At 42.6% G+C, this 1,119,906-nt stretch overlaps 5 protein-coding genes and 2 long non-coding RNA genes across 46 annotated transcripts; 5 read left to right on the top strand and 2 right to left on the bottom strand.

Annotated features, from left to right (window-relative positions):
- Positions 1–14,110: 14,110 nt before the first annotated feature.
- Positions 14,111–95,940, bottom strand: TBK1 (TANK binding kinase 1). Of its 2 annotated transcripts, none has more exons than XM_056574230.1 (21): positions 95,812–95,940; positions 89,791–89,898; positions 86,338–86,478; positions 79,844–79,973; positions 77,904–78,085; positions 72,998–73,158; positions 67,204–67,314; positions 60,175–60,354; positions 52,834–53,030; positions 51,770–51,828; positions 51,597–51,688; positions 49,573–49,674; positions 42,317–42,377; positions 40,810–40,931; positions 40,219–40,295; positions 25,933–25,972; positions 18,723–18,824; positions 18,544–18,640; positions 18,320–18,426; positions 17,085–17,156; positions 14,111–15,975 (listed from the first exon to the last, which is right to left on the bottom strand). In XM_056574230.1, exons 2-21 carry the CDS (start codon positions 89,875–89,877, stop codon positions 15,924–15,926), a joined length of 2,172 nt encoding a protein of 723 aa, XP_056430205.1. In that variant the 5' UTR covers positions 89,878–89,898; positions 95,812–95,940; the 3' UTR covers positions 14,111–15,923. The 2 variants fall into 2 exon arrangements, with proteins under 2 accessions (XP_056430205.1, XP_056430206.1); XM_056574231.1 differs by lacking the exon at positions 95,812–95,940 and adding an exon at positions 95,779–95,796.
- IRAK3 (interleukin 1 receptor associated kinase 3) lies at positions 88,638–159,638 on the top strand. 14 transcript variants are annotated; one of them, XM_056574237.1, is made up of 13 exons: positions 88,638–88,730; positions 106,119–106,394; positions 106,496–106,725; positions 115,011–115,379; positions 128,838–129,014; positions 134,195–134,346; positions 137,608–137,672; positions 141,239–141,353; positions 142,473–142,591; positions 144,722–144,920; positions 146,960–147,022; positions 151,786–151,950; positions 157,343–159,638. In XM_056574237.1, exons 4-13 carry the CDS (start codon positions 115,070–115,072, stop codon positions 157,775–157,777), a joined length of 1,800 nt encoding a protein of 599 aa, XP_056430212.1. In that variant the 5' UTR covers positions 88,638–88,730; positions 106,119–106,394; positions 106,496–106,725; positions 115,011–115,069; the 3' UTR covers positions 157,778–159,638. The 14 variants fall into 14 exon arrangements, with proteins under 14 accessions (XP_056430212.1, XP_056430213.1, XP_056430210.1 ...); XM_056574235.1 differs by lacking the exon at positions 88,638–88,730 and adding an exon at positions 95,912–96,039; XM_056574233.1 differs by lacking the exon at positions 88,638–88,730 and adding an exon at positions 95,923–96,054 and having other exon boundaries at positions 106,119–106,366.
- Positions 159,639–220,592: 60,954 nt separating this feature from the next.
- Positions 220,593–284,000, top strand: HELB (DNA helicase B). Its single transcript, XM_056574228.1, has 14 exons — positions 220,593–220,894; positions 224,297–224,632; positions 228,328–228,527; positions 237,986–238,795; positions 242,690–242,861; positions 246,516–246,657; positions 246,756–246,874; positions 249,350–249,434; positions 268,726–268,785; positions 272,839–272,928; positions 273,671–273,809; positions 274,686–274,817; positions 278,184–278,723; positions 283,245–284,000. Exons 1-14 carry the CDS (start codon positions 220,678–220,680, stop codon positions 283,326–283,328), a joined length of 3,126 nt encoding a protein of 1,041 aa, XP_056430203.1. The 5' UTR covers positions 220,593–220,677; the 3' UTR covers positions 283,329–284,000.
- Positions 284,001–284,153: 153 nt separating this feature from the next.
- Positions 284,154–882,292, bottom strand: GRIP1 (glutamate receptor interacting protein 1). Of its 26 annotated transcripts, none has more exons than XM_056574225.1 (25): positions 609,491–609,923; positions 441,998–442,078; positions 415,881–416,016; positions 410,487–410,632; positions 395,435–395,518; positions 383,100–383,175; positions 380,318–380,463; positions 347,723–347,870; positions 347,279–347,448; positions 336,044–336,202; positions 333,580–333,735; positions 330,086–330,272; positions 328,304–328,449; positions 326,455–326,535; positions 320,804–320,873; positions 319,473–319,618; positions 317,270–317,414; positions 315,905–316,044; positions 313,322–313,507; positions 312,735–312,891; positions 306,698–306,809; positions 306,575–306,619; positions 292,500–292,733; positions 287,207–287,353; positions 284,154–286,323 (listed from the first exon to the last, which is right to left on the bottom strand). In XM_056574225.1, the coding sequence occupies exons 1-25, from the start codon at positions 609,621–609,623 to the stop codon at positions 286,087–286,089; spliced, it is 3,468 nt and encodes a 1,155-aa protein (XP_056430200.1). In that variant the 5' UTR covers positions 609,624–609,923; the 3' UTR covers positions 284,154–286,086. The 26 variants fall into 26 exon arrangements, with proteins under 26 accessions (XP_056430200.1, XP_056430201.1, XP_056430202.1 ...); XM_056574205.1 differs by lacking the exons at positions 306,575–306,619; positions 609,491–609,923 and adding exons at positions 500,202–500,323; positions 502,665–502,793 and having other exon boundaries at positions 284,155–286,323; XM_056574206.1 differs by lacking the exons at positions 306,575–306,619; positions 609,491–609,923 and adding exons at positions 500,202–500,323; positions 502,622–502,716 and having other exon boundaries at positions 284,155–286,323.
- LOC130369239 (uncharacterized) lies at positions 396,419–410,632 on the top strand. Its single transcript, XR_008892703.1, has 3 exons — positions 396,419–396,782; positions 398,538–398,607; positions 410,493–410,632. It is a non-coding gene; the product is annotated as an uncharacterized LOC130369239 (long non-coding RNA).
- Positions 882,293–993,319: 111,027 nt separating the features above from the next.
- On the top strand, positions 993,320–1,029,513 carry CAND1 (cullin associated and neddylation dissociated 1). The gene is made up of 15 exons (XM_056574198.1): positions 993,320–993,696; positions 1,005,680–1,005,823; positions 1,009,717–1,009,871; positions 1,010,441–1,010,564; positions 1,011,662–1,011,918; positions 1,012,008–1,012,113; positions 1,012,577–1,012,722; positions 1,013,177–1,013,469; positions 1,017,193–1,017,334; positions 1,017,426–1,018,919; positions 1,021,930–1,022,025; positions 1,022,216–1,022,385; positions 1,022,465–1,022,629; positions 1,022,745–1,022,852; positions 1,028,433–1,029,513. Exons 1-15 carry the CDS (start codon positions 993,629–993,631, stop codon positions 1,028,655–1,028,657), a joined length of 3,693 nt encoding a protein of 1,230 aa, XP_056430173.1. The 5' UTR covers positions 993,320–993,628; the 3' UTR covers positions 1,028,658–1,029,513.
- A 71,961-nt stretch (positions 1,029,514–1,101,474) lies between these two features.
- Positions 1,101,475–1,118,589, top strand: LOC130366999 (uncharacterized). Its single transcript, XR_008892037.1, has 4 exons — positions 1,101,475–1,101,575; positions 1,101,719–1,101,812; positions 1,117,325–1,117,456; positions 1,118,510–1,118,589. It is a non-coding gene; the product is annotated as an uncharacterized LOC130366999 (long non-coding RNA).
- Positions 1,118,590–1,119,906: the final 1,317 nt, after the last annotated feature.

Raw genomic sequence — 1,119,906 nt, 5'->3', positions numbered from 1 at the left:
CTGTCCCGTGCAGGGGGTGTGCCGGCCGCAACATGACGTTGCAGCCGGCATGCCTCCTCCATATATCTCTATGGGAGCGGCAGGGAGGCAGCGTTCGTGCCTCCCCCATAGAACTGTATGGGGACGGGGAGGAGACGGGGCGTCACCGTCGACCTCTAGGTCGACGCTATGCGCCTTAGTGCTCACCATGGCGGCGCCCCGTTAGGGAGATCGAGGGGGGTCCCAGCGGTCGGACCCCCTGCAATCAAACACTTATTTCCTATCCTGTCAATAGGGGATAAGTGTTTGATAGCGGGGGTCCGATCGCTGGGACCCCTGTGATCTCCTGTACGGGGCTGCGGCTGTCCCGTGCAGGTGGTGTGCCTGCCGCAGCATGACGTTGCAGCCGGCACGCCTCCTCCATACATCTCTATGGGAGCGGCAGGGAGGCAGCGTTCGTGCCTCCCCCATAGAACTGTATGGGGACGGGGAGGAGACAGGGCGTCACCGTCGACCTCTAGGTCGACGCTACGCGGCTTAGTGCTCACCATGGCGGCGCCCCGTTAGGGAGATCGAGGGGGGTCCCAGCGGTCGGACCCCCGCAATCAAACACCTATCCTGTGGATAGGGGATAAGTGTCATACCGCTGCAGTTGTCCTTTAATTGTGTGGGTCAGTATGGGTAAAACAATACCCAAGTTTACATGCTTTTCTATTATTGTACTGCTTTAAAAAAGAAAGTTATACTGTAGTCACTTGATACCCTGCCCTGGTCCCTGATGATCAGAGCTCTCTGCATTCCTCTTGACATGGAGGATGCACCGTCAGATCATGTGACGAGAACTTTTTGTTTTATTTCAGGTCAGCCTAAGCCCATACCCCAAAATGTAGCTAAACCAGACAACTCCTAACAGACAATTCAATCTGATATCTGGAAAAGTTTGGGTAGCTGAAAAGATATGGGAATTTATAGGGGTACTCCAGTAGAAAACATTTTTTCATATTAAAGGCATATTCCAGGAAAAAAAGAAAATTTATATCAACTGGCTCCAGAAAGTTAAACAAATTTGTAAATTACTTCTATTAAAATATCTTAATCCTTTCAATAATTATCAGCTGCTGAAGTTGAGTTGTCTGTCTGGCAACAGTGCTCTCTGCTGACATCTCTGCTTGTCTCGGGAACTCTGTTCCCGAGACACGTGCCATCAGAGAGCACTTAGACAGAAAAGAACAACTCAACTTCAGCAGCTCATAAGTACTCTAAAGATTAAGATTTTTTAATAGAAGTAATTTATAAATCTGTTTAACTTTCTGGAGCCAGCTCATATATATATGTTTTTTCCGGGATAACTGCCTCCAGAAAGTGAAAACAGATTTGTAAATTACTTATATTAAAAAAATATTAATCCTTCCAATACTTAGCTGCTGTATACTACAGAGAAAGTTGAGTTGTTCTTTTCTGTCTGACCACAGTGCTCCCTGCTGACAAAGTAGGAGCAAGTCCCCATAGCATACCTCTCATGCTCTGTCCAGTTCCTGACAAGGACAGAGGTGTGTGCAAAGAGCACTGAAAAGAACCATACAACTTCCTCTGAAGATTAGATAAGCTGATAAGTACTGGAAGGGTTAAGATTTTTTTTTTAATAGAAGTAATTTACAAATCTGTTTAACTTTCTGGCACCAGTTGATTTGAAATATTTTTTTTACTACTGGAGTACCCCTTTAGATCTTTTTACAACTAAAAGGGAACTTGTCATCACTTTCATTCTGCCCAAAACCATGAGTCATTAGGTCATTCCCTGGCGGCTTCTCCCCATCCCAGGAGACGTGATTGATTGATCTCTCCCTATACCCATATAGGAAAATATTTGTCAATCAAGCTGATGGAGAGAAGAGAAGTCATCTGGATGAAATGTCAAGAGTTTAGAATAATGACTTTAACACTTAAATGGTCACTGTCAGATACAAAAACTTTTGATATGTTGTAAAGCATGCAAAACTAATAGGTTTTGCCATTGCTTTCATTAGAACATTTTCAGTATTTCACACTGAAAAAGCCAGTCAAACAACTGCCCCCCCCCCCCCCCTGCCTGTTTGGACACATACTAGTCCTGCTGTGTCCATGAGTCGTCACCTATGTCATGGACACACTTCCTTGATTGACCGCTGTGAGCGCAGGACTCATAGCTGGAGGAAAAATCCTCCCACTGTCAGCTTGTGTCCCGCTACTATCAGTGAGGACAAGCTGGGAGTTGTAGTTTTGCTAATGCTGGGGGAGATGTGAGCAGACAGCATACTGAGGGAGGGGGCGGACACCTGCACAGTGAGGCCACACCCCCTCCCTTTGAGAGGAATTCAGACTAGTGAGCTAAATTATAAGTGTAATAAACAAATTAATAAAGGTGCTAGACACATAAAAATTAGATGTACATGGTCAGGATTAGGTACTAAGTGATATATATATATATATATATAAATAATTGTTGGATCTGACGGGTACGCTTTAAAAGGCTGTCACAAGCAGGTACAACAGCAGCAACATCTAGCCTGCAGTGTTTGATCAAAGTTGTAGTTGCCTGATACATGTGGTAGAATGACACCTCCACAAATGTAGCCCGTGATGCAGCATCTGATCAGTCTTTGTGAGCTTTAATCTTCGGGACATTGCAGACCTCAGCATTGTAGATGTCAGCAACAATATCAATGGTCTTTGCAGATGATCAGGTCCTGCTGACCTCCAAGACTTTTACTTGGACCATAGAACGGAAGGAACAGGCACTCAGACTATCCTATTGGTGACATATATTACAACAGATTATTTGACATCTAGTAGCTGCGGCTCTCTCTGGGCATCATCCTGAGGGTCAGGACAGAGGTCGGGCAAGCGGATTTCCTTGTTAACATTAGTCTCCCATTCATTCTGTATTGGACTGTCAGACATTGCTGAGGGCTACAGTCCAATATACAGTACAGTCCAATATACAGTGAATGGTGCAGTGGCTAAGCATGCGCTCTGCCACTCCATTCACTTGGGGGACAACTCACCTTCGTTCTCATGATCGGTCCGGGGTGGGGGGTTTGCGGGGTGTTGTAGTTGGACAAAAGATTACGGGACCGAAAAATCGAAAAGGGACAAATGTGACCTGCAGGGGGACCAGTTTAGGTAAGAATAGATTTGGTTTGTATTTTATCCAGGCCCCAGTAACACGGTTTGCCTTATCTTACATTTCTACAAAAAGAGACTGTCTAAGTAATCTTTTTCGTATAATAACATCATCTTCAGACTCTGAAGCAGTGGTCTTCAACCTGCAGACCTCCAGATGTTGCAAAACTACAACTCCCAGCATGCCCGGACAGCCGTTGGCTGTCCGGGCATGCTGGGAGTTGTAGTTTTGCAACATCTGGAGGCCTGCAGGTGGAAGACCACTGCTCTAAAGAATCACTTAGATCTTTTCCTGGAGTGTTCTTTACATGACCTCTTTCTAAGGTGCAATTTGGCGTAAAAAAACCTGTGATTAAAACCACGAAAATGATTATTTTACCTGTGATGTAATAGCACGGATACTGTATATCACAAGGATCAGCAGATTCTTCATCTGGTAAAGGCCGGTTGCAATATTTGCATAATTCGTGGTGTGACTTCCTCCTCCTTTTCTCAGAACCCTAAGATAGGTTTGTCATCTTAAAAATGTACATATATGGGAAAGTGATCTATATGACAATGGAAAGGTGTCAGAAGCAACACTGCCACTGGACTTGCCAGTCTCCCTTGTGCAAAGATTCTTTCATAGATGACCTACAAGGCTGACCTTGACCCTGCGCTATGCTTCCCCTGACAAGGTGCAAAGAGTTTGTGCATTGGAGAGAGATGTTTAAATCCACCTTGACCCAGATGAGGCCTTTACAAATGCCCAGTCCAACACCATGCGAATGCAGAAGAGACCAGTCAATAAGAGGAGAGAATGACCATTCCTACTGGAAGCCTACAAAGACACAGAGGAAGCAGAGACAGGAGGAAAGGCGTAGGTTTGAACTAGCAATGAAGAGCCACGTAAATTTCCACCAATACAGACACTCTGGCATGGGGACCAAGCGGCCGTCCTGGTACAATAATTGTTATCAAACTAGAGTATAACTCAAAATTAAAGTGGATACCTAGGATTAGAAAAACAGACACTTTCAGGCAACCACTCTTGTCCCCAGTTCCATTTAAAGGGGTACTCCACTGGCCAGCCTCAGAAGTAAATGTTCCAAACGCTGTTTTTCCGCTACGGGGGTCGGCCACGCCCCCTGTGACGTCACAGCCACGCTCCCTCAATGCAAGTCTATGGGAGGGGGCGCATCCTGCCATTTATATAAGTCATTCAGTTAATGGGGTTAACACGGGGGGGGGGGGGGGGAATGTCACATACCTGAGGACCGGCGCAGGCAGCGGGGACTGGCAGCAGGCAAGTGAAGGAAGCAGAGGCAGCATCAGAGGCAGCAGTGAAAATTGCTGTAAAGTGATCTTCACTGCTGCTTCAGGAGTTTTAAAACTACAACTCCCAGCATGCCAAGACAGCCTTTTGCTGTCCGGGATTGCTGGGAGTTGTAGTTTTGCAACATCTGGAGGGCCACGGTTTGGAAACCACTGTGCAGTGGTCTCCGATCTGTGCGCTTTCAGATGTTGCATAACTACAACTCTCAACATGCTCAAACAGTCCAGGCATGCTGGGAGTTGTAGTTCTGTAACATCTGGCCCTTCGATGTTGCCGAACTACAACATTCAGCATGCCTGGGCATGCTTGGAGTTGAAGATTTGCAACATCTGGAGGGCTACAGTTTGGACACCACTACACAGTGATCTCCAAACTGTTCTCCTCCAGTTGTTGCAAAACTACAACTCCCAGCATGCCCTTTGGCTGTCTGGGCATGCTGGGAGTTGTAATTTTGCAACAACTGGAGGCACACTGGTTGGGAAACAGTGTCTGTTTCCTAACTCAGCATTTTCCAACCTGTGCGCCTCAAGCTGTTGAAAAACTATAACTCCCAGCATGCACTGACAGACCATGCATGCTGGGAGTTGTAGTTTTGCAACAGCTGGAAGCACATGGTTGGGAAACACTGAGTTAAGTAACAAACTCTCAGTGTTTTGCAACCAGTGTGCCTCCAGCTGTTGCATAACTACAAGCCCCAGCATGCCCTTCTGCTGTCACTGCATGCTGAAAGTTGTAGTTTTGCAACAGCTGGAGGTTTGCCCCCCCCCCCCTGCATATGTGAATGTACAAGGTACATTCACATGGGCGGGATTTAAAGAGAGTTTCTCACTGCAAGTTTGAGATGCAGCAAATTTTTCCGCTGCAGCTCAAATTCCCAGCGGGAAACTCGCTGTGAACCCATGCCCGTGTGAATGTACCCTAAAAACAGTACACTACACAAAAAGGGTAAAACACTACATAAACACATTAACCTCCCCCCCACCCCACCCCCAAATAAAAATGAAAAACATCTGCTACGGCACTGTTTACAAAACGGAGCCTCCAGCTGTTGCAAATCAACAACTCCCAGTATTGCCGTACAGCCATTGACTGTCCAGGCATGCTGGGAGTTTTGCAACAGCTGGAGGCACTCTGTTTGGGAATCACTGTCGTTAAATACACCTATGTCCACCCCTATGCAATCACTAATTTAGGCCTCAAATACGCATTGGTGCGCTCTCTCTTCAGAACCCTGTCGTACTTCAAGGCAACAGTTTAGGGCCACATAAGGGTATTACCGTACTCGAATGAAATTGCCCAAAAGATTTTGTGGAGCTTTTTCTCCTTTTACCCCTTATGAAAAGGTAAAGTTGGGGTCTACTCCAGCATGTTATTTTAAAAAAATTAAAAAATTTACACTAACTTGCTGGTGTTGCCCCATACTTTTTATTTTCACAAGAGGTAATGCAAAAATAGTACGGAAATACCCCATATGCGGACGTTAAATGCACTGCGGGCGCACAACAAACCTCAGGAGTGATAGGGCGCCATGTACATTTGAGGGGATTTGCACAGGGGTGGCTGATCGTTACAGCGGTTTTGACATAAACACAAAAATAAAAAACACCCACATGTGACCCCATTTTGGAAACTACACCCCTTAAGTAACGTAACAAGGGGTATAGTGTGCCTTAACAACCCACAGGTGTTTGATGAATTTTTGTAAAAAATTCGTATTTTTTCTCTAAAATGCTGGTGTTATCCCAAATTTTTAATTTTCACAAGAGGTAATAAGAAAAAAGCCCCCCATAATTTGTAACACCATTTCTTCTAAGGAAATACTCCATATGTGAATATAAAGTGCTCTGCTGGCAAACTACAGGGCTCAGAAGAGAAGGAGCACCATTGGGCTTTTGGAGAGAGAATTTGGCTGGAATTGAAGGCCACGTGCATTTACAAAGCCCCCATGGTGTTAGAATGGTGGAAAAATCTGTCAGACACCTGTGGAGTGTATATGCTCACTGCACCCCTTATTACATTCTGTGAGGGGTGCTGCTTCCAAAATGGGGTCACATGTGGGGGGGTGTTCTGGTAGCATGGGGGCTTTGTAAACGCACATGGCCCCAGACTTCCATTCCAAATAAATTTTCTCTCCAAAAGCCCAATGGCGCTCCTTCTCTTCTGAACATTGTAGTTAGCCCGCAGAGCACTTTACACCCACATAGCATTTTCTCCTATAACCTCTTGCAAAAATGCTAAATTTGGGGGGAAAAAAAGTGCATTTTAGTGAAATTTTTATTTATTTATTTACACATCCGACTAACGAAAAGTTGTAAAACACCTGTGGGATGTTAAGGCTCACTGTACCCCTTGTTACGTTCCTTGAGGGGAATAGTTTCCAAAATAGTATGCCATGTGTTTTTTTTGTTTTTGCTGTTCTGGCACCATAGGGACTTCCTAAATGCGACATGCCCCCCAAAAACCATTTCAATTCACTCTCCAAAATCCCATTGTCGCTCCTTCCCTTCTGAGCCCTCAAGTGCACCCACAGAGCACTTTACGTTCACATATAAGGTATTTCTTTACTCGAGAGAAATTAGGTTACACATTTTAGGGGGCATTTTCTCCTTTTACACCTTGTAAAAATTAAAAAACTAGTTCTACAAGAACATGTTAGTGCAAAAAAATGGAGATTCTGAATTTTCTCCTTCACTTTGCTGCTATTCCTGTGAAACACCTAAAGGGTTAACAAACATTTTGAATATAATTTTGTATACTTTGAGGGGTGCTGTTTTTATAATGGGGTCATTTACAGGCTATTTCTAATATCCACTTCAAAACTGAACTGGTCCCTGAAAAATTCTGATTTTGAAAATTTTGTGGAAAATTGCTGCTGAACTTTGAAGCCCTCAGATGTCTTCAGAAAAGTAAAAACATGTCAACTTTATGATGCCAACATGAAGTAGACATATTGGGGGAGATTTATGAAAACATATTCAGAGGGAAAGTTGCTGAGTTGCCCATAGCAACCAATCAGATCGCTTCTTTCATTTTTGAAAAGGCCTCTGAAAAATGAAAGAAGCGATCTGATTGGTTGCTATGGGCAACTGGTCAACTTCCTTTCCTCTGGATAGGTTTTCATAAATCTCCCCCATTGTATATGTGAATCAATATATAATTTATTTGGTATGTCTATTTTCCTCACAAGCAGAGAGCTTCAAAGTTAGAAAAATGCAAAATTTTCAAATTTTTCATGAAATTTGGGAATTTTTCACCAAGAAAAGTATCGACAAACATTTTCCACTACGATAAAGTAGAATATGTCACGAAAAAACATTCTCGGAATCAAATTCATAAGTAAAAGCATCCCAGAGTTATTAATGCTTAACCCCTTAAGGACCAGGGTTTTTCCGTTTTTGCACTTTCATTTTTCCTCCTTACCTTTAAAAAATCATAACTCTAAAAATCCAAATGATGGCTTATTTTTTGCGCCACCAATTCTACTTTGTAATGACATCAGTCATTTTACCCAAAAATCTACGACGAAATGGGGGAAAAAAAAAATCATTGTGCGACAAAATTGAAGGAAAAACACAATTTCTACACAGTACATTTTTCGGAACCATTGTCACCTTATCTTTATTCTGTAGGTCCATACGATTAAAATGATACCCTACTTATATAGGTTGTATTTTGTCGTACTTCTGGAAAAAATCATAACTATATGCAGGAAAATTTATACGTTTAAAATTGTCATCTTCTGACCCCTATAACTTTTTTATTTTTTCGCGTACGGGGCGGTATGAGGGCTAATTTTTTGCGCCGTGATCTGAAGTTTTTAGCGGTACCATTTTTATATTGATCGCTTTTTATTCATTTTTTCATGATATAAAAAGTGACCAAAAATACACTATTTTGGACTTTTTTGCGCATACGCCATTGACCATGCGGTTTAATAACGATATATTTTTATAATTCGGACATTTCCACACATGGCGATACCATATATGTTTATTTTTATTTACACTGTTTGTTTTTTTTTATGGGAAAAGGGGGGTTATTCAAACTTATTAGGGAAGGGGTTAAATGATCTTTATTCAAATTTTTTTTTTCCCCATAGGGGGCTATAACCCTGCACAACACTGATCTTTTACATTGATCAATGGTTTCTCATAGGAAACCATTGATCGATGATTCTGCCGCTTGACTGCTCATGCCTGGATCTCAGGCACTGAGCAGTCATTCGGCAATCGGACAGCGAGGAGGCAGGTAAGGGGACCCTCCTGCTGTCCTACAGCTGTTCGGGATGCTGCGATTTCACCGCGTCGATCCCGAACAGCTCCCTGAGCTAACCGGCAACGGTTTACTTTCACTTTAGACGCGGCGTTCAACTTTGAATTTCGTGTCTAAAGGGTTAATAGCACGCAGCACCGCGATCAGTGCCGCGCACTATTAGCCACGGGTCCAGGACGTGCGACTCCCTATAATGCGGGGCCACGCCGTGGCCCCTACGTTATAGTAAGGAAGAGGACTCAGGACGTACCAGTATGTCCTTGGTCCTTAAGGGCTTAAAGTGACAGTGGTCAGATGTGCAAAAAATGCTCTGGTCCTCAAGGTCAAAAATGGGCTTGGTCCTTAAGGGGTTAACTTTACAGGACACCCCCCTCTAGGCAAACCTAATCCATGGACAGGTAGTTTAGGACAGAAGAAAGATTTCTGATTATTGTGCTTTTCATAATTCTTTCATACTACTTGCCAACTTATAAATGAGCTTATTGGTTCTTTCCTAACCAGGGGGAGGCTTGACTAACCCCTTTCATGCTGCCTGAAGGTTATAAAGCAAAATCATGTCATTAAAGTATTTAGCCATTGAATAAAATGGTCTTATTGTACTAGACCTTGTGACATAGTACACAATATATAGGTGTTCTTTTGTGTTTGTGGTCTTTTAGTTCCTTTATAACACTGCCAACTCCACATGACCCGTATTGAAAGTGTAACTAAGAGTGGAGTTTCTAATAACGACTCTTTCTTGTAAATCATATGGCATGCCACTTGTGAATGTGACTTTTGGGACAAAAAAAAAAACACTTGTAACTAACAATATCCATTACTCAAGTTCTACCAGCAGGTAAGCAGTAAAAGAGGCCAAATGCCAACAATCTGATAAGATGTTTGGAGAAAAATAGAAAACAAGACTTGCAGCCTGTGGTAGATAGCGGACAAAGAAAGCTTTTTGCCTCAGGCCACAAGGCATTCAACGACAAACCCAATGACCAGGTATTTGCACTATACACACTGAACGCATTCTTAAAGTGAGGCTCTAGCTGGGAAATACCTTTCAGGGTACATCCACACATACAGGATCTGCTGCATATTTTCTGCAGCTGATTTTGCTACCCATTGAAGTTAATGGAAGGCAAAATCTGCTGAGCAAAATATGCAGCAGATCCTATTTGTGTGAACATACCCTCAGAATATAAAGACGTGTACAACAAACAACTGACATGTAGTCCGGGCTTGTGACCCCTTAGTGCATAATAGGGACTATTTGCACATAAGTATGACCATGGTCCATATGTGTTTGAGCAATCTTAATGATACCGTATATACTCGAGTATAAGCCGAGTTTTTCAGCACGATTTTTCGTGCTGAAAACACCCCCCTCGGCTTATACTCGAGTGAACTCTCCACCCGCAGTGGTCTTCAACCTGCGGACCTCCAGAGGTTTCAAAACTACAACTTCCAGCAAGCCCGGGCAGCCATCGGCGGTCCGGGCTTGCTGGGAGTTGTAGTTTTGAAACCTCCGGAGGCCCACAGGTTGAAGACCACTGCGGCCTTCGACATCATCCAGCCCCCTCTCACCCCCTTTAGTTCTGTACAGTACTCACCTCCGCTCTGCGCTGGTCCGGTGCTGCAGGACTGTCCGGAGAGGAGGTGGTCCGGTGGGATAGTGGTTCCGGGCTGCTATCTTCACCGGGGAGGCCTCTTCTAAGCGCTTCGGGCCCGGCCCCAGAATAGTCACATTGCCTTGACAACGACGCAGAGGTACGTTCATTGCCAACGTACTTCTGCGTCATTGTCAAGGCAACGCCTCTATTCTGGGCCCGAAGCGCGGAGAAGAGGCGCCCCCAGTGAAGATAGCAGCCCGGAACCACTATCCCACCGGACGACCTACCCACCGGACAGCCCTGCAGCACCGGACCAGCGCCGAGCGGAGGCGAGTACTGTACAGAACTAAAGGGGGTGAGAGGGGGCTGGATGATGTCGAAGGCCGCAGTGGTCTTCAACCTGCGGACCTCCGGAGGTTTCAAAACTACAACTCCCAGCAAGCCCGGACAGCCGATGGCTGCCCGGGCTTGCTGGGAGTTGTAGTTTTGAAACCTCTGGAGGTCCGCAGGTTGAAGACCACTGAGGGCGGATGATGACAAGAGGATGATGAAGGGGGGGTGTGGGATGATGACAAGGGGGGGTGTGGGATGATTACAAGGGGATGATGAAGGGGGGTGGGGATGATGACAAGGGGATGATGAAGGGGGGATGTGTGGGATGATGACAAGGGGATGATGACAGGTGATGATGATGAGGGTCTGGATGATGACAGGCGGTGATGATGATGAGGATGTTAATGACGGGTCTGGATGATGACAGGGGGGGGATGATGTATTTCCCACCCTAGGCTTATACTCGAGTCAATAACTTTTCCTGGGATTTTGGGTTGAAATTAGGGGTCTCGGCTTATACTCGGGTCGGCTTATACTCGAGTATATACGGTAACTGTTGGCAAAAAAACAAAACAAAAAAAAACAATATTGCAACTATTGGGGTTTCGTTTCTGCGCAGTACACTTTATGGTAAAAATAACATCTTATAACATGTAATAATATCTTACTTCTGTAGGTCAATATAAATACAACTATAACCAATTCATTAAAAAACTATGCTAAAATTACCCTATTTTGAACCTTATACTTTTTCCGTATATAGTGCTGTATAAGGGCAAATTTTTTTGTGCTGTATTCTGTAGTTTTTATCAGTACCATTTTATTTTAGATAGGGCTTTTCAATTGCTTTAAATTTTTTCTGGTATTTGAAGTGACCAAAAATCAGCAATTCTAGTGTTTGGTATTTTTGTTACGTTTATTGTACACGATTATATTTTAACAGTTTGGCCAATTTCGCATGCGGCAGTACCAAATACGTTTATTATCTTATTTATAAAATGGGAAAAGGGGGTGATTTAAGTTTCTTACTGGGGGTCTTATTTATATTTTCTTAAACATTGTCCCCATAGGTAACGCTCTTTAAATAAGATAATGCTATGCCATAGTATATCATTGGTCAGAGTGATCGACCTGGGGCAGACTGTATTAGCAGAGAGCATCCGAACAGCACAGAGATAGGCTGGGTCCACACTACGTTTTGTCCCATACGGGAGCGCATACGGCAGGAGGGAGCTAAAACCTCGCGCTCCCGTATGTGACCGTATGCGCTCCCGTATGCCATTCACTTCAATGAGCCGACCGGAGTGAAACGTTCGGTCCGGTCGGCTCATTTTTGCACCGTATGCGCTTTTACAACCGGACCTAAAACCGTGGTTGACCACAGTTTTAGGTCCGGTTGTAAAAGCGCATACGGCGCAAAAATGAGCCGACCGGACCGAACGTTTCACTCCGGTCGGCTCATTGAAGTGAATGGCATACGGGAGCGCATACGGTCATATACGGGAGCGCGAGGTTTTAGCTCCCTCCTGCTGTATGCGCTCCCGTATGGGACAAAACGTAGTGTGGACCCAGCCATAATCAGGAGACCTCTGATCGGAATCCTGCGATCATGCAGCGGAGGTCCTGATCAGCCTGATTCTTTAGGCAACAGATTTGTTAGCTTTTGGATGTTGCGACATTAATCGAGGCATTAGTGCAGATTAGCAAATGATTTCATTTCAGGTATCAAATTTGTTTTGTGGAAAAACCCCTTTAAGCGGTTCAGAAACACAAGATTGAGTCTTTCTCTTAGGAGGCATTCACACCAAGATTTGTGCCTCCAAGGCACAGATAAGTAATCAGAAACTGCTTCCAACGTATCCATGCTCGGATTGGCACTAGTCCCATTCAGTTCAGTGGCCTGAACATAGTCACCTAATAGAAGGTCATTTTCTGAGTGTATCTCAGATTGTTGACAACTGAAAACAATTTGTACATGGCATCATGGCATACTGCTCTCTTCTTAGCATTCACGGTGTATGCTATATATATATATATATATATATATATATATATATATATATATATATATATATATATAGGGAACTGTATAAAAACAAGGATAAGAACAACTAAAATGGCAGAATTCTCTATTTGCTTGATATGTAGTATTTTAGAAATCAGAACAATATCTTTCAAGCAGGAAATAGGCCTTGTAGCTTTACAATCTTTCACTTTTTACATCAGATTTTTTCCAATGACAGGAATCTCTCAGTAGGTTCAAATATTCAACTTCTCAGTAAGGTCTGGCAAAACCATGTTGTAATTGAAATAATTTAAAAAAATATATTCTTGTGTCTAGATATCACATTTACATATACTTGTTATGGTACCCACCTGCGTTTATCTGATTCCCCCCAAATGGGTGCAGTAGGAATGAGAACAAGCCATTGCCAGTACACGGATTCTTTCTGGCTGGGAGGCACATGGTAGAATCTGGGTTGTTGGCCTGAGCTTATAAGCATGTGCCACCACCAGCATGCAACACATTAGGCACATACTGTCAAAGGGAATAAGAAGCACTTTTTTTTAAAGTATATAGCATTCAGAAACTTTCCAGATCCCTTTATTTTTTTTATTTTATTTTTTTACATATTGTTATGTTGAGAATTTGTGCTAAAGCAAAGAAAAACATATCTCAGCCTCCACTCAATACCCCAGAATAAGTGAAACAGACTAAAAATATTGCATTAACTAAAGTATTGAGACGCTTATTTATTTGAAGCACCTTTGGCAGTGATTACAGCCTCCAGTCTTCTTGGGTATGGTGTCACAATGTTTGCACCTGGATTTGGGGATTTTCTGTCATTGTTCTCTGCAGATCCTCTCAAGCTCAGTCAGGTTAAATGGGGACCATCAGTGAAGCCGTCCAGGTTTTGTTCTCTTCAGATGCATTCAATTAAGATTAGTGCTCTGGCTGGGCCACTCTTCACAGGGTTGTCCCTAGGCCACTTGTATTGCCTGTGTGCTTAGTCATTGTCTCGGTGGAGGGTGAACCTTCAGCCCAGTCTGAGGTCAAGGTCAATTTTGATTTCATTAGACCAGAGAATCTTGTTTCTCACAGTCAGAGTCCTTTAGATGTTTGTTTTCAAACCATGTGGACTCTCTTGTATCCTTTACTAAGGAGAGGCTTCTTTATGGTCACTGCCATAAAGCCCAGATGGTTTGCAGTGATTGTTGACCTCCTGGAAGTTTCTCCCCTCTGCACACAGAATCTTTGGAGCTCAGCCACAGTGACCATCGGGTTCTTGGTCATCTCTCGTAGCAGGGCCCCTTTAATTTTGTGATGGTGGCCAGCTGTACAGAGTTCAACCAACAAATCCTGTTCCCGAGATCAAAAATACCCTTATTATTAGCCCACCCTAAAACATCACATATTAAAGTGTTTATTAAAATGTATAATCAAAAAAGATGTTTAAAAATCCCAGTCCAACGGTAATATGTCACTGTGACATGAGGGCATGCGCCTGCAATTGTATAACACTGGCAGTATCATATATCTACTGTTGATGGCCACAGTCATAACAACAAGTATAATGAAAATATGACCGGTGAAAGGAGCTTATTAAAAACTCAGACAAATAGCCCCCTGACATATTTCGCTTCTCAAAGCTTCATCAGAGGTCTGGGCTAAAGGCCTTGGAATCAGCGCCCCCCTCACTATTACCCTGTACCAGCAGGTTATTGCGGGTAACACTGGTGATTCCCTTTAATACTGTAAATAAGGATCAATATAGTAGCAGCAACAGCAGTTGCACAGCAGCAGTAGTTACTACTAGAATGTGACTACATTAAGAGTCACAGGGGGAGAATCCATGGCAGTAACACTGGACAAGTTAAAGTAACATTGAGCAGTCGTATGCTAATAGTACTTGACAGTTTCAATAAGTTGCCAGTAACTTTTACGTACAGCCTCTTGAAGCTGCAGGAGCAATATGCATAGATAATTTTCATTGCAGTGACATTATGGGGGGGGGGGGGGGGGGGGGTTCTTTTCAAGAGCTTATTTAGGATAGGTTTTTGCTATCAACCAGAACCTTAGAACCTTCCCCATATGTGTTTGCACAGCCATAAGCTTATAGGGCAATGCTACTCCCTGAACAGCATCCTATGTACTAACAGCGAGCATAGACACAGGCATGTCATAACAGAAGTATGGAGAACCAACAGCATGAAGGGCGGCTGGTATATGCTACCTACTGTTATATTCTACTGAAAATCTTTAAAAAGCTGTTGAGCTGGGTTCACAAAAAGCATTTTGGTCAGGATTTGGTCCACATTTTGAAGTACATTAAGGCCGGCATTGTAGGTGTAAGTGAAGCATTTTTCTTCACCGTTTTTTTTGTGTGCCGGTAATGTGTAGGAGCACTAAATTTATTAAATGGTTGCAGAGCATTGATAAATTTTGTGCAGGTCCCATTTTCAGAAATTTCTCTCTTCACATACACCAAAAACCTAAGCTAAGTCTGGGCTGGTGTAATATTAGAGACTTTTCAGTGGCTTTTCGCCTTTTTTGAGCCTTTTCACAAAAAGGCACAGTTCATATCATGTGTATTGCCAAAATGTGGATTGCAATTCAAAATCAGCAGAAATGAGTAAACCAAAAGACACAAAAAGCTGTCTAAAGACAATGAAAAATGTCGGCCTTAGTACGTATTTTTTCCTAAAATGCAGAGTAGGACCAAAATACAAAAAAAAAAAAAAAAAAAGTGCAAATCCTTCCATTATAGTTTCTCTGTGTCAGCTTCCCTTCTGGTTTTGGAGTATAAATGACCAAAGTAAGGATCAAATCCTGACCAAAATACTACATGTGAACCCGGCCTGTATGTAACAAAGCAGTAGACTCCCAGTACTTTGCACAATATCTAAAATCATATTAACTATTTAGTGGAAAACTTTGATACTTAAATAATACATGAATATAAAGCAGACTTTTAAATAAAATAATTCTACTAAATGTTTAATTAAACTTTAGATGCATTATTTATCCATTTTCTGTACACTTCAACAGAAAGTTACAGTACGTTATGAGATCAGAAAACTAGACAAAAGCAATTTGAAAATGATCAAAAGAAAAACACACAGACATGGCCATATATTCACATTATAGTACATATATACATACATCTCTGGCACTGAAATTACAGGAAAAGAAGCAGGCAAAGGTTAAGGTCCAACTAAATACCATGAGGCGTGATGTAGGTCAACACTTTCCTAATAGCAGACTATATGCAATCCACATTCCGAAAGCCACCATCCATGGTCAGAGCCCCAAATCTATCGGAAAGAACAAAATGAAATCTCAGCAGAATACCATTACAAACTTCTCTTCATCAGTTGCAGGATAAGTGTATGCTCGGCTGTCTCTGTCAGTCCCATAATCTTTGAAAAGAGCAGCAGCACGTTTGTTTGGTTGTGGCTGCAACCTCTCCCCTCCACACGGTACTCATTGGTCGAGAAGGATGTTGAGCTCCTGTTCTAGTCATCTTTTATGGTTCTAGTGATCATACATTTCTAACCTATCCAGTACATAGATGATGAATGTGCTTTGCGAAAGAACCCCTATAATATATGTAATATTAATGGAAACCTTACTCCCAAATACAGTGATACCTCAACTTACAATAGTTTCAACATACAATGTTTTTTTTTTGGACCATTGTAACTTGAAACCAGACTCAACATACAATGCTACAGACAGTCCAGATCTGCAATACACGTCACAATTGGAGGAATTGACCAATCAGAATGGGCATTTTACTGGTAAATCACCTGTATTACTGAAGTGCATGCACTGACTGGTTAGCTGTCTGGTAGCGCCCCCTACAGTACAGGGAGGAATTACAAGTTCTGTACTACTACTTACCTGTGCCAGGGTTAGCTGCTCAATTTGACACCAAGTAAGGGTGGCTCCATTTGGGACACTGTGTGTACTGCATAGGAACCTGAAGAAGCTACTCCCTCTACATAAACCATTGTTTCCCCACCAGGGTGTCTCCAGCTGTTGCAAAACTACAACTCCCAGCATGCCCGGACAGCCGTTGGCTGTCCGGTCATGCTGGGAGTTGTAGTTTTGCAACAGCTGGAGGCACCCTGGTTGGGAAACACTGACATAGACAATGATTTACAGCTCCCAGCAGATCTTTCTTACTTTAATATGTAAAGATTTGCTTTATCTATATTAGTTATCTATTTATTTTAGTTTAATCTTCACTTTTTTCCTATTTTTGGATGACATTTTGGGGCTTCAGAACCAATTACCAGGTTTCCATAGAGTTATGGTCTCAACATACAATGGTTGTCCTGGAACCAATTAATATTGTAACTTGAGGGACCACTGTACACTGTGGCTCTGTGACGGCAAATAAAATTTTTTCCCACTTTACCTTTCCAAGATGTGATTATTTTCCGCCAACTCTTTGACAACTCCTTCCATCTCTTCTTTTAATTTCCGCATTCTGAATAAAGTAAATTAAGAAATAAACACAAAGTGTGGATGTGTATAAAGTTTGGGCAGCTCACGGTGGTCAAAAGCAATTGGGAACTGAACTATATCAAGTTGTTGTGGAATACAATAGTAAATATATTTAAACCTGTGACTAGTTTCATGCTAGCTGAACCACAGGTAGCATAAAACAATGGCAGGTTCTCTTTAGTGCAATGGCATACGATTCCCACTGAAACACTGTGTCATTTAAAAACAATCATAGATATAACACAGGCTTTGAGTAATTTTGGCAGTCTACTGACCCGAATATACAGCTCTAGCCATACGCAAAGGGAGAGATCCATCAGTTGGGGCAGCGGACTGCCCTGATGATTCAAAACCCAGTTCCTAGCCAGTGTTATAAAGATGATCTGTCTAAATTAGTATGGCCATTAAAGAGGTACTCCGCCCCTAGACATCTTATCCCCTATCCAAAGGATAGGGGATAAGATGTCAGATCGCCGGGGTCCCGCTGCGGGACCCCAGGGATCGCTGCTGCAGCACTGCGCTATCATTACTGCGCAGAGCGAGATCGCTCTGCACGTAATGATGGGCAATACAGGGGCCGGAGCATCGTTACGTCATGGCTCTGCCCCTCGTGACGTCACGGCCTGCCCCCGTCAATACAAGTCTATGGGAGAGGGCGTGGCGGTTGCCACGCCCCCTGCCATAGACTTGCATTAAGGGGACGGGCCGTGATGTCATGATGGGCGGAGCCATGACGTCACGCTGCTCCGGCCCCTGTATCGCCCGTCATTACGCACAGAGCGAACTCGCTCTGTGCAGTAATGATGGTGGGGTGCCACAACGGCGATCCCCGGGGTCCCCAGCAGCGGGACCGCGGCGATCTAACATCTTATCCCCTATCCTTTGGATAGGGGATAAGATGCCAGGGGCGGAGTACCCCTTTAAGAGTGAATCCTATATAGTGCCACTGTAATAAGGTAGCCTGCCAGTGTTTCTTATGTTACCTGTGGTTTGGGCAGCATAAAAATAGTGAGCGGTTCCCTTTAAAATAGCAAAGGTATTTCCAAACAACTTTTTATAGACAAAATACTAAAATACTTAAAAAATAAATATTTTAAAAAGAATGAAAACATTATGTAATTTAGTTATGCAGAAGCAAACACTCACCCAAGGGTCATTTCCACTAAGGTGTTAGGGCTTGTGTAGATTGGATTCACTGCTGGCTTTATTCCCCCAGGATTAGCAAACACTTTCTGAGGCACGTTTTCCTGATACTGCAATTAGATTCATCAGATGGCACAAGAAGATCATGAATAACAAATTCAGGACAGTATAAAATGCATTAAAGAAACAAACGTTTAGCATAAAATTACCATTGTGCATAGACATACCTCATTAATGTAATGCTGGCACTTCGTCACTTCTTCTGCAATGTCAAAACACTGACTTTTGAGTGTGAACAGCTGTTTCCTCAAGAGCATCATCTTCCTGGAGGGAAAAGTTTAAAAGTGATAAAACCATAAACGTGCTCCAGTAAGCAAAAGACAAGAGGATGAAAAATGATACTTACCTCATCCACTCCTGAGCTTTGCTGCGGAACCCTTCATACTTGCTAACACATTCATCTTTGAACAGTGTGTGGGCTTTTGTTGCATGAATGCAGAGTTTCTGCCTGCATGAAAATGAGTATATGTGAGAAGATTTTTTTTTTTATTTTTTTTTTTTTACTTGCAACTTAGCCAACAAGAGACTGTGCAAAATTGTCCACTTTTGTCCCTTACTGCAATTTAAAACATAACTTTTATTTTAATATTTATTAAATAGTGAGCAACAAAAAGTGGAGAAAAAAGTTTAAAAACCCAGCACATAGATTCACCAATCCATTATATAATTGATGTTGCTGTATTAGCATACACTATCAGAAAAGATTCCTAGGAATACCTGCAGCTTGTGTCTAGGTGATGGTGTCCGTGCTGATTTTAACACACAGTTACAGAGCTCCCCTAACATGTTTTGTCACTAGACGTGACGTCCTCAGAGGTAATGGGGCAAGGGTTATATTGCCCCATAACTCAGACCTTCAGAGACCATACCTTTGCTGTGTTATGAACATTTATTTCATTCATCTTAGATGGTTTTATTTTATGCTTGTGACTTTATTATTATTATCTTATTACATCTTAAGCAAGGGCCCAGCTTGGATATTAGTTGGTTAATATTTATTTTATGCTAAATAAATGATTTGCTTAATTTTATCTTTGGTTCAGTTTATCTATTTTCACCTATAACGACATCATTTGTTTAGTTTACTTACACCTATATAGCTATGTAACCACTTAGTTGTACCACACCCATACTGTTAGCCAAAAACACAAAACACTCACACAAGGGTATGTCAGATAGTTAAAGTAATAATATAATTGTAATGAGTGGCTCTGCCAGACATGCTGGTGCGGGCACACTCCTAAATAGCCTTCCTGTACTGTAGCCGGCACGGGCAGCACCGCAGCTCGAGTGTCAGGCTGCAGTCGCATTCTCCCGGCCGGTGGACACTCACCCTGCCGCATTCCTGCCTCCTCAGCTCTCTCTCGCTGCCGGCGTGCGCGTACCACCTTCCTAGGGCCCGCGAGCCGGCTCTCTAATATTTAAAGGGCCAGCACACAGCTAATTGGTTTCTGTCGAGCGCTGACCCTATATGATTTCCTCACTTCCCCTTGACCCCTGCCGGATCTTTGTGTCCTGTTGCCTTAAAGAAAGCGTTTCCAAGTAGATCTGCCTTACCGTGTACCAGTACCTTTCGATTTGTTTCCTGACCTTAGTACCTTGCCACCAGCCCTGACCTATCTGCCAGTCCCTGTCTCCGAGTCTGGCTCACGATTCTGTACCACGCCTTATCTTGGCTGCTGCTGTGGGCAGGTTGCACCAGGGGTAGGAACTTGGGAGTTCGCCTGCCACAGCAAGTCCATCGCACTTTGCCGCGGGCCCTGGTGAAGACCAGTGGCTCCTTTGACTCCGGTCCCTGGTGCGACTTTCATCATCTCCCACAGTGGTAAAGCGGATTCACTAATCCTGCAGTTACAATAATAATAAAGTTATCAACCCTTAGATATGAAGACACAATGCAAGTGTCCTCCTGCAATAAGCACAACCCAAAAAGAAAAAAGGAAACGGCATTGACTAACAATACATCATCATCACCGGCACATCTGCCTGACAGCAAAATAATAATATGTGGGTAAAGAATAACATTAGCAAATACTGTGGTACATAAGGGGCAGCAAGTGGTACAAAGCATAACCTAGGTAAACGTACAGTACACAATAGGGTGAAGTGACACATGCATAAAGTGCTGTTTCACATTACATAACGCAAACTACATCTCTGGATGTAAATTACCCACTAGACGGCAACAGGAAAGTGCGAGACGGGGACACACTTTTCTTACAGACCTAAACACCAATACTTATAATATCATATTATCACCCAACATAAGTCACAAATGGTTGAATTTCTAGATCTGCAAATTTCAGTACAAGAAAATAAACTATATTGTTGTATATACAAAACAACTGCAAAAAACTGTTACATCCTATTTTCCAGCTGCCATTTACCCCGTTGGCTTCTAAACATTCCCAACAGCCAATTTAGAAGGCTTAAAAGAAACTACACGCTGGAAGACCAATTTAATAAGGAGGCGTTCGATTTGATGCACAAATTTAGAACCAAAGAATATCCAGAAACCATACTACAAAGAGGCCTTTAGTAATTTTTTTAAAATCAACTGATGCCTGAAAATTAAACAGATTTGTAAATTACTTCTTTTAAAAATTCCTAATCCTTCCAGTACTTATTAGCGGCTGTATACTACAGAGGAATTTTTTTTCTTTTTGGATTTCTTTTCGGTCATGACCACAGTGCTTTCTGCACCTCTGTCCATGTCAGGAACTGTCCAGAGCAGGAGAAAATCCGCATAGCAAACATATGCTGCTCTGGACAGTTCCTAAAATGGACTGAGGTGTCAGCAGAGAGCACTGTGGTCGTGATAGAAAAGAAATCCCAAAATAAAAGAACTGTCAGACTAACCTGGTCAGCTTTTATGAGGAGGGGAGCTCCAGACTGAACCAGGAGCAATCGCTGGATGTCGTATATCTGGATTTTTCCAAAGTATTTTATACGGTGCCACAGAGGAAACAGAGGTTGGTTATTAATGATACTTATTCTGATTGGGTGACTGTTACTAGTGGGGTACCACAGGGGTCAGTCTTGGGTCCTGTTCTATTTAACATATTCATTAATGACCTTGTTTGAATTTAAATTAATAGTTTGAATAGTAAAGTAGCAATCTTTGCAGATGATACTAAACGCTGTAAAGCAGTAAACACTATAGAGGACAGTGCACTGTTACAAATGGATCTGGATAGGTTGGAGGTTTGGGCTGGGAAGTGGCAGATGAGGTTCAGCACTGATAAATGTAAGGTAATGCACATGGGGAAGAATAATCCAGGCTGGGATTATGTGTTAAATCGGAGAACACTTGGGACGACTGACATGGAAAAGGATTTAGGAGTCTTAGTTAATAGTAAATTTAGCTGTAGTGACCAGTGTCGGGCAGCGGCTGCCAAGGCAAATAAAATCATGGGGTGCATCAATAGGGGCATAGATGCCCACGACAAGGAAATAATTCTACCGCTGTACAAATCACTAGTCAGACCACACATAGAATACTGTGTACAGTACTGGGCACCAGTGTACAAGAAAGATATACTGGAGCTCCTGGGGTGTTGGAGCCCATTTCGGTAACCTTGGCTATATTCAGAAAAAGTGAGCTGCACCCAACCCACATTTTTCCCCATTTACTTTTTTTTTTCCTTCATTTTTCTTTCTTTTCACAACTTCTCTATGTAGTATCAATTTTCTACGATCCTTCAAGAAATGGTCTATATAATTTTCTTTACTATATACTATATATACTTTTTTCAATAGTTGATGGATTAGTTGGTCAGCCATTTTTTTATAGTTCACATACACTTAGCGATTATCACTATGTATATATGTGGTCCTCGGGAGCCTGTTTAGTGAGGAGGGGGCCCAGCACACCCCATCTTCTGCTTCCTACAGCTATGGTGAGTCCCCGGTTGTCAGGCTCTGTGCTAAAGGCCAGAATCACAATAGCTACAGAGAAGATGTAGGAAGTGGAAGATTGTGTGTGCTGGCCCCCTCTTCACTAAATGGGATGGACCACCAGAGAATGTGCTGCCCCTCCTATCTGGCCACAGGTAAGAAACAGGAAGCGGAAAAAAATTCCTTACATGAAAAAAAAAAAAAATTATATTTAAAAGAACTATTATACGTTTTTAAATATAATAAAAAGCTACTCCTCTCAGCCTCCGCAAAGCTCAGCATCTAGCCGACCCCACAAACTCTCTCAACATACAATGCATCCCTTATCTAAAACCCACAAGACCTTCAGTCCGATCCACTTCCTTCCCTCCGTAATCTAACTCCCAAATTATCTTTATATTTTACATTTGTAATATATTATTTTTATTTAAAGACTAATTTATGGGGAAAAAAACAGAACAGGTGCAAGGGTAAACACTACATCTAAAATATTTATAGAATTATGTATTAACTCCAGCAATTTTTTGTTTTTTGCGTTTTTCTTTTTTCTTTCTCGTCTTTTAAAATCCATAACTCTTACAATTTTTTATCTATAGGGCTTATTGTATGCGGGACTTACTGTACTTTGTAATTACATCACTCATTTTACCATAAAATGTATGGTGAAGCCCTGAAAAATTCATTTGTGGGGCAAAATTGGAAGAAGAAAAAAAACACACACCATTATGCTACTTTCAGAGGGTTGCGTTTCTACGCAGTGCATTTTCTGGTAAAAATTAGACTATCTTTATTCTGTAGGTCCATACGATTACGATGATACCCAATTTATATAGGTTTTGTTTTATTTTGCAGGTGAAAAAAAAAAAACTTTCCATATACAGGGCTGTATGAGGGCTCATTTTTTGAGCCGTGCTCTGTAATCTTTAACAGGTTCCATTTTTGCTTTTAATTGACTTTTTGATCACTTTTTGAGGATTTTTTTCTGCTATATGAAGTGACCAAAAATGCACAATTCTGGGCTTTGGTATTTTTTAACATTTTCGCCATTTACCGTGCAGTTTAACATTACATTTTCATAAATCAGACCTTTATGCACACGGTGATACCACATAAGTTTATTTTTTTTTTTTTTTTTTTACATTATTATATTTATAAAATGGGAAAAGGGGGGAGATTCAAACTTTTATTAGGGGGAGGAGTTATACACATTTTGGCTGGTTGCTATGGGTGATCGGGACTAGAGATGAGCGAACTTACAGTAAATGCGATTCGTCACGAACTTCTCGGCTCGGCAGTTGACTTTTCCTGCATAAATTAGTTCAGCTTTCAGGTGCTCCGGTGGGCTGGAAAAGGTGGATACAGTCCTAGGAGACTCTTTCCTAGGACTGTATCCACCTTTTCCAGCCCACCGGAGCACCTGAAGGCTGAACTAATTTACGCAGGATAAGTCATCAACTGCCGAACCGAGAAGTTCGTGACGAATCGAATTTACTGTAAGTTCACTCATCTCTAATCGGGACCACCGCAGGGCAATCGCGCGGTCCTGATCACCTTAACTGATGGCTGGAGCTGCTGGCTTTAGGTCCCGCAATCAGCTTTGATTGCGGGATCTAAACCGTTAATAACCTCGCAGGCTATTAGCTGCAGCCCCTGGCTGTTGATTCCAGCCAGGGGCTGTGCGGTTCAGAGCAAGATGACGTCACAATCCCTCTCCGTAGCTGCTCCCCCCTTTCCAGGACGTTCCCATACGTCATAAGGGGTTAAGTTGTATAAAATACGGTAGATATAAGCAAAATATACGGTATATTAAAAATGCAGTTTAAATACATGGCATTGGGGAAAACGTATTATCGACTTGCACCACGTTTATTATGAAAGGGAAAGGTGGGTTTATAGGGAAGAGGCATGGCTTGTGTGTAACTATATGCACCAAAAATTTTGTCCAAAAATTGCGTAATTTGGGAGAAAAATAAGCCAACCGATAGTTGGTTTAGATGCACCAGATTTATTTATTAGATATATTAAACAGCATGAGTCACCTTGATAAATCTAGCACTTTTTTTGATTGTCTAGTCAATTTTTACACCGTCTATGAGTTAGACAGTATTAGTAAATATCATCATCTACAAGGGAACACTAGACAAATAAAATAGAAAACTGTATAGCAGAAAGTCTGTAAAAGAAACATGCCAATGAGTGTGCACAATAAGTGACGCACTAGAGCATCCAATGTTCCCAAGTTGTTATTTCTTTTCTTTTGTTTCATTAAATACCCATGTGCAATAAGATACATATGTGCCTGGTTATATATATATATATATATATATACACATATACACACATACACACACAGTACATATACACACATACGTACACAATTGTTTTTTATTTGATGCTGCAGTTTCTTTGATTTAGATAACCAACTGCAAGTCACAGCTTATGCTCACAGCATTAGGGTGGGGTCACACGTGCCGTACTTTGCTGCTGCGTATTTTTCTACTCATTGACTTCAATGGGTAGGAAAATACACAGCAGCAAAATACGGTGCACATGACCCTACTGTAAAAGATATTTTGTTAGCTTGGTAAGGTGTAAAAATGTGTTCTTGCTGCTCCCTACCACACCACTACTTCAGCATTACCAGCCTTATTCATCAAATATTGCAGTTTAGTTTTTTTTAAAGCCTAGTTTTTAAAGTCTGGTTTCACAGGCAAAAACATTCTTAAACTATTCTAGCATTTGGAATGCTTTTTGAACAATTGTTAGCATTTTTTTGAGAAATTTTTATACATTTTTTTTGCTAATGTTAATATGCAATTTGCACTTTTCAGTCATTCTTTAAGTCATTTTTTTGAGACCTAAATAGTCCAGAAGTTGTCCCTGGCACTTAAAGGGGTACTGCTGTGTTGTTGTTTTTTGTGTGTGTTTTTTTTTCAATCAACTGGTGCCAGAAAGTTATCCAGATTTGTAAATTCATCCTTCCAGTACTTATTATACAGCTGCTGTATTTTCCAGAGGAAATTGAGTTGTTCTTTTCAGTCTGGCCATAGTGCTCTCTGCTGACACCTCTGTCCATGTCAGGAACTGTCCAGAGCAGGAGAGATTTGCTATGGGGATTTGCTCCTACTCTGGACAGTTCCTGACATTGACAGACGTGTCAGCGGAGAGCACTGTGGTCAGACTGAAAAGAACAACTCAACTTTCTCTAGAGCATACAGCAGCTGATAAGTACTGGGAGGATGAAGATTTTTTAATAGAAGTAATTTAAAAATATGTTTAACTTCCTGGAACCAGTTGATTTTATTTTTTTTATTTAAAAAAAATGTTTTCCACCGGAGTACCCCTTTAAGTTTACGTTTGTATAATTATGGATGAAAACTGAACTGAATGTGAATTGACAGACTAAAAAACTGAATTCAATGCAATTTAGAGGTGGAAAAGAACAATTTAAAGACTTTTTTTGGGGAGGTTTGGCATATCAAAAATTGTGCCAAAATAGTAAGTGTGCACAAACCCTCATGTCACTACATGAGTTGTCTAAATACAGTTGTAGGTGTTCAGTGTTCAATTTAGAAAGGAAAGTACAAATGTCAGTGTAATTCCTGCATCTTTGCTAGGATGACAAAATAGTTCAAACTATTCAAGTTTTTAGGACCTACTTGTCAAACTTGTGTATTTGTTCTTCATTGTAAGAAAGCCCTGTAAGAAAACCCAAAGAATTATTAGACATAAATCAAAGAAATCAACAACTAAAATTGCGGCCCCAGCACTCTTCTTGAATAGATAAATTCCTTAAGCATTTACTGGACACAGGAATTCAACCTCATAAAAGTAATAACTGGCATTCAGCCTCACAGTCCCCCCTTCTGCATGACTTCTCTTCATGTTACCGGGTAGGTTGAAGGATGTAGCAACTGCACAGAAGGTCATATACCAAGGCAGCAGATTTTGTACCTCTCCCCTTGCAATTACTAAATGATAGGGAGCTTCTTCATATTTATAGTACAGTGGTCCCTCAAGTTACAATATTAATTGGTTTCAGGACGACCATTGTATGTTGAAACCATTGTATGTTGAGACCAGAACTCTATGAAAACCTGGTAATTGGTTCTGAAGCCCCCAAAATAGGTAAAAAAGTGAGAGTTATAAAAAATAAGTAGATAACTAATATAGATAAAGCAAACCTTACATATAAAAGTAAGAAAGATCTGCTGGGGGCTGTAAATCACTGGGTCCTGTACAGCTTCTTCAGGGTCCTGTACAGAACATGCAATGTCCTAAAAAAGTAACATGGAGTCGCCCTCACCTGGTGTCCAAAGTTGCAGGTAACCCTGGTACAGGTAAAGAGTACAGAACATGTTATACCTCCCTGTACTGTAGGGGGCGCTACCAGACACCAGTCAGTGCATGCACTTCAGTAATACAGGGGTTTTACCAGTAAAATGCCCATTCTGATTGGTCGGTTCTTCCAGCCATTGACACGTTTCACAGATATGGGCTGTCCATAGCATTGTATGTTGAGTCTGGTTTCAACTTACAATGGTCCAGAAAAGACCATTGTATGATGAAACTATTGTATGTTGAGGCCATTGTAAGTTGAGGGATTACTGTATGGAGGACTCTAGGTCTACCTCTAAGATGTTTTTGTCAGTTGGTGTCCTTGGCCAGAGTTTCAATCTATTTATATGTTCCATAGTTATAATGCAAGAGTCTACACTGCTGGACCTGGATAGCTTAGATCTGTATCTTGACTTCTTATTGGGTTACTACAGTGTTTCCCCGAAAATAAGACACTGTCTTCTATAAAAATTTTCCTCAAGAAGACACACTATGGCCTATTTTCAGGGGATGTCTTATTTTTTTTTTTTTAATTCGTTTTATTAAACAGGAAATAAAGTTAACAAAACAGTAAAACCAAAACATATGGCTCCGCACAAGCCATGTTTACACACGACAAAATTCCCACGCAGGGGAGGCAATGATATATATCGGGATAAAAGCATAGTACAGCGGTCAGGTGCTGTGTAAATAACGTAAGAGTGCTCCGTGACATAGTAAAACCAATGTATCGTATATAGGAGATGGGAATCACTATGGGCACTATCCGCAAGCCACTGCCACTGTCAAAACAAAAAGAGATGGGGGGGGGGGTTGGACGGGGGGAGTAAGGAGAACGAGAGAATCAGTTAACGTAGGATTAAACAAAACAAAAAGGAAAAAAAAGTATAAAGGGAAAAGGGGGAATCAGGGAGGGCCAAAGGGGAGAAGGGGAAAGCACTAAAAAGGCAAAATAGAACGAGAAGGGGAAGGAACAGAAGGGGGGATCAGAGGGGGGGTCCCCAGGTAGACAACAATCAACAATTGTCTCGGGGTGGAGTGCGAGGCAGCAGTGCGTCCCTAGATGTATAATAGTCGCGGGCTGTAAACAGAGTAACAGTAGAAGCGCACCACACACCCCACACCTTATCAAACTTTGCTTCGCATTTCCTATGTTTATATACCAAGCGTTCAAATGGTAATACATTGTTTATCAATCTCTTCCACATAGACACATTAGGAGGTCTAGGATCCATCCACCTTAAAGCTATGGCCTTACGGGCCATGAACAGTGATTCTCTTAGCAAAACTCTAGTGAAATAAGGCCAGCTGTCTTCATCAATAATACCAAACAGACAAAACAGGGGTATACGAGGGACAGTTCTACCTAATAATAAGGAGAGAAAGGATGTGACCTCCCTCCAAAAATAACACACATAGGGGCAAGACCACATAAGATGCCAAAAATCTGCCCTGGGAGAGCTACACCTATGGCACTGGTCACTCTGTGTCCTACCCATTCGATGCAGTCTAATCGGTGTGAGATAGCAACTATGAATAATGTAGAGTTGGGTAATCTTATTATTCGCAGCGGGGGACACCAGGGTGTGAGACGATTGGACCTCCCTCCACTGTTCCTCAGTCAAACCAGGGATATGGGATCTCCAGTATGCTTCCGCAGGGAGAGGTGCCCGAGCATGCTTAATTTCAATAATATGAGCGTAAAGAACAGAAACCAACCCCCCAGGACCTTGAGACCTGATAACTCCTATCAGTGGGTAATCAGAGATTTTAGTGGTGGACGGGGGGAATTGAGTCAATAAGGCATGGCGCAACTGCAGGTATCTATAAAAAGCCGTTCTAGGTAGGTCGAATTTCCCCTGTAACTGGGTGAAGGAGGAAAGAATATTATCCGAGTACAGGTGAGACAATTCTCTAATGCCATGGGATTTCCAAAAGGTCGGGTCTAAGTCAGCTGTCAAGTGCGTCAGATATGGGGCATCCCAAAGCGGAAGGTCAGTCGCTACGTCCGTAAAGTCATGAAGCTTCTTGACCGTCGTCCACACCTGGGAGGCCAGGCGATGTAAAGGTAAGAGTCTACCGCTCCCAGAGGAAGGCCTGTCCAACCAGGCCCTTAAATGGGTCTGATGAACATAATGAGCAAGGTGATGTTCCGAGTTGGGTAGTGGCTCCGCCCTGACCCATGAGCGAAGCAGCCTCAATTGTCCAGCTAAGTAGTACGCCTGGAAGTCCGGGAGGGCGTAACCCGCCCGGGCCTTCATGCGTTGCAAGGTTACCAACTTCAATTTAGACCGGGAATTGCCCCAGATAAAAGAAGGTAAAAGCGAGTGAAGGGACTTAAAGAAGGACATGGGTACCGGAGTAGCAGCATGCTCCAGAATGTAGAGACATTTAGGCAAAATGATCATTTTGATCAAGTTTATTCGACCTGGGACGGACAGAGGCAAAGTACCCCAGATCTTAAATTTGTCTTTAATCAAGGAGAGGAGTGGGAGGGCGTTTAATGCAAAGTCATTAGACATATCTCTATGGACCAGAATACCCAGATACTTAAACTGTTCGACCACCTGGAGGCCCGCAAAAATAGCGGGCCATTCAGTAGGTCGAAGAGGAAGCAAAAAGGACTTGGACCAGTTAATAACAAGACCAGAGTACACACCAAATCTATCTATCGTAGATATAACTAGAGGGAGTGAGGACCGCGGGTTACTCAAGAACAAGAGCATGTCATCAGCATATAAACCAATTCGGTCCTCCCTACCACCATACACTATACCGGAAACATCCCGGTCCTGTCTGATTTGGATAGCCAAGGGCTCCGCCGCAATAGCATACAACAGAGGCGATAGCGGGCATCCCTGTCTGGTACCCCTCCCAAGATCAAAAAGGGTAGAGCAAATCCCATTAACACATACTTGCGCCCTGGGATTCGTGTAGAGAATACGTATCCAGAGAATGAATTTAGCTCCAAAGCCAAACTTCTGTAGTACTGCCAGGAGATAAGGCCATTCAACTGAATCAAAGGCCTTGGCCGCGTCAAGCGAGGCCAAAGCCCAATCCTGTTCCAATGCGGACCCCAGTTGCACTGCCGTTTGGACCCTCCTTATATTATCAGTAGTGGATCTGCCCGGTATAAAGCCGGACTGGTCTTCATGAATAATGGTCCGTATACATTTATTCAGGCGCAATGCTAATATCTTTGTGAGTATTTTGTAGTCGATATTCAGCAACGATATTGGTCTGTACGACCCACAATCCAAGGGGTCCTTATCGGGCTTAAGGAGAACCACTATGGTAGCCTCACATAAAGAAGCCGGCAAGGACCCAGACACGAATGCGTTGCTATACATAGACTGCAAACTGCTGGCCACCTGAGGAAGATACTTGATATAGACCTCCAAAGGAAGCCCATCAGGACCCGCGGCTTTGCCCCCAGTCATCCCAGTCACAGCCTCCTCGATGTCGTCAGTCGTAATGTCCCTGTCCAAGTCCTCCCTATCCACAACCGAAAGTCTGGGAAATGTAATCCTCGCCAGGTAGTCCAACAGGTCAGAAGTCGAGTACGTCACTCTAGATCTGTATAGGTCAATGTAAAAGTCAGCAAATCTATCAGCAATACTGGTAGAGTCCAGTAGAACTGTCCCAGCAGAGGATGAAATGCGGAGAATAGGGGGAGCGGCCTTATCCTGTCTCACCAGTTGGGCTAAGAGCTTGCCGGATTGGTTGCCATGCTCGAAGAAGAATTGTTTAGAGAAAAACAACTTACGGTTCATTTTCTCATTTAGGTGTTGTAAATATGTCCTACCCATGGCAAGCCAAGCTTCCCTATGAGCGTCTGTAGGATCCTCCGTGTACCTGGCCTCCAATCCAGCACACCGCTCCGCCAGTTCCTCCTCTCTGACTGAGGTTTCCCTCTTCAGATAAGAGATGGATGATCTAAGACAACCTCTCAAGTATGCTTTCAGAGTTTCCCACAGTATACCAGGGTCCGTCTCACAGTCCTGCGTCCCTAGAAATACCTGCAGTTGGTCAGGGATCCTGTCCACCGGATCTAAAAGCTGCAGCCAAAAGGGATGCACCTTCCATCTTCTATGAACAGAAACAGAAGGGACATTAATTGAAAGCAACAGAGGTGAATGGTCAGAGATAGCTCTGGTATAGTAGTAAATCTCGGACACCACCCCCGCCAAAGCGGGAGACCCATAAGCGTGATCTATACGGGATAGAGAGTTATGCCCTAAGTTATAACAGGAATATACTCTTGCACTTGGGTGTCTAACCCTAAATAAATCAACCCAACCCACCTCGAGCATGAGGGCTGCGAAGGGACTAGGGCCCCCGGAAGGGTTACCCAGTCTCCCCACTTGTCGGTCTATAGACATATTTGGAATCATATTGAAGTCCCCCATACACAGACATTTAACACCCGGGTACGCTGCTGCAAAGGATATTGCTATGTGGAACACCTCTAGCGTTGCTGGCGGGGGATTATAAATACCAATCAGGATTAAGGGGTCATTATTCACATAGGCATGAACCAATATAAAACGACCAAAGGGGTCGATCTTGACAGTAACGGGCTCCCATCTAAGGGATCTATGTATCAGCAAGGAGACACCCCGTGAGAAGGACGTGTGGCAGGAATGAGCTCGCCACTGCACCCACGGCCTCCCCAGGAGGTGACACCTGGATGGGACGAGATGCGTCTCTTGTAGACACACTATCTGTGGTTGAAATTTCCGTATATGAGAAAAGACTAGTACCCTCTTTTTAGGGGACCCCAATCCCCTAACATTCCAGGACATCACTCTATAGGTAGCCATTATTAAAACAAACAAAAAAGAGCATTAAACAGAAAGTCAAAACCCCCCCCCCACCTCCCCCCCCTCCCCGAGGCCACCCCCCACCCCCCCCAGAAGCAACACATACCATACAGTCCCCAGCAAAGAATCATAAGTGCGGGCCAAAACCATTAACCAATTGAAAACCCAAAAATTGAGATACCGTAGCATCCCACAAAAACACATAGTCAAAAATCCAAGTCCAGTACTCAACCAGCTATAACAAGCTCACCATAGTCTGTAGATGTAATATAGGTGACTTTTATATACGGGGGTGAACCCGGGATGTTATTAATAAAGCGGAGACCCCCTCCCACCACCGGGAATGGCTTTAACTATCACCCTTTAGGGCCAGGGTACTGTGCGACGGGAAGCAAACATGAAAAAAAAAAGGGGGGAATCAGGACTAGCAGGATCACTCATGCCACCATGCGGGGGGAAGCTCCTCTCCTTCTGCGCAGCCATTCCAACACCTCCGCTGGATCAGTGAAGAAAACCGCTCGATCTCCATCTTGTACCCGCAGGCGGGCAGGATATGCCATTGAGTACGAAATTTGCAATTCTCGAAGACGCGCCTTCACAGTAGCAAAGGTCGCCCTCTTTTTCTGTAAATCAGCAGAAAAGTCTGGGAAAAAGGATACTTTCACATTATCATAGGTGATGTCCCCTAATTGTCGAGCCTGACGTAGTAATAAATCACGGTCGTTACAGTTCAGGATACGGGCCAAGAACGGCCTAGGAGGGGCCCCAGGTGGTGGAGCCCGGGCCGGGACCCTGTGGGCCCTCTCAACTGTAAACGCCACGGAGAATGGGGCATTGGGGAACAACTCACGGAACCACCGCTCAGCAAACATGGCCGGCGCCTGACCTTCAGCCCGCTCAGGTAGTCCAATGATGCGAACATTATTCCTTCGCAGTCTGTTCTCCAGGTCATCCTGTTTCTGCTTACACATAGACAGCTGCGATTCCAACGTGGAGATAGTATTCGGCATCGGCGACACCGTATCCTCCAGAGTAGAGACACGGTCCTCGACCTGCACCAACCGTCCTCGTACATTCTGCAGGTCCTGTCGCAGCAGGCCCACGTCCACCTTCACCTCCTCCAGCTTCCCTGTGAGCGTCGTCTGGCAGGACGAGATCGCTTGGAGTAGCTGTTCGGTCACCTGCTTCAAGGTGAGATCCGAGCCGGAGTCTCCGGGGCTTCCGGACTCAGGAGAATCGTCCTCCACGTCCTCCGGCTCCGGGGCCGAGCAGGCCGCGCTGCCGGCGCCATCTTGGATAGGGCCCCGTGCAAACTCCTGCAGCTTTTCCACTGCAGATTTATCTTTGTTCCGGTTCTGGTCGGCCTTATTAGTGCGCCCCATGGTTCCGGTGCGTCCTGGTGGTGTCTCGGGAGTCAGGATACTAAACAGGAGGAAGATATCCCAGGTTCTGTGCGGGAGCTACCACTACATGCGACCGCTCAGACCGCTGCACAAGCCACGCCCCGGGGGGGATGTCTTATTTTAATTAAGTATGATACAACAATACAGAGTCCCACAGACTGTTGCAGTTGGTGTTGGGTGAGAGAGACCCACAGTGCTGAGTAAAACGGCAGCCACAGCTTTATTCTTCCCCCTGAGGACCAACAAAGCAGAACTTTCTGTTCATCATTTCACTGAGGAGACTTACTTCCACTTTCTGTCTCCCTCTATGCCGTGGCTGGCAGCACGAATAGTAGGACCAGGACCTGACAGGGGGAGCTGACCTTGATGATGGGGCTGCCGGCACCTTTCTGGTCGCGCCGAGATAGCAGCTGTCATGATGGGGCAGATGAGAAGGACTGCCCGTCTACTTTACTGCTCCGCACCGTTACGCTTAGCCACGCCTACAAGGTTATGGCTTATATTACGCCAATGCTTAGAAATTCTGCTACGGCTTATTTTATGGGTATGTGTTATTTTCGGGGAAACAGAGTAGTTGGGAGTATACTGGCAGTTGTTCCCTTCATTAAATAAAAAAATATTCCAGGGGCATAGGAACTAGGGGTGTGAATCGCCAAGAATTTGGCGATTCGATTCGAATCGCGATACCAGTGTGGCGATTCGATATATCGCGATATATCGCGATACCGTCTAGGTGACGATACATCGCGATATATCGCCCACCTGGGAGCATTCATAGATCCCAATAGACGCCGCTGTCAGCTTTGACAGCGGCGATCTAGTACTCCGGTGCTCACTTTTCTCATGTTATCCCGTCCGGGCTGCAAAATAAAATAAAACGCACTTTATCTTACCTGCCAACGAGCCCGCGGAGCTCCGGTACAGTCCGGTACAGGTGTTCGGTCCCCGGGCTGTATTCTTCTTACTTCCTGTTAGTCCGGCACGTCACATGGAGCTTCAGCCTATCACCAGCCGCAGCGATGTCCCGCCTCCGCTGGTGATAGGCTGAAGCTCCATGTGACGTGCCGGACTAACCGGAAGTAAGAAGAATACAGCCCGGGGACCGAACACCTGTACCGGACTGTACCGGAGCTCCGCGGGCTCGTTGGCAGGTAAGATAAAGTGCGTTTTATTAAAAATTCCACATCCCTAAAAGAATCGATTCAAAAATATTTTGAATCGATTCTGTATCGGCAAATGAAAAATCGCGATTATCGCGAGAATCGATTTTTTCTTACATCCCTAATAGGAACCCCCACAAATCTGGGGGGAATAACATTTGTAAATGGGTGAGACTATGAGGGTGGAGCCATAAAAGGGGAGGGTCCAAAATTGGCAAAACCACTCAATATTGCATGACAATATTGCAAAATTGAACTTAATTTTTGCTTAACTTAGGTGTGTCCCAGGACAGTCATGATACGCCTTCTGTAGCCAATAATATGCCCTCTATACACAGTCATAATGGACCCTATTTATCCATATGCCCCCTGTGAAGTCATATTGCTCTCTCTGTAGCCACTATGCCCCCTGTACACAGTCCTAATGCCCCCTAATGCCCCCCTCTGTAGCCAGTAATATCCTTTTTCACCTATAGACCCATATTGTACTTTGTAATATGCGCAACAAATTGTACTTTATAATGACATTTTATTTTATCATAAAATGTACTGCAAAACCAAAAGATTATAATTTGTGATAAGAAAACTGTAATTTTGTAATTTTCAGGGAATTTAGTTTTTATGCAGTGCACTTTATGGTAAAAATGATACATTATCTTTATTCTGTAGGTCAACATGATTAAAATAATACCCAATTTATATAGTTTTTCTATTATTGTACTACATTTAAAAATGCTAACTTTTTTATTTTTTTTACAAAATTGGTATGCATAAAATTGTCCTTTTCTGACCCCCCCATAACTTTTTTATTTTTCCGTATACAGGAACGTATGAGGTCTCATTTGCACAGTGATCTGTAGTTTTTATCGGAATCCTTGTTTTGATGGGACTTTTTGGATCGCTTCTTAGTAATTTTTTTTCTGATATATTATGTGGTAAAAAATCTATATTTTTAGTGTTTGGTATTTTTTTACATTTACGCTGTTTACTGTGCCGGATCATAAACATTATATCTCAATAGTTAGAACAATTACGCATGCAGCGATAGAAAATATGTAAATTTTTTTAAATTCGGAAAATAAGGGTGATTTAATTTTTTTATTAGGGGAGGGGGTTTAGTATAATTTTAGAGACATTGGGGGAGATTTATCAAAACTTATGAAGCGGAAAATTCAACCAGTTGCCAATGGCAACCAATCAGATCGCTTCTTTCATTTTTGAAAAAGGCCTCTAAAAAATTAAAGAAGAAATCTTATTGGATGTGCAATTGGTCAACTTTCCCTCAGCACAGGTCTTGATGAATTCCCCCATTATTTTTTTCTTACACTTTTTACGTCCCCATAGGAGACTTTTATATGTACTCAGTATATAATGCTATGCCTATGGCATGGCATTACACAGTGAGATAGGCGATTCAGTGATAAAGCCTGGCTAAGCCAAGCTGCATCAGTGAATGAGCAGTTGGTGGCAAGTAAAGGGACCATCCCCCGCCATTTTAGCTTCTCCTACGTGTGATGTGATCACATCACCGGGGCACAATACGCTCTACTGAGCCACTGGCAACAATTTATTTTCACTTTAGATGCCATGATCCGCATTGATCACAATGTCTAAAGGGTAAATGACTGGCATTGGTGGGATCGTAGCTGACACTCACTGCTCTGAAGCGAGCGCAGCTTCTGGTGCATTAAAGGAAAACTGTCACCCTGATCACCTACACTAAACCCAAAACACTGACATATAGTGTGGGTGACCAGGAGTCCAAAGAGGGGCCAATTCTGTGAAGTAGTGTGGTATGGTCTCCAGAAGATCTCTTGCTATATTTACTTAATTGCGCGCAGGAGGTGGGACACCGCTGGCTGGCCGCCCCAACCTCTGTCCCTCTCCTTCTACTGCTGGCCCTCAATTTGCATAGTCATCTTCCGTGACGCCACGTCCCAGTAACGTGGAGTCGCCGGTCACGTGAGCCCCCCGCTCTGTAGCTGGACTGACAGACTATACAGCTCACGTTGTAATGACATGAGAGCTGTGCTTGCTGACAGCACTCTGCTGATCTAGTAGTGCGCATATGCTCCAGAGCGAATCGCTAATGTGACCGGCGACTCCAAGTCACTGGGATGTGGAGTCACAGAAGATGATTATGCTAATTTAGGGCCAGCAGTAGAAGGAGGCAGACAGAGGCAGTGGTGGCCAGCGGGGCCCCACTTCCTGCGCGTAATTAAGTGAATATAGCAAGAGATCTTCTGGAGCCCATATGACAAGAACCACTAGACAGAATTAAGTAAGTGACCACCCTTTGGACTCCTGGTCACCCGTGCTGGGCTTATGTGAGGGTGATCAGGGTGACAGTTTTTCATTAAGTCCTGGACGTCAAGGGTGTAAATTTACGCCCTGTATGCTTAACAGTAGTTACAATAGTGACCCCCTAATTCCTACAATATAGATCAGTCCTTTCCTTCTGTTTTTCACCCCCTTTATACACATTACTTACATTAACACTTTCCCAATAGAAACTAATTTTCCTAAATATCCGAGCAGGAGAGCATTTATGGCGGCTATAAACAGAGTAAACCTGGCAGTCCTGACTGTACTGCTGCCGGAGTGCACTAGATTAGCTCAAAATCTGCTGTTCCCAGGGACTGTACTACTGTATGCACACAGGTAGGTAGGGGTTAACATTCATATGACTTTTTACACTTTAGTCTACACATCAGTGACAGTACTTACAGGAGACGTCCTGCAGACCTGACTGACACCAGCCATGTGCGTGGGAAGCATCAGGCGTGCGGGCCTTAAAAGTTTGAACTAATATGTAATTTGACAGAAGCTGCAGTGCTCCGATGCCTGGTTCCGCTGACTTCACCTCCCACCTGTAAGTGCAGGAGCTGGATCTGCCACCCGCAGTCCCAACTAAGCCTGCAGACCCACTTAATAAGTTGGGACTGTGGGCAAAACTGGGGGGGGGGGGGGGGGGGTTGTGTGTGTGTGTGTGTGTGTCCCGGTTCCTAAGCCCATGGCTTTTACCAATAGTAAGACAGAGTAAAAACTAGTATTGGCCAAACCTGTATTTTTTTCCTGTCACTCTGGATGCATATACATATGCTGTTTTCTCGAGAAGACTGTTTCCAACATTGTGAAATAAAGCTTAAGGATTTCATCTATTCAAAAGGAGCACTGGAGTCACTTCACAATTTAGCTCGATTCTATGGGATTGAACTCTATGCACGTTGGCATTGCAGATGAGCTGGCTTTATGCTAAAGTGGAAGAGTGTATATAATAAATAATTATATATGACCAGTCCTCAAGGATAGTGAATGAAAAGGGGGGGGGGGGAGAATAGACTTGGAAAGGATGATGAGAGGACGATGTGGTAAGATAAATGTAATAATATATATCTATTACTTATGGCTACTGAGGAATAAGGCAGTCATCTTGAAACACGCAACCACCTTCTACAACTATTTACCCCCTCTTCTGGGACCTCAGTGGATCGTGTGCGCGATCCTCTCTCTCCAGGATACGAGGATGTCAGGGACTGCGATCATCACATCACCTACTATATTCCCCTTCGGCCAGACGCATCCCCGTGCCAGTCTGTGTTGCTGGGACCATGTACTCCACTTTACTGGGACCACACACACATACTGAGGCCGGACGCCACTCCGTGCCACTGGGAGACTGCCGCTCCCGAGGATGCCGGCTGCACTCCACTAGTAAGCGAAAAATTACATTAATGGCACACAGGTACCATCTAACTCAGTGTTTCCCAAATGCGGTCCTCAAGTCCCCCCAACAGGTCATGTTTTCAGGATTTCCTTAGTCTTTCACAGGTGATATAATTGTGGTGATGCCTGATTCACTGACCAGAATTATATCACCTGTGGAAGACTAAGGAAATCCTGAAAACATCACCTGTTGGGGGGACTTGAGGACTGCGTTTGGGAAACACTGATCTAACCATTACTGAACTAACATTATCAGATTCTTTCACCCTGAATTAATTTATTTATCGCTCCCTGAATTGCGCTTTTCTTGAACTTTATCCAATATATTACACCTTTAACTGTGACATCTTCATTTATGGACACTTCTCCTAAGGTGGTTTCAAGATAGTGACATTTGAACATTTAAAATTTTAATTTCCATTTTTATGTTACCATTTGTTATCATATTGACATCTGGCACAAGGGCCCTGCCCAGATGTAAGTTATTATTTTGTGAATAAATCGCTATTTTACTATAATTTTTCTGCCATCCTCGATTAAGGTCTTACTTAATATTATTTATCAATTATTTATCTATTATTTACCCATTATTTATTGCTATTTTATTATTTCCTCAATATTATTACATTTATCTTACCACATCGTCTTCTCATCATCCTTTCCTAGTCTATTCCACCCCTTTTTCATTCACTATCCTCGAGGACTGGTCATATATAATTATTTATTATATACACTCTTCCACTTTATTAGGTCTTTTTGGGATTTGGACCAATCCAGTTAACCTCAAGATAGCTTACTTGAGTGAGCTACACATACCTCTTGTTGTTTCCAATTTATGCTAAAGTAGTCAATGATTACTTTAACATTAAATGGGCATTCTCAGAATCAAAACCTTTTTATAGTTGTCTTTTATCTTGGCAAAACAGTAAGGGGGAACTCCGGTGGAAACCTTTATTTATTTTTTTTTTGTTTAAATGAACTGGTGCCAGAAAGTTAAACAGATTTGTTAATTACTTCTATTTAAAAATCTTAATCCTTCCAGTACTTAATTGCAGCTGTATGCTATAGAGGAAATTATTTTCTTTTTGAATTTATTTTTTGTCTTGTCCAGCAGCATTGGTTTGCTACGGGGATTTTCTCCTGCTATGGACAGTTCCTGATACAGGCATCAGGTGTCAGCAGAGAGCACTGAGGACTAGACAAAAAAGAAATTCAAGAAGAAAAGAACTTCTTCTGTAGCATACAGCTGCTATCAAGTACTGGAAGGACAAATATTTTTTAACAGAAGTCATTTCCAAATCTGTTTAACTTTCTGGCACCAGTTGATTTAAAAAAAAATGTTTTCCACTAGAGTACCCCTTTAACCTTTCTAACATACTTCATGAAAAAAAGATCTGTTTTTAAAATAAATCACGGCTTATGAAAAAAAATAAAATAATAATAATTCTATGGTATTTACTAATGTTTCCCTGTTTTGCTTTCTTACTAGTGCCCTGAGCTGTGGAGTTTTCCAGAGCTCAAATCCACCATATTTTCTGTTGAAACATTAGTAAAAATATGTTGGGATTTTTAGAAGATGTCGGGACATGCACTTTTTCCATCAACCACACCCCTTTTCCAGGTTTTCTGGCACACTGCGCCATGTTTTGGCGCACAAGCCGACAAAACAGGTCGAGTTTACAATAGTAAATCAGGGCCATTGTTGTGATTTCATGTGGAGTATTTCTAAAAAAAAAGGGGGTTATCCAGGAATAGAAAAACGGAGCTAATATCTTTCAAAAAACGCTCCCCATCTGTCTAAAGATTAGGTGTGGTTCTGCAGCTTAGTTTCATTGAAGAGAATGGAGCCAAGTTTTAATACCACACACAACCTGGGGACAGACGTTGAGCTGATTTTGAAAAAAAATAGCTCTTTTTTTTTCTATTCCTGAATAACCCCTTTAAGCAATTATTTTGTTAGTTGAAGGAGTTTTCTGGGCTCATGCCAATTCGCCAAGAAACAGGAAAAAGAAGGCTAAATAAGGATCCATCAGTAGCAATTAGAAGTGCCCTGACATCCATACACTATGCACAGTACTGCTGGCCTCTGCAGTCACATGCAGGGGGAAGTGCATTTTACCACCGACGCCAGTGACTGGCAGCAGCGTTCCTCTGCAGAACGTATGCAACGTCATTAGGGGGCTTCTTCCAGTGACTACAGAGTGGATCAGGAGCAAACAGTATGCTCTGTACCCTCCCTTTCCCTACATCTGTCAAAATCCCAGAAAACTCCTTTAATATGTTCAATAAAATTTCAGCTAAACATCCCTGCCTAATATCACTGTACACTATTTCTCAAATGAACTTTTGTATATTTTTCATTACTATCTACTCATACTTGTGTGGTAAACTTCCTGAGACCAACAAACATGTCTTGATAAGATGAATAAACGTAACAATAGGCAATACTTTTAGAGAAAATAAAGACAAAACAACTTCCAGAAAAGCAGACTCACTGCGTTGTGCTTTATCCTTTTTGAACTGTGCACTGATTTCAGTTATCAAGCTGAGAAACACTTGCATCTTTTCCACACTACGGAGAACAGAATTACAATCATTATTGGTTCGGTTCTTTCCAGTTTATTAAAATACTGATGTCTAGCCACTTCAATCTGCTAAAATAACCAGTTTTCATCTATTAAAATGGTACTAACGGGTTTAGGATAGGGGATATGTGTTTGATCATGGGGGGGGAGGGGTGTTGGGGGTCAGAACGCCAGGATCCCGTGTTCTCCTGCATGGTGCTCCTGCTCTCCTCGTGCTTGAAGTGGGGGTCGACACGGGATGCACTCCATGCATCTCTATGGGAGAGCTGAAGATACATAAGTATCGCACTCTTGTATCTTTAGCTCTCCCATAGATATGCATGGAAGGGGGGGGGGGTCAACTTCTGCTCTATGAACGAGGAGAGCCAGAGTGCCTTGCAGGAGATCACAGGGATAATTATCCCCTATTCCTGGGTAGGGGATACATTTTCCTAACCTGGAGTTCCCTTTTAAAATCAATCAATCAGTCAAAAAGGTGGTAATGACAGCTTGTATACATACTTCCTGTCACTTGGGCATGTGCCTTCAACATTTATCCAGGAGTCACTGAGACCACCCCCAGGAGATAACTCATTCTTAATTTCCCGCAGTGATGTTTCCAGATTTTGCTGAGAACTAGAAAGCTAGAAAAAGGAAACATAAAGTATCATTTACAATTCCATAATGTTTGTAGTATAGCAGCAGAAAACCTAAAAGAAATTATTTGCAAATAATTGTTGGCCTAAAAGGGAAGGGTGAATTAGAGAACATTAAGAAAATTCAACACAAAAGTGCAAATATCAGTCACCTGCTTTAAACTATGGTCCCAGTTACCTGTTAATCTTATAAAATGATTTTGTGTAAGGGTACCTTGTAGTTTCAACTTGAAAGAAGAAACGAGGAGGCACTGGATGGAGTTGCTGCCACGTGAAGTTTATTCCATGAGGTTCATGATACAACTCTGGCCTTTGGCCAGAGTTGTATCATGAACCTCATGGAATAAACTTCACGTGGCAGCAACTCCAGTGCCTCCTCGTTTCTTCTTTCAAGTTGAAATGTTTTCTTTTTCCGGAGGATTGAGCACGGGGAATCGCCAAACATTTGTGCCCAGGTGTAGGCCAGCATTCACACCACCTCCCGCACACTCAAGTATGCGGCAGTGCCGTACTTGCTTTTTTTTCCTTTTTATGGACAACCTTGTAGTTTAGTGTAATTGTGCAGTAACATCTCCAGCACAGCCCTGCATTGTTATGCGTAATTCCCAGATTTCCAGCAGGGGAAGACTACGAATATTTATAAGGAGGCATTGTCATTGGAGATGTTGGGCAGGAGTAACAGTGCACTTACGGGAAAGGAAACACCCCCAGTGCACAAACAACCTAACCTGCATGTTCCAATTATTCAAGATTTTGCAAAAACTGTGGATTGGTGGGGTACCAGGATAAGTCTTGTATACTGTGTTTATTCTAACTTACTGCAATTTTTGGTTGGTAACTATTACAGCTTGGTATCTGCGGCCTGCAGATCCTTATGTGCACCTTTGCATGCACTAGCATTTTATATTTGGGGGACTTGTTATCAGTGCTGTATGTATTTGGATATACTACACCTGTAAATATAGTCTTTTCTTGATTTATTGCCTTGCTTTTTTACTTGTTTTCATGGAAATATATCTGTACTATAAAGATAAATATTTTTCATACATTTGTATTTGGTGGTCTTTTGCGCATATAAGAAAGTACTATAGTGATCAGAGTGATTACACAATACCCGCCGTTCGTTTGGTATAACCTGCTAGAAGATTTCTTTTAGGGTGCGTTCACATGTACAGGATCCTGCGCAGATTTGATGCGCAGGATTTGTAACTGGAGATTACAATCTGTGCTCAGTCATTTAGTTTACATTTAAATCTGCAGCAGAAAATCTTGTGCATCAAATCTGCGTATGTGTAAACGTACCATTAAAGTAGTATACTTAAAAATATAAAACAATGTTTGTGCTTCTCTTCTTACCAAAGGGAAATACTCACCCGTAGCAGTTTGGAATGTATTTCATATATTTCTGACTCCACACTCATCACATGTTCATATCTGTAACAACATATGACAAACTATTCAGCTGGAAAGATTATTAAATCTTTGGCCTAATATCCAAGCAAAAGATCCATAGGAATATTTTAGTAGTAATGTTTAATAACAACCATCTATGGCACAGGGAGACAGGGTAGGTCTTTTTCACATTAAAGGGAACATTTTTGAAAATTGTTGTTATTCATCTTTTTTTATTAAACAATACCATGGCACAATAAACAATAGGGAGGAAGTAAGGCAAAAGGAGAGGGGAGACCCCCCCATGTCAGCGATCGCAGAAAATCGCATGTCAATTCAGACATGCGATTTTCTGCTATTCCGGGCTTATCGGGTCTCTGGTGACCCGATCACCCGGAAAATAGGGATGATCGGAGCCGTCAGTGACAGCCCCGATCATCCTGAGAGATAGGAGTGAGGTCGCAGTGCTGCGATCTCCTCCCATCCCCTGCCATTGGTCAAAATGAATTCTGACCAATGACAGCGCAGGACAGTGGGTTGCCATGGCAACCCCCCATTCTGCCCACCCCTGGATGTCGGGCAGAACGGGGGGAGAAGATAGAAGCCGGTACCTGACCAGAAGATGCCGTGGGGACCACCGATCGCCGCTGGAGACAGCGGAGATCACGGTACAGGTAGGGAAACAATAGTGGGGGTGGGGGGGAGGAAGGGGGCAGTAAGCGATATTTACTGCTGCCCTTCCTAGTGGGTGCCAAACTGCAACTCCCAGCATGGCCAGACAGCCGAAGGCTGTCTGGGCATGCTGGGAGTTGTAGTTTTGCAACATGTGGAGGGTCACAGTTTGGAGACCACTGTTACAGTGGTGCCCAAATGGTGGCCCTCCAGATGTTGCCAAACTACAACTCTCAGCATGCCTAGACTGCCCAGGCATGCTGCGAGTTGTAGTTCTGTAACATCTGTCCCTTCAGATTTTGCAATTTTCATGAAATTTTTGAAGCCCTCTAATTTTTTTCAAAAAGTAAAAATATGTCCATTTTAGGATGCCAACATAAAGTGGACATATTGTATTTGTGAATAAAAATTAAATGTATTTGGAATATCCATTTTCCTTACAAGCAGAGAGCTTCAAAGTTAGAAAAATGCAAAATTGTAAACATTTTCATGAATTTTTTTTATTTTTCACCAAAAAAGGATGCAAGCAACGACGAAAATTTACCACCAAAATAAAGTAGACTACTGTATATACTCGAGTATAAGCAGAGTTTTTCAGCACGATTTTTCGTGCTGAAAACACCCCCCTCGGCTTATACTCGAGTGAACTCTCCACCCGCGGTGGTCTTCAACCTGCGGACCTCCAGAGGTTTCAAAACTACAACTCCCAGCAAGCCCGGGCAGCCATCGGCTGTCCGGGCTTGCTGGGAGTTGTAGTTTTGAAACCTCCAGAGGTCCGCAGGTTGAAGACCACTGCGGACTTCGACATCATCCAGCCCCCTCTCACCCCCTTTAGTTCTGTACAGTACTCGCCTCCGCTCGGCGCTGGTCCGGTGCTGCAAGACTGTCCGGTGAGGAGGTCGTCCGGTGGGATAGTGGTTCCGGGCTGCTATCTTCACCGGGGAGGCCTCTTCTAAGCGCTTCGGGCCCGGCCCCAGAATAGTCACGTTGCCTTGACAACGATGCAGAGGTACGTTCATTACCAACGTACTTCTGCGTCATCGTCAAGGCAACGCCTCTATTCTGGGCGCGGAGAAGAGGCGCCCCCGGTGAAGATAGCAGCCCGGAACCACTATTCCACCGGACGACCTCCCCACCGGACAGTCCTGCAGCACCGGACCAGCGCCGAGCGGAGGTGAGTACTGTACAGAACTAAAGGGGGTGAGAGGGGGCTGGATGATGTCGAAGTCCGCAGTGGTCTTCAACCTGCGGACCTCCGGAGGTTTCAAAACTACAACTCCCAGCAAGCCCGGACAGTCGATGGCTGCCCGGGCTTGCTGGGAGTTGTAGTTTTGAAACCTCTGGAGGTCCGCAAGTTGAAGACCACTGAGGGCGGATGATAAGAGGATGATGAAGGGGGGGTGTGGGATGATGACAAGAGGATGATGAAGGGGGGTGGGGATGATGACAAGGGGGTGATGAAGGGGGGGGGTGTGGGATGATTACAAGGGGATGATGAAGGGGGGTGGGGATGATGACAAGGGGATGATGAGGGGGGGGGGAGGGATGATGACAAGGGGATGATGACAGGTGATGATGATGAGGGTCTGGATGATGACAGGCGGTGATAATGATGAGGATGTTAATGACGGGGGTCTGGATGATGACAGGGGGGGATGATGTATTTCCCACCCTAGGCTTATACTCGAGTCAATAACTTTTCCTGGGATTTTGGGTTGAAATTAGGGGTCTCGGCTTATACTCGAGTCGGCTTATACTCTAGTATATACGGTATGTCACGAAAAAACAATCTCAGAATCAGAATATTCGGTAAAAGCGTTTTAGAGTTATTAATGCGTAAAGTGACGGTGGTCAGAATTGCGAAAAAGGGCTCAGTCTTTAAGGTGAAAAAAGGCTGCGTCTTTAAAAGGGGTACTCCGCCCCTAGACATCTTATCCCCTATCCAAAGGATAGGGGATAAGATGTTAGATTGCCGCGGTCCCGCTGCTGGGGCCCCCGGGGATCGCCGCTGCGGCACCCCGCCATCATTACTGCACAGAGCGAGTTCGCTCTGTGCGTAATGACAGGCAATACTGGGGCCGGAGCAGCGTGACGTCATGACTCCGGCCCTCATGACATCACGGCTCGTCCCCTTAATGCAAGTCTATGGCAGGGGGCGTGACGACCGCCACGCCCCCTCCCATAGACTTGTATTGACGGGGGCGGGCCGTGACGTCACGAGGGGCGGAGCCGTGACGTAACGATGCTCCGGCCCCTGTATTGCCCGTCATTACGTGCAGAGCGATCTCGCTCTGTGCAGTAATGACAGGTGGGTGCTGCAGCAGCTATCCCCGGGGTCCCCAGCAGCAGGACCGCGGCGATCTAACATCTTATCCCCTATCCTTTGGATAGGGGATAAGATGTCTAGGGGCGGAGTACCCCTTTAAGGGTTTAAGGACGCAGACAATTTAATTTTTACGTTTTCTTTTTTCCTCCTTGCCAACTCTTTTATATTTTCATCCACAAACTAGTATGAGGGCTTATTTTTTGCACAACCAGTTGTCCGTTGTAATGCCATCACTCACTTTACCATAAAATGTATGGCGCAACCAATTAAAAAGAAAACCGCAATTTTGCTAATTTTGGAAGGTTTTGTTTTCACGCCGTACAATTTACGGTAAAAATGACGTGTTCTTTATTCTTCGGGTCAATACGATTAAAATTATACCCATGATAACATACTTTTCTATTACTGTTGTGCTTAAAAAAAATAAAAAAAATATAAAAAATCGCAAACTTTTTAACCAAATTAGTACGTTTAAAATCCCCCTAATTTGAAGACCTATAATTTTTTCATTTTTCCCGTATAAGCGGCGGTATGAGGGCTAATTTTTTGCGCCGTGACCTGTACTTTTTATTGATACCATATTTGCTTATATAGAACTTTTAATAATTTATTTATAAATTTTTTTTAGGAATAAAATGTTATAAAAAAGCATCTATTTTGGACTTTTGTTTATTTTTACGTTCACGCTGTTCACCGTACGGTATCATTAACATTTTATATTAATAGTTCAGATATTTACACACGCGACGATACCAAATATGTATCTAAAATATGTTTTAACACTTTTTGGGGGTGAAATAGGGGGAAATGGACAATTTACGTTTTTATTGGGGGAGAGGGGTTTTAAAAAATTTTTTACTTTATTTTTTTACTTTTATTTTTACACTTTAATAGTCCCAATAGGGGACTATTTATAGCAATCACTCGATTGCTAATACTGTTCAGTGCTATGTATAGGACATAGCACTGATCAGCATTATCGGTCATCTTCTGCTCTGGTCTGCGGGAAGGAAGATCAGAGCAGAAGACGCCGGGAAGGCAGCGGAGCCAGGTGAGGGGGACCTCCGTCTGCCGTGCTGGATGATCGGATCGCCGCGGCAGCACTGCGGGCGATCCTATCATCCGTTTTAGTGACCGCGATGCTGCAGATGCCATGATCTGTATTGATCATGGCAACTGAGGTGTTAATGGTGGACATCCGCAGGATCGCGGATGTCCGCCATTACAAGCGGGTCCCTGGCTGCTATCAGCAGCCGGGACCTGCCGCGCATGATCCGGGCATCGCTCCGATGCTCGCGGTTATGCTTAGGACGTAAATGTATGTCCTTGTACCACCTCACCAGGACGTACATTTACATCCTGCGTCGTTAAGGGGTTAAAGGAAATCTGTCATCAGTGTCTCCTGCACTAACCTGTTGGTACAGGCTGGTAGTGTGGGTGACACTGATGATAATGACACTTACCTATCCCTGATCTGTGGCTCCATTTATTATCTTCCTTATTCAGGCAGCAGGCATGGTGCACAGATGGCACTCCAGAAACACGCCGATGTCACGCAGGGCAGCTGCGAGCAGGCTTGAGGAATCAACAGCTGTTACATCAGTGTGCTCCTCGAGCACCGCCTACACCCCATATAAGGAAGATAATTGATGAGCCGTGGATCGAGGATAGGTAAGTATCAATCATAATCAGTGTCGCCCACACTACCAGTCAGTACCAACAGTCTAGTGCGGTTGACACAGGTGACAGATTCCCTTTAACAACCAAAGTGCATCTTGGGGTATACAAAAGAGAAAGCGAAAGTATTTGTAAAATAGATATTTGTCTCCTACCAGGAGTCAGATATGTCAGTGGGAGAAAGTGTGTGAATGTAGGTAGTTACAAAAGCTTGGCTTGAAAATAAGCGAAGGGGGGAATGGTCAGGGGGTCATGATTGTCCCGCAATGTTTGCTGCAAAGTGCAAACATTGCAGGAGAACAATAAGTGTTATGGTGCAAAAACTCCTCTAGCATGTCAATGTCGAAAGACCTGATTTGGACAGCCGTTTTGGGAACAGGGTTTTTTTACTAGGGTGACCAACAAAGATTTGTACAGGTCAAGTGATTTGAGGATGCAAATTGTTTGCCAAGACCACTGATATGCAAAGAGGATTGTCCATGACCGTGTTGAGAGCATTGCATGCGGAGCGTGTAAAATATTACGGAGTGAAAGCACAGACACCAAGGTCTGGTCTAGATCTACGTCAGTATCGATAAAGGTGTAATTAAGATCATCTCTAATGATCCTGCATTGAGCCACTAGGTTTAGGAGGTGGTTATCAGGGAAGTTAGGCCATTATGATTTTTGGTTCCTTGGAGAAGGAGGAATGACAGTTTAGGTTTTTTGTTGTTCCATAAGAATGTACAGGGAGTTTATTAGTCGTTCATCCCTGGTGCAGAGATTTGACACAAGCTTGAAGATTTGTGGAGTATGATGCATCAGGTGATCTTCACCCCAAGGTAGCTAACAGACAGTGTTCCAACACAATGGGATACAATTGGTCCAAAGGAGTTTGCTGGGCCCTTTCAGTAATAGGACATCACATTTGTCTAGATTTAAAATAAGTAATCTGATAAGGATTCTTTTAGATCTAAGTCAGCCAAAAAAGTGGTGAGTGGATTGTCTGGGAGTGGGAATCATGAGGAGAATGTCATCAACAAAAGGCTGCTACATTAGAGTCTTTGGATGCCAGGGTACAGAGGAGAATCCTCACTAAGTAAGGATTAAGTAAGGATTAAGTAGATAAGTTGAAAACGAGAGGGGATAAATTTCATCCCTAATGGGTGCCCCTAAATCGTTCCATGGGAGGGGCGTTTTTTCCATTCAAAGTCAACACTGGTCATTAAATAGCGTATGTAGGAAGTGAATTGATTGCCAAAATAACTATTCGACAGAGTTTACACAGGAAATGCCAAGAGACCATACCAAAAGCTTTTCCCGCATCCAAACAAAGAAGCATGTTCTTATTGTAAATCTTTATCTGGTGTCAGGATGCCATTGTGGTACTTGTGACCGTTTGCAGGCATCCTCCATTGTATGCAATTTTTGCTGGGGAACACCCTTAGCAACGGTTTACAAGTGCAGGTCCTCCACCCCAGTAAAGGTGCACAACTGCACTTGGGGTTGAGTTTTCCTGCTATAACCATGTTCATGCAAATATAAGCCGTTATGTCTTTAATAATAATAATTTTATTTATATAGCGCCTACAGATTTCGCAGCGCCTTTAATAATAATAATTTTATTTATATAGCACCTACAGATTCCGCAGCGCTTACAATTATGGGGTACAAACTTAAGCTTAAGGCTTATACTAATGCACCCTTTTATCTTGCTGGGTAGCATTAGGGTTTCACCTGTGAGGCCTGCTATAAATGAACCAACCAGGGTGGGGCTTGTAGCTTGTCTCCTCCCTCCCATTGTATGTGTGCTTAGATTCACACTGGAGGTGATTGAGGAGCAATCTGCAAGTCGGGCCTATGGCTGCCGTAATATTGGTTCCTGGTTTTATTTCTCTGGCCAGGTAGGTTAGTTGATAGGACCCGCATAATTTGAGAAACCTTGGCGTGGTGTGCGGGCTCAAGTGTGTCCTTCATATAAGGATATACTGGCTAATGTCTCAATTTTACATTAGTTTTGAGGGTTAGCTAATGTCATTGTTTACATTAACCACAGTTGTGAAACCACATTGTGATCCATAGGTGCAGGTCCTCCACTCCAACTTAGGTGCACAACTGCACTTGGAGTTGAGCACCTTGTATCACCTTAGATCACATCAATGTAAGTGTTTATTGTAAATCTTTGTATTTAATTTTAGTACATTATTATAGGGGCATCCATCTTGCCTGAGTGTTTTTTAAACAGCATTAAGAGATATGCTTTTCAGCAAATCACATGAACATAGGCACAGTAGTCTGGAGGAAACCCTATTCATTTCTATAGAAGAAGTTTCTAGGCATGCTGTGTGATCTGTGCACATGTCAATGTGCAGGGAGGGGGAGACTGAGCTCTGAAAATCAGCTGAAAATTATCTCTACAGGACAGAAAGTGTAAAATGGAAAATTAGGAAAACACCAAAACGTTCTTAAAAAATATATTCAAATAAAAACTTTATTTAAACAGGACATTTTCTGATGACCTATTCCATTTATGTAAAACATAGGTAATGGACTCTGAAGTTCACAGATATTTGAAAAACTTACGTCTTAAAGTCTTTTTCAATGGTTCTGTTGCAGAAGTTAAATTTCAGAGTGACTTCTGTATTCTTGTGAACAGTCTCATTATACTCATCCTTCATTACTTCACTGAAAAATAAAATATAACAGTGATCTCTACTTTTAGAGACAAGGAATGTACAATAAGAACTAACATAAAGGCTGTTTGGGCATTGGAAAATGGAAATGGCAGGCTTTGTATTCATGTCCCAAAGTGCCAAACTTTTTTTTTTCGGATAAAAAAAATTTTATTCCAGAAAATTTTTCACTTTGAGACCATTTGCAATCCCATACAGAAATACAGTATTATGGATATCCTGTCAATGATCATTTCTGTACATGCTGCAGATTTCACCTATTGCTATGCAAATCTATTGTAGAATCTCTATTTACCCTATGTGGATTTTAGACTATATTAACAACAGCTGATCTTTTGAGTATAATTATAAGAACTTCAAAAATAGAAATTTTGTACACTTTTAAGAGCCAGCTACTGAACTCCTTTTTTTTTGCTAACCAATCTCTATTTTCTGATAGTAATTCTTTTGATTTTATTTTTGGTACATTATTATGGGGGAAGCCATCTTGCCTAAGCTGTTTTATAGCACTTTTGGAAATCTGATTTACAGCAGGACCCATGGACAAACACAACAGTATGGAGCAGGCCATATTTATTAAAATAGGAGTGTTTTCTAAACATGCTCTGTAACCTGTAACCAACTTTTGGAAATACTATGTGTTATGGAAATACTATGTGTTATATAAATACTGGTGTCTTCTTTCACTGTAAAAAAAAAAAATATATATATATTATATATATATATATATATATATATATATATATATATATACATACACACACACACACACACACATACACGCATACATACAGTATAAACAGACTGGTAATACATATGTATTCCTGAAGTGCATGCACTGACTGGCTGTCTGGTAGCACCTCCCTACAGTACAGGGACGTACTACATGTATACACATACACACACAAAAAGGATGATGCAGAATTACAGCCTCAGCATTTATAACCGTAAGAACATAACACAAATCTATTAACATGAAAAGACACTATCTTTACAAGTTTTATCTATACAATACAGATGTTCAAAGTGATTTCAACTGGTGACACTGTAGATGTCTAGACGGTAGTCCAGTTCTGTACAAAGGCGTGCAAGCATGCGCTCAGATATGGACTCCACTGTTTCAGTGATGGTGTTCGATCTGGCAATTACGGAGGCCAGCGCGGCAATGCTGAATCATTGTTTCTGGTGCAGTGAATCCGTTTTATACAGGTATCAGCAAACATCCAAATGGAAAGAACAATTCACCAATTCTGCGCTGGCCTCCAAGATTGCCAGATTTAACACCCTGCAACTATTTTCAGTGGGGCAACATCAAGGACTCAGCGTATCTGCCCCCAGCCACATGATCTGAATGACCCAAGTCAATATCCGAGGCACGTGTCTGGACAGAACAATACTATCGCCTAGACATCTGCTATGTCATCTATAGTAATCGCTTTCAACATTTGTAGTGAAAAATTGTGTCTGTGCCAGATTTCTTGGTGCATTGCAACAAAATAAACAGACAAGCCCGAAAAAGGGCAAGGTTGTCTGGAAAGGGGCATGGCCATCTGGAAAAGGGACATGTTCTCACGACCTGACCTATTTTCTACTGAATTCACAGAAAATCCTGTGAATAAATGGCTTAAAATTTTAACCAAGAAAAAAGTTGGACAGAACTTTCTTAACCTGTGGATCCCCATAGTAAATAGAGTGGAATCCTGAAAGTCTGAAACAACATTCCACACTAATAAAAACCCAACACTCTTATTAAATCAGGGCCAGTGTGTCTTTTTCATGTCAATGAATCTGTGTTCTATGTTCTCTCTGATATGACTGCTATGATTGTGTACCATTGTTTTTGAATCAGGCTGTATTAGAAAACTAAATACATAAAGTAACACTATATATATATATATATACAAAACACCTTACATGAGCCAAGATATCCCTTTCCGTGTAAGGTCTTGTGTGAGTAACAATGATAAGGCAATTCGACTGTAGTAGCAGACAACTCCAGTTACTGCCTGGTAAACAAAATAACATTTACTTAGAATGAGGATATCAAATAAATACATCATCGTAATATGAGTAAGTAATACACAAACCTTGGCCATGTTTGCATCAATGTCCAAGTCATAATGGGAATGAAGTTTAGGGATCATTACTGGGGAAAAACAGATTTCATTAATTCTATTTAGTTGTTTGTGTTAGAATCATTATTATAAGGAACTCAGTAACTCAATAGCTAGACATTATTTTACCATTATAAAACTAAAGTACAATTTAGCAAGGACAATGGTCTCACTAAATGTGAGGACATCTTTAAAAATAGAATAGAAAAAGGTGTCCTCACCGGTGCAATCCACCATCGCTGCCATTCCAGCGGTGCCTTATCCCCACTTCCTGGTCTACGTGTCAATACAAAGAAGAGGCTAGTTAACCATTCACTAGCTCGGATGCCATATCCTTGTGTCAAACCATGAGAGCAGGAAGTGGTGAAAAATGGGCAGCAGTTGAATGGCATCAGTGTGGAATCACAGCTGGTCACCTTTTTATATATTAAAACAATACAGAACAATCCCTTTAAAGGGTATGTTAACATGTACAGGATCTGCTGCATATTTTTGTAGCATATTTTGTGCAGCCGATTTTCCTATCCATTAACTTCAATGGATAGCAAAATCAGCTGCAGAAAATCTGCAGCAGGTCCTGTATGTGTGAACATACCCTAAAAGTACATTACTACACGAAACAGTCACACAAAATTTTTACTATGTATTGTTACGTTAATATCTTGTACAACAATCCCTCACATGAACCATTTTCTATACAGAACTGCACGTATGGTCATTATAAAGAGAGCCCGATATGGAGACATTCCAGTATTATATTAAACAGGTCACTGCTAATCCCATCACAAGGGTTGGGAAGACACACATCAAGGTTAAATCAACAAACAATGCTTGTCGACAGTTGTTCTGGAGATAAAACAAACAGGCTTGCAACAAGAAACAGATAAATGGGAAAGTTTTACTTGAGCTCACAAAACTGCTTCTTGCCTACAACCGATGACTGAACCAGTAATACTGCTCAGTAAACTGGGTTATCTGGTCTATACTGCTGCATGTAACTGCATTCTAGGTTCTCTCTACCTAATAATTGTACTTACTTTCCTCATATCGCAGACCAATGACTGTCATCATCTCCCTTGTCACTACAAAGATAGGATTCTCTTCTGTAGTTGCAGGGAAATGTTGTGCTTGTCTTCCAGGCTCTAAAACTAGTCTTCTGCCTTCGTAAAGCAGCTCCTGGTTCTGAGAAGGGATCTTTGTTTGTTTGTACACCAAGTCATGAAACTCTGCAGGCCTGAAACAAAAATAATAAATAATTAAATTAATAAAAGATAATTATTATAAAAAACAACATGTAAGAAAAAGGCATACACAAAATGTCCACATTATTCTCTAATATTAGCCTATGGTGCTCTATTCAAGCAAACAAAAATAATCAAACATCCTGGAATGCTTATTTAACCCCTTAAGGACTGTTGGTAAAATTATATTTTGATATCTATGTCCTCTTTATTCATAGACAATATATATTTATTGTCTAACTTTAGATGGTGTTGGCGATTTTATCTACAGTCATGGCCGTAAATATTGGCACCCCGGAAATGTTTCTAGAAAATTAAGTATTTCTCACAGAAAAGACTTGTAGTAACCCATGTTTTGCTATACACATGTTTATCCCCTATGTGTATATTGGAACTAAACCAAAAAAGGGAGGAAAAAAAGCAAACTGGACATAATGTCACACCAAACTCCAAAAATGGGCTGGACAAAATTATTGGCACCCATAACTTAATATTTGGTTGCACACCCTTTGGAAAAAATAACTGAAATCAGTCGCTTCCCTATAAACCAATAAGCTTCTTACACCTCTCAGCCGGAATGTTTGACCACTCTTCCTTTGCAAACTGCTCCAGGTCTCTCTTATTGGAAGGGCGCCTTTTCTCAACAGCAATTTTAAGATTTCTCCACAGGTGATCAAAGGGATTTAGATCTGGACTCATTGCTGGCCACTTCAGAACTCTCCAGTGCTTTGTTGCCATCCTTTTCTGGGTGCTTTTTGATGTATGTTTGGGGTCATTGTCTTGCTGGAAGACTCAAGATCTCGGACACAAACCCAACTTTCTGACACTGGGCTATACAGTACGACCCAAAATCCATTGGTAAGCCTCAGATTTCATGATGCCTTGCACACATTCAAGGCACCCAGTGCCAGAGGCTGCAAAACAACCCCAAAACATCATTGAACCTCCACCATATTTCACTGTAGGTACTGTGTTCTTTTCTTTGTAGGCCTCATTCAGTTTTCGGTAAACAGTAGAATGATGTGCTTTACCAAAAAGTTCTATCTTGGTCTCATCTGTCCCCAAAAAGTTTTCCCAGAAGGATTTTGGCTTACTCAAGTTCATTTTGGCAAAATGTAATCCTGCTTTTTTATGTCTCTGTGTCAGCAGTGGGGTCCTCCTGTGAACCTGCCATAGCTTTTCATTTCATTTAAAGGAAATCTGTCATCAGAATCACTCGCACTAAACCTGTTACACAGGCTTATAGTGCGGGTGATCCTGATTAAAACGCTTCTTACCTGGTTAAAAATGGTTCAGCGGTTCTTCAGATATCTATATTTTTAGTTTTCTGTTATTCCCTGGCTTGGGACTCAGTGGGAGGTGTTATCATCTGGGACTCGGCCACACGTCTTTCTAGCTGGGCAGAGCTGTGCCCGGCTCATGAATATTCATGAACTTATCCTCCTGGTCTAACTCCTTTTTCTAGGTCTGGTGCGTGAGGATAAGGTCATGAATATTCATGAGCCGGGCGGCAGCTCCGCCCAGCTAGAATGACGTGTAGCCGAGTCCCATTTATAACACCTCCCACTGAGTCCCAAGCCAGGGAATAACAGAAAACTAAAAATATAGATATCTGAAGAACGGCTGAACCATTTTTAACCAGGTAAGAAGCGTTTTAATCAGGATCACCCGCACTACAAGCCTGTGTAACAGGTTTAGTGCGTGTGATTCTGATGACAGATTTCCTGTAAATGTCGACGGATAGTTCATTCTGACACTGATGCTACCTGAGCCTGCAGGACAGCCTGAATATCTTTGGAACTTGTTTGGGGCTGCTTATCCACCATCTGGACTATCTTGCATTGACACCTTTCATCAATTTTTCTCTTCCGTCCACGCCCAGGGAGATTAGCTACAGTGCCATGGGTTGCAAACTTCTTGATAATGTTGGACACTGTGGACAAAGGGAAATCTAGATCTCTAGAGATACTCAGAAAATGAACAAAATTCAAGCTTCCAGCGCTGATCCAGCAATAGAAATGGTGCGGACACACAATTACGGTCCTAAGATCAGATTTATTTGCAATATAGCAACACTTTTCTGGTCCGTAATGGACCCTTCGTCAGGCAAGGTGCATCCTTGCCTGACGAAGGGTCCGTTACACACCAGAAATGAGTTGCTATAGTGCGAATAAATCTGATCTTAGGGCAATAATTGTGTGTCCGCACCATTTCTATTGCTGGATCAGCGCTGGAAGCTTGAATTTTGTTCATTTTCTGAGTATCTCTAGAGATCTAGATTTCCCTTTGTCCACAGTGTACAACATTATCAAGAAGTTTGCAACCCATGGCACTGTAGCTAATCTCCCTGGGTACCTTCCTACCAGACCAGCGCAGCTGACACCGGATAAGCCACAGCTGCAGATCCAAGCTACTATCACATTTGACGCCTTCTGAGATGTTGGGCTCTTAGGGCAACCCGACTTTGTGAGTGAAACTTAACCTATTACCTGCATTTTTTTCATTGACATATTACACTAGGGGCGCATATCCCTTTTTTTTTTTGTTTCTTTCAGTGCAGATCTCTAGAGATGGACTTGTAACCCTGAGATTGTTGATATTTTTTCCACAATTTTGGTTCTCAAGTCCTCAGACAGGTTTCTCCTCCTTTTTCTGTTGTCCATGCTTAGTAAGGCACACACAGACACACAATGCAAAGACTAAGTGAACTTCTCTCTTTTTTATCTGCTTTCAGGTGTGATTTTTATATTAACCACACCTGTTACTTGCCCCAGGTGAGTTTAAAGGAGCATCACATGCTTGAAACAATCTTATTTTTCCACAATTTTGAAAGGGTGCCAATAATTCTGTCCAGCCCACTTTTGGAGTCTGGTGTGACATTATGTCCAATTTGCTTTTTTTTCCTCCTTTTTTGGTATAGTTCCAATACACACAAAGGGAATAAACATATACATGTATACCCAAAATGTGTTATTGCAATCCTTTTCTGTGAGAAATACTTCATTTTCTAGAAAATTTTCAGGGGTGCCAACATTTACGGCCATGACTGTAGTTTCAATTAACCATTGTCTCAGTTCTGGCCAGTGCCCAGTGATGCTCGAAAACTATCCAAATGACCTTGGTAAATAATGAGGCTTTTGTTGGGTAACAAGCTTTTTCTATGAAGAAAGTGTAAAGGGAACCCTGTGATTGGTAATAAAGTTATACACCATTATCCACCGGGGTTCCTTAGCCAATCAGCTCACACTCAGTGTTGCCATATAAATGGCTGTAATCTATTTTGGGGTAAGATTTTCTTCTGCGCAGTTGTTTTTTCTGCATGTAAGAGAACATCCTTCGGTAGTGATACATATGAATTAAATCTGTCTGCTAATCAACATGGCTGGAATTAACTGATCACAGGAAGAAATAGATCCTAACCAGCCCATTTTGATCTTAAGGACCAAGCCAACTTTTTTTTTTTGCATTTTCGTTTTTTCCTCCTCGCCTTCTTTCTGTGGGCCTGCCTCATATGTACTGGCCTTCTTAACTTAATCAGGCTACTGAGGAATGCGACATTAAGTCGTGAAACGCGTCTAGCCTTGTCTTACATCTATTAGCCATCCCTATCTCAAATCTGGCTTTACACCTGTATCAGCCGATACCACCTAGACAGTGCTGTAGGACCCGGACTAGTGGACCACTGTGAATTGGCACACCATTCACATGCCACGAGGACGCCGGGCAGCGGCTGCCGATTTCTCCACAGACCGGCCACTGAGCCGTGCGAAGCACGATACTCCTACTTGGTTACGATCTATTACCCAGCGGTTTACATCATCATAATCGGGATCATCACATCGTCCCAACCACGGCACGAAAAGTACCTCCTTACCCATACCAGGGCAGTGATCGATCCGGTCCGTGCGGGCACTGGGCTCCCACAGTCCCCGGAGCCTGCAACTCTGGAGATATACAGCCGCCGATCATCACGGTGAACATAATCATAAGGTACTGTGCCTGATCTCACATAAGTAACTGTATCTTGCTATCAATATTGTTATTTCTACAAACATCTGTTGTGGGACACAAGTAGATAACAGCGAGCAATCACAATGAAACATTGAAACATTTACCACAGCTTAAGGTGACTGTGTTTTACATAGGAGTATCACTGGAGTACACAGTCTCTCCGATCGCCGGATTTTTCATTTAATACTGTTGCTATTCACATCACTTGACTAATTTTTTCGGCTACAAAGGACTATTTTTGTATTTTGAGATAGTTGGCATTTTTAATTATTTTATTGGAATATTTATACCGCATGCCTGAGCAAGGGCCCTGCCCAGGCATCAATCAGTATTATTTTTAATAAATGCATATGATTTTTTAAGAATTATTATTTTCTGCAGGCATTTTCATAATTTTTTGTTTATCAACAATTATTAATATTCACATTTTTTCCTATTATCACTTTGATTTCATCCATTTTTCTTCGATACTGTGCACTTTCATATTTTTTTATTTATTCATTTATTTATTATTTTCTTCTCCCCTTTCCTTTTTCTTTTTTCTTTTCATTTTTATTTATTTTTTACTTTTGTTTTTATTTTTATTTCACATATCACTGTACATTTTTTATTCGAAATCACTAATATTTCCCTCTTTTATTCTTTCCCTTTTTTTCACTACTTATTTTCACTAGTTCTTGAGGACTGGTTATATAATTATTTCTTATTATATATTTCTCTTTCTTTCTGGAACCAGTTGATTTAAAAAAAAAAAAAAAAGTTTTTCCACCGGAGTACCCCTTTAAATGTAATCATTCGATCTTAAATTTTCTTTCTAGATCTTTTATATAGGTGAAAAAAGGCATAAAAAAATTCATCACCAACCATTACGTCTTGATTAAAGGGGTATTCCAAGAAAAAATGTATTTTTATATATCAACTGGCTCCAGAAAGTTAAACAGATTTGTAAATTACTTCTAATAAAAAATCTTAATCCTTCTAATAACTATCAGCTACTGAAAGTTGAGTTGTTCTTTTCTGTCTGACAACAGTGCTCTCTGCTGACATCTCTGTCTGTCTCGGGAACTGCACAGAGTAGAATAGGCTTGCTATTGGGATTTGTTTCTACTCTGTACAGTTCCCCAGACAGGTGTCATCACAGAGAACTTAGACAGAAAAGAACAATTCACCTTCAGCAGCTCATAAGTACTGAAAGGATTAAGATTTTTTTTTATAGAAGTAATTTACAAATCTGTTTAACTTTCTGGAGCCAGTTGATATATATATTAAAAAAAAAAGGTTTTTTTCCAGGATAACCCCTTTAATATTCACCTAGAAGGCTTGGACTTTGAGACAGAAAGTCTATATATTTGTTGCATTTAACGCAGGTTAAATTTTTTTTATACTTGCGCCAAACAAGGCCTCTATACTCTTACACTTTTCACCCATAAGCACCCTCCCTCTCTCCAGGAACTGCAAATCAAATATTCTGACTTTCCCATATTAATTCTGTGATCTCTTTTTTCCAGATGAATTGGATTCAACCCTTCATAATCCCACTGCTTCCAATGTCACGGGAGGCTGCCTTCATACAGTTTATTTATAGCAGATATTTATCACTGTTTGTGGTATTGTGAACATATTTAAAGGTTCAGGTAGAAAGTACGGTATATAGGTTTACTGAGTCCTATCTGGCTAACATTGTAATGCACAATCCAAAGTTTACAGTAGGTAGCAGAAAGTTTTTGCACTGTTTACCAGCAGCAGCTAAAATGGCCATCTTGCAGGTATGGATTTCCCCCCATATCCAGCCTAAAATAAATTTAAAACATTGCTATTTCTTGTTCCCATGAATTGGGAAGAAACCTCAATTGGTAGGTAGAAAATCAGATGCTTTGGGAAAGTATTACCACTCTTCTGAAAATAGGTCAACTGCAAGTTAAAAAAAACATTTTAATTTACCAATAAGTATCTGGAAGGAGAGGTAGAAAATGATCCACCTTTCCAGTAGTCTGTTATAGCATCCATTTTATTACCCTTTTCTTAGCAAGATCCGCTAGCCTTACCCCCTCCTTTGTTTTGTTTTTTCCTTCTTTTTACATTTCTCTTACGTCTCTTTCCCCACTTATTTTGCTTTATCTTTGTATTTATCATTTATGATCTAATAAATTGAGTCAGACTATAATCTGAGTTTGACACCAATACCTGCTAATCCTTGTTTTATCTTGTTGGTGAGAATGTGTGCATTATTACTGTGTCTAAAGTTTTGATTGACATTCTGTGATTTCTCTTTTTTATTTAGTTGTTATTGCTTTATAACCTTTGAAAACCTTTTTTTTTTCTTTTAAATCAACTGGTGGCAGAAAGTTAAACAGATTAGTAAATTACTTGTATTAAAAAATACTTATTCACTGCTGAATACTACAGAGGAAATTCTTTTCTTTTGGAATGCTTTCTGATGACATCACGAGCACAGTTCTCTCTGCTGACGTTATTATAATAATAACGCTTTATTTATTGTTGTCCTTAGTGGGATTTGAACCCAAGTCCCCAGCACTGCAAGGCAGCAGTGCTAACCACTGAGCCACCATGCTGCCCTTAGCATACATCTGCTATGCATGGTTGCTAAAATGGACAGAGATGTCAGCAGAGAGCACTGTGCTCGTGATGTCATCAGTCTTCCAAAAAGAAAGGAATTTCCTCTGTAGCATTCAGCAGATAAGTACTGGAAGGATTAAGATTTAAAAAAAAAAAAGTTATTTACAAATATGTTTAACTTTCTGCCACCAGTTAATTTAAAAGAAAAAAGGTTTTCACCGGAGTACCCCTTTAAGTGCCAGCAAGATCTTTTGGACTAACCTTACATTCATATTTAACCATGTATTTTGGCAGGTAATTTAGGACATAAACGTCACAAAAATGTATCCTTCACAACCAACTGAACATATGGCGAAAAAGCTTTGTTTACAACAAACAAGAGGGCTAAAATGGCTCATATAAAATAAATGGAACATTTTGTGAGGCTCGTAATGAGCCTCAAAAATGTGTTTCAACAAAGTCTTACACTTTCTTTGGTACTAAAAATTAAAATATTACTGGGATTTAAAACATATTTAAACAGTTTTAACTCAAATTTCACCAACTTACATATTATATGCATGAATGTATATCTTCTGTAGTGTCATTTGCTGAAGAGAAAAGACATGGATCACAATTCGGTGGAAAATATCATTAGTTACAGCAAAGAACTGTTCAAAGCCCCAGCATTTCTCCTGATCAGCTTCTAGAATATTTGCGAGTACTGGAGTAAAAAGTGACTGTAGGCCACTGAAAAGAAAAGATACATTTTATTTATAATGTACATAATAAAAAAAATTATATATATATTATATTATAGCAATCCAAACATATGTGTTAATGTATACACAAACAAGGATTCTCATAATATTTACAATGAATTTGTCACAAAAGGTAGGATGTGCACCTTTAGGCATAGTATTAAACTAAATGGAACATCTTTCTGATATGAAAAGCTGCAATCCCAGCAGTCAAACTTCCATTAATCAAATACCTAATAACTATCAATATTAGGTAGGTAGGTGATACTTAAGCATTAGTATCATTGGAAAAAAAAAAAAAAAGTGACACACACACACACATCAAAAAAGAAGAAAAGCAAGACTTACGGCAAAAAAAAATTTGTGCCAAAAGAATTAAATGGGCACTGTCAGATCCAAAAACTTTATATGTTTTTACTAATGAAAATGAAAGACCTTTCGTAATATGGTTGTTTGAAATTTTTTGAATATTTAAAAGGGGTACTTCGGTGGAGAACATTTTTTTATTTTTTTTAATGAACTGGTGCCAGAAAGTTAAACAGATTTGTAAATCACTTCTATTAAAAAATCTTAATCCTTCCAGTACTTATTAACTGCTGTATACTACAGAGGAAATCCTTTTCTTTTTAAATTCCTTTTATGTCTGTCCACAGTGCTATCTGCTGACACCTCTGTGTCAGGAAATGTCCAGAGCAGCATAGGTTTGCTATGGGGATTTTCTCCTGCTCTGGACAGTTCCTAGAATGGACAGAGGTGTCAGCAGAGAGCACTGGACAGACAGAAAATAAATCCAAAAAGAAAAGAATGTCCTCTGTAGTATACAGCTGCTAATAAGTACTGAAAGGATTAAAACATTTTAATAGAAGTAATTTACAAATCTGTTTAAGATTCTGGAGCCAGTTGACTTAAAAAGACCTAAAATAATTGTTTTCCACCGGAGTACCCCTTTAATAAAGAAAACAGCCCCTGAAAATCCCACTACTAGGGGTCCCCATACCTATTGGGACACTAAGCAGACCTGCAGCAGCATCAGGCTTGTCTATGAGTCATGGAAAATAAATGTTTCATGGACAAAGCTGCATGAGCAGGCGCACCAATCACCTCCCACCACCAGGAGCGTAGCTACAGAGGTAGCAGTCGCATCGGGGCCCTGTTGCCTAAGAGGGCCCCCCAAGCACATATGCCCCATTAGAGACCAGTAATGTAATTGGCATATGGGCCCTGTTGCAGATTTTGCATTAGGGCCCAGAAGCTACAAGCTACGCCTCTGCCCACCACCACAAGCGAGGGATATGCCACCCTTTCCCTGAGAGGATTTCTAATGAAAAGAAGTATGTTCATAATAAATATAGGTGATGGAGGCATAAAAATTTAATGTACATGGTCAGGATTAGAGTTGAGCGAACTTAAAGTAAATTGCTTTATAACAAACCTCGCAGCTCGGCTGTTGATTACTTTAGTCTGCATAAATTAGTTCAGTTTTCCAAGTGCTCCAGGGGCCTGGAAAAGTCTGGGGTGACAATCTTGGGTCTCCTATGACTGTATCTACCTTTTCCAGGCCACCGGAGCACTTGGAAAACTGAACTAATATATGGAGACTAAAGTAATCAACAGCCGAGCCGCGAGGTTTGCTTAAAAACTATTTATTGTAAGTTCGCTCAACTCTAGTCAGTATAAGGTACTGAGTAACATATTCATTTTTATTTTTTTGTGGTATCTGAGCGGTACGTTTTAACATATTTACTAAGCCCAAAAGTGAATAGTGCACCTTAATAAAGTGCTATGTTTCTGTCAAAGCATAGGGCTTTAACCTCTTAAGGACATAGGGCGTATGGATACGCCCTGCATTCCGAGTCCTTAAGGACCGAGGGCGTATCCATACGCCCGTGGGAATTCCGGTCCCCACCGCTAGCCGGTTGGGGACCGGAGCCGGATGCCTGCTGAAATCGTTCAACAGGCATCCCGGCATATCGCCCAGGGGGGTCATTATGCCCGCAGATCGCTGGACAATTCAGTCCAACGATCTGTGGTGATTCCGGGTCAATGGGGTCTCCAGTGACCCGGTATTACTGGCTGATCGGGGCCGTCTCTGATGGCCCCGAACAGCAAGAGCCTGCAGGGGTGAGGTGGCACTGGTGCCACCTCACTTTCGTCCTGATTCGTTGGCCGGATTACCGGCCGACCAATCAGGGTGCCTGCTGCGGGTGTCACTCCCGCAACCCGCTACGCCCCTCTTCCGGAGGACATGAGCGGGTGCGGGACGTGCACCCCGGGTGCTGGGGACCCCGATCCCCGGCGACAATGTTGGGATCGGGGCCCCAGGAGCAGCGGCGACGACGAGGGACTGACTTTCCGGCGTGGATCGTTGGATGCGAGTTACAGCCTCCTGCTGTTGCTTAGCAACAGCTCCCAGCATGCAAAAAGGGCATGCTGGGAGCTGTAGTTATGCAACAGCAGGAGGCAGACCACCACAACTCCCAGCATTCCCTTATGGGCATGCTGGGACTTATGGTTTTGCAACAGCTGGTGGCACATTTTTTCTATGGAAAAGTGTACTTTCAGCTGTTGTATAACTACAACTCCCAGCTTGCACAAACAGCTAAAGTGCATACTGGGAGTTGTAGTGGTGCATCTGCTGGTTGCATAACTACAACTCCCAGCATGCCCGTTGGCTGTCGGTGACTGCTGAGAGTTGTAGTTTTGCAACAGCTGAAGGCACACTGGTTGTGAAATTTAGAGTTTTTTTTTTTTTTTACCTAACTCAATGTTTCACGAACGGTGTGCCTCCAGCTGTTGCAAACTCCAACTCTCAGCAGTCAATGTACACCATGCACCGTACATGCTGGGAGTTGTAGTTTTGCAACAGCTGGAGGCACACTGGTTGTGAAACACCGAGTTAGGTCACAAACTCAGTGATACATAACCAGTGTGCCTACAGCTGTTGCAAAACTAAAACTCTCAGCATGTACAGTCTGTCAGCGCATGCTGGGAGTTGTAGTTTTGCAACAGCTGGATTCCCCCCCCCCCCCCCCCCCCCAATGTGAATGTACAGGGTACACTCACATGGGCGGAGGTTTACAGCAAGTATCTGGCTGCAAGTTTGAGCTGAGGCAAATTTTCTGCTGCAGCTCAAACTGCCAGCGAGAAACTACTGTGAACCCCCGCCCATGCAACTGTGCCCTTAAAACACTACACTACCAAAACATAAAATAAAAAGTAAAAAACACTACATATACACATACCCCTACACAGCCCCCCTCCCCTCCCCAATAAAAATGAAAAACGTCTGGTACTCCACTGTTTCCAAAACGGAGCCTCCAGCTGTTGCAAAACAACAACTCCCAGTATTGTCGGACAGCCGTTGACTGTCCAGGCATGCTGGGAGTTTAGCAACAGCTGGAGGCACCCTGTTTGGGAATCACTGGCGTAGAATTCCCCTATGTCCACCCCTATGCAATCCCTAATTTAGGCCTCAAATGCGCATGGCGCTCTCACTTTGGAGCCCTGTCGTATTTCAAGGCAACAGTTAAGGGTCACATATGAGGTATCGCCGTACTCGGTAGAAATTGTGTTACAAATTTTGAGGGGTATTTTCTGCTTTTACTCTTTTTAAAAATGTAAACATTTTTGGGAAAACAAGCATTTTAGGTAAAAAAAATATATATTTTTTTTACATATGCAAAAGTCGTGAAACACCTGTGGGGTATAAAGGTTCACTTAACCCCCTGTTACGTTCCCCGAGGGGTCTAGTTTCCAAAATGGTATGCCATGTGGGTTTTTTTTTCTTGCTGTCCTGGCACCATAGGGGCTTCCTAAATGCGCCATGCCCCCAGAGAAAAATTTGCTTTCAAAAAGCCAAATGTGACTCCTTCTCTTCCGAGACCTGTAGTGCGCCAGCAGAGTACTTTTCACCCCCATATGGGGTGTTTCCTGAATCGGGAGAAATTGGGCTTCAAATTTTTAGGGGTATTTTCTGCTATTACCCTTTTTAAAAATTTTAAATTTTTGGGAAAACAAGCATTTTAGGTAAAAATTATAATTTTTTTTTTACATTTGCAAAAGTCGTGAAACACCTGTGGGGTATAAAGGCTCACTTTATCCCATGTTACATTCCCTGAGGGGTCTAGTTTCCAAAATGGTATGCCATGTGGTTTTTTTTTTTGCTGTTCTGGCACCATAAGGGCTTCCTAAATGCAACATGCCCCCCAAAAACCATTTCAGAAAAACGTACTCTCCAAAATCCCCTTGTCGCTCCTTCCCTTCTGAGCCCTCTACTGTGCCCGCCGAACACTTTACATAGACATATGAGGTATGTGCTTACTCGAGAGAAATTGGGCTACAAATACAAGTAAAAATTTTGTCCTTTTACCCCTTGTAAAAATTCAAAAATTGGGTCTACAAGAACATGTGAGTGTAAAAAATGAAGATTGTGAATTTTCTCCTTCATTTTGCTGCTGTTCGTGTGAAACACCTAAAGGGTTAAAACGCTGACTGAATGTCATTTTGAATACTTTGGGGGGTGTAGTTTTTATAATGGGGTCATTTATGGGGTATTTCTAATATGAAGACCCTTCAAATCCACTTCAAACCTGAACTGGTCCCTGAAAAATACCAAGTTTGAAAATTTTGTGAAAAATCGGAAAATTGCTGCTGACCTTTGAAGCCCTCTGGTGTCTTCCAAAAGTAAAAACACATCAATTTTATTATGCAAACATAAAGAAGAAATATTGTATATGTGAACCAAAAAAAAAATGTATTCGTTATATCCATTTTCCTTACAAGCAGAAAGCTTCAAAGTTAGGTCCTTAAGGCCAAAATGGGCTTGGTCCTGAAGGGGTTAAAGAGCATACAAAAAAGTGTGTACCATACAAATTTACATAAACAAATGTGGTAGCCCTTGGGGGAGTGTATGGTAGTTGGGGTGTTTCGGTAAATGAGGGGTTAATGTTAACCCTATAGTTCGTGACGCCAGGCTGAGGGCTAGTATGCTGAGGTAATTCTCCGGCCTATCGCCGCCCTTCACAGTAACGATAGGTCCATATACAAAATGACTGAAGGTCCACAAGATACTTGAACAAGCTTTACTGAAAGGCTTGCGGTACATCCAATGCACAACAACAGTCTCAGGAATACAGTCTCTATATAGTGCAATGACTGACAGTTGTTGTGGACCTTGACTTTTAGATTTGAATTTAGGGTAATATTTGCAGATCCGTCCGGATTTAGGGGATAGATAAGGTCCGGTGATCATGCAGAGTGCTTAGGGATTGATACACTCTCAATTTAGAATTGATCAGCCGTTGCCGCATGCTCGGGCCTAACTCACTGCGGGAGATAGCTGTACAGGTCCTTCCTCGTCAGGAGCGCAGGAGCAAAGAGAAAGAGCAATGGCCGCCGCTCCCTTATATGGGCAGGGGCAGGGCCGTTTTGGATTGGTCCCAGTAACTGTCACTCACCGTTACAAGGAGTGATGGGTAGAATACGTCACAGTGACCTCCAAAAGGTCCTAAAGCATAAAACAAGAGTTTTCCTGATCACGTGACCCGCAGGTCCTGCTACGCTGTATACCGGTAATTAACTATTTATAGACATTTATACAATCATATTTACATGCATCCTAAATAAACCATTAGCTCAATAACTATCTAGATGAGAGATGACCAGGGGTGAACTAGACAATGGGGACCCTGATGTCCTAGGGACTCTGGCTAAGGGGACCCACATACGCAGGTACCGGATAGGATACGGTACCGGGACAACACACAAATATAACAGCCAAACACAAAATTAGTCAATTGCATTGGAATAACATGATACAAACTGCAGAGTTTTATAAAAGTGAATTCCCTAAATATAGCATTACCTTCACTATATAACTGCATCCACCCTGCCTGTCATGAGAGTTTGGTCCAGGACAGTATTTTAGTGTGTTACATGTGACTGGCATTAAACTCAGCCTTCCTGTCCTGAAACAGCGCCTCCCCAGATATAGTGGTAATTACTTATGATGCTTTCTATCAGTGTTGAACATCGACATCACCAAAGCCACAAGCAGCGTATCACCCATGCTCCAAAGTAAACAACAATGTACATTGATTTTCCGATGTCAGAAAATCCCAATAGTAATGCTTGGGCACCATCTACTGGCAAACACAGTATTATAATCTAAATAGCAATATTTGAACAGCTTAAAATTAAATCTATAGACATTTTTACACTTGGTGGAGTTATACCTACTTTGGTGGATAGATAGTAAGTATTTGATCGGTCATGAACTGACCACAAGGATCCCAACTGATCAAAAGTACAGAGGGCACTTGCACTCCCGAGTGAATGGAATATACTCAATTATCCTTGGAAGACCTATAGTGAGTGAATGGATAGACTTTCGAGCATGTACCCTATTGCTCTATATACCCAGGGACTATTTTACCTCTGCTCTTGTTATTACTGGGGATCCCAGTGGTCAAACTCCCACCGATCAGATACTTATTACTTATCTTGTTAATAGCACTGTTATTTAAAAAAAAAAAAAATTGACATGTCACACAGAAGTGTCAAAAGTTTTGCTCCGTTGTGGTCTCAGTGTGGAGATTCCCTTCAATCACTAGATATAACTTGAACGGGAGTCTGTGCACTGAAATCTCACTGATCAAAACTTTTGATGTGTCTGACAGTAACACTTTAATATTTGGAATAACACCTTTAAAAGGGGTATTCTAGCCAATGTTTTCATTAATCCTATTTGCCCAGGCTGCCACTATTAAAACACTCCTATAATGTACTCCTTTAATGAATAAACTAAGAAGCACATAACTTAGCAAGTGGATGTACTTACAAGGACAAATTACAGCTAAGGGGCATATCCCAACTCCACTCTATAGGACCATTTTCAGCTCTCTGGACACCCGATATTGCACCAGATGGTTTTCCAGTAATAATTTTATACCTGCAGGAAGGACACAAAATAAAATGTTATATTTATAAGTCTGTTAACCATAGAAATGATACATGAACCATAAAAATCAACAAAGTTGGTGCATATGCTACAAATAATGTATAGAGAAGCTTGGCAGTTCCATATCTTTCAGTTTTCTTTGAAATGGCCATTGTCATTAGGTAAAAAATGTTTGGACATGTCAAAAGTTTGGATTGACGGGGGCCTCCACGCATCAGGAGAACGGGCTGGAAGGAGTCCTTTTTCTGGCTCTATGTCACATGATTGAGACAAAAGCACTATGTAAGTCTTCGAGAGTGTCTCGATCACATAACACACGTGGGGGGGGGAGGGGAATAGGCAGGGAGAGGAGCGCGCAGCAGCTGGAGGTGCGAGACTTCCGCCGATTAAAACTTTTGACATTTCTCTAGGACATGTCAAAAGTTTTTCCTAAGGAAAGGTACGCTTTAAAGGGGTACTCCAGCCCTAACACATGTTATCCCCTATCCAAAGCATAGGGGATAAGATTTCTAATTGCAGGGGTCCCGCCGTTTGGGACCCTCGCAATCTGTCATTCAGCACCCACCTTTGTGAGCTCTCTGCAGCGCTAGAGGCTCCGAGTGTGTAGCGTGACGACCACAGGGTCGGAGTATCGTGACGTCACCACGCCCCCTCCCATAGACTTGCATTAAGGGGGCAGTTGTGACGTCATGAGGGGGCGGGGCCGTGACACACTAGGAGCCTCCACCGCTGCGGGGAGCTCACAATGGTGGGTGGGCAATGGCAGATTGCGGGGGTCCCCAGCTGCGGGACACCCGCGATAACACATCTAATCCCCTATCCTTTGGATAGGGAATAAGATGTATTAGGGCCGGAGTACCCCTTTAAGTTAACACTCCAGGCAAAAGTGATACACTGGGGCAGATTTATTAATGTATATCTTCCTGAACTTTGTCAAAAATGCATCAAAATTTGGTATATCATGATGCATTTTCATCCAAAACATATTTATTACATGTATTTCAAATATGGTGCAGCACACGACAAAAGGTGCGAGGTAGTTAAAGCTATGACCGGTCCCCACCGGCGTCGGAGAGAAAATAGAAGTCAAATATATAGCTGTTACCTCAAGCACCTCACCAACTAGGGTTCATAATGATATGTGTGGATTAATGAATAAAAAACAGCATCACTAGTACAAAAATGTAATTAAATATAATTCAATAAAATATAATAAAATAAAACATACTACACATGTACAGGCACTAGTACATACCCCACTGGGCCCTAGTGGGGTAATAATACTCGATGAATGACTAAAATATCATGAGCATGTACAGTCCGATAATCCGGCACCTGATTTGTTAGTCCCGTAACAGAGCAGATGGTTAAAATGCACTTGATAGATACTGCAAGATCAGACTCCAGATAGTCAATAGATGGAATAAATATGATAATGGAGGAACATTAATATTATATTTCTCACCGCCTGTAGCCGCCTGGTTCTCACTGGCGTGGACCTGTGGAGTGCGGCTGTAGAAAGCTCCGCCGTGGAGCAGCAAAATGGTAAGTGGCAATCTCACGCTGGAATTGGCGACCCCGATGGCAGTGGGGTGCGACACGATGGTCAAAGCCGTTCCTGGCAGCCGCTCTTCCGTGGATGGTAAGAGGGTTACAACGCCGACACTCTGGCAGGAGTGTTAGCACACACGGGAGCGGCGTCCCACGTGGGGAACTGGAGGTGAGATGCCGGCACACAAAGCGGGAGGCTGGAGCTTGGATCGACTCCTCAGGTGAAGCGGGAGGCTGGAGACTAGGTTAACTCCTCAGGTGCCAGGATTCAGTATGGACGCTGGTAATGGGATGAGTACCAGTAGATGGTGTGAATAGTGCCAAGTCCTAAACGTGTTTCAGGGTACCGTTCCTGGCAGCCGCTTCTGCACATTTACCTACTGAAGAAGGGGTTGGAGGACTATAGTTCCCAGTACCCTGAAACACGTTTAGGACTTGGCACTATTCACACCATCTACTGGTACTCATCCCATTACCAGCGTCCATACTGAATCCTGGCACCTGAGGAGTTAACCTAGTCTCCAGCCTCCCGCTTCACCTGAGGAGTCGATCCAAGCTCCAGCCTCCCGCTTTGTGTGCCGGCATCTCACCTCCAGTTCCCCACGTGGGACGCCGCTCCCGTGTGTGCTAACACTCCTGCCAGAGTGTCGGCGTTGTAACCCTCTTACCATCCACGGAAGAGCGGCTGCCAGGAACGGCTTTGACCATCGTGTCGCACCCCACTGCCATCGGGGTCGCCAATTCCAGCGTGAGATTGCCTCTTACCATCTTGCTGCTCCACGGCGGAGCTTTCTACAGCCGCACTCCACAGGTCCACGCCAGTGAGAACCAGGCGGATATAGGCGGTGAGAAATATAATATTAATGTTCCTCCATTATCATATTTATTCCATCTATTGACTATCTGGAGTCTGATCTTGCAGTATCTATCAAGTGCATTTCAACCATCTGCTCTGTTACGGGACTAACAAACCAGGTGTCGGATTATTGGACTGTACATGCTCATGATATTTTAGTCATTCATCCAGTATTACCCCACTAGGGCCCAGTGGGGTATGTACTAGTGCCTGTACATGTGTAGTATATTTTATTTTATTGAATTATATTTAATTACATTTTTGTACTAGTGATGCTGTTTTTTATTAATTAATCCACACATATCATTATGCACCCTAGTTGGTGAGGTGCTTGAGGTAACAGCTATATATTTGATTTATATTTATTACATGTGTTTTAGAAAGTCAGTAACCCTCACTTTGACTTAAAATGGCATGTGACCTAAAATGCGCAAAAAAGGTTTAGGTGTAGATTTTCAAGACAACCTCAGGTTGGGATAAAAGTTAGACAAGTTAAGATGTGACATCAAATTTAGGAAACAGTCTGTACCATAGTGATAAATTTGGCAAATCCTAGTCCTATACTGCATAGTATATCCCCAAAGTGACCAGTCATCCGTATTCATACTGCAGCCACTACGAGTACATCGCCCAGCCTGCAGCCTTTCTCATTTAAAACAGTTTTATAAAAATTTTGAATAAAACATATGTAGCATCTGAAAGCAAAAGTTATACAAGACATATAAAGGCACTGCAGAAGTATAATCATAGATATCTATAAAATAAAAGTGACAAACCCTAGTTATTGGCCATGCTGTATAGGTAATCAGAAAGGGAACTATGGAATCACAACTACCAACAACTATGCCACAGACAATATGCTAGAAGAACCAAGTTTTTGAACAGAAAAAAACATCCGGGGGTTGCCGAAAAATGAACAAGTACAGTAAGGAACACAGACAAGACACAGCAGAGAGGGTAGCTGAGTAGAAAGCAGAAATAAAGAATCATATATATAACCAAATGATTGAGTTAAAATAGTAGGTCAGGCGAAAGTATCTAAGTAAGCCATCTATGGCTTCCAAGTTGCGTCAAAGGTTTTTTGCGACTCTTTAAAGGGGTTATCCAGCAACAGAAGAAAAAAAAAAAGGAGTTAATTTCTTCAATAAACAGCACCACACTTGTCTGTTTTTATAGTGTCGGATAAGCCCTTAAAGAAGGCTAATTAACTTTTCACCATAACTCATTTCAATTTGGACCTAGCAAAGAGCCGAGGTATAGGTTTAGTTTTCCAACTCATGGCAATGGTGACATTGGCAGGCAAGAAAATTGAGTAGATAAGTTTCCTGGTAGCCCTGGGTGTCTCAGGTATCTGAGCATTTAACAATGCGTGTTCTGGCCTCTTCCTAAAATTACTCAATGGATGAGATGATAAATGCAATCCAAATGTAATCCTCTACTACGCCCATTCCGGAAACATTAAGGAGAGGGGAAACTTCTTGCCAAACCAAGTACCACCTAAGCAATACTTTCCAGCCTGCCTCTTGTAGTGAAACATTAATAGAAAGTTTAGATGTAATAAGAGACATTTGGGCCCACTCTTTAAGTTTAAAGGGGAAGATTTATCAAAACCTGTGCAGAGGAAAGGTTGCTGAGTTGCCTATAGCAACCAATCAGATAGCTTCTATAATTTTTGAAAAGGCCTGTGTGGAAGTTTGCCATAGAAAACCAGAAGGTCACCATATATAGTTGAACATAATAACTTACTTCCTGGGAATTACCGTAATATACGATTCATATTGGATGCAAAATGTTATGTATGCATTACTCTTCTTAAAAGCAGTAAGAAAGTTAGAGATTTGGCAATAAGTGTTCAGTGTCCAGGAGAGCATGATAGGTGCACAAATGATCAAGGGACTCAATCCCCAATTTGCCAAAAAGGCACCAATGCGAAGAAACCCCTTATTAATCCATCAAGAGAAATCTGAAGATCCCATACGCAAAGGACAAGTCAGGATTATGAAACATCTGGGTGGCCGCGGCATGCAGCCACTAGAGGAAAGAAGGTGTTTTGAGAGTGTCGCAATATGCCAAGTACTGAGACAGGGTTAACAATATTGAGGACCAAAGTTCTAAGGGAATTAACTGAAGGGACGCATTGGGGACCACAGGTGCCTCAATGGCCACCCACTGGGGAGCACTGAAGCATGCATAAAGTTAAGCTTATTGGGCTAGACTAACCACCTGATATTTTGTATGGTTAGGGATGCTAAAACCTTTATGGTGACAAAGGGCATATAGGGTCTTATAGCCCACTTGCCAGCCTTTCATCCCTCCCCACCCCACAAACTTGAAGAGATCCCTCTGTAAACTTGTCAAAGCCAAACTTGGTACCCTAATTGGTAGTGTACAGAAAGCATATAATAATAGAAGAGGAGTACTGATTTTAATGGAAGTAATCCTATCGCCCCAGCATAGTTTCAAACCAGACCATGCCCATAAATTAGCACTAATTAATTTAAACAGGGCGGAGATAGTTAGCTGAGTATAGTGATTATATAGCAGGGGTCAGAGTACTCCTTAGATAGGAGAGTGCATACTGAACCCTTTTAATAGCAGCAAATATGCCAAATCATGTGAGCCTGGTTGTCACCATGTCAAAAATTCCCCTAGCTCACCAAAATAAAAATGCATATATTCCTCACAAAAATAATGTTTAAAGAAAACATAAAATAATAAATATTTGGTATCATTATGTCCGTAGAGACCTAATCTAGATCATATCTGCCGCAGATGCCGTGATCTGTATAGATCACGGCATCTGAGGGGTTAATGGCGGACATCTGCGCGATCACGGATGTCCGCCATTACTGGCGGGTCCCTGGCTGATGATAGCAGCCGGGACCAGCCGCGCATTACGCGAACACCGTCATGGGGGAACGTAAAGGTGCGTCATGGTGCGGTAAGTACCACAGCACAATGACAAACATTTACATCCATTGTCGTTAAGGGGTTAAATATCAGTGCTCCTTTTAGCTGTAGGTATGATGTAGACTGTTCGTAACGGTTCAAAACCTGTCCAGAGGAACAGTTGCTGAGCTGCCCATAGCAACCAATCAGATTGCTTCTTTCTTTTTTGAAAAGGCCTCTGAAAAATGAAAGAAACGATCTGATTGGTTTCTATGGGCAACTTTTCTGATGGACCGGTTTTGATAAATCTCCTCCAAAAGGTTCTACAAGCTGAATACATTGCATAACCACATGCCAATATTTAAATGAAATACATACATGACTTCTTTGTTACGACGAGGACCCTCAAAAGGTCTGAAGGGAAGGCTGCCAGTTGCTGCATGGTAGAATGTCACGCCAATGCTCCACAAATCTACGGTAGCACCATACTTCTTTTGGTGTTCTTTTCTAAGCACAGCGCGCTCATACATGTCTGGGTGCTATAAAAAAAACTTCAATCAGCAAGAGAAATATTACAATCTGAATATTCATAATGCATACATTTCAGGAATAACACACAATGGAATAATGGTATCAGCTGAGGACATGGGAAGAGTATTTTTCAATTTCACATAATGCACAGATTTTATCATACAGATAGATAATCATATCGAGTCAGCTGCCTCCCCTTGTGGGGACAGCTCAGTCTCTCCCATTATCACTGAATACCTTTCCATACCTTTTTATAATGGCATGTCAGTGGCCTCCGGTAGCTGGCACACCTTGATCTGTAAAATGTCAGAGTGATTGTATGGGCTTAGTATTTGTGCTCATGTGATCACTGAAGGCGTAGCAGTGAATGACAACTGGGCTCCTGCTGTAATGTCCAATATCAGCCACAGCTGCTACTGACATGCCATATAAGGGTGTTAAACAGGTCTCTTAGTAGTTCTACAGAAGCAGAGGACCTTCCTATTTCACCCTACAGGTACACCATAACATGTTCTCAGGATGCTAATGTTTTTTAATGGCAATTTTATTCTTGAAAAACACACTGTAGCCTGCTATGTGCGTAACATCAATAACCCCATGTTCACCAGTAAACACAGACACAAGGGCTAAACAGAGTGTCAGCTCAATAACCCTTTTGTAGGTCAGTGTCTATTTTGACATTAACCCCTTAAGGACAAAGTCTATTTTGACCTTAAGGACCAGGCAAATTTTATTTTTGCTCTTTTGTTTTTTCCTCCTCACATTCTAACTTTTTTATATTTCCGTCCACAGACCCATATAAGGGCTTGTTTTTTGCATGACTAATTGTACTTTGTAATGACACCTCATTTTACCATAAAATGTATTGCGAACGCAAAAAATTTTTTTTTTATGTAAGGAAATTTTTATGAAAACTACAATTTTGCTGATTTTGGAGGGTTTCGTTTTCACACTGTACACTTTACAGTAAAAATTTTCTTTATTCTGTGGGTCAATATGATTAAAATTATACCCATCTTTACATTTTCTATTATTGTACTGCTTTTAAAAAATATTAAACTTTTTTACAAAATCAGTATGTTTAAAATCATCCTATTTTGACCACCTATAACTTTTTCATTTTTCCGTATACACGGCTGTACGGGGGCTAATTTCTTGCGCCGTAATCTGTACTTTTTATCATTACCACATTTGCGTATATGAAACTTTTAAAATCTCTTTTTATAATTTTTTCATTATCATATCATTAGATTGCATATACTGAACAGAGCTATGCCTAGGCATAGCACTGATCAGTATTATTGGCGATCTTCTGCTCTGGTCTGCTCGATCTCAGACCAGAGCAGAAGACCCCAGGAGACAGACGGAGGCAGGTGAGAGGACTTCCGTCCACCATTTTAGATGATCGGATCCCCGCGGCAGCACCACAGGCGATCAGATCATCCATTTAAACATACACATTGCCGCAGATGCCATGATCTATATTGATCACGGCTAGGAATGAGCGAATCTAATCTGACGAATCCGAATTAAACTCCATTTAGTGCTGTCCGGGCTCCAGGGGGCATCGAAAATGGCGGATCCATATGTGGGGACATGGGGCAAGGAATCCTGGGAAAGCAGGAACAAGGGTCGGCAGGATGACCCTGAATCAGATGCAGCATGCAGCCTATGAGCAGCCAGCCACCCCTGTGATGTCACAGTGCTATATAATCGGCAGCCATCTTGCGTCCACTCACATCAACTTTCTATTGCAGAGAGAGAGAGGGGCAGAAAGCAGTGTGTTGCACAGAACAGCTTTTTTACAGCAGCAATTCACCTCAAGCCCAATGCAGCCTAGAAGCACTGATAGGGAAGGGAGAGAGATTGAGAGAAAAAGTGCAATTGCGGCATGTATTACAGCAGTGATTCACCTCAAGCCCAAATCCAGTCTAGAAGCACTGATAGGGAAGGGAGTGAGATTGAGAGAGAATTTTGGGTGTAGTACACAGCGACTGTGTGCTGCAGCACTGGTGTGTACAACAACTGAAAAGCTAATATTAGCCAGCCAGTTAGGGTGAGCAGAGCACTAAAAGCGTATTGTCCTCTATTAAGTGTAACCTGTGCGTACATCTAAGTGGTGAACCATTTTGTTCCTTTTACAGACTTAAGGGCCTAGTTACTGTGCAAGGCCAGCCAAAAGTACACACCTGCTGGTGTGGTAGACAAATGCTGTTTTAAGCTTACTGGAGCGCATTGAACTCCCTCAAATATGCACTAAGTATGTCAGGCAGGGAAGTGCCACAGCCTAAATTCAACAGGCGCATCAGAGGTTGCAGCAGATTAGGGGCGATTGGCACCAGTAGTCGCAGTGAGAGGCCTGTGCTCCTGGTATCAGCTTGCGGTCACGTCTCAACCAGCAACCCATCTGCTGTCATTGATTGGTTAACTTGGTCATCCACTTCCTCAGAAACAACTATCAGTTGCCATGGCCCAGGAGCAGTCCCTGTCCTCCAATTGCCTCTGTCCTATGCTGTTCCCTTCCTCATAGAAGTATCCTATGCTGTGGGTTCAGCTCCACTTTTTAGTCAGGACGATCTACTAGAGGACAGTCAGTAGCTACTGCCCAGCCAAGAAGTGGAGGAGATATGAGACATCCCCCGCTTCCTTCGCTAGTGGGGCAAGAAGTGATGAGGAGAGTGGCATGGGAGGTGGTGTTGGGAGCATTCAGGCTCCTTAAGCACACACTGTTGAGGAACCTGAGGAAGACATCAGTGACGTGCAGACACAACTCTATGATGATGATGAAGCCGATCGCACTTGGGAGCCGGGTGCAGAAGGGGCTTCATCATCATCAGGAAAAGAGGGTGGCAGGTTGCCTGTGAGGCAGCAGTTGAGCCGCCAGCAGGGTGGTAACAAGGTTGGGAGTCAGCATGTGGGCAGCAGTGCGAAGTCTGGAGCCAAACGTGCGCGGAATAGACCACCTGCTTCACGGCAGCCTACCTGCCTGGGAGGTAGTGGAACAGGGGTTCCTGGAGTCTGTGGCAGTAGCAGTCAGAGCAGACTTTTGGGGGGAAAATCAGCTACTCTGCGGTGTTGCACTTTTTCATTAAGTATCCGGAGGATGTTAACATGGCCACATGCAATTTAAAAAATATCTTTAATCTTTTCAATTGTGAGGCCCTTTGGTCTGGTCAGGCTGCCCCCACCTCCAGGCTGTGTAATTCGGTCACCATATGGTCTCCTCTTACTGCTGCCACCTCCAGGTTGAGTCATTCTGCCACATTTTGGTCTCCTCATGCTGGTGTCACCTCCAGGCTGTGTCATTGTGCCGCCATGTGATCTCCTCATGCTGCTGAGACATTACCTAAAAAAATTTATGGTAATCTATTTAAAAATCTTCAATTTAAATTTGAAAATATATCTTTAATCTTTTCAGTTGTGAGGCCCTGTGGTCTCCTCTTGCTGCTGCCACCTCCAGGCTTCGTCATTCTGCCACTTTGTGGTCTCCTTATGCTCCTGCCACCTCCAGTCTGTCATTGTGCAGCCATGTGACTCCTAGTTATATTGGGTTTTGTGGTCATACAGTATTAGTTCAAAGTAAATGCTTCGAGCACCCGGGACATTAAACTTGTGAATTTAATGAAAATCTTTAAAAAAAAAAAAATATGTAAACTTTTCAACACTGAGGCCCTATGGTCGTCGCCGCCATATATTACCTGTGGAATTACAACAAGAATCTAATCAAACAGTTTGGAGCGATAACAATGAACCACCTGAGAGGCAGGGGCTGGAACAGGTGGTAGCTCACCTGGCGGAGGACCGCCAGCTCGATTTTAAGATACAAGTACAAGCTTTTTAGCTTTTTCACTGCAGGCACTTCTAGCTTTATGCGCCCACTTATCCAATGTCACAGAAGCTGAATGTGCTCCTGTCCAAGTTGCTTGTCCTGTAGCCCCTCCCTTTTGAAGTGGACACTTAGTCATGAGCATGGGGGTGCGCTGATAGGCAGGGGCTTGGACAGGTATTAGCTGGCCTCATGGCAGACTGCCAGCTTAATTTTAAGATACAAGTACAAGCATTTTCACTGATACACTGCAGCAAATTTTACATTATTGGAGCTGGAATAACCGCAGCTGCTTGCACCAGACTTGCCCTTCAATGGGTCCTCAATAGAGATGAGCGAATCAAATCGGATACATCACATATTGCCTCTGGAATTACCACAAGAATCCAATGAATCAGGTTGGAGCAAAAACAATGAACCATAACTGATTAAATGAAACATTTGCAGTGCCACACAGAGTAAAACAGTGGGGTGGGGGGGCGCTGAGAGGCAGGGGCTGGAACAGGTGGTAGCTCCGCTCGCGATCGCTGATGTCCGCCATTACCGGCGGGTCCCTCGCTGCTATCATGATCAATGCTTGCGATCATGTACAGGACGTAAATGTACGTCCTGGTGTACGAAGTACCGCCACACCAGGACATACATTTATGTCTGTGGTCGTTAAGGGGTTAAGGCAGCATAAATGTTTTTGTATATATGTCATATAATTCCAAAAGCCATTACTTTTTCACACAGCAGTATTTTGCATCAATATTCGTAAACCAAAAGAAGCAGTGGAACCTACAAAGAGAAAACATATAGTGAAAAGTTTTCCTCTTGCATGTTTTTGGCTTACAAACATCATTGCAAAATACTGACCCAAGCACTAGCTATAAAAATAGCCACATTGGGCAAAAATGTTCATGAAAGCAAATTATCAACAATTACCAAATATTCTTCGGTGCCATAGAGGGAAACAAACTGTTCATCATCTTCCAATTCCCTGGCTGCTCCAAAGTCAGTCAACTTATAAACCGACTGCCCGTCTTCACCAATGACTCGCATAATATTCCCCGGCTTGATATCTCTGTGTATTATTCCATTTTCTCTAAGGTGATTCATTCCTGCCACTAGGGGGGAAAAGTCAGTGTTGAGCCAATTGATGTGTTTAGTTTGTGCATTTTTATAATGTAGAAGGAAAATATAATTCAGTACAGAAATTGGCTTTAACTGGTTGCCATCTAAGGACGAGCCGGCTTGTACTGAGACGGCAACCTTTGTATGGCATTGTTTGTCATACCGGCGGGCCCCCAGCAGATTCTTGTAGCTGGGGGGCGGCGTTAATAGCTGACATGTGGTGATTGCCGCTGATATGCGGCTATAACCCTTTAGATCGCCGCTGTCAAAAGTTGACAGCGGCATCTAAAAGGGACATTTAAACCATCCCTGGTGGTCCAGTGGGGAGGATCTCCCCCCCCCCCCCCCCCCACCGCAGCACGATCACAGGGGGGTGATCCACTACTGAGGTAGCCGGAGAGCTCCTTCCATGCTGGCTGCTGAGCTGTGAATGATAAAGCCTGGCAGGCCCAGGCTTTATCAATCAAGTGCAGAGCACACAGATCAATGTGGTTCTATGAAACCACATTGATCTGTATGAGGAATCTAATGATTCCTACAAAAAGTCCCCTAAGGGGACTAAAAGTGTAAAAAAAAAAAAAAGGTTAAGTTCAAAAACACCCATTAAACCATTCCTTATTAAAAGTTTAAATCACCCCCCCTTTTCCCAAATTCCATATAAAAAATATGCAACCATAATAAAAATAAACATACGTGGTATCGCCAAGTGCGGAAATGTCCAAACTATAAAAATATATCCAAACTGAAGGAGAAAGTCGGACAGCAACTCACTGTGTTCCACGAAACTTTATTCAGAGAATCAGGGTGCAGATGACAGACAGGATAACAGAGTGTTATCCTGTCTGTCACCTGCACCCTGATTCTCTGAATAAAGTTTTGTGGAACAAAGTGAGTTGCCGTCCGACTTTCTCCTTCAGTTTGGATTGCTGTCTTTGCCTTCGGGACGTTGCACCGCTATCTCCACACACAGAGAATAAGCAGTAGCAGTGCATCACTGGGGACATTGTATGTCAGGACTCTATAAGGTAGTGCCAGCTTTCCTCTCCTTCTTGCTATAAAAATATATAGTACATTTTTAGGTGCAAAATTGAAAGGGTTATGATTTTAAAAGGTAAGGAGGAAAAAATTAAAGTGCAAAAACTGAAAAATGTTCAGTCCTTAAGGAGTTAATGTTTAATAGTTATATTTAAAATACATCAAGACTCTGCATGAAGAAAAAAGTAAAAAATACTATGGTATAATGTACATGTGATGTAACTTTTTGTTACATTACACTCACAATATTATATTTGATAATTAAGAAACATCATTCATTGGTGGATAGAGGGAAAACCTGTTATCATAGGTGGAAGAAATTGTGAAGCAAAAGCAAAAAATCTCTTTCCTATGAATGTTGGTAACATAGCTAGAATGTTTATGACTGCTTAAAGCTCCGTAAAGCAGTTCCATTTATCAAAGACACTTGTAAGGACATTTCAGATGAATAGGAAAGTTTAAGAAATTTTCTGCAAAAATCTGCCACTTGTGAATTCACCCTAAAAGAGAATGAATCATGTGCATGCTTCATTCCCCAGGGCGGCAAATCCAACCTTTTCACTCCATAGACTAATGTAGAAAAAAGGCCGGACTTAAGTGACAGCTGGGGAGAGTGGCGCTCTCTGCCACACACTTAACCCAGCTGAAACTGGCAAAAAGTCAAGTTGTTCTGAATGACAGTGATGCCTAAAATTTGTGGACAACAAAAGACATACCAACATCCCGGGAAACTATAAGAAATTCAGACTCTGGTAATCCATATGCATTTGAGGGTTCTTCAAGCACAGAGTATAAGCTTGCACATGGGCAAAACTCCATAACCAACACTTTATGTCGACTTGACATCTGGAATGAAAAAATGTAAATAGTAAAATACGGTATGAGATTTGCCTTTCAAATGATACTAAAAATACCATTCATGAGAACTGTAAACGATTTCAGGCAATAGTATGAAAAATTTGTGAAAATGCGGTAAAAGGAAGTGAAAAACTTACTCAAAGCAAGTAATCAGATTTCATATTTCATTTTCCAAAGTGTCTCTTGAAATTGAGAGATGGAATTGAATGGCTTCTATGGGCTTTATACTAATTTAATGTTTATTAAATCCACACTGGGGATCTCATAGCTTTATGTAGATCAGAGTTACCTTTAAAGAGTTACTGGTCATTAGTAAGAAAATGTAAAAAAAATAACTTAAAATCAGTGTAGTAATGTGTCCTGTCATGAGGTCTGCAGAAACATTTTTACACTTTCTGCCTAAAAGCATGCTCTATATAAGTCTAATGCAGCAATGCATGCTCTAAATAACTAATAGAGCCATGTGAAACTATATGGTGCAAGGAAAGAGGAAAAACCTGCATTTTGGGCTTAAAAAAACAACAAAAATATTTTTTTTACAGCTTTGTAACCAAATTGCATGCCTTTTATAACCCTAAAGCAGCAATGTGAAACCTATATGGTGCACATACACAGGAAATAAGTTCATAAAATGATCAAAGAGAAACCATTTTGCATATGAACACGGGGGGTGTTGACGGTGGGTGTTAATGACGGGGGGGGGGTGTTAAAGACGGGGGGCCTGGAGGATGACAGGGGCCCTGGAGGATGACAGGGGCCCTGGAGGATGACAGGGGGTCTGGATGATGTATTTCCCACCCTAGGCTTATAGTCGAGTCAATAACTTTTCTAGGGGTGAAATTAGGGGCATCGGCTTACACTCGAGTATATATGGTAGTTTTTAAGGAAATATCAAATGGGAAAAAAAATTTCTAACGACAGTATCACTAACTTATACAGGAAAAGGAATGCATAGAAGACAGGTAGTGGGGGAGATTTATCAAAACCTGTGCAGAGAAAAGTTGACCAGTTGCCCATAGCAACCAATCAGATCGCTTCTTTTATTTTTCACAGGCCTCTTTAAAAATGAAAGAAGCTATCTGATTGGTTGTTATGGGCAACTGGTCAACTTTTCCTTTACACAGGTTTTGATAAATTTCCTCCAGAGTATGTATTTTACAGAGCTGCAATGGAGCACTGTGCATAGCAATGACAGAACTTTAAAGAAATAACCTTAGGCAACATTGCACAGCTAAAATCTACAAAAGTTGACCTGGTATAAATACTTTCCATACTTATTTTTACAGATACATTTTTTTTTTTTAAATAAAACACTGCAGGGGAGATTTATCAAAACCTGTTGAGGAAAAGCGGAGTAGTTGCCCATAGAAGCCAATCAGAAGCAATCTGCACTTTTCCTCTGCACATTTTAATAAATTTCCTACTTATGTATTATTTATCTACACTGTCTAATAAAACTGGTCTTGTTGCCTACAACAAAGTTTAGAAGTATATAAAAAAAAAAAAAAAAAAAAGTAGATCATATACACTTAATTTTTTATCAAACAGGGTGACTTTACATTTCAATTGCCGGATCTTTTTATAGTCAGTACTGGGGGAAATTTATCAAAAACTGTGCAAAGGAAACGTGGTGAAGTTGCCCATAACAACCTATTGGATCGCGTCTAATTTTTTAGAGGACTTTATAAAAATGAAAAAAGCTATCTGACTGGTTGTTATGGGCAACTGCACCATTCTTCCTCTACATAGGTTTTGATATATCTCCTGCAGCATACCAAAGCAGCATTCTGCGTCAGCTTAATGCTGATAGGCAATCTATTAGCCCATACTATGTGTTCACAAGTTTTAATGGGTAACTCCCTTTTGTCATATCAATCAGATGCCTGGCTCACTATTGCCCTAGCATCTACAGGGTAAATAGCTGGGATAAGAGTTATCTCCACTCCCAGCAGTTATGGCAGGATACCCGCTTGTGTATTGCAGCTGCAATTCGTTGACATTGCCCACAGGATCAGAGCACTGTAAAAGTACATACATTCATGGCCGTAAATGTTGGCACCCCTGAAATTTTTCTAGAAAATGAAGTATTTCTCACAGAAAAGGATTGCAATTACACATGTTTTCCTATACACATGTTTATTCCCTTTGTGTGTATTGGAACTAAACCAAAAAAAGGGAGTAAAAAAAAGCAAATTGGACATAATGTCACACCAAACTCCAAAAATGGGCTGGACAAAATTATTGGCACCCTTAACTTAATATTTGGTTGCACACCCTTTGGAAAAAATAACTGAAACAGTTGCTTCCCATAACCATCAATAAGCTTCTTACACCTCTCAGCCAGAATGTTGGACCACTCTTCCTTTGCAAACTGCTCCAGGTCTCTCTTATTGGAAGGCGCCTTTTCCCAACAGCAATTTTAAGATCTCTCCACAGGTGTTCAATGGGATTTAGATCTGGACTCATTGCTGGCCACTTCATAACTATCCAGCACTTTGTAAACATTCATTTCTGGGTGCTTTTTGACATATGATTGGGGTCATTGTCCTACTGGAAGACCAAAGATCTTGAATGCAAACCCAGCTTTCTGACACTGGGTTGTACAGTGCGACCCAAAATCCATTTGTAATCCTCAGATTTCATGATCCTTGCATACATTCAAGGCACCCAGTGCCAGAGGCAGCAAAACAACCCAAAACACCATTGAACCTTCACCATATTTCACTGTAGGTACTGTGTTATTTTCTTTGTAGGCCTCATTTTATTTTTGGTAAACAGTAGAATGATGTGCTTCACCAAAAAGCTCTATCTTGGTCTCATCTGTCCACAAGACGTTTTCCCAGAAGGATTTTGGCTTACTCAAGTTCATTTTGGCAAAATGTAGTCCTGCCTTTTTATGTCTCTGTGTCAGCAGTGGGGTCCTCCTGGGTCTCCTGCCATAGCTTTGCATTTCATTTAAATGTCGACAGATAGTTTGCGCTGACACTGATGCTCCCTGAGCCTGCAGGACAGCTTGAATATCTTTGGAACTTGTTTGGGGCTGCTTATCCACCATCTGGACTATCCTGCATTGACACCTTTAAATTTTTCTCTTCTGTCCATGCCCAGGGAGATTAGCTACAGTGCCATGGGTTGCAAACTTCTTGATAATGTTTCGCACTGTGGACAAAGGCAAATCTAGATCTCTGGAGATGGACTTGTAACCTTGAGATTATTGATATTTTTTCCACAATTTTGGTTCTCAAGTCCTCAGACAGTTCTCTTCTCCACTTTCTGTTGTCCATGCTTAGTGTGGCACACACAGACACACAATGCAAAGATGAAGTGAACTTCTCTCCTTTTTATCCGCTTTCAGGAGTGATTTTTATATTGCCCACACCTGTTATTTGTCCCAGGTGAGTTTAAAGGAGTGTCACATGCTTGAAATAATATTATTTATCCACAATTTTGAAAGGGTGCCAATAATTTTGTCCAGCCCATTTTTGGAGTCTGGTGTGACATTATGTCCAATATGCTTTTTTCCCTCCCTTTTTTGGTTTAGTTCCAATACACACAAAGGGAATAAACGTGTGTATAGCAAAACAAGTGCCAACATTTACGGCCATGATTGCATGCTCTAAAGATGCGTGCGCTGCATGCGCCATGCTATGAAAACTTCCGACATATCAGAGACATGTCAGACGTTGTGATTGGTGAATGCCCAGCTGCTGAGACCCCCACAATTACTAGAATGTAGGGATAGAAGTGTTTGCTTTAGTATTTGCTTGGCTTTCTAAGGAAACCCAGCACACAAAGTAAGTGCTGTGTGAAAGTCTCAGAGGGGAATTTATCAAATGATTTATACATTTTATTTTTGGTTGTAAAAAGTTGCATGTGTGGTCTGTGTGAATTCTTTGTGACTTTTTACCACACCGCCAATTTGTGAGAAATCATTATTCATGGTGAAGTCTCCAAATGTGGATGCAGTGGTCAGAAAGTTGTCATTGGGATTTTCCATGGAAATTTCACAAAAAGTGTCACATACCACAGTAAAAAGTCGCAAGTCACTGTCAGGTCAGACCTGGTTACTGCATGTGGGGGGCACTTTTTTAAATGTCACACAAAAAGTTGCAGCTGAGACTTTTTTGTTCGACTTTTTCTAAAGCTCCGCTCTCAGGCCACCCGCACGTTAGCTATTGCAGGACTACAACTCTCAGCATGCCGTTACAGTGAGGACATGCTGTGAGTTGTAGTTGCAACCAACAGCTAGCGGGCAGGCGGCCGGGTAGCGGAGCCGGCCGGCTCACAGAAATATGTAACTACAGCACTGACGAAATTGATCGCTGCCCTAAAATGTGTCTCTCTATATGGTACACAACTACATCTCCCAGCACGCTCTGAGTTTTAATAATTGTGAATAAGCCCCTAACTTCAAAATAAATAAATTACCCTCTTTTCCAAATTTACTAATTAAAAAACGTAAAACAATTAAATATTTAAACATATTTGGTATCGTCATGTGCGTAAATGTCCAAACAATTCAAATAAAATGTTAATGATCCCATGTGGTGAATGGAGTAAACGGTAACATCCCTAAATAACGCCAAAAAAGTGAACAAAACGTCACGTGCACACAAAAGTGGTACCAATAAAAACTACAGATCATGTGGCAAAAAAATGAGCCCTCATACAGATCCATGTATGAAAAAATAAGAGTTATAGGGGTCAGCAGAGTGTCAACAATACAATACAGTAACACACAGCACTTATTACAGCCACTTTTGAATGTGACTGTGCTGAGGTATTTTTTCCTTGCTGTGTACTGCACAGACAAATTTATCATATGTCATATTTGAGATGTCAGCACTTTCACAGCTGAAAATTTTTGACTGTGAAACACGTCTACCACAGACAACAATGATAAATTCCCCCTCAGATTTTCACTGTGTCCATACACCACATGCTTGGTCTTTGAAATAAGCCAAGCAGAAACAAAATGACACAGTGCACAAGTAAACACTTCTGTCTCTTTGTTCTAACTATCGTGGGAGTCTCAGCAGCTAGACCTCCACCAATCACAACGTCTGACATGTCTGTACGAGTTATCCGAAAGTTTAGGTACACTTTAACTGGTACTACAGATGCTTGTTACAGCCCCATTAAAAATATTAACCAGCAAAAACTCATTGGGAGATCTGCTAAATGAAATACACCAAAATTCTGGTACAACCTGTAAAAAAAAAAATAATAATAATAATATGTTCCCCAATAAAGAGGTTGAGTGTATGCAAAAAAGAAGCATGGCTAGGAGATGTTTTGGGTGTATGTACAAGTGCTAAATTTGAAACCACAAAACTTGGGTAACTCCGCCCCTAGACATCTTATCCCCTATGAAAAGGATAAGGGATAAGATGTCTGATCGCTGCAATCCCCTGCTAAATTCGTTTAGAACGCGGCACCGTAGGCTAGTGACTTCACTGCCACGCCCCCTTTGTGATGTCACACCACACCCACTCAATGCAAGTCTATGAGAGGGGGCGTGGCCGTGACATCACAAGCCTTTGGCTCCACATCGCTAGCCTTCAGGCACGGAGTGAAGTTTGCTCCGTGCACCGGATGTCACAGCAGAAAATGCTGGGGGGGGGGTCCCAGCGGCAGGACTGCCACGATCAGACATGTCTAGGGGCAGAGTAACCTTTTAGTGCACAAAGTTAAACACCATGTGCCATTTCTTGGCACAAATATTGGGATTATCCATAAGGTAGCACATGGAAGTGGTAAGAGATGCCCCAAGTCATACCACATGCACCATATTGGTGACTTCAAAGAGGTATCACAGCAAGTAATAATGTTGTAAAATCAGAATGCACTAATGATAAAATAAAAAAATAAAAAACACACACATACACACTCACCTGCCCTGATCTATTGGCTCCCAATGCCCACTGCATCCTTTTACCTGTGACAATTGTCCATGCAAAAAAGGCCGCTCATACACTCACTACAACCAATGATTGGCTGAGCAGGTATTTGCAGCTAGGAGGATGTATCACAGGAAAAATAAAGAAGCGGGCACCAAGAGTTGCAGTTAATAAAGGCAGGTGCGTATCATTTTTTATGTTTTATTGTTTTATTTTTAGTGCCCCTTGAATCCATTTCAAAACAATTGTGTGGTGCCAGAATATCTCCTTTAACACAATTTGTATCCAAAGTAAATGAGAGATCAGCATCATCATTTCATGAAGGATGTAGTAATAAGGTGGATCACTACAAACAGTAAAACATAAATGAATTACCGTAATAATAAATAGAATGTACACATTATAAATCATTCAGGAGAAAATCAACTAAAGCAAGCTAAGACTAACATTACCTCTTCCTCAATGGCAAAGAGTTTTACAATGTTCTTGTGGTTAAGCTTTTTTAGCACCTCAAACTCCCTTGTTTGTACATCCGCAGGTCGAAGGAAACTTAGATTATTAAACACTTTTACAGCATACAAGTCTCCTGTTTTCTATAATAAAAACACAGCAACAAAGTGTAATATTAACATCAGGTTTTATACAATTCCATTTCACAAACAGGTAAAACCTATGTAAGTTTTGACGTGAAAACCATGCTCATTTGAGCCTCCAAAAAGCAAGGTTTTACACAAAAAGCATCTCCTAGTGATTTCAATGGAAATCATGTTGTGTTATTTCTTCACTTCAATGGGAGCTCCACTCAGAACTGCACATGACACTTGGTTTCAGTGAATTTTTCAGCATGGTTTTTAGAAATGTGTGCATGCCCTTCAAGAGGACAGTGGTGGCAGACTTCAGGAGATGATGTAGTACGTTCATCCCTATTCCCCAGGGTGTGTAAAGTAGGATGCATACAGAATTTTGTCTATGTACAGTGTAGCTACCCTGCCTGTTTCAGGTCTTGTTATTAAAGGGGTATTCTGGGGGCACAATTTTTTTATTTATATATTAAGCTTGCTCAAAATGCTGTAAAAAGAAAAGAAACCACTCACCTGCCATTCTGTTGTCTCCTGATCCCTGCTGCTCTTGGCTGGTTTCTCTGAATTGTTGTAGCTGCAGGAACTGCCCCTCACAGAATTTAATAAGGGGTGCAGTGAGTATTTACACCCCACTGACGTTTGACAGATCTTTGGAACAGTGGGCTGTGCAAATGAAAAATAAATTTTTTTATTTTCACGGACCACTGTTCCAAAGATCTGTCAAACACCAGTGGGATGTAAATGCTCACTGTACCCCTTATTACATTACATGAGGGGTGTCGTTTACAAAATGGGGTCACATGTGGGGGCGGGTCCACAGTTCTGGCACTATGGGGGCTTTGTAAACACACATGGCCTTCAATTCCAGCCTAATTCTCTCTCCAAGAGCCCAATGGCACTCCTCTTCTGAGCATTGTAGTTCGCCAGCAGAGCACTTTACGTCCACATATGGGGTATGTTCTTCCTCAGAAGAAATGGGGCAAAAAATGTTGGGGGACTTTTTTCATTTTCACAAGGGAGAATAGGAAAAAAGTAGGGTAACACCAGCATTTTAGTGACTTTTTTTTTTTTTTTTTTTTTCCATTTTCATATCCAACTTTAACAGAAATTCGACAAACACCTGTGGGGTGTTAAGGCTCACTATATCCCTTGTTACATTCCGTGAGGGGTGTAGTTTCCAAAATGGGGTCACATGTCGGTACTTATTGGTTTGCGTTTATGTCAGAACCGCTGTAAAATCAGCCACCCCTGTGCAAATCACCAATTTAGACCTCAAATGTACATGGTGCACTCTCAGTTCTGAGCCTTGTTGTGCGCCCACAGGTCACTTTACACCCACATATGGGGTAGTTCCGTACTCAGGAGAAATTGCTTTACAAATTTTTTTTTATTTCTGTTTTTCCTTTTACCGGTTGTGAATATTAAAAGTATGGGGCAACACCAGCATGTTAGTGTAAAAAAAAAAAAAAAAAATTACACTTACATGCTGGTGTAGACCCCAACTTTACATTTTCATAAGGGGTAAAAGGAGAAAAAGACCCCCAAAATTTGTAGCACAATTTCTCCCGAGTACTGAAATACCCTATATGTGGCACTAAACTGTTGCCTTGAAATACAACAGGGCTCCAAAGCGAGAGAGCGCCATGCGCATTTGAGGCCTAAATTGGGGATTTGCATCCGGCACCAAAATACCCTACGGCAGTGTTTCCCAAACAGGGTGTCTCCAGCTGTTGCAAAACTCCCAGCATGCCTTGACAGTCAGTGGCTGTCCAGCAATACTGGGAGTTGTTATTGTTTTTCAACAGCTGGAGGTTCCGTTTTGGAAACAGTGCCGTTTCTTATTTTTATTGGGATGAGAGGGGGGGGGGCTGTGTAGGGGTGTATGCATATGTAGTGTTTTACTTTTTGTTTTGTGTAAGTGTAGTGTAGTGTTTTTAGGGTACATTCACAAGGAGGGGTTAACAGTGAGTTTTTCATAGAAAAAATGTGCCTCCAGCTGTTGCCCAACTACAACCCCCAGCATGCACAGACTACCAAAGTGCATGCTGAAGGTTGTAGTTGGAACTCCAGCTGTTGGAAAACTACAACTCCCAGCATGCCCTTTGGCTGTGCATGCTGAGAGTTGTCGCTAAGCAACAGCAGGAGGTTAACAGACCTCCCCTCCTGCTGTATCCTTCCGCCTGCAACGCCGCCGCTGCTGCCGCCGCTCCTGCGGCTCCTGTCCACTGCCGCTCCTAAGGAGACCCCTGCCGGGCCAGGGAAAGGTAGGAGACCCCTGCTGGCCCCGATCGCTGCCCCGATCACCGCCCAGCAGGGTAATAATTGGTCAGTTGTTCTGACCGATCAATCCCATCATCGTGAGGCGGCACTCCTGCTGGGTAAGGGTGAATGGGGCTGTCTCGGACAGCCCCGCTCAGCCTTTTTTTCCGGGTCACCGGAGACCCGATTGACCGGGAATCTCCGGTCTCACTTGACATGGGAGGGTCTCAGGACCCCCACAGGGGTTTGCACAGGGTGCCTGCTGAATTATTTCAGCAGGCATCCCGTTCCGATCCCAGCCCGGCGGGGACCAAAATTCCCACGGGCGTACAGGTACACCCTGTGCCCTTAACTACCAGGACGTCAGGGTGTACCTGTACGCCCTGTGGCCTTAACGGGTTAAGGAAGTAACCCAAGTCGTGGGTATTGATGCAAAATAATTTATTCTTACAGCATAAGAAATCAAAGAAAATAATAAATATAAAGCAAGACGCGTTTCGGGAGTCACAGCTCCCTTTTTCAATTGCAGTTGGTTGCTGTATGCATACAGCAACCACCTGCAATTGAAAAAGGGAGCTGTGACTCCCGAAACGCGTCTTGCTTTATATTTATATTTATTATTTTCTTTGATTTCTTATGCTGTAAGAATAAATTATTTTGCATCAATACCCACGAGTTGGGTTACTTCATTGGGAGCGCCAGCTTTTTCTCTCCAATATTTCGACATTTCTCTACGGACTCTCCTCTGGGCTCCGTCCTCACGCTGCTGGCCTGCATACCAAGCTACCATCACCGGCAAGGAACACGCTACCCCCACCTGGGTACCTACCTATACCGGATAGAGACCTACACCGCACCCGGCGCTACCTCCGCTTTTTCCCTCCATTTTATTGCTCTTAACGGGTTAAGGAAGTTTTCATGCAGTGTGCTAATCCATTTGCATGTTTTAGTAAATGTAAACAGACAATATCAGTTTTGTTTAACCAAAAGTACCTTATCTTATATTTTCACATTTAGTACTAAATAAAAGCAAAATTGAATGTTCAACATCATAACAATTTCTACCTTATTGCGACCTCGATACACATTAGCAGTGGCTCCTTGACCCAGTATATCGGAGAGCAGCCATAGATAATTTGCAGTGCTCTGCATCTTGACGGCTCCTTACTGATCCTGAAAAAGACAAGCAAAGTCATAAGTTGCAGATGGGCCCTTATGGGTCAAACTAGGGGTGGATATAAAAGAGAGGCACACCAGGGGAGGAAATAACACTAGGATACATCATTAAAAAAACTCAATCTGCTGGAGTCTCTGGGTCCTGCCATTTATGTGAATGTTAAGACTAGGTATACATTGAAAAGCTAGAAAAGGCTCACAACCATTGTGCTCACTGGAAGCCATCACAAATACCACAGGAGCTTTTAGCAAAATTTGTGTAGAGGAAAAGTTGACCAGTTGCCCAAAGCAGCTAGTCATATTGGCTATTTTTATTTTTCAGAGGCCCTTTAAAAATGAAAGAAGCAATCTGATTGGTCTCTGTGAGACCAGTTGCCCAAAGCAGCTAGTCATATTGGCTCTTTTTATTTTTCAGAGGCCCTTTAAAAATGAAAGAAGCAATCTGATTGGTCTCTGTGAGACCAGTTGCCCAAAGCAGCTAGTCATATTGGCTCTTTTTATTTTTCAGAGGCCCTTTAAAAATGAAAGAAGCAATCTGATTGGTCTCTGTGAGCAACTGGTCAACTTTTCCTCTGCAAAGGTTCTCATCAATCTCCTTCCATATAGTCACATCTTCACCAATTACTTACCTCGCTTCAGCTACTGAATATGCCATGAAAAGGTCATGGTGTATATGTATAATGGACGCCATCAAATGATTTCAAATAGGGACATCCATCACCTATAGGCTACCATCTCAATTTTCTATACAGTGATATGTTTACTCTTCTAGTACAATGAAGTTAAAGGGGTACTCCGGTGGAAAACTTTTTTAAACTTTAGACAGTTTTAGTAGCAGGTTATACCAGTAATGGCTAACCTTTGAGAGGCCAAGTGCCCAAATCTTGTCAATCTGAAAGTGCCAGGGCGGAATCAAAAAAGGAAATGGGAAAAGCCAGCTCCCTGTACATAATTACCCTCTTTAGCCAGCCAATAATATACCCCCTGTATCTAATGACCCCTCTGTAGGCAGCCAGTAATATACCCCTTGTATATAACAACCCTCTTTAGTCAGCCAGCTATAAACACCCTGTACATTATGACACTCTTAAGCAAGACAGTAATATACCCACTGTACATAATGACCTTCTGTAGTCAGTAATATGCCCCGTGCTGTTCATATAGAAGCCTCTATAGCCAGCCAGTAATTTGCCCCCTGCCATAGGTAGGGCTCCCCTGTAGGTAATTTTCACCCCATATATAGATCTCCCCTGTAGGAAGTTTGCCACCGGCACCTGTATAAAGGGCTACCTATAGGTAGCTTGCCCCATGTATATACGGTATCCACTTGTAAGTAGTTTGCCTTTCGTATGTAGAACGTCCCTGCTGGTAGCAGCTCCGCTCCCCCATCTGTAACATGACGTCCATGCGGTTGCAGGAGACAAAATCGTCGTCAACCACCATTTTGACTCAGGTTTAAAAACCGTACTGCAACCGCATACATTTTTTATTTTTTTAACATGGACGTCAATGGGAAATGCACATGTATACGCTTCTATACGGGAAACCATATACGTTTTTTACGTTGCACATGCGCATTTGCATCCTAAAGTCCCCACCCAACACCCCTCCCATTAAAAATAGACAAAATTTTCAAAAACGTGTTTTTTTGTTTAAAGGGGTATTCCAGGAAAAAAACTTTTTTATATATATCAACTGGCTCCAGAAAGTTAAACAGATTTGTAAATTACTTTTATTAAAAAAATCTTAATCCTTTCAGTACTTATGAGCTTCTGAAGTTAAGGTTGTTCTTTTCTGTCTAAGTAATCTCTGATGACACGTGTCTCGGGAACCGCCCAGTTTAGAAGCAAATTCCCATAGCAAACCTCTTCTAAACTGGGCGTTTCCCGAGACACGTGTCATCAGAGATTACTTAGACAGAAAAGAACAACCTAAACTTCAGAAGCTCATAAGTACTGAAAGGATTAAGATTTTTTTATGGAAGTAATTTACAAATCTGTTTAACTTTCTGGAGCCAGTTGATATATAAAAAAAAGTTTTTTCCTGGATAACCCCTTTAAATAAAAACGGACGGAACTGTATGTACTTTTAAAAACAGTATACTGTTTAAAATCGCATACGGTTTACTTTTTCCCATACTGTTCCATCCGTTTTTTTTTTTCCATCCGGTTTTCTTTAGAAAAACTGATTGAAAACAGAATGGCAAAAACGTAGTGTGAACCCAGCCTCATAGCGTTACACTGCACTCAAGCAAGGAGCTCAGATGCAGTGGAGGTGGTATGTATGTACAGATGTGTATGTCACATGCTCATCGATATCACGCCATGTTACGGACGGGGGAGTGGAGCTACATTTTACGTTCTGTAAAATCTTGTGTTTTTTTCATATTCTCCATTGTATTTGTCAAGCGGCGAGAGCTTGTGTCGTAGAGGTTATAGGAAAATCCCAGGATAGAGGATAAGCGTCTGATCATAAGAGAGTCCGACTGCTGGGACCCCCCGCAATCTTCTGTACGGCCCTTCGGCTCTCTTCGCGCACGGAGTGGGGGTCAACACGTGCCCTACATTCATTTCTATATGAGAGCCGGAGATACATGAGCACAGTGATCAGATACTTATCCCTTATTCTTTGGATAGGGAATACAATTCCCTACATGGGCCTTATCCTTTACTCTAACAAAAAGAGGCAGGTTTACAAAAATCTTTTGAAACAACAGGTATGCTTTAACACTACCACTTTACAAGATTTCCAAAAGGAAAAAAAGAACACTATCAATGACCTACCGATAGGATTAGCCATCAATAATTGATTAGTGGGGTGCTGACCCCCTGCACCCCCCACCAATCTGTTGGTTTTGTACTCTGTGTAGTGCTTTCGCTGGGCCACTGCAGCCTGGGCCACTATTGAAGTGAATAGTAGCTGAAGCTACAGTAACCTCCTCTGGCAAAATTATAATTTTCTGGGGGCTGCTGTAAAAATAAAAGTAATAATACTTACCTACCCCTGTCCCATTGTAGCTCCCAAGGTAACTCCTTCTGATCCCCCACTGCTTGTCTCTCCTTCCTGCTTACAAGACAAGATGTTGGAGGCAGCAGATGTGTCCCATCTTGGCCAGTGATTGGGAGATCCTGCCCCGACATCTCAAAAGCAGGAAGTAGAGACAAGCAGTTGGGGGACCGGGGTAGGTAAGTATCACTTTTTTCTATTTTGGTACCCCCTTTAATAAGCAGATACATTTTAAGGCTAGGGTCACACACAGCGCATCTGCAGCATATTTGACACCCGCAAATATGCTGCAAACTCGCATTGGTCCTCTAGCAAGTTTTGGTGTGTGAAATACGCACCTTTTCCTTTTCAGCTGTGTGTTTAATTCTGTGTATTTTCTACCGACACCTCATCCGGTGTACGTGCGTATCAATAGGCAGTCACTCCTGCAGCACGCAACGTTTACTAAATTCAATAAAATACCCTGCAGATATTAAAGGTGTATTCCAGGATTTTTTTTTATTTGACTATGCTACAGGGGCTGTAAAGTTAGTGTAGTTCATAATATAGTGTCTGTACCTGTGTGTGATGGTTTTCACCCCAATATTTATTTTTAATAGCATCCAAAATGACTGTTGTCTTAGATATTTCCCAGCTTGCAATGCAGCCTAGACCTGACTCACTAGTCAGCTGATGACAGGGAGCCTGTCTGTTTCAATGGGTGGAGGGATCGCTTGGTGGGAGAGAGATCAATCTGCAACTATTGCTACAGCTGTAGGCACCCTCATTAAAAACCACAGGTCTTTTGAATGGATGCTGTTCATTTATGTTTCAATGGGTGGGGTGGCTGATCTATGGGAGGGAGGAAAATGGAATTGTGGGATTTGTAGTCAAAAAAAGGAAAGTCAAACAGGAAATACCAGATCACAAAAAGCTAGCCACAGTGTTATGGTAATCTCACAACATTTCCATTTAGCCCCAAGACAAGGGCAGATCCTTCCTAAGCATGTCCATTACTGCCTGCCAGGTATGTACTAAAATCACCTTATGGTGGATAACCCCTTTAAAGGGAACCAATCATCAGATTTTACCCTATATAACGCTTGGCAAAGCGTTATATAGGGTAAAATCTTTATTTTCACCATTCCCGGGGGATGCTCCTGCCCCCAGGGATGGTGAAGATATGAAATTATAAACTAGTCACCGCTGCCGCCGTAAGTAGTCCCCTGGGCGGGGAGCTCTTCTCACCTACTCCCGTTCTTTGGCCGGCAGCGACGCCCCCTCCGCTTGATTGATGGGCAGCGTCATTGCTCTGCTCCGTCTGTTCAGTGCGCGGAACAATGACGCCGCCCATCAATCAAGCGGAGGGGGCGTCGCTCCCAGCTGAAGAACGGGAGTAGGTGAAAAGAGCTCCCCGCCCAGGTGACTACTTACAGCGGCGACGGTGACTAGTTTATAACTTCATATCTTCACCATCCCTGGGGGCAGGAGCGTCCCCCGGGGATGGTGAGGACAACAATTTTACCCTATATAACGCTTTGCCAACCATTATATAGGGTAAAATCTGATGATTGGTTCCCTTTAAGTGCCATATATTTTGCTGGCACGGACATCCGCAGAATATTTAAAAGTTATCAAATAAGCTGCGGATGCACTACGTGTGACCCTACCCTAATAGAATTGCCTTCCTGTGTTTCAGAAGCTAAAGCTTTTTCCTACACCACAGTTAAAAGGAAAACTGTCAGCTTGATACCCCCGCACTAACCAGCAGTACTGGCTGGTATTGCGGGGAACGCTGATCAGTTTCATGCCTACCGTGCCCGGATCTGCTCGGCCATTCGGCAGTAATGTTCAATTTTTGGTATATGCTAATTAGGTGCTAACTGGCACAGGCCGGGTTAACTGGCACTCTGAAATCAGCACCGCCCAGCTCATCAATATTCCTCCCCTCTCTCTTCATTAGAGCGGGGAGAAGAGGGAGAGGCAGATATAGGGGAGGAATATTGATGAGCTGGGCGGCGCTGATGTCAGAGTGCCAGTTGGCATATACCAAAAATCGAACATTACTGCCGAACGGCCGGGCGGATCCGGACACGGTAGGCATCAAACTGATCAGCGTCCCCCGCACTACCTGCCAGTACCGCTGGTTAGTGCGGGGGGGAGCAAGCTGACAGTTATCCTTTAAACTGCTTCATGAGAATCAGTCAGTTCCCAGGTCCTTACAGAATTTCTCAGTATTTCCGCACCATTCAAAATGTTTTTTCCATGCGGAATTGGCTGCCAAATCAAAGCATTGGCATTCAGTGGCCCATTGATTCATAGAACTGCCAAATTCTGCCAAAACAACCAACGTGTTCATTCTTTCGGTGAAACAGCAATTCTTTCACGGAAATTCCACTGTGTGAACTCAACAGCAACTTCTCATTGAAAGCAACAGGAGGCGGGTACAGGCGGAACAAGCGCTGAATTTCCTTGTGAACATACTGTTTAGATCAGTGTTTTTCAAACAGAGTGCCTCCAGCTGTTGCAAAACTACAACTCCTAGCATGCCCAGACAGTCTTTGGCTGTCCGGGCATGCTGGGAGTTGTAGCTTTGCAACAGCTGGAGGCCCTCTGGTTGGGAAACACTGCTTTAGACAGTGTCCCCAGTGCTACAATTCTCAGTACTGGAGAACAAGGAAGAGACAATAAGAAATGATAAAACTTGAGACCCTGTGGACCCTAAAAGACTCTTCTGTACGGGGCAATGACTGGATAAGGACATAAAACTCCTCTATAGGTGGATAGCAATGATAGTGAAAGTTACAGCGACACAGGCCATAGACAACGTGTGACGACCAGAGATCGATCACTCAATAGCGCCTGGCAGTAGAAGGCCTGCCTGGTACACACCGGGCCCCTCCGTGATGACTGCGCTCCGCTTACCTGCGCCACTCACTTGCCGTCCACTCTCCTGGACCTGCAGAGCTTCCGTGTCATGAAGTCACGTGTCACAGACTGTGTGATGGGAAACGAACAGTTACGTCACTCATACACGGCCGACATCTTTGTTGAGGGAAGGCAGCAGCCACAGCCGCCATGGAGGAAATGCTGACGTCACGGAGCCGCTGCTTATCTAATTCCCATATACTCCTAAATTGTGTGGAAACTACGGTATTACTCATGGCGGTAAAGTTTCTTAAAACAACAGGAGTAGTTCACCATCTCCTTGCCAGATTTATTCTTATTATTTTGCCTTTTAGCATACTTGCCAAAAGTCGCCAGACATCCATAGAACAGAGAATCGTGTACATTTCATTGCTTTTACCTCTTGAAGTTATCTGTTCACTGATAGAAACAAATTGGAATCTCCAAAATGTCTGTCTCTAAGGGTCACACAACCAAAAATTGCCATGTCGCACTGCATTGATGGCGCTGAGGTAACTGTATGGGGTTGCATTTCGACCTATGAATACATGAGACCGCAACCCAACAGTTGCAATAAATCAATCTCTTGTGACTTTTAAAGGAGAACTCCGGAATAGGAAAATTATCGTCCATAATGCCGGCAGTAAAAAAAAAAAAAAACAGGTACATACCTTCCTTCGCTCCTCCGGTAACCGGCTCCGACCTCCGCCGCGATCCTCTTCCTGGTTGCCGGTGGTCAGCAAGTCATACTGTACTCAGCCAATCACCAGCCGCAGAGAAGTCCCGACTCGGCCGGCGATAGGCTGAGCGGCAGTGTGAGAACGCTTCAAGACACAAAATCCTTCACTACACCGGCACCTGCTGCCGGGGCCGAAAACGTCACATTGTCGCTCAGCCTATCGCCGGCCGAGTCGGGACTTCACTGTGGCCGGTGATTGGCTGAGTGCAGTATGACTCGCCGACCACCGGCAACCAGGAAGAGGATCGCGGCAGAGGCCGGAACCGGTTACCGGAGGCACCGGGGGAGCGAAGGAAGTTATGTCATTGTTTATTTTTTACTGCCGGCATTATGGAGGACAATTTTCCTATTCCGGAGTTCTCCTTTAAGTCTTAGCTACTTTTGGGTCTCGACAAAACCCCTTTTAGTTACCTCAGCGCTCTCGCAGTGCTGCATGGCGATTTTTGATCAGAGGACCCCTGTTGCAGCCAAAATTGATGTGTAGCCCCAGCCCCAAAGGCCTTTTATGAAGGTGTCTGGAGACGTAGCATTGAGGAGAGCCAAAGGGAAGCCATTGTTGGTTTGTAGCCATTTATAGCAGTGCATGGCAATATATGGTGCAGAACATTTAACCTGTTGCAAAAAATCTATACAGAATGGATGTCAGGTTGTGCCAAAGTGCACATCTACATTTATTAGCATCAGTCCGTTGCGATCCAGCAGTGGCGGTCAATGGCCAGGGCATAGGTTCCATGACCTAAGCTATTATTAACCCCTTAAGGACGCAGAAAATTTTATTTTTACGTTTTCATTTTTTCCTCCTCGCCTTCAAAAAATCATAACTCTTTTATATTTTCATCCACAGACTAGTATGAGGGCTTGTTTTTTGTGAGACCAGTTGTCCATTGTAATGCCATCATTCACTTTACCATAAAATGTATGGCGCAACCAAAAAAATACTATTTGTGAAATTAAAAAGAAAACCGCAATTTTGCTAATTTTGGAAGGTTTCGTTTTCACGCCGTACAATTTATGGTAAAAATGACGTGTTCTTTATTCTTTGGGTCAATACGATTAAAATGATACCTGTGATAAACTACTTTTCTATTACTGTTGCGCTTAAAAAAAATCACAAACTTTTTAACCAAATTAGTACGTTTAAGATCCCCCTATTTTGAAGACATATAACTTTTTCATTTTTCCATACAAGCGGCGGTATGAGGGCTCATTTTTTGCGCTGTGATCTGTACTTTTTATTGATACCATATTTGCTTATATAAAACTTTTAATACATTTTTTATAAAAAAATGTTGGAATAAAATGTTATAAAAAAGCAGCTATTTTGGGCTTTTTTTTTTTTACGTTCACGCCGTTTACCGTACGGTATCATTAACATTTTATTTTAATAGTTCAGATATTTACGCACGCGGCGATACCAAATTTGTATATAAAATTTTTTTAACACTTTTTGGGGGTGAAATAGGGAAAATGGGGCAATTTATGTTTTTATTGGGGGAGGGAGTTTTTCAAATTTTTTTTACTTAATTTTTTTACTTTTTTTACTTTTATTTTTACACTTTAATAGTCCCCATAGGGGACTATTTAACCCCTTAAGGACCCAGCCATTTTACACCTTAGGACCCGGCCATTTTTTGAACATCTGACCACTGTCACTTTAAACATTAATAACTCTGGAATGCTTTTACTTATCAATCTGATTCCGAGATTGTTTTTTCGTGACATATTCTACTTTAACATAGTGGTAAAATTTTGTGGTAACTTGCATCCTTTCTTGGTGAAAAATCCCAAAATTTGATGAAAAATTAGAAAATTTAGCATTTTTCTAACTTTGAAGCTCTCTGCTTGTAAGGAAAATGGATATTCCAAATATTTTTTTTTTTTTATTCACATATACAATATGTCTACTTTATGTTTGCATCATAAAATTGACGTGTTTTTTACTTTTGGAAGACACCAGAGGGCTTCAAAGTTCAGCAGCAATTTTCCAATTTTTCACAAAATTTTCAAACTCACTATTTTTCAGGGACCAGTTCAGGTTTGAAGTGGATTTGAAGGGTCTTCATATTAGAAATACCCCACAAATGACCCCATTATAAAAACCGCACCCCCCAAAGTATTCAAAATGACATTCAGTCAGCGTTTTAACCCTTTAGGTGTTTCACAGGAATAGCAGCAAAGTGAAGGAGAAAATTCACAATCTTCATTTTTTACACTTGCATTTTCTTGTAGACCCAATTTTTGAATTTTTACAAGGGGTAAAAGGAGAAAATTTATACTTGTATTTGTAGCCCAATTTCTCTCGAGTAAGGACATACCTCATATGTCCATGAAAAGTGTTCGGTGGGCGCAGTAGAGGGCTCAGAAGCGAAGGAGCGACAAGGGGATTTTGGAGAGTACGTTTTTCAGAAATGGTTTTTGGGGGGCATGTTACATTTAGGAAGCCCCTATGGTGCCAGAACAGCAAAAAAAAACACATGCCATACCATTTTGGAAACTAGACCCCATGAGGAACGTAACAAGGAATTAAGTGAGCCTTAATACCCCACAGGTGTTTCACGACTTTTGCATATGTAAAAAAAAAAATTTTCACTAAAATGTGTGTTTCCCCCCAAATTTCACATTTTTGCAAGGGTTAATAGCAGAAAATACCCCCCAAAATTTGTAACCCCATCTCTTCTGAGTATGGAGGTACCCCATAAGTTGGCATGAAGTGCATTACGGGCGAACTACAATGCTCAGAAGAGAAGGAGTCATATTTGGCTTTTTGAGAGCAAATTTTGCTCGGGGGCATGTCGCATTTAGGAAGCCCCTATGGTGCCAGGACAGCAAAATAACCCCCCATGGCATACCATTTTGGAAACTAGACCCCTTGAGGAACGTAACAAGGGGTACAGTAAGCATTAACCCCCCACTGGTGTCTGTCAGATCTTTGGAACAAATATTTTATTTGCACAGCCCATTGTTCCAAAGATCCGTCAGACACCTGTGGGGTGTAAATTCTCACTGCACCCCTCATTACATTCCGTGAGGGGTGTAGTTTCCGAAATGGGGTCACATGTGTTTTTTTTTTCTTTTTTGCGTTTGTCAAAACTGCTGTAACAATCAGCCACCCCTGTGCAAATCACCTCAAATGTACATGGTGCACTCTCCCTTCTGGGCCTTGTTGTGCGCCCCCAGAACACTTTACGCCCACATATGGGGTATCTCCGTAGTCGGGAGAAATTGCATTACAAATTTTGGGGGGCTTTTTTCCCCTTTACCTCTTGTCAAAATGAAAAGTATGGGGCAACACCAGCATGTTAGTGTAAAAATTTTTTTTTTTACACCAACATGCTGGTGTAGACCCCAACTTCCCCATTTCATAAGGGGTGAAAGGAGAAAAAGCCCCCCAAAATTTGTTAGCCAATTTCTGCCGAGTACGGAGATACCCCATATGTGACCCTAAACTGTTGCCTTGAAATACGACAGGGCTCCGAAGTGAGAGCGCCATGCGCATTTCAGGCCTGAATTAGGGATTTGCATAGGGGTGGACATAGGGGTATTCTACGCCAGCGATTCCCAAACAGGGTGCCTCCAGCTGTTGCAAAACTCCCAGCATGCCTGGACAGTAAACGGCTGTCCGGCAATACTGGGAGTTGTTGTTTTGCAACAGCTGGAGGCTCCATTTTGGAAACCGTGGCGTACCAGACATTTTCATTTTTATTGGGGAGGGGAGGGGGGCTGTGTAGGGGTATGTGTTTATGTAGTGTTTTTTACTTTTTATTTTATTTTGTGTTAGCGTAGTGTAGTGTTTTTAGGGTACAGTCACACGGGCAGGGGGGGGTTACAGCGAGTTTCCCGCTACGAGTTTGAGCTGCCGCGCAAAATTTGCTGCATCCCAAACTTGCAGCCTGATACTCACTGTAAGCCCCCTGCCCATGTGAATGTACCCTGTACATTCACAGGGGGGGGACCTCCAGCTGGTGCAAAACTACAACTCCCAGCATGCACAGTCTATCAGTGCATGCTGGCAGTTATAGTTTTGCAACAGCTGGAGGCACACGGGTTGGGAAACACTGAGTTAGGAAACAGACAATGTTTCCCAACCAGTGTGCCTCCAGTTGTTGCAAAACCACAACTCCCAGCATGCCCAGGCAGCCGAAGGGCATATTGGGAGTAGTGGTTACGTAACAGCTGGAGGAGAACAGTTTGGGGACCACTGTGTAGTGGTGTCCAAGCTGCAGTCCTCCAGATGTTGCAAAACTACAACTCCCAGTATGCCAAAACTGTCCAGACATGCTGGGAGTTGTAGTTCTGCAACATCTGAAGGGCCAGATGTTACAGAACTACAACTCCCAGCATGCCTGGACAGTAAGGGCATGCTGAGGATGTGTAGTTTTGCAACATCTGGAAGGGCACAGTGGTCTCCAAACTGTGGACCTCCAGATGTTGCAAAACTGCAACTCCCAGCATGCCCAGACGCCAAGGGCTGTCTGGGCATGCTGGGAGTTGTAGTTTACAGGGTCCCATTACAGCAATGCATGTCGCTTTACGGCGACGTGAATTGCTGTAAAGGGCCCGACCGCGGCTGAAGATCCACTCACCTGTCGCCGCCGCCACCGCCGCCGTCTTCATCGCCGGGTCTTCAGGGACGAGGTAAGTACCGGGGCCGGTCCCCAGCACTCCCCCGTCCCCCGCCGCATCCTCCGGTCTTCCTCCCGTCCTCTCCGGACTTCAAGGGGCCGGACAGGACGGGAGGAAGTAACCCCCCCCCCCTCCTGCGATTGGTCGGTTAACTAACCGACAGATCGCAGGGTAGAGGAGGAGGTGGCAGGTTTGCCACCTCGCTCCTATACGTTAGCATGGTCCTGGCTGTCTGTGACAGCCGGGATCATGCAAAATTACCGGGTGGTCGGGTCCCAGAGACCCGATCAGCCCGGTATCGCCGCAGATCGCAAGGGCGATTTCCCCCCTCAGCGTTTGCCCTGGATGCCTGCTGAAGCATTTCAGCAGGCATCCGCTTCCGATCTCTGCCCGGGGCGCGGCAGAGACCGGAGAAACACCAGGACGTACTAGTACGTCCTGGGTCCTTAAAGCCCAGGGTGCCAGGACGTTCTAGTACGTCCTGGGTCCTTAAGGGGTTAAAGCAATCATTCGATTGCTAATCCTGTTCAGTGCTATGTATAGGACATAGCACTGATCAGGGTTATCGGTCATCTTCTGCTCTGGTCTGCAGGAAGGCAGATCAGAGCAGAAGACTCCCGGAAGTCAGCGGAGGCAGGTGAGGGGACCTCCGGCTGCCGTGCTGGATGATCGGATCGCCACGGCAGCGCTGCGGGCGATCCGATCATCCAATTAAGTGACCACGATGCTGCAGATGCCGTGATCTGTATTGATCACAGCATCTGAGGGGTTAATGGCGGACATCCGCGGGATCGCGGATGTCCGCCATTACCGGCGGGTCCCTGGCTGCGATCAACAGCCGGGACCTGCCGCGCATGATCCAGTCATCGCTCCGATGCCCGCGGTTATGCTTAGGACGTAAATGTACGTCCTGGTGCGTTAAGTACCACGTCACCAGGACGTACATTTACGGCGCTCGTCGTTAAGGGGTTAAAGGTGTTGTCCATTAGGTATGTTCCCACTATGAATTGTGAAGGGAATCTCAGCTTGCAGAATTCCGCGAGTGTAGATTCCATTCTGGTGTCCGCCGCCAAAATACTTCGGCGGTAGGACGGCACCATTGACGGCTATGCAGTGTTCGAGGACTTCTGCGCAAAGAATGAACATGTTCTTTCTTTGCGCGGACCGATTTCAGCGGAGGAATTGTCCGCTACCATTCCGCAGTGTGAACGGGTCTCGCGGGAATTACGTAGTGTGAACATACCCTAAGAAACCAGCACCATACCAGTCCACAAGTGTTGTATTGCAGCTCAACTCTGTTAAAGTGAATAGGGCTTAGCTTTCACAACCTTTGGAAACTGTGGCAATAGCATAACAGTGATCAGTGTTATCGCGCTCTTTTATCTACAGCCTGGCTGAGCTAGGATAGGATCACCCAGCAGCACCAAGACAGACAAGTTATCTCTGCTGCCATCTTAGCTGATCGGAACTCTGTAACTGCACTGCTGAGGTCACTATCAGCTAACCGCCTCTCAATTGAGAACACATGAACGTTCGGCCAAGTATAAAGTTCATGTGTACATGGAGAACGGGAGACTTACAGCTATAAGTATATGGGCACCTTAGCAGTATTGCATTAGTCCCTGAATTCTGAATATTACCACTGCATAAATAAGTACTTTCCAACCAATGTGCCTCTAGCTGTATCAAAACTACAACTCCCAGAAGGCCATTCTGGGAGTTGTTGTTATGCAACAGCCAGAGGCACACTAGTTGGGAAACACTAGTATAACTTCTGCATATGAAAAACTAGTAAATTATAAGTACAGAAAGATAAGTTAAATCAGAAGATAACTAAACAAACTAAACAAGTCCTTACATGTCAGTAAGAGAATCCGTAAGCTTGTAAATCAATTTCTAGTTAAGGACAAAATATTTCTCAGGGTTCTGTGTAGTAAAAATAAAATGGAAATACCCCTGAGCTGGTGTCTAAGAAGCAACTGGTCATAGCAAAACATATTAAGCATGTACAGATAACAGTACATACAATAAAATGGAAGTAGTATTACAGCATTGTACATGCAGCAAAGGTAGATAGCAGTACAGTACATGTAGTACAGATAGAGAGCAGTACAGTACATGTAGTACAGGTGGAGAGCAGTACAGCACATGTAGTACAGGTGGAGAGCAGTACAGTACATGTAGTACAGATAGAGAGCAGTACAGTACATGTAGTACAGGTGGAGAGCAGTACAGCACATGTAGTACAGGTGGAGAGCAGTACAGCACATGTAGTACAGGTGGAGAGCAGTACAGCACATGTAGCACAGGTGGAGAGCAGTACAGCACATGTAGTATAGGTGGAGAGTAGTACAGTACATGTAGTACAGGTGGAGAGCAGTACAGGACATGTAGTACAGGTGGAGAGCAGTACAGGACATGTAGTACAGGTGGAGAGCAGTACAGTACATGTAGTACAGGTGGAGAGCAGTACAGTACATGTAGTACAGGTGGAGAGCAGTACAGCACATGTAGTACAGGTGGAGAGCAGTACAGCACATGTAGTACAGGTGGAGAGCGGTACAGTACATGTAGTACAGGTGGAGAGCAGTACAGCACATGTAGTACAGGTGGAGAGCAGTACAGCACATGTAGTACAGGTGGAGAGCAGTACAGTACATGTAGTACAGGTGGAGAGCAGTACAGCACATGTAGTATAGGTGGAGAGTAGTACAGTACATGTAGTACAGGTGGAGAGCAGTACAGGACATGTAGTACAGGTGGAGAGCAGTACAGTACATGTAGTACAGGTAGAGAGCAGTACAGCACATGTAGTACAGGTGGAGAGCAGTACAGTACATGTAGTACAGGTTGAGAGCAGTACAGCACATGTAGTATAGGTGGAGAGTAGTACAGTACATGTAGTACAGGTGGAGAGCAGTACAGTACATGTAGTACAGATGGAGAGCAGTACAGTACATGTAGTACAGGTGGAGAGCAGTACAGCCCATGTAGTATAGGTGGAGAGCAGTACAGTACATGTAGTACAGGTGGAGAGCAGTACAGCACATGTAGTACAGGAGGAGAGCAGTACAGGACATGTAGTACAGGTGGAGAGCAGTACAGCACATGTAGTACAGGAGGAGAGCAGTACAGGACATGTAGCACTGGTAGAGAGCAGTACAGTACATGTAGTACAGGTGGAGAGCAGTACAGTACATAGTACAGGTGGAGAGCAGTACAGCACATGTAGTACAGGAGGAGAGCAGTACAGGACATGTAGCACTGGTAGAGAGCAGTACAGTACATGTAGTACAGGTAGAAAGCAGTATAGTACATGTAGTACAGGTGGAGAGCAGTTCAGTACATAGTACAGGAGGAGAGCAGTACAGTACATGTAGCACTGGTAGAGAGCAGTACAGTACATGTAGTACAGGTGAAGAGCAGTACAGTACATGTAGTACAGGTGGAGAGCAGTACAGTACATAGTACAGGTGGAGAGCAGTACAGTACATGTAGCACTGGTAGAGAGCAGTACAGTACATGTAGTACAGGTGAAGAGCAGTACAGTACATGTAGTACAGGTGAAGAGCAGTACAGGACATGTAGTACAGGTGGAGAGCAGTACAGTACATGTAGTACAGGTGGAGAGCAGTTCAGTACATAGTACAGGAGGAGAGCAGTACAGTACATGTAGCACTGGTAGAGAGCAGTACAGTACATGTAGTACAGGTGAAGAGCAGTACAGTACATGTAGTACAGGTGAAGAGCAGTACAGGACATGTAGTACAGGTGGAGAGCAGTACAGCACATGTAGTACAGGTGGAGAGCAGTACAGCACATGTAGTACAGGTGGAGAGCGGTACAGTACATGTAGCACTGGTAGAGAGCAGTACAGTACATGTAGTACAGGTGAAGAGCAGTACAGTACATGTAGTACAGGTGGAGAGCAGTACAGTACATAGTACAGGTGGAGAGCAGTACAGTACATGTAGCACTGGTAGAGAGCAGTACAGTACATGTAGTACAGGTGAAGAGCAGTACAGTACATGTAGTACAGGTGAAGAGCAGTACAGTACATGTAGTACAGGTGGAGAGCAGTACAGTACATAGTACAGGTAGAGAGCAGTACAGTACATAGTACAGGTGGAGAGCAGTACAGTACATGTAGCACTGGTAGAGAGCAGTACAGTACATGTAGTACAGGTGGAGAGCAGTACAGTACAAGAAGTACAGATGTGAGTAGTACAATACATGTAGTACTGATGGAAAGCAGTACAGTACATGTGTGGTGGATGGGCTAAAATGTCCATTTCAGAATATGCTTGCTAAAATAATGACCACTCACTCCCCCTCCCATCATGTATGAAAGAATGTCTCAAGATGGCCCCTGAACAGGATCTACACCCTGGATGATAAGGCCACGTGATGGATGAGAAAAACCTGCAGATGGAAGAAACCAATCACAAGGACATTTATTCATGATGTATAGCTTTGCATACAACATGCAGTGCATGTACATAGCAGCAGAGTATACACTGATTAACAATAACTTTAAAACCATTGACACGTGAAGTGTAATTCCGGGAAGTTGAGAAGACAACAACCTACCAGTTAGCAGAAATCCATCCTCAATGGATTTCTGGTCACAATCATTCACTTTTGCACTGACACCGACACATTCACTGACACATATCATAAAGCCAAACTTTGTTCACATCTACATTGTGTATTCCATTTATAATGAAAGTCACAACACTACCAAATTCATTACGTGAAAGAGATTGAGCTTTCCATTGTTATAACAAAAAAAAATTATGCTGCATGTGCTTAGATGTGAACAAAACCTAATTTAAAGGGTTTTTCCTAACAACTATCTATTCTAATAGTTTATGTATAATAGATATTTAGCAAATATATTTATTCAACGTGTAGCCTTTCTTAGATATCTTAATTTTTCTCCTCCACTTTTCTGCTTGTCTAGGTTACCACCCACTGTTTTTCTCTTGAAGCAGTGGTCTGACTGGTGATAGTGGCAGCTGGCTGGGACCATAGGAGCACACAGGCTTCTGTGGGAAGGGGGTGTCCTCCTTGATGGTACAGAACTGTCTGGGCCGAACTACAATAGACAGCCACCCCCACGTAAACAGATGTAATATTTAGCCTCTGTCTTACTTCCATAGTAAAAGACGAATCTCTGATCATGTGATCAAAAGGTCCTAAACCTACAGAGTAAGCAGTAGGATGGTGACTGAAGTATGTAAGTCTGTATGTTATTGTGTTGTATGTGTGTATCTATGAATTAATTCACGTGTTTTATAAAATAAAATAAAATACACTTTTCATTTTTTTTCCTGTCAGATTTGGGATTTTTATTACAGTCTACCAGCACAGCGCCAAGAAGTAGCCAGCTTTCCTGTGGAGAATCACAGCACCTGCATTGTCTTTATTAGGAAATAAGAGAGAAATATTTGGACAATTGTCTTCCAATAAATGATTCCTAAGCACAACATGGTAGAGGAAGAGCAAATGACTAACTGATGAGAACTACAAAGAGTAGAAGATAATTCTTCAAAAAATCTCCTCTAAGGGTAGGGTCCCCGTTGCGGTTATGCAGCATGTTGTAGAGGGTTGTGTGGTGCAGAGCAGATGTTGTTACCCTAGGGGCAGATGGCATTAACCCCTTAAGGACCCAGCCATTTTACACCTTACGACCCGGCCATTTTTTGCACATCTGACCACTGTCACTTTAAACATTAATAACTCTGGAATGCTTTTAGTTATCATTCTGATTCCGAGATTGTTTTTTCGTGACATATTCTGCTTTAACATAGTGGTAAAATTTTGTGGTATCTGGCATCCTTTCTTGGTGAAAAATCCCAAAATTTGATGAAAAATTTGAAAATTTTGCATTTTTCTAACTTTGAAGCTCTCTGCTTGTAAGGAAAATGGATATTCCAAATAATTTTTTTTTATTCACATATACAATATGTCCACTTTATGTTTGCATCATAAAATTTACGTGTTTTTACTTTTGGAAGACACCAGAGGGCTTCAAAGTTCAGCAGGAATTTTCCAATTTTTCACAAAATTTCCAAACTCACAATTTTTCAGGGACCAGTTCAGGTTTGAAGTGGATTTGAAGGGTCTTCATCTTAAAATTACCCCATAAATGACCCCATTATAAAAACTGCACCCCCCAAAGTATTCAAAATGACATTTAGTCAGCGTTTTAACCCTTTAGGTGTTTCACAGGAATAGCAGCAAAGTGAAGGAGAAAATTCACAATCTCCATTTTTTACACTCGCATGTTCTTGTAGACCCAATTTTTGAATTTATACTTGTATTTGTAGCCCAATTTCTCTCGAGTAAGCACATACCTCATATGTCTATGTAAAGTGTTCGGTGGGCGCAGTAGAGGGCTCAGAAGTGAAGGAGCGACAAGGGGATTTTGGAGAGTACGTTTTTCTGAAATGGTTTTTGGGGGGCATGTTGCATTTAGGAGGCCCCTATGGTACCAGAACAGCAAAAAAAAAAAAAAACACATGGCATACCATTTTGGAAACTAGACCCCTTAAGGTACGTAACAAGGAATAAAGTGAGCCTTAATACCTCATAGGTGTTTCACGACTTTTGCATATGTAAAAAAATAAAAAATAACTTTCACTAAAATGTGTGTTTCCCCCCAAATTTCACAATTTTGCAAGGGTTAATAGAAGAAAATACCCCCCAAAATTTGTAACCCCATCTCTTCTGAGTATGAAGGTACCCCATAAGTTGACATGAAGTGCACTACGGGCGAACTACAATGCTCAGAAGAGAAGGAGTCATATTTGGCTTTTTGAGAGCAAATTTTGCTCGGGGGCGTGTCGCATTTAGGAAGCCCCTATGGTGCCAGGACAGCAAAAAAAACGCACATGGCATACCATTTTGGAAACTAGACCCCTTGAGGAATGTACCAAGAAATAAAGCGAGCCTTAATACCCCACAGGGGTTTCACGACTTTTGCATACGAAAAAAAAAAAATGTCACTAAAATGTGTGTTTCCCCCCCAAATTTCACATTTTTGCAAGGGTTAATAGCAGAACGTAACAAGGCGTAAAGTGAGCATTTACCCCCCCACTGGTGTCTGTCAGATCTTTGGAACAGTGGGCTGTACAACATTTGCACAGCCCACTGTTCCAAAGATCTGTCAGACACCAGTGGGGTGTAAATTCTCACTGCACCCCTCATTACATTCCGTGAGGGGTTTAGTTTCCGAAACGGGGTCACATGTGTTTTTTTTTTTTTTGCGTTTGTCAAAACCGCTGTAACAATCAGCCACCCCTGTGCAAATCACCTCAAATGTACATGGCGCACTCTCCCTTCTGGGCCTTGTTGTGCGCCCCCAGAGCACTTTGCGCCCACATATGGGTATCTCTGTAGTCGGGAGAAATTGCATTACAAATTTTGGGGGGCTTTTTTCCCTTTTACCTCTTGTCAAAATGAAAAGTATAGGGCAACACCAGCATGTTAGTGTAAAAAATTAATTTTTTTACACAACATGCTGGTGTAGACCCCAACTTCACCTTTTCATAAGGGGTGAAAGGAGAAAAAGCCCCCCAAAATTTTTTAGGCAATTTCTCCCGAGTACGGCGATACCCCATATATGGCCCTAAACTGTTGCCTTGAAATACGACAGGGCTCTGAAGTGAGAGCGCCATGTGCATTTGAGGCCTGAATTAGGGATTTGCATAGGGGTGGACATAGGGATATTCTACGTCAGTGATTCCCAAACAGGGTGCCTCCAGCTGTTGCAAAACTCCCAGCATGCTTGGACAGTCAACGGCTGTCCGGCAATACTGGGAGTTGTTGTTTTGCAACAGCTGGAGGCACCATTTTGGAAAGAGTGGCGTACCAGACGTTTTTCATTTTTATTGTGTAGGGGTATGTGTATATGTAGTGTTTTTTACTTTTTATTTTGTGTTAGTGTAGTGTAGTGTACTGATTTTAGGGTACAGTCACACGGGCGGGGGATTACAGCGAGTTTTCCGCTGCGAGTTTGAGCTGCCGCGCAAAATTTGCTGCATTGCAAACTTGCAGCCTGATACTCACTGTAAGCCCCCTGCCCATGTGAATGTACCCTGTACATTCACAGGGGGGGGGGGACCTCTAGCTGTTGCAAAACTACAACTCCCAGCATGCACTATCAGTGCATGCTGGTAGTTATAGTTTTGCAACAGCTGGAGGCACACGGGTTGGGAAACGCTGAGTTAGGAAACAGACAGTGTTTCCCAACCAGTGTGCCTCCAGTTGTTGCAAAACCGCAACTCCCAAACATTCTGAGGCATGCTGGAAGTAGTAGTTTGGCAACATCTTTAGAGCCAGATGTTGCCGAACTACAACTCCCAGCATGCTTGGAGTTGTAGTTTTGCAACATCTGGAGGACTACAGTTGGTTTCCAATCTGTGCCCTTCCAGATGTTGCAAAACTACAACTCCCAGTATGCCAAAACTGTCCAAGCATGCTGGGAGTTGTAGTTCTGCAACATCTGAAGGGCCAAGGGCCAGCATGCCTGGACAGTAAGGGCATGCTGAGGATGTGTAGTTTTGCAACATCTGGAAGGGCACAGTGGTCCTAAAACTGTGGACCTCCAGATGTTGCAAAACTGCAACTCCCAGCATGCCCAGACGCCAAGGGCTGTCTGGGCATGCTGGGAGTTGTAGTATACAGGGTCCAAATACAGCAATGCATGTCGCTTTACGGCGACGTACATTGCTGTAAAGGGCCCGACCGCGGCTGAAGAGGAACTCACCTGTCGCCGCCGCCTTCATCGCCGGGATCCGGGTCTTCAGGGACGAGCTAAGTACCGGGGCCGGTCCCCAGCACTCCCCCGTCCCCCGCCGCGTCCTCCGGTCTTCCTCCCGTCCTCTCCGGACTTCCAGGGGCCGGGCAGGGCGGGAGGATGTAACCGCCCCCCACCCTGCGATTGGATCGCAGGAGATAGGAGGAGGTGGCAGGCTTGCCACCTCGCTCCTATACTTTAGCATGGTCCTTGCTGTCTGTGACAGCCGGGATCATGCAAAATTACCGGGCGGTCGGGTCCCAGAGACCCGATCAGCCCGGTATCGCCGCAGATCGCAAGGGCGATTTCCCCCGCGATTTGCGGCGATTGCCGACATGGGGGGCCTACATGGCCCCCCCTCGGCGTTTGCCCTGGATGCCTGCTGAAGCATTTCAGCAGGCATCCGCTTCCGATCTCTGCCCAGCGCGCGGCAGGGACCGGAAAACGCCAGGACGTACGGGGACGTCCGGGGTCCTTAAAGCCCAGGGTGCGGGGACGTCCCCGTACGTCCTGGGTCCTTAACCCCTTAAGGACTCAGCCCATTTTGGCCTTAAGGACTCAGACAATTTAATTTTTACGTTTTCATTTTTTCCTCCTCGCCTTCTAAAAATCATAACTCTTTTATATTTTCATCCACAGACTAGTATGAGGGCTTGTTTTTTGCGCGACCAGTTGTCCTTTGTAATGACATCACTCATTATATCATAAAATGTATGGCGCAACCAAAAAACACTATTTTTGTGGGGAAATTAAAACGAAAAACGCAATTTTGCTAATTTTGGAAGGTTTTGTTTTCACGCCGTACAATTTCTGGTAAAAATAACATGTGTTCTTTATTCTGAGGGTCAATACGATTAAAATGATACCCATTATTATATACTTTTATATTATTGTTGCGCTTAAAAAAAATCACAAACTTTTTAACCAAATTAGTACGTTTATAATCCCTTTATTTTGATGACCTATAAATTTTTTATTTTTCCGTATAAGTGGCAGTATGGGGGCTCATTTTTTGCGCCATGATCTGTACTTTTTTTTGATACCACATTTGTATATAAAAAACTTTTAATACATTTTTTATAATTTTTTTTTTAATAAAATGTATTAAAAAAGTAGGAATTTTGGACTTTTTTAATTTTTTTCGTTCACGCCGTTCACCGTACGGGATCATTAACATTTTATTTTAATAGTTCGGACATTTACGCACGCGGCGATACCAAATATGTCTATAAAAAATGTTTTTTACGCTTTTTGGGGGTAAAATAGGAAAAAACGGACGTTTTACTTTTTTATTGGGGGAGGGGATTTTTCACTTTTTTTTTACTTTTACTTTTACATTTTTTTACATTTTTTTTTACACTTGAATAGTCCCCATAGGGGACTATTCATAGCAATACCATGATTGCTAATACTGATCTGTTCTATGTATAGGACATAGAACAGATCAGTATTATCGGTCATCTCCTGCTCTGGTCTGCTCGATCACAGACCAGAGCAGGAGACGCCGGGAGCCGCACGGAGGAAGGTGAGGGGACCTCCGTGCGGCGTTATGAATGATCGGATCCCCGCAGCAGCGCTGCGGGCGATCCGATCGTTCATTTTAATCGCGAACTCCCGCAGATGCCGGGATCTGTATTGATCCCGGCACCTGAGGGGTTAATGGCGGACGCCCGCGAGATCGCGGGCGTCGGCCATTGCCGGCGGGTCCCTGGCTGCGATCAGCAGCCGGGATCAGCCGCGCATGACACGGGCATCGCTCCGATGCACGCGGTTATGCTTAGGACGTAAATGTACGTCCTGGTGCGTTAAGTACCACCTCACCAGGACGTACATTTACGTCCTGCGTCCTTAAGGGGTTAAGAGGTTAAAGGGGTAATCCAGGCAAAACCTTTTTTTTATATATATCAACTGGCTCTGGAAAGTTAAACAGATTTGCAAATTACTTCTATTAAAAAATCTTAATCCTTCCAATAGTTATTAGCTTCTGAAGTTTTCTGTCTAACTGCTCAATGATGATGTCACATCCCGGGAGCTGTACATGATGGGAGAATATCCCCATAGGAACTGCACAGCTCCCGGGATGTGAGTCATCAGAGAGCAGTTAGACAGAAATCAACAACTCAACTTCAGAAGCTAATAGCTATTGGAAGGATTAAGATTTTTTTATTGAAGTAATTTACAAATCTGTTTAACTTTCGGGAACCAGTTGATATATAAAAAAAAGTTTTGGCCTGGAATACCCCTTTAACCCCTTGCGTTCGTGACACCAGGGCATGGTTTAGCCTATAACCACCCGAAGGGATACTGCTGGATTCTGGACTAGGCACGGGGGCAATAAAGACTCCGACACCAAGTTACGGACAACGGTAGCTTTACTGAGGTTAGACAGATGGTAAAGTCAATACAGTTCAGCCAGGGCCCAAGGAGGTGACCAGTGACGCAGAGACCTTAAGGGCTTGCTGGGACTTGTAGTATGACTGGACAATTGAATGCAGACCATGCTGACTTGACAGATGACAGGAACTGACTTGACTTGACTCATATAGCAGTGACTTTAGCTTACTTGACTTGATGGTGGCTGCAGGACTTGACTTTGGGGCCTCCAACACTCTGGACACTCACACTAGGCACGACTGCACGGGACCTCAGCTTAGAAGAAGAGCAGAGCTCAAAGAAAGCGAAGATAGCTCCGCCCAGGGCTTATATGGGGGAGACTAGCAGGCAGCCCATAGGTCATTCTTGGGATCACCTGGTCACTGGTACCTCCTGGGTAACAATCCCATGACATATCACATGGTATAACTTTTAAAGCAACATTAAATTTTATAACACTTTACCTGGTAAAACATATTTACAATGGGGAAACAAGTGCATGGGGCCTTGGGGACACTGAAGGAGGTTGTCTGACAGGACAGCAGGAGCACGGGGTAACACCTCCCGTACTGGGCCACTACAATATTTCACACTGCGCAGTGGGAAATACGCTGCATATTCTCAGATCAGCATAAACAAAGGGCGCGTCACAGTCATGCCGGCATGCGGACCTGCCTCCAAACCTCACTGAACATGCAGGGCTGCAGCCGGGAAGCCCAGTTTGTATGCTTATCAGAAAATATGCAGCATATTTCCCACCGCGCAACAGATTATGTGCAGCGTAAAATACACTGCATAAGCACTACGTGGAAACGAACCCTTAAGGTGATATGGTTAACAAGGCTTGAGAGAGCCAAAATTGTATTAAATGTCCTATGAATTTCTAATAAATCACCTGATGTGCAAACTACCAAGACTGAACTGTGCTGCGATTTGCTACATATTAGATTTTGGGACTAGCTCTTCTCCACGTACACTTTCAGTTCGATCACCACAGAGTGTGGTCCATCCTCTCTACACTACATGATTTTTACTTTACAAGTTGGCATGCTATGATATCATTAATATTTTAGTACATTGTTACATGCTCTCCTGCTTTGTAAACAGAATGGGGGAGATTTATCAAAACCTGTGCAAAGGAAAAGTTATCCAGTTGCCCATAGCAACCAATCAGATCACTTCTTTCATTTTTGCAGAGGCCTTGTTAAAAATGAAAGAAGCGAGCTGATTGGTTGCTATGGGCAACTTGGCAACTTTTCCTCTGGACAGGATTTGATAAATCTCCCCCAATGTATGTATATATATATATATATATATATACACACACACATACATGCAGGTGTGGGCACAGAGAAAGGGAACTACAGTGGTCCCTCAAGTTACAATATTAATTGGTTCTGGGACGACCATTATATGTTGAAACCATTGTATGTTGAGACCATAACTCTAGGGAAACCTGCTAATTGGTTCTAAAGGCCCAAAATGTCATCCAAAAATAGGAAAAAGTGAGAATGAAAGAAAAATAAGTAGATAACTAATATAGATAAAGCAAACCTTACATATAAAAGTAAGAAAGATCTGCTGGGAGCTGTAAATCACTGTCTATGTCAGTGTTTTGCAAGCAGGGAGCCTCCAGCTGTTGCAAAACTACAACTCTCAGCATGCCCGGACAGCCAAAGGCTGTCCGGGCATGCTGGGAGTTGTAGTTTTGCAACAGCTGGGGGCACCCTGCTTGGGAAACACTGGTCTATGTAGAGGACAGGAGCTTCTTCAGGGTCCTGTACAGTACATGCAATGTCCTAAAAAAGTAACATGGGCTCGCCCTCACCTGGTGTCCAAAGGGGCAGCTAACCCTGGCACAGGTAAAGAGTACAGAACATGTAATACCTCCCTGTACTGTAGGGGGCGCTACCAGACACCAGTCATTGCATACACCAGTAATACAGGTAAAGAATAGTACAGAACATGTAATACCTCCCTGTACTGTAGGGGGCGCTACCAGTCACCAGTCATTGCATACACCAGTAATACAGGTAAAGAGTAGTACAGAACATGTAATACCTCCCTGTACTGTAGGGGGCGCTACCAGACACCAGTCATTGCATACACCAGTAATACAGGTAAAGAGTAGTACAGAACATGTAATACCTCCCTGTACTATAGGGGGCGCTACCAGACACCAGTCAATGCATACACTTCAGTAATACAGGGGTTTTACCAGTGAATGCCCATTCTGATTGGTCAGATCTTCCGGCCATTGACACATTTCACAGATCTGGACTGTCTGTAGCATTGTATGTTGAGTCTGGTTTCAACTTACGATGGTCCAGAAAAGACCATTGTCTGTTGAAACTATTGTATGTTGAGGCCACTGTAAGTTGAGGGATCACTGTATGCAGTTCAATATATTCCCTCTATGTTGGTTTAGACTGTTCAATGATATTTATCCTTTGTCCAAAGACATCTAGTATATTCACAAAAAGCCATTACATTTCACCCCAGAGACACATAGATAAGACTCCATACACAATAGAATTTAATCACAGAACATTTTCAAAAATTCAAATGTATATTTAAAAAGTAAAACTAAAACCTAATTCACATAGGAATCGAAGGTAGGCAGCTGATGTGTTTTCTTTTTATACCATCCATTTTTCTTCTTCTTTCTGTTTATTATAGTATACATAACTGCCTTGTAGCAACAGTAAGAAAACCCATGAGGTAAAATCCTTTCACACATGATGACAGCTCTTAGTGGAGCGCAACGTTCAGAACTTGTGCAACTGCAGGATTTCCTTTCTTCACTAACTATTCTGATATGGGGTGTGGACTGGGAAATTCCAGCCCTCCAAGGATTTCTACTACTATTACAGCACAAACATAACACAAGTCATGCCAGTTTACGACTAGTCGATCAGGATACTTTAGCTATGGCAGCGCATTTGCTCAGTGTAAAGGCTTCTCTGTTTGACATTTCACCTATAATTATGGAACGGTTATGTGAACTCCTGGACTGTAGCGATGGAGATTTAGGATGGAAAGGTTTAGGTAAGTCTGAATACTAAATGAATATCTATATTTTATGGAGATGCTACATGTTATAAAAATTACATAGGAAGATTTATTAATGATGTTTTCTAATGCCCTCAAACAAAAAAATCTCATATCAGTTGTTAGGTTGTTCTTTGATCTACAATTTGTATGTGTAAGGCTGGGTTCACACTACGTTTTCTCCCATACGGGAGCGCATACGGCAGGGGGGAGCTAAAAGCTCGCGCTCCCGTATGTGACCGTATGCGCTCCCGTATGTCATTCATTTCAATGAGCCGGCCGGAGTGAAACGTTCGGTCCGGTCGGCTCATTTTTGCGCCGTATGCGCTTTTACAACCGGACCTAAAACCGTGGTTGACCACAGTTTTAGGTCCGGTTGTAAAAGCGCATACGGCGCAAAAATGAGCCGACCGGACCGAACGTTTCACTCCGGTCGGCTCATTGAAATGTTAATTACGGCATTACGGCATAAAGTTTTAAATGAGCGTTATTACTGACAGGCAGCACTGAGAGGATCACTGTTTTAGTATATGTGGGTGCTATTACTGACATGCAGCACTGAGAAGATCACTGTTATAGTATATATAAGGGCGCTATTACTGACAGACAGCACTGAGAAGATCACTGTTATAGTATATGTGGGCGCTATTACTGACAGACAGCACTGGGAAGATCACTGTTATAGTATATGTGGGCGCTATTACTGACAGGCAGCACTGGGAAGATCACTGTTATAGTATATGTGAGCGCTATTACTGACAGGCAGCACTGGGAAGATCACTGTTATAGTATATGTGGGCGCTATTACTGACAGGCAGCACTGGGAAGATCACTGTTATAGTATATGTGGGCGCCATTACTGACAGGCAGCACTGAGAAGATCACTGTTATAGTATATATAAGGGCGCTATTACTGACAGGCAGCACTGAGAAGATCACTGTTATAGTATATATATATATATATATATATATAAGGGCGCTATTACTGACAGACAGCACTGAGAAGATCACTGTTATAGTATATGTGGGCGCTATTACTGACAGGCAGCACTGGGAAGATCACTGTTATAGTATATGTGGGCGCTATTACTGACAGGCAGCACTGAGAAGATCACTGTTATAATATATGTGGGCGCTATTACTGACAGGCAGCACTGGGAAGATCATTGTTATAGTATATGTGAGTGTTATTACTGACAGGCAGCACTGGGAAGATCACTGTTATAGTATATGTGGGCACTATTATAGACAGGCAGCACTGAGAAGATCACTGTTATAGTATATATAAGGGCGCTATTACTGACAGACAGCACTGAGAAGATCACTGTTATAGTATATGTGGGCGCTATTACTGACAGGCAGCACTGGGAAGATCACTGTTATAGTATATGTGAGCCCTATTACTGACAGGCAGCACTGGGAAGATCACTGTTATAGTATATGTGGGCGCTATTACTGACAGGCAGCACTGGGAAGATCACTGTTATAGTATATATAAGGGCGCTATTACTGAAAGGCAGCACTGAGAAGATCACTGTTATAGTATATATAAGGGAGCTATTACTGACAGACAGCACTGGGAAGATCACTGTTATAGTATATGTGAGCGCTATTACTGACAGACAGCACTGAGAAGATCACTGTTATAGTATATGTGGGCGCTATTACTGACAGACAGCACTGGGAAGATCACTGTTATAGTATATGTGGGCGCTATTACTGACAGGCAGCACTGGGAAGATCACTGTTATAGTATATGTGAGCGCTATTACTGACAGGCAGCACTGGGAAGATCACTGTTATAGTATATGTGGGCGCTATTACTGACAGGCAGCACTGGGAAGATCACTGTTATAGTATATGTGGGCGCCATTACTGACAGGCAGCACTGAGAAGATCACTGTTATAGTATATATAAGGGCGCTATTACTGACAGGCAGCACTGAGAAGATCACTGTTATAGTATATATATATATATATATATATATATATATATATATATATAAGGGCGCTATTACTGACAGACAGCACTGAGAAGATCACTGTTATAGTATATGTGGGCGCTATTACTGACAGGCAGCACTGGGAAGATCACTGTTATAGTATATGTGGGCGCTATTACTGACAGGCAGCACTGAGAAGATCACTGTTATAATATATGTGGGCGCTATTACTGACAGGCAGCACTGGGAAGATCACTGTTATAGTATATGTGAGCGTTATTACTGACAGGCAGCACTGGGAAGATCACTGTTATAGTATATGTGGGCGCTATTACAGACAGGCAGCACTGAGAAGATCACTGTTATAGTATATATAAGGGCGCTATTACTGACAGACAGCACTGAGAAGATCACTGTTATAGTATATGTGGGCGCTATTACTGACAGGCAGCACTGGGAAGATCACTGTTATAGTATATGTGAGCGCTATTACTGACAGGCAGCACTGGGAAGATCACTGTTATAGTATATGTGGGCGCTATTACTGACAGGCAGCACTGGGAAGATCACTGTTATAGTATATGTGGGCGCTATTACTGACAGGCAGCACTGAGAAGATCACTGTTATAGTATATATAAGGGCGCTATTACTGAAAGGCAGCACTGAGAAGATCACTGTTATAGTATATATAAGGGAGCTATTACTGACAGACAGCACTGAGACGATCACTGTTAGCATAAAACCCCAGAAAAACTAACACCACAGTTTTTCCCTGCCTTTTGGCGTTTTTTACCTTTGTGTGAAATTTGCAGTTTTTGGCCCCTTTTGTGTTGTTTTTTACAAAATAGTTGGGTACCAAAAAAGAAAAAGGATGCAGTAGGGATGTAAAAATGTATTTAACTAAATGTCTATTTTTTTCTAACAACATTTTTTTTTTTTTTTTTGTAAAGTGTGTGTGTGTTTAACTTTTTTTCTCTTTTTTTTTTCACATTTTTTATGTAGTGCTACTACTCCCAGGATGGAACACACTGTTCCATGCTGGGGGTAGTAGTACCTGTACTATAGACATATCGCCCCGGTTGTCAGTCTGACATCCAATGCGATCGGCCATTATATAGCAGAGAAGCGGAGCGGCTCTATACAGCACTCACATCTCTGCTCTGTACTCTGAGTGATGTTCTATTCACATCACTCATTCATATTTTCCGCCCAGAGCTGTGATTGGCCGGATGGTAGCAGCCCATCACAGCTCTGAGGAAAAGATGAATGAGTGGCCGGCCCAGAGTATAGTGCAGAGCAGGGATGTGAGCGATGTATACAGCCGCTCTGCATTTCTGCTATAGACAGTACGATCACATCGGGTGTCAATAGTGATACCCGCTGTGATCTGTCTATTAATGCAGGTACTCCTACTCCCAACATGGAGCACACTGTGCTCCATGCTGGGAGCTGTAGTACCTGCATTAATAGACAGATCGCAGCGAGTGTAACTTCTAACACCCGCTGCGATCTGTCTATTAATGCAGGTACTACAGCTCCCAGCATGGAGCAGAGTGTGCTCCATGTTGGGGGTAGTAGTACTTGTAGTTAAGGAAAGATCACTGCGGGTATCACTCCTGACACCCGCTGTGATCCTCCGGTATAATGTATGGATTTGGCTGGCGCTCTCCTACGGTCCCCTGCACGCCATATATATACACATTCCAATTTCTCTCAGAGAGCTGTGATTGGCTGGAACCATCTGGCCAATCACAGCTCTCTGCGGGAAATATGAATATGCGTATATATATGGCAGTGCAGGGGATCATAGAAGAGCGACCGCTGCATCTATACATTATACAAGAGGATCGCAACGGGCGATCTGTCAATTAGTACAGGTACTACTACTCCCATCATGGAACAGTGTGTTCCATGCTGGTAGTAGTAGTACTACCTAAAAAATGTTAAAAAATAAAAAGTGAAAAACACACACACACACATTTTTATTATTGTCGGCTACATTATTAGTGCTTTACCCGCTCACATAAATTGATCCCTGTTTAAAAATAAATAAACATTTCATAATAAAAAAGAGAAATTTCATTAGATACAATTTTTTCCATCACTACTGTATTTTTTTTTATTAATTTGTTTTTATGGTACCCTACGAAATTTTAATAAAAAAGGTATCTCCATAATTTATTTGGATCGCTAAAGTCCAAAAAAGAATGAAAACTGCCTGCAAAAACGCAAACTTTAAAACCAACATGGCGTTTTTCTTGGCGTTTTTGCTCTCCCATAGACTTCTATGGGAGGAAAACACCACGATTTCAGGGCAGAAAACGCCAAACTAGGTTTTGTTGGGCGATTTGAAAATCCAGCCTCTGAGCCCGAAATTGCTGAAAAACGCCAAAAGGATTTAAAAAAAAAACCATACTGAAAAACGCCAAGTGAATAACGCCAGTTTACTATTGACTTGCAGCTAACATCTGGACGTGGGGGAAAATTGGCGTTTTTTATGGCGTTTTTGCAAAAAAAAAACTCAGTGGAGTTCCAGCTTAAATCTTCATTTTTTACACTCGCATGTTCTTGTAGAACCATTTATTTTATTTTTTTTACAAGGGGTAAAAGGAGAGAAATCCCCCCAAATTTGTAACCCAATTTCTCTCGAGTAAGGAAATACCTCATATGTGGATGTAAAGTGTTCTGCGGGCGCAGTAGAGGGCTCAGAAGGGAAGAGCAATAATGGGATTTTGGAGAGTGAATTTTGCTGAAATGGTTTTTGGGGGGCATGTCGCATTTAGGAAGCCCCTATGGTGCAAGAACAGCAAAAAAAAATGTGGTGTCCCTGTACCGTATAGTATACCGTACCTTGTATGTTGGTCCCCAAAGTCAGAGTTACTTTGTTCCAGTAGGGTCCTCCTGGTGGGAAAGCCCTTAGTCACCTTTTCCTTCTTTTATTTTGTGATGTTTGTATGTATAATTGATTGTATATTTAATTGTCTATATAGTGTTGCAGGACCTTAGGTCATGTGACTAATGTTAATTCTCTTAGGGTATGTTAAAGGACCTTCCTAGGTCACGTGTGTGGTCACATGTTTAGACCATAATTCCTTTTGTAAAGTGACTGACAGATGGTATGGACCAATGAGCTCAAGGCCAGCCCCTGCCCATATAAGGGAGCTGCCAGCCAATCCTGGCTCTCTTGGGTTTCGGTCTAGCAGAGAGTAGAGATCCATGCAACTTTCAAAGACAAGACCAGGCCGAAGCCTGATAATACCGCAACTTACCAAATCGTGAGTTACAATACAACTCCCCGCTAAAGTCTGCGTGACTGCTGGACCTAAACTCAATCCCCTAAATCCAGCGGAACAGCGCATATAAATCTCCTGAGCTTAAGACTCACAAGGTCCCAACCAACTGTCAGGATCCTAATAGACTCTTACTGTACAAAGACTGTTCCTGTTTAATTCTGCATAAAACCTGCAGTAAAAGTTCCGACAGTTTTCTGAAACCTCCGGTTGTGGACAATCATTTATTAATCCTCCCTATCGCTCTTGGGACGGGTGGCGATAGGACAAGCATATACAGAGGAGCCCTCACCCTGGCGTCACGACAGTTAAGGGTTAAACCAGCACCCTTTCATCACTGCACAGCTACACCCCATATACCCTATACCCCCACAAGCTTACCACAAAAAAAAGCACATAGCATACCATTTTGGAAACTACACCTCTCAAGGAATGTAACAAGGGGTCCAGTGAGGCTTAACACCCCACAGGTGTTTGACAACTTTTCGTTAAAGTCAGATGTGTAAATTAAAATGATCAATTTTTTCACAAAAATGCAGTTTTTTCCCCAAATTTTACATTTATACAAGGGGTAATAGGAGAATATGCCACCAAAATATTTGTTCTGAGTTTGGAAATATCCCATGTGTGGATGTAAAGTGCTTTGCAGGCGAACTACAATGCTCAGAAGAGAAGGAGCGCCATTGGGCTTTTGGAGAGAGAATTTGTTTGGAATGGAAGTCGGGGGCCATGTGTGTTTGCAAAGCCCCCATGGTGCCAGAACCCCATTTTGGAAACTTCACCCCTAACGTATTTCACCCCTTAAGGACCAAGGGCGTACAGGTACGCCCTTGGTCCTGCTCTCCTGATATAACGCGGGGTTATACAATAATCCCGCGTCATATCACGGCAGGCCCGGCGTCATAGTGAAGCCGGGGCCCGCCTCTAATAGCGCGCAGCGCCGATCTCGGCGCCGCGCGCTATTAACCCTTTAGCCGCGCGCTCAGAGCTGAGTCGCGCGGCTAAAAGTGAAACGGAAAGTGGCCGGCTAGCTCAGTCGGGCTGTTCGGGATAGCCGCGGCTAATCGCAGCATCCCGAACTACCTGCCTCCTCGCTGTCCGATCGCCGAATGACTGCTCAGTGCCTGAGATCCAGGCCTGAGCAGTCATGCGGCAGAATCGTTGATCACTGGTTTCTTATGAGAAACCAGTGATCAGCATAGAAGATCAGTGTGTGCAGTGTTATAGGTCCCTATGGGACCTATAACACTGCATAAAAAAAGTGAATAAAGATCATTTAACTCCTCCCCTATTAAAAGTTTGAATCACTCCCCTTTTCCAATAAAAAAAAAACACAGTGTAAATAAAAATAAACATATATGGTATCACCGCGTGCGGAAATGTCCGAATTATAAAAATATATTATTAATTAAACCGCTCGGTCAATGGCGTGCGCGCAAAAAAATTCCAAAGTCCAAAATAGTGCATTTTTGGTCACTTTTTATATCATTTAAAAATGAATAAAAAGCGATCAATAAGTCCTATCAATGCAAAAATGGTACCGTTAAAAACTTCAGATCACGGCGCAAAAAATGAGCCCACATACCGCCCCATACACGGAAAAAAGTTATAGGGGTCAGAAGACAATGTTAAACGTATTAATTTTCCTGCATGTAGTTTTGATTTCTTCCAGAAGTCCGACAAAATCAAACCTATATAAGTAGGGTATCATTTTAATCGTATGGACCTACAGAATAAAGATAATGTCTCATTTTTACCGAAAAATGTACTACGTAGAAACGGAAGCCCCCAAAAGTTACAAAACTGCGTTTTTTTTCAATTTTGTCGCACAATGATTTTTTTTTCCGTTTCACCGTAGATTTTTGGGCAAAATTACTGACGTCATTACAAAGTAGAATTGGTGGCGCAAAAAATAAGCCATCATATGGATTTTTAGGTGCAAAATGAAAAGAGTTATGATTTTTTAAAGGCAAGGAGCAAAAAAAGAAAATGCAAAAACGGAACCCCCCCGGTCCTTAAGGGGTTAATAAGGGGTGCAGTGAGCATTTACACCCCACTGGCGTTTGAAAGATCTTTGGAACAGTAGGCTGTGCAAATGAAAAATTACATTTTTCATTTTCACGGACTACTGTTTCAAAAATCTAAAATCAGTCAGACACCTGTGGGGTGTAAATGTTTGCTGTACCTCTTATTCCATTCCATGAGGGGTGTAGTTTCCAAAATGGGGTCACATGTGGGGGGAGTCCATTGTTCTGTTACCATGGGGGCTTTGTTAACACACGTGGCCTTCAACACGTGGCCTTCATTTTATGGGGCTTCTTTTCCTATTTTCCCTTGTGAAAATGAAAAATTTAGGGTAACAGCAGCATTTTAGTGATTTTTTTTTTTCATTTTCCCATCCAACTTTAACGTAACTTCTTCACACACCTGTAGGGTGTTAAGGCTCACTATACCCCTTGTTACATTCCATGAGGTGTGTAGTTTCCAAAATGGGGTTACATGTAGGTATTTATTTTTTTGCGTTTATGTCAGAACCGCTGTAAAATCAGCCACCCCTAGGCAAATCACCAATTTAGGCCTCAAATGTACATAGTCCGCTCTCACTCCTGAGCCATATTGTGCGCCCGCAGACCATTTTACGTCCACATATGGGGTATTTCCCTAGGAGAAATTGCATTACAAATTTTGGGGTTCTTTTTTTCCTTTTACCTCTTATGAAAGTGAAAAGTATGGGACAACACCAGCATGTTAGTGTAAAAAAACTACCGGAGAAACGCAGACCTGTACGCCCTGAGTACTTAAGGATTCAGGAACGGGGCGTATGGGTACACCCTGCATCCTTAAGGGGTTAAAGGAGTACTCCGCCCCTAGATATCTTATCCCCTATCCAAGTATAGAGGATAAGATGTCTGATCGCGGGAGTCCCGCTGCTGGAGACCCCCGCGATCTCTCCTGCAGACCCCCGAGTCATCAGCTGTACATAGCTAAGTTTGCTCCGTGGCTGATGACTCACCATACATGGGCAGGCGGTTTGTGACGTCACGCCCCGATCCCTTTAATGTAAGTCTATGGGAGGGGACGTGGCCGCCTTCACGCCTCCTTGCATAGACTTGTATTAGGGGACACAGTGTGACGTCACGAGGGGGCGGGCCATGACATCACAAACCGCCAGCCCCTGTATGGTGAGTCATCAGCCACGGAGCTAACTCAGCTCTGTACAGTTGATGACTCAGGGGCTGCAGGAGAGATCAGTGGGTTCCCCAGCTGCGGGACCCCCACGATCAATCATCTTATCCTCTATCCTTTGGATAGGGGATAAGATGTCTAGGAGCTGAGTACCCCTTTAAGGCATACACAAGATCCTATGCATTATTCTCTGAGAATAACCTATGTTGCACTATATAAGCCAAAATAAATACATTTTTGGATTGATTCTATAGGATGTATAATTAGAAGTTTGATAATGCTAAAATATACAGGAACACATAAAACTAAAGGAAATTTATCTCTTTATAAAAGATTGGATATGTCTGACAGTAAGGCATTTTTTTAAACTGTTTTACTGTCATATTTTTGTTTTAATTCATAATGTGTGAACCAAGCATTACTGTCATGAAAAACAACTTTTGACATGTTAATCAGACATGTCAAAAGTTGTTGATCGTACTGGGTCTTACTCCTGAGATCCGATGCAATTGTGAGTTTTAAGCCGGGCAAGCATGCATAATTGCACTCCACTCCCCAGCCAAGAGATATGTACATTTCTCTATACAGAAGTGTTACGCCTAGCGCTCCGGGTCCCCGCTCCTCCCCGGAGCGCTTACAGCGTCTCTTTCTCCGCAGCGCCCCGGTCGGTCCCGCTGACCGGGAGCGCTGCACTGTCATGGCCGTCGGGGATGCGATTCGCACAGCGGGACGCGCCCGCTCGCGAATCGCATCCCAGGTCACTTACCCGTTCCCGTCCCCTGCTGTCATGTGCTGGCGCGCGGCTCCGCTCTCTAGGGCGCGCGCGCGCCAGCTCCCTGAGACTTAAAGGGCCAGTGCACCAATGATTGGTGCCTGGCCCAATTAGCTTAATTGGCTTCCACCTGCTCCCAGACTATATCTGATCTCTACCCCTGCACTCCCCTGCCGGATCTTGTTGCCTTAGAGCCTAGTGAAAGCGTTACTGTGTTTGCCCATACTGTGTACTTGACCTCCTGCTATTACCTTATTGACTACGATCCTTGCTGCCTGCCCCGACCTTCTGCTACGTCCGACCTTGCTTCTGTCTACTCCCTTGTACCGTGCCTATCTTCAGCAGTCAGAGAGGTTGAGCCGTTGCTAGTGGATACGACCTGGTCACTACCGCCGCAGCAAGACCATCCCGCTTTGCGGCGGGCTCTGGTGAACACCAGTAGTGACTTAGAACCGGTCCACTAGCACGGTCCATGCCAATCCCTCTCTGGCACAGAGGATCCACCTCCTGCCAGCCGGCATCGTGACAGTAGATCCGGCCATGGATCCCACTGAGGTTCCCCTGCCTTCTATCTCTGATCTCACCACGGTGGTCGCCCAGCAATCCCGACAGATCGCCCATCTAACCCACCAGCTGTCGGAAGTGTCCACCATGGTGCAGCAACTTCAGTCGCAACTTCTGCCTCTGCTACAGCAGCAACCATCTCCTCCGCCAGCTCCTGCACCCCTTCCGCAGCGAGTGGCCACTCCTAGCCTCCGCTTGTCTCTGCCGGACAAATTTGATGGGGACTCTAAGTTTTGCCGTGGCTTTCTTTCGCAATGTTCCCTGCACTTGGAGATGATGTCGGACCAGTTTCCTACTGAAAGGTCTAAGGTGGCTTTCGTAGTCAGCCTTCTGTCTGGAAAAGCCCTGTCATGGGCCACACCACTCTGGGACCGCGATGACCCCGTCACTGCCTCTGTACACTCCTTCTTCTCGGAAATTCGAAGTGTCTTTGAGGAACCTGCCCGAGCCTCTTCTGCTGAGACTGCCCTGCTGAACCTGGTCCAGGGTAATTCTTCCGTTGGCGAGTACGCCATACAATTCCGTACTCTTGCTTCTGAACTATCCTGGAATAATGAGGCCCTCTGCGCGACCTTTAAAAAAGGCCTATCCAGCAACATTAAAGATGTTCTGGCCGCACGAGAAATTCCTGCTAACCTGCATGAACTCATTCATCTAGCCACTCGCATTGACATGCGTTTTTCTGAGAGACATCAAGAGCTCCGCCAGGAAAAAGACTTAGATCTCTGGGCACCTCTCCCACAGTCTCCGTTGCAGTCTACGCCTAGGCCTCCCGCCGAGGAGGCCATGCAAGTGGATCGGTCTCGCCTGACCCAGGAGGAGAGGAATCGCCGTAGGGAAGAAAATCTTTGTCTGTACTGTGCCAGTACCGAACATTTCCTGGTGGATTGTCCTATCCGTCCTCCACGTCTGGGAAACGCACGCTCGCACCCAGCTCTCGTGAGTGTGGCGTCTCTTGATTCAAAGTCGGCTTCTCCACGTCTCACGCTGCCCGTGCGGATTTCTCCTTCAGCCAACTCCTCCCTCTCAGCCGTGGCCTGCCTGGACTCTGGTGCCTCTGGGAATTTTATTCGGGAGTCCTTGGTGAATAAATTCCGCATCCCGGTGACCCGTCTCGTCAAGCCACTCTACATTTCCGCGGTCAACGGAGTCAGGTTGGATTGCACCGTGCGTTACCGCACGGAGCCCCTCCTAATGTGCATCGGACCTCATCACGAAAAAATTGAGTTTTTGGTCCTCTCCAATTGCACTTCCGAAATTCTCCTTGGACTACCCTGGCTTCAACACCATTCCCCAACCCTGGATTGGTCCACAGGGGAGATCAAGAGCTGGGGTACCTCTTGTTTCAAGGACTGCCTTAAACCGGTTCCCAGTACTCCCTGCCGTGACCCTGTGGTTCCCCCTGTATCCAGTCTCCCTAAGGTCTTTATGGACTCTGCCTGCCATAAGAAGTGCCTCTCCCCCCCTCCCAGTCCAGTCAGGCAAGCCTCGGTGCCTCCTCATGGCCCCCGTCCTGGTGTCACACTGCCCCGTGCCAGGCCTCGCCCTCTGCCCTCCCTCCCCATTCCCACTTCTGCTGTACTGCCTGCCGTTGAGGAATCCCTCCATTCTTTCCCGGTGTCCTCATCCCAGGGGAGGCAGTTACCGGACAAAGAGAAGGGGAGACCTAAGGGGGAGGGTACTGTTACGCCTAGCGCTCCGGGTCCCCGCTCCTCCCCGGAGCGCTTACGGCGTCTCTCTCTCCGCAGCGCCCCGGTCGGTCCCGCTGACCGGGAGCGCTGCACTGTCATGGCCTTCGGGGATGCGATTCGCACAGCGGGACGCGCCCGCTCGCGAATCGCATCCCAGGTCACTTACCCGTTCCCGTCCCCTGCTGTCATGTGCTGGCGCGCGCGGCTCCGCTCTCTAGGGCGCGCGCGCGCCAGCTCCCTGAGACTTAAAGGGCCAGTGCACCAATGATTGGTGCCTGGCCCAATTAGCTTAATTGGCTTCCACCTGCTCCCAGACTATATTTGATCTCTACCCCTGCACTCCCCTGCCGGATCTTGTTGCCTTAGAGCCTAGTGAAAGCGTTACTGTGTTTGCCCATACTGTGTACTTGACCTCCTGCTATTACCTTATTGACTACGATCCTTGCTGCCTGCCCCGACCTTCTGCTACGTCCGACCTTGCTTCTGTCTACTCCCTTGTACCGTGCCTATCTTCAGCAGTCAGAGAGGTTGAGCCGTTGCTAGTGGATACGACCTGGTCACTACCGCCGCAGCAAGACCATCCCGCTTTGCGGCGGACTCTGGTGAACACCAGTAGTGACTTAGAACCGGTCCACTAGCACGGTCCACGCCAATCCCTCTCTGGCACAGAGGATCCACCTCCTGCCAGCCGGCATCGTGACAAGAAGTATATGCAGATAAATAGATGGATCTTTCTCAGCCAGCCGGGGAGTGGAGCACAATGCCGCCCGCTTCCCTGGCTTATAACTCCCCCAACGATTGGTAAAATAGGTGGTCAGCAGTGCTCCATTGAGGACTGCGTCTGATCGTATCTGTGTGTCATCACTCGGCTCTGATCAGAGAGCAGTATGAGGGATTTACAAATTCACAGAAAATCTATGGACTCAGCACCCAGACCTCCACTGATCAACACTTCTGACAGACTGTTATGACTTGTCAGAAGTTTTTCTTTAAGAGATAGTTACCCTTTAAGGCCCTATTACATGGGAAATTATCAGCCAAAAAATCCAGTGCTGGTTCGTCAGCCAAATGCTGTGACTATGTGGTCCTGTAAATCATTGTTTGTCAACAGTACATCTCACCTTGTACACCGGAGATGTGCTGCTGACCATAATGTAAATGAAGATACACACAGATGATCAAGCGATCCTATGTGAGGCTCTTTACTACAATAACTGGATAGTGCGGAGGCTCACTTTAATATCAGCCTGATCAGCACTTTTAGCATGCAGCTGTCTGTCCTATAAAAACCTTACTGTATGTCTTCACCGTTTGAAAAACAGTTACACAATAATGGTATCTTTACAAAAATGCAGTAAGAACCAGGGAAGTTTGGAAATGTGTGCACAGAATGACATAAATGTCACAGGTGATTGAATAGTTCTCTCCCTTACCTCCATTATCCAAATTTCTGCAAAATGAATTTTTATTTTATTTGATAAAACCATGTTTTTATGACCCTACTTATTTCTTATTGCATGGCAGTAGAAGTTATATTGATTTAGTTTATATTGTGGATAATTCATTTTTTCAATGGAGTGCATGGTCCCTCTACAGAGTTTGCTTGAATTGATGTAAGGCTGGGTTCACACTACGTTTTTAGCAATACAGGACTGTATAAGTATACGAAAACCGGGCGCTCCTGTATCCCAGCCGTATCCGGCCCGTATGTAATGCATTTCAATGAGCCGACTGGAGTCAAACGCTGTCTCCGGTTGGCTGATTTTTACCCTGTATACGGTTTTCCCACCGGACCTAAAACCGTATTCTACCACGGTTTTAGGTCCGGCTAGAGAACCGTATATGGGGCAAAAATGAGCCGACCGGAGACAGTGTTTGAGTCAGCTTTAGTAGGATGGCGAATTTTGCTCTATCGTTCCACTACATCTCCCTGTGTAGGCTGCCCTACTCACGCTAACTTATATTGTACTATAAATATAATCTAAAAATACTTGTAATATTTTTCTAGCTAAGCGCATCTCTACAGATTGGATGGACTTCCGTAAAATTGAAAAGTGCGCTGAACAAGATAGAAGCAGAACAAAAGAACTGCTATGGAGCTGGGCACACAAAAATAAGACTGTTGGTGACTTGTTGGAAGTTCTTCAAGAAATGGGAAATCTAAGAGCAATCACCCTATTTGAAGGTATATAACATTTCTTCATTGCCTTTTTTTTTCTTTCGTTAAATGAATGAATGGCAAATGTAGATAATTCTCAACAATGTTCTTCATTTGCTGTACAGTATATAAACAATAAATGTACCTGAGCTTTGAAGGAGTATTCCAGCCCCAGAAAAAAATCAGAAAGTGACTCAAGTGACTGAAAAAAAAAATTCTCACCTATCCCCATCCACTGCAACTGCTGATTCTACAGACCAGGGTCTTGCTGTTCACCACTGTTTCCCGGTACCTGTGACATGCTAACAGGAACTGTCCACTAAGCTAGTGTACTGGGAAATGTTGGAATGGCAGCTATAGGGGATTGGGACAGGTGAAAATTCCTTTTTTTTTTTTTCCCATATCATCTTGAGTCTCTTTCCAAATTTTTATCTGGGTTGTAATACCCTTGTATTCTCATTCTTAAAGAGCACCTTTCATCAAACTATATTTTCTAAACTAACTCACATTATATTCCCTAACTACTCCTAACACCCCTCCTGCCCTTAAACAAAATGTCCAAGCTTTAAAAAGCTCTGTATCATACCTTTCCCCCTGCTTACATTGTGTGAGCTCCTGGCAGGAGAAAGTGGGCCTTCCCCAGCAGGCGCAACGTCACTGAAGCCTGCGAGAGCTGTGCCTCGCCATGCCCCACACACGCTTCCTGAGTTTGGTCTCCTGCAAGGCCGGAAGGAGGCCAAACTTTTGACTTGCGAAGGGAACAGAACAGAGCCACCTAGTGGCCATTTTTTCAATTACATTAACCTCTTAAGGACCAAGCCCATTTTCACCTTAAGCACCAGAGCGTTTTTTGCACATCTGGCCACTGTCACTTTAAGCATTAATAACTCTGGGATGCTTTTACTCATGAATTTAATTCCGAGATTGTTTTTTTCGTGACATATTCTACTTTAACTTAGCGGTAAAATTTTGTCGATACTTGCATCCTTTCTTGGTGAAAAATTTTAACATTTCATGAAAAATTTGAAAATTTAGCAATTTTCGAACTTTGAAGCTTTCTGCTTGTAAGGTAAATAGGCATTCCAAATAAATGATATTTTGATTCACATATACAATATGTCTACTTTATGCTTGCATCATATTGGAAGACATCAGAGGGCTTCAAAGTATAGCAGCAATTTTCAAATTTTTCACACAATTTTCTAAATCTGAATTTTTCAGGGACCAGTTCAGTTTTGATGTGGATTTGAAGGGCCTTTTTATTAGAAATACCCCATAAATTACCCCATTATAAAAACTGCACCCCTCAACGTATTCAAAATGACAATCAGTAAGTGTGTTAACCCTTTAGGTATTTCACAGGAATAGCAGCAAAGTGAAGGAGAAAATTCAAAATCTGCATTTTTTACACTTGTATGTTCTTGTAGACCCAGTTTTTGAATCTTTATAAGGGGTAAAAGTAGAGAAATCCCCCCAATATGTGTAACCCAATTTCTCTCGAGTAAGGAAATACCTCATATGTGTATGTCAAGTGTTCGGCGGGCGCAGTAGAGGGCTCAGAAGGGAAGGAGCGACTATGGGATTTTGGAGAGTGAATTTTTCTGAAATGGTTTTTAGGGGCATGTCACATTTAGGAAGCCCCTATGGTGCCAGAACAGCAAAAAAAAAAAAAACTCACATGGCATTCTATTTTGGAAACTACACCCCTCAAGGAAAGTAACAAGGGGTCCAGTGAGCCTTAACACCCCACAGGTGTTTGATGACTTTTCGTTAAAGTCGGATGTGTAATTGAAAAAAAATTTTTTTCACTGAAATGCAGTTTTTTTCCCCAAACTTACCATTTTTACAAGAGGTAATAGGAGACAATGCCCCCCAAAATTTGTAACCCCGTTTCTTCTGTGTATGGAAATACCCCATATGTGGATGTAAAGTGCTCTGTGGGCGAACTACCATGCTCAGAAGAGAAGGAGCGCCATTGGGATTTTGGAGAGAGAATTTGTTTGGAATGAAGGTCGGGGGTCATGTGCTTTACAAAGCCCCCCATGGTGCCAGAACAGTGGACACCCCCACATGTGACCCTATTTCGGAAACTACACCCTTCAAGGAATGTAATAAGGGGTGCAGTGAGCATTTACACCCCACTGGCCTTTGACAGATCTTTGGAACAGTGGGCTGTGCAAATGAAAAATTAGATTTTTCATTTTTGCAGACAACTGTTCAAAAAATCTGTCAGACACCTGTGGGGTGTAAATGCTCACTGTACCCCTTATTACATTACATGAGGGGTGTAGTTTTCAAAATGGGGTCACATGTGGGTGTTTTTTTTGTGTGTTTATGTCAGAACCGCTGTAACGATCAGCCACCCCTGTGCAAATCACCTCAAATGTTCATGACTCTCTCACTCCTGAGCCTTGTTATGCACCCGCAGTGCATTTTATGTCCACATATGGGGTATTTCCATACTCAGGAGAAATTGCGTTACAAATTTTGGGGGTCTTTTTTTCCTTTTACCTCTTGTGAAAATGAAAAGTATGGGACAACCCCAGCATGTTAGTGTAAAAAATGTAAAAACATTTTTACAATGACAGCTGGTATAGACCCCAACTTCACCTTTTCATAAGGGGTAAAAGGAGAAAAAGCCCCCCAATACCCCTTGTGTAGGGGTATGTGTATATGTAGTGTTTTACTTTTTACTTTGTGTAATGTAGTATAGTGTAGTGTTTTTAGGGTAAACTCACACGACCGGGGTCTACAGCGAGCTTCCCGCTGAGAGTTTGAGCTGCGGCGGAAAACTTGCTGCATCTCAAACTTGTATCATGAAGTTCGCTGTAGACCCCCGCCCGTGTGAATGTAACCTGTACATTCACATGGGGGGGGGGGGGGGTGTCAAACCTCCATCTGTTGCAAAACTACCACAACCAGCATGCCCTTTGGCTGTCCGTGCATGCTGGGGGTTGAAGTTATGCAACAGCTGAAGGCACACTGGTTGCAAAACACAGTTTGTTACTTAACTCAGTGTTTCGCATCCAGTGTGCCTCCAGCTGTTGCAGAACTACAACTCCCTGCATGTACAGTCTATCAGTGCATGCTGGAAGTTGTAGTTTGAAACAGCTGGAGACACACTGGTTGCGAAACACTGAGTTAGGTAACAAACTTCACAACCAGTGATCCTTCAGCCGTTGAAAAACTACAACTCTCAGCATGCAGTGACAACTGAGGGCATGCAGGGACTTGTAGTTATGCAACAGCTGGAGGCAGACTACTAACACTCCCAGCATGCCCTCTGGCTGTCCGTGCATGCTGGGGGTTGTAGTTATGCAACAGCTGGAGGCACACTGGTTGCAAAACACTGAGTTTGTTACTTAACTCAGTGTTTCACAAAAAGGGTGCCTCCAGCTGTTGCAAAACTACAACTCCCAGCATGCCCAGACCGCCGAAAGACATGTTGGGAGTTAGTTTTGCAACATCTGGAGGGTCACAGTTGGGTGACCACTGTGCAGTGGTGTCCAAGCTGTAGCCCTCCAAATGTTGCAAAACTTCAACTCCAAGCATGCCCAGACTGTCCAGGCATGCTGGGAGTTGCAGTGCTGCAAAATATGAAGGGCCACATGTTACAGAACTACGACTCCCAGCATGTCTGGACTGTCTGGGCATGCTGGGAGTTGTAGTTTTGCAACATCTGTAAGAGCACAGTTTGGACACCACTGCACAGTGGTCTCCAAACTGTGGGCCTCCAGATGTTGCAAAACTACAACTCCCAGCATGCCCAGACAGCCTTTGGCTGTCTGGGCTTGCTGGGAGTTGTAGTTTGGCAACTCCTGGAACGCAGCAGTGAAGATCACTTACCGCTGATCTTCACAACTCCGTCCGCCGCTGCCTCCGCTGGTCCCGCGCTGTCTGTCCGGTACCGCCGTGGGTCCCGCTGCGATCGCTGGCCCCGGGACCCTCCGCCATCTTCCCCCCGCTCTGCCCCGACATCCAGGGGCAGGACAGAGCGGGGATTTCCCCTTTAACCTCCCGCCCCCCTCCTGCCATTGGTCGCTAGTCCTAACGACCAATGGCAGGGGTTTAGGAGCGAGGTGGCAGCTGCCTTCTCGGTCCTATCCCTTCAGGATGATCAGAGCGGTGTCTGACTGCTCCGATCATCGTTATTTTCCGGGCGATCGGGTCACCAGAGACACGATCAGCCGGAACCCCGCAAGTCCTTGTTATTAGTCAGTCACTAACTGACTGACTAATGACAATGATCTGCAGCAGGGGACCAGTCTGATTGGTCCCCTGCTGCATAGTGTTATCGGTCAGCTGTCCAGGACAGCTGAGATGACGTTTCTATCACCATGCCAACGGACATGGTGATAGAAAATGTATTGGACGTGTATGCACGTCCATTTGCGTTAAGTCACAGAAAAAATGGACGTGTATACATGTCCATTTGCGGGAAGGGGTTAAAAACATATAAAAGGTTGAGAATGTTAACAGCAAGTAAATAGCAAAGTGTCTTATAATTACATAAGGAACAAAATATTAAAAGTTTAGTTTGGTGACAGGTACTCTTTAATAATCCTCCAGGCAAATTAGTTTTGTATTATCATTTTATTAACAAGTCTAGCCATGATTATGTAGATTTGTAAAAATATTTATAATGTTTACCTACCTGGGAAATGTACCTGTAGTATATGCATCCACAGGCTCTGAGAAAGCAGTGCCGCCAGTAATCCTCAACAGTAAATTACTTTAATAGGTCCCATATGATGGGTATTACATATAAAGCTTCTGAGAAGGCACCTGGTATTTTAACATTGGGCATAAGAATGTTTATGTTGATTTAATTCATATCACATTGTACCTCTAAAGCAGAGCTAATGCTTTTCACTTTTCAGGGTTTCATGCTTAAATACATCTAACAAATGGCATGCCCATGAGCTATGAGAAAAACAAACAAAAATAAAGCTTGTTTCTGTTAAAGGCAATATGTCACCTAGATTTTTTTATTTTTTTTTTACTGACCAGAGCTATACACTAAAAACTTGTTTTTCTTCTAATCTATTTCTATTTTGTGGTTTTCAGTTCATTTCATTTTTTGATCAATCTGGGCAGCCATATTGCCTGAATTTTTTTCTTTTACAACCAACTATAATATTAATACTTCAGTAATATAAAATTATATAAAAAAAACAATATACATTTTTTTGTTAATCTTTTTATAGAAACAAATGTCCTGTCTCGTGTGAATTTTGAAGAGATCACAGAAGCAACTCTCGACTTTAACAAGGATTTCATGATTAGAGAAGGATGCTTTTTTGACATTTTCAAAGCAGAAGTTAAGAAAGAAGTATATGTTATAAAGCGGCTTAAACAGGTACAGTACATTTAGCTTAGTGAATAGAGCTGAGCTATCTGCCTGGTATCTCAGTCTCAATAGTGAGGCTAGTCAGGTTATATCATATGTACACTTAATGGGGGAGATTTATCAAAACCTGTTTAGACAAAAAAGTTGACCAGTTGCCCATAGCAACTAATCAGATTGCTTCTTTTATTTTTAAGAGGTTAAAAATGAAAGTAGCGATCTGATTGTATTTATGTGACAACACTAAAGAAATGACACACTGCTACAATATAACGTAGTGAGTGCACAGCCTGTATATCAGTGTTTAATGTTGTGTCCCCTCAAAATAACTGGACACACAACTATTAATGTGTAAACCTTGGCAATAAAAGTGAGTACACGACTAAGAGGAAATGTCCAAATTATGCCCAAAGTGTCAATATTTTTTGTGGCCACCATTATTTTCCAACTGCCTTATGCTTCTTGGGCATGGAGTTCACCAGAGCTTTACAGGTTGCCGCTGGAGTCCTCTTCCACTCCTCCATGATGACATCACGGAGCTGGTGGATATTAGAGACCTTGCGCTCCCCCAACTTCCTTTTTAGGATGCCCCACATATGCTCATTAGGGTTTACAATGAGGATAACTTACCCCAATCCACGGTCCGGTTCTAGAGATACCGTTGTATTAGCCGGCATTTCTAATCTGGAAATGGCCGCCTTCGCACAATGGAGGCAGGACCTAGCATACCCAGCTTCCCTATCTCCATCCCCTCGGCACCAATATCCCCGCCAACCTCATGAATATTCATGGGACCTCTTCACCCATGTGAGCACAGGGTGAGCGGGTATATCACTGCAGAGCGGATGAAGGCAGGGAAGATGGGTATGCGGGGTCCCGCCTCCAAATATTATTCATCTGATTATGATTGTTTAATATATTTGCTCAGTATAGCTCTACAGATTTTATCATGATGCTATAATGTTGGGCAGTTTCTAGGTGACTTGGCAAATGGGGTGACTCTCAAAATAGAACCCCCATCCCCAACAATAAATATTAAGGTGACAACATTAATATTTCTCTGATAGAAAATGCCCTATAGATAGAAAGATATTACCTATGATACAACTACATAATGCCTAAAATATGCCACCATACCATGTCTGCTGTCATTACCACTACAAATCATATAAGCTATTACAGTGCCATTACATGCAGTGAATCACAAGGGGCGTCTTCTCTGATCAGAGCCGTTGTTTTTACCTTTTCTTTTCCATCCAGGCCATAATGATGCACAATCCAGCTTTACAGTAATGGCCACACAAACATCTTAAGCTCCTCACATTTCCAGCAACCTTTACCCTATCTGTTATGTCCCAAATAGTAATAATGTCCCTCTTGGTGTCCTGCACAGTAAAGTAGGTAGGTAAGTTGGTAAAGGAGAGGGATAGAAGACCTGGGAAGGACTAGATAGGGCCCCTATTTAGTTCTTTAAGTTTCCTCCTTAGATAAGTGGGTCGCTCCAGTAAGTAAAAAGGTCCCCATTGGGTACATGTCCCAGCAGATAATATCCCCCATTTGGTAAATGGTCTATCTAGATAATTTACCCCATTAGGTAGGTGGTCCCTGTAAATAATATTCCCCATTAGGTATGTGTGTGGTATTATTCAGCCACCTTGTGGTGGTTATAAGTGGCTGTGGTGTGGTTGTTTTCTTAGTCCCATAAAGGGGTTCTCCACCATAAGGTGATTTTAGTACATACCTGCCAGACAGTAATGTACATGCTTAGGACGGATCCGTGCTTGACTTGGGGAAAAATGGCTATGTTGTGAGATTACCATAACACTGTGGCTAGCATTTTGTGAACTGGTATTTCCTGTTTGAGTTTTCTTTTTTTACCTAAAAATCCCATAATTCCATTTTCCTCCCTCCCACACATCAGCCAGCCCACCCAATGAAACATTAACGAGCTGCATCCATTCAAAAGACCTGTGGTTTTCAATCAGGGTGCCTACAGCTGTTGCATTAGTTGCAGATAGATCTCTCTCCCACCCAGCGATCGCTCCACCAATTGAAGCAGACAGGCTCCCTGTCATCAGCTGACTAGTGTGTCAGGTCTCGGCAGCATTGCAACCTGGGAAAAATCTGAGTCAACACTCATTTTGTGTGCTGTTAAAAATAAATATTGGGGTGAAAATCACAGAAGAATTGTGAGAAAACCTTGACACACAGGTACAGGCACTATATTATGAACTACACTAACTTTACAGCCCCTGTAGCACAGTCAAATAAAAAAATCCTGGAATACCCCTTTAATAATTTATAGAGGTTTTATTCAGTCATGGTGATTATGTTGTGGCAGTATTAACTAGTAACAGTATGTTAGTCACTATGTGACTACAGTTAAAAGTTGCACTTATACCATTATTAGTGTTGAGCGGCATAGGCCATATTCGAATTCGCGAATATTCGCGAATATATGGACGAATATTCGTCATATATTCGCGAATATTCGCTTATTCGTTATATTCTCGTTTTATTTTCGCATATGCGAATATTCGCGTATGCGAAAATTAACATATGCGAATATTGGCATATACAAAATTAACACGCGCGTAAATTCGCATATGCGAAAATTAGCATATGCTAATTTTCGCATATGCGAATTTTCGTATATGCGAATTTTCGCACGTCAGTCTCACACAGTAGTATTACAGCCTTCTTTACACCACACAAGCTGGAAGCAGAGAGGGATGATCACTGTGATGTGTACTGTGACGAAAAAAAAAAAAAAACGAATATTCGTAATTACGAATATATAGCGCTATATTCGCGAAATTCGCGAATTCGCGAATATGCGATATTCGCGAATAATATTCGAATTGCGAATATTCGCGAGCAACACTAACCATTATATACAGTATTTTAAGGGGGAAAATGTTCTGCTGACATATCATAGATATGCTTTAGTGGAGTCTGTGAGCCCAGACCAACAATGATTTCCAGAATGATGGGGCTGAAGATCAATACAGTGTCCCCCAATCTTTTTGGCTCTGCTCTGTTCTCTGTTTCTGGTCATTTTAGACACAAACATATGCAAAGCTACAGTATCTTTATTCCATTGTGTTTATATGAGTATGATGCATTATAGTTTCAGAAATAAGAGGAAGTCTAAGCTCACAGACTGAATTGACATGATCTCCTGATACCTATATTAACAGTTATACAAAAATATAAATCTTTAATCTTAAAACCACAGTATCATATTATTACAGTATATATATTCTGTTGCAGAAGAATCAAGACATAGACGAGAAAACACTGAACAATTTTATGTCAAAATGGACAAGTCTGCCTAGGCAAGTATTTTAAGGCACAATCTTATAGTATAACTTTTTATATTTAAAATGCATGTTTGTCACTAAAGTGATTCCAATAATATTGATACATCAGGAAATTTGTATGTAATATGTTTTTATGTATTAATATTAATTAATTCCAACTATATCAGGGTTGGTCCAAAATACAGAACCTTAAAGAGTACCTCTCATGATCTTGTTAAATTTTTAATCCCCCCAGTTCACTGCCCACATCGTGATTAACCACCCCCTGTCTTTATTTGTATTATTTGTTAGTTTTCTACCGTGATATTGCTCTGTATTTTCTGCTCAGTCAGATTCCCAGCAGGCGTGACATCATCTGATGCCATACAGGGGAGAACTTCCTATCTCACTCTGCTACACACAGCCCATAGCAGTTCAGTGTGTGAGATGAGCTCTGATTGGATAAGACTGCACACACTCTCCTCAGCATTTCCTGCTTTTGGACTTCTGCCAGGCAAGCAGGAGTCCAAAGTCTGTGTAAAACATGGGGGGAAATGTGCTCTGGACAAGTAGAGAGACACCTAGTGGCAGCTTTTGTAAACACAAATAAAACATAGAAAACTTCATTTGTTATAAACAAAGTACACTAGAAAGATTTTTTATTTACCATAAGGAGTGCAATAGCAAAACATTTTTTTTATGAGAGAGCCCATTTAACTATACTCACCTAGTATGCCAAAGTCTTCAAGCTTTTAAGCACATTAAGCATTCTTTAACTTGATTTTACCATCTGATTAGATGTTTTTTTAAATCTTTTTTTTAAATCTATTTCACAGAAAAAATGGAAATCAAGGAAAATTTCCAAATGAATGATTTTGGAGTGGGGACTATTCTGTCTCTTATTTTTCATGATGAATGAAGCCCTTCCTGCTGGCTGTAATTACAATGAAGAGGGCTACTTAACTGACATAAATTATTTTTCTTCTACTGTTATTAATTATTAACTTAAGAGGTTCTTTTCTTTACTGAACATGCACTATAATCCCAAAAAAACGTCAAAGACGCAGGTAGCCTATACTAGACCTAATAGAAAGGTGGTTAAATTGGGATACATTTTTTTAATAAACATGTAAAAGGGAAAAATCTATGTAAAAAATATTTATTGAACTCTCTTTAGTAGCCATTCTGCCATAACTTATCATGAATTGTTTTATTTACATGGTATTTAGAAGGACAAGTTTAAAATGTAGCTTTAGCCAGGGGTAGATGTGCCACAAGACTCGACTTTTTTTTAAAGGTCCTGACTTCTTACCAATGGGGAGATTTAGGGTTGTCCTTTTGCAGGCCACTCCTGTAGCCTGCTTGTACAAAAGTTCATTTTCTGTGATAGAGTGTTTGTTTATATGTTATTTAAAAGCAAAATTGAATATTTAGCTATGGCCAGGTGTAGAGGTGCCCTCAAGACCAAGCAGTCTTACTTGCAGCCCTAGCCAATTGGGAGATCCAGTGTGTCTTCTTGCAGTCCATTGACAACATACCAATTAGATATTCCATAAACTCTAGTTGAATGGCGGTACAATAGCTAGGACCCATTCCTAGAATTTGCCATTAGCAAGTCTCTCGTTCCTGGAAAAGTGGTGAATTTTTATTTTGCACTTATTAAAGTGAAAGTCACCCATTAACTTCAAAGATGAAAAATGTAATGACATATACTGGAAAAATAAATGATCATTACAGAAGTGATGAAGACTGATGCAAATTGATCCTCTAGCATTAAGAGTTCTATAGAAAAGAATAGGATCTGTCATGATCAGATATATTTATTTATTTTTGTAGTAACAAAGAAATATGCTGCAGATAAAGATTGAATTCATCATTATTTTAGGATAAATTGTGCCAAATCCAGTAAAAGACTGGGGCTGTATAACTTCATTTAGAAACTAACTAACTTTATATTCTGTGGCCAATCCACCATCAGGCTACTGGTTGTGGTTTCCACTTGGAATCCATGCTAAGAAGTGACAAGACACGTCTTATATATCTAAAAAAAAAATGGATTTACACATTACTTTATATAAACTACAGTACTAATTCTCACTAAAACAATCAGACAAAGATTTTAAATCCACACAGCATTTAACCCATGTAAACATTCGCTTTTATTCTGATATCAAAGTACCGTATATACTCGAGTATAAGCTGAGTTTTTCAGCACGATTTTTCGTGCTGAAAACGCCCCCTCGGCTTATACTCAAGTGAACTCTCCGCCTGTTATTCCCTTCATCAATGGTCTTCAACCTGCGGACCTCCAGATGTTGCAAAACTACAACTCCCAGCAAGCCCGGACAGCCGCATGCTGGGTGTTGTAGTTTTGGAACCTCTAGAGGTCCACATGTGGAAGACCACAGCGAACTTCGTCATCCTCCAGCCCCCCCCCTTTTGTTTTGTACCCACCTCCCCTCGGTGGGAAGTTAGGGTGAGCTGGTCCGGGCCATCTGTGCTGCAGGGACCGTCCGGTGGGGATGGTTAGTCGTTGCGGGCTGTCCATTTTCACCAGTGGGGGGCCTCTTCTCCGCGCTCTGGGCCCGGCCCTGGAGTAGTGACATTGCCTTGATGACGATGCACAGGGACGTTCATGCCCAACGTCCCTGTGCGTCGTCGTCAAGGCAACGTCACTAGTCCGGGCCCGAAGCGCGGAGAAGAGGCCCCCTGGTGAAAATGGACAGCCCGCAACGACTAACCATCCCCACCGGATGGTTCCTGCAGCATAGATGGCCTGGACCAGCTCACCCTAACTTCCCGCTGAGGGGAGATGAGTACAAAACAAAAGGGGGGGGGGCTGGATGTTGACGAAGGCCGCAGTGCTGGGAGTTGTAGTTTTGCAACATCTGGAGGTTCGTAGGTTCAAGACCACTGATGAAGGGATTGACAGGCGGTGATGATGACGAAGGCCGCAGTGGTCTTCAACCTTACAACCTCCAGAGGTTTCAAAACTACAACTCCCAGCATGCCTGGACAGCCGATGGCTGTCCGGGCATGCTGGGAGTTGTAGTTTTGCAACATCTGGAGGTCCGCTGGTTGAAGACCACTGATGAAGGGATTGACAGGCGGTGATGATAAAGGGGGGGATGATGACGGGGGTCTGGATGATGACGGGGGTCTGGATGATGTATTTCCCACCCTAGGCTTATAGTCGAGTCAATAACTTTTCCTGGGTTTTTGGGGTAAAATTAGGGGCTTATATTCGGGTCGGCTTATACTCGAGTATATACAGTATATTATAGACCTTTTATCATTTAAAGTGTACGGGTAGCTTTAAAAAGAAAATGTCATGCTAACTGAGACAATCTCATACACTTACAGTACATTGTAAGCTCGTCTGCCTTAGCGCGCACTTCTCTTGGCTCATTCACCGATTGGTTGGGGTCTGAGCACTCTTACTCCAACCGAACAAAACTTCTGACATGTCTCTACCACATCACAAAGGTTTCTATAAAGAGATAGTGCCCATTTAATTACATTCAGCCCTACTCTAAAGTACAAGACATCTAAAACTCTTTGCTACCATTAAAACATTATGCTATAATTTTTTTTTTTATTAGAATCGAACATGTGAATATTCTAAAATTGGTTGGATGGTTCACAAAAGGAGGATTTACATGTTTGGTCTACCCAAATATGATCAATGGATCACTCTTTCGCATTCTACACTGTGCCGTGAGTTTCATTAGTTTTTTTTAATTGATACTGATTTTAGTTGTAAATTCTTTATAAAAGATTTATAGGATTGTAAGAGAAAGGTAAAGACAAGGACACACTTTACCGTAATTTTTGATTTAATTGTGTTTGTATTCCCAGATTTTAAAATTCTTTTTAATACCAATTATTTCATAATGTTGAAGTCCAATCTTCAATTGCCAGAGGTAGATCTGTTTTTCCCATTTATTGTGTGACAATGTGGGTTTATTCTTTTCTTAGTTGGAGTCTAGGAATCTGTTTCTGCAGTGAGGCGAGATATGGGCAGAGAAACACTTAGCTGAGCACTTCTCCCGATTTATTTCAGCAAATTGGTGGGGGTCTTAGCACCTAGACACCAATAAAACCTTTTGACATGTCCCTATGACATGTCAAACTTTTTTAAATGACAGTAACATTTTAACCTCATTGGGAATGCTTAAAGGGATATTCCAGGCAAAACCTTTTTTTATATATATATATATATGAACTGGCTCTGGAAAGTTAAACAGATTTGTAAATTACTTCTATTAAAAAATCTTAATCCTTCCAATAGTTATTAGCTTCTGAAGTTTTCTGTCTAACTGCTCAATGATGATGTCACGTCCCGGGAGCAGTGCATGATGGGAGAATATCCCCATAGGAACTGCACAGCTCCCGGGACGTGAGTCATCAGAGAGCAGTTAGACAGAAAACAGCAACTCAACTTCAGAAGCTAATAACTATTGGAAGGATTAAGATTTTTTAATAGAAGTAATTTACAAATCTGTTTAACTTTCTGGAGCCAGTTGATATATATATATATAAAAAAAGTTTTGGCCTGGAATACCCCTTTAAGATAGCTGATTGCTGTACCTGGCTATCCTTAACAGTGCAATAGACTTTAAATAGTGTGTCAATGGGCATACTTGACCACTTGATGCTCCTTTCAGACTGGGGAACTCAGGACCCCAGTCCTTTGTATACAGTGGGGGGGCCTAGAGATCAGACACAAATCACCTACACTGTGGATAGCTAATAAGATGTTATTACAACCCCTATAAAAATAGTATTCAGACAGAAAATGTTATGTTTAAAAATGTTTCTTTTTTTTTTTGGCAGGACATTACGCCTCCACTGCCTTGGCGAAAACGTTACAATATCCTGCTTGGTATAGCACATGCTATTTCCTATCTGCATACAATAAACATTTCCCCAGTCATCTGTGGGAACATATCTAGGTAATGCAAAATATAAAAATGAATAAAAACATCACACCCTTATATCATATTCCATCACATCTGTCTGAATACTTGTATAAATGATAGTCAGGCACTAGACTGCTGAACTAAGCATCACTTTAGCATCTGCCTTTCCAGGGTTCCAACAATGGCTCCTCATACTCAGATGAAACCAGGACATGTGGTAGGGCAGAATATGGAGACCCACAGCAACTGAACACGAAACACACACAAGCTTGTATCAAATGTTAGAAGCAAAAGTGAATAACTACTTACCAGGGTGATTGCATGATGAGTTACAACTCACCAAAGCTAACAACAGCAGATAAGGATTGTAGTACTTCCAGAACAAATGAGTAAGAAATCTCCAGGGATTATTACAGTAAATAAGGGTTGTGGTACAAACAACCAAGCACCACACAGGACAACGCAATCCAACAGAAAATAATAATAGAGGCTAGAAAACCAAATGTAAACCAGACAAGCAACCAAAAAGTAAACACTAACTTCACAAATAATAGAAAGCAAAGACTGAAAATCTGCACAATGGACCCTTATAAAAACCTTAAAGGGGTACTCCACTGGCCAGTGTTCCGGCTGCATTTGGAACATTTAGTTCCAACCGCTGTGCGCGCCGCCGTCATTCCCCCTCCCATAGACTTACATTGAAGGGTATGGCCTGACGTCACGGGGGGCGTGGCTGACCCCCATAGCACTCGCACAGTGTTTGGAACTAAATGTTCCGAATGCAGCCGGAACACCCCTTCAAAGGCCTTTTGCCACAAAGATAAATAGATCAAAACTGTTTATGTGAAATTCAATATATTTTGAATGTACAAGCATTTCTGAAAATGTATTGTTTGAAAGATAAATATACTTCAAGGGGTATTCCAGCCGTATACATCTTATCCCCTATCCAAAGGGACCCCCATGTATGTGCATTCTGTGCAGGGCACTGCCTCCAAGACGTGACATCATGGCCACGCACACTCCATTTATGTCTATGGGAGGGGGCGTGATGGCCGTCACCCCCACCCCCCAATAACATGAATGGAGGGGGCGTGGCGAGACGTCACCCCCTGCGATCGCAACCCCTGCAATTATACATCGTATCCCCTATCCTTTGGGTAAGGGATAAGATGTAAAAGGCTGGAATACCCCTTTAATAATCCCCCATGTGCTTTCTTTGTTTTGTCCTGTTTCCCTTATTCACAACTAGTAATGAGTCAGCTTTTCAAAAGTTTGGTTCCACGGATTTGCTAAACTTCTGTAAACAGTTTGTTTCAGACCAAACTAGTTCGGTCCCAACCCAAACTTCACATAGGCCTTAAAAATTTTATAACACTGTCTAAGAGCCCAAAAAAGGCAAGTATAACACTATTAAGTCAACTAGGAGGGTATCTAAGTACTTTTCAGCTGTTTTTAAGGTAAAGGTAATATCATCGCACTAGCAGAATTTTTTATTCTTTTTAAAATTAAAGGTCCAAAATGATCCATTTTGGTGGCAGATGTTTATACGCATACAGAATTATTGAAAGCTGCAATGGCTTTCTTCAAGCAGTCCAAGATTATTTTATGGAGTAGGAATAGATTTTTAGTTTGAAAAGTGAGTTTTAGGTAGTAGCAAACAGGATTGGCCTCCTAGAAAGTTTACAAAAGTTACACAAAACCCTCAACGCACTACTCTTTCACAAGAACTTGTTTTAGTTAACAATGGGTGTCTCAGCACTTGTTCCTCTACTGACCAAAACTTTTTACATACCGCTATGACACACTATGGTATTTTTTTTTTTAAGAAACAGTTAGTCTTTATGCCTTAGATTCGAAGATTTTAAGTTACTGAAAAAAGTTTTTAAGCTTCTCATGAGACAAATCATATCATTTACCTGCACATGTGAAGCATTCTCCTCTGAACTGTGTGTAGGATGAGGTTCCATGTAGCCCCATCCTTATAATGACTTATTGCTGTAGTAAGTATATGCTCACTTGTCATGTCATGTTTCAAGTAGGCTTAGGTCCATTTGTTTTGTGAGTCATTACATTAGTGTGGCCTGAAATTTATAACTGAAATGAACAGATTCTATATATTATAGTATTATAGTTACCCATTCATTTTCCCTTTTTCCCCAGCAAAAATATATTGCTTGATCAGCATTTTCAACCAAAGCTCTCAGACTTCGCCATGGTCCATTTAAGATCTTACCTGATAAATCACAGTTACACCATAAAGATGGATCATGCCACACTACGGTTCCTGGGATACTTGCCAGAGGAGTACATTAGGAGGGGAGAACTGTCACTGAATACTGATGTGTACAGCTATGGAGTTGTGAGTGTGTAAAAATCTCTTATCATTTAATGATGAATTTTATCACAGAGGTTTACTATGCAAATCAACTTAAATGGGGAAGCACTTTGGGCTTAACTGAGGATTCCACCTTTATTTAAGTGTATAAGACATTTTTATATAAAGGAACCATGTGAATCCATGTGAGGCTTTTACGTGCAAATGTTGAAATGCACTCACTACTGTGTCTAACAAGGACCCTAGAAGCCTTGCTCACCACAAGAAATAACTAAACATACAACTGTTTGAGTTATCACGTGCTAATACACACACATAAAAAAATATACAGCACTGAGAGATTCACCATCATTTCTGTGAGAAATTGGACTAAATCTATGCCACCTCATAGGTGTCGTAGATTTCAGTTTGTGCCACTCAGACAGCCAAGGAGGTACATGAACTGACAATCCCACTGCCTCTGCTAACTTGCTTTCTTCCCATAATGCACCCTGATGTCATCTCTTCCCGAGGATGGTGATGCATCCACATTATGTAAAATAAAAAGTGATAAATAAGACTAGGTCACTTTTTTCCATTGCTCCATGGTCCAGCTCACATCTATATATATATATATATATATATATATATATATATATATATATATATAAAAAGAGAAGGCCTGACTCATCAATGCCCAGCCTAAACCCTTGGACCTAGAAAGTTGTTTTTTAGACGTAGACGAGGAATAAGAAAGGATTTTTCGAAATTCAACCCTTAAGGGGGTGAAAAAGGGGTTGAAAGTTTGTATGGAAGTCCGACATTTTTGAAGCTAGAAGCATGAAACTTTGTTTTTAGGCTAACAATTAGAGATGAGGAACACATATTTTAACTTTTACTAAAATTCCACCCCTGAAGGGGTGAAACGGGGTTCAAAGTTTGTATGAATTAACCCTTTGCCGCAGAACGCCGGGTATACCTGGTGCTGTGGCACGGGAAGGTTATGAAGCGAGTTCAGGAGCTGAGCATCATACCCTCAGGGTCCCGGCTGCTATCGGCAGCCAGGACCTGTGGCTAATGCCGGACATCGCAGTTTCGACGGATGTCCGGCATTAACTCTTTAGACGTGGCGATCAAAGTTGAACGAATTCGGGTTGTTTGGATGCCCGTAGACTTTACCCAGAGCGGCCTCATTACTATAGGATCGTAAAAAGTAGATGTATGTTACCCCAGATTTAATGCGAGCGAAGTCACGGGCAAAAGCTAGTGCTTATATAAATACATACAACTGTGGACAAGGGTCAGCATGGGCACTGTAACTGGTCTGCGACTACATAGCCCCATACTAGCAATTTGTGATACCCTATATGTTCTCTAATAGGCAGTGTTAAAACTTTTTTGAGCAATTTGTACTACAGTGGCTCTTCTGAAGGATCAGGCCACATTGGCCACCCTTCACTCCCTACATGGATTTTGGAGCTGTAAGTACCCATAACTTTGTTGTCGGTTCACCAGTTGTTCTTCCTTAGATCACACCCCTACAAGACCTGCCATTTTTAAGATGTTATTACCCAGTTGTCTGGTCATCACAATTTTGCCCTTGTCTATGTCACTCGCATCCTGTGTCCAGTGCATCAACTTAAAGGGGTACTCCGTTGATTAGCGTTTGGAACAAACTGTTCCGAAGGCTGGACCCGGCGCTGGTAGCTCGTGACGGCATAGCCCCGCCCCTCGTGATGTCACGTCACGCCCCCTCAATGCAAGTCTATGAGAGGGGGCGTGGCGACCGTCACGCCCCCTCCCATAGACTTGCACTGAGGGGGCAGGGTGACATCATGAGGGGGTGGGGCAATGATGTCATGAGCTGCCGGATCCAGCGTTCAGAACAGTTTGTTCCAAACGCTGAATAGCGGAGTACCCCTTTAAAGAACTGTTTACTTGCTGTCTAATATATCTTACATTGACAATTGACATTGCCATGAGATTAAGTTATTCACTTCACCTCTGTGGTTTTAATATTATGGCTGATTCACAATGAATTAAATAATGGATACTTTTTCATGTTACTTTCCTTTATTCTGAAGGTAATAATGGAAGTCTTTAGTGGATCTCAAGTTGTTCTCGATGGTTTGAAATTTACATATCTGGTAAGTTTTATTTTACTATTAATGATGCATACAGTATATGGAAAATATCAATGAGTGTAACTCTGTATATGTGTGTAACTGTTACGCCGAGCGCTCCGGGTCCCCGCTCCTCCCCGGAGCGCTCGCTACACTCTCCTCACTGCAGCGCTCCGGTCAGATCCACTGACCCGGGGCGCTGCGATACCGCCTCCAGCCGGGATGCGATTCGCGATGCGGGTAGCGCCCGCTCGCGATGCGCACCCCGGCTCCCCTACCTGACTCGCTCTCCGTCAGTCCTGTCCCGGCGCGCGCGGCCCCGCTCCCTAGGGCGCGCGCGCGCCGGGTCTTTGCGATTTAAAGGGCCACTGCGCCGCTGATTGGCGCAGTGGTTCCAATTAGTGTTATCACCTGTGCACTTCCCTATATCACCTCACTTCCCCTGCACTTCCTTGCCGGATCTTGTTGCCATCGTGCCAGTGAAAGCGTTTCCTTGTGTGTTCCTAGCCTGTGTTCCAGACCTCCTGCCGTTGCCCCTGACTACGATCCTTGCTGCCTGCCCCGACCTTCTGCTACGTCCGACCTTGCTTCTGTCTACTCCCTTGTACCGCGCCTATCTTCAGCAGCCAGAGAGGTTGAGCCGTTGCTAGTGGATACGACCTGGTCACTACCGCCGCAGCAAGACCATCCCGCTTTGCGGCGGGCTCTGGTGAAAACCAGTAGTGACTTAGAACCGATCCACTAGCACGGTCCACGCCAATCCCTCTCTGGCACAGAGGATCCACTACCTGCCAGCCGGCATCGTGACAGTAACTTCTGGTCCCTATTCTAGTTTTGTTAAAGTATACCTCTTGTTTCAAAATATTTATAAAACTGGCCTGGTTTGGTTGCATTAACCCTTCAGTGTGGGGACATGATCCATAAGAGAAATAAATTAGGGGCCCTTTTTTGCTTCTTCTTTATTTTGAGTATATACTTACATGAATACAGGGGGGATGAGACATATTATGACAGCAGGGGTGTAAGGCTGAACTGATCCTCCATTCAGCTGTACATTCCTGCTGTCAAGATATGTCTGATCCCCCTAAGGTTGTGAGTGTATAATTTAATAAAAAAGAAGCAAGAAGTGAGTGACTCTAATTTATTTTTCGTGGATATTGTTTGTGGACACTTGTTACTGCAGAGCACCACTTGATGTTTCGAATAGAGTTTACACTCTCTAGCTTTTTCTAGGTATTAGAGCTAGTTCTCTAGGTATTGGACCTAGTTCACTAGGTATTGGACCTAGTTTTGTTGGTGGCAGCTGTGCCAGACATTTACTCTTTCACTATATTGCATAGGCTGTAGTGACAAGATGATTTTACTGCCATCACTGCTGTTGTTGAGCCCCCAAGAGTCCCTTCCATGATGCACATCTATTTCTCATCCTCTACATTTCAGTGGGTGGGACCAAGGATGAACTGTTTGACAGTAGTGCTTATGTCTGGACTTCCTTTCCCTTACTGCTCTAGCCAATCACAGCATACCACATACTTGGTATACAATGACATAGTGCTGTTGGAACTGCACTGAACAGTATGCTCTGTGCAGTGAAATGATTTACACTGTACAGTACTATAGATGCATAGTATGTGGAGAGAAAGTGGCTACTGATGCACTAGCTTTACAAGGTGCTGTGCTATATGAGCAAAATGAAAGCAACAGTACAGCAAGAAAGAGGTTACTGTAACACTCACGTTTCAGCAGACAGGAACACCAGTTCCTGGACCTGTGTGGCAGATGACACGGACCGTACCAGGGAGCGGACCTGTGTGGCAGATGACACGGACCGTACCAGGGAGCGGAATCTATGGTGCCGCTCATTTTCACCAGAGCCCACCGCAAAGCGGGATGGACTTGTTGCGGCAGGCAGCATACAGGTCACTACCCCTGGCATGGTTCGACCACACAGGCGGCTGAGTAATTCGAGGCACAGGTAGGATACGGCAACTCATGGTCAGGATTGTAGAAGGTCAGGGCAGTTGGTACAGTAGCGTTGTCATGTCTGTCCTGGTCTGTGTTCACACACAGCTATTGGATTTGCTGTGTGTGAACAGTTGTAAGTTCTCTGGTCAGGGAATAGTTAATGTCTCTGACTTTTTCAGCCTCAGCCTCTGTTAGCCAATAGCCTTTAGGGTGTGTCGATTTAAAGTTGACCCAGCCTAGCCTCAGGGCTGGTGATTGTCTTCATTTGATCCTGACTTCATTTTCTTATGGACTTCCTGATGTCTAGCTGCTACATGCTGGCTATGCTGCTAATGGAGGCTGGGTGAAACACTTCTTCTTTGAGCTTTTAATCTACTATCTGTTTTGGCATGCACTTTGTATTTTCTGGTTTTAGCCATGTTAGGTGGCATGCTCTTAGTGGATGTTAAGCTGTGTTTGTTTAGTCGGTTTTAGGATTTGTTTATCCTTTCTGCTATGTGTCTGTTCACACTGTGTTTTCTCTTGTATCCGTTTATGTGTAGTTCTGTGTTTTATATTTCGGTTTTCCTACTGGGTCAGCTTCTGACCACACTGGTGTGTGTGTCGCTGGCCAGTAGTCTATTTGGATTTTTTTTATTAATGGCTATTCCTATAGCGGAGTTGAGTGTCCAGTATGTGTGTCCAGTGTGAACAGTGTCCTATGGTAGGTATCCCTGTTTCCACTCCATGGGACTCCTTGTCTTCTGGAGGTGTTCTGAAGGGATTCCTGTCTTGTGTTAAGTGTGAACAGTGTTCTATAAATATATCCTGTTTATCTGGCATCCCAATTACCTGTCCATGGGGACTTTGTGTCTACTGGAGGTTTTGCATAGGGAATGAGTATATTCCTGTTTAGCGAACGATCCCTGTTTCTGGTCCATGGGGACTTTGTTTCTACTGGATGTTCTGGGGGATCATGCTATATTCCTGTCTGTTCCTAAAGTCTGTTCACTTATGCGTTTTCCTGTCTGGTGTTTTGAACTTTATGTTTATTAGTTCTTGATTACAGATCTTTGGAGTTCTGTACATGACTACTGATCTCTATAGTATCCTCTGTTCATGACCACGGATCCATAGTGTCCTCTGTTCATGACCACTGAGTCCTTTGTTCATGTCCGCTGATCCATAGTGTCCTCTGTTCATGTCCGCTGATATAGTGTCCTCTGTGTTGCTCGCTGATCTGTGTCCTCTGAACTTATACTATGGAGTTCTATGTTCCTGTTATGCTTCTGGTTTGTGACCGACTATTTATTAGCATGTGTTTTTATTAGGCCACTGCACTTTAGTTCAGGAAGGGACCAGCGCCCAGTTGTCGATCCACTGGTTAGGGTGGATGGGCAAGTAGGCAGGGAGAGCGGTTTTAGGGTCAGTTTAGGGCTCACTCTCCCTGTCCCCTTGATCGGTCCCCGACAAGCGTAGTCAGGAACGCGGCAAGTAGGTCAGTAGGCAGGCGGCAAAGGAGCAAGGTCAGGTCACTGAACAAAGATTATGATACACGGCAAGGCAATACACAGAAACGCTTTCTCTCAAGCACTAGGGCAACAAAGAAGGAACTTATAGAGGAGACACAGGTGTTGCACATGATTAAGGGTGTACTGGCCCTTTAAATCTTAAACCTGAGAGACAGGAGAGGAGGCGGCAGATGAACGAGGTAAGTGACGGACTGGGATTTGCATGCGGTTGTGTCCCGCGATGCGAATCCCAGCCCCGCCGGCAGTAGAAGGAGACAGGGCCATGTTCTCACGGCCTGCGTGTGCGGCCAGAGCACAGATCCTAACAGTTACACTGTAGCCCTGTGGACATATAGCCACAGGTATACTGGTATTTACTCAAGAGACAACTTTCCTAAGCTTTTGGGAAGTTGAGAGATGAGGAAGAAGCCTTGAATTACTTTCAGGAACAGTCAGGAACTTTACATCTTCAGTAAGCAAACTGACTCAGCTTACAGGTGCACAGCCCAGGCTTTCTGTCTTCCACTCCTGCACATATCACATGCTAAGACCTACCATGCTTTCTTTGTTCAATTCTGGTCTTTCTGTTGCTAGAGACAGACCTAGCCTAACAACAACTAGTAGACAGCAGTATGCAGGGAAGTAAGAGACCTAGTAGTTAAGAGCTGTTTTTCTAGGGTAAGGATTAGTTTTCGGTAGTAATTTGCAAACATGTTAGGAATCACATAAGCTATTACTTGGTGGGAAAGTTGTTTCAAACAACAATCTTTTTAATTTATTTAGTAAATATTATTTTAGGTTATGTTCACAAGGTAGAGTTTTGGTCATATTTGTAGCTATATAAATCTGACTGTTTTGATGGAGGTTATTTTAAATTGTTTCTGTTTAAAGTTCGGATTTTGTTATACAGGCCATTATTTCTTACAGCTGCAAAAAATAAACATGTTTCTTATTTTATGCCTGTTTTTTTTCATAGAATGTGTGCACTGCCAACTATTGTTCCATAGACTTTCATATAACACAATATATTTTTGTAATTTACTAATTTTAACTCAATTTTACAGCAGTATTTCTGTAAAACATATGGTTTGTTTACACTGTCTGAACATAGTCTTAGCATGACAACCAAATTTGTGAGACAAGAAAACACCTAAAGCTCACGTTAATTCCTCTCCTTTCCTCTTTTGGCACATCAGCACTTTTTTTCAACTGCCTTTTTACATTTAATATATTCTGAGCAACTTAGTATCTATGGCTTTCTGTTGATCTGTGTATTTACTTCTCATTTCTACTCTTAAATCTGAGTAATATTTTATTTTGTCCTATAAACAGAGGGACATGTTTTGGAATCAAGTGGAAAAAAGTGGTGTTGAATCTCTTCTGCAGTTTGTGGATGTTAAAGCTAAAAACTGGCCCATTGGTATTGCAAGCATACTTTTGGATATAGCTATTAAAGCTACTTCACAGCGTGCCAAGAAGAGACCAACAATGGAAATGGTGAGGATTCATGTACTAGTCAATTCATACTTGTCTTTTTTAACCCCTTAAGGACCGGGTTTTTTTCCGTTTTTGCATTTTCGTTTTTTGCTCCTTGCCTTTAACCCCTTAAGGACGCAGGACGTAAATGTACGTCCTGGTGAGGTGGTACTTAACGCACCAGGACGTACATTTACGTCCTAAGCATAACCGCGGGCATCGGAGCGATGCCCGTGTCATGCGCGGCTGATCCCGGCTGCTGATCGCAGCCAGGGACCCGCCGGCAATGGCCGACGCCCGCGATCTCGCGGGCGTCCGCCATTAACCCCTCAGGTGCCGGGATCAATACAGATCCCGGCATCTGCGGCAGTTCGCGATTAAAATGAACGATCGGATCGCCCGCAGCGCTGCTGCGGGGATCCGATCATTCATAACGCCGCACGGAGGTCCCCTCACCTTCCTCCGTGCGGCTCCCGGCGTCTCCTGCTCTGGTCTGTGATCGAGCAGACCAGAGCAGGAGATGACCGATAATACTGATCTGTTCTATGTCCTATACATAGAACAGATCAGTATTAGCAATCATGGTATTGCTATGAATAGTCCCCTATGGGGACTATTCAAGTGTAAAAAAAAATGTAAAAAAATGTAAAAGTAAAAGTAAAAAAAAGTGAAAAATCCCCTCCCCCAATAAAAAAGTAAAACGTCCGTTTTTTCCTATTTTACCCCCAAAAAGCGTAAAAAACATTTTTTATAGACATATTTGGTATCGCCGCGTGCGTAAATGTCCGAACTATTAAAATAAAATGTTAATGATCCCGTACGGTGAACGGCGTGAACGAAAAAAATTTTAAAAAGTCCAAAATTCCTACTTTTTTAATACATTTTATTTTAAAAAAATTTATAAAAAATGTATTAAAAGTTTTTTATATACAAATGTGGTATCAAAAAAAAGTACAGATCATGGCGCAAAAAATGAGCCCCCATACCGCCGCTTATACGGAAAAATAAAAAAGTTATAGGTCATCAAAATAAAGGGATTATAAACAAACATACTAATTTGGTTAAAAAGTTTGTGATTTTTTTTAAGCGCAACAATAATATAAAAGTATATAATAATGGGTATCATTTTAATCGTATTGACCCTCAGAATAAAGAACACATGTCATTTTTACCAGAAATTGTACGGCGTGAAAACAAAACCTTCCAAAATTAGCAAAATTGCGTTTTTCGTTTTAATTTCCCCACAAAAATAGTGTTTTTTGGTTGCGCCATACATTTTATGATATAATGAGTGATGTCATTACAAAGGACAACTGGTCGCGCAAAAAACAAGCCCTCATACTAGTCTGTGGATGAAAATATAAAAGAGTTATGATTTTTAGAAGGCGAGGAGGAAAAAATGAAAACGTAAAAATTAAATTGTCTGAGTCCTTAAGGCCAAAATGGGCTGAGTCCTTAAGGGGTTAAAAAATCATAACTCTTTAAATTTTGCACCTAAAAATCCATATGATTGCTTATTTTTTTGCACCACCAATTCTACTTTGTAATGACATCAGTCATTTTGCCCAAAAATCTACGGTGAAACGGAAAAAAAATCATTGTGCGACAAAATTGAAAAAAAAAAACGCTGTTTTGTAACTTTTGGGGGCTTCCGTTTCTACTTAGTAAATTTTTCGGTAAAAATGACACCTTATCTTTATTCTGTAGGTCCATACGATTAAAATGATACCCTACTTATATAGGTTTGATTTTGTCGGACTTCTGGAAAAAATCATAACTACATGCAGGAAAATTAATACGTTTAAAATTGTCATCTTCTGACCCCTATAACTTTTTTATTTTTCCGTGTATGGGGCTGTCCTGTAAGCTGTTCGGGATGCCGCTATTTCGCCGCGGTTATCCAGAACAGCCCACTGAGTTAACCGGCAGCTTTCACTTTCGCTTTTAGCCGCGCGGCTCAGCTCTGAGCGCGCGGCTAAAGGGTTAATAGCACGCGGCACCGCGATCGGCGCTGCGCGCTATTAGCGACGGGTCCCAGCTTCACTATGATGCCAGGCCCGCCGTGATATGATGCGGGGTTACTGTGTAACCCTGCGTTATATCACGGGAGCAGGACCAAGGACGTACCAGTACGTCCTTGGTCCTTAAGGGGTTAAAGGGGTACTCTGGTGAAAAACTTTTTTTTTTTTTTTTTTTTTTAAATCAACTAATGCCAGAAAGTTAAACAGATTTGTAAATGATTTCTATAAAAAAATCTTAATCCTTCCAGTACTTATTAGCTGCTGAATATTACAGAGGAAATTATTTTCTTTTTGGAACACAGAGCTCTCTGCTGACATCTCTGTCCATTTTAAGAACTGTCCAGAGCAGGAGAAAATCCCCATAGTAAACATATGCTGCTCTGGACAGTTCCTAAAATAGACAGAGATGTCAGCAGAGAGCACTGTGCTCGTGATGTCAGCAGAGAGCTCGGTGTTCCAAAATGAAAAGAATTTCCTCTGTAGTATTCAGCAGCTAATAAGTACTGGAAAGATTAAGATTTTAATAGAGGGTTCCATGATAAACTTACAACTGTGTGACAGGAACTCCCATCTTACCCCTAAAAAAATCTGAAAAAAGACCACCTTTACTGGTTACTGATACATGGGCAGGCTAGGCCCCTATTCCCACTATGATGCTGACCAGCCACAATGCTATGTAAAGGGGAGGTAACACAGGTGCAAAGTACCGATGAACAACCACTCACACACCTACTATTCATGAGAGGAGTAGCTGCTTAGTATTGTAGTTGCACACAGATAAGGCAATATACAGGGTGCCATTAACATGATCCCGTTTAGTGCACCATGCTGTCTTACAACCTATTAGAGACACCCATACTATTTGATTAGGCGGGCTGCCCAACATCTTATATGTGTACCCCACAACGCACTGACACCCTTGGCTCCTCCAGCATCACAAGACCACATCACAAAAAATATATTTACTCATATGATAAACATGAGGTATTAGTTGATATTTTGGCCAAAATAAGCTATTACATTACCCCTGCAAAATGTTTAAGCCATAGATTACTAGTGTCCGGCAAGTCTATAAACCAGATATCACATTTTATTCACCTATTTCACTTTTGGATCTCTTCTGTTAACAGTATACTGTACATACATCATTTATAGAACTTGGATTCTGGAAGTTTTTTGGGATTCTGCTGTTTCTCTGTTGTCCACATTGCACATACATGTACACTACACAAGTTACACAATTTATTTAAGTATTATAAGGTAATAAGAGAGTTTGGATATTGTCGAAAGGACATAAAACATCTAATTATCTGGCAGACTTGCTTATTAAATGTAAAGTATTAATTTGAATGGTTGACTTTGAGAAATGTATGTCCAGCTTTAACTCCCACCATATTCAGCATTCAGAGTGCCAGACAGTAGGCTTGTAGTGATTTCCCGTTGAACAGTCTGTATTTATTATAAAAATGGATTGTCTAGCTACAGTTATGGAGGAGGTAGGGACCCTCCGGATATCCTGTAAGCTGTTCGGGATGCCGCGATTTCATAGCGGCGATCCCGAACAGCTCCCTGAGCTAACCGGCATTAGTTTACTTTCACTTTAGACGCAGCGTTCAACTTTGAACGCCGCGTCTAAAGGGCTAATAGTGCGCGGCACCGCGATCAGTGTCGCGCGCTATTAGCCACGGGTCCCGGCCGTTGTTAGTCATGATTCCTTAAATGGTTAATTTATCTTCCTCCTCTAACTGTAACCTTCCCTCTGTCACCTTTATCACCTTTAACCAGAATTATTTGCGCATCGTACATTCAAAATACATATGGAAGAACCCCAATCCTCACCATCACATGTCGGGCACTAATATCTTTTTGATTTATCTATTTTTTTCCATAAGTTGCGGTGTATAATACAACATATGTGTTATAAAAAAATTGTGTAATCCTATGTGACCCATTGTTAATAATATTCAAACTCTCTTCCCAAATTTCCCCCCATTCCGTCTCTGTTACTTGCCCTATATCCTTTTCACGTTTCTTTATACTTGAGTGTCCCAATCCCTGATTTTTAGCATCCAACATTATTTTGTACATCTTATAAATTATTTTTTTATTCGTGTCTTCCCTTAGAACCTTCATTATCAAACACTTGTGAATTCTCTATTCCTTTTTCTTATCAATTTTTTTTCACTACATCTCAATTTTTTTCACTATGTTATTCTAAATAACAACATTATATTGTTAGGAATTTTATATTGTGCACTCAGTTGCTCAAATGATCTGAGTTTCCCACCTTCAAAAAACTGTGCAACATATTTTACATTATATTTACCCCAACATTGCAATTCTTGTTCTTCAAATTCTTTAAATTTCATATTATTAAATAATCTTTTGCAATCTAATGACCCTTCCACCTTCATTACTTTTCCATTTGTGACCAAACTCTACCCACCATATCTGTTATAGGTTCCTCCCGTATCCTCACACGCATCTTTTTTCCCTTTACCATGACCGCAAAGGAATCCGTTTCTCTCCATTTCTTTACATACCTCAATTGCGCTGCTATATAATACAATCTAAAGTCTGGAACTGCTAGTCCTCATTTCTTCAGTTCCTTACATAAATAACCTAGTTTCATTCTTGTTTTTTTCCCTTTCCAGACCAATTCTCTTTCCATAGCTTCAATTTCTTTAAAGATTCGTTCTTAGCAAAACTAACACTCACACAATAAGTCAAAGTTTCAAAAGCCAGGAGTGTCAAAGTGTCAAAAGCCAGGAGTTGGGTACAAAATCGCTAACACCAGAGAGAATAGTAAGCGATCGGAGCCATATAACAGATAAAGTTGAAGGGTAGCTAGAGTACAAACTGAGCTCTATAGCTGGCCGAGACTGGGAGTAGATTAAGATTTTTAAATAGAAGTCATTTACCAATGTGTATACCATTCTGGCACCAGTGATGCCATATCCTAGCAATTTACCATCACTTTATGATATAACAAATACTTCTAAAGCCAACGAGAAACGGAAATGACGGCTCACCTCCGCTGAACACCTGCGCCCGGATTAGCCGGCAGAGCTCCCGGTCCAAGTAGCAATATAGGAATAAAATTTATCCTGCGCTGGAAATTCTTCTTCCTATATAAATACTCCTTTAGGGTATGTTCACACGTACACACGTTTACATTGAAATCTGCAGCAGAAAATCCTGTTCATCAAATCTGCGTATGTGTGACCGTACCCTTAATGATATGAAAAATTACATTCTATATGCAATGTATAATTAACCAATGGATGGTAGAAAATATGGAACTTTAGGTATAAAATCAGATCATGTTGGAAATTAGAGATGTAAAATGTAATGTTGTTCCATGAAATTTAAAAAATGTATTTCCCCTGCAGGTTCTGGAAATGATTGAAAGCTGTAGAATAGCGGACAAGAGCACTGATGACCAGCCTATGACTCTCATGTCTGTTCCACCATATTTTTGTCCACTGACTTGGAGCAGTTCCAATGTTCCGGTTGAAAGTGATGAATACCTGGACACTTTGTCAGTGTATGAAAGTTTGTCTGAAAGAAAATGTGTCACCATGTCACCCTGTGAATGCAGCCAGTCTGAAGTGACATATTTAGGTGGCTCAAGGAAATGTAAAAGTGCTGAAAATGTTATATGTACACTGACACAGGGCAAAAATACATCAAAAAATGAAGATAAGTTGCAAATGACTGATCTATCTCATAAAAGCAGGCCGGTGGAGTGTAGCTGCTCCCTGGGACTGGACAGCACACCATACTGTGAGGAATGTCTGACAAATGGTTTTGGCCATACAAAATAGATGATACAAAATGAAAATGAAGCACTTTATTTACCTCACATAGAATATCAGACAAATGCATATACCCTCATGACAAATATAATAAGCTTAAAGGAGAACTATTGTGCAGAAAAGTTTATCCTCTATTAACCCCCCCCCCGATCTCCTCCTCGGGACGGGACCCAGACTCTCCCCAGGAACGGTAATGCTGTATTTCCAGATCTCCCATAGAGATACATGGAGGTGGGGGTGGGGGATGAGACACTATTTTTTTCCTGGGGGATGAGTTTTCCTGCATGATAGTTCTCCTTTACCAAGGGATCTCCATCTGATTTGAATATTTGTCTTACCTGCATATTTTTTTATCGTCTGTACATTTCCTTTGGGTTGAATTTTATTTACAATCGGTGATAGATTTTATGTGTTAATAATGTGCGTATAATACGCATTACTGCATTACAGAATAAGCCATAGCTTTATGATTGGTGGGAGCCTGACTTCTGGATCACAAGAATGAAGCGGATGAAGCACTGGTGCTGTAACCCTTTCTATGTTTTCTCTGCACAAGTGAATTCAAGAAAATGGAGCTGCCTGCTGTTCCTTGCATAGCTGGGTGTACGGGAGCACCGATCATAAAGCAACGGCATATGAGATATTCTTGTTTTGGGTTTCCATCTTGTAATTTCCATCTTGTAAACAGTAATCCGTAGGACCTTCTAGGAGATGACAATTTTGTATAAAAATGTTTTATTTATATTATGTTAATGTGTAACTTATTGTTTATTTTCAAAGGGTTATCCCAAAATTATAATTTTATCACCTATCAACAGGATAGATGATGAATATCTATTGGGTGTGGGTCTGACTTCTGAGATCCCCACCATTCATGACAACATGGGTCTCTTGTTTCTTGAGTGAATGGAGCAGAGGTCATGCACACCACCACCTCATATATTTATTTATTTGGATTATATTATAATAAATAATACATAAAATACATTCCTAATTCAGCATGATTGTTATAGGTTAGTTGTGAACTATGATGCCGGACTTTTTAAACAGTTCCTACATCAGAATCTGTACAGAGCCCGAGATACAGATGACACAATGCAGAAGTCATGAGGACAAGCATTTTACAGGCACTGAGCCATCAGTAATTGCTGTAGTGGGATAGTACATATTTGTAGGATCTTTTTAGCCTGTTATAGGGCTGTTTTTGCACATGTGCTTTTTACTTTGTTTGGCTGATTAAAGAGGTATTCGGGGTACTAAAAACTTTTTCTTATTGTGCCGGGGCTGCCTCCCTCCGGGGTCCCCCTGTAAAGTCTTCCAGTTCCCTGCTGAATGTTCGAGCCATTACTTCTGAGATGATCTCCTTTTAGCAGTGATAGCTCGCTCAGCCAATCACTGGTTGCTGTGTTGTCTCACCTCAGTCAGTGATTTGCTGAGATGACCGTCACTACTGAAACAAGTTTTTCCCGAAAGTAGTGGCTGAAACCTTCATGGGGCACCCCTGAAGAAGTGAGGTAGGAAGGTATGTTATTATCTTCATGGCAGCCCCAGCACAATAGGAGATACTTTTTAGTACCCGGGTAACCCCTTTAATGCAAATATGCTTTCTCTTTTTTCTTATATATAACTTCTCCATATAGTTATATATGCTGTCCTAGACACATTTTTGACATCTGCCCATTCACCGGCCATGTTATTTCTGTACTGCACATTTTTAACAGTTTTTTTTTAATAAGGATAAATGTATATTAACTGTAACAAAACATATTCCTTTTGATGTCATCATTACATTATAGTAGTAAAAAAAGGTTTAAATGCAAAAAGTCTCCTAATATATAATAAATATAATTGAAGTTTACATAAATAGAAAGAGTGCTGCAAAAGAAAAATACAAAAATATGTTTTTATTTAATACAAAATGTTAAAGTAGTTTTCTAAGAGCAGTTTATTTTCACTTCTGTTCTAAAAAAGTCAAAACAATACACTTTATGGCTTGTTGTTTTCCATACACTGGGCCATGTGGTTCACTGTGGCTGGGTGAGTTATCTTTAGCAGTGACATGCTGTAAATTGGTTCTAGAGATGATTAGCACCATTCTTAAAGGGGTACTCCACTGGCCAGCATTCAGAACATTTAGTTCTGAATGCTGGTGCCCACGCTGCGGGGGTCGGCCACGCCCCCTCGTGATGCCAGGCCATGCCCCCTCAACGCAAGTCTATGGGAGGTGGCATGACGGACTTGCATTAAGGCGGCGTGACCTGTCATCACGAGGGGGCGTTGCCAACCCCCGCAGCGCACACACAACGTTCAGAACTAAATGTCCTAAACACTGGCCAGTGGAGTACCCCTTTAAATATTCTTGGTAACATTGTGCACACAGTGTATAGCCCTGACCTATATGGGCTCCTCTTACCAGACCAACAATCAGAGAATACTAGTTTCAACTCTAAAGTAGCTTTATTTCAACAAACATGCAACATTTTGCCAGTGCCACACTGCCTTTTTCAAGTCTTTTGTGGTGAAATAAAGCTACTTTAGAGCTTTGAAACTGGAGTATGTGCTGCAGTATTTTTTTTACAGTTATGATGTACAATGGACACATGTGTCCACTCCTCAAAATATACAACATGCCTTCTGTGACATCCCATATCGAAGCATATTGAATGTAATCATTCTACCCAGCAGGAACCGAAGAGCAGCTAGATGGAAGGAGTGTGAAGAGCATACCTGCTTTGCAGAATTGCAAGCCTAGTCTTAGGGTCAGTTCACACGCCTTTATTTTTGCAGCAGCAAATTTGCTGTCCATTGACTTCAATGTGTAGCAAATCTGCTGCAGCAAATAATCTGCAGCAGAAAAATAAGCATGTGTAAACTGACCCTTAAACTTTAAGCGAAAGCTACATACCCCACAAGAGGAAGAACATCCTCAAAAGAATGGTGTGCATTTGGTATGATGGGTGCAGTAAGAAAAACAAGCAAACTATTTTTTAGCTAAAAAAAAAAAAAGATAAAACATATGTAAGTAACTCTGTAAAACCAATTCAAAGTAATTGTGCCAAACAAAGTTATACAACATTGCAATATACTTTCACTTACATAATTTTCAACATATTAGTTTAAAAGTCCATGCATTACAAAAACAATGACGCTCAGCAGCTGAAACACTTACGCAATTCTGGAGTTTTTAACTAAAATCAGCTGACTTCTCTTTTACACCCCTAGTGATATCACCTAGTCATTTATGATGAAAGACTTTTTCTATAACATAGGTTTTAGCTGTACATTGGTGTAATTAAACGTGCTGTGATACACTAGAGACGTTACGATCATGCTTTCTCCAGCATGCTCCAGGAAAAGCATTGCAGAACTTGGCTTGATAGCAAAGGTTTCTATAGGTGCGGCTCCACTCCCTGTAGGATGTGCACATTTGTTATCCCGTGTAAAGTTTTCTCTGATTCTGCTATCAAGACTGTCTTCCACATTAAACAGCATATTACATGCAACTTATATAATGTTATATATATACGGTGTGTATATATATATATATATATATATATATATATATATATATATATGCAAATCATAAAATGTTGCAGTATCTTGTAATACCTTTTTTATTGGACTAACAGCATTTTGTAGAGACAAGCTTTCGGGATTCCTCCCTTTATCAAGTCCAAAGCAAAGGATTTGCTTTGGACTTGATAAAGGGAGGAATCCCGAAAGCTTGTCTCTACAAAATGCTGTTAGTCCAATAAAAAAGGTATTACAAGATACTGCAACATTTTATGATTTGCATCTGCATCACTGGACTAATACGGCTACTCAAATTTACTATATATATATATATATATATATATATATATATATATATATATATATATCTGAGTGTGTTTCATGTGAATTAATGTATGTACACAGTACAAGTAGAAAATTCAAAACTCGAATTTTGGAACACATTAATGATGTTAGTAGAACTAATGATCGTAACATTCCTAGTGTATCACAGCACTTCGGTCAGTTGGTAATATTAAAACAAATGTCATAGAAAAAATTTTTCACCATAAATGAGTGGGTGATACCACTATTAACCCCTTAAGGACTCAGCCCATTTTGGCCTTAAGGACTCAGACAATTTAATTTTTACGTTTTCATTTTTTCCTCCTCGCCTTCTAAAAATCATAACTCTTTTTTATATTTTCATCCACAGACTAGTATGAGGGCTTGTTTTTTGCGCGACCAGTTGTCCTTTGTAATGACATCACTCATTATATCATAAAATGTATGGCGCAACCAAAAAACACTATTTTTGTGGGGAAATTAAAACGAAAAACGCAATTATGCTAATTTTGGAAGGTTTTGTTTTCACGCCGTACAATTTATGATAAAAATGACATGTGTTCTTTATTATGAGGGTCAATACGATTAAAATGATACCCATTATTATATACTTTTATATTATTGTTGCGCTTAAAAAAAATCACAAACTTTTTAACCAAATTAGTACGTTTATAATCCCTTTATTTTGATGACCTCTAACTTTTTTATTTTTCCGTATAAGTGGCGTTATGGGGGCTCATTTTTTGCACCATGATCTGTACTTTTTTTTGATACCACATTTGCATATAAAAAACTTTTAATACATTTTTTATAATTTTTTTTTAATAAAATGTATTAAAAAAGTAGGAATTTTTGACTTTTTTTTGTTTTTTTTCGTTCACGCCGTTCACCGTACGGGATCATTAACATTTTATTTTAATAGTTCGGACATTTACGCACGCGGCGATACCAAATATGTGTATAAAAAATGTTTTTTACGCTTTTTGGGGGTAAAATAGGAAAAAACGGACATTTACTTTTTTATTGGGGGTGGGGATTTTTCACTTTTTTTTTACTTTTACTTTTACATTTTTTTACATTTTTTTTTACACTTGAATAGTCCCCATAGGGGACTATTCATAGCAATACCATGATTGCTAATACTGATCTGTTCTATGTATAGGACATAGAACAGATCAGTATTATCGGTCATCTCCTGCTCTGGTCTGCTCGATTACAGACCAGAGCAGGAGACGCCGGGAGCCACACGGAGGAAGGAGAGGGGACCTCCGTGCGGCGTTATGAATGATCGGATCCCCGCAGCAGCGCTGCGGGCGATCCGATCGTTCATTTAAATGGCGAACTGCCGCAGATGCCGGGATCTGTATTGATCCCGGCACCTGAGGGGTTAATGGCGGACGGGTCCCTGGCTGCGATCAGCAGCCGGGGTCAGCCGCGCATGATACGGGCATCGCTCCGATGCCCGCGGTTATGCTTAGGACGTAAATGTACGTCCTGGTGCGTTAAGTACCACCTCACCAGGACGTACATTTACGTCCTGCGTCCTTAAGGGGTTAAAGGAGTAGTCCAGTGGTGACTCAGTGGTGAACAACTTATCCTCTATCTTAAGGATAGGGGATAAGTTGCAGATCGCGGGGGGGTCCGACTGCTGGGGCCCCCTGCGATCTCCTGTACGGAGCCCCGACAGCCCGCGGGAAGGGGGCGTGTCGACCTCCGCACGAAGCGGCGGCCGACACGCCCCCTCAATACAACTCTATGGCAGAGCTGAAGCGCTGCCTTCGGCAATCTCCGGCTCTGCCATAGAGATGTATTGAGGGGGCGTGTCGGCCGCCGCTTCGTGCGGGGGTCGACACCCGCTATCTGGCCGGAGAGCCGGGGCCCCGTACAGAGAGATCACAGGGGGCCCCAGCGGTCGGACCCCCTGTGATCTCAAACTTATCCCCTATCCTTAGGATAGGGGATAAGTTTTTCACCACTGGACTACCCCTTTAAGCTGCGTCAAAGAGAAGCATTTTGGATGCTTACTTTGAATACAGTACATCCATATGGACTTAATTATAGAAGGGAACTTGTGGTATATTATTAAAATAGTTGGATATAATTAGTGCAATATATACTGTTTATACTGAGATACTAGGTAAAATATATTATTATTATATATTCCGGTGTTGCCATCGCTACTGTCCATCATTACCTGCTCTTTCTATGTCTATCTGATGCAATTTTATGTTGATACACCTGTATCTATGTTGTATATAATTTTGTACATATTTATATGTGGTTAGAGTGTAGTTTACATTATGTGGATAATTCTGCGATTCGTGGTTTGTGTAACTCCATGGTGTACACCACTAAATAAGATTAGGGGTAACATAATGTCAGCTGATTTCAGTTGAATTACGTTCCCTGCAGGTATATAACTCCCAGGATATTTCATGTATGGTAGCCATGTTTAAGGGTACTTAAGCACCAGAAACGCGTCAGTGTTCTGACTGCTGAGCGTCACTGTCTGTATTGCATAGACTGTCAATAAATAATAATAATAAGTTGTTAAACTGCATCTCCAGGATCTGTTGCATATTTTTTTGGATAGTGTCTCCAATTCCTGGAAACAAGGACACAAGATTCCTGTAGTGGTTGGTGAACTACTTTGCAGGGTGAGCTGAATCAACATTTGTTGTGTCTGTTTCATATTTTGGCATGTAATTCAGCACATATATTGTGACCTAAACAGCCCAAAATGTGTCCCAACTGAAATATGAAAATATGTTTTTAAAAGGAGCCCAAAAAATGTGTGAAAGTTTCTGACTTTTTGCTGTAAAAATACAGCTCAAAAATGTTGTCATCACTTAACCCTAACAGATGAAAATCATGTGACTAGATTCCATCTCTTCATGTAATTTATTATACAATGTATAGTATACATGGATTACCTACAGTGGCGTCTCTGGGGGGGGGGGGGGGGGCAGAGGGGGCCACGGCCCCCCCTACATCATGATTGGCCCCCCCTAGCAGCAGTAGGTCACTAGCAGTTCTCATGGCCATCAGGGGGGTACAGCTAGTTCACCAGTAAGGGGCCCGAGCCCCCGCTGCACCCCCGCTCCCCGGAGTCATCTACTCCGCCATCCTTTTTTTTAATAAACCTTCAGCCAGCAGGGGCCGCGCTATGCAGACTGGGAAGAGCAGACAGGAAGCTCCTCCCCCTCTCTCACTCCCATGTATGCTGGACCTTGTGGAGCAGGCCCGCTGTGTGTATACAGGCCCAGACACCACCAGTATGGAAGACTTACCTGCCCAGTGCCCACTGCTGATGCTGCCCTTTTAAAGTAAGTAACTTGCTTGGGGGAGAGGGGGAAAGTTGTAGTTCGGGAGACAGTGGGAGGTAGTTCAGTGTTTCCCAACCAGGGGGCCTTCAGCTGTTGCAAAACTACAACTCCCAGCATTCATTTGGCTTTATGAGCATACTGGGAGTTGTACTTTTGCAACAGCTGGAGGCCCCCAAGTTGGGAAACACTGATCTATTTATCTATCTATCTCCTATCTATCTATCTATAGTAAAAAGAAACGGGCAGCACTACGGTGTGCAGGATGGTGCTCGCTGGTTGACTCGGTCCCAAGTCCCAGGTAAATATCAAAGGAAGGCAGCGGCACTCACGGAATGTAGGTGAATAGTGTGTGGCTTTATTCACAAAGCATCAAAAATAGCGACGTTTCAGCCTTCTCACAAGGCCTTTGTCAAGCAATGGTAAGTACACAGTGCTGGGTATATATACATATCAGGTGTGATACAATTAGTGACATAATCAATGACGTAGTATGTTTACAAAATAAACAGCAAGCCACATGTGCGTTATGATCATAGGCGTGCAGGCACAAATACAAACACTACAAATACATCAGGTATCCGGCACCTATGAACTCAATCAGATGCAAAACAAACAAAATTGCTGTACATAGAGAGTCCAAACAGTAATTGCTATTAAGCGAGGTTGGTGTACCTTCCGGTGGGGAGGAGGAGTCCCGGCACATGCGTCACACGCCGGAGCCTGTGGAAACACTGTATGGGATACGGTGCAGACAGCGTTCGCACCATTTCCGGTGCGGGGCAGAGGATGACTTAGGTAAACAGTAGCACATGGATCCCCGTGCGCATGCGTCTTGTTAGCTCGATGGAAAATACGCCATCTTGGGTCCTGGCAACCCCATACTTTTAATCCTGCGCGAGCTTTTGTACTGCCCAGCGCTAGTTGTACTAGCACATCGTGGGGGTGGGGAAGCACCCATGTAAAGGGGCGGTTGTCTAAGAACGGTATCCATTCTTGTAGACTTACCCGATTCGCTGTCAATCCCTGGTGGTTGCCCATCTGGGTGACAGTATATCGGTCCGCTCACTGTTTCTGGGTCTTCCGGGCATCCACCTGACCATCTTTGTGTTGGGCTGTACATTTGCTCGTATCTGTGGTAATGGGGTGTTCGGTACCCAGATGTGTAGGCCGTGATGTTATGTGAGTCATAGCTATGCCCAACAGTTTTCCTCATGTCCAGCGTGCTCCTCCATGTGTCGCTCTCCACCTCCTCCTAGGGAAGGGCAAACAAAAAAGGTGAATACACACATAGTAATAAAAGAGTACTTCATCCTACACCTATGACGATGGGGGTATTCCCTAACATACATTACATTGGAGACATATATGATCAAGGGTTACAAATTTTGTGGCTAATTTTATATTCAGTATTGAGACCTGCTGGTTTCAAAGTGTTCAAAGTATAAATCCATCTAAGTTCCCTTCTTCTTAGTAGACTCACACGGTCACCGCCTTTCTTGAGGGGCGGTATGTGATCAATTAACATGAACCGTAAATCTTTTTCAATATGTCCTAAGTCATCAAAATGTTTCGCGACTGGGAGATCTTGTCGTTTTCTTCTGATCGTGTACCTGTGATGATTAATTCTGGTCTTAAAATCCCAAGTGGTCTCCCCTATGTAAAGTAATCTGCAGGGACACCAAAGAACGTAAATTATATAGCTGGAATTACAGGTTAAATAGTGTTTTATTGGGAATTTCTGACCAGTAGTGGGATGAATATATTTTTTACCCTTGTGCATTAAGGGGCAATTAATACATGACCTACATGGGAACGAGCCGGGATTTGCACTGGTGATAAAGCCCTGGGTAGGGCCCCGTGGTGACACGTCCGCTTTTACCAGGCGATCTCTAAGGTTGCCTGGTCTGCGGTATGACATAAGGGGCAGGGTCTTAAATTCAGTGACTTTCTCATAGCCGTCTCGCAGGATGTGCCAGTGTTTCCTAAATATACCTGCCACTCTCCCCGAGACGCCTGAGAAGGTGGAGACAAAAGCGATGCGGGGGAGTACATCTCTCTATTGGTGTCCGAGTGTAAAATTTTATTCTTGCATTGGTCTATTAACTTATGAGGATAACCACGTTCAGCAAAGCTGGACGCCATCTTGTCAAGAGCTGGCCCCAACTTATCTTTGGAGGTGATTATCCTCTTCACTCTCAGCATTTGACTGGTGGGTAATGAATTAAGCATGTGTCTAGGATGTTGGCTGTCGTACCTCAAAATTGAGTTACTGTCTGTCGGTTTCACGTATAGATCAGTAACTAAACAGAAACCATCAATGCTCACAAGTGTGTCAATAAATTGGACCGATGTGGGTGAACTAGTTAGTGTGAATTTGATGTTGGAATGGATGGTATTCAAAAATGTATGGAAATCCTGAAGTTGAATGTCAGTGCCGGACCAGACGAGTAAGATGTCATCGATGTATCTCCACCACCCTAGCACATGGCTGAAGTGGTGGGACACAGAAACGGCATCTTCCTCTAGACGAGCGACGAACACATTCGCATACGTTGGTGCGACGTTCGTTCCCATCGCGGTCCCAATGCATTGTATATAGAATTGCTCATTAAACCTAAAGTAGTTCCTGGTTAGGACCACCCCCAATAGGTCAATGAGCAAGTCCACCTGGTCGCTAGAAAAATCCGGGTTGATGGCGTGTTTCACAGCATCCATTCCTCCATCGTGGGGAATGGATGTGTACAGGCTTACGATATCAAGTGTTGCCAAAATGGCGCCCTCTTGATTTTATCAAGGAAATCTGGGGTGTCACGTATATAGGACTTGGCTCTGGTGGCATATAGACGTAGGACCTTATCAAGAAAAATTGATATATGGCTCGTTATGGACTCCCGCCCGGACACTATGGGGCGTCCGGGGGGGGGGGGGGGGGTCCATTAGAGACTTGTGAATCTTGGGTAATGTGTATAGATATGGAGTAATGGTGTTTTTTACGACTAAAAAGTCAAAGAGTGCTTTGTCGATAAGGCCCGCTTCCAAAGCCGGAAGTAAAATCCCTTTGATATCTCTCTCAATATCCCATTTTCGATCATGATTTACCTTTTTGTAGGTGTCTGTATCGTCTAACTGTCTATTTATCTCGGCGATGTACTTGGACCTGTCCATCACCACAACAGCTCCGCCTTTATCTGCGGGCTTGATGACTAAGTTGTGGTTCTGGACAAGCCCAAGCATCGCCGAGATCTCATCTTTGGATAAATTAGGATGTAAGTACTGAGACAGATCATTTTTCAAATGCTCAACATCTTTCTTTACCAACGTGAAAAAAGTGTCTAAAATTGGAGAATGTACAACTGGGGTGAAATCGCTAGGTACATGAATATCAAAATCTTGTAAATTAAAGCATCGTGGATTATGTTCAACAATTGGAGGTGGACCCCCCCCCCCTTGTCCCCCAGAAAACCAGGCACGTAGCCTAAGCTTCCTGAAAAACTGGAGGAGGTCCAGCTCTAACTGGAACCAATCTGGTTTCGAGGCAGGACAGTAATTAAGACCTAGCAAGAAGATCTAATTGTGGCACTGATAAAGAAGTGGAAGATATATTAACCACTAATTTCTTATTTTTTTGAATGAGATCTTTGGTTGAGTCCCTTTCTGGATACGTTGTCCCCTTGTTTTGATAGCGTCGTTTGTGTCTCCGCCCGCCACTCCTGGTGGGCCTACGGTAGAATTGTTGCCTGCCCCTAAAAAAGGAGCTGGTACTGGTGCTCCAATGGTCTCACTCTCTGGACCAGTGGAGCTGGATGAAATGTCCTTATTTTTCTCAGAACGTCTTTGGTTTACTTGGACGGTGTTCCATTGGTAAACCTTGTTTCCAATGTAGTCTTGTTCATCTCTTGCCCACTTTTGACGTTTTGTTTCCTCTTGTTCCATTTTCAGCTTATTTAAAAATGGTTCCATCATCATCGGGAAGACTGGATTTAAGTAATCCCTCCAGTTCAATGACTTTACTCTGAGTACCCTCGATATCCTTATGCAGGTATTCAAGGTTTAACAGGATCAGGTCAAGTGAATAAAGCCACACACTATTCACCTACATTCCGTGAGTGCCGCTGCCTTCCTTTGATATCTATCTATCTATCTATCTATCTATTTCCTATCTATCTATCTATCATCTATCTATCTATCTCATATCTATCTCATATCTATCTATCTATCTCATATCTATCCATCCATCCATCCATGCATCTATCTTTCTATCTGTCTATCTATCTATCTATCTCATATCTATCTATCTATCTTTCTCATATCTATCTATCTCATATCTATCTATCTATCTATCTATCTAACTCAGATAGATGAGAGATAGATAGATGAGAGATAGATAGATGAAAGATAGATAGATATGAGCGATAGATAGGTAGATAGATGATATATAGATAGATACATAAATATATATATATATATATATATAGATAGATAGATAGATAGATAGATAGATAGAAAGATAGATAAATAGATGATATATAGATAGAGAGATGATGTAGAAAGATACATAAATAGATGGATAGATAGATGATAGATAGACAGATCGATAGATAGATGATAGATACATAGATATGATATAGATAGATGATAGATAGATAGATAGATAGATAGATAGATAGATATGATATAGACAGATAGATATAGGAGATAGATAGATAGGAGATAGATTGATATGATATATATAGATGGATATGATATAAATAAATTTATATGATATAGATAGATAGGAGAAAGATAGATAGATAGATAGATCAGTTTCCCAACCAGGGGGCCTCCAGCTGTTGCAAAACTACAACTCCCAGCATTCCTTTGGCTTTATGAGCATACTGGGAGTTGTAGTTTTGCAACAGCTGGAGGCCCCCCTAGTTGGGAAACACTGATCTATCTATCTATCTATCAATCATCTATCTATTATCTATCTATCCATCTATCTCATATCTATCTATCTATCTCATATCTATCTATCTATATCATATCTATCTATCCATCTATTTATGTATCTATCTATCTTTCTATTTATCTATCTATCTCATATCTATCTCAGATAGATGAGAGATAGATGAAAGATAGATAGATATGAGAGATAGATAGATGATATATAGATAGATAGATACATAAATAGATGGATATATAGATAGATATGAGATAGATAGAAAGATAGATAAATAGATGATAGATAGGAGATAGATGGATATTATATAGATAGATTGATATGATATAGATAGATAGGATATAGATAGATAAAGAACAATATGATGCAGCACGCCACAAGTTTGCAGAAAATGGTGGTTTGTTCCATTATGTGCATAGACTATGCACATGATGGAATAAACCACCATTTTCTGCAAACTTGTGGCATGCTGCATCAGATTGTTCTTTGTCTGGATTAAGGAACCAGTGGACCCAGGTTCCAAGTATGCAGGCACCCCGACTTCTCTCTAATCTCTGGATTTTGGTTGTGCCGTTTTTATTTGTTTTAGATAGAAAGAGATAGTATCTATCTATCTATCATCTATTTATCTATCTTTCTATCTATCTCATATCTATATAGCCATCTATTTATGTATCTATCTATCTATATTTCATCTATCTATCTATCTATCTCTCATATCTATCTATATTTCATCTATCTATCTCTCATCTATCTCTCATCTATCTGAGATAGATATGAGATAGATAGATAGATAAATAGAAAAATAGATAGATACATAAATAGATAGATGGATATAGATAGATGGATGGATAGATAGATAGATAGATAGATAGGAGATAGATGGATAGATAGATAGATAGATAGATGATTGATAGATAGATAGATCAGTGTTTCCCAACCAGAGGGCCTCCAGCTGTTGCAAAACTACAACTCCCAGTATGCTCATAAAGCCAAAGACATGCTGTCAGTTGTTGTTTTGGAATAGCTAGAGGCCCCCTGATTGGGATAAACTGATCTATCTATCTATCTCATATCTATCTATCTATCTATCTCATATCTATCTATCTATCTATCTATCTCATATCTATCTATCTATCTATCATCTTTCTATCTATCTATTTATCTATCTATCTCATATCTATCTATCTATCTCATATCTATCTATCTATCTCATATCTATCTATCTATCTATCTATCATCTCTCTATCTATCTATCTATTAATCTATATTATCTAAGTGTTTTATTCCCCCATGTATGTGTGACGTTTCGATAGCCATCTTTATCATACGTACAGTTGTACATTCTGTAGTCTCTGTGACATCACTGTGCTTCATAATAAAGTGTGACATCACTGTGCTTCATAATAAACTGACATCACTGTGCTTCATAATAAACTGTGTCATCCCTGTGCTTCATAATAAACTGTGACATCACTGTGCTTCATAATAAACTGACATCACTGTGCTTCATAATAAACTGACATCACTGTGCTTCATAATAAACTGTGACATCACTGTGCTTCATAATAAACTGTGACATCACTGTGCTTCATAATAAACTGTGACATCACTGTGCTTCATAATAAACTGTGACATCACTGTGCTTCATAATAAACTGTGACATCACTGTGCTTCATCCTGTAATTTGATGTCACTGTGTATAACAACCCCGTAGTTGCTTACGGGTTGTGGATCCGCTGTGTCAGCGAGGGATTGGCGTGGACCGTGCTAGTGGACCGGTTCTAAGAGGCTACTGGTTTTCACCAGAGCCCGCCGCAAAGCGGGATGGTCTTGCTGCGGCAGTAGCAACCAGGTCGTATCCACTAGCAACGGCTCAACCTCGCTGACTGCTGAGAAGGCGTGGGACAGAAGGACTAGGCAGAGGCAAGGTCAGACGTAGCAGAAGGTCGGGGGCAGGCGGCAAGGTTCGTAGTCAGGATGGAGAGCAGAAGTTCAGGTACACAGGCTTTGGACACACTAAACGCTTTCACTGGCACAAGGCAACAAGATCCGGCAAGGGAGTGCAAGGGAGGAGATCAGATATAGCAAGGGAGCAGGTGGGAGCCAATTAAGCTAATTGGGCCAGGCACCAATCATTGGTGCGCTGGCCCTTTAAGTCGCAGAGAGTTGGCGCGCTCGCGCCCTAGAGAGCGGAGCCGCGCGCGCCAGCACATGACAGCAGGGGACCGGGACGGGTAAGTGACCTGGGATGCGATTCGCGAGCGGGCGCGTCCCGCTGTGCGAATCGCATCCCCGACGGCCATGACAGTGCAGCGCTCCCGGTCAGCGGGACTGACCGGGGCGCTGCGGGGAGAGAGACGCCGTGAGCGCTCCGGGGAGGAGCGGGGACCCGGAGCGCTAGGCGTAACAGTACCCCCCCCCTTAGGTCTCCCCTTTTCTTTGACCGGTAACTGCCTCCCCTGGGATGAGGACACCGGGAAAGAATGGAGGGTTTCCTCAACGGCAGGCAGTACAGCAGGAGTGGGAATGGGGAGGGAGGGCTGAGGGCGAAGCCTGGCACGGGGCAGTGCAACACCAGGACGGGGGCCATGAGGAGGCACTGAGGTTTGCCTGACGGGACTGGGAGGGGGGGAGAGGCACTTCCTATGGCAGGCAGAGTCCCAGTTCTTGATCTCCCCGGTGGTCCAATCAAGGGTGGGGGAATGAAGCCGGAGCCATGGCAGACCGAGGAGGACCTCAGAGGTACAGTTGGGGAGAACGAAGAGCTCAATCCTTTCGTGGTGGGGTCCAATACACATCAGGAGGGGTTCTGTGCGGTAACGCACGGTGCAATCCAGTCTGACTCCATTGACCGCGGAAATGTAGAGCGGCTTGACGAGACGGGTCACCGGGATGCTGAATTTATTCACAAACGACTCCAAAATAAAATTCCCAGAGGCACCAGAGTCCAAGCAGGCCACGGCTGAGAGGGAGGAGTTGGCTGAAGGAGAAATCCGCACGGGCACCGTGAGACGTGGAGAAGCAGACTTGGAACCAAGAGACGCCACACCCACGTGAGCTGGGTGCGTGCGTGCGTTTCCCAGACGTGGAGGACGGATAGGGCAATCCACCAAGAAATGCTCGGTACTGGCACAGTAAAGACAGAGATTTTCTTCCCTACGGCGATTCCTCTCTTCCTGGGTCAGGCGAGACCTATCCACTTGCATGGCCTCCTCGGCGGGAGGCCCAGGCGTAGATTGCAACGGATTCTGTGGGAGAGGTGCCCAGAGATCTAAGTCTTTTTCCTGGCGGAGCTCTTGGTGTCGCTCAGAAAAACGCATGTCAATGCGGGTAGCCAAATGGATGAGTTCTTGCAGGTTGGCAGGAATCTCTCGTGCGGCCAGCACATCCTTGATGCGACTGGATAGGCCTTTTTTAAAGGTCGCGCAGAGAGCCTCGTTATTCCATGATAACTCGGAAGCAAGAGTACGAAATTGGATGGCGTACTCGCCCACTGAAGAATTACCCTGGACCAGGTTCAACAGGGCAGTCTCGGCAGAAGAAGCTCGGGCTGGCTCCTCGAAGACACTCCGGACTTCAGCGAAAAAGGACTGGACTGAGGCTGTGGCAGGATCATTGCGGTCCCAGAGCGGTGTGGCCCAAGACAAGGCCTTTCCTGAAAGAAGGCTTACTACAAACGCCACCTTAGACCGTTCTGTAGGAAACAAGTCCGACAACATCTCCATATGCAGGGAACACTGAGACAAAAATCCACGGCAGAGTTTAGAGTCCCCATCAAATTTGTCCGGCAGGGACAAGCGGAGGCTAGGAGCGGCCACTCGCTGCGGAGGAGGTGCAGGAGCTGGCGGAGGAGATGGTTGCTGCTGTAGCAGAGGCAGAAGTTGCTGTAACATGGCGGTCAACTGCGACAGCTGCTGTCCTTGCTGGGCAATCTGCTGCGATTGCTGAGCGACCACCGTGGGAAGGTCAGCGAGACTTGGCAGCGGCACCTCAGCGGGATCCATGGCCGGATCTACTGTCACGATTCGGCTTACGGGTTGTGGATCCGCTGTGTCAGCGAGGGATTGGCGTGGACCGTGCTAGTGGACCGGTTCTAAGAGGCTACTGGTTTTCACCAGAGCCCGCCGCAAAGCGGGATGGTCTTGCTGCGGCAGTAGCAACCAGGTCGTATCCACTAGCAACGGCTCAACCTCGCTGACTGCTGAGAAGGCGTGGGACAGAAGGACTAGGCAGAGGCAAGGTCAGACGTAGCAGAAGGTCGGGGGCAGGCGGCAAGGTTCGTAGTCAGGATGGATAGCAGAAGTTCAGGTACACAGGCTTTGGACACACTAAACGCTTTCACTGGCACAAGGCAACAAGATCCGGCAAGGGAGTGCAAGGGAGGAGATCAGATATAGCCAGGGAGCAGGTGGGAGCCAATTAAGCTAATTGGGCCAGGCACCAATCATTGGTGCGCTGGCCCTTTAAGTCGCAGAGAGCTGGCGCGCTCGCGCCCTAGAGAGCGGAGCCGCGCGCGCCAGCACATGACAGCAGGGGACCGGGACGGGTAAGTGACCTGGGATGCGATTCGCGAGCGGGCGCGTCCCGCTGTGCGAATCGCATCCCCGACGGCCATGACAGTGCAGCGCTCCCGGTCAGCGGGACTGACTGGGGCGCTGCGGGGAGGAGCGGGGACCCGGAGCGCTAGGCGTAACAGTAGTGACATCACAGTTTATTATTCTTGAATGCTGACTTCACTGTGTATATTTTCCCGGTACAATGACATCACTGTATAGTTACCCTCTACTGTGACAACACTGCGTGTATTAACCCTGTAGTGGCAAAACTGTTTATTGTCCCTGTACAGAGACATTACTGTTTATATTAACTCTGAACTGTGATGTCACTGTATATATTAACTCTGAACTGTGATGTGCATATTTACCCTGTATTGTCACTCGCAGTGCAAGGTAAATATGTACAGTGACATTAGGGTATACAGGCTTAATATATACAGTGATGTCACAGTGCAGTGTAAGTATCAACAGTGATGTTGCAGTATAGAGATAACACACAGTGATGCTATAGTTCAGAGATAATATACACAGTGATGTCACAGTACAGGGATAGTACACAGTGATGTCACAGTACATGGATAATACGCACAGTGATGTAACAGTACAGGGATAATACACACAGTGATGTTATAGTTCAGAGATAATATACACAGTGATGTCACAGTACAGGGATAATACACAGTGATGTCACAGTAAAGGGATAATACACACAGAGATGTAACAGTACAGGGATAATACACAGTGATGTCACAGTACAGGGATAATATACACAGTGATGTCACAGTACAGGGATAATATACACAGTGATGTCACAGTACTGGGATAATACACACAGTGATGTCACAGTAAAGGGATAATACACACAGAGATGTAACAGTACAGGGATAATACACAGTGATGTCACAGTACAGGGATAATATACACAGTGATGTCACAGTACAGGGATAATACACACAGTGATGTCACAGTACAGGGATAATATACACAGTGATGTCACAGTACAGGGATAAAACACAGTGATGTCACAGTACAGGGATAATACATACAGTGATGTCACAGTACAGGGATAATACACACAGTGATGTCACAGTACAGGGATAATACACAGTGATGTCACAGTACAGGGATAATACACACAGTGATGTTACAGTACAGGGATAATACACACAGTGATGTCACAGTACAGGGATAATACACACAGTGATGTCACAGTACAGGGATAACGCACAGTGATGTCACAGTACGGGTACAATACACAGTGATGTCACAGTACAGGGATAATATACACAGTGATGTCACAGTACAGGGATAATACACATAGAGATGTCACAGTACAGGGATAATACACACAGTGATGTCACAGTACAGGGATAATACACACAGTGATGTCACAGTACAGGGATAATACACACAGTGATCAGTACAGGGATAATACACAGTAATGTCACAGTACAGGGATAATACACACAGTGATGTCACAGTACAGGGATAATACACACAGTGATGTCACAGTACAGGGATAATACACACAGTGATGTCACAGTACAGGAAAAATACACAGTAATGTCACAGTACAGGGATAATACACGCAGTGATGTCACAGTACAGGTATAATACACACAGTGATGTCACAGTACAGGGATAATACACACAGTGATGTCACAGTACAGGGATAACACACAGTGATGTCACAGTACGGGTATAATACACAGTGATGTCACAGTACAGGGATAATATACACAGTGATGTCACAGTACAGGGATAATACACACAGTGATGTCACAGTACAGGTATAATACACACAGTGATGTCACAGTACAGGGATAATACACACAGTGATGTCACAGTACAGGGATAATACACAGTGATGTCACAGTACAGGGGTAATACAGTGACATCACAGTACAGGGATAATACACACAGTGATGTCACAGTACAGGGATAATACACACAGTGATGTCACAGTACAGGGATAATACACAGTGATGTCACAGTACAGGGATAATACACAGTGATGTCACAGTACAGGGATAATACACACTGTGATTTGTACAGCTGGTATCTACCACTATAAGGCCAGTCTATGTGGGAGTATTGGTATTTGTAAAATTAATTTTATACAGTAACAATTGGTGTTAGTCGGTCATTAGTCAGTCACAATGGTAGTCGTGGTCATGGTGTGGCAGTATTATTTGTTTCTTGCTAGTAACGCACACAACTAACAGTAAGCACCTTTTGTCTGGAGGTGCTGACCATTTTTATTTTTTTGTACTGGTATTATCAGTAATATTGGTGTCAGTAACAGAATGACCATAATATGTATGATGACAATATTTCCTCCCTGTATGCTGGTATTATTGGTAATATTTGTCTCAGTATACAGGATTTGGTCAGTTACAGTATGATGGTAATATGTATGGTGATAATATTCCTCCTTGTATACTGATATTATTTGTAATATTAGTCTCAGTATACAGGTCATTGTTCGCACTAGCATCTAGCTTACCAGTGCGGCATGGAGCCGCTTTGCCTGCACACCCTGGAATTAAAGCATGAAGTCTTGCAAAAGATTGGTGAGCTGCCTGTAATTTTTCTACATCATTGCGATTGGATGAACTGTCTTTACCTATATTACATGAGCACCACCATATTACAAGCCTGTGCTGTCTGATACTTTACAGTCCGGATTATAGGACGAACGTATTTTTTGTGAACCACACAATACAGGTAGTGCCAGCACGCTTCTATCTACACATATCACATATATTACTTATGTTAATGTTTGACAGGGAACTGGCCAAAAAATAAGTGACATGTCACTTCTTCTACACGTAGACACATGCTGAAGCTGCCTTTGAAGTCAATGAGATCTTCATGGTCCCCCGATGCTGCCCTTGGCTTGGATATAATTTGCACGTGCAATGTATAAATGTGGTGTTGTTATAATTGCCCCCCCTACTTTTGTCCTGGCCCCCAGTGTGCCCCCCCAAAATTTGAAAGCTGGAGACGCCACTGATTACCTATACCTTGTCCAGGATTGCACAATTACTTATACTGTGGCTTCTTTATAGCAGTTACTCATGTGACTGTCATAGGTCACAAGTAGTTATGTCATGTAACCTTAGGCTTCTTTTATTTGTTGCTCAGCAATCTGAGTGAAGTGTACATGTGATTGTTACGTTAGTCTACAAGAAGTACTCTTCAAAAAAAACATACATATCCTGCTGTGCTTGCTATCTCCCCTGCAAGTGGGGTAAGCATAGTTTTTCGTGTTTAGCTGGCCCTCATTTTGCATCACATTTTAGAATACCCCTTTAAGACAACATATTTTATATTACTAATCACAATAATATTATTAATTTATAATAATTATATTTATATAGCACCAAAACATTCTGCAGCACTACAAATAAAGACAAGTATCATACATTACAATATTACACACTAAATATTTGAACAATGAGGCCCCTGCTCACGAGATCTTATGGTCTATGAGAAATTGGTTTGAGACAAAAGGCAGAAAGGTCTTTATTGATACAATGGTCCAGCCATGTCTTATAACAGGGTAGGTTACATAAAGGTGGGTGAACCAGTCACTAGCTAATCTCCGAATGTCTAAAGTGCAGAAAGCTTAGGCGGAGACAGCAAAAATATGGAAATTTTGATGTCTCCAAGACCCAGAGAACCCAAAAGGGGACAAAGTGATAGTAGGAGAGACCAATTAGGGGATGTTATAGGCCTGATTTAAGAGATATGGATTTAGGGCATGTTTAAAACTGTGTTGGATCCATCGTATGTTTGAATGTTTGACATTACCACAACTATGAGACTGGGTTCACACATAGTATTTTCGTCATTATTTGGTCCTCATTTTGGTCAGTATTTTTAGCCAAAACCAGTGGGTCTACAAACATATAATGGCTTCTATTAATGAAAATCAGTGTACAAAAAGTCTTTGTCTTATCCCATCCTAACAGAATATGTAAAAATAATTCTGAGGGGTAGATTAGAACAATATTCTGGACATCTATGTAAGAATGCTAGTTTTCCAAACAACAAATATAGAGGATCTTCAAAGGACCTGGATAATATACTTATTTCAATCATTTCACGCCTGTACCATATACACCCAGTATGTCACATATATATCTAATAAAAATATAAGGGATTGTTGAAGGCATATATATATATATATATATATATATATATATATATATATGTATATAAATTACAGCCTGCTAGGCTGATAAAATAACAAAATACACTATATTGTTTTCTCCTTGTGTGGCGATACTCGCGTATCTCAGGTGCTCCTATAGACAATGCATGGAGTGTGTGCCGTCTACCGCTCCATGCAGCTGAGAGAACCGGGCCCTGTTCTGGGTCCTCCCCTTCTGAGCAAACAGGATGTGAAGAGAGCAGCTCAAATTTCTGCTCATTAGATTTTAAGGTAGCAGGAAGCTTTTCTTAATCACAGTAGTTTCAGTCAAAACATGCTTGCTGCTGTCTTATATGAGAAAGGCTTCCTGGTGCCTTAATATCTAAAAATGTAATGAGCATCCCATCAATGGTTTCTACCTGAGCAAACAGGAGGGGATAAGTGCCTAATTGCAGGGGGCAAATTACCTCCTCCATGCATCTCTATGGGAGAGCTGGTGATACACAAGTGCTATATTCTCCGGCTCTCCCATAGATATGCATGGAGGGTGAGTGTCAGACACTGCTCCACGCAGTGGTCGACACAGCTCAGTGCATGGAGCAGTGGTCACGCTGTGCCAGGAAGGAGATCACAGGAAGTCGCACCACCAGTGATCAGACATTTATCCTCTATCCTGTGGATAGGGAATAAGGAGTTATGAACCGGAGTTCCCCTTTAAGGATAAAGATATACAAGTCATGGTATCTTGATTCTAGACATTAGTGGAGTTTGCAGAGGCTAAACCCCACTGTACTGACTGCAACTGCTATGATGCAGCATTACTATTATTTAAATTAACTTATGACATGTCACACAGATCAGTTGCCGTTTCAGTGATAGGACACTCTTCGATCTTAGTAGATTAGTTATAGCCCAGCTTGACATGCAGTCCCTTTGATTTCAGGACATGGGCTCCATTATATAGAAATTTATGGAGCCCATCTCCTGCACTAAGCGCTGATCTGTAAATTGTTGTCACACGCTCCACCTGCCTGCAACTAACAATCGAAAAGGGTCTCAGCACTGAGACCCTGACCAATCTTAACCTTTAACTTGTCAATGTTACATGTCAAAAGTAAATTTTTATGAAATCTGTTAACTGTATTTACTACTAAAAGCTAGTTAGGTAAACTACAACTGAAAAGGACTTGGAGGTACTGGTAGACAGCAAACTCAACTTTAGTGACCGGTGACAGGCAGCTGCTGCCAAGGCTAACAAAGTCATGGGATGTATCAAGAGAGGCATAGAGGCTTGTGACAGGGACATAATGTTGCCTCTATATAAATCACTAGTCAGACCGCACGTGTTTAAATTTGGGCATCTGTATATAAGAAGAATATGGCTGAGCTGGAGAGGGTGCAGTGGAAGGCAACAAGGATGGTACGGGAGGATTACAGGACCAAGACAGGTTATCAAGCTTGGGGTTATTTAGTTCAGAGAAAAGACGTCTTAGGGGAGATTTGATCACAATGTACAAATATATGAATGGACAATACAGATATCTTTCTAGTGATATTTTTATACCTAAGCCGGTATCCATGACAAGGGGGCATCCTCTACGTCTAGAGGAAAGAAGGTTTCCCCATCATCACAGACAGAGATTCTTTACTGTAAGAGCAGTGAGACTATGGAACTCTCTGCCACGTGGTGTCACAGTGGCCACAGTGATGTCTGACTCAATAAACAAGTTCAAGGGGAGCCTGGATGTTTTTCTAGAAAAAAAATATTAGAAAACTATAATATTACATGGATACTAGATTTATGGGAATAGAACCAGGGATTTATTCTCATCGCCATATTGGAGTAAGGGAGGAATTTTTCTGGATCAACACAGTAGGGTTTTAGGTTAAACGCAATTGACTCTTGCCACTTTTTTAACCTTACAAACTATGTTACTAAATCACTGTTGGATAGCTGTTTGGAATAAAAACAAACTGTTCCTGGAGCTAACAGTGGTTACCAATTACCTTTTTATTTTTTTAACCTAGTGTCATGGAGGGGAAGCTGAGTTGCTCCCTAGTCAAAGCTTGGCACTCCTCGTTCACCCTCACATCCTACTCCCTCCTTGACTGACAAACAGAGCCCTGTATATCAAGAAGGCTGGAGGTAAGGGTAGGCGGGGAGGCATGCCAAGCTGTGGCACTTGAGCAGATCGGTTCTGCCTCCTTGATACTTTACTGAGAAATAAAAAGGTGTTTTTATAAATATGACAACCACCAACAGCTCCAGGAAAGGTACAGTTTGCTTTTAGAAGAGCTAATCCAGCGGTGTCTGCACCTCTAAGTAGCAAATAGAGCTGATAGATTCCATTTCAATGACAGTTACACTTTTACGTATACTCACACTGCTCATAACTCTGCCAGGTAATAGTTGCAAAATAATATTCATCTGAGTCCAGAAGTCATGTATTTATTGTTAGAAAGCTCTTGCTTCTATGTAGTGGGACTCCTATTCCTATAAGGAAATCATTTTGCAGATATGACACCGATAATTACTACAAGTGTAAATGCAGCAAAGTTACACGAACAGAAAGTAGAATTAATAACATAACAAATACAGTACTATTAAAAAGAAGTCATATTACAGGGGCATTCAAAGTTTAAATGACCACAAGGGGGAGCTTTAAGTCTGCCAGACTGATAGACTGCAGTGCCAGATGCTTAGAAATGAAATATTCAGTTTCATATTCAATATTTTAGAGTATTTTCTGTTAATTGAATGCTATCTGAAACCCAGCCAACAGATTTGTTTATAGAGTGGGGTTGTTATAATGGCAACAGTTCCTGTGCTCATGTTATTTGACACAACAAACATGATATTAATTTAAAGCAAAGTAACTGTTACGCCGAGCGCTCCGGGTCCCCGCTCCTCCCCGGAGCGCTCGCTACACTTCCCTCACTGCAGCGCCCCGGTCGGTTCCACGGACCCGGGGCGCTGCGTTACTACCTCCGGCCGGGATGCGATTCGCGATGCGGGTAGCGCCCGCTCGCGATGCGCACCCCGGCTCCCGTACCTTACTCGCTCCCCGTCAGTTCTGTCCCGGCGCGCGCGGCCCCGCTCCCTAGGGCGCGCGCGCGCCGGGTCTTTGCGATTTAAAGGGCCACTGCACCGCTGATTGGTGCAGTGGTTCCAATTAGTGTTTACACCTGTGCACTTCCCTATATCACCTCACTTCCCCTTCACTCCCTCGCCGGATCTTGTTGCCCTAGTGCCAGTGAAAGCGTTCCTTGTGTGTTCCTTGCCTGTGATTCCAGACCTTCTGCCGTTGCCCCTGACTACGATCCTTGCTGCCTGCCCCGACCTTCTGCTACGTCCGACCTTGCTTCTGTCTACTCCCTTGTACCGCGCCTATCTTCAGCAGCCAGAGAGGTTGAGCCGTTGCTAGGGGATACGACCTGGTCACTACCGCCGCAGCAAGACCATCCCGCTTTGCGGCGGGCTCTGGTGAAAACCAGTAGTGACTTAGAACCGATCCTCTAGCACGGTCCACGCCAATCCCTCTCTGGCACAGAGGATCCACTACCTGCCAGCCGGCATCGTGACAGTAGATCCGGCCATGGATCCCGCTGAAGTTCCTCTGCCAGTTGTCGCTGACCTCACCACGGTGGTCGCCCAGCAGTCACAACAGATTGCGCAACAAGGCCAACAGCTGTCTCAACTGACTGTTATGCTACAACAGTTACTACCACAGCTCCAGCAATCATCTCCTCCGCCAGCTCCTGTACCTCCTCCGCAGCGAGTGGCCGCTTCTGGAATACGACTATCCTTGCCGGATAAATTTGATGGGGACTCTAAGTTTTGCCGTGGCTTTCTTTCCCAATGTTCATTACACTTGGAGATGATGTCGGACCAGTTCCCCACTGAAAGGTCTAAGGTGGCTTTCGTAGTCAGCCTGCTGTCTGGAAAAGCCCTGGCTTGGGCCACACCGCTCTGGGACCGCAATGACCCCGTCACTGCCTCTGTACACTCCTTCTTCTCGGAAATTCGAAGTGTCTTTGAGGAACCTGCCCGAGCCTCTTCTGCTGAGACTGCCCTGTTGAACCTGGTCCAGGGTAATTCTTCCGTTGGCGAGTATGCCGTACAGTTCCGTACCCTTGCTTCAGAATTATCCTGGAATAATGAGGCACTCTGCGCGACCTTTAAAAAAGGCCTATCCAGCAACATTAAAGATGTTCTGGCCGCACGAGAAATCCCTGCTAACCTACATGAACTCATCCATCTTGCCACTCGCATTGACATGCGTTTTTCCGAACGGCGTCAGGAGCTCCGCCAGGATATGGACTCTGTTCGCACGAGGCGTTTCTTCTCCCCGGCTCCTCTCTCCTCTGGTCCCCTGCAATCTGTTCCTGTGCCTCCCGCCGTGGAGGCTATGCAGGTCGACCGGTCTCGCCTGACACCCCAAGAGAGGACACGACGCCGCATGGAGAATCTCTGCCTGTACTGTGCTAGTACCGAACACTTCCTGAAGGATTGTCCTATCCGTCCTCCCCGCCTGGAAAGACGTCCGCTGACTCCGCACAAAGGTGAGACAGTCCTTGATGTCTACTCTGCTTCTCCACGTCTTACTGTGCCTGTGCGGATGTCTGCCTCTGCCTTCTCCTTCTCTGCTGTGGCCTTCTTGGACTCTGGATCTGCAGGAAATTTCATCTTAGCCTCTCTCGTCAACAGGTTCAACATCCCGGTGACCAGTCTCGCCAGACCCCTCTACATCAATTGTGTAAACAATGAAAGATTGGACTGTACTATACGTTTCCGCACGGAGCCCCTTCTAATGTGCATCGGATCTCATCACGAGAGGATTGAACTGTTGGTCCTCCCCAATTGCACTTCTGAAATCCTTCTTGGACTTCCCTGGCTTCAACTCCATTCCCCAATCCTGGATTGGTCCACTGGGGAGATCAAGAGTTGGGGGCCCTCTTGTTCCAAGGACTGCTTAAAACCGGTTCCCAGTAAACCTTGCCGTGTCCCTGTGCTTCCTCATGTAACCGGTCTCCCTAAGGCCTATATGGACTTTGCGGACGTTTTTTGCAAAAAACAAGCTGAGACTCTACCTCCTCACAGGCCTTATGATTGTCCCATTGACCTCCTCCCGGGCACTACTCCACCCCGGGGCAGAATCTATCCTCTGTCCGTCCCAGAGACTCTTGCCATGTCTGAATACGTCCAAGAAAATTTAAAAAAGGGCTTTATCCGTAAATCCTCCTCTCCTGCCGGAGCCGGATTTTTCTTTGTGTCCAAAAAAGATGGCTCTCTACGTCCTTGCATTGACTACCGCGGTCTTAATAAAATCACGGTTAAGAACCGCTACCCCCTACCCCTCATCTCTGAACTCTTTGATCGTCTCCAAGGTGCCCATATTTTTACCAAACTGGACTTAAGAGGTGCTTATAATCTCATCCGCATCAGAGAGGGGGATGAATGGAAAACGGCATTTAACACCAGAGATGGACACTTTGAGTATCTGGTCATGCCCTTTGGTCTATGCAACGCCCCTGCCGTCTTCCAAGACTTTGTTAATGAAATTTTTCGTGATCTACTATACTCCTGTGTTGTTGTATATCTGGACGATATCCTGATTTTTTCTGCCAATCTTGAAGAACACCGCCAGCATGTCCGTATGGTTCTTCAGAGACTTCGTGATAATCAACTCTATGCCAAAATAGAGAAATGTCTGTTTGAATGCCAATCTCTTCCTTTTCTAGGATACTTGGTCTCTGGCCAGGGACTACAAATGGACCCAGATAAACTCTCTGCCGTCTTAGATTGGCCACGCCCCTCCGGACTCCGTGCCATCCAACGTTTTTTGGGGTTCGCCAATTATTACAGGCAATTTATTCCACATTTTTCTACCATTGTGGCTCCTATTGTGGCTTTAACAAAAAAAAATGCCGATCCCAAGTCTTGGCCTCCTCAAGCGGAAGACGCCTTTAAACGACTCAAGTCTGCCTTTTCTTCGGCTCCCGTGCTCTCCAGACCTGACCCATCTAAACCCTTCCTATTGGAGGTTGATGCCTCCTCAGTGGGAGCTGGAGCTGTCCTTCTACAAAAAAACTCTTCCGGGCATGCTGTTACTTGTGGTTTTTTTTCCAGGACCTTCTCTCCGGCGGAGAGGAACTACTCCATCGGGGATCGAGAGCTTCTAGCCATTAAATTAGCACTTGAGGAATGGAGGCATCTGCTGGAGGGATCAAGATTTCCAGTTATTATTTACACCGATCACAAGAACCTCTCCTACCTCCAGTCTGCCCAACGGCTGAATCCTCGTCAGGCCAGGTGGTCTCTGTTCTTTGCCCGATTTAATTTTGAAATTCACTTTCGGCCTGCTGATAAAAACATTAGGGCCGATGCTCTCTCTCGTTCCTCAGATGCCTCTGAAATTGAACTCTCTCCTCAACACATCATTCCTCCTGACTGCCTGATTTCCACTTCTCCAGCCTCCATCAGGCAAACTCCTCCAGGAAAGACCTTTGTTTCTCCACGCCAACGCCTTGGGATCCTCAAATGGGGTCACTCCTCCCATCTCGCAGGTCATGCGGGCATCAAGAAATCTGTGCAACTCATCTCTCGCTTCTATTGGTGGCCGACTCTAGAGACTGATGTGGTGGACTTTGTGCGAGCCTGCACTATCTGTGCCCGGGATAAGACTCCTCGCCAGAAGCCCGCTGGTTTTCTTCATCCTCTACCTGTCCCCGAACAACCTTGGTCTCTGATTGGTATGGATTTTATTACTGACTTACCCCCATCCCATGGCAACACTGTTATTTGGGTGGTCGTTGATCGATTCTCCAAAATGGCACATTTCATCCCTCTTCCTGGTCTTCCTTCAGCGCCTCAGTTGGCTAAACAATTTTTTGTACACATTTTTCGTCTTCACGGGTTGCCTACACAGATCGTCTCGGATAGAGGCGTCCAATTTGTGTCTAAATTCTGGAGGGCTCTCTGTAAACAACTCAAGATTAAATTAAATTTTTCTTCTGCATACCATCCTCAATCCAATGGACAAGTAGAGAGAATTAACCAGATCTTGGGTGACTATTTACGACATTTTGTTTCCTCCCGCCAGGATGACTGGGCAGATCTTCTACCTTGGGCCGAATTCTCGTATAATTTCAGAATCTCTGAATCTTCCTCCAAATCTCCGTTTTTCGTGGTGTACGGCCGTCACCCTCTTCCCCCCCTCCCTACCCCCTTGCCCTCTGGTCTGCCCGCTGTGGATGAAATTTCTCGTGATCTTTCCACCATATGGAAAGAGACCCAAAATTCTCTCTTACAGGCTTCTTCTCGCATGAAGAGATTCGCAGATAAGAAAAGAAGAGCTCCTCCCATTTTTTCCCCTGGAGACAAGGTATGGCTCTCCGCTAAATATGTCCGTTTCCGTGTCCCGAGCTATAAGTTGGGACCACGCTATCTTGGTCCTTTTAAAGTTTTGTGTCAAATTAATCCTGTCTCTTACAAACTTCTTCTTCCTCCTTCTCTTCGTATCCCTAATGCCTTTCACGTCTCTCTTCTTAAACCTCTCATCCTCAACCGTTTTTCTCCTAAATCTGTTCCTCCCACTCCTGTTTCCGGCTCCTCGGACATCTTCTCTGTCAAAGAGATTTTGGCCTCTAAAAAGGTCAGGGGAAGAACTTTTTTTTTAGTGGATTGGGAGGGTTGTGGTCCAGAAGAGAGGTCCTGGGAACCTGAGGACAATATCCTGGACAAAAGTCTGATCCTCAGGTTCTCAGGCCCCAAGAAGAGGGGGAGACCCAAGGGGGGGGGGTACTGTTACGCCGAGCGCTCCGGGTCCCCGCTCCTCCCCGGAGCGCTCGCTACACTTCCCTCACTGCAGCGCCCCGGTCGGTTCCACGGACCCGGGGCGCTGCGTTACTACCTCCGGCCGGGATGCGATTCGCGATGCGGGTAGCGCCCGCTCGCGATGCGCACCCCGGCTCCCGTACCTTACTCGCTCCCCGTCAGTTCTGTCCCGGCGCGCGCGGCCCCGCTCCCTAGGGCGCGCGCGCGCCGGGTCTTTGCGATTTAAAGGGCCACTGCACCGCTGATTGGTGCAGTGGTTCCAATTAGTGTTTACACCTGTGCACTTCCCTATATCACCTCACTTCCCCTTCACTCCCTCGCCGGATCTTGTTGCCCTAGTGCCAGTGAAAGCGTTCCTTGTGTGTTCCTTGCCTGTGATTCCAGACCTTCTGCCGTTGCCCCTGACTACGATCCTTGCTGCCTGCCCCGACCTTCTGCTACGTCCGACCTTGCTTCTGTCTACTCCCTTGTACCGCGCCTATCTTCAGCAGCCAGAGAGGTTGAGCCGTTGCTAGGGGATACGACCTGGTCACTACCGCCGCAGCAAGACCATCCCGCTTTGCGGCGGGCTCTGGTGAAAACCAGTAGTGACTTAGAACCGATCCTCTAGCACGGTCCACGCCAATCCCTCTCTGGCACAGAGGATCCACTACCTGCCAGCCGGCATCGTGACAGTAACAATACCCTGAAAAAAGCAATCTGGCTTCAGCTTGATGGTTCTTATCATGCTGGTATTTAAAGTGGAATGGTCATCACACTTTACTGACCTGTTTAAAGGCAAGATAGTATGGAAGCGCATCCAGAATACTATTAGCCCAAAAGACTCAAAATAAATCACCTTTCAAAGAATAAAGTGAACTCACAGTACATAGTGCTCCCCTCGACATCTCATCATTTTCTGTCAGCTCCACTCAGCATCAATTGTCGCGTGGACCAACAATGGACCCCAGAAAAAAAAGTTAGCAAGCCATCAGGAGATAAAGTGCTATAGTTCTTTTCATCTCTACAGCACCCGTCTTCAGAAGATGACCAGGCATAATGTGATACTATTGCGCTGGGGCTCATGGTGGAGACCAGTGGCATTGCTAGGGTCCGTGTCATCTGGTGCAGAATACATCCTCCCCCTCAAAGTAATTTTTTTGCCTGTTGTGATGGCTGTCAGTGGTGTAGAATGTTGCAGAAAATTATTTCCAGTATAATTATTACATTGCCAATTAATAGAAAAGTGCAAAACAAGTTTTTACCATTTAAAACTACAGCTCCCAAACTACCACAAACTATGCTCTCTAAATATAATACTGCCACACACAGTACCCTCTGAATATAATACTGCCACACACTGTACCCTCTGAATATAATAATACCAAAAACAGAACTCTCTGAATATAATACTACCACACACTGAGCCCTCTGAATATAATACTACCACACACTGAGTCCTCTGAATATAATACTACCACACACTGAGCCCTCTGAAGATAAGTTTGTTGTACAGTGCACCCACTGAATACAATACCGCATTATATTGTGGTACATAAAATATGTACCACCCCAGAAATTTCTTATAGTATACACCATACCTCTGAAATGCAAAACACTCTGTGACCCTCACATATAGTAATAATGCCCTCTGTTCTGTGCTCCAGACATAATAATAATGCCCCCTGTCCTGTACCTCAACATAATAATATCTTCCCTCCATCCCCCCAACATTTCTTCGGCTCTCCCATAGTAACATAGTTCATAAGGTTGAAAAAAGACCATCAAGTTCAACCTATATCCCTAATGCAGTGTTTCCCAACCTTTTTCGGGTCGGGGCACACCTCGAAAAAAAAAAAATTCCGCGGGGCACCGCTACCGAGGTTGACGAGCAAAAAAGAATTTAAAAAAAAAGGGGTAAATGGTAAAAAATGCAATGCACTATATCTCTTTATCAGTGGGTATGTAGTTTAAAGTGCTGCTTTATACAGCAACTCACCAATGACGTCTTCTCTAATTTGCAATGTTGCCTTCTCTTCTCCATCTGGTCCGGGCCATCATCACGATTTCTTACACAAACAATTCTTCACCGTTAAACCTGCAAAACAAATCTATTAGACGACAAACTTTTTTTTACATGGGTTACAGAGGGGTGTAGAAGAGTGTACATGGGTGACAGAGGGATATAGAGGGGTAGACATGGGTGACAAAGGGGTTTAGAGGGGTGTAGAGGAGTGTAGAGGAGCGTACAGAGGGGTGTAGAGGAGCGTACATGGGTGAGAGGGGTGTAGAGGAGCGTACATGAGTGACAGGGGTGTAGAGGAGTGGACAGAGGTGACAGGGGTGTAGAGGAGTAGACAGAGGGGTGTAGAGGAGTGGACAGAGGGGTGTAGAGGAGTGGACAGAGGGGTGTAGAGGAGCGTACATGGGTGACAGGGGTGTAGAGGAGCGGACAGAGGGGTGTAGAGGAGCGTACATGGGTGACAGGGGTGTAGAGGAGCGGACAGAGGGGTGTAGAGGAGCATACATGGGTGACAGGGGTGTAGAGGAGTGGACAGAGGGGTATAGAGGAGCGTACATGGGTGACAGGGGTGTAGAGGAGGAGGACATGGGTGACAGAGGGGGTGAACATGGGTGACGGGGGGGGGGGGTGAACGGGAGTGAAAGGGATGACAGGAGGGTGAACATGGGTGACAGGAGGGTGGACATGGGTGACAGGAGGGTGGACAGGGGTGTACAGGAGGGTGGACAGGGGTGACAGAGGGGTGTAGAGGAGTGGACATGGGTGACAGAGGGGTGTAGAGGAGTGTACATGGATGAAAGAGGGGTGTAGAGGAGTGTACATGGGTGACAGAGGGGTGTAGAGGAGTGCACAGAGGGGTGTAGAGGGGTGGACAGAGGGGTGTAGAGGAGTGTACATGGGTCGACAGGAGGGTGAACATGGGTGACAGGAGGGTGAACATGGGTGACAGTAGGGTGAACATGGGTGACAGGAGGGTGGACAGGGGTGTACAGGAGGGTGGACAGGGGTTACAGGGGTGTAGAGGAGTGTACATGGGTGACAGAGGGGTGTAGAGGAGTGTACATGGATGAAAGAGGGGTGTAGAGGAGTGTACATGGGTGACAGAGGGGTGTAGAGGAGTGTACAGAGGGGTGTAGAGGAGTGGACAGAGGGGTGTAGAGGAGTGTACATGGGTCGACAGGAGGGTGAACATGGATGACAGAGGAATGACAGGAGGGTGGACTGGGGTGACAGGAGGGTGGACGGGGGTGACAGGAGGGTGGACGGGGGTTACAGGGGGGGTGGACATGGGTGACGGGGGTGGTGAACATGGGTGACAGGAGGGTGAACATGGGTGACAGGAAGGTGGATGAGGGTGAACATGGGTGACAGGAGGGTGGACAGGGGGAGGGGGGTGGACAGGGGGGGTGGACAGGGGTGACAGAGGGGTGGACATGGGTGACAGGAGGGGTTGAACATGGGTGACAGGAGGGGGTGAACATGGGTGACAGGAGGGGGGGGACGGGAGTGAAAGGGATGACAGGAGGGTGAACATGGGTGTGAACAGGGGTGACAGGAGGCTGGACAGGGGTGACAGGAGGGTGAATATGGGTGACAGGCGGGTGAACAGGAGGGGGGGTGGACGGGGGTGGTGAACATGGGTGACAGGAGGGTGGACGGGAGTGAAAGGGATGACAGGAGGGTGAACATGGGTGACAGGAGGGTGGATGAGGGTGAACATGGGTGACAGGAGGGTGGAGAGGGGTGACAGGAGGTTGGACAGGGGGGTGGACATGGGTGACGGGAGGGTGGATGGGAGTGAAAGGGATGACAGGAGGGTGAACATGGGTGACAGGAGGGAGGACACGGGTGTAGAGGAGTGGACAGAGGGGTGTAGAGGAGTGTACATGGGTGACAGGGGTGTAGAGGAGTGGACAGAGAGGTGTAGAGGAGCGGACAGAGGGGTGTAGAGGAGCGGACAGAGGGGTGTAGAGGAGCGTACATGGGTGACAGGGGTGTAGAGGAGTGGACAGACGGGTGTAGAGGAGTGTACATGGGTGACAGGGGTGTAGAGGAGTGGACAGAGGAGTGTAGAGGAGTGTACATGGGTGACAGGGGTGTAGAGGAGTGAACTGAGGGGTGTAGAGGAGTGTACATGGGTGACAGGGGTGTAGAGGAGTGTACAGAGGGGTGTAGAGGAGTGGACAGAGAGGTGTGGAGGAGCAGACAGAGGGGTGCAGAGGAGCGGAGAGAGGGGTGCAGAGGAGCGTACATGGGTGACAGGGGAGTAGAGGAGTGTACAGAGGGGTGTAGAGTAGCGTACATGGGTGACGGGTGTAGAGGAGTGGAGAGAGGGGTGTAGAGGAGCATACATGGGTGACAGGGGTGTAGAGGAGTGGACAGAGAGGTGTAGAGGAGTGGACAGAGGGGTGTAGAGGAGTGTACATGGGTGACAGGGGTGTAGAGGAGTGGACAGAGAGGTGAAGAGGAGCGGACAGAGGGGTGCAGAGGAGCGTACATGGGTGACAGGGGTGTAGAGGAGTGTACAGAGGGGTGTACAAGAGCGTACATGGGTGAAAGGGGTGTAGAGGAGCGTACAGAGGGGTGTAGAGGACCGTACATGGGTGACAGGGGTGTAGAGGAGTGGACAGAGGTGACAGGGGTGTAGAGGAGTGGACAGAGGGGTGTAGAGGAGCGGACAGAGGGGTGCAGAGGAGCATACATGGGTGACAGGGGTGTAGAGGAGTGTACAGAGGGGTGTAGAGGAGTGTAGAGGAGCGTACATGGGTGACAGGGGTGTAGAGGAGTGGACAGAGGGGTGTAGAGGAGCGTACATGGCTGACAAAGGGGTGTAGAGGAGTGTACATGGGTGACAGAGGGGGTGTAGAGGAGTGGACAGAGGGGTGTAGAGGAGTGTACATGGGTGACAGGGGTGTAGAGGAGTGGACAGAGGGGTGTAGAGGAGCGTACATGGGTGACAGGGGTGTAGAGGAGTGGACAGAGAGGTGTAGAGGAGCGTACATGGGTGAAAGGGGTGTAGAGGAGCATACAGAGGGGTGTAGAGGACCGTACATGGGTGACAGGGGTGTAGAGGAGTGGACAGAGGTGACAGGGGTGTAGAGGAGTGGACAGAGGGGTGTACAGGAGCGGACAGAGGGGTGCAGAGGAGCGTACATGGGTGACAGGGGTGTAGAGGAGTGTACAGAGGGGTGTAGAGGAGTGTAGAGGAGCGTACATGGGTGACAGGGGTGTAGAGGAGTGGACAGAGGGGTGTAGAGGAGCGTACATGGCTGACAAAGGGGTGTAGAGGAGTGTACATGGGTGACAGAAGGGTGTAGAGGAGTGGACAGAGGGTGTAGAGGAGCGTACATGGGTGACAGGGGTGTAGAGAAGCAGACATGGGTGACAGGGGTGTAGAGAAGTGGACAGAGGGGTGTAGAGGAGTGTACATGGGTGACAGGGGTGTAGAGGAGTGGACAGAGGGGTGTAGAGGAGTGTACATGGGTGACAGGGGTGTAGAGGAGTGGACAGAGAGGTGTAGAGGAGCGGACAGAGAGGTGTAGAGGAGCGGACATGAGTGACAGGGGTGTAGAGGAGTGTACAGAGGGGTGTAGAGGAGAGTACATGGGTGACGGGTGTAGAGGAGTGGACAGAGGGGTGTAGAGGAGCGTACATGGGTGACAGGGGTGTAGAGGAGTGGACAGAGGGGTGTAGAGGAGTGTACATCGGTGACAGGGGTGTAGAGGAGTGGACAGAGGGGTGTAGAGCAGTGTACATGGGTGACAGGGGTGTAGAGGAGTGGACAGAGAGGTGTAGAGGAGTGGACAGAGGGGTGTAGAGGAGTGTACAAGGGTGACAGGGGTGTAGAGGAGTATACAGAGGGGTGTAGAGGAGTGGACAAAGAGATGTGGAGGAGCAGACAGAGGGGTGCAGAGGAGCGGACAGAGGGGTGCAGAGGAGTGTACATGGATGACAGGGGTGTAGAGGAGTGTACAGAGTGGTGTAGAGGAGTGTACATGGGTGACAGGGGTGTAGAGGAGTGGAGAGAGGGGTGTAGAGGAGCGTACATGGGTGACAGGGGTGTAGAGGAGTGGACAGAGAGGTGTAGAGGAGTGGACAGAGGGGTGTAGAGGAGTGTACATGGGTGACGGGTGTAGAAGAGTGGACAGAGAGGTGCAGAGGAGCGTACATAGGTAACAGGGGTGTAGAGGAGTGTACAGAGGGGTGTAGAGGAGCGTACATGGGTGACAGGGGTGTAGAGGAGCGGACAGAGGGGTGTAGAGGAGCGTACATGGGTGACAGGGGTGTAGAGGAGCGGACAGAGGGGTGTAGAGGAGCGTACATGGGTGACAGGGGTGTAGAAAAGCAGACATGGGTGACAGAGGTGTAGAGGAGTGGACAGAGGTGTGTAGAGGAGTGGACAGAGGGGTGTAGAGGAGTGGACAGAGGGGTGTAGAGGAGTGGACATGGGTGACAGGGGTGTAGAGGAGTGGACAGAGAGGTGTAGAGGAGCGTACATGGGTGAAAAGGGTGTAGAGGAGGGTACAGAGGGGTGTAGAGGAGCGTACATGGGTGACAGGGGTGTAGAGGAGTGGACAGAGGTGACAGGGGTGTAGAGGAGTGGACAGAGGGGTGTAGAGGAGCATACATGGGTGACAGGGGTGTAGAGGAGTGGACAGAGAGGTGTAGAGGAGCGTACATGGGTGACAGGAGTGTAGAGGAGTGTACAGAGGGGTGTAGAGGAGCGTACATGGGTGACAGGGGTGTAGAGAAGCAGACATGGGTGACAGGGGTGTAGAGGAGTGGACAGAGGGGTGTAGAGGAGTGGACATGGGTGACAGGGGTGTAGAGGAGTGGACAGAGGGGTGTAGAGGAGTGAACATGGGTGACAGGGGTGTAGAGGAGTGTACATGGGTGACGGGTGTAGAGGAGTGAACAGAGAGGTGTAGAGGAGTGGACAGAGGGGTGTAGAGGAGTGTACAGAGGGGTGCAGAGGAGCGTACATGGGTGACAGGGGTGTAGAGGAGTGTACAGAGGGGTGTAGAGGAGCGTACATGGGTGACAGGGGTGTAGAGGAGTGGACAGAGGGGTGTAGAGGAGCGTACATGGGTGACAGGGGTGTAGAGGAGTGGACAGAGGGGTGTAGAGGAGTGGACAGAGGGGTGTAGAGGAGTGGACAGAGTGGTGTAGAGGAGTGTACATAGGTGACGGGTGTAGAGGAGTGGACAGAGGGGTGTAGAGGAGCGTACATGGGTGACAGGGGTGTAGAGGAGTGGACAGAGGGGTATAGAGGAGCATACATGGGTGACAGGGGTGTAGAGGAGTGGACATGGGTGACGGGGGGGGGGTAGACAGGAGTGAAAGGGATGACAGGAGGGTGAACATGGGTGACAGGAGGGTGGACATGGGTGACAGGAGGGTGGACAGGGGTGTACAGGAGGGTGGACAGGGGTGACGGGTGTAGAGGAGTGTACATGGGTGACAGAGGGGTGTAGAGGAGTGTACATGGATGAAAGAAGGGTGTAGAGGAGTGTACATGGGTGACAGAGAGGTGTAGAGGAGTGGACAGAGGGGTGTAGAGGAGTGGACAGAGGGGTGTAGAGGAGTGTACATGGGTCGACAGGAGGATGAACATGGGTGACAGAGGGATGACAGGAGGGTGGACGGGGGTGACAGGGATGACAGAAGGGTGGACTGGGGTGACAGGAGGGTGGACGGGGGTGAAAGGGATGACAGGAGGGTGAACATGGGTGTGAACAGGGGTGACAGGAGGGTGGACTGGGGGGTGGATATGGATGACGGGGGGTGGTGAACATGGGTGACAGGAGGGTGAACATGGGTGACAGGAGGGTGGACAGGGGTGACAGGAGGGTGGTGAACATGGGTGACAGGAGGGTGAACATGGGTGACAGGAGGGTGGATGAGGGTGAACATGGGTGACAGGAGGGTGGACAGGGGGGGTGGACAGGGGTGACAGGAGGGTGGATGGGTGTGAAAGGGATGACAGGAGGGTTTGAACATGGGTGACAGGAGGGGGTGAACATGGGTGACAGGGGGGAGGACATGGGTGAAATTGATGACAGGAGGGTGAACAAGGGTGACAGGAGGGGGTGAACGGGAGTGAAAGGGATGACAGGAGGGTGAACATGGGTGACAGGAGGGTAGACAGGGGTGTGAACAGGGGTGACAGGAGGGTAGACAGGGGTGACAGGAGGGTGGACAGGCGGGGGTGTGGATATGGATGACGGGGGGTGGTGAACATGGGTGACAGGAGGGTGCACGGGAGTGAAAGGGATGACAGGAGGGTGAACATGGGTGACAGGAGGGTGGACAGGGGTGTGAACATGGGTGACAGGAGGGTGGACAGGGTGACAGGGGTGGTGAACAGGGGTGACGGGGGTGGTGAACATGGGTGACAGGAGGGTGGATGAGGGTGAACATGGGTGACAGGAGGGTGGACGGGGGAGGGGGGTGGACAGGGGTGACAGGAGGGGTTGAACATGGGTGACAGGAGTGGGTGAACATGGGTGACAGGAGGGGGTGAACATGGGTGACAGGAGCGGGTGGACGGGAGTGAAAGGGATGACAGGAGGGTGAACAGGGGTGACAGGAGGGTGGACAGGGGTGACAGGAGGGTGAATATGGGTTACAGGAGGGTGAACAGGAGGGGGGGTGGACGGGGGTGGTGAACATGGGTGACAGGAGGGTGGACGGGAGTGAAAGGGATGACAGGAGGGTGAACATGGGTGACAGGAGGGTGGATGAGGGTGAACATGGGTGACAGGAGGGTGGACAGGGGTGACAGGAGGGTGGACAGGGGGGTGGACATGGGTGACGGGAGGGTGGACGGGAGTGAAAGGGATGACAGGAGGGTGGACAGGGGTGACAGGAGGGTGGATGAGGGTGAACATGGGTGACAGGAGGGTGGACAGGGGTGACAGGAGGGTGGACAGGGGGGGTGGACATGGGTGACGGGAGGGTGGACGGGAGTGAAAGGGATGACAGGAGGGTGAACATGGGTGACAGGAGGGGGTGAACATGGGTGACAGGAGGGAGGACACGGGTGAAAGGGATGACAGAAGGGTGAACATGGGTGACAGGAGGGGGTGAACATGGGTGACAGGAGGGGGTGAACATGGGTGACAGGGGGGGGTGAACATGGGTGACAGGGGGGTGGACGGGAGTAAAAGGGATGACAGGAAGGTGAACATGGGTGTGAACAGGGGTGACAGGAGGGTGGACAGGGGGGGTGGATATGGATGACGGGGGGTGGTGAACCTGGGTGACAGGAGGGTGTACAGGAGTGAAAGGGATGACAGGAGGGTGGACAGGGGTGTGAACATGGGTGACATGAGGGTGGACAGGGGTGACAGGAGGGTGGACAGGGGGGGTGGACAGGGGTGGTGGACATGGGTGACAAGGGGGGGTGGATATGGGTGACAGGGGGGGTGGACATGGGTGATGGGGGGGTGGACATGGGTTACAAGGGGGGCAGAATGGGTGAGAGGGGGGGCAGACTGGGTGACAGGGGGGGGCAGACTGGGTGACAGGGGGGGGCGGACTGGGTGATGGGGGGGAGGACTGGGTGACAGGGGGGAGGACTGGGTGACAGGGTGGGGGGCGGACTGGGTGACAGGGGGGGGCAGACTGGGTGACGGGGGGCGGACTGGTTGACAGGGGGGGCATACTGGCTGACAGGGGGGGCGGACTGGGTGACAGCGGGGGCGGACTGGGTGACAGGGGGGGCGGACTGGGTGACAGGGGTGGATATGGGTGACAGGGGGGGGAGTGGACATGGGTGACGGGGGGGGGTGTAGGGTGGACCCGGGTGATGGGGGGGTTGGACATGGTTGAGAAGGGGTAACAGAGGGGTGGAAAGGGTACAGTACCTTAAGCAAGCCGGTCCGCGCAGCTTGCAGGTCCACGGCAGGCACGGGAGTCCGGCGCAGGTGAAAATCGTTCCACCCCAAGGACCCATTTTCGGCTCACTGCGTCGCAAGGTAGAAGGGGGAGGGGGACGCAGGGGACGCCGTGGGGAGGGGGACGCTGTGTGCGCCGCCAGTCATAAGCGTGCAGACCGGGGCGGGATATTTAAAAAAAAATCAATAAAAAAAATAATGTAAATCACAGCACCGCGGTTGGGAATCACTGATTTAGAGGGAGGCCTGTCTGGTTCTTCCGCACGGTCCCACAAGCGGACGGGCATCTGGCGGAAAGGGATGTGAACAGAGGGATGCTGGTATAAAATGTATCCATGTAAAGGTGGTAACCCTTATCCAGCAATGGGTGCACAAGGTCCCAAATGCTTTTCCTGCTAACACCCAGAGTGGGGGAACATTCTGGGGGTTCAATGCGGGAATCTCGTCCCTCATATACTCTAAGCATGTAAGTGTACCCGGAGGTAATCTCACAAAATTTGTAGAGTTTCACGCCATACCGCTCCCACTTCGAGGGAATGTACTGGCGGAAGATGAGTCTCCCCTTAAAACTGATAAAACTAATAAGAGACTCATCTACAGAGAGCTCCCTGAGGGGTACGTAAGCCTCCAAAAATTTGTCCCCAAAGTTATCCATGACCGGCCTCACTTTGTAAAGCCGGTCATAGGCGGGGGACATGCCGCATTATCAGTGTAAAGAAGGCATTTCTGAATGGCCTCGAACTGCTTCCGTGTCATGACCATACTGTAAATCGGGGTCTGGCATAGGATGTCCCCGCTCCAGTACTGCCTGACACTGTTTTTTTAGACCAGGCCCATATGCAGCACGGGGCCCCAAAATGTCCTCATTTCGGCTGCTCATTCGACTTATTGATCGCTTTTTATTCATTTTTAAATGATATAAAAAGTGACCAAAAATGCACTATTTTGGACTTTGGAATTTTTTTGCGCGCACGCCATTGACTGAGCGGTTTAATTAATTATATATTTTTATAATTCGGACATTTACGCACGCGGTGATACCATATAAGTTTATTTTTGTTTTTATTTACACTGTGTTTTTTTTTTATGGGAAAAGAGGGGTGATTCAAACTTTTAATAGGGGGGAGTTAAATGATCTTTATTCACTTTTTTTTTTTCACTTTTTTTTTGCAGTGTTATACCTCCCATAGGGACCTATAACACTGCACACACTAATCTTCATCATTGATCACTGGTTTCTCATAGGAAACCAGTGATCGATGATTCTGCCGCATGACTGCTCATGCCTGGATCTCAGGCACTGAGCAGTCATTCGGCGATCGGACAGCGAGGAGGCAGGTAGGGGCCCTCCTGCTGTCCTGTAAGCTGTTCGGGATGCCGCGATTTCGCCACGCCTATCCCGAACAGCCCACTGAGTTAACCGGCAACTTTCGCTTTCGGTTTTAGCTGCGCGGCTCAGCTCTGAGCGCGTGGCTAAAGGGTTAATAGCGCGTGGCGCCGAGACCGGCGCTGTGCGCTATTAGAGGCGGGTCCCGGCTTCACTATGAAGCCAGGCCCGCCGTGATATGATGCGGGGTTACCGTGTAACCCCGCGTTATATCAGGAGAGCAGGACCAAGGACGTACCGGAACGCCCTTGGTCTTTAAGGGGTTAATGTTTCATATACAAAATAGAAAATTACACAGACAAAAGTCAGGCCACAGCAGGTGCATCTACTATGGTGGATGACTTTTTTTGCTCCTGGTAATTTATACCTCTGGATGGACTGCCCAAGGTAGTATAAGGCTTCACATGTAATTGAAATTATCGTGCTGACAAAGTGTATCCTGGGATATTCTTTGGGGGAAAATACATGCATGACAGCTGTGGCAAAACAGGAGGCCCACACAATGGCCAGCAGGATCCTCTGGATCAGGACCTGATGACCTCTGAACTCTTCAGTATGCATAACCATATACATATAAATAAGAAAGGTTAGTACCAAAGTGCCAATGGACATCCTTATGAATCCAATTCTGAATAATATGCTTTCAGGAAAGAAATTTCCCACATCACTGTGAAGGAAAAGAAACCAATGTTATTATGGATATTTCCTCTCTCCCAACCCATGAAATAAGAATCATGTGCTTGTTTATCTTACCTGATGCTCATCAGTGGCGAGGCGGCATGGCCGAGGACGACCGTCATGATGTAGCTGGTGGCAAGCCAGGCCACACACCAAAACGCCAACAGGAGGGTGACGAACCCCAAACCTTTTAGCTCCATTTCAGACAAGTAGAAGAAGAAGTCGCTAAGCTCACTAATCCCACTAATCTCACTGGAACAATCTACAGACTGAAGGCTCGGGCGGCTGTCAGTGGAATGTCAGGACTCCAGCTGTCTATGACATCACATGTGACATGTCAGAATGACTGCTTGTTTATTGGAGCTGCCATGATTTAGTATCTGCTATAGACAGAACCTGATGTTTTTACTATGGACCTTACAGACCCCAGAACCCAAGTAATTAGTGCAGGGGCTCCATTTTGATCATCTCATATTTCACATTATTTGAGTTCCAGGGCTCAGATACATTTGCACCCTCTATAGCAGTGGTCTTCAAGCTGTGAACCCCCAACCGCTGCAGAACGACAACTCCCAGCATGCCCAGACAGCAACTACGCATAAGGAAATAGTCTAATTAAACTTTTCTTATATATAGAATCCCTGAAATCTCCAATCTCTCCTTTTATTGGTTTATGATCTGTGTTACTTATTTGTAAAAAACAATGTTTCTGATTGTCTGCCACCCCATACTTATGGGCTATCTCTTCAAACGACTTTATTTGACCTAAAGCGTATAATTGATTTACATAAATAAGCCCCTTTTCATCCAAAAGAGTGAATCTTTAATTTTAAGGAATTCTTTAAGTGCTTTATTCAACCATAATGAAGTAAAGTCAAAACTCCATGTGATTTCAAAAAAATTTTAAGTTCCTCCCATACTTTATTATATAGATATGCATGGGTGTAGTGAGTATCCCAGCTTCCAAAATCTCAAAAATATCCTTATAACGACCCATTAGGGTATGTTCAGACTGGCAGCCGGCGGCGGCGGTAGGACCGGGCGGCACTGAGCCGTCACCATTGACAGCTATGCAGTGCTCGCGAACTTCCGTGTTCTTTCTTTGCGCGGAACAATTTCAGCGGCGCTGAAATTCCGCAGTGTGAACGGGTCTCGCAGAAACCCATTCACACTAATGTTAAGTTCACACCGCGGAATTCTGCTTGCGGAATTCCGCCCGTGGAATTCGGCTTGCGGAATTCCGCCCATGGAATTCGGCTTGCGGAATTCCGCCCGTGGAATTCCGCGGGAATTCCGTAGTTTGAACATACCCTTAGAAAGAAAAAATAGGACTACATTTTCCCTCCTCATAATAGTCTGCAATTTTAGTGCTAAAAAGTACCTAAAAAAAAAGTGCCCAACCCCCATCGTGCTCAGCTAACGTTAAAGAAACATATTTCATTCTCGTGCTTTCATGCCCCAAAGTAGTAAATTTAATAAAGAAATAAGAGCTTGGAACCATTTTTCTGATATCCATACAGTATAGAAACATAGAATGTGTCGGCAGATAAGAACCAATTGGCCCATCTAGTCTGCCCAATAATCTGAATCCCAATAATAGTCCCTGGCCCTATCTTATATGAAGGATAGCCTTATGCCTATCCCATGCATGTTTAAACTCCTTCACTGTATTTGCAGCGACTAGTGTTGTTCACGAATATTCGCAATTTGAATTTTAATCGTGAATAAAGCATATTCGCGAATTCGCGAATATTGCAAATATAGCACTATATATTCAGAATTACGAATATTCACTTTTTTTTGTGCTTATGTGAAAATTTGTGCGCATATGCGCAAATTTGCGAAAATTGAGCCCTCCCTTCACTAATGGTATAGAGAACTGAGACTAGTGCATCAACTCTGTGATTTTTTGCCCATTAAAACCAATAGGCTAATTGTGGTCTATGGGGATCTCACTGCATGTAAGATAAGCAGGACCATCTCGGCAGCACAGTGGGATGGGAGACCGTCACTGGTTCAAGTCCCAAGGTGGACAGAGTGTTACAGTGTTGTGGTTAAACTTTACTTTCCTGGAAAAGCTGCTGAGTTGCCCATAGCAACCAATCAAATTGCTTCCTTCATTTTTCAGAGGCTTTTTCAAAAATGAAAGAAGCGATCTGATTGGTTGCTATGGGCAACTCAGAAACTTTTCCTCTGGACAGGTTTTGATAAATCTCCCTCTATGGGGGAGATTCATCAAGACCAGTGTAGAGGAAGAGTTGTGCAGTTGCCCATAGCAACCAATCAGATTGCTTCTTTCATTTTTCACAATGCCTCTGCAAAATGAAAGAAGCGATCTGATTGGTTGCTATGGGCAACTCAGCAGATTTTCCTGGAAAAGTTTCTGAGTTGCCCATAGCAACCAATCAGATTGCTTCCTTCATTTTTCAGAGGCCTTTTCAAAAATGAAAGAAGCAATCTGATTGGTTGCTATGGACAACTGCACAACTCTTCCTCTACACTGGTTTTGATGAATCTCCCCCATAGAGGGAGATCTATCAAAACCTGTCCAGAGGAAAAGTTTCTGAGTTGCCCATAGCAACCAATCAGATTACTTCCTTCATTTTTCAGAGGCTTTTTCAAAAATGAAAGAAGCGATCTGATTGGTTGCTATGGGCAACTCAGCAGCTTTTCCCCATAGACCACAATGGGCCTACTGGTTTCAATGGGCAAAAAATCACAGAGTTAATGCACTAGACACAGTTCTCTATACCATTAAAGGGGTACTCCGGTGAAAACCTTTTTTCTTTTAACCCCTTAAGGACTCAGCCCATTTTGGCCTTAAGGACTCAGACAATTAAATTTTTACGTTTTCATTTTTTCCTCCTCGCCTTCTAAAAATCATAACTCTTTTATATTTTCATCCACAGACTAGTATGAGGGCTTGTTTTTTGCGCGACCAGTTGTCCTTTGTAATGACATCACTCATTATATCATAAAATGTATGGCGCAACCAAAAAACACACGTGTTACATGTGTTCTTTATTCTGAGGATCAATACGATTAAAATGATACCCATTATTACATACTTTTATATTATTGTTGCGCTTAAAAAAAATCACAAACTTTTTAACCAAATTAGTACGTTTATAATCCCTTTATTTTGATAACCTCTAACTTTTTTATTTTTCCGTAAAAGTGGCGGTATGGGGGCTCATTTTTTGCGCCATGATCTGTACTTTTTTTTTCATACCACATTTGCATATAAAAAACTTTTAATACATTTTTTATAATTTTTTTTTAATAAAATGTATTAAAAAAGTAGAAATTTTGGACTTTTTTTTTTGTTCACGCCGTTCACCGTACGGGATCATTAACATTTTATTTTAATAGTTCGGACATTTACGCACGCGGCGATACCAAATATGTCTATAAAAAAAGTTTTTTACGCTTTTTGGGGGTAAAATAGGAAAAAACGGACGTTTTACTTTTTTATTGGGGGAGGGGATTTTTCACTTTTTTTTTACTTTTACTTTTACATTTTTTTTTACACTTGAATAGTCCCCATAGGGGACTATTCATAGCAATACCATGATTGCTAATACTGATCTGTTCTATGTATAGGACATAGAACAGATCAGTATTATCGGTCATCTCCTGCTCTGGTCTGCTTGATCACAGACCAGAGCAGGAGACGCCGGGAGCCGCACGGAGGAAGGAGAGGGGACCTCCGTGCGGCATTATGAATGATCGGATCCCCGCAGCAGCGCTGCGGGCAATCCGATCGTTCATTTAAATCGCGCACTGCCGCAGATGCCGGGATCTGTATTGATCCCGGCACCTGAGGGGTTAATGGCGGACGCCCGCGAGATCGCGGGCGTCGGCCATTGCCGGCGGGTCCCTGGCTGCGATCAGCAGCCGGGATCAGCCGCGCATGACACGGGCATCGCTCCGATGCCCGCGGTTATTCTTAGGACGTAAATGTACGTCCTGGTGCGTTAAGTACCACCTCACCAGGACGTACATTTACGTCCTGCGTCCTTAAGGGGTTAAATCAACTGGCTCCGGAAAGTTAAACAGATTTGTAAATTACTTCTATTCAAAAATCGTAATCCTTCCTGTACTTATTAGCTGCTGAATACTACAGAGGAAATTATTCTTTTTGGAATGCTCTCTGATGACATCACGAGCACAGTGCTCTCTGCTGACGTTATTATAATAATAATGATAATAATAATAAGTCTTTATTTATTTATTGTTGTCCTTAGTGGGATTTGAACCCTCTCCAGCTCCACTATATCTTTCTTGTATATTGGTGCCCAGTACTGTACACAGTATTCTATGTGAGGTCTGACTAGTGATTTGTACAGCGGTAGAATTATTTCCTTGTCGTCGGCATCTATGCCCCTATTGATGTACCCCATGATTTTATTTGCCTTGGCAGCAGCTGCCCGACACTGGTCACTACAGCTAAGTTTACTGTTACCTAAGACTCCTAAGTCCTTTTCCATGTCAGTCGTCCCAAGTGTTCTCCCATTTAATACATAATCCCAGCTCGGATTTTTCTTCCCCATGTGCATTACCTTACATTTATCAGTGTTGAACCTCATCTGCCACTTCCCAGCCCAAACCACCAACCTATCCAGATCCATTTGTAACAGTGCACTGTCCTCTATAGTGTTTACCGCTTTACAGAGTTTGGTGTCATCTGCAAAGATTGATACTTTACCATTCAACCCCTCTGCAAGGTCATTCATGTATATATTAAATAGGACAGGACCCAGACAGACCGCAGTGGTACCCCACTAGTAACAGTCACCCAATCAGAATAAGTACCATTAATAACTACCCTCTGTTTCCTATCATTGAGCCAGTTACTTACCCACTTGCACACATTCTCCCCCAGCCCAAACCTTCTCATTTTATGCACCAACCTTTTATGTGGAACCGTATCAAATGCTTTGGAAAAATCCAGATATACGACATCCAGCGATTGCCCCTGGTCCAGTCTGGTGCTCACCTCCTCATAAAAGCTGATCAGTTTAGTTTGACAGGATCAATCCCTCATAAATCCATGCTGATACAGGGTCATACATTTATTTTTATCAAGATATTCCAAAATAACATCTCTTAGGAAACCCTCAAACAATTTACATACAACCGAGGTTAAACTAACAGGCCTATAATTCCCGGGGTCACCTTTTGACCCCTTCTTAAATATTGGCACCACATTTGCCATGCGCCTGTCCTGGGGAACAGTCCCTGTCACTATAGAGTCCCTGAATATTAAAAATAGAGGTCTGTCTATTACATTACTTAATTCCTTTAGAACATGGGGGTGAATGCCATCTGGACCTGGTGATTTGTCTATTTTGATTTTTTGTAGGTGGCACTGTACTTCTTCCTGGGTTAGACAGGTGACCTGTACTGGGGAGTTTACCTTATCACACTGTATTTCACCTGGCATTTCATTTTCCTCAGTGAATACAGTGGAGAAGAATTTGTTTAGTATATTTGCTTTTTCCTGATCCCCGTTTATAATTTCTTCTCATCATTTTTTAAAGGGCCAACACTTTCATTTTTATATAATTAAAGAACATTTTGGGGTTAGTTATACTCTCTTTGGCAATGAGTCTTTATGTCTCTATTTTTGCGGCTTTTATCTGTTTTTTACATATTTCACATTTTTCTCTATAGCTTTTTAACTCCTTGGGGACGGAGCCCATCATAACCCTAAGGACGGGAGCATTTTTTGCAATTCTGACCACTGTCACTTTAAGCATTAATAACTCTGGGATGCTTTTACTTTTAATTCTGATTCAGAGATTGTTTTTTCGTGACATATTCTACTTTATGTTAGTGGTACATTTTTGTCGATACTTGCACAGTTTCTTGGTGAAAAATTCCCAAATTTGATGAAAAAATGTTAAATTTTGCATTTTTCTAACTTTGAAGCTCTCTGCTTGTAAGGAAAATAAACATTCTAAATAAATAATATTTTGATTCACATATAAAATATGTCTACTTTATGTTTGCATCATAAAGTTGACAAGTTTTAACTTTTGGAAAACATCAGAGGGCTTAAAAGTTCAGAAGCAAATTTCCAATTTTTCACAAAATTTTCAAAATCGGAATTTTTTAGGGGCCAGTTCAGTTTTGAAGTGGATTTGAAGGGCCTTCATATTAGAAATATCCCATAAATGACCCCATTATAAAAACTGCACCCCTAAAAGTATTCAAAATGATATTCAGTAAGTTTGTTAACCCTTTAGGTGTTTCACATGAATAGCAGCAAAGTGAAGAAGAAAATTCAAAATCTTAATTTTTTACACTCGCATATTCTTGTAGACCCAGTTTTTGAAATTTTACAAGGGGTAAAAGGAGAAAAAGCCCCCCAAAATTTGTAACCCAATTTCTCTCGAGTATGGACATACCTCATATGTGTATGTCAAGTGTTCGGCGGGTGCAGTAGAGGGCTCAGAAGGGAAGGAGCGACAATGGGATTTTGGAGAGTGAGTTTTGCTGAAATGGTTTTTGGGGACATGTCGCATTTAGGAAGCCCCTACGGTGCCAGAACAGCAAAAAAAAAAAACACATGGCATACTATTTTGGAAACCACACCCCTCAAGGCACGTAACAAGGGGTCCGGTGAGCCTCAACACCCCACAGGTGTTAGACGACTTTTCGTTATATTCGGATGTGTAAAGGAAAAAAAAAATTCACTGAAGTGCAGGTTTTCCCCCCAAATTTACCATTTCTACAAAGGGTAATGGGAGAAAAATCCCCCCAAACTTTGTAACGCAATTTCTCCCGAGTACGGAGATACCCCATATGTGGCCCTAAACCAGGGGTCCTCAAACTTTTTAAACGGGGGGCCAGTTCACTGTCCCTCAGACCGTTGGAGGGCCGGACTGTAGATAACAAAACATGAACAAATTCCTATGCACACATATATCTTATTAGTGGACTACCACTTTAAGTACGCAGCACAGTTCCCCCCACATTAGGTTGTAGTTCCCACACATTAGGGTTGGCAGTACAGTTCCCCCACAATAGGTGCAGTACAGTTCCCCCCACATTAGGTGCAGTACAGTTCTCCCCACATTAGGTGCAGTACAGTTATCCCCACATTAGGTGCAGTACAGTTCTCCCCACATTAGGTGCAGTATAGTTCTCCCCACATTAGGTGCAGTATAGTTCTCCCCACATTAGGTGCAGTATAGTTCTCCCCACATTAAGTGCAGTATAGTTCCCCCCACATTAGGTGCAGTATAGTTCTCCCCACATTAGGTGCAGTATAGTTCTCCCCACATTAGGTGCAGTATAGTTCTCCCCACATTAGGTGCAGTATAGTTCTCCCCACATTAGGTGCAGTATAGTTCTCCCCACATTAGGTGCAGTATAGTTCTCCCCACATTAGGTGCAGTATAGTTCTCCCCACATTAGGTGCAGTATAGTTCTCCCCACATTAGTTGCAGTATAGTTCTCCCCACATTAGGTGCAGTATAGTTCTCCCCACCTTAGGTGCAGTATAGTTCTCCCCACATTAGGTGCAGTATAGTTCCCCCACATTAGGTGCAGTATAGATCCCCACATTAGGTGCAGCATCTTCCCCCACATTAGGTGCAGTAGAGATCTCCCACATTAGGTGCAGTATAGATCCCCCAAATTTGGTGCAGTATAGCTCCCCCAAATTAGGTGCAGTATAGCTCCCCCAAATTTGGTGCAGTATAGCTCCCCACATTAGGTGCAGTATTTCCCCCCACATTAGGTGTAGTATTTTCCCCCAAATTAGGTGCTGTATAGCTCCCCCAAATTAGGTGCAGTATAGTTCCCCACATTAGGTGCAGTATTTTCCCCCACATTAGGTGCAGTATTTTCCCCCACATTAGGTGCAGTATAGTTCCCCACATTAGGTGCAGTATTTTCCCCCACATTAGGTGCAGTATTTTCCCCCCACATTAGGTGCAGTATTTTCCCCCACATTAGGTGCAGTATTTTCCCCCACATTAGGTGCAGTATTTTCCCCCACATTAGGTGCAGTATAGCTCCCCACATTAGGTGCAGCATGTTCCCCCACATTAGGTGCAGTATAGATCTCCCACATTAGGTGCAGTATAGATCCCCCAAATTAGGTGCAGTATAGTCCCCCACATTAGGTGCAGTATAGTCCCCCACATTAGGTGCAGTATAGTCCCCCACATTAGGTGCAGTATAGTACCCCACATTAAGTGCAGTATAGTCCCCCACATTAGGTGCAGTATTTTCCCCCACATTAGGTGCAGTATTTTCCCCCACATTAGGTGCTGCATGTTCCCCCACATTAGGTGCAGTATAGATCTCCCACATTAGGTGCAGTATAGATCCCCCAAATTAGGTGCAGTATAGTCCCCCACATTAGGTGCAGTATAGTCCCCCACATTAGGTGCAGTATAGTCCCCCACATTAAGTGCAGTATAGTCCCCCACATTAGGTGCAGTATTTTCCCCCACATTAGGTGCAGTATTTTCCCCCACATTAGGTGCAGTATTTTCCCCCACATGAGGTGCAGTATAGTTCCCCCACATTAGGTGCAGTATTTTCCCCCACATTAGGTGCAGTTTAGTTCCCCCACATTAGGTGCAGTATTTCCCCCCACATTAGGTGCAGTATAGTTCCCCCACGTTAGGTGCAGTATTTTCCCCCCACATTAGGTGCAGTATAGTTCCCCCACATTAGGTGCAGTATTTTCCCCCACATTAGGTGCAGTATAGTTCCCCCACATTAGGTGCAGTATTTTCCCCCACATTTGGTGCAGTATTTTCCCCCACATTAGGTGCAGTATAGTTCCCCATATTAGGTGCAGTATTTTCCCCCACATTAGGTGCAGGATAGCTCCCCACATTAGGTGCAGTATTTACCCCCACATTAGGTGCAGTATGTTCCCCCACAGACATACAGCCTCCAGCCAGTGTATGGCTGGAGGCTGTATGCCTGTGTTCTGCCCCACTTCAGTGCTCCGATCACCGCTCCTCTGGTCCGGACATAGCAGTAAGCCCCGGGACCGAAGGAGCTCTGAAGGGCTCTGAAGTGAGAGAGCGCCATGCGCATTTGAGGCCTGAATAAGGAATTTGCAGTAGGGGTGGACCCGGTTACAAGGACGGGGCTTGTCTCCACCAAAACCCTACAGCAGTGTCTCCCACAGGGTGCCTCCAGCTGTTGCAAGACTCCCAGCCTGCCAGGACAGTCTATGGCTGTCCGGCAACACTGGGAGTTGTGGTTTTGCCACAGCTGGAGGCGCCGTTTAGGAAACACTGCCGTATGAGACGTTTTTCATTTTTATTGGGGGGGGGGGGGGGGACGTGTAAGGTGGTGTATGTGTAGTGTTTTACTTTTTATTATTTGTTAGTGTAGTGTAGTGTGTTTAGGGTACATTCACACAGGCAGGGGTTCACAGTAAGTTTCCTTGAAGGAAACCCACTGTAAACCCGCCCGTGTGAATGTACCCTGTACATTCACATGGGGGGGGCGCCCCAAACCTTCAGCTGTGGCAAAATGACAACTCCCAGAATGCACTGACAGACCGTACTTGCTGGGAGTTGTAGTTTTACAACAGCTGTAGGCACACTGGTGGGGAACCACTGAGTTAGAAAACAGACTCTAGCTCAGTGATTCCAACCCATGTGCCTCCAGCTGTTGCAAGACTACAACTCCCAGCATGTACGGCCTGTCAGTGCGCTCTGGGAGTTGTAGTTTTGCAACAGCTGGAGGCACACGGGTTGGAATCACTGAGTTAGGAAACAGACTCTAGCTCAGTGTTTCCCAACCAGTGTGCCTACAGCTGTTGCAAAACTACAATTCCCAGCACGGCCAGACATTCAGGGATGCTGGGCGTGTAGTTCTGCAATATCTGGCCCTTCAGATGTTGCAGAACTACAACTCCCAGCATGCCTGGACAGTCTGGGCATGCTAGGAGTTGTAGTTATGCAACAACTGGGGAAGAACAGTGGCCTCCAAACTGTAGCCCTCCAGATGTTGCAAAACTACAACTCCAAGCATGCCCAGACTGTCCAGGTGAGCCCCTGATGAGGTCACATGTAACAATGTGCTGAAACGCGTTGGGCATAGCTAGTATCTCTATCTAATCATCTAATAGCAGCATACAATTGAATTTGGCTTTTGCATCTGTGGGGCAATCCCTTTATATGCAATTTTAACAGCCTTGTTAGTGTCTATCTTTTAGTCACAGGGCTGACAATTGCCTTGTCACTTATCTATACATCACTTTGTTTAATCAGTGTGTTTTATACGATTTATTAAAAGCTATGTTTTATTAGCACTTATATAGTTTTCTCCCCCCTGTAATCACGAGTTGTAGTTCTGCAACATCTGAAGGGCCAGATATTGCAGAACTACATGCCCAGCATCCCTGACTGTCTGGGCATGCTGGGAGTTGTAGTTTTGCAACATCTGGAGGGCTACAGTTTGGAGACCACCATATAGTGGTCTCCAAACTGTGCCACTTCAGATGTTGCAAAACTACAACTCCCAGCATGCCCAGACCGTCAGTGCATGCTGGGAGTTGTAATTTTGCAACATCTGGAGGACCACAGTTTAGAGACCACTACACAGTGGTCTCCAAACTGTGACCCTCCAGATGTTGCAAAACTACAACTCCCAGCATGCCCAGACAGCCTTTGGCTGTGTGGGCATGCTGGGAGTTGTAGTTTTGCAGCTTTTAGAAGGCCACAGTGAAGATCACTTACCGCGATTTTCACTGCAGCCTTCTCAGCCGCACTTTCTGTACGCCGCTCCTCCTGCTTTCGCCGCTTGTTGCCGATGCCGCCGATGCCGGTCTGGGTAAGCCGGGCCATGTCCCCCCCCTCGCCACCAGTGTTCCCCCCGTTCTGTACCGACTTCGATCGGTGCGCAGAGCGGGGGGAAATGAACTCTAACCCCCCGCCCCCCTCCTGCCATTGGTGGTCAGCCTGACCGACCAATGGCAGGGAATAGGAGGGGGTGGCAACATTGCCACCTCGCTCCTATGATTTAGGCTGGTCGGAGCTGTCTCTGACAGCTCCGATCAGTCTTATTTTCCGGGAGATCATTGCCACGGGATGCCTGCTGATAGATATCAGCAGGCATCCCGGTCCGATCACCGCCCGGCGAGCGGCAGTGATCGTAAATACGGAGGGCATATGGATACGCCCTCTGTCCTTAAGTGACGTGATGCAAGGGCGTATGCATACGCCCTTCGTCCCCAAGGAGTTAATGCTTCTTCACTGCTGTCCTGTTTTAGTAATTGAAATGCTTTATTTTTGTCATTTATTGCCCCCTTAGAATTTTTATTCATCCATATTGGTTTTCTTTTATTTCTGACCCTTTTATTCCTATAAAGTATATACATCTTACAGTGAAAATTTAAGATATTTTTAAAAGTCTCCCATTTAGTGTCAGTATTGTTCTTTTTGAGGACATTATCCCATTTTATATTGTTATGGGCTTCTCTGAGTTGATCGAACTTTGCCTTCCGAAAGTTCATTGTTTTTGTGGCCCCTCGAGAGATTCCCTTATTGAAGAACAAGTTATAATGTATTAAATTATGATCACTATTTCCTAGGTGTCCTTCTACTTGCACATTAATTACTCTGTCAGGTACAGTACGTTGGTAAATATTAAGTCTAGTAGGGTGCCTCCTCTGGTCGGGCCCTGCACCATTTGGGACAGATAATTGTCTTTAGCTATAGTCAGAAACCTGTTTCCTTTAAAGTCGAAGTCGGCCCAGATCTCCATGAACCCAAACCCCTCCTTCCTACACTAGCTTCTGAGCCACTTGTATACCTCCCTAATCTCCCACTGCCTCTCTGGTGAGGCTCGTAATACAGGTAATATTTCAGAAAATACTACCTTGGAGGTCCTTGCCTTAAGCTTGCAGCCTAAGTCCCTGAAATCCTTTTTAAGGACACTCCATCTACCTCTTACTTTGTCATTGGTGCCAATATGTACCATGAATGCTGGGTCTTCTCCAGCCCCACCCAGCAACCTGTCAACCCGATCCGCGATGTGCCGAACTCGAGCGCCAGGAAGACAACACACTGTTCACATGTCACATGACCCAAGCAGAGCAGGGTAAACTGCCAATCAGCAGAGGGAAAAGAGGAGGGTAAGTCCCCTGCGATATCTCTTTCCTGCACAGACCTCTGACCGTCCCTGTCACAGGCGGAGTGTACATGAGTGACAGAGGAGTGTAGAGGAGTGTACATGGGTAACAGAGGAGTGTAGAGGAGTGTACATGGGTAACAGAGGAGTGTAGAGGAGTGTACATGGGTGACAGAGGGGTGTAGAGGAGTGTACATGGGTGACAGAGGGGTGTAGAGGAGTGTACATGGGTGACAGGGGTGTAGAAGAGTGTATATGAGTGACAGAGGGGTGTAGAGGAGTGTATATGAGTGACAGGAGTGTAGAGGAGTGTACATGAGTGACAGAGGGGTATAGAGGAGTGTACATGGGTGACAGAGGGGTGTAGAGGAGTATACATGGGTGACAGAGGGGTGTAGAGGAGTGTACATGGGCAACAAAGGGGTGTAGAGGAGGGTACATGGGTAACAGAGGGGTGTAGAGGAGTGATAATGGGTAACAAAGGGGTGTAGAGGAGGGTACATGGGTAACAGAGGAGTGTACATGGGTGGCAGAGGGGTGTAGAGGAGTGTACATGGGTGACAGAGGGGCATAGGGGGTGACAAAGGGGTGTAGAAGTGTACATGGGTGACAGAGGAGTGTAAATGGGTGGCAGAGGGGTGTAGATGGGTGACAGAGGGGTGTGTATGGGTAACAGAGGGGCTTAGGGGGTGACAGAGTGGTGTACATGGGTGTAGAAGAGTGTACATAGGTGACAGAGGGGTGTAGAAGAGACAGGGGTGGCAAAGGTGGACATGGATGACAGGGGGGATGGACATAGGAGACAGGGGGGGATGGACAAGGATGACAAGGGGGTTAAAAGGGGTGACCGGGGTGAACAAGGGGTGAATAGGGGTGTGGACATGGGTGACAGGGGGTAGATTGGGGGATAGACTGGGGGGTGAACATGGGTGACAGGGGGGTGGACATGGAAGTGGACATGGGAGAAAGGGGTTCAGAGGGGTGGACAGGCGTGACAAGGGGGTAAAAGAGGGGTGGACAGGAGTGACAAAGGGGCAGAGAGGTGAATAGGGGGTGGACATGGGTGACAGAGGGGTAGACTGGGGGGTGGTCAGAGGGGTGGTGGACATGGGTGACAGGGGCGTGGACAAGGATGACAAGGGGGTAAAAGAGGGATGACAGAGGGGTAAATGGGGGGGGGGTGAACATGGGTGACAGGGGGTAGACTGGGTGGTGAAAATGGGTGATAGGGGGGTAGACAAGGGAGACAGGGGCATGAACAGGGGTAACAGTGGGTCAGAGGGGTGAACAGGTGGTGGACATGGTTGACAGAGGGGTAGACTGGGGGCTGGTCACAGGGTTGCCGCGGGGGGGGACATGGGTGACAGGGGTGGGCAAGGTGGACATGGATAACAGGGGGGATGGACATGGGAGACAGGGGGGATGGACAAGGATGACAAGGGGTGAATAGGGGTGTGGACATGGGTGACAGGGGGTAGATTGGGGGTAGACTGGGGGGTGAACATGGGTGACAGGGAGGTGGACATGGGAGACAGGGGGGTGGACAGGGGTGACAGGGGGTCAGAGGGGTGGACATCATGTAAGTACTGTAGCAGTTTGCCAAAGTCCATTTTAAGAACTGTCCAGAGAAGGAGAAAATCCCCATAGCAAACATATGCTGCTCTGGACAGTTCCTAAAATGGACAGAGATGTCAGCAGAGAGCACTGTGCTCGTGATGTCAGCAGAGAGCACTGTGTTCCAAAAAGAATAGAATTTCCTCTGTAGTATTCAGCAGCTAATAATTACTGGAAGGATTAAGATTTTTTAATAGAAGTAATTTACAAATCTGTTTAACTTTCTGGCACCATTTGATAAAAAAAAAAGGGTTCCACCGGTGTACCCCTTTAAGCCCCCCTATGGGACATTCATAAGCAATCATTAGCTTGATTACACTGATCACTGCAATACTGTTAGATCCGCAGTCTGCTAGTTACAGCCTCTCTATATCAGGCTATATTAGCAGATCTCACCATGGCAAACACTGAAGCCTTCAGAAGGTCTCTGGCTGCCAAGGTAACCAATTGGCACCCTGCAATGATGTTGTGGGGGTGCAGATCAGACACCCCCCAGGTGCTGCAACCATGATTAGCAACTGATGAACTGTTTTTTTTGTAGTTGTTGTTTTTATCTACATTTATTTTTGTATATTTTTAATGGGTCTATGATAAAATATTGTTTTTTAATGGAAAGTTGGTGACTGGAACCAATCTACACTTTGGATGCCTAATACTACAGTGATCATATGCTACCACAGTGCAATATGTTTCACAGTGCTGTACAGACTGGTGTCATGTATATGGAAGCCACTGGGTCTTAAAAAGCTGTTTAATGCCAGACATACAGACATCACACCATACTGAGCGTCTTCTATTTTCAGATCTCTTGCTAGAAACTGCCTTCTCCGCTTTTCTTGACCTTGGTGATTCACTGAATGTAACAGGCATAGTTTCTTGCTGTGTATGGGAGAAATCCTATTATCTGACCCTGGCAGACATACCGGGAGATAGTATAAAGGCAGAAAAGCTCCAGTTAGACTCCTCCACTGGAAACAAAATGGAGGAGACTTTGCTTTTTTGAAACAACAGCTGATGAAGAAAAACAACTCAAATACGTGAGATACCGTATATACTCGAGTATAAGCCAACCCGAATATAAGCCGAGGCCCCTAATTTCACCCCAAAAACCCAGGAAAAGTTATTGACTTGACTATAAGCCTAGGGTGGGAAATATATCATCCCCCGATGTCATCATCCGCCCCTGTCATCATCCAGACCCCCGTCAGTCATCGGCTGTCCAGGCATGCTGGGAGTTGTAGTTTTGAAACCTCTGGAGGTCCGCAGGTTGAAGACCACTGCGGCCTTCGTCATCATCCAGCCCCCCCCCCCCCCCCTTTAGTTTTGTACTCGCCTCACCTCGAAGGGAAGGAAGGGTGAGCTGGTCCGGGCCATCTATGCTCCAGGGACCGTCCGGTGGGGAGGGTTAGTCCTTCCAGGCTGTCCATCTTCACCGGGAGGCCCTCTTCTCCGCTCCGGGCCCGGACTAGTGACGTTGCCTTGGCAACGACGCACAGGGAGGCATGAATGTCCCTGTGCGTCGTCGTCAAGGCAACATCACTAGTCCGAGGCCGGGCCCAGAGCGGAGAAGAGGGCCTCCCGGTGAACATGGACAGCCCAGAACGACTAACCCTCCCCACCGGACGGTCCCGGCAGCATAGATGGCCTGGACCAGCTCACTCTTCCTTCCCACCGAGGGGAGGTGAGTAGAAAACTAAAGGGGGGGTCTGGATGATGACAAAGGCTGCAGTGGTCTTCAACCTGCGGACCTCCAGAGGTTTCAAAACTACAACTCATAGCATGCCCGGACAGCCGATGGCTGTCCGGGCATGCTGGGAGTTGTAGTTTCGCAACATCTGGAATTCCGCAGGTTGAAGACCACTGAGAAGGGATTGACAGGCGGAGAATTCACTCGAGTATAAGCCGAGGGGGGTGTTTTCAGCTCGAAAAAATCGTGCTGAAAAACTCGGCTTATACTCGAGTATATATGGTACATAGAAAACCGCACTAGCTTCCAGGACTGTTTAACACTCCACTAGGCAATACTATCTTGTCACCTGTTTCCAGTATCCGCTCTATTGGAAGGTTAATGGTTTGGTATATGCACATAGGGCATGGTTAAGCACGGCACTGAACTTCATGACTGCACATACTCCATAAACTTTCAGTATCTGCTCTCTAAAAAATGTGCATGAAATCACAGTGTCTGTGGCAGCAGACGTCGGGAGCTTGAATGGTGACCACAGCGTCGGCGCAGCAGACACCAGGAACTTGGATGGTAATCACAGTGTCTGTGGCAGCAGACGTCAGGAGCTTGGATGGTGACCACAGCGTCGGCGCAGCAGACACCAGGAACTTGGATTGTAATCACAGTGTCTGTGGCAGCAGACGTCGGGAGCTTGGATGGTGACCACAGCGTCGGCGCAGCATACACCAGGAACTTGGATTGTAATCACAGTGTCTGTGGCAGCAGACGTCGGGAGCTTGGATGGTGACCACAGCGTCGGCGCAGCAGACACCAGGAACTTGGATGGTAATCACAGTGTCTGTGGCAGCAGACGTCGGGAGCTTGGATGGTGACCACAGCGTCGGCGGTAGCAGACACCAGGAACTTGGATGGTAATCACAGTGTCTGTGGCAGCAGACGTCGGGAGCTTGGATGGTGACCACAGCGTCGGCGCAGCAGACACCAGGAACTTGGATGGTAATCACAGTGTCTGTGGCAGCAGACGTCGGGAGCTTGGATGGTGACCACAGCGTCGGCGCAGCAGACACCAGGAACTTGGATGGTAATCACAGTGTCTGTGGCAGCAGACGTTGGGAGCTTGGATGGTGACCACAGCGTCGGCGCAGCAGACACCAGGAACTTGGATGGTAATCACAGTGTCTGTGGCAGCAGACGTCGGGAGCTTGGATGGTGAGTTCAGCATATATGAAGCTGAATGCCGAGAGCTTGTGTGCAGCGTCCTTGTGTCTCCAAAGCAAGTAGGTACAGCTGGCAATCTACTTACAGGGTACAAACTACCTACAGGGGGTCCTATATAGGGGGGCAAACTACCTACAGGGGTAACTAAATACTTATGTTTCCCATTCACTTAACTTAAATAGCACACATTTTATTAGAAACCAAAACCACACTGTTTTAAAAACTCCAGTGGCATCCCTTTTTATATGACACTGTTCTACACATTTTTTAAGCAATGGCACTGGAGTAAAGTTTTGGGCATCTTAAAGGGGTACTCTGGCCCCAAGACATCTTATCCCCTATCCAAAGGATAGGGGATAAGATGCCTGATCGTGGGGGTCCCGCCGCTGGTAAGCCCCGCATTCTACCATGCAGCACCCACCTGTAAGCACAGCAGGAAGCACTGGAGGCTCAGACATCTTTGGATAGGGGATACAATGTCTTGGGGCCGGAGTACCCCTTTAAGTTTAGTAAATGGAAAGCATGGGTATTCAGTGACCACCTAATGTGACTTTTGGTATTGTAGTGTATGAATAACCTTCCATTTATTGGCCATATAGTTTGTATATACTACAGTAGGGATCCTACATACAGGGGGCAAACTACCTACAGAGGGGTCCTCCATAAAGGGGGCAAATTAGCTGCAGGGGATCCTTGCATTAAAAACAATTTGTAGCAAAACTTCAGGGGGGGAAAAAATACCCTGTGACAAGCCACACACCCCATAAACCCCACCCACATTAAACCACACCTATAATACGCCACATCCGAAGTGATCCTGGAAAATACTTTCAAATGTTGGCAAATTGTGCAAAGACACTTTTTCTTCTTGTTTCCATAGGCTCCTTGTGGCAAGTGTCTTAGCTATATTTCCAGTTACCAGAGGTGCTGACACAGATCCACAGGTTGAATGCTGAAAGCGATGAAGCACAATATTCGGGCAGTATAACTGGGATAACAGCGGTAGCTTCTAAGTAATTCAGCAGTAATACAATATAGAAGGGAACTGTTAACAGAACTGAATTCAATTAAACTTTTATATGATTTCAAGTTTATATCTCCAGCTGCGAGGACAGATGCCACAAAATGGATTACCATCCAAGTTCCTGGTGTCTGCTGCACCGACGCTGTGGTCACCATCCAAGCTCCCGACGTCTGCTGCCACAGACACTGTGATTACCATCCAAGTTCCTGGTGTCTGCTGCGCCGACGTTGTGGTCACCATCCAAGCTCCCGATGTCTGCTGCCACAGACACTGTGATTACCATCCAAGTTCCTGGTGTCTGCTGCGCCGACGTTGTGGTCACCATCCAAGCTCCCGACGTCTGCTGCCACAGACACTGGACCACCACAGACGCTGCGCTGACCATACTGGAGTCTGCTAATCCTGCCCCACGGTCCATCCAAGTATTGGGGTGCACCCCGTCTACAGGTTCGATAACCATCTAATGCTCCTTACACCTCCTGTGAGACCCGATACCACTACGGGCATTCTTGGACTTGCAGTCCTTCAACAATAGCTGTGAGTGGGGTGCAATTGCCCAGTACAGCATTTGAAGACCAATGGTGAGATTATTTCATTATACAAAGACTGCCTATTTATAAACACTTTAATGAGAATTGCACTTTTTTGTCATTAAATACAGAGACAGTGCGGTCACTCACATAAATTATATCAGTATACTGTAAGTTTGTAATATAGAGGCTGGACTGTAAGGGCCCCACAGATATTCAGTCTCTAATTGTATGGTAACATTATTGTAGATTATTTCTACTCTAATAAATATTTTATACATTATTAATAATTATTTATTATTTATAGGTTAGCTATTTGGTGTTTTAGTAGTTTCCCCATCTTTCTTTTACTTCTTGTTTTAGATCCATGTATGCTGTGGACTTGTGAGGACTTGTGAGAGTGTTTTTTGTAATAAAAAAGTTTTTTTTTATGTGTTGTGATTTTATTTTTTTAAAGTGCAACTGTCATGTTGTTACAGATGTCCATAACATGAGTGTAACCATACTTTTATCGCTTTTCCTCCTTCTTTTATCTATATATCTATCTATATATATATATATATATATATAAAACTCAATGTGTGTGTGTGTGTGTGTGCGTATGTATGTATGTATGTATGTGTGTTCCAGCATCACGTCCAAACGGCTAAAGATATTAACATGAAACTTGGCACACATGTTACTTATATGTCAACAACAAACATAGGATAGGTGATTTAACCCTTACTCACCCCGATTTGCCAGGGGCAGGGTTTATGTTTAAAGTCCCATACAAGTCTATGGGAAATATATGTTACTGCATAACTTCCAAACGGCTGGAGATATTTCGATAATACTTGGTCACATGTTACTTATATGTCCACTTAAAATATAGGATAGTGTTAATTTAACCTTTAACTACCCCCATTTGTGAGGTTTTGTTTAAAGTCCCATGCAAAACAATGGGAAATGTATGTTCCCACATAACTTCCGTACGGCTGGAGATATTTCAATACCTGGCACACATATTACGGGTCTGGATAGGAAGTCGAGATAGGAGGTCGGGATAGGAGGACGGGATAGGAGGACGGGATAGGAGGACGGGATAGGAGGACAGGATAGGAGGACGGGATAGGAGGACGGGATAGGACGGGATAGGAGGACGGGATAGGAGGTCGGGATAGGAGGTCGAGATATGAGGATGGGATAGGAGGTCATGATAGGAGGACGGGATAGGAGGTCGGGATAGGAGGATAGGATAGGAGGACTGGATAGATGGACTGGATAGGAGGATGGGATAGGAGGACGGAAAAGGAGGACGGGAAAGGTCGAGATATGAGGACGGTAAAGGAGGACGGGAAAGGAGGACAGGATAGGAGGACGGGAAAGGAGGACGGGATAGGAGGATGGGATAGGAGGACGGGATAGGAGGACGGGAAAGGAGGTCAGGATATGAAAACAATATATGAGGTCGGGATATGAAGTCAAAAGCTTCCTCCTTTGTTTATTTTCCTCCCCAACAAGGATTAGGAAGGAAAAACCGGGCAACACCGGGTACTCAGCTAGTAACTTATAAAATACATTTATCCAGCGGTCAGGCACAGTCAGATAGGCGTGGCTTAGGGTTCGCAAAGCCCCGCCGCCGCCACGCCTATCCTCTCCTTTCAGCGCTGGGATCGCTGTGTAGTAAGATGCAGCGCATGCACCCCTCCCTTCCTCTAGTACTGCACCTGCGCAGTGTGAGCGCATAGGCAGCGGGAGCGAGCGCTCGCTCTGTCAATGCAGGGCTGTGGCACGCGCACATTAGAAGGGACACGTGCTGTGGATGCGCTGTGATAAAGGTATGGTTATACTCACATTATGGACATCTATAACATTGTTGTAGTCTGGAGGGCTAAAAACTCATGACAGTTGCGCTTTATATATAATTTTTAGCCTTATTAGTGGAAGCCGTCTAATAGTTGGAGTATATTACTAGGCTTAGGGTTAACTCCCAAAGCAGCTAATGCTAACCCACAATTATTACCAGGTACCCCCGTGGCAGTTGGTACCGAGTAATAATTTGGGGTTAGCATTAGCTGTTTTGGGGGTAATAACGCCATCACTAGGGGAGGGCTATACCAGGCCAGGAGCCAGGATGGTAAGTGATTGTCTGTCCACTGTAATAAGTATATACAGCCAACTAAAGATGGCTGGATATACTGTTTACCCCACAAACCAGCTAACCAGCACTGCTCAGCAGCATGTGTTAACTGTTTTCTTGCCGAGCTGGAGCATAGCGCACAGCCTAGCAAGGGGTTACAGTTATGCAGTGATGAATTTGATACATTTGATGAATAATGCAGAATTTTTACTGTAAATTGTTGCTGGGCAGGAGATATACGATGTATATCTCCTGCTCAACATTAGCTGTGCAGGCACAACTCAGCCCCACTATGAAGGGAACTCCTATCAGTATAGTGATGGGAGTCCTGGCTCTTGTGTAGTATACAGCACTGCACTATGCAGCGCTGTATACTGTGCAAGCGGAGATAAGTAGTGGTGCACTCCTGTACCCTTGCTGTCCTGTGTGGCGGACTCTATTTCAGTGTCCCCTGAGTTCCCCCCTTATGGTACATAGCTCAAATGGTTAATTATACCCTATGTTATTTATTGCATTGTCTTTATAATGTTATATGCTTTCAAATGTTGTTACCAAGTCTTGTAACCAGGGAAGGTGTCAGTGACCAGGTGAATTGTGTGGTGACCTATGGGACCCCTCTAAAACACTCCCTTATAAACCCAGGAAGGCGCTAGTTCAGTCTCTTTGAGTACATGCTGAGGAAGGAACAGTCAAGACCTGAGAGTGTCTGGTGTCCTGAGGAGACCCAAGGCCTAGTCACACAGCCACGCTTCCATCACCAAGTGCCCCACAGGTGAACGTCAAAGCCTGGTAAACTACACAAGGGGTGAAGTCTAGTCAGTCCTAGTCAAGTATGTCTAAATTCAGCGTGGGTCTGCAGCATTCTGTCCAAGCCCACTACAAGTCCCAGCGAGCCTGCAAGTCTCTGAAGTCACTGGTCACCTCCTTGGGCCTAACTGAGCTGTAAAGACTATTCCATCTGTCTGCTTCAGTAAAGCTGCCGTTGTTCTGTAACTTGGCGTCGGAGTCATTATTTGCCCTGTGCCTAGCCCCGTATCCAGCGGCCAAACCTCGGCTGGTGCAGAGGTTAGCCAAGCCCTGGCATCACAAATACAAGGGGTTAATGTCATCTGCCCCTAGGGTAATAACTAGGGATCGACCGATATCGTTTTTTAAGGGCCGATACCGATAATCGGTGGAGGTTAGGGCCGATAGCTGATAACTTATACCGATATTCCGGTATAAGTTATCGGCTATTTATCCCCCCGCGACACCACTGCAGATCATTGATTTAAAGCGGGCGCTTTAAATCAATGCACTGCAGTGGCTTTTGCGGTGCCATAGGCCGCCACCGCCGCCACCCGCTTCTCTCCCCCTGCCTGTCCTGGGGTCCTGAGACCTATCACCGCCGCACCGCGACCACCTCCCCGCCCGACCCGCCTCCCCGACCCGCCGCACCGCGACCGCATCTGCCCTCATCACACCCTCACCACACTTATAAGCAAAGAATTTTGCATGAAATTTTGCTGTTTTCCATAAATAAAAACCCAAAATATTGCAAGTATTGACTGAAACTAATCACTATTATAAAGCAGAATATGTCACAAAAATACTATCTCAGAATCAGTCTGAAGTTTCAGTTATTAATGCATGGTGTCATTTGTGTCCGAGGCTTTTGGCTGTCCGGGCATGCTGGCTGGGAGTTGTAGTTGTGACAGCTGGAGGCTCCCTGGTTGGGAAACACTTGGGTAGACACAACCACTGATGTTGTTACACAGCTGGATTAGGAGATGACATTTTCTCCATATGTGGTTGTTTAGGGAATAATGAACACAGAGGAATATACTAATCTCTCTTCCCTTTGTTCTTATATACTAAGCACAATAAAGACATAACAAAAAAAAACCACAGCAAGCTCCTTCCACTCTTTTTCGGCCAGGGGGGACGTCACTTCCGGTGTAGAATAGCGGCTATTTGGAAGTACAGAGGTTCCAGAATGTCAGGCAGCCGTGGTTGGAAGAGCAGGAGGAGGGTACCGGGCCTCATAGAGCTCCGTGGCCGGCTGCTGCCAGTAAAGGATGAGGCGCCAGACACCGGGGAAGGGGAGGAGGACAGCGATGGCCCTGACGACTCGGATCCGGAGTTTTTGGATGCAGACGAGATAGAAGGCGGCGCCATACAAGTGAAGTCCTGGAAGGTCCCGAGCACTACAGGTAGTCACATGACCCCCGCTAAACGGGGCTGCAACTGTGTTCTACCCACCCCCCCAGATCACTGCCCAGATGGTGCCCTGTGTGCCGGAGACTTCACTAGTGCAAGCCCCTGCCCTAACCCCATCATAATGTACAATGTGCCACTTTCTGTTTCCTTATAGAGCTGGGTGAAGAACACAACTCTTCGGATGGGTGTGTTACTTTTGGTGTCTCCAACAACAAAAAAACTGACTTTTCCATAGAATGACTTATCTGATGACTTTGCCTTAGAATGGCTATGGGGGGGATCCACTGCTGACTTTGCCTTAGAATGGCTATGGGGGGGGGATCCGCTGCTGACTTTGCCTTAGAATGGCTATGGGGGGGGGATCCGCTGCTGACTTTGCCTTAGAATGGCTATGGGGGGGGATCCGCTGCTGACTTTGCCTTAGAATGGCTATGGGGGGGGGGGGGGGGATCTGCTGCTGACTTTGCCTTAGAATGGCTACGGGGGATCCACTGCTGACTTTGCCTTAGAATGGCTATGGGGGGATCCGCTGCTGACTTTGCCTTAGAATGGCTATGGGGGGGGGATCCGCTGCTGACTTTGCCTTAGAATGGCTATGGGGGGGATCCGCTGTTGACTTTGCCTTTGAATGGCTATGGGGGGGATCCACTGCGGACCTTGCCTTTGAATGGCTATGGGGGGGATCCACTGCGGACCTTGCCTTTGAATGGCTATGGGGGGATCCACTGCTGACTTTGCCGTAGAATGGCTATGGGAGAGGAGATCCACTGCTGACTTTACCGTACAATGGCTATGGGGGGATCCAATGCTGACTTTGCCATAGAATGGCTATGGGGGGGGGATCTGTTAGGACCTATTTCTCCCTGTGATCAGTCAACTCCAGCCGTGTTGATTAGCAGACAGATTTAATACACGTGTACCGATACAGATGGATGTTCTCTTACATGCAGAGAAACAGCTCTGCAGAAGAAAATCATACCCAATATTAGATTACAGCCCTTTTTATATGGAAGTGTGAGCTGATTGGTTAAGGAACACTGGTGGCTCATGGTGTATAAATTTATTACGAATCACAGGGTTCCTTTTACACTTTCTTTCTTATTGTAGCAAAATCTTGTTATCCCACAATTGCCTCATTATTTTACCAAGGCCATTTGGATAGTTTTGAGCATCACTGGGCGCTGGCCAGAACTAAGACAATGGTTAACTGAAACTAGCTAAAAATCCGGCCAACACCATTTAAAGTTAGACTATATATATATATATATATATATATATATATACACACACACAGAGAACATAGATATCAAAATATAATTTTACCTACAGGATCCACTGCTGACTTTGCCATAGAATAGCAATGGGGATCCTCAAGAAATAAGCTGTTGACATTGACAGAAAAAATGCAAGCTTAGCTCTATATTTTAGGGCAGGGGTGGGAGCCTTTTTGGGATATTTGTGACACAAAATGATCAACTTAAAATTAGCCAATGTATTTGGTAAACTATGAAATAAGTCCCCCCCTAATGTAATGGCTGGAACTGCTTTTCTTCTGCCCCCTCACCCCATGTAGCCTGCCCTGAAGGTAGCTTGCCCCTGTAGGCAGGGACCCTTTTGGAGAATAAAAAAAAAAAAAAACCCTTCAGACTCCACTGCAGACTTCATCTGCTTCTAGGCCACAGGTCGTCCTTATTGTGCATATCCCAGAGGGAGAGACGCTCCTAGCCTCTAGTGGCACGCTGGCATGACAGTGCCTAGAGCCTTCACATCCTAGGATTTGCTATGACACCTATAAGCCACAGACACCCTAGCATGTCCTGTGAACATCTCCCCCACAAGAATGCCATGACACTCTGGTTGGAACCTTTGTAGAGGAAGAGTGGTTACTATAGGCAACTTCATCAATCAGATGGCTTCTTTCATATAAAAAAAATCCCCAGTCTGGTTGCTATAGGCAACTGCACTAGTTGTCCTCTACATGGGTTTTAATACTTCTCCCCCTGTGTCCTGGTCTGGCCAGATGTTCCCCATCACCTGGATATGAAGTCTGATATACACAACATGTTCTAGAGCGGGGGGAGCTGAGCAGATTGATATATAAACCCATAATTAGCAACTGGTTTCCTATAGCAAACAATCAAAATTCACTGAAAGCTGAGCTGTGATTGGTTGGTATGGAACTATCAATGTCTGTCCTCAGACATATTGATAAATCTTGGCCACAGTTTTGTGAATGACTCTTGGATATCATTTGCTTTTGTACAACTGAAGGCAGTTGTTTTAGTCTTATGGCCAATGTACAGTGGTCCCTCAACATATGATGGTAATTGGTTCCGGGAGGACCATCATATCTTGAAACCATCATATGTTGAGTACATATGTCTATGGAAAACTGGTAATTGGTTCCTGAGTCCATGAAATTTCAACCAGGGGCCAGGCCCGAGGTGGGGGCCAGGGGCCAGGCCCGAGGTGGGGGCCAGGGGCCAGGCCCGAGGTGGGGGCTATGGGCCAGGCCCGAGGTGGGGGCCAGGGGCCAGGCCCGAGGTGGGGGCCAGGGGCCAGGCCCGAGGTGGGGGCCAGGGGCCAGGCCCGAGGTGGGGGCTATGGGCCAGGCCCGAGGTGGGGGCTATGGGCCAGGCCCGAGGTGGGGGCTATGGGCCAGGCCCGAGGTGGGGGCTATGGGCCAGGCCCGAGGTGGGGGCTATGGGCCAGGCCCGAGGTGGGGGCTATGGGCCAGGCCCGAGGTGGGGGCTATGGGCCAGGCCCGAGGTGGGGGCTATGGGCCAGGCCCGAGGTGGGGGCTATGGGCCAGGCCCGAGGTGGGGGCTATGGGCCAGGCCCGGGGATTTGTGCTGCGCTTATGAGAGGGGGGTTAATGCTACCGCTGCCATGGGGTGAGGGGTTAACTTGGCAGCGGCAGTTTTATCGCTGCCGCTGTGTGAGGTGTTAACCCTGCCTCTGCCATGGGGTGAAGGGTTAAGTTAACCCCTCACCCCATGGCAGCGATAACACTGCCGCTGCCATGGGGTGAGGGGTTAATGCCGCAACTGCCATGGGGTGAGGGGTTAACACTGCCGCTGCCATGCAAATGAGCACTCACCGGCACCACGGGGGCTAGCTGCTCCGGCATGCACCGGTATGTAAACCTGCTTAATAGCCCAGCGGTAGACCGGTAGCAGCTGCGGCAGCCAGCGCTACCGGAGGACCGCAAATTTTAATGATGGCCCCGACAAAAAGTATTGTATGTTGATACTGCTTTCTGCTCTGAGAGGCCACCGTATGTTGAAAATAACGTATGTGGAGGCCATCGCATCTCGAGGGATTACTGTACAAGTGAAATACAGCATTTTATCAGTGAACTCGAATAACGCTTCTTCTTGTATATTTTATTTTAGTAAAAATGAAAACCCAAGATTCCCATGAGTACATAGTGAACGGACATTTTCCTCTGGATGATCCTTGGTGGACTGTGAATGTAAAAGTGCGGCCACAACAGTCTGTGAACTATGCCAAAGAAGCCCCATCCTATGAACTGGACGATGAGAGCATCCGGGAAAAAGACATCCTGTCGCTCTTTCTTAAAAAATGTGGGGTGCCAGACCAGTTTAAACAGGCGTTCATAGACTGGCTCCCACAATACCATTCTGTCTCCTTCACCACATTGAAAGAGCTGGCAAATGACTTTAAGGAGGAGGAAAACAAGGATATCCTGCCATATCTGGAAAACTCCGGTATGTGGAACTTTGCTTCACCTCTATATGCAGTATAAATGGTTTACTAACAGTGTATGCCAAGGGTTATTTACCCTCAAGTCAAGGACTACTGCTATGAACACACCAGAGTTGATCCCTTTTGGATCCTTTTTTCTTGGATCCCTTTTTATTTTTACTGTCGCTTCTAACTCTGATATTTTTCCCTCTCACAACCACCCAACGTAAGTATATGTTGCAGTGGTTTGGAGATATATGGAGCAGACACTTGCCACTATTGACTGATATCAGCAATTGCGTGAATGCCTGTTATTTAACCCCTTAAATGCTGTTATTAATGACAATAGCTGCATTTAGGAATATTGTCTGACAGGCGTCCCCAGGGGTCTAATCGGTTTACATGGCAGCTGGAGGGCTTCTACAGCCCTCTGTACCTACCCCTTTAAAGGGGTACTCCGGCGCTAAGACATCTTATCCTCTATCCAAAGGATAGGGGATAAGATGCCTGATTGCAGGGGGTCCCACCGCTGGGGACCCCCGTGATCTTGCATGCAGCACCCCTTTAGAATCTGTCCCTGGAGCGTATTCGCTCCGGGTCTGATTACTGTCGATCACAGGGACGGGGCATTGTGACATCACAGGTCCGCCCCCATGTGACATCATGCTCCGCCCCCTCAATGCCTGCCTATGAGAGGGGGTGTGACAGCTGTCACGCCCCCTCTTATAGGCTTGCATTGAGGGGGCGGAGTGTGACGTCACATGGGGGCGGAGCCGTGATGTCACAATGCTCCGTCCCCGTGATCGCCAGTAATCAGACCTGGCAGCTGTTACCCCCCCCCCTCCCATAGGCTTGCATTGAGGGGGCGGAGCGTGACAACACAATGCTCCGTTTCCGTGATCCCCAGTAATCAGACTGATTCTAACGGGGTGCTGCGTGCAAGATCACGGGGGTCTCCAGCGGCGGGACCCCGCGATCAGGCATCTTATCACCTATCCTTTGGATAGGGGATAAGATGTCTTTGCGCCGGAGTACCCCTTTAAGGCTATGTTCACACAATGGGATTTCTGTGTTGAGTTTTGCAGAAGAATTCCGAAAAGTCCCATTGATTTCAGTAGAATTCTGCAGCACTGTTTACACAGCAAAATTTGCGTAAACCTGATTGCGCAGTCCGCAGAAAGAATAGACATGTCTATCCTTTCTACGGTGTCCGCACGGAAATGCATTAGCATCTATGAGACGACACATTTCTGTGCTGTCCTAGCGCCATCATGTTCTTCCATCCTTTGGCTGTAGCCATTCCACCGTGTAAACATAGCCTAACTCTACTGATGCAGGCTGTACTAGTAGAGAAACTATATTTTACAGTTCAATGGCAAACAAATGATTGCTTATAAAAGTCCCCTAGAGGCACTTAAAAAGTATAAAAATATTTTTTTTTTTTAAAGGGTTTTCAGTTTAAAAAAAAAAAAAAAAAAACTCCTGATAATTTTTTTTTTATTCCCCCTTTTGAAATATTAAGTCTAGAAGAAAATAGCAACATATTTGGTATAGCCACGTGCAGAAATGTCAGAACTCTTACAATATCATGTTATTTATCTCATATGGTGAAACGCGTACGTAGAATTGCTGATTTTTTGTCACATCACATCCTATAAAAAAAATTTAATGAAAAGTCATCAAAAAGTTTAATTTACCTCAAAAGTTACCAATAAAAATAAAAGATCATGGCACAAACAATGAGCCTTCATACAGTTCTGTTAAGGAAAAAAGCCTTAACCCTACGACTAATATTATGTCAGCTTTGCCATTAAGTGCACTGTGTAATATTTGCACCTGCAGTGTAGGGGGCTCGGGGGCTCTACATGAAGTGGATGGGGACTGCTGTGAGGTGTGTGCATTGGGCTGCAGTGGTTGCTGATGAAGGGTTAAGATTTGCTTTGGGGGGTGTGGGGTACAATTTTAGATAAGGATAACCTCTAATGCAAGCACCCAGTTGAGCTCTATTCTTGTTAGTTTGGGGGCAGAACTATAAAAGGGAGTGTATTTTTCCATGACCAGAGCTGGATAGCTGCTGGGAAAGTGTGGTTAAAAGGGTACCCCCCCTGGAATTTTTTTTTTTTTAAATCAACTGGTGCCAGAAAGTTAAACAGACTTGTAAATTACTTCTATTTAAAGGAAATCTGTTACCAGTGTTACCTGCACTAACCTGTTGCTACCAACAGGTAGTGCAGGTGACACTGATGACAGCGGTACTCACCTTATCCCGTTCCCTAGCAGGGATCTCCGGTAATCTTGGCCATTAAGCTTAAGCTCCAGCCCTGCTTTGGGCATGGGTGGAGTTTAGTGATGTCAACGCTGCTGTTCTCTAGCAACGGGACCCAGCAGGGAGCAGCAGCGGTGACATCACTAAGCTCCGCCCATGCCCCAAGTTGGATGCCCGGAGCTGGAGCTATTGGCCAAGATTACCAGAGATCCTCACCAAGGAACGGGACAAGGTAAGTACCGTTGTCATCAGTGTCACCTGCAGTGTCGGTACCAACAGGTTAGTGAAGATGACATTGGTGACAGATTTCCTTTAAAAATCTTAATCCTTCCAGTACTTATCAGCTGCTGTATACTACAGATGAAGTTCTTTTCTCTTTGAATTTTATTTCTGTCTGACCGCAGTGCTCTCTGCTGACACCTCTGTCCATTTTAGGAAATGTACAGAGAAGGATAGGTTTGCTATGGGGATTTGCTCCTACTCTGGATAGTTCCTAAAATGGACAGAGGTGTCAGCAGAGAGCACTGTGGTCAGACAGAAAGTAAGTATAAAAAGAAAAGAAGTTCCTTTGGAACATAAAGCAGCTGATAAGTACTGGAAGGGTTAAGATTTTTAAATATAAGTAATTTACAAATCTGTTTAAAGGAGTACTCCGGTGGAAAAGAGTTTTTTTTATTTTATTTTTTATTTATTTATTTATTTATTTTTAGGTCTTAAGTCAACTGGCTCCAGAAAGTTAAACAGATTTGTAAATTGCTTCTATTAACACATTTTACCGTAATTCTTTCAGTACTTATTAGCAGCTGTAGACTGCAGAGGAAATTTTCTTTTTGGATTTATTTTCTGTCTGTCCACAGTGCTCTCTGGTGACACATCTGTCCATGTCAGGAACTGTCCAGAGCAGGAGAAAATCCCCATAGCAAACATATGCTGCTCTGGACAGTTCCTAACACAGAGGTGTCAGCAGAGAGCACTGTGGTCAGACAGAAAAGAAATTCAAAAAGAAAAGAATTTCCTCTGTAATATACAGCTGCTAATACGTACTGGAAGGGTTAAGATTTTTTAATAGAAGTCCTTTAGAAATCTGTTTAAATTTCTGGCACCAGTTCATAAAAAAAAAAAAGTCTTCCACCGGAGTACCGCTTTAACTTTCTGGCATCAGTGGATTTAAAAAAGAATGTTTTCCAGTGGAGTACCCTTTTAAACATAGCCATGTAGTGTACTATGTGGCGTGCAGTGTCAGACTAGGTAATGCAGTATAACTGCCTATGCCTGCCCTGATGATAGAGCCTGATAAATATAAGTAGCGTCTAGCGGCGCCTGCCTGTCCCTTCTGCAGTACCGGTATGTCTGCACGTCTGCTTAGCAGAAAGGGGTTGTCCAGCTAGGAAACAATTTCCAGGCAAAAAGTTTTTTGTTTTATACACTGAATATAAATATTCTTTTATTCAGGTTCTGGAGCATTTGTATTTCTGTCATTCATCATCCCTTTGGTAATGAAATATTTACCAAAACTTTTACCTTCCAAAATAAGATATTTGTTCATGTTGGATGTTCTTGACCAAAAGTCCACAGAAAAACCTCCGCCTGACATCTTGTGTGAGATTGAAGCAATGTTGGCTGACGATCCTTGGAAACTTGGCTTTGGCTTGGTAAGTAAAACTGTATATTTAGTATCTTGTGTGTTAATATAATATTTAGCATTATGAGTATGGGCTGTGCATGAATTTGCTATGTGCCGTTCCACTCACAAATAGTATGATGACCTTCCGGACAGGCATTGAAATGCTTTCTGGATTCCCTTAAAGTGGTTCTCCGGCGAAAACATCTTATCCCCTATCCGAAGGGACCCTCGCAATCTCCAGTGAGGCACCCCGGTCATCTGTGCACGGAGTGAACTACAGCCACCAGGCCCCCTCCATTCATGTCTATGGGAGGAGGCATGACGGCTACTTACTAGACATGAATGGAGGGGGTGGGACACAGAAGCTCCAAGCTCCTTCGGATAGGGGATAAAATGTTTTTCATTGGAGTACCCCTTTAATCCCTTAAGGATGCAGCCCATTTTGACCTTAAAGACGCAGCCGTTTTTTGCAAATCTGACCACTGTCACTTTAAGCATTAATAACTCTGGGATGCTTTAATTTATGAATTTGATTCTGAGATTGTGTTTTTTTTTTTTTTTTTTTTGTGACAAATTCTACTTTGTTAGTGGTAAGTTTTCATCAATACTTGGATAGGGGATAAGATGTCTTTGCGCCGGAGTACCCCTTTAAGGCTATGTTCACACAATGGGATTTCTGTGTTGAGTTTTGCAGAAGAATTCCGCAAAGTCCCATTGATTTCAGTAGAATTCTGCAGCACTGTTTACACAGCAAAATTTGCGTAAACCTGATTGCGGAGTCCGCAGAAAGAATAGACGTGTCTATCCTTTCTACGGTGTCCGCACGGAAATGCATTAGCATCTATGAGACAACACATTTCTGAGCTGTCCTAGCGCCATCATGTTCTTCCATCCTTTGGCTGTAGCCATTCCACCGTGTAAACATAGCCTAACTCTACTGATGCAGGCTGTACTAGTAGAGAAACTATATTTTACAGTTCAATGGCAAACAAATGATTGCTTATAAAAGTCCCCTAGAGGCACTTAAAAAGTATAAAAATATTTTTTTTTTTTTAAAAGGGTTTTCAGTTTAAAAAAAAAAAAAAAAAAAACTCCTGATAATTTTTTTTATTCCCCCTTTTGAAATATTAAGTCTAGAAGAAAATAGCAACATATTTGGTATAGCCACGTGCAGAAATGTCAGAACTCTTACAATATCATGTTATTTATCTCATATGGTGAAACGCGTACGTAGAATTGCTGATTTTTTGTCACATTACATCCTATAAAAAAAATTAATGAAAAGTCATCAAAAAGTTTAATTTACCTCAAAAGTTACCAATAAAAATAAAAGATCATGGCACAAACAATGAGCCTTCATACAGTTCTGTTAAGGAAAAAAGCCTTAACCCTACGACTAATATTATGTCAGCTTTGCCATTAAGTGCACTGTGTAATATTTGCACCTGCAGTGTAGGGGGCTCGGGGTCTCTACATGAAGTGGATGGGGACTGCTGTGAGGTGTGTGCATTGGGCTGCAGTGGTTGCTGATGAAGGGTTAAGATTTGCTTTGGGGGGTGTGGGGTACAATTTTAGATAAGGATAACCTCTAATATGGGGTAAAAGGAGAAAAAGCCCCCCAGAATTTGTTAGGCAATTTCTCCTGAGTACAGAAATACCCCACATGTGGCACTAAACTGTTGCTTTAAAATACGACAGGGCTCCGAAGTGAGACAGCGCCATGCACATTTGAGGCCCAAATTAGGGATTTGCATAGGGACGGACATGGCAGTGTTCCCCAAACAGGGTGCCTCCAGCTGTTGCAAAATGGCTGTCTGGCAATACTGGGAGTTATTTTGCAACAGCTGGAGGCTCTGTTTTGGAAACACTGCCGTATGAGACGTTTTTAATTTTTATTGGGGGCCAGTGTAAGGTTCTGTATATTTAGAGTTTTACCCTTTTATTTTGTGTAAGTGTACGTGTAGTGTAATGTAGTGTTTTTAGGGTACATTCACACAGGCGGGGGTTCACAGCGAGTTTCCCGCTGGGAGTTTGAGCTGCGGCGGAAAATTTGCTGCAGCTCAAACTTAAAGGGGGTATCCAGGAAAAAACTTTTTCTTATATGTCAATTGGCTCCAGAAAGTTAAATAGATTTGTAAATTACTTCTATTAAAAAAATCTTAATCCTTTCAGTACTTATGAGCTGCTGAAGTTGAGTTGTTATTTCTGTCTAAGTGCTCTCTGTTGACACCTTTCTCGTGAACTGTCCAGAGTAGAAGCAAATCCCCATAGCAAACCTCTTCTATTCTTTGCAGTTTCCGAAACATTCAGAGATGTCAGCAGAGAGCACTGTTGTCAGACAAAAAAGAACAACTCAACTTCAGCAGCTGAGAAGGAATTATTAGAAGGATTAAGATTTTTTAATAGAAGTAATTTACAAATCTGTTTAACTTTCTGGAGCCAGTTGATATATAATTTTTTTTCCCCCTGCATAACCCCTTTTAAAGCGAGAAACTCGCTGTAAAACCCTGCCCGTGTGACAGTACCCTGTACATTCACGTGGGCAGGGGCTAACCTTCAACTGTTGCAAAACTACAACTCCCAGCATGCACTGACAGACTGGCAGATGGTCTGTCAATGCATGCTGGGAGTTGTAGTTTTGCAACAGCTGGAGGCACACGTTGTGAAACAGTTAGGAAACAGACAATGTTTCCCAACCAGTGTGCCTCCAGTTGTTGAAAAACTACAACTCCCAGCATGCCCGGAGATCCGAAGTGCATGCTGGGAGTTGTAGTCTTGCAACATCTGGCCCTTCAGATGTTGCTGAACTACAATGCTCAGCATGCCTGGACAGTCTTTACTGTTCTTTACAGCTGCCTTGTAGTTTCACAACTACAACTCCCAGCATGCCCAGATAGCCAAAAGCTGTCTGGGCATGCTGGGAGTTGTAGTTTTGCAACATCTGAAAGTGTAGTTTGGAGACCACTATACAGTGGTCTCCAAACTGCAGCCCTCCAGATGTTGCAAAACTACAACTCCCAGCATGCCCAGACAGCTTTTGGCTATCTGGGCATGCTGGGAGTTGCAGTTGTGAAACTTACCAAATCTTCACTGCTGCCTCTGTCTCCACCTACATTCTGCTGCCGCAGGTCCCCCGCTGTCTGCCGCCAACCCCCCCATGTCTACCGCCGGTATCTGCCTCTGCCGCCATCTTTATCCTGCTCTGCCTGGACTTCAAGCTGTGGGCAGAGCAGGGATCTCAACTTTGACAGTCTGCCCCTGCCCTGCGATTTGCCGGTCAGTGCTGACCGGCCAATCGCAGGTGATGGGAGGAGGTGGCACCCCTGCCACCTCACTCCTATCCTTTAGGATGAATAAAGGTGCAGACTTCTGATCTTATGCGAAACTTAAAATCACCTGTATCACTGCTGACAGTTATAAAGGTATTAGTGCGGTAAGACACAGTATTTCTCTTTTTTTTCCTCAGCTCTCTCCCAGTTTGATAGACAAGGCTTGGCTTTCAGCACTGAGCCTATACCAAATCTCACGCATATACCGTGCTTTCCATAGCAAAACATGCAAGGTGGATTTTTTTGGCAATTCAGAAACATAGCGCAAGTGCATGCTGGTAGCCAAGCCTGTGCAAGGTCACTACCACTTTGCATGCATGGCGCACATATAATACCTTTTTAACTGGTGAGTGTCAGGTGACAGATTCCATTTTAAAAGCCCCTGAAAATGCGAATAGTACAGGTTACCGAGATGCAGCAATGTAGGTTAGCAAATCGCTGGCCACAACATTGTCCCACTTCTGCCAGTGATTGGCTGAGCGACAATATGACATATTGGGCCAGGGCCCTTGTCTTCTTCCTGGTGTCCGGACCCAATCTGTCGCATATTGTCGCTCAGTCAATCCCTGCCCAAGGTAGAGCACTGCTGTGGCCAGCGATTAGCTGAGCTGCATTGTTGCTTGTCAGGCCCCAGAAGCATGAGGAGAATTGCAGCGTAGGAAGGGAGCGCGATATCGGAGGCAGCAGGGAAGGTGAGTCAATGTTTTTTTAATTTTTTTTAATTTATTTTTTTGTTAACCCCTTAAGGACGCAGGACGTAAATGTATGTCCTGGTGCGGTGGTACTTAACGCACCAGGACGTACATTTACGTCCCGTGCATAACCGCGGGCATCGAAGCGATGCCCGTGTCATGCGCGGCTGATCGCAGCCAGGGACTCGCCGGCAATGGCCGACGCCCGCGATCTCGCGGGCGTCCGCCATTAACCCCTCAGGTGCCGGGATCAATACAGATCCCGCCATCTGCGGCAGTGCGCGATTTGAATGAATGATCGGATCGCCCGCAGCGCTGCTGCGGGGATCCGATCATTCAGACCGCCGCACGGAGGTCCCCTCACTTTCCTCCTTCCGGCTCCCGGCGTCTCCTGCTCTGGTCTGAGATCGAGCAGACCACAACAGAAGATCGCCGATAACACTGATCTGTTCTATGTCCTATACATAGAACAGATCAGTATTAGCAATCATGGTATTGCTATGAATAGTCCTCTATGGGGAGTATTCAAGTGTAAAAAAAAATGTAAAAGTAAAAAAAATGAGAAAAATCCCCTCCCCCAATAAAAAAGTAAAACGTCCGTTTTTTCCTATTTTACCCCCAAAAAGCGTAAAAAATAAATTTTATAGACATATTTGGTATCGCCGCGTGCGTAAATGTCCGAACTATTGAAATAAAATGTTAATGATCCCGTACGGTGAACGGTGTGAACGAAAAAAAAGAAGTCCAAAATTTCTACTTTTTTAATACATTTTATTAAAAAAAATTATAAAAAATGTATTAAAAGTTTTTATATGCAAATGTGGTATCAAAAAAAAGTGCAGATCATGGCGCAAAAAATGAGCCCCCATACCGCCGCTTATACGGAAAAATAAAAAAGTTAGAGGTCATCAAAATAAAGGGATTATAAACGTACTAATTTGGTTAAAAAGTTTGTGATTTTTTTTAAGCACAACAATAATATAAAAGTATGTAATAATGGGTATCATTTTAATCGTATTGACCCTCAGAATAAAGAACACATGTCATTTTTACCATAAATTGTACGGCCTGAAAACGAAACCTTCCAAAATTAGCAAAATTGCGTTTTTCTTTTTAATTTCCCCACAAAAAGTGTTTTTTTGGTTGCGCCATACATTTTATGATATGAGTTATGTCATTACAAAGGACAACTGGTCGCGCAAAAAACAAGCCCTCATACTAGTCTGTGGATGAAAATATAAAAGAGTTATGATTTTTAGAAGGCGAGGAGGAAAAAATGAAAACGTAAAAATTTAATTGTCTGAGTCCTTAAGGCCAAAATGGGCTGAGTCCTTAAGGGGTTAAATTGCTGCATCCTGGGCATATTGAGATAAAAATAGAGTTTTGTCAGAGTACCCCTTTATCTGTATAGATGCCGCAATAAATAAGATTGTGCCATCTATACAGTTCTGTATTGCTTCAGTGTTTCAATTGGCACCCCTGCCTTTTAACTGCAAATCGCTTCTTATGGTAGCTAGAAGCTGTAAACAAAGAGAAAATGAATTGCTGCTTTTTGGTCACATAACACTACATAGTTACATACCGTATATACTCGAGTATAAGCCGACCCGAGTATAAGCCGAGACCCCTAATTTCAACCCAAAATCCCAGGAAAAGTTATTGACTCGAGTATAAGCCTAGGGTGGGAAATACCTCATCCCCCCTGTCATCATCCAGACCCGTCATTAACATCCTCATCATCATCCCCTTGTTATCATCCCACACATCCCCCCCTTCATCATCCCCTTGTCATCATCCCACACATCCCCCCCCTTCATCATCCCCTTATCATCCCACACATCCCCCCTTCATCATCCCCTTGTCATCATCCCACACATCCCCCCTTCATCATCCCCTTATCATCCCACACATCCCCCCTTCATCATCCCCTTGTCATCATCCCCACCCCCCTTCATCATCCCCACACCCCCCCTTCATCATCCTCTTCTCATCATTCGCCCTCAGTGGTCTTCAACCTGCGGACCTCCAGAGGTTTCAAAACTACAACTCCCAGCAAGCCCGGGCAGCCATCGGCTGTCCGGGCTTGCTGGGAGTTGTAGTTTTGAAACCTCCGGAGGTCCGCAGGTTGAAGACCACTGCGGCCTTCAACATGCGGACCTCCAGAGGTTTCAAAACTACAACTCCCAGCAAGCCCGGGCAGCCATCGGCTGTCCGGGCTTGCTGGGAGTTGTAGTTTTGAAACCTCCGGAGGTCCGCAGGTTGAAGACCACTGCGGCCTTCAACATCATCCAGCCCCCTCTCACCCCCCTTTAGTTCTGAGTACTCACCTCCGCTCGGCGCTGGTCCGGTCCTGCAGGGCTGTCCGGTAATGAGGTGGTCCGGTGGGATAGTGGTTCCGGGCTGCTATCTTCACCGGGGGCGCCTCTTCTCCGCGCTTCCGGCCCGGAATAGAGCCGTTGCCTTGACAACGACGCATCTGCGTCGTTGTCAAGGCAACGTGACTATTCTGAGGCCGGGCCCGAAGCGCTTAGAAGAGGCCTCCCCGGTGAAGATAGCAGCCCGGAACCACTATCCCACCGGACGGCCTCCTCACCGGACAGCCCTGCAGGACCGGACCAGCGCCGAGCGGAGGTGAGTACTCAGAACTAAAGGGGGGTGAGAGGGGGCTGGATGATGTTGAAGGCCGCAGTGGTCTTCAACCTGCGGACCTCCGGAGGTTTCAAAACTACAACTCCCAGCAAGTCCGGACAGCCGATGGCTGCCCTGGCTTGCTGGGAGTTGTAGTTTTGAAACCTCTGGAAGTCCGCAGGTTGAAGACCACTGCGGGTGGGGGAGTTCACTCGAGTATAAGCCGAGGGGGGTGTTTTCAGCACGAAAAATCGTGCTGAAAAACTCGGCTTATACTCGAGTATATACGGTAGTTAGTACGGTTGAAAAAAGACATACGTCCATCAAGTTCATACCAGAAGTATAATAAAAAGGGATTATAGTAATAGCTACCTCCAAAATGGTACAGTTTAAAACTACAGGTCAACGAACATGTTAATGTAATATTTAAGTTTTTTTTCCCTTTTTTAATAAATTTAGATTTCTAATGTTTTCATATTCTCTGCCCCCCCCCCCCCCCTATAAGTATAGGTGACCATGTTTAAGGTATAACACAGAATTTGGCCCTAGTATACCAATACTCACACTCCCATTCACAAATCCACATGCATACACTCTCCCCCACATAATCACAGGTCCTCCTATCACTATAAGAATTGTTATGTGGATGGAGGCTAATATAATAAATTTGTACTGTCATGGCTATAAATATTGGCACTACTGAAATTTTTCAAGAAAAATAAGTATTTCTCACAGAAAAGGATTGCAGTAACATATATTTTGCTATACACATGTTTATTCCCTTTGTGTGTATTGGAACTAAACCAAAAAGGGAGGGGAAAAAAAGCAAATTGGACATAATGTCACACCAAACTCCAAAAATGGGCTGGACAAAATTATTGGCACCCTTTCAAAATAGTGGAAAAATAAGATTGTTTCAAGCATGTGATGCTTCTTTAAACTCACCTGGGGCAAGTAACAGGTGTGGGCAATATAAAGAAGTTCACTTAGTCTTTGCATTGTGTGTCTGTGTGTGCCACACTAAGCATGGACAACAGAAAGAGGAGAATAGAACTGTCTGAGGACTTGAGAACCAAAATTGTGGAAAAATATCAACAATCTCAAGGTTACACGTCCATCTCCAGAGGTCTAGATTTGCCTTTGTCCACATTTCGCAACATTATCTAGAAGTTTGCAACCCATGGTACTGTAGCTAATCTCCCTGGGCATGGACGGAAGAGAAAAATTGATGAAAGGTGTCAACACAGGATAGTCCGGATGGTGGATAAGCAGCCCCAAACAAGTTCCAAAGATATTCAAGCTGTCCTGCAGGCTCAAGGAGCATCAGTGTCAGCGCAAACTATCCGTTGACATTTAAATGAAATGAAACTCTATGGCAGGAGACCCAGGAGGAGCCACTGCTGACACAGAGACATAAAAAAGCAAGACTTGCCAAAATGAACTTTAGTAAGCCAAAATCCTTCTGGGAAAATGTCTATTGGACAGATGAGACCAAGATGGAGCTTTTTGTTAAAGCACATCATTCTACTGTTTACCGAAAATGGAATGAGGCCTACAAAGAAAAGAACATAGTACCTACAGTGAAAATATGGTGGAGGTCCAATGATGTTTTGGGGTTGTTTTACTGCCTCTGGCACTGGGTGCCTTGAATGTGTGCAAGGCATCATGAAATCTGAGGATTACCAATGGATTTTGGGTCCCACTGTACAGCCCAGTGTCAGAAAGCTGGGTTTGCGTCCAAGATCTTTGGTCTTCCAGCAGGACAATGACCCCAAACATACAGAAATGGATGGCAACAAAGTGCTGGAGAGTCCAGATCTAAATCCCATTGAACACCTGTGGAGAGATCTTAAAATTGCTGTTGAGAAAAGGCGCCCTTCCAATAAGAGAGACCTGGAGCAGTTTGCAAAGGAAGAGTGGTCCAGCATTCCCACTGAGAGGTGTAAGAAGCTTATTGATATTTATAGGAAGTGACTGATTTCAACTATTTTTTCCAAAGGGTGCACAACCAAAAATTAAGATAAGGGTGCCAATAATTTAGTCCAGCCCATTAATGGAGTTTGGTGTGACATTATGTCCAATTTGCTTTTTTTCCTCCCTTTTTTGGTTTAGTTCCAATACACACAAAGGGAATAAACATATGTATAGCAAAACATGTGTTACTGCAATCGTTTTTTGAGAAATACTTAATTTTCTTGAAAAATTTCAGTGGTGCCAACATTTACGGCCATTACTGTATGTGTGGGGGCAGCTCCACATCGCACTTCTGTACCCAGATATTTAAATTGTTTTGAAGAGCGTTATCCTTCCCAGGAGTTAGGCAGCAGTCCACACTGATCTAAACACAATATTCACAGAATAATTTTTTTTAATCCCTTCAGGGTGTATTCACATACAGTATCCTGCGCATATTCTATGCTGCAGATTTAAAGCTGTGTTCAGTCATTTAGTTTAAATTGAACGCTGCAGCATAAAATCTGCAGCTTCAAATCCTGCACATTAAATGTATTTGCCCATGTGAACATACCGTTAGGATTTGGTCCCTGAGGTCATAGCAAGTTTTTTGTTATTGCTGTGTTCTGAGACCCTTAGTTTTGTTTTTTGTTCCAACAACGTAGCCATGCTGGGTTTTGTGCAGGGATAGTTGTATATAATCCCACCATATTGGACATGTGACGTTTTCAGTGTTAAAGTTTTAGTTAATGTATTGAAGGGGTGGGAATTCAACATCGGACCATTAGTTTTTGTTGTTTGCTCGGGCAGTCACTCTGTGGTATAAATAATGTGTGAACATCATTGTGTGGTTTGGTACAATTACTTTTTTCACCCTTTTACAGATAATTTATCGAGAGTTGCACCTTTGTGGTTGTGAGGCCACATTGGAAAGCTTTTTTCAGTGTGAAGAGCTCATGGAAAGGATTCCAGTCTTACAGTTCAATGCATTGGTTATCTACAATGAACTAAAAAAGAAATGCATGGAGCAAGGAGACACCTATGTAGACATCCCTGAGCTTACTAAAGCAGTCACCAAGGACATGACAGCAGAAGCTGCATGGGAAGCCTTGGAATTCATGAAGGAACAAGAAATTGTGGTAAAGGAACAACAAAGAATTTTCCTGTATAGGTGGTACTGGTATGAAGTTAACATCGCAGAATATATTCACAAGATAGTGTTAAGAAAGCCTGGGAGTCTTGACATTAATGAACATGATATATTTGGAAAGAATCCGTCTCCACCAGAACAGCAAGAAAGCCCAGATGACCAGGATGGGTTACGTAGCCAGGGTGCTGCGCAGGATCTGCAAGAATCTGAATGTTTAACAATATTTGATGCGGACCAGAAGGAGGCAGTAAGAATGATCCTGGCAAACCCAGTGACGGTTATTAGTGGCAAGGGTGGGTGTGGGAAGACCACAGTCGTAAGCAGGGTCTTCAAGTCCATGATTAAGAAGGAGAATGATGAAGTTGAACAGGCCTGTAAAGCCCTTGAAGAGGACATTGATGCTTCAGAGGAATGGTTTTGTGATACTGTGACCTCCAGCACCGACCAGAATGGCAGCATACGTTTTTTACTTACTGCACCCACAGGAAAAGCTGCTTCTCTATTGAAGAAGAAAACTGGCCTTCCTGCTGCTACCTTGCATCAGGTATGATATTTCGATTTATCAAGTGTATTCATTTATAGATTACCGTCCTCAGCATGCAAATAGTGCCATTATTAGTCTAGAATGACATGCTGTATTCCCTGTTTATAAGTCCTATTTACATTACATTCTCTATGAATATAGGGGCTTATAGTTTCCAAACAATAAGTTTTTGCAACTCTCATGATCATCAGCCACTATTAAAGGGGTACTCCGGCGCTTAGACATCTTATCCCCTATCCAAAGGATAGGGGATAAGATGCCTGATCGTGGGAATTCCGCCGCTGGGGACTCCCGTGATCTTGCACGCAGCACTCCAGTTAAAATCAGTCCCCGGAGCGTGTTCGCTCCGGGTCTGATTACAGGCGACCACGGGGCAGGCGGCATGTGACGTCACGCCTCGGCCCCCGTGTGACGTCACGTTCCGCCCCTCAATGCAAGCCTACGGGAGGGGGCATGATAGCTGTCACGCCCCCTCCCATAGGCTTGAATTGGGGGGCAGAGCGTGACTTCACACGGGGGCGGAGGCGTGACGTCACACGCTGCCTGCCTCGTGGTTGCCGGTAATCAGACCTGGAGCGAACACGCTCCGGGGACTGATTTTAACTGGGGTACTGCGTGCAAGATCACGAGGGTCCCCAGCGGCGGGGTTCCCGCGATCAGGCATCTTATCCCCTATCCTTTGGATAGGGGATAAGATGTCTAAGCGCCGGAGTACCCCTTTAAGAGAGTGAAATATAATTTCACTGCAAGAGAAGGAGCTGACCAGAGACTGGATACAGCTGAGAGCTCAACTAGGTATTCTGTATATTGGTGTGCATGCTCCACATGTAACCAAGAGTCTTCTCTTTTATTAAAAACAGACAAATAATTGGTGAGGGAGTGAACCACCAGGCATATTAAAAAAACTTTCAAAATACTTTTTTTTTTTTTTAATTCTTAAAACTGGAATATACACTTTTTATATACCGTTACCCACTGATGACCATGTGTTCTAAGTCATTGTCACGGTCCCTAGTGGCTTCTGCTCGATAGATCTGAGATCCATCAATAAAGGCCAGCAGGGTGGGAAAGAAGCCACCAGGGCCCATCTAGCAGGATTGCAAAAGTTTTTGTTCTGTTTAGTTCTGCTCATTATGTGAAGATATCTACATGTAGACATAGGCATAAAGTCTACCCATACTTTCAGCAAACTTCTGACATGTCATAGAGACACATCAGAAGTTTGGATCAGTGAGGGGATCCAGGTGCTGAGACCCCCCATTGTTCGCTAGAATGAAGGGGCAGAAAAGCTTGACTGAGCGCTGTACCCCTTTCCTTCAGCGTCACTCTCCTCAATTTCAGGGGAACTGTACAAACTCAGACTGTGAAAGTCATCACATGCTGTGCAGGATATGCTAGATCAGGGGTGTCAAACTCAAATTCATCGGGGGCCGCATCAGCAGTTTGGTCACCCTCAAAGAGCCGGTTGTATCTGTAGGACCCCCCCCCCCCACATACCGTATATGCCTGCGTATAAGACGACTGGGTGTATAAGACGACCCCCAACTTTTACAGTTAAAATGTAGAGTTTGGGATATACTCGCCATATAAGGCTACCCCTCCTACCGCAATGTACAGTACCTTGTAGTTCCCCCCCCCCCACATTAGGTAGGCAGCATGTTCCCCCACATTAGGTTGGCAGTATAGTTCCCCCCACATTAGGTAGGCAGTATGTCCCCCCACATTAGGTAGGCAGCATGTCTCCCCACATTAGGTTGGCAGTATAGTTCCCCCCACATTAGGTTGGCAGTATAGTTCCCCCCACATTAGGTTGGCAGTATAGTTCCCCCCACATTAGGTTGGCAGTATAGTTCCCCCCACATTAGGTTGGCAGTATAGTTCCCCCCACATTAGGTTGGCAGTATAGTTCCCCCCACATTAGGTTGGCAGTATAGTTCCCCCCCCCCCACATTAGGTTGGCAGTATAGTCCCCCCCCCCCCCCCACATTAGGTTGGCAGTATAGTTCCCCCCCCCCACATTAGGTTGGCAGTATAGTTCCCCCCCCCCCCCCCACATTAGGTTGGCAGTATAGTTCCCCCCCCCCCCCACATTAGGTTGGCAGTATAGTTCCCCCCCCCCCCATTAGGTTGGCAGTATAGTTCCCCCCCCCCCCCCACATTAGGTTGGCAGTATAGTTCTCCCCCCCCCCCCCCCCCACATTAGGTTGTCAGTATAGTTCCCCCCCCCCCCCCACATTAGGTTGGCAGTATAGTTTCCCCCCCCCCCCCCACATTAGGTTGGCAGTATAGTTCCCCCCCCCCCCCCCACATTAGGTTGGCAGTATAGTTCCCCCCCCCCCCCCACATTAGGTTGGCAGTATAGTTCCCCCCCCCCCCCCACATTAGGTTGGCAGTATAGTCCCCCCCCCCCCCCCACATTAGGTTGGCAGTATAGTTCCCCCCCCCCCCACATTAGGTTGGCAGTATAGTTCCCTCCCCCCACATTAGGTTGGCAGTATAGTTTCCCCCCCCCCCCACATTAGGTTGGCAGTATAGTTCCCCCCACATTAGGTTGGCAGTATAGTTCCCCCCACATTAGATTGGCAGTATAGTTCCCCCCACATTAGGTTGGCAGTATAGTTCCCCCCCCCACATTAGGTTGGCAGTATAGTTCCCCCCCCCCCACATTAGGTTGGCAGTATAGTTCCCCCCCCCCACATTAGGTTGTCAGTATAGTTCCCCCCCCCCCCACATTAGGTTGGCAGTATAGTTCCCCCCCCCCCCCCCACATTAGGTTGGCAGTATAGTTCCCCCCCCCCCCCCCCACATTGGGTTGGCAGTATAGTTCCCCCCCCCCCCCCCACATTAGGTTGGCAGTATAGTTCCCCCCCCCCCACATTAGGTTGGCAGTATAGTTCCCCCCCCCCCCACATTAGGTTGGCAGTATAGTTCCCTCCCCCCACATTAGGTTGGCAGTATAGTTTCCCCCCCCCCACATTAGGTTGGCAGTATAGTTCCCCCCACATTAGGTTGGCAGTATAGTTCCCCCCACATTAGGTTGGCAGTATAGTTCCCCCCACATTAGGTTGGCAGTATAGTTCCCCCCACCCCCACATTAGGTTGGCAGTATAGTTCCCCCCCCCACCCACATTAGGTTGGCAGTATAGTTCCCCCCCCCCCCCCCACATTAGGTTGGCAGTATAGTTCCCCCCCCCCCCCCCCACATTAGGTTGGCAGTATAGTTCCCCCCCCCCCCCCCCACATTAGGTTGGCAGTATAGTTCCCCCCCCCCCCACATTAGGTAGGTAGTATAGTTCCCCCCACATTAGGTTGGCAGCGCCCCCCCCTCCCCACAGACATACAGCCTCCAGCCATATACAGTGTATGGCTGGAGGCTGTAGGTCTGTGTGCTGCCCCCACTGTGATCCGGTCACCGCTCCTCCGGCCCGGGGTCACATCTACTGCTATGGCCTATGGACCATAGCAGTAGGTGCCAGGACCGGTCGAACGGTGACCGGAACGCTGAAGAAAACGCGCCGCCAGTCTCTTACCAGGGCCTGCGCGCGTCCTCCTGCGGTGATCCTGCCGTCCTCCTGTTCCTCCCGCGTCTCTATGGTTGTACGCACGGGACGTCACTGATGTACAACCATAGAGGCGGAGGATCAGGAGGACTGAAGGAAGGATCGCCGCGCATGCGCTGAAGAGGCGGCTCTTTTTTTTTTTTTTAGTGAGATTAAAGGTGAAGGCTGGCGCGGGCCACATGACGAGGTCGGCCCGCGGGCCGGGTGTTTGACACCCCTGTGCTAGGTAGTCGTCAACTAGTTATACTCTTTAGGTCAAAAGCCAGTTTCACAGAGAATGCATTATATTTTACTCTTAAACAGATAAAGTAATAAAACGTTTATCTTCTCTTAGGTGACTTGCAGCTATTCTGCCTGGCAGAAGCAAAACGCAGGCACACCATGGAAATTTTCTAAAGTGGAGGCCCTGGTGGTGGATGAAGCCAGCTTGGTTTCTGTCCGTATGTTTAGTGCTGTGCTGAAACTGTTATATTGCCATGCAAAGCTGGAAAAACTTGTAATCCTTGGTATGTGAGATGCCTGATTTACTGTAAAACTAGCAAAACATGGAGCTTTAAAGGGGTACTCCGCTGTTCAGTGTTTGGAACAAACTGTTCCGAACACTGGAGCCGGGAGCTGCTGTCACGCTCCCTCCCATAGACTTGCATTGAGGGGGGCGGGGCTATGATGTCACGAGCTCCTGGCTCCAGCATTAGGAACAGTTTGTTCCAAACGCTGAGCAGCGGAGTACCCCTTTAAGTTCTGTTCTACCCAGTAGAGGTAGATATATATATATTTTTAAACATTATTATGGGAGGCAGCCATCTTGCAAAAACAAATTTGTTTCTGGTGTCCTTCGACAGCTCTTTGGTCTTTGCCATAGTGGAGTTTGGAGTGTGACTGTTTAAGGTTGTGGACAGGTGTCTTTTATACTGCTAACAAGTTCAAACAGGTGCCAGTAATACAGGTAACGAGTGGAGGACAGAGGAGACTCTTAAAGAAGTTGTTACAGGTCTGTGAGAGCCAGAAATCTTCCTTGTTTGTAGGTGACCAAATACTTATTTTCCACCATAATTTGCAAATAAATTCTTTAAAAATCAGACAATGCGATTTTATGGATTTTTTTCCCATTATGTCTCTCATAGTTGAGGTATACCTATGATGAAAATTACAGACCTCCCTCATCTTTTTAAGTTGGAGAACTTGCACAATTGGTGACTGACTAAATACTTTTTTGCCCCACTGTGGATTTATAAATTAAACAATCATTAGAAAATAAAACAAAAACAGCTTTTTTTTGGGGGGGTACAGTTTTTAAGGGTCTTTTTTTCTCCAGGCCGTTCCATCTCTAGCTGTAAATGGCTCCATCCCATCTTATCTATTCACTGGTGTCACCTTTTTGTAATCCTGCCTGTGGTGAAAAGAAGACTGCTGAAAATGTTTCTATACAGAACAGGACTGCGATCATTTACTAGATACATTTTCTGTATAAATTGTGATGATAATAGTATGGGAAAATACATTTCACTTTATTAACATAAATGGAACACAATAGAAATTTTTTAATGAAAAAACAAAAAAAAACAAAAAAAAGAATTAGTAAAAAATGAGGACCTAATGGTTAGTTTTTATTTGGCTTCGTGGACAGAGTGAATGAGAGAATATTTTTTCTTTTGTAATATACATAGTAAAATTGAAAAAAAAAATTACCTAAATTATGTTTAACCGAGTTTTTGCTGATAGGCAATCCCCTGGATTGGCCATTAATAACTGACTAACACCCGATTCCAGAGCTGCAGTGGCCACATATAAAGAGGTCCCCAGCATGTGAAAGCATATTCTTTCGCAACCTTATTATAGGGCACACAGAATCAGAAATATTTTTTTTTTACCTTGGTATAATATTGCACACAGATAGAAATGTCATATTGCAGCAAGCCTTGGCATGCAGGTATGTCTCAGGCAGATAAATGAGGTTGCTCTCAGAGGCTACTTTTGGGTAGTGAGAGATAGTTGACTGTGAGACACATCTTCATGACGCACTTAGACATTTTGCCCAGGTGAAAGACTTTGAGAGGGGGTGCATCATTGGACTGAGAAACCCGAATGGTTGTTTTGAAGAATTGCCCGGCATTTAGTTTTTTTTGACCAAGCTGTTAGGATGTATTGGGGCCGTGGCTACGTAACATGGCGAACAGGCTTCGGGCAGCCCAGACAGACCACCTGTATAGAGGATTGTTTGATCTGCCGACAAGCACAAGCACCTTCATCATACTACCTGTGTCTGCCCTGACCATTTCTAGGCCCTTAAAATAAGTAACTTTGTTGTGACGGTGCCCATTATGTGTCCTGCCATTGTCAGCCACCTTTTACATTTGTTAGCAGTGGTGTCATGAACAAGGCACCTACACAGCTGTGGACTGGAACCATATCGTCTTTAGTGATGAATCCAGGTTCTGTTTGGTATCTTACAATGGTTTGATTCAAGTATGGAGGACTCGTAGTGAGCAGTACAATGCTCACCCACTAACAGTAAGGGACTCCCAGATTGCAACACTTCCTTGGCCTGCTTGATCGCCAGATTTATCTTCAGCAACGGAACACAACGGACACTTCTGGGTCCTGACAGACCACATTTACTTGAATGGAGTCTGTCAGGGCTCCAGTAGTTTAGTGGAGAAAAAAAAAATAGTGCATGTATATTTTCTCTGCTTAGTTCTGACAGAATTGCTGTCAGAACTCAGAATAGAGGAGTCCAATGGAAATGTGATCGATGCCGAATCGTAACCCCTTAAGGACCCATTTTCACCTGAAGGACTCGGCCCTTTTTTTGCAATTCTGACCGCTGTCACTTTATGCATTAATAACTCTTAGATGCTTTTACCTTTTATTCTGATTCTGAGAGAGTTTTTTTTGCGTGACATATTCTACTTTAACATAGTGGTAAATTTTTGGCGTTACTTGCATCCTAAAATATTTAGCATTTTTCTAACTTTGAAACTTTCTGCTTGTGAGGAAAATGGACATTCCAAATACATTATATGTTGATTAAAATATACAATATGTCTACTTTATGTTGGCATCATAAAGTTGACACGTTTTTACTTTTTGGAGACATTAGGCTAAGTTTGTACTTGGTTTTTTATTTATTTTATTTTTTTGTGTGTTTTTCCCAGAAAAATGCCAAAACAGCTCCAATGGCGTTTTTTCATTGAAAAAACGCTGTGGCCAGATGTTAGCTGTAAATAAATGAGAAATTATTTTTCCACTTTGCGTTTTAAAGTTTGGTGGTGTTTTTTTTATTTTATTTATTTATTTATTTATTTATTTTTTTAAAATCCTTTTGGTCTATTCTCATTACTGGCCGGCCCAGAGTATAGTGCAGAGATGCACGCTACATTTTAATTATTGTAAACTACATTTTTAGTGCCGTGCCCGCCCACATAAATTGATCCGTTTAAAAATGTATAAAAAATATGAATTTCGTTAAATACATCTTCATTACATTTTGAAGAAACGCCAACAAAGGGGCCAAAAATGCAATTTCCACACAAATGAAAAAACGCCAAATGCAGGAAATTGCACTGGCATTTTTTCTTGCATTTTTTTCACACACAAAAAAAACGCAGAACAAAAAAACAAGTAGAAACATAGCCTTAGAGGGCTTCAAAGTATAGCAGCAATTTTCAAATTTTTTTGCCAAAAATTCAAAATCTGAATTTTTTTAGGGACCAGTTAAGTTTGAAGTGATTTGAGGGGCCTTTCTGTGAGAAATACCCCATAAATCGCCCATTATGCGAGTGCGTAGGATCTACAGACCTAGCTGCAACATCTGTGGGCAACTTTGCCATAGGATGCCATACATAAACTGTATGCTGCCTTGCCCACCCGTGTCTCCTCTTGTATCCAGCCTAGAGGTGACCCATCAGGGTACTAGAGCCTTCTCTTAATTGTACCGTTTTCTCCAATAAATGTATCCTATCACTGTCATATAGTAATGACTTACATATATCATCACACGTAGAAAGTTTTTTTTTTTTTTTTTTTTTTTTTCCCCAACTCCTCCATGATTAATTATTTGGTCAAGAAATGTATTTTGTTAGTTTATTTTTTATTTCTTTTAAGCAATGTAATGTAAGCTGAGCAAAGAATTGTAAAACCTTGTGTTTTGTTTCCTCTAGGGGATGTACGCCAGTTACCAAGTATAGAGCCAGGGAATACGCTGGCAGATGTATTTGCTGCTCTGAAAACACTGAATTGGGCAATTGAGCTGAAGACCAATCACAGGGCAGAGTCACAGCTTATTGTAGATAATGCCACAAGGTAAGTGGCACTAGAGAAGTGATATACAGAATATAGCATTTTTTTATTTGGTTGTCATTTCTATTTTACAAATGTATTTTTGTTTCTCTATATTGCAGAATCTCTCATCAGTACTGTGTGGAATTTGATGCCTGTGTGCACTTTGATGGACACTCAAGCTCTGAAATGCCCAGTGTGGACAACAAATTCATTCTGGTTCACCTGGCAGATGATGTTGGTAAGATTCACTTACAAAACATATAACCACAGAGACAGTCATTATGCAAAAGAAGTGTACAACCTTTATTAGAGTAATTATTAAAAACACATAAAATGGAACAGGTACAAACAGATAAAAATAGGCGGCTCAAAAAAGTGGTATGAAGCTAAATAGCAGTATTGATAACAATTGATTGGGCAAATGCCTAAATGGATATATATAAGAAGCCTGCTGTAAAGTCATATAAAAATGACCAATATATGAACAGCTCTACCCACAGAGCTGTGCACCAGTATAATTATAAGCTAATCATACAACTAGGGTTACCCATATAAAAATGCAAATCCACATAACAGATGAGGTGCAGTGTCACCAATACAATAAATGGGGTACTACCTTGTAGTGCACATAACTGCTGCCAATGTATTGGCAGGTATCTGCCACCACAAACAATAGCCCACAATACAGATAGGTATAACACCGCACACCATCCACGTGGAAAAACAGGACAACCCTTACTACTGAGACCGCCACCCCAACGCCGTTTCGCATAGATTCACTTACACACACATGTTTAGGGACACTGTGGAGTGTGATTCTGGGCTTGAATAATTTACTTGATGTATATACATCAGAGTGGTTTGCATGCTTATATTCTTCTGCTGGTCATGATTAAAGGGAGGGTATCGCCTAAGGGTGTGTTCACACTATGCAATTTCCGCAGAATTCCATTTGGTGAACTTTTACAGCAGTATAAATGGGTTTCCGTGAGACCCCCGTTCACACTGAGCAATTTCAGTGGCGGACAGTTCAGCCGCTGAAATAGTTCCGCACAGAGAATGAACATGTTCATTCTTTGTTCGGATATTCCGCGAGCACTGCATAGCCGTCAGTGGTGACAGCGCAGTACCATGAGGTCCCACCACTGACGGCGGCTGCCAGGCTGAATTCCACGAGCGGAGATTCAGCGTGCATTCCGCAGTGTGAACGCACCCTAAAAATAGATTATATAACAATATATTTTTTTTTTTTACTGATTAAGTATGTATCCGTAAAAAGTATCAGTATTCTACGCTAAAAAATTTGAAGCTACAGATTTTATGCTGCAGAATTCAATGTGAACTGAACACTGCTTCAAATCCTTCTCATCAAGTATGCACAGGCTACTATACCTGTAAATAGAGCCTAAAGCAGTGGTCTCAAACTACGGCACTCCAGATGTTGCAAAACTTCAACTTCCAGCATGCCCGGACAGCAAGCCCCATGGACATTGGTAAAATAAACACAGTAGCTGTCCTATTGATACGAAACATTGCTGGGCATGCTCTGTGACCTGTGAAGAGATCATTGTCCAGTGAAGGGGGAGGCTGAGTTGTAAGCTTCATCCATTGTCTTCTGTAACTTCTGATTTCACCTTTCACTGTAGAGATCACTTTCCAGCAGCCTTCTTCTTATCAAGACAGAACAGAAAGTCTCTGCTTAGTTTTAGGCTTAGTAGTGAGAATGGGAAGGATTTCAGGATTATTTCTAAAATATAGATAGTAAAATAAAAAAAAATAAAAAAAAACACCAAAACTTTATTTAAACAATAGGCCATTTGCTGATACCACATTTCTTTTAGGAGAACATAAAAATTGTCACCCATACTGCCGGCAGTAAAAAAATAAAGATGTACATACCTTCCTCCGCTCCCCCGTGGCCTCCGGTAACCGTCTCCGGTCTCCGCCGCGATCCACTTCCTGGTTGCCGGTGGTCGGATGAATCATACTGCGCTCAGCCAATCACCAGCCGCAGCGAAGTCTGACTCGGCCGGCGATAGGCTGAGCGGCAGTGTGAAAACACTTCAGAACACAAAATTCTTCACTACACCGCCACCTGCTGCCGGGGCCGAAAACATCACACTGCCGCTCAGCCTATCACCGGCCCAGTCGGACTGCAGTATGATTCATCCGAACACCGGCAACCAGGAAGTGGATCGCGGCGGAGACCGGAGACAGTTACCGGAGGCCCCGGGGGAGGGGAGGAAAGTATGTACATCTTTATTTTTTTACTGCCGGCACTTTGGGGGACAATTTTATGTTCTGGAGTTCTCCTTTAAGGATACTGGTGCCAGGTCAATCAGGTAAAAGTTATGCACACGGTTTACACATCTGTAAAGCAGACTCTGTATGTTATCTGGACTTTATCTTCTGTGACAGATACTAGTCCACTTTGCCTCTCTGGCATCTACGGGTCATCCTGCAATAGTCTCCTAGGATCTCCTAGGAGAAATGCTGAAACCACTGGGCACAGAAAGGGAAGCATTACTGGTACTGGGAGTGAGGCCGGTCCTGGTGATCTTCATACACATGCAGGGGTTATTTGCTGCTTACAGTTGGAGCTTAGTTGAGGACTAGCTTCTTATGTTGTCTTCTACTGACCAATCACAAGATATTTTCTGAATATTGGCTGCCTTGTCGGTTTCTAAATCTTTTTTTTTTTTTTTGTATACAGATCTGAGCACTGCTATATCAGCACTACTGAAGAATGGGCCAGGATTAGAAGATGATAAACGTTCACAGTTTATTGCATTTAGGAGGTAACAAGAGGCCTAATAAGATTTCATGTGTCACTTACAATTTAGCGGGTAAAATGAGTATTAAAATATGTTACAATTTTTTTCACAATTTTTTTTTCCCACAATTTTTTAATAAACCCAAGTAATCCATAGAAAGAAACCAAAACAAATCAGCTCAGAAATTAGGTTATGTGTAATAATGTAAAATGACACAGGAAAAAAGTATTGAACACACTTACTGATATTTATTCAATACTTTTATTTATTTGTATGTATTATTCAAGCCTTTGTTTAATAGCAGCTTCAAGATGCCTCCTGTATAAAGAAACTAGTTGCATGCATTGTTCTGGTGGGATTATGGCCCATTCTTCCAAACAGTCTTCAAATCTTGAAGGTTCTGTGGGCCTGTTCTATGAATGCTGAACCTTTTAGTTCTTTCCATAGATATTTTATGCGATTTAAGTCAGGTGATTGTCTGGGCCACTCTAACAACTTTTTTTTAAAAATTTTTTTATACCATTTGAGAGTTTCCTTGGCTGTGTGTTTGGGATAATTGTCTTGCTGAAATGTTAATCCTTATTTCTTCTTCATCATCCTGGTAGATGACAACAGATTTTGTTCAAGCTGCCAGTATCATTTGCCCCCACATGATGACAATCCCACCTCCAAACTTCACTGTTAGTATGGTGTTTATAGGGTGATGTGCGGTGCCATTTCTCCTCCAAACATAGTGTGCACTATGGTATTAAAACAGTTAAATTTTGCTCTCATCTAACCATACAAAATTCTCCCAGAATCTCAGTGGCTTTTCCAAATGTTGTGCAGAAAACTATTAACTACCGGTAGCATCAATGTGCATTTTATTCAGCTATGGAGAGCGTGCATACAGGCCATGGCGCCGGAGTGCATTACATACTTTTTTTCTTTGAGACAGCAGTGCCTGCTAATTCCAGGTCTTTTTGAAGTGGTCCTTGGCAATGGGACCTTGTAGGCCACCAGTTGGGATTGAATCCGCTGATATTAATTTGCACTGAAAAGGGATTTTTAACCCCTTTAAAGACACAGCCTGTTTTGACTTTTTGCAAATCTGACCTGTGTCACTTTAGCATTAATAACTCTGGGAAGCTTTGACTCCTCATACTGATTCTGAGAGTTTTTTTTCGTGACATATTCTACTTAACCTCTTAAGGACCAAGGACATCCGGGGACGTCCTTGTACCCTGTGCCTTAAGGACCAAGGACTTCTCCGGACATCCTGGTATTTCTCCGGTCTCTGCCGCCCGCCGGGCAGAGATCGGAACGGCATTCCTGCTGAAATCCTTCAGCAGGCATGCCGTGCAAATGCCGAGGGGGGTCATCAGACCCCCCCATGTCGGTGATCGGCGCAAATCGCAAGTGAATTTACACTTTCGATTTGCGCCGATTCCGGGTCATACGGGTCTATGGTGACCCGGAATAGAAGGGGATTCGCGGTTGTCCATGACACCCAGGATCCCCCTGTAGAGATAGGAGTGAGGTGGCAGGGGTGCCACCCCTCCTATCCCTGCTATTGGTGGTCTAGACGCGACCACCAATAGCAGTTCGGGGGCGGGGGGCTTTACTTTCGGTTTCCCCGTTCTGCCCACCCACAATAGGCGGGGCAGGACAGGGAAACCGACAGGCACCGGGCGCCGAAGTCCACTCGCCCATCGGCGACGGCAGCGGGTGACGATCGATGGCGGCAGCTGGCGACGATCGGCAGAAGAAGAGGACGGCGACGCAGCTCCCATGATCCTACAGAAGCCGGTGAGTTACTTAGCAACATCTGGAGGGCTACAGTCTGAGACCACTATAGTGGTTTCTAAACTGTAACCCTCCAGATGTTGCAAAACTACAACTCCCAGCATGCCCAGAGAGCTTTTAAGGCATTCTGGGATTTGCAGTTTTGCAACAGCTGGAGGTCTACAGTTTGAGACCACTGCACAGTGATCACTATACTGTGCACTCCCAGATCTTGCAAAACTACAACTGATAGCATGCCCACACAGCAGTTTGCTGTCCAGGCATGCTGGGGTTTGTAGTTTTGCAACATCTGGAGGTCCACAGTTTGGAGACCACTGTGCAGTGGTCTCTAAACTATAGCTCTCCAGATGTTGCAAAACTGCAGATCCCAGCATGCCCAAACAGCTGTCTCTGCATGCTGGGAGTTGTAGTTGCGTACCTCCAGCTGTTGCATAACTACATCTCCCAGCATGCCTTTCGGCGATCAGTACATGCTGGGAGTTGAAGTTATGCAACAGCTGGAGGCACACTGGTTGGAAAAAACTGAGTTAGGTAACTGAAGGTTTTCCAACCAGTGTGCCTCCAGCTGTTGCAAAAGTACAACTCCCAGCATGCACGGTCTGTCAGTACATGCTGGGAGTTGTAGTTTTGAAACAGCTGGAGGTTCCCCCCCCATGTGAATGTACAGGTTACATTCACACAGGCAGTTTTACAGTTAGTTTTCTGCTTCAAGTTTGGGCTGCGGCAAATTTGTCGCCGCAGCACAAACTCCTAGCGGTAAACTCACTGTAAACGCCCGCCAGTGTGTACCCTAAAAACACTACACTACACTAACACATAATAAAGAGTAAAACCCTACATATACACCCCTTACTTCCCCCCCCCCCCCCCCCCCAATAAAAATGAAAAACGTATCGTACGGCAGTGTTTCCAAAACTGTGCCTCCAGCTGTTGCAAAACAACTCCCAGCATTTCCGGACAGCCACTGACTGTCCAGGCATGCTGGGAGTTTAGCAACAGCTGGAGGCACCCTGTTTGGGAATCACTGGCGTAAAATCCCCCTATGTCCACCCCTATGCAATCCCTATGAAGTCCTCAAATGCGCATGGCGCTCTCTCACTTCAGAGCCCTGTCGTATTTCAAGGAAACAGTTTAGGGCCACATATGGGGTATTTTCGTACTCGGGAGAAATTGCACTACAAATTTGGGGGGCTTTTTATCCTTTTATCCCGTTATGAAAAGGAAAAGTTGGGGTCTATACCAGCCTGTTAGTGTAAAAAATAAAATAAAAATTTATACCAACATGCTGGTGTTGCCCCATACTTTTTATTTTCACAAGCGGTAAAAGCAAAAAAAAAAAAAAGACCTCCAAATTTGTAATGCAATTTCTCCTGAGTACGGAAATAACCCAGATGTGTGCGTAAAATGTTCTACTGACTCACAACAAGGCTCAGGAGTGAGGGTGCACTATGTACATTTGAGGTCTAAATAGGTGATTTTCACAGGGGTGGCTGATTTTACAGCGGTTCTGACATAAACACAAAAAAAAATACCCACATGTGACCCCATTTTGGAAACTACACCCCTCACGGAATGTAACAAGGGGGATAGTGAGCCTTAACTCCTCACAGGTGTTTGACAAATTTTCATTAAAGTTGAATGGGAAAATGAGAAGAAAAAAATTTTTTCACTAAAATGCTGGTGTTACCCTAAATTTTTCATTTTCACAAGGGAAAATAGGAAAAAAGCCTATTTGTAACCCCATTTCTATTGAGTAAGAACATACCCCATATGTGGATGTAAAGTTCTCTGCTGGCGCACTACAATGCTCAGAAGAGAAGGAAGTGCCATTGGGATTTTGAAGAGAAAATTTGTCCGGAATTGAAGGCCACTTGTGTTTACAAAGCCCCCATTGTGCCAGAACAATGAACCCCCCTCCCCCCACATGTGACCCCATTTTGGAAACTACACCCCTCATGTAATGTAATAAGGGGTACAGTGAGCATTTACTCCCCACAGGTGTCTGACAGATTTTTTTGAACAGTGATCCGTGAAAATGAAAAATTAAAATTTTTCATTTTCACAGCCCACTGTTCCAAAGATCTGTCAAACGCCATTGGGGTGTAAATGCTCACTGCACCACTTATTAAATTCTGTGAGGGGTGTAGTTTCCAAAATAGGGTCACATGTGGGGGGGGTCCACTGTTCTGGCACCACGGGGGGCTTTGTAAATGCACATGGCCCCTGACTACCATTCCAAACTAATTCTCTTTCCAAAAGCTCAATGGCGCTCCTCCTCTTCTGAGCATTGTAGTTCGCCCGTAGTGCACTTAAGGTCAACTTATGGGGTACCTCCATACTCAGAAGAGATGGGGTTACAAATTTGGGGGGGTATTTTCTGCTATTAACCCTTGCAAAAATGTGAAATTTGGGGGGGAAACACATTTTAGTGAGACATTTTTTTTTTTTTTTACATATGCAAAAGTCGTGAAACCCCTGTGGGGTATTAAGGCTCACTTTATTTCTTGTTACGTTCCTCAAGGGGTCTAGTAGTTTCAAAAACGGTATGGCATGTGTTGTTTTTTTTTTTTTTTTTTTTTTTGCTGTTCTGGCACCATAGGGGCTTCCTAAATGCAACATGCCCCACAAAAACCATTTCTGAAAAACGTACTCTCCAAAATCCCCTTGTCGCTCCTTCGCTTCTGAGCCCTCTACTGCACCCGCCGAACAATTTACATATGAGGTATGTCCTTACTCGAGAGAAATTGGACTACAAATATAAGTATACATTTTCTCCTTTTACCCCTTGTAAAAATTCAAAAATTGGGTTTACAAGAACATGCGAGTGTAAAAAATGAAGATTCTGAATTTTCTCCTTCACTTTGCTGCTATTCCTGTGAAACACCTAAAGGGTTAAAATGCTGACTGAATGTAATTTTGAATACTTTGGGGGGTGCAGTTTTTATAATGGGGTCATTTGTCGGGTATTTCTTATATGAAGACCCTTCAAATCCACTTCAAACCTGAACTGGTCCCTGAAAAATAGTGAGTGTGAACATTTTGTGAAAAATTGGAAAATTGCCCTCTGATGTCTTCCAAAAGTAAAAACACTTAAATGTTATGATTCAAACATAAAGTAGACATATTGGAAATGTGAATACATTTTTTTTTATTTCGAATATTCATTTTCCTTACAAGCAGAGAGCTTCAAAGTTAGAAGAATGCAAAATTTTCTAAATTTTCATAAAATTTTGGGATTTTTCACCAAGAAAGTTACCACAAAATTTTACCACCATGTTAAAGTTGAATATGTCACGAAAAAACAATCTAACTTTCTAACTTTGAAACTCTCTGCTTCTAAGGAAAATGGATAATGCAAATTATATATTGATTCACATGTACAATATGTCTACTTAATGTTTGAATCATAAAGATGACATGTTTTTATTTTTTTGAAGACATTAGAGGGCTTCAAAGTTTAGCAGCAATTTGAGTGGATTTGAGGGTCTTTGGTGCAATATGGGGGATTTCTAACATAAAGTATTCAACATGACAATATGAAAGTGTAACTCTTTAGGTCTTTCACAGGAATAGCAGCTGAGTGGAAGAGAAAGCTAAAAATCTAAATTTTTTCATTCGAACATGTTCTTGTAGCCCCATTTATGCATTTTTACAAGGAGTAAAAGGAGAAAATGCACCCCCCCCCCCCCCCCAAACTTGTGAGTAAGGAAATACCTTATGTGGATGTTAAGTGCTCTGCGGGCGCACTACAGGGCTCAGAAGATAAGGAGCAAAATGTAGCTTTTGGAAAGAGAATGTTGCTAAAATTGTTTTTGGGAGGCATGTTGCATTTAGGAAGCCACCATGATACCAGAATAGCAAAAAAAACAAAAAAAAAAAACACATGGCATACCATTTGGGAAACTACACCCCTAAAGGAACGTAACAAGGGGTACAATGAGCCTTAACACCCCACAGGTGTTTGACATCTTTTCTTTGAAGTTGGAGGGGGAAATGAAATTATTATTTTTTTTTATCACACTAAAATGCTAATGTTACCCTAACTTTCGTTTTCACAAGGGATAATAGGAGAAACTGGGTTACAAATTTTAGAGGGCTTTTTCTCCTGAGCATGAAAACACACCATATGTGGACGTAAGGTGCTCGGCAGGCACACAACAGGACTCATAAGGGTATGTTTACATTAAGTAATAAATGAGGAGGAATGGGAGGAAATTTTTAAAAATGTTAGGAGGTCCTCAGTAAATATGAATCACATTGATTCTTTCTGGAAATTGAACCATAGGATTTATTATATTCCAAAACTTCTTGAGAAAATGGGTATAAGAAAGGATGCCCTGTGTCCTAAATGTAATAAGGAAGAAGCTGACCTATTACACTTAATGTGGGACTATTGGAGAGTCAAATAATTTTGGGAGAGTGTGTATAGAAGAATTGAGAAGGATTTTAAGGTTGAGTGCCATTTGAAGCTAAAAGTGCAATTCTGGGGTTAGGCTTAAATGTAAAAGGTTATGGAAACGTGATTTTGAGAATTATTGGATTAGCAAAGATGGTGATAATTAGAAGGTGGATGGGACCTGATGTACCAACGGAAAAATAATGCATAGGGTTAGTGAATAAGGTTAAAAAATATGAAGAAATTTTATATAAGAATAGGAAAATTGGAAGTAAGGAAAAGTATAGATGGTTATTATGGAAAAGCTAGTTTGCATCCTTGTCAGAAAGTTTTTTTAGGAGCTGGGTACTGCTCTCTCTATTTATAGATTGTTAGATAAATTAGGGTCAGGTAGTAATGCCAGGCTGAGGGGTGGGGAGGGTCGGGGTGGGTTAGGAGGTATTACTTCTTTTTGTAATTGTTGATTTCGATGTATGGAAATTTATATAAATAAAGTATAAAAAACAAACAAAAAAAACATTAATGTGAAAGGAATCTCCACTCACAGAATTCCGCAAGCGGAGATTCCATCTGGCTGGTAGGACCGCACTGCCCTGCACTGGCACCATTGACTGCAATGCAGGGCTTGCTGACTTCTGCGCAAAGAATGCACTTGTTCTTTCTTCGTGCGGATCAATGTTAGCAGCGGAATTGTCACCCGCTGAAATTCCTCAGTGTGTACGAGTATTACGGAAGACCCATTCACACTGATGTGCAGTGTGAACAATACCCTAAGAGAAGAAGCGCAATTGGGCTTTTAGAGAGAAAATTTGGCTGGAATTGAAATCGGGGGCCATGTGCTTTTATACAGCCCCCATGGTGCCAGAACAGCGGACCCACCCCACATGACACACCATTTTGGAAACTACACCTCTCAAAGAAAGTAACAAGGGGTGAAGTGATCATTTACATCCAAACGGTAATTCAAAGATGTTTTGAACAGTGCACTGAAAAATGTTTATTTTTATTTTTACAGCCTACTGTTACAAAAATCTTCTTACTTTCCTTGAGGGATGTAGTTTCCAAAATGTGGTCACTTGTGGGGGGTTTCCACTGTCCTGGCACATTGGGGGCTTTGCAAACACACCATGCTCCTGACCTCAATTCCAGCCAAATCCAAGGCCAATGGCGCTCACTCCCTTCATAGCCCTGCAGTGTGCCCAGGACCAGCCTTAGGGGTGTTCGAGCTGTGCGGCCGCACAGGGCGCCATAGCAACAGGGACGCCGTTCGGCCGATACAGCTCGCACCAGGAAAATGTAATTTGTATTGCCCGACGTCCAGTTCCAGTGTGAGGTGGCGGGCAGGTAACTTCTTCAGCCATTCATCGCTGCTTCGGGCAAGCAGTGCTAAATGCTGGTGTAATGAAGAAAACTGTGCCCTGTAGCGGAATGTGACTCTCCGGACAGGGACACAGTTTTCTGCTTTGCAGGCCACACCCTCTCATTCCATTCCCACTACCCTCCCTCAACTATGTCCCTATGCGGAGGGTCACATTCCGCTTCAGGGCACAGTTTTCTTCATTACACAGGGAGGTTTCACTTACCCCGCCCTCCTCCGCGTCTCTGGTTGGCTGGCCGGCCCCAGTCTGAAGAGGGACGTCGCACATGTGACGTACCTCCGCAGACCCGCACAGGACGACGTCAGTGACGTCACTCGTGAGGCCGACGCCGGAGAGGAGAATGCAGCGCAGGACAGGTAAGTGTGTCTATGTTTGTGTGCATGTGTGGGTGTCTGTCTGTGTGGGTGTCTGTGTGTGTGAGAGTCCGGGGGGGGGGGGGGGGGACCTGCTTCTACATAATGTGGGGAACCTGCTTCTACATAATGTGGGGAACCTGCTTCTACATAATGTGGGGAACCTGCTTCTACATAATGTGGGGAACCTCTTGTACCTAATGTGGGGAACCTGCTACTACCTAATGTGGGGAACCTGCCTATACATAATGTGGGGAGCCTGCTACTACCTAATGTGGGGAACCTCTTCTACCTAATGTGGGGAACCTGCTCCTACCTAATGTGGGGGAACTATACTGCCAACCTAATGTGGGGGAACTATACGGCATCTGATTAAGGGGGGCAGGGGACTGGTGAAGGGGTAGATGGGACTCAGGGACGTGCACAGACATTCTGGAGGGCAGGGGCTCAAATAAAAAAAAGGGCACTATAAAAACCTTACTTATATTAACACACCACAATGCCCGTGGTAAGGGACCTCTGGCCATCAAGATAGCATCAACCCATGAAGGTCCCAATCAGACCCCCAGAAGCACCAGCAGGGGCATAGCTAGAGACCACAGGGCCCTGATGCAAAAAATTGCCTCAGGGCTCCCTAAACCCCCCCCCTTAGGCAAAGGCCAGATTGGGACCAAAAATAGGCCTGGCATTTTAGAATAAGCTGCCCATTTTTTTGGGTGGAGGTCAGACTGCTGGGACCCCCACCGATCACCTGGGTTCAAGTGGCTCTCCAGCTGTTGGAAAGTTAAAACTCCCATTATGTCTGGAGAGCCCAGGAATTTGGGAGTTGTAGTTTTGTAACAGCTGAAGAGCCACATATTGGGGTACAGTTTTACCCATCATCACTGCAGGACTTACAAGTGACTACAGCTTTGATGTGACAGTCTGGAGAATACACAGTAATATCAGTGACCTGAGTGACGTCTTCTCTGTTGTCTTTCCTTTTCTTCCTCATACGGTCCAGAGGCCAGGTCTTCTTCCAGCTCCATTTTCTCAGCAGAGTCTGATGCCTGCACATCATAGGCTCCTGACTTTATCACTAGATTCTCATCCTCTGTATGAAGACAATAATCATTATAATCCTGCCAGACACTGTACCCTAAAAATAATACTGCCACACACTGTACCCTAAATATAATACCGCCACACACTGTACCCTAAATATAATACCATCCCACACTGTACCCTAAATATAATATTGCCCCACACTGTACCCTGAATATAATATTGCCCCACACTGTACCCTGAATATAATACTGCCACACACTGTACCCTAAATATAATACTGCCACACACTGAACCCTAAATATAATACTGCCACACACTGTAGGGTATAGGTTTTTCTGTACTGTTGGGCATGAGCCTTTTTCTACCTTGGGAACCAAGGGCGTACCTTTATGCCCTGATCCCGCTCCCCTACTATGACGCAGGGTCACGGGCTGACCCCACGTCATAGTCGGGTGGTCCTGGCGGCTATCAGCCATCAGGACCCATATCTAATGCCGGACATCACCAATCGAGGTGATGCCCGTCATTAACCCCTTAGACGCGGCAAGCAAAGTTGATCGCCGTGTCTAAAGTGAAAGTAAATGGTTCCCGTCAGCTAAGTCGGGCTGTTAGTTGACTGGGGGGGGGGGTAGATATGTGTGAAAGGGGTAGACTGGGGGGTGTACATGGGTGACAGGGATGGACAGGGGGTGGACATGATGAAAGCAGTGGGGGGTGGAGAGGGTTAAGAAGGGGTAACAGAGGGGTGGACATGGATGACAGGAGTGGGGGGTGGAGAGGGTTAAGAAGGGGTAACAGAGGGGTGGACATGGATGACAGCAGTGGGGGGGTGGACAGGGTTAAGAAGGGGTAACTGGGTGGAAAGGGTACATACCTTAATCCATTATCTTCACTACAACAGCACGGGAATCCGGCAGAGCTTCCTCTTTCCTCCCCTCTCGGCAGGGCACCGAGTCACCGGCAGGGCACTCACTGCGCCGCTGGGGGGGGAGGGGGACTCATCACTACACTGGCACAGGTGACAGGGCCGCAGGGGGGAGGGAGACGATGGGAGATGCAGGGGGACGCTGTGTGCGCACGCACAGCAAAGCGCACACCTACTTCCCTTGGCCCCCCCCCCCTCCTGCGCGCTGTGAGTCACAGGCGCACAGGCCGGGGCAGGAAATATTTTTTAAAAAAAGTGCAAATTAGCGTTCCTGTACGCTAAAAGCATGTTCTGGGCGCAGGGAGAGGTGCTGGTACTGTCAATAGGCATTTTTGGAAGTGGCGGTACTGGCCGTGTTCCGGCCCACTTAAAGCACTGCATAACACTGCATAACACTACAATCCCCAGTATGCAAAGGAACAAAGCACAACCATGGTTGTAGTGCTTTATTCTTTGTATACTGAAGGTTACACACTAATTAAAAACTATTACCAGGGCAGACACTAACCAGCCAGCGGAGACTCCTCACTTCAAGATGGCAGACAGGCCCGTACTGCTTCACTCTAATCCCTCTGGTTAGGTCATGTGACATACCCAGGCAGCCCCTGCAGGACCCTGCTAGGGGGTTTGGTTTTCACTAGCTGCTGCGCTGCCGGGCATTTGGAAGCGCAGTACAATGAGTGGACTTTGGGGATGTGCTGCAGTGGAGGAGTTGTGCTGTGCTGACAGGACTTGGGCAGCACTGTATATAGATTGAGCAAGGGGGGGGGGGTATGGAGGGAGAAAATTCATAGAATGGCGTGTCGGCTGCTGTAGATTGAGCGGACTCACTTTGTCTACAGTGCTGCAGTTTTGCAAAAATAAAAAAGGGCATTAAAGGGGCATGGGCGAAAAAGGGCAGGGGCTCAAGCCCCCTTTGAACCCTGTGTGTGCACGTCCCTGATGGGACTGATTAATGGGGCAGGGAACTGATTAAATATAAAAAAAATATATTTGTCATAAAGATTTTTTTCCTCTTTGTGTACGTTTATGGGGGGGGGGGGGGGCGCCACAAGGCTAGCTCGCACAGGGCGCCTGAACACCTAAGGCCGGCCCTGAGTGTGCCTGCACAGCATTTTACGTCCACATTTGGGGGAAAAGATGAGTTACAAAATTTGGGGGTCTCTTTCCCCATTTAGCCCTTGTGAAAATGAAAAAATGTTAGGCTACACCAACAGGTTAGTGTAAAAAATGACATTTATTTTCACAGCTCATTGTTCCAAAAATCTGTCAGACACCTTTTTTTATAAAGATTTTGGCAGAACCTTCAACTATCAGCCATTGCAGTACACATCATCAATTTAGGCCTCTAATGTACATGGTGCTCCCTCATTCCTTACCCCTGCCATGATACTGCAAAGCACTTTACGTCCACATATGCTGTATTTCTATACTCTGGCAAAGTTGTGTTACAAACTTTGGTAGTCTTTTCCCCCTTTTTCCCCGTTGTGAAAATAATAAAAAAATAAGGGTTACCCCAGCATATGTGAGGGTAAAAAATTTTTTTTTAAACCAAAATGCCCCAAAGTTTTCATTTTCACAAGGCGTAAAAGTAGATAAAGCCCCCCAAAATTGTAAAGCAATTTCTCCCGAGTACAGAATGCCCATATGCAGCACATGACCCCAATATGTCATCATTGATGGGGGGCCATCTGTCGGGCCTAGCCAAAAAACATCCAGGGTTCTGGTTCAAAACTTTCTGGCCTTTAGAAATTTGTTTGCGCCGCCATCAAATTGACAAAATCCTCACTGAAAAAAGCGTAAAGTTTATTTCAGTGAGGCCTGTGGTGTCAATTTGGATTCCTGGGTGTCCGAAAAATCCAGCAGTTTGTAGCTCATAATTGTCCAGAATTAGGGTCCAAACGGGGTAATCTATAAGGGGGACAGGGAAACTGGTACTGGGAAGAGGGACACTAGCTTGTGGGGCCTCCACTGGCATTGTCCTGCGGCACCGCCTTCTAGGGGACTCCGCATCATTATAGGAAGAAAGAAGGAAAGAGGGGTCTTCTCCCTCACTGGTGGATCCGGTGTCGGAGGCAATATTGGCGAATGCCTTCTCCGCCGAATATACCTTGTGAGGCATTGTAAAATAAAAATCTACAACGTGTTTGTGTGTTTTGCACTTTATTTCAGTGTAGCATTGTGTAGTGTGATTTACTTTTTGAAATAACAGAGGGAAAAAAAGCGGATGTTGGTCAGTGATGTGCTTCACTGATCAGTGCTCAGTGGTGGCTGGATGCACAGAATAGAAAAAAAAATTCTTGGACTCCCAAAAAAATTTAAAAAATGTATAAATAAAACGTACATCCCTAAAAAAGCGGATCAGTAAAAAAAATATTACTGATCAGAAATCATGGTCCAGTCACACACATTTGTTGGTGGCACGGACCACGGTCGCCCTAAAAAAAAAAGAAAAGGGAAAAAAAACTGGGGTGAGGCAGCACCACCCTAAAGTACTGTGTTGGTCAGACAGATGACTCCAAGTCAGTATAAGGGTGAAGCTGGAAAAGTTTTATTTTAATTTTTTTTCACTACCAAACCTCTCCCTGCCTCCTGTAATCTGTCCCCCACCAACAATCCAGTTGGCACACTACAACTCCCAGCAACTCTGCAGCATTTTGGGGTCCGCAGCTCCGCTCTACTCACGAACTCTAACTGCAGTGAGTGGGCAGAGCGGAAGATCGGGAACTCATATTCCACGCCGCTGCTGTGATTGGCCTGTCGGTCGTGACTGGCCAATCACCCATGCCACCTCCCTCCTAGAACTTGAGGGTGATTGGTGCTGAGTCACCTGAGACCCGATTGGCCATCGCCGTTCTGGGGGGGGGGGGAAGTGTGCCAGTATTGATGTGTTCAATACTTATTTCACCCTTTGTATCTATTTAGTGCCGAACATATACAGCCATGGCCGTAAATGTTGGCACCCCTGAAATTTTTCTATAAAATGAAGTATTTCTCACTGAAAAGGATTGCAGTAACACATGTTTTGCTTGTATTGGCAATAAACCAAAAAAGGGAGGAAAAAAAGCAAATATGACAGTCACACCAAACTCCAAAAATGGTCTGGACAAAATTATTGGCACCCTTTCAAAATTGTGGAAAAATAACATTGTTTGAAGCATGTGATGCTCCTTTATACTGGGGCAAGTAACCGGTGTGGGCAATATAAAAATCACACCTGAAAGCAGATAAAAAGGAGATAAGTTCACTTAGTCTTTGCATTGTGTGTCTGTGTGCGCCACACTAAGCATGGACAACAGAAAGAGGAGAAGAGAACTGTCTGAGGACTTGAGAACCAAAATTGTGGAAAAATATCAACAATCTTATGTTTACAAGTCCATCTCCGGAGATCTAGATTTGCCTTTGTCCACAGTGCACAACATTATCAAGAAGTTTGCAACCCATGGCACTGTAGCTAATCTCCCTGGGCGTGGACGGAAAAGAAAAATTGATGAAAGGTGTCAATGCAGGATAGTCCGGATGGTGAATATGCAGCCCCAAACACATTCCAAAGATATTCAAGCTTTCCTGCAGGATCAGGGAGCATGAGTGTCAGCGCAAACTATCCGTCGACACTTAAATGAAAATAAATGCTATGGCAGGAAACCCAGGAGGACCCCACTGCTGACACACAGACATAAAAAAAGCAACTACATTTTGCCAAAACGAACTTGAGTAAGCCAAAATCCTTCTGGGTAAATGTCTTGTGGACAGATGAGACAAAGACAGTTTTTTGGTAAAGCACATCATTCTACTGTTTACCTAAAACGGAATGAGGCCTACAAAGAAAAGAACACAGTAACTACAGTGAAATATGGTGGAGGTTCAATGATGTTTTGGGGTTGTTTTGCTGCCTCTGGCACTGGGTGCAATCTGAGGATTACAGATGGATTTTGGGTCGCACTGTACAGCCCAGTGTCAGAAAGCTGGGTTTGCGGCAGAGATCTTGGGTCTTCCAGCAGGACAATGACCCCAAACATACGTCAAAAAGCACCCAGAAATGGATGGCAACAAAGCGCTGGAGAGTTCTGAAGTGGCCAGCAATGAGTCCAGATCTAAATCCCATTGAACACCTGTGTAGAGATCTTAAAATTGCTGTTGGGAAAAGGCGCCCTTCCAATAAGAGAGACCTGAAGCAGTTTGCAAAGGAAGAGCCGTTCAACATTCCGGCTGAGAGGTGTAAGAAGCTTATTGATGATTATAGGAAGCGACTGATTTCAGTTATTTTGCCAAAGGGTGTTCAACCAAGTATTAAGTTAAGGGTGCCAATAATTTTGTCCAGTCCATTTTTGGAGTTTGGTGTGACATTATGTCCAATTTGCTTTTTTTCCTCCCTCTTTTGGTTTAGTTCCAATACTCACAAAGGGAATAAACATGTGTATAGCAAAACATGTGTTACTGCAATCCTTTTCTGTGAGAAATACTTCATTTTCGTGAAAAATTTCAGGGGTGCCAACATTTACGACCATGACTGCATATGTCTTTGACATGGAAGCACACTTTAAAGATTCTGGTCCATGCTAAAATGGCATCCTGAATTAGTATTAAGTCTATAAGGCTGTATTTGTGCGAGGGGCATGAGTATTTTCCTCCCCCTGCATTTCAAGGTGGGTCGTTAAGGAGTTGTGGGTATAGAACGTTCCTGCACCTACTGGCGGGGCGTACGTTACATTTTGCGGATCATGGCTTCACGGCTACGTCTGGCATTTGAATCCTCCTGTCACGTTCTGGGGCTCCGATGGTCGTTTCCTCTCTCAGAGCCCTGCTTTTACTGACGCGGTCTCGGCATTTCCCATAGCCCCGACGGCTGCCTCACAGCTGGATGCCCGCCTCCCGCTCGTTAAGGTTGTGGTTATCCTCCAGTGCCGGGGTCATTGTGAATGTGCTGTTCCACAGGTACAGGTTTGGGGAGCTCACACAGCATTTGTCAGCCAGGGTGGTTACATCGGTGGTGGTTACATCGGTGGGTCCGGCGCATATCTGAAGTGTTTTGACACGTGGCTTGGGCACTTTCTGATGACGTCATGCGGGTTGATCTGCAAGTGCTGTCGGCTGAGCAAGTGCTGTCCTTCTCGTGCGTAGCTGACATGGTCTTACCATTCTTCCACTACAGCACTATATCCCAGCGGTCTGACCTGAGCTCGTTACCCCGATACACCCACTCGTATCATAGCTTCCTTGTCTTTCCTGTGTCTCTCAAGTCATTCTGGTGCATCAGTGTAGAATTCAGTGATTGAATATGCTGCAGCCTCGTCAGAGCTCGTATACACCGCCCGCTTGTAGTTCTACTTAGTTATCATTCGCTGTAGACCTGTGTGTACAGTGAAGTGTTACAGTGCATGCATATTGTATGAGCCTGTTACGTTTAGTGTTACTAGCCCTTCATATTTTCCGTATAATGTACACTACATGTTTTCTATATGCCTCTGCAACATACATTTCCATATTCTGTTGTATTGTACTCAAGGTATTTATACTGTTTTTATACGCTTGTGGCTTTAGACTGTTCATACGCTCATGGCTTTTATACTGTTCATACGCTCATGGCTTTTATACTGTTCATACGCTCATGGCATTTTATACTGTTTATACGCTCATGGCATTTTATACTGTTTATACGCTCATGGCATTTTATACTGTTCATAAGCTCATAGCATTTATAATGTTCATACGATAATGGCATTTATACTGTTCATACGCTCATGCATTCATACTGTTCATACGCTCATGCATTCATACTGTTCATACGCTCATGCATTCATACTGTTCATACGCTCATGCATTCATACTGTTCATACGCTCATGGCATTCATACTGTTCATACGCTCATGGCATTTATACTGTTCATACGCTCATGACATTCATACTGTCTGTACGCTCATGGCATTCATACTGTCCGTACGCTCATGGCATTCATACTGTCCATACGCTCATGGCATTCATATGCTCATGGCATTCATACTGTCCATTCGTTCTTGACACATTATACTGTTCTTACGCTCATAGCAGTTATACTGTTCACACGTTCATGGTATTAATACTGTTCATATGCTCTCATTGTTCATACGTTCATAGTATTTATGCTGCACGTGCGCTCTTGGTGTTTTGTGCTGCGCATGCACTCTTGCCTTTTGTGTTCATGTGCTCATGGCGTTTGCGCTGTGTGTGCACTCATGGCGTTTTGTGTTTGTGCGCCCATGGCATTTGTGCTGTTTGGATGCTCGTGGCATTTGTGCTGTGCATACGCTTATAGTATTACTATGCATAATGATCAGCATCTATGCTCTATATACATTCACATAATTTTATAATATACATATGCTCATATTTATATGCATATATTTATAGCATTTGTACGGCACATACGCTTGTAGTTTTATACTATGCACATGCTTATAGTAGTTATACTGTACATACAGTCATAACTTATACAGTACTTTCACGCATAGGCTCATAGTATTCATACGGTACATAACTGCATAGCATTCATTCCGGGCATACATTCATAATAATTATAATATTATGCTGTAAGTATTGATAGCATTTCATGTTCTTTTACACTGTGCAGTCATACACAGCATTTTTACCGTACATAGGTTCTTAACTTTAATATCTGTCATACGTCCATGACCATTTACTGTGCATAGATAAGTTTAGATAAGCTAGATTTTACATGCATACTCCTGATAGTTTCATTACATCTATACATTGAATAGCACACTTGAACTACTAGAGCAGTCACCCCACCATGTGTTAGACATTTTTTAAATCACGCATATGTTTTCCAGTTGTGCTACTATGTCTGTTTCAGTGGAAGTTCCGGCTATTTATTACTATTACAGCGGAGTCTTACATTTACTAGCAATACTAATTGTATCATGTACGCCACCAAGTCAGTCTCACTCATTGCTAGGATTGGAGCAGCACACTACGCAAACATTAGTTTACCTCACATGTTACAGTTCATATCACGTGCATACACTACTACGCTGTTATACCGGCATTTGTTCCTGCAGCTGATAGGTCATACAAGTTACTGTAGTAGTTGTACCACATTTTAGTCACTAAGTCAGTATTACGGTCACATATTAGCTCTGTATGTTGACATCTGATATTCAGCCTCTACCTTTTAATCCTTTTGTCCAAGGGCACGCACCATGTTATTGTTGCAGACACGTCTCCAGCAAAATAACATCATGACACATAAGCACAGTTGTTTTTACTGACCCATCTTCAGAGCAACACCATCACGACACATAGGCGGTTGTATACCCTTCATACCTGCCACGTCTGCAGGGGGATACACTGCGTAATTGTTGTTACTGACACGTCTTAAGAGCAACAACATCACGACACATAGGTGGTTGTATACCTGCCACATCTGCAGGAGGATGCACTGCACAGTTGTTGTTACTGATACGTCTTCAGAGCAAGAGCATCACGACACATAGGTGGTTGTATACTCTTCATACCTGCCACGTCTTCAGGGGGATCCACTGCGTATTTATAGTTACTGACACGCTTTCAGCGCAATAACGGCATGACACACAGGTGGTTGCAAAAAGAACAATGGTTATGCAAGACCTGTCACGTCTACAGGCTTGATGGTTTGTGTAAGAACTGTCCTGTCTACAGGTATGATGCTTACGCAAAGACCTGTCATGTCTACAGGCATGATGGTGCTGAAGGGATCGGTCACTCGCAGCGGGACGCCACTCCTGAGATCAGTTTTGAGTCGGAAGCTTGGCAGTTTAATGGTGTGGTTTAGTCTTCATGTAAGGTGCTTATTCAAGTGTAGTTTGATTTACAGGCAATAGGGCGCCACAAGGTTTTCACCAAAGGTCTTTCATGTAGTTGTTGTTGTGTGTCATTTGCAAACAGTTTATTTTTGCCGCTTAATAGCAGGGTCTGGATAGCTTCATATTATGCTGGACAGGTATCTATTGGTTCCACTCTTGCCATGATGTCATAGGCAAGTATGTAAAATAGGCATTGATCAGCTAGTATGTCAGCCTGATCCTGTTTCAGTGCCGGCTTGTTTATTACAGAGTGGGCGTGACTACCACAGCTCTTCGGTACTAGGTATCGATTACTAGGATAGCTAGTTCGCAGATTCTATTTTCTGTCTCAAGTTAGAGGCTAAATTGGGTTATGTGTTAGGGTTGTGGTGTTGTTTCATGATTATAAATTGTCATTTTTCTACTAGGTTGACTTTTTGCTCACTAAAGGCGTGCCCTCTGTCACGGTTATGGGCACAAATCTGACTGCTTTAAGTTTAATTTCTATCAGGCTGTATTTGTGCGAGGGGTGTGAGTATTTTCTCCCAACCCTCCCTTTTTTCAATTTATCCATTAAAGGGTATGCCCACTAAAGGTGTGCCCTCCGTCATGGTTATTGGCATAAATCTGACAATATATTTGTGATGCACGCTCATGTTTTAAGAGTCTTATTTTACTACATCCCATATGTAACTTGTATTCAGAAGTGCTGACTGCACAGGAGCATTGTGGATTGTCAGTTCAAACCTCATTCCACAGATGTGACATTACAAGATGGATTGAATTGTACTAATCTAAATTCTGACCCTGACATTGACATATTGCAGCTGAAATTGAGATTTATCTGAGCAGCTTTTTCAGTCCTCCTTTGTCAAGCTGTGAACAGTCTGTGCCCACTTTAACGTCTCTTCCTGCCCTTAGCTGCTTGAAATCGATGCTAGAAGTTTTATTAGTTAAAAAAAAAAGTCCATGAACTCCTTCTAAAAAAAAAGTTGTGGATCTCTTTTCTACATGTTATATGAAACAAGGATCCGTCATGCCTTGTATCAGTGGTTCAGCCTGGTAGTAGTGGTGGTATGTGTGGGAGCACACTTTGGGCCCCTTAGTACCAATGGAGCATTGTTTAAACGCAACAGCCTACCGGAGTATTGTTGCGGACTGTGACTGGGACTGTGACTGTGACAGAGTACACGTTCTGCTGGCTACTTTCAGCAGAATAATACACCATGTCACACAGCTCACATAATCTTTATTGGTTTCTTGACAATGAGTTCACTGTACTCCAATGGCCTCCACAGTCACCGGATCTACATCCAATGGGATGTGGTGGAACAGGAGATTGGCATAATGACAAATCTTCAGCAACTGTGTAATGCCATCATGTCTATATGGACCAAAATCTCTGGAATGTGTCCAGCGCCTTGTAGAAAGTATGCCACAAAGAATAAAGGCAAAAGGGGGTCCAATCCGGTACTAGCAAAGTGTACCTAATAAAGTGGCCTGTGAGTGTACGTGCCAATAACCTTGAAGTGATCATTACTTTGGTGTATATGGTCTGTATGGTGTATATATGTTAAGTAGTGAAAAGTCACAGACTTCTATTTATTGTGCAGGATGGATTGCCTGTTGATCAATGAACTTTGCTGCAGACACTATTCGGGTCATTCCCTCAAGTAAGTGTGCTGTTTATTCTCTTTACTAAGAATGTGACCTTTTAGTTTGGGCCGTAAAGATGTTGTCCAGTAGTAGAAATAACACTTGTTTCTTTGCTAAATCTGCACCGCTCCTGTCTGCAGGTTGTGTGTAGTACTGCAGCTCCGTCCCATTTTCTTACCAGACAACCTGTAAACAGTAGTGGTGCTGTTTTTGAAAAAAAAAATACAGATTACAGCACTAAACTGAGCCCTTCTACAACCCTGTATATTGAAAATAAATAGGGTTATAGGGTCAGAAGAGTTTTATTCATTTTCTTCATTCTTTTATTCATTTTTAAAAATGTTGTAAAACAAAACCTATATAAACTGGGTATGATTGTAATCGTACTAACCTAGAATTAAGATAACATAATTTTAACTGTAAAGTGCACAGTTTTTTCCCCCTCAATTTTGCCACACACATAATCTATGGAGGGGGGGGGGGGGTTCTGGGAGGAGTTAAACTTTTAAGCTTATGGTCACATTAGTAATGTTTTTACAAAGTACAATTGGTCCTGCAATAAACAAGCACTCATATGGCCCTGTAGGTGAAAAAGAGTGGATGAACCTTTAAAGGTGAGGAGGAAAAAATTTACGCACAAAAATGAAAATGTTTAATGGGTTAAAGGAGTACTCCGGAGCGCTGGTACTTAAAAAAAATAAATCAGTTTACCTCATCTGATAGCTCTTTCAAAGACCTTTCCAACGATACCTCATTTGTCAAATTTGGCCCAGCCATTCTCTTGTAATTACCACCTGTAGCAGTAAGCAGCCATGTCATAAAGACTACATTTCCCATGACTCCCTGCGCCAGCTTCCTGTTAGCTGCTGCTGATGCCCACAGCTCCTTCCCTTGTGGTTATCTCCTCCCATCCTCCCCCTCCCAGCCCATCAGCCCTCTCCATGTGCCCACTAGCCCACTGATCCATGTGCCCACTAGCCCACTGAGCCATGTGCCCACTGAGCCATGTGCCCACTAGCCCACTGATCCATGTGCCCACTAGCCCACTGATCCATGTGCCCACTAGCCCACTGATCCATGTGCCCACTAGCCCACTGATCCATGTGCCCACTAGCCCACTCATCCATGTGCCCACTAGCCCACTGATCCATGTGCCCACTAGCCCACTGATCCATGTGCCCACTAGCCCACTGATCCATGTGCCCACTAGCCCACTGATCCATGTGCCCACTAGCCCACTGAGCCATGTGCCCACTAGCCCACTGAGCCATGTGCCCACTAGCCCACTGAGCCATGTGCCCACTAGCCCACTGAGCCATGTGCCCACTAGCCCACTGAGCCATGTGCCCACTAGCCCACTGAGCCATGTGCCCACTAGCCCACTGAGCCATGTGCCCACTAGCCCACTGAGCCATGTGCCCACTAGCCCACTGAGCCATGTGCCCACTAGCCCACTGAGCCATGTGCCCACTAGCCCACTGAGCCATGTGCCCACTAGCCCACTGAGCCATGTGCCCACTAGCCCACTGAGCCATGTGCCCACTAGCCCACTGAGCCATGTGCCCACTAGCCCACTGAGCCATGTGCCCACTAGCGCAGTGTTTCCCAACCAGGGTGCCTCCAGCTGTTGCAAAACTACAACTCCCGGCATGCCCGGACAGCCTTTGGCTGTCCGGGCATGCTGGAAGTTGTAGTTTCGCAACAGCTGGAGGCACCCTGGTTGGGAAACGCTGCACTAGCGGTGTCACAAGAATGCCGCAGCACTACGCAAATAGCGTAGGGCTAACGTATGCAGCGATAGGAGCCTAGCGTTAGCCCTACGCTATTTGCGTAGTACTGTGCATGTGCAGAACAAATTAACTTTGGGGAGGAGGCCGGCACAGCCCGCAGTGACTCATGGGAGCGATGAGTCACCGGGCGAAGATGGCGCCGGATCGTGAAGAAGACGCGGTCGAGCGTCATCAAAGGACCCAGCTTCGACCCAGATGGAAAAGTGAGGAGAAGTCTGGGAAGAAGCCAACATGGACAACGTGAGTATATTACAATGTGATATAACTTTTATTAATGCTTCATTTCCCCCATAAACAGGTTGCGTCGGAGTACTCCTTTAACAGCATTTATAGAGATGCTTTACAGCAGCTACATATAGGAAGCAATAGCTTGAAGCTGACTCATTGGCCTTTGCAGAGGTCCATGTGCAGCCAGAGGGGAGGCTGAGCTATAAGCATCATCTGTTGTGTAGGCCTGACCCCATCTTATCTACTGGTGTCACCTTTCACGTTAATCCTGCCTTTGACAAGGGACTGCTGAAAAGTGACAGAACAGAAAGTCTTAGTCATCTTAATTTTAGGCCTGGAGGCCTGGCTACAAACTGCAAAATGTCAGGATTGTTTTATAATATAGATGGTAAAATGAACAATGAGAAGAAATATCTACTATGGTAAAACCAAAACTTTGTTTAAACAATTGGCCATTTTCTGAAGACATAGTCCCTTTTATTTCCTCTGATTATGAGATAAAAAGTATCTGATTTATAACTGATGTGGATAATGGAGTAAATAGAACTTTCCATCCACTAATAGAACAAAATAAACATATATGGGTTTGTATATGTTACTGTAAGCATGGCTTCACTTTTGTACCTTGCTGTGGGCATGTAGGTAGCAGGTGATGACTGTTCATTACACTGTAGAGCAGTGTTTCCCAACCAGGGGGCCTCCAGATGTTGCAAAAGTACAACTCCCAGCATGCCTGGGACAGCCTTTGTAGTTTTGCAATAGCTGGAGGCACCCTGGTTGGGAAACACTGCTGTAAAGACTAGAAGTTAAAGTAAAAAGTTAAGTTTTTAAAAAAATATGTTATCTTCTTAAAGGGGGTTCTCCACTGGAAAACATTTTTTTTTTTTTTTATCAACTGGTGCCAGAAAGTTAAACAGATTTGTAAATGACTTCTATTTAAAAGTATTGATCCTTCCAGAACTTATCAACTGTTATATTCTCCACAGGAAGTTCTTTTCTTTTTGAATTTCCGTTCTGTCTGACCACAGTGCTCTCTGCTGACACCTTAAGAACTGTGCGATGTGTATTTGCTTGTACTCTGGACAGTTCCTAAAATGGACTGAGGTGACAGCAGAGAGCACTGTGGTCATAATTAACCACAGTTAAATTAATTTATAAATCTGTTAAACTATCTGACACCAGTTGATTTAAAAAATAAAAAAAAGTTTTCCAGTGGAGTACCCCTTTAAGGACACAGTGACTTTTCATTTTTGCATTTTAATTTCTTCCTCCTCCCTTTCTAATAGCCATTAGCCTTTTAAATTCCTACCTGCAGGGCCATATGATGGCTTCTTTTACATGGGGCCAATGGTACTTCGGAATTCTCTCTTTTTACCACAAAATCTACAGCAAAAAAAAAAAAAAACAGCTTGGGGGGGGGGGGGGGGTTGTTTCTACGCAATGCACTTTAGTTAAAATTACATATTCTTTGTCAATACAATCACAATGATACTCAAATTATATAGGTTAGGTTTTTAATTCTTCCGTACACTGGGATGTATGAGCGCTCATTTGTTGATGTGATATGATATATAGTTTTTTGTTTTTTTTAGCAAAACCATTCCTGTTTTGTTGGGACTTTTCAATGCTTTTTATTCATTTATTTTTTTCCTGGTATCTCAGCAACTCTGTACGTTGATATATATATATATATTTTTTTTGGCCCTCTCACAATTTTTCCTGTTTCATTCATTAAGAATTCATAACAGAAGATAAATAAAAACTCTGTATGGCTTTATTGAAATCGGAGGCACAGAGAGGTATAGTAAGACCCTGTGCAACACGTCATTTCTCTTTACAAAAACACTAGGATATTTAGCAGGTTTCTGATGTCTAGCATATGCATCCACTATATATATATATATTATGGTTTTCAGATAGACTGCACCTAAAAGCCCCTTTTTCCATAATTTGCAATGATATGGTTTTACTGCTAGCTGTGAGATTGTGATCTAAATATTGTCACTGGTTTAGCATTGTGCTAAATAAGAAGTGATATTGTTTTTATATTAGGAATCAGAAATCCAAATATGACTTTAGATGTGGTGATAAAGTTTGCTGCACGAAAAATGCCTATGTCAGGGACCTTCGCTCCAGAACCAGGTAGGTGGATTTTTTGTTACCCAAAGGAAAACTTATCAGAGAAAATCCAAAGTTCAGCCTCGTTCCACGTTTTCAATGTTAGGACAGTTGTATACATCTTATTGTGGAGTTATACAATAACAAGTATGCATCGCTCTGAACAAAATGAGCCATGAAAGGGATGTTATAGGTGTAGCTGCACTGTTCCTCTACTTCCTGTTTTTTGGGTTCTTTTTAAGGGGTACTCCACTGGCCAGTATTCGGAACATTTAGTTCTGAAAGCTGTAAGCGCACTTTGGGGGTCGACCACGCCCCCTTGTGCCGGTAGGCCAGGCCCCCTCATTGAAAGTCTATGGGAGGGGTGTGGCAGCCGCCCCTCCCCCTCCCACAGACTTTCATTAAAGGGGGCGTGGCCTACCCCCACAGTGCGCACACAGTGTTCAGAACTAAATGTACCAAACGCTGGCCAGTGGCGTACCCCTTTGTAAAGCATACATGTCTTTTCAGGTGAAATTATGTCCTGATATGTCTTAGATACATGTGAGATCACATTGGTGAATTCATGGGATCTCGGACCATCAAGAGCTCCGTAGGTGAAAACCTCTTTAATGCTGCCATAGAGTTTTAACAAAAGCAAAGTTCTATTCTGATCCCTAGACGTCCCCTTTAAATGTTCTCAACTCTAGTAACAGAAATCTGTAAGCGGTGTGGTATATATTCTAAGTGACTGACTGGATTTTCTCTGTAATGTTCCGCACTGTAGGAATGGTAGCAAAGAATCTAATGGAGAAGCCCCCTTCAGCCAGTCTCAGCTGGAAGATAGGTTACCATTGGACCAAGCTAAGAAGGAAAAAGAAGAGGACGACAGGCTATGTAATGGAGAAATATTTTTTGTAGTCGATGTAAGTAAATCCAGATTGTCACAAACATTGTAAGATCTGTTTAAATGTATATAGATGATGCTTCCTAGTTAAAGGGGTACTCCGCCCCCAGATATCTTATCCCTTATCTAAAGGATAGAGCATAAGATGTCCCGCCGCTGGGGACCCTCGCGATATCTCCTGCAGCACCCCCATTCATGAGCTGCACGGTGTGAAGATCGCTCCGTGGCTGATGACGGGCGATACAGGGGCCGGGGTATCATGACGTAATGGCTCTGCTCCCTCGTGACGTTACACCCAGCCCCCTCAATGCAAGTCTATGGGAGGGGGAGTGACAGCCATGATGGGCAGAGCCGTGATTTTCAGATACCCTGACTAGAGATGAGCGAACTTACAGTAAATTCGATTCGTCACGAACTTCTCGGCTCGGCAGTTGATGACTTTTCCTGCATAAATTAGTTCAGCTTTCAGGTGCTCCGGTGGGCTGGAAAAGGTGGGTACATTCCTAGGAGACTCTTTCCTAGGAATGTATCCACCTTTTCCAGCCCACCGGAGCACCTGAAAGCTGAACTCATTTACGCAGGATAAGTCATCCACTGCCGAGCCGAGAAGTTCGTGACGAATCAAATTTACTGTAAGTTCGCTAATCTCTAACCCCGACCCCTGTATCGCCTGTCATCAGCCACGGAGCGATCTTCACACCGTGCAGCTCATGAACGGGGGTGCTGCAGGAGAGATTGCAGGGGTCCCCAGCAGCAAGACTCCAGCGATCAGACATCTTATCCTCTATCCTTTGGATAAGGAGATAAGATTCCGAGGGGCGGAGTACCGCTTTAAAAACATAATGTGCACTGAATTATTTGTTTTCAAAAGTTACAAATAATTTTCATGTTGTAGGATGTGGAAAAAGATAAAATTCGAGAATTAACATTATCTGATGAAGATAGAAACTACACCTTGAATTATAAAGCACTTCGAAGTCGCAGTGGTCTACGGCATGCTTGGGCTCGAACCATCCATACATTTCAGGTAAGACCTCTTCATGGAGGCATCAGTGCAAAACCAAAACAGCAAAGGAGGCTAAAAATGTTCTTCCAGGAGGAATCACAGGATGCTTATCAGAGCCGCTGACAGAGATGATGCGATACCTACTGTGACGCCAAGATAACAGAATAGACACCTTATTTGGCACTTTTGGTGGCTGTTTAGTGGGTGAAAATGCAACCACTAGAATAACTGTTAGAGTGGTATTTACCAACCAGGGTGCCTCCAGCTGTTGCCTTTGTATGCTCTTTAAAGGGGTACCCCAGTGGAAATTTTTTTTTTTTTATTTTTTTTTTTAAATCAACTGGTGCCACAAATTTAAATAGATTTGTAAATTACTTCTGTTTAAAAATCTTAATCCTTCCAGTACTTATCAGCTGCTGTGTGCTACAGAGGAAGTTCTTTTCTTTCTGACCACAGTGCTCTCTGCTGCCACCTCTGTCCATGTTAGGAACTGTCCAAAGCAGGAGAGGTTTGCTATGGGGCTTTGCTCCTGCTCTGGACAGTTCCTGACATGGACTGAGGTGTCAGCAGAGAGCACTGTGGTCAGACTGGAAAGAACTACACAACTCCATGTGAAGTATACAGCAGCTGATAAGTACTTTTTAATAAATTTGGCAAATCCTTTCTTACTCGCCATGTGCCTGACATTGAAATCTACTCTAGCCATAGGCTTGATATACCTTGTTGCAGATCTTTATGCAACAACTCAGTCAATTCTAAATGTAGCCTTAGGTTCTACTGAAGGCACCTGCATACTTTTCTTTCCCCCATCCCCTTCCTACCAGTGTTCACATGTTCTGAATAGAGAGAGGAGACTCCAGAGAACAAGTGTAGGTCAGTTAAAATCCAACATACCTGATCCTTCTCTTCCCTGACCTCATCAGTCGAGAGGCCTCCCTACACATTAGTTGGCTAGTCCTGACGAAATCAGCAGGTTCAGCTTACATTTATTTATTTTTTATAATATATATGGGACTTTTTATTATTATGTATGTAGGGATCAGGTGCTATATAGGTAATGACCTTTCTTATGGCTTTCTATAAATGTATAGCTTATAGTGATTGGCTGATAAAATATATTTATACACCAACTAGCCCCCCATTTAGCCATAACCCCTGATGAAGCCTAGGAAAGCGAAACATGCGTTGGGGTATGTGGTGGGGCTAAGACATTGGGGGAGAGATATCAAAGCCTGTGTAGAGAGAGAGTGGTGCAGTTGCCCATAGCAACCAATCAGATTGTGTCTTTCATTTTTAAAAAGGCCTCTGAAAAATGGAAGAAGCAATGCAATTGGTTGCTATAGGCAACTGTACCACTCTCTCTCTCTCTCTCTCTCTCTCTCTCTCTCTCTCTCTCTCTCTCTCTCTCTCTCTCTCTCTCTCTCTCTCTCTCTCTCTCTCTCTCTCTCTCTCTCTACACAGTTATTGTTTAATCAACCCCTATTGTGCCTGGCTTCTCATGTGGTTATGGAGCGAGTTCTTTTTGTGTCCTATATCTCCCCAGTGTTGTGTTTAGACCTCCTGGTATACTACGTGCAGCACTTTCTTAACTGCCTTCATTAATATGAGCCTCTAGATCAGTGGTCTTCAACCTGCGGACCTCCAGATGTTGTAAAACTACAACTCCCAGCATGTTGGGGGCTGCTGAGCGCTGGAACTCTATACTGTACGCCAGTGGTCTTCAACCTGCAGACCTCCAGATGTTGCAAAACTACAACTCCCAGCATGCCCGGACAGCCGTTGGCTGCCCGGGCATGCTGGGAGTTGTAGTTTTGCAACATCTGGAGGTCCGCAGGTTGAAGACCACTGCTCTAGATCATATGTGAGTTTATGTAAAATTTTTGCCTGCCATAATTTCTGTCTGTCCCATTCACATTTTTCAATGTGTGCATCATAGTGCCTTTATGATATATATTTTATATGTACTTTTTCTGTAATTTTTTTTTACTTTTTTAATAAAAATGAATCTATATTTTGTAGCTGGAGCCTTTCCTTGTGATGCTTATTACAGCTCATTTGTGGTTTTCTATTGCTGTTTTTTTTCATAGGAGCCTTAGTAAGATGGAATGACTTGCTTGTAGATAAAATGGCTGGATATGCAGCCCCTCTTTCTCGGTAACACAGCAGACAATTATGACTAGTCAGTCTGGTATACTTCATAGAAGATAGCTGCTGGTGTGTTTAGCCTATAGCTGTGCAGCTAAAGGCACATTCTTGAGCTGTAGCATTTATAGAAAGTAGAGCTGGGCGGTGTGACCAAATATGTGTATCACGGTATTTTTTTTTTTTTTACTTACGGCGGTTCCACGGTATATAACAGTATTTTCACAACCCCCCCCCCCCCCAAATCATGTGACCCGCCAGCGCTGTTCTGCCTAACCAACCAACCCCCCCGGCCCAATCATGTGACCCGCGCACAGTGTTCGGCTCCCCCACCCCCCCGCCAAATCATGTGACCTGCACGCGGTGTTCGGCTTCTCCCCCCCCCCCCCCCCCCAAATCATGTGACCCGCCAGCACTGTTCTGCTCCACCCAGTTAATGATCAGCCCAGCGGGGTACTACTCACATATGTCACCTTCAAGCACTGCCCTCCTCTTTGTTGGGGGCCGCCGGTGATGGAACTCACTGTACGCCAGTGATAGGCTGAGCGCACTGTCATGTAAGAAGCCGGCCAGAGCTCCTTACATGACAGTGCGCTCAGCCTATCACTGGCAGGGGCGGGACATCGCTGCGGCCGGTGATTGGCTGACTGCTGTCCGATGTTCCCATCCCCAGCGTGTGGCCGACGTAGGTGAGTTACAGTTTATTTTCTTTATCTTTTGCTGCCCGGGCATAGGGATACAGCATACAGCAGTGGTCTCCAACCTGCGGACCTCCAGCTGCCGCAAAACTACAACTCCCAGCATGCCCGGACAGCCAACGGCTGTCCGGGCATGCTGGAAGTTGTAGTTTTGCAACATCTGGAGGTCTGCAGGTTGGAGACCACTGGCGTACAGTATAGAGTTCCAGCGCCCGGAGGCCCCCAACAAAGAGGAGGAGGGCAGTGCTTGACATCTGTGAGTAGTACCCAGCTGGGCTGATCATTAATTGGGGGGGGCAGAACAGCGCTGGTGGGTAACATAGGATTAGTTCCCCGATGTGGGGACAGCGCTGCACTAGGCTGATAATACATTGTTGAGGGGGAGGGGCCCAACCGGTATTGCGGTATGGGGGAAAATTCATATCGTGCAGCCCAAAAAATTAGGTATTAGGTATGAACCGGTATACCACCCAGCCCTAATAGAAAGTATCCTATATTTTAGGCCTTTTCCTAGTGCTTCATATGTTTTCTTTCTCTTTGGATCCAGGGTTCAGAAGAAGATACTGTTGTATATGTTCTTGGCACTACTGGGAGACAGAACTGGAAACATGTATATACTGCTGTAACAAGAGGCTGCCAGCGTGTATATATAATTGCAAAAAAAGATCAGCTTGACAAAGCAATTAGCAATAAGGCGCGTGAAAGAAAGACCCGACTAAAGCAGCGTCTGAAAGATAAATTACCTCAAAGCAGAACCTTTGCACAGCCAACAGCTACTTCTGTACACCCAGAGAGCAGTCAGGCAGAAGAAGAGCAGGAACCTGACATCTCCCTGACTTCACATCCCCTTCCCTATACACAGCTTAAATCACCTCCGCACCTTTTCTGCTTACCTGTGTCTACTACCCCCATAGCAGGTTCTTCTACCTCTGGTTGTGGTGAAAGACTGGAATGTGGAAATGACATAAGGTGTACAACACCTGATCGCTTACAAGACTGTGTGCTGGAGGTTTCCCCTACTCAGAAGAGAACAGGAGATCCTGTAGATGATTCTGCCACTCCTCCAAAGATAAGAGTCAACAATACGGTAAGGTGTTCATGTCTCGTCTTTGTATGGTCAGTGATTAAAATCATATGTATAATAGAAGTAACTATCCAGCAAAAGACAAAAAGTGTCAAGAGGGTGGAGAGAAGCTTCTCAAGTGCCACAGAATGACACTCCTCCTTGCTCACCTCACCGCCCCTGCTTGAGTGAGGTGTGCCAAGCTGTGACACTTGGGAAGCTCCGCCTCCATGCAACTTGGTTAACCCCTTAAGGACCAGGCCAGTTTTATTTTTGCGTTTTCGTTTTTTCCTCCTCGCCTTCTAAAATCCATAACTTTTATTTTTCCATCCACAGACCCATGTGAGGGCTTTTTACGCAGCCAATTGTACTTTGTAATGACACCTCATATTACCATAAAATGTACGGCGAACCCAAAAAATTATTTGTGTCAAATTTAAATGAAAAGCACAATTACGAAAATTTTGAAGGGTTTTGTTTTCACCCTGTACATTTTACGGTAAAAATGACATGTCTTTATTCTGTGGGTCAATACAATTAAAATGATACCCATGGTTACATGTTTTCTATTATTGTACCACTTAACCCCATTTTCACCTTAAGGACGCAGCCAATTTTTTTCCTCCTCGCCTTCAAAAAAATTCATAACTCTTTTATATTTCCATTCCCAGACCCATATGAAGGCTTGTTTTTTGTGTGACTTTGTAATGACATCACTTATTTTACCCTAAAATATATGGTAAACCCAAAAAACATTTTTTTTGTGTAAGATAATTTAAATGAAAATCATAATTTAACAAATTTGGGGGGTTTCGTTTTTTATTCTCTGGGTCAATATGATTAAAATGATACCCATGGTTTAATACATTTCAATTATTGTACTGCTTTTAAAACATTTTTTTTACAAAATCAGTATGGTTAAAATTGCCCTATTTTGACCACCTCTAACTTTTTTTTTTTTTCCGTATTCAGGGATGTGAGGGCAAATTTTTTGTGCCATGATCTGTAGTTTGTTTTGGTACCAGATTTGCATATATGTGACTTTTTGATCACGCTTTATAAAAAATTTTTGCAGTTTGATGTGACAAAAAGGCAGAAATTTTTCCCTTTTTCTTTTTTACGTGTATACCATTCGCCGTAGGGGGATCATTAACATTATATTTTTATAGTTCGGACACTTAGGCACGCAACAATACCAAATATAGTTTTTTTTACACTTTTATGTATTAATATGGGGAAAAAGGGTGATTTAAAACTTTATTTGGTGAGGGGATTTTTCAAATTTTTTAAAACTATTTTTTCCATTTATTTTACAAAGTACCGTATTATCTGTGATCTTCTGCTCTTGTCTGCTGGAAGGCAGATCAGTGCAGAAGACCCCGGGAGACGGATGGAGGCAGGTGAGGGGACCTCAGTCCGCCATCTTGGCTGATCTGATCCCTGCGGCAGTGCCACGGTTGATCAGATCAGCCATTATATGTGCTGCACTGCCGCAGATTCCATGATCTCTATTGATCACGGCACCTGAGGGGTTAATGGCAGACATCAGGGCGATCGCTGATGTCCGCCATTACCGGCGGGTCTGCGGCTGCTGACAGCCGCCGGGAATGAAGTCAGCGCAGCTCCTGCACTCGTATCACAGCTAAGAGGTGCTATGCAGCGCCGTACATTTACGGCACATGTCCTTAAGGGGTTAAAGAAAAATCTCAACCTTTTTTTTTTCTTTTCTTTTTTTAACAAAATAAGTATGTTTAAAATTGGCCACCTATAACTTTTCCATTTTTCCATATTGGGGATCGACCGATTATCGGTTTGGCAGATATTATCGTCCGATATTCACGATTTTGGACATGATCTGTATCGGCAATTACCTTGCCAATAATGTCCTTATATCCCTATAGGGGACTAGTTATAGCAATTAGACTGCGAATACTGTTCAGGGCTATACATAGGCATAGCACTGATCAGTGTTATCGGCGATCTTCTCTGGTCTGCTCAAGACACCCAAAAGAGAGGTGGAGGAAGGTGAGGAGACCTCAGCCACCATTTTGGATGATCGGATCCCCCAGCAGTGCCGCAGGTGATCCGATCATCCAATGTAATGCCTGTATTGATCATGCATCTGAGGGGTTAATGGCTGACATCAGCAGAATTGCTGATGTCTGCCATAACTGGCGGATCCCTGGCTGCTAATAGCAGCTGGCACCCGCTGTGCATGATGTGAGCATCGGTCCGGTACTCGCGTCATGTACAGGACGTAGATGTACGTCCTGGTGTGTTATGTACCACCGCACCACGACGTACATTTATGTCCATTGTACTAAGGGGGGGGGTTTAAGCAATAAAATGTGATTTGTATTAGTGTGTACTGTCACTGAAGCTGGTGGGGGTGGCAATTTTCTGTTATATACTGATAGTTATGCCATGGTGGCTGCAGCTCTTAGAATAGAGCTGACATAATTCTTTTAATGTATCCGCTCTTTTTTTTTTTTTTTTTACCAGTACGTGTTAACATATGAAAGCTGAGCTTTGATTGGTTGTTATGGGAAAAATAAGACCGTTTTGGTTTCAGTGATAGATCTGGACCTTTATATCTTGGAAAATGGGATACATGGCAGATGCTAACTGTCCGAGGTGTTCCTCTCTCCTGGGACTGTGGGGAGCTGGCTCGGTTATAGTGGAAAGTGATTTGATAACCAGAATATAAATGGAGACGGTTGTGGTTGCTAAGATCCTTTATCATATGATAACCACTGGATCCAAAATGCATAACTACAACTTCCAGCAGGGTAACAAAATATTGCAACAGCTGGAGACACCCCCGTTGGGAAACACTAGCTTATGCTCCTGATAAATGTGAAATTATTTTGTATATACTTCTAGGTGACATTGATATTTATTGGCACCTCATTTTGTAAGTTTTTCTTTCTCTGTTTATGCTATAAAACCAAAATTGGTTTAAAAATAAATTCCCTGAATTGTAGGATGTAAGTCAACAGCCACGTTTTTTTTAAATACAATTCAACAGCTGGAAAGTAAAAAGGGGAGAAAAAAGTACCCCGTGGTCCATGCTGTTTAGGCAAACTTGGTTTAAAAAAACACAATTTTGATGGATCATGGCACATGCACACAGTTTTTCCCGATTTTTATTTATTTTTATTTTTTTTAAAGGTTTAAAAAACCGTGTGAACATAGTCTAAGGGTGCATTCACATGTACCATATTTATCAGGGGAAAATATACACTGGCCTATAACACGCATCATAATTTTTCCAAGGAAATTTGGGTAAAAGTTTTTTTACAAAAATATTGTTGTTAAAATGAGGGTGTGTGTATACCGCGATAAACTCTTTTTGGCCCTGCAGAAGCTGCTGTGGTTCAAAGTTTAAAACAGCCACTTTAAGTCATGTAACTGCAGCAGCTTCTGAGAGTTCAGAGTCCCGCCGCCACCCGATTCCCATCTGTGTCCTCCAATGGGGTCAATCGGCTCCAATGGCGTCCTGTGCACTGACAAGTGACATCACATTGAGGACGTCACTTGTCAGTGCGCAGCACATACCGACAGCGCAGGAGTGCGCCGGCAGGTAAATATGAAAGCTGGGGAGGGACATGGGAATCGGGCGGCAGCGGGACTCTGGACCTGCAGAAGCCACTGCAGTTACATGATTTAAAGCAGCCACTTTAAATCCTTGAACAGCTTCTGCAGGGCCAGAGAGTTTGACGTATAACACCCAGAAGGACTTTAAAAAGGTACTTCGGTGTAAAACTTTTTTATTTTTTAAATCAACTGGTGCCAGAAAGTTATTGTACAGTAAGATTTGTAAATTACTTCTCTTAAAAAATCTTTACCCTTCCAGTACTGTTAGCAGCTGTATGCTACAGAGGAAGTTCTTTTCTTTTTGAATTTCTTTTTTGTCTTGTCCACAGTGCTCTCTGCTGACACCTGATGCCTGTATCAGAAACTGTCCAGAGCAGGAGAAAATCCTCATAGCAAACCTATGCTGCTCTAGACAGTTCCAGACACAGACAGAGGTGTCAGCAGAGAGCACTGTGGAAAAGACAAAAAATAAATAAATAAAAGATTCCTCTGTAGCATACAGCTGCTAATAAGTACTGGAAGGATAAAGATTTTTTTTAATAGAAGTAATTTAAAAATCTGTAACTTTCTGGCACCAGTTCATAAAAAAAAAAAAAAAATGTATTTCCACCGGAGTGGCCCTTTAAGGTTAAACTCAGTGGGCAGCAAAATCTGCAGTAGCAAATCAGCAGCAAAAATACACACGTGAAGTACCATAAAGATGCACCAGTTGTTGGCGTAATTGAAATCACAGTGGAAATTTCTAGCAGTTTTATGTTGCAGAACACAAACACTTAAACTCTTAAAGTAATAGAAATTGTGGGGTGGGGTTTGTAGTATGTGCCTATTTATAAGCAGGGTTATTTATGATGCAGCGTTGATCTGATGTACACACTTCACTTTACTATAGTATACATTTCCAGTGTCCAAAATGAATTAAACTGTACCAATTCTATATTTCATCTGCAGGACTGGACAGAAGAATCTCCTACAAACAGTCAAAGGCTTCATCTCATGAGTCTCCAGAGTCCTTGTCCCAAAAAGCTGTTTTGAAATCTGAATAACTTCCAGCTACAAGTAGTATCTCTTTTCCATCCTCTAAGGACTATAGTTGACTTATTTTCTACTACGTTTGGAACGGTTCATAGTTTGTTTTAATGTTTTTATATATAAAGTAACACATTTGGACTTTGCAGGCTCAAGCAACAGAGTGTTAGAAACTTCTCAATGTGAATACATAATTACGGGTTGAAAATGTTACCAATGGCCTGGTGCTAGATGGGATGAAGGAATTTTAGTATTGATGAATCCATTGCGGTACTTTATACAACGCAAAAGAATCTCCAGTGTCTGTTTATATATCTTGAGGTTATTAAGGCAAAATCCCTTTTTGTTTTACTAAATCAATGTAGAAGTGAATTGGCCGAGTGCATTCATTTTCCTATTTAAGGACAGTCTTTTCCCTTTGCCTATCTATTGCTATCTTCTGACAGATGGCAGGTTTACACTCCCTGGCATCAAGCTTTACAACCTAGGACTTTCATGTTGTAATATTACAGTAGTTGATGCCCAATGTTTACAATGCTTGGAGTGTGCATGCATAGATCATTCTGTACTTGTTAGTTCTGACAATGTAACATTGCTTTAACCAATGAAAATGGTATTCTACCATTAGGATTAGAGATGAGCGAACTTACAGTAAATTCAGTTCGTCACGAACTTCTCGGCTCGGCAGTTGATGACTTTTCCTGCATAAATGAGTTCAGCTTTTCGGTGCTCTGGTGGGCTGGAAAAGGTGGATACAGTCCTAGGAGACTCTTTCCTAGGAATGTATTCACCTTTTCCAGCCCACCGGAGCACCTGAAAGCGGAACTCATTTATGCAGGAAAAGTCATCAACTGCCGAGCCGAGAAGTTCGTGACTAATCGAATTTACTGTAAGTTCGCTCATCTCTAATTCGGATATTTCAGAAAAATATTTTTACAATAAAAAAAGTTTGTGGGGGAGGGAGCATAGTCACCTGCTGCTGTTTCCCCTCTGTCAGCGCTTTCTGTGTCCATCCCAACACCTAGAGGTCACCTCTTCAACCAGCGATCTTATACATCAAAATGGAGAACAGGGAACAGCACTGGCACATTCTCTCTGACACCCTGAGTAGAGATGAGTGATGTTACAGTGATTCGATTCGTCACAAACTTCTCGGCTCGGCAGTTGCTGGCTTTAGCCTGTATAAATTAGTTCAGGTGCTCTGTGGGCTGGAAAAGGTGGATAGAGTCCTAGGAGAGAGTCTCCAGCCCACCGGAGCACCTGAATGCTGAACTCATTTATACAGGCTAAAGTCAGCAACTGCCGAGCCAAGAAGTTCGTGACGAATCACGGTAACTTCGCTCATTTCGAACCCTGAGCTCTTTGTAATGTAGAAATGTTTCCCCAGTATGCCATTTTTAGTTTTCTTATATGCAGCTATTCAGATGTGGAATCTAAGTGGGTCCATGAATCATGTTTGCACTTTATAGTAATATGGCATGGAATTGGTTTTTACAGCATTGTTTATTCAGTTTTTACAGTATGATTGTTCCATACAAAGTTTCAACAGGTTTATTTCCCAAAACCATACATAAGACAATAGATTTCATGCTATTAAAGTATTAAATTTGTACAAAAATACTTTACAGTTTAATACTTGTTTGTTACAAATAAAAATACATATTTAATTGACTTATGATAAATGATTTTCTTTTCTCCCATTTGACTGTATTAGTTCACTTCATATTTTGACTGGCAGTGTTTTAAAACCTTATGTTTGCACAGGTTAGAATAATTTATCCATGTAGCTGTACCAAAAAAGACTGTAGTGCGAAGATTCAAACACACAAGATGGAGGCTTCCTGGATCCCCTCCTGCTCAGCAGATGCCATTGCTAAGTATCGCAAACAGAGCTGCTGGTGAGTATCCAATCAAAATAGGAACCATGTTATTGCTTCCAGGGATAGACAACTGGCACAGCTCTTTAACACATGTACACTTCTAAAACAACAGTGAGGATGGCAGAGGAAACGGCTTGATGCTAAACCTTATTTATACTACACAAACACCAGTGCTTGGGTTAAACGTCTTCACCGGAGATGCCTCGGACACCGTCTAAAAAGGCCAAGGACTTGAAATATGAAACAAATGACTTCAGGCGCCAAAAAATTCTAAAAATCTTTAACCAATGCTATGTTAGAATCTTTAATATCAATTTAAATAGCAGCCCAAAAACAGATACAAACTAATGAAGACCTTACTGCAAGAATCAAGTAGAGGGTTAACTTAAGACTAAACCACACACAGTACAGGGAGCACGTGTACCAGAGGTCTGCTTAAAAGGATGACAATCGGACATACCATTGTCAGGGTGAACGGGGAGAAGTTATCTAAAACTTAGCTTTAAAAAAAATTCTGCTTAAAGTCTTAGCAGCTAAAAGATGCAACAGGCTCATTCATTGCAAGGGTCTTCTTAAAAGGATGGAGTTTCCCTCTAGTCCACGGGCATTGCACGTCACAAAAGCCCCATATTTGTTCAAGGCTAAGCTTGGAATGGCACTATTATTCGGAGAAGTTTCGACATAGCAGTGTGTGTTACTCCTGACAGGTGCTCGGAGTATCTTTCATTTACCTAGTGTTTTAGATCCCCTGTGCTTAACAGTAAAGCCCCAGAGTGACATCTGTGTCTTAAACGTCACAGATCAGTCATATGACAGGGATTTAGCACCAGTTTGTATATTTTTTGATTTTTGCTACCAAGTCATTGGACTAAAAATAATTTTTGCTATAATGTACTTGTTGAGTCTCTTATATCCATAGCTGCTAGCCGTCCACTGGTTGGTTGAGGAAAGGTGTCAGCGTGATCAGTCCATTCTCCTGCAGGAAGGCTTGAGCCATCGCTGGCCTCCTTCTGAGAAGCAATTGGATTCCTACTAATGACCAGATCTAGTTTGTTACCAGATTCTGCTATTAAGGGAACAACCAAGCAGCAGTCAAAGTCTCTGGTGCGGATGTGATTTACCTGAGAAAAGAAAGGACAAGCTGTCATATCAAGTAACCGTGACCACATGATATATCTGTTATCATATCTATATGGGTGTAGTGCATCTCCCTGGAAAGACTGCTAAGCTGGCATAGGGCGTCTAAGGTCCCATTCACACGACAGAATTTCCAAGTGGAGACATTCTGCTTGGAAATTTTGATGCAGCAGTCTCCAATTGTTTTCAATAGGATTCTTCTTTTTGTGAAATGCACTCATATGTATTGCTGTCAGTGGAGACAGTACATCACAGTGTGATTTGGCCCTTAAACAGGGGTACTTCTGCGGAAAACTTTCTTTTTTTTTTTTAAATCAACTGTGCCAGAAAGTAAGATTTGTAAATTACTTCTATGTAGAAATCTTAATCCTTCCAGGACTTTTCAGCTGCTGTATGCTCAAGAGGAAGTTGTATAGTTCTTTTTTGTCTGACTGCTACTCTGGACAGTTCCTGATATGGACAGAGGTGTCAGCAGTGAGCACTGTGGTCAGACTGAAAAGAACAACACAAACTTTCTTTGTAGTATACAGCAGCTGATAAGTACTAGAAGGGTTAAGATTTTTTAATAGAAGTAGTTTACAAATCTGTTTAACTTTCTCGTTTTCTGTCGTGTTGGACAAAGAGAAAACCAAAACCAAACTGACAAAGGAATGGAAATCATAAGAGTGGGGGAAGCGAATATTAAATGCCTAGTTAGGGAAAATAGTGTCAGCACACAGGTACAACCGCTGCACCATTCATACAGGCAACAAGAGAAACCATTCTTGTGATCGGTGATGGTCCAAGCAGTCAGAACCCTCCCCCTCTGATCAGACACATCTTGTTGGAAGGTGATAAGTGTTACTCTAGTGATGAGAGGACAGGTACCTGCAGAAGGCGATCAAATGGCTTAAGTCCCCCAATGTCTCCAGGTCCACTTGGACGAATGTTCTTCACATAAACTCCTTTTTCCAGCAGACCATCAGCTACGCTAAATCCAAAGTCATCTCTATCTGAGTCCTTGAATAAAGAGATCTGAAGAAGAGGTGACACATTTAGTCTGTCGGCCATTACCATACCAACCCATGCACATTATAAACTGCTCACTGACCCAAGAGAAATACCAAATTCCACTATTTATCCTGATTATTGATTATGCAATATGCACCGAGCAGAAACAGCCCCTTCATTCTTGTACCAGACATAGTGGCACATTTCATCCTCTGCAGATAGGGGTTGGGATCCCCACAGATCACACATTAGTGATAAGCCATCAATGTCTGGATTCAGAATGCAAAGGATAGGCAAAGTAACTATACTCATTCTGTCTTATCATTTCTACAGGAAATACTGTACTAATAATGGAGTTTATCTATCCTCAGTTATTAAAGCATTCTTTTGATGTTCAGCAAGTCCTCTATTTGGCTCAATGTGCCTAATGCTTTAAGGGATGAGGTGTCATTGCCACACAATAAAAGGACAAGAAAACACACCATCCTGTGGCCAAACATTTCTGGAGCCTATTTCATAATAAAGAACATAGGAAAGTTGTGGTACTAAAAAGGCCACCACAAACCGCCAGAGGGGTCTAGAAATACAAATTTTTCACCAAGAAATGATGCAAGTATTGACAAAAATTTTGCACTATATTGAGGTAGAATATGTCACAAAAAAAACTCTCTGAATCAAATTCATAAGTAAAAGCATCCCAGAGTTATTAATGCATACAGTGAAGGTGGTCAGATTTGCAACACATGGCTGTGTCCTTAAAGGGGTATTCCAGGATTTTTTAATTTTTTTTATTTGACTATGATACAGGGGCTGTAAAGTTAGCATAGTTCATAATATAGTGTCTGTACCTGTGTGTGATGGTTTTCTCACAATTCTTCTGTGATTTTCACTCCAATATTTATTTTTAACAGCATACAAAATGACTGTTGTCTCAGATTTTTCCCAGGTTGCAATGCGGCCGAGACCTGATTCACTAGTCAGCTGATGACAGGGAGCCTGTCTGCTTTAATGGGTGGACTGATCGCTTGGTGGTAGAGAGATCAACTACAACTAATGTAACAGCTGTAGGCACCCTGATTGAAAACCACAGGTCTTTTGATGGATGCAGCTCATTTATGTTTCAATGGGTGGGGTGGCTGATGTGTGGGAGGGAGGGAAATGGAATTGTGGGATTTGTATTCAAAAAAAGAAAAGTCAAACAGGAAATCCAAGTTCACAAAAAGCTAGCCACAGTGTTATGGTAATCTCATGACACTTTATGTTGGATAACCCCTTGAAGGTCAAAATGGGATATGTCTTTAAGGGGTTAAAGACATATAATAGTTGCATGTGTTCCATGCAAGGTCATAGTCTATTCAGGAAGGATCGGACAAAACTGAAAGGGGAGGAGTTTGTCTTTATGTAAAGTCCAGTCTGAAGTCCGCACTGCGGGAGGATATATGGGAGGGAAATGATAATGTGGAGTCATTATGGGTAGAAATATGGAGATGACAATAAAAAAAATTCTGATAGGGGGTTGCTATAAGCCACCAAATACAATGGAAGAGGAAGAAGATCAATTACTGAGGCAAATAAACAAGTCAGCAAATCAAAATGATGTGATAATAATGGGGGACTATAACTATCCTGATATAAACTGGGAGACTGAGACCTGTCAATCTCATAAAGGAAACAGGTTTCTGACTATAGCTAAAGACAATTATCTGTCCCAAATGGTGCAGGGCTGACCAGAGGGGGCGCCCTACTAGACTTAATATTAACCAACGTACCTGACAGAGTAATTAATGTGCAAGTAGATGGACACCTAGGAAATAGTGATCATAATATAATACATTATAACTTGTTCTTCAATAAGGGAATCTCTCGAGGGGCCACAAAAACGATGAACTTTAGGAAGGCAAAGTTCGATCAACTCAGAGAAGCCCATAACAATATAAAATGGGATACTGTCCTCAAAAACAAGAATACTGACACTAAATAGGAGACTCTTAAAAATATCAAATTCTCACTGTAAGATGTATAGGGTCAGAAGTAAAAGAAAACCAATGTGGATGAATAAAAAATGGTAAGGAGGCAATAAATGACAAAAATAAAGCATTTAAACTACTAAAACAGGACAGCAGTGAAGAAGCATTAAAAATCTATAGTGAAAAATGTGAAATATGTAAAAAAAAAAAAAAAAAAAAAAAAAAAACGCAAAAAATAGAGACAGACTCATTGCCAAAGAGAGTAAAAACTAACCCCAAAATGTTCTTTAACTATATAAATAGCAAAAAAAAGGTCAAAAATGAAAGTGTAGGCCCTTTAAAAAAATGATGAGGAAGAAATTATAGACGGGGAACAGGAAAAAGCAAATATATTAAACAAATTCTTCTCCACTGTATTCACCGAGGAAAATGAAATGCCAGGTGAAATACAGTGTGATAAGGTTAACTCCCCAGTACAGGTCACCTGTCTAACCCAGGAAGAAGTACAGTGCCACCTACAAAAAATAAAAATAGACAAATCACCAGGTCCAGATGGCATTCACCCCCATGTTCTAAAGGAATTAAGTAATGTAATAGACAGACCCCTATTTTTAATATTCAGGGACTCTATAGTAACAGGGACTGTTCCCCATGACCCCTTAAAAAGGGGGAAAAAGGTGACCCCGGGGATTATAGACCTGTTAGTTTAACCTCGGTTGTATGTAAATTGTTTGAGGGTTTCCTAAGGGATGCTATTTGGGAGTATCTTGATAAAAATAAATGTATGACTACATATCAGCATGGCTTTATGAGGGATCGAGGAGGTGAGCTCCAGACTGGACCAGGGGGAATCACTGGATGTCATATATCTGGATTTTTCCAAAGCATTTGATATGGTGCCACATAAAAGGTTAGTGCATAAAATGAGAAGGATTGGGCTGGGGGAAAGTAACTGGCTCAGTGATAGGAAACAGAGCGTGGTTATTAATGGAACTTATTCTGATTGGGTGACTGTTATTAGTGGGGTACCACAGGGGTCTGTCTTGGGTCCTATTGTATTTAATATATTCATGAATGACCTTGTAGAGGGGTTGAAAAGTAAAGTAGCAATCTTTGCAGATGATACTAAACTGTAAAGCGGTAAACACAATAGAGGACAGTGCACTGTTACAAATGGATCTGGATAGGTTGGAGGTTTGGGCTGGGAAGTGGCAGATGAGGCTTAACACTGATAAATGTAAGGTTATGCACATGGGGAAGAATAATCCGGGCTGGGATTATTTATTAAATGGGAAAACACTTGGGACGACTGACATGGAAAAGGATTTAGGAGTCTTAGTTAACAGTAAATTTAGCTGTAGTGACCAGTGTCCGTCAGCTGCTGCCAAGGCAAATAAAATCATGGGGTGCATCAATAGGGGCATAGATGCCCACGACAAGGAAATAATTCTACCGCTGTACAAATCACTAGTCAGACCACACATAGAATACTGTGTACAGTACTGGGCACCAGTGTGCAAGAAAGATATAGTGGAGCTGGAGAGGGTTCAAAGTAATATGGGGAATGGGAGGACTACAGTACCCAGAAAGATTATCAGAATTAGGGTTATTTAGTTTAGAAAAAAGAAGGCTTATAATAACTATGTATAAATATATCAGGGGACAGTACAGAGATCTCTCCCATGACCTATTTATACCCAGGACTGTATCTATAACAAGGGGGCATCCTCTACGTCTTGAGGAAAGAAGGTTTCTACAGCAGCACAGATGGGGGTTCTTTACTGTAAGAGCAGTGAGACTGTGGAATTCTCTCCCGGAGGAGGTGGTCATGGTGAACTCTGTAAAAGAGTTCAAAAGGGGCTGGATAGATTTTTGGAGAATAATATCATCGCTGGTTATGGATACTATATTTATAGGGACAGAACGTTGATCCAGGGATTTATTCTGATGCCATATTTGGAGTCGAAAAGGAATTTTTACCTCTAGTATGAGGGTTTTTTGCATTCCTCTGGATCAACTCAGTAGGGACTCATTAGGGATATAGGTTGAACTTGATGGACTCTGGTCTTTTTTCAACCTTATGAACTATGTAATGTTTTGTTATATACAAGAAAACCTTTTAAAATTTAGCTCTGTACTTTCACAAGAAAGAACGTTAGTTTAACTTAGTCGCTTTAGTCTTCTATGCGCTGTATGCTGTAGTGCACATATACTCACAGGCTCCGTCTGGCTATCATTTCCTCCTGCCTCGAGGAGCATAGCGGTACTTTCTAGCTGTCAGTAGGTTACAGGCCCCGTATGAGGAGAATCACTATTCTAAGCAAGTTGTAGTGAATATATGTAACTAAGAATCACTATTTACGGGCTGTACCCGGTTTTGCTCTCTGCACATGTGGAGTGGGAGAAACCCAGGATTGCTGAGACATCAGGGTGCTGCGGATATATCAGGGAGGGTTCTCTTCCTCCTCTGCTCGAATTCCAATGTTGTTTTTTTTATTAGGAGAATGAGATCGCCACTACATGTTTAATCTGGCAGTAATCCAAGGCGTCTGTGCTGCTGGGTCCTGTGATACCCCAATGCTGGTTGTTCTCTATCAAGCCTTCTGATACGTTCAAAATAGCTCAGTATTTCACTCTTCCTCCACATCTATGGCAGTAAGTGGCAATAGCAATCATAGCATAAAGCATTTAAGCAATGGAGACTGAACGTGTTTCGGATTTCGTAACCCCTTTCTCAGCAGAGGATATGTTGTTATACACCATTGATTGCTATTTTTTCTTTATTTTGAACAATTGGTACATTTACCGCCATAGATGTGAACAGAATACTATAGAGCATATTGGGATAACAGACTATTAGTTATTCTCCATACAAGAGTTCTTTATTCCCTGATATTTTGTTACATATTGTAACTAACTTTTTGCTATTACATTGTTACATATTATATTACATATTGCTTTTTAGCCATACCTTGCTATTTAGCCTGCAGGGCCAGACATTTTTCTTTTTATTATCATTTAGCTTATATAAGTGTTACACGACGTGATCACTCATAAGTGATAAGCCATAAGGGTAAGGTGAGCCACTAATCCATTCTATTTGTAACTCTTAGGATGTAAATCATCTGTAATATCTGAGCTCATACAATTAAGAACATCGCATGATTTAGAACAATAAAGAAGAGAATGGGATGCATTCTGACCTTGTGTAACTCCACAGGAGTTGGCGACATAATTTCTTTCATCTCTTGTTTCATTTTTCTCATGGACACAGATTTTCTCCCAACATCAGATGGTAATGTGTTGCTCCGGGTATTCTGGCTGTAATGTGGTCTGACAGAGCTCTTTTCTTGGAAACTTGCTTGTCGGCCCAACTGCCCCCGAGGCTGAGAGTTTTCATGATTCAGGCTCAGTGTGCTGCCGGACATGATGGTCGCCTTCGGCAAAAACAGAAACAACTCATATTAACTGTTCATGTAATGCTTTCCAGTCATGGTTCAGGGTGGAGCTGGTTATACTGGCTGAGAACATGTGATATCTGGTTAAGAAATTCTAGTGTAGGGATGCTACTCTATTCTTGGAACCCTGAAATATAACGTGTCTGGTTCTGCATTTCTCAGAACGTTCTATCTGGCCCTTCACAATAATACCTAGCACTGGGGTTCGGGGATCCACCCTGTGGCTGCACACTGCATGTACTTTGTCTATATGCTGCACTTTCTCTGTACTCTCAGCCTTATTGGCCCTAACACTTGTATATTTTTGTTTTTATAATTGGGGATGTAATCAGTCTGGTGCATTGACCAATTATTATTTAGGGGTTATCCCTTTTATCTGCTATTTTGTATGAGCATATAGGTATTGTGCTATGTGGGATCCCCCCTCCAGTACACATCTTTTTCTTTCCATACCCCATATGGGATTGTGTCCTCTTTTTATATATTTTTTTTTTACTAAATGCTACTATATTTTTGATCTATGGTTTCCTATGTAGACTGTTTAAGATTTGTTCCACCGGACCCTTTAATTTGTGCGCTCATATACTTCTGATTGAGTGCTTCTAATTTTTGGCTATTCTCCTGGTGACTTCTTAGTGCTAGGTATAATGTGACCGTATACTGATCACAGGACTCTCTCAGTGCAAGCATTGACTCCTGCGATCAGCATCGTGTCACATTATACCTAGCACTAAGAAGTCCAGTGATAATCATCGAGTCACAATAATACCTAGCACTGAGGAGTCCTGCGATCAGGATTTGGGTCACACTATACCTGGCACTGAGGAGTCCTGCGATCAGCACTTGGGTCACACTATACCTGGCACTGAGGAGTCCTGCGATCAGCACTTGGGTCACACTATACCTGGCACTGAGGAGTCCTGCGATCAGCACTTGGGTCACATTATACCTAGCACTGAGGAGTCCTGTGATTAGCACTTGGGTCACATTATACCTAGCACTGAGGAGTCCTGCGATCACGACTTGGGTCACATTATACCTGGCACTGAGGAGTCCTGTGATCAGCACTTAGGTTGGGTCACATTATACCTGGCACTGAGGAGTCCTGCGATCAGCATTTGGGTCACATTATACATGGCACTGAGGAGTCCTGCGATCAGGACTTGGGTCACATTATACCTAGCACTGAGGAGTCCTGCGATCAGCACTTGGGTCACATTATACCTAGCACTGAGGAGTCCTGTGATCAGCACTTGGGTCACATTATACCTGGCACTGAGGAGTCCTGCGATCAGCACTTGGGTCAAACTATACCTAGCACTGAGGAGTCCTGCGATCAGCACTTGGGTCACATTATACCTGGCACTGAGGAGTCCTGCGATCAGCACTTGGGTCACACTATACCTAGCACTGAGGAGTCCTGTGATCAGCACTTGGGTCACATTATACCTAGCACTGAGTAGTCCTGTGATCAGCACTTGGGTCACATTATACCTAGCACTGAGGAGTCCTGCGATCACAACTTGGGTCACATTATACCTGGCACTGAGGAGTCCTGCGATCAGCACTTGGGTCACACTATACCTGGCACTGAGGAGTCCTGCGATCAGCACTTGGGTCACACTATACCTGGCACTGAGGAGTCCTGCGATCAGCACTTGGGTCACATTATACCTAGCACTGAGGAGTCCTGTAATTAGCACTTGGGTCACATTATACCTAGCACTGAGGAGTCCTGCGATCACGACTTGGGTCACATTATACCTGGCACTGAGGAGTCCTGCGATCACGACTTGGGTCACATTATACCTGGCACTGAGGAGTCCTGTGATCATCACTTAGGTTGGGTCACATTATACCTGGCACTGAGGAGTCCTGCGATCAGCATTTGGGTCACATTATACATGGCTCTGAGGAGTCCTGCGATCAGGACTTGGGTCACATTATACCTGGCACTGAGGAGTCCTGCGATCACGACTTGGGTCACATTATACCTGGCACTGAGGAGTCCTGTGATCAGCACTTAGGTTGGGTCACATTATACCTGGCACTGAGGAGTCCTGCGATCAGGACTTGGGTCACATTATACCTAGCACTGAGGAGTCCTGCGATCAGCACTTGGGTCACATTATACCTAGCACTGAGGAGTCCTGTGATCAGCACTTGGGTCACATTATACCTGGCACTGAGGAGTCCTGCGATCAGCACTTGGGTCACACTATACCTGGCACTGAGGAGTCCTGCGATCAGCACTTGGGTCACATTATACCTAGCACTGAGGAGTCCTGTAATTAGCACTTGGGTCACATTATACCTAGCACTGAGGAGTCCTGCGATCACGACTTGGGTCACATTATACCTGGCACTGAGGAGTCCTGCGATCACGACTTGGGTCACATTATACCTGGCACTGAGGAGTCCTGTGATCATCACTTAGGTTGGGTCACATTATACCTGGCACTGAGGAGTCCTGCGATCAGCATTTGGGTCACATTATACATGGCTCTGAGGAGTCCTGCGATCAGGACTTGGGTCACATTATACCTGGCACTGAGGAGTCCTGCGATCACGACTTGGGTCACATTATACCTGGCACTGAGGAGTCCTGTGATCAGCACTTGGGTCACATTATACCTAGCACTGAGGAGTCCTGCGATCAGGACTTGGGTCACATTATACCTGGCACTGAGGAGTCCTGTGATCAGCACTTGGGTCACATTATACCTGGCACTGAGGAGTCCTGCGATCAGGACTTGGGTCACATTATACCTAGCACTGAGGAGTCCTGCGATCAGCACTTGGGTCACATTATACCTAGCACTGAGGAGTCCTGTGATCAGCACTTGGGTCACATTATACCTGGCACTGAGGAGTCCTGCGATCAGCACTTGGGTCAAACTATACCTAGCACTGAGGAGTCCTGCGATCAGCACTTGGGTCACATTATACCTGGCACTGAGGAGTCCTGCGATCAGCACTTGGGTCACACTATACCTAGCACTGAGGAGTCCTGTGATCAGCACTTGGGTCACATTATACCTAGCACTGAGTAGTCCTGTGATCAGCACTTGGGTCACATTATACCTAGCACTGAGGAGTCCTGCGATCACAACTTGGGTCACATTATACCTGGCACTGAGGAGTCCTGCGATCAGCACTTGGGTCAAACTATACCTAGCACTGAGGAGTCCTGCGATCAGCACTTGGGTCACATTATACCTGGCACTGAGGAGTCCTGCGATCAGCACTTGGGTCACATTATACCTAGCACTGAGGAGTCCTGTGATCAGCACTTGGGTCACATTATACCTGGCACTGAGGAGTCCTGCGATCAGCACTTGGGTCACATTATACATGGCACTGAGGAGTCCTGCGATCAGGACTTGGGTCACATTATACCTGGCACTGAGGAGTCCTGCGATCAGCACTTGGGTCACATTATACCTGGCACTGAGGAGTCCTGCGATCAGCACTTGGTCACATTATACCTAGCACTGAGGAGTCCTGTGATCAGCACTTGGGTCACATTATACCTGGCACTGAGGAGTCCTGCGATCAGCACTTGGGTCACATTATACATGGCACTGAGGAGTCCTGCGATCAGGACTTGGGTCACATTATACCTGGCACTGAGGAGTCCTGCGATCAGCACTTGGGTCACATTATACCTGGCACTGAGGAGTCCTGCGATCAGCACTTGGTCACATTATACCTAGCACTGAGGAGTCCTGTGATCAGCACTTGGGTCACATTATACCTAGCACTGAGGAGTCCTGCGATCACGACTTGGGTCACATTATACCTGGCACAGAGGAGTCCTGCGATCAGCACTTGGTCACATTATACCTAGCACTGAGGAGTCCTGTGATCAGCACTTGGGTCACATTATACCTAGCACTGAGGAGTCCTGCGATCACGACTTGGGTCACATTATACCTGGCACTGAGGAGTCCTGCGATCAGCACTTGGTCACATTATACCTAGCACTGAGGAGTCCTGTGATCAGCACTTGGGTCACATTATACCTAGCACTGAGGAGTCCTGCGATCACGACTTGGGTCACATTATACCTGGCACTGAGGAGTCCTGCGATCAGCACTTGGGTCACATTATACCTGGCACTGAGGAGTCCTGTGATTAGCACTTGGGTCACATTATACCTAGCACTGAGGAGTCCTGCGATCAGCACTTGGGTCACATTATACCTAGCACTGAGGAGTCCTGTGATTAGCACTTGGGTCACATTATACCTAGCACTGAGGAGTCCTGTGATTAGCACTTGGGTCACATTATACCTGGCACTGAGGAGTCCTGTGATCATCACTTAGGTTGGGTCACATTATACCTAGCACTGAGGAGTCCTGTGATCAGCACTTGGGTCACATTATACCTGGCACTGAGGAGTCCTGTGATCAGCACTTGGGTCACATTATACATGGCACTGAGGAGTCCTGCAATCAGCACTTGGGTCACACTATACCTGGCACTGAGGAGTCCTGCGATCAGCACTTGGGTCACACTATACCTAGCACTGAGGAGTCCTGTGATCAACACTTAGGTTGGGTTACATTATACCTGGCACTGAGGAGTCCTGCGATCAGCACTTGGGTCACATTATACATGGCACTGAGGAGTCCTGCGATCAGGACTTGGGTCACATTATACCTAGCACTGAGGAGTCCTGCGATCACGACTTGGGTCACATTATACCTGGCACAGAGGAGTCCTGCGATCAGCACTTGGGTCACATTATACCTAGCACTGAGGAGTCCTGTGATCAGCACTTGGGTCACATTATACCTGGCACTGAGGAGTCCTGCGATCAGCACTTGGGTCAAACTATACCTAGCACTGAGGAGTCCTGTGATCAGCACTTGGGTCACATTATACCTAGCACTGAGGAGTCCTGCGATCACGACTTGGGTCACATTATACCTGGCACAGAGGAGTCCTGTGATCAGCACTTGGGTCACATTATACCTGGCACTGAGGAGTCCTGCGATCAGCACTTAGGTCACATTATACCTAGCACTGAGGAGTCCTGCGATCAGCACTTGGGTCACATTATACCTGGCACTGAGGAGTCCTGCGATCAGCACTTGGTCACATTATACCTAGCACTGAGGAGTCCTGTGATCAGCACTTGGGTCACATTATACCTAGCACTGAGGAGTCCTGCGATCACGACTTGGGTCACATTATACCTGGCACTGAGGAGTCCTGCGATCAGCACTTGGGTCACATTATACCTAGCACTGAGGAGTCCTGTGATTAGCACTTGGGTCACATTATACCTAGCACTGAGGAGTCCTGCGATCAGCACTTGGGTCACATTATACCTAGCACTGAGGAGTCCTGTGATTAGCACTTGGGTCACATTATACATGGCACTGAGGAGTCCTGCGATCAGCACTTGGGTCACACTATACCTAGCACTGAGGAGTCCTGTGATCATCACTTAGGTTGGGTCACATTATACCTAGCACTGAGGAGTCCTGTGATCAGCACTTGGGTCACATTATACCTGGCACTGAGGAGTCCTGTGATCAGCACTTGGGTCACATTATACATGGCACTGAGGAGTCCTGCGATCAGGACTTGGGTCACATTATACCTAGCACTGAGGAGTCCTGCGATCAGCACTTGGGTCACATTATACCTAGCACTGAGGAGTCCTGTGATCAGCACTTGGGTCACATTATACCTGGCACTGAGGAGTCCTGCGATCAGCACTTGGGTCACATTATACATGGCACTGAGGAGTCCTGCGATCAGCACTTGGGTCAAACTATACCTAGCACTGAGGAGTCCTGCGATCAGCACTTGGGTCACATTATACCTGGCACTGAGGAGTCCTGCGATCAGCACTTGGGTCACACTATACCTAGCACTGAGGAGTCCTGTGATCAGCACTTAGGTTGGGTCACATTATACATGGCACTGAGGAGTCCTGCGATCAGCACTTGGGTCACATTATACATGGCACTGAGGAGTCCTGCGATCAGGACTTGGGTCACATTATACCTAGCACTGAGGAGTCCTGCGATCAGCACTTGGGTCACATTATACCTAGCACTGAGGAGTCCTGTGATCAGCACTTGGGTCACATTATACCTGGCACTGAGGAGTCCTGCGATCAGCACTTGGGTCACATTATACCTAGCACTGAGGAGTCCTGTGATCAGCACTTGGGTCACATTATACCTGGCACTGAGGAGTCCTGCGATCAGCACTTGGGTCAAACTATACCTAGCACTGAGGAGTCCTGTGATCAGCACTTGGGTCACATTATACCTAGCACTGAGGAGTCCTGCGATCACGACTTGGGTCACATTATACCTGGCACAGAGGAGTCCTGTGATCAGCACTTGGGTCACATTATACCTGGCACTGAGGAGTCCTGCGATCAGCACTTAGGTCACATTATACCTAGCACTGAGGAGTCCTGCGATCAGCACTTGGGTCACATTATACCTGGCACTGAGGAGTCCTGCGATCAGCACTTGGTCACATTATACCTAGCACTGAGGAGTCCTGTGATCAGCACTTGGGTCACATTATACCTAGCACTGAGGAGTCCTGCGATCACGACTTGGGTCACATTATACCTGGCACTGAGGAGTCCTGCGATCAGCACTTGGGTCACATTATACCTAGCACTGAGGAGTCCTGTGATTAGCACTTGGGTCACATTATACCTAGCACTGAGGAGTCCTGTGATTAGCACTTGGGTCACATTATACCTGGCACTGAGGAGTCCTGTGATCATCACTTAGGTTGGGTCACATTATACCTAGCACTGAGGAGTCCTGTGATCAGCACTTGGGTCACATTATACCTGGCACTGAGGAGTCCTGTGATCAGCACTTGGGTCACATTATACATGGCACTGAGGAGTCCTGCAATCAGCACTTGGGTCACACTATACCTGGCACTGAGGAGTCCTGCAATCAGCACTTGGGTCACACTATACCTAGCACTGAGGAGTCCTGTGATCAGCACTTAGGTTGGGTCACATTATACCTGGCACTGAGGAGTCCTGCGATCAGCACTTGGGTCACATTATACATGGCACTGAGGAGTCCTGCGATCAGGACTTGGGTCACATTATACCTAGCACTGAGGAGTCCTGCGATCAGCACTTGGGTCACATTATACCTAGCACTGAGGAGTCCTGTGATCAGCACTTGGGTCACATTATACCTGGCACTGAGGAGTCCTGCGATCAGGACTTGGGTCACATTATACCTAGCACTGAGGAGTCCTGCGATCAGCACTTGGGTCACATTATACCTAGCACTGAGGAGTCCTGTGATCAGCACTTGGGTCACATTATACCTGGCACTGAGGAGTCCTGCGATCAGCACTTGGGTCAAACTATACCTAGCACTGAGGAGTCCTGTGATCAGCACTTGGGTCACATTATACCTAGCACTGAGGAGTCCTGCGATCACGACTTGGGTCACATTATACCTGGCACAGAGGAGTCCTGTGATCAGCACTTGGGTCACATTATACCTGGCACTGAGGAGTCCTGCGATCAGCACTTGGTCACATTATACCTAGCACTGAGGAGTCCTGTGATCAGCACTTGGGTCACATTATACCTAGCACTGAGGAGTCCTGCGATCACGACTTGGGTCACATTATACCTGGCACTGAGGAGTCCTGCGATCAGCACTTGGGTCACATTATACCTAGCACTGAGGAGTCCTGTGATTAGCACTTGGGTCACATTATACCTAGCACTGAGGAGTCCTGCGATCAGCACTTGGGTCACATTATACCTAGCACTGAGGAGTCCTGTGATTAGCACTTGGGTCACATTATACCTAGCACTGAGGAGTCCTGTGATTAGCACTTGGGTCACATTATACCTGGCACTGAGGAGTCCTGTGATCATCACTTAGGTTGGGTCACATTATACCTAGCACTGAGGAGTCCTGTGATCAGCACTTGGGTCACATTATACCTGGCACTGAGGAGTCCTGTGATCAGCACTTGGGTCACATTATACATGGCACTGAGGAGTCCTGCAATCAGCACTTGGGTCACACTATACCTGGCACTGAGGAGTCCTGCGATCAGCACTTGGGTCACACTATACCTAGCACTGAGGAGTCCTGTGATCAGCACTTAGGTTGGGTCACATTATACCTGGCACTGAGGAGTCCTGCGATCAGCACTTGGGTCACATTATACATGGCACTGAGGAGTCCTGCGATCAGGACTTGGGTCACATTATACCTAGCACTGAGGAGTCCTGCGATCACAACTTGGGTCACATTATACCTGGCACAGAGGAGTCCTGTGATCAGCACTTGGGTCACATTATACCTGGCACTGAGGAGTCCTGCGATCAGCACTTGGGTCACATTATACCTAGCACTGAGGAGTCCTGTGATCAGCACTTGGGTCACATTATACCTGGCACTGAGGAGTCCTGTGATCAGCACTTGGGTCACATTATACCTAGCACTGAGGAGTCCTGCGATCACGACTTGGGTCACATTATACCTGGCACAGAGGAGTCCTGTGATCAGCACTTGGGTCACATTATACCTGGCACTGAGGAGTCCTGCGATCAGCACTTAGGTCACATTATACCTAGCACTGAGGAGTCCTGCGATCAGCACTTGGGTCACATTATACCTGGCACTGAGGAGTCCTGCGATCAGCACTTGGGTCACATTATATCTAGCACTGAGGAGTCCTGCGATCAGCACTTGGTCACATTATACCTGGCACTGAGAAGTCCTGCGATCAGCACTTGGGTCACATTATACCTAGCACTGAGGAGTCCTGCGATCAGCACTTGGTCACATTATACCTGGCACTGAGGAGTCCTGCGATCAGCACTTGGGTCACATTATACCTAGCACTGAGGAGTCCTGTGATTAGCACTTGGGTCACATTATACCTGGCACTGAGGAGTCCTGTGATCATCACTTAGGTTGGGTCACATTATACCTAGCACTGAGGAGTCCTGTGATCAGCACTTGGGTCACATTATACCTGGCACTGAGGAGTCCTGTGATCAGCACTTGGGTCACATTATACATGGCACTGAGGAGTCCTGCAATCAGCACTTGGGTCACACTATACCTGGCACTGAGGAGTCCTGCAATCAGCACTTGGGTCACACTATACCTAGCACTGAGGAGTCCTGTGATCAGCACTTAGGTTGGGTCACATTATACCTGGCACTGAGGAGTCCTGCGATCAGCACTTGGGTCACATTATACATGGCACTGAGGAGTCCTGCGATCAGGACTTGGGTCACATTATACCTAGCACTGAGGAGTCCTGCGATCAGCACTTGGGTCACATTATACCTAGCACTGAGGAGTCCTGTGATCAGCACTTGGGTCACATTATACCTGGCACTGAGGAGTCCTGCGATCAGGACTTGGGTCACATTATACCTAGCACTGAGGAGTCCTGCGATCAGCACTTGGGTCACATTATACCTAGCACTGAGGAGTCCTGTGATCAGCACTTGGGTCACATTATACCTGGCACTGAGGAGTCCTGCGATCAGCACTTGGGTCAAACTATACCTAGCACTGAGGAGTCCTGTGATCAGCACTTGGGTCACATTATACCTAGCACTGAGGAGTCCTGCGATCACGACTTGGGTCACATTATACCTGGCACAGAGGAGTCCTGTGATCAGCACTTGGGTCACATTATACCTGGCACTGAGGAGTCCTGCGATCAGCACTTAGGTCACATTATACCTAGCACTGAGGAGTCCTGCGATCAGCACTTGGTCACATTATACCTAGCACTGAGGAGTCCTGTGATCAGCACTTGGGTCACATTATACCTAGCACTGAGGAGTCCTGCGATCACGACTTGGGTCACATTATACCTGGCACTGAGGAGTCCTGCGATCAGCACTTGGGTCACATTATACCTAGCACTGAGGAGTCCTGTGATTAGCACTTGGGTCACATTATACCTAGCACTGAGGAGTCCTGCGATCAGCACTTGGGTCACATTATACCTAGCACTGAGGAGTCCTGTGATTAGCACTTGGGTCACATTATACCTAGCACTGAGGAGTCCTGTGATTAGCACTTGGGTCACATTATACCTGGCACTGAGGAGTCCTGTGATCATCACTTAGGTTGGGTCACATTATACCTAGCACTGAGGAGTCCTGTGATCAGCACTTGGGTCACATTATACCTGGCACTGAGGAGTCCTGTGATCAGCACTTGGGTCACATTATACATGGCACTGAGGAGTCCTGCAATCAGCACTTGGGTCACACTATACCTGGCACTGAGGAGTCCTGCGATCAGCACTTGGGTCACACTATACCTAGCACTGAGGAGTCCTGTGATCAGCACTTAGGTTGGGTCACATTATACCTGGCACTGAGGAGTCCTGCGATCAGCACTTGGGTCACATTATACATGGCACTGAGGAGTCCTGCGATCAGGACTTGGGTCACATTATACCTAGCACTGAGGAGTCCTGCGATCATGACTTGGGTCACATTATGCCTGGCACAGAGGAGTCCTGTGATCAGCACTTGGGTCACATTATACCTGGCACTGAGGAGTCCTGCGATCAGCACTTGGGTCACATTATACCTAGCACTGAGGAGTCCTGTGATCAGCACTTGGGTCACATTATACCTGGCACTGAGGAGTCTTGCGATCAGCACTTGGGTCAAACTATACCTAGCACTGAGGAGTCCTGCGATCAGCACTTGGGTCACATTATACCTGGCACTGAGGAGTCCTGCGATCAGCACTTGGTCACATTATACCTAGCACTGAGGAGTCCTGTGATCAGCACTTGGGTCACATTATACCTAGCACTGAGGAGTCCTGCGATCACGACTTGGGTCACATTATACCTGGCACAGAGGAGTCCTGTGATCAGCACTTGGGTCACATTATACCTGGCACTGAGGAGTCCTGCGATCAGCACTTAGGTCACATTATACCTAGCACTGAGGAGTCCTGCGATCAGCACTTGGGTCACATTATACCTGGCACTGAGGAGTCCTGCGATCAGCACTTGGGTCACATTATACCTAGCACTGAGGAGTCCTGCGATCAGCACTTGGTCACATTATACCTGGCACTGAGAAGTCCTGCGATCAGCACTTGGGTCACATTATACCTAGCACTGAGGAGTCCTGCGATCAGCACTTGGTCACATTATACCTGGCACTGAGGAGTCCTGCGATCAGCACTTGGGTCACACTATACCTAGCACTGAGGAGTCCTGCGATCAGCACTTGGGTCACATTATACCTGGTACTGAGGAGTCCTGCGATCAGCACTTGGGTCACATTATACCTGGCACTGTGGAGTCCTGTGATCAGCACTTGGTCACATTATACCTGGCACTGAGGAGTCCTGTGATCAGCACTTGGGTCACATTATACCTAGCACTGAGGAGTCCTGCGATCACGACTTGGGTCACATTATACCTGGCACAGAGGAGTCCTGTGATCAGCACTTGGGTCACATTATACCTGGCACTGAGGAGTCCTGCGATCAGCACTTGGGTCACATTATACCTAGCACTGAGGAGTCCTGCGATCAGCACTTGGGTCACATTATACCTGGCACTGAGGAGTCCTGTGATCAGCACTTGGGTCACATTATACCTGGCACTGAGGAGTCCTGAGATCTGCACTTGGGTCAAACTATACCTAGCACTGAGGAGTCCTGCGATCAGCACTTGGGTCACATTATACCTGGCACTGAGGAGTCCTGCGATCAGCACTTGGGTCACATTATACCTAGCACTGAGGAGTCCTGTGATCAGCACTTGGGTCACATTATACCTAGCACTGAGGAGTCCTGCGATCACGACTTGGGTCACATTATACCTGGCACAGAGGAGTCCTGTGATCAGCACTTGGGTCACATTATACCTGGCACTGAGGAGTCCTGTGATCAGCACTTGGGTCACACTATACCTAGCACTGTGGAGTCCTGCGATCAGCACTTGGGTCACATTATACCTAGCACTGAGGAGTCCTGCGATCAGCACTTGGGTCACATTATACATGGCACTGAGGAGTCCTGCAATCAGCACTTGGGTCACACTATACCTGGCACTGAGGAGTCCTGCGATCAGCACTTGGGTCACACTATACCTAGCACTGAGGAGTCCTGTGATCAGCACTTAGGTTGGGTCACATTATACCTGGCACTGAGGAGTCCTGCGATCAGCACTTGGGTCACACTATACCTAGCACTGAGGAGTCCTGTGATCAGCACTTAGGTTGGGTCACATTATACCTGGCACTGAGGAGTCCTGCGATCAGCACTTGGGTCACATTATACATGGCACTGAGGAGTCCTGCGATCAGGACTTGGGTCACACTATACCTAGCACTGTGGAGTCCTGCGATCAGGACTTGGGTCACATTATACCTAGCACTGAGGAGTCCTGTGATCAGCATTTGGTCACATTATACATAGCACAATAAGAACCATCTTTTATAAAGAGCATTACTGCAATACAAAGGGTGCATGCATCTGAAGAAGATAATATTTTCTTTGTATGTATCCAATAGATTTAGATGGACAGATGTCCTTCACACAACACTGGGACATGTATAAATGGTGATGTGCGTGAACATCTTGTCACTCGTGGTCCTCATGTTGCAATTGCTTTTCATTTCTGCCATTCTACAAAAACAAGATTCAGTATAGAAAGTCTGACTATGAGGAACTGAGAAATTCGGTATTATTTCACACAAAGTACATGTGTACTGTATACGTTGGTTGTTTCACATTGTGCAGTTAGCAGTGCTATCTCAAGTGTTGTTTGCACATTATTCCACTTTATACATGTCCCCTTGAAAACAGATGCAAAGAGGTAAGAAGATCCCAGAATTGATCTGGAGGCAGGAGCAGAGGACAGAACCTTCCTACATGCCATCAGCCACCACACATAGCGCCCGCTCAGAAACTGCTACATAATATTGATGCAGTGTGCAAATCTATGCACATCCCGAGTTATGGCACCATTTTTATAAGCTTTGTGTTACAATAAGCACATAGTGTCTATCTACTGTTTTGTTGTAAAAAACAAACAAAAAAAAAACACAATTGGAACTATTGCTTTACTACCTTCAGTACAAGGTGAACTTCTGATGTCAACTATTAAATGAACAGTGAACTTAAAAGTATATCATATCTATGTGCAGGCTGTGGAAAGTAATTATAGCATCAGGCTCTGTTCACACGTGCAGCACTGCTTCAGATCCACTTTAGCAGTTTCTATTGTTTTTGGTGTGAAAATGGCATTGAATGCTTTGTTATTTTCTTGACATACACCAGCACAGAACCCATTATAAGTCAATGAGGGTCTGGCACATCATTGTGTCTTATGCTATAAATGGACGCCACAGCATATGTCTTTCATGAGGGCTCCTTATCTATTGTATTGTCACATTATAAATTTTCCTATAAAATTGATTGAAAGCTGGGACAGTACACTATCTACATAAACACATATTCAGGAGTCAAAGTTGGTTCTAAAAACACCTAACATAGGTCCACTAAAACTAACCAACACTATACTAGGCTGACACTGCCGGATAACAATGTTTACTAGAAAAAAAATGACGTCATATCTATTTCAACCAGATTTCATATATTTGCCCCATATAACTTTACTACCTTCATACATTCACTGTAAACATAGAAAATAAGGGTATGCAGTAACAAGCTGTTTATCTACATGCTGTTTTTTTTTACTTGCACACGCTGCACTCCAGCCATGACAAGCAAGAGGCTAGATCAATACACAATAAGCAACACGCAGGGAATGTATACCAAAAGAATCATGTTCCTAGAACATTTCTGACTGCCAGCTTTCTCCTGTGAAAATAATAAAAGGACGTTATCTACATAACACAACAATTCTATGGGTTTTATTCTTTGGGACTTGCATATTACCTCTAGTTCCCTCAGAATTCCTGACTGTCCACAGGTTTCTAGGTCTTCCAGTGCTTGGGACCAGAAATTCTCCTCTTGATCGGCTTCTGGATCCTCTGGACCTCCAATAAATCTAGAACCATAATAAAGATTATATAAAATATGCACAATACCACACAGGAACATTAGTTTCCCCCCCCCCCCCCCCCCTAGTAGTTCTTTCATAAAAGGTTGGTCTGCCATGAGGTTTTGCTACTAGGTCACCAGTAATAAAAAATAAAAATAAAAAAAGACCGCACACCGGTACCCAAGGATACAGTAGAAAAAAAAGTCAGAGAGACCTCTGTCTCTAATGGATGGACGCTCACCTCATTTGAGTGTTAAATGTGCTCATCACCCTTATGTCTGTTTGGTGTTACTCCGCAGCGCTATGAATTAAAAGTATTCTAACAGCATCGCATCCGGCTGGCCCGATGCATTGCTGAAAGAATACTTGTCATTCATAGCACTGCGGCGGCATATGTACATAGAAGCACTGTGGGGGCCAGATTACGCTATATGTCTGGCCCCCACTGCACTTCTATGGATGACAAGTATTCTTTAAGCAGAGCATTGGGCCAGTCGGCTTCACGGCCAGATGCGCTGCTTTTAGAATACTTTTCATTCATAGCGTTGCGGAGGCATATGATTATAGAAGCGCTGTGGGGGCCAGACTTATAGCGTTATCTGGCCCCCACAGTGCTTCTATGTACATATGCCGCCGCAGTGCTATGAATGACAAGTATTCTTTCAGAAGAAGACTTATATAGCGCAGCTGGGGGCAATATATATAGAAGTGCTATATAGACCTCCCCCCCCCCCCCCCAAGCAATTCTATATATCTTTCCCCACTGCAGTGCTTCTATTTCAAAACCCTGCCGGGAGCCCTGCATGGCTCCTCAGTACCGTCCATTCAGGGCTCCCGGCGGGGAATTAAAAAATTTAAGTAAATACATCATACATTGCAGGGGAGTGGAGCATGCCGCCCACTCCCCTGTTTAATAACTTCTAATCGCATCGGGTCTCAGAAGTGGGACCCGGTGCAATCAATCCCTCAGCCCCTGTACTACAACCCCCATCATGGAACAGAGTCTGTTCCATGATGGGGTTTGTAGTACAAACACTAATGTAGCCTCCCCAGCCACCGGCAGACTCCCGCAGCCGGGGAATTACTACTCCCATCATAGAAACAAGTCTGTTCCATGATGGGAGTAGTAGTAGTCCCTCAGCACTGCAGGAGTCTAAGCATGCTCAGAAGTAATAACGGATATTATAAACCAGGTGCAAACAGATGACATAAAGGCTCATCCGTCAGCCATAGACTTCAATGTTAAAAATAACGGCCTTTAATTCACCCGTTTCTTGTGACGGAAGAAATTTTGTGCATGTGCCATTTTTTCTTCCGTCACAACTAACGGCCGTTATGCATGACTGGCTATAACGAGTTATAACAGATAATCCAAAAATCCCATAGACTTGAATGGAATTTTGTAACCGCCATTTAACATGGCTTTTCTAATGGACGTTTATAATGGATCTTTTAACAGAACAACTTTATAGTGTGAAAGGGGCCTTAACAGTTACATAGAAAAATCCACTGTTAAAGAAAATGAGTTTTCTTCTGTTATTTAGGTAGATGCTTCACTACTCCTAGTAGTGGGCTCCAAAGTCACATAAGAGCCTTATATTTTGGTCTTTCCTGCCATGGTCTGTCCATACCAGCTGTGGGCATCATGTATCATAAGTTTAATGGTGTTCTTGCATTGTCCACCTGTGCACACTCAACCATCATGTCTAAGGGAATCCATAATGACCAGATGATGCCACCATAGTTCAGTAGTAATGATTTTTCTATCTGTTTTGATGCTGCCAGGGTTTGCTTTGGATTATCATGTGGAGGCTAAAGGTTTGGTAAATCCCCCACAGCCATTAGAGAATAATTACAATCTTGTACAAGCGAAAGGGAGAAAAACAGAATTTAGAAAACTGGTGTCTGTCTCCCGAATGTGGACTACAAGATCCTCAACTCATGGTCATAATCAGACGGATCATCCACGGATCAAACCTGCTGCATTCCTGGCTGTCTGATCACAGACAGCCTTGCCTATGGGAATACCGTGCATATGTCCAAAGTCCTGGTTAGTACTGTTTTATACAATATTCTAATACACTAAATGGCACCAGAATTAACCTTAACTGCAAATTGGTGAAAAAGATTACTAAGAGCTAAAATGACCCTGCAAACTGAAAATTCCACTATATTAAAGAGGTTATAAATTCTGCTGGCAACATGGACACGGAAATGATCTGGCAGAGTCCTGCACTGCAGATGGACTGTGCTCTATAGAAAGGTTCTGCGTTTTTTCCTGACACTGCATTAGAGGGCACTTCTGTCAAAACAAAGGTAAAATGGACTTAAGTGCAGCAATTCTTTTGCTGTTGAGTAAAACTATCACATAATACTTTCTACGATTCAGTATAGGTAGATACTACATGGCATTAATATTTTACCAGCAATCGGTTAACCAATGTTGTTAAAAACATTAGAAAAACAGAATGGAAAACGCACTCACCAAGGTCTTGCTGGGACAAATGGTATCTTTATTGCAGCATGTTGTACAGAAAATCACCAGGTTCAAAGGTGCACAGGGAGCAGTGGATGGCAACAGGCAGGGGGTGGCAACTAGTTTTGCCCACGTGGGCGCTTCCTCTGGCTCGCACTGACAGGTCAGTGCGAGCCAGAGGAAGTGCCCACATGCGCAAAGCTAGTTGCCACCCCCTGCCTGTTGCCATCCACAGCCCCTTTGCACCTGGTGATTTTCTGTACAACAAGCTGCAATAAAAATACCATTCATCTCAGCAAGAGCTTGGTGAGTGCGTTTTCCACTCTGTTTTTCTAAAGTTCACATCTATCAATATACTTATTTGGACAAACTGCACCACCAACTGGGGAAATGCACAGCGTATTTTCACCAGTACTTTCAAGGATTGCCTAAACCAATACATAATTTGGAAGTCTTCAAAACTAGCGGTGCCGGACATATATATCTTGTGTTTGGAATGTTGTTAAAACATAACTGTGATTCTGCAAAAATTGAACAATTTAGAGGATTTGGCATAAGTGTCACCTAAATAGTTTAACTCCATTCTGACATGAATTCAGTTTAGTTCATGATCGGTAACTAGGTGTTTATTCACTGCAGTATAGTGAGCCAATACATGATGTTACAGTCATGCCAGTACAAAGCATCACTAGCACCATTTTAAACACACCGGTATAAAAGGCTTGTTGCAATGTATCTTTACAGCCATTTTGTTATTTGGTTGCACCAAAATTTTAAAATAAACCAACTTTGCAAATAATCCTACTAAAATACTATGTTGTGTCTACTGTTTCTACACAGACTTGTGTGTTTACATAGTAACAGACTGAGTGGTCAGATTGTACAGTCATACATTCCATCTGTCCACTACATTGTGCTAGAATATCGCATTTATGCATTTTTTTGTCTCAGTTTCACTGTTTCCGCTATAGTCTGTTCAATTTTGCTGTATGCAAAAACGCAGTCAACTACGCTATTGTAAAGCAGCATATGTTGCGGCATCTATCTGTAAAGCAGCATGTTAAACGGACAGCATCTTATACTAAGATTCTCATTGTTGCCCATAGCAACCAACCAGGGACCAGCTTTCATATATTAAAGGGAAACGGATAGCTGGTTTACCTGCAATAAACCCAATACAAAGGGATAAAGGGGGAGATTTATCAAAACCTGTGTAGAGGAAGAGTGGTGCAGTTGCCCATAGCAACCACATAGCAATCAGATCACTTTCAATTCCCAGAGGCCTCTTTAAAAATGAAAGAAGCAATCTGATTGGTTGCTATGGGTAACTGCACCACTTTTCCTCTACACAGGTTTTGATAAATCTCCCCAATAGTGTGGGTGAACTGGATGAAAATGTTGTATAACCTACCAGAGTTAGTGGCGGCATTCCAGAGATACAGGGTGTACTAGCCTCCATTGCTAATATGGAAATATCATCCTTTGCACAATGGAGATGGGATCGGGCATATCCAGCATCCCTCCCTCTGTTTTCTTTGTTCCTATATGCCTGCAAACCTGGCACTTACATGGGTGAAGGGGTCTATGAATCTTCACAAGGTGGTCAGGCATATAGGAGCAGTGGGGACGGAGGCAGGGATGCTGGGTATGCCAGGTCCTGCCTCCATTGCACAAAGGACAACACTTACCTGGAGAAAATGTGCCGATCCTCAAAAGTTATACACTGTATTCCAGTTCACTCGCACTATAACCCTTTGTATTAAGTTTAGTGCAGGTGAACAAGCTGTCATTGGGACAATATAAAAAAAAGTGGCTTTGAAAATCATGTGGTTTTCTTAAAAAAAAAAAAAGGGCAAAAAAAAAAACAGCACAAAAAAAGAAGTGACAAAATTGGCTCAAGGACCTTTTAAGCTATTACCTAGAGTTGTGTTACATTCAGCACTATCTCAAAGGAGAAAACATGATCTCTTCATTTTTCTTCCCCTTTACACTCCTCATCTCCCCCTTCTCTGATCTTTTTTATGAGTCTACCCTACACTATCCATAGGACATGTTATGAACATATTGCTATATTATACGAATCAGTGCCATCACTTGGGTTGGTTGGTGTCACCTAGTGCGGTGAAAAATTGTGTTGTTTTTTTTGTCATTAGGACTGCCCTGATCTCCCACTGCAGGGCACTGATAGCGGCAGGCCAGCAAGACGTCTGACGGATCCATGGCAGTTGCGTTGAAGGTTTACACAATTTTTCCTACACACGTTGCATCGTATGCTACACAATTGGGGAGATTTATCAAAACCTGTGTAGAGAAAAAGTTGACCAGTTGCCCATTGCAGCCAATCAGCTTACCAGTTTCATTTTTGAAAAGGCCTCTGAAAGATGAAATAATCAATTTGATTGGTTGCTGTGGGCAACTGGTCATCTTTTCCTCTGGAAAGGTTTAGATAAATCACCCGTAATGTGTACGAAATTGAAGATCGTGGATTTAAACACCACCGCCTTGGCTCTATCAGAGGTCTTGGCTTTCCTCCTGACACAATCATCCTGCGCAAGTCACGTGGCAAAGCCGCCTTTCTCACTCTCCTCCACAGTTTTTCACTTGCGGCCAGAGAGCAAAACATTGTATGGGGTGACAGAATCGCAGGCTGATTACTTCCAGCTTGGTGGTGTTACCCAGGTGTGTCCCGCACACCCATAGCTATGCTCTTAATACTATTAAGCATGTTGGACTCTGTATGCAGGATCCTCTATCTTCTCTTTTCATCTTTTGTAATCTTTCATAAAATGAAATTTTCAAGCTAAAAAACAAAACAGCAAATTGCACACTGACTTTGGGGGGGGGGGGAGACATCACCTCCTAACAGTATAAGTTCAGAGACAAAGAAGGCAGCCATGTATTGCATGTGACACTTACAAATTCGGATTTTGATGGTTCAGTTCTGGCTTTAATTTGGTAAGCTACATGCAATGAGCCGATATGGAGAGTCCTAGCAGCATGGCATTAGTTATAAAGGTAAAATACCACACAAGGGGCACTAGAAAGCATCATAGAAGGGTGCTAAACATAGGTACAACATGGTGGTGCGGATCTGATGCCTAGCAAAAGTGTAACACATCAGGCCTGCCACCAAGCAATCTATAAAGACCCGGAAGCAACATATGTAAAAATTTACCATGCACGAAAGCACTCAAATTGAAAGCTTCTCCATAGGAATCAGGTTTATTTCTGTCCAATAGAACATTTTAATTCCTCTGACTAGAATTTGTCACTTGATCTCAAATGAACTGTCAGAGCATTAAATTAAAAAAGGAAAACCTGAGAGCACTCTAAATGTCAGCATTAATTAATAGGAGATGGCACAGGCAGCAAATGGCAACAGATATGGGCACATCCCTGGTGATGGGCGAACTTGTTCTGTACACTGCTTGCATCATGTAGAGAGCAGAACTTACCCACTGGCTGTTGGTCTATCCCACTCATCATCACTAAGTCCAGTATCCTGAAAGTGATTATTGGTTGGTCTATTCAAAGGAGACAGACTTCCCTTCTGTTTCGGGTTTCTCCATTCAAATGCATTAAAACTGAATCCGGAGGCTTGAAAGTTGGGTCCTGGAAAAAGTCACAGAAACCTTAATACAGGAAACTAAAATAATGCACCTAAAATGTGTTGTCTACACAGATTGAAACTTTATGCTGATATATGTAAGTGATTACAATATTACAGCAAAGATTAGATATTGTTGGCTTCACGGCATTGAGGCATACAGGTTCCGTATAGCATCATGTGTGCACCATCTTTTTGCGACCAGGGGCTTCCTGTCAATTTTGTGCAGCTACTAGGAAAACCACACACTTGCACAGCAGGTTTCATATTGTGCAAAAATCTACACTAATGATAAATTCCCCCCTTAATGTTGTAACTGTGCTACCAATCCCCAACCTAATAATGACTGATATCAAGTTATGTTAGAATGACAATACTAACCCACCATCTTTGTAACTTACCCAAGTAACGCGTTATTTAGCAATTATTAATTACCTTGACTTCCATAAGCAGTGTCCACAGCAGAGCCATCCCAGGACTCAACCGCACTGTCTACACTTGGCACAGTGGTGGAATAAATATCTGAAAGGTTGCTGGACTTCTGAGTAACTGGAGTATCATCTTCAGTGTCACATAGCTCACTTATTCTACTAGATGGTGTAAATTCTTTAGGGCTAGTAGCTGAAAAGGAAAGAAAATATTTCTCCATATAGACATAAGCGCATGATTGCATTGGACCTAAAATTAAATGTATTATTTGGCTGCAGTAGGCAAATAGATAGCAATGACAAGTACAGAATCTTTGTTGCCTCAGATAAGAGAGAATAAACCTGGTGACTGACACCCTTTAACCTGAGACCCTGACTTCAGTCCAGTAGTATACCACGGTTTTCAGTCCGGTCAGAAAACCACATATGGGGCAAAAATGAACCAACCGGAGTCACTATCTGACTCCGGTAGGCTCATTCAAATTAATGAGATGCGGGAGCGCCTGTTTTTTACATTCCCCAGCTGGATTTGGTCACCGTAACTACAAAACATGGTGTGGATGCACCTTTACCAAGGTGGCCAATGATCTGCTGACAGCCATAGCCTCACACCAATATTTTGTGCTCCCTGACCTCTCCTCATTTAGAACATTCATTTAGAACCCCGGCTGCGGCGCTGGAGGCTCATGACGTCATGGCCCCGTCCACTTAATCCAAGTCTATGGGAGGGGCCATGGCAGCCATCACGCCCCCTTCCATATACTTGCATTGAGGAGGAGGGCGTCATGAGGCCACTGCCACTTCCGCAAATAGGACAACAAGCTGCTATGGAGTCTCCCTGACGAGAAACACCGTGTAGGAGACAGGTTAACAGTGATTGTCCTTTTGCATATCTTCTTGTATTGCATGTTACTTTGGATCATACACTTTATTGTATATTATTACCTATAGCTGTGTACACAAATCAGGGACAGTGTAGAGCAGTATACGGGTTCCAGAGGCACAGGGGTCACCCTTTCTAGGGCGAGTGCCCCAGCTACGTGCCACACAGCTAGAGTAAGGTAATAATAGGGGATATATTTGCACTACACTTTAGGGACTGGTAGGGAGAGCTATTGTACTTTACAGCTACCCCTTTAATTCACCCCTTTGGAGCCACTGCTCAATGTATGTTTTTTTTGTGAATTACCTCCAGTTCCCACGTTTTGTGTGTGCATAATACCAACTCTGAGACTGTATTGTTAGCTCACTAGGTTTATATCATATCATTAGTGACTCTTTATTTGTTTTGAGCAATACTTCGAGAATTGGTGCCAAGTGCAAAATATCTTTTGTTTTTATAGGCAAAAGCAAGCATGTCTGCCTTACACTAGGTGGTTCATATGCGTTGGAATTTTTGCTGCTATTACAGTTTATTGATTTACTTTTGGTTATTGTGATTTTAGCAGCATAACCAATAAAAGTTATGTTTTATCAATAACATTCTACCCCAGTCTTTCAGTAATTGTTTCATATTAGGTGGGGGTCTTGATAGGCCCGTGACAGCCCACTACATTTAAGCATTAAGTAATTTCTAAATGCTGGGATGACTCAAACTGTCCTCATTGTGCTATGGAGGACCCTAATTTCCTTCACACTATTTGGGCATGTCAGTCAGTTCAGAAATACTGGGAAAAGATTTTTTGTGAGATGAGAAATAAAGATATAGATGTTAATTCAGTCATTTTTCAGGAAGTTTTCTTGGGTACTTAAAACTGTAATGGGGAGAAGGAGTTTTGAGAGCAAAGCTTTTTCTTTGTGCAAAAGTTGTTATTCTAAAGATCTGGTTATCAGAAAAATTGAGCTTCGTCGCTTGGGTCAACCTAGTTAAAAAGTTAGAAAATATGAAATTATGGATAGTAAAAGTGCAAGGAAAAAGCTTATTTGAGTTGATAAAATATGGGAAAATTGCCAGAGTAATAGTCATACTGTTCCATTTTTTTTCTTCTCCTGGGTAGGCCAGAATCGGGTGGAGAGGATGAGAATGGAGAATTTGTTTTTTGTGTCATGTACTGCTATGATATATTATTGTCATTTGCTTTATATTTGAAATAAAATAATAATAAAAAATAAAAATAAAAAAAGAATACTGAGTCAGAGCAGCTCCAAAATGGAAGGACCAGTGCAGTGTTCCAGAGATGCAGTGGTTAATACATACCAAAAATAAGTTAAGTAAGGATAACCAGGACACCAAAGAGTTAATGCTAGCTATGATAGAAAGGGGTCAGAACACACAATGCTTGCTGCACATGGGCTGTGTAGCTGCAGACGATTCAGAGTGGCCATGTTGACTCACAGAAGCATAAGATTTGGATTATGGCGCATTGGAAAAAGGTCATCGCGTTTTATGACTAAGGGATAGTGTTTTCTGTAAGACAACAGCAAACTTCTTGCCAGTATTGATACATTTCAGTTTGCATTATGGATTTTAATCTGGGCCAATAAAGGATCGTGGCTATGTTAATATAATGAAGTGCTGGACATTCTCTTTTTGATCATTATTGTCATTTACCGTAGATTGTTGCACAAATTCCCCAAAGATGTGTCTTACCATCTGTTTGCTTCTTGATTTTTAAAGTGACAGTTTCTCCAGCCATCTGCAGTAAATGAATAGCTTCACTCAAAGGTTTTCCTTTCAGACTGTTACTATTTATGGCTAGAATTCGATCCCCTATGTGGATTGCACCCGTTCTATCAAAAGAGAGAAAAGTAAAAAATATAAGAAAAATATTTAGCAAGAATTTTCTACAGGTGGAGACACACACACACACACACACACACACACACACACACACACACATTAGGTAGCAGTAACATGACTTACGCTACAGCTGAAACATGTCAAACGTTACGTATGTTGGTTAGATTGGATATGTCTGTATATTAATGTCTTAATACAATAAAGAAGATTACTTATATGGGACAGGCTCCCTGTTTTTTTTTTTTAACTACAATTTTACATAGTGCTGAGGTCCTGCAGCTGAACCGAGCACATTTCGAATCCAAAGAAAGGTTGGAGCTGTTTTTAATCATCTTATGTACAGTATTAGGTAGAAGAGGCTGATGCTAACATTTGAATAATAGTTTGTTTGGATAATACAGACAAATACATTGGGATCTATATTGGCCATACATACGCAGTGCCACCACTACACAGATTAACTGCAGCTCAGCTACTTTAAAAAAGAACGGGAGCTATGCTGCAATAATCAAGTCCATCTCATCGAACAAAGCCAACTGCTTCCAGCCCTGTTCACTGTGTAGTGCAGGTGCTGTGGCTGTGCTAAACAGTTGATTGGCTGTGGTGCTTAGTGTTGGCACCTCCCTGATCAGCTATTGATGGCTGTGGAAAACCCCTTTAAATTTCACTCAATGAAAGTCCTGGTTGAAATGGGCAATTGTAATCAGTTTTAGGCTGAAGTGGAGGGCCACTGCAAGTCAAGCTTGTGGTTCCTTAACTTAAACCCTCTTGTTAATAACATTGTAGCTTAGAATGAGTAATCATTACTCTTAACATTTCATTATTTTAACTAAACCATTGTTCACATTCAACATTTTTTCCCATTTAGTCCAGCGCTGGCTTGCCTCTTATATTATAATCACAGCTTTCCTGAATTATTAGCAGCATATGAGTAAGCTCTTCATATGTGCACGCCATAAGCTTTTCATCGAAGCAATAGATAAAAGACTTGGGTCACAGCTATGTAAAGAATTAGAAGCGAACTTTGTGAAAGCTATAAATAACAGGAACATAAACAGTTTTCCATGTAAATTTCATCTTCAACCCCTATAGAATCAGATCTACGTACTAACATACTGTAATGGTAATAAGAATTTCCCTTCTTAGTAGGTGGTGGGGTCACAAAGTATTAGACCAGAAAGACAGACAGTAGATACATGGACAGTTTTACATTACCTTTCCGCTAGTCCACCTTTAGTAAGGCTTGAAATGATAATTGGATCAAAAGGTTCTTCAGTGCCTGAAATTGTAATTCCCAAGGGCCCTCCGTACCTCTTCAGTTCCACTGTGTAAATTATGGCTCCGCTGCTCTCCTGTTCATCTATAAGTGTGAAAATTGTGTCTCAGTTTCACCGCTGAGATAATTTGTAATTAACTACAGACACTTGGGAGATTAACTGCATTGCATCTTTATTAGCCAGCACGCCATCCCAGTATACTGCAGCCAGGCTTTTAGCTTTACTGGGGCAGCACATATTTTCTCCACTTGAGGATCTGGCAATCATGTATAAACCCTGCTGGCCATTGAATTACTAAATTTCCATGTTTACTGTTTGCATGTAAAATAATATTTGTAAGGAAAGAAACGGTCTTCATTTCTAGGCACACCCATGAACCCATAAAGCCAAGGTTGCTCAGTGAATGGGTTTGTGGATAAAAAAAATTAAAGTGATTCACATTTATTTTTTAGCTATTTATATTCAGAGTGAGACACATCTGGCCTGTATGTTCTGCTTTTAACAGAAGCCACAAACCTCTGCCAACTTTGTAGTGTGAAGGCCACCATTGACTTATAATGGTGTCAATGCGTACCGCTGACATGTCTGTCATATTGACAGGAAAAATATAACAATCTTTAACAGTAGCTCTATACAAAGCTTCTGATTTAGATGCAAACCTTACAGTAAAATAATCTGAAACTATTGATGGAAATAAAATGCATTTACAAGTAAAAGCTCTACATATGGTGGAGATCTGCAATTCCAAGATGTACCACATGTACTAGGGAGAAGAGGGTGTTTAGAACCTAACTGATAATTGTAAACTTTCATCCAGAGTTGTCACAGAAAACTTGCAGAAGAAGAGGGTGCAACTGTATACCGTATATACTCGAGTATAAGCAGAGTTTTTCAGCACGATTTTTCGTGCTGAAAACGCCCCCTCTGCTTATAGTCGAGTGAACTCTCCGTCTGACAATCCCTTCTCAGTGGTCTTCAACCTGCAGACCTCCAGATGTTGCAAAACTACAACTCCCAGCATGCCCGGACAGCCATCGGCTGTCTGGGCATACTGGGAGTTGTAGTTTTGAAACGTCTGGAGGTCCACTGGTTGAAGACCACTGCTGCCTTCGTCATCATCCAGACCCCCCCCCTTAGTTTTCTACTCACCTCCCCTCGGTGGGGAGGAAGGGTGAGCTGGTCCGGGCCATCTATACTGCAGGGACCGTCTGGTGGGGAGGGTTAGTTGTTACGGGCTGTCCATTTTCACCGGGGGGGGCTCTCTTCTCCGCGCCTGCCCCGGACTAGTAACGTTGCCTTGACGACGACGCACAGGGACGCGCATGAACGTCCCCGTGCGTCGTCGTCAATGGAACATCACTAGTCCGGGGCAGGCCAGGAGCGCGGAGAAGAGCCCCCCCGGTGAAAATGGACAGCCGGGAATGACTAACCCTCCCCACCGGACGGTCCCTGCAGAATAGATGGCCCGGACCAGCTCACCCTTCCTCCCCACCGAGGGGAGGTGAGTAGAAAACTAAAGGGGGGGGGGGTCTGGATGATGACGAAGGCCATAGAGGTTTTCAACCTGTGGACCTTCAGAGGTTTCAAAACTACAACTCCCAGCATGCCCGGACAGCCGATGGGCATGCTGGGAGTTGTAGTTTTGCAACATCTGGAGGGCCGCAGGTTGAAGACCACTCATGAAGGGATTGACAGGCGGTGCTGATGACTGGGGTCTGGATGATGACAGGGGGGGATGATGACAGGGGGGATGATGTATTTCCTACCCTAGGCTTATAGTCGAGTCAATAACTTTTCCTGGGTTTTTGGGGTGAAATTAGGGGCCTCGGCTTATATTAGGGTCAGCTTATACTCGAGTATATATATTAGATCCATAAAAAATTCATCAGCTAATAGAAACACTAACATGCATCTGTATGTCACAATGACACAAAAGAAATGCCATTCAGAATAAAGAATAATAGTTCAGAGACAGCAATATTGAAGAACTGACTAGTTCTCATAAAACACTATAAATGCCATCAGAGACATATTCATGCATAGTGTCCACAAATCTAAGTTCTGTCTTCTCTAAGTCTTCTGCAAGAAACTACACAAGTAAAAGAAACACCATTAGGGGAAACATCCACCTGCTCACCTACCTGAGTTATCTTCGTCTTTGCGAATTTTCAGCTTAACAAGATCTTCACATTGCTGTAATATCTGAACTGCATCTTCCATTGAGCAGTTGTCAAGCCGGATGTTGTCTATGGCAAGTAGTTTATCTCCCAGTTCTAGGGTGCCTGTGCTGTTATAAAGTCATAGATATTAATGCCCACTTTACTTGCTTTTCCTAATCTATTAAGTTCACCATATGTACTGCAAATGTGTAATACTGATTAAGATAGCTACAAGCCAAGATTATACAACCTAAGAACACAAATGGGTCTTTTTTCCCCCCAGAAGCAGCATGATGTTTGCCCTTATGAGCTGTGTTGGATTCACTTAGGGTTAAGTTACCCATAGACAAAAGTGACAGATTGTGGGGCAAAAAAAAGCAGACCCATTGTTCTATTCTCGAACAACCTGTTAAGTTTTTAAGGAGCACAGATTTTATTTTACTCACTCGTATAAGTGCCCACACCATTCATTATTTTCCCACTACATCTTTCAGAAATGGCTCTACAGGTACATTGGTGGAAAACGTATACTATGTTGGTATTGCAAATGTAATTCACAAGCATACAAAATGTGTACAGTCTAAAGTTCACCCCAAGAAAAGTCTGGACAAATATAAAAAGGTAATAAAGGGGTTGGTTATGGCATCTGGACAACCGATGTCCACGATTCCCTGAGAGGGTTTCTAAGCATGGACAACCATATGCCCTATGGGGCAAGAGCTACTTACAGCACTTTTACTCTGGCAGACTTAGGGTGTCCATGTATTACATGGACATACATTTATCTGAATAGTCACAATAAAATACCACATTTTCCCTTAGTCACCATTGCCGTAGAAACGCCTGGCTGGCTGTGGCCTCTTTGGTACACTAAGCAATTTGCCAGGGTTCTCACAGCCTGGCTTCAAAATACTTTAAAATACTTCATATAAAGTAGTAAATGTCTAAAGCTCACATAGCTATATGAACACACTAGTCGTAACTGCATTTGCACATACTGTTAACAGCTCTGAATATGAAATTGTATAAAAAGGCAGCTATTAAGAGCAGATTTATTGGGGGGGGGGGGGGGGGGCTGCTTGAATAGGGTGTCTGCTTATGTACATAGCCTGTTTGTGGTCCTCTCTTCTGCCTGGACATGATTTATCCTATAGAGCCCTTACAGTAATGATTCCTGAGACCGGCTATCAGGCTCACACAATATTTCGTAAAGCAACTAAATGGGCACACATCTACGCCTTTCTACAACTGTACTAACTGTCTATTGTTCCAAAATAAAACTTTAAAGAATGATTCTGTAGAATAACACTCACCGGTGTGCGACACTGCCCTTCTTTATATCTGAAATAACCAGAGGATCACCATTTTTCCTACTGGACGGAGCTAAAACAAAGAGAAGAGCGTAAGATTTTTAGAAAAATGAAATAAATAAATAAATATTTTTTTTTCCCTGTTGGTGGTTCATAGAAGAGTCAATTTTCCAGGAAAGAGGCATTCTCTGTGTGTGTATAAATGGAAAGTGGGTGCAAGGCAGAGACTTTTGGTACACTGGGGTAGCAGTCAATTTAACAATACACCTTAGGGTAGGGTCACACATGCTGTACACATAGCTGTGTATTTTTTTTATGCAGCTGATTTAGCTATTTAATTCCCAGGATTTGAAGCTGCAGATTTTATGCTGCATAGTTCAATGTAAACTAAATGACTGAACACAGTATCAAATTTGCATCAAATCATACGCATCAAATATGCACAGGATACTGTACGTGTGAATACACGCTAAAAGAATAAATATTGAATTTACTTACCTGTTCTCTAACGTTGGAATGCAGGTCTGCCTTAAGTTAAACTATGCTAAACTAAGTGCCAGTTGTACAAGCCTTTTAATAAATTTGGCACATCTTTCTCCCTCTTTGTGTGCCAGACACTGAAATCTATCAGCTGGAGTGACTATCTGGCATAAAATAGGTTAAATTTGCAGGTAACAGAAGGCCATCCCTCCTTCAACTAAGCCCCTTTCTTTTACGGAAATGTGACATAAGCCAGTGGTTCTCAACCTTTTTCGCAACTGTACCCCCAAAGGGTGAAAGTATGTCCACGGTACCCCTCGCACATAAATATGCGCCGAACTTATGCGCGAGCGGTACACGCGGACAAAATAAGTAATACAATTACTTATTTTCAAAATGGCGTGTGCTTTCTTTTATACTAATGCAAGACTTAATCCCCCTTGTGCCATTATTCCCCCCCCCCCTCTGATCCCCTTTTGCCATTATCCCCCCCCCCTCTTAATCCCCTTGTGCCATCATTATCCGATATGGCAAAAGGGGATCATAGGGAGGGGGGAATAATGGCAAAAGGGGATCAGAGAGAGGTGGAATAATGCCACAAGGGGATCAGAGGGAGGGGGGAATTATGGAACAAGGGGATTAACATAGAGGGGGAGAGGGATCATGGCAAAAGGGATCAAAGGGTGGGGGGAATAATAACACAAGGGGATCAGAGGGAGGGGGGAATAATGGCACAAGGGGATTAAGATGGAGGGGGGGGGGATAATCACTACCTCCGTCCATTTTAATCCCACTGTGCCATTATTCATTCCCCATTCCCTCTGATCCCCTTTTGCCATTATCCTTCCCCTCCATCTTTATGCCCTTGTGCCATTATTTGATGGTGCGCCCTGACACAGCCCAGTAAATGGGAAAATTCTAAAGTTATAGGGGTCAGAAGAGGATTATTTTAAGTATACTACTTTTTGTACAAAAAGTTATTTTTAAAAAATAGTTAAATAAAACAAAGCCTATTGAAATTGGTTATTCTTGTAATCGTATGGAACTACAGAGTAAAGATAATATCATTTTTACTGAATAGTGCACTGGGTAAAAATGGAATAAAGTGGCATGGGGGGGGGGGGTTCAGGGGGGCAAATGATATAGCACAGGGGGTTGTTCAAGGGGGGAGAGGATAAAAGTGCATGGGGTAGCAGACGATTTGTAATGCTGATACTGGTATCATGTTGAACGTCATATGACACGCAACGTGATATGTGCAATTGGTGGTACTGTGAGGTTTGTCCTGGGCACCCAGGCCAGAGCTGTGGAAGTGGCCCCAAAATTTCTGATGGCAGCCCTGCCCGGTTGAGAACCCCTGACATAGGTGGTGTAAAAAGTCACAAATTTATGTGCAAAACACAGCTTGTGCAAGAGTTTGAGACTTTTGTACACCATGACAGCTAATGGAATAGTGTATACTTAAAGCACTACTATATTTTTTTTATGGCAGATATGGCTTATCACAGAAAATGTTTGCTATTTGAGCACATTTCTAACAATGAAATAAGAAACTGAATCATCATTTTTACCTCCAGAAAATACAAACTCTCTGAGAGGTTATGCATGCCATATGACAGTAACATATAACAGGAATAAGTCACTTGTGTCATCTCCCATACCCTGAGCACATACATATGGCTAGGACATACATATTAGGCTTCTGTGCATAACACAAGTATGTATTTATATGTAGAGAAAGATTACATTAATTTAGAAAATAAGCTGAAAACAGAAGCAAATGTTGTGAGAGGAGCCTCCGTTAGCATATGCGAGTGTCTAATAACACGGAATACATCTGCGCTTGTCGGCCAAATTAAAAATCTGTTCATCAAAATGACAGCCTCTATTTGTAACAACAAGCTGTTGTGCTCCACATACGTTCTTCGTGTAGGCCCAGTGACTTTAATGACTTGTTAGCCATGCCAGCTTCCTGCAATACCCACTGGGAAATAACCTGATAGCTTCTAACTTGACATTATCTCCCTTCCGTTAAGTGAAAAGGAGACTTGACTTAACTTAAAGCTCTGCAGCCTATATCTATTTCCAGCGATGACCCCATCTCTATCCATAATTCATTAGTTCCCTATTATACACATACTGTGCTTTTAGCTATGCATTTTAAGTACCTTCCATTGTCTTTTATTCAGCAGTCTGATCATTTCAATCAAGACATTAATCTAATTACAATTCTCTATAACACTTGTTTCTATGTAATAGGACACAAGGCCCCAAGGGGATGTTCATTTATTTTGAATAGTTAAACATTTATATTAATGAGGTAAACATTTCCACTAGCTATAAAACAGCGGTGACCCTTTTTTCTAGTTGACAATAACGGTGATCCCCAAAGTGACATGAGAAGCCTCCAAACATGTCAAGGAATGTGTCATGGTGAAATAATATACATAGTAAAGAGGCTTCTAATGTTCTGATGTATTGTCGACATCATTTTACTCTTAATTCTGCATAAATGATGGAAGTGAGAGGATGAGGCACAAAGCTTGTCATCTACTGATTTCTGGATATTTTATTACTTTAAAGCCCTAGACACATACCGTACATCTATGGATCTAATATTCCATAAGTTAAGTATTATGCAATGTGATATTTATCAATACATATCATTATCAAGGTTACCAAGCTATCAATGAGATACTATAGTGCTGGATATATCTATCTATCTATAAATAAATAAATATACACACACACACACACACAGTAGAATCTCCCTTATCAGACACCTCCCAATAGGGGACACCTCCCAATAGTGGATATTTTTAATTCCCTGGCAGAGTTCCATAAGACTTACCGTATTTTTCTCCGTATAAGACACACTTTTTCTTCCCCAAAACTGGGGGGGGGGGAAGTTGGTGCGTCTTATACGGCAAATACACATTAAAACCTGTCCTATCACGGCGGTCCCTGCAGCCATCAATGGCCGGGACCCACGGCTAATACAGGACATCACCAATCGTTATTAACCCTTCAGACTCGGCGATCAAAGCTGACCGCCACGTCTGAAGCGAAAGTGACACTAACCCGGCTGCTCGGTCGGGCTGTTCGGGACCACCGCGGTGAAATCGCGGCGTCACGAACAGCTTACAGGACACCGGGAGGGACCTTACCTGCCTCCTCGGTGTCTGCTCCGTGCCGGGATCCCCTGCATGGCCGGCGCTCTCCTTCGTCGTCCCACACGCCGTCCCGTCATCCAATAGGAGCGGAGTGCGTAGCGACATGATGGCAGCGATGGAGAGCGAGGATACCGGGCAGCAGAGAAGTTCCGGAGCGATGGGGACGCGGCCACAGCGATGGAGGGCGACATCCAGGGCAGCGGTGACGGGTCTGGAGCGGCGGGGACACGTGAGTATTACCTCCTATACCAGTGGTCTTCAACCTGCGGACCTCCAGATGTTGCAAAACTACAACTCCCAGCATGCCCGGACAGCCAAATATCTGGAGGTCCGCAGGTTGAAGATCACTGTCCTATACTTTACATTGTATTTGATTCAGAATCTTTTTTTTCTAGATTTTCATCCTTTAAAATTGGGTGCGTCTTGTATGGCGAAAAATACGGTAATGTATTTGCACCCTCCAAATAGGGGGCACTGCCAATAGCGGATGCGAACACACCTAATAGGTGACAATCAGGCTTATGTGCCGGCCCTACCTTGCACACAGGGTCACCATCAGGGGGTACAGCCAATACCCCAGTAAGAGGCCCAGGGGACCCAGGCACCCGCTGCACCCCTCTGTAGAAGTCCCAGCACAAAAGAAGACCGCTGTTTAAACAGTGGTCTCCTGCCTCTGTACGTCTGCTGGCCACATCATTCACCCCACTCCTTCCTTATTATCCCCTGTGCCACATCATTTCCTCTTGACTTCCCCTGTGCTATTTCATTACCCCTTTATTACCTTCTGTGCAAATTCACCCCTGTGCCATTTTTTATCCCCCTGTGCCATATCATTCCCCCTTTATCCCCCTGGGATCAAGGTGAAATGCTGTGGCACAGGGGGTAGGGGGGGAATAATTTGGCACAGGGGGAATAAGGTGTCACAGGGTAAAAAGGGGGGTTGAAATGATAAGGGGAGGGATACGGGGAGATTAAACGGCACTGGGAGATTGTACTGTAATATTGCTTTTTATCATGTTTTATAGGTAATTACATTTTGGAGTGAGTACAGAACAGTATTCGGTCATTTAGAAAGATTTTTGAGCCTTTTTTCCCCAATAGTGGACACATTTTATTCCCCCGTGAGTGTCCGCTATTGGGAGATTCTACTGTATGTGTAATTGTATATATATATATATATATATATATATATACACACATACATATAATCTAATGGCATAGTACAATACTATTTAATTACAATAGGAAGATACTGGTTACAGAATACACCATATATGCACATGGGGTATCCAATCAGGGAAGAAAACACCCACGACCTAATGTATACTATGCCAGCCCACAAGGGAGAAGAATTATACACATAATGTGCCATATATGTTTGAACCATATTAATAAACACACCCCCATTTATAAAGGAGACACCCTAGGCATTATTGTAGACACCCCCATGACTATTAGTATAAGTTCAGACATTAGTTCATGAAGGGACACGAATGAATGGGAAAAAAAAAAGAAAAGAAGGAGAATGGAGGCTGTCAGAAGTGGAGACAGAGGCTGCCATCTTGGAGGGATGAAATCCACCATGCTGGATGAAGTAACCAGGACCTTCCACGGGGATGCCCAAGAGACAAAACTAACAACATTCAAGCCCATATAACTCTTCCTACATGAATAATAAATACTAAGAACTGCCAGTTTATGAAGATGTATTGTTTTATGTACTGTCTGCAATGTTGTCAAGAAGAATACAATGTCCATTTTTTTTATATAAAGAAAGAGCTATGAAACCTCTCCATTGTGAATCCCGAGTACATTTACGTATATATATATATATATATATATATATATATATATATATATATATATACACGGTATATATGATGTTTTTAACAAAATCACAATAAAAAAAAATGTAGTTGTACAGCACTGCAGTGTTATTAATTCTGTACATAGAAAGTGATTGGAAAAGGTAGAATGGAAACTGACAATATATTGACTTACAACTGATGGTGATTCCAAGTTCCACATTGTGTTTCTTTGGTAATTTAACATGGAATGTCCCACTGCTGGGTATCACAGACTCTATAGTGGAAAAAGAAAATAATAAACCACCAATGAGCAAATTTATTGGCATTTAGTTGTATGGAGTTTCTACTCTTAACCACTGGTTGTATAATAAAATATTCAGGGCATAAAATCTTCAGGATGGAAGAAATTTTAGTTTGATCACCATGGATGGACCAAACCTTTTTGGTGCTGTAATTTATGGATTAAGTAAAACTTTTCTCCATTCTGAAGATCTGGGACCTTGGTTTTCAATAGCTGTTATATATATATATATATATATATATATATATATATATATACACACACACACACAAACATGCAATAAATATGTTTATTATGTCCACCTATACCAAAGTATTCCAATACAGTACTGAGCAGGTAACCTGAGAAGACAAAAACACCACCAAGGTTTTGTCATATAAAATGCACATTACAGTCTACTAATCTAGAACTAACAGCACAGCAGTCAGATACCTTAGAAATGACTATGGTAAGGCCTATAAGAAGTTCTTACACTACTTTTTTCTCACATGGAATTAATATAGCTGAAACAGACACATGATTACAGTTCTTATTAAACACATTAACTAAAAGGCGTTGTCAAGGTTTAGCAAAACATGGTTTCTTTCTTCCAAAAGAACACCACACCAGTCCACAGGTTTTATGCGGCACTGCAGCCCAGTCCCAGTTACTTTACATTGCTGAGTTGCAATAATCATGAAAACATATGGACTGGTGTAACACTGTTTCTGGAAGACAGCAGCCATATTTTTTCTAAGCCTACATTGAAAGAGTAGCTCCCACCATCCTTTTTTTTTTTCTCTGTCCCTGCCTATTGCCCATCTATCCCTAACCCCCTCTCTGCCTTAATTTTTTTTTTTGCTATCTTAGAAATGCCTTTTTGTTTACCTGGTAGTTTGCTCACTTACCACTGATGCCTGCTGGGGCCGACTTCCACCCTTAGCTCATCTATACACCCTTAGCTTATTTATACAGGCCATGATTGTTTCCTAAACAGTGTACCTCCAGCTGTTTCACCACTACAACTCCCAGCTTGCCCTGACATCTATTGGCTGTCAGGGCATGCTGGGAGTTGTAGTAGTGAAACAACTGGAGGAACCATGTGTTGAAAAAAATCTATCTTTGCTATGGAAACCCGCTAACCCCCCACCACCCGAAACAACCCCCTATAAGACCTAAGATCAGACATACCTAAGTACAGGACACATGCGTACTGAGGCAGCAGCAGCGCAGCACTGAGATTCAGTGTGCGCTACCGCATGTATATGCCGGGAGGCAGGGCCGGCGTGCGAGGCCAAGGAGCCAATGCGCGCAGCTCCGGCGTTCACATCGATTGTTCCCGCCTGTCTGTTTGACAGGCAGGGAGCAAGTGCAGGCTGACTGAATTCAGACCAATGCCTGTCCGGGATCGGTCCGAATTCAGCTGTGACGTTACAGCAGGCTGCAGCCAGATACTAGGAGGGAGACTTTCAAAAGCAAAATACAATAGTTTAACCACCAAAAAAAGAATTGAAGTATATTAGAAATATGTTTTAGTACATAAGTACTACAACATATTAAAAAAAAAAAGTTTATGACAGTGCCCATTTAAGTAAGGTTTTTAAACTTACAAGCGCAATTACATTTGATTTCTAGGTTGCATTTCTCAGCTATCGTTGCCTTTTCTTAATTGTGACTATGCTATGACTTGCACATGTTCCTATACTACATGCATAACAGACTTATGGTTATAAAATCATATTAAACACATTATTACTCTAACCTGCAACGTCAAACTCTATTTCCAGGGTAACCTTCCCAGCAATGGTTGCATCTCTTAACAGTTGGTTGGCTTCTTCAAAGGTGCTGTCCTCTGTCTGGACACCATTTATTGCCATCACTCGATCTCCTACCTGTATAACTCCACATCTACAATGGAAAGCATTTCTTTTATAATGGAATGATAAGTATATTAACAGCAAACTACGCATTGCAAAATAAGGGCAATGTACAGCTTAGTGTGCAGTCTAAATACAAGGACCTCCGGTGTGCTTCCATCCCCTCAAAGAACAAAAAAAAGGAAGAAACCCCCCAATTCTGTCTACAGAGGAACTTATGCATTTTGGATGCCTGTAAAATATCCTAAAGAAGTAATTAATAATTCAGTACTAGCATTTTCTTCGGATGTGATCAGAGCTCACACATAGTGCTGACTGATGAAAGTTCCCCAATGGCACAGAGAATATTAGAGTCCTCAATTTGGCAGCCCCTTTCAGCGCATGTTCTCTTTTGTAATTAATATAGCCTGCGGCCCCCCTATGGAAAAGCCTGCATGATAAAGCCTCTGGAACTTGTTAATCTTCTCATACCAGATCAAGAACATGATATTTTATTGTCAGGACAGAAATTTCATTATGTGCTGCACGCAGAGTGAATGATCCTGCATAATTTATTAGGAGCCAAGAAAAGTATTACAAACAAAAAGCTTTGATAAATTGCTGTCCGAAAAAAGAAAGAATTTTACTCAAACAGAAGAGAGAGAAAAAAGCTGTGCTGTACCCATTCACATAATCATTTGGGGAAAGCAAAGGCTCCAGTGAGCAGGAAAATAGCCTGGATATTTGCAATAAAAGCAGTCAAACACAGCAATTTCACACTGCGGGCAACTTCAGGCATTGCATGAATATTAATACTCCTGCCACATCTCCTCAGAGTATACACCTACACTAGGAGGAGTAGGGTTCTCCTTGCTTTGAAGCAGTAGACCACAATACCCAAGGGACATGTGGATTTTACACTTTTCTTTAGGGAAGAAATAAACTGAGTCTTGAAATACTGCGTTCAGGTATTTACTACATGACTATTAACTACAGGTTACTACATGACACAGCTCTCACATCCCCCATCACTTTCTAACCTAATGACAAGGGTCTGCTAGACACAGGATTGTCTGTAATTTCCAACAAAATTAACAGGTTCTGCCCAAAAATATTGGAAGACCTTATTAAAGAATGAATAACCAGGGCACTTACCAATCTCTTTGTTGCTTTAGTATTCTTTATTCAAACAAGTAGAAAATACACCAGTGCTCTTGAAACAAGACGGACAACATGTCACAGGCCCTGAGAAACACCCCCTGCTACATATTGTCCAGTTCTTTTCAAGAGCACTGATGTATTTTTCTGATGTATTTTCCAACTATAACTAACAACAAGTGGGTGCAACAAGTGCTTTGCAACTAAGGCTCAGATTTATCAATCTGTCAAAATTGGTGTGATTTTTCCATAGTAACCAATCACCACTTAGCTTTCAATATGTCATGTTACCAGAGCTTGTTAAAACGGAGCTGTGCTTGGTTGATCTGGGCAAATCACACCAGTGTTCTTCTGGGCCTATATGCTTAGTTCACAAATCAGGTGTGAACATGAACATATTTGCAGTGCCAAGTCTTGTTTGGCTTCTATTTTTGGCTCTGATAACACCATCAACATTCAAAAGACACACATTGAAACTACACGGAATAGGAAACAATCCATACTGGCCATCTAAGTACTTGTTAGCTCACCTTTCAGCCGGACTGTCAACATCAATGTAGGAAATTAAGGGTGGAGAAGACAAGGTCTCTGTGGCAAACACACTGCCCTGAAGTTGTATTCCAAATCCTACAATGGGGTCAGCAGTCAGGACTACTTCTGTACTTTCTGTGTGGACAACCTGGCCAGCCAAACCAACTGTGCTTGATGCCAAGGACACTGCAATGGCAAACATAAGAAAACCAATTTTTATTCAATGGGAAAAGTATTAGTTCTCTTACACAACCATGACTAGATCGAAAGTCTAAATACCTAGTAAGTTACTGATAATGCTTAGAGATGATTTTTGATAATGTGAATACTATCGCTAACAAGCATCAACACACTCATACCATAACAAAGAATAACCCATAGTCTACAAGATATTTCACTTTACAGAAATGCAATTTGTACTCCAGAGCAGACCTTCCTAATGTAACTAAAGACTTAATAGGCACTTGCAGCTACTATCCTCCATTGCTGCTGTCTCTTTCCATAATACTCTCTGCATCTATCTTGTAGAGGTTTGCCCAACATTTATCATATGTATATGGCCAGATTAACTCCCCAGTCACTCTAGTGTCTAGTGCTAGAATTAGGACACACAGAGAAGACAGCTGAGATATGAATATCTGCATGACAGCCCATAAGAGAAAGCAATATAAAGGGAAGGTATACCATGCCAAAAAATACACTACATATATTAGAGTATCTTGAGGCATATTATTATTGATAAAAAAAAATCTGGGATTAATAAATAGAAATACATTAGAAGGGTAGTGCTCTATTTTGCTGAATATTTTCCTACCCATTGAAGTCAATGGTTAGCAAAATATGCAGCTGAGTTTTCTACCCATAACTATAAGCATCCTTAATAATATAACATAAGATGAACTGCTGAAGAAATGCATAAATATAGGAATGCTCACATGTCTTAATCTGAGATATGACATCCATGTTTAGGTTTCTCTCTTTGCTTTTGACAAGTAACCTGAATGAAATACCTCAAAAAGAGAAATCCTTCCCCAGTCCACAGGATTGAAAGCAGACGAGACATTGTTATTTAATGTTTATCAGAATACATTTCAGAACAAAAGAAAGGCTGCTGTGTAAATTGACACGTACTATTTACAGTAAAAGTTTCCCAATAAAATATCAATTAACCAGGCAATAGTGACCAATTGAGAACATTGCTTCCTGCTGTACAGGGAACCTACTACATCTATTTAACAAAGTCCTATCCTCATCTAATTAGCCATTGATAACAATCACAGTTAACTATAAGTAGAGAAATACCGTACTCTTCATACTGGCAGCATGGCTTCCATTTTCCAGGTTCTATGATGGACCCATCATTAGCAATTATGAATTACCTCTTTTATAATGGATACCTCTCCCGGACAGAGTAGTGCAGCTATACTATTCTGACGCAATAGAGACGTACATAGAGAATAACATGTGTAGGGTAAAGTGGGATTCTGTTAATCTTCAAACCCAAAGAAAAGATGTTCTGTATTTTTCGGGATTTTTTTTTTAAGCTGGAACATGACCAACTTTAACCAGAAAAGGAAAAAAAAAAAAACTTAACTCATCCCTAAATCAGATGCCATCTTAGCCCTGCTTTCTTATGCCTCTACCTTTAGTCTTGGTTAAACACTTACAGGAATCTGTTCCTTGAATCTGGTCTTCAGGGAGCATGGCTATGATGCAGCAGGTATTTCTTCAGTAAATCCCTTCCAACCTGCTATCCACCCACCGCATCATAATCATGCTTCCCAGGAGACCAAGTGACATGACATATTGTCTCTGGCCACATGGAATGTTGGGAAATGTCAGAGATAACTATAAAATAAAAACATTTGTGCTACAGGACTTCGGGAAAGTGGGACAAAGCAGCACGGAAGGAAAAGATGAATATTGCATAGTACCGTATATACTCGAGTATAAGCAGAGTTTTTCTGCACGATTTTTCGTGCTGAAAACGCCCCCCTCGGCTTATATGTGAGTGAACAACAAAACGTTTCTGGCTTTAGCTGTGAGGGGATGGTCCCGGCTGTCTATCTCCGGCTGTCAATCCCTTCTCAGTGGTCTTCAACCTGCAGACCTCCAGATGTTGCAAAACTACAGCCATCGGCTGTCCAGGCATGCTGGGAGTTGTAGTTTTGCAACATCTGGAGGTCCGCAGGCTGAAGACCACTGCGGCCTTCGTCATCATCCAGACCCCCTTTTGTTTTCTACTCACCTCCCCTCGGTGAGAAGGAAGGGTGAGCTGGTCCGGGCCATCCATATTCGACCTCCTATGCTGCAGGGACCGTACAGTGGGGAGGGTTAGTCGTTCCGGGCTGTCCATCTTCACCGGGAGGCCCTCTTCTCCACTCTGGGCGGGCCCCAGACTAGTGAAGTTTCCTTGACGACGACGCGCAGGGACGTCCGTGCACAGAAGACGTCCATGGCGTCCCTGCGCGGTGGCGTCAAGGCAGCGTCACTAGTCCGGGGCCGGCCCGGAGAAGAGGGCCTCCTGGTGAAGATGGACAGCCTGGAACGACTAACCCTCCCCACCAGACGCTCCCTGCAGCATAGATGGCCAAAGATGCATGGCCTGGACCAGCTCACCCTTCCTTCCCACCGAGCAGAGGTGAGTAGAAAATAAAAGGGAGGTCTGGATGATGACGAAGGCCGCAGTGGTCTTCAACCTGCGGACCTCCAGATGTTTCAAAACTACAACTCCCAGCATGCCCGGACAGCCGATGGCTGTCTGGGCATGCTGGGAGTTGTAGTTTTGCAATATCTGGAGGTCCGCAGGTTGAAGACCACTGAGAAGGGATTGACAGGCGGTGATGATGAAGGGGGGGGGGGATGATGAAGGAGGGGATGATGATGAGGGTGATGATGACGATGGTGACAATGACGGGGGTGATAATGATGGGGGTGATGACGGGGGTCTGGATGATGACAGGGTTCTGGATGATGACAGGGGTCGTCTGGATGATGACAGGGGGGGGATGACATGGGGGGGGGGGGAATGATGCATTTCCCACCCTAGGCTTATAGTCGAGTCAATAACTTTTCCTGGGTTTTTGAGGTGAAATTAGGGGCCTCGGCTTATATTCGGGACGGTTTATACTTGAGTATATACGGTATTATAACTTGGCATCATGGGCTCAAAGGCTGAAGAAGAAAATAAAAACAGGATGAATATCCCTTTAAAGCATAATAAAAAATATAGTATTATTATTAATAATAAATCTCAACAATAAGAAATATTTATAAAAAGAGGAGCTTAACATTTGGAAATTTTCCAATTGTTATTCCCCAGGGTGAATTATTGAATCTAAACAGATGGGAAAATAGTAATTTTAAACTGGAACCAAAGAAAAGGTTTATCAAATTTTTTACAACAATTACAATCAATGCTAAATAAGAACAATTACAATTTAAATATGCAAATAAAATATGGTTGCAAGTAAAACCTTGTAAAGTAACTTACATGAACTCTTAAAGTCCTTCTTCTTCAACCTCCTTCTCATTAGCGTTCCTCGTGGGCTGGTAGGGTAGAGACTGCGAGGTAAAGTCCCCGTGTTGAGCGAGCTCAGGCTGTAAGCACTCATGGAGGTAGGAGAGAAGGATGAAGATACCAATGCTGCTGTAAGAAAGAGTACACTTTAACTGGATGTGGTGGTATTAATCCCACTGCATTGATTACATCTACAGAACTTCAAATTTAGTTGTTACAGACAGTAAAAAAAAAAAAAAAATTTAAAAAAAGACTTGGACTAAATAATCTATAAAAGAGCTGTACTGGCTGGTAAGTGCATGAAATAGTTCACACGTTCAGCTAGGCTTGTACCTATGCAGCTGGTCTTCTTTGCTGAGAAGGTATCATTCAATCGGGAATGTTTCAGTTTTCCTTTTTCTTTACATTACGATGTAATAGTGGGCCTGCTAGGGACAATGGGGGAGATTTATCAAAACCGGTGTAGAGGAAGAGTGCTGCAGTTGCCCATAGCAACTAATCAGATCACTTCTTTCATTTTTCAGAGGCATCTTTAACAATTAAAGAAGCGATCTGATTGGTTGCTATGGGCAACTGCATCTCTTCCTCTTCACAGGTTTTGATAAATCTCCCCCATTGTCTCCCTGTTCAAGCTTTGCTATAAAGCTTCCAAAAAAGCTTTTCTGCATAACATACAGTCACTGCTTTCTTTGGGGTACAAGACAGTGGAAATTAAACAACATTGTTTTTTTTTTTTGTTTGTTTGTTTTTTAAGATACTCTTGAAATGACAAAGAGAATAATATCCAAGATAACACTTATTTTTAAGTAAGTTCATCCTGTTGATTCCTCTAATAGAGTTCAATGTAGAGTAATTAAGCTTGGTCAACTCTATGCCAGATATGGGGGACCAAGCACTACTTTCTTGGGATCGGTGGCGGCCTCACATTTAAAGTGTTCCTGTCGTCAAAAAAAACTTTTTATATAATATAGATAAAAAAAATGTGTATATTCTTTGGTAAAAAATTGCTATCCCTGCAGCTATTGCCTGTGTGTCTCTATGAGGAATCCAAAAACAGGAAGTGAGGGCAGGAGCCCGTAGCATGTCAAAGAGCCTCACTACACAGAGCCCTGCTTGTCCACTTCCTGTATTTGGACTCCTCACAGGGACACACAAACAATAGCTGCAGGAACAAAAATAAAATTTTTTAACCAATGTATATTATAAATATACATATAATGGTATTATCTACATTATATAAAAAGCTTTTGTTGATGACAGGTACACTTTAAGGTATATTAAATTACTATGCCATGAATCTGCATTGTTGAAAGACCCATATAGGGACTTGATGAATAAATTACGGTAAAATCTACGTACCATATAGCCAACTGGACTAATAATTTTTCAGTAATTTTACTACATTATATAGTAATTGTATGTTCTCAATTTGTTTTACTTGAAAGGGAGAGCAAACCAGATGTTTACACTTTAGATATCTAATGATTAATATAAAGAGTTGGAGTCTCCCTAATGTATCGGCTATGGCAATTTACTATGCACTTTTCATTTGACATGCTTTTATTTTCATAATTGATCTTCCGCACAGGTAAATGTTGTCTGTAACCTTTTGGCACTTCATATCTCCAAAGTAATTTATCTAATGTATCAGTATTAAACGTTAGCAAACAAAACTATAGACACACATACAAGCCTCTTTTGCTTCACTACTTATGGATACACAACCAGCCCTAACAGCGACAGTCAGACATGTGCAAAAGAAGAAGAAAAAAAAAGATAAAAGTGACAAACTTATAACTTAAAATTTTCCTTTTCAGATTACAGCATCGCATTATTTATTTACTTATGTAACAATACTGGAAAAGTGTTTAACATTGTTCGGCAATGGGCACACTTAGTCACTTGCATTACTTTTTTCATTTGTATCAATTTATTGCTTATGTGTGTCGATAACCCCTTGTTTTAAAAACATATTATTTTATTACTCACAAATACCTTTCCTGCAGTGAAATGGATCCAAACAACTCATATTTGTGTACCTGTATGTGTGTATATGTATATCTGTTTACATCCTAAAGTGTGTCTGTGCGTGTACATACAAATGTATCCAGGGTCACCCAAAATATACTGTATGAAATAAAATTACACTAAAGATTCCCCACCACTCAACAGTGTGTATCCCTATTATTGTTTCACATATTTGTCCTATAAAATAAATGATAATAAATTATTCAGTATAAGATGGTACAGTGGCTCAATGAACATCTCACGCTATCAACATTTAAGTCAACCCAGAGGGCTATACGAAAACCATACCCAATGTCATGTCTACTATTAGTATGGAAAAGTGAGAAATAAAAGCAATGCTGTAATGCCTGAAATGAGCAAGCATGAAAAAGAAGAAAGGAAGAGGCAGAAAATAAAGGTGGTTCATTACGAAGGAGTTTTTGAGGAGGTGGTTTCTGGCATTTCATGGCTGGCGTCCTGCAATGGTCAGGGTGGTAGGTGTTATAATGTTGGTTGGTGAGGAGGCGGTGGCGACTGTTGGCTGAGCCGTCCCATGGAAGTTGCTTTTCGCTGCTCCTTTGAACCTTTACTGCCCGCATGAAGGGATGACGGGAAATCAGAAAGAAAAAGAACCAGAAAAGAGGGAAAGGTAACTGAGTTTTAATGAATAAAAGTGGTGGTGAGAGCAGTTAGCAAGGTACTTGAAAGCAACATGACCTAGATGCTGACATTGAGGCATAAATGGGTTTCATAAGGGCACTTAAAGCTACATTAATAATCTATCAATCTTCTGTTTTCTTTAATTGGTTACAATGTTTTACACATTAATTGATATCAGAAACAGCTACAAAAGGTCTCTAGAAAGTCCTAAACATCAGGAACAATAAATATGTTAATATTTTCTTCTATGCACATTGATGGCAAACTATGGTGGAATCCAAGCATCAAGACATTAGTATTATTGAATTCGCTCCCCATGAAATAAATTACACAATGTTACATGATGTTATCACCTTTATGACAGATTTCACTGGCACCTTCAGAATGCTGTGTTATTTAACGGCCTGAGATTTTTGACCCCTGGTATATAATACCTATAGGATGTGCTATGCATACATTTGCAATCTGTTTTCTAAACGTATTTACCATTTTATAACTCCTTTGTAGAGTACACATAAATGGATTTATTAATCTAAGCCGTAAGATCTTTTCACAGACAAAATTGAAAACTAATGCTAAGATACAATAGAATGTGTCTTGGATACTAACATAATGTGTTTTCATATGCACAATGTTTATATTACAGAAGCATTTTGCTGCTCAGCTTGAAGGCTATGAATCCCAGCAGGTCAAAAGAAGAAAATAACCTGCAGGGAATGTAGTGAATAATCCAAGCTAAAATGTTAGAAGGACTAAAAACCTCATGTCCTCTAGTAATATCATAGCTATCTATGCAGTAAGATACAGCTGGGACCAACGTGGACAATGCTATCACATAACAGAGAAATTTATGTGATAGATAAACAGGTAAACAAACACTTTTTTCCATATATATATATATATTATATATATATATATATATATATACACACACACACAAACACACAGCTCGAAAAAATAAAGGTAACACTAAGATAACACATCTAAGATCTGAATGAATGAACTAATAGTATGAAATACTTTCTTCTTTACATAGTTTAATGTGCTGATAACAAAATCACGCAACAATTATCAATGTAAATCAAATTTTTCAACCCATGGAGGTCTGGATACGGAGTCACACTCAAAATAAAAGTGGAAAACCACACTACAGGCTGATCCAACTTTGAAGTAATGTACTTAAAACAAGTCAAAATGAGGCTCAGTAGTGTGTGGGCCCGTATGACCTCCCTACAACGCCTGGGTATGCTCCTGATGAGGTGGCGGATGGCCTCTTGAGGGATGACCTCCCAGACCTAGACTAAAGCATCCACCAACTCCTGGACAGTCTGTGGTGCAACGTGGCATTGGTGGATGGAGCGAGACATGATGTCTCAGATGTGCTAAATCAGATTCAGGTCTGGGGAACAGGCAGGTCAGTCCATGGCACCAATGCATTCCTCTTGCAGGAACTGCTGACACACTCCAGCCACATGAGATCTAGCATTGTCTTGCATTAGGAGGTACCCAGGGCCAACCGCATCAGCATATGGTCTCACACGGGGTCTGAGGATCTCATCTTGGTACCTAATGGCAGTCAGGCTACCTCTGGCAAGCACATGGAGGGCTGTTTGCCCCTCAAACCATTACTGACCCTCCGCCAAACTGGTCATGCTAGAGGATATTGCAGGCAGAAGAACGTTCTCCACGGCGTCTCCAGACTCTGTCACGTCTGTCACATGTGCTCAGTGTGAACCTGCTTTCACCTGTGAAGAGCACAGGGCACCAGAGGAGAATTTGCCAATCTTGTTCTTAGGCAACTGCCAAATTTCCTGGACGGTGTTGGGCTGTAAGCACAACCCCCACCTGTGGACATTTGACCCTCATACCACCCTCATGGAGTCTGTTTCTGACCGTTTGAGTGGACACATGCACATTTGTGGCCTGCTGGAGGTCATTTTGCAGGGCTCTGGCAGTGCTCCTCCTGCTCCTCCTTGTACAAAGGCGGAGGTAGTGGTCCTGCTGCTGGGTTGTTGCCCTCCTACGGCCTCCTCCACCTCTCCTGATGTACTGGCCTATCTCCTGGTAGCACCTCCATGCTCTGGACACTCCGTTGACAGACACAGCAAACCTTCTTGCCACAGCTCGCATTGATGTGCCATCCTGGATGAGCTGCACTACCTGAGCCACTTGTGTGGGTTGTAGACTCTGTCTAATGCTACCACTAGAGTAAAAGCACCGCCAGCATTCAAAAGTGACCAAAACATCAGCCAGGAACAATAGGAACTGAGAAGTGGTCTGTGGTCACCACCTGCAGAACCACTCCTTTATTGGGGGGTGTATTGCTAATTGCCTAGAATTTCCACCTGTTGTCTGTTCCATTTGCACAACAGCATGTGAAATTGATTGTCAATCAGTGTTGCTTCCTCAGTGGACAGTGTGATTTCACAGAAGTGTGACTGACTTGGAGTTACATTGTGTTGTTTAAGTGTTCCCTTAATTTTTTTGAGTAGTGTATATACAGTTATGGCCATAAATGTTGGAGGAAAAAAAGCAAATTGGACATAATGTCACACCAAACTCCAAAAATGGGCTGGACAAAATTATTGGCACCCTTTCAAAATTGTGGAAAAATAAGATTGTTTCAAGTATGTGATGCTCCTTTAAACTCACCTGGGGCAAGTAACAGGTGTGGGCAATATAAAAATCCCACCTGAAAGCAGATAAAAAGGAGAAAAGTTCACTTAGTCTGCATTGTGTGTCTGTGTGTGCTCCACTAAGCATGGACAACAGAAAGAGGAGAAGAGAACTGTCTGAGGACTTGAGAACCAAAACTGTGGAAAATTCTCAATCTCAAGGTTACAAGTCAATCTCCAGAGATCTAGATTCGCCTTTGTCCACAGTGTGCAACATTATCAAGAAGTTTGCAACCCATGGCACTGTAGCTAATCTCCCTGGGCGTGGATGGAAGAGAAAATTTGATGAAAGGTGTGAATGCAGGATAGTCCGGATGGTGGATAAGCAGCCCCAAACAAGTTCCAAAGATATTCAAGCTGTCCTGCAGGCTCAGGGAGCATCAGTGTCAGCGCAAACTGTCGACATTTACATGAAATGAAATGAAATGCTATGGCAGGAGACCCAGGAGGACCCCAATGTTGACACAGAGACATAAAAAAGCAAGACTACAATTTGCCAAAATGAAATTGAGTAAGCCAAAATCCTTCTGGGAAAACGTCTTGTGGACAGATGAGACCAAGATGGAACTTTTTGGTAAAGCACATCATTCTACTGTTTACCGAAGACGGAATGAGGCCTACAAAGAAAAGAACACAGTACCTACAGTGAAATATGGTGGAGGTTCAATGATGTTTTGGGGTTGTTTTGCTGCCTCTGGCACTGGGTGCCTTGAATGTGTGCAAGGCATCATGAAATCTGAGGATTACCAACGGATTTTGGGTCGCACTGTACAGCCCGGTGTCAGAAAGCTGGGTTTGCGTTCGAGATCTTGGGTCTTCCAGCAGGACAATGACCGCAAACATATGTCAAAAAGCACCCAGAAATGGATGGCAACAAAGCGCTGGAGAGTTCTGAAGTGGCAGCAATGAGTCCAGATCTAAATCCCATTGAGCGCCTGTGGAGAGATCTTAAAATTACTGTTGGGAAAAGGCGCCCTTCCAATAAGAGAGACCTGGAGCAATTTGCAAGGGAAAAGTGGTCCAACATTCCGGCTGAGAGGGGTAAGAAGCTTATTGATGGTTATAGGAAGCAACTAATTTCAGTAATTTTTTTCCCAAAGGGTGTGCAACCAAATATTAAGTTAAGTGTGCCAAAAATTTTGTCCAGACCATTTTTGCAGTTTGGTGTGACATTATGTCCAATTTGTTTTTTTTCCTTCCTTTATTGGTTTAGTTCCAATACACACAAAGGGAATAAATATGTGTATAGCAAAACACGTGTTTCTGCAATCCTTTTCTGTGAGAAATACTTAATTTTCTACAAAAATTTCAGGGGTGCCAACATTTACAGCCATGACTGTATGATATAATCCCCAGACTTTTACATCTCTATGTGGCTGTAAAGGACAGGGGTCAACTTTCAGCTGATGCCATCATGGGGCATGCAATAAAATATTAGATCTAAAAGTAGCCGTGCTCTAGTGATTTTAGATAGAGATTTTAGGCTAAAAAGTAAACATCTCTTTATTTACAGTAAGGGCATGGTAAAATCCCTGCTGACCTGGAATCTGCAGCAAAGTCTGCATCCAAAGCAGCATGGTTTTGCATTAAAAATAAAAACTAAATCCGCCATCAATGGGAAATTCCCTGCCACACTTAAAATCTGCATTTCTCTATCCGCTCCATTGGGGGACACAGACCGTGGGTGTATGCTGCTGTCTCTAGGAGGTGTGACTCTATGGCAACAAAAACAGTTGGCTCCTCCCAGCAGGATATACCCGCCTTCAGGCTCTGAGCCAATCAGTTTAAGCTTAGTGTCTGAAGGAGGTGGACATGGTCTGGACTGCTCCAGACCAGGTCTTCTGTTTTTTTGTTTTCCTAGTTAGGGACGTGTTAGTTTTTTATTCCTTTTCTTTTCTGTTTTCAGGTGGGGACTCAGGGACTGCGGTTCCCCGTTTCCCCATTGCGAGTGAGGAGGCACAGACATTGCGTATATGCGCTGTTAACCCCCCCTCGCCAACGGTCAGCACTTGGGTGGTACCTCATTGGTCCGGGTCCCTCTATTTACCTGCTCGCCTCGCTCGCGCATAGTAGCCAGGCGTGATGCAGGTAACTACAGCTGAATGAAGACTTCACTGAAGACTCCTTTAGGCAAGTTCTTCTGACTGAGGTAAGTACTTTCCCCCCTTTTTTCTCCATAGGTACAAACTCGCAACCTCTGGAGACCCCCTGTTTTGGCCCACCTACACTTTATGGGCTAGCCTATGCAAGGGCTGTACTTTATTCTGGGGGAGCAGTGGCACCTGAGGGGGCATTTTTTATGGGGCATTACACTTATATATGTGTGTGTGTGTGCTTGGTGCACTTCACTTATATGTGTGTGTGCGTGTGTGCTTGTGCTACCATGTCAGCGCCTTATATGCGGCTGTCAGCCATGGCGCTGTATCGGGCCGGACGCTCTCAGTGCCGGCTTACTTTAGTTTTGTCGGCAGCGACTTATATGCGGCTGATAGCCGCGGCGCTGCCGTGAGCCGGGCGCTTCAGTGCCGGCTTACTTTCTCTTTCACCGGCAGTCTCTGCCGGCGCTTTGTCCGCCCGCTCTCTTCCCCCAGGCGCATAAACAGCCATCAGGTGCGCTCGGGACAAGGAGCGGGCGCCATGACAGTTCTTTAAGGCCGTCTATAGCTCCGCCCACAGGGCTAGGAGCTCTCAGAGGCGCGAAGCAGCCTCCAATCAGCGCCGTGGGTGCGATTTTCAGTTAGAAGGGGTCAGTTAGTGAGTGCCTTGCTTCCGGCACGCCCCTCTCTTCCTATTGGCTGGCCTGTTCAGTCTCTTTCTAGCTGCTCAGAGCGAGTTGTCCTCACCGCAGCTGACAGGGGACACAGACTAGGGTGAGAAAGTTCCTATCTCCTTTTTTCTTTCTACATTATGTCCATATCCAGAGCTGTTCCTTCCTCTAAACAGAAACCTGGAACTTCTGTGACTTACTATCTCTGTAAGCACTGTAATACCAAGATGTCTGGCTCTGCTGAGCCCACTTGCCCTGCCTGCTCCACTGCTCCCCCAGACCCCCTGGTACCCCCTGATGTCCCTTTGGTCCCGGTGGGTTCAGCCGCTCCACCAGCCTGTGGCTGACTTGACCAAAGTCTCCCGTTCGGTGGCTGAGGCCTCCTGGGAAGTGGTGTCCGCCTGGGAAGTGGGGTCTTCCCTGCGCAGGACCTCTGGCAGGGCCCGTTCCTCGTCTCCACATACTTCACGCTCTCACAAGCATCCTAGGGGTGCCTCGTCTGACTCTTCAATTGAGTCTTCAGATAGACGTGAGCGTTCCCCATGTGGGTCCCGCCCCTCCGGTCATCAGGCCACAAACGTCGTTCCTCTAGAGGACGTTCTCTGAGTCTCCGCTCTGCCACGCCAGAGCCAGGTACTCTGTCAGGGTCGCCCCCCTCCAGGACTGTCTCTACTCATTCTCATTCCCCTGGTGAACTGGTGGACGAGGCTTCCAAGCCGGCATCTGACTCAGAGGACCGCCCGGACTCAATTGCAATGGTGAACTCTTTGGTGACAGCCCTAAGAGACACCTTTCACTTAGAGGACCCAGGATCTTCGGATGTCAATCCAGGAGTATCCTTTCATCGTGCTAAGCCTTGTGCTAAGGCGGCACTTCAAAGGTTCAGCTCTCATGCTGACTTTGACAACATTCTGGAAACGGCATGGAAACATCCAGACAAGAGGTTTCCGGGAATCATGACAATTCAAAAACGTTATCCATTTGACAAGGACCTTGTCACTAAGGTGGTTTCCCCTCCCTCAGTGGATCCACCAATTTCCCGGATCTCTAAGATGACTACACTGCCTCTGGCAGATGCCGCTGCCTTCAAGGATCCCACGGATAAGAAGTTAGAATCCTTAGCGAAGTTTGCCACTGAAGCAGCTGGCTCTTCTCTTCTTCCCATCTTCGCCTCGACATGGGTGTCCAAGGGCCTGGCGGAGTGGTGCCAAAAGCTCCATCAGGATATCTTAGCGGGATCCCCCCGGAGGATCTATCTGCTCTGGCTTTCCAATGCTCTAAAGCTGGGGACTTCCTGTGCACAGCTTCCATGCAGGCAGCCCGTTGTTCTGCTTTTGCTGTGGGTCACCTAGCGGCTCTCCGCCGCTCTATGTGGCTTAAAGCTTGGAATGCAATTGCCGCTTCCAAAAGGTCTCTCACTGAGCTTCCCTTTACGGGCGGCCGTCTTTTTGGCAAATGCCTTGATGAAATTATCTCTGAGGCAAGGTAAGGGTTCCTTGTTACCTCAAAATAAGGCTCGCCCTACTTCCCAAAGGAAGCCCTTTTGCTTTTGGTCCTTTCGGACCTCTGGCTCCAGCAAAGGTTCCGGGCAGGCGCCCTCGCGGGACAGGAAGGCTCCCTCATTCTGGCCACGCCCGTCTTGGAAGTCAGACTCCAACCGGTCCGGCCGCTTTCCGCCCAAATCAGGCAACCGCAAGCCCACTTCTGCATGAAGTGAGGCCCCCACCCGTGGTTTCTTCTCGGGTGAGAGGTCGTCTCTTGTTTTTTTGAGACATTTGGACCTCTCACATTCAGGACTCTTGGGTCAGGGATGTGGTGTCCAACGGTTACTGGATCGAATTCGCCTCCCTTCCGAGGGATCGCTTTTTTTGCTCCCGGGCCCCCCGGTCTCCTCCTCTGGCGAAGCAATTTCGAGCAGCTCTCCAGTCTCTGCTTCTTCAGGGGGGTTATTGTTCCCGTTCCTCCAGGGGAACAGTTTTGGGGTTACTATTCAAATCTTTTTCTGGTTCCCAAGAAGGACGGTTCTGTGCGTCCAATTTTGGACCTCAAGCGTCTCAACCATCACCTTCTCATCCACCACTTCCAAATGGAATCTCTCCGTTCGGTGGTGGTGTCCCTGGAACAAGGGGAGTTCCTTTCATCAGTGGACATCAAGGATGCCTACCTCCATGTGCCAATATTCCCAGGCCATCATCGGTACCTCCACTTTGCGGTTCCGGAGGGGTACTTTCAATTTGTAGCTCTCCCCTTCGGTCTAGCCACAGCTCCTGAGGTCTTTACAAAGATCCTTGCGCCAGTGATGGGCCTGTTATGGTCGAGGGGAATCTCAGTGATACCCTATCTGGACGACCATCTCATCAAGGCTCCAACCAGAGCCCAGACTCTCTTTATTTACAGTAAGGGCATGGTAAAATCCCTGCTGACCTGGAATCTGCAGCAAAGTCTGCATCCAAAGCAGCATGGTTTTGCATTAAAAAAAAACAAAATCTGCCATCAATGGGAAATTCCCTGCCACACTTAAAAATATTACCACATGTAAATCCGCATCAGAATCCAGATGGATTTTAGGTGTGAATTTTCTGCTCCCAAATTTGGCCATTGACTACACTGACATTTATAAAAAGTTTGGAATATACTTTAGCAAACCAGCAGAATGGTATGCAAGTGCATACTGTACCATATCTATACTGAGTCCATTGATTTCAATGGACCAAATGTAGACCCCAGGTATGCCGTGGTATATGTACACGTAGACCCCGAATGTAAGCTACTATATAGACCTGAACAGAGCCGTAGTCTGGATTGGAAACTATTCAGAACAACAACGTCATACATCACATTGAAAGTCAAAGACAATGGGCAGATTAATATTTGCTGTGCTCTGTGAACTAGATAGAAGCAAATGTTGATGAAGCCACAAAAGAGGAAGCAAACAGTAGTTGCATGCCCACCGCAACCAGTCTGATTTTGAACACTTTCCAATTATGCCAATGAAAAATTAGCAACAATGATAACATTTAACAAGTCATATGAACTTTTCCACACACAAATGCCTTTGGTCAGTATCTGTCACAACTATTTGCTGACAGTTGGCAGTGAATGAGCTAAAACAGCTTTAGGGCCATTTACAATCACTAGTATATTGGCAGATTAAAGCAACTGCTACTGTCAGACGATGGCATGCCATAAATACAGAGGCTTAGTATTTATATGAAGCCCTGAAAGTGTACCTCAATGGAAACTGGGTCAACAGCAAAAGGAAGAAACGGCAGCTTAAAAGGGTACTCCGGGGAACTGAACCCATAGCCCATCCTTTCCCTCTCACCAACTTATGTATTTGACTAAATATCATTCATTCGCTATATAGAGCAGTTTCCCTCTTTCAGCCGTCACTTACATGCAGGGAGTGAGAGAAAAACGTCATTCTCAGATCCACCTGGTCTCCTCACTGAGACCTAGCCCCTCCTTTCAAGACAACACCACTTGATTTCTGTCTGGTCTAGAGCTCTGGATGTAGAGCCACACTACCCCTCCCCATCCCCGTGTGAGGAGCTGGTGAGCCGTGAAAGAAAAGCAGTGAAGATTCCCAGTCACAACTGAGCACATAGCCGCTGTTTTTCTGCTGAAGATCTAATCAATGACAGCTGCAGTTCAGAGCACAGCATGATTTATTGCTGGGGGAAGGATAGTCTGAAAGAAAAGACATGTACAGTGTGTGTGAGCTGCAGTGTAAACATGCACATATACAGTGAAAGCAGTTAGCAGCCATTGCACAGAGCTGCACTGACTTCTGGGAGTTGTAGTCTGTGCTGCAAACAAGGAGAAAGCATTTAGGAGACATGAGGGGCCAAAGGAGCTGCCAAAACCACATGGATAACTACAGGGGGACACAAAACAGGATTACTACAGGGGGACACAAAACCGATATTGTGGTGGCTTTGCGGGCAAAAACCACATGGATAACTACAGGGGGACACAAAACCACATGGATAACTACAGGGGGACACAAAACAGGTATTGTGGTGGCTTTGCGGGCAAAGTTTATTTTTCTTAACTTCCCTGGAGTACCCCTTTAACTTGACTTCCAAAAGACTAACATTAGATGTCAGAATAGACATCTTTATAGAGTGGGACTGACTGCTAAATCTGGTGACAGCATCCATCAATGCCCCCCCATCACCTATGCTAATATGCAGTGCTAAGGAGAAGGGAATACTTACGGATTCCAGGTCTTTTCTTAGGCAAGTATATACAGTTTATATTCTTCTATACTTTTTTATTTCTCCATATTTTATAATTAAAAAAATCTGAAAGGATCTTATAGTGGAACGCTATTCTAGTGGACTGGAGTTTTTTTATGCTTTGGCTATAGCCAAATATTTTTGACTGAAAAAGCAATAGCGAAACACATATTATGAGCAATTTATGTATTGTTTCAGTGATGCCCAGAATTCTAACCTCACAGTGTGATAGTGGTACTGTCCAGCGCTAGCTCCTGACTTACATGGGTGATCACACTGGGCCTTCTTGTGTCTTAGCTATTCTCAACAGTACACCAATAATGATGACATCAGTGATATTTCTATCACTCTGTAGTTGTGTTGTAAAAATCTGATAAATATTGTTATTTTCCTTCCCTAATAAAGAAAGAGGCATCTTCAATACATTACAACATTTATCATCCTATTAGTAATGGAAATACTGCACTTACTGAGATAGCCAGAAGATTTTTTTTTTTTTTCACATTTGTAGCTATAGTAGCCATAGCCTTTTTATTTTTACATTGACATGGCTGTAGGATGTCTTGTTTTATGCCAAAACAAGCTGTAGTATTTTTTCCCCTCATTTTGCCATATACATAAGTAAGTGTTTAACAGATTAAATGTTATTTAGGGTTAAACTTAGAAAAAAAAAAAAAAAGTAAACAATTGCACAATTTTCGATTATGACATTTACAGATCACCATGAATAATATGTTCATTTGGACTGTATCTGAGTTGGAGTTGTTACAGTTACGAGAATACTAACAAACAAAAAAAAAAATACTAAAAAACAACAAAAAAAAGACTGTTTTCCACTGTTTTATGGCTTTTTTGTAAAGCAAAAAATGTGTTGCTGGTAATTCTTTGTGCACGGTTACATTTTTAGTAACTTTACAATATTAAAAAACCTTACTTTATTAAAACCTGTAAAGAAGAGCTCTATTAAGGCAAGAATAATACTCTCACAGTCAAGTGCAGACTACGGATCACCGTTTTTGTTTCTGCCTTCCATACAGGTCAAGTTTGAAATCCAGCTGAGAAAGAGAGGCTACAAAATAAATATTTATCAGCAGGAGGGATAGCCAGAATCCTGCCCATAACTATACGAGAGGCAAAAGAATGCAGCAGTGTCCAGCATTGTTTCTAAGACTAGGTATGAGAAACTACACAGGAAGTGCTGACTCGGCACTGATAGTTCTGTAGTAAGTATCTCTTTGTAGACATTAGTCAGCAGTGCCAAAATGATGTATAGCCTATCTAGTGGACACGGATCAAGGTCACAACATTCATGATCATCTTACCGTGATCAGGTCCCTTTAGCGCTAACCGGGTCTGATGGTATGGAAGAATCTCTAGCTTCACATTTTCAGAGGTGCTTGCTAGGAGCTGTGTGGCTTCTGCTAAAGTGCAATACTCCATACTTGTTCCGTCCACAGATAAGATGTGGTCCCCAATATGAAGTGCACCACACCTGTATAAAAATACCAATGAAATGTTCTACTTCATACCTTGCAATTTTTTTTAACTATCCAATATAAATACACATTTGTTTGATAGTAAAGAAAAATTTGAAAAAAATCTAAAAATACAGGTAATGAAAAAGTCATTAGCTGTATTTTTTTTTTCTGCAACTGTATAGAAGACACTGATGTAAAATGTCAGTCATACATTTGATCTGGTTAAATTAGTATTCAAGGGAATTCATAGTAAAGAGTAAACATTCATGCCGTTATGTGAATTCTCACCTGTCAGCTATACTTGCAGATTTGATTTTGTCAATAACAATGACTTGTTTGTTGCAATACATCGAGGTAGTTAGTGCTACTCCAAGGTTGGAGCCTGGAGTTTTGGCAACTTCAACTAAAAGTGGACCAGATGCCGTAGACACCGAATCTGTACATGAAAGAGGAACAAAGTCAAAGCATTACTTCTTATGCAATGAAATATCAAGCTTTGAAAAAGTTTTCCATTCTGAGCATTTATTATTGTTGATATTACAGTTTTATTAGATCTAAACTGTTTTACGTCATATGTTTTTCACTTATCTATTCATGTATAGTATAATAATAGTGCTCTGCAGTGTCAGCTCAGGTTCTCGCAGGGCAGTTTTCTACAGTTTTTGAACATGTTTTGTTTAGACAAAGTTAGAAGTGGATCTTACAAGGAGGTAATGATGAGGACTATTGCAACTTTTTGTTACATCCACATCTCGTTTTTAGCTAAAATAAATAAACACAACAAAAAAAAAAACCTAGCCTACAGCAGATTATTAGAAATTATCATGTTCGGTGAAAATAATGAGTCATTAACCTGAAAAACCCAAATACTATGAAATCTGTAATGCCAACACAGTAGCTAAAAAGAAGAGTTGAGTACATCTAAAATGTAATGAGAAAAAAATATACTATTAGTAATGCCATTATAAATATGGTACAACACATGTTCCTTTTAAAATGAGATTAGATTAAACTATTGCGCCAGATGAACAATTTGCTTAATTTCTATGGGCACATGATACCAAACATAAAAATATAAACATAAAAATATTAGCTTGCAGACAACAGATTGTAGGCAGCAGGGAATAAAGGGAAGTAAATTCGGAGGCAACAAATGTAAACATTAACGTGAAAGTAACTGTAAAGTTGTATTAAGGAATGAATGAGTTTGTATTTATTAGAATTCCTGCTTTTATAAATTAGAGTAAACAAGAACAAAAGGGCTTTTTTGCTATCATGCATACTACCTAATGAAAACCTCGAAAGTAGTCTTCAAAGAGCACAAAGTATACATAATACACCTGACAGACTCATGCTCGACCTCTGGGGACAATAAAACTTATAAAGATGCCTTGATGATCTTTGAAGGCCACTTTCAAGGGTTTGGTTAGGAAGCACTCAAGCAAAATAGTCCCTTTGTTGTTGTTTGTTCATACTGAAATCTGTAAGTATTTGGAATTAGAGACAGCTGTGTTAAGACTACTGCGCGCTCCCTCATCAACCCTGGATTTTTCACCATCCTATGCCATATTTAGCATTTAGTAATCTGCAGCTCTCTACAAAGAAAAAGATAGGGAATTTGAGATCCACTTTCAATAGAACTGATGTTTTGTTAAATTGGCTACAAAATGAATTTGTGGAGCATGTTTTCTTAGAAGTCTGCATTTTGTCATTGCTCTAATATTCATCCTGGAAATAAACTGACACCTGGGCATTACCATTCCCCCTGTCGGGAGGGCAATGGAGCACAGTCACCATTAGAATTTTCTGGTCTCCATATAGATAGTCTTTATCCCTAGACCTCCCCTTTACCATGAGTGGGGAAATAGGGGAGACATTGGTTGGCATTGTGTGTGTGTAGTAGGAAGGGTTTCTAAAAGGGAGGGACACAAAGTGTCAGGAGAAAGGGGGGGGGGGGGGGGAAGAGAGACCGGAAGGCGGCACCTCATGCGTTACCCTAGATAGAGGGAGGGGGGATTTTCCCTTGTGGGAAGGGGTTGCAGGCTCTATAAACTAGCCGCTCACCTTGAGCATATAGGAAATATGCATATCACCCCTTATGGGGGTATTAAAGATGGTGTGGATCTGTGCAGCCCAAAAGGTCCCAGGTGCAGCAGGATGGTGTCCTGTAGATAAACTGGATACAAATAAGAAAAAAACGACCTTAGCAGCAGGCGCTCAGGATCCCAAAGGAAGTGGTCACACTCAGGTCATAAAGTGGCAAAGTGCAGCAACTTTATTTGATGTACAGCAATAGAACAATGATGCGTTTCGGAGTGAAACTACCCCTTCATCAGATTGACTGTAGTACATCAGTACATGTAGTACATGTACTACAGTCAATCTGATGATGGGGTAGTTTCACCCCGAAACGCGTCATTGTTCTATTGCTGTACATCAAATAAAGTTGCTGCACTTTGCCACTTTATGACCTGAGTGTGACCACTTCCTTTGGGATCCTGAGCGCCTGCTGCCAAGGTCGTTTTTTTCTTATTTGTATCCACAAAGTGTCAGGCGCTCTTTGGAAGAGTAGCAGAGAGAAAGCATGGGAACAAAAAGTGCCAGTAGGGGGGATGGGGAAACATCCCCCCAGAAAATCATGCAGAGGGAAAGATCATGTATTATATGCTCCCTGTGTCAATTTAACCCAGGGAGGCACCTGTAGCCGGTCACTCACCGCCAGAGCCTCTTTGAACTGCATGCGCACGTGCGTACACAGTTCAAAGACCGCCGTGACCTCTGCCCCGACACAATAACCCATGACATCACTCATCAGCACCTGCACTGTGAATACAGAACGCGGCCCGGCCCGAGATCGCTGTGTTGGATTAGGTGAGTTTTTTTTTTTGTTTTCTTTAGTTTTTTTGTACTCTGGGGTGGGGAAGGGGTTGAGGGATGGTGTGGGGTGGTGACCAGAAAAGCGGGGAGGGTGTTACTTATCTATCTGCCCGGCTACTTACCTACCATACTGGCTACCTAATCAGAAATAGAACACTTTGGGGAACTCAAAATTTCTTTTTTATTATAAACTATTAAAACTATAGCACCTCTACAACATTCTATAAAAACTCTGAATGTGATGGCAGCACCAACTACCGCTCATACCCACGTGTTATTGGTCCTGCAATGCGGCTTTTGGTCACAATATACAGTGTTAATTAGGTGTTACTGTTTCACATTTTGTGCAAACTGCGCATTCGTAAACATAAGGTGCATAACTTTGCCTTGATGTCAGGATGCTTCTTGTATAATTGCACAAAGTCCTGTATATTACATTGGGTCCCTATATTAGCACCAGGTAATGTATTCACTATTCACTTTATTGCAAATGTCCCAACACTGCGCTGTTGCACTAGTGCCCCTCACTCCATTTCCTAATTCACATACAGTGGTCCCTCAACATATGATATTAATTGGTTCCAGGAGAACCATCATATGTTGAAACCATCATATGTCGAGTACATATGTCTATGTAAAAATGGTAATTGGTTCTGGGGCCTTGGAACCATTGTATGTTGAATACATATCTCTATGGGAAACTGCTAATTGGTTCTGGGATGACCATTGTATGTGGAGTGTATGGGGCGTGTTTAACAAACCAGGGTGCCTCCAGCTGTTGCACAACTACAACTCCCAGCATGCATGTACAGCCATTGACTGTCTGGGCATGCTGGGAGTTATAGTTTTGCAACAGCTGGAGGCACACTGATAGGGAAACAATGATGTATGGGGTGTATATGTATTCTATGTGATGTGTGACATTGCATACAGTACTGTACAGTTCTTTAAATACCTTCAGGGGAGACAGAATGTCCTCCATTACGATCCTGCCGACTACAGCTCTATAGGAAAGGAAGGGGAGGGCAGCCAGCAGCTCATTGAATGCCTGCAGCAAGATGCTGCAGGCTATTGGCTATGGCTGCACTGGGGGGCGGGGCTTACACGGAGCTCACAGTGGAAGCCTGCGTGAGTTAGCAGGACAGCATGTGAGTAACAGGAGGCAGAACGGGGCACACGGGGCACATTAAACAACTGTCAGTTGCTGAAGCAGTCAGCACTGTCAGATAGCTGTTTGTACGATGGACCCGACACACAGCAGCATCATATGTCGATGCTGCCTTCAACATACGATGGGCTCTGAGAGTCCATCATATGTTGAAATGATCATATGTCGGGGCCATCATAAGTCGGGGGGTCACTGTATATATACACAGCTTCCTTTGCATGGGTCACCAGTGAAGGGCACTAGTGCAATAGGGCAGAGTTAGGACATTATCAATAAAGTGAACAGTGAATACATTACCTGGTGCTAATATAGGGACCCAATGTAATAGACAGGAGTTTGTGCAATTATACAAAAGGGGTCCTGACATCAAGGCAAAGTTATGCACTTTATGTTTATGAATGCGCAGTTTGCACAAAATGTGAAACAGTAACACCTAATTATATAAGCACTTTGAACAACGCTGAAGACTATGCATCTATGATTGCATGAAGTGCACTCCATCAGTTGCTGTATTTGTGAGCTAAACATACAAAGGACATTAACTCACATATAATTGGACTGCAAAATAAAAAGCAGTAATAAACATACACAGAAGAAACTGCATAATAGCGTGCCTATGTGAAGGGGTCCAATAGAGTAAGCGTGAAGTAACACTGTGCATTGCAGGACCAGTAACAAGCGGTAGCTGGTGGCGGCCATCACATTCAGCGTTTTTATGGAATGTTGTAGAGGTGCTATAGTTGATACTGGCTACCAACCTAGCTTCCAACCTACCTGGATATATTTAAAATTATCTGGCTACTTACCTAGATACATACCTACCTACATGGCCACTTACCCAACTATCTACCTACCATGCTACCTGGGTAGCAACCCATCTACCTACCTTGATACCTACCTACTTGGTTATCTACCTAGCTACCTAACTATCTGACTTTGCCTATGTGCTAACTACCAGCTACTAACTACCAATCCACCTAGCTAGTTAAAATCCAACATACCTATCTTATAGACACTGATTTGAATAGGGACCTTCCATATGATAAAATATACTTTTTATTAAGTTCCAATAAAATATTGACTTACACTACAAAATAAACAGGCTGCCACCGGTCAACTATGGTTTAACACACATTTATCATATTGCACTTGAGTATAAGTAGTCTCTTAGGATAAACTCCATTTAAAGTGCAAAAACAGTATATAAAAACACACAAGATATATACACAAAGAGTTCCAACAGGAGGCATGATCCAGGTTTATCTTCTATTCTGTTCTCACTCTCGGTCAAAGCTGAGTTTTTTTTTGTTACATGACAAATTCCTTTATGTATCAATATGTTCTCATTTATGCCACTGTTCAACAGTGAATAAACAGACTTAAATGGAGAATTAAAGGGGTACTCCAGTGGAAAACATTTTTTTTTAACTCAACTGGTGCTCGAAAGTTAAACAGATTTGCAAATTACTTCAATTAAAAAATATTTGCCCTCCCAGTACTTATTAGCAGCTGTATGCTACAGAGTAAATTATTATTTTTTTTTATTTCTTATTTGTCTTGTTCACATTGCTCTCTGCTGAAACCTGATTCCCGTATCAGGAACTGTCCCGAGCAGGAGAAAATCCCCATAGCAAACCTATGCTGCTCTGGACAGTTCCTGACACGGACAGAGGTGTCAGCAGAGAGCACTGTGGGCAAGACAAAAAAGAAATTCAAAAACAAAAGAATTTCCTTTGTAGCATACAGCTGATAAGTACTGAAAGGATTAAGATTTTTAAATAGAAGTAATTTACAAATCTGTTTAACTTTCTGGCACCAGTTCATAAAAAATTTATAAAAAAAAAGTTCTCCACCGGAGTACCCCTTTAACTGTTACACGTGTATGCTAGTTACCAAACCTACCAACCCTAGAATGAATGTAGTCAGATACAGTGAATAAACAGAGTTACATGTGAACAGTGGCATAAATTAGAACATATTGATACATAAAGGAATTTATGTCATGTAACAAAAAAACTCAACTTTGACCGAGAACAGAAGATACACCTGGACCATACCTCCTGTTGGAATTTTTTTGTGTATATATCTTGTGTGTTTTTATACACTGTTTTTGCACTTTATATGGAGTTTATCCTGAGAGACTACATGAGTGCAATATGATAAATGTGTGCTAATCCATAGGTGGCAGGTGGAGGCCTGTATATTTTGTAGTGTAAGACGATATTTTATTGGAACGCAATGAAATGGTATATTTTATCCTATTTATCTACCTGGCTACCTAGCCAGCTACCCACCTATCTGTCTAACAACCAACCTAGCTACCTACGTAGCTATCTATATACCTAGCAACCTAGCTACCTGTATGACTATCTACTTAGCTAGCTAAAAATCTACCTAGACACCTAACAAGCTATCCACCTACCTACCTATCTAGCTAACAACCAACCTAACTTCGAACATACCTAGCAACCTACCTATGTAGCTAGCTACCTACTTATCTGCCTACCTATCTAGCTAGCTAAGAACCTACCTACTTTCTGATGTACTTATCTACTTGGAGGGGGGTTAGTGGGGGATAGGCCTACTTAATGGGGGACCTACTATCCTTATTATGAGAGGGCAGTGCACTGTAAAAATGCAGAGTCTAACATGTTTTTCCTGCAGATGCTAAAGAGATGGTTTTTGGTTGGAAGAAGTTGACATGTCGGTCTGATCCAGATGCAGAAAAAAAAGGAAAGAGGACATCGCTGATCAGAAATTATGTTACCTGTGAGTCCCTAGATGTAACTATAATCATCTATATGTTATACAGATCCTGTGTAGAGCTGGTATCTACCTTTATATGGCCCTGGTACAATCACTTATATGGTATACAGGTCCTGCAACAAAGTTGAAAACCACAGCACCATTAATCATAAACTGATATGTGCAAAAGAGCTTTAGTTTGAGGAACCACTTTTGGTGCTGTTGTCTTGGACTTTCTTGCATGTTTGGTATCCGGATTGGCTATCTGGATTACTACGGGGATGATGGATTTATCTAGTGTTGTCTTCTACTGCTTCTACTGCTTCTTTTTACAGCTTGTATCAACTTCTTTATATAGTCACTGTACCGGGAGATACAGGTCTGTATACAGTGGTTTTATTCATTTCCACATTTGGCGATACCAAATATGTTTATTTTCGTTTACACTTATTAGGGGAGGGACATGATCCTTGATGTGTAAGCGTACTTCATACACCCAGACTGCCACCACGGCATACATGTACACCCTGTTTCGTCAAGGTGTTAATGGTGCCTACACTAACCCCTTGTCCTGACCTCACACACACAGCCTATCTCCCACAGTCCTGACAAATCCTTATCTCTTGAATTCACTGCTCCCTGAATGTACCTGTGATGAGGAGAATAAATTTTCATGCAAAATTAAGTGGTTCCACCTCTTTTGTTCCCTCCCCTTTTATGGCTCTGCCTTTTTCAACGCCAAACCCAATTACAATGCTATCCCCCCTAGATTTGTGGGGGTTCCTACGCTCCTGCAGTAGTGTTTGAAAAGGGGATGGAAAAACACAAGATGGCAGGGGCTCTATGGAAGGAGGAGGCAGAAGAACAGAATGTGGAAAGGACTCAAAGGATAAGAGGAAAAGGGGAGGATAAAAAGTAACAGGGGTTCTCTGGAGGAAGAGAAGTTAACGGAATGTTTCCCCTCTGTCTTCTCTTATCCTCACATGCCCTTGGAAGCCTACAAGGGGAGGCACAGAATTCAGGACCGTAGAGGCATTACGCTTAAAAAAAAAAAAACATGTTGCCCGCAATTGGTACAAAGTGAAAAATGCTGGATGAACATCCTTTGTGAGCTTTCTAATTTTTTTTTGTTTGCAAGTGATTGTACTTGCTTCAGCCAATGACTAAACTGAGTTAAAATGTTAAAGAATTGATCGGACTACTGCCTTTTCACAGAAGTACCCCATTATGTACTCAAAACCCGCAACAAAGCCACATAATAAGGCATAATAAGGCAGCAAAATGTTCATTTCTTTTTTCTACATTTCTTATCAATAAAGCCATTGCTAGTTCATAAAAGAGCTTTACTTAAGGAGGTTTGTGGTGGTAATGGATTACATGCAAATAAAAAAATAAAAAAATTATAGACGTCCTCAACTTTCATGGGTTAGACAACTTTTGTTTATATATAGATCCAGATATTTTTTTTCCACAATGCACAGTAGATTTTTTATTATTTCACTGGATGTAAACATCTTTTTTAATCTGTCTACAAAAGTATTATCTTTTTGCTGCACTGGAAAACAGGGGTATAGGTAAGCACATGGCTACATGAGGCTTAGTCATCATGATTTATTTTTTGAATTCTTTTTTTTATCTCTATTATCTTGTCCAGTGCCTGGGATATAAGCCTATTTGTCATAATGCAAATGAGGCTCAAAAGCCCAGGGGGTGTTTACCAACACAATAAGAGCCCTGGTAAGTCCAAACCAATTCCTCTTTATCTAGTGGCTGTCAGTCAAATGGGGAAGGCAGATGAAATGGGTGGTGAAAAGAGGAGATGGGATGGCGTTACCTGGGCTCTGGGCTTTTGAGACTCATTTTTAAACAAAAGGGTCAACTTAACATATCATTCATTATTATGCATATCACTTAGGAGTGTAATACACTTTAGCCAATTGGCACACAAAAAGACCATATCATATACAGCAGAATCTCCCAATAGTGGACACTCATAGGAGAAAAAAAAAGTGTCCACTGGAAAAAGGGCACATAAGTCTTTCTAAATGACCAAATACTGTACTGTACTCACTCCAGAGTATAATTACCTATAAAACATGATAAAAAGCAATATTAAAGAAGAATCTTCCGGTGCTGTTTTATCACCCATTATCACCCCCTTTACCGTTTCATCCCCTCCATGCCATTTTATTCCCCCCTCTTGATCCCTCCAATGCCACTTCCTTACCCCGACTCTTGAACCCCCTGTGCCATTTCACTCCCCCTTTAACCCCTTAACGACGTAAATATACGTCCTGCGCCGGCTCCCGCGATATGAAGCGGGATCGCGCCGCGATCCTGCATCATATCGCGTCGGTCCCGGCGCTCATCAACGGCCAGGACCCGCGGCTAATACCACACATCGCCGATCGCGGCGATGAGCGGTATTAACCCTTTAGAAGCGGCGGTCAAAGCTGACCGCCGCTTCTAAAGTGAAAGTGAAAGTGACCCGGTGAAATCGCGGCATCCCGAACAGCTGACCGGACACCGGGAGGGCCCTTACCTGCCTCCTCGGTGTCCGATCGACGAATGACTGCTCCGTGCCTGAGATCCAGGCAGGAGCAGTCAAGCACCGATAATGCTGATCACAGGCGTGTTAATACAAGCCAGAGATCAGCATAGGAGATCAGTGTGTGCAGTGTTATAGGTCCCTATGGGACTTATAACACTGCAAAAAAAATAAAAAAAAAAATAAAGGTCATTTAACCCCTTCCCTAATAAAAGTTTGAATCACCCCCCTTTTCCCATAAAAAAAATAAAACAGTGTAAAAAATTTTTAAAATAAACATATGTGGTATCGCCGCGTGCGTAAATGTCCGAACTATAAAAATATATAATTAATTAAACCGCATGGTCAATGGCGTGCGTGCAAAAAAATTCCAAAGTCCAAAAAAGCGTATTTTGGTCACTTTTTATACCATTAAAAAATGAATAAAAAGTGATCAAAAAGTCCGAGCAAAACAAAAATCATACCGATAAAAACTTCAGATCACGGCGCAAAAAATGAGTCCTCATACCACCCTGTACGTGGAAAAATAAAAAAGTTATAGGGGTCAGAAGATGACATTTTTAAATGTATAAATTTTCCTGCATGTAGTTATGATTTTTTCCAGAAGTGCGACAAAATCAAACCTATATAAGTAGGGTATCATTTTAACCGTATGGACCTACAGAATAATGATAAGGTGTAATTTTTACCGAAATATGCACTGAGTAGAAACGGAAGCCCCCAAAAGTTACAAAATGGTGGGGTTTTTTTTCGATTTTGTCGCACAATGATTTTTTTTTCCGTTTTGCTGTGCATTTTTGGGTAAAATGACTAATGTCACTGCAAAGTAGAATTGGCGACGCAAAAAATAAGCCATAATATGGATTTTAAGGTGGAAAATTGAAAGGGTTATGATTTTTAAAAGGTAAGGAGGAAAAAACGAAAGTGCAAAAACGGAAAAACCCTGAGCCCTTAAGGGGTTAAACCCTGTGCTGTTTCATTACCCCTTTATCCCCCTGTGCCACATTATTCTTGTTTTGTCCCCTATTGGGAGTGTCCGTGTCCGCTATTGGGAGTGTTCTCTATTCAGATGGTGCAAATACATGGTACAAGTCTTATAGGACTCTGCCAGGGGAATACAAAATTGTCCGCTATTGGGAGGTGTCCGCTAAGGGAGATTTTACTGTATTTTATTGCTTGTATAATATTCATTTACAAGTAGGCAGCAAGTGGTGGACTGAATATGGTAAGCGATTACAAGTATTATATGGTGGCCCAGTACGGGAGGTGTTAAACTGTACCCTTGCTGCCCTGTCAGGCAGCCTCCTAGTCCCCTGGCCCCCTCTGCATCTGTTTATTGTAATATTATATAATCCCTATGTTATATATGTAAGAGTGTTATATCTTTAAGACTGTTTATCATGTGATTTGTTATGTGATTGTTACCCAGGAGGTATCAGTGACCAGGTGACCTAGGGGTGACCAATGGGATCCCACCAGAGCCTCCCCCATATAAGCCCTGGGTGGAGCCTCTGCATGCTCTCTTAGTCTTTGCTGAAGTCCAGTCAAGTCATGCCTAAGTGTGTGTCCAGAGTCATAAGAGGCCTCAAGTCTAGTCTGCAGCCACAAGCTACAAACCTGCAAGTAAGCCACAGTTACAAGTTAGTCAAGTCAAAGTCATCTGTCTAGTTAACGTGGCCTGCACTAAAGTGTCCACTACTACAAGTCCCAGCAAGGCCTTAAGGTCTCTGAAATCCCTGGTCACCACTGTGGGCCTGGCTGAACTGTATAGACTTTTCCACCTGTTTAACCTCAGTAAAGCTACCGTTGTCCGTAACTTGGCGTCTGAGTCATTATTGCCCCTGTGCCAAGCCCAGGATCCAGCGGTATACCTTAGAGTGGTACTGAGGACAAACCACGCCCTGATGTCACGAATGCAAGGGGTTAATGCCATCGGCCCTTTGCATTACACCCCATACCACAACTTTTGGCGTCCAACGAACAGGATACGGGTGTGCGCCTTATGCCTAAAGTCCTCCCCCAGTCTGAACTGTAGCCACTGTGAACTGTGTAGAGGTGGTACCTGAAAGGATTAATTTGGACTGGTGTTTCCCGTGCGAGCAGTTGCAGCTCCACCCAGTCTGCTCCACCCCAGCGGTGACGCCTCTTCAGTGCTGCGAGGAGAAACCAAAGAGCTGCCCTGTTCCCTGGGCGCAGCCATATTGGAAGCTCCGGCTGCTGCACTCGTCTCTGTTGTTACCTATCAAGCACCCGCTGCAGCGCAGACTCTGCAAACACCAACGATTGTCAGTATCAAGTCTCCGGTGCCAGTAGCTATCAGTATTAACCGATAGTGCTCGTAAGTCTGGTCGCACGACTAAATATAACCAGGTGCCTGCCAAATATAGGGGGAGCATCCATTACAGTACCCCCATCAGTCAAGTCAAAGCCGCTGCTGCGCTACAGTAAGCATCTTAAAAAGGTGAACAGGCAACAGCGCACTCAAAATTCAACAGGATGTCTGAACCCAGCTGTCCAGATAAACCAGGCGACAGAGCCCCTTCTCACCTGCCCCAGCAGCCAGGATCTTGCCAGCCCTGCCTACAGTTAGCATCAATAGTTGTGGTGTTCCAGCGTCTGCACCGGTATTCATGGGGAACCCAGTCCTCCCTACCTACAAGGGAAACCTCTTCACCTTGAGGGATTTCAAAGAGAGGATCCAGAGTTTGTTTGCCTTTTACTCTTTCCCTCCTAACCAACAGGTGCAATTGCTCACAGGGACCAGTGTTAGAGGAAGTCTGCAGCTGTCCAGCCTCCGAGAAGGTGACTGTACAGAAGATCTTTGAAGGACTGTACCAGATATTTGAGGTACGTCTCCAGCTGTATTAAAGGTCTACAAAAGCCAGGTGACACCTTGAGAGCATATGCCATAGCCCTACAAAATGCCCTACACACGGTCCAAAAATTAGATGTTATAACTCCCGAGAAGGGCAACAAGGTGTAAATGGACAGATTTATTGAAGAGGCTCATAATAAGTGGGACAAAGCCCAGCTGAGAATGTTAGGAATCCAAAACCCCAACATGTCATTCCCCGCTTTCAAAAGACTGGCTATCCAAGTGATTGAGTCCAGGACTGAGATAGAGGAAGTTTGTATACCCCTTACACTTGTTCAAGAGTCACTAGGGGCGGTAGCCAGACCAATACCACCACCATCACCAGCCCCTGCCCCAGTGTCCTCTACTTTGCCTGCTACCACAGCCTCAGATTTGCAGTGTGTTAGGCAGGACATTGAACAACTGACTAAGGCTGTGAAGGAGCTTGCCAGCCGGGCCGCTCCACCTGACCGTGAACTGCCCCTGCCTAGAAAACTTGCCCCTGCTCCCCGCAATTTTAATTACCGCAATCCTCCACCCTTAGGGGCTCAAAGACCCTTTTGCACTTACTGTAATAAGTTAGGACATTGGAAAATGCAGTGCTGGGATTTAAACGGATTTCCCCTGAGGTCGAGGACCGGCCCTCAGGAAAACAGTCATCAGGTTCAATCCCTGAAGTCAGGACTCTCACTTAATGTCGTCTCCTGTAAAAATTGTTGTAGAAGGTGTACCGTTGGAAGTGTTGATAGATACAGGGTCAAAAGTGTCTACTATACCTAAAAGTGTTTTCTATCAGCATTCGGATGCTAGTTTATTGTGTGAGCCTGAGGATGTTAACTTCTGAGTAGTTGCGGGTAATTTGTAACCAGTCCCCAGACATGGATACTGGGAGCCAACGATTCAGTTGGGAAAGCATGTACTTACCGGGCAGGGAGTGATTGTAACTAATATGACAGATAAGGGGTCTGCCGAGTTTATATTGGGGATGAACATTATGAAAAAGTGTTTTGCTGAAATATTAAATGCCTTGCATGCCTCTCTTCCCCATCTGTCCCCTTCAGGCCAGTGGGCTGCGCAGCACCACTTGAACATTCTACAGGCAGATCAGAAGTTTGCCAACAAGCAAGGTGAAATCTGCAGAGTACGAGTTCAAGACATCAGGTCGTGACCTTACAACCCAACACAGAGACCATCATCTGGTGTCATGCATGTCCCGGAGTCAAGAATAGGGACTATCAAGCACTATGCAATTGGAAGATCATCCTCTTGTTCAAGTTGTGAGAAGCCTTATCCCGGTGCGGTTAGTAAACCTGTCTGATTCTGCTACTGTCTTGCCCAAATACACTCCTGTAGCCTAGCTGTACCTCCTAGAGTCGAAGGACATTGTGACAGAACGTCTGGTGGCTAGACAGCCTGCAGCTCATCTGGCTGAAGGATCCGGTACAAGTCCTCCTGAGCCATGGTGGGCGCAACTCCAAGTTGGAGACGACACTACCCCAAGGGACCAAGTCAATTGAATCAGCAATTTTGCCAAGAGGTACCATGAGGCTTTCAGCAAGCACCCCACAGACTTTGGGCATACGTCAACGATCCAGCACTGAATCCTCACAGGTGAAAGCCCACCTATCAAGGACATTTAGCAAGACACCGTCCAGTCGCGCAAGGCATGTATCAGACTGTCAATAAGATGCTGGCTGACATGAAAGAGACAGACATGATTCAAGAAAGTCAGAGCCCCTGGGTGGTGCCACTTGTCCTGTTCAAGAAGAAAGACAGAACCATCCGCTTCTGTGTTGATTACACGAAACTGAACAATGTCACACGTAAGGACGCTTATCCTTTGCCAAGGATCGAAGAGTCGCTCTCAGCCCTCAGGTCGGCTGCTTACTTCTCCACCCTGGTCTTAACCAGCAGATATTGGCAAGTGCCCATGGCAGTGGAGGATCGTGAGAAGACCGCCTTTGTGGTTTGTTACCCAGGAGGTATCAGTGACCAGGTGACCTATGGGTGACCAATGGGACCCCACCAGAGCCTCCCCCATATAGGCCCTGGGTGGAACCTCTGCACGCTCTCTTAGTCTTTGCTGTGGTTCAGTCAAGTCGTGCCTAAGTGTGTGTCCCGAGTCATAGAAGGCCTCAAGTTCAGTCTGCAGCCATATGCTACAAACCTGCAAGTAAGCCACAGTCACAGTCTTGTCAGTCACAAATAAGTCAAGTCAAAGTCATCTGTCTGTCAATGTGGCCTGCACTAAATTGTCCACCTCTACTACAAGTCCCAGCAAGCCCTTAAGGTCTCTGTCACTGGTCACATCGGTGGGCCTGGCTGAACTGTTTAGACTTTTCCACATGTCTAACCTCAGTAAAGCTACCGTTGTCCGTAACTTGGCCTCTGATTCATTATTGTCCCCGTGCCTAGCCCAGGATCCAGCGGTATACCTTTGGGTGGTATTGAGGATAAACCACGCCCTGGCATCACGAATACAAGGGGTTAATGCCATCTCCCCCTAGGGCAATTCCATCTGCCCTTTGCATCACACCCAATACCACAATTACACATTACAGCACAATGTAAAATCATAACACATCATAATATGGTGTTTCTCACAGGTGCCACTATATGTAATAATCAAGAGCCCAAAGATCTCAAATGCCACTCCAGGAAACCAAAAACTATCAGAGACTTTTAAATCACCCCTTATATAGAATATAACCTTAGAAGGAAATATCTGCAATAAAAAATATATTTTTGCACTAACCAGGCCGAAATTATTATAGCTGTAGTCAAACTAAAATTATAAAGTAAATTAGCCGTATCATGAGTACAAATTATTGGACAGAGAGGATAAACATGCTGGGAAAGTGCCTATACAAGCAGGAGAAAAGAGACTCGGGCTGCTGATTAAATGAGGGCCCGCCCAAACAGTTGGTATAATAGCCACGTAATGAATGTAATATCTGCTTACTGTACAAGGACCAGGGGGAGAAAGGAGCCGGTCAGGCAATGGAGTTGGGTATAATTACTTTGACTCAAATTAACAATTTTAATCAGCCGAACAGCCCGAGTAATGCTTTTCCCCATTGCAGCAAACCCGCTTTGAGATAAAAGCATCTGACTATTACAACATACAGTATGTACATACATAATAATATTAAGTTAAGGCACCTTACAAACCCATACTTTGGCCAATGCTTCTGAAATTCCCTTTCTTCTCACCCCAAGTGAAATCATTATTAGTGTAATACACAGTATCAAGCAAACTTTTTTACCGTATTTTTCGCCGTATAAGACGCACTTTTTCTTCCCCAAAACTGGGGGGGAAAAGTTGGTGCGTCTTGTAAGGGAATATACACCCATCGCGGCGGTCCCTGCGGCCATCAACGGCCGGGAGCCGCGGCTAATACAGGACATCACCGATCGCGGTGATGCCCTGTATTAACCCTTCAGATGCGGCGATCACAGCTGACCGCCGTGTCTGAAGCGAAAATAACACTAACCCGGCTGTTCAGTCTATTCGGGACCGCCGCGGTGAATTCCGACCATAAGTGGCTTTGATCGTAAGCATTTTTTGGGGTAATGAAAGCCTGCAAATATTAGGTAAAAACATTGCTATATCCATCACCTGCACACAGTACAAAGGCTGTGTGCAGGTTTTGCACCCAGATTTCAAGACAGCTGCGCTTTAAGCAGCTACAGGTTGTACTATGATAACATCATTATGCTCAAAAACTAGTGACAATGGAGTCCGTATCCCCCAAATACCCTAAATCCGTTCAAACATCAACCAATAATAATTTATGTTTTTTGGGCTGTGTTTTATATGAATGCAGCTTTGTCCCATTAAAATAGTTTGTATGTCATGCGCACAGTATAGCTTGCATTTTGCAAAGCAAGTACACCCTAAGAGCACTATAAGCAGCCTTATGAGGTAATAAATACTGTATATTCAATTGCATACATAGCAGCTACCACTTTACATGCTGAGAATGGGCAGCATGTGGATATTAAAAATAAATATCTTAAAAGTGAAAACAAAACAGTTTAGAATATATTAAAAATAATTTCTGTAGGAAAAAACAGCAATATGTCTCCATTCAACATGGGTGGATTAATGAACGTCTTGCCCACTGCAAAGCTCTCAGTCACTGCAGACTACACTATTTTCTAGTGACACTTCCAAAACTTTGCTTCCAGGCTCTAAGCGTTCTAGAACACAATCAATTCTGTAGTGAGTGGATGTAATAGTGTTCGAAATGGCATCGGACGGTTATAAAAACCAGTTACTGCTTACTAAGCTTTGCTGCTAAATGTCAACAATAAAATACCCTCCAGTTCTGTTCAATTTAAAATGGGAAAACTCTTGTCCCAGACGTGTACTCATAGTTACTGGACTATGTCTTTAACCCCTTAAGGACTCAAACCATTTTATTTTTACGTTTTCGTTTTTTCCTCCTCACCTTCAAAAAATCATAACTAGGTTATATTTTCATCCACAGACTAGTATGAGGGCTTGTTTTTTGCGCGACCAGTTGTCCGTTGTAATGCCATCACTCACTTTACCATAAAATGTATGGCGCAACCAAAAAAATACTATTTGTGTGGGGAAATTAAAAAGAAAACCACAATTTAGCAAATTTTGGAAGGTTTCGTTTTCACGTCGTACAATTTATGGTAAAAATGACATGTGTTCTTTATTCTTTGGGTCAATACAATTAAAATGATACCCATGATAACATACTTTTCTATTACTGTTGCGCTTAAAAAGAAATCGCAAACTGTTTAACCAAATTAGTACGTTTAAAATCCCCCTATTTTGAAGACCTATAACTTTTTCATTTTTCCGTATAAGCGGCGGTATGAGGGCTCATTTTTTGCGCCGTGATCTGTACTTTTTATTGATACCATATTTTCTTATATAAAACTTTTAATACTTTTTTTTATTAATTTTTGGGGGAATAAAATGTTATAAAAAAGCAGCTATTTTGGAATTTTTTTTTTACGCTCACGCTGTTCACTGTACAGTAGCATTAACATTTTAATTTAATAGTTGGCATATTTACGCACGCAGCGATACCAAATATGTATATAAAATATTTTTTTTACACTTTTTGGGGGTGAAATAGGGAAAATGGGACAATTTACGTTTTTATTGGGGAGTGGGTTTTTCACTTTAACTTTTATTTTTACACTTTAATAGTCCCCATAGGGGACTATTTATAGCAATCATTTGATTGCCAATACTGTTCAGTGCTATGCATAGGACATAGCACTGATCAGTATTATCGGTCATCTTCTGCTCTGGTCTGCTCGATCGCAGACCAGAGCAGAAGACCCCAAGAGACGGCCGGAGCAAGGTGAGGGGACCTTCGGCTGCCATGCTGGATAATCGGATCGCCGCGGCAGTACTGCGGGCCATCCGATCATCCATTCAAAGTACCGTCATGCTGCAGATGCCGTGATCTGTATTGATCATGGCATCTGAGAGGTTGATCGCGGATGTCCGCCATTACAGGCGGGTCCCTGGCTGCTATCAGCAGCCGGGACCTGCCGCGCACGACGTGAGAATCGCTCCGATGCTCGCGGTTATGCATAGGGCGTAAATGTACGTCCTGGTGCGTTAAGTACCAGCTCACCTGGACATACATTTACGTCCTGCGTCGTTAAGGGGTTAAAGGGGTACTCCGGTGGAAAACTTTTTTTTTTGTTTTTTTTTTTTGTTTTAAATCAACTAGTGACAGAAAGTTAAACAGATTTGTAAATTATTTCTATAAAAAAAAAATCTTAATACCTCCAGCTGCTGAATACTACATACATAATGCTCTCTGCTGACATCTCTGTTCATTTTAAGAACTGTCCAGAGTAGGAGAAAATCCCTATAGCAAACATATGCTGCTCTGGACAGTTCCTAAAATGGACAGAGATGTCAGCAGAGAGCACTGTGCTCGTGATGTCAGCAGAGAGCACTGTGTTGTAAAAATAAAATAATTTTCTCTGTAGTATTCAGCAGCTAATAAGTACTGGAAGGATTAAGATTTTTTAATAGAAGTAATTTTCAAATCTGTTTAACTTTCTGGCACCAGTTGAGTTAAAAAAAAATTAAAAGTTTTAGGGTAAGTTTCCACTTGTTTTTTTCTGGCAGTTTTTGGAATACTGCCACTGCAGTTTTTGAGCCAAAGCCAGAAGTGTATTCAAAAGGAATAGGACATGTGAAGGAAGGACTTATACTTCTCCTCCCTTATGGATCCACTTCTGACTTTGGCTCAAAAACTGCAGTGGAAGTATTCCAAAAACTGCCAGAAAAAAAACAAGTGGAAACTTAGCCTCAAAGGGGAGTTAAAAAAAAAAAGTTTTCCAGTGGAGTACCCCTTTAATAACGCCGTTACTTAATGCACCAGGACGTACATTTACATCCTATACATAACCATGAGCATCGGAGCGATGTTCGGGTCATGCGCAGCAGGTCCCGGCTGCTGATAGCAGCCAGGGACCCGCCGGTAATGGCGGACATCCCCGATCAGTACAGATCATGGCATCTGCAGCATTGCAGTCACTAAAATGGATGATCGGATCGCCCGCAGCGCTGCCGTTTTCCCTCCAGAAAAACCACTATAAAACTGAGATGCTGGACAAAAACCTTTGGTTCAAGCCTGTGGAAAAAAGCTATAAAACCATCCTAAGAACAGCTGGACTCTACCTCACAAGGACTGCTATACCTTTATGCTGTAAGGACTTTTCGTTTTGTTTTCTGAACTTGTCTTGCTGAACTCTTTTATATATTTGTGTACCTGTATGTCATTTGTTCATTTTATACCTAGCACTGTGTCACCTTTTATCAGATTAAATGTATAATTAATCAGCTCTGGTCTTTGATCTCTAAATATAGGAGCTCACCTTTCTGAAGGAAGCTCTGGTGAAACATGTTTATCAAAGGGTTAATTTGGTGACTTGCTGGGACTAGAAATGGATACCCAGAGATCTGGTCACTTTAACCCTTGCACCATCACACTCTCTCTAGCGTCTTTGCTGGACCGATAAGGTGTGATCGTGACAGAAGTAGCATAGAATTTTTTTTTCATGTACAGTATTTGTAGATATAGTGAAGCATGTAACTGATAAACAGTGAAGGGGACACGGGGGTCAGCTGATCGGTGGGTTTCCATGAGCCAGACCCTCATCAGTTTGATACTGGTGAGCTCCGTATTCCCTTCACTGTTTATCAGTTACGTATTTCAGTATGTCTAAAAATACTGTACGTTAGTATGTGCCTAAAAACACCTTTAACCCCTTAAGGACTCAGCCCATTTTGGCCTTAAGGACTCAGACAATTAAATTTTTACGTTTTCATTTTTTCCTCCTCGCCTTCTAAAAATCATAACTCTTTTATATTTTCATCCACAGACTAGTATGAGGGCTTGTTTTTTGCGCGACCAGTTGTCCTTTGTAATGACATCACTCATTATATCATAAAATGTATGGCGCAACCAAAAAACACTATTTTTGTGGGGAAATTAAAACGAAAAACGCAATTTTGCTAATTTTGGAAGGTTTTGTTTTCACGCCGTACAATTTATGGTAAAAATGACGTGTGTTCTTTATTCTGAGGGTCAATACGATTAAAATGATACCCATTATTATATACTTTTATATTATTGTTGCGCTTAAAAAAAAATCACAAACTTTTTAACCAAATTAGTACGTTTATAATCCCTTTATTTTGATGACCTATAACTTTTTTATTTTTCCGTATAAGTGGCGGTATGGGGGCTCATTTTTTGCGCCGTGATCTGTACCACATTTGCATATAAAAAACTTTTAATACATTTTTAATAATTTTTTTTTTAATAAAATGTATTAAAAAAATAGGAATTTTGGACTTTTTTTTTTCGGTCACGCCGTTCACCGTACGGGATCATTAACATTTTATTTTAATAGTTCGGACATTTACGCACGCGGCGATACCAAATATGTCTATAAAAATAGTTTTTTACGCTTTTTGGGGGTAAAATAGGAAAAAACTGACGTTTTACTTTTTTATTGGGGGAGGGGATTTTTCACTTTTTTTTTACTTTTACTTTTACATTTTTTTACATTTTTTTTTACACTTGAATAGTCCCCATAGGGGACTATTCATAGCAATACCATGATTGCTAATACTGATCTGTTCTATGTATAGGACATAGAACAGATCAGTGTTTTCGGTCATCTTCTGCTCTGGTCTGCTCGATCACAGACCAGAGCAGGAGACGCCCGGAGCCGGACGGAGGAAGGAGAGGGGACCTCCGTGCGGCGTTCTGAATGATCGGGTCCCTGCAGCAGTGCTGCGGGCGATCCGATCGTTCATTTAAATCGCGAACTGCCGCAGATGCCGGGATCTGTATTGATCCCGGCACCTGAGGGGTTAATGGCGGACGCCCGCGAGATCGCGGGCGTCGGCCATTGCCGGCGGGTCCCTGGCTGCGATCAGCAGCCGGGATCAGCCGCGCATGACACGGGCATCGCTCCGATGCCCGCGGTTATGCACAGGACGTAAATGTACGTCCTGGTGCGTTAAGTACCACCTCACCAGGACGTACATTTACGTCCTGCGTCCTTAAGGGGTTAAAAGCCTTACCATTCTCATAAATTTGTAGATGTGTATGACAGTAAAAAAGCTACAAAGGAATATTTGAGGAGCTGAAAAGACATAGCAGCACAATTTCTCTGACAGAAAACAATTAGTTGATGGCACCAAGCAAAGCCTGAATATAAAAATGAATCACATATCAATTATTCATGCGCACGGACGTGTTTAGTCATTAAAATATTTACACCCTGACTCAAGCACATACACGCTGAGATGATTTACTGGATGCCTAATTGCCTGAGATACACTAATCTTTTAATTTATTAACATCTTCATTACTAAGGAAATCAGTGAAGCAGAACTGCAGGTACCACATATGAGGACATGGTACAGTAACAGTTAATGCCCTATCGTAGCATCATAGATCAGCTGGATATTGTGGGGCAGATTATTTTCTGCATCAGTGTATAGTACATGTGCATTTTGAACTTATGTAGTTCCCTGTGTCCATAGTGAATATATATTTCTTTTAGATTTATTTTTCTGTCACTGTACTTGTTTATGTCACTGGTAAATCAGGTTGCGGGAAAATTTTAGTTCATTTGCCAAACGCTAAGCTAGGACTAATGTCTTAATAAATTCCAACACATACATAGAATACATTATATGCATTTATGTTTGTTTGTTTTTTTTTGGTCCTTTACGTTGCTTTAAGCAGTCTTGTAGGATTATCCTACAAGAAAGTGACTGACTGAGGAAATAGTCAATAATCATTTCAGCATGTGCAAAGTGCCTCACTGTATAGCCTCACATTATGACACTTGTAATCACCATCAGTCTTAGAAATTCTCTAAAAGTTTTGTTACATAACAGGACATCTTAAAGATGCCCCAATCTCAAGGTATTCAAACTGGTGACAGATTTTAATATCAATCAAAAAACATAATTTATATATATATATATATATATATATATATATATATATATATATATATATATTGCTTTACACTGTTAAGAAAGCATGGAAAGGATTTCTTAAGCATGGAACAGATTTAACCTGCCATTCTTAAAAAAAAACACATATTTCACGATTACGAGGATCTGCCAGTGACCTGACTCTATAGTGTGCCTCCTGCTGTTCCCAATCCCCAAGGAGCTAGTTGCCGGGTGCATGCGTCATAGCTGTAATTGCTTCATTATAAAATACACTAGTGTGAGCAGAGTCTTATTACAATGCTGCAGAATATACAGTTATGGACTCTGCAGTAGGGTGTAAACCTTTGGCCCATGTGTATCTGTTCTATTGCAGACCTGATATTTCTTGTTTGTAAAGACAGTTGGATTGCTGTTCTGTCAAGTTCTTAACTAAAACTACCGTTGTGTTGAAGAAATAAGACATCACCTTCAATTTGTTGATGTTTTTAATGATGCTTGTAGGAAACCCCATTATATAGCATCTACCTAAAATAATAAGATTTATTGCTGAAAGGAACGAAAAGGCTAATCTGTCCATGATTGAAACTGATTGAAGTGTGATGCAGAATGTCCCAGCTAACCTTCAGGGGAACAAGCAGAGCATGGACCACTGAACAAGACAACGGAGGAATAAACAGTAGCAAAATAGATTTATGATGAACACCTAAATGTATTCTCAACCAACCGCTGAGACAGATGAACCTGATTTATGAACCTTAGAGGGAAAATATAAACACCAGATTTTCCTTTGGAAAAGGGCAACCATCATTTTAATGTAATAGAGGCTAGGGAGACGGCCCTCACTAGTTCTGCCATCATCTCCTTTCATCGTTTGTCCCATTAGAAATTCCCAACGCACAGCTAGTCAACAAATAAATAATAATGACAGCTGTAATAGATGCCAAGGGGATACATATGTAACATTCCCACTGATCTAACACAGGAAATGCGATGCTACAATTATCTAAAGACATAGTAGTTCCCAAAAATGGTCCCTCACACACAATTCCATATTGATCTGGATACGCACATAAAAAAAAAAAATAATAAAAAAAAAAAACAGCATACAAAATGCATAGTTTTTCGAAATGGCTACTGGAACACAAGATATTCTACTAAAGTTAGGCATTTTGATATATGTATTTTTTTCATCTGTGGCCCTTACCGCCCAAGTCATTGCTGGAAAATTGTCTTTTTGTTTGTTCTATTGATGAATATTATAGGGATATTATATTATATGAACCTTATGTAAAAAAAAAAAAAAAAACACATTCTCTGTGAATATTATTGCAAATGTTAGACTAGCGATGCCTAAGGCCTCTTGCACATTACATTTCATGGGCAGCAGACACCATTGTAATGAATAGGCGCTATGACTGTGTGGAAATGCGCTGTCCGCATGGATAGCATTTCAGTTCTGTGCAGTATTCTGCACTGTTCACTGAAACTGTTCATTCTTTTGGTGAAATCCGGAATTTGAAATTCCACAGTGGAAATTCAGAAGTGAGCACAGTGCAGCAGAATCCCATTAAAAACCATGGGAGGCTGCACCAGAATTTATTTGGAGGGAAATTGCATAGTGTGCCAGAAGCAATACAATTTTTTTTTTAAACATATTTTATAAAATTTTCTTAGTAGAAAAACAAAGAAATAAGCAAAAATAACAGAAAACAGGAAAACAAAGGCAAGGTATACAAGGTCAATCATCTGCCTGTACAAAGGCCTATGGGACATGTCAGTAATAGTGTTGCTCGCGAATATTCGCAATTCGAATATTATTAGCGAATATCGCATATTCGCGAATTCGCGAATTTCGCGAATATAGCGCTATATATTCGTAATTACGAATATTCGTTTTTTTTTTTTGTTTTTTTTCTTCACAGTACACATCACAGTGATCACCCCTCTCTGCTTCCAGCTTGTGTGGTGTAAAGAAGGTTGTAATACTACTGTGTGAGACTGGCGCGCAAAAATTCGCATATGCGAAAATTAGCATATGCTAATTTTCGTATATGCGAATGTTCACGTATGTTAATTTTGTATATGCTAATTTTCACTTATGTTAATTTTCGCATACGCGTATTTTCGCATATGAGAAAATAAAACGCGAATATGCGAATATGCGAATGAATATTAGTCCATATATTCGCGAATATTCGCGAATTCGAATATGGCCTATGCCGCTCAACACTAGTCAGTAAAAGCTCGCTTGATAACAAACACAAAAATCAAGAGTCACATAAATATAAAAGCACACTGTTGGTAAAGGTGAAAGAAAAAAGGTGCAAGCTACCAGCGTTCATTGCGTGGGAAGACGTAAGGCCCCTAATGTATCTCCCAGAGCACCCCGACAATACCATTCTGTGTGACTAAAGGGCCTCACTATGTCCTCTATTTCTGATTCTGTATATGCAGAAGTAATAAAGACCTCCCATTTATCAAAAAACTTTTGTGTGCGTGTCGTCTTGTGCCGTTCTCTATCTAACCTATCGATATTTCAAAATAGTTTGAGTTCAGTAAGTAGCATAGTATGGGTAGGGATGGAGGAGGAAAACCAGAAGGCAAACAGGCAGCGTAAAGCAACCAGGAGGACTACATTTATTAGTTGGGGTATCTTGGAGAGGAGGTGACACCTGTTCCGGAGGACAAAACTGGTGGAAAATTAGGGAACACGGTGTGAAAGGAAGGGTTATATACCAGGTATCATGTATGCAAGCTAGGACCATGCGCCAGTAATCAATTGTAGAAGGACAGGTCCACACCCCATGCCAAGTATCTGTTAGTGGAATAGAAGAGCATTTTGGGAAAGCCGTGATCCTGTTAGGGAAAGCCGGAGTGGGGAGTATATTGAAGCAGTAAAGGGCTTTATAGGCCAATTTAAAATAAGTTTCCCGCCATCTCTCATTGATAACACTTTTGGGAACCTTATGCCAGCCCTGTAGGATAAACTCCAAAATATCTCCATCAGGAATCCAGCTGGCCCAAGAGGAAAAAAAGTGTATTTAGGTCAATTTTCAGAAGAAATTTGGGTTGAATAGAGAGTGGAGATAGTGACTTTACGAGGGTTAGAACCTATGAGGTTATCCGCCGCGTGTATAGGGGCTTCCTTATCAAGGTTGTACAGTCTATCTTTACAAAATGAGTAGATCTGGTTGAGGGGAAGCAAGTGAGTAGAGGGGAGTTGAAATTTAGCCAGCAGTACAGAAGGAGCGAGAGACAGCTTTTAGTAGAGCGATCCATAAGATCACCCGCTGTCTGCAACCCTCTACCCTCCAAAAGTTCCAGCATCCTAGGGGGTAGTCCTTGGGGAAAAACAGTCTGTCCTCAGAGGGGGAAATGTTTGGCCATCAGGAACGGGAGGTTGTGCAATTTCCAAGCTACCACGGTGTCTCTCAACAGAACTGAGTATTTCACAGACAGGGGCAACCTTGCTTAAGGCATGTGCAGTAATGCGGAAAGTCTCCATGGGGATGCCAGAGCACGTTCCAGACCGGTGATAGCATGGAAGGAAGATCCGTGCATCCAGTCCATTACAAAGCGAAATAGGCAAGCAAGATGCTGATGCTGTAATCTGTCCAGAACCGTCATCATCGCCCAAATGTTCATGGTGGCCGAGCAATTTCTAATAAAGCCCACTGGTAGGCTGGTAGAATCCAGGGTCACTAGCATCCTTGCTGGGTTTGGGCCCATATAGGCCATCGATGTCTCTTTGGACACCCTTCCCACGGAAGAATGGCTTTATAAAATTCCCCTGAGTAGCCGTCAAGCCCCGGGGCTTTGCCATTATGGAGAGAACGGATAGCTAACTGGATTTCCTCCTCGGTCACTGGGGCATTTAAGACATTACTCTGGTCCGATGTCAAACAGGGTAAATCAAGACCCCTCAGAACCTCAGAAGTTCAGCAAGGTGAGTAGTGCCTGTTATTGTCACGTTGGCTCCGTGGTGAGCGGGCATGGTCCAATGGTGTCGGTGAGAAGGAACCATCCCTGGTGGCAGACCTGGAGCGACGGTCCTCATGCGGAGAGCGAGATCTACTCGTCGTTTGTTTTGAGTGGCGTGGAGAAGAAGACACTGGAGCACGGTCTAGGGCTGCAGTAGCGGCCTCCGGAGTCTTGTAGACCGAGATGTATCCATGAGCATGGAACACCCTGAGGAGAGCTGGATATTGGAGCTTGAAGCGACAATTGGATTTATAGAGAGAGGTGCAGATAGAACTGAAGGCTCTGCAGCGTTTCGCCACCTCCCTGGAGAAACCTTCGAAAATCATCAGTCGCATACTGCGGACCACTAGCGGCTGAGATGCCCTCAATATGTCGTTAAAATCCAGGAGACGAAGAATGACCTGGCAAGGCCCGTTCGCCAGTAATGCAGGTCCTGGGGCAGAGGCAACAGCTGATCAGTCAACTCTGCAGGGATGAGATAAGCCCAGGGCTTTAGGAACATCACGCTCACAGAAACTTTGCAGGTCCAGGGAAGTCACTGACTCCTAACGCCCACAACGCGTAAATTATTTCTCCTTGACCTATTTTCTAGGTCTTCCAGTTTCTCACTCATTTGGGAAAGATCATATTCAGCAGACTGTAAGTGCCTCCACAGAGCAGTATCGCCATCTTCCAATAGTGAAATATGATGTTCCACCTCACCAAGGCAGCTGGAATGGTCAGCAACTTCTAATTGTAAATTCTGGAGCGCACATCTGAGAGCTTCCTCCACAATGCGCTGCACACTGGGGGAGATTTTTGTGCTACTTAAGCTGCCAGCAGCGTGTGGTCTGTCTGGTGAAACCGCTGGAGCTGACTGGCAGGGCACAGTCCTGAGTTTTGGGGAGGTCATCTGCCCCTGTAGTGAGAGCCCCCACCTGAGGTAGAAGAGGGTACTGGGGCGGAGGGAAGGCTTGGAGCAGCTTCCATAATTTCAGCGCCGGGATCAGCGCTCACTGAGGGGGGAGGTGCTGCCTCAGGAACAGTGGGAGCAGCAGTGGATGCAGAGCTTGGAGGTGCGGTGGCGATTTTGAAAGTGCTGCGCTGTAATGCTGGGAGCTGCAGCGCCATGGGAGACTGCAGTCCACACCGCTGCACAAAGCGATCCATGGTGGGGACCGTTGTGATGTTGGGGAGGTAAGTGGAGCAGGTTTTGGCAGCTATGGGCGGGTAAAATAGCTGGGGAAAGCTGGGGGGAGCGGGAGCCTCCTTACTGTGCTGCCACCATCACCCGCGCACCGGAAGTCAAAGCATAACTATCTTTCTTGCAAATGTCACCAGTACGGCTCCCGCAGCTTCTTAATGAAAAAAATCTTGTTTCCAACCTAACTAAATAGCTTTTGATGCGCACTGTGTTTGGGATTCACGACATATAGATCCTGCATATGGTAATCGGCATGAGTCTTCATGAAATTTACTAAGAGAAATGTTTCCTAAATGATAGATATTTATGTCCCTGTCATATGAGAGCATGTGATGAGAGTTTATTGATGGTATCCTGTGAATTCATGTGGAAGCAGCAGTCAAACGCTGCTCACTGGCAGAAATCTGGAATAGTAGGGGTTTGGTAGATGAATGCGTCATAAGCTGGAGAAATACATAAAAATTCATTGTCCCTTTATATTTCAATAACATCTCAAGTGACCTAGATACCAAGTAACCGAGCAATAATGTGTATGCCCAGGAGCATTACACTGCCACATTATGTCATGAGCCATAATTGATCAGCCATTTCTCTACCAATCTGCACGCGCAATAATGCAGCATCACCAGCACATTTACACTGAATGCAACACCAATGTTCACGGTGTCCTTATATTAGACATTTACAGCAAAGTAAATGTTTTTTCTTCAAGAAATTAAAACAATTTTTTTTTTTACGTATCTGTTTTTGTTACAGATCACAGTTTCCAACAATCCTAAATTGCAAATCTACCTATTCATGCACCCGCTACTCCCTTAGTAGATATCTTTGCTTTTCAGGGGTGGGGCGAATCATGGATTACGAATTCTGTAGCAGCCATGTTTGTTGCTACCCAGCTTTATGAGAAATAGATGCTATATATGAATACATGAACATAATCTATAAAACACAATAGCAGAACAGTGCAGCTTATGTACAGAGGTGAAAGTTGCCCTCCACATATGGTATTTCACATAAGTTACAGAGATATATGTCTTATTTATATCCTTGCATAAGAAATAATCATCTTGTAATAATGATAGGACATTGCCTTTCTCTTCAGAGAGCATTATTTTATTGATGCATCAGGGCAGAGTTTATTTTCTTCTGCATATTATTACCTTCAGGTCACCACATTAAATGCAGCAAGTTGGCGAAGTGTAAATGAATTAGATCTTATTAAAGAGTTCGATGAACTTCTGGTGTCTCGCATATAGTTCACAGTGACCATCTTCTCATATCTCAGTGGAGGATGCTTGTAATCTCATTGGCTTGGGCAGCTTTAGAATTGCCAACATTACAAATTTGTTGAAAAGATGTGCATGCTTCAGTAATGGTTACCGGCACTTACCGCTTCCTGATTACCAATTTCCAAGACAATATTTTTTACATCTTTTAGCTTCTAATAGCAGGATTTCATGTTAACATGCAAAAAGACTTAGATCCCAACACTTAAAGTGGTAAATTCAAGGGTGAGTTTACACATATTATAAATGGCCCATGGTCATTAGTCCGGTTACAGATTTTGCATTTGTGCCCAGGAACTTCAGGTTATGCATCTAGGTAGATTCACATAATAAAACAATTCTGCTTATTTAAGTTTGATATACTAAATTCACTACAAGTAGCTACAATGTTCATTATTGGTTAATCTACCAGGTAGTGTTTTATGAAAATGTATTCCTAATTTCAGGGATACATTAATAATGCGAACCTATCATTATGGTTGGTATAGTCATATTTATGCTTGAACACAGCTATAGGCAGTCACAACAGCATTTCACAACAGCAGATAGATGAAACAATCATTAGGATTCTATTTAAACCCATGTTTGCACGATTTACGCTCAGGAAAAATAGGAGCGAGAATTTTGTCATTTTCTCATAACGGCAGTCTCTCAAATATGTGGCATTATGTTTCTCAGAAGCAGTCTGTTATTCCGATAGGGAAAACATAAAGAATCGGGCAGCAGCAGCTGTATTTGAAACACATTAAAATAATCTATTGACATTTTGTTCAAAACATTTGATGTTTTCTTTAAACGGCCATCAGTATACCCTATACAAAAACAACCTCTAAGCCACAATTGCCCCCCAAATCTTTTTAGATGTCAAATAAAATCAGAATAAACCCCCTGGATCTCAACTTACCATATACACATAGCTTGCAATATTTATTTCTAAAAAGACATTGAGTATTTTTTTATAACAATTATTTACAAAGATACTGCTATTTTTTCAAGAGTAACAACAGGCAGTCTGTGATGGTAACATTTTTTTTTTGGCTATACACCAGTACTGTGGGACATATCGGACTGTCTAACATAGAAACTACTGTGCACATGTCTGGTTAGGGCACATGGACATCACTTGGGAGGCCCTTCTATGAGTCAAAACTGCAAAGAAGCAGCGGTTCTCGCTACAATGGACTCTGTTCATTTGAATGGCTGCATACAGGACTATATTTCCCCTGCAGCAAATGCTGCAAGCTAAATGTATAGCCAAAAGCAAGTCAGCTGTTCGTCAGGAGTGTGAGACGCTGGACACTCAACATTCAGCAATTGTAAAACAGTAGTCTTCATAAGACACCTGTCTATTACATGTAGAAGATAAGCACGTATGCCAGTGTTTTCCAAACAGTGCATTCAGCTGTTACAAAACTACAATTCCCAGCATGCCCGGGAGTTGTAGTTTTGCAACAGCTGGAGAAACACTGTTTGGAAAACACAGATGTATGCCATGTAGACTTTTATCCCTAAGAATTTCATACATGCATAGATTTTTCTCCTTATTTCTCCTACTAAAATAGCATTACTAGGTAATCTTGGAGACACCCCAGTGAACATAACCTGTATATTGCTACCTATTAACTGCAGTTTCCCTTTAAGTATAGTTATTTTCTTGACACAGCCTTAGACAGCCACATGGACATGTTAAGTAAAGTACCAGAGATATTGGTCATAATGACGGTATGGAATACCATGTGGAGGTAGCTGTCAGTCAAAAGACTCACTGACATGTCAAAGCCATGTGAACGGAGGCAGAGTCCCTGCAAATCCATACTAAGGAGCCATAAGCATTCTGGGAGCTGTATATTCACTGTATATTGGGCATGTTCTTCCCTAGGGAGAATACATTTGTAATACAGCATCCAATGCATAATAATTTTTCTTTTGTATAGGGTATGTAGAATTTGATAGAAAGAAAACTTTATATCTCTGATATATGGAGATATAATGATTTTTGCTGTTAAATACTGCGGGGCCTAATAAATGTCCATTGGTGCTATATAAAAACTCAGAGGTTGTACAGAGCTGTTATGTATACACATCTATGAGTCAAGCCTTAGGACAACACTTGTATTTTTCGCTAACATCGTGTTTTTATATCAATCACTTTTGGTCATGAAATATGCGTCCTAAAGAAGAGTTTGCCAAACAACTTCAAGAATTCAAATGGGAAACTGACAGACAGTTCACCCGCACTAAACCCAACATACAAGGTTATATTGCAGGTCAACTGGATTAAAATAATATATAATTTAGTAGTATGCACGGTCTGGTCCCAGAGATATTCCAGACCCGTTATTAGCCAGGATTGCTAATATGTTAATAGCTTTCTTTGTGCAATGGAGGCGGGACCTGACATACCCAGCACCCCTGCCGGGTCCAGCCTCTATTACGAAATGCTGGCTAATAACGAATCTACCTCTGCAACCGGGCCAAAGTTTTACGTAATTTTAATCCGGTTTACCTTCACTATAACCCTGTTTATTGGGTTAAGTGTGTGTGGCTGAACGGGCTGTCCGTTTCCCTTTCAAGGGTGCTCTTACATGCAGTGTAACTAGTTATGACTAGCAGTTGAAATCACACATTGCAGGTGGGACCTGGACTTGTCATTGTTAAAAGCAGCAACTACCAGTGAATCGCAAGCGCTAATGGTGACCATTAGCCACTAGCGCTTGTGAATCACCTATAATTGTGGGCTGCACCTGGACTTGCCACTGTTTAAAGTACCACCTGCGATTCAGGATTATGAGAATTATTTGCAGCCGAGAGAGTGCTACACAAGAGCACCCTAAAGCTATCAAAGTTTAAAGAGGACCTCCCAATAGAAAGACACTGGAGTAAATAAGCACATAGCTAGATAGGGCTAGTCATTATGATTGCATGATTTTTATTTCAATAGTAATATCCATTGGCAAGATATAAGCCTTTTTGTTAACATGCAAATGAGATTCATGTGCACAGGTCATGTTCCCTAGCACATCAAGAGACGAGATAAATCCAGCCCATGAATTCTTTATTACAACCCACTGGCCCCCTTTCATCGGCCTACCCTGTGTGACTGACAGCCACTAAATGAAGAGGACATGGGCTGGACTTATCTGTGCTCTTGCAGTGCTTTAGAAAGCCCCGAGGGAACTTAAAAGGGTATTCCGGCCAAATACTTCTTATCCCCTATCCAAAGGACTGGAGATGTGACGTCACGCCACGCCCCCTCCATTCAAGTCTATAGACATAAACATAGACATAAATGGAGGGGACTTGGAGTGACGTCATGTCTCCAGTCCCAGAAACAAAAAGGTTTCCAAGACTGGAGACGCAGCCCCGCATAGAATGCAGGAGCTGCACGGAGATCGCGGGGGCGATCAGACATCTTATCCCCTATCCTTTGGATAGGGGATAAGATATATTTGGCCAGAATACTCCTTTAAGCCTTATCTGTACTCGGATTCCTGATGACTAGCTCTATTTACCCATATGCTTATTTACATCCCTATTTTCTCGCTGACAGGTCCACTTTGAAGAAAACAAGAGGTATTTATCAAATAGTTAAAGGAAAGAAAGCCATGTCCATGCTGGAAAACAGACACATCTGGTAATTTATGAGCAATTCACATGCGATACGCCATCATTAGAACTTTTTCAGTTCCTGAATTGCAGCTGAGCATACAAGCTTGGACACTGGATCCTGTAAGGATTTTCTATGTTATTACACAACAGCATGCTTGTATTTTATAGCATTATTCATGTGCTCCATTGGAGATGTAGTTAAACTGAACAGAGAGATAGTACATTGTGGATGGTTATAGATTACTATGCAATGTTACAATTAATCCTGCCCATAAAATGTATAAAATGTCACACATGAATTATGCTTCCTTTGTGAACCGGTGAAGGCCATTATCTTTATTACAAGGTTTAATTACTTTTTATGGGATTAACAGAAATTACAAATCCTAAAGCATATTTGCTTTATATTAATAGTTACTGGGGTTGCGGTTAGTATGATCTTGAAGAGGATCTGTGGTGTCTTTGTTATAGTAACTACCTGTATTCCTCAAGTAATAACAACTCTGAAATATCTTTCCTTACATGACCGGGTTATGACATTTCTGTTCTTCTTACTAGTAATGAATTTCTTAGGATTTTAAAAGTTATATTGCATATGGGTATTATCGAGCGGGGGGGGGGGGGGGGGGGGGTTTAAGGTCAGGTCCGACCACTGGGAGCCCCCCGGGATCTCCACCCAAATCTCCCTCCATGTATTCTCTATAGAGGTGACAGAGATACACAAGTACAACACGTATCTCAGACAGAGGATGCATGGTGGCATGTTGACCCCGCGCTCCATGCCCAGGGAGATTCAGGAGCCATTAAGAGATTGCAGGGGTTCCCAGCTGTTGGATCACCGCAATCAGACACTTATCCTTGGTCTTGTGGATAGAGTATAAGCTTGGAAACACTGAAGTATCCCCTTTTAAGGGGTTCTTGGCTATTTTCTGTAAAAAAAATCACCACATCTGTTCATGGGTTATATGCAGAATTGTAGATAAATTCCATTGACTAAATAGTGATGAGCTGAATTACCAGACACAAACCCATTATTTAACTAGGACATTAAAATGACATATTCATACATATATTATTTTCCTTATTTGACTACATCCACAGCACAGAGATCATTAAGAAGCAGAGAGTTGGCTTACCCATGACAGAGACATCATACTCTACAAGTAAGGTAGCTTCTTGGCCGCACTGCTTGAGAATACTCATGGCTTCAGCATGTTTCGCACCATGTAGACGAATTCCATCCACGCTCAGCAATCTGTCCCCTGGCTTTATTGTGCCCTCTCTGGAGCAGGATGGAAAAAACAATCATTATTAATTTGATGTAATGTGGTCTAGAGATAATAGCCACTCACACAAAGTGATTCATTTGCAATGTTCATGACATCAATCCTACTTGTCCACACTCTTAACATTTACCTTGACAGTTATCAAGCTGTAGGTCACCAAGGAGAAGAAATTACTTTAATCTGAAAATCAGTGATGGGCAAATAAGTGCTTATTACTATCTAATGAAGAGAAGGTACACCAATGCCGTGCTAAGCTTGGCTCCACTATATTAAAGTAAACCTCAGTAAAAGGTTAAGACATCCCATACACACTAGGATCTAGCCCCAACCCTCTGCATTGTCATATGCTCCTGTGAAAACCATATGTATGAAAAATTTTTATTAATTGACATCCCACACAAAACCGTATACAACTAGATGTATCTGATTGTGTATGGTTTTGATCTTGTAAGTTTTTTTCCCATGCGCAAAACCGTGGTCTCCCAGGTTTTGGGCATTGGACTGTCCGGTCTTGAGATTTTTCTTAATGTTATAAAAACTGTATAAATTTTTTTTTAAAACATTGCACTCAATGCAAAAAGTGTTAAAATAGATACGGCCCCGTTTAGGGGAACAAAAAACTGATACCGTGTGAGGTGAGATTTGTATCTCAGTAGTCTCCTGGGAGTTGTAGTTCACCAACACCTATATTGTATCTCAGTAGTCTCCTGGGAGTTGTAGTTCATACACCAGTGTTTCCCAACCAGGGTGTCTGCAGTGGGAAACACTGGCATACACACACATAACAGGGACTACAACTCCCAGCATGTGTCATTCAGGAGTCCCCCCCCCTCACACATAGAATTCATCCCCAGTATGATATTTATTCCCCTGCAGTCTAAGTCTCATTCACACACAGAAATCCTCCCCAGCCTGTGCAGTGCGTCCTCCCCCTCACCCCCTCTGCTCTGTGTTTTCCCCCGTGAAAACTTGCAACCTCCCCATGGTAGATTAGGTCCTGTGGAGACAGAGCAGGGGGAGGGGATGTAGCTGTGTGTGGGGAGGGGATGTAGCTGAGTGCGGGGGAGGGGATGTAGCTGAGTGCGGGGGAGGGGATGGAGCTGTGTACAGGAGAGGGGATGGAGCTGTGTTCGGGGGAGAGGGATGGAACTGTGTGCGGGGGAGAGGGATGGAACTGTGTGCGGGGGAGAGGGATGGAACTGTGTGTGGGGGAGAGGGATGGAACTGTGTGCGGGGGAGGGGATGGAGCTGTGTTCGGGGGGAGAGGGATGGAGCTGTGTGCGGGGGAGAGGGATGGAGCTGTGTGCGGGGGAGAGGGATGGAGCTGTGTAGTGAGATTTCCGAACCCAAGGGGTGTGGCTTAATTCCCCCTGCTGTGTCTTCTTGTGTAATGTAGAGCGGGGGGTGTGAGGTGAGATTTCCGATCCTAAGGGGCATGGCTTAATTATCTCCTGCAGACGTGCGATCTCAGGCTCTGCCCTTGCTCCTCCCTGCTCTAGCTTCGGAAAACTTCGGAGAGCTGAGGGGAGGAGCGAAAGAGCGTAGGGGAGGAGCGAAAGAGCGTAGGGGAGGAGCGAAAGAGCTGCGGGGAGGAGCGGTTTGGTTTTTGCATGGGTTCGGAAATCTCACCTCACAACGGCAACCCTATGCCATAAACATAATGTGAATGTAGTCTAAGGCTCAGTTTCTGTTCTTTTTGGTGCATTTTGTTTAACGCATGTGTCTTATTTGCTGTTTGCCACAATTCTGGTGAATTTGGGGACCTAAGTCTTGCGCAGCAGCCGTAGTAAATCTGGACCCTAACAATGCCAGCACAAATATACTTCATGACAAGCTACTGGATATTTGGATAACTATAGCAAATATAACCAAAGATACCACTTAAGAGTTTTGTTAGGCTTTGAAAACCCTTACATTAAAGGACACCTGTTGCCAAGATCGTGCTGGTTTAAAGGGGTTGTCCAGGATCGAAAAACAGCACCACACCTGTTGTCAGATTGTGTGTGGTATTGCAGCTCAGTTCTAAGTAGTAATACCACACACAACCTAAGAACAGGAGTGGTGCTGTTTTTAAAAGAAATTAGCATTTTGTTGTTATTCTGTTGACTATGACATTATGTTTTTTTTGCTTTATCAATAACCTGTTTCTTCATTTACACAGGATAATTATTTTTACAATCACAGGAAAAACCTTTACCACAACAAAAATGTCTTAAATTAAGAAAACAAGTTATATATATAAAAAAAAAAAAAAAATCATACATTCAAAAGATTCTCCTGATCCTTAGTGAGGCATCAGGCTTGTAGACAGAAAATGTTAAGCTATTTATTTATTTTTTGATTTCATCAGCCTGGTTGTCTCAGAATGTCTGAATGATGTTAGGTATTGTCATCATATGTCATCTTATTGCATTGTGCTCTGACATTGTAAAATCCAGCAGTAATAGCTGATAACGAATGTACAAGTGAGGATTAAGCACCCGTTGCAGATCTTACTGTCTGTGCTTCTTTTAAATACATAGTAAGGACTTTATTTATTATATTTCATTATAGTATTTGATGCATAGCTTTCCCGCTTGTGTGCCAAAGCAACCCAGTTCCATCTGTATTGCCACAGAAAGATGTATTGTACCTGTCAGCTGGTCCTCCAGGTCTAACGCAAGTTATTACAACAGGACGAGATTTATTTCTGTCCTCATGTGCTCCTCCTGGAAACAAGAAAACAAAATTTACTTATCGCTCAAAGCGCATACACATGCTGTTTACTGCGATGCCTACAGAATATTAGTCTCAGCCAACCTACACAAAGATCATATTTAGTCCTTCCTAGCCTAAAGGTCATGAGAAAGAAATGATGAAAAATGCTGAAGCCTCAAAACCTTTAAAGGCCGGTATAAAGTGTAAATTTCAATAACAAAAAAGATGCATTTTTTTTTATCATAAAAGGAGATTAGAAAAAATGGCAATAAATCTTATTTGGGGAGATTTATCAAAACCTGTGCAGAGGAAAAGTTGCCCAGTTGCCCATAGCAACCAATCAACTTGCTTCTTTCATTTTTAACAAGGCCTCTGCAAAATGAAAGAAGTGATCTGATTGGTTGCTATGGGCAACTGGGCAACTTTCCTTTGCACAGGTTTTGATAAATCTCCTCCATTGTGGCTAAACTTTAAAAACTATAATACAACTGATTATTTGGGCTGTAATGTCTATAATCTGCTCATTCCAGATTTCTCATTTGACACCATGTACCAGAGAACTTGTTGCCTTAGTACCGAAAGGATAATTATTTGGTGAGCAGACTTAACATTCATATAAATCTTGCACCCCATAAATATTAGTTCCGTTTCATGAAGTCATAAAGTAGCTTAAAGGGGTATTCTGGTTTGCAGGTAATAAATCAAAACAGAATCTCATACCTGATAGGTCACATACACTTGGATATTTAGTATATTAAAGGGGTTCTCTGGTGCTTAGACATCCCCTATCCAAAGGATAGGGGAAAAGATGCCTGATCGCGGGAGTCCCGCCGCTTGGGACCCCTGTGATCTTGCACGCAGCACCCCGTTTGTAATCAGTCCCCAGTGTGTTCGCTACGGGTCCGATTACAGTCGACCACAGGGCCGACGGCATGTGACGTCACGCCTCCGCCCCCCGTGTGACGTCACGCTCCGCCCCTCAATGCAAGCCTAAGGGAGGGGGCGTGACAGCTATCACGCCCCCTTACACAGGCTTGCATTGAGGGGCGGAGCATGACGTCACACGGGGGCGGAGGCGTGACGTCACATGCCGTCGGCCCTGTGGTCGACTGTAATCGGACCCGTAGCGAACACACTGGGGACTGATTACAAACGGGGTGCTGCGTGCAAGATCACGGGGGTCCCCAGCGGCGGGACTCCCGCGATCAGGCATCTTATCCCCTATCCTTTGGATTGGGGATAAGATGTCTAAGCACCGGAGTACCCCTTTAAGTGTTTACTCAGGGACCACAGGGATTTACATGACATTGTGGTGAGGTGTTACCCCATGCCCTTGCTGCCCTGTCAGGCAGCCTCCTGCAGTGTAACTTATACTTTCAGATGTCTACTTTATTTTGAAAGCATTTCTTTTGTTTTTAATTTACATTTTAAATGAATTAGAAACCTAACAATCTAACTTGAAATTTTGAAAAGTACGTATTTTTTTATGTGCTATGCAAGCTTTGCAGAAATTTGAAGGTGGTAGAACATAGGAAACCCCCCACCACTACCCCAAATGACCCCATTTTAAAAACTAGACCCTCAAGGTATTTGCTAGGGGGGTACAGTGAGTATTTTAACACCATAGTTTTTTTGGCAGGAATTATTACAAAGTCAGTGTTAAAAATTCGAAATTTGCTTTTTTTCACGAATACATATGTATTTTTTGTACATCGCTTCTGATATTGAAAGAAATGCACCCTATATTTTATTGAGCTGCTCAGCTCGGCCTGTGTTTGGAAATACCCCCGCTTAGGCCATAATTGGTTCCTTGGCCGCGTGGTAGGACCCAGAAGGAGAGGAGCGCCATTTGGCTTTCAGGGCATCATTTTAGGCCTAATGGATTATAGGTCGCACTTCATGCCTGCAAAGGGTTTAGCTGCCAGAACCATACAGAACCCCCACAAGTGACCTTATTTTGGAAACTACACCCCTAAAGTATTCACCTAGCCCAGAAGTGAGTACTTTGAGTCCTTTTTGTGTGGCTGGAATGGTTACAAAGTCAGTGGAAAAATTAAAAATGTTTTTATTTTTTTCTTCACAAATGCATAATTTGTGGGATAAATTTTTTGTACATTGCATCTGAAAAGGAGAAAATGCGCCCCATATTTCATTACACTGTTTGTCCCGTGTTCAGTAATACCCCTGCTTAGGCCATATTTGGTTGCATGGCCACATGGTGAGACACAAAAGGAGAGGTGCACCATTTGGCTTTCAGGATATCATTATACAAATTATAGGCCGCACTTCATCTTGTTAAGCATTCTAGCTGTCAGAACAATACTGCACCCCCAGAAGTGACCCCATTTTCTAATCTACGACCCCTAAAGTATCCACCTAGGGCAAAAGTGTGTACTTTGAGCCCTAGGTGAATACGTTGTGTGGCTAGGATAATTTCAGAGTCAATGGAAAAAAATAGCAATTAGCTTTATTTCCCACAAATTCTTTATTTGTGGGTCTTCATTTTGGTAAGTCGCTTTTGAAATGGAGGAAATGCGCCCATATTTTATCACCCTGTTTGTCCCGGGCTGGGCAGTACCCTTACTTAGGCCATATGTGGTTGCCTGACCACCTGGTAGGACCAAGAAGGAGAAGAGCCCCTTTTGATTTTCAGGGCATTATATGAATTATAGACCCCACCCCATGCCTGCAAAGGATCAGAGCTGTCAGAACAATACCCCACCCCTACAAGTGTATTGGCTGGACCAGGGACCGCTCTGATCGGTCCTTGGTCGGCTAACAGTGACGTGCAGCTGTCTGTGACAGTTAAAGTTCCTGATGGACATATCCATCATGTTGTGGGAATAAGCACCCACTTATGGCGAATATATCCATCACTGGGCATTAAAGAAATTTGTTTTTTAAAATGGTTTATTCTGTTGGGGGGGGTTGGGTGATAGATCTTTGAAGGACTGTACCAGGTATTGGAGTCTCACTCTCCATCAGAGGTACATCTTTGGCTGTATGAAAGGCGACAAAAGCCAGGTGAGACCTTGAGAGTGTATGCCGTAAACCCTGCAGAATGCCCTACGGACTGTCCAAAAATTAGATGGTATAAGTCCCGAGCAGGGCAACAGGGTTTTAATGGACAGATTTATTGATGGGGCCTTTAATAAAACAGAAAAAGCCCAGTTGAGAAAGATAGTGGTCCAAAACCCCAACATGTCATTCCCCGCTTCCAAGAGACTGTCTTTCCAAGTAATTGAGTCTGGGACTGAGTCAGAGGAAGTTTGTGCACCCCTTACACACGCCACTAGGGGGTTGGCAGACCTATTCCACCACCATCACCTGTCCCTGCCCCAGTGTCATCTACTTTGCCAGTCGCTGCAGCCTCAGACTTACAGACTGTTAGGCAGGACATTGAACAACTGACCAAGGCTGTAAATAAGCTGGCAACCCGGCCTGCCCCCTCTGACCATGCGTAAAAAACCTGCCCCTGCTCATACCCCCGCAATCCTCTACCCAATAGACCCTTGGGGACTCAAAGGCCCTTTTGCATTGTAACAAATCAGGACATTGGAAAATGCAGTGCTGGGATTTAAACGGATTTCCCCTGAGGTCAAGGACTGGCCCTCAGGAAAACAGTCATGAGGTCCAATCCCTGAACAACCTAAGTCAGGACTCTCACTTTATGTCACCTCTAGCCCCTATGTAAGAATTGTTGTAGAAGGTGTACCGTTGGAATCGTTGATACATACAGGGTCACAAGTGTCTACTATACCTAAAAGTGTTTTCTATCAGCATTGAGATGCTAGTTTATTGTGTGAGCCTGATGATGTTAACTTCCGGGCAGGGAGTGATTGTAACTAATGTGACAGATAAGGGATCTGCCGAGTTTATATTCCGGATGAACATTATAAAGAATTCTTTTGCTGAAATATTGAATGCCTTGCATGCCTCTCTTCCCCATCTGCCCCCTTAAGGCCAGTGGGCTGTGCAGCACTACTTGAAAGTTCTACAGGCAGAGCAGAAGTTTGCCAACAAGCAATGTGAAAAAGCAGTATGAGTTCAAGACATCAGTTTGGTGACCTTACAACCCGACAAGAAGACCATCATCTGGTGTCGTGCACGTCCCCGAGTCAAGAATAGGGACTATCAAGCCCTGCTGGAACCTATGCAATTTGAAGAAAATCCTCTTGTTTGAGCTGCAAGAAGCCTAGTCACTGTCACCAATGGGAGAGTCCCGGAGTGGTTAGTAAACCTGTCTGATTCTGCTACTGTCTTGCCCAAATACACTCCTGTAGCCCAGCTGTACCTCCTAGAGTCGAAGGACATTGTGACAGAACGTCTGGTGGCTCGACAGCGTGCAGCTCAAGTGACTGAAGGATCAGATGTGAGCCCTCCAGAGCCCTGGTGGGCGCATCTCCAGGTTGGAGACGACACTACACCAAGGGACCAAGTCAATGGAATCATCAATGTCGCCAAGAACGACAAAGAACAAAGAGCTCCATGGTGTATTAAAAGAGTAACTTGTCAGGCAACTTATGCGCTGAAAAAGGAGGCTCACCTGGAAGTGTTGTGTACCCACATACACAACAATGGTGAGCGCATGTAGTGTCCGCAGCCAGCCGGCTGAGCAGGAGGTGTATGGAGGCAGACTTCAGACAAAGGTGCACAATGACCTGCGCCATTGAAAGCCGGCACCTTTGTCTGAAGTCTGCCTCCATACAATGTCGCCAAGAGGCTTTCAGCAAGCACCCCACAGACTTCGGGCATACCCCAATGATCCAGCACCGAATCCTCACAGGTGATAGCCCACCTATCAAGGAAAGACACTGTCCGGTCGCGCCAGCCATGTATCAGACTGTCAAGTAGATGCTGGCTGACATGAAGGAGGCAGATGTGATTCAAGAAAGTCAGAGCCCCTGGGCGGCGCCACTTGTCCTGGTCAAGAAGAAAGACGGAACCATCCACTTCTATGTTGATTACAGGAACTGAACAATGTCACACATAAGGACGCTTATCCTTTGCCAAGGATCGAGGAGTCACTCACAGCCCTCGGGTCGGCTGCTTACTTCTCCACCCTGGACTTAACCAGCGGAAATTGGCAAGTGCCTATGGCTGTAAAGGATCGGGAGAAGAGCGCCTTTGTCACACCCATGTGACTGTTTGAGTTTTAAAGTATGCCGTTTGGGCTATGCTATGCCCCTGTTATGTTCCTGCGTCTGATGGAAAGGTGCCTGGGCCATCTGAATTTTCAAAGTGTCCTATTGTACCTGGACGATGTCATTGTGTATTCCAAGTCCTACCAGGAACACCTCAGTCATCTGTCAGACATCTTTAAAGTATTAATCAAGCATGGATTGAAGATGAAACCATCCAATTGTCACCTGATCAAGCCTCAGGTCCATTACTTGGGTCATGTCAGTGCAGAAGGGATCCAGCCCAATCCTGAAAAGGTGGAAGCTGTCAAGAACTGGCCTACCCTGTGCACGGTGAAAAATGTCAGGAGCTTTCTGGGATTTGCCGGCTACTACCGCTGCTTCGTTCCCCACTTCGCCCATATTGCAGAACCCCTCACAGCTCTATTACGGGGTACGGCGAAGGAGAACTACAATGGAAGACTACCTACTGAATGGGCCGAAGAGCAAGAGACAGCGTTCTGAGCTCTTAAACATATGCTGACATAACCCCCATCTTGGTGTACCCAGACTACAGTCAGCCATTCCGGCTGTATACTGATGCCAGGTCTGGGATGTTGTTAAGTCCAAGAGGGGCAAGAGTGAGTAATTGCCTATGGCAGTGGTAAACTGCGAGGAGCAGAGAAGAACAATGCAAATTACAGTTCATTCTCACCCTGGTATGGGCTGAGACCAAAAATTTCAAAGACTATTTGGCTGCCACGCCATTCACTGTCTACATGGGCAATAACCCGTTGGTCCACCTGAACACTGCCAAGTTGGGTGCAATCGAACAGCATTGAACTTCAAGATTAGCCAATTACAGTTTCACCATCAAGTACAGAAGCGTCAAGTCAAATGTCGATGCCGATGTACTGTTTTGGGTGACTCCCGGTGAAGAACCCTGTCGAAGACGTGTGGGAAGACGTGGAGTTGCCCCCATTCTATCAAAGGTTCGTGAACCAGAATGTGGTGACTGCCCTCATGGATGGTGAACCCAGGTCTGAAAAGGTTAAAAAAGACCTATACACCTGGAAGACTCTTCAAGACAAAAGTCGAGTCATGGGGGATCTGTTGGACTACCTTCTAGCAAAAAAGGTACCAACCCGTCTAAGGGTGGGTTCACACTACATTTTGTCCCATACGGGAGCGCATACGGCAGGGGGGAGCTAAAAGCTCGCGCTCCCGTATGTGACCGTATGCGCTCCCGTATGTCATTCATTTCAATGAGCCGACCGGAGTGAAACGTTCGGTCCGGTCGGCTCATTTTTGCGCCGTATGCGCTTTTACAACCGGACCTAAAACCGTGGTTGACCACAGTTTTAGGTCCGGTTGTAAAAGCGCATACGGCGCAAAAATGAGCCGACCGGACCGAACGTTTCACTCCGGTCGGCTCATTGAAATGAATGACATACGGGAGCGCATACGGTGACATACGGGAGCGCTAGCTTTTAGCTCCCCCCTGCCGTATGCGCTCCCGTATGGGAGAAAACGTAGTGTGAACCCAGCCTGAGCCGGGCCCAGTGTGACTACCAGCTGAAACCTCTGTGGCGGCAGAGGCAAGAACTGTTGTACTGAAATTTTTTGGATCTGGTCTCTGGTGATCGACTTCTTCAGATTCTGGTTCCCCAAAGAGACATGGCGATGGTCCTCATCGCATACCATGATCAGTCGGGACACTTTGGAGTCCACAAGAAGGAAGCTGCTGTCAGGCGAAGATTCTATTGGATCGCAATGCGGAGCGACATTGCAGTCTGTAACATGCAGTCTGTAACATCACCAAGAATGTGCGCAAGGACACAAGAGCACCCCTCCATTCCATTCAGAGTGAAAGGCCTAACCAGTTGGTCGCGCTAGACCATGTCAAACTGTCTCCTACCCGGTCCGGGTACATTTATGCTCTCACCATAATGGATCACTACTCCAAATGGGTTGTTATTACACCCGTTAAAGACCTCACAGCGAGGACAGCGGCCCAGATGTTCTACTCCAATTGGGTGCAAACCCTTGGATGTCCGGAGTCTGTCCTAACGGACCATGGAACGGCCTTCGAGGCCCAACTCTTAGAAGAGCTGTGTCAATTCCATGCCTGCAAGAAACTCCGGACTACTGCTTACCACCCTCAGGGGAACGGGATCTATGAGCGCATCAATCAAGTCTTTATCCACATGTTGCGAGCAGCCTCTGTGTCGAGTGGCCCTGACCACTGCCCAAACTATTGGAGATCTATAATAACACAGTGCACTATTCTACGGGGTACACCCCTTTCTACCTGATGATGGGGCGACAAGGCCAGCTGCCTAAAGACCGAACATTTGGGCTCCAAGCCCCGTTCAACAACTCTCTGCAAGCCTCCCTGGAGTGGGTCCCTGACCACCAGAGAAGTATCCTAGAGGCCAAGGAAATTGTCAGCAAGAAGATGGGCGGGGCCCAACAGAGACAACAGGAGGACTATAACTGTAATGCCTCTGCCAAACCACTTCAGTTGGGCGATAAAGTCTGGCTGCAGAAGTTTCCAAGGACTCACAAGTTAGACTCTATTTGGGAGAACCATACACAGTAACGGCCGTACCTTATCCTGAATCTGACGTATATGAGGTACAAAAGCCTGGGCATGAGCCGCAAGTTGTCCACCCAAACCGGATCAAGTTATGTCTGAAAAAAGATCTACCAGTGCTCCCAGCACCACCTCCTCCAGCTGGTAGACCGGCGAGGAAGTACGTCCCAGGCGAGGGAATCCACCCCTCTATGGATTTCCCAATGTTCTCTCCAAGTCAGCCTGCAATCTTCTGTGTCTCACCAATGGAGGCTGGTTCAACCCACACTAGTCTCCACACCAGTCCCAGTCTGGTCACCGTTGGCTCCAGCCTATACGCCAGTCTCCAGAGTACCAACTCTGTCACCAGCCTCTCCAGCACAGCTGCCACTGACTCCGGTTCCATTTAGTCCTGAACTCATACCATCTCCTGAGTATGCTGAGGAAGAGGCAGCCGCAGCTCCATAAGTTCCAAGAGCTCCAGAAGATGCAAGAGTTCCAGACTCTCCAGAGGTGGTGTTGCATAGGTCCAGAAGGTCGACACAAGTACAAATACCAGCTAGGTACAAAGAGTAAGACATAGTATATTGTATTAAGTTGTACTACCTAGTCAGTCTAAGTATAACTAATTTAAGCTAGCCATGTCTAGATTAGGACTGTAGCAAATGTATACTCCCATTTAGGGATCGACCAATATCGATTTTTTAGGGCCGATACCGATACTCTGTGGACTTTAAGGCTGATAGCCGATAACTTATACCGATATTCCGGTATAAGTTATTGGCTATTTCAGCACACACCCCTGACCCCCCCGCTTCTCTCCCCCTGCCAGTCCTTAGTCCTTGGTTGACATATATCCATTCGATAAATGTGGAATGGGAGTAGGGATCGACCGATTATCGGTTTGGCCGATATCATCGGTCGATAATCACGATTTTGGACGTTATCGGTATCGGCAATTATAATGATAATGCCCTAACCCCCGCACCACCCCCCCCCCCCACTGCACCGGCCAGAGACCGTTGCCGCTGCCCCATTGCCTCCCCCATCCCCGGTTTTATAATTACCTGTTCCCGGGGCCCACGCTACTTCTGGCTCCAGCGGCGTCCTGAGCTGTCACTGTGCGCACTGACGATGACGTCGCGTTGAGGACGTCACTCGTCATTGCGCACCGCAGTGCACAGCGTAATGCAGGACGCAGCAGGAGCCAGAAGTAGCGTGGACCCCGGGAACAGGTAATTATAAAACCGGGGATGGGGGAGGCAATGGGGCAGCAGTGGCGGCAACGGTGTCTGGCCGGTGCAGTGGGGGGGGTGCGGGGGTTATGGCATTATCAGATTATCGGCAAGGTAATTGCCGATACCGATAACGTCCAAAATCGTGATTATCGACCGATGATATCGGCCAAACCGATAATCGGTCGATCCCTACTCCCATTCCACATTTATCGAATGGATATATGTCAACCATTTCTTCCTGTCCTCGTGTACAGGGTACTTTACTGGCCAGAGGGTTCCCCTGAGGTATAAGTCAGACACGAATAGTGACAGAGTACAGTATGAAAAGGTAACTTTTGTACAGTATAAAATTACCTATTGAGTTCTGGGGAGAAGTGGTTAGTGCCAAGGGGCCCCAGCAGTTAAGGCACTGGGTAGATAGCCTCCGGCAGCCCAATCCGCACAAATGTGTTCAAGTGTCGTAATTGTGTTGAAGTTGCAGTTACAAGGGTAATGAATCCCACATGTTTACCACAAAGAGCATGTATGGACATTTTTTCATCAAGTGCCACATGGACTCTTTTGTTTTGTTTCCATCAATCAGACCTGTAAAGGACATTACACCAATATGCCTCAGGAACTGTTCTCACTAGGCCCCAGTGGCCACTGTTAGTCGTCCGCCCTCCAGGACTGGGAACAGAGGACACTGTGTTTAAGAGGAGGAGTTTGTGGTAGTCTAGTACAGAAGGTATTACCCTGTACCCTTGCTGCCCTGTCAGGAAACCTCCTGCAGTGTCCCCTGCCCCCCCCCCCCCTTGCATCTGTTTATTGAAATTGGATATAATCCCTATGTTATATATGTAAGAGTGTTATATCTTTAAGACTGTTTACCATGTTATTGTTACCCAAAAGGTATCAGTGACCAGGTGACCTAGGGGTGACCAATGGAACCCCACCAGAGCCTCCCCCATATAAACCCTGGGTGGACTCTGCAAGCTCTCTTAGTCTTTGCTGAGGTCCAGTCAAGTCATGCCTAAGTTTGTGTCCACAGTCATAGGAGGCCTCAAGTCTGCAGCCACAAGCTACAAACCTGCAAGTAAGCCACAGTCACAGTCTTGTCAGTCACAAGTAAGTCAAGTCAAAGTCATCTGTCTAGTCAACGTGGCCTGCACTAAATTGTCCACCTCTACTACAAGTCCCAGCAAGCCCTTAAGGTCTCTGTCACTGGTCACCTCTGTGGGCCTGGCTACACTGTATAGACTGTACCATTTGTCACTCAGTAAAGCTACTGTTGTCCATAACTTGACATTGGAGTCATTATTGCCTCCGTGCCTAGCCCAGGATCCAGTGGTATACCTTCAGGTGGTATTGAGGATAAACCATGCCCTGGTGTCACGAATACAAGGGGGTTAATGCCATCTGCCCCTAGGGGAATTCCATCTGCCCTGCATCTCACACCCCATACCCCAACCGTATTACATTGGCAGACCAGTGTATGAGGTGACCGCCAATCCAGTAGACTGGAACCTGTTTAAGAAGCGTATGACCACGTTCAATTATTATGTGGGCAGGTCTGCATGAACAATAGCTGGATAAATTGTGCACCCCTTTACTTCCATCCTGTTACATGGGAAGATGTGTGGCTGATTGACAACAGTTTTTAAACCTGATTCACAGATGTGTTCAGCTGATGAATGAGCATCGTCGGTTAATCGGTGGGCATTCTGCCCATGTATGAGGACCTTAAAGGGGTACTCCAGTGGAAAACCTGGCTCCAGAAAGTTAAACAGATTTATAAATTACTTATATTAAAAAACCTTAATCCTTCCAGGACTTAGCTGCTGTGTGCTCCACAGGAAGTTGAGTAGTTCTTTTCAGTCTGACCACAGTGTTCTCTGCTGCCACCTCTTTCCCTGTCAGGAACTGTTCAGAGAAGAAACAAATCCCCATAGCAAACCTCTCCTGCTCTGGACAGTTCCTGACACAGACAGAGGTGTCAGCGGAGAGCACTGTGGTCAGGCTGAAAAGAACTTCACAACTTCCTCTGGAGCATACAGTAGCTGATAAGTACAGGAAAGATTAAGATTTTTTAATAGAAGTAATATACAAATCTGTTTAACTTTCTGGAGCCAGTTGATATGAAAATGATTGTTTTCCACCGGAATACCCCTTTAAAGATCCCACATGGCACTATGCTGTCATCGTATTCCAACAGTTAATGCGGATCTGGCTCCACACAAATCAAAATAACCACTGAGGAAACCATGTTGATATAAGGAGAGTGCTTCAGAATCAACCTTCACAGAAGGCATGCGATAGCACAGGGTACAGGGTAGAATACGAATGAAAGAAACCCCCTTTATATGGATCATTTTACTGGATTTTTAAAACAACACAGTTAGAGCTCTCCTTTAACAATGCTCTGCATTGTGAGCTGTTCAGGATGATCACATTTGGAGGATGCTCACAGTCTGCCTGCATTTTCTGGCCTTTGTAAATTGGTAACCGGTACTGTAGCTAAAGTGTATGCTCTGCAAAATTACTTTCTTATCTTTAATGAAAATCTTAAGATATTTCTGCTGGAAAGTGAATTAATTAAGAAGAATATTGTTTTACATCTTCAGCAAAGGATCTTAGGGACGTGGATTTAGCTATCTAGTAAAAGTGATGAAAGGCTTCAAAACAGACCATAGAAAACAAGCTTAGAGGATTCAAAGAATATGCAGCTTTCATCATGTGTAGCAAAATAATACAGAAAAATGTAATTTACCATCACGTTAGAGACCTTTGGAAAAGCTCTCGGGGAAAACGCATAATTTTTTTTTACAAATGCATGTAATACATTTCCTCCAAGCCCCTATACTTTTTGATGTGCACAGCGACTGTTCAGTGCATAGTGTCCCTAGGTAAAGGTAAATATCAGACATACTAACACTCCATTGCTATCAGCACTTCATTAAAACTGTCAGTGTCACCTGCACTAACCTGTTCCTGGGCTGGCTTGGGGCATGGGCGGAGCTTCCTGATGTCACAACTGCTGCTTCTCTGCTGTGTTCTGCTGTGAGCAAACAGCAACTATAATGTCATGAAGCTCCGCCTTTGCTCCAAGTTGACTCCGGATCGGAAGATACAGAGAAAGATAGTGGGAGAACGGGACAAAGGAGCTGAGACAGGTAAGTATGGTTGTCAACAGTGTCACCTGCACTACCTTTCTGTACCATGAGGTTAGTGGAGGTAAAACTTATGACAGATGTCCTTTCAGATACCATGTTGTTTCACTGAAATCCGTGCTACACAAAAAAATGATATACCTTTTTATATTGATCAATATGATCTAGTTGTCCAACATGTAACTTACCTCGTATTACAAATCCAAATGTGTTACCTTCTTTGTGAAGAGTCACTTCTACAGTTCGAAAAATCACCCCTGATCCTTGTATTGCTGAGGAGAAACAGAAGAGGTAATGCGGCTTTATACTGTATTTCTCTACAACCAGCTTAAAATATCCAAGATGCCTCCCATCATTTTAGACATTTAAAAAAAATAAAAAACACAAAAAGACATTTTTAGACCTAAATATGCTACTGGCATAGCGATATAGTATGAGTAGAATACAGTTTCCTCCCACACAAAATATAGATAAATTGGCTTCTTGCATAAAAAGCCTTAGTATGTGTGTAGCAGACATAGGGATCAGGGACTGACGTGAGTGATGGAAATCTATGTGCGGCACTGCAGAATATATTGACACTACAAAAACAGGAAGCAAATTCTTTAAAAAAAAAAAAAGGAAATTTGTGGGTATGTGAAAACTTTAGACCATTGGTCTTAAAGGGGTTATCCAGGAAAAAACTTTTTTTTTAATATATATCAGCTGGCTCCAGAAAGTTAAACAGATTTGTAAATTACCGGTACTTCTATTAAAAAATCTTAATCCTTTCAGTACTTATGAGCTTCTGAAGTTAAGGTTGTTCTTTTTTGTCTAAGTGCTCTCTGATGACACGTGTCTTGGGAACCGCCTAGTTTAGAAGAGGTTTGCTATGGGGATTTCCTTCTAAACTGGGCGGTTCCCGAGACGTGTCATCAGAGAGCACGTAGACAGAAAAGAACAACCTTAACTTTAGAAGCTCATTAGTATTGAAAGGATTAAGATTTTTTTATAGAAGTAATTTACAAATCTGTTTAACTTTCTGGAGCCAGTTATTATATTAAAAAAAGTTTTTTCCTGGATAACCCCTTTAAAACTGTACACCTTCAGATGTTGCAAAACTACAACTCCCAGCAAGCCCGGACAGCCAACGGCTGTCTGGTCATGCTGGGAGTTGTAGTTTTGTAACATCTGGATTTCCACAGTTTGGAGACCATTGCTTACAACCTGTCTCATAACTAAATATCTATCGATTTGTGTATGTATACATTGAACATGTATTGCAAACATTGCTATAGTACTATAGTAATACCGAAAAGGAAGTTCTTGGAATGTATCCAAATCTGTTCTATTATTTCTAATTTATATGCTACTAACTTCTTCCAAACCCCTATCTATAAATTGCATACAGGTAACCTACAACAATGATAGAATATTTATCCGCTGCTAAAATACAACAGTCAATAGCTTGGGAAAGGTCAGAGCAGTAAACAATTACACCTAAAAATGTAACAAAGGCCAAACAGGGAGAAAGAACTCAAAGTTCCGAGAACTCTGGTAAACGGATACATAAATGAACAAAGTGCACAGTATGTTAATAGCTTGTTTTATAGACAAGAATGAAAAACAGAACGGACAATCTTTGCAGAGTTCAAAACTTTAGGTGTATAATTGAGCAGTGAGCTGGTATTTTGGGCAAAGCTTATTTGGGGTAAATATAGCACAGAATGGGAACAGACTTTCTACATCATATAATGGTTTAACATAGCCATAAGGTCAAAAAAAAGGTTGGCGTTTTGAAATGTGGGTATTGCAGCACTCAGTGGGCAGGTTTATGAAACTTTGTATAAAAAAATCACATGTAATCAACTTCCAATCAGTATTTTAATTTCAAATCTACGCCAAAATAAACTTGGTATTAGCACAGATTTTGAGGTAGAAATGTAAGCTTCTTTATTTGTCATATGAACAGGATTTAGCTTTAAAGGGGTACTTCGGCACAAAACATCTTTTCCCCTATAAAAAGGATAGGAGATAAGATTTTAGATTGCAGGGATTCCGCCGATGGGGACCACCGTGCCCGCTGGCGCGGCACCCCAGTCATCCATGCACGGAGCGAACTTAGCTCCGTGCCGGATGACTGGTGACTACAGTTTCCGCGCCCCCTCCATTCAGGTCTATAGGAGGAGGTGTGATGGCTATGTACTAGCCGTCACACCCCCCCTCCCACAGACATGAATGGAGGGGGCGTTGTGTGTTCTGGATGCTGCTGCTGCCAGACAGGTGATCGCGGGGGTCCCCAGCGGCGGGAACCCCGCGATCTAACATCTTATCCCCTATCCTTTTGATAGGGGATAAGATGTTTTGCACCGGAGTACCCCTTTAAAGGGATACTCCGGTGGAAAACTTTTTTTTTCTTCTTATCAACTGGTGCTAGAAAGTTAAACCGATTTGTAAATTACTTTGATCAAAAAATCGTAATCCTTTCAGTAATTATCAGCTGCTGTATACTTCAGAGAAAGGTGTGTAGTCCTTTCCAGTCTGACCACAGTGCTCTCTGCTGCCCCCTCTCTCCATGTCAGGAACTGTCCAGAGCAGGAGAGGTTTGCTATGGGGATTTGCTCCTACTCTGGACAGTTCCTGACATGGACAGAGGTATCAGCAGAGAGCACAGTGGTCAGACTGGAAAGAACTACACAACTTCCTCTGTACTATACAACAGCTGATAAGTACTGCAAGGATTAAGATTTTTAAATAGAAGTAATTCACAAATCGGTTTAACATTTTGGCACCAGTTCATTTTTAAAAATGTGCTTTCCACTGGAGTACCCCTTTAATCCTCTAAACTAAACTCTCCTGGCTAGCAAGCCAACATCACTCAGAAAGAATTCGGAGATGGGGCCCAATGTGTTTTCAGTACAATCTAAAGACATATCAGAATTCCTCAATGATATCCATGTCCCCAACCACATCATTTCAATAGGTACCTTACATCGTTGCCTGCTATGGAGGTAAATAAAGTGACCTATTCATCTGATTGTACTTTCTTTATTTGTCACAGTGAAGGCTTCTTCACAATAAGCTAACCCCCTGGGCACTGAATCAGAGTTGCCTTGCTAATGCTTTGAGGGCCGTAGATTGAATAAGCTGGCAGAAATAAAAATGGTTTCTTATTCTGTCCCTTCTACCAACCAAAGACCACATCAGTTTCCTTTCTGTAGAAAACTTAGTATGCCAAGCACCAATATAAAAAGATGTGCGCCGTATTGACTGACTAATTCATTGACTCATCGCGTCTCCTCCATCATTCAGGCTGATTTGTGTACAGAACAGGCAGAAAATATTTGGCAGGCTACAGAGGATATCCACGTAATAGCGCTTAGTAAGTACCTTCTTGTTCTTACCAGGGCTATTTGGCACAATTCCTATTGGATTTACAAACAGTACTATGGGGGACATGTTCAAAAGCCTGCTTAGTTTTACTAAGAATAGAATATATAAAATAGTGCAAGATTTTTTTTAAGTGTCTTTAGCTGTTTGAAAATCTGGCGCACGTTACACTCTATGCCAGTGGTCTTCAACCTGCAGACCTCCAGATGTTGCAAAACTACAACTCCCAGCATGCCCGGACAGCCATCGGCTGTCCGGGCATGCTGGGAGTTGTAGTTTTGAAACATCTGGAGGTCCGCAGGTTGAAGACCATTGCTCTATGCTTAGTCTACATCAACCAATTTGGACCCATTTAACATCCCTCTTTATCCCTAAAAATGGTGCAAACAAGGCTAAATCTTTTTTTTCACCAAATGTGCCACAGTTTGCCGAAAAAAAAGGAAGTTTTGAATATTCCTCTCTATGGCCCAGATGTATCAAACTGTGAGAGAGGTAAAACTGGAGGGATTTTCCCACAACAACCAATCACAGCTCAGCTAACGATCTGAGGTAAAGTGAAACCTGAGCTGTGATTGGTTGTTGTGGGAAAATCACTCCAGTTTTTCCTCCCACACAGTTTGATAAATCTGGGCCTATATTTGTACTCTGTGTCAGACGTGACACTCAACAAGGCAATAACAGGGTATACAGGGCATAGGATACCTGGCATCACACAGGGCTCTAACTAGTTTGGCTGCCTATGGAGCTTGTATAAAATATGTATTGTACAAGAGACTGTATTTAGCATAATACTGTGCATAATAGTATATAATTAGAAATGAGCGAATTTACAGTAAATTCGATTCATCACGAACTTCTCGGCTCGGCAGTTGATGACTTATCCTGCATAAATGAGTTCAGCTTTCAGGTGCTACGGTGGGCTGGAAAAGGTGGATACAGTCCTAGGAAAGAGTCTCCTAGGAATGTATCCACCTTTTCCAGCCCACGAGAGCACCGGAAAGCTGAACTCATTTATGCAGGATAAGTCATCAACTGCTGAGCCGAGAAGTTTGTGACGAATCGAATTTACTGTAAATTCGCTCATCTCTATATATAATGATGGAATTTATCAGTTGGAGTATCATTATTGGACATGCCAAAAAAAACGAGGATAACCATCAACTAAACGAACGTGACTCTAATGAACAGTAACAGGCTCAAATAGTGCCTGTAATGATATGACTATTTCTGCGATGACCAGAAGCAGTGGCAACATTTTGGCAAAGTACTGTATGGAGTACATTTGTAGATGTCTCATTGACAGGGTGATGTCTCATTGACCCCTGAGGGAGGGATGGTGTATCTTCTACTTACTCCTATTTAGTAATTTCTATTTTACTGTAGATAGACTCTTTGGTCAGTGAGGAGGTTCTAAAAATGTACAGTGAGTCTGCAGGTAGGGATATTGGGGCTAATGGCTACTGGAAGGTGCACTGATTTATTGTGTATAGTGACCATAATAGGGACCACAATTTTGTAATTTTTTAACAAATTTTGTGCTAAAAGCCAAAGAGGACCAGTGCTCTGTATATATGAATACATAAATATGAGGCAGAGAGAGCATGATTCAGACTCCTGCCCCCTGAGAATAGCATTCACACTTCTTTTCAAATTGACATTTTGACTATTCAGGGAAGAGAGCAGATATCTAGAGAATGGTATGGGGCGTTTAGCAACAAAATAAAAATAGCATTGGAATAAGGGCACCCAATGATATAAAACTACTTTTTTATACTGCACCAAAAGAAAAGGGGTATAAAGAATTCAAAAAAATTCATCCAAAAAATCTTTATTAGAAATAATAAATCAATAAAACATACATAGAATAAAACTGGCACAGTATGATAGCAACATGGATGACAATGGCATGGGGAAGGTTGTTACATAGTTACAAACCATAGAAATCGTGAAGAACAGCCTATCGTAAACTCATAAAGTAGAATACAAGTGTACAAAGTAATCAGATAGGAAACATAAGTAAAAAACCAGTACCCACAGATATAGAAACCTTACCCAGGTCAATGTCAGACCCCGGCCGGGCGCGCGTGTGATACGCTGCTGCACTGATACAAACAATGTCAGGTATTGGGGCTTTGCCTTGGCGCCATTTTCTATTCATATGACCTTCCAGGATTGGTTTAATTATTAGTGTGTGAATGTGTGAGTGCATGTGATTGGTTTAGGCCCGGCATATATTGCCAGGATTGACCCATTGGTGACCACGTCCCCTGAGGAAGCTCGACGGAGCGAAACATATGTAGGGGTCTGACATTGACCTGGGTAAGGTTTCTATATCTGTGGGTACTGGTTCTTTACTTATGTTTCCTATCTGATTACTTTGTACACTTGTATTCTACTTTATGAGTTTACGATAGGCTGTTCTTTACGATTTCTATGGTTTGTAACTATGTAACAACCTTCCCCATGCCATTGTCATTCATGTTACTATCATACTGTGCCAGTTTTATTCTATGTATGTTTTATTGATTTATTATTTCTAGTAAAGATTTTTTGTATGAATTTTTTTGAGCTCTTTATACCCCTTTTCTTTTGGTGTAGTGTATTAAATATGGGTATTAGCACTAGATGTTCCTTGTAGTGGTGATCCCTATAGGATGATTCTTTTGGAGTAAATACTTTTTTATACTGACTAAAAAGTGATTCCTACTTTATGTCTCTTTTGTGCTCTGCATATAGAGGGGAAGATGCTCAAATTCACCAGACCTAGACCTAACAATGATTCCTTGTAGGAAGAAAAAATGACTTCTAGCTCTATCAGCTCTTTATTCCACAAACATTAACATGACCACAATTCCCGGCAATAGAGATAAAGCTCTCTGCATATTCATCTGTTCCTCTCATCTGATTATATAGTAAATGTTCATCTGCATAATGGACGCCATCTAGAAAACAAGAGACCTGTCAGCATTATGTAAAAACGTAAGATTTGCTTGATGCATCGCGCTCATATGGCTGCATATTACTGTACATGTAAGAGGCCTATGGCAATGACAATACCCAGCTATAAACACTTATGTCCTAATAATCACTCATCTGCCTTTTTACTCTATTGTGGCACAGTTTAAAGTCAGCTAGTGTTATATCTGAGCATGCCCACTGATGTACATTTACATGCAACAATGTACTAGCCCCTCTGGCCATAACACATTCACAGCTCATTCTGAAGCTGCAGAATAAAAGCTTTAGGTGTACATTTTTATCTGCACCTATATCACACAAAATGAGTATGCATAGTTTCCTGTGTGAGGGAGCAGAGGGTTCCAGGTAATACGGCTGGTCATAAATGAAAGGATAGGTTTTGCAGAGATTTATAGCATATTTACCATTGCTCTAAGGCAGCCACATTTCTATCATTGTATAGATTTCATATGATGTATCTAGGCTGCGTTAACTGAAAGAAACAAAGAAAAATGATGCCTGTGCAGTCCTGCTTGGAGCCTAGGCAGATAGGAATTAAAGCACTACACTACTCGAGATCGAATATTATAATGTATTTTATGAGCTAATACTTATCTGCCCTAGAAACGTGGAAAACATTTCTCTGCATCTTTCCTTCTCATATAAGGGCTAAGTTACATTTAAATGGGGTAATACATTAACCTATTAGCAAATCTGACTTGAAGAAAAAAAAATAAAGTAAATAAATAAGGTAAGCTAAAGAACTAATTTTTTAAAGGTGTGACCATTGGGATTCCTACTAATCTCCAACAAAGTCCATTGCCGTGTCCATGTGGTTGATATAAGTGTCCGAGTGGTTGATATAAATAATGATAATTGGCCATGGCTGTGATCAACAGCTGCTATTCTGCAAAAATTGTTGGGGATTGTAATAGATATATCAAAAAATATTTTCCCTGTAAACCACCCTGCCTGATATGCATGGTTCCTGTTGCCCCTGTTGTCTTCTCTGGCTGCTTGATATTTTTTGCCATCCTTCGCTCTCCTTGCCTACATCACCCAGCAAGCATTGCAGCTCTGCTCTGTCAGCCAGCTCACTCTCTGAGAGCAGCCCTTACCCACCTGCTCTGAGCAGCAGAGAGAGGTTCCGTGTCTGATTGGCTAAGGCTGCACACCTCACAGTTCTCAGAACTAAAGAGAGTATGACTCATCAGTGCAAGGCAGAAACCACATGGTCTGTGTCTCTCTGGAGGGTGGAGGCTGCTCTCAAAGAGAAATTTGGAGAGATACAGAGTGGATGGCTGGAGGATGTCATTCCCTTACTTCATGCATATAAATGAAAACCGAAGAGGTGAAACTGCTCTGTATATCTACTGAATGATATTTAGACAATGAAATAGGTTGATGAGAGGTAAAAGGATGGGCTATGGGTTTAGTTCCCCGGAGTACCCCTTTAACCCCTTAAGGACGCCCTTACTGCACCCCTGTCATCTTATCCCCTATCCAAAGGATAGGGGATAAGATGTTAGATCGCCGCGGTCCCGCTGCTGGGGACCCCGGGGATCGCCGCTGCGGCACCCCGCCATCATTACTGCCCAGAGCGAGTTCGCTCTGTGCGTAATGACGGGCGATACAGGGGCTGGAGCAGTGAGACGACATGGCTCCGCCCCTCATGACATCATGGCCCGTCCCCTTAATGCAAGTCTATGGCAGGGGGCGTGACGACCGCCACGCCCCCTCCCATAGACTTGTATTGACGGGGCGGGCCGTGACGTCACGAGAGGCGGAGCAGTGACGTAACAATGCTCCGGCCCCTGTATTGCCCGTCATTACGTGCAGAGCGATCTCAATCTGCGCAGTAATGATAGCAGAGTGCTGCAGCAGCGATCCCCGGGGTCCCCAGCAGCGGGACCCCGGCGATCTGACATCTTATCCCCTATCCTTTGGATAAGGGATAAGATGTTTAGGGGCGGAGTACCCCTTTAAGGACGCAGACAATTTTATTTTTAGGTTTTCGATTTTTCCTCCTCGCCTTTAAAAAATCATAACTCTTTTATATTTTCATACACAGACTAGTATGAGGGCTTCTTTTTTGCGCGACCAGTTGTCCGATGTAATGCCATCACTCACTTTACCATAAAATGTATGGTGCAACCCAAAAAATACTATTTGTGTGGGGAAATTAAAAAGAAAACCGCAATTTTGCTCATTTTGGAAGGTTTCGTTTTCACGCCGTACAATTTACGGTAAAAATTACGTGTTTTTTATTATTTGGGTCAATTACGATTAAAATGATACCCAATATAACCTACTTTTCTATTACTGCAGCGCTTAAAAAAAAATCACAAACTTTTTAACCAAATTAGTACGTTTAAGATCCCCCTATTTTGAAGACCTATAACTTTTTCATTTTTCTGTATAAGCGGCGGTATGAGGGCTCATTTTTTGCGCTGTGCTCTGTACTTTTTATTGATACCATATTTGCTTATATAAAACTTTTAATACATTATTTATTATTTGAACAAAAGCAGGTAGCTCCAGCTCACCCCGCCCTAGACAACAGAGCCCGGATCCAAGTGCTGGACGGCACCAGTATAATAGCGAAAATAAGGAAAGACGGATCCAGCTCAAACTGGAGCTGGATCAGTCTTTCCTTATTTTTTATTTAACATTTTATTTTAATAGTTTGGATATTTATGCATGCGGCGACACCAAATATATATATAAAATATTTTTTTTTTTACACTTTTTGGGGGTGAAATAGGGAAAAATGGGACAATTTACGTTTTTTATAAATTTTTTTACTTAGGGGACTATTTATAGCGATCATTCGATAGGTATGTATAGGACATAGCACTGATCAGTATTATCGGAGACCAGAGCAGAAGACCCGTAGAAGGCAGCGGAGGCAGGTGAGGGGACCTCCGTCTGCCGTGCTGGATGATCGGATCGCCGCGGCAGCGCTGCGGGCAATCCGATCATCCATTTTAGTGACCGCGATGCTGCAGATGTCGTGATCTGTTTTGATCACGGCATTTGAGGGGTTAATGGCGATCGCGGATGTCCGCCATTATCAGCGGGTCCCTGGCTGCTATCAGCAGCCGGGACCTGCCTCGTATGACCCGAGCATCGCTCCAATGCTCGCGGTTATGCTTAGGACGTAAATGTACTTCCTGGTGCGTTAGGTACCAGCTCACCAGGACGTACATTTACGTCCTGCATCATTAAGGGGTTAAAGAGGTAGTACGGCAAAAAATAACTTATTCGGTATCCCCAGTTCCGGACCACTGCCGTGATCGCGCGCGCGATCCAACACGAGGGCGCCAGCATTCTCCCAAGCCCAGGTACCTGATCACACCGCTCAGGAACGCTTCGGCCGGACGCACGTCCGTGCCCACCTGCACCCTGCTGGGACCGCTGGAGATACCATCCTTAGGCCGGACGCTCCTCTGTGTCAGCTCCGAACTAACACCATTGCCGCAGCGCACCCTGCTCAAGATCGTGATTTTTCTCTCAATTGCGGACTGCAGGTATCACTCTGTATAAGCTATTACAGCATCCTGTTAAACATTGCCTACATATTGGATATAACCTGGCATATTGACTCTCTACCTTCTATTAATGAAGCTACTACCTTTTTTCTGCACGGACATCACTTTCTTCCATACCATAGATTTTAGTCCCATTAGTTGACTTTTAAATATAAGGTGGGTGATAATATCACAATATTATAATACTATTTTATTATCTGTATTTTTTATTGATTTTAGACACATCTTGTGCAAGGGCCCTGCACTAATGTGTATTGTATGTTAATAAATGTGATTTAATATTGCTTATATACTTCCAACCATAATTCAGGTTTTTTCATTTTATATATTATACCACATAAATTATTGTTCAAAATACCAAACAACAATTTTCTTTCTTTTCCCCCTTTTTTTCTTCTTTCACTTTTTCCCCCCACTATTTTTCTCTTTTTTCACTGACTCTTGAGGACTGGTTTGCATATAAAATTCTTTATATATAATCCTCTAGGGTATCCACATGAAATAAGTGCCTAATCACAAGGGGTCCGACCGCTGGGACACCCACAATCTCCTATCCAGCTCTCTCAGAGGAGCACATACTACAGATGGCATGCATTCCATTTATTTCTATGGAAGTGCCAGAGATACCCTAGTACAGCAGTTGAGTCTTTCCGATGATTTCATAGAAGTGAATGGAGCGCATGTCGTCTTTCGTATGCGCTACAATCAGAGAGCTGGGCAAGAGGTTGCGGGGGTCCCAGCGGTTAGACCCCCATGAGCAGACACTTATCTCCTATACTTTGGATACGGGATAAGTTGTTTTCCACCGAACTATCCTTTTAAATCAAGTGTTTATGTTAAACATATTTTTAAGGAATTTTTGGTGATGTCTTTTCTAATTTTCCAGTTTACTTTCTATACTTTAAAATAATCCTTAGAGCTTGCAGTTTTTATTCTGGCCACTAAGCCTAATAAGAAGACACATCCTGTTCTATAGAAATAATAAATAAATCCAGCAGCAGTCTCCTTATTATGACAGGTAGGATTACAAAAGGTGACACAAGTTTATAGATGTGACTGGATCAGGGCATTTACAGTACGTGATGGTCACAGCTCCCCTCCTCCCACCTACCTGTAGAATGACCTCTGCACATGAGCATGAAAACACTTTTATAGAAGACAAAGAGTTACCTGCAATCTTTCTTTATTTAGTCCAAAATATAGAGTGGCAGCAAAGTCAGACAGGCTCTATTTAGCATAAAACACATGCAACCCAACAAAAAAGAAGCCTTCACCTATTCATAAACTCAATCTGTAAAGCATTGAAATGGTCAGATTTTTCTCATCAGGCCCATGTCGTACACAAACTACGTTAAAGGTTTTATCCAGTATTAGAAAAACAAAGATGCTTTCTTCCAGACTCAGTCTGTGTTTGGTAGTGTAGCTCAGTTCCACTAAAGTGAATGGAGCGGAGTTGTAATACCACACACTGCCTGAGCACAGGTGTTGTGTTGTTTTTGGAAAAAATGCAACAATGTTCTAGTAATCCTAGATAATCCCTGCAGTCTTTATGTGCCTAAGTAATAAACTCAGCAGTTACATCAAAGCTGACTGAGAACTATACAGAAATATGAACAAAACAGAAATTCCAGCACTCTTGTAATGATAAAAAATCCTGCACATTTTATTGATATGCAATAGTAAATAGCAATACATCATGTAGGAAAAGAAAGATGCAAACAGACTAGTTTCTGGCCCTTATGACCCTTAGTCATTCTCCGATAATGATAAAGGGCTAGAAACAAGTCTGTCTGCATCTTTCACATAAGATGCTGCTTATTTTGCTATTTTTCAACACATTTTCACAAAATGTGAAGAATTTTTTCATGTTTCTGAAGGATTGTGCCATGCATCACAGAACAGCATTAAGAGACAGGCGAGTCAGTTTTGGACCTTTTTCACAACTACCGTATATAAAAAGCTCTGTACTGGAGGGATGGGGAATAGCAGACCCACTTCAACCTTCTTAAAATCCAGGCACAGACACAATACTTATCAAAGCCTCAGTTAATATACAAATGGCTTTTCTTTTCTTTTGCAGGATAATCAATATTTTTTTTAACTTAATTACTTTGGAGTGGTTATAAATGAATGATTAAGTTTTATTTCTTTTTGGGGAATTAGAAAACATATATACCGGTAGTTTTTTTTTTTTTTTTTTTTTTGCTGTTTGCTGTTTTCTTTTAGTTTGTTATTTTTGATTTGGAATACACATTTACTTTATGAATATGGGTTGCTATGATTATGACAATATCATATGTGTGAGTTTTTTTTATTTAATAATTTACTATTCACTTTGTATTTCATCAAACTATTTAACTTTATTTATTTAGTCCCATGTTTTTTTTATTTCCAGAAATTTTGCCACACAAACTATGTGCAAGAAGAGAGAATAAAACATCCAGCCAGTCAAAGTGCTTAGTGCATCCAGAAAGTAATCCATATAGACTAACCACAGCACTTGTGATGAATGGCTGCAAACTTCTCTATTGCTCCATAGCAGTTAAATACATGGGAGGACGGGTCAAACCCCAACGTACATTTACACATTTTCACATCCATCATGTAATGCTTTGACATAATGAAGTGAAATGTTTGTTGACACTCCACAAAAGAAAAACAGAGAAAAATCCGGCACTGTTATAATTCTTTCCATAAATGTATAATATTAAACCAATGTGTGCTGTTAGCTGAACACTGAAAGTCCATAGATCAATACGGGTGGTGCTTCACGTTGAGAAAAGACAGGCAAATATCTACACACATAAGAAAAAGAAAACTCACCAGTTCCAAGGGATCAGGTCTGTGACATCGCGGTCAGGCGAGAGAAGGACGGGGGGAATCAGACGTCAGGGCCACAGCCGTATCGCACCCTTTGGTGCTTCATCAGGCCCCTGTGACGACAGGATGTTGTCACCAAAGGATGTCGTCACAGGGGCCTGACGAAGCACTAAAGGGTGTGATACGGCTGTGGCCCTGACGTCTGTTTCCCGCCGTAACATCTCAGCCTCCCCGTCCTCCTCTCGCCTGACCGCGATGTCACAGACCTGATCCCTTGGAACCGGTGAGCTGCTCCGCAATTTCTTTTTCTTATGTGTGTAGAAATGTTTGTTGACCTGTCCTCCTGAGTATTTGCTATGCTTTGCTAAGTCTCTAGGAGACTTGACAACGTGATCTTCTGATTGCTGAAATAAAGAATTGGTTTATTCATTATACCAAAGCATTATTGCTTGTCAGTAGTCAATACAGAGCAATTTTATTACATTTTATCTGACCAATGAAATATTGGGAAATGTCAGTGAATACTAAAGCCTTCATTGGTAATGAAAGAAGGAAAATACCAGGAGAAAGAAACTCATGCTCAGCGTAGGAAGACCTGTAATAAATAAGAGCTTGAAGCATAAAGTATTTAGATTTTCATGCTTCATTTACAAGACGAAACACGGGCTCTGCTTCCTGCGGCTGGTGAAATGAAAACATCAAATGGCAGAAAAGCTTGCACAGCTCAGCCCTGACTTCTAAATAATTAAAGAAAACACACAGAGGAACAGAAGCTGAGCAGGGGATGGAGGCTGAGGTCACTTGTTCTGCATAAAGAGCAGAGCTAAAGAAGAACAGGAGAAAGGAAAAGTCTCCAATCTGGAGATAAGCACCAACATATCCATTTATAGACAGATACAGTGCCAGAGGAATTATCACTAAGGCTTCACAATGGCAGTAAGCATAAACATGCTGTAGGGCAGCGCACCACTGAATCTTTAGATTCCCATAGGTGTCAGATCACTAGAACAATTCTGACTATGCAAAGAGAAATAGGTTATAGTTATTATGGGGATTTATCTCAATGCACAGCCAAACAATATAGCTAGGTGCAGGCTCTTGTACATGGACATATTCAGCTGCAGGAAAGGCTATGATACACAGACTTAAAGGGGTACTCCACTGGAAAACATTTTCTTTTAAAAATGGTGCCAGAAAGTTAAACAGATTTGTATATGACTTCTAATTAAAAAAAATCACAATCCTTCCAGTACTTATCAGCTGCTGTATAATCCACAGGAAGTTCTTTTCTTTTTGAATTTCCTATCTGCCTGACCACAAGTGCTCTCTGCTGACACCTTTGTCCATGCCAGGAACTGTCCAGCGCAAGAGAGGTTTTCTAAGGGGATTTGCTCCTACTCTGGACAGTTCCTAAAATGGACAGAGGTGTCAGCAGAGAGCACTGTGGTCAGGCAGAAAGGAAATTCAAAAATAAAAGAACTTCCTGTGGATTATACAGAAGCTGATAAGTACTGGAAGGATTTTGATTTTTTAATAGAAGTAATTTACAAATCTGTTTAACTTTCTGGCACCGGTTGATTTAAAAGAAAAATTTTCCAATGGAGTACCCCTTTAAGAGGTGATATATTTTATCGTTTACATACACAACTACATACATGATGTATCTAGGTGATATGTACAGTGGAATTAGTGTCAACTTGTTTCCAATTTAATGGGGGATTCAAAATGTGGCTACTAGATGTACAGACCATCAGAAAAATGCAGGTTTATAGAACTCCTTTTAGGAAAAATACAACATTAAACTCTATTAATCCTGATACTGAGGAGATACGCTCAGCGTGAAGAATAATTAAAGCAAAACTCGGGGCAAATTTTCATAATTAGTAAAACGGACACACAGGGTCATTTAACACATCAGGCCATTAGCTTGTTCAATCTGGCCTCTCAATTGCAAGTTTTCAAGGTGCTCTGAACACTATAGGGCCTTAAGGGGGTACTCCGATGGAAATTATTATTTTTTTAAATCAACTGGTGCCAGAAAGTTAAACAGATTTGTAAATTACTTCTATCAAAAAATCTTTACCCTTCCAGTACTTATTAGCAGCTGTATGCTACAGAGTTCATGCTGTACCCGCCCTTGTATTCTCTACTTTTTGGTCCAAATGCAAGAGAAAGCTGCTAAAAGTGAACAGATTACCATAAAGGGCACTATCCTACTCTTCACATCTTTGCAATGACATCAACATATAAAGACCTGCCCTATTTTATGTAACCACACAGGTAAACAGCTTCCCGTCAGAGATGCTCCCATTAAAGGGGTATTCCAGGTTTATACATCTTATCCCCTATCCTTTGGATAGGGGATAAGATATATAAACCTGAAATACCCCTTTAACAGCCTGGCAAATAAATGTAATCTGTTTAAGAGAATGCTTGAAAATATACAGTGATCTTCTGGTTCCACTATAATATTTTGGTAACAAATGGAATATATAGGAGTAATAAATCTTCCCATGCTTTTAATATGACCTCTATTACTTACACACAGGAGGAAGCTCATACTCCACTTCAAGAACCACTCTTTCGCCAACATTCTTCAGTAGGCTGATGATCTCATCATGACGAAATTTCGTAAGGTTGATGCCATTCACGCATTTGATGTAGTCCCCCACATTCAGTTGGTCACTTCTGTAAAGAACACTAGTCTGTCTATTTTGTCAGATTGGCACAGTTTTATGCTATGACTTTTACCAACAGAATGCATGTATTAAATGAAACTATTTTCCTGGAAAGGTACATTTATATATCAATGCCTTATTAAATGACAGTAACCATATAATTTTATAAGGTCAGCTCGCAGCAGTGGCATGGCATGAGGGGGGGAGGGGGACATTTGCCCTGGATGCAAAATTCTTGGGGGGGCAAAGTCTGACAATCAATGATAGCCACATTTTGCACTCCCAAGAATGTAAAGTGAGTGGCAATGCATACAAATGCACGTATCACCAAGAGCAGGCATTCCTGCTGTACATAGTATTTCCTGCTCCTGTATATACTTTCCATGGAACTCTACACCAATAGTTTAGAGTGATACAGAACTTAAAGGGGTACTCTGCCCCTAGACAACTTATCCCCTGTCCCTTGGATGTCTAGGGGTGGAATACCCCTTTAAAGGATAGGGGATAAGATATTAGATCGCCGCGGTCCCGCTGCTGGGGACCCCGGGGATCGCCGCTGCGGCACCCCGCCATCATTTTCGCACAGAGCAAGTTCGCTCTGTGCGTAATGAAGGGGCGATACGGGGGACGGAGCAGCGTGACGTCATGGCTCCGCCCCTCGTGACATCACAGCCCGTCCCCTTAATGCAAGTCTATGGGAGGGGGCGTGACAACCGCTACGCCCCCACCCATAGACTTGTATTGAAAGGGGCGGGTCGTGATGTCACGAGGGGCGGAGCCATGACGTAACGATGCTCCGGCCCCTGTACTGCCCGTCATTACGTGCAGAGCGAACTCGCTCTGTGCTGTAATGATCGCCCAGTGCCGCAGCGGCGATATCCCAGGGCTCCCCAGCAGCGGGACCGCGGCGATCTGACATCTTATCCCCTATCCTTTGGATAGGGGATAAGATGTCTAGGGGCGGAGTACCCCTTTAAGTACAGGAACAGGGACTTCTGTACTGTCCAGACTCCCTGTTCCTGTACTACACTACAGTGGTGCGGTGAGGTTTATTTCACTTCATTTTGTGCAGCCTGCAGAAGTCTAGCATCACTCCAGGTGACTGGGCAAGGTGAGGAGGAGGAGAAAGAAGAAGAGGGACCTGTCTCAGTAAAGGAGAAAAGTGTAAGGTAAAGGTGATTATTTTATATTGGTGGGGACCTATTGGTGGAGTTGTATATAACAGAAGAACCTTTTTAATAGAGGCCTTCCTACTAGGGGAATCTACCTAATGGATGGGATTACCTTTCTGCAAGTAATGGGGGAGGGGGGGGGGGGAGTAATTATCCACTAGTATTTACCTAATGGGGAAGAAGAACTATCCTACTGGTGGCAACTTCCTAATGGGGTAAAATTACCTTCCTACTGGGAGTATCTATCTTAATATCTGGTCACAAAAGTTTTCATGAACTTTTGCTTGGAAATTCTGATGCATTCTGAGTCAGATTCAGCAGCATTGTGCACAATATAAAATTTCAGCGACAGGGCTACCCACTGCTAAAAGAATGATTTTTGTCATTCTTTCTGTAGAGTACCGTACAGAATACATTGCAGTCTATGGGGACAGGTGGTCCTAAGATACTGTAATGCGAATCAAGCCTTATTATGCATAGAACCGAGGGAGACATTATTTGGGGCATAATTTGTCATGACCCAGGTGCTGGCAAACCACGCTATGCCACTATTGTACAGTGATTTAAGGAACTCTCTCTAATGTTGTATGAAAATGTTTTTCAAGCCAATAAAAACATCACATTTAATCTATTTATAATATGTTCACACACAGTATTTTGGTCAATTTTTGAGCCATAAAAGGTCCAAAAAAGCCAGACCAAAACAGCCTTTAAAAAATAAAATAAATAAAATATTGTGTTTCATTGAATTCAATGGAACAATGTCTGGTTACATAATTTTACGACCATAAAACTGTCCTTTCTTATGACCTTTTTTGGCTCAAAAACTTCCTTTTTTATCACTTTTTCTTAAATTGGATGGTAAGGGCAATTGCTCCTCTGCCTAAGGTTTGATACATCTCTCCATATATTCTTAAAGTGGACCTGGTGTTTGCTATATAAACTAAGGCCATGGTTGTGTAGGGCTTCTGACCCTTAATTTTTGTATACCTTTCTTTTGATATCTGACCCCCTCAGCACCATGACATCATGCTTTTAATTGATAAGCACATTAGCCTTAAAGTCCATGGGGTATTTCTCTAGGTCACAAAAGCCCAGCAAAATTCATCACATCCACTTGTTAGCAATGCCTCTCTGGCTGCATGTAACCTCCTCCACCACTTTAATTGTCATCCACTGTATTGTCACCCCTGCCTATCACACGAAATCCTGTGCAAGTGCCACTGAACAACTGGGTGGTGCATGCACAGTAATGTAGTAGGTCTTCTCCTGGCACACTGTCAATACATAGACTGTTCAAAAAGCAGAAAAAAGACCATCCTGTTGTTCTATGACACTTGTGCAGGATATCATGTGAGAGGTGGAGGTGACAATGCAGCCTAGTAGCTGTCAACCAAGGTGCTGGAGAAGATTACAAGTTGAGGGGTGATTTTTGTAGGATTTTTGTGGTCCAGGGGAATGCCGCCATGCACTTTTACGACTAATTTGCATATCAATTCAAAGCGTAATATTTTGCGCTGGAGGGGTCTATTATCTATTAAAATAACAAAGGTATGCAGTGGTACGTATAGATTCCTACATTGTGTTTTTTAGAAATGACCACAGGTCCTCTTTAAAGGAAATCTGTCATCAGTGTGACCAGCACTAACCTGTCGGTACAGACAGGTAGTGCAGGGGACACTGATGATAACTATACTTATGTGTCCCCGCTCCGTGCTCTTCTTCTCCCACTATCATCTTCTGTATGTTCCATTCCCGGGCCGACTTTGGATCATGGGCGGAGCTTCCTTACGTCACCGCTGCTGCTTTTCTGCTGGGTCCCACTGCTAGCAAACAGCAGCAGTGACTTCAGGAAGCTCCGCCAATGCTCCAAGTTGGCCCCGAAATGGAAGATATGAAGAAAGATAATGGGAGAACGGGAGTAAAGAGTGGGGAAAGGTAAGTATGGTTATCATCAGTGTAACCGGCACTACCTGTCTGTACAAACAGGTTAATGTTGGTGACACTGATGACAGATTTCCTTTAAGGATAGAAGCCAGAATTCATTGGAATGAAATCATTTTAGTATCTAGCCCAAAACATGGGGGGGGGGGGGAGAAGGTGGTGTTCTTTTTTCCCAAAAGGACAAGCTTGCAACAATATAATTTGACTAATGTATTTGCAATGTTTGTTCTAAAAACTTGAAAAGCATGGTAAGTATAATAATGAGCATTAACAGCACTAACATGCATTTTGCTATGGAAACATTTAGGACTCAGGAAATATGGTTAAGTACTGTGGGGAACATAATCATAACCTACAGCTAAACAGTGTGTTTAAGAGCTCTCCATCACCAGCAGAAGAACACTGACTACTGCTGAGAAGACCGCATACGGATTATTGAATATCATTGGCAGGCATAGAAAAGGTAAACACAGGAAAGATGGTAAATCTATACTTCTGTAAGTCAAAGCTTCTGCAATCGATGTTATTTTATCTTTGTGTATGGATCTCACACCATTACTGGAGTAATATTAAATGCTTTATACTAAAAAAAAAAAAAAAGGATACCAGAATTATAAGTTTCATGGAGTGATTGACAGTATTGCAGATGTGATTACTACTTTCAGGTCAAGTGAATGACTACCCTGGAACACCACATTCTTTTATTTCAATGATTTCGTGCTATTTGAGCTAAACGATAAATTCTAGCTGCCTTCAGCCGCCACTAGAGAGAGTAAAGGACCGTACTGCATACTGTGTATACCAGTGTTTCCCAAACAGTCAAAGGCTGTCAGGGCATGCTGAGAGTTGTAGTTCTGCAACAGCTGGAGGCTTGCTACATGCTAGTTGGGAAACACTGGTGTAAACAACTATTTTAACAACAACATAGTTAGCAGTAAACTCCTAAGCCCCCTGTAATGGTTACTGCACAGAAGACAAATGTCTTTGTAATGGTTACTGCAAAGAAGACAAATGTCTTTTAATTAAAGTGTACCTGTTGCTGCCCTGCCAGGTATTGGCTAAGCAGGCACTTCCTTGTTCTGAGACAGACACCAGAAGTTGTGAGCAGCAGGGACTGGGAACCATTGGAACAGCAGCAGCAAGAATTGGGTAGGTGGACATTGCTTACATTATTTTATTGCCCCAGCCTTGCCACTTTAGGGTATGTTCACACTGAGGAATTGGCGAGGAATTCTCACTTAAAAATTCTGCTGTGGAATCTCCAGAGTTTTTTTTCGTGCAGAATTCCACGCGGTATACAGGAGGAAACCGTTTTTTTTTTTTTGCTGGACGACAACCACCAATTAGAACAATTAGAATTTCCTATTTATGTTTTTTTACTATTATTTTAGCGAAATTTTCGCGCAAATTTAACGCGGAACAGCGTCAGGCTGAAAAAAAAAATGTAATTGATTTCTATGGGATAAAGACATGGATTCTGCATGAAGAACGAACATGTTCATTCTTCATGCGGAACGGAATTCAGTGTCGGAATTCCGCTTGCAGCAATTCCTACAGTTAAACTCTATTGAGTTTTTCACTGCTGACTGAATTGGAGAGGAATAAGCGCGCGGAATTATTCGAGTAAATGCCTCTCCAATTCCTCAGTGTGAACATACCCTTATAAAGAAGTCAACCCCCTTAATTCAACAACTAAAAGTCACTTTGTATTAAGTCTTAATTTTGGCCATGGTTTTCTAGTCCTCTAGAATACAGCTAGCATAGCAGTGCATAGCTCTGAGGACCAGAATGAAAACATTCAAGGTTTCCATTGCTTTTTGTATTCAGAGAACTGGAAAATAGAAGATCGTGAAAACAATTCATTGTTCATTGTCTTTTCCAAAAGTCTTGTTTAACAGAAAGCATATATATTTATCGATCTTATGTGTTTAAAAAGTACTGTAACCAGCAAGTGAAATACGTTCTGATTTCTAAGCCAAGTCATCTGTGAAAATGATGGTGGCAGTTATCTGGGTCGAACAGACATTCTGATACCTCAGTAGTGGCCTCCCAGGAACAGTCCACTAAACGAACCATCTGGTTTTGTACTGCCACCACATTCTGGCTTTCTATGTCTTGGGGCTGGAGGGTGTATGACATTACCTAGCAGCGATTCCTCCTTGACGCAGGTTTGACACTCTTGGCTTCCCATCCTTGTCAATTCCACCTGACACTGTTAGCCCTAGCGTGGTGCCTTCTTTCTTCATTAATTCAACTATTGTTGAGCCCTTGAACTCTTCTGTTAAAAATGAAAATGATGGAGAATTAAAGTGGAATCTCAGAAATGTTTCCACACAATCGAAATTTGCGTTTATAAAAGAATAAATGAGATATATGTGGTATATCAAGGAGTGATAAATGACAGTCCCATTTTATTTCTGCCTATTCAGGTCTTCAGGAAATGTCACCAAAGCCCATATGGGAAAGTCATTGCGAAGAAACATTACACTAAATAACAGAGAGCAAAGTTTGCTACGTTAACACACTAATAAGCAACACATAACACCAGAGAGTGGGTGAGAGACCATGAAGGGTGAACAGTCACTTTTATGATTACAATTTACTGAAGGCCTTAATTATGTTGCCTAGCTTTACTTTCTCTAAATGGAAGATGCTTTATTTCTCCGCTTTGCAGTCATACATCTTTTTTAGCTTGTTCTCTCTCAAGACAGGAGGTCATCTGAGCCAATGAACCTTTGTTGATGCAGATTTTGATTATATTATACTGTGGCTAGATTAAAACATGGGTGTCCTCTAGCCGGAGCATACATAAAAAGAGTGGTGTGATCCATGGCAAAGCACTCAGCAGCAGTAACCTCGGAGTTCAAAGCCAATTATCTTCTTCTCAGCTAGAGATTAGCTACTTTCCAGACAAACAAAAGAGTCTTGACTCTATTTATTTGTTTAATATCTCGGCAAAAGAGCCACTTTATCAGACAGAAATATTTACTTGAAGTAATGGACTTAATTTAGAAGATCAATGTCACTGCTAGATTAAAATATATCAGAAAAAAAAAATAGAAGACCTACAGATTTTCGGAAGCGTTACGATTTAGACACAATCATATCATGTAACCATTAATAGAAGCAAGAACATGAAATAAAAAGGTATGGCTTACTTAGGTAATACAGAAATTGTGCACGAAAAGGACAAGCTAACGCCATGTAACCTATATTGATTTTACCTCATAAAATAATTGCCTATTGTTTTGTAACACTTTGTGAGCTGATCAATGGTTCAACAACAACACTGGTCTACAGCAAATTCTCATTTACATCTCATATAAGTCAATATCATTCAGAAATCTATAAACTGTTAAATGGATCCCATATTGAAGAGCAAAGACAGACTTGTGAAGGTGCATTAAAGCTTTAGTCCGCTGGAAAACATTTCTCTTCTTTTTTTAATCAACTGGAGCCAGAAAGTTAAATAGATTTGTAAATTACTTCTATTTAAAAATCTTAATCCTTCCAGTACTAATCAGCTGCTGTATGCTCCACAGGAAGTTCCTTTATTTTTGAATTTCATTTCTGGCTGACTGACACTTCTGTCCATTTTAGGAGCTGTCCATAGTAGGAGCAAATCCCCATAGCAAAACTCTCCTGCTCTGGATAGTTCCTGACATGGACAGAGGTGTCAGCAGAGAGCACTGTGGTCAGACTAGAAAGGAAATTCAAAAAGAAAAGAGCATACAGCAGCTAAGTACTGGAAGGATTCTGATTTTTAAATAGAAGTAATTTACAAATCTGGTTTACTTTCTGGCACCAGTAAATTTAAAAGAAAATGTTTTCCAGTGGAGTACAGTAAGAGTCATAGAATTGTCTATAGATATGTCATCATGTATACACTTATTTATATCAGTAATTTGTAATGTTCTATCATTCTTCCTTTTTCAAGGATTATAACTTCATTCTGAAAAAAATCACGAAATGCAACCAATATGGAAGAATTGTATTCAAATACACAAGTCAAAGATTCTTCCACCAGTCTGTATACCACCACATTGAGTCCTGCAGTGCTGATGCATGTGTATCTTAGTTAGAATATATGTTCAGACAATCAAATTCAGCTCTCATTGTATGGATATCAGCAAGGTGGGAGAAGCTCACCCAGAAGAAAGGATTTGCTACTGTCCTGGTCTGGGGTACATGTACATTTTTGGAACATTTTATGTGAATGAAACATGGAGGTGAATTAGCCCTAGAAGTAAATGATTACTTTCTGTCCATGCAACACTGGGCATAGCATGTTCCCTGATGGAGTGCTGCTTTATTGTGTCAAGGTTTTCCCATCTCTTTTGTACAGTATGCTCAAAGCCATATGTGGTCCATCTGCACAGATGGCAGTGGAAAGTTAACTATAGTAGAGAAGAAAGAAAACTACTGTTAAGTTTATACACTATAAGTACTGTACAAGTAAAATAAATAAATAAGGTCAGGGCTACTTTTTGTATCTCTACCAATTGGTTTTTAGAATAGCTACAGCTGCACTCCACAACACTACAATAGGTTGCATGCAATCGTGTGGAATAACGCAATAGTTAAAATCAATGAAGTAGCGCTACAAAAAGATGCTCTGCAGCCTTGGGCTAACTCATCACATGGTTTTGGCTAAAAGGAGTTTTCCTGGGTCCCCCTACCCATACCCCCCCCACCCCCCTCCGACGACCTGCTTTCCCAATCCCTGACGACCCCCTTACTCGGCCTAAGCCGCACAAAGATACCAATTAATATGGGAAAAAAAACAACAGGAGGTGCGCCCCTAGTGAAGACCGTTTACCAGTTGTGACAAAGTGAAATCAAAGATGGGTTCTTACCCCTAGGTGTTGCGCTCAGGGCACAACACCTGCAGTAGCATCTGGAGAGAAACAGGCGGACAGCTGCCACGAGGAACTTCCCGGTGTGACGTCAGTCGAACCGGTGGAAGGGAAGTTGCAGGATATTGAGAAATGGATTCCTCTCAAAGAAGTTGCTGGTCCCCAAATATTGTAACAGATGTTTGCAACGCGTTTCGATCCTGGACATGGATCTTCATCATCTCTGCCTGACGAAGATCCCTGTCCAGGATCAAAACGTGTTGCAAACAAATAAACATCTGTTACAATATTTGGGGACCAGTCAGGAGAAAACACAATGATATCAGTGACCTGAGTGACGTCTTCTCTGTTGTCTTTCCTTTTCTTCCTCATCTGGTCCAGACGCCAGGACTTCTTCCAACTCCATCTTCTTTGCAGAGTCTGGTCCCTAAATTTGTCAGCAGATCCTTATCCTCTGTATGAAGACAATAATCATTGGATTTCTGCCAAATACTGTACCCCCTGAATATAATACTGCCAAATACTGTACCCCCTGAATATAATACTGCACCTCCTGAATATAATACTACAAACCACTACCTCCTGAATATAACCCTGCCACGCACTGCACCCTCTAAATATATTATTGTCACACACCGTACCCCCTGAATATAATACTGCCACACACTGTACCCCCTGAATATAATACTGCCAGCCACTGTACCCCCTAAATATAACCCTGCCACATGTTGTACTCTCTAAATATATTATTGCCACACACCATACCTCCTGAATATAATACTACCACCCACTGTACCCCCTGAATATAATACTGCCACACACTGTACCCCTGAATATAATACTGCCACATACTGTACCCCTGAATATAATACTGCCACACTGTACCCCCTGAATATAGTCCTGCCAACCAAGGTACCTCTAAATATAATACTGCCATATACTGTATCCCTGAATATAATACTGCCACACACTACCACTAGCACCAAAATAGAGTCCCATGTAAATAACATCCCTTCCCTATCACCACCATACAGTACCATGTAAATAACATCACTCCCCTACCACCAACATACAGTCCCATGTAAATAACATCACTATTATACCCCCAACATACAGTCCCATGCAAATAACATCACTATTATACCCCCAACATACAGTCCCATGTAAATAACATCACTACCCTACCACCAACATACAGTCCCATGTAAATTACATCACTCCTATACCACCAATATACAGTTCCATGTAAATAACATCACTCCCCTATACCACCAATATACAGTCCCATGTAAATAACATCACTCCCATACCACCAATATACAGTCCCATGTAAATGACATCACTCCTATACCACCAATATACAGTTCCAAGTAAATAACATCACTCCCATACCACCAATATACAGTCCCATGTAAATGACATCACTCCTATACCACCAATATACAGTCCCATGTAAATAACATCACTCCCCTATACCACCAATATACAGTCCCATGTAAATAACATCACTCCCATACCACCAATATACAGTTCCAAGTAAATAACATCACTCTTATACCACCAACATACAGTCCCATGTAAATGACATCACTCCTATACCACCAATATACAGTCCCATGTAAATGACATCACTCCTATACCACCAATATACAGTCCCATGTAAATAACATCACTCCCCTACCACCAACATACAGTCCCATGTAAATTACATCACTCCTATACCACCAACATACAGTTCCATGTAAATAACATCACTCCCCTATACCACCAATATACAGTCGCATGTAAATAACATCACTCCTATACCACCAATATACAGTCCCATTTAAATAACATCATTCCCCTACACCAATATACAGTCCCATGTAAATAACATCACTCCCCTCCACCAATATACAGTCCCATGTAAATAACATCACACCAATGCTTGTCTCCATTCCTGTTGCTTTTTCATGGCAAGAATAATGGGGGAGATTTATCCAACCTTGTACAGAGGAACAATAGAGCAGTCGCCCATAGCAACCAATCACATTTCAGCTTTCATTTTTCAGAGGCCTTTTTTTTTTTTAAATGAAAGCTGGAATCTGATTAGTTGCTATGGGCGACTGCTCCAGTGTTCCTCCAGCATGCCCGGACAGCCCTTCAGCTGTTGCAAAACTACAACCCTCAGCATGCCCAAGCATTGGCTGTCTGGGCTTGCTGGGAGTTGTAGTTTTGCAACATGTGGATATCTGGTGAACTAGTTTGCCTCTATTAGAGGAAGGCATTTTGTATAGTAAAAGCCCCCCACACACTCCATCCTCAGTCTCCTCATTATCACCGGTCCCCCCCCTCATCATTACACACACACACACACACACACATCCTGTCCTCGGTCTCCTACTCCTAATCAACATTACTCCACATCCCCCCCCCCCCCGTCCTTCTCATCAACATTACACCCCCCACCAATCCCGGATCGGCTCTACTCACCTTCCTGAAGCTGAGCGGTGCGAGGCTGGAGAGTCTGCTTCTCCTGTCACTGCCGTCTGCCTGGGATAGATCTCGCGGGGTCAGAGGCTGTGACAGGTCACGTGCATGCCTGCGCTGCTCTCCCACCAGCCCTCAGCCTGTCTGTTGACCCTGCTGCAGCAACAGGGCCTGGGCAGTTTTAAAAAAGTGCTGGCAGCGGCGGACCCGGGACCTGTTGCTGCAATATATAGTTTAGTAAAGTGGCCCTGCGGGACCCCCAGGCTGTTGGGCGCGGTCGTGATTGCGACCCTTGCGACCTCTATAGCTACGCCACTGCCTCTTACATAGAACAATGACATAACACTAGGATATGCCATTACTTAGTGTACAGTGCTAGTCAGACTACTGTACACCCCACCACTGAAGGGGCAGCAGTGGTGGTTTCAAAAAGTTATGGCATATGATATTATTTTAACGGGGTTTCCAGTAACTGAGCATCAATATTATTCATGTTGTACCATAACATATACATTTTCCATTTTACAACCTAATTGTGAAGTACCAGTATATGGTGGCTAATGCTATGTCAGAGCATACATGTATCCTAAGCACAATATTTAAGATTTATTTAAAAAAAACATTTGAATATGACTATTATTTTTATTCCAGTAACAGCATCACTCATGTCAATAGGCTTTATTTGGGAATATAGCACATACCTCCCGTTAAAGTGACTGGGAGACTAATACTCTCTTATCCTAGAAAACCCCTTTAAAGGGAATCTGTCAGATCTGTATCATGCTTCCAGCTTAAAGGGGTACTCCGGTGGTCAACGTGTTTTTCCGTTTTTGACTTACCCTATTTGTTTTGTTTCATTTCTATTCTTGTTGTTTAGCCTACTCTATTTTCGTTCTTTGTTGTCTTTTTATCCCCCACTTTGTTTTCCTCTGTTTACTTCTATTTCCTGTTTCTTGCTGTGCTGAAAACTACAAATCCCAGCATGCCACATGCCTTGCTGGTTTGGGGCGGCTCCTTTTTTTTTTTGTTTGTTTGTTCCGCCCTTTACCCATCCTACTATTTCCCGGGTCGCCCCCCTTATAAACAGCACACTAATATAATCAGCCTTGGTTGGTATACACTGTAATACACACACAAAAGGGACTACAACTCCCAGCATGTGTCATTCAGGAGTCTTCAGTCTGTGGTATAACACCAGCATGCTGCCTCTGTAGTCTCCTGGGGGTTGTAGTTCACCACACCTCTATAGGGCATACACCAGTGTTTCCCAACCTGGGTGCCTCCAGGTGTTGCAAAACTAAAACTCCCAGCATGCCCTGACAGCCTTTGGGCACGCTAGGAGTTGTAGTTTTGCAACAGCTGGAGGCACACTGGTTGGGAAACACTGGTGTAACATGATGTGTATGCTCAATAGGCTAGAACAGTGTTTCCCAACCAGTGTGCCTCCAGCTGTTGCAAATATACAACTCCCAGCATGCCCAAAGTCTGTCAGGGCATACTGGGAGTTGTAGTTTTGCAACAGCTGGAGGCACACTGGTTTGTAAACACTAGCATACACACACAACAGGGACTACAACTCCCAGCATGTGTCATTCAGGAGTCCCATTCCCAGTATGAGATTTATTCCCCTGCAGTCCATACATCCCCAGCCCGTACACCCTGTCATCCTCCCCTTCAGATAACACTTATCTTCTCTGTGAGGTCCTTCTCCTGTGCAGACCTGTGTCCTTAGAATACAGAGCAGGGGGGAGGGGAGGAGCTGTGTACTCAGCTGGATTAGATGAGGGGGCGTGGCTTATTTCTCATGCAGGCAGAGCGAGAGAGAAAAAAAAAGCTGTGACATCTTGTCCACAACAGACTCCGAACTGTGGACAACAGTAAAAGAAAACCCTCTGAATGACAGAACTTCCTGCCCAACAAACAGGTAAGAAAAACACATACATGCTGCCAAAACATATAATACATGTATATTGCAAAAAAACTAAACTTACAAAGAAGATGCCATATAGTCAAAAAAATTAACGACCGGAGTACCCATTTATGTGTCAGGGAAGTGTTGCAGAGCTGCAGCATGCATGACTCCCTCCACCCCTCCCTGCCATCACTGATTGATGTACATGTTTCATTGCTGGAAGCCTAGAAGGGAAGGGGGGGGGGGACTGAGTATGCATTTCCCTATCAGCGTTCTGCCCATTTCTAGAGCTCTGAACATGATATTGAGCTGACAGATTCTCATTGGTCATACAACAGCAGCAGCCACCTCCATTGTGCAGAAGACGGTTGACCGCACCAATTTTCACCAAGAAATTTTTTTTAGAAGGAGGGCCACCCGCACTACCTACCTGTATTTTCAGTTTAGTGTGGGTGGCCCTGCTGTCTGTTTTGCTGTGAGAAAATACAAGTAAAAGTTGCACCATAATTTCATAGTGTGAATATAGATAATACGTCGGGATAAATATTACATTCACTTCCTTCTAATAGATCACCATGAAGCATACAGAGATTGTCTGAGCACTCTATTGTTTGAACATGAACACCCACTTTGAGGCATTTAGAAATCTCTTAGCCACATCCCTATTATTATAGACATTGCTTTTTGGATACATCACCTGCAACATTTACAATTTGGTGCAATGCTCAGAGGTGGTGCAGCATTTCTTTCTGCCAACTAAATTCCTCATATAGTCATGCAGATTCTGCAAGATTCAACACAAGCCAAGGCCTCATATTTCCCCAGGCATTAGGTTCTGGGAAAGGGTTAATGTTCCAGAAATCAGTCCTGCTGTGATAAATAGACATATGCAGAACCTTTCCTTCCAGAACGAAATCTAGACGAGGTTTGTATACAATAGTAATCTATTCCTATGAAATCACTCTTCTATTGCATTTCAGTCATTATACAAAAAACTGGAATCATGCGCCATTCATCTTACTTTACTTCTCAGCAAGATGTTTCCTCTGGAATTAACCATTATCCTGCTGTTACTAAAACCTGGAATCACACTTTGAGGAGATCATTCATTTTACCTGAAGACAGTCTACACTTATTTTAGCTTCCTAACATTACAGTATACATTTCTTATTCACAGTAATAAAGAAAAGGGTAATACAGATACGTGGTCTTCCATGTTTAATGGCAGACTTCACCATGATAACGCTGCAATGACAAAAATGAAAAACAATCTGGGGGAATTTCACCATATTTCATGCTTCTATGCAACTTTTGGACATAGAGATAACCTGAAGAAGTACTCCGCCCCTAAAGATCTTATGTCTGATCGCAGAGTCCAGCCACTGCACCCCCCGCGATCTCCCACGTGACACCCCAGTCATCCGGTGCATGGAGCGAACTTCGCTCCACGCCGGATGATGGGGAACTACAGCTGTCACGCCCCCTCCATTCATGTCTATGGCAGGAGTGAATAGCCATCAAGCCCCCTCCCATAGACATGAATGGAGGAGGTGTGGCATGACATTCACAATGCCACGGTGCCAGCCCAGAGATCACAACAGGGGGTGCCAGCGGCCGGACTCCTATGATCAGACATCTTCTCCCCTACCCTTTTGATTGGGAATAAGATGTCTAAGTGTGGAGTATCCCTTTAAGGGTAGGGTCACACATGCTGTTTTTTGCTTCGTATTGCTGTTGTGTATTTTCCTACCCATTGAAGTTAATAGGTAGCAAAATCAACTGCAGCAAAATAACCAGAAAAATCCGGCATGTGTGACCATACCCTAAAACGCAAATTTGACATATTTAATATTTCTTGTTATATATATATATATATATATATATATATATATATATATATATATATATATATATATATATTAGACATGCAGATAAATTGCTTAGTATAAAAAAAATCCCTATTATAAACAATGTTATTTACCTACCGTATATACTCGAGTATAGGCCAACCCGAATATAAGCCGAGGCCCCTAATTTCACCCCAAAAACCCAGGAAAAGTTATTGACTCGACTATAAGCCTAGGCTGGGAAATACATCATCCCCCGATGTCATCATCCCCCCTGTAATCATCCAGACCCCCGTCATCATCACCCTGTCATCATCCCCCCCTTCATCATCACCGCCTGTCATCATCCCCCCTTCATCATCACCGCCTGTCATCATCCCCCCTTCATCATCACCGCCTGTCATCATCCCCCCCTTCATCATCACCGCCTGTCATCATCCCACCACCCCCCCTTCATCATCACCGCCTGTCAATCCAGTGGTCTTCAACCTGCGAACCTCCAGATGTTGCAAAACTACAAATCCCAGCATGCCCGGACAGCTGGGAGTTGTAGTTTTGAAACATCTGGGAGGTCCACAGGTTGAAGACAACTGCGGCCTTCGTCATCATCCCCCCTTAGTTTTGTACTCACCTCCCCTCGGTGGGAAGGAAGGGTGAGCTGGTCCGAGCCATCTATGCTCCAGGGAGCGTCCGGTGGGGAGGGTTAGTCGTTCCAGGCTGTCAATCTTCACCGGGAGGCCCTCTTCTCTGCTCCGGGCCGGCCCCGGACTAGTGACGTTGCCTTGATGACCACGCACAGGGAGGCACGAACGTCCCTGTGCGTCGTAGTCAAGGCAACATCACCAGTCCGATGCCGGGCCCAGAGCAGAGAAGAGGGCCTCCTGGTGAAGATGGACAGTCCAGAATGACTAACCCTCCCCACCGCTCCCTGGAGCATAGATGGCCCGGACCAGCTCATCCTTCCTTCCCACCGAGGGGAGGTGAGTAGAAAACTAAAGGGGGGGGGGGGTCTGGATGATGACAAAGGCCGCAGTGGTCTTCAATCTGTGGACCTCCAGAGGTTTCAAAACTACAACTCCCAGCATGCCCGGACAGCCGATGGCTGGAGGCACATTGGTTGGGTAAAACTGGACTAAATATTTGTTATGACAAATCCATATAAAATAAGCAATGCATTTCCAAATGTAACCATTACATACAGACGCGCCATCTACCTTGTTGTGCCCAGATAACCTGCCATACCTTATACACCAAACAATACTCAGTATTAAAACCGGAGTGGCAGAAATGCATATCAGTAGATTCCCCTCTATAAACGTATAGTCTGTTTCACTCATCAATCTCCTTCCTTGGTCCCTGAAGAAAAATGCATACATAATGAACCAAAAGGCAAAGGAGACAGAAGATTGATGCTTTCATTTGTGTGAGCTAACTTCTTATTTAACCCAGATGACTGAATTATGCACTGTATGAAAGGAAGCTGTACCTGGAAACATTTATTATGCACAATGTGAAGTTTATTTTAGATCTTTTAGTGTAACACTGCATGCCTGATTTATAAAGCAAAATGTCTGGACAAATATATAGACATTTATATCTATACCAGCTAGACCACTCCTGGAGAATTAGAACTTCCACTGACATCAACAAAAGTAACAAAACAAAAAAACAACAACAAAAAGTGGCAAATTTTGAAATGCATCGTCTCCGGGGATTTGCTTAGCCTGATTGTCTCCCGGGATTTGCTTAGCCTGACTCTCTACAGGAAACCCAGGATACCTTCTCAGACAATTATGTCCGATACTGTTTAGGAACCATTTATGATGTGCATATTCTCCTACATCAAACTGCTATGTACAGTGACCCCCCCAACCTACGATGGCCCCGACATACGATCATTTCAACATACGATGACCTCTCAGAGGCCATCGCATGTTGAAGGCAGCATCAACATACAAAGTTTTTGTATGTCGGTGCCATCGCATAAACAGCTATCCAGCAGCGCAGACTGCTTCAGCTGCCACCGGATAGCCGTTTACGGTGCCCTGTGTGGTCCGCTGATGATCACTTACCTGTCCTCGGGGCTCCGGAGCGTCCTCTTTGGGATCTCCTGCATCGTCAGCGCTCTCCGTCGTCGTCATCACGTCGCTGCGCACGCCGTCCCATCATCCAATGGGAGCGCCGTGCGTAACGACGTGGTGGCGGCGGCGGAGAGCGAGGATGCCGGGGAAGCAGAGGCCTTGCCGGAGCGTCGGGGAAACCCCAGGGACGTGGCAACCGCGATGGAAGGCGACATCCAGGGCAGCGGTGACTAGCGGTGACGGTCTGGAGCGACGGGGACACGTGAATATAACCTCCAATACCAGTGGTCTTCAACCTGCGGACCTCCAGATGTTGCAAAACTACAACTCCCAGCATGCCCGGACAGCCGTTGGCTGTCCGGGCATGCTGGGTGTTGTAGTTTTGCAACATCTGGAGGTCCTCAGGTGGTAGACCACTGTCCTATACTTTACATTGCACGGATCCCTCAACATGCGATGGTTTCAACAAACGATGCTCCATTTGGAACGGATTACCATTGTATGTTGAGGGACCACTGTATATATTTTCTATACATGAAAAAAAAATTCTCTCTCTCATTCTACATTAAAAGGACATATTACAGCTTTTGAACCCAGGGTCAGGCTAGACTGACAGGTAGTAATCTGGTTGTTCTTGTTGGTTTCTGGAGAATTTAGGTTGTGTTCACACAGAAAACACATCAAATAAAATACACTCAACGAGTAAGGGATAATCTGCTTGAATGAGTTTCTCTAGATAGAGTTTTCCGAATCTAGAGACTTGGGACTAGAATTGTGGCCCCTCCATTACAAACAACTAAGATTTTACCATGAACACACCTAGACATTAGAAAGAACTTTAGTGACTATTAGCAACAATATTAGCAAGAATTATAATAATAATAATAATAAAAAAAAAGAATTTATGAGTTGTCTTGATTTTAGTCCTAATGTCCTAGTCCTAAAAAAGTCAGTCATTACATCTTCAGTGTAGTACAAATACATCTTCAAGTCTAGCATGTAATATTGAGGAGACACCAGTCATTATGGGCCAAAAATACCAAGAAGAGCATGAGGAAAAATATGATCTTTTTGTGATGGGCCTTGCACTGTTTCTACAGAATTCCCACAACAAATTAAATTTTTACAACTACATGTTGAAACTGGTCTACCTTCTGTTATCATGCACAGAATTTAGACCAGCATTTACTGGTAGGGTTTTACATGTACCTACATAGTGTATAAAAATATTACTGCAGGTGTACGTGAAAACATTTAAGAAGGAAATCCTAACACTACAATATGTTATTTAGCTAGCATAGCAAATTCTCTTCTATAGAAGACCATATATTATCAGTGTATGAGCCATTGCTGGAAAAGGGTAGTAAAATAGGACACATTCCACACTTCCATGCACATGCTTATGTGCTGAATGCAATCTCTTGGGGCAACATGCTAAAATCCCCTCTGCTAAACTGCATTTATATAACTCACTCTTACAAGACAGATGGAATATTGCCATTGAAGAAAAAAAAAAAAAAAAAACTGGCACATTACTAAAGCTGCAAACACTGATGCCCACAGAATTAGTACTTCCCAAAATACATATTTTTCTTTTTAAGAATAACATAGAAATAAGAACAGTAAAAAAAAATACTGTTTCATAAACTGCAACATTACAATGGATATATATATATACACACACACACACACACAAACACACACACATACATACATAAATTCAGAATGGTTTACTTTTATACTTAGAGAGAAAACAAATCATATCGGTAAAAGAAGAAAATCTGCAATCTGACAATTCCCTCACTCTACTTATTACATTTCTAGTGTGATTTCTTGGTCTAAATTAGATTTATTAACAGGAGGCAATGTTTATTTGGCGTGTCTATAAAAAGATATGCTGCCAACATTGTCGTGAAATACGAATGACATTTTCAACATTATAAAACATATAAAAGAAACATCTAAAATATTGTATCAACTACTTTAAAAAATGTTTTCCAAGATCTTAATGTTTTAAATTTTGATGTCAGATTTAAACTTTGTGTTCCCTACATCTGAACAAAATTGGGAGTCTCTTTAGGCAAATAACCAAATATAGCCCTAAGTTATTTATTTGGGACACTGCGAGTGCTTAAGTGCACTGAATCAGGGGGTGACCATATACAATTGTACTTTGGGGTATGACATTTAAAGAGGTGGGGTATGTTCCTATTATGATGTGCTATCTGTGTGTGATCTTTAATCTCATCTGAAAACAAGCCAAGAAAAGAAATTCATTTTCTCTAGTGAGTAATTGGTAAGAATGTGAGTAATTGGTAAGAAATACTGCAAATTTTTGTATACTTTCTAAGCAATACAAGTAGTTACAGTACTAAAATAAAACATCAGGGGAGCTAACAACTCTTCTATGAATCCATTGACTCTTAGGTGACATTATCTCATATTGGAATATGTTACCTTTATTTCTTCAACTGCTCCAGACCACTAAGGTCCAGATAACTGCAGAGTTTGCTGCCAGACACTTTTTGGCCTTTGAATCTGTAGCCAGCTAATTTATAGTACAAATCCCTGAACCTTAGATTCGATCCCTAAATTAATTCAGACTCCAAACCCCTAATTTGATGCAGCCCCCTGACCAGACGCCTACATAATGCAGACACCAAAACAGATGCTGTCTATCCTCTAGGCACTGTGCTTGCCATCACACACAATACCACAACACTCGACAGCATCAGAACCCATTGTGGTACCAATAAGAACTACAATTCACCCTAGGAAAAAAAAAAAAAGCTCTCACAGCCTAATAGATGAAAAAACAAGTTAATTGACATCAGAAAATGGCAAATTAAGGTAAAATGTAAAAATTATTTTTATTTATTTATGTATTTGACCCCTTAAGGACCAAGTCCATTTTGGCCCTAAGGACCAGGCCAATTTTATTTTAGCATTTTCATTTTTTCCTCCTCGCCTTCTAAAAATCATAACGCTTATATTTTCATCCACAGACCCATATGAGGGCTTGTTTTTTGCGTCACCAATTTTACTTTGTAATGACATCACTTATTTTTGACCATAAAATGTACGGCAAACCCCAAAAAATAATACTTATTGGGGAAATTGAATAAAAAATGCAATTTAGCTATTTTTGGAAGGTTTGTTTTCATGCTGTACACCTTACGTTAAAAATGACATGTTTTCTTTATTCTGTGGGTCAAAACGAATAACATGAAACCCATTTTATATGATTTTTTTTTTATTACTGTACCGCTTTAAAAAAAAAAAAAGAGTTTTTATTGGTACCACTTTGGCTTATATTTTACTTTTTATGAATTTTTTAAACTTTTTTTGGGAATAAAATGTAACAAAAAAGCAGCAATTTTGGACATTTTTATTTTTACGTTAACGCAGTTCACCGTATGGGATAATCAACAATATATTTTTATAGTTTGGACTTTTACACACGTGGTGATACCTAATGTTTAATAATTTTTTTTTTTTACACTTTTTATGTCCCCATAGGGGACTATTTATAGCAATCATTTGATTGCTAATACTGTTCAGTGCTATGCATAGGACATAGCACTGATGAGTGTTATCAATTATTTTCTGCTCTGGTCTGCTTGATCTCAGACCATAGCAGAGGACCCCTGGAGACGACTGGAGATCGGATCCCTGCGGCAGCGCTGTGGGCGATCCGATCATCCATTTTAAGTACAGATGCCGTGTAGATTAATGCAGATGCAGTGATCTGTATTGATTACGGCATCTAAGGGGTTAATGGTGGACATCAGCGTGATCGCTGGTGTCCGCCATTACCGGCAGGTCCCTAGGTGCTGATAGCATCCAGGACTTGCCGCGCATGATGAAAGCTGTTGCTCGTGGTCATGTCCTTGACGTAAATGTAAATGATGGTGCTCTAAGTAGCACCGCACCATGACGTACATTTACGTCCATTGTCGTTAAGGGGTTTTAAAGCAGTGACACATAACAAAAACTATTTTAAAACTATTCCTATTCTATACACAATGAATAAAAATAGAACCGAGGAAGAAGGCTGAATTCATAGTCAGACAGGTTGTGATTGGGGCGGGAGGAATTCTTGTAAGATAATCAGTTAAAGGCCAGACGGCAGACAGAAGAACAATGTCAGGAACAAGCCAAGTTTTTAACCAGGATAAACATCAGCAGGAACACCTTTGTACTTAAATAGGACTTGCTGTGTAGGCACTGGAGTATTGGGAAGGGGCCCTAAATAGCAGGTCTAAATGACTTCATCATAAGGGCAGCCCAGGTAGAAGCGTAGCCACAGAACGAAGAATAGAGAGAGTTAAAGGGGTTCTCCGGGGAACACAACGTATCCCTTTTTCACAGAATAGGGCTAAGTATCTGATCCCGAGGTGTCTGACCCGTGATCTCCTGAGAGGACCTGGCTCTCACTGCTCAACTCTCCATACTCCTGAGCACTCTGGCCCCTACCTTCAGAGACTAGCAGGAGTGACAGCCCACTCAGCTAAATTAAAGGCTAAACAGGCACCCCGTCTTAGCCGGTAATTGGTTGAGCGGGCTGTCCCATAAGCACATCTTTAAAAAGGTGCAGTGAGTCCAGAGCACCAGGGAGTGTTCTGGACCTGGATACATAATATGTACGTTATTTCAGTTTTTGCCTCAATTCTAAATGCTAAGAACATATATTATGCACCATAACACCATGGCATCATATAGGACTAGGAGTCTACACAGTTCTATTGCAGAAAAGAAGAAGGCCAACACTATACTCTGTATATAGGATACCATGAAACTATCTAATGATTTCCCATCTACTCCTCCTTCTGTCTCATTCACTCTACTTTGACAAATCTACTGCTTTCTGGTCTGCCACAATTTCTGCTAAATGTCAAAGAATATACGAGAGTTTATGGACATAGACATGAATAATTTGAATATGTGATTTATTTTGTGTGTATGTAAAGGAATATTATGTACATGTAGATATCATACCCCACCAGAGAGTTAAATTACTTAAATGCAAGGTGAGCCTGTGCTAATACATTACCCTGATGAAGGACATGCGAGGTGTAGATGTGTTAACACAGTGTTTCTGTGTCTTGTATGAACACTCAAATATCAAAGAAGATAAACTACAATACAAGCATTGCCAGCTGGCAAGTAGCAAGAAAAGCAACTTCCTTCTGCCTGGCACTCCTATGGCGCTCTGAGCACAGCAACTACAAAGTACTTCACAGTATAAGATTACTAGGGGCTAACAACTACGGGATGTTACTGTGGTATAGTCTCTAAGATGTACATAAACCACTATTAGATCAACAGGGACTGGGAACAATTTTCTCTACTGGATCACTATGGACTTATTACTATCTTAGCTACCTTATAATAGATGGGTATCATCATTAAAGGAGTTATCCACCCTTTGAAAAAAAAATAAACTAAACTCAAATGTAATAAAATAACATGAAGACTTCTACGGACATAGGTAGATGTTTGAGGTTTGTAGCAGAATTAGTTGAATAATTTTCAATGTCACCAGTTTGGGGCATAAATAAATTATTAACTGTTACTGGGGGAAATGGAAAAACCAGTGCAAGTCAAATTGTTGTTAAATAGGTATGTAAAATTAGACATATGGAAAATCAGGAGCTGGCCTATTGAGGTTTTTTTTTCAATGCTGCATGAATAATAAAGTGGGCACCACCCAAATGTAAAATATTGTTCAAGTAAACAATTGCCATAAAATCATCATGTAGTACTAAAAAAAAAAAAAAAAAAAAAGATAGAAAAATAGGATTTGGAGCTCTAGGTCTAGAAAAATATGGGCAATGATAAGTTTTAAAATTAATTTATTATAAGAAAATCAATAAAATGCATATAAACAGTCCACCCACAGAGCCCTTGTGAGTGAATTTGGCAGAATAAATGCGAAAATTATAGCAGCATATAAAATAATGTTAATAGTAAGTAGTAAAAAATACTAAAATGCTGAAATATACCACCACTCAACTGAAGTGTATAGGAACTGTAAGCAATAATGTTAGCAATGTTCCAATGGAGGCAGTTCTGGAAAAAAAGGGAAATTCATTTTGTAAAAAATGCAGTGCAATTCACAGATAGTCCGTGAAATGAATCAATAGGAGCGTGTAAAGTTTGCAGCAATTGTTTACAATGCTCTTGGATGTTCCGCAAATGAAATAGGAGATAATCCGTATCCGCACACTGCCATATGTGCCGGCCAGCCAAACAGGAACGACGCACCGCATCCAATCCTACGGACCCAGTGAGACACCCCCGTTCCACTTCATCAAGGTCTGCCCACTGAGAGGGCTCGCGGAACCCCGCTAGTAGCCGCTCTCACTACAAGAACCAGGGAGGACTCGTATTTTCTTCTAAGGGTATGCGGTACTGTGTACCAGTATCTATACTCACAGGATTATCTCCTATTTCATTTGCGGAACATTGAAGAGCATTGTAAACAATCACTGCAAACTTTACACGCTCCTATTGATTCATTTCACGGACTATCTTTGAATTGCATTGCATTCTATACAGGATTCATTTCCCCTTTTTTCCAGAACTGCCTACATTGGAACATTGTCATTGGACCTGACGAAGAGGGGTTCCCGCCCCTCAAAACGCGTAGTCCGTGCACTATTCATGTCTAAATAAATCTTTGTTATTTTAACTGTCCGGAGTTACGGTTAGTATTCATTACTCCTTGGAGAGCGTCGTGACGACATCTGCTTCCGTGCGGAGCTTGCATTTGCCTAATATCTGATTGTTCTGACCGCCGCTTTAAGGACGGGATCGATGTCGGCTGCACTCCGGATCTGTTGAGCCACTATCTGTTGGCGATATACGTGGATTGGTGTTGTGCCCAGAGCACAACACACCCAGGTGAGCAGACTCCAGCACAACATACCATCTATTACTTAAAAGGAATAATGGCACATGATTGCGCTTTCGTTCTGTAAATTTTTTTCTTTTCAAAAAAACACATCCATATATTTTTTAGACCTAGAGCTCCAAATCCTTTTTTTCTATCTACCTCTATATCTCTGCACCTAGGGTATTGGATTGGGTTTGGATAGCTCGGTCTAATTCAACTTTGGTCTTGTACTGTGAGCTATCCCATCAATCCTTTGTCTCATTTAAAAAAAAAAAAAAGAAAAGGAAGCAAATATTTATTTGTGGAAGCCTGTATATGCCTTTAAAAGGGTTGCAAAAAGACAGTAAAATTCATCTTCAGCCACTAATCCTTCTTGAGATCTCCTGGACTAGATACAGAAGACAGACGGTTGCAGTGGGAGCTCTTTTAGGATCTTGTGTCCTGGACACTGCTCAGTGCTAATATTTGAACTAGAACATCTGTCATTTTGGTTTTGTCACTTGAAGTTTCTGTTCTATTTAAAAGCCAAAGTAAAATCACACTTTCTTTTTCTTGCTATGTAATGTAAGAAGATTCCTTCCAAAATACCCTCCTATAACACTGCAAATAGGAGTCTTTTAGAATAGGCAGCTAGAAATGAGAACATTCAGCCTCGGCTAGTGTGCATCTATGTCTAACAAGCTGGATGCAAACACCACTGTAGTTACATAGGCCAAGTTTGTGGTGTTAATATTAAAATTAACTCATTTGTATATACCCTTTTCCAGAATTTTGAGTTAGATCAGTATTTTCATTTTTATCCATGAGGGACAGTGGCTAAAAGGAGAGTCTCTTACTCTGGAGGACCTGTCCCATTTACATTGATGTTATCTGTAAGTGTGCAATATTTAAAGGGGTTATCCAGGGAAAAACTTTTTTTTTTTCTTTTCTGTCTAATCTGTAATCTCTGATGACACGTGTCTCGGGAACCGCCCAGTTTAGAAGAGGTTTGCTATGGGGATTTGCTTCTAAACTGGGCGTTTCCCGAGACAGGTGTCATCAGAGAGCACTTAGACAGAAAAGAACAACCTTAACTTCAGAAGCTAATAAGTACTGAAAGGATTAAGATTTTTTAATAGAAGTAATTTACAAATCTGTAACTTTCTGGAGCCAGTTGATATATAAAAAAAAAAGTTTTTTCCTGGATAACCCCTTTAAATTCCCCTGAGAAGGTGCTACAAGGAATCTAAACACATACTGCCAGGTCTCCCCACAGATGATGGCTGACCACTAGAGGGCCCCAGCAGTCAGCATTTTGTGATCAACTTATTGTCAAGAACCATTCTAACAAAATAGATTACTCCATTAAAGGTTCAATGTGGATAAATGAGGTTCAATGTGGATAAATGTAAAGTTATGCATCTGGGTACTAATAACCTGCATGCATCGTATGTCTTAGGGGGGATTAAACTGGCAGTCACTGGTAGAGAAGGATCTGGGTGTACTTGTAGATCACAGACTTCAGAATAGCATGCAATGTCAGGCTGCTGCTTCCAAAGCCGGCAGGATATTGTCATGTATCAAAAGAGGCATGGACTCAAGGGACAGGGACATAATACTCCCCCTTTATAAAGCATTGGTACGGCCTCACCTGGAATATGCTGTTCAGTTTTGGTCACCTGTCCATAAAAGGGACACTGCGGAGTTGGAAAGGGTGCAGAGACGCGCGACTAAACTAATATGGGGCATGGAACATCTTAGCTATGAGGAGCGATTAAAGGAGTTACAATTGTTTAGTCTTGAGAAGAGACGTTTAAGGGGGGATATGATAAACGTATATAAGTATATTAATGGCCCATACAAAAAATATGGAGAAAAACTGTTCCAGGTTAAACCCCCCCAAAGGACGAGGGGGCACTCCCTCCGTCTGGAGAAAAAAAAGTTTAGTCTCAAGGGGCGACACGCCTTCTTTACCGTGAGGACTGTGAATTTATGGAACGGTCTACCTCAGGAACTGGTCACAGCAGGAACAATTAACAGCTTTAAAACAGGATTAGATACATTCCTGGAACAAAATAAGATTAATGCTTATGAAGAAATATAAAATCTCATCCCTTCCCCAATATCGCGCCACACCCCTACCCCTTAATTCCCTGGTTGAACTTGATGGACATATGTCTTTTTTCGACCGTACTAACTATGTAACTATGTAACTAATACTCCTGAAGGAAAAAAAAAAGTTTTTTTTTAAATTAACTGGTGGCAAAAAAATGATACAGATTGGTAAATTATATCTATTTAAAAATCTTAATCCTTCCAGTACTTATCAGCTGCTGTATGCTACAGAAGAAGTTGTGTAGTTCTTTTCAGTCTGACTATAGTGCTCTCTGCTGACACCTCTGTCCGTGTCAGGAACTGTCCGCAGCAGGAGAGGTTTGCCATCGGGATTTGCTCATGGTCCGGACAGTTCTAGACACGGACAGAGATTGCAGCAGAGAGCACTGTGGTCAGACTGAAAAGAACTACACAACTTCTTCTGGAGCATACAGCAGCTGATAAGTACTGGAAAGATTAAGATTTTTAAATAGACATAATTTACCAATCTGTATCATTTTTTTGCCACCAGTTAATTAAAAAAAATGTTTTTCCTTCAGGAGTATTCCTTTAATGAAGTAATCTATTTTGAATACTCCCTGCTTTGTTAGAACTACACAACTTCCTCTGGAGCATACAGCAGCTGATAACTACTGGAAGGATTAAGATTTTTACATACATGTCATTTCTGGCACCAGTTGACTTGAAAACATTTTGTTCCCTCTGAATACCCCTTTAGGGTACGTTCACACGTACGCAGATTTGATGCGCAGGATTTAATACACAGGATTTTCTGCTGCAGATTTCAATGTAAAAGAAAAAAAAATGAATGGTGCAGCTCACAACTATATACTGGCCGAAGTAAAGTAGGCAAATACACCTATACCCAAGGTGTGTAAGAACAATAATTGGAAACAAAAAAGAGAGCAGCCTCCACCTCAAGGACAGTAATAATTTTGTATGATGTAAAATATCAAATATGTATGAATGTATTAATATAACATATATCAACATTTAGTTAATTACGTATATAAATCATGAGACATAATCAAAAATTCCTAAAATAAAAATAGAATTAAAATACAATAAGACTGCAGTGTGACTGTTAATCCGACGTCTGACGTCAGCAGTCAGCGGAATACGCAGGCTTGAACACAGGATCAGCTGGAATCACAGGCAGCAGATAGAACAGCGCTTGGATCACAAAGTTGGTGAGTGAGACCAGTGGCAGCTGGCTTGTTCTCAATCTTATAGTGAATTTGCTGGATTTAAGATCTAATTGGCTGAAAGTCCATATGTAGAATTTCATCAGTCACACTGCGTCTAGGCTAAGCTAAACGTGTTTCGTGGTACTTTGTACAAAGTATTCGACCCCTTCCTCAGTAGCTGTCAATGTAAACTAAATGACTGAGCACAGCTTCTAATCTGCAGTTACAAATCCTGCGCATCAAATCTGCGCAGGATCCTGTATGTGTGAACGTACCCTTAATCATTAAAACTGCATCCAAAAGTATTGTTTGTTGCATAGAATCACTTATTTAGCGGTCAGTTGAAACTACAAAAAAATATAACTGCCACAAGACCACAAGGCTCCAATTCCATTAGTTACAGTTCAATCCCACAATGCAGTGGCGGTACGTGAAAATGTTTTGTACTTCACAGCACCTTTGGAATAGCACTTTGAGGGATGTGTCACTGTAAATGACTTACTCTTTTCTTCTTTCTGAAAGACCAAGCTATTTTTTTTCTCAATATTTTGTCAGCTACTCCAATAGACTACATCCTGCTGCTGCTGAACGCCATAAGTTCTCAGCCATTACTAATGAGGAACTGAGGAATGATTGAACGTCACTATCGAGCTTTTCAAGGGAAATTTTTCTATTAAAGTGTAGGGTAGCTCATGGTAAAGCCACATACATTGACTTATATTGATTCAAAAATCTTGTTCTTTTTATTAAACTTACTCTTTAAGCATTATACAGGCATCCGGCCAACTGTATATACAGTCTATGGCAGTATTTCTCAACCAGTGTGCCTCCAGCTGTTGCAAAACTACAACTCCCAGCATGCCCGGACAGCCAAAGGCTGTCCGGGCATGCTGGGAGTTGTAGTTTTGCAAAAGGTGGAGGCACACTGGTTGGGAAACACTGGTCTACGGTCTATAGCAGATGTAGACTTAAAAGTTACTCAGAGCTGAGCCGCGCGGCTAAAAGCGAAACCGAAAGTGGCCGGCTAGCTCAGTCGGGCTGTTCGGGATAGCCGCGGCTAATCGCAGCATCCCGAACAGCTGACAGGACAGTGGGAGGGCCCCTACCTGCCTCCTTGCTGTCAGATCGCCGAATGACTGCTCAGTGCCTGAGATCCAGGCATGAGCAATCATGCGGCAGAATCGTTGATCACTGGTTTCTAATGAGAAACCAGTGATCAGCATAGAAGATCAGTGTGTGCAGTGTTATAGGTCCCTATGGGAGCTATAACACGGCAAAAAAAAAGTGAAAAAAAAAGTGAAAAAAAAAAAGTGAATAAAGATCATTTAACTCCTCTCCTATTAAAAGTTTGAATCACCCCCCTTTTCCAATAAAAAAAAAAACAGTGTAAATAAAAACAAACATATATGGTATCACCGCGTGTGGAAATGTCCGAATTATAAAATGATATCATTAATTAAACCGCTCGGTCAATGGCGTGCGCGCAAAAAAATTCCAAAGTCCAAAATAGTGCATTTTTGGTCACTTTTTATATCATTTAAAAATGAATAAAAAGCGATCAATAAGTCCTATCAATGCAAAGATTGTACCGTTAAAAACTTCAGATCACGGCGCAAAAAATGAGCCCTCATACCGCCCCATACAATGAAAAATAAAAAAGTTATAGGGGTCAGAAGATGACAATTTTAAACGTATTAATTTTCCTGCATGTAGTTATGATTTTTTCCAGAAGTCCGACAAAGTCAAACCGATATAAGTAGGGTATCATTTTAATCATATGGACCTACAGAATAAAGATAAGGTGTCATTTTTACTGAAAAATGTACAGTGTAGAAACGGAAGCCCCCAAAAGTTACAAAACTGCGGTTTTTTTTTTTCAATTTTGTCGCACAATGATTTTTTTTCCGTTTCACCATAGATTTTTGGGCAAAATGACTGACGTCATTACAAAGTAGAATTGGTGGCGCAAAAAATAAGCCATCATATGGATTTTTAGGTGCAAAATTGAAAGAGTTATGATTTTTTAAAGGCAAGGAGCAAAAAACGAAAATGCAAAAACGGAAAAAACCCCGGTCCTTAAGGGGTTAAAAATTGTTTTCCATCGGAGTACCCCTTTAAAGGGGTATTCTATTATTTTTTATTTATTTGACTATGGTAAAGGGACTGTAAAGTTAGTGTAGTTAATAATATAATGCCTGTACCTGTGTTTTTAACAGCATGCAAAATGAGTGTCTTCTCAGGTTTTCCCAAACTGCAGTGCGACCCGAGACATTACATCACTAGTCAGGCGTTCAGAGGGAGCATGGCTTTGCTTTAATGGATGGAGTGACCAGTGAGTGGGAAGGAGATCACTCTGCAGTAAATTTTAGTTTTGCAACAGCTGGAGGCACCCTGGTCAGAAAACACTAGTCTATTGCATTGAAAGGATCACGTGTGTTTCAACGGGTGGGGTTGCTGATGTGTGGGAAGGAGAAAAAGTGACCTCACACTTACAAACAAGGAATTATAGGATTTGTAGTTGAAGAGAACAAACTCCAACAGGAAATAGTCAGTTCACAAAAATATAGTCACAATGGTTATGGTTGACTCACATAGCCATTTAGCCCCAAGACAAGAATGGGTCCTTCCTATGCATGTCCATTACTGTCTGGCAGGTACGTACTAAAGTCACCTTATTCTGGATAACCCTATTAAAAGCCAAACAGCTTGTTTCTGCAGAGTATCAGTGAAGATGTAGTTTCAGAGAGATTATTTCAGCTAATAAAAACAGCAATCTCAATAACTGAATAGTATTATTGTATCATCAATTTTCATAGCACTTTAGAGGGTGTTCAGATCATGTTAGTGATCTATGCTTAGCAAGTACACCGGGAAAAGCTCCCAGTATACATATAAGCCTATAAATGGTGTTTCATTTATCCACTGCAAAAAAGAGTATATTTTTGCAGTGGATAAAAGAACATACAAACCACACTACAAAACAATCAACATCTAGGAGACAACATGGTTTCATAGACAAGGGCTATCAAGTCAAATTAGCTAAACCTAAAACGCAAACATTTACCATGAAATTTAAAAATACAAAGACCGGTAGAATAGAAGAAAAGAAACAAAATAAAATTAAAATAATAGGATGGGAAATCTATTTATAGATTATTGTAAATACCTTGTTTTTTTTTTTTTTATAAAGCCTTTTTATGGGTACTGTAGTATTAGTACATATTAAATCACATTTTTATAATAAACAATTTAAATAATTTGTGTGTTTTTTTCCCCCTAATTTTCCATTTGATTATCTATACTTTTAAATAATCCTAAAACCCTGCAGTTTTCATTCTGGCCACTAAGCCTAACAATAAGTGGACATAGTCTGTTCTGTAAAGAAAACTTTTCAACAGTTTTTACTTTTTATTCAAATTTTGAATAATTATGAACATCAGTAAACTGTATCAGGCCATTCACAAAAGGTGATAGTAGCAGCTCCCCCCTCCATGCACATCAACCACTTTTTTTTTTATATAAAAGTCAATGAGTCCCCTCCATTCTATGGTTTCCTGCATCCATGTAGCTGCTGTGAAGCATCTAGCATTTAAATGCTGCAAACAATGGTAGAGTAGAAGCTCAGGCACTATGGCTACCCCCATAATAATGTCCCAAAAAAAGGGAAACAGACTGATGAAAAATGACATTTTTCAGCATTTGGCTCTAAGCCTATAGTGCTTTATGTCACAGTCCACATGCCATTGGCTGTGGCCATGAAGCTATTTATTCCATTTTAAACTAAAATGACAATATATATTTAGATACACCGTATATATTGGTCATACTTCAATTAGTACTGTAATTGAATCATTATATCAAAGACTGTTCACCCTAAATGGTGCTGCTGCTCCATACTGAGATGCTGTTGCTTACCATCAGGGTGCATGTCAAGAGATGTGGATTTTGCTGTTCCCATTCAGAGATGTAAAGTGCTGTTTACACCAATGTCTTGTCACAGTAACAAACTGAGCGCACAGAATACCAGCTGGGTGTAAAGTTTACATGTAGCACTGCAACATATTTTAATAAGTGGATATTTCAGCAACACCTTTTCCAGCGAATCTTTAGAGGCCATGTCTCAGCAGCAGTACAGTCAATTAGAGGGAGAGTCTATCATGTGCTGCGGCTTTAATCTTCTCCTGCTTTTTCACACTCATTAGAGCAGACAGATTTAAACCCAGAACAGCTATTTCACTAAATGTGTCTCGCCAAAGAAACTGTAAATATATTTAAAAAATTCCCCGCTTCATACCTACAGCCGTGATCACCCCCACCTCTGAGTTTAACAGCCAAGTGCATCTGTAAATCTTAACAATAGTACAGACTCCATAAAATAAGAATTTGGCCCTTGCAACCAGAATAAATGTTTTGTTTTTATAAAAAAAAAAATTTAAGAACCACACCAGCAATATTCCTGCAGTGTAATTTATGTAATCTCACCTCAGTTTCATAAATACATTTTGAGCCCTTTTATTATTGCAGATGGGTAAATTGACAATATTCTCAGACACCAAGTTTATTACATCGAAATAGTTGTAATCAAATCAATCCGTGCAGCAACCTCATTGCTGCCCTATGTTAGAGACCAGTAGTGCAGTGATAGAGTAGGTAAGTCCATACAATGATTAGATGCAGAGTTAAACACCTCCTGTGACTGTGTGCAGATTCTCTAGTGTGGCTTCATACTAGAGAGATCTGACAGGGAGAATCCTATCACAAGGAGACCGGCTGAAGCTTCATCTCATAGGAATACACAGATATTTTATAAAGTGAGCCAAAACAGGTATACACAAGAGCTTACACCAGTAGTCATAAATTATTGCCACAAGATAAAATGATACTCTAAAATGTAGTTCAATAGGTGTATACCTACCAGTGATACTCTGTCTTCTAACAGCCAAAGATCCATCTGGTGCTTTCATCTGGGAAGCAGACTTCGTGTAAGGACCTTCATCTGTTAAGAAAACCAAATCAAATGTTAAGTTGGTTGCAACTGCTAAGAAATGCATGCGCTTCTTTTCAACATAAACATGCCACAGAAGTAAAGTGCACATCACTAAAGGAATTACTGCATTTATTTTGACATCTGTACAGCGATGTGTAATAGTTTTGTCTGGAAAGCAATGTGATCACATCCCGCTAAATGGCATGTAATTGAGGCAGCATCATTTATCTTAAATTGTGTGTGAATAATAGAACATAAGGAATACATATAGTGTGGCAGGGATCAAAGTGATAGGCTAAACAACTAGATGTGTGAAACCTCTTTTATATGCTTTCAGAATTTGCCAAATACCAGGGTGCAGACAAAAGGCACAATAAATAGCCTGGACCAACTTAAGATAGGAAATTATACTAGGGGGCCCCTGTATTGTATCCCATAAAACAGCAAAATGCCCTAGCAGTGCCAGCGGTGTTGTATTTTTATGGGTTTGTAGTGGACATTATTGTGCCCCACAAATTACTTTTTAAGAATATGTACCCACTGGCAATTCTTCTGCTGAGTCAGCCCAAACCTAGGTGAACAGAGAAGGGGTATTCCACAATGTACATCATAGACTTCACTTTTAATAGAAGGGGAAAGGTAATGTGGCAATATCCTGGAAAAGCATAGGAGCTAAATATATACTGTAATAACATCTGCAGTGAAAAACCATAAAAGGTAAAAAAAAAACAAAAAAAACTATTAACTATTTCAAATCCAAATATAATTGTATGTGACAATAGAAAAACCCCCAATACGCTAATTATTTTACATAACAGGTAATACAGAGAAGCAATAATACAGAAAATGTTTTAGACTACTGGAACAAATTATGTTATGCATCGGAAGATGTGTAAGTGTGTGTGTGTATATGGTGTTTAGATGCATTCTTTCCTTTTAACTCCTAAATGATAGCAGAAAGTAGCTTGCATGTCTTTGCTCAGCCTTTATGTTTACAAGCTTGTATGCTGCCCTTTTTCTACTAAGGCCAGAGGCTCAAATAAATGTATTATTACAGTGTTATTAAAAAGAGCACGAATAATGAGAGCAATTTGGTGCACAATAATAGTTAGATTTGATTTGTAAATTAAAGATAAATATCACAATATCTTAATATCACTGTACTATGGTGCAATGTAATTAACCCTGTTCACATGGCTGCCAAAAGTATAATAATTTAGAATAGAACAACAAAACACCATAAATAAACCTAGTCTACAGTCTGGTAAAGTGATCGAAACATTCAACATTAGTCATATTTACACTAGTAGTATGGCTGCCATTTTTTAAGATGTGGACATTGCTATATGGTTTGTGTAAAAGAGGTTCTGTCACCAAAGTCACTTGCACTAACCTGTTGATATAGGCTTGTATTGCAGGTGACACTGATGACAATTATACTAAGAGGTCCCGGTCTCTGTTCCGCCACAATCCCTGTTCTCCTGGATATGCAAATAACCTGCTTAGTGCACGTGGGGAGGGGGACCTTTCCAAGTTCCTCATGCATGGCGACTTCCAGACAGCAATCCACAGAATAAAGCCTCCCCCTGTGCTGGTTACCATGCTGCAGAATGGAGCTCCACTCTGCATGCAAAATATCCACGGCCACCACTGTTATTCTAGAGTTGAGCTCATTTTGTAGCATAGGAAGCTCAACACAGGGAAGGAGGCGTTACTTTGTGGATTGCCAGATGGACGTCACTGTGCACGTGGACCTTGGGAATGTTACTCTCCACCCATGCACCAAGAAAGCCATCTGCATATTCAGAAGAACAGGGATTGCGGCAGAAGGTATCATCGTCATAAGTGTCACCCACACTACAAGCCTGTACCAACCGGTTAGTGCAGGTGAAACAGATGAAAGATTCCCTTTAAGATTCTGTACATTGTAATATTTGTCCAGATTAGGATCTGAGGAGATAATATGCCTCCTTGGGGAGACCGACAATCTAGCATAGGAAGTCTTGCTTCTTAAGTATGCAGAAATGGAGCTTGCTCTCTAGTGCCACTTACAGTATTAGGTGGCAGAGCAGCTGTGGGCTGGGTCTGGTTTTGCAACTCAACTCATAAAAAGTTAACTGCAATACCAAGCATAATCTATGGAAAATTGTGGATCAGTTTCTGGAAAGAACCATATTCTTTATTCTTAAATCATCATTAAAGGGGTATTTCAGGAAAAAAAATGATTTTAAGATCAACTGGCTCCAGAAAGTTAATCAGATTTGTAAATAACATCTATTAAAAAAATCTTATCCCTTCCAATAGTTATCAGCTGCTGACGTTGAGTTGTTCCTTTCTGTCTGACAACAGTTACTCTGCTGACACCTCTGTCTGTCTCAGGAACTGTCCGGAGCATAAGAGGTTTGCTATGGGGATTTGCTCCTACTCTGGACAGCTCCCAAGACAGGTGTCATTAGAGACCAGTTAGATAGAAAATAACTCATCTTCAGCAGCTGATAAGTACTGGAAGGATTAATATTTTTTTTAATACAAGTAATTTACAAATCAGTTTAACTTTCTGGAGCCAGTTGATATATGAAAAAAAGTTTTTCCTGGAATACCCCTTTAATTTACCAGCATGATCCCCCAGTTCTGCTGTTGTATTGGTGCCTGGTCCCTCCTGTTTAATATTTCCTGGTCTCCAGCTCAACATGAGGAAGGCAGGTCATCAAGTAGACCCACACACCATCAGAATAGCAGCACAGAGGATTCTTAAAATCTTAATCCCAGCTAGTCCATTTTAAGTGGGGGGGGGGTGTGGGGGGGGGGGGGGCTGAACATCCCTTTTAAAGATTATTCCAACATCCAACATTTTTCCCTGATTCCCAGAATAGGGGATGAGTGTCTGATATCATGGGGTCTGACCTCTGCAACCCCCACCATCTGCCAAACAGGGACCAGACTCTCCCAGTTGATACCCCTTTAACTAAGGGTAAAAGAGTTAATCCTAATCTTACAACACTTCATTTTAAAGGGACATCAGTGACATATCAGCTAAAAGGATGCAAAAGGGAAGAGAGTTACACTAGGTCCTACTATAAACAGGTTGTTATTGATACTACCAACTCTGCTTGTAGTATCCCAAAATATCCCCTAACATTCCTCAGACCTGCCTCTGTTTAGAGCTTGTGTTCTCTGTACAAAATAAGCTGCAAACTGCACAGACCTTTACATTTTTACTAAACTATACAGTGCTTTTGGTTTCCTAAATATACAATAGATACTTTCTTAAATTATTTTGGCATAGTCCAATACTATGATTTTAAAGCCTGGTCAGTGAGGGTTCAACTTTCTGGAAGTCTACGATCATGAGGCCACCAAGAATAAAAACCTTAGGTCAGATTTAGAAATACATCAATACAGGAATATATGTGTATACTCCATAGTTAATGCGCCTTGAATATCTTCAAGGCAGCATTAGAGTAGCACCTGTGAGGCCATGCACCTTATTAGCCAACTCAGGTGGGGCTTGCAGCTTGCCTCCCTCCTCCCATGTGGGCTCAGTCACGCTGGAGGGTACCTGGGAGGAGGCTGTGAGTCGACCGAATGCTGCCGTAATTGCCCACTGGCCCCTGTTTTGCTTATCACGCACAGGTAGGATTAGCGTTAGGTCCCGCGCCATTTTGAGAAACCTTGGCGTTGGTGTGCGGGCTCTGGTGTGTCCTTCATATAAGGATACACTGGCGAATGTCTCAATTTTAACATCAGTGTTGAGGGATAGCCAATGTCATTGTATACATCTACCACAGTAGTGCACCCATATTCCTGTATTGTATTATTCTAATTGTTACACATCCACACCGTCTATCTGGTGTAGGATTCTATTGTGGCACTTGTAGTCTGCTGCAGGCATCCTCCATTGTATGCATTTTTATGCTGGGGATCGCCCTTAGCAACGGACTACAAGGGCAGGATCTGCTCCCCCAGTATAAATGCACAACCGCATTTGGGGTTGAGCACCTCCAGCCATTTGAGACCACGTTTTTTGTTGTTTGTTTCAGATTTAGAAATACATCACAAATGAAAAGGGTCATAAGAGTATTCTGCAAACTATAGCAGGGGCAGAGCTGGATATGTGAGGTGCGCTGTAACATATTAGATGTCTATTTGATAGTAACCTCCCGATTTCCACATTGGCCACAGTTACAACATATTTAATCTGTAGCTGAAGAATCTGTGGTCTCTGCATGCATCAAAGGGCTTATCTGCCCTTAAAAAAAAAAAAAAAAAAAAGAAGTTTAAAGGGTGGATATTCTCTTTCACAAATCCTATGCAGAGGAAGCTCTGATAAAAAGCTTCCAGAAGACACAGCTTAAAGGGATTTACCAACAATAAAACCTATTTTCAACTATAATAAATTAGCAATTATGGGTAAACAAAGTTATTTTACTACCTTTCTGTAGTATTTCATGCTTTCCTTCTTCTTTTGATGCAAGGTGTCTGCTATGTTGTCTTCATTATTCCAACTTTCTGGTGTACATCTTGTAAGAAACGTTGTGTTCCTGTGCACATTCTAGCCAGGAATTCAGCCAACTTTATTTCTCTCCCACTATGTGGTAGTGGTTATAGTCAAGGTGGTGTAATAGGATGAAGATAGAGTTGGCTAAACTCCAGAATAGAGTGTATACAGGAACATGATGTACACCAGACACTGGAGAATGATCAATAACTTGGATTATAAATTCCCAATTCTTTTGTTCGCAGGAAAGATAAGCTGCCTAGCTGTGGGTCTGGCAGCAGGTTTTACACTATTTCTATTAGTTCTGTATGTATGGTCAACTTCAGGGGCAACTTCCATACACTGGATCTACCATAAGAAATCTACTTTACTACAACAGGATAATGGTGGTTATCACAAGGGCCAATATCTGCTCAACTCATTCCTTATCCTCATTTCAAGCCAGACAACAGCTATAAGTTATCTACTTTTTTTTATGGGCAAAAAGGGAAGGTGACATAGACATCCCCTGATAAGGTGGCACAAATTTCACTTTATTAATTATTATGGTAATTATTTCCTACTCCCAGATCCAACCTTAGAACAATCTTTAGGAGACTACTTCTAATTCAACATAAACTGAACCTAGGCTTTTACTTATCAGAGGGCATCACAAAGGTATAAAGATATCGAAAGTGGCACTAGGCCATTAGCTGCTGTGTGGAATAAAAAATATGCCTTATAATAATCTGATCAAAATCATCTACATTACTGTTTCTAACAGATGACAACAGATGACCTTTACTGCAAAGTGAAATTAACCATTACATTGTATGACAAAAACAGACCAACCCTTCAGCTTTTCGCTATTGCTATATACAGCAGCATTAATCCGTATACAAAACACCAGAACCTTGATGGCAATGTAAAGGGAAATTCTGAATAGTGTTATTATTGCATAGAAACTCTCAAAAAAAGCGGACAAAACCCATTATAAATCAGTGGGATCCATCATAGCTGTCATGGCTCGATTACGAACAAAAGCCAAGGTGCTAGTGTGAACAAAGCCTTGGGGAGCCTTTACATGGTTTGTTTGTATTTTTTAATGCAGTATGATTATTCTTAAAATTCTATCATGATTGATTCTATTCAGTTCTTTGAGACTCATACTGGTGCAAAGTAGCATTAGTCTGCATCAGTTCCATCAGGACCAGTTTTTCTTTTAACAGAATTAATCTGTCAATTTTCATTTATTATTGAGGTCTATAAGCAAAATGTTGAAATAAAAACTAGGGAAACTGAATGTTACAGAGCAAAACACATGTTGTGGGGGTCGTCCACGTAACAGATTGGTGCCTGTCAAAGTATTACCATGTTTCACCTGTGTGACACACTATTACTATGTCTTATTAGTGATCGGAAATACTTTTAGCGTCACGCACTATAAACATGCCAAAGAAAAAGATGTAAACTTCTGAGAATAACACTAAAGATTTAGGCACTATTATAAGAGATCACCACACGAATGCCTTCTTGTAAAGCCGCAAGCAAACAATGCACCATCATACAAAACTGTAGAGTCTAATACTTGTGATCAACCCTAAGCAGGGAACTTACCAGTCTCCATCGGCATACTCTGGTTGAAGCCACAGAGGAGGGCCATCACTACGCCTATTCTACACAACCTGAATGGATCAAATCCAGATGTGCTATCACCTCAGAAATATCCGGCTCTGCCTTTCTTCCATTAAGCGTAGACTAATAATGCATCTGCGCCATTTTGCATATGTTCATCCATAGCTTGGTAAAATCCATACTGCCTTTTAGAGGGAATATGCGTTGAAGTTACAGTGTTAGGTTGCAGGTCCCCTTAGAAATCGGCATAGCAGTAGAAGGCTTTATGCCTGGCTGTAACCCTGCTCAGAGCCTGGTCTGCACAGACTAGTTTTAATTTAGCTCCTGGTCTCAGCATGCAGATACTTGGCAGCTGTAACACATATCCATTGCTGCATTGATATTTCTCCTCCTCCTCCTCCACTCATCTCACAGCAGATTAATACTTGCAAGCTGACAAATCTGAATAGATATGAAGGTATACAATGCATACTAATATATCATATATTTGTTCCAGTTCATATTAACTATAGGCCTAGATGGGGGAGGGGGGTGAAGACAATTGGACAGTAGATGTGTCAGTTCTCCAATAAAAGCAGGTAAGTGAATCAGAGTCCCACAAGCTTTTTCATCTCAAATACATCTTAATGCTACTGTTCTGCTACAGCAACAGAGCTGCACAGAGAACAGCTTTTAGGGGGGCAATAAAATACATGCATTAGCTGCTGCGACAGTCAGTGACTGAACGCCACAAATCTCTTTTGCTGCTGCAATATTAGTGTCATCTTTATGGAAAGTCATCTTTTCCCCTCTGCAGTAGGCTCCTCCTAAAACAAAGCTTGGCTGTAAACATTTTGGCACAGATATAAATTCTAGATATAACCTTAATGTAAAAGGCCTAAAACAATGCCAGACACAGGTACAATGGAATATACAGTAAATATGGCAGAGAAATAGAACTGCATGTATTAAGGGCGAAAGGTAACTGGAAGCAAACTGGAAGCTGTGGGGGATGAACCTTTTCTATAAACCGAGGTGTATTATATTTATAGTAACAACACAATGGCCTACATTTATCAATCTGTCCAAGGAAAAAAAAACTGGTGTGGCCCATAACAACCAATCACAGCTAGGCTTCCATTTTACCAGAGCTAGTTAAAGTATTAAAGCTAAGCTGTGATTGGTTGTTATGGGCAACATCAGACAGATTTTGTCTCCGACAGATTGATAGATGTGGCCCAATATGTGAGCCAGTGGTATATATAATACACTGATCTTTGTAAGAATGGCAAACACCTCGCTCATTTGCCTATGTATCATATTCAGATGCTGGATAGTGATATAGGCTATGTTACATTCAATGTGAATCCCTTAGGGCCCATTTACACTACAGAATATCCAGATAAATTCATGGCGGAATTCCATGCCCAGCATGTACTGCCTGAATCAGTCGGCGCTAAAGCCGCTCAGACATGCACAGTCTCCTTTGACAGCAATGCATTTCGCTGGTTAACACCAACACATAAGGCCCCATGTACTATTGAAGTTCTCAGTAAATTTAGGTGGGGGGGAGATATTGGGACATACATTTCACTTTTTTTTTTTTAAACATAATTTTATTGAATTTAATAATATAACCAACAAACAGCAAAGGCGAAATCACCCCTGACAATCGTGACAGAATTAGTACAGAGATAAGACAGATAAGAAACATCACGAAGCAATGTGGAACACTAGTGTCCCAAAAGTGCTAGCAAAACAGATGCCCACCACCCCACCCTCCCAACCTCCCCAGCTCACATTCAACCCCCAGATGGTGTCAAAACGCTGAAAACAAAAAGGTAAGTAATTAGGTTACCTCACAAACACAAAAAGGGTCAAATAGTCCTGTTAAGAACTCCGCTGAACTCCTCCGCAGATACTATGTAGAGTCAGTGAACGGAGTCAAAACCCTAACTACCTCTGCATCAGACAAAAATGGAGAGATAAAGGTCAACCATTTAAAAAAAAAAAAAAAAAAAAAAAAAAAAAAAGGATTTAGACGATTTCTCAGCAGTCATCCCCAACTCTAATTGGTCCATAAGCAAATAACATTTCACATGTCGAAGCACCTCCTCAGTCGTTGGCATATCAGAAACAAGCCAGTGGGCCAACAAAGAGAGCAGAAAGTTTGTCATAAAGAATTATTTTTCTCAGTAACAACTAAATGAAATTGTACAAACAAAGAAGAAAGAGTTGGCAAATACTAAATCTTGTATATCAAGAATTCATGATTCAAAAGGGTACAAATTTTATTAAAGGAGTACTCTGGTGCAAAATTATTTTATCCCACTGTAAAGCTTTCAAGAAGTTATATAATATTGTCAATTTAAATCAATATAGAATATTTTATCAAATGGGGAGGGGAGAGCATGAGGTAGGGGAGGGGGTGAGGAGGAGGGAGCCAATATAGGGCATACTATCATATCACAGTTCCAAACCGAGCCCTTAAACGCCATTCTGTACAAGAAAAAAACAGTGGAACACGTGGGGTTCAATTCCCTGGGGGCATATTTTTGTATCTTCTCTCACCCACAACTTTATCACTTTAACACTTTGTAGTGTATTACTTTAGGGAATGTGGTATTCTTTTTTTGTATTTCTGGGTATTCCTTTTCTTGTAAAAGGATTGGGTTCAAGGGCTCAGTTTGGAATTATAGTGTGTTCTGGTAAATTTATAGATATACTCTACTTATTAGCTCTTACAGCACTTTTTGCACTTCATGGAGGTGGCTCATGGAATGATTGTTTACATTGTGTAATGTGAAATGTGTGTGCATGTGCGTCTTAGTGTTTTTTTTTACTATCGAAAGAAGAAATGCTCACGGCACTCGATGCACTGGCATAAAAGGTGCTTCTTTATTTCAAACCAAAGGATTCACAAACATCGGGAGTGGAGACAAGAGGGTCAGGTCAACGACAGTTTCGCCGCTCCTGCGGCTTCTACTGGACCAGGTCCAGTAGAAGCTGCAGGAGCGGTGAAACGGTCGTTGACCTGACCCTCTTGTCTCCACTCCCAATGTTTGTGAATCCTTTGGTTTGAAATAAAGAAGCACCTTTTATGCCAGCGCATCGAGTGCCTTGAGCATTTCTTCTTTCAATTGTTTGACATGTGGATCTTGTGCTAGGGCCACTGAGCACCGAAAGATTGGATTTGGGGTTGCGACAGCTCTAATAATCCGGCACCTCTACAGTTAGCGGGTAACAGATGGTGGACATTCATATAGCAGTGCCGCCCCACATCTGTATTGTGTGTTTTTTTTACTATGTTAGTACATTTTTTGTTGTTACATCATTAAAATTTGTACTCTTTTGAATAATGATTTGTTGGGTGTGCAAGAGTTCGTATTTGTCAGTATTTGTTTGTACATTGCCTTTCTGACATTTTGTTTCTTTGCACCCTGTTCATTATTAAAGGGGTACTCCGGTGCTTAAACATCTTATCCCCTATCCAAAGGATAGGGGATAAGATGCCTGATCGCGGGAGTCCCGCCGCTGGGGACCCCCGGGATCATGCACGCGGCACCCCATTTGTAATCAGTCCCCGGAGTGTGTTCGCTCCGGGTCTGATTATGGGCAACTACAGGGCGGGCGGCGTGTGGCGTCACGTCTGCGCCAGCGTGTGACATCACGCTCCGCCCCTCAATGCAAGCCTACAGGAGGATGCATAATAGCTATCACGCCCCCTCCCGTAGGCTTGCATTGCGGGGCGGAGCGAACACGCTCCGGGGACTGATTACAAATGGGGTGCCGCGTGCATGATCCCGGGGGTCCCCAGCGGCGGGACTCCCGCGATCAGGCATCTTATCCCCTATCCTTTGGATAGGGGATAAGATGTTTAAGCACCGGAGAACCCCTTTAAGGGTGGTGCAATTTAATTCTCTCATCTATAGTAACTAAATGGCATGACATTTTTTTAAGAAGACTACTTAGAAAGTTGCTTAGTATTATATTTAGGAAACAACAACAACAACAAAAAAAAAGGACAAAAATGGTCCATATAAAAAGTACAATGCAAAAAGGATATTTCAAAGGTTTCCAGAGCCTTTAAAATTACTAGCTGTTTCTGTTTTCAATCATTTTAGGTAAATTATTATATTCCATTATAGTCTTTTGAAGAAATTCTACTCAGTACATATTAATCGAGGTGAAAGGTCTTTGGATTTGAAAAAGTATAATTCCAGCAATTTCCATGTTACACATAATGTAATGTGCTCGTTATTAAAATTATAACAAGCCCATCAAAACACACATATCAAACTGTATGTGGTCACATTTAGGTAAAAATAGGTCTAATCACTAACAGATACACCCGCTGGGGGAGATTTATGCACTTGACAATAGCAACCAATTAGACTGCTTTATTTATGTTTCAGAGGTCTTTTTGATAATGAAAGAAGCAATCTGATTGGTTACTATGGGTAACGCACAGGTTTAAAAAAATCTCCCCCATTCTACTTGAAGTACAAGGATAACCATAAGGAGCAAGTCACCAACCTGAAAGTTTCTCCCCCCTCCCAAGAGGAAAGTTCACGTAGTGTATTTATATTGTGTTTGGAAGGTCAGGAAAAACACATTGTAAAGTAAAACAACAATTAAATTGCAGTAGAAACATGTTTTTATTCAAAAATTTGCAATGCTGTTTTAAGAGAGGAATCCCATCTTTGAATTTTTACTCGTTGTATCTGCACCTGTTTAAACTTCAGTAACACTAGAAAACCATAGTGATTTATGGTAAAAACACAGTTCTTGCAATTAATTTTTTCCTCTGACCTTCCAAAAGCAAGAATCCCATGAGAAAACACATGTGAACCCAGTGTTAGACTTTGGCAGCATGAACCAGAAGGAGGATGAATATTAATTTCAGCTATGAATACTCCTCTGAAAGCTTGGTCTTTGATGCTGTTATATGTGTCCAGGTTATTTATTAAGTTAATAAAAACCAATATTGGGCATATACAAGACCAAACCGACAGAAAAAGGTATTTAGTGGAACTCATTAGACTGAGGGCTGGGTAGTCAAGCTAGGTGCCTGCCTAGGGCTTTACTGTCTACCTGGCTAGTACCAGGGAATCCCAACATTCTGTTATTTTCCCAATACTGTGCTTGCTGCTGCCTCTGGTGCCCTCACAGCTAAAGTTATCCCACCCCCTGTACTCCTCTATGACTGGTGCCTTGGTGTTTTGCACCAGTGTCTCTTGGCCCTCAAAGCCAACTGCCACCTATACGAGGAAGACCTATTAGTCCTTTTCCGCAAAGTTCAGATGCCCGCACAGGGATAAGAGGGTGAAAGCCAGAAGGCTACTTAGACAATGTCCATGGACGTGGCCCAAAGTCAAACAGGTTAGGGCCCCAAACACCTTGTCCAAGCCCTGCTTGGACTGACAACTTAAAGTCTGTATGTACTCTTTGCTACGTCTTTATAATTCACATAGAAACTTGTTTAAGGTTTGTAGCAGTGCATTTATTTCTTCTGCAATGCAAATTCCCTCTCAACAATGCCTAGGGGCACACTCGTTTGGCAGGACACAAATCCTCCATTTTCTTTATCCTTTTCCAGCCTGCTGAGTGTTTGAAGAGTATCCCCAGCTGAAAATGGGCTTAGAAAACGGCACACAAACATAAAGATTCTTGAACTTCAGTACAAAAACTACTATGTGCAAAGAAGCCAAATACTGCCGTTAGGGATAAATCTTTTGGATGCTATCTTTTTCTTGCTTTTATAAAGATTTGCACAGCAGAAATGGTGTAATTTCGGTCTCCTGTTACATCCTGCTTTTTTGAATGTCTTGTGGACAGTGGGGGTCAAGTCTAATATAAAACCTACAGTACTCCTTGACAAGATTTAACAGTTTAGTTACAGGGGAATTCTATCTACGACAAGTGCCTATAGGAAGCTTTATCAGATCTAATACACTATATTTGTTCTAAGTAACACTTTTCTTATGTATGTGATTTAGCATACAAACTACATTCTTTACATTGCTTCTAGATACCAAAGTTGAACTGGAAGACCATGTTTGTACAACGATTTTTGGGATATTTTCCTGATTTTCTGGTTTTCTAAATCTTTCCCATTAAGTTCAATTGGAAAACAGCTTTTTATCCCCACAGAGTTTAGTTTTATGGCCCTAAGGTTAGGTTTCCACACATGTTTCTTTCTGGCGGATTTTTGAAAACTGCCACTCCAGTTTTTGAGCCAAAGTCAGAGGAGAGCCAGCCGGAAGGAGAAGTATACGTCCTTACTTTATATATTCCAATTCTATTGAATACACTACTGGCTTTGACCCAATAACTGCAGTTGCAGATTTACAAAAAAAATGCAAGTAAAAAACCTGTGTGGCAAACTAGCCTAAATGAACTTCTATTGGTTTGTTTTTGGCACAAAAATTTCACTTTTTCACAGTTTTGGAGTTATAGATCTTGCTGTAACACCCCTAAAAAAATAAAAAACAATACAAAAAATTATCCCAAAAAATGGTGTTTGAACATAGCCTGACATACAACAGAATACAGATGATATTCATCTGTGAAGAGTACATTAGATTTTACTCACACCTAGTTACAATTGCAGTACTTAAAATGTATTATAGTTTTTGTTACATTACATAATAAATATTAAGATTAGTACTACAACAATAGCCACACAACTGTATTGCCCAAAGTGCTTTGTATCGCCACAACTGATTTAAGAGTGGGGAGATCACAAATATGGGTACAATTTAACGGTAGTCTTCTCACCGCACATGGTTAAATTTTCAATTTAAAGACCTTCCAAATGATCAAATGCAGGTGCGACAAGAAAGCTGAAAATCAGTTCTGATAACTAGCTTTTTAAGATAAAAATGACTAATTTCCATTTAGGATATTTTTCCAGTGCTAAAAGAGGAGAATTATTTTGAATCATATTTTAGAATCATTTTGCATAACTATTTGGAAGCCCTTTATAGACCTTAAATCTCCTTATTTGTTGTAAAAGCGCATGTCATCTTTACTGTCATTATCACAAGTGCTATGATAAGCTGGGGCTCAGAAATACATGCACTACAGTTTAAAGTTAAACTTCCTTTACTTACAGGGAGCAGTGAGCTAAGGCCTGATCAAGTCCTATCAAGTAAAAAGACATTAAAGGGATCATCAAAAGCAAATGGAAAGATATGGATAATGTACAAGAAGCAGAGCTCCTGCCAAGATAAAGAGAGAGATCAGAAGTAATAGACTTGTAATTTCTCTGGTAAATATTACATTTGATATGTCAGTTATAGAAATTTGGTTTTGAAGAGATCATTAGGAAAGCACAAATTACAAGAATAAGCCTAGGAAATATGGCAGATTATTATAATGACTATAAATTATATTTAGTCATTTCTGACATAAGATTAAGTCATTTCTGAGTTAGGCCCCTTTCACACTGCCGTTGTGCCCCATTGGAAAATGTCCATTAGGCTCTTTTTTTTTTGCCTTTAGCATCATTTATCCGGACGGGGCACAACGGGGCACAACGGGGCACAACGGGGCACAACGGGTAACAATGGGTCCCGTTATGGAGTCCGTCGAGCGCCATTGAGTAGCAGTAGAAAAAGACGTTGCATGATGTATTTTTTCTCCCGCTAATTTTCTCCTGGTTCCCTATTGTGCGTTGCACTGCCGTGTCACAACAGCAGTGTGAAAGAAGCCTAAGACCTAAGTGACATCAAAACCAGACAAAAAGTGTCCAAGCACCAGAGGATGACACCAATCTGAGCAAGCCTGATCCAGATTATCCATTGCAGCAACCCATCTGGACAACACTATACCCTTCTTATATATAATAATATAGTTTCATCTCATGAAGAGCAAGAAAGTCTGCAACACAGTTAAGTTAAATTTCTGACTTTAATTGTGTCAGAGTAAAGTGGAAACAGAAAGGAAAAGTGTGATGATCATTTTGCGCTACATGCGCTTTATCCTGGCTCTAAAAGTGACCCAATTCACACAAATGTTAAATGAGCAGCCGTAATTTTGTTATGCTTACAAAAGGCCCCTAGCAGAGTTAAAGGGGGTACGCCCATGGAAAACTGTTTTATTTAAATCAACTGGTGCCAGAAAGATAAACAGATTTGTAAATCACTTCTATTAAAAAATTTTAATCCTTCCAGTACTTTTTAGGGGCTGTATACTAAAGAGAAGTCCAAAAAAGAAATGCCTTTCCTCTGATGTCATGACCACAGTGCTCTCTGCTGTCCATTTTAGGAACTGTCCAGAGCAGCATATGTTTGCTATTGGGATTTTCTCCTGCTGTCAACAGTTCCTAAAATGGACAGAAGAGGTCAGCAGAGAGCACTGTGGTCATGGCATCAGAGGAAATGCATTTCTTTCTGGGATTTCTCTTTAGTATACAGCCCCTAAAAAGTACTGGAAGGATTACGATTTTTTAATAGAAGTGATTTACAAATCTGTTTAACTTTCTGGCACCAGTTGATTAAAAAAAAAAAAGTTTTCCACAGGAGTACCCCTTTAAAGGGGTATTCCGGGCAAAGCATTTTTTTGGAGTACAGTAAAGTGAATGTCCTGTTTAAGTAATGTGAAAATATACGTGCATTCCTTTTTTTTCCCTTTTCTTTGCAAATCTTTCTTTTTTTTTGCGGGGCGGAAGTTCCTTTTCTTCTGCCAATCTGATGACTGTGGTCTCGCTTTTTTCCCATCTCTCTTTGCGTTCCGAGACATGACCTCACAGTTTAGTGGGCTGTGCTGCTCTCTCTTCTGTTTAATAACCCTACCCCCTGCTGACGTGTATTTCTGTTGCGCGTGTGTGCGCATCATCACACTGCGGCCATGTCACATGATGTGTATAATGTCATGCGATCTTAGTGGGCTTGGCTGCTGTATGTTTTTGTTTTGCAGACTATCCACTGCTGACATTATTGACGCCCATGGGCGTCATGACGTTAGTCATGTGATCACAATTTATCATGTGATCCAGTGTTAGTCATGTGATGTAAGGGGCCGTCATACATATTTATTTTTACACCTAGTGTATGTAATGTTTTCATTATGTAGTGTTTATAAAAGAAAGCTCAAAATAAAATATATTATGTCAGCATCTATGTTGTGTTGGGATTTATTTTATCATATAGCTCTGCGGCTTCTGGGTACCTATAGTGTCTCAAGTGTTGTTACAGGTAAAAAAAAAAATTCTTTGAACGTATGTTTCCAACACACACATTTAGGTAGTTCTGTCAATAATGTAAGGGTGCTTTATTAATTTTTTTTTTTTATTTGTGGTGGGGGTGGGGGGGGGGGGGCAATAAACCGTGTTCTGAATACTTCACTAGCATGGCCATAAGAGACTCGCAGGTAACATTGAAAAAGTATTTACACTGGATAACCCCTTTAACCCCTTAAGGACTCAGCGTTTTTCAGTTTTTTCATTTTAATTTTTTCCTCATCACCTTCTAAAAATCATAACGCGTTCAATTTTGCACATAAAATTCCATATTATGGCTTATTGTTTGCGCCACCAATTCTACTTTGCAGTGACATTAGTCATTTTACCAAAAAATCGACGGCGAAATGGAAAAAAAATCATTGTGCATCAAAATTGAAGAAAAAATGCAATTTTGTAAATTTTGGGGGCTTCCATTTCTACACAGTGCATTTTACGGTAAAAATGACACCTTGTCTTTATTCTGTATGGCTATACGGTTAAAATGATACCTACTTATATAGGTTTGATTTTGTCGTACTTCTGAAAAAAATCATAAATACATGCAGAAAAATGTATACATTAAAAATTCTCATCTTTTGACCCCTATAACTTTTTTTTTTTTCTGCGTACGGGCCGGTTTCTGCATACGGGCCAGTTTGGCTCATTTTTTGCGTCATGATCTGAAGTTTTTATCCGTACCATTTTTGTATTGATCGGACTTTTTGATCGCTTTTATTCATTTTTTCATGATATAAAAAGTGACCAAAAATACGCAATTTTGGACTTTGGAATTTTTTTGCATGCACGCCATTGACAGTGCGGTTTTATTAATGTTATATTTTTATAATTTGGACATTTCCACACACGGCAATACCACGTTTATTTTTATTTACATAGTTTTTTTTAACCTCTTAAGGACGTGGGGCGTCTGCATACGCCCTGCATCCCGAGTCCTTAAGGACGTAGGGCGTATGCATACGCCCGTGGGAATTCCGATCCCTGCCACTAGCCGGTTGGGGACCGGACCGGGATGCCTGCTGGAATCATTCTGCAGGTATCCCGGCACATCGCCGAGGGGGGTTCTGAGACCCCCCCCCATGTCGGCGATCGCAGAAAATCGCATGTCAATTCAGACATGCGATTTTCTGCTATTCCGGGCTGATCGGGTCTCTGGTGACCCGATCACCCAGAAAATAGGGATGATCGGAGCTCTCAGTGACAGCTGAGGGATAGGAGCGAGGTCTGAGTGCTGCGATCTCCTCCTATCCCCTGCCATTGGTCAGAAATGAATTCTGTGTGGGAAGGAAAGTTGCAGTAAAGCGATCTTTACTGTGGCAACCACTAGGAAGGGAGTTGTAGTTTTGCAACATCTGGACGGTCACAGTTTGGAGATCACTGTTACAGTGGTGCCCAAACGGTAGATGTTGCCAAACTACAACTCTTAGCATGCCTAGACTGCCCAGGCATACTGGGAGTTGTAGTTCTGTAACATCTATCCCTTCAGATTTAGCAATTTTCATGAAAAGGAAAAATATGTCCATTTTATGATGCCAACATAAAGTGGACATATTGTATTTGTGAATAAAAATAAAATTTGGAATATCCATTTTCCTTACAAGCAGAGAGCTTCAAAGTTAGAAAAATGCAAAATTTTCTAAATTTTCATGAAATTTGGGGATTTTTCACCAAAAAAGGATGCAAGTAACGACGAAAATTTACCACCAAAATAAAGTAGAATATGTCACCAAAAAACAATCTCTGAATCAGGTAAAAGCGTTTTAGAGTTATTAATGCGTAAAGTGATGGTGGTCAGAATTGCGAAAAAGGGCTCAGTCCTTAAGGTGAAAAAGGGCTGTGTCCTTAAGGGGTTAAATGGGAAAAGGGGGGTGATTCAAACTTTTATTAGGGAAGGGGTTAAATGATCTTTATAGCTCCCATAGGGGGCTATAACACTGCACACACTGATCTTTTACACTGATCACTGCAGAGCCATAGCTTTGCATCGATCAGTGTTATAGGATGTCGATTGGTTAAGCCTGAATCTCAGGCTTGGAGCAATCAATAGCCGATCGGACGTGACGGAGACAGGTGAGGGGACCTCCGCTCGCATGCTAGCTGATCACAATTTTATCGAGATGGTCCCGATCAGCCCAACTGAGTTGCCGGGAAGCTTTTACTTTCATTTTAGACGTGGTGATCAACTTTGATCGCCGCGTCTAAAGGGTTAATAGTGCATGGCACAATGATCGTGGCCATATGCTATTAGCCCAGGGTTCCGGCTATCATTAGCTGCCGGGCCTGACCAGGTATGACGCAGGGTCACGGCGGGACCCCACGTTATATAACGGGACCGGGTGCAGGGCTTACAGGTACGCCCTGCGTCCTTAAGAGGTTAAAAATATTGCTTAATAGTCTTCAAAATATAAAGAAATCCCCTCCAATAAAAAAAAATCTCATCATCCTGCCCCTCTTTTCCAATTTTCCAAATAAAAAAATGTAAACATAAAAAAGAAAACACATTTTGTATCACCTCATGCCGTATTGTTCAAACATAACAATTGTACAAAACAATCCCAAACATCAAAATTGCTGATTTATGGTCACATCACATCCTAAAAAAAAAATAGAATGAAAAAGTGAAGTAAAAGTCAATAGCACAGAAAAAGCGGTACTGATAAAAACTCCGCTCATGGCGCAAAAAATGAGCCCCCACACAGCTCCGTATTTCTTTTTTTTTTTATAGTGAAACGAGAGACAAATTAGGCAAATCTGCTGGTGTTAGAATCATACTGATCCATACAATCAATTTAGTTTTATCATATGGTGAACTGCAAAAAAAAAGTATTGCCACAAATAATTGCGCAATTCCATTTTTTAAATTTTTTTTTTCATTTTTAATTTGGCTCTACAAATATTTTTTACTAGCCAGTAGAAAGTACAACTTATTCCACAAAAAAAAAGAGCCTTAACAAGAACTCTGTCAGTGAAAACCTGAACAGTTTATGGGTCTTAGAAGGTGAGGAGGGAGAAAATGTAAGCCAAAAATCTAAATTGGAGGGTCAAGAATGGGTTAATAAAATTCGTCCTGCCAGTCACTTAGTGGAGGTTAAATCTGAGGTATACTTGGAGATAAAGGGGTGTTAGAAGACTAGTGACACATTAATAAAAGCCTTGTAGACTTGGAGTTTGAATTGCATTCCGTATGTGACAATTTCCTCCTGCCAATTTCCTTCAGGACTTCAATCTGCTGCATATAATAACAACTGCAAGCCCACCAGGCAAATTCAATTCTCTGCTTCTAAACCAATTTTCTATATAATAAGGTGTAAGACAGACAGTCCTCCTATTTTGTGGTCTATCATTATATATTCAGGCATTGTGCAGCCAATTGTCAGGTCTACCATATCATTTTAATAAATTGTTCTACATTTTGCAGAGCCCAGTCACTGGTGAATGCACATAAATAACTTATAAGATCATTTTATTAATTCTCTATTTAATTTTCACATTCTGCCATTCAGGCTTTTCTGGATGAAATTGACAAAAATACTCATGAAGTCATTTGAGGTGGCCTAGGTTATTACACTAGGAAGTTGGAAGAAATTTTCTTTTGCAGGACTATAAGTTAACATTACAATGGTTATGTTCTTGGGATGCTGTAAAAGCCAGCTCTCAATAAAGTCCACAGGGTTCCGTATAGCAATATTTCATATTTATATGTGTAAAACACATTTGCAATCTGAGGAAGGGAGTTGTTCCTTCCAAAACGTGCAACTGCTGACTAAATCAAGTATTTTTTGTGTGTTAATATAATTACTTTAATATACTGTGAAATCCTAAGGATATTTCTGAAGCAGCGTCAGTCGCAGTGCATTTTTTCTTCCTCTACACGCTGCTCTCCGGGGGTTCCTGCCATGGATACCAGCTTCCTGCACTGACGGCACACGGCTTTCAACCTTATATATGTATTTACACAAGGCGCTGCCCTCCTCGTCTTTTTGCTCTATCCCTGCTTCTCTCCTTATCAACACAGACAGGAGTAGAGTAAAAGGTGACACTAGTATATAGATAACAGAGGTACACAAAATAGCTAATGCTCACAGATCAGTCTCCCCTTCCTCCAGAATGACCTTTAAAAAGGCCACTGAAAATGCCGAGACACCTTTCCCATTTAGAATAAAGCTTCAATCTATTTTCGCCTATGTCCATAGGGCTTGCTGTAAAATACTGTATATCTCTAAATGCTGTCAAAAACGGTTCAAGCAAGATGGCTGCCCCCATAAAAATATACAAAAAAATTTACAACCTGAAAATAGAAACAGAAAAAAAAACATGTTTCAGTATCTGATGCTAATTAGTAAAAAAAAATCTCTCTCTCTAAAAGGGCGGTTTAGGGTCTGTAAGGGAGGTCATTGTCTGGGTCTGGTCCTTGCCCACTATACATGGAGAATCTCTTCTGGGGTCTGTATATAGCGGGGTTCTGGCCTGTGGTCTGTATAAGGTTTAGTGTGTTCTGAAACACTTAGTTTGCTTGTTGTAGAAAATGAGGGGTCAAGAATACATTTTCTAGAACAGACTATGTTCTAGGAATATATACGGTATCTATAGCCTTGACTAAGAATGTTATTTTTCTGCTGATTTTGTATGAAGTGGATGTTTTTAAAATCAATTTAGCTTTATTCCTCCTTGGATTAGTTTCCATTCAAGTTATCCACATTCATTATAGCGCAGTGTTACACAATCTCTGACATTTAATCCTAGTACACATTCCCTCTCTTAGGTCAGAAAAGATCACTACTATATTTCTGGAATGTGAAATGTCAGAATAATACTAGAGACTATGATTTCTTTCAGTTTTTTCTCCATTCCCAGTGGCTCAGGAATTTGTATACATGTAGTGATTATTTGATAACATTGCATTTAGATTGTCTACCTTGGGTCACACATTTCGGGGCTTTCCACAAGCTTCTCACAATAAGTTGCTGGAATTCTGGTGCCACAAAATTTTCTATAGGATAGATATTGGGGCTTTGTGATGGAAAATTTGTTGTTAATCCAAATTGCCACCCACTGTGCTTGGGGGCATTGTCCGTATGGAATACCTAGCTATTTCCTAGCTGATATCTTGCTTTAAAGAGAATCTGACAGCTATTTCACCCACACTAAACCCAATATACTGGGTTATAGTGAGTGTGATCAGCTGTAAAATGAAGGGTCACTTACTTTTTAAGATTATGTACTTCCTGACTTCTGGCCATTCCAACCGTAGGCGGGGAGCTGACTCATCAGTATTCTACCCCAGGCCCGCCCCATTTGTGATGTGAGAGCCTGTGGGGGGGGGGGGGGGGGGGGTTGCATGGATCAGCGCCATGCTCCTCACTACACCCGGCTCTCATGTCACAGAAAGGAGGTGGGCCAGGGAGTGGAATATTGATGAGGCAGGGGAGCTGGGTGAGCAGGCTCCCCACCTACATAGTGCAGAAGTCAGGAAGGACATAATCTTAAACATAAGTGACACTTCATTTTCAAGCTATTCACCCACACTATAACCCAGTATATTTAGTGCGCGTGAAATAGCTGTCAGGTTCTCTTTAATATCTCCACATCATTTTGCTAATCGTGCCATCTATGTTGTGCAAAAGCCTATCAGAAGCCTATAAAGCCCTGAGATTGGTTTCTGAAAATGTCCAATTTTTCTAGAAAATGAAGTATTTCTCACAGAACAGGATTGCAGTAACACGTTTTGCTATACACATGTTTATTTCCTTTGTGTGTATTGGAACTAATCCAAAAAAGGGAAGAAAAAACTGAAAATTGTACATAGTGTCACAAACTCCAAAAATGGGCTGGACAAAATTATTGGCACCCTTTCAAAATTGTGGAAAAATAAGATTGTTTCAAGCATGTGATGCTCCTTTAAACTCACCTGGGGCAAGTAACAGGTGTGGGCAACATAAAAATCCCACATGCAAGCAGATAAAATAAGGAGAGAAGTTCACTTAGTATTTGCATTGTGTGTCTGTGTGTGCCACACTAAGCATGGACAACAGAAAGAGGAGAAGAGAACTGTCTGAGGATTTGAGAACCAAAATTTTTGAAAAATATCAACAATCTCAAGGTTACAAGTTCATCTCCAGAGATCTAGATTTGCCTTTGTCCATAGTGCGCAACATTATCAAGAAGTTTGCAACCCATGGCACTGTAGCTAATCTCCCTGGGCATGGACGGAAGAGAAAAACTGATGAAAGGTGTCAACGCAGGATAGTCCGGATGGTGGATAATCAGCCCCAAACAAGCTCCAAAGATATTTAAGCTGTCCTGCAGGCTCAGGGGGCATCAGTGTCAGTGCAAACTATCCATCAACATTTAAATGAAATGAAACGCTATGGCAGGAGATGAGGGAGGACCCCACTGCTGACACAGAGACATAAAAAAGCAAGACTACATTTTGCCAAAATGAACCTGAGTAACCCCAAATCCTTCTTGGAAAACATCTTGTGGACAGATGAGGCAAACATAGAACCTTTTGGAAAAGCACATCATTCTACTGTTTACTGAAAATGGAATGAGACCTACAAAGACAAGAACACAGTAGCTACAGTGAAATATGGTGGAGGCTCAATGATGTTTTGGGGTTGTTTTGCTGGCTCTGGCACTGGGTGCCTTGAATGTGTGCAAAGAATCATGAAATCTGAGGATTACTAATGGATTTTGGGTTGCACTGTACAGCCCAGTGTCAGAAAGCTGGGTTTGCATCTGAGATCTTGGGTCTTCCAGCAAGAGAATGACCCCAAACATATGTCAAAAAAGCACCCAGAAATGGATGGCAACAAAGCACTGGAGAGTTCTGAAGTGGCCAGCATTGAGTCAAGATCTAAATCCCATTGAACATCTGTGGAGAGATCTTAAAATTGCTGTTGGGAAAAGGCGCCTTCCAATAAGAGAGACCTGGAGCAGTTTGCAAAGGAAGAGTGGTCCAACATTCCGGCTCAGAGGTGTAAGAAGCTTATTGATGGTTATATGAAGCGACTGATTTCAGTAATTTTTTCCAAAGGGTGTGCAACCGAATATTAAGTTAAGGGTGCCAATAATTTTGTCCAGACCATTTTTGGAGTTTGGTGTGACATTATGTCCAATTAGCTTTTTTTCCTCCCTTTTTTGGTTTAGCTCCAATACACACAAAGGGAATAAACATGTGTATAGCAAAACATGTGTTTCTGCAATCCTTTTCTGTGAGAAATACTTCATTTTCTAGAAAAATTTCAGGGGTGCCAACATTTAAGGCCATGACTGTATATAAAGGCATGGTCAACTTGGTGTATGTAAACTTCTGACGCACTGGAATTTTGATATAGCGATTAAAAAAAAAAAAAAAAGTTGAAAAAAATAATTTGATTGTGAACATTGGCAGGAAATGATTGTGTGATATACAAAGTAGATATTCTAAGCAACTTGATAAAACTAGAGCTTGTTGGCATGAAATCTGTAGTGGAGGGGAAATATGACTTCCTCTGCAGATATATATATATATATATATATATATTGTGGCAGTGTGGCAAGGAAAGGGTGTATTTCCTTGGCTCACCCTGCAGAAGCTCTCACCTGCTTCTTAAGTAATGAGGCAGGAGGGAAGGGAGGTGTATATGAGATGGAGACTCAGTCTAATCTGGGCTCTTCCTAGGAGACAGCATGTGGGCTGTAAGGAAGAGACAGAGCCTGCTGAGGAGTACACAGCCCGAGCTATGAGGGGCTCAAAGAAAGTGATGAGAAATGTGAGTAGAAGGTTGCAGGGGACATATGTTTAACCGGCTGAGGGAAGCTCAGCGGTTGTTAGTCAGGACAAGCTGATCTGTTTAGTCAGTGACCAGACGGTCTAGGATTTTGTTTTGTTCCTGCTTTTTTGTTTATTTATTTCCCTGCAACCTGTCTAATAAAACTGGCAAGGTGCCAGATTTGCATTATAAGCGTTTGTTTGCTGGTTTATTGAGAAGAAACGCATCCTGTGGCGTAGTCCAGGACGATCCCAGAGCTAATCCCCAAGACGGATCGTCACATTTTGGTGGAGGATGCGGGCACGCCGTTGCTAAGGGCAACCCATTGCCAAGGGCAACCAACAAGCGAGTTGGAGAGGAGCCGTTGCTAGGAGCAACCCCCTGCAAGATTGCAAGTCGGAGGAACCCAGCAGAGGAGTTCAAGCACAGTTTGGTGTCTGTGGAGGAGCGTTGCTAGGGGCAACGGATCGAGAATTTTTTTTCAAGAAAATGGGACAACCTCGAAAGGCTGTTGCTGGGAGCAACCGACGTGGGCCACAACCGGTGGACGCCAAGAAGAAGCCGAGGTCCCGTGAGTTGTCGGTGGGCGGAATCCCACTGTGGGTGGACTTAGATTGTTGCCAGACTGTATCTCGGATTATGCCAGAAATAATTCCCTTTGTGAAGTCCCGCCCGGAGCCCGGTAAGACTGTTCAAATTACCTTTGATACATGTTTTGGGACAGTAAGCCATATGATGGAGGTATGTGCGGAACTTACAGTGGAAATTGTACTGGGCAGAGACTTTCCGTATTTCTGGCAGCTGTGGGATGCTGAGAGTGCACCTGAGAGTTCTCACACAAAGGTTCCGGAAGGAGTGAGGACTGGGGGGTCTCTACTGGACTGTGTGAATGGGGCTGTATATTGTGAACCCATGCAGGCTGATAATGTTTTTCTTGAAACACTTAAGTTAATGTGTTCTGATGTAAAGAGTTCTATTCCCACCTCTCGCAGGACAAAAGAAAACCTGTGTGAGCTGGAAATAGAAGGTAAAAAGATAACTGTTTTGTTAGATCCAAAATGTATAATAAGTCTGGTAAAGACCAGCAGCAGAAAGCCAGACCCCGCTATAGTGTCTATACAAGCCGGTATTTGGGGTTATAAAACAGTTAATGTGTGTATTTCTACTCCCTATGGTACCATAAGTCACAAGGTTGCAGTAGAGCCTACCTTAGAGTATGAAGTAGTGCTGGGGAAGGATTTTCCGTTTTTTCAGCAGTTGTGGGAAGATAGTCAGGTGACTAGAGCAGGAACACCTGATAGGCTCACAACACTTGGTTTTCACCACATAGCAGGGGACAGTAACTCAGCTGAGGACAGGGAGTGTCAGCAGACCCTAGGTATATGTCAGGTGGGAGTGTGCCAGACCACTAGGGGAGCTGAAGAACAGTCCGCGAGTCAAGTTAAAGTGGTGACTGGAATAGAAGCTCCAGAGATGGCTGTGGAAAAACCAAAACTCCAGAAAAGAGTACCAGTGGAGCTGGGGGCTGCACTTACGGTCACAGACAGAGTCCTAAGTGAAGGAGACTGTGACAAGACAAAAGAAAAGTCTGCCAAGAAGCCGAGAGACAGTTCAGAGGAACTGATCAGGAATCTCCCTGACTCGCTGGTGCCAAGAGCCATTGAAGTTGTTGCTAGGGGCAACAAACTTACCGCCAAGGGATTGCCGGTCCGACGGGAGTGTTTAGCGAGAGTCTCCAGAGTTGCCAACGTGGTGGGAGAGGAAGAGTGCCAGGTGTCAGTGGCACCTGTTGTGAATGATAATAATGAGGCACAAGTGGCCGCAACCACGGAAAAGGGGGAGACTTCATCTAGAGATGGAGAAGAGCTGGGTCGAGTGTCTGACAGAGGACCAGAGGATGTCTCAAGGTCTAACAGCGAGAGTGAGGAGACCACTGTCAGTAAAAGGTCTCGGAAAAGACGAGCTGGCCTTGGAAAAAAACTGGAGCAGATCCAGAATCTGGAAGAAACCCTGCAGATGGTTTCTGTGAAGTTGTTGGAGAAAGAAAAAGAGGTACATCGCTTGACAGAGGAGAGGGACAAATCACTTGCTGACTTTAAAAAAGAGCAAGAAGTGAGGCTTCAGCTGGAAAAAGTCATGGAGCATCACAGAAGTGAGTTTGTGGCTCTGCAGGATGAACTGTCCCGCTCCCACGGTCTTGTGACCAGCAAGGAGAGTGAAGTGCAGAGTCTGGCCAAGCGGATGTCATTCCAGGAAGAAGAAGTGAGTCTTCTACATGGTGCATATCAGGCTCTGCAGAGTGATCACAAGGCTAGCCTGGTAGCCATGGAAAAAATAGAAAAAGAGAAGAATGAAATGAAGATGGAAGCTGAAGCTCTTGCCAGCAATCTGGAGAGTGTCTCTAAAGCTAAGAGACAACTTGAGGAGGAAGTCAAGGTGAAGAATGCCCTTGCACATGCTCTTCAATCTGCTCGTCATTACAATATCTTGCTCCGTGAGCAGTATGAGGAGGCCCTGGAACAAGTTGAGACTCTGCAACATGAAAACAAGAACTTGCAACAGGAGATCTCAGATCTATCTCTACAGATTGGTGAGAGTGGAAAATCTATCAATGAGTTAGTGAAGTCCAAGAAACAGTTGCTGGACAGTGAGAAGGTGATCTCCGCACAACTCAAGAGTGAGCAGCTGAGATATATAAAGCTGGAAGATGACATGAAGATCTTAAAAGAGAGCCTGGAAGCGCAGAACGAAACGCGCAGAAGGTCCCACGTAGCTGCCTTGATTTTGCTGGGAGCGCAACTCTACGAGCAGGTGGCTGTGCTGGCGGACAATGAACAATTGAGGAAACAATTGCTGTCATCGGAAGATACTGCCAGGGACTTGACAGAGTTACTTGACAGTGAGAGGATGAAGTCCGCTAAGCTCCAGTGTAAGCTGCGAAAATGTGAGAAAAAGGAAGAGGACCAGGAAGTCCTAAAAGAGAGCAGAGACCAAGACATGGCGGAATTGGCTCAAGAAAGGCTTCTGGGGCCGAAGTTACAGGATACAGTTATGCTTTCTCTGATTGCGGATAAGTCCTCTAAAGCTAAGATTGAGGTGAAGTCCTGTAAGAAGTCTCCTGAAGCTAGGACTGAGCTGAAACCTGGTGGGAAATCCTCTGAAGTGAAGACTAAGGAGAAGAGAGGTGGGAAATCCTCTGAACCTGAGCAGACCAAAAATTCTGAAGGTAATGCTGAGGCAGAGAAATCCTCTGAAGCAGAAGCTAAACCAGAGTCAACCTCAAAAGCTGTGAGTAAAGAGAATGGCACAACTGACGCTACAGGTGAAGAGAAGAGTAAGCCTGAAGAAGCTGCAGAGAAGAGCCAAACAGTAGTAGAAGCTGATTCTACACAAGAATCTGAAGGAGCCAAAGACTCTGAAGCCAAACCTGAGGAAGCTGGTGCCCCTGAAGAGAAAGCTGGAAGGGATGAGGTGAAACCATGTGAGAAATCCACTGAAGTCAAGACTGAGGTGAAACCAGGTGGGAAGTCCTCTAAAGTTGAAACTGAAATGGACCCGTGTCAGAGGTCCCCTGATGGTACAGAGAACAAGACAGTGGTTGGTGAAGCCACTGAGGCCGAAAGATTCTCTGAAGCAGAGGCCCGGCAAGCCAGAAGAAGACAAAGGTTCGAAGCATCGGTCCTCTCACTCCTTAATTTCAAGAACCCTGCCCACACCAGGGTGAAGAACCTGGTACTGGAGAGGTGTGACCGAGAGACTTGCAGTTGGTGGCTGGTAAAAGTCCGGAAGAAAAAAGTCAAGGACTTCAGAGACCCTGGGACAAAAGTTGTCCAAGAGAAAGGAAAGGCAGATGGTTTCTGCCTTTCAAATACATGTGCTCCTTCCCGGTGGTCTGAGCAAAGGGGGGGGGATATGTGGCAGTGTGGCAAGGAAAGGGTGTATTTCCTTAGCTCACCCTGCAGAAGCTCTCACCTGCTTCTTAAGTAATGAGGCAGGAAGGAAGGGAAGTGTATATGAGATGGAGACTCAGTCTAATCTGGGCTCTTCCTAGGAGACAGCATGTGGGCTGTAAGGAAGAGACAGAGCCTGCTGAGGAGTACACAGCCCGAGCTATGAGGGGCTCAAAGAAAGTGATGAGAAATGTGAGTAGAAGGTTGCAGGGGACATATGTTTAACCGGCTGAGGGAAGCTCAGCGGTTGTTAGTCAGGACAAGCTGATCTGTTTAGTCAGTGACCAGACGATCTAGGATTTTGTTTTGTTCCTGCTTTTTTGTTTATTTATTTCCCTGCAACCTGTCTAATAAAACTGGCAAGGTGCCAGATTTGCATTATAAGCGTTTGTTTGCTGGTTTATTGAGAAGAAACGCATCCTGTGGCGTAGTCCAGGACGATCCCAGAGCTAATCCCCAAGACGGATCGTCACAATATATATATATATATATATGATAAGTTGGCTAGCACGCTGCTAGGCTAAATGTACACAAGCAGGAGAATACAGCAGCACACTGCTAGTACAAAGATATAGATGAAATTCTATATTGCTATAATGAAAAATGAAAAAATTAGGTGCTTCGCTTACCATTTGCCCAAATAGTGTGTACCATCCCACCACGATAAGGTGGCCTAATTGGGAAGGACCCTTAACTATCAATATGCCTCTGAGCAGTCAGTTACCAGGCTTGTAAACACTGAGACATCCAGCACCTTTTAAAACGGGTGGGGTGCAGGAACCAACATGGAGGTAGCCACTTACAAGCCTGGTAACTGACGGCTCAGAAGCCCATTCATAGTGTAGCGTCCGTCCAAATGAGGTCACCTTATTGTGGTGGGATGGTACACACTATTTGGCCAAATGGTAAGCGCAACACCTCCATTTTTCATTATAGCAATATAGCATTTCATATTTCACCTATATCTTTGTGCAAGCAGTGTGCTGCTGTATTCTCCTGCTTTTTTATATATAAATATGTATATACACACACACACACACATCCAATTCCTACTTGTAAGTACGAAAGAACACTTGTGCATTCATTTCACCCTTCATTTTGATCATATACTACAGTAAAGTGAACTTGTAACATAATAAGAGGATGTCATTATGAGAAAACAGGAATGAAAAACACATTTTTGCATTTATCTTACATGTAAAAACCTTGAACTCTTTTTCAGATATTCAACTGCGTCAGCAAGAAATGAATTATTTAACACTGTATTATGCTGTCATTTGAAATTCATATGCAATGTTCATCAAGCAGTCTAGCGCGACTTACAGCTTCATGACAGAATCCTTTTCTTAACAGCTAAATCATGAATATTTCAAGTATGACAATACATGAAGGGACACATTTTCGGTTATGTTTTATAGTTTTCCAATACTTAAGGAAGCGTTCCATGTCCTTCTACTCAGTTCTAGGACAACTTTTTTGAAGTTGGAAAACTTTTGTCATAGCAGCCCTAGTCTAGGTTCACATCTTGGTTGATTTATATATCGCTTATACGTTGGGACACCAGCAAATAGGTATGCTGAATGTTTAATAAGAAGAAAATAATCTACTATGACTATTTTCACTATTTCTCTAAAGTATACTTTAGAGAACACATACGGAAATAAGTTTGGTCCATCAAGGGTACTTTCCCACCTGGCGTATTTTGCTGCTTATTTTCTGCTGCGTATTTTCCTACCCATTGACTTCAATGGGAAATAAAATACGTAGCAGCAAATACGCAGCAATATATGCCAGGTGAGAACGTACCCCAAAGCTAATGGTTCTACCACAATATTGACCTATCCTGATACATACCTATAACGTACAGCTCAAACATGGTACGGACCCAACTTTATTCATAGCAGAGTTTAAGGTTATTTATAGAGATGAGCGAACTTACAGTAAATTCGATTCGTCGCGAACTTCTCGGCTCAGCAGTTGATGACTTATCCTGCGTAAATTAGTTCAGCTTTCAGGTGCTCCCGTGGGCTGGAAAAGGTGGATACAGTCCTAGGAGACTCTTTCCTAGGACTGTATCCACCTTTTCCAGCCCACCGGAGCACCGGAAAGCTGAACTAATTTACGCAGGATAAGTCATCAACTGCCGAGCCGAGAAGTTCGTGACAAATCGAATTTACTGTAAGTTCGCTCATCTCTAGTTATCTAAACTAAATATGTTATACTTTATTAACCCTTTCTTAGAATCTAGGGGAATGTTCGATTGGACCACAAATTTTTTCACAGGAAAAACGGACTATAACAAAGTGTCTAGTAAAAATTTTGGGAAGGAGATGTACCAACACCAATGCTGTAAATAAATCTTAATACAGCAAATTACATTACTACAGGGGGTTTGCTGGTGGCATAACTCCATTTACAAGGGTAGTTCAGGTCTAGAAACACATGGCCACTTTTTCCAAAAACATTGTCATATCTATCCCAGGGTTTTGCCAGTTGGAACTGAGCTGCAATACCACACAACATCTTGACAAATGTGGTTCTGATTTTTGGAAGAAAGCAGACATGTACATGCCAAAGACAGCAAATAAGATGTTTTTTTTTGTTTTTTTCCTCCAACGCTGGCAGTATACATTTAGCTTTTCTTTCTTTCTTTCTTTTTTATTTTATTTTATATGATGTAGTAGTTGCCAGTAAAAGTAGGTTTCTGAAGAAAAAAAAAAAACACCACACAACACATTTAGTTCTGCCTCAAAATTCAAAATAATCACTTTGTCACCCATCAGTGCCACAGAATACAATCATGTTTTTTTAACAGTTGAACATTGTAAAAAAAAATCTCTTAAAATTAAAAAAAATCATGAAACAAAAAACAAGACCTCATAGGGCTACCTTAACAAGAAAAACATTTTGAAAAGTTGTGATTTTCTTGGGCCTAATGACAATAAAACATTGACAAAGTGGAATAATCGAAATCTCATACGGTTTCCTTCTAGAGGTCCAGAATGACCTTATTAGTTTAGTTGACCTATAGTCCACTAGAACAATAAGATTTACCTACTCACTTTTACTCTGCAAAAACTATTTTGTTTTTTCAATCATTTCTGGCATAGTGTCCTCAACGGGACGTTTACTGTGAGGTTCATCATTGGTGAGAAGAGCCCCATCCCCTTTCTATTGTATATACTGAAATAACTTAACAGCTGGACTGTCAAACCAATACTGAACAGCATATTGACTATTAAAACTTCTCACATAAGCCACGTAGTGCCAAAATATGAAACATTTTGGTACTTTCTCTAAGTGAGTCCCAAAAATGTATTTTGTATATACATGGTGCTACCGTGTTTCCCCGAAAATAGTACCTACCCCGAAAATAGGCCCTAGCTGGATTATCGGGCTGCAATATAAGCCCTACCCCGAAAATAAGACCTAGACCAGTGGTCTCCAACCTGCTGACCTCCAGATGTTGCAAATGTTTGCAACATCTGAAGGTCCGCAGGTTGAAGACCACTGACCTAGACAATGCCCAGGCTGCAAATATTTAAAAAACAAGCTTTAACTTACCTTCGTCCTCCGTTCCTCTGTTGCTAAGGAACCGGCCTCCCTGTCCTCCGCTGTTCTTGCTACGGTCATGGGAACGTCACAGAGCCTTCAGCCTATCACCGGCCGCAGCAATGTCCCGCCTCGGCCAATGATAGGCTGAGCCCACTGTGATGTAAGAAGCTGTCCGGCTTCTTACATGACAGTCGTTCAGCCTATCATTGGCCGAGGCGGGACATTGCTGCGGCCGGTGATAGGCTGAAGGCTCTGTGACATCCCAACACCAGGAAGCAGCAAGAACAGCGGAGGGAACATGAGGCCGGTGCCTTAGCAACGGGGGAACGGAGGACGAAGGTAAGTTAAAGCTTTATCAATAGATAGAGAATAGCAGGCGGCACTCCAGGTACTTGTACAATAAAACCGCTTCTTTATTTGCTCGATTAGCAGGTTACAGCAGAGAGGAACACACCAACAGTTTCACGTCCACTAGAACGCTTTCTCAAGTTAAGTTAAAGCTTGTTTTTTAATATTTGCAGCCCGGGCACAGGAATAGATACAGCGCAGCGGCTGACAATTATTTGCAGGGGGGGGGAGAGAAGCTGCGCTCGCGGGTGACAAATGATTAGTCCCCTGATGTGGGGTGCAGCACTGGGCTGATAAACCGGCGGGGCTGGGGGGCAGGGACGTTGGGGGGCAGAGCTGCGCCTATCACATGTTGATAATGGGGGGGTGTAAATACCGTACCGTGGAACCGCCATGTTGTTCAATGTGCATACCCTACTGTAAATAAATAAGCCCTACCCTGAAAATAGGCCCTAGTGTGTTTTTTGTGGCAAAATTTAATATAAGACCCGGTCCTATTTTCAGAGAAACACGGTATTATGGATCAGTACTAGTAATATAAAATGTGCACAAGATACGTTACTTTTTACTTACATTAATTCTGCATATACATTGCGTTAAAATAAGTGATTTCTATATGTTTTATGTAAATCATGGGACACTATTACCTTGAATTTTGGAGCATTTAAAGGGGTACTCCAGTGGAAAACTTTTTTTTCTTTAAATCAACTGTTGCCAGAAAGTTAAACAGATTTGTAAATTACTTCTATTAAAAAATCTTAATCCTTTAAGTACTTATTAGCTGCTGAATACTACAGGGGAAATTATTTTCTTTTTGGAACACTGATGACATCACGACCACAGTTCTCTCTGCTGACATCTCTGTCCATTTTAGGAACTTTCAAGAGCAGCATATGTTTGCTATGGGGATTTTCTCCTACTCTGGACAGTTCTAAAAATGGAACACTGTGTCAACTGTGTCAACAGAGAGCACTGTGCTTGTGATGTCAGCAGAGAGCTCTGTGTTCCAAAAAGAAAATAATTTCCTCTGTAGTATTCAGCAGCTAATAAGTACTGAAAGGAGTAAGATTTTTTAAAGTAATTTACAAATTTGTTTAACTTTCTGGCACCAGTTGATTTAAAGAAAAAAGTTTTCCACTGGAGAACCCCTTTAATCCCATCAACAAACATCTAGTAATAACAATCAGATGTCCATGTCTTTACTACAATATTATAAATCCCAGTTGCAGATGAAAATTCTTATTGTTACTGCAAAATCTTGAAAATAGCAGCTAGATTTAATAAGACAGGTCTAATAAACCTCACCGCTCTGTTACCTGGGTTACCATCCTAATACCAATTCTGTAATCCATCCGTACCTAATTACACTACAGACTGTATTTAATTTCACAATACATTTTAACCTGCACATTATGAAGCAGAGACATTATATATATATATATATATATATATATATATATATATATGGTGGTTAAGTAAGAAATAAAAAACGCATGCTCCGATAGCGTCTGACATTATTCACATATGCATTATGGCTCGCCTTCATAAGTAATGCCATGGTGCTGTGCCTGGAGCATAGTGCAACAAAAACATGGGATGATGTTGCGGTCCATCTGGCTCCCTTTATGAAGGCAGTGTAAATACAACATTAGAGGACATTTATTTCTTAATTTTATATCTCTAGTCTCTAGAAGAAATCATCTTTCATTAATATATCCAACAAAGAGGATGGTATGATCAATAATGATAATAATGCACTCTTCAGAAGAACAGAGGACTTCTGATCAGGGTCATGCGACTCGTGTTCCACATGACAAGGTAGTTGCTAAACTTTGGATTGCTCCATTCAAGACGAGTTATGGGAAAAATGCAGCAAACTGAAGAGTCAAGGACCTCCTGATATGTGGATGAACCAGAAGTGCCATATGGGACATGTATATCCTGTGGAGGCTCAGCTTACATTAGTCATTTTATTTTTGGATCTTTTGTAGCCTATCCAAAGGATAGGGGATAAGATGCCTGATCGCGGGGGTCCCACTGCTGGGGACCCCTGTGATCTCGCACCCCGTTAAAATCGGTCCCTGGAGCCTGTTCGCTCCGGGTCTGATTACTGTCGATCACAGGGCCGGAGCATTGTGACGTCACACTCCGCCCCCTCAATGCAAGCCTATAGGACGGGGCGTGACAGCTGTCACGCCCCGTCCCATAGGCTTGCATTGAGGGGGCGGAGCATGACGTCACACAGGGGCGGAGCCATGACATCACAATGTGTCGATCACTCCGGCCCCGTGATCGACGGTAATCAGACCCGGAGCGAACACGCTCCGGGCACCGATTTTAACGGGGTGCGGCGTGCGAGATCCCTCCCTATAAGTCTGGAGTAGTACTTTAAAGGGGTACTCCGGTGAAATTATTATTTTTTTAAATCAACTGGTGCCAGAAAGTTAAACAAATTTGTAAATTACTTCTATTAAAAAATCTTAATTCTTCCTGTACTTATTAGCTGCCGAATACTACAGTGGAAATTCTTTTCCGTTTGAAACACAGAGCTGTCTGCTGACATCATGACCACAGTGCTCTCTGCTGATATCTCTGTCCATTTTAGGAACTGTCCAGGGTAAAAGGAAATCCCCATAGCAAACATATGCTGTTCTGGACAGTTCCTAAAATGGACAGAGATGCCAGCAGAGAGCACTGTGCTCACGATGTCAGCAGACAGTTCTGTGTTTCAAAAAGAAAAGAATTTCCTCTGTAATATACAGCCGCTAATAAGTACTGGAAGGATTAAGATTTTTTAATAGAAGTAATTTACAAATCTGTTTAACTTTCTGGCACCAGTTGATTTAAAAAAAAAAAAAGTTTTTCACCGGAGTACCCCTTTAATACATGTTATTTAATGTTTTAGAATCATTATTGACAAACAGCAAAAGATTGTTAATGCATTGTAAGGCCAGTGACCCGACAGAAATAAAGTCAGGAAACCTTTCCAATAATACTTTGCTCTTTGATGCTGTGGATGTTTCTCTAGTCTGTGCTTCAAACGCTGTTCATTGCTTCGAGTGCGGGATTAGTTGGAATGAATTTTGTTTACCTCTGCATGTTTTACAGTCTGATCAATATCTGGTTACCTGCAATGTATAGACTATTGTGGAGGACGATTACAAGTGTCAAAAGGTTTCAAGATGGCTTGTATATATATATGTGTGTATATATAGATATATATATCTCTTCTGCATAGCAATAACCATTTTTCTCTATTTCATGTGATGCTATTGTGTACTATTGGTGTCTATAACTGAAAAGCATGTAAGCAAACAAGTTTTTAGTGAGACGTAGGAAAACTTGTGGCTATAGCGTCTTATCTTCATGTTCTACAGCTGCAAAATGGAAATGACATCGAACACCACAGGTTTTTATACAACATTTTGTGCAGAAAATTTGATGATGATGACTTCCTACCCTAACAGCTGAGATGACAGACACAAAAGGTCACAGTTAACTTGTATATAAGCATCCACATTTTAAGTGTCTCCATTATGAATTTGAAGCTAAATCCTATACAGTTAGAATGTACCATATATATATATATATATATATATATATATATATATATATATATATACACACACACACACACACACACACATACAGTAGTCCCTCAAGTTACAATATTAATTGGTTCAAGGACAACCATTGTATGTTGAAACCATTGTATGTTGAGACCAGAACTCTATGGAAACCTGGTAATTGGTTCTGAAGCCACCAAAATGTCATCCAAAAATAGGAAAAAAAGTGAGGATAAAAGAAAAATAAGCAGAAAACAATATAGATAAAGAAAGTCCTTACTTATAAAAGTAATAAAGATCTGCTGGGAGCTGTAAATCACTGTCTATGTCAGTGTTTCCCAAGCAGGGAGCCTCCAGCTGTTGCAAAACTACAACTCACATCATGCCCGGACAGCCAAAGGCTGTGAGGGCATGCTGGAAGTTGTAGTTTTGCAACAGCTGGAGACACCCTGGTTGGGAAACAATGGTTTATGTAGAGGGCAGTAGGTTCTTCAGGGTTCTATACAGTACACACAGTGTCCCAAATGGAGCCGCCCTTACTTGGTGTCCAAAGGAGCAGCTAACCCTGGCACAGGTAAGGAGCAGTACAGAACTTGTAGTTCCTCCCTGTACTGTAGGGGGCGCTACCAGGCAGCCAGTCAGTGCATACACTTCAGTAATACAGGGGTTTTACCAGTGAATGCCCATTCTGATTGGTCGGTTCTTCTGGCCATTGACAGGTTTTACAGATCTGGACTGTCCGTAGCATTGTATGTTGAGTCTGGTTTCAAGTTACAATGGTCCAGAAAAGACCATCGTATGTTTAAACTATTGTATGTTGAGGCCATTGTAAGTTGAGGGATCACTGTGTGTATATATATATATATATATATATATATATAAATATATACAGTGGTCCCTCAACATACGATGGTAATTCGTTCCAAACGACCCATCATTTGTCGAATCCATCGTATGTTGAGGGATCCGTGCAATGTAAAGTATAGGAAGCTGTACTTACCTGTCCCCACCGCTCCGGACCAGGTCCTCACAGCTCCCGATGCTGTCCCAGGGGCTCCCGATGCTGTCCTGCTGCTCCGGCGTCTTCTTCGGGATCCTTCGGCTTCTTCCGCATCTTCTCCGGTGTCCAGGCCTCGCTTTCTGGTGACGTTATTACGCTGCTGCGCAGGCGCGGCGTGTGTAGTGACGTAATAACGTCGCCGGAAACCAAGGCCCGGACCCTGGAGAAGATGCGGAAGACGCCGGAGGATCGTGAAGTGGACCCGGAGCAGTGGTGATAGGTAAGTGAACCTGTCCGGGATGCTCAAACTGCTATCCGACAGCAGCTCAAGCATTTTGCGCAGTCGGATAGCAGTTAATGCGATGGCCCCGACATATAAAAGCATCGTATGTCGATGCTGACATCGACATGCGATGGCCTCTGAGAGGCCATCGTATGTCGATTTTATCATATGTCGGGGCCATCGCATGTCGGGGGGTTACTGTATATATTTCATCCACCTAATAATTGATGAAAATACACAGATGAGCCATGACATTAAATATTGTGTAGCTCTCTGTTGTATAGTTGTTTACTGTATATGTATACTGTTGTATAGTATAGTCTTGTATATGTATACTGTTGTATAGTCAAAACTGCGCTGACAAACAGCCAGTAGGAACGGAACTTTCATGGATCAGACTTGTTTTTCCAACATATCCCACAGATGTTAATTCGGATTTAGATTTGGGGAATTCTGAGACCAAGTCAACAGCTTAAGCTCTCTATAGTGTTCTTCAAGCTATTGCTGAACAATCTTTGAAGTGTACTGTAGCGGACTGAAGCAGTCATCCTGGCGTCAATGACAGGCAAAAAGTAACTGAATGGATGCAATATTGGCTATGGCATAAACTGCTTTCAAGACTAATCTGACAAGTGTGAATGTAGATAGATCACTAATACCTCATGAGAGCACAGTCCCAACCCATGCCTATAATCCTTCAAATGCCTCCCGACAATCATTAGGAATTCACTAAATTATTTTACAAGCCTTTTATATTCAGAAGCCTTTCAAGCCTTATCATTAATCCTAAAGATACTACTGCATTTATATTTGTGTTTATCTTGTGCTTTCATTATGTCTCCTTTTTCCTGCATCGGGGGCTAGGTATGACAGACACAGCAACTACAGTGGTCCCTCAACATACAATGGTAATTCGTTCAAAATGTACCATCGTTTGTTGAAACCATCGCATGTTGAGGGATCCGTGCAATGTAAAGTATAGGACAGTGGTCCACAACCTGCAGACCTCCAGATGTTGCAAAACTACAACACCCAGCACGCCAACGGCTGTCCGGGCATGCTGGGTGTTGTAGTTTTGCAACATCTGGAGGTCTGCAGGTTGTAGACCACTGTTAGAGGAAGTTGTACTCGCCTGTCCCCGCCGCTCCAGACCGTCACCGCTCGTCACCGCTGCCCGGGATGTTGCCGTCCATCACTGTCGCCGCGTCCCCGAGGTGTCCCCGACGCTCTGGTAAGGCCTCTTCTTCCCCGGCATCCGCGCTCTCAGTCGCCGCCATCACGTCGCTACGCACGCCGCTCCTATTGGATGACGGGACGGCGTGCGCAGCAATGTGATGACGTCGATGGAGAGCACTGACGATGCAGGGGATCCCGAAAAGGACGCGCCGGAGCCCCGAGGACAGGTAAGTGATCGTCAGCAAAGGGCACGGGGCACCGTAAACGGCAGCTGAAGCAGTCAGCGCTGCCGGATAGCCGTTTATGCGAAGGCCCCGACATACAAAAGCATCGTATGTTGATGCTGCCTTCAACATGCGATGGCCTCTGAGAGGCCATCGCATGTTGAAATTATCATATGTCGGGGCCATCATAGGTCAGGGGGTCACTGTATAACATCAGAATATATAGAAAAACAGAGCATAATTCTATGTAATCCATTCCTTCTTTTGTTACGCTTTGACTCATTCATTTGTTACAAAATATCTAAATATAATCATCTATGATCAACAGAGACAGCATTTTGCAGCTTCAATTAATAGCACACCCAAGGTCTAATAATTCCTCTTATCCATATTGCTGGAACTTTATTACTAATGGCAACACAACAACTCTAAAATAGATTAATTCTGAACATATGTGTCAATATATCGGTGCAAAGAATGTCCTCTTGCTATCAGAGAAGCAATATATTATAATATTATATAATAACTTCCATAACTTAGCTGTAAGCATTCATACGAGATATAGTAATTTATCCCATGAGGTTTAGGTGTCTGCAGCTTATATGTCCATTGAGATTCTTTGCTCTGAATTATGTTGTCCCAGTTACTTCCCCTATTGGGTTTAGGAGCTCAGTTGCCTGGAACCTCATACTGTTTTTTCTAGATATGTATTGCTAACAAGCTGACTCTCATTTTGTGCAACACATTAGTCATTGAAAAAAACTGTCCGTCTTACCCACATAATTTGCTTGGCACAAATACATTGCTCAAAAAAAAATAAAGGGAACACTTAAACAACACAATGTAACTCCAAGTCAATCACACTTCTGTGAAATCACACTGTGCACTCAGGAAGCAACACTGATTGACAATCAATTTCACATGCTGTTGTGCAAATGGAACAGACAACAGGTAAACATTATAGGCAATTAGCAAGACACCTCCAATAAAGAAGTGGTTCTTCAGGTGGTGACGACAGACCACTTCTCAGTTCCTATGCTTCATAGCTGATATTTTGGTCATTTTGAATGCTGGCGGTGCTTTCACTCTAGTGGTAGCATGAGACTGAGTCTACAGCCCACACAAGTGGCTTAGGTAGTGCAGCTCATCCAGGATGGCACATCAATGCGAGCTGTGGCAAGAAGGTTTGCTGTGTCTGTCAGCGTAGTGTTCAGAGCATGGAAGCGCTACCAGGAGACAGGCCAGTACATCAGGAGACATGGAGAAGGCCTTAGGAAGGCAACAACCCAGCAAGCCACAAATGTGCATGTGTCCACTCAAACGGTCAGAAACAGACTCCATGAGGTTGGTATGAGGGCCCGACGTCCACAGGTGGGGATTGTGCTTACAGCCCAACACTGTGCAGGACATTTGGCATTTGCCAGAGAACACAAAGATTGGCAAATTCGCCACTGGTGCCCTGTGCTCTTCACAGATGAAAGCAGGTTCACACTGAGCACATGTGACAAACGTGACAGAGTCTGTAGATGCCATGGAGAACATTCTGCTGCCTACAACATCCTCCAGCATGACCAGTTTGTCAGTGGGTCAGTAATGGTGTGGGGAGCCATTTCTTTGGGGACCGCACAGCCCTCCATGTGGTTGTTAGAGGTAGCCTGACTGCCATTAGGTACCCAGATGAGATCCTCAGACCCCTTGTGAGACCATATGCTGGTGCTGTCGGCCCTGGGTTCCCCCTATTGCAAAACAATGCTAGACCTCATGTGGCTGGAGTGTGTCAGCAGTTCCTGCAAGAGGAAGGCATTGATGCTATGGACTGGCCCGCCCGTTCCTCAGACCTGAATCCGATTGAGCACATCTGGGACATCATGTCTCGCTCTATCCACCAACTCCACGTTGAACCACAGACTGTCCATGAGTTGGCGGATACTTTAGTCCAGGTCTGGGAAGACATCCCTCAGGAGAGCATCCGCCACCGCATCAGGAGCATGCCCAGGCATTGTATGGAGGTCATACGGGCACGTGGAGGCCACATACACTACTGGGCCTCATTTTGACTTGTTTTAAGGACATTACATCAAAGTTGGATCAGCATGTAGTGTGGTTTTCCACTTTGATTTTGAGTGTGACTCCATATCCAGACCTCCATGGGTTGACAAATTTGATTTCCATTGATCATTTTTGTGTGATTTTGTTGTCAGCACACGATTAGTTCATTTATTCATTCAGATCTAGGATGTGTTATCTTAAAGTTCCCTTTATTTTTTTAAACAGTGTACATTGTGGGATAATACCACACTCATCAATAAACAGTTAGTACAGTTTACGAAAATATGTTCACTATGTTGAACACACCCTAAAAAACACTTGCCGTGACCACGCCTAAAACTACCGTAGGGTTTTCTATGAAGCCAGGTCCCCCTACATACCTATTAGAGAAAGCTAACGGTGTACTAAATCATCCTTTAATCTTTCCTTAAAGGGGTAATCCCGTGGAAAACTTTTTATTTTAAATCAGCTGGTGCCAGAAAGTTAAACAGATTTGTAAATTACTTCTATTAAAAAAATCTTAATCTTTCTATTAAAAATCTTAATAGTTTTCTTTTTGGAACACAGAGCTCTCTGCTGACATCATGACCACAGTGCTCTCTGCTGACATATCTGTCCATTTTAGGAACTGTCAGGAGCAGCATATGTTTGCTATGGGGATTTTCTCCAACTCTGGACAGTTCTTAAGATGGACAGAGATGTCAGCAGAGAGCACTGTGGTCATGATGTCAACAGAGAGCTCTGTGTTCCAAAAAGAAAACAATTTCCTCTGTAGTATTCAGCAGCTAATAAGTACTGGAAGGATTAAGATTTTTTAATAGAGGTAATTTACCAATCTGTTTAACTTTCTGGCACCAGTTGATTTAAAAAAAAAAAATGTTTTACACGAGAGTACCCCTTTAAGTGATGGTAGCGTTTGTTATGCAGCCAGCAATATCATTTTTTTTTAGCTTCCAAAAAAATTGATAGGTCCCTAAGGCTAAGTTTGCACTTTTTGGAAACCTGCCACTGCAGTTTTTGAGCCAAAGTCAGAAGTGGATCCATAATGGAGAAGTATAAGTCCTTCCTTTATATGTCCTATTCCTTTTGAATACACTTCTGCCTCTGGTTCAAAAACTGCAGTGGCAGAAATCCAAAAACTGCCAGAAAAAACAAACAAATGGAAACTTAGCCTAAGAAGGGATTAACAGGCTGGTCACCACCACTGAGTCAGTAGATTGACTAGAGCTAGGGAAAGTCCTTTGACAAGGCTGGTGCTATTGAAGGAGGTGGAATTGGAGGTTGTAAAGGTATATCCTCATCACTGAAACACCTTTGTTGTCTAAAACTGGTCAACATATATGCGACAACATAAAGCACAAAATGTTATGCGGGTGAAGTTTACAACCTGACAGATGTAGGCAAGACGTGGACACTTGAGGAAGTACTTGTGAACTGTTTATTCTTACATTTGTAATAGATTTTGACATATTTGCTACAGAACATGAAGCTGGTTTTATTGTCTCTTTGCCCTCTAACAGCATTCTTGCTGTTGCTGGATATCCAAGATTCCAGCAGCTCATCCATCAATATCAGGATCATTGAAACTTGCTCTCTGCAAGAAAGTTATTAGCCATCAAACTGTCAGAGATGTGATTTAGAAGATTAGCACCTGCACAGCCTGTTCCTTTGGTACATAGACAGCTTTCACGTTTCTCCATCCTGCAAGCTTTCCAGTCTCTGACTAATCATCAATTACTCGATTCAGCATGTAGAGCTTGTGGTAGCATTCTAAGGAAATATTGGGTATATATCAAGGGATTTTCATGATCATTTTCCATGGTGTCAAAGAAGTGGAATATACAAAAATTTATTGATGACCAGGGTCCAGGATAATGTAGACTGATGTAATTTAAAAATTGCGGCAACGGATTTATAATACAGAAGCCATACATAAACAGTTTACCTACAGAGATTCTCAAATAATCAAGGGGCACAGATGACATCTGCAAAATTAAACATTAGACTACGAAAGTCAACTAAACTAACAAAGTCAAACAAACAATCACACAAAGTCAAACAACCACACAAAAAAAGTTCAAAACACTATAGAAAACAGCCCAATTCTTTACAAGTTTGCTTTCAAAGTTTGGTTGTATCAACATCCCTCCTTTAAACCTGTTCAGGACGCCGCTAGCCGGTTGGGGACCGGATCGGGATGCCTGCTGAAATCATTCAGCAGGCACCCCGGCACATCGCCAAGGGGGTCGCGGTCGCCAAGGGGGTCGGCGATCGCAGAAAATCGCATGTCAATTCAGACATGCGATTTTCTGCTATTCCGGGCTGATCGGGTCTCTGGTGACCCGATCACCCAGAAAATAGCGATGATCAGAGCTGTCAGGGACAGCCCCGATCATCTTGAGGGCTAGGAGTGAGGTCACAGAGCTGCGATCTCCTCCTCTCCCCTGCCATTGGTCAGAACTGATTCTGACCAATGGCAGAGCAGGACAGTGGGTTGCCATGGCAACCCCCCGTTCTGCCCACCCCTGGATGTCGAGGGGATCGTGGGAAGAAGATGGAGGCCGGTATCTGCAGGAGAAGATGCCTGGGGACCCCGGATCTTTGCTGGAGACTGCTGGATACTGGATCAGGTAGGGAAGCAACGGTGGGGGGGTTTTGAAAGTGAAAATAAAATGATCTTTACTGTGGCAACCACCAGGAAGGCCAAACTGCAACTCCCAGCATGCCCAGACAGCCAAAGGCTGTCTGGGCATGCTGGGAGTTGTAGTTTTGCAACATCTGGAGGGTCACAGTTTGGAGACCTCTGTTACAGTGGTGCCAAAACGGTAGCCCTCCAGATGTTGCCAAATTACAACTCTCAGGATGCCTGGACTGCCCAGGCATGCTGGGAGTTGTAGTTCTGTAACATCTGTCCCATCAGATTTAGCAATTTTCATGAATTTTTTGAAAATTGCTGCTCTACTTTGAAGCCCTCTAATTTTTTCAAAAAGTAAAAATATGTCCATTTTATGATGCCAACATAAAGTGGACATATTGTATTTGTGAATAAAAATAAAATTTATTTGGAATATCCATTTTCCTTACAAGTAGAGAGCTTCAAAGTTAGAAAAATGCTAAATTTTAAAAATTTTCATGACATTTTGGGATTTTTCACCAAAAAAGGATGCAAGTAACGCCGAAAATTTACCACCAAAATAAAGTAGAATATGTTACGAACAAACAGTCGAGTTATTAATTCGTAAATCGACGGTGGTCAGAATTGCGAAAAAGGGCTCAGTCCTTAAGGTGAAAAAGGGCTGCGTCCTTAAGGGGTTAAATCAATCCATTAACTCCATGTATACACTGTGTGCACTAATATTAGAAAGTGAGTATTTTCACCATATCATTTTTATGCATATTGTCTCCTACATTTCTCATAGCCTTTCTTTCTTCTGGCTCTCAAAAGGGAGTAAGGTAGACAGGTGTTCGAGACGCCACCAGCTGGGCCTGCTACCTTCACTTATGAATTATCAAGAGAACCCGCAGTTGCATGGTCTTCCTTCCTAAACCTTTTGGGAGAGGAAAAGCAACAATAGCGCTCTTTTCTTCACATTCCATCATGTGATGAACAGATTGTAGTCCAAAAATACAAAAAAGGTGTGGCTTTAAAGAGGTGTGGCTTGTGGGAGGGCACATGGCTTTCAAGCTGGACTGACACATTCTCTCGGAGATGCGAGCTAGCGGAGTAAGGTGGGGCTGAGCTGTGATGAAGAGATTGTGGTGGAAGGACCTGTAATATGGGTGTATCAAGCTAAAATTGTGATTTAGGCCTTGTGCCGAAACTAAGTAAGGGCTATAATAGAAAGGATGTGGCATGCATGCTGGACTGATACACTCACCAGGAGATTCAGAGCTAAACCTGTGGAGTAAGGCACCGGAAGTCCCATAGACTTGCACATAGTTACAAAAACGTGACTCTCACAAATGAGGATGGGTTAGGTTTAATTTAACTATCCTATATTTTTAGTTTACACATAAGTAACCTGTGTACCAAGTGTCATCTAAATATATCTAGCAGTTTGGAAGTGATGCTGGAACACACACAGTCTTATACATAAAGGGACTATAATCAGTCTAGACAGACAGCCCTTATTTGACATGGACTGATTGATATATTGTTGTAGTTTTTTTGTTTTTTTTGTAAAAAAGTGGCAGGCCTGAACCAATGGTTAACTGAATAAAACTAAGGACTGCATAATGACTATTACTATGGTTATTGCAACAATGACTTTTACCACTTGTATAACCTGGCTGACTGTCTGTAGGTGATGCTGTCACGTTATTATTATTAAAGTTAATAGTCAAAGGAGTTGTCCCATGTTTCAAAGTTATTTCCTATTCAGGATAGGAGATAACTATGTTATCACGGGGGAAGTGTCAGATTGGTGAGACTCCCCCTCAAACTCGAGAAGGAGAACCAGTCACTTGTCATAATGGAGCTGCAGGATGTGCATGTGCTCTGCTGCTCCATTATTTCTCTATGGAAGCCAAAGAGATAGCCGGATGCTGCACTATGCTGTCTCTGGCAAGAAGACTACCCTACTCAACCCAGTAGGATGCAGTAGCAAAGTGTATTGTTAAATAAAATATCATATTAGACTATGGGTGACAGATGCCATAGCATAGCATCCACCTCAAGCTGTTCTGAGCTTTTCGATAGCTTCTTCATGATGAATACAACAAAGGGACGCCATTATAGCCAATGGGTGATGAATGCATTAAATTGATTGCTAGCAGTTGCATCCGTTACTGAGATGAGCGAACTTACAGTAAATTCGATTCGTCACGAACTTCTCGGCTCGGCAGGTGAGGACTTTTCTTGCATAAATTAGTTCAGCTTTCAGGTGCTCCGATGGGCTGGAAAAGGTGGATACAGTCCTAGGAGACTCTTTCCTAAGACTGTATCCACCTTTTCCAGCCCACGGGAGCACCTGAAGGCTGAACTAATTTATGCAGGATAAGTCATCAACTGCCGAGCAGAGAAGTTTGTGACGAATCAAATTTACTGTAAGTTCGCTCATCTCTATCCATTACCTATAGTCTATAACGTCGACCATTTTGTGGATGTCATAAAAAAGGATCTGCTTAACAGGTCTCATATTAGTTTATAAGTGACTGATGTCACCACTAGAGAAATAGTCGTCACTTCCACACAGTCGCTCCAGTGCCTGAGGAAAAGTACTGAAGTGAAAGAATGAATCCCAGCACTCATCTTTTTCACGCAAGTAAACTCTCTTTATTCTAGTAGAACAGTTCTGCTGGAATAAAGAGAGTTTACTTACATGAAAAAGACGCGTTTCAGCATTCATTCTTTCACTGAAGCCACCGTTAGACATCCATCAACGCCTCTGTTTGGGGTATACGCCAGGAGCATTCTACACAGAGGCTGATACACTGGTATAATAAAGGTATGTGAGCAGAATTTTTAACACATGGATATTAGAAAAGTGCACGAGTACCTAAGCTATAAACAAATAAATTAAAAGATAAAATCTGCAATAACCGTAACCCTAAGGTTTGTATGGTTTATAATCCCATGGGACTATTCTTTGTAGTCACATGGCAACCATAAAGCTGGCAGGTAGGTTGCAAAGTATATTGGTTAAAAGAAGATGCCTTTCAGATGTGGCTAAGACAATACTGAACTACTACAACATTATTTAACGCGATTTTCTTTGCGCCTCACCTTTCATAAACTGACAGTTCATTAATATACTCGCAAATGGAAATAGTGCAGTGTGGGTGTTTTTTATAAACAGAGAGAAGTGCTGGCTCTCCGAAGTAAAAGCAAACTATGCAAATTGCATTCTTATTGACAAGAAGCAGAAGAGAGCATAGCACTAAAGGTCCTGTCTCCTAGATGCACAGCTGTTCTACCAAGCACTAGGTTGATTTAATGTATGGTCAATCTACTTCAGGAATTATAATGTTTATTATTTGTGGTTAGGCTTTATACACATTACAGTTATGTGCAACCTCCAGATTGTATTTGGCCATACTATGCCAACTAGACCAGTGTATGGGCTATTACTGTACCTTCGCATGCTTCTAATTTATAAAAAAACACAGGCCAAGGTCTTTAAGATCCAAGAGAAAAAAAGAAAGGCTTAACTTGTAACTTCTAGGCCCAACTGCGATATCTATAACAGCCCGGATTTGCCAATAATATGTTCATTCTTTCTGCGATTTAGCTCAGAAATGCATTGCCATCTATGGGGACTTGGTATGTAATAGCCATTGATTAACTTCCCCAATGTGCATTTGTACTTACAGTGCATCCATGTATGCAGGTACACTGGAGTAAGGAAATGGCAACTATTTTCCAAAATAAGGCCGGGTTCACATCGCACTTTACATTTGGGACAGTAAAGCCTATGGGACTCATGCCTGTCTGTGTATGGATATGTCGGTATCGTACAGGATGCTGTACGATACCGACATATCCATACACAGACAGGAAAGGGTCCCATAGACTTTACTGTCCCAAATGTAATAATTTAATGACTATGTTCAGGTCATATTCTGAATATGTATAAGTGTTCAGTCTTAGAATCCAAAAGGTCAGCAAACAATGTTTTAGGGTCCAAATGCTGTCACTAGCAGATTGCTCTCATGTCCTTAACCTCTGTGGCGCCCGTGCCTGTCCATGCACTAATAAATTGGAATCCAATTTTAACGGTATGCTAACCTATCCATGCAACTTAAAGGCAAATTGTGGTGTAAAAGCAAATTGTGGTGTATAAGAGGAGGACCACTATGTCTAGCCAGGATACAACATGTATTTGGAAAAAACATTTTTATCAGTTTTCCCCTCTGCAGACTCCATCTAAAGCTAGTGGGTAGAGCCTTGACTCTATAGGTCTCCCATATACTGCACACATCAAATATCCCATGGAGGTTCCCAGGGTTAATAAAAATAACAATCACCAGTTCCCCTTGGGCTAAATTCTAATACTAAATTCTAATACTGAATTCCCTTAATTAGGGAGCACCCTATAAAATCTAAATTTTTCTTTCATCTTGTTGAAATAAGAAAAAACCCAGTGTTGAAAATAATACTAAGCAATGTATTTAAAAACACAACATAAAGGATGGGTGGCTATCTTCAGAGTGAAACTCCAAAGTAATTTTAGGATCAACAGAGTTAATCTACATAATTCATTTAATATGAAACCCCTTTTAGGAAACTTAAGTCCTTGGACTTCTAGAATCCCAAGATTATCTGTTTTAGTACTCTTAAATGGAACCTGTCATTACTTTCATGCTGCCTGTATCAAAAACCATCAGAGTTGTCCCTGCTGGCTTCTGGTTGACCCTCCAGCCTGGATTCATAGATCTTCCCATATATCTAAACAGGGAGATATATCAACTAAGGCTGGTGAGGTGGGGAGAAGCCACCGGTGACTACCACGACGACTGATGGTTCAGACAGCATGAAAGTGATGATTGGTTCCCTTTAATGCCATTAATTCTTGCCATCTATTCTTTTAGTTGCTAAGAAAAATCAGCAAAGCAGCACCTCCTTGATGTTTCACCAGCCATAACCGGCTTTATCAAGGACTGAGGTACATACACTGCACAAACACAGAAGAGGGGTACCTGCTCCACTATCTCTTTAAAGCACACCCTCAGAAGCACCATGGAGAACATTACAGAGCAATCCCAAGCAGTCTAAACTGTGAGTCAGGCAGTGGAATGAGATATAACATTTACTACAAGCTGCTGAATCCTCTCTCTATGTCTCTCTCTACCGGTGTCTTAATCTGTTGCCAACTGCCCCCTCCTTTTTTCCATGACTTGAAGCCTTGTAAATTCCTTCATACTATAGTATAATATTGGCATAAAACTCAAGACATACAATATTCAATAATTACACCATTGGGTATACTGTAACCTGTAGCTGCTTATACCAAATATATTCATCGCAATCCACACAGGAAAGGTCGACATGACCCACTTGTACGCCAACAAGTGGGTGGTATGTATGTTTCTGAGCAATGAGCAACAAGCAAGATTAAAAATAACCATACAAACACATCAGTATGTTATTCACGAAGAAGCAGCTTGGAACGGCTTAAAAACACATTTCGTGCCAGGTATGAAAAAGTAAACCCCATGGACTGGCTCATTTAATGCATAAAGGATATGTAGCACATGTTCTGGCAGATTTGTTTAACTAATTGCCAATAGTCACATAACACAAATCTGGAATTGTGACCCGTATAGTAAGGATATATTGTAAGCTATAAGGTTGGTGTATATCAACATAATAACTGGGGCCTGTCAATGCTGAAATATTTTTAAACAGAACCTGACCCGAGCCATTCCATTTTCTGTGAAGCAATCCTGTTAAAATCCCGAACATGTCAGCTACATCGATTTTTTTTTATTCACCTTCTGTAAAATACTTTGCATTTCTACATGATTTCTAATTAGAAGACAATATTTTTCTAAATAATTGATCAAAGCTATGTCACCTTTCAGCAGATCCAAGTTATAATGGTGTAAGAAAAGTAGAACAGCTCTGCTTATCTTTCCCCTTCCTGGGTAATTCTGGGAAGCGTATATAAATCAGAGCATGCTCATCGGCCCGATCGATACTTAGGTTGCATATGAACAGGACATGCAGAAGAAGAAACCACTCAACACAAGGAAAAGACCGAGGCCATTTTCACAGTATATCACAACCTCCAACAATGGAACGCAAATGAACAGTGACAATTCTCAGCTGGCTGCATTGTAACCAGAAGCTCTGTAACCATCTTATTAAAACATCATTATCAAGTCACTGCAGCGAGTTACCCTCAACGGCCTAGGGGAAAGCACGTCCACATGTAACATTACAATGGGATTTTTATATTAATGGTGGAATGAAGACGGACATGCACTGTCAACATAAAGGTAACAGAACATACATAATGCATGCAATCTCCAGTCTTAACCCCATCACTGCCAGTAAGAGCAAGCAACGCTGTCTGCATTAATGGACGTGCAGTGCTTTTTAAAATACCTGAGCCCAACACTTGGGCAATAGGCTGGTAGACGGAGGTATCCCTTATTTATAATGTAATAGATGTGCTTGTTCAGTAACATAATGAATGCAGCTACACTGGTTTGTAACACAGGAATAAGGTCTCTCTCTTTGTACTCCTGCAGAATAATGATTTGGCTTCTTTCAATATCTGTTTAATGGGAGAACTTGAAATCCATGGAAACTAATGCCATCAGTTCTTTTTGACAGAAATCACTTAAGCAAATATATGGGTTTAAAATGAGATCATGAGGTCATAGGTTCACCATTTCCTAATGGCAGCTCCATACAGCTTAGATGAGGCACAGCAGCATGCCGCTGCTGCACTTCATAAACATCCTGCATGCAACATTCTATACCTATACACACCAGAATGAAAGAATGCATCCGAATTCAAGCTCATTTGTGAAAACTTATTTCCTACCAACTTCCACTCTTCCTATAGATCTTTATAAACAATTGATGAAGACTTTCCGGTCTATTATTATTATGACAATATGCCACCGATCACATTCTGGCACCAGAGTAGACGGGTAAAAAGCAGCATAAAATATGGAGAGAACTGCAGGTAGCATAAAAGGCCCTGATGTAAATGGCTTATACAAGACCCAAGCTCTGAACATCCTGCTCTCTGCTGCTTGACTATAAATTGTTAGGACAGGCATATTTGTAAGTCAAAAGCATGAGCCAGCGCATTTGGAAACCCTAGGAGAGTGCCACTAGCTGAAACCCAACAAGAAAAAGCCCCTTACCTTTAACCAATCTCCGCAGGATTTGACAGCGACATTTGAAAGAGACAGCTATCATTCTTCTATGCTGCTTTCCACCGGCAATACTCATACACAGTCCTTCTCGGAGAGATGTAACAGCAGCACAAGCATACGAATTCCTAGCGCGTATTACAGGAGAAGGTAGTCCCAGAGGGGAGTGACACGGTTTGATTCCTCCTGGCTGATGCAGAGATCAGCTCTGTGTCATCTAATGACACTGTATCAGTCACACAGCTCCACACTGCTACTTGAGCGAGGAACCTGCAGCACTGGATCAATTGCCTGACGGGCACAACTCCTCCGTTATTGCAGGCATCACTCGAAGGATGGGATGATTATGAGGACTGGATGGAACCAGCTCCTTCTCCCCTGCTTATTCCCGTTTGCTACTCTCATTCACGCTCAGTGCAGTGTGGATCATAGAGGGCTGAGCATTCATCAGCTGTAAACCTGCATTTTCCTCTTCCTTCCTATCAATGGGATGCTCCTATACTGAAAGCTTTAACTCTTGCTATTCACAAGGCTGTAGTTTTCTCAATCATTTCACTAGTAAACCATACGCAGTCATAAGATAGCAAGCCAGTAGGTTTGAAGGTATTTTCACTATGTTATTATGCAATAAACTACAAAGTAGGACAAAGACATTAGATATATATTATGTGTACTTATGACAAGAGATTATTGCAGAAGGAGAGAACAGATTGAGACAGTAAGCATGAGGTCCCAAAATATGGTCCACACTGCACCATATCTGTAGTATTACAAAAGTTGCAAATTATAGTGCAAATAGTAATTTATACCTCTCGCTACTCTTCAAAAGGATTAACTGGGAGAGGCATGGTTTCCATTGGTCCGGACTTCATTTAAATAAAAAGATCTGAAGGGCTCACTTTGGCCAATGCCTTTTTGTTAGAAGGCTCTTCCGAGGGGACTTTTAGGAGGTCTCATTATTCCTCGTACAGCTCAATGAAGTTCCATAGAACTTCATTGATCTGTGGGCTCTGCGATCATTTGGTAGAGCCTGGTGCACTCAGGCTCGATCAAATGAAGAGCCATGGACCACAACGAAGGAAAGGTAAGCCCTCTGCCAACCTCTACAGTGGATCGCCCCACAATCCACCCCGCTGTACCACCAGAGATGGTTTAAAGCTCCCTTTAGACACCGCTGTCAGCTTTGACAGCGGCAATCTAAAGGGTTAATAACTGGCTGCGGCGATCGCTGCATGCTGACTATTTTCGGCAGTCCCCAGCTACTGAAAAAGGCCGGGGGTCACGAGGTTTGGAGCGGGCTTGAGTAAAGAGGCTGCTCCATACAACCTGAGAGGCACCATGATGGACTACGTCCGTAATGGGTTGCAAAGTGGTCACAAATCTTCGAGGCAGCAATTTGCTGCCCCTGAGAAGGTGCAATCTGGGTTCATTGGACCCAGCCGGACCCACTGTAGGGCCGACACTGGTTTCACAGCTGACAATGCATATCAGAGCAAAACCAAACAATGCAGCAGAAAGACCTGCCTGTAGAGCACAAAGACAGAATTGTGTGGAGGAAAAGAAGTGTATAAAAAATACTGGCTGTGCTGAAAGTTCCCAAGGGCACGGTGGCCTCCATAATTCTTAAAGGGGTGCTCCGGTGGAAAACTTTTTTTTTTTTTTTTTAAATCAACTGGTGCCAGACAATTAAACATATTTGTAAACTACCTCTATTAAAAAAAATATGAATCCTTCCAGTACTAATTAGCTGCTGAATACTACAGAGGAAATTCTTTTCTTTTTGGATTTCTTTTCTGTCTGTCCACAGTGCTCTCTGCTAACACCTCTGACCATGTCAGAAACTGCCCAGAGCAGGAGAAAATCCCCATAGCAAACCTATCCTGCTCTGGACAGTTCCTGACATGAACAGAGGTGTCAGCAGAGAGCACTGTGGGCAGACAGAAAAGAAATCCAAAAAGAAAAGAATTTCCTCTGTAGTATTCAGTAGCCAATAAGTACTAGAAGGATTAAGATTTTTTTAATAGAAGTTACAAATCTGTAACTTTTTGGCACCAGTTGATTTAAAAAAAAACAAAAAAATAAAAAGACAACAGTTTTCCACCGGAGTACTCCTTTAACCCCTTAAGGACTCAGACCATTTTCACCTTAAGGACACAGCCAATTTTATTTTTGTGTTTATTGTTTCTTCCTTCTCCCCTTCTTAAATTCATAACTCATTTATATTTCCATTCCTAGACCCATATGAGGGCTTGTTTTTTGCGTGACCAGTTGTACTTTGTAATGACATCACTCATTTTACCCTATAATGTATGGTAAACCCAAAAAATGTTTTTTGTGTAAGGGCATTTAAACAAAAATCCTAATTTTGTAAATTTGGGGGGTTTCGTTTTCGCACTGTACATTTTACGGTAAAAATGACATGTTTCCTTTATTCTCTGGGTCAATACGATTAAAATGATACCCGTAGTTACATACATTTCTATTATTGTACTGCTTATAAAAATGTCAAACTTCTTTTTTTTTTTTTACAAAATCAGTCAATCATGTTTAAAATTGCCCTATTTTGACCACTAGAGATGAGCAAACTTACAGTAAATTCGATTCGTCACGAACTTCTCGGCTCGGCAGTTGATGACTTTTCCTGCATAAATTAGTTCAGCTTTCAGGTGCTCCGGTGGGCTGGAAAAGGTGGATACAGTCCTAGGAGACTCTTTCCTAGGAATGTATCCACCTTTTCCAGCCCACCAGAGCACCTGAAGGCTGAACTAATTTATGCAGGATAAGTCATCAACTGCCGAGCAGAGAAGTTTGTGACGAATCGAATTTACTGTAAGTTCGCTCATCTCTATTGACCACCTCTAACTTTCTTATTTTTCTGTATTCAGGGATGTGTGAGGGCTAATTTGGTACCATATTTGCGTATATGTGACTTTTGATCGCTTTTTGTTAAATTTTTTTGCAGTTTGATGTGACAAAAAAGCTGAAATGTTTTATTTTATTTTTTTTCTGTTTATGACGTTCACCGTATGGGATCATTAACATTATATTTTAATAGTTCGGACATTTACGCACGCAACGTTAACAAATATGTTTATTATTTATCTTTTTTATGCTTTTTTGTATTAATATGGGGAAACGGGATGATTTAAAACTTAATTGGAGGAGGGGCTTTTTCAATTCAATCTGCTGGAAGGCAGATCAGTGCAGAAGACCCCGGGAGAAGGATGAACGCAGGTGAGGGGATCAGATCAGCCATTATAAAAGTGCCGCACTGCGGGCCCCTGAGGGGTTAATGGCAGACATCAGCGTGATCGCTGATGTCCGCCATTACAGGCGTGTCCACGGCTGCTGACAGCCACCAGGACCCACCGGGAATGAAGCGAACGCAGCTCCTGCGCTCGTGTCACAGCCACGCCGTAAATGTATGGCGATGTGCGTTAAGTGATGCTATGCAGCGCCGTACATTTACGGCGCATGTTGTTAAGGGGTTAAATGGAAGAAAGTGAAACAACCTGGACCTGCCTCACCAAACTTAGTAATCAGGGGAAAATAGTGAGAGAGATGACCGATGGTCACTATGGTTGAGCTCAAAAGATCCTGTGTGCAGATACGAAAAACTTTCAGAAGGTCAACCATTACTGCAACACTCAAACAATCTGGGCTCTTCTCATTAAGAGACATATGAAAGACCACCTAGAATTTGAAGAAGAAAAAAAGGGACCTAAACTACTCTCAGACTATGAGAAAAAAAACTCTTGTCCGATGAAACTAAAATGTAAATTTTTTTTTGGCCTTCTAAGCATCATGTCTGGAGGAAACCAGATACTACCCCTACAGTCAAGCATGGTGCTGGTAACATCAAGTTGTGCCCATGTTTATCAGTGGCTGGGCCATGGAGAAAGGTCAGGAAAGGGAAAGCTAAATGGAGCTAAAGTGCAGCTATTCTTGATCCAGAGTGCTCTGGGCCATAAGTTGACATTCCTACAAGACAATGGGAGGATTTATCAAAATCTGTGCAGAGGAAAAGCTGAACAGTTGCCCAAAGCAACCAATCAGATAGCTTATTTTATTTTCAGAGACCTATTTAAAAATTAAAGAAGCGATCTGATTGGTTTCTTTACGCAAATAGTTATTTTTTCCACTGCATAGGTTTTGATAAATCTCCCCCAATGACCCTAACAACTTTGTGAGTGTCATTGAGCCGTGACTTGAAACCAATTGGTTGTCCACTGACTGTCCCCATTCAACCTGATAGAGCTTTAGAGGTTCTGCAAAGAAGAATAGCAGAAAATCCCCAAATCTAGGTGTGCAAACAATTTGGCATCATCCCCAAGAAGAGATTGGTGGCTGTAATATCTGTAAAATGTGCTTTAAAGGAATACTCCAGTGGAAATTGTTTTTTTTAATCAATCGTTACCAGAAAGTTAAACAGATTAGTAATTTACTTCTATTATAAAATCTTAATCTTTCCAGTACTTATCAGCTGCTGTATGTTCCAGAGGAAGTTGAGTTGCTCTTTTTAGTCGGACCACAGTGCTCTCTGCTGACACCTCTGTCCGTGTCAAGAACGGTCAGGTGCAGGAGAAGTTTGCTATAGGGATTTGTTCCTACTCTGGACAGTTCCTGATATGGACAGAGGTGTCAGCAGAGAGCACTGTGTTGAAAAAGAGCAACTCAACTTCCTCTGGAACATACCGCAGCTGATAAATACTAGATTTTTTTTTTTAATAGAAGTATTTTAAAAATCTGTATCACTTTCTGGCATCAGTTTATTTGGAAAAAAATATATATATATTGGCTTCAACCGGAGTACTCCTTTAACCTATTAAGGACGCAGGGCGTACCTGTATGCCCTGCGCCCGGTCCCAGTCTATAACGCGGGGTCACACCATGACCCAGTGCCATAGCGGGTCGGTCCTGGCGGCTAATAAAAGCCGGGACCCTGGGCTAATAGCGTGTGGCACCGATCGTTGTGCCCCGCGCTAGTAACCCTTTAGACGTGGCGTTCAAAGTTGATCGCCGCGTCTAAGGTAACATAATATACTCCCGGCAGCTCAGTCGGGCTGATCGGGACCATTGATTGCTCCAAATCTGAAATCCAGGCTTGAACAATAGACCACCGATAACACTGATCATTGCCATGTTAATGCATGGCAGTGATCTGTGCAGAAGATCATGGTGTGCAGTGTTATAGCCACTAGAGGGGGCTATAACATTGCAAAATAAAGTGTGGGAAAAAAAGTTAATAAAGATCATTTAACCCCTTCCCTAATAAAAGTAAGAATCACCCCCCTTTTCCCATAAAAAAAAAAAAAAAAAAAACAGTGTAAATAAAAATAAACACGTGGTATCACCACGTGCGGAAATGTTCAAACTATAAAATTATATTGTTAATGAAACCACATGGCCAATGGCGTGTTTTTGGTCACTTTTTATACCATGAAAAAATCAATAAAAAGTGATCAAAAAGTCTGATCAATACAAAATAAAAAAGTTATAGGGTTCAAAAGATGACAATTTTAAACGTATTCATTTTTCTGCATGTAGTTATGATTTTTTCGCGAAGTAAGACAAAATCAAACCTATATAAGTAGGGTATCATTTTAATCATATGGACCTACTGAATAAAGAAAAGGCATCATTGTTACCGAAAAATGCACTGCGTAGAAACGGAAGCCCCAAAAAGTTACAAAACGGCTTTTTTTTTTTCAATTTTGTCACACAATGAATTTTTTTTCCATTTCACTGTGGATTTTTTGGTAAAATTACTGATGTCATTACAAAGTAGAATTGGTGGTGCAAAACATAAGCCATAATATGGAATTTTAGGTGCAAGATTGAAAGGGTTATGACTTTTAAAATGTAAGGAGTCCTTAAGGGGTTAACTAAGTACTGAGTAAAGGGTCTGAATTCTTATGTCAATGCAATGTTTTAGTTTTTGATTTTTAATAAATTAACAAAAAGATTTCTAACATTCTGTTTTCACTTTTTGGGGTATTAAGTGCAGAATGATGGGAGAAAAGAGAATTTTTATTTTATTTTAGCAATTCATATAATTTTTCTGATTTGACCGCAACACGTCAATATATTTGTAGTGTTTTAAAATGTATATTCCCTTCAAAAGAAAAATAAATATCAAGTCAGCCAAAAATCCTAGTAAAAAACATACAAATGTTACGGTGGAATAGAATAAGGGAGGGAAAACATTAAGGCTGGTTTTTACACAGTGTATTGGCGATAGACTTTTAGTAAGGATGATATATAAATGGCTGCCATGGATTACTACAGCCCTGTGAAGTTTGAAGAAGAAAATATAGGGCTAAAACATAATAATGAACTTGTCGACACTTTCTGCTCATCCATATAAAACATTCAGTAAAGAGGTGGACCCAATATATCACTGCAGTAATGTGCCCAGGCCAGGCCTAGTTACAGAAGTATGTTCTGCAGCAGATGCAATACTGATGGGCTTTACAAGGCAGGATAATGCTGTCATTCTGATATATGAATGTGTTTCTTATTTTACTACGGTGCCTTTTAAACTCTTTCCTCCCGTATGCTCCAGTTTATCTCTGCAGTACTTTTTTTTTACAGTCTTGAAGGCAGAGTGGAGGAGGGAGAAATAGAAGATCATTGCGGTCTCTTGGAAACCACTTGCTACACCTGGATGTGTGAGCTTTCTTCAGATGTTTCATTGTGCTTCCCACAATATTACAACAATAAAAGTATCTGTGCCCAAGGATAACTATGACTATGCTACAAGCACACCAATATTTCAGTATGCAGAAAATACATACATATTAACAGTTATCAGTTATATTATCAGAGCTGTGTGTGGACACTTCCAGGGCTCCTTGTTACACTCAAGATCGTTCTTTAAGACATTGGCTGTATGTTTGGGATCATTGTCCTTCTGCAGAATACATTTTGAGTTAATCAGTCACCTTCCTAATGTACTGCATGATAGGTAAGTATCTGCCTGTATTTCTTAGCATTGAGTACACCATTAATCCTGATGAAATACCCAACTCCTTTTGCTTAACTCTTGCAAAGACCCTTCCCTATGCTTCAATGTTGCCTGCGGACACTCATTGTACAGCACTCTAGACCTTCAGCTATTAAGCCTTCGGTAACAAAAAAAAAAAAAATATTTCACTCTTCAATTTTTTGCTCATAAGTCCAAACCAACTGCTGCTCTATTTCTGCACCCCAGTTCCTATGTTTGCATGAATAGATGAGTTTCTCGGCTTTGTTTAAATGTTCAAGGTATGGTTTTTTGGTCTTAATTCTACCATGAAGAGCACTTTTCACCAGACTTCACCAAACAGTAGCTGGGTGTACCTGGGTTCCAATGGTTTATGCCAATTTTGCACTACTGCATATTGGCATCGGATGGAGACAAGATGTGTCTTTGAGCTACTGCTCAAATTTTCCTTGGCCCAACCACCGTGTCTACAATCCTCAAAGCTGCCTGTTTCTTTGTGCTTCTTTAAAATATTTTTAGTGTGAACAAAATACTATCACCGAACAAAAAATACTAAAATATAACTTTTATTGATTATTCAAATGTCCAAAAACTGGCCACCAAAAATGTGATTCTCATATATCAATGAGAGTGTGATCAAAAAACAGGGATCTATGAATATAATCCACCCAATGTGGTGGTAATACATAAACCCAAAGAATCCAGATTGAGGGATTCTTTGGGTTTATGTATTACCACCACATTGGGTGGAATATATTCATAGATCCCTGTTTTTTGAATAGTTAATAAGTTATATTTTAGTGTTTTTTTCAGTTATAGTAGCGTTTTTCCGTTTTTGCATTTTCATTTTTTCCTCATCACCTTCTAAAAATCATAACGCTTTAAATTTTGCACATAAAAGTCCATATGAGGGCTTATTTTTTGCGCCACCAATTCTACTTTGCAGTGACATTAGTCATTTTACCCAAAATTGAAGAAAAAATTTCATTTTGTAACTTTTGGGGGCTTACGTTTCTAAGCAGTGCATTTTTCGGTAAAAATAACACCTTCTCTTTATTCTGTATGTCCATACGGTTAAAATGATACCTGATTATATAGGTTGGATATTGTCGTACTTCGGAAAAAAACCATAACTACATGCAGGAAAATTTATATGTTAAAAATTCTCATCTTCTAACCCCTATAACTTTTTTATTTTTGCACGTACGGGCCGGTATGAGGGCTTATTTTTTGCGCCGTGTTCTGAAGTTTTTATCTCTACCATTTTTGTAGTGATCTGACTTTTTGATTGCTATTTTTTCATGATATAAAAAGTGACCAAAAATACGCTATTTTGGACTTTGGAATTTTTTTGCGCATTGACTGTGCGATTTAATTAATGATATATTTTTATAGTTCGGAAATTTCCGCACGCGTCAATACCACATATGTTTATTTTTATTTACACCGTTTTTTTTTTATGGGAAAAGGGGGGTGATTCAAACTTTTATTAGGGAAGGGGTTAAATGACCTTTGTTAATTTTTTTTTTTTCACTTTTTTTTTTGCAGTGCTATAGCTCCCATAGGGACCTATAACACTGCACACACTGATCTCCTATGCTGATCAGCGAGATAGGGGCTCGATTGCTCAGTCTTGCCATGGTGCATCACCTCTGATCTCCTATGCTGATCAGCGAGATAGGGGCTCAATTGCTCAAGCCTGTAGCTCAGGCCTGGAGCAATCAAACCCCAATCTGACGCCGCAGAGACAGGTAAGGAGACCTCCGCTTGCGTCCTAGCTGATCGGAACATCGCGATTTTATTGCGATGTCCCGATCAGCCCGACTGAGCTGCCGGGAAGCGTTTACTTTCACTTTCAGACGCAGCGGTCAACTTTGATCGCCGCGTCTGAAGGGTTAATAGTGCGCGGCACAATGATCGGTGCCGCACGCTGTTAGCCCAGGGTCCCGGCTATGAATAGCAGCCGGGACCGACCCCGAGTCCTTAAGAGGTTAAGAGAGCTTGAACCATCTTAAAACCCCATTTTGCTTTGAAATATGTGCCAGGGAGATACCTTTCCTGATGCAGTATAACTACCTTGTGTCTTGTTGCTGTGCTCAGTCTTGCCATGGTGCATCACCTGTGAGATTCAGGCAGAGTTTGGCTGTTCCTCACACAATTTTAACCTCCTACACAGCAGTTTCTGACTGTGTTTCAACCTACACATGGAAATGACAACCATTATAACTTTTTACTGTTAAACTGGTTAATAATAATAGTATAATCCTACAACATCCCTAGTTTACCTAGAAGAACTGATGCTCTTTTGAAAGCTAAGTGTGGCTTAGGTTGGCTTAGCTGGTCAGAGAAACAGCACTAATTGCCAGTAGTTTACATAAACTTTGGCTGACATTTATCATTGTCTTTAGACTGTTTTTTGTGTCTACAAAAGGCCCAAAAAAGGCGCAAGCAGGGTTTATTTGCGCCTTTTGGTTTACACATTTCTGCTGATTTTGAGTTGCAATCCACTGATTTTACAAGATATGGAAGGGTTTTATGAACTGCACCTTTTTGTTAAAAGGCGCATAAAAGGCGCAAAGCCACTGAAAAGTCTCTAAAACTACACCAGCCCAGACTTAGCTTAGCTTTGTGTGAAGAGAGAAACTTCAGAAAATGTGCATAAATGTATCAAATGTTCTGTGACCATTTAATAAATTTGGTGCTCCTACACATTACCAGCACAAAAAACAAAAGGTATAGAAAAGGCTGCAAAATAAATTAGAAAAAAAATTGCTATTGCTATATTATACTCATAACATTTAGTTTTTACCACTGTTAGACGGTAATCCAAAAACAGTGGTGGAATTGTGGGTTTTTCAATACCGCTCTAAAAAACTAGTTTAATTTTTCAATACATTGTATGGTACATTAAAGGGGTGCTCCGGACAAGTTAAGAAAAAAAATGGCCCAAATCCACCACAATACCTTTTCTGTGTCCCCTCTAGTTATCCATGTGATTTTGCCAGCTCCTGTTGCCCCTGTTGTCTCCTTAATATTCTTAAAGTGTAGCTCCCACCAAATAATATATAATATAATCTGTCCCTACCTATTAGTAATCTAGCCCTAACCCCCAACCTGGCTTTAAAAAAAATTAAATCGCTTTAATAGAGCAGATTTAGTGCTTCTAAATCTGCTCTATAAAGCAGGGCAGGAAGCAGCGCGTCCCAGCAAGCGCAACGTCACTGTTGCGTTGCTGGGCGCTTGCTTCCGCCCTCAGATCGTCTATGCAGCGCTTCTGTCGGGAGCGCGCATAGATGATCTGCCAATAGCACGGCAGGCAGCTCCGGGGTCTCCTCCTCCCTGTTTACCTGTGCATGTGCTATCCAGGGAGGAGGAGTAGAGGAGCATCGCCGGCCTGCCGTGCACGATAATACTGCCGAGACCCGGGACCGATTACAATAATGGTAGCTATTCTAAATAACTTACCCATCCGGAGGATCAGCGCAGCAATGAGTGCGAGCGCTGCCTCCGGACAGGGTAACGGGGGCGGGCGGGGCCGCGCGCGAGGCCAGTGGAGCTGGCCAATGCGCGTAGCCCCAGTTATCAGTGTGCTTGCTCTCGCCTGTTTGATTGACAGGCGGGAGCGAGCACAGCAGTGCCTGGATTTCGACTCATTGCCAGGCTGAAATGAGTCGAAATCCAGTAGTGACGTCACTGCTGAATGCATTCGGCCACTAGGAGGGCGACCCCTAGTGGCCGAATTTAAAAGTGATTTTAAACTTGTTTAAAATCACTTTTTTTAATTAAAGTATATTAGAGATATGTTGTAGTACTTAAGTACTACAACATATCAATTTTTTTACTTCATGACAGTGCCCATTTAATATTGCTCTGTGTAATGGTTGCCAGCCAACTGCTCTTACTATCTTTGTGCATGCTGTGTTGTTGTAAACACAGTGAGCAGCACACACTGTACATGTCTTTTCTTTCAAACTATCCTTCCTCCCAGCAATAAATCATGCTATGCTCTGAATGGCAGCAGTCAGTGATTAGATCTACAGCAGGCAAAAAACTTATGTGCTCCATTGTGACTGAGAATCTTCACAGGAAACACTGGCCTTCTCTGCAGGAAGGGGAGGGGGAGGGGAAATGTGGCTGTGAAGCCAGGCCCCTAGACAAGATAGATATCACGTGGTGTTTGTCTTTCAGGAGGGTGGGGGCTACTCTTAGTTAGGGCTTTGCACAAAGACAAGGTAAATCTGATAATGACGTCTTTCTCTCACTCCCTGCGTGACAGCTGAAAGAGGGAAACTGCTCTATCTAGCTAATGAATGATATTTAGACAAATACATAGGTTGGTGGGAGAGAAAGGATAGGCTATGGTTTTAGTTACTCGGAGTAACCCTTTAAAGAAGCACTCCAGTTTTTCATTTTTTTGCCCATGTCATGCGCCCTCACTATTACTAGTCCTGCATTTGTTTAAAGGAAAACTGTCATCTTGCTCCCCCTGCACTAACCAGCGGTACTGGGGCGGGAGACGCTGATCAGTTTGATGCTTACTGTGCCTGGATCCGCCACGCCGTTCAGATGTAATCTTTGATTTTCAGTATATGCTAATGAGTTATTAACTGTCACGGGCCGGGCTAACTGGCACTCTGATGTCAGCGCCATGTGTCGCAGCGCCACCCAGTTCATCAATATTCCTCCCCTCTCTCTTCATTACAGAGCGGGGAGAAGAGGGAGAGGTGGAGGGAGGGGAGGAATATTGATGAGCTGAGTGCTGATGTCGGAGTGACAGTTAGCCCGGCCGGTGAAAGTTAGCACCTCATTAGCATAAACCAAAAATCGAAGATTACGGTCGAATGGCGTGGCAGATCCGGGCACGGTAAGCATCAAACTGATCAGCCAGTACCGCTGGTTAGTGTAGGGGGAGAAAACAGTGTTTTCCTTTAATTATAGAACAGCTGCATCCATGTGTTTCATTACTGTAACTGTGTCACCCACAGAAAATCACAGCGTTTAACGTGTCAGAAGAAGGGGGTCTGTCCTGAGTCAGCTGACTTCCTGTGAACTACAGGGTGGCTCTCAGCTCTATCTGTACCCAGGATTTAGTGTATTTACACAATACAATCAGGGTAGTTTAACACACTGCAAAAAAAATTATATACTTGATATTTTTTTTCTGTATAGACTACAGTTTCATATTTGGGTCTTCCTAATTGAAGTCAATGGAAAAACCATGGAATAACATACTGATAGGGTATGGGGGGCAACTTCAGAAAATGAAGTAGGAGGTTGTTTTTCCGGAAGAAAAATGGCATGCGCGGCATGGATGGGGCCAAAGCTTGATTCATTCTCAGCAACATTCAGAAACACCAAAAAGAATGAATGGAGTGTGGGATGCATCCAATCTCTTGATTAGAATGGGGAGCTCAGAGGTCAGATCCCTACTGAGCAGCATGTTATTTTCTATCTTGTGATTATACCCCTTTAAGAAACTGTTTTATAAGAAAAAAAAGACCTATCATTTGACAGCAGGTGGTTTCTGCAGGCCACAACATTTAGGAGATAAAAAAGTCCCAATCATAGTGAAATATGCAAATATAAAACTTCTCTAAGTCCCAATCCAAACCTCACTACTTTAGCCCCAAGCATTAACCAATAGAAAAGTAATCTGCTGCAGAGAGGCTTATGTTATGTTGGGATAAACTACTTCCATACATCACGGCTTGAAAGCCTCCTGGTTATAGATGGAAACATGATAAATGTTCTGCTCAACAGCTAGCAAACATAGAGAAATGTATGATGCTAAAAGTTTTGAGCTGGGTATGTTGGTCACAGAAGGTTCTCCTCTACTACTGAAAGTATCTACACTAAAGAATTCTGCATGTCACGTACAGTAATGAATAGCTGAAATATGAAGACGGCTTCAAGAGCCTCTGCATGAGCAAAACGACTACACAAAACATCATTTTTATATGAGAAATGTGATGGAAATCATTCCAGTAATTACTATGGACTTGATCAATATCTGTAGACAGAACTTACAAGTGACCCCATCGGGTGACCATACACCAAAATAACTATCAAAAACATCTACTCATTTCTAAAGCCTTCAGCAGACTTAATTTCACACATCCCATTTACAAAAAAAAAAAAACATTGGCATAAATAATATTTATTTCCACTACTGTTCCTGTTAAATATGCAATAGTATCGATTGTATTTGTTCAGAGAACAAGCTTAAGAGACTGAAAACGGCTTTATATGTTATTGCTCTGCTGTAATTCCAAAGGCCCTTGATCTGCGTGGGCATTGGGATATTTAAACAAGCAAGATAATAGAAAACCTAATAGTATTTCAGCGTTTGAAAACACATTGATCAGGCATAATAATAAAGTCACAATATTGTATACGCTTTCCTGGTTACATCGAAATGGCTCTGACCTGTTGAAGAATGGACTTTACAAGACCTCTGAAGCTTTCCGGAGGTATATAGCACCAAGGTGCTAGCGACAGGTCTTTTAAAGGAAACCTGTCATCACTTTCATGCTTCCTGAACGTGTCCAAACAGGGTCAGATCAAGGCTGGTGGGTTGGGAAGAAGCTATTGGGGACTGCCCCTTTTGGGAAGAGTGACAGTTTTGAAGTGCTGCCTCTATGGATTGGACGTATTTTTCCAACACATTTCACAGATGGTTGACTGGATTGAGATCTAGGGAGTTTAGAGGCCAGGCCAATACCCTGAACTCTTTTTTTTCACGTTCCTCGGACCCTTCCAGAAAAATGTCTGCAGTGTGCTTTATCCTGCTGTAGAAGGCCACTGCCATTAGGGAATACTACACTTAACAACAAGAAAGAAGTCATGGGATTATGGAAATCACAGGATCAATAGAAATGTAGTATGCAAATGTTGATAAAAAAATGGAAACAAATTATTAAAAACATTTTGATTTATTCAGTATTGAGTAAGATTGCCAATGCTAAGAAATACATGCGTTTCCACACCTTAGCATGTTACCAATGAGGTTATTAATGGTTGTCTGAAGAATGTTCTGTCACCCTGAATGCACTTAGTCAAGCAAATCATCAATATCCACCACTTGCAGCTCCCTTTGCAATTGCTGATAAATTAGGTCTCAAATGTGCACAGTGGAAGACAAGTCCGAAGATGCTCAAGGCCATGGTAGCACATTTAGGCACCCACGCTGTTCACAGTACCATTAGCAACATACAGGCTGATATGGTCCTGTTGGAGCACATTGGAAAAATGGTTGTACCATTGGGTACACAAAGAAAAAACAAAAAACATAGGGCCCTAATACACTGAATGAATACTATCCAAATAGGCAGCTATCAACCTGTGTAATAGGACTAGGAATCAGCCAACAAACGAGCAAACGCTTGTTTATTGGTTGGTTCATTTTGATTTGCTGAAAAAATCATCATCCATCACCTGCACATCTCACTGTGTAAAAGAAGATGTTCTGTCTATGGTTAAATGCAGGAAAGGGCTGCAAGAACAATCCATTATCAATCATGTGGGCCTTCCTGTCTTGAGCTCAAGCCTTGAGATAGTATCTGTAAACCAGGGCCGATCTACTAGTTATTTGTCAGAGGAAGCCTACCTTAAAGGGGTACTCCAGCGGAAAACATCTTATCCTCTATCAAAAGGATAGGGGTTAAGATGTCTGATCGCAGGGGTCCCACCGCTGGGGACCCCCGCAATCGCCGGCACGGCACCCCTGTCATCCAGGCACAGAGGGAAATGTGCTCCGTGCCAGATGACTGGCGACTACAGCCACTGCATCCCCTCCATTTAGGTCTATGGGAGGAGGGGTTACGACTACGTACCAGCCATCACGCCCCCTCCCATAGACATGAATGGAGGGGGCGTGGTGTGATGTCACAAGCACGGAAGCTCCACACTTCCGTGTTTCGGACGCCGCTGCTGCCGCCCAGAGATCGCGGGGGTCCCCAGCAGAAGGACCCCCGCGATCTAACATCTTATCCCCTATTTTGATAGGGCATAAGATGTTTATCACCGGAGTAACCCTTTAAACCTCTCTGTATAAAAGCAGTCCGTAATAAACTGTGCATACGGCTGCTTGTGCCTTAAAGGGGTGGTCCTGTGAAGAACACGCATCAACCGTTCACAGGATAGGTGATAAATGTATGATCACTGGAAGACCTCAAGTACTCAGCTGTGTATGCCAGTCCCATAGATGGTGATTAGAATATTAGTTTGCAGTGTTACAACTGCTCCATGCACACAAGGGACATTTTATTCTCTATTTCTATTTCTCTAAGCTCTGCACTCCTAAAGGACTAGGACCACTAACCGAGGCTCAAACATTTCTCTTCACCTACCTTATTTGTATTTTATTATATTTCAAGTTCTAAAGCCTACCTCTATCTGGATGAAACAAATTAGACTGGGAAGCCATTATACACACCAATTTCCCTTCCTATACAAAATCTTTGTACTTCGGAAATCTATGAGTAGCATCATGGACAATTATAGGATTCAGAGTAAATTAAATTCCTTGTAAAATTTGATGTTGTATTATCAGCAATCCTCAATATTTATGGATTGTCAGCGTTTGAGCCAGCAGTGTGCTAAACAATGTTATTTTCATTTTGGGTGCTCAATTCTTCATTCAACCTTCTCCGGCTCACTGAGTTCAGGTTGAAATGAAATCTATAAAGCGGCTTGTGATTGCTTTTATCAGCGAGCCTCTTGTGAGAAGCAGAGCAAATATCACAGAGCCAGTGGGAATGACAGAAAGATGGAATATGTTGCAGAGAATCTCTGCATAGCAGTGTGCAGCACGGTTACCCTACCACACTCACGTGATCTGCTCACTGGGAACAAATCAATTTCCATTTGCAAGATTAAAAATTCAGCCTCACCGTAAGAGCGAACAATTTCCTTTTGATTTTTAATAAGATTCTTCAGAAGATTAATAGAAAAAAAAAAGCCGTCTTATAAGAAAATAATAGAATGGGTTCTCCACATTGGCCTTCCCCTGCTATGCAAAACTGTGCAAATTTGACATAGGACTTTCTCATCTCATTTAACCAGTATCAAACATAGCCCATTTCCTACTTACATGATCAACAATAAAGACAATTTAAAATAAATATCAATAAATATCTTTTAAATTCTAAATGTGTAGACCTTTTATAATATAATCATTTTATAAGGGTAGTTTTACACATGGCATTTTTCCAGGAAAACGCAGGCGTAAAAACACCATAAAGAATGCATTACTTTTTGTCGTGTAAAACCACTGCAGACAGATGTTAACGAGAAGTAAAGGGTGAGGCGAGGTGAGGGGACTCCGTTCAGGCCATTGAAATGAATGGCACCTGTTGATCTCAACCACAGTATATGTTGGCATCACAATGGATACCTATGATGGAAGCACTGAACGCAGTATGAGCCTAGCCTTATAACACTCACTACAAGCAGCTGGAGTTGTGCCATTTCTCTCTGTCTTCATTTCAATCAGCTACCAATAAACTTTAAAAAATGGTTATCGAAAAATGTTTCTTTTCCATTTTCCACATTGTAAAACTGCAGCACAAACACTTTATAAATGTAATGTGTAAAGAAAACCTATGGGTCCACAATTTGTGCGGCATGTGTAATGCTATTTTGCTATTAGAGTGTATTTACACTTACAATTTGTGCAAAATAAAACACACCTGCATTCTTATTTCAATTTTTGATAACATCCGTGTTTTACAACACGCACTGAACCTTTTTGAAGCAATGGGAAAACTATGCCAGATATTTATACAGGCACGGAAATGGGGTTTACAGCTCATTCTGCAAGCAACAATAATCCTAAATAATACACTGCTTTTTTGTGTGACAATAAAATGACATGCAAAGAGTACCACACATTGCCCACAGAGCAGCACCTTTCAATAAGCTGGGGCTTATTATGTGGGCTCAAAGCTTGCTGTTTATTGGGGGGGCTCTTCTGGCATTATATATGAGGGACATTCTACTGGAATCTTTATGGAGGGCACTGTGCTGGTGATGTTTAGGAGAGTGGCCATTTTTCTGGCATTGTTTATGGGGGGGGGGGGGGCATTTCTGGTGATTATGGGAGACAATGTACTTTTTATGGAAGGGCACTTTGCTGAGTTTGTTTTTCTGCCTAGTGTATACACAGCTACTATGTACACAAAAATGCATACATATACATAGACTGAGGTTATGTGTACACACAGGCGCAGATTTTTCAATCTGTCTGCATTGCCCATAACAACCAATCACAGCTCAGCTTCTATATATTTATGAGCTCTGGTGAAAAGAAAGTGGAGCGGTGACTGGTTGCTATGGGCAATGTAGAAACATTTTTGTCTAATACGTATTTATAAAAAGGGTCATAGTATTTTGGATCCCATTTTGGCCCTAATTTTGGTCAGTGTGTTACCAAAACCAGAAGAGGAGGCAACACGGTGAAAAGCCATAATGGAAAGATCTTCATCTTTTTTCTTTTTTTGGACCAACTTCTAGCTTTGATAAAATTACTTAATAGACTGCCCATTGCAACCAATCAGATCCCTTTTTTCCTTTTTTTTTTTTTTAAAGGCCTCTGGAAAATGAAAGAAGCGATCTGATTGGTTGGTATGTGCAACTGCACCACTTTTCCTCTACACAGGTTTTGATAAATCTCCCCCACAGTGGCGGAGATTTATCAAGAGCTGCCCGGAGGAAAAGTTGCTGAGTTACTCTTAGCAACCAATCTTTCAATTTTTAAAAAAAGGCCTCTGAAAAATGAAGAAGCGATCTGATTGGTTTCTCAGCGACGTTTCCTCTGGGCAGGTCTTGATAAATCTCCCCCAATGATCGGCTGCATCTACAGGTCTGCAGGTAGATTTTGCTACAGTTCTGCGCCATGTGGCTTTAAGGGGGGAAATAGATGGTTTTTTTTTTCCTCCAGGCCACAATATACCAGGAGCAACTACAGCAAAATTATTTATAGTTTTTTTTTTTTTTAACTTACTGAAGTGCTGCCCCGGACAAAGGCCCATGGGTGTCTAATGGCAAATACAGCCCTGATTATGGGGCAATGTATTTTTTATGAGTTTTTAAAAACACATTATAAAGGCACTAAATGGGAGATTTATGAAAACCTGCGCAGTGGAAAAGTGGTGCATTTGTCCATGGTAACCAGATTGCTTATTTCATTTTTCAGAGGTCTTTTTAAAAAGTAAAGAAGCAATCTGATTGGTTGCTATGGGCAGCTGCACCACTCTTCCTCTACAGGTTTTGATGAATCTCCCCCATACATTCATCTTGTTTGCAGATAGATTTCTTACCAGCAGCCCTTCTGGGAGCTCAGGGCCCATGGCATCTAGATTACATGTCATCAGCACAGACTGGATTTGCTGCTTGTTCCCTCTCATTCTCTGTGCTGAGGATTTATAATGGTCCTGTTGCAGCTCCTGTGCTTACAGAAGTGCTGCTGATAATAATTCTATCTGCAAACAGGGAGACTGTCTATGTCCAGAAGCGTGCCCCCCTTATCAAATTACAGCTTCTATATCTAGTGGTGGCTTGGTAAAATAAAAAAGAAAACTAAATAAAGTACGGTATACCTGCCCACGAGTGCCTAACAGCAAATAGGGCCCTGGGAACAACAAAAACACAGCAAATGTTCACCAACCTAATAAAATAAAGCAGTATGCTACATTTGTCCTATTTCTTGGTGGCTGTGTACAAAGCTTATAAAAAATAGAAAAACCTATCTTTTTCACTAGATTCTAAGTTTATGAGTTTTGGTCATTTATGTTCTTCTGTTTTATAGAAATAACTTTAAAATTACAATAAAAATAGCTTATTTTCTGAAGCATTAGTAGAGAGAAAACTTGGTATACCATATGCCCATTTGCGTAGAAGCTTTTTGCTTAGTACAGTGGGGCAAAAAAGTATTTAGTGCAAGTTCTCCCACTTAAAAAGATGAGAGGCCTGTAATTTTCATCATAGGTATACCTCAACTATGAGAGACATAATGAGAAAAAAATATCCATAAAATCACATAAATAAGAATTTGGTCAATAACAAAAGTTCATCTCAATACTTTGTTATATACCCTTTGTTGGTAATGACAGAGGTCAAACGTATTTTGTAAGTCTTCACAAGGTTTCCACACACTGTTTCTGGTATTTTGGCCCATTCCTCCATGCAGATCTCCTCTAGAGCAGTGATGTTTTCAGGCTGTTGCTGAGCAACACAGAACTTCAACTCCTTCCAAAGGTTTTCTATGGGGTTGAGATCTGGAGACTGGATAGACCACTCTAGGACCTTGAAATGCTTCTTACGAAGCCACTCCTTCGTTGCCTGAGCATTGTGTTTGGAATCATTTTCATACTGAAATACCCAGCCACGTTTCATCTTCAATGCCCTTGCTGATGGAAGTTGGTTTTCACTCAAAATCTCATGATACATGGCCCCATTCATTATTTCCTTTACACAGATCAGTCGTCCTGGTCCCTTAGCAGAAGAAAAAACAGCCCCAAAGCATTATTTCCACCCCCATGCTTCACAGTAGGTATGGTGTTCTGTGGATCAAACTCAGCATTCTTTCTCCCCCAAACACGATGAGTTGAGTTTTTCCCAAAAAGTTCTACTTTGGTTTCATCTGGCCATATGACATTCTCCCAATCCTTTTCTGGATCATCCAAATGTGCTCTAGCAAACTTCAGATGGGCCCGAACATGTACTGGCTTAAGCAGGGGGGCACATCTGGCACTGCATTATTTGAGTCCCTGGCGGCAGGCCCGTCGCTACAGGACAGGCAAACCATGCAATTGCTTGGGGCCCCGAGCTGGCCAGGGGCCCCGAGCAGAGGCGTTGCTTGCCCCTCTGTAGCGACGGGGCAATACCTCCCATCACTATTAAGGACATCCCTGTGTCCCAAAAGATGTTTTCGGGACACAGGGTCCCCCCGTTAAATCTCTGCGGCCCCGCGTTAAGTTTAAAAATGCAGGGGCCGCCGGGAGATAGCACACGCTATAGCTGACGTCCCATGCGTGCGCCCATAGCAACTGAGGCGCAGAAGACCAGAGCATCGAGGAGGAAGACGCGCGCTGGCCAGCTTGGTAATTGACCGGCGGAACGTCATCTTCGGTGCTCTGACCACCGCTTCTCCGCTCCCAGGAACTAATGCTATGGCCGTACCGGAGGAGCGGTGGTCGGAGCACTGAAGTGGGGCAGTACACAGGCATACAGTCTCCAGCCATAAACTGTATATGGCTGGAGGCTGTATGTCTGTGGGGAACACTGCCAGCCTAATGTGGGGGAACACTGCCAGCCTAATGTGGGGGAACACTGCCAGCCTAATGTGGGGGAACACTGCCAGCCTAATGTGGGACACAAAAAAGACAAAAAGGAGTGCTCCATGGTGCAATAAGTAACATATGTGGGAACGCTAATAATGATAGATCGCTTACCAATGTATGTTGTGCAAATGCCAGCACAACTTGGATGATAGCATGAAGCAGATCCCTCTGCTGCCACTCCACAATAAAAGCAATTAAAAAACCAACGACCTCCAGATCAGTGGATAGCAGGGCGCTGAGGGACCAGGCAACAGTTGAAGCAATCAGCTTTATTCCCAACATGCAATGCGTTTCGCGCTAGTGCGCTTCATCAGGCATATGGACAAGGGGAACAGGAAGCAGTATATATACACACTCCAAGTTAATTACTTAACCCCTTGGTGTCAGAAAAAATAATTCACCAAGGGAGTCACATGATGCACCACACACAAGGGGCGTTAACCCTTAAAATGCCAAAAAAAAAAAAAAAAAGAAGAAACACATCAACACCTGTTGCTTTGGATAAGGGATAAGATGTCTAGGGGTGGAGTACCCCTTTAAAGAAAATGATACAGGTCTGTTAGATCCAGAAATCTTGCTTGTTTGTAGGTGACCAAATACTTATTTTTCAACATAATTTTCTAATAAAATCAGAAAATGCTATTTTATGGATTTATTTTCTCATTATGTCTCATAGTTGAGGTATACCTAAGATGAACATTACAGGCCTCTCGTCTTTATAAGTGGGAGAAGTTGTACAATTGGTGGCGGACATATGCAGCGTGGTGGCTCGATCTGGATCTGTCCAACTCCGCGACGGCCTTGGCTGGAGAGATTATGGGTTCCTATTAAGCTCTTACTAACACCCTCTACAGGTATCATTCTCAATTCTCCTTTCCTTTTCCCCTTCAGTCTGTTGCAAAAGTGTGGTCTGTGGTGTTGAGTAACTTTGCACAGCCTTTGTATCTCCTAGACACCCTTGTGGGGGAACGTACATTTACCTCACCTGCAAAGGTTACATGATGCCAGGTTCTGGGGTTCTCATGGTGTCAAATTTGTGATCCACTTGTTTGGAGAGGATCAAGTTTTCCTGTCCTTTTCAGACATGAAGGAATGTTATAGCCTTCCTGGAAATGCCTTCTTTAGGTATCTTCAGCTGAGGCATGCAGTCCAGGCGCAGTTTGGCTCCTTGACGTTTACCCCTGTATTTTCCGAAGTGGAGCTTCTACTGGGGTCCACGGATCTTTCTAAACCCTTGACTGAGGCCTATGCTCTCCTGCAGACACTGGGCTTAGCCTGTTCTCACAAGCATTTTCTAAATGGATGGCTGATATCCCAGATCTGTCTGAGGAGCAGTGGAAGGAGGTTGAAGGCTCTTATTATTCTACAGTAGTCAGTGGTAGAGATATGCTGATCCAATCTAGGTACGTTTTACGATTGTATTATACCCCTACAAATTTATACCCCATGCTGATTTGTGTTTCCGCTGTTCATGTGAAGTAGATACTTTTTTGCATGCTGTGTTGGAGTGTCCAGTCATTGCTCTCTTCTGGAGGGAGATGATGGGGTTTCTGGCTGATAATCTGGATTTTCCTTTTTCACTCACTCCTGCGGTATGCCTGCTTGGAGTCATAAATGAGGTGGTTTATAGTTCGCCTATTGATTCGCTTTCTGCTGTTCTGTGCCCGTAAAGTGGTTGTGATGAACTGGAAGGATACCTCCTCTCTCCCGCTGTCTCGTTGGCTGACACTGGTCAACATGTATGTCCCGTTATACCAGACTCTTTATGTGAGTCGTAAGTGTCCAAAGAAATTCAATAAGGTATGGACCCCCTGGTTTCTGCTTGGTGTGTTGGACGACCACCTGGGTGGATTGTCCCAGTAGTTTCCTATAGGCACTGTGATTCTTACTGGGGGGGTTGGGTTACCACGATGTGTGTTTGTGTGTATGTGAGTGTGTTAGTATGTGTTGGGCTTTCTCTGTTTGGGTCTCAGACACACTCTTAAGTTCTATTCTTTTCTATTCTTTACTATACCTTCACATATACCTTGAGGACTGGTATCTAGTTGTCTCATCAACTATATTTTTTCTACACTCTTAAGTTGTCCTGAGCAATGTCCTGTATGTTATATGCTGGAACTGGTCTCTGGGTCCTACAGAGTTTATTTGTATTTGTTGTATTTTGTACCACCGTGGGTGGTGGTTATCACTTAATTTCTAAATTTAAATAAATACTTAAAACAAAACAATTGGTGGCTGACTTTTTTGCCCCACTGTATCCATGTACCCCAAAAAAAAAAAAAATCACTTGGGGAGATTTATCAAAACCTATGTAGAGGAAAAGTTGACCAGTTGCCCATAGCAACCAATCAGATTGCCTCTTTCATTTTTAAAAGGGCCTCTGACAAATGAAAGAACCAATCTGATTGGTTGCTATGGGCAACTGGTCAACTTTTCCTCTACCCAGGTTTTGGTTAATCTCTTCAACTCTTTATCCAACATTTTAAGCTTTTGTGCCCTTCCTCAGGCTTAATTGGGTGGAATGGACTTTACATACTGAAAGGTCACATTAAGTGACTGAATTAGGTGCTGTGTGTGATCTAGTTTTTTTGGAGGGGAACAGAGAGTATCTACTATGCTGAGCACACCGCACACTCATTGTTTTAATAAATCAAATATGCTCACAAATTCAAAATATAGTCCTCTGCAAAGCTTGTAAGAGGAGTAACATAAGTGTTAACTACACTTTTGCAAAATAGCAATAATGGCAGTTGTACTCGCTGCTTACTTTGTAGACATACAGTCATGGCCGTAAATGTTGGCACCCCTGAAGAAAATGAAGTATTTCCCACAGAAAAGGATTGCAGTAACACATGTTTTGCTATACACATGTTTATTCCCTTTGTGTGTATTGGAACTAAACAAAAAAAAAAAAGGAGGAAAAAAAGCAAATTGGACATAATGTGACACTAAACTACAAAAATGGGCTGGACAAAATTATTGCCACCCTTTTAAAATTGTGGATAAATAATTGTTTCAAGCATGTGATGCTCCTTTAAACTCACCTGGGGCAAGTAACAGGTGTGGGCAATATAAAAATCACACCTGAAAGCAGATAAAAATGGAGAGAAGTTGAATTGCATTGTGTGTCTGTGTGTGCCACACTAAGCATGGGCAACAGAAAGAGGAGAAGAGAACAGTCTGAGGACTTGAGAACCAAAATTGTGGAAAAATATCAACAACCTCAAGGTTACAAGTCCTTCTCCAGAGATCTAGATTTGCCTTTGTCCACAGTGCGCAACATTATCAAGAAGTTTTTAACCCATGGCACTGTAGATAATCTCCCTGGGCATAGATTGAAGAGAAAAATTGATGAAAGGATAGCCAGATGGTGGATAAGCAGCCTCAAACAAATTCCAAAGATATTCAAGCTGTCCTACAAGCTCAAGGAGCATCATTTTCAGTGTGAATTTTCCATCAACATTTAAATTATATGAAACGCTATGGCAGGAGACCTAGTAGGACCCCACTGCTGACACAGAGACATAAAATAGCAAGACTACATTTTGCCAAAATTAACTTGAGTAAGCCAAAATCCTTTTGGTAAAAACATCTTGTGGACAGATGAGACCAAGATAGAGCTTTTTGGTAAAGCACATCATTCTACTGTTTACCAAAAACAGAATGAGACCTACAAAGAAAAGAACACAGTACCTACAGTGAAATATGGAGGTTCATGTGGAGGGATGTGGAGGTTCAATGTGGAGGTTCAATTATGTTTTGGGGTTGTTTTGCTCCCTGTGGCACTGGGTGCCTTGAATGTGTTCAAGGCATCATGAAATCTGAGGATTACCAATGGCTTTTGGGTCGCACTGTACAGCCCAGTGTCAGAAAGCTGGGTTTGCGTCCAGGATCTTGGGTTTTCCAGCAGGACAATGACCCCAAACATACATCAAAAAGCACTCAGAAATGGATGGCAACAAAGTGCTGGAAAGTTCTGAAGTGGTCAGTAATGAGTCCAGATCTAAATCCCATTGAACACCTGTGGCTGAGAGGTGTAAGAAGCTTATTGATGGTTATAGGAAGCGACTGATTTCAGTTATTTGTGCAACCAAATATTAATTTAAGGGTGCCAATAATTATGTCCAGCCCATTTTTGGAGTTTGGTGTGACATTATATCCAATTAGCTTTTTTCCTCCTTTTTTGGTTTAGTTCCAATACACACAAGGGAATAAACATGTGTATAGCAAAACGTGTTACTGCAATCCTTTTCTGTGAGAAATACTTCATTTTCTTGAAAAATTTCAGGGGTGCCAACATTTACGGCCATGAATGTATGTGGGGGGATTTATCAAAAGCTGCGCAGAGCAAGAGAGTTACCATTTCGCATGGCAACCAATCAGATTGCTTCTTTCATTTTTCAGAGGCCTTTTTAAAAATAAAGGAGCAATGTGGTTGCTTTTCCTCTATACAGGTTTTGATAAATCTCCCCCACATACTTTAGGACCAACACCAGATAGGTGTGTGACACAAGTACTTCTGCAGTCTAAGTACTGACAATGGAAGTTCACTATTGCTGCTATGGCAGAATGTGGCATATGCCCAGGAAGTTTCACAATGATTTTGGACAACATTATATTATTCAAAATTTTACTTAATATGCAGAGAATTAACAGAGAATTATCAAAAGGCACCTGAATAGGCAACTGTTTGTATGTTACATGTATGTTTAACTTTCTGTAACCAAGTCTTTAGCAAAACAAAAAAAAAGTATTAAGCAAATTAATGAAAAAAAAAGTTGGTTTTACTAACTAAAATCATTTATGAAAAAAGTGTCCATATATGTGGATATGTGCAGCTCAACAGATAGATTGGAGGGTAGGGAACAGGGGTTAAAGGGGTATTCCAGGCCAAAACTTTTTTTTTATATATCAACTGGCTCCGGAAAGTTAAACGGATTTGTAAATTACTTCTATTAACAAATCTTAATCCTTCCAATAGTTATTAGCTTCTGAAGTTGAGTTGTTGTTTTCTGTCTAACTGCTCTCTGATGACTCACGTCCCGGGAGCTGTGCAGTTCCTATGGGGATATTCTCCCATCATGCACAGCTCCCGGGACGTGACATCATCACTGAGCAGTTAGACAGAAAACTTCAGAAGCTAATAACTATTGGAAGGATTAAGATTTTTTAATAGAAGTAATTTACAAATCTGTTTAACTTTCTGGAGCCAGTTGATATATATAAAAAAAGGTTTTGCCTGGAATACCCCTTTAATTGTTAGCACTCAATACCCAAGGTGCTGTGATATATACAAAATTATAATAATAAAAAAAAAAGGACAGTCCTCAATGTTCTCTATAGGGAAAAACTGGAACACAGTGTGTATAATGGTAATAGTAGTGATATCAATGCTAATAATGCTGGGCGTATAGGTAATAGTATAATACAAGTTCTAGGGATACCTTACAATGACGGTATAATTCAGAAAGAAGTGGTGAGAGTGCTGAGTATATGGAACAAGAGGGAAAGAGGAAAAATGGAGGAAGGGGAAAGAATAACAGAGAGGTGGACAGAAATCAGAGGGGTACGAAAAGAGAGATATCTGACTATTAATCGAATACAACAAATAAATATGTGAATTTATTACTAATAAAATACACAAGGATATTGCAGGGCCCTTGCGATTCCCACCTAAAATCAGTACAAAAATGGAATAAGACAAGGAATATAAGCAATAAAACAAATAAATAAATGCAATCCCCCTAAATGTGGATGAAGTAATGTCCTACAGATAAAGTGTCCGTATTATCACAGATATTCCTGTGGAAAGAAAGAGGCAGTGCAGCAATCTCAGTCCTGTAAGAAAAACACAATCCTGTGGAAAGATGGGTGTCTCTTTGAGATCAATTAATAAAGTGCAATCACAGTGGTGGCAGTTTATTCGATGCCTCTATTGCCATCTATTGGGCATCAATTGATGATGATAGCTGCTATGCAGCTTGTGATCCTGTGAATAGAAAGATCATGGGACTATGTCCCGCTCATCCGTCCGCCCTCGAGTCCGCACTGCTCTTGGCAGCTTCAGCCATGCGGGGCAGTTGCTGGTTAGGCAAACAGTCCCGCACAGCGAGCGCTTCAGAGCAGGAGCGATATCCTGGGATCCGGGCATGTGAGTGAAGCCCGCGTGTGCACTACCGGTGCTTGTGCACAAAATCCTTGTGTGTGCTGGCGGTGTCTCAAGGTGTTGCTGAGCGCACTCAGAGGGGAAGAAAAGAAAACAAAAAAAAAAAACGCTTGTTTTGAATTGGCCAATGCAATAGTGATAATGTTCTTGTATGCACTTAGCTCTGTAGGGAAGGTCCCTTCGTAAATCATCACAGGGGATGCAATGAACTGAACAGATAGACGCATTTCAGTAATTTACTAATCTGTTTAACTTTCTGGAGCCAGTTGATATGAAAGAAAATAGTTTTTCACCAGAGTACTGCTTCAACATAGAAACATAGAATGTGTCGGTAGACAAGAACCATTCTGCCCGTCTGCCCAATAATCTGAATACTATGAATAGTCCCAGGCCCTATCTTATATGAAGGATAGCCTTATGCTTATCCCATGCATGTTTAAACTCCTTCACTGTATTTGCAGTGACCACTTCTGCAGGAAGGCTATTCCATGCATCCACTACTCTCTCAGTAAAGTAATACTTCCTGATATTACTGCATAAAACTTTGCCCTTCTAATTTAAAATGATATCCTCTTGTGGTAGTTTTTCTTCTTTTAAATATGCTCTCCTCCTTTACCGTGTTGATTCCGTTTATGTACAGTGGTCCCTCAACATACGATGGTAATCGGTTCCAAACGGACCATCGTTTGTTGAAACCATTGCATGTTGAGGGATCCGTGCAATGTAAAGTATAGGACAGTGGTCTACAACCTGCAGACCTACAGATGTTGCAAAACTACAACACCGTTGGCTGTCCGGGCATGCTGGGAGTTGTAGTTTTGCCACATCTGGAGGTCCGCAGGTTGTAGACCACTGTTAGAGAAAGTTGTACTCACCTTTCCCCGCCGCTCCGGACCGTCACCGCTCGTCACCGCTGCCCGGGATGTCGCCGCCCATTGCTGTCGCCGCATCCCCGGGGTGTCCACGACGCTCCTGTAAGGCCTCTGCTTCCCCAGCATCCTCGCTTTCCGTCACCGCCATCACTTCGCTACGCACGCCACTCCTATTGGATGACGGGACAGCGTGCGCGGAGAGCGCCGACGATGCAGGGATCCCAAAGAGGACGGTCAGGAGCCCTGAGGACAGGTAAGTGATCGTCAGCGGAGCACACAGGGCACCGTAAACGGCTATCCGTTGGCAGCTGAAGCAGTCAGCGCTGCCGGATAGCTGTTTATGCGATAGCCCCGACATACAAAAGCATCATATGTTGATGCTGCCTTCAACATGCGATGGTCTTTGAGAGTCCATCGCATGTTGAAATTATCGTATGTCGGGGCCATCGTAGGTCGAGGGGTCACTGTATTTAAAAGTTTCTATCATATCACCTCTGTCTAGTCTTTCTTCCAAGCTATACATGTTAAGGTCCTTTAATCCCTTAATGACGCAGGATGTATATTTACATCCTGTGCCATCTCCCGCGATATAACGTGGTGACCCTGCGTCATATCGGGTCGGTGGCCGGGACCCGGGGCTAATACCGGACATCACCGATCGCGGTGATGCCTGGTATTAACCCTTCAGATGCGGCAATCAAAGTTGACTGCTGCGTCTAAAGTGAAACCGAAACCATCTGGCATCTCAGTATGGCTGTTCGGGACGGCCGCAGTGAAATCGCAGCGTCCCGAACAGCTTGCAGGACACGCGGAGGATCCCTACTTTCCTCCTGCGTGTCCGATCGCCGAATGACTGCTCTGTGCCTGAGATCCAGGCAGGAACAGTCAAGTGGCAATAACACTGATCAATGCCATGTTAATGCATGGCAGTGATCAGTGTAGGAAATCAGTGTGTGCAATGTTATAGCCCCCTATGGGGGCTATAACATTGCAAAAAAACATAAAAGTGAAAATAAAGTGTTAATAAATGTGATTTAACCCCTTCCCTAATAAAGTCAGAATCACCCCCCTTTTCCCATAAAAAAAATACTATGTAAATAAAAATAAATATAAACATATGTGGTATCGCCGCGTGCATAAATGTCCTAACTATAAAAATATATCAATTAAACCGCACGATCAATGGCGTACACGTAAAAAACAGTCCAAAGTTTAAAATCGCATATTTTTGGCAACTTTTTATACCATAAAAATATGAATAAAAAGCGATCAAATAGTCCGATCAAAACAAAAATGGTACCGATAAAAACTTCAGATCACAGCGCAAAAATGTATCCCTAATACATCCTCATATGCGGAAAAAAAAAAAAGTTATAGGGGTCAGAAGAGGACATTTTTAAACGTATAAATTTTCCTGCATGTAGTTATGATTTTTTCCAGAAGTACGACAAAATCAAACCAATATAAGTAGGGTATCATTTTAACCGTATGGACCTACAGAATAACCCCTTAATGACGCAGGACGTATATTTACATCATGCGCCGGCTCCCGCGATATGAAGCGGGATCGCGCCGCGATCCTGCATCATATCGCGTCGGTCCCGGTGCTCATCAACGGCCGGGACCCGCGGCTAATACCACACATCGCCGATCGCGGCGATGTGCGGTATTAACCCTTTAGAAGCGGCGGTCAAAGCTGACCGCTGCTTCTAAAGTGAAACTGAAAGTGACCCGGCTGCTCAGTCGGGCTGTTCGGGACCACCGCGATGAAATCGCGGCGTCCCGAACAGCTGACCGGACACCGGGAGGGCCCTTACCTGCCTCCTCGGTGTCCGATCGACGAATGACTGCTCCGTGCCTGAGATCCAGGCAGGAGCAGTCAAGCGCCGATAATGCTGATCACAGGCGTGTTAATACACGCCTGTGATCTGTGTAAAAGATCAGTGTGTGCAGTGTTATAGGTCCCTATGGGACCTATAACACTGCAAAAAAAATGTAAAAAAAAAAGTGTTAATAAAGGTCATTTAACCCCTTCCCTAATAAAAGTTTGGATCAAACCCCCTTTTCCCATAAAAAAAATAAAACAGTGTAAAAAAATTAATAAACAAACATATGTGGTATCGCCGTGTGCGTAAATGTCCGAACTATAAAAATATATCATTAATTAAACCGCACGGTCAATGGCGTACGCGCAAAAAAATTCCAAAGTCCAAAAAAGCGTATTTTGGTCACTTTTTATACCATTAAAAAAATGAATAAAAAGTGATCAAAAAGTCCGATCAAAACAATAATCATACCGATAAAAACTTCAGATCAAAGCGCAAAAAATGAGTCCTCATACCACCTTGTACGTGGAAAAATAAAAAAGTTATAGGGGTCAGAAGATGACATTTTTAAACGTATAAATTTTCCTGCATGTAGTTATGATTTTTTCCAGAAGTGCGACAAAATCAAACCTATATAAGTAGGGTATCATTTTAACCGTATGGACCTACAGAATAATGATAAGGTGTAATTTTTACCGAAATATGCACTGCGTAGAAACGGAAGCCCCCAAAAGTTACAAAATGGCGGGTTTTTTTTTCGATTTTGTCGCACAATGATTTTTTTTTCCCGTTTCGCCATGCATTTTTGGGTAAAATGACTAATGTCACTGCAAAGTAGAATTGGCGACGCAAAAAATAAGCCAGAATATGGATTTTTAGGTGGAAAATTGAAAGGGTTATGATTTTTAAAAGGTAAGGAGGAAAAAACGAAAGTGCAAAAACGGAAAAACCCGGAGTCCTTAAGGGGATAAAGATAAGGTGTAATTTTTTCAAAAAAAATGCACTGTGTAGAAATGGAAGCCCCCAAAAGTTACAAATGGCATTTTTTTGCACAATTATATTTTTTTCTGTTTTTCCATGGATTTTTGGGTAAAATGACTAATGTCACTGCAAAGCAGAATTGGTGACGCGAAAAATAAGCCATAATATGGATTTTCAGGTGGAAAATTGAAAGGGTTATATATCTTAAAAGGTAAGGAGGAAAAAACTAAAAAAAGGGGTTAACCTTTCCTGGTAAGTTTTATCCTGTAGCCCATGTACTAGTTTATTAGCTCTTCTCTAAACTCTCTCTTTAATGTATCTATATCCATCTAGAGATCCAGTCTCCAGTACTGCTTCTTCCTCTTCACTCAGTACCAGAATGCTCATCAACATAAAATTAGAAACATGGGCACCATCTAGTGGCACATCTTGTCATTTCACCCACAATGCTATGCATTCATTTTTCTGCTGAATAAAGGCTCCTAAATCTTCCTCCAGTCCCATTTCTGATTTTTTAAAAAAAAGTAGCGATACCTTGCGTTTGTGCAGTAAACTTCCCCATACTTAAAAAAATACAAAAAATACAAAACAAGTATAGATCTCCAAAAAGGTTCAACAATGTTCAAATTTGCTGTGACAGACAGAATGTTAAAATAAGAAAATTTAAATACACTATATGGACAAAAGTAACGGGCACGTACAATTTACACCTACAGGGGCTCTTAGGACACTCAATTCTAAATCCATAGGAATTAAAGAGAAACTGACAGCAATTTCACCCGCAATACAACCAATATACTGGGTTATAGTGTGGGTGAGTAGCTGTAATAAGTGGGTCACTTACATTTATAGGTGCCATATTATTGGAGTTCGGGCCCTTTCTAAATCAGCAGGCATTGTGCAGCTCTGCGCAATGGAGGTGGGGAGCCAGTTAGCCGAGCTCCCCCTCCAGCCTCCTTCCGTGATGTCAGAGCCAGGTGCAGCGAGCAGCAGAGCCCTTATTCACCCCCTGAAGACTCTGATGGAAGAGGACGGGCTGAGGACTGAATATTGATAAGGCAGGGGAGCTCAGCTCCCTGCGCAATGTCAACTGATTTAGAAACGGCCCGAACTCCAGATATACAGCACCTATAAATGTAAGTGACCCCCGCTAATAACAGCTATTCATATAACAGTTATTGCGGGTAAAATAGCTGTTAATTTTCTTTAATATTAGGTTGGTCCCCCTTTGCAGTTATAACAGCTTCCGCTCTTCTGGGAAGACTTTCTATAAAATTTTGAAGGTGTCTGCGGGAACTTTTGCACATTCATCTAAAACAGCATGCGTGTGGTTAGACTCTAATGTTGGATGAAAGGGCCTGGATCACAATATCCATTCTAGTTCATCCCTAATGTGTTGGATGGAGTTAAGGTCATCAGGGTTCTGTGCAGAGTTAAAGGGGTTATCCAGCATAAGGTGATTTTAGCACGTACCTGGCAGACAGTAATGGACATGCTTAGGAAGGATCTGCGCTTGTCTTGGGGCTAAATGGCTATGTTGTGAGATTACCATAACACTGTGGCTAGCTGTTTGTGAACTTGTATTTCCTTTCTTTTTTTGACTACAAATCCCACAATTCCATCCTCCTCCCTCCCACACATCAGCCCCCCCACCCATTGAAACATAAATGAGCTGCATCCATTCAAATCAGTGTGGTTTTCAATCAGGGTGCTTACAGCTGTTGCTTTTGTTGCAGATTGATCCCTCCACCCATTGAAGCAGACAGACTCCCTGTCATCAGTTGACTAGTGAGTCAGGTCTCAGCCGCATTGCAAGCTGGGAAAGATCCGAGACAACAGTCATTTTGTATGCTGTTAAAAATAAATATTGGGGTGAAAATCACATAAGAATTGTGAGAAAACCATCACACACAGGTACAGACACTATATTATGAACTACACTAACTTTACAGCCCCTGTAGCATAGTTATATAAAAAAAATCCTGGAATACCCCTTTAAGGTTAAGGTTCTGTGCAGTCCAGTCAAGTTATTCCATACCAAACTTATCTAACCATATCTTTAGACTTTAGTCCTTGCTTTTTGCACTGGGGCACAGTCATGCTGGGACAGAGAAAGGCCAAAACCAAACATTTCCCACAAAGTTGGTAGCAAACATCTGTCTACAAAGTCATGGTATGCTGGAGCATTAAGAATTTTCTTCATTGGAAGAACCTGGTCTAAGCCTACCCTCGTGAAACAATCTCATCGCAATATCGATTCTTCACCAAACTTTAGTGTTGGGACAATGCAGTCAGGCAGGTAACATTTGGATTTGCTTAATTCTGACTCCCTCACCAGACTGCTAGATAGAGAAGAGGGATATCAATACGCTAGAGTCCACTGGTGGGGTGCTTTAGAACCAGCTGCTCAGCCATGGAAAACCATGCCAGGAAGCTCCAGGCGTATATAGTGCCCCATATATACATTGGCCAACTTGTGCAACTCCCTATAAACGATGTACGGTAACCACACCAACACAGTGCCCCTAGTTCTGGCCGTTCTGTGCAGCTTGACTGACTCCGCCGCTTTGCTCTACTGTACTCTAGTTCTGTGATGGAAGTCATGCACAGGATGTGTCTCGCTGCCCTTTTGCTCGTCCAGTCACAGGGCAAGCTTGATAACTCACAGAGCAGGACAGCAGCGACGTCCCGTGTGATGTGCAGCCGGCCGGCAGCAGCCAGCATACATTGCCCGCAACTGCAGATTCACACTTTTGAAACTGAATCTCCTGCCAGTAAAAGGCAGGGGATTCAGATTTTTTTTATTTGTGGCATCAGTGCCCTAAGGTAAATGCTTTGGCAGCCTTAGGCAAGTGCCAGCCCTGTGTATTTCCGCTCTGTAACTTTACATGGTCTTGCTGTGGTGCCTAAAAGCTTCAACACTGCAATTATACCTACTTACAGTCAATTGTGAAAGATCTAGGAGAGAAAAAAATGTCATGAACTCACTGGTTGCAGTGGTGCAATACTATGGCCCATACTATGAAATATCTCCACTAGATAGTTGGCTAGGGAACATCATTAAGTCAGGTTAGCATTTATTCTCTAAAGCTAAGTTCCCATTGCTGTTGTTCTCTGTCCCATTAAGAGCTCGTTTCTTTCTTTGTGCCAAATGGCCCCAAAAATGGGTCTAAGCACAAAGAACTTCATTGGGGTTCCGACAGATCACATTAACTTGAATAACGCAAGCAATATTTTTCTCCAATAAGCTCCCGTCAATCCGACGGACTTGCTGACGGAGTTACGTATAAATGAGCCCGATCGCAATGTGAACGAGCCCTTACTTGGCTTAATTAGAAACACCTATGTACAGTCAGGAACATCAAACATGTAGCTAAAACTTCACACAGAATATATGGTTTCTTTAGGAAACTGGAGAAACTCTGCTAGAGATCTAGAGCTTTGTTAATAGATAATACAAATTGAATGTTTCTGGAATCTGAATAGTTATTTCATTGTAATGTTGCGTACATCACTTACAATTGCATTTGTGTTCCTGCGAGTTATAAATATAGGAGTCAGGCATGCCAGACAGGATAGTAGTGGTAAAGTCACAAATCATTTATTTGCCCATAGTCACAGTAGATTGAATGAATCTGCAGCTGCAGCACGTGCATATCTGTGTATTTACTTCTTTATTGTGCTAATAAGTGCGGAAAGACTTGTAATACTGCCATCTGCTGAAAAAGAGATACAACTAAAACGATTGACCTTTTTAAACGTTATCAGCCGACACACAGCCGTTTATTCCAACAGTTTGACAATACGCCAGATATTCCAAATACTTTCCAAATCTCCCAAGCAACTACATTTTATGTTAAAAAAATAAAATACTACTACTACACACACATTATATACACACACACACACACATTATATACACACACACACACACACACACACACACATTATATATACACACACACACACACACACACACACACATTATATACACACATTATATACACACACACATACATTATATATACACACACACACACACACACACATTATATATACACACACACACACACACACACACACATTATATATACACACACACACACACATTATATATACACACACACACACACATTATATATACACACACACACACACACACACACACACACACATTATATATATATATATATATACACACACACACACACACACACACACACACATTATATACACACACACAAACTGACATGTATAGGTAATAGGCGCGCCAAAAAGAATACCCATAATATTGCCAACACTAAAAATATTTGAGATATTGGGGGAGATTTATCAAAACCTGTGCAGAGGAAAACTTGCCCAGTTGCCCATGGCAACCAATCAGCTTGCTTCTTTCATTTTTAAGAAGGCCTGTGAAAAATGAAAGAAGTGATCTGATATCTGCTATGGGCAACTGGACAGGTTTTCCTCTGCACAGGTTTTGATAAAACTCCCCCATTGTACATATACTGTATTTTTTGCCGTATGAGACGCACTTTTTCTTCCCCAAAACTGGGGGGGAAGTTGGTGCGTCTTAAAAGGAGAATACACACCTATCGCGGCGGTCCCTGCGGCCATCAACGGCCGGGACCCGCGGCTAATACAGGTCATCACCGATTGCGGTGATGCCCTGTATTAACCCTTCAGATGCGGCGATCAAAGCTGACGATCACGTCTGAAAATAACACTAACCCGGCTGTGCAGTCGGGCTGTTCGGGACCGCTGCATTAAAATCGCAGCGTCCCGAACAGCTTACAGGACATCGGGAGGGACCTTACCTGCCTCCTCGGTGTCTGTTCCGTGTCGGGATTCCCTGCATGGCCGGCGCTCTCCTTAGTCATCATCACGTTGTTGCGCACGCCGCCCCGTCATCCAATAGGAGCGGCGTGCGTAGCGACGTCATGGCGGCGACGGAGAGCGAGGATGCCGGACAGCAGAGACGTTCCGGAGCGACAGGGACACCCCGGGGACGCGGCGACAGCGATGGAGGGCGACATTCAGGGCAGCGGTGACTGGTCCGGAGCGGCAGGGACACGCGAGTATTACCTCCTGAACCAGTGGTCTTCAACCTGCGGACCTCCAGATGTTGCAAAACTACAACTCCCAGCATGCCCGGACAGCCAACGGCTGTCCCGGCATGCTGGGAGTTGTAGTTTTGCAACATCTGAAGGTCCGCAGGTTGAAGATCACTGTCCTATACTTTACATTGTATTTGGTTCAGAATCTTTATTTTCTAGATTTTTATCCTATAAAATTAGGTGCGTCTTATATGCCGGAGCGTCTTATATGACGAAAAATACGGGTATATATTTTTTAACTATTGTACCTTATACACAGATATGTAAAAGTGTTTGGCTCATTCAAAGAGTTAGAACAGAACATTTTCCCCCATAGCACTTCGTTTATTAAGCATACTATAGCATGTATATGGCTAATATTGTAGTATCATACAAGGTTATCAGAGTAGAACACTCATGGACAGTATTTAAAGCCTCCACCCACCATACTGCTGACCTTTCCTTTATATTTCCAGGCCTGACAAAGCAACGCAGTCCTATAAAGATGGCAACACATCTTACAGCCAACGTGAGCATCTTGTTCCTGAAATTGGAGACACCATAAAGGCTGTTGTCAGCTGTACAAGTGAAACACTTCAGCAGGAACTCCTACTAACCTCAAGTCACAGAGGAATTGCTGAGCAGAAATGCTGAATAAATAAGGCAAGATGCAAATGTTAAAGGGGTATTCCAGGAAAAAACTTTTTTTTATATATATCAACTGGCTCCAGAAAGTTAAACAGATTTGTAAATTACTTCTATAAAAAAAAATCGTACTCCTTTCAGTACTTATGAGCTTCTAAAGTTAAGGTTGTTCTTTTCTGTCTAAATCCTCTCTCATGACACCTGTTTTGGGAAACGTCCCGTTTAGAAGCAAATCCCCATAGCAAACCTCTTCTAAATTGGACGTTTCCCGAGACAGGTCTCATCAGAGAGGATTTAGACAGAAAAGAACAACCTTAACTTCAGAAGCTCATAAGTACTGAAAGGATTAAGATTTTTTAATAGAAGTAATTTACAAATCTGTTTAACTTTCTGGAGCCAGTTGATATATATAAAAAAGTTTTTTTTCCTGGAATACCCCTTTAATGGTGCCCGTTATCTCTAACTGTAATGCTGCCAACCTATAGTTAAAGTTATACAGTGGTCCCTCAAGTTACAATATTAATTGGTTCCAGGACGACCATTGTATGTTGAGACCAGAACTCTATGGAAACCTGGTAATTGGTTCTGAATTGGCACCAAAATGTCATCCAAAAATAGGAAAAAGTGAGGATTAAAGAAAAATAAGTAGATAACTAATATAGATAAAGTAAATCCTTATATATAAAAGTAAGAAAGATCTGCTGGGAGCTATAATCACTGTCTATTTCAGTGTTTACCAACCAGGGTGCCTCCAGCTGTTGCAAAACTACAACTCACAGCATGCCCGGGCAGCCTTTGGCTGTCCGGGCATGCTGGGAGTTGTAGTTTTGCAAAAGCTGGAGGCAACCTCTTTGGGAAACACTGGTCTATGTAGAGGACAGGAGCTTCTTCAGGGTCCTGTACAGAACACGCAATGTCCTAAAAAAAAAAAAGGAAAGGAAAATGGAGCCGCCCTCACCTGATGCCCAAAGGGGCAGCTAACCCTGGCACAGGTAAAGAGTACAGAACATGTAAAACCTCCCTGTACTGTAGGGGGCGCTACCAGACACCAGTCAGTGCATACACTTCAGTAATACAGGTAAAGAGTACAGAACATGTAATACCTCCCTGTACTGTAGGGGGCGCTACCAGACACCAGTCAGTGCATACACTTCAGTAATACAGGTAAAGAGTACAGAACATGTAATACCTCCCTGTACTGTAGAAGCCGCTACCAGACACCAGTCAGTGCATACACTTCAGTAATACAGGTAAAGAGTACAGAAAATGTAATACCTCCCTGTACTGTAGGGGGCGCTACCAGACACCAGTCAGTGCATACACCTCAGTAATACAGGTAAAGAGTACAGAACATGTAATACCTCCCTGTACTGTAGGGGGCGCTACCAGACACCAGTCAGTGCATGCACTTTAGGAATACACGAGTTTTACCAGTCAAATATCCATTCTGATTGATTGGTTCTTCCAGCCATTGACACATTTCACAGATTCCATAGCATTGTATGTTGAGTCTGGTTTCAAGTTACAATGGTCCAGAAAAGACCATTATATGTTGAAACTATTGTATGTTGAGGCCATTGTAAGTTGAGGGATCAGTGTATATGTATGAAGGTACTGCGGCTGTCTGACTTTACTAATGTCCACTGTGTAGACATTAAACAGAATGCTGAATGACCTGGATTCATGAACCAATACTGTAACACTAGAGGGCACCAAGGCGTCCCGAAACAACATGCTATACTTTACAGTTCTTCTACTTAATATATGGCAGTTGTAATAATAGGTAATTTTAGCAGGAAACAATTTAAATGGAAATAAAACAATAGGACCATGGTGTGTGGGATTATATTAAAAATCTCTGATGTTGAGAAAACGTCCTGTGTGTATCCCTAGTTTCTAAAGTGCAGTGATAATGCTTGTTCTTTTTCCCAAACCCACCCTCTCCTAGAAAAAAAAACATAATAAAAAAATCCTTTCATGCTAGGTTTCCGCTTGTTTATCTTCTATTGTAAAAATGCCCTCACTGCCCCACAGTGTTTTATTTGTGAAAAAACACTGTTAGATGCAAGTCAATAAGGAATTGTAAAATGCAATACCCACTTTTCTCTTTTTTGTTTTTCACTACTCTATGGTGGTGTTTTTTTTAATTTATTTATTTATTTTTGGGCTCACTGCTGGTTTTTAAGAGCTGCAGCAAATTAAGACTATGGCATTTTTCTCCCATAGCAGTTCTAACCCCTTAAGGACCAGGCCATTTTACACCTTAGGACCGGAGCGTTTTTTCAACATCTGACCACTGTCACTTTAAACATTAATAACTCTGGGATGCTTTTACCTATTATTCTGATTCCAAGATTGTTTTTTCGTGACATATTCTACTTTATGTTATTGGTAAAATTTTGTCGATACGTGCATCGTTTCTTAGTGAAAAATTCCAAAATTTGCTGAAAAAAGTGAAAATTTTGCATTTTTCTAACTTTGAAGCTCTCTGCTTGTAAGGAAAATGGATATTCCAAATAAAAAAAAAAATTTATTCACAAATACAATATGTGTACTTTATGTTTGCATCATAAAATTGACGTGTTTTTACTTTTGGAAGACACCAGAGGGCTTCAAAGTTAAGCAGCAATTTTCCAATTTTTCACAAAATTTTCAAACTCACTATTTTTCAGGGACCAGTTCAGGTTTGAAGTGGATTTGCAGGGTCTTCATATTAGAAATACCCCACAAATGACCCCATTATAAAAACTGCACCCCCCAAAGTATTCAAAATGACATTCAGTCCGCGTTTTAACCCTTTAGGTGTTTCACAGGAATAGCAGCAAAGTGAAGGAGAAAATTCACAATCTCCATTTTTTACACTCGCATGTTCTTGTAGACCCAATTTTTGAATTTTTACAAGGGGTAAAAAGGAGAAAATGTATTCTTATATTTGTAGCCCAATTTCTCTCGAGTAAGGACATACCTCATATGTCCATGAAAAGTGTTCGGCGGGCGCAGTAGAGGGCTCAGAAGCGAAGGAGCGACAAGGGGATTTTGGAGAGTATGTTTTTCTGAAATGTTTTTTGGGGGGCATGTTGCATTTAGGAAGCCCCTATGGTACCAGAACAGCAAAAAATCCCCACATGGCATACCATTTTGGAAACTAGACCCCTTGGGGAACGTCACAAGGGGTAAAGTGAACCTTAATACCCCACAGGTGTTTCACGACTTTTGCATATGTAAAAAAAATATATATTTTTTCACTAAAATGTGTGTTTCCCCCCAAATTTCACATTTTTGCAAGGGTTAATAGCAGAAAATACCCCCCAAAATTTGTAACCCCATCTCTTCTGAGTATGAAGGTACCCCATAAGTGGACCTGAAGTGCACTACGGGCGAACTACAATGCTCAGAAGAGAAGGAGTCATATTTGGCTTTTGGAGAGCAAATTTTGGTCGGGGGGCATGTCGCATTTAGGAAGCCCCTATGGTGCCACAACAGCAAAAAACCCTCACATGGCATACCATTTTGGAAACTAGACCCCTTGAGGAACGTAACAAGGAATAAAGTGAGCCTTAATACCCCACAGGGGTTTCACGACTTTTGCATATGTAAAAAAATATATATATTTTTTCACTAAAATGTGTGTTTCCCCCCAAATTTCACATTTTTGCAAGGGTTAATAGCAGAAAATACCCCCCAAAATTTGTAACCCCATCTCTTCTGAGTATGAAGGTATGCCATAAGTGGACCTGAAGTGCACTACGGGCAAACTACAATGCTCAGAAGAGAAGGAGTCATATTTGGCTTTTGGAGAGCAAATTTTGCTCGGGGGCATGTCGCATTTAGGAAGCCCCTATGGTGCCAGGACAGCAAAATAACCCTAACATGGCATACCATTTTGGAAACTAGACCCCTTGAGGAATGTAACAAGGGGTACAGTGAGCATTTACCCCCCACTGGTGTCTGTCAGAACTTTGGAACAGTGGGCTGTACAATTTTTTTTTATTTGCACAGCCCACTGTTCCAAAGATCTGTCAGACACCTGTGGAATGTAAATTCTCACTGCACCCCTCATTACATTCCGCGTGGGGTGTAGTTTCCAAAATGGGGTCACAAGTGTTTTTTTTTTTTTTTTTTTGCGTTTGTCAAAACCGCTGTAACAATCAGCCACCCCTGTGCAAATCACCTCAAATGTACATGGTGCACTCTCCCTTCTGGGCCTTGTTGTGCGCCCCCAGAGCACTTTGCGCCCACTTATGGGGTATCTCCGTAGTCGGGAGAAATTGCATTACAAATTTTGGGGGGCGTTTTTCCCTTTTACCTCTTGTAAAAATGAAAAGTATAGGGCAACACCAGCGTGTTAGTGTAAAAAATTTATTTTTTTACACTAACATGCTGTTGTAGACCCCAACTTCACCTTTTCATAAGGGGTTAAAGGAGAAAAAGCCCCCCAAAATTTGTAACACAATTTCTCCCGAGTACGGCGATACCCCATATGTGACCCTAAACCGTTGCCTTGAAATACGACAGGGCTCCAAAGTGAGAGCGCCATGCGCATTTGAGGCCTGAATTAGGGATTTGCATAGGGGTGGACATAGGGGTATTCTACGCCAGTGATTCCCAAACAGGGTGCCTCCAGCTGTTGCAAAACTCCCAGCATGCTTGGACAGTCAACGGCTGTCCGGCAATACTGGGAGTTGTTGTTTGGCAACAGCTGGAGGCTCCATTTTGGAAACAGTGGCATACCGCACATTTTTCATTTTTATTGGGGAGGGGGGCTGTGTAGGGGTATGTGTATATGTAGTGTTTTTTACTTTTTATTTTATTTTGTGTTAGTGTAGTGTTTTTAGGGTACAGTCACACGGGCGACGGATTACAGCGAGTTCCCGCTGCGAGTTTGAGCTGCCGCGCAAAATTTGCTGCATCGCAGACTTGCAGCCTGATACTCACTGTAAGCCCCTGCCCATGTGAATGTACCCTGTACATTCACAGGGGGGGACCTCCAGCTGTTGCAAAACTACAACTCCCAGCATGCACAGTTTATCAGTGCATGCTGGTAGTTATAGTTTTGCAACAGCTGGAGGCGCACGGTTGGGAAACACTGAGTTAGGAAACAGACAATGTTTCCCAACCAGTGTGCCTCCTGTTGTTGCAAAACCACAACTCCCAGCATTCTCAGGCATGCTGGGAGTAGTAGTTCGGCAACATCTTTAGAGCCAGATGTTGCCGAACTACAACTCCCAGCATGCTGGGAGTTGTAGTTTTGCAACATCTGGAGGACTAGTTTGCAGACCACTAATACAGTGGTTCCCAATCTGTGCCCTTCCAGATGTTGCAAAACTACAACTCCCAGTATGCCAAAACTGTCCAGGCATGCTGGGAGTTGTAGTTCTGCAACATCTGAAGGGCCAGATGTTACAGAACTACAACTCCCAGAATGCCTGGACTGTAAGGGCATGCTGAGGATGTGTAGTTTTGCAACATCTGGAAGGGCACAGTGGTCTCCAAATTGTGGACCTCCAGATGTTGCAAAACTGCAACTCCCAGCATGCCCAGACGCCAAGGGCTGTCTGGGCATGCTGGGAGTTGTAGTATACAGGGTCCCATTACAGCAATGCATGTCGCTTTACGGCGACGTGCATTGCTGTAAAGGGCCCGACCGCGGCTGAAGATCAACTCACCTGTCGCCGCCGCCGCCATCTTCCTCGCCGGGATCCGGGTCTTCAGGGGCGAGGTAAGTACCGGGGCTGGTCCCCAGCACTCCCCCGTCCCCCGCCGCGCCCTCCGGTCTTCCTCCCGTCCTCTCCGGACTTCCAGGGCCCGGGCAGGACGGGAGGAAGTAACCGCCCCCCCCCCCTTGCGATTGGTCAGTTAGTTAACCGACGGATCGCAGGGGATCGGAGGAGGTGGCAGGCTTGCCACCTCGCTCCTATACTCCAGAATGGTCCTGGCTGTCTGTGACAGCCGGGATCATGCGAAATTACCTGGCGGTCGGGTCCCAGAGACCCGATCAGCCCGGTATCGCTGCAGATCGCAAGGGCGATTTCCCTTGCGATTTGCGGTGATCGCCGACATGGGGGGCCTACATGGCCCCCCTCGGCGTTTGCCCTGGATGCCTGCTGAAGGATTTCAGCAGGCATCCAGTTCCGATCTCTGCCCGGCGAGCGGCAGAGATGGGAAATACAACAGGACGTTCTCTAACGTCCTTGGGCATTAAAGCCCAGGTAGTGAGGACGTTAGAGAACGTCCTATGTCCTTAACAGATTAAAAACACAACGGGCCTCATTTACTAAGCTGAAACCGACCAGTTTTGTCTGGTTATTTTGGCGCAGAGTGTCTGTGCCAGTCTGCGCATGGAAAGTCCAACAAACCCGACATTGCACCGTGAAAAGCTGAAAAAGGGGTGTGGTCTGTTGCAAAGGGGGCATGACCGGCCCAAAAAGGGGGGAGGTTTCACAACCCGACCGATTTACTATTGAATTCACAGAAAATCCTGTGGATAAATGGCTGGAAATATCCACCTAGAAAAAGCTGGTCAGAAAATGTTCCCGACTTTTCCCAATAGTAAATAGAGAAGAATCCTGCAAGTCTGAGGGTACATTCACAAGGGTGGATTTTTCTGCGTGTTTACCGCTGCGTATTTGAAAGTGGGCGGGCTCTTCTCGGCTGTCCGCAGCAGATTTTCCACGGCAGAATTTACGCTGTGGAAAATCCGCCGCAAGCCCCATTGAAGTCAGTAGGGACTGTGGTGGATTTTTCGCAACGTAAATTCCGCTGCGAAAAATCTGCTGCGGACAGCCGAGAAGAGCCTGCCCACTTTCAAATACGCAGCGGAAAACCCGCCAAATATTCCGCCCGTGTGAACGTACCCTCAAACAACTTTTCCCACTAGTAAAAACCCTACACTCTAAGTAAATGAGGCCCAATGTCAGTTTTGCATTTGTGTTTTTTTCTGGCATTTTTCATCTTATTTTTACTAAAGAGCTAAAAAAAAAAGGGGTGGCCACAGAAATAGGAAAAATTCCATACAAAAGGTAAAAGCGCTAGAAAAAAAAACACAAAAATGCAGGAAAATTCAATAGTATTCTTGGCCTTTTTTACCGCGTTTTTTGGTCCAAAAAACGCAGGCAAAAGAGAGACCTAGCCTCAAATGGTGGAATTTCTGTGCATCTGCTCAGAATCTGTTCTGCCATGACGGCGACCGATTTTTGGCAGTTTTGCGGAATTTGCACAGAATTACTTAACTTCAATGGGACTCTGTCAAGGAAATCTGCAAAAAGAGTTGACTTATTTTTGCACAATCCAGAATGTCTTGGTATCAGTTCAAATTACACACAATTTTACGTTTTCTTATTCAAAGTGTGTTTATTAGAAAAATATTTTTTTCTAGAGGAGACCTTTAACCACAATTGAAATGTTTTATGAAGATTTGAAGTTTTTAGGCTGTGTTAACATTTTAAAAATTTTTTTACTAATTTTTAAAAATTTTGGCTGAATGTGCTGCCATTTTGAAAAATCACAGCAAAGTCCACCAAAATGCAGGTTTTTACCATGATTTGCACAATTGTGGTACAATGTTGGGAAAATCACAGCAAAAATAGAAAAAACACAATGCATGAACACAGCCTCAGGGGAAGTGTATGACTACTATATAATAATATTTATTTATTCTTTTATATAGCACCAACATATTCGGCAGTACTTTTACATCACTCTGATCAGTCCCTGTCCACATTGGAGCTCACAATCTATATTCACCGATCTGTATCTTTTTAGAGTTTGGGAAAAAACCAACGCAGATGTTGTCCTTGATGGGATTTGAACCTAGGACCCCAGAATGGAATCTGACAAAACCCAACATGTTACGAATCTTTTATTTTCATACAGCAAATCTAAGAAATGATATTAAAGAAAAGTGTGCTGCTTTCGTATGAAAAATGTAAGTACAAGCAATAACTTCCTTATGCCTTTCTCATTACTCATTCCAGAATCCGTCTTCTCCTGCATCATCCATTAAATAGCACAATGCCTATTTGACAATACCTTTTCAAGACGCACCCCAGGCATACAGTTTGCCTTGTATAGCTGGAACCGAACAAACCTGTAAAATATGTTTTAAAGTATATTCCATAAATGTCCTACTGTTGAATGTGACCATTTCTTAAGGCAGTTATTGTAATTTACAGGGAACAGTTACCTGTGATGCTAAACTACACATCAGACCATGTTACTGTGCAGCATACCATCAATTCCCTAAAACTCTTATACTGTTCTGGTCAGATTCCTGCAATATCTCAACAAAGAAGCAATGAGACGGCACAAATTCATCTATAGCACTAGATTATACTTTATTCCCACAACTTCAGTCAGGGTTGAGGTAATAACCTAGCCTCCGGACTGGGATATCTCTATCTATTCAGGTTAATTCCCTGCATCGTACAGGTTAACTGGCAGAAGTCCCGCTATTACCAGCAGGGGACAACTTCTGGAAGCCCCCCAGGACCATCTGTGGATGGTCCATGTCTGCAATCACTGTGATTGGTCCCTGTGGACCAATCACAGGGATCGCTCACTGTGGGGGTTTAGGTTCAGATCCCCCGCTTAGCCCGCCCCTAGAAGTCGGGCAGAGTGAGGGAAGAGGATCCCGGAAGCTGCAGGGGGACGGCACCGCAGTAAGGACTGGGGACCGGCGTCAGGCCCACGTGGAGGCGGCAGCTGCAGCAGGCAAGTGGAAATCGCCGTAAAGTGATATTCTCTGCTGCTTCTAGGAGTTTCAAAACTACAAATCCCAGCATGCCCAGACAGCCGAAGGGCATGCTGGGAGTTGTAGTTTTGCAATAACTGGAAGAGAACAGTTGGGAGACAGCTAAATAGTGGTGTCCAAACTGTAGCTCTCCAGATGTTGCAAAACTTCAACTCCAAGCATGCCCAGACTGCCCAAGCATTCTGGGAGTTGTAGTTCTGTAACATCTGGCCCTTCAGATGTTGCCGAACTACAAGTCCCAGCATGCGATGTTGCCGAACTACAAATCCCAGCATGCCTGGACTGTCTGGGCAGGCTGAGAGTTGTAGTTTTGCAATATCTGGAAGAGCACAGATTGAAGACCACTGCACAGTGGTCCCCAAACTGCTGCCCTCCAGATGTTACAAAACTACAACTCCCAGCATGCATGGACAGCCAAAGGGCATGCTGTGAGTTGTAGTTTTGCAACAGCTTGAGGTTTGCCCCGCCCCCCCATGTGAATGTACACGATACATTCTTACGGGCGGGCGTTTCACGCTGAAAGTTTGAGATGCAGCAAATTTTCCGCTGCAGCTCAAACTCCCACCAGGAAACTCACGGTGAACCCCCACCCGTGTGAATATACCCTCAATGAAAACGACACTACACAAAATAAAAAGTAAAACACTACATATACACAAACCCCTACACAGTCCCCCCCCCCCTCCCTAATAAAAATGAAAAACATAAGGTACGGCACTGTTTCCAAAACGGAGTCTCCAGCTGTTGCAAAACAACTTCTCCCAGTATTGCCAGACAGCCATTAACTGTCCAGGCATGCTGGGAGTTTTGCAACAGCTGGAGGCACCCTGTTTGGGAATCACTGGCGTAGAATACCCCTATGTCCATCCCTATGATATCCCTAATTTAGGCCTCAAATACGCATGGTGCTCTCTTACTTCGGAGCCCTGTCGTATTTCAAGGCAACAGTTTAGGGCCACATATGGGGTATTTCCGTACTTGGGAGAAATTGCCTAACAAATTTTGGGGGGCTTTTTCTCCTTTTATCCCTTATGAGAAGGTAAAGTTGGGGTCTACTCCAGCATGTTATTGTAAAAATTTTTAATTTTTTACAGTAACTTGCAGATGTTGCCCCATACTTTTTATTTTCACAAAAGGTAAAAGGGAAAAAAGACCCCCAAAATTTGTAACGCAATTTCTTCAGAGTACGGAAATACCCCATATGTGGATGTAAAATGCTCTGTGGGCGAACAACAAAGCTCAGGATTGAGAGCGCCACGTACATTTGAGGTGATTTGCACAGGGGTTTCTGATCGTTACAGCGGTTGTGATATAAACGCAAAAAAAAAACACCCACATGTGACTCCATTTTGGAAACTATACCCCTTACCCACAAGTGTTTAATGAAAAAATAAAAAATTTTCATTTTCAACGAAAATTATTCAAAGTGCTGGTGTTATCCCAAATTTTTCATTTTCACAAGGGGTAATAGGAAAAAAGCCCCCCAAAATTTGTAACCCCCTCAATAAATATCCCACATTTGGATGTAAAGTGCTCTGCGGGCGAACTTCAGGGCTCAGAAGAGGAGGAGCGCCATTGGGCTTTTAGAGAAAGAATTTGGCTGGAATTGAAGGCCATGTGCGTTTACAAAGCCCTCATGGTGCTAGAACGATGGAACCCCCCCACATGTGACCCCATTTTGGAACTACACCCCTCACAGAATGTAATAAGGGGTGCAGTGAGCATTTACACCCCACAGGTGTCTGACAGATTTTTGGAACAGTGGTAATTTTGGTAATTTTTCATTTGCACAGCCCACTGTTCCAAAAGTCTGTCAAACACCAGTTGGGTATAAATGCTCACTGCACACCTTATTAAATTCTGTGAGGGGTGTAGTTTCCAAAATGGGGTCACATGTGGGGGGGGTGCACTGTTCTGGCACCACAGGGGGCTTTGTAAATGCACATGGCCTCCGAATTCCATTGCAAACAAATTCTCTCTCCAAAAGCTCCTTTTCTTCTGAGCATTGTAGTTCGCCTGCAGAGCACTTAACGTCCACACATGGGGTATTCCCATACTAAGAAGAAATGTGGTTACAAATTTTGGGGGGCAATTTCCTGTAAAAGTAGTTAATTTGGGGGGGAAAAATGCATTTTAGTGAAATTTTTTTTTTTTTTACTTACATATCCGACTAACAAAAAGTTGTCAAACACCTGTGGGGTGTGAAGGCTCACTGTAGCCCTTTTCACGTGTCTTGAGGGGTGTAGTTTCCGAAAAAGTATGCCATGTGGGGTTGTTTTTGCTGTTCTGGCACAATAGGGGCTTCCTAAATGTGATAAACCCCCCCAAAAACCATTTCAGCAAAATTTGCTTTCAAAAAGCCAAAATGTGGCTCCTTCTCTTCTGAGCATTGTAGTGCGCTAGCAGAGCACTTGATGTCCGCATATGGGGTATTTCCATACTCAGGAGAAAATGCCCCCCAAAATTTGTAACCCCATTTCTTCTATTACCTCTTGTAAAAATTGTAAATTTTGGGGGGGGGGGGGAAAGTGCATTTTAGTGAAAAAATGTATTTTTTTCATTAACACATCCGAATTTAACAACAAGTTGTCAAACACCTGTGGGATGTTAAGGCTCACTGTACCCCTTCTTAAATGCCTTGAGGGGTGTAGATTCCAAAATATGCCTAGATATCTTACCTTCATCTCCCTGCTGCACCCGGCGTTCGTTTAGAGCATCGGGTGCAGCGCCAAAGGCTCATGACATCATGGTCATGCCCGCTCGTGACATCACGGCCACACACCCTCAATGCAAGTCCAAGTTATTTCCCATTAAATTAGCATTAGCATGCTTTAAATTTTGGCTAATTTTAGGTAAAAATAAAGAAAAAAAAGATTTAAAAAATTGTTAAACACTGAGAGAAATTTATCAAAACCTGTGCAAAGGAAAAGTTGCCCATAGCAACCAATCAGATCGCTTCTTTCATTTTTAAGAAGGCCTGTGAAAAAGGAAAGAAGCCATCTGATTGGTTGTCATGGGCAACTGGACAAATTTTCCTCTGCACAGATTTTAATACATTTCTCCCACTGTGTGTAATTATATATAGGTGTAAAAAGAACAGCATTTGTATCTGTTTTACTGCCAAAGATCCTGGCCTGACCATGTTTCTAATGACCCAGGACATCAGAAACATGGTTGTGCCTGGACTTGTGTCCAGAACAGGGATGCAAAAATCTGGTAGTATTATGCCTATGTGAAACCAGCCTAATAGAAGATATGTCTGCTACAGGCAACAACACACTTTGTAACTCTCTATAAAAACTATTCTTTAGGGAAAACTACCTAAAAGTTGGTGTGATTGAGCTGCTTTGCATATTCCCTTTTACCAGAACGGCCAGTGGGGTTCTAATGGCGTTTGAAGCTCCACACACCAGCAGGGCCGACCTTAGGTGTTCAGGCGCACTGTGCGAGCTAACCTTGTGCCCCCCCCCCATAAACGTACACAAAGAGGAAAAAAATCTGTGTGACAAATATTTTTATTTTTATATTTATATATATATCAGTCCCCTGCCCCCCCCTTAATCAGATGCAGTATAGTTCCCCCACATTAGGTGCAGTATAGCTCTTCACATTAGGTTGGCAGTATAGTTTCCCCACATTAGGTGCAGTATAGTTCCCCCACATTAGGTGCAGTATAGTTCCCCCACATTAGGTGCAGTATAGTTCCCCACATTAGGTGCTGTATAGTTCCCCCACATTAGGTGCTGTATAGTTCCCCACATTAGGTGCAGTATAGTTCCCCCACATTAGGTTGGCAGTATAGTTCCCCACATTAGGTAGTAGCAGGTTCCCCACATTAGGTAGAAGCAGGTTCCCCACATTAGGTAGAAGCAGGTTCCCCACATTAGGTAGAAGCAGGTTCCCCACATTAGGTAGTAGTAGCAGGTTCCCCACATTAGGTAGAAGCATTTTCCCCACATTAGGTAGTAGCAGGTTCTTCCCCCCCCCCCCCCCCCCGCACTCACACACACATACACAGACAGACATCCACACACACACAGACACCCACACATGCACACACAGACACACTTACCTGTCCTACGCTTCTCTCCGACGGCAGCCTGACGAGTGATGTCACTGACGTCCTCCTGTGCGGGTCTGCGGAGGGACGTCACATGCACGACGGCCCTATTCAGACTCGGGCCGGCCAGCCAACCAGAGACGCGGAGGAGGGCGGGGTAAGTGAAACATCCCTGTGTAATGAAGAAAACTGTGCCCTGAAGCAGAATGTGACCCTCCGCATAGGGACACAGTTGAGGGAGGGTAGTGGGAATGGAATGAGATGGAGCGGCCTGCAAAGCAGAAAACTGTGTCCATGTGCGGAGGGTCACATTCCGCTACAGGGCACAGTTTTCTTCATTACACCAGCATTTAGCGCTGCTTGCCCGAAGCAGCGCTAAATGTCTGAAGAAGTTACCTGCCTGGCGCCCGGAACTGCACGTCGGGCAATACAAATTACATATACCTGGTGCGAGCTGTGTCGGCCGCCCGGCGCCCCTGTTGCTATGGCGCCCTGTGTGGCCCCACAGCTCACACACCCCTGCACACCAGTAATGGGAAACAGGTAAAAATGAAAAAACGGTTTTGGAGGCGCTGCTCAGAATTTGAACAGAAAATAAGGACTCAAGCAGCATAGGACAACAAATATTTTTTTTTTTGGTAATGGGGTCTATGCGTTTCGGCATTCACTAATGCCTTCTTCATGTCCAATAACAGTTCCTCAGTTCCCCATTAGTGAATGCCAAAACCCGTTGTCCCCATTACTAAGAAAAATATTTATTGTCTGTGCTGTTTGAGCCCTTTTTTTCTGTTCAAATTCTGAGCAGCACCTTCCAAACCATTTATTTTTACCTGTTTCCTGTTATCCTCTATCGGCCTCTGGTTTTGGAGTTCGATACCGGATGAAGCGCAGCAGCCAGTACCCGTATTCTCTATCATCACTACTGTTGCACATTCAAGTGTAACTACTAACAAGGTCGGTATATCACTGTGGTGTGGTGGAGGGTGCACACCAGTGAATATACCTCATCAGGGAGCGCCCTCTGTGTGTTTTCTCTCTCCCACACCAGTAATGGTTATCTCCTCAAGAAAAGCTCTACCACTCTTTAAATGGTTGACAGACCTATCACAAGCCAAGCCAGAGCACCCTGCTCTGCACTGACATGGGTATCAACCCCGAAGCAGCACTGTAGATGGGTACTCTTTTCTTCAGCTGAGATCTCTAACTTGGCATTAAATCCCAACCAGTTTCTAAAACTCTGTAGTTGGAGTTAAAAAACTAAGGTTTAGGGAAAAATATTAGTGATTGAGCTGCTTTGCATATGCCTTTTCCCCAGAATGTACAGTGTAGTGCTAAGGCCTCCACACAACAGTAATGGTGAGCTCCTCCAGGAGAAATTGTACCCCCTATAACATACTGGGGAAAGTATACAGAACCCATGGTCAAGAAATCCAAAAAACTGAGCTATGGGAGATATACAGCACTGAATATTAGAAGTCGGCTACATGCCAGCTTAGGTAACAACAATAACCAGCCATAACATCTCACTGTACTATAATTATGATTCTAAACACAAAAAAAAGCAGAGGACTTCTCACAGCTACCTTAACAGTCACCAAATAACTTATAAAAGTATAGTAAGAGCCATAGATCTTTTTTTTTCTTCCGTGAGATGTCAGTTTTCTGTCCCTGCATTCAGATTAATGATGTTCTGGAATCCGTTCAGCAAGTGGCCTTCATGCAAACCAATTTTTTTTTTTTTATTATTAAAGAGAGTGCAAATATAAATAATGCAGGATCTGTAAAACAGTACTTTAAATTCCTTCTTAAATATTTATATCATGCTTTAAACAGATAAAACCCTATCTTCAATTTACTTGAAACCCTTGAACATGAAAGGAAAGTTATGCATGAGTGGATCGCCAAGCCTGTGCAGTGGGAGGAAGGGAAAGTGAAGGGGATGACAGGCATTATTACTGTTCCACTTGTGACCAGTTCTTGCTACTTAGATATGAACTAAGAGACATAGGGAAATCGAGTGTGTGCACAAAGTTTCTTATTAGTTTATTTATAGATGTCACATATGAACGAGATGTTTACAAATGATAAAAAAAAGTGTATTCTATTAACATGCCAAAAGCCAAATTAAACATCCTTACAAATGTGTCTATGGGGATGGACGCCATATTAGAATGTTATATTTTCTAGAATTTTTATTTATTTTTATTTTTTTTATCTTAAAATAGTTGTCCTGATCTCCATTGAAATTAAAAGAAACTCTAATAGGAACTGAAATGGTTAGCTTCCAAGTACATGTGGGCTGGGAGAAGTTTCCTCTTATGTGCTAATACAAGAAAGTATTAAAACACAAGGATACGATGGTGGATGAAACGCATACAAGGGAAAGAAAGAAAAGAGCAAGAGAGAATTCCTTCCTTTTTTCCAAGCAGGTTGGGTGACTAAACACAGAGCTTTATAGTATCTGTAGGGCAATGTTCACATGGGCAATGCCCCAACAGCGGAGCACCAGCAGTCTTCTAGACGGCAATACATTTCCGTGCACACTACGCAGAAAGAATAGACATGTCTATTCTTTCTGCAGACTCTGGAAGCGTGTTTTCCGGAGCAGAAACATCTTCTGTGGAAATTCCGCCGAGTGCACAGTGCAGAAGAATCCCATTGAAATCAATAGGACTCTGCTGCTGCGGAATCTCCATGCGGAACATACCTTAAAGGACTATGATTGCAACTCTTTGTGAAAACAGAGAGGAGGGGCTTAGAGAGCAGCCTGCAGTGATTTGATAAAGAGACCCAGCACAGTACAGCCCCGGACACAGCCCTTCCTATGCAGTGGATGTCAGAATGAGTAAGCAGCAAAACAGAGGGGTTTGTGAGCCAAATACAGAAGCTATACACATAAAAAAATACATAATCATCATTCGGTTCCGCCTGAAGATAGAACATGTTCATTCTTCAGACAGAATCCTCGAGTAAAAACCCATTAAAAGGAGATATGCAGCATAAACCTTTTTTGTCTCCCTGTGCCCAGGCTGCAATAACAAATAAAACAAACTTTAACTCACCTTCCTGTGTTCCCCCGTTGCTCCCGTTCCTCCGATGCTGCAGGTCTATGGGCTCGGAACATCACGGAGCAGTCAGCATATCGCCGGCTGGTGACAGGCTGAGCGAACTGTCATGTAAAGAAGCCCGGCCTGAGCTCCTTTACATGACAGTTCGCTCAGCCTATCACTGACCGAGGCAGGACATCACTGTGGCCGGCGATATGCTGACTGCTCTGTGACGTTCTGAGCCCATAGACCTGAAGCACGGATACCGGAGCAACGGGGGAATGCAGGAAGGCGAGTTAAGGTTTGTTTTATTTGTTATTGCAGCCTGGGCACAGGGAGACAAAAAAGGTTTATGCTGCATATCTCCTTTAACGTCAATGGGATTTTATTTTTTCCTGATTTAATCAATTTCGCTTGGAATCCAGAAAAGTAGAATTGATAGCCTCCTCCTACATTCCTCTTCATTTAGGTGCAAATTCCGCACGATGGATAAAATGACAGAAATCAACAATTTCCTGACCGAAATCATCCTCATGAATACCTCAGTGTGAACATACTCAATGGAGCAAGGCACAATGGAGGAATATGGGAGATATCCCGCGCTGCCAATCTCTCAGGGATAAAGTGCAAGCCAGGAAATAATAGGAAAATATTTATTTGTCGCATACAACGCGTTTCTGAGCCGAGTCGGCTCTTTCATCAGGCAATCAGTGTGAACATACTCTTATTTAAGATGCATCTCTCTATCTCACTGTCTACCTGCTCTAGTCGCTGACATCAGAAGGTAGAAAGTAAAGGGTTACAACAATTCAGGTCTTAACACAAACTGTTCCATATTGAAAATAGAGTGTGACTGTGAGGTAACGAAGCCAACAGAGTGCACTCATTTTATGATTCCAAATTAGAAACGGCGGTACACACGCTAAGAGGTTTTTAAGTGGATCACTTTAGTAGTTTTCTTGTATTCACAAGTCATGTTTACTTGTTTACACAATAGAAAATGAGGACAGTATAAGTACATTATGGTTAGAAAATGAAAAGAGACATATGATTTAGGAATAACAGGACATGGTGGCCACAATAATGGAACGATTGTTCTTCACTATACAGAAAAAATAATGTCATATCAAATAAGCTTTACATTAGCCCAGCTTAGCATTTTCTGAGTTGCATATGTCCATTACCAAGCCCTGTCTATTACTATTTGATCATCCTTTGGTTGTCGCTTTTACTCCAAAATATAGACTCCCGAAAGCTCTAGGATTTGCCGTTTGTCCTTTAATTAACCTTTGCAATAATTACACTGGAAATGTTATCTATAAGCTAATATCCCTCTCCATGGTAACAACCTTAGATTTTAGAAATCTTGTTGAAAATCAAATAGTTGAAGGGAAAAAAAATAATAAGATTAAAATGGAACAATGAGTAAACAATCCCCAAAAGAGGTGATCTTTTTATGGGCATAGCATCTAGATTTCCAAAATATCAGCTAATGTCAATGAAAAATGTGTCTTTTCAAGGTGGTTGCACAGTGTAATGAAAATGTTTTGTCTTGGTTGTTGTTGAGCCACTATGAAATGTAATGTGAAGAACAGCAATGCCCACGTAGAGGTCTCTTATAAATACATATGAGACTAAGTTTCAATTTTTTTTTATATTCTTTTTAAACGCCAAGAAAAATGCCAATTCTGCCGCATGGTGTTTTTTCGGCTAAAAAACGCTGCGGCCAGATGTTAGCAGTAAATCAATGAGAAATGGCAAAATTCTTTTTCCACTTGGTGTTTTTCAATTTTGGCCTTTTTTTAATCCTTTTGGTGTTTTTTCACTCTTTTTTTGGCGTTTTTCAGCTACCTGACGGTTTTGCAAAATCACAGCATGTTGAGCCACTGGCGTTTTTTTCCCCTGAAATCGTGGCATTTTTCTCCCATAGAAGTCTATGGGAGTAAAAAAAACGCCAAGAAAAACGCTATGTGGTTTTTAACTTTGGCGTTTTTTCAGGCGTTTTTTATTCTCTTTTGGACTATAGAGATCCAAAAAAGGTGATGGAGATACCTTTTTTAATAAAATTTCGTAGGGTACCATTTAAATAAGAATAATAAAAAAGATACAGTAGTGATGGAAAAAATTGTATGTAACAAAATTAATCTTTATTATTACAAAATTTTTATTCATTTTTAAACAGGGATCAATTTATGTGGGCGGGCAGGGACCTAAAAACATAGCCAGCAATAATAAAAATGTAGTGTGTGTGTGTGTTTCACTTTTTTTTCTTCATTTTTTACATTTTTTTTAGGTAGTACTACTACTCCCAGCATGGAACACACTGTTCCATGATGGGAGTAGTAGTACCTGTACTAATTGACAGATCGCCTGTTGCGATTCTTCTGTATAATTTATAGATGCGGCCGGCCGCTCTTCTATGGCCCCCTGCACTGCCGTATATATACACTGATTCATATTTCCCTCTGAGAGCTGTGATTGGCTGCAACCATCCGGCCAATCCCCACCCTGGGCGGAAAATATGAATGAGTAATGTTCTATTCACATCACTGGCCGGAGTACAGAGCAGAGATGTGAGCGCTGTATAGAGCCGCTCCGCATCTCTGCTATATTATGGACAATCGCATCGCATATTAGTACAGGTACTACTACTCCCATCATGGAACAGTCTGTTCCATGCTGGGAGTAGTAGTACCACCTAAAAATGTAAAAAAAATTGAGAGAAAAAAATTGAAGCACACACACTTTATTTACAATTAATAAAAATTTGGTTATAACAAATAAAAATGTCGTAAAATTTTTTCCCATCACTACTGCATCCTTTCTTTTTTGGGTGCCAAAAAAAAACAAAAAACTGCCAAGGTGCCAAAAATGCAATTTCCACACAAATGAAAAAACGCCAGAAAAAAGGAAATTGCACTGCCGTTTTTTCAGGCATTTTTTCTTGCGTTTTTTTTTAGCCTTCAGCATTAAACGTTAAACACACTATATAGGTACAAGACAGATAACAAATGATTCCCTTGCTTGGAGTTTCAGATAACTTACTTGCTTATATCTTCTACCGGCCGGGACATTCATCACTGCCTTCCTAATCTGATATCTCTTTAAAACCATGAAGGCTTCATTATCGTTTCTAAAGTTTCTTCTATACTCTATTTGTACAAGATACCTAAAAGCAGTGATGTCTTAAACATACAGGTACACTAATAATTTGTTCACACTTTCCATCCCGCAGTTTTGGAAGGTTATAGATTTTTTGTGCAGACTTGATATGATTCCGTACCTAGCCTGGACGTAAACAGAATCTGGGCAAGGAGGTAGAGATACATTGGGGAAATGCATAAAGCATGTCATTCTTAGCTTAGACATTTATAAGCTCATCAGGAGCTTGGTGCACAAAGGGTGTTCCCAAGCCCACCCGTACAGTGACGTCCGTCTTTAACCTTCATAGGAAGAGCTTTCTCCCTCTGTGCTGAGGCTCTTAGGCTGCAAAATGGAGCTCCACTCTGCAGCTCCACTTCATGCCTCCTGTTGCCGGTTGTGCATGAAGAGGAGATGCAGCAGATAATGTATATAAGCAAATATCAAAGGATACTACATGAATCAAAAGGAGGTAATGTTAGATTTGAATTTTTTTTTATATAGATATTTTAACATATTCTAAGACTATTAAAGGGGTACTTAGCCCATAGACATCTTATCCCCTAATCAAAAGATAGGGGATGAGATGTCTGATCGCGGGAGTCCCACCGCTGGGGACTTCCGCAATCTCTGTTGCAGCACCCCAGACATCCAGTGCATGGAGCAAACTTCGCTCCCTGCCGGATGACTGGCGATGCGGGGCGGAGGTTCGTGACGTAACGGTCATGCCCCCTCAATGCAAGTCTATGGAAGGGGACATGATGGCCATCATGCCCCCTCCCACAGACTTGCATTGAGGGGGCATGACAGTTATGTCACAAGCGGGCATGACTGTGATGTCACAAGCCTCCAGCACTGAACCTGAAGCACACTGGGTGCAGCACGGAGATCGTGGGGGTCCCCAGCAGTGGGACTCCCTGTGATCAGACATCTTATCACCTATCCTTTGGATAAGGGATATGTCTAGGGGCAGAGTACGCCTTTAAGTGTACATAAAGTAGGACTGAGCATGCCTAAATCATTTAAAGCACAACTTTTAGGCTCTGCTCACAAATCTGTCACAGACTTCATTGCTTTTTAATGTGATAAGCAGAGCTGTGTGCATGATATGACATAGCAATTGACCGACACCTGAGTGGACCCCATTAAAAAGTCCATAAGGGTCCTTCGGCATTGTTGGTGTCTGTCAGGCAACATATTTAGCAGAACAATTATAAACCATTGAAAACAAAAGTTACAATGCAGACAGGAAAAAGCCTTATAAGTAAATAAGATGTAACATGAATAAATGAATAATGATTTGTTGGCTTATACTCAAGATGTAGACCTTCTACTCCTGTAGTATTACGTTACTGATTTGTGAATGAGAAGTTTAATGAAGGAAGCCTGAGAATACAGATAACATAAACAAAGGCGTCACATGTCACAACAGCTAAACCACATAGTACAGGCTATTAGCTGCATGCAACTGGGAGTTACAAATGTTCACACATTAGGAATAATAGATGACCATAACAGCTGTGACTTTTATTACTTTTCTGTGACATGGCTTTTAATGAGATTCATGGGATTTGCGCTGTTTCTTCTTTGAAGGGGTAGTCCAGTATTTCAATTCTTACACCTATTCGACTCCTGCTCCGTGCAGGACATCACGGGGGGGGGGGGGGGGGGGGTTGCATCTGTCATACTCCTGTGCAATCACTTATCCTCTATCCTTTGGCTAGGGGATAAGTAGTAAAATAGTGGAATACCCCTTTAAGTTACTAAAGTAACTTACTATCCTTTGAAAAGATCTTTAAAAACCTGAATGATTTCATTACATTAACCCTTCAAATGGTTACAAGATGAATTAAAGGGGTACTCCGGTGGAAAAAAACATTTTTTAATCAACTGGTGCCAGAAAGTTAAACAGCTTTGTAAATTACTTTTTTTTTTTTTCTGTCTGACCACAATGCTCTCTGCTGACACCTCTGTCCATGTCAGGAACTGTCCAGAGCAGGAGCAAATAACCATAGCAAACCTCTGCTGCTCTGGACAGTTCCTGACATGGACAGAGGTGTCAGCAGAGAGCATTGTGGTCAGACAGAAAAGAAACTAAAACAGAAAAGAACTTCCTGTGGAGATAAGTACTGGAAGGATTAACATTTTTAAATAGAAGTAATTTACAAATCATTTTAACTTTCTGGCACAAGTTGATTTAAAAAATAAAATAAAATAGTTTTCCATCAGAGTACCCCTTTAAGTGCTTTCAGTGCCAAGTAGTCTGCTCCAAGGTGCACAGCTATTTCTCATTCTCTCCATTTCAGGGGGTTGGACCAGAGCTGGGATGTTTGCCAGCAGTAGACACACACAGCAGCTTTCTTATCCTTACTTCCCTGGCTAATCACAGCACTGTGTTCGGCTGTTAGTATACACAATACACTACTATGGATGGCATGTGAAGGGGAGAAGGGGTTACAAGGTGCTTTATGAGCAAAAAAGAAAAACAGACAAGCAAACAAAAAAAACAGCAGCACAGCAAGGAAGGGGTTACACTTGAACTTCTGATGCTGATGCTGTTGATGATGAAAACAAGCCTGCAGACTAAAAGGGGGGTGGGGGGGAATTACGCTGCAGCACTATGAACATACAGAGGCAGGGTCACTGAGCTGAGATGAAAAGAAAGCCTTGATTTACCTTTTAGGGACACTGAATAGTCTTCAGCTGGCTCAGCTTGCATGCATAGAAGCCAGGCTTTCTCTCTCATCTGCATATAGCACAAGCTAAGCCCCACTCCCAATACCTGTGTTCCATCTTGCTGTGTCTGTTACTAGAGATGGTTTTCCCTAATAACAGGTATTGAATAGAAGGTTGCAGGGAAGAGAGACAGATAGTGGCCAAGACTTTACTTTTTTTCTTGGCTAAGAAAGCTTTTTTGGTAAATTAAGTGATTTACAAATATGTTAGGAATCGCAAAGGCTCAGTCAAATGGAGGAAAATTGTTAAAAATGACAGAGACCCTTTAAAAACATAGGCCCTGATTTATCAAAATGTGTGAATGAGAAAAAGGAGTGATTTTGCCCACCACAACCATTTACAGCTCAGCTTTTATGTAACCTTTCTTAGTAAGGCTATGGCCAAGGTTTTCTTTGTCTAATCTCGATATGCAAAAACCAACAAAACATTTTCAGGTGGAAGGAACGGAGGTCAAAAGTCAAGGGACAAAAGAGCACTTTGTCAAATTGTAACCAAAGAACTGTGGCCCCTTAAATGTAAGTTTAAGGACACTCTGAAGTATTTTATGTGTTAGGGGAATTAACTTTGTGGCTACAATCCAACAAAGTGCTGTTCAACCACAGCTACTTTTAACCTGCCTTATCCTTGTTGATACTGTTTCAATGCTCACTGGGTCCCCCTTCTGCTCACTGCTTCCTGATCCTGAAATGAGGAAATGCTCATTCAGCCATTCACTGGCTGAGGTGGGTAACTGCTACAGCCAGTGTGGATCAGCAGGGACTCTGATGCAGAACAGTAACAGATCAGCCAAAAGTGCAGCCCTAGTGCTTTAAAAAATAAAATAAAAAATAAAAAAACAATGGCCACCCCCTTTAACAGGGTTAGGCATGAACATAGACAAAGCCGTTGGATACAATATATAAACAGCATAAGTGTGCTGCAGTTCCTAATGTATCATGTCTATTAAACTTAATGTACTAAAAAGTTAAAAACTGCTAAAATATATAAAACCGCCTTAAGACCTGTTTACGGATTACAGAAAACTCTTCGTAGCATTTCAGTTTTACACCACAAAACATCCTCACTAGAGCAGGCTGACATTTTGATTGTGCTGACACCAACAAAATGTTCTACCTTTCCACAGGCTTGATGTGATATTTAGGGGGCACAGAATGCTTCGGACATGCTCTGATGCATGAAAGGAAATATCTAAATACCAAATAATAAAAAAGAAAAAGTAATTATACAGCACGAATATAATGATCCGCAGCAGGGAGCGCAGATCCACATGATCAATTTCTTCCTACTTTTTATTTCTGCCCCATTCCAAGGAATGAAGTGACAGCATAATAACGATGAATGACAGCCCCATTATTACTACTTTAGGAGGGAAATAAAACACAAATTAACGTCAGAACAGATAAAGACAGGGTATACAAATGAATCTTCTCATCTTCTACAAGGAACATAAATAGCGGCTAAAACTAGCTAATAATTGCAGACATATCACAAGTGACAATGCCATCTGCCAGGACCACACTTGCTCTTGCAACATAAGAAAGTTTGGTTGCAATCTTCTCAATTCCAATGTAGTCATTTTACTGTCTGCCATTTGTACTGTGCTGACACAAATTACAATGCAGAGAGGCAAGCACTCCCATTCCTTCCCGAGCTGCAGAGGTTGGTGAACACAGACCTAACTAACCACTTATTATTCCCAAGGCACAGAAGCAGCTGGGCCCTACGGACACCGATGTGATGCAGTGCTGTGCTAAGATAAGATACATTTCAGTATGCAGCCATTTGCAATAAAATGTATTTAAAGAATTAGTAAAGGAAAGTAGGGGTTTTCTGCGACTATTCGGAGAGTAAAAAAGCGGGGAGCTGTGACTACTGTGAATATGGAGGAAAGGTCTGCTGCGTCTACTGGGAAAGGGTCTCCTAAGACTACTGGATACATCTATCTATATATATAAAACACAATGTGTGTGTGTGTGTATGTTCCAGCATCACGTCCAAACGGCATTAACTTTTTAGATGCGGCGATCAAAGTTGATCGCCGCGTCTAAAGTGAAAGTAAAATCTTCCCGGCAGCTCAGTCGGGCTGATCAGGACCATCACGGTAAAGTGCAGCAATGTCCCGATCAGCTAGAATGCAACGGGGGGGGTGCCTTACCTCTTTATTAACTTTTTTTTTCCACTTTCTTTTGCAATGTTATAGCCCCCATAGGGGACTATAACATGCAGTACATTGATTCATTACACTGATCATTGCAATGCAATGGCAGGGATCAGTGTTATCGGCGGTTGATTGCTCAAGCCTGGATTTCAGGCTTGGAGCAATCAATCGCCGATCGGACGCGCAGGAGGCGCGTCCGATCGGCGATTGATTGCTCCAAGCCTGAAATCCAGGCTTGAGCAATCAACCGCCGATAACACTGATCCCTGCCATTGCATTGCAATGGCAGTGATCAGTGTAATGAATCAATGTACTGCATGTTATAGTCCCCTATGGGGGCTATAACATTGCAAAAGAAAGTGAAAAAAAAAAAAGTTAATAAAGAGGATTAAACCCCTTCCCTAATAAAAGTTTGAATCACCCCCCTTTTCACAAAAGAAAAAAAAAACTGTTTAAATAAAAATAAATATAAACATATGTGGTATCACCGCGTGCGTAAATGCCTGAACTATAAAAATATATTGTTAATTAAACCGCACAGTAAATGGCGTATGCGCAAAAAAATTCCAAATCCAAAATAGCGTATTTTTGATCACTTAATAAAAAGCGATCAAAAAAGTCTGATCAAAACAAAAATGGGACCAATAAGAGTTATAAGGGTCAGAAAAGGAAAATTTTAAATGTATAAATTTTCCTGCATGTAGTTAGGATTTTTTTCAGAAATAATACAAAATCAAACCTATATAAGTAGGGTATAATTTTAATCGTATGGACCTACAGAATAAAGGTAAGGTGTCATTTTTACCGAAAAATGTACTACGTAGAAACGGAAGCCCCCAAAAGTTACAAAATGGCGTTCTTTTTTCTGTTTCGCCATAGATTTGTGGGTAAAATGACTGATGCCATTACAAAGTAGAATTGGTGGCGCAAACAATAAGCCATCATATGGATTTTTAGATGCAAAATTGAAAGGGTTATGATTTTTAAAAGGTAAGGAGGAAAAAACAAAAGTACGAAAATGAAAAATTGCCAAAGAGGGAAAGGGTTAAAGTCCCATACAAGTCTATGGGAAATATGTGTTACTGCATAACATGTGTGTGTGTATATATGTGTATGTGTGTGTGTGTGTGTGTGTGTATGTGTGTGTATGTTCCAGCATTACGTCCAAACGGCTAAAGATATTAAAGGGGTATTCCAGGCAAAAACTTTTTTTTATATATCAACTGGCTCCGGAAAGTTAAACAGATTTGTAAATTACTTCTATTAAAAAATCTTAATCCTTCCAATAGTTATTAGCTTCTGAAGTCGAGTTGCTGTTTTCTGTCTAACTGCTTTCTGATGACTCACCTCCCGGGAGCTGTCCAGCTCCTATGGGGATATTCTCCCATTATGCAAGGGATATTCTCCCATCATGCACAGCTCCTGGGACGTGACATCATCATTGAGCAGTTAGACAGAAAACTTCAGAAGCTAATTACTATTGGAAGGATTAAGATTTTTTTTATAGAAGTAATTTACAAATCTGTTTAACTTTCCGGAGCCAGTTGTAATATAAAAAAAATTTTTTTTGCCTGGAATATCCCTTTAACATGAAACTTGGCACACTGTTACTAATAACACTGAATAACACTGAAACTTGGCACATGTTACTAATATGTCAATTTAGGTTATTTAACCCTTACTCACCCCTATTTGCCAGGGGCAGGGTTTTTGTTTAAAGTTCCATACAAGTCTATGGGAAAAATATGTTCCCGCATAACTTCCGTACGGCTGGAGATATTTCAATAATATCTGGTACACATATTACTTATATGTTAAATAAAAAATATATGATGATAAGTTAAATTAACCTTTATCTACACCCTTATATAAAAGATGGGTTTTTGTTTCAAGTTCCATGGAAGAATATGGGACTTCCAGTACCTTACTCCACAAGCTCCGCTCTGCATCTCCTGGTGAATTTGTCAATCCGGCTTGCAAGCCACACCCCATCTCACAAAGAAACACCCACATTTTAAGCCCCACCCCTTTTATTATCTACCCTTTTTTGTGCATCGTCTGCTTGCAAATCACGCCCAGTCCGACAAAGTCACGTCCCCTTCTATTTTCAGCTTACAATATCTTCATTACAAATCAGTCCTACCTGAGGACAGGATATGAGGATGGGACATGAGGACGGGACATTAGCGCAGCATATGAGGAAAGGACATGAGGACAGGATATGAGGATGGGATATGAGGACAGCATATGAGGATGGGATATGAGGACGGGATATGATAACAAGATATGAGGTCTGGATATGAGGTCAAGAAATGAGGTCTGGATATGAGGTCGGGATATGAGGTCGGGATATGAGGTCGGGATATGAGGTCGGGATATGAGGTCGGGATATGAGGGACGGGATAGGGGGACGGGATAGGGGGACGGGATAGGGGGACGGGATAGGGGGACGGGAAAAGGGGTTAAGATAGGAGGTCGGGATATGAGGATGGGATATGGGGGTTGGGATATGACAACAATATATGAGGACGGGATAAGAAGTAAAAAGCTTCCACCTTTGTTGATTTTCCCCCCCAACAAGGATTAGGAAGGAAAAACCTGGCAATGCTGGGTACTCAGCTAGTAAACCTATAAATTCAAAGAAATTGCGTTAGATGCTCGTATAAAAATATGTAGCATGTAGCAGCAACACCACCAGGCCACTGACCAACCGCCCCTACAGCAGTTTTGGAACAACTTCCTTCTTCCGGGTGAGACTACTAGATGTAGGGGGTATGTATCCACAACTAAGAAAGTAAAAGATTATAAGAAAAAGATGTTTTAAAACTATAAAGAGGGGGTGCGACTACTTCTGACTGTTTTGACTACTAGAGGAACAACACTTGAAGGCCAGGCACACGCCAAAAAGCAGTGTATTTGGAGCACATTTTTTTTTATTGCTTTGGGCATAAATTCCTTTTCATCTAGTTTGTTATAGCTCAATGGAAAACATTGTTTAGTATAACACTGAATCTGTTCATGTTCTGTAAGACTGGGGTCTGCTGTGCACAAGAGAGAAGGATTTTGAGGGGCGATGCTACTACTATGCATGACATGCAAAGGCTGGAATTATTGCACAAAAAGGTAATACACTCATCAATAGTAAGGAGTTATTTGTACAGAATAACATAAAAGAGATCGATACAGAGGTAATTTCATTGGTATGTTCTCTGTTGCCGTTTTGCCTTGCTTTTTGTTAGAATCTCGAATATCCAGACTACTTTGGTCTTTCAGTAGGTCAAGATGACTGTTGAATTATAAAGATATCGGGGGAGATTCATCAAAACCTGTCCAGAGGAAAAGTTGCTGAGTTGTCTATAGCAACCAACCAGATCACTTTTATTTTTGAAAAGGCCTGTGAAAAATGAAAAGAAGCGATCTGGACAATTCAGCAACTTTTCCTCTGAACAGGTCTTGATTAATCTCCCCTATTATTTTTAGTGATTTATTTTTTTATAATTTTCCATTATGCCATCTATATTTTATAATAATCTAGAAATCTTGCACTTTCCATTCTGGCCACTAGTCCATGGGTCCTACAGTAAAGCATATTACTAAATTGTATAATAAACAGCTCAGGAAAGATGATGTCATGAGTTGAAATGATCTATCGATCACACGGGACTACACACCACTGACTGTGCTGTATTAGTGCTGTATAAAGGAGCAGAACTAGAGTGCTGTGGGCCCCAAGGCAAATTCCGGATCGTATCCCAACAATTGGAGGGTGTATAAAAAACAAACCAAAAAAAAATATTATATAATATATCTATCCATCTGTCTATCTATCTCTCTCTCTCTCTCTCTATTATATATTACTGAATTTTTAGGTAAAACCAGACAATGGTTCAAAATACAGAATAAGCAGCAAATCTTTCCATTATAGGTTTTTTTTAATAGTTGCACATCTGCTCTTTTCAAAAAATACTGCCCAAAATAATGTGCAGGACTAGTAAAGCCAGTTCATAGAGGTGCAAATTTGTTCCCAAAGTCCACAACTTAACTCAACATTTCTTCCCAAGATAAGAGTTAAAGTAGTTAATCTTTAAGTTCTTCCTAACATAATGAACATTTCTAAGCTACTACAGGAATTTTAATGTTATGAAGCTCAATGAACATGAAAGCTCCATCTGATAAATATTAGTTCTCTTCCCCGTCTTAGTACAAACAACATAAATAAGGTCCTGGCCTGTTCCTTCTCACTGACAGTCTTGGCTTCATATAATTAGATTTAGAAGCAGTATATCAGCTTAAAGGATTTGTTTTTATATAGCTTATATATTGCAGCATAGGTTATTATAAGAGACTAGGTGGGAGGGGGAGGGGATAACTTCTATATATCACGATTACTCATTAAAATACTTAAATCATTAACTTTCTTCAAATGACTGCAGATAAATGGCCATGTAATAATCACAGTGGGTAAAAAAAACAAAAAACATTTGGGGTATTCTTGACTGTTGGTAACTAAAAAAATCCCCAAATCTGACAGAAAACAACAAAATCCTCAAGACTAATTTTAAGTCTTTTACAGCTAATTCTTTCTCCAACATCCTTAGACTGGATGTGGTGCTGACAATCCAATTTATACAAGGGTCACCATATTGCCTCTGTATCTGCTAGGGGTCTGAAGGCAGCTGTACTACCTTATTGTATTATTAATTCAATGTATACCAGTATACTGTAAGCCAGGTAGCCAGCATGTAAAGTTTTTTTTATTATTATTATAAATTTAGCAAATTATACAATCTAGAACACCTGGCGTGAGTGGCAATGTGACATGTTGACCACTGCATCGGAAGGTGGAGCATGACCGAGCTCTACGATAACGGAGGCTGCAGTAGGTTAGTACAGGCTTTATTTCTTTTAGCAGACAGCATGGGCATATTTAATAAAAAAAAAAAACTTTGGCTGGACAACCCCTTTGACCCCTTAAAGACCACAGGTTTTTCCGTTTTTTGCACTTTCATTTTTTTCCTCATCACCTTCTAAAAATGATAACGCTTTCAATTTTGCACCTACAGACTCATATGAGAGCTTATTTTTTGTGCCACAAATTGTACTTTATAATCACATCAATCATTTCACCACAAAATTCATGGCGAAAGGAAATTCCAGGAAAAACAAATATTTGTGGGGCAAAATTGAAAAAAAAATGTTATAACTTTTGGGGGCTTTCAATTCTACGCAGTGCACTTTTCAGTAAAAATGACACCATATATTTATTCTGTAGGTCCATACGGTTGTAACGATACCCAATTTATATAGGTTTTTATCTATTTTACTACTTTAAAAAAATGTATAACTATATGCACCAAAATTAGTATGTTTTTTAAATTGTCCTCTTCTGACCCCTATCATTTTTTTATTTTTCGGTATACGGGGTGGTATTAGGGCTCTTTTTTTTTTTTTTGGCGCCGTGATATTAAGATTTTATTGGTACCATGATGGTTTTGATCAGTATTTTTAAACACTTATAAAAATTTTTAGGGTGTACAAATTGACCAAAAATATGCAATTTTGAATTTTTGGAATTTTTTTTTACGTGTATGCCATTGACTGTGCGGTTTAATTAACATTATATTTGTATAGTTTGGACATTTACGCATGTGGCGATACCACATATGTAAATTTTTATTTTTGTTTACATTTCTTTTTTTTTTTATGGGAAAAACTGTATTGACCCGTATACATTTTTTTTTTTTTTTTTAACATGGGAGTCAATGGGAACCGTACAAAACTGTATGTGCGTACAGTTCCATCCAGTTTTTACCATACGTTTTTTGACTTTGCACAGTTTTTTTTTCTTGGAATTTCAATCAAACAAGTGAAAATTTATTCATAATGGAGTGAAAAGTTCAAAAAGTATAGGTTTTTTTTCCTAAAAAACGGATGCAGCCAGACATCACTTTTCAAACCGTATACGGTTTTCAACCGTATACAGATAAAACTTTGTACGCACGTTTTGATACAGTTTAGTCAGGTTTTGAGGAATCCGGGTTTTTTTTAATCAAAAACCTGAAAAAAAAAAACTGTATTGCAAAAACGTGGTGTGAACCTACCCTTCCACTACTCAAACTTTTATACTTAAAGGGGCTGGTTGTTGACTACATACATATGTAAATACAACTACTAGGCCATTTCACTGAATGATAACGCAGGTCAGTCATTAGGATTAACCTTTGTTTGATGACATTTTTACTAACTGGACCTCTTTGAATTTTAACTGAACATCTTTGCCCTAGACTTTCAACTAGGGGGCCTCCACTACTCAGTTCTCAACTAACCGAGCGTCAGGTTGATGGCCCGATGACAGTTCTAGGCTTACTGCATACTCAGCCGGCAGGGGGAGGGAGGTGGCTGATGACTATTCAGTTCTTTGCAGGGCATTAACATGATCATATGTCATCATCTCTATATAGACAAGTACTAACACATATTGTTATCCAAATCAAAAGGCCATAGTGTAATAATTCAATAAATGATGTGCATCATACAGTTTACAACATTGTATCAATAAAAAAAGCAGGATCACCGTTCTTGATCGTGTTCTAAACGTAACTATGTGAAAATTGTTCCTTCACAGATAAATTGATGAAAAGCATGACTACAAAGCTGCAGGCATCATAATATAAAATAAATAAATTTGACGACTCAGTAATGGTGGGTCCATACAAAATATCAATTCTGAACAGTTAAGAACTAACAGACTACAAAACAGTAATACTGTAAACTAGGAGATTATTAATATTTTAGCTTTTCTGCTGCCTAAGGCGAAAAGTTAAATGACGCATACGCATACCTAACTACAGAAATTAAGCATTATATCTCCCCATACACACACAGGGGCATTGCTAGGGGGGAGCTGAGGGGGCTAAATACATGGGTCAGATACCCATAACCTCAAGTATGACTGTCTACCACACCACCTGTGTTACTGCATCTCTGCTTTCTCGATCAGTGCTCCTTCTATGCCATCTCTGCAGTGACCTCATCCATGACATGGTGGCTTATGGAGGGTCATGTGAGTATACAATGTTTCTGAACCTCGTCCATTGTGCTTGTGCTGGTTTTCAGGGGTCATCCTGTTCCTATGAAGGAGGCTGAGTGATATAACAGTCAAATGCCCTTTCACACACCGCCTTATTGTGCACTATAACGAGCGGGAAGTTCCTTGGACACCACAGCCATCACTGTAGGTAGGATTGCCAACTTGCTACCTGGCACTATGGGTGAGGATGGGCTTGTTGCAACAGAACTAGGAGCAGCCCTGGAAGCCCATGCCAGCCCCAGCTTCTGTACCCCCACCCCCTGCATCACTTGTGAGTCACTGGATGTAACTAATGTAATCACTTATATAGTCTGCAGAGCCTGTGTACAGCTGGTATCTACCACTATATGGCCCACTGCTGTATGGGGCCTTAATACTGCTATATAGGCTGCATAAGGGTCATGCAACTGTATGGGGGCTCCATGTAGGCCTAACTACTGCATGGAGATAGTATGGTGACCTAACTGCTATATGAGGGCACAACATTATAATTATTACAGAGATATTCTGACAATTTAATATTATCCCCTCTCCACAGGATATGGGATGACTAGGTGATCGATAGGGATGTGACTGCTGGGACCTTCACCATTCACCAGAATGGAGGAGAGCTATCCCATTAAATAAGGGGGGGGGGGGGGGGTGGACCAGCACTCCACTCATTATGGTGGAACACTGCTCCATAAACATTGAATATTGAAAAGTAGAATACTGAGGAAAAAGGCTGGGTACTTGGACATAGGCGAGGGCACGCCTCCCAACCATCCCTGATTCAGCGGGACATTCATGGTTTTGGGTGATGGCACCCACATATCCTACAATTAATTAAATGCCTATGAATAAGGGACCTCACAATAAAATGTGCCACTCAGTTGGATGTTTGACAGGGCAAAGAGGCATTGGCTCCTCAACCTGTTAATCACTCGTGCCCGCTGGCTGCAATAAGGCAGATGTCACAAGGGGCAGAACTCTTCCTCTGTGCTCCACTGCACGAGTAAAGTCATCCAGAGCCCAGAGGAATGAAAAGGAGATAGAAGCTGTGTGGAGGGAGCCGCAGGAGCCACCAGGGGAAGAGGAAAAAAGAGAAAAGTTGAAGGAGGTAAGTATGTCAGATAAGCAGATCTCCTAAATGGGGGCTGGGGTGGATGGAGGAGGAGGATAATAACGAAGGTGACACAGGAGGAGGGATAACACAGGTTACACACAGGAGTAGTATACTACAGGTGACAAACAGGAGAAGGATAATACAGGTGACACATGAGAAGGATAATACAGGTGACACACAGGAGGAGTATAATACAGGTGACACACAGGAGAAGTATAATACAGGTGACACACATGAGAAGAAGGATAATACAGAGGATACAGGTGAAGGATAATACAGGTGACACAGAAGGAGGAGCATAATACAAATTACACAAAAGGAGGAGCAGAATACAAATTACACAAGAGACGGACAATCCAAAAATAACATAACTATATACCAGCACTGTAAATACCACACACAATTATACTGAGTTACACGTATCACACATATAAATATATACTGTATATATCAGCAGAGACCCCTAATAGCACTAACCATGCCCTTTCCTTCCAATTTATGAAGTGGTGTGCACCTACCATAAATTGTCCAAGAAAGGACAACTGGTCCACCAAGGTCATGGGTGCTCAATGTCAATTGATGGGTGTGGAGATCAAAGGTGAGCCAGTCTGGTCCAAATCCACAAAAGAAAAGGAAACAATTTGGATGACTGAATGGTGCATCTCCCATACGATTACCACATGCATTCGTGGGGTAGAAAACATAATCAATATTCCTTGGTTAAAAAACGCACAGATAACCATATGTTTCAAGTACGAACTGGACTCTTCATTGAGTTCATGCATGTCAGAGGAAGAGTCCACTTCAGTAACTGTCTGTGAATTCTCACTTTTGAAAACACCACCAAGTATTCACTCAATAAGCAAAGGGAACATAATGTACAATAAGATGTTCTACCTTATTATATTCATTTCTTTTTACAAAAAAAATTACTCACTTAAAAATAAGGCTACAAGCATAAGAGAACCTTAACACAGTAAAAGCCTGCCAATGTCAGATTCACTATTGGCCACGTGACAGCCTAATGAATATATGTCAGCTATAAGCTGGTATAGATTTTCATGCATAACATGATAGTAAGACTGGGATCAGACTGGGGACTCTCAGACAGCAATGTGTTCGGCATGGATTCTGCTAAAAGAATGAACAATACTATCATTTTGGTGGTGGAATTTAAGTGACGGAACAAATTAGCACCAAAAATTGCGTAATTAGAATAATAATTTCCACCAATTGTGTATTCAATGAGATTTGTGGGGAAAAAAAATTCACAGTGAAATACAAAAGGAGCAAATTAGATGTGGAATGTGCAGAATGTCACGGGTGGACATTTTGCACGATTAAATGTTTCAGTGGGCACTAGGACCACTCAGGAAATGCGCTGTCTCATAGACTGCAATGCATTTCTGAACAGAATCTGCAGAAAGAATAGACATGTCTATTCTTCCTGCAGAAGCCGGAATCAGGATTTCCGCGGCAGATGCTTTGCACAATGCAGCAGAATCCCATTGAAATCAATGAGACTCTGCTGCAGCCAAAATTCTGAGTGGAATATTTTTGTGGAATTCAACTAGGAAATTTCTCCATGTGAACATAGCCACACAAAACTTTATGGGTTTTCCCAGTGACTTCGATAGGGGAGTAAAAAAAAAATGGGAAATATCTGATTGTGGTGGATTGTGCAGCAGATTAAAATAAAAAACAAACATTTCACTATACTCAACTCTGTTCGTAATGCTTCTTTATTCCCCTGCCAGCCTCTGTATGACCTGCATCCACAAATATGAGACATGCCATCACTGCTGGAGGCTAGATGTGTACAGGGACTAGTCATGGGACCAGGGAAGAGTTGCCACGGGAGCACTAAGTGAGGTAAGTGAAGTTGGATTAGTGGATATGCCCAGCAAATCCAACCTGTATAAATGTATCCTTAAAAACTGTAATGTTCATTCGTGGGTATATTTCTTCTCTAAAGCAATATTTTAGAGATTCTAGTGTGTTAACTAACCGCGCAGTCAATGTTTAAGACCCGCAATCATATACTGTAATTGGACAATAAACTGTTACACCTCATTGTTTTAATCTCATTTTATTAGTAATCACATTAAAGAAAGAGAATAACTAGACTGATCAAAGCCCCAAATCGTACAAATGCCCTAGGGATGGGCTGCAGAAATGCCATACTGCAGCTGGCAGGCACATACAGTGCTTTCTTCCAAATAGTATTGCCTCAGCTGTATATATGGAGCTTGCTCCCACATGAGAGCAGTATAACCACAGATGTTCCTAAAATGCTGCTTAGTAAATAGCTGGATGTTGTAAAATAAAAAAGAAAAATCTGTAATTTGAAAACAATTCATGGAATATACATTATTTTAAACCCAGCAATGAGATTAACCATTCACCATAAAGATTTGCACTGTCTATTCAGCCAATTTCATCTAACTCTGTAGAATGCTACTTTCTACAAGGATTTTATAAACAACCAGCTTACTGGCGATAGACATGTATAAATAAGTTATTGCCTTCATTACAGAATACTGACGAAGCCAAATTCACCAATTATTGTTCTCATTTGTTAGAAGTCGTTTGCTCAGCTTTAGGGAAGAAAGATTCATATGTAGCAGTTTGCAATATACAATTTCATACATACTTTCACCTATTAACTTTACAGGTATCTAGCAGAAGATGTATTTACCTGAAGCAGTCGTTGCTCACTACAATATCATTCCTCCACTCTCTAACACATTATGCGACAGAAAACTGTGGTGTCTTGGAGCAGGGTCACCATTTGCTACCATGAACACTGTTCAGGTGGCTGTTGCCTCAAAAGGTCCCCAGCTCAGTCTTAGGTCTATTTCTGTAAATGTACTGCTATGCAAGTGTATTTTCTGCATGCAGGAGGACTACAAGTCAAAAATTTCCCAAGTCTATATTCCTTGTTCAAGGACTGTGACATACTACCAGCTCTCTCTACCTAACGTGTCTTTCAAGCGTGAAACTCCAGGTCTGTATCATCATCACTGTCTTGTTATAGGATCTGCAACATAAGAAAAGGAAAAGCCGTTGTCCAAAAATCCTGGATTTTGAGGTATTTATTCCCTGGGTTTTGATACTGATAGTTGCTTTATCTGAAGTAATAGTTAATGGGAACTGTCAGATAACTACCAGATTGTTACACTTCAGTCACCAGACACTAAAACCCTCATCACCAGTTACACATACTAACTACAACCCTAGCTCTGGCGTCACACACTTGCCTACCTGCCAATCAAGTATCCAAATCTGTTTCACAGCATTTACACCAGACCCCCACTTACCACACATGGGATTTGCATCCCTCTCTCCCACACACGAAATTGGGTCTCAAACTAAATTTTTATATCTTGTTTTTGCTGTTTAATAGTTTGGGTGAGTAAAATGTAATAACTGAAATTTGCTGCTCTAAAAATAGAGTTTTGGTAAAATAGTTATTTCAAGATTTAAAAAAAGATTATCCTCTATCCTGTTGTATACTCATTGATCAGAGGGGGTCCAATCACTGGGACTCCACCAATCACAAGTTTATCAATCTTTGGTAGTCCCATAGACAGTGAATGGGGCAGTGGCCAAGCACACACACTGGCACACCACGATTTGAGTGTCCGCTGCAGAGATACAATTTCAGAAGCTCAAAACGGCTGAAATTGCATCTGTGCACAGACATGTACGGACCCATTAACTATTATATTGACCCGATTGTAGTCTGCTAGTGACAACAATCTGGTCATTTTCTCAGCAGGTCAGATTTTTGACACTATTTTCACCATGTAAAAAATCTGACATGCTGGGAAAATGACCAGATCGTAGTCACTAGCAGACTATGATCGGGTCCGCAGCCCTATAATAGTTAATGGGCCCGTACATGTCCGTGCACAGATACAATTTCAGAAGCTCAAATCGGATGAAATTGTATCTGTGCAGCAGACACTCAAATTGCGTCAACTAGTTATCCCTACCCTGTGGATAGGAAGACATTTTAATCTTGGGTTAACTTATCTGCCCCCAATACCCATATAACTTTAAATAAATAAAAATGGCTGAGCAGGCATTGTCTTATGTTGAGAAGGGACCTAGAAATGGAGATCTGCAGGGTTCTGTTGGAATAGCAGCAGATAGTTTTGGTAATGTTTTATTTGAACATACAGCACTCATTATTACCCGAAATACAACCCACTATTGTTATCTTATACCATCATTAATATTCTTAGCATACCTTTTTTCACCTGATTTATCCCATTGTTTACCCCTAAAAACTATAAAAACAAATAAAACCTAATATAGATACTCCAGAAAACACGGCCACTACATTATTTCTGCAGTAAAATGTGTCATCATAATATTAATAGATACATTTACTTTTGCCATCATCTACTGAATACATTACCATGTGATCTAATTAGAAAATATTACTGTTACAAGAAAAAAGGAAATTTCCTACAACCCATAAACTAAATTAAAGAGGTATTCCAGGATTTTTTTAATTTGACTATGCTACAGGGGCTGTAAAGTTAGTGTAGTTCATAATATAGTGTCTGTACCTGTGTGTGACGGTTTTCTCACAATTCTTATGTGATTTTCTCCCCAATATTTATTTTTACCAGCATACAAAATGACTGTTTTCTCGGATTTTTCCCAGCTTGCAATGCGGCCAAGACCTGACTCACTAGTCAGCTGATGACAGGGAGCCTGTCTGCTTCAATGAGTGAAGTGATCGCTTGGTGGGAGAGATCAATCTGCAACTAATGCAACAGCTGTAGGCACCCTGATTGAAAACCACAGGTCATTTGTTTCAATGGGTGAGGTGGCTGATGTGTGGGAAAGAGGAAAATGGAATTGTGGGATTTGTAGTCGAAAAAAGAAAAGTCAAACAGGAAATACAAGTTCACAAAAAGCTAGCCACAGTGTTATGGTAATCTCACAGCTTAGCCCTTTAGCCCCAAGACAAGTGCAGATCCTTCCTAAGCATGTCCACTACTGTCTTCCAGGTACATACTAAAATCACCTTATGGTGGATAACCCCTTTAATTTCTTCAATATTAGGTTCTATTGCAGATATAGTTGCAGACTGGTTTTACACATAATTGAGATGAACTTTTAATGTCTGTATTACAACAAGAACTGGACCCAAGAAGTTCTACTGAACTAAGATTATCATAGAATCCTATGACAAACTAAACTCAGTTCAGTACAATTGGCCTGGATATTGCAGTCACCACACAGATGCTAAAAAGCATCAGCATTACAAGCACATAAAACTGGCAACCTATCTAAACTGTAAAGGGCTTGTCCGGCAGCATAAAGTAAAATAAAATTAGGTTGTTTGAGGAGATCAGGTCCCCACTAATCGCCCCTTCCGGATTTCCATCTTGGCATACGGAAAATTAACACTCAGACAATCCCTGACTGCAGCAGCCCCTCACCTCAACCAGGAATTGGCTGAGAAGGCATTTCCTGTGCATCGAGAAGGGAACCAGGAAGTGGGGGTCAGCTTGGGAAATGTGGCAATGGATTAGCGAGGTACTAACTGCTATTTTTTTTTTTTAATAAGCAGTGTCGTTTCAAACACCATCCCTCCATCTGATCCCCTTCATCTAATAAAAAGCGCTCTAAAGTCTTGGCCACAATCTGCAATCTGTTATCCACTTCCTATTGTCAGGGGGTTTCTGTCTCTTAACAGGGAGACCCCAGACAAAACACAGGAAGTGGGGGTGGGGTTTAGCATGTGCTATGTTTAGGAAAGGGGCAGAGAGAGTCTGAGAAAACCTGGGCTGTGTACCTGCAAGTTGAGCCAGTGATCTACACTGTTTCTCAAAGGTAAATTAATAGACATAATAATACAATAAATACCAGTGCTACGTTAATATAAATATTTATTAAATAGAAAATGGAAAAAATGGAATGGAATAAGATGTCACTCAAAAGGTGATGATATCCTTGGAGCTCAGTGGCGTTCCATCAGGAAAAGGGGGACGAGGAAACTTAAAATACAAACGTAATTGGTAGAAAACTTTTGGTTGCAAAATTCAAGTTTATATTGATAATGCCAGTGCTCTTCACATACCTATTTGAAATGGATCACTGTAATAGTTCAAAGCTTTCCCTAGTGAAGGGGCTGAATGCTGACAAAAATGCAACCATGTAAGCCTGTATCAGTAAACAATCAGTGTAAAATTAATTATACTAGCTTTACTGTATGTACATAGAGAATAAAAGGATGTTATTACTTATTCCGTACCTACTTGCTGTCAAGACTGCGCGACAACAAGGAGATGCGGGTTGGTTACAGTTGAGGCGGATATTTCCAATAAGGCTGATCTATATATGATAAAGAATTTTTGTTATAAAGCATTTTAGTTGGTTAATATTTTATATATTAGAGAATTGTTATAAGTTTTGCAAGACAAAGGACGTACTGAGTATGTCATGGATATCCAATTTTTCCGATACTGAGTTGACCATAGATAAAGAAATTTTTGCTTTTCAAATATATCCTGTTATTTCTTTAGTAGTGTACACCATGCGATAGATGTCCCATTGTTGATCAGTAATCCTTTATTAAAAAAAATGCTGATAAAAATGGAAAAGAAAAATAGATTATTTTCCATTTTTACGAGTGACATCTTATTCCATCCTATTTTTCCCATTTTCTATTTAATTAATATTTATATTATCATAGCGCTGGTATTTATTGTGTTACTATTTCTAGTTTTGAAACCTTTTATGGTATACAGGGATCCATAAATAATACCTGGCAGCTGAGTTTTAAGTTATTATTGGAATCGCTGGTATAAATACACATTTTCTTAAAATTAATAGATATACTGTTAAAGCCTGCCATACTATTTCAAATCACCCTTTAACCCCTTAAGGACTTAGCCCATTTTGGCCTTAAAGCGTACCCGTCAGATCCAACAAAAAAAACTTTTTTTTTTAATATATCACTCAGTACCTAATCCTGATCATGTTCATCAAATATTTATGTGTCTAGCACCTTTATTTATTTATTTTTTACACTTTTAGTTTAGCTCACTAGTCTGAATTCCCCTGTAAGGGAGGGGGCGTGGCCTCACTGTGCAGGTCTCCGCCCCCTCTCTCAGTATGCTGTCTGCTCACATCTCCCCCAGCATTAGCAAAACTACAACTCCCAGCTTGTCCTCACTGACAGTAGCGGGACACAAGCTGACAGTGGGAGGATTTTTCCTCCAGCTGTGAGCCCTGCCCTCACAGCTGTCAATCAAGGAAGTGTGTCCATCACATAGGTGATGACGCAAGGACACAGCAGGACTAGTATGTGTCCAAGCAGGCAGGGGGGGGGGGGGCAGTTGTTTGACTGGCTTTTTCAGTATGAAATACTGAAAATTTTCGAATGAAAGCAATTGCAAAACCTATTGGTATAGGCTTTACAACATATCAAAAGTTTTTGTATCTGACAGTGCCTATTTAACCACTTAAGGACCTAGGGCGTATGGATACGCCTTGACGTCCTGGTACTTAAGGACCCAGGGCGTATCCATACGCCCGTGGGAATTTCGGTCCCCGCCGCGCGCCGGGCGGGGACCGGACCGGGATGCCTGCTGATATCGTTCAGCAGGCATCCCGCGCAAATGCCCAGGGGGGTCATTAGACCCCCCCATGTCGGCGATCGCGGCAGATCGTTGGTGAATTCACACTAACGATCTGCCGCGATTCGTGTCATACGGGTCACATGTGACCCGCTGACCCGAAGATACAAGGTGATCGGGGGTGTACAATACACCCCCTATCACCCACTGTATCTATGGGGAGGTGGCGATTTCGTCACCCCCCCAGGAGAGCTGCTATTGGCTGGACGATCGTCCAGCCAATAGCAGCCGGCGGGGGAGGGGTTAACTGCATCTTCTTGCAGCTCTGCCCGTTAGCTGAGTTCAGTCAGCGGGCAAAGCTGCTCGGAGGTGCCAGGGACCCCCCCCTGTGAGGATTGGAGCCCCCTCAGGACCGACGATCCCCCATAGAGCAGGGACAGAAAAACCCCCAGGGAAAGGTAGGAAAAAATAGTGTAAAACAGTAAAATAAAAGTAAAAAAAAAAAATCCCCCCCCCCTGACCCCCTAATAGGTCCCCAAGGGTCTGCCTGAGATTTTTTAGCTTGACCTGGGCCCTATTAGGGGTTCAGGGCGCTGCATTTGGCCCCCCTTTTTTTTTGGCCGCAGCTGTTTATTTTTGTTCATATAACGGTGTGTGATTTCTAATCACACACCATTATATATATAGTATACACCAAGCACACACACTACATACATCCCCACCACCCCCCACACACACCCCCTCCCACCCCTCTCCCCCACCACCGCCCCCCGCCACCGTAGAAAAAGGCGATGGCTCGCCGGGCATTTTCGGTAGCGGAGGCATACGCTTTTCTTGCCTCCGACTCCGAATCTGTCAGTGAGGACGATGAAGATCCAACATTCCTGTGTTCTTCATCGTCCTCCTCATCATCTAGTACTGATGATGAGCCCCCTGCACGGCGGCGGAGACGCCGCCAGGCGAGGCCACTCACCCCCCATGAAAGTGCCCCAGTGGCTGGCACTAGTGCGAGTGGTGATGCCGCTCGTACTAGGAGTCCGACCCCCCAGGCAATTTTACCGGAGCTCCCTTCCGGTGAACCTGTCTGGAGACCCCCAGAGGGTTATCAGCCACGGATTCCGGAGTTTGTTGGCGACTCCGGAATCCGGATTGACACGGCTGGATTCACTGAATTTGACTTTTTCAGTTATTTTTTCAGTGAGAGCCTGGTCAATCACATGGTGGAGCAGACGAATCTGTACGCCAGGCAGTTCATCGCCCACCACCCTGATTCTTTTTTGGCCAGGTCCAATGAATGGTACGCTGTCAGTGCAGCAGAAATGAGGACATTTTGGGGCCTCTTGCTGCACATGGGCCTGATCAAAAAGCCAAGTGTCAGGCAGTACTGGAGCGGGGACGTCCTATACCAGACCCCGCTGTACAGTATGGCCATGGCACGGAAGCGGTTCGAGGCCATTCGGAAATGCCTGCATTATGCAGATAATGCGGCATGTCCACCCCGAAGTGATCCCACCTATGACCGGCTTTACAAAGTGAGGCCGGTCATCGATCACTTTGGGGCCAAATTTTTGGAGGCCTATGTACCGCTTAGGGAGCTCTCTGTAGATGAGTCTCTCATCAGTTTTAAGGGGAGACTCATCTTCCGCCAGTATATTCCCTGGAAGCGGGCGCGATATGGCGTGAAGCTATATAAACTTTGTGAGAGTACCTCCGGGTACACTCTCAAGTTTAGGGTGTATGAGGGACGAGATTCCCGTATTGAACCCCCAGATTGTTCCCCCACTCTGGGTGTTAGCGGGAAAATCGTTTGGGACCTTATGTACCCATTGCTGGATAAGGGTTACCACGTGTACGTGGACAACTTTTATACCAGTATCCCTCTCTTCACATCCCTTGCCGCCAGATCGACGTCCGCTTGTGGGACCGTGCGGAAGAATCAGAGAGGCCTCCCTCTAAATTTTGTTCAGACACCTATGCCCAAGGGTGAGTCCCGTGCCCTTACCCATGAAAACCTGTTGCTGGTCAAGTATAAGGATAAGAGGGATGTCCTTATGCTGACCACTATTCATGGTAACGGCAGCTCACCTGTCCCTGTGCGAGGTACCACAACAACGGTCCTCAAGCCGATTGTATTCTGGACAAATCCTGAAGCCATATAACGCCATGCGGAAAACACGTGTATGGTACAAGAAAGTTGCGGTCTACTTGGTACAGGTTGCCATGTACAACTCTTTTGTACTGTACCAGAACGCTGGCAACACAGGGACATACCTTCAGTTCCAAGAAGAAGTCCTAAAGGTCCTGATCTTTGCTGACCGGGAAAGAGCAGGCCGGAGTTCAGAAGGAACTGGAGTAATAGGTGCCAGGATCGTCCCAGGCCAACACTTTCCAGGTGAGGTCCCCCACACTGGAAAGAAGGGACGATCCCAGAAAAAATGCAGAGTGTGTAACAGGAGGGGGATACGGAAGGACACCACCTATCAATGTGACACTTGCCCTGATCATCCGGGCCTCTGCATTAAAAACTGCTTCAGGGAGTATCACACTTCCATGCAGTACTAAATTTTCCCTTTTCATTTTAATTTTCCATAATTTGACCCCAATGTACCAAGTCCAGAGTACATTCCAAGTTTTAACCCCATAAAACCACTAAATTGCCCAAAAAACTCTCATAAAAAAAAAAAAAAAACTGATAAGACCTCTGGGGGTATTTTTTTCTCTGGGTCATGGGTCACTGAGTCACTATCATCGGGGACTTTTTATGTTGCCTCAAATGTGCAGTGCTCTCTATCTCCACCTGAGCGGGGTGCGCATTTGAGGCAACAGGTTAGGGACGGCCATACACATCACATTCCCAGAATGATGATTCAGAGCATAGGGTTTGGGGTGGGCATATTTTTTAGTTTTGGCTATGCTCTGGGTCATCATTCTGGGAACATAACCTGTTTTATCCTTTTATGTCCCACTGTACCCCTTGTTAGTTATTAGCGTACCCCATATAATGCCCCTTGAGGGGGGGTCCCACTGTTCTGGCTCCATAGGCAGAAGCTCAAGGCCCCTGACTGCCCTCCTGTTCCTCCGTGACCAGTGTGCACCCGGAGATCTGTTTTACGCCCAGATATGAGGTATGTCCTTTTTCCAAAGAAATGTATTTACATTTTTTGCTTTTCTGGCAGTAAATGCGACATGCCCCCCCCCCCCCCCCCCATTTCAGCAAAATTAGCAAATGTGACTCTTTCTCTTCTGAGCATTGTAGCGCTCCTGCAGTGCATTTGACATCCACTTATGGGGTACCTCCATACTCAGAAGAGATGGAGTTACAAATTTGGGGGGGTATTTTCTGCTATTAACCCTTGCAAAAATTTGAAATTTGGGGGGAAACACACATTTTAGTGAAAAAAATATATATTTTTTTTACATATGCAAAAGTCGTGAAACCCCTGTGGGGTATTAAGGCTCACTTTATTCCTTGTTACGTTCCTCAAGGGGTCTAGTTTCCAAAATGGTATGCCATGTGTTTTTTTTTGCTGTTCTGGCACCATAGGGGCTTCCTAAATACAACATGCCCCCCGAGCAAAATTTGCTCTCAAAAAGCCAAATATGACTCCTTCTCTTCTGAGCATTGTAGTTCGCCCAAAGTGCACTTCAGGTCAACTTATGGGGTACCTCCATACTCATAAGAGATGGGGTTACAAATTTTGGGGGGTATTTTCTGCTATTAACCCTTGCAAAAATGGGAAATTTGGGGGGAAACACACATTTTTGTGAAAAACATATATATTTTTTTTACATATGCAAAAGTCGTGAAACCCCTGTGGGGTATTAAGGCTCACTTTATTCCTTGTTACGTTCCTCAAGGGGTCTAGTTTCCAAAATGGTATGCCATGTGTTTTTTTTTGCTGTTCTGGCACCATAGGGGCTTCCTAAATGTGACATGCCCCCCAAAAACCATTTCAGAAAAACTCACTCATCAAAATGCCACTGTCGCTCCTTCCCTTATGAGCCCTCTACTGCGCCCGCCGAACACTTGACATACACATATGAGGTATGTCCTTACTCGAGAGAAATTGGGTTACACATTTTAAGAAAATTTCTCTCTTTTTACCCCTTGTAAAAATGCAAAAACTGGGTTTACAAGAACATGCGAGTGTAAAAAATGAAGATTTTGAATTTTCTCCTTCAACTTGCGGCTATTCCTGTGAAACACCAAAAGGGTTAACAAACCTTTTGAATGTCATTTTGAATACTTTGAGGGGTGCAGTTTTTATAATGGTGTCATTTATGGGGTATTTCTAATAAGAAGGCCCCTCAAATCCACTTCTAAACAGAACTGGTCCCTGAAAAAATCAAATTTTGAAAATTTTGTGAAAAATTGGAAAATTGCTGCTGAACTTTGAAGCCCTCTGATGTCTTTCAAAAGTAAAAACTTGTCAACTTTATGATGCAAACATAAAGTAGACATATTTTATATGTGAATCAATATATAATTTATTTGGAATATAGATTTTCCTTATAAGCAGAGAGCTTCAAAGTTAAAAAAATGCTAAATTTTAAATTTTTTCATCATATTTTGGAATTTTTCACCAAGAAATGATACAAGTATCGACAAACTTTTACTGCTAACATAAAGTAGAATATGTCACGAAAAAACAATCTCGGAATCAGAATAAAAGGTAAAAGCATCCCAGAGTTATTAATGCTTGAAGTGACAGTGGTCAGATGTTAAAAAAATGGCCGGGTCCTTAAGGTATATTTGGGCTGGGTCCTTAAGGGGTTAAGGACCCATTTTATTTTTACATTTTCGTATTTCCTCCTCGCATTCTAAAAATCATAACTCTTTTATATTTTCATCCATAGACTAGTATGAGGGCTTGTTTTTTGTGTGACCAGTTTTCCTTTGTAATAACATTACTCATTTTACCATAAAATGTATGGCACAACCCAAAAAATACTATTTGTGTGGGGAAATTGAAAAGAAAACCGCAATTTAGCAAATTTTGGAAGGTTTTGTTTTCACGCTGTACAATTTATGGTAAAAATTAGGTTCTCTTTATTCTGTGGGTCAATACAATTAAAATGATACCCATGATTACACACTTTTCTATTATTGTACCCCTTTAAAAAAAAAAATCACAAACTTTTGAACCAAATTAGTATGTTTAAAATCCCTCTATTTTGCTGACCTATAACTTTTTAATTTTTCTGTATAAGCGGCGGTGTGAAGGCTCATTTTTTTGCACCCTGATTTGTACTTTTTTTTTTTTTTTGATACCACATTTTCATATATAAAACTTTCAATACATTTATCAATTTTCTTTTTAATAAAAGGTTACAAAAAAAAAGCAATTTTGAACTTTTTTTTACGTTCACGCAGTTCTCCGCACGGGATCATTAATAGCGGGTGATCCGATCATTCATTTCAGTGCTCGCACTGCCGCAGATGCCGTGATATGTACTGATCATGGCATCTGAGGGGTTAATGGCACACCAGAGTGATCACTGATGTGCACCAATACCAGCGGGTCCCTGGTTGCTGATAGCAGCCGGGACTTGCCGCACATGACCTGAGCATCGATCCAATGCTTGCGGTCATGTACAGGAAGTACCACCACACCAGGACGTACATTTACGTCCTGCGTCGTTAAGGCGTTAAAAACTAAACAAAAAAACTTCACATCATTGCTATGTGCATGTTGGTCACATCACATAAAACAAAAAGCCAAGGACAACCCCTTTCACCATAGTTTTCTGGATATGCTACCAAGTAGAAGCTATTGTACACATTCCAGCCAATATTGATGATGTGTTATTGCTGGAAAAAAACGAAGCTTTAATTTATTTTTGTGAAAGATTTTATTTTGCAGTTTTAAATATAAGCCCAGAATATACAAGACGAGAATATGGTCCATATAACAATGAAAACAATACACATCTGACGTAAAGCTTTTATGCCCCTGCTGGATACCAGTCCATGCATAACAATGAACTAGCCAGCAAAGCTGACAGAGGAAAGGCAGAAAAAATAGCCGTAAACTGCATTAGACAGAGCAATCAATGTGTATTGGATTTTTCACTCCAGGCTAGTGTTTCTGACAAGAGAGTCCATCAGTCCTCGCATTTCCACTTCTACCATAATAAACAAGGTCAAAATTACACACTGAAATATATTAACACCCAGTGTAAGCAGTTGGTGTGTCAACAGATATCATGCACAACATCAGATGTGGCTTGGACTAGCAGTCTGTGAGGGTTTAGCCTTTGATGTATATACATGCGCAGCTTTAGCATACTGCCTATGAACTAATCTTCAAAAACATGAAGAAATGTAGTCAAACCTGGGTTCTTATCTATCAACTGTTTCAAGAGAGTTAAACAGATTTGTAAATTACTTCAATTAAAAAAATCTTAATGCTTTCAGTACTTATGAGCTGCTGAAGTTTAGTTGTTCTTTTCTATCTAAGTGCTCTCTGATGACACGTGTCTCGGAAACTACACAAATCCCCATAGCAAACCTCTTCTACTCTGTGCAGTTCCCGAGACAAGCAGAGATGTCAGCAGAGAGTACTGTTGCCAGACAGAAAACAACAACTCAACTTCAGCAGCTGATAATTATTGGAAGGATAAAGATTTTTTTTTTTTTTTTTTATAAAAGTACCGTATATACTCGAGTATAAGCCGAGTTTTTCAGCACGATTTTTCGTGCTGAAAACACCCCCCTCGGCTTATACTCGAGTGAACTCCCCCACCCGCAGTGGTCTTCAACCTGCGGACTTCCAGAGGTTTCAAAACTACAACTCCCAGCAAGCCAGGGCAGCCATCGGCTGTCCGGGCTTGCTGGGAGTTGTAGTTTTGAAACCTCCGGAGGTCCGCAGGTTGAAGACCACTGCGGCCTTCAACATCATCCAGCCCCCTCTCACCCCCTTTAGTTCTGAGTACTCACCTCCGCTCGGCGCTGGTCCGGTCCTGCAGGACTGTCCGGTGAGGAGGTGGTCCGGTGAGGAGGTGGTCCGGGCTGCTATCTTCACCGGGGAGGCCTCTTCTAAGCGCTTCGGGCCCGGCCTCAGAATAGTCACGTTGCCTTAACAACGACGCAGATGCGTCGTTGTCTAGGCAACGGCTCTATTCCGGGCCGGAAGCGCGGAGAAGAGGCGCCCCCGGTGAAGATAGCAGCCCGGACCACCTCCTCACCGGACAGTCCTGCAGGACCGGACCAGCGCCGAGCGGAGGTGAGTACTCAGAACTAAAGGGGGTGAGAGGGGGCTGGATGATGTTGAAGGCCGCAGTGGTCTTCAACCTGCGGACCTCCGGAGGTTTCAAAACTACAACTCCCAGCAAGCCCGGACAGCCGATGGCTGCCCGGGCTTGCTGGGAGTTGTAGTTTTGAAACCTCTGGAGGTCCGCATGTTGAAGGCCGCAGTGGTCTTCAACCTGCGGACCTCCGGAGGTTTCAAAACTACAACTCCCAGCAAGCCCGGACAGCCGATGGCTGCCCGGGCTTGCTGGGAGTTGTAGTTTTGAAACCTCTGGAGGTCCGCATGTTGAAGGCCGCAGTGGTCTTCAACCTGCGGACCTCCGGAGGTTTCAAAACTACAACTCCCAGCAAGCCCGGACAGCCGATGGCTGCCCGGGCTTGCTGGGAGTTGTAGTTTTGAAACCTCTGGAGGTCTGCAGGTTGAAGACCACTGAGGGCGAATGATGAGAAGAGGATGATGAAGGGGGGTGTGTGGGATGATGAAGGGGGGTGTGGGGATGATGAAGGGGGGTGGGGATGATGAAGGGGGGGGGGTGTGGGATGATTACAAGGGGATGATGAAGGGGGGATGTGTGGGATAAGGGGATGTGTGGGATGATGACAAGGGGATGATGAAGGGGGGATGTGTGGGATGATGACAAGGGGATGATGAAGGGGGGATGTGTGGGATGATAAGGGGATGTGTGGGATGATGACAAGGGGATGATGAAGGGGGGATGTGTGGGATGATGAAGATGTTAATGACGGGTCTGGATGATGACAGGGGGGGACGAGGTATTTCCCACCCTAGGCTTATACTCGAGTCAATAACTTTTCCTGGGATTTTGGGTTGAAATTAGGGGTCTCGGCTTATACTCGGGTCGGCTTATACTCGAGTATATACGGTAATTAACAAATCTGTTTAACTTTCTGGAGCCAGTTGACATAAGAAAAAGATTTTCTGGAATACCCCTTTAAAAGAAGTAACAAAGAACAGTACAACCCTGCGCTAGAATAGCAAACAATACACAGTCTTCTTCTTATGTCTAAGCTGAATGGTTCAGGTCAATATACTCTGGGATTTTAAACTATTAGAAAACTGGTTGTTTGAGCCTGACTGCATCCCAAAACAGAAAACAATATAGTCAAGACTGTATTTGTGCATGATTAATCTACTAAATAAAATAACCATTTTGAAGTTTTCTGTAACATCTATCTAGCAGTTAACAACCACATCAATCTCTCAGGTGAAGTTGCCCTTAGCAACCAGATTGTTTCTTTCATTTTTCCAAATCCACTTTAACCCCTTAACGACTCAGCCTTTTTCCATTTTTGCATTTTCGTTTTTCCTCCTTACCTTTAAAAAATCATAACTCTTTCAATTTTGCACCTAAAAATCCACATGATGGCTTATTTTTTGCGCCACCAATTCTACTTTGTAATGACATCAGTCATTTTACCCAAAAATCTATGGCGAAACAGAAAAAAAAATCATTGTGAGACAAAATTGAAAAAAACCTGCCATTTTGTAAATTTTGGGGGCTTCCGTTTCTACGTACTACATTTTTTGGTAAAAATGACACCTTATCTTTATTCTGTAGGTCCATACAATTAAAATGATACCCTACTTATATAGGTTTGATTTTGTCGTACTTCTGGAAAAAATCATAACTACATGCAGGAAAATTTATACGTTTAAAATTGTCCTCTTCTGGCCCCTATACATTTTTCATTTTTCCACGTATGGGGTGGTATGAGGGCTCATTTTTTGCGCCGTGATCTGAAGTTTTTAGCGGTACCATTTTTGCATTGATAGGACTTATTGATCGCTTTTTGTTCATTTTTTCTTGATATAAAAAGTGACTAAAAATGCATTATGGAATTTCTTTGCGCGCACGCCATTGACCGTGCGGTTTAATTAACGATATATTTTTATAATTCGGACATTTCTGCATGCGGCGATACCACATATGTTTATTTTTATTTACACTTTTTTTTTTTATGGGAAAAGGGGGGTGATTCAAACTTTTAATAGGGAAGGGGTTAAATGATCTTTATTCACTTTTTTTTTGCAGTGTTATAGCTCCCATAGGGACCTATAACACTGCACACACTGATCTTTTACATTGATCACTCATAAGAAACCAGTGATCGATGATTCTGCCGCTTGACTGCTCATGCCTGGATCTCAAGCACTGAGCAGTCATTCGGCGATCGGACAGCGAGGAGGCAGGTAGGGACCCTCTGGCTGTCCTGTAAGCTGTTCGGGATGCCGCGATTTCACCGCGGCTATCCCGAACAGCTCCCTGAGCTAACTGGCATGCTTTCACTTTCTCTTTAGACGCGGCGTTCGACTTTGAACACCGCGTCTAAAGGGTTAATAGCGCGCGGCAGCGCGATCAATGCCACGCGCTACTAGCCATGCCGTGGCCCCGCGTTATAGATCGGGAGCGGACTCATGACGTACCGATACGTCATGAGTCCTTAAGGGGTTAAAAATGAAAAACTATGGGCAACTGCCCACTCTTCATCTACACAGGTTTTAATACATCTTCAGATGGTACCTTTCATATATCCATCTGTGCTTCAATAACAGAAAAATGCTTTTATTCTCTTGTGCCACATTACACTATTTATTGTGATCTTTATAGTGCATACATGGATTTGCTTCCTAGTAAGAGGTCTATATCAGCATGAAAGGGGTTAATTTAAAGGGTAGCTCCCACCATCCTATTTTTATTTTTTTTGCTAGCCCGTTCAGCCCCGCCCCACCCCCCGCTACGGCACTAGCCCGTTCCCTCCTCCCCCCCGCCCCGCATACCCCGTTCCCTCATTACACTTGCAGTTACTGCAGAGTCCGGCAGCGGGCGTGCAGGGACAGCGGCGGCAACGAGGCGGCGGCGATGTGCGAGAGGAGTGGCCTCCCAGCCAGTGGCCAGGGAGCCAATGCGCTCGCTCCTGCCTGTCTGATTGACAGGCAGGGAGTGAGTGCAGCCTAACTGAAAAAGTACTGATTGCCACTCCAAAATCAGTCCTTTTTCAGTAGCCGGTTTTTAAAAGTAAATTAAACCTTTTTAATGAAAAAAAGTAATAATAAAAGTGTATTAGAGATATGTTGTAGTACATAAGTACTACAACATATCAAAAAATAAAGTTGGTGACAGTGCCCATTTAATTGTGGTTTATCTTAAAGAGGTACTCCAGTGAAAAACTTATATTTAATTTTTAATCAACTGGTGCCAGAAAGTTTTGTAAATTACGTCTGTTTAAAAATCTTAATCCTTCCAGTATTTATCAGCTGCTGTATGCTCCACAGGAAGTCCTTTTCTTTTAAAATTTACTTTCTGTCTGACCACAGTGCTCTCTGCTGACACCTCTGTCTGTCTCAGGAACTGTCAAGAGCAGAAGAAAATTCCCATAGCAATTCCATCCTGCTCTTGACAGTTCCTGAGACAGACAGAGGTGTCAGCAGAGAGCACTGTGGTCAGACAGAAAATAAATGTAAAAAGAAAAGGACTTCCTGTGGGGCATACAGCAGCTAGACAGAAAAGAAATGTAAAAAGAAAAGTACTTCCTGTGGAGCATACAGCAGCTGATAAGTACTGGAAGGATTAAGATTTTTTAATAGAAGTAATTTACAAATCTGCTTAAAGTTCTGGCACCAGTTGATTTAAAAAAAATAGTTTTTCACCAGAGTACCTCTTTAAAATTCTCAACCTTTATATGTTTTTAATGTGACTTAATAAACGGCGACTAGGTGGTTCTGATCTGTTCCCTACCGCAAGTCAAACCGTTAGTTTGGTCTCCTTCCGGCCTAGCAGGAGACTAAACTGAGGAAGTGCGTGCGAGGCATGGCGAGGCACAGCTCTCGCAGGCTTCAGTGATGTCGAGCCTGCTGGCCAACGCCCACTTTCTCCTGCCAAGAGCTCATACAATGTGAGCAAGGGGAAAGTTTTGATACAGAGCTTTTTAAAGGTCGGATTTTTTTTTTTTTTTTTAAGAGCAGGAGGAGTGTTATGAGTAGTTAGGGAATATAATCTAAGTTAGTTTAAAAAATATAGTTTGATGACAGGTACTCTTTCAGATAGAGCCAGTGAAGGTGGTGATAGGAACATATGCCTGAACACAGATGGTCAAAAACACCAAAAGGTAACCAGGTGGCTGTGCCTGCCAGACGTGGTAGTACAGGAATGGATTCCTGACATTACAAGGAATTCTTTGTCAAGAGTTAAGTATAAACCTGAATCCCTGACATTCAATACCATGCTGAGCCCTTTATCCAAGCTAAAGTCAGTCATCATAGTGATTGGAGTGTAAGCAAAAAGCAGCCAAGAGACACAACAGCTAGTAAGCACTTCTCAAAAGTAACTGGTAGTAAATTTTATTTGAACAGTTCAATTGGAAAAAAAATTGTTCCTAACACAATGCCCAAAATGTGAGATTTTCATTTATTTATGTAACATCTGGTCACTCTATGTACTGATAAAGAGAAAAACTTAAACACACACCAACAGTTATAGTTGCAAAGTGGCCTTAAAAGAGGTTTCAATATATTCCATTCGGTCCTTATGAAGAAGCATTAAAGGCGTACTTCCACCCTAGACATCTTATCCCCTATCCAAAGGATAGGGCATAAGATGTCTGATCGTGGGGGTCCCGCCGCTGGGGACCCCCGCAATGCTGCATGCGGCACCCACCTGTTTCTTGTCCGGAAGCGCTGGAGGGTCTGGGTCGCGACCCCGGGAACGGAAGTCCATGACGTCAGGACTCTGCCCTCATGTGACGTCACGCCCCGTCCCCTCAATGAAAGTCTATGGGAGGGGGCGTGACGGCCGCGATCAGACATCTTAACCCCTATCCTTTGCATAGGGGATAGATGTCTAGGGTGGGAGTTTTAAAAGCTTGAGAACAATCTGCCAGCACCCAATATCTGCGGGTTGTTCACATGTGTTCTCAAGGCTACAGATGTAACATGTCATGAGAAAATACTCACAATGCATATATTAATACATGGGCTTCAAGAGTAACTACCATCCACCAAAAAATCCTAGCCTTCACTGTATCTATTCACTTATTTGTTTAATCTGTCTGCAGCTCTTTCCCATTGACTGAGCAAACGGGTGTATGGAACAATACTGGTCAGGAACAACCAACCAATCTCACACTACTATGTTCGGGCCCTGTTACATTGCGCACTGTAAAAGGAGCACCGATTGCGTAGATCAGAGCCTTTGCAGGGCAGGGTGGATCATTTGGACAGTCCTTTGCTATGATCAGCCTGTCATCAGCTGACAATCAAGGGTGGTATTGGCCTATCTGCTTTGTGTAATAGGGCCCTTAGCCATAAGCATAGAATTGTACCATCAGGATCTGTGTGTCCAGAAGATTTACACTCTCATAACGTGTCTTGATGTCGGCTGTATTTCCTATCACTGATTATTCAGTCACCATTTATTCTAAGAACTTCTTATCTATGTCGCATTCCACAAACGAAGATCGTATTTCTATGGGGAATACAAGCCGGTGTTAAGTCAAGTGTACGATGCGTAGTGAAACAAGAGTTCCTGTCTACTGATCACTCCAGCAGGAGCTTCACATAATCCATGGATTAATAAAAATGGTGTACTTTATGTTGGCAGTATGGGAGATCTATGTTAAAAGCAATTAGAATCCATCCAGTGAGCGACATACTGACAACTACAATGCTTATTTGCTCTAATATCGCTCTCCCCTGTGTAACAGCCTGCAGCAAATATTGCTAACAAAGCCCCATCTTCAGAAAGTGCACAATAGCAGCATTACTTTAATCTAGCCACTGATGTCTGCAGCGCTGTGCCAATGCTTCACAATCCAGGCTAAGCAAACCTTCCTAAAGCCCAACACACTAATGACTCCAAAACAGACCGCTAATAAACCTTAGTGTCTCAGTCTGATGCAAAAAATGTATTATGGATGAGAATAAAAAAAAGCTGAAAACATCCAATTATTTATAGCAGAAAGCCAACCAATGGCACTTTGGGCTGCGACAACCATGACCTTTGATGGTTTTGTGCAAAGGCTAGAAACAACTACAGTAAATAATATGTATTTAAAATAAGGCATAACTTGACATATGTCTTAAAATTAATATAACACTAACACACACTAAACGTATTAGAAAAGTCTAGTAGCAGAATGTAAAGGCTTTGTTCATGATAATCTGGAATTAGAGGGTCGTGGCACCTTTTATGCTTCCACTGCATAGTACATGAGAGACGGAGATAGACTTACCCTGGGGAAGACTACACTGCTCAAAAAAATAAAAGGGAACACTTAAACAACACAATGTAACTCTAAGTCAATCACACTTCTGTTCAATCACACTGTCCTCTCAGGAAGCAACACTGATTGACAATCAATTTCACATGCTGTTGTGCAAATGGAACAGACAACTGGTGGAAATTATAGGCAATGAGAAAGACACCCCCAATAAAGGAGTGGTTCTTCAGGTGGTGACCACAGACCACTTCTTAGTTCCTATGCTTTGTGGCTGATGTTTTGGTCACTTTTGAATACTGGCAGTGCTTTCACTCTAGTGGTAGCATGATACGGAGTCTACCACACACACAATTGGCTCAGGTAGTGCAGTTCATCCAGGATGGCACATCAATGCGAGCTGTGGCAAGAAGGTTTGCTGTGTCTGTCAGTGTAGTGTCCAGAGCATGGAGGTGCTACCAGGAGACAGGCCAGTACATCAGGAGACGTGGAGGGCAACAACCCAGCAGCAGGACCGCTACCTCTGCCTTTGTGCAAGGAGGAGCAGGAGGAGCACTGCCAGAGCCCTACAAAATGGCCTCCAGCAGGCCACAAATGTGCATGTGTTCACTCAAACAGTCAGAGACAGACTCAATGAGGGCCCAACGTCCACAGGTGGGGTTGCGCTTACAGCCCAACACCGTGCAGGATGTTTGGCATTTGCCAGAGAACACCAAGATTGGCAAATTCACCACTGGCGCCCTGTGCTCTTCACAGATGTAAGCAGGTTCTCACTGAGCATGTGACAGATGTGATTGGAGACACCGCGGAGAACATTCTGCTGATTGCAACATCCTCCAGCATGACCGGTTTGGCAGTGGGTCAGTAATGGTGTGGGGTGGCATTTCTTGGGATGGCGGCACAGCCCTTCATGTGCTTGCCAGAGGTAGCCTGTCTGCCATTAGGTACCAAGATGAGATCCTCAGACCCCTTGTGAGGGGTCTGGTGTAGTTGGCCCTGGGTTCCTCACAATGCAAGACAATGCTAGACCTCATGTGGCTGGAGTGTGCCAGCAGTTCCTGGAAGAGGAAGGCATATATGCTATGGACTGGCCCACCCATTCCCCAGACCTGAATCCGATTGAGGACATCTGGGACATCATGTCTTGCTCCATCCACCAATGCCACATTGCACAACAGACTGTCCAGGAGTTGGCGGATGCTTTAGTCCAGGTCTGGGAGGACATCCCTCAGGACACCATCCACCACCTCATCAGGAGCATGCCCAGCCGTTTGTAGGGAGGTCATACGGGTATGTGGAGGCCACATACACTACTGAGCCTCATTTTGACCTGTTTTAAGGACATTACATCAAAGTTGGATCAGCCTGTAGTGTGGTTTTCCACTTTGATTTTGAGTGTGACTCCATATCCAGACCTCCATGGGTTGATAAATTTGATTTCCATTGATAATCTTTGTGTGATATTATTGTCAGCACATTCAACTATGTAAAGACGAAAGTATTTCATACGAATAGCTGATTCATTCAGATCTAAGATGTGTTCTTAGTGTTCCCTTATTTTTTTGAGTAGAGTAGTTTTCAAGTAATTCTCAATGAATAATAAGAGTGTGCTTGACAAAAAGCCAGAATACTCACGTGCTCCTGAGGATTTGATTGTGTTCCCTTTCTTCTTGCCCATTTCCTCGCTCTTCTGAATGCTCTGAGAAAGACTTTAGTAAAATGTAACAAGATTTTGACTGTAGCTCGCCAATGTTCAACAGCATAGTCTTCAATAACATTTTTTTTCCTTCAAACCCACAAGTCATTTCATGTCTGCATCAGTATTTGTTCCTTTAGGAAATATGCTAGCTGCGAATGCTTAGAGCCAATATGGTGAACAGACAGTTACTCTGTTTGCATACATATATTGTGTATTCCCTTTCAGGAAGCAACATTCAGTACATTTCAATTTGTCAAGGCTGCCCAGAAGATAGAGTACCTGCAGATAAATGTTCTCTTACAAACTCCATCATATGACAGAAGTTCACACCCAGATAAGTCGATTTTTATTAGATTTACATATTCAGTAATGAAAATTTCAAACTTTCCCAATACAATCTCAAAAGATTCCAATGATCTGAACAACAGTTTGTAAGGCAGGGTTCACACGGCGTTAAAAAGCAGTGTCTGTCAGAGGTATACTTTGCGAGGTGTCCTATGATTCCTATGATCGGTGACTCTGTTTTATCAGCACTGTTATTGTTACAAAATTGGTTTATTAAGGCTTTACAAATAGGATTTAAGACCATGATTATCACCTAAACTCTCATTGTAATGTGAGTGTCGAATAGCTAAAATTCCAAAGATTCCAAACCTTCTCCAGGACGAGTGAATGAGACTTTTCTACAAAATGGTAGATTGTCAAGAAGACAATAATAAAAGAGGCGAGATTAGAAAGAATTGTCCTTTTTTGTCAGTCATCAATAAATAAACGTCTTAATACAATTTAAAAGACAGATACGCAACAGATTTACAATCAGGAAATCCACAGTTTATTACAGTAGTGGCAAGTAGATAAGATTTTAAGAAATCTCTCCCATGTGCTATGTAATACATCTGCATAGAATCTGTGCAGAATTTGATCTGTAATGTGAAATCTTAATCTGCAGTATGAGGGTATAATCACACGGCGGAATATCCATGCAGAATTCTTCTGGACTATTCCGCACAGCCATTCCGCTGCAGCAGAGTCCCATTCATTACCATGGGATTCTGCCGCACGGTTCACATGGTGATATTTCCGTGGCAGAATTCCTGATTCTGCTGTCTGCAAAAAGAATAGACTTGTCTTTTCTTTTTGCGGATTATGCTCGGAAATGCATTGTCATCTATGAGACGGCACATTTCCGCTCAGTCCTAGCGCTTGCCGATTTATTTAAGGTGGTACTCTGCTGGAAAACAGTTTTGTTTTATGGGGTACTCCACCCCTAGACATCTTATCCCCTATCCAAAGGACCGCAGGACCCCCGTGATCTCTCCTGCAGCACCCCTGTCCACCAGCTGCAGGGTGCGAAGAACGCTCTATGGCTGATGACAGGCGATACAGTGGCCGGAGTATTGTGATGTCAGGCTCCGCCCCCTCATAACGGCCGCCACACCCCCCTCCCACAGGCTTGCATTGAGGAGCGGAGCGTGACATCATGAAGGGGCGGGGCAGGGCCGTGATGTCACGATACTCGAGGGACCCCCAGGATCAGACATCTTATCCCCTATCCAAAGGATAAGATGTCTAGGGGCAGAGTACCCCTTTAAATCAACTGGTGCCAGAAAGTTCAACCGATTTGTAAATTACTTCTATTTAAAAATCTTATTTCTTACAGTACTTAACAGCTGCTGTATACTCCAGAGTAAGTTCTTATCTTTTTGAATTTCTTTTCTGTCTGACCACAGTGCTCTCTGCTGACACCTCTGTCCATGTCAGGAACTGTACAGAGCAGGAGCAAATCCCCATAGCAAACCTCTCCTGCTCTGGACAGTTCCTTACATGGATAGAGGTGTCAGCAGAGAGCACTGTGGTCAGACAGAAAATAAATGTTAAAAAAAAAAAAAAAAAACTTCCTCTGTAGTATACAGCAGCTGATACTGGAAGGATTAAGATTTTTAAATAAAAGTAATTTACAAATCTCAAAACATCCACAATGAAGGAATAAATGCAGGGCACTCACCACGGTAATTCAGTGTAATTCAGCCCCGAATCACACCCCTGTCGAGCGTCTTACCGCACTGAGATGTGAGAGATCGTTTGAATAAAGAAACACTGAATTACCGTGGTGAGTGCCCTGCATTTATTCCTTCATTGTGGATGTTTTGCGATTTCTTGGCTGGCTATCAGTTGCAGTGAGCACAACCAGAAAGACTTTATTCCTGATCTGTTGGAAGGTGTGCGTTGTTAGTGAAGAGGTGCTTGAGCCGGGCAGTGCCGGGTATATTCTATTGTGAGTTAATTTACAAATCTGTTTAACTTGCTGGCACCACAAGTTAAATGTGAAGAATGTCCACATGTTTTCCGTAAAAACATTCTGCACATTATCTGCCATGTAAACATGGCCTGACAATTTATGTTGTGGAAACTTAGTGGATTTATTTATTAGGTATTTTCTTCCCTGACTTTAAAGGAAACCTGTCCCAATGAAATTCCAGTCCAAGCTAATGGCAGAATGTTACAGATCAGAAGGAGCTGGGCAGACTGACATACAGTTTTACAGAAAAAGTTCCAGGATAACTTGTCCTTTACTCATGTAAATCTCTGTTTATGCTAGACTAAGTAGTCAAGTGGGCGGTCCTACTTAGTGATTGACAGCTAATTGTATGCTAAGTGAGCATATAGAGAAAGCAGCCTAGAGACACCCATGGCACAACTGCAGATTTTTACACACATTGATCAAATTTATTAAAACTGTCTAATTCTTTGACAGTGATTAGACAGCCTAAAGGCGCCCACACACCTAAGACCAGAGTTGACCAAACCCGCTGCCTGTGGTCAGTTTGGTCGACTGTCTAGGGTGTATGGCATCTACCGGACGATGTCAGTGGAACGAAGGGTTGAACGTGTTGGATTTTTACAAGAGCACCCTATTGACCTGGAAGAGAAAAGCTGCAATTTAACTTCCCCCTAAACTATATTCATGTGTATTAGGAGGTAGGAGGAGATAACTATTGGCCTAACAAACTATTGTCTTTTTCTCTTTTCTGAATCCACTCCAGGTGTGGAATGAATTCAAGAAAGATTAAAAAAAATATAATAGAAGAAGCAGCTGTTCATTATTTTATGTAATTCATTATGATTAGAGATGAGTGAAGTTACAGTACTTCGATTCTGCAGGAACCTCGCGGCTCGGCAGTTGATGACTTTATCCTGCATAAATTAGTTCAGCTTTCAGGTGCTCCGATTGGCTGGAAAAGGTGGATACAGTCCTAGGAGACTCTCCTTGGACTGTATCCATCTTTTCCAGCCCACCTGAGCACCTGAAAGCTGAACTAATTAATGCAGGATAAAGTCAGCAATTGCTGAGCTGTGAGGTTCGTGCAGAATCGAATGACTGTAACTTCACTCATCTCTAATTATGATCTACACCTGGTTTTTAGCTTTAAAACTGCACCACAAGGCTTCTTTCACACTGCCGTTGTGACACAGCAGTGCAACGCACGTTAGGGAATCAGGGGAGAATAGCAGGAGAAAAAATACTGCAATCTCTATATAGAGATACACGGAGGGGGGTGTCCACCACTCCTCCATTCCCGGGGAGAGCCGGAGTCCCTTGCAGGAGATTGTAGGGGTTCCAGCGGTCAGACCCCCCCAATCGGATACGTAACCCCTTTTCCTTTGGATAGGGGATAAGTTGTCCTGCACTATAGTACTCTAAGAGACTACATTGTTTGTTAATTCCTAGTTGAAATGTATGTTTACATCTGCCTGTGAACAAAAGAATAAAGGCAGAGTTGAAGGATAATATTACAATATACATTACCAATATAGCTCCTAAAATTGAATCGAACAATTACAATAGTGTTCATTAATTCTGCTAGTACAATACAAAGGAGAAACCAACAGGACACATCCACTTGCCTAAACACGTCTACAGGAAGAGATTCCGCAGGTAATTCAGCCACACATACCAGACACCTTAGAACAAACACAGGTCCCCTATATACAGAAAGTGTCTAGAAAATGTATCTTCAAACCAGAATGGTTAGAATTTGAGAATGATATTCTACTTCAGATAACCGAGCTCAATAACTCTACAAACAGATGGATATTAAATAATTCTGCTTTATTTTACAAATACAGAAAAAATAAAAATGAGACGCAAGCTGAATAAACAGCACAGGTTGGTATAAGATGATTTCACGGTAAAAATGGAGGCAGCGTGACAGGGAACACTTGGAACCTAAAATGGCTTGTACACCAGTTCTTTAGGCACAAAGCTCAATCGATCAAAAAATGTGAAACTTTTTGTTGGTTTTCTGCCGGACTCACTGCTTCTTAGAAAGTGGGCTGGACTTGGTGGGAGGGGGCATGATCACCCCTGGCCCAATACATTTGAGGAAACAATGGCAAAAAAATGCCTAGACACATTTATATATCCTTTTCTATGCTCTTTTTTTTTTTTTACAACCTTTTAAAAGGTATATGGGAGGAAAAATGCCACAAAATACGGTAGGTGAAAAATCACGATAGTATGCTGTGTATTAGGAAAACTGCCAGCCTTTCCTGTGGATAGGGGATACGTTCATTTTGGCTGGAGTTCTTAAATTTGTTCTTCATTTTGGTGGAGTCATGTCACCAATTCTAATATATGATCAGACAGCCCTTTAGTAATTGAATTTAATTTTATTGATTAAACTTCTATTAGTATGCAAAAATTTACATTTTAATTTAACTTTAAAGACAACCTGTAAGTAAAACTATTCTAAAAATACAGAAAAGCACAGGAGGGGACAAGAGGGCACTGGTCACCACATTCCTAGGTATTAAATAGTATATACCGTATAAACTCTAGTATAAGCAGAGTTTTTCAGAACGATTTTTCAGGGATGTTCATGCACAGGGACGTCCCTGTGCGTCGTCGTCAAGGCAACGTCACTAGTCCGGGGCCGGGCCCGGAGCAGAGAAGACGGCTTCCCGGTGAAGATGGACAGCCCGGAAAGACTAACCCTCCCCACCGGACGGTCCCTGCAGCATAGATGGCCCGGACCAGCTCACCCTTCCTTCCCACCGAGGGGAGGTGAATAGAAAATTAAAAGGGGGGTCTGGATGATGACGAAGGCTGCAGTGGTCTTTAACCTGCGGACCTCCAGCTAACGGCTGTCCGGGCATGCTGGGAGTTGTAGTTCTGAAACACCTGGAGGTCCGCAGGTTGAAGACCACTGATGAAGGGATTGACAGGCGGTGATGATGAAGGGGGGGGGGGTGATGACAGTGGTCTGGATGATGACAGGGGGTGATGATGACAGGGGGTGATGATGACAGGTGGTAATGATGACAGGCGGTAATGATGACAGGCGGTAATGATGACAGGCGGTAATGATGACAGGCGGTAATGATGACAGGCGGTAATGATGACAGGCGGTAATGATGACAGGCGGTAATGATGACAGGCGGTAATGATGACAGGCGGTGATGATGACAGGCGGTGATGATGACAGGCGGTGATGATGACAGGCGGTGATGATGACAGGCGGTGATGATGACAGGCGGTGATGATGACAGGCGGTGATGATGAAGTGGGGGGGGATGATGACAGGTGGTGATGATGAAGGGGGGGATGATGACAGGGTGATGATGACGGGGGTGTTGATGACGGGGTTTGGATGATGGCAGGGGGGGGTGATGTATTTCCCATCCTAGGCTTATAGTCGAGTAAACTTTTCCTGGGTTTTTGGGGTGAAATTAAGGGCCTCGGCTTATATTCGGGTTGGCTTATACTCGAGTATATACGGTAATAATATCTGTAAGGAAGGAAAAATACACTTTTCTAAACATTGTTCCAAATGACACTTTCCATGATCCTTACACTGTCGCAGCACTGTCCAGGGGCAATATTTCATACACATTCAGGTCATTTTGGGCAGTGGGAACAGTTTGTGCTGCATCTTGTTCCCTCTGCCTGCGGGCATGTGATATATTTTTTTTACTAGTATTATTAATACATACATGTCAGCGGAGTGATAGATTTTACTTTGAGGGTTGAGCTAATCACTATTGAAAGCCTTAGTGCTCTCTAGGGATAGATGCCGTCCTAAGTGGAGAGATGCCTGTATGAAGACAATGAAGTAAGTGGAAGAATAGCAGGGATACACAATATTACTACGAGTTAACACAGGCGGAGGAAAGCTGGAGGTTATTTAATGCATAAAAAGAAAGGGTACATTGAGCAATGAATAATATATCCCTTCCTGCAATGATGAGGCCACAACTGTTCTATGAGTTTTCCCACTGGCGGAGGAAGTGAAATTGTCTGCATCATTTATTTTGTCAACTGTAATAAAACTAATTGATTTCTGTTTAGGTCTCTCATCCCACTATCTCCACAGGATGAGCTCAGTACATGACAAGCTTTTTATTATCTTTGTTCTAATATAGGCAGCAGGAAAAGGAGGATTCCGATTCATACCCGTGACGTCCTCCCACTTGGGCTAACCACAGACAAATGATACAAACCTCATCAGACCATTGTTTTTTTTTCTTCCTTTCTTGACTAGGTACGATCCTACCATTCAGTTTATATTTCCATAAAACACATTCAAGCTGCTTAAATTCTCATATTGCTAGAAAACCTTTCGGTAATTGTTAACACTTTACACACTACAAAAGTAGCCATGGTCAACAAACATTACTATGCATATCCAGCCCAAGTTCTAATGTATGAAAAACATTTATACATTAACCACACTACCTAGATGTCCTTGGCCAGCTGGAGAAAAGCTAACTTTATACACTTCTGTTATATGAGAATACATATTAATGAAGAAATAGCCACAAATGAGGTAGTAAAGAATCTGCTTGACACTTTATGTGATCTGCTTATATGTCCATATCCATATGTCCCACAAAAATAATTGCCATCACATGATAAGTGTTTTTATTCTGCCCATCTCACAAATACAATCCCTATGAAAAGCTTTAATAGAGAACAAGTGTGGTCCTTCACTCAATCCCCTATCTATTAGCAAGAATAGAAAGCTGCTTTATACTGGCAGCTACTGGCGTACTTGAGTCATCCTTGAGTTACAATAATGGCTATTCATCTAAATGCAATACTTTATATGCCCTGGTTAGGCTTCTGCATCCCCCAGCAAAATTAGGTGTTGCGTTGGGGAGCCAGTAGGAGAACCCTGATAACCCTCAAAGCCTCACTTTGAAAGGGGTTGTCTCCAATGAAACGATTTCTTTACATTTTTTATTTTATTGGCCTTTAAAGCGTACCTGTCATATAAAAAAAAAAAATGTTTTTGTTGGATCTATCACTCTAGTACCTAATCCTGACCATGTACATCTAATTTGTATGTGTCTAGCACCTTTATTTATTTTTTTATTACACTTTTAATTTAGCTCACTAGTCTGAATTCCTCTCAAAGGGAGGGGGCGTGGCCTCACTGTGCAGGTCTCCGCCCCCTCCCTCAGTATGCTGTCTGCTCACATCTCCCCTAGCATTAGCAAAACTACAACTCCCAGCTTGTCCTCACTGACAGTAGCGGGACACAAGCTGACAGGGGGAGGAGCTCACAGCTGTCAATCAAGGAAGTGTGTCCATGACATGATGATGATGCATGGACACAGCAGGACTAGTATGTGTCCAAACAGGCAGGCAGGGGGGCAGTTGTTTTACTGGCTATTTCAGAATGAAATACTGAACATTTTCTAATGAAAGCAATTGTACAACCTATTGGTTTACAACATATCAAAAGTTTTTGTATCTTACAGTGCCCATTTAAGTTCAAACCCCAATACCTGAAATTAGATCTTTCAGTAACCGAACTTCATGTGTTTTTCTGTCATCTACTAAAATACCTACATCTAATTTTTTCATTTCAGTGTGTGGTACTACCCAGGGCTGGTTTTAGGCTTAGCGTGGCCCTGGGCAAAATTTAAAGTGGGGCCCCAAAAGTCATAATAGTGCACTATAGACACTTCAAATACCATAAAAAATATCTAAAAAAGCAATTGAAAAGTCCCATCAATACAAAAATGGTACCGATAAAAACTACAAATCACAGCGCAAAAAATTACCCTCAAACATCGCCATATAGAGAAAATTAAAAGAGTTATAGGGATTAGAATAGTAAAGTTTTTAGCATACTCATTTTTGTATAAAAAGTAGTCAAAAAAACAAACAAATAAACCTATATAAATTGGGTATTGTTGTAACCGTATGGACCTACAAAATAGATAGTGTGTTGTTTTTACCAAAAGCTGCACTTCATAGAAACAGATGTCACCCAACTTTTACGGAGGTTCTGAACGAGTGCGTGGTAAGACACGGAATGCATGCTACCCATCACCACTATAAGCAGCCACTGCTCTTTGTGGCAAAAGGGCACCACCACCACAAATTTCTCTGATATATATCTGTAGTATACAGCAGCTGATAAGTACTGGAAGGGTTGATATTTTTTATTAGAAAATCTGTTTAACTTTATGGCTCCAGTTGATTTGAAAACATTTCTTTTCCACCAGAGTTCCCCTTTAAGATTGATGGTCAGACCTTTGTACAGAATAAGCCCTTTTTATCTCTAATTCCCTCCCACATTTTCTCACTGATTGTAAGCTCTTAAAAACACGACCTTTACTCCTAATTGTTAAAATTGTTGATTCATTAATAAAGATTATTACTATCATTTATAAACTATATTGCTAATAGAGAGTCTGGTATTCGATGTCATAGCAACGTAAATGCTGAACTGAGCTCTAAAAATACAGAACAATTTTTCGACAACTCTTTCCATCCATAATGGAAATACATCTGGTATAGCCATAGAGGCCTTATTCAGGTTTTAGCAAATTGGGTTAATGGAAGGCAATCAGAAAAATAAACTTTCTAATGTACACCATGATGCGGGTTAGCACCATTTATCCACTTCAGAAGAGTTGCCCAAGGATATCTTTGGAAAGAAAAAAGAAAGGCCGAGCATTGTTTTACTTTGTAAGTCTTTCCTCTCTTAGCTGCTTCTCTGTAGGTAAATGTAACAGTGTAAAGTACTTTCACAGATATATATACAGTACAGACCAAGAGTTGGGACACACCTTCTCATTCGAAGAGTTTTCTTTATTTTCATGACTATGAAAATTGTAGATTCACACTGAAGGCATCAAAACTATGAATTAACACGTGGAATTATAGACATAACAAAAAAGTGTGAAACCACTGAAAATATGTCATATTCCAGGTTCTAGCCACCTTTTGCTTTGATTACTGCTTTGCACACTCTTGGCATTCTCTTGATGAGCTTCAAGAGGTAGTCACCTGAAATGGTCTTTCAACAGTCTTGAAGGAGTTCCCAGAGATGCTTAGCACTTGTTGGCCCTTTTTGCCTTCACTCTGCGGTCCAGCTCACCCCAAACCATCTCGATTGGGTTCAGGTCTGGTGACTGTGGATGCCAGGTCATCTGACGCAGCACCCTATCTCTCTCCTTCTTGGTCAAATAGTCCTTACACAGCCTGGAGGTGTGTTTGGGGTCATTGACCTGTTGAAAAATAAATGATGGTCCAACTAAACGCAAACCGGATGGAATAGCATGCCGCTGCAAGATGCTGTGGTAGACATGCTGGTTCAGTATGCCTTCAATTTTGAATAAATCTCCAACAGTGTCACCAGAAAAGCACCCCCACACCATCACACCTCCTCCTCCATTCTTCACGGTGGGAACCAGGCATGTAGTGTCCATCCGTTCACCTTTTCTGCGTTGCACAAAGACACGGTTGGAACCAAAGATCTCAAATATGGACTCATCAGACCAAAGCACAGATTTCAACTGGTCTAATGTCCATTCCTTGTGTTCTTTAGCCCAAACAAGTCTCTTCTGCTTGTTCCCTGTCCTTAGCAGTGGTTTCCTAGCAGATATTCTACCATGAAGGCCTCACACAGTCTCCTCTTAACAGTTGTTCTAGAGATGTGTCTGCTGCTAGAACTCTGTGTGGCATTGACCTGGTCTCTAATCTGAGCTGCTGTTAACCTGCGATTTCTGAGGCTGGTGACTCGGATGAACTTATCCTCCACAGCAGAGGTGACTCTTGGTCTTCCTTTCCTGGGGTGGTCCGCATGTGAGCCAGTTTTTTGTAGCTCTTGATGGTTTTTGTGACTGCACTTGGGGACACTTTCCACCTAGAATATGACATATTTTCAGTTCTTTCACACTTCTTTGTTATGTCTATAATTCCACATGTGTTAATTCATAGTTTTGATGCCTTCAGTGTGAATCTACAATTTTCATAGTCATGAAAATAAAGAAAACTCTCTGAATGAGAAGGTGTGCCTAAACTTTTGGTCTGTACTGTATATATATCAGCATGGTAAACATGCACAAGTCTATGGCATCATTGGACCTGGTGACAAGGCGACATAGTAAAGAAAGCTAAATAAATATTATACATTATAATCTGATATGATACAAGGCAAGCACCTAGCACAGATAATGTATCAGATAATGTTATACACCAGTCAGCACGCGGAGCGGTATTCCTTGGCACAAGTGCGCCAGATGTCATCACTAGATAAAGGCTCCTTTGTGATCACATGATTGATGTTGAGCCAAACAGCAGGGGCTCAGGTCCCATCTGAATTCCTTTGCTGGATAATAACTTTGAAGCTCATCTTAAGCATGTTTGGATAACATAGCACGGGATATCATTACTGCGTTCACCTACGTCCTCTGCATTCATCCCTAAAGGTGGCTTACACGACAGGTGTGAATATGACAAATGTTCGTTTCACTCATTGAAACTATTTTACAGGGCATAAGGCAAATATTTAAAATGTGATATTTCTTTTCAAACCACAAAATATTTAATTAAAAATAAATAAATAAGAATTTACCATTTCTTTCTGATGACTGTGAAAAGCTATTACATTTACATATGAATTACTTTATGTCTATTTGAAGCAGACTTTAGTTTTTTAAACAGCTGTTGCAAAACTATTGCTGTTGCCTCTATACGGCCAAGCCAAAAGTATATTGATAACCCTACTTATTACCGTGCTCAGGTGTTTCAATTGCACACATTGCAAACAGGTAAATAAAATCAAGCACACAGCTACGTGATCTCCATATACAAACAGTAGCATACTGAGAGGTGTACTAGAGAGCTCCGCATCTTTAACCCCTTAAGGACACGCGCCGTAAATGTACAGCGCTGCTAAGAAGTACTTAGCACGCAGCTTTCCTGGATCACCGCGTCTTCGGATGCGGTGATCGGAACGGGATGACTGCTGATACCTATCAACAGCCATCCCAGGACATTGTCGGCGATCGCAGTGATATACCGATCAATTCTGATAGCTTTTACCGGAAAATAGGGGTGATCGGGATTGTCAGAGACAGCCCCGATCAACCTAAGGATAAGAGAGATGGCAGGGGTGTCACCTCCTTCTATCCCCTGTGATTTGCTGGTCAGGACTAACTGGCCAATCGCTGGGCAAGAGCGCGGGGGGGTTAAATTTTAGATCCCCCGCTCTGCCCGCCCCTGGAAGTCCAGGCAGAGCGGGGGAAAGATGGTGGCGACAGTTTCCGGCCGCTGTGGAAAAGTGGGCTGGCGGTAGGAAGCATGGGACTGGTGGCAGGCAGCGGGGACTGGCGGCGGGGGGAGGACCGGCGGGCAGCAGAATGCAGGCAGCGGCGACAGAAGCAGCAGTGAAGATCTGGTAAGTGATCTTCACTGCTGCTTTGTAGTTTCACAACTACAACTCCCAGCATGCCCAGACAGCCAAAGGCTGTAGTTTTGCAACATCTGGAGGGCTATAAATTGGACACCACTGTATAGTGGTCTTCAAACTGTGCACTTCCAGATGCTGCAAAACTACAACTCCTAGCATGCCCAGACATGTTGCAGAACTACAACTCCCAGCATGTCTGGACTGTCTGGGCATGTTTGGAGTTAAAGTTTTGCAACATCTGGAGGGCCACAGTTTGGAGACCACTACACAGTGGTCTTCAAACTGTTCTCCTCCAATTGTTGCAAAACTACAACTCCCAGCATTCCCTTCGGGTGCCCGGGCATGCTGGGAGTTGTAGTTTTGCAAAAACTGGTGGCGCTGGTTAGGAAACACTGTCTGTTTCCTAACTCAGAGTTTCCCCACCCGTGTGCCTCCAGCGGTTACAAAACTACAACTCCCAGCATGCACTGACAGACCATGCATGCTAGGAGTTGTAGTTTTGCAAGAGCTGGAGGTACACTGATGCGATAACACTGTGGTAGTCTGTTACCTAACTCAGTGTTTCCCAACCAGTGTGCCTCTGGCTGTTGCATAACTACAACTCCCAGCATGCACGGTCTGTCAGTGCATGCTGGGAGTTGTGGTTTTGCAACAGCTGAAGGTCTGTGTGCCCCTCCCCCCCCCTTCAAGTGAGCGTATGGTTTACAGTGAGTATCCCGGGCTAAGTTTGAGCTGTGGCAGCTCCCTGTAAACCCCAGCCCGTGTGAATGTACCCTAAACATAATACACTACACCTACACAAAATAAAGGGTAAAAAAACACTACTTATACACACCCTAACACTGCCCCCCCCCCCCCAAATAAAAATTTAAAACGTCTCGAACGACACTGTTTCCAAAACAGAGCCTCCAGCTGTTGCAAAATAACTCCCAGTATTGCCGGACAGCCATTGATTGTACAGGCATGCTGGGAGTTTTGCAACAGCTGGAGGCACCCTGTTTGGGAAACACTGCCGTACAGTATTTTTGGTGGAGGAGACAAGCGCCCTGCTTGCATCCGGGTCCGTCCCTATGCAAATCCCTAAAATAGGCCTCAAACGTGCATGGTGCTCTCTCATTCTGGAGCCCTGTCATATTTAAAGGCAACAGTTTAGGGCCACATATGGGGTACTTCTGTACTCGGAAGAAACTGAGATACAAATTTTGGGGGGATTTTTCTCCTTTTACCCCTTATGAAAAGGTAAAGTTGGGGTCTACACCAGCATGTTAGTGTAGAAAAAGGAAAAAAAAAAAGACCCCCAAAATCTGTAACGCAATGTCTCCTGAGTACGGAAATACCCCATATGTGGACGTAAAATGCTCTGCGTGTGCACTACAAAGCTCAGGAGTGAGAGCGTTCCATGTACATTGTCCACTGTTCTGGCACCACAGGGGGCTTTGTAAACGCACATGGCACCCGACTTCCATTCCAAACAAATTCTCTTTCCAAAAGCCCAATGGTGCTCCTTCTCTTCTGAGCATTGTAGTTCGCCCGCAGAGAATTTTACATCCACACGTGGGGTATTTTCATACTCAGAAGAAATGATTTTGGGGGCTTTTTCTCCCATTACGTGTTGTGGAAATGTAAAATTTGGGGAACAACCAGCATTTCAGTGAAAAAAATAATTAATTTACACGTCCAACTGTAACAAAAAGTCGTCAAACACCTGTGGGGTGTTAAGGCTCACTGTACCCCTAGTTTCCAAAATAGTATGCCATGTGTTTTTTTTTTTTTTTGATGTTCTGGCACCATAGGGGCTTCCTAAATGTGACATGCCCCCAAAAAACATTTCAGCAAAAGTCACTCTCCAAAATCCCATTGTCGCTCCTTCCATTCTGAGCCCTCTAGTGCACCCGCCGAACACTTTACACCCACATATAAGGTATTTCCTTACTTTCCTTGGGGGCAAGGATTTCTCTCCTTTTACCCCTTAAAAAATTAATTGCTCTACAAGAACATGCAGGTGTAAAAAATGAAGATTTTGCATTTTCTCCTTCACTTTTGCTGTTATTCCTGTGAAACACCTAAAGGGTTAACAAACTTTCTGAATATCATTTTGAATACTTTGAGGGGTCATTTATGGGGTATTTCTCACAGAAAGGCTTTTTATTTTATTATTATTATTTATTTACTAAATATATCTCATCCTCTGTTTCTGCTACTACAATTAGGCAATGTGTGATTTTACTCTTGGGCGGTTTTAGTCAAGCGTAAAACTATTTCTGGTCTGACCACAGGCTATCTAATGACCCAAACTGACACCATCAAAGACATCAATGATGCTTTCAATTCCCATCATTAGACCCGCATCGGGCTCATCTGTAACCAGCCTGAACATGGCATTGATGTGACACAACTGTTACTATAAGTCATTTTGTGAAATTTCTGATCTGCTAGGCCTGCACCTAGAAACTGTAAGGCTATGTTCACACAACGGAATTTCTGGGCAGAATTCCGCACTAGCGAGTCCCGTTAATTTCAATGGGATTCTGCTGCAATGCTCACTAGAGATGAGAGAACTTAGTGATTTGATTCGTCACGAACTTCTCGGCTCGGCAGTTGCTGACTTCAGCCTGCATAAATGAGTTCAGCTTTCAGGTGCTCCGGAGGGCTGGAGACTCTCTCCTAGGACTGTATCCCCCTTTTCCAGCCCACCAGAGCACCTGAAAGCTGAACTAGTTTATACAGGCTGAAGTCAGCAACTGCCGAGCCGAGAAGTTCATGACGAATCGGATCACTGTAACTTTGCTCATCTCTACTGCTCACATAGCAGAATGTCCGTGTCGGAAACATATGGCACAGAAATTAAAATTACGGTGTTCACAGAAAGAATAGACAGGTCTATTTTTTCTGTGGACTCTGCACGGAAATGCATTGACTCGTTGACAGCACACTTCCGAGCGGTCCTAGCCCCGGCATGTTCTGCTGGCGCCCTGCTATCAGGGGAATGTCCGCACTGAGATTTTCCGTGTGGACATTCCCCAGTGTGAACACAGCCTAAGACTTTTTTTCCAACAGTATTTTATTTTTTTAAATAAAAAAACAGGAGTGGTCCCAAAATACAGGAAAAGGTGCAATCTTTCCAATCTAGTTTTTCCAGCATATAGCTTTTCTCTGTGTCAGTTCCACTCCTGACTTTGGCTAAAATACAAACCAAATACTTACATAAAAAAAATAAAAAACTGATGGGAAGATTTATCAAAACCTGTGTGGATGAAAAGGTGACCAGTTGCCCATAGTAACCAATAAAATAGCTTCTTTTATTTTTAGTGGCCTTTTTTTTTTTTTTTTTTTTAAATTAAAGAAGTGATCTGATTGGTTGCTATGGGCAACTGGTTAACGGTTCCCCTATACAGGCTTTGATAAATCTGCCCCAATGTTTGAGAACTTAGCCAAAGAGCTTAGAAGCTCAGAAGCGATAGACCAAGTGTGGTGAGGGTTTTGGAAGGGCAGATGTTGTTACCCTTAGGCCACATTTTATTAACCCTTATTGTTCTTGATGCCAAGAAGTGGTTATCCTCTACACCAGCCGTGGTATGGCCGCTGGTTCCTGGGCGAGGCGCGGGGCAAATAATCACTCCGATGCAAGGTTACAGAACAACGGCAGCTTTACTGAGGCAGACAGATCAGTTTAGGCCCAAGGAGATGACCAGTGGACTTTAGGAGACTTGTAGGCTCGCTGGGACTTGCAGTTGACTTGGACTCAATTATGCAACCCACGCTGACTTTAGACTTGACAGACTTGACTATGCTGACTAGACTTCTCCCCTGTATTCGTGCTTACCAGGCTTTGACTTTCACCTGTAGGTGATTCCACTGGCTGCTTGGCCTTGGTCTCGATCAGGAACACCAGACACTCTCAGATCTTCACTTGAATGTACCTCAGCAACATATGAGGGAGCAATATGGAGGAGTCCCATAGGTCACCAACAAGTCACCTGGTCACTGGCACCTTCCTTGGTTACATAGACTTGACAACAGGATTTAAAGATATTTCAACATTGATATAATACATTAACTCTTTATATAACAGAGGGTGTGATGAGAGTCCTGAGGAGTGTGGAGGCCAGGGGACTGGGACTGAGTCCACCTGACAGGACCAATAGTGTACAGAAGGACCACTTCTGTACTGGGCCACCACACAAGCAAACTCAAGGAGTGGGCCCCTAAGTGTTTTAAAATGTGGCATAAAAAAAGACAGATGCCTGTCCTTTATTGCAGTGGTCTCCAAGCTGTGGCCCTCCAGATGTTGCAAAACTACAACTCCCTGCATGCCTGGACAGCCAACAGCTATGTTATCTTTAAAAAAATTAAAAAAAACTGTACACACCACAGCAATGTCAGGTAGCTGTGTTTCTCGGTTTTATGGCCCCCAAATGATTTATATGATCTGCATTGTAAAAGTGATTAAGTGCAGCAATATGTTCGGAGCACTTCTTAAGATTAAGCCTTAAGTGATCATGCATTTTCTTTTCATAATTACGCAGAGCAATTTCCACAGGCAGCTTCCTACAGAGCAAAGACATTCCTAGAAGAACACTACCTACCTGGGGTGTAACTAGGATTCATGGGACCCCTTACAAGCCGGTCATGGGGCCCTAAATACAAACAACATTTTCTACATGCACAGCGATCTAGAGATGACAGTAGCGGCACATAGCAGAACTTTCGTACAAATCAGAACCCCCCTTTCCAGATAATGGAAAGCCTCTGATTCTCTGCCCCATAGGAGCCGATATGGCTGTCCTTATGTCCATGAACATTATTACTGTATAGTACGTCTCTAGAAATAGTTCTTTTGTGAACAACTATTAGGCTAAGTTCACACTGCCCTTGTGCTCCAGTATATGAAGCTCCATCGCTCAGTCCGTTGGAAGGAGGGGAGTTAAAGCGTACCCGTCAGATCCAACAAAAAACTGTTTTTTCAATATATCACTCAGATCCTTATCCTGACCATGTACATCTATTTTTATGTGTCTAGCACCTTTTTTTTATTTTTTTTATTACACTTTTAATTTAGCTCACTAGTCTGAATTCCTCTCAAAGGGAAGGGGTGTGGCCTCACTGTGCAGGTCTCCGCCCCCTCCCTCAGTATGCTGTCTGCTCACATCTCCCCCCTAGCATTAGCAAAACTACAACTCCCAGCTTGTCCTCACTGACAGTAGCGGGACACAAGCTGACAGTGGGAGGATTTTCCCTCTAGCTGTGAGCTCTGCACTCACAGCTGTCAATCAAGGAAGTGTGTCCATGACATAGGTGATGATGCATGGACACAGCAGGACTAGTATGTGTCCAAGCAAGCAGGGGGGCAGTTGTTTGACTGGCTTTTTCAGTATGAAATACTGAAAATTTTCTAATGAAAGCAATTGCAAAACCTATTAGTTTTGCATGCTTTACAACATATTAAAAGATTTTGTATCTGACAGTGACCATTTAAGGAGAGAAAAAAATACTACATGTCCGGTCTATTCTCCGCTCAACTCCCTTAAAATACTGGACCCCATATAAGACTATGACCTCTGTCGGGACCCACTGAGGATCCATTGGCTGGAAAAACAATTAACTGGATGGACCCTGAAGGCATTGAAGAACAACGGCCATGTGAACTTAGCCTTATACTATTACTTCCCCATTCAGTTATTTGTTTTTCATAATTTGAACCCCACTGAATCTAACATTTCGAAGAAACATTGTAGCTGAATGGTAATTAAAGGAAATCTATCACCAGGTAGGACTCCCATAAACCATTAGGATGGATGAATAGGGCACTTAAACCACCACTTCATTGTCTGGTTTTAATCAACATGCAAATTAGCTGCACTAAAGGAATGTCCTTAACCCTTGATGCACCACTATGCCCGCTTGCACCCCCTTTCATCCTTTACTATAGTCACACTTAAAGGGGTACTCCACTAGAAAACCTTTTTATTTTTCATATCTGGTGCCAGAAAGTTAAATAGATTTGTATATTACTTCTATTAAAAAATCTTAATCCTTCCAGTACTTATCAGCTGCTGTTATGATCCACAGGAAGTTCTTTTCTTTTTGAATTTCCTTTCTGCAGGACCACAGTGCTCTCTTCTGACACCTCTGTCCATTTTAGGAACTGTCCAGAGCAGGATAGCTTTTCTATGGGGATTTGCTCCTACTATGGACAGTTCCCAAAATGGACAGAGGTGTCAGCAGAGAGAACTGTGGTCAGGCTGAAAGGAAATTCAAAAAGAAAAGAACTTCCTGTGGATCATAACAGCAGCTGATTAGTACTGGAAGGATTAAGATTGTTTAATAGAAGTCATTTACAAATCTGTTTAACTTTCTGGCACCAGTTGATTAAAAAAATAAATAAAAATTATATATATATATATATATATATATATATATATATATATATATATATAAATAAATAAAGTTTTCCAGTGGTGTACCCCTTTAATAGCATCTGAGCCCTTAGCTGTGATGTCAGCAGTTTCCAAATCCAAATCAATGTCCTGATGGTTAAGGACAAGCCCTCGGTACACCTAACAGCTAATTTGCATTATTTAAAAATACAATAAAGCAGGGGATCAAGTTAATAAGGGTACTATACCTTTGGGTACATTCACATGTTGATAAAGTTGGAAGTTTGCTGTGAGTTTTGTTACCAATCGCTTTAATGGGCCAGTGAAAAATTCACAATAGCGGCAGATTTGCACATTGCCGGCAAACCCATAGAAGTGAATGGTTAATAAAATAAAATAAAAAATGGTAGTTATCAACATGTGAGCGTACCCTTTCACAAAAAAGTACCTTATTCATCTGCCCTATTGGTTTATGATTGTCAAAGCTAGTCATAGGGTTCCTTTAAATTACATCTGCAGTGTAAACAACTTATCCCCTATCCACAGGATAAGGGGATAAGTGTCCGATAAGGGGGGGTCCGACCACTGGGACCCCCACCCCCGCAATCTCCAGAACGGGGCCCCCACATTGCCACGCTGTGCACCGGCTAATGCACTTAGCGTTGACCTCACTGAGGTTGACAGTACACCCCCTCCCCATACAGCTCGATGGGAGAGGCAGGAACGTTGCATCCCCGCCTCTCACATAGAGGTACATGGAAGGGGCATGTCGACCGCAATGTCATGTTGCGGCCGACACACCTCCTGCACAGTAGAGCCAAGGAAGAGCTGGGGCCCAGTACAGGAGATCGTGGGGGGTCCCAGCGTTGGGACCCTCCGCGATCAGACACTTATCCCCTATCCTGTGGATAGGGGATAAGTTGTTATCATTGCATATTTCCTTTAAAAGGGACCTAATGTTCAAATTAAGTTGTTTTGTAACAAATTTTTGGTGATTCAGTTTTAAGGAGTACTATAGTGAAAATTATCTTCATCTGGTTGTGCCCAGGCTGCAAAAAAAAAAACATTAACTCCCCTTCCTCAGTTCTCCCGTTGCACCGATATAGCTCTTTGGTCCGCCGGTCTTTTTCCTTGTGCGGATCGTAACACTGCAGTCAGCGTATCACCGGCCACAGCAATATCTCGCCTTGGCCGGTTATAGGCTGAGCGCAGTATCATGTAAGGAGCCCGGGCAGCAGGGAGAAGGCGGGGCCCAGGCTCCTCACATGACACTGCACTCAACCTGTCACCGGCCAAGGCGACACATCGCTGTGATACACTGACTGCAGTGTGACGATCCATGCACAGGGAAGAAGGAAGAAGACCGGACCTGAGGACTGAAGAGCTATAGTGGTAGAGTGGGGGAAACGGAGGAAGGTGAGATAATATGTTTGTTTGGGTTTTTTTTGCAGCCGGGCACAACAGGATGAAGACAATTTTCACTCCTTTAACAATGTGGCAGGGCACATTATCCTGCTACCATTCCAAAAAAGGTGTGTACTTGGTCAGCAACAATGTTTAGGTAAGTGGTATGTGTCAAAGTATCATCCACATGGATACCACAATCCAGGTATTCCCAGTGGAACCTTGCTCAAAGAATCACAGTGCCTCACTTTAGCTTGCCTGCTTCTCAGTGTCCCGGTGCTCTCTCTCCAGCGTCCATATGCAGTAAACACTTGCTTCATAAGACCAAGCAATCTTCTTCTACTGCTTCACGGTCCAGTACAGATGCTTCATACCCACTGTAAGATCTATTGGAAAAGAAGGGGTTAGCATAGCCACTGTGATTGGTCTATGCAGCCCTATACGGGATGAGATGCCCTGTGTTGTGACCCTAACCTATCATCTCCAGCTTAAACTATTTCAGCGATTTGTGTTACAGTATCTTCTCTGTGGGACAGGACAAACTAGCCTTTACTTCCAGCATGCAATAAGCCTTGGGGATCCATGACTATGTTGCTGGTTTACCAGTCTAGTTCTTTCTTGTTTTTTGGTAGATAATACCTACTGCATATTGGGGAAGCCCTATAATGCCTGACAATTTGTAGAGGACCTAGCCATCACAATTTGGCCCTTGTGTAAGTCACTTGGATCCTTACACTTGGCCATGTTCCAGGACATCATTTTCCAGAACAGGCTGCACATGTGATGTTTAATCCTTCCCACCCCTTGACAGTTGTCACTGTTTTAACGTTATTAACACTATACACAAATATTTTAGGTCAGAATACTATTTTAAAGTGGATCTCTCTATTTACCACTTGAAGTAAAGCTTTACCTGGGTCACTGTAATTTGTGAATATATACCGATCAGCCATAACATGAAAATGTGAATAAGTATAAACAGTTCTTTAAAAACAAGAAAAATTTGGAAGAGTAAGGATCTAAAAAACTCTGACAGGCCAAATTGTGATGGGCTGTGCATCTCCTAAAGACCCGTTCCAGGTCACCAGATCTGAATTGTAATACCAGACACAACCAATAGACAGTGCTGTACTCTGCTTCTGTGGCAGCTCCATAGAGAATGAATGGAGTGGCTGGGTGCATGTGCTGTCCCACCACTTCAATCAGCCAGAAAATCGTAGGGTGTCCCACAGGTCGGTTGCCTGCAATAATGCACTTATGCTCTATCCTGTTCTTTTGTTGCTGGAATATCCCTTTAAGTCTCTACCAGGACGCATTAGATATATCAATAGAACTTCAATAGTTAATTCTCAAATCATTGCCGACAGTAGAATGGAACAACATGAATCTTCCTCTACAGAGGATTAGAATTGCTATACAGTACAGAAGTGCACCTTTTAGATAGTAGTAAGGAGAGTTGTCTGCCACTTTCTACTGTTACATACTGCCCTGTCAACAAGAAAATACAATTATTGATGCTCCTGCCTCCTCAGTAATTGAATTACACAATCATTTGTTATTTCTATAAGGTTCCCAGATACTGCACAGGAAAAACAACAAAAGGTATTAAATTGCCACTCAACCATCTGAACAGCTGAGACACTATAAACTCAGTGAAACCAAAGAATGGCACCGGAAGAACGCACAAGACACAAAACAAATAATACAGAACCAGCAGCAACATCAGAATGAATGCTGCCTAGGCTTACCAAACAAATACCGCCATGTCTGGATCATGCGGGTTTCTCAAACTTTTATATATTTTGCAAAACTACCTGGAGAGCGAGGGTATAATTTAGTGTATTGCTTCAATTGAAAGGAGCAACTTGACCGTAAAATGCAGGGCTGGTTGAGAGGTCCTAAATTCTCACCGCTTTCCCAGAGAAAGGCATATCAGCAGACTATAGACCATTTTTATGGCTCATCTATTACCTACAAATGGAATGCATGTTACAGACAGTAATAAAATAGCATATGGTCATTGAAGACAACAGTCAGGACAACTATGCAGAATCTTTCCTCAGATCACCATCAAAGCTTATAGGAGCACCTGTTACACAGCATTATGGGAGAATACCTATTCAATTTCCTTCTAGATTCTGAAAAAGTGAGGCTATATTAAAAGAAATGTATGTTCGATAAGTAGGTTTTAATGGAATACATAAGGTATGGTCACTGACCGGTCATGCAGGTGCAGAAGGTAGACCAAAGAATGTCAGATTAGAAGGGATCCTTTAATAACATTAGACCCCCATTGGAGATGGTTTTAAGGTTTGCTATGGACTTTTGTAAAATAGTCTATAATTTGTTGACAGCTGCAGGGAAGCAATGGGGAACAGGAATTTGTGCTCTCCCTTGATATATTCCCCGTTGCACCTCCAGAGGAGGTATGCTCGAAAACATTCCGTAATTGCTCGAATACATCTAACCTAGTGTAGCACTTCTGATCATGGTGTGCTTGAGTGATCTGCAAAACAATGAACTCTAATGGAAACATTTGCAGTGGTTCATTCACAGATGAATTACACAGAGAGCATCCTAATGTGGAACCGTAACTCTTTCCACACCAAGAAGCAAGGAACCCTCATGGAATTTAAAGATTTAGGAGATTTATCATTCTTTTCAAACGTATGGCTTTTATATGACAATTTTATTTATTTTTTTACATACTTTTGCTTACATGCGACCTATTTATCAAATAGTCACATGACCTTAATAAATAAATCACACGTAAGCAAAACCCGGGAAACCCGCTTACAAAAGCATTTTTTTTAAAGCAGAAGTTTTCCCTTATGTTAATAGCCAAAGTTCTTTATCTACCCTTTATTACCAGTAAGATTGCTAGAGAGTGACGGGGAGGGGGGCGTACCGCATCGGGTGACACCCTGGCTGGCCTGCCTGGCACTAAATAGCTGCACTCCAACTATCCCGCAACAACCCATCCACCCTCCTCAGAAATGAAAAAATACTAAAAACCTACTATGCCGCACCATGAATATCTATACTCTGGAGGCTTTTTTGTTTAATTTTGAGCCCGCATTTTGTGATGATGGTGGGCGGAGTCTTGCGTCGCTACACTGAGGCCGGAGTTTACATCAGGAAGGAAGACAGCGCAGCACAAACAGGCACATAAACAATAGTGAAGCCACAAAAAAAAAACAGCTCGTTACGTTACACCCCCCCCCCCCCCAAAATGTGAATAAAGCTGTATTACTATGGGTGCTTCTTTTTTTTTTTTTAAAGAAAAATTTTAGTGCCACATATGGGTTATGTAGTCTGTCAAATTTCTTACACAATTATTTTGTGCCTTATTCTATTTTAACACAACATTCATTTTAAAATGTCGTGGGTATGCCAGCATGTACCTGTCCTAAAATGAACAAGGTGTGCAGTGTGTATTTTCAACCTTAAAATTAATAGTTATTAGTTATATAATTATTTTTTCTATAATTAATATTAACATTAATGTGGTAGCTTTGTTTCATGATGCAGAACAAGAGCAGTTGTTAAAGTGGGTGTTAATGTCCTTTTCTGCAGACGTATACACTTTCTGTAAGCCAGGTTGGACCTGGAATACATATGCCACTTCTAAATGGAGATGCAACTTTTTTTCTTCATAAATAGTGACTATCACATTTGATAAATACATGACCACTGCAAAGTAAAAAAAAATTACAAAAATTACTACGTGAGCAGATTTCAGAATTCTGCTTTGGAATGAGCAAAAATCAAAAAGTCGTAGCATGTATAGAAAAGTCGTACTTGCGACTTTTTTTTTTTTTTTTTACACAAAGAAAATCACTACTGAGCTTTATAAATCTCCTTCTTAGACTTCCTGAAATGCATCTTTATAGTAGTGGTATCCTTATAGTAATGGGGCTGTTTTTGGATTCTTCTACTTTATGGTTTAAAATATTTATAATAAACCAATTTATGATATGCAGAATGAATACATCAATGACCATACAATAGACAGTGCCAAGGTGATAAATGATATCACTACTTTAGATTCATTTTTAGTTAGAATCAGGTACTGTTTAACCTGAAGGAATTACATATACAAAACTGTATAGGAAGTGAGCCTTTGTATACGACATTAATACTTTAAAGGGGTTATCCAGGAAAAAACTTGAGATATCTATCTATCTATCTATCTATCTATATATATATATATCTCAACTGGCTCCAGAAAGTTAAACAGATTTGCATATTACTCCTATTAATAAATCTTAATCCTTTCAGTACTTATGAGCTGCTGAAGTTAAGTTGTTCTTTTCTGTCTAAGTGCTCTCTGATGACACCTGTCTCGGGAACTGTCCAGAGTAGTACTGTGCAGTTCCCAAGACAAGCAGAGATGTCAGGAGAGAGCACTGTTGCCAGACAGAAAAAACAACTCAACTTCAGCAGCTGATAATTATTGGAAGGATTGAGATTTCTTTATAGAAGTCATTTACAAATCTGTTTAGCTTTCTGGAGCCAGTTGATATATATATATATATATAAATAAATAAATAAAAGTTTTTCCCTGGAATACCCCTTTAAGGCAATATTGCTTTGGATTTGATTTAGTTTTCGGTTCTTGGTGGACCAATGATAAAGAAGTGGCAGTCTTTCTTGAAATCTTTCTTTGTGGAAAGCAAAGATTACTGTCACCAATGCACACATAATGCAATATGACACACCAGGCTCAGTGAATACTGCATGGCCTGTAGTTTGCCTGCCACTGTCTCCTCGGGCAGATCGGGCTATTGGTAAACTAAAGGGACAAGTCTGAGACAGGCCAAGAGAAGAAAGGAGTGACAGCTACACCAAATATGGGAAAGACCCCCTCCTCCCCCCTTACAGTTGGGTAACTGTTGTCTTTTCAGGACAATTTACAAGCAGGATTCTAGCTTGCAGGAATGATCATGTTCACACTGCAGTTACAACAGATAAGACCAGAATAAACAATGCAGGCATGGAGTACATACACTGCGTATCATATCCGCCTAATAAATAAGATCAACCACCACAAAAATCCACAGGATTCAACAAGAAATCAAAATACAGTGATCCCTCAACTTACAATGGCCTCAACATACAATAGTTTCAACATACAATGGTCTTTTCTGGACCACTGTAACTTGAAACCAGACTCAACATACAATGCTACAGACAGTCCAGATCTGCGAAACGTGTCACAACTGGAGGAACTGACCAATCAGAATGGGCATTTTACTGGTAAATCACCTCTATTACTGAAGTGCATGCACTGGTGTCTAGTAGCGCCCCCTACAGTACAGGGAGGAACTACAAGTTCTGTACTACACCTTACCTGTGCCAGGGTTAGCTGCGCCTTTGGACACCAAGTAAGGGCGGCTCCATTTGGGACACTGTGTGTACTGTATAGGACCCTGAAGAAGCTCCAGTCCTCTACATAAACCATTGTTTCCCAAGCAGGGTGTCTCCAGCTGTTGCAAAACTACAACTCCCAGCATGCCCGGACAGCCAACGGCTGTCCGGGCATGCTGGGAGTTGTAGTTTTGCAACAGCTGGAGGCACCCTGGTTGGGAAACACTGAAATAGACAGTGATTTACAGCTCCCAGCAGATCTTTCTTACTTTTATATGGAAGGATTTGCTATATCTATATTAGTTATCTACTTATTTTTCTTTAATCCTCACTTTTTCCTATTTTCGGATGACATTTTGGTGGCTTCAGAACCAATTACCAGGTTTCCATAGAGTTCTGGTCTCAACATACAATGGTTTCAACATACAATGGTCGTCCCGGAACCAATTAACATTGTAACTTGAGGGACGACTGTAATAATAATCATTATAATAATAAATAAATAATAATAGCAATAATAAAGATACAAAGGCTATATTAGACATATCGGGACTAGAGATGAGCGAACTTACAGTAAATTCGATTCGTCACGAACTTCTCGGCTCGGCAGTTGCTGACTTTTCCTGCATAAATTAGTTCAGCTTTCAGGTGACTCTTTCCCAGGACTGTATCCACCTTTTCCAGCCCACCGGACCACCTGAAGGCTGAACTAATTTATGCAGTATAAGTCATCAACTGCCGAGCCATGAAGTTCGTGACGAATCGAATTTACTGTAAGTTCACTCATCTCTAATTGGGACCCATTAACCTATAATACTAAATCACTGTACACCAACATTACACACATATTAAGTAAAATGTCACCACAGGAGCAAAGAAAGTTCATGTCCACCCCATAGACTCGTCTGGAGAAAGTAGTCTGAAAGTTTTTACATGGGCTCCCCTTGGTGTTTTAGGGCCCCCGTGATGACACCGTTGAAGGTTATATACACTATTAATAGGGAACCCTCAGCCATCTATATAAAAGAGGAAGATAGGGTGGGCATTTATTGGGGTTAATGAACCCACTGTATTCATTCTGAGCCCGATGTGCATAAAGTCCCAATGACACCTACCAGCACATGGGGGATTGGCTTTCCAGACGCTTATAGGATGACTGATCATATAAAAAGGTTTCTTAAAATTTTCTTAATTGAAAAATGAATGTGAAAGATGCCCACACTGGCATTGTCCAGCCGCATGCACCATCTTTCCCCCCCAAGGGTCTATACACTCGGCAGAATTTCCTCCTCAAATTATAGCCCATAGACTTCTATTGGATTCCGCACTCCCATTCACACTCCTTGCGGAAATTCTGAAGTGTGAATGGGAGTGCGGAATCCCATAGAAGTCTATGGGCTTTAATCTGAGGTAGAATTCCGCCATGTGAATTAAACCCTAAGTGTACTATAAGTAAGTGCTACAAAAATATTCCAGTAGGATACACCTAAATCAGAACATAGTGCACCACAAACTAAATGTGAAAAATGAAGACATATCTTTATTGGGAATTACAAAAAGGTTAAAAAACATAATAGGATAGTGGTCTTCAACCTGCGGACATCCAGATTTTGCAAAACTACAACTCCCAGCATGCCCGGACAGCCATTGGCTGTCCGGGCATGCTGGGAGTTGTAGTTTTGCAACATCTGGAGGTCCGCAGGTTGAAGACCACTGCAATAGGACATCACATAAAGGCACCAGATTACATACAGAGAATAGATATACTGGTGTACTGTGAAGAGATCTGCCAGGTACAAATACATAGTAGACAGTCATGCGATGCACAAGACAATGCAGAGGATAGACCTGGACAAAAGGAATAGAAAAATTATTTAGGATGCCAAACCATACCTATACAAACCCCTAAAATATTCCAGTAGTCAACAAATACATACAAACTGCATCCCCTAGACCAGTGGTCTTCAACCTGCAGACCTCCAGATGTTGCAAAACTACAACTCCCAGCATGCCCGGATAGCCGTTGGCTGTCCGGGCATGCTGGGAGTTGTAGTTTTGCAACATCTGGAGGTCCGCAGGTTGAAGACCACTGCCCTAGGCTCTGTTCACACACACATTTGTAGAAATTGTATCATTTTCCATGTATTTCTCTCAAACATGAAAAAAGTTCTCCATCCTATCCAGAACACTGGTCCCATGACTATCACCGGGCGCCCTAAAGGGTGAAGATGAGGAGGATTGTTCTCTCAGGACAACTCCATGGACTGAAGACGGTATTGGACAATGTGACCACCAACCTGATCATATGGATACGGCCAGGGGTCAAGTCTAGGAAAAACAGTGAGAGAACTCATTCACTCAAGGGGCTTCTGCTAATCGGAACGGTGTTCCTGCTGTGAAAAAAAGTGCAGGAACTCAGTTCCCACGCGTTCCTGCAGGATTTGAGCCCTGGGTCCAGCACTAAGTATAAGAAGAGACATAGACTGCAAGAGGCTTGATGTAACCAGGTGTAGAGTTGGAAATGGTACCTGTGTAACTTCCCCACAAGATACAGCTGGACTGACGCTGTGTACACATATAGTACAATCTGCTGGTTACGCACTGAATTGCAGCATATTCCCGTCTGTTACACAATGTATTGCAGCAGCAGAGCAGCCGACACAACACCTGCTGTACCCACATAACACACACACGGCTCTTACTTCTGAAATGCTCGGAAGCGTAGTAATAGACATCCTCGTAGCCTTCGTGGTAATCCTCCTCAGGTCGATACTTCTTGCCTTTCCTTCTCCTGGATCTTCGGATCTGCCTGACGAAGCCCAGAAACCTTTCCATAGCCCCCGCTGGTAGTGGTGGTGCCCGGTTAGGTAGGTGAGACAGGCTGGGGGCAGGGGGTACGTATGGGCATCCACTGGGGACCTGTCACCGCTATGTGTACACTGCCCTCACCTGGCTCCTCACAATGAGTCAGTCCTCTCCCCAGAGGCAGCAGGTTTCCTTGGCAGTGAGGTGCCCCAGAGGGGCAGAGTGTGGTAAACTTGCCTGGCTGTGATTGAGAGTGTGGTGTGTGTGAGAGGTCTCCCTGCACTGACATGTCTCTCCCCCACTCCCCCTCCTCTACTGCCGGCTTTCCATCATTGGGAGAGGGGGCTGGAGGGAGACGCCTAGCTGTCAGGGCTGAACCATTGTGCTGCAGAGCAGGAGTAACAACCAGGTCGGCAGCCTCTTCCTTGTGTTTGTTGGGGGACTAAAGACAAAAACTCAAGGTTAAATCCCCCTCCCTCCAGCCTTATGATAATAAAAGTGGTGGTGCCCCCACAGGATTACAATATTGTTATCTATACTCGCCACATTATAGGATCATCACAATGGTGCGAGAGCTACACACGTATAGAGCTACACACGTATAGTACTAGTATAACAACACCTACAAGTGCATAACTATAGTACTATTACCTACAGGACCAGCAAGCACTGCACTATAGTATCATTACAATGGTGTGAGGGCTACACACGTATAGTACTAGTATAATAACACCTACAAGTGCATAACTATAGTACTATTACCTACAGGACCAGCAAACACCGCACTATAGTATCATTACAATGGTGCGAGAGCTACACACGTATAGTACTAGTATAATAACACCTACAAGTGCATAACTATAGTACTATTACCTACAGGACCAGCAAACACTGCACTATAGTATCATTACAATGGTGTGAGAGCTACACACGTATAGTACTAGTATAATAACACCTACAAGTGCATAACTATAGTACTATTACCTACAGGACCAGCAAACACTGCACTATAGTATCATTACAATGGTGTGAGAGCTACACACGTATAGTACTAGTATAATAACACCTACAAGTGCATAACTATAGTACTATTACCTACAGGACCAGCAAACACTGCACTATAGTATCATTACAATGGTGTGAGAGCTACACACGTATAGTACTAGTATAATAACACCTACAAGTGCATTACTATAGTACTATTACCTACAGGACCAGCAAACACTGCACTATAGTATCATTACAATGGTGCGAGAGCTACACACGTATAGTACTAGTATAATAACACCTACAAGTGCATTACTATAGTACTATTACCTACAGGACCAGCAAACACTGCACTATAGTATCATTACAATGGTGCGAGAGCTACACACGTATAGTACTAGTATAATAACACCTACAAGTGCATTACTATAGTACTATTACCTACAGGACCAGCAAACACTGCACTACAGTATCATTACAATGGTGTGAGAGCTACACACATATAGTACTAGTATAATAACACCTACAAGTGCATAACTATAGTATTATTACCTACAGGACCAGCAAACACTGCACTACAGTATCATTACAATGGTGTGAGAGCTACACACGTATAGTACTAGTATAATAACACCTACAAGTGCATAACTATAGTACTATTACCTACAGGACCAGCAAACACTAAACTATAGTATCATTACAATGGTGCGAGAGCTACACACGTATAGTACTAGTATAATAACACCTACAAGTGCATTACTATAGTACTATTACCTACAGGACCAGCAAACACTGCACTATAGTATCATTACAATGGTGTGAGAGCTACACACGTATAGTACTAGTATAATAACCCCTACAAGTGCATAACTATAGTACTATTACCTACAGGACCAGCAAACATTGCACTATAGTATCATTACAATGGTGCGAGAGCTACACACGTATAGTACTAGTATAATAACACCTACAAGTGCATTACTATAGTACTATTACCTACAGGACCAGCAGACACTGCACTATAGTATCATTACAATGGTGTGAGGGCTACACACGTATAGTACTAGTATAATAACTCCTACAAGTTCATTACTATAGTACTATTACCTACAGGACCAGCAAACACTGCACTATAGTATCATTACAATGGTGCGAGAGCTACACACGTATAGTACTAGTATAATAACACCTACAAGTGTATAACTATAGTACTATTACCTACAGGACCAGCAAACACCGCACTATAGTATCATTACAATGGTGTGAGGGCTACACACGTATAGTATAATAACACCTACAAGTGCATAACTATAGTACTATTACCTACAGGACCAGCAAACACTGCACTATAGTATCATTACAATGGTGCGAGAGCTACACACGTATAGTACTAGTATAATAACACCTACAAGTGTATAACTATAGTACTATTACCTACAGGACCAGCAAACACCGCACTATAGTATCATTACAATGGTGCGAGAGCTACACACATATAGTATAATAACACCTACAAGTGCATAACTATAGTACTATTACCTACAGGACCAGCAAACACTGCACTATAGTAACATTACAATGGTGCGAGAGCTACACACGTATAGTACTAGTATAATAACACCTACAAGTGCATAACTATAGTACTATTACCTACAGGACCAGCAAACACTGCACTATAGTATCATTACAATGGTGCGAGACCTACACACATATAGTACTAGTATAATAACACCTACAAGTGCATAACTATAGTACTATTACCTACAGGACCAGCAAACACTGCACTATAGTATCATTACAATGGTGCGAGAGCTACACACGTATAGTACTAGTATAATAACTCCTACAAGTTCATTACTATAGTACTATTACCTACAGGACCAGCAAACACTGCACTATAGAATCATTACAATGGTGCGAGAGCTACACACATATAGTATAACACCTACAAGTGCATAACTATAGTACTATTACCTACAGGACCAGCAAACACTGCACTATAGTAACATTACAATGGTGCGAGAGCTACACACGTATAGTACTAGTATAATAACACCTACAAGTGCATAACTATAGTACTATTACCTACAGGACCAGCAAACACTGCACTATAGTATCATTACAATGGTGCGAGAGCTACACACGTATAGTACTAGTATAATAACACCTACAAGTGCATTACTATAATATTATTACCTACAGGACCAGCAAACACTGCACTATAGTATCATTACAATGGTGCGAGAGCTACACACGTATAGTACTAGTATAATAACACCTACAAGTACATTACTATAGTACTATTACCTACAGGACCAGCAAACACTGCACTATAGTATCATTACAATGGTGTGAGAGCTACACACGTATAGTACTAGTATAATAACACCTACAAGTGCATAACTATAGTACTATTACCTACAGGACCAGCAAACACTGCACTATAGTATCATTACAATGGTGCGAGAGCTACACACGTATAGTACTAGTATAATAACCCCTACAAGTGCATAACTATAGTACTATTACCTACAGGACCAGCAAACATTGCACTATAGTATCATTACAATGGTGCGAGAGCTACACACGTATAGTACTAGTATAATAACACCTACAAGTGCATTACTATAGTACTATTACCTACAGGACCAGCAGACACTGCACTATAGTATCATTACAATGGTGTGAGGGCTACACACGTATAGTACTAGTATAATAACTCCTACAAGTTCATTACTATAGTACTATTACCTACAGGACCAGCAAACACTGCACTATAGTATCATTACAATGGTGCGAGAGCTACACACGTATAGTACTAGTATAATAACACCTACAAGTGCATTACTATAGTACTATTACCTACAGGACCAGCAAACACTGCACTATAGTATCATTACAATGGTGCGAGAGCTACACACGTATAGTACTAGTATAATAACACCTACAAGTGCATAACTATAGTACTATTACCTACAGGACCAGCAAACACTGCACTATAGTATCATTACAATGGTGCGAGACCTACACACATATAGTACTAGTATAATAACACCTACAAGTGCATAACTATAGTACTATTACCTACAGGACCAGCAAACACTGCACTATAGTATCATTACAATGGTGCGAGAGCTACACACGTATAGTACTAGTATAATAACTCCTACAAGTTCATTACTATAGTACTATTACCTACAGGACCAGCAAACACTGCACTATAGTATCATTACAATGGTGCGAGAGCTACACACATATAGTATAATAACACCTACAAGTGCATAACTATAGTACTATTACCTACAGGACCAGCAAACACTGCACTATAGTATCATTACAATGGTGCGAGAGCTACACACGTATAGCACTAGTATAATAACACCTACAAGTGCATAACTATAGTACTATTACCTACAGGACCAGCAAACACTGCACTATAGTATCATTACAATGGTGCGAGAGCTACACACGTATAGTACTAGTATAATAACTCCTACAAGTTCATTACTATAGTACTATTACCTACAGGACCAGCAAACACTGCACTATAGTATCATTACAATGGTGTGAGAGCTACACACGTATAGTACTAGTATAATAACCCCTACAAGTGCATAACTATAGTACTATTACATACAGGACCAGCAAACACTGCACTATAGTATCATTACAATGGTGTGAGAGCTACACACGTATAGTACTAGTATAATAACACCTACAAGTGCATAACTATAGTACTATTACCTACAGGACCAGCAAACACTGCACTATAGTATCATTACAATGGTGTGAGAGCTACACACGTATAGTACTAGTATAATAACACCTACAAGTGCATAACTATAGTACTATTACCTACAGGACCAGCAAACACTGCACTATAGTATCATTACAATGGTGCGAGAGCTACACACGTATAGTACTAGTATAATAACCCCTACAAGTGCATAACTATAGTACTATTACCTACAGGACCAGCAGACACTGCACTATAGTATCATTACAATGGTGCGAGAGCTACACACGTATAGTACTAGTATAATAACACCTACAAGTGCATAACTATAGTACTATTACCTACAGGACCAGCAAACACTACACTATAGTATCATTACAATGGTGTGAGAGCTACACACATATAGTACTAGTATAATAACCCCTACAAGTGCATAACTATAGTACTATTACCTACAGGACCAGCAAACACTGCACTATAGTATCATTACAATGGTGCGAGAGCTACACACATATAGTACTAGTATAATAACACCTACAAGTGCATTACTATAGTACTATTACCTACAGGACAGCAAACACTGCACTATAGTATCATTACAATGGTGTGAGAGCTACACACGTATAGTACTAGTATAATAACACCTACAAGTGCATAACTATAGTACTATTACCTACAGGACCAGCAAACACTGCACTATAGTATCATTACAATGGTGTGAGAGCTACACACGTATAGTACTAGTATAATAACACCTACAAGTGCATAACTATAGTACTATTACCTACAGGACCAGCAAACACTGCACTATAGTATCATTACAATGGTGCGAGAGCTACACACGTATAGTACTAGTATAATAACCCCTACAAGTGCATAACTATAGTACTATTATCTACAGGACCAGCAGACACTGCACTATAGTATCATTACAATGGTGCGAGAGCTACACACGTATAGTACTAGTATAATAACACCTACAAGTGCATAACTATAGTACTATTACCTACAGGACCAGCAAACACTGCACTATAGTATCATTACAATGGTGCGAGAGCTACACACATATAGTACTAGTATAATAACACCTACAAGTGCATTACTATAGTACTATTACCTACAGGACCAGCAAACACTGCACTACAGTATCATTACAATGGTGCGAGAGCTACACACGTATAGTACTAGTATAATAACACCTACAAGTGCATAACTATAGTACTATTACCTACAGGACCAGCAGACACTGCACTATAGTATCATTACAATGGTGCGAGAGCTACACACGTATAGTACTAGTATAATAACACCTACAAGTACATTACTATAGTACTATTACCTACAGGACCAGCAAACACTGCACTACAGTATCATTACAATGGTGCGAGAGCTACACACGTATAGTACTAGTATAACAACACCTACAAGTGCATAACTATAGTACTATTACCTACAGGACCAGCAAACACTGCACTATAGTATCATTACAATGGAGCGAGAGCTACACACGTATAGTACTAGTATAATAACACCTACAAGTGGATTACTATAGTACTATTACCTACAGGACCAGCAAACACTGCACTATAGTATCATTACAATGGTGCGAGAGCTACACACGTATAGTACTAGTATAATAACACCTACAAGTGCATAACTATAGTACTATTACCTACAGGACCAGCAAACACTGCACTATAGTATCATTACAATGGTGCGAGAGCTACACACGTATAGTACTAGTATAATAACTCCTACAAGTTCATTACTATAGTACTATTACCTACAGGACCAGCAAACACTGCACTATAGTATCATTACAATGGTGTGAGAGCTACACACGTATAGTACTAGTATAATAACACCTACAAGTGCATAACTATAGTACTATTACCTACAGGACCAGCAAACACTGCACTATAGTATCATTACAATGGTGTGAGAGCTACACACGTATAGTACTAGTATAATAACACCTACAAGTGCATAACTATAGTACTATTACCTACAGGACCAGCAAACACTGCACTATAGTATCATTACAATGGTGCGAGAGCTACACATGTATAGTACTAGTATAATAACCCCTACAAGTGCATAACTATAGTACTATTACCTACAGGACCAGCAGACACTGCACTATAGTATCATTACAATGGTGCGAGAGCTACACACGTATAGTACTAGTATAATAACACCTACAAGTGCATAACTATAGTACTATTACCTACAGGACCAGCAAACACTGCACTATAGTATCATTACAATGGTGCGAGAGCTACACACATATAGTACTAGTATAATAACACCTACAAGTGCATTACTATAGTACTATTACCTACAGGACCAGCAAACACTGCACTACAGTATCATTACAATGGTGCGAGAGCTACACACGTATAGTACTAGTATAATAACACCTACAAGTGCATAACTATAGTACTATTACCTACAGGACCAGCAAACACTGCACTACAGTATCATTACAATGGTGCGAGAGCTACACACGTATAGTACTAGTATAACAACACCTACAAGTGCATAACTATAGTACTATTACCTACAGGACCAGCAAACACCTCACTATAGTATCATTACAATGGAGCGAGAGCTACACACGTATAGTACTAGTATAATAACACCTACAAGTGGATTACTATAGTACTATTACCTACAGGACCAGCAAACACTGCACTATAGTATCATTACAATGGTGCGAGAGCTACACACGTATAGTACTAGTATAATAACACCTACAAGTGCATAACTATAGTACTATTACCTACAGGACCAGCAAACACTGCACTATAGTATCATTACAATGGTGCGAGATCTACACACGTATAGTACTAGTATAATAACACCTACAAGTGCATTACTATAGTACTATTACCTACAGGACCAGCAAACACTGCACTATAGTATCATTACAATGGTGCGAGAGCTACACACGTATAGTACTAGTATAATAACACCTACAAGTGTATAACTATAGTACTATTACCTACAGGACCAGCAAACACTGCACTATAGTATCATTACAATGGTGTGAGGGCTACACACGTATAGTACTAGTATAATAACACCTACAAGTGCATAACTATAGTACTATTACCTACAGGACCAGCAAACACTGCACTATAGTATCATTACAATGGTGCGAGATCTACACACGTATAGTACTAGTATAATAACACCTACAAGTGCATAACTATAGTACTATTACCTACAGGACCAGCAAACACTGCACTATAGTATCATTACAATGGTGCGAGAGCTACATACGTATAGTACTAGTATAATAACACCTACAAGTGCATAACTATAGTACTATTACCTACAGGACCAGCAAACACTGCACTATAGTATCATTACAATGGTGTGAGGGCTACACACGTATAGTACTAGTATAATAACACCTACAAGTGGATTACTATAGTACTATTACCTACAGGACCAGCAAACACTGCAATATAGTATCATTACAATGGTGTGAGAGCTACACACATATAGTACTAGTATAATAACACCTACAAGTGCATAACTATAGTACTATTACCTACAGGACCAGCAAACACCTCACTATAGTATCATTACAATGGTGCGAGAGCTACACACGTATAGTACTAGTATAATAACACCTACAAGTGCATTACTATAGTATTATTACCTACAGGACCAGCAAACACTGCACTATAGTATCATTACAATGGTGCGAGAGCTACACACGTATAGTACTAGTATAATAACACCTACAAGTGCATTACTATAGTACTATTACCTACAGGACAGCAAACACTGCACTATAGTATCATTACAATGGTGCGAGAGCTACACACGTATAGTACTAGTATAATAACACCTACAAGTGCATAACTATAGTACTATTACCTACAGGACCAGCAAACACTGCACTATAGTATCATTACAATGGTGCGAGAGCTACACACGTATAGTACTAGTATAATAACACCTACAAGTGCATAACTATAGTACTATTACCTACAGGACCAGCAAACACTGCACTATAGTATCATTACAATGGTGCGAGAGCTACACACGTATAGTACTAGTATAATAACACCTACAAGTACATTACTATAGTACTATTACCTACAGGACCAGCAAACACTGCACTATAGTATCATTACAATGGTGCGAGAGCTACACACGTATAGTACTAGTATAATAACACCTATAAGTGCATAACTATAGTACTATTACCTACAGGACCAGCAAACACTGCACTATAGTATCATTACAATGGTGTGAGAGCTACACACGTATAGTACTAGTATAATAACACCTACAAGTGCATAACTATAGTACTATAACCTACAGGACCAGCAAACACTGCACTATAGTATCATTACAATGGTGCGAGAGCTACACACGTATAGTACTAGTATAATAACACCTACAAGTGCATAACTATAGTACTATTACCTACAGGACCAGCAAACACTGCACTATAGTATCATTACAATGGTGTGAGGGCTACACACGTATAGTACTAGTATAATAACACCTACAAGTGCATTACTATAGTATTATTACCTACAGGACCAGCAAACACTGCACTATAGTATCATTACAATGGTGTGAGGGCTACACACGTATAGTACTAGTATAATAACACCTACAAGTGCATAACTATAGTACTATTACCTACAGGACCAGCAAACACTGCACTATAGTATCATTACAATGGTGCGAGAGCTACACACGTATAGTACTAGTATAATTACTCCTACAAGTGCATAACTATAGTACTATTACCTACAGGACCAGCAAACACTGCACTATAGTATCATTACAATGGTGTGAGGGCTACACAAGTATAGTACTAGTATAATAACACCTACAAGTACATTACTATAGTACTATTACCTACAGGACCAGCAAACACTGCACTATAGTATCATTACAATGGTGTGAGGGCTACACACGAATAGTACTAGTATAATAACACCTACAAGTGCATTACTATAGTACTATTACCTACAGGACCAGCAAACACTGCACTATAGTATCATTACAATGGTGCAAGAGCTACACACGTATAGTACTAGTATAATAACACCTACAAGTGCATTACTATAGTACTATTACCTACAGGACCAGCAAACACTGCACTATAGTATCATTACAATGGTGCAAGAGCTACACACGTATAGTACTAGTATAATAACACCTACAAGTACATTACTATAGTACTATTACCTACAGGACCAGCAAACACTGCACTATAGTAACATTACAATGGTGCGAGAGCTACACACGTATAGTACTAGTATAATAACACCTACAAGTGTATAACTATAGTACTATTACCTACAGGACCAGCAAACACTGCACTATAGTATCATTACAATGGTGCGAGAGCTACACACGTATAGTACTAGTATAATAACACCTACAAGTGCATAACTATAGTACTATTACCTACAGGACCAGCAAACACTGCACTATAGTATCATTACAATGGTGCGAGAGCTACACACGTATAGTACTAGTATAATAACACCTACAAGTGCATTACTATAGTACTATTACCTACAGGACCAGCAGACACTGCACTATAGTATCATTACAATGGTGTGAGGGCTACACACGTATAGTACTAGTATAATAACTCCTACAAGTGCATAACTATAGTACTATTACCTACAGGACCAGCAAACACTGCACTATAGTATCATTACAATGGTGCGAGACCTACACACATATAGTACTAGTATAATAACACCTACAAGTGCATAACTATAGTACTATTACCTACAGGACCAGCAAACACTGCACTATAGTATCATTACAATGGTGCGAGAGCTACACACGTATAGTACTAGTATAATAACTCCTACAAGTTCATTACTATAGTACTATTACCTACAGGACCAGCAAACACTGCACTATAGAATCATTACAATGGTGCGAGAGCTACACACATATAGTATAATAACACCTACAAGTGCATAACTATAGTACTATTACCTACAGGACCAGCAAACACTGCACTATAGTATCATTACAATGGTGCGAGAGCTACACACGTATAGCACTAGTATAATAACACCTACAAGTGCATAACTATAGTACTATTACCTACAGGACCAGCAAACACTGCACTATAGTATCATTACAATGGTGCGAGAGCTACACACGTATAGTACTAGTATAATAACTCCTACAAGTTCATTACTATAGTACTATTACCTACAGGACCAGCAAACACTGCACTATAGTATCATTACAATGGTGTGAGAGCTACACACGTATAGTACTAGTATAATAACACCTACAAGTGCATAACTATAGTACTATTACCTACAGGACCAGCAAACACTGCACTATAGTATCATTACAATGGTGTGAGAGCTACACACGTATAGTACTAGTATAATAACACCTACAAGTGCATAACTATAGTACTATTACCTACAGGACCAGCAAACACTGCACTATAGTATCATTACAATGGTGCGAGAGCTACACACGTATAGTACTAGTATAATAACCCCTACAAGTGCATAACTATAGTACTATTACCTACAGGACCAGCAGACACTGCACTATAGTATCATTACAATGGTGCGAGAGCTACACACGTATAGTACTAGTATAATAACACCTACAAGTGCATAACTATAGTACTATTACCTACAGGACCAGCAAACACTGCACTATAGTATCATTACAATGGTGCGAGAGCTACACACATATAGTACTAGTATAATAACACCTACAAGTGCATTACTATAGTACTATTACCTACAGGACAGCAAACACTGCACTATAGTATCATTACAATGGTGTGAGAGCTACACACGTATAGTACTAGTATAATAACACCTACAAGTGCATAACTATAGTACTATTACCTACAGGACCAGCAAACACTGCACTATAGTATCATTACAATGGTGTGAGAGCTACACACGTATAGTACTAGTATAATAACACCTACAAGTGCATAACTATAGTACTATTACCTACAGGACCAGCAAACACTGCACTATAGTATCATTACAATGGTGCGAGAGCTACACACGTATAGTACTAGTATAATAACCCCTACAAGTGCATAACTATAGTACTATTACCTACAGGACCAGCAGACACTGCACTATAGTATCATTACAATGGTGCGAGAGCTACACACGTATAGTACTAGTATAATAACACCTACAAGTGCATAACTATAGTACTATTACCTACAGGACCAGCAAACACTGCACTATAGTATCATTACAATGGTGCGAGAGCTACACACATATAGTACTAGTATAATAACACCTACAAGTGCATTACTATAGTACTATTACCTACAGGACCAGCAAACACTGCACTACAGTATCATTACAATGGTGCGAGAGCTACACACGTATAGTACTAGTATAATAACACCTACAAGTGCATAACTATAGTACTATTACCTACAGGACCAGCAAACACTGCACTACAGTATCATTACAATGGTGCGAGAGCTACACACGTATAGTACTAGTATAACAACACCTACAAGTGCATAACTATAGTACTATTACCTACAGGACCAGCAAACACTGCACTATAGTATCATTACAATGGAGCGAGAGCTACACACGTATAGTACTAGTATAATAACACCTACAAGTGGATTACTATAGTACTATTACCTACAGGACCAGCAAACACTGCACTATAGTATCATTACAATGGTGCGAGAGCTACACACGTATAGTACTAGTATAATAACACCTACAAGTGCATAACTATAGTACTATTACCTACAGGACCAGCAAACACTGCACTATAGTATCATTACAATGGTGCGAGAGCTACACACGTATAGTACTAGTATAATAACTCCTACAAGTTCATTACTATAGTACTATTACCTACAGGACCAGCAAACACTGCACTATAGTATCATTACAATGGTGTGAGAGCTACACACGTATAGTACTAGTATAATAACACCTACAAGTGCATAACTATAGTACTATTACCTACAGGACCAGCAAACACTGCACTATAGTATCATTACAATGGTGTGAGAGCTACACACGTATAGTACTAGTATAATAACACCTACAAGTGCATAACTATAGTACTATTACCTACAGGACCAGCAAACACTGCACTATAGTATCATTACAATGGTGCGAGAGCTACACACGTATAGTACTAGTATAATAACCCCTACAAGTGCATAACTATAGTACTATTACCTACAGGACCAGCAGACACTGCACTATAGTATCATTACAATGGTGCGAGAGCTACACACGTATAGTACTAGTATAATAACACCTACAAGTGCATAACTATAGTACTATTACCTACAGGACCAGCAAACACTGCACTATAGTATCATTACAATGGTGCGAGAGCTACACACATATAGTACTAGTATAATAACACCTACAAGTGCATTACTATAGTACTATTACCTACAGGACCAGCAAACACTGCACTACAGTATCATTACAATGGTGCGAGAGCTACACACGTATAGTACTAGTATAATAACACCTACAAGTGCATAACTATAGTACTATTACCTACAGGACCAGCAAACACTGCACTACAGTATCATTACAATGGTGCGAGAGCTACACACGTATAGTACTAGTATAACAACACCTACAAGTGCATAACTATAGTACTATTACCTACAGGACCAGCAAACACTGCACTATAGTATCATTACAATGGAGCGAGAGCTACACACGTATAGTACTAGTATAATAACACCTACAAGTGGATTACTATAGTACTATTACCTACAGGACCAGCAAACACTGCACTATAGTATCATTACAATGGTGCGAGAGCTACACACGTATAGTACTAGTATAATAACACCTACAAGTGCATAACTATAGTACTATTACCTACAGGACCAGCAAACACTGCACTATAGTATCATTACAATGGTGCGAGGGCTACACACGAATAGTACTAGTATAACAACACCTACAAGTGCATAACTATAGTACTATTACCTACAGGACCAGCAAACACTGCACTATAGTATCATTACAATGGTGCGAGGGCTACACACGAATAGTACTAGTATAATAACACCTACAAGTGCATAACTATAGTACTATTACCTACAGGACCAGCAAACACTGCACTATAGTATCATTACAATGGTGCGAGATCTACACACGTATAGTACTAGTATAATAACACCTACAAGTGCATAACTATAGTACTATTACCTACAGGACCAGCAAACACTGCACTATAGTATCATTACAATGGTGTGAGGGCTACACACGTATAGTACTAGTATAATAACACCTACAAGTGCATTACTATAGTACTATTACCTACAGGACCAGCAAACACTGCACTATAGTATCATTACAATGGTGCGAGAGCTACACACGTATAGTACTAGTATAATAACTCCTACAAGTGCATAACTATAGTACTATTACCTACAGGACCAGCAAACACTGCACTATAGTATCATTACAATGGTGTGAGGGCTACACACGAATAGTACTAGTATAATAACACCTACAAGTGCATAACTATAGTATTATTACCTACAGGACCAGCAAACACTGCACTATAGTATCATTACAATGGTGCGAGAGCTACACACGTATAGTACTAGTATAATAACTCCTACAAGTGCATAACTATAGTACTATTACCTACAGGACCAGCAAACACTGCACTATAGTATCATTACAATGGTGTGAGGGCTACACACGAATAGTACTAGTATAATAACACCTACAAGTGCATTACTATAGTACTATTACCTACAGGACCAGCAAACACTGCACTATAGTATCATTACAATGGTGCGAGAGCTACACACATATAGTACTAGTATAATAACACCTACAAGTGCATTACTATAGTACTATTACCTACAGGACCAGCAAACACTGCACTATAGTATCATTACAATGGTGCAAGAGCTACACACATATAGTACTAGTATAATAACACCTACAAGTGCATTACTATAGTACTATTACCTACAGGACCAGCAAACACTGCACTATAGTATCATTACAATGGTGCAAGAGCTACACACATATAGTACTAGTATAATAACACCTACAAGTGCATTACTATAGTACTATTACCTACAGGACCAGCAAACACTGCACTATAGTATCATTACAATGGTGCAAGAGCTACACACGTATAGTACTAGTATAATAACACCTACAAGTGCATTACTATAGTACTATTACCTACAGGACCAGCAAACACTGCACTATAGTATCATTACAATGGTGCGAGAGCTACACACGTATAGTACTAGTATAATAACACCTACAAGTACATTACTATAGTACTATTACCTACAGGACCAGCAAACACTGCACTATAGTATCATTACAATGGTGCGAGAGCTACACACGTATAGTACTAGTATAATAACACCTACAAGTGCATAACTATAGTACTATTACCTACAGGACCAGCAAACACTGCACTATAGTATCATTACAATGGTGCGAGAGCTACACACGTATAGTACTAGTATAATAACACCTACAAGTGTATAACTATAGTACTATTACCTACAGGACCAGCAAACACTGCACTATAGTATCATTACAATGGTGCGAGAGCTACACACGTATAGTACTAGTATAATAACTCCTACAAGTGCATTACTATAGTACTATTACCTACAGGACCAGCAAACACTACACTATAGTATCATTACAATGGTGCAAGAGCTACACACGTATAGTACTAGTATAATAACACCTACAAGTGTATAACTATAGTACTATTACCTACAGGACCAGCAAACACTGCACTATAGTATCATTACAATGGTGTGAGGGCTACACACATATAGTACTAGTATAATAACACCTACAAGTGTATAACTATAGTACTATTACCTACAGGACCAGCACACACTGCACTATAGTAACATTACAATGGTGTGAGATCTACACACATATAGTACTAGTATAATAACACCTACAAGTGTATAACTATAGTACTATTACCTACAGGACCAGCAAACACTGCACTATAGTATCATTACAATGGTGCGAGAGCTACACACGTATAGTACTAGTATAATAACACCTACAAGTGCATTACTATAGTACTATTACCTACAGGACCAGCAAACACTGCACTATAGTATCATTACAATGGTGTGAGAGCTACACACGTATAGTACTAGTATAATAACACCTACAAGTGCATTACTATAGTACTATTACCTACAGGACCAGCAAACACTGCACTATAGTATCATTACAATGGTGCGAGAGCTACACACGTATAGTACTAGTATAATAACACCTACAAGTGCATAACTATAGTACTATTACCTACAGGACCAGCAAACACTGCACTATAGTATCATTACAATGGTGCGAGAGCTACACACATATAGTACTAGTATAATAACCCCTACAAGTGCATAACTATAGTACTATTACCTACAGGACCAGCAGACACTGCACTATAGTATCATTACAATGGTGCGAGAGCTACACACGTATAGTACTAGTATAATAACACCTACAAGTGCATAACTATAGTACTATTACCTACAGGACCAGCAAACACTGCACTATAGTATCATTACAATGGTGCGAGAGCTACACACATATAGTACTAGTATAATAACACCTACAAGTGCATAACTATAGTACTATTACCTACAGGACCAGCAAACACCTCACTATAGTATCATTACAATGGTGCGAGAGCTACACACGTATAGTACTAGTATAATAACTCCTACAAGTGCATAACTATAGTACTATTACCTACAGGACCAGCAAACACTGCACTATAGTATCATTACAATGGTGCGAGAGCTACACACGTATAGTACTAGTATAATAACACCTACAAGTACATTACTATAGTACTATTACCTACAGGACCAGCAAACACTGGACTATAGTATCATTACAATGGTGCAAGAGCTACACACATATAGTACTAGTATAATAACACCTACAAGTGCATTACTATAGTACTATTACCTACAGGACCAGCAAACACCTCACTATAGTATCATTACAATGGTGTGAGGGCTACACACGTATAGTACTAGTATAATAACTCCTACAAGTGCATAACTATAGTATTATTACCTACAGGACCAGCAGACACTGCACTATAGTATCATTACAATGGTGCGAGAGCTACACACGTATAGTACTAGTATAATAACACCTACAAGTGCATAACTATAGTACTATTACCTTCAGGACCAGCAAACACTGCACTATAGTATCATTACAATGGTGCGAGAGCTACACACGTATAGTACTAGTATAATAACACCTACAAGTGCATTACTATAGTACTATTACCTACAGGACCAGCAAACACTGCACTATAGTATCATTACAATGGTGCGAGAGCTACACACGTATAGTACTAGTATAATAACACCTACAAGTACATTACTATAGTACTATTACCTACAGGACCAGCAGACACTGCACTATAGTATCATTACAATGGTGTGAGGGCTACACACGTATAATACTAGTATAATAACACCTACAAGTACATTACTATAGTACTATTACCTACAGGACCAGCAAACACTGCACTATAGTATCATTACAATGGTGCGAGAGCTACACACGTATAGTACTAGTATAATAACACCTACAAGTGCATTACTATAGTACTATTACCTACAGGACCAGCAAACACTGCACTATAGTATCATTACAATGGTGCAAGAGCTACACACATATAGTACTAGTATAATAACACCTACAAGTGCATTACTATAGTACTATTACCTACAGGACCAGCAAACACTGCACTATAGTATCATTACAATGGTGCGAGAGCTACACACGTATAGTACTAGTATAATAACACCTACAAGTGTATAACTATAGTACTATTACCTACAGGACCAGCAAACACTACACTATAGTATCATTACAATGGTGCGAGAGCTACACACGTATAGTACTAGTATAATAACACCTATAAGTGCATAACTATAGTACTATTACCTACAGGACCAGCAAACACTGCACTATAGTATCATTACAATGGTGCGAGAGCTACACACGTATAGTACTAGTATAATAACACCTATAAGTGCATAACTATAGTACTATTACCTACAGGACCAGCAAACACTGCACTATAGTATCATTACAATGGTGTGAGAGCTACACACATATAGTACTAGTATAATAACACCTACAAGTACATAACTATAGTACTATAACCTACAGGACCAGCAAACACTGCACTATAGTATCATTACAATGGTGCGAGAGCTACACACGTATAGTACTAGTATAATAACACCTACAAGTGCATAACTATAGTACTATTACCTACAGGACCAGCAAACACTGCACTATAGTATCATTACAATGGTGTGAGGGCTACACACGTATAGTACTAGTATAATAACACCTACAAGTGCATAACTATAGTACTATTACCTACAGGACCAGCAAACACTGCACTATAGTATCATTACAATGGTGCGAGAGCTACACACGTATAGTACTAGTATAATTACTCCTACAAGTGCATAACTATAGTACTATTACCTACAGGACCAGCAAACACTGCACTATAGTATCATTACAATGGTGTGAGGGCTACACACGTATAGTACTAGTATAATAACACCTACAAGTGCATAACTATAGTACTATTACCTACAGGACCAGCAAACACTGCACTATAGTATCATTACAATGGTGCGAGAGCTACACACGTATAGTACTAGTATAATTACTCCTACAAGTGCATAACTATAGTACTATTACCTACAGGACCAGCAAACACTGCACTATAGTATCATTACAATGGTGTGAGGGCTACACACGTATAGTACTAGTATAATAACACCTACAAGTACATTACTATAGTACTAATACCTACAGGACCAGCAAACACTGCACTATAGTATCATTACAATGGTGCGAGAGCTACACACGTATAGTACTAGTATAATAACACCTACAAGTGCATAACTATAGTACTATTACCTACAGGACCAGCAAACACTGCACTATAGTATCATTACAATGGTGCGAGAGCTACATACGTATAGTACTAGTATAATAACACCTACAAGTGCATAACTATAGTACTATTACCTACAGGACCAGCAAACACTGCACTATAGTATCATTACAATGGTGCGAGAGCTACACACGTATAGTACTAGTATAATAACACCTACAAGTGGATTACTATAGTACTATTACCTACAGGACCAGCAAACACTGCAATATAGTATCATTACAATGGTGTGAGAGCTACACACATATAGTACTAGTATAATAACACCTACAAGTGCATAACTATAGTACTATTACCTACAGGACCAGCAAACACCTCACTATAGTATCATTACAATGGTGCGAGAGCTACACACGTATAGTACTAGTATAATAACACCTACAAGTGCATAAATATAGTACTATTACCTACAGGACCAGCAAACACCTCACTATAGTATCATTACAATGGTGCGAGAGCTACACACGTATAGTACTAGTATAATAACACCTACAAGTGCATAACTATAGTACTATTACCTACAGGACCAGCAGACACTGCACTATAGTATCATTACAATGGTGCGAGAGCTACACACGTATAGTACTAGTATAATAACACCTACAAGTGTATAACTATAGTACTATTACCTACAGGACCAGCAAACACTGCACTATAGTATCATTACAATGGTGTGAGGGCTACACACGTATAGTACTAGTATAATAACACCTACAAGTGCATAACTATAGTACTATTACCTACAGGACCAGCAAACACTGCACTATAGTATCATTACAATGGTGCGAGAGCTACACACGTATAGTACTAGTATAATAACACCTACAAGTACATTACTATAGTACTATTACCTACAGGACCAGCAAACACTGCACTATAGTATCATTACAATGGTGCGAGAGCTACACACGTATAGTACTAGTATAATTACTCCTACAAGTGCATAACTATAGTACTATTACCTACAGGACCAGCAAACACTGCACTATAGTATCATTACAATGGTGTGAGGGCTACACACGTATAGTACTAGTATAATAACACCTACAAGTGCATAACTATAGTACTATTACCTACAGGACCAGCAAACACTGCACTATAGTATCATTACAATGGTGCGAGAGCTACACACGTATAGTACTAGTATAATAACACCTACAAGTGCATAACTATAGTACTATTACCTACAGGACCAGCAAACACTGCACTATAGTATCATTACAATGGTGTGAGGGCTACACAAGTATAGTACTAGTATAATAACACCTACAAGTACATTACTATAGTACTATTACCTACAGGACCAGCAAACACTGCACTATAGTATCATTACAATGGTGTGAGGGCTACACACGAATAGTACTAGTATAATAACACCTACAAGTGCATTACTATAGTACTATTACCTACAGGACCAGCAAACACTGCACTATAGTATCATTACAATGGTGCAAGAGCTACACACGTATAGTACTAGTATAATAACACCTACAAGTGCATTACTATAGTACTATTACCTACAGGACCAGCAAACACTGCACTATAGTATCATTACAATGGTGCAAGAGCTACACACGTATAGTACTAGTATAATAACACCTACAAGTACATTACTATAGTACTATTACCTACAGGACCAGCAAACACTGCACTATAGTAACATTACAATGGTGTGAGATCTACACACATATAGTACTAGTATAATAACACCTACAAGTGTATAACTATAGTACTATTACCTACAGGACCAGCAAACACTGCACTATAGTATCATTACAATGGTGCGAGAGCTACACACGTATAGTACTAGTATAATAACACCTACAAGTGCATAACTATAGTACTATTACCTACAGGACCAGCAAACACTGCACTATAGTATCATTACAATGGTGCGAGAGCTACACACGTATAGTACTAGTATAATAACACCTACAAGTGCATTACTATAGTACTATTACCTACAGGACCAGCAAACACTGCACTATAGTATCATTACAATGGTGCGAGAGCTACACACGTATAGTACTAGTATAATAACACCTACAAGTGCATTACTATAGTACTATTACCTACAGGACCAGCAAACACTGCACTATAGTATCATTACAATGGTGCGAGAGCTACACACGTATAGTACTAGTATAATAACACCTACAAGTGCATAACTATAGTACTATTACCTACAGGACCAGCAAACACTGCACTATAGTATCATTACAATGGTGCGAGAGCTACACACATATAGTACTAGTATAATAACCCCTACAAGTGCATAACTATAGTACTATTACCTACAGGACCAGCAGACACTGCACTATAGTATCATTACAATGGTGCGAGAGCTACACACGTATAGTACTAGTATAATAACCCCTACAAGTGCATAACTATAGTACTATTACCTACAGGACCAGCAGACACTGCACTATAGTATCATTACAATGGTGCGAGAGCTACACACGTATAGTACTAGTATAATAACACCTACAAGTGCATAACTATAGTACTATTACCTACAGGACCAGCAAACACTGCACTACAGTATCATTACAATGGTGCGAGAGCTACACACGTATAGTACTAGTATAACAACACCTACAAGTGCATAACTATAGTACTATTACCTACAGGACCAGCAAACACTGCACTATAGTATCATTACAATGGTGTGAGAGCTACACACGTATAGTACTAGTATAATAACACCTACAAGTGGATTACTATAGTACTATTACCTACAGGACCAGCAAACACTGCACTATAGTATCATTACAATGGAGCGAGAGCTACACACGTATAGTACTAGTATAATAACACCTACAAGTGGATTACTATAGTACTATTACCTACAGGACCAGCAAACACTGCACTATAGTATCATTACAATGGTGTGAGAGCTACACACATATAGTACTAGTATAATAAGACCTACAAGTGGATTACTATAGTACTATTACCTACAGGACCAGCAAACACTGCACTATAGTATCATTACAATGGAGCGAGAGCTACACACGTATAGTACTAGTATAATAACACCTACAAGTGGATTACTATAGTACTATTACCTACAGGACCAGCAAACACTGCACTATAGTATCATTACAATGGTGTGAGAGCTACACACATATAGTACTAGTATAATAACACCTACAAGTGCATTACTATAGTACTATTACCTACAGGACCAGCAAACACTGCAATATAGTATCATTACAATGGTGTGAGAGCTACACACATATAGTACTAGTATAATAACACCTACAAGTGCATTACTATAGTACTATTACCTACAGGACCAGCAAACACTGCACTACAGTATCATTACAATGGTGCGAGAGCTACACACGTATAGTACTAGTATAATAACACCTACAAGTGTATAACTATAGTACTATTACCTACAGGACCAGCAAACACTGCACTATAGTATCATTACAATGGTGTGAGAGCTACACACATATAGTACTAGTATAATAACACCTACAAGTGCATAACTATAGTACTATTACCTACAGGACCAGCAAACACCGCACTATAGTATCATTACAATGGTGCGAGAGCTACACACGTATAGTACTAGTATAATAACACCTACAAGTGCATAACTATAGTACTATTACCTACAGGACCAGCAAACACTGCACTATAGTATCATTACAATGGTGCGAGAGCTACACACGTATAGTACTAGTATAATAACACCTACAAGTGTATAACTATAGTACTATTACCTACAGGACCAGCAAACACTGCACTATAGTATCATTACAATGGTGTGAGGGCTACACACGTATAGTACTAGTATAATAACACCTACAAGTGCATAACTATAGTACTATTACCTACAGGACCAGCAAACACTGCACTATAGTATCATTACAATGGTGCGAGATCTACACACGTATAGTACTAGTATAATAACACCTACAAGTGCATAACTATTGTACTATTACCTACAGGACCAGCAAACACTGCACTATAGTATCATTACAATGGTGTGAGGGCTACACACGTATAGTACTAGTATAATAACTCCTACAAGTGCATTACTATAGTACTATTACCTACAGGACCAGCAAACACTGCACTATAGTATCATTACAATGGTGTGAGGGCTACACACGTATAGTACTAGTATAATAACACCTACAAGTGCATTACTATAGTACTATTACCTACAGGACCAGCAAACACTGCACTACAGTATCATTACAATGGTGCGAGAGCTACACACGTATAGTACTAGTATAATAACACCTACAAGTGCATAACTATAGTACTATTACCTACAGGACCAGCAAACACTGCACTATAGTATCATTACAATGGTGCGAGAGCTACACACGTATAGTACTAGTATAATAACACCTACAAGTACATTACTATAGTACTATTACCTACAGGACCAGCAAACACTGCACTATAGTATCATTACAATGGTGTGAGGGCTACACACGAATAGTACTAGTATAATAACACCTACAAGTGCATTACTATAGTACTATTACCTACAGGACCAGCAAACACTGCACTATAGTATCATTACAATGGAGCGAGAGCTACACACGTATAGTACTAGTATAATAACACCTACAAGTGGATTACTATAGTACTATTACCTACAGGACCAGCAAACACTGCACTATAGTATCATTACAATGGTGCGAGAGCTACACACGTATAGTACTAGTATAATAACACCTACAAGTGCATTACTATAGTACTATTACCTACAGGACCAGCAAACACTGCACTATAGTATCATTACAATGGTGTGAGGGCTACACACAAATAGTACTAGTATAATAACACCTACAAGTGCATAACTATAGTACTATTACCTACAGGACCAGCAAACACTGCACTATAGTATCATTACAATGGTGCGAGAGCTACACACGTATAGTACTAGTATAATAACACCTACAAGTGTATAACTATAGTACTATTACCTACAGGACCAGCAAACACTGCACTATAGTATCATTACAATGGTGCGAGATCTACACACGTATAGTACTAGTATAATAACACCTACAAGTGCATAACTATAATATTATTACCTACAGGACCAGCAAACACTGCACTATAGTATCATTACAATGGTGCGAGATCTACACACGTATAGTACTAGTATAATAACACCTACAAGTGCATTACTATAGTACTATTACCTACAGGACCAGCAAACACTGCACTATAGTATCATTACAATGGTGCGAGAGCTACACACGTATAGTACTAGTATAATAACACCTACAAGTGCATAACTATAGTACTATTACCTACAGGACCAGCAAACACTGCACTATAGTATCATTACAATGGTGCGAGAGCTACACACGTATAGTACTAGTATAATAACACCTACAAGTGCATAACTATAGTACTATTACCTACAGGACCAGCAGACACTGCACTATAGTATCATTACAATGGTGCGAGAGCTACACACGTATAGTACTAGTATAATAACACCTACAAGTGTATAACTATAGTACTATTACCTACAGGACCAGCAAACACTGCACTATAGTATCATTACAATGGTGTGAGGGCTACACACGTATAGTACTTGTATAATAACACCTACAAGTGCATAACTATAGTACTATTACCTACAGGACCAGTAAACACTGCACTATAGTATCATTACAATGGTGCGAGATCTACACACGTATAGTACTAGTATAATAACACCTACAAGTACATTACTATAGTACTATTACCTACAGGACCAGCAAACACTGCACTATAGTATCATTACAATGGTGTGAGGGCTCCACACGAATAGTACTAGTATAATAACACCTACAAGTGCATTACTATAGTACTATTACCTACAGGACCAGCAAACACTGCACTATAGTATCATTACAATGGTGCGAGAGCTACACACGTATAGTACTAGTATAATAACACCTACAAGTGCATTACTATAGTACTATTACCTACAGGACCAGCAAACACTGGACTATAGTATCATTACAATGGTGCAAGAGCTACACACATATAGTACTAGTATAATAACACCTACAAGTGCATTACTATAGTACTATTACCTACAGGACCAGCAAACACTGCACTATAGTATCATTACAATGGTGCAAGAGCTACACACATATAGTACTAGTATAATAACACCTACAAGTGCATAACTATAGTACTATTACCTACAGGACCAGCAAACACTGCACTATAGTATAATTACAATGGTGCGAGAGCTACACACGTATAGTACTAGTATAATAACACCTACAAGTGCATAACTATAGTACTATTACCTACAGGACCAGCAAACACTGCACTATAGTATCATTACAATGGTGCGAGAGCTACACACGTATAGTACTAGTATAATAACACCTACAAGTGCATTACTATAGTACTATTACCTACAGGACCAGCAAACACTGCACTATAGTATCATTACAATGGTGCGAGAGCTACACACGTATAGTACTAGTATAATAACACCTACAAGTACATTACTATAGTACTATTACCTACAGGACCAGCAAACACTGCACTATAGTATCATTACAATGGTGTGAGGGCTACACACGAATAGTACTAGTATAATAACACCTACAAGTGCATTACTATAGTACTATTACCTACAGGACCAGCAAACACTGCACTATAGTATCATTACAATGGTGCGAGAGCTACACACGTATAGTACTAGTATAATAACACCTACAAGTGCATTACTATAGTACTATTACCTACAGGACCAGCAAACACTGCACTATAGTATCATTACAATGGTGCGAGAGCTACACACATATAGTACTAGTATAATAACACCTACAAGTGCATTACTATAGTACTATTACCTACAGGACCAGCAAACACTGCACTATAGTATCATTACAATGGTGCGAGAGCTACACACGTATAGTACTAGTATAATAACACCTACAAGTGTATAACTATAGTACTATTACCTACAGGACCAGCAAACACTGCACTATAGTATCATTACAATGGTGTGAGGGCTACACACATATAGTACTAGTATAATAACACCTACAAGTACATTACTATAGTACTATTACCTACAGGACCAGCAAACACTGCACTATAGTAACATTACAATGGTGTGAGATCTACACACATATAGTACTAGTATAATAACACCTACAAGTGTATAACTATAGTACTATTACCTACAGGACCAGCAAACACTGCACTATAGTATCATTACAATGGTGCGAGAGCTACACACGTATAGTACTAGTATAATAACACCTACAAGTGCATAACTATAATATTATTACCTACAGGACCAGCAAACACTGCACTATAGTATCATTACAATGGTGCGAGAGCTACACACGTATAGTACTAGTATAATAACACCTACAAGTGCATAACTATAGTACTATTACCTACAGGACCAGCAAACACTGCACTATAGTATCATTACAATGGTGCGAGAGCTACACACATATAGTACTAGTATAATAACCCCTACAAGTGCATAACTATAGTACTATTACCTACAGGACCAGCAGACACTGCACTATAGTATCATTACAATGGTGTGAGAGCTACACACGTATAGTACTAGTATAATAACACCTACAAGTGCATAACTATAGTACTATTACCTACAGGACCAGCAAACACTGCAATATAGTATCATTACAATGGTGTGAGAGCTACACACATATAGTACTAGTATAATAACACCTACAAGTGCATAACTATAGTACTATTACCTACAGGACCAGCAAACACCGCACTATAGTATCATTACAATGGTGCGAGAGCTACACACGTATAGTACTAGTATAATAACACCTACAAGTGCATAAATATAGTACTATTACCTACAGGACCAGCAAACACTGCACTATAGTATCATTACAATGGTGTGAGGGCTACACACGTATAGTACTAGTATAATAACACCTATAAGTGCATTACTATAGTACTATTACCTACAGGACCAGCAAACACTGCACTATAGTATCATTACAATGGTGCGAGAGCTACACACGTATAGTACTAGTATAATAACACCTACAAGTGTATAACTATAGTACTATTACCTACAGGACCAGCAAACACTGCACTATAGTATCATTACAATGGTGTGAGGGCTACACACGTATAGTACTAGTATAATAACACCTACAAGTGCATAACTATAGTACTATTACCTACAGGACCAGCAAACACTGCACTATAGTATCATTACAATGGTGCGAGATCTACACACGTATAGTACTAGTATAATAACACCTACAAGTGCATTACTATAGTACTATTACCTAAAGGACCAGCAAACACTGCACTATAGTATCATTACAATGGTGCGAGAGCTACACACGTATAGTACTAGTATAATAACACCTACAAGTGCATAAATATAGTACTATTACCTACAGGACCAGCAAACACTGCACTATAGTATCATTACAATGGTGTGAGAGCTACACACGTATAGTACTAGTATAATAACACCTACAAGTGCATAACTATAGTACTATTACCTACAGGACCAGCAAACACTGCACTATAGTATCATTACAATGGTGTGAGGGCTACACACGTATAGTACTAGTATAATAACACCTACAAGTGCATAACTATAGTACTATTACCTACAGGACCAGCAAACACTGCACTATAGTATCATTACAATGGTGCGAGATCTACACACGTATAGTACTAGTATAATAACACCTACAAGTGCATAACTATAGTACTATTACCTACAGGACCAGCAAACACTGCACTATAGTATCATTACAATGGTGTGAGAGCTACACACGTATAGTACTAGTATAATAACACCTACAAGTGCATTACTATAGTACTATTACCTACAGGACCAGCAAACACTGCACTATAGTATCATTACAATGGTGTGAGAGCTACACACGTATAGTACTAGTATAATAACACCTACAAGTGCATAACTATAGTACTATTACCTACAGGACCAGCAAACACTACACTATAGTATCATTACAATGGTGCAAGAGCTACACACGTATAGTACTAGTATAATAACACCTACAAGTGTATAACTATAGTACTATTACCTACAGGACCAGCAAACACTGCACTATAGTATCATTACAATGGTGCGAGAGCTACACACGTATAGTACTAGTATAATAACACCTACAAGTGTATAACTATAGTACTATTACCTACAGGACCAGCAAACATTGCACTATAGTATCATTACAATGGTGCGAGAGCTACACACGTATAGTACTAGTATAATAACACCTACAAGTACATTACTATAGTACTATTACCTACAGGACCAGCAAACACTGCACTATAGTAACATTACAATGGTGTGAGATCTACACACATATAGTACTAGTATAATAACACCTACAAGTGTATAACTATAGTACTATTACCTACAGGACCAGCAAACACTGCACTATAGTATCATTACAATGGTGCGAGAGCTACACACGTATAGTACTAGTATAATAACACCTACAAGTGCATTACTATAGTACTATTACCTACAGGACCAGCAGACACTGCACTATAGTATCATTACAATGGTGCGAGAGCTACACACGTATAGTACTAGTATAATAACACCTACAAGTGCATTACTATAGTACTATTACCTACAGGACCAGCAAACACTGCACTATAGTATCATTACAATGGTGTGAGGGCTACACACGTATAGTACTAGTATAATAACACCTACAAGTGCATAACTATAGTACTATTACCTACAGGACCAGCAAACACTGCACTATAGTATCATTACAATGGTGTGAGGGCTACACACGCATAGTACTAGTATAATTACTCCTACAAGTGCATAACTATAGTACTATTACCTACAGGACCAGCAAACACTGCACTATAGTATCATTACAATGGAGCGAGAGCTACACACGTATAGTACTAGTATAATAACACCTACAAGTGCATTACTATAGTACTATTACCTACAGGACCAGCAAACATTGCACTATAGTATCATTACAATGGTGCGAGGGCTACACACGTATAGTACTAGTATAATAACACCTACAAGTGCATTACTATAGTACTATTACCTACAGGACAGCAAACACTGCACTATAATACCATTACAATGGTGCGAGAGCTACACACATATAGTACTAGTATAATAACACCTACAAGTGCATTACTATAATATTATTACCTACAGGACCAGCAAACACTGCACTATAGTATCATTACAATGGTGCCAGAGCTACACACGTATAGTACTAGTATAATAACACCTACAAGTGCATTACTATAGTATTATTACCTACAGGACCAGCAAACACTGCACTATAGTATCATTACAATGGTGCGAGAGCTACACACGTATAGTACTAGTATAATAACACCTACAAGTGCATAAATATAGTATTATTACCTACAGGACCAGCAAACACTGCACTATAGTATCATTACAATGGTGCCAGAGCTACACACGTATAGTACTAGTATAATAACACCTACAAGTGCATAAATATAGTACTATTACCTACAGGACCAGCAAACACTGCACTATAGTATCATTACAATGGTGTGAGAGCTACACACGTATAGTACTAGTATAATAACACCTACAAGTGCATAACTATAGTACTATTACCTACAGGACCAGCAAACACTGCACTATAGTATCATTACAATGGTGCGAGAGCTACACACGTATAGTACTAGTATAATAACTCCTACAAGTGCATAACTATAGTACTATTACCTACAGGACCAGCAAACACTGCACTATAGTATCATTACAATGGTGCGAGAGCTACACACGTATAGTACTAGTATAATAACACCTACAAGTGCATAACTATAGTACTATTACCTACAGGACCAGCAAACACTGCACTATAGTATCATTACAATGGTGTGAGGGCTACACACGAATAGTACTAGTATAATAACACCTACAAGTGCATTACTATAGTACTATTACCTACAGGACCAGCAAACACTGCACTATAGTATCATTACAATGGTGCGAGAGCTACACACGTATAGTACTAGTATAATAACACCTACAAGTACATTACTATAGTACTATTACCTACAGGACCAGCAAACACTGCACTATAGTATCATTACAATGGTGTGAGGGCTACACACGAATAGTACTAGTATAATAACACCTACAAGTGCATAACTATAGTACTATTACCTACAGGACCAGCAAACACTGCACTATAGTATCATTACAATGGTGCGAGAGCTACACACGTATAGTACTAGTATAATAACACCTACAAGTGTATAACTATAGTACTATTACCTACAGGACCAGCAAACACTACACTATAGTATCATTACAATGGTGCGAGAGCTACACACATATAGTACTAGTATAATAACACCTACAAGTGTATAACTATAGTACTATTACCTACAGGACCAGCAAACACTGCACTATAGTAACATTACAATGGTGTGAGATCTACACACATATAGTACTAGTATAATAACACCTACAAGTGTATAACTATAGTACTATTACCTACAGGACCAGCAAACACTGCACTATAGTATCATTACAATGGTGCGAGAGCTACACACGTATAGTACTAGTATAATAACACCTACAAGTGCATTACTATAGTACTATTACCTACAGGACCAGCAAACACTGCACTATAGTATCATTACAATGGTGTGAGAGCTACACACGTATAGTACTAGTATAATAACACCTACAAGTGCATTACTATAGTACTATTACCTACAGGACCAGCAAACACTGCACTATAGTATCATTACAATGGTGCGAGAGCTACACACGTATAGTACTAGTATAATAACACCTACAAGTGCATAACTATAGTACTATTACCTACAGGACCAGCAAACACTGCACTATAGTATCATTACAATGGTGCGAGAGCTACACACATATAGTACTAGTATAATAACCCCTACAAGTGCATAACTATAGTACTATTACCTACAGGACCAGCAGACACTGCACTATAGTATCATTACAATGGTGCGAGAGCTACACACGTATAGTACTAGTATAATAACACCTACAAGTGCATAACTATAGTACTATTACCTACAGGACCAGCAAACACTGCACTATAGTATCATTACAATGGTGCGAGAGCTACACACATATAGTACTAGTATAATAACACCTACAAGTGCATAACTATAGTACTATTACCTACAGGACCAGCAAACACCTCACTATAGTATCATTACAATGGTGCGAGAGCTACACACGTATAGTACTAGTATAATAACTCCTACAAGTACATTACTATAGTACTATTACCTTCAGGACCAGCAAACACTGCACTATAGTATCATTACAATGGTGCAAGAGCTACACACATATAGTACTAGTATAATAACACCTACAAGTGCATTACTATAGTACTATTACCTACAGGACCAGCAGACACTGCACTATAGTATCATTACAATGGTGTGAGGGCTACACACGTATAATACTAGTATAATAACACCTACAAGTACATTACTATAGTACTATTACCTACAGGACCAGCAAACACTGCACTATAGTATCATTACAATGGTGCGAGAGCTACACACGTATAGTACTAGTATAATAACACCTACAAGTGCATTACTATAGTACTATTACCTACAGGACCAGCAAACACTGCACTATAGTATCATTACAATGGTGCAAGAGCTACACACATATAGTACTAGTATAATAACACCTACAAGTGCATTACTATAGTACTATTACCTACAGGACCAGCAAACACTGCACTATAGTATCATTACAATGGTGCGAGAGCTACACACGTATAGTACTAGTATAATAACACCTACAAGTGTATAACTATAGTACTATTACCTACAGGACCAGCAAACACTACACTATAGTATCATTACAATGGTGCAAGAGCTACACACGTATAGTACTAGTATAATAACACCTACAAGTGTATAACTATAGTACTATTACCTACAGGACCAGCAAACACTGCACTATAGTATCATTACAATGGTGTGAGGGCTACACACATATAGTACTAGTATAATAACACCTACAAGTACATTACTATAGTACTATTACCTACAGGACCAGCAAACACTGCACTATAGTATCATTACAATGGTGCGAGAGCTACACACGTATAGTACTAGTATAATAACACCTACAAGTGTATAACTATAGTACTATTACCTACAGGACCAGCAAACACTGCACTATAGTATCATTACAATGGTGTGAGAGCTACACACGTATAGTACTAGTATAATAACACCTACAAGTGCATAACTATAGTACTATTACCTACAGGACCAGCAAACACTGCACTATAGTATCATTACAATGGTGCGAGAGCTACACACGTATAGTACTAGTATAATAACACCTATAAGTGCATAACTATAGTACTATTACCTACAGGACCAGCAAACACTGCACTATAGTATCATTACAATGGTGCGAGAGCTACACACGTATAGTACTAGTATAATAACACCTATAAGTGCATAACTATAGTACTATTACCTACAGGACCAGCAAACACTGCACTATAGTATCATTACAATGGTGCGAGAGCTACACACATATAGTACTAGTATAATAACACCTACAAGTACATAACTATAGTACTATAACCTACAGGACCAGCAAACACTGCACTATAGTATCATTACAATGGTGCGAGAGCTACACACGTATAGTACTAGTATAATAACACCTACAAGTGCATAACTATAGTACTATTACCTACAGGACCAGCAAACACTGCACTATAGTATCATTACAATGGTGTGAGGGCTACACACGTATAGTACTAGTATAATAACACCTACAAGTGCATAACTATAGTACTATTACCTACAGGACCAGCAAACACTGCACTATAGTATCATTACAATGGTGCGAGAGCTACACACGTATAGTACTAGTATAATTACTCCTACAAGTGCATAACTATAGTACTATTACCTACAGGACCAGCAAACACTGCACTATAGTATCATTACAATGGTGTGAGGGCTACACACGTATAGTACTAGTATAATAACACCTACAAGTGCATAACTATAGTACTATTACCTACAGGACCAGCAAACACTGCACTATAGTATCATTACAATGGTGCGAGAGCTACACACGTATAGTACTAGTATAATAACACCTACAAGTGCATAACTATAGTACTATTACCTACAGGACCAGCAAACACTGCACTATAGTATCATTACAATGGTGCGAGAGCTACACACGTATAGTACTAGTATAATAACACCTATAAGTGCATAACTATAGTACTATTACCTACAGGACCAGCAAACACTGCACTATAGTATCATTACAATGGTGTGAGAGCTACACACATATAGTACTAGTATAATAACACCTACAAGTACATAACTATAGTACTATAACCTACAGGACCAGCAAACACTGCACTATAGTATCATTACAATGGTGCGAGAGCTACACACGTATAGTACTAGTATAATAACACCTACAAGTGCATAACTATAGTACTATTACCTACAGGACCAGCAAACACTGCACTATAGTATCATTACAATGGTGTGAGGGCTACACACGTATAGTACTAGTATAATAACACCTACAAGTGCATTACTATAGTACTATTACCTACAGGACCAGCAAACACTGCACTATAGTATCATTACAATGGTGCGAGAGCTACACACGTATAGTACTAGTATAATAACACCTACAAGTGCATAACTATAGTACTATTACCTACAGGACCAGCAAACACTGCACTATAGTATCATTACAATGGTGCGAGAGCTACACACGTATAGTACTAGTATAATTACTCCTACAAGTGCATAACTATAGTACTATTACCTACAGGACCAGCAAACACTGCACTATAGTATCATTACAATGGTGTGAGGGCTACACACGTATAGTACTAGTATAATAACACCTACAAGTGCATAACTATAGTACTATTACCTACAGGACCAGCAAACACTGCACTATAGTATCATTACAATGGTGCGAGAGCTACACACGTATAGTACTAGTATAATTACTCCTACAAGTGCATAACTATAGTACTATTACCTACAGGACCAGCAAACACTGCACTATAGTATCATTACAATGGTGTGAGGGCTACACACGTATAGTACTAGTATAATAACACCTACAAGTACATTACTATAGTACTATTACCTACAGGACCAGCAAACACTGCACTATAGTATCATTACAATGGTGTGAGGGCTACACACGAATAGTACTAGTATAATAACACCTACAAGTGCATTACTATAGTACTATTACCTACAGGACCAGCAAACACTGCACTATAGTATCATTACAATGGTGCAAGAGCTACACACGTATAGTACTAGTATAATAACACCTACAAGTGCATTACTATAGTACTATTACCTACAGGACCAGCAAACACTGCACTATAGTATCATTACAATGGTGCAAGAGCTACACACGTATAGTACTAGTATAATAACACCTACAAGTACATTACTATAGTACTATTACCTACAGGACCAGCAAACACTGCACTATAGTAACATTACAATGGTGTGAGATCTACACACATATAGTACTAGTATAATAACACCTACAAGTGTATAACTATAGTACTATTACCTACAGGACCAGCAAACACTGCACTATAGTATCATTACAATGGTGCGAGAGCTACACACGTATAGTACTAGTATAATAACACCTACAAGTGCATAACTATAGTACTATTACCTACAGGACCAGCAAACACTGCACTATAGTATCATTACAATGGTGCGAGAGCTACACACGTATAGTACTAGTATAATAACACCTACAAGTGCATTACTATAGTACTATTACCTACAGGACCAGCAAACACTGCACTATAGTATCATTACAATGGTGCGAGAGCTACACACGTATAGTACTAGTATAATAACACCTACAAGTGCATTACTATAGTACTATTACCTACAGGACCAGCAAACACTGCACTATAGTATCATTACAATGGTGCGAGAGCTACACACGTATAGTACTAGTATAATAACACCTACAAGTGCATAACTATAGTACTATTACCTACAGGACCAGCAAACACTGCACTATAGTATCATTACAATGGTGCGAGAGCTACACACATATAGTACTAGTATAATAACCCCTACAAGTGCATAACTATAGTACTATTACCTACAGGACCAGCAGACACTGCACTATAGTATCATTACAATGGTGCGAGAGCTACACACGTATAGTACTAGTATAATAACCCCTACAAGTGCATAACTATAGTACTATTACCTACAGGACCAGCAGACACTGCACTATAGTATCATTACAATGGTGCGAGAGCTACACACGTATAGTACTAGTATAATAACACCTACAAGTGCATAACTATAGTACTATTACCTACAGGACCAGCAAACACTGCACTACAGTATCATTACAATGGTGCGAGAGCTACACACGTATAGTACTAGTATAACAACACCTACAAGTGCATAACTATAGTACTATTACCTACAGGACCAGCAAACACTGCACTATAGTATCATTACAATGGTGTGAGAGCTACACACGTATAGTACTAGTATAATAACACCTACAAGTGGATTACTATAGTACTATTACCTACAGGACCAGCAAACACTGCACTATAGTATCATTACAATGGAGCGAGAGCTACACACGTATAGTACTAGTATAATAACACCTACAAGTGGATTACTATAGTACTATTACCTACAGGACCAGCAAACACTGCACTATAGTATCATTACAATGGTGTGAGAGCTACACACATATAGTACTAGTATAATAAGACCTACAAGTGGATTACTATAGTACTATTACCTACAGGACCAGCAAACACTGCACTATAGTATCATTACAATGGAGCGAGAGCTACACACGTATAGTACTAGTATAATAACACCTACAAGTGGATTACTATAGTACTATTACCTACAGGACCAGCAAACACTGCACTATAGTATCATTACAATGGTGTGAGAGCTACACACATATAGTACTAGTATAATAACACCTACAAGTGCATTACTATAGTACTATTACCTACAGGACCAGCAAACACTGCAATATAGTATCATTACAATGGTGTGAGAGCTACACACATATAGTACTAGTATAATAACACCTACAAGTGCATTACTATAGTACTATTACCTACAGGACCAGCAAACACTGCAATATAGTATCATTACAATGGTGTGAGAGCTACACACATATAGTACTAGTATAATAACACCTACAAGTGCATAACTATAGTACTATTACCTACAGGACCAGCAAACACCGCACTATAGTATCATTACAATGGTGCGAGAGCTACACACGTATAGTACTAGTATAATAACACCTACAAGTGCATAACTATAGTACTATTACCTACAGGACCAGCAAACACTGCACTATAGAATCATTACAATGGTGCGAGAGCTACACACGTATAGTACTAGTATAATAACACCTACAAGTGTATAACTATAGTACTATTACCTACAGGACCAGCAAACACTGCACTATAGTATCATTACAATGGTGTGAGGGCTACACACGTATAGTACTAGTATAATAACACCTACAAGTGCATAACTATAGTACTATTACCTACAGGACCAGCAAACACTGCACTATAGTATCATTACAATGGTGCGAGATCTACACACGTATAGTACTAGTATAAGAACACCTACAAGTGCATAACTATAGTACTATTACCTACAGGACCAGCAAACACTGCACTATAGTATCATTACAATGGTGTGAGGGCTACACACGTATAGTACTAGTATAATAACACCTACAAGTGCATTACTATAGTACTATTACCTACAGGACCAGCAAACACTGCACTACAGTATCATTACAATGGTGCGAGAGCTACACACGTATAGTACTAGTATAATAACACCTACAAGTGCATAACTATAGTACTATTACCTACAGGACCAGCAAACACTGCACTATAGTATCATTACAATGGTGCGAGAGCTACACACGTATAGTACTAGTATAATAACACCTACAAGTACATTACTATAGTACTATTACCTACAGGACCAGCAAACACTGCCCTATAGTATCATTACAATGGTGTGAGGGCTACACACGAATAGTACTAGTATAATAACACCTACAAGTGCATTACTATAGTACTATTACCTACAGGACCAGCAAACACTGCACTATAGTATCATTACAATGGAGCGAGAGCTACACACGTATAGTACTAGTATAATAACACCTACAAGTGGATTACTATAGTACTATTACCTACAGGACCAGCAAACACTGCACTATAGTATCATTACAATGGTGCGAGATCTACACACGTATAGTACTAGTATAATAACACCTACAAGTACATTACTATAGTACTATTACCTACAGGACAGCAAACACTGCACTATAATATCATTACAATGGTGCGAGAGCTACACACATATAGTACTAGTATAATAACACCTACAAGTGCATTACTATAGTACTATTACCTACAGGACCAGCAAACACTGCACTATAGTATCATTACAATGGTGCGAGAGCTACACACATATAGTACTAGTATAATAACACCTACAAGTACATTACTATAGTACTATTACCTACAGGACCAGCAAACACTGCACTATAGTATCATTACAATGGTGTGAGGGCTACACACGTATAATACTAGTATAATAACACCTACAAGTGCATTACTATAGTACTATTACCTACAGGACCAGCAGACACTGCACTATAGTATCATTACAATGGTGTGAGGGCTACACACGCATAGTACTAGTATAATAACACCTACAAGTGCATAACTATAGTACTATTACCTACAGGACCAGCAAACACTGCACTATAGTATCATTACAATGGTGTGAGGGCTACACACGTATAGTACTAGTATAATAACACCTACAAGTGCATTACTATAGTACTATTACCTACAGGACCAGCAAACACCGCACTATAGTATCATTACAATGGTGCGAGAGCTACACACGTATAGTACTAGTATAATAACACCTACAAGTGCATTACTATAGTACTATTACCTACAGGACAGCAAACACTGCACTATAGTATCATTACAATGGTGCAAGAGCTACACACATATAGTACTAGTATAATAACACCTACAAGTGCATAACTATAGTATTATTACCTACAGGACCAGCAAACACCGCACTATAGTATCATTACAATGGTGCGAGAGCTACACACGTATAGTACTAGTATAATAACACCTACAAGTGCATTACTATAGTACTATTACCTACAGGACAGCAAACACTGCACTATAGTATCATTACAATGGTGCAAGAGCTACACACGTATAGTACTAGTATAATAACACCTACAAGTGCATAACTATGGTACTATTACCTACAGGACCAGCAAACACTGCACTATAGTATCATTACAATGGTGCGAGAGCTACACACGTATAGTACTAGTATAATAACACCTACAAGTGCATAACTATAGTACTATTACCTACAGGACCAGCAGACACTGCACTATAGTATCATTACAATGGTGTGAGGGCTACACACGTATAGTACTAGTATAATAACACCTATAAGTGTATAACTATAGTACTATTACCTACAGGACCAGCAAACACTGCACTACAGTATCATTACAATGGTGTGAGAGCTACACACGTATAGTACTAGTATAATAACACCTACAAGTGCATAACTATAATATTATTACCTACAGGACCAGCAAACACTGCACTATAGTATCATTACAATGGTGCGAGATCTACACACGTATAGTACTAGTATAATAACTCCTACAAGTGCATAACTATAGTACTATTACCTACAGGACCAGCAAACACTGCACTATAGTATCATTACAATGGTGTGAGGGCTACACACGTATAGTACTAGTATAATAACTCCTACAAGTGCATAACTATAGTACTATTACCTACAGGACCAGCAAACACTGCACTATAGTATCATTACAATGGTGTGAGGGCTACACACGTATAGTACTAGTATAATAACTCCTACAATTGCATAACTATAGTACTATTACCTACAGGACCAGCAAACACTGCACTATAGTATCATTACAATGGTGTGAGGGCTACACACGTATAGTACTAGTATAATAACACCTACAAGTGCATTACTATAGTACTATTACCTACAGGACCAGCAAACACTGCACTATAGTATCATTACAATGGTGTGAGGGCTACACACGAATAGTACTAGTATAATAACACCTACAAGTGCATTACTATAGTACTATTACCTACAGGACCAGCAAACACTGCACTATAGTATCATTACAATGGTGCGAGAGCTACACACGTATAGTACTAGTATAATAACCCCTACAAGTGCATTACTATAGTACTATTACCTACAGGACCAGCAAACACTGCACTATAGTATCATTACAATGGTGCGAGAGCTACACACGTATAGTACTAGTATAATAACACCTACAAGTGCATTACTATAGTACTATTACCTACAGGACCAGCAAACACTGCACTATAGTATCATTACAATGGTGTGAGGGCTACACACGTATAGTACTAGTATAATAACCCCTACAAGTGCATTACTATAGTACTATTACCTACAGGACCAGCAAACACTGCACTATAGTATCATTACAATGGTGCGAGAGCTACACACGTATAGTACTAGTATAATAACTCCTACAAGTGCATAACTATAGTACTATTACCTACAGGACCAGCAAACACCGCACTATAGTATCATTACAATGGTGTGAGGGCTACACACGTATAGTACTAGTATAATAACACCTACAAGTGCATAACTATAGTAATATTACCTACAGGACCAGCAAACACTGCACTATAGTATCATTACAATGGTGTGAGGGCTACACACGCATAGTACTAGTATAATAACACCTACAAGTGCATTACTATAGTACTATTACCTACAGGACCAGCAAACACTGCACTATAGTATCATTACAATGGTGCGAGAGCTACACACGTATAGTACTAGTATAATAACACCTACAAGTGCATTACTATAGTACTATTACCTACAGGACCAGCAAACACTGCACTATAGTATCATTACAATGGTGCGAGAGCTACACACATATAGTACTAGTATAATAACACCTACAAGTGCATTACTATAGTATTATTACCTACAGGACAGCAAACACTGCACTATAGTATCATTACAATGGTGCGAGAGCTACACACGTATAGTTCTAGTATAATAACATCTACAAGTGCATAACTATAGTACTATTACCTACAGGACCAGCAAACACTACACTATAGTATCATTACAATGGTGTGAGAGCTACACACGTATAGTACTAGTATAATAACACCTACAAGTGCATAACTATAGTTTTATTACCTACAGGACCAGCAAACACTGCACTATAGTATGATTACAATGGTGTGAGAGCTACACACGTATAGTACTAGTATAATAACACCTACAAGTGCATAACTATGGTACTATTACCTACAGGACCAGCAAACACTGCACTATAGTATCATTACAATGGTGCGAGAGCTACACACGTATAGTACTAGTATAATAACACCTACAAGTGCATAACTATAGTACTATTACCTACAGGACCAGCAAACACCGCACTATAGTATCATTACAATGGTGCGAGAGCTACACACGTATAGTACTAGTATAATAACACCTACAAGTGCATTACTATAGTACTATTACCTACAGGACAGCAAACACTGCACTATAGTATCATTACAATGGTGCGAGAGCTACACACGTATAGTACTAGTATAATAACACCTACAAGTGCATAACTATAATATTATTACCTACAGGACCAGCAAACACTGCACTATAGTATCATTACAATGGTGCGAGATCTACACACGTATAGTACTAGTATAATAACTCCTACAAGTGCATTACTATAGTACTATTACCTACAGGACCAGCAAACACTGCACTATAGTATCATTACAATGGTGTGAGGGCTACACACGTATAGTACTAGTATAATAACTCCTACAAGTGCATAACTATAGTACTATTACCTACAGGACCAGCAAACACTGCACTATAGTATCATTACAATGGTGTGAGGGCTACACACGTATAGTACTAGTATAATAACACCTACAAGTGCATTACTATAGTACTATTACCTACAGGACCAGCAAACACTGCACTATAGTATCATTACAATGGTGTGAGGGCTACACACGAATAGTACTAGTATAATAACACCTACAAGTGCATTACTATAGTACTATTACCTACAGGACCAGCAAACACTGCACTATAGTATCATTACAATGGTGCGAGAGCTACACACGTATAGTACTAGTATAATAACCCCTACAAGTGCATTACTATAGTACTATTACCTACAGGACCAGCAAACACTGCACTATAGTATCATTACAATGGTGCGAGAGCTACACACGTATAGTACTAGTATAATAACACCTACAAGTGCATTACTATAGTACTATTACCTACAGGACCAGCAAACACTGCACTATAGTATCATTACAATGGTGTGAGGGCTACACACGTATAGTACTAGTATAATAACCCCTACAAGTGCATTACTATAGTACTATTACCTACAGGACCAGCAAACACTGCACTATAGTATCATTACAATGGTGCGAGAGCTACACACGTATAGTACTAGTATAATAACTCCTACAAGTGCATAACTATAGTACTATTACCTACAGGACCAGCAAACACCGCACTATAGTATCATTACAATGGTGTGAGGGCTACACACGTATAGTACTAGTATAATAACACCTACAAGTGCATAACTATAGTAATATTACCTACAGGACCAGCAAACACTGCACTATAGTATCATTACAATGGTGTGAGGGCTACACACGTATAGTACTAGTATAATAACTCCTACAAGTGCATTACTATAGTACTATTACCTACAGGACCAGCAAACACTGCACTATAGTATCATTACAATGGTGCGAGAGCTACACACGTATAGTACTAGTATAATAACACCTATAAGTGCATAACTATAGTACTATTACCTACAGGACCAGCAAACACTGCACTATAGTATCATTACAATGGTGTGAGGGCTACACACGCATAGTACTAGTATAATAACACCTACAAGTGCATTACTATAGTACTATTACCTACAGGACCAGCAAACACTGCACTATAGTATCATTACAATGGTGCGAGAGCTACACACGTATAGTACTAGTATAATAACACCTACAAGTGCATTACTATAGTACTATTACCTACAGGACCAGCAAACACTGCACTATAGTATCATTACAATGGTGCGAGAGCTACACACATATAGTACTAGTATAATAACACCTACAAGTGCATTACTATAGTATTATTACCTACAGGACAGCAAACACTGCACTATAGTATCATTACAATGGTGCGAGAGCTACACACGTATAGTTCTAGTATAATAACACCTACAAGTGCATAACTATAGTACTATTACCTACAGGACCAGCAAACACTACACTATAGTATCATTACAATGGTGTGAGAGCTACACACGTATAGTACTAGTATAATAACACCTACAAGTGCATAACTATAGTTTTATTACCTACAGGACCAGCAAACACTGCACTATAGTATGATTACAATGGTGTGAGAGCTACACACGTATAGTACTAGTATAATAACACCTACAAGTGCATAACTATAGTACTATTACCTACAGGACCAGCAAACACTGCACTATAGTATCATTACAATGGTGCGAGAGCTACACACGTATAGTTCTAGTATAATAACACCTACAAGTGCATAACTATAGTACTATTACCTACAGGACCAGCAAACACTGCACTATAGTATCATTACAATGGTGTGAGGGCTACACACGTATAGTACTAGTATAATAACACCTACAAGTGCATAACTATAGTATTATTACCTACAGGACCAGCAAACACTGCACTATAGTATCATTACAATGGTGTGAGAGCTACACACGTATAGTACTAGTATAATAACACCTACAAGTGCATAACTATAGTACTATTACCTACAGGACCAGCAAACACTACACTATAGTATCATTACAATGGTGCGAGAGCTACACACGTATAGTACTAGTATAATAACACCTACAAGTGCATAACTATAGTATTATTACCTACAGGACCAGCAAACACTGCACTATAGTATCATTACAATGGTGTGAGAGCTACACACGTATAGTACTAGTATAATAACACCTACAAGTGCATAACTATAGTACTATTACCTACAGGACCAGCAAACATTGCACTATAGTATCATTACAATGGTGTGAGGGCTACACACGTATAGTACTAGTATAATAACACCTACAAGTGCATAACTATAGTACTATTACCTACAGGACCAGCAAACATTGCACTATAGTATCATTACAATGGTGCGAGAGCTACACACGTATAGTACTAGTATAATAACACCTACAAGTGCATTACTATAGTACTATTACCTACAGGACCAGCAAACACTGCACTATAGTATCATTACAATGGTGCGAGAGCTACACACGTATAGTACTAGTATAATAACACCTACAAGTGCATAACTATAGTACTATTACCTACAGGACCAGCAAACATTGCACTATAGTATCATTACAATGGTGTGAGGGCTACACACGTATAGTACTAGTATAATAACACCTACAAGTGCATAACTATAGTACTATTACCTACAGGACCAGCAAACATTGCACTATAGTATCATTACAATGGTGTGAGGGCTACACACATATAGTACTAGTATAATAACACCTACAAGTGCATAACTATGGTACTATTACCTACAGGACCAGCAAACACTGCACTATAGTATCATTACAATGGTGCGAGAGCTACACACATATAGCACTAGTATAATAACACCTACAAGTGCATAACTATAGTACTATTACCTACAGGACCAGCAAACACTGCACTATAGTATCATTACAATGGTGCGAGGGCTACACACGTATAGTACTAGTATAATAACACCTACAAGTGCATAACTATAGTACTATTACCTACAGGACCAGCAAACACTGCACTACAGTATCATTACAATGGTGCGAGAGCTACACACATATAGCACTAGTATAATAACACCTATAAGTGCATTACTATAGTACTATTACCTACAGGACCAGCAAACATTGCACTATAGTATCATTACAATGGTGCGAGAGCTACACACATATAGCACTAGTATAATAACACCTACAAGTGCATTACTATAGTATTATTACCTACAGGACCAGCAAACACTGCACTATAGTATCATTACAATGGTGCGAGAGCTACACACATATAGTACTAGTATAATAACACCTACAAGTACATTACTATAGTACTATTACCTACAGGACCAGCAAACACTGCACTATAGTATCATTACAATGGTGCGAGAGCTACACACGTATAGTACTAGTATAATAACACCTACAAGTGCATTACTATAGTACTATTACCTACAGGACCAGCAAGCACTGCACTATAGTATCATTACAATGGTGCGAGAGCTACACACGTATAGTACTAGTATAATAACACCTACAAGTGCATTACTATAGTACTATTACCTACAGGACCAGCAAACACTGCACTATAGTATCATTACAATGGTGCGAGAGCTACACACGTATAGTACTAGTATAATAACACCTACAAGTGCATAACTATAGTACTATTACCTACAGGACCAGCAAACATTGCACTATAGTATCATTACAATGGTGAGAGGGCTACACACATATAGTACTAGTATAATAACACCTACAAGTGCATAACTATGGTACTATTACCTACAGGACCAGCAAACACTGCACTATAGTATCATTACAATGGTGCGAGAGCTACACACATATAGCACTAGTATAATAACACCTACAAGTGCATAACTATAGTACTATTACCTACAGGACCAGCAAACACTGCACTACAGTATCATTACAATGGTGCGAGAGCTACACACATATAGCACTAGTATAATAACACCTATAAGTGCATTACTATAGTACTATTACCTACAGGACCAGCAAACACTGCACTATAGTATCATTACAATGGTGTGAGGGCTACACACGTATAATACTAGTATAATAACACCTACAAGTGCATAACTATAGTACTATTACCTACAGGACCAGCAAACACTGCACTACAGTATCATTACAATGGTGCGAGAGCTACACACATATAGCACTAGTATAATAACACCTATAAGTGCATTACTATAGTACTATTACCTACAGGACCAGCAAACATTGCACTATAGTATCATTACAATGGTGCGAGAACTACACACATATAGCACTAGTATAATAACACCTACAAGTGCATTACTATAGTATTATTACCTACAGGACCAGCAAACACTGCACTATAGTATCATTACAATGGTGCGAGACCTACACATGTATAGTACTAGTATAATAACACCTACAAGTGCATAACTATAGTACTATTACCTACAGGACAGCAAACACTGCACTATAATATCATTACAATGGTGCGAGAGCTACACACATATAGTACTAGTATAATAACACCTACAAGTGCATTACTATAGTACTATTACCTACAGGACCAGCAAACACTGCACTATAGTATCATTACAATGGTGCGAGAGCTACACACATATAGTACTAGTATAATAACACCTACAAGTACATTACTATAGTACTATTACCTACAGGACCAGCAAACACTGCACTATAGTATCATTACAATGGTGTGAGGGCTACACACGTATAATACTAGTATAATAACACCTACAAGTGCATTACTATAATATTATTACCTACAGGACCAGCAAACACTGCACTATAGTATCATTACAATGGTGTGAGGGCTACACACGTATAGTACTAGTATAATAACACCTACAAGTGCATTACTATAGTACTATTACCTACAGGACCAGCAAACACTGCACTATAGTATCATTACAATGGTGTGAGGGCTACACACGTATAGTACTAGTATAATAACACCTACAAGTGCATTACTATAATATTATTACCTACAGGACCAGCAAACACTGCACTATAGTATCATTACAATGGTGCCAGAGCTACACACGTATAGTACTAGTATAATAACACCTACAAGTGCATAACTATAGTATTATTACCTACAGGACCAGCAAACACTGCACTATATTAATACAATGGTGTGAGAGCTACACACGTATAGTACTAGTATAATAACACCTACAAGTGCATAACTATAGTACTATTACCTACAGGACCAGCAAACACCGCACTATAGTATCATTACAATGGTGCGAGAGCTACACACGTATAGTACTAGTATAATAACACCTACAAGTGCATTACTATAGTACTATTACCTACAGGACAGCAAACACTGCACTATAGTATCATTACAATGGTGCGAGAGCTACACACGTATAGTACTAGTATAATAACACCTACAAGTGCATTACTATAGTACTATTACCTACAGGACCAGCAAACACTGCACTATAGTATCATTACAATGGTGCGAGAGCTACACACATATAGTACTAGTATAATAACACCTACAAGTGCATTACTATAGTATTATTACCTACAGGACAGCAAACACTGCACTATAGTATCATTACAATGGTGCGAGAGCTACACACGTATAGTTCTAGTATAATAACACCTACAAGTGCATAACTATAGTACTATTACCTACAGGACCAGCAAACACTACACTATAGTATCATTACAATGGTGTGAGAGCTACACACGTATAGTACTAGTATAAAAACACCTACAAGTGCATAACTATAGTACTATTACCTACAGGACCAGCAAACACTGCACTATAGTATGATTACAATGGTGTGAGAGCTACACACGTATAGTACTAGTATAATAACACCTACAAGTGCATAACTATAGTACTATTACCTACAGGACCAGCAAACACTGCACTATAGTATCATTACAATGGTGCGAGAGCTACACACGTATAGTACTAGTATAATAACACCTACAAGTGCATAACTATAGTACTATTACCTACAGGACCAGCAAACACTGCACTATAGTATCATTACAATGGTGCGAGAGCTACACACGTATAGTTCTAGTATAATAACACCTACAAGTGCATAACTATAGTACTATTACCTACAGGACCAGCAAACACTGCACTATAGTATCATTACAATGGTGTGAGGGCTACACACGTATAGTACTAGTATAATAACACCTACAAGTGCATAACTATAGTATTATTACCTACAGGACCAGCAAACACTGCACTATAGTATCATTACAATGGTGTGAGAGCTACACACGTATAGTACTAGTATAATAACACCTACAAGTGCATAACTATAGTACTATTACCTACAGGACCAGCAAACACTACACTATAGTATCATTACAATGGTGCGAGAGCTACACACGTATAGTACTAGTATAATAACACCTACAAGTGCATAACTATAGTATTATTACCTACAGGACCAGCAAACACTGCACTATAGTATCATTACAATGGTGCGAGAGCTACACACATATAGCACTAGTATAATAACACCTACAAGTGCATAACTATAGTACTATTACCTACAGGACCAGCAAACACTGCACTACAGTATCATTACAATGGTGCGAGAGCTACACACGTATAGTACTAGTATAATAACACCTACAAGTGCATAACTATAGTACTATTACCTACAGGACCAGCAAACATTGCACTATAGTATCATTACAATGGTGTGAGGGCTACACACGTATAGTACTAGTATAATAACACCTACAAGTGCATAACTATAGTACTATTACCTACAGGACCAGCAAACATTGCACTATAGTATCATTACAATGGTGCGAGAGCTACACACGTATAGTACTAGTATAATAACACCTACAAGTGCATTACTATAGTACTATTACCTACAGGACCAGCAAACACTGCACTATAGTATCATTACAATGGTGCGAGAGCTACACACGTATAGTACTAGTATAATAACACCTACAAGTGCATAACTATAGTACTATTACCTACAGGACCAGCAAACATTGCACTATAGTATCATTACAATGGTGTGAGGGCTACACACGTATAGTACTAGTATAATAACACCTACAAGTGCATAACTATAGTACTATTACCTACAGGACCAGCAAACACTGCACTATAGTATCATTACAATGGTGCGAGAGCTACACACATATAGTACTAGTATAATAACACCTACAAGTGCATTACTATAGTACTATTACCTACAGGACCAGCAAACACTGCACTATAGTATCATTACAATGGTGCGAGAGCTACACACGTATAGTACTAGTATAATAACACCTACAAGTGCATTACTATAGTACTATTACCTACAGGACCAGCAAACACTGCACTATAGTATCATTACAATGGTGCGAGAGCTACACACGTATAGTACTAGTATAATAAAACCTACAAGTGCATTACTATAGTACTATTACCTACAGGACCAGCAAACACTGCACTATAGTATCATTACAATGGTGCGAGAGCTACACACGTATAGTACTAGTATAATAACACCTACAAGTGCATAACTATAGTACTATTACCTACAGGACCAGCAAACATTGCACTATAGTATCATTACAATGGTGTGAGGGCTACACACATATAGTACTAGTATAATAACACCTACAAGTGCATAACTATTGTACTATTACCTACAGGACCAGCAAACACTGCACTACAGTATCATTACAATGGTGCGAGAGCTACACACATATAGCACTAGTATAATAACACCTATAAGTGCATTACTATAGTACTATTACCTACAGGACCAGCAAACATTGCACTATAGTATCATTACAATGGTGCGAGAGCTACACACATATAGCACTAGTATAATAACACCTACAAGTGCATTACTATAGTATTATTACCTACAGGACCAGCAAACACTGCACTATAGTATCATTACAATGGTGCGAGAGCTACACACATATAGTACTAGTATAATAACACCTACAAGTACATTACTATAGTACTATTACCTACAGGACCAGCAAACACTGCACTATAGTATCATTACAATGGTGCGAGAGCTACACACGTATAGTACTAGTATAATAACACCTACAAGTGCATTACTATAGTACTATTACCTACAGGACCAGCAAGCACTGCACTATAGTATCATTACAATGGTGCGAGAGCTACACACGTATAGTACTAGTATAATAACACCTACAAGTGCATTACTATAGTACTATTACCTACAGGACCAGCAAACACTGCACTATAGTATCATTACAATGGTGCGAGAGCTACACACGTATAGTACTAGTATAATAACACCTACAAGTGCATAACTATAGTACTATTACCTACAGGACCAGCAAACATTGCACTATAGTATCATTACAATGGTGAGAGGGCTACACACATATAGTACTAGTATAATAACACCTACAAGTGCATAACTATAGTACTATTACCTACAGGACCAGCAAACACTGCACTACAGTATCATTACAATGGTGCGAGAGCTACACACATATAGCACTAGTATAATAACACCTATAAGTGCATTACTATAGTACTATTACCTACAGGACCAGCAAACACTGCACTATAGTATCATTACAATGGTGTGAGGGCTACACATGTATAGTACTAGTATAATAACACCTACAAGTGCATAACTATAGTACTATTACCTACAGGACCAGCAAACACTGCACTACAGTATCATTACAATGGTGCGAGATCTACACACGTATAGTACTAGTATAATAACTCCTACAAGTTCATTACTATAGTATTATTACCTACAGGACCAGCAAACACTGCACTATAGTATCATTACAATGGTGCGAGACCTACACATGTATAGTACTAGTATAATAACACCTACAAGTGCATAACTATAGTACTATTACCTACAGGACAGCAAACACTGCACTATAATATCATTACAATGGTGCGAGAGCTACACACATATAGTACTAGTATAATAACACCTACAAGTGCATTACTATAGTACTATTACCTACAGGACCAGCAAACACTGCACTATAGTATCATTACAATGGTGCGAGAGCTACACACATATAGTACTAGTATAATAACACCTACAAGTACATTACTATAGTACTATTACCTACAGGACCAGCAAACACTGCACTATAGTATCATTACAATGGTGTGAGGGCTACACACGTATAATACTAGTATAATAACACCTACAAGTGCATTACTATAATATTATTACCTACAGGACCAGCAAACACTGCACTATAGTATCATTACAATGGTGTGAGGGCTACACACGTATAGTACTAGTATAATAACACCTACAAGTGCATTACTATAGTACTATTACCTACAGGACCAGCAAACACTGCACTATAGTATCATTACAATGGTGTGAGGGCTACACACGCATAGTACTAGTATAATAACACCTACAAGTGCATTACTATAGTACTATTACCTACAGGACCAGCAAACACTGCACTATAGTATCATTACAATGGTGCGAGAGCTACACACGTATAGTACTAGTATAATAACACCTACAAGTGCATTACTATAGTACTATTACCTACAGGACCAGCAAACACTGCACTATAGTATCATTACAATGGTGCGAGAGCTACACACATATAGTACTAGTATAATAACACCTACAAGTGCATTACTATAGTATTATTACCTACAGGACAGCAAACACTGCACTATAGTATCATTACAATGGTGCGAGAGCTACACACGTATAGTTCTAGTATAATAACACCTACAAGTGCATAACTATAGTACTATTACCTACAGGACCAGCAAACACTACACTATAGTATCATTACAATGGTGTGAGAGCTACACACGTATAGTACTAGTATAATAACACCTACAAGTGCATAACTATAGTTTTATTACCTACAGGACCAGCAAACACTGCACTATAGTATGATTACAATGGTGTGAGAGCTACACACGTATAGTACTAGTATAATAACACCTACAAGTGCATAACTATGGTACTATTACCTACAGGACCAGCAAACACTGCACTATAGTATCATTACAATGGTGCGAGAGCTACACACGTATAGTACTAGTATAATAACACCTACAAGTGCATAACTATAGTACTATTACCTACAGGACCAGCAAACACCGCACTATAGTATCATTACAATGGTGCGAGAGCTACACACGTATAGTACTAGTATAATAACACCTACAAGTGCATTACTATAGTACTATTACCTACAGGACAGCAAACACTGCACTATAGTATCATTACAATGGTGCGAGAGCTACACACGTATAGTACTAGTATAATAACACCTACAAGTGCATAACTATAATATTATTACCTACAGGACCAGCAAACACTGCACTATAGTATCATTACAATGGTGCGAGATCTACACACGTATAGTACTAGTATAATAACTCCTACAAGTGCATAACTATAGTACTATTACCTACAGGACCAGCAAACACTGCACTATAGTATCATTACAATGGTGTGAGGGCTACACACGTATAGTACTAGTATAATAACTCCTACAAGTGCATAACTATAGTACTATTACCTACAGGACCAGCAAACACTGCACTATAGTATCATTACAATGGTGTGAGGGCTACACACGTATAGTACTAGTATAATAACACCTACAAGTGCATTACTATAGTACTATTACCTACAGGACCAGCAAACACTGCACTATAGTATCATTACAATGGTGTGAGGGCTACACACGAATAGTACTAGTATAATAACACCTACAAGTGCATTACTATAGTACTATTACCTACAGGACCAGCAAACACTGCACTATAGTATCATTACAATGGTGCGAGAGCTACACACGTATAGTACTAGTATAATAACCCCTACAAGTGCATTACTATAGTACTATTACCTACAGGACCAGCAAACACTGCACTATAGTATCATTACAATGGTGCGAGAGCTACACACGTATAGTACTAGTATAATAACACCTACAAGTGCATTACTATAGTACTATTACCTACAGGACCAGCAAACACTGCACTATAGTATCATTACAATGGTGTGAGGGCTACACACGTATAGTACTAGTATAATAACCCCTACAAGTGCATTACTATAGTACTATTACCTACAGGACCAGCAAACACTGCACTATAGTATCATTACAATGGTGCGAGAGCTACACACGTATAGTACTAGTATAATAACTCCTACAAGTGCATAACTATAGTACTATTACCTACAGGACCAGCAAACACCGCACTATAGTATCATTACAATGGTGTGAGGGCTACACACGTATAGTACTAGTATAATAACACCTACAAGTGCATAACTATAGTAATATTACCTACAGGACCAGCAAACACTGCACTATAGTATCATTACAATGGTGTGAGGGCTACACACGTATAGTACTAGTATAATAACTCCTACAAGTGCATTACTATAGTACTATTACCTACAGGACCAGCAAACACTGCACTATAGTATCATTACAATGGTGCGAGAGCTACACACGTATAGTACTAGTATAATAACACCTATAAGTGCATAACTATAGTACTATTACCTACAGGACCAGCAAACACTGCACTATAGTATCATTACAATGGTGTGAGGGCTACACACGCATAGTACTAGTATAATAACACCTACAAGTGCATTACTATAGTACTATTACCTACAGGACCAGCAAACACTGCACTATAGTATCATTACAATGGTGCGAGAGCTACACACGTATAGTACTAGTATAATAACACCTACAAGTGCATTACTATAGTACTATTACCTACAGGACCAGCAAACACTGCACTATAGTATCATTACAATGGTGCGAGAGCTACACACATATAGTACTAGTATAATAACACCTACAAGTGCATTACTATAGTATTATTACCTACAGGACAGCAAACACTGCACTATAGTATCATTACAATGGTGTGAGAGCTACACACGTATAGTACTAGTATAATAACACCTACAAGTGCATAACTATAGTTTTATTACCTACAGGACCAGCAAACACTGCACTATAGTATGATTACAATGGTGTGAGAGCTACACACGTATAGTACTAGTATAATAACACCTACAAGTGCATAACTATAGTACTATTACCTACAGGACCAGCAAACACTGCACTATAGTATCATTACAATGGTGCGAGAGCTACACACGTATAGTTCTAGTATAATAACACCTACAAGTGCATAACTATAGTACTATTACCTACAGGACCAGCAAACACTGCACTATAGTATCATTACAATGGTGTGAGGGCTACACACGTATAGTACTAGTATAATAACACCTACAAGTGCATAACTATAGTATTATTACCTACAGGACCAGCAAACACTGCACTATAGTATCATTACAATGGTGTGAGAGCTACACACGTATAGTACTAGTATAATAACACCTACAAGTGCATAACTATAGTACTATTACCTACAGGACCAGCAAACACTACACTATAGTATCATTACAATGGTGCGAGAGCTACACACGTATAGTACTAGTATAATAACACCTACAAGTGCATAACTATAGTATTATTACCTACAGGACCAGCAAACACTGCACTATAGTATCATTACAATGGTGTGAGAGCTACACACGTATAGTACTAGTATAATAACACCTACAAGTGCATAACTATAGTACTATTACCTACAGGACCAGCAAACATTGCACTATAGTATCATTACAATGGTGTGAGGGCTACACACGTATAGTACTAGTATAATAACACCTACAAGTGCATAACTATAGTACTATTACCTACAGGACCAGCAAACATTGCACTATAGTATCATTACAATGGTGCGAGAGCTACACACGTATAGTACTAGTATAATAACACCTACAAGTGCATTACTATAGTACTATTACCTACAGGACCAGCAAACACTGCACTATAGTATCATTACAATGGTGCGAGAGCTACACACGTATAGTACTAGTATAATAACACCTACAAGTGCATAACTATAGTACTATTACCTACAGGACCAGCAAACATTGCACTATAGTATCATTACAATGGTGTGAGGGCTACACACGTATAGTACTAGTATAATAACACCTACAAGTGCATAACTATAGTACTATTACCTACAGGACCAGCAAACATTGCACTATAGTATCATTACAATGGTGTGAGGGCTACACACATATAGTACTAGTATAATAACACCTACAAGTGCATAACTATGGTACTATTACCTACAGGACCAGCAAACACTGCACTATAGTATCATTACAATGGTGCGAGAGCTACACACATATAGCACTAGTATAATAACACCTACAAGTGCATAACTATAGTACTATTACCTACAGGACCAGCAAACACTGCACTATAGTATCATTACAATGGTGCGAGGGCTACACACGTATAGTACTAGTATAATAACACCTACAAGTGCATAACTATAGTACTATTACCTACAGGACCAGCAAACACTGCACTACAGTATCATTACAATGGTGCGAGAGCTACACACATATAGCACTAGTATAATAACACCTATAAGTGCATTACTATAGTACTATTACCTACAGGACCAGCAAACATTGCACTATAGTATCATTACAATGGTGCGAGAGCTACACACATATAGCACTAGTATAATAACACCTACAAGTGCATTACTATAGTATTATTACCTACAGGACCAGCAAACACTGCACTATAGTATCATTACAATGGTGCGAGAGCTACACACATATAGTACTAGTATAATAACACCTACAAGTACATTACTATAGTACTATTACCTACAGGACCAGCAAACACTGCACTATAGTATCATTACAATGGTGCGAGAGCTACACACGTATAGTACTAGTATAATAACACCTACAAGTGCATTACTATAGTACTATTACCTACAGGACCAGCAAGCACTGCACTATAGTATCATTACAATGGTGCGAGAGCTACACACGTATAGTACTAGTATAATAACACCTACAAGTGCATTACTATAGTACTATTACCTACAGGACCAGCAAACACTGCACTATAGTATCATTACAATGGTGCGAGAGCTACACACGTATAGTACTAGTATAATAACACCTACAAGTGCATAACTATAGTACTATTACCTACAGGACCAGCAAACATAGCACTATAGTATCATTACAATGGTGAGAGGGCTACACACATATAGTACTAGTATAATAACACCTACAAGTGCATAACTATGGTACTATTACCTACAGGACCAGCAAACACTGCACTATAGTATCATTACAATGGTGCGAGAGCTACACACATATAGCACTAGTATAATAACACCTACAAGTGCATAACTATAGTACTATTACCTACAGGACCAGCAAACACTGCACTACAGTATCATTACAATGGTGCGAGAGCTACACACATATAGCACTAGTATAATAACACCTATAAGTGCATTACTATAGTACTATTACCTACAGGACCAGCAAACACTGCACTATAGTATCATTACAATGGTGTGAGGGCTACACACGTATAGTACTAGTATAATAACACCTACAAGTGCATAACTATAGTACTATTACCTACAGGACCAGCAAACACTGCACTACAGTATCATTACAATGGTGCGAGAGCTACACACATATAGCACTAGTATAATAACACCTATAAGTGCATTACTATAGTACTATTACCTACAGGACCAGCAAACATTGCACTATAGTATCATTACAATGGTGCGAGAACTACACACATATAGCACTAGTATAATAACACCTACAAGTGCATTACTATAGTATTATTACCTACAGGACCAGCAAACACTGCACTATAGTATCATTACAATGGTGCGAGACCTACACATGTATAGTACTAGTATAATAACACCTACAAGTGCATAACTATAGTACTATTACCTACAGGACAGCAAACACTGCACTATAATATCATTACAATGGTGCGAGAGCTACACACATATAGTACTAGTATAATAACACCTACAAGTGCATTACTATAGTACTATTACCTACAGGACCAGCAAACACTGCACTATAGTATCATTACAATGGTGCGAGAGCTACACACATATAGTACTAGTATAATAACACCTACAAGTACATTACTATAGTACTATTACCTACAGGACCAGCAAACACTGCACTATAGTATCATTACAATGGTGTGAGGGCTACACACGTATAATACTAGTATAATAACACCTACAAGTGCATTACTATAATATTATTACCTACAGGACCAGCAAACACTGCACTATAGTATCATTACAATGGTGTGAGGGCTACACACGTATAGTACTAGTATAATAACACCTACAAGTGCATTACTATAGTACTATTACCTACAGGACCAGCAAACACTGCACTATAGTATCATTACAATGGTGTGAGGGCTACACACGTATAGTACTAGTATAATAACACCTACAAGTGCATTACTATAATATTATTACCTACAGGACCAGCAAACACTGCACTATAGTATCATTACAATGGTGCCAGAGCTACACACGTATAGTACTAGTATAATAACACCTACAAGTGCATAACTATAGTATTATTACCTACAGGACCAGCAAACACTGCACTATATTAATACAATGGTGTGAGAGCTACACACGTATAGTACTAGTATAATAACACCTACAAGTGCATAACTATAGTACTATTACCTACAGGACCAGCAAACACCGCACTATAGTATCATTACAATGGTGCGAGAGCTACACACGTATAGTACTAGTATAATAACACCTACAAGTGCATTACTATAGTACTATTACCTACAGGACAGCAAACACTGCACTATAGTATCATTACAATGGTGCGAGAGCTACACACGTATAGTACTAGTATAATAACACCTACAAGTGCATTACTATAGTACTATTACCTACAGGACCAGCAAACACTGCACTATAGTATCATTACAATGGTGCGAGAGCTACACACATATAGTACTAGTATAATAACACCTACAAGTGCATTACTATAGTATTATTACCTACAGGACAGCAAACACTGCACTATAGTATCATTACAATGGTGCGAGAGCTACACACGTATAGTTCTAGTATAATAACACCTACAAGTGCATAACTATAGTACTATTACCTACAGGACCAGCAAACACTACACTATAGTATCATTACAATGGTGTGAGAGCTACACACGTATAGTACTAGTATAAAAACACCTACAAGTGCATAACTATAGTACTATTACCTACAGGACCAGCAAACACTGCACTATAGTATGATTACAATGGTGTGAGAGCTACACACGTATAGTACTAGTATAATAACACCTACAAGTGCATAACTATAGTACTATTACCTACAGGACCAGCAAACACTGCACTATAGTATCATTACAATGGTGCGAGAGCTACACACGTATAGTACTAGTATAATAACACCTACAAGTGCATAACTATAGTACTATTACCTACAGGACCAGCAAACACTGCACTATAGTATCATTACAATGGTGCGAGAGCTACACACGTATAGTTCTAGTATAATAACACCTACAAGTGCATAACTATAGTACTATTACCTACAGGACCAGCAAACACTGCACTATAGTATCATTACAATGGTGTGAGGGCTACACACGTATAGTACTAGTATAATAACACCTACAAGTGCATAACTATAGTATTATTACCTACAGGACCAGCAAACACTGCACTATAGTATCATTACAATGGTGTGAGAGCTACACACGTATAGTACTAGTATAATAACACCTACAAGTGCATAACTATAGTACTATTACCTACAGGACCAGCAAACACTACACTATAGTATCATTACAATGGTGCGAGAGCTACACACGTATAGTACTAGTATAATAACACCTACAAGTGCATAACTATAGTATTATTACCTACAGGACCAGCAAACACTGCACTATAGTATCATTACAATGGTGCGAGAGCTACACACATATAGCACTAGTATAATAACACCTACAAGTGCATAACTATAGTACTATTACCTACAGGACCAGCAAACACTGCACTACAGTATCATTACAATGGTGCGAGAGCTACACACGTATAGTACTAGTATAATAACACCTACAAGTGCATAACTATAGTACTATTACCTACAGGACCAGCAAACATTGCACTATAGTATCATTACAATGGTGTGAGGGCTACACACGTATAGTACTAGTATAATAACACCTACAAGTGCATAACTATAGTACTATTACCTACAGGACCAGCAAACACTGCACTATAGTATCATTACAATGGTGCGAGAGCTACACACATATAGTACTAGTATAATAACACCTACAAGTGCATTACTATAGTACTATTACCTACAGGACCAGCAAACACTGCACTATAGTATCATTACAATGGTGCGAGAGCTACACACGTATAGTACTAGTATAATAACACCTACAAGTGCATTACTATAGTACTATTACCTACAGGACCAGCAAACACTGCACTATAGTATCATTACTATGGTGCGAGAGCTACACACGTATAGTACTAGTATAATAAAACCTACAAGTGCATTACTATAGTACTATTACCTACAGGACCAGCAAACACTGCACTATAGTATCATTACAATGGTGCGAGAGCTACACACGTATAGTACTAGTATAATAACACCTACAAGTGCATAACTATAGTACTATTACCTACAGGACCAGCAAACATTGCACTATAGTATCATTACAATGGTGTGAGGGCTACACACATATAGTACTAGTATAATAACACCTACAAGTGCATAACTATGGTACTATTACCTACAGGACCAGCAAACACTGCACTATAGTATCATTACAATGGTGCGAGAGCTACACACGTATAGTACTAGTATAATAACACCTACAAGTGCATAACTATAGTACTATTACCTACAGGACCAGCAAACACTGCACTACAGTATCATTACAATGGTGCGAGAGCTACACACATATAGCACTAGTATAATAACACCTATAAGTGCATTACTATAGTACTATTACCTACAGGACCAGCAAACACTGCACTATAGTATCATTACAATGGTGTGAGGGCTACACACGTATAGTACTAGTATAATAACACCTACAAGTGCATAACTATAGTACTATTACCTACAGGACCAGCAAACACTGCACTACAGTATCATTACAATGGTGCGAGAGCTACACACATATAGCACTAGTATAATAACACCTATAAGTGCATTACTATAGTACTATTACCTACAGGACCAGCAAACATTGCACTATAGTATCATTACAATGGTGCGAGAGCTACACACATATAGCACTAGTATAATAACACCTACAAGTGCATTACTATAGTATTATTACCTACAGGACCAGCAAACACTGCACTATAGTATCATTACAATGGTGCGAGAGCTACACACATATAGTACTAGTATAATAACACCTACAAGTACATTACTATAGTACTATTACCTACAGGACCAGCAAACACTGCACTATAGTATCATTACAATGGTGCGAGAGCTACACACGTATAGTACTAGTATAATAACACCTACAAGTGCATTACTATAGTACTATTACCTACAGGACCAGCAAGCACTGCACTATAGTATCATTACAATGGTGCGAGAGCTACACACGTATAGTACTAGTATAATAACACCTACAAGTGCATTACTATAGTACTATTACCTACAGGACCAGCAAACACTGCACTATAGTATCATTACAATGGTGCGAGAGCTACACACGTATAGTACTAGTATAATAACACCTACAAGTGCATAACTATAGTACTATTACCTACAGGACCAGCAAACATTGCACTATAGTATCATTACAATGGTGAGAGGGCTACACACATATAGTACTAGTATAATAACACCTACAAGTGCATAACTATAGTACTATTACCTACAGGACCAGCAAACACTGCACTACAGTATCATTACAATGGTGCGAGAGCTACACACATATAGCACTAGTATAATAACACCTATAAGTGCATTACTATAGTACTATTACCTACAGGACCAGCAAACACTGCACTATAGTATCATTACAATGGTGTGAGGGCTACACATGTATAGTACTAGTATAATAACACCTACAAGTGCATAACTATAGTACTATTACCTACAGGACCAGCAAACACTGCACTACAGTATCATTACAATGGTGCGAGATCTACACACGTATAGTACTAGTATAATAACTCCTACAAGTTCATTACTATAGTATTATTACCTACAGGACCAGCAAACACTGCACTATAGTATCATTACAATGGTGCGAGACCTACACATGTATAGTACTAGTATAATAACACCTACAAGTGCATAACTATAGTACTATTACCTACAGGACCAGCAAACACTGCACTATAGTATCATTACAATGGTGCCAGAGCTACACACGTATAGTACTAGTATAATAACACCTACAAGTGCATAACTATAGTATTATTACCTACAGGACCAGCAAACACTGCACTATATTAATACAATGGTGTGAGAGCTACACACGTATAGTACTAGTATAATAACACCTACAAGTGCATAACTATAGTACTATTACCTACAGGACCAGCAAACACCGCACTATAGTATCATTACAATGGTGCGAGAGCTACACACGTATAGTACTAGTATAATAACACCTACAAGTGCATTACTATAGTACTATTACCTACAGGACAGCAAACACTGCACTATAGTATCATTACAATGGTGCGAGAGCTACACACGTATAGTACTAGTATAATAACACCTACAAGTGCATTACTATAGTACTATTACCTACAGGACCAGCAAACACTGCACTATAGTATCATTACAATGGTGCGAGAGCTACACACGTATAGTACTAGTATAATAACACCTACAAGTGCATAACTATAGTACTATTACCTACAGGACCAGCAAACATTGCACTATAGTATCATTACAATGGTGCGAGAGCTACACACGTATAGTACTAGTATAATAACACCTACAAGTGCATAACTATAGTACTATTACCTACAGGACCAGCAAACATTGCACTATAGTATCATTACAATGGTGCGAGAGCTACACACATATAGTACTAGTATAATAACACCTACAAGTGCATTACTATAGTATTATTACCTACAGGACCAGCAAACACTGCACTATAGTATCATTACAATGGTGTGAGAGCTACACACGTATAGTTCTAGTATAATAACACCTACAAGTGCATAACTATAGTACTATTACCTACAGGACCAGCAAACACTGCACTATAGTATCATTACAATGGTGTGAGGGCTACACACGTATAGTACTAGTATAATAACACCTACAAGTGCATAACTATAGTATTATTACCTACAGGACCAGCAAACACTGCACTATAGTATCATTACAATGGTGTGAGAGCTACACACGTATAGTACTAGTATAATAACACCTACAAGTGCATAACTATAGTACTATTACCTACAGGACCAGCAAACACTACACTATAGTATCATTACAATGGTGCGAGAGCTACACACGTATAGTACTAGTATAATAACACCTACAAGTGCATAACTATAGTATTATTACCTACAGGACCAGCAAACACTGCACTATAGTATCATTACAATGGTGCGAGAGCTACACACATATAGCACTAGTATAATAACACCTACAAGTGCATAACTATAGTACTATTACCTACAGGACCAGCAAACACTGCACTACAGTATCATTACAATGGTGCGAGAGCTACACACGTATAGTACTAGTATAATAACACCTACAAGTGCATAACTATAGTACTATTACCTACAGGACCAGCAAACATTGCACTATAGTATCATTACAATGGTGTGAGGGCTACACACGTATAGTACTAGTATAATAACACCTACAAGTGCATAACTATAGTACTATTACCTACAGGACCAGCAAACACTGCACTATAGTATCATTACAATGGTGCGAGAGCTACACACGTATAGTACTAGTATAATAACACCTACAAGTGCATTACTATAGTACTATTACCTACAGGACCAGCAAACACTGCACTATAGTATCATTACAATGGTGCGAGAGCTACACACGTATAGTACTAGTATAATAACACCTACAAGTGCATAACTATAGTACTATTACCTACAGGACCAGTAAACATTGCACTATAGTATCATTACAATGGTGTGAGGGCTACACACGTATAGTACTAGTATAATAACACCTACAAGTGCATAACTATAGTACTATTACCTACAGGACCAGCAAACACTGCACTATAGTATCATTACAATGGTGCGAGAGCTACACACATATAGTACTAGTATAATAACACCTACAAGTGCATTACTATAGTACTATTACCTACAGGACCAGCAAACACTGCACTATAGTATCATTACAATGGTGCGAGAGCTACACACGTATAGTACTAGTATAATAACACCTACAAGTGCATTACTATAGTACTATTACCTACAGGACCAGCAAACACTGCACTATAGTATCATTACAATGGTGCGAGAGCTACACACGTATAGTACTAGTATAATAACACCTACAAGTGCATAACTATAGTACTATTACCTACAGGACCAGCAAACATTGCACTATAGTATCATTACAATGGTGTGAGGGCTACACACATATAGTACTAGTATAATAACACCTACAAGTGCATAACTATGGTACTATTACCTACAGGACCAGCAAACACTGCACTATAGTATCATTACAATGGTGCGAGAGCTACACACATATAGCACTAGTATAATAACACCTACAAGTGCATAACTATAGTACTATTACCTACAGGACCAGCAAACACTGCACTACAGTATCATTACAATGGTGCGAGAGCTACACACATATAGCACTAGTATAATAACACCTATAAGTGCATTACTATAGTACTATTACCTACAGGACCAGCAAACACTGCACTATAGTATCATTACAATGGTGTGAGGGCTACACACGTATAGTACTAGTATAATAACACCTACAAGTGCATAACTATAGTACTATTACCTACAGGACCAGCAAACACTGCACTACAGTATCATTACAATGGTGCGAGAGCTACACACATATAGCACTAGTATAATAACACCTATAAGTGCATTACTATAGTACTATTACCTACAGGACCAGCAAACATTGCACTATAGTATCATTACAATGGTGCGAGAGCTACACACATATAGCACTAGTATAATAACACCTACAAGTGCATTACTATAGTATTATTACCTACAGGACCAGCAAACACTGCACTATAGTATCATTACAATGGTGCGAGAGCTACACACATATAGTACTAGTATAATAACACCTACAAGTACATTACTATAGTACTATTACCTACAGGACCAGCAAACACTGCACTATAGTATCATTACAATGGTGCGAGAGCTACACACGTATAGTACTAGTATAATAACACCTACAAGTGCATTACTATAGTACTATTACCTACAGGACCAGCAAGCACTGCACTATAGTATCATTACAATGGTGCGAGAGCTACACACGTATAGTACTAGTATAATAACACCTACAAGTGCATTACTATAGTACTATTACCTACAGGACCAGCAAACACTGCACTATAGTATCATTACAATGGTGCGAGAGCTACACACGTATAGTACTAGTATAATAACACCTACAAGTGCATAACTATAGTACTATTACCTACAGGACCAGCAAACATTGCACTATAGTATCATTACAATGGTGAGAGGGCTACACACATATAGTACTAGTATAATAACACCTACAAGTGCATAACTATAGTACTATTACCTACAGGACCAGCAAACACTGCACTATAGTATCATTACAATGGTGTGAGGGCTACACATGTATAGTACTAGTATAATAACACCTACAAGTGCATAACTATAGTACTATTACCTACAGGACCAGCAAACACTGCACTACAGTATCATTACAATGGTGCGAGATCTACACACGTATAGTACTAGTATAATAACTCCTACAAGTTCATTACTATAGTATTATTACCTACAGGACCAGCAAACACTGCACTATAGTATCATTACAATGGTGCGAGACCTACACATGTATAGTACTAGTATAATAACACCTACAAGTGCATAACTATAGTACTATTACCTACAGGACAGCAAACACTGCACTATAATATCATTACAATGGTGCGAGAGCTACACACATATAGTACTAGTATAATAACACCTACAAGTGCATTACTATAGTACTATTACCTACAGGACCAGCAAACACTGCACTATATTATCATTACAATGGTGCGAGAGCTACACACATATAGTACTAGTATAATAACACCTACAAGTACATTACTATAGTACTATTACCTACAGGACCAGCAAACACTGCACTATAGTATCATTACAATGGTGTGAGGGCTACACACGTATAATACTAGTATAATAACACCTACAAGTGCATTACTATAATATTATTACCTACAGGACCAGCAAACACTGCACTATAGTATCATTACAATGGTGTGAGGGCTACACACGTATAGTACTAGTATAATAACACCTACAAGTGCATTACTATAGTACTATTACCTACAGGACCAGCAAACACTGCACTATAGTATCATTACAATGGTGTGAGGGCTACACACGTATAGTACTAGTATAATAACACCTACAAGTGCATAACTATAGTACTATTACCTACAGGACCAGCAAACACTGCACTATAGTATCATTACAATGGTGCCAGAGCTACACACGTATAGTACTAGTATAATAACACCTACAAGTGCATTACTATAGTACTATTACCTACAGGACCAGCAAACACTGCACTATAGTATCATTACAATGGTGCGAGAGCTACACACGTATAGTACTAGTATAATAACACCTACAAGTGCATAACTATAGTACTATTACCTACAGGACCAGCAAACATTGCACTATAGTATCATTACAATGGTGAGAGGGCTACACACATATAGTACTAGTATAATAACACCTACAAGTGCATAACTATAGTACTATTACCTACAGGACCAGCAAACACTGCACTATAGTATCATTACAATGGTGTGAGGGCTACACATGTATAGTACTAGTATAATAACACCTACAAGTGCATAACTATAGTACTATTACCTACAGGACCAGCAAACACTGCACTACAGTATCATTACAATGGTGCGAGATCTACACACGTATAGTACTAGTATAATAACTCCTACAAGTTCATTACTATAGTATTATTACCTACAGGACCAGCAAACACTGCACTATAGTATCATTACAATGGTGCGAGACCTACACATGTATAGTACTAGTATAATAACACCTACAAGTGCATAACTATAGTACTATTACCTACAGGACAGCAAACACTGCACTATAATATCATTACAATGGTGCGAGAGCTACACACATATAGTACTAGTATAATAACACCTACAAGTACATTACTATAGTACTATTACCTACAGGACCAGCAAACACTGCACTATAGTATCATTACAATGGTGTGAGGGCTACACACGTATAATACTAGTATAATAACACCTACAAGTGCATTACTATAATATTATTACCTACAGGACCAGCAAACACTGCACTATAGTATCATTACAATGGTGTGAGGGCTACACACGTATAGTACTAGTATAATAACACCTACAAGTGCATTACTATAGTACTATTACCTACAGGACCAGCAAACACTGCACTATAGTATCATTACAATGGTGTGAGGGCTACACACGTATAGTACTAGTATAATAACACCTACAAGTGCATAACTATAGTACTATTACCTACAGGACCAGCAAACACTGCACTATAGTATCATTACAATGGTGCCAGAGCTACACACGTATAGTACTAGTATAATAACACCTACAAGTGCATAACTATAGTATTATTACCTACAGGACCAGCAAACACTGCACTATATTAATACAATGGTGTGAGAGCTACACACGTATAGTACTAGTATAATAACACCTACAAGTGCATAACTATAGTACTATTACCTACAGGACCAGCAAACACCGCACTATAGTATCATTACAATGGTGCGAGAGCTACACACGTATAGTACTAGTATAATAACACCTACAAGTGCATTACTATAGTACTATTACCTACAGGACAGCAAACACTGCACTATAGTATCATTACAATGGTGCGAGAGCTACACACGTATAGTACTAGTATAATAACACCTACAAGTGCATTACTATAGTACTATTACCTACAGGACCAGCAAACACTGCACTATAGTATCATTACAATGGTGCGAGAGCTACACACGTATAGTACTAGTATAATAACACCTACAAGTGCATAACTATAGTACTATTACCTACAGGACCAGCAAACATTGCACTATAGTATCATTACAATGGTGCGAGAGCTACACACATATAGTACTAGTATAATAACACCTACAAGTGCATTACTATAGTATTATTACCTACAGGACCAGCAAACACTGCACTATAGTATCATTACAATGGTGTGAGAGCTACACACGTATAGTATAATAACACCTACAAGTGCATAACTATAGTACTATTACCTACAGGACCAGCAAACACTGCACTATAGTATCATTACAATGGTGCAAGAGCTACACACATATAGTACTAGTATAATAACACCTACAAGTGCATTACTATAGTATTATTACCTACAGGACCAGCAAACACTGCACTATAGTATCATTACAATGGTACGAGAGCTACACACGTATAGTACTAGTATAATAACACCTACAAGTGCATAACTATAGTATTATTACCTACAGGACCAGCAAACACTGCACTATAGTATCATTACAATGGTGTGAGGGCTACACACGTATAGTACTAGTATAATAACACCTACAAGTGCATAACTATAGTACTATTACCTACAGGACCAGCAAACACCGCACTATAGTATCATTACAATGGTGCGAGAGCTACACACGTATAGTACTAGTATAATAACACCTACAAGTGCATTACTATAGTACTATTACCTACAGGACAGCAAACACTGCACTATAGTATCATTACAATGGTGCAAGAGCTACACACGTATAGTACTAGTATAATAACACCTACAAGTGCATAACTATAGTACTATTACCTACAGGACCAGCAAACTCCGCACTATAGTATCATTACAATGGTGTGAGAGCTACACACGTATAGTATAATAACACCTACAAGTGCATAACTATAGTACTATTACCTACAGGACCAGCAAACACTGCACTATAGTATCATTACAATGGTGCAAGAGCTACACACATATAGTACTAGTATAATAACACCTACAAGTGCATTACTATAGTATTATTACCTACAGGACCAGCAAACACTGCACTATAGTATCATTACAATGGTACGAGAGCTACACACGTATAGTACTAGTATAATAACACCTACAAGTGCATAACTATAGTACTATTACCTACAGGACCAGCAAACTCCGCACTATAGTATCATTACAATGGTGCGAGAGCTACACACATATAGTACTAGTATAATAACACCTACAAGTGCATAACTATGGTACTATTACCTACAGGACCAGCAAACACTGCACTATAGTATCATTACAATGGTGTGAGGGCTACACACGTATAGTACTAGTATAATAACACCTACAAGTGCATAACTATAGTACTATTACCTACAGGACCAGCAAACACTGCACTATAGTATCATTACAATGGTGCGAGAGCTACACACGTATAGTACTAGTATAATAACACCTACAAGTGCATAACTATAATATTATTACCTACAGGACCAGCAAACACTGCACTATAGTATCATTACAATGGTGCGAGATCTACACACGTATAGTACTAGTATAATAACTCCTACAAGTGCATAACTATAGTACTATTACCTACAGGACCAGCAAACACTGCACTATATTAATACAATGGTGTGAGAGCTACACACGTATAGTACTAGTATAATAACACCTACAAGTGCATAACTATAGTACTATTACCTACAGGACCAGCAAACACCGCACTATAGTATCATTACAATGGTGCGAGAGCTACACACGTATAGTACTAGTATAATAACACCTACAAGTGCATTACTATAGTACTATTACCTACAGGACAGCAAACACTGCACTATAGTATCATTACAATGGTGCAAGAGCTACACACATATAGTACTAGTATAATAACACCTACAAGTGCATAACTATGGTACTATTACCTACAGGACCAGCAAACACTGCACTATAGTATCATTACAATGGTGCGAGAGCTACACACGTATAGTACTAGTATAATAACACCTACAAGTGCATAACTATAGTACTATTACCTACAGGACCAGCAAACATTGCACTATAGTATCATTACAATGGTGAGAGGGCTACACACATATAGTACTAGTATAATAACACCTACAAGTGCATAACTATAGTACTATTACCTACAGGACCAGCAAACACTGCACTACAGTATCATTACAATGGTGCGAGAGCTACACACATATAGCACTAGTATAATAACACCTATAAGTGCATTACTATAGTACTATTACCTACAGGACCAGCAAACACTGCACTATAGTATCATTACAATGGTGTGAGGGCTACACATGTATAGTACTAGTATAATAACACCTACAAGTGCATAACTATAGTACTATTACCTACAGGACCAGCAAACACTGCACTACAGTATCATTACAATGGTGCGAGATCTACACACGTATAGTACTAGTATAATAACTCCTACAAGTTCATTACTATAGTATTATTACCTACAGGACCAGCAAACACTGCACTATAGTATCATTACAATGGTGCGAGACCTACACATGTATAGTACTAGTATAATAACACCTACAAGTGCATAACTATAGTACTATTACCTACAGGACAGCAAACACTGCACTATAATATCATTACAATGGTGCGAGAGCTACACACATATAGTACTAGTATAATAACACCTACAAGTGCATTACTATAGTACTATTACCTACAGGACCAGCAAACACTGCACTATAGTATCATTACAATGGTGCGAGAGCTACACACATATAGTACTAGTATAATAACACCTACAAGTACATTACTATAGTACTATTACCTACAGGACCAGCAAACACTGCACTATAGTATCATTACAATGGTGTGAGGGCTACACACGTATAATACTAGTATAATAACACCTACAAGTGCATTACTATAGTACTATTACCTACAGGACCAGCAGACACTGCACTATAGTATCATTACAATGGTGTGAGGGCTACACACGCATAGTACTAGTATAATAACACCTACAAGTGCATAACTATAGTACTATTACCTACAGGACCAGCAAACACTGCACTATAGTATCATTACAATGGTGTGAGGGCTACACACGTATAGTACTAGTATAATAACACCTACAAGTGCATTACTATAGTACTATTACCTACAGGACCAGCAAACACCGCACTATAGTATCATTACAATGGTGCGAGAGCTACACACGTATAGTACTAGTATAATAACACCTACAAGTGCATTACTATAGTACTATTACCTACAGGACAGCAAACACTGCACTATAGTATCATTACAATGGTGCAAGAGCTACACACATATAGTACTAGTATAATAACACCTACAAGTGCATAACTATAGTATTATTACCTACAGGACCAGCAAACACCGCACTATAGTATCATTACAATGGTGCGAGAGCTACACACGTATAGTACTAGTATAATAACACCTACAAGTGCATTACTATAGTACTATTACCTACAGGACCAGCAAACACTGCACTATAGTATCATTACAATGGTGCGAGAGCTACACACGTATAGTACTAGTATAATAACACCTACAAGTGCATAACTATAGTACTATTACCTACAGGACCAGCAGACACTGCACTATAGTATCATTACAATGGTGTGAGGGCTACACACGTATAGTACTAGTATAATAACACCTATAAGTGTATAACTATAGTACTATTACCTACAGGACCAGCAAACACTGCACTACAGTATCATTACAATGGTGTGAGAGCTACACACGTATAGTACTAGTATAATAACACCTACAAGTGCATAACTATAATATTATTACCTACAGGACCAGCAAACACTGCACTATAGTATCATTACAATGGTGCGAGATCTACACACGTATAGTACTAGTATAATAACTCCTACAAGTGCATAACTATAGTACTATTACCTACAGGACCAGCAAACACTGCACTATAGTATCATTACAATGGTGTGAGGGCTACACACGTATAGTACTAGTATAATAACTCCTACAAGTGCATAACTATAGTACTATTACCTACAGGACCAGCAAACACTGCACTATAGTATCATTACAATGGTGTGAGGGCTACACACGTATAGTACTAGTATAATAACTCCTACAAGTGCATAACTATAGTACTATTACCTACAGGACCAGCAAACACTGCACTATAGTATCATTACAATGGTGTGAGGGCTACACACGTATAGTACTAGTATAATAACACCTACAAGTGCATTACTATAGTACTATTACCTACAGGACCAGCAAACACTGCACTATAGTATCATTACAATGGTGTGAGGGCTACACACGAATAGTACTAGTATAATAACACCTACAAGTGCATTACTATAGTACTATTACCTACAGGACCAGCAAACACTGCACTATAGTATCATTACAATGGTGCGAGAGCTACACACGTATAGTACTAGTATAATAACCCCTACAAGTGCATTACTATAGTACTATTACCTACAGGACCAGCAAACACTGCACTATAGTATCATTACAATGGTGCGAGAGCTACACACGTATAGTACTAGTATAATAACACCTACAAGTGCATTACTATAGTACTATTACCTACAGGACCAGCAAACACTGCACTATAGTATCATTACAATGGTGTGAGGGCTACACACGTATAGTACTAGTATAATAACCCCTACAAGTGCATTACTATAGTACTATTACCTACAGGACCAGCAAACACTGCACTATAGTATCATTACAATGGTGCGAGAGCTACACACGTATAGTACTAGTATAATAACTCCTACAAGTGCATAACTATAGTACTATTACCTACAGGACCAGCAAACACCGCACTATAGTATCATTACAATGGTGTGAGGGCTACACACGTATAGTACTAGTATAATAACACCTACAAGTGCATAACTATAGTAATATTACCTACAGGACCAGCAAACACTGCACTATAGTATCATTACAATGGTGTGAGGGCTACACACGCATAGTACTAGTATAATAACACCTACAAGTGCATTACTATAGTACTATTACCTACAGGACCAGCAAACACTGCACTATAGTATCATTACAATGGTGCGAGAGCTACACACGTATAGTACTAGTATAATAACACCTACAAGTGCATTACTATAGTACTATTACCTACAGGACCAGCAAACACTGCACTATAGTATCATTACAATGGTGCGAGAGCTACACACATATAGTACTAGTATAATAACACCTACAAGTGCATTACTATAGTATTATTACCTACAGGACAGCAAACACTGCACTATAGTATCATTACAATGGTGCGAGAGCTACACACGTATAGTTCTAGTATAATAACACCTACAAGTGCATAACTATAGTACTATTACCTACAGGACCAGCAAACACTACACTATAGTATCATTACAATGGTGTGAGAGCTACACACGTATAGTACTAGTATAATAACACCTACAAGTGCATAACTATAGTTTTATTACCTACAGGACCAGCAAACACTGCACTATAGTATGATTACAATGGTGTGAGAGCTACACACGTATAGTACTAGTATAATAACACCTACAAGTGCATAACTATGGTACTATTACCTACAGGACCAGCAAACACTGCACTATAGTATCATTACAATGGTGCGAGAGCTACACACGTATAGTACTAGTATAATAACACCTACAAGTGCATAACTATAGTACTATTACCTACAGGACCAGCAAACACCGCACTATAGTATCATTACAATGGTGCGAGAGCTACACACGTATAGTACTAGTATAATAACACCTACAAGTGCATTACTATAGTACTATTACCTACAGGACAGCAAACACTGCACTATAGTATCATTACAATGGTGCGAGAGCTACACACGTATAGTACTAGTATAATAACACCTACAAGTGCATAACTATAATATTATTACCTACAGGACCAGCAAACACTGCACTATAGTATCATTACAATGGTGCGAGATCTACACACGTATAGTACTAGTATAATAACTCCTACAAGTGCATAACTATAGTACTATTACCTACAGGACCAGCAAACACTGCACTATAGTATCATTACAATGGTGTGAGGGCTACACACGTATAGTACTAGTATAATAACTCCTACAAGTGCATAACTATAGTACTATTACCTACAGGACCAGCAAACACTGCACTATAGTATCATTACAATGGTGTGAGGGCTACACACGTATAGTACTAGTATAATAACACCTACAAGTGCATTACTATAGTACTATTACCTACAGGACCAGCAAACACTGCACTATAGTATCATTACAATGGTGTGAGGGCTACACACGAATAGTACTAGTATAATAACACCTACAAGTGCATTACTATAGTACTATTACCTACAGGACCAGCAAACACTGCACTATAGTATCATTACAATGGTGCGAGAGCTACACACGTATAGTACTAGTATAATAACCCCTACAAGTGCATTACTATAGTACTATTACCTACAGGACCAGCAAACACTGCACTATAGTATCATTACAATGGTGCGAGAGCTACACACGTATAGTACTAGTATAATAACACCTACAAGTGCATTACTATAGTACTATTACCTACAGGACCAGCAAACACTGCACTATAGTATCATTACAATGGTGTGAGGGCTACACACGTATAGTACTAGTATAATAACCCCTACAAGTGCATTACTATAGTACTATTACCTACAGGACCAGCAAACACTGCACTATAGTATCATTACAATGGTGCGAGAGCTACACACGTATAGTACTAGTATAATAACTCCTACAAGTGCATAACTATAGTACTATTACCTACAGGACCAGCAAACACCGCACTATAGTATCATTACAATGGTGTGAGGGCTACACACGTATAGTACTAGTATAATAACACCTACAAGTGCATAACTATAGTAATATTACCTACAGGACCAGCAAACACTGCACTATAGTATCATTACAATGGTGTGAGGGCTACACACGTATAGTACTAGTATAATAACTCCTACAAGTGCATTACTATAGTACTATTACCTACAGGACCAGCAAACACTGCACTATAGTATCATTACAATGGTGCGAGAGCTACACACGTATAGTACTAGTATAATAACACCTATAAGTGCATAACTATAGTACTATTACCTACAGGACCAGCAAACACTGCACTATAGTATCATTACAATGGTGTGAGGGCTACACACGCATAGTACTAGTATAATAACACCTACAAGTGCATTACTATAGTACTATTACCTACAGGACCAGCAAACACTGCACTATAGTATCATTACAATGGTGCGAGAGCTACACACGTATAGTACTAGTATAATAACACCTACAAGTGCATTACTATAGTACTATTACCTACAGGACCAGCAAACACTGCACTATAGTATCATTACAATGGTGCGAGAGCTACACACATATAGTACTAGTATAATAACACCTACAAGTGCATTACTATAGTATTATTACCTACAGGACAGCAAACACTGCACTATAGTATCATTACAATGGTGCGAGAGCTACACACGTATAGTTCTAGTATAATAACACCTACAAGTGCATAACTATAGTACTATTACCTACAGGACCAGCAAACACTACACTATAGTATCATTACAATGGTGTGAGAGCTACACACGTATAGTACTAGTATAATAACACCTACAAGTGCATAACTATAGTTTTATTACCTACAGGACCAGCAAACACTGCACTATAGTATGATTACAATGGTGTGAGAGCTACACACGTATAGTACTAGTATAATAACACCTACAAGTGCATAACTATAGTACTATTACCTACAGGACCAGCAAACACTGCACTATAGTATCATTACAATGGTGCGAGAGCTACACACGTATAGTTCTAGTATAATAACACCTACAAGTGCATAACTATAGTACTATTACCTACAGGACCAGCAAACACTGCACTATAGTATCATTACAATGGTGTGAGGGCTACACACGTATAGTACTAGTATAATAACACCTACAAGTGCATAACTATAGTATTATTACCTACAGGACCAGCAAACACTGCACTATAGTATCATTACAATGGTGTGAGAGCTACACACGTATAGTACTAGTATAATAACACCTACAAGTGCATAACTATAGTACTATTACCTACAGGACCAGCAAACACTACACTATAGTATCATTACAATGGTGCGAGAGCTACACACGTATAGTACTAGTATAATAACACCTACAAGTGCATAACTATAGTACTATTACCTACAGGACCAGCAAACACTGCACTATAGTATCATTACAATGGTGTGAGAGCTACACACGTATAGTACTAGTATAATAACACCTACAAGTGCATAACTATAGTACTATTACCTACAGGACCAGCAAACATTGCACTATAGTATCATTACAATGGTGTGAGGGCTACACACGTATAGTACTAGTATAATAACACCTACAAGTGCATAACTATAGTACTATTACCTACAGGACCAGCAAACATTGCACTATAGTATCATTACAATGGTGCGAGAGCTACACACGTATAGTACTAGTATAATAACACCTACAAGTGCATTACTATAGTACTATTACCTACAGGACCAGCAAACACTGCACTATAGTATCATTACAATGGTGCGAGAGCTACACACGTATAGTACTAGTATAATAACACCTACAAGTGCATAACTATAGTACTATTACCTACAGGACCAGCAAACATTGCACTATAGTATCATTACAATGGTGTGAGGGCTACACACGTATAGTACTAGTATAATAACACCTACAAGTGCATAACTATAGTACTATTACCTACAGGACCAGCAAACATTGCACTATAGTATCATTACAATGGTGTGAGGGCTACACACATATAGTACTAGTATAATAACACCTACAAGTGCATAACTATGGTACTATTACCTACAGGACCAGCAAACACTGCACTATAGTATCATTACAATGGTGCGAGAGCTACACACATATAGCACTAGTATAATAACACCTACAAGTGCATAACTATAGTACTATTACCTACAGGACCAGCAAACACTGCACTATAGTATCATTACAATGGTGCGAGGGCTACACACGTATAGTACTAGTATAATAACACCTACAAGTGCATAACTATAGTACTATTACCTACAGGACCAGCAAACACTGCACTACAGTATCATTACAATGGTGCGAGAGCTACACACATATAGCACTAGTATAATAACACCTATAAGTGCATTACTATAGTACTATTACCTACAGGACCAGCAAACATTGCACTATAGTATCATTACAATGGTGCGAGAGCTACACACATATAGCACTAGTATAATAACACCTACAAGTGCATTACTATAGTATTATTACCTACAGGACCAGCAAACACTGCACTATAGTATCATTACAATGGTGCGAGAGCTACACACATATAGTACTAGTATAATAACACCTACAAGTACATTACTATAGTACTATTACCTACAGGACCAGCAAACACTGCACTATAGTATCATTACAATGGTGCGAGAGCTACACACGTATAGTACTAGTATAATAACACCTACAAGTGCATTACTATAGTACTATTACCTACAGGACCAGCAAGCACTGCACTATAGTATCATTACAATGGTGCGAGAGCTACACACGTATAGTACTAGTATAATAACACCTACAAGTGCATTACTATAGTACTATTACCTACAGGACCAGCAAACACTGCACTATAGTATCATTACAATGGTGCGAGAGCTACACACGTATAGTACTAGTATAATAACACCTACAAGTGCATAACTATAGTACTATTACCTACAGGACCAGCAAACATTGCACTATAGTATCATTACAATGGTGAGAGGGCTACACACATATAGTACTAGTATAATAACACCTACAAGTGCATAACTATGGTACTATTACCTACAGGACCAGCAAACACTGCACTATAGTATCATTACAATGGTGCGAGAGCTACACACATATAGCACTAGTATAATAACACCTACAAGTGCATAACTATAGTACTATTACCTACAGGACCAGCAAACACTGCACTACAGTATCATTACAATGGTGCGAGAGCTACACACATATAGCACTAGTATAATAACACCTATAAGTGCATTACTATAGTACTATTACCTACAGGACCAGCAAACACTGCACTATAGTATCATTACAATGGTGTGAGGGCTACACACGTATAGTACTAGTATAATAACACCTACAAGTGCATAACTATAGTACTATTACCTACAGGACCAGCAAACACTGCACTACAGTATCATTACAATGGTGCGAGAGCTACACACATATAGCACTAGTATAATAACACCTATAAGTGCATTACTATAGTACTATTACCTACAGGACCAGCAAACATTGCACTATAGTATCATTACAATGGTGCGAGAACTACACACATATAGCACTAGTATAATAACACCTACAAGTGCATTACTATAGTATTATTACCTACAGGACCAGCAAACACTGCACTATAGTATCATTACAATGGTGCGAGACCTACACATGTATAGTACTAGTATAATAACACCTACAAGTGCATAACTATAGTACTATTACCTACAGGACCAGCAAACACTGCACTATAGTATCATTACAATGGTGCGAGAGCTACACACATATTGTACTAGTATAATAACACCTACAAGTACATTACTATAGTACTATTACCTACAGGACCAGCAAACACTGCACTATAGTATCATTACAATGGTGTGAGGGCTACACACGTATAATACTAGTATAATAACACCTACAAGTGCATTACTATAATATTATTACCTACAGGACCAGCAAACACTGCACTATAGTATCATTACAATGGTGTGAGGGCTACACACGTATAGTACTAGTATAATAACACCTACAAGTGCATTACTATAGTACTATTACCTACAGGACCAGCAAACACTGCACTATAGTATCATTACAATGGTGTGAGGGCTACACACGTATAGTACTAGTATAATAACACCTACAAGTGCATTACTATAATATTATTACCTACAGGACCAGCAAACACTGCACTATAGTATCATTACAATGGTGCCAGAGCTACACACGTATAGTACTAGTATAATAACACCTACAAGTGCATAACTATAGTATTATTACCTACAGGACCAGCAAACACTGCACTATATTAATACAATGGTGTGAGAGCTACACACGTATAGTACTAGTATAATAACACCTACAAGTGCATAACTATAGTACTATTACCTACAGGACCAGCAAACACCGCACTATAGTATCATTACAATGGTGCGAGAGCTACACACGTATAGTACTAGTATAATAACACCTACAAGTGCATTACTATAGTACTATTACCTACAGGACAGCAAACACTGCACTATAGTATCATTACAATGGTGCGAGAGCTACACACGTATAGTACTAGTATAATAACACCTACAAGTGCATTACTATAGTACTATTACCTACAGGACCAGCAAACACTGCACTATAGTATCATTACAATGGTGCGAGAGCTACACACATATTGTACTAGTATAATAACACCTACAAGTGCATTACTATAGTATTATTACCTACAGGACAGCAAACACTGCACTATAGTATCATTACAATGGTGCGAGAGCTACACACGTATAGTTCTAGTATAATAACACCTACAAGTGCATAACTATAGTACTATTACCTACAGGACCAGCAAACACTACACTATAGTATCATTACAATGGTGTGAGAGCTACACACGTATAGTACTAGTATAAAAACACCTACAAGTGCATAACTATAGTACTATTACCTACAGGACCAGCAAACACTGCACTATAGTATGATTACAATGGTGTGAGAGCTACACACGTATAGTACTAGTATAATAACACCTACAAGTGCATAACTATAGTACTATTACCTACAGGACCAGCAAACACTGCACTATAGTATCATTACAATGGTGCGAGAGCTACACACGTATAGTACTAGTATAATAACACCTACAAGTGCATAACTATAGTACTATTACCTACAGGACCAGCAAACACTGCACTATAGTATCATTACAATGGTGCGAGAGCTACACACGTATAGTTCTAGTATAATAACACCTACAAGTGCATTACTATAGTACTATTACCTACAGGACCAGCAAACATTGCACTATAGTATCATTACAATGGTGCGAGAGCTACACACGTATAGTACTAGTATAATAACACCTACAAGTGCATAACTATAGTATTATTACCTACAGGACCAGCAAACACTGCACTATAGTATCATTACAATGGTGTGAGAGCTACACACGTATAGTACTAGTATAATAACACCTACAAGTGCATAACTATAGTACTATTACCTACAGGACCAGCAAACACTACACTATAGTATCATTACAATGGTGCGAGAGCTACACACGTATAGTACTAGTATAATAACACCTACAAGTGCATAACTATAGTATTATTACCTACAGGACCAGCAAACACTGCACTATAGTATCATTACAATGGTGCGAGAGCTACACACATATAGCACTAGTATAATAACACCTACAAGTGCATAACTATAGTACTATTACCTACAGGACCAGCAAACACTGCACTACAGTATCATTACAATGGTGCGAGAGCTACACACGTATAGTACTAGTATAATAACACCTACAAGTGCATAACTATAGTACTATTACCTACAGGACCAGCAAACATTGCACTATAGTATCATTACAATGGTGTGAGGGCTACACACGTATAGTACTAGTATAATAACACCTACAAGTGCATAACTATAGTACTATTACCTACAGGACCAGCAAACATTGCACTATAGTATCATTACAATGGTGCGAGAGCTACACACGTATAGTACTAGTATAATAACACCTACAAGTGCATTACTATAGTACTATTACCTACAGGACCAGCAAACACTGCACTATAGTATCATTACAATGGTGCGAGAGCTACACACGTATAGTACTAGTATAATAACACCTACAAGTGCATAACTATAGTACTATTACCTACAGGACCAGCAAACACTGCACTATAGTATCATTACAATGGTGCGAGAGCTACACACATATAGTACTAGTATAATAACACCTACAAGTGCATAACTATGGTACTATTACCTACAGGACCAGCAAACACTGCACTATAGTATCATTACAATGGTGTGAGGGCTACACACATATAGTACTAGTATAATAACACCTACAAGTGCATAACTATGGTACTATTACCTACAGGACCAGCAAACACTGCACTATAGTATCATTACAATGGTGCGAGAGCTACACACGTATAGTACTAGTATAATAACACCTACAAGTGCATAACTATAGTACTATTACCTACAGGACCAGCAAACACTGCACTACAGTATCATTACAATGGTGCGAGAGCTACACACATATAGCACTAGTATAATAACACCTATAAGTGCATTACTATAGTACTATTACCTACAGGACCAGCAAACACTGCACTATAGTATCATTACAATGGTGTGAGGGCTACACACGTATAGTACTAGTATAATAACACCTACAAGTGCATAACTATAGTACTATTACCTACAGGACCAGCAAACACTGCACTACAGTATCATTACAATGGTGCGAGAGCTACACACATATAGCACTAGTATAATAACACCTATAAGTGCATTACTATAGTACTATTACCTACAGGACCAGCAAACATTGCACTATAGTATCATTACAATGGTGCGAGAGCTACACACATATAGCACTAGTATAATAACACCTACAAGTGCATTACTATAGTATTATTACCTACAGGACCAGCAAACACTGCACTATAGTATCATTACAATGGTGCGAGAGCTACACACATATAGTACTAGTATAATAACACCTACAAGTACATTACTATAGTACTATTACCTACAGGACCAGCAAACACTGCACTATAGTATCATTACAATGGTGCGAGAGCTACACACGTATAGTACTAGTATAATAACACCTACAAGTGCATTACTATAGTACTATTACCTACAGGACCAGCAAGCACTGCACTATAGTATCATTACAATGGTGCGAGAGCTACACACGTATAGTACTAGTATAATAACACCTACAAGTGCATTACTATAGTACTATTACCTACAGGACCAGCAAACACTGCACTATAGTATCATTACAATGGTGCGAGAGCTACACACGTATAGTACTAGTATAATAACACCTACAAGTGCATAACTATAGTACTATTACCTACAGGACCAGCAAACATTGCACTATAGTATCATTACAATGGTGAGAGGGCTACACACATATAGTACTAGTATAATAACACCTACAAGTGCATAACTATAGTACTATTACCTACAGGACCAGCAAACACTGCACTACAGTATCATTACAATGGTGCGAGAGCTACACACATATAGCACTAGTATAATAACACCTATAAGTGCATTACTATAGTACTATTACCTACAGGACCAGCAAACACTGCACTATAGTATCATTACAATGGTGTGAGGGCTACACATGTATAGTACTAGTATAATAACACCTACAAGTGCATAACTATAGTACTATTACCTACAGGACCAGCAAACACTGCACTACAGTATCATTACAATGGTGCGAGATCTACACACGTATAGTACTAGTATAATAACTCCTACAAGTTCATTACTATAGTATTATTACCTACAGGACCAGCAAACACTGCACTATAGTATCATTACAATGGTGCGAGACCTACACATGTATAGTACTAGTATAATAACACCTACAAGTGCATAACTATAGTACTATTACCTACAGGACAGCAAACACTGCACTATAATATCATTACAATGGTGCGAGAGCTACACACATATAGTACTAGTATAATAACACCTACAAGTGCATTACTATAGTACTATTACCTACAGGACCAGCAAACACTGCACTATATTATCATTACAATGGTGCGAGAGCTACACACATATAGTACTAGTATAATAACACCTACAAGTACATTACTATAGTACTATTACCTACAGGACCAGCAAACACTGCACTATAGTATCATTACAATGGTGTGAGGGCTACACACGTATAATACTAGTATAATAACACCTACAAGTGCATTACTATAATATTATTACCTACAGGACCAGCAAACACTGCACTATAGTATCATTACAATGGTGTGAGGGCTACACACGTATAGTACTAGTATAATAACACCTACAAGTGCATTACTATAGTACTATTACCTACAGGACCAGCAAACACTGCACTATAGTATCATTACAATGGTGTGAGGGCTACACACGCATAGTACTAGTATAATAACACCTACAAGTGCATTACTATAGTACTATTACCTACAGGACCAGCAAACACTGCACTATAGTATCATTACAATGGTGCGAGAGCTACACACGTATAGTACTAGTATAATAACACCTACAAGTGCATTACTATAGTACTATTACCTACAGGACCAGCAAACACTGCACTATAGTATCATTACAATGGTGCGAGAGCTACACACATATAGTACTAGTATAATAACACCTACAAGTGCATTACTATAGTATTATTACCTACAGGACAGCAAACACTGCACTATAGTATCATTACAATGGTGCGAGAGCTACACACGTATAGTTCTAGTATAATAACACCTACAAGTGCATAACTATAGTACTATTACCTACAGGACCAGCAAACACTACACTATAGTATCATTACAATGGTGTGAGAGCTACACACGTATAGTACTAGTATAATAACACCTACAAGTGCATAACTATAGTTTTATTACCTACAGGACCAGCAAACACTGCACTATAGTATGATTACAATGGTGTGAGAGCTACACACGTATAGTACTAGTATAATAACACCTACAAGTGCATAACTATGGTACTATTACCTACAGGACCAGCAAACACTGCACTATAGTATCATTACAATGGTGCGAGAGCTACACACGTATAGTACTAGTATAATAACACCTACAAGTGCATAACTATAGTACTATTACCTACAGGACCAGCAAACACCGCACTATAGTATCATTACAATGGTGCGAGAGCTACACACGTATAGTACTAGTATAATAACACCTACAAGTGCATTACTATAGTACTATTACCTACAGGACAGCAAACACTGCACTATAGTATCATTACAATGGTGCGAGAGCTACACACGTATAGTACTAGTATAATAACACCTACAAGTGCATAACTATAATATTATTACCTACAGGACCAGCAAACACTGCACTATAGTATCATTACAATGGTGCGAGATCTACACACGTATAGTACTAGTATAATAACTCCTACAAGTGCATAACTATAGTACTATTACCTACAGGACCAGCAAACACTGCACTATAGTATCATTACAATGGTGTGAGGGCTACACACGTATAGTACTAGTATAATAACTCCTACAAGTGCATAACTATAGTACTATTACCTACAGGACCAGCAAACACTGCACTATAGTATCATTACAATGGTGTGAGGGCTACACACGTATAGTACTAGTATAATAACACCTACAAGTGCATTACTATAGTACTATTACCTACAGGACCAGCAAACACTGCACTATAGTATCATTACAATGGTGTGAGGGCTACACACGAATAGTACTAGTATAATAACACCTACAAGTGCATTACTATAGTACTATTACCTACAGGACCAGCAAACACTGCACTATAGTATCATTACAATGGTGCGAGAGCTACACACGTATAGTACTAGTATAATAACCCCTACAAGTGCATTACTATAGTACTATTACCTACAGGACCAGCAAACACTGCACTATAGTATCATTACAATGGTGCGAGAGCTACACACGTATAGTACTAGTATAATAACACCTACAAGTGCATTACTATAGTACTATTACCTACAGGACCAGCAAACACTGCACTATAGTATCATTACAATGGTGTGAGGGCTACACACGTATAGTACTAGTATAATAACCCCTACAAGTGCATTACTATAGTACTATTACCTACAGGACCAGCAAACACTGCACTATAGTATCATTACAATGGTGCGAGAGCTACACACGTATAGTACTAGTATAATAACTCCTACAAGTGCATAACTATAGTACTATTACCTACAGGACCAGCAAACACCGCACTATAGTATCATTACAATGGTGTGAGGGCTACACACGTATAGTACTAGTATAATAACACCTACAAGTGCATAACTATAGTAATATTACCTACAGGACCAGCAAACACTGCACTATAGTATCATTACAATGGTGTGAGGGCTACACACGTATAGTACTAGTATAATAACTCCTACAAGTGCATTACTATAGTACTATTACCTACAGGACCAGCAAACACTGCACTATAGTATCATTACAATGGTGCGAGAGCTACACACGTATAGTACTAGTATAATAACACCTATAAGTGCATAACTATAGTACTATTACCTACAGGACCAGCAAACACTGCACTATAGTATCATTACAATGGTGTGAGGGCTACACACGCATAGTACTAGTATAATAACACCTACAAGTGCATTACTATAGTACTATTACCTACAGGACCAGCAAACACTGCACTATAGTATCATTACAATGGTGCGAGAGCTACACACGTATAGTACTAGTATAATAACACCTACAAGTGCATTACTATAGTACTATTACCTACAGGACCAGCAAACACTGCACTATAGTATCATTACAATGGTGCGAGAGCTACACACATATAGTACTAGTATAATAACACCTACAAGTGCATTACTATAGTATTATTACCTACAGGACAGCAAACACTGCACTATAGTATCATTACAATGGTGCGAGAGCTACACACGTATAGTTCTAGTATAATAACACCTACAAGTGCATAACTATAGTACTATTACCTACAGGACCAGCAAACACTACACTATAGTATCATTACAATGGTGTGAGAGCTACACACGTATAGTACTAGTATAATAACACCTACAAGTGCATAACTATAGTTTTATTACCTACAGGACCAGCAAACACTGCACTATAGTATGATTACAATGGTGTGAGAGCTACACACGTATAGTACTAGTATAATAACACCTACAAGTGCATAACTATAGTACTATTACCTACAGGACCAGCAAACACTGCACTATAGTATCATTACAATGGTGCGAGAGCTACACACGTATAGTTCTAGTATAATAACACCTACAAGTGCATAACTATAGTACTATTACCTACAGGACCAGCAAACACTGCACTATAGTATCATTACAATGGTGTGAGGGCTACACACGTATAGTACTAGTATAATAACACCTACAAGTGCATAACTATAGTATTATTACCTACAGGACCAGCAAACACTGCACTATAGTATCATTACAATGGTGTGAGAGCTACACACGTATAGTACTAGTATAATAACACCTACAAGTGCATAACTATAGTACTATTACCTACAGGACCAGCAAACACTACACTATAGTATCATTACAATGGTGCGAGAGCTACACACGTATAGTACTAGTATAATAACACCTACAAGTGCATAACTATAGTATTATTACCTACAGGACCAGCAAACACTGCACTATAGTATCATTACAATGGTGTGAGAGCTACACACGTATAGTACTAGTATAATAACACCTACAAGTGCATAACTATAGTACTATTACCTACAGGACCAGCAAACATTGCACTATAGTATCATTACAATGGTGTGAGGGCTACACACGTATAGTACTAGTATAATAACACCTACAAGTGCATAACTATAGTACTATTACCTACAGGACCAGCAAACACTGCACTATAGTATCATTACAATGGTGTGAGGGCTACACACATATAGTACTAGTATAATAACACCTACAAGTGCATAACTATGGTACTATTACCTACAGGACCAGCAAACACTGCACTATAGTATCATTACAATGGTGCGAGAGCTACACACATATAGCACTAGTATAATAACACCTACAAGTGCATAACTATAGTACTATTACCTACAGGACCAGCAAACACTGCACTATAGTATCATTACAATGGTGCGAGGGCTACACACGTATAGTACTAGTATAATAACACCTACAAGTGCATAACTATAGTACTATTACCTACAGGACCAGCAAACACTGCACTACAGTATCATTACAATGGTGCGAGAGCTACACACATATAGCACTAGTATAATAACACCTATAAGTGCATTACTATAGTACTATTACCTACAGGACCAGCAAACATTGCACTATAGTATCATTACAATGGTGCGAGAGCTACACACATATAGCACTAGTATAATAACACCTACAAGTGCATTACTATAGTATTATTACCTACAGGACCAGCAAACACTGCACTATAGTATCATTACAATGGTGCGAGAGCTACACACATATAGTACTAGTATAATAACACCTACAAGTACATTACTATAGTACTATTACCTACAGGACCAGCAAACACTGCACTATAGTATCATTACAATGGTGCGAGAGCTACACACGTATAGTACTAGTATAATAACACCTACAAGTGCATTACTATAGTACTATTACCTACAGGACCAGCAAGCACTGCACTATAGTATCATTACAATGGTGCGAGAGCTACACACGTATAGTACTAGTATAATAACACCTACAAGTGCATTACTATAGTACTATTACCTACAGGACCAGCAAACACTGCACTATAGTATCATTACAATGGTGCGAGAGCTACACACGTATAGTACTAGTATAATAACACCTACAAGTGCATAACTATAGTACTATTACCTACAGGACCAGCAAACATTGCACTATAGTATCATTACAATGGTGAGAGGGCTACACACATATAGTACTAGTATAATAACACCTACAAGTGCATAACTATGGTACTATTACCTACAGGACCAGCAAACACTGCACTATAGTATCATTACAATGGTGCGAGAGCTACACACATATAGCACTAGTATAATAACACCTACAAGTGCATAACTATAGTACTATTACCTACAGGACCAGCAAACACTGCACTACAGTATCATTACAATGGTGCGAGAGCTACACACATATAGCACTAGTATAATAACACCTATAAGTGCATTACTATAGTACTATTACCTACAGGACCAGCAAACACTGCACTATAGTATCATTACAATGGTGTGAGGGCTACACACGTATAGTACTAGTATAATAACACCTACAAGTGCATAACTATAGTACTATTACCTACAGGACCAGCAAACACTGCACTACAGTATCATTACAATGGTGCGAGAGCTACACACATATAGCACTAGTATAATAACACCTATAAGTGCATTACTATAGTACTATTACCTACAGGACCAGCAAACATTGCACTATAGTATCATTACAATGGTGCGAGAACTACACACATATAGCACTAGTATAATAACACCTACAAGTGCATTACTATAGTATTATTACCTACAGGACCAGCAAACACTGCACTATAGTATCATTACAATGGTGCGAGACCTACACATGTATAGTACTAGTATAATAACACCTACAAGTGCATAACTATAGTACTATTACCTACAGGACAGCAAACACTGCACTATAATATCATTACAATGGTGCGAGAGCTACACACATATAGTACTAGTATAATAACACCTACAAGTGCATTACTATAGTACTATTACCTACAGGACCAGCAAACACTGCACTATAGTATCATTACAATGGTGCGAGAGCTACACACATATAGTACTAGTATAATAACACCTACAAGTACATTACTATAGTACTATTACCTACAGGACCAGCAAACACTGCACTATAGTATCATTACAATGGTGTGAGGGCTACACACGTATAATACTAGTATAATAACACCTACAAGTGCATTACTATAATATTATTACCTACAGGACCAGCAAACACTGCACTATAGTATCATTACAATGGTGTGAGGGCTACACACGTATAGTACTAGTATAATAACACCTACAAGTGCATTACTATAGTACTATTACCTACAGGACCAGCAAACACTGCACTATAGTATCATTACAATGGTGTGAGGGCTACACACGTATAGTACTAGTATAATAACACCTACAAGTGCATTACTATAATATTATTACCTACAGGACCAGCAAACACTGCACTATAGTATCATTACAATGGTGCCAGAGCTACACACGTATAGTACTAGTATAATAACACCTACAAGTGCATAACTATAGTATTATTACCTACAGGACCAGCAAACACTGCACTATATTAATACAATGGTGTGAGAGCTACACACGTATAGTACTAGTATAATAACACCTACAAGTGCATAACTATAGTACTATTACCTACAGGACCAGCAAACACCGCACTATAGTATCATTACAATGGTGCGAGAGCTACACACGTATAGTACTAGTATAATAACACCTACAAGTGCATTACTATAGTACTATTACCTACAGGACAGCAAACACTGCACTATAGTATCATTACAATGGTGCGAGAGCTACACACGTATAGTACTAGTATAATAACACCTACAAGTGCATTACTATAGTACTATTACCTACAGGACCAGCAAACACTGCACTATAGTATCATTACAATGGTGCGAGAGCTACACACATATAGTACTAGTATAATAACACCTACAAGTGCATTACTATAGTATTATTACCTACAGGACAGCAAACACTGCACTATAGTATCATTACAATGGTGCGAGAGCTACACACGTATAGTTCTAGTATAATAACACCTACAAGTGCATAACTATAGTACTATTACCTACAGGACCAGCAAACACTACACTATAGTATCATTACAATGGTGTGAGAGCTACACACGTATAGTACTAGTATAAAAACACCTACAAGTGCATAACTATAGTACTATTACCTACAGGACCAGCAAACACTGCACTATAGTATGATTACAATGGTGTGAGAGCTACACACGTATAGTACTAGTATAATAACACCTACAAGTGCATAACTATAGTACTATTACCTACAGGACCAGCAAACACTGCACTATAGTATCATTACAATGGTGCGAGAGCTACACACGTATAGTACTAGTATAATAACACCTACAAGTGCATAACTATAGTACTATTACCTACAGGACCAGCAAACACTGCACTATAGTATCATTACAATGGTGCGAGAGCTACACACGTATAGTTCTAGTATAATAACACCTACAAGTGCATAACTATAGTACTATTACCTACAGGACCAGCAAACACTGCACTATAGTATCATTACAATGGTGTGAGGGCTACACACGTATAGTACTAGTATAATAACACCTACAAGTGCATAACTATAGTATTATTACCTACAGGACCAGCAAACACTGCACTATAGTATCATTACAATGGTGTGAGAGCTACACACGTATAGTACTAGTATAATAACACCTACAAGTGCATAACTATAGTACTATTACCTACAGGACCAGCAAACACTACACTATAGTATCATTACAATGGTGCGAGAGCTACACACGTATAGTACTAGTATAATAACACCTACAAGTGCATAACTATAGTATTATTACCTACAGGACCAGCAAACACTGCACTATAGTATCATTACAATGGTGCGAGAGCTACACACATATAGCACTAGTATAATAACACCTACAAGTGCATAACTATAGTACTATTACCTACAGGACCAGCAAACACTGCACTACAGTATCATTACAATGGTGCGAGAGCTACACACAAATAGTACTAGTATAATAACACCTACAAGTGCATAACTATAGTACTATTACCTACAGGACCAGCAAACATTGCACTATAGTATCATTACAATGGTGTGAGGGCTACACACGTATAGTACTAGTATAATAACACCTACAAGTGCATAACTATAGTACTATTACCTACAGGACCAGCAAACATTGCACTATAGTATCATTACAATGGTGCGAGAGCTACACACGTATAGTACTAGTATAATAACACCTACAAGTGCATTACTATAGTACTATTACCTACAGGACCAGCAAACACTGCACTATAGTATCATTACAATGGTGCGAGAGCTACACACGTATAGTACTAGTATAATAACACCTACAAGTGCATAACTATAGTACTATTACCTACAGGACCAGCAAACATTGCACTATAGTATCATTACAATGGTGTGAGGGCTACACACGTATAGTACTAGTATAATAACACCTACAAGTGCATAACTATAGTACTATTACCTACAGGACCAGCAAACACTGCACTATAGTATCATTACAATGGTGCGAGAGCTACACACATATAGTACTAGTATAATAACACCTACAAGTGCATTACTATAGTACTATTACCTACAGGACCAGCAAACACTGCACTATAGTATCATTACAATGGTGCGAGAGCTACACACGTATAGTACTAGTATAATAACACCTACAAGTGCATTACTATAGTACTATTACCTACAGGACCAGCAAACACTGCACTATAGTATCATTACAATGGTGCGAGAGCTACACACGTATAGTACTAGTATAATAAAACCTACAAGTGCATTACTATAGTACTATTACCTACAGGACCAGCAAACACTGCACTATAGTATCATTACAATGGTGCGAGAGCTACACACGTATAGTACTAGTATAATAACACCTACAAGTGCATAACTATAGTACTATTACCTACAGGACCAGCAAACATTGCACTATAGTATCATTACAATGGTGTGAGGGCTACACACATATAGTACTAGTATAATAACACCTACAAGTGCATAACTATGGTACTATTACCTACAGGACCAGCAAACACTGCACTATAGTATCATTACAATGGTGCGAGAGCTACACACGTATAGTACTAGTATAATAACACCTACAAGTGCATAACTATAGTACTATTACCTACAGGACCAGCAAACACTGCACTACAGTATCATTACAATGGTGCGAGAGCTACACACATATAGCACTAGTATAATAACACCTATAAGTGCATTACTATAGTACTATTACCTACAGGACCAGCAAACACTGCACTATAGTATCATTACAATGGTGTGAGGGCTACACACGTATAGTACTAGTATAATAACACCTACAAGTGCATAACTATAGTACTATTACCTACAGGACCAGCAAACACTGCACTACAGTATCATTACAATGGTGCGAGAGCTACACACATATAGCACTAGTATAATAACACCTATAAGTGCATTACTATAGTACTATTACCTACAGGACCAGCAAACATTGCACTATAGTATCATTACAATGGTGCGAGAGCTACACACATATAGCACTAGTATAATAACACCTACAAGTGCATTACTATAGTATTATTACCTACAGGACCAGCAAACACTGCACTATAGTATCATTACAATGGTGCGAGAGCTACACACATATAGTACTAGTATAATAACACCTACAAGTACATTACTATAGTACTATTACCTACAGGACCAGCAAACACTGCACTATAGTATCATTACAATGGTGCGAGAGCTACACACGTATAGTACTAGTATAATAACACCTACAAGTGCATTACTATAGTACTATTACCTACAGGACCAGCAAGCACTGCACTATAGTATCATTACAATGGTGCGAGAGCTACACACGTATAGTACTAGTATAATAACACCTACAAGTGCATTACTATAGTACTATTACCTACAGGACCAGCAAACACTGCACTATAGTATCATTACAATGGTGCGAGAGCTACACACGTATAGTACTAGTATAATAACACCTACAAGTGCATAACTATAGTACTATTACCTACAGGACCAGCAAACATTGCACTATAGTATCATTACAATGGTGAGAGGGCTACACACATATAGTACTAGTATAATAACACCTACAAGTGCATAACTATAGTACTATTACCTACAGGACCAGCAAACACTGCACTACAGTATCATTACAATGGTGCGAGAGCTACACACATATAGCACTAGTATAATAACACCTATAAGTGCATTACTATAGTACTATTACCTACAGGACCAGCAAACACTGCACTATAGTATCATTACAATGGTGTGAGGGCTACACATGTATAGTACTAGTATAATAACACCTACAAGTGCATAACTATAGTACTATTACCTACAGGACCAGCAAACACTGCACTACAGTATCATTACAATGGTGCGAGATCTACACACGTATAGTACTAGTATAATAACTCCTACAAGTTCATTACTATAGTATTATTACCTACAGGACCAGCAAACACTGCACTATAGTATCATTACAATGGTGCGAGACCTACACATGTATAGTACTAGTATAATAACACCTACAAGTGCATAACTATAGTACTATTACCTACAGGACAGCAAACACTGCACTATAATATCATTACAATGGTGCGAGAGCTACACACATATAGTACTAGTATAATAACACCTACAAGTGCATTACTATAGTACTATTACCTACAGGACCAGCAAACACTGCACTATATTATCATTACAATGGTGCGAGAGCTACACACATATAGTACTAGTATAATAACACCTACAAGTACATTACTATAGTACTATTACCTACAGGACCAGCAAACACTGCACTATAGTATCATTACAATGGTGTGAGGGCTACACACGTATAATACTAGTATAATAACACCTACAAGTGCATTACTATAATATTATTACCTACAGGACCAGCAAACACTGCACTATAGTATCATTACAATGGTGTGAGGGCTACACACGTATAGTACTAGTATAATAACACCTACAAGTGCATTACTATAGTACTATTACCTACAGGACCAGCAAACACTGCACTATAGTATCATTACAATGGTGTGAGGGCTACACACGTATAGTACTAGTATAATAACACCTACAAGTGCATAACTATAGTACTATTACCTACAGGACCAGCAAACACTGCACTATAGTATCATTACAATGGTGCCAGAGCTACACACGTATAGTACTAGTATAATAACACCTACAAGTGCATAACTATAGTATTATTACCTACAGGACCAGCAAACACTGCACTATATTAATACAATGGTGTGAGAGCTACACACGTATAGTACTAGTATAATAACACCTACAAGTGCATAACTATAGTACTATTACCTACAGGACCAGCAAACACCGCACTATAGTATCATTACAATGGTGCGAGAGCTACACACGTATAGTACTAGTATAATAACACCTACAAGTGCATTACTATAGTACTATTACCTACAGGACAGCAAACACTGCACTATAGTATCATTACAATGGTGCGAGAGCTACACACGTATAGTACTAGTATAATAACACCTACAAGTGCATTACTATAGTACTATTACCTACAGGACCAGCAAACACTGCACTATAGTATCATTACAATGGTGCGAGAGCTACACACGTATAGTACTAGTATAATAACACCTACAAGTGCATAACTATAGTACTATTACCTACAGGACCAGCAAACATTGCACTATAGTATCATTACAATGGTGCGAGAGCTACACACGTATAGTACTAGTATAATAACACCTACAAGTGCATAACTATAGTACTATTACCTACAGGACCAGCAAACATTGCACTATAGTATCATTACAATGGTGCGAGAGCTACACACATATAGTACTAGTATAATAACACCTACAAGTGCATTACTATAGTATTATTACCTACAGGACCAGCAAACACTGCACTATAGTATCATTACAATGGTGTGAGAGCTACACACGTATAGTTCTAGTATAATAACACCTACAAGTGCATAACTATAGTACTATTACCTACAGGACCAGCAAACACTGCACTATAGTATCATTACAATGGTGTGAGGGCTACACACGTATAGTACTAGTATAATAACACCTACAAGTGCATAACTATAGTATTATTACCTACAGGACCAGCAAACACTGCACTATAGTATCATTACAATGGTGTGAGAGCTACACACGTATAGTACTAGTATAATAACACCTACAAGTGCATAACTATAGTACTATTACCTACAGGACCAGCAAACACTACACTATAGTATCATTACAATGGTGCGAGAGCTACACACGTATAGTACTAGTATAATAACACCTACAAGTGCATAACTATAGTACTATTACCTACAGGACCAGCAAACATTGCACTATAGTATCATTACAATGGTGTGAGGGCTACACACGCATAGTACTAGTATAATAACACCTACAAGTACATTACTATAGTACTATTACCTACAGGACCAGCAAACACTGCACTATAGTATCATTACAATGGTGCGAGAGCTACACACGTATAGTACTAGTATAATAACACCTACAAGTGCATAACTATAGTACTATTACCTACAGGACCAGTAAACATTGCACTATAGTATCATTACAATGGTGTGAGGGCTACACACGTATAGTACTAGTATAATAACACCTACAAGTGCATAACTATAGTACTATTACCTACAGGACCAGCAAACACTGCACTATAGTATCATTACAATGGTGCGAGAGCTACACACATATAGTACTAGTATAATAACACCTACAAGTGCATTACTATAGTACTATTACCTACAGGACCAGCAAACACTGCACTATAGTATCATTACAATGGTGCGAGAGCTACACACGTATAGTACTAGTATAATAACACCTACAAGTGCATTACTATAGTACTATTACCTACAGGACCAGCAAACACTGCACTATAGTATCATTACAATGGTGCGAGAGCTACACACGTATAGTACTAGTATAATAACACCTACAAGTGCATAACTATAGTACTATTACCTACAGGACCAGCAAACATTGCACTATAGTATCATTACAATGGTGTGAGGGCTACACACATATAGTACTAGTATAATAACACCTACAAGTGCATAACTATGGTACTATTACCTACAGGACCAGCAAACACTGCACTATAGTATCATTACAATGGTGCGAGAGCTACACACATATAGCACTAGTATAATAACACCTACAAGTGCATAACTATAGTACTATTACCTACAGGACCAGCAAACACTGCACTACAGTATCATTACAATGGTGCGAGAGCTACACACATATAGCACTAGTATAATAACACCTATAAGTGCATTACTATAGTACTATTACCTACAGGACCAGCAAACACTGCACTATAGTATCATTACAATGGTGTGAGGGCTACACACGTATAGTACTAGTATAATAACACCTACAAGTGCATAACTATAGTACTATTACCTACAGGACCAGCAAACACTGCACTACAGTATCATTACAATGGTGCGAGAGCTACACACATATAGCACTAGTATAATAACACCTATAAGTGCATTACTATAGTACTATTACCTACAGGACCAGCAAACATTGCACTATAGTATCATTACAATGGTGCGAGAGCTACACACATATAGCACTAGTATAATAACACCTACAAGTGCATTACTATAGTATTATTACCTACAGGACCAGCAAACACTGCACTATAGTATCATTACAATGGTGCGAGAGCTACACACATATAGTACTAGTATAATAACACCTACAAGTACATTACTATAGTACTATTACCTACAGGACCAGCAAACACTGCACTATAGTATCATTACAATGGTGCGAGAGCTACACACGTATAGTACTAGTATAATAACACCTACAAGTGCATTACTATAGTACTATTACCTACAGGACCAGCAAGCACTGCACTATAGTATCATTACAATGGTGCGAGAGCTACACACGTATAGTACTAGTATAATAACACCTACAAGTGCATTACTATAGTACTATTACCTACAGGACCAGCAAACACTGCACTATAGTATCATTACAATGGTGCGAGAGCTACACACGTATAGTACTAGTATAATAACACCTACAAGTGCATAACTATAGTACTATTACCTACAGGACCAGCAAACATTGCACTATAGTATCATTACAATGGTGAGAGGGCTACACACATATAGTACTAGTATAATAACACCTACAAGTGCATAACTATAGTACTATTACCTACAGGACCAGCAAACACTGCACTATAGTATCATTACAATGGTGTGAGGGCTACACATGTATAGTACTAGTATAATAACACCTACAAGTGCATAACTATAGTACTATTACCTACAGGACCAGCAAACACTGCACTACAGTATCATTACAATGGTGCGAGATCTACACACGTATAGTACTAGTATAATAACTCCTACAAGTTCATTACTATAGTATTATTACCTACAGGACCAGCAAACACTGCACTATAGTATCATTACAATGGTGCGAGACCTACACATGTATAGTACTAGTATAATAACACCTACAAGTGCATAACTATAGTACTATTACCTACAGGACAGCAAACACTGCACTATAATATCATTACAATGGTGCGAGAGCTACACACATATAGTACTAGTATAATAACACCTACAAGTGCATTACTATAGTACTATTACCTACAGGACCAGCAAACACTGCACTATATTATCATTACAATGGTGCGAGAGCTACACACATATAGTACTAGTATAATAACACCTACAAGTACATTACTATAGTACTATTACCTACAGGACCAGCAAACACTGCACTATAGTATCATTACAATGGTGTGAGGGCTACACACGTATAATACTAGTATAATAACACCTACAAGTGCATTACTATAATATTATTACCTACAGGACCAGCAAACACTGCACTATAGTATCATTACAATGGTGTGAGGGCTACACACGTATAGTACTAGTATAATAACACCTACAAGTGCATTACTATAGTACTATTACCTACAGGACCAGCAAACACTGCACTATAGTATCATTACAATGGTGTGAGGGCTACACACGTATAGTACTAGTATAATAACACCTACAAGTGCATAACTATAGTACTATTACCTACAGGACCAGCAAACACTGCACTATAGTATCATTACAATGGTGCCAGAGCTACACACGTATAGTACTAGTATAATAACACCTACAAGTGCATAACTATAGTATTATTACCTACAGGACCAGCAAACACTGCACTATATTAATACAATGGTGTGAGAGCTACACACGTATAGTACTAGTATAATAACACCTACAAGTGCATAACTATAGTACTATTACCTACAGGACCAGCAAACACCGCACTATAGTATCATTACAATGGTGCGAGAGCTACACACGTATAGTACTAGTATAATAACACCTACAAGTGCATTACTATAGTACTATTACCTACAGGACAGCAAACACTGCACTATAGTATCATTACAATGGTGCGAGAGCTACACACGTATAGTACTAGTATAATAACACCTACAAGTGCATTACTATAGTACTATTACCTACAGGACCAGCAAACACTGCACTATAGTATCATTACAATGGTGCGAGAGCTACACACGTATAGTACTAGTATAATAACACCTACAAGTGCATAACTATAGTACTATTACCTACAGGACCAGCAAACATTGCACTATAGTATCATTACAATGGTGCGAGAGCTACACACATATAGTACTAGTATAATAACACCTACAAGTGCATTACTATAGTATTATTACCTACAGGACCAGCAAACACTGCACTATAGTATCATTACAATGGTGTGAGAGCTACACACGTATAGTATAATAACACCTACAAGTGCATAACTATAGTACTATTACCTACAGGACCAGCAAACACTGCACTATAGTATCATTACAATGGTGCAAGAGCTACACACATATAGTACTAGTATAATAACACCTACAAGTGCATTACTATAGTATTATTACCTACAGGACCAGCAAACACTGCACTATAGTATCATTACAATGGTACGAGAGCTACACACGTATAGTACTAGTATAATAACACCTACAAGTGCATAACTATAGTACTATTACCTACAGGACCAGCAAACACTGCACTATAGTATCATTACAATGGTGTGAGAGCTACACACGTATAGTACTAGTATAATAACACCTACAAGTGCATAACTATAGTATTATTACCTACAGGACCAGCAAACACTGCACTATAGTATCATTACAATGGTGTGAGGGCTACACACGTATAGTACTAGTATAATAACACCTACAAGTGCATAACTATAGTACTATTACCTACAGGACCAGCAAACACCGCACTATAGTATCATTACAATGGTGCGAGAGCTACACACGTATAGTACTAGTATAATAACACCTACAAGTGCATTACTATAGTACTATTACCTACAGGACAGCAAACACTGCACTATAGTATCATTACAATGGTGCAAGAGCTACACACGTATAGTACTAGTATAATAACACCTACAAGTGCATAACTATAGTACTATTACCTACAGGACCAGCAAACTCCGCACTATAGTATCATTACAATGGTGTGAGAGCTACACACGTATAGTATAATAACACCTACAAGTGCATAACTATAGTACTATTACCTACAGGACCAGCAAACACTGCACTATAGTATCATTACAATGGTGCAAGAGCTACACACATATAGTACTAGTATAATAACACCTACAAGTGCATTACTATAGTATTATTACCTACAGGACCAGCAAACACTGCACTATAGTATCATTACAATGGTACGAGAGCTACACACGTATAGTACTAGTATAATAACACCTACAAGTGCATAACTATAGTACTATTACCTACAGGACCAGCAAACTCCGCACTATAGTATCATTACAATGGTGCGAGAGCTACACACATATAGTACTAGTATAATAACACCTACAAGTGCATAACTATGGTACTATTACCTACAGGACCAGCAAACACTGCACTATAGTATCTGTTACGCCGAGCGCTCCGGGTCCCCGCTCCTCCCCGGAGCGCTCGCTACACTTCCCTCACTGCAGCGCCCCGGTCGGTTCCACGGACCCGGGGCGCTGCGTTACCACCTCCGGCCGGGATGCGATTCGCGATGCGGGTAGCGCCCGCTCGCGATGCGCACCCCGGCTCCCGTACCTGACTCGCTCCCCGTCAGTTCTGTCCCGGCGCGCGCGGCCCCGCTCCCTAGGGCGCGCGCGCGCCGGGTCTTTGCGATTTAAAGGGCCACTGCACCGCTGATTGGTGCAGTGGTTCCAATTAGTGTTTACACCTGTGCACTTCCCTATATCACCTCACTTCCCCTTCACTCCCTCGCCGGATCTTGTTGCCCTAGTGCCAGTGAAAGCGTTCCTTGTGTGTTCCTTGCCTGTGATTCCAGACCTTCTGCCGTTGCCCCTGACTACGATCCTTGCTGCCTGCCCCGACCTTCTGCTACGTCCGACCTTGCTTCTGTCTACTCCCTTGTACCGCGCCTATCTTCAGCAGCCAGAGAGGTTGAGCCGTTGCTAGGGGATACGACCTGGTCACTACCGCCGCAGAAAGACCATCCCGCTTTGCGGCGGGCTCTGGTGAAAACCAGTAGTGACTTAGAACCGATCCTCTAGCACGGTCCACGCCAATCCCTCTCTGGCACAGAGGATCCACCACCTGCCAGCCGGCATCGTGACAGTAGATCCGGCCATGGATCCCGCTGAAGTTCCTCTGCCAGTTGTCGCTGACCTCACCACGGTGGTCGCCCAGCAGTCACAACAGATTGCGCAACAAGGCCAACAGCTGTCTCAACTGACTGTTATGCTACAACAGTTACTACCACAGCTCCAGCAATCATCTCCTCCGCCAGCTCCTGTACCTCCTCCGCAGCGAGTGGCCGCTTCTGGAATACGACTATCCTTGCCGGATAAATTTGATGGGGACTCTAAGTTTTGCCGTGGCTTTCTTTCCCAATGTTCATTACACTTGGAGATGATGTCGGACCAGTTCCCCACCGAAAGGTCTAAAGTGGCTTTCGTAGTCAGCCTGCTGTCTGGAAAAGCCCTGGCTTGGGCCACACCGCTCTGGGACCGCAATGACCCCGTCACTGCCTCTGTACACTCCTTCTTCTCGGAAATTCGAAGTGTCTTTGAGGAACCTGCCCGAGCCTCTTCTGCTGAGACTGCCCTGTTGAACCTGGTCCAGGGTAATTCTTCCGTTGGCGAGTATGCCGTACAGTTCCGTACCCTTGCTTCAGAATTATCCTGGAATAATGAGGCACTCTGCGCGACCTTTAAAAAAGGCCTATCCAGCAACATTAAAGATGTTCTGGCCGCACGAGAAATCCCTGCTAACCTACATGAACTCATCCATCTTGCCACTCGCATTGACATGCGTTTTTCCGAACGGCGTCAGGAGCTCCGCCAGGATATGGACTCTGTTCGCACGAGGCGTTTCTTCTCCCCGGCTCCTCTCTCCTCTGGTCCCCTGCAACCTGTTCCTGTGCCTCCCGCCGTGGAGGCTATGCAGGTCGACCGGTCTCGCCTGACACCCCAAGAGAGGACACGACGCCGCATGGAGAATCTCTGCCTGTACTGTGCTAGTACCGAACACTTCCTGAGGGATTGTCCTATCCGTCCTCCCCGCCTGGAAAGACGTCCGCTGACTCCGCACAAAGGTGAGACAGTCCTTGATGTCTACTCTGCTTCTCCACGTCTTACTGTGCCTGTGCGGATGTCTGCCTCTGCCTTCTCCTTCTCTGCTGTGGCCTTCTTGGACTCTGGATCTGCAGGAAATTTTATCTTGGCCTCTCTCGTCAACAGGTTCAACATCCCGGTGACCAGTCTCGCCAGACCCCTCTACATCAATTGTGTAAACAATGAAAGATTGGACTGTACTATACGTTTCCGCACGGAGCCCCTTCTAATGTGCATCGGATCTCATCACGAGAGGATTGAACTGTTGGTCCTCCCCAATTGCACTTCTGAAATCCTTCTTGGACTTCCCTGGCTTCAACTCCATTCCCCAATCCTGGATTGGTCCACTGGGGAGATCAAGAGTTGGGGGCCCTCTTGTTCCAAGGACTGCTTAAAACCGGTTCCCAGTAAACCTTGCCGTGTCCCTGTGCTTCCTCATGTAACCGGTCTCCCTAAGGCCTATATGGACTTTGCGGACGTTTTTTGCAAAAAACAAGCTGAGACTCTACCTCCTCACAGGCCTTATGATTGTCCCATTGACCTCCTCCCGGGCACTACTCCACCCCGGGGCAGAATCTATCCTCTGTCCGTCCCAGAGACTCTTGCCATGTCTGAATACGTCCAAGAAAATTTAAAAAAGGGCTTTATCCGTAAATCCTCCTCTCCTGCCGGAGCCGGATTTTTCTTTGTGTCCAAAAAAGATGGCTCTCTACGTCCTTGCATTGACTACCGCGGTCTTAATAAAATCACGGTTAAGAACCGCTACCCCCTACCCCTCATCTCTGAACTCTTTGATCGTCTCCAAGGTGCCCATATTTTTACCAAACTGGACTTAAGAGGTGCTTATAATCTCATCCGCATCAGAGAGGGGGATGAATGGAAAACGGCATTTAACACCAGAGATGGACACTTTGAGTATCTGGTCATGCCCTTTGGTCTATGCAACGCCCCTGCCGTCTTCCAAGACTTTGTTAATGAAATTTTTCGTGATCTCCTATACTCCTGTGTTGTTGTATATCTGGACGATATCCTGATTTTTTCTGCCAATCTTGAAGAACACCGCCAGCATGTCCGTATGGTTCTTCAGAGACTTCGTGATAATCAACTCTATGCCAAAATAGAGAAATGTCTGTTTGAATGCCAATCTCTTCCTTTTCTAGGATACTTGGTCTCTGGCCAGGGACTACAAATGGACCCAGATAAACTCTCTGCCGTCTTAGATTGGCCACGCCCCTCCGGACTCCGTGCCATCCAACGTTTTTTGGGGTTCGCCAATTATTACAGGCAATTTATTCCACATTTTTCTACCATTGTGGCTCCTATTGTGGCTTTAACAAAAAAAAATGCCGATCCCAAGTCTTGGCCTCCTCAAGCGGAAGACGCCTTTAAACGACTCAAGTCTGCCTTTTCTTCGGCTCCCGTGCTCTCCAGACCTGACCCATCTAAACCCTTCCTATTGGAGGTTGATGCCTCCTCAGTGGGAGCTGGAGCTGTCCTTCTACAAAAAAACTCTTCCGGGCATGCTGTTACTTGTGGTTTTTTTTCCAGGACCTTCTCTCCGGCGGAGAGGAACTACTCCATCGGGGATCGAGAGCTTCTAGCCATTAAATTAGCACTTGAGGAATGGAGGCATCTGCTGGAGGGATCAAGATTTCCAGTTATTATTTACACCGATCACAAGAACCTCTCCTACCTCCAGTCTGCCCAACGGCTGAATCCTCGTCAGGCCAGGTGGTCTCTGTTCTTTGCTCGATTTAATTTTGAAATTCACTTTCGGCCTGCTGATAAGAACATTAGGGCCGATGCTCTCTCTCGTTCCTCAGATGCCTCTGAAATTGAACTCTCTCCTCAACACATCATTCCTCCTGACTGCCTGATTTCCACTTCTCCAGCCTCCATCAGGCAAACTCCTCCAGGAAAGACCTTTGTTTCTCCACGCCAACGCCTTGGGATCCTCAAATGGGGTCACTCCTCCCATCTCGCAGGTCATGCGGGCATTAAGAAATCTGTGCAACTCATCTCTCGCTTCTATTGGTGGCCGACTCTAGAGACTGATGTGGTGGACTTTGTGCGAGCCTGCACTATCTGTGCCCGGGATAAGACTCCTCGCCAGAAGCCCGCTGGTTTTCTTCATCCTCTACCTGTCCCCGAACAACCTTGGTCTCTGATTGGTATGGATTTTATTACTGACTTACCCCCATCCCATGGCAACACTGTTATTTGGGTGGTCGTTGATCGATTCTCCAAAATGGCACATTTCATCCCTCTTCCTGGTCTTCCTTCAGCGCCTCAGTTGGCTAAACAATTTTTTGTACACATTTTTCGTCTTCACGGGTTGCCTACACAGATCGTCTCGGATAGAGGCGTCCAATTTGTGTCTAAATTCTGGAGGGCTCTCTGTAAACAACTCAAGATTCAATTAAATTTTTCTTCTGCATACCATCCTCAATCCAATGGACAAGTAGAGAGAATTAACCAGATCTTGGGTGACTATTTACGACATTTTGTTTCCTCCCGCCAGGATGACTGGGCAGATCTTCTACCTTGGGCCGAATTCTCGTATAATTTCAGAATCTCTGAATCTTCCTCCAAATCTCCGTTTTTCGTGGTGTACGGCCGTCACCCTCTTCCCCCCCTCCCTACCCCCTTGCCCTCTGGTCTGCCCGCTGTGGATGAAATTTCTCGTGATCTTTCCACCATATGGAAAGAGACCCAAAATTCTCTCTTACAGGCTTCTTCTCGCATGAAGAGATTCGCAGATAAGAAAAGAAGAGCTCCTCCCATTTTTTCCCCTGGAGACAAGGTATGGCTCTCCGCTAAATATGTCCGTTTCCGTGTCCCGAGCTATAAGTTGGGACCACGCTATCTTGGTCCTTTTAAAGTTTTGTGTCAAATTAATCCTGTCTCTTACAAACTTCTTCTTCCTCCTTCTCTTCGTATCCCTAATGCCTTTCACGTCTCTCTTCTTAAACCTCTCATCCTCAACCGTTTTTCTCCTAAATCTGTTCCTCCCACTCCTGTTTCCGGCTCCTCGGACATCTTCTCTGTCAAAGAGATCTTAGCCTCAAAAAAGGTCAGAGGAAAAACTTTTTTTTTAGTGGATTGGGAGGGTTGTGGTCCAGAAGAGAGGTCCTGGGAACCTGAGGACAATATCCTGGACAAAAGTCTGATCCTCAGGTTCTCAGGCCCCAAGAAGAGGGGGAGACCCAAGGGGGGGGGTACTGTTACGCCGAGCGCTCCGGGTCCCCGCTCCTCCCCGGAGCGCTCGCTACACTTCCCTCACTGCAGCGCCCCGGTCGGTTCCACGGACCCGGGGCGCTGCGTTACCACCTCCGGCCGGGATGCGATTCGCGATGCGGGTAGCGCCCGCTCGCGATGCGCACCCCGGCTCCCGTACCTGACTCGCTCCCCGTCAGTTCTGTCCCGGCGCGCGCGGCCCCGCTCCCTAGGGCGCGCGCGCGCCGGGTCTTTGCGATTTAAAGGGCCACTGCACCGCTGATTGGTGCAGTGGTTCCAATTAGTGTTTACACCTGTGCACTTCCCTATATCACCTCACTTCCCCTTCACTCCCTCGCCGGATCTTGTTGCCCTAGTGCCAGTGAAAGCGTTCCTTGTGTGTTCCTTGCCTGTGATTCCAGACCTTCTGCCGTTGCCCCTGACTACGATCCTTGCTGCCTGCCCCGACCTTCTGCTACGTCCGACCTTGCTTCTGTCTACTCCCTTGTACCGCGCCTATCTTCAGCAGCCAGAGAGGTTGAGCCGTTGCTAGGGGATACGACCTGGTCACTACCGCCGCAGCAAGACCATCCCGCTTTGCGGCGGGCTCTGGTGAAAACCAGTAGTGACTTAGAACCGATCCTCTAGCACGGTCCACGCCAATCCCTCTCTGGCACAGAGGATCCACCACCTGCCAGCCGGCATCGTGACAGTATCATTACAATGGTGTGAGGGCTACACACGTATAGTACTAGTATAATAACACCTACAAGTGCATAACTATAGTACTATTACCTACAGGACCAGCAAACACTGCACTATAGTATCATTACAATGGTGCGAGAGCTACACACGTATAGTACTAGTATAATAACACCTACAAGTGCATAACTATAATATTATTACCTACAGGACCAGCAAACACTGCACTATAGTATCATTACAATGGTGCGAGATCTACACACGTATAGTACTAGTATAATAACTCCTACAAGTGCATAACTATAGTACTATTACCTACAGGACCAGCAAACACTGCACTATATTAATACAATGGTGTGAGAGCTACACACGTATAGTACTAGTATAATAACACCTACAAGTGCATAACTATAGTACTATTACCTACAGGACCAGCAAACACCGCACTATAGTATCATTACAATGGTGCGAGAGCTACACACGTATAGTACTAGTATAATAACACCTACAAGTGCATTACTATAGTACTATTACCTACAGGACAGCAAACACTGCACTATAGTATCATTACAATGGTGCAAGAGCTACACACATATAGTACTAGTATAATAACACCTACAAGTGCATAACTATGGTACTATTACCTACAGGACCAGCAAACACTGCACTATAGTATCATTACAATGGTGCGAGAGCTACACACGTATAGTACTAGTATAATAACACCTACAAGTGCATAACTATAGTACTATTACCTACAGGACCAGCAAACATTGCACTATAGTATCATTACAATGGTGAGAGGGCTACACACATATAGTACTAGTATAATAACACCTACAAGTGCATAACTATAGTACTATTACCTACAGGACCAGCAAACACTGCACTACAGTATCATTACAATGGTGCGAGAGCTACACACATATAGCACTAGTATAATAACACCTATAAGTGCATTACTATAGTACTATTACCTACAGGACCAGCAAACACTGCACTATAGTATCATTACAATGGTGTGAGGGCTACACATGTATAGTACTAGTATAATAACACCTACAAGTGCATAACTATAGTACTATTACCTACAGGACCAGCAAACACTGCACTACAGTATCATTACAATGGTGCGAGATCTACACACGTATAGTACTAGTATAATAACTCCTACAAGTTCATTACTATAGTATTATTACCTACAGGACCAGCAAACACTGCACTATAGTATCATTACAATGGTGCGAGACCTACACATGTATAGTACTAGTATAATAACACCTACAAGTGCATAACTATAGTACTATTACCTACAGGACAGCAAACACTGCACTATAATATCATTACAATGGTGCGAGAGCTACACACATATAGTACTAGTATAATAACACCTACAAGTGCATTACTATAGTACTATTACCTACAGGACCAGCAAACACTGCACTATATTATCATTACAATGGTGCGAGAGCTACACACATATAGTACTAGTATAATAACACCTACAAGTACATTACTATAGTACTATTACCTACAGGACCAGCAAACACTGCACTATAGTATCATTACAATGGTGTGAGGGCTACACACGTATAATACTAGTATAATAACACCTACAAGTGCATTACTATAATATTATTACCTACAGGACCAGCAAACACTGCACTATAGTATCATTACAATGGTGTGAGGGCTACACACGTATAGTACTAGTATAATAACACCTACAAGTGCATTACTATAGTACTATTACCTACAGGACCAGCAAACACTGCACTATAGTATCATTACAATGGTGTGAGGGCTACACACGTATAGTACTAGTATAATAACACCTACAAGTGCATTACTATAGTACTATTACCTACAGGACAGCAAACACTGCACTATAATATCATTACAATGGTGCGAGAGCTACACACACATAGTACTAGTATAATAACACCTACAAGTGCATTACTATAGTACTATTACCTACAGGACCAGCAAACACTGCACTATATTATCATTACAATGGTGCGAGAGCTACACACATATAGTACTAGTATAATAACACCTACAAGTACATTACTATAGTACTATTACCTACAGGACCAGCAAACACTGCACTATAGTATCATTACAATGGTGTGAGGGCTACACACGTATAATACTAGTATAATAACACCTACAAGTGCATTACTATAATATTATTACCTACAGGACCAGCAAACACTGCACTATAGTATCATTACAATGGTGTGAGGGCTACACACGTATAGTACTAGTATAATAACACCTACAAGTGCATAACTATAGTACTATTACCTACAGGACAGCAAACACTGCACTATAGTATCATTACAATGGTGCCAGAGCTACACACGTATAGTACTAGTATAATAACACCTACAAGTGCATAACTATAGTATTATTACCTACAGGACCAGCAAACACTGCACTATATTAATACAATGGTGTGAGAGCTACACACGTATAGTACTAGTATAATAACACCTACAAGTGCATAACTATAGTACTATTACCTACAGGACCAGCAAACACCGCACTATAGTATCATTACAATGGTGCGAGAGCTACACACGTATAGTACTAGTATAATAACACCTACAAGTGCATTACTATAGTACTATTACCTACAGGACAGCAAACACTGCACTATAGTATCATTACAATGGTGCGAGAGCTACACACGTATAGTACTAGTATAATAACACCTACAAGTGCATTACTATAGTACTATTACCTACAGGACCAGCAAACACTGCACTATAGTATCATTACAATGGTGCGAGAGCTACACACGTATAGTACTAGTATAATAACACCTACAAGTGCATAACTATAGTACTATTACCTACAGGACCAGCAAACATTGCACTATAGTATCATTACAATGGTGCGAGAGCTACACACGTATAGTACTAGTATAATAACACCTACAAGTGCATAACTATAGTACTATTACCTACAGGACCAGCAAACATTGCACTATAGTATCATTACAATGGTGCGAGAGCTACACACATATAGTACTAGTATAATAACACCTACAAGTGCATTACTATAGTATTATTACCTACAGGACCAGCAAACACTGCACTATAGTATCATTACAATGGTGTGAGAGCTACACACGTATAGTATAATAACACCTACAAGTGCATAACTATAGTACTATTACCTACAGGACCAGCAAACACTGCACTATAGTATCATTACAATGGTGCAAGAGCTACACACATATAGTACTAGTATAATAACACCTACAAGTGCATTACTATAGTATTATTACCTACAGGACCAGCAAACACTGCACTATAGTATCATTACAATGGTACGAGAGCTACACACGTATAGTACTAGTATAATAACACCTACAAGTGCATAACTATAGTACTATTACCTACAGGACCAGCAAACACCGCACTATAGTATCATTACAATGGTGCGAGAGCTACACACGTATAGTACTAGTATAATAACACCTACAAGTGCATTACTATAGTACTATTACCTACAGGACCAGCAAACACTGCACTATAGTATCATTACAATGGTGCGAGAGCTACACACGTATAGTACTAGTATAATAACTCCTACAAGTGCATTACTATAGTACTATTACCTACAGGACAGCAAACACTGCACTATAGTATCATTACAATGGTGCAAGAGCTACACACGTATAGTACTAGTATAATAACACCTACAAGTGCATAACTATAGTACTATTACCTACAGGACCAGCAAACTCCGCACTATAGTATCATTACAATGGTGCGAGAGCTACACACATATAGTACTAGTATAATAACACCTACAAGTGCATAACTATGGTACTATTACCTACAGGACCAGCAAACACTGCACTATAGTATCATTACAATGGTGTGAGGGCTACACACGTATAGTACTAGTATAATAACACCTACAAGTGCATAACTATAGTACTATTACCTACAGGACCAGCAAACACCGCACTATAGTATCATTACAATGGTGCGAGAGCTACACACGTATAGTACTAGTATAATAACACCTACAAGTGCATTACTATAGTACTATTACCTACAGGACCAGCAAACACTGCACTATAGTATCATTACAATGGTGCGAGAGCTACACACGTATAGTACTAGTATAATAACTCCTACAAGTGCATTACTATAGTACTATTACCTACAGGACAGCAAACACTGCACTATAGTATCATTACAATGGTGCAAGAGCTACACACGTATAGTACTAGTATAATAACACCTACAAGTGCATAACTATAGTACTATTACCTACAGGACCAGCAAACTCCGCACTATAGTATCATTACAATGGTGCGAGAGCTACACACATATAGTACTAGTATAATAACACCTACAAGTGCATAACTATGGTACTATTACCTACAGGACCAGCAAACACTGCACTATAGTATCATTACAATGGTGTGAGGGCTACACACGTATAGTACTAGTATAATAACACCTACAAGTGCATAACTATAGTACTATTACCTACAGGACCAGCAAACACTGCACTATAGTATCATTACAATGGTGCGAGAGCTACACACGTATAGTACTAGTATAATAACACCTACAAGTGCATAACTATAATATTATTACCTACAGGACCAGCAAACACTGCACTATAGTATCATTACAATGGTGCGAGATCTACACACGTATAGTACTAGTATAATAACTCCTACAAGTGCATAACTATAGTACTATTACCTACAGGACCAGCAAACACTGCACTATATTAATACAATGGTGTGAGAGCTACACACGTATAGTACTAGTATAATAACACCTACAAGTGCATAACTATAGTACTATTACCTACAGGACCAGCAAACACCGCACTATAGTATCATTACAATGGTGCGAGAGCTACACACGTATAGTACTAGTATAATAACACCTACAAGTGCATTACTATAGTACTATTACCTACAGGACAGCAAACACTGCACTATAGTATCATTACAATGGTGCAAGAGCTACACACATATAGTACTAGTATAATAACACCTACAAGTGCATAACTATGGTACTATTACCTACAGGACCAGCAAACACTGCACTATAGTATCATTACAATGGTGTGAGGGCTACACACGTATAGTACTAGTATAATAACACCTACAAGTGCATAACTATAGTACTATTACCTACAGGACCAGCAAACACTGCACTATAGTATCATTACAATGGTGCGAGAGCTACACACGTATAGTACTAGTATAATAACACCTACAAGTGCATAACTATAATATTATTACCTACAGGACCAGCAAACACTGCACTATAGTATCATTACAATGGTGCGAGATCTACACACGTATAGTACTAGTATAATAACTCCTACAAGTGCATAACTATAGTACTATTACCTACAGGACCAGCAAACACTGCACTATAGTATCATTACAATGGTGTGAGGGCTACACACGTATAGTACTAGTATAATAACTCCTACAAGTGCATAACTATAGTACTATTACCTACAGGACCAGCAAACACTGCACTATAGTATCATTACAATGGTGCGAGACCTACACATGTATAGTACTAGTATAATAACACCTACAAGTGCATTACTATAGTACTATTACCTACAGGACCAGCAAACACTGCACTATAGTATCATTACAATGGTGCGAGATCTACACACGTATAGTACTAGTATAATAACTCCTACAAGTGCATAACTATAGTACTATTACCTACAGGACCAGCAAACACTGCACTATAGTATCATTACAATGGTGCGAGAGCTACACACGTATAGTACTAGTATAATTACTCCTACAAGTGCATTACTATAGTACTATTACCTACAGGACCAGCAAACACTGCACTATAGTATCATTACAATGGTGTGAGGGCTACACACGTATAGTACTAGTATAATAACACCTACAAGTGCATTACTATAGTACTATTACCTACAGGACCAGCAAACACTGCACTATAGTATCATTACAATGGTGCGAGAGCTACACACATATAGTACTAGTATAATAACACCTACAAGTGCATTACTATAGTACTATTACCTACAGGACCAGCAGACACTGCACTATAGTATCATTACAATGGTGCGAGAGCTACACACGTATAGTACTAGTATAATAACCCCTACAAGTGCATTACTATAGTACTATTACCTACAGGACCAGCAAACACTGCACTATAGTATCATTACAATGGTGCGAGAGCTACACACGTATAGTACTAGTATAATAACACCTACAAGTGCATAACTATAATATTATTACCTACAGGACCAGCAAACACTGCACTATAGTATCATTACAATGGTGCGAGATCTACACACGTATAGTACTAGTATAATAACTCCTACAAGTGCATAACTATAGTACTATTACCTACAGGACCAGCAAACACTGCACTATAGTATCATTACAATGGTGTGAGGGCTACACACGTATAGTACTAGTATAATAACTCCTACAAGTGCATAACTATAGTACTATTACCTACAGGACCAGCAAACACTGCACTATAGTATCATTACAATGGTGCGAGACCTACACATGTATAGTACTAGTATAATAACACCTACAAGTGCATTACTATAGTACTATTACCTACAGGACCAGCAAACACTGCACTATAGTATCATTACAATGGTGCGAGATCTACACACGTATAGTACTAGTATAATAACTCCTACAAGTGCATAACTATAGTACTATTACCTACAGGACCAGCAAACACTGCACTATAGTATCATTACAATGGTGTGAGGGCTACACACGTATAGTACTAGTATAATAACTCCTACAAGTGCATAACTATAGTACTATTACCTACAGGACCAGCAAACACTGCACTATAGTATCATTACAATGGTGTGAGGGCTACACACGTATAGTACTAGTATAATAACACCTACAAGTGCATTACTATAGTACTATTACCTACAGGACCAGCAAACACTGCACTATAGTATCATTACAATGGTGCGAGAGCTACACACATATAGTACTAGTATAATAACACCTACAAGTGCATTACTATAGTACTATTACCTACAGGACCAGCAGACACTGCACTATAGTATCATTACAATGGTGCGAGAGCTACACACGTATAGTACTAGTATAATAACCCCTACAAGTGCATTACTATAGTACTATTACCTACAGGACCAGCAAACACTGCACTATAGTATCATTACAATGGTGCGAGAGCTACACACATATAGTACTAGTATAATAACACCTACAAGTGCATAACTATGGTACTATTACCTACAGGACCAGCAAACACTGCACTATAGTATCATTACAATGGTGCGAGATCTACACACGTATAGTACTAGTATAATAACACCTACAAGTGCATTACTATAGTACTATTACCTACAGGACCAGCAAACACTGCACTATAGTATCATTACAATGGTGCGAGAGCTACACACGTATAGTACTAGTATAATAACACCTACAAGTGCATTACTATAGTACTATTACCTACAGGACCAGCAAACACTGCACTATAGTATCATTACAATGGTGCGAGAGCTACACACATATAGTACTAGTATAATAACCCCTACAAGTGCATTACTATAGTACTATTACCTACAGGACCAGCAAACACTGCACTATAGTATCATTACAATGGTGCGAGAGCTACACACGTATAGTACTAGTATAATAACTCCTACAAGTGCATAACTATAGTACTATTACCTACAGGACCAGCAAACACCGCACTATAGTATCATTACAATGGTGTGAGGGCTACACACGTATAGTACTAGTATAATAACACCTACAAGTGCATAACTATAGTAATATTACCTACAGGACCAGCAAACACTGCACTATAGTATCATTACAATGATGTGAGGGCTACACACGCATAGTACTAGTATAATAACACCTACAAGTGCATTACTATAGTACTATTACCTACAGGACCAGCAAACACTGCACTATAGTATCATTACAATGGTGCGAGAGCTACACACGTATAGTACTAGTATAATAACACCTACAAGTGCATTACTATAGTACTATTACCTACAGGACCAGCAAACACTGCACTATATTAATACAATGGTGTGAGAGCTAGACATGAATAGTTCTAGTATAATAAAACTTACAAGTGCATAACTATAGTAGTATTACCTTCAGGACCAAAAAACACTGCACAATAATATTATTACAATGGTAAAAGAGCTACACATGAATAGCACTAGTATAATAATACACATGACACATGAATAGTACTTGTATAGTAATACACATGACACATGAATAGCACTAGTATAATAATACACATGACACATGAATAGCACTAGTATAATAATACACATGACACATGAATAGCACTAGTATAATAATACACATGACACATGAATAGCACTAGTATAATAATACACATGACACATGAATAGCACTAGTATAGTAATACACATGACACATGAATAGTACTAGTATAATAATACACATGACACATGAATAGTACTAGTATAGTAATACACATGACACATGAATAGTACTAGTATAATAATACACATGACACATGAATAGTACTAGTATAATAATACACATGACACATGAATAGTACTAGTATAGTAATACACATGACACATGAATAGTACTAGTATAGTAATACACATGACACATGAATAGTACTAGTATAATAATACACATGACACATGAATAGCACTAGTATAATAATACACATGACACATGAATAGCACTAGTATAATAATACACATGACATATGAATAGCACTAGTATAGTAATACACATGACACATGAATAGCACTAGTATAATAATACACATGACACATGAATAGCACTAGTATAATAATACACATGACACATGAATAGCACTAGTATAATAATACACATGACACATGAATAGCACTAGTATAATAATACACATGACACATGAATAGCACTAGTATAATAATACACATGACACATGAATAGCACTAGTATAGTAATACACATGACACATGAATAGCACTAGTATAATAATACACATGACACATGAATAGCACTAGTATAATAATACACATGACACATGAATAGCACTAGTATAATAATACACATGACACATGAATAGCACTAGTATAGTAATACACATGACACATGAATAGCACTAGTATAATAATACACATGACACATGAATAGTACTAGTATAATAATACACATGACACATGAATAGCACTAGTATAATAATACACATGACACATGAATAGCACTAGTATAATAATACACATGACACATGAATAGCACTAGTATAATAATACACGACACATGAATAGCACTAGTATAATAATACACATGACACATGAATAGCACTAGTATAATAATACACATGACACATGAATAGCACTAGTATAATAATACACGACACATGAATAGCACTAGTATAATAATACACATGACACATGAATAGCACTAGTATAATAATACACATGACACATGAATAGCACTAGTATAATAATAGTTACAAGTGTATTACTATAGTACCAGCATTATACTATAGTATTAATAAAGTGATGCAAGAAGTACACACGTATATTACTATTATAGAAGCTACAAGTGCATTACTATAATACTTTTACATAGAGAACCCGTCCATCTCAGGCTGCTGCGACATTTACACCATATATTCTTTGTGCAGGCGCGGGGACTTTCTTGTGTGAATAATTCATATTTCAGTAACTCCTTATGCCCAGCCTGCAACATAGAACATACTCCACGTGTGTATGGCCTTACATACATAGACATGATTATTTGAATGTACAGTACCTTGGCATCTTTGGTTTGCACAGATGTATCTACTCACTATGGTTTTTAAAAGGTTATGTTTTAAATGCTTTGACAGGTCCTTACTGAACCAAAAAGTTAGGACTAGAATTATTATGTTTAATTATATTATTACATTTTAGGTAAATCAGTAACACAGAGTCCTCCTTTATTTCTGGTGTTTTTGGGATACTCTTTATAGGTTCACTGGCCACTTTATAAATATTTCTTTGATTGGCTGATTAGCTTTTTGTTTACAAACAATCACATGTCAGCAATTCAATGCATTTAGTCATGTAGACATGGTCAAGACAACTTGCTGAAGTTCAAACTGAGCATCAGAATGCAGAAGAAAGAATTTAAGTGACTTTGAATCTGGCATGGTTGTTGGTGCTAGGCTGGCTGGGCATTTTAGAAACTACTGATCTACTGGGATATTCAAGCACAACCATCTCTATGGTTTACAGAGAATAGTCCAAAAAGAGAAAACATTTAGCAAAATACATGTACGTAACAAAAAGGACAGTGTGCAGATTAATAGTACAAAGGGCCAATAGGTGTGCTTAAAAAGATAGCCAGTTTGTTTTTGTTTGGGTTTTTCCTATTGTTGTATGTAGAAAACAAAAAAAACAATCAGCCTGAAAATGCCATGTTGATGTCAGAGAAGAATGGGTTAATTAACCAAAAGATCACCGAGGTGATCCACTAATTCCCTATACTTCCCATATACTTGTTAAAAGGTGTAATCTTTATTAATTCATAACACCAACAAAAAAGGAGTTAAAAGTTAGTGTATCTCTCCTCCCGTATTAATAGTGGTCATTTGTGCCAAACAGGCATCACTTATTATCTACCTGTGTGTACCTGCAGTGTGCACACGGTTGTTGGGGGAGTCTACACTGTGTATTAAAACCAATCTTATGCCCCCCTAATAGGGAATTAGTGGATCACATCGGTGATCTTTTGGTTAATTGGTTAAAACAACCCTCCATATATTGGTCCGCAGTTGGATCAGAGAAGAATGGGCAGACTGATTTAAGATGACAAAAAGGCATCAGTAACTCAAATAACTACTTGTTACAACTAAGGTATACTACATACCTTAGTTGAAACAAGTAGTTATTTGAGTTACTGATGCCTTTTTGTCATCTTAAATCAGTTTACTACAAACCATCTTTGAATGCACAGCATGTCAAACCAATGGTCTACCGCAGCAGTAACATGAAATAGACGCAACAACATGAAACATGGATCAGTCCCACCTTGTATCAATGGTTCAGACTGGTAGCAATGGTTTAATGGTGAGACAGACCTATTATTGGCACACATTAGGCCCCTTAGTAGCAATTAAGCATTGTTTACTGTAAATGCAACATCCTACCTGAGTATTGTTGCTGGCCATGTCCATCCCTTTATGACCACAGTGTACCCATCTTATGATGGCTATTTCTAGCAGGATAATACACCATGTCACACAGCTCACGTCATCTGAGACTGGTTTATTGAACATGACCATGAGTTCACTATACTCCAATGGCCTCCACAGTCACCAGATCTCTAATCCAGTAGCGCAAATTTGGGACGTGGTGGAACAAGAGATGAACATCATGGATGTGCAGCCGACAAATTCACAGCTAGAAAAGAAATCCCGGCACTCACTGTTATCTTCTGCCAAGTGTTACGTATTTAAATAGTGATAGTAACAAGAATAGACGCGTTTTGGACAAAGCCTTATTTATGTTAAAGGGGTTATCCAGGAATTAACTTTTTTTTATATATATCAACTGGCTCCAGAAAGTTAAACAGATTTGTAAATTACTTCTACAAAAAAATCTTAACCCTTTCAGTACTTATGAGCTTCTGAAGTTAAGGGTGTTCTTTTCTGTCTAAGTGCTCTCTGATGACACCTGTCTTGGGAACCGCCCAGTTTAGAAGAGGTTTGCTATGGGGTTTTGCTTCTAAACTGGGCAGTTCCCGAGACAGGTGTCATCAGAGAGCACTTAGACAGAAAAGAACAACTTTAACTTCAGAAGCTCATAAGTACTGAAACGATTAAGATTTTTTAATAGAAGTAATTTACAAATCTGTTTAACTTTCTGGAGCCAGTTGATATATAAAAAAATTATTTTTCCTGGATAACCCCTTTAAAATATGTAGACTATTTTTACTATACATGTATAAAGCGAAAGATCAGACAAATATATAATAGCAATTAAAGATACACAATGACACGAGAATATAGCAGTTAATAAGCTATATCAGACGCTTCTAGATGCCACAACAAGCATAGACCTATGTACCATGCAAACAAATAAAAGGCTAGTACTCAACTTTTAATAAATACAGAAGAATAGAGAAGGGACTGGGCATTACCTGCGTGGACACTTGTGCAGAGTAGTGACAGGCATCAGATAGGGGTGAATGACCTTAGCAGACCAGGAACATGTGGGGTGCTTCACGAACGTAGGTATATACAATTTCATAAACTTGAAGAAAAAATGGAGCACACACCTGGTTATCCTGCTGCAATGATTTATTCAGTGTTCAAGACTGGAACATAGACCTATCTTCACCACGTGTCACAAGCAGAGCTGGACGGAAGGAGCGTACACCCGGGCGTCAGCCACTGTTTCACGCCGTAAAGGCGTTTCATCAAGCCCCCGGTCAGTCTTGAACACTGAATAAATCATTGCAGCAGGATAACCAGGTGTGTGCTCCGTTTTCTCTTTCTTCAAGTTTGTTATGACTTCTAATAAATACATTCAATATTAGTACACCGCTAGTAGACGAAAAGGAGGGTGGATAGATAAAAGTCCACACAGAACTATACAATAGAATGTCAACAATTTAAACACTATATAGGTGCACAAAATAACGGTCAAAATGGAAGATCAGTTACTCAGCTGAGTGTAGCCCATAGTCTAAGAGCAAAGAGGTCCCACACGTTTTGTTACGTAGTGACGTTCTCAGATCTGTCATTATTAAACAGTGCCCATGGGTAGTTGCACCTGAGCTACTAATATTGTTAATGGTGCCCATACATTTGTTGGAGTTTAGACCATGTCCATAGGGACCAAAAGCTCTGAGGAAGGTTTCTAACATCTTGTAGAAAGAATGTCATGAAGAATAAAGGCAGTTCTGAAGGCAAAAAGGTGGTTCACTCTGGTACTAGCAAGGTGTACCTAGTAAAGTGGCCAATGGAAGTATATTTTTGGTTTTGGTACAACTCATACACACAGACTCATACACAGAGTTCAAGCCTAAATATTTATCGGATTTTTCGCCGTATAACACGCACTTTTTCTTACCTAAAACTGGGGGGGGGGAAAAGTTGGTGCGTCTTATACGGCAAATACCTGTCCAATCGCGGCGGTCCCTGCGGCCATCAACGGCCGGGCCCCCGCAGCTAATACAGGACATCACAGATCGCGGTGATGCCCTGTATTATCCCTTGAGATGCGGCGATCAAAGCTGACCGCCGCGTCTGAAGCGAAAGTGACACTAGCTCGGCTGTTCAGTCGGGCTGTTTGGGACCGCCGCATCCCGAACAGTTTACAGGACATCGGGAGGGACCTCACCTGCCTCCTCGGTGTCTGCTCCATGCCGAGATCCCCTGCATGGCTGGCGCTCTCCTTCGTCGTCATCACGTCATCACGCACGCCATCCCATCATCCAATAGGAGCGGCGTGCAATAGCGACATGATGGTGGCGACGGAGAGCGAGGATACCGAGCAGCAGAGACATTCCGGAGCAACGGGGACACCCCGGGGACGCGGCGACAACGATGGAGGGCGACATCCAGGGCAGCGGTGATGAGCGGTGACGGGTCCGGAGTGGCGGGGACACATGAGTACTACCTCCTATACCAGTGGTCTTCAACCTGCGGACCTCCAGATGTTGCAAAACTACAACTCCCAGCATGCCCGGACAGCCGTTAGCTGTCCGGGCATGCTGGGAGTTGTAGTTTTGCAACATCTGGAGGTCTGCAGGCTGAAGATCACTGTCCTATACTTTACATTGTATTTGGTTCAGAATCTTTATTTTCTAGATTTTTATCCTATAAAATTAGGTGCGTCTTATATGCCGGAGCGTCTTATATGACGAAAAATACGGTAAGTATTACCTAAAACAAAAGTACACATAAAGTACTATTAGTTACAGGACCAGCACACAGAAGGACTGACAGAGTGAGGCCACCATTTTTCAGCACATCCAATATTTGCTTTATCAGACTTATATCTAAAAATTTGAATGCGAAAAACACCTGGTATTAATGCTCTTTATTTTGCTGAATGAGGGCAATCCTATTAGGGAATGTCACTGTCATAAAGGGGGGAACTTGCTTAACAACAATGCTAAGGTAGGTGGTACATGACAAAGTAACAGCTACATGAATGCAAACCAAAACATCCCCCAGAGTATCACACTGCCTAAGTTGGCTTGCCTTCTTTTCAGACTGTTGAGACCCAATTACCTCCTAGCAGGCTATAACTACCCCTCCCCCTTACTACAATAAATCATTAAATAATAACTGGCACAACAACAACTTAACTTTTCATGGGTGGAGATCGGCCACAGCTTTATTTATAAAATTACTTATATAAATAACAATTTAACTGTAACGAAGACACCGATTCGCTTCTTACCAACCCGAGAGGTGCTGCCACACCGTCCTGTGTGGAGGTCTACCCGGGTTGACCCCGCTTTCACCGTCTTCTTACCGCCACGGAGGAGACCAGTTAGCCCTACACTGGGCTCCGACCCCCACCCAAGAGATACTGGATAGCCAACACCTGGGGCCACCGCAGCCCCCCAGACAAACCCAACACATTTCCTCTCCAGGAAATCTGCCCAACACATTTCCTCTCCAGGAAATCCGAGGTGCCTGCCCCCAGGACCCCCCCCCCCTTTTTTTTTTTTTTACTCTTGCGTGAACTCATCTCTCTGACTCGCCCATACACCGAAGAGTGCAGAAGCACTCGCACCACCTTGCGGATAGCCGCACGCAAAACAAAAACATATGGGAAACATCAAACTGGGCGAAAATAGCAACATAACATGCAGATCGCCAGCGCCCCAAGTGCTGCGCTACCCTCTCCGGAAACCCAGCCACCTCCGCCTCTACCGGCCCCGATACAAAAAGAGAGCAAAATCCCGAACTCACAACATCCCATCCCATCAAAGAAAAGCAAAAACCCAAAACAGACAAAAAAGCCGAAACTGAATAATCGGGGGCAGGGAGCAAAATAATAGGGGGGGGGGGGGGGGCACCACCGCTCAGTCAAACAATAGGACAATTACCGGAAAAAACGGTCATTTGCGGACCCTCATGCAGCACAAGCTGCGTGTCCCGAATCGCCCAAACAGTCTCGGACCGACAGGCCGAACAAAACACATCAGACCCATGGAAGGAGACGAGGAGAAAGGAAGTGCCCCATCCACATACCCATCCACATAGCCCCGAAAAAAGCTAGCACAAAACCTCGGATCAGAAAAACGACGCAAACGCGACAACCAAAATCCGACCCACAGCCGCCACCAAGCGACCCAAAAACTGATAGGAAAAACCGGTCACCGACAGCAAGGCCACCCACTCCCGGGCCCAGCCCCTAAGCATACACCAACATCCCACCAACCGCAGAGCAGAAAAGAAAATGGCCCCCCCGCCATGCGCCAACCACACCCCACTGGATCGCAGAACAGCGGGAAAGCCACCCAACTGTTTCTTATATTTTTATAATCGTTTAGTAGGTGATGAACAGGTGAAGAGTACCCAGCGTCACATACTAAGAATGTTATTTGAATGCACAGATAATACCAAAGTTTAACCCCAACACTGTAACACTCTGTCCCACCCGAACCCGAGGTGTTCTCTCATCCATTGGGCTGCCGAGACGGTCCTGCTTGTCACACTGTATTACATGCCGTGAGATCCCCATAGACCACAATGGGCCTAATAGCCCAAATCTCGAACCTCCTTGGAGAGAAGACAGCAGTCAACTTCCGATTTCACATCTTTATTAAAACGAAATAGGAAATCAAAACATCAAAAGCCTTGTAAGGTTACTTCAAGAGGCAATCCAGGTATGAAAAACTAATCCCCTATCCACAGACAAACTTGGAACCCCCGGGACCCTCCTAGACTGTAGACCTCCCGGCCTCCACACCAACACCAACCACTCTCAAACGCTGTATCGCGAGTGCGACCAAGTCGCAGGAGCCACCAAAGCGGACCAATAATTACCCACTCTCCACGATGACCCACAGGCTGGCCACACAAACAACCCTCCGACTCCGCCTGAGGGAGCAACCTCCGGATTTACTGCCAGAGAAAAATGGGACAAAGCGTCAACACCCAATACCGACCCCAGGGAGCGCAGCCCTGAAATAAATCTTAACTCCAAACAGCGTAGCACTAGGTGCAACAAGCCGAGCACAGGAAGAAAGCTGAAAGAAAGATACTAGCAGTGACAACGCCCCTATTGTCACACCGACAACACGCCGCAAAGTCCCACAACCAACACCAAGAGAAAAGCGCAAAGAAAACCCAAGCATGGCAGAAACCCACTGGCTACCAAGACCCAGGGGTAAACCACCCCGCAGCACGACTGGAAAACCAAACATCACACCAACAACCGGCCAAACCAGCCACATCTGAGAACAGAGCGAGCTCCCCGTGCGCTGCAACGAGGGGACTGAAAGTAGGCCCATCCACTGCACGACTCCTGAAAAAACCCCAACCAACCGAAACTTCACCCCTGAACGCACCAGGGGCACAGATACCACACACCCTCGGCGGCCAGAGACAACCTGCAGGAAAAAACTCCGCCCAGAAACATATTCCCCGCGGAACATTCAGTAAACCAGCAAGGACCAGGACCAGGGCACCTAGCAAGCCCAGAGGAAACAAAAACAGGAAAACGCAATCACTCCCTGTCCACAGGAAAACAGCAGACCAACGCGGAATGCGGAAGACAGCAACAAACCACACCCCAACAAGCGTAAAACACAGGAGAAATGCCCTCCAGAATACCACCACAAACAGAAGAACCCACAATGCCAGACAAAAGGAGACTCAAGTGAAAACTACCCACCGCCACATTAGCGAAAGCACCCAGCACGACATAAAGGAGTCCCATGCCTACCAGAGATTGGGAGCAAAACAGGAGAAAACATCTGACAAATATACTAGGACAAATGGAGCAGCGGATAGGGACTACAAATAATGATGGAGAGGGACTACAAATAATAACGGAGAGAAAACCAAACAAAGGGGGAGAAAACCAAAAGAAACAAAACCGTAACTAGGTGGCAGCCACTGATTCAGGACATGGAACAAGCCACGGGAGCTAAGACCACAAAACCCCAGCCAAGCGCGCACCGCAGAAAATGATACCCTACCAAAACACCCCGTCAAGAAGAGGCGTACCCAACTCACAACCAGAGACCAACACAGACATACACCCATATCCGAGACCCAAACTCAACAAACACACGGGAACAAAAGGACGAACACTACACAGAACGCAGCCATAAGCACACTTATCGGGGAAGGGGAAGGCACTAACCAAGCCTAGCCAGCTGAAGACAACTGGCCTGCCAAAACCCCAATGGCAGGCACTAAACTAGAGCTCACCCCCGCCCCCCAAGCCCAGCATCAGAACACTCACCAATTCCAAAAGATGGAGAAGGCACAACAGCTGGAGGAATCACTTCACCACCGCCGCAGGCGTGGGACAAGGCACGCTGGAAACCGCCGGGTCGTGGGTACTCGGCCGCCGCCCGGAATGGCGCCAGAAACCATGCCGGGAAACCAGCAGTAGAGACTCCGAGGCACTGCATGAGGCGGAGGAGGAGGGAGAACCCCTGTGGGAAGAACCAAACCACCTAATCCCTGCAGGTGAGCAGAAGGCCCAAAAAACACCGCCTCCCAGGGCCAGAGCGAGAGCGGCGACGAATATGTCTATGCTCCCATCCAGCCCCAGAGGGGGAAGAGCAACATGAAATCATGGGAGTACTCCCTACCCCTCCATGGGGGGCACTGGAGAGGCAGGAGGAAGAGGGACAGCAGCAGCGGGGTTGGGGGGGGGGACTCGGGGCGGAGAGGTGATGGAGGAGGCGGGGGCGGGGGGGGTGCAGTGGCAGCAAGAACCATGAGGAGCACTGAAGAAGCTGGAGGAAAAGGGGGGGGCTGCAGCAGCAGTAGGAGGCAAGGGGGGGGGTGTGCTAGAGTAGTGGGGAGCTGGGTAAAGGAGTAGTGACGGTACGAGGGCTATTTTGCGCCGTGATCTGAAGTTTTCAGCGGTAGCATTGTCGTTTTGATCTGATTTTTGGTCGCTGTTTATTATTTTTTTTATTAATTTAATTTTTGTAAAAAAATTAATCATGGACTTTGGACTCCTTTATTTTGAATTACTTTTTTTTTTTTCTTTTTTTTTTGCGTACGCCATTGACCATGCGGTTCAATTGATTATATATTTTTACAATTTGGACATGCACGCACGTGGCATACCACATACACGTATGGTTGTTGTAATATATTTTAAAATGTATTTATTAATAAATATATATGTATGTGTATATATATATATATATATATATATATATATATATATACACACACACACACACACACACACACACGTATGGGGAAAAAAGGGGGGGATTCAAAACTTTAATTATGGAAAGTGTTAAATGATCTTTAACTTTTCTAATTTTATTTTTGCAATGCCATAGCTCCCATAGAGGGCTATGACACTGCACACACTGATCACTTGCCATGTATTAACATGGCAATTATCAGCGTTATCGGTGATCGATTGCTCAAGCCTGGATTTCAGGCTTGAAGCAATCAAACGACGATTGGACGCGCAGGAGGCAGGTGAGTGACCCTCCTGCTGCGTCCCAGCTGATCGGGACATCGCAATTTTGTCGCCATGGTCCCGATGAGCCCGACTGAGCAGCCGGGATGATTGTACTGTCACATTCAGACGCGGCGATCAACTTTGATCGCCGCGTCCAAAGAGTTAATGCCGAACATCTGCGCGATCGGCGATGTCCGGCATTAGCATGGGTCCGGGTTGCTTATAGCAACCGGGACCACAGGCTATAACGTGCGCTCATCATGTGATGCGCAAATGGACGTTAATAAACGTCCATTTGTGCTAAGGGGCTAAGAACAGAAGCAGCCGTCCAGGGGCCGCCACCGCCGGAGATGGATGGGACAGCAGCAGGGAAAAGGACAAAAAGCAGAGCGCGCTCATAAGGAGCTGCAGACTGCTCTGCATTGGGGACGCTGTGACAGATGCGCAGCCAACTCTCCGGGCGAGCCGGAGCTCACGCGCGAACCCGTCACAGCACAGCGGCGGGCGGAAGCAGGGCTGTGCGCACGGGAGGCCGCGCTGAAAATACAGCAGCCGCACGACAGGACCGACGAAAGGATGTGGGAGAAAGGGCACAAGGTACGGGCAGGGGAGAGGGCTCAGGGTACAGGCAGGGGAGAGGGCCCAGGGTACGAGCAGGGGAGAGGGCTCAGGGTACAGGCAGGGGAGAGGGCTCAGGGTACAGGCAGGGGAGAGGGCTCAGGGTACAGGCAGGGGAGAGGGCTCAGGGTACAGGCAGGGGAGAGGGCTCAGGGTACGGGCAGGGGAGAGGGCTCAGGGTACGGGCAGGGGAGAGGGCTCAGGGTACGGGCAGGGGAGAGGGCTCAGGGTACGGGCAGGGGAGAGGGCTCATGGTACGGGCAGGGGAAAGGGTTCAAAGGAACTACGGCGTGAGGGAGGGCAGGACTGCCTGGTGGACCGCCAGCCTCCTACTCTAAACGCCAATGCCGCAAGTGCAACAGGAGGGGAGGCCAGCCTAGCCAAAAAGCGAGCAAGCCAACCCTCACGCTCCACCTGGGCTATAAGATATAAAAACATACCAGCCAGCAGCAAAACTCCGGGTCCTGGGCAGATTGAGGGGGGAAGGGAGACACCACAGTATAAATACCCAGGGGAGGGCCCCTGAAAGCCCGGGAAACTATTGAACCCCTGATTGGTGTACTCCTTTCCCACCCATGGGACATACCACTATAGTTACCGACAAGTCTTACAGGCGGGGGAGGGGGCTAAAAACCTTGCCTGTATATTTCTTAACCCCTTAACTGCTCACCAGTCAGGGGGCAAGCTAGTTATGCACAGCTTGCCCCTCCATACTACATCCTGGTGCTGTCACTTCCCAGGTAAGAAACACACATGAGCCTGGCTGTCCACGTGAAATATGATCTAAATGGGATTTATCAGGCCAGACAAGCTTCCAGCATTAATCCACAGTCCAGTTCTGATGCTCATGTCTCCACTGTAGATACTCTCTGCTGTGAGCACACCACATGCCCTGACCCAGTCATCTAGATATCCCATTTTTCCTTTTCAACTCACTTAGATATTTACATTTGTGCATTTTCCTCCTTAGGACACATTACCTTTAACCCCTTAAGGACCAAGGACGTACCGGTACGTCCTTGGTCCTGCTCTTCTGATATAACGCGGGGTTATACAGTAACCCCGCGTCATATCATGGCGGGCCCGGCGTCATAGTGAAGCCGGGACCCGCCTCTAATAGCGCGCAGCGCCGATCGCGGCGCCGCGCGCTATTAACCCTTTAGCCGCGCGCTCAAAGCTGAGCCGCGCGGCTAAAAGTGAAAGTGAAAGTTCCCGGCTAGCTCAGTCGGGCTGTTCGGGATAGCCGCGGCTAATCGCGGCATCCCAAACAGCTGACAGGACAGCGGGAGGGCCCCTTCCTGCCTCCTCGCTGTCCGATCGCCGAATGACTGCTCAGTGCCTGAGATCCAGACATGAGCAGTCATCCGGCAGAATCGTTGATCACTGGTTTCTTATGAGAAACCAGTGATCAACATAGAAGATCAGTGTGTGCAGTGTTATAGGTCCCTATGGGACCTATAACACTGCAAAAAAAAAAGTGAAAAAAAAAGTGAATAAAGATCATTTAACTCCTCCCCTATTAAAAGTTTGAATCACCCCCCTTTTCCAATAAAAAAAAAACACAGTGTAAATAAAAATAAAAATAAACATATGTGGTATCACCGCGTGCAGAAATGTCCGAATTATAAAAATATATCATTAATTAAACCGCTCGGTCAATGGCGTGCGCGCAAAAAAATTCCAAAGTCCAAAATAGTGCATTTTTGGTCACTTTTTATATCATTTAAAAATGAATAAAAAGTGATCAATAAGTCCTATCAATGCAAACATGGTACCGTTAAAAACTTCAGATCACGGCGCAAAAAATGAGTGCTCATACCGCCCCATACACGGAAAAATAAAAAAGTTATAGGGGTCAGAAGATGACAATTTTAAACGTATTAATTTTCCTGCATGTAGTTATGATTTTTTCCAGAAGTCCGACAAAATCAAAACTATATAAATAGGGGATCATTTTAATTGTATGGACCTACAGAATACATATCAGGTGTCATTTTTACCGAAAAATGTACTACGTAGAAATGGAAGCCCCCAAAAGTTACAAAACAGCATTTTTTTTTAAATTTTGTCGCACAATGATTTTTTTTTCCGCTTCACCATAGATTTTTGGGCAAAATGACTGACGTCATTACAAAGTAGAATTGGTGGCGCAAAAAATAAGCCATCATATGGATTTTTAGGTGTAAATTTGAAAGAGTTATGATTTTTTAAAGGCAAGGAGCAAAAAACGAAAATGCAAAAACGGAAAAACCTCCGGTCCTTAAGGGGTTAAGCACTGACTGTACACTTGCCGTATAACATAACCTACCCCTTGACGTACGTCATCGTCACATGAAAATCAATGTTATTCACATCACCATATTGGTACAGTGACCTCCCGACATACGATGGCCCCGACATACGATCATTTCAACATACGATGGCCTCTCAGAGGCCGTTGGCTGTCCGGGCATGCTGGGTGTTGTAGTTTTGCAACATCTGGAGGTCCGCAGGTTGTAGACCACTGTCCTATACTTTACATTGCACGGATCCCTCAACATACGATATTTTCAACAAACGATGGTCCATTTGGAACGGATTACCATCGTATGTTGAGGGACCGGTGTATATGTATCATGCTAATAAATTGTGTGACACATACATCACCATGAGCTTTTATGTGCATCACCTCCCACACGAGTAGCCACACTGACTCATGTGAGCCAAACATAGAGCAGATAACTGGTGACCTCTTGGAGGCTTGCAGGGTCTAGAGGAGCAGTGGCACAACAGGTGTGACCGAGAAGACATGACATCTCAGCATAATCATTTACTAGAGCCAAGATCTACATTATTTACAATGTAGTCAACCAAGATTGTTCTTCACATTTTCACAAGTCAGGATGCAGACGCGTCAAACATATTTCACCAAAGGAATTTCGAGAGTACCATTGTAAACACAATAATGAAGGGTTTACACAAAGCTCTTGATCTCCGTCGCACAGACTAAAACTGTAAGTCATTGTGGGGATGCTATCCAAGCTTTGCTGATACAGAAGTATTTTGCAAGGACAATTTTACAGGACATTGCATGATAACTATTGTGGATAATGCAAATGATCGACTGAATGGAGATCTAGGGACAATGGAGGCCAGGTCAACAGCTTGAATTCTTTGACGTGTTCTTTAAAGTGTCATGGTCAACTAGAATAGGCTTGTGCACCTAGAGTAGGCTTAGGCATGCCTGTGCTGATAAAGCAGGCTGCTGTATAGTAAAAAAAAACCTTTATAAACCCACCAAGTATCAGCTGAAAGGCCAAAGAGGCGAGGCCTGGGGTTGGCTATGCTCCAGCGCCGCACTGCCGCTCTCGGACAACGTTGCTTTGTTGACTGATAAACGGTGCGTGCAGAAAAATGTACATAGGGCCACCAAGGGCAGGTGAAACCTTGTGTCAATCAACAGCATAACATAGCCGGGGAGAGGCGGTGCGGCTGATCAGCCAACTCCCACAGGAATTACAAAGGTGTTATTTTATACTATGCAGCAGCCTTCTTTATCAGCACAGGTATGACTAGACAAGGCTTGTGAAGTCCTACTGCACTATGGGGGAGATTTATCAAAACATGTGCAGAGGAAAATTTGCCAAGTTTCCCATAGCAACCAATCAGACCATTTCTTTCATTTCTAACAAGGCCTCTTCAAAATAAAAGAAACAATCTGATTGGTTGCTATGGGCAACTGGGCAAATTTTCCTCTGCACAGGTTTTGATAAGGTTTCACAAGCCTACTTTAGGTGACAGTTGCACTTTAAAGGGGTACTCCGGTGCTAAGATATCTTATCCCCTATCCAAATGATAGGGGATAAGATGCATGATCGCGGGGTCCCGCCACTGGGGACCCCCGTGATCATCCACGCCGCACCCCGTTAGAATTAGCTTCTGGAGCGTGCTCGCTCCGGGTCTGATTACTGTCTTTCACGGAGCTTTCACGGGGACAGAGCATAGTGACATCACGCTCCGCCCCCTCAATGCAAGCCTATGGAGGGGGCGTGACAGCTGTGATGTCACACGGGGGCGGAGCCGTGATGTCACTATGCTCCGTCCCCGTGAAAGACAGTAATCAGTGATTCTAACGGGGTGCGGCGTGGAAGATCACGGGGGTCCCCAGCAGCAGGACCCCCGCGATCAGGCATCTTATCCCCTATCCTTTGGATAGGGGATAAGATGTCTTAGCGCCGGAGTACCCCTTTAAAGAAGAAAATGTCCAGCGGTAAAAAAAACATGTCTGATTGCGGGGAGTCCAACCGCTGGGACCCTGGTTTCTAAAAGAAAGAACTACACAACTTCTTGTCAGGTGTGAATCATGTCAAAGCATGCTGAAGCCAGTACAATTTTTGATAACACTATATTAGGAAGTTCTATATCTTGCAGTGATAGTCCAGCATTGGTGCAGTCTGTTTACTTCCCCTGATGAGGTGTTCACCTGGTTTTTATAATGATGTTCCAAGCAAATAGAAGCCAATCACTGGCCTCAGGAGTCTGTGGCGTATTCCGTGCATTATCAACAGAGAAGGAAGCGCATAAATTCGGTAATTTGAATATAGTGTGTATTACTTGAAACCCCATCTTTTGTTTATTCATTTTGTTTATTTAAATCAGAGAACCCATTTAATATGATTAAGCTTTTGCTAGAGATGAAAGAGCTGCTGTATGTGTTCACATAATGTGTAATACACAATAAAGTGTCCTTGAGTTGCGAATCATACTGTGGCACATGCTATATCTGTGCCACATAATGTGTCATAGCTTCAATAAACTTTACTATACAGTCCGAGAGAGCCACCTTAAATGGGCACTGTGATGAAATAAAAAAATTCATATGTTGTAGTACTTAAGTACTACAACATATCTCTAATATACTTTAATTTAAAGTGTGTGTGGGGGGGGGTTGCGTGTTCACCTATACAGTATGCCTCCAGTTTCCCCACTACAACTCCCAGCATGCCCTGACAGCCAATAGATTTCAGGGCAAGCTGGGAGTTGTAGTGGGGAAACAGCTGGAGGGACACTGAATAGGTGAACTAAGGGGGGTGGGGAGGGGGAGTGGGTTGAGCGGAGCGGCGGGGCCAGGGGGGTTGCGGGCTGTGCGGCAGGGAGGGGGTACTCTGAATGGGTGAACTAAGGGGGAGGTGGAGTGAGTTGAGAGACGGGGCGGAGGGGTTGCGGGCTGCGCGGCGGGGAGCGGTATGTGCGGCCATCACAGATCCGGTGTTCACTTATACAGGGTGCCTCCAGTTGTTTCCCCACTACAACTCCCAGCATGCCCTGACAGCCAATAGATGTCAGGGAAAGTTGGGAGTTGCAGTGGGGAAACAGCTGGAGGCACCCTGTATAGGTGAACTAAGGGCAGAAGTGTCGGCCCCAGCAGGCATCAGTGACGGGGTGCCTGCTGGGGAAGTCAAAAAGGCATTTTTAATATGTAAAAAAAAATTAAAGGCAGGGAGGGGGTTAGGGATAGATGGGTAATAGGCAGGGACAGAAAAAAGAAAAAAAAAGTGATGGTGGGAGCTACCCTTTAAATAACACTTAAGAATGATAAAATGTTCCACTTGAAAAAAAAATGTATAAAATGTTTTATACTGATGCTCAATGGAGGCAATCATATCCATACTGTTGCCTATCGCTTTTATGCCCCTTTTATCAGTAGTCATTAGGTTTTAGAGCCTATTTGCACTGTAAGTGTCCTCTTAGATCCCTGCTGGCAGCAGTGTTTTGGTCTTTATTAGTATTATGAAGTGCGGTCCAAATCTTCCACGATGTCCTTAGGCATGACCCTTTCATCTCCACATTTCTCAAGGATCAAAACATTCTTCAAAAGAATTATCATTACAGAATGAGCATTGTGAAGTATTTTTATCTAGAAAGCCATGCGGTGGTATAAAAATTCATTGCCTCACTGCCTCTACCTGCCGAAACAGAAGGAGAGTAAACACAGCACCCACATTAAAAAGGTGCACCATTTGTCACACAGACCAAAGCAGAACTCCGCTTTTATGATTTCAGGGAAATGGGAAACTGAGCAGCTGCTTACAAATTGCATCTTACAGGCGGTGAGATTCACATCTGTTTCTCAAGCTAGTCAGAGCTTTCTAGTCAGAGGTTTCTAGTCAGAGGTTTCTAGTCAGAGGTTTCTAGTCAGAGGTTTCTAGTCAGAGGTTTCTAGTCAGAGCTTTCTAGTCAGAGCTTTCTAGTCAGAGCTTTCTAGTCAGAGCTTTCTAGTCAGAGCTTTCTAGTCAGAGCTTTCTAGTCAGAGGTTTCTAGTCAGAGGTTTCTAGTCAGAGGTTTCTAGTCAGAGGTTTCTAGTCAGAGGTTTCTAGTCAGAGGTTTCTAGTCAGAGGTTTCTAGTCAGAGCTTTCTACTACATGGACGCAGCTAACAAGGCTCTAGGTTTCCACTAGATAACCATTACCTAGGATAATACAGGAACCAGCAGAAATGACTTTCAAGGACATACACCTCTAGGAAAATTCAGCCTGTGCAGAAAATGACTGCATTACCGTAATATGAGTGTCACTTTCCTGGTATTGAAAGCAGCATGAAGCAAGTGAAACGCATGGGGTTTTCTGCTATAGTGTGCGTCATTTTATTATTATTGCCAAAGAAATCAGTAACATACACAGACATTTTTTGTTTGAAAAACATGTTGCATAATTTTTATATATCACACATTGGAAGATCTGCCCTTTTTATATCACACATGGGAAGATCTGATGTCCTATACAGCTTGTTAGATTAACCCCTTAAGGACTCAGGGTTTTTCCGTTTTTGCATTTTCATTTTTTCCTCATCACCTTCTAAAAATCCTAACGCTTTCAATTTTGCACCTAAAATTTCATATTATGGCTTAGTTTTTGCGACACCAATTCTACTTTGCAATGACATTAGTCATTTTACCAAAATATCCACCACGAAACGAGAAAAAAAATCATTGTGCAGCAAAATTGAAGAAAAAATGCCACTTTGTAAATTTTGGGGGCTTCTGTTTCTACGCAGTGCATTTTTTGGTAAAAATGACACCTTATCTTTATTCTGTAGGTCCATACGATTAAAAAGATACCCTACTTATATAGGTTTGATTTTGTCGTACTTCTGGAAAAAAATCATAACTACATGCAGGAAAATGGTCATCTTCTGACCCCTATAACTTTTTATTTTTCTGCGTACGGGCCGGTATGATTTTTTGCGCTGTGATCTGAAGTTTTTGTCGGTACCATTTTTATATTGATCTGAATTTTTGATCACTTTTTATTAATTTTTTCATGATATAAAATGTGACCAAAAATACGCTATTTTGGACTTTGGAATTTGTTTGCGCGTACGCCATTGACTGTGCGGTTTAATTAACGATATATTTTTATAGTTCGGACATTTCCGCACGCGGTCATAGTACATATGTTTATTTTTATTTACACAGTTTTTTTTGTTTTTTTTAATGGGAAAAGGGGGGTGATTCTTACTTTTATTAGGGAAGTGTTTGCCACGTCTAAAGGGTTAAAGGAGTAGTCCAGTGGTGATTCAGTGGTGAGCAACTTATCCCCTATCCTAAGGATAGGGGATAAGTTGCAGATCGCGGGGGGTCCGACCGCTGGGGCCCCCTGCGATCTCCTGTACGTAGCCCCGACAGCCCGCGGGAAGGGGGCGTGTCGACCTCCGCACGAGGCGGCGTCCGACACGCCCCCTCAATACAACTCTATGGCAGAGCCGAAGCGCTGCCTTCGGCAATCTCCGGCTCTGCCATAGAGATGTATTGAGGGGGCGTGTCGGCCGCCGCCTCGTGCGGGGGTCGACACCCGCTATCTCGGCGGAGAGCCGGGGCCCCGTACAGAGAGATCGCACGGGGCCCCAGCGGTCGGACCCCCCGCGATCTCAAACTTATCCCCTATCCTTAGGATAGGGGATAAGTTTTTCACCACTGGACTACCCCTTTAATAGTGCACGCTACAACCCGGTATGACACGGGGTCGCGGCGTGACCCCACATTATATACCGGGACTGGGCGCAGGGCATACAGGTACGCCCTGCATCCTTAAGAGGTTAAAAGGTATCAGAGGGAAACTCAAAGGAGAGTAAAACATTTCTTATTATTTCTTTAGGGAAGATTTCCTATCTCCCTTGAGCCCTGATACTGAATTTATTTTCACTGGATATTGAAACAGTTTTCATATTTTACACCTTTAAGTGCCATTTTGTCACTCCGCTTACCTAGAACCCTTAGAGCCAATGAATAGTTCTTTAGCAATTCTGGGGTGGGAGATTTATTGCTATTAAAGTAGGAAAATTTACCATTCAAGAGTTTAGGAAAGCTATGTGATAACTCAGTTTAGAAATGAAAGGATTTAGGAATAAGTGTGATGGTCTCATAATTCTTCTGTGATTTTAGCCCCAAAATGTATTTTTAACAGCATACAACATTACTCAGGTCTCAGGTTTTCCCAGGTTGCAGTGTGGCTGAGACATGACATCAGTAGTCAAGTGTGCAAAGGGAGTCTGTTCTGCTTCAATGGGTGGAGCGACCGCTGGGTGGGAGAGAGATCCTTTTGCAACAGCTGTAGGCACACTGGTTAGAAAACACTGGTCTTTTCAATAGAATGCAGCTAATTTGTGTTTCAATGGGTGGGGTGGCTGATGTGTGGGAGGGAGGAAGGTAACCTCACACTTGCAAACAAGGAACTATGGGATTTGTAGTTTAAGGGAACAAACTCCAACAGGAAATACCAGTTCACAAAAAGCTAGCCACAGTGTTATGGTAATCTCACAACATAGCCATTTAGCCCTAAGACAAGCGCAGATCCTTCCTAAGCATGTCCATTACTGTCTGCCAGGTACGTACTAAAATCACTCTATGCTGGATAACCCCTTCAAACTTCTTAACAACATGACAAAGGATGATATTCTAAATCCTGTTACTAATGTATTTTTTATTTAAAAAATGGGTAGACCGCTGATAGAGGTAAAACAAATGATGCAGCCGCTTAGCGGTTGGCTGGTCGAAAAGTTGTAAAGTGATTTACATGTAAACGTAGACTAGACAGTATAAAAGTGAACTAGTTTATAACAGTGTTCTTTAAAAATGTAACCCATCTTTGAATTGGTTTACTTTTAAGTCAGTCAAACAGGCAAGTCAAAATATGGCACATTTTAAGTGCATGGTGTCACATTTAAGCCACACCCCGGATATACTAGGTCACACACCCCTGTCTAGCAACCAAATTCTTTTTTGTCTAATTTGTTCTAACAAATCTTTAACAACATGTGTTGTGTTGGCTGTGTGCTTAGGGGCATTGTCTTGCTGTAAGGTAAACCTGCAGCCCAGTCTAAGCTCTACAGCACTCTGGATCAGGTTTCATTAAAAGGGTACTCCACCAAAAACATCTTATTCCCTATACAAAGGATAGGGGATAAGATGTCTGATCGCGGGGGTCCCGCCACTGATACCCCCATGCTCTTCGGCGCTGCACCCCAGTAATGGAGGTGCGTGGCGTGACATCACGAACACGGAAGCTTCCATGTTCCAGACAATGCCGCTGCCAGCCCAGAGATCGTGGTGGTCTCCAGTGGCAGGATCCCCGTGATCAGACATCTTATACCCTATCCTTTGGATAGGGATAAGATGTTTTTCAGCAGAGCTGAGTTCCCCTTTTAGAATATCTCCGTACTTTGCTCCATTCAGCTTTCCCTGGACACTGACCATTCTCCCTGTCCAAGCCACTGAAAAATATTCCAACATCATACCATCAGGGATGATATTGGGCTGATGATAAGCAGTGCCAGGTTTCCTTTAGACAGGATGCTTAGAATTGAGGCCAAAAACTTGGTTTCATAAATATAGAGAATCTTGTTTCTCACAGTCTGAGAGTCCTTTAGGTGTTTTAGTTTTTTTTTTTTGCAAACTCCAGGTGGGCTTTCATGTGTCTTTTACTGGAGCTTAGCCACCTCTTTATACAAGGCCCTGCTCCCCCTGATTACTTAGTTTGGTGAGGTAACCAGCTCAAGGAAAAAAACTGGTTGTTACAAACTTCCATTTAAGTATTATGGAGGCCATTATGTTCTTGGGAACTTTTAGTGCAACAGTATATTTTTTAATCCTTCTCCAGACCTGGGCCTCCACCCAATACAGTCTCTGAACTCTACTGGCGGTTCTTTCCACACCATGGCTTGGTGTTTGCTCTAATATCCATGGTCAGCTTTGAGACTTGTCTTACCAAATTATGTCCAATCAACTGACTTTTCCACAGGGGACTCCAATCAAGGTGTAGAAACATCTCAGAGATGATCTAGAGCTATGTATATCTAAATTGCAAGTTTTATAGCAAAGTGTCCATGCTAAATTTTAGTTTTTCCTTTTTGGTAAACTTGCTAAAATATTTTATTTGTCATTATGGGGTATATAGAGCAGAATGATGAGGAAACCTGATTTAATTTGTAGAAAGCTGTAACATAAATAACGTGAAAAATTGAAAGGGTCTGAAAACTTTCCAAATGCATTATTACAAGGCTTTAGCATAAAGTCTATATAAAAAGATACAGTCCCCCAGATCATTTAACTAACATTATAAAATACCCTGGAGCAGCTGATCACAAGATATGTTAATAGGTCAAGCTACAGGGGTGATCTTTTAGGACCACAATATCTAAAAGGTACTAAGTGACCTTTTTGTTTCAAAGGGGTATTCCAGGATTTTTTTTTATTTGACTATGCTACAGGGGCTGTAAAGTTAGTGTAGTTCATAATATAGTGTCTGTACCTGTGTGTGATGGTTTTCTCACAATTCTTATGTGATTTTCACCCCAATATTTATTTTAAAGCATACAAAATGACTGTCTCAGATTTTTCCCAGGTTGCAATGCGGCCGAGACCTGACCTCACTAGTCAGCTGATGACAGGGAGCCTGTCTGCTTCATTGGGTGGAGCGATCGCTTGGTGGGAGAGATCAATCTGCAACTAATGCAACAGCTGTAGGCACCCTGATTGAAGACCACAGGTCTTTTGAATGGATGCAGCTCATTTATGTTTCAATGGGTGGGGTGGCTGATGTGTGGAAGGGAAGAAAATGGAATTATGGGATTTGTAGGCAAAAAAGAAAACTCAAACAGGAAATACCAGTTCAAAAAAAGCTAGCCACAGTGTTATGGTAATCTCACAACATAGCCATTTAGCCCCAAGACAAGCGCAGATCTTTCCTAAGCATGTCCATTACTGCCTGCCAGGTGCGTACGAAAATCACCTTATGGTGGATAACCCCTTTAAGTCTAATAGGTGTAAAGGAATAGAAGCAACGACATTAGTCTTTGAAGTTATAAATTGCTTTAGAGTGACTGGGGAATGAAAATGGGTACAGGTTGCATATAAGTTAATATTCATGTCTCCTGTAGTAGTGTGCAGTAGATTAGGACACACTGTCATAAATGTTAAGTGAAGAAAACCTAAAATGGATCGCAGAGCACACAGATCAATGGAGTTCAATAGAATTCTATTGATCTGTATGAGGAATCTAATGATTTCTCCTAAAAGTCCCCTCTGGGGGGGCTAAAAGTGTAAAAAAAAAAAAAAAAAAAAAGTTTAATAAAAGATTAAAAGACACATTAACCCCTTCCATATTAAAAGTTCAAAAAACACCCTTTTCGATATAAAAAACATGTAAAAATAATAAAAATATACATATTTGGTATCGCCGCGTAATTGTACAAACTAATATAGCATTATATATCCTGTACAGTAAATTATGTAAATGTAAAAAAATTAAAAATACTACACCCCAGAATTGCAATTTTTTTTATAATATCCCAGAAAAAAGTAAAAAGCAATTAAAATTTCAGATCAATACCAAAATGGTACCAATACAAAAAAACAGATTAGCCCTCATACAGCCTGGTATAAGAAAAAAAAAAAAAAAAGTTACATGGGTCAGAAAATAGCAATAAAATCAAAATTGTAAAAAGTACAGATTTTTTTTTTTAAATTTGTAAAATGTGACGTAAACTATACAAATCTGATATTTATTTAAGCAGACCAAAGTAAAGTATCAAAATAACATGTTCTCTCAACCACAAGGTAAATGGCGTGAAAAAGAAAGCCATCAAATTTGCAAAATGTGCTTTTTTTATTTAAATTTCACCTCACCAATTTTTTTTTGGCTTCGGAGCATATGTTATGGAAAAATAAAAGGTGTCATTACACAATACAATTGGTTCCGCAAAAATCAAGCCCTCATGAGTCTGTAGATGGAAAAAATAAAAATGATGGCTATTATAGGGCAAGGATAAAAAACGAGAGTGTAAAAACGAAAATTGGCCCAGACAAGTGGATCGTCATGAGGGAAAAGTAGATTGGGCTCTGTTTTAGTCACTTGGGCATGTAGTTTTTTTTTTTTTTTTTAAACTTCCACACCCCTGTGTTAGTGTGTAAGGGCCACTAGAATGGTCAGTAGTATTGATTACAGTACAGAGGTAGAAACCGTACATGAGGACGTTACATTATTTTTCATTAAAAAAAAAAATGTTTTTATTAAAAAGTTTATGTAAAGTACCCATTTAACTAGGATGAAATTCTATTTTGTAAAATGACAAGTCATGGTCAATGATTGTTGTACACTTACCACAACTCCTTCAGGCATCTATCACTTCACACTAACCAGAATAAGGGATGCTGTAAACTGGGAGCCAAGCAAAGTTCCCAGACACCATTGATCATTCAGTTGGCAGTTTTGGCTGTTACATTTGAAAACATATAACATTAGATTCCTATATGTACATTTTAAATGTATGATTTGTTGCACTATGTAGGCTTTATTTGACACACTTTTCATCTTCAAGAGGTTTGCATTCCTTCTTGTGCTGAAGATAAGGGAGGAATTTTACAAACCTCACTCCCTATGAAGTTTTTCAATGAACAAAGAGCTATGGCAGTGTTTCCCAACTAGGGTCCCTCCAGATGTTGCAAAACTACAACTTCCAGCATGCCCGGACAGCCAGGCATTCTGGGAATTGTACAGTAGTTTTGCAACAGCTGGAGGCACCCTGGTTGGGAAACCCTGAGCTATGGTGTGCGGCTATTGAGAAGACTTAGGTAAAGCTCTGCAGTCATGTAGAGAGGCAAGCTTCCATGATGGAGTGTAGTACAGGGAACCATCATGTGGTCACCACGATCTGTGAATGTGATGCAATGTTCCAAGTAAAGCATATTATATGCTCCACTCCTAGGACCAGGTTTGTTATCATTATACAGTGACCCCTCAACTTACAATGGCCTCAAAATACAATAGTTTCAACATACAATGGTCTTTTCTCGACCATTATAAGTTGAAACCAGACTCAACATACAATGTACAGACAGTCCAGATCGGTGAAACGTGTCATTGGCCGGAAGAACCGACCAATCAGAATGGGCATTCACTGGTAAAACCCCTGTATTACTGAAGTGTATGCACTGACTGGTGTCTGGTAGCGCCCCCTATAGTACAGGGAGTTATTACATGTTCTGTACACTTTACCTGTACCAGGGTTAGCTGCTCCTTTGGACACCAGGTGAGGGCGACTCCATGTTACTTTTTTAGGACATTTCATTTACTGTACAGGACGCCGAATAAGCTCCAGTCCTCTACATAGACCCGTGTTTCCCAAGCAGGGAGCCTCCAGCTGTTGCAAAACTACAACTCCCAGCATGCCCGGACAGCCAAAGGCTGTCCGGGCATGATGGGAGTTGTAGTTCTGTAGTTATATGTAAGAACTTGTAGTTGTAGTTGTAGTTATATGTAAGAACTTGCTTTATCTATATTAGTTATCTACTTATTTTTCTTAAATTTTCACTCTTTCCTATTTTTGGATGACATTTTGGTGCCTTTAGAACCAATTACCAGTTTCCATAGAGTTCTGGTCTCAACATACAATGGTTTCAACATACAATGGTCGTCCTGGAACAAATTAATATTGTAACCTGAGGGACACATTTTTATGGACCATGGGTAGTGCGTGTATATCATCACGGGGTCTGATTTGTTTAGCTAGATACCCTATGATTCATAGTACTGGGATTTGTTTCTTAGCAAACTGCTTCTCCGCAGACATCACAATGCATCAAAGATAAGTTGGCAAGTTATTTTTCTGTACAGTCCCTCCCTATAGAATTCCTTTTGGCGGATTGTGAAAGGAGTGGGTCACCACTTTCCCAGCACCTGCTGTTTAAGTTCAACTGCTTAACATATAGCAATATTCAATTAAATTGTACTTCAAGTATAAGTCTAAGGCTAGGTGGCAGATTGTGGATGTGCGGCGTAAGATTGCAATTTTGAGCTGCTAAAATCACAACTAATGATAAGGTTTGTGTTTGAGCAGAAATTCAGTAGGTTTATATTTCTGCAAGTCGCTGTGTATGCACATTCACTACCATTAGTTGTGATGTAGCAATGCAACACTGCTATCTTACGTTGCAAGGTGACAAGCTGCTGTGACGAATTAGGGCATGTTCACATCTATTATGATGCTATCATTGTGGTACACATTTGTGGTGTCCCGGTACCGTATTTCATACGTTACCTTGTGGTGAGGTCCCCAAAGACAGAGTCCCTAGGAACAGTGGGGGTCCTCTACCTTAGCTAGCCCCTCGTCATCCCTTAGGTAGTTAATATTTATGTAAATAAATATGTAAATATGTCTATTAAAGATTCCTACCTTGTTTGCGTCGCAGGACCTGCGGGTCATGTGACTTAGTTCGGAACGCTATGGTTTGCTGAAGGACCTTTGGTGGTTCTCATGACATGTGATCACCCACAATGCAATGTAACGGTGAGTGACAGCTGATTGGACCAATCCAAACCGGCCAGCCCCTGCCCATATCTTGATCGCTCTCTTGGGTTGCTGACTCTGGATGAGGTAGGACCTCCGCAGCTTGCAAGACAAATTACTAGGCCCAAAGCCTTGCGGCCTAGGCCTGCGCTAGAGACGTATAGTTCTTACAATTCCCCGCTATCTCCGCAAGATCTCCGGACCTAATCAAACCACTAAATCCGGAGGATCTATGCAAATACAATCCTCTAAAGCTAAAGCAAACTCTCCGGTCCTAAATCTGTCAATCACTGCTGTGCTATTTCAATAGACTCTGTTATCTGGACTGTTACTGTTATTGCAAATACAGAAAATCTTCAGTAAAGATTCCGCAAGTTATAAGTTCAGCACTGTTGTGGACAATCTACTTATTTCACACTCACCTATCGCTCTTGGGAAGGGTGGCGATAGGCCCAGCATCACTACAGAGTTTTAACCCTCATCCTGGCGTCACGAGTGACAAGGGTTGACAGCGCCCTTTCAGTATTTAATTACCTGAATATAGTCATAGAGGGATTACATTTGGTCCATTTGTAAGCATATAGTTTTTTTTGGTTGGACTCAAAAGCATGTGGGAATAGAAAACATGTTGTGTTATAGCCTTCATTTATGTGCTCTGTTTGGTTTTGCATCTCAGAATTCTTCAATATAAAGTGGTACTCTGACAAAAGGGGTACTACGGTATCTCTGTCTCAGCATGTGATCCAATTCACTTCCAGGTTCTGGTGCCTGACAAATTACAGCTCTTCGAATTACTGGCTGCAGCGGTGTCCCACCTTAGCCAGTGAGTGGTTAAGTGGCAATGGGACATATTTGTCTCGGGCCCCGGTCTTCTTCCTGGTGCCCGGCCCAATATGTAACATTGCCATTATGGAATGCTCTATCCAACTCCATATGCAAGCCTTCTCCATTCACATGAAGTCTGTTTAGCAGAGTAGGAGTTGTACTGATCCATACTATGGGAGCCCTACAGGATAGGGTAACATCATGCTTTCCCATACATAAAAAAAAAAAAAAAAAAAATAATTATATATAATACTTTTTGTTGTTATATGAAAACAGTTCTGCTTTATACTAACATTTATAATAACCAATAAAAAAAATGGTAAACTGTTGGCTTATTTGGAGAGGGCTAGTCAGCTGGCTGCCTCTATCCCCTGTATTAAAAACAGTGATGGTGCTGTGGTGGTGGACCCCCAGTTGATCAACTCTGCCTTTAGGGATTTTTACTCCTCTTTGTAAGCGGCCCCATCATTGCCCTGTCAGGGGGAAATTCTGTTCTTCTTAAGAGACTTGTCCCTTCCCACTCTTAGTCGAGCCCAGGCGGAAGCGTTAGATGCCCCCTTCACAGTTGAAGAGGTGGAACAGGCCATATATGATCTTCCCCATGGTAAGACCCCTGGTTTAGATGGGATGTAGGTGACTGGTATAGGATGAATGAGGAGCGATTGGCCCCTATACTCCTTAAAGGGGTACTCTGCCCCTAGCATCTTATCCCCTATCCTTTAGATAGGGGATAAGATATCACGATCGCCGGGGTCCCGCTGCTGGGGACCCCTGGGATCTCCGCTGCAGCACCCCGCTCTCATTACTGCACAGAGCAAACTTGCTCTGTGCGTATTGACCAGCGATACAGGGACCGGAGCATCGTTACGTCACGGCTCCACCCCTTGTGACGTCACGGCCTGCCCCCTTAATGCAAGTCTACTTGTATTGAGGGGGTGGGACGTGACGTCACGAGGGGGCGTAGCCGTGACGTTATGATGCTCCGGCCCCTGTATTGTCTGTCCGTCATTACGCACAGAGCGAGTTTGCGCTGTGCAGTAATGATAGCGGGGTGCTGCAGCGGAGATCCCGGGGGTCCCCAGCAGCGGAACCCCGGCGATCGTGACATCTTATTCCCTATCCTTTGGATAGGGGATAAGATGCTAGGGGTGGAGTACCCCTTTAAATTGTTTCCCTTGATAGCGGCCGCTGATGCTCTTCCAGACTCTATGAGGGAGGCGCTGATTGTAAAGCTTCCCAAGCCTGGAAAGGACCCGTTGCTGCCTGATTCTTAGACCTATTTCCCTGTTGAATGTTTATATTAAAATATTGGCTAGAGTACTGGCTACTCCCCTACATGGGTCAGTAACGCAATAATTCATCCTGACCAAACTGGGTTTATGCCGGGTAGGGCCACTGAGGTCAATGTGAAGCATTTGCAACTTAAAATAGCATCGGTGGGGGCAGATTTTCCTTCTGGTGTGGTGGTTAGTCTGGATATTTACAAAGCATTTGACTCATTGTTGTGGCCCTATTTGTGGGAGGTCCTCGATGAGTTTGGTCCCCGATTTTGTGCTTGGGTTCGCTTGCTATACGATAGTTCTAGGGCCCGTATTCGCACTAACTTGGATGTTTCCGGCCCCTTTCTCCTGGGTCGTGGGACGAGGCAGGGGTACCCCCTATCTCCCTTCCTTTTTGCACTGGCGATGGAACCCTTGGCAGCAGCAATACAGGGACACTGCTGTTTGTGGTATTCCTAGGGGGTCAATTATAGAGGTTTCCCTCTATGCGGATGACACTATCTAGCAGACGCTGGGGGCTTGCTCCTGTACCTTATTGATCTACTTGACCAGTTTAGTTCAATTTCGGGCTTGCGGGTCAACTGGACTAAGTCATCTCTAATGGCTCTCTCCTCTGGAGTCCCTCCCCCTCCCTCTCTTCCAGCAGGGTTGCAGGTAGTTTCCCGTTTTCGATATTTAGGGGTGGAGGTAACGGGGTACCTGATGGACTACATACCCCTGAACTTGGAGCCGCTTTTACGTTCTACTGTGGAGCGGCTGACTGCCTGGTCCTCACTTCCTCCCTCTCTAGCTGGTAGGATTAATATTTTTAAAATTATTTACCTCCCTAAATTCCTTTATCTATTTCATTTAGCTCCCATGATTCCCCCTAGAAAGTATTTTAACACACTATGTGGTGCTTGGGATCCTTCTACTGGCAGGGAAAACCTCCCAGGCTTGGTCGGGCTCTTCTCCAGGCTCCTAAGTGGAAGGCGGCTTAGCTGCCCTTGATGTCTATAACTACTTTCTTGCCTCTCAGTTGGTCTACGCAGCGTGGTGGATTGATCTGGAGTTACTGGGAGGTGTGTCTGTACGTTTGTCTGTTTGTGTTGGGCTTCCTCCGGTGGGTCTCAGAACACCCTGCCGAGTGACCAGTGCAACTTGCTGTATGTTCTGATTTTGGTTATGCTGGGTCTCTGCGACCCTTGGGGTTGGGGTATGTTCTATTCCGTTCCACCATTGGTGGTGTTTGTTATATATACTACAAAATTTATTTGAATAACCAATCTTGCCTAAAATTACTAATCACTATTATTTTTTTTAGAATAACTAATCTGTTTAATGTTTTTTAGATTTTTCTATAGCCTGTTTAAACACGAGAAAAAGAATACACACAAAAATAAATAAATAAATAAAATGTGGAGATATTCATCTTGTATAAATTATCCATGTTGTCATCACTGACCCAATTCTTGGCTTCCCCATCACTAACTGTCAGCATGAATTATAACCAGAGTCTATGATCGGCAGAAACTAAATTTATATGCACCAAGAGTGTATCTGGATTTCATGCTTTTAAGGTTTTAAAAGTACACTGCAAGAGTCCCTCTAAAGTACTCAAAAAGCCTGATAGGACCTGACAGATGCTAGATTATCCAGCATTTTAAATTATTGGACTGACTTGGCCAAGTATGTGTGTATAGTAAAATAAACATTTTAAAAAGAGTACCCAAGAAGAAAAACATTAAGCCAAAAGGAAAAAAGAGTGCACAAACAAAAAACTAAATGTTCAGTAATATAATATGATATCTTTCTTTTATAGGTAGACAGGTCTTCCAATCGATTATCTCTGCTTGGTCTCCTCTCTGTTCTTTGACATTATGGGCTGGAAAACAGGTTTCATAAAGGGGCCAGAATAAAAGAAATTGGTTTAAATATTTAGGGTGTTACATCTCATGATAGAGTCAGAGGGTTACATTTCTGGATTGCTTGGTCTACTCCCACCTAATGAGGTTTCATCTCAACCCCCTAAAATATGATTTTTGCACTACACACACAAACAGTCCTTACCAGTGTCACATGATCTGGTGAGGGCAAACCTAACAGCAACTCATCTATTACGACTGTTGATCTTTCTGGGTATCTGTGGTATTTGACAATGTGGACCACAAACTTCTTTTAAGTATGCTCAATTCTACAAGCCTTATGGATATCTGTTTTCTTCATATCTCTCCAACTGTTACCGTAGTTTAGTATCATTATCTGGCTTGGTTTTGTTGCTCAGAGATCAGTCCTAGGTCATCTCTTTTCTCTCTAAACAGCCCTACTGGAAACTATCAGCAAATAAGCTTTTAGTACCATCTCCATGCTGATGACAACAATGTAGAAACTTCATTCCGTGCAGAGGCGGCTCTACCATTAGGCGAGTTAGGTGGCCACATAAGGCCTCACATTAGCAGGGGCCAAGCAGCTACCTAGCTTTCCCCACTAAGAAAGTAAAGCATCATCTCATTGCGCACGGCCAGCACCAGAAGTCCTGTGCCAGAAAAGACTCCGGCCCGGGAGGAAGACGGAAAGCGTCTGAGGAGCGGAGACTGGGCGCTGTTGAGCAGACTGAGCGCGGACACCGGACAAAGAAATATAGGAAAGTAGAAGACAGGGGGAATATTAAAGGAAGCAAGGCCACTATTTAATTGAGAAGTCTGTAAGGGGGACAGGAAGGGTCTATAAGGGGGTAGAGGAGGAAAAGTTTTTTTTAGAGTTGCAGGAGGAAAAGATTGCTCTATATAAGGGGGTACATGACGACAGGAAAAGGGCTTTATATAAGGGGTACACGGGGAGAGGAAGAGGGCTGTAAATAAGGTGGTACATGAGGAGAAGAGGGCTCTATATAAGATGGTACAAGGGTAGAGTAAGATGGCTGTGTATAAAGGAGTACAGGAGGAGAAGAGGGCTTTATATAAGGAGGTACAGGAGAAGAAGAGGTCTCTATATAAGGGGGTGAATTAGGAAAGGAAGAGGGCTTTATATAAGGAGGTACAGAAGGAGAGGAAGAGGGCTCTGTATAAGGGGGTACAGGAGGAGACGAGGGCTCCATATAACTGGGTACAGGAGGAGAGGTGGGGTATGTAGGAGGGGACAGGAGGAGAAGATGGGTCTTTAGGGGGGAACAGAAGGAGTGGAAGGGTCTATAAGGGGAGGAGGGTGTCTATAAGGGAGGGCAGCAGAGCCTTAGGGAGCACCCCAGTCTGTCACTATGAGGTCCCTTTAGGTCCTGTTTCTGCTGCTTCAATTCTGCACCTTGCAGCACCTAGCAGGCCAGACACACACAGTGGTGAGTACTCATGTAACACTTCCACCCATCAGGGTGTCATCTCAGTTGTCTGTAATTAGTAAAGGAAATGTATGTAAACTTTATAGATTCTGAGGTTTTCCCTTTTTTTGCTGAAGGCTCAAAAGTCCACTAGAGAGTTTTTTTTATTAGGTGCAAAAAGGGTTTTAAAACAATGCAGAACTGTAAATCTGGAGCCGCTGTATTGATCCGCTCTGTTACTGGGTCCAATGATACCTGTGCCCAGGCAGCTGCTCATTATTTTACACAATACTGTCCCTTACACAATACTGTGCTGCCAACCAACACTACTGGTCAGTGAGGGCCTCATGTTCAAGGTCTCATAAAGTCTAGAGCCGCCTCCGATTCCATGACACTACTCCTGCACCACCACAAAACAATAGTTACAGTCTGCCTAATGTCTCTAACAACATGTCCTCTTTCTAAGACAGAATCTTAAAAAAGAACCCAAAGCATCTTGTGTTTCTACATTCTTTTACTTACCTACGAAGAACTGAAATTTCCATTATAGTCTGTTGACCCCTTGGGGACTCAGGGTTTTTCCATTTTTGCACTTTCGTTTTTTCCTCCTCACCTTTTAAAAATCATAACCCTTTCAATTTTGCACCTACAGACCCATATGATGGCTTATTTTTTTTGCGCCACCAATTCCACTTTGTAATGACAGTCATTTTACCCAAAGATCTACGGCGAAACCCCAAAAAAATCATTGTGAAATTGAAGAAAAAATGCCATTTTGTAACTTTTGGGGGCTTCCGTTTCTACTCAATAAGTTTTTTGGTAAAAATGACACCTTATCTTTATTCTGTAGGTCCATAAGATTAAAATGACTTATAAATACTTATATAGGTTTGATTTGTTTTACTTTTCCTCAGGACAGGTTTTGATAAATCTCCCCAAAAAACAGACAAAGCATTATGACTTAAAGGGGTACTCCGCTGCCTAGTGCTTTATTTAACTTTTTACCTCTTACTTGATGACTTCACATAACACCCCTGTACTGTATGCGCCTTATCCCTTAGCGTTGTCGTTCTCTGAGTTGGCGTTCTCTCTGGCTCATGTTGTTGCTTATTTCCTGTTGTTCGGTCCGTGAAAACTACCATTCCCCTAATACTTTGTGGCTTGATTATGCGCTTAGCTGCCACCTATTTTTCCTTGTTATTCCGCCCATCCTTTTTTTTTGTTCACGTCTATGTGCATGCCCCTTTTTTTTTCCACCCATAGGCGTCCTAGCTTCCGCCCCTTGTTTCTTCTTTCCATGCCCATTATGTTCCATCGTTCGGTAGAGAAATGTGCGCCTGCGCATCCTTATGCTGCCAGCGTAGTGCTAACGTAGCATACGTTAGTAGCGTAGCCATGCGCATGCGCAGTTCTCCTTCCAGTTCAGGGCTTACGTTCCTAGCGTAGCCCTGCGCATGCGCAGTTGTCCTTACAGCTCAGGGCCACGCTACTAACGTAAGCCCTTATCTGTAAGGACTACTGAGCATGCGCAGGGCTACGCTACTGACGTAGCCGAAGTTATCACTATGCTGTAAGCGTAGTGCTGAGAACGCGATTCACAAAATGAACAGACATGCGCACTACGCGCCGAAGACGACTCTCAAAATATACATGACGCATGCGCCTGGCGCAAAGGATAATTGGACCAGGCTAGGACGCTCACACAAGGGGCGGCAAAGAAAGTGAAAAACGTCGTTCCCACACAATTTCAAAGAATGAATAATCAAGAAGTGGGCCGGCTTGACTACGGACACGGGAGGAGGGAAATGCGGACGTCAACGCCGACACTGCAGGGCGGGCTGACAACAGCATGGCCGCAAACGTTGTCAGCAGTTACGAAGCACCAAAAAAACTACACTACTTCCTGCACATAGGAACAGTAAGTATAACGGAAATAATATGCATTATTGACACAGCAAGCATATTAGAGAGTCAAACAACTTTACACAATGGGCAAATGTATTGATAAAGTCATAGCAGCGGAGTACCCCTTTAACCTCCTGGGGACGCAGGGCATACCTGTACATCTTGCACCCGCTCCCGCGATATAACGCGGGATCACGCTGTGACCCCGCGTCATATCGGGTCGATCCTGGCGGCTAACAATAGCCGGGACCAGGGGCTAATAGTGTGCGTCCCCGATCCCGGTGACGTGCGCCATTAACCCTTTAGACGCATCTAAAATGTGACAAAAAAGCATTCCCAGCAGCTCAGTCGGGCTGATCAGAGCTAGGAGGGTCCCTTACCTGCCTGCGGTGCGTCCGATCGTCGATTGCTCCAAGCCTAAACTCCAGGCTTGACCAATTGACCACCGATAACACTGATCAATGCAATGCTATGGCATAGCATTGAACAGTGCTGGCAATCAATGTACTGCATGTTTTAGCCCCCTATGAGGGCTATAACATTGCAAAAAAAAGTGTAAAAAAAAAAAGTTAATAAATCTGATTAACCCCTTCCCTAATAAAAGTTAAAATCACCCCCCTTTCCCCATTTGAAAAAACAAAAAACATGTAAGTAAATATAAACATATGTGGTATTGCTGCGTGCGTAAATGTCTGAACTATAAAAATATATATCATTAATTAAACCGCAAATCAATGGCGTACACGTAAAACAAAATGTAGTTGATTTTTTTTTCAGAAATTCAGAAGTGTTAGGCTAGGTTCACACTACAGAATTTCCGCCTGCAATTCTACTTTGAAATTGCAGGCAGAAATTCCGCTTACTACAATGTACTGTGCAGTGAATGGGTTTCTGTTCCCAAATTCAAACTTCGGAATTTGTGAAGCGGAATTTGTGAACGGAAAATCCACTTTAAAATTTCCACCTGAAGAATGGCGTTGCTCATTCTTCAGGCGGAAATACTTGTGGAACACATTGCAGTCTATTGGAGACTGCAGTGTCCGCGCAGTCCTAGCGCTGACTGATTCAGTCAGCGCTGGCCTTAGGCTAGGTTCACACTACAAAATTTCCACCTGCAATTCCACTTTGAAATTGCAGGCAGAAATTCTGCTTACTAAAATGTACTGTATAGTGAATGGGTTTGCATTCACAAATTCACACTTCGGAATTTGTGAATGGAAAATCCACTTGAAAATTTCCGCCTGAAGAATGGCATTGCTCATTCTTCAGGCGGAAATACTCGCGGAGCACATTGCAGTCTATTGGACTAGTGTCCATGAATCAGTCGGCGCTGGCCGCACTCGGAATCTTCAGGGGGAAATTTTCTGCCCGGAGATTCCGTAGTGTGGAATCCCATAGAAGTCTATGGGCTTCAATTTGAGGCAGAATTACGCAAGTGGAAATTCTGCCATGTGAATAAACCCCAAGGCTGGCTTCATACAGAGTATTTTGGTCAGGATTTGGCCCTTATTTTCGACAGAATATGTTAGTCAAAACAGAAGTGGAACCAAAGAGTAAAACTATAATGGAGATCTTTGAATTTTTTTTATGGTTTGGACCTACTCCTGGTTTTAATAATGACCAAAATAAGGACCAAATATTGACCAAACTACAATGTAAGAACCCAGCCTAAAACTACTAGCCTAGAACACTCAAAAAAATGACATTAGTTTCATTATGTACCAATACCAATAGTTCCCCGACTGGCAGAATAAAGGGCAGTATTGTGTGTGCGGGTCTTCAGCTTGTGTAACATATTTCACCGCTCCGTATTTTTCCAAGCTTTCACAATAGTATTACAAGGGGCTTTATAATCAGCCCCTGTGGTTTAGGCAAGATTGAATCATAAGAGTTATATGATGAACGGACAGATCTGTTCAAATGAAATTCTCTTGATGTCATTCAATCTAAATGTTCGGGAATACACTACAAAGATATGTCTTGACTCACTAGCTGGAAAAAATGAAAAGGTCTTTTAAGCTTTAAATATTTTGTATGTAAGTTTTGGTATTTGTATATGATATCATTCCATTTAATATTTATGAATGAAAATGCTATACACATTTTATTTATTTATTTATTTTATTAAGAAGGAAATTTGTCATCAGTTTCACCTGCACTTACCTGTCAGTACAGAGAGGTAGTGCAGGCTACACTGATCACAACGAAACTTACCTGGTCCCGTTGCTCTAGTTCTTTCGCCATTATGTTCTCTTCTGGGGCCAACTCTGAGCATGAGCGTAGCTTCGTGACGTCACTGCTGCTGTTTGTTAGCAGAGAACAGCAGTGGTGATGTCAAGAAGCTCCACCCATGCTCCAAGTTGGCCCCAGAACAGAAGATATAGTGGAAGAACCAAAGCACGGAAAAGGACCACATAAGTATGATTGTCATCAGTGTCACCTGCACTACCTGCCTGTGATGACAGGTTAGTGCAGGTTAAACTGATTACACATTTCCTTTATACACTAAATACCATGTAGAAGATTTATTACTGAATTTACACAAGTAAACCTCATTTATGCAAAAATGTGCGACTTTCCTGACTCAAAGTAGGTAGGGCATCACAACATAGCGGCATGGCCACAACATTCCACTAAATTCAATAGAATTAGAAATCTTTCCATTGTAATTAATTACAACAGAAAGATTTCTAAGGCTTCTGCATGAGCAACAACAGATGTATCGGATTTATTTAGAGATGGACTACTCCTAATAAATCCAGTACTGCTGACAAAGGGTGGGACAACTACGAGTGTGAATTTTTCCCAGTATTTTTAACCCCTTAAGGACACAGACCCTTTTGGCCCATTTTAAAACCAGTGGTATTTTACATGCAATTACTAGATAACATTCACTGTACAATGCTATAACTTTTGCATACAATTGTGCAGTGCGTTCGGCGCTCCACTGATACAGCCTGGCTAAGCCAGGTCGCAACAGTGAATCAGGATCTGGTGACTAGAAGCAGGTATGGGGACCCTCTGCCGCCATTTTAGCTCATCGACCCATCCCCAACCGATGTTGCAGAGGTCTGAAAAGCCGACTGAGCTAACCAGGATGTACAATTTAAATCTTAAGATGCCATGATCAGGTTAATGACAAGTAGCGGCGGGATCTCTACTCCCTGGCTTTAGCGGCGAGTGTCAGGCCACTATAAGGTCAGTTAATGCTTCAGGATGTACATTTATGCCCTGGTGCATTAAGTCCTGGATGTCAAGGGCGTAAATTTACACCCTGCGTCTTTAACAGGTTAAGCAAAACCAGCAATGGGTCCAAGCACAGTGAAAACTGCAAATCTTCCCATTATAGTTTTTCTCTGTGTTGGTTCCACTCCTGGTATAAGTAAAAAAAAAAACCCTGACTAAACTACTATGTGTGAACAAACACTAAGGTAGAAATGCCTAAATGTGGTTGAAAAAACACGAGTTATAGCATTTTTAGCACAGTGCATTTTCAAAGGAATGTTTAAGCCACCAAACATTCATAAGTCATGCCCCTTCTTCAAATACCTGGCCTTTCGTTAGGGGAAAGCTTGGTAAGAATAAATGCTATCAACCTCAGAGGGTCATAGATATAATATGTCAGCCTTGACAGCCTCACATCAGTTAACCCATTCTTCTCCTGTGTCCGCGCCAAATATCAAATGAAGATACTTTTCTCAAATGTAGAATGTCTTGGGGAAAAGTGGTAGGGCAGCTATTTACATACCCAACAGTTTATTAAAATATTTGTTTTTTTAATTATTAATTATTGGTAGTGTTTAGTGTTTGGCCAAGTCGGAGAAAAAAGCCTTGTGTGTTTTATGTTTCTTGACATGGTTCCCTTGAAATGGATCAGTCATCTTATAATTCAATTCACATAGAAACATAGAATGTGTCGGAAGATAAGAACCATTTGGCCCATCTAATCTGCTCAATAATCTGAATCCTATCAATAGTCTCTGGCCCTATGTTATTTGAAGGATAGCCTTATACCTATCCCATGCATGCTTAAACTCCCGTCATTAACAGCCAATATAAGGTCAGTTAATGCTTCATGGCGTTCATTTATTTATTTATACCCTGGTGTGTTAAGTCCTGGATGTCAAGGGCGTAAATTTACACTCTGCAGGATGCAGGGTGTAAATTTGCAAAACGCAAGGTTAGAAACATGCCACTGGGTTAGGGAAGAGCCTTACTGAGAAGGAATCTTCTTCAGGTATCATCTTCTTTAACAATGCAGACCAGGACAGCCAGACAGTACCAGGCTTCACCTTCAGAAGTCACCTTTTCTAGGTCCTATCAATGGCTTCCAGTATTTGATACCCCCCAGGACTTATGGTAGGGAAGAATAGGCTGACAATTCAGCAGTTTTGCTAGAAAATTACACTTAAAAGAGCTCTGAGTGGGATGACAAAAAAAATATCTGCACTCACTCAGCCAATAACTGGCAGGGCAGGTGACTTGTCTATACCAGTGATTAGCTGAGCAGGCATTTCCTGTGTGCAAAGAGGAGACCAGGAAATGCTTTGGAGAGTCAGATTTGCACCAGCAGGGGATTGGTGAATTTTAAGTGTAAAATTTAGGCCCCCAAATACCCCTTTTAATTTAAAACTGAACCTTCATAACCACACTATACATTTTTCAGTTTTTAAAGATCCGTTATATGTGCTGTCACGAAAAACCCTGAAAATCGTCCGTTAAACGTCCGTTACAAAATCCCATTATAGTCTTTGAGATTTTTACATTATCCGTTTTAACCAGTCATAGCCCGTTATTAATAACGGACTTTATTTTGTGACAGGAGAAGGTAACGGAAGAAATAGTGCATGTCTTCTCCCATCATAAAATAACGTCCGTTATTAATAACGGGCTATGACGGGTTAAAACGGATAAAGTAAAAATCCCCTAGACTATAATGGGATTTCGTAACGGCCGACTTTCAGGGTTTTCATAACGGAACATATAACGGATCTTTAAAAACGGAAGAATGTATAGTGTGAAAGGGGCCTAACATGAGAAGGCACAAGCAAGGCAGCTTTACAGTAAACATTCTTGAAATGCTTCTCTCATTCACATACCTCTGATCTGAGTGACTTCAGGGGGTTGTGTGTATGGCATGCCAATCATGGCTGTGTCTACCAAGTACTCTTCCACCATGCTGAGATGCTGTCAGCTGTAACCGAGAACCAACTGATTCCTATTTGAAGAAGAGTATACTAGGGGGAACTTGAAACTTTAAAGCAGAAAAATCCTGATGTACAATAGAGTGAAGTGAACCTATGGTGATCTGACATTGACTGATTAATACACATCAATATTTTCCGACAATTTGTAACTTCAATAAAATTAGATAAAAAAAAAAAATCTATAATCAAGCTACCTTGCTGTCAACAATGCAAAATCTACACTGATGGAGAAATTGTTTAAACTGTGATCATTTGCTTTATCCATCAAGCTTGGATAAGAAGGCTATCACCTAAGCACACTTGTCTAGAATAGTTAGAGAAAAACAAGAAGCGCTCCATAGTGCATTAAAAGGGTCATATAGCTAGGCCGATATTATCGGAAGCGCTTACCCAGTTGGTTGTGCTAGGTCACTCAGGCACAACACTGATGAAAGGTATTCCACAATGCAGCCAGTCCCACCACCGCGGCGGTGTAGCAAATGCAGCAAAACCTCCAAACTCCGCAGGGACTTAAATCGGCGCAGAATGGATGAGGAACAATATAGATAACTAGGCAATTTAATAGGAACAACGCGTTTCGACGCCAGAACAGGCGTCTTTTTCAACTTGAAAAAGACGCCTGTTCTGGCATCAAAACACGTTGTTCTTATTAAATCACCTAGTTATCTATATTGTTCCTCATCCATTCTGCGCCGATTTAAGTCCCTGTGGAGTTTGAAGGTTTTGCTGCATTTGTCTAGAATAGTGAAATGTCCAAGAACTAAAAGTTCAGAGATATTAAAACCATACATCAGGTAGACAAGAATTCTGGAAAAAAATAAGGGTAGGAGGAATTAGAGGCAGGACCACAATTTTCAAACTATATAGTCCTATGGGAGAGCCGTTTGGCAATCTTCGGCTCTCCAATAGAACTATATGGAGGGGCGTGGCGGTCCCCGCTTCAGGCGGGGGTCGTGATGCGCTCATGTGCTAGCGCACCGGGGCTCCGTTCAGGAGATCGCAGGGGGCCCCAGTGCTCGGACTCCCCGCGATCTAAAACTTATGCCCTATCCTTTGGATAGGGGATAAGTTTTCGTCCATGAGACTTATCCTTTAGTTAACTGTACAGCCTATTTGAACCTTGAACAACCTTTATATTTGAGAACTGTAATACCCCTTTAGTACAAGGCAGCTGTAACCTCACTTACATATTTTATGTAAGTAATGTGTACTTTTTAGTTAGGATACCCATTCCAATGACTAACATTTCAACATGCTCTACTGACCATTTATTTTTAGTTAAAGCTCCTTCCAAGAAGTTCTTGTTGTTTCTATAATCAGACCTCCTCTTATGTCCAACACCAAATAGCAGGCCCAAAATAAATCAATCCACCACAAGTGGCTGGCTGCAATGCAGAACGATTCGCTCCTTCTGTAGGAACCTTCAGTAAAAAAAACTTTATAATCATATGACATACAACTCTGTTTTGTGTTAGAAACTTTTCTAGTCCTTCACCACCTCTTAGCTGATGCACACCGTAAAACTGGGGCATTTTACAAGTCCTCTTGGTAAAGCACTGCCCCCTAGACACAATCAAAATGTTTAAGACACTATTTATGTCTCATTGATCATATAATATAAATGCTATGATAGCAACAATACACAAACAAACCATATTAAGGCAGATGCCAACAGGGCTGTGGAGTCGGTAGATAAATGTTCCGACTCAGACTCCAACTCCGACTCCGGAGTTTTCTGTGCTTCCAACTCTGACTCCCCGACTCTGACTCCTCTGTATTAATATGTGAATGTATTTTATACATTCCTTGAAGGAAAGAAAGGCAACATACATGTCATTACCACAGGACTACTGGCTGGGAAGCCAACAGTCTACTGTATTGAACAGTTTGTGTGCTGATCTGCTGCTGAAGATAGGGCAGTGTGAGAATCCAGGAAGGGGCATTTTTTTTTATAAAACATGATTTCCCTAGTAGAATCCCATAGTCCAGTTTAAAGGGGTACTCTGCCCCTAGACATCTTATCCCCTATCCAAAGGACTGGGGATAAGAGGTCAGATCGCCGGGGTTCTGCTGCTGGGGACCCCCGGGATCGCCCCTGCGGCACGTGCTTTCATTACTACACAGAGAGAGTTCGCTCTGTGCGTAATGATGGGCGATACAGGGGATGGAGCAGCGTGACGTCATGGCCCCGCCCCTCGTGATATCACGGTCCGCCCCCTTAATGCAAGTCTATGGTGGGGGCGTGACGACCCCCATGCCCCTTCCCATAGACTTGTATTGAGGGGCGGACCGTGATATCATGAGGGGCGGGGCTGTGATGTAACAATGCTCCGCCCCCTGTATCGCCCGTCATTACGCACAGAGTGAACTCGCTCTGTGCAGTAATGAGCGCGCAGTGCCGCAGCGGCGATCCCAGGGGTCCCCAGCAGCGGGACCCCGGCGATCTGACATCTTATCCCCTTTCCAAAGGATAGGGGATAAGATGTCAGATCGCCGGGGTCCCGCTGCGGCACCACGCTATCATTACTGCACAGAGCGAGTTCTCTCTGTGCGTAATGACGGGCGATACAGGGGCCGGAGCATCGCTACATCACGGCTCCGACCCTCATGATGTCTAGGGGCGGAGTACCCCTTTAAGCTAACAATCAAGGTTACAAGTTTTTATAGCCTTAGCTGAATGGCAGCAGTTTTTCCAATGGTTTACAGCTTCAGTCTTGAACTATTGACCCTCCATTCCCTTCACTTATGCAAGTGTCTCTAGTCCTGCAAAAAACATATTTCCTTAATACCTTAAAAGTGAGAGGCGAGGTTACCCATGGGTTCCCTGTAACAGCAGAACACAACACTATGGAAAGTATTGGCGCTCCTAATTGTGCGTTGTGTGCCAAATAGTAAAGCACATGAAAAGCATGCTTCTTCACAGTCACTTAACGTGTTCGTTTTGCGGTTACATGAGGCACTGCATGCATTGATCTTTATTCTTATAGTAGAGAAGTCATTAATTATAATTTTTTGTGAATTGGGTTTAAAGAAAATCCTTACAAAAAAAACATTGTACATTCTGATAAGCTTTCATTTTCTGTAGCATCATGAACAAGCTTTGGCATTGAGAGATCTCTTGCCATCACTACTGGCAGGAGGACCTGAATAATATGAGATTGTTTTGGAACTGGACAAACCCTTTAATTAAAGGGATTGCCTAGCTAAAATAATCCCTTTCCATATGCTCTTTTGGCTATGAGCCAGAGCAGACAGATACTAAATGGCAGTGGCTCCTTCAATGGTGGATCTGGCCCACCCTTGTATTACACAGAAGGCCATTTATTTAAATAGCTGCCATGCAATAAAAACCATCTCTTCTGCAGGGAAACTGTCTGGCTAGTCTACAAGTAATCGATATGGGTTTTAGAATCTGGACTGGCACAATCAGCTGATCACCAAGCCAGCTTTATTACAAAAAGGACTTGTCTTTGTGCACAGCTTATCGCAAATACAGTTGCTAGTTTCTAATACACTGCTCAAAAAAAATAAAGGGAACACTTAAACAACACAATATAACTCCAAGTCAGTCACACACTGTGAAATCACACTGTCCACTCAGGAAGCAACACTGATTGACAATCAATTTCACATGCTGTTGTGCAAATGGAACAGACAACAGGTGGAAATTATAGGCAATTAGCAAGACACCCCCAATAAAAGGAGTGGTTCTGCAGGTGGTGAACACATACCACTTCTCAGTTCCTATGCTTCCTGGCTGATGTTTTGGTCACTTTTGAATGCTGGCGGTGCTTTCACTCTAGTGGTAGCATGAGACGGAGTCTACAACCCACACAAGTGGCTCAGGTAGTGCAGCTCATCCAGGATGGCACATCAATGTGAGCTGTGGCAAGAAGGTGTGCTGTGTCTGTCAGCATAGTGTCAAATCATGGTGGTGCTACCAGTAGAAAGGCCAGTACATCAGGAGACATGGAGGAGGCTGTAGGAAGGAATGCTACCACCCCTTTTGTGCAAGGAGGAGCACTGCCAGAGCCCTGCAAAAATTACCTCCAGCAGGCCACAAATGTGCATGTGTCCACTCAAACGGTCAGAAACAGACTCCATGAGGGCGGTATGAGGGCCCGACGTCCACAGCCCAACACTGTGTAGGACGTTAGGCATTTGCCAGAGAACACCAAATTCACCACTGGCACTCTGTGCTCTTCACAGATGAAAGCAGGTTCACACTAAGCACATGTGATAGATGTGACCGAGTCTGGAGACGCCATGGAGAACGTTCTGCTGCCTGCAACATCCTCCAGCATGATCAGTTTGGAAGTGGGTCAGAAATGGTGTGGGGTGGCATTTCTTTGGGGGGCCGCGCAGCCCCCAATGTGTTTGCCAGAGGTAGCCTGACTGCCATTAGGTACCAAGATGAAATCCTCAGACCCCTTGTGAGACCATATGCTGGTGTGGTGGGCCCTGGGTTCCTCCTAATGCAAGACAACGCTAGACCTCATGTGGCTGGAGTGTGTCAGCAGTTCCTGCAAGAGGAAGGCATTGATGCCATGGACTCGCCCACCTGTTTCCCAGACTTGAATCCGATTGAGCACATCTGGGACATCATGTCTCGCTCCATCCACCAACGCCACGTTGCACCACAGACTGTCCAGGATTTGGTGGATGCTTTAGTCCAGGTCTGGGAGGACATCCCTCAGGAGACCATCCGCCACCTCATCAGGAGCATGCCCAGGCATTGTAGGGAGGTCATTTGGGCATGTGGAGGTCACACACACACTACTGAGCCTCATTTTGACCTGTTTTAAGGACATTACATCAAAGTTGGATCAGTCTGTAGTGTGGTTTTCCACTTTGATTTTGAGTGTGACTCCATATCCAGACCTCCAAGGGTTGATACATTTGATTTTCATTGATAATTTTTGTGTGATTTTGTTGTCAGCACATTCAACTATGTAAAGATGAAAGTATTTCATACAATTAGTTCATTCATTCAGATCTAGGATGTGTAATCTTAGTGTTCCTTTTATTTTTTTGAGCAGTGTATTTCTTTTGGTGTATCTATAGAACACTTCATACTCAAAATTACTATGCACAGAAAGAGGGTAGCACAATTCTGCTCTGACCTATGAAAGCCCAAATCATGTGAATGGCAACTCTAAAAAGCATCACACAGATCAGGCGCACTACTAAAAACCACAAAGTTGTCTAACATAGCTAGCAAGTCTGCATCCAGGCTACTACCATGTATTGAGCAACTTAAGAATGACCAACTGCCATCCTATCTTCTAAGAAATCTAAACAACCATAATAAATTAAGAAATACATTGAAAGCACACTGTTAAATTTCATTTCACGCTCACTGAGCAAACATTACCAAACTCTTAGTACTGTCACCTTCTATCTTTTTAGCTAGAAATCTTGTGGCCAATCGAGCTGTGACCTTGAAATATTTCACAGCTGGATGCTTTACTTTATTTTGCAATGCTCCATTTTCTGATGGATTGGGGTCTTCTTACTCCTTTTGCTGCTAATACACGACAAAGGGATGAGGAATACATGAAAATCAGAAGGAACTTATACTATTTTAGCATCTTCATCAACATTCAGCATGAAGGCAAATCAATCCCCACATTGACCATTAGTATTGAAATATTTCCAGGTAAAGTGTGCCTCTAGACCAAAAACTCACTAGAAAGATCTTTTAAAATCTAACAAAGTTCAGTATTTTCCCAGTAACTATGACAATAGGCAGGTATTGCTGGAGTAAAGTGTCAGTTACACAGAAGCAGTAAGAATATTGTGCCTTTCCTATGGACAGTCATGGCCGTAAATGTTGGCACCCGTGAAATTTTTCAAGAAAATGAAGTATTTTTCACAGAAAAGACTTGTAGTAACACATGTTTTGCTATACACATCTTTATCCCCTTTGTGTATATTGGAACTAAACCAAAAAGGGAGGAAAAAAAGCAAATTGGACATAATGTCACTCCAAACTCCAAAAATGGGCTGGACAAAATTATTGGCACCCTTAGCTTAATATTTGGTTGCACACCCTTTGGAAAAAATAACTGAAATCAGTCACTTCCTATAACCATCAAACTTCTTACCCCTCTCAGCCGGAATGTTAGACCACTCTTCCCTTGCAAACTGCTCCAGGTCTCTCTTATTGAAAGGGCGCCTTTTCCCAACAGCAATTTTAAGATCTCTTCACAATAGGATTTAGATCTGGACTCATTGCTGGCCACTTCAGAACTCTCCAGCACTTTGTTGCCATCTATGTCTGGGTGCTTTTTGATGTATGTTTGGGGTCATTGTCCTGCTGGAAGACCCAAGTTCTCGGATGCAAACCCAGCTTTCTGATACTGGGCTGTACAGTGCGATCCAAAATCCGCTGGCAATCCTCAGATTTCATGATGCCTTGTGCACATTCAAGGCACCCAGTGCCAGAGGCAGCAAAACAACCCCCGAAACATCATTGAACCTCTACCATATTTCACTGTAGGTACTGTGTTCTTTTCTCATTCCATTTTTGGTAAATAGTAGAATGATGTGTTTTACCAAAAAGCTCTATCTTGGTCTCATCGGTCCACAAGACATTTTCCAAGAAAGATTTTGGCTTACTCAAGTTCATTTTGGCAAACTGTAGTCTTGCCCTTTTAGGTCTCTGTCAGCAGTGGGGTTCTCCTGGGTCTCCCGCCATAGCGTATCATTTCATTTAAATGTCGACGGATAGTTCTCGCTGACACTGATGCTCCCTTAGCCTACAGGACAGCTAGAATATCTTTGGAACTTGTTTGGGGCTGCTTATCCACCATCCGGACTATCCTGCATTGACACCTTTCAACAATTTTTCTCTTCCGTCCACGCCCAGAGAGATTAGCTACAGTGCCATGGGTTGCAAACTTCTTGATAATGTTGTGCACTGTGGACAAAGTCTAATCTTGATCTCTGGAGATGGACTACATCTCTGGAGATGGATCTCAAGTCCTCAGACAGTTCTCTTCTCCTCTTTTTGTTGTCCATGTTTAGTGTTGCACACACAGACGCACAATGCAAAGACTAAGTGAACTTCTCTCCTTTTTATCTGCTTTCAGGTGTGATTTTTATATTGCCCGCACCTGTTACTTGCCCCAGGTGAATTTAAAGGAGCATCACATGCTTGAAACAATCTTATTTTTCCACAATTTTGAAAGGGTGCCAATCATTTTGTCCATCCCATTTTAGGAGTTTGGTGTGACATTATGACCAATTAGCTTTTTTCCCCCCTTTTTTGGTTTAGTTCCAATACACACAAAGGGAATAAACATGTGCATAGCAAAACATGTGTTACTGCAATCCTTTTCTGTGAGAAATACTTCCTTTTCTTGAAACATTTCAGGGGTGCCAACATTTATGGCCATGACTGTAATAAGCCTATGTTCACACTACATAATCTGGGATGTTTTCTCAAAATTAAAACAGTCAATTCAAATTGCCATTCACCATGTAGGTTACATAATGTGATAATGTTATAGTTTAAAAAATGTAATTTTTCTAAATGAAAAATGTTTTACTATGCAAAGACCTATAATGACTATAACAAAGTTTGCTTTTTTTTCCTTTTTATAATACTTTTATTTTTATTAAGCCTTTTCAATTTACTTCTTTCCAGTCTCACAAAGACTTGGCCATGCAATTACCTGATTGCTTCTATAATACAATGTAACCGTTCTGTATTGCTGTGTATTATGCTTCTCAGTGTAATAAAGAGAGATGCATTCTATTATGACCTGCCAATAGCTAAATAAGACTACTACCCAGGAATGTAAGGGGCCCTTGACTAAATTAAACAACCAAACCCCAGGGCTGAAGCCCTGGGTAAAAAAAAGCCCTATTAAACAACCCCTAAAACCTAACTTTTATTGTGTAGTTACTGTTAAAACTGTATTCCCCAACAAAATTGTTTAAAAGGACTACCAGCACGGACAGTGTCAACTGTATGTATATAAGGATTTCACACTCCATCATCAATAGTAGATGGCCCTGCAGACGCCACAATACTGTTCTCCATTCTGGTATGTTTAAAAGATCACTCAATTGTCTGCCTCTACATATTTCGCCATCACAACGGCGTTCTCAAGAGGCAAGAGTGGCAATGACTGTTTCAATATGGCGGAGGTGGTATTTATAGACATATCTCACTACATCACTCTCCTGCGCCCGATCTCTGGGGCCATTCATGGTTGCCGTTACATACATTCACAACCGATGTCCAATCCGGTCTCTCACCCATTGATTACTTCCTGAGTCCCTTGTCCGGACTTTTCAATCCATCATGAATGTTGCGTCCATGTCAGTGATACCCTATAGCTATACGCAGATGGCAGACCCTGTAGGATTTTATTAGGTCCGCAGGTCATATAACAACCCAATGGCACCCTCTGATCATGTTGCAGAGGAACTGATGGAGTGACAGAAGTAATCCCCTTTCTCTGTCTAACCACTTAGATGCCACAATCAATGCCAACCTTAGCATCATAGGGGTGAAATGACCAAGATTAGAGTTAGCAGAGTAGTAGTTGTATAATACAACCATTACTCACAAATGATGGCAATGGCAGAGAACTTGTGGCATTACATTTACATCAGTTTGAGAGAACAAGCAGCTTACTTAGGCTTACATTTATGTCATACGGTAGGAAGGGATTGATAAGCTCTAACTATAATGTAAACATCAAACTATAATGCAACAAAGGTTTTTTTTTTGTGTGGAAATAATAACCATATTAACAAATAATGCATTTGCTATCAAGTATTTCTGTAAAATAAAGCTTTGGACAACATTTACGTTGCATTATTGTTAATGAGTTCCCCCCTCACTTTATCAAAATGATGGAACCTTAGAAAACTACAGTAAGGCATGGAGCAGAAGCTTATTGAAACCTATAAGGCTCTCACTGTAAAGGATGACTCTTCAACTGCTCTACTTTTACTTAACACCAGTTTGTTTTTAAGAATCATTTTTCATAAATATATTTTTAGCAGTTAAATAGCAGGGATATTTTGTGATTCGTCTGATAGGAATTCTGCAAATATCGCACACATTGGGCAAAGGACAGGAATTACTTAGGGGTAATTCTGCAAGAAGGTCACTGAACATAAAGCGGAATTTTACCTTTTAACAAACAGTTTACATTTGAATTCAAATAATGCGTCAATTATGTTATTTTTTATTTTGGTTCAGTTACAAGTATTTTTACATTTTCACATCCTTAAAGGGGTATTCAAGCCAAAACTTTTTTATATATATTAACTGGCTCCGGAAAGTTAAACAGATTACTTCGATTAATAAATCGTAATCCTTCCAATAGTTATTAGCTTCTGAAGTTGAGTTGTTTTCTGTCTAACTGCTCTCTGATGACTCACGTCCCGGGAGCTGTGCAGTTCCTATGGGGATATTCTCCCATCATGCACAGCTCCCGGGACGTGACATCATCAATGAGCAGTTAGACAGAAAACTTCAGAAGCTAATAACTATTGGAAGGATTAAGATTTTTTAATAGAAGTAATTTACAAATCTGTTTAACTTTTCGGAGCCAATTGATATATAACAAAAAGTTTTTGCCTGGAATACCCCTTTAAACATGGCTATTTTATTTTTGCTCAATATTTTGCTGGTTTAGGCTATGTTTACCTCTGTGTGAGTCAACAGTGATGACTTTTACATGCCCTTTGTAAAATGAGGACAAAGATTTATAACTTAATAAAGTGTGTGTTGCTGCACAGTGAAAGGTTTTGGGCACTATTCACATAGAGATGCTATATTCTAATTACACTGTTTTTCTTGCCTTATTGGCACCACATGATCACAACTTGATGGTGACTCCTTTTTGCATCCTTTCAGATCTGTCTGGTATTTCTGTTGACTGTTTCCACATATAGCAAAATTCCCCAGAATGATAAATCTGAGCCAATCTGCTTGAAATCCAAAACTGTCTGGTTGTAATGGGCAAAACCAATCACAGCTCAGCTTTCATGCTACTAGATATGAAAGCTGAGCTGTGATTGGTTGTTATTGTAAAAACCAGACAGTTTAGGTTTCAGACAGATTGATACATATGGACCAATTTTGTTATAATGAAATAGGCCTAAACTTTTGCAGTCTACTATTATTTCTAAATTGATATAATTGATAATATTTAGAATTGGACAGACTATATGGGCAGAATGGTTCTATGTTTCTATAAAAATGTACAGTAAAATACAGCATATATTAGCAGGAAGAAACATGGCAAAAGAGAACCTGGGCAAAAGATGATATGTACATCATGATATGTCATCAGTTGTTTGGAAGCTTCCTCTGCATGTACTGTCAATAACCAAGTGTAGGCTTTTGAGAAGAAAATGGATCTTATATAACATATAACAGACTCTAACATTTGTTTTATATCAATTTTGGAAGGAATTTTTTATTTTTTTTTCAGTGTCAATTCTAGGCTAAAATCAGTTTTGACACAATGGACTCCTTTTAGGATATGGTTTCATGCTGCTTACAGAAGTGTATGAAGATGTAAAAGGAGGAGGAGTAAAATATGCAGAGATATGGCTGCAGCACCTAGTAAGTACTGTCAACTCCCAATGGTAGATTCATAGCTAGACTAATTCTTACTGCTGTAAAGTGTCATCTTTGCTGCTGCTTTCTAGCGTGTGCTATGGAGCGGTAGGAACACATGATCTGTGTGTTGTGTATGGCAGATGTCATTGCAGATAGTTTTCCCCCACTCTGGAGTTGAGCAGAGATAACATTTTTGCAGGTTTAGGACTAGTATAAATGTCATAAACAATTCAAATAGTGGCCATAAATAGTAATATTACTATTGTCCAGCCATGACAGCTTTTTTCAGAAAAGTCACATGAAAGCACAAGTACAATTTAAATGTTATACAATATTATCATATATCAGTTACTTGAGGGTATATAATAAGACCCATACAAAAACTTGCCCATGTTAGGGACACTAAAAACTGGTGTGAATCCCTTTTTTCTCCATGCTACCTAAAATAAACAAGAACTGAATAACTGGCCTGCAAAAAAGGTCCACGTAACTGAAGTCCAGAGATGAATAAAAAAAAAAAAAATTGCATCCAGAAAAATAAAATTTTTCTCAAAATCTGAGACTGGTGGAACGTGATATTATTGTAAACTGCCATATAACAAGGGCAGAGACTCCAACAATAACAGCATGAAATCAAGCAGAGTGTAGTTTAAAATCCCTGTGAGTCCTGATAAAACTCCGCAATGCTATTTGATCTGCAGGGAGTGACCTAAATAGCAGAGCAGACACCTGACATTAACTGCAGGCCTGTAAATGGCTACCCCAGTTCTTTATACATAAGGCATGAGTTGATACTGTTACTTTTACAACTCAATTGAAAAAGGTTAAATCGGCACAGAATCCAAGTGGGTGAACTACACTTATGCCCCTTTACCATTAAATGCCTTTTATTTCACCTTTACAAAAAGGGGAATAGAGTAAGATCATTGTTACCATGAACAGGAGTTCAACCCGATCCTTTACAAGCAGTTATATAAAAAATATACAAAGATTTATATCATAACTATTTTAAAAAATGCAACATAAAATACCAGAAAAAATGTACACAAAAAAAAAAATAAAAAAATAAAAACCCTGAGCGTTTTAGATTTAGATTTTTACCAAGATATGAAGGAAGCCTAATTGGTCACCTGTCTTTTTATGACTTTGGCCCTTGCAGACTGCTGCAACCAGGCCCAAAATTGCTATCACCCCCCCTCCCGTAGGCTTGAATTGCAGGGCGGAGCGTGACGTCACACGCCGCCCGCCCTGTAGTCGCTCTTAATCAGATCCGGAGTGAACACGCTCCGGGGACTGATTATAAACGGGGTGCCGCGTGCATGATCACGGGCGTCCCCAGCTGCGGGACTCCCGTGATCAGGCATCTTATCCCCTATCCTTTGGATAGGGGATAAGATGTTTAAGCACCGGAGAACCCCTTTAGGTCCTCATTACCACACTATTCCAGGATCTATGGATGCTACCAGGTGGGTAAACCAGCAGCCATGACAGTATTATCGGCAGAAGGCTTGTAACAAAAATATTTTACTGGTGCCATTAACGCTATTAGGTTCCTTAAAGGGGTTATCCAGGAATCAAAAAAACAGACCTATTTTCTTTCAAAGACTGCTCTCTGTCAGTCTCCACTTTGGTGTGGTATTACAACTTGGCTCCATTCACTTCAATAGAACTGAGCTGCAAAACCACACTCATCTCGAAGACAGACAGGGAGCGGTCTTTAAAAGAAATTATCTCTGTTTTTCGATTCATGGATAACCCTTTTAAAGACTATGTGAACCCACAGTATTTTGACTTTAACACCTTAAGGACCAGGCCAATTTTCATTGTTACCCTTTCATTTTTTTTCTCCTTGCCCTTTAATAGTCATAACTAATTTTTTCATCTAACAAGGACTTGTTTTTTGCAGGACCAATTGTACTTTGTAATGTCTTCATTAACGAAGTATTCAAGAGGGAAAAAAAAATTCATATCAACTGGCTCCAGAAAGTTAAACCGATCTGTAAATTACTTCTATAAAAAAAAAATCTTAATCCTACCAGTACTTATCAGCTGCTGAAGTTAAGTTGTTCTTTCCGGTTTGACAACAGTGCTCTGCTGATACCTGTCTGTCTGCCTCAGGAACTCTCCAGAGCAGGAGAGGTTTGCTATGGGGATTTTCTCCTACTCTGGACAGTTCCTAAGACAGATAGAGGTGTCAGCAGAGAGCACTGTTGTCAAACAGAAAAGAACAACTCAACTTCAGCAGCTGATAAGTACTGATAGGATACATTTTTTTTTAAACAGATCTGTAAATTACTTCTTTTAAAAAAAATCTTGTTTTTCACTGGAACATCCCTTTAATTATTCCATAGCATATGCTCTGAAATGGGAAAAAAAATATTTGAAAAAAAATATATATATATATATATATTTGGGGTGGTTTTCTATTCACGACATTCACTGTGCGGTCAAACTAGCATGTCATCTTCATACTTTACATCAGCACGATTAAAACAATACCCAATTTGTATAGCTTGCATCATGTTGTGCTAATTTAAAAAAATCGTAAACTTTTTAGAAATAAATAGTTTTTTCTCTGACCCCTATAACTTTTTTATTTTTCAGTATAGCGGGATGTTTAAAAAAGTACTCTGGGATAAGAAAACATATCTCCTATCCTAAGGAGGTAGGGGCAAAGGGGGTAGGGGCAGTGATAAGGGGGTAGGGGCAGCGGTCGGTCCCCCTGATCTGAAACTTATCCCCTATCCTAAGGGTAGGGGATAAGTTTTCTTATCCCGGAGTACTCCTTTAAGGGCTCATTTTTTTTATATCGTAATCTGTTTAAATCAGTACAATTTTGATATTGATCAGACTTTTTGATGGCTTTTAACTTCATTCTTTCTGGGGTATGATATGATAAAAAATAAAACTCTGGGGTTTGTAAATGTTTTATGTTTACGCGGTTCACCGTACGTGATAAATGTTTTATTTTAACAGTTCAGACAATTAAGCATGCAGCGATACCAAATATGTTTATTTAGGAAGCCCTCTAGCTACCTCAGCAGTTGATTGGCTATTAGCGGTGGCCCTCAGCTACGGGAATGGAATTGACCCAAATGTTGACTCTGTAAAGGTCTCCATAGTCCTACTTTCATGCAACAGTGGAGCATCCTAAATGTCAGACAGCACAGAAATACAGTTTCCCATCCTTGTATAGGTAACTTGTGTTGAGAAAACTGACAAATCCTAAGCTTTTTATTTGGCAGGTGAAATGCTTCTTATCATTACCAGATACAACTATGGGCAAGGAGCATCCAATTATCTCTCCTGCTGATCACACAAATATCCCAACACAATCTCTTCCCACAATTTCATATTCACATCATATTGTTAATCACTGAAAAACTGTAATTCAAAATCACATCTGCTTTTGTCTGCCAGCATTTCTATTCTTTTCAATGCACACAAGGGAAGGAAGTATCAGTATCACAATTAGAAACATGTTGCTTGTCAGTGATTTACTGTTCCATCTGCTTCAGCCTCCACTGAAAGCAAAGCTCTGGTCTTGTGAAGCTGAACTCTAAATTTGTGCTGGAGAAAGAATAAGAGCTGCCTATAGATAAGAATTGCTGTAATTCAAAGCTTAGTATACAGCAAATGGGTGAACCCATACATATAGTACTACGGTGTTCAAAATGGCGACCATTAAAGGGGTGTCCAATTGTAAGCTTAAAAAATTAAATACACATGGTTGAGGCTTAAAGGGGTTCTCCACCCGTAGACATCTACAAATATGTTTAACTATCTGCCACCAGTTGATTTAAAAGAAAAAAGGTTTTCACCGGAGTACCCCTTTAACCCCTGTTCTGCCCAAGATCCTGTTACCATAAATCAATTTACTACCCAGTCTTATTATGGCTTATTATTTGCCACTATACAGCTTTGTATAGCCTTATTGGACAGCACCAGTGCCCATGTCCCTATCTGCCTCATTCACTAGCTAGAAAGGCTTTGTTGGAACACTGGATCTAAACCACACTTTTGATATGTTACTATATGTATTGTCATTTATGTAATAAAAACGTGCAGAGCTTCAGAATGTTATATAAAGAATAATACAAGGCAGACATTTTTATAAACTAGAGTAGTTGTGAAGCTCTAAAACACTACCAAGTGCTGTACCAAGCATTAATACACGCATTTAAATTAGACAGGCTAAATTGGTTTTCCCTATATAAAAAACAATGCAATTTCAATCATGAAAAGTAATAAAAACATGATTCAGCTTTCGCTATTCTACTGCTTGAGTATTCACAGCCTAAATATTCTTCCACAACCATGCACATAACCGTGCGGTCTCATTCTGTAGCTGAAGAATCCCTGTCACCGCACAGTATTCTAGCAGAAATGAATTGTTAGAACTATGCTGCTTGGATTCCAATATGACACAAATTAAGCTCGGCTGCACAATAAAATGTAAGAAGAGGAAAAAAAGGCTGTGTATTGTATTTTCTGCGTGTCAGAGGCATTAAAATGAAAATAACTGGTAAGATGATAAACTACAAATTATCTTCCAATTTACCGCTTCTTGTGAAAGGGAGACGACAAAATGAAATAACAGAACTAGGTTGTCGACTGATCTAGATTGATAGATGCCCTTAGTAGTTAGTACAGGATCGTTCCCATCATCTGCAGAAAAATGGCTGTGATTCCATTGGCTTTTCTGGCACTCAAGTGTTTACAAGAACATCCATTTAGATTCTCATTCCTGCTACTTCCTTCTCCTTAAATGCCTTTTGGCTGCAGATTTCTACGAAGAGTACAAGAGACAAACCAAGCTAGCGAAGTGGAAAACATTTTGGTTAACTGGTCTTGATGATGCGTTAAAAGCACTTCCATTCTCAGACCTTAAATTCTTCTGTACCTCTACATTCACCTTCAGCCTGAGAAAGACTATAAAAAAAAACATAAAAAAATTACTTTTTGAAGGTTTAGCTCAAAGTGTGTTTTATTCTAGGATATTCGGACAGACTGCATAAACTGGCCTCTACACTATTCATGGTTGCTTTTTCACACTATAGCACTGCAGTTTTGTAGAATCTAATTTGCATTGCAAATTCTTCAATGCATTAAGTTAAATGTATGCTGTGCAGCTCTAATAATTCGGTAGGACAGCACTAAATGTGTGGCCGTAGATAAAATTGTGCATCTGCGAGTATGTGAGTGACAGGGCCAGATGTCTCCGCTGTGTCCTGATTGAATGAATTTAAATGAAGAGGAAACGAACAAATGTGTTACATTATTTCACTTAGGCAAAAAATTCAATACAAATCTACAGACAGTCAGACTATGCAGAATAAAGTCACCTCTGTGTTGGTTATACTCAGGGGTGAAGTCCTGGGGGGGGGGGGGGGGTGGGGGGGGAAGTGAGAACTCCCCCAAGATTTCCACTCAAGGACTGGTCCTGCAGGACTTCTGCTAATGGGAACGGTGTTCCTGCTGTGAAAAAAGTGCAGGAACTCAGTTCCCATGCATTCCTGCAGGACTTGAGCCCTGGTTATACTCCTCTTTTATAATTCTTTATAATTTTATTAGCTACTAAGCTGTAGGGATATACTTACTATACTATACTTATGAGATACAGAGGGGTTTCAATACTAACAAAAATCAATGATAAAAACAACACAAGTATAGTACATCTGATCTTACTTTTTGCAGATTGTACAGCAAGTTTTCAGTTTGATTGTAATAATATGAGGGTGTTGCATGTAAGGAGCAGACAAGAGGACAGGAGAGAAAAGACCTTGTGAGAAAGAGAAACTGAGGAGACTATAAGGTTTTTGGAGGTATATGGCTTATATTGGTAAGAATTATAAAAAAAAAAAAAAAAATCTATAGTACCATATATATTTAGGTTAACTTAAGTAGTGTAAGGCAATGAGGCAAAAGCCCAAAGGATTCAAAGGACCGCAAAAAGAATTCTGCCATGTATCATCCTGCCAATCCTTGCACTAGGCAGAACACAGTTTTGTACAATGTTTTGCTTGCAACAGGCATTGTCAGTGGCCAATTATACTTACTAATGTTTTTTTATAGAGAAGACCCCTTAGTTTGCATGGTTAAATGCAACATTAAGGGGTTTAATATAATATAACTCATAAACTATCACAAAGACTTAGGAGGGGATTTATCATTGTATATAGAGCTTTTTTTTGTCCATTTTTTACGCAAAAATTTTCGCAAGAGTTTTTTTAAGCAAAATCCGATAGAATTCTTCATTGCCATGTCTACGGTTAAGTTTACCATAGAGCACTTTCTACTGTAGAATCAAATTTATTAACTGTTTTTTTTTATTTTTTTTAAACGCACTTTTTAAAATGCACTTTTCTTGCGCAAATATACACCACCTCGGAGGACACGTACCAAAGTGTTCTAAAGCATCTGAGAATTATATTAACTATTTTGGGACAGTTAGGACTACTATTCCCATCATGGACAGACTCGGTCTCATGATGGGAGTAGTAGTCCAGGGGCTGAGGGGCAGATCGCAATGGGTCATTCTCCATAGACACGCTGCGATCCGCATGTATTAACAGTAAAAGCCGGCGGAACATGCGACTACACTGCACTGGCCGCCGGCTCCTGTATACACTGTCATAATTCATAATTGCCACTGCCAGGAGACTGAAGTTCTGATTGTTGAAAAGCTATTCACCAATCAGAGCTCCCGGCGGCGATTATGAATTATGAGCGGTGTATACAGGAGTCGGCGGCCATCGCAGTGGAGCCGCATGTGCCGCAGGCTTTTACAGTTAATAAATGTGGATTGCAGCGGGTCTCTGTAGAATGACCTGCTGCAATCTGCACCTCAGCCACTGGACTATAACTCCTATCATGGGCAGAGTCTGTCCATGATGGGAGTAGTAGTCCTAAAAGTGCCACAGCCGGGGGATGTGCAAGTGCCATCCCTCAGCGCTGCGGTACTATAACTACTTCCATCATGGACAGACTCTGTCCATGATGGGAGTTATAGTCCTGGGGCTGAGGGGCAGATCGCAGCAGGTCACTCTTCAGAGACCCGATGCGTTCCGCATTAACTGTAAAAGCCGGCAGCACATGCGGCTACACTGCGCTGCCTGCCGGCTCCTGTATGCAGCTCTCATAATTCATAATAGCCACCGCCGGGAGACAAGCGCTCTGATTGGTTAATGGCTATTCACCAATCAGAGCTCCCGTCTCCCGGGCGGGGATTATGAAATGTGACAGCTGTATACAGGAGCCGGCAGGCAGCGCAGTGTAGCCGCATGTGCCGCCGGCTTTTAACAGTTAATAAATTCGGATCGCAGTGGGTCTCTGGAGAATGACCCGGTGTGATCTGCACCTCAGCCCCTGGACTATAACTCCCATCATGGTCTGTCCATGATGGGAGTACTACTCCTAAAAGTCCCGCAGCCGGGGGATGTGCAAGTGCCATCCCTAAGCGCTGCGGTACTACAACTACTCCCATCATGTGATAGACTCATGATGGGAGTAGTAGTCCAAGGGTAGAGGGACAGATTGAGCTACACAGTCCAGGCATTTTGCATAATGGGAACAGAGTCTTTCTGGCAGTGTGTTCCTATGCTCCCTGTGCTCCCATGATGGGAGTTGTAGTTTAGCAACAATTGAAGGCTCATTGTTTATGAACACACTGCCGGGGAGAGCGCAAAAAATGTACTAAACCATATTTTTTCTCTTTTTCTTCTAATTTCAGATACCTGAATGCAGAGGACTAAGTCAGATTCGGTGGACTGCGATGATGACCAATGTTTTTTAAATTTCAATAAAATGGTTAACGAGGGCTGTGGGGGAGTGTTTTTTTTTTAAATAAATTTTTTTTTCAATGTGTTGTGTTTTTTATATTTAATTTTCAGGCTTAGTAGTGGAAGCCATCTTATAGACGAAATCCATTACTATGCCAGGGCTTAGTGTTAGCCCCAAAATCAGCTAACGCCAACCTCTAATTATTACACTGGTACCCACTGCTACAGGGGTGCCGGGAAGAGATGGTACCAACAGGCCTGGAGCGTCAAGAATGGCGCTCCTGGGCCTAGACGGTAACAGGCTGGCGTTATTTAGGCTGGGGAGGGCCAGTAACAATGGTCCTCACCCACCCTGGTAACGTCAGGCTGTTGCCACTTGGTTAGTATCTGGCTGATACTGAAAATAGGGGAAACCCTATATGCTTTTTTCTTTTTATTATTATTTAAAAAAAATAAATAGAAAAAACGTGTGTGGTTTCCCCATTTTTTCATTATTGGCAAGATACCAACCATTTTTGACGCTACAGGTCTATTGGTACCGAATCTTACCGGCACCCCTGTGGCGGTGGGTACCGGGGAGCAATAATTGGAGGTTAGCGCTAGCTGATTTTAGGGCTAACGCTAAGCCCTGGCTTAGTAATGGATTCTGTCTACAAGACGGCTTCCACTACTAAGCCTGAAAATTCTATAAAAAAAACACAACACATTGAATTTTTTTTTATTTAATAAAAACACTCCTTCATTAACCCTTTTATTGACACTTAAAAAAAACGTTGGTCATCGTTGCAGTCCACCGAATCTGACGTAGTCCTCCGCATTCATGTATCTAAAATGAGAAGAAAACAAAAACAATTAAACTACAACCACTTGTGGGATTTCTACACTATCAAAAAGCTGATGTGAAATTTTTTATATAAACTGGACTCTAACCCCTTCCTAAATATCTTGTAAAGCAGACAATATGTGGACACGCCCACTTTTACAAGTGGGTGTGTCCACTTGTGAACAGTGTAAACCGCGGCACAAAGCTCTTTGAAAATGTGGTCGATACTTCTCGACAACATTTTTATTTTTATTTTTTTGGGGTGAAAAATTCTTTGAGAACCTCCCACTCTGTGTACTTTATAAAGATTTATGATTACTATTGTGCAGAGTTTTGCTTGGCGCACACTGCTGCTCCAGCACTTCTAGCTATGTAAGCAGTGTACCTCGGGAAAATGCTTCAGCTCTGTGAAGTGTGCGGTAGAGAAGGCGTACACGGTAGAGCGAGGGGAGGCATTTCTATATTTGCACAAAATGCATCAAAGGAGAGCACAACTTTAGTCAATCTTGAGCAAGAGTGTAAATTAGACAAGCAGTGTAAAGGGGTACCATATTTTTCACCGGTGTATATGAGGCACCCAATTTATAGGTGTAAAATCTAAAAAAATTAAGATTTTGAACCCAATAGTGGTCTTCAACCTGCAGACCTCCAGATGTTGCAAAACTACAACTCCCAGCATGCTCGGACAGCCATTGGGCAGGCATGCTGGGAGTTGTAGTTTTGCAACATCTGGAGGTCCGCAGATTGAAGACCACTGCATAGGAGGTAATACTCACGTGTCCCCGCCGCTCCGGACCCGTCACCGCTGCCCTGGATGTCGCTCCGGAACGTCTCTGCTGCCGGCCGGGTATCCTTGCTCTCCGTCGCCGCCATCACGTCGTTACGCACGCCGACGCATGTACGCGATGACGAGGAAGGAGAGCGCCGGCCATACAGGGGATCCCTGAACGGAGAAGACACCGAGGAGGCAGGTAAGGTCCCTCCCGGTGTCCTGTAAGCACTAACCCGGCTATTCAGTCGGGCTGTTCGGGAACGCAGCGGTGAAATCACGGCGGTCCCGAACAGCCCCACTGAACAGCCGGGTTAGTGTCACTTTCCCTTCAGACGCGGCGGTCAGCTTTGATCGCCGTGTCTGAAGGGTTAATACAGGGCATCACCGCGATCGGTGATGTCCTGTATTAGCCGAGGGTCCCGGCCGTTGATGGCCGCAGGGACCGCCGCGATAGGGGTGTATTCGCCATATAAGACGCACAGACTTTTTCCCCCCAGTTTTGGGGAAGAAAAAGTGCGTCTTATACGGCGAAAAATACGGTAGATCTGTGTCTACAATAGACACATAATGATAAATCTCCCCCTTAGTGTGTAATTCCAGCCTTCACATTAAATTTGGCCGCAAAATTTCCAGGACAATGCAAGGCAAACCATTCCCAAGAATTTATCACTACGAATAGACTACGCAACTCAAACACCATGGTTCCCCATGAGGGAAAACAAATTCTATAATATGCCTGTCTCAGAAAGTATGTCCTTCACCCATGTGAAAATTATGATAAAAGGCACCCCCCCCCACACACACACACACACACACACACAAGGAAACATATATAGCCAAACAGACTCCTGAACTAAATATACACCAAAAAATTAAGCTACTCAAGAAGAGACAGAGAATACATAGTAAAATAACTTCATCAGGGGAGCAATGACAAGCACAAGGATAAATGAGTATATGCTTTTAGCTCATTAGCTTTTATTAGGTACATAGCTATGACTTCTGAAAAGAAATTCATTACATTGGTTATTACAAGAAAATAGTTAAGGGAAATATAAATAGATATTATGTTATATAGGCAGTAACACTAAGCATTAAAAATTAATACAATAGTCTGGAATTAACAGAGGAATCTAAACATTTCATTAAAAATTTAATGCTTGACTTTAGGATATGGGAAGATGTAGCTTAAACTGGGTGTTTATGACAAAATATGAGTGGGTGTCCTTAAATGATATCACAACATAGTGAGTAAAGAATATGCTTTCTTATGTATGAAAACTAAGTAATAAAGTATATGCATATGAAGAACTAAAGGGATTAATAGTAACATCCATGGTGGGCTATAGTGGTAAGGTGTTAATATCCTGGAAGGTGTTGATTTAGGGATTCAAAATTAAAAGGGGTTATCATCATCAAAAGCATTGGATAGATTATAATTTACTGATTGGCGAGGTCTGGCAATATTCCGAAGCTCTATAGAAAAGGAATGAAGGGCTGGCTCTTATCTTCTGCCACAAGTTATCCTTGTAGGCCATTACAAGAAATAAAGGTGAATGTGAGTGCATGCGAGTGTGTGGCCAGCATTCAGTTCATTGTCTGTGGTACTTCAGATAGGTATCCTCAATAATATGGGGAAAACCCCTTGAGGGTAAGTTCACACGTACACAGATTTGATGTGCAGGATTTTCTGCTGCAGATTTCAGTGTAAACTAAATGACTGAGCACAGCTTCTAATCTGCAGTTACAAATCCTGCACAGGATCCTGTACGAGTGAACATACCCTTAAATAAAATCTGTCATCCGTTTCACCTGCACTAACCTGTCAGTACAGACAGGTAGTGCAGTTGACACTGATGACAACCATACTTACCTGTCCCGGTTTAGTGCGCTGGTTCTCCAGCTATCTTCCTTCGTATCTTCCATCCGGGGTGCGACTTGGAGCATGGGCAGAGCTTTGTGACATCACCACTGCAGTTTGCTAGCAGCAGGACCCAGCAGGGAAGCTGATGTCACAAAGCTCCGCCCATACTCCAAGTCAGCCCCTGGAACGGAAGCTACAGAAGAAGATAGCGGGAGAACAGGAGCAGGACCAGGTAAGAATGGTTGTCATCAGTGTCACCTGCACTACCTGTATCTGTACAGACAGGTTAGTGCAGGTGAAACTGATGACAGATTTCCTTTAGGGTATGTTCACACCAGGGGCGGACATATTGCTGCACAGGGGCTCAGCTCATTGCTGCTCAGGGCCGGTTCAGCTGCACAGGGGCTCAGCGTGAGGGGGGCACTTTAGACAGTGAGTTTGCAGCCGACGACCCGGGTCTGATGAGGGACGTTGCGCAAGTGACGTCCCTCCGCAGACCAGCGCAGAAGGACATCAGTGATGTCACTCGTCAGACCGCTGCCGGAGAGGAGAAGCACTGTGCAGGCCAGGTAAGTGTGTCTATGTGTGTCTGTGTGCTTTTTTTGGGGGGATTGGGGGTGCTATGCTACCTATTGTGGTGAAACTGCTACCTAATGTGGTGAAATATGCTACCTAATGTGGGGAAACTATGCTACCCAAGGTGGGGAAACTGCTGCCTACCTAATAAGGGGAAACTGCTGCCTACTTGATGCTAAAGATTAATGTGAGTTGCAGTGCAATTTTATGGCATAGTACTTTATTTTTTATTTTTTATAGAGGTCGGGGGTGGGTTCTGGGGCCCAGGCACATTCTTTGCACAGGCCCTCTGCTGTCTGTGTCTGCCCCTGGTTCACACGTACAGGATCCTTGCACAGGATTTGTAACTGCCGATTAGAAGCTGTGTCATTTAGTTTACATTGAAATCTGCAGCAGAAAATCCTGCGCATCAAATCTTCGCAGGATACTGCGTGGAAAACTTTCTTTTTTTCATCAACTGGTGCCAAAATGTTAAAAGTGATTTGTAAATTACTTCTATTAAAAAATCTTAATCCTTCCAGTACTTATTAGCTGCTGAATACTGGAGGAAATTATTTTCTTTTTGGAACAGTGCTCTCTGCTGACATCTCTGTCCATTTTAGGAACTGTCCAGAGCAGCATATGTTTGCTATGGGGATTTTCTCCTACTCTGGACAGTTCTTAAAATGGACAGAGATGTCAGCAGAGAGCACTGTGGTCATGACGTCAACAGAGAGCTCCGTGTTCCAAAAAGAAAACCATTTCCTCTGTAGTATTCAGCAGCTAATAAGTACTGGAAGGATTAAGATTTTTTAATAGAAGTCATTTACAAATCTGTTTAACTTTCTAGCACCAGTTGATTTAACAAAAAAAAAAAAAAAAGGTTTTCCACCGGAGTACCCCTTTAATCTTCCTAGTTGTTTAGGATTTTTAAAAGGTTGGTCTAAGGCAGTAAACTGCTACATAAGGACATAAAATATCTTGTTTCTTGAATCTCTCTAAATTCCCAGCTTCTCTTCATTCAAACATAGCATAAACCCCACATCTCCATACCCAATCAAAACATTATCATGTTATTTATCAAAGCATTTAACTTCTGGGTGTTTTTGCTAATCATTCTCCCAAAAAGGGTATTAAAAAGTAGCAATGAAAATAAAAATATAAAACTTGTCCAGCCAAAAATAAGCCATACTACAGCTGTTGATGGAAAAATAAAAAAGTAATGGCTCTTGGAATAAAAAAACAATGAAAGACTGAAAAAACATGCTTGGCTAGAAATAAGTAGGTCACTAAGGGGTTAATGGGTGGTAGCCACGGATGCCAAAATTCTGCATGCAAGCACAGCTGTGTTTTTGTGTGTTTGCAGGAGCAAAACAGCATACTTAATGTTGGACCAGATTTAATCCCAAGGGCACATGAGATTGCTGTCTCAAAGATGTCCCTGACAAGACCACTGATCAGTTAACAGTAGTAATCTGATGGGTACTAAACAAAACCACATAAAAATATGAAAAAATGATTTACACAAACATTATCCTCTGTGTCTCTGCAAACAATACAACTCCAGGGCAAAGTTTTTCTTCTTTTGCCTTTTCCACCTGAAAAAACACCAGAAAGACTGCCAATGCTTTTTGCAGCTTTTTTTCTGCAGTATTTCAATTTTTGTGGAAACATCGTTTGTTTTGGACTGCTGTATACTATTCTGGACTCCCATCACTATATTGACAGAGTCCCTGCTCCTAGCGGGTCTGGCCCGTGGCTATACTGATACAGATCAGGCTGGGCAGGAGGTATACATTGTATACCTCTTGTCCAGCAAGAACATACAGTAAAGCAGTGATCTGTATAGAGTGCTAGTTTACTGTAACCCCTTGCTGGGCTAAGTGCTCTGCTTTGGCCCAGCAGCACTCTTTAAAGGAGTTATCCAGGAATCGAAAAACAGACCTATTGTATTTCAAAGACCGCTCTCTGTCTGTCTCCACTTTGGGTGTGGTATTACAACTTGGCTCCATTAACTTCAATGTAACTGAGCTGGAGAAACAAACCCAACCTGGAGACAGACAGGGAGCAGTCATTGAAAGAAATTTTCTCTGTTTTTTAATTCCTGGATAACCCCTTTAACGGCTTAGGGGGTATTGCAGTATAAAGCCATATATATAGATGGCTGTATACCCGCTAAGCATCACTTCATATCTCAGTAGCTGCTGCAACTTGGGCATAGTCTCAACTGCCAGTGATCCCAAAAATGCCTATTAACTCCCTGCCAACATCTAGTTGTGGTGTTTTTCCCATGAAAAAACTGTGCAGCAGTTGTGGACTTTTTTTTGAATGGGTTATCCACTATAAGTTGATTTTAGTACGTACCTGCCAGACAGTAATGGACATGCTTAGGAAGGACCTGTGCTTATCTTGGAGCTAAATGGCTGTGTTGTGAGATTACCATTAAGCTGTGACTATCTTTTTGTTAACTGGATATTTCCTGTTGCAGTTTTCTCTTTTACTACAAATCCCATAATTCCACTTTTCTCCCTTCCACACATCAGCCAACCAACCCATTGAACCACAAATGAGCTGAATTCCATGCAAAAGACCAGTGCTTTCTAAACAGGATGCCTCCAGCTGTTGCAAATTCCCTGTGCTCACTCCACCCATTGAAGGAGAACATGCTCCCTGTAATTACCTGACTAGTGAGGTAGTGTCTCGGTCACACTGCATCCTGGGAATACCTGAGACAGGAGTCATTTCGTATGCTGTTACAAATGAACATCCAGAGCAAAGATCACATAAGATTACGAGACCAACCATTAAAAGGTGCAGACACTGTATTATGAGTAGAGATGAGCAAATCGAATCAGTTGAAGTCGAATTCGTTCCGAATTTCATGAAAAGTTCGATTTGGACGGAATACGAACTTCAACTCGATTCGAAATAACAAATTTCTTTGTTAGCAACACCCGCTGCGACCATCCGGTATAATGTATAGATGCGAGCAGCTTTCTCCTGCACTCGCATCTCTGCAATAGATAGGATGATTGCAGTGGATGTCAGGAGTGACACCCGCTGTGATCTGTCCTTAACTGCAGGTACTAGTGTTCCCAACATGGAGCACACTCTGCTCCATGCTGGGAGATTTAGTACCTGCATTAATAGACAGATCGCAGCGGGTACCACTTCTGTCACCTGTTGCGAATTGTCTATTAATGCAGGTACTACAGCTCCCAGAATGGAGCAGAGTGTGCTCCATGTTGGGAGCAGTAGTACCTGCAGGTAAGGAAAGATCACAGCGAGTGTCACTCCTGACACCTGCTGTGATTATCCTATATAATGTATAGATGCGTGTGTGCGGCCAGCCGCTCTTCTCTGGTTCCACTGAAGTATGAGTATATGCTGTATATACAGTATATGCTGTATATATATATATATATATATATATATATATATATATATATATATATATATATATCAGTTATTCATATTTCCCGCAGAGAGCTGTGATTGGCTGGGTCCATCTGGCCAATCACAGATTTCTGCGGGAAATATAAATAAGTGATGTGAATTCTAGTCATATCACTGGCCGGCCAGAGTATAGTGCAGAGATGCGAGCGCAGGAGAAAGCCACTCCATCTCTGCAATAGATAGGATGGTCGCATCGGGTGTCAGGAGTGACACCCAGGGCGATCTGTCTATTAGTACAGGTACTACAGCTCCCATCATGGAACAGTCTGTTCCATGCTGGGAGAAGTAGTACTACCTAAAAAAAATAAAAAATAGAGAAAAAAGGTGAAACACACACTTTAATAAACACATTAAAATACATTACTAATAAAAATAAAAAATAAAAAAAGAATTATAAATTATTTTATTTTTACATTTAAATGGCCCCTTTCCACATTTTTAGGTCACTGCCCACCCACATAAATTGATCCCTGTTAAAAAAAAAATTTTTTGTCTTTCAATTTTCGAAAGCAGACAGGGACCAGCAAAAACTGCACTCAATATTAAATATGAATGATGAGTGCATTTCATAATTTTTTCTCTAGTTTTTGTTCTAAATCATAATCCAAAATCATTTTTTTTATTTTCACTTTACTTTTTTTACCCATTTATTTTATTATTTTGGGCATTTAGATGTGCTGCCGTGAATAATTGCAGGGGTCAGATATGAGCCGGGGACAGGGAAATCAGTAATATGTATATTACAGTAGGCAAAAAAAGGCTGAGTTTACCTAATTTACCAAATAAATAAATAAATTTATAGAGGTCTTCTATCAGAAATCAAAGATACTTCAAATTGTAATTTGCGGAGGCAGATGTCTGGGACAATAATGTATGTATGTATTTTTAATGTAATTGTGAAGCATAATGTCATTGTAATTATACAGTATGAGCTGGTTTTAAATGACAAATTACTGCAAAACTCTTTTTGTAATTCCAATGTCTCTGCATATGCAGGAAGACATGGATGAGAGCTTTAATTTCAGTAGGATGGGAAGGACTTTTTTGTTGCTGTAAACTGTAGAAGGTAATATGTAACCATGGATGTGGAATTACTTTTTATATATGTGAAAAATCTTTTATTTTTTATGTAGGGGGATGATGGGAGTTGTAATTTTTGAATTCCAGTTGTCCCCGCTTGCAATCACAGTTGTTGCCACAGGGGCCAGCAGGGAGTCACTGGGACCGTATGAATGGAAGAAAAAAAGTTTAGTAATATTCAGTAGCTGCTCTAATTGGAGCAAATTAAGGCTAAATGAATAATGAGACCACAGCCAATTAAGGTCAAACAGGTAAGAGAACATAAAAGGAATGTACGTCAAGTGGTTTGACCTTAATTGGCTGTGGTTTCATTATTTAAGGTCTTTCCCTCCTATTTCCTGTTCTTCATTCATCTGTCTGCTGTGTGAGCGAAAAAATATTATAAAATATTATATATATATATTTTTTTGTCATATATATATATATATATATATATATATATATATATATATATGTATATATATATCATATATCTGCATATGTATACATTTTTTTCCGCTTATGTAATCTTTCACATCAGGTCATATCTATCACACACACATATATATATATATATATATATATATATAAATGTATTTGTCATATATATATATATATATATATATATATATATATATAATTTCTCCATATATCTATATGTACCTCTTTCTCTCTCTCTATATATATTATATACACAGTCATGGCCGTAAAAAATGGCACCCCTGAAAACTTTCAAGAAAATGAAGTATTTCTCACAGAAAATAGATTGCAGTAACACATGTTTTGCTATACACATGTTTATTCCTTTTGTGTGTATTGGAACTAATCCAAAAAAGGGAGGAAAAAAGCAAATTGGACATAATGTCACACCAAACTCCAAAAATGGGCTGGACAAAATTATTGGCACCCTTACTTAATATTTGGTTGCATACCCTTTGGAAAAAATAACTGAAATCAGTCACCCGCATCTATACATTTTACAGGACGATCGCAGCGGGTGTCAGGAGTGACACCCGGGGCGATCTGTCTATTTGCACAGGTACTACTACTCCCATCATGGAACAGTCTGTCCCATGCTGGGAGTAGTAGTACTACCTAAAATAATTAAAACATTTTTTAGAGAGAAACACACAGTTTATTAAACACATTATTAAAATACATTACTAGTAAAAATTTGTCGCAAATTTATTCAGATCGAATAAAATTTTTTTGAAAAATTAGCCGAATTGGCCAAATCAAATTTTTTTACAAAATTCACTCATCTCTAATTATGAGCTACACTAACTTTTCAGCCCCTGTAGCATAGATAAATAAAATAAAAAAATTCTGGAATACCCATTTAACTATTTCACAGTCTAGGTGAATAAAGTTGGTGGGCACATTATTCTCCTGCATCACTCGTGTGTTAGCATAGCATCTCTGTTGAGTTTACATCAGAACTTTGAAAAGGCCAATCAAAGACTTCATTTGTTGACTGTAACCATTCAGATGTAGACTTAACTTTTAGCTTTGGATCACTGGATCTTGCTGTAAAATCAAATTAAATTTAAGCTTTAGCTTCCAGACAATTTCTGGTACAGTGCACAATTCACGGTACCTTCAGTAAAAGCATTGGGAGATGTTAGGAGATTTAGATTTTTTTTTCTTCTGCCAAGTTTTGTTTTGCATTAAAAATGCAGAAGAAAACAGTGCAGACCAACCTTAAAAGACACTGCAGAGTTAAGTTTCCTAAAAAACAGCACTAGAATTGTTGGACAAATACAAAATTAACTAGAAGGTATGGACACCTTTTGCACTAATTATTTTTTGTTAATCTGCTTACTAAATACAAAACTAAGCAACTTTGTAAATAGTCTTTGCTACAAATGTTCTACTATTTTATTGTTGTAGAGTATGTTTAAATATGTCATCTAGGTTGCTGTCCTGCTGCTTCTAACACAGATCTGACAGTACAGTTTCTTGCTTCCTTCTCTTAGGGTATGCTCACACGATGGAATTTCCGCGAAAATCTCAATTCCGGAGTCTACAGACATGTATATTCTTTATGCGGAGTCCTCAAAAAAATGCACTGTAGTTTATGAGACGGCAAGCATTTCTGAGCGGTCCTAGGGCTGGCATGTTCTGCGCTCCATTGGCGGTGGAATGTTTACACGGACCTTCCACCATGTGAACATACAGTCATGGCCGTAAATTTTGGCGCCCCTAAAATTTTTCTAGAAAATTTAGTATTTCTCACAGGAAAGGATTGCAGCGACACATGTTTTGCTATACACATGTTTATGCCCTTTGTGTGTATTGGAACTAAACAAAAAAAAAAAAAGGGAGGAAAAAAAGCTAATTGGACATAATGTCACACCAAACTCCATTAATGGGCTGGACAAAATTATTGTCACCCTTAACTTAACATTTGGTTGCACACCCTGTGGAAATAATAACTGAAATCAGTCGCTTCCTATAACCATAAATAAGCTTCTTAAACCTCTCAGCCGGAATGTTGGACCACTCTTCCTTTGCAAACTGCTCCAGGTCTCTCCTATTGGAAGGGCGCCTTTTCCCGACAGCAATTTTAAGATCTCTCCACAGGTGGTGTTCAATGGGATTTAGATCTGGACTCATTGCTGGCCACTTCAGAACTCTCCAGCGCTTTGTTGCCATCCATTTCTGGGTGCTTTTTGACATATGTTTGGGGTCATTGTCCTGCTGGAAGACCCAAGATCTCGGACCAAAACCCAGATTTCTGACACTGGGCTGTACAGTGCGACCCAAAAAATGTCATGATCAAGGCACCTAGTGCCAAGCAGCAAAGCAACCCCAAAACATCATTGAACCTCCACCATATTTCACTGTAGGTACTGTGTTCTTTTCTTTGTAGGCCTCATTTCGTTTTCGGTAAACAGAAGAATGATGTGCTTTACCAAAAAGCTCTATCTTGGTCCACAAGACGTTTTCCCAGAAGGATTTTGGCTTACTCAAGTTCATTTTGGCAAAATGTAGTCCTGCTTTTATATGTCTCTGTGTCAGCAGTGGGGTCCTCCTGGGTCTCCTGCCATAGCGTTTAATTTCATTTAAATGTTGACGGATAGTTCGTGCTGACACTGATGCTCCCTGAGCCTGCAGGACAGCTTGAATATCTTTGGAACTTGTTTGGGGCTGCTTATCCACCATCCGGACTATCCTGCGTTGACACCTTTCATAAATTTTTCCCTTCTGTCCATGCCCAGTTAGATTAGCTACAGTGCCATGGGTTGCAAACTTCTTGATAATGTTGCGCACTGCGGACAAAGGCAAATCTAGATCTCTCGAGATGGACATGTAACCTTGAGATTGTTAATATTTTTCCACAATTTTGGTTCTCAATTCCTCAGACAGTTCTCTTCTCCTCTTTCTGTTGTCCATGCTTAGTGTGACACACACAGACACACAATGCAAGACTAAGTGAACTTCTCTACCTTTTATCTACTTTCAGGTGTGATTTTTTTTATTGTCCACACCTGTTACTTGCCCCAGGTGAGTTTAAAGGAGCATCACATGCTTGAAACAATCTTATTTTTCCACAGTTTTGATTAAGGTGCCAATTATTTAGTCCAGCCCATCTTTGGAGTTTGGTGTGACATTATGTCCAATTAGCTTTTTTTTCCTCCTTTTTTGGCTTAGTAACACAATCCTGTTACTGCAATCCTTTTCTGTAAGAAATACTTAATTTTCTTAAAAAATTTCAGGGGTGCCAACATTTACGGCCATTACTGTAGCCTTAGTGTTAGAAATTGTAGCAGAAAAAAAGCTGCACATGGCAAACCAGAAGAAGAAGACAACTCCTCAAGTCTTCATGGAGGGCAGATCACCCAGGCTATACTAGAGTATAGATAGGGAGGAGAACAGGCAGTTTTGAGGGGAGCCCAAGTGTTGACAGAAGAGCGAGCACACAATGAGATTTTTTATTAATTTGGACTATTATTGCATTTACACTAGATGGAGTTTAACAGTATATAGTTACATTGGGGGAGATTTATCAAAACCTGTGTAGAGGAAAAGTAATGCAGTTGCCCATAGTAACCAATTAGATTGCTTTTATTTTTCACAGGGCACTTCAAAAATGAAAGAAGCAATGTGATTGGTTGCTATGAGCAACTGTACCAATTCTTCTACACAGGTGTTGATAAATCTCCCCATTGTCTTTTATGCATACTCTATTATATGAAGAAATAATAATGGTATTGTGTTACTGGTATAAATCTTCATCTCTATCACACATGCATATTTTTATGTTGGCATCCCAGAGGCCCATTTTGACAGTGCATTATTACACAGTCTATACGAATGATTAATGAAATGGGTCACATCATTCCTTCTTGAAAAATAATGCACTGAAAGGTCAAGTGAATAGTGTTTGACACCGTCCCCTATATGACTTAGAATACAGAACTATATTAAGTGTATGATTGATTCCATAGTCACATAGACTTCTGTTAAAAACTGGATTAGTCTAACATGGGCTATTAAAAAGTGCTATTTATCGCTCTCTGGGTTGAAGATCGGTCATTAAGTCATGAATCAAAAGAAGCTAAGGAAAATAAGAGCTTTCTAGGGACTCAAGTACTAATCTGTCAGATACAGACAAGCAGTCTAAAATGCTGCTGCTAAAGCATCCACTATCTTGTATTAAAAAAAACAAAAAAACAAAAAAAAAACATGAGCTGCCTATGTAGGATAAACATAATTTGTTTCTAGATCATGGTCAAAGAAAGAATTTAACACCTTAACAACCATGGACATGTATACACATCCAGGCAGGATGCACGTTCCCGCACCAGGACGAGTATACATGTCCATGGTTCTCGTGGGTGCTGCCCAGTGCACCCACAAGATCGCGGCAGGGACTCGGCTGTAACACACAGCTGGACCCTGCCGCACTGCCAGGACCGAAGTAAACTTCGGTCCCGGCAGTTTAACCTTTACATCCGCGGTCGGAAGCGACTGTGAACTGTAAGGAGTTTTGACAGAGGGAGGGGGCTCCCTCTGTCTCTCTCCTGTAGCCCCCCGCAATGATCGTGGGTACTGCTAGTTACATGGGCAGCCGGGGGTCTTTACAAGGACCCACAGGTCTGCCCCGGTTATTGCCTGAGGCACGTTCTGATATGCTGCCTGGTAGCTGGTAGCAGCTCCATTAATTTCTGAATGAGAATGCTACAGTAAACATTGGCATCCCTTTTTTGACATGACAACGGACACCTATACTGCAGAAATGCAGTATGGATTGGGACTATTCATATAATGATGCCCTGAAAGCCAAAGGGCGCTTCTCTCCTTGGTTCTACCAAGTGGTCAGGCAACCAGATATGGCCTAAGTAGGGATACTGCCCAGCCCGGGACGAACAGGGTCACAAAATATCATAAAATATGGGATGTATTTCCTCCATTTCAAAAGAGAATTACCAAAATGATAAATAAATAATTTGTGGGGAAAAAAAGCTAATGGCTATTTTTTCCCCACTGATTTTGAAATAATTCTAGCCACACAATAAGGGCTCAACGTACTCACTTTTGCCCTAGGTGAATACTTTAGGGGGTGTAGTTTCAAAAATGGGGTCACTCCTGGGGGGTGCAGTATTGCTCTGACAACTAGAATGCTTTACAAGATGAAGTGCAGCCTATAATTTGTAGAATGATATTCTGAAAGCCAAATGGTGCTCCTCTCCTTTTGGGTCCCACCATGTGGCCATGCAACCAAATATGGCCTATGCGGAGGTATTACCAAACACGGGACAAACAGCGTAATAAAATAGATCTCACCCGGTGAGCAAAAATCCCAGAACCACATGGGGGAACTAGTGAATGACCTGCAGAGAGCTGAACACACTACGCCACCAGGGACTCAAATCATGCAGTGCCAGACATGTCCCCCTGCTTAAGCCAGTACATGTCCGGGCCCGTCTGAAATTTGCTAGGGAGCATTTGGATGATCCAGAAGAGGATTGGAAGAATGTCATATGGTCAGATGAATCCAAAGTAGAATTTTTGGGTAAAAACTCAACTCGTCGTGTTTGGAGGAGAGAGAATGCTGAGTGGCATCCAAAGAACACCATACCTACTGTGAAGCATGGGGGTGGAAACATCATGCTTTGGGGCTGTTTTACTGCCAAGGGACCAGGACGCCGGATTTGTGTAATGGAAAGAATGAATGGGGCCATGTATCATGAGATTTTGAATGAAAACCTCTATCCATCAGCAAGGGCATTGAAGATGAAACATGGCTGGGTCTTTCAGCATGACAATGATCCCAAACACACCACCTGGGCAATGAAGGAGTGGCTTCATAAGAAGCATTTCAAGGTCCTGGAGTGGCCTAGCCAGTCTCCAGATCTCAACCCCATAGAAAACCTTTGTAGGGAGTTGAAAATCTGTGTTGCCCAGTGACATCCCCAAAACATCACTGCTTTAGAGGAGATTTGCATGGAGGAATGGGCCAAAATGCCATAATTTGCAAATAAATTCTTTAAAAATCAGACAATGTGATTTTATTTTCTCATTATGTCTCTCATAGTTGAGGTATACCTATGCTCAAAATTGCAGGTCTCATCTTTTTAAGTGAAAGAACGTGCACAATTGGTGGCTGACTAAATACTTTTTTGCCCCAATGTAGCAGTAATCTACAAATCTGTATGACTTTCTGACACCAGTCGGTTTGAAAAATGTTTTCTTCTTTGGAGTACCCCTTTAATTTAGGGCATTAATAAGATAACTGAAAGAAGCCAAATGGCACCCTGAACTACTTGCAGCTGCAATAAAGCTTATCCATAAGGAACTATTTATAGTAATCATTAGATTGCTATTACTGTTCAGTGCCATGTATAGGCATAGCATTGATCAGGTGAGCGGAGCTCCAGCTGCCATCGTGACTCATCAGATCCTGCAATCACGCTGTGGGTGGTCCAATGAGTCTCTCAAAGCTCCCATAATTCTTCAGATACCGTGATCAGTATTGATCACAGAATCTGAAGGGTTGATGGCAGGCATCAGCATAATCGCTTATGTCCGCCATCAGTGGCTGGCCGAAAACCATAACTGAAACCGAAAATGGATTGCTCCGCCCACTTTTTTTAAATATAGTTTTTGTTACATTTTTTTTTACTTTTTTGGGGGATGTGATGTGACCAAAATCAGCAATTTTTGAGTTGGGGATTTTTCTGCATTCACGCTGTTCACAGTGCAGGATCAGAAACATAATAATTTAATGGTTTGGACGATTACGCACGTGGTGATACCAATTATGTATATTTTCATAATTTTTTTTATATGGAAAATGGGAAATGGAGGGTGAATTTAACTTTTAATATGGACCAGTTAATGTTTTTTTTTTTACACTTTTAGTCCCCTTAGGAGACTTTTAGGAGGAATCATTAGATTCCTCATACAGATCAATCGTGATTCAGGTGGACGATCCACCCCATTGGACCACCAGGGAGCATTTACATGTCCCTTTAGATGCTGCTGTCAACTTTGACAGCGGCGATCTAAAGGGTTAATGGTCATCCGCGGCGATCGTCGCATGTATCTCAATCATTGTTCAGGTAGTGACAACTTTTTTTTTACCTAGTTAACATTCAAATAAAAACAGTGAAGATTTGTTTCCCTTTATTCTTATTGACATATTGCTAAACATCATTGGTAGCCCATAAGCCTGTAGTTGATGCTGCTTAAGTTAAAATGACCTACTGAAAACTTGCATCAAGCTAAATCTACACAAACTACTGAAGAATTATGTGTCCTCATTTTTTACAGTACCGCAGGGCCACAATTATCAGTTTTAATGTAATCTTTTTGCAGGCTGTTCTAACTTGGAAAGGGTTAAGAGAACAAGTAAAGCTCCGGGCATGCTTGCATTTTGAATGGAAATCTAAAATGATCAATTACCTAACCACAGATCAGAGGCATAAAGGAGAGAACGCATCAATGCAGTCAGAAGAAAATACATGAGCATTTATCACAGAAACCTAGCATCCTCCGTGTTCTTCTCCATTGGTTGCATCACACTGCCCTCTATTGCACATACAATGCACTCTCTCCATTCACCTGTGAAATTCATGGCTGTGCACAAAGGAAAATAAGGAATACTGGTCAATATTAAAGTAAAGAAGGCAAAAATCATATGAAATTATTGGAGGTCACTTGGACAAAAATTTTTGGGTGCATTTATGCTCAAATATGAATACAAGGACTTTGCATAAAGTACAGTGGGATATTATATACAAACATTAAATACCATTGTTTGCATTCCCTGTGAACACATAACTTCTGTTCACCAAGACTGTCTTACACTCAAGAGGTAACTTTTAGTTTCAGGCAGTGCTTCTTAATACACTGCTCAAAAAAATATAGGGAACACTTAAACAACACAATGTAACTCCAAGTCAATCACACTTCTGTGAAATCACACTGTCCACTCAGGAAGCAACACTGACAGACAGTTTATTTTACATGCTGTTGTGCAAATGGAACAGACAACAGGTGGAAATTATAGGCAATTACCAAGACACCCCCAATAAAGCAGTGGTTCTGCAGGTGGTGACCACAGACCACTTCTCAGTTCCTATGCTTCCTGGCTGATGTTTTGGTCACTTTTGAATGCTGGCGGTGCTTTCACTCTAGTGGTAGCATGAGACGGAGTCTACAACCCACACAAGTGGCTCAGGTAGTGCAGCTCCTCCAGGATGGCACATCAATGCGAGCTGTGGCAAAAAGGTTTGTTGTGTCTTTCAGTGTAGTGTCCAGAGCATGGAGGTGCTACCAGAAGACAGGACAGTACATCAAGAGATGTGGAGGAGGCTGTAGGAGGGCAACAACCCAGCAGTAGGACCGCTACCTCCGCCTTTGTGCAAGGAGGAGCAGGAGAAGCACTGCCAGAGCCCTTCAAAATTACCTCCAGCAGGCCACAAATGTGCATGTGTCCACTCAAACAGTCAGAAACAGACTCCATGAGGGCGGTATGAGGGCCCGACGTCCACATATGGGGGTTGTGCTTACAGCCCAACACCATACAGGACGTTTGGCATTTGCCAGAGAACACCAAGATTGGCAAAATTAAGCGGATGCTTAAGTCCAGGTCTGGGAGGACATCCCTCAGGAGACCATCCACCATCTCAACAGGAGCATGCCCAGGCATTGTAGGGAGGTCATATGGGCACGTGGAGCCCACACACACTACTGAGCCTCATTTTGACTTGTTTTAAGGACATTACATCAAAGTTGGATCAGCCTGTAGTGTGGTTTTCCACTTTGATTTTGAGTGTGACTCCATATCCAGACCTCCATGGGTTGATACATTTTTATTTCCATTGATCATTTTTGTGTGATTTTATTGTCAGCACATTCAACTATGTAAAGGCGAAAGTATTTCTTACGATTAGTTCATTCACTCAGATCTAGGATGTGTTATCTTAGTGTTCCCTTTATTTTTTTGAGCAGTGTATTTTTAGCCAATAACCTCCGTAGTAAAATAAATTATAAGGTATTTCCACAAGGTGAGACGCACACACAGTGCTGCACCTATAAAAAAATAAATAAAAATAAAAATATCTAATGCTTGCAGTGGGTGCTACGGACTACAGCATTTAAGAAGTTAAAGGTCAGGTTCAAAGTGGTCTCTGATCTCGGCCCTTGCTATAGGGTGGCAGCTGTAAATCATAGCCTTGTTATCAGAGCAGTATATAAGGGGTTTTCCAGCCCTAAAAAAGTATCCCCTATCCACAAAACCGGGGATAACTGTCTGATAGCAGGGAATCTGACACCTGGGATCTACGACTATTATGAGAACAGGGACCCGACTCTCCCAGGAGTGCCATATTCAGCTACCTTCAGTATTCCCATTGACAAAGAATGGAGCACGTAGACCCCATGATCAGACACTATCCTGTGGATAGGGGATACCTTTTTAGTGGCTGGACTACCTCATTAATGTACAGCACAGAGCCAATAACTAGCTCCAAGTGCCATACATGTACTGTGCATGTTGTCAAGGGGTTAAGGTGGTGAAATGTAAGGAGTTTACTTTTTCACAGAAGAAAATGGCATGACTGACAATTCTATAAAATAGAAGTTTATTAAATGGCTACAAATTCAATTTGAGAGTTATACTTGGCAAGTTAGATCACCTTCATCTCTATGTACTGTCTGAATAAAAATAAAGCAAAAATAAGTACAAGTGTGTCCATATTATAATTTTTTAAATGACTGTAAAGTAAATTTGCATTGGCGGCGAGACCGATGTCTCCCGAGCGATTGCGCTGATGTTCACATGGTGAGCAGTGATAGAAACCGGGTCACCTGCACTATCTACCTATAAATTCAAGTTAGTGCAAGTGACTCTGCTGAGGGATTGCCTTTTATAGTAGGTAGTATCCCCTTGTAGGTAGTACAGATAGCTGCAGACATTAGACAGCAGGGCCCCCTTATAGCCAGCAGGTAGTATCCCCTTGTAGGTAGTATAGATAGTTGCAGACATTAGACAGCAGGACACCCCTTGTAGCCAGCAGCCTTCCCCCCCCCCCTCATAGCCAACAGGACCCCCTTGTAGCCAGCAGGACCCCCCCTGTAGACCACAGCCCCCCTTTGTAGCCAGCAGGACCCCCTGTAGACAGCAGCCCCCCCTTTGTAGCCAGCAGGACCCCCTGTAGATAGGAGTTCCCCTTTGTAGCCAGGACCCCCGCTGTAGACAGCAGCCCCCCTTTATAGTTGCTCACTGTCTGGTGTCACCGCTCCGCAGCCCCGTTTTCATCACTGCCACTGCCCCGTTCTGCCGTCCGCATTATGGCATCTTTTGGAGGAGCATGTGACATACACGTCACTCTTCCTCCTTAGCGTTACGCTGGGCGCAGTGGAGTGTATGTCACATGCTCCTCCATAATGCGGAAGGCAGAACGGGGCAGCGGCAGTGATGAGAATGGGTCTGCGGCAGTGATGCGAACCGGAGGACATGGCAGCGAAGCATTACAACAGTTATCAGATTTCGTATTGGGGACATTAGATGAGTCACCGATACCTGGTATCGGCCCCAATACCGATACTAGTATTGGGACATCCCTATTCTCAACCTTTATATGTTTTTAATGTGATTGAAAAAACGTCCACTAGGTGGCTCTGTTCTGTTCCCTGCACAAGTCAAACAGTTAGTTTGGTCTCCTACCGGCCTGGCAGGAGACCAAACTCAGGCAGTGCGTGCAGGGCATGGTGAGGCACAGCTCTCCCAGGCTTCAGTGACGTCAGGCCTGCTGGGGATGCCCACTTTCTCCTGCCGGGAGGTCACACAATTTGAGCAAGGGGAAATGTATGATACACAGCTTTTTAAACCTCAGGAGGGGTGTTAGTAGTAGTTAGGAAACATAATCTGAGTTAGTTTAACAGCTTTAAAGAGTACCTGTCATCAAACCATATTTTCTAAAGATACTTTGCTAGAAAGAAAACTTTTTCTAGTGACTGACATTCCATGGTGCAGTACATTCAATAGTTCAGTAACTGCTTGGATAAAATGCTCTTTATACAGTGGACTTAGAAATAGAAAAAGTTACTGAAGGATGTGGAACGAATGTGGTTCCATTGTACTGAACAATCTAATCAGTCTCACAGGATGGGGCTATGTATCTCACAGTGAGAAGCCGTAATTCAAGTATTACCATGCGCAAAATGTATGTTGTGACACTGTGGCAAGAGAAGGGTGTATTTCCCTAGCTAACCCTGGAGAAACCTCCACCTGTGGCCTGATTAATGAGGTAGCAGAGAGGGGGAAGTCTGTTTAAAAGGAAGTCAGACAGTGTAGTCTAGGCTCTCCCCAGAAGACAGCATGGTGGCTGTGGGGGGAGGCAGGGGTCCTGGTGAGGAACACACAGCCCGAGCTTTTAGTGGCCCCAAGTGTGGACGAGACACACAGCAAAAGAATGCAAACAGTGTGTGTGAACAATCAGTAGAAGGTTACAGGAGGCATAAGTTTAACTGGCCGAGAAAAGCCCACCAGTTGATAGTCAGGCCACGCTGGATTGTTTAGTTAGTGACTAGACGGTCTAGGATTTTATTTGTTCCTGTCTTATGTTTTTATTTATCCTGCAACCTGTCTAATAAAGCTGTCGAGGGGTCGGACTGGCATAAAATACTGTTTGCCTGCTGATTGAAATGGAAACATGTCCTGTGGCGGTGTCAAGGATGATCCCAGAGCTATCCCCAGGGAGAAATCCTTCCAATGTATATTGGAGGCAAGGAGCCTCCAGAGAGTTGGGGTCTCCCAAGCCAGAACCTGAAAAGCTTTGTATACTCTGCTCAACTGAATAACAATCTGGAGCTGGGGGCAACATCAACTATGTAATAATGTATACATATGATTATTCAAGTGCAAACAAAGAGGACAAACATAATAAAACGTAGGTTTTGCATGCATCATTAAAGGACTAAGCATCATTAAACAATGTCACAGGAGGTTCCTTAATCGAATATAAAAACTGCAAAATGAAGCACCTTCAGGAACCGAAGGGACAATGGCAGCCAAGATTGTAGGTTTATATGCGTCTGGTTCATAAAGACTGCTGCATGTACAAATATATTAGACAGCATCCATATATAAGATCAGTGAATCAGAGTAGGGGGTGAACCCTTAGGAAAAAAAAACCATGCTGGAGCGATGGTGCTCAGACTGGTTCAACAGTTTCAGTATTTATCAGTTCAAATCAGGACTGTGGTGTTGGTAAGCCAAACTTTCAACTCCAGCTGCTTCAAGTGGTTCATGTATAATAATAAGTCAAAGGGTACCTTTAAATTTGAAAACCTATGACATGTCAAAGTAACCCGGTGATGTTCCAGGTGCTAACCAAATGCAAGTGCTCAGAGTAATGTGCCCATTCAATTCTGTTCGGCAATACTTGGCTCTGCTCAGACAGCTCGCTGGTGGTGTACAAATTCATAGAAAGCAGTGTTAATTTCATTGACTAATCATTTTTGTCACAGTTTAGTCAATAACTAAAACATTTTGGTGACAAAATAATATCTATCTAACTAGACTAAAATGTTAGGTAGAGAAGATTTGAGAAGAAATGCCATCAAAAATAATTTTTAAGTGTGTATTTATTGTTCAAAATTGTTGTTAAAGAGGACCTGTAGCCAACCCAAAAATAAGATTGCATTATTATGAAATAGCTTAGGATGCCCTGATCCCACACCTTTTTATAGTTTCTTGGTACGCCCTTCCATTCCCCAGTTATGAGAGTTTATATTTTGTCTAACAATTCAGGGAAACAGTCAGATGGACAAGAACATAATGTTAATAATAAGTAAATATCACGTAATGAGTGGGATTATACAGTCAGGGAGTGTGTATTAGACATACAAACTTTTCAATATTAAACTTTCACACCGAGGCCGCATTCACACGGACGGATCCGCAGTGTATTTCACACTGCGGATCCCTACATTGTGCCTCCATCTGTGCCTGCTCATAGTGGCAATCCTCCGCTACAAGCAGACACGCTGTGATGTAGGAGTCGCCGCACATATGTGCAGCATACTCGCACAAATCGCGGCTGCTCTCGGCCTAGCTTAGGGAGTGCGAGTACACTGTGCAGAAAGATATTAGATAATGGCCCTGATTTACTAAAAATGTTGTGTAGGTTTCTTTGTGGGTTTTAATTCCCTACTATTTTTTTTCCACGGTATTTACTAAGGTTTCCCTACATTTTGCTTTTTATTTTATTTTATTTTTTTTACACATGCTCTGATCTGTAGGGTTTTCATCAGCTGAAATCCACCACATTTTCTGTGGAAACCTTAGTAAATATGTAGTTTTTTTTTGTGAAAATGGGACCACACCCCCTTTCGGGTTCTCTTAGTAAAATGGAGAGTTAGTCGGGTTTTCTTCAATTCTGGCCCAGACAGACTTTCTGGAGCACAACCTGACAAAACATGTCGGGTTAGCGTTGAGGTGCCTTAAAACAGTTAATCGGTGGGGGAGCCTGTAGTTAGACTAGGCCCTTAAAAGATCAGGAGTAGGCTAAGGATAAACCATCAGTTTAAAAAAGCTGGATGACGCATTAAGTATTCCCTGGGTTTACAGTTCATTTTATAAATCTTCAACATTATCATGCAACATCCCATACACAAAGTGTTATGATCTTCAATACATACAATCTTGTTCCACCAAAATTACCAGGTACAACCTTTCATGTCTGAGAAGAAATAGGGATCAGGACACTGTTAAAAACATTTTGGTTTAAAGAGTACCTGTCACCAAATAAACTTTTCTAAACTAACTCAGGCTATGTTCCCTAACTACTCCGAACACTCCTCCCACCCTTAAAAAAAAAAATTCAGAGCTTTAAAAAGCTGTTTATCATACCTTTATTCTTGCTCACATAGTGCATGAAGTAATTTACAAATCTGTTTAACTTTCTGGCACCAGTTGATTTAAAAAAAAAAGTTTTCCACGGGAGTACCCCTTTAAGAGTATGGTGTATGGCTTCAAGTTAAGAGATGTGGCTGAAGTGTGTGGTGTGAATCCTGCATTAGCAACGTATCATGCAAACAATGGAAGGAATGGGTCAATATTTGATATGTGTTTTGTATAAAAAATGATAGTATGTGAGTGGTATAAACAGAAAAGAGTGGTTTATTCTGATCATGAGTGTGTAAGTTGTGGGTTGGTTTTGGATGAGGATTGTATAAGTGGGAGGGGGTTATGGGTAGCTTAGTGTGAAACTGTTGTATGAAAATGAGGTATATGAAAGGTATATTAAAAATATAAGATGTGGTGTGGGAGGAAAAAAAGAATTTGTGTATTATGTTGGTGGGAGTGGGTTTAAGGAAAGAACTAAGGTGTTTTTCAGGAGGGAAGGTTATAAAAGGAAAGCTAGGGAAAGAAAGGAATCTGAGTGGCTGAATAAAAGGTTGGGTTTTTTCAATAAGTTGAAAAAGAAGGGATGGAGAGTGGATGGTAAAGATTGATGCTGTGAAAAGAGATATAAAGGAATGGTTGTATGAAAGAGGAAAGGAATCAATGCACCAAGTTAAAATGGATATGTTTGAGAAGGATGAAAAAAGTGTTTAAGATATTTTTTTTTAAGAAAGTGATCGGGAGAAAGGATGATTTAGGGAGTGTGTATCATAAGGATGGGGGGTTGGTGAGAGGTAAACAAGTACTGAACATGGTGAAAGAATATTATGAGGAATTGTATGCCGTTAAAAAGTGTGATAAGGGTTTGGATGAGGAAGTGCTGGCTGTGATTGACAAGAACGTAGATTGTAATGAATATGAGATGTTGATGAGAGAGATTGGAATGGAAGAAATTAAGAGGACTGTTGATAGTGTGACCAGAAATAAGACGCCTGGAGAGGAAGGGTTGCCGGTTGAGTTTTATGTGAAATTATGGGATGTATTGAAGGTTTATATGATGGGAATTTTTAAGTATATGTGGGCGTATGGAAGATTGGTGGAAAGTATGAAGAGTGGGGTAGTGGTTTTGATTTATAAGAAAGGGGATGTGAATGATGTAAGAAATTGGAGAGAGATAACATTGTTGAAAGTGGACTATAAAATATTTGAAAAGATAATAACAAATAGAATACGAGATGTGATAGAACAAGTGACTGGGGAAGAGTGAGTATGTGGTGTACCAGGAAGAATTAGTGAGAACTTGTGTTTGCTGAGAGATATTTTGTGAGATGGTATGAGTAGAAAGCAGAAGGTTTGTGTGTTAATTGATTTTGAAAAAGCATTTGATCGTTTGGCGCATGGATTTTTGTTTGAGGGATTAGTTAAAATGGGGTTTCCTGGTGATTTTGTGAATATTGCTAGAATATTATATAAGGATGTGTATAGTAAGATTCTGATTAATGGATGGATGACTGAGAAGATGAAGGTATGTTCAGGGGTGAGACAGTGATGTCCCTTGTCACCTATTGCTTTTATTTGTGCAATGGAGCCATTATTAGAATTGTTGCATAAGGATAAATGTATGAGAGGTGTGAGAATTCCGAGGGGTAGTGGTAAAGAAGTTAAAGTATTGGATGATGTATGTGTGTTATGTGAATCAGTTGTGGCAGTGAGAAGATCAAAATTGTTGGTAAGTCTATTTTGTGGTGTGTCAGGGTTTAAGGTTAACTGGGAGTGAATACAAATGTTTTGGTGGAGAGACAGAAAGTGATCCAGTTAGTATGGATGGAGTAGACTATTGAGATATTAGGGGTGAAGATGGATGAGCGGCTGGATGGCAGGGATAGTTGGGATGATGTGGGCAAGAGAGTGCAAAAGAAGTAGAATTTTTGGAGACAGAGAGTTGTCAATGGTTGATAAAATTATGAGAATGAAGAGTGTGATTTTGCCAATACTATTATATGTTGCTGTAGTGTTTCCGCTGAGTTATATAGTTTTGAGAAAAATGAAAAGAATGTTATTTGTATTTCTGTGGGGTTCCAAGATGAAAAGAGAGATTGTAATGAAAGATGGTAAGAATTGAGGAATGGGTTTTCTGGATGTTGATGTGTATTTGGGGGTGAATTTAGTCTTTGTTTTGAAAGGGATGATGGGAGGTCAAAAGAGTTTTGCATGCATGGCGAGATATTTGGGTGCCAGTGTGTTATGCAAATTGGGTTGGTTGGAAAGAGATCTAAAAGTGCCTCATGCTGTTGTGTGTCCTAGCTGGTATGCATATGTGGTGACATTTTTGGAAAATTACAAGTTGATTGGTGTAGGTTAATAGGTGTCTGTGAGCAAAAAGAACATGAATGGGTATTTAAAAAAAGAGGAAGTTGAATGTCCAATTAATATGGTCAAAGGTGCAGATGTGCAGAAAGTGTGGAAGAGTATAATGACTGATGGAATAACAAATAGATGGCATGAGACAATATGGCAGAGTTTGCATGGTGCTTTAGCAGTTAGAGAGTTTCAGAGGAATCAAGGGATTGGGAGATATGAGAGGTGTCCGAGAGAAGGATGTGATGGGATTGAGAGTGTGATGCATGTGTTTTGGGACTGTGAAATGGCTCAGGGTGTGTGGAAAGGGATGAGTTTGTTGTTTAAAGAATTAATTGGTATTAGGTACGTGTCGTATGCAGTGGTTATGTTTGGGCTTAGCATGGTAGGGAGAGAGAAGGAAAGAGTTTTATTTGTGCTATTAGCAATAATAAAGGAAGTACTCTGGGATGTTAGGAATTTATGTGTATTCAAAAGAAAAGATTTGTCAGTGGAGGGAAGTATGAGGATGATTTTAGATACATTATATGTTGTTTATTTGTGTGACAAGAAGTAGTTTGGGGAGGAGGATGCATAAGGGATATGGAAGTTTCTAAAATGGAGATATATTGTAAAGGTGTAGGGTGGTGATGGTTTTTGAATTTGAAAGAAAAAAAAAAAAAGGAATGGCCTAATAATGAGATGGACTTCACTTCAGAAAGTCTAAGTGATGAATTATGTTGGATTTTTTAAGTTTTTATGTCCAAACCTGAAGGTTTAAAATAAATAAATTAATTTGTTGCAGATTGATCTCTCTCACACCAAACGATCCCTCCACCCATTGAAGCAGACAGGCTCCCTGTCATCAGCTGACTAGTGATGTCAGGTCTCGGCCACATTGCAACCTGGGAAAAATCTGAGAAAATAGTAATTTTGTATGCTGTTAAAAATAAATATTGGGGTGAAAATCACAGAAGAATTGTGAGAAAACCGTCACACACAGGTACAGACACTATATTATGCACTGCATTAACTTTACAGCCCCTGTGGCACAGTCAAATAAAAAAATATTCCTGGAATACCCCTTTAATGAATGTGGTTTTATGTCTATTTTTATACTACACAAAACAAAAAGTTGCAGTGTCAAACATTTTCACTACATAGTGCACGCTTCTCATATTCTTCACAGCAGCATAAACGGTGAAAAAGCTTATCATGCATACGGTATACGCTCAGGAGGCTCCAAATCTCCAACCATTTCACAAATGTCTAATATTGTGTCACATAGAGCAGTGTGTAGTCCAGCAGAGCACACTAATACCATACAGTACACAGATGGTGCAGGGTGAGCACCAGAGCGTTGCATCTTACCCACCACTGCTATTCACTGCTTCAAGCTCTTGATAAATGGTAAGGGTTTAGATTTAGCGAATCCCAAAATATAAGATGTTATCTGACCTTTTAGAATATCCTCCAGATAGGCCATCAATATCAGACTGGCAGGGGTTCGGCAACACTGACGATCAGCTGTTTGACAAGGCCAGCTTTAATGTTTACTTCAGTTTGCTGCCAAACTTTCAGAACCCTTTACATAAGATAGGGCCAGGGACTATTAATATTAATCACAATATTTGACAGATTAGATGGGCCACATGGTTCTTACTTGCCGAAAGTTGTCTTGTTCACTTAAATGAGACACTGCTGCAGCTCCTTTTAATGCCCCTTCTTATAGTGGTTGACTGCAGGACAAGCAGCAGTAAACACTGAAATAGCTGCAGTACTCCCACAAGTACCACAACATTTTTTAAACAGCTAATCCCACCTCCCTGTAGTATGACCACTGAAAAACTCACAGAGAATGCCAAGTGCTGTCTCCAATTAAAGGGGTATTCCAGGAATTTTTTTATTTGACTATGCCAAAGGGTCTGTAAAGTTAGTGTAGTTCATAATATAGTGTCTGTACCTGTGTGTGTCACAATTATTCTGTGATTTTTGCCCCAATATTTATTTTTAAATAGCAATTAAAATTACTCAGGTCTCGGGTTTTTCCACGTTGCAGTGTGGCCGAGGCATGATTTCACTAGTCAGGTGTGCAATGGAAGATGGTCCTGCTTCAATGAGTTGAGCAACTGCTGGGTGGGAGAGAGATAATGTTGCAACAGCTGTAGGCCCCCTGGTTAGATAACACTGGTCTTTTGAATAGAATGCAACTCATTTGTGTTTCAATGGGTGGGGTGGCTGATGTGTGGGAGGGAGGAAAGTGACCTCACACTTACAAAGAAGGAACTAGGAGATGTGTAGTTTGAGAGAACAAACGTACGAACAGGGAATACCCAGTTCACAAAAAGATAGCCAGAGTGTTATGGTAATTTCACAACACAGTCATTTAGCCCCAAGAACGGTTCCTTCCCAAGTATGTCCATTACTGTCTGGCAGGTACGTACTAAAATCACCTTATGGTGGATAACCCCTTTAATGAAAATGGGAAAGGTCCTGGCCATCATTGTCTATGTTCATGGGTTAGTGCATAGATACCAGTGTTTTCAGCCATGACCCAGAAAATTCAGTTTTAGGGTACATACACACAGGTGAGATACCCATGTGTTTACTGCTGCAGATTTTCAGCTATGGAGACTCCAATGTGGAAAATCTGCAGTGGTAAGCTCGCAGGTAACCTGCCCGTGTAAACGTGACCTAAATGTCCTGGCCACAGCTGTAGAACAGTCAGAGAGGCAGGCTCTTTGCCCACAACTCTGCTTTTCATCAATTAATTTTTTTTGAGTCACATTTAACAAATATAAGATATACCGTATTTTTCGTCCTATAGGACGCACCGGCATATAAGACGCACCCAATTTTTAGGGACAAAATCTAAAAAAATAAAGATTTTGAACCCAATAGTGGTCTTCAACCTGCGGACCTCCAGATGTTGCAAAACTACAACTCCCAGCATGCCCGGACAGCCGTTGGCTGTCCGGGCATGCTGGGAGTTGTAGTTTTGCAACATCTGGAGGTCCGCAGATTGAAGACCACTGCAGGAGGAGGTAATACTCACGTGTCCCCGCCGCTCCGGACCCGTCACCGCTGCCCTGGATGTCGCTCCATCGCTGTTGCCGTGTCCCCGTCGCTCCGGAACGTCTCTGCCGCCGGCCGGGTATCCTCGCTCTCCGTCGCCGCCATCACGTCGTTACGCACGCCGACGCACGTACGCGACGACGTGATGACGAGGAAGGAGAGCGCCGGCCATACAGGGGATCCCTGAACGGAGAAGACACCGAGGAGGTAGGTAAGGTCCCCCCCGGTGTCCTGTAAGCACTAACCCGGCTATTCAGTCGGGCTGTTCGAGACCGCCGCGGTGAAATCGCGGCGGTCCCGAACAGCCCGACCAAACAGCCGGGTTAGTGTCACTTTCCCTTCAGACGCGGCGGTCAGCTTTGATTGCCGCGTCTGAAGGGTTAACACAGGGCATCACCGCAATCGGTGATGTCCTGTATTAGCCGCGGGTCCCGGCCGTTGATGGCTGCAGGGACCGCCGCGATAGGGGTGTATTCGCCGTATAAGATGCACCGACTTTTTCCCCCCAGTTTTGGGGAAGAAAAAGTGCGTCTTATACGGCGAAAAATACGGTACTTAAAAGTGAAAAGCATTTGTGGGAATAGTATCGATGGCAAAGTTTAAAAATGTTTGAAAAAAATAAAATAAAAAAAAGACCTGCAGAAAAATGTGCAACAATTTCATGTCTGACCTCAATCATACAACATTGATATATTGACCCATATTCTTCACGGACCTTAGGGGGCAAAAGTCATGCTGGAACTGGAATAGACCTTCTTCAAACTGATTGCAACATTGTAGCACTAAAAGGCATTTTAGATATTTGCTTTAGTATAAACATTATTCCTAAATATTACCATTACCCCTCTACCACCAAATGTAATAGCTGACATTAAGCACTTAGTATGCAGCATTCAATGGTCTGTGTTGTAAATTAAAGATTAAAAAGCAATAAGAAAAGCAAATCCTACAGAAACTTAAACCTACACATAAAGAGGTCTTTAAGCAATATACAGTCACTACTGATTTATACACATGATGTGAAGACTCCGTATATAGAATTGTAACTGTATATCTTATGACAGAATTGTCAAGATGAATTTGCGGTCTGGTGGAATTTCTGGTGCATAGAAGCAATAAGGCATATCAGTTCTTGCTTCATCATTGAATCTGATTTCCTAACCATTAAAGTCTCACCTAGAGAAGCTGAGAAATAAACTGGCTAGTCAAGTGTCTGAAGAATTAGACTGCTTACTAGAGATGAGCGAATGCTGGGAAAATTCAATTCGGCAGATTCGACGAACTTCCTGAAAAAATTTGGTTCGGTCCGAATTTATTTGTGGCAAATCGCTATTAAAAATGGCTATTTCTGGCCTACAGAGAGCATCAATAGTGGTGTGGAACACTTTGCTCTGCTGTAACACGCATAGGGAGTGTGCTGTGTTAGAGAAATAATACCGTTGTTCAGCATTACATGCAGATTGTTTTGGAAATGTCCTTCATGCCATGAGAATGTAGTAACAGGAGTTACCTTCCATTCAGTACTTCTTATCTGGCTTTTATGTATCAAAGTTATTTAATTTAAATTCTATTACATTTTATTTAAAATTGTACAAGTCACTGTACAACGTCTTTAACCATTAACCATTAATAACTCAGCCCATTTTGGCCTTAAGGACCATTTTGGCCTTTAGGTTTTCTTTTTGTCCTTCTCGCCTTCTAAACATCATAACTCTTTTATATTTTCATCCACAGACGAGTATGAGGGCATGTTTTTTGCACGTCCAGTTGTCCTTTGTAATTACATCACTCATTTTACCATAAAAGGTATGGCACAACCAAAAAAAATACTATTTGTGTGGGGAAATTGAAAAGAAAACGACAATTTAGCAAATTTTTGAGGAGACCATATAGTGGCTGAATGACACAGCGTGGAGGTGGAGGCAGCATGAGAAGACCATATAGTGGCTGAATGACACAGCCTGGGGGTGGCGGAAGCATGAGTAGACCATATAATGGCTGAATGAGACAGCCTGAGAACATATGAAGGCAGAATGAGAAAGCCTGGAGTTGGTATCAGCATGAGGAGAACATATGGTAGCAGAATGATACAGCCTGAAGGTGGCATCAGCATGAGGAGAACATATGGTGGCAGAATGACACAGCCTGGGAGGTGGCATCAGCCGTGAAAGTGACCCAGTGACAGATCGGTCCCCCGAGTTAGACCTGCAAGAGGATGGACGATGGCACAGATAGGCATCGGCTAACTGACTACATAGGATGTCCGTGTATTAAGTCAGTTTGTCCTCCCTCTCACCGGGTGTAAAAAAGGCCCCCATTTTGTGCCGGTAGCGAGGGTCCTACAAGGCAGAGAGACATCAAGTCATCCCGCTGCCGAATGGTGACAATTCAGCGGTCACTACACAAGTGAGCATGCATTGTGCCATTTGCTCAAGTGACTCGGAGGGACTACCTGCCTCCATCTCGTGCATACTGCCACGGTGTGTCTGGGTCCTCTGTCTCATCTTTCTTATCACCCTGTGGCTCCACAGCCTGCTCCTGCTCCTCCTCTGTCAGATGACTATATAAAAAACCCATTTTGCAAAGCCTTGCCTGTGCTCCACTGTCCCCTCCTCTTCGAGTTCAGCCCCCACAGGGCTCATGTGTTGCCACTGGTTGACATTGAAGTTACACAGGGGAGTCCCCCTATCTGCTTGGATCATCAAGAAATTTGGTGATGGTTTTTCTCTGTTCGTATAGTCGGTCCAACATATGGAGGGTGGAATTCTAACGTGTGGAAATGTCGCAAATCAGACTATGTTGGGGGATGCCATTCTGGCACTGCAGCTCAATGAGGGTGTGTTTTGCGGTGTACGAGTGGCTGAAGTGCATGTAAAGTTTCCTTCCCATTCTTAGGATGCCTTGCAGAAGGGGGGGGGGGACAATTCAGGAACCGCTTGACAACCAGGTTGAACACGTGTGCCATACAGGGCACATGGCTCAGGCTTCCTTCACACAGCGCAGACAAGATGTTCTTCCCGTTGTCAGTCACCATGGTTCCCATTTCCACTTTTCATGGAGTACGCCGTGTGGTCGCCGGTAATCAGACCCGGAGCGAACACGCTCCGGGGACTGATTACAAACGGGGTGCCGCGTGCAAGATCCCGGGGGTCCCCAGCGGCGGGACTCCCGCGATCAGGCATCTTATCCCCTATGCTTTGGATAGGGGATAAGATGTCTAAGCACCGGAGTACCCCTTTAAAGGCAGGCAGGCAATGTAACAGAGCAGCGGATAATGCTAGCAGATTGCTTGGATTTATAGGGAGAGGTATTAGCAGTAGAAAGGTGAAAGTGCTTATGCCGTTGTAAAGAGCACTGGCAAGACCTCACTTTGAGTATTGTGCGCAGTACTGGAGACTGTATCTCCAGAAGGATATAGATACTCTAGAGAGAGTTTAGAGAAGGGCTACTAAACTAGTACATGGATTGCAGGATAAAACTTACCAGGAAAGGTTAAAGGACCTTAACATGTATAGCTTGGAAGAAAGAAGAGACAGAGGGGATATGATAGAGACTTTTAAATACATAAAGGGAATCAAAACGGTAAAGGAGGAGAGCATATTTAAAAGAAGAAAAACTACCACAAGAGGACATAGTTTTAAATTAGAGGGGCAAAGGTTTAAGAGTGGTATGAGGAAGTGTTTCTTTACTGAGAGAGTAGTGGATGCATGGAATAGCCTTCCTGCAGTAGTGGTCACTGCAAATACAGTGAAGGAGTTTAAACATGCATGGGATAGGCATAAGGCTATCCTTCATATAAGATAGAGATAGGCATAAGGCTATCCTTCATATAAGATAGGACCAGGGACTATTGATAGGATTCAGATTATTGGGCAGACTAGATGGGCCAAACGGTTCTTAACTGCCGACACATTTTATGTTTCTATGTAAATGGAGTTTAATGAAGTGATTTGTTTCATCAAATTGAGGCAATATTCGGATCTGTTGTTACGAATAAAAATTTTCCTGAAGTTCGTAACGAATTCGGATTCATCAGATTTGATTTGCTCATCCCTACTGCTTACATTATGCTAAGTGAACGCTTTCAAAAGTGTCCAGCACAAACACTACTAAGGCTTCCATTCACCCACAGGCTAGGTTTCCATTTTTTTTAAAACACCAATAAAAACGTTAAATCTGCCACACAGCTTTTCTTCAGTGAAAAAATGCCATGGCCAGATGTTAGCTGTACATCAAATGCAATTTCCACTTGGCGTTTTCCTTCTTCCACTTGGCCAATCACAACTCAGCAGTAAATATGAATCTGTGATCTGACGTTCTGTTCACAATAACTTTCCGGAGTACAGTACAATTCAGCGGAGCGGTGCTGTAGGCTGCCCACTTCTCCCGATTATAAATTATGATTGCAACAGGTGTCAGCATTGAGACTTGCTGCTATCTGTCCCTTGGTGCAGGTACTACTGCTCCCAACGTAAACTGGGAGTAGTGGTAGTACCCAAAATAAGGACGGACATATAGTTAATACAGTATTAACCCCTTAAGGACCCAGCCATTTTACACCTTAGGACCCGGCCATTTTTTGCACATCTGACCACTGTCACTTTAAACATTAATAACTCTGGAATGCTTTTAGTTATCATTCTGATTCCGAGATTGTTTTTTCGTGACATATTCTACTTTAACTTAGTGGTAAAATTTTTTGGTAACTTGCATCCTTTCTTGGTGAAAAATCCCAAAATTTGATGAAAAATTTGAAAATTTTGCATTTTTCTAACTTTGAAGCTCTCTGCTTGTAATGAAAATGGATATTCCAAATATTATTTTATTTTATTCACATATACAATATGTCTACTTTATGTTTGCATCATAAAATTGATGAGTTTTTACTTTTGGAAGACATCAGAGGGCTTCAAAGTTCAGCAGCAATTTTCCAATTTTTCACAAAATTTCCAAAATCACAATTTTTCAGGGACCAGTTCAGGTTTGAAGTGGATTTGAAGGGTCTTCATATTAGAAATACCCCACAAATGACCCCATTGTAAAAACTGCACCCCCCAAAATATTCAAAATGACATTCAGTCAGCATTTTAACCCTTTAGGTGTTTCACAGGAATAGCAGCAAAGTGAAGGAGAAAATTCACAATTTCTATTTTTTACACTCGCATGTTCTTGTAGACCCAATTTTTGAATTTTTACAAGGGGTAAAAGGAGAAAATGTATACTTCTATTTGTAGCCCAATTTCTCTCGACTAAGCACATACCTCATATGTCTATGTAAAGTGTTCGGCGGGCGCAGTAGAGGGCTCAGAAGGGAAGGAGCAACAAGGGGATTTTGGAGCGTACGTTTTTCTGAAATGGTTTTTGGGGGGCATGTCCCATATAGGAAGCCCCTATGGTGCCAGGACAGCAAAAAATACCCACATGGCATACCATTTTGGAAACTAGACCCCTTGAGGAACGTAACAAGGAATAAAGTGAGCCTTAATACCCCACAGGTGTTTCACGACTTTTGCATATGTAAAAAAAAATTTAAAAAAATTTCAATAAAATGTGTGCTTCCCCCCAAATTTCACATTTTTGCAAGGGTTAATAGCAGAAATTACCCCCCAAAATTTGTAACCCCATCTCTTCTGAGTATGGAGGTACCCCATAAGTTGACATGAAGTGCACTATGGGCGAACTACAATGCTCAGAAGAGAAGGAGTCATATTTGGCTTTTTGAGAGCAAATTTTGCTCGGGGGCATGTCGCATTTAGGAAGCCCCTATGGTGCCAGGACAACAAAAAATACCCACATGCCATACCACATTGGAAACTAGACCCCTTGAGGAACGTAACAAGGGGTACAGTGAGCATTTACCCCCCACTGGTGTCTGTCAGATCTTTGGAACAGTGGGCTGTACAAAATTTTAAATTTGCGCAGCCCACTGTTCCAAAGATCTGTCAGACACCAGTGGGGTGTAAATTCTCACTGCACCCCTCATTACATTCCGTGAGGGGTGTAGTTTCCGAAATGGGGTCACATGTGGGTTTTTTTTTTTTTGCGTTTGTCAAAACCGCTGTAACATTCAGCCACCCCTGTGAAAATCACCTCAAATGTACATGGCTAACTCTCCCTTCTGGGCCTTGTTGTGCGCCCCCAGAGCACTTTGCTCCCACTTATGGGGTATCTCCGTAGTCGGGAGAAGTTGCATTACAAATTTTGGGGGGCTTTTTTCCCTTTTACCTCTTGTCAAAATGAAAAGTATAGGGCAACACCAGCATGTTAGTGTAAAAAAATTTATTTTTTTACACTAACATGCTGGTGTAGACCCCAATTTCACCTTTTCATAAGGGGTGAAAGGAGAAAAAGCCCCCCAAAATTTGTAAGGCAATTTCTCCCGAGTACGGCGATACCCCGTATGTGACCCTAAACTGTTGCCTTGAAATACGACAGGGCTCCGAAGTGAGAGCGCCATGCGCATTTGAGGCCTATATTAGGGATTTGCATTGGGGTGGACATAGGGGTATTCTACGCCAGTGATTCCCAAACAGGGTGCCTCCAGCTGTTGCAAAACTCCCAGCATGCTTGGACAGTCAACAGCTGTCCGGCAATACTGGGAGTTGTTGTTTTGCAACAGCTGGAGGCTCCATTTTGAAAACAGTGGCGTACCAGACGTTTTTCATTTTTATTGGGGAGGGGAGGGGGGCTGTGTAGGGGTATGTGTATATGTAGTGTTTTTTACTTTTTATTTTATTTTGTGTTAGTGTAGTGTAGTGTTTTTAGGGTACAGTCACACGGGCAGGGGGGGTTACAGCGATTTTCCCGCTGCGAGTTTGAGCTGCCGCGCAAAATTAGCTGCATCGCAAACTTGCAGCCTGATACTCACTGTAAGCCCCCTGCCCATGTGAATGTATCCTGTACATTCACAGTGGGGGACCTCCAGCTGTTGCAAAACTACAACTCCCAGCATGCACAGTCTATCAGTGCATGCTGGTAGTTATAGTTTTGCAACAGCTGGAGGCACACGGGTTGGAAAACACTGAGTTAGGAAACAGACAATGTTTCCCAACCAGTGTGCCTCCTGTTGTTGCAAAACCACAACTCCCAAACATTCTCAGGCATGCTGGGAGTAGTAGTTCGGCAACATCTTTAGAGCCAGATGTTGCCGAACTACAACTCCCAGCATGCTGGGAGTTGTAGTTTGCAACATCTGGAGGACTACAGTTTGCAGACCACTAATACAGTGGTTCCCAATCTGTGCCCTTCCAGATGTTGCAAAACTACAACTCCCAGTATGCCAAAACTGTCCAGGCATGCTGGGAGTTGTAGTTCTGCAACATCTGAAGGGCCAGATGTTACAGAACTACAACTCCCAGCATGCCTGGACAGTAAGTCATGCTGAGAATGTGTAGTTTTGCAACATCTGGAAGGGCACAGTGGTCTCCAAACTGTGGACCTCCAGATGTTGCAAAACTGCAACTCCCAGCATGCCCAGATGCCAAGGGCTGTCTGGGCATGCTGGGAGTTGTAGTATATAGGGTCCCAATACAGCAATGCATGTCGCTTTACGGCGACGTGCATTGCTGTAAAGGGCCCGACCGCGGCTGAAGATCTACTCACCTGTCGCCGCCGCCGCCATCTTCCCCGCCGGGATCCGGGTCTTCAGGGACGAGGTAAGTACCGGGGCCGGTCCCCAGCACTCCCCCGTCCCCCGCCGCATCCTCCGGTCTTCCTCCCGTCCTCTCCGGACTTCAAGGGGCCGGGCAGGACGGGAGGAAGTAACCGCCCCCCCCCCCCCCCTGCGATTGGTCGGTTAACTAACCGACAGATCGCAGGGGATCGGAGGAGGTGGTAGGCTTGCCACCTCACTCCTATGCTTTAGCATGGTCCTGGCTGTCTGTGACAACCGGGATCATGCAAAATTACCGGGCGGTCGGGTCCCAGAGACCCGATCAGCCCGGTATCGCCGCAGATCGCAAGGGGGGCATACATGGCCCCCCTCGGCGTTTGCCCTGGATCCCTGCTGAAGGATTTCAGCAGGGATCCGCTTCCGATCTCCGCCGGGTGAGCGGCGGAGACCAGGAAAAGACATGACGTATGCATACGTCATGGGTCCTTAAGACCCAGGGTGTGATGGCGTATGCATACGTCATGGGTCCTGAAGAGGTTAAACACAATATTAAGTAAAAACAATATTATTAAAATACAGTAAATACATTAGTAATAAAAAGTTTTATAAAATATAAATATATTATTTTTAAAAAGACATGGACCCCTTATCCATTTTTAATATTGCTAGGTACATTTGATGTCCCTGCCCGTACACATAAATTGTTCCCTGTTTAAAAAAATAAATAAAATAAAATTGGTTCTAAAAAATAGCAAATTTGTTCTCTACAATTTTTTCCATCCCTACACCTTTCACAGAAAGGTAAAAACGCTAGGAAAAAAACAAAATGCAAGGGAAATCAGTGGCAGTTTTACCTTAAAGGAAAACTGTCACCAAGTTCACTCACACTAAACCCAATACACTGGGTTATAGTCTTGTTGAAAAGTCTTGTAATTGACCTCCTTTGTTGCGCTCTGCAGGCGGTTCCTCCGCAGGCAGTTGTTACGCCGAGCGCTCTGGGTCCCCGCTCTTCCCCGGAGCGCTCGCAGCGTTCACCTTGTCGCAGCGCCCCGGTCAGACCCGCTGACTGGGAGCGCTGCATTAATGTCACCGGCGGGGATGCGACCCGTGTAGCGGGACGCGCCCGCTCGCGGTTCGCATCCCAGTCTCCTTACCCGTCCTGTCCTCCGTCGTTTCAGTCCCAGCGCGCGCGCCGGCTCTCTGCGATTTAAAGGGCCAGTGCGCTTCTGATTGGCGCCTGGTCCAATTAGTGAATACACCTGTGTCCATGCCTATATTACCTCACTTCCCCTTCCCAGCATCGCCGGATCTTGTTGCCCTTGTGCCAGTGAAAGCGTTCCTTGTATGTCCCAAGCAAGTGTTCCAGACCCTCTGCCGTTGCCCCTGACTACGATCCTTGCTGCCTGCCCTGACCTTCTGCTACGTTCGACTTTGCTCTTGCCTAATCCCTTGTACCGCGCCTATCTCAGGCGTCAGTTGGGGTTGAGTCGCTATCGGGTGGAACGACCTGGGGGTTACCTGCAGTTGCAAGTCCATCCCGCTTTGCGGCGGGCTGTGGTGAAAACCAGTAACCCCTTAGACTCCGTTCCCCTGGTACGGCCCACGTCATCACCCCACTGACACAGAGGATCCACCACCAGTATCCTCACAGTATCCGGATCCTGACAGCAGTCTTACTTTGGGATTCGGAGGCATTCTTGCAAATGTATTGTGTGCTATTATTTGCCCTAGTTATTAGGCAGCGTTAGGAGTGTAGTGCTAGTGTAGCCATGTGCACGTGCAGTTGTCCACTTACCAACCAGGGCTAGCATTAGGAGCATAGTGCTAGCGTACTTTGCACATGCACAGTTGTCCACTTACTGAGCAGGGATAGCATTAGGAGCATAGTGCTAGCGTAGCAAGCAGAAATCCGTAGAAAACTGTGTTAGAACTACACTCCAAACGCTCCTGACGCATAGCTCTCACATCATCAGGACCTGAGAGCTGGGTAAAAAATTCAGCGCATGTGCTCTGAAGACAGAGCAAAGCACTCAGGGGGGTGGATAATTAGTGTAGATGATAGCATGAAATACATATGCAAAATGGGGGGTGGGCTTCGGGCGGTTGCCTCCGGAACCTAAAGTAAGACTATCGGGCAGGGGACCCGCTTGCAGAGCGCAACAAAGGAGGTCAAAACTTTCAAAAGTAAGTGAAACGCCTTGTCACCCACACTATAACCCAGTGTATTGGGTTTTGTGTGGGTGAACTTTTGTTGACAGTTTTGCTTAAAAAAAAAGTGAAAACGTAGCTGAAGTAGGACAAAAGAACATGGATTTTGGCCTTCATCCAGGTGATATATATGTATATATATTAGTATACATTTTTTTTGCTGCCCGGGCATGTAGAGATTTGTAGTTTTACAACCGCTGGAGGGCCATAGTTCTGAGACCACTGAAGTAAATCACACACACACACACAAAAAAACATTTTGCTGTATAATTTTTAAAAATAATATAGCTAAAGGCTGCTGTATAATATTATATCGATATACAGCAGTGTTCTTCAGGTTATCCCTCACTAGACTGACCCTGAGTTTGTTCTTCACCCATGTACAAAATCTCCAAGGGAAGGTAAATATCTATTATTTTGATTCCACAACTACAGGATGGGCCATTTATGTGGATACACCTTACTAAAATGGGAATGGTTGGGGATATTAACTTCCTGTTTGTGACACATTAGTATATGTGAGGGGGGAAACTTTTCAAGATGGGTGGTGACCATGGCGGCCATTTTGAAGTCGGCCATTTTGAATCCAACTTTTGTTTTTTCAATAGGAACAGGGTCATGTGACACATCAAACTTATTGGGAATTTCTAAAAACAATGATGTGCTTGGTTTTAACGTAACTTTATTCTTTCATGAGTTGATTACAAGTTTCTGACCACTTATAAAATGTGTTCAATGTGCTGCCCATTGTGTTGGACTGTCAATGCAACCCTCTTCTCCCACTCTTCACACACTGATAGCAACACCGCAGGAGAAATGCTAGCTCAGGCTTCCAGTATCCGTAGTTTCAGGTGCTGCACATCTCGTATGTTCACAGCATAGACAATTGCCTTCAGATGACCCCAAAGATAAAAGTCTAAGGGGGTCAGATCGGGAGACCTTGGGGGCCATTCAACTGGCCCACGACGACCAATCCACTTTCCAGGAAACTGTTCATCTAGGAATGCTCGGACCTGACACCCATAATGTGGTGGTGCACCATCTTGCTGGAAAAACTCAGGGAACATGCCAGCTTCAGTGCATAAAGAGGGAAACACATCATCATGTAGCAATTTCACATATCCAGTGGCCTTGAGGTTTCCATTGATGAAGAATGGCCCCACTATGTTTGTACCCCATATACCACACCATACCATCAATTTTTGTGTTCTAACAGTCTTGGAGGGATCTATCCAATGTGGGTTAGTGTCAGACCAATAGCGGTGGTTTTGTTTGTTAACTTCACCATTCACATTAAAGTTTGCCTCATCACTGAACAAAATCTTCTGCGTAAACTGAGGGTCCTGTTCCAATTTTTGCTTTGTCCATTCTGCAGCACCTGAAACTACGGATACTGGAAGCCTGTGCTAGCATTTCTCCTGCAGTGTTGCTATCAGTGTGTGAAGAGTGGGAGAAGAGGGTTGCATTGACAATCCAACACAATGGGCAGCACATTGAACACATTTTATAAGTGGTCAGAAACTTGTAATCAACTCATGAAAGAATAAAGTTACGTTAAAGCCAAGCACATCATTGTTTTTAGAAATTCACAATAAGTTTGATGTGTCACATGACCCTCTTCCTATTGAAAAAACAAAAGTTGGATTCAAAATGTGCGACTTCAAAATGGTCGCCATGGTCACCACCCATCTTGAAAAGTTTCCCCCCTCACATATACTAATGTGCCACAAACAGGAAGTTAATATCACCAACCATTCCCATTTTATTAAGGTGTATCCATATAAATAGCCCACCCTGTAGATTAAGTCAACACTAGATTTTGGCTTCATGAGTTCATTATCTATAGAGTATAATCTGGTATGTGACTAGTAAGAATAGCATGCTGGCTACCTGCAGTTTCCACCATTGCTGTTATACATTAAATATCACCATAGGACAGAATGCAATTAAGTTCCCATGCTCCCTCCAGTGGCGACTACAGGCATCCAGCAAATCTACATTTATTCAGGGAATTTGCAGCTCTGTATCAGAAAAACATAGCTCTGACTGCTGTAAAAAATATCTATAAAAGGTCATGTTAAAGACAAAGATAGATTTTATGACATGTATTTTCACATTTCTGGCCAAAGAGCAGACTTTGTAATTATTGTTCACAGGTTCTTTACTAGTACTCTTGCCACTGTTCACCAGTACTCACCAGACATTAAAAGTCAATCTTTAGTTACAAGACACACTTCTATATGTGCCAATGGTGTGTGAATAGTCCTAATGAGATACAGACTCTGCAGAACTTGAGTATTTAATGGATATATTGGCCAATATATATGCTGGATGAAGTGGTAATCCACCTAAGACAATTCCTTTTTGTCAAAACAGGCCTTTTTGTTGAAGAATAGCTGTTTAGATAATTTTGCTGCTAGGACCTCCAGTGATCAACTATAATTTGTCAGTGGTCTCTCCAGCACCGTTAGGGAAAAACAAAAACAAAAGCACGTGTTTCAGTATCTGGCTCTAATCAGGAAAAAAAAATCTAGGTGACACATTCACTTTAAGGGTTTATGGAAAGGGTTTGACATTTAAAGTGTAGATGATACTCCGGATACTCCGGCGCTAAGACATCTTATCCCCTATCCAAAGTATAGGGGATAAGATGCCTGATCGCGTTGGTCACACCGCTGGGGACCCCCGTGATCTTGCACGCAGCACCCCGTTACAATCAGTCCATGGAGCATGTTCGCTCCAGGTCTGATGACTGGCGATCATGGGGCCGGAGCAGCTGTCATGCCCCCTCCCATAGGCTTGCATTAAGGGGGCGGCGACAACGCTCCGGCCCCAGTGCATCAGACCAGTCATCAGACCCGGAGTGCACGGGGTGCTGCGTGCAAGATCACGGGGTCCCCAGCGGCCGGACCCCCATGATCAGGCATCTTATCACCTATCCTTTGGATAGGGGATGAGATGTCTTAACGCCAGAGTACCCCTTTAAGCCTGCCTCATATCCGGCAGCTACTGACTGGCAATTAATAGCCGGCACAGAGCAATACTATATAGATGCTGCTGTCAAAAGAAAGCAATAAAACTATTTTTGTTTTCCAAAGGTATCCAAACCCTTAAAGTATACCTGTCACTTAATAAAAACTTTTGCTTTATCCTGGGGACATGTCAAAAAGCTTTTGATTGGTCAAGGTTTTTTTGAGTTCAGGCCCTGACCGATAAGTGTTCTATTAGACCTAAATGGCCTCATAGACTTACATAGTAAGTCCGTCTAGGTCAGCCGATGCAGTGCCAGGAGAGAATCCGCCAAACTCATTCTCCAGAACGGTCAGGGTCTGAACTCACAGAACATACCATGCCAATCATAACTTTTTAAAACAGGTACCATTTAAATATTGAACAGAATTTGCTTTGGACCCCCACCAGAAGGTATCACAGACATGCCCTATGCACGCTACCAAACTATGCAATTGGACCTTCGGCTAATGCCGAACATCACCTATCATAGTGATGTCCAGCATTAACCCTTTAGACACCATAATGAAAGTTAATCGCGGCATATAAATGTCAGTGAGGCTGATCAGGATAACTGCAGGGAAATTGCGGTGTACCTAACAGTTGAGAGGATGGCAGGTTGTCCCTCACTGTGCTCCAGTAAACGAGCACCGATAACACTAATCAATCCTATACTATGGCACAGCATTAATCAGTGTATACAATCTACAGATTGCACGTAAAAGACCCCTCTTTGGACTAAACATTAGTGAAAAAACGTCAAACTGTCATGTGAACTGCTTGGGAGCATGCAAAGGCGTTATGAAAGACCAGAACAGCCCCACTATGTGACTGGCAACATTAGATATAGCAATTGACATTGAATCTGAAAAGTTAATTTAGCAAATAGCCTACCACAGCTCTTGTCCAGCATTAGTGGAGAGTCCTGGCTGCTTATAGCCGCTGGAACTCAGCAGGCATGAAACACGTTCAGCTTGTGAATGCACTTCATATTCCTGAAGCGCAACCAGGGCATACATATGTCTCATTTAAGGGTTAAACAGTAAAACATCGCATTATTAGGGACCTGAATTGACATTTTATCAAAAAGAGAAAAAAAAATATTTAAAATAATATTTAAAAAAATAGTGTGAAAAATAATGTGATTTTTTTTAATTAAAAAATAATATATTTAAAGAAAAAAAAAAAAAGATTTTATTCACAACAGCAAGGCATTGTTGCAGGATGGCACAGTTAACACCAGTAGAACTGTGGTATTAACTGGGACACTTTTTTTGAAATGCAAAATGCTTAAGACATGAGGCCAAGACCCCATTAAAAAAAAAAATCTCGAGCAAGGTGCTAATAAAGTCAAAATCATGTGAAAAATATCTGAAAATGGGGCGCTAATATTGTGTGTCACAACATGTCATGCAGATAACATGAAAGTGGCACCAAATTCTTTGAATATCCCCCTCCCTTAACCCCTTAAGGACTCAGCCCTTAAGGACAATTTAATTTTTACATTTTCATTTTTTCCTCCTCGCCTTCTAAAAATCATAACTCTTTTATATTTTCATCGCCAGACTAGTATGAAGGCTAGTTTTTTGCACGACCAGTTGTCCTTTGTAATGACATAACTCATTATATCATAAAATGTATGGCGCAACCAAAAAACACTATTTTTGTGGGGAAATTAAAACGAAAAACGCAATTTTGCTAATTTTGGAAGGTTTCGTTTTCACGCCGTACAATTTATGGTAAAAATGACATGTGTTCTTTATTCTGAGGGTCAATACGATTAAAATGATACCCATTATTATATACTTTTATATTATTGTTGTGCTTAAAAAAAATCACAAACTTTTTAACCAAATTAGTACGTTTATAATCCCTTTATTTTGATGACCTCTAACTTTTATTTTTCCATATAAGCCGCGGTATGAGGGCTAATTTTTTGCGCCATGATCTGTACTTTTTTTTATACCACATTTGCATATAAAAAAACTTTTAATACATTTTTTAGAATTCTTTTTTTTTAATAAAATGTATTAAAAAAGTAGCAATTTTGGACTTTTTTTACGTTCACGCCGTTCACCGCACGGGATCATTAACATTTTATTTTAATAGTTCGGACATTTACGCACGCGGCGATACCAAATATGTCTATTAAATTTTTTTTTAACTCTTTTTGGGGGTAAAATAGGAAAAAAAGGACGTTTTACTTTTTTATTGGGGGAGGGGATTTTTCACTTTTTTTTTTACTTTTACATTTTTTTACATTTTTTTTTACACTTGAATAGTCCCCATAGGGGACTATTCATAGCAATACCATGATTGCTAATACTGATCTGTCCTATGTATAGGACATAGAACAGATCAGTGTTTTCGGTGATCTTCTGCTCTGGTCTGCTCGATCTCAGACCAGAGCAGAAGACGCCGGGAGCCGGAAGGAGGAAGGTGAGGGGACCTCCGTGCGGCGTTCTGAATGATCAGATCCCCGCAGCAGCGCTGCGGGCGATCCTATCATTCATTGAAATCGCGCACTGCCGCAGATGCCGGGATCTGTATTGATCCAGGCACCTGAGGGGTTAATGGCGGACGCCCACGAGATTGCGGGCGTCTGCCATTGCCGGCGGGTCCCTGGCTGCGATCAGCAGCCGGGATCAGCCGCGCATGACACGGGCATCGCTCCGATGCCCGCGGTTATGCACAGGACGTAAATGTACGTCCTGGTGCGTTAAGTACCACCGCACCAGGACGTACATTTACGTCCTGCGTCCTTAAGGGGTTAATGAGTTTCTGATTGAGACAGTTTATGCATAGGGGAAACTATGTGTCATAGATTGTGTAAATGTTTAGAGAGGTTACGTAGTCATCCCTGTAGTGTTTGTCAATACCTGGATTAATGTGTGCACGGAAATACATCTGGGAATAGAGCGATGAGCCCTTCTGCTGTCTTGGTTACTGTGCAGCAACAAGTGATACCAGGGACCTGTGCTGATACAGCATGCTCCAATAACCTGTCCAAACCGTTGCTTACCTTCAAATTACACACATATGCTCCTTTCAGATAACAACATTCCCTCTGCTCACTGACCAATCAGACAGCACAGATGGACCATCTTTTTTTTCTTATTTTATTGAGAAAGAAAAAACATATGCCTTTTCTGCTAAAGATACAATAAATGTTTTTTTATGTATAATGTACCATTTGTGCCATATCATTAAACTAAAAAAATGCACTTTATTGCATTCATGTATTTTTTAATATTACATATGCGCAGATACAATTTTAAACATGCTAAATTAATTGAAGTTAAAAAGCATCATCAATGTGTACGAACAGAACTCTGCAAATGTAGGTTTATTTTTTCGGAAGAATAACAAATGAATGTGGGTCCCATCTCTGTGACCCTAAATTATTACGATTGAAAAAGTTGTCTATACCCAGTTTGACCGATCCATTTGACCTATACCCAGTTTGACCGATTCATTTGACCTATACCCAGTTTGACCGATCCATTTGACCTATACCCAGTTTGACTGATCCATTTGACCTATACCCAGTTTGACCGATCCATTTGACCTATACCCAGTTTGACCGATCCATTTGACCTATACTCAGTTTGACACAAATACGACTGCATTCTGCATCTGTATTACAGCTGCAAGTTCCGGCCTGACTGTGGGTCTTATGACCGGCACTTAAAGCATTATAGATCTCTATAAGATATAAGAAATCTGGTCTATGTGTGAGTTTATAAGACCACTTGTGCAATATTCTGCATTAAATGTCATGGTAAAGCAAGGTGCAAGGTTTCATCAAAAGTGTTACCATGTCTTTTACAGGTATAATCATGGGTTAAAAAAAAGTGCCACTAAAGATAAAAATAAAAAAAAAGTGGAAGTGGGTTTGTGTTAGGAATTCTTACTCTTTCAACCTGTAGGCAACATCTATAGTTTGAGAAACTGCAGAGCTGTAACTAATCTGAGACGTGTAAAATGAGATAAAAGAGATATTAGATTCACCATTTGTACCCTGTCAGCATCTAAACAGAACTCGTTAAGTAAATGAAGCATCCTGATGGAAGAGCAGACAACTGACAGAAAAGCAAATTGTCAATATAGTACTAAAGTGATAGCCCAAAAAGGAAGAAAACATTTTCAAGTGTAGTATTCACACACCACAGCTTTTTTTGCAATTAAATCTGCATTTAATAAAAACAAAACAAAAACAAACAAACAATCAAAACAAACAAAGAAAAAAACAGAAAGCAACGTTACCTTGATTTTCTATGCATTAACTGGCTGTATGCTTCTGAGGCTGTGTTCACACATTGCAGATAGGTCAGGGTTATGGAAAATCACAACAAACTGCAATCGTACCCGAATGTTTCCTATAAAACCCTGCAGTTAATTTCTTCACAGAAAACTAAAACCATATGAAGTTTTTTCAAATGCCAATTTTAACTGCACCTCAACTATGCAAAAGGATATTAATTAACTATGCAATGTTTATACAAAAAGTGCTCTTTTACAATAACTTGCCCACAGAAAATTGTGATAATACTGTGATAGGGCATTTGCCCCTTCTTAAATTTATTCTTTTTCTGTATAGATGTTACATTTGATGGTTAAGCTTCTGAAACAAATAGATAGCATAAAAATTAATTTGACAAAAAGATACATCAACTGGTCTCTTGGTTCAGTGTTTGGCTAGGGTAACACATAGTAAAAAAAAAAAAAAAAAAAAAAAAAAAAAAAAAAAATTTAAAAAACTTGCATAAAACCGGAGCCCGTATGACACCTATAAATCCTGGCCCAAATGTTGTTCTCATGACCTGAATGAACATAGATCCATATAATATTTCAGTTTGAGAGATTAGACCACAGTTGGGATTTGCAGCAATAATAGTTATGCTAGGGTCAAACTAGCCTTTGGTTGCATATTAATCTTCCATGTTTTTGTGACTAACAAACACACTACCTGTCAAAATAGCCTTACTAATGCCAAAGGCTATTGACACTTTTTAATGCGCTTTCAATTGTTTGCTTTGTACTTATAAAAAGTTTGTTAATTTTTTCTTCTACAGCTTCTTGCTGTGCCCCATTCAACGGAAGGTGTCAGGGAAGATTAACTTTGATGTAATCATAACTTAGCTTAAAAGTTCTAACCTTATTAGAAAAAGGCTCTCTGTTGCACTTCACTGATAACAGGACACTGCAGAGGGTTTTGAAGGGAATGTGAGCAAAAGATAGATTACTTACCAGGTAATCTGTTTTTCATTAGTTCGTGACAGCACCCTTGGAGAGGACCTCTCACCGCAGGACAGGAAACCTGGGAACATAAAATAGGGACACGCCTCTCCACACCTCAGTTCAAAGTAAAGTACTCCAAAGGAGCCATTAAACATAGAAAATCCCTTTCATTCTCTTCGAATAATTAAACAATGTAAAAATAAGTTTTTTCTCTTTTTTTTTTTGGGGGGGGGGGGGGATATGTTAAGGGTGCTGACATGAGCTAATAAAAAGCAGATTGCCTGCTAAGTAATCTATCTTTACCTAAATCGCTCATGACAGCACCCTTGGAGACTTAGAATAGGAACCAATCAGGGTGGGATTCCCGCCTGAAGGACTTTACATCCAAAGGAAAGATCAGAAACAGGATTTAACTGTAACCTATAGTGTTTTAAAAAAAAGTATGTTTTGAGGACCATGTAGCTGCCCCTTCAGATTTGGTCCAAAGAGGCTTCAGCCTTCTTGGCCCAGGAAGAAGCCACTGCTCTGATAGAATGAGCTGAAAAAAAGGAAGGTGGATCCTGATTCTATGTAGTATAGACAAATATTATTGATGCCCTGATCCATCTACTAATGGATGGTTTAGAAGCAGTCTTGCCCCTATTAGGGCCAGAAAATTGAACAAAAAGATTCTCTGTAGAACGAAAGTCCTTAGTAGAGTCCAGATACTTTATCATGTGACATCAAGGTTATGGAACTTGACTTCACCTTCATGTCTCGGCTCATCTCAAAAAGAGGGAAGAGTAATTTCCTGAGATTTATGAAACTCTGACCACTTTCGGCAGAAAAGATAATAAAGTTCTCATTACTACTCTGTCCTCAAATATCTTGGTATGAGGAGGAAAGGCAGAGAGCGCTTGTAATTCTCCTACCCTCCTAGCTGTTGTCATTGCCAGGAGGAAGCACAGCTTGAGGGTGAGCCACTTCATGGAGATAGAGTCCAGAGGTTCAAATGGTGGTCCGGATAAGGCATCTAACACCAGATTCAAGTCCCAAGTGGGAACAGTAGGTCTTGATAGAGGATTTAATCTAGTAGCTCCAGAAATAAAGCGTTTAACCAAGATATTAGGCTGGGTTCACACTACGATTTGAACTATTGTTCCCATATACGGCTGGGAGGAGGGGTGGGCGGGGCCTAATCGCGGCGCCAGCACTCAGCCATATTCGGGAACCGTAGTTAATGTATGTCTATGAGCCGACTGGAGTGAACCGCAGCCTCCGGTCGGCTGCTTTTTCGGCCGTATGCGGTTTCCCGACCGCAGGCAAAAACGTGGTCGACCACGTTTTTGCCTGCGGTCAGGAAACCGCATACGGCCGAAAAAGCAGCCGACCGGAGGCTGTGGTTCACTCCGGTCGGCTCAGACATACATTGACTACGGTTCCCGAATACGGTAGAGTGCGGGCGCCGTGATTAAGCCCCGCCCACCCCTCCTCCCAGCCGTATACGGGAACCGTAGTTCAAATCGTAGTGTGAACCCAGCCTTATCTGCTAACTTGCAGTTAACAATTAACCAAGCGCTGAGATTTGTACTTTAATGGTACTAGGACTTAGATTCTTATCCAGGACTAACTGAAGGAAATGAAGGATCTGAGGGATATTAGGATCTTCCAACGGATCGACTGCAGGACCCGCTACTCTTAAGAAGGCTCTCCATGTTCTTAGGTATATGGTGGATGTTACACCTTTCCTACTTGCAAGCAAGGTGTTTATTACTTGGTCAGATAGATAAAATTGACCTCTCAACATCCAGGCTGTTAGATGAAGGAGAGCTGACTGAGGATGATGAACTGGTCCCTGGTACAGTAGATCCTCTCTGTCTGGAAGAACCCACGGTTAGGAGACTGACATGGTCCTTAGAAGGGTAAACCAGGGCCTTCGAGGCCAGAAGGGCGCTATCAATAGTACTAAGGTTCTGTCCTGTCTTCTCTTTTTCAAGATGCAAGGGATAAGGCGAAGAGGTGGGAAAACATACCCTCTTTTTTTCCCCAGTCCCAAGAGAAGGCATCTACTGCTGTCGGATAATCCAGTGGGTTGAGAGAATAGAACCTGTGAATATTCCTGTTGTTTCTGGAAGCAAAGAGATCTATAGAGAATTTTCCAAACCTTTCCTCTATCATTGCAAATATCTCATTGTTTAGACACCATTCGGATTGAAGGAGATGAATTCTGCTCAGGAAGTATGCCACCTTGTTGTCTTCCCCTCTCGGGTGAACTGCAGAGAGATGCTAGCTTGGCCTCCGCTCAGGAAAAAATCTGGAAGGAGAGACTTAACAGGGAATCTGATCTTGTCCCCCCTGCTTGTTTAAGTAGGTTACAGCGTGGTGTTGTCTGAATATATTAGCACATCCTTCCCTTGGATTTGAGGAATAATCAAAGATATTGCTTGGGACACTGCTTAGAGCTCTTTGTAATTTGACTGATGCATTTGAGGAGACCATCTGCCTTGAAGGTGATGGTGGCCGCAGTAGGCACCCCAACCCCAAGGACTGGCGTCTGTAGTTATACTCACTACCGACGATGGAGACCAAGGAAGCCCTTGAGATAGATTGTTGGGGTTTATCCACCATATCAAGGAGAACGTTACTTTTGAGGAAAGGGAACATTTTTGGTTTAGTGATGAGGGATTGCCATCTCACTTTTGAAGGATGTCTGTCTGCAACATCCTGGATCTGTACTGAGCCCATTTCACTGCTACGATACAAGATGTCATCAGACCTAGTACTGACATTGCTTCCCTGAAGGTGCATAAGTGAGACCGGAAAATAATTTCTACTCCATTTTTGATGATGATTTGTTTGGCTAGAGGCAGGAAAGAAAGTTGATACATTGAAATCAATAGGATGCCTAAGAAAAAGCACTGCCTGGAAGGGGTTAAAATTGACTTTTCTAGATTTAGATTCCAACCCAGATCTTTCAGTATGGAGCAAACTGCTTGAATCTGCAACTGAAGGGTTTCTGAAGAGTCTGATACAATCAGTGAGTCATCCAGATATGGAAATAACAGGATGTTTTGGGTTCTTATGAAAGCTACCACCTCCGCCATCACTTTGGTGAATACCCTTGGGGCTTGGGATACACCAAAGGGAAGGGCTTGGTACTGTAAATGGACCCAAGCTCCCTCCATAAACACTGCCACTTTCAGAAACTTTTGATGAGAGTTGTGGATGGGAATATGGTAGTATAAGTCTTCCAAATCTACAGAGACCATCATGCAATTTGGAAATAGTAGAGGGATTGTGGATTTTAGGGACTCCATCCTGAATCTTTTATAAAGATTTATTATAACTCTGAAAGAAGTTTTTTTTGTTTTGTTTTTTACTAAGAAGAGAGGGGGATAGAATTCCCTCCTCTCCTCCTCCCTCCCCCCCCCCCCCTTGGGGACTGGAACAGGACTTTTTTGAGCAAAAGAGATCTTATTTCTGCTACCACGGCCTCTTGTTTCAGGGAATCTTTCACTATCCCAATTGGAAAGAATCTGTCTGGAGGAAAAGACCAGAACCCCAGAAGGAGACCCAATCTCAGGGTGGATAGAACCCAGGGGCTGGAAGAAATTTTCTCCCAAGCCCCCGCAAACCTGGACAGATGCGCGCCCCCCCCCCCCCCCCCCACTCGGAGAAAGTCATCACTGCTTGGGATCTTTGGAGGTAGACTCTTTGTTGGGATTGAAGAGGAACCCTATACCTTTACTAGGGACTTAAAATTTCATATTGTCCTGAAACTTCTGATTAGGCTTCCTGGATTGTCTTTTGCTACGAAAGGAATCAGGGGCACGACCCTGAATAGGAAATCCTTTTTTCCTATCAGAAGTCTTCTCAAGTACTTTGTCTAAGACAGGACCAAAAAGGCGATCTGAAATGCAAGGGATGGAACAAAGTTTGCCTTTTGAGCCCACATCACTCTTCCATTGCCTAAGCCATGTGGCTCTTCTAGAAGAATTAGATAAGGCAGCTGCTCTGGCACCATATCTTACCGAATCTACAGAGGAGTCTTCCAAAAAATCTACAGCCTAAGAAATTACAGGTAAGGTTTCTAAGATCTCTTCTCTAGGAGTCTGATTAACAAGATGGGATGGTAATTGTGAAACACAGACTCTTAGGTAGTGAGCGACACACGTAGCAGCTACATTGGTTCTGATAGAAGCTAAGGCCGCCTCCCAAGTTTTTTTTTGTTAAAGAACTCAGCTTTTTTGTCCATTGGATCAGATAGGGTTCCTAGGTCCTCAAAGGGCAAGGCGGATTTATTAGTCATTTTAGCCACCAGGGCATCAATTAACGGGGCTCTATTCCATGACTTAGTGACTGACTCCTCAAAGGGATATTTCCTCTTAAGGAGTTTAGGGAAAAGTATTTTTTTCTCAGGATTTTCCCATTTGTTATCAATTATTTGCTTGATACTTTTATGCAAATTAAACGTACAGGACTTCTTGGGCCCTAAACCTTCGTATAGGGATTCTTTAGCCGTGACTGTCTCTCTGCTCTCCTCAAGGTTAACCATTAGGCGGATTGCTTTAAAGGAGCTGATCAGTATCATCTTCAAGTATCAAGAGCAATTTGGATTTAAACTCTTCTTGCTCTTCATCAGAGGAGGAAAGTAGAGTAAGATTCTCCTCATGAACACTAGGAGGACTGGAGATAGCAAGAGTGACCACGAGAGGGACTGAAGTACCCACATTCCCAACAATTCCTATTCCTTTAAGGGACGAATCTATCTCCTCCCGGATCATTACTCTTAAGTTACTAGCAATTTCAGAGGACTCCTGGCTCACGATAACTTCAATACAGGCTGCACATATAGACTTTTTATAGGCAGGATCTAACGGTTTCCTACATTGTGCACATTCTTTATTACAGGATTTAGAAGAAGACTTCTTGCTACCCTACAAGACAAAACAATAGCCTGACTTAGCTAGCAGAATACAGTAATGAAATTGAAGTTATCTCACCCAAAAGCAGATTCACACCTCCGTAGCCGGTGCTGGAACTACTCTTCTTGGAGCGTCCACCTCCCTCTGTCCAATGCTCTGACATGCTGGAGGAATTTTTTCAGCAAAACACTGCAGGGCAACCAAGAATGGTCTGCTCAGCTGCTTGCAGGCTGGAACTGTTGCCACTGGATACATCTGCTGCAGCTGGAACTGTTGCCCCTGGATACCGCTGCTGACTGCCCCTGGAACTACAGGTTGGAACTACTGCCCCTGGATACTGGTGCTTGCTTCTGTGCTGTTGTGGCTGGATGCTGTGCTGCTGCGGGGCTTCCAAATATTGCTGTGGGCTGGCTGCCTGCTGTCCATGGGGTTCTGGATGCCGTGAACACCGACAGGGAATCCCCAAAAAATTGAGGATTCCCGCACCCCTTTGAAAAGAGGCCAGAACCGGAAGTGACGCTACGCTGCCGGGCTGACACACATCCGCCGGTCTCACTACATAAGTGACGTTCCGGCCTCAAAGAGGGGAGAGCCGTCAGAGACCGCGCTACTCCACAGCCCCCACCTCCTTACATCTCAATGACCGAGGGAAGGACGGAGATGCAGGGCTATCAGGAACCGGACCCTCCGCAGGACGCACAGGAAGGCTTACAGCTGCTCTCCAGAGGAGACTTCTGCCGGTCAGTGAGCCCACTACCGGAGGACCTGCAGCCCCTTGGAGAGGTATGGAGGCAGCTCCTAGGCCTCCTACTGGAGGACAGGAAACCTGAACTGAGGTGTGGAGAGGAGTGTCCCGATTTTATGTTCCCAGGTTTCCTGTCCTGTGGTGGGAAGTCCTCTCCAAGGGTGCTGTCATGAGCGATTAGGTAAATCTTTAGAGTACGTTCACACGTATGCAGATTTGATGCGCAGGATTTTCTGCAGCAGATTTCAATGTAAACTAAATGACTGAGCACAGCTTCTGCGCAGGATCCTGTATGTGTGAATGTACCCTTAATATAGAAACCTATGGGAGAAGATACCATAAGAAGAACAATGCAAAAATAAGGATATGGACACCACTTGGCGCATTTTCAGTTATTTAATAAAAAAGATCAATAAAATGATGCACCACTTTGAGGCTAATGCATGCAGATGCAACCCCACTGACATGCATTGGCCAATGGCTGAACGATTTTGCCAGTAAAAATTGTTGCACTTTTGCTCATCGTATGCGGGCATAGCTTTATTTGCATGCAGCAGTACAGCAAGAGACCATATCCACAGGCCTTAATCACATGGCTGAAAATGTGTGAAATGTCTGCGCATTTGAATGCTCAAGCGGGCGCTAGGACCGCTCAGAAATATGTGTCTCATAGTCAGCAATGCATTTCTGAGCAGAATCTGCAGAAAGAATAGACACGTCTATTCATTCTGCAGATGCCGTAATCAGGATTTTCAAAGCATAAACATCTGCCGTGAAAATTCCTCCATGTGCACAGTGATGCAGAATCCCGCTGCAGGGGAATTTCCGAGCAGAATATTCAAGCGGAATTTCGCTCTGAAATTCCACCATGTGAACATAGCCTTTGGGTAGGAACATATGCTGAAGATACACTGCAGATTTTCTGCAGCAGAAAATGTGCTAAAAAAATAGAAGTGGATCCAGCTTCACTGCAGTTTGGCACATGTCCTGCTGCAGAAAATCTGCAGTGTATCTGCAAAATATGTTCTTACCCTTAGGTAAACATGTGCAAATTTTTGATGCAGATCTGCTGAAGATTTGCTGCTGCAGATTTTGCGGCCCATTAACTTCAATAGGTAGCAAAATCTGATGAAACGAATCTGCAGCAGAAAATATGTACGTATGAACATACTCTTAGGGTGGGTTTACACGTGCAGTATCCTGTGCAGATTTGATGCACAGGATTTTCTGCTGCAGATTTCAATGTCAGTTACAAATCCTGTGCACCCTTAGGGTCAGTTCACACATGCATATTTTTACTGCAGATCTACTACGGATCTGCTGCTGCAGAGTTTACTTCCCATTGACTTCAATGGACAGCAAAATCTACTGAAGCAAATCTGCATCAGAAAATACGCACGTGTGAACATACCCCAAGGGGTAAAGACACATGTAACTAAGCTGCTGGCACAACCAGGTACTGAATTTAGCAGCAAGTACTTCAGCATGTGGGAGATAATGGTGTTACAATTCCATTAAATCAAAATAAGTTAAAAACTGTGGTTTTCTTTTTATTCCAGTTGTCCTTATCTTTGATTCAATTTCAGTTTAAAGATCTGAAACAAAAAGGTGTTCTCCCTGATAACACTAATAGCACATCACTAGGATCAACCTTCAACTGGGGTTCAATTGATGGGACCTGAGCAAATGACTAGAGTGGTAGTGACACTAAGAAGCAAGAACTATATTTCTTTGCTCCACGCAGTGGAATATTAATAAGTAAGGTATTGGATGTGCCTTTAATATTAATCATTGCTCCTTCCATATGTAGCAAAGTTAAATGCAGTTGTAATCTGGAAGCCAAGAAGTACAAATAAGGATATTAACAGGACAGGATACAGATAAAAATGTTCTTTTTCCAGTGTTGTTTCTATTCTTCTTATGCATTATATATATGAGAGTGTAAACCCAATCTAGTATATAAAAGCAATGAAAGAACAAAGCAATGATGTGCTCTAAAATGTCAGTTTACAGTTTTCCTTTAATAATTTAAAGAACAGTGTTTTTCTGGTTCTGAAATACATATTTGCCTTATTATTTCAGTACACAGGGTTTAGCAATGGTTAAGCACCTTTCTGTTTAATGTGCGAGAGCCGACAAAACCTGCTAGTGTAAAGAATTCTAATATATTTGGCAAAACACACAGCTCAATGAAACTACTGTGCCAGTACCTTGAGAAACCAGCAGATGCAAAATCCTTTTACTTTAAATTAGGTAAAGCATTAAAGGGGAGCTATAGACTACTAAGCATATTTTATAGAACTGCAAAGCTGAATATGTTACTGCATAGTTTACAATAAACCCCCTACCTGTATGTATTGCAAGCCCTAGGCTTTTTAATAGCCAGAACTTAGATTACCATACTCCCCAGGATTATATAGATTTGGCTTTGTAGAAGGAAAAAGGGATTCTGTTATGTCTGGATAAAAGGGTTTATTCAATTTACAAATAAAATATATATCCTAATGCTTGTTATTGTTCTAAAATGAAAAATAAAAATAAATCTAGCTATACTCACCTGGTTAACCTCTACTACCACTGCTCTGGTCCTGCCAGCACCAATCATGTGATTAATATTGGCTTCAGTTATTTACATCACAAGTCCACTATTGGCTGCAGTGTTACATGGGGAAATTATGAGTGCAATGTGCAGTGGTACTGGATGAAGTAGAGATTAAACAATCTATCTCCTCAAAATTATGCTCAGAGTTTAAAGGGTAACTTTGGCGGAATTTTGTTTTTCAAATCAACTGCTGCTAGAAAGTTAAACAGATTTGTACCACAGTACTCTCTACTGACACCTCTGTCCAAGTCAGGAACTGTCCAGAGTAGAAGAAAATCCCCATAGCAAACCTCTTCTGCTCTGGACAGTTCCTGACATGGACAGAGGTGTCAGTAGAGAGCACTGAGGTCAGACAGAAAATAATTTTACAACTTCCTCTGGAGCATACAGCAGCTGATAAGTACTGGAAGGATTAAGATTTTTTTTTATAGAAGTAATTTACAAATCTGTTTAACTTCCTAGCACCAGTTGATAAGAAAAAAATAGTTTTCCCCCGGAGTACCCCTTTAACCCCTTAAGGACTCAGGGTTTTTCCGTTTTTGCACTTTGGTTTTTTCCTCCTTACCTTTTAAAAATCATAACCCTTTCAATTTTCCACCTAAAAATCCATATTATGGATTATTTTTTGCGTCGCCAATTCTACTTTGCAGTGACATTAGTCATTTTACCCAAAATTACACGGCGAAACGGAAAAAAAAATCATTGTGCAACAAAATCGAAAAAAAAAAACGCCATTTTGTAACTTTTGGGGGCTTCCGTTTCTACGCAGTGCATATTTCGGTAAAAATTACACCTTATCATTATTCTGTAGGTCCATACGGTTAAAATGATACCCTACTTATATAGGTTTGATTTTGTCGCACTTCTGGAAAAAATCATAACTACTTGCAGGAAAATTTATACGTTTAAAAATGTCATATTCTGACCCCTATAACATTTTTATTTTTCCACGTATAGGGCGGTATAAGGGCTCATTTTTTGCGCCGTGATCTGAAGTTTTTATCGGTATGATTTTTGTTTTGATCTGACTTTTTGATCACTTTTTATGAATTTTTTAATGGTATAAAAAGTGACCAAAATACGCTTTTTTGGACTTTGGAATTTTTTTTGCGCGTACGCCATTGACTGTACGGTTTAATTAATGATATATTTTTATAGTTCGGACATTTACGCACGCGGCGATACCACATATGTTTATTTATTTTTTTACACTGTTTTATTTTTTTTATGGGAAAAGTGGGGTGATTCAAACTTTTATTAGGGAAGGGGTTAAATGACCTTTATTAACACTTTTTTTTTACTTTTTTTTTGCAGTGTTATAGGTCCCATAGGGGTCTATAACATTGCACACACTGATCTCTTATCCTGATCACAGGCGTGTATTAACACGCCTGTGATCAGTGTTATCGGCGCTTGACTGCTCCTGCCTGGATCTCAGGCACGGAGCAGTCATTCGTCGATCGGACACCGAGGATGCAGGTAAGGGCCCTCCCGGTGTCCGGTCAGCTGTTCGGGACGCCGCAATTTCACCGCGGCGGTCCCGAACAGCCCGACTGAGCAGCCGGGTCACTTTCACTTTCACTTTAGAAGCGGCGGTCAGCTTTGACCGCCGCTTCTAAAGGGTTAATACCGCACATCACCGCGATCGGCGATGTGTGGTATTAGCCACGGGTCCCGGCTGTTGATGAGCGCCGGGACCGACGCGATATGATGCAGGATCGCGGCGCGATCCCGCTTCATATTGCGGGAGCCGGCGCAGGACGTAAATATACGTCCTGCGTCATTAAGGGGTTAAGTGTCAAAGAGGCTGTGTGGGCCATGCACATTAATCACTCAAAACAGAGAGGAGTTGCGGAGGGAGGAGGCATGCATGCTGCAGCTCAAACAGCCACTTTGACATTTGAGCATAATCTGGAGGTGAGAGATTTACTTTAAATGACGAGTATACGTTTTTAGTACAAGTGCCAATTGCATACTACCCACTTTCTCTAAACTCCGTATTGCTGCCACCAATCCAAACCTGGATAAACATTTATAATTCCCAGTTTAATAAAATATTCCCAAGTAGCTTAAGACAAAAGAATTACCCAAACCTACCAATTAACCGAACATTTAGGTAAACTCCGGATTATAGAATAAACCTCTTCAGGAAAGTATAGTCCTTACTACCAGACAATGGCAGAAACTTAACAAATAAATCATTCATTAGGGGAAAACGTATTCACAGTTGATAAATACAGATATTAAGAATTTAGTTACACCACACAGATACAAAATAAGAAAGAAGAAATATAATGGTAATAATAATGATAATCCTACTAACAAAAAGTTTGTGATTCTAACTCAGAGGCACTTCTGGCAAGAAAGTGTTGACTAACAAAGTTAAATCTGATTCCCCATATAAGCGTACCTAACTTGTGAGCCCTCCAAGTCTGCCTTTGGGATGAGGAGGGCAGAAGGATAGGAGAGGCTGGGGAGCTCCTTGATATTCAGGCTTCGAAACTGGGAAAATGTCTCTATTAGACATGAGCAAAGTTACAGTGATTTGATTCGTCACAAACTTCTCGAGCTTTTGCTGACTTTAGCCTGCATAAATGAGTTCAGCTTTCAGGTGCTCCGGTGGGCTGGAGACTCTCTCCTAGGACTGTATCCACCTTTTCCAGCCCACCGGAGCACCTGAAAGCTGAACTAGTTAATACAGGCTAAAGTCAGCAAACGCCGAGCCGAGAAGTTTGTGACGAATCGTATCACTGTAACTTTGCTCATATCTAGTCTCTATCATACCCATATAATCCATATAACTCATTTATATCTGGTTTCTCTACAAAGTTACCCTTTCTATGGATACCTCACATGATCCGCCTATTGTGTAAAACCACTGAGGTTTGCCCCTCTTGTACAAGTCTTGACTGAGTTGGAATCAACTAGTCATGTGTGCGCTCATTTTGACACGGTTATGAGGAGACGTCCAACTATATATGACAGGAACTGCGTTTAAAGGGGTTATCCACCATAAGGTGATTTTAGTACATACCTGGCAGACAGTAATGGACATGCTTAGGAAGGATCTGCACTTGTCTTGGGGCTAAATGGCAATGTTGTGAGATTACTATAACACTGGGGCTAGCATTTTGTGAACTGTTATTTCCTGTTTCAGTTTTCTTTTTTTGATTACAAATCCCATTATTCCATTTTCCTCCCTCCCACACTTTAGCCACTCCACCCATTGAAACATAAATGAGCTGCATCCATTCAAAAGGCCTGTGGTTTTCAATCAGGGTGCCTACAGCTGTTGCATTAGTTGCAGATTGATCTCTCTCCCACCAAGCGATCCCTTCACCCATTGAAGCAGACAGGCTCCCTGTCATCAGCTGACTAGTGATGTCTGGTCTTGGTTGCATTGCAACCTGGGAAAAAGCTGAGACAGTCATTTTGTATGTAGATGAAAATAAATATTGAGGTGAAAATCACAGAAGAATTGTGAGAAAACCGTCACACACAGGTACAGACACTATATTATGAACTACACTAACTTTACAGCCCCTGTAGCATAGTCAAATAAAAAAAAAAAGATTCCTGGAATACCCCTTTAATCCTTCTCAGATGCATATTAAATAGTTAGGAATAGTGTATTTCCAGCAGTGGGTTGTAAATTACATGGCTTCAAGAGGTGTTGGTTTACTATTCAGGTTGGCAACAGTGGTGTAAATAGTACGAAATGGTCAACTGGAGTTACATTATATATGCTAACTCATGTCTATTACATATATGACCAACAGGGTTATACAATATAATAGTAAGATATCTATATTTTCACTATTAATCTTTGGATCAGGCCCGCTGACCTTAGAACAATTATTAGAATAATTGGAATTAAAATGCAATACGCCCATCTATGGAAGTAAGTCCTGAATAAGTATGCAAAAGTATTTGCTACCAAATTAAAGAATAAAAACACAGCTCTAGATAAAGGATAATCTTATAACAGCATGGGTAAAAGATTAATAGAAAACACCGGAATCTGATCACATTCATAGATTCTATCACAGTAGAAAATTCCTGATCATGAATATGTAATAAGAGGTCACATCCATCCTGCAGCTTCTCACTAAAGACATTTACAACCTGACAGATTTGTCTAAGATAAATGAAACTTTTAAAGGAAATTAAAACCCCTCAGCAGGCTCACCTCTTTGTCTCGGAGCTGCAGAACAATTCAAGGAAAATGACCATGATGAAATATTTTATATTTTGTCTTTCATCCAAACCATTAAAATGCCGTTTGCTCTACTTCTCTATACTGTCCATGGAATGCATGGCCTTCAGTGAAAAAAGTTGGGACACACACAGCAGGTATGATATTAAAGCAGATATTTTGTTATCAGAAAGGTAATTAAACATCACTTGAAAAGCCACTTTGCATTATAAACTTTTTTTAAATTAATATTATGCCTGCTTTTTTTTTCTGAACATAGCCAACAGTAATAATAATAGTTCTTAATCTGGTTGCCATGGCTAAGTGATGCAGGTATATGTAAAAAAAACATTATATATATATATATATATATATATATATATTTCACGTATTTAACTTCCCTGGTGTATAGTGTTTGTTTGTATACATAGTATCGACTAGGGCAGTGGAAGCCAAATACCCACTAAGCAAGTAAGCACATACAAAGCTATGATCATATACTGTGCTGCACATTAACCGTAAAGCATGAAGGCAGTAGAAGAACCCCTGTCCAGAGGAAAAGTTTCCCATAGCAACCAATCAGCTCGCTACTTACATTTTTAACAAGGCCTCTGCAAAATGAAAGAAGCGATCTGATTGGTTGCTATGTGCAACTTTTCCTTTGCACCGGTTTTGATAAATCTCCCCCATGATGTGCACATCCACTGCTGCATGTATAACAGGATGAAAACCTAAGAACTATAGGACTCACTTGGGGTACCTAAATCTATGTAAAGCAAAAAGGATCAGTATAAAATACCAAGTACACGTTCAAAAATTTTGATGTACAGTATTTTCAGACTTAAGATGACCGTGGACATGAGATTACAGTGAAGTGAACACTTATTTAGCCATCATTAATTTCTCTAGGCAGTTATCTCAATGGGCAGAGGGGAATAAGCTGCTGTCAGGGCTCATCTTCCAAGGAAAAAGTTTTGGGCAAATGAGTGATCCCTCATTTCTCCTAATACATGTTTTTAGGGGAAAACAAAAAGGCCTCCTCAACATCTTTTTGTTACGGTCAGTGAACTGGAAAACAAAAAAAGGTACCTTGTTAAAGTTGATGTAGCAACTAGTTTTTCTTTTTTTGTTACTGGGGGAGATTTATCAAATCAATAATTGTATTGCAATTTTAGTACCATATAAAGGGGCAGCCATCTAGAGATATGCCTTACAACAAGCCCCATGGACGTAGGCACAATAAATTAGAAGGAACCCTATTCACTTATATGGGAAAGTTTTCTATGCATGCTCTGTAACCTGTGCAGGTCATTGTGCAGGGAGAGAGGGGATGGCTGAGCTCTGAGCATCACCTATTGTGAACAACCTGATCGGTGATGAGGAGACTGCTTAAAAGCAATCTTTACAGAACAGGAAATGTCAGCTTATTATTTGTCTCAATGGACAGAATTTTCTGGACTCTAATTTTTGACACTACACTCCTCAACAATAAAATTGCAACACCAAGAAGGACAAGCTGTAAGGAAGTAGCAGGTGTCACCAAGATCTGCAAATTATCCCATTTCAAGCACCAAGCTGCAACTGGTGTATGTGCGATGGGCTTCAGCATTAACAAAGTAAGATTGGAAATTTTTTTGTCAGCCACATGAAACCACAGAATTCGGTTCAAGGGAGTAAGATTGTGCAAAGTCTCCTGTTCACTTGCCAGTTATCACGACTTGTTGCAAACAGAGGGATTGAATATTCAAACTAAGAGACCCGGATTGCACTGAATTCAGCTTGACTGCATGCATTACTGTATGTGGCACTATTAGATACTAAATAAATAAAGATTTTATGAATATTTTGTTTCCATTTTTTTATCTTTTGAATACTACATGTCTATTGATCTGGTAATTTCCATAATTCCACAACTTTTCCTTTTTGGTGAAGCAATTTCAACGTTGAGCACTATAGAATAGAATAGTTACATAATTATTTGTACCTCTGATCCTTCTAATCCCTCATTCTATAGCTTTCCTTCACATTTACAGTCTTGTTTAGCATAGACAGTGCCATTTTTAGGGTTCCTGTGGGATTTGACTTTTAGGAGCCACTGTGTCAGTTATCGTCAGGCGAGTCATAATGTTAGTGCCCATTTTCTCTACAGCACTGATACATTATAGGAACCCAAGGAAATCAAATCTGTGACAACTTGTTTCATAATGATTTTGTTAACATATTAAGTGTTAGTTGCAAAAATCTGACACAAAAGTAAAATCCCTAAACACCATTGTAGTAATTACTTGGTTCAAGACCTGTGAATAGGGTATAATGCTTAAAGGGGTTTTTCAATGAACACTTCTCACCAATCCACAGGATGCTGTTTGTTGTTTCTGTAACATTTTTAAGGAACTCTCTCTGGAAGATGCAGGTCACAAAATCAATATCCCAAGAAGCAACAAATTAAATGAATCCATTACAATTTGAAAAACACATGAATAGTATTGATCAAGAGATCTCTAATATGTTTGGAGGGAAGTTAATGGCTTCAAGCATTACTTTAGAACGGTTTCCAATTTATGTTTCTAAAATAAAAGAAAACATTCCACTGCTGATTAAAAATGCAGAAGACAAGCAACAATGAACTGCACCGGCAATCCTGGTCCTTTTGGTGTACTAATATGTTGAATGACATATGCATGATGTCACATCACAAGAATGGCCCGTCACATTGTTTACTGAGATCTATTGTCATGTGGGGAGGACCATGTAACAAACAAGAAGCAGGAGCAGCCCAGGAGATCATTTGCCAGACAATTTACAACTACAGATTTATTTAGGTCTCTATTACACAAGGCCATTATCAGCTGAATAGGCCAATAATTCCCCTTTGTATTACGGTCAGCGGTCAATGAACAAGCAAAACATTCGTTCTTTGGATGATAGGGTCATTTTGACCTATTAGAAGATTAATCGCTTGTCAGCTAGACATCTCTCCATGTAAGGGGGTATGTGTGGCTGACGGGTGATGGAAGGAAAAAGCCGCAAGAACGATAAATGGTGTAGGATATAATAGTGTGGTTGTGCACAGGATGACGATGGGGAAGAAGGGTGGAGCTGGGAAGGGTTAGTTGGGTTAAAGGGGAAATACAGCGAAAGAAACGACCTGTGTATGGTATCAAAAAATATAATAAAAACTTACTAATATAATGTTTTCAGCAATACACAGGTTGTTTCTTTCGCTGAACAACCCCTTAAGGGTGGGGTCACATGTGCCATTTGCTGCGTATCTGCTGCTGCATATTTTCCTATCGATTGAAGTCAATGGGTAGCAAACTCAGCTGCAGAAAATACACAGAAAAAAACAGCATGTGTGACCCTACCCTTAGGGTGTATTTACCCATACAGTATCCTGAGCATACCTGATGCAAAGGGTTTGTAGCTGCAGATTTTATGTTGCAGAGTTTAATGTTAACTAAATGACCGAATACAGTTTCAAATCTGAAGCTTCAAATCCCGTGCATCAAATATGTACAGGATACTGTACATGTGACAAAATATGATACCCTGTTAAGCTTAAGGAGCAAAGAGAACAACTGATTTTGTTAGCAAAAAGACAGACATTGGACCGTCAAGCCGTTTGATACGACTTCAAAATTTAATTCATTGTACAGAGATTAATCATTTAATTGAAGGGGGTTGTTATCTTAATATATACGTGCAACACAAAAAGAGAGAAACACAGCCGCACATCCACCATATGCAATTTGATCTACTTGCTTCTCAGCATAATTTAAAAAACAGGTTGTTAGTATACATTTTGATCAAAAAGTACAAGCCCACTCGCCACGTCAAGGCCACCTCGTTAGAGTGGGTCCCTAACCTGACACTGGCGTAGCCCCCGGCATCAACCACTGCCTCCGAGACCCCATGCTCAATGGGGGGAGCGACCCAGTGGCCAGGCAGCCCCACTACTGCCCGACCAAGCCCCTGGTTCTGGGCCACTCCACCCCCACAGACACAGCGCCACAGAAACAATGGTCGCCACAGAGAACCACACCAGTATGAAACCTACCATCTTAATATATACACCAATATAAAAAGAAAAACCTTATTTATTAAAAGGAGCTCTTCATTTTATACTAAATCCTATCACCATACACCATAATACATACACTATTGCCGAGTTTGATCAATTTGCATGAAACCAAAACTGTCTGCTTCACATAACAACCAATCACAGCTCAGATTTTATATCTTATCGAGCTCTGGTAAAATAAAAGCTGAGCGGTGATTGGTTGCTATGAGCAACAACAGCCCATTTTAGTTTTAGGCAGATAAATCTGGGCCATTGTGCTTGTTTCACAGGTCCTTGAAAATTTCCACCTGGATCACATACGCGCTCAATGTAAGGAAAAGCTTAAACAACTCATAAGGCAGTAAAAACAGATATGAATGCAATAATATAGGTTATTCAAGGTCTAATCAGCGAGTAGCTATTTATGTAGAACCAAATCCAGTTCTCCTGATTTTGCAATCAGCGGGGTTATTAGTACACTACTTATGCTCCCTGTCATGCTGTCTATACCTAGAGCCAAATGATTCTCTTCCTTCCCGGAAGGCACAGCCGCACATTCATTTGGACAAGCATTAACACTGATTTAGAGTCTTCAACTGAACAAGGCTCAATGAATAGTAAGTGACTACAATGAGAAACCGTGTGTTGTAAAATATCAACCACTTAAAGGATCACAAAGATATGAAGAAGATCATATAAAAACAGTACAAGGCAATAGATGGAATTTTGGAATACCTGGTTGCCTCGATTTTTATAGCCAAATTAGCATATTTTTCCATTGATACCATAGTTATAGGGGGAGATTTATCAAAACCTGTCCAGAGGAAAAGTTTCTGAGTTGCCCATAGCAACCAATCAGATTGCTTTTATTTTTAACAAGGCCTCTGCAAAATGAAAGAAGCGATCTGATTGGTTGCCATGGGCAACTCAGCAACTTTTCATCTGGACAGGTTTTGATAAATCTCTCCCATAGTGAGTAAATAGGATTTATACTCCAAACTTTGGTAACACATCTACAGACTGGCTTGACAAGAGTGCGTCCACATCATGGCTACAATTCCATGTGTGATGTAGGTCTGGTGACCTGAGCTGACAACTACAAGTTTGGGCCCTACCCCCAAAACTTTTATTTTTTGAGTAAGAGAAAAAAAAATCTGAGTTCTTTCAGTGTTTACATGCTGCCTATACAACTGGGAAGGGGAGGATGTTGAAGGAGCCATTAGCTGCAAAGAGTCTGCACAACAGTTACTTTTACAGTATTACATCTCACCCCAGTGCTGGATACACAACTTAGACTGCTCACTACTGCTCTATGATGCCTCCCATGCTGCTGCTGCATTTTACAGTGTGTATAGAGACACAGAAGTGCAGGATCACCTCTTCTGTGTGTGTGCAGCGTATGAAAGAGATCATAGAAGAAGGACTCTAACCAATAGAGTAGTTAAACTAAACATTGTAGATGAAGCCTGCATAGCAGAAATCTGATTAACCCCTTAAGGAGCAAGCGTTTTTCCTTTTTGCACTTTAGTTTTTTCCTCCTTACCTTTTAAAATCATAACTCTTTCAATTTTGCACCTAAAAATCCATATGATGGCTTATTTTTTGCACCACCAATTCTACTTTGTAATGACAGCAGACATTTTACCCAAAAATCTATGGCAAAAAAAAAAAAAATATCATTGTGCGACAAAATTGAAGAACAAACGACATTTTGTAAATTTGGGGGCTTCTGTTTCCATGGAGTACATTTTTCGGTAAAAATGACACCTTATCTTTACGCTGTAGGTCCATACGATTAATATGATATCCTAAACATTTCATTTTTACCGTAAAGTGTTCAGCCTGAACAGGAAACCTTCCAAAATTTGCTAAATTGCAGTTTTCTTTTCAATTTCCTCACACATATAATTTTTTTTTGGTTTGGCATACATTTTATGATAAAATAAAAAGGTGTCATTACAAAGTACAATTGGCCATGCAAAAAATAAGCTCTTATGTGGCTCTGTGGACCGAAAAAATAAAAAAAGAGTTAGGATTTTTAGAATGCGAGGAGGAAAAACCGAAAATCCAAAAATAAAATTTCCTGTGTCCTTAAGGCCAAAATGGGCAGTGTCCTTAAAGGGGTACTCCGCCCCTAGACATCTCATCCCCTATCCAAAGGATAGGGGATAAGATGTCAGATCGCCAGGGTCCCGCTGTTGGGGAGCCCCGGTATCCCCGCTGCGTAACTGCGCTATCATTACAGCACAGAGCGAGTTCGCTCTGTGCGTAATGACGGGCGATACAGGGGACGGAGCAGCGTGACGTCATGGCTCCGCCCCTCGTGACATCACGGCCCATCCCCTTAATGCAAGTCTATGGCAGGGGGCGTGACGACCGCCGCGCCCCCTCCCATAGACTTGTATTGAAAGGGACGGGCCGTGACGCCACGAGGGGCGGAGCCGTGATGTAACGATGCTCCGGCCCCTGTATTGCGCGTCATTACGTGCAGAGCGAACTCGCTCTGTGCTGTAATGATAGCGCAGTGCTGCAGTGGGGATCCCGGGGCTCCCCAGCAGCGGCACCGTGGCGATCTGACATTTTAACCCCTATCCTTTGGATAGGGGATAAGATGTCTAGGGGCTGAGTACCCCTTTAAAGAGAACTCCGGAATATAAAAATTGTCCCCCATACTGCCGGCAGTAAAAAAATAAAGATGAACATACCTTCCTCCGCTCCCCCGGGGCCTCTGGTAACCCGCTCCGGTCTCCGTCCATGATCCTCTTCCTGGTTCCCGGTGGTCAGCGAGTCATACTGCACTCAGCCAATCACCGGGTGCAGTGAAGTCCCGACTCAGCCGGCGATAGGCTGAGTGGCAGTGTGAGAACGTTTCAAGACACACAATTCTTTAAGGCCGAAAACGTCACACGAAAACCGAAAACGTCACACTGTCGCTCAGCATATCGCCGGCCGAGTCGGGACTTCACTGCGGCCGGTGATTGGCTGAGTGCAGTATGACTCGCTGACCACCAGCAACCAGGAAGAGAATCGCGGCGGAGACCTGAGCCGGTTACCGGAGGCACCGGGGGAGCTGAGGAAGGTATGTACATCTTTATTTTTTTTTATTATTTTAGTATGTGGGACAATTTTTATATTCTGGAGTTCTCCTTTAAGGGGTTAAATGACATCAGCTGTCCAGGCTTCTAAAAGCAATAATGGCTAATAATAAAAGATATGTAAAACAATGCTTATCTGAGACATACCCAAACTCCTTAGGGATAGATATACAGCTGGTAAATAGTTAACCTTTCTTGCAGTGAAGCTCAACAAAGCAGAGCTGACTCACAAGCCAGTCAAGCTTAGTTCATTGTTCACTCAAGGGCTTGAGGCACTCTCTATCCCTCGAAAAATAAATAATTTAAGGCCTATCATGGGTATAGTATTGCCAGAGCAGATTTGTTAATATCCTCAGCTATGAATTCTGACAGAAAACACGTTAAAATGGGTTACACAAATTGACTGTGTGCTGCAAAAAGAAAAGCAAGGATTAATAGACTCCTCGCAAAGAAAATATATGTTGCTAATGATGATAAATCACATTTTGGACATAAAAGAACAAGTTTATGTTTGACTACTTAAAAAAATAAAATGTAGATCTGCAAGGTGAGCCACTAAAAGGTATTTAGAAAGTGTCTATACTTTATAGGGTTTTAGGTAAAAACATTAATGCACCTTTACCTTACATGTTAATAGTGGTCCTATTTGCTACATAGCAATTCATGGAATATTAGATAAAGTTCAGTGGATAACACTGTCCAGAATGGCAAATGTAACATGACCCTTCCCAATACTGAAGTCAATGTCTACTATTTAGAACCATGTAATTTTAGATCCACTATTCTGTTCTGAATAATGTTATAATAGATCTTCATATGTGTGCTGTTTAAAGAGGTACTCCGGCCCCTAATACATCTTATCCCCTATCCAAAGGATAGGGGATAAGATGTCTGGTCGCAGGGGTCCTGCTGCTGAGGGCCCCCACAATCTGTCCTTGCGCACCCACCTTTGTGAGCTCTCTGCAGCGCTGGAGGCTCCAAGTGTGTAGCGTGACGACCACGGGGCCAGAGTATTGTTGTGATGTCACAACTTCAGCCCCGTGGTCGTCACGCTACACACTCGGAGCCTCCAGCACTGCGGAAAGCTCACAAAGGTAGGTGCACAATGACAGATTGCAGGGGTCCCCAGTGGCGGGGACATTTTTTGGATAGGGGATAAGATTATTAGGGCCAGAGTACCCCTTTAAAGCTTTGCATTTGAAATGGTTATCTATGTCAATATGTGCTTTGGTGTCACATTGTACTAGGCCACATGAAAAAAATTCCTTTCGATTGATGCCAATCCAATCGGAAGGAATAAGGAGAAAGTTTATCCTTGGAATTTTCCCTCTTCCTCTCTGTTAGGATGCCGGAGGACCATTACATGTACCTGTCAAGGTGGTTTTAGTGCCCTCACTGCTGTAACTGAGCCCCTGGGAGTCTCTTCCATGGAGCAAAGCTAATTCTTATACTGTCTATTTTAAGGATAAAAGGTGGTGTCATGGAGCTAGAGGAACTCCCTTACCTGGGCACAAATGAAATCTGCAGTGATCACCAGCTTGTCTTCTCTCTGTCGCTGACATGGTGGCACTAAGGTGTGCATGCCTCAGACCGAAAACAGCTACTATGGTGCAGTTGCCTGAATATGCATGTGTGCACATGTATGGGTTACAGAGAATGTAATCTGTACCTGCAAAGCATAGGGGAATGTCTGAGGGACACCCCACCAGCAGACAATCCCACAGAACCAGCCACACCTGTGTTGTCTAATCAGCAGGGAATTCCTGGTTCCAGTGGGGCTTAAAACCCCAGCCAGTCCTATAGATCAGTGCTGGGTTATTCTGCTACCTTGTACACAGATGCTAAGCTGTTGTTTCCATGCTCCCTATTCCTGTCTCCTATACCCTTCTATTTAACCCCCTCCGGATTGTGACCTTTGGCTATTTATTCTGACCATGCACCTGTGCTACCCACCATAACCTCAGATTTGGACTGACCATGATTATTCTCTGTTGTGTTCTGGACTTTGTTTGTTTAGTTTCATTTGTTATTTTGATCAGTTCCTGTCACGGGGTTCCAGAAAAGAGCTCGAAGGGTTAACCTTCCCTGAGCTTTGGCTTGGCCTGGTTGCTTGGCTACACCTTAGCCAATCTGGGCTGGAGCAGCAATCAGGCTGAGCCACACCTGTGAGCTAAATATTTAAGTCCAGCTCATTCTGTTCCTGGTTGCCAGTGAAAGAACTTGTTCAAGTAACTAGCGTTGTTTGTGTCCGTTCCCCTGATATTGATCTTGGCTTGGCTCTCTAACCTTTCTTCTGCTTTGTGTATTGGTACCACGATAACTCCTGTTGTTGACACTGCTTGTTTGGACTCTGACTTGACTGTGTGTTTGTCTTGTTTTATTTCTGTCAGTTTTGTGTGCCCCCAGCTGTTTCCTGACACCTCTGTATTGTATTTTATTGTTTTGACTTTAACTGTCCGTGCACGTATTATAGGAAGGGACTATCTTTGTGGTTTTAGACCCATTATTTAGAACAGGTACACAAGTAGGCAGGGACAGTGATGTGGGCAAGTTTAGGGCTGCACTCTATCCCTGCCCCACGTGACATTTATCCTTAGCTGTCTGGCCAATCACACAAACTTACTAATGTAACAAGATATAGTGCTGGTGCAAGGTGTTTAGGGGTGATTTACAGTACACTCCTATAGATGAAAAGTAGAGGAAGACGTGGATTACTGATGGACTGGATTTGCAAGGTGTTCTATAGGCAGAAATTATAGAAACTGCAGCAGGACAGCAAGAATGGGTTACACTTAGAACCAAACTGCTGCTGAGATGAAAGGAAAGCCTTGATTTACCTTTCTGGTAGAGCTTTAATCCTTCTGTAGGAGGCAAACAGGCTTGCAGGTAAACAGCCCAGGTTGTTGTCTTCTCTGTCCTGCACATTACAGTAGCCTTTAAGTCCTGCCCCACATGATGTGTTGTCTCTTTCTATCTGTTACTAGAAACAGAATTTCCCTGACAGGTAGGGCACAGCATATTGCAGAGAAGTTAAATAATGTCAAGACTTTAGAGTTTATTTTTTTATTTTTTTGGTGGTAGGAAGTAATTCTTGGTTAAAAGAGATCTGTGGTGTAGAACACTTATCCCCCTGTCCATAGGATAGGGGATAAGTGTCTGATCGTAGGGGTCCGAACGCTGGGACCCTCCAGAATCTCCTGTACGAGGTCCAGGCACCGTCGTGGCTAATGCACCCCCCCCATAAAGCTCTATGGGAGAGGCGGGGATGCACGAATGCTGCATCTCCGCCTCTTCCATAGAGTTACATGGATGGGACATGGATCGAGCGGGGTCCCAGCGTTCGGACCCCCGAGATCAGACACTAATCCCCTATCCTGCGGATAGGGAATAAGTGTTATACACTGCAGATCTCCTTTAAAAAATAAAATAACCTATTTAAAAATATGTTAGGAATCCCATAGACTATCAAATGGAGGGAAGGTGTTTAAAATGACAAGGGCCATTTATTGAATATACCCATGTAAATACCACACCAGTGAATTTGTGAGACATTCAAAAATATATATATTTTAAATACACATGAAAATTTGACAACAATTAGGAGAGGATTTGACAAGAATTAGGAGAGGATACTGTAACCAAAAACTCAATTAAAATTAAAAGGGGTACTCTGGTGAAAAACTTTTTCTTTTTTTTTTTTTTTTTTTTTAAATCAACTGGTGCCAGAAAGTTAAACAGGTTAGTAAATTGCTTCTATTAAAAAAAATCTTAATCCTTCCAGTACTTATTAGCTACTGAATACTACAGAGGAAATTATTTTCTTTTTGAAACACAGAGCTCTCTGCTGACATCTCTGTCCATTTTCAGAACTGTCCAGAGTAGGAGAAAATCCCCATAGCAAACACATATGCTGCTCTGAATAGTTCCTAAAATGGACAGAGATGTCAGCAGAGAGCACTGTGCTCGTGATGTCAGCAAAGAGCTCTGTGTTCCAAAAAAGAAAATAATTTCCTCTGTAGTGTTCAGCAGCTAATAAGTACTGGAAGGATTAATATTTTTTAATAGAAGTAATTTACAAATCTGTTTAACTTTCTGGCACCAGTTGATTTAAAAAAAAAATTTTTTTTTTTTTTTCACCGGAGTACCTTTTAAGAAAGAAAAAACATGATGCACTGCATCTCTGGGTGACGTATCTAGTACAAAATGAAATATATGCAATATTATAAATAGGTACATGGTTAGGTAGTATTAGTTTTTCAACTGTTGGCAAACACACCCAGAAATGAAAACAAAAGAATACCAAACGGAGAGAAAGGAAGAAAATAAAATAAAAATTATGGCTGAAACATTTATTTATCAGAACTTCATTAACAGGGAGAAAAGGCTTTGCTATAAAACAACATGAAGAGACTAACTTTAGAGCACCTAAACACGTTTGTGCTTCAAAAAACCAGACATTTCTCTATTAACAACATGTATATTAAATGTCAATATTATGTTCTCCTAATGATGAAAAGTCTACAAGTCAAAGGAATATCACTTATGTGAAACCTAGTGCAGTCAGTTGTGAATATATAGAACAAACGTGATAAGGAGTTTAAACAAATTAGTTTTTTTAAATCATAGACCAGGCATGTACCAGCTTTAAAAGGGGTACTCCGGCGCAAAGGATAGGGGATAAAATGCCTGATCGCGGGGATCCCGCCACTGGGGACCCCGTGATCTTCCACGTCGCACCCCGTTAGAATCAGCCCCCAGAGCGTGCTCGCCCCCTCCCATAGGCTTGCATTGAGGGGGCGGAGCGTGATGTCACACGGGGGGCGGAGCCGTGACGTCACTATGCTCCGTCATCGCCAGTAATCAGACCCGGAGCGAGCACGCTCCGGGGGCTGATTCTAACGGGGTGTGGCGTGGAAGATCACGGGGGTCCCCAGAGGCGGGATCCCCGCGATCAGGCATCTTATCCCCTATCTTTTGGATAGGGCATAAGAGGTCTTAGCGCCAGAGTACTCCTTTAAGGGGAGAGCAGCACCTTCCTTCATATGGGATTCATCCTTGACTGCAGGAGGTAGCACATCTGCAAAGATGCTGCCTTCCCTGCATTATTAGTCAATGGCTAGAAGGGTGTAGAACTGAGTGCACTGATCCTGTACTCCAGAGTCTGGCACCACAGAGGAAGAGCAATAATGCTTTGGCTTACAAAGTATATCAGAGCAGAACATTGCAAATGTAACCCTCTCCTCTCAGTATTTAAAGGGGGTAACTCCAGAGGAAAACTTTTTTTTAAATAAACTGGTGCCAGAAAGTTAGGTTGGGTTCACACCACGTTTTTCAAATAAGGTAACCGTATACGGTTTTCCGCAAAAAACCTATACGACCGTATCCGAAACCGTATGCATAGAGAATGCATTGTAAACCGTATTCCAAATTTTGTGTACGGTTGCATCCTTTTTGCCTCGGATACGGTTTTGTCGATTTTTCAACCATAGGCCAAAACACTGTCAACCACGTTTTTGCCTCCGGTTGGAAAACCGTATGCGAACCGTATGCGGTTCTTTTAACATTGTTGTCTATGAGAACTGTACACAGAATTTCAGAATACGGTTGCACACGGTTTTGTTGATCCGTTTTTGGAGTTGACACATGCGCAGATTGGAATTTCAATAGAACAATAGTAACTTTATTAAATTGCTGGAAAACTAATTCCAACAAAATAGCAAAACCGTTGGTAAAAACTAATGCAAACGGATAGAACCGTACGTACGTTTTGGAACCGTATACGGGGAAAAACTGTATACGTTTTAATTTGGAGTCATACGGTTGCATACGTTTTTTGCGGAAAACCGTATACGGTAACCGTATTTGAAAAACGTGGTGTGAACCCAGCCTTAAACAGATTTGTAAATGACTTCTATTAAAAAATCTTTACCCTTCCAGGAAATTCTTTTCTTTTTGAATTTCTTTTTTGTCTTGTCCACAGTGCTCTCTGCTGACACCTGATGCCCGTATCAGGAACTGTCCAGAGCAGGAGAAAATCCCCATAGCAAACCTATGCTGCTCTGGACAGTTCCTGACACGGACAGTGTCAGCAGAGAGCACTGTGGACAAGACAAAAATTCAAAAAGAAAAGAATTTCCTCTGTAGCATACAGCTGCTAAAAAGTACTGGAAGGGTAAAGATTTTTTAATAGAAGTCATTTATAAATCTGTTTAACTTTCTGGCACCAGTGGATTAAAAAAAATAAAAAATAATAATGTTTTCCACCGGAGTACCCCTTTAAAGTAAATAAAAAGGACATTCAATTAAAAATAGTTTGATTTTGCAAACTAGTTGACAAAATATATGTGTGTATTATATATATAAAAAAATTATCAAGATTGTCATGACCCATATAATATAGACAATGTGATAAGTTATGGCAAAAAAGTAAAAAAAATTAAAAACCCTATACATATTTGGTATTTGCATAATCATTTTACTTCAAAGACTATTAGTAATGTGGCATTTATGCTGCCCAATAAAAACACAAATGTTGAAAAGCAATTATTGTTCTTTTTTACTCCTCACCAGAAAGAGTTAATAAAAGTTAGTAAACTTCTAAGTAATCCATAAGGAAGACAATGTATAATACAACTCTTCTTGGAAAAACAGGCCCCCATATAGTTACATAAAAAATAAAATAATTAAAAGAAAATGTTTTGGCCCAAATGACGAAACAGACCTGGCCTGTATTCTAGCCCTCCCCCTCAGCATTTTCTGCAGCAATTTTCTTTGTGCACAGAAAATCCGATGTGAAAATTTTTCAGATAAAGTCTCCATCATAAGCCCAATTGAGCAATAACAAAGGACAGCAAAATGCAATTAGCTAATTTTACACATGGGTGCAAAACTGTTGTCTACAGAATGAAAAAAATACATTATTATTTGCAACTTTTTCACCAGACTTTTGGAGCTAGCACGTTCTCCCTTATAACTGCACAAAAATGTATCAAATTGTCGTAAAAGGGCAAAAAAATTTGGGACTTTAAAAAGTAGCATAAAAGTAGATATGTTTAAAAAGCTGCTACACTTAAAGGGGTACTCAGGGACAGTTTGTTCCAAACACTGAGCAGTGAACGCTGGAGCCGGCGCCAGGAGCTCGTCACGTCATAGCCCTGCCCCCTCATGATGTCACGCCCCTCCCCCTCAATGCAAGTCTATGGGAGGGGGCGTGACAGCCGTCAAACCCCCTCCCATAGACTTGCATTGAGGGGGCGGGACATGACGTCATGAGGTGGTGCAATGTTGAGCTCCTTTACCGGATACCAACACACTTTACGGACGGTATCCAGTATGCTGCAAAATACAGAGTAGTCTGTCTGCATAAAAACAGATGACCCCCAGTGGCGGATATTTAAATTTTTGATTTTTTTTGTAATATATATTTTTTTTAATTCCCTAATAAAAGTTTGAATCACTCCCTTTTCCAATAAAAAAAAATTTAAATAAAAATAAACATATGTGGTATTGACACGTGCGTAAATGTCCAAACTATAAAAATATAATGTTAATTAAACCGCACGGTCAATGGCGTACACGTAAAAAAATTCCAAATTCCAAAATTGTGTATTTTTGGTCACTTTGTATACCCTAAAAAAAAAAAAAAATGATAAAAAGTGATCAAAATGTCCTATCAAAACAAAAATGGTACCGATAAAAACCTTCAGATCATGGCACAAAAAAAATTTGCCCTCATACATCCCTGTATATGGAAAAACTAAAAAATGATATTGGTCAGAAGATAACTATTTTACACATACTAATTTTGGTGCATATAGTTATAATTTCCTATATAATTTAGGTATCTTTGTAACCGCATGGACCTACAGAATGGAGATATTTTTACGGAAAAGTGCACTACATAGAATCGGAAGCCCCCAAAAGTTACAAAATTAATAATTATTTTTCAAATTTTGTTCCACAAATATTTTTTTTCTGGTTTCGCCGTAAATTTGGTGGTGAAATTATTTATGTCATTATAAAGTACAATTGGTGGTGCAAAAAAATAAGCCCTCATATGGGTCTGTAGGTACAAAATTGAAAAAGTGTTATGATTTTTAGAAGAAGGTGATTAGGAAAAATCGAAAATGCAAAAACTGAAAAACCTTGCATCCTAAAGGGGTTAAACCTGATTTTTTTTCCAGATTACCTTTATACTGACACATTTTTACTGTTTATTTACTTTCTAAAAATTACAAATTTTTAAATGAACTTCAAAACTCCTATCCTATGTACTCCTGTGTAGGTTCTGGTTGCCTTTCTCCATGTGACCGCACAATGCTCCTAGTGAGGGCAGATCAGAGTGTGGAGGGAAGCTAAATCATCCAGATCATAAGGGAGGTAAGATCACACAGGCTAAAAATGTTAATGGGATTATACTACACAGTTCACACTATGGAATTTTAGTGGCAAAATTCAGACACCAAAATAATAATTCCGGTTATTCCTTAGGTGGAATTCGTGCGGAAGATACTGTCCTTTATAAGATGTGTATTCCTAGAGACAGGAGAACATACACATACAATGTGCAGAGGAAAGGATTTGAAAATGACATCCTCCTCGGCATGAGTGAAGTCAGCAAAAGTTAAACAAAAAGTCTCTCATGGGATATAGAGGGAAAAACAGTCAAGCAATAAAGCTGTGCTAATACAAGAAAGCTATTGAAAACAATAGCATCCCGGAGTCACATAACTTACATCCAACATGTATTTCTTGGAGGAACAAGCCCACATGAAAAAAGAAACTAGAAGCAGGTTGCAAACAGCATATCGGGGGTCTGAATATGAATTGTAAAATTAAGATTGCAGCATGAAAATAAATTACGCAAAGAAAATTAAAAATAATTATATACAAATAGGTTGTCCATAGCTTTTAATAATTTCACTATAGAAAATAGAGCATAATTCTAGAGAAAGTACTCACTTTTAAATGTTTTTTCTCCAACTATAGTAAGTGATGGGATATAGTCATGATACAGTATGTCATCACTCACTCATCAGTGGGGGTCCACACGGTATCACCTCAATTGAATTACTGTCCTATGGCACTTCCTAGCCATCCAGTCAACTACAGCAAAACCCTCTTTATTTTAATGAGACTGTGGGGCAGTGCATACGTTAACACCACCAAATGAAATACTGTGGCATTCCTAAGCAATAAGCCATAACATTATTTGTTGGAAATATTTCTTATAAAGAATTTGTGCATGCATTTTAGAGGACATTATCCAGGCTTCCAGTCACATTTTACCCTACTCACTAACTATAGCTATGTTTAGAATAAGTCTGTAAACTGATTTAGCATGCCCAAATGCATTACCCAATTCAGAAGCCATAGTTCATTAACTCCAAGAAAACTAATCAAAGTATTTCAATTGAAACCATAACAGAATAAAATATACATCAGAGACTGTAAACTCAGAAGGGGGAAGAACAAATAATGTGAGCACAAATTAAATTTATATTCTTCATTGGCATGCATGCTTTAAAGAGCATATAGCCTAGTTAGAAAAGGGATAAAAATGGAAATATTTATGATGGACATGAGACCCAATCCAATATTTTGGTGGATACACAGCACTTTATTCTATCATTGAGGACTGAAGACACAGTTCCCTTTTTAAAGGGCATCTGTCAGCTGTAGATCATGCTCAAAGTTCAAGTGCCCTAGAGGCTGTGCTGAGCCGCAGGATGCATATCCCCCAGCCTACACTGATGTACAGGGCTAGTCTTCCAGCAATAAGCCCTGTACATCAATCAAAGCATGAAGGGAGGAGGCTCAGCCAGGCCTTTTAGACACCTGAGCTTTGGGCATGATCTACAGCTGACATAGGCTGTTTAAATAATCTGTGTGAAAATACAGAAGATGGTACTATCAAAATTCTGTTATGTTAATTAATGATAAAATATAATCTGACAGTTTTTAGAAACAGAAAGAACATCATATTTTCCATCAGTAGATTTCCTGTCATCTCCTTGTGACATTCTTACCTCAGGCACCCAACAAAAACACAAGCAGTGCCAGCTCCAGGTTTATGTAGGCCCACTCCAAACTGTGGCATTGTATGCTTCTGAATCTGACTAAATAAAAGTATGCATTTGGAAATGGACTGAATGTGGTCACTAGAAGATTATTTGTGGTCTATGAAACTCAATGGGTCTTTCTGTCCTGAACATAGGGCACTTTAATATCCTAAAGGTCATTTTACACAGGCCAATTATTACAAGCCCAGAGATCAGCCGACAAGCAATAAAAAGCTCATTTGTTGACTGATCACATCTTTTGTGCAGCCATTTAACTCATTAACGCATACTGCCATACCTCTAGCATTCTGTTACACTGACACCAACTCCTGTGCTGGTGTCACCTGCAGAGAAAGTTAGCTGCCATGTATTGTCTGGCTCTGATTGCAACTGTCAGGAGTTGAGCTCCATTTCTGACAGTTAACCCCTTTAGATGCTGCATTCAGTGTCGCGGAAGCATATAATAGAGCTCCCTCTGTTCTCCATCCGCATCCCGCAAAGAAATTGCGGAGTACTGATGGTAGCCATGGCAACTGGAGGTCTCAGAACAGCCTCTGGCCTCCTCCTACTGAACCCCATCAGACTCTGCCTGAGGCAGAGTCTGATTGGTTATGCCTGTCAGTGAGATAGTGAGTGGCAGGCATAATACATTGCAGTACAGATCTGTATTGCAGTATTTTATACATTGGTCCCTTAAAGTGGAACTCTGGTGGAAACAAGTGGAAAACAAATGTTTTCAAGTCAACTGGAGCCAGAAAGTTAAGCAGATTTGTAAATGACTTCTATTAAAAAATCTGAACCCTTCCAGTACTTAAAATATATTGATATAGCTGATAGAATCAACTAAAAGACCAGATCGGGCTCTTCCGCATGACCCGCCGCCGACTGGTCGCATATCGACTTGGTGACTGTTCCTGCGGTCCAGCCCATCCAGGAAGAGACTTCATCCTACCTATGTTCCAGTCTGCATTCTTATTACATGTTTCAATATGTATTAATATGTTTCTTGTTCCAGTTTTATGACATGTCCTCGTATTATTTCCCTCAGTCTAGGTACTAACGTCATCAATTTTTAATCAATTAATTTTTAATCAATTATTTTTTCAAAAATGTTCTAATATAATTTTCTAATTTATATCTTTATAAATTTATTGCAGATTTCCTTCATTTAATCTTATATTATATAATGTATATTTTTATATATATTACCATATTTTTTATATATCCACTTATTTCTTATATTTTATTTCCATTTTATGAATACTCTATATTTATTCCTATTTCTACATATTTTTTATATTTATTGTTCTACATATTTTTTAATTTTTAATTTCTATTATCTATTTATTTATGGTCAATTTCCATAATATATGCATCATATATCTATATAAAATACCCTTCATGCCTATGGGGTGATTACATTTTGTCCTGACCGCTGTTTTCTCAACCTTTTACATAAAATTTATTTTCCATATATACTATACTTATTCTTATTTTTCCTCTCATCTTCTCCATTAATTTATCTTTCTTTACTCTATATCCTTCTTTCTCTCATATGATCCAGTACCCTATTTTACCCATTACCTGGATTTTCCAAGTTTCCTTAATCACTGTTCACACTATAAAGAACACTCCTGACCCACAGTGTATACCTATATTTCTACTGAAGAAAAGGCCCGGGGCCTTGAAACGCGTCTAGAACCCTATTTAATACTTGCATCTATCCATACCTACCTCAAATTATCATTAATCCAGCGAAATTCAGAACTCTGTTTGCAACTGCTGGAAGTACCACTACTACCTTACCGCTGCTTTACGCGCGCATTAGCGCTCAATTCACACGAGAGACGCCGCTCCTACTTTCACCACTGCCACCATTACACCACTGCACTACCGCTGTCTCTATACACCACCTACAGACCCACGGCATACCTGCTAGGCCGGTGCCATCCGTGGACTTCTGAAGGAGGAGACCTGCAGCGCTAACAAGCTACTGGGGACCGTTACCAGTCATTGCCGGAGGCCTGACACCTCTGTGCCACACCGCCGAGCCGGCTCCAAGAGTGGTGAGTGGTGCTGTGCACCGGACCCCGTTCTTTCACTGTTATCTCCAATCTTGCAAATACACACAGTGCCACCACGATTAGTACATCGTGCATAAAGACTATCGTGCATAAAGACTGTACCATTAACGCTGGGTATACTGCATCTAAAAACTGTTACTATTTATTAAGATTGGCAGTGTACTGAAACGCTGGATACATTGTATTCAAAAACTGTTACCATTCATTCAGATCGGCAATATACAGAAAAGCTGACATCGCATCCAGCCATTGGAATGATTTGCTATTGAGAGACATTGATTTTTTGACTTTCTATTGACTCCTTATGAATTGAGCCGCTTACTATAATAAGGACTATTTACTCTATTTTCTACTCATTATTTTAGATGCAAGTTGCTGATTCAATATTTGATCTTATAATTTGATTTTAGTATTTACCTTAACAAGTGCTTATTTTTTGTACATTTATTTTTGCTGTGTTTTATGTCCCATGCAAGGGCCCTGCAGGGACAGCGAACAGTAGCTATTAACATACATATTATTTAATAAATACCTTTATTAATAACACCTGGATCATCTACTATCTTGTACTATCCTTAATTTCTTCCTTATACATATACCTTGAAGACTGGTCTTTTAGTTGATTCTATCAGCTATATCAATATATTTTAAATCATTAGACCTCTTGGTGAAGGTAACACCAGTTAACCTCAGGTATACTTTCTACTGAGTGAGCTACACTAATCTTTTTATAGTTATCCTTCCAGTACTTAGCTGGTGTATACTACAGAGAAATTGTGCAGTTCTTTCCAGTCTGACACCAGTCCTCTCTGCTGACACCTCTGTCCGTGTCAGGAATTGCCCAGATTAGAAGCATATCCCCATAGAAAACCTCTTGTGCTCTGGACAGTTCCTGACAGGGACAGAGGTGTCAGCTGAGGACACTGTTGTCAGACTGGAAAGAACTTCACAAATATCTCTGTAGTATACAGCAGCTGATAAGTACTGGAAGGGTTAAGATTTAAATAGAAGTCATTAACAAATCTGTTTAACTTTCTGAAGCCAGTTGATTTGAAAAAAAAAATTTCCACCAGAGTTCCCCTTTAAGTTACAATATTACTTGACTGCAGGACGACATTGTGTATGGAAACCATTGTAATGTTTAAAAACCATAACGCTATGGGAAACTGGTAATTGGTTCTGAAGCCGCAAAAGGTCATCCAAAAATAGGAAAAAAGCGAGAATTAAAGAAAAGTATGATAAGTAGATAACTATCACACATAAAGCAGCTCATTACATAAAAAGTAAGAAAGAGCTTCTGGAAGCTGTAAGTCACTGTTTATATAGAGGACAAGAGCTTCTTCAGGGTCCTGACGAGTACAGAGCGTCCCAAAAAAGTAAAATGCAGCCGTTCTCACCAGATGTCCAGAAAAACAAGTTACCCTGGCACATGTAAAAATATAGTACAGAACATGGAGGCACTTCCAGTCATCCAGTGAGTGCATACACTTCAGTAATACAGGTGTTTTACCAGTGAAATTGACATTTTAATTGATCATGTGGTAGCTTGGGGGGTGAAGGGTATGGGGAGTGTAGCTGTGCAGGTAATAAAGGGTGTTTGTTCACCCTTGCTATTCGTGACGCCAGGGTGAGGCTCCTCAATAAAGCTTTTCCTACCGCCGCCCTTCCCAGGAACGATAGAGAGGTAGATGATACTGAGTTTAAGTAGTGAGTAATAATGGATTGTCCACAACCGGAAGCTTCTGTAAACAGCGTTAACTTTACTGAAGATTTTCTGTATACTTCAAAAACATAACAGTCTCTCATTAATACAGCTTCCTTTTGGAGATTGATAATGGTTGGGACTTTAGCTTTAAGAGTCTCTAGACTATTGCGCTGCTCCACTGGATTTGGAGAATTAGTTGTGGTCCAGTAGTCAGGCTAGTATTAGCAGGAATTAGTAGAAGACTCACGATTTTTGGTTCTGCTGAGGCCGTAGGTTTTGAGGCCTAGCGTGTCGTTGAAAGTTGCATAGCACACCGTCCTGTTAGACCGGCATCCACGAGAACAGCAACCCAAGAGAGCGATAATTGGACGCAGCTCCCTTATATGGGCAGGGGCTGGACTAAAGCTAACCGGTCCATACGGATGTCAATCACCATTACAGAGAATGCTGGGTAACACGTGACCCAAGGACATCCTAAGGTCCTGCAACATACCATAGAGGTTACTTACCTTGTCCTGCAACGCTGAACAAGGTAAGTACTATACATTCCTATATAATATAGATAGAATTACTAATATATACATTTATTAATATACAAGTTAAACTTAAGGAAAGTCGACTAGGGGCTGTCCCACCTGAGGAACCCTACCTGAACGTAGTTACTCTGACTTTGGGGACCTCTACACTAGGTACTGGATGCAATATGGTACCGGGACACCACAATCAGTTTTTGCAGCCATTGGCACATTTCGCAGATCTGGACTGTCTGTAGAATTGTATGTTGGTATATGGTTTTGAGTTACAATGGTTCAGAAACACCCATAACAACCTGTGCTAAAAAAGTTGACATTATTTAACCCGCGTATTGAACACCGCGTAGTAAAAATTAAGATTTTCAATCTCTCCAGAATCAGTCCTGCCACCATAAAATCAAAAAGGTGATCAAAATGCCAGATTAATCCAAAAGCAGTACTACTAAAAAAACAACAACTCATCCCATAAAAAAGTTCTTTTGATTAGTTTTTAATAGTGCAAATGTAATAAACCATTAAAACAAGGTAATAAAATTGGTATTGCCACAATCATCTCAGCCTGCAGAATAAAATGAAAATGTTAATTATACCACATAGTAAAAACCATAAAAATACAATAAAAAACTTGTTTTTAATTATTAAAATTAAATAATTATAACAATTATTAAAAACTTATTTTTAACTAAAATTATAATTTATTTTGTTAATTCTACTTTTCTTAAATTTTTTTTATAAAAAGTGATGAAAATATCTTATGTAGCCAAAAATGGTACCAGAAGAAAACATCAACTTATCTTGCCCTCATACAGTTGCATTGCTAAAAAAAAAAATTATTTATAAAAGTTGTGGCTCTTAGAATATGGAGACACAAACACATCTCAATCATTTGGATAAGTAAAAACTTTCCAAATTGACTACTACATAAAGAGAAACTTCAGAATTGAAAAATGGAAGTCGTTAAGGGGTTAAAATGATTGTGTGCGGCCAACATTGAAGTTAAATGGGCCAGTGACTGTACGTGCGGCCCAGCCTGCAATTTATGGAGCCATGTGTGACGACCATCGAGATCAGCGCTTATCGTGCCCGTCAGCCCGTTTTGAAGGGTCTTAAAATATCATCAAGTGATCTCTTCAGATTATACATGTCAAGAGCTAAATACAGACCATCTAGAAAAAATATGACCCTCTACTGATGCCAGACCATCCCAGCTGCAAGCACTTCATCCATCTTGGATATATGAAAATCTTCAGATCTGACATTCTATAAATAGGTTCTCTAGTAGAAACGTTCAGTGAAGGAAATAAAGTATCTACAAGTATTCCAAAGAAGATAATGGTACTCACAAATATCACTGGGGTCATTTTGCAAATATTCGATAACCAACATAAAGGAATTGGTGATGAATGCTTACAGGGGTATTCAAGTCCCCCAGAATATGCCATGAGTCTGATAGATGCAGGTCCCAGAGGTGGGACTTACATCTTTTTCACATGATCAAAGGTCCAGTGGCCCCCACTGGAATGGAAGGGGTCACCAAGAAGCCAAAAAACAACAAAGAAGGCTTTTATGCAGTTTGTGCAACTCCCATTCAGGTAAAAGAGAGTTACAGAAGGAGCATGGCAAAACGGGCTATCAGACATATATGAAATTTTAAGGAACCTACACTGAAGGATTTGCTACAGAACAATTATCTATGGTATAACGTGTACAAACCAGCAAGAAATGCTGGAAGATTTCAGCTCTGAGGCCTGAAGAATTAGGCTATATTCACACCTCGGAATTTCCGCATAAAGATTTGGAATTCCGGCCAAATGATGTGGTCGAGGAATTCCACATCATTCTGCATGTATGCATAATTTCTGTGATTTTCTGCTGTCAAAATGCAATTCTATGTAAATGGATGCGCAAAAGGTCAACATGTATTTTAAAGCAAATCTACATCAGTATCACCCACACTAACCTGTCATACAGACTTGTAGTGCGGGTGATACTGATCAAAATTATACTTACGGCATCCGGAACTGCCACGCCGTTCCGCTGTTATTGCTCATTTTCAGGGTATGCTAATTAGGTCCTTGGGGCATGGGCGGAGCTTGGACCTGAGCCCTGGGCACTCTGCGATCTCTCCACTGCCCCGTCTCTTTGAAAGGAGCACCTGTTAGGGACGGCACACACTCCATTCATTCACTCTCAAATTAGGTCCTTGGGGCATGTGCAGAGCTTGGACCTGGGCACTCTGATGTAATCTTTGGCCAGGCGGGCGCTCTGCCCTGCTCATCCATATGCATAACCCCCTCCCTGCATATGTGGCCATGCTACTGTATGGCGCATGCGCCGCTCAGTAGCACGGCCGCGCAATCAGGGAGGGGGTTATGCATATGGATGAGCAGGGCAAAGCGCCCGCCCGGCCAAAGATTACATCAGAGTGCCCAGGTCCAAGCTCTGCACATGCCCCAAGGACCTAATTTGAGAGTGAATGAATGGAGTGTGTGCCGTCCCTAACAGGTGCTCCTTTCAAAGAGACGGGGCAGTGGAGAGATCGCAGAGGGTCCCAGCGGTCGGAGCCCCCACGATTATCCCCTATCCTGTGCAAAGGGGCTAAGTTACTTTTAACTGCAGTACCCCTTTACGAGACGCATATGCCTCTTAATAAATCTGCAACATCAACTGTGACCGGCCATGCTCCAAGCTTTGAAATCTATACTAGCTCAGAGCGCTGGTAGATTTCAGCTACAGCTACTAGTTCACTAGGTTGCAGTAATGTGCAAAAGGTTTTGTCCACTTTACAGTAAGACCCACCCCCACTTGCTTAATATTTTTGCACAAAACAGCTTTTTATTATATTTACGCTAGGCGTTGATAAGTTCTCCTCATATGTGCCCCGAAATGGATGAAAAATACAAAAGTTAAAAGGACAAAAAAACATAAGTGTGTGTTTTTAGGGGGTTCAAAGGAGTTTTTTTTTTTTGGGGGGGGGGGCTAAAAGATCAACAGACTTATGATTTGTAGGGGGAGATGAGACATCAGGGTTTTACAATTACGTGATTACGTGGGGGGGGGGGGAGAGCTGGGGTGTTTTCTGGGGTGTTCTCTGTTTGCTTCTGTTTCATTAGTTGTGTATCACAATGTGTCTCCTATTGCTCATAAGATGTTTGATCTGCAAGATTGTAGAGACATGTTTATTGTGAGGGTGTTTAATCTCTGCTCAGTGTAGGTTATAAAAAATGTGAGAAACTCGAGGGTTAATCAAATCACCAGACCTGCTACATTAAAGTAAATAGAGCCTAGTTGTAATACCACACACACAGCCTTAGGACACGTGTGATGCTGTTTTTGAAAGAAATTAACTTTTGTATTCCTAGATAATTCCTTTATTAAAGGGGTACTCCGGTGGAAAACTTTTTTTTTTTTTTGTAATCAACTGGTGCCAGAAAGTTAAACAGATTTATAATTTCCTTCTATTAAAAAATCTTAATCCTTCCAGTACTTATTAGCTGCTTAATACTACAGAGGAAATTATTATCTTTTTGGAACACAGTGCTCTCTGCTGACATCATGACCACAGTGCTCTCTGCTGACACCTCTGTCCATTTTAGGAACTGTCCAGAGCAGCATATGTTTTCTATGGGGATTTTCTCCTACTCTGGACAGTTCTTAAAATGGACAGAGGTGTCCGCAGAGAGCACTGTGGTCATGATGTCAGCAGAGAGCTCTGTTTTCCAAAAAGAAAATAATTTCCTCTGTAGTAATAAGTACTGGAAGGGTTAAGATTTTTTAATAGAAGTAATTTACAAATCTGTTTAACTTTCTGGCACCAGTTGATAAAAAATAAAAAAAATAAAACAAAAGTTTTCCACCGTAGTACCTCTTTAAGGCAAACAAATGTACACGCATTTAACACCACTGTGTTTTGCGAAGAACTGTGTGACTAAAACGCCGTACTTGGTAAGCACATTAAATACAATTAAGAAAAGCATATAAAAGTATGCCTGAAAACCCCAATACTATTACAAACATTTATTAAGCAGATTGGTATGAGCCATTACAGTACAAACACATTCTGCATTTCAAGCAAATAGCCGAGCAGAAGAGATCCAGCGAGAACACGAGAAGCCCGAGGAGCCTCTAGACCTTTAAGTCATGCATTGCCTTAATCAAAGTGACATCTGCTTGGAATTCTTTTTGATTCAGTGAATATCAATAAAGATCTTTGCAATAGCGGCTTGATTCTCATTTGCAATGTATTCGTCTTCATTTCTTCCACAAGGATTTTACAGACTAAGCAAAATGATGTCTGAACTGTTATTTACAAAATAAAGAGATCTCAATGACCAAAATATTAAAGTACACATTTTAGAAACAGTGAACAGATTTCTCTCACATGATGATAGAGGAGCGGCAGAGATTGTTATATTTATTAGTAGTTTGAGATAAATATTATTGTAGTTTGCACTGTGCATTAACCCCAAAACAACGCCTAACAGTCAATTTTTTAGAATTTTTACTTTGACATAGCTGTAGAAATGATGGAGGCAATAAAAAAGGGCAGGTCTGAAGTCCATAAAGTGGCGCCACTATGAATGACCCAACCTCATCACAGTTTACTGATTTTCCATAAGGAGAATGGGTTACAGTTTCACAGTGGAGTCTCTATCTGGTTAGAGGATCCCTAGCCTAAAAGAATTTGGGAACGGAAGAGTACACAAAAGAAACGCAATCACAGCAGCAAACCATTGGGCATATGGAAACCCAATATGTTTTATTCCCCTATTTACCTTAATGTAATATAATATACATAGTCAGCTGTCATATGGAAGCCCAACATGTCCAATTCATGTATTCACCTAAGTTTAATGTAAAGTAGTGCACATGGCCAGCTGTTGGACATCCCAAAATTATTCAAAATATTCAGTATTGTGTTGATGTTGTGGGATTTGTACAATGCAAGCTCCAAATGTGATACTGTGACAGAAAGCTGATCTACCTTAAATGCATCAACATATGTCATTTGAACAAAAAGCAATAAGGTACTTTGGTCAACAGCATTTTTCATCTGTCCACAGCATAGATGAAAATGATATATTCTAGAAAGATTAGTGTTCAAATCTCTTGCATAGGGTCCCATGGTCTCATTTTATGTCCAGCTTAACAAGTAGTTTGAAAGGAGTAGAGTTTGGGTATGTTCCCTGCCACCTCATACAGATTCTGACAGGTAGACTCTGTTTCCACTTTTTTGGAAAACTGCCACTACCATTTTTAAGCCAAAGCCAGAAATGTATTCAAAAGGAATGTGACATATAAAAGGAAAGATAGATATATCCACTGGTTTGGGCTCAAAAACTACCAAGTAGAAACACAGTCTAATGCATGTAGCACGGCTACGCTTGGAAGTTTTGACAGTGCCATAAACTTGGAATGAAGTGGCAGGGAACATGCTCAACCTCCACTCCATTTAAACTCCTCCTAGGCTGCATTCACACTGCGGTTGGGGCGTACGGTTGCCGGATCTGGCTGGGGGAGGGGAAAATGGTGCGCCCCTGTACCGAAGCCAGACCGGCGCCAAACTCCATTGACTTTAATGAGCCGACCGGGGTCAAACAGAGACTCCAGTTGGCTCATTTTTGCCCCGTATCCGGTTTTGTTACCGGACCCAAAAACGTAGTTTGCTGCGGTTTTAGGTCCAGTCACAAAACTGTATACAGGCCAGAAATGAGCCGACCGGAGTCACTGTTTGAGTCCAGTCAGCTAATTAAAGTCAACAGAGTTTGGCGCTGGTCCGGTTGGGATACTGGAGCGCACGGTCTACCCCTCCCCCAGCCAGATCCAGCAGCCATATGCTCCAACTGCAGTGTGAATGCAGCCATAGCTGCAGTTATGAAGCTGGGAGGAACAGGGCGATCCGTACAGGCATTCAACAGGGTCTCAGAAGTAAGCCCCCACCTACCTAGCATTTAGGTTCAAAAAATGCTGTAGACTGGAATACCTATTTAGGTACTCAATTTATATATATATATATATTATTTTTTTTTTTATTCCAATACCATGTCATCCCTAAATCTACATGTAAAGCTAATACAAATACATCTTGGCAAATGGCATGCCCAATTAGTATAAGATGCCCAGCCGAAGTACTTATTCTGCAGATGTGGTGTTCTAAAAGCCTGCAATGCACTCCAAAATTAACACATTTACTTATGATATTACAGCTGCATGCCAAGATTCCTTCTGATTGTTCCTTTGAGATACAATATCTAGTTTCCTGGACAGATGTATCATCATTTTATTTTATCCTGCATAAATTAGTAACTCAGCAATCAGATTATTTAACCAGTTAAAATGGCATCCTAGGCAGAGTGTTCCTCCTAGTTCTTGGTAATAAGTAAATACTGCCCCCTCCCAATGTCTTGAATATGAACATGTGGCTCACCCTTAGGCTAGGTTTACACTGTGGAATTTCTGGGCAGAAATTCTGCTGGAGATCTAGCTGGTGGCACTAGGACTGTGCAGACTACATTGCCGTCCCCATAGACGGCAATGCATTTCTGAGCAGATCTCCCAAAAGATCCAACCAGAAATGCATTGCAGTCTATGGGGGCAGCAATGCAGTCTGCTCGGTCCTCGATCTCCGGCAGAAATTCTGCCCAGAAATTCTGCAGTGTGAACCCAGCCTTCGGGTCTATTCACACGGCAGAATTTCCACTTGCAGAATTCCGCCTCAAATTAAAGCCCATAGACTTCTATGGGATTCCGCACTCCCATTCACACTTTTGAGTTTCCGCTAGCGTAATTCCGCAAGTGGAAATTCAGAACTGTGAATGGGAGTGCAGAATCCCATAGAAGTCTATGGGCTTTAATTTGAGGAGGAATTCCTTAAGTGGAAATTCTGCCGTGTGAATAGACCCTTAGGCTGGGTTCACACTGCAGAATTTCTGGGCAGAATTTCTGCCGGAGATTGAGCCAGCGGCGCTAGGACCGAGTAGACTGCATTGCTGCCCTCATAGACTGCAATGCATTTCTGTGTGGATCTTTTGGGAGATCTGCTCATAAATGCATTGCCATCTATGGAGATGGCAATGTAGTCCACACAGTCCTAATGCAGCCGTCTCGATCTCCGGCAGAAATTCTGCCCAGAGAGTGCGCAGTGTGAACCTAGCCTTAAGATATCCTTATTTAGCATTTATTCAGATATAGTGTTGTCATTTTATATCTGCTTTCTAATGATTAAACAATTTTCTACTACTTCGTATATATCGTAGTTCAGTTGATATTCTTAATTCAGGTCAACAACTCATGCCTTAAAGGGATACTCCGGTGGAAAACAAATATTTTTAAATCAACTGGTGGCAGAAAGTTAATCAGATTTGTAAATTACTTCTATTTAAAAATCATAATCCTTCCAGGAAGTTGTATCTCTTTCTAGAATTCTTTTCAGTCTGACCACAGTGCTTTCTGCTTACACCTCTGTCCATTTTAGGAAATGTTCAAGCAAATTCCAATACAAAACCTATCCTGCTCTGGACAGTTCCTGTTTCAGACAGAGGTGTCAGCAGAGAGCACCGTGCTCAGACAGAAAAGAACTCCAGAAGGAAATACAACTTCCTCTGTAGTATACAGCAGCTGATAAGTACTGGAAGGATTAAGATTTTTAAATAGAAGTAATTTACAAATCTGTTTAACTTTGTGGCACCAGTTTATTTGAAAAAAAAAAAAATCCATTGGAGTACCCCTTTAAAGGGGTATTCCGCCCCTAGACATTTTATCCCCTATCCAAAGGATAGGGAATAAGATGTCAGATCGCCGTGGTCCCGCTGCTGGGGACCCCCGGGATCCCCGCTGCTGCACCGCGCTATCATTACAGCACAGAGCGAGTTCGCTCTGCGCGTAATGACGGGCGATACGGGGGACGGAGCAGCGTGATGTGATGGCTCCGCCCCTCGTGACATCACGGCCCGTCCCCTTAATGCAAGTCTATGGGAGGGGGCGTGACGACCGCCACGCCCCCTCCCATAGACTTGTTTTGAAAGGGGCGGGCCGTGACATCACGAGGGGCGGAGCCGTGACGTAACGATGCTCTGGCCCCTGTACCGCCCATCATTACGTGCAGAGCGAACTCGCTCTGTGCTGTAATGATAGCGTGGTGCCGCAGCGGGGATCCCGGGGGTCCCCAGCAGCGGCACCGCGGCGATCTGACATCTTATTCCCTATCCTTTGGATAGGGGATAAGATGCCAGGGGCGGAATACCCCTTTAAAGGAGTACTGCAGCCATAGAAAACTAAGTGTCTGATCGCAGGGGGTCAGAATGCTGGTTCCCCCCCCCTTCCTCGAGACCTCTTGTACGGGGGATAAATTGTCTATGGCTGCAGTACTCCTTTAAGACTTACCCGTCAAGAAATTACACGAAAGTCGAGTTGGAGTGCAAATTGTCACAAGGAGGAAGAATTAGTATTTAGGCCACTTTCACACTTGCAGACTTGAGTCGGAAGTTAAACTCAAGTTAAGGAAAAGAAGACTTGTGGTCCCTGGAAACTAAACATGGAGAGTTTCACCTGGAACAATTTGCCCCCTAAATTTGTTGTATGGGCCACTCATATACTTCAAGTTGATCATAAAGTTGGCCCCTTAAACATCTCTTCTCAAGACTAAAAAATTTAGATTCCTTTGATCTTTCCTCATAGCGAAGCTGTTCCATGCCCCTTATTAGTTTAGTTGTGCATCTCTGCACCCTTTCCAGCTATATAACATCCCTTTTATGAACTGGTGCCAAAAACTGAACAGCATATTCCAGGTGAGGCTGTACCAATGGTTTGTAAAGGGGGAGTATTATGTCCCTGTCCCTTGAGTCCATGCCTCTTAATACATGACAATATCCTGCTGGCCTCATAAGCAGCTGCCTGACATTGCTTTCTGTAGTCTGTGATCCACAAGTACACCCAGATCCTTCTCTACCAGTGACTCTTCCAGTTGCCACCTCCAAGACATATGATGCATGCAGTTTTTTTTATACCCAGATGCATAACTTTACATTTGTCCACATTGAGCCTCATTTGCCAAGTGGATGCCCAGACACAGTCTATTCAAGTCATCTTGTAGCCTGTGCTAGTCTTCTATAGATTACACCATGCCACAAAGCCCTGTGTCATCTGCATCATCTGTTAATCCTATACTCTATATCATTAATATAGACATTAATGTTCATTCTTTCAGTGGAATCCTCTCAGAAATGCATTGGTATCTATGGAGACAGTGCTAGGACTGCTCATAAATGCACTGATTTGTTGGCACCTGCCATAAATGTCCCAGCTCAGCACCACCAGTTTGAATCTTTAGTAGCTAACAAAAGTAACTTTTATAACTATACAAACAGCGCTCAGCAAAACTAAAAAAGGTATGGTTAATTTTATTCCCCTAGCACCTATCTGCCAAGTTCTGCAGCTCCATACCTGTTACGGAGCTGACAGATTATCTTTAATGGAAAAAATGTAATTCTTAATTGTGATATACTAGGTTATTTAATACCTTATAATAAATCTAATCGTTTTTAAGATCTCTGCCTAATTCTCTCAAAATCATCTATGCAAACAAAGATAAAAGTTTGTAAACAGTCCTAATAGCACTTCCCTAATGTTACAAAGTGGGACCATTACAATAACTGCAAAGTTCCAGTCCTCTTCTGGCATTCAAATGAACAGAAAAACTGTGTGCAGGAGCTTCATGGCATGAGTTTTTATGGCCTTACATCTCCGTGCACAATGCAAAGTGTCAGATGGAGCCACTACTAAACTCTCGAGCAATAGAATGTTCTGTGGACTGAACAATCACGCTTCATATACTCCACTCCTCTGTGCTCTCTCCTGTCTGATAGCACTCCTCTGTGCTCTCTCCTGTCTGATAGCACTCCTCTGTGCTCTCTCCTGTCTGATAGCACTCCTCTGTGCTCTCTCCTGTCTGATAGCACTCCTCTGTGCTCTCTCCTGTCTGATAGCACTCCTCTGTGCTCTCTCCTGTCTGATAGCACTCCTCTGTGCTCTCTCCTGTCTGATAGCACTCCTCTGTGCTCTCTCCTGACAGTGCCCACTTAAAACAAATTGTATGCTTTCATATTTGTGGGAACAGTGTGGGTTCGGTCCTTTCCTATTCTGGCATTACTGTGACCCAGTGCACAACGCAATGTTCACAAAGCTAGGGGTGGGCGAGTTTGGTGTGGAAAAACTTGACAGGTCTGCACAGAGCCCTGTCCTCAACTACACTAAACACCTTTATAATAAACTAAATAATCACAAATGCACTTCTGGATGAATGGACAAAAATTCCCACAGCACAAACCAACATCTTGTAGAAAATCTTCCCAGAAGAGATGAAGCTGTTATGACTTCAATGGAGGAATAAACTTTATACTAATTCCTGTGGATTTAGAATAGCCGGTCCTTAAAAAAGTCTTGTGGGTGTACTGTGTCGGTGTGCCTGTGCTTTTGTCCCTGAAGTGTATGTTCAGTCTGTGTAATGTATCACCCTTATTGTGGCGATAGCAGTCATATGAGTCGTCGTACCTTTCTTCAAAAGCTTTGACACATTCCTCTAAAGGATGCAAAAAGTTAACTTCTTGCTTTTTTTTAAACCATTCACAAGTCACAGTTCTGAACATTTAAGTGCATGGTTTATGCAAAATAATGTTAACAGCATGAAGTCAGTGATGCATATGAATATTTGTAATCATGGGGAAAGCTGGAATAGAGATGGTTAGCATTAAGAGATTCACAGGTGTGAATGGAGGAAAGGAAGCAGCCTGGTAAAAGTAAAAAGGTTTCATTAGGATGATTTCATTTCATCCCCATCACATAGAGGTCCTCGCACACAGGATTAGGATGGCTTCAGACCAGAATTATACAGCCACGTATCCATATTACAGCTGTATGTCGTGGCCTGACCGGGGGTCTTATCACTCAAATTGACAGCATGATCACCAGAACCTAAGATGTCTGATCGCGGGTTGCCCGCTGCTGAGCTCCCCCCCCACGATCTCCCTGCTGCACCCGCATTCTATGCGGGGACTGGGTCTCAAGTTTCGGAAACCTCCAGGTTTCTGGGACTGGGGACGTGACGTCACGCCACGCCACCTCCATTCATGTCTATCGGAGGGGGCGTGACGGCCATCATGCCCCCTCCCGTAGACATGAATGGAGGGGGCGTGGCGTGACATCACATCCCCAGTCCCAGAAACCTGGAGGTTTTCGAAACTGAAGATTCAGCACCCGCATAGAATGCGGGTGCTACAGGGAGATCGCGGAGGGTCTCAGCAGCGGGCAACCCGCGATCAGACATCTTATCCCCTATCCTTTGGACAGGGGATAAAATATTTTTGCCCGGAATACCCCTTTAAGGCTAGTTTCACAGTGAACTGCAGCCCTGGGCTAAAGCCATATATTTAAAGTCAAGGATGAGATTTGATCTTGTTCTGCATGATCAGGAAAGTCTACATTGGAAAGGATTCAACCAATGATTTTAAGAACAATATTTCCCATGATTTGCACCACATCATGCCCGTGAAAAACAGTGTGGTCTTGGTAGAGGGGAGTGTTTTTACCCTCGCTTATAGCTAGCTTTCGCTTGGGGTCATAGGAGTGAGACCTTGTGTGATCAAAACTTCTGACAAAACTTTTACAGTAACCCTTTAAACTGTCTAGCCTATGTTTACACTGTAAATATGGGCCAACATGTACAACTGGTGTTGTGCAAGCTTTGCAAAGAAAATCTAAACTGATGCATAGCACAAAAACTAAATAAAAAAATATAATAAAAAAACATGCTATGCATTACCTGAGGAGATACACTTACAGGCATTACCTGAGCCGGTACTTACTGTCAGGCAGTAAAAGGCTCAGTCCAAATTTTTTTAATCGGTGGAAGGGGCCTGACGAAGCACCACAAGGTGCAATATGGCTGTGGCCAGACGCCCGATTCCCCCCGTTCCACCTTCCGCCTCCCCATTCCTATATTGTTTGATCGCGATCTGACAAAGCCTCACAGTCTCCGATTACCTGGGTAAGTTGATCCGTCTTTTCTTCACCTTTGATTCTATTGCCATGTGTACGTTTCAACGTGTAGCACCACCCACGGAAAACTCTATAGAGAGATGTATCATTGCATTTAGACCATTTTTCAAGTCTACAAATTTTGCGCAATTGCGCTTTTTTTGCATAGAGCTGCGCTTTTTTTGGTGGACAGTTTTCTAAAGTTGTCAGCAGTTTGGTCTACTGTACACCACCTAAACCAGTGGACTGGTATGTATCAATTGCGCAAAAAAAGTAGATTTTATTTTGCGCAATTGCGCTTTTTTTGCAAGATAAGTAGTCTAACCTAAGAGTGCTAGCAAGGACTCTTAGAAAATGGTAGACGGTGGAAGATGCAGGTGGAGGATGCAGGAGCCGTCTCTCAGCACTGCAGAACTACAACTACTCCCATCATGGGACAGAATCTGTCCCATAATGGGAGTATTTGTAGTACCGCAGCGCTGAGAGATGCACATCCCCCGTCTGCGGGACTCTATTGTGACTGTTAGGACTACTACTCCCATCATGGACAGACTATGTCCATGATGGGAGTTGTAGTCCTGGGGCTGAAGGACAGATCGCAGCAGGTCATTCTCCAGAGACCCACTGCAATCTGCATTTATTAACTTAAAAAGCCGGCGGTACATGCGGCTTCACTGCGCTGCCTCCGGCTCCCGTATGCAGATGTCACGATTCATAATCCCCGCCGCCGGGAGACAGGAGCTCTGATTGGTGGAAAGCTATTCACCACTATACACCAATCAGAGCTCCTGTCTTCTGGCGGGGATTATGAATTGTGACAGGTCTATACAGGGGAGAGAGTGGAGTCGCTTCTACAGTATATAATTGTTATGTGCACTGTACCCCCCCCCCTCCCAGACTAATACTGACCCCTTCTATAGTGAGCGCTGGGACCACTGTGTGATTGACAGGTCCCCAGCGTAAGTGTCCGGCCCCACTGACCTTTACATGTTGTAAATCTTCATGATACACACTGCCCGTCCTCCTCTTCATTCTTCTGATACCGGAGACGAGCGGCTTCTGTATCATAGTCTATAGACAGAGCGTTCACACTGCACAGGGCTGGGGCCAGACAACGGCAGGGGGCGCTCTGACTATAGTGAAAGCAGAAGCAGCGCTTCTCCGGTATCAGAAGAAAGAAGAGGAGGACGGGCAGTGTGTATCACAAAGATTTATAACATATAAAGGTCAGTGGGGCCGGACACTTGCGCTGGGGACCTGTGTGTCAATCTCACAGTGGTCCCAGCGCTCACTTTACTGGGGGTCACTATTAGTCTGTGGTGGGGAAATACACATAATTATATACTGTAGAAGCGGCTCCACTCGCTCCCCTGTATAGACCTGTCACAATTCATGATCCCTGCCAGGAGACAGGAGCTCTGATTGGTGTATAGGGGTGAATAGCTTTCCACCAATCAGAGCTCCGGTCTCCCGGGGGCGGGGATTATGAATCGTGACATCTGTATACAGGAGGCGGCGGGGAGTACAGTGTTGCCGCCGGCTTGTTAAGTTAATAAATGCAGATCGCAGCGGGTCTCTGGAGAATGACCTGCTGCGATCTGTCCTTCAGCCCAAGGACTACAACTCCCATCATGGACAGAGTCTGTCCATGATGGGAGTAGTAGTCCTAACAGTCACAATACAGTTTCGCAGCTGGGGGATGTGCAAGAGCAATCCCTCAGCACTGCGGTACTACAACTACTCCCATCATGGGACACAAAATTTCCCATGATGGGAGTGTTAGTCCAATGGCATACTGACGGATCTCAGGGGTCTCACTCTTGAGACCCCTTGCAACTTCTCCGTCCCTGCCCCCTAGTGATGACATCATTAGGGGGCGGAGCTTCACAGTTCAGGCCTGAAGCCAGGGTGGTAAGTATGGCTCTGTTCTCATTATGCCTTTTGCATAATGGGAACAGAGCCTTTTTGGCAGTGTGTTCCCAAACAGGGAGACTCCAGCTGTTGTTTACCTACAGCCCCCATGATGGGAGTTGTAGTTTAGCAACAATTGGAGGCTCCCTCTTTAGGAACACACTGCATTATGTGCGCTCTACCCAAGGGGAGAGCGCCAAAAATGTACTAACCCATTTTTTGTGTTTTTATTTTCTTGTCATTTCAGATAAGTGAATGCAGAGGACTACCTGAGATTCGGTGGACTGTGACGATGACCAGCATTTTTTAATGTCAATAAAAGGGTTAATGAGGGCTGTGGGGGGAGTGTTTTTTAAATAAATTTTTTATTTCATGTGTTGTGTTTTTTATAATTGAAAATTCACGCTTAGTAGTGGAAGCCATCTTGTAGACGGAATCTATTACTAAGCTGGGCTAGGCGTTAGCCCCAAAAACAGCTAGCTCTAACCCCCAATTATTACCCCGGTACTCACCGCCACAGGGGTGCCGGGAAGAGCCGGCACCAACAGGCCCGGAGCATCAAAAATAGCGCTCCTTGGCCTAGGCGGTAACAGGCTGGGGTTATTTAGGCTGGGGAGGGCCAGTAACAATGGTCCTCGCCCATCCTGGTAATGTCAGGCTGTTGCTGATTGGTTGGTGTCTGACTGACACTGAAAATATGAGGAACCCTATGTGTTGTTGTTTTTTTTGTAATAAAAAAAAAAAGTGTGTGGTTCCCCATATTTTCAGTGTCAGTCAGATACCAACCAATCAGTAACAGCCTGACGTTACCAGGGAGGGCGACGACCATTGTTACTGGCTCTCCCCAACCTAAATAACCCCAGCCTGTTACCGCCTAGGCCCAGGAGCGCTATTTTTGACACTCCAGGCCTGTTGGTACTGGCTCTTCCCGGCAACCCTGTGGCGGTGGGTAACGGGGTAATAATTGGGGGTTAGCGCTAGCCGTTTTTGTGGCTAACGCTAAGCCTGGCTTAGTAATAGATTCCGTCTACAAGACAGCTTCCACTACTAAGCCTGAAAAATTCAATAAAAAAAAAAACACGACACATTGAAAAAAATGTATTTAAAAAATAAAAAAATAAACACTCCCCACACAGCCCTCATTAAACCTTTTATTGACCTTAAAAAAAAGCTGCTCATCATCGCAATACACTGAATCTGACGTAGTCCTCCCCATTCACGTATCTGAAATGAGAAAAAAAAAAGGTAAGGACATCATTTGCGATCTCACCTGGGGAGTGCACCCATACTGCAGTGTGTAACAGGGAGCCTCCAATTGTTCTTGTCTGCCTACTGTATCCTGTATATACAGTCATCTATAGATGGCTGTATATACAGGAGAGTGCACAAAGATTTAACTCAGAACTGCAGTGTGGGTTAACTCTTTCCTTGCTGGGCTCCTGTATAGTATACATGGATACACTATGCCCCCTGTATACTATACAGCGGGCGGAGGTAAGTAGTGATGCTCTGCACCCTGTATATGCTATACATCACTCCTTACCTCCTTACACTCAGTGGGGCGGGCGCTCTGCATCCGACCCATGGAGTAGTACCTGCAGTAAAAAAAATGCACAAAGGGTACAAAAATGTTTGTTTCCGCACACCAGCAAAAATGCAAGAAAAAACACATGGGGGGAGATTAATCAAAACCTATGTAGAGGAAGAGCTCCTTTCATTTTTTTTAAAGAAGCAATCTGATTGGTTGCCATGGGCAACTGCACTATTCCTCTGTACAGGTTTTGATAAATCTCCCCCAAGAAAAATTACCAAAATGCAGGAAAAGCTGGGACCATTTTTCAGGTGTTTTTGCTGGTGGACAAAAAAAACCCTCAGTGGAATCCTGAAAAACAATAGAACAAAAGCCCAGCGTCCAGGATACACCACTTTTCCTGTGAGGTGTAGAACAGGTCTACAAATACAACTTTGTGGAGATTTAGACCATTGCACGAAATTTATCATGGGGCTTGCACAAGTTTGATAAATTTGGAGAAATTGCTCCAAATTTAGACCAACCAAAATGATCTACAAAAAAACGGTCTACCAACAACAACATTGATACATCTCCCCCTATGTCTGTTAACACTGATTCCACCATTAAACATACCTATTGCTTGGTTTAAAGGGACAGTGCCAGATTCTGTTTTTTTTTTTTGTGGTTACACTTTTTTTAATCTTTGTTTTCTAGCACAAATCAAACCAATCCTTACAACCCAACATATACCAAAGAAAAAAAAGAAGAAAAAAAAAAAAAGATAAGCGATTTTAGGAATGTTTACATTTCCTAAGGTTTCCAATTAACCTATTAAGGACTAAGGGTGTACAGGTACACCCTTGAGTCCTGGTGCTTAAGGACCTGTATGCCCTGGTCCTTTACCGGGGTTTCATACATCCTCACGATGGGTCCCAGTTGCTATCAGCAGCAGGGACCCATGGTTAAATGCTAGACACCATCAATTGGGCTGATGCCCGCTGTGAGGTGCAGAACTGCGCCCCATGCATTTTTATGTCTGCCCCTCCCCTCGCTGTATGTTCAGAAATCTCCGGACAGCTGAGAGGAGAGGCTGACGTAAAAATGCACGGGGCACAGTTCTGCACCTCACACCGGGCAACAGCCCAATTGATGGTGTCCGGCATTAACCTTGGGTCCCTGCTGGGGAAGACAGAGATGGCCAGGACACAGTTCTGCACCTCCCTCACCCCATACACAGTTCCTTCCTCGTCCCTCTCTTAGGAGAAGGATGTAGATTCTCACAGCCCTGCTTCTGGATGCAGATTTTGATAAAGTGAAAGTCTACGTCCAGGGGTCTGTGGGAGCGAGGCTGTGAGAATCCCTCTCCTCCTGAGGGAGGTGCATGAAAATTTATGTCCAGGAGCGGGGCTGTGAGAATCCCTCTCCTGCCAAGGGAGGTGCACAGCCCCCCTGGATATGGATTTGAACAATGGCTCAGTGGCACAACCACAAGTAGAGATTTTTACACCTGTCAAAATCTCCGTCTAGGAGCAGGGCTGTGTAAATCTACGTCCCTCCTCTCCTCCTGAGGGAGGGGTGAGGAGGGAGCTGTGTACGGGGTGAGGGAGGTGCAGAACTGCGTCCTGCCAGCTCCGCCTTCCCCCTCCCATCGCTGTATGTTCGGAAATTTTCTGACAGCTGAGGGGAGGGGCAGGCGTAAAAATGCATGGGGCGCAGTTCTGCACCTCGCACCAGCATTAGCCCTTTAGATGCCGCAATCAAAGTTGATCATGGGGTCTGGAGCTGGTTAGAGCAGCAGAGATAACACTGATCATTGCTGAGCCAAAGCTCATAAAATTCATAAAAGTGAATCAGCCCCTTTTCCCATTATTTAATTACAATAATGTAATAAAAAATAAACATAATCATATGTGGTACGCCACGTGTGTAAATGTCCGAACTATCAAAATATAAAATGAGTTAAAGGGGTTATCCACCATATGGCGATTTTAGTACGTACCTGCCAGACAATAATGGACATGGTTAGGAAGGATCCACGCTTGTCTTTGGGCTAAATGGCTATGTTGTGAGATTACAAGAAAATATCCAGTTCACAAAAAGATAGCCACAGCTTTATGGTAGAGTTTTCTCTTTTAATACAAATCCCATAATTCCACTTATCTCCCTCCCACACATCAGCCCCCCCACCCATTAAACCACAAACCAGCTGAATTCCATGCAAAAGCCAAGTGCTTTCTAATCAGGGAGCCTCCAGCTGTTGCAAATTCCCTGTGATCACTCCACCCATAGAAGCGGAACAGGCTCCCTGTCATCACCTGACTAGTGAGGAGGCATCTTGGCCGCACTGCATCTTGGGAATACCTGAGACAGGAGTAATTTCGTATGCTGTTAAAAATGACCATCCAGAGCAAAGATCATACAAGAATGCGAGACCAACCATCAGAGAAAGGTAAAGACACTATATTATGAACTACACTAACTGTACAGCCCCTGTAGCATAGTCAAATAAAAAAAAATTATGGAATACCCCTTTAAACCGCACGGACGATGGCATACAAGTAAAAAATACCAAAGTCCAAAATTGTGCATTTTTAGTCACTTCATATGCCATAATTTTTTTTTATAAAAAAAAAAAACTATCAAAAAGTCTCATCAAAACCAAAATGGTACTGATAAAAACTACAGCTCACGGCACAAAAAAGGAGCCTTCATATAGCACCATATGTGGAAAACATAAAAACTCTGGCCCCACAGTCGTGACCCTTCAGACACGGAGCAAACATCGCCCTGTGCAGCTGCCACAGGTGGGTGTCTGCAAGAGAGAGTGTGTGGGTCCCCAGCAGCGGGACCCCAGCGATCAGACATCTTAGGGCCGGAGTACCCCTTTAAGTATTGCCCACCAGAAGCCCTCATTGGTCGCCACCGAGTGACCAATGAAGGCTTCTGGCAGGGGATATGAATTCACAGAACTGTAACTTCATATTCCCCGCCAGAAGCCCTAATTGGTCAATCGGTGGCGACCAATTAGGACTTTGAGTGGAGAATATGAACTTACAGAGCAGTATTTTCTGGTCTGCATTATCTCGGCAGCTACTTTTATTCACATCATCCCCTGCTCCCTCCAGCCGCCCGCCCGTACAGAGCCGCAGTCATCTGGGCTGTGAGACCCTCAGTCCCGCTTGCCTCTGCATTGTTCCCCGCTACCTTCAGCTGCATGTACAGACAAGACTACAGCTCCTAGCATGTCCTCACTGTCCTATTCTGCACATTCACAGCTGGGGAGCTGAGTGGAATGCCGCCTGCTTCCCTGGCTTCTAATTTGGGATGGTAGCGGGTCTCAGAATTGAGACCCGGTGCGATCGGTCCCTCAGCCCCTGTACTACTACTATTACTACCACCACCACTACTACCATCATTTGATTTAACCCCTTAACGACCAAGGACGTATATTTACGTCCTTGGCCAGCTCCCGCGATATAACGCGGGGTCACGCAGTGACCCCGCATCATATCGGGTCGGTCCCGGCATGTTTCTGATGCCGGGACCCGGGGCTAAGAGCACGCAGCAGCGATCGCAGTGCCACGCGCTATTAACCCTTTAGACGCTGCGTTCAAAGTTGACGCCGCGTCTAAACCGAAAGTGAAAGCTGCCCGGCTGCTCAGCGGGGCTGATCGGGACTACCGCAGTGAAAAGGTCCTCTTACCGAGCGGAGGTCCTCTTACCTGCCTCCGGCGTGTCCCCTCGGCGATTGATTGCTCAAAGCCTGAGATGCAGGCTTGAGCATTCGACCGCCGATAACGCTGATCATTGCAAAGCTATGGCTTTGCAGTGAACAGTGCTGGCAATCAGTGTATGCAGTGTTATAGGTCCCTATGGGAGCTATAACACTGCAAAAAAAAAGTGCAAAAAAAAAGTGATTTAACACTTTCCTTAATAAAAGTTCAAATCACCCCCCTTTTCCCATAAAAAAAAAACACCATGTAAATAAAAATAAATATAAACATATGTGGTATCGCTGCGTACGTAAATGTCCGAACTATGAAAATATATAATTAATTAAACCGCACGGTCAATGGCGTATGCGCAAAAAAATTCCAAATTACAAAATAACATTTTTTTTTTTTTTTTTTATGGTAACCTACGAAATACTATAAAAAAAAATTAAAAAAGCTATGTCCATCCCTATTGCAGAATTCCCCAAAAACATAAAGATGCCCACAAAAACGATAATGTTAAAAACCCACATGGCATTTTTTGTGGCGTTTTTTCACTCCAATACAGACTTCTATGGAAGAGAAACGTGAAGATTTCAGTGAAAAAACACCATAGTCTCAACATGCTGTCTTTTTTGAAAAACTGCGACTGATCCAAAGGATGGGGGATAAGTTATAGATTGTGGGGGGGTCCGACCGCTGGGACCCCCCCCCCCTTCACCCCGATCTCCTGAACGGGGCCCTGGCAGTCTACTGAAAGGGGGCGTGTCGACGCCCGCACAGAGCGGCTTACACGCCCCCTTAAAAGGGGTATGCCGGGCAAAAACATCTTATCCCCTATCCAAAGGATAGGGGATCAGATGTCTGATCGCGGGGGGCCGGCCGCTGGGACCCCCGCGATCTCCCTGCAGCATCCCGCATTCTATGCGTAGCTGCGTCTTCAGTTTCGGAAACCGTTGGGCTTTCTGAGACAGGGACGTGACGTCACGCCATGCCCCCTCCATTCATTTCTATGGGAGGGGGCGTAACGGCTGCAACGCCCCCTCCCATAGACATGAATGGAGGTGGGAGTAGTGTCACGTCCCTGTCTCGGAGATTGGGGGGGGGGGGGATAAGATGTCCTTGCCCGAACACCCCTTTAATGTATCCCATATAGATACATGGAAGGGGCGTGTCGGCCGTGGCTTCCTGTGGGGGTCCAAATGGCTGCTTCCGGCAGACTACCAGGGCCCCGTTTAGGAGATCGTGGGGGCTCCCAGCGGTCGGACCCCCCCCACAATCTAGCACTTATCCCTTATCCTTTGGATAGGGGATAAGTTATATTTCACCGCACTACTCCTTTAAAAAACAATGGCAAAAAAAAAAAAAAACACAGTGAAAACCTAGCCTCAGAATGCGTGTATTTTTCATTCTTTTTATTTGAAGGGGTACTCAGGTAAAAAAAAAAATATATTTAAAAAAAAAATCTGGTACCAAAATTTAAGCAGATTTGTAAATTACTTCTATTTAAAAATCTCAATCCTTCTAGTACTTATCAGCTGCTGTATGCTCCAGAGGATGTTAAGCTGTTCTTTGCTGTTGTCTGACCACAGTGCTCTCTACTGACACCTCTGTCCATGTCAGGAACTGTCCAGAGCAGGAGAGCTTTGCTATAGGGATTTGCTTGTACTCCGGACAGTTCCTGGCATGGACAGAGGTGTCAGCAGAGAGCACTGTAGGCAGATTGAAAAGAACTACACAACTTCCTCTGTAGTATACAGCAGCAGATAAGTACTGGAAGGATTAAGATTTATTAATAGAAGTAATTTACAAATCTGTTTAACTTTCTGGAGCCAATTGATGTGAAAAAAAATTATAATTTTTTTCACCGGAGTACCCCTTTAACGGCACCCAAACCCTTTTTAAATACTTCCCTCCCTGAAAAAAAAAACCCCACAGTGGAATACTCATAGCAAATCCGCACAGGTAAATGCACCTTTACCAGACCTGGTGAAAAACAATGTATTCCCCATCCACAGGGTAAGGGATGAGTGTATGATCATTTGGGGTCCAAGCGCCTGAACCCCTGTGATGTCCTTAACAGGACCTCAGAGATTAAAGGGGTCCCAGTGGTCAGACCCCCATTCTCAGACACTTATCCCCTATCCTGTGGCTACAGAATAAGTTGTTTTTCCCTGGATAGGTCACATTGTAGTGTATTCTGTATTCTGGGAATAGGCAATAGGCATTGGTGTTTAAAGGGGTACTCCGTGGAAAACATTTTTTTTTTTTCAAATCAACTGGTGCCAGAAAGTTAAACAGATTTGTAAATTACTTCTATTGAAAAAATCTTAATCCTTCCAATACTTATCAGCTGCTTTATGCTCCACAGGAAGTTGTATAATGATTTTCTGTCTGACCACCGTCATCTCTGCTAACACCTCTGTTCATGTCAGGAACTGTCCAGAGTAGAAGCAAATCCCCATAGCAAACCTTTCCTGCTCTGGACAGTTCCTGAGACAGACAGAGGTGTCAGGAGAGAGCACTGTGGTAAGACAGAAAATAATTATACAACTTCCCGTGGAGCATAGAGCAGCTGATAAGTACTGGAAGGATTAAGATTTTTTAATAGACGTAATTTACAAATCTGTTTAACTTTGTGGAACCAATTGATCTGAAAAAAAATAATAATAATAATAATAATAACGTTTCCACTGGAGTACCCCTTTAATGGCAGACACTTGTCTGGTTCTAAGCACATGTCACGGGACACACTGATCTTGACATATGACGTACATGGGTCGTCCATCCCATCAGTTCAGCCCTATGGGACGGCTACCGACCCTAAAACCCTGTAAAGAGCACAGTGCACTACAGTGACCGCTGAATGATAAACTCATTTAAGGATCTATTCACAATGTTTCTTCGTGTATACATTTGGAATCTATATATTGTTTGTTAAAAAAAAAAAAAAAAAATAAATAAAATGAATGAAAAATAGTAACTCTTTTCTACTTTACGTACGTTCTGCATGGATTGTTTTTGTTTGTATTCTTAAAAACGCATCAAATTCATGTCAAAATACATAACGCAAACCAAAATGTGGAAAATGTATCAAAAAATACACCATGCATGGATTGCCCACACTCATTTCTCTTTGCCTCTAAGACAGTGGTCTCCAACCTGCGGACTTCCGGAAGGGGCAAAAATACAACTCCTAGCATGCCCGGACAGCCGTTGGCTGTCCGGGCATGCTGGGAGTTGTAGTTTTGCAACATTAGTGCTTAAAGCATATTCTCTATACCGAAACAGGGAGAGGTGGGAGTTGAGGTTTTGCAACATCTGGGAGGTCCACAGTTAAAAGACCACTGCTCTAATATAATCCATGGGAACATACCCTTAGAGTAAGTGGTCTTTTTTTTTTCCAGTGCAGCTGTCAGTTAACACCAAGCTCAGTCTGGGGCAGTGTTTCCCAACCAGTGTGCCTCCAGCTGTTGCAAAACTACAACTCCCAGCATGTTTGGACAGCCTTTGGCGCTCTGGTTGGGAAACACCGATCTGGGTTGGGGCTTCATATAGAAAAAATCCATTCTGCCGCTTCCAGATATGGCTTTATTGGGCCAAATGTCCATCACACCCATAATAGACCTCTCTGGTGATCCAGAATGGGGTCCGCTCAAGTGGTGAAGGGTCTGGTGCCCATAAAACAGGTGCACAATGTCTGACCACACAGGTCTAGTGCTGGGCACATCTGGATACATATGTATGCCTGACAAAGAGTTCTCAGCTTACAACTTTACTAAAAACAAATGAAAACCTATCAATACCAGAACCAGAGAAAACTTCAAGTGTGACATCACCCCAAGAGCTCATGACATCATCCCGAGCGCTCATGACATCACCAAGAGCTCATGACATCACCCCGAGAGCTCCTGACATCATGACATCACCCCGAGAGCTCATGACATCACCCCAAGAGCTCCTGACATCACCAAGAGCTCATGACATCACCCCGAGAGCTCCTGACATCACCAAGAGCTCATGACATCACCCCAAGAGCTCCTGACATCACCCCGAGAGCTCATGACATCACCCCAAGAGCTCATGACATCACCCCAAGAGCTCATGACATCACCCCAAGAGCTCCTGACATCACCAAGAGCTCATGACATCACCCCAAGAGCTCCTGACATCACCCCGAGAGCTCCTGACATCACCCCGAGAGCTCATGACATCACCCCGAGAGCTCATGACATCACCCCAAGAGCTCATGACATCACCCCAAGAGCTCCTGACATCACCAAGAGCTCATGACATCACCCCAAGAGCTCATGACATCACCCCAAGAGCTCATGACATCACCCCAAGAGCTCCTGACATCACCAAGAGCTCATGACATCACCCCAAGAGCTCATGACATCACCCCGAGAGCTCATGACCTCAGCGAGAAGTGTGGAGCACAGCTGAGTGGCAGGAGCACACCTGGGCACCCTCCTCAGATCCATCATGGCAGTGCGGGTGGCATGGGTGACACAATGCAAGTTGCAGGCACTTGGCCGCCCCAGCATGCACCTTACCTCGCTCGGGCTCCGCTTGCAGGCAGATGGGAATAGTCTTCTTCCAGCCAGGCATGTTCCCAGAGGTGCGCTCCGCTCTCCGTCACGGGCTGCACTACCTTTGGCACATAGCACCTCTCCGTACTGCTCTGCTGGTGCCGTAGCCTGGTGTGACCGGTACTTGTGCCGCCTGCTGTGCTCCTTGTCTCGGGGGAGAGGGCTCCGGCAGGAGGGGCTGCAGCAGCGCAGGAAGGCACAGTGTATGGAGTAGGAGGAACAAGTGCAGGGCGATAGAGGCAGTGTCAGGGGGCGGGGGATTCAACTTCACTCACCGGGAGGAGGCGGCACGGCTGGGATATCGAGGCCAAGTAGCAGCGCTGCTCTAACCACATTTCACTACAATCCCCGCTGACCCTCTGACATCTCCGAGCTCCCTCAGCGGGATGGCGCAAACTGTATCCCCGCTGTGAGGAGATCCTTAGGGCACAGTAGTGGGGATAACCAGGGGGGAGCGGGGGGGCTCCACACAGCCTCTCCATCCCGCTCACATTAGGTCCTAGTCAGGGGAGAACGGGGAAGCCCATCACATACCTTCTCCATCCCCGCTGTAATTAATTAATTAATAAAGAAATAAAACTTTTCTTAGCCCCTCTGTAATTACATATATTTATATATAAACTATATATATATATATATATATATATATATATATATATATATATATATAATTTCTATATATAGATAGTTATAATAAAAAAATATATGTATATATAAACATATATATATATATATATATTATGAATGTCCCAATACTAGTATCGGGGCCGATACCCAGCATTTGCATGCTATAGGGTCCCTGATAACATGTCCAAGACCTGCTGCAGTGCGGCACGGCTCCGCTGCCCCGTTTTCCCATCCGCATCATGGCATCCCATGGAGGAGCATGTGACACACGTAACTCCACCTTCTCCCCTGCGCCCAGCGTAACGCTACGGAGGAAGCAGAGTGACCTGTGCGTCACATGCTCCTCCATAGGACGCCATGATGCGGACGGGAGAATGGGGCAGCGGAGCGGCAACACCCGAGGGCAGCCGCAAGTAAGCGCTATCTACAAGGGGGGGCCCTGCTGTCTACAAGGGAGACAAGAGGGAGCAGTGTCTACAAGGGGGGGTGCTGTCTACAAGGGGGACAAGAGGGGGCGTTGTCTACAAGGGGGTGGGGGTCCCCAAACATACCCCGCGGCGCCAACATTGGGGCGGAATGGCGAGATTCAATTTGTTCAACAACTCCGGGGTATGATACCAACCCATATGCATTTTAAACTGGGTTTCCTTGTAAGCAATACAGATAGAGGCCTTGGAAGCCTGCTCCCATATGATCTGCCACTGAGGGAGAGTGATGGTAGTATCAAGATCCATCTCCCATCGGTGCATATAGCGATGAGACAGGGCAACCCCAGAAGGAGAGCTAAGAAGGAGACAGTAGATATCCGAGAGAAGTCCCTTAGTCTGAGTTCCACTACGGCACAACCGTTCAAAACTCTTAGGCAGGGACACCACCAGCGAACCCAGCTTAGAGGACATAAAATGGGAAAGCTGCAAATAGTGGAACCGCTCAGAAGAAGGGAGATCCCAACAAGAGACCAGATGCTCAAAAGATAGGAGAGTGCAGGAAAGAGGTTCAACAACATAAGCCCAACAAAAAAGACCCCTCGATCCCCATTCCCGTACCATACCGAAAGATAGACCTGAGTCTAGATGATAGAGAAAAGACTGTAAAGGGAGGAAGAGGAGAACAGCTTAAACTTCCTAGAACAATAACCCCTCACATATTGGTAGAAGGACATCGGACCCAGTAGAGGACCCAAAGAGAAAGAAGTAGGAACAACACTCCAAAGGAGCAAGTTCGAATGAATTGGAGCCAACCAAAGCTTCTCCAACTCCATCCACCTGCTATATGCATGGTAAGTAGACCATGCCGCTAGATGGCCCAAGTGAGCAGCCCAATAGTATTTAGCTATTTTAGTTAACGGTAAATTTAGCTGTATTGACCAGTGTCGGGCAGCTTCTGCCAAGGCAAATAAAATCATGGGGTGCATCAATAGATGCCCATGACAAGGAAATAATTCTACTTCTGTACAAATGACTAGTCAGACCACAAATTATGTACAGTACTGGGCACCAGTGTACAAGAAAGATATATGAATATTAGAATTAGGGTTATTTGGGAGTCCCTGATATAGTTCAACACTGATAAATGTAAGGTTATGCACATGGGGAGGAAAAATCTGGGCTGGAATTATGTATTAAATAGGAGAACACTTGGGACGACTGACATGGAAAAGGACTTAGGAGTCTGATCCATTTGTAACAGTGCACTGTCCTCTATAGTGTTTACCACGTTACAGAGTTTAGCATCATCTGCAAAGATTGCTGCTTTACTATTCAACCCCTCTACAAGTTTTTATGTTTTGGATCATTGTCTTGTTGGAAGACAAATCTCCGTCCCAGTCTCAGGTCTTTTGGAGACTCCATCAGATTTTCTTCCAGAATGGTCCTGTATTTGGCTCTATCCATCTTCCCATCAATTTTAACCATCCTCCCGGTCCCTGCTGAAGAAAAGCAGGCCCAAACCATGATGCTGCCATGTTTGACAGTGTGGATGGTGTGTTCAGGGTGATGAGCTGTGTTGCTTTTACGCCAAACATAACGTTTTGCATTGTTGCCAAAAAGTTCGATTTTGGTTTCATCTGACCAGAGCACCTTCTTCCACATGTTTGGTGTGTCTCCCAGGTGGCTTGTGGCAAACTTTAAACAACACTTTTTATGGATATCTTTAAGAAATGGCTTGCCACTCTTCCATAAAGGCCAGGTTTGTGCGGTATACGACTGATTGTTGTCCTATAGACAGAGTCTCCCACCTCAGCTGTAGATCTCTGCAGTTCATCCAGAGTGATCATGGGCCTCTTGGCTGCATCTCTGATCAGTCTTCTCCTTTGTATGAGCTGAAAGTTTAGAGGGACGGCCAGGTCTTCGTAGATTTGCAGCGGTCTGATAATCTTTCCATTTCAATATTATTGCTTGCACAGTGCTCCTTGGGATGTTTTAAGCTTGGGAAATCTTTTTGTATCCAAATCTGGCTTTAAACTTCATCACAACAGTATCTCGGACCCAGGGGTGTACCTAGAGCATTTGGCACCCGGGGCGGACCCTTTGTTTGGCACCCCCCCCCCTCTAATTACACCCCCTCCCCCCCTTAATTACACCCTCTACTTCAGCTCATTCTGATCCTCTATGAGAAAACAAATACCACTCACTTTACCCTCTTAATATAATAATACCACACTGTACCCTCTGAATATAATAATACCACACACTGTACCCTCTGAATATAATAATACCACACACTGTACCCTCTGAATATAATAATACCACACACTTTACCTCTGAATATAATACCACACACTGTACTCTCTGAGTATAATAATACCACACATTACCCTATAACTATAATACTACCACACACTGTACCCTCTGAATATAATAATACCACACACTGTACCCTCTGAATATAATAATACCACACACTGTACCCTCTGAATATAATTATACCACACACTTTACCTCTGAATATAATACCACACACTGTACCCTCTGAGTATAATAATACCACACATTACCCTATAAATATAATGCTACCACACACTGTACCCTCTGAATATAATAATACCACACACTTTACCCTCTGAATATAATACCACACACTGTACCCTATGAATATAATAATACCACCGACTGTACCCTATAAATATACTACCACACACTGTACCCTCTGAATATAATAACACCACACACTTTACCCTCTGAATATAATAATACCACACACTGTACCCTCTGAATATAATACCACACACTATACCCTATGAATATAATAATACCACACACGGTACCCTATAAATATAATTCTACCACAAACTGTACCCTCTGAATATAATACTAGCCCTCACTGTACCCTCTGAATATAATAATATCACACACTGTACCCCATGAATATAATAATACCACACACTGTACCCTCTGAGTATAATAATACCACATACTGTACCCTATAAATATAATATTACCACAAACTGTACCCTCTGAATATAATACTACCCCACACTGTACCCTCTGAATATAATAATACCACACACTGTACCCCATGAATATAATAATACCACACACTGTACCCTCTGGATATAATAATACCACACACTGTACCCTCTGGATATAATATTACCACACACTGTACCCTCTGAATATAATAATACCACCCACTGTACCATAAATATAATACCACACACTGTACCCCATGAACATAATACTACCACACACTGTACCCCATGAATATAATAATACCACACACTGTACCCTATAAATATAATGCTACCAATCACTGTACCCTATGAACATAATACGACCACATATGTAGTGATGTCCAAACTGTGGACCTCCAGATGTTGCAAAACTACAAATCCCAGCCTGCCCAGACAGCTAATGGCTGTCTAGGCATGCTGGAGGCATGCTGGGAGTTGTAGTCTTGCAACATTTGGAGGGCCACAGTTTGGACAGGTAGCCCATGAAAACAGTGATGATGCAGACATGAGGAAGGAACAGTAATGGGATGGTTGGAGGGGGGTGAAGAAGACATGATGCACAGTAATGGGGGGGGTGATGAAGACATGATGCACAGTAATGGGGGGGGGGTGATGAAGACATGAGACACAGTAACGGGAGGGGGGTGATGATGCAGACATGTGGCACAGTAATGTGAGGGTTGGAGGGGGGGGGGTTGATGAGGTTGATATGATTCATTTCAGCCTCATCACCCCCCCACCCCAACTCCCACATTACTGTGCCACATGTCTGCATCATCACCCCCCCATTACTGTGCCACATGTCTGCCTCATGTCAGTCTCTTAAACAACAATAATAACACCACACCACCACCCCCTCTCCTCTCTTCTCCCCCCTCCCCTCTATCCCCCCCATGGCTCTCCCAGCAGGGTGCACCACTCACCCCTGCTGTTCCTGAGCATCCTGAACTGGTATGCCTGGGACCAGTCCTGACAGCTGACGTAATAGACCTCAGCGCAGCTCCGCCATCCGACACATTCCACCCACACACCCCTCGGCGTCACGTATCAGTGACAGTGACAGATTGACTCCAGGCACAAGTTAACCCCTTCGGAGTCCAGCAGGGCAGTGGGGGCACCATTGGGTGGGTATAACAGTATTATTTCACATTGATTCCGTGAGCTCCATCTGCTCTGCAGATGGAGCTCACAGAAACAGTGAGTGACACAGACAGCCGGGTGCACGGCAGGGTGTCATCCCTCATGGTACCCCCCCTGTGAGTGGCACCCGGGGCGGGCCCCCCCCCCCCCCCCCCCCCCCCCCCCCTTTGGTACGCCACTGCTTGGACCTGCCTAGTGTGTTCCTTGTTCTTCATGATGCTCTCTGCGCTTTAAACGGACCCCTGAGACTATCACAGTGCAGGTGCATTTAAACGGAGACTTGATTACACACAGGTGGATTCTATTTATCATCATTAGTCATTTAGGTCAACATTGGATCATTCAGAGATCCTCACTGAACTTCTGGAGAGAGTTTGCTGCACTGAAAGTAAAGGGGCTGAATAATTTTGCACGCCCAATTTTTCAGTTTTTTTATTTGTTAAAAAAGCTTGAAATATCCAATAAATTTCGTTCCACTTCATGGTTGTGTCCCACTTGTTGTTGATTCTTCACAAAAAAATTACAGTTTTATATCTTTATGTTTGAAGCCTGAAATGTGGCAAAAAGTCGAAAAGTCCAAGGGGGCCGAATACTTTCACTATGCTCAATATATATATATATATATATATATATATATATATATATATATATATGTACATTTAGTGCTCAAAAAAATAAAGGGAACACATCCTAGATCTGAATGAATGAACTAATTGTAAGACTTTCGTCTTTACATAGTTGAATTTGCTGACAACAAAATCACACAAAAAATATAAATGGAAATCAAATTTATCAACCCTTGGAGGTCTGGATATGGAGTCACACTCAAAATCAAAGTGGAAAACCACACTACAGGCTGATCCAACTTTGATGTAATATCATAAAACAAGTCAAAAGTAGGCTCAGTAGTGTGTGTGGTCTCCACGTGCCCGTATGACCTCCTTACAATGCCTGGGCATGCTCCTGATGAGGTGGCTGATGGTCTCCTGAGGGATGTCCTCCCAGACCTGGACTAAAGCATCTGCCAACTCCTGGACAGTATGTGGTGCAATGTGGTGTTGGTGGATGGAGCGAGACATGATGTCCCAGTTGTGCTCAATCGGATTCAGGTCTGGGGAATGGGAAGGCCAGTCCATAGCATCAATGCCTTCCTCTTGCAGGAACTGCTGACACACTCCAGCCACATGAGGTCTAGCATTGTCTTGCATTAAGAGGAACCCAACTCTGGAGCAAAGTTATTTTATGGCATTGCACAGCTAGCAAGAAGTTATGAAGTCAATTACCGCAGTCTCGCTTGCACTCATCCCCAACTTTTCCGATATCCAGAAGTACAGCCTGTGTGCCAGAATTATGAATTTCGTACCCCGTGTGTTCAGCTGACCGCGGCCATCTTGGTAACAAAACATCACCGCTCTCATAGTCCTCCCCGCTCTCAGCCTGCCCCCCCCCCCCCCTCGCCATGATCCGGTCACTCCTATCCATTGGCTGGGCTGTGCAAACGCGTCAGAATACCCTGCGCCTATCAGCGCGATCGGGCCGCGCGTGCGCACATACCATCTCCCCGGGACCAGACATGTGATTACTGTAGGCCAATGATATCCCTGATAGTTACACTGGTGTAACTATCAGGGATATTCTACAAATTAATTAGTAACTTTTGTAGAGTAGCCTCAATTCAGAGCGCATGCGCTACTTGAATACAGTAAAAGCAATCCATTACAAACTTCTTCTCAGGCACCACGGAAGATGTAGCTATGAGAGCAGAATGTGCTCGCATAGCTATATCTCCGCTGGGAGCCAAGTGCAGCGTCAGAGCTCCCTTTCATTGGTGCGGGGGAATGGAGGGGGAGGGAGACAAAGATGATAGGGAATGTGTTTATTGTGTTTAGGGGCATGGGTGGCAGCAGGGGGGTGGGTTATTAAAATTATTAGAGGGGGGAGAGCAGGAGGGGGAGTAAGGCACGGAGGGACAGGAAATTGTAGCAATGCAGCATGGGGGATGACGATTTTTACATCATCCTCCACATCGCCATAACCAGAAAGTGGCAGAAAATATGTGGGCCCCGCACTGGGAGAATGGCTGCACCAATTTCAGAAATAAGCACATGCGCAGAGAGGTACAGCCATGGGGAACATTTGGGGGGGGTATACATTTTTAAATCAGACTACTCCTTTAAGATTGTGCTGCTCTTATAAGATTGTGCTGCTCTTACAACACTGTGCTGCTGTTCTTGATGTGATGCCCTTATAAGATTGTGCTGCGAATTTCGCATATTCATTAATTTTTTCCATGCAAAATTCGTAATAAAATTCACAAAATACGCATGCGTGATTATATCTTAGGATAAACATAGGATAAACAACAGGGCAAGATCTGTGTTATACACAGTGGCGTAGCTATAGAGGTTGCAACAGGGCCCCCCTTGCCGCATTCACATGATGGCCGGTGCCGCCATCATGTTAATAAATCAGTATGACAGTCACTGCTACCATACCTGTCCGTCCGGCAGCAGCGGAGTCTGCATGAGGACCTGGGGGCTGGAGCGGCGTGGCGGCATCAGGACCTTGGATAGGTGGGGACAGTGGGGCAGCACCATCACGCCATGACTGTCCCACCCCTGTCTTGCCGCCTCAAGTGGAGGAGGAGGAGTGGAGGAGGAGGGGCAGGGCACATCTGGTGCCACGTCCAGGAAGCCTTGCCCTTCTCCTCCTTCCTCAGTGTAACACGTCTGCCCGCTACAGTAACCAGCCGCTCATCCACCCTCCCACCCGCACGTCTGCCCGCACGTCCATCCGCCCATCTGTCTTACTCCACCGCCCGCACGTCTGTCTGCCCAGCCGCCACATGTCTGTCTGCCCGGCCACCTGCCCATCTGTCTGCTCGGCCACCTGCCCGTCTGTCTGCCCGGCCACCCACCCGTCTGTCTGCCCAGCCGCCTGCCCATTTGTCTGCCTGCCTGTCTGTCTGCCCAGCCGCCCGCCGACCCCGCTATCCCGCCCGGTAAGATTGAACCAAAGTGCATAAGAAATGGATGGCGCTGCAGCGCCGTTAATTTACAGCATGAGTTTGAAGTGAGTGCTGGAGCTCCTGCGCTCACTTCATAGTAGTTTCGCAAAGTGACCTCAGAAGCCAGTGTTTTCCAACCAGGGTGCCTTCGGCTGTTGTAAAACTACAACTCTCAGCATGCCCTGACAGCCAAAGGTTGTTTGGGCATGCTGGGAGTTGTAATTTTGCAACAGCTGGAGGCTCCCTGGTTGGAAAACACTGGCTTCTGAGGTCACTTTGCGAAAAACACTGACTTACAATAAATGTCTTAACTTTTGAAAAAAAATACATATTGTGGAAACCTCACATGTTTCCATAAATCATCTTGTACAGATTAACACTAGGGTAGGGTTACACATAACGGATCCGCAGCGTATTTTACGTTGCAGATCTGCCGATGAGCCGGCCCTATAGTGTGCCTCCAGCTGTTTTCCCCCCTGTGTGCTGTTTCCCCCCGTCTGCTGCTACAAACAGCTGGAGGCACACTATAGGGTTGGGTCATCGGCAGATCCGCAGCAAAAATATGCTGCTGATCTGTTATGTGTGACCCTATATTAATATATTTTAATAGTTCGAACATGAATACATGCGGCAACACTACATATGTTCATGTTTATTTTTTTATATAATTTTATTTAACCCATTAAGGACCACCGTTTTTTTCATTTTTGAACTTTTGTTTTTTCCGCCTCACCTTCTAATAATTTCAATTTTCCACCTACAGACCCATAACAGGGCTTGTTTTTTGCACCACCAATTTTACTTTGTAATTACATCAATAATTTCACCACAAAATCTATGCCGAAACCAGAAAAAAAATATTTGTGGGGCTAAATAAAAAAAAACGGCATTTTGCTGCAATTAGTAACTTTTTGGGGTTTCTGATTCTACGCAGAGTACTTCTTGGTGAAAATGACACTTTATCTTTATTCTGTAGGTCCATACAATTAAAATGATACCCTACTTATATAGGTTTGATTTTGTTTTACTTCTGTTAAAAAATTCTAACTTTATGCACAAAAATTACCGTATTTATCGGCGTATAAGACGCATTTTTTAGGCTAAAATTTTTAGCCTAAAGTCTACCTGCGTGTTAAACGCCGATAAGCCGCTGCAGTTCAATGATTTAAAGCGGGTGCTTTAAATCAATGAACTGCAGCGGCTTTTGCAGGTGCAGAGATCCTGCCGTCGCTGCCCGCTTCTCTGCCCCTGCCTGTCCTGGGGTCCAGAGACTGCCGACGCCACTGCCCCATTGCCTCCCCAATTCTTCTCGTTTTTTCTGACCCCGCAGAAGACCCCAGGAAAGGCAGGGGGAGAGAGGCCGTCGCTGCCCGCTTCTCTCCCCCTGCCTTTTTTGGAGTCTAGGGCCCTGCTGCTGCCGCTTCTCTCCCCCTAGCTATCGGCGCCGCTGCCCCATTGCCGGAACCGCTGCCCCATTGCCTCCCCCATCCCCGGTTGTATAATTACCTGTTGCCGGGGTCGGGTCCGCGCTGCTTCTGGCCTCCGGTGTGGCGTCCCCTGCGCCGTTGCTATGCGCTGTGCGGCGCAATGATGAGTGACGTCACGTTGAAGACGTCACTCGTCATTGTGTCTCGCAGCCATAGCAGCGACGCAGGGGACGCCACACCGGAGGCCAGAAGCAGCGCGGACCCGACCCCGGTAACAGGTAATTATAAAACCGGGGATGGGGGAGGCAATGGGGCAGCAGCGCCGATAGCTAGGGGGAGAGAAGCGGCGGCAGCAGGGTTCTAGACCCCAGGAAAGGCAGGGGGAGAGAAGTGGGCAGCGTCGGCCTCTCTCCCCCTGCCTTACCTGGGGGCTTCTGCGGGGTCAGAAACAGTGTATCGGGGTATACACATGCACACACATGCACCCTCATTTTACCAAGGATATTTGGGTAAAAAACTTTTTTTACCCAAATATCCTTGGTAAAATGAGGGTGCGCGTTATAGGCCGGCGCGTGGTATACCCCGATAAATACGGTAGTAGGTTTAAAAATGTCCTCCCCTGACGCCTATAACTTTTAAATTTTTTCCTATACAGGAATGTGTGAGGGCTAATTTTTTTGCACCATGGTCTATAGTTTTTATTGGTACCATTCTTGTTTTCATGGGACTTTTTGATAGTTTTTTGATAACATTTTTTTAGGTTATACAAATTAACAAAAAACACGCAATTTGGGACTTTGGTATTTTTTTACATTTACGCCATTGACCGTAAAGTTTAATTAACATTAAACTTTTACAGTTCGGACATGTACGCATTCAGCAATACCACATATGTAAATTTTTATTATGTTAACTAGTGTTGAGCGGCATAGGCAATATTCGAATTTGCAATATTTTGCGAATATATGGACGAATATTCGTCATATATTCGCTAAATTTGCATATTTGTAATATTCGCGATTTATTTTTGCATACGTGAAAATTTGCGTATGCGAAAATTTGCATATGCGAAAATTTGCATATAAACATTAGCATATGCAAAAATTAGCATATGCAATTTTTCGCATATGCAGATTTTCGCAAATACGAAAATTCGCCCGGTGGTCTCACAGAGTAGTATTAGAGCCTTCTTTACACCACATAAGCTGGAAGTAGAGAGGGATGATCACTGTGATGTGTACTGTGAAAAAAATAAATAAAAAAAAAGCGAATAGTCGTAATTTCGAATATATAGTGCTATATTCGCGAATATTCGCGAATTCTCAAATATGCGATATTCGCGAATAAAATTCGCATTGCGAATATTCGCGAGCAACACTAATGTTAACATATTTTTTTATATAGAATTTGGGAAAAGGGGGGTGATTTAATCTATATGGAAGGGGTTAATGTTTTTTTAGTTTTTTTTTTTTTAAACTTGACTTTTAGGAGGAATCATTAGATTTCTCATGCAGGTCAATGTAGTTTCATAGAACTACATTGATCTGTGTGCTCTGCGCTCGAGTGATAAAGCCTGGTCCAGCCAGGCTCTATCAATCACAGAGCCATGGACCGCACTACAGGAGAGGTAAGCCCTCCGGCTACCTCAGCAGTGGATCTCCCCCCCCCCCACGCGGTCGGTGGGCGATCGCGCTGCAGGGGGAGATCCACTCCACTGGACCACCAGGAACTGTTTAAAGGTCCCTTTGGATGCCGCTGTCAGCATTGACAGCGGCAATCTAAAGGATTAATAGTGGCTGCTGCGCGGGCTCAAGTCGGGAGTCTGTGCCATACACAGTTAATGGCACAGGGACGTGTATACTTGTCCTTGGTCAGTAAAAAATATGGGAAGGGGGTAGGGGGGTCCAGGATAATTTTTGGCATCGGGGCCCTGTGGTTTCTAGCTACGCCCCTGGTTATACATGTGGATGTTGCCATGGATAGACAGCAAAATCTGCATAATTAAATCTCTGTATTTGGATGTACCCTATTATTTTAGGAAATTGGACACAATCTAACAAGAATATTAACTTTTTCCCATTAGTAATGTTGAGTTGTAAATGAATATTTTATATGCATTCCTGAATAGTTTGTTGTAGTCTGTAATATTATTATAAATTCACCTTCATAAGAGTGCATGGGAATTGCATATATACCTATTCTCTAAAACATGTCCATTATTTTAAAAACATAGAGAAGAGCAACCACATGGGATGAAATTCTGTTTTTTTCCAGGGCTAGCAACAGAACATTCTGCAAAAAAGACAGGAGACAGGCTGTCATACCGTCAGCACATTTCTATAGTCCCTCTCTTCTCTCCATTCAGGGAATGCAATACTATAAACAGCTATAGCAAAAATACTATTTGTATCATCAATTTGTATTTTCATATGTTTTTGGTATTTATAGCTTAGTTAAGAAACACAAGTATTGTGAATGAAAAGACAGTTCCTTCTAGCATTTCTATGACAAAGACAAACAAAAAAACAAAAAATAAGTATAATTTCCTTTTTTGCTATTTATTTTTATTGTCCAGAAATTTCACAGAAGTTTCATTTCACGAAACAAAGAAACTCTCTAACTAGCTATTGACTTGCTCAGAATAACTTGTGCTAGAATAACTAATGATTGTTAATTGGTGTAATTTCAATACCAAGTATAAAATGCAAATACTTCATCAGTGAAATGCCGCTTCTGAATACAAATTATTATAACTCAATATGCCAAAATAATTTTAGATTCTTCTGCTATTCTACTCTGTTCATTGAAGTTATTTGTGCATTTTACAGAACAAGTATAGATGTGAGGAAAGTTTAGTGAGGTTTTAAATACAGTTATTACTCAACATAGCCAACAACATATATAGAACTTTAATATGGTTATTTTAACTACTCTTTATTAGGGGTATGCCAGCTGTAAACTTTTATTTTTCAAAATCATGCCTAGGCTGCGAGCAAAACAAAAATATCTACTTACCTCCCACCACTCTCCCAATGCCTCCGGTATCATGCCCCGGCCTTCACTGCAATCCTCTTCCTGATTCCAGGGGTTGACCCCTGAGACTGCAGCTCAGCTAATCGCTGACCGCAACGATGTCCTGCCTTGTCCATTGATTTGCTAAGAGAAAGTTAGATGCCATGACCTCTGTCACGGTGGGAGGTAAATAGAGTTTTTTTTTTTTTTAAAGGGGTATTCAAGGAAAAAAAATTATTTCAGAAATCAACTGGCTCCAGAAAGTTAAACAGATTTGTTAATTGCTTCTATTAAAAAATCTCAATCCTTCTAATAATTATCGGCTGCTGAAGTTGAGTTGTTTATTTTCTGTCTGACAACAGTGCTTTCTGCTGACATCTCTTTCTGTCTGGGAACTGCACAGAGTAGAAGAGGTTTGCTATGGGGATTTGCTTCTACTCTGGACAGTTCCCGAGACAGGTGTCATCAGAGAGCACTTAGATAGAAAAGAAAAACTCAACTTCAGCAGCTCATAAGTACTGAAAGGTGTTAGGATTCGGCAGGCTGGATGTGGATCCTCTGTGTCAGCGAAGGATTGGCGTGGACCGTACCGGTGGACCGGTTCTAGGTTGCTACTGGTATTCACCAGAGCCTGCCGCAAAGCGGGATGGTCTTGCTGCGGCGGTAGCAACCAGGTCGTATCCACCGGCAACGGCTCAACCTCGCTGACTGCTGAGAAGACGTGGGACAGAAGGACTAGACAGAGGCGAGGTCAGACGTAGCAGAAGGTCAGGGCAGGCGGCAAGGTTAGTAGTCAATGGTGATAGCAAAGGTTTGGAAACACTGGTATGGCAAGCACAGTAAACGCTTTCTCTAGGCACAATGGCAACAAGATCCGGCCATGCTGGGAAGGGGAAGTGAGGTTATATGGACGTGGAGCAGGTGGAAGCTAATTAGACTGATTTGGGCCAGGCACCAATCAATGGTGCACTGGCCATTTAAATCTTAGAGTGCTGGCGCGCGCGCGCCCTAAGGAGCGGAGCCGCATGCGCCAGGACATGACAGCCGGGGACCGGGACAAGTAAGTGGCTTGGGATGCGATCCGCGAGCGGGCGCGCCCCGCTATGCGAATCGCATCCCCGTCGGCAGTGTCAGTGCAGCGCTCCCGGTCAGCGGGTCTGACCGGGGCACTGCAGAGAGGGGAACGCCGCGAGCGCTCCGGGGAGGAGCAGGGACCCGGAGCGCTCGGCGTAACAAAAGGATTAAGATTTTTTAATAGAAGTAATTTACAAATCTGTTTAACTTTCTGGAGCCAGTTGATATATATATAAAAAAGTTTTTTTTTTTTCCTGGATAACCCCTTTAATGCTGGCAGCCTAGGCATGATTTTGAAAAAAAAGTTTAACGCTGGAGTACCTCTTTAAATTTGAACTCCACCGGAAGCAGACATCTGTATGCATCTATGCATAATATGTTGTTTTCAGGCTCTTTTACTTTTTTCACATTTTATGTTGCGGCCTTGTACTAAAAATAAAGCAAAATTAAGTAAAAACAGTGGCCCTGATTTACTACTGTAAACCTGACATGTTTTGTCAGGTTGTGCGCCAGAAAGTCTGTGTGCCACAATGTATGCCAGAAGTGAAAAAAAAAATAACTTTCCATTTTGCTGAGAAACCCCAAAAAAGGGACGTGGCTGTTTGTAAAGGGGACACGGCTACAGAAAAGGGCCATGTCCCCAATATTTTCACAAAAACCCAACATATTATTTAAGGTTTCCACAGAAAATGTGGTGGATTTAAGCTTAGGAAAACCCCACAGATCAGAAAATGTGTAAATAAAGCAAAATGTTGTAAAAAGTACAAAATGTAGGGAAACCTTAGTGAATAATGTGGAAAAAAAATTGTAGGTAATTAAAACCCACAAAGAAAACTCCACTCCACTCAGGGCCAGTATGTTAGTAATCTTCAACAATTTATTAAAAATGAAAATATTGCACTGCCATAAGTATTTAGATACTTTACCCAGTACTTATTTGTAGCGATTACATCCTCCTGTCTCTTTGGGTATGATGTCACAAGGTGTACACCTCGATTTGCAGATTTTCTGCCATTCCTATCTACCAAACTTCATTTGGACTTTTGGTCACTATTTGTTATGAATAGATCTGGTTTGGCTGAGGCTTTCTGTGTTGCTGTGGCAATGCCTGGGCCAATTAGGTCTCAGCGCCCATGCCCTTTTCAGGTGCAAATAAATACCAGTCTATCTGTACTAGCTTCTATTATGCTACTTACTTGATCCTTCTTGTATACCTCTGACTCTTAGCTAAGTTCTGACTATCCCTCCGTCCTCCATTTTTGTACTGTAAGCTCTCTTGGTTTTGATTCGACCTGTTTGACTCCACTTTCACTGTTTGTTTGTTTATTCCCAGTGTTTTGTACTTTGCCTGTTTTACTGGTGTCTGTACAGTGTTTTGATTACTATTTTGAAACTTTTAACGCCCCTGCACGTACTCAGAACAGGGACAGCCCTCCAGTTGAGGATCTGTCCTAAAGGGCGAATACAAAAGTAGGCAGGGAAAATGGCTGTGGATGCACCTTATTTTGTCATTTTATTTTTATGGTAAATGTGTGGGTAAACTTGTGCAGCTTAAGGTTTTGTTAAGACTTTTACTTCATCTGCAATTTACTATGAGTTGCCAAAGATTTGCAGAAACTACTAATGAAGGGCAGATAAAGTACAAGGTTACAACATGTGTTAAATGTATGCAATGACAATGGTTTGTAGGATCACCCTAAGAAAAAAATCATTTAAAAAAATTATCCATTAAAAAACATATTTATTCACAATTATTTATGAGACTGTGTTCTTAAAAAACACAAAACAATACACAAAATATCACAGCCTAGTTTATAGAAACTGCAAATTAACTGAGCATAATAAATCTTATTGGTTTACAGAAAAAACAAATAACATTATTAATGATGTTATATGTTATGCTTATTTTGACAATTGTCAATTTCCAAAAAAGACATACCCATATTTTTCGCCCTATAGGATGCACCGGCATATAAGACGCACCCAATTTTAAAGGTGCAAAATCTAGAAAAAAAAGATTCTGCACCCAACAGTGATCTTCAACCTGCGGACCTCCAGATGTTGCAAAACTACAACTCCCAGCATGCCCCGACAGCCGTTGGCTGTCCGGACATGCTGGGAGTTGTAGTTTTGCAACATCTGGAGGTCCGCAGGTTGAAGACCACTGGATAGTACTCACGTGTCCCCGCCGCTCCGGACCCGTCACCGCTGCACTGGATGTCGCTCCATCGCTGTCGCCGCGTCCGCGGGGTGTCCCCGACGCTCCGGACGTCGTCTTCCCTGGTATCCATGCTCTCCGTCGCCATCATCACGTCGCTACGCAAGCCGCTCTTATTGGATGACGGGACGGCATGCACGACGTCGAAGGAGAGCGCCGCCATGCAGGGGAGTAGACACCGAGGAGGCAGGTAAGGTCCCTCCCGGTGTCCTGTAAGCTGTTCGGGACGCCACAATTTCACCGCGGCGGTCCAGAACAGCCCGACTTTCGCTTCAGACGCGGCGGTCAGCTTTGATCGCCACGTCTGAAGGGTTAATACAGGGCCTCACCCCGATCGGTAATATCCTGTATTAGCCGCGGGTCCCGGCAGTTGATGGCCGCAGGGACCGACCTGATAGGTGTGTATTCGCCGTATAAGACGCACCAAATTTTCCCCCCCCAATTTTGGGGAAGAAAAAGTGCGTCTTATACGGTGAAAAATACGGTATCTGACCCATGTGTAGGTAGCTCATGTCTTTCATAATACTGATATGATCATGGTAAATAATTCTATTAAATGTTGGCTTTCCAGTTAACTTGTCCTGTATTCTGAGTTTTTTACAGACCCAGTGCAAGTTATTTTTGGCTGCAGATTAATAAACAACAGTTGACATTTCTCCTGAAGAATTCTGGTCAAAGATTTGACAGTCTACCACGCTCATGTGTCAGCTTGCCTGAATGTTACTGAATATGTAACTCAATTGTATACCTGGAAGCACTTTATCAAGTGGAATTCAAGCCCAACTTCTTAAAAAAATTATGCTGGAGTGCATTTGTTAAACAAAAAAGCAAATACAAGCTCATACTAGTTAAAGCTTTTATAGCACACTGCCATCATCATGCCATTGTAAATACTAGATTAAATATTAACAGACTTATTTATAGATCTAAATTTAAGAATTTGTTCTGTTGACACAACTATGTTTACCATGAAAATTTGAATAAATAATAATATTTAAATGGGATGTATCAGCTTTTTTTTAATTAGAGACAGATATTGAAACATGTTATTTTTTCATCTGCTTCTATTTTCTGATTATATTTTTTATTTCATTATTTGTACATTTTATTTGCCTAAGATTCTGCAAGTGTTGTGCCTTATAGCTACATGAACATAGGAAACAATAGACTGGAATGGACTTACTGACTTCTATGAAAATGTTTTTTAGGCATGCATAGTGACCTGTGCAGGGATGAGAAGCAGTGAGCTGTGTCTATTGCCTACTGTGAATGCCCTGATCCTGTGTTATCTATATCCTGGTGGCACCTTTTACTGTAATCCTTTGAGTTATGATAAGGAGGACAATGCTAAAGATATCTGTATAAAATGGAAGATATCTGTATAAAACTGCCAGATGTCAGGATTATTTTAACCCCTTAAGGACTCAGCCCATTTTGGCCTTAAGGACTTGGACAATTTTAATTTTTGCACTTTCATTTTTTCCTCCTCCTCCCCTTCTAAAAATCATAACACTTTCAAGGTCTTGTTATTTGCATCACCAATCATACTTTGTAATGACATCACTTATTTTATAACCAAAAAAACTTATTTGTGTGGGGAAAATATAAAAAAACTAAATTTTTTAAATTTTACTACTTAAAAAAATTGTAACTACATGTACCAAAATTTGTATGTTTAAAATTGTCATGTTCAGACCCCTATATCTTTTTTATTTTTCCGCATACCGGGCTATATGAGGGCTTGATTTTTGCGCAATGGTCTGTAGTTTTTATCGGTATCCTTTTTGTTTTGATGGGACCTTTTGATCGCTTTTTATACTTTATTTGTTATATGATGTGACCAAAAATGCACAATTTTTTATACGTGAACACCATCAACCATGTTGTTTAACTAACCTTATATTTTAATAGTTCAGACATTTACGCACACGGCAATACCACATTATTTTTGATTACATTATTTTACTTTAAAAATGGGCAAAGTGGGGTGATTCAAACTTTTATTAGAGGGGCTTATTCAGATTTATTAACTTTTTTTTTTTTTTTGTCCCCATAGGGGGCTATAACATGCACTCATGCAATTGCATACACTGTTCAATGTTGAGCTTTGGCTCAGCACTGATCAGTGTTATCGGTGCTCTGTTGCTCCAGCCTGCTGAGGCTGGAGGTAGCAGAGGATCCCCAATCAAACAGTAAGGAGGCAGGAAGGGGTGCCCTGTGTCCTTAAGTACCAGGACGCAAGGGCATACCTATACGCCCTGCATCCTAAATGGGACAGGATATAAATAGGAAAATGGAAAATTAGAAAAAGAAAATCACAAAAAACTGTTAAGAAATATGTCTACCATAAAAATCTGCTTTACAGAATAGATCATTTTGTCATTACACATTACCTTTAAAGGGAACCTGTCACCATGAAAATGCAGTCCAGTATGCAGCCATCATGTTATAGATCAGTATTAGCTGAGCAGACTTTGCTATAGTTTTGTATGAAAAGTTCCTTCATATTCATTTAAAGATCTGTTAACCACTGAGTAGGACTGCCCACTTTCTACCTAGCCCAGAATGAGCAGACATTTAAATGAATAACTGACATGTTGCCATGGAACTTTTGCCACAATACTATATACAGTATCTCCCATAAAGGAATCTACCTCCTCACATTTTTGTAAATATTTTATCATTTCACGTGACACTGAAGAAATGACACTCTGCTGCAATGTAAAGTAGTGAGTGCACAGTCTGTATGACAGAGTTTAATGTTGTGTCCCCTTAAAATAACTTAACATACAGCTATTAATATGTAAACCTTGGCAACAAAACTGAGTACTCCCCTATGTGGAAATGTCCAAATTGGGCCCAATTAGCCATATTCCCCTTGTGACTCGGGGGTGTCTTAAATATATAGTAGAAGGAAGCCTTTTGTAAAGATGAAGCACAAGAAAGTCTACAAACAGTTTGTTTAAGACAAGCAGACTAAGGACATGGATTACTGGAACCATACCCTGTGGTTTAAACGTCTTGGTACTTCTCATCTGGTTGCCACCACACACGCTTGACACTATTTGAATCAAGTACAAGTGTGTCTTACCTACAGACAAGCATGGTGGTGGGAGTATAAGCATAAAAAGTATAAGTATAAGAAGCTGAGCAGAAAGGTGATGAACTGGTCAGGCATATCTCTAGACTCAAACCCTATTGAGCATCTGTAGGGCATTCTCAAATGGAAGTTGTGGGAGCGCAAGGTCTCTAACTATCACCAGCTCCGTAATGTCATCATGGAGGAGGGGAAGAGGACTCCAGTGGTAACCTGTGAAGCTCTGGTGAACTCCATGCCCAAGAGAGCTATGTCTCTTTCTTGTTCATGGAATTGGATCTGAAGCCCTGGCCACTATCATTTCTCTTCTCTTCATTTTAATTTTATTTTAATTTTATTTCCAAATTCTTCTCCCCCCCTCTTCTCCCCCCTCCCCCTTTTTGGTTGCTATTTGTTACCCACAATTCCACTATCATTACATTAGTATTGCACAGACATGCGTGCAATTTTTTTATACATTTATGTTTAATTTTTTTTTATAAATATACACTGTGTATTTTATACATTTATGTTTACACATGTGAGGGGGGCCCCCTATTTTATTTTCAATATTATTTATTTATTTCATTTTAATTTTATTTCCAAATTCTTCTCCCCCCCCCTTTTTGGTTGCTATTTGTTACCACAATTCCACTATCATTATATTAGTATTGCGCAGACATGCGTGCAATTTTTTTGCACCCATGCATGCGCTTTACAACATAAATATACACTATGTTTTTTTATACATTTATGTTTACACATGTGAGGGGGGGGGGCCCTATTTTATTTTATTTTCAATATTATTTATTTATTTCATTTTAATTTTATTTCCAAATTCTATATCACCTTACTCTCACATCTTGTTATATGTTGTCTCATATATGACCTGTGGCTTTGTATTACCACCTTGTTACATGTATGTTTGGCACAGTCCCATTTTATGCTATGTATTCGGACACACATTTTTTGATATACTTTATATGTGGAATTTATGTGTCACACACCCCCATGATTCCCTATTCACCATCAATTTCCCCCTCCTTTCTTCCCCCCCCACTTTCCCCCCCCTCTCTATTACTACATTTTGATTATCTCATTGTTGTTATATGCATCTGTAGGTATATTCTCTCATGTCTATGTTTGTATTATCTCAGCCTTACGTTTCTGGTCAGATACATTTTTATGCTCATTACCCTTTTGTAGTCCCCATCTCTCCGAGCCAGTAATGTTTATACATTTTTTCTTCTCGTACCGCTTCCTGTATAGGCACATATACCCCATTACACCAGCATTGCCGGTTGGCCATTTTTGATAGGCCACTTTCCCCCTATAACTATTCTCATACGCGCACATGTGCAATGCGCATGATTGCGGCAATTTTCTTGGGGCCCTTTTTGTGTATGTTAGTGAGCGCCACGCACTCACACCTCGGAGTCGTGGCGGCATAGGTCACTTCCGGCCCAGCGGTGTATCCCGGACAGGTGCGTTAAACACTTATTAATGGATCAACACCATATAAATACTGCAATTGCAACCTCTATTGTACACTCCTTGAGAAAGCCTTCCTGTAGGTGAAACACGTTGGAGGTCTGTAGCGAGGCCGGGGCGAGTCCTGTCCACGTGTGCTTATTTTTCTGCTGCTACTGTTCACTGCTGCACTTTGTTCCTTGTGGTAATATTGGCACTTTTTTTTCCAATTAAAGTTTTATTCAGTTTCAAATAAAAACAAATAAACAAACAAAGTACAATCACCGTACAAGTATACTGGTGCAGAACAAATCTACGTTCAGGAGTTACATAACACCAAACTCCCGATCAGGGAACAATAAAGCATCTCAGTAAACCTCAAATTGAGAAAGAGAGGTATGCCATACTGGAAAATTCAAATGACATTAACCAAATCGTGTCCAGCCAGACACGTACACAACATGAGTAAGGAAACTGATAACAAATTCCAGGTAACAAGATGTTCACAAGAAGGGCACAAGGGGACAAACACAAGGGGACAAGACAAGGGAAAGGGAAAGGAGAAAAGAATTAGGAGTCCACAGATGGGAGAGAACAAAAGAGATAAGAAGTTAGGTAGAGATAGAGGGTCCAGGAACAGGAGCCACTGGGTTCTGAGGGGAAAGCAGAGTACGATATTCAGGAGTAGACTGGAAAGACAGCCAGTCAAACCAAGTTTTAGTATAGCGATTGTTCTCTGCAGGGGTCAAGGCAATTAGTTCCTCCATACGTTGGAAGTAGTTGACCTCCGCTATCCATTCACCAATCGTGGGGGAGACAGTAGATCTCCACTTATGAGGAATAACAGAATTCGCGAGACTTCTTATCTCTAGAGGAGGACATATCAAACATAAATAAGAGAGTGGCCTCAGGAGAGTCCGGGACAGCCGCACTGGTGATCCTACCCACAACCTGGCGGACCATAGTCCAAAAGGGACGCAGAGAAGGACAGTCCCACCAAATGTGCAACATGGTGCCAACTGAGAGGTCACATCACCAGCAATTCTCAGAAACAGAGGGGAACCATCGGTGTAGCTGCTCCGGAGTACGGTACCACCGAGAGAGGAACTTGAAGTTAGTTTCTTGTGTTCTATTAGCAATAATCCACTTTTGGGACAGGTAGAAGCATTTCCGCCATTGCTCAGGTGTGAATTGTGTATTAAGTTCCGACTCCCAGGCAGCGCAAAAAGCAGGCAGTGAAGTGGAGTAGTGGGATAGTAGCATCCTATAGAGAAAGCCTATGGTGTGAGGTGGTAGGGGAGGCTGAAGACAGAGCTGTTCAAACTATGTCAGTGGTCTATGTAAGCGCGTAGAGCGCCATATGGTAGTATAAAAGTGGCGCATCTGGGGGCCCGTAGGCTCCACCATGGACCCAGTAGTCAGGGAGCCCCGAAGGGCAGAAAAGGTATGCCTAGAAGTGAAGGATAGAAGAGACAAGGAGGGTGGGGGTGGAGGCCAAGTCCAAGGAAGGCTGGCTAAAGAAAGAGGAGAAACCGAGTGCGCGATACGCACCCAGAGCTTGGACTTGGACTGGAGTTGTGCAAAATGTCTAATAGGCGAGCGTGCTTCGCTGCCATTTAATACAGGCGGCAATCAGGCAGGCCCACACCCCTAGCCTCCTTAGGGCGATAAAGTGTCTCCCTTCGAATGCGCGATCGACCCAAAGCCCAGACAAAAGAGCCAAACTTGCTTTGCAAGTCCCTCCAGAATGTAGCAGAAAGTTTGATCGGTAATGTTTGGACTAAGTACAATAATTTTGGTAGGAGGGTCATTTTTAAGATACTAATCCTGCCAAACCAGGAAAAGTTCTTGCGGTGCCATGTCTGCAGGAGAGTGTCAAATTGTGTTAGAAGAGGAGTGAAATTGCAATGGAAAAGACGGGATAAATCTGCAGGGATCTTTGTGCCCAAATAGGAAGGGCCTCCTGAAGGCCATGCAAAGGGGAAATTCAACTGAATGAGATCGACTGAGGATTGAGGGAGGGAGACATTAAGTGCCTCCGATTTAGCCACATTAATTTTAAAGTTGGACCATACCCCGAATCCCGACAGCTCCGAAATCAACACAGGAAGTGAGACATGGGGATTAGTGATATATACCAAGAGATCATCAGCGAATGCCGAGCACTTGTACTGATGACCTCCAATGTTGACACCCGAGATATCAGGATTCCGACGGATAGCAATCAGGAGATGCTCCATGACCAATACGTATAGTAAAGGGGATAAGGGACAACCCTGACGCGTCCCATTATGTATGCTAAAGGATTGGGATAGGGAACCATTAATTTTAAGGCGTGCTGAAGGGGTTTGGTAAAGAGACAAAATCTTCGAAGAGAGAACGGGGCTGAGACCTATAGAGGACAAGGTTTGATGTAGAGAAGGCCATGATATACGATCAAAGGCCCTCTCCGTGTCCAAGGAGAGAACCATCAAAGGGATCTTACGGGACTTAGCATAATGAATAATGTCCAGGGTTTTAAGCGTATTGTCACGGGCCTCCCTACCCCGTACAAAGCCCGCCTGATCAGGATGGATAAAGTCCGGAAGGACCGGATCCAATCGTGAGGCGATCAATTTAGCAAAGATTTTCACATCTACATTCAGTAGAGAAATAGGCCTGTAAGCTAGGACAGACCTGGGGGTCCTTGTCTGGCTTAGGGAGGACCGCAATATGAGCTAAAGTAGTCTGTGGGGGAAAGGGAGACAATGGGGACACCACTTCCAGCAATAAGGGGGCAAGCTGCTCAGCAAACCTCTTATAGAATGCGGCAGTAAAGCCATCCGGGCCCGGACTCTTGCCCCCAGGGATGGAGTCAATAACTCCAAGAACTTGACTCAAAGAGAAGGGAGCCCCCAGGAGCTCCAGCGCCTCCTCAGGAACACTAGGGAGACCAACCTGGGGGAAAGCGTCCATCCGGGGGCTAACTGAAGAGCTAGGGGGCAGATTATAAAGAGCAGCATAATAACTCCGAAATACAGAGGCATTCTCCGGAGTGGTGTGAACTACGGATCCCGATGGGGTCTTAATACAGGGGATGTGAGACCTAGCCACATGTTCCCTCAACGCCCTAGCCAACATGCGCCCACTCTTATCACCGAACTCGTAGAACTTACTACGGCAGAGTTGAAAAATGCATTTAGATGCAGCGTCCAGCAGGCGACGAGCCTCCTGGCGTGCCAACAGAAGGTCACATAAAGTAGGGGGAGAGAGTGCACGCTTGTGGGCCAGTTCCAAATCAGCAACCCTCTGTAACGCTTGCTTAAGAGCATGCACCTTTTCCTTTTTAAGGCGGGTGCCGTGCTTAATAAAGACCCCCCCGCAAGACACACTTGGCAGCCTCCCATTTCATCACAGGGAAGTGGAATCCTGGGCATGATCAATAATGAAATTAGAGACTGATTGTTCGACATCTGCAACACATACAGAGTCCAATAGAAGGGATTCGTTTAAATGCCAGGTCCACTCCCCCTTAGAAAGAAAGGGCAAGTGCAAAGTGCAGATCACAGGGGCGTGGTCAGACCATAGAATATTCCCAATAGTTGAGGATGTCAACCACGGGAGGGCGTTATGTTGTAAAAGGATATAATCTATCCTGCTATAACAACCGTGAGGGGCCGAATAAAAGCTATAATCCCAATCCGCTGGATGAAGAAGCCGCCAGGCATCGCAAAGCTGCAAAAAGGAAAAGGCCCGCTTAAGGCGCTTTATGGCTGAGTAAGACACACTAGAGCGGCCCGTTGAATTGTCTAGCGTGTGATCTAGAGTGAGGTTGATGTCGCCACACAGGAGAACAGTGCCCTTGACTAAAGGGAGGACAGTGTCCACCCAATTCAGCAAGAAAGAGATTTGGTTATGGTTAGGGGCGTATACATTTAAAATCGTGAACACATGGCCACTGATTTACAGGGTAAGGACAATGTAACGGGCGTCCGGATCAATCGTGCAATCCAGAACCCTGTGAGGAAGCGACTTGTGAATGGCAATTGCCACCCCAAAAGACCTGGAGTGCCGATTGTCCGCACAATACCAAATGGTGTAGTGAGGATGTTTAAGAGAGGGTGCATGGCCAACCTTGAAGTGGGTTTCTTGTAAGCACACCAGGTGAGCTCTCAGTTTGTGGAACATGAACACACGTCCTTTCTGCCGCACCATGAGGGAGAACGGAAACCCCCAGCGGTAGGGGATGTCACGTCTCGGAGGACCTGCAGGAGCGGCTTTAGCACGGCACGTTGTGCCAAGGTATGACGGGAGAGATCCGGATAAAGTTGAATAGAAGCGTCTTAGTAGGTAATACGTCTGCAGCGTCTCGCACATTGCAAAATGTCCTCCTTGAGCGTGTAGAAGTGAATGACATCTCTTGGGTTCCGGTCATTAGTGCTAGGGGGCCGCAATTCCCTATGTGCTCTGTCCATTTCTATATGTACATCAGGAGGACGGTCTAAAAGGTCATTAACCCCTTAAGGACACAGCCCATTTTCACCTCTAGGACGCAGCCCTTTTTTGAACATCTGACCACTGTCACTTTAAACATTAATAACTCTGGAATGCTTTTAGTTATCATTCTGATTCCGAGATAGTTTTTTCGTGACATATTCTACTTTAACAAAGTGGTAAATTTTTGTGGTAACTTGCATCCTTTCTTGGTGAAAAATCCCCAAATTTGATGAAAAAATTGAAAATTTGACATTTTTCTAACTTTGAAGCTCTCTGCTTGTAAGGAAAAGAGATATTCAAAATACATTTTTTTTATTCACATATACAATATGTCTACTTTATGATTGCATCATAAAATTGACGTGTTTTTACTTTTGGAAGACACCAGAGGGCTTCAAAGTTCAGCAGCAATTTTACAATTTTTCACAAAATTTTCAAACTCGCTATTTTTCATGGACCAGTTCAGGTTTGAAGTGGATTTGAAGGGTCTTCATATTAGAAATACCCCATAAATTACCCCATTATAAAAACTACACCCCCCAAAGTATTCAAAATGACATTCAGTAAGTGTTTTAACCCTTTAGGTGTTTCACAGGAAAAGCAGCAAAGTGAAGGAGAAAATTAAAAATCTTCATTTTTTACACTTGCATGTTCTTGTAGACCCAATTTTTGAATTTTTAAGGGGTAAAAGGATAAAATTTATACTTGAATTTGTAGCCCAATTTCTCTCGAGTAAGCACATACCTCATATGTCTATGTAAATTGTTCGGCGGGCGCAGTAGAGGGCTCAGAAGCGAAGGAGCGATAAGGGGATTTTGGAGAGTACGTTTTTCTGAAATGGTTTTTGGGGGGCATGTTGCATTTAGGAAGCCCCTCTGGTGCCAAAACAGCAAAAAAAAAAAACACATGGCATACCATTTTGGAAACTAGACCCCTTGAGGAACGTAACAAGGAATTAAGTGAGCCTTAATACCCCACAGGTGTTTCATGACTTTTGCATATGTAAAAAAAAAATAAAAATTTTCACTAAAATACGTGTTTCCCCCCAAATTTCACATTTTTGCAAGGGTTAATAGCAGAAAATACCCCCCAAAATTTGTAACCCCATCTCTTCTGAGTATGGAGGTACCCTATAAGTTGACCTGAAGTGCACTACGGGCAAACTACAATGCTCAGAAGAGAAGGAGTCATATTTGGCTTTTTGAGAGCAAATTTTGCTCGGGGGGCATGTCGCATTTAGGAAGCCCCTATGGTGCCAGGACAGCAAAAAAAAAACACATGGCATACCATTTTGGAAACTAGACCCCTTGAGGAACGTAACAAGGGATAAAGTGAACCTTAATACCCCACAGGTGTTTCACGACTTTTGCATATGTAAAAAAAAAAAATTTTTTTTACCAAAAATGCTTGGTTTAGCAAAAATTTTACATTTTTAAAAAAAGTAATAGCAGAAAATACCCCCCAAAATTTGAAGCCCAATTTCTCCCGATTCAGAAAACACCCAATATGGGGATGAAAAGTGCTCTGCTGGCGCACTACAGGTCTCAGAAGAGAAGGAGTCACATTTGGCTTTTTGGAAGCAAATTTTGCTCTGGGGGCATGCCGCATTTAGGAAGCCCCTATGGTGCCAGGACAGAAAAAAAAACCCATGGCATACCATTTTGGAAACTAGACCCCTTGGGGAACGTAACAAGGGGTAAAGTGAACCTTAATACTCCACAGGTGTTTCACGACTTTTGCATATGTAAAAAAAAATTTTTTTTTTTTACACTTCTGAGTATGGAAATACCCCATAAGTGGACGTGAAGTGCACTGGGGGCGAACTACAATGCTCAGAAGAGAAGGAGCATCATTGAGCTCTTGGAGAGAGAATTTGGCCATGTGCATTTCCAAAGCCCCCCGTGGTGCCAGAACAGTGGACCCCCCCACATGTGACCCCATTTTTAAAACTACACCCCTCACGGAAGGTAATAAGGGGTGCAGGGAGAATTTACACCCCACTGGCATTTGACGGATCTTTGGAACAGTGGGCTGTGCAAATTAAAAATTTTATTTTTCATTTTCACAGACCCCTGTTTCAAAAATCTGTCAGACACCTGTGGGGCGTAAATGCTCACTGTACCCCTTATTACATTCCGTGAGGGGTGTAGTTTCCAAATCGCCAATTTAGACCTCAAATTGACATGGTGCACTCTCCCTTCTGAGCCTTGTTGTGCATCCCCAGAACACTTTGCGCCCACATATGGGGTATCTCCATACTCAGGAGAAATTGCGTTACAAATTTTGGAGGCTTTTTTTCTTTTACCGCTTGTGAAATTTTAAAGTATGGGGCAACATCAGTATGTTAGTGTACAAAAATGTTTTTTTTTTACACTAACATGCAGGTGTAGACCCCAACTTCACCTTTTCATAAGGGGTAAAAGGAGAAAAAGCCCCCCAAAATTTGTTAGGCAATTTCTCCCGAGTACGGCGATACCCCATATGTGGCCCTAAACTGTTGCCTTGAAATACGACAGGGCTCCAAAGTGAGAGAGCGCCATGCGCATTTGAGGCCTAAATTAGGGATTTGCATAGGGGTGGACATAGGGGTATTCTACACCAGTGATTCCCAAACAGGGTGCCTCCAGCTGTTGCTAAACTCCCAGCATGCTTGGACAGTCAATGGCTGTCCGGAAATGCTGGGAGTTTTTGTTTTGCAACAGCTGGAGGCTCCGTTTTGGAAACACTGCTGTAGGATACGTTTTTTAATTTTTATTGGGGGGGGGGAAGGGGGGTTGGTAGGGGGAGGGGCAGTGTACGTGTGTATATGTAGTGTTTTACTCTTTATTTTATGTTAGTGTAGTGTAGTGTTTTTAGGTTACATTCACACTGACGGCGGATTACACTGAGTCTCCCGCTAGGAGTTTGAGCTGCGGCTGCAGCTCAAACTTGAAGCAGGGAACTCACTGTAATCCGCCGCCAGTGTGAATGTAACCTGTACATTCACATGGGAGAGGGGGGGGGGGGGCAAAACTACAACTCCCAGCATGCACTGACAGAACGTGCATGCTGGGAGTTGTAGTTTTGCAACAGCTGGAGGCACACTGGTTGGAAAATACTGAGTTAGGTAATAGAACCTATTACCTAACTCGGTATTTTCCAACCAGTGTGCCTCCAGCTGTTGCAGAACTACAACTCTCAGCATGTACTGATTGCCAAAGGGAATGCTGGGGGATGTAGTTATGCAACAGCTGGAAGCACGCAAGTACAACTCCCAGCATGCCGAGACAGCCATTTGCTGTTCCTGAATGCTGGGAGTTGTAATTTTGCAAGATTTAGAGGGGTTCAGTATGGAGATCACTGACAGTGGTCTCTAAACTGTGGCCCTCCAGATGTTGCAAAACTACAAATCTCAGCATGCTAAGACAGCAAACTGCTGTCTGGACATGCTGGGAGTTGTAGTTTTGTAACATCTGGAGGGCTACAGTTTAGAGACCACTGTCAGTGATCTCTAGCCTGAACCCCTCTAAATCTTGCAAAACTACAACTCCCAGCATGCCAACACAGCAAACAGCTGTCAAGGCATGTTGGGAGTTGTAGTTTTGCAACATCTGGAGGGCCACAGTTTAGAGACCACTGTGCAAACTGTCGCCCTGCAGATGTTGCTAGGCAACAGACTCCCGGACACGCGGCGCCATACTCACCTCCACCGCCGCCATGATCACAGCCTCCGCCGGGTAAGTGACCGCCGCTGCCGCCGCCGCTACTACACGGTTCCCCCCGCTGTGCCCGGACACCGATGGGTGGGCATAGCGGGGGGAACCGAACTTTAACCCCCCCGCCCCCAGTCTGCTATTGGTCGGTCGCTCGGCTGATCAATAGCAGGGATAGGAGGGGTGGCATCCCTGCCACCTCACTCCTATCTCTTCAAGGGGGATCGAGGGTGTCTTGGACACCCCCGATCCTCCTTATTTTATCGCGGAGCCGCCGTTGATGGGCAGGGGGAGAGCGCTCTCCCTGCAAACACCATAGATGCCGTGATCAGAACTGATCACGGCATCTATTGTCACGATGCCGGCTGGCAGGTAGTGGATCCTCTGTGCCAGAGAGGGATTGGCGTGGACCGTGCTAGTGGACCGGTTCTAAGCCACTACTGGTTTTCACCAGAGCCCGCCGCAAAGCGGGATGGTCTTGCTGCGGCGGTAGTGACCAGGTCGTATCCACTAGCAACGGCTCACCTCTCTGGCTGCTGAAGATAGGCGCGGTACAAGGGAGTAGGCAAAAGCAAGGTCGGACGTAGCAGAAGGTCGGGGCAGGCAGCAAGGATCGTAGTCAGGGGCAACGGCAGAAGGTCTGGAAACACAGGCAAGGAACACACAAGGAACGCTTTCACTGGCACTAAGGCAACAAGATCCGGCAAGGGAGTGCAGGGGAAGTGAGGTGATATAGGGAAGTGCACAGGTGAACACACTAATTGGAACCACTGCGCCAATCAGCGGCGCAGTGGCCCTTTAAATCGCAGAGACCCGGCGCGCGCGCGCCCTAGGGAGCGGGGCCGCGCGCGCCGGGACAGAACAGACGGAGAGCGAGTCAGGTAGGGGAGCCGGGGTGCGCATCGCGAGCGGGCGCTACCCGCATCGCGAATCGCATCCCGGCTGGCAGCGGAATCGCAGCGCCCCGGGTCAGAGGACGTGACCGGAGCGCTGCCGCGGGGAGAGAGAAGCGAGCGCTCCGGGGAGGAGCGGGGACCCGGAGCGCTCGGCGTAACAGTACCCCCCCCCTTGGGTCTCCCCCTCTTCTTAGAGCCTGAGAACCTGAGGAGCAGACTTTTGTCTAGGATGTTGTCCTCAGGTTCCCAGGATCTCTCTTCAGGACCACAACCCTCCCAGTCCACTAAAAAAAAATTTTTCCCTCTGACCTTTTTGGCAGCTAAAATTTCTTTGACCGAGAAGATGTCCGAGGAGCCGGAAACAGGAGTGGGAGGAACAGATTTGGGAGAAAAACGGTTGAGGATGAGTGGTTTGAGAAGAGAGACGTGAAAGGCATTAGGGATACGAAGAGAGGGAGGAAGAAGAAGTTTATAAGAGACAGGATTAATTTGACACAAAATTTTGAAAGGACCAAGATAGCGTGGTCCCAACTTGTAGCTAGGGACACGGAAGCGGACATATTTAGCGGAGAGCCATACCTTGTCTCCAGGGGAAAAAACGGGGGGAGCTCTTCTTTTCTTATCCGCGAACTTCTTCATGCGTGATGAAGCCTGTAAGAGAGAATTTTGGGTCTCTCTCCATATGATGGAAAGGTCACGAGAAATTTCATCCACAGCGGGCAGACCAGAGGGCAAGGGAGTAGGGAGGGGGGGAAGAGGGTGACGGCCGTACACCACGAAAAATGGGGATTTGGAGGAAGACTCAGAGACCCTGAAGTTATACGAGAATTCGGCCCATGGGAGGAGATCTGCCCAGTCATCCTGGCGGGAGGAAACAAAATGTCGCAAATAATCACCCAAGATCTGGTTAATCCTTTCTACTTGTCCATTGGACTGGGGATGATATGCAGAAGAAAAATTTAATTTAATCTTGAGTTGTTTACAGAGAGCCCTCCAGAATTTAGACACGAATTGGACGCCTCTATCCGAGACAATCTGCGTAGGCAACCCGTGAAGACGAAAAATGTGTACAAAAAATTGTTTTGCCAACTGAGGCGCTGAAGGAAGACCAGGAAGAGGGATGAAATGTGCCATTTTGGAGAATCGATCAACGACCACCCAAATAACAGTGTTGCCACGGGAAGGGGGTAAATCAGTAATAAAATCCATACCAATCAGAGACCAAGGCTGTTCGGGGACAGGCAGAGGATGAAGAAAACCAGCGGGCTTCTGGCGAGGAGTCTTATCCCGGGCACAGATAGTGCAGGCTCGCACAAAGTCCACAACATCCGTCTCCAGAGTCGGCCACCAATAGAAGCGGGAGATGAGTTGCACAGATTTCTTGATACCCGCATGACCTGCGAGATGGGAGGAGTGACCCCATTTGAGGATTCCGAGGCGTTGGCGAGGAGAAACAAAGGTCTTTCCTGGAGGAGTCTGCCTGATGGAGGCAGGAGAAGTGGAGATCAGGCAGTCAGGTGGAATGATGTGTTGCGGAGAGAGTTCAACTTCTGAGGCATCCGAGGAACGAGAGAGAGCATCGGCCCTAATGTTCTTATCGGCAGGACGAAAGTGAATCTCAAAATTAAATCGGGCAAAGAACAGAGACCACCGGGCCTGGCGAGGATTCAGCCGTTGGGCAGACTGGAGGTAGGAGAGGTTCTTGTGGTCGGTGTAGATAATAACAGGAGAACTTGATCCCTCCAGCAGATGCCTCCATTCCTCAAGTGCTAATTTAATGGCTAGAAGCTCTCGATCCCCGATGGAGTAGTTCCTCTCCGCTGGAGAGAAGGTCCTAGAGAAAAAACCACAAGTGACAGCATGCCCGGAAGAGTTTTTTTGTAGAAGAACAGCTCCAGCTCCCACTGAGGAGGCATCAACCTCCAATAGGAAGGGTTTGGAAGGGTCAGGTCTGGAGAGGACGGGAGCCGAAGAAAAGGCAGACTTGAGTCGTTTAAAGGCGTCTTCTGCTTGAGGAGGCCAGGACTTGGGATCAGCATTTTTTTTGGTTAAAGCCACGATAGGAGCCACAATGGTAGAAAAATGTGGAATAAATTGCCTGTAATAATTGGCGAACCCCAAAAAGCGTTGGATAGCACGGAGTCCGGAGGGGCGTGGCCAATCTAAGACGGCAGAGAGTTTGTCTGGATCCATCTGTAGTCCCTGGCCAGAGACCAAATATCCTAGAAAAGGAAGAGATTGGCATTCAAACAGACATTTCTCAATTTTGGCATAGAGTTGGTTGTCACGAAGTCTCTGAAGAACCATACGGACATGCTGGCGGTGTTCTTCTAGATTGGCAGAAAAAATTAGGATATCGTCCAGATATACAACAACACAGGAGTATAACAGATCACGAAAAATTTCATTGACAAAGTCTTGGAAGACGGCAGGGGCGTTGCACAGTCCAAAGGGCATGACCAGATACTCAAAGTGTCCATCTCTGGTGTTAAATGCCGTTTTCCACTCGTCCCCCTCTCTGATGCGGATGAGGTTATAGGCGCCTCTTAAGTCCAATTTAGTGAAGATGTGGGCACCTTGGAGGCGATCAAAGAGTTCAGAGATGAGGGGTAAGGGGTAGCGGTTCTTAACCGTGATTTTATTAAGACCGCGGTAGTCAATGCAAGGACGTAGGGAGCCATCTTTTTTGGACACAAAGAAAAATCCGGCTCCGGCAGGAGAGGAGGATTTACGGATAAAGCCCTTTTTTAGATTCTCCTGGACGTATTCGGACATGGCAAGAGTCTCTGGGGCAGAGAGAGGATAAATTCTGCCCCGGGGTGGAGTAGTGCCCGGGAGGAGGTCGATAGGGCAATCATAAGGCCTGTGAGGAGGTAGAGTCTCAGCTTGTTTTTTGCAGAAAACATCCGCGAAGTCCATATAGGCCTTAGGGAGACCGGTTACTGGAGGAACCACAGAGTTACGGCAAGGGTTACTGGGAACCGGTTTTAGACAGTTCTTGGAACAAGAGGACCCCCAACTCTTGATCTCCCCAGTGGACCAATCCAGGGTAGGGGAATGAAGTTGAAGCCAGGGAAGTCCAAGGAGAATTTCCGAGGTGCAATTGGGGAGGACCAAAAGTTCAATCCTCTCATGATGAGATCCGATGCTCATAAGAAGGGGCTCCGTGCGGAAACGTATGGTACAGTCCAATCTTTCATTATTTACACAATTGATGTAGAGGGGTCTGGCGAGACTGGTCACCGGGATGTTGAACTTGTTGACGAGAGAGGCCAAAATAAAATTTCCTGCAGATCCAGAGTCCAAGAAGGCCACTGTAGAGAAGGAGAAGGCAGAGGCAGACATCCGCACAGGCACAGTAAGACGTGGAGAAGCAGAGTAGACATCAAGGACTGTCTCACCTTTGTGCGGAGTCAGCGTACGTCTTTCCAGGCGGGGAGGACGGATAGGACAATCTCTCAGGAAGTGTTCGGTACTAGCACAGTACAGGCAGAGGTTCTCCATACGGCGTCGTGTCCTCTCTTGAGGTGTCAGGCGAGACCGGTCGACCTGCATAGCCTCCACGGCGGGAGGCACAGGAACAGATTGCAGGGGACCAGAGGAGAGAGGAGCCGAGGAGAAGAAACGCCTCGTGCGAACAGAGTCCATATCTTGGCGGAGTTCCTGACGCCTTTCGGAAAAACGCATGTCAATGCGAGTGGCTAGGTGAATAAGTTCATGTAGATTAGCAGGAATTTCTCGTGCGGCCAGAACATCTTTAATGTTGCTGGATAGGCCTTTTTTGAAGGTCGCGCAGAGGGCCTCATTATTCCAGGACAATTCTGAAGCAAGAGTACGGAATTGTACGGCATACTCGCCAACGGAAGAATTACCCTGGACCAGGTTCAACAGGGCAGTCTCAGCAGAAGAGGCTCGGGCAGGTTCCTCAAAGACACTTCGGATTTCCGAGAAGAAGGAGTGTACAGAGGCAGTGACGGGGTCATTGCGGTCCCAGAGCGGTGTGGCCCATGACAGGGCTTTTCCGGACAGAAGGCTGACTACGAAAGCCACCTTAGACCTTTCAGTGGGAAACAGGTCCGACATCATCTCCAGATGCAGGGAACATTGGGAAAGAAAGCCACGGCAAAACTTAGAGTCCCCATCAAATTTATCCGGCAAGGATAAGCGTATCCCAGGAGCGGCCACTCGCTGCGGAGGAGGTGCAGGAGCTGGCGGAGGAGATGACTGCTGAAGCTGTGGTAGTAACTGTTGTAGCATAACGGACAGTTGAGACAGCTGTTGGCCTTGTTGCGCTATCTGTTGTGACTGCTGGGCGACCACCGTGGTGAGGTCAGCGACAACTGGCAGAGGAACTTCAGCGGGATCCATGGCCGGATCTACTGTCACGATGCCGGCTGGCAGGTAGTGGATCCTCTGTGCCAGAGAGGGATTGGCGTGGACCGTGCTAGTGGACCGGTTCTAAGCCACTACTGGTTTTCACCAGAGCCCGCCGCAAAGCGGGATGGTCTTGCTGCGGCGGTAGTGACCAGGTCGTATCCACTAGCAACGGCTCACCTCTCTGGCTGCTGAAGATAGGCGCGGTACAAGGGAGTAGGCAAAAGCAAGGTCGGACGTAGCAGAAGGTCGGGGCAGGCAGCAAGGATCGTAGTCAGGGGCAACGGCAGAAGGTCTGGAAACACAGGCAAGGAACACACAAGGAACGCTTTCACTGGCACTAAGGCAACAAGATCCGGCAAGGGAGTGCAGGGGAAGTGAGGTGATATAGGGAAGTGCACAGGTGAACACACTAATTGGAACCACTGCGCCAATCAGCGGCGCAGTGGCCCTTTAAATCGCAGAGACCCGGCGCGCGCGCGCCCTAGGGAGCGGGGCCGCGCGCGCCGGGACAGAACAGACGGAGAGCGAGTCAGGTAGGGGAGCCGGGGTGCGCATCGCGAGCGGGCGCTACCCGCATCGCGAATCGCATCCCGGCTGGCAGCGGAATCGCAGCGCCCCGGGTCAGAGGACGTGACCGGAGCGCTGCCGCGGGGAGAGAGAAGCGAGCGCTCCGGGGAGGAGCGGGGACCCGGAGCGCTCGGCGTAACATCTATGGGGTTAATGCTGCCGGGACCGGCGCGATCGCGGCCCCGGCAGCTGCGGTGGGACTCCGGCTGTGATTGACAGCTGAGTCCCACCCGCGATCTCCTGCGCTGCCGCGGCAGAGCAGGAGATCACTTGGACGTATGCATACGTCCATTTGCGCGAACGTGTAGTTCGCCTGGACGTATGCATACGTCCAATAGCGGGAAGGGGTTAAAGGGTAGCTCCCACCATCCTATTTATTTTTTTTGCTAGCCCGTTCCCCCCCCCCCCGCTACGGCACTAGCCCGTTCCCTCCTCCCACCCCCCGCCCCGCATACCCCGTTCCCTCATTACACTTGCAGTTACTGCAGAGTCCGGCAGCGGGCGTGCAGGGAGACAGCGGCGGCAATAAGGCGGCCGCGGCGATGTGCGGGAGGAGTGGCCTCCCAGCCAGTGGCCGGGGAGCCAATGCGCTCGCTCCCGCCTGTCTGATTGACAGGTAGGGAGCGAATGCAGCCTAACTGAAAAATGACTGATTGCCACTCCAAAATCAGTCCTTTTTCAGTTGCCGGTTTTTAAATGTAAATTAAACCTTTTTAATGAACAAAAAAATAATAATAAAAGTATATTAGAGATATGTTGCAGTACATAAGTACTACAACATATCAAAAAATAAAGTTGGTGACAGTGCCCATTTAAAGATGGTAGTCAAAGCCTCCCACAGTTCATTAGGGGACACCGCCTCCGGCAACCCCCGAATTCTGATATCGTTCCTGCGGCTGCGGTTTTCAACGTCATCCAAGTGTTGTTGGGGGCAGAACAGTTGATCCGTGTGACTGCTCACCACCGACTGTAAGGCTTGAAGTGAGGATTGAGTGGACTCCTGAGACACCTCCATTGCATCCACTCTGGCAGAGACCATAGAAAGTTCCTTAGGTAACTGAGCAAATTCTCGCTTACATTCATCCACCACCTGTCTAGTGAGATTAGAGATGTCGGTCTTAGTAGGCAGAGAGCGAACCAGAGATTGTAAGTCGGCCAATGTAATTGGCGTAGTGGCCTGGCAGGGACCCACTTCACAACTCATAGGAGGATGATAAAAGTCTGTCTCCATAGATAATGATCCAGGAGGAGGCAGGCTAGGTCTGAAAACTGAAGGGTATTTTCCAAGCTGCATGCAGGAGCAGGAGAGGTAGGAGAAGGAGCTGGGTGCAGGGGAGAGAGTGGTGGCAGTGACCCGGAGATGTTGAAGCCCGGGAAGGGGCCCCCAGAGCTTGCATAGTAGGGGACACAGCCACTTGAGCCAAAGCCGTGTCCCAAGAGGATCCCACAGACCACAGAGGGGAGGGTGACACTTCCACCACAGGGGGCACTGGCGGAGAGGCTGGTGGGCAGAAAGCTGACAGCATGGCAGGAGAGGGTGGCGAATTGACCCCAGGGATTCTCAGGAGAGTGTCAGCAGGGGGCTGTGATCCAGCTGGGAGCTGCCTGGGTGAGGTGGTAGGGCCCAGAGAGGGTGGCAGCAGCGGCACTTGAGGGGTTAATAGAGAGCCCCCAGTTAAGAGGTCCGGTGGAGAAGAGCCCTTAGGGGAGTGAGGGGCTGGCGGAATCCAGGTATCGCCCGCACTCACCGGTCCTGAAGAGCCTGGGAGGTCCGGAGCAGGCACTGAGGATGAGGCAGGGGCGTCAGCAGCCAGGACTTGACGCGCGCCGCCGGAGCTTGTAGAGGAGGAGACTCGGCCCGGTCCTTGCAGGGGAGGGAGCGGGTCTCCAGGAGAAGCGGCCCCAGGAGCACAGGACCCTGTCCGGAGGGCACAGGTAGGTTCCGGGAGCAGGGAGGCCAGGGAGACTGTAGGGACCACTTGTGCAGGCTGTCTGGAGCGCTGTGCAGCAGCGGAGCGCTCACGTGGCTGCGGCTCCAAAATGGCGCCGGCCAATATTGGCACTTTTTTGGGTACTTATTCATTTTATTACCTTGCACTATTTATTATATAGTTAGCACTGTGCACTTTTTCCACTACAGTGTGTTATTTGCTTTTTTGTTCATGCACTAGCACTTTTTGTATACAGCAGCCATTGACTGTCAATTTGACACAACTTATTTATCTAGGTTCACACACATTATCTAATCAAGTATCTATTTCTTGCGCCCCCCCGCTACACATTGATCATCATTGTTTTATATGTACTAGTGATTCTTCTAGAGAAGCATTTTATATATTTATATATTTCAGCATATGTGTTACGCCGAGCGCTCCGGGTCCCCGCTCCTCCCCGGAGCGCTCGCTACACTTCCCTCACTGCAGCGCCCCGGTCGGTTCCACGGACCCGGGGCGCTGCGTTACCACCTCCGGCCGGGATGCGATTCGCGATGCGGGTAGCGCCCGCTCGCGATGCGCACCCCGGCTCCCGTACCTTACTCGCTCCCCGTCAGTTCTGTCCCGGCGCGCGCGGCCCCGCTCCCTAGGGCGCGCGCGCGCCGGGTCTTTGCGATTTAAAGGGCCACTGCACCGCTGATTGGTGCAGTGGTTCCAATTAGTGTTTACACCTGTGCACTTCCCTATATCACCTCACTTCCCCTTCACTCCCTCGCCGGATCTTGTTGCCCTAGTGCCAGTGAAAGCGTTCCTTGTGTGTTCCTTGCCTGTGATTCCAGACCTTCTGCCGTTGCCCCTGACTACGATCCTTGCTGCCTGCCCCGACCTTCTGCTACGTCCGACCTTGCTTCTGTCTACTCCCTTGTACCGCGCCTATCTTCAGCAGCCAGAGAGGTTGAGCCGTTGCTAGGGGATACGACCTGGTCACTACCGCCGCAGCAAGACCATCCCGCTTTGCGGCGGGCTCTGGTGAAAACCAGTAGTGACTTAGAACCGATCCTCTAGCACGGTCCACGCCAATCCCTCTCTGGCACAGAGGATCCACTACCTGCCAGCCGGCATCGTGACAGTAGATCCGGCCATGGATCCCGCTGAAGTTCCTCTGCCAGTTGTCGCTGACCTCACCACGGTGGTGGCCCAGCAGTCACAACAGATTGCGCAACAAGGCCAACAGCTGTCTCAACTGACTGTTATGCTACAACAGTTACTACCACAGCTCCAGCAATCATCTCCTCCGCCAGCTCCTGTACCTCCTCCGCAGCGAGTGGCCGCTTCTGGAATACGACTATCCTTGCCGGATAAATTTGATGGGGACTCTAAGTTTTGCCGTGGCTTTCTTTCCCAATGTTCATTACACTTGGAGATGATGTCGGACCAGTTCCCCACTGAAAGGTCTAAGGTGGCTTTCGTAGTCAGCCTGCTGTCTGGAAAAGCCCTGGCTTGGGCCACACCGCTCTGGGACCGCAATGACCCCGTCACTGCCTCTGTACACTCCTTCTTCTCGGAAATTCGAAGTGTCTTTGAGGAACCTGCCCGAGCCTCTTCTGCTGAGACTGCCCTGTTGAACCTGGTCCAGGGTAATTCTTCCGTTGGCGAGTATGCCGTACAGTTCCGTACCCTTGCTTCAGAATTATCCTGGAATAATGAGGCACTCTGCGCGACCTTTAAAAAAGGCCTATCCAGCAACATTAAAGATGTTCTGGCCGCACGAGAAATCCCTGCTAACCTACATGAACTCATCCATCTTGCCACTCGCATTGACATGCGTTTTTCCGAACGGCGTCAGGAGCTCCGCCAGGATATGGACTCTGTTCGCACGAGGCGTTTCTTCTCCCCGGCTCCTCTCTCCTCTGGTCCCCTGCAATCTGTTCCTGTGCCTCCCGCCGTGGAGGCTATGCAGGTCGACCGGTCTCGCCTGACACCCCAAGAGAGGACACGACGCCGCATGGAGAATCTCTGCCTGTACTGTGCTAGTACCGAACACTTCCTGAAGGATTGTCCTATCCGTCCTCCCCGCCTGGAAAGACGTCCGCTGACTCCGCACAAAGGTGAGACAGTCCTTGATGTCTACTCTGCTTCTCCACGTCTTACTGTGCCTGTGCGGATGTCTGCCTCTGCCTTCTCCTTCTCTGCTGTGGCCTTCTTGGACTCTGGATCTGCAGGAAATTTCATCTTAGCCTCTCTCGTCAACAGGTTCAACATCCCGGTGACCAGTCTCGCCAGACCCCTCTACATCAATTGTGTAAACAATGAAAGATTGGACTGTACTATACGTTTCCGCACGGAGCCCCTTCTAATGTGCATCGGATCTCATCACGAGAGGATTGAACTGTTGGTCCTCCCCAATTGCACTTCTGAAATCCTTCTTGGACTTCCCTGGCTTCAACTCCATTCCCCAATCCTGGATTGGTCCACTGGGGAGATCAAGAGTTGGGGGCCCTCTTGTTCCAAGGACTGCTTAAAACCGGTTCCCAGTAAACCTTGCCGTGTCCCTGTGCTTCCTCATGTAACCGGTCTCCCTAAGGCCTATATGGACTTTGCGGACGTTTTTTGCAAAAAACAAGCTGAGACTCTACCTCCTCACAGGCCTTATGATTGTCCCATTGACCTCCTCCCGGGCACTACTCCACCCCGGGGCAGAATCTATCCTCTGTCCGTCCCAGAGACTCTTGCCATGTCTGAATACGTCCAAGAAAATTTAAAAAAGGGCTTTATCCGTAAATCCTCCTCTCCTGCCGGAGCCGGATTTTTCTTTGTGTCCAAAAAAGATGGCTCTCTACGTCCTTGCATTGACTACCGCGGTCTTAATAAAATCACGGTTAAGAACCGCTACCCCCTACCCCTCATCTCTGAACTCTTTGATCGTCTCCAAGGTGCCCATATTTTTACCAAACTGGACTTAAGAGGTGCTTATAATCTCATCCGCATCAGAGAGGGGGATGAATGGAAAACGGCATTTAACACCAGAGATGGACACTTTGAGTATCTGGTCATGCCCTTTGGTCTATGCAACGCCCCTGCCGTCTTCCAAGACTTTGTTAATGAAATTTTTCGTGATCTACTATACTCCTGTGTTGTTGTATATCTGGACGATATCCTGATTTTTTCTGCCAATCTTGAAGAACACCGCCAGCATGTCCGTATGGTTCTTCAGAGACTTCGTGATAATCAACTCTATGCCAAAATAGAGAAATGTCTGTTTGAATGCCAATCTCTTCCTTTTCTAGGATACTTGGTCTCTGGCCAGGGACTACAAATGGACCCAGATAAACTCTCTGCCGTCTTAGATTGGCCACGCCCCTCCGGACTCCGTGCCATCCAACGTTTTTTGGGGTTCGCCAATTATTACAGGCAATTTATTCCACATTTTTCTACCATTGTGGCTCCTATTGTGGCTTTAACAAAAAAAAATGCCGATCCCAAGTCTTGGCCTCCTCAAGCGGAAGACGCCTTTAAACGACTCAAGTCTGCCTTTTCTTCGGCTCCCGTGCTCTCCAGACCTGACCCATCTAAACCCTTCCTATTGGAGGTTGATGCCTCCTCAGTGGGAGCTGGAGCTGTCCTTCTACAAAAAAACTCTTCCGGGCATGCTGTTACTTGTGGTTTTTTTTCCAGGACCTTCTCTCCGGCGGAGAGGAACTACTCCATCGGGGATCGAGAGCTTCTAGCCATTAAATTAGCACTTGAGGAATGGAGGCATCTGCTGGAGGGATCAAGATTTCCAGTTATTATTTACACCGATCACAAGAACCTCTCCTACCTCCAGTCTGCCCAACGGCTGAATCCTCGTCAGGCCAGGTGGTCTCTGTTCTTTGCCCGATTTAATTTTGAAATTCACTTTCGGCCTGCTGATAAAAACATTAGGGCCGATGCTCTCTCTCGTTCCTCAGATGCCTCTGAAATTGAACTCTCTCCTCAACACATCATTCCTCCTGACTGCCTGATTTCCACTTCTCCAGCCTCCATCAGGCAAACTCCTCCAGGAAAGACCTTTGTTTCTCCACGCCAACGCCTTGGGATCCTCAAATGGGGTCACTCCTCCCATCTCGCAGGTCATGCGGGCATCAAGAAATCTGTGCAACTCATCTCTCGCTTCTATTGGTGGCCGACTCTAGAGACTGATGTGGTGGACTTTGTGCGAGCCTGCACTATCTGTGCCCGGGATAAGACTCCTCGCCAGAAGCCCGCTGGTTTTCTTCATCCTCTACCTGTCCCCGAACAACCTTGGTCTCTGATTGGTATGGATTTTATTACTGACTTACCCCCATCCCATGGCAACACTGTTATTTGGGTGGTCGTTGATCGATTCTCCAAAATGGCACATTTCATCCCTCTTCCTGGTCTTCCTTCAGCGCCTCAGTTGGCTAAACAATTTTTTGTACACATTTTTCGTCTTCACGGGTTGCCTACACAGATCGTCTCGGATAGAGGCGTCCAATTTGTGTCTAAATTCTGGAGGGCTCTCTGTAAACAACTCAAGATTAAATTAAATTTTTCTTCTGCATACCATCCTCAATCCAATGGACAAGTAGAGAGAATTAACCAGATCTTGGGTGACTATTTACGACATTTTGTTTCCTCCCGCCAGGATGACTGGGCAGATCTTCTACCTTGGGCCGAATTCTCGTATAATTTCAGAATCTCTGAATCTTCCTCCAAATCTCCGTTTTTCGTGGTGTACGGCCGTCACCCTCTTCCCCCCCTCCCTACCCCCTTGCCCTCTGGTCTGCCCGCTGTGGATGAAATTTCTCGTGATCTTTCCACCATATGGAAAGAGACCCAAAATTCTCTCTTACAGGCTTCTTCTCGCATGAAGAGATTCGCAGATAAGAAAAGAAGAGCTCCTCCCATTTTTTCCCCTGGAGACAAGGTATGGCTCTCCGCTAAATATGTCCGTTTCCGTGTCCCGAGCTATAAGTTGGGACCACGCTATCTTGGTCCTTTTAAAGTTTTGTGTCAAATTAATCCTGTCTCTTACAAACTTCTTCTTCCTCCTTCTCTTCGTATCCCTAATGCCTTTCACGTCTCTCTTCTTAAACCTCTCATCCTCAACCGTTTTTCTCCTAAATCTGTTCCTCCCACTCCTGTTTCCGGCTCCTCGGACATCTTCTCTGTCAAAGAGATTTTGGCCTCTAAAAAGGTCAGGGGAAGAACTTTTTTTTTAGTGGATTGGGAGGGTTGTGGTCCAGAAGAGAGGTCCTGGGAACCTGAGGACAATATCCTGGACAAAAGTCTGATCCTCAGGTTCTCAGGCCCCAAGAAGAGGGGGAGACCCAAGGGGGGGGGTACTGTTACGCCGAGCGCTCCGGGTCCCCGCTCCTCCCCGGAGCGCTCGCTACACTTCCCTCACTGCAGCGCCCCGGTCGGTTCCACGGACCCGGGGCGCTGCGTTACCACCTCCGGCCGGGATGCGATTCGCGATGCGGGTAGCGCCCGCTCGCGATGCGCACCCCGGCTCCCGTACCTTACTCGCTCCCCGTCAGTTCTGTCCCGGCGCGCGCGGCCCCGCTCCCTAGGGCGCGCGCGCGCCGGGTCTTTGCGATTTAAAGGGCCACTGCACCGCTGATTGGTGCAGTGGTTCCAATTAGTGTTTACACCTGTGCACTTCCCTATATCACCTCACTTCCCCTTCACTCCCTCGCCGGATCTTGTTGCCCTAGTGCCAGTGAAAGCGTTCCTTGTGTGTTCCTTGCCTGTGATTCCAGACCTTCTGCCGTTGCCCCTGACTACGATCCTTGCTGCCTGCCCCGACCTTCTGCTACGTCCGACCTTGCTTCTGTCTACTCCCTTGTACCGCGCCTATCTTCAGCAGCCAGAGAGGTTGAGCCGTTGCTAGGGGATACGACCTGGTCACTACCGCCGCAGCAAGACCATCCCGCTTTGCGGCGGGCTCTGGTGAAAACCAGTAGTGACTTAGAACCGATCCTCTAGCACGGTCCACGCCAATCCCTCTCTGGCACAGAGGATCCACTACCTGCCAGCCGGCATCGTGACAATATGTATGTATTTATTTTTAAATCCATCTATTATACACAACCCATGAATGATATATCTTTGTATTCTGTATTTTACAAAAATTATATATTTTTAAATATTTCTTATAATTTATTTTACCATTTGGGGTACTACACGTCACGCCCTTGGGGCATCTATAGGTTTATATACTTTACATTGTAGCAGAGTGTAATTTCTTCAGTGTTGTCACATAAAAAGATATAATAAAATATTTACACAAATGTGAGGGGTGGACTCCCTTATGGGAGATACTGTAGCAGTCTCTCCTGCTCCAATACATGATGCCTGCAGATTAGATTTCATCATCCCGGGTTCCTTTAAGACTATTGTATGATAGAGGTTTCCATTTCATTTTTTTTCCGTTTCATTTCATCACATTTTTAGTTTACCCGTTGCTGGGAGCTTGTATATCCTAGGTCTGAAGTGGTAGACCTGAAGAGCTATATGACAAATGAACATAATGCTCAGTCATCTGAAATCAATGCAATTACAGACATTGTGATGAAGAGTTCTCATATAGAAAAGGTAGAGCAATGTAAGCATAATTACTTTGTAACATATTAGCAGTAAAATCACAGCAGTTTCTTCCTTGTTCTGAACACTGTTCACACCGCAATATTCTAGATTAGTTGGCAGCTTCATCTTTGACTATGAATATAGTGATTACTCTACATTTCTATGTAGAGCTAAAGAATAACATTTCATACTGACTGACAGCCAGAGAGCAGAAACCCTGCAAATATATATGTATTACTCTTTTTTTTCTTACATCTGATATTCTCTTTAAATTGGTATTATATCTTTGCCAACAGCTAGAAGAAAAGATTAATTACTTGGGTTGGACACTTAATCATTTTATCAGCTACATTTATGGCTATCGTGAACTTGAGATAACAGAAATGTAAATTATTGGCCATGAAACTCCCAGATTCCTATTGTAATGATTTCTTTTCACATGCACATTCTGGAGATGAGCTCAGTGCATTGAAGTTTAATTAAAACTGGGGGATGACTATTTAACTATTAGAGCTGTAATAATAATCACACATAGAATAGTGTTTTATGTTGTGAAGATATAGTTTTTTCGAACTTGTCTAACCACATAGTTAAAAAGCGGATTCCAATGTAACCTATAATTATACCGTCTATGGAAGAAATATATGAGCGGTACCACAGGGATAACATTCTCTATTGTTGAGGCATATTTGTCACATATGACAAAAGGAACGGATAAATGCGGATCTAGACTATATAACCAAAAGTATGCAGACATCTAACCATTACAAACACATCGGCCTTTATTTACTAAGCTAAAACTGACTGTTTTTTGTTGGGTTATTTCAAGTTATTTTGATGCATAGTGTCTGCAGCATGTCTGCGCCAGAAAAATCCGACAAAACTGACGTTGCATTGCAAAAATCTGAAAAGGGGCGTAGTCTACAACAAAGGGGCGTAGTTGGCCTGGAAGGGGCTTGGTTTCACAACTCGACCTATTTACTACTGAATTCACAGAAAATCCTGTGAATAAATGGTTGGAAATTTCCACCTAGAAAAAGTTAGTCATAACATTTTCCCGACTTGTAAATCTGTGATCCCCATAGTAAATAGAGAGGAATCCTACAAGTCTGAAACAACATTTCACACTAGTAAAAACCCACAACTCTTAAATGAGGGCATCAATGTTGGACAAGAAGTCAGATTTCAGTATTCTAGCTAATCCCAAAGGTGTTTAATGGGGTTAATATCTGGGCTCTATGCCAACCACTTGAGTTCCACCACAGCACACGTAACATCATCATGTCTTTATGGAGCTTGCATTGTGCACTGGGGTGCAGACAAGCTGGAACAGAAAAGGGCCTTCCCAAACTGTTCCCAATAAGATGGAAGCATACATTTGTCCAAAATGTATTTTGTATGTTGTAATATAACATTTTCCCTGTCTTTCTTTAAGGGGTCTAACCCAAACCATAAACATGAACAGCTCTATAACAGTATCTCTCCTCCACAAAGTTTTACGGTAGGCACTATACATTCCAGTAGGTTGGATTTAATGAGCTTCTACTAAACCTAATGTATATTAATCAATTAGACTGCCAATGGAATCATCATTCCAGAATACAAGTTTAAACTATTCCAGTTGCTGCTTGACCTTGTGTATGGTGCCCTGGCCATGTGTGCAGCTGCCTGACCTTGGAAACAAATGTCATGAACTTCTGATACATAGATCTTGGTCTGATTTTACTTTGAGAGCTAGTTAGGAGCCTTGTTAAAAAATACACTCATTCCCATGAAAAACAATTGCATGAGCACTGCATGTACTTTGCGGTATGTATTGTGTAAACACCACATTAGGGTGTAATAGGTGAAGGAGAAGTAAGCTCAAATATGTAAAAAAAAAAAAAAAAAATAAGTATAAAAACATCAATAATTCAAAACACCCTTTAAATAAAAAAAAAATACAATAAAACTATACATATAATACACTGTTATTTGTCCTGCACAGTAAATCCCATAAACTAAACAAAACAACCATAATAATAACCATATTAATGGCAAAATTGTTTTATTATTCTGTTACCTTGCAATTTGTTAAACTAAAACAGAACAAATGCATATACATTTTCTCCCATTGTACTGACCCACAAGTACTGACCCACAAAAAACCTTTTGACTATATTATTTTACATCCCATGTAAAACATAAAGTATATATTTATACAATTCTGTCACACTAAATAAAGCCATTTGCAATCTAAGAGCATTGCAGAACTGTCATATTAATGCATTTTAAACACTGAAAAGTAGAGAACTGAAGACTATAATGACAGGAATTGAGTACAATTATTCTAGGCATCTGCGGTTGAAGCTGAAAAGTGGTCAGTAGACTTTCATATAAAGCACTTTTGTCAATTTAAAATATAGCAGGTCCTGTTTATTTTAAAGGGGTACTCAGCTCTAAACATCTTATCCCCTATCCAAAGCATAGGGATAAGATGTTAGATTCGGGGGTCCTGCCGCTGGGGACCCCCAGCATCTCCAGGCCGTCAGTGGCGACTTCCGGAACATGGAAGTCTGCTGCTTTCGCATTCGTGATGTCACGCCACACCCCCTCCATTTTTGTCTATGGGAGGGGGCGTGACAGCTACTATCTAGCCATCATGCCTACTCCATAGATGTGAATGGAGGGGGCATGGTGGCTGGCACTGCCAGTCATCAGGAAAGTCATTGCTCCGTGCACCGAATGACAGGGCCACAGCGGAGATCGTGGGGGTCCCCAACGGCGGGACCCCCACGATTTAACATCTTATCCCCTATCCTTTGGATATTTTTGGATATTAGCAATATAGGTGTTTTTAACATTGCATCATTCTTTTTATAGCACACTGAACAGTCACAGGCAGAATACATGTTACGCCGAGCGCTCCGGGTCCCCGCTCCTCCCCGGAGCGCTCGCTTCACTCTCCCCGCGGCAGCGCTCCGGTCACGTCCTCTGACCCGGGGCGCTGCGATTCCGCTGCCAGCCGGGATGCGATTCGCGATGCGGGTAGCGCCCGCTCGCGATGCGCACCCCGGCTCCCCTACCTGACTCGCTCTCCGTCTGTTCTGTCCCGGCGCGCGCGGCCCCGCTCCCTAGGGCGCGCGCGCGCCGGGTCTCTGCGATTTAAAGGGCCACTGCGCCGCTGATTGGCGCAGTGGTTCCAATTAGTGTGTTCACCTGTGCACTTCCCTATATCACCTCACTTCCCCTGCACTCCCTTGCCGGATCTTGTTGCCTTAGTGCCAGTGAAAGCGTTCCTTGTGTGTTCCTTGCCTGTGTTTCCAGACCTTCTGCCGTTGCCCCTGACTACGATCCTTGCTGCCTGCCCCGACCTTCTGCTACGTCCGACCTTCCTTCTGTCTACTCCCTTGTACCGCGCCTATCTTCAGCAGCCAGAGAGGTGAGCCGTTGCTAGTGGATACGACCTGGTCACTACCGCCGCAGCAAGACCATCCCGCTTTGCGGCGGGCTCTGGTGAAAACCAGTAGTGGCTTAGAACCGGTCCACTAGCACGGTCCACGCCAATCCCTCTCTGGCACAGAGGATCCACTACCTGCCAGCCGGCATCGTGACAGTAGATCCGGCCATGGATCCCGCTGAAGTTCCTCTGCCAGTTGTCGCTGACCTCACCACGGTGGTCGCCCAGCAGTCACAACAGATAGCGCAACAAGGCCAACAGCTGTCTCAACTGACCGTTATGCTACAACAGTTACTACCACAGCTTCAGCAGTCATCTCCTCCGCCAGCTCCTGCACCTCCTCCGCAGCGAGTGGCCGCTCCTGGGATACGCTTATCCTTGCCGGATAAATTTGATGGGGACTCTAAGTTTTGCCGTGGCTTTCTTTCCCAATGTTCCCTGCATCTGGAGATGATGTCGGACCTGTTTCCCACTGAAAGGTCTAAGGTGGCTTTCGTAGTCAGCCTTCTGTCCGGAAAAGCCCTGTCATGGGCCACACCGCTCCGGGACCGCAATGACCCCGTCACTGCCTCTGTACACTCCTTCTTCTCGGAAATCCGAAGTGTCTTTGAGGAACCTGCCCGAGCCTCTTCTGCTGAGACTGCCCTGTTGAACCTGGTCCAGGGTAATTCTTCCGTTGGCGAGTATGCCGTACAATTCCGTACTCTTGCTTCAGAATTGTCCTGGAATAATGAGGCCCTCTGCGCGACCTTCAAAAAAGGCCTATCCAGCAACATTAAAGATGTTCTGGCCGCACGAGAAATTCCTGCTAATCTACATGAACTTATTCACCTAGCCACTCGCATTGACATGCGTTTTTCCGAAAGGCGTCAGGAACTCCGCCAAGATATGGACTCTGTTCGCACGAGGCGTTTCTTCTCCTCGGCTCCTCTCTCCTCTGGTCCCCTGCAATCTGTTCCTGTGCCTCCCGCCGTGGAGGCTATGCAGGTCGACCGGTCTCGCCTGACACCTCAAGAGAGGACACGACGCCGTATGGAGAACCTCTGCCTGTACTGTGCCAGTACCGAACACTTCCTGAGAGTTTGTCCTATCCGTCCTCCCCGCCTGGAAAGACGTACGCTGACTCCGCACAAAGGTGAGACAGTCCTTGATGTCTACTCTGCTTCTCCACGTCTTACTGTGCCTGTGCGGATGTCTGCCTCTGCCTTCTCCTTCTCTACAGTGGCCTTCTTGGACTCTGGATCTGCAGGAAATTTTATTTTGGCCTCTCTCGTCAACAAATTCAACATCCCGGTGACCAGTCTCGCCAGACCCCTCTACATCAATTGTGTAAATAATGAAAGATTGGACTGTACCATACGTTTCCGCACGGAGCCCCTTCTTATGTGCATCGGATCTCATCATGAGAGGATTGAACTTTTGGTCCTCCCCAATTGCACCTCGGAAATTCTCCTTGGACTTCCCTGGCTTCAACTTCATTCCCCTACCCTGGATTGGTCCACTGGGGAGATCAAGTGTTGGGGGTCCTCTTGTTCCAAGAACTGTCTAAAACCGGTTCCCAGTAACCCTTGCCGTAACTCTGTGGTTCCTCCAGTAACCGGTCTCCCTAAGGCCTATATGGACTTCGCGGATGTTTTCTGCAAAAAACAAGCTGAGACTCTACCTCCTCACAGGCCTTATGATTGCCCTATCGACCTCCTCCCGGGCACTACTCCACCCCGGGGCAGAATTTATCCTCTCTCTGCCCCAGAGACTCTTGCCATGTCCGAATACGTCCAGGAGAATCTAAAAAAGGGCTTTATCCGTAAATCCTCCTCTCCTGCCGGAGCCGGATTTTTCTTTGTGTCCAAAAAAGATGGCTCCCTACGTCCGTGCATTGACTACCGCGGTCTTAATAAAATCACGGTTAAGAACCGCTACCCCTTACCCCTCATCTCTGAACTCTTTGATCGCCTCCAAGGTGCCCACATCTTCACTAAATTGGACTTAAGAGGCGCCTATAACCTCATCCGCATCAGAGAGGGGGACGAGTGGAAAACGGCATTTAACACCAGAGATGGACACTTTGAGTATCTGGTCATGCCCTTTGGACTGTGCAACGCCCCTGCCGTCTTCCAAGACTTTGTCAATGAAATTTTTCGTGATCTGTTATACTCCTGTGTTGTTGTATATCTGGACGATATCCTAATTTTTTCTGCCAATCTAGAAGAACACCGCCAGCATGTCCGTATGGTTCTTCAGAGACTTCGTGACAACCAACTCTATGCCAAAATTGAGAAATGTCTGTTTGAATGCCAATCTCTTCCTTTTCTAGGATATTTGGTCTCTGGCCAGGGACTACAGATGGATCCAGACAAACTCTCTGCCGTCTTAGATTGGCCACGCCCCTCCGGACTCCGTGCTATCCAACGCTTTTTGGGGTTCGCCAATTATTACAGGCAATTTATTCCACATTTTTCTACCATTGTGGCTCCTATCGTGGCTTTAACCAAAAAAAATGCTGATCCCAAGTCCTGGCCTCCTCAAGCAGAAGACGCCTTTAAACGACTCAAGTCTGCCTTTTCTTCGGCTCCCGTCCTCTCCAGACCTGACCCTTCCAAACCCTTCCTATTGGAGGTTGATGCCTCCTCAGTGGGAGCTGGAGCTGTTCTTCTACAAAAAAATTCTTCCGGGCATGCTGTCACTTGTGGTTTTTTCTCTAGGACCTTCTCTCCAGCGGAGAGGAACTACTCCATCGGGGATCGAGAGCTTCTAGCCATTAAATTAGCACTTGAGGAATGGAGGCATCTGCTGGAGGGATCAAGTTCTCCTGTTATTATCTACACCGACCACAAGAACCTCTCCTACCTCCAGTCTGCCCAACGGCTGAATCCTCGCCAGGCCCGGTGGTCTCTGTTCTTTGCCCGATTTAATTTTGAGATTCACTTTCGTCCTGCCGATAAGAACATTAGGGCCGATGCTCTCTCTCGTTCCTCGGATGCCTCAGAAGTTGAACTCTCTCCGCAACACATCATTCCACCTGACTGCCTGATCTCCACTTCTCCTGCCTCCATCAGGCAGACTCCTCCAGGAAAGACCTTTGTTTCTCCTCGCCAACGCCTCGGAATCCTCAAATGGGGTCACTCCTCCCATCTCGCAGGTCATGCGGGTATCAAGAAATCTGTGCAACTCATCTCCCGCTTCTATTGGTGGCCGACTCTGGAGACGGATGTTGTGGACTTTGTGCGAGCCTGCACTATCTGTGCCCGGGATAAGACTCCTCGCCAGAAGCCCGCTGGTTTTCTTCATCCTCTGCCTGTCCCCGAACAGCCTTGGTCTCTGATTGGTATGGATTTTATTACTGATTTACCCCCTTCCCGTGGCAACACTGTTATTTGGGTGGTCGTTGATCGATTCTCCAAAATGGCACATTTCATCCCTCTTCCTGGTCTTCCTTCTGCGCCTCAGTTGGCTAAACAATTTTTTGTACACATTTTTCGTCTTCACGGGTTGCCTACGCAGATTGTCTCGGATAGAGGCGTCCAATTCGTCTCTAAATTCTGGAGGGCTCTCTGTAAACAACTCAAGATTAAATTAAATTTTTCTTCTGCTTATCATCCCCAGTCCAATGGACAAGTAGAAAGGATTAACCAGATCTTGGGTGATTATTTGCGACATTTTGTTTCCTCCCGCCAGGATGACTGGGCAGATCTCCTCCCATGGGCCGAATTCTCGTATAACTTCAGGGTCTCTGAGTCTTCCTCCAAATCCCCATTTTTCGTGGTGTACGGCCGTCACCCTCTTCCCCCCCTCCCTACTCCCTTGCCCTCTGGTCTGCCCGCTGTGGATGAAATTTCTCGTGACCTTTCCATCATATGGAGAGAGACCCAAAATTCTCTCTTACAGGCTTCATCACGCATGAAGAAGTTCGCGGATAAGAAAAGAAGAGCTCCCCCTGTTTTTTCCCCTGGAGACAAGGTATGGCTCTCCGCTAAATATGTCCGCTTCCGTGTCCCTAGCTACAAGTTGGGACCACGCTATCTTGGTCCTTTCAAAATTTTGTGTCAAATTAATCCTGTCTCTTATAAACTTCTTCTTCCTCCCTCTCTTCGTATCCCTAATGCCTTTCACGTCTCTCTTCTCAAACCACTCATCCTCAACCGTTTTTCTCCCAAATCTGTTCCTCCCACTCCTGTTTCCGGCTCCTCGGACATCTTCTCGGTCAAAGAAATTTTAGCTGCCAAAAAGGTCAGAGGGAAAAATTTTTTTTTAGTGGACTGGGAGGGTTGTGGTCCTGAAGAGAGATCCTGGGAACCTGAGGACAACATCCTAGACAAAAGTCTGCTCCTCAGGTTCTCAGGCTCTAAGAAGAGGGGGAGACCCAAGGGGGGGGGGTACTGTTACGCCGAGCGCTCCGGGTCCCCGCTCCTCCCCGGAGCGCTCGCTTCACTCTCCCCGCGGCAGCGCTCCGGTCACGTCCTCTGACCCGGGGCGCTGCGATTCCGCTGCCAGCCGGGATGCGATTCGCGATGCGGGTAGCGCCCGCTCGCGATGCGCACCCCGGCTCCCCTACCTGACTCGCTCTCCGTCTGTTCTGTCCCGGCGCGCGCGGCCCCGCTCCCTAGGGCGCGCGCGCGCCGGGTCTCTGCGATTTAAAGGGCCACTGCGCCGCTGATTGGCGCAGTGGTTCCAATTAGTGTGTTCACCTGTGCACTTCCCTATATCACCTCACTTCCCCTGCACTCCCTTGCCGGATCTTGTTGCCTTAGTGCCAGTGAAAGCGTTCCTTGTGTGTTCCTTGCCTGTGTTTCCAGACCTTCTGCCGTTGCCCCTGACTACGATCCTTGCTGCCTGCCCCGACCTTCTGCTACGTCCGACCTTGCTTCTGTCTACTCCCTTGTACCGCGCCTATCTTCAGCAGCCAGAGAGGTGAGCCGTTGCTAGTGGATACGACCTGGTCACTACCGCCGCAGCAAGACCATCCCGCTTTGCGGCGGGCTCTGGTGAAAACCAGTAGTGGCTTAGAACCGGTCCACTAGCACGGTCCACGCCAATCCCTCTCTGGCACAGAGGATCCACTACCTGCCAGCCGGCATCGTGACAATACATAACTATTAAAGATAACTTGTCAGAAGGGATGTGGCTGATGGGAAGCTGAGGAAGAATTTGTTAGAATACCCAGCTATCCTGTAGCAGAGCCTGAGCCACCAAAATCTTGTAGTACTACATTAGAAATCCCAGACCACTAAAGACTTTGGCTCAAATTATAAGGACCATCACTGTTAAATTGACAGAACATTTTCCAGCTCAAAAGGGCTCTTTAACTATCAAGTTCTTTACCGGTGATAGACTGAGCAGGCAACACCTTGTGTCCACACAAGGACCAGGAAGTGGTAAGAAGATCAGGACTGTTGGAATAAAAGTCTTGGGTACCATGGTAGGTAAGTACACATTCTTTTTTATTTTTTTTTAGCCCAGCATGGACACTTTTTAAATCAAAGATACACCTCTGAACAAACCAATTCAGACCTCCCCACACAACTCAAACTACAGTTTCTATATATATATATATATATATATATTACGATGACTCACTCTCGCAGACCGCTGTGGTTGCAGTATATAGGCACGGAAACAGGGCTTTTCAAAGCAAAGTTCAGTGTTTTATTCACACTTGGCAAACAGTTTTTAAATGCAGAACAAAGGAAAACGTAACAAAAGTCCACCTGTTATCCTTAGGTGTTTGTTCACACCTCAGTCCATGCCATGCGGCATCAAGCAAGTCTTTTCCAAGCCTCCAGGCAGTCTGCTGACATGCTTCCAAACTCTCAGGGAAGAGCTTCACACTCAGCTCTCTCTGGCAGTGTGAGCTGCAACTAGCAAAACCCCCTCAGTTGGTGAGGCAGCCTAGCTTTAAGGCCAATAAAAGACAGCCTGGATTGTGGGGAATGGCCCCCACCCTACACTTGACCATTCCCAGTAAGAACCATCCCGGATTGGCTTTCCAGCCATACTAGAGGAACAGTGTCAGTCTGCATCGCAGCACATACACTGAATAAATACCAGATCTTGCTTCACCAAGGCCAGGAGCCTTGGTGACATATCGACTGTCCACTATTATCCCTTTCACCTTCTCACAATATATATATATATATATATATATATATATATATTTGTGCTCTGGCTTCACACTCGTGCTTGTACTTACAACGATACGCACACACCTGTATGAAAAAACTGAAAAAACATTAAACTTAACAAAGCGGTCAGATTTGTGCCCATAACCACGACGGAGGGCACGCCTTTAGAGGGCATGCCCTGCAATGGATAAATTGAAAAAAGGAGGGTTGGGAGGGGTCCACAAAATGTCACGTACTGCCCGCCAGTAGGTGCAGGGGCGTTATATACCCCTACACCCAACTCCTTAACACCCCACCTATAACCTTTAAGTACTGGGGGCGGAAGATACTCACGCCTCTCGCATAAATACAGCCTCATAGGCTTAACACTTGTACTCGGGGCTTTACACTCATGCTTGTGATTACAATGATACGCACACACCTGTATGAAAAAACATTAAACTTAACAAAGCAGTTAGATTCATGCCCAATTGCCCATAACCGCGATGGAGGGCATGCCTTTAGAGGGCAAACGTCAACCTGGCAGGATAAATAACCGAATTCATAATCATAAACCAATACCACAACAACACAAAACCAATATTTAGACTTTAACCTGAGAGACAGAAAGTAGAATCTGCGAACTGGCTATCCTAGTAATCGATGCCTAGCACCGAGGAGCTATGGTAGTCACGCCCACTCTGAAAGAAACGAACCGACACTGAAACAGGACCAGGCTGACATACTAGCTGATATATGCATCTTTAACAAACGTACTTATGACATCATGGCAAGAGTGAAACCAATAGATACCTGTCAGGTATAACATGAAGCTATCCAAGTCCCTGCTATTAAGAGGCAAAAATAAACTGTTAGCAAAATTACACACAATAACAAAACTATGTGACAGACCTTTGGTGATAATAACCTTGTGGCGCCATATCGCCTGTTAACCAAATTATACTAGAATAAGGACCTTACCTGTGGACTAAACCATACCTTAAACTGCCAAGCTTCTGACTCAAAACTGGTCTCCAGAGTGACGTCATGCTGCGAGTGGCCGATCCCTTCATCGCCATCATGCATGTAGACATGACAGGTCTTTTCGTAACCATCGTGCCTGTAGACGTGACAGTTCCTTTCATAACCGTCATGCCTGTGGATGTGAAACTATCTATGCACAGTAAATAGTTAAATATGAGTGATATGTAAGCTAAGAACCTATGTACAATATAGATGCTGTGTGTGTGACTGCACAGTGTAAAAGAAACATTAAATGCTATCAAACTCACAGTATAGTATTATAAATTTTGGATGACTGCCCGGAATAAATGTTATCCAGTTATGTACCATATGAATACAGTATGAATGCTATGGGCGTGTGTACCATATAAAACTATGAGCATATGTACCGATATGCGTGAAAATACCATGAATGATATGAGCGAATATACCGGATAAACGATACGAGCGGAAGTACCGTTTAACAGCTGTGATCGTATATACAGTATAAATATATTAAACGCATGCACAGTATAAACTTTAAATGCTAAGAGCATATGCACAGTATAATGATCTGAATGCATGCACAGCATAGATGCAATCACTATGTATAGTAATTACTATGAGTGTACATACAGCACAAACACCATGCACCTTCATACCGCTAGTATAGATGCCATGAGCGTATGAACAGTATAACTGCCATGAATATATAAATCCCACAGCGTATTATTAGTGTAAATGCCACAGCGTATAAATAGTGTAAATGCCACAAGCGTACAAACAGTATAAAAGTCATGAGCGTATGAACAATATGAAAGTTGTAAGCGTATAAATAATATAAATGACATGAGCGTACAAATAGTAAAAAAGGCCATAAGTGCATGAACAGTATAAATGCCATAAGTACATGAACAGTATGCATGCCACGAGCATAACAGCATAAATCCCATGAGCACATGTACAGCATGAGTGCCATAAGCGCATAAGCAGTATAAATGCCACAAGCGCATGAACAGAATAAATGCCATGCACATGTAAACGGTATTTGATAAATTTTGTCATGTTATAGTACATGTTTGTGATGTACGTTAGAATTATTTTTTTTTTAATATAATGGCGTATGTGTGTGGAACAACTAAATCATGTTGTATGCGTGACATGATTGTCACGCATACACCATGCGGTACATCCGTATGGTGTCATAATTGTCACAACTGCATAAAACTATGAAAGGTGCAACTGTGTAGTGGAGTGTGGATGATACGTACATCAGTTGCCCCTACACTATAACAGTATAAATACACAGAAGATGCTATGAAATAAAAACACAGTATAAATGCATCAAACAAACGCGATGAGTGAATGTACAGTAAATGTGAATACATGGTATAATTCTGTGAACGAACTGGCAGAAATGCTATGCATGAATGCACAGCCCAGAGCATGCACAAATGCTATGAAGAATGCACAGCCCAGATGCATACCCAAATACTATGAAGAATGCACAGATACAGCACAAATACTATGAAGCATGCACAACAGAGAGCACGCACAAATACTATGAAGAATGCACAGATACAGCACAAATACTATGAAGAATGCACAGATACAGCACAAATACTATGAAGAATGCACAGATACAGCACAAATACTATGAAGAATGCACAGCACAGATGCATGCCCAAATGCTATGAAGAATGCAAGGCACAGATGCACGCACGAATGCTATGAAGAATGCACAGCACAGATGCATGCACAAATACTATGAAGAATTCTCAGCCCAGAGCACGCACAAATACTATGAAGAATGCACAGCACAGATACACACACAAATACTATGAAGAATGCACAGCACAGATGCACGCACAAATACTATGAAGAATGCACAGCACAGATACACACACAAATACTATGAAGAATGCACAGCACAGATGCACGCACAAATACTATGAAGAATGCACAGCACAGATGCACGCACAAATACTATGAAGAATGCACAGCACAGATGCACGCACAAATACTATGAAGAATGCACAGCACTGAGCACGCACAAATACTATGAAGAATGCACAGCACAGATACACACACACATACTATGAAGAATGCACAGCACAGATGCAAACCCAAATACTATAAAGAATGCACAGCAGGGAGCACACACAAATACTATGAAGAATGTACAGCACTGAGCATGCATAAATACTATGAAGAATGCACAGCACAGATGCACGCATGAATGCTATGAAGAATGCACAGCACAGATGCACACACAAATGCTATGAAGAATGCACAGCACAGATGCACACACAAATGCTATGAAGAATGCACATATACAGCACAAATACTATGAAGAATGCACAGATACAGCACAAATACTATGAAGAATGCACAGCACAGATGCACGCACAAATTCTATGAAGAATGCACAGCACAGATGCACGCACAAATGCTATGAAGAATGCACAGCACAGATGCACGCACAAATGCTATGAAGAATGCACAGATACAGCACAAATACTATGAAGAATGCACAGATGCAGCACAAATACTATGAAGAATGCACAGATACAGCACAAATACTATGAAGAATGCACAGCACAGATTCACGCACTAATGCTATGAAGAATGCACAGATACAGCACAAATACTACGAAGAGCACATGTACAGCATGAGTGCCATAAGCGCATAAGCAGTATAAATGCCACAAGCGCATGAACAGAATAAATGCCATGCACATGTAAATGGCATTTGATAAATTTTGTCATGTTATAGTACATGTTTGTGATGTACGTTAGAATTCAGTTTTTTTTTAATATATAATGGCGTATGTGCGTGGAACAACTAAATCATGTTGTATGCGTGACATGATTGTCACGCATACACCATGCGGTACATCCGTATGGTGTCATAATTGTCACAACTGCATAAAACTATGAAAGGTGCAACTGTGTAGTGGAGTATGGATGATACGTACATCAGTTGCCCCTACACTATAACAGTATAAATACACAGAAGATGCTATGAAATAAAAACACAGTATAAATGCATCAAACAAACGCGATGAGTGAATGTACAGTAAATGTGAATACATGGTATAATGCTGTGAACGAACTGGCAGAAATGCTATGCATGAATGCACAGCCCAGAGCATGCACAAATGCTATGAAGAATGCACAGCCCAGATGCATACCCAAATACTATGAAGAATGCACAGATACAGCACAAATACTATGAAGAATGCACAGATACAGCACAAATACTATGAAGAATGCACAACAGAGAGCACGCACAAATACTATGAAGAATGCACAGATACAGCACAAATACTATGAAGAATGCACAGATACAGCACAAATACTATGAAAAATGCACAGCACAGATGCACACACAAACGCTATGAAGAATGCACAGATACAGCACAAATACTATGTAGAATCCACAGCACAGATACAGCACAAATACTATGAAGAATGCACAGATACAGCACAAATACTATGAAGAATGCACAGCACAGATGCATGCCCAAATGCTATGAAGAATGCATGGCACAGATGCACGCACGAATGCTATGAAGAATGCACAGCACAGATGCATGCACAAATACTATGAAGAATGCTCAGCCTAGAGCACGCACGAATGCTATGAAGAATGCACAGATACAGCACAAATACTATGAAGAATGCACAGATACAGCACAAATACTATGAAGAATGCACAGCACAGATGCACGCACGAATGCTATGAAGAATGCAGAGCACAGATGCACGCACAAATACTATGAAGAATGCACAGATGCATGCACAAATGATATGAAGAATGCACAGCACAGAAGCACGCACGAATGCTATGAAGAATGCACAGCACAGATGCACACACAAATGCTATGAAGAATGCACAGCACAGATGCACACACAAATACTATGAAGAATGCACAGCACAGATGCACACACAAATACTATGAAGAATGCACAGCACAGATGCATGCACAAATACTATGAAGAATGCACAGCACAGATGCATGCACAAATGCTATGAAGAAAGCACAGCACAGATGCACACACAAATACTATGAAGAATGCACAGCACAGATGCACGCACAAATACTATGAAGAATGCACAGAACAGACACACACAAATACTATGAAGAATGCACAAAACAGATGCACGCACAAATGCTATGAAGAATGCACAGCACAGATGCACACACAAATGCTATGAAGAATGCACAGCACAGATGCAAGCACAAATGCTATGAAGAATGCACAGCACAGATGCAAACCCAAATACTATGAAGAATGCACAGCAGGGAGCACGCACAAATACTATGAAGAATGTACAGCACTGAGCATGCACAAATACTATGAAGAATGCACAGCACAGATGCACGCACGAATGCTATGAAGAATGCACAGCACAGATGCACTCACAAATGCTATGAAGAATGCACAGCACAGATGCACGCACAAATGCTATGAAGAATGCACAGATACAGCACAAATACTATGAAGAATGCACAGCACAGATGCACGCACGAATGCTATGAAGAATGCAGAGCACAGATGCACGCACAAATACTATGAAGAATGCACAGCACAGATGCAAGCACAAATGCTATGAAGAATGCACAGCACAGATGCAAACCCAAATACTATGAAGAATGCACAGCAGGGAGCACGCACAAATACTATGAAGAATGTACAGCACTGAGCATGCACAAATACTATGAAGAATGCACAGCACAGATGCACGCACGAATGCTATGAAGAATGCACAGCACAGATGCACTCACAAATGCTATGAAGAATGCACAGCACAGATGCACGCATAAATGCTATGAAGAATGCACAGATACAGCACAAATACTATGAAGAATGCACAGCACAGATGCACGCACGAATGCTATGAAGAATGCAGAGCACAGATGCACGCACAAATACTATGAAGAATGCACAGATGCATGCACAAATGATATGAAGAATGCACAGCACAGAAGCACGCACGAATGCTATGAAGAATGCACAGCACAGATGCACACACAAATGCTATGAAGAATGCACAGCACAGATGCACACACAAATACTATGAAGAATGCACAGCACAGATGCACACACAAATACTATGAAGAATGCACAGCACAGATGCATGCACAAATACTATGAAGAATGCACAGCACAGATGCATGCACAAATGCTATGAAGAAAGCACAGCACAGATGCACACACAAATACTATGAAGAATGCACAGCACAGATGCACGCACAAATACTATGAAGAATGCACAGAACAGAGACACACAAATACTATGAAGAATGCACAAAACAGATGCACGCACAAATGCTATGAAGAATGCACAGCACAGATGCACACACAAATGCTATGAAGAATGCACAGCACAGATGCAAGCACAAATGCTATGAAGAATGCACAGCACAGATGCAAACCCAAATACTATGAAGAATGCACAGCAGGGAGCACGCACAAATACTATGAAGAATGTACAGCACTGAGCATGCACAAATACTATGAAGAATGCACAGCACAGATGCACGCACGAATGCTATGAAGAATGCACAGCACAGATGCACTCACAAATGCTATGAAGAATGCACAGCACAGATGCACGCACAAATGCTATGAAGAATGCACACATACAGCACAAATACTATGAAGAATGCACAGATACAGCACAAATACTATGAAGAATGCACAGAACAGATTCACGCACTAATGCTATGAAGAATGCACAGATACAGCACAAATACTATGAAGAATGCACAGATACAGCATAAATACTATGAAGAATGCACAGCACAGATGCACGCACAAATTCTATGAAGAATGCACAGCACAGATGCACGCACAAATACTATGAAGAATGCACAGCACAGATGCACGCACGAATGCTATGAAGAATGCACAGCACAGATGCACGCACAAATGCTATGAAGAATGCACAGATACAGCACAAATACTATGAAGAATGCACAGATACAGCACAAATACTATGAAGAATGCACAGCACAGATTCACGCACTAATGCTATGAAGAATGCACAGATACAGCACAAATACTATGAAGAATGCACAGATGCAGCACAAATACTATGAAGAATGCACAGCACAGATGCACGCACAAATTCTATGAAGAATGCACAGCACAGATGCACGCACAAATACTATGAAGAATGCACAGCACAGATGCACGCACAAATACTATGAAGAATGCACAGCACAGATACACACACAAATACTATGAAGAATGCACAGCACAGATGCACGGACAAATACTATGAAGAACGCACAGCACAGATGCACGGACAAATACTATGAAGAACGCACAGCACTTATGCACGCACAAATGCTATAAAGAATGCACAGCACTGAGCATGCACAAATACTATGAAGAATGCACAGAACAGATGCACACACAAATTCTATGAAGAATGCACAGCACAGATGCACGCACAAATGCTATGAAGAAGGCACAGCACAGATGCACGCACAAATACTATGAAGAATGCACAGCACAGATGCACGCACAAATACTATGAAGAATGCACAACACAGATGCACACACAAATATTAGGCGATTGCTCCTAAGGCGGGTGAGAACTTGACGCACATGGACCCGATGTTGAATCAAATTGGGGGAGAAGATTAGGATGTCATCCAAGTATACGACCACGCAGGTATAGAGTAGGTCTCTGAAGATGTCATTGACAAATTCTTGGAAGACGGCAGGTGCATTACAAAGGCCGAAGGGCATCACCAGGTACTTAAAGTGCCCGTCTCTTGTGTTGAAGGCGGTCTTCCACTCGTCCCCCTCTCGGATGCGAATCAAATTATAGGCCCCTCCGTAGGTCCAATTTGGTGAAAATCTTTGCCCCTCGGAGGCGATCAAACAGTTCCAAGATCAGGGGCAGAGGATAACGGTTCTTGACGGTGATATTATTAAGTCCTCTGTAGTCAATGCAGGGACGGAGAGAACCGTCCTTCTTAGTCACAAAGAAAAACCCGGCTCCAGCAGGGGAGGAAGACTTTATAATAAATCCTCTCTCTAGATTCTCACGAATATAGTCAGACATGGCAAGAGTCTCAGGAGGAGAGAGAGGATAGATCCTGCCCCGAGGTGGGGTCGAACCGGGCACCAGGTCAATAGGACAGTCATAAGGTCTGTGAGGAGGAAGAACCTCAGCTTGCTTCTTGCAAAAGACATCCGCAAAAGAATGGTTCGGCTTGGGCAGACCAGGAGGCGGAGCGACTTGCGGGACCTGTTTGACAGGGGAAGGCTTGAGACAACGGCCAGAACAAGAGGAGCCCCAACGCAGGATTTCACCGGAGGTCCAATTCAGGACGGGACAATGTCGTTGCAGCCACGGCAGACCCAGGAGGAGTTCGGAGGAGCAGAATGGGAGGACAAAGAACTCTAAGGTTTCGGTATGGAATATTCCAATGTCCATCTGCAGAGGCTGGGTACAGAACTGCACCGTTGTAGAGAGTCTCTCACCGTTAACTGTAGAAATGAGGAATGGCTTAGGAAGACGGGTTACAGGAATATGGTACTTGTCAACCAGGGAAGCATGAATGAAATTGCCAGCTGAACCGGAATCCAAGAAGGCGGAAGTGGAGAAAGAGAACTTGGAAGAGATGAACAACTGCACGGATATGATGAGTCGTGGAGAGGAGGAATCCACACCTAGCAACGCCTCTCCCACGTTTACTAGGTGAAAGCGTTTCCCGAACGCGGTGGACGAAGAGGACAGTCTCGTAGGAAGTGCTCAGTACTGGCGCAGTACAGACATAGGTTCTCGTCTCTGCGACGGCTTCGTTCCTGTGGGGTCAGGCGTGACCGATCCACCTGCATGGCTTCCACAGCGGGAGGCCCGGAAAGGGGTTGATGTGGACGCTGGAAAACGGGAGCCAGACGAGGGTAGCGTCTAGGTTGAGCTTTTCCTTTTTCTAGAAGAAGTTCCTCCCATCTCTCGGCAAAACGCTTGTTTATTCTAGTGGCCAGCAAGATGAGGTCACTAAGGGTGGAAGGTAGTTCACGTGCAGCCAGAACGTCCTTTACTTCACTATAAAGTCCCTTTTTGAACGTGGCACAAAGGGCATCATTGTTCCAGTTCAGTTCTGAAGCTGGGGTGCGAAACTGAATGGCATAGTCGCCCACGGTAGAGTTTCCCTGGGACAGGTTTAGTAAGGCAGTCTCTGCGGAGGTAACCCGGGCCGGTTCTTCGAAAACATTCCGGAACTCTTGGCAGAAGCTCTGGACGGAGGTGGTGACTGGATCAGCGCGGTCCCACAGCGGTGTAGCTCAGGCCAAGGCCTTCCCGGAGAGCAGACTGAGGATAAAGGCTACCTTGGCTCGCTCGGAAGGAAACTGGTCAGACAGTAGCTCGAGGTGGAGAGAGCACTGTGAGAGGAACCCTCGGCACTGCTTGGGATCTCTGTCATACTTGTCCGGCAGGGATAGACGGACTCGGGAACCGGAGATAACTGCAGGCGGTGGAGATACAGCTGGTGCAGGAGGAGGAGCTGGTTGTTGCTGAGACGGCAGGAGCTGCTGCATCATGGCGGTTAGCTGAGCCAGCTGCTGACCTTGCTGGGCCACAATGGAGGTGAGGTCCGCTAGGCTTGGCAAAGGAACATCAGCGGGATCCATGGCCGGATCTTACTGTCACGTACCGGCAGGTCTGGTAGTGGATCCTCTGGACCTGAGAGGCGATGACGCGGGTTGTACCAGAGGACCGGTTCTAAGTGGTTACTGGTTTTCACCAGAGCCCGCCGCAAGGCGGAATGGTCTTGCTGCGGCGGTAACCACCAGGTCGTATCCTCCAGTAGCAACTCAACCTCTCAGGCAGCTGATATGGCGTGGTACACTGGGAGCAGGCAGGAGCGTAGTTGGACGTAGCAGAGGTCAGGGCAGGCGGCAAGGGTTCACAGGCGAGTAGGCGGTAGCAACGGGTTCGGCAAACAGGCAAGGCAATTCACACTATAGGAACGCTTTCTCAGAGGCACTAGGGCACAAAGATCCGGCAAGGGCAGGAAGGGGCAGGAGACTGCAGGAGACTTTTATTAGGGAAGGCAGGGGAAGTGAGGAACCAGCGCAAATTAAATTTACTGAAGGCGACACGCGCGCGCCCTAGAGAGCGGGGCCGCGCGCGCCGAGAGGACGGCGCAAGGAGCGGGGAGCCAGGTGAGTGGAGCTGGGACGCGGCGCGTGAACGGGGGCCCGGGTTCCCTTGTGTCTGGGACGCGGCTGCCGTGACGGCTGGCCCCCGTTCACGCGCCGCGTCCCAGCTCCACTCACCTGGCTCCCCGCTCCTTGCGCCGTCCTCTCGGCGCGCGCGGCCCTCTCTAGGGCGCCGGGATCCCAGGGCAAAGGATCGAGGGGGCGGGCGCTCCGGTCTGGGGACGGGGACCGGAGCGCACGCCTTAACAACAGTACAGATGCACACACAAGTACTATGAAGAATGCACAGCATAGATGCACACACAAATGCTATGAAGAATGCACAGCACAGATGCACGCACAAATACTATGAAGAATACACAGCACAGATGCAGGCACAAATACCATGACGAATGCACAGCACAGATGCAGGCACAAATGCTATGAAGAAGGCACAGCACAGATGCACGCACAAATACTATGAAGAATGCACAGCACAGATGCACACACAAATACTATGAAGAATGCACAGCACTGAGCACGCACAAATACTATGAAGAATGCACAGCACAGATGCACGCACAAATGCTATGAAGAATGCACAGCACAGATGCACGCACAAATGCTATGAAGAATACACAGCACAGATACACACACAAATACTATGAAGAATGCACAGCACAGATGCACGCACAAATACTATGAAGAATGCACAACACAGATGCACGCACAAATACTATGAAGAATGCACAGCACAGATTCACGCAGAAATACTATGAAGAATGCACAGCACAGATACACACACAAATATTATGAAGAATGCACAGCACAGATGCACGCACAAATACTATGAAGAACGCACAGCACTTATGCATGCACAAATGCTATGAAGAATGCACAACACAGATGCACGCACAAATACTATGAAGAATGCACAGCACAGATTCACGCACAAATACTATGAAGAATGCACAGCACAGATACACACACAAATGCTATGAAGAAGGCACAGCACAGATGCACGCACAAATACTATGAAGAATGCACAGCACAGATGCACACACAAATACTATGAAGAATGCACAGCACAGATGCACACACAAGTACTATGAAGAATGCACAGCACAGATGCACACACAAATGCTATGAAGAATGCACAGCACAGATGCATGCACAAATGCTATGAAGAAGGCACAGCACAGATGCACGCACAAATGCTATGAAGAATGCACAGAACAGATGCACTCACAAATGCTATGAAGAATGCACAGCACTGAGCACGCACAAATACTATGAAGAATGCACAGCACAGATGCACGCACAAATGCTATGAAGAATGCACAGCACAGATGCACGCACAAATGCTATGAAGAATACACAGCACAGATACACACACAAATACTATGAAGAATGCACAGCACAGATGCACGCACAAATACTATGAAGAATGCACAACACAGATGCACGCACAAATACTATGAAGAATGCACAGCACAGATTCACGCACAAATACTATGAAGAATGCACAGCACAGATACACACACAAATATTATGAAGAATGCACAGCACAGATGCACGCACAAATACTATGAAGAACGCACAGCACTTATGCATGCACAAATGCTATGAAGAATGCACAACACAGATGCACGCACTAATACTATGAAGAATGCACAGCACAGATTCACGCACAAATACTATGAAGAATGCACAGCACAGATACACACACAAATACTATGAAGAATGCACAGCACAGATGCACGCACAAATACCATGAAGAATGCACAGCACAGATGCATGCACAAATGCTATGAAGAATGCACATTGGGTGGGGCTTGTAGCCTGTCTCTCCCTTCTCCCATTGTATGTGTGCTCAGTCACACCGGAGGAAACTGGGAGAAGGCTGCATGTCGGCCTAGTGCTACTGTAATTGCCCACTGGCCCCTGGTTTTTGCTTATTACGCACAGGTAGGTTAGCGTTAGGTCCCGCGCCATTTGAGAAACCTTGGCGTTGGTGTGTGGGCTCCGGTGTGTCCTTCATATAAGGATACCCTGGCGAATGTCTCAATTTTAACATCAGTGTTGAGGGATTGCCAATGTCATTTTATACATCTACCACAGTAGTGCACCTAAATTTCTGCTGTGAAGAAGGCACAGCACAGATGCATGCACAAATGCTATGAAGAAGGCACAGCACAGATGCATGCACAAATGCTATGAAGAAGGCACAGCACAGATGCATGCACAAATGCTATGAAGAAGGCACAGCACAGATGCTGATGAAAGAGCAGATGATATGACAAAGTCCATTAACCCCTGGGCTTCGCAGCCACTAGAGATAGGGTGCATGAATATTATAACTACGCAGATGACAAAAAGCTATACTTAGCAACTACCAGTCACACATCGCTTCCTGCTAAGGCCCTGTAGACCAAGCACAGGGCCTCGCAGAGGATGGGGGCAGGTGGCCACGCAGTGGGGAGAGGTGGGGCACCCCAATATTAACTTGTTGATTGCTCCTAGGCTAGCTGGAGGTAGGCTGTGGCATGCTACCACGGATGGCTGCGGCCAGGCATCCTGCCCTGAGGCAGCCGACGTACTGCGTGGGACTCGGGGCCGCGGCACCCGGCATGGACTATACTGCAGCTAAGCGTAACGGGAGTGTCTGGGCTCTATGAGATGGGCCACAAAGCGAGCACTGCCATGTGTTTGGCAGGCAGGGGAGCTTGGACCGGAACAGTGCAGGCATCTGCGCACATGGAATGCCGACTGAGACAAGCCCCAGCCACTAAGCCATAGCACCAGCAGTCGCAACTTCCACCTACTGTACTCTGCAGCTGCCTGATTCAGCAGTGACCGCACTGTTTATATTGACAGCTGAGCCCCCAGAGCTCCGAAATGGCTGGAGATTCAAACCGCACTCTGGACACTGTTAGCAAAATGTCTTGTACGCCCCGCCAGTAGGTGCAGGCGCACTATATACCCCGGTGGCCCCGCCCCCTACACCAAACTCCTTAACACCCTGCATTTATTTGTATTTGTACTTCTAGGTACAGGGGGCAGAAGATACTCATGCCCCTCGCACAAATACAGCCTGATAGGCTTAACACATATGTGTGAGGTTCATCAGTTGACCAGAACAGCACTTGCCCTATGCTTGATGGCAAAAGTAGAAAAAAACTTTTAGTGACTTTAACTCTTCAATCTTTATCCACAACCTTGTCAAAGGGTGAATTCACACGTGGCAGATTAGTTGCAAAATGTCCTATTCATGAGAAATCTTCCCATTCAGAATAAAGAAGCTATTTTTGAGGGGCAGACATTTCTGCAACAAATCTGCCTGCTGTAGTCATTCCCTGTCTTTTCCTCTTTCTGCGGCATTGTTCTTCACAAAGCAGACTTGTATAAACACTCCTAATTCTTCCCTAAATGTTCCAAGAAAGTGATATCCCACAAGTGATATATATATAATATATGGGTATATGACAGGGCTGTGGACTGGGAATAGGTGGTGACCTTGGGGCATCCCTCCACCCACCCCACAAAAAGGTTAAATGAGGGACAATGCGTACCCTGCCCTGTACACAGGCATGCCCTGATTACCCTAATAAGATGACGTGATCACGTGCAGGGTAAGCAGAGCGCAGCGGAGGAGAAGTCCTGCACAGCTCCAGGAGAAAGAGGAGGACCTGGTATCATTATAGGAGTGGAGGGAAGGTGAATAGGATTTTTAGGGGGTGGCGGGATTGCCTGCCTGCACACCTACCTACCTGCTTTCTTACCAAGCTAACTTGGATTTGAGGGGCTGTTAATGCCCTGAGACAGCAAAGAACGATGTGTTGTCTTGGAAGGAAGATGCAGGGGAGCTGCTGAGAGAACAATACACTGAAAATGAAAGAACTATACAGGGAGTCTGGGGATAAACAAAGGTGACATGATTTGGTGTGGACTTGCTGCTGTGAAAAACACTGCAGAAATACTTAAATGGGCACTGTCAGATACAAAAACTTTTGATATGTTGTAAAGCATGCAAAACCAATAGGTTTTGCAATTGCTTTCATTAGAAAATTATCAGTATTTCATACTGAAAAAGCCAGTCAAACAACTGCCCCCCTGCCTGCTTGGACACATACTAGTCCTGCTGTGTCCATGCGTCATCACCTATGTCATGGACACACTTCCTTGATTGACAGCTGTGAGCGCAGGACTCACAGCTGGAGGTAAAATCCTCCCACTGTCTGTTTGTGTCCTGCTACTGTCAGTGAGGACAAGCTGGGAGTTGTAGTTTTGCTAATGCTAGGGGAGATGTGAGCAGACAGCGTACTGAGAGAGGGGGCGGAGACCTGCACAGTGAGGCCACGCCCCCTCCCTTTGAGAGGAATTCAGACTAGTGAGCTAAATTAAAAGTGTAATAAAAAAATAAATAAAGGTGCTAGACACATAAAAATTAGATGTATATGGTCAGGATTAGGTACTGAGTGATATATAAAAAATTGTTTTTTTTTGTTGGATCTGACGGGAACGCTTTAAGATTTTTTTCCTTACAGATAGATTACATTACTTACTGTCACACTACTTACTTTTAAATAGGTGTCTATGTGTCTGTAGCATCTACATATGAACACATATTACATGAACGCATACTTGTGTTAGGCTAAGTTTCCCCTTTTTTTTTTCTGGCAGTTTTTGGATTTCTGCCACTGCAGTTTTTGAGCCAAAGCCAGAAGTGTACTCAAAAGGAATAGGACATATAAAGGAAGGAATTATACTTCTCCTCCCTTATGGATCTACTTTCCACTTTGGCTTGAAAACTGCAGTGGCAGAAATCCAAAAACTGCCAGAAAAAAAACAAGTGGAAACTTAGCCTTACATTATTGTGCATTGCATCTTTATTTGTCTTTATTTCTGATGAGTATATTCCATTCAATTTACATATACCTGTTAATAACAATGTGTTGCTAAGGTTGAATATAATCCCAGAAGAAAGATAGTGACATAATACTCAACACAACTAGGAACAGCATGTCTCTGGGGATTACAGCTGCAAATGCTTTTGTGCACTTTCCCTTCCGAGGACAAAGACATTTTAGATTTGTCCAAAAAATTAAAAAAAGTCAGACACTGAACATGACACATAAAGGTAATGCCAGCAGCAGTGTAAACTATACCTGTGCAAAATTCCATAAAATATTTCCCATGTACAAGTGCTTGTTTTCTCAGTCCTAGACTTTATTTATGTTATCCAAATGCTGGGTTTTTTTTTGCCTTTGGATGATATGATTAATATATTCTGCAATTTGTGATGGGATTTTCTTCTAGTTACTAACACTAAGGCTATGTTCACACGGCAATGTCCGCATGGAAAATCTCTGTGCGGACATTGCCCTCGAATGCAGAGCACCAGCATAACATGCCGACGATAGGACCGCTTGGAAATGCACTGTCTCATACATGGCAATGCAATCCATGCGGCGTTCGCAGAAAGAATAGACTATGTCTATTCTTTCTGCAGACTCTGGAATTAGAATTTTCACGCTGGATGTTTTTGGTGTGGAAATTCGGCTATGTGAACAGCACAACAGAATATTAAATTCAATGGGACTCTACTGCTGCGGAAACTCTGTGCAAAATTCCAATACAGAATTCCACACAGAAATTTTGCCGTGTGAGGCAAATTTTGCCTAAGAGGTCCTGAATTTTATTTATATATCTTAAGGGGGTATTCACACACACCCACACCCACACACACACACACACCCACACCCACACACACACACATACACACACACATACACACGCAGAATAAGCTGCGGATCTGAAGCAATTGCTGATTTTACAAGGCAATTATTAGGCACTTTTGACTCTTTACAGATCTGTTGTGTGTGTGTGTAAGGGTAGGGTCACATGTGCTGTATTTTACTGCATATTTGGCTGCATATTTGCTGCTGCATATTTTCCTAACCATTGAAGTCAAAATAAGCAAAATCAGCTTCAGAAAATATGCAGCCTGGTCCAAGTGCCCAAGGCCAGTCACTATTTTTCTTGTGACTGTGACATGCGGTGCAGCCTTCAAACCTTACTGCACACACAGGGCTGCGGCCGGGTAGCCCTGTGTGTGTGCTCGTATCAGAATCCACAGCGGACTCTACCCTAAAGAGGTATTCTGATGTAGTTAAAAAGCAAATGACAGCCTACTGGGGCATATTCTCTTCATTCCAGTCTGCCATGGCCCCTCTGTATACTTACCAGTGGGCAAGAGAGGTCTGGTAGAGGGAGGCCGTGGGAAAAGAGAGGTCTGGCAGCAGGAAGCAGTGGGCACGAGAGGTCTGGCAGTGGAAGCAGGTGGGCAACAGAGATCTGGCAGCAGGAGGAAGTGGGCATGGGACGTCTGGCAGCAGGAGGCAGTTGGCAAGAGACGTCTGGTAGCAGTAGGCAGAGGGCAAGAGACGTCTGGCAGTGGAGGGCAGTTGGCAAAATATGTCTGGCAGCGGAAGGCAGTGGGCAAGAGACATCTGGCAGGGGGAAGCAGTTGGCATAAGATATCTGGCTGCGGAAGGCATTGATCAAGAGACATCTGACAGTGTGAAACAGTAGGCAAGGGTCATATGGTAGTCTTAGTTTTATCACTGTGCAGACACCAACGAAATGGTGCACACAGTGGAATTGAAAAATAAAACTACAAAACCACCTTCCCCTCAACTTTTGCACACAGACACAAGAGGAAGGTTTAGACAGGTGAGGCCAAATTTGCAGCAGTCAATTTACAAGGTGTTTCCCTTCTCCAGATTACTCATGTCAGCTCCCTCTGCTGGTCAACAGTGGGAAATATGAAAAGCTATTCCTTAATTTTACATATTTTTTGACAAGTAAATATTATTTGCAGTGCCTTTAATATTTTCTTTTTTTATATATATTTTTTTTGGCTAACAAAAAAAATTTCACATATAATTATGGCTGTGAAACCCGTGTGTGATATTGAATTCGAAATCCCTTCTATGCATTTCATTTAAATATATATTTAGACCAGTGTTTCCAAACTACAACTCCTAGAATGCATGGACAGCCAAAGGCTGCCAAAAGCTGTCCAGGCATGCTGGGAGTGGTATTTTTGCAACATCTGGAGGCACCCTGGTTGGGAAACATTGATGTAGACATATGGGGCAATTCCAGAAATTTCCACACCAAATCTGGCATATAATATGATAAGGCTAAATTTCTACTAGATTTTATCTATTTATTTTTTGCAAAAAACGGCCGCATAGCGTTTTATGGTGAACAAAAGCTGCAGCTAGATGTCAATAGGGATTTATGAAATACCATACCCACTTGGATTTTTTGTCTTTTGCTTTTTTTCACTTCTCTTTTTTTCTGCGTTTTTTAGGCTCAGTGGCAGTTTTACAAAATTGCAGCATGTTGAGAATATGGCGTTTTGTTTTCTACTAAATCTTGTTGTTTCTCTCCCATATAAGTCTATGGAAGAGAAAACATGAGTTTTGCATTGGGGTTTTTACATTTTTTTTTTTACTAAAAGAGCCATTGTCATTATGAAAAACTTTTATACTTTGTAGTACTACTAATATGATTACTTTTTAAAATATACATTTATTTAAGAAAGTGTAAATTTTACAATAAAATCTAAAATGAAAATAACCGCCACTAGGGGTCATCTGTCTTTATGCAGACAGACTACTCTGTATTTTGCAGGCTACTGGATACGGGCTGTAAAGTGTGTTGGTATCCAGTAGTGTTGAGCGCGAATATTTTTTTTTAAAGCAAATTTTTATGCGAATATCGGCACTTCCAGACTGGAAACTGATCCCTCCGTTCTGTTACGCTGTGCGCTCCAGCCTCACACGCTGGCCGTGAGCGCATGGTCCCCTTACCTCTTCTGCCGACGGGGCTGGGACTCACACTGCGGGACGCACCCGCATGCGAGCCCCAGTCCGTCACTCTCCGGGTGTTTCCCCTGCCTCTGCTTCCACCTCTCTGATAAATTCCTCCACCCTCCTCAGTTCTCTGCCGGATCTTTGTTGCCTTGTGCCCTAGAAAAAGCGTTCCTTTGTATTGCCCTGCCGTGCACCAGATCTCCTGCTCTTGTGATCTTGACCTTGCTTCTCTGCCGCCTGCCTACTGAACTTCTGCTACGTCCCGACAACGCTACTGTGCTGCCTGCCCTGACCTACAGCTATCCTGACTACGAGTTGTCTCATCCCTTCTGTGCTTCGCATCTCCTCAGCTGCCTGTGTGGTCGAGCCGTTGCCGGGGGTTACAACCTGGGTGTCGCCTGCAGCAGCAAGCCCATCCTGCTTTGCGGCGGGCTCTGGTGAAGACCAGCGGCACCTTAGACTCCATTCCCTGGCACGGTCCGAGTAATCTGCCACCCAGGTCCAGCGGATCCACATACACCGGAGTTCCTGTCTTCAGAAACGTGAGTGTTACACCTTCTTTTAGGTGAAAGATATAATTTCATTATGAATTTTCGTATTGAAAAAAAAAAGAATGAACATAGCGAATATGTGAATTTCGCAAACCTAGGACGCATGCACACTATGAAAATTTCATTATGAATTTTCCTAAGGAAAAAAAAAATATTCATCCATGTATTTGCAAAATATCGTGAATTCGAATACGGCCCCTGCTGCTCATCACTAGTATCCAGTATAGGAGATCACCACTGCACCACTACAGCCTTCATCTGTTCGTAAACTACAACTCCAATGGTGGGAGTTGTAGTTTTACAACAGATGGGGGTACAATCTTTGTAAAACTCTGTTTTAGAGTTGTATATTCTCCAGCTGTGTGCCTCCAGCCCTTGCAAAACTACAGGCAAAGGATGTGTGTGCATGCTGGGAGTTGTAGTTTTGCAACAGCTAAAGGCAACACTGCTCTAACACAGTGCTATACAAACACCGCAGCTTCAGCTGTTGCAAAACTACAACTCCCAACATGCTTAAACAGCCAAAGCTTTCTGACTCCTGAATGACAAAGAAGCTGATCAGACATTCAGGAGTCTGTGAAAGCTGAATGACACACATAGGGACAGCTATGTTGATTAAGCATCCACCTTTACTAGCAAACAGATCGAAAATATATGCAAAAAAACTACTGTGCAGTGATTTGCAGACTGCCAGGCTACTCCCAGACTCAGAGCAGATGAGTAATCCACAGTGAGGGAGAGAGATAGACATGCCTCTCCAGAAGGCAAGAACACAAAGCAAGAGAGCAACATATAAATGCTATTTGTTAGGGATATATAGGTCCTAGACACATAAAAATTATATGTAGAATGTGTTGGCAGATAAGAACCATTTGGCCCATCTAGTCTGCCCAATAATCTGAATCCTATCAATAGATCCTGGCCCTATCTTATATGAATGATAGTCTTATGCTTATCCCATGCATGTTTAAACTCCTAAACGGTATTTGCAGCTACCAATTCTGCAGGAAGTGCTTTTTTGCACTATGACAGGTACGCTTTAGGGGGTTTAAAAAAGGGGTGGGCACGGAAATAGGAAAAACTGCCAAAGGAGGACAAACACAATATTGGGGAGATTTGTCCAGTTGCCCATGGCAACCAATCCCATTCCTTTTACCATTCTTAACAAGGCCTCTGAAAAATGAAAAAAAGTTACCTGATTGGTTGCTATGGGCAACTTTTCCTGTGCACAGGTTTTGATAAATCTCCCCCAATTTCCATACAAAGGTAAAAACACGAGCATACAAGCCAGAAAAATACACCAAAACACAGTGGCAGTTTTTCTACAGTTTTTTCAGGTAAAAAAAAAAATGTTGGCAAAAGTGGAATCTTAGCCAAGCACTGCCTAACACAGTAGATATCCGGGCATGCTGAGAGTTGTAGTTTTGCAGCAGCTGGAGGCACAATAGAGAAACACTATTTTAGTAGACAGAGCCAGAGCCTGCATCATAGCGAGTTGGGCCTGGCCTCTAACAACGGCTGGGACCCGTGGCTTATAGTGCGCAGCACTGATCGCGGTGCTGCGCGCTATTATCCCTTTAGACGCAGCTTTCAAAGCTGATTGCCGTGTCTAAAGTCAAGTAAACTACTCCCGGCTAGCTCAGTGGGCTGTTCAGGACCAGTGCGTTCCGAACAGCTGGATGACATAAGGAGGGTCCTTACCTTCATCCTGCATGTCCGATGGCCGAATGACTGCTCAGTGCCTGAGATCCAGGCATGAGCATTCAAGCAGCAGAATCATTGATCAATGTTATCCTATGGGATCAGTGTGTGCAGTGTTATAGCCACCTATGTAACATTGCAAAGAAAAAAGTGAAAAAAAAGTAATTAAAATAATTTAACCCCTCCCCTAATAAAAGTCACCCCCTTTTCCCATTTAAAAAAACCCCAGTGTAAATAAAAATAAACATATGTGATATCGCCGCATGCGGAAATGTCCGATTATAAAATATATCATTAATTAAACTGCATGGTCCAAAATAGCTATTTGCGGTCACTTTTTATATCATGAAAAAATGTATAAAAAGCGATCAAAAAAGTCTGATCAATACAAAAATGGTACCGATAAAAACTTTAGATCATGGCGCAAAAAATAAGCCCTCATAATGCCCCATACACAGAAAAATAAAAAAGTTATAGGGGTCAGAATATGACAATTTTAACCCCTTAAGGACCAAGGGCGTACAGGTACGCCCTTGGTCCTGCTCTCCTGATATCACGGCGGGCCCGGCGTCATAGTGAAGCCGGGACCCGCCTCTAATAGTGCGCAGTGCCGATCGCGGCGCCGCGCGCTATTAACCCTTTAGCCGCGGCTAAAAGTGAAACCGAAAGTGGCCGGCTAGCTCAGTCGGGCTGTTCGGGATAGCCGCGGCTAATCGCGGCATCCCGAACAGCTGACAGGACAGCGGGAGGGCCCCTACCTGCCTCCTCGCTGTCTGATCGCCGAATGACTGCTCAGTGCCTGAGATCCAGGCCTGAGCAGTCATACGGCAGAATCATTGATCACTGGTTTCTTATGAGAAACCAGTGATCAGCATAGAAGATCAGTGTGTGCAGTGTTATAGGTCCCTATGGGACCTATAACACTGCAAAAAAAAAGTGAAAAAAAAAAGTGAATAAAGATCATTTAACTCCTCCCCTATTAAAAGTTTGAATCACCGCCCTTTTCCAATAAAAAAAAAACACAGTGTAAATAAAAATAAAAATAAACATATATGGTATCACCGCGTGCGGAAATGTCCGAATTATAAAAATATATCATTAATTAAACCGCTCGATCAATGGCGTGCGCGCAAAAAAATTCCAAAGTACAAAATAGTGCATTTTTGGTCACTTTTTATATCATTTAAAAATGAATAAAAAGCGATTAATAAGTCCTATCAATGCAAAAAACTTCAGATCACGGCGCTAAAAATGAGCCCTCATACCGCCCCATACACGGAAAAATAAAAAAGTTATAGGGGTCAGAAGATGACAATTTTAAACGTATAAATTTTCCTGCATGTAGTTATGATTTTTCCAGAAGTCCGACAAAATCAAACCTATATAAGTAGGGTATCATTTTAATCGTATGGACCTACAGAATAAAGATAAGGTGTCATTTTTACCGAAAAATGTACTACGTAGAAACGGAAGCCCCCAAAAGTTACAAAACAGCATTTTTTTTTCAATTTTGTCCCACAATGATTTTTTTTTCTGTTTCACCGTAGATTTTTGGGCAAAATGACTGATGTCATTACAAAGTAGAATTGGTGGTGCAAAAAATAAGCCATAATATGGATTTTTAGGTGCAAAATTGAAAGAGTTATGATTTTTTAAAGGCAAGGAGCAAAAAACGAAAATGCAAAAACGGAAAACCCCCCGGTCCTTAAGGGGTTAAACATATACATTTTTTTTGCATGTAGTTTATGATTTTTTCCAGAAGTATGACAAAATCAAACCTATATAAGTAGGGTATCATTTTAATCGTATGGACCTACAGAATAAAGAGAACGTGTCATTTTTATAAAAAAAATGTACTGCATAGATACGGAAGCCCCCAAAATTTACAATTTTTGGGGACTCAATTATTAGGGGGACAGACAAGGCGATCTGTCACAAAGACCGGGATCGCGGAACAGTGTGTTGTCTTCCTGGCGCTCGAGTTCGGTACATCGCGGATCGGGTTGACAGGTTGCTGGGTGGGGCTGGAGAAGACCCAGTGGTCATGGTACATATTGGCACCAATGACAAAGTAAGAGGTAGGTGGAGTGTCCTTTAGAATGATTTCAGGGACTTAGGCCGCAAGCTTAAGGCAAGGACCTCCAAGGTAATATTTTCTAAAATATTACCAGTACCACGAGCCACACCAGAGAGGCAGTGGGAGATTAGGGAGGTAAACAAGTGGCTCAGAAGCTGGTGTAGGAAGGAGGGGTTTGGGTTCATGGAGAACTGTGGGGGGGGGGGGGGTGGAACCTACAACATAGATTGGGAAGATAGTGTAGATAGAGGGGGGACTTATTAATGTACCTGGGGGTGGAGCGGAGGGAGGGGTTAGAATAGTTAATAGGGATAGGCTTCATAGGAAAAAAAACATACAACTTTGAATTGCATGATGACTAATGCCAGAAGTCTGACCAATAAAATTGACGAACTGGAGTTGAAAATTTCTGAGGAGGATTATGACATAGTGGGTATAACAGAAACTTGGTTGGATGATAGCTGTGACTGTCCCTATTCAGGGAGGATCGGACAAAACGGAAAGGGGGAGAAGTTTGTCTTTATGTAAAGTCCAGTCTGAAGGCCGCACTGTGGGAGGATATATGGGAGGGAAATGATAATGTGGAGTCATTATGGGTAGAAATATTGAAAAAAAAAAAAATTCTGATATGGGTTTGCTATAAGCCACCAAACATAATGGAAGAGGCAGAAGATCAATTATTGAGGCAAATAAACAAGTCAGCAAATCAAAATTATGTGATAATAATGGGGAACTTTAACTATCCTGACCAGAGGGGGCGCCCTACTAGACTATTAACCAACAGACCTGACAGAGTAATTAATGTGCAAGTAGATGGACACCTAGGAAATAGTGATCATAATATAATACATTATAACTTGTTCTTCAATAAGGGAATCTCTCGAGGAGCCACAAAAACAATGAACTTTTGGAAGGCAAAGTTCGATCAACTCAGAGAAGCCCATAACAATATAAAATGGGATAATGTCCTCAAAAAGAACAATACTGAAACTAAATGGGAGACTTTTAAAAATATCTTAAATTCTCACTGTAAGATGTATATACTTTATGGGAATAAAAGGGTCAGAAATAAAAGAAAACCAATATGGATAAATAAAAATGTTAAGGGAAAATACACAACAAAAATAAAGCATTTAAATTACTAAAACGGGACAACAGTGAAGAAGCATTAAAAAGCTATAGAGAAAAATGTAAATTATGTAAAAAAAACAAGATAAAATCTGCAAAAATAGAGACAGAAAGACTCATTGCCAAAGAGAGTAAAACTAACCCCAAAATGTTCTTTAACTATATAAATAGCAAAAAGGTCAAAAATGAAAGTGTAGGCCATTTAAAAAATGATGAGGAAGAAATTATAAACGGGGATCAGGAAAAAGCAAATATATTAAACAAATTCTTCTCCACTGTATTCACCGATAGTGTTGAGCGGCATAGGCCATATTCGAATTCGCGAATATTCGCGAATATATGGACGAATATTCGTCATATATTCGCTAAATTCACATATTCGTAAGATTCTCGTTTTATTTTCGCATATGCGAACATTGGCGTATGCGAAAATTAACATATGCGAAAATTAGCATATACAACAATTAGCATATGTGAAAATGCGCACGCCAATCTCACACAGTAGTATTAGAGCCTTCTTTACACCACACAAGCTGGAAGCAGAGAGGGGTGATCACTGTGATGTGTACTGTGAAAAAAAACAAACAAAAAAAACGAATATTCGTAATTACGAATATATAGTGCTATATTCGCAAATATTCGCGAATTCCTGAATATGCGATATTCACAAATAAAATTCGCATTGCGTATATTTGCGAGAAACACTATTCACCGAGGAAAATTAAATGCCAGGTGAAATACAGCGAGATAAGGTAAACTCCCCAGTACAGGTCACCTGTCTAACCCAGGAAGAAGTACGGTGCTGCCTACAAAAAATCAAAATAGACAAATCACAAGGTCCAGATGGCATTCACCCCTGTGTTCTAAAGGAATTAAAGGGGTACTCTACTCCTAGACATCTTATCCCCTATCCAAAGGATAGGGGATAAGATGTCTGATCGCGGGGGTCCCGCCTCAATGCAAGTCTATGGGAGGGGGCGTGACAGCTTTCACGCCCCCTCCCATAAACTTGCATTGAGGGGGCGGGTGTGACGTCACACGGGGGGCGGAGTCGTGACGTCACGATCTTACGTCCCCGTGGTTGGCATGGTATTAGCCTGAGGGCTTCCAGCGGTTCCGGAAGTCGTTACAGGTGGGTGCCGCATGGTAGAATGTGGGGGTCCCCAGCGGCGGGACCCCCGGGATAAGATGTCTAGGGGCGGAGTACCCCTTTAAGTAATGTAATAAACAGACCCCTATTTTTAATATTCAGGGACTCTGTAGTAACAGGGACTGTTCCCCAGGACTGGCGCATGGCAAATGTGGTGCCAATATTTAAAAAGGGGTCAAAAGGTGACCCCGGGAATTATGGACCTGTTAGTTTAACTTCCGTTGTATGTTAATTGTTTGAGGGTTTTCTAAGAGATGCTATTTTGGAATATCTTGATAAAAATAAATGTATGACTCCATATCAGCATGGCTTTATGAGGGATCGGCCCTGTCAAACTAACCTGATCAGCTTTTATGAGGAGGTGAGCTCCAGACTGGACCAGGGGGAATCGCTGGATGTTGTATACCTGGATTTTTCCAAAGCATTTGATACGGTTCCACATAAAAGGTTGGTGCACAAAATGAGAGGGATTGGACTGGGGAGAATGTGTGTAAGTGGGTAAGTAACTGGCTCAGTGATAGGAAACAGGATGGTTATTAATGGTACTTATTCTGATTGGGTGACTGTTACTAGTGGAGTACCACAGGGGTCCATCTTGGGTCCTGTCCTATTTAATATATTCATTAATGTATAGTAAAGTAGCAATCTTTGCAGATGATACTAAACTCTGTAAAGCGGTAAACACAATAGAGGACAGTGCACTGTCACAAATGGATCTGAATAGGTTGGAAGTTTGGGCTGGGAAGTGGCAGATGAGGTTCAACACTGATGAATGTAAGGTAATGCACATGGGGAAGAAAAATCCAAGCTGGGATTATGTATTAAATGGGAGAACACTTGGGACGACTGACATGGAAAAGGATTTAGGAGTCTTAGTTAATAGTAAATGTAGCTGTAGTGACCAGTGTCGGGCAGCTGCTGCCAAGGCTAATAAAAATCATGGGGTGCATCAATAGGGGCATAAATGCCGACGACAAGGAAATAATTCTACCACTGTACAAATCACTAGTCAGACCACACATAGAATACTGTGTACAGTACTGGGCACCAGTGTACGAGCAAGATATAGTTGAGCTGGAGAGGGTTCAAAGACGGGCAACCAGGGTAATACAGGGAATGAGAGGCCTACAGTTCCCAGAAAGATTATCAGAACTGGGGTTATTTAGTTAAGAAAAAAGAAGGCTTAGGGGCGACCTAATAACTATGTATAAATATATCAGGGGACAGTACAGAGATCTCTCCCATGATCTATTTATACCCAGGACTGTATCTATAACAAGGGGGCATCCTCTACATCTTGAGGAAAGACGTGGGTTCTTTACTGTAAGAGCAGTGAGACTATGGAACTCTCTGCCAGAGGAGGTGGTCATGGTGAACTCTGTAAAAGAGTTCAAAAAGGGTCTGGATGCATTTTTGGAGAATAATAACATCGCTGGTTATGGATACAAGATTTATAGGGACAGAACGTTGATCCAGCGATTTATTCTGACTGCCATATCAGTTTATTCTGATGCCATATTTGGAGCCAGGAAGGAAATTTACCTCTAGTATGAGTTTTTTTTTGCCTTCCTCTGGATCAACTCAACTCAGTAGGGACTTATTAGGGTTATAGCTTGAAGTTGATGGACTCTGGTCTTTTTTCAACCTTATGAACTATGTTACTAAAATTTACACAATGGCATTTTTTCTAAAATTTTGTCGCACAATGATTTTTTTTCCCATTTCGCCGTCGATTTTTGGGTAAAATGACTGATGTCATTACAAAGTAGAATTGGTGGCGCAAAAAATAAGCCATCATATGGATTTTCATGTGTAAAATTGAAAGAATTATGATTTTTTAAAGGTAAGGAGGAAAAAACTAAAGTGCAAAAACGGACAAACCCCGGGTCCTTAAGGGGTCAACATTTTGGACATGCTTTCAAGGGGTACTCCATTGGAAAACAAATGTTTTCAATTTAGCTGGTGCCAGAAAATTAAACAAATTTGTAAATTACAATTGAAAAATCTTAGAGGGGTATTCAGGGGAAAAACTGGAGTACGCCATTAAATAATTCCAGTACATATCAGCTGCTGTATGTTCCAGAGGAAGTTGTGTACTTCTTTCCAGTCTGACCACAGTGCTCTCTGCTGCCGTCTCTGTCTGTGTCAGGAACTGTCTGGAGCAGGAGAGGTTTGCTGTGAGCATTTGGACAGTTCCTAACACAGACAGAGGTGGCAGCATAGAGCACTGTGGTCAGACTGGAAAAAACTACACAATCTTCTCTGGAGCATTCAGCAGCTAATAAGTACTGAATGGATTAAACATTTTAAATAGCCATAACTTACAATCTGTATAATTTTCTGGCACCAGTTGAATTGATAATTTTTCATTTGCTTAGCATTTTGATAGCTCTCCATGCTGTTTTGCATTTTGGTCCACATCCTGGCAACTAAAAATTCCGGCTGGGGTCCTTACTGCTTAACATTTCGGTTAAGGTATTTGCTGCTTTGTGTTTCTTGGAGGGGAAATCAGCTGCAGTGCTTAGCATTTCACTTGGGGTTATGAATACTTTGGCTGGGTCCTAGCTGCTTAGTATTTTGGTTGGGGTTCTGACTGGTAAGCATTTAGGACAGGGACTGGCCCAGGCTCTGTTTCCTGGAAATAAAAGCAAATGCAGCATCTATTGAACCATCTATTAAGAAATACTTATCACAAATAAACTAAAACCGTAAGTAAATGAGACAATCCTCAAGCTTGGGAGCTTTTCTGTACTACAGCGGTTCTAAAATTATCCATGAAGTCTTACAGCGACACAAAGACAATAGAACATTAGCTGCATGATTTTGAAATGAACACTTTCCATTCTTCAGGGATAAAGAAAAGATTATGGAGAAAATATATACAACTTTCAAAAAATTCAGCTTCTTTGCTAGCCCTGATGCTATTAAAACTTATATGATGCCCCTATTCTCAAATTAATCAGTATACTGTAAGAGTAGGGTCACACATACCGGATTTCGCTGCATTTTTGCGGCCGCATTAAAAAATTCTGAATGCAAGGGAGATGTGATTGCTTAGCAATAACCTTGTGATCATATGATTATGTTTTGTGTTTAGAAAAATATTTAAGAAATACTTATCCCAAATAAACTAAAATCACCTTTCATAAATATACTCTGTGAGATTTGTGCAGTGGGGATCAAAAGTTTGGGCACCCCAGGTAAAAATTTGTATTAATGTGCATAAAGAAGCCAAAGGAAAGATGGAAGAATCTCCAAAAGGCATCAAATTACAGATTAGATATTCTTATAATATGTCAACACAAGTTAGATTTTATTTCCATCATTTACACTTTCAAAATAACAGAAAACAAAAAAATGGCATCTGCAAAAGTTTGAGCACCCTGCAGAGTTAATATCTTGTACTGCCCCCTTTGGCAAGTATCACAGCTTATAAACGCTTTTTGTAGCCAGCCAAGAGTCTTTCAATTCTTGCTTGAGGTATCTTTGCCCATTCTTCCTTACAAAAGTCTTCCAGTTCTTTGAGATTTCTGGGCTGTCTGTCACACACTGCTCTTTTAAGGTATATCCTTAGATTTTCAATTATGTTGAGGTCAGGAGATTGGGAAGGCCATGGCAAAACCTTCAGTTTACGCCTCTTGATGTAATCCCCCGTGAATTTTGAGGTGTGTTTAGGATCATTATCCATTTGTAGAAGCCATCCTCTCTTTAAAGGACATCTGCAGCATTACAAACACTTATCCCCTATACTCAAGATAGGGGATAAGTGTTTGATCGCGGGGGGTCCGAATGCTGGGGCCCCCGGCGATCTCCTGTACGGGGCCGCGGCTCTCCCGTGCAGGGGGCGTGCCAGCTGCAGCATGACATTGTGGCCGGCATGCCTCCTCCATACATCTCTATGGGAGAGGCGGGGAGGCAGCATTCGTGCCTCCCCGCATCCCCCATAGTACTGTATGGGGACGGGGAGGAGACGGGGCATCACCGTTGACTTCTAGGTCAACGCTACGCACCTTAGCGCTCACCATGAACGCTTATGGCGGCGCCCCGTTAGGGAGATCGGGGGGAGTCCCAGCGGTCGGACCCCGTGATCAAACACTTATCCCCTATCCTGTGGATAGGGGATAAGTGTAATGCCGCTGCAGTTGTCCTTTAACTTCAGCTTTTTCACAGATGGCATCAAGTTAGCATTCAAAATTTGCTGAAATTTTATTAAATCCATTTTTCCTTCTACTCGTGAGATGTTCCCTGTGCCACTGGCTGCAATACAACTCCAAAGCATGATTGATCCACCCCCATGCTTAACAGTTGGACAGAGGTTCTTTTCATTAAATTCTGTTCCCCCTCTTCTCCAAACGTACCTTTGCTCATTCTGGCAAAAAAGTTCAATTTTAACCTAATCGTTCCACAGAACTTGTCTATATGTTCATTTGCAAAGTTCAAATGCTGATTTTTGTGGTGAGGACGTAGAAGACTTTTTCTTCGGATGACTCTTCCATGAAGACCATATTTGTACAAGTATCTCTTTATAGTGGAATAGTGTACCACAACTCCAGTGTCTGCCAGATCTTTCTGGAGGGTTTGTGCAGTCAAATGTGTGTTTTGAATTGTTTTTCTCACAATCCTGTGAGCAGTTCTGTCTGATATTTTCTTGGTCTTCCAGATCTTGCTTTAACTTCCACTGTTCCTGATGACTGCCATTTCTTAATTACATTCCGAACAGAGGATATTGACAGGTGAAAATGTTTTGGTATCCTCTTATAGCCTTCTCCAGCTTTGTGAGCATCGACTATTTTCAGTTTCAGATTTCTAGACAACTGCTTAGAAGAACCCATGGTGCTGATTGTTGGGGCAAGTTCAGATGAGTCTGGGCATTTAAAACCTTTGAGATTGACATCACCTGGTCTTCCCAGATGATGATTGAGAACAATTCATGACACTGGCAGGTCTCAGCTTTGCAAAGGGAGCAGTGTATGCTATAAATTCTGCAGGGTGCCAAAACTTCTGCAGATGCCATATTTTAGTTTTCTTTCATTTTGAAAGTGTAAATGATGGAAATAAAATCTAACTTTTGTTGACATATTATAATAATGTCTAATCTGTAATTTGATGCCTTTTGGAGATTTTTCCATCTTTCCTTGGCTTCTTTATGCACATTAATACAAATTTTTACCTGGGGTGCCCAAACTTTTGATCCCCACTGTATGTGCTTTCCATTATCACACTCCTACCAGCAAAAAAGAAAAAAAAAAAAGCCTTTGGTGGATCAAAGTCATTGAAAGGGGTACTCCGGTGGGAAAAAACTTTTCATCAACTGGTGCCAGAAAGTTAAACAGATTTGTAAATCCCTTCTATTTAAAAATCTTTATTCTTCCAGTAGTTATTAGCTGCTTTCTCCTACAGAGAAAGTTCTTTTCTTTTTGGATTTCTTTTTTTTTCTTCTGTCCACAGTGCTCTCTGCTGACACCGCTGTCCGTATTAGGAACTGTCCAGAGTAGGATAGGTTTGCTATGGGGATTTGCACCTGCTTTGGACAGTTCCTGAAATGGACAGAGGTGTCAGCAGAGAGCACCGTGGACAAAAGAAAAAAAAAGAAATGCAAAAAGAAAAGAACTTTCTCTGTGGTATATGGCAGCTAATAAATACTGGAAGGAAAGATGTTTAAAAGAAGTAATTTACAAATCTGTTTAACTCTCTGCCACCAGTTGATTTAAAAATAAATAAAAATGTTTCCACCAGAGAACCCCTTTAAAGCAAATGAGACAATCTTCAAGCTTTCAATTCTGCTTGGGAGCTTTTCTTACTACAGCGGTTCTAAAATTATTCATTAAGTCTTACAGCGAAACAAAGACAACAGAACATTAGTTGCATGATTTTGAAATGAACACTTTCCATTCTTCAGAGATAAAAAAAGATTATGGAGAAAATATATACAACTTTCAAAACAATGCAGCTTTTCAGCTTTTCTGCTAGCCCTGATGCTATTAAAGGGGTACTCCGGGTGGAAAACTTTTTTTTTTTTGAATCAACTGGCTCCAGAAAGTTAAACAGATTTGTAAATTATTTCTATTAAAAAATCTTAATCCTTCCAGTACTTATTAGCTGCTGAATACTACAGAGGAAATTATTTTATTTTTTGAACACAGTGCTCTCTGCTGACATCATGACCACAGTGCTCTCTGCTGACATCTCTGTCCATTTTAGGAACTGTCCAGAGCAGCATATGTTTGCTATGGAGATTTTCTTCTACTCTGGACAGTTCTTAAAATGGACAGAGATGTCAGCAGAGAGCACTGTGGTCATGATGTCAGCAGAGAGCTCTGTGTTACAAAAAGAAAACTATTTCCTCTGTAGTATTCAGCAGTACTAGTACTAGAAGGATTAAGATTTTTCAATAGAAGTAATTTACAAATCTGTTTAACTTTCAGGCACCAGTTGATTAAAAAAAAAAAAAAAGTTTTCCAACCCCTTTAAAACCTAAATGATGCCCCTATCTTCAAATTAATCAGTATACTCTGAGTAGAGTCACACATACTGTATTTCGCTACATATTTGCGGCTTCATATTTTCCTACCCATTGAAGTCAATGTGTAGCAAAATCAGCTGCAGAAAATACGCAGCAAAATACGCTTGACCCTACCTGAAAACTATATCTAATCAGCCCCCCTAAGCTTTCCATAGGTACCAGAAATTCACTAACTTGGAAGTGACCACAAGTCCTCTTTAAATATCTGTTGTGGTGTCCGTCCAAACAGTGCTCTGCAGTGATTTCCAACTAAAGTTCTAATCCCCATAGGTTATCTCACATGTAGAGGTTATTCCCACTATAACTTGCAATAGTTTCTAGTTCTCCAGTGTCCTATAAAGGTGTTAGTTTATATACTGATATTTTGCAGTGTATGACACCAGCCTGTTTCCTAATACCATCTGTGCCTGCTGATCTATATTCTGCTGTACCTCCTGTGTCTGACCCTTGCCTGCTTGATCTATGAACCTTTGCTACCAACCCTGACATACTTGCTTGTCCATTGACTATGAATGAACTCTGTTAGACCAAACCTTGACTAGTACCTATATTCTTCTCCTACCTGATTCATCTGGGAATCTTACTTGTCTCTCTTGCCCTCAAGTCCAGCTGGCACCTTACATCGGGACCAGTTAGCTCATTGGTAGTCCCCTGTAATGAAGACCAGATCTCTGTACAGAGGTTAAAGGGGTATTCCAGGCCAAAACTTTTTTTTATATATCAACTGGCTCTGGAAAGTTAAACAGGTTTGTAAATTACTTATATTAAAAAATCGTAATCCTTCCAATAGTTATTAGCTTCTGAAGTTGAGTTGTTGTTTTCTGTCTAACTGCTCTCTGATGACTCAAGTCCCGGGAGCTGCGCAGTTTCTATGGGGATATTCTCCCATCATGCACAGCTCCTGGGACGTGACATCATCATTGAGCAGTTAGACAGAAGCTAATAACGATTGGAAGGATTAAGATTTTTAAATAGAAGTAATTTACAAATCTGTTTAACTTTCCGGAGCCAGTTGATATATAGGTTTTGCCTGGAATACCCCTTTAAAGTAAATGTGGTATGGCGTGGGGGTGTGATGAGGTAGAGGGCAGATGGTATTACCCTAGGGTTAGGTGGTATTAACGCCTTGTGTTCGTGACACCAGGGCATGGTTTAGACTTAACCACCCGAAGGTATGCCGCAGGATCCTGGGCTAAGCCCGGGGCAATAAAGACACTGACTCCAAGTTAAGGAACAACGGTAGCTTTACTGAGGGTAGACAGTTATTACAGTCTATGCAGTACAACCAGGGCCCAAGGAGGTGACCAGTGACACAGAGACCTCACAGGATTGTTGGGACTTGTAGTAGTCAGCAGAACTAGATAGACAGATGATTTGACTTGACTGACAGGACTGTGACTTTAGCTGACTTTGACTGATGGTTGCAGGACTTGGCTTGTGGCTGCAGGACTTGACTTGTGTCTGCAGGACTGGACTTGAGGCCTCCACTCTCTGGACACACACTATGAGACGTCTTGACTGAACTGGACCTCAGGAACAAGAGCAAAGCTCAAAGAGATAGAGGCTATCTCCACCCAGGGTTTATATGGGGAAGACTAGCAGGGAGCCCATATGTCATCTGGTCACTAGTACCTCCTGGCAAATTTATTAAAGACACAACACACTTTAAATTACACAACATATGCACATGGGGGAATCAACTGCAGGGGGCCCTGGGGACACTGAGGGACATTGCCTGACAGGGCAGGAAGGTACGGGGATACACCATCCCGTACTGGCCCACCACGTAGAAAAAACAGGAGACCACTAAAGGATCTTTAACACAGTGCAAATATTGGTTGAAGAGGCTGATTACTGCCCCATGTAAAAAGTGCAGTGATAAGCCGATGAACAAGCAAGAGCCATGTAAGGATGTGCTCATCTTCACGCAATTTTGCAGTGATTTTTGTGAAATTGCAGCAGAAAGGGCACTAGGGCTGCCACCTTTCTTGCCCCCCAAAAAAACCACAGCCAATGGTAATTTGCATAATTAATTATATATGCTTGACATCACAGGAAGCTCCACCCATGCCCATACACATCACGTAATGGTACAGGGGGATCAGAAGAGGAATAAAATGGCATGGGGGGGGGAATCAGAGGGGGGAGGGGCAACTGAAATGGCACAGAGGGATAAGAGGGGGCAACTGAAATGGCACAGGAGGATCAGAGGGGGGCAGTTGAAATGGCACAGGGGGGATCGGAGGGGGGATTGAAATGGCACAGGGTGGATCAGATGGTGGGGATTGAAATGGTACAGGGGGATCAGAAGGGGGATTGAAATGGCACTGGGGGGGGATTAGAGGGGGAGGATTGAAATGAGACCGGGGAATGGGGGGGGGGATAAATAAAAATGGCACAGGAGGATCGGGGGGGGGGGGGAGATTTAAAAAAATGGCACAGGAGGATCAGAAGGGCGTGGGTGCGATTGAAATGACACACCTGCTGGGTGGCAACCCTGACATACACACTCTGCGCTAGTTGCTGCATTCTAATTGGAAGAGGCCAAGTACGGTGGGCGTGGCCGCTCAGCCTCGAAGCAATAGCCGAGAAGGAATCAGCTCAGATTTGATGGAAAGAGCCAAAGTGTTCTGGAAATTACTGAGGCAAGTGACATCTTCACTTACAGGTAAGGCACTGTAAATATGGAAGAACGTGGGGTGTAAACTCACCTTTGTGTTGGGGGGAAGCAGGCTGCAAGTCCCCCTGAGGAAGTGTTACAATATTCTGCTGGTGTATAGAAATTGCCTAGTTCAAAAATTCAAATCCCCCATAACAAGACCACACACAGTGCCCCCATACTTTACAGTGCCCACAAACAAGGCCGGCCGAACAGGGTACCAGAGAATCCTGTGACGGACCCAGGGACCCTAACCCTACACTGACTCCATAACAATGACAGTCACCATGACCCGTCAGAGGGGTCTGGTGGAGTACAGAGGAATACATGGCTTGGGGAGGTGAACAAAAGGATTTATAATGGACATACTTCCTGTCATATAAATGGTACTGCAATTTTCTCCCCTCCCAGTTGCTCCTATCATGCTGTGTAAGGGTTAAACCTGCTGAAACAAACCTTCTTGATAAGAACACAGGAGCAGCCAGGGAGATCCACGTCTTGGGCTGATGGTGAATTTACCTCACAGTCTCCCAGCCATTATTACAAGAAGACTTCCTCCTTAAAAGGGTACTCCGCTCCTAGACATCGTATCCCCAAAGGATAGGGGATAAGATGTCAGATCGCCAGGGTCCCGCTGCTGGGGACCCCCGGGATCTCGGCTGCGGCACCCTGCTATCATTACTGCACAGAGCACGCTCGCTCGCTGTGTAATGACCGGCGATACAGGGGCCGGAGCATCATGATGTCACGGCTCCGCCCCCTCATGACGTCACAGCCCACCCCCCTTAATGCAAGTCTATGGGAGGGGGCGTGATGGCCGCCATGCCCCCTCCCATAGACTTGTATTGAGGGGGTGGGCCATGACATCACAAGGGGGCGAAGCCGTGACATCACGATGCTCCAGCCCCTGTATTGCCCGTCATCATGCACAAGATCTTTTTTTTTGGTTAGTCTGGTTTTTGGTTAGTCTTTTTAGTAGCCAAAACAAGGTATGGGTCAAACACACAGAAAAAAGTTGCAAATGTTTCCATAATAGTTATTATATACACTAATTACTCATAGAAAAGGAAAAAAAGAAAATTTTACATGGACATAAGTATTCAAACCCTTTGCTATGACACTTAACATTTAGCTCTGGTGTCTCCCATTTCTCCTGACCATCTTTGAGATGTTTCTACACCTTGATTGAAGTCACCTGTGGTAAATTCAGTTGATTGGGCATGATTTGGTAAGACACACCCCTGTCTATAAAAGGTCCTGCAGCAGACAATGGAGGAGATTTATCAAAACCTGTCCAGAGGAAAAGTTGCTGAGTTGCCCATAGCAACCAATCAGATCGCTTCTTTGATGAAGCCTGTGAAAAATGAAAGAAGCAATCTGATTGGTTACTATGGCCAACTCAGCAACTTTTCCTCTGGACATGTTTTGGTAAATCTCCCTCAATGTGTATCAGAACAAAACCAAGTCACGAGGCGGAAAGAACTGCCTGTAGAGCTCAGAGACAGGATTGTGATTGGAGGCACAGATCTGGAAAAGGGAACAGAAAAACTTTTTGGCAGAAAATCCCCAATCCTTGTGGCATCATACCCAAGAAGGCTTTAGGCTCTAATTACTGCCAAATATACATCAAATAAGTACTGAGTAAAGGATGTGTCTGAACAATAGTCTTGTACACACCAAATAATAGTATGATACAAGAGCCAAATTATACCTCAACAACATTACCGCATAAAATGGCAGTCAGGAGTCTGGACACATCTGTTTTTATTTAAAACAAGGTGACTTTAGTACTTACCTGCCAGACAGTAATGGACATGCCTAGGAAGGATCTGTACTTGTTTTGGACTAAATGGCTGTATGTCAACCATAAAGCTGCTGTTTTCTTTTTGTGAAATGGCTATTTCCTTTTGGAGTTCCCTCCCTCCAACTACAAGTCCCAGGATCCCTTGTTTGTAAGTATGAGGTCGCTTTTCTCCCTCCCAAACATCAGTCACCCTACCCACTGCAGCACATCTGAGCTGCCTTGCATGTATTATGTGCTTGAAACTACAATTCCCTGCAACCCTGTGAAGAAGGATCTGCCCCCGACCCAGCAGTCACTCCACCCATTAAAGCACGGACAAGCTCCCTTTCAACACCTGACTAGTGATGTAATTTCACGGGTCACACTTCAACCAGGGAAAAGCCTGAGACAACACTCATTTTGAATGCTGCTAAAAATGAACATCGAGGCAAAGATTACAAAAGAATTGCAAGACCAGTTATCAAACACAGGTACAGAAACTATATTATGAATTATACTAACTTTACAGCCCCTGTAGCACAGTCAGATAAAATAAAAAATCCTAGTATATCCTTAACCAGTCTTTCTGATGCTTTTGCTAGCTGAATTGGATCTTTGGACTTCTTGGGCCACCAACATTGCGCCTCTTGACACCCACACAAATATAACATCTCCACTTTTAATTATAAAATATTAATAAAATCAAGTGTGAATGAAAATATGAATATGATAAATCGGTTATTTGCAAGATTTATCTGAAAAAGTAACTTACTTTGGCAACCTTCAGCATTACCCTGTCTAAATATAATTTGAGTCGTCAATATTTTCTTAAAAGGTCTAATTATGCATCTTAACAATGTAATAAAATGAACCATTTGTCTCGGCAAACACTGCATCATCAAATTCTCTGAAAAGAAAAAATAGATCTCCCTAGTGCCAAGAAGAACTGCTGTCTCATTTTATCGGAGATTGGGATTTACAAATGAGAGCGCGTTTTTGGCTGCAAATCAGCACTTGGAATAGGCTGATAGTATTGCATTTAATTTGGTTCATTCAGGATCTCCTGTTGTTGCCACGCATAATTAGATTCTGTTTAGTTACAAGCCTCAGCATGAATGCTAAGGAAATGGGGACACAGAGCACAGATTGGTTTAGAAATCATGATGGAGACATAGCCTTCCCTGGACTCTTTAGACAAGTAGGACATTTTAATTGATTATACACATACAGCTTCAAGCCTGACACACACGGGCTACAGCATATTTGTGGTAAGTGTTGGCACAATGATAAGGAGTCGTTCACCACAGATGCAGAATAATGCACAATCTGTACAGAGAAATTGCCACCATTTTGATGGACTGTTATGCAGCAAATTGTAGCCAACATGTCCCATGTATTATAACTAAAAGGCTATTTACACACTTTTATTTTATGGCCCTAAATGGGAATTGTCTGTGAGCACCAGGGACATGTAAATCAAAATAATGTCCTAAATGTATCAGTTCATAAAGTACTGTTTATTGGTAATTCTTTGTAACAGTGCAATGAAATAACTGGTGAGTTTGGCTAGTTTATACCAACAATTGCATTGCAGATTGATATAGTATAAGGCTGGGTATACACCTGCATTGGAGGCTCCAATGGGTGCCTTGATTATTGGTTCTGTCAAAATACTGGAAAAATAATACAGTAAAATGCTGCATACATGCCAGTGTTGTGGCAATTCTGTGAACCTTCTTAGTATGTTGGACCTGCGTCAACTGGTGACGTGAGCTCAGTAATTTCTGGTACTGTGCAGGTGCGAGCAAACGCATTCCCGCTCTGTTTGCCAAGCATGACATCACCAACAGGCAGAAGCAAGTGACAGCAGCGCCATTTTGCTCATCTTGCTCCTGCTGAACATACTGCTCTGTCTACCAAGTCCTAATTGCAATTATGGGCGGTAGTGTATAGAATTAGTTAGGGTTCAGGGTTAGGGGTTTGAGTGTAGGGTAGGGGGATTAGGGTTATGGGTTTGAGAGTTAGGGGGTAAGGTACAGTCACCCCTAACTATACTTCTATACATTTGCCTCCCCCTCATTGCGATTAAAGGAGAACTCCAGAATAGAAAAATTGACCTCCATACTGCCGGCAGTAAAAAAAAATAAACAGGTACATACCTTCCTTCGCTCCTCCGGTAACCCACTCCGGTCTCCTCTTCCTGGTTGCCGGTGGTCGGCGAGTCATACTGCACTCAACCAATCACCGGCTACAGCGAAGTCCCGACTTGGCCGGCGATAGGCTGAGCGGCAGTGTGACGTTGGCTGCAGACTTGTAGGCTTTGGCCTAGCTGGACTGGACTGAACTTGTACAGGACTTGTGCTTGCTTTAATGTGCAGGAAGTGAAGAGAAGAGACGAGCAGGAACTAAAAAGACCTAGTGTGGAGACTACAGCCCTTTATATAACAGGGGGCTGGACTAAAGCCCATTGGTAGCTGGTTACCTGTGCCTCTGGAACTCTGGGTATCAGGTGATCACATATCACATGACAATGTCACATGACTTTAGGAAGGTCCTATACAGTTTAAACATCCTAATAACCTTTACACATAGCTTACATTCACTGTACATTGCTTATAATAAATTTACATGAGTAATATACTGTACAATAATAATGACCTGTGGACTTAAGGGACTTTACCTGAGGGGACTTTAGGAACTATACAGAACCACGTTCTGTCCCGGGACACAACATTTCTTTCCTCAACTTCACCAACTATTGTATTTGTTGTCATTAAGTTGCCCTTTGGGATATATTCACATGCTGTAGATTTGTTGAGATTTTACTGTGGATTTTCGGCCGATTTTCTAAATTAACTTTTAATAGGGAAGTCAAAATGTGCAACAAATCTGCAGCATGTGAATAGTAAGGGCTTATGTGCATGACCCCTTTATAGATTATGGTATGGGTCTGTAATGATTATATAGACCCATACCATGAATCAATGATCTTAAAAACTATGTGAAAGTGGTGATGCTGTGTGATTGGACATGTGTTTTAATAAAAACAGGAATTTTTAGAAGGGCAATAAATATGACTGTCGAGAATAATTGGTAAGGACAATATAGTGTAAAACTGTAATAAGGAATAATTTTAGAAACTCTCACCCTTAATACAATCAGGAGACCAATGAGCTGAAGTGTATCACTTCATTTTTAATTCACTTATCTACTGTAAATCTGCAATGAGAGCATACAGTCTTTCACAGAAAACAATGAAATTATGATAGTATAAAGAAAATGCACGGTAGCTCACAATAGCATCATAAGCTTACAAAGCACTATTGCTCATCCTTATGCCCCTTTCACACTATAAAGTTGTTCCGTCAAAAGATCCGTTATAAACATCCGTTAGAAAAGCCATGTTAAACGGCCGTTACAAAATCCCATTAAAGTCTATGGGATTTTTTGATTATCCGTTATTACTTCTGAGCATGCTCAGAAGAGGTGACATCAGCAGACTCTTGCAGTGCTAAGAGACTACTACTACTCCCATCATGGAACAGACTTGTTTCCATGATGGGAGTAGTAGTTCCCCAGCTGCGGGAGCCTGCCGGTGGCTAAGGAGGCTACATTAGTGTTTGTACTACTACTCACATCATGGAACAGACTGTTCCATGATGGAGGTTGTAGTACAGGGGCTGAGGGATTGATCGCACTGGGTCTCACTTCTGAGACCCGATGCGATTAGAAGTTATTAAGCAGGGGAGCGGGTGGCATGGTCCGCAACCCTGCGATGTACAATGTATTTTTTTTTTTTTATTCCCCGCCTGGAGCCCTTAATGGCTGGTACTTAGTAGCCATTCAGGGCTGGGGATGTGTCTGGCCCCAGCAGTGCTTCTATATATCTTGCCCCCCTGCTGCGCTATATAAGTCTTGCCTCCCGCAGCACATTTATATAGGTATTTCCTCCCCGCAGCACATATATATATATATATATATAGCACCCCGCAACGCATATATATTGTCCCTGCAGCGTATATATATATATATATGTATTCCCCGCACAGCGCATATATATATTGCCCCCCCCCCCACAGTGTATATAGATACCCCCTGGCTATGAATGAAAAGTATTCTATTAGCAGCGCATTGAGCCAGGTAGCCGGCCGGCGCCATGCGCTGCTGAAAGAATACTTGTCATTCATAGCGATGCAGCGGCATCTGTATATAGATGCATTGCGGGGGTCAGACATATGTCCATATGTCTGGCCCCCACAGTGCTTCTATAATCATATGCCATTGCAGCGCTATGAATGACAAGTATTCTAGCAGCAGTGCATCTGCCCGGGTAGCGCTGCTGCACTACTGATAGAATACTTGTCATTCATAGCAATGCGGAGGCATATGATTATAGAAACGCTGTGGGGGCTAGACATATAGTGTTATCTGGCCCCCACAGTGCTTCTATGTACATATGTCGCCGCAGCGCTATGAATGACCAGTATTCTTTCAGCAGCACATCGGGCCGGCCAGCTTCCTTGCCAGATGCGCTGCTGTTAGAATACTTTTCATACATAGCGCTGATGGGGGTTTATGATAGCGCTGCGCGGGACAATACCTATATGCGCTGCGGTGGGTAATATATAAGCGCTGCGGGGGACAATATATATGCGCTGCGGGGGGAAATGTATATATATACATATATATATTTATATGCACTGCGGGGTGCAATACTTATATAGCGCAGCAGGGGGCAAGATATATAGTAGCATATAGATATATAGAATACATGCGCAGAACGAACCAATCGCTAGAAGCAGGGAGCATCTCTAGCTAGCTATTGTGATGCACGCCTAGTGAGTCTGACGGGTTAAAGGGGTACTAAAGTAGAATTTTTTTTTAAATCAACTGGTGCAAGAAATTTAAACAGATTTGTAAATTACTTTTATTTAAAAATCTTAAAGGGGTATTCCAGGCAAAAACTTTTTTTTATATATCAACTGGCTCCGGAAAGTTAAATAGATTTGTAAATTACTTCTATTAAAAAATCTTAATCCTTCCAATAGTTATTAGCTTCTGAAGGTGAGTTGCTGTTTTCTGTCTAACTGCTTTCTGATGACTCACGTCCCGGGAGCTGTCCAGCTCCTATGGGGATATTTTCCCATCATGCAAGGGATATTCTCCCATCATGCACAGCTCCCGGGACGTGACATCATCATTGAGCAGTTAGACAGAAAACTTCGGAAGCTAATAACTATTGGAAGAATTAAGATTTTTTAATAGAAGTCATTTACAAATCTGTTTAACTTTCCGGAGCCAGTTGATATATAAAAAAAAGTTTTTGCCTGGAATACCCCTTTAATCCTTCCAGTTCTTATCAGCTGCTGTATGCGCCACAGGAAGATCTTTTATTTTTGAATTTCCTTTCTGTCTGACCACAGTGCTCTCTGCTGACACCTCTGCCCATGTCAGGAACTGTCCAGAGCAGGAACAAATCCCCAGAGCAAACTTCTCCTGCTCTGGACAGTTCCTGACATGGACAGGATCTATGAAGATCTAGGCCACACGTCACCGTGCACCAGGGGCATAGAAACGCTCCCCATGCACCAAGCTCCACATTTACATATACTGAAGACCAGGGATTACTGAAGACCAGAGGCAAGGAATGAGGAACAGTTAGTATCGATTTTATCAGTATCACCTGCACTACAAGCCTGTACCAACAGGTTAGTGCGGATAACCGATTCCCTTTAAAAATACAAATAAACCTATTGTTAGGGGCAGCGCTCCAGCCATTTATTCTGCCCGTGAGCGCCCCCTCTCCCCTGTCATGCTTGGTCCCGGGACTCGAGGTGCAAGTGTCCCAAGCATTGCTAGGGGAAATGCTCCGGCCGTTCTGGCCAGCCGTGAACACCCCCCCCCCCCCCCGGTCAAGTGCCTGTGGTGGCTCCGGGATGTGCCCGCATGCGAGTCCCGGGTGTCTCCTCACCTCCTGCTGTCCCCGGTCTTCCTGCTAGACTGGCGTTGCTAGATTTGAAGGGCCAGTATGCCCATAATTGGTCGCCTGCTGGACGGACTCTATATTAGTCCGGCACCTCCCCATCATAGTGCCGGATCTTTGTGCCTTAAAGAAAGCGTTACATTTAGTGTGCCATATTAGTGTTCCTGACCTCCAGCCTGTGACCTGACCTTGCTCTTATGCCGCCTACCTCCTGACATTGTGCCTGTGACCCGACTACGCTCCTTGCCACCTGCCTTCTGACCTGTGCTTAATCTGACTACGCTAACCATCTGTGCCAAGTTTCATCTGGGCAACCTGTGTGGACGGATCGCACCAGGGCTAGCGACCTGGGTGCCGCCTGCCGCTGCAAGTCCATCCTGCTTTGCTGCGGGCTCTGGTGAAAACCAGCGGCACCTTAGACTCCCTTCCCTGGTACGGTTCAGCCATTGTTCACACAGGTCAGCGGATCCACTACTCAGCCATCACGGTAAGATCGTTACACCTATCCCATAATAAAAAGAAAAACTAATAGCCCCCCCCCCTTTCCTATTTTTTATTTTATTTTAAAAATAATCAGATTTGGTATCACCATTGTCTGAACTATTAAAGTGTGACATTATTGATCCTACACAATGAATCAATGAATGGCGTAAATGAAAGTAATAATTATATTAAAAAAAAACACCAGAAATTACATATTTTGGACACATCACATCCCAGAATAAAATAGAACAAAAAATGATAAAAATGTCCGACCATAAGTCAAATTGTTAATAACAAAAAATACAGATCATACCTCAGTTATTGAATTTTTTATCCGATGAATTAAAAAAAATTATTGCTCAAGAATCGATTATAAAAATAATGGTTACTTGCAGCCCCAATATATCACTTTGAATTGCAGGTGTAACCTAATACTTAACATGAACCAGTAACACTACTAATAGCCTCAGTGTAGTCCTCTTAGTTTAACCTTCTTAAACTGTATCCATTTGTATTTTGGGTTTAATAGCTGACAGTGTCTATTCTTGTCATGTTCCTCCTAACCAGGTTACTTTTCAGCCCCTATATGTATGATCTCCTCTAAGATTTCCAGCACATAGGCTTATTCTGCAGGCACTGACATCCTCAGCATGGCTGAACACAGCAGAAGTGACAGATTCATGTTAATAAGTTTATTATGGCTCCTTGACACGCTGCTAATTCTTTTGGAATAAATATTTGACTAAACTCTTACTGAACATTGTTTCCTATTCTGATATGTATCACAGGTGACAACCATTTGACATTTAGGCACTTATCAGTGAAATGGAAAGTGCGTCCAAATAGGCTTATCCAGAGCAAATAATTAAGAGGCAGCCCCGACTGCAACTGGTCTAAAAAAAGAAGACCAAGACTGGTTAAAGTAAACCTCCCAATTTCCATAGTAATTCTTTATACTGGAGCATTTCTGATGGCCTATTAAATGATTTCAGCTTGTAATTGTGCTTTCTATGCAGTGTATTAACAAAGCAAAATAGCTGTAGAATTTGAGTGCATTCAGATAAGTGATTTCTGCCAGCAAAAATACCTTAAAGTTATCGATTAATTTTTGAAAGCTATCAGGGTGTCATTTGTTTCCCAAAACGTAGAAACCCTTTTTAGTAAGCATTAGTCTACTCACTATGGGGAACTTTTATCATTGGCTTTACACTACTTTAATGTTCTAAATGTCCCTGCAAATTTGGGGCAATTGTATTTTTTAGAAAAAAAATTTTGCGCAATTTCGGTAGAACAACTATCAAAGTTGTCTACTGCTTTGTGCACCATACACCACTTTTTTTTTTTTTTGCAGTGGAGCTGTATTTATTATTTGCACAAATTAAATTTAGAAGTATTTTTTTTTTTTGCGCAAACCTACACCACCTAATAGGACATGTACAAATGTGTCAGATGCCAGAGCACAAAGCTTAAACCAATCTCTGCAGTTCACTGGTTTTTATAATTGTGCAGAATCTCTGTGCACCATTTTGGTGAATTTTGAAAACCGTGTAAAAAATACACCATCAAACAGGGGAAAAATCTATACTACCTCACACCGAAATTGATAAATATCCCCCTGTGTTTCCACTTCTTGGGCAGGATGAAGTCTGACCCATTGGATCAGGCTTGACGTGCAGCCTCTTGGAGCTCACGTTCCTTAAGCATAGAATTATGTTTTGCAAGAGGGCCCTCCCTAAGGGGTTACTTGCTTGTTAAATCCCCATCATCACTTAATCATGGACAACAGAAAGAGGAGAAGAGAACTGTCTGAGGACTTGAGAACCAAAATTGTGGAAAAATATCAACAATCTAAAGGTTACAAGTTCATCTCCAGAGATCTCTATTTGCCTTTGTCCACAGTGCGCAACATTAACAACCCATGGCACTGTAGCTAATCTCCCTTGGCGTTGATGGAAGAGAAAAATTGATGAAAGGTGTCAATGTAGGATAGTCAGAAGGTGGATAAGCAGCCCCAAACAAGTTCCAAAAGATATTCAAGCTGTCCTGCAGGCTCAGGGAGCTTCAGTGACAGCGCAAACTATCCGTTGACATTTAAATGAAATGAAACGCTATGGCAGGAGACCCAGGAGGACCCCACTGCTGACACAGAGACATAAAAAAGCAAGACTACATTTTGCCAAAATGAACTTGAGTAAGCCAAAATCCTTCTGGGAAAATGTCTTGTGGACAGATGAGACCAAGAAAGAGCTTTGTGGTAAAGCAGAATGAGGCCTACAAAGAAAAGAACACAGTACCTACAGTGAAATATGGTGGAGGCTCAATCATGTTTTGGGGTTGTTTTGCTGCCTCTGGCACTGGGTGCCTTGAATGTGTGCACAGTGGTGTTGCGACCGGGGTGCGGGGGGTGAGGCCCGCACCGGGTGACACTATCCTGATGGGGTGACACCAGGTACGCCCCCAATCCTCACTTGCGCTGTCTCTGTACTAGCACCCTCCCCCGTCATCACTTGCGCTGTCTCTGTAATAGCACGCCCCCGTCCTCACTTGCGCTGTCTTCGTACTAGTAGCACCATTCCCCCCCCCCCCCGTCACCTGCACAGTGAACCGGCCTGCACCCCCATGTCTTCGGCTGCGCCGGCCCGACGTCCCTCCGCAGGGCCGCGCAGAAGGACGTGACGTCACTCGCAGAGCGCCCGGAGAGAAGGAGCGCTGCGCTGGATGGGTGAGTGAGTGTGTGTCTGTCTCACTCTATCTCTGTTTGTGTGTTTCTGTGTGTGTGTGTGTGTGTGACTCTCTGTGTGTGTGACTGTGTGTAACTCTGTGTGTGTGTGACTGTATGTGACTCTGTGTGTGTGACTCTGTGTGTGTGTGTGTGACTGTGTGTGACTGTGTGTGTGTGTGACTCTCTGTCTGTGTGTGTGACTGTGTGTGACTCTGTGTGTGTGTGACTGTGTGTGACTCTGTGTGTGTGACTTTGTGTGTGTGTGACTCTCTGTCTGTGTGTGTGACTCTGTGTGACTCTGTGTGTGTGTGTGACTCTGTGTGTGTGTGACTGTGTGTGACTCTCTGTCTGTGTGTGTGTCTCTCTGTCTGTGAGTGTGTGTGTCTCTCTGTGTGTGTTTATGTGTGTGTCTGTCTGGCGCTATCTCTGTCTGTGTGTGGCTCTCTGTCTGTGTGTGCCTCTGTGTGTGTGTGACTGTGTGTGTGACTCTCTGTCTGTGTGTGACTGTGTGTGACTCTGTGTGTGTGTTACTCTGTGTGTGACTGTGTGTGCGTGACTGTGTGTGTGACTGTGTGTGACTGTGTGTGACTTTGTGTGTGTACTCTGACTCTCTGTCTGTGTGTGTGACTCTGTGTGTGACTCTGTCTGTGTGTGTCTCTCTGTCTGTGAGTGTGTGTCTCTCTGTGTGTGTTTATGTGTGTGTCTGTCTGTCGCTATCTCTGTCTGTGTGTGACTCTGTGTGTGTGACTGCGTGTGACTCTGTGTGTGTGTGACTGTGTGACTCTGTGTGTGTGTCTCTCTCTTTCTGTGAGTGTGTGTCTCTCTGACTGTGTGTGTGTGTCTCTCTCTCTCTATCTATCTGTGTGTGTCTCTGTGTTGTGTGTGTGTGTGTGTTTTTTGTGTGGGGGGAGGGGGGGGTTTGTTTGAACCAGTGATCTAATGTGTGGAGACTTTGACCTATTGTGGGGAACGTGCAAGGGAACCTGCGGCCTAATGGGGGGGAAACTACTACCAAATGTGGGGAATCTATACTACCTAATGTGGGGAAACTGCTACCTAATGTGGGGAAACTGCTACCTAATGTTGGAAAACTGCTACCTAATGTGCGAAAGCTGCTACATAATGTGGGAAAACTGCTACCTAATGTGGGGAATCTGTGCTACCTAATGTGGGGAAACTGCTACCTAATGTGTGGAATCTGTGCTACCTAATGTGGGGAATCTGTGCTACCTAATGTGGGGAATCTGTGCTACCTAATGTGGGGAAATTACTACCTAATGTGGGGTAACTGGTACCAAATGTGGGGAATCTATGCTACCTAATGTGGGGAAACTGCTACCTACCTAATGTGGGGGAACTGCTGCCTACCTAATGCTCCCCCCCTGGCAGTAGCACCCTCATCATCCACCAGCAAACCACCCCAGCAGCAGCACCTCCATCATCAGATCCTGATGGTGGATGATGGGGGTGCTCCTGCCAGGAGGATGATCCTGCCGATGGATGATGGGGGTGATACTGCCAGGGGGGATGACCAGTAGCACCCTCATCATCCTCCAGCAACACCCCCCCAGTACTAGCACCCCCATCATCCACTAGCAACACCACCAGATTTATATTCAGAGGGTACAGTATGTGGCAGATTTATATTTAGAGGGTACAGTATGTGTTGGTATTATATTCAGAATGTACAGATGTGTGGTAGTATTATATTCAGTGGGTACGGTGTATGGAAGGTTTATAATCAAAGAATGTAGTGTATAGTAGTATTATATTTAGAGGATACAGTGTCTGGCAGGTTTATAATAATACTTGTTTTCATATAGAGGATGAGAATGTACTGATATAGTGAGGAGTCATCTGGGCGTCACATTCTACAGGCAGAAGTTTTAGCTGGAACAAGTCCTTGCGGTATGTACCATATGAATTAGATAAGGGAAGACTATAGAGAAGACGTCAGCTGTAGTCACTGATATCATTGTACATTCTCCTCACTATAGAAAAGACGTCACCTGTAATCACTAGTGTTGAGCGGCATAGGCCATATTCGAATTCGTGAATATTCGCGAATATATGGACGAATATTCGTCATATATTCACGAATATTCGCATATTCGTTATATTCTCGTTTTATTTTCGCATATGCGAAAGTTCGCGTATGCGAAAATTAACATAAGTGAATATTGGCATATACAAAATTAACACGCGCGTAAATTCGCATATGCGAAAATTAGCATATGCTGATTTTCGCATATGCAAATTTTCGCACGCCAGTCTCACACAGTAGTATTACAGCCTTCTTTACACCACACAAGCTGGAAGCAGAGAGGGGTGATCACTGTGATGTGTACTGTGAAGAAAAGAAAAAAAAAAAAAACGAATATTCGTAATTACGAATATATAGCGCTATATTCGCGAAATTCGCGAATTCACGAAAATGCGATATTCGCGAATAATATTCGCATTGCGAATATTCGCGAGCAACACTAGTAATCACTGATATCATTGTGTATTCTCCTCACTATAGAGAAGACGTGTCACGATGCCGGCTGGCAGGTAGTGGATCCTCTGTGCCAGAGAGGGATTGGCGTGGACCGTGCTAGAGGATCGGTTCTAAGTCACTACTGGTTTTCACCAGAGCCCGCCGCAAAGCGGGATGGTCTTGCTGCGGCGGTAGTGACCAGGTCGTATCCCCTAGCAACGGCTCAACCTCTCTGGCTGCTGAAGATAGGCGCGGTACAAGGGAGTAGACAGAAGCAAGGTCGGACGTAGCAGAAGGTCGGGGCAGGCAGCAAGGATCGTAGTCAGGGGCAACGGCAGGAGGTCTGGAACACAGGCTAGGAACACACAAGGAAACGCTTTCACTGGCACTAAGGCAACAAGATCCGGCGAGGGAGTGAAGGGGAAGTGAGGTGATATAGGGAAGTGCACAGGTGTAAACACTAATTGGAACCACTGCGCCAATCAGCGGCGCAGTGGCCCTTTAAATCGCAGAGACCCGGCGCGCGCGCGCCCTAGGGAGCGGGGCCGCGCGCGCCGGGACAGAACTGACGGAGAGCGAGTCAGGTACGGGAGCCGGGGTGCGCATCGCGAGCGGGCGCTACCCGCATCGCGAATCGCATCCCGGCCAGAGGCGGTATCGCAGCGCCCCGGGCCCGGAGCGCTGCAGTGAGAGGAGTGTAGCGAGCGCTCCGGGGAGGAGCGGGGACCCGGAGCGCTCGGCGTAACAGTACCCCCCCCCTTGGGTCTCCCCCTCTTCTTGGAGCCTGAGAACCTGAGGACCAGACTTTTGTCCAGGATATTGTCCTCAGGTTCCCAGGATCTCTCTTCAGGACCACAACCCTCCCAATCCACTAAAAAGAAGGTTTTCCCTCTGACCTTTTTAGATGCCAAAATTTCCTTGACGGAGAAGATGTCCGAGGAGCCGGAGACAGGAGTGGGGGGAACAGATTTGGGAGAGAAACGGTTAATGATAAGTGGTTTAAGAAGAGAAACATGAAAGGCATTAGGAATACGAAGAGAAGGAGGAAGAAGAAGTTTGTAAGAGACAGGATTAATCTGGCGCAAAATCTTGAAAGGACCAAGATAGCGTGGTCCCAACTTATAGCTAGGGACACGGAAGCGGACATATTTGGCGGAGAGCCATACCTTGTCTCCAGGGGAAAAAATGGGAGGAGCTCTTCTTTTCTTATCCGCGAATCTCTTCATGCGTGAAGAAGCCTGTAAGAGAGAATTTTGGGTCTCTCTCCATATGATGGAGAGATCACGAGAAATTTCATCCACAGCGGGCAGACCAGAGGGCAAGGGGGTAGGGAGGGGGGGAAGAGGGTGACGGCCGTACACCACGAAAAACGGGGATTTGGAGGAAGATTCAGAGATTCTGAAATTATACGAGAATTCGGCCCAAGGTAGAAGATCTGCCCAGTCATCCTGGCGGGAGGAAACAAAATGTCGTAAATAGTCACCCAAGATCTGGTTAATTCTTTCTACTTGTCCATTGGATTGAGGATGGTATGCAGAAGAAAAATTTAATTTAATCTTGAGTTGTTTACAGAGAGCCCTCCAGAATTTAGACACAAATTGGACGCCTCTATCCGAGACGATCTGCGTAGGCAACCCGTGAAGACGAAAAATGTGTACAAAAAATTGTTTAGCCAACTGAGGCGCTGAAGGAAGACCAGGAAGAGGGATGAAATGTGCCATTTTGGAGAATCGATCAACGACCACCCAAATAACAGTGTTGCCATGGGATGGGGGTAAGTCAGTAATAAAATCCATACCAATCAGAGACCAAGGCTGTTCGGGAACAGGCAGAGGAAGAAGAAAACCAGCGGGCTTCTGGCGAGGAGTCTTATCCCGGGCACAGATAGTGCAGGCTCGCACAAAGTCCACCACATCAGTCTCTAGAGTCGGCCACCAATAGAAGCGAGAGATGAGTTGCACAGATTTCTTGATGCCCGCATGACCTGCGAGATGGGAGGAGTGACCCCATTTGAGGATTCCGAGGCGTTGGCGTGGAGAAACAAAGGTCTTTCCTGGTGGAGTTTGCCTGATGGAGGCTGGAGAAGTGGAAATCAGGCAGTCAGGAGGAATGATGTGTTGAGGAGAGAGTTCAATTTCAGAAGCATCTGAGGAACGAGAGAGAGCATCGGCCCTAATGTTCTTATCAGCAGGCCGAAAGTGAATTTCAAAATTAAATCGGGCAAAGAACAGAGACCACCTGGCCTGACGAGGATTCAGCCGTTGGGCAGACTCGAGGTATGAGAGGTTCTTGTGATCGGTGTAAATAATAACTGGAAATCTTGATCCCTCCAGCAGATGCCTCCATTCCTCAAGTGCTAATTTAATGGCTAGAAGCTCTCGATCCCCGATGGAGTAGTTCCTCTCCGCCGGAGAGAAGGTCCTAGAAAAAAACCCACAAGTAACAGCATGCCCGGAAGAGTTTTTTTGTAGAAGGACAGCTCCAGCTCCCACTGAGGAGGCATCAACCTCCAATAGGAAGGGTTTAGATGGGTCGGGTCTGGAGAGCACGGGAGCCGAAGAGAAGGCGGACTTGAGTCGTTTAAAGGCGTCTTCCGCTTGAGGAGGCCAAGACTTGGGATCGGCATTTTTTTTGGTTAAAGCCACAATAGGAGCCACAATGGTAGAAAAATGTGGAATAAATTGCCTGTAATAATTGGCGAACCCCAAAAAACGTTGGATGGCACGGAGTCCGGAGGGGCGTGGCCAATCTAAGACGGCAGAGAGTTTATCTGGATCCATTTGTAGTCCCTGGCCAGAGACCAAGTATCCTAGAAAAGGAAGAGATTGGCATTCAAACAGACATTTCTCAATTTTAGCATAGAGTTGATTGTCACGAAGTCTCTGAAGAACCATACGGACATGCTGGCGGTGTTCTTCTAGATTGGCCGAAAAAATTAGGATATCATCAAGATATACAACAACACAGGAGTATAACAGATCACGAAAAATTTCATTAACAAAGTCTTGGAAGACAGCAGGGGCGTTGCACAGGCCAAAGGGCATGACCAGATACTCAAAGTGTCCATCTCTGGTGTTAAATGCTGTTTTCCACTCATCCCCCTCTCTGATGCGGATGAGGTTATAGGCGCCTCTTAAGTCCAATTTAGTAAAGATGTGGGCACCTTGGAGGCGATCAAAGAGTTCAGAGATGAGGGGTAAGGGGTAGCGGTTCTTAACCGTGATTTTATTAAGTCCGCGGTAGTCAATGCAAGGACGTAGAGAGCCATCTTTTTTGGACACAAAGAAAAATCCGGCTCCGGCAGGAGAGGAGGATTTACGGATAAAGCCCTTTTTTAGATTCTCCTGGACGTATTCAGACATGGCAAGAGTCTCTGGGGCAGAGAGAGGATAAATTCTGCCCCGGGGTGGAGTAGTGCCCGGGAGGAGGTCGATAGGACAGTCATAAGGCCTGTGAGGAGGTAGAGTCTCCGCTTGTTTTTTGCAGAAAACATCCGCGAAGTCCATATAGGCCTTAGGGAGACCGGTTACTGGAGGAAGCACAGAGTTACGGCAAGGGTTACTGGGAACCGGTTTTAGACAGTCCTTGGAACAAGAGGGCCCCCAACTCTTGATCTCCCCAGTGGACCAATCCAGGGTTGGGGAATGAAGTTGAAGCCAGGGAAGTCCAAGGAGAATTTCCGAGGTGCAATTGGGGAGGACCAAAAGTTCAATCCTCTCGTGATGAGATCCGATGCTCATTAGAAGGGGCTCCGTGCGGAAACGTATGGAACAGTCCAATCTTTCATTGTTTATACAATTGATGTAAAGGGGTCTGGTGAGACTGGTCACTGGGATGTTGAACCTGTTGACGAGAGAGGCCAAAATAAAATTTCCTGCAGATCCAGAGTCTAAGAAGGCCACAGAAGAGAAGGAGACGGCAGAGGCAGACATCCGCACAGGCACAGTGAGACGTGGAGAAGCAGAGTGGACATCAAGGATTGTCTCACCTTTGTGCGGAGTCAGGGTACGTCTTTCCAGGCGGGGAGGGCGGATAGGACAATCCCTCAGGAAGTGTTCGGTACTAGCACAGTACAGGCAGAGGTTCTCCATGCGGCGTCGTGTCCTCTCTTGAGATGTCAGGCGAGACCGGTCGACCTGCATAGCCTCCACGGCGGGAGGCACAGGAACAGATTGCAGGGAACCAGAGGAGAGAGGAGCCGAGGAGAAGAAACGCCTCGTGCGAACAGAGTCCATATCTTGGCGGAGCTCCTGACGCCTTTCGGAAAAACGCATGTCAATGCGAGTGGCTAGGTGAATAAGTTCATGAAGATTAGCAGGCATTTCTCGTGCGGCCAGAACATCTTTAATGTTGCTGGATAGGCCTTTTTTAAAGGTCGCGCAGAGGGCCTCATTGTTCCAGGATAACTCAGAAGCAAGAGTACGGAATTGTACGGCATACTCGCCAACGGAAGAATTACCCTGGACCAGGTTCAACAGGGCAGTCTCAGCAGAAGAGGCTCGGGCAGGTTCCTCAAAGACACTTCGAATTTCCGAGAAGAAGGAGTGTACAGAGGCAGTGACGGGGTCATTGCGGTCCCAGAGCGGTGTGGCCCAAGCCAGGGCTTTTCCAGACAGCAGGCTGACTACGAAAGCCACCTTAGACCTTTCAGTGGGGAACTGGTCCGACATCATCTCCAAGTGTAATGAACATTGGGAAAGGAAGCCACGGCAAAGCTTAGAGTCCCCATCAAATTTATCCGGCAAGGATAGTCGTAGTCCAGAAGCGGCCACTCGCTGCGGAGGAGGTACAGGAGCTGGCGGAGGAGATGGTTGCTGGAGCTGTGGTAGTAACTGTTGTAGCATAACAGTCAGTTGAGACAGCTGTTGGCCTTGTTGCGCAATCTGTTGTGACTGCTGGGCGACCACCGTGGTGAGGTCAGCGACAACTGGCAGAGGAACTTCAGCGGGATCCATGGCCGGATCTACTGTCACGATGCCGGCTGGCAGGTAGTGGATCCTCTGTGCCAGAGAGGGATTGGCGTGGACCGTGCTAGAGGATCGGTTCTAAGTCACTACTGGTTTTCACCAGAGCCCGCCGCAAAGCGGGATGGTCTTGCTGCGGCGGTAGTGACCAGGTCGTATCCCCTAGCAACGGCTCAACCTCTCTGGCTGCTGAAGATAGGCGCGGTACAAGGGAGTAGACAGAAGCAAGGTCGGACGTAGCAGAAGGTCGGGGCAGGCAGCAAGGATCGTAGTCAGGGGCAACGGCAGGAGGTCTGGAACACAGGCTAGGAACACACAAGGAAACGCTTTCACTGGCACTAAGGCAACAAGATCCGGCGAGGGAGTGAAGGGGAAGTGAGGTGATATAGGGAAGTGCACAGGTGTAAACACTAATTGGAACCACTGCGCCAATCAGCGGCGCAGTGGCCCTTTAAATCGCAGAGACCCGGCGCGCGCGCGCCCTAGGGAGCGGGGCCGCGCGCGCCGGGACAGAACTGACGGAGAGCGAGTCAGGTACGGGAGCCGGGGTGCGCATCGCGAGCGGGCGCTACCCGCATCGCGAATCGCATCCCGGCCAGAGGCGGTATCGCAGCGCCCCGGGCCCGGAGCGCTGCAGTGAGAGGAGTGTAGCGAGCGCTCCGGGGAGGAGCGGGGACCCGGAGCGCTCGGCGTAACAAGACGTCACCTGTAGTCACTGATATCATTGTGTATTCTCCTCACTATAGAGAAGACGTCACCTGTAGTCACTGATATCATTGTACATTCTCCTCACTATAGAGAAGACGTCACCTGTAGTCACTGATATCATTGTGTATTCTCCTCACTATAGAGAAGACGTCACCTGTAGTGACTGATATCATTGTGTATTCTCCTCACTATAGAGAAGACGTCACCTGTAGTCACTGATATCATTGTGTATCCTCCTCACTATAGAGAAGACGTCACATGTAGTCACTGATATCATTGTGTATTCTCCTCACTATAGAGAAGACGTCAAATGTAGTCACTGATATCATTGTATATTGTCCTCTCTATGTCCTATCAGAGCTGTAGTCACTTGTCAGTTCTACAGTTATGATGAGTGAAACATGTTTTTAATCAACTGGTGCTACAAAGTTAAATGACTTTATAAATGACTTCTACTTGAAAATCCTTCCAGTACTTATTAGTTGCTGTATAAGTGATTCACTTTTCTTTTTTAATTTCTTTTCTTTCTGACCACAGTGCTCTGTGCTGACACCTCTGTCCATGTCAAGAACTGTCCATAGTAGGAGCAAATCCCCATTGCAAACCAATCCTGCTTTGGACAGTTCCTAACATGGACAGACAGAGCACTGTGGACAGACTGGAAAGAACTACACAACTTCCTGTGGAGAATACAACAGCTTATAAGTACTGTAAGGATTAAGATTTTAAATAGAAGTAATTTGAAAATCTGTTTAACTTTCTGGCACCAGTTGATATACAAGTAAATGTTTTCCAGTGGAGTACCCCTTTAAGTAATTCTGGGAGCTGTATATTTAAATGGTGAAAACTTCTTTAACACTTTCCCATTCTGTGGCAACTGGTATATCTGATTATTATACTGGAATTTCTCACAATGCGCTACAACAGTCACAACAGGCTAAAAACTTACTGGGGGGAGGGGGTAGGTATGGGGGTGACACCATTTTCTACCACAACGGGTGACACCAACCCTAGCAACGCCACTGTGTGTGCAAGGCATCATGAAATCTGAGGATTACCAACGGATTTTGGGTCGCACTGTACAGCCCGGTGTCAGAAAGCTGGGCTTGCATCCGAGATCTTGGGTCTTCCAGCAGGACAATGACCCCAAACAAACAAAAAGCACCCAGAAATGGATGGCAACAAAGCGCTGGAGAGTTCTGAAGTGGCAGCAATGAGTCCAGATCTAAATCCTATTGAACACCTGTGGAGAGATCTTAAAATTGCTGTTGGGAAAAGGCGCCTTCCAATAAGAGAGACCTGGAGCAGTTTGCAAAGGAAGAGTGGTCCAACATTCCGGCTGAGAGGTGTAAGAAGCTTATTGATGGTTATAGGAAGAGACTGATTTCAGTTATTTTTTCCAAAGGGTGTACAACCAAATATTAAGTTAAGGGTGCCAATAATTCTGTCCAGACCATTTTATGGAGTTTGGTGTGACATTATGTCCAATTTGCTCTTTATTCCTCCCTTTTTTGGTTTAGTTCCAATACACACAAAGGGAATAAACATGTGTATAGCAAAACATGTGTTACTGCAATCCTTTTCTGTGAGAAATACTTAATTTTCTAGAAACATTTCAGGGGTGCCAACATTTACGGACATGACTGTACTTAAAAACAAAGCCTGAACAGGGCCTAAAACGGAAAAATGCAAAAACGGACATTACTAATGTATGATCTTTTGGAGCGCCACTGCTAGCACCCCCACCAATCAATACAATAAAAATAAAATATTGCACTGAAACTTACATCATGTTTAGAAGTTTTTTATTACAAAAGATTCTGAAATCATAACTGCAGTTTTCACATTGTCCACCAGATGTCACTATACTCAGGATTGGCATATACTGTACAGTATACAGCAGAGATCCAAGCATGGTGCAGTCTTGTGCCTTATAGATGCATATGCTTCTGTTTTAAAACATTGTAAAATAAAATTAAAGGTGTTATAAAGAAATTTCAAGGGCAGGTGTAAGTCCAGCTCACTTCTGGCTCCCCTCCGTGTCCACCCACAGCAGAACAGGAAGAAGCAACACGTCCAGTGCGGTATGTAGGATTTCAATGCTTTATTGTCTAAAAGTAGACATCAGGACAAGTAACATGTAAAGTCTCAGGTGGGTGACCACCCTTAGTCGTACATAGAGGTTAGACTTATTGATATAGGGGGTCACATGGCCTGCTCAGGAGTGAGCTGAGAAGGACATGTATTAACCCTTTATATAGAGTGATTAAAAATTTATGTAATCAAACATCAAATAAGTAGCATAAAAATTCAAATGAACAAATTTTACACTAATTAGGTAATAAAGTAATATGCTAAATAAATTTAACCCTTTAATCATTGGCAAAAACAAAAAAATTATGTATGAACAAGTAGTGTCGGGCATACTATAACCAAATGTGTCTTTGTGCATAGAAAAACTACTAAATGCAAATCCAAAAGTTCTGCACTAAATAATGGCAGCATATGAAACAATAAGAACATACTGCCAGAAAGAAAACCAATTGGAAACTTGGCCTAAAATATGTTTTACTTTAAATTTACTTTACATGCTTAGTAGTGGAAGCTATCCTATAGGCGGAGTCCATTACTAAGCCGGGGCTTAGCATTAGCTCCAATTACAGCTAGCACTAACCCTCTATTATTACCCCGGTACCCACTGCCACAGAGATGCCAGAAGAAGAAGTACCAACAAGACCGGAGTGTCAAAAAAAGGCGCTCCTGGGTCTGGGTGGTAACAAACTGCCATTAATTAGGCTGGGGAGGACCAGTAGCAAAGGTCCTAGCCCACCATGGTAACGTCAGGCTGTTGATGCTTTGTTGGTATCTGGTTGAGAATAAAAATACAAGGAACCACACACGTTTTTTTTTTGTATATTTAATTATTTATGCAAAAAACGTGTGGGGTTCCCTATATTTTCATTCCCAGCCAGATATAAACCAAGCAGCAACAGCCTGACGTTACCAGGGTGGGCATGGACCATTGTTACTGTCCCTCCCCAGCCTAAATAACGCCAGCCTGTTACCGCCTAGGCCCAGGAGCGCCTTTCTTGATGCTCCAGGCCTGTTGGTACTGGCCCTTCCTGGCACCCCTGTGGTGGTGGGTACCAGGATAATAATTGGTGGTTAGCACTAGATATAATTGGGGTTAATGCTAAACCCAGCTTAGTAATGGAGTCCACAGAAAAGAAAGCTTCCACTACAGAGCCTATAAAGTAAATAAATAAAAAAACAAGTTTGAAATATTTTATTCCAAAAAATACTCCCCTACAAGCCCTTATTAACCATTTTATTAATATTTAACAAAAATAAGGGGAGTTAACTATGTTTGTCCACCAAATCGCAAGAAGTCCTTTGCATACACTGATCTGAAATGAGAAGAAAGAAAACACAAAAAATAGTTTAGTACATAATGTGTCATTTTGTGTCATAACAGCGTAGAAACGGAAGCCCCCAAAAGTTGCAAAATTGTGTTTTTTTTCCAATTTTGCCCCGCAAATAGTTTTTTTTTTGTTTCACCGTAGATTTGGTGGTAAAATGAGTGATGTCATTACAAAGTACAAGTGGTGGTGCAAAAAACAAGCCCTTATATGGGTCTGGAGGTAGAAGATTAAAAGCGTTTATAAATATTAGGTGAGGAGGAAAAATGAAAGTGCAAAAATAAAAAAATCCCTGTGTTCTTAGGGGTTAATAAAATGTTATCCAATACAGAAGTTTATGCTAAATTACATCAAAACCCCACTGCATCCTTTAAGGATCTATTGTTTCAATTCATTATTGGTGTACGGTGTCCATTTTAGGACATTGTCAGTCGTCAGATGTAACTCTGTCCTCCGTCAGGTGAAACGGCGTTCCGCCTCCTCCCTCGGGCCAATCTCCGTCAGGCGTCAGGCGCAACTCCCTCCTCCCTCCTTTGTCATCCTAAAGTCTCTCATCCGAAACTCCATCATCCCTCAGACGCAAAACGTTCCTGCCGTGTAGTAGAGCACAGTCAGTGTCGGCTCTCTGCTATACGGGTTCTGCTGTACATACTATTCAATGTTGTCTCTGCTATACAGACTCTGTAGCACATGTAGTGTCTGTAGTACACACCAGCAAGTATCACAGTTTCAACTCTGCTATACATGCTGTGCAGCGTCAGCTCTGCTATGCGGCAGGAAGTTGCGTCCGAGGGAGAATCGTCTGAGGCAAGACAGCGTTTAGGAGGACAGCGATTGGTGTGAGGGAGGAGGCGGGACGCTGTTTCACATGACGGAGGACGGAGTTGCAGCTGACAGCGATTGGTCTGAGGGAGGAGGCGGGACAACGTTTAACCTGACGGAGGACGGAGTTGCGGCTGACCACTCATGGCAATTGGTCTGAGGGAGGAGGCGGGACGCCGTTTCACCTGACAGAGGACAGAGTTGCAGCTGACAGCGATTGGTCTGAGGGAGGAGGCGGGACAACGTTTAACCTGACGGAGGACGGAGTTGCGGCTGACCACTCATGGCAATTGGTCTGAGGGAGGAGGCGGGACGCCGTTTCACCTGACTGAGGACGGAGTTGCGGCTGATGACTGATGGCGATTGGGCCGAGAGAGGAGGCGGGACGCCGTTTCACCTGACGGAGGATGGAGTTGCAGCTGATGACTGACAGCGATTGGTCCGAGGGAGGAGGCGGGATGACGTTTCACATGACGGAGGATGGAGTTGGAGCTGACGACTGACGGCAATTGGTCCGAGGGAGGAGGCGGGACGTCGTTTCACCCGACAGAGGACGGAGTTGCAGCTGACGACTGACAGCGATTGGTCCGAGGGAGGAGGCGGGATGACGTTTCACATGATGGAGGATGGAGTTGCAGCTGATGACTGATGGCGATTGGTCCGAGGGAGGAGGCGGGACGCCGTTTCGCCTGACAGAGGACGGAGTTGCAGCTGACGACTGATGGCGATTGGTCTGAGGGAGGAGGCGGGATGCCGTTTCACATGACGGAGTTGCAGCTGACGGCGCTTGGTCCGAGGGAGGAGTCGGGATGCCGTTTCACCTGACGGAGTTACATCTGACAATGTCCTAAAATGGACTGAGCTTGGGTTTTATAACTGAGAGAGGGGGAATATATAAAAACAAACCCTACTTTTACATGCGTTACCTAAGGTTTACATATAATGGTAAAGAAGCAATTCTGTAGTGTGCACGGGCTGTTATGGAGCTGCAATATGGTGCTCTGCCAGGTTGGGCAGGATAGAGGCGGCCTGTAGCGTTTCCCTTCTCCCTAAATCAGTGTTTCCCAACCAGGGCGCCTCCAGATGTTGTAAAACTACAACTCCCAGCATGCTCGGACAGCCTTTGGCTGTCCGGGCATGCTGGGAGTTGTAGTTTTGCAACATCTGGAGGCCCCCTTGTTGGAAACACTTCCCTAGATAATATAGATGTGAGGGATGCTTTTAGGCCGTACGGTAGACAGACAGGAGTCCGCTGGGGCCAGAAACAACGCGCTACGAGACCGCGGACAAGGCGTCCCACTCCATAAAGTCATTTCAGGACGGGTTGTCAATCATGGAAACTGACAGATCACTCGGCCAATCCGGGCAGCCGCCCAACGCTGACGGCACCGCTCTGCCTGCGTGCCCCTGACGCCTCGGCCCCGCCCCAGCTGCGGGCTGTGAATGAGGCGGCAGGCTGCGTCCTCTCACTCCCCGGAGGCCTCGCTCATATCAGCGGCCAGGCGCAGGCTTTGTGGGAGCGGATCTGGGCGGGGACAGCCGGGGACGCTCACGTACACGGGGCAGGCGGATTGCGAATACGGCATCGCGGACGCGCCCGTCCCTCTTCTCGACTGCTGCTACTGCAACGAGCCTTGTGTGTGGCTGGCCCGGGGGATTCCAGACACGGGGCCCCGGCAGGGGAGAATTCACCAGCGTCATCACCTGAGGCAACGGCGGCGGCAACATGGCGAGCGCCTCGTACCACATCTCCAACCTGCTGGAGAAAATGACGTCCAGCGACAAGGACTTCAGGTGAGGGGCCGAGCGGACGGCTGTCACCGGCGGAGGGGGAGAAGCCGCGCCGTGTGCACGGGACCGGGGTGCGGCCTGTCATGGCTCACACTAGGCCGCGGCTGGGGAGCGAGTGAACGGCCTGGAGCCCGGGCACCATGTGCGGCCCAGCTGCGCCTGCCACATCCCTGGGAGGCGGGGGACGGGCTCCTGCCAGGCTGGTGCTGCAGAGAAACCGGGCGGATCATGGATCTATGTGTGAACACTGGCTTATGTACGGGGACACTGCACAACTAGTGCAAACCTGGTATCTCCCTAGGGCAGTGTTTCCCAACCAGGTGCCTTCAGATGTCGCAAAACTACAAATCCCAGCATGCCTGGACAGCCGTTGGCTGTCCAGGCATGCTGGGAGTTGTAGTTTAGCAACACCTGGAGGCCCCCTGGTTGGGAAACACTACTCTAGGGCCTGACACATCCCAGGAACCGGCCTGGCCCACTACAGACTGGTGAGCACATAGCTGTCTGCTGGCATGGGCCCTGTGATCATCTATCCCTGCAGGTTTTTGTCAGTAGAGATGTCATGTCAGTGACAAAGGATCCACTGTCCTAAAATCTGCCCCCATGGTGTTCCCTGCACATCAGATTGCTGGTAGGATCATATAACAGATCACTTGTGTTACCTGCCTCAGTCTGCCAGGGGTGACCCCAAAGTGTGTGCACACAGATGATCCTGAGGTCTATAGTAGATCTGTGGGATCCTTATTCGCTACTCCTGGTATGTAAGGCTGCTTTCACACTATACGTTTGCTCCGTTAAAAGATCCGCTATAAACTTCCGTTAGAAAACTCTTAAAAACGGCCGTTACAAAATCCCATTCAAGTCTTGAGATTTTTTGATTATCCGTTATAGCCCGTCATGAATAACGGACGTTAGTTGTGATGGAAGAAAAAACGTCACATGCACAAATTTCTCTTCCGTCAAAAATAACGGTGAAATAACAGCCATTAAAGGAGTAGTCCGGCGCGCACTTTTCTCATTTTTTCCCGTCCGGGCTGCAAAATAAAAGAAAACACACTTTCTCTTACCTGCCAACGAGCCCCCGTAGCTCCGGTACACTCCGGTACAGGTGTTCGGTCCCCGGGCTGTATTCTTCTTACTTCCTGTTAGCCCGGCACGTCACACGGAGCTTCAGCCTATCACCGGCCGAGGCGGGACATCGCTGTGGCCAGTGATAGGCTGAAGCTCCGTGTGACGTGCCGGGCTAACAGGAAGTAAGAAGAATACAGCCCGGGGACCGAACACCTGCACCGGAGCTCCGGGGGCTCGTTGGCAGGTAAGAGAAAGTGTGTTCTCTTTTATTTTGCAGCCCGGACGGGATAAAAGGAAAAAAGTGCGCGCCGGAGTACTCCTTTTAAAATTTTAACATTGAAGTCTATGGCTGACGGATGAGCCTTTATGTCATCTGTTTGCACCCGGTTTATAATATCCGTTATTACTTCTGAGCATGCTTAGAAGAGGTGACATCAGCAGACTCCTGCAGTGCTGAGGGACTACTACTACTCCCATCATGGAACAGACTTGTTTCTATGATGGGAGTAGTAGTTCGGTGGCTGGGGAGGCTACATTTGTGTTTGTACTACAACTCCAATCATAGAACAGACTCTGTTCCATGATGGGGGTTGTAGTACAGGGGCTGAGGGATTGATCACACTGGGTCTCACTTGAGACCCGATGCGATCAGTAGTTATTAAACAGGGGAGTGGGCGGCATGATCCACTCCCTTGAGATGAACGATGTAGTTTTACTTTCACTTTTAAATTCCCCGCCTGGAGCCCCGAATGGCCGGTACTGAGGAGCCTTTCAGGGCTCCCGGCGGGGTTTTTAAACTACTAATTTGACCCCCAAATGTATGCCCCCCCATGCATATTTATAATAATTCATTGCCCCCAGTGTCCTTATTTCCCCTTCCGTTGCCTGCTCCTTATCTTCTTTGAGCAGGGCAGCAGCAGGACATGTCGGGAACGGCGGCAATGAATGAATGAATGAAGCCGACATGTTGGGGAAATGTCTATTCTCTGCTGCTCATCTCAGTCAGGTACGGAGATGAGCAGCAGAGAATAGACATGTCCCGGCGGTGCGCTGATTGCGCTAGGAGCAGGGCAGCAGCGGGGACGTGTCGGGTGGCAGCAGTGAATGAAGCCTACATGCGGGTCATGTCTGCTTCTTTCATTCACCGCCGTCGGTTCCCAACGTGTCCCGCAGCTGCCCTGCTCCAAGAAGATAAGGATCAGGCAGCAAGAGGGGAAATAAGGACACTCGGGGGGGGGGAAATAAGGATGGGCACACCTGGGGCCGATGCGTCGTGATGGGCACACTGGGGCCGATGCGTCGTTATGTGCACTCTGGGGCCGATGCGTCGTTATGGGCACTCTGGGGCCGATGCGTCGTTATGGGCACTCTGGGGCCGATGCGTCGTTATGGGCACTCTGGGGCCGATGCGTCGTTATGGGCACACTGGGGCCGATGCGTTATTATGGGCAAAATACACCTTACATTGCAGGGGAGTGGAGCATGCCAGCCGCATCCCTGTTTAATAACTTTTGATCGCATCAGGTCTCAGATGTGAGACCCGGTGCGATCAATCCCTCAACCCATGTACTACAACCCCCATCATGGAACAGAATCTGTTCCTTGATAGAGGTTGTAGTGCAAACACAAATGTAGCCTCCCCAGTCACCCGCAGACTCCCGCAGCCGGGGAACGACTACTCCCATCATGGAAACAAGTCTGTTCCATGATGGGAGTAGTAGTAGTCCCGGCTGCGAGTGTCTGTAGGCACAGGTGTTAAAACAACGGTAGATGAGGGATGTTATAACGGGTCTTATCGGATGAATATGCCCATTATTTTGATGAACATTATTCAGCCATTAGCACCCGTTATTTCAGCCGTTATTATAAATCAGTTTTTTAATTCTACAATACAGAAAACGGATGAATCTCATAGTGTGAAAGCAGCCTAATATGGCATCTGGGGCAGATTTCACCTGTTTTAGACATTTGGTGAAGCCTGTTGACCAGTAGTGCATGTCACAGGTTCTGCAGAATGCTGTCAGATCTGCAGAGTGTGGCCCTACACACTGACGGACATGTCTGTATAGACACAACCCATGGCAGTGGGAATGGCAACACCTAGTTGTCAGGTTAGGCTAGTGCTTCCAACCAGGGTTCCTCCAGCTGTTGCAAAACTGCAACTCCCAGCATGCCCGGACAGCCAAAGGTTTTGCAACAGCAGGAGGCTCCCTGGTTGGGAAGCACTGGTTTAGGCTAACACCTGCCTTGTCTATTTCAGTTTTCTGTTCCCGCATGACAGCAACAAAAAATTAAAAAAATTCGGGATACATCACTCGACTGACTCCATTCACTTATAATGGGGGTTGCGCTGTGTTGTCATTTTGGCAAATCTGAACACTGTCTTAGGACTTGTTCACATCATGTTCATAACACCTGTGGCCCGGATATGTCGGAAAACAAAATCAAACTAGATCTGTGGTACACATTTTTTATAATCCCCTGTGCCCGGGCTGCAAAAAGTAACAAAACAAACTTTAACTCCCCTTCTGACGTTCCCCCGTTATTGGTGTCTTGTTCCTCTGGTGATGGGATTCTTCCTGGGGACGGTGACTCATACTGCGCTCAGTGTATCACCGGCTGCAGCGATGTCCCGCCACGGCTGGTGACGGTCATGTAAGGAGCCTGGGCCCCGCCTTCTCCCTGCTGCCTGGCTTCTTACATGACAGTGCACTCAGCCTTTCACCGGCCGAGGGGACATTGCTGCGACTGGTGATACGCTGAGTACAGTATGAGAAGTATGCCCAGGAAGAAGCCCCTCACCGGAGGACCAAGAGACCGATAACGGGGGAGCGTCAGAAGGGGAGTTAAAGTTTTTACTTTTTGAAGTCCGGGCACAGGGGATTATAAAAAATGTTTACCACAGATCTCCTTTAATTCTGGGTTGTCTTCTTTTCAATATCTGCATAGTGATATTCCAATGTTATTCCTCCTGCAAATTAGGGATGTCCCGATACTGATATTAGTATCGTTATCGGGGCCGATACTAGCCATTTCCCTGGTATCGGGGACTCGTTCAATGTCCCCGATACCAAATCCGATACCTGCTGCTGCCCCGTTCTCCCGTCCGCATCATGGCGTTCCATGGAGGAGCATGTGACACACACGTCACTCCACCTCCTCCACTGCGCCCAGCGTAACGCTACGGAGGAAGCAGAGTGACGTTTGTCACATGCTCCTCCATAGAACACTATTATGTGGACGGGAGAACGGGGCAGCAGCACCCGTCAGAGGACAGCCGCAGGTGAGCTGTTTACAAGGGTGGGGGCTGCGGTCTACAGGGGGCCTGCTACTAATGTCTAAAGGGGGGCCCTGCTGTTTACAAGGGGGGGGGGGCTTGCTGTCTACAAGGGGGGCTTCTACCAATGTCTACAGGGGATGCCTGCTGTCTACAAGGGGGGGGGGGGGGCTGCGTTCTACAGGGGGGCTGCTACTAATGTCTACAGGGGGCTGCAACGAACGTTTGCAAGGGGATAATACCTACTATTAAAGACAATCTTACAGCAGAGTCACCTGCACTAACTTGAATTTATAGGTAGATAGTGCAGGTGACCAGGTTTCTACCACTGCTCACCATGTGGTCATCGGTCTCGCCCATAATGCAAATTTTTTGTTCTGCCCAATGGAGAAGAGAGAAATCTTGGCTCATATTACAGCAGCTGCCTCCATTGTACACAACAAGGAACCACATATCGGCACGGTAAGCAGCGCCAGAGACCGGGTCACCCTGGTGTCAGATTCCCTTTATAATATAAGTACTCGTACTTGGTATAGGCGAGTACTAGAATTAAAGTATCGGTACTCGGTCTTAAAAAAAATAAAAAATAAAAAGAAAAATGGTATTGGGACATCCCTAACCGGGTATACATCACATACCATCCGTGACATGGATGCATTGACAAATGTTATAATGGCTTATGAGTTGTACCCGGGCTTAGAAGCATGGCGCGTTACAGTTCAAGCTCCAAATTGACCCAAATGTAGTTCCTAGCTGAAATTCTTTCAGTACACGGATGGAAGGCTATTTTGACTTTCATTAATGTATCGGTGCCACATACGGAAACTACATAATCCAAAGAAGCAGGGAAGCGGCACTCCAATGTAGCATAGAAACGGTTTTCTATTCACCCATCCATGTAACGGACCGCTACATTCCGCTCTCTCAATGAGACCTTTCTCAACCTCTCATTGAGGGACTGAAACGTAGCTGTCTGTTACATGGATGGGTGAATAAAAAACCTTTTCCATGCTACATTGGAGTGCCGCTTCCCTGCTTCTTTGGATTATGTGAGACGGGGCTTGGAGTCTGGCCTTGAGTTGTAGAGCACCCTTTTGGACCGGGAGTTCATTCACAGTGCCGGTTCTGGCCTACATGTTATAAGGAAATAACATTATTTGTACCCTGCCAGATTTCTAAATTTCCAGGAGGAATAACTTTGGGATAGCACTATGCAGACACTATTGCAAAGAAGAAACCCAGAATTGTTTGGTTTCAAATTCAAGAATTTAAAGGAAAACAGTCACCTGTTTACCCGCACTATAACCCGATACACCAAGTTATTGTGCGGGTGAACAGGAGACCGATGGGGGGGGGGTCTCGGACGGCTATACCTTCCTGCAGTCCAGAACCCTGATCCCCTGAAGGTCCCCCTCTTTCAGCGCTGACTTGTGCTTTGAGGCAGGCCCGCTGGCTGGATTTAAATATTCATAAGCGCTGGTCACGTGAGCGCTCAGTAGCCACGCTGCCTCACGTGGCCAGCGCTTATGAATATTTAAATCCAGCCAGCAGGCCCGCCTCAAAGCGCAAGTCAGCGCTGAAAGAGGGGGACCTTCAGGGGATCAGGGCTCTGGACTGCAGAAAGGTATAGCCGTCCAAGACCCCGCATCGGTCTCCTGTTCACCCGCACAATAACTTGGTGTATCGGGTTATAGTGCGGGTAAACGGGTGATCATTTTCCTTTTAAAGGAGTACTCCTTTGGAAAACTCTATTTTTTTTAAAAACATTTTTTTTTTTTTTTTTATGAACTGGTGCCAGAATGTGAAACAATTTGTAAATGACTTCTATTAACCTCTTAAGGATGCAGGGCATACCTGTACGCCCTGTGCCCAGTCCCGGTGTTTAAAACTGGGTCACGCAGTGACCCCGCATCACACCGGGTCAGTCCCGGCTGCTATTGATAGCCGGGACCCTGGGCTAATAGCGCGCGGCACAGATTGTTGTGCCGCAAGCTATTAACCCTTCAGACGCGGCGATCAAAGTTGATCACCGCGTCGAAAATGAAAGTAAAAGCTTCCCAGCAGCTCAGTCGGGCTGATAGGCCCCCTTACCTTGCTCCGTCACTTCCGATCAGCATTTGATTGCTCCAAGCCTGAGCAATCGACCCCCTATTACGCTGATCCATGCAAAGCTATGGCTTTGCAGGGATCAGGGTAAAAGATCAGTGTGTGCAGTGTCATAGCCCCCTATGGGAGCTATAACACTGCAAAAAAAAAGTTGATAATGGTTATTTAACCCCTTCCCTAATAAAAGTTTGAATCGCCCCCCCCCCCCTTTTCCCATAAAAAATAACTGAAAATAAACATATAACATAAAATGAGCCCTCATCGGCCCGTACGTGGAAAATAAAAAAGTTATTGGGGTCAGAAGATGACAATTTTAAACGTATACATTTTCCTGCATGTAGTTACGATTTTTTCCAGAAGTACGACAAAATCAAACCTATATAAGTAGGGTATCTTATTAATTGTATGGACCTACAGAATAAAGATAAGGTGTCATTTTTACCATAAATGTACTGTGTAGAAACGAAAGCTCCCAAAAGTTACAAAATACATTTTTCTCTGCAATTTTGTCGCACAATGATTTTATTTTTTTTTTTTTCGTTTTGCCGTGGATTTTTTGGTAAAATGGCAAAGTAGAATTGGTGGCGCCAAAAATAAGCCATCATATTGAATTTTATGTGCAAAATTGAAAGCGCTATGATTTTTAGAAGGTGATGATAAAATGAAAATTCAAAAACGGAGAAACGCTGAGTCCTTAAGGAGGTTAAAAAATCTTTACCCTTCCAGTACTTTTTAGCAGTTATATGCTACAGAGGAAAATCCCCATTGCAAACCTATGCTTCTCTGGACAGTTCCTGACACGGACAGATGTCAGCAGTGAGCACTGTGGACAAGACAAAAAAGAAATTCAAAAAGGACAGAATTTTCTCTGTAGCATACAGCTGCTAAAAAGTACTGGAAGGGTAAAGATTTTTTTAATAGAAGTAATTTACAAATCTGTTTAACTTTCTGGAGCCAGTTGAGAGAGAGCGAGGTTATTATTTATTATTATTAATAATAATAAAATATACAGTATTTATCGGGGTATACCACGCACCGGCCTATAACACGCACCCTCATTTTACCAAGGATATTTGGGTAAAAAAAGTTTTTTACCCAAATATCCATGGTAAAATGAGGGTGCGTGTGTGCGCGTGTATACCCCGATACACCCCCAGGAAAGGCAGGGGGAGAAAGGCCGTTGCTGCCCGCTTCTCTCCCCCTGCCTTTCCTGGGGTCTAGAGCCCTGCTGCCGGCCCTTCTCTCCCCCTGGTTATCGGCGCCGCTGCCCGTTCTGTCCCCCTGACTATCTGTGCCGGCGCCCCATTGCCGGCGCCGATAGCCAGGGGGAGAGAAGGGGCAGCGGCACCCATTGCCTCCCTCCATCCCCGGTGGCATAATTACCTGATGCCGGGGTCGGGTCCGCGCTGCTGCAGGCCTCCGGCGTGCGTCCCCTTCGTCGTTACTATGCGCGGCGCATGACGTCATGCGCCGCGCCGTGCAGCGCATAGCAACGACGCAGGGGACGCACGCCGGAGGCCTGCAGCAGCGCGGACCCGACTCCGGCATCAGGTAATTATGCCACCGGGGATGAGGGGAGGCAAGGGGGCAGCGGCGCCGGCAATGGGTGCCGCTGCCCCTTCTCTCCCCCGGAAACTACACCCCTCACGGAATGTAATGAGGGGTGCAGTGAGAATTTACACCCCACAGGTGTCTGACAGATCTTTGGAACAGTGGGCTGTGCAAATTAAAAATGTTATACAGCCCACTGTTACAAAGATATTTTGCTGTCCTGGCACCATATGGGCTTCCTAAATGCGACATGCCCTCCGAGCAAAATTTGCTCTCAAAAAGCCAAATATGACTCCTTCTCTTCTGAGCATTGTAGTTCGCCCGTAGTGCACTTCAGGTCAACTTATGGGGTACTTCCATACTCAAAAGAGATGTGGTTACAAATTTTGGGGGGTATTTTCTGCTATTAACCCTTGCAAAAATTTGAAATTTGGGGGGGGAAACACACCTTTTAGTGATTTTTTTATTTTTTTATTTTTTGCGTATGTAAAAGTCGTGAAACCCCTGTGGGATATTAAGGCTCACTTAATTCCTTGTTACGTTCCTCAAGGGGTCTAGTTTCCAAAATGGTATGCCATGTGTGTTTTTTTTTTTTTTTTTTTGCTGTCCTGGCACCATAGGGGCTTCCTAAATGCGACATGCCCCCGAGCAAAATTTGCTCTCAAAAAGCCAAATATGACTCCTTCTCTTCTGAGCATTGTAGTTCACCCATAGTACACCTCAGGTCAACTTATGGGGTACCTTCATACTCAGAAGAGATGGGGTTACAATGTTTGGGGGGTATTTTCTGCTATTAACCCTTGCAAAAATGTGAAATTTGGGGGGAAACACACATTTTATTGAAATTTTATTTTTATTTTTTTACATATGCAAAAGTCGTGAAACCCCTGTGGGGTATTAAGGCTCACTTTATTCCTTGTTACGTACCTCAAGGGGTCTAGTTTCCAAAATGGTATGGCATGTGGGGGATTTTTGCTGTTCTGGCACCATAGGGGCTTCCTAAATGCAACATGCCCCCCAAAAACCATAAAAAAAAAAAAACGTACTCTCCAAAATTCCCTTTTCGCTCCTTCGCTTCTGAGCCCTCTACTGCGCCCGCCGAACACTTTACATAGACATATGAGGTATGCGCTTTCTCGAGAGAAATTGGGCTACAAATTGAAGTATACATTCTCCTTTTTCCCCTTGTAAAAATTCAAAAATTGGGTCTACAAGAACATGCGAGTGTAAAAAATGAAGATTGTGAATTTTCTCCTTCACTTTGCTGTTATTCCTGTGAAACACCTAAAGGGTTAAAACACTGACTGAATGTCATTTTGAATACTTTGGGGGTGCAGTTTTTATAATGGGGTCATTTGTGGGGTATTTCTAATATGAAGACCCTTCAAATCCACTTCAAACCTGAACTGGTCCCTGAAAAATTGTGAGTTTGGAAATTTTGTGAAAAATTGGAAAATTGCTGCTGAACTTTGAAGCCCTCTGGTGACTTCCCAAAGTAAAAACTCGTCAATTTTATGATGCAAACATAAAGTAGACATATTATATATGTGAATAATAAAAAAAAAAATATTTGGAATATCCATTTTCCTTACAAGCAGAGAGCTTCAAAGTTAGAAAAATGCAAAATTTTAAAATTTTTCATCAAATTTTGGGATTTTTCACCAAGAAAGGATGCAAGATACCACAAAATTTTACCACTATGTTAAAGTAGAATGTCATGAAAAAACAATCTCGGAATCAGAATAACTAAAAGCATTCCAGAGTTATTAATGTTTAAAGTGACAGTGGTCAGATGTGCAAAAAATGGCCGGGTCCTGAGGTGTAAAATGGCTGGGTCCTTAAGGGGTTAATTAAACCCATGCTGAGAAAGTGGTGCAGTTGCCCATAGCAACGAGTCCGATCACATTGAAAAATGTAACTTACAATCTGCTTTCTATGTTTTGATAAATCTCCCTTGATATAGGGATTTTAGCATCCAATTGTAGGAGGCTGTCAGAGCTTAGGGAACGCTCGCCACATTAAAGGGGTACTCCGGCAAAAAACATCTTATCCCCTGTCAAAATCTGCTCTATCTTGTGACTGGCGACTACAGCTGCGCCCCCTCCATTCAGGTTTATGAGAGGAGGCGTGACGTTGATGTACTAGCCGGCACGCCCCCTCCCATAGACATGAATAGAGGGGGCGTGGCGTGATGTCTCAAACATGGAAACTCCACGCTTCCGTGTTCTGGACACCGCTGCTGCTGACCCGCCTTTTTCTGCCTATAGGTCTTCAAAACTTAGTCCTCCAAATGTGTCTGCAGTAATATAGAACTTTGTAGACAAGCTGATGGATTGCTGCTGTACCACTGTTTCTGTGAACCTGCTTGTCTTAAGGAGTAAGAACAGAAGTGCGGAGACATCGGATGGATGTGCACGGCTTTTCACAGTACTTATGGGATGTGCGTGCAACAGGGCATTGCTCCACATTGATAGCAAATCTTACATTAGCAAGAGGCTGTCTGTACAAAACCAAAAAAGGTCTACATCTGCCTAGGCCAGCTACAGATATAAACACTGCAGGGATGTGGAAATCTTATCCCCCGATGCCCAGGAAATGTAGTTCCAGGCGTCGGGCAGGTGAATTTTTCATAGATTTAGCCCTGTATCGGGCAAGCAGGGCCGGACCATGGGCGCAAGTCTGCACCTCACACCAGCGTTCAGGGTGTATGGAGCAGGCTACTGACTCCTGCCCGCTCCATACTCTGCGGCCCCCAAGCTGATTTCAGTAGTTTTATGTTTATAACATCATATCCCAGAAAAAAATGAAGCTAAAAAGTGTTCAAAAAGTCTGATCAATACCATAATGGTACCGATGCAAACAGCATATTATGACCCAAAAAATTAGCCCTCATGCAGCCCTGAAACTATTTTTTCAGATCACCTGGTGTCAGAAAGTTAAAGGGGTACTCCTCTGGAAAACTTTTTTTTTTTTTTATCAACTGGTGCCAGAAAGTTAAAGATTTGTAAATCACTTCTATTAAATAATCTTAACCCTTCTAGTACTTATCAGCTGCTGTTATGACCCACATGAAGTTCCTTTCTTTTTGAATTTCCTTTCTGCTTGACCACAGTGCTCTCTGCTGACACCTCTGTCCATTTTAGGAACTGTCTAGAGTAGGAGCAAAACCCCATAGAAAACCTATTCTGCTCTAGACAGTTCCTAAAATGGACAGAGGTGTCAGCAGAGAGCACTGTGGTCAGACAGAAAGAAAATTGAAAAAGAAAAGAACTTCCTGTGGCTCATAACAGCATCTGATAAGTACTGAAAGGATTAAGATTTTTTTAATAGAAGTAATTTACAAATCTTTTTAACATTCTGGCACCAGTTGATTTAAAAAAAAACTTTTCCAGTGGAGTACCCCTTTTACACAGATTTGCAAATTACTTCTATTTAAAAATCTTAATCCTTCCAATACTTATCAGCTGCTGTATGCTCCAGAGGAAGTTGAGTTATTTTCAGTCTGACCACAGTGCTCTCTGCTGACACCTCTGTCCACGTAAGGAATTATCCGGAGTAGGAGAGGTTTGCTTTGGGGATTTTCTCCTTATCTGGAGTTTCTGACATGGACAGACATGTCAACAGAGAGCACTGTGGTCAGACAGAAAAGAACAACACCCCTTCCTCTGGAGCATACAGCAGCTAAGTACTGGAAGAATTAAGATTTTTTAAAAGAAGTAATTTGCAAATCTGTTTAACTTTCTGGTACCAGTTGATTTAAAAAGAGAAAATATCTATATTTTCCAACAAAGTCCTTCTTTAAAATAGAGAGAAGAAAACTGCACTTATTCAGGCCATATCTGATGCTGTTTATTCATAAATGGTGGGAACGAACACAGATCAGCGGGTGTGTTCTACTGGTGTGGTGCAATAATGTTTCACAGAGGCTTCTTCTGGCTCACGGAGGCCTTATTTATTTAATTATATTTTTTTTTTTTGTAGATTCATGGCAACTAATGACTTGATGACCGAGCTTCAAAAGGACTCCATTAAACTGGACGATGATAGTGAACGTAAAGTCGTAAAGATGATATTAAAGCTTTTGGAAGATAAGAATGGTGAAGTTCAGAATCTAGCTGTGAAATGGTATGTTACATTAAGTCATTTGAAGCTTTTTTTTTTTTTTTTTCCAAAAACAATAGGACTTTATAAAGCATCCAATGTGGTATTATATAAATTACATTATAGAGGTTAAACATTAAATTGTGAAAATGTGTTTGTTTTAAGTTTGTTATATAACTTTCTCCCTCTTCTTTGAGTTGCAGTATCAAAATACGTAACAGATATAAAAAAAAAAATGCTTATGTTTTCAAGAAGGTCAGTGCTCCCCCTCTTTCTTGCAATCCTGTAACTTAATGTAATTTAGCTGGACGAAAAAAAGGAATAATTCCGGAGGAAATTAGTTCTTTTAATAAGAAAAACAACTTTTGACCTGGTGCTCAGATATGTCAAGTTCTGATTGCACTAGGTCTCACTCCTGAGACCTGCTGCAACTGCTAGCTATGAGCTGAGGAAGCGAGCAGAGTTCCACTCACTCCTTGGCTGCCCGGAATATCCAACATTTTTTCTATTCAGGTCTATCTGCCAGTGTTTCCCAACAATGGTGTCTCCTGCTGTTGTAAAAAATGATGGGAGTTGTAGTTCTGCAACAGCTGGAGGCACCCTGGTTGGAAAACGCTGCTCTATGCAGACATGTACAGAAAAAGAGATCCGATATGCTGTCCAGGGAGTGAGTGGGGTGCTGCCATCGCTTGCTTTCCTGGCTGATAGTCATCACAATGGGAAAGATTTATCAAAACCGGTGTAACCAATTAGTTTGCTGCTTTCATTTTTTTTAGAGCCTCTTTCAAAAATGAAAGCAATCTAATTGTTTGCTATGGGCAACTGGTCACCTTTTCCTCTGCACAGGTTTTGATAAATCTCCCCCAAAGTGTCTTAAGGTGCAGTCCAAACTTTTGACGTGTCTAGGCAACATGTCATTAGTTTTTTTCTAATGATAGTAACCCTTTAAAGGGCCTGTAGAGGATCAGAAAAACATGGCTGCTTTCTTTTAGAAGTGTTGCTTTAAATGTCCCCTCATTTTAAATGTTGTTAAATCACCCTCGTTAAGTTTACTAATGTTGCTTTACTAGACACAAATAATGGACCGTTGTGGTGCTGTTTCTGGAAAAAAAAAAAGCAAGTCCATTTAACTCTTTAAGGACGCGTACTTGTATGCCCTGCGCCCGCTCCCGTGCTATAACACAGGGTCACATGGTCATAGCAGGTCGGACCTAGCAACGTCCGGGACCCGTGGCTAATACAGGACATCACTGATCGTGGTGATGCCTGGTATTAACACTTTAGACATGGCGATCAAATTTGATCGCTGTGTCTAAAATGAATAAAAATGCTTCCCAGCAGTTCAGTCGGCCTGATCGGGACCACCGCGGTGAAACTGTGATGTCCCGATCAACTGAGGACACACAAGTATGGTCCCTACCTTCCTCCTTGGTGTCCGATCGGCGATTGCTTGCTCCATGCCTGAGATCCTGGCTGGAGCAATAAAGCCCCGATAACACTGATCAATGCTATGGCATAGCATTGATCAGAGTCTGCAGTCAAGGTATTGCATGTTATAGTCCCCTATGGCATCGCCACGTGTGTAAAAGTCCAAACTATAAAAATACGCATGGTCAATGGTGTACACGTAAAAAAAATCCAAAGTCCAAAATAGCATATTTTTGGTAACTTTTTATACCATTAAAAAAAATGAATAAAAAGCAATCAAAAAGTCCCATCAAAACAAAAATATGGTACTCCTAAAATCTTCAAATCACTGTGCAAAAAATTAGCCCTCATACATCCCTGTATGTGGAAAAATCAAAAAAGTTATAGGGGTCAGAAGAGGAAATTTTTTAAATGTATTAATTTTCCTGCATGTAGTTGTGATTTTTACCAGAAGCAAAGCAAAATCAAACCTATATAAGTAGGGTATCATTTTAATTGTATGGACCTACAGAATAAAGATAGGTGTCATTTTTACCGGAAAATGCACTGCGTAGAAACAGAGTCCCCCAAAAGTTACAAAATGGAGTGTTTTTTAAATTTATTTAAAAAAAAATTTCTTTCAATTTTGTCCCACAAATATTTTATTTAATTTTTTTGGTTTTGCTGTTGATTTTTGGTAAAATTACTGATGTCATTACAAAGTACAATTGGTGGCCCAAAAAAACCAAGCCATCATATGAGTCCTTAGGTGCAAAATTTAAAGGGTTATGATTTTTAAAAGGTGAGGAGGAAAAAACTAAAGTGGAAAAATGCTGAGTACTTAACCCCTTAAGGATGCAGGTTTTTTTCAGTTTTTGCATTTTCGTTTTGTCCACTTTACCTTTTAAAAATCATAACCCTTTAACTTTTGCACCTAAAATTTCATATTATGGCTTATTTTTTGCGCCACCAATTTTACTTTGCCGTGACATTAGTCATTTTACCCAAAAATCCACAAGTGAAACGTAAAAAAAATTAATTGTGCGACAAAATTGAAGAAAAAATGCTGTTTTGTAACTTTTGGGGGCTTCCATTTCTACGCAGTGCATTTGTGATAAAAATTACATCTTATCTTTATTCTGTAGGTCCATACGATTAAAATGTTACTCTACTTATATAGGTTTGATTTTGTCATAACTACGTGCACGAAAATGTATACGTTTAAAATAACTATGCAATGAATGACTCCTTCTTACTTGCTTTATTTCAATAAACTTGATATGTTTGATACTAATCCGTTTAAAATTATCATCCATCCTTATAACTTTTTATTTTCCGCGTAAGGGCAGAAAAATTAATATTCATATTTTTTTTTCTTGTGCTATAAAGTGACAAAAAATACGCTATTTTGGACTTTGGAGTTTTTTGGGCGTGTACGCCATTGACCGTGCGGTTTAATTAACAATATATTTCTATTGTTTGTTTATTTACGCACACGGCGATACCACATGCATGTGTTTTTTATTTAGTTTTTTTTTTAAATGGGAAAAGTGGGGTGATTCCAACTTTTATTAGGGAAGGGGTTAATTCATCATTAGTTTATTTTTATTTTTTTTTTCACACTTTTTTTTTTTTTGCTATGTTATAGGGGCTATAACATGCATTACATGGATTCCTAACACTGATCATCGGCATAGAACTACATTGCGGATGATCAGTGTTATCGGGGCTTGACTTCTCCTGCCTGGATCTCAGGCATGGAAAAGTCAACCGCCGATCGGACGCCGAGGAAGCAGGTAGGGGACCTTCCTTCGGCATCCTAGCTTATCATGACACTGCGGTTTCACCGCGGTGTTCCCGATCAGCCCGACTGAGCTGCCAGGGTGCAATTTTTTTCAACTTTTTCAGCTCTGTATGTGAATCCACTGCGCTGAGGCAGCTTCCAGGTGTACACAGGAAATCGGCACATGCGCAGTGGAGTCACATACAGAGCGGGGAGGGGAGGGGATGAATATGCATAAGCCGGGCTGTGCTGCCGGCTGAGCAGTGGTGATCTCACAGTGCCAGATGAAGGCAGTTAACCCCACCCGTGCCAATTAGAAGGTTATTTGCATATCTGGAATAATGAAGATAACGAGAGAACTGCAGGGCAGATCGGGGCATGATAGGCATCATATTGATCAGCGTCCCCCACACTACCAGCCAGTACCTCTGATTTAGTGACAGTTTTCCTTTAATTTAGTCACTGAAAGAAGCCATGGGAACTGTGTGTATTATTTGGTCCTCAGATTGTATAAGTGTATCCTCTTTATTTTAAGTGGGAGATTTCTCAAACCCTCATAAACAGGAGCAGTTGCCCATAGCCGCCAATAAAATTATAAAAAATAAGACACAATCTCCACTGTTTCTTTGCACAAGGTTTGAAAAATCTTCCTCCCATATGACCAACTTTTACAAAGAAGTAAAAACATAACTAACTTCATCTCGAATTTCATATATTTTTATTTTAGTCTCGGTCCTCTTGTAAGCAAAGTAAAAGAATATCAAGTTGAGACTATTGTGGACACTCTCTGCACTAATATGTTGTCGGACAAGGAGCAGCTACGCGATATATCTAGCATTGGACTGAAAACTGTGATTGGAGAGCTTCCGCCGGCTTCCAGTGGTGAGTTAGAGAACAGTCCCCTGATACTGGATACAAAGCATCACATTTGACTATCCTGTTGAATCATCTGTTTTGAATCATGATTTTAGTTTTAACAGGACAGACAAATGCAGACTCTCTTTTTTCTGTCATGTCAAAAAACAAGATCCTGAAGGATCAGTTTTTCTCTGCCCTTAGGATAAATAACAAGGAGAAAGTGCTCTTCTCTCTAACCTCAATGGTTTCCTGTCCCTATGGGAGCTTGGAGTATGCCCCTTTTTAATGTCTCTTGGCTGTGCTCTCCCTTAGTTGGTCTGGGGCCCTGCATCTTTTTGAGGTCAGAAGACCCCAGGAATGGTCTGGACTCACACTTTTCCCATCATTCCATGTACTCTGCCACGTGTGAGCCAGACAGGTTTCCTTTCCCTGGGGGCAGAATCCCTCTGCAGGTAGTGCTACAGTCTTGTAGCATACATGTACACAGAAACATGTTTTTGCTGTAAAGTAACATACTTTATATTTTTATGTCCTATTTTGTTTTACAGTATAGTAAGCAAATAAGATATTTAACAATCATTTTTGTTACACAGGATCCGCTTTGGCTGCAAATGTTTGCAAAAAAATTACTGGACGTCTCACAAGTGCTATTGCAAAGCAGGAAGATGTATCTGTCCAGCTGGAAGCTTTGGACATTATGGCTGATATGCTGAGCAGGTAAAATTTACATTGGCAGGCTTTATTCTGAACATTAGCATTGGACAAATCTTATAGGGGTACTCCAGTGTGGAACTTTTTTGAACCATCATCCTGGGGCTGCCGGAACCTAAAACAATGCACTTCCCATCCTTTGGTGCAGTCATCCTCCTGCTTCCCGATGGTCAACATGTCACATACTATTCTGCCCTAGTAAGAAGACCAGTGCCGGAGCTCAGTATGTCACCCTGCAGATCAGCCTATCTCTGGCTGAGACGAGACATTACTTTGGCCAGTGTGGGGTGTAAAACTGCGCCCCATGCATTTCTGCGTCGGCCCCTCACCTCAGCTGTCTGAAGATTTCCGAACATACAGTGAGGGGAGGGGGAAGGCGGAGCCATGCAGGACGCAGTTTTACACCTCGCTCCTGGATGTAGATTTTGACAGCTACGTCCAGGGGGCTGTGTGAGCGGCGCTGTGCACCTCCCTCAGGAGGAGAGGGATTCTCACAGCCTCGCTCCTGGACATAAATTTTCATGCCCCCCCCCCCCCCCCTCAGGAGGAGAGGGATTCCCACAGCCCCCTGGACGTAGATTTTTACAGCTGTCAAAATCTGTCCAAGAGCGGGGCCTAAAGAATCTATGTCCCTCCTCCTGAGGTACGGGCGAGGAGGGAAGTCTGTACAGGACTGAGGGAGGTGCAGATCTGCGTCCTGCATGGCTCTGCCTTCCCCCTCCACTCGCTGTATGTTCGGAAATCTCAGGACAGCTGAGGGAAGGGGCCGATGCAGAAATGCATGGGGCACAGTTTTGCACCTCACACCAGCAATTAGCTGATCAGCAGTGGGACGTGTTCACACCAGCAACCAGGAAGAAGACTGCATTGGAGGACCGGAGCAGCGATACTGAGGATGATGGTTTAAAAAATAAAAATAAAATCTATGCTGCAGTATACCTTTTAATGTTGTGTACACACACACACACATTAGGATGCAGACAGTGCTTTGTGTTTCAGTATTGCGTTGTGGCTGGTTTCACGTGTTACGTGCACAATTTTATTTTTATTTATTTAAATATGGACACATGCATCCTGGTTGATATACACATTTGTTTCTTCAGACAGGGTGGATTGCTTGTTAATTTCCATCCTTCAATTCTGAGCTGTTTGCTTCCTCAATTAACAAGCCCAAGACTGGCTGTAAGGAAAAGAACTATTATTGCACTGGGTCACCTGGTTATGAGTTGCGGGAACATTGTATTCATAGATCTCATTGAGCATCTCTTGGCAGAGCTTTCTAAAAATGATTCTATGTCTACCACAAGGACCTATATACAGTGCATTGCTGCTATCAGTAGGCAAGCAGGACATAGGATCGGTAAGTTAGGCTTGTAGCATTTATATGTTTTGTGTTTATTTTCTCACTACATTGTGTAATCTGAACATGGTATGAAATTCCTCTTGCAGGTGAATATTTGGAGAAAATAATTCCGCTTGTGGTTAAATTTTGTAATATTGATGATGATGAACTGAGAGAATACTGCATTCAGGCTTTTGAATCATTTGTTAGAAGGTCAGTGTGTTTTTCGTTTTTTTAATTTTTTTAAATGAACTAAAATCAGCCATGTACAAAGCCATGACTCGTGTCTACATAACAAGAAACATTTTGGGCATGTAGTGGAAAAACCAAATTATTCTTACCTACCCCATTCCCCTGCAGCACCTGGTCCCCCGCAGCTCCGGTTCCAGGGACTTCTGGTTCCTCTCTGCATCTATTTTCTCATTTTTCTGAGATGTGTTGGATCACGACCTGCCTACTCAGCCAATCACTGGGCACATTGGTGTTCCACCTCAGTCAGTGAAAGGCTCAGCAGGCAGTGTCACTTGGTGAACAGTGAGGACTGGGAGCTGTCTGAACAGCAGCTGCTGGAGATTATGTAGAACATGCCCCCACCCAAATCTAAAAGCTTCTCTGCCCCCTGGACAACCCCTTTTTACTAGTACAAAATTACTTTTTGTGTTAATGTTCCTTTTAGGTGCCCCAAAGAAGTATATCCACATGTATCCACTATAATAAATATCTGTCTTAAGTACCTTACTTATGATCCAAATTACAACTATGATGATGAAGATGAAGATGAAAATGCGATGGATGCTGATGGTGCAGATGATGATGATCAAGGTAAGGGGTTCTGTGTGAATTAACATCGATAAGGCAATACTGCTTTGGGTTAGACAAGTGATAGAAAATTGGGCCAGGCTGGTTTGATATTGTGCGAAAATTTGCAACAATTAAAAAAAAATTGCACGTTAGAAGAAATTACCATATTAGCAACCAGACGAATTTCTCCTGAACGGTTACACAGATTTTTGCCTGGTAAGAAGTTTTACTGCGAATGTCCCTGTTTCTATATACCAGTACCGTATATTCAGGATAGTGCAGGTGTGACCTCTGTTGTCAGTTTCCCTTTTAAGAACTGTGTTTTTAATGTAGTTACTAGCTTAATGTGAATGAATTATGCTGTTATCGGATGCATTGATACATTAGTAAGTTCTGACATTATTATTATTAGGACTACATTGTTGCAAACCTCTTTAAAAGTGTAAAAGTCTAAACCTTTTATCTCTGGTTGTAGGAAGTGATGATGAGTACAGTGACGATGATGATATGAGCTGGAAGGTGCGACGTGCAGCTGCCAAGTGCCTGGATGCTGTGGTCAGCACTCGCCATGAGATGCTTCCAGAGTTCTACAAGACGGTCTCTCCAGCATTGATAGCCAGGTTCAAAGAACGTGAAGAGAATGTTAAAGCTGATGTGTTTCATGCATATCTATCACTTCTGAAACAGACCAGGCCTGTTCAAAGCTGGCTTTGTGATCCTGATGCGATGGAGCAGGGAGAGACTCCTTTGACAATGCTGCAGAGCCAGGTTGGTGTCTTTTTCTACCTTCCTGTTTATTGTAATATAATATTATAGGGCAGCTCCCTAATATATTTTTATTTCCTTACAGAGTACCTGTCATCAACAAAAACTTTTAATATGTTGTTCATAATCATTAATGAAGACATATTGTAATATATCTTCATTAAAAAATATTAATATTTATACCAGTTTTTTCATTTTATACTTTTGGCCACTAGGGGTCTCTCTTCTATGCCTGGTCTGCAGGCAGCTTCCTATGCTTTTCAAAGTAAGTGTACAGCTTTTAGGACTAATGCTGAAAGGGCTCTGGTCCTTCCACAGGAAGTTCAGGACTCGCTCCCAGCCTGTGAGCTACAAGCCTACACATGCCTCTCATATAACAGCCAGTCACCTCCCCCTCCCCCCTGCTCTGTGTTCTCCCTGCCCCTCACCACACGTTATCTTATACATTGTATTATCTCACTGCACTCCCTGCTCTGTGCCCCCCCCCCCCCCCCCCCCCCCCGACATTCATCTTAATTACTGCCTCTATAATTGCTCCCCCCGCCCCGGGTTCTCAGCATTTACTTTTTAGTGCAGAGACACACAGGAGAGAGAGAGACAGGCTGCTGTCCCTCTCCTGTACTTAGTCTGTATTTCCCAACCAGGGTGCCTCCAGCTGTCGCAAAACGACAACTCCCAGCATGCCCGGACTGCTGTTGGCTGTCTGGGCATGCTGGGAGTTGTAGTTTTGCAACAGCTGGAGGTACCCTGGTTGGGAAACACTGCTGCAGAGGGAGAGCAGCATACAGGAAGACTGGCAGAAGCAGAGTCCCGGCCAGGCTTCATGTGAAATCATGCCTGCCGGGACCCGCCTCCTTCCACCCCTCAGAAAGACAGTGCTCCTGAGCTAATGAAGAGGGATGAAAAAAGGTAATTCCACAGCGTTTTAAACCTCAATAAACACAGGGATAGGCATAGTTAGAGTAAGGGACAGATGGGGAGGGGGATCAGGGAAAGTTTAGTTGATGACAGGTACTCTTTAATCTTCTCAAGATATTTTCTGAAACATTCTTTAAATCTGGAGACTGAGAACTTACCTAGACAGTCTCCAACTGACTTAGTCATTTTGACTGCATTACATAAATATCTTGCACATAAATACAGATACTCTGGGGCAGATTAAAATTTTGGCTATGATTTTACCCAATGAGCAGTTTGGCAGGCCATGCTGTAGATTACAATTTTTCACAGCTTACGGGACCATCTGTGTATAACAGTTTCTAGGTATTGTGCTGTACCTTTTTATAACTGATTTAAGTTGTATAGTTAACAATAGGGGAGTCCATAACAATATGGACTCCCATATTGTTGAGTGGATTAGGCAATGGCTGAGTGACAGACAACAAAGGGTTGTAGTCAATGGAGTATATTCAGACCAAGGTCTTGTCACCAGTGGGGTACCTCAGGGATCTGTACTGGACCAATATTGTTTAATATCTTCATTAGTGATACCGCAAAAGGTCTCGATGGTAAGGTATGTCTTTTTGCTTATGACACAAAGATATGTAACAGGGTTGATGTTCCTGGAGGGATACAACAAATGGAAAAGGATTTAGGAAAACTAGAAGAATGGTCAGAACTCTAGCAACTGAAATTTAATGTGGATAAGTGCAAGATAATGCACCTGGGGCGTAAAAACCCTCGGGCAGAATATAGAATATTTAACACAGCCCTGACCTCAGTATCTGAGGAAAGGGATTCATGAGTAATTATTTCAGAAGACTTAAAGGTAGGAAGACAATGTAATAGAGCAGCAGGAAATCCTAGCAGAATGCTTGGATGTATAGGGAGAGGTATAAGCAGTAGAAAGAGAGAGGTGCTCATGCTGCTGTACAGAACACTGGTGAGACCTCACTTTGAGTATTGTGCGCAGTACTGGAGACCGTATCTCCAGAAGGATATAGATACTCTAGAGAGAGTTCAGAGAAGAAGATACTAAACCAGTACATGGATTGCAGCTAGAGATCAGCGAACTTACAGTAAATTCGATTCGTCACGAACTTCTCGGCTCGGCAGTTGATGACTTTTCCTGCGTAAATTAGTTCAGCTTTCAGGTGCTCCGGTGGGCTGGAAAAGGTGGATACATTCCTAAGAAAGATTCTCCTAGGACTGTATCCACCTTTTCCAGCCCACGGGAGCACCTGAAAGCTTAATTAATTTATGCAGAAAGTTATCAACTGCCGAGCCGAGAAGTTCGTGACGAATCGAATTTACTGTAAGTTCGCTCATCTCTAATTGCAGCATAAAACTTACCAGGAAAGGTTAAAGGACCTTAAAGGGGTATTCCAGGCAAAACCTTTTTTGTGTATATATATCAACTGGCTCCGGAAAGTTAAACAGATTTGTAAATTACTTCAATTAAAAAATCTTAATCCTTCCAATAGTTATTAGACAGGAAACTTCAGAAGCTAATAACTATTGGAAGGATTAAGATTTTTTAATTGAAGTAATTTACAAATCTGTTTAACTTTCCGGAGCCAGTTGATATATATAAAAAAGTTTTGGCCTGGAATACCCCTTTAACATGTATAGCTTCGAAGAAAGACGAGACAGAGGGGATATGATAGAGACTTTTAAATACATAAAGGGAATCGACACGGTAAAGGAGGAGAGCATATTTAAAAGAAGAAAAACTACCACCAGAGGTGAGCGTTTTAAATTAGAGCGGCCAAGGTTTATGCTAGATGGGCCAAATGGTTCTCATCTGCCGACACATTCTATGTTTGTAACACTGAAAAGCTATTACAAATGTGCTTAAAGTGTTACTGTCATTCTAAGAAAACTTTTGACTTTTCATGCAAGCATAAGTCTATGGAGCACGACTTCTGTTAGAAATTGATTTAAAGGGGTACTCTGGCGAAAAACATTTTATCCCCTATCCAAAGGGGATGAGATGTCTGATCACGGGTCCCGCCGCTGGGGACCCCCACGATCTCCGGACCGCATGCCACGCCCACTCCATTCAGGTCTATGGCAGGGGGCGTGACGGCAAGTACGTAGCATCACGCCTCCTCCCGTAGACATGAATGGAAGTGGTGTGGTGGCTGTAGTCGCTAAATGCTATACATGACTCGGCACTCAAGATAATGCTTGAGTGGGATTTATTTCATACGCAATCCAAGTAGATAACGTTTCGGTCAGGTATTGTCCTTCATCAGATCTGGATTGCTGCGGAGTATCGTGCTAGTAGGTGCGGCTAGAACCGCCGTGAAATGTGTCCTGTGTGGTAGAAATGTGTCCGTAGTCGCAGAGGCCATGCTTGAAAAAGATGGCGGGATGCCGTCGAAACTTCACATCTGATATGGATTAAATAAATCCCAATTTTTGCACTTTACTACTGGGTGTGCTGCTGTATCTTTCTGCATTTTATATATATATAATATATATATAATGTGTTTTGTTTTATAATTCTGCACCAGACACCAGAGTGCAATTAATCCCCCCCCCCCCCCTCTTAGTGCTGTCGATTCCCTGATAGAAAGCAAAGATCCCAATGATTGAGACAAACTAAAACACAAGACCTATTGGAAAGAGGCAGAACTGTTTGTTATACAGACTGGTTCCCTGTATGGTAAATGAACACATTTGTAGTGCAATGATCAAACAGTACATGTAAACCAATATTCCCAGTTTCTTCAATCTGTACTGGTTGTCCGAGCTTTAACAATTCCTTTGTGAAATCTGTAGGTACCAAACATTGTAAAAGCACTGCATAAGCAAATGAAGGAGAAAAGTGTGAAGACGCGGCAATGTTGTTTTAATATGCTGACAGAGCTGGTCAATGTGCTGCCTGGGGCTTTGACACAACATATTCCTGTTCTTGTACCAGGTAGGAGAACATTTTCTATTCGTATTAGCATTCTTTTGGAACCCTTTATACTACATGTACTGAAGACTAAAACTGTTTATTTTCTTTGCAGGAATTATCTTTTCATTAAATGACAAGTCAAGTTCTTCTAATCTGAAGATAGACGCTTTGTCATGTTTGTATGTAATCCTCTGCAATCATTCTCCTCAAGTCTTCCACCCTCATGTCCAGGCCTTGGTGGCACCTGTAGTGATCTGTGTTGGAGATCCCTTTTACAAAATCACATCGGAAGCCCTCTTAGTTACTCAGCAGCTTGTGAAAGTCATTAGACCATTGGATCAGCCTTCTTCCTTTGATGCAACCCCTTACATAAAAGATCTGTTTACATGTACAATCAAGAGGTTAAAAGCGGCAGACATTGACCAAGAGGTTAAGGAACGTGCAATCTCATGCATGGGTCAAATTATATGTAGTCTAGGTGATAATTTGGGAAGTGATCTCCCCAGTACACTTCAAATTTTCCTTGAGAGACTGAAAAATGAGATCACTCGTCTGACTACGGTGAAAGCCCTAACATTAATAGCTGGATCTCCACTGAAGATAGATCTTAGGCCAATCTTGGGAGAGGGAGTACCTATCCTTGCCTCATTTCTCCGGAAGAATCAGAGAGCATTAAAACTTGGCACTCTTTCTGCTCTAGATATCTTGATAAAAAATTATAGTGACAGTCTGACTGCAGCAATGATTGACGCAGTGCTGGAAGAGCTTCCACCTCTTATTAGTGAAAGTGATATGCATGTGTCTCAGATGGCAATAAGCTTTCTGACAACGTTGGCTAAAGTTTATCCATCCTCTTTGTCCGAGATTAGTGGATCTATTCTCAGTGAACTCATTGGGCTGGTGAGGTCACCATTACTTCAAGGAGGGGCTCTAAGTGCAATGTTAGAGTTTTTCCAAGCCTTAGTCATAACATCAACTGTGAGTTTGGGATATATGGATTTACTGCGTATGTTGACAGGCCCAGTGTATGCCCAGAGTACTGCCCTCACCCACAAGCAGTCATACTATTCTATTGCAAAATGCGTAGCAGCACTTACTCGGGCATGTCCAAAAGAGGGACCAGCTGTTGTTGGTCAGTTTATACAAGACGTCAAGAACTCTAGGTCTACAGATTCAATTCGTCTTTTGGCTTTGCTTTCCCTAGGGGAAGTTGGACATCACATTGATCTCAGTGGACAGCTAGAGCTAAAATCTGTTATATTAGAAGCATTTTCTTCTCCAAGCGAAGAAGTAAAATCTGCAGCATCTTACGCACTTGGAAGCATCAGTGTAGGCAATCTACCAGAGTATCTGCCATTTGTTTTACAAGAGATAACTAGTCAACCCAAAAGGCAATACCTTTTGCTTCATTCCTTAAAAGAAATAATAAGTTCTGCATCAGTAGTGGGCCTTAAGCCATATGTAGAAAACATCTGGTCTTTACTACTTAAACACTCTGAATGTGCTGAGGAAGGAACCAGGAATGTTGTTGCAGAATGCTTGGGCAAGCTGACACTGATAGATCCAGAGACGCTCTTACCACGGCTTAAAGGATACTTGGCTGCAGGTATGTGTATAAATAAGTTATATCATGTGAGGAGTCCCTACTTCAGAATAATTTTTAAAGGGGTTTTTCAGGACAGGATCAAATATTGATGATTTCTCTTGAGGACAGGCAGTCAGTCACTGTGGGCTGCTAATACCTGGAACCCCCCTGCAAATATGTTTGACTAATCCAGGACACCCAGATGTAGACATTGGGGAGAATCCCCAACTCCATGAATTGTGTAGTGCTGGATTGCTGCAGCTTAGCTCCCATTTACTTTGTCTAAGTCCTGGATTATCCCTTTAACCAAATGCAATTGCTGGAATGAATGTTTTTTTAATTATATATATATTTTTTTTATATTTATTAGGAATAATGTCTATTGGTGAAATTCTATTTATCCAACTCGAATGTTTATGCCAAAATTAACTCCAGCATATCTATCAAATTGTAAACATGTTACACTCCAAATGGTTAATTACTACTTTGTGATATGTATCTTAAAGGGGTATTGTACATTTTATATTTTTCATGATCATTTTAATGTGTAACTAGGCTCGGGCTGCTGAAAAATAGAGCAGAACGTATACTTGCCTTCTGCTGCTGTCATGAAGCCTAATCCCGCTGTGCCTGAAGTGCCTGAACTTTCTTTTGTCAGTCGACAAAAGAACCTGGCTGCAGCTGTGTCCCCACCTGGCTGCAGCTGTGTCCCCACCTGGCTGCAGCTGTGTCCCCACCTGGCTGCAGCTGTGTCCCCACCTGGCTGCAGCTGTGTCCCCACCTGGCTGCAGCTGTGTCCCCACCTGGCTGCAGCTGTGTCCCCACCTGGCTGCAGCTGTGTCCCCACCTGGCTGCAGCTGTGTCCCCACCTGGCTGCAGCTGTGTCCCCACCTGGCTGCAGCTGTGTCCCCACCTGGCTGCAGCTGTGTCCCCACCTGGCTGCAGCTGTGTCCCCACCTGGCTGCAGCTGTGTCCCCACCTGGCTGCAGCTGTGTCCCCACCTGGCTGCAGCTGTGTCCCCACCTGGCTGCAGCTGTGTCCCCACCTGGCTGCAGCTGTGTCCCCACCTGGCTGCAGCTGTGTCCCCACCTGGCTGCAGCTGTGTCCCCACCTGGCTGCAGCTGTGTCCCCACCTGGCTGCAGCTGTGTCCCCACCTGGCTGCAGCTGTGTCCCCACCTGGCTGCAGCTGTGTCCCCACCTGGCTGCAGCTGTGTCCCCACCTGGCTGCAGCTGTGTCCCCACCTGGCTGCAGCTGTGTCCCCACCTGGCTGCAGCTGTGTCCCCACCTGGCTGCAGCTGTGTCCCCACCTGGCTGCAGCTGTGTCCCCACCTGGCTGCAGCTGTGTCCCCACCTGGCTGCAGCTGTGTCCCCACCTGGCTGCAGCTGTGTCCCCACCTGGCTGCAGCTGTGTCCCCACCTGGCTGCAGCTGTGTCCCCACCTGGCTGCAGCTGTGTCCCCACCTGGCTGCAGCTGTGTCCCCACCTGGCTGCAGCTGTGTCCCCACCTGGCTGCAGCTCTGTCCCCACCTGGCTGCAGCTCTGTCCCCACCTGGCTGCAGCTCTGTCCCCACCTGGCTGCAGCTCTGTCCCCACCTGAGCCTGTGATTGCCTCCCATGTTGTTGCTCACTTGAGTTAATTGGCTATATGTGGCTGGTTACTTTGGTTGGCAATGTGGGCCTTGGAAGCATTAACTAGGGGATTGGATTTAAAGGGGAATTCTAGGATTTTTTTTCTTCTGCCTTTTGAGCCCAATATAACAAAATATAATACTGTGTAATATGCTTTGTCCTGTTTTCATGCACGGGTCCCACACCTGGAAGTGCAGTAATGTAAGGCTTTTAAATTTTACTCTCTGACCTTTCCCAGCATTCCATGTGGCCAGTGGCAGTGACCCCGATTTTATAAAAATGTGGAGGCATTTTGCACATAAAAACCAATCACAGCTCAGCTTTTTATCTTAAATTGAAAGCTGAGCTGTGACCAGAAAAATATATCTCCAGTTTTTCTCACACATTATGATAAATTGGGGCCAATATGGAGGTCATTTGAACTTGGCTATGCTACAATGGGTGGATAACATCACTTCAGTAAATCTCTTCCACCTTGCTATCCATCCACCCACTACAGCACAGCTCCGCTCCCTTGGAGAACATGTGACATTGGGAGAGAGTTATGAAAACCTATGTGGATGAAGAATGGCACAGTTGCTCATGTCAACCAGACTCAGGTCTCTTTGAAAATGAAAGAAGCCATCTGATTGGTTTCAGTAAGCAACTACAGCACTCTTGCTCTACATATGTTTTGATAAATCTCCCCATTGTCTCTGGCTGCATAGAATGTTGGGAAAGACAACAGTAAAATAAAGAGACTTGCACTACATCACGTTTTTTATGAATGTAAATGTGACAAAGCGGTTCATGGAGGTAACAGATGCAGATTACACAGTATTATAACTAAGCATCATGGGCTCAAAGTCTGAAGGAAAAAAACTGGAATACCCCTTAAACTGAACTGGACATCTGCAGGAGATGATTAAAGACATGCGTATTTTGTCCTTTTAGGGTAGGGTCCCACGTGCCATATTTTGCTGCGTATTTGCTGCTGCATATTAAAGTCAATCCGTTAAAATCAATGGGTAGCAAAATACACAGCTAATTTGTTACCCATTGACTTCAATGGGTAGGAAGATATGCAGCAGCAAAATACAGCATATGTGACTCTACCCTAGAGGGGTACTGCCAGCTTGAAATGTTATGACATATTGCTAGGATATTAGATACCTGCCAATCCCAAAAAGAAAAGGAAAGAGTACTTTTTCTCATGCACAATGCCAGTATAACCTTTAATGAACTGTAGTGCCATAGAAGAACTTATATCCTTTTAATTCTGAGAATCATAGTGGTCAGTCAGGCCCTTAACATTAAGAATATGATAAGCAAATAAGATGTACCCCCCCCCCCCCTTTTTTTTTTGTTTTTTTTAATGCTGATATTTTATTGACTGTAAACTGTTTTTTCTTTTTTTGTAGGTTCATCATATGCACGGAGCTCCGTAGTAACAGCTGTTAAGTTTACAATTTCTGATCATGCTCAGCCCATTGATCCATTGCTTAAAAATTGTATTGGTAAGCTTAACATACTGATAACATAGTTTTTTTATGAAGTGTCTCTCCATTTCAGACAGCTGTATTTGGTTTGCCTGCATCTTAGATGTTACAATTTTAATTGATTTGTTTAGCCCAAATCTTAATTTTTATTGTGTACTCCATTTCTATAGCTTGTCATGAGTCTTCAATTTATTTCTTTTTTAAACAGGTGACTTTTTGAAGACATTGGAGGATCCAGACCTTAATGTGAGACGCGTAGCCCTTGTGACCTTCAATTCTGCTGCGCACAACAAGCCATCATTAATTCGAGATTTGCTTGATTCTGTTCTTCCTCATCTTTACAATGAAACAAAAGTCAGAAAAGAACTGATAAGAGAGGTTAGTAAAGGACACTTGAGCTTTGTTTAGTTGCTTTTCAGGCTGTTTTCGTGTGCATTTTACGTTCTATTTCTTTCAGGTGGAAATGGGTCCTTTTAAACACACTGTCGACGATGGGCTAGACATCCGGAAAGCAGCCTTTGAGTGTATGTACACTCTTCTTGACAGCTGCCTGGACAGACTAGACATCTTTGAGTTCTTAAACCATGTGGAAGATGGCTTGAAGGATCATTATGACATTAAGGTAACAGGAAAAGAGATGTAAATCTACTACAGAAGTATTGCCTCACCTGTACATTGCACAGTTTAATCATTTTGAATAGTACTATTTAAGTATTATATGTTTTTCACTTGTACAGATGCTGACATTCTTGATGTTGGTAAGATTGTCTACCTTATGTCCAAGTGCTGTACTACAGAGGCTGGATAGATTGGTAGAACCATTGCGTGCCACCTGCACAACCAAGGTATGTTTCTTTTTTTTTTTTTTTTTTTTATATATGTTTCTGATATATTTTGGACCAACTACTTATTTATATATGTTTGCACTAGCTATGTGGTCACTTTACTTATAACCAAAGTGTTAGACAAATACAACTATGACAACCATCCACCATTATGGTGTGAATTACTCCATAAAATATCCTTGGATTCAGTATCTTTCTCAATCCGAGCTGCACATCCAGCCTATTTATACATCAGTTATTATACTTCAGTGGCTGAACCTAAACATGTAAAAAAAAAAAACTGAGCAAGACTATGGGATAAGATAAATTGCATGCAAGAATTTTAAAAGAATTCTTCAGTTGGTTCTGTACTCTGTTCATTCTCTGGTGACTGACCAAGTGCCAAGGGAGTTTCACATAACAAATGTGGTGCCTACATTCAAAAAGAGCTCCAGGCCTTCCCCCTGTAATCTTACAGCAGTAAGCTTGTACTTCTGTATATAGTCAATGGGTATAAGAGAGAATATAACCAGCATAGTTATACCAAGGATGTGTTTTTGAGGAGAGGTTGTGGATATCTGGGGAGATTTATCAAACCTTGTGTAGAGGAACAGTTTCTTAAATCAGATTCCAACTTTCTTTTTTTAAAAGCCTTTGAAAAATGAAAGCTAGGATCTGATTAGTTACTATGGCCAACTGCTCCTCTGGTCCTTGGCACAAGGTGTGGTCAATCTTTCCCAGTGTGTTTATGGACAAGTGTTTTGACACTGTCCTTTACAGATGGATAAAAAAAGGTTTATTGGTTAACAAAGTATAGTTTGTAATTTATTTGAAAACTTCAGGTTCATCCCCAGAGAATTGTGGTCAATAATGCCTACTAAGAAATGTCCCGTGCTATAAATGGTGTACTCCAAAGGGTTTATTGTTGGATATTAGATTAACTTTAAAAAAAAAAAAAAAAAAAAGTGTGTGTGTGTTTTATTTATAGAATATACAGCAGTGTTTCCCATCCAGGATATCCGCTGTCTGGGCATGCTGGGAGTTTTAGGTTTGCAACAGCTGGAGGCACCTTAGGTTGGGAACACTGATATAGAAGTTGGGACCTGGACACAATAAGCTGTAGTGTGGATAAATGTAAAGTGGGCAGCTGGAAATTGTCATGTTGTATGAGGCATGGGGGGACAGGAGGATTTATCATGGTGTGTGGGATGTAGAGGAGGTGACCAGTGCACAGAGGGACCAGGTGAAGGGGACAAACTGTGCTGGGCTTCAGTAGCTGAGGGGAACGCCCAGTAGGCTTCAAAGCCTAATTTACATACCATTTTTTAAAGGCTTGTGTATCGGCATAGGAGGGGGTCTGTTAAGAGGTATGTACCGAATCAGGGCCAGAACCCGTATATAGACATACCAGTTATACCCTAAAAACCTGCTGACAGGTCTGCTCTATCCATATTGTTAAGATATAGGCTGGCATTTATCATTGTGTGTACTACATTTGGTACTATTTTGGTGCTAGTGCCTTTTTTATTTTTTGCCTTTTATCTGCCCAATTGGGTACACATTTCTGCTGATTTTGAGTTGCAATAAACTGATTTTGATTATATGTATGCTGTTGACAGTATTTTACCAACTGCAACTTTTCTGAAAAAGCGCTAAGAGCAGATTCCCAGCGAAAATGTACACCATGCACAGGGTGGCGTGGCAAATCCTTCTACATATCTCCTTGTTATTCATTCCATTCACAATGCCTTCTCTAGGCCACAAACTGTATTTTAAACCCAGTTGGTGGCCTAAATTTCTTAGGGCATCAGTGTCCTAATAGAAGTGTCTTCTAAACCAGTGTAGACGGAGAGTGGTCCAGGTAACTATAACAACCATGAAGGTTACCTGGCTTATTTTACACGATGCCCTTTTACTCAAAAATCCTTACTTTGGTTGCTAAGGGCAACTGAGTATTCCTAGACACTGGTGAAGATATCTATAAACATAAAAGCAGTCATAACAACCGCAAGTAACTTGAGTATTGCAAGGGAAGGCTATGACACATCATAACTTTGATGGATATGCAAAATCACTAAAGTTGTGCGTTGGAAATGGCAAACTGCCAGAACTTGCCCACACTTTATTAACAGGTACCAGAAAGAGCAATGGTTAGTAGATAGATCAGAAACACTTCAGCAATGGGCAAAAGAATGGCATAGACCTTTTGTAAAAAGGAACATATGGACCAAGCAACACAAACAAAAAGGAAAAAAAATCACAGAATGATGAATCCTCAGCAAGGGCCATGTAAGAAAAAAAGGCAGAATTGACACCCCCAATAGAAACAACTTTTTCAAACCTACAACACAATTCAAGACAAACTTACCGCATCCACAATAGTTTCCGTCTCCCGTTCTGAGAAATTACGTTTCTTCACCACCAAAGTGTGTATCAGAAAAGTGTGAGGTAGAGGTTTGTGTGGAAGTACCAAACTGTGTAATTTATCAATAAGCATGTGCCTTTTTGATAAATTTGGGGCAACCGCAGGAAAAGCCAGGGAACAAAAGTAAAAACGTTTACAGTACACTAACAATGATAAATGCCAGTCACAGAGTTCTTGTTTAGAATGTTGATCTAGTCTGATTGCTCCTTGTGATCTACAGGGGACTTTTTTTCTTTAGGGCACATTGGCTCGTACTTTTTTTTTTTTTTTAAATTTTTTACTTATTTAACCTCTTAAGGACTCAGCGTTTTTCCGTTTTTGCATTTTTTTCCGTTTCGCCGTGGATTTTTTGGTAAAATGACTAATGTCATTTTACCAAAAAATCCACGGCGAAACGGAAAAAAATTAATTGTGCAGCAAAATTGAAGAAAAAATTTCATTTTGTAACTTTTGGGGGCTTCCATTTCTACGCAGTGCATTTTTTGGTAAAAATGACACCTTATCTTTATTCTGTCGGTCCATACGATTAAAATGATACCCTACTTATATATGTTTGATTTTGTCGGACTTCTGGAAAAAATCATAACTACATGCAGAAAAATGTATATGTTTAAAATTGTCATCTTCTGACCCCTATAACTTTTTTTATTTTTCTGCATACAGGCCGGTATGAGGGCTAATTTTTTGCGCTGTGATCTGAAGTTTTTATCGGTACCATTTTTGCATTGATGGGACTCTTTCATCGCTTTTTATTCAATTTTTTTTATCATATAAAAAGTGACCAAAAATACACTATGTTGGACTTTGAAATTTTGTTTGCGCGGACGCCATTGACGTGCAGTTTAATTAACAATATATTTTTATAGTTCGGGCATTTACGCACGCGGCAATACCACATGTTTTTATTTTTTATTACAGTTTTTTTTTGTGGGAAAAGGGGGGTGATACAAACTTATATTAGGGAAGGGGTTAAATGACCCTTGTTAACTTTTTTTTTTTTTTTTTTTTCACTTTATTTTTTTGCACACACTGATCTTTTACCCTGATCCCTGCAAAGCCATAGCTTTGCATGGATCAGCGACATAGGGGGCTCGATTGCTCAAGCCTGTAGCTCAGGCTTGGAGCAATCAAACCCAGATCGGACGTGATGGAGAAAGGTCCCAGCTGATTGGGACATCGCAATTTTTATCGTAATGTCTCGAACAGCCCGACTGAGCTGCCGGGAAGCGTTAACTTTCACTTTCAGACGGGGCGGTCAACTTTGATTGCCGCGTTTGAAGGGTTAATAGCGCGCGCCACAATGATCGGTGCCGCACGCTGTTAGCCCAGGGTCCCGGCTATGACTAGCAGCCAGGACCGACCCGTTTGATGCGGGGTCACGGCCTGACCCCGTTTTAAACATGGGGACCGGGCTCAGGGTGCCCTGAGTACTTAAGTTAACTTACTGTATTTATCGGGTTATACCACACACCGGCGTGTGTGCAGGTATACCTAGATACTGTTTCTGGCCCCGCAGAAGCCGCTGCAGTTCAATGATTTAAAGCACCGGCTTCTGCAGGGCCAGAGTCCCGCCGCTGCCTGATTCCCTCCCCGTCCCCGGTTTCATAGTTACATGTCCTGAGGACCACGCTCCTTCAGTCCGGCAGTCACTTGTCATTGCGGAGCACACAGTGTCAGCACAGGACGCCGCCGGAGCCAGCAGGAGCGTTCTCCCCAGGACATGTAGCTATAAAACCGGGGATGGTAAGGGAATCGGGCAGCGGTGGTGGGACTCTGGCCCTGCAGAAGCTGCTGCAGTTCAATGATTCAAAGTATCTGCTTTAAATCATTGAACTGCAGCGGCTTCTGCGGGGCCAGAAACAGTTTATCGATGTATAACATGCAGACTGTAGGCTAAAAAATTTTGCCTAAAAACTCGTGTTATATGCTGATAAATACGGTATATAAAATAAACATTACTTTCATAAAGTGCCTTACTATGTAATTATATAATTGTATACTTGTCCATGTGCCGTTAAGGTGGTATGGCACGGGCTCCCGTCTCGAGCCCGCGTCATACCGGCCGGCCCCAAGCTGATTCTTGTAGCTGGGGGCCAGCATTAATAGCTGACATGCGGTGATCTAGTGGTGTGGATGGCGATCGCGGAGCGCACAGATCAATGTGGTTTTATACAACAACCACATTGATCTGTATGAGGAATCAAATGATTCCATAAAAAATTAATAAAAAGCGATCAAAAAGTCCCATCAAAACAAAAAAAATGGTACCGATTTAAAAACTACCACAGCGCACAATGAGCCCTCATATAGCCCTGTATGCGTAAAAATAAGTTCTAGAGGTCAGAAGATGACAATTTTAAACAAACTAATTTTGGTGCATGTAGTTATAAATTTTTTAAAGTAGTAAAATTAAAATGAAACCTACATAAATTGGGTATCCTTGTAACCGTATGAACCTACAAAATAAAGAGGTGTCCTTTTTACCGAATTTACAAAAAATTTTTTTTTTTGTGTGTGTTTCGCTTCAGATTGTGTTTTAAAATAAGTGATGTCATTTTGAAGTACAATTGGTGACATAAAAAAAAAAAAGCCCTTATGTGGGTCTGGAGGTGCAAAATTGAAAGCATTATGCTTTTTAGAATGTGAGGAGGAAAAAAAAAATGGGCCAATTTATTTGGGGTCATAAAATTTATACTACAATTTTTAAATAAAGATGTTGTCTGTTTTTTTTTATTTTTTATATTATATATATATTATTTCCCCAGTCTTCCAGCTTCTGGGGCCCGACATGTCACACTGTGCAAATTGCTGGTTGCATAAATGTTCTGCCTCTTCCTATGATAGGCTGAGCGGTAGTGTAACTGGCTGTATCTGGCCTTTTTCCTAGTGCCCAAGCCTGTTACATGACCCTACCGGTCAGCCTATCACCGGTCAAGGCGTGACATCGCAGCTCGGTGCAGGGTTATAGGTTAGGCCCCAGAAGCTGGAGGATAGGAAACTGATTCCAGCAGCAATGGGGAAGCAGCAAAAGGTAAGTCAAAGTTTCTTATTGCAGCAGCCAAGACAGTATGCTAAAATACAAATAAAATAGCTGGATAACCCCCTTTTTAAAGCTATATATGTAGTTTATTCTATTTAAACAGCTTAGCTAAAGCATGCATTTTGTTAATCTACAGGTGAAGGCAAACTCTGTGAAACAAGAATTTGAGAAGCAAGATGAACTAAAGCGCTCGGCAATGAGGGCAGTGGCAGCACTTTTAACCATTCCTGAAGCAGAAAAGAGCCCCCTGATGAGTGAATTCCAGTCCCAGATCAGCTCAAATCCTGAACTTGCCGCAATATTTGAAAGCATTCAAAAAGATACTTCATCTGCCAACATGGAATCAATGGACACAACTTAAATATTCCTCTGCAAGTGGGACCATAACATTGAACCATAATAATGCACTGAAATTGACCGGTTCTAAATAAGGCTAAAGAGTGAAATATTTCGTATCAAGCTTCACAATGTTCCACATTCTTTAAGGAGGGGTTTGGCTTAATTCCATGTTGCTTTTTGTAGCCTTTATTCCAAGAATATGTTTCCATAATAAAGAGGTTATTGGTTCAGCCATTTTAAGGATGGTTATAAGTTAGAATATATTATGTATGGAAATACTTTCCAGCACCCATTTGCCCTGTATTGTTTAGGATTAAAAGTGTTAAAATGGACCATGAACATATTTTATTCCATTTTTTGGTCTCTGGTTTCAGAGCTGAGCATATTAGATTTTTGTAATACTCCTGTTCCTTGATTCCGCTACATGAAAGGCTTCTGGCTTGCAGATCAACGTCTTTGTAATATTACACCAGACACGATTGAGAAGTAAAGATCCCCTTTTAAATTTTTGGTGTTAGAACTCTATTCCTAATCTGCACTTAGTTTGCATGACTGGGTTCACACTATATAATGTCTGTAAGATAGCATGCATTTCTACAGAAACTGCAGATTGTTTCTCGTGCAGTTATAATGTTACGGAATTGACAAGCATTTACGTGTACTATAATATATTGTCCGAACGTATTTGCAGAACACAAGCAAATAAACGTAGGCTCCTGACTGCTCTAAATAACCAGTTTCATCAAGGTTTGTGTAAGAAATATAGCAAATTCCTACAGAGGACGACATAAATATTGAAGAGAATTGCCATTTTTGAAAATAAACCCAATTGTGTTCATAATACATCCATGGGAACATCAATAAATAACTGGCTTATGTGCTCTTTTTATTTTGCATTCTATTTCTCAATGCGTTTCAGATGGCACTACATTTCTGTACACCTTGACAATGTAACATATGAGAAGTATAAAGTTTCTTTGTAACTGAGAGCAAACAAGCAAATGTGGCTGAGCTGCTTTACCAGACACCTCTGTGGACAAAAGTGGTGCGGTTTGCAATTTTTTAATTTTTTTTATTGTACAATTTTATTTTCACTATCATCTTATCTAGTCATGCAATTCTAAGAGTGAATACTTACACTGCTCAAAAAATAAATAAATAAAGGGAACAGTTAACCTGTTAAGGACCTATGTCGTACCGGTACATCATGGGACCCTGGTAGTTAAGGACCCATGACGTACATGTACATCTGTGGGAATTTTTGTCCCCGCCATTTTTGGCAATCGCTGGTGAATTCACACTGGCAATTTGCGCAATTCCGGGTCATACGGGTCTATGGTGACCTGGAAAATAAGGGGGATCGGGTTTTTCCAAGACACCAACAATCCCCCTGAAGGGATACGAGTGAGGTGGCAGGGGTGCCACTGCTCCTATCCCTGCTATTGGTCGTCTAAAAGCGATGACCCATAGCAGATCGGGGGGGGTTAACTTTTGGTTTCCCCGTTCTGCCCACTCACTGTAAGCTGGGCAGAATGGGGAAACCGACAGGGACCGGTGCTGAAGTCCACTTACCCATCGGCGGTGGCGGTGATCGACGACAACATAGAACGGCGATGCGGCTCACCTGGATCCTACAGAAGCCGGCGAGTTGCCTGGCAACATCTGGAGGGCTACAGTTTGAGACCACTATACAGTGGTCTCTAAACTGTGGCCCTCCAGATGTTGCAAAACAACAACTCAGCATGTACTGATTGCCAAAGGGCATGCTGGGAGATGTAGTTATGCAACAGCTGGAGGTATGCAACTACAACTCCCAGCATGCCGAGACAGCTGTTTGGGCATGCTGGGATTTGTAGTTTTGCTACAGCCGGGGGCACACTGGAAAATACGGAGTTAGGTAACAGAACCTAACTAAAGGTTTTCCAGCCAGTGTGCCTCCAGCTGTTGCAAAAGTACAACTACCAGCATGCACAGACCGTGCAGTACATGCTGGGAATTGTGGTTTTGAAACAGCTGGAAGTTTGCCCGCCCCCCCCCCCCCCCCCAAATGTGAATGTACAGGGGTACATTCACACGGGCGAGTTTACAGTGAGTTTCCTACTTCAAGTTTGAGCTGCGGCAAATTTTTCGCCGCAGCGCAAACTACTAAAGGTAAACTCACCGTAACCCGCCTGTGCGAATGTACCCTAAAAACACGAACACATGATAAAGGGTAAAACATTACGTATATACCCCCTTACACTGCCCCCCCCCCCCCAACAAAAATGAAAAACGTATCTTACGACAGTGTTTCCAAAACGGAGCCTCCAGCTCATGCAAAACAACAATTCCAAGCATTTCCGGACAGCCACTGACTCTCCAGGCATGCTGAGAGTTTAGCAACAGCTGGAGGCACCCTGTTTGGGAATCACTGGCGTAGAATACTCCTATGTCCATGCCTATGCAATCCCTAATTTAGTCCTCAAATGCGCATGGAGCTCTCTCTTTTTCAGAGCCCTGTCGTATTTCAAAGCAACAGTTTAGGGCCACAAATGGGGTATTTCCGTACTTGGGAGAAATTGCACTACAAATTTTGGGGGGCTTTTTCTCCCTTTACCCCTTATGAAAAGGAAAAGTTGGGGCTACACCAGCCTGTTAGTGTAAAAAAAATTTTTAGACTAACATGCTGGTGTTAAGCATCAACAAAAAAAAGTGGTCTCAAATGGCTGGAGGTGCTCAACCCCAGATGCGGTTGTGCATTTATACTGGGGGAGCAGATCCTGCCCTTGTAGTCTGTTGCTAGGGGCGATCCCCAGCATAAAAATGCATACAATGGATGCCTGCAGCGGACTAAAAGTGCCACAATAGAATCCTACACCAGATAGACGGTGTGGATGTGTAACAAATAGAACAATACAATACAGGAATATGGGTGCACTACTGTGGTAGATGTATACAATGACATTGGCTATCCCTCAACACTGATGATAAAATTGAGACATTCGCCAGTATATCCTTATATGAAGGACATACCAGAGCCCGCACACCAACGCCAAGGTTTCTCAAATGGCACAGGACCGAACGCTAAACCTACCTGTGTGTGATGAGCAAAACGGGCCAGTGGGCAATTACCGCAGTATTAGGTCGACTCATAGCCTTCTCCCAGGTACCCTCCAGCGTGGCTAAGCACACATACAATGGGAGGAGGGAGACAGACTGCAAGCCCCACCTAAGTTGGCTAATATAGGTGCATGGCCTCACAGGTGCTACCTTAATGCTGTCTGGAATATGTTCAAGACGCATTACATATGGAGTTTACACAACTCCAAGTATAAATTTTAAACACCACCAAAAAAAACGTGGTCTCCATATGTAATGCACCTTGAACATACTCCAGGCAGCATTAAGGTAGCACCTGTGAGGCCATGCACCTATATTAGCCAACTTAGGTGGGGCTTGCAGTCTGTCTCCCTCCTCCCATTGTATGTGTGCTTAGCCACGCTGGAGAGTACCTGGGAGAAGGCTATGAGTCGACCTAATACTGAGGTAATTGCCCACTGGCCCCTGTTTTGCTTATCACGCACAGGTAGGTTTAGCGTTAGGTCCCGTGCCATTTGAGAAACCTTGGCGTTGGTGTGCGGGCTCTGGTATGTCCTTCATATAAGGATATACTGGCAAATGTCACAATTTTAACATCAGTGTTGAGGGATAGCCAATGTCATTGTATAAATCTACAACAGTAGTGCACCTAAATTCCTGTATTGTATTAACATGCTGGTGTTGTGCCATACTTTTTATTTTCTCAAGTGATAAAAGGAAAAAATAAAATTAGTATTGCAATTTCTCTTGAGTACGAAAATACCCATATGTGGGCGTAAAATGCTCTGCGGGCGCACAACAAGGCTCAGGAGTGAGAGTACTCTGTGTAAATTTGAGGCCTACATTTGTGATTTGCACGGGTGGCTGATATTACAGCGGTTCTGACATAAACGCCAAAAAATAAATACCCACATGTGACCCCATTTTGGAAACTACACCCCTTTCACGGAATGTAACTAGGGGTATAGTGAGCCTTAACACCCCACAGGTGTTTGATGAACTTTTGTTAAAGTTGGATAGGAAAATACATTTTTTTTTCACTAAAATGCTGGTGTTAACCAAAATTTTTCATTTTCACAAGGGAAAATAGAAAAAAATCCCCCCAAAATTTGTAACCCACTTTCTTCTGAGTAAGAAAATACCCAAAATGTGGATAAAAAGTGCTCTGCAGGCGAACTGCAATGCTCAGAAGAGAAGGAGCGACATTGGGCATTTGGAGAGAAAATTTGTCCGGAATTGAAGGCCACGTGTGTTTACAAAGCCCCCCATAGTGACAGAACAATGGACCCCTCACATGTGACCCCATTTTGGAAACTACACCCCTGATGTAATATAATAAGGGGTACAGTGAGCATTTAAGCCTCACAGGTGTCTGACAGATCTTTGTATCCTTGTAAAAGTGTAAAACTTGGGAAAAAAACTACATTTTAGTGAAAACATTTTTTTTTTTTATTTACACATCCAACTTTAACAAAAAGTTGTGAAACACCTGTGAGGTGTTAAGGCTCACTGTACCCCTTGTTATGTTCTTTGAGGGGTGTATTTTCCAAAATAGTATGCCATGTGTGTTTTTTTTTCTGTTATGGCACCACAGGGGCTTCCTAAATGCGACATGCCCCCCAAAAACCATTTTAGCTAAATTTGCTTTCCAAAAGCAAAATGTGACTCCTTCTAAGCATTGTAGTTTGCCCGCAGAGCATTTTGCGTCCTAACATGGGGTATTTCCATACTCAGAAGAGATGGGGTTACAAATTTTGGGGGGCATTTTCTCCCATTACCTTTTGTAAAAATGGTAAATTTGGGAAAAAAACTACATTTCAGTGAATTTTTTTTATTTACACATCTGACTTTAACGAAAAGTCGTCAAACACCTGTGGGGTGTTAAGGCTCAGTGGACCCCTTGTTACATGCCTTGAGGGGTGTAGTTTCCAAAATAGTATGCCAAATGGGTTTTTTTCTGCTGTTCTGGCACCATAGGGGCTTCCTAAATGTGACATGCCTCCCAAAAACCATTTCGGCAAAATTCACTCTCCAAAATCCCAATGTTGCTCCTTCTCTTCTGAGCCCTCTACTGCGCTTGCCGAGCACTTCACATACACATATGAGGTATTTCCTTAATCGAGAGAAATTGAGTTACAAATTTTGGGGGACTTTTTCTCCTATTACCCCTTGCAAAAATTAGAAAACTGGGTCTACAAGAACATGCAAGTTTAAAAAAAAAATTAAGATTTTGAAATTTTCTCCTTCACTTTGCTGCTATTCCTGTGAAACACCTAAAGGGTTAACATATTTACTGAATATAATTTTGAATACTTTGAGGGGTGCAATTTTTATAATGGGGTCATTTATGTGGTATTTCTAATATGAAAAATTGGAAAATTGCTGCTGAACTTTGAAGTCCTCTGATGTCTTCCAAAAGTAAAAACATGTCAACTTTATGATGCAAATATAAAGTAGACATATTGTATATGTGAATCAATATATAATTTATTTGGAATATCCATTTTCCTTACAAGCAGAGAGCTTCAAAGTTAGAAAATGCTAAATTTAAAATTTTTTCATAAAATGTTGGAATTTTTCACCAAGAAATGATGCAAGTATCGGCAAAAATTTACCACTAGCGTAAAGTAGAATATGTCACGAAAAAACTGTCTGGGAATCAGAAGGAAAGGTAAAAGCAGTTATTAATGCTTAAAGTGACATTGGTCATATGTGCAAAAAATGGCCGGGTCCTACACTGAAAATTGGCTGGGTCCTTAAGGGTTAATCAACACAATGTAATGCCAAGTCAATCACACTTCTGTGAAATCACACTGTCCACTCAGGAAGCAACACTGCTGTTGTGCAAATGGAACAGACAACAGGTGGAAATTATAGGCAATTAGCAAGACACCCCCAATAAAGGAGTGGTTCTGCAGGTGATGATCACAGACTACTTCTCAGTTCCTATGCTTCCTGGCTGATGTTTTGGTCACTTTTGAATGCTGGCGGTGCTTTCACTCTAGTGGTAGCATGGGATGGAGTCTACAACCCACACAAGTGGCTCAGGTAGTGCAGCTCATCCAGGATGGCACATCAATGCGAGCTGTGGCAAGAAGGTTTGCTGTGTCTGTCAGCGTAGTGTCCAGAGCATGGACGCGCTACCAGAAGACGTGGGAGGGCAACAACCTAGAAGCAGGACCACCCAGCCTCACAATAACCTCTATGGGGGACATTTATCAAGGTATTTTGAGCCTTTTTATTTTTTCGCTTACTTCGGACAAACAAAAAGTCACACATGCGCCTAAGCACTTTTTTTGTGAGACTTTGGTGGGTAAGCAAAAAGTTACTAACAGACTCACCTAAGCAAATTTCAGTTTTCACTTTGCAGTGGTCACGAATTTATGATGTGTGAAAGTCGCACGAAGGCAAAAAAAAGTCGCAAACCCCTTACAAAAAATCGCAAGTTTGCTGTAGGTCAGACCTGGAGTACAAAACTCCTGTATGTGAGCAAATTTTTAAAGTCTCAAACTTTTTTGTTGTAGAAAAAAAATCTTAGCTTCCCTGGAGTGTGCACAGCAACCTCCAAATAGAAATGTAGAAAAGGTCAGCACTTAGAATAAACCATGAAAAAAATATTTAATGAAAAATTTCCGTAAAAGTCATTTGGGCGGCAGAACAGCACGGACATACAAAAAAGTACAAGGAGAAGATCCCCAGACAACCAAAGCTGATGCGTTTGAGGTACAATGACCTTTACTCATAGCATGCTTAACATCAAATGCAGAACCTTTATTTACTGTACCGACAGGTAGTGCAGGTGACACTAATGACAACAGTACTTACCTTGTCCCATTCCGTGACAGGGATCTCCGGTAATCTTGTCCATTAGTTCCAGCTCCGGGCACCCGGCTTGGGGCATGGGCGGAGCTTAGTGATGTCATCAGAACTGTTGTCATCAGTGTCACCTGCTCTATCTGTCTGTACCGACAGGTTAGTGCAGGTGACACTGGTGACAGATTTCCTTTAAGGTAACACCCTATTCCAAAACCAGAAGGGGAGGGGTCTAAAACACACTTGTGCAAATAGTTTTAACAATAAAAACAAAATAGATGTAAAACAATGCCAGTGAAGGCAAGAAAAATCCTTCTTAATAATGCAGTATTAAATCAGTTTTACTGTTTAAACCACAGATAGATCCATAAGATCTCTCGATTGCAGAGGGACCACAAACGATCACCTCCTCTTTTCCATTTATGTACCCTTTCGATGCCAGAAAAACGGAGACATGAGACATCTGAAATATGGCATACCAAGGAATGTTAAGACACATTAGAAATGCTGTAAGACATGGGACCTGCTACCTGATGTATATGCTCTTGTAAGCATTTTTAAGGGGTCTCATGGTACTTCCAAAGTATGTAACTTGACATTCTGTACAATCTATTTTATATACCACAAAGGTACTGTCACAATTAATGAAATCATGTGTTGTGTGTTGTTTTTTTGTTTCATCAACAGTGTTTTCTACTACATTACTTTTAAGGGCATGCGGGCACACTACACATTGTGCTTTATCGCACTTAAAAAAACCTTTAGTACTTAACCATTGAGATGACGGATGCGACCCATGTACCATACTGGAACCAGCATATTAGACAGAGTAGGGGCCCGTCTCGCTGAGAAACAGATTCCTAACTTCATGGTCTCAACTAGAGATGAGCGAACTTCCAGTAATTCAATTCGTCACGAACTTCTCGACTCGGCAGTTGCTGGCTTTAGCCTGCATAAATTAGTTCAGCTTTCAGGTGCTCCGGGGGGCTGGAAAAGGTGGATACAGTCCTAGGAGAGAGTCTCCAGCCACCGGAGCACCTGAAAGCTGAACTCATTTATGCAGGCTAAAGTCAGCAACTGCCAAGCCGAGAAGTTCGTGGCGAATCGAATCACTATAACTTCGCTCATCTCTAATCTCAACCTTACAAAAAGTCGCAAGTCTGCTCCAGGTCTGACCTGGAGCACAAAACTCCCGTAAGTGAGCAAATTTAAAAAGTCTCAAAAGTCTCAGCTGAAACTTTTTTGTTTTGCTTATGTGCTCCAAATTTATTTAAAAAATACCAAACCCTGCGACCATAGCCCTGTCTGGGAGGGGTTGCCTAAAATATAACTTTTATTGTTATTGCTAAAAATGTGAAACACACCCGAACAAAAAAGTATAAAACCATTATAGTGATAATACAGGGGACTTCCCTGTTCTAGAAGTAAGAATAATGAACAGCACTGCAGTAAACCGTCACGGACTCTATCACTAAGTGAGTTTAAAAAGTGACCGTCATGCCTTACCCGACATGTTTCGCCGTAAAAACTGCGATTTTTGTTAGGGTGTGTTTCACATTTTTAGCAATAACATAAAAGTTATATTTTAGGGGAAGGTTATTAGTGGGGTCTCACCCCTGGCTACGGCCCTGGGGTTTGGTATTTTTTCAGTTAAGGGCCCCTTACTTGCCCTGTGGGTTCTTTTAAGTGTTCATCAAATTTATTAACCCCCTGTGATAGTATAAGTATGTAGCACATAAGCAAAACTAAAGCAAAAAAAACAAAACAATGCCTTCAGAACTTGCTTACCAAAGCAAACGATGATAAACATCCCCCTATGTCTTGTTCACTTGTTTCAGTGGCCCCCTCTGTGGGTTTCTCGACTACTTTGGATAGGGGATAAGATGTCTTAAGGCCGGAGTACCCCTTTAACCCCTTAAGGACCAAGGGCGTACAGGTACACCTTTGCTCCCTGGTACTTAAGGACCAAGGGCGTACCTGTACGCCCATGGGAATTTCAATCCCCGCTGCGCGCCCGGCGAAATCGATCACCAGTCACCCCACGCAAATGCCCAGGGGGGTCATCAGACCCCCCATATCGGCGATCGGCGCAAATCGCAAATGAATTCACACTTGCGATTTGCTCGATTCCGGGTCATTATGGGTCTATGGTGACCCGGAATATAAGGGGGATCGCGGTTGTCCAAGACACCCACGATCCCCCTGAAGGGATAGGAGTGAGGTGGCAAGGGTGCCACCCCTCCTATACCTGCTATTGGTGGTCTAGACACGACCACCAATAGCAGAGCGGCGGCGGGGGGTTTACTTTCATTTTCCCCGTCCTGCCCACCCACAACATGCGGGGCAGAACGGGGAACCGAAGGGGACCGGTGCCGGAGTCCACTTACCCTGCGGGCGAGGCTGCGGGGACGATCGGGGTCGGAGATCGGCGGGCGGCGACGTTGTGCAGCAGGCTCCCTGGATCCGACGGAAGCCGGTAAGTTGCCCAGCAACATCTGGGGGGCTACAGTCCGAGACCACTATACAGTGGTCTCTATACTGTAATACTCCAGATGTTGCAAAACTATAACTCCCAGCATGCCCAGACAGCTGTTTGGGCATGCTGGGATTTGTAGTTTTGCAACAGCTGGAGGGCTACAGTTTGAGACCACTATATGGTAGTCTCTGAGCTATAGCCCTCCAGATCTTGCAAAACTACAACTCCTTGCATGCCCACACAACTGTTTGCTGTCTGGGCATGCTGGGATTTGTAGTTTTGCAACATCTGGAGGGCCACAGTTTGCAGTGGTCTCTATACTGTAGCTCTCCAGATGTTGCAAAACTGCAAATCTCATCATGCTGGGAGTTGTAGTTGCGATCCCTCCAGCTGTTGCATAACTACATCTCCCAGCATGCCCTTCGGCGGTCAGTACATGCTGGGAGTTGTAGTTTTGCAACAGCTGGAGGCACACTGGTTGGAAAATATTGAGTTAGATAGCAGAACCTAACTGAAGGTTTTCCAACCAGTGTGCCTCCAGCTGTTGCAAAAGTACAACTCCCAGCATGCACTGTCTATCAGTGCATGCTGGGAGTTTTAGTTTTGAAACAGCTGGAGGTTTGCACCCCCCCCCCCCCCCATGTGAATGTACAGGGTACATTCACACAGGCAGGTTTACAGTAAGTTTCCTGATTCAAGTATGAGCTGCGGCAAATTTTTCGCCACAGCGCATACTCCTAGCGGTAAACTCACTGTAAACCGCCGCCAGTGTGAATGTACTCTAAAAACACTGCACTACACTAACACAAAATAAAGGGTAAAACACTACATATACACCCCTTACACTGTCCCCCCAATAAAAATTAAAAACGTCTTGTACGGCAGTGTTTCCAAAACGGAGCCTCCAGCTGTTGCAAAACAACAACTCCCAGCATTTCTGGACAGACACTGACTGTCCAGGCATGCTGGGAGTTTAGCAACAGCTGGAGGCACCCTGTTGGGGAATCACTGGCGTAGAATACTCCTATGTCCACCCCTATGCAATCCCTTTAGTCCTCAAATGCGCATGGCACTCTCTCACTTCAGAACTCTGTCATATTTCAAGGCAACAGTTTAGGGCCACATATGGGGTATTTCCGTACTCGGGAGAAATTACACTATAAATTTTTTTTTTTTTTCTCCTTTTACCCCTTATGAAAAGGAAAAGTTGGGGTCTACACTACAAAAAAAAAATGTTTTACACTAACATGCTGGTGTTGCCCTTTACTTTTTATTCTCACAAGAGGTAAAAGGAAAAAAAGACCCCCAAAATTTGTAACGCAATTTCTACTGAGTAAGGAAATACCCCATATGTTGGCGTAAAATGCTCTGCGGGCACATAACAAGGCTCGAGAGTGAGAGCGCACTATGTACATTTGAGGCCTAAATTGGTGATTTGCACAGAGGTGGCTAATTTTACAGCGGTTCTGACATAAACGCAAAAAAATAAATACCAACATGAGACCCCATTTTGGAAACTACACCCCTCACATAATGTAACAGGAGGTATAGTGAGCCTTAACACCCCACAGGTGTTTGACAAATTTTCGTTAAAGTTGGATGAGAAAATGAAAAAAAAAAAATCTTTTTCACTAAAATGCTGGTGTTACCTTAAATTTTTCATTTTCACATGGGAAAATAGGAAAAAAGCCCCCCAAAATTTGTAACCCCATTTCTTTTGAGTATATAAATACCCCATATGTGGATGTAAAGTGCTCTGCTGGCGCACTAAAATGCTCAGAAGAGAAGGAGCACAATTGGGATTTTGAAGAGAAAATGTGTCCGGAATTGAAGGCCACGTGTGTTTACAAAGCCCCCATAGTGCTAGAACAATGGACCCCCCCCCCCCCAACATGTGACCCCATTTTGGAAATTACACCCCTCACGTAATGTAATAAGGGGTACAGTGAGCATTTACGCCCCACAGGTGTCTGACAGATTTTTGGAACAGTGGTCTGTGAAAATGAAAAATGTAATTTTTCATTTGCTCAGCCCACTGTTCCATAGATCTGTCAAATGCCAGTGGGGTGTAAATATTCACTGCACCCCTAATTAAATTCTGTGAGGGGTGTATTTTCCAAAATGGGGTCACATGTGGGGAGTCCACAGTTCTGGCACCACGGGGGGCTTTGTAAACCCACATGGCCCCTGACTTCCATTCCAAACAAATTCACTTTTCAAAAGCTCAATGGCGCTCCTCCTCTTCTGAGCATTGTAGTTCGACGGCAGAGCACTTGACGTCCACACATGGGGTATTTCCATACTCAGAAGAAATGGGGTTACAAATTTTGGGGGTAATTTTCTCCTATTACCCCTTGTAAAAATTTAAAAATTTGGGGAAAGCCCAGCATTTTAAAGGAAATTTTTTTTTTTCATTTACACATCCAAATTTAACAAAAAGTCGTGAAATACCTGTGAGGTGTTAAGGCTCACTGTACCCCTTGTTATGTTCCTTGAGGGGTGTAGTTTCCAAAATAGTATGCCATGTGGGTATTTTTGCTGTTCTGGCACCATAGGGGCTTCCTAAATGTGACATGCCCCCCCAAAACCATTGCAGCAAAATTTGCTTTCCAAAAGCCAAATGTGACTCCTTCTCTTCTGAGCATTGTAGTTCACCCGCAGAGCATTTTACGTCCACACATGGGGTATTTCCATACTCAGAAGAGATGGGGTTACAAATTTTGGGGGACATTTTCTCCCATTACCCTTTATAAAAATGGTAAATTTGGGAAAAAAAACTGCACTTTAGTGAAAAATTTTTTTTCCATTTACACATCCGACTTTAACGAAAAGTCGTCAAACACCTGTGGGGTATTAAGGCTCACTGGACTCCTTGTTACGTGCCTTGAGGGGTGTAGTTTCCAAAATGATATGCCATTTGGGGGGGTTTCTGCTGTTCTGGCACCATATGGGCTTCCTAAATGTGACATGCCCCCGAAAAACCATTTCAGAAAAACTCACTCTCCAAAATCCCACTGTCGCTCCTTCCCTTCTGAGCCCTCTACTGCGCCCGCCGAACACTTGACATACACATATGAGGTATTTCCTTACTCGAGAGAAATTGGGTTACAAATTTTGAGAGGATTTTTCTCCTTTTACCCCTTGTAAAAATTCAAAAACTGGGTCTACAAGAACATGCGAGTGTAAAAAATGAAGATTTTGAATTTTCTCCTTCACTTTGCTGCTATTCCTGTGAAACACCTAAAGGGTTAACACACTTACTGAATGTCATTTTGAATACTTTGAGGGGTGCAGTTTTTATAATGGGGTCATTTGTGGGGCATTTCTAATAGGAAGGCCCTTCAAATCCCCTTCAAACCTGAACTGGTCCATGAAAAATTCTGATTTTGAAAATTTTGTGAAAAATTTGAACATTGCTGCTGAATTTTAAAGCCCTCTGATGTCTTCCAAAAGTAAAAACATGTCAACTTTATGATGCAAACATAAAGTAGACATATTGTATATGTGAATCAATATATAATTTATTTGGAATGTCTATTTTCCTTACAAGCAGAGAGCTTCAAAGTTAGAAAAATGCTAACTTTTCTATTTTTTCATCAAATTTTGGACAAAATTTTAGCACTAACATAAAGTAGAATATGTCAAGAAAAAACTATCTCGGAATCAGAATGAAATGTAAAAGCATTCCAGAGTTATTAATGCTTAAAGTGAAAGGGGTCAGATGTGCAAAAAACGCCCTGGTCCTACAGTGAAAAATGGCCTGGTCCTTAAGGGGTTAAACTGGGAAATGATCTGTTCAGAACAGGAAGCCTTAGCTCAGTTTTAGACCCGGTGGCTAGAGTAGAAACTGCAACATTTCAGGATTATTATAAAATAGATGGCAAAATTGATTTTTTTATTTTTTTTTAATCACCAAAAACACTTAACACAAAAACCTGATTTAAACAATAGGTAATTTTCTGGTGGCACATCCCCTTTAATTTTTTTTTGTAATCTTCTGACCTTGAAATAAATTTGATCCTATCTGAGTAAATGGTGCAGCATCAGGCACAGCCACTTGTCTATCCTTGTGACCAGTAAGGATTCAGTTTCATCTGCCTAGTTTTGCTAGGAAAGCATTAGCAACTTTTGGTTGGGGGTTAATGGCCCTTTAAATATTTTGTTTATGCTACACCACACAGATTCATGCATTATTCACTTTTACCTATGCTGAGACTTTCCCTGGAAAGGAACATTTGCCAGCAGTCAATAAGCCTTAATCTGCTGCATCTACTTATTGACTTGCCTCTTACTACTATTGGAAATCCTTGCCTAAAACAATTTACGGTCCAAAAAGAATTCATTACCATCGACTGAACTAATTCTACAGATCAGACATTTCCTTAAATTAAGCAGCTGTGCTACACAGTGTCTGCACATTCAGACTTGGCTTAGTGGATTTACCGTATATACAGTTTTTAACTAAATCTAAATATATTGCAGAAAAAAAATCTTTAATGCTGGATTATGACCAACTGAGGGGCAACAAACAGCTAGTAGGCCGCAGGTACGTTTTAATGTTTTGCTGTCATTTGCACAAAATTGTGGAAAAATTAAGTCATTTTGTACAAATCATAGCAAAATTTGCTGTACCCTCTAGTTGCTGGAGCTGCATATGCCAGAGCCCACACAATAGCTGCTAACAGGGCCTTCATGGTAATGGCATAAAATGTCCTCTAGTGACTGCACAAGGAGGTAGAGGAGGAGGCAATAAAGGAAAAAACGGGGTCTTTGAGGAAGGAGGGACCAGACTGTCTGGGAGGGGTCCCAAGCCACAGTCTGTGTTTATGGGGTATGTTGAGATGTCAATACCACTGGTGCCCTTCCAGCTTGCATCACCATCTTATATTCTTATTGTGACATTTAGGAAGAATGAGGTGTGTGCACATGCTGCCTTGTGCTGAGCAATGCCACAGGCAGAGAAGCAGACAGGGAATGAATGCAGCAGGTGCTGCAACTCCACCAATTGGCGATAGTCTGCTGTAAAATAAAATTTTCTGCAACAGCTCTCTTGGCTGGGAACTTGCAGGAGTTCTGTGGAAGTGACGTATACAGGGTAGGAAGAGTGTGATGAATTGCGGAGAGAAAGCAATGCATTCTGGGAATTTTAGTACTGAAAAACTGGCCAACCAGGAAGTGCAATCAGGAAGTATAGGACTAAAACCCCCAAAACATTTTTGGGTGATATTAGAAGTGGGTAGACAGGTAAGGGTGCATTCACACCATGTTTCAGCTGGATCCGGCGGAGATATTTCTAAATCGGCTGTGGCTGTATCCCTGCCGGACCAACGCTGCACCTCATTCATTTAAAGGCACCGACTGGTTTCCAGGCCAGCAAACAAACAGAATACAGTGCAAAAATGAGCCAACCGGAATCACTATCTGACTCCAGTCAGCACATTTATATGAATGAGAATCGGTGGGGTCCGGTGGATATACGGCCCGGACGGTTAAGAAATTTTCCTGCCAGATCGATAAATTGTTGTGTGAATGCACCCTAAGCAATGCTACCGTATATGCAACTGCAGCATTATTATTATTATTTTTTATTTTTTTTCTACCTCGGAGAACCCCTTTAAAGACATTGCACTGTAGGTAAAAAAGAGAGCAGTGACTGGAAAAAAAATATCTGTGGCTGCACTGCAGGATCATAGTGCAGAATACAGGTCAAATTCATTTCCTGGAAGGTCGCTTTTCTACTCCCAGTGACTTCATACAAGAGGCTTTCGGAGCTTCAAGCTTTCTCATCGCATGAACCCTAAACTACATCTCTTCAGGACCGTGTCCTTTTATGATTCCTTCCTTTTTTTCGGACGAAAGTTTCTTTTTTCCGGAATATTAATCAAGTATGTTCTCTTCCTGTTCTTACGACTTCTTCTTCTCAAGAGAATTTTCTTCATCCCTTGGACGTTGTGGATAGATCGAAGGAGTTAAGGAGAGAAGAAAATCCAATAAGATAAGTTGTGGAGCTCACAATAGAAGATACGAAGTTAACTGCCAAATCTGTCACTCAAAGAGAAAAAAACTAAAAGTATAAAAAAATGAATATATAGAAACAAAGCAGTCCTCAGTGACCCACTCAATGGCGGATAGATGGTCATAATAATTAGATGGAGCCAGCTAACCTTAAAAACCTTTAATAATAAAATCTGGAGAAAGTGGAATATCAATCACTATTATAATTACCTCTGCAGGGCCCTTGCGGTCATATAAAAGTAGGTATATGTCTCAGCAATCAGTGTTTACTTGCTGATTTTACTTGCAGTGTTTATTAGTGTTGAACTTTGCCCGTCCTTCAAACGGACATTACTATTCAAACAGAATACTATTGCTTTTGCAGGTGGAACACAGTGCCCATAGTCAGTTTATTCGCATACCATCAGTATATGCTCAGTGATACGTATCACTAGCAGTATAACAGTCAGTGATACAGACGCTATAGGAATGTTTTTGCTTTCACAGGTGGAATACATTGTCAAAACCTCACTATATGTGCATAATAGTAACATAACCTCAGTGTTACGGACATAAGGGACATATTCTTTCCACAGGTGGCACGGACTTTAGAATTGTAGATTTATGTGTACACTACATGCATTAAGTGCGTGATAAGCTGTGATTGATATTCTACTTTCTCTAGATTTTCTTTTTAACCCCTTAAGGACTTAGCCCTTTTTCACCTTAAAGTTTTTTGCAATTCTGACCACTGTCACTTTAAACATTAATAACTCTGGAATGCTTTTACTTATCATTCTGATTCCGAGACTGTTTTTTCGGGACATATTCTACTTTAACATAGTGGTAAATTTTTGTGGGAAATTGCATCCTTTCTTGGTGAAAAATCCTCAAATTTGATGAAAAAAATGAAAATTTAGCATTTTTCTAAATTTGAAGCTCTCTGCTTGTAAGGAAAATCGATATTCAAAATAAAAAAAAATTGGGTTCACATATACAATATGTCTACTTTATGTTTGCATCATAACATTTATGAGTTTTTACTTTTGGAAGACACCAGATGGCTTCAAAGTTCAGCAGCAATTTTCAAATTTTTCACAAAATTTTCAAACTCCCTATTTTTCAGGGACCAGTTCAGTTTTGTAGTGGATTTGAAGGGTCTTCTTATTAGAAATACCCCACATATGACCCCATTATAAAAACTGCACCCTCCAAAGTATTCAAAATGACATTCAGTAAGTGTTTTAACCCTTTAGGTGTTTCACAGGAATAGCAGCAAAGTGAAGGAGAAAATTCAAAATCTTCATTTTTTACACTCGCATGTTCTTGTAGAACCAATTTTTTAATTTTTGCAAGGGGTAAAAAGGAGAAAATTTTTACTTATATTTGTAGCCCAATTTCTCTCGAGTAAGGACATACCTCATATGTCTATGTTAATTGTTCGTCGGGCGCAGTAGAGGGCTCAGAAGGGAAGGAGCGACAAATGGTTTTTGGGGGGCATGTCCCCTTTAGGAAGCCCCTATGGTGCCAGAACAAAAAAAAATCCACATGGCATACCATTTTGGAAACTAGACCCCTCGGGGAACGTAACAAGGGGTAATGTGAACATTAATACCCCACAGGTGATTCACGACTTTTGCCTATGCAAAAAAAAAATTTACCTAAAATTCTTGGTTTCCCAAAAATTTTACATTTTTAAAAAGGGTAATAGCAGAAAATAAAAATTTTGAAGCCCAATTTCTCCCGATTCAGAAAACACCCCATATGGGGGTGAAAAGTGCTCTGCTGGCACACTACAGGTCTCAGAAGAGAAGGAGTCACATTTGGCTTTTTGAAAGCAAATTTTGCTCTGGGGGCATGCCGCATTTAGGAAGCCCCTATGGTGCCAGAACAGCAAAAAAAAAAAACACATGGCATACTGTTTTGGAAACTAGACCCCTCGGGGAACGTAACAAGGGGATTAGTGAACCTTAATACCCCACAGGTGTTTCACGACTTTTGCATATGTAAAAAAGAAATGTTTTTTCACCTAAAATGCTTGGTTTCCCAAAAAATTTTCATTTAAAAAAAGGGTAATAGCAGAAAATACCCCCCAAAATTTGTAACACAATTTCTCCCGAGTACGGCGATACCCCATATGTGGCCCTAAACTGTTGCCTTGAAATACGACAGGGCTCCAAAGTGAGAGCGCCATGCGCATTTGAGGCCTAAATTAGGGACTTGCATAGGGGTGGACATAGGGGGAGGTGTCAGGCCCAGGCCTGAGTATTAAATCATACATGTGTTTTATAATTGCATCTGTGTATAAACTAAGACCTGGGGGGTGAGGGGTCATTCAGACGGTGTATCCTTTGTTTTTGTGTATTGCAGTCAATTGGGGCCTGTCTGCTGTTTTCCTCTTTTTGAAGTCAGGAGTTATTTGAAGTGGCAGGATGTAAGAGGTCTCTGGTCCCATATATGAGATAAGAGATGCCCCCCCCCCCCCTGGTGGGACCAGAGGGGAGGGGGGAATGGAGTCCCTCCAAAAAGGAGATATATAATATGTAACAATGCTAGAGTCAGTTGTTAAGATCTGTGCCCCAAGCTGACAAGACCATCCTAAGAGCAGCTGGAGACTCACTCTCATGGACTACTATTATATCATGCTGTAAGAACTTCAGTTTTGCTTTCTGAACTTGCTAAACTCTTTTATATATTTTTTGTAACTGTGTGTCATTTGTTTCTGTATTTTTATATAGTCAGTACTGTGATACCTTTTATCAGATTAAATGTTTAATTAATCAGCTCTGGTCTTTGATCTCTAAATATATGAGCTCACCTTTCTGAAGGCAGCTTGGGTGAAACACGTTTATCTAAGGGTTAATTTGTTGACTTGCTGGGACTAGTAGTGGATACCCAGAGGTCTGGCGGCTTTAACCCTTGCACCATCACACTCTCTCTAGCATCTTGGCTGGACCGATAGGGTGTGATCGTGACAACTGGTGGCAGCGTCGGGACATATTTAGAGATTTTTAGTGCTTGCTGGATTTTACCTGTAGGGAAATCTTAGCACTAAAAATAAATTGCATACATCTTCTTGTGTGTAAATTCCAAAGACAGTGCTGGTTTAAAAGACATACAAAAAGAGTGCAAGACAGTTCTGTCCTCCCCATCTCCTGTTTTACCTCCTCTGTCTCATCTGGGAAATATGGAGGCATATCGCAAGCAGTCCAAGCCTGCACTGGAGCTAATGTGCCAAGAAAAGGAGATCCCTACTGCAGGAAAGAACAAGGAACAACTTATTGCTGATCTTGTGGAGTATGATGCCCGTGCAGAAGAGCTGAGTGACATGAGGCAAAGTCCTGCAGCTGGAACTGCCATCCAAGGACTGATATCTCCTGGGGAATGCAGCAACATTACTCCCCATCAGGACAGTACTCCACATGAGGCCTTGGACTCTTATATGCGGACTGCCTTACAACACCTTGGGAATGTGGATGCCAATATGGAACTCCAACTGCTTCTCCAGTACCGAACTGCAGAGAGAGAGGCACAAGCTGCAGAAAGAGAGGCCCAGCGGAGGCATGAACTGGAGGCTCTGAGGCTGAGAGGGGATGCTTTATCCGCATGCAGTGATGTGCAGGATCAAGGAGACCACAAACCCCGCTTGGAACATTTCCCCATGTTGGAGAAAGATGGTGATCTGGATGTGTTCCTGAGAGGATTTGAAAAGGTTTGCCGGTAGTTCCATCTACCTAAGGAACAGTGGGGACGATATCTAACCCCACGGTTGCGAGGGAAAGCTCTGGATGTGTTTTCTTCACTTCCATCTGAGAGTGACCAGAACTATGAGGCAATAATATCTGCCCTGCTAAAAAGTTTTAATCTGACTCCGGAGGCTTATCGGAAAAAGGTTCGGACTTTGCAACAAAGTGCCACAGAAAGCTGCACTCAGCATGCAGGTCAGCTAAGGACTGCATTCAGGCAATGGACTGGGGGCCTGCAAGTCACTACCTATGAGGCCCTGGAGGACTTGATGGTCCTGGATCAGTTTCTCCAAATACGGAGCTTTGAAGCCAGAGAGTGGATATTGGACCGCAAGCCTAAGACAGCAACGGAAGCAGCAGAACTTGGAGATGACTTCGCCAACAACCGGGCACCGACAGCAAAGCGTGGATCTGCACAAGCCGGAGCAAGTCCATAAGCAACAGGAGCCACATTGGGTCAGGGGGACACCCGCCGATGTTACAGATGCAACAATGTTGGGCACCTGAGTGCCACTTGCCCCAACAAAAAGGATTCTCCACCAGTAGCTGGAGGACACACAGCCGTTCTTCTGGTTTCCAGAGCGGCAGAGAAAAGAGTGCATAACCTGCAGAGTGTAACTGTGGGTGACCGGGTGACAGTGGGTTTGCGAGATTCTGGGGCCTCCTTTACCTTAGTGCGGCCTGAAGTGGTGGATACAGAGGACATCATCCCTGGAAGAACCATGGCTTTAAAAGGAATTGGAGGTGTGCGGCCTGCTGTGCCCATGGCCCGTGTGTACCTGGATTGGGGTACAGGCAAAGGTTTGCGGGAGGTGGGGGTCTCTGAGGACATCCCTGTTAATGTTCTGCTGGGGAATGATTTGTGTCGGATGCTCTGTCATTATGCTCCAGAGGACACTACCTGCACACTGGATGGGCTAGGAGAGAGCCCTGTTCATTCTGAGGTACTGTGCGAGACTTTGGGAGACACTGCAAAATGTGGTAACTGGGAGGGGGTGCAGGGGATTGATAATTGTTTACCTGTGACTGAACCAGTAATGTTTTCCAAAAGTGGAATGGGGTGTATTGTAAAATGTGGTGACAATGCATTGCCAATGCCAAAACCTAGTGGAGATGGGCTAGGGGGAGGGGTTGGTGTGCCCCTGGTGACATTTAAGGTTGAGGGATCAGCAGTGAGCTTTATGTCCCAATCCTGTGAGCCTAAGAAGGATGAGGGATCAGCAGTGAGCTTTATGTCCCAATCCCGTGAGCCTAAGAAGGATGAGGGATCAGCAGTGAGCTTTATGTCCCAATCCTGTGAGCCTAAGAAGGATGAGGGATCAGCAGTGAGCTTTATGTCCCAATTCTGTGAGCATTAGAAGGATGAGGGATTAGCAGTGAGCTTTATGTCCCAATCCTGTGAGCCTAAGAAGGATGAGGGATCAGCTTTATGTCCCAATCCTGTGAGCCTAAGGAGGAGGAGACAGGTCTATCAGCCTGGAAAGGCAAGATCTCCCTGTCCCCATCTAAAAGGGTAATAGCAGAAAATACCCCCCAAAATGTGTAACACAATTTCTCCCGAGTACGGCGATACCCCATATGTGGCCCTAAACTGTTGCCTTGAAATACGACAGGGCTCCAAAGTGAGAGCGCCATGCGCATTTGAGGCCTAAATTAGGGACTTGCATAGGGGTGGACATAGGGGGAGGTGTCAGGCCCAGGCCTGAGTATTAAATCATACATGTGTTTTATAATTGCATCTGTGTATAAACTAAGACCTGGGGGGTGAGGGGTCATTCAGACGGTGTATCCTTTGTTTTTGTGTATTGCAGTCAATTGGGGCCTGTCTGCTGTTTTCCTCTTTTTGAAGTCAGGAGTTATTTGAAGTGGCAGGATGTAAGGGGTCTCTGGTCCCATATATGAGATAAGAGATGCCCCCCCCCCCTGGTGGGACCAGAGGGGAGGGGGGAATGGAGTCCCTCCAAAAAGGAGATATATAATATGTAACAATGCTAGAGTCAGTTGTTAAGACCTGTGCCCCAAGCTGACAAGACCATCCTAAGAGCAGCTGGAGACTCACTCTCATGGACTACTATAATATCATGCTGTAAGAACTTCATTTTTGCTTTCTGAACTTGCTAAACTCTTTTATATATTTTTTGTAACTGTATGTCATTTGTTTCTGTATTTTTATATAGTCAGTACTGTGATACCTTTTATCAGATTAAATGTTTAATTAATCAGCTCTGGTCTTTGATCTCTAAATATATGAGCTCACCTTTCTGAAGGCAGCTTAGGTGAAACACGGTTATCTAAGGGTTAATTTGGTGACTTGCTGGGACTAGTAGTGGATACCCAAAGGTCTGGCGGCTTTAACCCTTGCACCATCACACTCTCTCTAGCGTCTTGGCTGGACCGATAGGGTGTGATTGTGACAGTATTCTACGCCAGTGATTCCCAAACAGGGTGCCTCCAGCTGTTGTAAAACTCCCAGCATGCTTGGACAGTCAGTGGCTGTCTGGCAATACTGGAAGTAGTTGTTTTGCAACAGCTGGAGGCTTCGTTTTGGAAACAGTGGCGTACCAGACATTTTTCATTTTTATTGGGGAGGGGGGCTGTGTAAGGGTATGTGTATGTGCAGTGTTTTTTACTTTTTATTTTATTTTATTTTGTGGTAGTGTTGTGTAGTGTAGTGTAGTGTTTTTAGGGTACAGTCACACGGGCGGGGGTTCACAGCAGTTTCTCGCTGGCAGTTTGAGCTGCGTCAGAAAATTTGCCGCAGCTCAAACTTGTAGCCGGATACTTATTGTAAACCTCCGCCCATGTGAGTATACCCTGTACATTCACATTGGGGGGGGGGGGGGGGGGGACATCCAGCTGTTGCAAAACTACAACTCCCAGCATGTACGGTCTATCAGTGCATGCTGGGAGTTGTAGTTTTGCAACAGCTGAAGGCACACTGGTTGTGAAACACCGAGTTTGGTAACAAACTCAGTGTTTTGCAACCAGTGTGCCTTCAGCTGTTGCAAAACTACAACTCCCATCATGCACTGATAGACTGTACATGCTGGGAGTTGTAGTTATACAACAGCTGGAGGCATACTACTTTGGCTGGGGATTGTAGTTATGCAACAGCTGGAGACACACTGGTTTGCTACTTAACTCAGTGTTTCACAACCAGTGTGCCTTCAGCTGTTGCAAAACTACAACTCTCAGCAGTCACCAACAGCCAACGGGCATGCTGGGAGTTGTAGTTATGCAACCAGCAGAATCACCACTACAACTCCCAGCATGCACTTTAGCTGATTGTGCAAGCTGGGAGTTGTAGTTATACAACAGCTGAAGGTACACTTTTCCATAGAAAAAATGTGCCTCCAGCTGTTGCAAAACTATAAGTCCCAGCATGCCCATAAGGGAATGCTGGGAGTTGTGGTGGTCTGCCTCCTGCTGTTGCATAACTACAGCTCCCAGCATGCCCATTTTGCATGCTGGGAGCTGTTGCTAAGCAACAGCAGGAGGCTGTCACTCAGCTCCAACTGCTGCCGGCACACAGGTCAGTCCCTCGTCGCCGCCACTCCTGGGGCCCCCGATCCCAACAGGGACGCCGGGGATCGGGGTCCCCAGCTGCCGGGGTCAACTTCCCGCACCCGCTCACGTCCTCCGGAAGAGGGGGTAAGCTGGCCGACGAATCAGGGTGATCGTGAGGTGGCACCAGTGCCACCTCACCCCTGCTGGCTATGGCTGTTATGGCGTCAGAGACGGCCCCGGTCAGCCAGTAATTCCGGGTCACCGGGTTTCTGGAGACCCGATTGACCCAGAATCCGCCGCAGATCGCTGGACTGAATTGTATCATGACCCCAGTGATCATGACCCCCCTGGGCGATATGCCGTGATGCCTGCTGAACGATTTCAGCAGGCATCGGGCTCCGCTCCAGCTGGCTGCGGGGGGCCGGGAAAGCTCATGACGTTCTCATACGTCATGAGTCCTTAAGGACTCTGAAATGAAGACGTATGAGAACATCATGAGTTCTTAAGGGGTTAAAGGCTTTTATGGTTAGCTGGCTCCATCTAATTATTATGACCATTTCTCCACCACACACTCAGCCTTTAGATTGAGGACTGCTTTGTTTCTATATAGAGAAGAAAATCTTCTTATCCTTTTTGCCAGTAAGAATAAAGGCCTTAAAGGGGTACTCCTCCTCTAGACAAAGGATAGGGGATAAGATGCCTGATTGCGGGGTTCCACTAGGGCGTTTCCTTTTTCCAAAGATGTGATTTTCATATGACTTTGCTTACGCCCTGAGTCTCAGTGATGTAAAAGATATATATGCCAAATTTCAAGAAGATTGGATAATATTTAGGGGTGGCACACATTGATCACTTATATCTCAAACTAATGACATTTCTAATATTGAAGTGCTTTGTACTAAAGGACTTCTCATGTATTCTTTCAAACAAACCAATGGGAACCAAAAGAGGAATTTGGTTGGCTGCTAGAAAAGGTGCCTAGTGGTGAGTTTTTAAGAACTTGGCTCCCATAAAAGGAACAAGTACTATTAGTTTTTATTTACCATCAAAAGGAAATGAAAGGAACACTTTTGGATGCTGCTAAATCTACCTGTACTAAACTACAGGAAGTGTGGAGGAAAGCAAATACCCCTGTTAAGATGGAGGAGAATATCCGTGCTGGTATACAGAAGCTGTACAAAGAATACCAAAATCTGGGTAAAGAGAAATCGAGAAACATGCATAAAGCAAATGTGAAACGGCAGATATGGAAAGGGGATCTCGTCGAGTTATTTGACATTTCCCGGCAAAATGTAATGGACATGACGAGCGTATCACAAGAAGATAAAGAATTTCACAAAAAGAAGATCCTATGAGTTTGTCAATGAATGGAGTAGATAAGATTTTCGCCTCAAAAATAAGAACTAAGAGTACAAGAGAAGAACTTATTCATATAAGACTAAACATTAAAAAGCTGAAATCAATAAGACAGTTATACTGGAAGACTCATCTCCATCATCATCTGCACCTTGTGACGAAGAGGCCGGGTTTTCGCTTCCAGTTACAAAAAAAAATTATGTTGAAGTCCTAGATTAAAACCTCTTGATCAGACACTCACGTCTTCTTGGGATCGAGAACAACCATGTGAACGCTCTTAAAGGGGTACTCTGCCCCTAGATCGCCAGGGTCCTGCTGCTGGGGACCCCCGGGATCTCTGCTGCGGCACCCCACTATCATTACTGCACAGAGCAAACTCGCTCTGTGCATAATGACGAGCAATACACGGGCCGGAGCATCGTTACGTCAAGGCTCCAACCCCCCACGTGACGTCACGGCCCGCCCCCTCAATACAAGATTTGCTCTGCTGCCTCCTGGAGTTCTGAGTCTAGATTCTAAAATTGCTAGATTCTTAGCCTTTGGGCAGACTGTGCTAAGTGCTGCCAGGCAAGAGAGCGTGCCCATGCGGTAATCTCCTTGCTACATGCCCATCTGTGCTGCTGGTAGGATGTAAGGGAATCATTAATTTCTAATGATAATTTGTTTCTCCTTAGTCCTATCAGCAGCACACAAATTCCCACCCTAGTTAGTTAAATACTTGTTACAACACAGTGGCCTGGGGGTGTGCTTCCCCTTTATCTGAGGGATTTGATTGTTTTATTATTTAATTTCTTGGTCTCATAAAAATTCTGTCGGTCCTACCAGTCCATGGGGGGTAGTTAACCCCATCTGTGCTGCTGATAGGACTAAGGGGAAAAAAAGTATTGTTAGAAATTAACGATTTATGTTTTTATATGAATTTTTTGTGATGTTTTTTCTCATTTTCGGTTTTACTATCTATGTCATAAAATAAATAATCCTGAAATCTTGATGTTTTTAGTTTGGCCACTAAGATGATACTTCTTGTTCTGTACAAGTCCCTTCTCTACAGTGCTCTCCTTATGATCACAGGCTTGATTATAATAACATAGTACCATTCAAAAAAGACACATGTCCATCAAGGTCAAAAAAGGAGGGGAGAAGATGAATGAAGAGAAGGGGTCTAGGTGGATAAAAAGAAGGGAATGTTATTCTACATTTCTACATTAATGCAAATTCCTTCTAAGAATGTATCTAAACCTATTTTGAAGCTCTTAACTGGTTTTGCTAAAACCAGTTCCTGAGGTAGACTGTTTCACACATTCACAGTTCTTATGGTTGAGACGGATTTTTGCCTTTTGATATTAAAGTTTTTTTTCACTCCTGGCAAAGGGAGTGAAAGGTGACATCGGTGGAACGGTAAGGAATGTGTTTACACTAGATCATGTTCACAGCTCAGCCTTCCCCTCCCTGTGGATTGACCCTTGCAAAGGTCACAGAGCATGCACAACAACCTTTTCCATTTATGTCACTGGGACAGGTCCTGTACATTGTTTCCTATGTTAATGGGCCCTGCTGTAGAAAACAGCTTAGACAAGATGGTTGCAACCATAAGGCTAAGTTTCCTCTTGTTTTTTTTTTTTTTTTATAGCAAAATACCACACACAGAAAAACACCATGGCCAGATGTAAGCTGCCAGTCAGTCGGGATTTATGAAATGCCAATACCCACTTGGGGTTTTTACATTGGAATTTCTGCATTTTTAGGCTCTGTGGCAATTTTTATGAATCACAGAATGTTGAGACTATGGCATTATTTCCCTGAAATCTTGCCGTTTCTCCATAATAAAAATGTATATGGGAGAGAAAAAAGGGCATAAAATGTGAGTTTTGCGTTGGTGTTTTTTCTGGAATTTTTACATTTAATTTTTTAATAAAGAGTTTAAAAAAGGGGTAGACACAGGAAAAAAATTCCACACAGGTTAAAATGTTTTTTTTTGTGTTTTTTCCAACATATTTTTGGGCAAATAACTGGCAAAAGAGCTGGCAAAGAACTAAGTGACCTTGCCTAATAGTGTACAAAAAAATGAAATTCATTTTTTTTTTTTTTTTTTTTTTACTATTTGGCTCTAAGGAGAAAAAAAGATCTAGGTGATACATTCTCTTTATCGGACAATATTGGTAGGTTATCTTACATTTCTCTTGTAGAAACAGACTTTTCTTAGCTGCTATTTTTGGAATTTTATTTGTACACTGCATCCACGCCGTGCACCGTCTGAGCTGTTGCAATATACTGTAACTACAGCAGTCCGTCAAGTGACAATGGCCTCTGGTTATAAGGCATGCAGCATACAATGGTTATTAGATCATTGAAACCTAAAGGAGAAGTCCCATGCCAATAAGTACAGAAAATCGTATCCCCTATCCTATGGAGGATAGGGGATAAGTTTTAGATCGCGGGTGGTCCGAGCTCTGTGGCGCCCCCCCCCTGCTATCTCCTGTACGGAGCCCTGGCTCTCCCACAGAGTGGCGCATCACGACCCCCGCCCAAAACGGGAGCCGCCACGCCCCCTACATATATCTCAATGGGTGAGCCGAAGATAACTGAATGGTTTTCCCATAGAGATATCTGAAGGGCGGCGTGGCACCCCCTGCTTCGGGCGGGGGGTCGTGACGCGCCTCTCTGTGGGCATAAGTTGTGTGGGACTTCTTCTTTAACCCCTTAACGACAATGAACATAAATGTACGTCATGGTGATGTGTTACTTAACACACCATGACGCTGTGTGCAAGCTTCCATGTTCGCAGCCGCCGGGCGTGACGTCACGCCCGCCCCCTTTGTGACGTCTCGCCCGCCCCCTTCGTGACGTCTCGCCCGCCCCCTCATGACGTCTCGCCCGCCCCCTCAACAAAAGTCTATGGGAAGGGGGCGTGACCGCTGTCATGCCCCCTTCCCATAGACTTAGGTAGAGGGGGCGGGCGTGACGTCACGAGGGGGCGGGCAAGATGTCACGAAGGGGACGGGCGTGACGTCATGTCCGGCGGCCGCGAACACGGAAGCCCGCACACAGCGTTCAGAGTAATGAACTTCCGGACGCTGTGAGCGGAGCTCCGAACTGCAGGGCAGCTCACAACCCCTTTAAAGGGGTATTCCAGGAAAAAAACGTTTTTATATATATCAACTGGCTCCAGAAAGTTAAACAGATTTGTAAATTACTTCTATTAAAAAATCTTAATCCTTTCAGTACTTATGAGCTTCTGAAGTTAAGGTTGTTCTTTTCTGTCTAAGTGCTCTCTGATGACACGTGTCTCGGGAACCACCCAGTTTAGAAGAGGTTTCCTCTGGGGATTTGCTTCTAAACTGGGCGTTTCCTGAGACAGGTGTCATCAGAGAGGACTTAGACAGAAAAGAACAACCTTAACTTCAGAAGCTCATAAGTACTGAAAGGATTAAGATTTTTTAATAGAAGTAGTTTACAAATCTGCTTAACTTCCTGCAGCCAGTTGATATATAAAAAAAAGTTTTTTTCCTGGATAACCCCTTTAAGGTCAAAATGAGGTGGTCCTTAAGGGGTTAAAATCATATTCAACTTACCATGCCAAGATAGTTCTGATCAAACTATATATATTGAGCCATGTTCCCCATGCTTATCTCACTGATAAAACACTTAAGTATAAGTGAAGGGCATGTTCTAACTGACAATCTAAGAGCGCCTCTCTACAGTGAGGTGCTACATGTCTACTGCTCTTTACCTGTGCTAGGATGAATGGCTTCCTTGGATTAGGTGAGGGCGGCTCCATGTTATATTTCTGGTATACTGTGTGTACTGTACAGGACCCTGAAGAAGCTCCTGTCCTCTACATATACAGTGATTTACAGCTTTCAGCAGCTCTTCCTGATTGTTATATGTAAGGACTTGCTTTATCTGTAATAGTTATCTCATTATGTTCCTTTTATCTTAGTTTATTCCTATGTTAGAAGCTTGTAGACACTAGTTTTCCATAGAGCTGTGGTCTCAAGTTACAATATAGTCATCTTATAATGATCATCCCAGTATAATATCACTTAAGGTTTCTATCATGCATAGAGGGAAAAGCTTATGAGAGATGCACATACTGCCTCCTAGTGTACACCAAACAGATTGCAGGCTACAATTCTTAGCCACAAACATTTTTACAGGAAGACCGCTGTTTCTGTTTAACATTATAATTTTATAAATACAGTAGAATGCATTTGATGAGTGTTAAAAATTACATTAGTTTTTTTTAGTAGATGTATGTAAAAAACATTCTGAACAAAAACAGATACAATATGTTACGTAGCATCTGAGGGGCAGAGAAATTCAGGAGAGAATACCGGTGTCATGTGACACCCCCAACCAGGGCCCAGTGCTGGATAGGCCATTCAGATGGGATTATTGCGCTTAATTGTAACTGTCCATGTTCTGAATGCAACACAAGGACTCCCATAATATATAATGCTATACACTTAGGTAAGCAGACTTTTCTTTGCTTTGTTTTTTACCGCCACATTTTGAAATAATATATATAACTTTTTTTTATTATTTTGTCAGTGTATCTATATAAGGGCTTTTGTTTTGATGACATGAATTGTATTTTTCAGGACAAACATTTTGAGGAACATAAAACATATTGTATAATATTTATTTTCTTTCCTTTCCTTACAATTTTGGGATACATATGACTTTTTTTTTTTTCTTTTTAGCAGGTAAGATGATAAGTAAACCTGCAATCCTGGTATTTGATTTTTATGTTGTTCATTATGCAGGATAAATGATGAATTTGCATTTAGTGCTGTTATGGATGAGCAAATCTAAATCTACAGGGTGGGCCATTTATATGGATACACCTTAATAAAATGGGAATGGTTGGTGATATTATTTTTCTGTTTGGGGCACATTAGTATATGTGAGGGGGGAAACTTTTCAAGATGGGTAGGGACCATGGCGACTATTTTGAAGTCGGCCATTTCGAATCCAACTTTTGTTTTTTCAATAGGAAGAGGGTCATGTGACACATCAAACTTATTGGGAATTTCACAAGAAAAACAATGATGTGCTTGGTTTTAACATAACTTTATTCTTTCATGAGTTATTTACAAGTTTCTGACCACTTATAAAATGTGTTCAATGTGCTGCCCATTGTGTTGGATTGTCAATGCAACCCTCCTCTCCAACTCTTCACACACTGATAGCAACACCGCAGGAGAAATGCTAGCACAGGCTTCCAGTATCCGTAGTTTCAGGTGCTGCACATCTCGTATCTTCACAGCATAGACAATTGCCTTCAGATGACCCCAAAGATAAAAGTCTAAGGGGGTCAGATCGGGAGACCTTGGGGGCCATTCAACTGGCCCACGACCAATCCACTTTCCAGGAAACTGTTCATCTAGGAATGCTTGAACCTGACACCCATAATGTGGTGGTGCCCAATTTATTAAGGTGTATCCATATAAATGGCCCACCCTGTACATATATTTTTCTAGAATATGTCAACATTTAAAAAAAAAATTTGACCCACTATTTGATTTGACTGTGCACTTGTTTAATCACAAAAAGTGCAGTACCTTTGTATTGCAGTGTATTGAGCCTGAGAGTGCTGGACTGATGGTCAACCTATGAGGCCCTACTATATGGAGGGGAGTATTAATGCCGTGTGGTATCTGGTGGAACAAGAGTAAACTAGTTTAGAGCACAAGGTGCAAAATAACCTAACACAGTCCCTGTGTGTAGGTGTTTTTTTTAAGTAGAAAAAACGGATATCCACAGCACACGTTTTCTCAAAAGCAATACAAGGTTTTATTCCATGAAAAAAATAGGTGTCAGTAGCTACTGACACTTATTTTTTTAAATTTTTTTCATGGAATAAAACCTTGGATTGCTTTTGAAAAAACGTGTGCTGTGGATATCCGTTTTTTCTGCATTTTATATGAACCCCTGACCCAGGTCCGGACTCTGCGTGCACCGCCACGTGCTGCTTTCCTCTTTTTTGATGATGTTTTTTTAAGTAACTATACAAGTAATTTATTGGATCATTACATAGAATTATTATTAATTTGCGCTTTGATTTATTTACAGTATGGTAGTATTCAGTTTTTACTTTAAAGAGTGCCTATCATAATCTAAACTCTCCCTAATCCCCCTCCCCATCTCTCCCTGACTCTCACTAACTCTATCCCTGTAAGTATTTTCACTCAAAACCCCCTATTAATACCTTTTTCTTCCCTGTTCGGCAACTCAGTTCCCTGCCGTGTGCGAGGGGAGGAAGCGGGCGTGGGCCGGCAAAGCGCAACATCATCTGATGCCTGCCAGGGCTAACTTCCGCTTTTCTTCCTCTATGGCAGACTTTACTACTAGCAGAACAGCGCTCCACTGACTCAGGGACAACATGCTCTGGCTCTCCTTGTCAGGGGGTGGAGCCTGAAGACACGCCTGGCCGGCTGAGTCAGGAGCATGCCCTGCTGTGGTACGAGCAGTCTGATTGACAGGTGGGAAGCTGCGCTGAGCTCGTCATGTGGCCAGCCTGCAGTCAGATTTTGGACTTATGCGCCCGGCCGGCATGAGTCCGAAATCTATACAAAAGGCTTGTGGCAAGGACTGCTAGGGAGACCTCTAGTGGTCGCTTTTTTAAACTGCATAAAGAAATAAAAGGAAGCTATTTTTTTTAATGACAAGCAATTTAAAAGTTGTTCAGTAAGCTTCAACTATCACATATCAAAAGTTTTTTTGATGAAAGGTACTCTTTAACAGCAGAACAGCTAGTATTGTCATTATCACTGTATGATTCATAATAAAGTGTGGCATAAGGTTTTTTTTTGGACTTCACAGACAATAGGAGTGTGATCTAGAGTGTGATTTGTTTTCCTTTTTACCCCTATAGTTACACCCTGTCCATGTTCTTTCAATTATAAGAAGGAGAAATTAAAAACCTCTGCCAAAATGGCAGGCCTGCGATGGCAGATTCATTGGGAGAAAATCTGCAGAAAGATAGCAATGACACACAAAGTGGAGAAGCATTGTAATATGAGCAGCTAAAGAAATTGTATTTTATTAGATTTTACTAACTTTTTGTTAGATTAATAACAAGAATTTGTTAAATATTTTTTTTTCTCATCCTAAAATTTGTTTAATGTTATAGGAAATTATCAACCACAAATTGGTTAAATAAGTGAAACAATCCTACATAGAAATTCAGTACACATATTTAAAGGATGATTTCTATGTAACTGCAAATGAAATGAAATGTAAAATAATTTTTTTACTGTGATATAATGCACCCTGTTTCACATTACTACATGGCAAGAACTTAGGAACTTAAAAAGTACCTGTAAGTAGCCTATTTGTATAAAGTCTTGAAGCCAGGGTTGGACTGAGACTTAAAGGGGTTATCCAGGAAAAAAACTTTTTTTTTTATATATCAACTGGCACCAGAACGTTAAACAGATTTGTAAATTACTTCTATTAAAAAATCTTAATCCTTTCAGTACTTATGAGCTGCGGAAGCTGAGTTGTTCTTTTCTGTCTATGTGCTCTCTGAAGACACCTGTCTCGGGAACCGCCTAGTTTAGAAGCCAATCCCCATAGCAAACCTCTTCTACTCTGTGCAGTTTCCAAGACAGACAGAGATGTCAGCAGAGAGCAGTGTTGCCAGACAGAAAACAACAATTCAACTTCAGCAGCTGATAATTATTGAAAGGATTAAGATTTTTTTAATAGAAGTAATTTACAAATCTGTTTAACTTTCTGGAGCCAGTTGATATAAATTTTTTTTTTCCTGGAATACCCCTTTAAAGCAGACAGACTCAAATACTGTCCAATATACTAATGGGTTACGAGTGCTGTAAATAACATTCATATGTATCAAATAGAGTGCAGCTATTTTTTTTTCTATTTAAAGCATGACACGATTTATGTAATATTGAATATGGACTGTTAGCAGTCAGTAGTTCCATAACCATATGGTAGCATAAGGCTGCAAATCTCTAAGGCTATTTGCAATATCCTGTATAAAAGTGATACATTTAGCTACTGCATAACCTCTTTTTCGACAGAATTTTCATAGGGTAAAGTCTATTGTGACATCACTAATCATTGTGATACCATCAGTTGTCAGATAAGGTAAGTGATAATATCACAATAGAGCATAAATGGAGCCAATGAATATCATGTCCCTACCTATACGGCAGGTGTTGATAAAAGAGACACAAATAGAAATTAGTGAATATATTTTACCAGTTGACCAGTTATTATAGCACAATAGGCAAATAGTTTGGCAGAATTATTGCTTAGATTTACCAGAAATGAATCATAGCTTATGGGTTTATTGATGCAGTAATGGCATGACTGCAGTTTAGTGATTGTCTCATCTCTCAATATGCTGTATAATGCAAACTGCCCTTACTGTCTAGGAAATGCTGTGTATGTAAAAAAAAAACTGCCGAAAAAAACCTGTGTGGAAACCTAGCTTTAGGCTAGGTTTCCACTCAGGGGCATACCTAGAGCATTTGGCACCCGGGGCGGACCCTTTGTTTGGCAGCCCCCCCCCCACCTGCACCCCCCCCCCCCCTCAGGAAGCCAGATATGTAGGTAGGTGACAAGCTAGGTAGGTAGGGGGCTTGCTAGATAGTTAGCCAGCCATGTATGAAGGCCAGGTATGTACATAGTTAGGTAGCTGGGTATGTAGGTAAGTAGTTAGGCATCCAGGTATACAGTTAGGTAGCCCCCCTTCCCTGTAGGTATAGGCAGCAGAATTAAACCCCCTTCTCAATAGGTATAGGAACAGAGTTAACCCCCCTTTCTCCTTAGGTATAGGCAGCAGAGTCCCCCCACCCCCTTTCCCGTAGGTATAGGCAGAGTTAAAAAACCCTCCCCCCGTTTCCCATAGGTATAGGCAGAGTTAAACCCCTTTTTTCCCCAAAGGTATAGGCAGATCCCCCCCCCCCTCTTCCCAATTGGTATAGGCAGAGTTACCCCCCTCTTCCCCATTGGTATAGGCAGTTACCCCCTCCTTTCCTCCCCTTTCCCCATAGGTATAGGCAGAGTTACCTCCCCCCCCTCTTGCCCATAGGTATAAGCAGGTACACCCCCCCTCTTTCCTATAGGTATATGCAGTTACACCCCCCCTCTTTCCCATAGGTATATGCAGTTACACCCCCCTCATTCCCATAGGTATATGCAGTTACATCCCCCCATCTTTCCCATAGGTATATGCAGTTACATCCCCCCTTTCCCATAGGTATATGCAGTTACACCCCCTTTCCCATAGGTATATGCAGTTACATCCCCCCTTTCCCATAGGTATATGCAGTTACACCCCCCCTTTCCCATAGGTATATGCAGTTACACCCCCCTTTCTCATAGGTATATGCAGTTACACCCCCCTTTCCCATAGGTATATGCAGTTACATCCCCCTTTCCCATAGGTATATGCAGTTACACCCCCCCCTTTCCCATAGGTATATGCAGTTACACCCCCCCCTTTCCCATAGGTATATGCAGTTACACCCCCTCTTTCCCATATGTATGTGCAGCTACACCCCCCTCTTCCCCATAGGTATATGTAGAGTAACCCCCCCTCCCCTTAGGTATATATAGAGTAACCCCCCCTCCCCTTCCCCATAGGTATATGTAGAGTAACCCGCCTCCCCTATAGGTATATGTAGAGTACCCCCCCTCCCCCTCCCCTTCCCCATAGGTATATGTAGAGTAACCCCCCCTCCCCTTCCCCATAGGTATATGTAGAGTAACCCCCCTCCCCTTCCCCATAGGTATATGTAGAGAGTAACCCCCCCTCCCCTACAGGTATATGTAGAGTAACCCCCTGCCCTTCCCCATAGGTATATGAAGAGTAACCCCTCCTCCCCTATAGGTATATGTAGAGTAACCCCCCTCCCCTTCCCCATAGGTATATGTAGAGTAACCCCCCCCTTCTCTTCCCCATAGGTATATGTAGAGTAACCCACCTCCCCTTCCCCATTGGTATATGTAGAGTAACCCCCCTCCCCTTCCCCATAGGTATATGTAGAGTAACCCCTCCTCCCCTTCCCCATAGGTATATGTAGAGTAACCCCCCCCTCCCCTTCCCCATAGGTATATGTAGAGTAACCCCCCCTCACATTCCCCATAGGTATATGTAGAGAGCAACCCCCCCTCCCCTATAGGTATATGTAGAGTAACCCCCTCCCCTTCCCCATAGGTATATGTAGAGTAACCCCTCCTCCTCTTAGGTATATGTAGAGTAACCCCCCCACTCCCCTTAGGTATATGTAGAGTAACCCCCCCTCCTCCCCTATAGGTATATGTAGAGTAACACCCGCCCTCCTCCCCATAGGTATATGTAGAGTAACCCCCCTCCCCTATAGGTATATATGTAGAGTAACCCCCCCCCCTCCCCATAGGTATATGTAGAGTAACCCCCCACCTCCCCTTCCCCATAGGTGTATGCAGAGTTGAGAAAAATAAATAAAAAAAGGATGCTCACCTGATATCCCACGTAGCGATCTCCTCAGCTGCAGGGCCCGCGTCTTCTCCCCTCCACAGTACAGGAGCTGATGAGTGACATCATCGGCGCCTGTACTGCGTGCTGCGTGGGGGCGGAGGTCACATCTCCTCTGTGTAGCTTCAGATACGGCTCACACAGAGGGGATGCCTTCTCCTGTATGTGCGTGTATCGCGCATACAGGAGAAGGCACCGCTGTCTGCTGGGGTTCTGGGACGTTGTGTCCCGGATCCTCAGTAGTGGTGGCGGCGGGTCAGTCCGCCCCTGCCACCCCCCTTGTGAGCGGCACCCGGGGCGGGCCGCACCCCCCCCCCCCCGTCCCCCTCCTTAGTACGCCACTGTTTCCACTTGGTTTTTTTTCTGGCAGTTTTTGGAATACTGCCACTGCAGTTTTTGAGCCAAAGCCAGAAATGTAGACTTACACTTCTCCTCCCTGATGGATCCACTTCTGAATTTGGCTCAAAAACTGCATTGGCAGCTTTCCAAAAACTGCCAGAAAAAAAAAACAAGTGGAAACCTAGCCTAACACTGTTTTTTGGTAATATAAAGTTGCAAATTTTTGTGCAATGGGTCAAAAAGACAAACATTTTTGTGCAATGCATTTAGACTCATTTAAGAAAACTATTTGAATGTGGTGTGGCATAGTTAGATTTTTGCAGTGGTCAGGGATTTATCAACTGTAACGTTTCAGAAATTGTCACAAATGTTTGTTCCTCAAAAAAGTCACAAATATACACCCACCAACACATGAATTAGCTTTTTGGTGTAGATGTGGCTGGTAGTAGCTGTATAAAGGGTGATGGTGGACTGGTTGTAGTTGTAGCCAGCGGGAAACGGGCAGTGGTGGGTGGATAAGTGATAGTTGTAGTAGCCAGCAGACAGCAGGTAGTGGAGGACTAGTAATAGTTGCAGCCAGAGGGAAGCAGGCAAAGGTGGGTGGACAAGTGACAGTTGTAACAGCCAGCAGACAGCAGAGATGGTGGTAGTAGTGTCTTATCAGTGACATCTGGCACAGAAGGTTTAAATTCGCCACTGATTCATGCCTAATTCATTTTAACAAATGTGAGTTTTAGCACATAGGAACTGGGAGTTTTACCACATTGCTCGCTGACAATCTTGTTAACTTAGAGGTGACGCCGAAAACCGCGCTGAACACTTTCTCTGATGCTACATTAAAAGGTGGGCAAAACGGAATGCCCATGGCAAACTGGGCAAGTTCTGGCCAATGATCTAATCTGGTGATCCAGAAGTCCATGGGGTCTGGGCTCATAGTATCTGTCAGAGAAAAGGCACAGCTTAGGTATGCATCAACCTGGTTGTTCAGGCGGTGGTGTACATCCTTTTGGTGTTGAATACTGGATGTGAAAACTTTGTCATCATGTACTCCAAGGACCTCTGTTTGCTGCTGGAAAGCTGTGGCAAGCTGGGTGTGTAGCTTCTCCCAATATAAATCCAGGTTATCCTTCTTCTCAGAAGGAGAAAAAAATGACCCCATTCTGGCTTTATACGAAGGGTGTAAGAGGTTGGCTATCCAGTACTCATCCCTTTTCTTTAAGCCAGTGCTTCTCAATTATTTTCTGTCATGCCCCCCCCCCAGGAAGAAGAAAACATTTTGCGCCCCCCGCGCAACTGTAAATAGTATAATTTGTCTATAAAATTGTTATAAGTACACCTCTGCATAATACTGTATCCTTATTAACGTATATGAGGCTCTGTACACTGACAACAAGCAGGGCTCTGTACACTGACAACAAGCAAGGCTCTGTACACTGAAAACAAGCGGGGCTCTGTACACTGACAACAAGCAGGGCTCTGTACACTGACAACAAGCAGGGCTCTTTACATGGAGGACAAGCAGGGATCTGTACCTGAGGACAAGCAGGGCTTGTACGAGAGAGAGCAGGGCGGCGGGCGCACTGCTCGGTGGCACAGTGAACTCCGACATGGTGGGCTGCTGCGCTTAGACGTGAGGTCACGTCACCCCGGTGACGTGAACGTAGCAGCGCGCCACGCCGGAGTTCAAAGCGCCTCTCCCAGGCAGCCACACTGACAACCCAGGGCCGTAAGTAAGATCCAGCCGTAGAGTTGCTAGGCAACCGACGCCGTGTGGGACGCCGCTTGCGAGTGAGTCGGATAATCCGATCTAGACATAGATATGTCAGTATTTGCCGAGGTCAAACGAGCCCCAGTTTACGGAGCCTCGCGCCCCACTATTTGAGAAGCACTGCTTTAAGCACACAATTCCTGTCAGTACGCAAGCAAGAAAGCATACAGCTTGTCATCCTAAGCAGCTTTTCCAAGTGCCCGGCTAGTTCTGACTCTGTCCCATACTGCTAAGATTGGTCATCATGGTCGTGGTCATTAGCACTGTCACCTTTATCTCTTTGACAGATTAGATCTCCAAATCCTCTTCAGGATTTATGTTAAAACATATCAGCCCACTGCACAATTCTTTGCTTAACTTGCTTTGTATTGTAGTGTGATAGCTTTCTATAGGCTTGTTTTGCATTAATACTGTTGGCATGTGTAGTGCAGTAACTGGACACAGTAATATTGGTCTCTGAGGTGAGCTCTCTGCACAATGCTTTGCTCAAATCTAATGGTATTGTATTTGTGAAGGCTTGGATCAGTAGTTCCACAGTGAGTTCCTTTGTGTACTGCTCACTGGTCAGCGTCCTCCTCAAGATGGCGTACGTAACGCAGTGCATAGGGTTTTATCAGTCTTTTAAACTCACCCATATTCTGTCTTCTGATTGGCCTTAGAGCTGTATGCAAGCAATGATTGTCTTACCTGCAGTCATGTGATCTTGCTATTAGCTGCAAAGTATTCTGGGCTACTCTGACAACATCTCATCATTCATACTTCCTCATGTTAAGCTGACTTGGTGTCAAAACTCCATGAGGGAGATTTATCAAAACCTGTGTAGAGGGAAAGTTAACCAGTTGCCCATAGCAACCAATCAGATTGCTTCTTTCATTTTTAGTTAAGCCTCTGAAAAATAAAAGAACAAATCTGCACAGGTTTTAATAAATTTCCCCCCATGTTTTCCTTATACGTTCTCCTATAATAGGACTGTTGCTAGGCTTGGTTCGCTCATCTTTAAGAAGAACATAGAGGCTTTACTTCTCATATAAATCTACTGGAGAACTTGTGCAACCCATAGCTACATGATGCAGCGGTCATCAAAATAATTTTGCAGGAGACAACAGTAAAGAATGTACTGAAATGAATGAGCAGAAGAGAAGGTGTGGATCCGCTGGGCTGCTGAACTGGTTTGGATATGGGAAATGTTCAGGAGAAGAGACTAAGTACCCTCTTGGTCTTCACTCTTTTATCCTGCTCCAGGACAGGAAAGCTGGACTTCTGCTGCTAAAATGTTCCAGGTTGCTCTACAAATGTGGTGCCAATGTGGGTGACAGCTGGCCCAGCTTATTAGAAGGTATCCGGTCAAAGCACCAGTTGGTCAGGTAGATAAGTGTAATCAGCAGAACAAGTTGGAAATCAGGAAAGAGGCACAAGTCAGAACACATGGGAATCAGAAACAAGCCAGCTCACCATTGCAAGGTTTACTAGGAACCATCAACAATCAAGCACCAGATGCCGGGCAAATTCCCTATAAATAGACAATGTCCATGTCAACTACTTTCCCCTTGTCCTCATTAAATATTCAAAGAACAAATAAGAGAAACTCAAGACCAGATTGGTGAGATAGCTCCTTTAAATTGTCTATGTTACCTCCTAATGTCCTTTAACTCATGTATATTCAGTAATTTCCTTCTCAGGACTGAGATTGGTCAGGAAAATGCACAATAATATAGTAGGTGGGCCATTGCATTTAAAGTCACAGTGACACCAAGCCAGTCAGTGGCAGGGTTTAGGTCCCTATCACTTATTGGCTTAAAGAGGTAGTCGAGGGAACTGAACCTTTTAGACACTTATCCTCTATCTATGAATAAGTGTCAAAACGTAGGGGGTCTGACCACTGGGCCCCCCCTGTGCAATGTCCAGATTGGTACCCCTGTTATTTATAGATCCTCTGCCTAGGTAAACATTGGAGTCTGACTATATTGCAGATCATTAGTTACAAAAACTATTATAGTAGATAAAACTTATTTTAATATAGGATCCACAATAACTACCATATGTAAGGATATGTTCACATCACCTTTCAGGGGGCTCTGTTATATATGCTGATAGGGGACTTGGACGGTGTGTGTCACAACAGATCCTGACAGGTCCCCTTGACTTCGAATGGTGTCCGTCTGGTTTCTGTTTGGTATCCGTTATTTTGGAAGATTATAGTGAAGAAAAACATGACCAGAAGGATTTTTTTCTCCGCTAGAGTCTCATTATAACAGAATCATAATCAAAACAGGTAAGTGGACTTGTCAGGATCCGGACTGGTATGCAGCGAGGACACTGGAGGTGGATCCTCTGTGCCAGTGAGGTGATGGCGTGGGCCGTACCAGGGGAACGGAATCTAAGGGGTTACTGGTTTTCACCAGAGCCCGCCGCAAAGCGGGATGGACTTGCAGCGGCAGGTAACCCCCAGGTCATTCCACCCGATAGCAACTAAACCCCACAGACAGGCGCGGTACACAGGGACAAGGAAAGAGCAAGGTCGGACGTAGCAGAAGGTCAGGGCAGGCAGCAAGAGTCGTAGTCAGGGGCAACAGCAGAAGGTCTGGGTACACAGGCTAGGGAACACACTAAACGCTTTCTCAGGGCACTAAGGCAACAAGATCCGGCAGGGACAGGAAGGGGAAGTGGGTTTTTATAGCAATGGAAGTGATTGACACTGATTGGGTTAGGCACCAATTAGTGGTGGACTGGCCCTTTAAATCTCAGAGAGCCGGCGCGTGCGCGCCCTAGAGAGTGGGGCCGCGCACGCCGGGACGTGACAGCTGGGGAACGGGACAGGTGAGTGGATTGGGATGCGACCCGCGGGCGGGCGTGTCCCGCTACGCGGATCGCATCCCCGCCGGCAGAGACAGTGCAGCGCTCCCGGTCAGCGGGTCTGACCGGGGCTCTGCAGAGAGGAGAACGCCGCGAGTGCTCCGGGGAGGAGCAGGGACCCGGAGCGCTTGGCGTAACAGGGCTGTGTACTCAAAACAAGCAAACAAGAACAAGGAGAAGCAGGTAAGCCAGTGATGTAAAGTCTTTCATTTATTTTGCTTGTGGTTTTTATCCTTGATCAAAAAAAATGAAAGACTTTTACATCGCTGGCTGACCTGGTTCTTATTGTTCAGCATGAGACGAAGGGTCGTGTGATCTGAAACACGTCCATGAATTGACTTTTCTATTATCTGCTGTCACCACTTGCTTGTGGTTTTTATCCTCGATCAAAATAAATGGAAGACTTTTACGTCGCTGGCTGACCTGGTTCTTATTGTTCTTATAACAACAGAATCAGCAAATGGAGCTCCCTGCTCCATGTTAATGTGAACAAGGCCTTACGTAATGACAGCATAGAAATTGTCAGATAACATAGTAACATAGTTCATAAGGTTGAAAAAAGACCAGAATCCTTCAAGTTCAACCTATAACCCTAATGAGTCCCTACTGAGTTGATCCAGAGGAAGGCAAAAAACCCTCATACTCAAGGTAAAAATTCCTTCCCGACTCCAAATATGGCATCAGAATAAATCCCTGGATCACCGTTCTGTCCCTTTAAGTCTAGTATCCATAACTTGTAATACTATTACTCTCCAAAAATGCATCCAGATCCCTTTTAAATTATTTTACCAAGATAACCATGACCACCTCCTCAGGCAGAGAATTCCACAGTCTCACTGCTCTTACAGTAAATAATCCCTATCTGTGCTGGTGTAGAAAACTTCGAGGAGGATGCCCCCTTGTTATAGATACAGTCCTGGGTATAAATAGATCATGGGAGAGATCTCTGTACTGTCCCCTGATATATTTATACATAGTTATTAGGTCTCCCCTAAGCCTTCTTTTTTCTAAACTAAATAACCCCAATTCTGATAATCTTTCTGGGTACTGTAGTCCTTCCATTCCCCGTTTTACCCTGGTTGTCCATCTTTGAACCCTCTTCAGCTCCACTATATCTTTCTTGTACACTGGTGCCCTGTACTGTACACAGTATTCGATGTGTGGTCTGACTAGTGATTTGTACAGTGGTAGAATAATTTCCTTGTCGTGGGCATCTATGCAACTATTGATGCCCCCCATGATTTTATTTGCCTTGGCAGCAGCTGTCCGACACTGGTCACTACAGCTAAATTTACTGTTAGCTAAGACTCCCAAGTCCTTTTCCACGTCAGTCGTCCCAAGTGTGCTCCCATTTAATTCATAGTTCCAACCCGGATTTTTCTTTCCCATGTGCATTACCGTACATTTATCAGTGTTGAACCTCATGTTCCGCTTCATTTGTAACAGTGCCCTGTCCTCTATTGTGTTGACCACTTTACAGAGTTTAGTATCTGCAAAGATTTCTACTGGTCATTAATAAATATATTAAATAGAACAGGACCCAAGACTGACCCCTGTGTTACCCCACTAGTAACAGGCACCCAATCAGAATAAGTACCATTAACCTCTTCAGGACGCAGGGCGTATGCATACGCCCTGCATCCCGAGTCCTTAAGGATGTGGGGCGTATGGATACGCCTGTGGGAATCAGCAGGCATCCCGTGCATATGCCCAGGGGGGTCCTGAGACCGATGATTTTCAGCGGATCCTGGTCATACCGTTGTCCGGTGACCCGATTACCCAGAAAATCAGAAAATCATCCCCGGTCCCCCTGAAGGGATAGGAGATAGGTGGCAGGGGTGCCACCCCTCCTATCCCTGCTATTAGTCGTCAAGACGTGATGACCAATTGCAGATCAGGGGTGGGGGGGGGGGGGGGGTTAAAGTTCGGTTTCCCCGTCCTGCCCACCAACAGTAATCCAGGCAGAACGGGGGAACAGTAGCGTGACCGGCGGCGGTGGCAGTGGAGGTCCCTTATCTGATCGGCTGCGACGGGCGGCGATGACGTGCAGCTCCCTCGTGGCTCCCTGATGAAGACTACGGAAGCCGTTGAGTAGTTGCCTAGCAACATCTGGGGGGGGGGGTGGCTAAACTTTGGAGACCACGATACAATGCTCTCTAAACTGTTGCTCTTGCGAGCTAAAAATAATACACGTAATAAAAGGTAACCTAGGTAAGGTTTATCTGTTGTGTTCTAGGGATGAGAGCGTGTAGCCAATAGACCCTAGTAGCCAATTTTATTGGTATAAAGCCTCAGGCAAGCCAGTAAAGTTTCCAGTGTTCTAAACAGGTATCCATCATGGCAAAAATATATAGTGAGATTTAAATTGTCTAGCGAGCTTAAAAAAAATGCTAAGTAGGATGTATCTTATGTGAATAATCTCATCCTGTTACTAAATTCATGAACCAACCAATCCTGTTCATGAGTTTACCCAAACAAATGTATGTACCTCAGAAAATGTTAAGTAGCTTTATAATGTTGCTAAAGTGTTGGAAATGTTGGAAAAGTGAAAGTCGAGGAGACTGGAATAGCTAATCTTTCTGTAAAAAGACAGAAAACTATTTGCTTCAACACTCACAGAGAATTTTGGTTGCATATTCTTCCCCAATTTCCTACATAACTGCAAACAGTCTGTGAACAAGTGTCAATAACAGTTAAGCAATTTTTTGTATGTATGACAATTGAGGTGAAATGTGTTGATGTGGTGTCCCAGCACCGTCTTGGACAGCTCAGCAGCACAGGGTGTTGGGCCCACACAAGTTCCACTAAGATGATGTTTATAATATCCAGCAATATATTTTTATAATTTATCTATTTATGTGTATGCAAGTTGTATTAAGTGTACTGTGCCTTTAAAATGTGAGCATTGAGCCCCATGTGACCTTGCCTGCCAATGAGACCCCAAGAGTTTCCCCTGTATAGTGAGGTACAGGGGAGGAGTTATTGTGTCTCTAGCTAGTCAGTCTCTAGTTTAGTGGCTCCTGAGCAACAGCTAAGCTCAGATGTGCTGTGTGTCGTGTGCTCTGATAAGTGGCCTACTTCAGCTCCAATCTTTTTACTGGTCAGCCTACAAGGTTCACTCACAGGAGAAATTCATGCCCCTGCAGAATAGTCTACAGTGCCTTGGAAGGATCCATTATGTTTGGTGGCTTATAGCAAACACCTATCAGAATTTTTGTTTTTATCTCCATATATTTCTACCCATAATGTCTCCACATTATCATATCCTCCCACAGTGCGGCCTTCATACTCGATTTTACATAAAGACAAACTCCTCCCTCTTTCCGTTTTGTCCGATCCTTCCTGAATAGACTATAACCTGTATGTTGACCGCCCAGTCACAGCTATCGTCCAACCAAGTGTTATACCCACTATGTCATAATTCTCCTCAGACATTATCAACTCCAGTTTGTCAGTTTTATTGGTCAGACTTCTGGCATTAGTCATCATGCAATTCAATGGTGTATGCTTTTTTCTTCCTATGAAGCCTATCCCTATTAACTATTCTAACCCCTCCCTCTGCTCCACCCCCGGGTACATTAATAAATCCCCCCACTCTATCTACACTATCTTCCCCCTCTATATTGTAGGTTCCCTCCCCCCCCAGTCCCTAGCTTAAACACTCCTCCACCCTTCTAACCATCTTCTCCCCAAGCACAGCTGCACCCTCCCTATTGAGGTGCAGCCCATCCCTACGGTAGAGCCGGTATCCGACAGTGAAGTCGGTCCAGTTCTCCATGAACCCAAACCCCTCCTTCCTACACCAGCTTCTGAGCCACTTGTTTACCTCCCTATTCTCCCGCTGCCTCTCTGGTGTAGCTCGTGGTACAGGTAATATTTTAGAAAATAATACATTGGAGGTCCTTGCCTTAAGCTTGCGGCCTAAGTCCCTGAAATCCTTTTTAATCCACCTGCCTCTTACTTTGTCATTGGTTCCAATATGTACCAAGACTGCTGGGTCTTCTCCAGCCCCACCCAGGAACCCGTCAACAGAATCCACGATGTGCCGAACTCGAGCGCCAGGAAGACAATACACTGTTTGACAATCCCGGTCTTTGTAACAGATTGCCCTGTCTGCCCCCCTAATAATTGAGTCCCCCACTACTGGTACCTGTCTGGTCTGCCCTGCACTCCTTCTTCCCTCCTTACTGGAGCAGACACCCCCCTGGTGGTAAGAGGCAGAGTCCTGCTCTGAAATGGCATCCCCCTTATCTGCCAACACTTGCTAAATTTAAAAGATTACGAATTAGCAGATATAAAAAAAAAAAAAAAATCACCACTGCTTATGCCAAATGACACCTTGGAGCATACGCTCCAAGGTGTCATTTGGCATAAGCACTGGTGATTTTTTTTAATTTTTTATATCTGCTAATTCTTCATGCTGACAAGTTACTGTACCTGGTGGGAAAAAGCTCTCAAACATGTCTGACTCCTTTATTTCAGCTTTGTTTCTCAGTAATAAGAATGCCAGGCACATAAGACAATGCCCTTATAGCATAGTGTGAATGGCAAAATTCATACTGATATGTTAAGTAGCAAGCTGACAATGCTAATCTCATTTTCTCCAGCTCATTCCCATACATGATCTGCATAGTAATCTCACTCTCTGTCTATTTTATTACTGTCTATGTAGTCTCACTGTCGGGCCCAAGTAGTCATCCAGACATTGTGCATAATCCAAATGTATCTCTTCTAAGATGTTTATATTGGACAAGGGGATTCTGTCAACTAATGAAAAAATGTCATCATTAATCCCTTAGCCCTAGCCCCAGTGACAACAGATGACATTGTGATAGCTGACACTGTGTTGCAACTACCAAGATAGGAGATAACTCTTCTCTCAGATGGTTAACCACTGAAATGCCGTGGTTAATAGCCACCACAGTATCTAAGAGGTTAGAAAAGTGTTTCCCAACCAGTGGGCCTTCAGCTGTTGCAAAACTATAACTCCCAGCATGCCTGGACAGACAAAGTTGTAGTTTTGCAAAAGCTGGAGGTGCTCTGGTTGGGAACCACTGGGTTAGATAGAGGTAATGAGCATTGCAACTTGTAAACAGCCTTATAAAAGATAAAACACGTTCTAAAAAACATGGCAAATGCAAAATGTGAAACAGATGGTTGCAAATCCAATTCACATTTATATAGCATAGATAGAAATCACCAGGTACCGCAACGCTTCAGGTGCTAGACCGTAAATCTAAGAAATGATTCCAGCAGACTGCATGACATAGAGGCAATGAATACAGCTCTCGGTGTTCAAACGTCTATCATTTCAAAGTGTTTGAATTTGTATAAATAATGGCAGAAACAGGAGAAAAAATACAGCACTCACCAGACTAAAGTATCCAAGACAGGTCAACTTAGTTAGAGTTAGCAGCATAGCAGGGAGACAAAGGAACACAGTGGGGGCTGATAGCCGACAGCCGTTTTGTACCAATCAGGAACTTCTTCCAGCCTCCACACAGCTGGAAGACGTATCTGATTTGTATGAAACATCTGTCGCTTATCCACGCTCCCCACTTTGTTCCTTTGTCTCCCTGCTATGCTGCTATCTCTAACTAAGTTGATATGAAATAAAAGAAGTCTTGAATATGTTAGTCCGGTGAGTGCTTTATCTTTTCTTTTGCTCATTCCAATTTATTATTTATTCAAATTTATGAAATGTCTGGATGCTGCCGTTTTTTCTGATTTTAAAAGATAGAGAGGAAAAAAACATTCTTACATTCGCAGTTGGTCTTACATTCTTACATTGGTCAATACGGTCAAAATACTGTATTAGTTAGGATTGTATTCAAAATTGATCTGTTTGGCAATTTCAGGAATTTGTATATATATATATATATATATATTTTTTTATTATACGTGACAAGCAACCAACAGAACTCACAGGAGACCACAATATGGATTAGCACATATTCATATAAGTTGTCACTGAAAAATGTATACTGGTTTTAAAGTTTTAACAATTATTCACCCCCCCCCCCCCACATTGAAACACCGCAGTTGGTTAGAGGAGAGAGAGAGAGAAAAAAAGAAGAAAAAATGATGTAGTGAATTTTATATAGCAATACTTTGAATTATGTCTGTCAAGCCACTGTGACCATATCTTTTGGTAGCTAGAACCCTAATTTCTTTTTAAGTATATTGCCTTTTTCCAATTTAGGACAATGTCCATCTTAAAAAGAGGTTGCATCATTGTTGTGGGATCACAGTCTTTCCAATATTGGGCAAGCACTTTTCTGGCGATATATAATAAACAGCCCACCGCAAACTTAAAATGTGGTTCAAGAGGAAGATCATCCAAATATCCTAAAATACAAACTTTAAGATTGCTAGTGATTGTTACCCCAAATATATCCCCAATAATACATAGAGTGGAGAACCAATATCCTTCTAAGTAAGTACAACTCCACACTATATGCAGAAGATCTGCCTCTGGTATGGAACAGCGTGGGCAATTTGAATCTAGATTGAAACCTATTTTATAAAGCAAACGAGGGGTTTGAGATGTCCTGTATAAAATATAGATGTGAGATAACAGGCCACTCTCCCCGATGATTACTTTGGAACGGCTTTAAAGACCTATTCCCACTGCTCACAGGTAGAGATGTCGTGAATTGTTCGCCGGCGAACTTAGCGTGTTCGCATCGCCGGGCGAACATATGTGAAGTTTGATTCGCCACCTATACTTTAACATTGCGGTAAACTTTGACCCTGTGAGTCAGAGTCAGCAGACACATTACAGCCAATCAGCAGCAGTCCCTCCCTTCCAGACCCTCCTACCTCCTGCACGGACAACATTTTACCTTCATTCGGCATGCTGCAGGCTTAGAAAGTGAAGGGACAGGGAAGCTGCTCCTGCTGTAATAGGGAAAGCGATAGCTAGGTTGCTGCTAGGTGGTGTATTCAGGGTCCACTTTACTCCTAAAGCACTAGTCTAACATCTGCTTTAAGGACAGCACCCAAAAAAGCCCTTTTTAGGGCTCAAATATCAGTCCGTGTGTCTTGCAACAGCTGGAGGCACCCTGGTTGGGAGGGAACCGCTGGTTAAAAGGGGTACTCCAGTGTAAAACTTAAGTTCCTTCAAGCAACTAACTACAGTATTAAAAGGGCTATAAGTTCAGTCCGTGTGTCTTACAACAGCTGGAGACACCCTGGTTGGGAGGGAACCGCTGGTTAAAAGGGGTACTCCAGTGTAAAACTTAAGTTCCTTCAAGCAACTAACTACAGTATTAAAAGGGCTATAAGTTCAGTCCGTGTGTCTTGCAACTGCTGGAGGCACCCTGGTTGGGGACCTCTGCTTAACCCCTTAAGGACTCAGGGTTTTTCCGTTTTTGCACTTTCGTTTTTTCCTCCTTACCTTTAAAAAATCATAACCCTTTCAATTTTCCACCTAAAAATCCATATTATGGCTTACTTTTTGCGTCGCCAATTCTACTTTGCAATGACATTAGTCATTTTACCCAAAAATGCACGGCGAAACGGAAAAAAAAATCATTGTGCGACAAAATCGGAAAAAAAACGCCATTTTGTAACTTTTGGGGGCTTCCGTTTCTACGCAGTGCATATTTCGGTAAAAATTACACCTTATCATTATTCTGTAGGTCCATACGGTTAAAATGATACCCTACTTATATAGGTTTGATTTTGTCGCACTTCTGGAAAAAATCATAACTACATGCAGGAAAATTTATACGTTTAAAAATGTCATCTTCTGACCCCTATAACTTTTTTATTTTTTCACATACGGGGCGGTATGAGGACTCATTTTTTGTGCCGTGATCTGAAGTTTTTATTGATATGATTTTTGTTTTGATCTGACTTTTTGATCACTTTTTATTCATTTTTTTATGTTATAAAAAGTTACCAAAATACGCTTTTTTGGACTTTGGAATTTTTTTGCGCGTACGCCATTGACCGTACGGCTTAATTAATGATATATTTTTATAGTTCGGACATTTACGCACGCGGCGATACCACATATGTTTATTTTTATTTTTTTTTACACTGTTTTATTTTTCTTATGGGAAAAGGGGGGTGATTCAAACTTTTATTAGGGAAGGGGTTAAATGACCTTTATTAACACTTTTTTTTTACTTCTTTTTGCAGTGTTATAGGTCCCATAGGGACCTATAACACTGCACACACTGATCTCTCATCCTGATCACAGGCGTGTATTAACATGCCTGTGATCAGCATTATCGACGCTTGACTGCTCCTGCCTGGATCTCAGGCACGGAGCAGTCATTCGTCGATCGGACACCGAGGAGGCAGGTAAGGGCCCTCCCGGTGTCCGATCAGCTGTTCGGGACGCCGCGGTGAAATTTCACCGCGGCGGTCCCGAACAGCCCGACTGAGCAGCCGGGATACTTTCAGTTTTGACTTTAGAAGCGGCGGTCAGCTTTGACCGCCGCTTCTAAAGGGTTAATAACGCACATCGCCGCGATCGGCGATGTGTGGTATTAGCCGCGGGTCCCGGCCGTTGATTAGTGCCGGGACCCACGCGATATGATGCGGGATCGCGGCGCGATCCCGCTTCATATCGCGGGAGCCGGCGCAGGACGTAAATATACGTCCTGCGTCGTTAAGGGGTTAAAAGGGGAACTCCGCTGGCAACCTTTTTTGCTCATTGTCACACTAGTGCAAATCACATTTGGTGTGACAGTTATTCAAATAAAAAATTTTTAAATACCTTTTTTGGCTGTGAAATAAAACCAGTGCTGCCTAACGGGGGGCTCTAACTATGTGCTGCCTAAAATGGGGGAATCTATGTGCTGCCTAAAGGGGGATCTAAATATGTGCTGCCTAAAGGGGGCTCAATGTGCTGCCTAAAGGGAGGCTCTAACTATGTGCTGCCTAATATGGGGGAATCTATGTGCTGCCTAAAGGGGGGCTCTAACTATGTGCTGCCTAACATGGGGGAATCTATATGCTGCCTAAAGGGGGGCTCTATGTGCTGCCTAAAGGGGGGCTCTAACTATGTGCTGCCTAACATGGGGGAATCTATGTGCTGCCTAAAGGGGGGATCTAACTATGTGATGCCTAAAGGGGGGATCTAACTATGTGATGCCTAAAGGGGGGATCTAACTATGTGCTACCTAAAGGGGGCTCTATGTGCTGCCTAAAGGGAGGCTCTACCTATGTGCTGCATAAAGGGGGGCACTAACTATGTGCTGCCTAATATGGGGGAATCTATGTGCTGCCTAAAGGGGGGATCTAAATATGTGCTGCCTAAAGGGGGCTCTATGTGCTGCCTAAAGGGAGGTTCTACCTATGTGCTGCCTAAAGGGGGGCTCTAACTATGTGCTGCTTAATATGGGGGAATCTATGTGCTGCCTAAAGGGGGATCTAAATATGTGCTGCCTAAAGGGGGCTCTATGTGCTGCCTAAAGGGAGGCTCTAACTATGTTCTGCCTAATATGGGGGAATCTATGTGCTGCCTAAAGGGGGGATCTAACTATGTGATGCCTAAAGGGGGGCTCTATGTGCTGCCTAAAGGGGGCTAAAGCACGTTATTCCAAAGAATTTAGGAATAATAGGTGATGTATGCCCTTTATGGATTAAAACCAGACTCTACATCAACTATGTAATTTTCCATGGGAGTTTTGCCATGGATCCCCCTCCAGCACGCCACAGTCCAGGTATTAGTCCCCTTGAAACAACTTTTAAATCACTATTGTGGCCAGAAAGAGTCCCTGTGGGTTTTAAAATTTGCCTGCCCATTGAAGTCAATGGTGGTTTGCCCGGTTCGCCGGTTCGCGAACATTTGCGGAAGTTCGCGTTCGCTGTTCGCGAACCGAAATTTTTATGTTCGCGATATCACTTGTCACAGGTTGTAATGCCTGCATTGAGAAGGCCAGTACTTTATGACGTTCAAGATATTTCACAAGCAAAATAATATACTTACCTAAGTTTTTGTATCTCTTCCATCTTTCTCTGGTGATTCCTCCTAGGAAGTACTCTGTAAAGCTGAGTGGCATCTTGAGATCCTTCTATTGGCAAGATAAGCTGCCGCGATTGGGTCAGGGGCTGCTCCAGGCATCCAAATAGCGGGGTGGCTTAGCTGCACCTAACATATACGATTACTTTTTAGCATCTCAATTGGTACATGCTGCCTTGTAGATCGACCTGGATCTGGAAAATGCATCTATTGCCCTTTCGGGAGCTCTCATGGGTTCGTATGAACTTTGACTTAATACCCTTTACAGATACATTTCTAATTCTAGGTTGTTGACCCCTATTAAAACTGTGGCTGAGGTGTGGTTGGTGGTCTCCAGACGCTTTCCTTTGCCGGCTTCTGGAGTGATCATGGAGTCAAATTCGCCATGCATTTGTTTGAGAAATTTCCTTCTTTTCCCTCTTTCTCAGATTTACAAGACTGCTTTAATCTCCCTTGAGGTGCTCAATTCCGGTACTTCCAGCTGAGACATGCGGTTGTGGCGCAATTTGGCTTTCTTGATGTGACCCTAGCTTTCTCAGAGGTGGAGCTACTTCTGGGTACCACTGACCTTTCCAAACCTTTGACTCAGACATATGCATTACTTCAATCTATGGGACCTGACCCATTTGAGTTGGCTTTTGTAAAGTGGGTGGCTGATATTCCTGATCTGTCAGAGGACCAGTGGAGGGAAGTTACTAAAACCTATCATCCTACGGTGGTCAGTGCAAGGGCTATGCTTATCCAAGCTAGATTGATCCTACGTCTATATTACACTCCAGTCAAGCTGTTCCATATTGGGGTTTCTGGTTCTGATTCTTGTTTTCGGTGTCATACGGATGTGGGCTCTCTTTTGCATGCTATCTGGAGTTGCCCTTGTATGGAAACCTTTTGGAGAGAGGTGATGCAGTTCTTGACTGATCACTTAGAGTTTCCCTTTGTGTTTTCCCCTGTTGTATGTCAGTTAGGGGTTATTAATGATCTGGCCTCAGGCTCCCATAGGCACCTACTCATTCAGTTTCTATTGTTCTGTGCACGTAAGGTTCTGATTATGGCCTGGAAGGATACCTCCCCTCCTCCCATTGCACGGTGGTTCAATCTGGTGATAAATATGGACCGTTGTATAGGACTCTTTATATTAGTCAAAAATGCCCCCCAAATTTTAATGAAGTCTGGATGCCCTGGTTACTTGTACGTGAATCGGTGGTGCCTCCGGAACGAGTGAGTTCTCTGGGGAAGTGCACTTGTTTCTCTCTAAATCTGTGAAGTGGGGGGTTGCTCAGGGAGTATGTGTGTATGTCTGATTGTGTGTATGTCTTTTGTCTTGATGGTTGTTCAGGCGCATATCAACTTGATATTCCATTCCTGAGATGCTTCAATATCATGTCTCTACCTTCCTCATGGTGGGGGATTGGGGAGCTCTGTGATCGAGCTACATGTTTATTGTATGTTTTGTTTATTCTTCATCAAAAAGTTATAAATAAATACTTAAACAAAAAAAAAAGATTATACAGTTCGGAAATAAAACCCGAGTAACAGCTATCCACAGCTATCAGGTCCAATGCTGAGTCATTAATAAAGGTAAATGGGGCCTTTCTTTGTTGTACACTAACATCATGCCTTAGCTGTAAATACTGAAAAAATAAACTTCGTGGAAGGTGATATTCCTCTTGAAGCCCCATAAATGTTCTTAAAGTTCCCTCCTTAAATACGTTTTTCAACCAAATCACCCCCGCCTTTTCCCATGTATCGAATCCAGTAAGTTTTATGATTTCTGTTAGAGGAGTATGTTCAGTTATTTTCCCCACTCCTCTTATCTGCTTCACATTACTCCACACTTTATACACCGGTTTCAAATAAAGCCAGTGGTTAGGAAAAGCCAAACCACCCTTATCTAAGTCTTTGAAGATTTTTTAATTTAAGTATGGGTTTCCTTCTGTTCTTTATGAAATCTCTAAAATGACTATTCATTTTTTGAAAAAGATTAAAAGATAGCCAGATCTGGAAATTATGGAGCAGAGAGTGAAGTTGGGGCATATAAACCATTTTAAGAAGATTAATTCTATCGACAACTGATCTAGCAGCATGAGAAATTATTTTTGCCAATTAATACGTATACCGGAGAGAATCCCAAATCTATCTATAAGTTTCATTAAGGCAATGAGTGAAGGGCCAGTATCATTTAAAAACGATAATGCATGATCTGCATAAAATGTTATTTTATTTACAGATGAACCATAACTAAAGCCCTTTATTTCCATTGTTAGATGCACAACAGATGCCAAGGGTTCCATAACAATTGCGATTAGTAACTGTGATAATGGGCACCCCTGTCTTGTACCACGAGATAGCATAAGAATCATAGAGACCTTACCATTGATCTGAATTAACTTGACCCATGATATAATACTTTGTATTTTTCTAAGACTATAATTACATTCTTCAGTTACAAATTAGTCCACAAGATGGCAGTCTAATCCATTTCTTTATAAAATGCTGAAAAAAAATGTGTAAAAATAAAAATCTAAGTGGAAGGATGCAGGTAAGAGTTGTCTTTGGTCAAGTCACTTCATTTCTATAAAAAAAAATCTAACATAAAAGGTTACAGACTACTAATAAAGAGGATAAAATACAAATGATTATGGATTGGTAATGTTTATTTGTGCTCTAAGACCACCTCTGATTTCCAGAATTGAACAGCTCTATAGAGCTCCAATGCCTTATACCACTGCTCAAAGACTTCTATTTGTAAATAAAAAAATAACAACTTTATAAAACTTAGCATAAATGTACAACTCCCTCCACTGAACCATGACATTTTCTTCATACTAGAATGTGAGCTGGGTATAAACATAAGAATAGGAACAATGGGAGGAGATTTATCAAAACCTGTCCAGAGGAAAAATTGCTGAGTTGTCCATAGCAACCAATCAGATTGCTTTTTCATTTTTTAGAGGCCTTTTAAAAAAAAAAAAAAAAAAAAAAATGAAAGAAGCGATCTGATTGGTTGTTATGGGCAACTCAGCAACTTTTCCTCTGCACAGGTTTTGATAAATCTCCCCCAATGTGAGGACAAGCAGGGCTCTGTACACTGAGGAAAAGCAGGGCTTCGTACACTGAGGAAAAGCAGGGCTCTGTGCAGTGAGGACAAGCAGGGCTCTGTACACTGAGGACAAGCAGGGCTCTGTACACTGAGGACAAGCAGGGCTCTGTGCAGTGAGGACAAGCAGAGCTCTGTGCAGTGAGGACAAGCAGAGCTCTGTGCAATGAGGACAAGCAGGGCTCTGTGCAGTGAGGACAAGCAGGGCTCTGTGCAGTGAGGACAAGCAGGACTCTGTGCAGTGAGGACAAGCAGGGCTCTGTGGAGTAAGAACAAGCAGGGCCCTGTGCAGTGAAGCTCTGTGACAGCTCCCAGCTGACACAGCAGGATGATTGATAAGCCAGGAGCCTGCACAGAGCCCTGCTTGTCCTGCTCTCACTTCCTGTATTTGGTCTCCTCATAGAGACACACAGGCAATAGCTCCAGGAACAGCATTTTTTTCACCCAAAAATATACTATTTTTTTTTCAACCAATGTATATTACACATATACATATAATGGTATTATCAACATTATATAAAAAGTTTTTGCTAATGACAGGTAAAACTACAACTTCCAGAATGTCCTGACAGCCTTTTACAGAAAACAGTAGTTGGGGTCAGAAAAGCAGAGGTCAGGCAGGCAGAGTTCATGAAACACATATATCCAGGCAGAAGGTTAGGGTTGGTGGAATTCTCTCGGTATGGAATACGTGCTCAAGTGAAGTCAAGGCTTGCAGCAGGCTGAAGGATGTGGTCATTAAATTATCTGGGTCAATAACATCAGAAAGCAAAGGATAAACACCTTAGCAAGGAACAGGAAAACAAACAGGAAACCTATTGCTCAGGTCAGGACAGTTTACCAACACAAAAAGAGTGCATCTTAATACATAGCTTTAAATCAATCACCACATAAAAACGCCCATAGATTAAAATATAACTTTTACTTAATAATCATATAAAAAATGTCTCAGAACATCATGGTTACTGTATTAGTCACCAAGAGGGGAGGGGGGTACGGATACAGGTGAATACCTATACTACCTAAATGGGCCCTTACTATATAAGTGTGGATAGGAAAGGAATCATAAAAACAATACCAACAGTCTCGGATAAGAATTCTGGCAAATACACTTTGGAGTGTATTTGCCAGAATTCTTATCCGAGACTGTTGGTATTGTTTTTATGATTCCTTTCCTATCCACACTTATATAGTAAGGGCCCATTTAGGTAGTATAGGTATTCACCTGTATCCGTACCCCCCTCCCCTCTTGGTGACTAATACAGTAACCATGATGTTCTGAGACATTTTTTATATGATTATTAAGTAAAAGTTATATTTTATACCTCATTGGTGTTTTCCTTATGTATCGCTACATGTAATAATACTTTCACCAAGGGTAATTTGCATCATAATTTGGGCATAAGGCCCCCCCCCCCCCCCTATTAATCCCTGAAGTATTTTTGTTCTATCAAAAAGATTAGCAATTCTTATAGTGGGGCTTAAACAGAGGGGGGTCTTTCCCTCACCCCTCTACGCATTTCCACCACCTATAGCGATGGATTACTCAGGTGATATACATCTAGGGAATGGCATAGTTAAGAACATGTATCGTGGCAAAATTTCCCAACATACAAAAAATTATGTAGGTACTAAATATTCACCCCAAAGAAATAATAACTTGGAAAGGCAAAACATAGGTAATTAGTTCCTTTAAGGCTGTAGAAGGGATGCCTTTACAGACCAGGCAATGTGCCTTCAAATAATAATAAAGGGTATATACTTTGAATCTTAACACTTTTTCGCTAAATATTTGTATTTTTCGCTTCTAAACACAGAGTGTATCGAAACATTATTACCACTATCATAAAGCCCAATCTCAGAATCACTTGGATACTTAAAAGCATCTCAAACTTATTACCACATAAAATTACATGTCCTTAAGGGGTTAAATACACATTTCCAATTAAACAAAAAATAAAAAAATCATGATGGTAGATATAAATGCCATTGGAAAAACCCAGCTCCTTTCTTATAGTGCCTCCCTTGTGCATAGTCTGTGTCTGGTATTGCACTCCATTGTCATTGACTTGAAATGAGCTATGCTGCACATCCGCAAACAGACATGTTTTTCTCATCCCATACAGCCCTAATATATATTATTATAGTATTTTATGTCTGTATAGTGATGGAAGATATTAGGACTTCCAAAAGGATAGGGGATAAGATGTCTGATCGCGGGGGACCCCCGCGATCTCGGCTGCAGCACCCCAGGCATCCGGTGCACAGAGCAAACTTGGCTCCATGCCGGATGACTGGTGATGTGGGGCGGAGGCTCGTAGCATCACGGTCATGCCCTGTTCGTGACGTCACAGCCACGCCCCCTCAATGCAAGTCTATGGGAGGGGGCGTGAGGCCATCACGCCCCCTCCCATAGACTTGCATTGAGGGGGTGTGGCTGTGACGTCATGAGCCTCCGGCACTGAACCCGACGCTCTAAATCAGGGGTCCTCAAACTATGGCCCGCCGAGGATATTTATCCTGCCCGCTGGGTGTTTTTGCCGCCACTGCCTAAGGAGATCCCTGTGTCCCGAAAGATGTTTTCGGGACACAGGGATGTGCTTTCAGCGGCCCCGCATTTACTTTAAAAATGCAAGAACTGCCGGGAGGTAGCGCACACAAGGTACGTCACTGACGTCCCGTGCGTGCGCCCGTAGCAACGGAGCGCGGAGGAGTAGAGCAGCGAGCAGGACGTGCGCTGGCCAGCTTGGTAAGTGTTACCAACGGCACGTCAGCTTTGGTGCTCCGATATCCGGTCCTCCGGTCTTGGGACCTACTGCAATGGCCGGACTGGAGGAGTGGTGGTCGGAGCACTGAAGTGGGGCATGAAAACACAGGCCTACAGCCTCCTGCCATACACTGTATATGGCTGAAGGCTGTATGTCTGTTGGGGAACTGTACTGCACCTAATGTGGGGAAACTATACTGCATCTAATGTGGGTAAACTATACTGCACCTAATGTGGGAAACTATACTGCACCTAATGTGGGGGGACTATACTGCACCTAATGTGGGGAACTATATGGCACCTAATGTGGGGGAACTATACTGCACCTAATGTGGGAAACTATACTGCCAACCTAATGTGGGGAACTATACTGCACCTAATGTGGGGGAACTATACTGCACCTAATGTAGGGGAACTATACTGCACCTAATGTGGGGGAACTATACTGCACCTAATGTGGGGGAACTATACTGCACCTAATGTGGGGGAACTATACTGCACCTAATGTGGGGGAACTATACTGCACCTAATGTAGGGGAACTATACTGCTAACCTAATGTGGGGGAAACTATACTGCCAACTAAATGTGGGGGAACTATACTGCCAACCTAATGTGGGGGAACTATACTGCCGACCTAATGTGGGGGAACTACAATCTAATGTGGGGGGGGGATCTATAATGCCAAACTAATGTGGGGGGATATATACTGCAAACCTAATGTGGGGGGAACTATGCTGCCTACCTAATGTGAGGTAAACTGTGCTGCATACTTAAAGGGGTAGACAACTAATAAGATATATAAGTGTGCATAGGAATTTGTTCATAGTTTTTTTTTTAACTATAGTCCGGCCCTCCAACGGTCTGAGGGACCATGAACTGGCTCCCAGTTTCAAACGTTTGAGGACCCCTGCTCTAAATGAACGCCAGGTGCAGCAGAGAGGTGCCGATTGGGGGTCCCACCGATTAGACATCTTATCCTCTATCCTTTGGATAGGGGATAAGATGTCTAGGGGTGTAGTACCCCTTTAACTATCTAATAATGGTTTTTCATAGAAAAGTAAGCCAACATCCTTGGGTTTAAAAGTGTGGAATAAAGCATAATGCATTCCTGTTACGCATCATTTCCAGAGATGACTGGGGTACGGTGAATAATTTACACTGTTTGCAGTGTATCACATGCAGTGAGCTGTAGTTCAGGATTGTATATCCTATCCTGTACAGATCAAAGAAACTTATGTGAGTATCTGGTTTGATTCCTTTGGATAATGTCCGAATAAATAATCACTTCTCAGAATGAGGGTTTAATAAGATGTAGATGGCTTCTCATGTCCAGCTGTTCCTGCTAAACAGAATGACAGACGCTGGAATGGACATGGCTTATAGGTCAAACTTGACTACTTTATGACTTTGTGCTATTTCCTGCACTTCTATACAGGGAATGTCCGGTCAGAGCTTTCTGAGAATCTGAACATGAGCTCGCATGTAGCCTTGAGATATGTAGCAGGCCAGTCTTTGGCTACTTGCTGATCCTGCTGATTGTAGTCTTTTGGCTCTTGACAACACAAATGGAAAAATAGATGTTGGAAATATTTTCACACACGTTAGTTTGCAGAAAACCATTGTGACCGATCATGTCATAATAGTCACTGCATGGGTTTAAAATATGCAACCTAAGGAGGCACGCTGTAGACCTTAAAGTGTACCTGTCATTAACAAAAACTTTTTATATAATGTAGCAAATAATGGGTGTTTTATATTGTGATTGATTTAAAGTTATGTATTAAGATGCACTCTTTTTATGTTGGTAAAATGTCCTGACCTGAGCAATAGGTTTCCTGTTTGTTTTCCTGTTCCTTGCTAAGGTGTTTATCCTTTGCTTTCTGATGTTATTGACCCAGATCATTTACTGACCACATCCTTCAGCCTGCTGCAAGCCTTGACTTGACTCAGCTAGTATTCCACACTGAGAGAATCCCACCAACCCTAACCTTCTGCATGGATATCTGAGTTTCAAGCACCTCTGCTTGTCTGACTCCAACTACAGCCTTCTGCCAAAGGCTGTTCGGACATGCTGGGAGTTGTAGTTTTACCTGTCGTTAGCAACAACTTTTTATACAATGTAGATAATACCATTATATGTATATTTGTAATATACATTGGTTAAAAAATGTGCATATTTTTGGGTAAAAAAATGCTGTCTCTGCAGCTATTGCCTGTGTATCTCTGTGAGGTGACAACAAACAGGAAGTGAGGGCAGGACAAGCAGGCTCCTGACTCTCTGCAGTCTCCTGGCTTGTCAATCATCCTGCTGTGTTAGCTCTGCTTGTCCTCACTGCACGGAGCCCTGCTTGTCCTCACTGCACAGAGCCCTGCTTGTCCTCACTGCACAGAGCCCTGCTTGTCCTCACTGCACAGAGCCCTGCTTGTCCTCACTGCACAGAGCCCTGCTTGTCCTCAGTGCATGGAGCCCTGCTTCTCCTCACTGCACAGAGCCATGCTTGTCCTCACTGCACAGAGCCCTGCTTGTCCTCACTGCACGGAGCCCTGCTTGTCCTCAGTGCATGGAGCCCTGCTTTTCCTCAGTGTACAGAGCCCTGCTTGTCCTCACAGCACAGAGCCCTGCATGTCTTCAGTGCACAGAGCCCTGCTTGTCCTCAGTGCACAGAGCCCTGCTTGTCCTCACTGCACAGAGCCCTGCTTGTCCTCAGTGCACAGAGCCCTGCTTGTCCTCACTGCACAGAGCCCTGCTTGTCCTCACTGCACAGAGCCCTGCTTGTCCTCAGTGTACAGAGCCCTGCCTGTCCTCAGTGTACAGAGCCCTGGTTGTCCTCACTGCACAGAGCCCAGCTTTTCCTCACTGCACAGAGCCCTGCTTGTCCTCACTGCACAGAGCCCAGCTTTTCCTCACTGCACAGAGCCCTGCTTGTCCTCATTGCACAGAGCCCTGCTTGTCCTCACTGCACAGAGCCCTGCTTGTCCTCACTGGACAGAGCCCCCCTTTTCCTCACTGCACAGAGCCCTGCTTGTCCTTACTGCACAGAGCCCCGCTTGTCCTCACTGCACAGAGCCCCGCTTGTCCTCACTGCACAGAGCCCCGCTTGTCCTCACTGCACAGAGCCCCTCTTGTCCTCACTGCACAGAGCCCTGCTTTTACTCACTGCACAGAGCCCTGCTTGTCCTCACTGGACAGAGCCCTGCTTTTCCACCCACACTTCCTGTATTTGGTCTTCTCACAGAGACACACAAGCAATAGCTACAGGGACAAAAATATAAACATTTTGTAAGCAATGTATATTACAAATATAGTATATTGCAAAGATACATGTAATGTTATTTACTACATTATATAAAAAGATTTTTGCTAATGACAGGTACACTTTAAATTGCCATTGTTGTCTCCCAGGTTAACAAATGTGTGAAAGAGGGGTATTATAAGACTTGTATAGTGGTTGGATGGTAATTTATTAAAACATAACTTTTTTTTACAATTTCAAAAGCAAAACATAGTGAGGAGTCCTGTTATATGGGAATATTTTATTCTCAACTACAGGGTACATACAGGGTACTGGGTACAGTGTACAGTGTAACTCACATTCTATAGATCTGGCATCCTCAGGTAGTTGTAGTCTTATATCTGTAGTTGCACGAACTATGGTCCAAATTTACCCTTCCAATCCTCACAGTTTAGCATCAGATTTAGCAAAAAATTTTTACGCACGTTGTCTGGATAGAAAAACTGCCATGGCCTTAGTATTTTAAGTGTGAACTGAGCTAAAATAGTTTCAGTACCCTTTGACATACTCTCTAAGGCTCCATTCACAATGCAGAATTTCTGAGCAGAATCCGGTAGAAAAATTCACCTTGAAAATGTTGATGCAGCAGCCTTCCATTGTTTTTAATGGGATTCTGTTGCACCGTGCAAACCGTGCACATGGCATGTAATTTCTACTGCATAAACATACGATGCGGAAACTCAAATTCCTGACATTCTTTGTGTGGAATCAGGGGTGGATTGACAACACTCAGGGCCCCCAGACCAAATAAAGCAAGGGCCCCTGTGATTTATAAAAAAAACAAAAAAAAAAAAAACAATGAATAAATAATTTTATATATACATATATATATATATATATATATATATATATATATATATATATATATAAATATGACATTTTAACGTAAATAAGATAATTTTCCATGGCCAATAATACCAGTATAAAAGAAAGAAATGTACTACCACACAATAACTGGATAATACCACCATACTGTACCAAATAAAACCACTATATACAGTCCAGTATTCCCCTATACAGTGCCCATATAGCGTTAGATACCAGCTGTACACAGGATCTGTATACCATACAAGTGATTATATACAGGATCATATAGAGATATATAGCTATATTTATTTACTTTCACTTTTAATTTCCAACCGGCACAGACCGTCATGCTGATTTCTTTCAGCCACCAGTTGTGTTTGTAAAATGAGCCCAAAAAATTTTAGGCTGCGCCGTTTTCCTGTACCTTCCCATCTGTTTCACAACCTACACAAATTTCCCATACATAAAGTCCCAACTGATAATGTCCTTTGTGACGTCCCACACAGTACAAAAGTACCCCCTTTTGTGCTCCACACAGTGATATTGTAGAGACCACACTAGTGCCTGTTCAACCAATCACTACCTGAGGCAGGACACCGGAGTGGCCAGTGATTGGCTTAGGAGACAGTTCCTGTGGAGATGAGTGAGGACCGAGAGCGCCAGTGACGCAGCTGTGGGGTATTGCAGACTATGGCTTTTATTAACGCCACCCCTATAAGGTAGGCAGATAGGGATCCCCAGTAGGTAGAAAGGACCCCTGATAGACATGCTCCCCTATCAGTTAGGGCTACCCAGTAGGTAGATATTGTACTGCCCAGGTCCAAGAATTAAATCCTGCCCCCACCGCCAAATAAAGCACAAACACTCATGCACGTGTGTGTGTATACCGTATATATATATATATATATATATATATATATATATATATATAAATATATATATAGTTAACATGTATGACAGTTTTTTACACATGATAATACCTAAATATACTAGTCATGCAGTTAGCATTTGATACCACTAAGCAAGGAGCAAATATTACCTTACACTACCTGACCAAATCGGGCATACTGCGACCAAAAATATCAATAATAAAGGTATACCAAGATAAATATTACCAATAATACACCTATATAAGGGACACATAATACGACACACAAACTCCATTACACCACAGAACGAATGGTGACTGGATAATTGATAATTCCCCTATAATATTATTAAATAAAATCCACTATATTCCAACCAGGATTCCCCAACTACCTCACCCCCCCCCCCCCCCAGGACCATATAGAGTTATATACCAGCTGTATGCAGGATCTGTATACCATATAGTGATTTTATGTAGGACCATATATTGGTATATACCAGTTGTATACAGGATCTGTATACCATGTAAGTGATTATATACAGGACCATATAGAGGTATATATCAGCTGTATACAGATCTGTATACCATATAAGTGATTCTATACAGGACCATATAGAGGTATATACCAGCTGTACAGAGATCCTTTATACCATATAAGTGATTATATACAGGACTATAGAGAGGTATATACCAGCTGTATACCGATCTGTATATCATATAAGTGATTACAATTACATTTAGGGACTCACAATTATGTCTTTTCTGATCAGCGGCGTCCTCTTTCCGTTTCTTCTCCATCTGGCTCAGACCGCCATGATGTCTTCTTTCAGCCAAAACTTCATTTCTTCAGCATCTGCGGCATAAACATGTTAGACTCTGCATTTTTCCAGTGCCCTGCATTGCCGATCCCCCCTTTGCCATTTCAATTTTTAATCTCCCTGATGAAAAGTGTGCATATGTAACATATAGAATCATACATAAATTTAGGTGCACTACTGTGGTAGATGTAGACAGTAATATATGACTAACCCTCAAAATGATGTTAACATTAGCCAGTATATCCTTATATGAAGGACATACCTGAGCCCGCACACCAACGCCAAGGTTTCTCAAGTGGCATGGTACCTAACACTAAACCTATCTGTGCCGTATGGGCAATACCAGGGGCCAGTGGGCAATCACAGCTGCATTAGGTCCGACTAACAGCCTGCTCCCAGTTACCTCCAGGGTGACTAAGCACACATACAGTGGGAGGAGGGAGGAAGGCTATGAGCCCCACCCAATTTGGCTGATATGTTGCCGGCCTCACAGGTGCACCAAAATGCGGCCTATAATAGTGATTAAGGTGAATTAAATGTGGAGTTTATACACCTCCAAGTATAAGATTTGAACAGGCCTGTTTTGCCAGCGCCTGCTGCCCACTAAATGTAAAATTCTGCCATATAAAAGTATGTACACCCTTTTTCTGAATGCTTCTTATCAACCTTAAAGGGTACCTCTCATCAAATAAACTTTTGATATATTTTAGATTAATGAATGTTGAATAACTTTCCAATAGCATGTTAATGAAAAATATGCTTCTTTCTATTGTATTTTTCCCGATCAGTCCTGTCAGCAAGTATTTCTGACTCATGCTGGAGCCCTAAACACTCAGAGCTGCCAGCCTGCTTTGTTCACAGCCAAACAGGCTGTGAACAAAGCAGGCTGGCAGCTCTGAGTGTTCTCCTTTTTGAACAAAGCAGACTGGCAGCTCGTAGTGTTTAGGACTCCAGCATGAGTCTGAAATGCTTACTGCCAGGACTGGTAGGGAGACCCCTAGTGGTCATTTCTTCAAAGTGGAAAATTAAATAGAAAGAAGCATATTTTTTAATAACATGCAATTGTAAAGTTATTCTGCATACATTGATCTATAATATATCAAAAGTTTTTTTGATGAGAGGTACCCTTTAATTGTCTGTCTGCATATGCAATCTAATCACACATTGGGGGACATGTATCAAAGATTTTACCCATGTTTTGTGTGTATTTTGTTAGCGCAAAATTTTGCGCATGCCCTTTTTTTGCGCATTTTTTTTGCCCACGTTTTGGTAGGGCATGTCCTCCAGATGTGGCCTAATCAGGGTACCTTGGAGCTGCATATATAGTACACATGGATTTATTACCTGCGTTCTTTTCCTTTGCACCAAAAATTTTGACGCAAGTGCGTCTTTTTCCCCCGTAAATATAAGCCAACTTTAACTGCACGTAGCAATCCTTTCTATTTCTGAAGGAAAGTTCTACTAAGGAACCACCAGAATGTTTTAACTTTCCTATCTCAATTCCTCATTTGGTTTGCTTTATATTGCTTTTTACTCCTTGGCTATTCCAAAGCACTTTAAAAATAATTTGCATATAGAATATTTGTCTACAGTTCAGTTATTCATTAGATCACTTGTATATTGGTATTGTTATTTTATGATCCAACAATTGAATACATTTACATAGGAAATGTTTGATATCTTACTTATCATTGAACAAGCTCCGTCACATTAAAATATCTTTGTAATCCACTTAACACTGTAGATCATTCTCCTTTTATTTTTAAAATTTACTGCTTTCCGTTATACTTTCCCCCAGCGCCCGGTAAGATGGTGGCTATCACTGATAGCCAGCCATCTTACCATGTGACCACGGGGGTTTCGTCCCCCCCCCCCCCCCCCCAGCGATCGCTGCTATCAGCTAGTCAAATCTGACTAGCTGATAGCAGCGTTTCGCTACGATAATACTTAGCAGCTCGGTGTGTGAGTCCGGATCACGGGGATCGGGACACACACCGCTCTGGTAACTGTCCCTTACCGGTCCCCCGGCATCACTTACCCGGCCATGCGGTGTCCCGAGCGGTCCTGGCACGAGCGGCGTCCTCCAGGCGGTCCCGGGGGTGGTGCGTCCCCGCGGGGAGTTTGCAGCAGCAGGGCGGCATCTTCATTGGCAGCAGTGAGATTGCCGTAAAGCGATCTCACTGCTGCCACTGGGAGTTTCAAAACTGCAACTCCCAGCATGCCCAGACAGCCTTTGGCTTTCTGGGCATGCTGGGAGTTGTAGTTTTGCAACATCTGGAGGGCCACAGTTTGGAGACCACTGTATAATGGTCTCCAATCTATTCTCTTCCAGATGTTCCAAAATTACAAATCTCAGCATGCCCCTTCTGTCGAAGCATGCTGGGAGTTGTAGTTCTGTAACATCTGGAAGACCACAGATTGGAGACCATTATACAGTGGTCTACAAACTGTGGACCTCCAGCTGTTGCAAAACTACAACTCCCAGCATGCCCAGACTGCCCAAGCATGCTGGGAGTTGTAGTTCGTCAACATCTGACCCTTCAGATGTTGCCAAAATACAACTTCCAGCATGTCTGGCCATGCTGGGAATTATAGTTTTGCAACAGCTGGAGGCACACTAGTTGGGAAACATTGTTATTTTCCTAACTCTTTTTCCCAACCCGTGTGCCTCCAGCTGTGCCTCCAAACTATAACGCCCAGCATGCACTGACAGACCATGCATGCTGGGAATTGAAGTTGTGCAACAGCTGGAGGCACACTGGTTTGGAAACACTAAGTTAAGTAAAAAACTTTCAAGTGTTTTGCAACCAGTGTGCCTTCAGCTGTTGCATAACTACAACCCTCAGCATGCACGGACTGCCAAAGGGCATGCTGGGAGTTGTAGCAGTATGCCTCCAGCTGTTGCATAACTACAAGTTCCAGCATGTCCTTCTGCTGTCACTGCATGCTGAGATTAGAATTTTTTGCAACAGCTGAAGGCACACTGGTTGCGAAACACTGAGTCTGTTTCTGTGTTTCACAACCACTGTGCCTCCAGCTGTTGCAAAACTACAACTCCCAGCATGCACGGACAGCCAAAGGGCATGCTCGGAGTTGTAGTTTTGCAACAGCTGGATGTTTCCCCCCCTCCCCCCAATATGAATGGACAGGGTACACTCACATGGGCGGAGGTTTACAGGGAGTGCTGCAAGATTGAGATGCAGTAAACTCGCTGTGAACCCCCGCCCGTGTGACTGTACCCTAAAAACACTACACTACACTTAAATAAAATAAGTAAAAAACACTACATATACACTTACCGCTACACAGCCCCCCTCCCCAATAAATATGAACAACGTCTGGTACGGCACTGTTTCCAAAATGGAGCCTCCAGCTGTTGCAAAACAACAACTCCCAGTATTGCCGGACAGCCATTGACTGTCCAGGCATGTTGGGAGTTTTGCAACAGCTGGAGGCACCCTGTTTGGGAAACACTGGCATAGAATACCCCTATGTCCACCCCTATGCAAAACCCTAATTTAGGCCTCAAATGCGCATGGCGCTCTCACTTTGGAGACCTGTCGTATTTCAAAGCAACAGTTTAGGGACACATATGGGGTATCGCCGTACTCGGGAGAAATTGCCTTACAGATTTTGGGGGGCTTTTTCTCCTTTTACCCATTATGAAAAGGAACAGTTGGAGTCCACACCAGTATGTTAGTGTATAAAAATAAAATTATTTACACTGACATGCAGGTGTTGCCGCATTCTTTACATTTTCACTAGTGTTGAGCGGCATAGGCCATATTCGAATTCGCGAATATTCGCGAATATATGGACGAACATTCGTCATATATTCGCGAATATTCGCATATTCGTTATATTCTCATTTTATTTTCGCATATGCGAATATTCACGTATGCGAAAATTAACATATGTGAATATTAATATATGTGAATGTTAGCACATGCGAAAATTCGCTTATGCGAAAATTAGCACATGCTAAAATTCGCATATACGAAAATTAGCGCATGCGAAAATTTGCATATGCGAAAATTAGCATATGCGAATTTTCGCACGCCAGTCTCACACAGTAGTATTACAGCCTTCTTTACACCACACAAGCTGGAAGCAGAGAGGGGTGATCACTGTGATGTGTACTGTGAAGAAAAAAAAAAAAATAAAAAAAATAAAAACGAATATTCGTAATTACGAATATATAGCGCTATATTCGCGAAATTCGCGAATTCGCGAATATGCGATATTCGCGAATAATATTCGAATTGCGAATATTCGCGAGCAACACTAATTTTCACAAGAGGTAAATGGGGAAAAAAGATCCCCATTTTTTGGGACACAATTTAGCCAGAGTACGGAGATACCACATATGTGGGCGCAAAGTGCTCTGCGGGCGCACAACAAGGACCATAAGGTAGAGTGCACCATGTACATTTGAGGTGATTTGCACAGGGGTGTCACAGATGTTAAATGAAGAATAAGGACATTGGTATAATTGATGTGTTATAATTGGGTGCAAAAAGTGGTATTATTGTGAGATTAAAACTCTACATAATGAAGAAAAAAACTAATAACGAGGACAAAACCTATTGTTTAGGTGCAGATACGCTGCAGACAAAGGGGGAGATGTATCAATGTTGTTTTTGGTAGACTTTTTTGTAGATCATTTTGGTTGGTCTAAATTTGGAGCAATTTCTCCAAATTTATCAAACTTGTGCAAGCCCCATGATAAATTTCGTGCAATGGTCTAAATCTCCACAAAGTTCTATTTGTAGACGTGTTCTACACCTCACAGGAATAGTGGTGTATCCTGGACGCTCGGCTTTTGTTCTATTGTTTTTCAGGATTCCACTGAGGATTTTTTTTGTCCACCAGCAAAAACGCCTGAAAAACGGTCCCAGCTTTTCCTGCATTTTGGTAATTTTTCTTGGGGGAGATTTATCAAAAACTGTACAGAGGAAGAGTAGTGCAGTTGCCCATGGCAACCAATCAGATTGCTTCTTTACAAAAATGAAAGGAGCAATCTGATAGGTTGCTATGGGCAACTGCACCGCTCTTCCTCTACATAGGTTTTGATTAATCTCTCCCCTTGTGTTTTTTCTTGCATTTTTGCTGGTGTGCGGAAACAAACATTTTTGTACCCTGTGTGCATTTTTTTTTACTGCAGGTACTACTCCATGGGTCGGATGCAGAGCGCCCGCCCCACGGAGTGTAAGGAGGTAAGGAGTGATGTATAGCATATACATATACAGGATGCAGAGCGCCCGCCCCACGGAGTGTAAGGAGGTGAGGAGTGATGTATAGCATATACATATACAGGGTGCAGAGCATTACTACTTACCTCCGCCCGCTGTATAGTATACAGGGGGCATAGTGTATCCATGTATACTATACAGGAGCCCAGCAAGGAAAGAGTTAACCCACACTGCAGCTCTGAGTTAAATCTTTGTGCGCTCTCCTGTATATACAGCCATCTATAGATGACTGTATATACAGGATACAGTAGGCAGACAAGAACAATTGGAGGCTCCCTGTTACACACTGCAGTATGGGCGCACTCACCAGGTGAGATCGCAAATGATGTCCTAACCTTTTTTTTTTCTCATTTCAGATACGTGAATGGGGAGGACTACGTCAGATTCGGTGTATTGCGTTGATGACCAGCTTTTTTTTAATGTCAATAAAAGGTTTAATGAGGGCTGTGTGGGAAGTGTTTTTTTTTTTTTTTAATACATTTTTTTTTCAATGCCGGGCTTAGCGTTAGCCACAAAAACAGCTAGCGCTAACCCAAAATTATTACCCCGTTACCCACCACTACAGGGTTGCCGGGACGAGCCAGTACCAACAGGCCTGGAGTGTCAAAAATAGCACTCCTGGCTGGGGTTATTTAGGTTGGGGAGAGCCAGTGATAATGGTCCTCGCCCACCCTGGTAACGTCAGGCTGTTGCTGATTGGTTGGTATCTGACTGACACTGAAAATATGGGGAACCACACACTTTTTTTTATTACAAAAAAAAAAATCACATAGGCTTCCCCATATTTTCAGTGTCAATCAGACACCAACCAATCAGCAACAGCCTGACATTACCAGGATGGGCGAGGACCATTGTAACTGGCCCTCCCCAGCCTAAATAACCCCAGCCTGTTACCACCTAAGCCAAGGAGCGCTATTTTTGATGCTCCGGGCCTGTTGGTAACGGCTGTTACCGGGGTAATAATTGGGGGTTAGCGCTAGCTGTTTTCGGGGCTAACGCTAAGCCCAGCTTAGTAATAGATTCCGTCTACAAGACGGCTTCCACTACTAAGCCTGAAATTTCAATTATAAAAAACACAACACATGAAATAAAAAATGGATTTAAAAAAACACTCCCCCACAGCCCTCGTTAACCCTTTTATTGACATTAAAAAAATGCTAGTCATCGTCACACTCCACCAAATCTCAGGTAGTCCTCTGCATTCACTTATCTGAAATGACAAGAAAATAAAAACACGAAAAATGGGTCAGTACATTTTTGGCGCTCTCCCCTGGGTAGAGCGCACATAATGCAGTGTGTTCCTAAAGAGGGAGCCTCCAATTGTTGCTAAACTACAACTCCCATCATGGGGGCTGTAGGTAAACAACAGCTGGAGTCTCCCTGTTTGGGAACACACTGCCAAAAAGGCTCTGTTCCCATTATGCAAAACGCATAATGAGAACAGAGCCATACTTACCACCCTGGCTTCAGGCCTGGACTGTGAAGCTCCGCCCCCTAATTATGTCATCACTAGGGGGCAGGGGCGGAGAAGTTGCAAGGGGTCTCAAGAGTGAGACCCCTGAGATCCGTCAGTCTGCCCTTGGACTACTACTCCCATCATGGGAAATTTTGTGTCCCATGATGGGAGTAGTTGTAGTACCGCAGTGCTGAGGGATGGCTCTTACACATCTCCCAGCTGCGAAACTGTATTGTGACTGTTAGGACTACTACTCCCATCATGGACAGACTCTGTCCATGATGGGAGTTGTAGTCCTCGGGCTGAAGGACAGATCGCAGCAGGTCATTCTCCAGAGACCCGCTGCGATCTGCATTTATTAACTTAAAAAGCTGGCGGCAACACTGCACTCCCCTCCCCCCCCCCCCTCCTCCTCCTGTATACAGATGTCACGATTCATAATCCCCGCCGCCGGGAGAGGGGAGCTCTGATTGGTGGAAAGCTATTCACCAATATACACCAATCAGAGCTCCTGTCTTCTGGTGGGGATTATGAATTGTGACAGGTCTATACAGGGGAGCGAGTGGAGTCGCTTCTACAGTACTGTATATAATTGTTATGTGTATTGTACCCCCCCCCCCCCGACTAATACTGACCCCTTCTACAGTATATAATTGTTATGTGTATTGTACCCCCCCCCCCCCCAGACTAATACTGACCCCTTCTATAGTGAGCGCTGGGACCGCTGTGTGATTGACAGGTCCCCAGCGCAAGTGTCCGGCCCCACTGACCTTTATATGTAATAAATCTTTATGATACACACTGCCCGTCCTCCTCTTCATTCTTCTGATACCGGAGACGCGCGGCTTCTGTATCATAGTCTATAGACAGAGCGCCCCCTCCCTGCCTCCACACTGCACGGGGCTGGGGCCAGAAAACGGTAGGGGGCGCTCTGACTATAGTGAAAGCAGAAGCCGCGCGGCTCCGGTATCAGAAGAATGAAGAGGAGGACGGGCAGTGTGTATTATAAAGATTTATAACATATAAAGGTCAGTGGGGCCGGACACTTGCGCTGGGGACCTGTCAATCACACAGCGGTCCCAGCGCTCACTATAGAAGGGGTCAGTATTAGTCTGGGGGGGGGGGGGGGGCAGTACACATAACAATTATATACTGTAGAAGGGGTCAGTATTAGTCTGGGGGGGGGTACAGTACACATAACAATTATATACTGTAGAAGGGGTCAGTATTAGTCTGGGGGGGGGGTACAATACACATAACAATTATATACTGTAGAAGGGGTCAGTATTAGTCGGGGGGGGGGGTACAATACACATAACAATTATATACTGTAGAAGGGGTCAGTATTAGTCGGGGGGGGGGGTACAATACACATAACAATTATATACAGTACTGTAGAAGCGGCTCCACTCGCTCCCCTGTATAGACCTGTCACAATTCATAATCCCCACCAGAAGACAGGAGCTCTGATTGGCTAATAGTGGTGAATAGCTTTCCACCAATCAGAGCTCCCCTCTCCCGGAGGCGGGGATTATGAATCGTGACATCTGTATACAGGAGCCGGCGGCAGTGCAGTGCAGCCGCATATACCGCCGGCTTTTTAAGTTAATAAATGCAGATTGCAGCGGGTCTCTGGAGAATGACCTGCTGCGATCTGTCCTTCAGCCCCAGGACTACAACTCCCATCATGGACAGAGTCTGTCCATGATGGGAGTAGTAGTCCTAACAGTCACAATAGAGTCCCGCAGACAGGGGATGTGCGTCTCTCAGCGCTCCGGTACTACAACTACTCCCATTATGGGACAGATTCTGTCCCATGATGGGAGTAGTTGTAGTACTGCAGTGCTGAGAGACGGCTCCTGCATCCCCCACCTGCATCTTCCACCGTCTGCCATTTTGTACGAGTCCTTGCTAGCACTCTTAGGTTTAGACTACTTTTCTTGCAAAAAAGCGCAATTGCGCAAAAAAAACCATCTACTTTTTTTTTGCGCAATTGATAAATACCAGTCCACTGGATTAGGTGGTGTACTGTAGACCAAACTGGTGACAACTTTAGAAAACTGTCCACCAAAAAAAACGCAGCTCTATGCAAAAAAAGCGCAATTGCACAAAATTTGTAGACGTGAAAAATGGTCTAAATGCAATGACACATGTCCCCCAAAGCTCCTACTAAATAGAGCTGCGGTGTAAATTTATGCTATGAGGAGAATTCTAAATTTAAACGCAATTCAAGAAAGTAGCTGCGCAAGAATGATAAATTTAACGCAGCTGCGCCAAATTTAGACAACAGGCAGAGGGGTAAAAAACTTCTATTATACACTGGTAATGATACATGTCCCCCATTGACTCTATGTTTTGTTTATTGCCATTGCAATGCACTTATAATTCAGTACTCTATGTGAGCCTGCAAGTATTTGGTTTCACAGACTTCCCATGAACATGAAAAACTGAGAATATTTGTTGATTAATCAGATATGACATTCAGTTCATTGGTCACCTGTTACACAATATTGAGTTTTTTCTACCTTTTTTAACATATCAATGAGCATCTGCATGAATGAGATGTAATAGATCCATTATAAGTCCAATCCATGCAGACCCCTTCTTGCTACTTATAATGTTGCAACAGATAACGTCCCGATGACAATGTCATGTGGTTTCCATACCACAACAGGTCTGAGTTGTTTTGGTGGAACAAGGGAGACCTACATAATGTTGGGCAGATGGTTTTTATACATTCTGTCCATTTTCCACCAAACATAAACACAAACAATATAGTAAGCCACAATACTAAGGCCTGAAAAAAAATGAATGAATTTATTGAATCACAAATTAAGATTTGTTAGCAACACTCAGTTTCCATGCTGAGTTATCGCGGCAGCTTACCTCTTTAATAACATTAGAATCCATTATAAGTAGGTAAGTCCTGGTTGGTAATCAGACAGCTCGGAGATATACAGTAAGGGTGATTCTAGAAGAGCATTTGCATTGCTTTCCTTGTAAATGCTTTCTATCAGGATGATGCTATAAGAAGCTTTTAGCTTCTAAAATCGTAATGTAATAAGTAGTTCAATGAACTCATTAGATGTCTCCTTCTGGGAAGCAGAATTTCAAGACATCCAATATAACATCTTAGTGTTCTGCTAGTTCACAGACTCTGTTCCAAGAACCCCAGATACTCTGTATTTGGCCAAGTAATGTTTCCTGGGTCCAGTAGATAAAGGAAGGGATGTCGACTGTATCTTATAATCTAGTAGTAGTAAATATGTTTATGTAAAAAACAGACAGAGTTTGTGTTACGCCGAGCGCTCCGGGTCCCCGCTCCTCCCCGGAGCACTCGCAGCATCCTCTCATTCGCAGCGCCCCGGTCAGACCTGCTGACCGGGTGCGCTGCAATATCACTCCCAGCCGGGATGCGATTCGCGATGCGGGAGGCGCCCGCTCGCGATGCGCATCCCGGCTCCCGTACCTGACCCGTTCCCCGTCTGTCTTGTCCCGGCGCGCGCGGCCCCGCTCCTTAGGGCGCGCGCGCGCCGGGTCTCTGCAATTTAAAGGGCCACTGCGCCACTGATTGGCGCAGCAGGCTTAATCAGTATGTTCACCTGTGCACTCCCTACTTATACCTCACTTCCCCTGCACTCCCTCGCCGGATCTTGTTGCCATTGTGCCAGTGAAAGCGTTTCCTTGTATGTTCCTAGCCTGTGTTCCAGACCTCCTGCCGTTGCCCCTGACTACGATCCTTGCTGCCTGCCCTGACCTTCTGCTACGTCCGACCTTGCTCTTGTCTACTCCCTTGTACCGCGCTTATCTTCAGCAGTCAGAGAGGTTGAGCCGTTGCTGGTGGATACGACCTGGTTGCTACCGCCGCTGCAAGGCCATCTCGCTTTGCGGCGGGCTCTGGTGAATACCAGAAGCAACTTAGAACCGGTCCACCAACACGGTCCACGCCAATCCCTCTCTGGCACAGAGGATCCACCTCCAGCAAGCCGAATCGTGACAGTTTGCTTGTGACAAAATTGGGATGACCTTGGTCGGGCACATTGTCAACTTTTTTAGTAGCCACAAGGAAGCTTTGTGGCATTGTATGACACATATGGGCACTGAATAATTCTAAGAGGGTAGCGAGGATATATTTTTTTTACATAGGATAAGTGGCCTACTGCATTTTTAATTTAAAAGAGATGGAATGATTTCATCAATAAGTTTATTTAAAAAAACAAAAACATGTGTATAATATGTTGTGAAATACAAAATTGCAAATAAAAACAAAGCTTACTCACTTACCCCAATCTCCTGCCACTGCAAATCCGATGACATCTGGTCCCTGATGCTCACTGCTTTTTATGATGTATTGGCACTACTGTTCATTCAGCCAGTCACTGGAAGTAGCAATTATCCTTCTTCACCAGTGGCTGAGTGGGCATTTCTCGTAGTGACAATATTTCAGAGAAAGAGCTGAACAGTGGGGACCAGGCACTGTTAGAATGGACAAGGCCAGAAAGAATATATATATATATATATATATATATATATATATATATATATATATATATATATATATATTTTACAATACCCCACTCCTCTAGAAAAAAAATTACCTTTGTGGAAAACCCCATAATTTTTTTACCCATGTCCTATGCTTTGCACCATGCCATGTTCCTCTACAGCAATAACAGATGTTACAGCAACAATAATGCAGCACCTGAGGGCACTTCAAAGCACCACAGCATGTGTGTCTGCCTATTTAGTGAACATGACATTAAATGATGGTTTGCATTATTAGGACTGTCATGTTTAATGTCATTGTGCAAAAAAACAAAAAACAAAAATTAAAAAGTAATGTTTTCTACAGGTTACAATTTGCATGTCTATATTTAATACATGAAAGATGGAAAAATGTGCACATCTTTTGCTTACATGCATTTTGCCATTCCTGGCAAATACACCTGGAAACATGCATTTACCTAATACATTTTTAGTTGACAGCTTGGAAAATGTTCAGACAATTTTAACCTTGTGTTGTTGACACGTGTCCTACAGTCCTAGTTACTGGCATGGTATCCTACTTTTGTCTTTCAGCAGATTCAGCATTCCAGATGATTCCCAGAACCTCTTGGTATCTTCTTCTAATAGTAGAACTTCCCCTTTTACTGGACATGTATAGAAGGCTCAAGATTAATGTAAGGCACATTAGTAACCCTACATCCCACTTTACTTTTTATTACTATTATTTACTTATTACTATTTTACTGAACAAAATCATTATTCAATATCTATTTATAATTCTATCTTGAATGTTTATTATTTTGACTGTATTTCTCAGATGGGATATTTCTACAGTTGCCATCAAAGGGACCATCTCATTACAAGCATTGATGGAATATGGCTAAAATATGCTGCCTTATCATCAGTGCTCGGTGAGTGGGGAATACTGTAATCCGTGCTATCAATGTAATGTTGTACCATTCTGTAAAAAAAATGTTTAGCTTTTGTTTTCTGGTTTAGCTGTTAATTGTCAAAATTCCAAATGATTTCTTACTACTTTGTTCTAAGAATCCGTAGGGGTCACAACAGACAGACCTCCACTGATCAGTTGATGTTGGCCTATCCATGCCATGTGCCAACAATATTTATAATGAGACAACCTTTTAGGCTAATGCCATGTTGTAATTCATAAAGAAAAAGGCGTCAAACAGGACATAATTAACACAAAGTATACTTTATTAACATGAAAAATGACAAGACATTTAAAATAATTTAAAAGAATACATATATAGTAGTAAACATGAATCCAAGAGATGCTGAGAGAGAAGAACGGGGGCTATGCTTGTCTGCCAGGGAAAGAGTTAAATAAATAGTGCACAATAAGTATTGTCTCCCATGAATTAATGAGGGAGGCTACGGCTCAAGGGTTGTGGAATAGATATTAGAAACGGATCCGGCAATATGCTCGGATCGCAAATAAGTACAGAAAATCAGAGAGCAAATGAGGGAGCCTCAGGGGATCAATAGCGCATTATAGGTAGAACAAACCCTAAGCTAGACAAAATAAAGAAACACCAAAGAAGCCTTCATTGGTGAAACGTTGGGTGGCGGGTGGCTGTAGCATTGTACTCCCTGCTCCACTTGGTAAAGTATTTCTTTATTTTGTCTAGCTTAGGGTTTGTTCTACCTATAATGCGCTATTGATCCCCTGAGGCTCCCTCATTTGCTCTCTGATTTTCTGTACTTTTTTGCGATCCGAGCATATTGCCGGATCCGTTTCTAATATCTATTCCACAACCCTTGAGCCGTAGCCTCCCTCATTAATTCATGGGAGACAATACTTATTGTGCACTATTTATTTAACTCTTTCCCTGGCAGACAAGCATAGCCCCCGTTCTTCTCTCTCAGCATCTCTTGGATTCATGTTTACTACTATATATGTATTCTTTTAAATTATTTTAAATGTCTTGTCATTTTTCATGTTAATAAAGTATACTTTGTGTTAATTATGTCCTGTTTGACGCCTTTTTCTTTATGAATTACTCTATGTCTTGTGGCGTAGGACCTACTGTGTGGGAATTTTTTCTTTGGGTATCTAATGCCATGTTCTCAATTTTGCTTTTGTGAACTGCAGCCCAAAATGCATGTTTTTTTTTAGTTTGTTCAGTTCTGAGTGATAGCTAGCAAACAAATCTTAGGCCAGGGAACATGGGAGAAGTAGTAACTTTACTTGAAAACTCCTCTGTGCATACCAATACAGTATATACCATATTTTTCGCCGTATAAGACGCACTTTTTCTTCCCCAAAACTGGGGGGGAAAAGTTGATGCGTCTTATACGGCGAATACACACCTATCGTGGCGGTCCCTGCGGCCATCAACGGCCGGGACCCGCGGCTAATACAGGACATCACCGATCGCGGTGATGCCCTGTATTAACCCTTCAGACGCGGCAATCAAAGCTGACCGCCGTGTCTGAAGCGAAAGTGACACTAACCCCGCTGCTCAGTCGGGCTGTTCGGGACCGCCGCGGTGAAATTTCACCGCGGCGTCCCGAACAGCTTACAGGACACTGGGAGGGACCTTACCTGCCTCCTCGGTGTCTGCTCCGTGCCGGGATCCCCTGCATGGCTGGCGCTCTCCTTCGACGCCATCACGTCGTCACGCACACCGTCCCGTCATCCAATAGGAGCGGCGTGCGTAGCAACGTGATGACGGCGACAGAGAGTGTGGATCCCGTTGAAGAAGACGTCCGGGGACACCACGGGGACGCGGCGACAGCGATGGAGCGACATCCAGGGCAGCGGTGAAGAGCGGTGATGGGTCCGGAGCGGCAGGGACACGTGAGTATTACCTTCTATACCAGTGGTCTTCAACCTGCGGACCTCCAGATGTTGCAAAATTGCAACTCCCAGCATGCCCGGACAGCCGTTGGCTGTCCGGGCATGCTGGGAGTTGTAGTTTTGCAACATCTGGAGGTCCGCAGGTTGAAGATCACTGTTGGGTTCAGAATCTTTTTTTTCTAGATTTTGCACCTTTAAAATTGGGTGCGTCTTATATGCCGGTGCGTCCTATAGGGCGAAAAATACGGTAGTCTCCTTTCAGCAGAGGGTGATGATAGGTTTACACAGTCTTTGTCTTCAATATATGGGAAGTAGGTAACAATGCCCTTAGTAGTTTCTTAGGAGTAATGTCATAAGTCTGTAAAAGCACAAAGCACTTTAGATGTTGCTTTAGAAAGTACAGTCTATTAGGATGAACTCAGCTTGGCTTCCAGTGGGAAATGTGTAGAAGACTTTGGTTACTCACAGTTAGTTTTGTTACGATACCCTATTGCATAGCAGATATTAAAGCAATGATGATGCTGCTCCTCAGGGACCTCAAAGGGTCGCAGCATGTATGTGTGGCTTCATTAGGACTGTTATATATAATGACAGCTTACAATTCACATGTCTACAGTAAATAAATAAAGCAATAAATAATTGTCTGCAAAAACGTACATCTTTTGCTTACTTGTATTTTACTATTTCTCCACATTCCAAATCCCCTCACATGGATACAATATTTTTATTTATCTGCACACTTAATTACTGCAATAACACATGAAAACATATATTAGACTAATATATTTTTAGTAGACAGCTTGTAAAATGTTTAGAAAATTTTAACCTTGTGTTGTTGACACTTCTCCTACATAGTCCCAGCTACTGGCATGGTTACTAGAATCATATTCTACTTTTGTCTTTCAGCAGATTCAGCATTCCAGATAGTTCCCAGAACCTCTTGGTATCTTCTTCTAATAGCAGAAATTGTAGACTGCACATCAGTCACTCTACTGCCCAACTCTTTCTTTAATGAACAATATCATTATTTAAAGGGGTTCTCCACTGCTTTAACCTACTTGGGGCAGTTAGGTAGTACTGTGGCTATATGTTATTACCCCTTTGTTTCCTGCTGGTAAAGCTACTGTAGTTGGGTTATTTTTTACCTTATTTTCAAACCCGGAAGCTGGTTACTTCATTAGTTTGCTGGCTTTTTTTCAGCCGCCTCCATCTTTCCATCGCTACGTCACCCTGCAGGGTGTTGTGTTGGAGGCCGGCCTGCCCCCTGCTCCGTACGTGCCCACCTCCCGCGCTGATGAATATTCCACCATCATAATCACGGACCTCCTTCCTTGATTGGGCTGCCCGCGGCAGTTCGTCCTCGGTCGGGAGGGTCATCTGCGCATGTGCCATTGTGTTTTCAGCTTCGGGACTGACGCGCTGGGGTATTGTTAACACTCCCAAAGGTTTGCTAGGTGCTCTCTGGCAGATGACCCTCCCGACCGAGGACGAACTGCGCATGCGCCCAACAACAGAGCCGATTCGCCGCGAGCAGCCCAATCAGCAATCAGCTTATAAGAAGCTGAAAGGAAGGAGGTCCGCGATTATGACGGTGGAAAATTCATCAGCGTGGGAGGCGGGCACGTACGGAGCGTGGGGCAGGCCGGCCTCCAACACAACACCCTGCAGGGTGACGTAGCGATGGAAAGATGGCGGCGGCTGAAAAAAAAACAGTGGTCGAAAAAAGCCAGCAAACTAATGAAGTAACCAGCTTCCGGGTTTGAAAATAAGGTAAAAAATAACCCAACTACAGTAGCATTACCAGCAGGAAACAAAGGGATAATAACATATAGCCACAGTACTACCTAACTGCCCCAAGAAGGTTAAAGCAGTGGAGAACCCCTTTAACCCCTTCCCGACCCATGGCATACATGTATGTCATGGGTCGGCTCCCATTCTATAACGTGGGGCCATGGCGTGGCCCCTCGTCATAGCAGGTCGGGCCCGGCACCTAACAACGGCCAGGACCCGTGGCTAATAGCGCGAGGCAGTGATCGCGGTGCCGCGCCCTATTAACCCTTTAGACGCGGCGTTCAAAGTTGAATGCCGCGTCTAAAGTGAAAGTAAACTAATGCCGGTTAGCTCAGGGAGCTGCTCGGGATCGCCGCGGCAAAATCGCGGCATCCCGAACAGCTTACATGACAGCCGGAGGATCCCTACCTGCCTCCATGCTGTCCGATCGCCAAATGACTGCTCAGTGCCTGAGATCCAGGCATGAGCAGTCAAGCGGCAGAATCATTGATCACTGGTTTCCTATGAGAAACCAGTGATCAATGTAAAAGATCAGTGTGTGCAGTGTTATAGGTCCCTATGGGAGCTATAACACTGCAAAAAAAAAAGTGGGGAAAAAAAGTGAATAAAGATCATTTAACCCCTTCCCTAATAAAAGTTTGAATCACCCCCCCTTTTCCTATTTAAAAAAAATTCAAATTTAAAAAAATTCCAGAGTCCAAAAAAGCGCATTTTTGGTCACTTTTTATATCATGAAAAAATGAATAAAAAGCGATCAAAAAGTCCAATCATTACAAAAATGGTACCGCTAAAAACTTCAGATCACGATGCAAAAAAATTAGCCCTCATACCGCCCCATACGCTGAAAAATAAAAAAGTTATAGGGGTCAGAAGATGACAATATTAAACATATAAATTTTCCTGCATGTAGTTTTGATTTTTTCCAGAAATACAATAAAAGCAAACCTATATAAGTAGGGTATCATTTCAACCGTATGGACCTACAGAATAAAGTGAAAGTGTCATTTTTACCGAAAAATTTACTGCATAGAAACGTAAGCCCCCAAAATTACAAAATTGTGTTTTTTCTTCAATTTTGTCGCACAATGAATTTTCTTTCCATTTCTCTGTAGATTTTTTGGTAAAATGACTGATGTCATTACAAAGTAGAATTGGTGGCGCAAAAAATAAGCCATCATATGGATTTTTAGGTGCAAAATTGAAAGAGTTATGTTTTTTTAAAGGTAAGGAGGAAAAAACGAAAGTGCAAAAATGGAAAAACCCTGGGTCATGAAGGGGTTAAAGGGGTTCTCCGGTGCTTAGACATCTTATCCCCTATCCAAAGGATAAGATGCCTGATCCCGGGAGATGCCTGATCCCCCCAGGATCTTGCACACGGCACCCCGTTTGTAATCAGTCCCCGGAGCGTGTTCGCTCCGGGTCTGATTACGGACGACCACAGGGCCTACAGCGTGTGACGTCATGCCTCCGCCCCCGTGTGACGTCACACTACGCCCCTCAATGTAAGTCTATGGGAAGGGGCGTGATGGGAGGGGATAAGATGTTTAAGCACCGGAGAACCCCTTTAATATTCATAATTCAATCTTTGTCCGATTAGCAAGGTTACTGTAACCCATGCATGCCGTCTGATATAATGTTGTGCCATTTTGTTCACTTGACTTTTTTAAAAGATTTTTTTTGGTTCAATCAATTAAAGTTAATAGCTGAGTTGATTTCAGTGGTGTAAATAGAGCATTTGACACCTGGGGCAGATCCAATATTTGCACCACCCCCCTGCCTCCAAAGCTATACTGTTACCGCATAACACAAATTAAATACAGACTCATTTTCTCCCATGTAGCAACCATATAGAAGCAGATACTAGAAGTGACTCATAGATGACATCTTCTTTCCTTCTCTTCTCTAAACTGACATGACTTATTCCAGCCATGAAGCCTTTTCTACAAAATGTGCCAGAAAAACATCTTAGATTCCTTTCTTTTCCTCTTTTCCAATCCCCCCTTAATAGCCAACAATCCTCTTCTTTAAAAAAATAAAATAAAAGTTAAAGGGGTATTCCAGGAAAAAACTTTTTTTTATCTATCAACTGGCTCCAGAAAGTTAAACAGATTTGTAAATTACTTCTATTAAAAAATCTTAATCCTTTCAGTACTTATGAGCTTCTGAAGTTAAGGTTGTTCTTTTCTGTCTAAGTCCTCTCTGATGACACCTGTCTCGGGAAACGCCCAATTGAGAAGCAAATCCCCATAGCAAACCTCTTCTAAACTGGGCGTTTCCCGAGACAGGTGTCATCAGAGAGGACTTAGACAGAAAAGAACAACCTTAACTTCAGAAGCTCATAAGTACTGAAAGGATTAAGATTTTTTAATAGAAGTAATTTACAAATCTGTTTAACATTCTGGAGCTAGTTGATATATATAAAAAAGTTTTTTTTTCCTGGAATACCCCTTTAAAATTCAATGTGGGAATACAACTTGCTATCTAATCTATTTCCCCAACATTTTAGTTAAAGAAAATTAACGAAAATTCGTCAAACACATGTGGGGTTTTAAGGCTCACTATACCCTTTGTTACATTCCGTGAGGGGTGTAGTTTCCAAAATGGGGGTCACATGTGAGTATTTATTTTTTGTTTTTATGCCAGAACCACTGTAAAATCAGCCACCCCTGAGCAAATCACCAATTTAGGCCTCAAATGTACATAGTGCCCTCTCACTCCTGAGCCTTGTTGTGTGCCCACAGAGCATTTTACGCCCACATATGGGGTATTTCCGTACTCAGGAGAAATTGCGTTACAAATTTTGGGGGTCTTTTTTTCCTTTTACCTCTTGTGAATATAAAAAGTATGGGGCAGCACCAGCATGTTAGTGTACATTTTTTTTCTTTTTTTACACTAACAGGCCGGTGTAGACCCCAACTTTTCCTTTTCATAAGGGTTAAAATGAAAATAAAAAAAACCCCAAAATTTGTAACACAATTTCTCCCGTAAACTGTTTTCTTGAAATACGAAAGGGCTCCAAAGTGATAAAGAGCCATGCGCATTTGAGGACTAAATTAGGGATTGCATAGGGGTGGACAAAGGGGTATTCTACGCCACTGATTCCCAAACAGGGTGCCTCCGGCTGTTGCTAAACTCACAGCATGCCTGGATAGTCAGTGGCTGTCTAAAAATGCTGGGATGTGTTGTTTTGCAACAGCTTAAGGTTCCATTTTGAAAACACTGCCGTACGATACGTTTTTCATTTTTATTGGGGGGGGGGGGGGATATAGTGTAAGGGGTGTATATGTAGTGCTTTACCCTTAATTTTGTGTAGTTTAGTGTAGTGTTTTTAGGGTACATTGTCACTGGCAGGGGTGTATGGTGTGTTTCCGCTGCAGCGGAATATTTGCCGCAGCTGAAACTTGAAGCAGGAAACTCACTGTAAACCCGCCTCCAGCTGTTGCATAAATACATCTCCCAGCATGCCCTTCGGCAATCAGTACATGCTGGGAGTTGTAGCTTTGCAACAGCTGGTGGCACACTGGTTGGAACACAGTGAGTTAGGTTCCATTACCTAACTCAGTATTTTCCAACCAGTGTGCCTCCAGCTGTTGCAAAACTACAACTCCCAGCATGTACTGATTGCCGAAGGGCATGCTGGGAGAAGTAGTTATTCAACAGCTGGAGGCACGCAACTACAACTCCCAGCATGCTGAGATAGCCGTTTGCTGTTTGTGCATGCTGGGAGTTGTAGTTTTGCAAGATTTAGAGGGCCACTGTTAAGAATCCACCGCACAGTGATCTCCAAACTGTTGCAAAACTACAGATCCCAACATACCCAAACAGCAAACAGCTGTTTGGGCACTCTGGGAGTTGTAGTTTTGCAACATCTGGAGGGCTACAGTTTAGAGACCACTGTATTTATTGCTTGAGGAAACTCCATCCGTAGAGAGTGATGTCCTGGGTGTATCTGAATTCACCGGAGGAGTAAAATCCTCTTTTTGTCCCCCCGTTTTTGCAGGCAGCAGCATTGATTTGTTCCAAAAACGTGTATTAAAAGACATGAGAGCACTATGTTACCCTCAGGATCCCCCTAATTTATCCATTAAAGAAAAACAGGCATTGGAGACGCTAAGGAAGAGAGAGGATATTATTGTAAAAAAATTGGATAAAGGGGGTAACATAGTGCTCATGAATAAGGATTATTATGTGTCAGAGGCAAATAGACAGGTTAAAGACGAGAAGTCCTATGGAATGCTTCCAGCGAACCCTCTTACAAAAATGTCATCCAAGTTACAGTCTTTTCTGTGGACTAGTGTGGAAAAAAGATCTTATCAAAAAGAATGGCAGAAAGGCTTTTGCCCCCCAACCCAAAACCAGCGAATTGGTACTTTTTGCCTGAAACACACAAAACGTTGGTGGCCCCACCTGGGAGACCCATAGTCTCCGGGGTGGGGTCACTAACGGAACATCTTTCAAGGTATATCGACTGGCTGCTGCACCCTCTCCTGAAGGAGATACCGGGCTTAGTTAAAGACACCAATGAATTTTTGTTAGCATTGGAGGGCATGAACTGGCCACCCAATGGCATTCTGGTGTCATTGGACATTGAAAGCCTCTATACGAGTATCCCTCAGGAGAGAAGTGTAGCAGCCATTCGTGAACTTTCGCAGGATTCAGATAAATCATCAAGCTATATAGAATTCATATGTGAGTCCGTCCAACTTATTCTGACCTGCAACACCTTCAAATTCGGCGATAAGTGGTTTAAACAAGTAGGTGGCGTTGCCATGGGTACGCCCATGGCATGCACCTTGGCGAATATTTATGTTGCAATGTTCGAAAAGAAGTATGTATTTTCACGTTCTAACCGTTTTTTGAAGTACGCTGCAGGTTATCACCGATTTGTCGATGATATTTTCATCGTGTGAACGGGGACTGAGTTAGAATTCAGTGAATTCATAGCAGAATTAAACAGTAGCAATGACATGAATCATTCTTTTACTTCTAAGGTAGGACAAAGAGAACTGGAATTTCTTGACGTGCTCGTGGTGGTAGAGGAAGGTAGCATCGTTACCAAGGGTTACCGCAAACCCACAGCGTGCAATGCACTGCTGCATTTCGATAGCTACCACCGCAAGCAAGTCAAGAAGGCTGCCCCTATGGACAGTTTTTGTGCCTAAGACGTATAAATAGTAGGGACGAAGATTTTCTGAAACAGGCGAACAACTTGATGTGCCGTTTGATAAATAGAGGGTACCCAAAAAATCTTTTGGAAAAACCATTGAATAGAGCAAAAAGTCAACATAGAAAAATGCTGCTGAATGGCGAAAATAGGAGAAAAAATTTAAATAGAAAACCCCAAAAACGCGGAGGTAATAAGGGTGAGACAGTGTGCAGAGACAGAGGTCAGGACAGAAACCGCATCATCTGTTACCACGGAACAGGGCTGTAAGAAGATAGATAGCCCATGTTTTACGTTTTCTTTTTCATTTAGCCCCATGGCAGATAAAATAAAAAAGGCCATAAGTGACAACTGGTTTCTGGTGCAAAATGATGCAGATCTTGCTGAATGTACTAGCCAGAAACCTATTGTGGCATTTAAAAAGTGTAAAAACATAAAAGATATATTAGTGAAGACAGCATTTAAAGAAAAATCGAATAAAGAGAACTGGCTTAATCGTTCCTTATTAGTGTTGCTCACGAATATTCGCAATTCGAATATTATTCGCGAATATCGCATATTCGCGAATTCGCGAATTTTGCGAATATAGCGCTATATATTCGTAATTACGAATATTCGTTTTTTTTTTTTTTTTTTTCACAGTACACCTCACAGTGATCATCCCTCTCTGCTTCCAGCTTGTGTGGTGTAAAGAAGGTTGTAATACTACTGTGTGAGACTGTCGTGCGAAAATTCGCATATACGAAAATTAGCATATGCTAATGTTCGCATATGCGAATATTCACATATGTTCATTTTCGTATACGCGAATATTCGCAAATGCGAAAATAAAACAAGAATATAACGAATATGCGAATATTCGCGAATATATGACGAATATTCGTCCATATATTCGCGAATATTCGCGAATTCGAATATGGCCTATGCCGCTCAACACTATTCCTTATCCCCAGGAATGTACAGATAGGGCACCTGCAATTGGTGTCAGCATGCGTACACTGATGGGGCTTTATCACTTGGAGGTGTGAATATTGTTCAAAAAAGTACTTTGTGCTGCAGAACTAGTAACGTTGTCTATGCAATCTTTTGCACATGTAAACGATTTTATATAGGCTAAAACGTGCGTTTTAGGGAACACGTTAGGTCACTAGTTACAAAAAAGGGTGCCCTAGATTAATTTCACATGTGGAAGATGAGCATGGAGGGAACATTAAAGTGCTAAAGTTTGTCGGCTTAGAAAAGATAATTTCAATCCCAGGAACGGATAGTAAAAAGCGCTTATTACAAACCGAAGTGAGATGGATCATTCGGACCTCTGCTGAGGGAAACCTTTTGGAAACCAGAATGAAGACCTCACTAGTAAAACACTCATCTGTTTAGCAGGTTGTCATATGGTTTTATTAAATTTTGTATCTGAATGATATTTAGTGATATAACTACAAATGTTGGTTTTAAAGAAGTGTCTGTATTTTGTATTTTTGTACTTTTGTATAATACGTTTGTAACACCCTTTTCCCGATGACATGGGGATGCAGGAAGTATTTACCTGACCCCAGCTCACCTGGAGGGGCGTGACCTGATGAAGTGCCGGGAGCGGCACAAAATAGCTATCGTCCTCTGACGCCCCGCTATGCATTGATTTTACCTGCACTGTGAAAATAAAGAAGGCTGTACCCGATCACCTAAATGTGGGTGCCCCCGCATCGTCTTTTTTCTGATTATACATACTATTCTCCCACACACCGCTCTTATGGTCGGTTGGATGTGATCTTTGTCAGTCACCCTCTCCTGTCCCTCACCCCGCGCTCCTCTATAGGTAACATAGTATGGTCCGACCACGCCCCGATTCTGGCCAAATTCCTCTTCTCCCCTCCCTCGCCTTGCCCTTTTACCTTGAGGCTCAATGATCACCTTCTTAAGGATGAGCTGTGCAGGGCAGTGCAGATGTCCGCCGGATGATATCTGATTTTGTTGTCGTTCATTCCTCAGATGACACCCCTGCTCCGATAAAATGGGAGACCCTTAAATGCATGCTTAGGGGGGTGTTTATTTCACATGGAACCCGGCTTAAAAAAATGGCCTCTCAGACTCTGGCGGACCTCTTCACTGAATTGGCCTCCCTTAAAGCCCTTAATAAGTGAAATTATACCGATGACACCCACGCCCGTATCTCCACTACGAGACAAAAACTGTTATCCTGCTTAGACAACAAATCACTTTGTCTCTCTGAACGGGTCCATAGGGGCTATTATGAGTATGCTGATCGTTGTGGTACGTGGTTGTCTCGAGCCTTACACCCTAAACTCTCCTCCACGTATGTTCTTTCTTTGCACTCTGCTTCCTGAGGTAGGGTACATACCACCTCTCATACTGTGGATGAATTATGTGCTTATTATGAATCCCTTACATTATGAATGACTTACATTTCCTCACACAAGCTACTCTCTCTTCCCCCTGACTCCTGGAAGGCACTAGAGACGCCATTGGGGACTGAGGAGTTACTGTCGGTGATCTCTGACCTGAAAAATGGCAGGAGCCCAGGCCCGGACGGCCTTACGGCTCGCTTCTACAAAACTTATAGTGAACTTTTTATTGGCTCCTATGCTTGCCTCTTTTCATGCAGTGGCGGCAGGTGCTTCCTTCCCTCCACAGTCCCTAATGGCGCATATCACGGTAATCCCCAAGCCGGACAGGGATGCGGGCCTTTGTAGCAACTATCGTCCCATATCCTTATTGAACATCGATCTCAAGCTGTAAGCCAAGCTTTTGGCGCTACGCCTGGGCTCCCTGCTCCCTGCTTTGATTCACAATGACCAAGTGGGCTTTGTGGCGAGCAGGGAGGCCAGGGACAATACTCTGAAATCGATCTCTCTCATCGCCACCACCAGATCTCAATGTATCCCTATGTGCTTACTCTCCATTGATGCTGAAAAGGTGTTCGATAGAGTCAGTTGGGATTTCTTGCATCGAGTGTTAGAAACTCTTGGCATGGGTCCTGTTCTCCTTTGCTCCATCATGGCTCTCTTTGCCGGGGCGTCAGCTCAGGTCCGTGTCAATGGCACGCTCTCTTCTTCGTTCCCTATCCACAATGGCACTCGCCAGGGGTGCCCGCTTTCGCCCCTTTTGTATGTCATCACTATGGAGTATCTGGCGGTGGCGCTGAGACAGAATCCCTCCATTCCGGGGTTAGTGCTTAAGGATTGCCCCTACAAATTGTCCTTATATGCTGACGACCTCCTGCTATATGTCACCTCCCCCCCACACTTCCCTCCCGGTTGTGCTTTCTGAATTCTCAGCCTTCAGTGCTGTATCTAACTTCAAAGTGAATACCCATAAATCTGAACTGTTAAACATTTCCCTTCCCCCAGACACGCTTGCGTGGCTTACCTCCCAGTTCCCCTTTCACCTTCAACACCGCTCCCTCCGCTATGACCTAGACTCTCTCCTCTCTCTTAACCTCTCTCCCCTGTTGTCCAAAATTGAGTCGGACCTGAAACAATGGCGCCTCCTCACCTTATGCTGGTTTGGGAAGATGGCGGCTTTGAAGATGGATGTGCTTCCCAGAGTGCTGTACCTGATGCAGACTCTGCCCATATGCATTCCTGTTGCTTATCTAAAACATCTACGTACAGTCTGTTCTATATTTTTATGGTTGCCTGGGGGCCCTAGAATGGCCCACCGTATTTTGATTAGGCGTAAAGAGAAAGGGGGTGCTGGCCTTCCGGACTTTCGTCTTTACTACTTGGTCTGCTCCAGGGTTGTTGATCTCTGTCAGCACTCCAAACAATGGTCACCCTCGTGACACTTTTATCCCCTCTTCACCCTGCGGCACTCCCTTGGATCCCCCCTGACCTTCGCCCCTCGGGCGCGGATCTTCCTTTCCTCTCTAGAGTCCTGCTCCCTGTTTGGGATCTAGCACTGGGTAAGTGGCCGCTATCTAGCAGGCCTGCCCCCCTAACTCTCCTAACTCTTCAGCAATCCCCAATTTGCAGACCCTCAGGGCATTCAGGCTCTTCTGGGACTCCGAGCGACCTCCTCCCCTTGCATTTTTCATTCCCTTAGTGGTTCGGAACTGATAGGACCATCTCCAGTAACTTCCCGCCCCACATGTTCTTGGCTCCTGCATAGGAGGCTACGACAGTATTAAGCCTCCCTTCACCCGAGGGCCCAGTGTTCTAGGCAGCTCACCCCCTTTGAGCAGTTGTGTGTGGAGTCTAGTCCCCTTCCCATGGGGTTTCCCAAATCTATGGAGTGCTGCGGGCAGAAATGGAGACCGACCTTAAACCTCCTTTCATTCTGAAATGGGAGGTGGACTTGGGGGTTTCTTTATCCGAATCGGACTTGTCGAAACTGTTTCTCTTGACGCATAAAACCTCTCTTTCTTCTCATTCACAGGAATGCAACTTCAAAATACTTTCCAGGTGGTACAGATGTCCAGATAGGCTTCATGCCATGTTCCCGACGGTGTCGGACTCCTGTTGGCGTTGTAACTCTGCTGTGGGGTCTTATCTCCACATTTGGTGGGACTGTCCCCATCTTCAGCCGTTCTGGATGTCTATATTTGCCTTGTTTAACCAGGTCTGCTCTGACACTGTCACGCCCTCCCCGCCCTCCTCTCGCTCTATTCCTCCTCCATTCCACATGCTAAAGGGGGGTTGTTGCGACACTTTCTAAATGCCGCTCGGTCCGTTATTCCCCAACATTGGAGGTCCCCTACTCCCCCGTCGAAACTGGAGTTTGTGGAAACCTTGAATAAGTTTCGTAGAATGGAGGAGCTTATAGCGTGTGATGGGGATAGACACACATAATTCTTTGAAACCTGGCACCCCTTGGACTCGTTCAGGGAATCCCCTGCTTTTACGGCCTGGCTGGCGCAGACTCCCTAGCCACCCACCTTGATGAACCTTCCACCCTGTCCTCTCCGGTTTCCCTTCCCTTTCTCATCCTCCCCCCCTCTCCATCCTCTCCTCCCCACCACTGTCGTGTCTTGTTTCCCTGTTCTTCTGTTTGTTTTCGGTCCTGTCTTGCTTCAGTTCTCTTTTGTCCCCTTATTCTCTTCTTTCCTCTTCTCTTGTCTTCCTCTTTTCGTTTCCAAATGGAAGCCCTACCTTCTTAAACTACAGTGGGCTGTGTATTATAGATACTGGATTATTCCCTGTTTTACTATGCTCATAGCCTTGTCTGAAAGATATGTTTTATGGTCTTCCTGACTACTGTTGTTGTGCCTTGTTTTAAGTTTGTTATACTTTTTCCCTATGGGGATTTGAAAAATTTAATAAATACAGATTTGCCATAAAAAGTAATATCAGGAAGTATTACTTTACTGGGAGAGTAGTGGATGCATGGAATAGCCTTCCTGCAGAAGTGGTCGCTGCAAATACAGTGAAGGAGTTTAAGCATGCACTGGATAAGCATAAGGCTATCCTTCATATAAGATAGGGCCAGGGACTATTGATAGGATTCAGATTATTGGGCAGACTAGATGGGCCAAATGGTTCTTATCTGCTGACACATTCTTTGTTTCTATGTTTCTATGTTTTATGCCAGTGAAGCCACACCCCCTCCCACCAAGCTGAGCACCTTTGGTGCACACATTGCAAAGGCATGTGCGCTGGTGTAAAGTCATATCGTAAATGCAAGTTTATGGAGCTGCAGACCCCACTATTGAGTCCAGCAAAAAAAAAAAGTGCACCAGTGAGAAGTAGTCAAATCCTAGCAATTAGCTGACTATATTTGGGGCATTAAAGTTAATGGGCCCACTGCTGTATGCCACAGTATACTTCGGTATCCCTTTTTTGATGAGATGCCATCATACATCACTCAGATTTATCTCTCATATATCATTCAAAGTCCCATTGACTGATGGGCTTTTCCGGATGGATTCCATCAAAAGAATAAACAATATTCTTCATTAAAGGGGTACTCCGGTGGAAAACTTTTTTTTAAATCAACTGGTGCCAGAAAGTTAAACAGATTTGTAAATTACTTCTATTAAAATATCTTAATCCTTCCAATACTTATTAGCTGCTGAATACCACAAAGGAAATTCTTTTCTTTTTGGAACACAGTGCTCTCTGCTGACATCACGAGCACAGTGCTCTCTTCTGACATCTCTATCCCTTTTAAGAACTGTCCAGAGCAGCATATGTTTGCTATGGGGATTTCCTTTTACCCTGGACAGTTCCTAAAATGGGACAGAGATGTTTGCAGAGAGCACTGTGCTCGTGATTCAGCAGAGAGCTCTGTGTTCCAAAAAGAAAATAATTTCCTCTGTAGTATTCAGCAGCTAATAAGTACTGGAAAGATTAAGATTTTTTAATAGAAGTAATTTACAAATCTATTTAACTTTCTGGCACCAGTTGATTAAAAAAAAAAAAAAGTTTTCCACCGGATTAAACCTTTAAGTTCCAACTTTCTTGAAGAGCGGTGTCAGCTTTCCAGAATGAAGCCGTGAACCATTTTTTTTTTACCTTACATTTATATTCAGATTGAAAGTGCATAAAGAAGAGTGCAGACTTTCCTTGATGTATCTTAACAAACCACACAGATAGAATGATAAATGTCTACAAAACTGCAACTGCTGAAATGAAACAGTAAAAGTAACGTTTACATGAAATAAAAACAAGTTATATTTCTGTTCCTTTTAGGCTAGTTTCACATTGCCGTTCTCTCCCGTTCTGCTAGTCTCCTGTCATTGCTGCTAAACGGACCACACTAACAAATGGATGCAAACTGATGCCATTGAGTGGCATCCTGTTTTATCAGTTTTTAATCCTTCTGTATCCTTTATTGGTTGCCCATACCTCTTATGAACATGCTCAGAAGTAATAACAAATCAAAATTGGATTAAAGAAATGGATGCAAATAGATGACATTACAGGTCATCCGTTTGCCATAGACTTCAATGTTACATTTCATACATTTCTAATCTGTTATTTTTGACAGAGAAAAAAATACTGATTGCAATGTATTTTCTCCGCTAAAAATAATGGAATAAGAACAAAACTGTCATGAAAGGGGGCAGCAGGGAGTTAGTGAGCCCTAACTGTCCCTAAAACCACTCTTCCTATTGCCCATCCGCCCTATGCGATGGATCGACAACCACAAAGACAGTCGCTATACTGTGCTAAAGTGTATGGGCGTCAAGTCAAACAAAACAAGCATGTCGTAGAAAAAGTCAGGAACATAACAGGAAAGCTACAAAGCAACAAACAGATAATACAAGGCAGGATATACTGTAGCATACAAGAAGAAGTCAGGATTACAAGGGCACAAGTCACACTAGACAAAAAGACACCCCACTCCATAAAAGCAGTGGACAACAATAATATGGACTCCTTGCTAGTGGCACACTTAACAGTGTGGAACGTATACCAGCCAAGGAGGAAACTTGAATACGTAAAACAAGGGCATAGACTGAAACATACTCCTAGATAGACGGATTATCAAAAACAAGAAACTGTTAACAAGAAACTGTTTAGACATAAACAGCATGTCTGAATAGGCCCCAAAGAAGAAAATACCAAAACACAGAAAAATGGACATCAATGGAATCTATTTACAGCCATTTGCAAACCATTTGCAAAAGGCTTGAACAGATTTGAGAACGGACATGAAATTACATGGACTGACATTAATGAGAACGAGCCCTTACTCTCTATGAGTTCTCCTTTGTTTAAAGAAATACATGATGTGAAATATGTATGTTATTTTAGTATAACAATTTTCCTGGAACGTATCTTTCCTCCTGTTGGAAAACTACTTTTGGAACATTGTACTTTGTTTGCTTTCAAAATTGACTGCATTATTTTTGCCTTTACTTTGCCTTTAAGTGAATCAATAGTGGCAGAAGTGGATAATAAACTTGAGATGGTTGCCCTCTAAGTTTTCTTTTCTATCAATTACCAATCAGTCAGATAAGCCAGCTGCTGCTGTAAGGAACAGATGAGATACACCAGTCGTGTCATATAGCGAGGTCATAGTTTTCAGTTCTCTCTCTCTTCTACTTTTAAGTTCTGTTTCCTTTAGAGTTCTTTATAATGTTATTTGTTATTACTATTTCTTATTGTAATACTGTAATATGTGTTATGTATTATCTAATGTACTGTTTTATCCAAAGTTAAGGCAGTATATTTCTCCAATGATAATAATAATAATAACAATAATATCTAGGTGATCCAAGTAAATTAAAAGATAAACAGTTGCAAAATAGTGAAGTGGTAACTCTATCCTGGTGTTTTTAAGAGGACCCTCATAATGTAAATATTATTCAAAAATATTCCAAAAAATATGTACTCATATCTAGGTTTGCCTCAGGACTGTACAGGTGGTACTGTTGTCAGGACCCAGGTAAATAGCGGGCCCAAACTTAGCTTCTGGCTGCTAAACACTACCCACTAGTTTCTGTGTGAGCGCTACACATGTATCACTTAACATTAAAAAGAAACTGCTTTACTTAAAGGGGTACTGCGGAAAACTAAACCCATAGCCCATCCTTTCCCTCATAAACCTATTTAATTGTCTCACTTTTGGAGATTGCCATCTCCAGCGTCTCAAATGGTTTACACCACAAATTGCAGAGCAATGTTCTTTTGACACCAAAAGGACCAAGGGCGTACTGGTAAGAACCTGGTCTTTGGTGCTTAACATCTTAAGGACGGCGAGCGTATCCATACGCCCCATTTTAAAGTCCTTAGGGACTGAGGGCGTATGGATTCGCCCGTGGGAATTCCAGTCCCCGCAGCTAGCCGGTCGGGGACCGGACCAGTATACCTGCTGAAATCATTCAGCAGGCATCCCGGTACATCGCCGAGGGGGGTCATGAGACCCCCAATGTCGGCGATCGCATGAAATCGCATTTCAATTCAGACATGCGATTTTCTGCTATTCCTGGCTGATCAAGTCTCTGGTGACCCGATCGCCCAGAAAATAGCTATGATCGGAGCTGTCAGTGACAGCCCTGATCATCCTAAGGGACAGGAGCGAGGTTGCAGTGGTGCAACCTCCTCCTATCCCCTGCCATTAGTCAGCACTGAGTACTGACCACTGGCAGTTGAAGACAGGGGGGTTACCAAGGAAACCCCCCGCTCTGCCCACCCCTGGATGTCGGGCAGAACGGGGGGAGAAGATGTCGGCCGGTACCTGTAAAGAAGATGCGGTGGGGACCGCCGATCATCGGTGGCATCAGCGGAGACCAGCGGCACAGGTAGGGAGGCAAAGGCGTGGAGCA

This window comes from Hyla sarda, chromosome 4 (assembly GCF_029499605.1).
Source record: "Hyla sarda isolate aHylSar1 chromosome 4, aHylSar1.hap1, whole genome shotgun sequence".
Classification (NCBI taxonomy): domain Eukaryota; kingdom Metazoa; phylum Chordata; class Amphibia; order Anura; family Hylidae; genus Hyla; species Hyla sarda.
This window is presented reverse-complemented; position numbering and strand designations above follow the sequence as displayed.

What these genes read in the sequence shown, in the direction of transcription:
- TBK1 (XM_056574230.1), bottom strand. Translation starts at nt 89,877, where the DNA reads ATGCAGAGCACTGCAAATTATCTATGGCTGCTCTCCGATATACTGGGT. An exon ending in TGGTCTGCGATATGAGGAAA is followed by an intron (nt 51,829 to 52,833) that starts GTAAGTACAATT and finishes GTTTTTCCCCAG; the next exon opens with TAATGATCCCTAAACTTCAT. An exon ending in AAAGCTCAGGAGTGGATGAG is followed by an intron (nt 18,641 to 18,722) that starts GTAAGTATCATT and finishes TTTTCCCTCCAG; the next exon opens with GAAGATGATGCTCTTGAGGA.
- IRAK3 (XM_056574237.1), top strand. Translation starts at nt 115,070, where the DNA reads ATGATGACAGCTCTTAGTGGAGCGCAACGTTCAGAACTTGTGCAACTG. An exon ending in AGCAATCACCCTATTTGAAG is followed by an intron (nt 129,015 to 134,194) that starts GTATATAACATT and finishes ATCTTTTTATAG; the next exon opens with AAACAAATGTCCTGTCTCGT. An exon ending in ATGTGTACAGCTATGGAGTT is followed by an intron (nt 144,921 to 146,959) that starts GTGAGTGTGTAA and finishes TTTATTCTGAAG; the next exon opens with GTAATAATGGAAGTCTTTAG.
- HELB (XM_056574228.1), top strand. Translation starts at nt 220,678, where the DNA reads ATGTCAGGCAGCCGTGGTTGGAAGAGCAGGAGGAGGGTACCGGGCCTC. An exon ending in CAGTTTATTGCATTTAGGAG is followed by an intron (nt 249,435 to 268,725) that starts GTAACAAGAGGC and finishes TTTATTGTGCAG; the next exon opens with GATGGATTGCCTGTTGATCA. An exon ending in TATTCGGGTCATTCCCTCAA is followed by an intron (nt 268,786 to 272,838) that starts GTAAGTGTGCTG and finishes TTTTTATATTAG; the next exon opens with GAATCAGAAATCCAAATATG.
- GRIP1 (XM_056574225.1), bottom strand. Translation starts at nt 609,623, where the DNA reads ATGGAAAGGTTTCTGGGCTTCGTCAGGCAGATCCGAAGATCCAGGAGA. An exon ending in GTATGATGTCTCTGTCATGG is followed by an intron (nt 347,871 to 380,317) that starts GTAAGCCAACTC and finishes TTTCATGTACAG; the next exon opens with ATTCGGTGTCTACGGCATCT. An exon ending in GAATTCTGAGGGAACTAGAG is followed by an intron (nt 306,620 to 306,697) that starts GTAATATGCAAG and finishes TTATTTTCACAG; the next exon opens with GAGAAAGCTGGCAGTCAGAA.
- CAND1 (XM_056574198.1), top strand. Translation starts at nt 993,629, where the DNA reads ATGGCGAGCGCCTCGTACCACATCTCCAACCTGCTGGAGAAAATGACG. An exon ending in TCCAGCGACAAGGACTTCAG is followed by an intron (nt 993,697 to 1,005,679) that starts GTGAGGGGCCGA and finishes TTTTTTTTGTAG; the next exon opens with ATTCATGGCAACTAATGACT. An exon ending in GCAAGCAGGACATAGGATCG is followed by an intron (nt 1,011,919 to 1,012,007) that starts GTAAGTTAGGCT and finishes TTCCTCTTGCAG; the next exon opens with GTGAATATTTGGAGAAAATA.